This window comes from Typopeltis vanoorti, chromosome 18 (genome assembly GCF_054136105.1).
Source record: "Typopeltis vanoorti isolate ZY-2024b chromosome 18, IOZ_Tvanoo_1.0, whole genome shotgun sequence".
NCBI classification, from domain to species: Eukaryota; Metazoa; Arthropoda; class Arachnida; order Uropygi; family Thelyphonidae; genus Typopeltis; species Typopeltis vanoorti.
Window position 1 is genome coordinate 10,326,026 of NC_143566.1, and position 921,358 is coordinate 11,247,383.

Consider the following 921,358-nt stretch of genomic DNA (forward strand, 5'->3'; position numbering starts at 1 on the left):
ATTGATTTTGGTTTCTGCAGCTTCAAAGTGAAATTTCCTGTTTTCTTAATTCTTGATGTAAACCAGGATTTCAGAAATTAAAAAAAAAAAAAAAAAACAACCTCCCCTTTAACAAGGGTAAACGCCCAAAGATCTCTTCGCCAGAATGACGGACGATGCGTCAGCTATTCTGATACCACATTGAATTTCTGCTGCTGGGTGATCGGTAGGGCAGGAATACGATCATGAAATTTTATGAAGCTTGAGGTGATCCAGACCTTTGACCTTTCCTGGCTTCAGGAAAACCCAGTGTACATCACGGGCCAATTGTACAGCCGAAATCTGGCGTTATTTAATTTGTGGTGTTTTTCTTATGTTCACAGCGGGGTGAAACCGCTTCCAGTGACAGCTGTCACCCGACTTTCTCTTGCTATTGTTGATTTCTTGGCTGTCGGATTCTAATATCCCAACTCAAGAATATAAAGGCGTGGCGATAAACTTGGTTTGGATATCTTAAGGAAGTCTTTCAAATAGCAAATAAATAAAATAGTTCATGTCTGCAAGCGGCCGACTATTTTGCCTTTTTTTATAAATATATATATAATCACGTGCATGTTACGCATGCGTTAAAGTGGATCTTGTTCAAAGTGGGTTGGGTTTCTCCACGCCAACGCTTGTTTTTCTGAAGCACGTCAGATGCCGTTGGGATCCGTGAAGCCGAGTAGCTTGGAACTTTTTGGATTGAAAGCTTTGACTGTCTTATAGCAAACACGTGATTGCCTGATGCATTAATTGGCGATAGTTGAGCTAAACGTGCAGAATTTCAAGCAAACATTGACAGTTAGTTCATGGCAACCACGTTCTTAACAGCTCGCATCCATAAAAAGTGAGTTTTTTCGCACCAATGCAAATACCAAAGAGATTCGAATCGTGCCTTGAGCAGGCACACATCGTGTCATTCACTGAGGACTTCATCTCGCTTAGCACTTTCCGGTTTAATTAATGCACTGTTGTCACTGACATCCCCAAAGAAAATCAGCGACGCAACGTTTTGCTTGTCTTTAAGTAATTTTGGGTTGATTTTTGCTAGGATTTTTTTTCTAGCATCGTATTCCCCTCCCCGAGATGCTTGTAGAGCACCCGCATTCATCAGACACGATTTGTTCGCCTCCTAGACGAGTTATCGGTCTCTGGACACGTGCATTTCACTCGCATACGGTGTTTATAACCCTTACTAAAATTTTATGACGAATTATTTCCATCGGATCGTCTGCGAAAGGACAAAATGTGTCGGCGTTACGTAATAAAATAGATATCGCTGAAACTCAACGAACACTGGATGAATTAAACTTGACATCTACGATAAAACGTGACTGGATTGTGGTTTCAAGCAGTATTTTAATTGGCAAAATGATTTGAAATATTTATTTTTACTTTCATTTAATCATCTTATGGCAAAATTAGTTTAGAAAAAGAAAACTATTTGCCGTACATAACTGAAAAACGGCTCCAGGTTTGTTCGTTGTGCTGACGAATGCCGTTATGAAACGGACCTTTTCATCATCACCCGGGGTAATTTCTTTAATTTTTTTTTTTTTTATATATTCCAAAGCGCCGCATAGTTTTTCTTAAGCAGGAGAGATGATAATGAGCTTTACATAATTCTAAGAGCGAGATCATTGAAGGTGAGTGAATTTCAGACAAAATTCCTTCCGTAATAGTAAACGACGACGATTGCAGTCATCGGTCTTAATTTTTCTTTAGCATCGGGAATGATAAAAGAAAAAAAGTGCGTGTGTGAAAATATGATACACGAAGGAACTCGTTCTGTAAACGACTTTAGAATCTAAAGAATATTTAATTGAAATAAAAAAAAAATAAAGCTAACAATAGTAAGAATAATTAAGCTTTTTGTCTGGGGTGCGATGACGTCCCAAATACTGGACACTTAAGCAGGCATTCCTCTGGGAATGAACGTTTTCGGGCATTTTCCGCAGCAGCCAAGGATCATCTTGTAGCAGGGCTCCACTCTTTGCCCCGACGACCTCCAACTGGGTCGGTCCACGGTGTTTGGAACTCACTTCTGCGTTGGTGAAGGAAGGTGTTAACGACGTAGTAAGTTCTGACAAAAACCGCGTGCAAAAGAGCTGGCCCCACTTAAAGCAGTTTCTTTTTGTCGTCAGATTTCCAATGGACGCACTTCCCGTGGGAAGGCACTTGAAATATTTAAACCACAAGAGCGAGTTGGCTCGAGGTCTCGACGAAGTTCACAGAATTCTCCGCCAGCAGCACCAAGTCCTGAAGAAGATCTCCAATTGGATCGGTCCACTGTGTTTGGAACTCGCTTTGGTGAATTCCAAGCGCAGCGATGTGCAATCAGGAAGAAACCCTCATCGACCTCGTTCGAATGAAGACTTCGATGTACATCTCAATCCGCCTTGTTCACGACGTCTTTTATGCACGAAATGGATCGCTGCTCTCCAGAAAGAGATCGAAGAGTGTTTCTGTCAACTCGTTAAGTGTTTGAATTCTCTCATTCATTTTCACGAACTCGAGCTGAAAACGTTGCTTACTCGAAGTTTGAGTTTGTTACAGCGCTCAAGCGACAACGTACGAAATTTTATTGATTTTTGATCGATTTACTCGAAGAAGCCATCTTTCCACTTCTCAGTAGAAGAGCAAACCTGAATTCCGGATCCAAGGGTGGTTTACTCAAATCAAATGCTTTCGTTGGCAAACCAATCTGAATCCCCCTCCTCGTTAGAAACGAGCTTTACGGGATGAATCTGTGTTAAACGCTTAAAGTATAATTTAATCTTTCGAAGAATATTTCGATGGGAAAGTGCGCAATACTGTTCCACCGAAGAGAATTTTTCTTTCAGAATTTTAGCTCATAACTGAAAATCTAATCCTAATTGGTTTTACTGCATTTTTTTAAAAAAAAAATGGCGTTTAATATTTTTCACTGCTGCTGTAGTCTCATCCCGACCATGTGAACATTTCTCTGACGGTCGTTCGCTGACCGATAATACTTGGATTTTTAAATCGGATAACTAAATGTCTTCCTCATCCTTACGCAGCGTTTGTTTTTCCAGCCCTTAAAGTCTTTCTCATTACGCGTTTTTTGCCCACTTGGTCGCCGTGCATTGTTGATGCTCGACGATCTTAATCCCGAAGCCATTTCCGGTCAGAAACCTACAAGTGTGAACGCAGTCAGATTCCCAACCTTTCCGGAGTTGTGGGTGTTCGAGATGCATCACAGGCCAGCAGGAAATCCAATAGGCTTGCTAGCAAATAGTTTGGATCTTTTGGCGTTGTTGAAAGCAACTGGTAACGCGGAGTTCACATTTACTTGATCCGAAAGGATCAAGAAAGAGAAAGGAGGAATTCATCCTGCACTTTAAGACTGTCTTAAAGGGGTATGCCGGGCACGTTTTAGCTTAATTTTGTAAAACCTAACAGTGTGACCCGTTAGATTTAATTGCGTCATAAACGCCCCCCCCCCCAAGTCGAATCCATCGCGTTTTCATGTTCATGCGCAGAACACATTCAGGTGTGCTGTTCTTAACTGTTTGGCTCTTAAAATACTTTTTTTGATGGAAGTACAAAATGGTTCACTGTTGTTGCCGAGTGGTCGCAATCGTTCCGTCACTCGTCCTGCTAAACCAACTTCAGACCACCCGTTTTGAACATTTTTACTCCAGCAATTGCGCATTGAATACCAGCTTAGAAGGAAAAGCGACCATCCCAGCGTCGATTCAGTGAGTCACGAAATATGAACTCCAGTGATTTGCAGGAGACAGTGAGGATGCGAATTTCCCTTTCTGGTGGTGGTGCCGATTTCTTTTGCAGATTGCAGAACATTTCCTAAGTAGACGCCAATATTCGAGTCAGATTCATTTTGGATCGATGGATTTATCTTCAGACTTACTGACCAGAAGGTGGGAAATTCGTATTCTTTCTAAACGCGTACATATTTGAACCCGAATCATCGTTTGGATTTATTACGAACAAGTTTTGCTGCTCTGAGGGTCATTTGCTGCACTTCAAATAAATCATTTTCGACATCGGATGCACACGCGAAATGTTGTGCAACTTAACGCGCATCAGCACTGTGTGTGGGCCGAGAGAAAGAAGGAATCTGTTGATGTGTTCAAATTCAAATGAACAGCCGAAAGTTGTAGTCATTGGGGAAGAGAGAATGGAGAGGTAGGTGGAATTTAAAAAAAAAAAAAAAACGTGAAAGAAAAGGCGGATTTTGACCAGCAACTACTCGTGTCCTCACAGCCTAATAAAACAGACAAGGAACATCCGTGAGTGCGAATGGAGAGAAAACGAGGGGGTTATCAATCAATCAACGTCCTCTTTGGGATTGCATTCCTGGGGTGGTTCGAGGTGAAACGCCTGAATGTGTGAGCGATATTCCAAGGTTGGGCACGTTTAGGGTTGGTGAAGTTGTTAGGAGTTCACCACAGGAGAAGCGACGTCTTCAGAGAAAGGCTTCGTCTGGTTTTTTTCGGTGACTGAAGATCGGATCACATTTAAAAATTGTATTGTCGCAAGTAAGGGGAGGGACGCCAGATCTCGTGTATTTGGAGATCTCTACACTTGCATGATTTAGTTGGTTGCCCTCTTGCAGAATCGAATCCTGATTCGGATGTTTGTGATTGCCATTACGGGAATTTTGTCGTAAGTTGAAGTTCAAAGTTTGGTCTCTAAAGCAGTTTTTCTCTAAGCAGCATCACTTCAATCCCACCCCACCCACACACAGTACCAGTGGATGGGATTAATATTTAAGGGAATGATGCGTTCTTTAAGCTTTCAGTCCTTATGTTGTTTAATACTTTAGGTTCGCATTGAACCGATGGCTGTCATCGTTGTCGTTCTGGTTATCATCGTCTGATTTGTATCTCCTTGCACCTACAGACTGTAATTAAAGGGATAATTCAGCATCTTGAGCAGTAGATGACTCACGGCTTCTATCCTTCTCGTGCTACTTTCTTTTTAAACCCCATCTTGCTACATTTCGCCAGAATGCGTTAGGCTGTTATTCTATTGATTTTCTGTACCGGCCTATGGCGAATGTGCATCGGATGGTTGGATTTTGACGAAATTGGGTATTTAGTGGGTCTTCAGTAAAAGATATTCAATTGGGAGGTGATTTAATTCTTCGTTAAATCGGACCCCTTACTAAAATTCGACAACAAGACGTCATTTTAATGTATGACTCAAGTGTGGGCGTTCCCAATTCTGGAATAGAAACGTATTTTTCTTAGCAGCGTCGCGTTGTTTTTCCATCGAAACGCATCCTTTTGATCATTGAATCATTCCCCGAATGTGATTTTATGGACCGAAATGGAACGGTTATCCCAGAAGAGGATTAAGAAACACGTTTGCTCTTTGAAGACAGCATTAATTCAAGAACCTTGTTGCAAACAATCACCATTTTCGTTAAAGTAGGAAAAAATGTTGTTCACCCTCGCCAGTGGGAATCCTCAGTGTGAAGGCGGAAAGCCCTTTTTAACAGGCAATCTGGCCAGAAAACACGCGCCATCCACTAACATACATTGTATTGACAAGCATTTGGACAGCTAATTGTAGTAAAAAAAAATGCGTTTTGATTGCATTTCTAGTACCGATTGGACTACCGGTGGCCTGAATGAGAACTATCACCCTTCAGGGCAGGATGTCAACCAATTTTTGACACGTCGCAACAGGAATATTCTTCTTCGTCGCCAAAGCTCCCCCCCCCCCGGTGATGACGGGCACTGTGGTCTGGAGCAAATTCGTCATAAAGATATTCAATTGGGTTGATGAGGTCTGGACTCCGAGAGCCGGCCAATTCAACACTTTAACATTGTTTTGTGGAAAGTAGTCTCGGACACGCAGTGCAGTACATCGTGGAACATTGTTATGTCGAAATAGTTCCACAGCGTCGGAAGCATAAAGTTGTCCGGGTAGCCATCAGACGTCATAGTTTGGGCACGTCCACCAACGGACCAAGCCCCATCCAACTAAAACACCATTACCAATCGCCCATCAAGCTGATTGGAATCACGCAGTACAGCTGGAACCGTTCCCTGAGTGATTTCCAGATGCAAATGCTACCATCAGAGTGAAACATTTGGAAGCGTAATTTCGCTCCACAGAATCCTTTTCCAATTATCTACGGTCCGGGAACGGTGCAAAAGACGGCAGCCCAAACGGTGTTTGGCTTTGAGGGGAGGGTGATGTGTGGCTTGTTCGCAACAGCTTTGATGTAGTACTCTCAGGCATGCAACTCTCTGTGGCCAGTTGTAATACTGACAGATGACCCTGCAGGATGTTCCAGGTTTACTGCGAGGTCCGCTGCTAATGACGTGCGGTATGCTCGAACATTCCGAGACTGAGCACTTCGACCTCTCTCAGTGAGTGCCAGAGGCTTCTCAAGGAGTTTTCCTGCTGTGGTAGCACATCAACTTTCTATCTATCAAATGACATAAGCCAAGGTGGATTTCGGTATACTTAGATGGGTATAAATGTCACGGACAAAAAGACCACTGATGTGACACCCAAACTGCCATCCCACGCTAGAAGTCTGTCAGTTCAGCTGAACGTAACATCTTGTCATCGAGTACAGTACAAAACATGCAGCACATCCCACATTTTATCAAAAGACTTATGCAGACACTCACTGAATGTGGTAGGATCTCAAATTTGCATGGCATGTAAAGTGTCCAAATACTTTTGTGAACGTAGTGTATATATCTGTCACTACACGGTCTTGGTTTCTTTGGAGTGATCAGAAGAAATGACCAGCCAACCTCTAGAAATGGTGAAATCCAGGTGTGGCCCAACAGAACCCTCGCATTCTAATTCTTTTCCACTTCGGCAACTGTTAAGTCTCGACGGATCATCCAAAATTTTTGTTTTCAGCTCCACAGCACGTGATCCGCTGAAATGGCTCACGAATCTGTTACCGCAGCTTCACCAAAGACACCGAAACCTACTTCCGGTTGTAATCTGATGGAACTGAATCGTCAGAAAGGAAGCCGTGGATACTCCGGGATGGATCTCCAACCTCACCTTCATTGTTTCACAAACATTTAATACCGGCTCTTGCGTCAGGCATTTGTCATAAAACAGAACCCGTGACTGCTTTATGACGTGGTTCAGGGGAAAATCTCACCCCCCCCCTTTACCTTACATTTTAGAGTTTCAGTTTTTGATTACATTTTAACACGAGGACCGAGCCCACTGCGCTTTCTTTCAATCATTCCCCAAGTAATTGCTGATTTTACCCCCCCCCCCTTTAGAGGTCAAATATTTCCGCTCCCGTTTGAGATGAGATCGCTTTTCTCCGTTCTTTTCGGATAAGAAATAATTTTCTTGTGCCCAAAACGACTTTGCCTGCTTTTAAGATGGGCTCAAACGGAGGAAAGGCTACGACTGCGGAGACTCCCCCCCCCATAATGGAGATATAATCCTGCAGTCTTTCCACAAATATATCCATTAATTACCTTCTGTCGCTTCTAGTTTTTCTTTTTCTCTTTTTAATCGTTTCTCAGGTCACTCCTCATCGAGTTCTTTTGACATCCTGCAGAATCGCTTCTTCGAGTCCTCGTATACGAAGTCGCGCCCTTTCTGTGACGGATGCAAATGAACCCGCAATAAATATTTATCTCCAGAATAAAGAGTTACTTAATTATTTCAGATTCATTTACAGCATTCAGCTTTCCTTATACACTCCGCTGCGAGCTTTTTTTTGCCATCAAACACGAATTTCGAAATGAAACCAATCCTCTGTGATTTTAATTTCGTTTTCACATTTCATCTCGTTCGGTTTGCTTTTTTATGGATCTGATGTGGAATCGAATCGAATCTAGACGAAGTCGCTCTTTGGACATCCGAGTAGATAAGATGCGCCTAAGGCAACGCGTACTTTCCATAATCTCTACAAGTTTAACAAATCCATCTTTGCAAATTATTTTTAATGTTTCGAAAACAAACCAACAAACGTGTTTGTTTCGTCTCGATGGGGCATCTGAATTTAGACGATCTTCCCCTCGTGCCTTTTTTCCATAATAAAACTGCAGCGTCAAAGAGCGTTTATTTTATACGCGGGTTTCCAACGGTGATGCACTCCGTTCTGTGTAACTCCGTATGCACGCTGACATCCTTTTCACTGGCAAGTTCAGTTCTCTGCTCTGAAATCTTTTATGTCCAGTAAATCACTCGTCCGTGGTTGCCGTTTCCCCTCATATTTTAAGGGCAGGTGACTCTTCACGCAATCTCGTTGTATCGTCCTACAGAGTTGAACCTAAAATATGACCTCCAACTTCTCAGTTAGTTTGGGGTCTAAGATTTTATGTGCGGAGGGGGCGTATATTGAAGACCATCCAGAAAGAGGAGGAGAATCCCAAGAGGGCTTCCTCTGTAGCCAACTATCCAGTGTCGAAGGGTTTCTTCTCGCTTAAAGGAGGAGGATGCTAACTTCAAATACGCTGGCAACGAGGTTTGTACTTCTGGTTGGCCGAGTGGTTCCAGCCAAAAGGCATTCGAACCCGCGGTTCGAATCCTGCCGTGGGCACGAATGTTTGTGATTGTCTGTGAAAATGGTGGTGGTAGCAGGTAGATGATGAAGGGAGTTGTAGCTGGTGGATTTGAGTGGTGGAGAATGAAAGCTCCAGAGCAGGTGCCCTCCCTCGATGAGCCTTTGGACTCCTTGGAGGTGTTACGTAATAAGATTTCTTACCTTTCTGAAATTCATTTCATGAAGACGTGTTTCTTCTTTCGCTGGTTTCTGTTTCTTCGTTTTCGAGTTTTTGATGAACGGATGTGTCCGAAAAATTGCGCGTCGCATGCGATTAAAAGAAATAAATCTAAAACCCGAAGTAGCGGGTCGAGCACTTTTTTTTTTTTTTTTTACTTTGAAGATGTTTTAAGGTGAAACACTTCTTAGTAACTTACCCTGTCAGGGGCTGTCATCATTCTAGAATGCGACTTGTGTGGGGACCAGTAATGTCTCTCGACACGCAACCTCATTGCTTATTAGCATCCCCAGGTTGGGCCTCCCTGAGCCCAAACACATTTTCTTCATTCCACCGTTACTCGGCTAATCGCTCTTTCTCCTCCCCTTCATTCGGCAACTTAAGCAGGTGTCCATCATCTGACTGCCGTCATGTAGTTAATCCCTTAAGGCATCCTCAGTGGAATGCAACCTCTCGCGTCATTGTCATTTAACATCGCATGGCGTATGTCTTTCTTTTCGCAATGGTTTAATGACTTCTCCTTGCTCGTATGGGCATCGTTTCCAACCGACGGTTGATTCTTGATTAAAAGAACTTGCAGCAGACGTCGAGACAGAGGTCACTCCCGCTGACTCAGGCTAAGAATTTTTCTGTTTCATTATAACATTAGCGCGGACTCTTTAAATCCTCAGAATTCCAACGCATATTTTTATCTTCCCTACTTCGTGGCTCCAATTAGCAAGTCCAGAATCAACTCAATTCGTTACCACGAAGTTCATGCGAATTCATACGCTGTTCCCGTAAGCAATCCGGATTGTCACCACCTGACAAATTTGCTTCAAAGACGGGTCGTCTTCTGTCCTTTTGCAGGATTAACGCTCAAGTTTTCAGAAGAAACGCCGACTGTGATCAGATCTCCCACAAATCTATTCACAGCCAACCTTCCTTCCACGTCAGTGATCGCTGGTTCAGCTGTTCCCGTAAGCAATCCGGATTGTCACCACCTGACGAAAAATTAAAATATGCGAAATTATTCAGGTTGTTTCGGTAGATATTTCCGATGCATACGACAAGATCCGACACAAAGGTGTGTTCAGCAGATTGCCCCCATTGTTCTTCCTCCTGCGTTTTATAATTTGGTGTGGAGGTTGCCTCTCGTGTGAAACATGCAAACTGGACCGAGTTTGACACGCAGTTAGACACGGTGCCTCACAGTTCTGTTCGCGTCTTCAGTAATTCCAATCAATTGCGTCACCGCTGAGCTCGGTGATGAAACCACTCAGTTACTTAAAAAACAACTTCGTAGCGTCAAAGATGAACCAACTCCGCAGCGTCAAAGATGAACCAACTCCGCAAACGATTAGAAAAAGACTGGAACCTGTTCTTTAGTTTGCGACGAGAATTGAACCTGGAAATCTTCATTCCAATGACCTTCATTTCGCAGTTACATGACAGATGTAACCACGAACTGCGCAACTGTCCACATGATATTGCCAGTAGGTGCAATAAGTAATTCCTCCCCTCAGTAAGCTAATCCCGCAAGCAGCATGGAAGAGGTGCTGACAGCCGTAGAAAGCAAAATCTCTTGCCGAAGAAATTTCGAGTTACTGATAATAGACCGAATCTAGGATGAGTGTAGCCGAACTCATCAAACAGAAGCTCAGAAAGCTGTTATAAGGTATTGTTGAGATTCATCAACCACTAAGACTGGTGAATGGCTGCAGGCTGTCGGATGAATACCCCTTTGCAAGCTGCAATGAGTGCAACCGTTATTATTTCAATCGTTGATTTGTCGTTCTGTACTATTCGCAGTAAATTATTCTTTAAGCGGAGGAAATTCGCCTTCAGCAAATCATTTTGATTTTTGTGCTCATCATTTGACTGAAAATTCGATAAAATTGTTCAAGCGCTTATTCTGTGGCTGGAAATGTTTTCAGTTTGGCTCCGAATCTCAGGGAAAGAGGAGACGCATGCGAACGTGATCTCCGAAGTCTTCAATCCTGTGAAATTACCGCTGGATATAACCAACTGAAACGAACACTTTTCATTATGGCCTGTCCAGAGAACCCCAAGATGGATTGCGGAGACAGGAAGGCTTGAAGGTTAAAGTTTACCTCATGCGAAATCCGCTAAATTTCTTTCTCAGGCGATTTAATTCGCTTCTGTTACGAAGTTCATTTCAAATGAAAATGGACCGGCTGGGGGGGGGGGGGGGAATAGAATAACCGGCTACGAAATTTTAATAGGCCTTCGTCATAATAATGAGGATGTATGTGTGTGGGGGGGGGGGGGGGATTATCGGTGTTTGTTCTCATGCTGCTGTTAAGGTCACAGTCTGACATCCAAGGTCCTTTTCTGCGTTGGCAAACACACTTCTAACGGTGGCCCAATTTTTGCTGAAGGTCAAAACCTCCCGTAAGGCATTGTTTCGTTGTTGCCGTGGAAGAGGGGCGGACTCCTCTCCTATCAGATGAAAAGGTTTAAACCGATGTTTATCAGTCGGTGTAATGTCCTACTGAATCGGTGAGAATATCGCCGATTCCTTGAGAAAACAACGCTACGAACGACCTCTTTGAGTGTCGTTCGTTAGCAGAGAACAATGCACAAGAGAAGGACGGAGGTGATAAGCGACATAAAGCGGAGGCCACGGATTGGACATCAGCCGTTTAAGACGAAGTGTCAACGCGATCAAATCCAAGAGCGATTGTTTACAAAAGACAGCAGTGACTTGAAAGGCGAAGGCACAGTTGAAGTGCACGCTCATTTCGGGTGGGAAATTATAACTGTGTAGTAACTGCGGGTGGACTGTTAATATTCTATTTATTTGAAATAAAAAACGGATGAAGCTGATTGGTTATACCATTGTACTATCAGAAACTAAAGGAATTGTGGGGAGAAGCGAGTGATGCCCTTGCGTGTTCATATTATGCCGCGTTTACTTAATTCGTTGAGGATTCTTCTTGAAAAACCTTAATGCCACATTTCACCGCTTGGCGCGTTTGGATCAACATTCGAGAAAAGTGCCTGCGAATCGAGCACTTAAATCTGTACAAAAGCATTGCAAACAGCAATTAATCATAAACATCAATATTAATAGCAAATGGTGATTGAGAGCAGCTCGTGATTTCAAAGTGCCTGAGAAACAGGAGCTTAGATTGAAAGAGTGGGCGCAATTGGTGGAGAAAAGAGGACGGAGGAACTTTGAGTTAGGGGAAGGGAAGAGGGGGTAGGGATTTCCCTGAAAACACGATGTGTTCTCTGTTCCCCTATCTTGAAAGATTCCTGTCGTTCAAGAAAATTTTGAGCGAAAGAGCTCACAAGAAAAATTTCTTCTTCACTCTCTCTTTCCCCGCTGCTCTTCTGAACAGTTCACGAAATGATCAAATCATTGACGGAGGTTGCGCCTTTTGTCATTGAATGTTCTGCGTGTTAACTGCTCATTTTCGGACACGTTCTAAAATTCTTGCAGACCCTGAAGAATTTGCGAAGAGCAATCGAAAGCGTTTCTTTCAAGGTCGGATTGAGACTTGGAAGCGAAGGTTTTAGAGACCAAAGCAGGATGGGGTGACGATCGTAGTTCTGCAGATGACCACCTGCTACTAATTCTCTTGTTAAGCACCATCTTTCTTCAACGTTGGTGGATCTTCATGCGTCTAGAAATAGGAAGAGCGTCAGACATCGCTGTTTGATCAACACGCAGCATTGGACCCCCCCCCCCCCTCCAGCTATGCGTTAAGATGGGAGATGAATTTCATCTCCTTTTGCGAGACTGCTTCCCCCTGCTTATTTAGAAATCTCGAGTAGTTTGAAAGGTTTCGAGGGTACCCTCGGTTTACATCCTTTTGTGGGAGAGATTCACATAAACAAAAACCAATCAAGTGCAAACCTTCACTTAAGAATGCAATCTTCACACATCGCGAATTTTTCTCCTTTCTTGCACAAATCATCTGGCCTGCATAACTTTGCGAGGCACCGAATATCTTGTTCTTGCATTAACTATGTGGCGCGGACTAATGAAAACTCAAATTCTCTTCAGAGGGAAGAATTAAGTCGCCCACTGATTTTCTTCTTCTTCCCACATTACGCTGCTGCACGAGTTTCGGCTCTTATTTGGAGATTTTATAGAAAAGGAGCTCGCAACAATGCAAACGGACGCTGGTCATCGACATCTCACTGCATCAAAACAAAATTGCTCGAGTAATAACATCGAAAGTTAATTTTCTTTCTCGAAGAAAATATTCACGTTGCAGTTGCCCGTGATCGCCAGTGAAATTAAGATCAAAGTCAAGAAGCGGGATTAAAGGAGTCGCATTTATTTATGTATTCATTCCGAAGAACATTTTAAAATGAAAGCCGTCACCCGTGGAATAAACTTAATGCCGACAGGGTTTCAAACTGTCGGTGTACTTGAGTTATTCTTAACGTGCGCTTAATACATCCGACTCTGCATTCACCGTATTCGTACAATTACTGCGCTGCCAAAACAAATCGCGTTATACTTTCGCAGCTGCTGCGTGGCGAATTCTGAGAGCTCCAGTAGAGAAATGATGCAATAAGCTTCCGGCGAACAATAACACGTGCAAAGACCGTAAAGGGAATGGCTAATAAAAAAGAAATGCGAATCGCCTAATTGAGCGGGGAGGTTGGCGATGTGGGTAAACGCGGTCGATGAGAAAGAACCTCGCAGTCTCCGAGTTGGCAAAATATTCCGAACGGTCAGACGCCACAGTGCGCGCAAGGAAGCTGATGGACATCACTCGAAACCTCGAGAGAAATCTCACTAAAATTCCTCCCCCAGCGGAACAGCATTCACGCGACTTCACCTGAAGAACTCTTCGAATACAAAACACCCCCCGATCAAATATTGCGGCTATAAATAACCTTCGCTGGGCTTGCATTTCATCTGTTGATTATAAGCACATTCGCTGTTCGTCCACACAAGCAGACAGAATTATCCAAACATGTTGTAACCAGAGTTTCGGGGAGTGGGATAGCGACACCACTCGATCTTTATACGATGGATCATTTGAAAACATTCGGACTCACCGAGAGTTCATTGTACGCCGAAAACGCAAGCCTACGTTTAACAAAATGGCCGCTTCAATTTAATGTCGTGGACAATGAAGAACAGGAAACCAAATTTAGCACGTCTTTACATTAAGATTGTTATTACTTCACCCCCCCCCCCCCACTCAGATTAAAGTGGAAACAGACTCCAAAACATCACTCCGCATCGTCACTTAACCATTTCGATATAAAAATAATTCCACAATCAGTTTGCATTCTTTTTAATGAGAAGTTTCTTGGCAAGTCCGCCAACGCGGATCATTCCTTACTTTGCTCGAATGCCAAAACTTCCTTCTTCACAGAGGAGGTGACGTTAGCTTAAGCATCTCAGTTACAAAGGATTGATGAACGAGTCCATCACTTGTGTACGGATTTCGGATTCAGACGTTTCAGTTATTTCGGGTTTGCAAAGGTGCAATTTTCCTTTGTTTTGCAGAAACATCTTCTCTTTGTTAAGACGCCGCGCTTCACCTCGTGACGAATTTGAAATTTTAGTTGGGAATATTTTTTTAACTCTGAACTCTTCTTACAAGGACGAGGAAATAAAGTAATTATTCCGTAGTGGAGATCGTGGACTTCCGCTTTCGATCGCGTAATTATTTCTGGACCTTCGTCCTCCTCCCCCCTTTATTTCCATACCACCCCCTCCTCAATGATTGCTTATGCTAATGAGTCAATTCTCCGTTTTCAATTCAGTTTCCAGTGTAGTTTCTTGCAGTGTTTGGATTCAATTCTGCAGCTTGTTTTGACTAACCATTAATAAACACACTGAACTGCACCTGCAAATGCTATTATTACTTTTAAGAGAGTTAGGGACTCATCGAGGGAGGCCATACTTTCGCACCAGCGCTCTTGAATTCACTCACGCTGCTTGCACATCCAGAATATCGAAGGGCAATCCATTCCAATCATGCATGAGAGAAAAATCTAGCCTTCTCCCCTCCTTAGCGGCTTTCATTCTCGGCTTCGAAGGATATCTCAATCATATCATCCCTCTTTCTCCTGTGTGCTAGCGTCTGCAAATTCTCAATTCGTCTTCATACTCAGTATTCCAAAATCCAGATATAATTTTTAACACTCTCCTTTGCACTGTCTCCAATATATCAGAATCACAACGGAGATAAGACAATAATCCAAGCGAGATTTTATCAAGGCTTTGTAAAGAGTGGCAAAATGATTTCCTTATGTTTACATACCAATGTTCGTTTCAGCATTGAAATTACAATTTTTGTTATATGATTCTTGAACTTCAACATCCTATCTACTAACACTCCAAGATCCCTAGTTTCTTCTAGCCTAATCCCACCAATATAATACGACATTGGATATCTGATCATGCCGAAGCGAATGACTTTACATTTACTGACATTGAACTGACACCCATTTTCCCATGCCCCAAATTCCAGCCTATTCAAATCATTCTGCAAAGACTGCAATCAGCAGCATTCCTGATTACCCTGCCCATCTTTGCATCATCAGCAAATAACTGTCTGTTATGTCGCTTGTCAAATCATTCCTAATATCGTTAATGTACAGATTGAATAACAGTGGACCAAGCACTGATACTTGTGGTACACCACTGGTTATTTTAAATTTTTATTAATCTTTGTACTGGTTATGAGCAGTACTACCCTCACATCACGTCCACACTTGATATAGGCCTAAGCCTTTACAAGTGTTTCACCCTATGCCTGTTCTAGTTATCATAGTAGTCATTTTCTCGCAGCAACTCAGTCACCAGTGTACCCTGTAGGGCCCTCAAGGAAAGAACTTTTATATTTTTTTGCATAAGCCCAAGCTGTTTTAAGTACTTATAACTATCTGCACTCCATACGCCATGTAAAGAGATGGTGGCGCTTGTAAACCTCGGAGTTGCCCCATGTCCTCCCGTATCTTACTAACTAGATCTTGGTTATGTTTATAATAGTTTACCTTGTTATTATGGCTATAGGCTAGTGGGCGCCCTGTTCCCACCACCTGGGCATCATCAACCCCAAACGTCACCACCGCTTTTAATCACTAAGTCTGGCTTACGCAAACCTGCGGAGGTCCTATAATGTGGTTCCACCGCAGTCTCCCAACCTTCGTTCTTAAAGCGGTTGTTCAGAATGGAGACCACGGCATCATGCCTCCGCACACGGACCCCCATGGGTGCGGAAGCAACACTGGGCTATATGAGACAATGTCTCACTATAGTGGCAGCCAGCCCTACAGTTTGAGTCGTTATTACCCCATCGAGTCGGCAGGGCATTGACCTACGTCCTGATAAGGTCAATATACTCGAACCCAGAGAGGAGTCTGGTGCCATCCCTTACCCAATCATGCCAGGGAGGCACCAGATATGACTCTTTTAAAGGAGCACCATCTACAGAACAGTGCAACAGAGATGCCCATCTCTCGTGTTCTGCGGATGCTGACTCGATTAAAGTACCTTGATAATGGGACCAGCCTTTAGCTCACCTAAAGTCTTCTTTTATTAATGGGATATAGAAAGCCTCTCTGCAAATAGCAGAAGAAGATGGTTCTAACTGCGCAATTCTTGACAGCCGTAGACCTTACAGTCTCAGATCCCCCGTATACCACTTTTGGATATCTGTCAGTCACCCATCCTCTCATCCACGCTAATGTTGTATAACCCAAACCCATTTTCTCCAATTTATGCAGCAGTTTGCCATGCTATATTCTGTCAAAAGCCTTAGCAAAATCCAAAAGTATGATGGTGTATCCGCTCCCCTTGTCTACTTCAATGGCAACATTGTTATGGAATGTGAGCAAGTTGCTAAAACATGACGTTCGCTTAGTAAGCCCGTGTTGCTCATTGCAAAGAAGAGATTCTCTGAGAGAGTTTCTACTTCACCACCACTCCTGAGATACTGATTGGTCGATAGTTGGATGCATCACCCTTATTCAATGGGATTTCCATACTTTTTTCCACTCCTGCTGGATCTTCCCTGTTCTGAGACTCAAATTATATCGCCTTATCAAGGAAGTTCATCTGAACACTCCTTTAGCATCCGTGCTGATATCGCATCAGTTCCTACTGCAGAATTCTTATTCAGTTTGTGTATCAGCTCTGGTACTTCTTCCTCCTCCACACGAGTTTCCTCGTACGGAGAAGAGGTAGCGGTGAGTGCAGTGTTGCGGATACCAGGTTGATGGCTTTTAGCGAAACGCCTACTCATTAGTTGAACAATCAGTTCTGCATTTGTCACCTGCATTCACTAGTCATTCTTTCAAAGTTCATTCGTTCTTTTACTTGCAGCATATCGACAGAATTCTTTTGGGTTGTTTTAGTTTGCACAGCCAGTTTCATTTAATGATCGGGCTTGATGACTTTCCCTACAGCAGTTGACTCTTCTGCACTGCTGCATATAATTATCATAACTGACATCATCCTTATGCAGGCGATATTCCTTCCACGTCGTCTTTTTCTTACGAATCTCTTGCTTAATAAGATTACACATTCATTTGGCTCCTACTCTGTTTATTCTTCGAACTCTCGGGACACATTCTGATATCGCATCATTTAAGTATTGTTTAAATGCTTCCCATGCACTGTCGATATCCTTTCCATCCATCAACCGATCCACTGAACTCAATGGTATCTCCTCAGTTGGTCATAATTTCCTGCTTTGTAGTTCAGAGTAACCTTTTCTGAATGGAACATTCATAAACTTAGTAACCTACCAAGTGAGTACCGCATGATCACTGTCGCCAACCTGAGGAAGAATATTTACATCTTTAACCGAAACGCCCTCTGACACTATAATCAATTCTAACATTCTTTGACTTCGAGTTCCTTCAAACTCACTGTCACTTGAAAAAACTGTTACTAGTTTTGCATTCATGGGTCTCAACTCTAATTGGATTCAAGACATTTGATATCATCATCGGCACGCCTCCTCCTTCCTAAAATAAAGTGTACTCTTTGCACTCGATACCACTTAGTACGTCTGCTTCTGAAATGCAAGTTTCTTGGGAAGAATATCTTGGGGATAACAATAGAAACTTTCCACTGCTCTCGTGATTCCGCAGTTTAATTGCGAACTAGCATTTCGCAGAACAATAACAAAGATAAGAACATGTACGTTTCAAAAGAAAACTGAAACGAAGTTTGCCTCGCAATTTCAGACGCTATTCTTTATTATGAGGAAGAGGACGGAACCCACAATCGTATAGTGGCTCCATCTTGTGTTGTGGAGAGTACATTGGTAAGGGCCAGTGACGTATTTTCCAGTACTTGTGTTTGAAATATGAAATCGATGATTTTCACTAATTATTGAAAAAAAATGGTTTCAATTGAAAACAGTCTGATCAGAATTTTAACTCGGAATTAGGAAATAAAAAAAAATATAAATGAAGGAAACAAAGCGATCGATGCTTGAGAGAGGCAGTGAACAGAACACATGCGATTGTTCTGTTGATCCAAAGGGATTAATCGTTGGAGTGAGTGCGCGTGAAGAATATTACTAAGAATATATTCAGGGATGTAGTAATAATAAAAAAAAAAACACGCTTGAGTGAATCGAAATTTCACATCCGTTGACTCTTTTCCGCATTCTCCGTAGGCGGCTTATTAATTCATATAAAAATCGTCTTCGGCTTGAAAGCGGGTTTATTTTCGGGGTATTTCTTAAATTTTCCAGCTGCTAAACAGCATCGAAATACTAATTAAAATCGGTTCGCCGACCTCGTCGTTCTTGACCGACCAATATTGACCTTGTGAACAAAGAAACTCGATTTATCGTAAAAAAAACGAACCCTGGAAATGAATTCGCTACCGCAGTTTATGAACGCAATGCTATTCATAAACTGCGGTAACGAAGGCATCGACGACAGAACTATAATAATTTAAATATTTAAACTTTCAAGGATTTAACTTAATTAAAGTTCGGAATTTTAATGTAAGACAAATTTCTTTGAAACGAAGACCTGAAAATAGGAAAACGCACTTCGGTTAAAAGGACAAAAAAAGGTGGTGTGTTGATTCGGGAGTGATTTATTACGGGATGACGATAAGACCCAGTGTTGCCTTTATTCTGCGTAGCGCATCCTGAACGCATTAAATTCGCAGTTTTTTTTTCCTGGTGCAGCGACCAACATTTCCACCGAAATGTCCGAAGGTCTTCATCTCAGCTCAGATTTTGTCCGTTTCTGAAGGAGGAAGAATCATCCTGAGGGTCTTGCAGCAACAATGGGTTTTAATGTTTATGAAAAAAAAAAAAATTGTGGCCACATCAATTGCCGACCACTTATGAAATCCTAAGAAGTTCCTTATTTTATTTCTTGTTTGTAAGTTGCGAAATATTTCCCACGACTTTGAATTCGGTGCACTGGAATGTCGAAGGCCATCAAAATGTTTTCTTATCTCTTTCCTTCATTTGTAAAGAGAGCGTAAACATTTTCAAGGGCGGCGCTTTACGTTCGTAGGGAGAGAATGATTTGGTTCGTCGCCGATGAAGCTGCAAATATGAGGAAACTCACGTCCGAGAAAAACCACCGACATAAAACTCGAAAGGTTGGGAACAACAAAAAAACGCATTCTGTCGGCGAGGAAGCTTCCTGTTTCGTTTTTCAGTTTATTTCACGCTCGCAAACAGAATCAGAACGAATGACGAGAGGCTTGTGACGTGAACAATTTACCATCGTATCCCCGTGACCCTGATTGACCCATTGAATTCGCAATAACGGCGAAGGAAGTGTCAGTAAGCGCACCTGATTACGTCATAAAACTTTTTACAAGTTATAATTTGAAGTTTTTTTGAAGAAATGTGCTTCAGAACTTTCCCTCATATTCAAGTATTAAGTGGGCATAATCAATAAAAAAAAAAAAAAAGATTTTCTTTCGTACATTCCCCCCCTCTCTTAATCTAACTCAAAAACGCAACTTTTATTCTAAACGTGATTAATCACGTCCTTTAAGACTGCTGTTATTTTTCATGCGGTATTTGACGATCTCTTCCCAGCGAATAAGAAATTTTTCTCTCTCCCCACTATCACTGATAAACTTCGGTTTTTCGTCCGACCTCCTACCATCGTGCATGCAAACTTCTTTTGCTGTTGCGATCAGCCAATCGCATTTAATAGCGAAGCTCCTTTTCGCGTTTTGAGCGTTAAGCGAAGATAACGCAAGCAAATCGGGTTTTCGACAGAAAATCAACTTTGTTGTTCACATCGCCTCTCGGAACTTGGAAAGCGAGTCCAATTCATAGGGGATTGGCAACAGTTGCGTTTGCGACTCGGTGCTGTAAAGGAGAAGGGAAAGCGGTGCTAATTTTCGTTTGGAATATTTCTCGCCGAACTACTTCTTACGAATTTTAAAATTCTGAGTGTTGTATTCGTAAGCTCGAATTAAATTAGCGAAAGCTTTGGTGTGAAGATTGTGAGCGCTCCATCTCATTGTACACACGAATTTATCGTTTGAAAGCGCACCGCTGGTGATGCTCATAAAATCAGTGTATTTCCATCTGAACTGCTGAAATCAGTCCCCTGCGAGTGCACTTCGTGACACGAAGATAATTTTCATTTTCTTGCATTCCCCGTGACACGCGCTGAAATCAACTGGTTGATCACCTGGATTTTACTCGCTCTGAAACAGTGGTATCCTGCTGTTTCAGAGCGAGTGAAATCCAGGTTGAGTGTAATGGTGAACAGACTGCTATACTAATTCCATCTCTCTCTCTTTTCTCGAAGCATGCTATGAAGACTAAACAGTAACATTCAATGTCTGCATTGAGATCCTCATAGGTGCTTTCTTTCAAGTCTCACTTACCTCCATAGTAAAATCTTAACAAATCTTACTTCGAGTGGCGTCCAAAACACAAATCATAAGGGATTTCAGAAGATAATCAATCGCCCACAAAAATGAGACCATTTTTCTCCTGAAAAAAAAACAACACTAAACTGGAGGTGAACACTTGCAACTAACATATGTTCCGTTTTTTTTTTCCGAGTGAGTGATGGAGCGTCGTCTGCTTGTGGTAATGCCGAAAAAAAGATGGTTCTGGTATGGGATGAATACTACCTCAGCGATGCAATCAAAATCATGGGACATGTACCGTCATTTACGTCACCGGAAGTGATATTATTGGACGCTTATTACTTTTACCAATCTTGCATTTTTTGTTGTTCGCCTTTTTTTGTAAATTTTGTTCATTTCGTACGCAGGAACAAACATCGATGATAACATACGACAACACATACTTTTCTTTGTTTGTGTGTGGTGTTGACGCGATTTTGTTGGCTGCTGAGTAATCGGAGGTCAGGAGCAATTATATCGATTTCACCAAACTTGAAGTTCCATCATTTGTGGTTCGTGCAGAGGTGTGCGCAGTTTTCACTATTCACTACGTAACCCGCGCGAAGAAAACAGACTCGTGAATGAACAGATACTTACGTTTAATGCAACTAAATACACCCGAGTATGTACAGGATTCGTTCACAGATGGCTGCTGCTCGATCACCGTGTGAAGAGGCGACTCCTGTACCGTTTGTTCACGTCGGCTAACACGATCTCTTTATCCAGTTTCAAAGCGGCCGGGAACTTTCCGGTCTGCTCCTTCTGTTTCCTGATTTCTCGGTATAGACAAAGGAAGGGTTCTGCGACGGACGCGTACTCTTCTGTTGCTGCCGTTTCGAATGCTCGGCATCTCCACTTCTGTGCCAGTTCATGAACTTCGACCGAAGTGACTTCACGAGCGTGCACCAGATCCCGTTTGTTGGCCACGAGCACTTTCGGCTTGTTGTTTCCGTCCACGTGATCGATGTGGTCTCCAATCGTGATCAGGTCCCTCAGGGAGTCTCGAGACGTCAACGACAGAATGAGTAGGTACCCATCTCCCCAGTGAATCTGCTCCTCGCGCTTGTGAACTGTGCGCTCCACCTGGTGGTAAAACAGATAAAATATTAATTGTCGAAGCACTCAAAAAATCGCGAGTAATTGCAAAGCACTAATTAAGCAAAGTGAAATAAAAAACATTTGAAGAAGCAGAAGTGAGCCGTAACATCGTAGTTAGTGTGTGTTCTGGGTGTGAAATATAAAAATAAGAAAAACATGAAGTATATATATAAAAAAAATAACAATTGGGATTATTGAAGTCTCAAATCCGAAAAGCCTTTTTGACCCAGCAGTTGACAGAACACGTTAGAAAATCCACAGAGCAGTTTCAATCCTGAACCGAACTCAAAAACTCTGTACGTTTGGATTGTTTAATGTCATAAGTGAAAACACCTGGACTGATTGGCGCGAGACATGGACTGACAATCTTCGCGATCAGCTGTTCCACATCATGAATGGCAAAAATTTAATTGTAGGGGTGTACGAGCGCCATAAGCGTTTTAGAATTTCTCTCCATAAAAAAAAATTCGGGGTATCTACATTTATGAATATTAGAAAAAAATAGAGGCAATCTCTCTCTCTCCTTACATGTTATGCGAGATCGCAGCCAACTACGCAATTTTGATGGGCATTGCAATGTGGAATTAAGCTGAGTTACTTTTATAGAAGAGGTCGCCAATCATTCAAGAGAGCACTTTAAGGTTTTTGGTGAATCTCACAAAGAGGCTGTAAACCCGAAGTACGTTTAGTGCCGCAGTGGACTAAATAGATAATCTCCGGACCCAACAGGAATGCTTTCACGCCACTTCAAGCCTCACTTATGCGAAGTGGGGGGGGGGTCAAACAGGACGATCAAATTCGTCTCCCATCTAAAGATAATCGCAAGCAGTGAGATTCGAATTCACAATACGTCGGCTGGAAAACAGAAAGCGACTCGCTTACGTACCGATACAGGCCCTTGTTTAAACCTCAAGTTTTCCAACTAAATGTTTGAAAAACGAATAATTTTCAATTTTGATTCCATCTTTCCTGAAATCAGGATTAATTGCGATGTTTTCGTTCTTCTTAAAACAATTATGGAGGAGGTAGTACAGATATTTAGATTGCACGTGATCGTGAGAAACCTCGTTACCAGAAGAGTCCGAATTATCTGCTGAAATGAACCCAGCAAGTGGATGAAACGTGCTCGTTGTGTTCAAATAAGAAACTGTGCAGGTCGAAATGCTAAACGTACAAAAACAAAAAGGGACTCCATTTTTGTATGATATTGCAGAACATAAAAGAGGTGAAAGTACACCGTCCAGCAACATGACCATCATCCTGGTAATTGATATCCTCCCCCTTTCCTCGCTCTTGCTACCGGAATTGCCTCCACGCGCCGTGATGACGTGGACTTCATAAGAATTTGAACGTTGTAGGAAGAAAGCTGCACCACAGGATGGCTTCCCACAGATCCTGTGGGAAGCCATCCTGTGGTGCAGCTTCCACAGATCCACATTTGAGATGGAGGATTCAAACAGCCCGATTTCTCGATCCATGTAATATCAGACATGTTCTATGGGATTCGAATCCAGCAGCCATGGCAACAAGTGGAAGGCGCTCGTTCGGCGAACCACACTCAAGCGGTCCGTTATTCTGCGGCGGAGGGCGTACGTGTGTCATCGGAGATGATAGTCTTCGTATCTGATCAGATACCATGAACTTTGTACCAGGGTACCGTATACGGACAGTACAAACCCTGTATGTTGTAGCAACTGCTTTTATTTTTGACGAAAGGTCATCAGACGGAGGATCCTTTCTTATTTTCCAGATAATTAAAACGAGACCGTTTTTGCTCATTCGAGCAAACGAAGCCCACTCACGGTGTTCATAGCAAAGCACTGTAATTAACGGCTCTTGGTGAGCGGGATTCACGTGAAATATTTTTCGGGATTCCGTAGGCCCCTTCGGTGTTCTCAAGCTACAGAAAACGTGTGGACTTGCGTGCATTAACCGTCAAAGGACAATACGAAGTTGCTTCTGAACTCCTTTCCCTGAGTAATCCTCGCAGTTTTCTTTCTGCTGGTAATGGGGGGGGGGGGACTAAAACGCGAATTTTTTATATATGCTGAGAGAATCCTTCAAAAGTTTACCAAGTGCCAGCAACAGAATGCTGGTAAAGGCTTGTTCAGGAGTTAACCGGATTCAGATTTTCCAAGTTACTTTAGCTTTATGAGGAAGTGGGGGGGAGGAGTAGGCAGTATCATCCCTAAAATTGTCGGACGTCCTTAAAAAAGAAGAGCTGCCGATAGGTCTGCATGAAGAAATGTTGGCATTCTCATCCAGCGCAGCAAAATAAAATGCATTTCACTCGCACAACGTTTTTTCTTTATTTTTTCCCCTTTTCCCAGTTATATAACTGGTAACATAACAGGCGTTTCAATAAACGCCATGATGTGTAGCTTCAAATTTCTAAAGAAAATCCGGTGGTTTCCTTCCCCTTGAAGTATCTCAGTGAACGTGCAGAAAAACATTCAAAACAGGAAGTAATTCGATGAATTTCGCTGTTCAGTAAATGGGACGTCATCGCTGCAAAAAGGACATTTCACAGAACACACCAACTGCATGCTACTGATAATAAACGAATAAAGAAACATTTTTGAACCTCGCAGCATTTTGGCAACCTCGTTATTTTGCCATCAGATGGGAAAGATTATCCTTCCGCACTAAGGCATAAGAACATGAGTCGTTGCTTCGCAACCCCGTAACCCATAATAGAAGACGCGAAATTCATACAAAAGCGCATTCTTTGTTATTTGCAGTTATTTCCTTTCTCATCGTCTAAGAGAGAAATGTTTATGAAATGTGTTGCGCGTTCATCCGACCTCTGAAAGAATTCTTCCATGAAAATGAAGTTTCGATAACCTCCACTTCATCAGTCCCGTATTTTAATGAGGGCCACAAACATGCGATGAACACACGTCGTTTTAAATATTCGTCTTCAACTTATTCGTATTTTTGTTGACCTTCACACATTGACCACCAGATTCTATCGTAATTAACACTCGCGAACACCCCTTTTATTTTCGAGAAGAAATCTGAAATCCCTGAAAAAAAAAAAAAAAAGCTTCAGAAAGCTGATTGAGATAGTGTGGACTCGCTAGTTAGGTCATTGCTCAAATCATCGGGGGTTATGAAAGCAGCGAAGAAATCGTCTACTTACCAGGCCTGCCGTATCCATTATCTTCATCGCCACTTTCCGTCCGTCCACTTCTGTTTTGTACGCATAAACGTCCTCTGCAAAAACACGAACGTGAGAATGCGTTAACCCGAATCCATCCGTTGAAATCAGTTCAAATACTTCCATTTTATGAGCCCTCAAAGATTCTTAATTTAAGTTCGGTGCTTCGGAATGTTTAATGCGAGCTCCCAAATAATCAGTTGGATCTCGATCCAAACAGCGCGGACTTGAAATTATTGCGACAATAACCTGAATCCAAACCGCTTGTCATTTCTGCCAGTTAACGAATTCGAAATGGAAACGGTTATCGATCTAATTTTTGCTAAGCTTTCGTCGTAATTACATCGAAAAAGACGTGAAATGGTTGAAAGGTGTTGTGGGCGTCACCGAGAAGAAATTCTTTTGCAGAAGGAAGTGGAAAATAATCCATTTTTTCACTTCTGTTTATTTTGAATCCACGAATGCTTCTGGCTAAAAGCGAGGTTCAGCCTTCTCTTAAAATGTCGAATTCAGATTTCTGCACGGATTTCATTAAAATGACGCCAGTCAAACACTCGTCGCAATGCTGAGTCATAATCGCACTCGGACTTACACATTTCACAAAACTCGACATTTTGACATGTTTTCTACTTCCCCTCCCCCTTATCTTTAAATTCCAGTTTATCAAAATTGAAATAACATTTCTCGAAATGATATCCAATTATTTGGAGCCATTTGATTAAAAATTAACTACAGGAAAACCTCGCTTAACGCGATTAATTAATAATGCGCGCTAAGCGACATCGCGTTAAGCGAAGACAAAGAATTCGAATAATTATAATTCTTTCATCAGTTAGCGTGAATTTGGAAAAAAAATTACAGCATAATACTAGAGGATAAAATCATCAAAGTTAAAATAAAAATCAATTGCTTAAATTTTTATTTAATGTCTAAACATTTGATTGAGCTACTTTTTTACAAAAAAAATAAGTAAAGAGGTTTGAATCGTGCTCGACGTGTTTCATCTTGTCATGCAATTTGCGATAACTGACGATCGTTTCATCAAGATTTCGGCAGACTTGGAAGCTTCGTTCTATATCAGGATCAGACAAAATTTCCTTAGCATGTTCAATGTGATTGAAAACTATTTCAAGTTCTTTTGCAGTTAGCTTCTTGCCCAGCACGTACCCCAGGAGGTACGCGCTGGGCCGTTCAGGGGTACACGAAAAATAATCAGTAATGGCGGAAAAACAAGTAAAGTAAAGAAAATGCAAAACGTTAGTTCTGGAACAATAAATGCTAAGTTTGAATCACCACCATTTTACAAACAAGGGGTACAACTTATAGAAAGGGTTTAAAAGGGGTACACAAGCGGAGAAAAAGGTTGGGAACCACTGGTCTTGCTGAAGGAGATCATTCTCGCTTAACTGTTCTGAATGGGAATCGAGCAAGTTTCTCACATCTTTATTATCCAATTCATTAAATCCAAGTTCTTTTCCAATTGTGTTGATTTCTTCGATAATGTTAGATCTTGGACTTTGGCCACGATAAACTAACTTAGGCTTGAGTTTAAAGTCGCCTTCTGCATTGCCTCCTAATAAAAGCGTAAGATGATCTTTAGATACTTTGTATTCTGGTTGAGATGCTTCAGTTTTAGCGAGGAAAGTTTTGGTTGGCATACGCTTCCAAAAGAGACCATTTTCGTCGATTGAATATTTGCCGATCGTCATAATCACCCTCCTGAATTATCCTTTGCAATTCTTCAGGAAACTTGGCCGCAGAATCTTTATCAGCACTAACAGATTCCCCAGTTATTCTTATGTTATTTAGTCCAGCTCGATTTTAAAACGGTCAAACCATCCTAAATCCAAGTAAAGCTTCACATTCCTCTTGAAATTTGGTTTGTTTCAATGAAGTAAAAATATTGAGGGTTTTTGCCTGAATATTCCCTGTACTAAGAGTTTTTTTTTTCTTTCATTGGTTATAATCCTCAATTTAGAGTGATAGAAGACGCTCCATCTCGATCACTAAGTGGCTTCTATTTCGGGTGATCTGCATGCTTAAACAAGCAGCAGCAGCTTTTCCTTGTTCTTTGTATTCTTTAATATAATCCCAACAGTAGACTCGTTGTATCCCTGTTCTAGAACAATCATTGTATTACTAACGCCACTTTCATGTCTCTTAATGATTTCCAGCTTTTCCTCTCGCTGCAGATTGGCCACAAAAATTTTCGCATACCGTAAAAAAATCGTGTTAACTGATTAATCACTCGCTTAAAGCGGGTAAATGGTATCATTTTACTCAATCGCGCCAATTAATTATCGCGCGTATCGAATTCGCGTTAAGCGAAGTTTTCCTGTATTTTTAAATGACTTTCAGCGGCAGTTTCGCGATGGCATCGAACAAGATCAACACGGGAGAAAATCAAATAAAACAGCTCGTGAAAATGACTCGCGACAGAAAGAAAATGATAGTGTCGCTGCTTGCCTTTTAAAATAACAAACGCGCACCACCTTGTTACGCGAATTAAAATACCTACGAAGTGGAATTTGATTATTTGTGGCTTTTGTTAGATATCGCGATCTGCAATTAAACAGAATGTTCACGCCTGATTCTCCGAAACTCGCTCAACGATAAACGTGAAGATACGAAGTGCCACTGGCAGCTCACAGTGGCACTTCGTATCTTCACGTTGAATTGAATATTTAATACCGAAGGAGGCATCGGCTGCAACGCAAGTGCGACTATTAAGTGTGCGTTTCGCTGCTGCTTTTAATGGCAGCATCCGACTTTTCCTTTGATTCTTTCAACACTTTCCACTAAGATGGAATGCCATCTTAGTTGTTTCATTTCCTCCTCTGTTTCTCTTTCCATTTTCGACGTTGCTTCATGTCTGCCATTACGTTTTTCTTTTAAATTAAGATGTTGTTAGAATAATCCTCGCCGGCGCTTCTTTCCTTTCAAATCACCACAAAGCAGCCCCACACGAATGTTCTTGAAGACTTCCAACAATCCTTTGAATAAGCTCGTGCACTTTTTCTTCCAGGACTTGAGACGCATCTCCAACACCGAGCCAGAAGCAGGTGGCATTTTCTCCGTTCCGACAATGTCACTAAGGTACGGAACAGCTTCGTTATATTGTCGGAAACGTACTCGGTCTCATCGCCAATACTCGCTTCGTTTGTCTTCATTCAAATGCTCGTGTACACCCTCCACGTACTCGTTATAATCACGAACCATAAAAACAGTTTTGCAGGCGAAATCCCGCTTCATTCAAGTGCGATTTGACCGGGCGGGAATGTCGGAGCTCCTTTTCATTTGCAGGCAAATCTTTCGTTGGGACGATGAGATCGTGCTTTAAAGGTGTAACCTGGATACGAACGCTTTGCTCTTCTCTTAGCTCGTTTTGCAAAACTTAAAATGTTCGTTGCAGCTGCAAGTAAGCGAAGTGAAATCCTCCCGCACTTACACACGACTTCTTTCAAATTACGATGGAATTATGAATGCGTCGGAAACTATCCGGGAACGACGTTTCCATTGCAACATTTTCATAACTGCAGTCATCCGGTCAATTCGTGCTACTAGCCGGAGTGCGAGAAATCACGCGGTATGCAAGTACCCATGGAAGGAGTTGGGTATCGCACGAGTATTTATGGTTTCCGTCTCAAATATCGCGAGACCAAACCAGCTCCACGGCCCGCTAACTGGGAATTTCAGCTGAACCAGAACATAACACTTTAGCTGAAGTGTCGCCCCTGCAATTTACAGAATATTTGCAGTTCACGCAAGGACATCAGTTTCACGCCAACAAGACCGAACTTGTTTTGTTTTCAAAACACTTCGTTCAGAAAACAAAACGAAGTGTTTTCAAACACTTCTTGAAAACGGCGAGTGGCGAGGCACGGGCGTGTTTCGTGAGGTTCGAACATTAACAAACTCTGAGGTGGAAGTGGTGAGACGTCAACCAACCGGGAAACACACCCAATAACGCAATCTTTGCCCAGCAGCGATGGCCACGAAAGAATGATTTTCAGCAGAGGAAGTTTTGTTAAGCAATTCGCGCGACACAAAAATGTTAAATGGGGAGGGGGTGCAGAGAATACTCACCTGAAGTGGGATCATACTCGTGAATGAATCTTTTCGTGAGAAAACGGACGATCAGAGCTGAAATAAGAAAAAAAAAAGTTAATTTCTGATGACTTAAAAGAGAACGAAGGAAGTAATTAAAGGATTTTACACTTAAGGAAATGAAAAAATATGAAAGTTCTGAATAATTATAACTTAATTGCAATGTCTTTATTCTGCTGCGCCGATGGGTGCAAAAATGGTTTATTGCAAGAAATCCTTCACCTTCTGACACCAAGGAAGGCAACGCCGGGAATCCGCCTTCACCCATAAGAACGAACCAGCAATTGCATTGCTGCCCACTGCGTTTTGAGGGAAACACGACTGCAGCTGACCGATGTTTTCTTTACTGTCGGAAACCCCCTCTCAAGTCGTTTGGTGTCTGCAACGGAGACATGGGGACTACGCAACAACTGGGTGCATCGACTGGAAAGGTTTCTCTTCATTCGGGCCGGGACACATGGAATTACACAACCAACACATACGAGTACCCTTGAGAGGGATTTTGGAAATGAAGCCGAGTTATTCGTAAGAATAATCCATTTTCGAAACAGGCAGACCGTTGAACGATCTCATCTGCTCAGCAGTAACATCAAATCTCAACTTCTCCCACGTAGTGAAATATGCTGCCCCCTAGAAACACTCGTGAAAGTGGAAATTTAGAAGCTTCTTTGCTAAAATTAATCGGGTGAATGCATTCTGTTCTCCGTCTCTTCCAGTTCGCGCTCGGATGTCATCTTTGTGTGTGGTGGGGAAGAGAGAGATTCTACTAATGCTTCTAATTGGTCGATTTGCGGCATACGACATCAGAGTCGAGCTGATCCAAAGAAGAGTTCCATGTGAGTCGAGAAACGTTGGTGTCGATGGACTTCGTTGATGTCCATCGACATTCTCTAGCTGCTAATCAATCAAATAAAGAAAAGGATTTTCTCCACCCACAACCAAGAAAAACATTATTTGAATCCTATTCTAGCATCATCTAGATCCTGTGCCTTTGTTCTTATGTTCCCTGCGGTTAGGCGCTGCTGATATTGGGAATCGCTGATTTATCGATCCATCCTCGAACAACAGACTTCTGTAACGAAGTGTGTTCGACTTGCGTCTTTCTCTTCAGGCCGCTAAATGAATTATAAGTCTGGACTTCATCTTTCCAGGAAGCTGGATGATTCGGTTGGAGAAAGGGCTCAAGGCAAAAAGAGCAGCTTTTTGCAGAAAGGCCAGGAAGCTCAAGCACTCATTGTGTACAACGGGATATCCTATTACGACTTAGTAGGCCGAGGAACTCCAGTGGCAGCTCAATTTCCTGACACCACTTCTCTTCACTGACTGAACTATGCTCATCTTTCAAAAAGTTTCTTCAGAATTGGGAATTGGATCCCCCAGACCCAAGAAATTTTCCCTCACCTTCCTTGACGGTCTTGTCGATTTCTCTCAATCGTATTTTCTTCTTGAGCCAAGCAACGAGGCCAGTAAGCAATGATTGGACGTTTATTCCTCTTCCGCTTCTTTTCTCTTTAGTGCATCTCTAGTGAACTTATTCTTACTCCCAAGTTCCTCCTCCCTTTCTCTTGCTTGACCACTGAGATTACAGTCCCCGACGCTTAAAGCATCCTGCCTGGGCTTTTAATACGATTTGCACCTAGTTTTGACCTTTGCTTCCACTGCGAGCGTTTTAATAAGGTTCGTATTTAGTCTTGCTTCTAGGGAGTAGCGCGGGTCTGCTACGTGCTAGGTTTTACTTGTTACTCAGTGGAGCCACCACTGGATGTTCTGTCCTGGGGTAACTCAGGAGTGATGAGTTCCGGTGATCCTTTCGGGTCAGTCAGCGGGCATCAGTGATCGTTTTAGTTCACTTAGAATTTTGGAGAGGAAAATCTGCCCCACTTGAACAGTTCCAGCATGCCGAGATTTTTTTTTTTTTATATATTGGCCCCCATACATAAGAGGTTGGTTGATCAACCTATAGTACATTAGTACCGTGTGTGGATCCACAAGCCTCGACTTGTCTTACCATGAACTGAATGAGTTGAGAGGATTAAGACGTTGATGACGAGACAAACTCGACTGATGCTATTCGGATGATTGGAGCATTTACGTGATGCAAACACGCTTTACGGAAAACAGACTTAAGAAATAAATTCAAATCTAGTTGTTCAAGTGAAACCTTCATAGTAGCGTTCGCTTTGCTATGGTTGTGTTCAGGGCTCGACAAATACAGTCTCAAGTAGCTGCATAATGAACAAAGCAGAATATTTATCATAATCAAATTCGTGATATGTTCCTTCCGGGGTGGGGATGTACAGGATGTTATGATAATATACTACATGAAAAGTTACATCATTAAACTTCCTATTAACAATTTTCTTCCAAATTAGCCTGTTATCTTCTAACAGTGTATTATCAGATCTTATATTTCTATCGTCTAAGGCACTTTGTACCGTATCAATCCACCTATATCTTGGTCTTCCTCTGGGTCGTTTTCCTGCCAACCTGGCAGAGAACACTTGTTTTGCTAATCTTTCCTCTCCCATTCTGTTTAGGTGACCATATCGCCTGAGATTAGCTCTGCTAACGCATTCCTGGATGCTGACAATGTCAAGTTCTTTCCTAATATCCTCACATTTTTAATATGATACTGCCATTGATGACACCTGTTCACACCCCTAATCTTTTTTAGGATTCTCATATCTGCGGTCTCTAGTCTTTGGTCAAGTGTTTTACTTCTGACCCAGCTCTCAGATCCATAAGTTAAAATTGGTTTGAACACTGTCTTGTATACAGCTAATTTAGTGTTCCGACTAATTTCTCTCTTATTTCATATGAATTTATTCAGTTGACTTCCCAACATACCAGCTTTGTTGATTCTGTTGTTTAAAAATGTAAAAAAGTTCACTAAAATCGTAATCGTGCCAAAGAAGCTGAAATGTTTTTTTGTTCTATAGGTTTACCATTCAAGATATAGTTTCATGTTTTTAATATTTCTGCCTATGTTTATTGTGTTTTTAATGCTAATTTTCATACCAAATTCATTACAAGAGTTATTCACTTTAGTCAGGGAATCTTGCAGACTTCTAGTGGATTTATTTAGAAGTACAACATCGTACGCATAACGCAAAGAGCGGAGATTAACATTTTCAATTTTGATATCAGGTTTAATACTGCTTTCCTTCATAACGTGATCCATATAGATTATTAATATCAGATGGGGATAGTATATATTCGAATATTTATTAAAAAAAAAACTTCTCCAACCACGATAAAGCAATATTTTGTGGAACTCTTATTGAGACCTCTCGTTAAGATAGTGGGCGATCTTGAGTGAGTAAATTGTTTAGATGACGAGTAGGGTCTTGGATAATTTGTTAACCCCGGTTATACTAATTTCATTTTCAAAAATTTAACAGTGTCAGCCGCTTCCAAACTGAAGCTAACTGACCCCCCCCCCCCAGCAGTTTGAGCACTTTTTGTACCCTTGGGAGGGATTTTTATAATGGAAATTATTTTTAAGGTGAAACATTTGAGGAGTGAGTAATCGAAATCGATTTGACCGATGCGACTTCTGGAAGTGCTTGAAGCATCTTCGCTCACTTCTCCTTCCTTCCTTTTCTTTTGCTGAAATTCTTGAAGGAGAACGAAATTAAGCAGAATAAGACACGAAAAACATTCTCAATTGACTCGATGATTAATGTTGCATTCAGAGGGAATCTACGGGGTAAATTCCCCAGAATATGGGGGGAACACAACGTTTCTATTTATTCTGATCTCGTTAAGCAGAAATTTCTAGGGGAAGGTTCGTTAAGCATGCAAACAAATTCAGAGGTAGCCAATCGATTGTAAGACGCGATGTTTTACAGTTATCTACGGAGAAGACGAAATGGAGGGGAGGGAATACGATTTTCGGGCGTTTTCAAGGATTATTTTGTTCATTAACTGTTTTTCACGTTTGAGTTCTGTTTAACATTTTCGATCTCTGTCGGGTAGAACTTGACCGATCAGCAACACCCAACTCCACTGACAGCAGGTCCGGTTTCGTTCTTAATTATAAGAAGCCTTTGATAAGAGTACTTGGTGCGGGTCTGAAGTATTCGGTTTAAGAAACGCTGCTGGGACTTTCCATAAAAGCACTTGGCTGAAGACAAAATGGATGCCAGAGTTCTAACCGAGTCGAAATTTTGTAAGCGTATTAAATTATTCGCATTCCAGAAAGCGTCGAGTTAACTGCGCTCTTAAACTTATTCTTACAAACCGTAGAAATATCTTTAGTACATCGTAAGAGGTTTAGTCTGTTCTCTTGAGGTTTGGTTTCTTCTGACTTGGGGACTAGGCCTCATACTGTGAAGTAAACGCCAATTTATTCCCATGATATCACCCTTCCTTGTAATTAAAGGGCCATTCACTTTTTAGGGACCGCATCGTGTTTCCTTCCGCACGATTCTTCAACTGCGTACGTTCTCGACCTGACCTTGTTAAGGAAGAAAAACCCGATTAACAGCAGAAATAATCTTAAGTTCGATTGGGACTTCCTTAGCTGGAAAAGCCTTCTCTTCTCATACATGCGGAGCTGCAGGGGCTTTCAAAACAGGCAAACGCATGCAACTTAGAGACATAACACACTTGCCTCGCAGTCTTGGTTACTTTGGCCATAATTCCAACCCATCAGCCAATCTCTTTGCAGACCGGATTCAAACTGGGAAGTCCTTTCCAACCAAACGAAACCCAGGCCAAAGCCACACTCAGTCAGAGAACAGAATTTGTAAAAAGATAAATTTGAGATGAGCTTCTTTCAACATACGTAAAGCTGTTAACTCCCTACCGGCCGAGTGGATGAAATAGTGACACCGAATAGCACTTCTTATCCATGTTATTCAATGGATGTTACAGAATCGTATCCAGATATAGCTGGAGGTCATGGCCGGTTGGGGCATTAAAAAAAGGCGATTTGCACTGCGAAGCATTTTTAGATGTTACAGCCATGTGATTAGAGGAATGAAAGACCGACGCTGCTGATAGGAACCCCTCCCCTACTTATCCTATTCACGTTTATTGAAAATCACTCCGACTTGGCGTTTTTGTCATGCGACTCCAAGATGGCGCATGAACGGCGATAAAATGAGAGGGGGGGACGAGCTGTGCGCATGACTGCTGATGGCATTCCTGGAACGAGCCCTAATGATATAAATAAGAGAGTAGTATCTTTTTTAATCTTTTTTTTTTTTTTCCATAATAGTTCACGCATCGTGAATGATACTTCCGGAACATTACACAGAGTTAGGCTAATTGAACGAGAACGTTCTCAAAAATTCATTCCGAATTTTTAAACGAGTCTGTTTATCATTTGAGTTTAAATGGGTGAGGTCGATTACTCGTGTGTCGTGTCCTACTTTCGACAACCACCAAATCAGAGGCCTTTCAGCCAGCTGCTAATGACGCACTGACGGCATTTCTGTTCGAACTGGTCTGAACTAATTACTGAACGAGGGTCGTTTTTATTTAAGTTCGTTTCGCAAAAATAATGCACAGCATTTACTCGTTCCGCTTTTCTGTTTGAGAACGTAAATAGTCCACCCGCTCTTACTGGTTGGAGTACACAAGTCGGAATCATTTTTAAAATGTATTCACGCTTTTTTCCCATACGAATGCGTGTGTTTCCTGGATAATAAGCGATTTTTTTCGCACAAAGATGAGCACTTTTTCTGAGATTTCAACTAATATGAGCTGAACATGCTCTGCTCTGAGCAGATCTCTTTTTGTTCCGTCTTTTTAAGAGGTTGAATTCCACATTCCTATTTTGAATGTGGAATTCAACATCCAGATGCTTCCGTGAGGACCGTCAAGCTAGCATCAACTAGCACTGTTATGCGAATCCCCCCCCCCCCCACACACACACCACCACCAAAGGCCGACAACCAGTTACGCAGTACAATCAGTAGGGTAGGTTAACTGAAAGATAAGATAATCAGGAGATTCTGCTGAGGAAACCACACGTTGAACTTTTTCTAGAGCCATTTCATTCCACCTAAAGCAGGGTGGTCACAATCCAACCCACGGTGAGATACGAATCCAGTGGCGATTGAAGAGCGAGTAAGCCATCCACTCAGCCAGCCAGACTAGCAACGTCTTCGTTAGCCGAGACACACAGTTCTACTTCGGAAGCGCCGAACCAACGTTGATCCAATTTTGAGACATTCCTAACAAATGCAGAAGGAAGACTCAAACTGCCAACCCACAGGTTCTGCAACTTTTTCAGCTGACCTTTTCACCTTGAAAAACTTAGGTCAAACGCTTCTTCTCTCCTTTTATATTTATAAATAATTATAATTGGGTGGGATCTTTAGAGCAATCACCCAGCAACACTAGAAGAATTATTGTATCGACACTAGCAAATGAGTCGCACGAACATTCCGACGAATCCTTCGAGAATGTCCGTGGAAGAGAAATAACACGAACAAAGACAATAATAAACGCTCCGGAATTTTTGGATCTTATTTCGTGACAGACCATCACAGAACATGACCCCCCCCCGTCTTATAAATTTATTTAACGAATACGCGTCCCCATCTGAACAGTACTCATCACCAGAAGTGAAAATTATTTCAGCATTTTATGTTTTGCTCATCAAATTCTCGAAGCTCATCAAAGCTCGAACAAATTGACGACCAGCGCAACGCAAGCTGAACTTTGCTCGCGAATGAACTCCGCGATCTAATCGCATCAACGGTAAACGACTTGATGGAGGTCAAAAACAAAAAATTCAACGCCGTCATTTTGAATTTTCCGGCGGAAAACGGAAAAGCATTGAAAGAGGACATAAACAAACTAGCTGAAGAATGCAACATCGAATCTAAGAATACGGTCAGGTGCCATCGTTTCGGGCCTATAAATAAAAAAGGATGGAACGAACTTTCCACGCCTCGTAAAAGTGACTTGGGACACGTCACGTGCACATCAAAACTAATAACAGCGATCAACAAGTTCAAAGACACCTGACCCCAATACATGCTACACCAGACTTATTTGCACAAAGGGAACAAGGACGCCAGATTCGAAGACAACGTCAAAATGGTGACAACAGTTGGATCATCAACTACAGACAAGTTAAACTGGTGCAGAAACAAAGCGATGCCACTAGCAGCCACCATGGAGACTAGTATGCAGGCACTGCATAGGAAATGTGTAATACCCTTGTGGTCAAACATATGCCTCACAGAACCCTACATATCCACTTGACCAACATCCGTGGCCTACACTCCAACCTCAATAGTGTCTACTACCACTTAGAGTCTACCAAACCCCACCTACTCTTTCTGGCAGAACTCAAATATCACCTCCCCCAGCACTATTTATCTCAAACTTCCAAACTACTTACTCTTTAACAACTTTTGTTCCAAGGGTGGTGTCTGCGCAAACATCCGCTCTGACATACCTTACCAAAGAGCACCCAACCTAGACTCACCAACTTTGACCTTCTTTGGTTTAAAATATCCCTTCCCCACTCAGTCCAATTCATCTGCTGTCTTTATCGCTCCCCAATGTCACCAACCACTCTAAGCTCTTTAATTTCCTCTCCTTAAAAATTGACTTTCTCCAGTCCCACTTTCCCGACTGCAAAATCATTCTCCTAGGAGATTTTAACGTCTACAACACCAGGTGGCTTTCCTCCTCCAGCTGTACATATCTTGCTGGCAGAAACGATGAAACATTTGCCGTTACTAACGACCTTACACAATTTGTTCAGATGCCAACTAGAACAGCAGATAACCCAAACCACTCCCCAAACACCAATCACCCTCCAAATACACAGTGAAAGTAATCATCCCACCCCGGGTAATTCTGACTACAATCTAGTGCTCAACTCCTCCCCCATACAAGAGTAGTTTGGCATTATAACAGTGCCAAGTGGGACAGCTTCTCAACTTCTACGCCTCATTCCCACGGTTGAACTATTGTTTCCGGCCTCCCAAACAGATGCACCGAACTTATTAGCAAAGTAATCCTCACCGGCATGGAAACATACATTCTACACATTACCCTGAACTGCTATTCCCCAACTAAACCCTGGTTTTCCAAAAAGGTGTGTCAAAGCTGTACAGATGAAATGCAAGACATACCGTAACTGGCTGAAATCAAGAACCTCATCCTCTTTTAGAGCTTATACTGAAGCCCGAAAGAGATGCAAAAACACAATCAATGCTTCCCAAACAGAGTTCGAAAGAGCAAAAAGCAGGAAACTAGCGGCCTGTCCAAACGGCAGCTGAGCCTTTTGGTCTCTCGCCAAAGCAATTGGCCGTAACTTCTGCTCAACACTATTCCAGCCTTATCATACCCAGATGGCTTTATTGCATCATCATCCACAGAAAAAGCCAATCTTCTGACTTCACACTTTGATTCTTATTCATGCGTAACTGACGATGGTAAATGTCCCCCAACCATTCCAGACACTCAACAGACAATTCCCCTTTATCCTTTTGCCAGGATGAGATCATAAAATTACTGTCCAAATTAGACACAAAAAAGTCTCCTGGCCTGATGGTATTTCCTCAATTGTCCTGAAAGTCTGCGCATCAGAACTGACTCTTATCCTATGTCGCCTATATATACTCTCTTACTCCACTGGTGTCTATCCCACAACTTGGAAATTGGCCTATATTCAGCCCATTCCTAAGAAGGGAGACAAGTCACTGCCGTCCAACTACCCCCCCCCCCCCCATCTCGCTTGCCTCAGTCCTGTCAAAAATAATGGAAAAAATCATCAATTCCCAACTCCTACACTACCTTGAAGTCACCTACCTAATAAACGACAGTCAATATGGATTCTGTCGCTGCCAATCAACCGGAGATCTACTCATATATGTCACCCATCTCTGGACAAATGCCATAGACAAGTGTCGTGAATCTGAAGTGGTTGCACTTGACATCTCCAAAGCCTTTGACCAAGTCTGGCACAAAGCAAACTATCATCATTTGGTCTGACCCAGGACTTCTGTAGTTGGATTGTCAGCTTTCTGTCTGGACGCACGCTGTGTGTGGTGGATGGTTTCCTATCCATTCACCATTCAACTAATGCTGGGGTTCCACAAAGTTCTGTCCTCTCACCAACCCTCTTCCTGCTATATATCAATGACCTACTTCAGTTGACCTCCAACCCGATACAGTTTTGCAGACGACAGCACATTGCATTCCTCCCTTTCATTTGATAAACTTTACTCTACACAACTCGCCTCGGCTTACAGGACATCCATCACCACCCTCAAGTTAGAAAAAAGAACCATTTTCTCCCAGTATTATTTTTGACGATACCCAAATTTCCAGACAGTTTGAGATCTCTCTTCTTGGAGTTACCCTCACATCAAACCTCGTCTGGCATAAACACATCGCAACCATTGCATCCTCAGCTTCCAAAAAAACTAGGATTTCTCTTTCGCTCAAGACGTTACTGCACCTCTCAACAGCTGTTAACATTATACAAATCACAAATCCGCCCAGCTATTGAATACTGCTCCCACATATGGGGTGGGCCTCCTAAAAGCTCCGTCAAAATGCTTGACTCAATACAGAAGAGCGTAATTAGATTTATTAATGAATTATTTAAGTATATATATTCTACAAATATTTCCATGAGAAATGCTCATCTGAAATAACATCAATAATTCCCCCACTCAGTACTAAGCTCTTTGGAACACGTGCAGCTGCTGCTCAACATCCTTCAAAGTACACCATGAAACAAACAGAATAAGTTTCTTCTCCTCCTCCATCCCTGCAACTACTGCACTGTAGACCATCCCCCCCTGTGTTGTGTTCCCCAAGGAATGCGATATACAGTCTTTCAAATCAAATATAAACAAGTTCCTTCTTTCGAAAGCCACCACCCATGCACGGTACTAACGTATTATAGGTTGATCGAGCAACCTCTTGTGTATGCACACAACATAAAATAAACTGAAGTGTTCGTAATTCTTGTTAAAATGCGGTGATCCCGACACACCAAATATTCTTTTCGAAACCATTTGAGCTCTCCCATAAGCAGAGCGGGGATTGCATTCGGAGGCGAAATTCATTTCGTGCCAAAGGACATCTGCACCCAAAGTGAGACTCGAATTGGGAAATTAAGCTGACACGTGCGCTTTCCTTACACGTGTATGGCTACACTGAGAGCAGGGTAATTTATTTTCTTTGCTACTTTAAATTCTTGAATGAAATCGGAATTCGTTGAGTAATTAGAATATTTAGTGAGCGGCAGTTTAGTGCTTTGTAAGCTGAAACGTAACTGCGCGAAGCAAGGGGATATTTCGCACTACAAATGCCTCCCGATGCCGTTTCGTGAGGATCTGAAACCTAATTCGCGATCACTCAAATCTTCCAGTCGAATTAAACTGGGATCATTGAATAAGACGGTATTCGTCTGTTGCTGAGTATTTTTGAAAGAAAGGCCGACGTTTCAGTCTCAACTCATCAATCGACGATTACACCAATTCGTCGATTGGTTAATAAATAAAATCTGTGATTGGAATAGAAAGAAAAAGGAATGTGGGGAATTTTTCTTCTCAGAATGAAAGTACTTTATGTAAACAAACTTTTCGCTCCCTCTTTGCTGTCAACCCACCCTTTCAAGAATGTTACGTAATTCATCCGAGATCAGGAAGCAAATAACTCTCCCGCTTTCCATTACAAACGCGCCGTTTTAATTGAGCGTTTTGTTTTGAAACTTTAAAACAAAACACTCAGTTTGCTGTCGGTGGATTTTTTGACCCCCTGAAAAGACTCCTCACTGTCGGGGACCTTTGTGCTCATCTTTAGTTTTACGACTTGTGAATGAAACGATAGAAAAGCGAAGTGGAATGCAACGAAGGATGCGTTTATTTTGACGTGTTGACCCACGTGGCATATTACTAAACGTGCAGCGATGAAAAGCGACTTTGTGAATTGCCGACACTACACAGAAACTTGAATGCGTTTAAAAATCTCCGAAGGTTCCAAACGCATGCGGTCTAAGTCAGCACAACCGAAACCAGAACAGACGACTCGTTTGTCCGAGATTTGAACGACTCCTCTCTGGGACACTTCGCGAAAAGGACGAAGCATTTGCAACGCATCGGAAGAAAATGAATGAATCGAGTGGGATGATCAAACGATTTTCTCTGATTATCTCTCTCGCGATATGGCAAGGCGTACAATTCACGTGTGTATTATGAAAAGGTTAGGATCTTGCACGGAATGCACCTGCACAAGAAAAATCCCCTAAAGGGGCGTTAGCAGTATCTGCCCGATGGATGATTCCTCATTCGGGGACTCCTTTCAACAAAAACGGGATAATCAGGACCGATAACTCGCTGCCTCTTCTAGACCCCCCCTCCCCCCACAAATCTTTCGAATACCCGGAAGTGTGATTTCTCACTTTAATTGTGACAGGCCGTGACACTCCCGCGTATTTACTCCTTCGTTCAAAACCTGATATTTCCGCATGCACGCCCGTTTTTGTTGTTTTCCCTTAATTATTAAAATATCGCCGGCGACAGCATCTCGTGTGTCAGATAATTCCCCTTCGGCCGTCAGAGGTTCTATTCTTGTTCTTGCGAGAGCAACAACCTCTGACTGATTAAGAGAGCCTTTTGCATCACTTAATTATCGGATTTTTTTTCTAAAATGTCGATCCGGTTTGGCAACTTTCTAGCTGTCGGCGGGAATCTGATATCAGTTTGTCGCGAGCTTGTAAACGATAACGACTCGCCAGTGACGAACATGAAAACCGAATTTTATTTTGCCCATTCATTCATTCATGCATTTTTAGGAAACATCTTCGATCATTCGCTGCCCGAGCTGTTCATCAAGCCGCTGCTTCTGGTCATTTAAAGTATTGCACATCACAAATCACGCGTCATTTTTTTGGATCACGTGCAGCAACAGCAGCCCAACATCCTTTTACAGGTGAACCGCCACTCGTCGACTCGTGTTACGCTTATCTGTCATTCTGTGTATCCTTGAAATTGCCTTCTACATGAATTTGTCCACAAAGACTTCAATTCTTCAAAAAGAATATGAACATATAAATTTACTGCCCCCCCCTCCCCCACTCATTTATTTAATGCAGGCTTTGTGGCCTTTCGTGTGTGCGAATACGTTTATGTTAATTTTTAAAAGAGGTCTAATGCAATGAAAACCCGGATAATCTTCATCGATAAAAAAACAGAATAATAGTATTATTCCATTATACGGATAATACTACTATTATAGGTAACAGTAGTATTATCTATTACATTTAATAATGTTAAAATTATTTGTTATCGTTATAAAACAAAGCGATGCTCTGAGGCGCACCGTGTAAAAGACGCATCCTTTTCCAGTAAGTTCGCCTCGGATCTGCGCGATCGAGTTAGACGATGGTTTGTGTTACTTTGGTGTACGGATTGAACCGTTTGAAGATCGAAAAGGAAATATTGTTCTGTTAACACTGTGAGTCACGCAGCGAGTTACTCTTTGCGACTAAAAATAATAAAATAAACATAAATAAAGATGAAAGCCAGGAGAAGGGACTACCCGGGCTTCGCCACCAAACTGCCAGAGAAATGTTACGCTTTGGGATTCTCATCGGATCAAAGGTCAAAAATAATTTGTATTTCATTCATTCAGTTTTCTGGATCATCGAGATGCGGTAAATAGAGTCGGGGTAGTCCCGCGCCTTTAAATAAAGGGTTGCAGTTAATGCGTGCGATTCGCTTCGGAGCTTCTCGGAAATATTCAAAAATCCCATTTCTTGGGCTTCCTCTTTGAAAAGGCGTTCATTTCGAAATCAATAATTTTGTCCCCCCCCCCCCTCACTAGGAGCGAAATTTTTATTCCGCTGTTTAACAGTTTATTATCATTCCCATCACGTATACACGATATTTATACTGTATTATACAAATCAAGTTGTACAATTCAATGTACACTATTATACAATGCAGTTCAACTATTACTATCATTCTCTGTTGGTAATTACACTTACCTATTTATTTTGTTACAGTTAATAAATGTTTCCTTATATATACAAATAGAGTAAAATACATTTCGGATAGTTTTCGTAGTTTATAATAAGTTACTGGTTTTAGTGATAAAGTAAGTTAGTTTGTGTATTTCTGTGTACCCAAGGGCCGTAGCCATACTGGTTAGCACAGAATTAAATTAGTTCGGAACAGTCACTGCGAGTCCAGTGACCGTTTCTATGAGGGCTCACCTTACACGGTTTAATTTGATGTTAATATATTAGGCTCCTAAGTGAATGAACTGGTTAGTGTATTGGTACCTTCATTGGATATGATATGCGAGTTATAATGATCTCTTACACTACACGTTTAAAGTCATTGTCAACATTGTTTAGTCCCATGAGGTAGTCTCTCACTGTTTTTCTGAATGCATAAGCTGAGGTTAGATTTGATTCCATTTGGGAGTTTATTGTAGCTGCTAAATGAAATCAAATCAATTGTACGCGTTCACTTCCGAAAATGAATCCTTTCAACAGTAATTCGAACACTCGATACAATTGCGGCGTCCACCCCGGAGTAACTCGTCAATCAAGCTGACAATCGTGACGCAGATTGCAGTAGAGATTGGGTTTTCGTCGGTCATGCGACGAGTACCGACAGGCACTAAGTTTACGTAAAGATAGCAGTCAGAATATGCTCGCAAAAGTGGAATGGCTTAAGAATGAGGTCACGTGTGCTGTTGTAACATCGTTAGATGCTCGATGGGTGAAGGAGAGCATTTAAAAGCACCAAGGAGTAATGAGAGCGAAGACGATGCCGATCGTTGCGTACACAGTGTGCGGAATTCTTCATTAGCATGCTGTGCCATTTAAGATCACGAGGATCGGAATACGTCGAGCGACCTTCTTCCCTCCCACATGTAGAAGTTGCGTTTGGGAGGGGATGATTACAAACGAAACATCTTGCTCTGACGGTCATTAGGGAGCAGCTCTTTGAAATACTATTCTGTGGGGGTAGACAGAGGGGGCTGGTGGGTAATGTTGAAGGAAGCAAAGAGGACCTAATAATGGAATCTGCGGGGATGACGCGGCGTTTGTAGTTGATCAGAAAGTGCAGAGTTTGAGTCCCGCGTGAGATGTACGAACTTAAGTCTGTTGAAACGAAGGGGTGTTAGCTGGTTCGTGCAGTGGGGGGGAACGGCTTTTTCATCACACCGAAGAGGCACACCCACCCGAGAATACCCGCTAGTAATAATTCATTGCCTGCGCCCACATGTTTTTGAAAAACATTTTTTTAAAAAACCCAAACCGGCCATCTAATTACGATTCTGAAATACCCGTTGAATAACATGGATAAGAAGTGCAATTTGGTCTCATTCACCTCGGCCGGTAGGGTTAAAACCTTTTTACCCTTAAGAAAGGTCTTGTGCCGCCGACCTTCTCACAAAACATCTCCTTACCTGAAAACTTAGCTTAGAAATGTTTCGCAATATTCTTAGACATCGAAACCCAATTGACGCTCATTTCAAACGCTCTTCTGGTTTTCTCACCACATTAAGTGACGCGATCACTCCGGTCTGTAAGAGACGGAACCTTGAAGTCTCTTAGGAGAAAGCGCTGATACCTTCGTACGGCAACAGCTAACTTACCTTTAGTCGAAAAATCTTACGAAGGTTCTTCGTGTGCCGAACTAGATTCGAACCCGAGGTCTTTTCGATCAAAGGGCATCGTCGTCACCGAATGAATTACGAAGACTCTGCAGATAAATATGGCACGTGCTTAATACGGTGTGTGTGCCCTTTGGCGCCAGCTTCTCTACGTAACAGACCCGGAGGGAGGCTTCGTTGTAACAAAGAAAGAGAAACGCCTTCAGGCACTCTTTTCAAGACAGGGACTGATGCTGAGGATACCTTTTGCTGTTTGAGGAGTAAAAAAAATAATAAAAAAAAACTTCTTTAAAGACATCGAAACCCAATTGACGCTCATTTCAAACGCTCTTCTGGTTTTCTCACCACATTAAGTGACGCGATCACTCCGGTCTGTAAGAGACGGAACCTTGAAGTCTCTTAGGAGAAAGCGCTGATACCTTCGTACGGCAACAGCTAACTTACCTTTAGTCGAAAAATCTTACGAAGGTTCTTCGTGTGCCGAACTAGATTCGAACCCGAGGTCTTTTCGATCAAAGGGCATCGTCGTCACCGAATGAATTACGAAGACTCTGCAGATAAATATGGCACGTGCTTAATACGGTGTGTGTGCCCTTTGGCGCCAGCTTCTCTACGTAACAGACCCGGAGGGAGGCTTCGTTGTAACAAAGAAAGAGAAACGCCTTCAGGCACTCTTTTCAAGACAGGGACTGATGCTGAGGATACCTTTTGCTGTTTGAGGAGTAAAAAAAATAATAAAAAAAAACTTCTTTAAAATCTTAAAAATTCAGCGTAAAAAGACTGTTTCGTTCCTCTACCTGATTTTCCAGTACCATCCTTTCCGAAAACGACTATGTTCGCTGTATCGACGTCATTCGGCGGTTCGGAGGAGCTCTTCGGGTCATCGGGATCACTGAACGACGGCACAAAGAATGCGGAAGTAGCTCCAGAAGTCACAGCGCGAGGAGAATCAGTCGGCTGAGTGTCGCCCTCGTTAGCAATGGGAAGGGACTCTTGCGAAGTTTGCATCGCGAGTGAAGCCGCTCTTGTGGGAGTGAAGACGAACGCTGCGAAGACAAAACAACACGCTTCGCGTACGCAACCCCGAGTGGACCGATATCTCGGGACGGAGATAGATGTCACGTGTTGCACAAGAACGCGAGGCGGCTACGTACCTCCCGGCGACTGCGGAGGATCCTCCCGCGATGCGAATTTGGCAGTTATTACGGGAGAAGCTATGTTTAGTGGATGAGCGAAGCCACCAGCGGGCCCGTCCTGCCAGAGCCAAAAGTGACGTGTTGCGTGTGGAATATGGCAAGCTAACCGCTAATTCTTCGGATGTTTTGTTGTGTCGCATCCCCCAAGGTAAATGAGCACCCGCTGCGAGGCAGCGAATGACACTCGAACGAGTTTGCATTTCCATCTGGATACTCTTGAACTTTATTTCTGTTCGCAAAGTTCTATTTATAGCCGGCGTGCGGCGTTGCTTTATAAGGGTCCCCATTTTACACGAATATCTCGGCACTTCTTGTTACCGACTCGCGCTACGACCTACATCCTCGTACACGGTCTTCTCCAGCGGTGTATACTTGAAGTCGTGATGACAGCGGCGAAACGCTGATTACAAGAAGCAAATTGCAGATGTGAACAGCTTACGATGGATGCTTTTTGAAGCTAAGAAAACCCTCCAATTCGTTTGGAAAATTTGGCGGGCACTTTGCGAGAGATTATTGGAAGAAAAAGCGCTTCCTTTTTTAACCGAAGGAGTAACGGCTTCCTACTTCACTGCCGCAACAAGTTTTGTTTTGATTTTGCAAGTGAGGCGATGTTTCATTGGTTGAAATGAGCAAGTCGACATTCTTCAAAATATAAACAGGGATGGCAGATGTGGATGGGATTATCTCCTGAGTTTGATATTAATCTATAATTCAGATCGATTGAAATCATGTTAATGGTACGAATGTAGAAGATGAATTTAGTTTTTGTTTAGATATGCTCACTCCACCTGCTGGCGAGATTGAAAATAAACTTTAAAATGAATCACATGAGCTGCTTGAATACTTCTCTAAACGGGGTGCGCGACTGTAGTTGCGATGTTGCTTGTACTTGACTTACCGTAGTCTTCTCTTTCATTTAAAGCGAATCATTTGGAGTTCAACTTCCGCTTTATTACGAGATCTGAAATCCGCTCTCAGAGGTAGCCACGTAGTACCGACAGTTAACTGAATAAGCGAAAATGAATAGATGGAGGAGATACTTCACTAAAATCCGTTCAGAGTTTTGGGGACGCTTCTGAAGGTATTAGTAATATTGTACGTGCTACTTAGGCTTAACAATTGGATGAGGGGAAACTGCAGCCATGTGTTTGCGGCATCGCGCTGGAAGGAGTCCAAAAACTTGGTTCAGGAAGATTTATGCATCGCAGCTCGAGGAGGAAGAGAAAGAAGCTGCCTCTGTGTTTTCCGTTGCACGCGATACTCCGAAAACGCCCTAATGGTTAAGAGATTAAAGCGACCTTTTAACGTGCCTTCCCGCTGATGTCTGACGAGATGTTTCCGCCCCCCCCTTTCTCTGAAAGAACAAAATCACGCGAATGTTTATGTTGGAGAGCCGCCCCTCACAAACGTGAGCGAGGGCCGTTCTTGAGAGCAAATAAACACGGGAATTGCGCGATGAATAAGAAAAAAAATGAAGATCTTTCTTAGACAGTCATTTGGTCGAATGGGAATATCGGGGATTGACTGCCTCACTCTTGCTTTGTTATCACGTGATTTCGACATTTATCGCCGCATTATCATCCGATGCAGAGATGCTGAAACTGTACGGATCTCGCTGACTTGACTTTCGCACACTTACGAGCGGCTCAATGGCCAAAGAGAACGCAAACTCCGTAAGAAATTTTATTTCGCACGATTAGTGAGGGCAAGAATTCAACAAAAAGAAAAGATTGGAAATTATACTGAAGTATCAGTCGGTCTGTAATTGAACGAAATGAGAAAAAACTTTGCAACACACTATGTTTGCGTTAAAATCCATCGCTGAACTTTTAGTGGCAAAATTATTGTCCGCAGAATGACTGCGGATAAGTATTACATTCGTGATTGTTTATGCACGTGTGTGTTCTGGCGAATCCGTAATTGGCGAAAGTAGTTTTTTGCCAATAAAATGACAATAAAATGAATCGCCTTCCGAGTTTCATTTCTCTCTCCCATCTGTTTTTTGGGAACTCCTTGCTGCCAGTTCGGATTACTTTTGTCAATGTTTTCTAATCAAAGCGGTCTCGCGAATAATCAGTTTGAATTGCGTACTCGATCCCGAAGAATCTCCATTCAGTCAGAGCGAGTTCAATCCTGTATAAATTTCGAAGCGCTTGACCCTGAAAAGAGATGGAAACACATTCCGATAGCTTAACGACCTTTCGTGAGGATTATCCCAAGTGCGGACTGAGTTAATCCGTCCTTCTAGGAAAACTTGGGGGTGTGAATGGAGTAAAAGAGGAACCCCTCACGAAACTCGCATAAAAACGTTCGGCTGAAGTGCGATGATGTGAATGACGGCCGTCCCTCGCATTATTTGGGATTGCCTGCAGCCAATTCTTTGCCAGATTCCGTTCGTTCTCGAGGAGATATTTCAGTTTTTAAGGAATTTTTTAAAGTTGATTTTCATTCTGCCAACCTCGCATGCATTTCCACGGCTTTCCCATTTTGATTACAAACTCGGAACGCGTTTTCGCTTCCTCAGTGTTGACCCATCGAGTAATTTACTCGCCTTAGGAGTAGCAAATCAGACGGAGAGGAGAATTTAACGAGTCCTGCACAATTAATGCCAGATTCTATTTAAAAAGATACTTCGGTGCCTTTAAGTAATCCGCGTCCCTTCTTCGCGTAATTGAAAATTTTGCCCTTCTGTTATTGCTCTAAGATCTCAAGTACAAATCGAACCTGGTTATAAACCACGTGGCAATGGCGCAGAGATCACGGAATGAAACACTTTTTGTTCCACGTTGGTATTTGCAGTTCACGAAGAAAAACCTTCGCTAAACAACCATACCCAAGGCGGGATTCGAACCCGCGGTCTGTTCGTTGGAGACAGGATAAAAACTCACTCGCTCAACTAGGCGGCGACTTGAATTTTAATTTAGAGCCTTCCTAGCTCAGTCGTTAACGAAGTCGGCTCGACTTCATTAACAAGAAAATCTGAAGTGAGAAAATCTGTCAAACTCCGAGATGTTTTAATCCATTCTGGCGTTTCATCCTGCGAGGGAAACGAACCGGTCCGAGAACACGTGCAATTCAAACACAGTAGACGGTGAGGATGGTTGTAGCAAAGCATTACTTCGGTTCTTCCTAAGAAGTAAACTTTCCCGCAATAAACAATCCTATTAAAACGAAAACGGAGGTAGTTCGACAAATTTCGTCCAGCCAAAGCGGAGAGGATAAATGTGAGTCTACCACAAACAATAATCGTGCATGTGGTTCTTGTTGTTTCTGATTCCATCATCGTTTATTCCCCAACGAGTTTTCTTTCTTCCTCCGTACGCCCCTTTTTACACGTGAGGTCCTCAAGTGTGCCTTTTGATTCATTCGTTTTCACGCGAGTGTTTTTGAAGATTTTTCGCGTTAAACTGTGCAGGAAATTTAAGTTTGCTGCTCGAGCTCTTTCGATCCCCCACAATCCAAGTGCATCGACAATTCTTGCTTAGGAAAATCCCGAATCGCAAAGAAAATGCCATCGAAGCCTCCGCCGTATTAGCAAGACTTAATCGACGAAGGTTCGCATGCGTTCTACTTCGTCAGAGGTCGGTTTGCGGGATGCGCTTCCTGAAGTTGGAAGAATTCTAAGCAGCGCATTCTTTTGCTTCGGGTATTTTTATGCAAAATTTAACTGCTTGTGGATCATAACCACACATTAGCTTATACGGCGTTTGATATTTTAAATTTTCTAATTAAAATCCTCAGAACTTACCTCTGATGCTCATCTCTTTCGTTGCACATCTTTTCTTTATCATCCTCAACGTCCAGTATTTTTTTTTCTGCTGAAGACGCCACTTTCTTCTGCCCCCCCCCTGTGTGCAAATCCCAGATCCCCACATGCTCGCTCACATTTGGGGTGTTGCTCCAAAAACCTTCCAAAGATTCTTCATTCCTTCGAAAAGTTCGGCTGACGATGATCTCTCCCCACTTTCACAGTTTATCTCGCACGTGGTTGGTTTACTTTTAAGCCAACGAACCCGCTGCAGATTCCTTTCTCTCTCTCTCTTCAAGCTTCCACATGCAGACATTAATCAGCTTGGGCAGCGCAACCTCTCGTGTGTGCAAGTGATTTCTAATAATAAAATCATTCCCTGCTCAGAAAGTATTAGTTTATATATAAAAAAAAAAATTAGTGGCGTCACAGTGTCCTTGAGAGCACACCACGCGCTCTCCTCAATTTGCTCTTGATGCTTTTGTTGATGTTCCAGAGGATCGCGAGTTTACTGAAAGATGCGTCTTCATTAGCACGTGGATTCTGACCCACGCATCAGTCAAAACCCAATAAATCCAACCGTCAAGTGGGAATGACATTTATGAGTGTGTGTGTTCGTGTTTTTCAAGGCCAAATATGAAAAGCCGCCATTCGATGCCGCATTCTCCCAAACGCCGACTTCATCCCACTGAAAACCGAATGAAGCGGTTTCTCTACATAAATTGTTGCTTTATTAATTTTAGGTTTAAAAAAAATATTTTGTACATCTTTGGATATGAATATGCAATAATAATTGTTAAAAGAAGTTTTTTTTTTTTTTTCCAAGAATAATTAGATTTTTATTGTAAGCTTCATATTCTACAAAATTTTGACAATCATAACGTAAGAGCAACAGCTCGCCAGGTTGCGATCTGCATAAAGTTACAAAAAGTTATGTAATGCAATTTCATTATATACACACGTGTACATCCATATAATGTACATATTACGCATTATTATGATATAATTACATAATAAAATCGCAGGAGACATGTTAATATGTACAGGGAAAGTCGCATAACAATTAATTGGGAACAAAATAAAACAAAGCAGTTAAATAGCATTTAAATTTTACGTTTTACACACGAGACTGGATCTTTGAATACAAATATGCTAAAAACCAATCATTTATACAATTATTTTGAACAGAGCTTCCTCATTTCTGTGGGAAAATAAATACTCTTTAGCATTTATAATATCTTAGGCCCTATGTCTACTAAGGAAAGCATCTTGTTGGATATTTACGCATTCGTCTTTTAAGAATAATAGTACCCTATAGGCGTATAAATATCTAAGGGGTAGTGTGTTTAGTGGGGTGTATTTATTACACATTGCAGAATCCTCGTATTTGTTTCTAGTTAAGATTTTAATTACAGCAATCCCTCGATTAGTGCGTTCTTTAAAACAGGCGCATTAATCGAAAACGCACTAATCGAATATAATAACCTATAAAAGTATTATTCGTTCCTGAGATTTCTTTTTGGATCCTTAAGTTTTTTAATAAAAGAATTAGGATATGTCTCGGAGCCTAGTTAAAGGAAAGGCGTGAAGCTGAAAGACAATAAAATATATTCAGAATATAAATTTCATTATTCTGCTTCTTAACAGAGATTTGAGCTAACGTAGTTTGGCGGGCATTCTGTTTCTTTTTTTCCATACAACCGACGGTATGACCCTGCTGTTGCCTCTTCTACAAATTTTCCTGCTGGAGAGAAATCCACACAACTCAACGTCCTGCTGCTTAATTTAAATCGCAAATTAAGTGTCATCCAGTCTAATCTAATCAAAGAGCATTTAAATTAAAAATAACGAGGATTGCATCGAACGAACCCAATGGTTTACATTCTCCTGTACGTATGTGATAATTTTTCTGCTTTCATATTTAAAATCAGCGACAACAAATTATTAATACAAGAATGAATCTGAATTCACTTTAATTAAGCAACGAACTCGAGCCTGAAATAAAATAAACCCCGATCAGGTTGGGGCTCCGAAAACTTGCTTTTACATCCGTACGACTTGGAATTACGGCGCTCCGTGAACTCGGTTCGTATGCTCCAATTTATAATTGGCCGTGAATGTCTTTGTGTCCTTCCGTCTCGCACGTGAAGCTGAAAGCGGCCAAGTTCAAGTTGGCCTTCTCTTTGGGGCTGCTGCATTTACTGGAGAGAAAGAACATCGGGACGTAATTTCTTCTTGCTAGCGGGCACAGACGTCGGTCACACGCCAGAGAATTCCCTGCAAAGGAAAACAAAGAAAACTATTTTATGGCCGCGACAAAAAGTATTTCAGTCAACTGGGAAAAGAGCCTTCGGTTGCTTCTCTTATGTAGTTTCGATTAATACGTTTATATGAGATTAATATCTGGACAACCCCAGTTTTAGAAATAAGAATGCGAATATCTCTGTCGACACACCTGGCTATATGAAGACAAGCAAACATCTGTTCGGTGCATTCTGTCAAGACTGGCGAAGAGTATCGTCACGTTTAAGAAATGCAACGATCTTGACGTTGCGTTTCCGTCACGGAAGGTGACGCTTCCATCAGTCAATGGAAACGTCGTTTCAGTGAAAAGATTCAACGCAAAGCCAACTTGAATGGTTCTCGGGAAGTCGTATGAAAATTTGTGGTCTCTTGTGGAAAAGACCAACCGATGCGGAGTCTATAAAAGGAGTTGCAATTTTTACGGAAAAACAGTTCGACACAAGAAAAACATCAGCCGATGATTAGCGCCGGTTACACCCGTGCTAAGAACATCGTCGTACCTAATTCATCAGAGGTAGGCGATGCACGGTAAGGAAGGAGGCGACACGTTTTTCAGGAGGGACGAGCGAAAGTGTGCCGTGGGAATGATTGTCGGTGTTCTTCATCCCGAGTGTGAGATTTGGTTTAGGTGGGGTGGTCTGGCGCTTCCTCCTCTGACGAGGAGAAAAGGCCCACGTGTTATTGAGACGGTGCAGTTTACGTTTATTTGCACGTGTGCGTGCACTCGCGATGATTATCGTAATATTGAGTGCCACAATCCCGCCCATCCAAAGTAAAATAAAAAAAAAATCTGGAAGTTGCTTTAAACAGTTAGTTCTGGAGACAGCAACGGGGGAATCTTATTAAGCCAAGGAGGAAGCAGAAGAGAATATGGTGTGGGATGAACTTCAGAATTGGATCCTGAATCAGTCGTGGTTTATTGTTGCTGAAATATTTCTTTTCTCAAGGAATCATCCTTAAGGAAAGCGGTATCCTTATTGGTGTGGTGAATAATCACAAGGAAATGCTCACGAAAGACGCTTCGCTGTCATTTTCCACTTTTCTTAAAGTAGAAGTTGGCAATCTTTGCGATAAGGAGTGAAGGTGGTTGGGCTTCACCATGAAAAATGACTTCTCGTGTGGAAATTACCGTAAGAACGATGAAGATTTTAAGAGAAGCGGAAGGAGATGTCACGATCGGTTGTTAAAATTGGAGGAGAAGCAAACGGAAGCTCGCACTGCGAGGATTCGTCTTCGCATTTCGATGCGTAACAGAAAAGCAGCCATAAAGAGATTGTGGCGGTCACGTGAGAGCTGGGGAAAGGCGAAATAAGTGAATTGACGATGGGATGTCGGTGAGTAAAAGCTTGATTTCGGAGACTGAAGGTGGAAGTGAACTCCGTTTAGCTTGAATTCAGACTTGATGAAAGGAATTTCGCCCAGTTCTTGTTCTCCGCCACTTAATCGTCCCTGCCCCGAGAGAACTCCTTCCAGCCATAGCTGATGACATTCACCAGCTGAGATTTAAACGAACTTTACCGGGGGATCCGATCTAGCGTGTCGCCTGAAGAACTACCACCCCGATGTCGGCTGTTTTTAAATGTCCCGAATCAAGAGAAGACCACTTTTAAGCTGGCGATTATACCGACATTTATTTTCACGCTGATGCAGGAAGAAATTCTGCATCTTCAGCTCTTTTTTTTTTTCACTCGTTCATTCGCCTTTTGTTTCGAAGTTATTCAGTTTTGTCCTTTAAATTTTAATTTTCTTTCATTTAACATTTCATTTCTTCTTTTGATGCTGGTTATCTGATGGATTTTATTTCCTCCACCCCACCTTATAATTCACCGAACTCCTCATACCGTTCCGGTTTTGTCTCGCATTCCAGGGCTACTCCGTAATACTCTACGACACGTCACAATGGCCTTTCTAACCCTTTAACAAAAATCACTTCCGCCGGAGTTTCTCGACAACTTTTTCACGTGGGACTTGCGATGCTTGATGCGAATTTTGTTCCTGCGTTTTGCTATGCGTCAAGATTCGGTGCTGTCCGCTCTCCACCTCATTTCCACTTTTAGAAGCGCATCTTCCCGATTAGCGCAGCTTATTGGGAAGACCGGAGAGCTGACTGTGTGTTTTAATCAGCACTGCATTCGTAGTGCTGATTAAAAGTGCTTTAATTTATGAGAAACGTTTCTCGCTTAGTCCAGGAGTCTGCTTCGAGTAGTGGAGAGAGAAGACCGGAGACGATGCTTCTCCCACATCGTGTTTGGTCTACGAGCGGAGTTTACGATTTATCTAAATCCGCCCGCGCACAGCACGGAAATGCATTTTAGTTCGTAACCTTTTGAGGGCGCAATTTTATATAAAAATATTTGAACCTCTCATGAAATTACTTTTGAGTGTTTGTTAAGTAGTTTAAAATGAAAAAAAATATTTTTTTTGTTTGTTTTCTGCTTACCTTTCATCCAAAGCTCGCTCAGCTGGTTCCAAACACCGGAAAACGTGTCGAACTTTAACGTGCGGATTCTGTTGGCGTCTAGCCTGACGACTCTCAACTGAGACATTCCCTCGAACAAGCGATTCGGCAAATCCGTAATCATGTTGTTGCTAAGGGAAACAAAAACGAGGCACGATTGGCGTTGCTTCGATGCTAAATTAAAGAACTGCAATGCGGGTCAAAGAGGCTCATTCAAGACAGAAAAAAATATTTTTTCGCGGGATATATCCGACGCACTCCGCACGCAGGGTAATTAGGACAAGGGTTCCGTTAAAAAGTTACAATGAATCCCTATCACCGGCCAGGAAACCACTCCGTGCTAACAGATGCCCCTATCTCTTATTCGTACCACTTCCCGCTTTAACAATCAGGCAGTCTCACGACGATGGGAGAGAGAGAGAGAGAGAGCTCACCTTCTTAATGATGAGGCAGAGAATGCCAAAAAAACCCAAATGTCTAACAAACGCAGTCCTCCAAAATGAAGATGATAAACGCAGCATGTGTAGCCTGCTGGCGAGCCGAAGAACGCAACCCACACCCCTGACGAAGAGGGAGAACTCATCGTTTTATTTCCCATTTCTAAGTTGGCTCCATTTGGATGAAACGTCTCAAGGAGAACAAAATGAAAGCGTTTATTCCTTTCATGAGAAGGAGCGCTACTTCGATCAGCGAAACCTAAGCTCAGTGCACTGAAACATGGAGGTGTATCGCCTGCTGTACAACTGCAAGATCCCGTTGTCATCTCAACAGAAAGTTCTCTGGAATGAATTGCAAATGTTACAATCGCCCTTCTGACAAGACAGAAAAGCGTGGAAGTGCGGAGATCGTTTATAGTTGAATGTGAACTTCAATATAAACTCCAGCATTAAACTGCATGACTGATTTTTACTCGCAAGTCATAGCTCATAGCTAGAAGCTCTGACTAGCAAAATTCGCAGACGACAGCTTGTCACGTGATCAACAATGGGCAGAAACTTGCAACTAATTCGAGCTGTTGGAATCCTACATAATATACCGATGAAAGTCATATAAAGAAGTCAATCGAATGTTTTGAATAAAAAATGTTATTCAGCGCAGATTTCAATGTTTAGGCACGCCTAAACGCCAATCTTCAGATACCACCCCAATCGCCATTTGCAGGGATTTCCGGTGAACTTAAGGGATACCTACCTATTGGAAGTCGTCTGAAATTCATTTACTGTCTGCTGCAGGCGTTCGAAAAAGCCGAGAAAAGTGTTCAAGCACTTTCGCCATTGCCGCAGTAAAGTAGCGTCTTTCCACGGTTAAAAAGAAGAACGAGGGAGTGATTAACAGCACCCCGAAGCGCATGTCCGTGCGTGTATTTGCTTTCGTCATAACCAAGCTTATGACATAATATTTTCTGGACTTTCAATGGAGATGAGGATTCTTGTTCAATTGCGTTCTTAATATTCTGATATCGTAGAAGATCGACAAAACGCATTTGAAATTTTACGCTTCGGTGGAAATATCCGGGGGGGGGGGAGGCGAATCCGATGTCCGGAGAAGATCGTTAGAGGCGAAGATGAGCTCGCTTGTCTCACCAAGCCAAGGAAGATATTCGATGAATCTTCTTCCAGCGGGTTATTGCGGGGTGGGGGGGGGTCTTGCACGAATTGGAGAGCGGAGCTTGAAATATTTTAAAAATATTTTTATAAAGGACTGTTCACGTGCTTCTGAAATATCGAAGAACTTCTTTTAGAGAAAGCACTTGATGGCCAACTGACTGGAAACATTTTGTGCTTCTTTCCCCTCTCGTGCGACTCCCTCACTTTTCTTCTCCAGTTCTTCTTGTGGTCATACTTAGTATCGCGGCGATTTTTCAGAGGGAGTAGGAACAGACGCGGGGCTTGCCCTGTAGAGTCGAAACGCATCCTTGCAGAGTTTTGATGTTCATAAACGGGAAGTCGATTAGTGGCGAAGGCGTGCAGTAGGAGAGAGAGAGAGAGAGAGAGAGAGAGCGTGCTGCCAATTTGCGAATGCAACATTCACAGCTGTTCAGTTCCTTCTTCGAAATAAACTCGATCTCTTTCTCCGAATCCAGAACGCAGGTGTGGTCTGAGGCCACCCTTTTCATAACGTGCGGAATGCATTGGTTCACCAGACTGCCCTTTTAATGCAATTACGGAATAAATGCTCGCTCGTTGTGTCAGCCGGTCGGAATACGCCGTGTCGAGTAACCTTGGCTTATTCAATTTTCGTCGTGGGTGTTCGCTGGAGATTTAACACGGCATTCAGACTTTGAACCTTGTACCGGCAAAGGTGCATTTGGAGCGCAGCCACCGAGCTTGGCATGAACCGCAAAAAGCAGTCGATGCGAAATCCGTGGCTTCCGTCCAAAGCATTTTTCCTGTTTAATTGTCGGGATAACCAATTGTGGAAATCAGCAGTTTTATGGCCTTGGGGAAGAGAATTATTGGCCGCATTTCTTTCTGCGGAGTGCGTTATTTTCTAATTAAACCCACTAATTAAAAAACCATACACTTAATTATTTTCTGGACTTTAAAATTTAATTTCAGTATTTAGAGATATTCATAAAATCCACATACATATTTAGCGAGTAGAAGAAATTATTGAGTTCTCCTTACATAACATCTCATTCATTTAAATTTTCAAGGATAAAATTCTAAAACAGTTGACATCCTACATATAACCCAAGAGCACGAGCTCATCCGGGTTGCAAGAAGCGTAACAATTATGCAACATAAATAGCACACAAAAATATCGACAATATATTTAGAGAATAATGTATGTGTGTGTGCGCGCGCATCCTTCTTATTCTTTCTCTCCTCTTTTACCTTGTCGAGGATTTTCTATTTATTTAACCGCCACCGTCTCGAGGATAAGGCGTTAGCCCTATGCCCCCCGGTGTGTCCTTTATCTGTAGATGTGTGTTCACGGGATGCAGCGGACTTCACTAAAAAGGTTGCCAAAATGGCTGAAATGTTTCGCTCGTTCTGTGGTGAGGATGCAGCAATCTGTCCGATGCTTCTGCCTATTTTCCTCGTCTTTTTATTTTTGCTTTTCAGGCCATTTTTCAGTTTAGGCAAGAAATCCTTCGGACTCGTACTGAATTTATTTAAGACGTAGCACCTTCATAAACTGAAGACCTGCGATTAACAGCTTTAATACCACTTTTCTTCGCAGTGAGATCCATATAGACGATGAATAAGAGTGGCGATAACGTGCATCCTTGTCTTACCCCTGATTTTACATCAAACCATCTTCCTGTACCTCCTTCGATTCTAACCACTGACTTGCAGCTTAAATAAAGACCGCGTATTGCTCGATGCAATGTCCCGTTGACGTTTATAATTGCAATGTTTGGAATAACTTTCCTCGTGTTAAGCTGGTGTATTCACGCGACTTTTCAATTATTCACCTTGAAGTGAATATCTAAGAACTCTCATTTGGCTCGAGTGCAGCTCGTTCTTTTCCGGGTTATTCTTCCTCGGTTTTTCTTAGCCTCTTCTCAAGTGTGCCGCATGAATGGAGCACTCACCTAACGAGTCTTTTCTGCATGCGAATTTGTGTTCATCTTGATATTGAAACATCGTATTGATGGTGACTCGTCCAAGCCTTGAACAGAAATCCAGCAGGAACCTGCTAATATTATGAGCTCTGCCCTTTCCCCCATATTTTCCCCAAACATTTCGGTATGTCTGGAAATCATTAACTGAACTAAACAGAAGAATATTTTCGTACTCTTCTGTCCAGATCTCCAAAAGGGATCAATTTTTTTTTCTTTGGTCACTGTGACTTGAAACATTCCTCTACTTCTTACTTATTAGAACCTCCCCTGCGAGACTATAAGTACGCATTAGTCATTGTTCAATTCCCCATTTTGATGTTTGCCCTCATCACTGAACTCGAAATTGTCAACTGTTCAGGTTTATCCTCTTGTTCAGTGCTAAACTCGTGTCCTGCTCCCGATTACCGTTGGCTGATTAGAGCATCCTGTGTTATTATTTAGAGGAATGTCACTCGTTTTTGGCTTGTTACAGCAGTTACCTGTTGATGTGGTGCCTCGCTAATTCTTCCGCCACCTTGTTTTCAGTTTGTACTACTTTTGTTGATGGCGTCTGTCTTGAACAGAAACAGATAATTTCTGTTCCTGAGACCAAACATGGAACAGACATTCCGGTGAGTGTGTGTGTGTGTGTGGGGGGGGGGGTGCTTTCACACTTGGAAGTGAAATTCTTCTTCCTCCTCCCGATAACTCCACAAATGTCCAAGACCTTGGCAGGATTTGAACCCACCCACTCGCTTGTACAGCAGAGACGCTAATTAGGTAACGGTGGCGATAATTATTTTGTCTAAGTTATTAAGAGCTTCATTTAAAAGGCTAAGTTTTTAAAATACTGTTTTATTTTTCCCCGTACAATCTACGATCGGAGAGACTTGTTTTTGTTCCGAATAACAAAGTCGACTTCAAAGGGGCTTCAATTGCGATCTTTCTTCATTAGCTGACGATTTCTGCAGAAAACGTTTCTTCCCTCAAAACAGGTCAGAAGGAAATACGCAATAACAGACATCTTAAGACCCTGATTTCAAACACACAGCCGTCTTCAAACAATTCCAGTAAAATAATAAGCATCCGACTAGGAGGATGGGGGCGGGGAGAGTTCTAATTAACATTTCTTAGAACGCATAATCTTCACGAATTCCGACTTCGATTATGCTCACGTTAGTTTCCAGTTTCCCTCGACAACTGGTGTCTCGTGAATTCATCCTCGTAAATTTTGCTTGGGAAGAAAGCCGACTGCTTGCGGCAAAAGATGTTTTACGCCGATTAATGTTTTAGTGGCGAAAGGAAGCTTCCGGCAGAAGTGAAAAGGGAACCAGAAACTTCGGCATTTTTGACAAATTAAGGGCTTGGGAACCTGAACTGTTGTTAAAACAAAGCAAATCATCGCTGAGAAGCACTCGAATCCAATTTAAAAACGGTTCCTTATCTGAGTGAAGAGAAAAAAAAAGTCAAATCCGCTGATTGACGTGCGACAGTTCAAACGATGTTCGTAGCATAAAAATGTCGGCAGCAGACTTCGCAATGCATTTAAATGATTCTCATTTTATTCGTGACATTTCTTGTTCGCATAACGTCGCCGCACAAATGCCTTATTGGAGCAGTTTTCGTTAATCCGGACTGTCTCCCGACGAGGATTTCTCCTCCCCCCGAACTGTCCAAGGTTTATTGGAAGGCGCAGATTTCCGTTCATTTTTGTGTTCCGTGAGCAAGCTTAAATTCTTTCTCGCTGGCTGAGTCAGTGTGTGCGCTGTACAAGATATTCAACCTTTCCTTTCTAGCCGGTGAAGATATCATTTACGTATAAAGGCGTCGTTTTTATTCGACATCATTTTGTCCCCATTGTACCGTCAGTCAGTGACTATAAATATTAAGAAAATTACCACTTTTTAATTTGTTTTACTGACTAACAGTTGCTCCTTGTTCGGTGCTGCCATCTTTTGAGGAGTACACAAACTACAACCACCTCGTTATCGGAACAATTTTTCGAATCTATAATTCTGCAATTTCAGAGAAGGGAATCAGTTAATGAACTTTACACGCGTATCACTTTTAACACCAATAATTTTTGGTTTCAGATGGAACATTGATCAACGTTTTGCAGCATGTTTTCCTGGTCAGGATTCCTAAATACGTAACAAAAAATATCAGATTGGCCATTCAGAAGTGCATTTAAGAACGGTCTGTAAATGAGAATGAATTGTGTTGGATGAGGGTTTCTTTCATCTGAAACAGAGGGGCTTGAAACTACGTGCAATTCGTTGAAGTGCATGATACAGAGTGATGTGGACTTTCATTCAAGATTTATCTATCCGGTTAGTTCTTACTATGAGGATAATACTTAAAACAATCCGTTAGAGACTTACCTTAAATCGAGTGTGTCCAAACTATTGGGGGGTGCAGGGAACATCGACCTTTTCACTTTCTTGATGGAGTTACTTGCGAGTGAGAGAACGGACAAAAGCGAGAAATGTTTGAAGGCACCGCCGGGAATGGAGTGGATGAAGCAGTTCTTCATTTGGATGTAAACCAGCGTGCGTAAGGACTCGTCTATTTCCGACGGGATTCGAAAACTCGGTACGTTTTCCATCGCCAGAACCTGCAGCTTGCTGAAGGTGTTGCCTTCATCCAGAATTCTCAGGTTGAGCGCCCCGCTGTCCGCAATTTCCACTTCGGTCAGGTGGTGACGGAGATCAGCAAGCAGATTCTTCGCCATTTTCGCGACCTGCACGTTATACAGCCGCAACACTCGAACTCGAATGCCTTTCAACGTATTCCACCCAGTGAAGTACGTGTTTCGCACCGCTAACTCGGACACCGTGGAACCGTTGAGATGTTTGCTTAGTTTGATGCTGTCGAACTGCCCGCTGCACTGAACGGTTGCGCCTTTTGGGGTGAACGTGCACGAACAGCCTTGTACGTGACAGCAGTCGCAGTGGAGGCACAAAGTTGACAGAATGCTGACCAAACAGATCGTCTTCATTGCTGCTCTTTTCTCCTGGAAAAGAAGGAAAGAACCTTAGCTGCATAAACATTGAGGTAACTTTGGAAAATATTTTCCCGTAATTGAATATCCTTTCCCTTAACGGGTTGGTCGCGCCACAGCTTCTCTGTTCTGCATTCTTCAGGATGACGCAATGTTCAGTTGGAAACACTTGGTATTCGTCTCTCGCAGAATGGGAGGGACTGCAGGATATTTTAAGCTGCAGGTCAGTCACCTTCTCTCAAATGGACAGCAAGATTTTTTTCTCAAAATCTAGGGATTTTTCCACCTGCCAAAATATTAGGACTGTCCAGGAAACACAGAGGTTACTTGAAAATAACTTGTTCTTTATTGACTTGTTGCTGCTTCGTCCTTGAGCAAACCCTGAAGTTCGTGTGCACCGAAAGGTCCCCTGTGAGCAAGTCACTCGAAACTTGAATCAAATGCTGTTTCTTTCAGAAATACACTTTTTTCTTCTTCAAATAGATTTCATTACTTTCTGTGCATAGCAAAGGCTTCTTCAGGTTCCTTCTACCAGCTCAGTTTAATTACACTACTTTCATACCGCACTAACTGCGAGTTTCTTTCAGCGTTCTCCAAACCCCACCCATTCTTGAACGATTTTCAAACTTCAGTTGGATTCAGCACCGAACTTAGTAACCAGTTTCTTCTTCGTCAGCTTTTATCTTCTGTTTTCTTCCAATTTTTGATTTAATATTGTTCGAAAATTGCCTTTCTTCCTTCGCCATATTTTTACATCTTCCATGTTCAAGGAATTCTCAGCATCTTTCTAAAAGATCGTAAGTAAAGCACCCTCACTTCTTAAAGTATTTAATGAAATCTTTGTAATAGTCGGGCTTTAGCTTTATAAAACAAGTTGATGGTAGCGTTTATTCCGTCCCTTCCAAGTCCACATCATTCAATACTCTTTTCCCCCCCCTCATGAGGGTTAAGATATTTTTACTCGTCTTTTAAACTTCATTTGCCGGTCGTCATGTGATTCGCCTTAATTGCAAATTAAAAATTATTTGATCAGTATTTTCTTGGACTATTTGATATTTAACAACGCGGTTTTTATTGCATAAAGCCAAGGCTTGTGGTTTTGCCACTCATCTTGCATTTTATAAGAAAAATATTCTTATTTTATTTTTAATTTCAATTTACTAGTTTTTCAGTTATTTATTCACTAATTCCTGTAATTTTTCTAGCGACGTTCCGGTCATTGATGTATCGCCTACATAAGACATTCTTCCAGTCTACTTAAATTTCTTCTGTGTGGTTCATTTCTTACATTCTTCGCTGTAAATATTCTGATGCAAATGATCTTGCACCCATTTCTAATATCCAAATCGGGTCGTGTGTGTGTTTACCTTGTTTTTGGTCCACTGCAAAGAGAGGCGCTGCCAATCATAAATTCCACGCAATTTCTCATGCCTTAAGTAAGTTATGGTTTCTCAAAAGACGCGCCAAGGCTGTATAAATGAAGAACCGAGCATTCCCCGACTGCCGATCAACAAGAACGCCACCCTTCACTAGTGCGTACATCGAAGCCAGAAACATGAAAATCATCAGCGTGTTGAAAACTGATTTTCGAAGATCCAAACCAAGGAAACTTGAATCCCTACCAAATGACAATTCTCCTTTCAGTCTCTTGCCAAGCAATTAACGAGATGATTAGATAGAATTAAATAGAATCAGTTAGTTCTATTGCTTCTTCATCCAGAAAAAGCCAGTCTCCTGGCATCATAATGCATGCACAGATGTCTCGTATCCATTCCAAACACCCAACATTTAATGCCCCCTCGCCGACCTTTTATCAGAAAGTGATCAGAAAAACCCAGTCCAAATTATAGATCACAAATGCCCCCTAATTCTGATGTCATGGCTCTACTTCAATTAACGTGAAGGCTTTCGATCCTGCATTCACTCCTGTTTCATGTCTGCTTTTACATTCTCTTTACACCCTGGAAACCAGCCCACGTACAACCCATTCCTAAGAACAGTGGCGAATCTTTATCATCACTATCCCCCCCCCCATCTCTCTCTTTCTCGCTGTGCCTCCATCCTTTCCAAAGTAATGAAGATAGCCATCCACACAAGACCCGCACGTTACCTTGAACTAATAACTAATAAACAACCACCAGTATGGATTCCGCCAAAGCCGATCAACAGCGGACCTGCTCACCTAGGTCGGCCACCTCTGGAAAAGTATGATGAAAAATTTTGGCGAATTCCAAGTAGTTGCACTCTATCTCCGAGGATTTTCATCCAGAACTGGCAATGGGGGAGGGGATATTAAGTAAGCTCCCATTATTTAATCTATTCCATGACTTATGCAACTGGGTTGCTAGCTTTCGTAGTGGACGCTTCCCTATCTTCAAAGTATTCAACTAATGCTGGGGTCTTGCAAGGTTCCATTCGCTCATCCTCTCTTCCTCCTACTCAACAGCGACCTACTTCACTTGACCACCAGTTCATGCACGGTGTCGTGGCAACATTTTTCATCCTCACTTTAAAACCTTCCCTCATGAATCACCACAACTTACTGACCAACGACTTCTATAACCCTAAATTCTGATCTTGAAGTCGTTCTTCGATGGGGCTCGTATAACGTTGTCAATTTCATTGCCTACCGAACACACTTCTACTTTATTTCTGACGAAAAAGTACCGCATTCTTCCGGCCTCACTTTCGAGAACATCCACATCTCTGGCCAGATGCGATTTCTTTCCTTGGGGTTACCCTGACATCGAGCCTATCTTTCCATAAACATATTACAAGCATTTCCTCCTCGGCACCCAAAAAAAAGATTCCTCTTTAGTTCGAGGCATTACTTTACACCTGAACGGCTATTACAAATCACAAATTCGCTCATCCTTTGAGTATTGCTGGCACATCTCTGGAAGCACACCCGAGAGCTCCATAAGAATTCTCGACGCAATACACAAGAGAACGAGTGCTGCTCTTATACTCTAGAAGAGCCTCCTCTCCAATGTGTTGCCCAAGGAATGCCCTCAAATCTCTCATCAAACGAAGATACGATTTCGTTTTTTGGAGAGCTTTTGGCAATTTCTACTTTATTTATGAGATTGATCGGCGAGTGCTGGAGATGATGTACTTTGAGACGCCCGCGCACTGTACAGCGTCAACACATGGTCGATTCAAATTTTCTATTTTGGGGCATCGACGTATGATTGAGTGTGCACTGGTAACGAGAGCCTTTAGCGTTTATGACTGTAGTGGTGAGTGCAATTTTTTTTGTCATTTCTGAATGACAAAAAAAAATTTTGTCATTCAGAAATCATGAGATTGCTTTCTTATTTTAAGGTGAAGTTTCATAAGAGGCTTAATTTATTGTTTTTATTAAAGTTTTTACATTTTATAAATCTCAGATTTTTAGTGATGTAAAAGAAATGTTAATATTCTAGTTGATGAAGAACACTTCATAAAAGGTTCACTTTGACAATTGAAATTGTTAACGCACCATTTTAAAGGCAGAAAACTTTTGCGTTTAAAATTTTGCTAACACTTTACTTAATGTTAGGAAATAAAGCTGAAATTTTAAGCTCATTTTGGGCAGACTTTTTTTATTTAAAGTATTACATACAGACGGTTCAACAAAATAATGTAGGAGGTGTTTATTCTTGAGGGTGAAATACCTGCCGAGAAGGAAAGTGGTGACGTTTTCTCCAAGGATAGAAAAATCGGGACGCTACGATTATTGAGTCCGGAAGTTTAACAGGCAGTGAGGGAAAAGAAGAAAGAAAAATCAGAAGTTCTTAGCACAGTAAGCACCTAAAATAATAGAGAGAAAAACTGGAAAGATCTGAATTGCTAAGCAGAAGTAATGGGAAGAAAAGTAAAAAGATCACGTGGTAAAGGCCACTTGAATTCTGAAGATAGTCTACATGTTTGGAATATTTTTTGAGTTACTAAAGGTTGGCAACGTACATCGCATTAGTGCCGTAGGATTTTTCAGAATTATTTTTACGTCTTCATTTAGAGACTAAATGACCCCTTCTTTAGGCACATCGTCTCTAGTGAGCACGGTAGCAGTCTCACACAGGGTGGTAAAATTCATCCTCCCCTTAATCGCAGTCATCTCGTGCATCCTTTCCTACTGAGGGATGCAAAACTGCCTCTTAATTGGAGACGGAGCGAGGGTCGGTGTGCGCATTTGTCATATGATGAAGCTGTTTTGCAGGCAGCAGCGAAAAAGTTGATTGGGAGGTAATTCTGCCCTCTGGTTGGTTGGAGATGGAAGAGTTGCTTATTTCTAAGGCACAAGCAAGTAATACGGTTATGAAGAACAGTCCACAAGAGGATGAAGAGTGACACAAAATATTTTGTGCTATTTCTCTTAATTTCATTTTACTTTATATCAACATTTCTTTCTTCATTTGGAACCAGCATTTATTTTACTTTAATTTTTTTAGGCCTTACGGGTCCTACAAAGCTGTCCATTTAAAGTTTCAAAAGCAAGAAATGACTACACCCTCGATGAGATTGGCGCACTTTTGATTTTCGACAATTGTCAACAGCTTTGCTAATGAGCTTAGAACGAGTAGAGGTATGTGTCAGTTTGGTTTACATGTTTTGTTTTACTTTTTTGTTTAATTTAGCATTTTAGGATTTAAAAAGGCTTACTCATCCTGCGTGTAAGGTTTAGCTAATTTTAAAAGGTTTAAAAAAAGGAACATCATAAAGACTTCAGAAACTTCCAGTCATATTAATTGTATACTGCCATCATAGTATTCTGCACGCTCTGTCAGGATACCCATCAGGTATCAGTAATGGTGATTACAATACAATCTTGAAACTTAATACCTTAACGTGTGTGTTCATACCTCGACGCATTGGTCGAGATAGCGAGCCCGGCGTTTGCAGGACAAATATATTTTGTTTGTTGCTTGCAGAAGAACAGAATACATTTTTGGTGGGGGGGGGGGGTAAGAATTTCTCGACCAAAGCAAAAGTGTATCGCCCACTTTTAGGAGGGATAGAATATCGGATACGGCGCTTTTCGGAGTGGGTATTTAGTTTTGTGATTGTTTTCTGTTTGGGTTAGCACCTCGTCAGGCAACGTTAAAGCCAACTGCCCAGAGAAACCAAAGTTTAAATTACCGAACGGCATCTCGGAACAGAATAACGAAAACGAAATACCGAGAATTGGAATGTACGATTCGTGACGGGAAAAGAACTACTCGAAAACCATCCTATTAGTATTAGAGAGAGAAAAAAAAAACAAAGCTGTAAAGCAGTTATCTAGATATTAATATATTTTAGCGTCGATAAACATGAGAGGGCATCGAAAGCAGTTGGAATGATGATACACGAAGACGAGAAACGCAATCGAGCAGAAGAATAAGCACTTTTAAAGCCAAAGAAAGGGAAAAGCGATTTCTCATTAAGGTAAATAAACAAAGGAAGGAACATCAAACTGGAAACAGAAGAATTTTATGAAGATCTGCGAAAGTAATAGGCAAAAGAAAAAACGAAAATGCAAGGATAATTGGGGATTTAAATGTAAGAATTGGCAATTCCGAGTTAAGTCAAAGATTTGATGGCGAAATAATTAATGAAAACGGAATAAAACTGCTTCAGTTCTTACGAATAATTAATTAAGAATAAATAATAGATTCTTTAATCGAAAATGCGACATAAAATAAGATGGGAGGATAAAACCTTCGCGAAAATCAATAATTGATTACATGACAACTAAGAGAGAAATCAGGCCAGAAAAAAAAAGATTGAGTTTTAATATCAGCAGGCGTAAGAAGCGACCATCAGTTAGATCACGGAGAAATAAAACTAGCAAAGAACAAAATAAAACACAGAAGAAAATTACGGATTGTAATTTTCTTCTCTGTAATTGTAATACAAAAACAAGCAAAAGAGAAAGAAATGGTATTTCTTTAAAGACGTTAAAGATGAAGCAGCAAAAGGAACATTCGAAAAAACGAATCAAAGATGGACGCTGTGGCTTAGAGAAGTAAAACGCCCTTCGGAGAGAAGAAAATTTCACAGATCTTACAAAACAAATCGAATTCTTCAATGAACGAAGAAAATAAAAGTAACTGATTTTTAAATACGGTTTCACACAGTCAAAGGAAATTTTTAAAAGCATTCCGCTTAATGTAAGGATCGTCAGTCAAGGAGAAAGCAGAAGAATTGGCAACAAAATTTAAAACAAGAACACGAGAATGAATTATACGACATGTGCACACCTCCACGCGTCATCGGTTGCAGCAAAGCGAAGAGGAAACAAAGTTGTCTAATTCAACGTTATAAATTGATTGCAATCACTTTTCACCAAAATGTAGAAAGAGGCAGTCTGTTCCATTACGATTAGGACGGTAGGGTAAGACTTCACACGATTCAAGAAATAGACGATCAGATTTACTCTACCTATTTTAGCGTAGCATCTTGGTACAGTTCCAGCGAACACGGGATCTGGATTTGACGGCCTTCTGATTACACCCATCTTAAATGTTTTTGGATTGTAATAGTAACAGAACGACAAGTTTGTCCAAAGTCGACATGAACAGGGTGTTGGGTAAATAGAATAGCAGGCAACCACAGGATTGATGCATCTTTGATAGGTGGTAGGGAAAAAGATAACTCCGTGCTGGTTTGAATGGGTGTTGTACAGATTACGGTATTTTTGTGGAGAGTGCTTGCTATTTGTCCACAAGTCCGTTTAAGGCAGGGCAAGTTCATCTTTTCAACACAGAAAAATATTTTCTGTATCGCAGTTTTGCTGTACCCATTAAGTAATAGAGGATTGTGTTTTATTCAGCTATTGTAATCGAAGCGAGTCAGAACAACAAACTGTCAGTGCATGATTCACAAGGCTTTCGATAATACCTGTCTTTTGTGAAAAACGACGATGTGAAGCTGCGTAGATGGCTGCTAGTGAGGGATGGCTTCCTGGAAACGGAAAAGCAAATATTGCCATTGAACTTACAAGTACTGTATTGAGGTATCCAAAAAGGGAAGACTGTCGTTAGATCCACGTTCAGAGCGAAGCTGAACGTGTTAAGTATAAAGTTGTATGCCTTATACAATAGATTACCTTGAATTATAAGTTTTAATTTTGTCCAAAAGCTGAAGTAGCAAAGGCATCGTCAACAAGGCGCAGCTAAATACGAGGTCGAGGAGAAATTGACCTCTTGCTTTACCATTGGATTTGTTTAAACCGGGTCTACCCCAACAATTAATGAAACCCAGAAGTCTCCTCTGGAGTGAAATTTAGAAAATTCCCATACACAGGAAATGATACTTTGATTGTGAGGTTGTCTTCACAAGTCGCCCAAAATTATGAGGCCCCCTGAAAGTTGCGGAAAAGGAAACGATCTTCGAAATCGTACGGTGTCGAAGTACGATTCTATGTTGTACGTGGGATCTACGATCAAATCTATAGATTGTGTCAACATTATTGCGATTGCCGTGCATTTCCGATATTTTATACAAAAAAGAAAAACGAACTTCTAAATCCGCAACTGCGGAAATGGCTGCGCATGCAGGGGAATGCAATCGGAAATCCCCAAACAGAAAATGCGACAATTTTCAACACAGTGAAACGAATTTAAGAATATTAGAGGATGTAGCGATAAAAGCACACCGTAACGGCGTAAATGTTAACTGCCTCAACGTTACCTTTGAGGTTTGAGAGCTCCATAACATAAATATGCACGTAAACCTCCCACCTATCAAAACGTCACAGAACTCCGATACAGAATGTAAATGGAGAACTTTCCGATACTCTGAAGATGTTTTTTTTTTCGGGAAAACGTCCTTTCTTCTTTACTTAGCGGCTATAATGTCTTTATATTCTTTTTGTCTATCAACTGACATTAATAATTTAATACATGCTATCCTTTTTTTTTTTTTTTTTTACTAAACGAGAGGTGGCGAGGTATCTTCCCCCAACTAACACGAGATTTCATTACCTCGGTCAAGAACTGAATTTCGTCCATAAAGATAATTTACGACGCGAAATTCATACCGACGAGGAGGCGCCATTCAACCACTAACTGCAGCTTCGGTATCTCGAAAGGAACCCCCTCGCCTCCCCGATAGAACCGGCAAACGACAACACTACGAAAATGTCCAAGAAGCAAAGGCAAACGCAGAAAGCAGTGGAAAAACAAACACTTGCAACCCTACCTATCCAGAGCACAAATTATTAATTAATCACCTCCGAAAGCTGTGCTGACTGCGCAAGCGCAGTAAAACTTTTTTTTAGGATTTTCTCTCTGATTCCTTGGAAAATGAAATGGAATTTGGGAGGAATAAGATAAAAATAGAACAAGAAGCAGACAACTGTGCCGAACTAGACACTCTCGCCGTGCCTACTCTCGAAGATCCAGATTCAGAACATTCCGTGTTCTGAAATGAAACGTGGGTGGTCCAAGTCTGTTGACTTCCGTTTGCCAGGTTCACCTAATTTTTCTGAGATCAACTTGAGAAAGTTCTTGTATTTGTTGCTTCTCGGTTCTTAAAAGTTCAGATGGGGGAGGAGGATTGAATGTGACAACTTCCAAAGACCCTCGTAAATGCAGGATACCCACCACAGAGCAAACGTGACTGCAACATTCTCCGTAGCTTCGCTGAACATCGAATATTTCTGGAGTTTTTTTTTTTTTTGGGGGGGGGGGCACTCGAACCCAGGGAATAGACATCTTAATTCGACCTCCAATCACGAGCTCCTTGAAAAACAACATCCGGAAGGATATTAATGGCAGAGCATTAGTCATTGATTCGGAACAGGATCGAAACAAAATGACGTTGATAAATATCTGACTTTAATAGACAAAGCGATCCAAGAGCCCTCTTTATCGAATCAGGGAACTACTGCACATCAAGACAGCACTCGGTGGCTGGAATTGTGTAGAAGATAACCAAGACAGAGTGAACTACCCTCCATCTAAGGGGAAAAGTGGAATAACAGCACATTTGAAAAAAAAAAGCCACTTAAGAGACGAGATTCAAATCCACGAGGCCGAAGCGCGATATGGTTCCATCACTGGAGGGGTTCTGGACTCGGTTGCTTCTGTGTGTCCGTCCACCTAAACCATCGGATAATTAGTATAACACACACCCCCATCCCGAATCAACGGCGAGTTTCGGATCTTTATCCTGAAATGCAGTTTAATTAGCAACAGATGCGCCTCCCTGACCCTGGCGATTAAATCCGAGACGCCCCACACTTTTTTATGAAAGTAAAATATAAGAAAATGTATCGAAACTGGAAGTAAATTGAAGAATAGAAGAAAACGTTGACAGAAAAGAAAATATGGACGAAAACTTCCAAGTAATAGTACGATCCACCAAAGAGAGAGAGAACTCAAATGACGCAGGTTTTCCACATCGGATACTCTGGGATGAAACTGTCAACGTACACCGATGTTGTGACGAGTTAGAGAGAATTTTACAGTCTGAGGAGATCAGTCCCGTCCATATTAATAACAACCTGAGCTACAGCCAAGCAGCTCTCACAGCTCCGCCATTCAATATTGACGCTCTCGAGACCTCATACTCGCGCACACGTGAATAATGATACAGCCAGAGTTCATTCTTCTATTTAAACTCTAGCCTTTGTTCCCTGCAGTGTTAGATACGCTACCAGTAGCGGCCGGCGATAATTTTAAGTGGGGGTGCTGCATATACAAAATAAGAAAAATAATTCATTTTTTCCTTATCAGTAACCAATTAATTGATAAATAAATTGAAATATTAAAAATATTTCACCCTCACCACGAACACACCAATAATTTTTCGTATCTCACAGAAATAACGCGCGCAAGCATACAATTTATCTGTAGCGATACTTCTCCACGAGCAGGGTCGGATTCACGCAAACGAATATCGGCGAGTCTAGCTGCAATTGGCCGAACGTGATAATTCCGACATTATTTCGTAATCTAAAGTGTTAATCGAACAATTCCAATTATTAACTCTTCAATCAGTGTCGAAACATAAGCTGTAATCTTGAACATGTTGTACCGCATTTATATAATGCTGTAAGCATTGTATATTAATTATAAGCGCAAGCAAAATTTAATTTTTTCGCTTTTTCCTTGGGGATGCTGCAGTGTCGCAGTGCTTACGACAAGCCGCCACTGTATGTTGCTCTGTGTTTTTAAAAAAACTAATTCTTCTAGATTGGTTACTTGCTTTAGATGGGACAGGTGTGTGTGTGTGTGTGTGTGTGTGTGTGTGTGTGTGTGTGTGTGTGTGTGTGTGTATATATATACACACACACCTGTCCGCGAGGTTAGCCGAGTGGCTATACGCTTCGCAACCATATGCCTGGGAAAGGAGTATCCTGGGTTCGATTCCCATCGCCGACGTGAGGATCTTAAGGATCTTTCTCAGCCATAGCCAAGTGAGCCGGTCTTGGGCGTGGACTGCAGGGTTTAACTCGTCCAGTTTATTTGGGGTTTTTTCTCCCTCGAGGAGGCAAACCGGCCCCGTCAACACACGGGCTCCAGACATAGGACACACCGGGAGGCATGGGGCCAGCCACCTTATCCTCGGGACGGGTACGGCTTAGAAGGACTAAAGATAGCTCCGTAACAGGCCACTAGGCCGCCAAATATCAGAAGGGAAGAAGCAGATATATCGAGGGGTCTGTAAAGGGGTACGCCAAAGCTGCCCTCTTAGTACGTGAACGGTTTTTAACGGTCAGTAACACCGCAGACGTCACTAGAATACTGAGCGCTCGACCACGCAGACGACCTGGTCTGCTTCAGGGACAACGCCTCTATCATCATCCTCCATCAATTCAAAGCAGTGGACTCCGTGCTGGCGTAGAAAGTTATCACGTCTCACCAGCCTACCGTTAAGGCCATCTCCTCAAGTAAATCTCTTAAGAGTACCGTCACAACAAGACCTGCTCGACAGCAGCAAAACACTCTGGAGGCATGGAGCGTGGGCCCTCTCCCTCTCAGCAAGAGCATCTCCTGAGGACTGCAGTTATTTCGGCATCACAGAAGCTCGCCTGTATTAATCGTTGCTGCGGCGCTCCTGGAATAATCACCAACAAGAGGTTGCCTTTAAAAACGTCCCTTTTTCTCCTGCAAGGTAGATTCGGGCTTCCAGTCTTCACGCACTGTTTCGTAGGAAACACCGTCAGAACTAGCTTAAGAAAATTCCCATTTCCATCCATCCAAGCAGTTGTTGGCGAAATATTTCTGTTCCGCATTACCGAAGCACACCCACTTTATCGTGCAAGCAGCAACGAAGGGAATAAATCTGCCGCATTTAAACTCAAAACGATTAATCGAGAATACTTTTCAGCTGCGTAACCGTCAAACGCTAAATATGCGCAAGGACGAAAATACTTTTTCAAGTAATCGCCACAGAATGCGAGGTTATCCCTCGAAGCAAGATTTGTCATGGAAATCTTCTAGTAAGGTGGACAGGATGTAAGAAACTTCAGGTCGGCAATCCTACCGCACCTTATGCGGGTAACTCGAAACCATCGACCTTCTCTTATTGTTCCTCAGCAAGATGCACATCTACAGCGCCTTCTGCATCCTGTTAACAGTAGGTTCCCCCACCAATCAGTAGCAAAATCATCATATTTCTGATCACAGCGATTAAATATCGCTTATGGAGAGTTAGGGAAAGAGGGTGTAAAACCCAGCAACAAGCTTCAGTAATCGATGCCTTCTACAGCTCAATCACAATAGTCTTGCCCCTGGAACGATCCATATTGGGGGATGATCGGTTTGAGCAAATAGAAATCACCCACTTCTCAACAAGGGAAGTTACACGAAATCCTGGGCAGAGAAAGCTAACTCAAGGCGGACTACACAAAAACGTTCATTTCTGGGTGTAACCCCCCCCCCCCCTCCTTTATCCATTTCACGCTCAGTACTATCAAGTATCCGGAGTCAGAAGTCAAGAGGGTGAAGTCCAGGCCCGCATTACTGGACAAACTCCTCACCCCGAAAATTGATTTGTTTGTCCTTATTGCTTCCTCTTATCGCATATTTTATCATCGTTTTAAGTTCATGGGTCTTAAAAATTTTCCTTTCTTATACTTCAAGTTTTAACGTACCGTTTATGGCCCACCCATTTTTATTCTCGGTGTTTACTTTATCATCAACATCATACTCATTCACCGTTGGTCATTTTTATCGTATTTCCCTTCAGCCGTGATAAATATTCACCTGTAGGAAATACCGAAAGATTTCACTGCCAAAACAGAGAGAACGTGGTCCGTCCACGACACTCTTTTATAATCGCTTTCATTAATAATTTTAATAGTTTGAGTTGTAGCCGAAAACATTTAGTATGTAGGGCGTATGTATGTATATTTAGGACTAACACCCTTTCGAATAAAGGTTTACGACCAATTTTGGGCGATCTTACAAATGTGATTTAGTTTTGCTTTCAGGAGAACTTTTGTCAGTTACCAATTTATGACGAAGATCGCGAGTACTGGGCTTGATTGCGCTCGAAATCGCGCGCATATTATCAGTGGATACATGGGTACAATCGCTTCGCGTGAACGCAATCATGTTTAGAGCATCGATGTGTGACTGATTGATTGTGGATTGAACTACGAGAACTGTGACGATTAATGATGCGGGTGTAGAATTTTGTCATTTCTGAAATTCAGAGATATTCTCATTTTAAGATGCGTTTCTTAAGATAAACAATTGTTTTTAAAGCTTTCTTTTTTTTTTAAACGTCAGTCGGCCGTTGGGTCTCATCAGCAACTGTGGAACAGTGTGGAACCAGCGAGTCAAGGCGAAGGTTTGCTTAAGTTTCCAACACTTCAGAAACATTACTAAGCTTTAAAGGGAAGGCGTTTTTTCCTCGTGGTATAAAATGATGACGGACATTTAAACCCCCATTTTTTGGTGAACTGTTGTCAAAAAGAAAACTCCGTACGTCAGGAATTTCGCACTATGTGTGATGGAGGGGCGGGGGGGGGGGTGAAAAGGCGATAAGATTAAAGACGACTGTTTTTGAAGTAAAAATAAATAATAAATACAAATTTCGATACGACTTTGTTTTGGAATTTTCCTTGTCATAATTCATTGAGGTATTTGTTCTTTCTTTCTCTTGTGTACTGCGGTGACGTACACCCCTTAAAATTCCTTTAAATCCTCGTCTCTGTAGGAAGCATCTGCTTTTCTTCGTTGCTGATCATGCAACGAAGAAAGAGGATGAAAAAAGAGGATGCAAGCCTCCATCGTACCCATGACGTTTTGAACCCACCCTCCTCCATTAAAGTTATTTGCCACTTAAAACCTACATAAATCCTGATGATTGCAGGCGCGATAGAACACCGTCGCCTGTAAATCGGAGAGAGGCGAAGACTATGCCCTTTCCGTTATGCACACCTCAAATTACTTTCAGAGTATGAGAGGTAGAAAAAAAGCGACATCGCAAAAATACGAACTTCTTTCATTTTATGATACGTGCTCACTTTAATGAAGTGTTCTCATAAATTCTGTTTATTAGATCTTCAAGATACTGAAAAATAATTTGTGTTGTTTTTCAGTATCCTGAAGACAGTCGGTTGGTTGGTTGGATTCACTGCGAACTCAAACGGAGTCATTTGCGTTTGAGTCAATGCACGATTTATTTTAACGAAAGGAAGAAGTTTACGAAACTCGATTATTACTAATCTGGTAGATATAGCAACACACTGGAAAAAATTATCGGGGAAAGAAAGTGGGGGGGGCTTTGGAAAAACCTTGCATTTGATGAGGGTTAATCATCAAATATGAACCCTCAGCGATGTACAGGAGCTTGTGAGAGTATACTGCATGAAAAATGTACATCACCACTAACTTCCTATCATCATCCAATTCCTGCCATGTACCCTCAAGGGGTGTACAGGATATGATGGTACTACATGAAAAATTTACATCATTACTAACTTCCTATCTACAATTTTCCTCCAAATCAGTCTGTTACTTGTCAGGTGGAAAGTGACCATACCACCTGAGATAAGCTCTGCTAACGCATTCCTGGATGCTGACAATGCCAAGTTCTTCATAATATCCTCGTTTTTAATATGATATTGCCATTGATGCCATCTGTTCACGCCTCTAATCTCTCTCAGGACTCTCATATCTGCGGTCTCTAGTCTTAGGTCAAGACTAGAGACCGCAGATACCTTCGGTCTATTTCCATATTTAATTTACCATCTTCACTAAAAATCGTGCCTAAGTAACTGAAATTGTTTACTACTTTTATATGTTCTCCATTCACGATGCATTTGATATTTTCAACGCTTCTGCATATTTTCATTGTCTTTGTCTTTTTATTGCTGACCTTCATACCATATCTAATACAACAGTTATTCAATTTAGTCAGGGAATCTTGCAGACTTGTAGCGGATTTATTTAGAAGTATAACATCATCCGCATAAAGCAAAGAGCTGACATTAACATCTCCAATTTTGATATCATGTTTAATACCACTTTCCTTCATAATGTGATCCATATAGATAATGAATAACAGAGGGGATAATGCACATCCTTGTCTCACACCAGATTTAACATTAAACCATCTTCTTGTTCTTCCTTCAATTCTAACTGCTGACTTACAACTCAAATAAAGACGAAGTATTGCTTGATATAATGCCCCACTGACACCATATAACTACAGCGTATTGAATAGCTTGGCACCTTATCATATGGCTTTTGCAGATCTACTAAACCTAAATACAGATTTTGTTTTTATATTCATAGATTTTCAACTATTTGTCGTAAAGTAAAAATCTGATCTTGACAGCCTGCATTTGACCTGAATCGAGCTTGGTCTTCACCAAGTTTTCCTTCTAGAATCCTTCTCAAGCATACTTCCATAAATCTTAACAGGAATATTCTCACATTCAGTTTTATTTCCCTTTTTATATATATGGATACTATGAGAATTCTATTCCAATAATACGGAATCGCCCGTCTGTCCAGACCTTCTGAACTATGCAATGCAGTCACTGCAAGACTTTTATACCGCCATAATTGAGCATTCCTAGTCGATTATCATCTCCTCCTGCTGCCTTTTGCATAACATTTCAAGCATTTGAAGTATTTTTCTGCTTCACGTATGGATTTGCATTTCCTGATTGCATGCCTGTTGAGTACTGTTTACCACTCTGCTGCCACTGAATGTTTCATTCAGTAATTACTCTATACATCAAGGGGATCCTTTTTTTTTTCCTGTTTTCATATCGCCTTTATCATTTCTAATTCTTTTTACAGCACTCTGTCCTCCATTTCTGAGCTTCAACAGCCTCCAGGATATTTGGCACCTTCCTGTTATCCATTTTCTATGTTCTTGCCAGAGCCTTCCCATGACTTTAGTTTAGCTAGTTTTGCACCAACGCTTTTTATTTTTCATTGAATGTTTGTGTATTTTAGTCTACAGTTTACATCTGACAGCTGCTCAACTTTTATTCGCTTTAAAACTTTCTTACATGTTATTCTTTTCAATACGAAATTCAATTTTATCCTCCTCAACACCAAATAGTGATCACTTCCAATTTCAAATCCTCTGTACACTCTGCTGTCCTGCACCAGGGAGAAAACATCACCATCAATAATAACATAGTCAATGAGACTTTTCTTATTCCTTGCCTCTTCTCTCCATGTGAATTTGTGCACATTTTTATGTTGGAACATGGTCTTAGTAATAACCAGTCCATGTCCTGAGCAGAAATCCAACAAATATTTGCCATTGTTATTAGCTTTGCTCTTTTCTCAAAATTTTCTCAAAATATTTCTGTATGTCTCACAATCATTTCCTACTCTGCTATTTAGATCCCCAACAAGGACCAACTTTTCCTTTTTCATTGTGTCAGTTGCTTTTTCTAAAGCCTCAAAAAATTCCTCCTCTTCTACCTTAGTAGAACCTTTTGTGGGACCATAGGCACGAATAACTCTCATTGTCCAGTTCCCCATTCTGATATTTACCAACTTCACCCTGCTTGATATTGGCTGCCAGTAATGGCCGCCAATATAAAGTCAATGAAACTTCCAGAAGATTAGCCACGTATTTAGTATTTACTACTGTGGTCACCCCTTCTTTTCCCCGATTGTCATTGCCTGAATATAACATTTTGTATTCATTGCACAGAAAATCTGATCAGTTTGTCTTTTTTGTTTCAGTTCACCCCTATTATGTCGATCTGGTACTTATCCAATTCCTCAGTTAACTTCATTTCTTTGCCATTTAGGATTCTTATGTTGATAATATCGATCTTGAACTCGTGTGATGTGAGTTCGGGTGTGTTTCAGTATTTGGAAGGGTTTTCCGTTGTAATTTAGACCTTATCAGCTGGTTTTCGGGAAGATGCATAAGTGAGCGAAGCAATTATATAAGTGGATCACAACGTGAAGAGAGAATGTTAATAAACAAATGATAATTTTCAATTGAAATTGCCTCCATAATTAGAAAGATGACAACCTCCTTATGTTTTCCTGTGTTTCGTGACAATTCAGACTCCATTGAGTTGAATTTTGTTCGTTTAAATTTAATCATTTAGGGATTATAATGATCGATCAAAGCTAAGCTAGATGACGGGAGAGATCTCCACGTAGCCTTTTAAGAAATATGTAGAACGGGTGGCTTATCTAATGGTTTAGATACCGAAGGGGTAAAAATAATGGTCTAGGGATTTAACAGATGACCAAGTTATGTTTTAATTGACTTATCACCATACCCCCACCATCTATTCGTTCAAGAACTAGGACAAACATTGAAAATGAGCTACTGGAACAAATTCCGACTCAGAACCAGCAGAATTCAGAAGATTGGTGAATATTAACGGAAAAGAAGTAGAACTGGCAGAAGAATTAGAAAAAGTACCATTCGAACATAACTGGTGTTGTCACCAAAACGCACAAAAACTGGTGAAATTCTTCAAAACGAAAACAAAAACGATGTTTTTTTCAGACAATGATCACTTAGGCGAAGGAGTAGCTGTGATCTTGTTCAACGCTAAACACCAAGGACAGTCTTCAATTGAATGGAAGACAATTTCCAGCAGAATGATGTAGGCAAATATCAAAATGAACAAGAAGACTTCTTTGTGCCTAAGATTGTAATGAAGAAATATTGGAATTTCTCGAGTTATGGGAGAAGGCATCTTACATAAAGCGGATCAAAATGAATACGAAATGTACATAAATGTTTCCGGAAAAATTGGAGAAATGAGCAAAATTCACAATGGTTAGCACCTGCTGGTGTTCTGTTCAGATGTGGACTAGTTGTTATTAACACAGTGCTCCAGCATAAAGATATGAAGAAGAAGATGTGAATTTCACGTGGGAGGGAAGATGAAAGACCAGAGAAAAGTTTCATTGAGTAGGTTGTTCAAAACAGAGATGTCTTTCCGTTGATACAAGACACTACAGTATAGAGAGAATTTAAAATAGAAGCGATCGGCATTTAGTTTTGAGAGGACCGAAATGAATATAATAAAAATATTAATATTGAAAAGAAAAAAGTGTAAAAAGCTTTTTAAGTCGAGCAACTTTCAGGGGTAAACTGAAGAGTAAGATACACAAATGTTATTCAAGAAAACATGGAAGTAAAAGCAATCCAACCTTGGAGACTCAATGGCAGACTCTGAAGAAACGCATTGATTCATCCAGAAAGGCAACAACGGGAGTAGACGGCATTCGACCAAAAGTGCTCAAATATGGTGGTATGGACGTTTTACAAAGGATACACCGCATAATCCAAAAGATCCATTAGGTGAATTCTGGATGATTGGAGTGGCCATCTGGAAAAAGGAAAACAGCACTCAATTTGAGAATTAATTTCCCCGCTGAGTTGTTGCAGATGAAATTCATGTAAGCACACTAAAGAAGGGATTCTGAAAAATTGTGGAAGGGAAACTTGAAGAACAAGCTGGATGGAAGCCAACCCTCGGTGGTCAGGATCAGATGTTCACTTTAAGACAAACAGCGGAAAATCATGGGAAGCGTGAACATTATTTCCACTGATATTTATCACCTACGCGTATCACATTATGAAAGAAAATGGTAGTACGCCTAATATCGAAATTGGAGATGTTCATCTCAATCTTCACATTATTCAGACGAAGTACTCTTAACTAGATCCAGTAGAAGTCGGCAGGACGTCCTACCCAAACTAAGTTTGTAGGAAAATGCAACTAAAAGCAGAGAACTAAGCAGAATCATTGAAAACATCAATTCAATCCTGAATGGCGAACCCTAGAACAAGCAAACTATTTGAACAATTTAAACAATTTTAAGTGAAGATGGAAATTAAATACGGAAATAGGCAGAAGAATTAGCAAATCCGGAAAGGCCGGAAGTCAACTGAATAATTTAATTTTCTGGATAACTGTATTACTACATGAAAAGGTGCATCATTACAAACTTCCTATCAAGAATTTTCCACCAGATTATCCTGTTATCTGTCCACATTCCAATATTATCAGAGCTTTTATTTATTTCTTTTAAGGCGCTTTTTGTTGTATCAGTCCGTCTACATCTAGTCTTCTTCTGGAATGTTCAAAACAAATGTTCTTTCCTAGCAAAGAACACTTGTTTTGCTGATCTTTCCTCTTCCATTCTGTTTAAGTGACCATATCACCTGAGATTAGCTCTGCTAACGCATTCCTGGATGCTGACAATGTCAAGTTCTTTCCTAATATCCTCGTTTTTAATATGATAAATTGATGCTATCTGTTGACTTTTCAGTAATCTTTCTCAGATCTCTCATATCGGACATCTTTGGTCAAGTGTTTTACTTCTGACCCAGCTCTCAGATCGATAAGTTAAAACTGGTTTGAATGCTGTCTTGTATACAACTAATTTAGTGTTTTGACTAATTTTTCTCTTATTCCATATAAATTTGTTCAGTTGACGTCCTACCATGCCAGCTTTGATTCTGTTGTCTATTTGCCATCTTCATTAAAAATCGTGCCTAAGTAGGTGAAATGTTTTTCTTGTTCCACAGGTTCTCCATTCACAACACAGTTGATATTTCAATGCGTCTGGCTATTTTGATTGCCTTTGTCTTGTTATTGCAGATTTACACACAAAATGTATTACAACAGTTATTCAATTTAACCAGGGAATCTTGCAGACTTGTGCTGGAGTATACACCATCATCTGCATAAAGTATACACCATCATCTGCATAAAGCAAAGATCTGACATTAACATTCTATGTGATATCATAGAATATTCAAACCAGTTTTAACTTATTTCTTATTGAACTCTAAGAATTACAAGTTCGCTAAAGACTTAATATCTCAAGTATTAATCTCTGAAAAAATCCGAAGTAGTGAATAGATGGCATCAATAGCATTATCATGTCAAAGATAAAAGGATTGAGAATTTGAGAACGTGTGAGCCTAGCAAATGTAAAGTGTAGAGGTTTTTTTAAAACTGAATGGGAGCTGAAATGTTAGTAAAATGAGTTCGGCTGCAAATACGACAGGATAAAAACCCGAAGAAGACCACGATCGAGGCGGGTTTATTCGGTCAGGAACGCCTTAGAAGATCAAAATATAAAATTTGAGTCCTAACAGGTAAGACTTATTTGGAGGATAGTTTTTGATAGGAAAATGAATGTATACCAAATAAGGGTTCTGATGACCATGACGACAAATCGTAGGAATATAACAAGGATCTGTATTTAAGCTTTGTAGATTCGGAAAAGGCATAGGATGAGGTTGGAAGAGAAAACCTGTTCAGAACACCAAACGTGTGTGGTGAAAATGGACCATTTTCACCTGAGCTTATACATCATAGTTTAACACCAAACTGTGATGCATAATAGTTTGGTGTTAAACTGCAGGTGGGAGGGCTTAATCCCACTCTTCCAGAAAGAGTTTAAACTCCTGAAAAAAAAAATAATAAAACGTCACACCAGGATGTCTTTATTATCGAGCCAGCTGTAAGTTCTCTTATCATTTGAAAGGCGTTTCAGAATGTTGGGTAACTTCTTCACAGAAAATCCTTAATTGTTACTTTGGTTAGATCCTTCATTTTTAATTTTCAATGAGAAGGAACGGTAGGCATTTTTTTTTTTTTTTAATATTCTGCTTCATTTTTTTGGGGCGGGGAGGACAATGTGTACATCTCGTAATATTCCAAAGCTGTTATGAACACAGCGAAAGACTTGGTTGGGAGATATTTCTGTCCGCTTTAAGCCTCTATTTGTTGGTTACAGATAACCAATACTTGGTTATTTGTAATTCAGGAATGATTGATAGCTACGAAGAACAATATAACAGATAATTGCGACCCACAAGATATCTTGGTTTTATTTCTTAACGTTAAATTACATTTTACAGTTTTATTTCTTCATTTGCTTCAAAATGTATTTCGTTTTACTGCCTTTCTTAAAAAGCTTTATGGGTGGTACAAAGCAAAGAATTCCACCACCCCGATTAGATCGGCGCACTTCCGGTTTTCGGCGGTTGTCAGTGGATCTTCTAATATGAATAAACTGAGTAGAGGGGCATGCATTTATGCTTTATTTTATTTTTTAATTTGAGTTTAGAATTTGAGGAGAAAATGGGTTTCCTCATTCCGTATTTTTACGCTTTGTTGATTTTAGAAGGCTTGAAATATAAGCATCATTTAAATTAATTAATTTTAAATGACTTTAAAAACAAAATTTAAATCCTTTAAAATTTAGTCGGTGTTCATACCAGCGCTTGCATGACGAATGTATTTCGTTTGTTGCTTGCAGAAGAATTAAATTAATTTGGGGGGGGGGGAGGAGAGGGGAAGGGAGGTACGGAGTAATTCCGTGACTAAAGCAAGAGAGCGCATCCTGATTTTAAGAAGCAATTGAGCACAGGATACCCCGGGAGTTGGCGGGATTGGTATTATGTTGCTTTAATTTTGTGCGATGAGAAAATTTTAAAAAAGCGAACTATTTAAGGAGGGTTATTGTGTGATGTGCACCTCAAGTTTCTCGTGGATTATTTTAAGTTAACCAGTGTTCTCCGATTAGGATTACTTATATCAGTAAATTATGTGTTTATGGTAAGATTTTTTTTTATTATTAAGCTAATTGAGAAGACAGCTGAGAATGCGTATTATGGTTGATTTAGAGCTCTATGCAGCAACTGCTTCTTATGCTTTTGGTAACATCCCTGGGGATTTCTCCGGATTAGAAAGAGAAGGCGGATTAAAAAAATCCTGTGATGGGTACAGGTGACTCTGCGAAGGGTATGGTGAAGTAGAAACGAAAGTGAGCGAAACATTTTAGCATCGATGGATTGGTGGGTTTAAAGTGGGGGGGCGAGCAATACATGATGCTCTCAAGGCATTCCACAATCACTTCGACATGTGACCCTCAGAGGAAGAGCAACCGAATGGAAGACCGGAAGTTAATCTCACTGGAAATCTTCATGAGACCTATTAGGGAAAGGCAGATGTTTGAGGCAACAGTCATACCCTGAAAAGGGCCCAAACCAATCGGTCTTCATTGTGGCATGATCCTGTAGCCATAACCTCGGTCAGCAACATTTGAAAAGTAAAATGCTGCGAAATGCCATAAAAAGGAAAGTTTGGAAGCCCTAAATTGGCAGCCCAGTCTTCACTGAGTATGGCTGCTAACGAACTGAACTGCATTTCTCTTCCAAAGTCTCCGAACTACTTTCACTGCGAAAAGTGACACGGACAGGCTAGTAGTATGGGAGCCACTAATAACCAGATCAAGATCAAGTTAAGGAATCATGACGTCATTATGTGTGATGCTGTGAGTGATGTCATGAGTTTGTAATGTTTGGAATTTCCGTGGGGGCTTTTGTGAGTGTGTGAGATCACGTCGTGTGTTTGGGTTCGCGTCAGGCATTATGTGTGATGGTTAGAGATAAGGAATCGTGTCGTGATTGGTGGGGCAGTTTTTACAAAATAGGTGTAGGGTAAATGGGGGAAGCGACAAACGTCTCATGGATGTGTGTTGTTGTGAGATATAGATAAGCGAATGATTTGCTTATGGAATTGTGGGCGATGGTTAGAGATAAGATAGAGTATGGTATGTTTGGAACATCGCTGGGAGCCCCCCCCCCCCCATCTGTCAGTGACATCCTGTTGTGTGTTTGGTTCCCGTACAGCCTTGTGGGTAGGGTTAGAGATAAAGAATCTTGACGTTATGTGTTTGGAATTTTCTGGGGAACATATGTCTCAGTGACATCACGATGGGTGATGGTTGGAGATAAGATAGAGTATTGAATCTTGGAATTTCCCAAGGTGACACACATCTGTGATTGATGGCTCGTTTTGTCTTTGGTTGTCTATAGCTGGCAGTACGAATTTTCCAATTTAGGTTAGGGATATTTCATTCCTGTTATTAAGTATGGGAAATTTAGTTTAGAGTGAAGAGATGGCGGTGAAGTGAAGCATTTAGACCTTTTCTGAATAATTAATTACAAAATATCATTGGTGTTCTGCCTCAAACACACACACTGACACACGTTATTCTTGTCAATAGATGAGTATGGGAATGTTGGCGCATTTCTTAAAAAAATAAATAAATAAACGGAGATTTTAATGGCTTACAAGAACTTTTGTATGAAGTCTAGAAAAATTCTAATGATAATTTAGATTAACTTATATTCTCTCCAGAATGGCTTATTCTGAATGCCAATAGACATTCCAAAATAGTTGAATTCTAACCACATATCCACAGCACAACACACATAAAAACAAATGGGTTGAAAGAACGAAATTCCTGTGAATAACATGAAAAACTAGTTTACTCCTCTTCCTTTATATTTCTGTCTCCGTTTAGTACTCTTCAATGATTTCATTCACACAGTCGCTCTCGCCATGTTTTTTTCCCACGGTGGTGAGCGTAAACTCAACGTGTCTTTTCATGACTAATATCCGCCAGCGACCGATAATTTCGCATCTCTCCATGTGGAGTTTTTGACATGGTTAAATATATATATATATATATATATTTTTTTTTTCCCTAATTGATTGGTTGTTTTTCTCTATTTTACTTTTAAAATTCAGTTTAGCTACATATTCTAACCAGAATAACTAAGCAAAATAAATAAAAATAAATAAATAAATTGTGTGTGAATTTATTTTTCCCCCACTGTAGATTTTTCATTTGTATTATCGTAAAGATGTCTCATTTCCGGTAGCAAATTTGTCATGGCTACATATGACATCCTGTGTTTGTGATTGGATCTGTCATTAGCGATTTCTTATTAGAAACTTCTTTTGCAGCACAAATAAATACTTATTTCTTATTATTTCAATGAATATTAGCTCTGTAGTATGCTTTGTTAATTTCTATGTTACAAACTTCCAAACATTTAAAAGTTTATTGAGTCTCGTTGCTTTAGGTTTCTGTCCGTTCGTTCGTTTTTATCATTCACACTCTGCCTCATGGCTATGTTTTTTTCTCACGGTGGTATACACAAAACTCCACGTGTCTTTTCGTGACAAATATCCCTCTCCTTCCCGCGACCCAAAATTCCCATCTCTTGATGCGAAATTTTGATAAGGTTCTCTCTCTCTCACTATCTATCTATCTATCTATCTATCTATCTATCTATATATATATATATATATATATATATATATATATACACATATATATTTCCGACCCCCCCAAAAAACTAATTGGTTGTTTTTCCCTATTTCACTTTTAAAAATTCAAAATATGCTTTTCAGAACAAGTGGTTTAACTATGATTTTACAGGAGAGCCAGCAGTTTATTGTCAAGTATGCACAAATGCAAAGAAAGAAAGAAAGATCAAGTCTCGTGTTTGATTCATTTCCGTTAGGCACAACTGACTGTTTTCCTTTCATATCAGTAAAGATATATTTTGTTTGACACTTGTAGCAGAGGACTTAACATAAGAAGTATATAGTATCAGTTAAAATAGGAAAAGGACTTAGCATTATTAATTTCTTTATAATGAAGACTCAAATTTATTTCCTAAAGAAACCTGTGTTTCGGATAGAACAATATTTCTCAAATTTTAGTTCACAACCCGAATTTTCATCACTCTTCTCTATATTTTTATGTTATATAGAGTTATGCTTCTCTATATTTTTTTTCAATCTTGATTGGTTGTTTTTCTCTATTTCACTTTAAATCTTGCAGTAGTATTTTAAAACGGAAATATCAGCAAAGAAATTGTGTATTTCAAACACTGATTTTTGAGAACTCGAGATATGGAATTAACGAATTCTGAGGATGCATCACATCTGGCCACTGAAGCGCAAAATCCAGACTCCTTGTATTTATGAAAACTGCTCTGTAGCTTTGATCCTGCTTTCCCACATTTATTAACAAGAGATACCTTTTTCATAAAATTCAACTATGGTTTTCAAAATCTACTTTTTAGGTCTCCATCGTCGACATACAGAAACTGCTTTTTGCACGTGTAATTGTTTTTTTTTTTCACATTCATAACTAAACAGAAATTAAGACTTTAAACTTAACGAGTATCTGAAAGTTGGGTTACCATATTACTTGAAAACAATATGCTACTACAATGTCATCCATCAAAAATAAAAAATATACAAAAAAAAGAAAAACGTTTAAGAAAAATAAATTTATACCTTGAAATAAATATTTATGATCATAAGCAAGAAATTCATCAGCTTTTCAAAATTTTGAAATTCTTACTTTGTGACATCATAGGGCAAAGATTATCTGGCTCGAATGGTTTTCTATATTATTTTTCCTTATTATCTTAAGTCGCATATTTTTAAACATTTATCATGTACAAATGTCTGAAAAGAAAAAGTACCTTCTCTCCTTTTACATTGTACGAACATTAATGTGTTATTATTTGCACAGTACTATACTTTTCATTTTCTACACCAAAACGTTTTAAGAGTTTTAGTAACATGATGGGTTAAAATATCTACTGTCTCTCTGTAAAATTGCCGAATTCTAACAGACGTACTTTAGGTACGACTGCTATGTTCTAGTCTAGTGGAGGTATCCACAGATATGGTAAAAAATTGTCACTTTTCAGGTAAAAATCTTCTTCACTAAAAATCTGGCTATTAATTTAACATCCCATTCCTTTTGCTTCCAAGAGTTGACACAGTTTTTTGAAATATTTGACGGATTGCATGAACAAATAAGACTAATTATTAACTGAGTGGATTTTCAAACAACGTCTCTGGTTTGTTTGTGGGAAGACATTTCGCAAGATTTGTCTGCAATCTTGCAAATCTCATTTGATTTTTCTATTATAATCTGTTGGATACATCTAATATAGTAACAAAATTGTCGCTATTTAATTCATTTTGTACTTTATCTATTAAAAAACATACTATTACTTATTTGTAGCTCTGTCTTTTTATGTTCTGTTTGTACAATAGAAAAGTAGTGTCGTAAAGTTATGGTTTTATATATCAACTTCTAAACAGAATAACTGAGTAAACATTTTGCTGTGGAAAAACACAACAACAAAAGCACACATCTTTGTTCATTTAAGTTTACAAATTCATATTTTATTTTGCTAGTGTGTGGATTTTCAAACAAACCAGAGACGTTGTTTGAAAATCCACTCAGTTAATAATTAGTCTTATTTGTTCATGCAATCCGTCAAATATTTCAAGAAACTGTGTCAACTCTTGGAAGCAAAAGGAATGGGATGTTAAATTAATAGCCAGAATTTTTAGTGAAGAAGATTTTACCTGAAAAGTGACAATTTTTTTACCATATCTGTGGATACCTCCACTAGACTAGAACATAGCAGTCGTACCTAAAGTACGTCTATTAGAATTCGGCTATTTTACAGAGAGACAGTAGATATTTTAACCCATCATGTTACTAAAACTCTTAAAACGTTTTGGTGTAGAAAATAAAAAGTATAGTACTGTGCAGATAATAACACATTAATGTTCGTACAGTGTAAAAGGAGAGAAGTTACTTTTTCTTTTCAGACATTTGTACATGATAAATGTTTAAAAATATGCGACTTAAGATAATAAGGAAAAATAATATAGAAAACCATTCGAGCCAGATAATCTTTGCCCTATGATGTCACAAAGTAAGAATTTCAAAACTTTGAAAAGCTGATGAATTTCTTGCTTGTAATCATAAATATTTATTTGAAGGTATAAATTTATTTTTCTTAAACGTTTTCTTTTTTTTTGTATATTTTTTATTTTTGATGGATGACATTGTAGTAGCATATTGTTTTCAAGTAATATGGTAACCCAACTTTCAGATACTCGTTAAGTTTAAAGTCTTAATTTCTGTTTAGTTATGAATGTGAAAAAAAAAAAACAATTACACGTGCAAAAAGCAGTTTCTGTATGTCGACGATGGAGACCTAAAAAGTAGATTTGGAAACCATAGTTGAATTTTATGAAAAAGGTATCTCTTGTTAATAAATGTGGGAAAGCAGGATCAAAGCTACAGAGCAGTTTTCATAAATACAAGGAAGTCTGGATTTTGCGCTTCAGTGGCCAGATGTGATGCATCCTCAGAATTCGTTAATTCCATATCTCGAGTTCTCAAAAATCAGTGCTTGAAATACACAATTTCTTTGCTGATATTTCCGTTTTAAAATACTACTGCAAGATTTAAAGTGAAATAGAGAAAAACAACCAATCAAGATTGAAAAAAAATATAGAGAAGCATAACAAAAACCCGCATCGAGTGATGAAAATTCGGGTTGTGAACTAAAATTTGAGAAATATTGTTCTATCCGAAACACAAGTTTCTTTAGGAAATAAATTTGAGCCTTCATTATAAAGAAATTAATAATGCTAAGTCATTTTCGTATTTTAACTGATACTATATATTTCTCATGTTAAGTCCTCTGCTACAAGTGTCAAACAAAATATATATCTACTGATCTGAAAGGACAACAGTCAGTTGTGCCTAACGGAAATGAATCAAACACGAGACTTGATCTTTCTTTCTTTCTTTGCATTTGTGCATACTTGATGTTAAACTGCTGGCTCTCCTGTAAAATCATAGTTAAACCACTTGTTCTGAAAAGCATATTTTGAATTTTTAAAAGTGAAATAGAGAAAAACAACCAATCAGTTTGGGGGAAATATATATATAGAGATAGAGAGAAAGAGAGAACCTTATCAAAATTTCGCATCAAGAGATGGGAATTTCGGGTCGCGGGAAGGAGAAGGATATTTGTCACGAAAAGACACGTGGAGTTTTGTGCACACCACCGTGAGAAAAAAACATAGCCATGAGGCAGAGTGTGAATGATAAAAACGAACGAACGGACAGAAACCTAAAGCAACGAGACTCAATAAACTTTTAAATGTTTGGAAGTTTGTAACATAGAAATTAACAAAGCATACTACAGAGCTAATATTCATTGAAATAATAAGAAATAAGTATTTATTTGTGCTGCAAAAGAAGTTTCTAATAAGAAATCGCTAATGACAGATCTAATCACAAACACAGGATGTCATATGTAGCCATGACAAATTTGCTACCGGAAATGAGACATCTTTACGATAATACAAATGAAAAATCTACAGTGGGGGAAAAATAAATTCACACACAATTTATTTATTTATTTTTATTTATTTTGCTTAGTTATTCTGGTTAGAATATGTAGTTAAACTGAATTTTAAAAGTAAAATAGAGAAAAACAACCAATCACTTTGGAAAAAAAAAAAAATATATATATATACGTATATTTAACCATGTCAAAAACTCCACATGGAGAGATGCGAAATTACCGGTGGCTGGTGGATATTAGTCATGAAAAGACACGTTGAGTTTACGATTACCATCGTGGGAAAAAACATGGCGAGAGCGACTGTGCGAATGAAATTATTGAAGAGTACCAAACGGAGACAGAAATATAAAGGAAGAGGAGTAAACTAGTTTTTCATGTTATTCACAGGAATTTCGTTTTTTCAACCCATGTGTTTTTATGTGTGTTGTGCTGTGGATATGTGGTTAGAATCCAACTCTTTTGGAATGTCTATTGGCATTCAGAATAAGCCATTCTGGAGAGAATATAAGTTAATCTAAATTATCATTAGAATCTTTCTAGACTTCATACAAAAGTTCTTGTAAGCCATTAAAATCTCCGTTTATTTATTTATTTTTTGAAAAAATGCGCCAATATCTCGACTCTAAACTAAGAAATCCAATACTCATCAATTGACAAGAAAAACGTTTGTGTGTGTGTGTTTGAGGGGGGACACCAATGATAGTCTGTAAATAATTATTTAGAAAATGTCTAAATGCTGTCATCATCTCTTCACTCTAAACTAAAATTCCCATACTCAATAACAGGAATGAAATACCCGAAACCTAAATTGGAAAATTCGTACTGCCAGCTATAGACAACCAAAGACAAAACGTGCCATAAATCACAGATGTGTGTCACCTTGGGAAATTTCAAGATTCAATACTCTATCTTATCTCCAACCATCACCTACAATTCCATAAGCAAACCATTCACTTATCTACATCTCACAACAACACACATCCATGACACGGACGTCGCTTCCCCCATTCACCCTACCCGTATTTAGTTAAAAGTGTTCCACCAATCACAACGCAAATGCTTAACCAGTAAATATCTTCCTTTTCAATTCAAATCAATACCGTCACTTATCTACATCTTACAACAACACACATCCTTGACACAGAAGTCACTTTCCCCTATTCACCCTACACCTATTTGGTGGAAACTGTCTCACCAATCACGACACGATTCCTTATCTCTAACCATCACCCATAATGCCTTACGCGAACAAAAACACACTACGTGATGTCACACACTTTCACACACATATATGTCCCCAGGGAAATTCCAATCATTATAAACTCATGACGTCACTGACAGCATCACACTCAACGACGTCAATCATCTTATCACACAATGACGTCACGATTCCTTATCTTATCTTGGTCTTGATATTTGTGGCTCCCATACTACTTAGACTGACGCATAAGATCAGGATAAGAAAGAGAATGAAAATAGTGAAATCTGGAATAATGTTGCTACTGGGAATGATAGAAGCATTAATCAAAAACACACACACCAAATACGTAATAAAACTGATAGAAAGAAAAAGCAGAGTAGCAGTGAGAAAAGGTACCAAAAATAATTCAGATTTGAACTGATGACTCGATGTGTATAAATAGTATCAGAATGGAAATGTTGTTCTTCATTTTATGAGTAGGACTCGTTACTTACTCATAAATCACTTAAGATCATAAAAAAAAAATAAAGTATTCTATAAGTAAGATTACAAATCGTAGCTTTCAGATTATTGCTGGTGTTTAGAATAGAAGGAAGAGAAAAATCTTCGTTAAATTTATTGTGAAAAAGGATTTACAAAAATAATTATCCGGTTTGAATTGTCTTTTAATAAAGGAGGTTCCGTTTAGGGCACACTCGTTCCCCGTGCAACAGAAATGACTTGTGCACCTCTCCATTTGTAGCGAGTTAAAAATTACAAACACTTTTTTCAAGCATGAAGACCGTCGTAAATTCACTTGGACAGCGAATCTAAAGAATACTTTCTTATAACAGCCAACACGATACCACACACGGGACAAAAAGAATCGCAACATTATTATCTGATGCAAGGCAAATTACTTTCGAAATGGTTAAAGATTAAAGATAACCCCAAAGAATTTGAGTAAAGCTTTTGGATGACAGAGTGCTAATTATTCTTCGTTTTGTACCAACTTAGATCATACTGGAGAAGCGACTTGTTTCCAAAGAAGCTGCTCTCGCCCACAATTGACGTATCGAAACAATCAAATAGTTGTATGAGCCAATGAAAAGTTACCAGATCATAACCAGGGGAATCCGTTTACAAACACACCAGAGGCCCGCGTGCTTTGTTTGACCACTAAGATACTTTTTTTTAATGATTTTCATTAAGTATAGTTTCTGGGAAAATTCCCATGTTACTCCTCTTAAACACTATTATTATAATTACGGCTATTATAGCCTGTTTTTGTTTAGGAGTGTCCCTTATTTTAATACATTGGCTATCATTACTCAAAAAAAGGGGTATGTATATATATTTGAAGGGCATTATGGGTGAGTATAGAAGGCAATTATGGCAGAATAAAACAGGTGGAAAAATTATGTACACACCTTGTTTTGAGTCCATGATCCCGCTGAAGGTTGTTTATAAACGGGGGGAAGGGGAGGAGAGAACATGGGGGGTGTTTTTGACGCGGGAGATAAGTTTGGAAACCCGAGTTACTATTAATAATATAACAAAATAATATATATATATATATATATTATTAATAGTAACTGGGGTTTCCAAACTTATCTCCCATGTCAAAAACACCCCCCCATGTTCTCTCCTCCCCTTCCCCCCGTTTATAAACAACCTTCAGCGGGATCATGGAATTGGAAGGCATCGTGGACTCAAAACAAGGTGTGTACATAATTTTTCCACCTCTTTTATTCTGCCATAATTGCCTTCTATACTCACCCATAATGCCCTACAAATATATATATATATATATATATATATATATATATATATACACACACCCCTTTTTTGAGTAATGATAGTCAATGTATTTAACTCCTAAACAAAAACAGGCTATAATAGCCGTAATTATAATAATGATTTTCATATTCTAGTAAGGCAGAGTTTATTACATTAACTTAAAAAAGACTTAAACCTCTTTCTGTTTCTTTCACATCGCATTCATTTCAGCCAACACGAGCTGCTATTTGTTAATGGAGAGTATTTCAACACTCTTTTAGTTTATTGCAAGAGCCGGATATTGTGCACCCACTATCTTGTTTACTGGCGGGGTACAAAGAAGATAACCTTATTTGAGAGTACGATGACGTCACCTTTTCCCGGGTGATTATCAGCAGTGTGGGAAAACATCCAAAATTACCACGGAAAAAGATTGACTCCCAAAAGGGTTTTAATACTTGTAATTAGAGGAAATTCTCTGGAGAAATGTCTCAGATGCAGAACGTTTTCATGTTCTATTTTTTATCCTACAAAGAAACTCTTTTGCAAGAAATTTTAATTAAAAATAGATTTAAACTGAACACTTAGTAAATAACAGAGGCTGTCTCTACAGTCGGTCTTTATCTCTCAAATAAAAAAAGTATTCGTTAAAAAGAGAGAAATGCCGTAGATAATCGAAAGGTTCGTTTCATGAACAGCATTCCCGTGACTTCGCTGCCATTCTGTTTGTTATGCGTTGTGAACATTCGTAAGATGTTGTTTCGATTCCTTTTGCACTAAACCAAAATGAATATCAAAACGATGTATTTTAGTAATAAATACGAAATTAAATTCAACCAAACTCCCGCAGTGGGAAGGAGAGAAACGTTAAGGGGCGAATGTAATTGGTTCCTTCGCATTTCGAAAACTATCCGCTTTTATGAAAAAATAATTCCCTTAATTTTAATGTTAACAAACGAGAAAATTTCGTTGTAATTTCTTCACGCCTGTAATGCGAGGAATCTTCATAAAGGCTTCTCAACTGAAGGTGAGTTACTCGGTCATACGGAAGCATCATCGATTCTTTACGGTAGAAGATGGGTCGAGACTGGTCTGTTCTCAGACCAGTCTTGACCCGTTCCAAATTCTTCTTGGAATTGCGCGGAGGAGCCAAGTCATAATGTGATTCACATTCCACCCACTCCGGTAAACACGTGACCTGAATGGGATTTATGCATAAAGGACTAATTCGAAATAATCCTGAAAGCAAATCTGGTGGTAGTTTTAATGGCATTTTTTTCGAAATATTCAGTAAACGCTTCTTCAGCGTCCAGGATATTTTGACCCTTAAGGGAATAAATCTGCAGTGGGGTTTCATTGAAATGTGTTTTTCAAACTTTGTTCAAAAATTGGGATGACCTTTGCTCTCGACGTTACTGCGGCTGCTGACACACAATATTGCTTCGTTTAATTACCCCCCCCCCCCTCACCTCAGTGGGTCATGGGGTTTGGATCGAGCTGCCCATTCATTTAGTCTTCGAGCGTCGTTTTCAGAAGGATATTCGCGTGATCTTTGTTCGACGGGAGGACAGTGTCTTGGTGTTCTTCCGTAATCCATGTTATAAAGGTCACTTGCCGTAAGAAGCGATTAAATGCAAGCATCACCTACCTGTGAGCGTCTCCAAGAGGACTGGCACATCGCGGTAAGCAAGGCACGTCTTTTCCTCCACGGTATCTGCAGTCTCTTCAGCGTTATCGTCGCAGCTGATTACAAAGGCACGAAATGTGCATTCGTCGATTCCGCACTTTGAATTATACGGTAACGTGAAGAAATAAAAGATTGCCGTAATAAATTCGTCGCATACGTTATCGTTCGGCACAGTCAGCATGTGGGTTTAGATAAAGGAAAAAAGAAATCTGTTTTGCAAGGTGGGAGTATCGTAAATTTTTCGGCTGGAGAGTAGCAGTAAATTTTCGAAAGTCATACAGTTGACTTTCGAAATTTTACTGCTACACTAATGTTAAGGGGATACGTGAAGCCATCGTTTCGCATTTTCCGAATTATAACGTTTATCTGTTAAGCAGTTTGTTCGGGATGAAGGAAGGGGGGGTTTGAGAGAATAATCTTTAGTTCTCAAATATTACTAAGATTGCTGCTCGGGTCATTCAGCACCCACGAAAAAAAAAAAGAAACAGCCTATTAATTTAAAATTAGAGTGAATTTTTATAATCGAATCGCGACACTTCTTGCCAAGTCTGTTTGTTGCTGTGGAGAAGGGATGGGATCAGACGCAGATTTGACATATGTTGGACTGCATTCCTGCACGATGTAATTATTCTATTTACTATTGATAAAAGGTGGCGCTGAGGTGAAGGCAATGACACGGTGAGAAGGTTGGTTATAGGAGAGAAGTCTCGTGGCTCTGCCTCCGAGTGGGCTTCTGTAAGTAGCGGAATTGCATCGGTGTCGGATCCATTATTCGCAGTATTCATGAGTGATTCTGATCGTAAAGTGGAAGGTTGCTTAAATGTGCACGCGATGCTAATTTGCGAAGAACAGTTCACAATTGCAAGCAAGTCGTCTCAAGGGCTTCAACGGGATGTTTCATCGTCGAGAGAAATAATCGCGAATTCCGTATGCGAAGTTTTCATTTGGATTGCAAAAATCCCAAAGGGAGGATAATCTCAACTCGAATGAAGCAAACGGAGCGGAATTTGGAAAAGGCGAGATATTTCCTCGCGGAAGGTCTGGTTTTTCATCCCACAAAACTAACAAATCGAACAATAAGAACGGAAACAATTTGCGGCCATTGATAACGATAAAAAGTAATCCAGAATTACAAATAGGATTGACCCATCGATTTTCTGCAATTTTTACACACAAAGATGGAATCCCTCTCCTGCAGGAAGCAGTCGTTAAGCCTCGCTTACAGCAGGGTGTGTACTCCTACATAAAGTATATTTTTTCGGACCCACCATGAAGATTTTCATAAGAAAATATCGGAAAGCAACAAATATTTGATTCGATAAAACATTTCCTTCCTCTTCAGTCCAAAGCGAGACTTTGCGTCCTGAATTTCTTGCCTGTGCGGGACCTTTCTTCTCCAGTTTGATAATGTAATACGGCATTGTTTTCTGTCTTTAAGATTGCCCTCATTTTCTAACGAAAAACATAACGTTTCTAGAAATAATCAATTTAATAAATTTTTTTTTTTTTTTTTTTTTTTTTTTTTTTTTTTTTTTTTTTTTTACTTTACCAGTGCGTTGAAGAATACAAGACGTGTCCGTGTGCTCTGGAGAATCTCTACAAGTTTTCGTGAAACACTGTTTAAGAAACACAGATTGACAACATTCTGATCGTGACAGGAAGTACTCAGAGACAGAATCGTGATGTGCCAGAAAACTTGCAGCAGATTGAGATTTAAATTAAAAATCCTTTATTTAAATTATATTAAAAATCCTAAAAGGACGCGAAAAAGTGGATTTAATTGCAGCTTATTGGAGAAAATGAAGTTGCCTTATAAGGGAGTTTTCATTTTCTCAGATATCGCGCATATGTGACAGATCCAAGGAAATCTCTTATTGAAGGAATAGCGAATTGGTGGAACAAATCTCCAGAAAGTGGGTTTGAATTCTTGAATTAAAGTAAGCCAGACAAGCATTCGGAGGGATTTAAGGTGTAGCATAAATCGAATACTTTATTATTTGTATTGGATGTTTGGATGATTTCGATTGCTTCAGATTTCGTGTTGTTGGTTGTGTGTGTTAAACCATTTTGATAAATAACAACGAATGAAAGCGAAACAAGTTCGTCGAGACATCTTAAATTCCGTACTTCCCCGAAGACTCGTTACTTTCAGAAAACAAGCCGATAAGCAATTCAGACGTGTGTAGATTTGTGACGACAATTAAGAAGAGAGAAAAGAAGCGAAGGTCACCTGCTTTTCGAATGTAGGCAGTCAGTGATATGGATTTCTTCAGCTTAGTCCGACAGAGCAGGAATAGTAACGATATTAGCCGAAGTCAGAATGGGGTGCAGTGCGGAGCTCACATAATCGAGCTGTTTTTTAGCCAAAACATCCGATGGCCTAAACCTTCAAATAGCGACAATGGATGGCATGTCTTTTATCTGCGATGCCGAAAATTCTGAAGGAGCTATTGGAGCGCAGTCGGAAGAACGATGGTGGTGAACCATTAATTGGAATGTCCCAAGTTAATACCCACTTTGAAACGCCCGTCATTTAAAAGGTCTCGCTTCAGACTGCAAGTGAGTTAGTCTCATACGAGAGAGACGAAAAAAAATCGTTCGCAGCAATGGGTGGGTCGTAATTGAATTGACACGAAGGAGAGTTTCATACTCCGTTTGTGTTCTGGAAACGATCATCAGACAACATGACAGTCTCGTTCGGAAGATGCCCGCTTCCACTGGTTTGAACTTTGATCGGTTCGTACCATCGAAAACGTTGACTGTTAATATCACCAAACAATCTCCTGCAACTAGAATTGCCAAATTCGTCTTGCCCTGCCGACGATTCCTTGAATCCCACAGAACAATTGCGGGAACTTCGCATCATCAGCACGCACTCGTCACCAAACGGGAGCAAATGTCGCTTGCTGCCGTTGTCATTCCTATCAGTTGTGGTTCTCGCGAAATAAACGTTCGTTTCGTTTGGTTTAATGAGGTATAAATCAACGGCAGTGGCACGTGCTGCTGCCTATTCCCCAATTTGAAGCCGACGAAGTTGCAGATTAACGAACGTTTTGCGCTGCAGATTAGAGGGTTGCGGTTTTCTAGTACGAAACATAAAAAAATCGCAAACCAACATTATATGCGAGATGTTAGAAACTTATTCTTACAAACCTTATTCTCAATTTAAATGCTTATGGAAAACACTGAAGAAGACATTGAATGAAGAAATTGTGTTCTTTGTTTAACAAAATTACTTCCAACGGGTCGAACTTTCATATTTCTCTGTTGGTGGAACGCGTTATTTGTTATCAGTACAAAACTAATAATTTATTTCTATTTTGTTCGTTAAATGTCTGGCATCTTCAGGGTATTATCCACATCTCGATTCGTGCATTTAAATCTCCAGCTGTGATTGTTTCCGTGGATTTTTTCTTGTAATTTAGTTGTGAAACGCCGTTCGAATCCATTCTTTGTTTCCTCTCTTCAGAACCGTGAAAACACTTCGGAAATTCATCGTCCTCCTTTAATCTTGAATCACATATGAATGATTCTGCTGTGTAGATAGTTTTTATATGATTATGCGTGAACAATATTAACAAATGATATTGTTCGCGCATAATCAGTGCTTTTTCCCTCTCTTCCTTATTCACCCCCCCCCCCCCAGATGGTTGTTATTATATTTTAATTTCATATTTTCCCTTATTCTTAGTTTCGCACATTATTTTATATCTTGACATGTCCTTAGGATACTTTTTATGTTGACTTGACCCCCGCGCACACGCATGAACGGTCACGTGACATAACCTCACAATGCCATGTGTGGGAAATGATTAAGGAGAAAATGTAGCCTGTTGATACGTTTCTTAAAGAGTGGGCAGTTGTACGCATTGGGGAAAACAGTATGGAGGGAGGTTGTTCTAAAGGATGGAGGCGGTAGAATAAAGGAAACTGATAAGTGTTGGCTACTCTAGTTCTTCTATGGCTAGAAGGAAGTAGAGGATTGGTAGCGGCCAATTCAGAGGAGCAATGACAATGAAGGTGCGTAAAGAAAAGGAAACAGAGCGCGAATGACGAAGTGACTGAAATGGGTTTGCGAGGGAAGGGTCGTCTATTAAGCCCTCTTCTGAATATCACCAACAATTCTTGGGGAGGTGTTGGGTGCTGCATCCAAAATGAAGGAACAGTACTCCAAAGTTGAATGGATCGAAGACTTAAAGTATTAAGAGTTGAGAGGAAGAAAGGTAATGTTTAGAACGGAAAAGAACACCAAGTTTCTTAGAGGATAAGAAGGTAATGTGTTTGTGCCAGGATAAACTGGATGTGACAGTGTTAACCCAAGAAATCAGTGCGCAAGTGTACAAGATATTGTGATAGTACAACATGAAAAAAAGTCTACATCGTTAGCAGCTTCCTAGTAATTAATCTTGTTACTAAAAAGATTAATTACTTGTCAAGACTTCCGTGTTATCGGTTCTTATATTTCTGTCTTCTAAGGCACTTTTTTTCTGTATCAATCCACCTATATCTTGGTCTTCTTCTTTCTGTCATCCTGGCAAAAAAAAAAAAAAAAACATGTGTTCTGCTGACAAGTATTTCTCCCTGATCACTCACATAGGAATTTATAAGCAGATGAGACTAAATATGTTCACATATTTCTGGATGCTAACAGTGTCAAGTCGTACACTTCTTAATATGATTCTGCCATCAATGTCATCTGTTTAGACCCCTAATCTTTCCAAGAACTTTCACATCTGTGGTCGCCACTCTTCGATCAACAGTTCCATTTCTAACCCAGCTCTCAATAAGTTAAAATTGTTGTGAACACTGTCTTGTATACAGCTAGTTTAATGTCTTGATTAATATCACATTTATTCCATTACCAGTATTTTAAGTGGACTCCCTACCATATCAGCTTTTTCGTTGTGTCAGTTGCTTTTTCTAAAGCCTCAAAAAATTCCTCCACTTCTACCTTAGCAGAACCTTCTGTGGGACCATAGGCACAAATAAGTCTCATTGTCCAGTTCCCCATTCTCATATTTACCCACATCACTCTGCTTGAGACTGACTGCCATTCAAGAAGATTAGTCTCGTATTTAGTGTTGAATACTACGAGTATTCAACAGTTGTTATACGAACTGAATACATATTTCGTATAGCTACTCCCTCTTTTCTTGATTCTCATTGCCTGAATATAACATCTTGTGTTTGTTGCTTAGAAAGAACTGGCTTGTTTTTGTCTTCTTTGTTTCGGCAACATCTGATCTTTCGATTTGGGATTTATCCAATTCTTCTTCTGCTGATGCCAATCGAGATGTGTTCCAGTAGCCAACTCTTCGTCCAGCCAGTATGAAATTCATTCCTGTTATATCACCAAGTTATTTTAATTTAATGCACCGATACAATCTGGCAGGCCAAATCCATTAACATTTCTTTTGATTTCATATTCCAAGTTCCCATATTCAAATCTTTTCGTTTTGAATTACTTTGTACGACTTGTCGGTTTCACGTTGTCGGTCCTGTTGCGATCTTTCTTTCCTTGAGCAAAGACAAAAAAATTCACCATTAATAATTCTGACAGGTGAATAAAATTGTAGATAATATTAATACCGTCCACTTTTAGACAAAAGAAGTATTTTTTTTTTAAATATAAAATAAAATCGCAGAAATTTAGCATGTGGACAGAACGTATTTGCCATAATATAAAATGGCGAATAAATATTTTAACTAATTGTCCCTGAAAAGTTGTAAAATCAAATGTCATGGGCAGGTTGAGAATTTTATTATTATTAATTTTTAGAGACTTACCTGGTCCGGAAACCCTGCTCTAGTGAGCACACATGGAACTTTTGTAAGCCACTTCAGGCCTCCAATAAATTATAAGAGATAATTTTATCTCGATGAACATGATGTAAGATATTCGTTAATAATAATGCATTTGCAAGCAATAATTCCACGTCTATACAATACTTACTGATTCAGTATTTTTCTTGTTCGTTAAAACCACTTCCACTGGCCATTTACTCAACTCTTCCTGAAGTGCAAATTATATAGATATCTAAGAAATCGGTAATTGTCTCGGATTGTTCGCAGTCTTTCAACCGTCTGTCATGTATTTCTATAAGAACAAATACGTACATTGAAAAAAAAAACTGAATCCCTAATTCAACACAGTTCGCTAGTAAAGAATTCAGTGAGAGTAACAATGAACGTAGACACTCGAGATGCACGCTCATGGACCAAAATATTGACTGCCTATTTAACGGCCTTTTGGGTTTCCTTTCGCCAAGATAATCGCCATCCGTCATGGCATTGACTCCACTAGGAAGGTGTCTTAAGTTATTCTTTACTAAGTAGACAGAATAGCGTCTAGAGGTTAGCGGGATGCTGAGTTCCTCGTGATCCCACAAAGGTTCAATAGAATTCAAATCAGAGGACAATTACGAGTCCAGGAGAGCACACGGAGTGAATGGATATGCTCTTCTAACCATGTTCGAGCGATGAGATTCTTGCGACACGAAACGTCGTGCTGTTGGAAGAGCCCAGAACCTTAAGGTCATATTGTAACCCTGTATGACAATTACCTGGTCCGAAACAATCCCCCAGATAAGAATTAGAGGTCAAAGCGTATTCAGTGTGGGATGAGAGAACCCAGTGATGTCCATGAAAACAAACCCCATATCAGGATACCGTCATGACCGACCTGTTTCCTACCAACCGTACATTTTGGTTGCAGCAGTCCTCGAACACTCCACATGGATGGACTGTTCGAGGTGAATTTACCTCTTGCTGTGTTGGCACTCCTTTCTCGTGCCAACCACTATTCCCAGTTCAAACTCCGACAAGTCGTTACCTTTTCCTATTTTCCTGGTTTCGTACTCATGAAATGATACATTAGCCCCCCCCCTGTACGAGGGGAGGGGGGGCTGGCAAGTTCTGATAAACACCTAGAACAAAAATTACATTAAAGCAACTGATATAACCACAAGAAAGAACATACGAGGATGTAAGGACATTAGTTACCTTCATAACTCTGCAATAGCGCGGTTAGCCTAGTGGATATGCACTTCGCAACCATTTGCCTGGGGGAGGTGTGTCCTAGGTTCGATTCCCGTTGACGACGTGAGGAGCTTAAGGATCTTCTTCAGCCATAGCCAAGTTAGCCGGGCTTGGGTGAGGACCGCAGGGCATTTCCCCCATTTATCGGGGGGGGGGGTTTCATCCCGCAAGCAGGCAAACCGGCCCCGTGAACACACAGGGATACAGTCAGGAATACTTAAGACAATCCCTCCGGCCATAGGTCTGAATTGTCAGCTATGCCGGTCCCAAATAAAAATAGGGGAGGATTGACGTGGTGCCGTACCTCCGTAAAAGGGGCTCACGGCCGTTGAATCACCATACGAAATGAATGAATGAATAAATAACTCTGCTACTAGTATGTTCTTTCTTGATATGTTATATTAGTTGCTTTAACATCATTTTAGTTCTAGGTGTTTATCAGAACTTTCCAGACCCCTCCCCGCCCCCTTCGTGTATGTGCTTGCTCCGTTGTCACCTCACCTGCTTGTCATAATGTTTTGGCTCATGAGAGTATAAGAAAGGTTGGGCTTCAAAAAAAGCAAAGTTATATACGGCCCAGCCAGTCCTGCTGATGATTTATGTAAGCGCCAATATAACCGAGCCAATCCTGTTCGGCTGTGATTAGACTTTATTGTTCTTCAATATTCAGAGCAATTAGTCACATCTTGAGTCTCCGAAAATCTCTTCACACTGTGTATCCTTTTGCAATGGCAACGGATGACAGGTAATGATGTTTCGTCAAATAACTGCGTTAAAATACGCCATTTCACCCTTGAAAGTGAAGATAGGAATGCTGTGGATTCCCGCTGTCCGTCCAGACTAAAACGGCTCGTCTCTCCTACGTGATATATTTTTCATTGAGAAAATTATAAACATTAATTGATCGATGGATCTCATTTTCGAAAGGCGGCTACCATTTGCAATTATTTACCTCTTGAATACAGCGAACCTCTACAATATAACAGCCGTCGTCGCAATTTCTACGACTTTAATTATTCTTAGTTATAGAATGAACATTTCCTTGGAAAGCAATCTGTATTGAAAAGAAGGAATCCAAGCTATAGATCAAAGTCGGAGATTCAACGAGACGGGCAAGTGTTGCGACTTCGAGAAAACTGACGTTGCTTTCGGAAATACCAGCATCAAACCTTCGACATAAAAAGGCGTTCATTTGCCACTAGCAGATGGCAATTGCAGAAATACGACAGTAGAATATATCCTACGTTTAACAAGTATCAGAATAGGAATAAGGCAAGGCCTGAAGGAGTGAATTCTTTTTACTGTGATAAGGAGAGAACTCGTGTTGTTCAAGTGATGAATCACGAGCTTTCTCCGTTACTTTCAAACTCTGTAGTTTCAAGGGTAAATATACGTTGCCTAATTGGAGTAGCCGATGTTTTACCTTTTTATTGTAATTCCATCTCCAGACTAAACTTACGTTTGTGTATTGTGCTTCTACATTCCCCCCCCCCTTTGGATTGAATGTAGAAAGGCTTCATGCTCCGTAGTAGACAACTCGGGGAATATTTTCCAGTTCTAAAATTAAGGGATCTATTAAGCAGACTTCACAAATAATGGAATTGTAGCATACATAAGAAATTTACATCTTTATATTAAAGCCAATTTCGCATAAATTCATTTTTCAAACAGTACAGAATGGATGGGCTTGGATTCGGTGAGGACCATTTCCTCCGGATCGATTCACGAAAACGAAAATTGCAGTGCGCGGATATATAAAAAAAAAAAAAAAAAGAAACGCAATAATTCCATATTAAACAGTGATTTAGGGTCTTGGACTAGGTTGAATAATTTAAAATCTGGTTGTCAGTTCAATGGACCACTTTCTTGATGACCAGAGGGTTGTGTTGATGATGATGTCATCATCAGAACTTTGATTCAAGACTTAGCGGAAAAGATTCTCGATTTCTCTTCTCCGATGCTAAAGGTTTGTTCCAAGGGTTGCTTGCCTCACTCGAGCAGATATCGCATTCAACGCAGCGCCTGGAATCGTCCGCCTCCAAGGAAACGTCCTGATTCAGGTGAAACTCGATGTCACTGCTGGTGGCCCTGTTCGACGTCACTGTGATCGCGAAGGCGGGATCGCTGTAGTGATGTTTAAAGGCACGCATTGGTTTCAACAGATTACAGTAGCGTTTGTAGCCATCCGCTTTCACAGCCGTATACTGAGGGTTGGCGATCCAGACCATCGATTTGGAAGAAGAATCTCGTTCCGTCGCAATCATCTGAATCCCAGGACAAGACATGGACTCATTTCCGTGCTTTCGGGACAAAGAATGGGCGAAGTTGTACATTTGCAAACACTGATGGTCATAATTTCGGAAACTAGAAGTTCTGCGCGTCTTGTTTTCTTGTTGGCGTCTGCAGCAAAAGCAGCAGCAGCAGAGAAACCATAAATTTAGAGTTCCAGAACAGAACTTGTCTCGAAATGCCACTCGAAATCTCTGCGACATGACGTTGTACAGGATCGGATTGATGGTTGAGTTGAGATAGTAGAAGCAGCCTGAAACACAATAAAAAGAGGGACTCATTACATGGGGAAATCGATTTCTTCAAGCATGCTATTGAGTAAGAATGATTAAAATGTATTTGCTAACAGCAACATTTAAATGTAGTGACCACAAAATGCTTTGAGAGCGCCATTTTGTGGTGACCACAAAATGGCCATCTCAAACATTTGGCGGAAATGTTCCAGAAGAGGAGAGAGTTTTAGAGTAAGAAGTATTTTATAACAATTTCTTTATATAAAAATCTCTTTCGTAGATTTAAAAGTAGGTTCTGAAGTCGATAATTGTGGAATTTACCGATTCTCTGAAGAGAGGTGAAGATGAAACGTGATGTTAAATTGTTCACTAATGATGCTCGCCAGTTGCTACGAAACGTTTTCAGTAGGGAATGAAATGCCAGCTGGAAGGAAAGAGTAGCGGCAGCATTGAACACCGAACACGAAGATAAACTTGTTCGTTGGAAGGCAGTTTCAAGTAGAGTTCTGTGGGCAAACTTCAAAATGGGGACATGGACAGTGAAACGTATTTGTACCCACACAGAAGGTTCTTCTGAGGAAGAAGTGGATAAATTTATTTATTTATAGGCATAATAAATGAATGCCTATAAATAGGCATAAATGAACTGCCTGTTCAGTAGTACAGGCAGCTAACATAAAGAAAATGGAAAAAGTGGTCCTTGATGGAGATCTGAACAGCAGAGGAGGAAATGAATCCCACCTGCCATTCGGGGAAAAGGGCAAATCTAATAATAATGGTATTTGCTGGATTTCTGCTCAGGACACGGAATAGTCCTTACCAACACCATGTTTCAACATGAGATGTGCATAAGTTCACGTGGAGGGAAGACACGAAATAAGAAAAGCCTCATTGACTATGTCAGTGATATCTTAAAGCTGGTTCAGGATACAAGATTGTGCAGAGGATTTGAAACTGGAAGTGACCATTACATAGTACTAAGTAGGAGTAAAATGACTTCACATTAAAAAGAACCATATGTAAGAAAGTTTTAAAAAATTAAAGTTTCAGCAGCTTTTACAATTAAATTGTAGACTCGACTATACAAACATTATTGAAGAAAAAATGAAACAAACTGAAAACAGGAATAAACTTTGGAGTCTCAGTGGCAAACTCTGAAGAAGACATTGATTGATTCAGATAGGGAGGTAAGTGATGAGGTTGTCTGCAAGGATATAAAAACAAGAACTCCATGGTGCGCACAAGAAGTTAAAGAAGCAGTCTTGGAAAGGAAGAAAGCATACCAAAAGTTACTAGAAAAGAAATCGGCAGATGACCTAAAAGAATACAGAGAAAATGAAAGCTATGTGAACAAGTAGCTAAACAAAAATATGGAGACTTTGGAAAGAATATTGAAAATAAATGAGTTTATTTATTAAGTGAGTCTATTAGGGAGTAAAAGCAAAGGGTGAAAGAAATGATAGTGGTGGCAGGTACGAATGATTTGAAAGGAGATAAAATGGAAATGATAGGGGACCTGAATGAATTGTTTAAGGTAGCAAAAGAGAAGAGTGAGAGAGTTAGGTTGGTGAGTCTGTTTCTGCAGTATGGCAGTGAAGAGTATAGTAGGAGGGCAATAATTGCAAATGACGTTATGCGTGGGTTATGCAGGAGGAGTGGTGTGGAATTTGTGGACGTGTGGAGTGAGTTTGATGAGCGAGAGGATCTATATAAGATGGATGGTTTGCATTTGAATGGATTCGGTGTAAGGAGACTTGAAAAAGTGTTGTTGAATTAAGTGGATGTGCACAATCAGTGAAACTAGATTTATTAAGGGGGGGGGGAGTAGATATGCAGACCTTAGGGAGACAGTTGAGTGTTTGAATGAGTATAATATGCCCGAGCGAATAAGGACAACAAATCAGAATGGGATAGTTAATATAAGGCATCAAGGTAGGGATGGGGATAAAGGGGGTCTGCAATTCATGTATATTAATGTCAGAAGTATTAGGAACAAGAAGGAAGAATTTTTGGCCTTGGTTGGCACTTCCAGACCACAGGTTATTGGCATTAGTGAAACATGGCTGACTGAAGATGATATAGCTAGTGGGATTGAATGTGATGGGTATAGTGTGTTCAGGAATGACAGGGAGAATAAAATGGGGGAAGAAGTGTTATTGCTGAACTGCAGCCAAGGAAAATAGAAGTTGAATTGCATGATAGAGAAAAGAGCCCATTTGAGGCCATTTGGTGTGAGATTGAGGCTAGCAGAGGAAAATATAACATTGGGTGCTGTTGTAGACCAGGTGATGGAAAAGATGGATACTATGCATAAGCAAATAGATGCAATGAGTGGAAGAAGGGTAATTATTATGGGAGATTTCAACTATGGTAGCATTGATTGGAGGGAGGAGAGGACATATGGAAGAAAGGAATTGGATTTTATGCGGTTATTAATGGATAACTATCTGCGACAGCATGGAATGGAAAATACTATTGGTCAGAGAGTGCTTGACCTAGTAATTGCATCTGAGGATTTGACTGTAATGAATATGACCATGTTGCCACCTATTGGTGAGAGTGATCATAAGGTCTTGACCTGGAGGTGGCTAAAGGTGTGGAATTTACATTTAAGACAGGGTATGTGGAATTATCGGGCTGGCAAGTATGACAAGCTTAGGAGTTTGCTTGGTTCAGTGCAAGGGCTGGATGTTGATAGTGCATAGGAGGCGGTTATGAAGTTTTTGCAGGAGGCAATGACTGACTGTATACCTAGAGACCGAATAACAAATCAAGTAGGGGTTAAATGGATGAATAACACCATTAAGCTTGAGCTGCAAAAAAAGAAAGGACTGTAGAGAGAATGTAGCAGAAAGGTGACCTGCAGGCACATGAACGGTATAAAGCCCACGCCAGAAGGGTAACAAGTGTGGTAAGAAAAGCAAAAGTGGATTATGAAAGACATTAGCCATGCAGGCTAAAGAGAATCCCAAACAGTTTTTTCGATATGTTGCAAGTAAAAGAAAAAACGTATAATATGGCAGATTGATTTTAAAGAATGCCGATGGTAGGGAGGTAACCGAATCCCTTGATGTAGTTGAGTTACTGAGTGAGCATTTTGCAAGAGTATATCATCCAGGTGGTGACATTGCAGAAATGGAAGAACCATCAGCTTATACGGGAATTGTGGTGAATGAAGTCAAGGTGAATAGTCTATTACAAAACCTCAATGTCAATTCATCTGCGGGATTGAATGGTATACCAGCTCGTGTTGTACGAGATGCGGCTAAAGAATTGTCAGTGCCTTTGACCATTTGTTTAATTTGAGTCTCAGGTCTGGGCTAGTGCCAAGGGGGTGGAAAGAGGGCTAAATAGTTCCACTGCATAAAAGAGGTTCCAGGACTGCTGTTGAAAATTACCGGCCGTTCAGCATATCAGGAATTGTTGTCAAGGTCTTGGAGAAAATAGTCAAGATGAAAATCGGATATTGTATGGGGAGAGCATGGTTTTGTGAAGGGTAGATCATGCCTCAGTAACTTGCACACGTTCTATAATACAGTGTCGGCTGAACTGGATAAGGGGTAACGGGTTTACAGTGATTCTACTGGACTTTGCTAAAGCCTTTGATAGGATACCACATGGAATTCTAATCAGTAAACTGCAGCATATGAGAATGGATATAGGGTTGGTGAGATGGATAGGAGGGTGGTGGATGGAGAGATATCAGAGAGGTTTATTCAGGAGTAGAGTCCAAAAGACGGCCTGTGACTAGCGGTGTGCCGCAGGGTTCTGTTCTTGGACCACTACTGTTTAATTTGTTTATTAACGATATAGGAGAGGATCTGAGAGAAACTGTGCATATGTTCGCTGATGATGCAAAGTTAGGTATAGTAATAGTGAATGCTCAGGATGTCAAAATTTTGCAGGATGATTTGGATAGTTTGGAGGACTAGGCTAAGGGGAAGGGATGTCAGTTTAATGTGGCAAAGTGTAAGGTTTTGCATTTTGGGATGAAAAGATTAGCAGCAGTATATCACATTCGTGGAACTGTACTCCAGGAGATTGACGAGGCCAGGGATTTGGGAGTGTTGTTGGATAGGGAGTTGAAGTTTAGGGGATGCATCGCAAAAGTGCAAAAATCAGCTCATCAAATCACTTGGTTGTTGAAAAATACGTTGACGAACAGAGACAAGCAAGTTATTGTTCCTCTGTATCGAGCCTTGTTAAGACTCCATCTAGACTACTGTGCCCAGATATGGGCCAAGGTTTCTTCTTGATGGGGAGGAGGTAGAGAGGATCCAGAGGCGAGTGACCAAGATGATAGCAGGTCTATGGAATGAACCTTATGAGAACAGGTTGAAGATTTGTGGGCTGCAGAAATTGGTTGATAGGCGGAAAAGGGAAGATATGATTGAGACATTCAAATTACCGAAGGATTTCTATAAAATTAATTCCAAAGATATTTTTCAGAATAGGAGTAAGTGGGAGGATTAGGGGGCCATCCATGGGAGCTTCGTAAGACGGTGGTTAGCAAGGATGTTAGAGCTAGGTTTTTTACTTGGAGAGTGGTGAATAAGTGGGATAAGCTGCCAGAATCTGTATGTGCCATGACTGTAAATGAGTTCAAGGTGAAGTATGATAGATACTGTGTGAATGTCGAATAGTTGTTCTTGACATGATGTTGGGCCTCTCTCGATGAGTCTAAGGACTCCTTGGAGCTGCCCGTAATAATAAAGATCAGGAAGGTGGCAAAATGTTCTGGAGTCTACTGAAGAAACTTAGAAATGGAGAAAGGGGTACTGTAAAAGGATTTAAAGATGATGGTGGCATGAAAACTGGAGATAATGATATCCTTGATGTCTGGAGTAATTACCTCGAAAGGCTGTGACAGGAACCAAGCAATGACAGACCCATACTAGAAATATTTCAAGGGGAATGCAAAGAAGAGTACATATCAATACTTATGGTAGAAAAAGAGATCAAAAACTTGAAATGTGGAAAGGAAGCTGAAGTCGATGATTTTCGATCAGAAATGCTTAAGTATGAAGATATTAAAAGTTTTTCATGTATAAAACTGAATGTGAGAATTAAAGAGGAGTTTCCATACTGAGTGTCCCAGGTAAGATTTATGAAAGCATTCTTGAAAAGAGGTTGAGAAAAATTGTAGAAGAGAAATTTGGAGAAGACCAAGCTGGGCTCACGGTAAACAGAGGTCGTCAAGATCAGATTTTCAATTTAAGAGAAATAGTTGAAAAATCGAGGAAATAGGACAAGGATCTGTAAAAGTCGTACGACAAGCTGCCGAGAGAAAACTTTTTCAAAACACTTCAATTATATGGGATGAATGTAACATTATTTAGAGCAATCCATAGGCTACGTCAGTCAGCAGATAAAATTGGAAGAAATACAGGAAGATGGTTTGATGTAAAATCAGGGGTAAGACAAGGATGCACATTATCTACACCCTTATTCATCATCTGTAGGGATCACATTATGAAGGAAAGTGGCACAAAGCCTGATAGTAGAAGTGAACATGTCAAACGAAGCTCTTTGCTTTATGCAGATGATGATGCATTCCTAAACACATCTAGCACAAGTCTTCAGTATTCTCTAGATTTAGAGAATCTTGGAGAGTCCAGGATTCTCTCTGTAAATTGAATGGCAGCTGTAACACATTTGGCATGAAAATTAGCAATAAAAAGACAAAAACTCTGAAAATAGTTTTAGGAATAGAGAGAACTTCAGCTGCTCTCTAAATGGAGAGCGTATAGAACAAGAAAACTATTTCAGCTATTTAGGTACAGTTTTTAGCGAAGATGGCAGGTTAAATCTGAAAATAGACAACACAATAAGCAAAGTTGGTATGGTGGGTAACCAGCTGAATAAATGTATATGGAATAAGAGCCAAATTAGCCAAACTCTAAAATAGCAGGATATAAGATGGTGTTCAAACCAGTTTTAACTTATGGATCTGAGAGTGGAGTCAGAAATTAAATACTTGACCAAAGACTAGATAGCATAGATGTGAGGGTTCTGAGAAAAATTAGGGAAGTGAATTGATGGAATAAATGGCAGAATCATATTAAAAATGAAGATATTAGAAAGGAACTTGACACTATTAGTATTCAAGAATTAGCTCTGCTCATATATGAGCAGGGCTAATCAAAAGTGGCATGGACACTTAAATAGAATGGGTGAAGAAAGGTTAGCAAAACAGGTGTTTGATGCCAAGATGGTAGGAAAGAGATCCAGAAAAGACCAAGGTCTAGGTGGATTGATTCCGAAGTGGATTAGAAGCATAGAATATTAGATAAGTGATGGAGGAAAATTAATGATACAAGATTATTAATAATGTAAACTTATTCATGTGGTGCTCTCATAGCAACCTGAACACGTCCCTTGAGGGTACACATTAGGAAATTGATAATGATAATGAAATGCTTTAACAGACAGACAACCAACCAACCACTGCGAAAAACAGGCACAAGGGACCAGAAGAAGAGACGCGATTAATACACTGACTCCACAGATTCAGATGCAGCGTCCGTAATTCATAATGATTATTATTATTAAGAGAGACCTCTATTGAGTCAGGGACTCATAGAGGGAGGTAATTCATTCCAATCAGGCATGAGAGAGAAATTTAGATCTCACCACCTTCTTAGCGGTTTCATTCTCGGCTTCCAAGGATGACCTCTCGTCCTTTACTCACTCTCCATAAATTGAAAATTCCATCAACTGAAATCCTGTATGACCCTTTCAGAAGTCTGTAAGTCTTATCACCCCTCTCTCTCTTGTTTGTCTTTGTCTGCGGCTTACAAATTCTGTATCTGTCTTCATACGCAGTATATTCCACAATCCTGATATCATTTTAACACTCTCATCTGCACTCTCTCCAATATATCAGAATCACAACGGAGACCAGACCTGCGCACAATAGTCCAAGTCAGGTCATATCATATCAAGGCCTTGTAAAGAGGAAACATGACTTATCTTTATATGTCAAAGTTGTTTCAGCATTCCAATTATCTCTTTGAATTCAATTTGCAATCATTGCTCCATGATCCCTAAATTTCCACTTCCTATGTAGTAAAATTCCAAAATCTCTAGCCTGATCAATTTCTTCTAGCATAATTCCAACAATATAATATGACACTGGGATATGTAATCATTCCAAAGCACATTTACCGACATTTAACTGATATCCATTTCCACATGCCCACAATTCCAGCCCATTCAAATCATTCTGCAAGTATTGCATTGCAGCAGTATTCCCGATTGTCCTTCCTATCTTTTCATCATCATCAAATAGCTGTATGTCGACTGTCAAATCCTTCTGAATGTCATTATGTACAGATTGAATAACAGGGATCAAAGACTGATCCTTGTGATTCTCCAGTGGTGTATCAGAAGTGGTGATCTTTGTATCTTGCAGACTCACGTCTTTGGAAAAGACGCTAATAAATACGCTTATTCACGCTGATATTCTATAATCCAAACCCATACGCTACATTTTATGCAACACTCTTCCACGCTGCATTTTGTCAAAAGCCTTGGCAAAATCCAAAAGTATCATGGTGTATCCATTATCCTTGTCGATTTAAATGGTAACAAAATTGTTATAGAATGTGAGCAAATTGCTAAAACTTGACCTTTCTTAGTAAACTATTCATTGCAAAATAGAGATTCATTGTCAATACATTTCTGGATGCGAGCCCTAACTAAATTTTCCGAAAACTTCACCACCACTCCTGAGATATTAATTGGTCGATAGTTGGATACATCGGTCTTTTCGAATAAGTCCTTTTTAGGGTAACGGATGGCAATGCTGTAGCCAGTGAAGTTTTAACTGAGGCTCGGCTATTGCCGTTACCCAGCCATGACTAGATCTTGTAGCTCAGTAACACCCCATCCACACAGATTTTCTTCATTCAGATGAAGGGATAAAGCGTCAAGGACTTAGTCCATCTTCCTTTTGAGGGCATCGGTCTTTGATGTGCAATGGAATAACCATACATTCTTTTCACTCCTGCGGAATCCTACTTGTACTTAGACTCAAATTTAATTGCCTGGTCAGTGGAACAGCCAGTTTATCTGAACACGCTTTTAGCACATGTGCTGATATTTCATCAGTCCCTATTGCTGAATTCTTATTCACTTTGTGCAACAGCTCTGGTACTTCCACATCGTGAAGAAGTAGCGGTGAGTTCAGTGTTGCGTTCACCAGGTTGATAACTTTTAACAAACTGGGCACTCATTAACTGAACAACCTCTTCTGCATCTGTAACCCTCACGCCATCAGGATTTAGAAGAATTATTCTTTCATATTCATTCTTTCTTTTACTTGCAGCATATCGATAGAATTCTTGTGGGTTGTGTTTATCACGCAGAGCCAGTTTCTTTTCACACTCAGACTTTGCTTTCAGTACGACAGTTCTGACTGCTTATAATTTTCATAATGGACATCATCCTTATGCAGAAGATATTTCTTCCCCATCTTTTCTTTACGAATCTCTTGCTTAATTAGAGTACACATTGGCCTAACAATGAAAAAACGAATTTATAATTTCAAAATTATTTTTATTTTTCAACATTATCTCCCTTAAGACTAATACATTTATTCCAGCGATGCTCCAGCGCCATTAACCCGTCCCTGTAGCGGTTCTCAGTAAGATCTGCAAAATACCCCTCTACAGCTGCAATCACCTCTTGATTCGGAGAAAGACGCTGACCAGTGAGGAAAAGTTTTAGTTATGGGAAGAGAGAGAAATCAGAGGTAGCCATAGTTGGGGAATAGGGCGAATGTTCCAACAATTCATAGTGTAGATCCCTTAATTTTCCAATTGCCAAAACACGTTTGTGGACAGGTGCATTGTCTTGATGAAAGATGATTTTTTTTCTTCTGCAATCCGGGTCTTTTCTCACGAATATTTTCGTCTAGTCTGTTAAAAGATCGGAATAATATTCCCCGGTAATTCTTTAACCCTTTTCAAGATAACTAATAAAAAAAAACGCCTTTAATATCATAAAACACCGATGTCATGACCTTTCCTGCTGATGGAACCGGCTTCTGTCCACTGTTTTGACTGCTGTTTGGATTCCGGTGTGTAATGGTGAATCCAAGTCTCATCCATAGTAATAAATCGACGCACAAAATCAGTTTTATTCTTGTTAAAACTCCAAGCACTGTTCAGAGATTTTCATGCGAGTGCGTTTTTGATCTGCTGTGAGCAAGTGCGGCACCCATCTTGTGCAAAGCTCTTTCATTTGCAATTCTCCATGCAAAATATATTCTACACGTACTTTTGAAATGCCTAGAGTCTCAGCAATTTCACGCACTTTGACTCGCCGGTCATCCAATACCGTATCGTGCACTTGATCAATGATTTTTGGAGTTGTTACACTCTTTGGACGTCCTTCACGTGGATCAACTTAAAGGCTGGTACTGCCACGTTTCAACTCGGCAGCCCATTTCTTAATTGTCGAAAACGAAGGAGAAGAGTGCCCATAAACTTTGATGAACTTGAAATGAATTTCGTTTGGCGTTAAACCTTCTTTTACGAAGAATTTTATAACCGCACGATACTCAATTTTACCCATATCAAGGGATACAGGCAACACGTTTGCTTCATACAGCTCTATATATAAAAACAACTACTTGATTGAATGACTTGTAATTTCACATGGATGCTTATGACGGATGTAACAACTTAGAAAAAAATCTTGACGATATTGTTGCCACCTATGGTCGAGGCCGAGAACTTTTCAAGCCACTGTCGTATTTATTCTCCGAACTCTTCCAAGACATTCTGATATTTCATAATTTAAATATTTTTAAATGCTTCCCATGCACTGTCGATATTCTTCCTATCCAGCAATCAATCCTATTCCACTGAGCTCAGTTGGTCATAATTTCCTGCTTCGTAGTTCAGCATGTAACCCTTTCTGAATGGAACATTCATAAACGTAGTCACTTCCCAAGTGAGTACGGTATGATCACTGTCATCAACCGGAGACAGAATAGTTACGTATTTAATGAAACGTCCTCTGACACTATAATCAAATGTAACACATTTTGCCCTCGAGTTCCTTCTGTCACGTGCTGCTTGAGGAAGTTGTCCCGCAACAGCTCAATAAATTCACTTTCATTCCCCTCATGAGATCCTAATACGCAAACAATGTTTGGATAATTAAAGTCTCGCGTTACGATTACTCTTTTCGCACTCATCGTCTCCATTTGGTGATGCATTTCTTCATCCCTAGCAACCAATTCATCAGATCTGTATCAACACCGCACTGTGTAATTTGTCTTATTAGATTCCACCTCACACCAGATGGTTTCAAACTCACTGCCATTTGAAATATGGTTAGCAGTAGTACTACAATCATAGGTCTCAACACCAACTGGATTCAGGCGATCCGATCCCCTCCTAAAATACCGTACCTTTTACACTCGATTCTAGTTGGTATGTCTGATTGTGATATCCAGGTGTCACTAATGCCTACAATCTGAAGTCCGAACATACTGACCAAGGCATCACACTACAGTCTGCATGACACAGTTGGACAACGTTCAGGTCTCCGTTCTTCTCTCGTGCCTTAGACATTCACAATTTACTTACACATTTGATATAAATCTAAACTTTCCAATGTTATTTAGCTTCAGAAGTGTTTATTATTCGTCACGTGGTTCATTCTTACTGTTCCTAAGACTGATTTTATTCTCATTTAGTTGGTCAGTTGCAACAAAGTAGAACTCCTTAAAACGAAAGACTGTGGTTCCTTTGTATTAAAATATCTTTCTTGGAAGTGTCTCTGTTTTGCTTGATAAACGAAATTATCCCCAAGTATTGCTAATCAGCAGATCGCATCTGGTTGCTGCAATTTTCTGTTTTTTCCCCCTCTTCTGGCCTGGTTCGTCTCATTTTGACGTCAAATTTCTTTAAACAGTCACTTAGACTCATAGCTCGTGTATGCAACTCCATTTTCTGTTTGTATCGCGGAGGAGAAATTCTTAAAAAGAAACCATTTCAGCAGATTTTCCTATTTTCAAACAAGTGTGTACACAAAGAAAGAATTTCAGACTCCGTTTGAATTCGTTTACGCACAACAATTTGTTCATGCGCAACAGTATTGTCACGCGTTCTTGTTCAAAACTACTTACCGGCTAACGAAAACAGATTCTGATTAACCTTTCTCAGGGTTTCGGTCCAGTTTCCGTAAAGCGTCACGTAGAGAAAGAGGAGTCGCTGTGTGTGGAATGGCGCCCAACACACGAAGAAGGCAATCACCACAGAAACTGAAAAAGACGGAGAGTAACAGTCAGAATTAATAGATAGATTAGCTTTCTCAATTTGAATGTTTTTCTGTAGTGAAAGCATTTAATTGGATGTTAATGATAGGAGGAGGGGGAAATGTTTTTAGAATTCGAAGTAACCAAGTAACCGTTATATTCTCCAAATATAACGTAACAGGAGTACACACACACACACTCTCTCTCTCTACGGTCCTTATATAATTTTCAATTAGTGTTCAGTTTTTGTAGTATTTGAAGAAAAGATCATTCAGCGCAACAGAAGATGCGCGTAAACTCTCGTAAGCAGTGGTTATTTAGAAACGGTGACAGCAAAAACCGAGAGGGTGTCAGTTGTCAATTTTTTGTTAGTGTGGAAGGGGGGGGGGGTTAAGGGATAACCGTACTCAATATTGCACACGCAAAGAATTTCTTGAGTGTCATCTTCACTTCCGTTTAAGATTCCCTGCCGAAAACACCAAAGGCGGAGAATTTAACTACCCTTGCGAGCAAGGAAATAGCAAAATAATGTTCGAAATATAATTATCCCAGATAAATCCCGCCCGATGCGGTATTGCTGAGCGATAATGTGGCGGATGAAGCCAGATTACGGTCGAACCTCAGCAGCCCACAAATTCTCCATCCCAGATGGCGCTTGTGGAGCGAACTCTTCCCAATAAAAAGAATTTCTTACTGTTTTTGTTTTCTTCATTTGAGTTAAGTGCGCACATTTAATTGTTCAAAAGGAAAACATTTTTCATCCAGGGCAGGCGGAAAAAACTTCCGTGAACTGTGGGCCGTAATTGTTAAAAATATTTTTAAATGGCCTTTTAAAGTTGAATGAACTAGTTGACTACATGCTGTTAGCGTCTTGGTTTCTGGAGTAATAATAGTAATGATGCGGTCAGTAGTCAATGATAAACGTAGTCTTGGTTTCAATTACATCGATCTTCTGCTGTATTTCTTTTAATGTCTGGAAGCAGAAGGCGAAAATCCTCTTTTTATTTTTCTAAATGTCTTTAATTCAGAATTTTAAAATTCTCTTTCAGCCACGTCATCGCTAGCAAAGTGCTTTTTTTATCCTGTTAATTCAGTAGTTTCTATTTTTACTCATTTCCTAATGTGCCCTCCACACACACACAAAAAAAAGCAAACTTTTCGTAAAAGAATGAATAAGCTTCATCAAGCAGCTTTAGCGGAAGTAAAACATCAGATTCGATTCTGATCCTCCCGCGCTGCTGCTGCTTCAATGGCGAAAACATATTTACGCAAATGAAAGCACATAATGGGGAAGCTGGCAAACCACAGCCAGTGTTGGTGCCGCGAGTGGTTGGATGTTGCTCTGGAGATGGAGACTTGTTTCAAACCACCTCAGACCGCTACTAATCAGGTGTGGCGGAATCGCAAAAAAGATGAAATTCATCCACTATTATTGTATTGATTTCGATGGTGGTAAAGCAATGATTGTAACCACAGCGAATTAGCTCTTAGAGCCGTTTTCGTTCAAAGTGGAGAATTTTTTTCAGGTTTCAAAACAGCTTTTTATGAGAGATGTTTAATTTTACTTTTTAATTTTTTTTAAAAAAAAACCCTTGGGGAAAGCTGACTTTTAACAAAAATTCAAGAGTGTTCGGGGTAGTCTCCAGCATTCGTACTCACGCGGGATGTGAACTCGCAGCGTCTGCAGTCAACCAGTAACAACTTCTACCAACCGAACTTCCGAGACGGGCAATTGACATGCGACTGATGATGTGACAAACGTAATTTAAAATATTTTTTAAATGGCATGCAAGTTCCAACGACCCTGTCAGAATTTTACCGAGAAAAGAGCTTCAAATGTTACTGAAATATTCACGACAGCCCTTTCAGATAGTTTCGGTTTCATTTCTCCTCCTCGTTGGTTTTTACTGCTTTTTTCTAGGAAGAACTGAACACTAAAGAATCAGGTCATAGGTCACTAGGCTTTGAGTCTACATTATTTTAAATTCCTCAAGTATGCGTAACATGAAAATATATAAAAAAAATTAAAGCAGTTATCATCATCGCAAGTTTTTTATTTTTTATAAGTGCATAAATGCTCTTCTGAACTCAACATCCGCAATTGTACCACTCGGATTGATTCCGTTGAGCAAGAACAAAAAATAACTCACTTAGCATCCTGACGACTATCCGTCTTGACTGGAAATTGGAACGGTGGCGGCAGTCAGCGGGAACATCCTCCGCGTTAGGCTTTTGGAGGTTCCGAGCGTGATGAAGCACGAGGGCGATTCTGACATAGAGGACGGTGATGACCGTGAAGGGCACCACGAAGAACACGAACGTGGAGCAGAGCATCAGGGTCTCCCAGCCCTTGTCCGGGTTGTTGAAGGGGAAGCCGCACCACGCGGACTCGCCAATCGGCTTTCCTCTGTCGTCGTTCAGATAATTGACCCGCGTGAAGATGCCGTAAGGTGTAGCTGCCACCAGGGAGAGGAGCCAGATGACGACGATGTTTCTTATCGCCTTCGAGAATTTGGACTTGGCGTGACGAAGAGGATGGCAGACGGCGATGTACTGCTCCGTGCTGAAGGTCACGATCGTTAAAATGGAGGCGTACGCTGTGGCTTCTGAAATGATGGCTCGCAGCTCGCACACGATGTTCCCTAGAATCCAGGGATACTGCTGCCATAACGTGTACAGCTCGAGCGGCATAGCTGCGGGGGAAAAGATCACAATTCAGAAGAGACTTCAAGGATACATGGAAATTATCACTTCAAACATAACGTGTGGAAGAGTTTCCACATTCAAAAAATATACCCGCTGGCTAATCACAGTGTCACGAGACTAACAATTCTGCAACACTTAAGAACGTAGAAAGCTTCTCGATTAAACAAGTTTGAAAGATTTTGTTCCTGTTTATTAAAAGAAATTGTATAAATGATTATGTATTTGATTCCTCTGGATTATAAGAATATGCTATGCAAACCTCTGCTTAGAAGTGAGGTGCGTGCATGAATGCACGCACCTCAAAGGCACCTTCGCATGTGCACGATGTGTAATTCATTTTATCGTCAACTTCACATTCTCGGGGGAGTTGTTTTATATTGTTGCTAAACCTCTTGGAGATGGGGACTGCGTAGAAATGATCCCCGAAGGGTTTAATCTACACGAGTTTGCAACATAATAAATATTTACAGAATGTTAAAGCTAACCGCATCTTGGCGGCGGAGGGCCACCGAACATCTCTGCGTCGCAGTGAATAAATATTATGCATGGAAGAGCGAGCCCGAGGAGCCAGTTCGGTGCAGGCACGTGTGATGCGTTAGAGAGTGCAACCAGCCATGAGCCTCTCGTGCGAGGAAGGTTTGTGGGTATTTTGGACAAATGCTTCGCGGACGGGCAGCGCAACTCATGCAGAATCCATAAATTAAAGAGCGCGTGTGAAATTATCGCTTGCAAGAACACAATCCGTTGTTTTTGACTTCTGAAGTTTATCTTCTTTCCCGCTACCAAGCGAATGAAACAACTGCAAAGCACAGCAGCGTAAGAGGATGAATGTGTTTGTTCGAAAGGAGAGAGAATCTCCTCCGTGACCTTTTAACGGGCGAGCGGAGCAAGAAAGAATTTCAGGACAAAAAGCACCACTTCGGTAGATGATAATCCTTTCGAAGGACACTTGCTTTTCTTAATTGGTAGCTTCTAAAAATATCAGAGAAGGAAAAACGGAGTTGTATTGTCATTCGTTTTCTGTTTGTTCGGGTGGCTTGGAAGATTCGTGACTGGTTTGCAGCGAGTGAGGTTTTGATTTTATTTATTTTGTTATTGGTTACATTCGACAGTTCCGTTTACATTATTGGTTGATGTATTAAGTTTCGAAGCGATGGGATGACAAGAAAATTTTGACCGTCTGTAGAATAAACACCCTGTAAGTAGCGCGTGTTATTCAGTCAGTTTGTTTAACGAATAAAAATATTTTGGCGCAAAAATACTGCGACATTTTTCTGCAATTTTACTAGGAAGCAGTATGATTATTCCAAGAAGGCTTCCGGTTCTTAATCCCCGTCATTAAATGCAAGCACAATACCGATGTATTTAGTCAGTTAGAAAATCCGTTTGCTGCTGACTAAAAACAGTGTGCCGTCCGTCAGAAACGTTAAGTACCTTCCACACACGCAACACGTTTGTGACTGCATAAACACCTTACGTCATTAAGCAATTTTTATCTTATTCTCGTTATCTCCATTCTTTCTTGTCTAGCGGCATCAGAGTTCTATAAACCAGACTCCATGAGCAGACTGCGATCCATGCGGACGTTGGTTTATGCATCCATCGGCACAGTAAACAAAATTCGTCGAATAACCGGATTACAAGAGGCATTTCGACCCGGCGTTGTCATGACAACCGAAAAGATGCCTTCGTCCAGAACAACACTTCCGTCTCGGGTGGTGAGGCCGGTGTATGCGAAAAGTGCCTTCTACAACCGAATGCATGCGGTTCGGTAATGTTCAAACATCTTTATGCAGTCTGGGGAAGGAATACTCTGCCTGCCCCAGTTTTAATCTTTATTCAAGTCCTTCGGTAAATTCATTCAACATTTCACATTTTAAGCGATATTATTTAGAAGTACATAATTCGCAGTTTCCTGTTCTGGTCGGAGTGGGCAGATGCTTTCCTCGTTAGGTTCGTCAGGAAGTCAAGGAGATACGCAACGATAGCGTAAGTGATAAACATCACTTTTAGTGGCACGCAGAAGTGACGTTCATCACTAGCTTTACCATTACACACTTTTACGTGCCTGTAGAAACGATGCCGTTTATTAGCGAGGTTGCCGTTACTTCTGACACTTCATTCACAGGCAGCGCAGAGCAAGCAAGAAAAGTGAATGTGGTACTTATTAAGGAAGAAAAAAACGGAGTTTAAAGAAATTCCAAGTAATGAGATAACGATATATAAAATTAAGTATGTGTTTCAGCGTCATTTTGAGTCTTTTTTAAATGCAGTATTGGATTTGGATCAGCTGTTTTTAACTGTATTGATCTGCGAATACAGTTTTGGAGTTTCAACTCCAGCTGTTAGATTTTTCTGTTTTAATATTAATGGAGATAACTTACATTAAAGTCCAGGAACGTGCCTGGAATCAGCTTGAATCATAAACTCAAGTCCTTCCCTCTACATACGCTGCATTATCAAAGTATTCTATCAGATTTTTCTAGGTTGGCCGAGGGGATAGCGTAGCGCTCTGCAACTAACAAACTGCAGGTTTGAATCTCACCGTGGACTTCAATGGTTTGTGGACAAAATTCGTTTTTTTTTTTTTTTTTTTTTGGATTCTGGATTTTGTTTTATCTGCTGAGCAGTTTTCTGGATTGCATGGCCTTTCTGCCCTTCGTGTTAAGACGAAGATGGTGAGATTTTTTGAAGTCACGATTGTCCGTTTGGAATCATGATTCGTTTGGAGAACTGCAAAGTTCTTGTTTGTCATTTTCATGGTGGATGATCGTCGAACACACCCACTATTTCATTAGTTTTATTCCAAATTTCCGATCATTCATTTATGAAGATGTTAATAAAGTTTTTACTTTTCCGTTTTTAAAGCACTCATTTTTAGGGGCGGACAAGTTGCCCAAAGATTATAACTCAGCGACTAACTAACTTACGTAATGAAACCAAAAACTCGTCAATACTTTACCACCATCCTTCAAAAGTGCAAAATTGTGGAATAGTTGGCATAACATCTGCAATGTTTTTCAGTGGAAAAGTAAGTCGGAGGGCAAAAACAGGATATGAATATTGTGGATTAGACCAAAAATTGAGATACTTGTATAGTATCCAATTGTTCTTGCATTCCCGGAATTAACTTTGCATGAAAAAGGTAGGAAATATTAATACGAATGATTGCACTGATGTGACTTCAGTAAACATTTGTCAGATTCTAAGATGCTGATTTTTTTTCAGACAAAAGTGTTCAAAATGCCGACTTAAGTTATAAGATGTGAGGAGACTGACAGCAAGTAATTAATGGCTACGTTGATGAGGCAAAGATATTTCAAGTGCAGGGGAACGAGAATTTTCTCCCTAAACAAGCACATCAGTGTGATGTCCGAAGCTAGTTCTACAAGGTTTTCGATCTCTTTCGATGAAGGCTCACTTTCACTCTTTTCATGTACTCCATCTAAGTAAAAAGATTCCCGATCCGCTCAAATCCTGTCTGGAAAATATTTTAAACCGCTTTCATGGTCCGCTGTTAAAAGTCTGCGATAATGAGGCTAATGTTTTAGTTTTCTACACACGTAAGCACGAAATCTTTCAAAGCTGTGTAACTTTTATAATCTTGATTATCCAATCGTTTCTGCCAATCACAATTTTATTTTGGCGTAATCTTACTTGATCACGAACATTAAAGATGGTCTTTTCCTTGCAAAGAAAGATTCAAACCATTCGATATGTTATAAATACCGGCTGAGTGTGAGCAAGAAGGTCATGCGTGCAGATGCAAAGGTAAAATACTTCATCTTTAAAAATAAGTGCAGTCAAAGGGCAGCCCTTGATGTTTACAATCGCTGCTTCGTAACATTTGTGCGGATTTCTGGTATGTTCTTAGCAGCAAGTTGCTCAACACGAATGGTGCACTGTTACCAATGGCATAACCGATTTAATACACGCAGAAACGCCCGTCCTACGTTTAACTGGCAAGCCTCGGCAGAACAAAAATCGCGCACTTCCCCGAATATTCATATCTGACATATGCAAGGAGATCAGCCTCGCCGACTAAACCAGCGAACTCAACTCGAGGCGAAAAGTGCATCCCCTGGAGTAAAAGCAACATCAGCTGATTTCCGCATTTTCAGCTACGCTTGATGCTCAATGTTTAATTGCGTTTTTTTTATTTTTTGCAGCGTGTGTGAACAAGTTTTCAGCCACCGTATGATCTGTTCATGTTCTTGGCCACGGGTAGCGATCTTCTGCACGAAGCTTTTGTATTATCGGCATTTTCTCCACCCCTAGTAATGATATGCATAATATTCTTATTGCGGGGGGGGTTTGAAGCTCTTTGCATATTTGATCCGAAATAAATGCGGAGGATTTTCAAAGTACTTCTGTATAGACTCGAAACGACTCTTTAATTTGGGGAGTGTCTCAACACAACTCGAAGTGCAGGTTGGGGTCTTTATCTGCAGTCCAGGAAAACCCGTTTTTTAAAAATGACTAATATATTTTCTTTCTTTTTTTTTCAATTTTTATTTTATTGTCTCGTTGATTATTGTTCGCCGCAACACTTTCGCCAAGAATTTTTTCGCGCTCCTCGCAAATAGAATTTTGCAAGTAGAAGAGTCGTTCGCTTTAAGCCCATTTTTCTCTCGACTGTTCGCTGGTTGCTTTCTGTTCTTCGCCTTTTTGTGTACTTCTTTCCACAAACTTCACTAGATTCGAGCTTCAAAGCACCAGGCTTAATCCAACATCCTACGTATAATCCCTACGAAATATATTTGACTAACTTCACGTAAACTACTTTTTATAAGTTCTTACATTGTACAACGAAAACACGGCTTTTATGTACTGCAGTGCGCTTGGGCGTTGAGATATGAAGCAGAATATTATGCAGAAATTGAACGAATACGTAAAAACGTTTTAATCAATGTTTTTAAATATATCGCAAGCTAAGCTGTATCCGAAAATTTCTAATCTAAGATGGAAAAATAGCCATGAATTTCCACCCTTTAAGAAGGGCTCGTTAGAGCATTCACCTTGTTCCGCAGTGGTCCTTTCCTCCCTCGCACTTCTTTTGTTAATCTCTCACGTCTCATTCTGTTAACAGCCCAGCGCCATCTTAGACTAGATCCGTGTGGACTTTTCTTCGACTTTGTCAAGTTCATTTCTAATATTTTAATTTAATCATCTCAGAATAGTTTTCTTTCTGACCAAACTCCGGATTTCTTTTCACAATCAGTTCCGAAAATATTCTCGCTGAAACTCAATCTTTACTCAGATCGTGTTGGTGTCCTGACTAACATTGTGAAGAGTAATCAAGTGTTGAAGCTTTTATGCCTCCGTTTTTGTGAGGGTCTCACCAGAAATGTTACCATTTTATATCGCACATTAACACCGTCGGTGTGCTGCAGGTCAGATAACTAGGGAACCCTGCTCTAAAAGCCGAAAATTATACTTTTATGAAACTCCTTTAGGCTTTCAGTAAGTAGGGTATTGATCCCCATCGGATGGTGAAAATCATCTGTTACTTAAAACTCCTCGAGTCCATATTTGCGCATTTCAATACAAATGTCATCTACGCGTTCCTTCACAGTTTCGGACTTTTTAATTTAACGTTTGAGTTTTTCATTGCTGACCTATTATAATCTTCAATCATTTTTCGTTCATTTTGTGGTTTTGCTTTTGTGCTTTCTGTTTTAAGCCGGTTGTAATATTCTTAGAAACATTTCGCTAATTTAATTTTTATATTCTTTCTTTGTCTTCAATGGTCGGCCTCAATAAAGGCAACGCCCGAATCTTATTAAGTAAAAAAAAAAATCAGCTAACGCCTTTTTATTCCCGTATACGGGGAGTAGGCGAGGCCATTTAGCACTATCTAACTTTTGGAGACTGAGTGGGCAGTTCATCTCCACTGGTACCAATCAGAGATAGATGGCCCAAGGCTATCACTAATTAAGCGGTACACAGTGAAGAGAGACGGCTCAAATGTGCCGCCATCTCGTGGTCTCTAACCCTAACACAATATATTTAATGTCTGAAATAATGTGGGTTCTACGGTCGATTTTCTTGAGTTTACAGGACGAAAAACCCGAGTTACCGGGAGGAAAAACCCGCTTGCCCGTGCCAGAGATCGACTAACTCGGGAACCGGTCGAAAAAAAGCCTTAGAAAAATTTCCTCTAGTCGCCGACTAGACTCGAAACCAACGTGCGGCTAAGCGCCGTGGTATGCAAACGCCACATCCACTGAGCTACACAGGCTCTTATTAAGTAAGGAATTCAATATTAGTTTCTGTGAAAACATTTCCGAACTCCAGTAAGCCGATTGCTGGCATGTCCGGGGGTGATGAAAATTATCTGTCGCCATAAACCTACGCAAACATCAAAACCCAAAGTGCGATTCGAACTCGCAGCCCAGCTGGATGCAGGTTTGAAACGCTACCAGGTGATACTTCATTAATTGTCCTCCAAAGAGGCTGATAATTAATGAAATAAAAACAAGATTCAAATAATTCTTAAATGATTAATAAAGAAATCAATCTCAAAACTCATTTTGGACTTCTGTTTCTTGTGAATGGTTCGGATAGGAATCATACCGAGCTCGTGTTGTCTTTGATATGCGAATCTGATTTTTATTAAACCCATTCAAGAAACAAAGAATTAAGAATCTCCAAGATTTTGAATTTGTTTCTTTTCGTATTCATTTACGAATGAGAGTTTATTTATTTGTTTGTTTATTTACTATGTTGCTTCACGTGACTTCTTTCTTTCTTCTAACGTGGTAAAGGAAAGTATAATCAATTATTGCTTGGGTCCTCCACTGAAAAAAATCGAGCCTTACTATTACTTAATTTTTTTTAAAGATTTCTTTCTTAGTTTCTTGCCCATTAAGTTACTCGACAAAACTCTTGACGCATTGTTTTTCTTTTCTTGGACTGCTTTAATTTCTTGATTGTATTATGGAGTTTTTTCTCTATTTCAGAAAAGAAAACATCTTGACTGACTGAATCTTTCAGAATTTCCAAGAACTCCTTTGGTTTTTGTTCCTACGCCATCTTCTGCGGGACTGTAGACAGCAAAACGTTTCACTGTCCTCTTCCTATTTGGAAACCACCTAAAATCTAAGAAGTCAATCTTCAGGTATGTGAAGTGCTGCTTCTTATCTTTTTCCGATTCCTTTCGCTTAAATAAACAATCTTTTAATTAGTAGAAGGTTCTGTCTCGCTGTAGTTCTCAAGTAAGTTAATCAAGCCAACGTGGTGTGTCTGTAATTATATTGCTAATCAATCCCATCTCATTTCCATCGAAGCATTCGTGCAATGAACGCATCACTTTTGTTCGCTCGCTTGAAGCACCCTCGAACTTTCGCTGTCCGATTCCAGAGCGGGTTTATTCAATCGGATAACTTCATGGCCTGCATTAAATTCATATTTTGTGCAATCATGAGCTGTGGTAGTTTCAGCCAGTGTAGATTAAAGTTTGTTCCCTTTTCCAAAATTGCAGGATTTTTCATTCATTCAACAGTCGAACATAAAAACGGAGCTTACCATGGAGAGACAAGCATTCGACATCGAGTCAGCAGATCTCCATATTCCGTATATATAAGGAAGTGTAATTTCGTCTCTCTGGCCTTGAGTCTCTTGTAAAAATGCAAAACATATTTTCTTTGTTGAACTAATATTACCCGATTTTCGGAGAAAGTCGGTTGGAATTATCCGAAGCAATTGTAGCGGAAAAGGCCAGGGCACTATTAATGCAAGCTTGTTGTCCAGCTGACATTTTTTTGGGAAGAAAATCTTTTTGCCTGGGTTTGAGATCGGCTGACCCATCTTCAGTTGAAAAACTCAAAGGTTCTTCTTAGACGAGATTTGAAACTATAATAATCTTCATTTTTCCATTTGGAATGAAGCTGCTCTACTCCCACAGTTCTGTGTGATTCGACTTTCTTCAATTGTACGAAGGAGTCAAGTATTATCCTTAAGATAGAAATTCATCCGGAGATGAGTACACAACTAAAAGACGAATTATACAGCGTTTGGATAGATGCACAACTTAACGCTACACCTACTCTACCTCTAACTGCTTTTTCTCACGACTTTCTTGTTATAATTACCAAAGTGTAATTCTGTTGCATCGTTCCCCTTCATCCTAGAATGTGGAAAAGTATGAAACTGACGTCATTTCCACGTGTTTTTGGAGGTAAATTATTATTTTTTTAAAAATATATTCTTATTTTGTTTCACTTTTTGTCAAGCTTAACGTGTTGAAATGCCTCCCCAGTACTGAGCAGACAACAGATATGAGCTTCCAGCGGAAGAGTGGGGGGGGGGCGGACTTTGACTTTTCTCACACTCATGTCATTACATCGCAGTAAAACGAAGTACGCAAGGAAAGATAAAAGAGCATTTTTCATATGTGAAAACACATTGTGACAATTCAGTGTCTTACATTTTAGAAAGTAGCAAAACCAAGTAACTCCCTCCCCCCCCCAAAAAAAAACTGATATTTTACAGTTCGCGAAGTCAAACATTAGAAGATCACGTCCCGTGCACTCATTTTAGTTCCGGTAGACACACAATTGGCTCATCCAACACTAACACTCATCCTTCTGCTATTTTGTCTGCTTAGACCGAGTCCTGATTTGTCTCTCGCTTTATGTAGCTCTCCGAACAGTCATCTTTCTTTTCTGTTATTCCATATCTTGCCAAGTTACTTTTTCGCATCTTCTTTCTCTTTCACGTCAAAGCCATTATTGGAATTTAGCTCTTCCCCGTATTTCACCGATGATTCCTTTTTCTATTCATGGAACTCATTTTCTCTCTGTTGATGTCAAAATATATTTAATATTTTAAGCAAATATCCTTTGAAATCTTTTTAATTTGGCTTCTGTGTGTCTGGCCTTTACACTAATATCGTCCTCGCATTGCCATTGAAGATATTTCATTTATTTATTTTATGATATTTGGGTGATTGCCACACATTATTCAATCTCGTGAAAGCGGTCTTTGCTTTCGTCAGTCTCTGGGCCAAATCATTGTTACTTTCACTTGAAGTATCAAAATTGCTGCCAAAAGGGCAAAGTTCTTAACTTCTTCTGTATGTTTGTCGATTTTAATTTCTTTATGCTATTCATTTAAAGACCTGCTATTTTATTCGTATTTGAGACCAACCGTTTTGTACGCTTGCTTCATATCAGCGTTTTCGCCATTAAAAGCACATCATCCGCTTAACTTTGATTTCCCAGCTGTGGTGGAAGATTCCATTTTATTCTTCTGCTTACGCTTGTAACCAATCTCATAACCCAAACAACGACTACGTTGGAAAAGTAATCCAGACACTTCGCCACAAGTGTCGCTATCTTGAAGAATATATTCTGAAGTTTACTATGCAATAACACAACTTTCATTTTTCTTACAGAATGTTTCTTTTATATATTTATCAAGAATTCCACAGCTCTTATAATGTTTCCTACCAATCGTGTCAATGACTGGAAAATCGATGCATTTTAAGATGTTTTGAATTTTGTTTTCGTTAATATTTCTTGCGTACAAATGAAGGCCACAGTTCTTTCATGTATTCTGTAACTGACTTGCTCATGCAGTAATATTGCTGTACTTCACTTTTAATCGCGTTTATGAAGATTTTGCGGATCTAATTTTCCCGATCAGTGATCGCATTTCTTTGGATTTCTTCATAAATGTGGTCGTTGCGTCTTCCCGCTGGCTTGAATATTTTCGTATCGTTAAACTTTCAGCAGCAATTTCTTCAGTGGTTTTAAGCCTCTCTGTTGCTGTGTTTTCATCGCCGCCCATCATTCAACTCTTCATCATTACTTAGAGAGGAATTGTTTTGTTTTAAGGTAGTTCTGCTTCCCATATTTAAATCCATGTTTAGTTTTTCCATTATTGTACTCATTATTGTCCTTCCCATCTTTCAACGATCTTATCCTCTGCAGTTGATGACTAGCCTACCACTCTATCCCTCCTCGTTTACTCGTTCTTTCCTCCTTCCTTCTTCAGAGTGTTTTCCTCCTCGTCTCATGCAATTTTCCAACGTGGTCTTACATTTCATTTTGCTGCGATACCGTCCACATAATTTCCTTTGTTTTCTCTTGCCCATCTTTAACTTATTTCTCATTCTTCGTATACTCTTTCAGATGATTTTTTAAAAAATCCTTTAAAAAGAAGAACAGGGCTCGTTGTCTAATACGGAAACGTATGCCCTTCTACGAGTTCCCAAGGCTTCGATAACCTGTACTTGTTTCCCCTCCCCTTACGAGTATTTAGTACTCAAACAATCTCGTGCCACTCTCCTACATCCCATTCTAATTAGTGTCAATTTTTATATATTCTGAGCTTTCTTGTTTCTCATTCTCCAAAATTAGGAAACTGAGGTTCTCCATCACAACAGAACAAACTTTTCCTTCATTTCATTCATTTTTAACTCAGACTACACTTTTGCTCTTACTCTTTTATTTCGCATTTTCTTATTCCTGTGCATGGCTTTAGTTTTCATTGTCATTAATTAATAATCAGCTCCATCCTCGCTTTGTTTTTCTATCTAAGAGTGAACTTTTGCGATCAACATTCATTCACATCCTGCTCATTTTATGCATTTTTGGTGTTCTTCCTATCATAGGATTATTCATTTTACTAAATGCTGCTACCAGTAAATCGCTGTTTTATTTCTTTGATCACGTGCTTCATTACCTGCTTCTCTCATCTTCATTTCTTTGGCCATCTTTCGTTTTCACAACCGCCACAGGAATAATTACTCTCCGCTTCAGTAATTTGTTCCGAACATTCCTGTAATTCTTCACAAAACGATCTCTTTGTCTTCAAGTTCCTTATTATTTATTCGCGCGAATATCTGAATGATGGTTAATTTACTACATCTTAAATATAACGTGGCCATTATTATTCGATCACTTATGAGTTTCTGCTTCATCAAGCTTTTGCTTGTCTCTTCATTCCGTATAAATGCAACTCTTCCCTCGTGTTTTCTTCGGGTCCTGAATATATTATTTCGGAGGTCCCTGTGGGCATTGTCCGTGAAAACGTATCTTTCCATTATCCTCTTGCCGTTTTTAATAGCGATTGCTTGAATCCCGTAGATCATTACAGCCAATTCCACGTATACTGAATAAATAAAGAAATTTTTAGGAAACGGCATGTAATTTAGACAGCTGGGTGAGGGCGTCACTCATCTATCTCAGGGGCCCACGTAGAAAGAAAGTTCTTGGAGCTATTAGTAGCACAACGAAGAGAGATACTTGACCGCTAACACCACGAAAAAGTTAGAAAAACTTACAGAAGGAAGAAAGACAAACCAGTGTGCTACTTAATGTACGTCCATTGTATGCAAATGGAGAAATCCCTGACTATGTGCTACAGGATGTGCAGTAACGTGATGGTTTAAGGTACATAGCGTAGAAAGATTGTAAGAATGATGAGCTGCTCAACATAGAAGTAGATCGGTATATGTTATGTACCTTTATGAATTCCATTTACATATTTACTTCAATAGATATTGAAGTAATATATGCAAATGGAAGATAACATCGATATTTTTTCCGTATAGAGCTTGAAAGCGTTTGCTTTTTCAAGCAGGGATGAAGATGAATTCTCTTGTGTATGAAGAATAGACCGATCTGGTCCCTGAGTGATTGTTTATATGACACGAAGGCCATAATATGATCTGTTCAGCTCATAATCCCCTGCTATTTTACGCTTCACTCAGGGGCGGCAACAGCAAATCAAGCCCATGTTTTAAGCGATTAATATTCCCTGAAGATTTCAGCTGAGGCATTAATATGAAAAAAAAACTTTTTGAGATCATGTTTAATTGTCATTATATTAAAATATAAATATCCAAATTAGTAGGAAGATTTTGTTTTTTGAAACGCAAATTTCCATTTTCATTTTTTTAAAGTTTGAAGTAAAAAATGCAAGTCTACAAAAAAACGTTTTGCTCGGGGCGATGAAAAAAATCCCTAGATACATTTCTGACTGCAACCACTCAGATCTTAGGTAAATGGAGAAACAAAACAGATATCCGATTATCCATTTTCTTTCCTGGAATTCACTAAAACATTTACGAAAAAAAAGATCCAGAGTTCTTCTCACTTCAAAAATCTGTTTCCACTTGGCTCTTACCTTCAGTAAGCGAAATGATCTCATCCAGAAGAAGGCAACGCCCAGATTGCAAGCGAAGTTGGCTCGGCTTCTCGGAACTCAAGAATCAATACGGAGTATGAATCACGACAAAGCTTTAGCTCTTCTCGTACTAACAAGGACAGGGAAATGATTCACGTGCGGATATCTTAAAGGTCCACAAGTATCATGTTTCTAATCTTGTAAATCTCAGCATAAAGTTGTCAGAAGTGGAGAGGTCCGAAATCATTTTTTTGAGACTTTTGAAAGAGCGAAGCCAACGTTAGCAGCTGGATGGAGAAAATGTTCTAATAATGCATGAAGGATATGTTGAGCTTTTGCCAATCTTCAACGAGTTCATCTCACTCAGAATCAGTGGGAAAAGATAAACGAATTCATCTGTTCTGCAGGAAACTGAAGAATTATTTTTTCCAGGTATTCCAACACTTACCGACGTACATAAAAAAGGTTTAATTGCTGTTCCAGTGAAACATTTGCTGTTCATCGAAAATTATCTGGTAATAAATCTGGAAGTTCAGAATATAGTCATCATCAGCCATTTTCTGTCTACTGCTGGACGAAGGCCTCCCTCTCCAAAGTCTCCCATTCGTTTGTATCTTGCCTCTCAGTTCCACTAAATTCCTCCCATCTATTTGATTTCATAATGTTACTGTCTCTTGGTCTTCCTCCTGTAGCTCCCTTTCCATCGCTAGGATACCAGAATGGTATCAACTTTGTCCATTTTTGAGTTTTCTTCTTGCAACATGATTTTCCCCATTTGTATATTTTAATGGCTGCTATAATCTCTCTCACCCAGTCCTCATTCTAGTATTGTACTTTCTATCTAGAGTGGTAATATCAAATAGTGATCTTTCCATTTTCCTCTGGGTAATCGTCAAATTTTTAGTCAAAGTCCATGTTTCACTTCCGTATGCCATTACCAGAAGTATACAACTGTCAGATAGTTTTCTTTTAAGGCAGACTGGGATGTTCTTTGAGAGCTTTACGGTGTTCTCCAAAGGCTATCCAACCAAATTGAAATCTACGTATAATTTCAGAGTATAGCAACAATCTATAAATATGTATGCTGGTATTTTATTTTTGATTCATTGTACTTGTCATCATACAAAATACTACAAGAAAATAGCAAATATTTCATTCTTAGACAGATAAAAATCCTTTGCTCATTTCCCTTTTCTTACGACCTTATATATTTTTTTTATTAGGGTTACCAAGTAATTTTATAAACTTGGTTATTTTACTCCTAATCCCAAGTATACAAACAATTAAGTTTGCGCCTGAAACAAAGTTCAAGTCTAAAGATGGTACAACACCAGGGCAACTCATTGTAAAGATGGGTAAAGCTCTGATCACCATTCTTAGTATTTTCCATAATGTAAAGCACATCTCACTAAAAGATATATACTGCAATACATCACTACCCAGACCGGTTTCAACCATTTTTGAGGTCTCCTCAATAAGTAGCTAGAACCTAAATACCAAGGTTTTAGTAATACAGTCTTATCAACTTTACCTATAGAAGTTGCTGGAAGGTGTTTTTATTTTTAATAAGAATCTCTGGAGGAGATAAAAAATAATTACATCTATAACTTGGGGATACTGTATATTACGTATTGTACCATCTTTAGACTTGAACTGTGTTTCAGGCGCAAACTTAATTGTTTTCATACTTGGGATTAGGAGTAAAATAACCAAGCTTATAAAATTACTTGGTAAACCTAATATACAGTATCCCCAAGTTAAAAAAATTAATTTTATATATATATATTCTTCTGAAGACTATATAAGAAGATATAATACTAATAAGTATTTTGTGTGTTTCTGTTCAGCACATGGGCTAGTTATTACCAACACCATGTTCCACTATAAAGACGTGCACAAATTCACATGCAGAGAAAAGCAAGAAATAAAAAAAAGTGTCATTGACTATGTTATAGTTTAATAGTGATATCTCATTCAATGCTGGGTCAGGACACAAAGCTGTACGGGAATTTGAAATATGAAGCGATCATCTAATTTTGAGTAGGATGAAATTGAATTTCGTACTGAAAGAAGTGTGTGTAACAGTTTCAAAACAAATAGCAATTCAAAAGCTTCAGAGACGGGTATCAAATTATGCATGTTTGACACTAAAATATGAAAAAGAAATAACAATTTGAAAACAAGAAAAAACCTTGGAGATTCGATGGAATCCCTGAAGAAACCATCGATTGATTCAGCCAGGGACATGTGGTGAGATTGAGAAGTGAAATCAAGGAAACAAAAAAGCGTATTGAAACCTCCTGGTAAGTAATTCAGCGTGTTTTCCGAGAGAACACCAAAGAATCTGGCTAAACAAAAGTCAATGGAAGACTGAAGAACGCACAAGACGAATAATAGGAAGGTGACAAAATATTCTGAAAACTTAGAAATGGAGGAAAGAGTACTGTGAATCAGAGACGATAGAAGTGACATTAAGAATGAAGGTATTCTAGATGTCTGGAGTAATTACTTTGAAAGATTGCTAAACGATTCAAGCAGTGGCAGTATGGGGATAGAAAACATTGAAGAGGAATGAAGTCAGATGTATATTTGAAGCAGAGAAGCCTGAAATGTGAAAAGGCTGCTGGAATAGACGATGTTTTCGATCTGTAACGCTCAAATATCGAGGCAAAAAGGTTTTGCAATGGATGTGCAGAATTCAGAAAGTCGAATTCCATGTGATTGGAAAAAGCTCCCATAGTTCCCATCTATAACAGTTTTTATTATTCACATCACGTATACAAATTATAATATTCAACTTGTATAATATTTCACAATACAATTCAATGCACAGTACAATATTACAAAATAAAATTCAAGTATTACTATCATATTCTGTTGGTATTGGTACTAACACTTATGGTACTTATGGTATTGGTACTAACACTTTTGGCTATTATTTTATTATGGTTAATAAAAAGGTTTTCTCATATATGCAAGTAGAATATAATATATTTCGAATGGCTTCATAGTTTATGATAAGTAATTGGTTTATAGTAATGTAAGTTAGTTAATGCAAATATGTGTCACCAAGGGCCGTAGCAATACTGGTTACTAGAAAAGTAATTAGCTTAAAACAGACACTGACAGTCAGGGGACCGCATCTGAGAGGGTTCCCTTACCAGTTATAATAATGTATATGTTGATATTTTAATTCCTAATTGAATGAACAAACCTTAATTGGTTATGAGTTATAATGATCTCTTATACTAGACGTTTAAAATAATCGTCAACAATCTTTAATCTCATAAGGTAGTTTCTCAATCTTTTCCTGAATACATATTCTGAGGTTATAGATTTAAAAAAAAAAGGTTACAGTTCTTTTTTTTATAGATATGAAAAAAAAAGAAAGTCAACATCAACGTTGAAAACTACAAATGAATTTCCATAGTGAGCGTTACAGGTACGTTTCATGCAACTATACTTAAAAAGACGCTAAGTAAATGTGGAAGAGAAATTAGGAAAAGAACAAACTGGGTTCAGGTCAAATCGGGGTTAATCTGAGCTGCTTGTTCTTTTCTAAACTCAATATCAAAATTCGTAGGTGTTAATCTGAACTCCTTACTTTCTGCAGATGATGATGTACTCCTAAATAAATCCATTGCAAGTCTGCAGGATTCCTTGACTAAATTTGAATAACTGTTGTAATAAAGTTGGTATGAAAATAGGCAGAAACATTGAAACGTAACTGCATGCATGGGGAACCGCCTGAAAAAGTACAACAACTATTTAACGCAATTTTTAACGAAGATTGCAAATGAAATGTGGAATTATGTACAGGTTAGTGAACAGGCAGCCTCAATGGCAGAATCACATCGCAAACGAAGATATTAGGAAAGAACTTGGCATTCAGGAGTGTGTGAACAGAACCGAGCTAATGTCAGGTAGTACGAGAGAGGAAAAGTTAGCGAAACAAGTGCTTTTGCTAGGATTGCGGAAGAGAGAAACCAGAGAAGACGAAGATCCTGGCGAGTTGATGCATTTAGAAGCCCGCAACTATACCGACAATACTTTGAAAGAAAATTTTCGATAGGAAGTTAGTAAAGATACATGTCGAACTATAATCTTGTACACCATGTTAGAGAAACTATCAGGAATTGATGGTGTGTTTCCAATTCTGTGGTAAATCTTTCCACTTAAAATTACCTACTACACTCACAAAATGGTTGCGTGGTTTCAATTATTATTGTTAGAATGCATAAACACATTTATTGAAATAAACGACAGAACCCAAGTTTGGTAAGTCGTTGAACGCACATCATCCCGGGTTCAAAACTTGTATAAAAACAACTTAAAACAATCGCACAAACTTCAACAGACCTGCGCATATAAAGAGCGACAAAACACCGATTAAGAAATGTGCAAGCGTTCGAACAATGCTACTTGTTGCTGTCACGTTCTGTGGCCTCGTGCTTGTCATATGCAGTTCCACGCGGTTAGATTTTTGATGGATGCAGACCAAGCATTGTGTAAAGTTTAACCATTCCCCCCAGTTTTCCGATAAAATTCCTGAAATATCTTGTAATAAAATGCATTTGGCGATGATATGAGGATGAAGAAATGTAAGGTTGACGATGTCATTCGAGTACCGGAACAGAAAATCCTCCACCAGTATGAAAGCATCGATCAGAATGAAAGCAACAATTTAACGGAACTTCTGTCCGCAATTAAACCTCCTCCTTCGGAGAAACGTTTCTTCGATTCCTGATGAAAATGCACAAATTTAACTCGTTTAGCATTTTTAACATCCCTCATGTTGGCATCGTCGACGATTTTTTGCGTCAAATACAGAGATTGCACTTCTTTCTTCACCTAAGAGCAGGTGGACGACTTCCAAAAGAATTCAGGGCGCGGTCTAATTTCCCCCTTACTTGGACATGGTCAAAGCATGAGAGCGTGCCCAGATGAGAGTGATCGCTAGCGGCTCTGTCTGTTTGATTTGACGAACTGTAACAGGAGTTTGAATGGAGTGGGACAAAAATATCAGAATGATAGAGGGGGCTGTTGAGGTTACTTGGCTTTCTAAATGGAGAACACAAGCGTAGGTTGCATTTTTTGCCAAAATTGGATTTTCAGGCGTTAAAAAATGCACGTGCAGTTTTTCTTCCTTTGACTGACATCAGAAAGATCCTCCTCCTCTCGGTCAGTTTCGATGAATCCTTTTAGTTGGAAGGAGCTTCCATTCAAACTCCACCAAGAATCCGAAGAACTTTCACTGGGCCTTGAAATTGAGTGATTATCTCGTACGAGGGAGTTCAGGGTTTTTAACCAGGGAACTCGAGTTTTTCGCTACTCACGTGGCTCAAGAAAACCCACATAATTAATACAATAAGACTTGAGACTGACCAACTGCTTTTAAAATTATGGTTATGAAAGTCAATCTGAGTAGGACCTGTCCTATAAGTACCGACGGTCATTACTATTAGTGACATGAAAGGTGAATGGGAGCTTACAAAATTGAGAGTTAACCGCCTAATAGACACACGCATGACGGCTGTGTATTGCTGGAGAGACCGGCATTTCTGAACTTTGAGAATATATTATTAAATAAAAATAATCTTCTTCTAAAATCACTGGATATGCAGAAATTGCAAACGTTATTTTCTAAGTTAGTTATACGCGCCTTCTGGTACCAAGGGGGATGATTAAGCTTTGTGAACGTTATCTTATTCATCTCTCATTTTGGTAACTGGATGTATATTTTAAGCTCATATATTTGCATCTCATCCTAAATATTTTTCAGAAGTGGCTCAATTAAGTCCGAATACGACGTCATCACTTCCTTCAACGGTGACGCATTCAGGCACGTCTTTGTAATAGATAATCACTTACTTTAATTAACACTTCATTCTAGCCAGACTCACTTACCATAAATGTTCGGTTCGTTTTGTTATTTTTTGAAGGAGCTCCATGCAATAATTCAGAAAACCAAAGCATTAATAAGAATGTCAGTGGAAATGTGAAAGCTATTTTGCCTCAAAAATCACAGACGACACGTAAATGACAAGAAACACATTTCCACGTCGTTCTTTAAATACATAAACAATCCATCAAATGGAACAGAATTTTGAACGAAACTAGTGATAAATCCTCCTCTGTTCGGAATGACCCCACTTAGAGGAAAAATCGAAATGGTATTCTGCGGCCAGCTCAGCTGAATCTGTATCGGCATCAAGACAAAATAAGGACTGATTACGGCACGAAATCGCCCCACGGAAATTCAATTACAAACTGGATACAAAATTAGGGGGACGGACTCCATTCATAAGAAGCCACGAATTGGAAGACGAGAAATAAATGATGAGTTGCGTCCGTAGAGCAAGCTTTTATCGATATCAGTAGCATATGGGATTAGAATATGGACTTCCCTGAATTTCGTATTCGTACAGCAACAGTCCACAAAATTCTGAACAAAGTTGACATCAGTAACGTTCAAAATTCAAGTTCAGTTAATGTTAAAAGGACTCCCGTGTAAAAGTTTCTTTCTACCCTCAGTTTAATCAACCGGTTCAAAAAAATGCCTCATTTGGTAGAGCTTATTGTTTAGTGATGGATCCACAAAGCTAACCCTCGAAACTGCCGCAGAGAACCCACAACAAGTTCCGGAATATGAATGAGATTCTTTCACATTGAACTTTAGGTCTGCTCCAGGAAATCGCACAAAACTGGTCCATTCTTTGTTTGAAGAAACCGTTGTGAATGACGAGGAACATTTGAACGTGCAGCAAAATTACCTTATTTCTGAACTGAAACAATCTGCGCTGTTGACAACTCAGTCTTTCAGTGGCATTGAACACCCTTTCGCCACAACGCGGAGTACAACTGGAACGTTGATTTTCTTGATAGAGTAGGATCAACACCTTGGCCACTTCGTTCTCCAAACGTGTTCCCATTGGATATTTTTTCTCTCTATGAGTGCGAGGGGGGGGGGAGAGGTCTTTCTGCTGGAATTTACTCAAAGTTTCGCCCCTCTAAACGATCTTCACTCTGGAAACGCAAATTAAAGCCACGCAGAGTGTGTTTGGAGTACACACTGCTGAAAGTTTTCATTCCACAGTTGAATGCGTTAAATCTCGGAATAAATTCCCAAAGCCGAATTTCTCAGATTCTTTACGCCTTACGTAGAAGTGAAGGCTGGAAAATATTCAAACTGCACGATGAACTCATGAAGAACCTGTATCTTTCTCAATGAAGAACTCATTACCTAAGAAAAAAATTCGAAAAGAATTGACAAGATGGTGGAGACTCTGCCATGCACATATGCAGAGTGGAGCCTCACCGCCTGAAGACGTAAGCCAAGACTACAAAAATCTGTTTTCATTAATCCTCTCTCGGACCTGAAACTTGTGAAAATATCATTAAATCATTTTATTGAACTTGTGCTGCACGCCACGATTCGTATGTTTGGCATTATAATTGCGATTTACTGAAAAAGGAGATTACATTTTGAGATTATTCTCATTTCTAATCGAAAGATTTACTTACTCGAGATAACTTTCTTCTTCTTCCCTTCTCTTGGGCGATGGGGAACCCAATTATCACTCTTCATTCAGCGTGTGACTTCGCAGCTTCAAAATGTGTCAAGTAAGTTCCTCGCTTTCATTTCTCAGGACTGACAACACCGAAACTAAAATCCAGGTCTAACTGAACACTGGTTCGAATCACTGGGTTAGCTTATATGTCACTTATCGTCTTAAATTAACTATTAAGTCCGTTAAGAAATTGTCTTCGCACTCTTGTAACTCAAATTAAAATCTTTAATTTACAAAAAACACAAATATATACATTAAAGTCCTAATGTAGGATTACTTCGGATTGAGAAAGAGGGGTTTTGGGCTCGTATTTTTTCAGTTGAGAAACCAACTGTTCGAAACGGGTGTCCGACCGATGAAACCTATTAAAATTTCACCTTCCTGAGATTGATTACAATAACACTAATACAAGTCGAACATACGGATTACAGTCAACTTTCATAAGTTGCTAATCTTGTGCAGAGAAAATACTGCAAATGCTTCGCGGTCTGAAGAATTGCAGCAAATTTTACCAGTGGAAAATGTTTCTCAACATCGAAATGGCAACTTCAGTCCATTCATTCGATGACACCATGTTTCACCTGAATGATAAGCACCCCATGTTCTGTACGCATACACAGGCAGACCCACGGACACCGATTTAATATTTCTGTGTTTAGTATAACTTAGCACTTATTCAAAACTGTTGCTGCTGGTGACAGCATCTCTCCTTCCTTGCTGGGCAGTGTTATGCTGGATGTATAACATTTCATTTTTCACGTAATCAAAAGTAAATGGTTTAATTATTAACTAAATGCAATCTTGTTTTGTTATACATCGCATTGACCAGCAAACTATCATCCTGGTTGGAGAGTGGTTAAAACTACTGGCTGCGAGTTGGAAATCCGCCTTGGGAATCGATGTTTGGAATTGTGTATTTAGGTGGGAGATGAGTTTCATTACCCAAAGAAGAGTGAGACCGTCGGAAGCTTGACAAATCCCACGTGTAATCTTTAGAGCAGAATTATCTAACCTTTCGCACGTCAGCGGTAGTGGTGTACTGTAGGCTCTCAGCCTATCGTTGGTGAGAATCACGTGAACAGTCAAGAAGTAGATTAAAGCAATAAGCCCTTCCAATTTCACTTCGCAGTTATAAAAGCTGGCTTGGATGCAATCTATTTCGTTCTTCAGCGTTCAAAAGCAGGTTATTCTAATTTAATTACACGCAAAAATCAAGCGACCTCAAGAAGAACAAGCTCTCCCTAAATGCACATCAGCAAGTCGAAGCAGATCTCAACGGAACACACGCTCAAGAATGCCGCTGCAGGACGGCTCCGTTTGCTTCCCTTCCCAATCTAGTTTACTAATAATTCGAAGCATTTTCGCTACATAAACATCCGCATTTCAAAATCAGTTAGCTGTTTTCGTCATCTTGTTTTCTGAGTGTGCATTTGAAAGTTGAGGTTCGTAAAACTGCAGTTCGTAAAACCCTGATTTTGGCTCAAATCAGGGTTTTACGTAGAAACTGCAGTTAAGTGGAATTCTGCATTTTCGTTGCCAAGAAAAGTCAGAAAAACGACAAACAACTCTATAAAGAATGTCGTCATCCGGGCAACACTCGTTTCTCAAGATCTAAGAGGTTTACTTATTTGTAGCCTTCAGACAAGATAAACACATCCGAGAAATGGGCCTCTGTTTACCTCCCGCAGGAGTTACTTTGTACGTTACCAAGAAATAGAAAAGCATTTACGTCTGTCCTACGAAGACTTAGTCCTGGATCGGCAGAGCAACTGTTTACTTGGAAATGTAAACTGGAGCAAAAACACATTTATCTTCGAAGGATAATCCCATTCCTTTTGACCTCCATCTTCGGTGCACATCGTAAAATTCCATCTCGTTGTGATCGAGTGCTTCCCAAACTGTTAAATTGTCGCGATATTTAAACACGTTTTAAGCACGCATTAATAGCAAAAACCCCAAAGTGCTAACACTTTTGGTATTTCTAATATTAATCTTTCTTCCACCTACTGATGGCTTAACTCGTCATGTTGAGAAGCATTTCAATGCGGCCAGCTCGTCCTACCTCTGTTGCATCTCCTAAGGTGTTTAATGTCTGTAGACGTGTCTTTTCTCTGGGGTTTTGAGGGCAAGATACCCCTTATAATGGATCTTCGCAATACAAACAGGATATGACAATCACGGCTTTCCAGTCCGCTATGGAAGGCTCTGTTCCTGTCTATTAAACATTTTCGAATAAGTTTCTTTTAAGACGGGCTCAGTTAGGCTGGTTTAATGTAGTTTAACCGAATCTAGTTCCATGCAGCACACACAAACACATTTCGCGCTTCAGAGTGTGCCAAAATATTTATTCCGGTCGACTAAAGAAAATTCCTGCTCATCGAATTAGACGCCTGAATCGGATGCACTTCTTTTCGTTGCCGTGAGGAGGAACAAAACAGCGTTACTATGGGAGCCAACTACGATATATGGGCCTGCAGTGCTGCGAGTCCACGTCGCAATGCTATCGCTCGTTGCGAAACAAGACAGCTAATAACGGCAGCCGAGCGCGCCACAAGAAGTAAGCCTTTTAGGGCGCTTCAGGAACGATAACGCCGCATGCACGGATAACTAGCGGGAATGAAAATATTTACGCACAACCAGCAGTGGCGAAAGTTGTTGTCGTAGCGAAAAAAATTAAAGAAAAACATTATTCAGTTCGCATGCCCCAGAAAAGAAAACAAACAGGCAGTTGAGCCAGTGGAAGAGGGAAAGGTTAAAAGAAATAAAATTCTATAATTTTTTCTATTTTTGTTAGCATTGGTCTTTCCCCTCCACCAAAGCGAGGGATTCAATTCTCAGCTGTCCGCGCCAGAAATATCAAAACGTGTTTGAATAATTGGCGAAATTTGACTTAACTCTGTTCCTCGCATGTCACATTAATTATTACAACAGCTGCGTACTGCACCTTGGTCCCCCCCCCTTCCTCCCAAAACAAAGCTGCCATCAATGACTCGATGATGCAGCCAGAGGGACAGATCCTCCCTGATTGAAAACGCTGACAAATTCTTAATTTCTAAACACCTTCTGCAATTTGAAGATCCGATTTGCAAATGTAGTGTTTGGGTACAACATTGGTACACTGAACAGCCCTTGGACATAAAGGAATCTAACTTCACGATAATCAAAAGGACAGCAGGAACTGAGTGAACGAAAGAACGAGATATTTCCATAATACTTCAATCATAACGAACAAGATTAATTATCAGTAATCCAAGAGTCCCTTTTGTCCAATACCAATTACACTACGCAGTCACACGCATCGTTGTGCAATCAATGACAACAAATGCGTTTGTCCTGAAACTACACCCTCAACGCCGCTAAATGCGTGGGCCTTCGCATCGATATGATTCCAATGGACACTAAGAACATCATTTACAATAGCGTCTCTGAAGCAATACTAAGTCTATCCGCACAGAGTCACCTGTCCAAATTACACTCGTTGCATTAAAGAAACATTTCCGCTGTGCTTTGGTGGGCCGACGCGCACAAAACGCCTGAACACCCTTCAGTGGTCTCACATCAGACACAACGTAATCATATTAAAAATCGACCTACGATTGATTACCGTAAACAGAGACACAAACCGCATAACGAGAGTCTCTCACTACACTGCCAAACAAATGCACGATAGACATGGGGGGAGGGGTATCTGATACCTACTCTGATCAATAATCTTACACCCAACTTAAAATGGCCTAATAGAGCACAATTGGTACAACACATCCGCAGAACTGAAAGGCTGCACAGGACCAGCGGACTAAAGGGAAAACACATGCACGCATACACCAAAACAATATTAATCTGTCTTCGAAGAGGGTTGGGTTATAATTGCGCGGGAAGATAATTACCAGAATTATCTTCCCGGGCACTTTACTTTAACCAATACCATCTACAAACCGTCGTCCCTGTACCAAATTATTTACGCTTGCGAAAACGAATTTCATCCCTAGTTGCATATACTTCCCTCTCTTTGTGCGTGTCACAATATTTCTCTCAGCCCACATCTATCACTATAACTGTTTATCGAAACACGAAGTTTACACTGCATCATCACATAGCATTCTGCAAGTTAAATTAGTACATCCTCCTGTACTAATCTAATCGTTATTCCTACTAATGATGCACGAACACTGATCTCCGAAATTTGAGGATGTGAATGTGGTTGGGGTGTTCATAATAAAATGAAATTAAATATACATTTGAAAAAATAATCACTGCATGCGTTTCCTTATAGCAATTCAAGACGATGCACCTTGATCCTGAGGTTCCGTGAGCCTTTTGTCCTTGGTCCTGCAGGCTACTGTGACAAATGAGAACTATTTTTTTTTTCTTATTGTGAATATTGAGGAAAGCACATTACACTGTTTCATGTAAGTTATCTTTGCGGACTTTGAAGTTAGTTTTACATTTTATACAATCTGTGTGCAACATAATAATAATATTATTATTATTATTACGGCTATTATAGCCTGTTTTTGTTTACGAGTGTCCCTTATTTTAAATACATTGGCTGTTTTTACTCAAAAAAATGTTTATATATATTTTAGGGCATTATGGATGAGTATTGAAGGCAATTATGGCAGAATAAAAGAGGAGGAAAATTTTGTACGTACCTTGTTTTCATACTAGGATGTCTTCATATTTCATGTTTCTGCTGAAGGTTGCTTATAACAAGGGAGAAGGAAGCGTGTAGGTGGGGGGGGGGGTGTTTTGACGCGGGAAGAAATTTTCACTTAAAATTTTTTTTAGTGAAAATTGGAAACCCACGTTTTTTTTTTAATGATATATATTATTGTGTTTAAGGGCGCTTTTTTGGGGGAACCGTTTCGGTCAGTCGACCGAAACGTTCGCATCCCGTCAACGCTCTCCCCTGTCCCAGTTTTCCCATAAGTAACCCCCCCCCCCAAAAAAGCGCCCTTAAACACAATAATATATACGTATATTTTTAAAATAAACCCGAGTTTCCAATTTATTCCTCCCGCGTCACCCCCCCCGCCCATGCTCGCTTCCCTCTTGATATAAACAACCTTCAGCAGGAACATGGAATTTGAAGACATCCTAGTATCAAAACAAGGTACGTACAAAATTTTCCTCCTCTTTTATTCTGCCATAATTGCCTTCAATACTCACCCATGATGCCCTAAAATATATATAAAAATTTTTGAGTAAAAACAGCCAATGTATTTAAAATAAGGGACACTCGTAAACAAAACAGGCTATAATAGCGTAATAATAATAATAGTGTTTACGAGGAGTAATATGGGAATTTTCCCAGAAACAATACTTAATAATAATAATTATATTTGCATGTTATGTTAAATAACACTTTTTATCTGTCAAAAAAAGTAGACTCACATACTGTACAATTGAGTTAAATGATGCCACAATATTTTCGAAAGGTAGCTCAGTTTACATCCCATATCTTACCTGCACAGTGTGAAATTCAAATCGTAAACCAACTCATGTGTTATTAGTAGGAATAACGATTAGATTAGTACATGATTTTGCAGAATGCTATGTGATGATGCAGTGTAAAATTCGTGTTTAGATAAACAGTTATAGTGATAGATGTGGACTGAGAGAAATATTGTGACACGCACAAAGAGAGGGAAGTATATGCAACTAGGGATGAAATTCGTTTTTGCAAGCGTAAATAATTTGGTACAGGGACGACGGTTTGTAGATGGTATTGGTTAAAGTAAAGTGCCCGGGAAGATAATTGTGGTAATTATCTTCCCGCGCAATTATAACCCAACCCTCTTCGAAGACAGATTAATATTGTTTTGGTGTATGCGTGCTTGTGTTTTCCCTTTAGTCCGCTGGTCCTGTGCAGCCTTTCAGTTCTGCGGATGTGTTGTACCAATTGTGCTCGATTAGGCCATTTTAAGTTGGTGTAAGATTATTGATCAGAGTAGGTATCAGATGCCCCTCTCCCATGGTTACTCTGTGTCTATTTGTTTGGCAGTGTAGTGAGAGACGTGGTAGGTCTCGTTATGTGGCATCGTCACTGTTTATGGTAATCATAGGTCGCTTTTTAATTTGATGACGTTGTGTATGAAGAGCTTAAAGTTTTATGCGTGACCACAGAAGAGTGTTTCAGCGTTTGGTGTGCATCGGCACTCCAAACCACCGCGGGTATTTATGCAACGAGTGTAATTTGGAGCGGTGATTCTGTTCGAATAGACTTGGTATTGATTCAGAGATGCCATTGTAAATGATGTTCTTAGTGTCCATTGGAATCATATCGATGTGAAGGCCCACGTATTTAGCGGTGTTGAGGGTGTAGTTTCAAGACAAACGCATTTGTTGTCATTGATAGCACAACGATGAGTGTGACTGCGTAGTGTAATTGGCACTGGACAAAACGGCCGCTTGGATTATTGATAATTAACCTTTGGGTATAGTTTGTTATTCTGACATGAAATACGTCATCTCAGAATAACGTAAATGTCTGTAACTTACATGAAATAGTTAAGATTTTCTTACCAACGACTGTGACAATGTTCCGCTCTCGAAAGGATGGGGAGAAAATGAGCTGAATAGCTAATTCTTATTAGTTCTTATATTTTGTGCAGGACATTTAGATGAAAGTTTGTACATTTTGAATAAATTTTATAATTCGAAACAAACTGTGTGAATTCTATTGTATTGGCTGTGCGGAATATGCCGATGGTGGGCTGGCTATTGATGGAAGGTACACGGCCGAATTAGTCTTTATAAAAAAGCCACAAACGAACATTTGATGCCGCTGTCCTCCCAAGAACTCAACTTCAGACCGACCACTTTGTCAATGTGTGACAGATCTACTAGGACTCACTGCAACACTAACATCGGATATCGAACCGGACACTACCCTACGATATAAGAGTGGGAATAACTCGTCCGGTGTGTCACCACGTTTTCAGAATAAATTCACGATGTTCTTCGCGCTTAGTGCCACAAAACACACAACACCCCTCGTTCAGAAATAAGATTTCGAGATTGATCATTCCCAAGTATGCACATTAGAGATGATTGTCGTCCACCTCTGGAGAGCCAGGATTTAATCCATCTGGTGCCCTGACCTATCAATGTTAAGTATCCAAGTATAACTCGATGATGTTTGGAATCACCTCCTGAGTAAACAAGTAGCTTTTCATCCTGTATTTTGAAGTGATTTTCTCCGTTCCATCTGGTCTCTGTAATTCCTAGGATGTCAATTGTATACCTCTCCATCTCTTTACACACAGTATGAAGAGTACCCATCTGTGGATCCCGTATATTCCATGTGCCTATGTAAAATCTCCCTCTAAAAATAAGCCTATACCATCTGTAATCCTTATTCACAATATCACGGACTTCTATTGGAGACTCTAGTATACTTCTCGAACAGGACCCTCTGCCTCAACTCTGAACGCGGCTCTGATTATTCTGCGCCACAACCAGTGCAGCATGTGATGTGTTATAAGGCACAGCCATATTAGCATTTTGGAGTGAAGTCACTGCAAGAAGAAAGTGGTAGAGTTGCAGAAACCCTTTTAATATATCTGGGAGGTTTTGGTCCCCAGTTCATCCCACGTTCGCCAGATGGGTTGGGGCTTTCGCCTACTAGGAGAGAAGGCAGACTCCTACCGCATAAGATTAAAAGAAATAGGAGATTCACCCCTAGCTCTTGATTTTCTTTTTGCTCTTTCTGCCTATTATCATTAGGAGCAAGAATGAAAGAAAGAAGAGTTAATGGCTATCTGCATATAATATAACAGTTGTATATTACATAGCGAGGCATGGTCCTCACTACGTAATATACAACTGAATGATTGTGCGGAATAAAACCGCTTTGACTGACCCAAAGTGAATTGCTGGCAGCTGCAAAGTTTGAATGTTGCGTGGCAAACCATTAATCCCAATGAAACGCTTTGAAAGTTAAACGCACTTGCTAGATGTACAAGTATAGTTATTGTAATTCGCTAACAAAGTAAAAAACGTGAGTGGAATAAATATGAACAAGTAATAAAAATATCGCAGTTATTAACAAAAAAGTACGGTGTCCTTCCATGCTAACATTTCGTCTGGTGCAGAAATTTTGCCCGTATTTTGGGAAGCGAGAAATTCATCCCTTTGTGCTGTAATAAGTCAGTCCAAAACAAATTATCCAGCTACGTTTCTAATATGAAACCCGATTTCTTAGAAATGGATGTCTGTATGATGACTGAAATTATTTGAGGAATATTCAGTGAAGCCGAACGAAACATGACTTAGAGATTTTCATAGGGATAACATTTGGGAAGCGAATTTCCATATGGATTGGAGATACACGCGTTCGCAAAATGGAGACAAAGAATCATAAGTTGAAAATAACGAAAGTCCAATACTGGAAGACGGTTTCTCACCTTTGCAGGATGGACAATGTTTTTCCAAGTATTTAAGCCCTGTCTTCGCTTGGCAAATTTCGATAATTTCTCGTGGTACTAAGCTAAAACCCGATCCCTTCAAACTGCTGCCAAGCAACTCGCTTTTCTGGGATTTTAAAAGCAGATAGTGGTTGCGTGTCATAGCATAGAAGCGATAGATTTGGTGCAGGGCATTGAAGCCCAGCTCATTCCAGTTCTCAGTAGATGGCGCTAGATACATCAGTTTTCATGCTACATAAAGAACAATATATAAAAGTTATGATGGCAAAGAAGAGAAGTACAGTAAACCCTCGATGTAACGGACAAAATTTCCGGTACGCATATCACATGTAAAAATTAGCACACTATTAATTTTAAAATGCTTTTAACCAAGATTTGCTTATAATTAAATTAACAGGGTTTTTTTAAATTAATTTTCTGTTATTTTTAACAAATTTTGGCGAATAGGCCATCATATGTTGGAAAACCACTGTAGTGATTTAGCCGACATAAATGAGTCGCCGCTCATAAAACATGTTCGGCGAATGATTAGCACGTGATCACACCAATCGCACTGTAATTGGTTCTTTTGTCTCTTGGCATGACTTGCTGCGGCCGTTTTATTACACACACTTTCGTAATTTTAGGGAGTTAATTATAAAAAAAAAACAGCAGAATTAAAAAAAGAACTTGATAGTTTTTTCAACGCGGGATTACCTAAACCAAGCGCCTCAACATCGAACATTAACTTCACATTAGCTTATCTAAAGGTGTGTGTGTGTGTGTAAAACAATTTTTTTGTTATTATAGTGCTAATATTGATAAAATAGCAGTAAAATTAATGCTACAGATATTTTTATTTTAAAAAAATTGCGATTTAACGGACACCCCTTAGTCCCTATTAGTCCGTTAACTCGAGGGTTTACTGTATTTACAAATGCAATATCAAGCAGGATGAGTCGCTGCACTAAAAAGAAAAACATCGCAGTGCGACCTGTCCATTAGAATTATGTCACCTATGGGTGGGATCTTGCAGTGAGTGACATACTAAACGTGGTCATTTCAGACTCGTATCTGAAATGACAAATTTGTCCTTCGCCTAATGAAATTTTCAGTTCCTTGTTTGTTTTTTATAAATTTCGTCGTACACGAGGCAGCAATAATGAACTCAAAGGTTGATACGCGGAACTTCATATACCTGCTAAATTCAAGCAGGGATGGGGGACTACAAAAATTAATTGAACCTAAGCAATGCACAGCAGCGAGATTCCATTAAGGTAAGCGCATGACCCGGTAAATTAATACGGAAACTCGGGTTGTCAGCACAAAGTGTCAGCTTCTTTGATTCCCTTTTTATATTAAGCTAAGGTTGAAGCCCAGATTCTGCGGTTCCACGTGAGCTCGATTTTGAAATTTGCAAGGTTGAAAATCCCAGAAACAAATATTTTTCATACACGTTCGAGGAGGAGGGGAACAAGCTGAGTTGAACTTCGATGTCAGAGTTTCGAAAATCAATTTGAATTCCGGGTAGTGAATATTTATACGTTCTACAATTGATATGTCGTTCGAGAGTGAAAAAAAAAATAGGGGTGAGAGGAATGGTTGGGCAAATGTTATTGGGCATCGTGTTGTAGCAATCACCAGTTGAAATTTTGTTAACCCGTAATAAAGCCAAACTTCAACTTTTAGCAATGCCGCGAAGTACTTGGAAAATCTCTTACGCAAGCGATTACGTGCGCGAAATTTTTTGCGAGTTTATTCAGCTGTTCTTAACCTTTTTGCTGAAGATGACTTCATTGGGGAGTTCAACAAATTCAAGGTTCAAGTTCTATGGACGAAGGAGAAGAACAATCGAGTCCTTAAATTTATAATCGCAATGCGATTTTTTTTTGTTCTCGAAGTGTCGATCTTGGAGTGGTGGAGTTTGTTATCACGAGATGGCTCATTTGTCCACCGCATTCCAGCCCCGATACATCTACAATCGATAGTTGAGTATCCTCCGATTCACAAAATATTTGGAATGAAGTTGGGACTAAAAGAACTCCATTTACTCCCGTTAAGGGGATAAATATGAAGATTATTATTACAAAGCAATGGTTAAGTCGCTATGAAGTGAGGGTGTGATGAATTCAGTCTGTTTACTTCACGTTGCTGGACCAGTTTAGTCAACAGGGATTAGACTAAAAGGGAATCGACTCAGAAAGCGTGGGGGTTTGAGATGTGGCATCTAGTTCCCCAGAGGAAAAGCTCAACCTCTGTGGCAGATGAGTTATATCGGCATTGCAGACTCAACACCGCTTCTTCTCGAGAAGTATGGTTTCAAAACGGTTATTCCACAGCCTGCCGCTAGAGCGCAATGAACCAATTTATTTCCAACGGTTAGATTCGTGGTTTTGACAGATCAGTGGCGAATAAACTTGCTGTCAATATCGTGCCTGGTTCACGACTAGAAGTTCAAGCAATGTGCTATCGGACTATTGAAACCACGAGTTTAGATCTTATTCCATACGAATGACTTAACAAAGAATCCATTGCTGTAAAATCCCATTTCGTCTTACATTCAACATGCAAAGAAACGTCATTTCGAATTCAAAATGAGGTTTAATTTCTAAAAATATCAGAAATGCCTTCAGTGAAGTCACTTCTGTCGACTCGACTCCTTTTTCTTGGCAGAAGGAATATTTTACTTTCTTCATCCATTACTTGTCTTGCCTTGATATTAAAAAAAGATCCGTTTGTGTCTTTCTGTCTCGATCGTCCCTCTCCTGAAGAAATTGAGCATTCTGAACTTTTTGACTTTTTTCAATCGTTGATTTCCTGCCGTTCAGTTTCACTAAGAGTGAAATTACTTTCCTCGCGCATTTAAAATGTTAATAATTCCCACTGGACTTTTCTTTTCCAATGCGCCAACCTGCAAGTGGAGGGATTCGCTATCACCGACGGTCCCGGACGTGTTCCGCATGCATACAAGAATAACAGTAATCCTACCCATCCGCTAAGCTGTTCTTCATCGATGCTCCTTTTAAATATGCTGTCGTACGCATCCCAGCATAGTTTTTTCTTCTTCTTCCAAGGAGAAAACCTCGCGCTGCTTTGCTCATCTCCAGGTCTTGTATGGTAATATAAGAATGCAAATATATTACAATACTCCACGCGTTATCATATAATAATAATTTCTAAATGAATTTTATTCGTTAGAATTCTTTTTCATTCTCTTTCATTGGTCAGAACATTTGCTCGGAATAAATCACTCAAAACAATTTTATTCATTCCGTATTTCAGTTTAAATCTAAGAAGGAGCCTTCATTCTCCTAGAAGTGTGACAAGAGAAGAACCAGTCACATCACAACTGACTTTCATCGAAATCCTAGTTTCCTTCATGTTTATACGAAAATCCGAAATATCCGCAACCAAATAATCAACCTCCCCCCGCAAGTCATTTTGAAAGGGTTAAAAGCGAAACTCATCACGCGCAACTGGTAGTCATACACTCCCATCTGTTCACCGCAATTTCAGTTCACTCTGCGTTCACATGTTTGCACTCTGATGGTTCTTGTGCATTGCAACCCACTGGAGAAAAGACAGTCCTCTGTCTTATCCCCACATAATTCATTTCTGTTCTAATTTTTTGACAGCAAGAGATCAGAATGGTTTTGTCCAACCCTGATGCCGCAAAGTCTAGTGGTCCTTATAGCTCTGGAACGATTGCGTCGAAAGTATGTACTGAAGAGCTGACTGCTATTTATGCCGCCTTTCTATTCTGTGAAGTCAGAGTGGTATCCATCCGGAAGCCTGTATTCAAGACGGATGAAAAATCATTGTCATTCAATGACCGTCTGATTTCATTCACTCCAGGCCAGTCTAAAATAATGGATAAAACCACTAACCTTTGCTTCTCAACTACAAAACGATCGTCGGTGTGGATTCCTCACTCAATCAAGAAGGCGTCTTCTTACTTATGTTACCGCAATTGAATAAATACCACGGGAAAGTTTTTTTGGAATCTTAAGAGTTGCTGTTGATATCTCTGATGTATTGAGTCTTTTTTCACGCTAAAACCCATTACGTAAGCTCTCAGCACATGGACTGACTTCTGCAAGGAAGTTACTTTCACCTGGTTTCAGATCACGTGTGATGGGGGTGGTGGATGGATCTTTATTCTCAGCTTCGCAACTAATACTGCTGAATCGTCAATTCTGATTTTAGAGCCATTCTTAATTTGGAGTTTTAAAAACCCAATCCAGCCTCACTTCTACCTAAAATTAGAAAGTTTTTGTGATCCAAATATTTGAATGTTGTTCTCGCATTTGGGATGGTGTCGCTACGTGCAACACCTCCATAGTAGATATGCAAGGATGTGTCGATATTTCTTCCTTCATTAGAGAGGCCTGACTTTGTATCCCATCGTGGATACGAACTCAGGATCATATGGGATTTTTAAAGGTGAGTTTAGTCGGTTCGTACGGAAGCAGCAAGGTTCTTACCCCTTCCCCCAGCTCCAGTTTTCATATTCCTACAAAAGAAGCCAGAACGAGCACAATTAACAGCCAATAAAAATAAGCTATTTTCATAGCCTTACCAGGTGGGGAGGAACTGAAAAGTTCTGATAAATCTATTCTGATGTTCTTCCTCGTGGTGACATCAGTTGCTTTAATATAATTTTTGTTGTAGGTGTTTATCAGAATTTTCAATCCCCCTTGTAGTTACTGAGGAACGAATTGCGATAAGCCAACTTCTCCTCTAAGAACTGCAACAAAACCCTGGACTGGTGTAGAAGAGAGAATGCAGGCTGGTTGATTTCTGATCCCCCTCAGCAATGCATCGCATTCTACCAGCGAATGTGATTTTTATAAACTTTTCATTGAAATATTGCGAGGCGATCCAATGATATTCGTCGGCCATTTTGAAACTTTTTCTGTGAGTTTCCGAGTACGAGGTTCAAATTTCATTGCCGACAGTGTTTTAAGGAGTGTGAGGAATTTTAGAAGGATGTTTACCGATCAAGGCATTTATCACGCAAGATACACTCGCAACTCCATAAAAGGTCAAGCAAAGCCGGAATGAGTTCCGCAGTTAATAAATAATTATAATTTCCAGCAGCAAGAAATTCTGTTTGTTTCTTTTTTAGTTAAACGTTAGGAATTAGAATCTTAAATGAACGTCATATTTGAAAGCATTCTCTAGTGGAGACGTGTTTGGTTCTGTCTTTCCCAAAGTCGCTTGAAACTCAGTCTTGCTACGTTTTGTAGTTTAGAACATTTTTTTGTCCAGCAAGAAGAACGAAGATCCGGTCCCGAACGAGAATTTGGAACCACCTACTTCGGGTGTCACTCACCTGTCTGAGACTGCGCGATTGTTGTAACTCTACGGCCATCCTGCCGCATCAGATTTCGAGCTAAGATACTTCCTACCGTAGAAATGGCCCGATGGGGAAGTTTTCCAGATGCCCACCGACACCCTCTGGATGCTGTTGAGTGAGGGAGATTTGCATGAAGATGAGTTTTGTGATCGAATTCGCGCATCAAGTGGCACGAGTCGCTGTCGAATATCGCGCGCTTACACACACTGCAAAATAAGACGTTTCATGGATTGACCTTATTTCACCAACTGTTGAAATTAAACTTTCAAGGAGCCTCAGACGTATCGCGGGAAGACATTCTTGCGTTCGACTTAACTGCATTTTTCGTCTTGATTTCTAAAACTAGTCGAACCTCATTTCCGAAGCCTTGTTTTCAATCAACGTGATTGTAAGGAAAGTCTTTCAACTCCAGGTCGACTTAGCCGTCTCATGAGGTGGTTGCCTTCCCACAGGAAATTCATCCAGTAAGACTTGTAACGTGGCCGAACGACAGACGAGCGCGCGCGCACACACACACAACTGAATCATTGCGCTTGATTTTACCTATGTTGAGTATGCTGGCTAAAACTGTTGGTTTCTGGGTTCGTCCTCCATATGAGACCAGTTAGCCTCCTTTAGCAAAAAAAAAAATCAGATCCAAATGTTCCAAGATTGGAATTCGTGGCTTTTCCAGCCGAAAACGTGTTGTTTCATTCTTCCAGTTGTGCAACGGAAGAATTTATTTCGTTTTGGTTATTTGGTTCAGGGTGTTGTTATTTAGCCCTCGGGGCGCCATGGACTTGAATAAAGAGTTCTGCAGGGAGGCAAACTCATTGTATTCACTCAAGTTAAACAGCATTCCATTTCCCAAACAGCTTATTTGAGAGGAGGTGCTCGAGCTGGCCTGTACAACACGCGCAACTAACAGTCATAATTATTCATAGGCTTCATAGCTCGAGTTGCTTTGACGGTAAATTCAAACCAACGACCTTGACGGGGTAATGAAACAGTCGATTCGGATGCGACTGAGCAGCTGCTCGTTCTTAGCTAACAGGAGGGAACTCATTGAGGTTGACAGTTGTAATACGGCATCGATGGCAGGCTGACATCCGATATGCTCCTTCGCAGACTTGTACTGAGGTTGTCGTCGTTTCGGACATTGCTCTTCGTGCATTCGTGCAATCCTCCTGTCATCAAACATTAACTAGATGTGTCGGACTACAGGAGTGGTAAACGGAACCCGCCTGTTTCGTATGGGTGCGTGAAGAAGGGGAAATTTCACGGATGATGACTGTGTATGCGCGTGAATATTGCATTTGGTGCCATTTCAGGCGCGTGGTATCACCAAATAGGATTCTGGCAAGATACGCAACGGGGAAGTGTTTGTACTTTTGGGATTATGGTCTTTCCATCCTGACATGCGGTTGCTGAAAGTTCAAGTGACTGAAACGATCACTTTCCCCTCAGGGTTCTCAATCATTTCTGGTTTCACCGAAACGACTCTTGGTGTTCGAACAAATACTTCGCTGCGTAATTTAAAATGTTTTACGCTTTCTACTCTGACGGTAATTGTTATGTGCAATTGCTAAGATATTCACGAAAGAAAGGTCACGGGGAGGGAATGGAAGTGTCGGAATTTTCTTGGTTCCTAAATAACAGAAATATTAACCGTGGCGATGACGACGTTGCTTTTACGGATTTGCCCCTCTAAAATGGATTAATCCCTAAATAAAATGGATGGCTGCACGGCGTCCACGAATTCCCCTTCGAAATATATTAAACGCCGTCATGTCGTAATAAGTGACGTGTGATCTGTCAAATTCTGTTCGTCCTAATTGAAATTCTAAATTCCCGCGGAGCCATTTGCGTGACGGCGTCTCTCTTATTGGAAATTTCGAACGACTGCGCCCCCGTGCCTCGCATTTTTCTTCTCGTTCCGTGGAGTTCACGGCTGTCTTCGCCTTCCCCCTCAATTTTCTTGAGAATTTTATTTTAGATTTAAATTAATGACGGATTTCTGTAAACACACTCAATTGTGTTACGAAGAGACGTGTTCAGATCGTTCGTCCCACGTGCATGCACACCTCTCACGAGCAAAGAAGCTTGCTTATTGGAATTGTTTAGAGCTAGTCATTCTTCAACTTTCTTTCCGTGCCAAGAGAGAGAGAGAGAGATGAAATAATAAGACGGTGCTTTGGATTGCCAAATATAGAGAGGCGACACGAACATGCGATGACCCGTTCTATTCGAAGGGAATGAGAAGCGAACGTAGCTGATCATTACAGAATCACCGAGAGAGATTAAAAGGGCGCCCTCGCGGTTCGTTCTTGCTTTCCCATGTCTAAATGAAAGCAACTGTTTATTTTTCCACACAGCTTGTAAACAACAACAAAACGCAAGTCATGCTGCTCAAATGATTAAACTGAATTCGCGATCTTTGTGATCGTTTGCATTCAGCGATGCTCCTGCGGGCGGGAAGAAAAGCGAAAGAAACAAAAGAAAAAGTTTGTTAACATTGGGGTTCGTAGAATAGCAAGTGCTTAATTAAGAATGGGGACGAATTTTTCCTTGCAAAAGGCTATTTTTGGAGCTGCTGACCGAGACATGCGAAGCTTGATGAAGATGACAAATTGCAATCACACAAACGTCGAAATCCGCTGAACTTGCAAGATAAAAAGAAACGGAGTTCAACCGTGGAGATGGCTTCCCAAAGACAGCGAGTCACAGCGCAGCATCCTTGCACATCGGTGACTTACTCGGCATTTCAGTGTGCGATCTTACTAATCTTAAAAAAATCTAGTGCACCTCGACGTGATTATAAACAGCACATCCTTCTATAAAAGCGTAAATTTGCGGTCAACAGCAGGTTGGCCAAGGGTTAGATAAAGTGCGGAATGATTGACTGTCGTTTAAATTGTGTATCGTAGTTCGGTTTTGAAAGCCTCACTTCCGTAGAAGGGAGAGAGGGAATCCTCCAGACAGTGGCCTCAGCCATTTATTTAAGAACAAGAAATTGCAAACCATCCATCTCTTTCAAGTAATCGCATAAGAAGCAAGCAAACTAGTGAGGAAGTTTCAAAGCAGAATTGCAATTTATTGTTAGTCGATGAGCTAGTGAGTCTTAAAAAGATAAGACGTTGGGAATGGCTTCTTTAGGTAGTTGTTCTGGTTTTTGAAGCATCTTTTATCAGGAGGAGGAAGCAAAAAGAATGGCGTCAAAGACGCAGATTCCACTGGAAAAGATTAAACCAAAATGCAGATAAGAAAATCGGGTTTTAAGAAGAGAGAATGAAGAATTAAATACTTATTTTCTCAATCCTTTTTCTTATTAATGTTAGCCTTCGAACACCTTACAGCTTTAACAGTAATTTCAAATGAGAAACATTCCGATTACGAGTGGAAAGCGAGTTGAAACCGGATTCCGTGCATTTGAGAGTAAGGCGAAGACTGCTCTCACGCGCCAAATATGCAATGAAGGTGAGGAATTAGTTGAGGAATGCTCCTCCTTCAACTATTGTGCGCTTTCTCCGCTTCTATATCGAGATGGCAGCAAGAGCGGAATGACTACATAGCGAGCGAGCGCACACGGAGAGGAGAGCGGTGTTTACTTTAAATTGCTGCAAGGGTTCGTAAACAGAGCTGGATGAAAGCATTCGCGAAGAACGAATGAAATATTTCACGAATTTGGGAACAGAAAGTTAAGGGCGACACAAAACAATCCGCTTCCTACTGAATAAAACAGAATTAATGTTGACCTCTTTCGAAGAGCCAGGTTTGAATCCCGCCCAGAAAGCGAGGACCTTTCCCGACACTGAAGAACTGATTTTGCTGTTTACTTCAGAGAACGCAGCAGTCGACAAAGAGACGCGCTTGCCATCAGTTGAATTTCGTGTCCCTTGAGAATTATCGTATAGGATGGCTTCGTTATACGGTTTTGCAAACCACGAAAATGTCATCGGTTCGCTGCTTCTTTCAAGTTCGAGATTTATTATTATGTAATGATACAAAAAGTATTTCTTCCTTTTATTCCCTCTTCTTTATACATCCTCTGTCCGAAAAGAAACCGAACTTTTCGAAAATAGAAGAAACTAGTAGCTCCACCTATTGTATCTTTTTATTGTCGAAAGCCGCAGTCTTCATTAGTGTTGTGTCAAATGTTTATGACATTTGTTTCATTAGAAGCCGAGTAATAATACCAAGAGTGACAGTGTGTTTTGATTAAACGGTCGGTCGTCACGATATTCATGCCGTACGCGACGAATTCTCGCTATCAGTCGCTTCAAAACTTCGAGATAAAACTCACCACTGACCGTTTGGCCAGGCGGAACGAATTCTTTGTGGATAATGCCCTTGGAATCGTAGAAACAAATCAGCATTGTCTTTACTTTTGACTTCCCCAAGCGACGTTTTTTCGGATGTCCCTCTTCTGGTGTTCTCCACTCGGCACTCTGTTTCGGGCTCATACTCGAAACACCACGTTTCGTCACCAGTAACGATCGTTTCGAGGAAGTTTGGGCCCTTACGAGCAGTTTTAATGAGGTTCAATTCGATACATTTATTGGTCGTCGGTCAACTTGTGGGGAACAAATCGCGAATTCAATTTACGAAGGCCCAAGCTCTCGGTCAAAATGTTGTGCGCAGTTGACTTTGGAATCCCCAATTCATCTTCAATCAATCTCACGGACGATTTCGGGTTTTCTTTGAGGAAATCACGCAACTTTTACAGGTTAACTTTGCTCAGTCCAGTTTTGGACGGCGCGGCTTTTCGTCGTTCTCAAGCGTCTCATGACCACTTTGAAATCGCTTAAACTGCTCGTAAACTTCAGCACGAGATAATTGTTCATCACCGTATGGTTTTTTGAAGCATTTGATGCGTTTCGGTAAAACTTTTAACATAAAAGTCAATCGTAGCTCCGTTTGAAACTCGTTTTCCTACCGTTCATCAAAACACAGTCACTCTTGGCACTATAACTCGGCTTCTAATGAAATAAATGTCATAAACAGTTGACACAACACTAATAAAGGTTGCTGCTTTCGACAACAAAAATATACAACAGGTGGCGCCACTAGTTTCTTCTATTTTCGAAACGTTCGGTTTCTTTTTGGACAGAGTGTACTTATGCAGCCCAAGTTTATTCACCCTTCTTGTTAGGTTCGTCAGTTGTGAACCCTCATCTGCTGGTTCGTGATATTGCTTTAGGTAAAACCTTTCTATCGGCACGTTCATCCGACACCGAATAACTGACGTTCGCTTTAAAAGAATGAAGAAAGATCGTCGCATCCCTCAGGGGGAAATGTGCGAAGTTCTTTCCATTAGCTTCTGTGTGCCCACCTGAAAGGGATGCGAGATAATAATTAAACGAATGTAAAAGATAGGAAACTCTTGTCGCGTATTTGATGACAGCGCGACACGACATATTAGCGGTCAGATTTCTACGAATACCAAACTTTGAAATCAAGTTTTCAAAGCACCAATCGGCAACTCGCATTTTTATGAAAAAAAATAAAAACTTGCCAGAAGAACACTCTCAAAATATTTATCCCCCGTTACTGCATCGCAGTTTAATATAAAAATCTCGACCAAAGTTGGCTTGGATGAAAGCTGATCTGCGGTTTATTAGGGGTGGGAAAAAATATGGATGTGGCCCAAGGCAATTTAAAACTAACGAAATCCTTGCTCAATTTCACTGGTGATATTTTAAAAATACGACAGAAGGGGATGGTGGCACATCGTGAAAGATTTATTAAGATTATGAGATCTACGAGTGAGTTTCTATTCTCTCATTTTCTATAACACATGCACGGGGTCGCCCAAGACCGCTTTTACCCGTTCCTGGAAAAAGAAACTCGGTCGGAAAACGTGCACGATTATCAGGCATCATAACAGCGGCCTCCCAATTTTACTCGCCGCCATAACACTAAGCGAACTTGTCAAAACCTCACACTTACGCTGAATCGACCCCGAGGGATTATCGCCACCAACAACAACCTGCTTAAAGTGTTCTCGTACTTGAACAATTTAAGGATTAAAGTGAGCGTTACTACGCACGAAGTGAAAGACGAACCTCGACATTAAAGGTCGGTCGAGGAGGGAGACTGAAAAGTTTTTCGTGAGAACGCGAGATCTTCGCGTCAGCTGGTACAGTCACAACGATGGTGAAAGTTTAGCGAGATTACGGTAAAAAGAAATTACTTCGTGTGTGTGTGTGGATCCCTCGTAGATCAATTAGGGATGCAAAGCGAAAACAATTTAAAAATGATCGGAGTTGGAGGATTTCAGAAATAAAAAATAATGCAGCCCCACCCCGCAGTGGCTTTGTGCACGCAAATAGCAACGCATAATGAAGTCGAATGCGCTCCTGACATTAAATAAAGGTCGGTTCAGGTGCGGATTACGTCGAGTGCGAAAAGGACTTTCATTTTTACTTAACGAAGCGCGTAAATTTCCGAAAGCTCAAGGCCAACCCACATGATGAACCTTAATTTGGTGTTAGGAAACGGCGATGGACGATACTCTGCTCTGACGTTTCACATTTCATCTCGAGGGCATCGCATCGGTTTAATTTAAGAACTACAAGGTAAGAAATAAACACCAAAACGTCTTTCATTTCCGGTACTTGAAGAAACAATCGAACGCACCGACTGATTAGCGAACCCACCATCGCTTAACAGAGGAAAGAGCTTGCAGTGCGAAAGAAAAAGGAAACGCATCGAAACTGCTCGCTCGCTGGAAAAGTGTCCCTCGTAATTGTTGCAACGGCGGGAAGGGTCAGCAGACGAGATCCGCGGAGAAGTGCGATTGAAACGAAACACTTCGGTCATTTGATCTTCTACCTGAAGGGACCGATTGCAACTTCTTCCGGGGAGAAGAGGAAATCTTTTTGTTTATTTTTTCAATAAATCGGCTCATTTTTTTTTACTTTGGAAGCGAACATAAAATAGGAAGCAGTCTTGTTGCCAGTTTTCTGCGATTGATTCCGCTGATTCCCCAGCGCGCTGTTACGAAAATTGTCTGGTAGTGCGCACTTCATGTAATGGAGTCTGCTGGAAAAGTGCATCTGCAGTCGTCAAATCTCCTCCTGAACGAATGCAGTTGGCAATCCAGTTTCGAAATGACCTCAGCGCATTCGCGGATGACTCGTCCACTTCGTCACCGAAGAATGTGATTTTAAATGCAGTCTCAAATCGCTTCCGCATTAAGTTGAAAGCGTTAACTGAAACGATTACATCGTAAAGCTATTGTTTGCGCACATTTCTTGTTATTCACTACAATTTCTTCATTGCGCGCGTGTCTTCACCTTTCTTCGATTTCCCAGACAATCTTACACACAAACGCAATTTGTTCGACTTGATGAAGCAGCAACATCCAGATATCCTGTCCTATTAATACTTCAAATGTTAGCTCAAGATTTCTTCATTGTCCCAGCGACAAATCTTAAATCATAACCGTTCATTAAAAAACTGGTTGGATGCTTCACAGATGGACGCCCAAAATTATCGCGCAGGTTGCCAATGAAGTGGATTCGCTTCACCTTTTCTCAAGAAGGGCAGTTTCAACCACGCCCAATTTTGAAGTAGCAGAATGATCGTTCCAGTTACCTCCTTTCGGATTTCTTTTCCAGTATGCTCGCTAGTTTCACGCGTGTTTGAAACTACTCTGAACACAATGAATCCTCTACTTCTTATATTTCATTAGGAAAACGAGTTTTCGATGGTTAGGTTTCTGCACTTTTCCACGCAGGAGGGATCCGTTCCAAAAATATCCTCACGAAAGTGATGTCAGCTGTTGATTTAGTCAGACGTCGTAATGCTTCTTAAATGTAAAAAAAGTTTATCGGAAATTTTTGGAAGCGATAATCCGCCAAATAATCAACTATTACAGCAGAACTACTTTGATCATATTGTGATAAAATAATTATATCGTACTTAAAGCTAACACAAACAGAATACACACACACACGCACCTTAATATCTCCAAACCTTCAAAAAGATTTTTGTTTCTGCAGCGGAAATGAAACTTTTGATGAGAACTCAAACAATAACGATCACCAAAGCTTATCAACTCAGTCTTCTCTAATTCTTACTACTTCTTATTTCCCCAGTGAGATTCTGAAAAATTGGAAAAAGCTGTATCCAACGTTACCCATTATAGCCAACGGCCATTGCTTTCATTGCCGATATTTTATTGTTACACACGTGGTTAAAGAAATACTTAATACTCACATAGAGCAAATCCACGAAAAATATAAGGAGTACGAACATTACTCACAACGCAATAATGACCTTTGACCAATTAGACGAAGAGCTTGCAAGTATATAAGATCTAATCTATCAGCAGTAATCGAAGAGCGTGAAACTTTTAAGTGGAAACACTCAAATGGAAAATGTCTTATGAATATAAGACATTATATGTCTCATATCGATCGGCACAGCAATCGTTGTACCAGTCACAACCACAGACATCGCTTCCGTAAATCGAGGACGAAATAAAGAGAGACCACCACCAGTGATCGCACGCTTCACCAGTAAAAGCCTAAGAGGTAGCATCCTAGCTGCTGCAATCAAGAAGGAAAAGTAGCCATGTCAGTTCTTAGTAACAAGCAACTCCAATCTGCAAATCAGAACACTGGACCTAATATCACAAAAACGTATTGTACCAAGCAAGACGAATAACAACAAAAACACATGTTTATATGTCCGTTGACTTTTTTCCAAGCAGTGTACACAACAAGCAAAACATACAGACTCCCAGACAGAAACCCACTCAGCTTCCTTCAAGAATTAGCAACATGGCTAAATGACATCAACAATCGCACAACAGACAGACTAATCCTAATAGGACACATTAACATAAATATCCTGGACCTTGGCTCTCCAACCACGCATCTTGACATATTAAGCCATTTCAACATAAACTGCCCAACAAGACAAGAAATACATAACGAATTACGAGCTCAGAAAGACATAATTACTTTCGCCGAATACAGCGCCAACAGGAAGCAAACATTGTATAAACTTAATAAACTATTACGCCGAAAAAAGAAAACCTCCCCACAAGAATTTATCGCCAAAAACACTCCAGTCAGAGAAGAACCACAAGGAACTTGCAAAATCATTTAACTGTGCCTTCAAAAATGTCACACAACTCGCAAACACTTTTTCCATTAGAGCCAATGGGAAAAGAGAAAGACGAGTCCGGCCGGAATTTCACAAAATCAGACTCCCAAACCTCTTTTGACACATTTTGAACAACTAAGCCCTGTACGTCTGAAATTTGTGAACATGATATTCGACCCTGACGCTATTCCCAAATTATTAAAAACTGCGAAAAAAAAGAAATGACGTTCACAACTACAGTCGAATTGCTAACTTGCCTGTCATCTCTAAACCTCTTGAAAAAATAATACACACAAGGCTACGAAACTGCTTACAGAAATGCAGCACCATCTCACAAAAGCAGTACTTCATCCAGAAAACGAAGAGCACAACGATGTTACTAGAAGACATTACAAACGAACTAAATAAAGCTCTTCATAAAAACAAATCGCTGTCCTCATACACACAGCCATAAATACTGCACTCTCCAAAGCACAACATGACCTAAACAAAATAACACTACTTCTACCACAATTCAATTATAGTAAACAACACTAAAACGCAAATTCTAATAATAAAGAACCCAAGAATTATGCGCCCTGCACAACAAAAGATATACGAGGGTGGCCTGAAAAGTTCTCGGTTTAACAATGAAAAAACGAATTAATAATTTCAAAATTATTATTTTTTTCAACATAATCTCCCTTAAGACTAACACATTTATTCCAGCAATGCTCCAGCGCCTTTATCCCATCCCTGTAGTGGTTCTCAGTGAGATCTGCAAAATACCCCTCTACAGCTGCAATCACCTCTTGATTCGAAGAAAGACGCTGACCAGCGAGGAAGAGTTTTAGTTTTGGGAGAAAGACAGAAGTCAGACCTGGGGAATAGGGTGGATGATCAAACAATTCATAGTGCAGATCCCTTAATTTTCCCATTGCCAAAACACCTTTGTGGGCAGGTGCATTGTCCTGATGAAAGACGATTTTTTTCTTCTACAAACCGGGTCTTTTCTCACAAATGTTTTCGTCTAGTCTGGTTAAAAGATCGGAATAATATTCCCCGGTTATTGTTTTACCCTTTTCAAGATAATTAATAAAGAAAATGCCTTTATCATCCCAAAACACCAATGCCATAACCTTTCCTGCTGATGGAACCGGCTTCTGTCCACTGTTTTGACTGCTGTTTGGATTCCGGTGTGTAATAATGGTGAATCCAAGTCTCATCCATAGTAATAAATCGACGCCCAAAATCAGTTTTATTCTTGTTAAAACGCTCCAAGCACTGTTCAGAGATTTTCATGCGAGTGCGTTTTTGATCTGCCGTGAGCAAGCGCGGTACCCATCTTGTGCAAAGCTTTTTCATTTGCAATTCTTCATGCAAAATATATCCTACACGCTCTTTTGAAATGCCTATAGTCTCAGCAATTTCACGCACTTTGACTCGCCGGTCATCCAATAACATATCGTGCACTTGATCAATGAATTCTGGTGTTGTTACACTTTTTGGACGTCCTTCACGTGAATCATCTTCAAAGTTGGTACGGCCACGTTTAAACTCGGCAGCCCAATTCTTAATTGTCGAAAACGAAGGAGATGAGTGCCTATAAACTTTTACGAAGTTCGAATGAATTTCGTTTGGCGTTAAACCTTCTTTTACAAAGAATTTTATCAGCGCACGATACGCAATCCTATCCATTTCAAGGGATAAACTATTTGAGAGAATAACTTGCAATTTCACATAGATGCTCATGACAGATGTACCAACTTAGAAAAAAATCTTGCCGATAATGGTGCCGTCGAGGGCAGAGAACTTTTCAGATCGCCCTCGTATAGTGATATATATATATATACATCATTGCATTAACCATGTGAGCTGCCACTGTTCAGATCACACCTAAATATCTCAGTTTATACATTGACAACCACCTTAAATGGACTAAGCATATAGAATACTTTCATAACAAACTACGCACTATTGCTGCAAAACTCTTCGAAGCAAAATATATGATGCCAAAACGTAAAAACTCATATACGAGTATCATGGAATTTGTGAAACCATACTAAGGTTCGGTATAACTGTCTAGGCAAACACACCAAACGGTCCCTTAGTCACGGTCAAATTTAGAAAAACTTCACCGAAGAATCGTTTCAACGATGCTTTGGGGATCCAATGCACAGCAGGAAATAACCACACCTCTAATGGGAAAACACAAATTCCTGAGTATAAAGAATCTAAGACACTCTTTTAACAACGCATACCGTAATAACAGAGAGACGTATCGCATAACCCAATCCTCTACGCCCGGCATGGCGAACCAAGGGCACGCGTGCCATACGAAAATTTTGCTGGCGCGTCAACGATTTACAGATGATATCATTTTATACGCTTGTAAATTATTCATTTTTAAATTATTACAGTGTGTACAAGTTAAATTTAGTTTTCAAGGAAAATCTAACCAACAAATGCGCATCCCACTGTAGGAACAAGGCCAGGCATCTGATGTTAAGAACCTCGAGTCGATGAGAGGTCATAATGACATGACCCAGCTGATAGAAAACAATTGTGTTTAGTCGCCAAAACGTTTCATTATTTAAAAGCTTATTAATTATCTCACGTTTATGATCTTTAACATCTAAACATATGACATTCGCGCATCCTCCAGTAGGAAGAAATAAGCAGCGGCAAGTGCACTGTGTTTTGTTTTGGCCGTAAGTGTGAATCATAAAGGGAATTTAATTTAGGTATATAATAAAATGTTGATTTTTTGAAACTGTAAAAAATGCATTCGATTTTAGTTTTGAAATAATTTGTTGCAGTTCTACTGAACATGGCTGGTGAAAACAAAAATGATCCGATTCGAGCAGCAGAGAGTTCCAAAGCTGGTGGACTGAAGAGTATGGCATGATTAATAAAGACAATGAAGCAATATGTGTTTTATGTTCCGGCGACAGTTGTGTGCAGAACGTCGTCAGTAAAACGGCATTATGAGACAAACCATAAATCGCTTCTTGAGAAAAGCAAGGACGAACAGAAAGAATTTATTCCTCGGGCAGTTAAAAATAGAAATATTCAGTCAACAACCCTAATGAAATTTATCGGCAGTCGTTCAAATATAACTGCTGCTAGTTTTTTTTGCCTCAAACTTAATTGTCAAACAAGGAAACCTTTTAGCGATGGGGAATATATAAAAGAAGCGGGGTTAAAATGCGCACCAGTTCTCTTTGAAGATTTTGAAAACAAGGAAAAAAATATTCAAAGAATAAAAGATATTGGCTAGAAATTCGGTGAAAGGTAGAATCTTGGAAATGGCTAAAAACATAACTCATCGGCAAAAAATAGATATAAAATATTCTGGTTTAATTTCTCTTGGTCTTGATGAGAGTACTGACACAACTGGATCAGCTCGGTTAACAATTCGTATTCGTTGTTGTGTCTGGAACCATATCAAAGAAGAACTGATCAGTTTAGCAACAAAAGGAATAGATATTTGCAACGCAGTTGTAAATGCCTTTGCTGAAAGAGACTTGGATCTTTCTAAAACCGTATCAGTGACTACTGATGGTACTCGGTATGACTCGAGAGGAAAATAGTTTTGTCAGTTTACCTACCGAACGTATTGGACATTGAGTTCTAGGTTTTTATGCGCAAAGGCTAGTTTCAATCCACTGGAAGATATTATGAGCCTTGTAACAAAATTGGTCAATTTTATATCTGAACACGCTTTAAATAAACGACACTTTCTAGAATTATTAAATGAGGTAAGCTCAGTGTATAATGATTTACTTATGTACAGCAATGTATGATGGTTAAGTCGTGGAAAAGTTCTACAAAGATTTGTTGAGTGTTTATTTTTTTACATAATGAGAAAATCACAGAAAAATATTCTCAGTTAATGGACGTCGAATAGCTTTCGAAATTAATGTTTTTTACTGATTTGTGATGAAATTTAAATGAATTAAATGTTAAACTACAAGGTGTTAACAAGACAGTTATTGCCATGTTTGATTTAATCAAAGCATTCGAAGCTAAATTACAAATTTACAATCGCGACGTTATTTCCAATGCCTTCTACTATTTTCCGAATACAAAAAAAAAGTCTTTGCAGATGTAGAATCTCATGAAAAAACAGATCAAGTTACATTGACACAAGAGTTTTCTGCAGTTAATCTATTGATAATCAACGAATTTTCTTCAAGGCAGTTTACGGAAAGATCCAAACACAACATCAGCAGATGAACTCAATTTGGAGATTTTCGAGTGGCTGAATTTGGAAGATATAGAAATGCAATTAAATCGATTTTCCATCCAGTTCTATATGGAAACGAGTTTGTCGATTTGAGAAATAATTGAAAATGATCTATTATTGGGCGATCTTTTCCATTTTATAGGAATAGATTGACTGATGAATCTATTTCGGTGTGTGTATTACTAAAAGTGACGAAATATGAACCTGATATAAAGCATTAGGCATCCAATGTACAACAGCAAAAATCTCATTAATAAATAATTGATTTGTATATGACGATGTGTATCTCAAGTTATGAGTTCATCTTTGTGAAATTCTATGTTCATTTTTAAACTTGTCTCAAAATTCTGCTATTAATTTTTCCCCTATTAAAATCTGCCCGGCACGTGCAGCAACTCGATAAATATCATTTGTAAATTTTTGGCACGCGCAAATAAAAAGGTTCGCCACCACTGCTCTACACAATCATAATTTTCATGAGCCGCTATGAGGGAGCATCTTATTCCCCCATCATCACAACTTGCCATATAAGGTAAAACAGCTGAACAATTACAGAACAGTGAAACGCGAACTGTGGAAATTTTATCAGCACACTTAGAACCAACAGTTGCCAGTGTATCTCATGAAACGTTGTAACCACAGCAACAAAAAAAAATTAAGTTAATCGTTAATTCGACAGTCTTTAGAAAAGCGAACTTCGAAGTCCGTGGGATTACTCCGCTCATCGTTTTACTGATAAATATTAGCACCAACTCGTTTTCATAAATATATTATTTGCTTACGATATCCTATGCATAATATACGCAAGCAGATTCAAATAACGTTTCAAAAAAGCGCACTTACAATGAACAAAAAGAGGAAACATTTATTGCATCAAGCAATCAAGTTAATACTAATCTTAACATTAGTAAATGTAATATTAATATGTAATGTATGAAAATGTAGTGTAACAAAAACATTAATATTACTAAAGAGAATGTAAATAATGAATGTACTTTGTACGAAATAGGAAACATATTTTAATTGTAAGTAAACAGTGTGCATAATCACACTTTCTAAAACTTCGAAAAAAAAAGATGAACTTCAACTTGTAACATCATTTAACTTGTGCAACTGTGATTATTATTCATAACAGCAATACATGAATGATGATTTTATGCAAATTATAAGGATGTTATTTAAAGTTTGCACTGAACCACAAGTAGTAAAATGTGGTATTGCTGTCTAACTTGTAAAGGGTATACAGGGTATATGCATCTAATTTATTTCACAGATAATAAAGCGTGTATTATTATTTTTAAAAAATAATACTAAACAAAGCTCTCGATAAAAATAAATACACTGTCTTTGTACTTTTTTTTCACTTAACCAAAGCTTTAGATACACTTCATCATGGCATACTGCTGACCAAGCTAAACTCAATCGGAATAAGAGTAGCACTATACGCGTGAATTATTTGAGAGATAAAAAAGGGTATTATTATTAAATAAATATGGTCATTTCTATGGCATCAGAAAATTCGTCCCAGGAGATCCAACACGAACAATTTTCCACTAATATCTCTAATCCCTCTCCTCAAAGTCTTCCACGGTCAGGGCAATCTACTCCACCCATTCCCTATTCTCCATGCAAAATATCTAGTCCGCACACTCTTACTAACTACACCGTTTAGCTTTTGCGGGTGATCCCCCCCCCCCTTAGTTCTCCCTCTATTCTCATCGGATATTGAAAAATTTCTCAGTGTTATAAAACCCCTGTAGTAATTTCCAAGTTTCTATCACATTCCTCTTTTCAACCCACACACACCCTCAATCCATCTTCATAGGGAACATTCCACAGAACCCTCAGTTTATCCTTAGAGAAAGCGATTGACAAACCTGTCACTAGCTAGGTCACTCATCTCCTAATCCCACCTCATCATCCCCAAGAAGCCATGATGACCAAATCTGTAAACAGCCAAGAGGCAGTCTTATCAAAGAGAACCTTCGCTTTCTGCATGTTTTCTTCAATACTCGAGTAATCGTTTGAGCCATTTTACCAACTTTTAAAATGCGAAATGTCCTCCGAACTTCAACTCTCTGTCCACGATCACCCTGAGATTCTTATAAGATCAGTTTCCTGCAATCTACTACCAGCAGTATGATAAGAAAAATGTAATCTCTTCATCCTAAAGGCATAACCCTACACTTCGCATCAATATATTGACGACCATTAACTTTCGCCTACAATGTCAATTTATTTAAATCATCCTGCAGGACATCGTCTTTATCAACTATTGCCATCCCCAGTTTTGCATCATCAGCAAACAACTGAATACTTCATTCTAGATAAACATACAAATGAAACAGTAGAAGCCCTAATACGCGGCCTTGAGGGATGCGATGCTACCAGCTTTAATATCCATTCCCAGTGGCTCGAACGTAAGTAGAGATATTAGTTTTCCGTGCCGTACTCTAAAATGTCTTTGCAAAGTCCATCAGTGTCACGTTTTAGCAGTTTCTCTCGGGCAAATTTCGCTGTCACTCTATTATAAAGACAGGAGCTCCCTTCTACAAAGCCTTACTGCCCACCATAGAGTATCATATTCCGATCCACTTATTCCTGAATTTAACTTTAAATCAACTTTTCCCGTACCTCCACCACTCCTGAGATACTAATTCACCTGTAATTGCTCTTTGATCCACCAATCTTGCTTCCGCATCTTTGGATCCTTGCCAGAGCTGAGACTAAGATTAAATAGCTTCGTCGGAGACAGTGCCACTTCTCTGGCACATTCTCCTAGCGCACTGGACTACATCCCATCTAATCCGACTGCTGTATTCATATCGACATTTTTCAGTATGCTGAGCACCTCCATTTCGTCTACCTCAGTTCTTACATGAGTGTCTGTCATGTCTCATCTGCATGTACTAAATCTGAACAGGGATGATTCTCCTTTGCCAAATGATCACTTAGTAACTCATCTAGTTCTTCTACTTCTGATACTTTCTTAACATACACGTTGCTTAAAGTTATCCTTCCACAGTCATTCTTCCTCTCACTTCCTCCCTACTGCCTAAAACATTTCCGGATTTATTTGGCGTGCTTAGCTAATTTTCCTTATATATCTTTCAGCCTTTCTAACAATGCTGGTTGCCCTTCGTATTGCTCATGCTCATCACTTGTCTATGGTCTATAGAATCACATCCCGTACACAATTATTTAATTCCTACTTGGTTTATCCCCCTGATCCTGGGTATGCAAGTCTCTGCTTCCCCCAATCCCTGACCACTTCCCATGCACTACCAACCTTGCTTCTTAACCCCAAACTCCAAGTTTGTCATAATCGCCAGCTTCACATAAACTATGTAATTCGCATTTGATGGAATTACACACGTTTAGCATCTTTCCAAAACAAAACTGCAAAGTCACTCTTCCTGATTGGAGGCAGAGATCGTGTTCTCATTCATTATTCTTCAGAAAATATACCCATAACCAATGTTATGGATATCGTCTGATGATATTACCAGATCCAACACTCGCAAACCCCTGGTCCACTCTATGACGTGTTCTTCCAGGTAATTATCCCTCTGTATAAATTCACCTCTATCTTGTTATGCGCTCCTTTCCTCCCTCCAGTCTATGTTCCCGTAGTTGAAGTCCCCCATGGTGACTGCTACGATTGTACTCGTTGCTATAATTTGCCGATGCATGCCTTCCACTTCTTCGTATGGACTCCCATGGTCTATAGCAGCAATCAGTAATATATTTTGTCTTAATGGTCTCTATCTCGTACCAGATGACCTAAAATGAACCATCTCCTAAGATTACAATCTTCCTTATTTCTATTATCTTCTTATTGCTGGTTGAAGTTCTTCAGCTATCATTTCTATGACCCTTGCTCCTGTCCTATTCTCTCTATACATTGAAAATACCCTTTACACTCCATCCCTGTAAATGTTTTCTGTAAACTAGGTTCTCACTGATGATACTTCTGGCATTATTGTTCATGAATTTTAGCATCTTTCAGACTACAATTACCCCTGCGTAACATTATCAACCCACTCAGATTCGAAACCTGGGAAACTATACTCATCGCTTGTGATAATTCATTCATATCAAAAAATGAAGTGAACTCTCGTTCCTTCCCCGTTCTTCTTGCATTTTCCCCAAATGCAATAAAAATACTGAGATTTTTCCACCTATTTAAATTTCGAACGTGCTTCAATTTCCTGCTTGTGCTCCATTTAAATATCTGACTTGGCTGTTGCAGATGCATCGCAATCGGGCCCAGCAAAACTATTTCGTAAATCGCATTTCTTACCATCCTTGTAACCTTCCTTGACATATTACTGAAAGGAAATCTTTCAATCTCTCTCAGTATTCGGAAAATATGGTTTTCTACTCACACAGAAATATTTCCGTTAACATCCCACTCGAAATATGCACATTAAAAAATAAATTAGTTAATAAAAGACATTCACATTCAGGAAAAATCCTTTCATACGCTTTGAACGTTTTTAAAAAGCCAACACAGACAAATTGCAATAATATTAAAGTTTCCTGAGAGATGTTCCGCGACTCTTTCACTCGTGTGATACTCACAGCATTCAGCCAATATCGGGGAAAGACAGAACTATCTTGGAGTAGTAAAAGTAGATGATCATCAGAAGTGCATGCGTCGAACGTAACATAAGCAGCCAAGGCTCGAGGAATAATCAATGTTACTTGGTCAAAGACTAAGTTAGAAACCGGATGATTACTCTACGCGAAACTAAACTTAAGGCTCAGAGGCGCCTTAAGTTATTGTGCTAATATCGAGCCTTCACTGGCACTTGAGACAGCCCAGCAAACAAAACCCGAAGCACGTAGACAGGAGAAGTTTAATTTAACACCTCATCGAATCAGATATTTCGATCTGAATATAATACATCAATTTCAGTAAGCAGGCGATTCAAACAACATCAAATAGCAGCAACGGATTATAAAAGATGCGATCAGCACGTGCACCAGTGCAATGTGATACAGTAAGTAAATTGCAAGATGAGATTCAAAAAATACTGTTTGTTTGTAACGTATAAGATTCTCGCAAAGGTTAATCAACACTCATTACGATTGAAGTTGGTAGAAAAGTTTAAACACACTTCGAAAACGCTCGGATGTGAAGCGGCAGCAGATGAGCTTTTACCAGAAGATTTTGTGGTCGGTGTGTCAACTCCGTACGGTGTTAGAGCAGGTTGGTTACGAATGAAACAAGATTGGTTTTCGCTTGTCTTGGCCACGTTCTGGCCTATCAACAAAATCCCCTCTAGGATCGACCTGGTGGGCGTAACCGCTCTGCAACCAACAAGTTGCGGGTTCGAGTCCCCCTTACGAGCATGGATGTTTGTGATAGTCTTACTTCGTGTACTGTTATATAAACTTTGATTCGGCGCAATATGACCCTTGCCCTCATTGAGCCATTAAAACCATAATGTCGGATAAGTTTAGATTCGATTTGTGTGGTTTGTAAGTGAAATTATATCAAGTCGAACTGAACTCGAGTAGGAAAATCTAGTCAGGAAACCGAATCCAAACTCTGTGTCTATCATCCTTGGCGTTAGTTGAAATTAAATCGGTACTCATTAAAAGAAATAATAATAAACTGACTTTAATTAACGAAGGATATTTTTGACCAACCCACTCCACAGAGATCACAACTAATTATTAAAATCTCCCGAAATAATTAAAATGATTTTTTAATTATTTCTGCCAGTTTAATAACAAGGAAAGGTTTATATGTTTTGGTGCAAAAGGAACCTCCGACATATTTGACTTGCTAAAACAAATGGACACACAGAGAATAATTAATTTTGCACTGATCTTAACAGTCCACTTCTCTGGAAGCCACTCATTAATTTCAGCTTAGACTAACAAGCAGAAGTTCGGCAGTTGCGCTTAATTTGGTCAGAAGACGAAAACACCAATCGCCGTCAATTTTACTCCCATTGAATGAAGCGAGCACTCGGTCATATTTAAACTGCTTCGGCTGAATACAGTCTCCTGAAACACGACGTTTTCCGTTTGTGAATAAATGTATGAAGGTTTAGCATCACTAGAGCTTCGTTGCGAACCGTAAAGGGAAGGCTGATCGCTCACTTGCTCAAGACCTCCATCTGTGCGAGATGAACTCTTGCATCCACATCTTTATAAAAGTGCACTTCCGTGGTAGGTTTCGCATAACCCGTTGGTTTCGCTTCTCGATTTAGGCAACAAGACTAAGTGTTACCTACTCTGCGAAATAAAGGCAAGCGCCGCACACGATGCTTGGGAAAGGCTTATGTGGATCCATCGCCACATCAAGACATGCGCTATGGTCATGGACGGTGCGATTTTTACAATTGAGATTTTTATCGGCGGGTGGATATTTTTAAAGCAGCGTTTTCTTATGAGCAACGCAGCATTTAATTCCGGTTATCTTACTTTCCATATTCACACTTTTCAACTAATAGCTTGCGCCAACTATTGGAGTGGGAGCCCACAAATGGACCACAGCATTGGTGCTACCGGATTGCCTCCCTACTTGTCCGAATAGAGGAGAAAACCTATTTCATTTCTCTTGAGTCCACCCGAGACTCTCAATTGCTGATTAGAGACAGAGAATGCCCTAAAGAAACATTTAGATTTATAGTCACGTGTCCTTTCGTCTGCCTTGCTCTTAGTTCCCTCTGGCAACTGTGCTGACGAAAATCCACTTTGTAGGCTCATCGGTGTAGTGGGGTTTAAAACCGAGCCTTTTTTTCCCCACCAGCTCCGATGGTACGTCAAGGAGAGGATCAACTTTGGCCTTTCCGTTTGAAGGGAGGCGGCGATGGCGGAGTTTTTCTTTCAGAATTTTAAATTTTTCACTCATCTAAAACAGATGAGCCTGCTTTTCGAAAGAGGCACAATTGACGGAAAACACAAGCAAAGAAGGATTATTACGCGGAAGAACTCTCTCCACACAAACAAATCGCTGTCCTCTGAACACTACAGGAAGTCAAGAAGTAATATTCTCCCCTCCCTTTGCGCAGAAAGATGCATTTCAGAACTCGTGTTGCAGGGTGTGTAGGAGCTGTTTATCCCATTTGCAGCCCTGCCTTAGTCGAGTTTTAAGTATTCCATGATAATACGAAGTTACAGTGAAATATTACTGAAATGCGATGTGTGATCGAAGGGTGGAAGCAATCTGAGAAACATCAAGTGGTAACCATAAACAAGCATTGCAGTAACGCTTGCTACACAACGACAAACAGAACCAGTTAATACAGTAATAATAATACACGAATAATAAAAATCAGAGCATGCGACCACTGATATTCGTTTCTAAGGGGGGGGGGGGGGAGAGAAAGCACGCGGTTCGAGCGGCCATTACTGAATCGAGAGAGAGAAACAGTACTCACCACACAGCAGGGTGAGCACGTCGGCTATGGACAAGTTAAACAGGTAGCAGTTGGTGGCGGTTTGCATGTATTGGTTCCTCGCTATCACCAGGCAGGTGCAGGCATTTCCCACGAGTCCGGTGAGAAAAATAATCCCGTACATCGCCGTCAGCGGAATCAGCCAGTTGAGGGAGAGGCGTTTGGGTCCGAGTACGGTGGCCACGTACACTTCCAAATTGGTGGTGGGAGGAGAGCGAACTTCCTGAGTCACGTTGGGGAAGTCCGACACGTACAGGATATCCATCGCTCACAGTCCGTTCACGCGCAGAGGATGAAATGGAATGCACTGCGGGGGAAGCGACTCCGTTATCAACGAGCTTCTCTCTCTGACGTAACCGTCTGCGAAATTTTCAGTCGAAATGGCTCTCGAAGCGGCGTTTGATCGGCATCAACAGCACGTCCGCCCTTACCTGTCGATACTATCATACCTGCGCAATTTCTGGATGATTTCGGAAAACTGCCGCTTCCCAGGACGTCGTGGGTGCGAGTAAGGAAGCGATCCGATTCACCTTAACGGACGAAGGAAAGCGTCTCTGCCACGTGAGAAACGTTTGACAATGAAGGCGTAGAGGTAGTGCTCCGCTACCCTTGAACGCACTACGCCCACGGAGACGAAAAGAACTGCTGCGAGCATGAATGGGATGAGTGGCGCGCGATTGGTGGAAGCAGAGCAGTCGATAACAGTGTACAGGCACACGCAGCGCGGGTGCACGGAGAACGCCCTACGATATCGAGGGGAGGAATCGCGGTCGGGTGAGAAAAGTAAACCCGAAGAATGAAGGAAAACGGATGCCGTTGTCAGGGGAGAATTACTTGCTAGTCGCGTGCGGGCAGGGGCCACGCTTGCATTTCTCGTAAGATGGGTTCAGCTCGAGAATTTATTTGTTATTACGAAGACTGCTGCTGTCAAGCATTACGTCATGCCCTTTCACATCGACGTTTTTTTCCCTTTTCAGCTCAGCGATGTTTCATTCCGAAACAGAAAATTCCTCTTCAGATTTTCAAATTTCCGACTTCGACGAAGTATTCTAACGTTTTTGGATGGCGATGTGTTAGACGAAGAATATTTAAATAATTTCGGGGTGTCTGAATTAAAATAATCATAAATCGTGTTATCTATTTTTATGGTAACTCGATGCATAATATACGTGGACGAGTTCAATGTTATCCAAAAAGAGATTTCAAAAATTCGGTTTTTATAAATAAAAAAAATGAAATAAAAGCGAAAGAAGGAATGTGGAGAGAGCGATGCTAGTTTCTGAGCATGAGGGGTTTGAACGGACAGGATTTATCACCGTGTAGTTCCACACGGTAGAACTGCGGATTCTGAAAAGAAATATTAGTGTGTGGGACGGTTTTAATGAATCTAAAAATTCCATCTTTCATCTCACCAAATTTAATGTAAATAATTTTAATCTTAAAGGTTGATAATAGAAGTTACTCCTTGCCCTCTTCCCAGCGTCATCAACACGATTCTTCTTCCTCTCTCGATCCCTTTTAACCGAATTCATTTTTTTTTCATTAATGCGAATGCCTGCTGATGGAAACGCATCGTCGAATTATGCGATGGGAATTGCCAGCAGAAGCATCCGTACAGCCATCGCACGCACACAAAAAATTATCAGGTTAATGTAAACTGCTCTTAATTGAGTCATTTGCTATCGAAGATTTTTCTTAGGGGAGGGAGAAGGTCGAGGGTTTTATGGTAACTCGATGCATAATATACGTGGATGAGTTAATTCAACCAACGAATTACGTTTCACTTGAATGTCTGTAAAGTTATCAATTTCGAAGAGTCCTTCTGAAAACAGAAGAAAGTATTCTCAGTTGGTGGGAGGGGGGATTCTTCTCCCGTCATTCGTAATTAGAGATTGTTCTGGAATAGCTTTAAATTCAGCCTCCCCCTCACTACAGCTCAAAGAAGAGGAAACTCCCTTCCGCGCCAATGGAATAACCAGAAAAGGGTGCGCGCTTACAAGAAACTGTTTGGAGTGCCTTCGAAGATAATCGATGTTGCTGTTTTGTAAGAAACTAAACATCTTGAGGAAAAGCTAATCTTCACTCTCTTCTCGGCGAGGGGGAGCTTACCAATATATTTTAATTTATTAAACTGCAGCAAAACATGTTCGACTCTCTTCCGCGAACTTCGTGACGACAAAATTTCCAGTAAACAAAACTGCCAACGAACTAACAGCGGCGATCATTAAATTCCCGAAAGATGGATGTTGTACTCACTTCCCGGCTTTAATAGCGGCGAACCTGCCGCAAACATGAACGGCCAAAGCACAAACCATTCAAAAGCAACCGACGTCTCGCCTGCCTGCCGAAAGATGTGAATGAACCATTGATCGGCGGGTCCGCATTTCGTGGCGTAACGAGAACTGCTTCGCTGGGTGGCGATGCATTGTGAAAGGGGGGGGGGGAGAAGGAGAGGGGAAACCCCTTTTGGGAGTTCGAGCACAAACTGTTTCTTGCGCATGTTTATTGGGCATGACCTCTGCCCCCCCCCCCCTCAATGGAGGTCATTTACATTTCATATGCTGATCACAAATCCTGAAGAATTCGCGTGGGCGACTCCTTCACTCCGACAGGAGAAATCTGCATCAACATCATACGAAAGGTCAACAGTTGTTGGGACGTCTGTCGTTTATTTTACGCTAAAATGGCACAGAACTGACATCTGCATTAAATGAGCGACCACTGCCGTAGCATAGCATTCCCTCCCTCCCCTTTTTTTTTCTTGAATGATGCTGGCGGCTACTCGAATGAGATTAAACCTTATTTCTTCAGAAATCGCTGTGAATTACAAGATCGGTTTTTCTTTTTTTTCCAATCATTGAAGCGGAACAGCAAGGTTTGACAATTAGAAGTGTCACCTGATTACGGCAGCATTGCCACAAGTCGTCGTATTTGTTGGGAAGGTTCTTTCTTTCTATACAGCTATTATTAGTTTATCATAAAGAAACTCGTTTCTCTAACGTAACGACGACAACCATTACAGAAGTGGACGTTTGGAGAAAATGTGTTTGTGGAGAATCACGTGTCTGGAATATTCGGCGGAAGAACTGTTAGTTACACGTAGTACTGATGTCGCTCGATGAAGAAGCAACGGAGTTTTTAAGGGGAGAGCAGAAGAAAACTCACTGAAGCGAATAGTTCAACTGAGTATTACCAGACTGACGTAGATCGTTCAAAGAAGGATATTTACTAGTCGAATGATGATTCAAGAAACGAATGACGTCATCCAGTTTACTTTGACATGCAATTCAAAAAATTTGGGCGGGGTTTGCCCAAATTTTTCGTTTTCTTGTAATCGACCTCAAAGATGAAGCGCTTAAGAAATTACGACATGAAATCGCGTCACACGAAGAACGTCGCAGCTTAAACCACAGTCGTAATTAAACGTGTAAAGTCCATGAAATGTGCACCTGAGGATCCTGCGTTGCATGTACGAAAGAAAAGAGCACTTTCCGATATATGGCCATTATTTTCTTCGGGTCTCCCTTCAAAACACTGAACGGAACACCTCGCACACGCGCCTACTCGAATATTCACCGCTGTTAGTTTGAGCAGTGCGAAGAACAACGAAGTAAAGATTAAAAATAAATAATCATAACGTATAGGACCGCGCATTTTCCGTGATATCCGCTCTTCTACATGGACAGTCAAGTACTCCACCAAGGATATCACGATGAAAATTGGTCACTTTGAAAGGATTGCATCCTTTTATATTCAGGGCTACACATAAAGGTTATCCAGATTTACGCACCGGACGCAAGTCACAATGAAAAAGACATCGAAATATTCTACCACGATCTCCAAAAAGAAATAGATAATACAAACTCCAGCGACATCTTACTCATAATCGGAGATTTCCTAAGATCGGAACTTTCAGAGAAGAGCTAAAAGATGTAATGGGGAAATTTGGAATTGGAACCGAAAACGAAAGGTGAGAAACTATACTCAATATCTACAAAGAAAACAACCCCTTTTCATCTCAAACACAATGTTTTACCATAGACCTAGTTTTAAATACACCTGGACCTCACCAGATAGAGAAATGCGAAATTGTGTAGATTATATCCTAATTAGAAGTAAATGGAAAACCTCAATCAAAAACGTAAGAACGCTCAAAAGCCTAGATCTGGATACAGACTATGACCTCCTCTCTGCAAAAATGCGGATAAAATTCAAAGTGAACTATAAAAGAAATAGAATTGATGAACTCCACATGGAAAAGTTAAAACATAACCAAGTAAGTTTAGACTACATCAGGAAAATTGAAGAAATAAATAGGACTCAAACAGATGAAACCGAAAACCCTTTCCTGTTTTCCAAAGAAATATTAACTCGGCAAGGAAAACTTTAGGAATTTATAAGAGATCTAATAATAAATGGATAACATCTGAAATATCAGAAAAATGTGAAGAAAAAAGAAAACTAAAAACAAAAATAAACAGACATACCTCAGAAGAAATACAAACAACTCGAAAATGAAATTGGTAAAATCTACAGACTGGCTAAACAAAAAAGCATGAAACTGCAATGAGGCATATAAACACCATGACTCAAAGAAATTACAAAAACATTTTCACTACTACCGCTAACAATGATCAACCATCAGGGTGAGGAAACAGGAAATCCAAAAGCGATAAAGGCAATATGGATGGAACACTACTAAGAAATCTTTAAGAATGAAAGCGATAACTACCTAATAACAAAGCCCTACACTAACTCAAGACATGACACCGTAATGAACCTTCCATTGGAAGTGAAGAATGCTCTAAAGCAAATGAAATCTGATAAAGCGCCAGAAATAGACCAAATTCCATCAGAACTCTGAAAAGAAGGAAAGCAAACAACTTTAAAATTCTTTACCACACTTTTCAACAAAATCAGGAGAAATACCAGAAGATTAGAGAACAGGAATTGTCATACCAATTCAGAAGAAAGGTGATAAGAAAAATTGTAAAAATTACAGACCACTCGCATTACTCAGCCATGTTTACAAGAGTCTTACAGAACAGAATAAAGAGCACATATGAGATCATTCTTAGCGAAGAACAGGCAGATTTCAGAAAGAATTGCTCCACATTGGATCAGCTCTTCATAATACAAAATACTAGCAGAATTATACTGGGAACATAACAAAATATATCTATTACTGTTTTATAGATTTCAAACAGGCAGTCGACTCAATAACCAGAGTAACCTTATTAAGAATATTAACACTTTCATTGCCAAGCTGAAAATTGGAATTTCGTGTGGTGGCCAAATTTTTTTTATTTAGTTAGCGACGTCCACGTGATAACGCGTGATCGGCCGTTCGGTGAGAACTCGCATCGCGAGATATCGTTCGTTGCCAGGCTGAAAATTGGAATTTCGTGTGGTAGCCAAATTTTTTTTTAAATTTAGTTAGCGACGTCCACGCGATATCGCGTGATTGGCAATGAACATGCTAAAACAGAAACAAATAATCAATGAAGATACCCTAAACGTTTTTGAAAATATCACAGAAGCAATAATTAAATTCAATAGTATAACAACAGATAAAATAAACGTCAGTAAAGGAGTAGCCCAAGGATGTCCCATCTCCTCATACCTTTTTAACATCTAACTAGAGGATATGGTTAACCAAGCCTTGGAAGGAGAAAAAGGGGCCAACCTAAATGGTCATAACCTTAATAACATAAAATACGCAGATGACATTGTAATGATAACAGACAAAAGAAAAATGGTTGACTAAATAATACTGCTGAAGAATACAGCATGACCATAAATACAGACAAAACAAGAATCTTGATAATTGGATAAAACGAAGAAAAACCAAACTTCTCCTTGAATGGATGAACGATTGAACAGGTAAACAATTCAACTATTTAGGAACAGTAATAACAGAAAACTATCTAGATACCATGACCGCTATTAAACATGGAATATCAACTGCATGGTCATCATTTAATAAGCTAGGTAAAATCTGGAAAAATAAAATTATATAATACCCACCGTGCTATTTGCTTCAGAAACTTGGACACTCAAGAAGACAGAGATAAGAAAACTGGAGGCTTTCGATATGAAATGTCTCAGGAAAAGAAAACAAATGAAACTGTAAGACAAGACCTAAAATATACAGACTCATTAATCGAAAAGATCAAAAGAAGACAACTTCAATGGGACGGACATGTCGAGAGAATGCCATCAAAAAGACTACCCACCCCTGCTCTGTATGCAAGAAAAAAAGGAAGACCAAGAACTAAATGGATAACAACAATAAAAGTCCATTCTGGATTACAAAGACAGCTCACCAGACAAGCAAGAAACCGAAACTCCTGGAGGTTGTTGTGGAAACATGGGAGACTCAACCCCTCCCCAACGGAAGAGGGCAGTAAGTAAGGAAAAGTCCCCTTTTAGATTCCCCTGAAATGGTGGGAATGATCTCATTCATTGATGGGGGGGGGTGACGCACCAGTTATTAAGGATGAAGTGAGGGCACTGGTCTCACTGCCTTCGTCTATTAAAATTATTTACCGGTATTGATAAAAAAAAGCAAGTTAGACTTTTTTATATAAACTACGATTGAGCTTTTGTCGTTAGACGTGTCGGTCGTAGTTAGAATTACTACGGCTGCCGAAGAGCGCACACCGCCAACGAGTGAACTAAGTACGGATTTAACTGCTGCAGCTGAAGCCCAGGAACATCCACCGCCTAAGATGGATGTAAACACGAAGCCATCGAGATTTGTGCATTTTGTAAGTGAATATTTGTATCAAGTTGGCTTATTTCTAGAACCCTGTTGCCCTAGTATTTGTAATGCGACGGATGCATCATACGTTTACTTTTAAAATATTTTCACGTTCAGTGTGAGAGAATTTTGTGGCTTACTATCATCTCCTGTTTGAAGTTGCTGAAACAGGCGGACGATAGATTGACAGTGAGGTCATTCCAAATGTTAATCCGTCATATTTCTCTCTCTCACACATATACAGTCTTAAGCTCATGGTCTAAAAGAGGCGATCTACTACGTGATGCTAGGGATTCTATCTTTGCAGTGAATGCACTGGATCGCTGTTTAAGAAAAGCATTGACTGGATCAGAAAAGGCACAATAAAATAAATTTATTCGAATAAGTAATTACTGCATGCTATACGAATGGATTGTCTTGTTTTCACTTCACTCATACATTCTGAATTTGAGCAGTCATTTCTCACTTGATGGATGCACCAAGAGAGAAATAATCGGAGGAGAGAATCATGAAAAGCGATTCATAGTCACATTTTTGTATTAAAAATTTATCACACCTGTTGGACATTCAGTTGTAGTTAGAACTACTACGACTGCCGAAGAGCACACACCGCCACCAGGATTATGTTAAACAGACTTTGCTACCTAAACAATTCTTAAATTTAAATATGCTAAAAATATTATATGCAATATGGCATATTAAGTTGGGGAGGAATCTATCGCACTACTCTGAAACCCTTAGTCTCGACTCAGAATAAAGTAATTCAATCTTAACTAGAAACAAATACGAGGATTCTGCAATGTGTAATAAATACACCATACTAAACACACTACCCCTTAGATATTTATACGCCTATAGGGTACTATTATTCTTAAAAGACGAATGCGTAAATATCAAACAAGATGCTTTCCTTAGTAGACACAGGGCCTAAAATATTTAGTTCCGAAAGCAAATGAAGGAGCAATACCCAAACATTACACTTATTTAGCACTAAAAGTATTCAACACACTACCTTTAGCAATAGGAAATGAAACTAACCCAAACCAATACAAAACTCTAATCAAAGAGTATTTATTTTCCCACAGAAATGAGGAAGATCCGCTCAAAATAATTGTATAAATGATTGGTTTTTAGCATATTTGTATTCAAAGATCCAGTCTCGTGTGTAAAACGTAAAATTTAAATGCTATTTAACTGCTTTGTTTTATTTTGTTCCCAATTAATTGTTATACGACTTTCTCTGTACATATTAACATGTCTCCTGCGATTTTATTACGTAATTATGTCATAATAATGCGTAATATGTACATTATATGAATGTACACGTGTGTATATAATGAAAATGCATTACATAACTTTTTGTAACTTTATGCATACTGTAACCTGGATGAGCTGTTGCTCTTAGGTTACGCATATTATGATTATTCAACATTTTGTACTATTATAGGAATCTTACAAATAAACATCTTATTATTATTATTCAATCGTTTTTGGAACATAGTTTTGTTTTAATTTTCCATTAAATTTCAGTCATCTAAAGCCATTTTCAAACACTGGTTGGCTAATTGCCACATTACGATTTCGTGCATGGACCCGCCCTCTTGAATAGCTAAGATGTGATTCTAAAATGAAATGCAGAATGATTGATTAATTTTGCGAAGTTTATAGCAACATTCCTAATCTATAACTTTTCTCCTCCCAAATCTTGTATGCTTTTATTCACTAAATATTTTGGAGTTTAATTTACAGTTGACGTTCTTGATGATTACAGATTTGTGGAAAAAATAAAGGAGGACGTTTATCAACCAATCGGATTCAAGTAGACGCATTTTTCAATTATCGAGAAATTATTCGAACTTGCAGAAGAATCAAACAAGTCTCGTGTCGACATAATTGGTGTTACTGAAACGAAGGAGGACAAACAGGCGAGGTTCTAAATATAAAGATGTTATAATAGCGATTAATGAAGCAACACTAAACTTCTAGGATCGCTTAAGGGATAAAGCTTAAATAACTGCGAGGAGACTTCCACGTAGCCTTTTTAAGGAATGCGGGAGTAGACAGGCTTCTAATCGAATGCGAAATCCCACCTTCGGGTGGTGCAACTTCCTCCTCTTTAGCGCTATGTACAGAACGAGGAAGGGATATTTTGAGAATTAAATTCAAACGAGATTTAAAATTGGTCGAGTAAACAAGCTCCAGCCGTTTTCGCCAAGTATCCACGGCAAAAAGTGTAAATTCAGTTACGGGAACAAACTCGAAATCAACACCAGCAGAATTCGAGACAGGCACCGTCAACGTAAGAAGTATCAACGAAAAAAGAAGCAAAAAACTTCACAGAAGTTTTTGCTTCTTTGAAGTACTTTTCAAAAGTGTCGAATGGTACTTCTGAGAAGTACCATTCGACATAATTAGTGTTACCGGAAACAAAAGAAAAGAAAGCTTAATTCTTCTAAACAATACGTGAATGATTCGATATTCAGGCCATAAAATCAAGGAAGGTAAGGAACAGCACGAAACACGAAAATAATTTCCTTGAATGGCAGACAGTATCGAGTAGAATGAGGTTACGGCAAGATGGGGAAATTAGACAATGATGTTTTTTTGTTAACGGACCCACGGAAGAAGTAGAGGAATCAGAGAAGGCAAAAGACATAAAGGAAAATTTCTTCCTGAGAAATCTAAACAGCAGAGCAGAAAATGATCAACAGAAATGTTCCGAGAAAATATGGAGAAAAGAGCCGAGCAAGTAATAATGGTGAGTACCTGTTGAATTGCTGTTCAAGAATCATTACCGACACCTTCTAGCGTAATGATGTGCGCAACCTCACAAGGAGAGATGGAAGAAATAAGGAGAATCTCACTGATGAAGAGTTTTGTTTCCGCTTGTTCGAGGCATAGAAGTGTACAACAGGGGATTTGATATGGGAAGTAATGAGGACTTTGTTTTGCTTTGAAAGAAATTGAATTTCTTATCGAAAAGAAGAGTGTGGAATCAAGTTTTAAAACGAAAGAAACCCGACGCTAGCAGCCTTCAGAGGTGAACTGTCGATTGAGGTAAACAAGGTTATTCAAGCAAATAAAAATATTTTTAGAAACCATTGACTGATTCAGCCAGAGCAGCATGTGGTGAGGGTGCTGGTCAACAAGAATAAAACCATCAGAAGTTTCATGGTGGATTCAAGAAATTAAAAGGGGCAGTTTTGGAAAAGTAAGAAAAAAATTAAAGTAACTGACAAAGGAAGTATTTGCAGCAAAAAGAGAGATATTAGGAAGGTGGCAAAATGATCTGAATGCTATTAAAAAGGTCGTATCGGAGAAAAGGTGCTTAAAGGGAATCACAAGATACATCGAGATTATGCCTGAGGAATCACTTTCAATGATTGCTAATATGAAACGAGAAGTGAGAGCCCCGTTGGTTTTTTTTAAAAAAAAGATGAATGCAAATAGAAGTACATATCAATGGTTGAAGGAAAAATCCACCAAAACCTGAAATGTGGAAAGGCAGCTGGAGTAGATGAAATTCGACCAGCAATTATCGGAGGTAGAAAAGATTTGCAGTGGCTGAACTACCACATAATTCAGATTTCTGTAGAAAGATTGGAGTAGAGCTTCGTAGTGTCCATAAAATGAACTATCACAAAGGACATTCCCTACTGAGTGAGATTGTTCCCGGTATAATTGTGCAAACATACTCGAGAAGACGCTAAGGATATTGAGTTATCGAGATCAAAATTTAACTTCCATTCAGATTTCAGACGTCATTAAATCTGATCTTCTTATATTCCTTTAAATTTTGTAAAGTCAAATGAAATGGTGCAAAAAAATCTTACATTAGTGTGTTGTAAATGCAGCTTTATATATCAAGCAATATAGTCAATTTGTAAGTCGCCCTCTTGGACTTGAAGGAAGATGATTTGATGTTAAATCTGGTGTCAGACTTAAACATTATAAAGCAAGTGGTATTAAAACTGATATCAGAATTGTATATGTTAATCTCAACTTTTTATTTTATGCAGAGGACGGCATAGCCTGAATTGAAACTGTCGTAATCGGTTTGGTATGAAAATCAGCAATAAAAACACCAAAACCGTGAAAATGCAACTTGTATAGCACGTAAACAGGTTTCCGGAAAGAAATTTACGGCAGCAGAATAAGAAAGCTTGCTGGAGTGGGGAGCCCGTTGAATAAATTAGTAAATAAGTAACCTTATTTACTAATATTTCCACTCACAGTGCGATAATTTTTGTGAATATCAGCAGCGAATTAGGAATACAACATTCAATTTATTTAGTACGCATAAGTAAAATGCATACGAAAATTTGGAATAAATTTATGCACGGAATTTTATGTAGTAAATCCCTTAACTATTAATAGACGTACTGAAAAATGCAAATTATATGAAATAACTAAGCTCATTTGCGAGGTAAACGTGTAAAAATCGCTGGTACACGTTACGGTACTGCGTGCCGTTGTGTACTGTCCCAAAAATGCATAAATGGTCAACTAGTTGTGTACGAAACAAAGTTCAAGCTAATTTTAACTTATGGATTAGAAATTTAAAATAAATAACAAAACTGGCACTACAGATTATGAGGGTTCTGAGAAAGATTAGGGGAGTGAACAGATGCCATCGATGGCAGTATCACCTTAAAATCAAAGATATTAAGAAAGAACTTGGAATTGTTGGCATTCAGGAGCGTGCGAGCAGAACCCGAAAGGGTGTAGGATAAACGACCAGGAAAACCACAATCTGGGGGGGGGGGGGGGGGCTGATGCCTTAGAATACAAACCCAGCATCTGGCAATGTTAGCCACGAAATCATAATAGCGCTGCACACTCCTTGAGGGTACTCTCTCAGGGATCTTCAGATAAACCTTTTGAGTGGCATGCAGTCTCAAAGAGGGGTGGCAGAATGAGAAATAAGGGGTGATGAGCCATTTGTGTTTATGGTTCTGCTAAGCGAAGTGTAGAAATTTTTCTGAATTTTCCGAGGGATTCAGAAATTTTTGTTTAGCTGCTGATAAAGGAAAACCTCGATCTGGTTGGACAATTCCATTCACAGAAATACTATTCGCATAGAAATATATTTAAAAAATTAAAAGTGAAAAGCTAATATAACTGCAGTTTATGAATGTAGCCCTAAGGACTCATCGGCAGAAGTCCATTTGGACACGTCCTTTAATACCTGTCCTATATCTCTTTTGAAATATTTCACGAAGATGCTCTAACGCGTCTAATGTTAGCATACACACACACGTTTAATACGCCACGAGAAGAAACCAGTCTACTTCACATGATTCCCTAATACCAGTGTTCACCAATGAATTCTACGAGTTCTCCTATGACTTCTTGTAGTTCTTTCTCCACGAGCCTTCTGCTGCAAAATATTATTATACTGTAACATCCACTTACTAACTTGTATGTTTCTATCATATTCTCCATCTGTTCCTGAAACTTTGAAGACTATACTAACCTCGATCTTTCCTCATATTCACAAATCCAGATTTCCTGCTGGTTACTCACGGCTGAATATTCTCAATTGTCTTACCGTCTACTTGGAACCAAGTTACCATATCTTCTTACAGGAATAGAATCGAGAGGTAGTCTTATTAAAGTATTGTAAAGTGAAAGAATTTCCTACAAGTTAGTGTTCTGTTTAACAGTGCAGCCATCCGATCCTTTGCAAGATGACACTTGCTGCCCACATTACCTCGAGTCTAGCTTCGCTGACTGCTTCCAGCAAAATGTCCTCTAATACCGTCTGCAAGTTTTCTCAGTTCATTATAATTCCACATATGCGCCTTCTTTGTCAAAGATGTTGCGTGCATCGTCGCCCCCAAAATCAAACTGCACGATCGCAGACATAATGATCAACTGATGTATAGACCGATTCTCATGCGCTATCACCAGATCCAATATTCTTGCACCACGAGTCCCTTCCACCATGTACTGTTTAAGGTTTTAATCCCAGAGTAGTAATTGTGTAATTCATTTTCCATCGTCAGATGAATGCTCATCCTGCCGGTCTATATCTGAATAGTCGAAATCACCCCTAACTACAGTCGTCTTTGTGCGAGTATTCGATTCTTCTGTGTATGCAGTTCAGTCTTCAGATGACTGACCATCGTTTTTAGCGGCACCTGATCGTGTAGGCTTCCTCCGTCGCATAGCGAACAGTTACAAATCCAGTTTACTGTATTACTCATAGTACCACCATTGGATATTTTTACTATGGTCAGGTTTGATTCATCTGCAGTCATTCGTCGTCCTTCTCTGCTCCTGTTGGTGTATTTCCTCCCTGAATAAATTGAACCCGTCACTTTCTTCCCTCCCCCCTCCTCTCTCAGCCAAGTTTCATTAATGCCTGTAATGTTTGGTTGCATTCCATCCGCCAATCTAAAACCTTCTTGCCTTTATTCCTGATGCTTCTGACATGCACATGATCTAGCTGATGAGTTGGATCTTAAACGAACCTTTCCTACTTTCGTAGTTAACAATTTTCTTTCGTCATTCCTAACAAATTGTCGCTGTCAATACATTCACAATTTTGATCTTTTTTTAGCTTCACTCAACGGCTCTTTCTTATTCTTCCTCACTTACATTTCTCCGTTCAAATCTTTCGTTTCGACAGCACCCACTCGTTCTGCTTGCTTGCATGTTGGCTCATCGCGTGGAGAATCTTCGCGCCTTGGATAAAACTCTTTCGTTGCTTCCAGTCAGTGCCGGATTAAATCCTGTGGAGGCCCGTAGGGAGTCGAAATCTCAGCCCCCCCCTCTCAAATTATCTCCTAATGCGATTTTAATTTTACCAACCAATCTTTTATTACACAAAACATTAACAATTATTAATGTTATTAAACAATACAGTGGAATTAATTCGTTCGAATTTAATTTTCCTCAAGGATGTTCGAAAATTGAAACCATTTCCCCATAAGAATTAATGTAAAATGGATTAATCCGTTCCCGAACCCCAAATGATTGTTTATTTAAATATTTACAACAGTACTTCATGCATCATAAGATCGTATACAAACATAATGAAAATGCATAAAATCTTACATAAAAAGAATAAACACAATAAACAGATAAAATATAGACGAAAATTGGTCGCCTCTTTATTTTTGAGTATTGTACAGATCGTTGATTTCGCCATACCGAACTGCATAGCAAGATCCGAGACCATTTTCATGTTTGGGTATGATTTCTTTTTTCATCTCTATCGTGGTTCAAACAACTTTTCTTTTCTCTTTGCTGCTATCACTATTTTTCTGCAGAGCCCCATGGTGGCTTAATTAATAATAATTTATGGGGAAAAACCAACAAAACACGAAGAAAATCAAGAAAACTCGCTGCAAATTCGGGCAGGCATCTTCACTGAACGAAGGCTGTCGTGTAACTGACGCTTTCCCACCTTACAGCTGAGCACGTGGTTGCCGTTTGCCTGTTCGTGAACAGAGGCGTTCGACAACCGAGGTTCCACAATATTTAAACAAAACGTAAGGAATGTTTAATTTTAATGAACAAATAAAACTTTAGACGTTCACTTTCCTCAATTTTTTTGCAGTGGGTGGCCATAATGGTGAGTTTAATCGTGCTTGTGTCATTGAAGATCGATTGAAATTTTTCAGCGGTAACAGTTCACCAGTAACAGTGTTAAGTAGCTCAGGAATGCTACTTAACACTGTCATAACATTTGGGAATGTTGATTGCACCAGATGTTCAGAAATGAGTTTGTCCGATCGCGATGCTGGCACTCTTTCATCAGCTTTGGAATCTTCTAACTGTGATGTGAAATACTTCAAAGGAACCATTTCTTCTGCAAACTCCAACTCGGTGCTCTCAGAATAATTCTCTCCAAATCTTTATTACATTACATTAATACAGTATTTTCCCTATAGACTATTTAATGTCAAGTTTTCGTTTCTTTGAGTTGATTCAGTTTTTCTGTCTTTTGGAAACAATTTAAGAAAGCTTGATTCTAATTTTATTTCAAAATCAAATCAATATTATTTTGATCCGTTATCGACGGCGTGGGCCCATAGGGCGCCTATTTGGTAATCCGGCACTTCTTCCAGTTCGCCTGTGATCGTGAAATCGCTCGATATCACCGCATCCTTTTTGCTTTTCTTCCTGTTTTCTGTAAAACGTATTTTGACTCACTCCTGTCCTGAACTTTTCCAAGTAACTTCCCGTTCTTTCCAACTCTAGAGTAGCATTCGTCGGCTCTAAAATTTCCAGCTTCTTTAACTCCCCCATTTCATACCACTTTTTTCCATTCTTTCACACCTTTCCCATCGCTATGGCCATCCTTCATTCTAAAATCTTCATCCTTTCGCGCATTCCATGCGACACTACCTGCCTTCTTCAAATGCTCAAATTCAACATTCCTCAATCGGGCTCATTATCACATCTTTCTGGCAATTCTTGGGACATTTTTCAAAAACAGTTCACATTTGCTAAAACCATACTCCCCGCATATATATATATATATACGGGGAGTATGGCTTAAGCGAAATTTTAAGGCCAAACAAGGCCCTCGCCACATCCCCTTGTTATACCCCTCACACACACGCACGTTTGTATCTGAAAAAATATAATGTCGAGAAGCCAAAATAGAAAAAACTCTTCTTTTATTATTTCGAACGCAGAACTAGTTTCGTCCAATTAGAAGATTTCATTGGGTGCACAACCTGAAAAGAGAAGTACAAAAACAAACATTACAAGAGAGCAACAATTTCAAATTAACTTGCAAACGTACTGCGGACAGTTGAACGCATTCTCTCTCGATGCCACAGTATTGTTGGTCACGATCTCGTGAATGCCAAAGTTAAATAGCCGAAGAGTGACAATCCGATAGGTTATGACCAAGGTTAGTATTAAGTTGGGACCGGACTGAGGACAGTTTCTGTTAATTCCACAATTCTTCTCTGCAGTTCATTGTGGCATCTACAATTGTTTTCCGATTTGTTCCAGATCGAATGAGTGATAGAATCTTCTCTTCAGGGCGTGATGAATTAGATAATGCGCTGGCTTATTTTATGATGATCAAAGAGAATCAGAGAAGATAGCGCCACCTATCTGTTAAGCATATGGACTAGACATTATAAACGCCATGTTCCGACATGAAGAGAACACTCAAACTGTCACCCTCAACAGTCAGTGCCATCACAGTGATTTGGGATGCACAAAAAATTTGGAAATAAAAGGAGTGGGTCAACAAAGTTGTGCTTTAAAATAAAATGTGTATGAAAGTTGCTTGCAAAAGAATCAAAATTGAGCATCTTTTAGAGGTGAACATTAAATTCTCAAATATGCAAATATTATTAATGAAAGAATAACAGTTTAAATACAATAAAGAAAGTTTGGAAACTTGCTGGTTTCCAAATACACATATAAAATGTAAGACCGCTAGATAAGTAGCAAAACAAGTCAGTTGAAGATTGTGGTAAGAATACAGAAGATAAATATTAGGAATGCAGCAAATAGTTCTGGAGGCGATTGTGAAAACCTTTTTAATGGAGTCATGTGAAAAAATGTCCAGGATGTGGGAAGTAATTACTCTGAGAGATTGCTGAAGGAAAGCTGTGGTAGAAGAGATGGAAATTCGGGTTTGCAGTGGCTTTTATACGTTAAGTGTTGGTATAGAAAAGCCGCCGCGAACCTGAAATATGGAAAGGCAACTGGAACAATGATATTTGATTAGAAATTTAGGTATAAAAGTTTTGCTACAAAATTCAGAAAGCCTAGTTTGGATGATCCGAATAGAAATTTAATAATGTTCATCTCTCGCAAAAGGAGAAATTAGAAGAGAATTGCAGAGGAATTTCTCTAGTTGAGTGTTCTAGACCAGATAAGATTTATGCAAGCATACTTGAGAAAAGGCTAATAAATTTGTCGAACAAAAACGCGGGGAAGAAAAGCTGTTTTCAATCAATGTACCGTTGTCAGAATCAGATTTTTATTCTTAGAATAGTTGAGGAACCACGGAAATGTCACAATTTTTAGCGAAATTTGTACACCTACGGTATAAAAGCGTACGGTAAAGTGGCAACAGAAAAGTGTTCACAGCACAGTTGTGAGACTAGCTGGGACACATCAATATTTAGCACATACTCGAAATTCATTATTATATACAAGTTTGAAAGTCAGTAGAAGTGAAGGAATGTTGACATAAAATCAAGTGTAAAGGGAATATTGTACGCTATCTGCAGTGTTACTCGTCATCGCGTGCATCATATTACGAAGGAAATCGACGCATTGAACCGACGGGAGGGATACAACTCGGCTCTTCTCTTTATGCAGATGATAAATAAATCCATCGCAGCTGTTTGGGACGAAATGCAAGATGTTAAAGTCCTAACAAATAGCAGATTAACTAGGAGGAAGTGATACTCATCAGGAATTTGATAATGGCAAGCATTTCATTTTCCTCTTGAGCACGTGAACACACACATAGGTTTTAGAAGTAACTGATCTTACATTAAAAACCAAGGCAGCACACATTATTTTTTCTTTTGCCGGTCAATCTGTAATCTGTTTTTTCAAGTTTCAGGAACACTGCAAATAAAATAAGTCCTTTAAATGTATTAGATTAAGAAGTGATTGAGGAAAATGATTCATACCAGTTCGGAAAGAAATGCGCGATACCAACAAAACTCAATAACGAAAGTTATTAAGGATTTTATTTAAATGTTGTTTGAATACAGTATTCTGTTTTATATTAATTAGCATAATTAAAAACAAAAGCAAGTATCTTATATAACAGTTTCAGATGGAATCGCAGTTAACTATCCAAATATGTTCTTAGATTACTGTTGTTAACATAATAAATATCGTCCGTAGAAAGTTTTCTGTACGTCTAGGAAACTACGTTGGGTTTTCCACAAGAGAGAGAAAGGGTCCATCCTCAAATTCCTGATATAACCTTTGGAGGTCATTACTAACTTCCTGTCTACAATTTTCCCCCAAATCAGTCTGTTACCTGTCAAGACTCCAACATTATCAGATCTTATATTTCTATCGTCTAAGGCACTTTGTACCGTATCAATCCACCTATATCTTGGTCTTCCTCTGGGTCGTTTTCCTGCCAACCTGGAAGAGAACACTTGTTTTGCTAATCTTTCTTCTTCCATTCTGTTTAAGTGACCATACCACCTGAGATTAGCTCTGCTAACGCATTCCTGGATGCTGACAATGCCAAGTTCTTTCCTAATATCCTCATTTTTAATATGATATTGCCATTGATGCCATCTGTTCACGCCTCTAATATTTCTCAGGACTCTCATATTTGCAGTCTCTAGTCTTTGGTCAAGTGTTTTACTTCTGACCCAGCTCTCAGATCCATAAGTTAAAACTGGTTTGAACACTGTCTTGTATACAGCTAATTTAGTGTTCCGACTAATTTCTCTCTTATTCCATATAAATTTATTCAGTTGACTTCCTACCATACCAGCTTTGTTGATTCTGTTGTCTATTTCCATATTTGATTTGCCATCTTCACTAAAAATGTTTTTTCCTAAATTGGTGAAATATTGACCTATAGATATATAGTTTTGTATATTCCATTCAACATACAGTAAAAGTTTTCAATGTTTCCGCCTATTTTCATTGTCTTTGTGTTGCTAATTTTCTTCCCAAATTTATTACAGCAGTCATTCAATTCAGGCGGGGAATCTTGCACACTTGTATCGTAATTCAGAAGTTAAAACATCATCCGCATAAAGAGCTGAGATTAACATCTCCAATTTTGATATGAAGTTTAATGTCACTTTGTTTCACAATGCGATCCATGTAGATGACAGTGAAGATAATATGATCGATTATATGAGAGATGATTAATAAGAGTGGACATAATGTACACTCTTGTCGCACACCTGATCTAACACGAAACCATCTTACTGTATGTCCTTCAGTTGTAATTGGTTACTTGCAGTTCGGATACAGACTATGCCCAGCTCGATGTAATCCCCCCCCCCCGTTGATATCATGTAACTGTAGCGCTGTGAAGAGCTTTTCTTGTAGCACCTTTTTATATGCTTTCGTTCAGAACTACGAGACTTAAATACAAATCCCCAATTAGTATGACCTTATCGTGTTTTAAGATCTCTTTAGGGCATTATTTAGCTCTGATAGACACATCAACTGGATCATACACACGTTATACAGCAAACATCGTGTATTCATTACCGTGTCATAAATCATTACAGTTTTAGCACTACGCTTATTTGATTCCAGTTTGTGATAATTAAAAGTATTTTCCTTGGCGTACAGAATTAATCCGCCTGAACGATTATAATCACGACAGTCATAATCGTGTCGTATTTAACACGATTATGACTTTTATTATTATTTTCAAGTTGTCTGATCCATCTTTCACTTAAGACTAGTACATCTTTATATGATTGGATTTCTGAGAAAAGTAACATTAATTAAACTATCAAAATTTAATTTGACCTTAACGATCTAATATTTAAATGATGTAAATTGGCGTTCTTGGATGTATTTGTAGTAGTATCAAAAAACGTTGTGACAGAGGTTAGATTAAATAGTTATTTTTAGTTAACAGTCGCACCAAGATCTAAGTTATTCGTGTGCTCTCTTAAATCCATTTAGGTCTTCATTGCTCCAGTTATTCATTTAGATTTACCCTTCTTTGACTATGTTCATTGAGGTCGTCCGGTGTTTTTATCCGTATCACTTTTGTGTTGTCGTTCTTTCTCATGAATAGTTTGCCATCTCTCACCCATACATATTTGACTGCAGCACTCGCTCTCTTTCGTTTTGCTTCATAAAGGAGTTGCTTATTGAGTTTGGTCGTTTATGTAGATCGGCACCGGTTTTAACTGTTCATCAAACTGTTGGGGTTTCTTCTCTCTGCCATCCATATACTTTTAATATTCTTGCTCACTAATTGGATAACAACTGGCTTAATGTCTGTATTCTGCTGTTGGGTACTCTGCGGGCATGCGCGATGTCTTCTCTTTTAACTCCAAGCAGATTCACCAATTTTTCATTTATAGTATGCATATTTTCATTATGAGCTTCTGGTAAACTTTATTTCAAGATTGTCCAACCTGGAGCACTGCTGAATTTCATAACTTCCCACTTCAATTCGTTCATTTGAGCTTTCAGTATTTTATTTTCATTTGTTTATCTCGGCTTTAAATAATTTTTCCAATTCCTTTCTTATCGCCTTGAACTTCTACTTTAATAGCATTCAGATTTTCCAATATCTGAAGTTTCTTAGGTAAACCCTCACGTCCACCTCTAATGTCATTTTTGGGAGAAGTATTGTTCCAACTAGGGCATTTCCTTTTTAAGTTTTTGTCCTTCGATATTTTTCGGAAGTTAGACTCTTTAATATCTAGACATGCAGGATGATAATATTCACGACATTGCAGTAAGTCACTTTTGACTATTTTACCTTTGCAGCTTTTGCAGTTTACGACGGACGTGACTTGGCTGGTGACCCTGGGGAGGTTTATTAATCAGATACCGTATAGGTGAAGTTGGCGGTCGTCGCAGTCCACGTAATTCGGATTCCATGAATAAGAGAAAGCTGGCGATGTCGTGTGCATTTTCGGCATAGATCACCCAGATTCTTCGTAGCCAGCAAGAGTTTTCCCTCAGCTATCTGCAATTGCACGGACAATACGCCTACTACATTTTCACATTTGCGCATATTAAACTCTCCTGGGTCACCTTCTTAACTTATTCTACGTTGTACTGAGAACCGGCGCTAGGGTCTTTGGCGCCCGCATGCAATTTCTATCTAAGCGCCCCTGTAACGATCCGGGCGTGTGTGGTTCTTTTACGATAATAAAAATTTAAATTATTAGAAATTTCTTAAATAAATTTTGACATAACAGCCACACATTGGTTCGCTAAATGTAACGAACCGGGGGTGTTGACTAGGCAGGATAATCGTTAAAAACCCGGATATTCAAAAAATTCTCAATAGTTAAAGGAAATTTTGATAAAGCCACTTCACTTTAATCGTTGAATATAATGATACAGGGATTATAGCCTTCTCACCGACCCGAATCTCTAACAAAATTAAAATGAATTTTAATTAAAGTTAAAATTTATTTGAACTAAAGTTTAAAAATTCTTTCATTTTACAAGTTAGTAAATTCTTAGTAATTGTAAAAATTTTTTAATAATTTTTATAAGTGGAACAATCTTTTAGGAAAATAAAAGAAACTCAAGATAGATAAGAAAATAATTCAGAAATAATTAGACCATTTAATATAAGTATTCAAAAATGACATCTTTACAGAATAACAGAAAATAAATTAAATATACTTGAAATTTTTTGAATAAAATTTTAGGGTTTTTGATTTCATATTCATAAAATTAGAAATAATGGTCTTAACATCTAATTCCGCACATACATCATTTTCAATAGCTATTAACGCCAAACTAACAAGTCTATTTTCTGAGATACTTGTAGGTTTTAATCAATTTCAACTTGGAAAAGGCACGTTCACCGCTCGCTACACTAACAGGTAAGGTTAATAGTATTCTTAAAGCAATTGAAAAATTAGGGAGAGATAAATTATTGGACCCAATAAAATTAAGAATATCGAAAGGGTTTTGAATATTTAAATTATCCTTCCGGAAAGCACATAACTCGTCATATAGTTCTATTGCATTTACGTTTTTATTGTCGCCGTCCTTCAAGAGATTCTCTAAATCGTCACAATGTTTTTGTAAATCTTCGTTATTAATTTGTAGTAATCTATACAAGAAATTGAAGTTATATGTTTTTAGTTGTTCAAAACGTTCTATTAACGAACACATTCACTCCAAATTTATCTTCTACGCAATTGTGGCGTTTCGTCATGATGCTCGTAGTCAAATTGTCGTGTCTTCTTTCGTCGTCGAACTTCCGTACCAGTTTTAAATTCTTGTTCTCCATCCACCTCTTCACTCAGTCCTTTTGCCGTTTTTAGAACTTCTTTAAAATGTGTATCTGATCGATACTCTTTGAAAAATTCTTCCAAGTTTTCGATAGATTGTAAAGCAAGTAATGTTCACATTTTTGTCTTGAAGCATTCTAATTACAGGTTTATTCTGTTAAGTAAATCATGCCAAGTTATAAGAGAGCAAATAAATTTGTAGTCCTTTATTTTAGCACACAATGTTTGTGCTTCATGCTGAGTTTCTTTATTCAAATTTTCATTATTTAAAATTTCAAAAAGTGCATCGTAAATTTCTCCTAACTGATATCATAGAGGACGGAGTGCATTAATTTTACTTTTCCATCGCGTTTCTGATGGCTGTTTATCTTAATTTTTTTTACGAACATCAAAAGGATTGGCCAACGTTTGTAAGAGAATGAAAAGAAATTGAATATTTCTTGAATAATTGCAAAGAAACTAATTGTATCTGCATTCACTTTGGCTGCATCGTTAATGATTAAATTTAGAGTATGAGCACGTAAAAAGCTCGAGGAGTTTTGTTCAAAAGGAAATTTTGGAACCCATATTTTTTTCCCTTTCATATTCGCCGCATTGTCATACCCTTGACCTCGCATGTCTTCAATGGGGATGTTCCATTATTGTTGCACATAAACCACGTCCTGTGGAATCTGATATATCTACAAAACCTAAAACGTTTTTCCTGATCTTGACAATTCCATTGTAACAGGAAACAAAGCAAATAATAATGGTCATTTGTTCTGTTTTACTTGCATCAGGTGTGCAGTCTAAAATTAGGGAATAATATTTAGATTTTCGAATTGATAATAAAATTGTATCCTTGATTGCGTTACTTAAAAGTTTCCAATATTTTATTTTGACTTTCTTTACTCAAATAGTGTGCGCTATTGTTTCGTTGTAGGGCCCTTTCAACATGATTTTCCATAACGGGATCAAACTTCGCAAACAGTTCGACTAATTTAAAAAAAAAATGCCGTTATTCCTTTCATATAATTTATCAGATGATCCGCGAAAAGCGAAATTTTGGCTACCAAGGAATTTTATAATTTCAATCAAGCATTCTAAAACACTCGTCCAATGTTTCTTTTCCATTTCATACATGCTTTGAGTCTGGCAATGAGTAGTAGTTTTGTTTTTTAAATTTTTATCAAGTTCCTTCCATTTTAAGAAATTTTTCATGTGAGTTAATCTAGTCTCGTGTCTATACAAAGTTGTACTTACATTTCTCCAATCATTATAACCTTCTACAAGACTCAGTAGGTGCAAAACGTTTGCAACAATTTAAAGTTTCGGAATAAATGAGCCATGTTCTTGGCACGAGCTCCCCGTTTTCCATTTTTCTATTATAATACGTGTCGCTAAATTTACGACCATATGTATCTCTGGGATATATGATATTTTTCTTTTGAACAGGCCCCATTTCAATTAAAACAACTCGTAATTTTTCATCAATATTTCCCCATTCAACTGGATCTTCTAAATTTATAGAGACTAACAATGTGTTAGTTTCGTGGTGGCCAACTACAACTAAATCTTCTCCTGTTTTTTCACTTAAATCATGCGTCTTGTTATCTTGTTCAATAGTACTTTCATGAAAACTGGATGATATGCGCGGTTCTTCAACTCTGATTTCTGATATATCGAGTTGGTTATAATCTGTATCAGAATATTTTAATATTTTAACAAATTTATTAAGAGCCCCAGTTTGTTTCTTAATATCTGCTTCTTTCGCAGCATGACGCTTCCGATTTTGTGCACCGGATAACTTTTTTTTTAATTTTTGATTCCATTTCTATTTTATACCCACAAGAAATTATTACACAACACGACACAGAGACGAAATAATAGTCCGCACTGCGCTGCTGTCAGTAGCGTACTGAGATGCGTACCATATGACTGGTTAACTAGCAACAAATGTTTTGTACGAAAATTCGTTTCTGCGCATAAAAACCGTTCACCGTTTCTCTTTAGATAGACTGCAGCAGGCACATCATTCTGCAGGCAAATTAGCCTGCTCTCGCTGCAAAATTATAAACAGCCGGCTGATCAAAGAGGCGGCAATATACAATTTTTTTTAAATTTTTATTCGGTGTATCCGGCCTTATTTATTTTAATATTGATCATTCTAAGAATTTTTTGTTTTTATGGTAAAAATTTTGTTTCTTAAAAATGAACTTACTTATGAACAGTGCGGCGGCGCCCGCATGCTCTGCATGTCCGCTTCCGCCAGCCCTGGTTGTACTAACGTTTTCCAGTTGCTCCTTGACAACCACTTCATATTCGTTCTGATAACCTCGAAAATCCACTTCTTTTTGTTTCTTGCTGTTTTCCTGAAAAGAGAAATTTTCAATGTGGTTCAGCCATTATATTACTTTTTGGATCCAACGCATGAGTTGCATGCATTTAGACTGCATGAGTAAATGCGCTGATTTGCATCTTCCCGTTTTGTGCAGCCTCCGTTGTTTAAATCAAAAATAGATCTGCTTATTATGATAAGCAGATCTATTTTTGTTTCTTGTGTTAGCCAATCTTTCACTTTATGAAAACGAAGAAAAAACTTCCCGTTTCACTTGGTGGTTAAGTTAATTAGCCAGGAATTCTGTTTCTGTTCTCATAAATTAATTCATCTTCAACATGGTCTTATCAATGTATGTTTTTTAGCAATTCAATCGCAAACCAAACTTTTCTTAAAGAATATTAATTTGAGATCGTACTTTAAAGATAGTTCGCATCCACGATGCTAATAATGTGCGAAATTATACTTTTTTAATGTTAATTAATTTTTTATTCATCGTAATTTGTCTCATTACGACATAAATTAGCTGTCTTCTCGGATTATCGCTTCAACTCAATATTATCCTACAACGGTAATCTTTTCAGAGGTTATCATGAGTCATAATAGACATATTCTGTTCACTTGAGTTTCTTCTGTATCCACGCACTTATTATGCCTTGTTAGTTCTTTTATACGAGAATGAATTGTTTTTGGTAGCACTACATCCGTTTTGTTTGTAGAAGTCATGATTGTTAAACCCTTTTCTACAAGACATGCCAGCGGTGCTTGCATGATTGAGAGTATTTAAAACCAAACACTGGTTCCATCTTTTTCTCTCGATTACAGCATCATTCAAAACTGAAACGTTTTGTTTGCCATGGCTCAAATGGCAGGAACAATAGATTCCAAAAACATGAGCCTTTTGTAGGTAAGAGAGTAACGTCCGTAGTCATTATTCTGTCAATGGAAAAAGGAAACATTCTCTTTGAACTCAACCGTTTCTTCCATGATTTTAGAAATATTACTGAGCAAATAATTTCCGACTTGCAGGAACACAAGCATGATAACACCTTTTCAAGAAACCAAGGATCGTGAATCCTATGTTTGTAAGAGAGGAATCCGATCTGATTTCAATACGGGTGATGTGTTAAAAAACTTTCTATAAGTCCTATAGTCAGTGTAATAGTATACTTGGATAAGAGTGTAATATTCACCCACAAAAATGTGGGGAAACGGTCACCATCAATTGGGTGGTGACCGTTTGGAATTTCAAAGAAATAGTTTTCTGGGATAAACACACGTTAAAGAGGAGCCAAGTGAGAGGATCCATTCTTGGTCGTTGCCCCTACATCTGCTCTTTGAAAACAAAACAGTACTTTTTCTTGGATGTCAATTTACTATTCATTTTATGGCCTAAGCTAATGGTCCCAAGTAATAGGGGATAATTCTGGGTATGTCGAAGTCCTTTCCTCAGCTGTTGCGATCAGTGGATATCTTAAACTGATGTGGGCTTGGTCGCAGCCGCTTAAGGTGTTCGGGATCAACATCATCATCCTTGGAAACTGATTGCTATAATTCAAGGACTCTTTTATAACAATTTTTCTTGGCTACATAACGTGCTAGTTTTCAATATGTATCATTAAAGAACTCCTCCAAACTTTCATTTCTTCAACACACTAACAACTCTGTTGACTTGGAAATAATTATTTAAAGACATTAAACAACCACAGCATACCTAAAGTATCTGCTATGTTTTCTCTTGCGAATGGAGTCATTTGTGTGTATTAATGAGTGGGATTCAACCTGAAATATATTTGCTGCCTCGCAAAATATAAATGGCACAGCCTGAGGGTGTGTGGAATGTTGAAGACGTATCTTCAGAAGGAACACTTAATTGACTTTTCTTTAGGAGACTGGGTGGCTTCTGAATCTGACTTAATTCTCTTAAAATAATATAACTTGATGAGGAGGATATTTCTTCACTTGTTTACACATCAAATAAGTCGTCATTTGCGCGGGATGAAATCTAACCCTGCGTAAAGACGAGCCTGCAGTTTGAAAAATATTAAAGTGGAATTGAAGTTTGAATCAAATGCCTGAAGCGATACTCACTTTCTTGCTATGCCGTGTGAACTGATGGAACGTTCTCTATTTGCTGTTGTTGAGAAACGAATCACAGAAATAAACCGAACAGTTCACGGGTAATGGGGTTGAATGCAACCTCCTGTTTGTAGTGTATTTCACGTTCTTCTTACTCGGCATCCAAATATCATCGGGGTTGTTTTGCTCAAATATAATATATAGCCATTATTGTTTTATATATATATATATATATAGACACACACATAAATTGCAAGTCATATTTGCTGACTTGTTCTCTCTCTCTGAACGCGTCATTTTAATTTAACCGTCCCGGTTATTTGACCATCTGGAGGTGTTTTTATTCTGAACTTTTCTCAAATCAGCTTTTAGCAATTAGTATTCATTTGTGGATATTAAAGGAAGATTTTATCAGATAGACTTTCATGTTTTGTAATGAGTTTTTTTGAGTCTCACAAAAGCTACAATCTTGTATTATTTCACTTTTAAATGGAGTTAGTTCGCTAAATATTCCTTGTATCAACAACAGCAATTATCGAGAACTCGCAAGCATTTCTCTTCCTTTTTTATATCAACTTCCACAAACTTTAATTCACTGCAGAATAATTTGCGCATGTGCGATTTGTCTCTTTTGAACGGTGGAAGCTTTCCTTATTTCCTCTAAAACGGAGCATTCATAAAATATTTCGAGAATGGGATGCATTTATTATTATTACGCGAAGCCTGCAGGGAGTCCAAAGTCTCATCGAGGGAGGGCACCTGCTCTACAACTCCCTGTCTCCACCACTCACTCAATCTACCAACTACACCAAAGCCATCTACCGCCCATCACCAATAGTATTTCTACAGACAATCACAAACATCCAAGCCCAGGGGCGATTCGAACCCGCAGCCTTTTGATTGGAGAGCGGATACGCTAACCACTTGGCGATTTAGTTCAAAATTTTGTCCAGAAAGACCATGGAAACTCTAATGTGTGCATCTCCGATATATACGAGTCGAGTAGAGAACGTCCACTAATATTAATAAATTCACAATTTCTTCAGTCGGTTCTCATTCAGTAACAGAGAGTAAAGGATTGAAAATAATTACATATAATAAACACTGCTCCATTTATTTGCTGATAAGGAATCTGTCTTTTATGTATATTAAATATATAGTTAAGTTTCTTTTTTTCTATCTCTACATAATTAGGAACTAAATACATCCCAACCTACCTCGAAAGATTTTATAAATTTACAATATTAAAATAATTCTAGGGTGAATTAAAGTCAGCGATAACTGATCTAAAAGACAAATGGTTGCGAATTTTCAATGACTATTGACAGAATGAAAAATAATTATCATCTCACATCCATGGAGTCAGAGACTCGTCATGGGAGGTGCACACAATGCTCATCCAACTGTACCTTAAAATGACTCAATGCGTCTACATTCACTCAGGCAATGCATTCCACTCCATGTAAAGAACCCTCTCCTCACCCCCTCTGCTTTCACTCTCCTTATACAGTTTCCAGCGATGGCCTCTTGTTCTACTCCTCCTCTCCCATTCTATGAAAAATCTCTTCCACATTAACCTGATAACAACCATTGACTAGCTTATGTCTCAATTATATCCCCCCCCCTCCTATTCAAGAGGCTTTGCAATTTACTTTCTCTCAATTATTCCTCATACTCCACATTCCAAAGAAAACCCGGTGACCAAATCTGAGCACAATAATCCATATGAGGCCTTATACATCGAACCTCTTTATTTCTGTATATCAGGGTCCTCTGCATCATTGCCATTATCCAATATGACATCTTCACAACTTGTGCAATGGGGCCTCTGAATTCGAGGTCATTATCCACCATCACTCCCAGATCTCCCATTTCTTCTACCTCCTTTAAAATTTCCCCACCAAGTGTATACTTTGCATCTCATTGTTGCTTACGAAATCTCAAAACCTTACACTTGGCAACATTGGACTGATAATTCCACTTACCTGCTCATTCATGCAATCTAGTCAAGTCCTATTGTAAGATCATAACATCCGCTCGATTCTGCATTGCTCTCCCCAATTTTGCATCATCTGCAAACGGCTGCAGATCAATAGTTAAACCCATCCCAATATCATTAACATACAAACTGATCACTACTGACCTTTATTCGCAGTACCACACCCCCATATATAACTTTCTGATACCTATGTGACATGCAATCACCCATTCAACTCGGAAGGCTGGTGTTTAATCCCAGCTTGTCATGTGGCAGTCTATCAAAAGCTTTTGCAAAATCCATGCACACCACCGTATATGCATCTCTCCTGTCTAAGGTATTTATCACCTTGTTATAGTACATAAGTAAGTTAGTAAAACATGATCTCTGTCTCTCTCTCTCTCTCTCCAGATATGCAAATTGGCCTACATATAATTTGAAGCCACAGCCTTATCACCACTTTCACCAGTGTAATAATTTTACCCTCTTTCCACTCCCTTGGCAGATATCCTACTTATAATTATCAGAATATATCATTCTATCAATAATAAAATGATATAGAATATATTCTATCAAAAGCCTCTTTACAAACAACAATCAATGGTAAATTATTCCTGCAGTATTCACTACTTAAACCAAATTGCTGAAGACTTGGGTTGAGGATGTTGAGTTGTGTTTATTCTTTTGTTAGAGTAACAGAACAAAACTGACAGTTCACGCGATTTCAGGTTTCCTCAAAAATTTCCCCAAAGAGAATAATTTCAAAGGTTTGATGCTTACAGAAAATAATGTTACTTTCTTTTTTTCACACGGAACACGTTTGTGGATAAACCTATTACTTTTAAAACGTACTGCATTTCAACACACAGTTGCAAGTTTTCAATTACAGTTACACTGTATATTATTATCTGAGACCTCCAGGGAGTCAAGGACTCGTGGAGGGAGGCTGTAAATTACCTAAGCCAGCTATCATACCTTCCTTTAAATTCATTTACACTAGATGGACTTACTGCTCTGTGAGAGAAAAACCTAGCTCTTATCCCTTTCTTGACTGAGAGCAACCTTAACTTCCATGGATGTCCCGTGTTCTCTCTCTCCACCTTCCATATATAACGACAAATTTCATTAGTTGATATCCTATAACACCCATTCAAAAGTTTATAGACCACTATCATAATACCCGCCCCTCTTTTTCCTGTTAACCAGAGCGTCTGCAATCCACATACTTTCAATCTATCCTTGCAATCTAAATCCCATAATCTGGATATAATCTTTGTAACTCTTCTTTGCGCCCTTTCCACAGCTTCTTTATCACCTTGGAACCAGGAAGATCATATCACCGCTTAGAGTCTTATACAGAGGCAAAATTACTTTCTTATCCTTACATATCAAAGTTCGCTTCAACATCGCAATTATCCTCTAAGTTGTGTTTGCTATGTGACCTTTGAACTTTAAGTTCTAATCCACCAAGATGCCTTGCCTCTTCATCTTCATTGTAGCATAATCCCACTAATATAATTTGCCGCTGGAACTCCAATCACGCCAAAGTGCATAACTTTACACTTACGAACATTAAACTGACAGCCAATTTAGTTTGCCCAAATTTTTTGTCTGTTCAAATCATTTTGTAATTGCTGAATATCAGTAGCACCCCTGATTGCCCTGCCTATCTTGGCATCATCAGCACACAATTGCACATCTGATGATAGACCCTTCCTGATGTCATTAATGTGCAGATTCAACAATAATGGTCCAAATAGCGACCCCTGAGGTACACCACTGGCCACCTTAAATCTGGCAATTCACACCACTTATTGATATTTGTCTGTCAACCATCCCCCGATCCAAGTGCAGAGTTTATATTCCATATTCTCCAGTTTATGCAACATATTCAGTAAATCTGTACTGTTTTTTGATGATTTGTCTACTTTGTCCTTTTTCACTGACGAGAATAATGATGACAAGGTTAAAAAAAAAAAACATCCCCAGATGATGGTTAGTTAGCGAAAATATCTACAAATGTCTACTCTGGATAAATTAAAATAATGTGATCAGAACGAATGACAATTTTCAGTAAAGGTTCACATCACTGGAACTTCCGGTATGATTTTTGATTCACTAAACTGATAGTGCCAGTGACTGCATTTTCGAATTATTTCTCTCTCAATAGCCATTATGTCTTGCTTGGAAAAAACCTCGCAACTCATTGCAAATTTCTCATCTTGCATCTCATGTGTTTCCAGGTCGATCTGATGTACTGGTGGATGTTATAAAGAAGCAAACCAGGAAGCCACGCTTATACTTAATTTCAAGCAGGAAATACCAGAACATCTATCCTTGCGTTCGTGTATCTTAGGAAAGATACAAGAGATTTTTGGTTCCTGGAGAGGGGCCAAATGTGGTTTATAGCGACAATGGTTAACCAACTCAAATGATAGGCTTACCTCATCACACTCGTTTCCCCAACAGGCTCTAATGCAAAGTGTTTACAGCCAAATCACGTCTCAGCAGACTTTGCAAAAAATGTTATTTCAGGTAACGTTTTCCATTATATAACTGACAAAAGGGTCAGTTAACAAAGGAAAAAAAAAAAGAGCGTCAAGCAACAATAGTTCCATTCATTAGACGAAGAAACTAGTTTTGTAGCACGAGTTGCGTCTGTTGCGCACTTTAACAATTTCCTGGGCTAATTCACCATACGTGTCAATTAGCCAGAAATTTCGGAAATTACTAATTATTTTTAAGTCTACTTTTGTATACTGGCAGCTCAATTTGTTGGTCATCACACTTTGGAATGTTTCATGACCATTAGATTAGCGGATGGTAGTTGTATTGAAAGATGTCGGAGCTAGATTTCTTTTCCTACTGTCATGTGTGAAATGAAATTCTTGTGTTAATTGCCAATCCATATTAATTACTGACAGTGGAGGTCAAGTGGACATTTTTCTTACTATCTGAAGAAGAATACGTGAATTTAGGAAACTCATACATTTGTGTTGCAGAGAAGAAAATAATAATCCCAGTGATGACTCAGAATTGTGAATATTTTTCTCCATTCGCTATTCAGCCAGATCGATTCCTTCCTCCAGACAAGTTAGCGAATGAAATATCAGACGTCATCGTTATAATCTGAAAAACTGCTAAATTACGATGGAAGTCTAAAACCACTCAACTCAGAAATGAACTTTGTTAAAGATGACGCTCATGTCAGCGAATGCGGGTGAGACAGACACATGGAAATTCCCATTATCCAAACGTGTTTTATGTGCTTTGCTAAATACAGAGATTATACATCAAGTAAACTATGGATTCAACAATATTTCTGGTAATCTTTGTCTTCTTTGCAGATCTCCAGAATTTTGTTTACTGGCTGCAAGTGAAGATGGCAAAGCTAAAGAAAAAATTCAAAAGGCTATTCTACACAAAGTGAAAATAAACGCCAAAATTCAACTGGCTCATTTGTCAGTAGTAGAGAAGTCGCATAAGATGCATCCCATCAATGGAGTGTAAGTGTCTTATATTTCGATCTACAAGGACATATTAGATGCCACACGAGGCAACCTTTGTCTGGATGAAATCCCATCTGATGGCAAGCGATGGGTTTAATTGAGCCTTTAACAGAAATGTATTTAATTTTGCTCATTTCAGTTTGAAGTACGTAGGGTGACAGCTGATGGAATTAGTTATTTTGCAGCCGCTCATCCCAAACTACAAGGAAGACATTTCGAGTCACAAGTGAACCACAGGCTGTTATAATAACTTTTCTTATCAGGGTCATGTCCATGGGAATGGGCAGTATGAGTTTGGCCTTTCTTCTGCTAAAATGCTAAAATTTTACGTCAGAGTGTTCAGAAGAAAAAGTGCGTGCATACCTTGAAATAAAATGTGCTCAACCTGTTCTTGAGCAGGTTGAGCACATTTTATTCTTCAACGAAAACAACATCGCCGTGGTTTTCATTTAAGAATATGAATGCACATCGCCATTAATTAGGGCCATTCTGCGATACTAGAGTATGTTCTTTCTTGTGATGGGTTCGACTCATGGAAACCAGCACAGGTTAGGAGTTCAAGCTCACGACGAGTTGTCACTTCGGACAGCAACAGTCAATGTTTATTGTAAATGTTCATCCATAACCTGGCTGGCTATCGGCAAGCAAATATGCTGATTTCTTGATAGCGTTGATTGTTCAGAAGAAAATGAATGACATTGAAATCTTTCTCAGGAATTAAAATCGAGTCACTGTCCGCGCGATTAGCCGAGTGCCTATGCGCTTAGAGACCATATGCCTGGGAAAGGAGTGTCCTGGGTTCGATTCACGTCGACGACGTGAGGAGCTTAAGGATTTTCCTCAGCCATAGCCAAGTTAGCCGGTCTTGGGCGTGGACAGCAGGGTCTTTCTCCCCAGTTTATCTGGGGGGGGGGGGGTCCTTCCGCAAACCGGCCCCATGAGCACACACGGATTACAGTCAGGAATACTTAAGACAAAGCCATAGGCCTAATTCGTCAGCTATGCCGGTCTCGTATAAAAATTAGGGGATTGAGATGGCGCCTCACGGCCCCTTTCATATCATCATACGCTATAATAATAATCGAGTCTCTGTGCAAGCTTAAGCACTTCATGACGTGGTTGGCACTATTTATATTTCTTGATATTGAGATGTCCTGTTTCTCTATGCAAAATATCAGCAAATTCTAATGATTTCTGGTTCAATGATGTCACTTATTCCGTAATGGATCTTTCACTAAAAAAAAAAAAAAATTAAAACTGTTTACACCTTTTTACCACACCCATTTCAGACCTAAATACTTCTGTCAGACATAAAATATGCTTTAAATAATAATGACACTCATTTTGTTATCTAAATTATGTAACTGTGTGGAGAAGGTATAGTTTTTAAACGTTTTCTAAGTGCACAACAGAAGCATCTCGTGATGTAAAACCAGTTTCGTTGTCTAGTGAATGGAACGACTGCTTCTTGACGCTCTTTTTTTTTCTTTGTTAACTGAGCCTTGTTATAATGGAAAACGTTACCTGAAATAACATTTTTTTCAAAGTCTGCTGAGTCGTGATTTGGCTGGAGGCACTTTGGATTAGAGCCTGTTGGGGAAACGAGCGTGATGAGGTAAGCCTATCATTTGAGTTGGTCAACCGTTGTAGCCATAAACTACATTTGTCCCCTCTCCGGGAACCAAAAATCTCTTGTATACACGAACGCAGGCATAAATATTGTGGCGTTTCCTGCTTGAAATCAAGTGTAAGCGTAGAGAATCCTTCCTGCGTAGAGTACCTGAACTAACCAGTCATTCTCAGTTGCAGAAGAGCAATACCACCAATGTGTTGACAACACAAAAGTGAAAGAATTCACCACTCTCCGAGTTTCAGCCAAACATAACTGAAATGTCAATTTTTTATAATGGATTAAGATGCGATGTGACAGTCTAGGTGATCAAAAACACTTAGCGTTGTAAGAACAACTTTCAGCATTGGCGGTCAGGTGTGCATCTACGAACTACTCCTGGATTAAATCTGAATAAGCCGGATGTGCTGCCACATCCCTCTTAATATCAATCGCATGCTTTCCTGTGATGATGCCTCTTACCATTCTGATGGAAACCAAGCAGGAGGCCTAAGTCTGGGAACTTTGTAGGATAAATAAGATTAAAATCATTGAGGCCCGTTGAAGATGTTGTGTTGTTTCGGTTCTTTTTTCCAGTAAGCGCGCTACATACATCAAAAACCAGTTCACGTTTACAGGATGACTTATAACTGCAGCGGAGAAACTTCTGCCCTTTAAAATATCCTCCTTTGGGTTTTTCAAAAACAAGAATTCCTTTGCTATAAACGAAATTTACCTTTTCAGCATATTCGGTGAAGATTTGACATTTATCAGTACTGACTGCTTTGTGGAAGCCGAAAATTAGAAGTTTCTGTGAAATGCAGCCAAAAGCTATTCTTTACTTTCAGAGAAAACATAAAACTGTCGTCGTTCAGCCACTGGTGCATGCTGTTCATTTTTTGCAAAACCTGATGATGATTCAAAAATGACAGGAAAGGCAGCGTCACTTGCATAATCTAGGAACGTATTGCTCCCAGAATCAACGTCCTTAAATTCCCCTGGAAGATGGATTTCAGCAGTGCAACTTGTCATTTGCTTTTCAATCTAATCTCACGAATTGATTCCACTGGAGCATTCGTTTGCAGGTTAGTAGGAAACATCTTCATGCTGCCATTACTGGGTAGGGTTTTGTAAAGTACCCGCAAAACTCCCCCTCTAAATTTGGATATCACGCATTCACATAGGTGAAGTTTTTGATTCAGCGGGTTTCTTCTGGGTTTTATACAAATACTTGCAAACTGTTTGTTTGCATAATTCAATTCACAGGTTGCGGAACGGCAGAAAATAATATTTCACAAATCTTTTGTCTTGCGCATCGTATGACATCAGTGAGAGCGAAGAACAATAGTAAGGGATTTGAATAATACAGTTTTTGTATTCAAATTCCTAAAACAATTATGGACACTCCACAGGTCTCATTGTACAAGAAAGTTTATGTAAGCTAACTCAAGAAGGAGCCATTATAAGCGAACGATGCGCAGTGAGGTTATAAGACTGCACAAGGATCGGCTATACTTTCACATTTAGTTCTTGGTGTGCGTCGTCCATTTGTTGATCATGTTTACGGGGCTTAATAAACTTTAAACCTGCAGTGGTTGCTTCATCTCTTTCCTAGTTTTGTAGAAATGGATATTAAATTTCTTGAACAGTGAATAAGCTTTTTTGTTGGAAAACTCCATTTCTTGATCTGTGTTTATGTAGCATCGCTTCTTTGAAAATCGACTCAAATAATCTGCTGATTAACCCAATTTCCTGATATCTTTTTCCATAGATATGGAATCCATGAAAATCATGATAAACAGACTAGAAGAAAGCACACGTCCCGTATGCTTTCTTCTAGTCTGTTTATCATGATTTGCACGGTAAATCATCCAAATCATGCTGAAAAGTGCGAAAAAAATCGTAGAACTTGAATTTGATTTCATTTAAAAGTTTCCAGCGAGTTTTTCACAGTTGTTTGACTCAACGTCTTCAGCGATATCAAACCATTTGATATTATCCTAAGTAAGCCTTGATTTTGAGTAATGATGAAAGAAAATCTTTACTTTTTTATGTTTTTTCTCGTCATAATTTGATATACAAACCAATAGTTTGATATTTGTAAAAGATCACATAAAACTTGTATGTTTTGATGTGATCAGTAGTAAAAAGATATAATTAAATTTAAAAGTCACATACTTACCAAAAATATATACCGACAGATGTTGATATCGCTGCTTAGTACAAAAATTGTGGTGCCATCTGTTGACACTACAATGAAATTATTTCATGAAAACAAACTTAGAGGAATAGAATAACTAAAATATATTAAAAATTATTTTAGAAAAATTTCGTTCTGCCACCTATTGACAAGGGAATTTAAAAATATTCCTTTGTAGGGAAAAACTTGTGGTGCCATCTGTTGACACTACATTAAAATTAACTTAGGGAAAAAAGTTAAGAATTTAATGAATGACACTCACCTAACAATTCAAATTATTTTAGAGCAAATTTGTGCTGCCAACTATTTTCTCTCCTTTTAGACTCTTCAACCATTACCAGTTCCTACTCAAATCATAGGATGACATCACCGATAGCTGGGTGATGTCAGCAACATCTGGGCCTCAGTGCACTTCCCAGCATTCCATACGCCTCCATAAATGAAGTGCGGGATTCGGAAGTTCGCTGATGTGAAGTGCACAGAAATAGTGTCCCGAAATTCCCCTGCTTAATCGACTGAACGTATTCAGATGGCTCTGCGCCCACTGACATTATCATATGAACTCACCGGCCATTTCTTAGGATGTCATCTAACCACACTAATCCTTGCTATCAAACAACTCAAGCCACCACCACTGGATACTCCAGGCAATCTTGTGATGTCACTAATATCTTTTCTCCACCTGTATTTGGCTAATAGTGATCTGACATATTCTTGTGACATCCACGATGACATAAAAATCATCGTCATCAGTACAATATCTGTCGGTATTTGCACACAAACTAATATAGACCCTCTGTCCAAAAAGAAACCGAACTTTTTGAAAATAGAAGAAACTAATAGCTCCACCTGTTGTATCTTTTTATTGTCAAAAGCCGCAACCTTCATTAGTGCTGTGTCAACTGTCTATGAGATTTGGTTCATCAGAAGCCGAGTTCTAGTGCCAAGAGTAACAGTCTGTTTTGACGAAAGGTCGGAAAATGGGTTTCAAACAGAGCCGTGATTGACTTTTGTGTTAAACTTGGTAAACGTTTTACCAAAAAGCATACGGTGATGAATGCTCATCCCGCAATTAAGTTTACGAGTGGTTTAAGCAATTTAAAAGTAGTCGGAAGACGCTTGTGGACGATGAAAAGCCAGGCCATCCAAAACTGGACTGAGCGAAGTTAACATGCAAAAGTTGAGTGATTTCCTCGAAGAAAACCCGAAATCGTCCGTGAGATTGATTGAAGATGAATTGGGGTTTCCAAAATCAACTGTGCACAACATTTTGACCGAGAGTTTGGGTCTTCTAAATTGAATTCGCGATTTGTTCCCCACAAGTTGACCGACGACCGAAAAATGTATCCAATTGAACACAGCAAGGACCTGATTAAAACTACTCGTGAGGACTCAAACTTCCTCGAAACGATCGTTACTGGTGATGAAACGTGGTGTTTTGAGTATGAGCCCAAAACAAAGCACCAGAGTGCTGAGTGGAGACCACCCAGAAGAGGGGCCGAAAAATCCGAAAAAAAGTCGCTTGGAGAAGTCGAAAGTAAAGATAATGCTGATTTGTTTTACGATTCCAAGGGCATTCATTATCCACAAAGAATTCGTCCGCCTGTCCAAACGGTCAATGGTGAGTTTTATCTCGAAGTTTTGAAGCGATTGATAGCGAGAATTCGTCGCATACGGCATGAATATCGTGATGACCGACCGTTCGTCAAAACACACTGTCACTCTTGGCACTATAACTCGGCTTCTAATGAAACAAATGTCATAAACAGTTGATACAACACTAATGAAGGTTGCCGCTTTCGACAGCAAAAAGATCCAACAGGTGGCGTTACTAGTTTCTTCTATTTTCGAAAAGTTCGGTTTCTCTTTGGACAGAGGGTGTACAGTTAATCGCGCCTACCAAGGGTTTCAGGGGGAAGACAGTGTTGCCACCCTGTCGTGACCCAAAACCTTAACACATTGTCTGTAATAACGTGAGATCTCTAGTTGATTTTTTCGAGATGTGGGATTAAAATGGGAAGGATTAACTTCCAAAACTTTTTTGGAATTTAATCCTTCCAAAAAAAAAAATCTCTCTTTTGGAAGGATTAACTATTTAAACTAACAGATTCATTTCACTCTATCCTCATAAGCGTCGGTAGCAAATAAATACCGTGGGCAAGGGATAAGAAAGAAAGAATGTATTCTTCATTGTGAAGAGATGGAGATTGTTATCGTTGGATAAAGCGTATTGGGGAGGCTCACTTCGATAGAAGAGACGCAGACAGAATGATGCTCGTTATGCCGCACAGCGGCTATGAATTCAAAGCGCTTTGCATTATACGAAGTCGTTAGCCTCGATACACGAGATGCCCCGTCGTGAACTCACTTCAGTCTCAAAATTTGTTTGCTTTCACTTGGATGAAGGATGAGACCAAGAATATAATTTCTCGGCATCTTTAATTTATAGTATAACCAAGTGGAAAAGCTTTCAACATCTATCTCTAATCCAAAGTCATTTGGTAACAATGTGTGACATCTTTTGGCTACTTGTATATGGAAATATGACTTCTGCATGACTTCAACCTTGGTATCACTTCTTGGTCTCACCCCACTGATGAGACTTCAACAAAAGTCTAAACCGGTCTGGATGGTGACCCTTTCCATAATGCACAGCATTATACATGTCTGTAAGGAGATGTGCTTTGCATTATGGGATACTAAGGCAAGTGGTATGAAGTCATTAGCCTCTATATACCAGTTGCCCAGTCCTGAAGTTTCTTCACGCGCAAACTTTGTTTCGGATAAAGGATTAAATCAAGAATATAATTTTCTGTCTATTATAAGATAACAAAGTGAAACAAAAAAAACTTCCCAGAATTGTATCTGAAACAGTATTAAAAATATGTGATGAAACTTCTGCATTGATTTAACCTCAGTATTCTTCTAGATCTCGCTCCCAGTAATGAGGGCTCAATAGAGGTCGAAACTGGTCTGGGTAGTTATCATTCTCATAATGCATATTAAACTTCATGCCTGAAAAGGTACGTGCTTTGCATTATGATACCAAGGCGAAGGTTGTTGATGTCGACAGCCTCTGTACACAAGTAGCTTAGTCATGAAGCAGAATTTGTTCGCGTGCGATTGGAAAACGGATTGAAAGAATACGATGTTTTGTCTATACGAGTATAATGATGTCAATTTGTTGAGCAGTCGTCGATGCCATAATGCCAAATGCTTTGGAAACGTCAAGTGCAATAGCACAGGTTTCTCCAAGTATTTCCATGGCAAGGGGTGTCTAGAGATAGAATTGCTGTAGATCTTAACTGACAGAATCGATATCAGCGGGCATGTTTCCTATTGATAATTTGCTGCAGGGTTCAAAACATTTGACTGTTAATAACCTTTCCCACTACTTTAGAGAGCTCTGCGGTAAGAGCAACATGCAGGTGAATAGCATCAGAAGGTGTAGAGATGTCAACAACAAGCTTCTGATTGCATTTTGAACTAATTTTCCCCTTTGGAATTCTTCTCTCTCTTCAGATAATTGCCAATTATAATTATTAGGGGAGACCTCCAGGGAGTCGGAGACTCATCGAGGGAGGCCACATACTACACACCAGCTGTCGTACTTATTCTTGAATTCATTCACACTGCTTCACTAACAACATCCAATGAAAACCCATTCCAATCTAACCCTCGCCCCTCCTCTTAGCGGCCTTCATTCTCAGCTTTCAAGGATGCCCTTTCCCCACCCTCCATCAACTGAAATCCTATATGACCTTTCAGCAGTTTGTAAGTCTCAATCACATCAACCCTCTTTCTCCTGTTTGCTAGCGTCTGCAATCAACAAATCCTCAGTCTGTCTTCATAATCGAGATTCCACAATCCTGATATCATTTTTAACCCTCTCCTTTGTACTCTCTCCAATAATCACAACGGAAACCAGGAGACCAGACCTGCGCACAATAGTCCAAGTGAGGTCTTATCAAAGCCTTGTAAAAAGGCAAAATAATATCCTTATCTTTACATGTGAACATTCGTTTCAGCATTCCAATTATCTTTTGGGTTGTATTTGCAATCTTTACCACATGACCCCTGAAATTCAACTTCCTATCTAGTAATACCCCAATATCCCTAGACCCACCAGTTTATTCTGTCCTAATCCCACCAATATAATACGACATTGGATATCTAATCACGCCGAAGTGAATGACTTTACATTTTCTCTTATTGAACTGACATCCATTTTCCAATGCCCACAATTCCAGCCTATTCAAATCATTCTGCATATCAACAGCATTCCTGATTACCCAACCTATCTTTGCACATCATCAGCAAATAACTATGTCACTTGTCAAATCCTTCCCAATATAATTGATGTATAGATTGAATAACAGTGGACCAAGCACTGATCCTTGTGGTACACCACTTGTTATCTTAAATCCAGCAGACTCACATCCCCCATATACCACCTTTTGATATCTGTCAGTCAGCATCCTCTTATCCATGCTAATACTGTATAATCAAAACCCATTTTCTCCAATTTATGCAACAGTCCATAATGATGTGCTGTCAAAAGCCTTAGCAAAATCCAAAAGTATAATGGTGTATCCGTTACCCTTGTCTAGTTCAATGGCAAGGTTGTTATGGAATGTGAGCAAGTTGCTAAAACATGACCTTCCCTTAGTAAACCCAAGTTACTCATTGTAAAGTAAAGATTCACTGTCAACCCATTTCAGAATGCGAGCCCTAACCAATTTTTACAAAATCTTCACCACCATTTCTGAGATACTAATTGGTTGATAGTTGGATGAATGTATGGATTACCATACATTCCTTCGGAACCTTTCCTGTTCTGAGAGTTATATTAAACAGCAGGGCCAAAGGAATGGCCAGTTTAGCTGAACACTCTTTTAGCACACGTGCTGATATCCCATCAGTCCCGATTGCTGAATTCTTATTCAGTTTGTGTAACAGCTCTAGTACCTCGTCCTCCTGCGTTTCTTCATCCTGTGAAGAGTTAGCAGTGAGCTCAATGTTGCGTTCACCAGGTTGATAGCTTTTAACAAAATGGGCGCTCATTATCTGAACAACCTCTTCTGCATCTGTAACCCTCAGGATTTGGAAGAATTATTCTTTCATATTCATTCTTTCTTTTACTTGCAGCATATCGATAGAATTCGTGTGGGTTGTCTTTAGCACGCAGAGCCAGTTTCTTTCCATACTCAGACTTTGCTTTCCGAGTTTGCTGCATATAACTTTCATAACGGACGGTATTCTTTCCACATCGTCCTTTTCTGACGAATCTCTTGATTAATAAGATTACGCATCCACTTAGCTCCTACTCTGTTTATTCTTCGCACTCTTGGGACACATTCTGATATCGCATCATTTAAGTATTGTTTAAATGCTTCCCGTGCACTGTCGATATTCTTTCCATCCATCGACCGATCCACTGAACTCAATGGTATACTCCTCAGTTGGTCATAATTTCCTGCTTTGTAGTTCAGCATGTAACCCTTTCTGAATGGAACATTCATGAACTTAGTCACTTCCCAAGTGGGTACCGCATGATCACTGTCACCAACCGGAGGCAGAATAGTTGCGTCTTTTTAATTGAAACGCCCTCTGACACTATAATCAAATCTTTGACCTCGAATTCCTTCTGCCACGTGCTGCTTGAGGAAGGTGTCCTGCGACAGCTCAATAAATGCATTTTCATTCTTCTCACGAGATTCTACTGCTACCCAATCAATATCTGGATAATAAAAGTCTCCCATTATGATTACTCTTTTCGCGCTTATCTTGTCTATTTGGTGATGCATTTCTTCATCACAACAACTCATCCACCAGGTCTGTAACACAACACCCCACTATGTAATTGATCTTGTTAAATTCCACCTCACATCAGATGAGATGGCGTTAAACTCAGTCCACATGAAATATTCTCAGTAGTATTACTGCAATCATAGGTCTCAACACTAACTGAATTCAAGTCATCCGATATCATTAGCAGCACGCCCCTCCTCTCCCTTCTTCTCTATCATTCGTAAAAATAATGTAACCTTGACACTCGATACCAGTCAATATGTCTGATTCTGATAGCCAGGTCTCACTAATTCCTACAATCTGAGGTCCCAACATATTAACCAAAGCAACAAACTCTACACCTTTGTTTCTGATACTCGTAGCATTTGTGTACACACATAATAATCTACCTGTTTTGTCTTTCTGCAGTCTACCTGACACAGTTGGACAATTTGCAGATCTCTCTTCTTCCCTAGTGTGTTATACATGTAGACATCTTTGCACACGTTTAATGTGTCCGAACCGGACGAACACAAAGTCAAAATCATTCTCTCCTCGTCAACATTCCCATGACAAATCCCATTCGCGTCATTAACGCAGTTATATAACTTTGTCGCTGTTACACTGCCATTCTCACCATTCCTCCCTTTATAATTTAGTTTCCCTGACTCTGTGTTAGGTCTCATACCAGTTATTAGTTTTTCTAGACTCCTGATACCAAACGCATTCAGGTGTAGGCCGTCCCTCTTGTACAAATCCAATCTTCCCTCAAACTCACTCCAAAAACTCGCATCCTTCCGCACAGCTTGTAATATAGATTTACGAGTGCTTAATTCTGCGCAGTAGCCCAATAAATCCCACAACATCCGCATATGATGCAGTCACATCCGTGTTTATGAAATCGGAGGGATGTCCCATTTCTTTGATAACACGAATAATACCACGTGAACAGGAGGTTTCTAATATTGTGGTTTTTGGTACTAAATTCTCGTCATGGTACTCACTGATGCAACTGCTCACAATAACCTTCGTTATAATGATGTTTTCTAGCAAACACGAGTCCTTCATTTAGTGCAGGGTTTTTGAAATGATTCAGTTACAGAACTGAAATGTGTTTTAATGAGGGACTAATCCTTAAAAAATCGAACTAAAGTTAAATCTTACGACAGGAAAATTTTCGCAGGTTTACGTACCACAAAACCATAATGTGGCGCCATCCTTTGGGATATATCCACATTTCAACAAATTTTTATGCTTTTCAAGTGGGAATTTTTCTCATCATCCGTGTACATATTGCGATAAACGATTTCGGTTTCCATTCCAATACTACTTATTCTTAATGCCCAGCGGCGGCGACTATTATTTAATCGACTAATAGGAAATTAAGCGTTCAGTCCACACTGTGAAGCGTATTTGCATTCGTGCCGATAGATGGCGCCACGCTTGAAATCTTAATTACTGGTTTGTTTTTATTTGGACACTTTTTTTTTATTCCATTCAAATGTAAAAAAATGCATAATTAATATCCGATAAACTTCGTAGCATGCTCTCAAAAAATAAAGTACGCATTATTACAGAAAATAAACATTAATTCCATTAACTATTAAAAAATTACCTTCGAAAATTAGTATTTTTTTTTTAAAGGCCCGATTTTGAATGTGTAATCACCGATTCGTAGGATAGCTGCTAGTCAGAGATGAAATTTCTCCAAATGCTTATTGTTTGCCTTTTCTTGTACGCTTACAAAGGAGGAGGATATATATTCAGAGGTACTTTCCAGAACACAAATGCTGCAACTTCTTAGTTGGAATCTTTTAATTTCACTCATTAAAGTAAATGCAAGTTGAGTTCTGCAGCAAATCTCCATTAGCCCGTACCTATTAGTAGGGAATCATCTTTATGGAGTGGGGGGGGGGAGTAGATAGAACGATATATCTTTTTTTTTTTTTCTTTCGAGAGTAAACGCGCATTTTAAAAATCGTGAATAGCAGGGTTCGTCAATCATCGATTTGTTACGGCATCAAAATAATTATCGACATTATAGCGAAGATGCAAAACTTGTGCATTTATTAAAGGTATGTATTAATATAAATAGCAGAAAGGGGGAGGAAATTTAAATAATCAAGAAGAAGCATACTTTGTAATGTAATTCAAGAATGACCAAAAATCACAACGCAATCATCCCCTTCCGAATTAAATATAATTCCAAAATAAGAGCTTCATCGAGATTAAGCTGCATTTCCATGGAGAAATTCTGTTCGTTGACACGGCATTATGGGTTATTTTGCTACTTGTACGAAAGATGGCGCCAGTGTTGATATCCTGTAGATAAAGCGAAATGCATGCTTGGAAAGCTACCTTTAGAACATGATTATTAACAGTTTTGAGAAAAGAAATGGCAAAAAAAAAAGTTTCCCCACGGAAATAAATTTTAATGAGCCAAAGACGCTCTTATGGAGAAATATATTTCGGGGAAAGAAAGGAACTTCCCTCAGGAGTTTCTTGAAAATTCAACACATCGAGGAGGATGGGGAGGAAGAACGAAATCTGATAGAAACATAATTTACTGAAGGCATTTTATAAGATGTAATGAAATCATTTAGAAGAAAAGCAGGGGTGTTGCTGAAAGAGTGTTTCGCTAGAACGTGAGGACCAATTTTTTTTTTTTTTCTTGGGGGAGCGCTAATGTGAGGAATCGCTCTCCTCAGGTAGTCGTCAGAGTGATCATCTCGTAACAAGTTTACGATGATGCATATTACTTGAATGATGGTCAGGAGAACCTGCAGAGAATCCACGGAGACGCTCTATAACCAAGAGAAAGCAGTTCAGATTTAACAAATATTTATCCAGTCGACAGTGAAGGGATCTTGTTTAAAAAACGGTGTATTTTAGGAAGAGAATAATAGAACGAAAAAGATGTCACAAATAAGTCTGTTTTCTTAGAAGGTGTTCTGCATTTGTATTAGGAACATTTCTTAAAAGACTGCATATCTTTGTTTGAGACAAATAAATCCATTTCGGCATTTGAATGACCTTTCCCTTATCGTCGTATTAGTAATGTTTCTCTCCGATAAGATGCGAAGCTTTCCACCTGTTTTCATTCATTTATTTGCACAATTCAGGATTATGGGTTTCTTTCAGAAGAGACCAAATTACTAAAAAAACTGACAATGCATTATGGGTTATTTACTTTTCTGCTTACACAGAAGATGGCGCCAATGTTGAATATATTTCGAATGATAGCAAAACGGGAATTGATTCTGACAAGCGGAAAGTCTCGAATTACTTTGCTGGTTCAGTAAATTATACTCAGGGAAAGCAAATAAAAATCCCGAAGACCTTTTTTTATAATTTACTGAAGCGGGAAATTAACTGGAGAACTTTCCACTTTTGAGAATCAATTCCCGTTTTATTATCATAAAAAGATCTTCAGCATATTTATGTATGTATGTGAGCCGAACACGCTCGTGCGGAGGAAAGAAAGGAACTATCCTCTTCTGCTGGGATAGTTCCCTCCAGTTTCTTGAAAATTCAACACGCCGTTTTGGTATGTTGAATTTTCAAGAAACGTATGTACTTGTCTATTGCCCTCTCTGTGTTGTCGGTCGGTTTGCCTGTTCGTGAGGGGGAAAACCTCGCTCCACGGCCCGGGATCGAGTGGAAGAAGGCAGGAAAAACATCCGAAATGCCTTTTGCTTGGCTTGAACCCAGATCCTTCCACTCACCGACAAAGCACGGTACGACATCTTCAAAATGTGGTAGCGTGCTTTGTCGGTGAGAAATGTAAATCTACAAGAAATACATTTCAAGTACACAAGTTATGTTTAGTTCAAAATTTTAAACCAGTTTGATATTTACATTTTGTAGGTACAGCCATGTAATGTAATATACGTTTTTTTTATATATAAAAGTCTAATTTTTATTCTGGTAACAAATAGGAAGAAATGACATAGAATATATTAATCATGAAGTAGGAAAAACAAATCCGACCTAAATTCATTTAAGCAATGATTAACTAAACATCACTTTGCTAAAAACAAATACAAGAATCCAGAATCCAAGTCTTCAATGTCAAGCCATCATATATTGAATCAATATTTCATCTTCCTCACCAAATGTAACAGTGTCATTAATTTTGCAAGTTCAGGCAATTCGCCATAAGACTTCGATCTTCATCACGATTATATTTCAGAATGACATCTGCTTTGGCATCTTGATAATCTCACAACCCAACAACAATAATTCACCTTGGATAATCCATACCTTTTTCCTTAATTTTCCCGAATATGGCATAACCTTTTAACTCCGTCAAAACACATGGCTTCTAGGCTCCCATTTCCTAGCATCTTAATGACTTGAGCATATTCTTATTCATCGTCTTTGAATACTAGTTCTCTTTTTTCTGTTTCATTCTTTCCTATTCTTCTGTTTTTGCCTCCCTTTCCTTTAATTTTCGGCATTTTTGCTTACTTCATAATTGGCGGAGCTTTCTCCCATAATTTAAGAAAATAATAGAGAAAGATTAACACGAAGAATAAGTTATTAATATTACGTTCTTAAATGACGTATATACGCATAACCCTCTCTACTTGCAACTGCGCAGTGCAAGTAGAGAGGGTTATGTGTATATACATCAGTGCACTGTGGTAACCAGCTTATATCTTGAGTGCAGTCGTAACTTCTCGCTTCCTTAATGTCGGAGTATTTCAAATTTCTTTGAATTTTTTTATAGAAATATCACTTTTACGAAAGAAAATAAAAGGTATTTTCTTTTTATTTTGTGATTGAAACCATTTGCGTTCAATTAACGTGTGTATTCTTCATCAAGTTACGGAAAGTGCCTTCTGCGCTGAGATTATTCCAACGGTATTTCGCCATCGTGAATTTTGTAAATTTTCTTAATTATCCAAATCAATTTGCATCCCCTCAGTGAGGTAATATCAAGAAAAGATTGCCGATGCAGTCCAGTAGAAAGTACGACGTTAAAATGTGAGTGGCATGAAAACCGATGTGCCGAAAAACGTCTTAACGAAAATTCTCAACAAATTCCCGAATTGTTTTCGGATGGAAGAAGTTTTAAACTTTGTCAGAGGAGAGAAATTATTTCAAATATTAAAATGACTCTGTCACGGAAAAATAATATTTTGGTAGGAATCAGAGTAGTGTGTGGCATTTGCAGTGATGAATATCAGTTTAGCTTTGTCGCGGAGAGGAGTGAGAATCTGCTGGTCGATTGGGCAGCGATCTCCTCTGACCTTGATTGATTTTCACCACAGCTGATACAGTAACTGGGCTGTATACTGCCACTAGGATCCCCCCCCCCTTGGGAGAGAGGGGAGTGCATGAGGCAAATTGTGTGGTTTCCTGCGATTCTGTTAGAGTGGTTTTGAATGAGTTTAATTTCACTGAGGAAACGTTTTTGTTATTTTAAAGCAGAGGAATTCATCAGTTACGAGAAAAGATCGTTAGAAGGAGTATTTCTGTGCACGAGTCACTCAAGAATCGGTTCAGAAGAACGGAGTTTCGTTTCAACTAACGAATAAATACCAAAAAAGAATTTGGAAACGTGCTTATCTCGGATTTTAGTGTCGGTGTTCGTTGGCACGGATTGAAGGAATTATGCGAATCTTTTTCTGTATTCGGGCGGAAACAAGAGGAATTCGACAGTTTAAAACTGCGTTGCAATCAAGTATAACACGCCTGTTTGTGTGGTCACGTGGATACGTTTGCGCCGCAGTAAATTTCGTCCTTTAAGCCTTCTGTTCAAGACTGGAGGGTGACAAATCTCCGTCCCCCTTTCGTCTTTATTAGCAGAATTATCGAAAATAACTTTGCCGTATTTCGCAAACTATCTACATATTACATTACACTACTTTTGTCCGTCCGTGCTTTGCAAATTATTCCTTGACGCTAAGTGGGTGGAGTTTATTGAACTCTGATATTTAGAACCCATAAAGAAACTGTCGAGCCATCCCATTTTCTCATGGGCTCGGATTCAAAGGACTCAAATTGCAACAACCAAGCTGTTAGTTGGATGCAATTTAAAAGGACTTCACGATGTGTCCCGTGGTTAAAATTGGATCATTTTTGTAGCAAAATGATTCCAGCTGATAATTCACTGCATGGATCACCACTCCGTAGAAGTCTTGTGAATCGCATTGCACGTGTTACACATTATGTCCCCCCCCCGCGAGAACTATCATAAAGAAAATTCGACTTCGAGCTGTACTGTGTGTAATCAATCAAAACAACTCGCTATAAAAACATTTCGATCACACGCGTATGCTGTAATCTTCGTTAAACTACTCGAAGGTTCAAGGCTGCCTGATAAAATATTTCTTCTCGCTGCAAACCGTTTTGTCAAAAACATTTGAAAGCAATTCCTTCTTACCTCGATGAAAATTGAGATCCCTGTTCGATTTCTCAGCTCGACCATTTTGATGGCAAAATCACGTGTGCAGTCGATCTACGTTTCATTTGCTGCGATACAAAAATGTTATCACGAAACGTATCTTGCTATGATTGTCTACGATTATTTGTTCGACGTTAATGTTTTAGCTCCTCAGTCGTACTTAGGGAATTAAGCAACCCCTACTGCTTTTCCCAAACAGAAATTAGACGATTCGTTTTTGCCATTTGGATTGATCTGATGAAGTAAGATATTTTGATGTGCTAATTGCGGAATATCAACTTCATGTTTCAGTTTTCCAATCGCATTTAGTTAAAGTCACTTTCACGAATTTCATGTACGTCACTGTTTTTCGAATCTTCTTTTGAGTTCTCGAAATGCCCGCTGATTATTCGTTCGGAGGCGCAGTACTGCACCAAAAAAACTGCGTCTGTAACTTTTAAACCGGATCGCAGCATTTGCATCCACTAAAATGTGATTCGTGTGTTATGAGAAACACTTTGCTAACTAACCTGTTTTAAAACTTATTCCACGTACATCCCCCTTTAGTCATCGGCAGTACTAATTTAGAAACACTGAGCGGTTAGCTTAGTGGCTCTGCGCTTCGCAACCATATGCCTTGGGAAGGAGTGTCCTGGGTTCGATTCCCGTCGATGACGTGAGGAGCTGAAGGATCTTCCTCAGCCACAGCCAAGTTAGCCGGTCTTGGGCAGCGGGGTTTCCATCCCGCAATCAGGCAAACCGGTCCCGTGAACACACACACGGTTACAGTCATGAATATTGCCTTTAGGGGATGAAGCAGAAGAGTAGCGAACCGGCTGCATTAATGCGCCAGTAACCCCTCATTGTTAGGGGACTCAACCTGTCCTAGACGTATGAACCGTGAAGTAAAATATTATTCAGAGGAGAGAGAGAGAATTCGTCTTAAAGCCTTGGAGAATCAACGCAAACTCTGAAGAAAATATTGATTGATGCAGACAGGAAGGTGTAGAAAATCAGAACTTCACGATGGACATAAGAAGTCGACCTTCCTGGAAAAGAAAAAAGCAAGTGCCCTGTGAGAATACCGAAAAGATGGAAGAAAGATAAGCGCTTCCTAGATCGAGCAAAAAAAAATTGTGTCATGATTTTAATAAGAATATAGAAGATAACTATCATCAAGGGGAAAGATGCCTCGGAAGCTATTAAAATGTTTAGTTGTGTAAAAATAATCAGAGATGACAAAGACATTTTCAGTGTTTATAGCTGGAGGAATTTCTTTGAATGAAACAAGCAGCGAATATTCGGAAGGAATGCAATCAGGAGTACTTAAGTTAGAAAAGACATCTGGCATGTGAGGAAAAACTCCAACAGTAGACGATATGCCGTCAGAAATGCTCAATTGGCTTCGCTGCATCTTTCAGAATGGCAAACGAGCCTCCACAGTGCCCATCGTTTTGTAAAAAAAAAGAAATTATGTGTAAATTATTTCCGTACCGAGTGTTTCGGGTAAGATTTCGCAGGCATATCTCAGTAGAGGCTAAGAAATATTGTGAGAGATAAAGCCGAGTTTGACAACAAATAAGGGTTGTCAAAATCGCATTTTTACTTCGTAACAGAGAGATTACGATTTGCGTTTAAAGATCGGCGTAAAGAGAGCATTACGGATAAACATAAACCGTTGTAGGCCTGGAATTAGAATTAAGAGGGCAGGAAGATGGTTTGATGGAAAAACCTCTACTCTCCCGCATCACTTTACGAGGGAAAACAGCAAGCATCGAACTTGATATCCAAAGTGGAAATATTCAACTCCGCTCCTTAATTCACAGATGAAGTTCTGATCCTAAATAAATCCAATACCCGACTCTTCTGGACTATCATTGTTATTTTCACGTTAAACCTTCACAGCAATTTGAAGGCGCGCTTAATTATATAAGCGGGGGTATGGGCAACACCAGCTGAATGCACTCTCAACGGAGACTGAAAAACGTGCAAAAGTAGGCGAAGTCAAGTGATATTGATGCTAAATATCTTCAGATTTTACAAAAAAATCTTTGGAACAAGTTGAACTGTTCATACAACCAAATGCTTCACGAGGAAGTCATAGAAACATACGATGACGAAAATCATGTGGTATTGATGACATAAGACAAATATTCCTTAGTACAGAAAATCAACATGGAATTACATTAATAAAGGTCATCGTGTTCCAGTTATTGCCTTGAATATTCGAAATCTGAAGGCCAATTTCCATTAAGATGTTTGCATTGTCCTGGGAGCGCATTCACAAAACTTGCGAAGCAGCGGACTGCAAGTCGAAAATGAAACATTTGAAATGCGCCAAATGAGAGGAGCATAAAACGGAAGGTAGCGAAGAAATGTTGACATCCCGAACGTGAACGGTGGGGATGTCAACATTCCTTTTATTTAAAGATTCTTCTATTGCCACAGCAAATAGCTGAATCATGTTGTTTAGCGTCATTCTGGCACTTGGCTGATGAGATTAAAAACATCGCAGGGAAACACCGAAAAAGCTCGTCCGGACAGGATTGTTTTGTCACCGAAAGTGAGATCGCTTGAAAAATTGCGGATATCCATAAAATGAGAGTGGGGAGGGGAAGCGGAGGACGTGCATGCAGACGATGAACATTTCATTTATGCGTCTGGATGACCAGATCAGCGATTAGAAAATGTGATCGTAAAATTTCGCATCAGTTTGACGATGAAAATCTTCTTGAATGATGACGAAATATCAGAGAAAATAATTTGCAAAGTTTTAAATGAAACTGCGGGATTTTGTTTTGGAGAGTTAACACTTTGAGGGAACAGCACCTTAAAAATGCAGAAATTTTCCGTAAGCCAATCGAAAGAAGAAAACCGGTCTCCTCACTGGGCTAGAAGATTGCGTCTCCCCTCTCCAATCAACAGGCTATGAGTTCGGACCCACTCTGGCACGAATATCTGGGCAAGTCTTCAGGTAGTAAATGATTTTCATAGTCCGATGTGAGTCCACATATTGCATGCCTTGAAGTTCATCGGAAAAAGTTTCTAATTTCATCTGCAGAGTATCAACTTGGATTATCTGAGCATTAACTCGACGAAGATACAAACGCGCAATAACAGGTAGTGTCAAGCGATCTCACTTTCGAAGGGGGAGGGACTTGTCCACTGGCTTATTAGCATAAATGGAAATAAACTGAAGTTATTATAACCATTGGATGCAATACGCGGAGATGTTTGTTTCTCGAAATCCCGTATTGTTCGCATCCTCAGCATAGCCCTTCCGTACTGGGAAAAATTATTGTAGCGGGGTGGAGGGGCCTGTAAAACTTGTTTCAAGTTGGCGACTGTCGAGTTATTTAATTATCTTTTTCTACGATGGAATCTTACAAGGAAAAACGAAGAACGGTCTTTTTCACCATGATATACAAAGCGAATTGTCGTAATAATAGTTCTCTTAAGGTTTTGTGTTTACATTTAAGCTGACATATTTATAAATGTTATTGCCTTTTGATGGAAGGTTATTGATTTAAATGGAAAGGCCTCATTCGAATACCGCCTACCACGAGAACCTTGTAAAAGAGATTTTCAGTGTAACGTGGATTGATGGACCTCATGCGGTGGTGAAGGGTTTAGAAAGCAGACAAATCGACCAAAATAACACAGGAAATTAAATATAATAACTATGGATTCATACGCTTTGTCCCTAATTTAAAACTTGAGTGCAAGTTACCTCTTAGTAACTTGAGCCTTTTCCCACACAGTCTTCTTCATAATTTCTCTCTTCTAGCTTTTGAAGTTGATCCATTGAATCCAACGATTAAAAAAAAATAAAAGAATACATTGCAATGTTAAGTCAAAGACGTTATCTGAATGCAGCTCCATTGCTTTGGAATAAGCCAAATCACTTACGACTGTACACCTAACTAACATCCAAATTCTGGTCAGCATCATGCCGCCAATCGTAAAGGAAAGCCGTACAGAGATTAAAACTGTTCATCTCGTAGTCGTAAACCCGTCAGAATCAATTCTGGTTTTAAGACCCGAGGCGTAGTTCAAATAATTTCTTTGTCCCCAGATCAGCGACATCAACTCCCCCTCCCACGTGCAATCAGCTCAAGTTAAATATCGTTTGCGGGCTAATTTCCCTCTTTGCAGTCCTAAAGAGATTCAAGTTTACAACAGATGTGGAAACAAAATACTTCTTACCGAGTTTGCTATTCTCACCGTTCCTGTTTCATTATTTTTAGACAAGATCGAGACGTGAAAGCCTTTAAATTACAGCGATAAACCGAAGGCTTCGTCTTCTTTTAGCACAAAATTCCTTTCACTGCAGAGTAATTTAATCCTTAGTTTCGACAGCAGCCTCAACATCAGGATGAGTTAACTATAGGATGCTAACATGCTTTTCGATCTTAATATTAACGAAGGAACGAGGCTAAATGTCTCCTACTCGGCAACAGAACTTCATTAAAAGAAAAAAATCTATTGTCTACTAATAAAGAATATTCCAGTGTTTAAAAGAAGTTTCGCTTTAATTCTCCGAAACCAATACATCACGTGTGCTTTTCAGGAATGTTTTCAAGAGGAGAAATCCTCTCCTTCCGAATGACGCCTGCTAACTTTCTTTAAAAGGTCTTTATACAAGCTTCCTTGGGCCATAGAAAAAACTCCGACCTTTCCAGCCGTCATGTCATCGGTTCATAACGGAGTGTTAGATGATCCTATTTATAGTCCGCGAACAAGAGCACGACCAGGTTGCATAACGTTAGACTGCTGTATAATACGTACACAGAGGGATGTGCGACATGCAACGCTATACGAAGTTAATTTGATTTTGGAACCAATGAAGAAGAGTCGTTAAATAACACTGCTTACATTCTACACATAAGACTGCATTCTTAAACACGACCAATCAAATCTACTCAAGTCACCAAAAACTAATAATCGATACAACTTTTTGAACACACGTTCATCATTTACATAGAAAAATAAATATTCTTTGATTAGATTCTTGTTTTGGTTGATGTAGGGTATTAAACATTTTTGACCCTAATTAAGAATAATATTTGTTTTGCTTCTTTATGCGATTTGGGAATCACAGATTTTATGCTCTGTTCTTGTCTACTAAAAAAATACAGTACTTAATATCTATGTATTTATTGATGATCGTTTTTATGACCAACTGAGATCTAAAAAACCTGTGAATCTTATTATTGCAATGCCCCCTTCATGGAGTCGGAAAACTCATTGCTAGCGACACAAACAAATCATATATGTAACCCATCTCTGGTGCCATAGAGAAGTCTGGCGAATCTCAAGCGGTTACACTTGATACCTCCAAGGCGTTTGACCTGGTCTGGCACAAAGGCTTACCAAGCAAGCTGCCGTCGTTTGGTCTATCTCAAGACCTTTGTAATTGGATTGCCAGCTTTCTGTCTAGACGCTCACTATGTGTGGTGGCTCCTTATCCTCTCACCATTCAACTAATGCTGGGGTTCCTCAAGGTTCTGTCCTCTCACCAACCCTCTTCCTCCTGTATATCAATGACCTACTTCAGTTGACCTCCAGCCCGATACACAGTTTTGCAGACGACAGCACACTACACTCCTCCCTTTCTTTTGATAAACCTTACTCCACACAACTCACCTGAACCTACAGGTCAATTTCAATGCCAATAAAATCCAGTTCTGTCTTATTTCTCATTAAAAGAACCAGTATTATTTTTGACAATACCCAAATTTCCAGAGAATCCGAGATTTCTATTCTTGGAATTACTCTCACATCAAACCTCTCCTGGAATAAACACATCACAACCGTTGCATCCTCAGCTTCCAAAAAACTAGGATTTCTCTTTCGCTCAAGACGCCACTTCACCTCTAAACAGCTGTTAACACTATGCAAGTCACAAGTCCACCCAGCTATCGAATACTGCTCCCACATATGGGGTGGGGCTCGCCAAAAGCTCCTTTAAATTGCTCGATTCCATCCAGAGGAGAGCAATTAGACTTATCAATGACCCATCTCTTACGAACTCCCCCACTTTCATACACACAATTGATCTCTGCACTATGTGTTTTCTACAAATATTTCCATGGAAAATGTTCATCCGAAATAGCATCAATCATTCCCCCACTTAGTACTAAGCTCATTGGAACACGTACAGCTGCTGCTCAACATCCCTTCACAGTGCACCTTGAAACCCACAGAACAAGTTTCTTCTCTTCCTCCTTCGTCCCTGCAAAGACTGTACTATGGAACAGTCTTCCCCTAGGGAATACAATCTACAGTAATTCAAATCTGATGTGAACCTTCTTTCCCAACCATTACATGGTACTAAAGGTTGATGTACCAACCTCTCGTGTATGGGCTCAACATAAAAAAAAAAAAAAACTAGTCGCACATCTCATCGACTGACTATAACGGACTCTGCGAGTTATTCACAACTTCCTTATTCAATTTCCATGAATGACCTATTGTTCTGACCTCTCTATCCAAGTATTTATGAAATATTTCCTGTACGTCAAATCTGTAAAACCCTTTTAGTAACTTATGTTTCTATCATGTCCCCATTAACATCTTTTGCTACCCACAAAGCCATCGGTCTATCGTCACGGGAAGCATTCGTTAGACAACTCGCCATCTTGTCCACTAGCCCCTAGATTTTCACTTCCTATGACTAAGAACCTCTGCGTAGAGAAATCCCCATGTGACTTTATCATTCCGTTTTATAACTTGTGTGTTCTTTTAGTATATTTAATCACCAAGTAATCCTATGAGCTAACATGGCCACCGTAGCAATATGCGAACCTCAATTCTACCTACAACACCTCCATATTCCCTGTCTTAACCAATTTCCCGGAGTAGAGTTCTATCGATGTAGAATACTTTTAATCTCAGAATATATAACTTTATACTTTCTACGTTAAAATGCCATCTTTTGCCTATTTTTACACCACCCGATTTGGCATCATCAGAAAACAACTGAATATTTCCCTTCAAACCTTTTATATGAAAATAAACAGCTGCAGTCCGTATCTAAGAGGTTGCACGTTTAGTATGATATGTTTATTGGACATCTCCATATCCTTGCATTTGTTTCTAGTTGGGATCGAAATTAGTATGAGTAGAAAGTAGATGTTTCAGTGTAATACTTCAGATTTCATACCTCCAACCATACAGAACTGGTTGAATTTAGACCCGTCTTTGCTTTTTCTGCCTGCATAAAATTCCTATGATGTAATCAGCAATTGCTTGCTACATTCTGTTTGTTTTGCTAATCTTCATGTTGTGGTCTATTTCCTCAACCTAATTGTCTTATTAACAGATGCGCCTTTGTAAGTTTTTTTTTCACTGTGAACTGTTTTTGGTAGTTCGATTTCTGTTTTTTTACCCTTTCTACTTCTGTAACGTCTTCCTTTGAGAGCTCTTTTTTTTCTTCGCTATTAATCTCCAGTTCATCAATAGCACCACTATCTTGTGACGAAGCGCTTTGTCGAAACACATTTTCAGCAGCCTATCAGATATTAGATTCCTTTCAAAAGTCTCTCCGAGGATTTTCTCACCCTTAGTAGCGGCAATAACGCGAGCAAAGAATTTATAACTAAACAGCTTGAAGACAGCAATAACATCCTCGGCCATGCTTTGCGGTGGGATGTGATTTTCCGTGAATATGTTAATGAGATGGCCGTCGTAAGTCTGAGACCGACTGTATTTTCTCCATTCTTAAATTTAAGTGTTCAAATAGTAAAGTCTGCTTACCGAAATGTTTACTTCATTTATAACATTATTGACGTGCAAATTACAATCAAACTAATTAATAAATAATTTTAATGTGTTCTACAATTACAAACTTGTATGGAGAAGTTCATTTTATGTCTTGCATTCCACAAGTTAGAAAAAATATAATCTGATAGTTTTCTAAGTTTATTTGAGAGGAGCCAATTTGTGACTTTAAACATATCGATAAAGATTTCTTCTGCCATCTTAATAGAAAACCAGAACGCTCTTATCAGTGAAAGAGTTTATTTTACTGTTAAGTCTCAGACTCCATTCATATAAATACCAAATAAAATTAGGCGTAGGACGGTCCTTGCACTACATCATAACCCAAAGCTTGAAAACTGTGTAGTTGCTTATTCAAACGATTAATCTCTCAAAATATACGAAATAATCTTGAAATAAATTTAGGACGGTACCTCTGTTTGTTAAAAATATCGAAGGATACTGTGTCCACGTTTCTGCTCGTTTAGATCGACATCAACTGCCAGTATTAGTTCGCGGTCACCAAGAAGCGCTGTGTTTATGAAGTCCGGCGAAGCATATTCAATTCTAAACTTTGAACGCAAACTGATTCCTTAAAAAGAAGTTATTTTCGTCCAAAAATAAAATCGATAGAATGGATATTGGTCGCTTTTTAATAATTTTTGTTTCCCTTTTCAAAAAGTGGTGCCACAACCTTCATCAAATCCGATGATTTAAAAATGTCCAGCAAGAGTTCGTTTTCCCAAGTGGCGAAAAGCGAAAGAATTATTAACTCGGTGAATATAATTCACAAAAGTGAGTTTAACGTGTGTTATAAGGCTTACAAAATTACTGAAAAAAACAGAAGATTAATGAATTCGTCACCTATTCTCATTAATATCCTTAAATGGAGGAAGTGTTTGTTGACGAATAACTTAGCCGATTAATTTATTCACAAACTTCCATCGTTTTTTTTTGGAACTGCCTTAATAAAAAATAGAGGGAAAATCATTTCTGTAGTATTCCTTTTACTTTCCTGTAATGTAATTTATAGTCTATTAATCTTCTGCAGTACTTGAAACTATGTGGATATGTTTATATAAAGGCCTACTCCTGTCTCATCGAGGAGTAAGTTTCTTTGATTTCGTTTGTTATAAATTTCTCCTGGATTTTTCTGTTTCAGATATCAGTAGCTGCTATAGTAAATGGAGCAATATTCGCTTCCGTTGTTACTCCTTTCAGAGAGACACACAGCTTATCTTTCAGTACTCTGGTGGGTGATCGAAGTTTTCTATCGCGATATCCTTTTCAGCTCCACTCGCATCTGTAATTCAATGCCGATTGGAAAGTGATCCGCAAAAGGTTGCCGTAAAACTGTTTCGCGATAGAATATCGTGCGTAATTGTTTTAGAAACTAGTCGCAAAATTCTATCATCTACTCCATTCTCTCATGAAGCAGTAATATCGTTGTCTCCATGCAATCTTCAGAGGAACCTTCTTCAATAACTTTTGCACGGAGTTCGCAGTGAAACCAACAGACAGTCGAAACATGAGTTAGTAATATTAACATGAAAATGCCAACAGATATGGAATTCCGAATAAAGACTACCAAATATGAAGGTGTCATTCATCGCTGCACTGACAGCGTAATGGTATTTTTAAAAAATCCGCTTATTATATCTTTTTTTTTTTTCCCTATGGGGCTACCACTCACGAAAGGCTTTGTGAACCTGCAGTGCATTAGTACCGGCTAAGGATTTTTTCGAATTTTATATAAATACGTGTTTATTTATGTTTTAAGAGTATTTCTTGTTTTTTTTTTCTTTACACATGATTATGCGACACCTCCGGGCACTCCACCAGACTTACCATCTTTGCTACTTAAAAATACGATTAGCGGGCGTTAGATGGAGTTTTGTTGGGTACTCTGGCCGATTCAACTGTATTCCGAAAACAGGAATTTGTTCGGGAACACGATGCATGGCCTCAATATCAGTTAATCTAAATGTGATATGAAATTTTCTGTACTACGTTATGCGCGTGTACGATAGGGAAAACGCGGTTAAATTCCGGTCACCCACTGATTCGTGAATTCTTAAGCCACACGCAGTTCCAACTTTGCGTTTTTAGTCTCGAGTTCTTTAATATTTTTGTATTATCAGGCCAGCAGTGACACACGACTTTTAACAAAATAGACAGAAAGTATACATTTCAATTCCTTCATTATGTTCATTGCATCTGGAACGGAGGAGTCATCCTTCTAAGCATGTTTTGTTACAATGTAATGGAACCCATTTGGTATTTTTTGTCGTATTTTAACACACCCACTCAAAGTGTTTCGAAACTATTGGAAATTCATTATAGGTGATGAACACGTTTTCAGAACAGAATTATGGGAAGTGGCACTTGACAAATTCGAACCACTTCCAGCAGTTGGTTTTCAACAAAACATTTTTGGCAACCGTGATCAGTTTCCTCGAAGTGTGCGATTATTTTACGAATAATTCGTAGGAGGAGAGCTTGAAGGTCGAAATAGATCCAGGATGGGGGAAGCCGAATCACGCAGCTTACAATAGGTTATGATCAAGTTTAAACTGCTGAGAAGAACCTTTTGAAATAAAAAGGTACATCGGGATTACTGCGAAGTCGTCTGTAGTGTCCACCGAAGTGTGAAAGCAGTGACAAATGGAAAATTCGAATTACAAATAATATAATGTTGCAGTAAACGTCTGAATTAAAGAACAGTTATTGTTTATAATTGTAGATTTTCGTCGAATTGTCATGGCAGTTCGATCCACGAAAAGTTGAATCTTGTATCATTAAAACTGGCCACATTTCCAAGAATATTTCTGATGGAATCTACGACCAACGCTCATACGTTCTGTGAGGGTGATCTAGGATAGATCGGGGAAAAAACCAAACTTGGCATTTTCATGGTGCTTCAGATAATATGGTATTTTGCAAGACGAATATTTCCCCCTGCATAAAGCTATTCACAATTCTCGACAGAAAATGAAAAATAAATTATTTTTATTATGCCAATACATTCTTTTTGATTACCTTAAATTTTATGGTCAATTACGTAACGTGGGTCGTGATTTTAGTTCCTTAGTAGTTACTGTTTTGAGTAAAAATTAAAACCTGCTGGAAACCACGGACTATAAAAGTGGTTTTCACTGGGGAGAGTGAACGGGTGACAATCTCATTATGCATTAAGTTAATTCGGTTGACAAATTAGCTGCCAAGTAATCCGTGTAGTGCAAGAGAAAAACCGAGTTTCAGGATGTCGAGGCGAAATGTTTATTTTTAAAGTTATCAGCTGAAAAACACAGTTACTACTTCTATTTATTGTCAACCTTATGCCCTTAGCAATGTTTCTAACGGCATAAGGTTGACAATAAATAGAAGTAGTAACTGTGTTTTTCACATGATAACATTTATATAAAACCAACCGAATTTGCTAAGCATGTTTTATATAAATAGTACAATATAATACTCTTAATGGAGTGGGAATATTGGGTAGTTTCTAATTAATAGGAATACGTTACATTTCTTAGGGTAAAAAAATTAAACAAGTGAAAGCAAAAGTTGCAATCAATGCAAGGTGGAAAAACTCGACGAACAAAGTAATATCTCATTTTATTTATTGCGACACATACAGCCTAGAATCCTTTTTAAATGACCGTAATCCAAGCTTATCAAATATAATAGAATGCAAATGTGGAAGGAATATTACTGATATAAAAATACTAAAACTGTAATAATTAATTTTTCCTAATAAATAGCAACGATTCAAAAACTACATGCCTTCCCCCCTATTTACTTCTAGATTTCAACCTCCAAAGTTCTTCACAAATATCAGCTTCTTCCCGTCCAAGATTTTCATCTCAGCTGACTTTTTGGATGTTATCTTCCAAACCGCTACCTTGGTCTTTCATTCCATCAGGCCTCATTTTGATCGCTCGTTTACTCACTCTCTCCTCGTCCATTCTTTCCACATGTCCAAACCATCTCAATCTGCATGCTCTAATCTCATCAGCTAGAAGTAGGAGATCTGCAGAGTTCATACAGTTCTTGGATGCTTCTCCATTCACCTGGTGTTTTCTCTTTCAGGTCCTTAGACTTTCCTGAGGATTTTATTTTTCAAGATCTGCAAAGATTTTGTTTGTTGTACTCCGGGATTCTGCTACGTACAACGCAAGAGTTCTCAAGATTGTCTTGTACATTCCTATGTTAACTTACTAATAAATGATACGATCCGTTGGAGGACTTCATCCTGTTTTCTGTAATAATTTCATTATCTCGAGGAATCAATGATCCAAGATATTTGAAGGAAGTGAATTTTTAAATGTTACGTTTTCCATGGTAAACCGATAGTTCTCCGCTTGATTGTGGTTTCTACGTACTCTTAAATATTCCGTTTTATCCCGGCTGACCGATTTGTAATCCTCATTTTTTAAGCAGCACTTTGGAAAATATTAGAATAACATTTAAAAAACTCCAAAGTTTCTCCAACCCAGCCTATGTCATCTGCATATCCGAATATTACTGTTCTGTTTTCTTCTAGCAGTTTGGAAAAATGAATCAGAGAAAGCGAAATTAAATAGGAGGGGCGAAAGGATATCTCCTTGCTTCAGTTTTGTCTGAATAGCAAAAGGTTTTCAGATCAAACTCCATTAGCTAGTATCAGGCTTCAGCTGTAAGTGTTGCAAATTTTAATTACGTTTAATACTTCCCATCTCTACCAATGCTTATCTATAAATACGATATGGACAATATAATCATATTTCCATTTTTTTCACATAAATATTTTAATCAAATATTTCCTCAGAATCCTGCTTGATATTCAAACATATTTTCTTAAGGTATATAATTAAGGATCTTTTTAGATAAAAAAATTTTAGCCTGTGGAGAGAAGCGATGTACCTTTGCAATTTTCACGTTCATTTTTGTTTTCTTACATGTACAGGCATGATTAGGGATTTGTTTTCCCTTCTGAGGTATCTTCTATTAAATATTATTATATTTAATACTAGGGATCCCCCCTGACGCATACGGCGCCCCCACCCGATTTCCGGACTGGTAGGCCGGTTCTCATTTAATTCTGGTGACTCGAAAGGGGGGTTACCCCCCCCCCCCGAGTTCCGGACTGGTATGCCAGTTCTCCTTGAATTTTGATGACTCAATAGGGGGATTCCTCCCCCCCCCCTGAGTTCCGACTGGTAGGCCTGTTCTCCTTGAACTCTGATGACTCGAATTTTGAAGACTCGACACTTAGGGTAGCCCCTGAGTTTCAAAACGTTTCAAATAACTTGGCAAAAAAAGCTTATTTTATATTATAGAGTAGATTAGTATCTTCTATTAAATTTATTACTTTAGGTTTTTCTGTAACTAATTCACTACCACTAAATTTGATGACTTCGGCTTCTATTCGGCCAGCTCTTCGTTGTTTCTTAGGAATTGTTTTGTACTTTCTTCTACTCGGATAGTTAGGAAATATCCGAAACTGTTGAAAAATTTAAACTATCTCTTCATGTGATTTTTTTTATAGGTTTCGGATTCTTTTATTGGCTTCCTTGCTTGTCTCTTTGTAATCGTACGTAGCATCAACATCAGATGGGTTACTAAGTCAGTTATTTCTTTTGGTTTTTCTTTACCGGCGATTTTTTCTCTTCATTAAACCATTGTTCACAGTGTTTCGCATTGAGTTTGCTTTACTTTATTCTGTCCTTGATACGACTCTGGGTGTTTACAATATCTTAACTCTCTTTAAGCGGCTGCTTTTCAATTTTATCTTATTTAAATATCTTATATCTTCACTCCTCAGTTTTATCTAGTTTGTTAATATTTACTCTGGAAGTTTTCACTTGTTTCATTTACAAACGAAAGATGCCAAGAAATTATATTCTTGTTTAGCCCTTTATCCAAGTGGAAGCAAACAAAATTTGCGCAGTAAGTTGACGAACGGGTAACTCGTATATAGTGGCTAATGGATTCATATCACTTGCCTTCGTACCCCATAACGCAAAGCCACAGCCTTAGAGACAGGTATAATGTAATGCATTATGGAAAGGGTCACAGAATCACTTATCCCGACTGTTTCGACCTTTTTGAAGTTTCATGAGAGGGAGCAAGATCCAGTAGTGATACTAAGGTTGAAGTAATGTACAAGGTGTACATCTCTCTATATATAGAATGAGAGAAACATGTACATGTCTCACTTTCTCTCTCTCTCTCTATATATATATATATACACACACATATCTACCCAATATATATAAAATGATAAGCCTTTTTGTGTCACGTTTTTTTCAAGTTATTTGAAATGTTTTGAAACTCTGGAGGGGTTGGACGCCATAGGTGCGAGGGGGGAGGCGGACCCCCTTTCGAGTTTTCAGAATTCAAGGGGAACCGGCCTACCAGTCTGGAACTCGGGGGGGAGGGGGGGGGGTAGGCACAATAGGCGCCGGGGAAGGCGGAAAACCCTTTCGAGTCATCAGAATTCAAGGTGAACTGGCCTACCAGTCCGGAACACGGGGGATTGGGCGCCGTAGGCACCAGAGCCCCCTAGTATATATATATATATATATATATATGTATATGTATATATATATAGAGAGAGAGATGTAGATGTCTCTCCCTATATATATATATATAGTGAGAGAGAGAGACATGTACATGTCTTGGTTGCTCTCTCTCTTTATATATATACATTGTGGCCATAAATTAACTTTCCATCTTTGGAGGTATCTGTAGCTAAAACTAATACACGAAATGAGACCATATCTTATATTGAGACTTTCCAAGGCATGGGGAGTTGTATTCCGCGAAAAAAAAACATTTAGTACCAAGAGTTGCAGATAGGGGAAATTTTGGCGCTGGCGGAGCCGAAAGCAGTGAAATATTTGCAGTAAACGCAGGTAAAAAGGATTATGCAAATTTTACTGTGCGTACCTGACAGCAGCGCTACCAATTCCACTTAAAAAGGGATTGGGAACGTTCAGGCAGTTATTCGAATGGCTGACGAATTGTGCTCAATATGCGTCCTACCTTGCCTAACGTGCTTTACTTGTAGTTCTTTTACCTTAAACAGTGCAATGCCGTAGCGGCCCTTCGGGAATTTAGAAGACTTCATAACCTGCGTACAGGTCCAATGTCAGCTGTTGCACTGAGAGCTATGATTAAGAAGTTTGAAGAAACTGGATCACTAGGAGTTAGACCTGGCAGAGGACGGAAGTGCAAGAAGAGACAGCAACAGACGTTGCTACTGCGGTGTTCGACGAGACGGGGGACCAGCACTGGTCCAAGTGCTCGTGCCATAGCTCGCACACTTGATATGGCTTATGGTACAGTCTGGAAAATCTTACGGAAAATGCTCGACCTCTATCCGTATAAGTTCAGTCGTATGCAAGCACTAACTACCGTAGATAATAATAAGGCCAGTCGACAGTGACTGGCCTTGGAGAATATTGTGGGGTGATGAGGCTCATTTTTATCTGAATGGGTCGGTCAACACTCACAACTGCAGAATTTGGGCATCTAAACATCCCCAAAGCGATAAAGCAAGTACCACTGCATTCTTCAAAAGTAAGCGTGTGGTGTGGCTTCACAGCCGATGTCATAATAGGACCATACTTTTTTGAGCGTATTACCCCTACAGGTCCTGTAACCTGCTCCATTACTGGAGAGATTGATCGACGAATACCGGAAAATTTTGTCATTCCTGCATTGCAGCAAAGACAATGTTTGGACTCCGTAATTTTTATGCAGGATGGAGCACGGCCACACAATGAACGTTCAGTGCAGCGCCTTTTACGCCAGCATTTCAGTAATGAGAGGGTAATCAATCAGTTCTTTCCGACAGCATGGCCGCCTCGATCCACGGACATCACTCCATGTGACTTTTGGTTGTGGGGGTATTTGAAATCCGTTGTGTATGTTGGTGGCGTTCCCACCTTGCATATCTTGAAAGAGAACATAAAACGGGCTGTTATGAACACCCAATCCGACTCCTTACGCTCAGCTGTAGAGCATGTCGCACACCGGATGCAATTTGTTGTACACAAGAAATCAGATTTAATGGCAAGTTTTGATATAGTTTCTCTCTTCACGAATGTACATACTCAAGAACAAACTATCCAAGAAATTATTTTCTTAACTCTCTCACTGCGTAAATTCAGGATACTTCAATTTCGAAAATACGACTCGCAAACAGAACAACTCAGGATTCACTATGAGCAGTCCTCTATCTCCGATTCTTGCTTATATATTCCTCAACGACTTCAAAGAAAAGCGATTAATTCCTCTACACTGAAACCCAAAATTTGGTACCGTTATATAGATGATGTATTCCTCATTTGGGAACACGGTTGAAAAAAACTCAATATTTTTCTAGACCATCTCAACAGGTTTCATGAAAAAATCAATTTCACCTACGAAGTGGTATCCAACCACTGTCTTTCCTTCTTGGACTTCTTAAACTTACAAGATGCACTGATAACATCGAAATCTCTATTTTTAGAAAACCAACACACAAGCAGATACCTTCATGCTTCTTCCCATCACTACCCTCCTCAGAAATTTGGAATTATTTCAACCCTGACACATCGCGCCAGATCTTTACTAACAGATGAAACAGAGATTGAAAATGAGCTTAATTTACTAAAAAGGACTTTTGACAACAATGGTTTCTCTCTTAAGAAAATTGATAGATTTATCTCTCACCATCATTCTCTTACTATTGAAGATTCTTCGTCCCCAAGAGCATTCATATCTTTACCATACATCAGCTCTCTCTCCCCCAAACTGGCGAACATTCTTAGGAAATACAACAAAATGAACTTGTTTCACTACGTTTCCTAAACATTGATCAATACTAAGTAGACCTGAATAAAACCTCTCCCTCTCCAGTATCCAGGAGTCTACAAGATCTGGTGTGAATGGGGCAAACCATATTACGGTCAGACGGCTAAATCTATCTTTTTACGTACTGAGAAACACAGAAGACACATATCCTACAACAGGACCAGGGCCAGCGCCCTCTCAAGCCACGTTTTCTCTTAACTAGGATGAAGGCCTTCAACACCTCGTAGACTGGCCGCAAACTTCTAATATTCATAGGTGTTATGATGAGCTCAAAAGGAAGATAGTCGAATCTAAAGAAATATCCCTTGATTCATCCCATATAAACAACAGCCTTAGCTACAATCTTTCTGACGCACACATTGCACTGTCCAATACTGGCGCTCTCATGTCAACTCTAATTGGAATTCCAGCACGCATTCCAGTTTTAAACTGTACTTCGGTCTTTTATATTAGTTCTGTTGATGAATTTTATTATGTCTCTGTTACATACTTGTAACAGAGTCATAATACCTTAAGAAGGTATTATGTCTTTGATACCTTAAGAAGTTGAATTTTGTTCAACGAAACTAGTATCTCAGCATTAAACTTTATTTTTTTTATTCTCGGTGTTATAGTCATTCAAATTAATTTTTTCAGACCTCTCTCTCTCTCTCTCTCTCTATATATATATATATATATATATATATATATATATATACACACACACACAGAGAGAGAGATGTAGATGTCTCTCACTATATATAGAGAGAGAAACAGTCTGAACAGTTAGCCTAGTGGCTATGCGCTTCGCAATCATATGCCTGGGGAAGGAGTGTCCTAGGTTCGCTTCTCGTCGACGACGTGAGGAGCATTGAGATCTTCCACAGCCATAGCCAAGTTAGCCTGTCTTCGGCATGGACAGCAGTTTTTTTCCCCCAAGTTTATCTGCGGTTTTTCATCCCACAAGTAGGCAAACTAGCCCCGTGAACACACATGGATACAGTCATGAATATCGCTCTTAGGGGTTGCAGCAGAAGAGTGGCGAACCGGCTGCATTAATACGCCAATAACCCCTCATTAGGAGGACTCAACTGGTCCTAGACGGAAGAGGATAGGATTGAGAGAGACATGTACATGTCTTGCTCGCTCTTTCTCTTTATATATATATATATATATATATATATATATACACAGAGAGACGGATGTAGATGTCTCTCACTATATATATAGACTTGTGTATATATATATATAGAAACGGAGAGACACATATACACATCTTGCTCACTCTCTCTCTGTCTATATATATATATACTACATGAAAAATTTACATCATTACCTTCCTATCTACAATTTTCCTCCAAATCAGTCTGTTACCTGTCAAGACTCCAACATTATCAGATCTGATATTTCTAACGTCCAAGGCAGTTTGTACCGTATCAATCCACCTATACCTTGCTCTTCCTCTGAGTCGTTTTCCTGCCAAACTGGCAGAGAACACTTGCTTTGGGCGAGGAAAGATTAGCATTCTGTTTAAGTGACCATACCACCTGAGATTAGCTCTGCTAACGCATTCCTGGATGCTGACAATGCCAAGTTCTTTCCTAATATCGTTTTTAATATGATATTGCCATTGATGCCATCTGTTCACGCCTCTAATCTTTCTCAGGACTCTCATATCTGCGGTCTCGAGTCTTTGGTCAAGTGTTCTACTTCTGACCCAGCTCTCAGATCCATAAGTTAAAACTGGTTTGAACACTGTCTACAGTGTTCAAACAGCTAATTTCTCTCTTATTTCATATGAATGTATTCAATTGACTGTCTACCATACCAGCTTTGTTGATTCTGTTGTCTATTTCCATATCTAATTTACCATCTTCACTAAAAATTGTGCCTAAGTAGCTGAAATGTTTTACCTTCTTCCACAGGCTCCCCGTTCAAAACACAGTTGACATTTTCAACAATTATACCTATTCTCATTGTCTTTGTCTTTTTAATGCTGACCTTCATACCATATCTATTACAACAGCTATTCAATTTAGTCAGGGAATCTTGCAAACTTGTAGCGGATTTATTTAGAAGTATAGCATCGTCCGCATAAAGCAGAGAGCTGACATTAACATCTCCAATTTTGATATCATGTTTAATACCACTTTCCTTCATAATGTGATCCATATAGATAATGAATAACAGAGGGGATAATGTACATCCTTGTCTCACACCAGATTTAACATTAAACCATCTTCCTGTACTTCCTTCAATTCTAACTGCTGACTTACAACTGAAATAAAGACTAAGTACTGCTTGATATAATGCCCCATTCACACCAGATAACTGTAGCGTATTGAATAGCTTCTCTCTTGGCACCTTGTCATATGCCTTTTCCAAATCGACAAAACTTAAATACAGATCTTTGTTATATTCCCATGCTTTCTCCTCTATTTGGCCTGAATCCAGCTTGTTCTTCACCAACCTTTTCTCAAGTATACTTGCATTGATCTTGCCAGGAACACTCATTAGGGAAATACCTCTGTAATTCTCACATTCAGTTTTATTTCCCTTTTTATATATGGGTACTATGAGAGCTCTACTCCAATCATCGGGAATTCATCCCTCTGTCCAGGCTTTCTGAACTATGAAGTGCAGCCACTGTAAGACTTTTATACCACCATTCTTCGACATTTCTGGTCGAATATCATCTACTCCTGTTGCCTTTCAAGCCTTTGATGGCTTTTTCTACTCCATACTTCAAGGATATCTTTTTCTTTTGTTTTCATGTCCCCCTTTATCATCTCTAACTCCTTTTACAGCGCTCTTTCCTACATTTCTAAGCTTCTTCAACAACCTCTAGCATATCTTACCACCTTCTTGATATTTATTTTCTATGTTCTTGCCAAAGTTCTCCCATGGCAAGACTTTTGTTTAGCTAGTTTTACACAGTGTTTCGCTTTCTTACATTTGTCTAAGAGCAAAAGCTGACTTATTTGTGAGGAACTGTTGATATGCTGTCTTCTTTTCCTTCACTGCCTCTTTAACTTCCTGTGTCCACCAGGGAGTTCTGATTTTTCTATCCTTGCAGACTACTTCACCACATGCCTCTCTGGCTGAATCAATCAGTGTTTTCTTCAGAACTTGCCATTGAATCTTCAAGGTTTGGTCCCTGCTCTCAAACTCTTTCATTTTTTCTTCAATAATCTTTGTGTATTTTAGTCTACAGTTCACATCTGAGAGCTGCTCAACTTTTATTCACTTTAAAACTTTCTTACATGTTATTCTTTTCAATATGGAATTAAATTTTATCCTGCTCAAGACTAAATAGTGATCACTTCCAATTTCAAATCCTCTGTACACTCTGGTGTCCTGCACCAGGGAGAAAACATCACTATCAACAATAACATAGTCAGTGAGACTTTTCTTATTCCTTGCCTCTTCTCTCCATGTGAATTTGTGCACATTTTTATGTTGGAACATGGTGTTAGTAATAACCAGTCCATGTCCTGAGCAGAAATCCAACAGATAATTGTCATCATTATTAGCTTTGCTCTTTTCTCCAAATTTTCCCAAAATATTTTTGTAGGTCTGTCAATCATTTCACTACTCTGGTATTTAGATCCCCAACAAGGACCAACTTTTCCTTTTTAATTGTGTCAGTTGCTTTTTATAAAGCATCAAAAACTTCCTCCACTTCTACCTTAGTAGAACCTTCTGTGGGACCATAGGCACAATAAGTGTCATTGTCCAATTCCCCATTCTGATATTAACCCACATCACTCTACTTGAGACTGACCGCCATTCGAGAAGATGAGCCTCGTATTTTGTGTTCAATACTATGGCTACTCCTTCCTTTCCTTGATTGTCATTGCCTGAATATAACATTTTGTACTTATTGCTCAAAAAGATCTCACCAGTTTTTCTCTTTTTTGTTTCAGTCACCCCTATTATGTCGATCTGGTACTTATCTAATTCCTCGGCTAGCTCCATTTCTTTGTCATTCATGCTTCTCATGTTAATAGTACCGATTTTTAAATCTGGTGATGTTGAGTTGGGGTATTCTTTCAGATTTGTTCCAGTAGCTGACTTTTCGCTGTTCGCCCTGGTTCCCTGGCGAAATCAACGGGGGCCTTTTAACCGGGCGACGCCCCAGCCGGCATGAAATTTTGTCATGCTGTACCATCATTTTGTATAATGGTTTAAGCCAATAAGAATACAATTTGGTCGGCTAAATCCCAAATTGCCAGCCCATTCTGGTTCGTTCAGTATCTAGGTAGATACCCAACAGGGTGCACCACGAGAAGGTGAGGATTGGACATTAGGTGAGAAGCCCTTGTCGATTCTCTGCATTCCTTTATGTGGAGGTCTCCTGTCAGTTATACACCTTTGACCCTTAATCACCCCGTCTCTCATTATATATATACACATGAGTGTGTATATGTATATGATAGACACACATATCTCCCCTATAATATAAAATGATAAGCCTTTTTTGGTAACGTTATTTGAAACGTTTTGAAACTCAGTGGCTACCCTGAGTGTCGAGTCATCAGAAGTCCGGAGCTTCGGAGGGGGGGGAATCCTTTTCGAGTCATCAGAATATAAGGAGAATCGGCCTACCAGTCCAGAACTCGGGGGGGGGGTGCCGTAGGCGTCAGGGGGGAGGAACCCCTAGTGTGTGTGTGTATATATATATATATAGAGAGAGATACATGTCTTGCTCGCTCTTTCTCCATATATATACAGAGGGAGAGATGTAGCTGTCTCTTACTATATATATAGACATGTATATATTATATATATATAGAAAGAGTGAGGCATGTACATCTCTCTCTCTCTCTCTCTATATATATATATATATATATATATATGGAGAGAGATGTACATGTTTCTCACTCTATACATATATAGAGAGCAAGGCATGTATATCTCTCTTTCTTTCCATATAGAGTAAATATATAGACATGTATATATTTATATATATATACAGAGAGAGAGAGAGAGATGCACATCTCTCTCAAAAATACATTTAATAATAAAATCAGTTTTTCCATCCATATATTCCTACATAATTGTAAAAGTATCTAAATTGTAACTGTATGGAGACAGAAAACTCGAATACATTAACCTCTCTAGGATTAAGAATAGACAGCAACTTAATTTGGAAACTACATATTACAGAAGTATGCAACGAAATATGATTTTTGCTATTTCAAGTCTTCTTAAAGAGATTTTTAACTTTGGCAATGTTAAGAACATTCTATTTCGCCTGGATACTAAGCTGGAGAGGAACGTATCACACCACACTGACACCATTAATCTCTTTACAAAATAAATTAATACGCATTTTAACCAACATTAAATATAGACACTGAAGTGAACACTAAATATCCCGTATTAGACATAATTCCACTTAGACAACTACATATTTACAGGATGCTACTTTTCCTAAAGACTGATCACTAGTATGTAAGTATTATAGAAGATACTTCTGCAGAACAGCGGGTTTAAAATATTTTATTCATAAAGCACAAAATGAAATAATACACAAACACTACTGCACTCTTATTTTTTTATGTTCTGTCCATACACAAGGGGTGGGTTGATTAACGTATAGTACATTAGTACCCTGTATGGGTAGTGGTTTGGAAAAGGAGGAACTTGTTTACATTTAATTTTAGTGACTTCAAATTGTATTCCTTGTGAAACACAACAGGGGGGGGGGGCACTGTTCCGCAGTGCAGGGATGAAGGAGGAGGAAATGAAACTTGTTCTGTTGGTCTCTGTGTGTACTGTGAAGGGATGTTGAGCAGCAGCAGCAGCTGCAGTTGTTCCAACGAGCTTAGTACTGAGTGGGGGAATTATTGATGTTATTTCAGAAGAGCATTTCCCATGGAAATATTTGTAGAATATACACACTAAAGAAACCACACGTCTGTGCGAAAGTGGGGGGGGGGGAGTTCCTAAGAGATGGGTCATTAATAAGTCTAATTTCTCTCCTCTCTATTGAGTCAAGCATTTTGAGGGAGCTTTTAGGAGCCCCACTCCAAATGTGAGTGCAGTATTCAATAGCCGGGCGGATTTGTGATTTGTATAACGTTAACAGCTGTTCAGGGGTGAGTTAACGTCTTGAGCGAAAGAGAAATCCTAGTTTTGTTTTGAGGCTGAGGATGCAATGGTTGTGATGTGTTTATGCCAGGAGAGGTTTGATGTGTGAGTAATTCCAAGACGAGGAATCTCAAAGTGTCTAGAAATTTGAGTATCGTCAAAAAGAATACTGGGAAAAAATGGTTCTTTTTTCCTTGGGAAATAGGAAAGAACTGGGTTTTATTATCATCAATTTCAATGCTAATTGAAATTGATGATGTTATCTGAACCCCATTGTAGGATGGCTTGGAGATCCGAATTGAGGGTACTCGATTCGGATCTCGTGGTTGATGTTCTGTAGGTTGAAGTGAGGTGAGTAGGGTAAAGCTTATCAAATGCATGCGAGGAGTGAAGCGTGCTGTCATCTGCAAAACTGTGTATTGGGTCGGAGGTCAACTGAAGTAGGTCATTGATATACAGAAGGAATAAGGGTCGGTGAGAGAACTGAACCTTGCGGGACACCAGCATTAGTTGGATGGTGAGAGGATAGGGAGCCCTCTACCATTACACACAGTGTGCATCCAGACAGGAAGCTGGCAATCCATCTGCAGAAGTCCTGAGCCAGTCTAAATGATGGGGGTTTGCTTTGGGGATATCAAGTGCAACCACTCGAGATTCTCCAAACTTCTCTATGGCATTTGTGCAGAGATGGGTGACAATATATAATGAGATTTCTTGATCGACAGCGACGGAATCCATACTGGGAGTCGTTTATTATGTTGGTGACTTCAAGGTAATGTAGGAGTTGAGAATGAATTATTTTTTCCATTACGTTAGACAAGACTGAGGTAAGCGAGATAGGGCTCTAGTTAGACGGCAGTGACTTGTCTCCCTTCTTAGGAATGGGGTGAATATATAGACCAATTTCCAGTTTGTGGGATAGATTCCAGTGGAGTAAGTGAGTATATGGAGGAGACATAGGATAGGAGTCGGTTCTGGTGTACAACCTTTGAGGACAATTAGGGGAATGCCATCAGGGCCAGGAGACTTTTCGAACAGTAATTTTGTGATCTCATCCTGCCAAAAGGATATAGGAGGAATTGTATGTTGGGTGTCTGGAATGGTTGGGGGACATTTACCATCATCAGTTATGCATGCATTGGCAGCAAAGTGTGAAGCCGGAAGATTGGGTTTTTCTGTGGGTGATGATACAATGGAGCTATCTGGGTATGATAAGGGTGGGAATAGTGTAGGACAGAAGTACCGCCAATTGCTTTGACGAGAGACCACAATTCTCGGCTGTCATTTGGGAAGACTGCTAATTTTCTGCTTTTTTGCTCTTTCGAACTCTGTGTTTGTTCGAAAGAGCAAAAATTGCTTTTTTTTTGCATCTATTCTGGGCTTCGGTATAAGCTCTAAAGGAGGACGGGGTTCTTGATTTCAGCCAGTTACGGTATGTCTGGTGTTTCCATGCTGGTGAGGATTACTTTGGTAATAAGTTTGGTGGATATGTTTGGGTTGGAAGGTCGGACGAAATAGTCCAACCACGGGAATATGGCATTGAAGTTGTTGAGGCTGTCCCACTTGGCACTGTTATAATGCCAAACTACTCTTCTATAGGAGTAGCTGTGTAAGACGTTGTTGCATGGGGGAAGAGATAAGCACTAGATTGTGGTCACAATTCCTTCGGGGACCCACTACTTTCACTGCGTATTTGGAAGGGTAATTGGTGAGGAGATCTAGACGTTTGGGGAGTGGTTTGGTTTATCTGGTTGGCATCTGATTAGACAGTACCCAAATTTTTATAAGCATATTATACACTTGTTTAGAATAATTGTATAAAACGTAATTAGCCAATTTATACCAAGAGAAATTAACTAATACAAAACATTCAAGTAATTACTGAACTGCATTGTTCTAATTCCATGTATGTATATGAGTAATACACACACACACACATATATATATATATATATATATATATACACTATTCATATTATTCTGTAAATATATTGTCAATATTTTGGGTGCCATTTATGCTGTGCATTTGTTAACCTGGATGAGCTGATGCTCTTGAGTTATACATAGGATGTCATTGTTTTGCAATTTTATCATTTTGAAAGAAAATTTAAATGAATGAGATGTAATGAAAACTGAATAAAAATACAGACACGTGCATGTCTGACTAGCAGAAGATATTAATGCTAGAGTTGGAAATAATCCAATCCCAAATATCTTACGAAAATATGGACAAATCTGCGTGAATAATAATAGTCAAGGTCTCTTAGACTTCTGTATTTTAAATAATTTCAAAATAACCAGTACCTTTTTTAAAATAATAATAATATTAAGAAATGTGTAATCCTTGTAATGGCAGAGGAACAAGATCTATAATTGATTATATCATTACTAATCAGAAACTGGCTCCACGTGAGACAGATCTTTACAGAGAAGTGAAATTTTTTTCCAGATCATTATTTAGTGGTTTCTAAAATAGAAATACGAGCCAAATGGAGAAAGGAAGTAAACAAAAATAGATCAAGTATAGAAGGATTATCTATTACAAGAAGAAAGCATTAAAATGCTGTATCAATCGCGATTAACAGATTACCTAAAAGAAGCTCAAATCAGTGAAGATATAGAAGAAGAATGGAAAACCTTAAATAAAAAATAATTCATAAAGCAGTGTCTGAAGTATTTGGAATACATTTCAACCATAGTGAAGAAAGCTCATCAAGAATCTCTGGATATGTTCATTCATTAATAAAACAGAAGAAGACAAGATACTGCCCAAAATATAAAGAATATATTCTGCATAATAATTTATGGCGTGACCCAAATTTATTAATAGAAATTGTAATGAAGGAATCAGTTCTGGTACAGAAGCAATAAAGGTATTGAAAATCAACCGGATGGGATAGCAATAAATGCAAAGCTTTGAATCTGCACGTACTTCCAAATATTTGTAACGTTAATACCTATTGGAGGAAATGTAAGATTCCATCAGGTTGATCAAAGCTAAGGTTATATCGTTATTTAAGAAAGAGGACAGAGATGATTGTGGAAATTACAGAGGAATAAGTTTATATCAAGTATCCAGGGAATAACATTTAAGGCCTTGGAAATATCGCGAACAAAATGGTTTCCGACATGGAGAATCGTGTATATTAATGTGTAAAAGCAAATTATTTCTGAAGCAGACGAAACTTTAATTTAGAAATTCATCTGGTCTTTATCATTTATGAGAAAGCTTCTGATAAACAACACAGAGAAACATTATGGAATATAATGAAATAAACAAGGATATCCGTTGCATTTGCTGAAAGCTTTACAAAAACACATAAAATAACAAAGATTGAAATATCTGTTCAATATATATTGAACAGATTATTCAAATATCGAAAGCAAGATATCCGGTTAACAAGAAGAACTGTTATCAATGCAATGCTGTATGCAGACGATCAGATTACATTAGAAGATAAATTGATTTTTTTAATGTTACGAATTGAACAATACAATTTGAAAATTTTGCAAAACTCATGGCATTTAAAGGTCGAGTTCAGATCAGATGCAAAGTAATGGAACAGGTGACACAATTTAATTGTTTAGGCTGCATATCTTAAAGATGAAAAAATAAATTTCAGAAAATCTATGGAACAATTCGAGGATGCCGAATAATAAAAGTAAAATAGGAGCAGCAGAAATGAGTTTTTTAGAGCAATGAAAAGATGTGCAGTGTGAGGTTACGTCAGGTTAAATCTATATTTAAGAAAGTTGGACCATATAAAAAGGAATACATCAGAAGAGAGCTTTGGTATTTAAAACGTAATTGAAAAGACAGATATTGGCTACCAAAGGAAGTGGATGAGAAAGACCTGTGAAGCCGAACAGACAAATGCGTACTGCTTGATCATAATAATGAAAACCTTCAAAAGACATATTTGGGTGATTACACCACATCTTTTATTATTCAGTTATACAAAATACTGAAATAATAGTTCCCGACAAGTTTCGTAAATTGTAGGATTTACATCTTCAGGGGGTAAATAGTATAACTTAAAGTTTAAACAAGAGAAATTAATAAATGCAAATCATAACCGTCTGGCTATTCATAAACTCAAATAACAGAATGCCGATATAAAACGTTATTGACGTTGAACAATACTGGATGAATCTATCTCAATCTGAGCTCGGACTGTATGAACGAAAACAAGAACACGTGACATCGTCCAGTATTGTTCAACGTCAATAACGTTTTATATCGGCATTCTGTTATTTGAGTTTATGAATAGCCAGACGGTTATGATTTGCATTTACTAATTTCTCTTGTTTAAACTTTAAGTTATACTATTTACCCCCTGAAGATGTAAATCCTACGATTTACGAAACTTGTCGGGAACTATTATTTCAGTATTTTGTATAACTGAATAATAAAACATGTGGTGTAATCACCGAAATATGTCTTTTGAACCAATTATCCACAGAAGTCTACGCCTGCAATGAAAACCTTATCAAACTCGCTCCCAGGGATCTCATGGATAGATTCACTGTATAAATTTATTTCAACATAAGGTGGAATTTTAGTTGGGCTATTTCGGCAGAAGTGATGTTTGCTACAGTGCGAGTTTACTTCATAGAGGACAGACAGACATGCAATCACGTGGAAAGTTTAGAGGTGAAATTCCTGCTGAAGTATATGAGTTTTCTTTTCTTAACGAAAATAAAAGCATATTGAATATGTTCAAAGAAATAGCGTCGAACTGCTTGAATGATAAAGTTTTTATAAATGATCTTAACAGCATCTGTTTGGTAACCGATACGATGTTGATCCGAAAGAGGGACGTAATAAGTTGGCTACGAAATGGATTTAAAACGACTGATGAGGGCGTTTCCGATAAGAGAAACAATTACTGAAAAATGTGGAGTACCCAGGGGATGACAACGAAACGACTATTCTAGCAAAACGTGTGTTGATGAACGTCATACTACAACGCGGTCAGTACCCAATGGAAAACGGGATGAAATTAATATTGATGCAGTTAATGAGAAATTCATTGATGATCACATCAACGTTCTTGCAAGCACTCGTGGAGTTATTCTGGTGGATAATTGTTGCAGGCTATTTGATGAAACTATAAAATTAAAAATATGCGATTGTGAAATCTACAAGTGCTTAGGAGGCGAACAGTTTCGTTACGATGGTGTCAAACTTTACCAACTTCTTACTTGATCTAAACTGTATTTAGATCAAGTAAGAAGCATTAATATTTTATTTATCAAGTTGCGTCAGTCGGTCATACGTTGGTTATGTTAAAGCACGTTTACAGACTGCGATATTTTCATTGATGTCCTAATAAAATCCTTCTTGCATAAACGAAGACTGATTCTCCACTTACAACAGTTCCTGTCAAGATATTCAAATCTATCGTAATCATCGGCCAGACAATTTAAAGCTTCGAAACGTTCCTCTTAAAGAACACCGTCTTTTAAAAAGATTACTGAAATTTTACATGTGAGCATCCACAAAAATATTTATCGAATAGGCAGAGTCAGACGTCTACGAGAAAACGATGGGAAGAAATCTGTGAAAGAGGATGAAGCAATCAATGAATGGGGTTACGCTGGATGCTGTCCTCTTCTGGGTAGCATTAAGAACACTCACACTTTTGGTGCGTGATTTCCAATGTGAAAACAGTACAGCGATTAGTTATGAAAAGGGACCACAACAGAGGAAAAAAATTCTAGTTTGCTTGGTGAGAAGTGGATCTTTTATTCCAGCTGCTCGATCACGCAGATGAAGACTTTGAGATATTTTTTTTCAAACACGATTAAGCATCGCTGATTTCTATAATTCAAATCTGGTGTATATTGGATGATGTTGCTGTTTTCTTGGACAAATATACTTCACTAAAGCAATCTTTTTAAAGTTTGTTGTAATTACGAATCTACTAGTTTGTCCTGGATTGTTACCCGAATCGTAATTCGGCTAATGAATTTTGTCGAATGAAGATTACGAATAGGAGGCCCGAGTGCGCTTTTCCGCTGGAGAAGAATGGAAGGGTTGCTTTTACAATCGGCGATTTCAGTTTGTGTTGTCGGAAGGTGTTGCTTCATATTCTTAGATAAATTGATCTGCTACAAGCCAATGGTACAATGTTTCCCTCACCCCATTTACGATTCTTTCATCAACATTTTATGATAAGTCGCACGGTGGTGGAAATTTCTTATTACATTTTTTCTTTTCAGATGTTAACATCTTCAAATGTGGATGTTGATCCGAATTCAAGAACTCCTGGACTCTAGATGCATTCTAATCCCATTTCACGTCTACAGACAGACCCATCACTCGGTGCATTTTTTTTTTACTCTCTGTAGCTCTTAGATCCCCTGAGACAGAAATAAGTCTGTTTCCAAAGTTGAAAATCCGACGACTATGAATGAACTTGGACTAAACCCGTTACGCTGCGTGAAATGACTTAAAGCGATCAATATGTTCGGCATAATGAATGAGAGGGTGATCTGAGTGTCCTATTCGGTGGCTTAATCCAATCTGACGGTCGAAATGGGCGCAGTGCGGTAATTGATGGATGTGCTTCTAAACGGGTCTGTTCCAGCTGCGTAATCTCATTAACAACTGCAGGCAAATCACGGCAAAAGCGAGCATTACTGAAGTTTGGCCCATTCAACTTGGGTACATTTGACAGCTTTCTTTGCAGTTATTTCAGTTCACGAGCGGAAGGTTGGAAACTCATTCTTACCGTGAGTGAAGTAAGGTTAGAACGCAGATCTAGAAGCTAAATATGGAACTTTTTTTGTTAAGCATTTCAAGTGGACTACAAAGATTATTGATTTTTGGAAAATTAATGCGAGTGTGGTAACTATCAAGCATCGCATCATCTCAACTATCCCCACCTACTTCTACGGCCATTAAAATACGTAAAGGGATATTTTTAGATCGATGAGTAATTCATGAATTTCATACGGTCAGGTTAGAACGAAAGAGCCGTTTTGCTGTGGCAAGCTTAAGTTGTATTACTTCTTCTGCCATTGCATGGCTGAAGTTTATTAACCCAAATGTGATCGTATCGAGACCTTATAAAGAGGAATAACAACTTCCTTATCTCTACTCCTTAATGTGTTCTTTAATAAGCCAAGTAATCTTATGGGCTATCTTAGCAATATATCCTCCAAACTTTAACTCTGTCTACCACTACCCCTAAATCTCTAGCTTCGTCTATTTCCTGGAGTACAGTGCCATCAATGTGGTACAGAGCTTGTAATCTATTTATCCCAAAGTGCATAACTTTACATTTCTCCATATTAAACTGACACCCATTAACTTTTGCCCTGCAAGCTCTCCACCTCACCTTGACTAACTCTTACTCTTCCTAATTTCGCATCATCAGCAAACAGCTGAAAATTTCCTTTAAGATATCATTTATGTATAAATTAAACAGCAATAGTCACAGCACTGAACCTATCACTACTCACTTGTTTTCGCTTCGATTCTGCCCCTCCATAAACCACTTCTCATGTTAACCGCGTTAACATGAGAAGGAGTCCATGAAATTAGCATTTTATGGACTCCTTTATTTTACACCTGACTAGCTGCCTTGTGGACAGCGACTTTGCTACTCTCAAACTAACAGATTGTGGTTTTGAATCCCCCCCCCCCCTTCGGGACAAATATGTTTTGTGAAACTTAGAGGCATCAATCCACCCAGATCTTGGTCTAGCTCTGGATATTTTCCCTGTCAAACACCTTATTTATTAATCTTACCTTTCCGATTCTGTTTAGATGACGATACCACCTGAGATCAGCTCTGTTCGCACGTTTTTGAATGCTAACAAGATCCGATTTCTTCCTGATGTCTTCATTTTGATGTTATGCTACCGTTGATGCTGCATCGGTGAAAACTCATCTGTCTCTAGTTTATGATCGAATGCTTTATTCCTAACCGACTCTCAAATACAGAACTTGATTTAGTGACTTCTCGCTAATGTCTTTTTATTCCATATATATATATATATATTAATTCAGCTAGCTCTCCCCATGATACAAGATGTGCTTACGCTATTATCTATTTCCATATTCACAAACATTTTTACTTCAGCAGCAGCTGAAATGTTTTACTTGTATAAATTCTCCATCCAGGATGTGCTAAGATAATTTCCATGTCCTTTTATTTTGCAGATATTCAGCAGCAAATTTACAATGCAATTGAAGACTTGCACTGAATTTATTTGTGTGTGTGGGGGGGGGGAGGTTAACTATCTGCGTAAAAGTATAGAGATAAGTGGAACAGCTGAGATTTTGCAATCAGGTTTGATGCCACCTTCTTTCACAAAGATCGATAAAGAATGCTATGGTGTGCACACAATATCTTAGACCTGAATTTACATCAAACAGTCTTTCTGTACCTCCTTCAATTCTAACTATGTATATAGACTATGTACTGTTCGATTTCTTACATATATAAACGTAAGGGGAAAATCTGATTCCAACAACTTCTTTCCAAGTATCTTCCGAAAATCTTACCTGAAGTACTCTTCAAAAAAAGTTCTCTACAGATTCTCACATTCAGCTTTATTTTCCTTCTGGATGTGCACTAAGATCTGCTCCTATCATATGACCTTCTGATTTATACAAATGCATCCACTATAAAGCTTTTATTCGTCCACATTGAAGACCTTTTGGTCGTATATATCATCTACTTCAACTTGTCCGTTTTTCTGATGATTCTTTCTACCCCTCCCCCTCCCCCAAATGTTCATGTGTACCTCCAATTACATTTCTTCTGAATATTTTCTATCCCCATTCTGGCACCTCCGTGACATTTATCTTCCAAAATATGTTTTTCTACTTTCTTACATTTGAGTCCGTATTCTTGTAGGACATCTGCTGTGGGCTACTTGCGAAGAACTTTGTTTGCTTTCTCCTTTTTTCCCCTTGAACTATATTTGGTTCTGCAGTTCAACTCTCAAAGCTTATCTAGTTTATTTCCTTTTAAAACTTTCTTACATACTTTTCTTTTCGATATGATATTCATTTTGTTTTTCTCACAACTACATTGGTATCACTTCCTATTTCAAATCTCCTGTGTCCTGAACCACCGTGAAGATATCGGGATATCACAGCCAACACGACTTCCTAATTTGTGTTTTCTCCACAGGTGAATTTATACATTTGAGTTACTAAACAAAGAGCCATTCAGATTCATTTTGGCGATGTAAAATTACATACGCGAAGTTTATTTTGCGTCTTCTCAACTTAAATCCACACAAAGTTCAGATTTTTCTAGTCTGGCTAAAACAGATTAATTTTACATCGCCGAAATGAAGCCGTATTGCCCTTTCTTTAGTAATTACTTTTACGCAATAATCGCGAGTTCACTTACAAAAAATACATTTGATTTCTTTAGTACTGAACGAGAATGTTTTGCTCTCTTAAGGTTTCTGCCTGGTCTCTGAAGAGAACCAACTAGTTCAAAACAGCTGTCAGGCCAGTGAAACATTAAAAATGCACTAATAAAAGGCGATTTTATATATGGACACAAGGACAGCACTGGTGTCTTAAGTAGTGCAGGCTAAGGCAACTCCGATGCCGAGGATTGAATTCTCGTAAGCTCTCACGTCAATTTTACGAAACGTTCGTAGTTTCTACCAACATTCGGCTTTGAAATAAAATATTGATGGAACTGATATCCACTTCGCCTGTATATACATTTTAGTGTTTGGCATTTGTAATGGCTACTCTATATCCTGCATTAAGCGCCTGCGAAGATTGTTATTATTATTAGTTTGCTCTTTTCTCCCAGCATAGGCGTGCGCTTCATTTCCTCCTCTGCTGTTTAGATCTCCAACAAGGACTAATCAACTTTTCCTTTGTGCCAGCTGCGTTCTCTAATATCTCCTAAAATGTCTCCTTAGTTGAACCTTCTGTAGGACCAAATGGGCACAAATAAGTTTTAATGTCCAATTTCCCGTCTCGCTCTACTTTAAAATGCCTACCGAGCCAGATGTTCATCTTCGTGTTGAATGCTATTCCTCCCTCTCGCTATAGCGCAATGCAACTTAAGTTACATTCGACTCTGGTGATCAGCGCAAGGGACGAGTGTAATGTAATTTTGGATTACACGAATCCTTGATCCGGTGATTGCAAAAAGTGGGCCTCGATACAGAGAAACGTACTCGTTATCAGTCTCCCATTTCCAATCAAATTCATCCACAGAAGTTACATGTTAGCCAAATGAACAATCAATTAATGCTGTTAGTATGCAGTTGCATTCAGTGCTTGAAATATTTACCATTTCCTAGCCTCAAGTAAGCGACTTATTTTACAGTTTATGTTATTATTCATTAGCAAGCTAAGAAAATCGAAAATCCTTGCAATGCTACGTGTCTGGAATGTTGAAGTGATACTTCGTTTCGAAATAGCATCGCTAGAAGGAGAGTTCAAGATGAAATCGATTAACGGGGGTCGTTTTCTCTTAGCAAAGTAATAAATGCCAACTTTCAGACTTTGCATGAAACGCCTCAATTATGATGTCAGCGAAGAAAGCTAAACTTCGCCGTTCACATGTGCAAAAGGTAAAGGTTTCGATGACTAGTAGGCGCCGCCAAAGAAATGTATAAGTAATACGTCGTGGAATTAGTGAGGCCCTCGCTGATTCACCAAGCCATTCATGTACGATTGCACTGAAATTCGTCTGAACGTACTCAACAGCAGCCCGAAAATGTTTAGATGATAACTGAATAAGCAATTTATTTCGGTGTCCATCATAAGCCACCGCTCACATCTGTTATTATTTAATGCTAGAATAAACTATTTTCTTGACTTCTCACTGAAAGATAGCTTTTGAGGTTCGTTAACGAAACATGGTCTGTTGCACTTAGTTCTTGTAATTCAAGCGAAAGATTTTGAAGCTAATAATTACTAATTCTAGGCAGGTAAACCAAAATATCGCACTTAATATTTAAGAGAAGTTGTGATAACTTGCCACCTGTTCTTTCCGAGAATACACAAATTGTCAAATGACATCTTCTAGAACTAAAAGAAACGAAATTTCTTTCTTGTACGAACGACGAAAGAAACGAATGAAGGTTAGTAAACACCATAACTGGTAATACAAAATTCGTGAATTTCCAGAGGGCAAAGATGTTCACCTTTGCTCTTAAAGGAATGAATAAATTCTTTACTAACTACGGTAGAAGTGATTTTGATCCTACAGACAAAACACGACGTAAGTCACCTTCCGTAGATAAAGAATTCAATGTATCTACATGCAATAAAGAATATAATAATCGGTTTTTTTTTTAAAAAAACAGATAATTATGATATGCAACTTTTGAACATTTGTATTAAGCATAAGTTCTTTACACATATCATTAATCAATTTATAGAATACTTAATGATTGATTCAGTCATTCCGCTATATAAAGGAGGTAACAGAAATGAAATTACAGACCAACATCAATATTATCGACAGTCTCAAAGGTTTTTGAAATCCTGATAAAAAAACGTTAAATAGCTATCTAAATTCCATATCCTTTTACGCGCCTAATTAATGCAGGTTAAGATCCGGATTCAATATGGAAAAGCACTACTGGAATTCAATAAAACAGTCTATAGCGAGGTAAATAAAGGAATTTACACAGCAGCCGTTTTTCGTGATATTTCTAAGGCGTTCGACTGGGTGCGCCCTGACTCACTCCTAAAAATGTCTCTTTTGATATGGCAATTAGTGGTGACACAAATGACTGGTTCAAATCTTATTTAAATATACAAAAAATAGTACATCAGTAAACCAGTGACCTCATCAATATCCCGAAAAGACAACTTAGTAAATTTCAATGCTAAAAAAAAGATCAAGCCTTGCTTATTACATACGAGAAAATTCCTACCTGATTCCTTTCATTTTTGATAATGTTTCAGTTTCCTTTCAAGGTTGACTTTCACATCCAAATTTATCTTGACGCCACCATATTGCTCACACAGCCTCTGAAAAGCTCGGTGTTCTTTTCCGTTCAAAACATTATTCTCTTCCTCTAACACTTTATAAGTCTCAGATCCGTCCAACTGTAGAATACTGTTTACACATTTAGGGTAGAGTACCCAACACCTGAAAATTCTTAATAATATTCAGAAGAGGGTAATCCGCTTAAAAGATGACCCTTCGGCCAATTTATCATAGGCGCTGTCTGTTCTATAGGTACTTCCATGGGCATTGGTCCTCTGAATTGGCTGCTGACATTCCTTCACTTTCTCCTCGTCATAGAAGAACTAAGAGTATCCACTGGCCAACCTCCATACACTGTCCAGCTTCGAATAACACCCCGAACCCACTTCTCGTTAGCTTCCATCCACCTACCTCCATCCTTTGGAATTCTCTCCCGTACTGTTTTCCCACACCAAAAACAACCGTCAACTCTTTAAGAAACTTATCAACATGCTACAAATCCCCTTAATCACTTGCCTCCACATGGCACTGTGGTGTTATGCCATGTGACTGTTCACGTGTATGGGGTCAACATAAAATAAAAACTATGAGTGCCACAGGGTTCAGTGCTAGGATCCATCCTATTCTTAATATACGTCAATGATCAGTGCGACAGTACAAACTGTTTGGCAAAACGATATCGTTCGCTGATGATACGGCATTAATATATATACGTTGAAACGACCCTTTAGGATTTAGAAGACAGTATTAATTATACGTTGAAACTAAATAAGTGGTTGAGCACAAATGGCCTCAAAATTATAGCTACATATATTTCCTCAACAGAATAAAATATACCGTGATCTAACTACAAAATGGATTGTACTGGTGTTCAAAATTGTAACTATAATTTTCTGTCAAAAAAAAAAAAAGAAAAAGAATAAAGTATTCGGGCCTCCATATCGAGCAACCTAAAATGGAACTCCCACATCAAATGTTTAAGAAATACGTTGAGGTTCGTAATTAACGGAATATTTTATGTTACAAAATTTCACAATTGAGCATTTTTAAGTTGTTTCTATTATTCTTGGGTAAATGTCGTCACGGCAATATGGCATCAGCTGTTGGGATGGAGATTACTACGACAATATACAGAATAATTTACAATGTAGACTATGGCTTACGTTGTGGCCAAAACTTGCTGTTAGTTTCCAAGGCAAACAAAGAATTTTTCCATAAATCCTTGGAATCCCTGGCAACCAGCAGCTACAATAGACTGCCTAACGAAATAAAGTCTGTCACATCAGGATACACTTTTAGAGAAAAATTGATAGACTACCTCATGGGACTAAATGTTGACTTTTAGAGTAATTTTCTAGAATATGTGTTTAAAATAAATGGTGTATGTTATGTCTCAGTTATTTTCTGTTTGTATTCGTGTGCCCTCACAAATACAGTCATTTAATTTTTCAGCGACTGTATCGTCCACATTTGTATTTGGCCACGGCCCTTGGTTACACTTGCTGTACAGTTCATTCGAATCCATTTGCTGTTCTTTATTCATAAGTATTTTTCTTTAATTATCAATTTCTATCTCTGTATTACCACTTGAACAGTAATCGTGGGATATTTAATAATGAGGGGACTGAAAGGTTTTCTGATAAATACCTTAATTCCTTCATGGTGATTATCACGTTTCACACACCCTCGTATGTCCTATTACTTTTTTACTATCCACTTGTATTGTTCTAAATATTTGCTGCGTCTGTTAAATTACATTTTCATTTGTACTTCTTCTTCGGTGTCATCAGCGACAGCCGTTATGTTTTTGAACAAATCAAGAGTGACATGTGATTACTCGTATATTATAGAAAGCGTCCGTTACTGAGAATTGTGACACGTGAGATTCCTAACTCCCTTGCTAGCGTTCTCAGTCATAAACTACACGTTTCGCCTCTTCTTGCAGAAGTGGCTATTTTTCGACTGTTGAAAATGTAGGCATTTTAAACTGTCGGAATGTTCGTGCTGGGAAGATATCAGGCGTTTCAGTAGTGTGAAGCTTACACAAAATTTCATGTTAGTCTTTCGTTACTTTCTGATCGCTGCGCGATGCACAAAGAACATCTCTAAAAGTTAAGGATGGCCAAAATTGCATTTCAATACGTCTAGCGCCTTCTCCTAGAGCGATATTGCGTTAAATATCATTCAGTTTCATTTTTGCTGCGTTTTGTGTTGAACTTACGCGATTAACTTTTCAGCTAAAGAACAAACGATGCATTTGAATGACCACAGCAATTTCAGTTCCAATTTAGGCTGTCGTATATTTTCATTATTTTAGGAAATCCCTATGACACGCAGCATAACCTTCTGTAGTTACCGTTGAGAAACGATGAAGAGGGATCAAGTCCCTTTTCGATATTTTGAATCTGATTCTTCTTAGTCTTTATTGCAGCTAATGGTGCATTAATGAGAGAAAGAGCGAGCTTTTATTTTTCTCTGGCCCTTTGCTACTCGCCCTCTGGAGGGAATCCAGGCGAATCTTAACTTAATAATAAATTGAGATCAGGTTTCCGATTTCGCTCAACTGAAACAACATTAAGTTACATTTTATGATATTTCACTTCTCTTCAACGAAACTGGGCGCGCGCGCACACACCACGCACGAGATATACTGAAGGTTTAATAGTTGTCAGCTATCGGAATTTTAAAGTTTATCGTAAACTTCGTTTGTGTTGCAAATTTCTACACAACAGAAAAAAAGTAAACGGGACGTGTATTTCGAATAATTTCATGAAATTAGGTTCAAAAGGATTGATTTAAGGTCGAAGCAACTCAGGCTATGAAGCCAGTGTATTATGAGTTTTAATTGCGTGCGTTCTTCATGACCAGTTTTCCGGTTCTGAGGGACGGAAAAACTTTCTACCACTGTATGAGATCGATTAACTCACCTTCGGTTGAAAATCCCTGTTTATAGTTCTTCGCGTACTAGATGGGATTCGAAACTAGGTCTTTCCGACCCAAGGCCATCGTCGAAACCGACTGGGCTACGGAAACTTCCAGTTGAAAAGGAAATACAAGATGGTGAAGAGCAACAAACCCTCAGAGGGGGAAACTTTCCAGCTTGGTGACGTACAGGCCTCAGAGAATGACCCCATTCTCAATATGTTGGGCGAAAGCCCTTTATTGGTTTTATATTTTTCAAAGCCTAAGAATGGAATAAAATATTTCGTTTTAAGTTTTCTTTGTTCTGTCAAATTTTTCTTAGACACATTAATGCCTGTTCTTTCGACTAAGAGTGGCCTCGGTATTGCGCAATTAGAGGGCCCCTCCATCTTTTAGGTAGACGTGTTATTCCAAACATGCGACGTCTTTCTATTCTGTATGGACTTGTTCTTGCGCGTGTGGAGATTAAAATGCACAAACTGCATTTCCCACAGTACACGGATATGAAAGCTATTCGCTGATGAACGAATAAAATAGATAATTTCTTTCGTTCTTTTAAAGCTCATGAGTTCACTTTTGAGCAACGTGCTCAGTAGACATGAAATATTCCGCCAAATGAAATTATAATTAGGTCAACATATTACAAGCTCTTCAATGGCATTTACATGCAGAAATATAAAATGTGATAATATTTACTCTACGAGACAATTTTGCTGCATAACCAGGCAAAGGGTAAAAGCTCAGAAAATCGACTTTTTTCCCCATTTATATCTTAAACCTCCATCCTTTTTCACACTTTGAGAGCGATAAAGAGACGGCTATCATTCGAGTAAACACCATCCCAACAGTTGATAGTTTTCGTTCCAAAGCAAACACACACCATTTCGAATTTGCGTCGACCCTCCACTGCTATTGGAAGGGAACTGAAAGATGTGCGAAATGATGAGCGCAAGAAGATTGAAGGAAACAGTTCGCTTTTCGTGAGAGTTATTTTTTGCGCAGTTCAAAATAAAATATTAAAGACAAGTCAAAACGCATTCGAATTACCGTAACACATCGGATTTGCAGAGCTAAATGTCGGGTCATATAGTTCATGAGGGTCAATAATTTTTAAAGAAATAAAATGGTTCGATTAAACTTTCATAAGCAACGTGGTTGTGCATTAACCATCTCCCAAGCTAAATTCTCATAAACACACAGTTTGCATGTTCGACTAACATATCAAAGTCATTCAAATGATAGTCGATTTGGGCCAATCAATTATCGGAGACTCAAATCGACTACTACAAGAAAGATAGCGATTTAACGTTGGATGTGTCCAATGGTCTTGCAAGACCATTGGACACAGTTGTTCGCCATACTTGTCAAAAAGGCTTATGTTATGGAGCCACAGGAGTCATGTGGAATGAGAAAAAGGACAATCGGTTGGATAGCCATAACGAATCCATAGACGCCTTAAAATTATTTTAAGACGAAGAAGATGCCTTTACATCCGGGACAAATTTGATGATGATGTTAGTGTTGCAGCACCAGTGATGCCATACCAACATCAACAGGCAAGGATCTCAACAATCAAACTCGCGTGTGGCGCTCGTGAAGATGTAAAGATATTTTGATGTGACTCATCCGCACACGAGATTCTTAACCTGTAGTACATCAGTGCCACGAATGAATTAGTCTCTTTTTTTTTGCATGGTAAGTAAACCGTGCTTTTTTAAGACTGTAGGCGTTCAATGAGCAGGAAAGTGGTCTCACAACGGATGACGAAATTCATCTCCCAAATAAACAGAATCACAAACATCCATTTACACTAAAGGATGGATATGGGCCTTTCCCCTCCCTAGCTGTCGGTTGGACGGCGGATGCGCTGAATACTCAGCCAATAAGACTGAGTATTCACTTTGCTTGGAATGTTAATTTAATTTCGCCGAAGTGGATTTTAATGCTTATGATCCTGATGAACTAACGATGAAACTAGAAGAATATGTATAGCATTAGCGGTAAGATGTTGTGTTGTATGAGCGTCAGAAGATTTCATAATTTATAATATGATAATATCGGAGAAAACGATTACCTCAATTATATGAATTCCCTAGATGCGGCACCACCTCTTCTTCTTCCTGGCTACTTTTCACTACGATCAGACTTCCCAAACCACAACTACACTGGTTTCCATAAATTAAGGAACAAAAAGGAACATCACACTTAACCACTGAATTTTTATGCAATTCTGTGAAAAGCAGTATGTGCAAAAGAAACGTCCACAAAAATTGCAGATAGCTAGTTAAATTCAGTAACAACTGGGTACGTGGAAAACGAGATTGTCAAAATGCCTCAGTAAGAAATGTGGTCACCCACGATGTTGCATTCCGTTTATAATTAATGATGTCCGGGAGTTCGGATGGTAATAACAACCATTGCTCTAGTAAAACTCTCCTAAATTCCTTAAGGTTTCGCGGAGGATGGTTGCGCACAGCAATATTTACCTAGAGCATCCCATACATGCTCGATAGCATTACGGTCAGAAGACATGGCTGGCCAGTCCAAACGTACGATAGTCTCTTCTTGAAGAGACTGATCCAGGAACTTCTCTCGAAGAGAACGAGCATTATCTTCTTGTAGGATAAATGTCTCCCCTGTCGAACATGCAGATAACATAAAGGCCCAGGACCTCATCCCCATAAATTTCGGCATTCATGGCTATGCTAGGAAGCACATACAGGTCAGTGCCTCCCTCAAACCATCACACTAATCCCCACCATCCCTCTGATATCCCTTTCACGGATATCAGAGGGATGATAACCTGTTCCTGGTTCTCCCTAGATCAGAGCACGCCCTGGTAATTCTTTTCTAAGCAAATCGGGACCTACCTATGCCCATCTTCCAAGTAGTAACTGATATTTCCTCCAAATAGAAAGATATAATTTGTGCGGGAATGTTTGTTCGCGCCAGAACCCCTTTGGTGGAAAAGGGCGACACACTTCGAGAAGGCCAGGTTGACCTGGACTGAAGAGGCTAAATACAAAGCATCACCGATCCATTAGTAGCCAAAACTAGCTCTTGTGTACTCGAAAGGAATTCAAGGTCTCTGAAGTGAAGCAACAATCTCTTTTAGGGAATTGATAACCGTCCTTTCTCTTTTACATCACTCATCGAGAAATTGCAGAATAAAAAGAAATTGAGCAACCGGCAGTTAAAGTCCGTCCACATAAAAACACTTCAATTCGTAACAGATCTAACTGTGGTTTGTCTGTCAGTTGTACCATTCTTTCAAGGCGGCACATTTGATTACTTTTCGGGTCACGCAGTTGTGCTTCCCAAAAAATTTTTTAACTAAAGGCGAGTTTTCGTTTCACATTCAAAGGCGCAACGATGTTTATTATGGAAAAACACGTGCAACTGAGAGACCTCCTATACTGGAATTAGTCACCTGTTCCATGGGTTTCACCAATCCTAATGTCATAACAACCGACTCTAAACGCCGTCCGCTGGTGTTCGAGAAAATAATGTTTGAGTACCCCCTGTAAAACCCGCACAACACTTCAGTCCGACCGGGAAAGTTCTTTACAGGAGAACGCCGATATTTTAAAATGCCCATAGCTAATTGAACGACAATGTTAAAATTACATCCGATTTCAATTATGCCGTAGAAGGTATTACAGCATTATATGCAACACACTAAAAACTGATACCTAATATACCATTCGAAATGAGGTCATTTGCCATCGAACTAATTTCTTGCGCAATTTGAATTGGAAAGTGGCTCACAGCGATTTCTGTTAAGTAACAGAATTTATTTAACAGATCATTAGAGTGTTAAATTAAGGCAAGCGATATATAATACGATGCTCGCGTTTATTTCTTCTCGGCAGAAATAATATTTGGTATATCAAGTTACCGACAATGCGTAATTATTCCGCTATGCTCTAATTAAAACAACCCCCGCTTAATGAATTCATTCGCCAATAGAACTCCTGATTGTAATTCTTCGCTGGCCTGTTTAGTTAATGTCTTTGCTTGACAGAAAAGAGGCTTCGGGTTCAATCCCCCCCCCTGTGGCGTAATGTCTTTAGAAGTGTGGTCTGAGACTCCCTCACTTTTCTTAGAAGTGATCTGGAAAATTCAGTGTGGGGTCTCTAATTCCGCGCAGTCGGTTTAAAATATTTGAGGGTGTCCTGAAAAAGGCTTTCTGAATGCCATTCGCACATTAAGTGTAAAGGGAAGGATTAGTTAAAAATGGAACATTTTTTAAGAATCGAGAAAAAAAATTCACTTTTGTGCTTTTATTCAACCTTTTTAATCCTCTGAAGGAACGAGGTCTTAATTACACTAGCCGTATGTGCGGGGGATAGAGAGATTAAGACCTGCTCAATTCATCACGTGACAACAAGCAGGGGAACAGGAAAAATACGGATATGCACCACAAAGTTCACTCGAGTTGAATTAAATCGAGGGTCGACAGTGAAGGGAAGCGGAATGAGTGTGAATGGCACAACAGACCAGACGGTCGTGACACGACATCGGATATGCTGACAGCATTTGTTTCAATCCAACTCAGGAATTCTGCTCATTCAACGCACTCCTTTGGTGCGCCGCCACTCTGAGAGTTGGTCCGAATGTCTTTGTCGCTCCAACTTCCTTGCGGAATACTGGGCGAGTTCTGCCGGCTATCAAGTTATCGGTACTGCATTGTTGCTTCTGTAGTCAAGGTAACAGCGCCTTGTTCTTCGCTTGCGGGTCTTGCTTATGAAAAGGAGAGTGTGCGTGAAGGTTTCCGATATCGGACTAATAGACCGTAACGAAGACGTTTTTCTTATTCTTCCCTTATTAGAGATTATTTCATTCTGCATGACGCATCTTCGGTAGAAGGACGAGACTGAAAAAATTGAAGTCAGAGAACCTTGTTTGACTTTAAATACTTTCATCAACAAATCCGTGCATCGCCCTTGCTTGGGCTCTCTTCTCCCCATCGCCATGAAAGCTGCCATCATTTGGATGAACGTTTCCCGGATACCACTAATCCTGCTCGTCGTGAAAAACAAAATTCATCCTTTCTTACTTGCAGCATCTCAACTCGTTAAATGCGTTAATCAGTTTAGGCTCTCGCAGTCTGCGATGATAATTTCACGGAGAGATTGCTGAAGGAAAATTTTATTCACTTGACATCGCCGTAACTATCCTTAGTGCCAGAAGTGTTTGATTTTCAGTGGCTTTTGCTTGACAAAAAATTGCACGTGCACTTGATTTCAACTGTCTCATGGCAATAAGAAGAGAATTACAAAGCTCAGACATCAAAGAGGGCCTCCTTTCATATGCCGGTGCAAGGCAACTGCATTCTAATGAGATCTGACGCTGCTCAAAAAATTACTTTGTGTTGGTGATGTCGCGCAAGGAGAGAGAGAGCAAAATCATTTGGATGGCCAAGAACGAGCGAGTGAGCGATGCGTTGATTGTGTATTCACGAACATCGAAAAACCACTCGAGATGGTGAACAGAAATGGATTGACTTAAATTTGACATTTTACCATCTTCCTTTGTCATTAAAAAAGGCGACGCACTCTTCTTTTCGTGTAATACTTGATGCAAGTAAGGGGGGGAGGTTGATCAAGTTACCGACAATAACAGCGCGAAGTTTCTTGATACCGAAAACAGAACGAAATGGCGGAGGAATGTTTAGAACTGCAATTGTAAACAACTTTTCTCGTCTCAGAGGTTCAACGAACGTGTTATCGTAGGGTTTTTTAACTGCCAAATAGTCGAGCTATTTAGGAATATCGCCAAAACGTAGCCAAGGCTACGAGAATTTAGTGTACTCTGCTACGGATTTATAACAGGAAGACCTGTATTGCCAAGGGCTTTCCGATGATCAGGGCTCGAACACGTGACGTCCTAAAACGCTCCAACTCGTCGAAGGGCAGACTATAAAATAAATGGATATTAATTGACTGATGAAGCCCAACATTCTTTGCTTGAATAACTTGATAAGATTTGGTATGAGTTGCTTGATAGTGCGATTATAACTCGTGAACTGACAGCAAACCTTCGCATGAACAAAGAGCTTTCGGACTGATAACAGAGTATCTTTAAGTAATCCCTATTTACAGAAAAATGTCTGCAATCTGAATTCAATTGCCTGGCGAGTACTTCGCTTGACATTACGTATTGGATGCACTCATCAGGGCCACAACATGATTGTGTTCGTGGAAATGAAGAATTCATTTTCTCCACTTTTCAGTTCATGGACAGCTTTGCAATCATTCTGAAAGGATTCGGAAGAAAATTCCGCATTCGCAAATAACGTACCACTTATGAAAAAAGAACTATGCTCCCCTCTAAAAATACCCATCATGATCATATAACAGCAGTTTACCAGGGAAGCTGGTCACGAATATGCCTCATTTCTGAATCACAATCTTTCTTGTGGTAAGTGTGCCTGCACGTGCAAGCTCTTCTTTCAGTGGGTTTATCAAATTTTATTTCAATAACTCACCTTCGATATGAGTTATTTATATTGATGTATAAATATTTTCTTACTTCAACAGCAGCTTGGTTGTTATCTACGAACGCTTGATCGTTCGAGGTTGAACAGAACTTCAGTTTTAATCTGTTATGTGCTACGAATATTCCTAAGGTCATATGAGGCAAAGATTAGATTACGTGTAAGCATAACAAAACTAAGATTAACTGCGTGATATGAGAGACGCAGAATGGATAAAAACGCATTCATTTATGAATTAAAAAGTGGTTATTTTTTCATAATAAATGTCGACATATTTTAGGAAAAGTGTTAATAGGAATCCAGTAATCATACAAACGTAATAATTTTCTATGATCGGGGATCCTCTATGCACGTGGGAGTACATATCAGCAAACTGATGATAATAAATTCCAACTTCCATCTGCTTTGTTTTTCACGACAGATCCCTTGTTTCAAGGACCTCTCCCTTATCAAACCCACTTATTTACTCTGTTAACTCCCGTTGTTTGCATGAAATGCTCTGACATTTCCCAAGACACCGCTTTCTGTTTTTCGTTTCAGCAACGCGCGATCTTTAGATACACAGGGTTCAATTAACGCCTTCAAAACACCTGCTAACGTTCAATTCGACAAAATCCTTAAGGGATTTCTGAATACCTTCCCTCGTTGCGTCAACAGCTTTCAAGAAAGATAATGAGACTCACGAACTGCTGATCTTTACAATGGTTAATGGGGCATGCTCGAGATTCGTTATACCCCAGACAGCTATTCAGCGGTCGCTTGGTTGAGAGTATTAGTCACGAGATTGTTCGCTGAACGATCTGGATTTGCTTTATGATAAACATCTCAAAGATGTTTCCTTCTTTATGTAAACAGAACTTTCATGTGCAATTCAGACAAAACACCGACGACATTTTAAGTGCGCAAGTCCTTTAGCCTCATAAATGAAAGTCATGAGAATAAAATACGTTTTTCTTAATCTACACTACCGTTCAACGTATATTGAAACAGTATCAAAGTACTCTACACCCCCCTGCCATATCATTATAGATGACAGCATAGGAATAAATCAATGGCCTACCAGGAAACGCAGGATCAAGCCCTGATCGAGAGAATAAAATAGTCTTTGGGAAAATCTTTTAATTTTGTTAGATTTATTTATTTCTCTAACAATTTCACATCCTTAAATGTTGACTTTTCTCTTAACACGAATTGTTCACTTATTATTGAGGGAATGCTATTCGCCCTTGCAAGACAATTCTACCAGTACAATACAAATTCTGATATCAGAATTTGTTCCTCTTTTTTTTAGTTTACTGTAATGAATTGATGGCGCCACAAAACAGTTCTTCTCTATGAGGATGGTGCCGTACACTCGCAACTTTACAATCTATGCGGGGCAGTTTTCGAGATAAGAATCTAGTGTGACATTTTTAAGAAAATAAAATAACTGCGCTCCGGTGACATGAGTTTATTAGACTACAGAAGGGTACGCATCCTCTCGGTTGACTCAGCAACACATTGATGAGGAAACCGGGAGAGAGAGAGAGACCAAGCACATCCGCTACTCACAATGTCAATGTCTCACATTACGTCGGAGAACAGGACTGTTACACCAAAGGAGGCATTTCCCAAGATCTCACCATCTTTCTAGATGGTGATCACGACAATGTTCGCGACAAAAAGTTGCGCCACCTGGTGCCAGAGCAACTCATGAATATCACAAAGTTCTCTGCTACATAATGATCTTCATCCTTTTGTGCAAAACCATCTGGCGATGTGCCGTCCTTCACCGGATAAAAGCACCGATTTCTTTTACGCCGAAATAGACGCCACGTCGTAGCAGTTATAAATATTTACTACCGACTATCAGAGCAAGTCTGTAAATCCAAATTCGACTTCCGTGCAATTGAGGCCAGAATAAAATCATTCATATGAAAGGACTCGCTAATTGAAACACTCGATCACAAACAGATCAACGTACGAAGTTACTGATGGATTCATTAAAAGGGCGAAACTGGATTCATTCTCAACTAGCTCGTTTCCATTGCTGAAGTCAGCAATCACAAATTTGGTGCGGATTCAAATGGATTATCCTTGTATGCAGCAAATGCCGCAAGGGAACTTTCCTAATCAATGACATCGACAACTCTCCAAGTATAACATTATCAGGTCTTCGTTTGGTTATTTTTAATCAGAAAGAGGTCAAAAGAAACTCTTTTGACTTACAAAAATGTATTTTTGTATTTTACACCAAATTCCATGTTCATTTTTGTTTATTATAATGTTTGAAGGTACCAGTTCCTAACATGATCTCGATGCGATCTGAGTGCCAGTCTGTCCTTTCCCCAAGACCTTTGGTTACACTTTCGTTCCGCCTTTTTGTAGTGCGAAATGCATTTTATTCCATTTCGTATCAATAAAACTTTATTTTATTAGTAAATAACTTTAAATGATCTTTCGCAGATAAAACCATCCTGGAATGGAATCTGTGTGTGCACTGGTGTCTCTTAAAAGGAGAGAATGACCCTCGGTGGTACCAGACACAGTGATATTAAGTTGCTGACCTTCGGAGAATATCTCCGAAGCGAAAATCGACATAAATATGCAATTCATTCAAACCAAAACAGCTGGATATCGATGAACCGTAGCCAATCACAATGGAGAATGAGACTGACCTTCAGAAGAAAATAAACAAATTGAAAACTGATATTACGATTTTCTCATCCTAAACTGCTTTCCCAGGGGGAGAAGCGGGGCAAATCATTTTTTGTTATTTTGTTGAGTATGCCTTTAAAGCTGCGCGCCTTTGCACAAAATTCGCATTCTTTAATGCCGTGAACGGGGTCCGTTAATGACACGCCATCAAGTCAGTTATTGCGTTTCATGTCCTCGTTAAATGCCGCGCATTGCGCCATAAAACTTTATTTCAAGCTCAAAATAAATGCATAACAAGAACGCTGACTACTTCGATTTTTTAGTTGGGTTTTGATTGCGTTTCGGAACAGCCATTCCTTCGTAAAGTTGAAGAATGAATCGTTCTTCTGATTATTCAACAATGGACTGTTTCTCCTCAAAGAAACCTCCCGATTAAAAGTCTAACATCGTGCAAAGGTATCGCTTGGATTTTGGAAAGTGGCGAATAAAAATTAAAAGCATCCGAGTGTTTATAACGGACTAATACTCTTCCGTGACAGGCTCGTTCATTTTTTTTTATCTGGATTCCACACACGAAAGGCTTATTTTGAAACCTATAGTAGATTCGCATCGTGGGTGGGCTAAGTCCTTTTTCTGTTTTTGTTAATTTTACATACATTTTTGTGTTTTGATTCATCTTTTACCTGGTCCGAAGACCCTGCTCGAGAGACCAAACACGGAAACTTTTCAAGCCACGTCAGGCCTCCACAGGAGGCGCGGAGGTCTAACACGGAGTGATCAAATCCATGTTCATAATGAGATTCGAACCCGCGACCTCTTGGTAGGAGAAAGGATACGTCAACCAGTGGGCGAATGCAGTAATTGTTCAAATTACGTGTCTCCAACTTATGAGATGTTTTAGAAATTTCCATTTTCTCTGTCATGTGGCGTTTCTGTTTGTGAGGAAGTTTTAGACGTGGAAACCGTGCAGTGTTGGATTAAAACTGTAAGGCTTTCACAAATCTAGTGTAGAAACATCTCTCTCGATCCGAGATTTCTACGCTGCTTCTTATCAGACTAACTGACGTGTTTTGCTGTGGCTTCTCCCCAGTTCTGTGAGCCCTGGGATATGATATGAATTCTAATAATTTTTTAGAGAAAAGAAGCCCCGTTACCTTAGAAAAGTGTGCTGTTTGGGAGAAAGAAAATAAAAAAAAAAAAAACGAATATAAAATTAGTGACTGGATTTAGTGAATTAGCACTTCTGTCAAAGTTGAATGTGGACTAACTGTCAACATTTCGAACTTCAAGAGACGTATAAAAATGGAATGGGCAGAAAAGCAGTTCTATTTCACTACCAGCGATTATGGGAGGGATTCATGTGGAGTCCGAAATATTTACGTGTCTTGAAACCAGACTGAATTCGGGTCACACCATTAACAGGAGAACTTTCTGTCCTTTAGGTATCCTGTAACAGAGGGTTCCATGAAAATTCATCGTAAAACAGTTGATCGAAAGACAATTCATCGAAAAAACACCGAAAAGTTAACTAAAATTTCATTAAACTGATCCAGCCAAAGCGGATTTGCTAATGTCATTTCGGAACTTTTTTTCGAAAATGTTATGATAAAAGTGATCCATTTTGAACTAAAACTGAACCGTGCAGACAACTTCGACTAATTCCCCTAAGTCAGAGAGTTATTGTAATAGATAATTTGGACACGTGACTTCTTTGTTGCCCCGAATATAACTGAACTGAAAACTGGAACGGCTCGACATTTTCTTTTTCTTATAAAAGTTTCAAATAGCGAATGAATAAAATTCATCCCATAATAATTGCTGTAACTGAAGTCGCATATTGCTACTAGTAACCATAATAATAATGGAGCCCGCGTAGGCTGGGCTTTCCTCCCGAAGACAGACAAATCAGTCCCATGAACAGACACGAAACAGTTATCGGACAAGAAAGAAAATAAAAAGCCATATTGTTCTATAATTATTCCCCTATTAAAGCAGCGTTGCTTTCTCACTCTGCACGGTTCACTATTTGTTCTAATGGATCACTTTTATCATCACAGTTTCGAAACGTTTTCGGTGAATTGCATTTTCGATGAACTTCCGGATACCGTAATAGAGCTCGACAATTTCGAAGTTGATCCGCTATGTGATATCCAAACAGGTCGCGACAGCACTAAGATCTATTTTACAAACATTTTTTAAAACTGCTCGAAGTATTTCATAAAACTAAAAATATTTCGATTTCAGACAGACTGGAAGGAGATATGAATTCAGTATCAGCTGTTCCTTTTAAAGAGATGATTTTTTAGTTTTTATGGGAAAACATTATTGGTAATCTTGGGGTTCTTATGATTCATACAACAAAACAAACTACTAATCTCACAGAATGCAGTATAAAAACAAAAACTAATCGAGTTGCACAGTCTTTCTTGGATAACTAACCGCTCTGCGTGCTCAGGAGGTAAAACATCGCCTGCTTCAGTTTGCAGCATTGCGCTACACACGCCTCGCCAATTTCGTTCTTGACAATGAAACGTAAATATTGCTGATATCTTGGAAACCAAATCAAGGACTCGTTAGAAAACATAATTGTATTAAACAGAGAAGACAACATTTACCAAACGCATTGTCAAGAACGTGACTGATCGTACAGTGTGTCCACAAATGATTACCCTGATTTCAACTGGTAATAATATTTTAACAATGAAACTAACTGAATAAATTTGGTTGCAGGTAAACTTGGCCACTCAAAGTTTCCATACTGGCATCTTCGCTATACTGCTTTTGCCACCAGGAGAGCTGCTGCTCATTTTCTTTAAAAATGGCTTCAGTACAGGAAAAAGCCCAATGTGTTCTGTGGATAGCAGAAACAAAATCTCCAGTTACAGTGCAGCGAATGTTTAGGCTACAGTATGGAAAGAACCCACTTGAAGTCAAGCTCATTATGTCATGGAAGACACAGTTTTTAGAAACAGGTTCAGTTCATAAGGGTTCAAGCAGTGGCAGACCATCGGTTTCCGAGGAGATAGTTGAGGCAGTTCAAACTGCCTTCACCCAGTGACCGCAGAAATCAATCAGAAGCGCTTCATTAGAACTTCAAATGCCAAGGAGTACAGTCCAAAAAGTGGTACGCAAGCGTTTGAAATTGTTTGCATACAAAAGTCCAAATTGTCCAGAAAATAAAGTCAGATGATCGTCCAAGGCGTGAAGAATTTGCTAACCTCATTTGGAACTGCATCGATGAGAATAATGATTTTTTGCAGCGTATTTGTTTCTTTCTCTGATGAGGCAACATTTCACGTGAGTGGAGTAGTCAACGGACACAATGTAAGGATCTGAAAACCCACATGCTATAAGAGAACACATTCGAGTCAGTCCAAAACTCAATGTGCGGTGTGAACTAATGCATGATTGAGTGATTGTCCCTTAATTCTTTCTTGAAAAAGAAATTAATGGAAATGTGTACTTAGACATGCTCAACAATAATTATGCCATTCTCCAGCTATAAGCGATGCAACCAAATGTTATCTTTCAACAGGGCATATCTCTCCCCCCCCCCCATTGGTCTCGTGATGTTCGCAATCGTCTTAATCGAGAATTCCCGAATCGCTGGATTGGCAGAGATGGTGTAATCCCATTGCCCCCGAGATCACCGGATGTGTGGCGTGTTATTGATTACCGCTTGGATATTTTAAGTGTTACCGATGGTGCACACGTTGAAGTTTTTCATTAACTTTTTTTTTCTGTATGTTATGCATTGAAGTCTAACTTTGTGTTCCATTTCAAGTATCCACTGAAGAGCTATAATATATTATAATCAGGGTAAACATTTGTGGACACCCTGTATTACACCTTATGTATTTGCGTTTGACTTGTTTATCTCAGGAATTTTATTCATAACTCCCTAAAAAGAGATCATCAAGAAGAATAAAAAAAATCCTACTGAACAGGAGTTAGTGTAGTGGCAGGAAACCGTTGAATTTCAGACTAACTCTTCTGCTGGAGATTATAATACGAAACTGAAGGATTAGACGCATGAAGTCGGTTTTAATCAGTTCGTTAACCTGACAAGGAGGGAAAAAAAGACGATTTGTACTAAGAATTTCTCCAGAGAAAAAACGAAGCATTCATCTGTGAGTATCGGGTTCCCGATTTCTTCTAGCCTTGCTACTAAAGAAGTTGATAGGCGACTGTAAAGCACAAACAACAATCCCGACGTTTCTTCGCATTGTCCTCATTGAGAAACGTAAGGTCGGTTAGGTTTCGTCTAAGTAGCTTCGTTTTCTTGTAGTGTTTCTTAATAAGATGGAAAATCCCAAAGACGACCCATAAAGACGTTAACCTGTCACCACTTAAATTTTTATGGCTCTCCCGTCCACGCAAAATGAATTCGATGATGTTTTCACCTTAAGAAGGATTAATATTACCCTCGTTTTTTCGGAAAAAACAACCTCAAGGTTATGTTCCAGGAGAGACAATCAATTTTGTTTTTTTTAAAAAAGAGGTAATCCTGGATCAAATATCGATTTACCAATCGTAGAACGAACGAAGCGAAACAGCATCAGACTGCGGTCAATGTTATTTCATTGGCTGCAGTCGACTCACGTTACTCAGAGAGAGTCCTCCGTAATCAGCAATCATATTTGCTTTCACTTCGCTACTGCGATCATTTTGTGGTTTCTTCAATTTCACAAAATCATTATTGGATTCGACGATATTTACGTAAGAAATGTTTTAATGAGTTTGGTTAATCAGAGCCGAAGCTGAAGTGGGCATGCGATGGAGACGGTGATTGGCTCCTTCAGTTCTCCGAGTTTATTTAAAGAGACAAAACTTAAGAACAACAGAAACACAATATCGCAGCTAGGATGCTCTCCGTCCATCCTGGGGAAAGGAATTTTTAAATCTACTTTTAACACCTCCCAAATACCAAAATGGATTCCGTTTGGTTGGACCAAATTTGATGAAATTTAGCACTTGGAATCTCATCTTACTGAACTTTACCAACATCCGTTTCAACAATTAATTTTTGTTGAAGTTTCAAATTACTGAGGAAACAAGTGACGTGGTTGTTAACTGCGTGATTTTCTGGTCATTCTGGGGGATGAAATGGGCCAACTCACTTTCACTTTAAAAGATTCAAATAAGCAAAAAATAATCTGAAAGACGAAAACTGAACCTACAACTCATAGGGCTTGTTGTCGGTTCATTAGGTATGAAAATGACACTCCGTCTGAAAAAAATATCACTGAGGTGGTTTCCGATTGAGTGATCCACTCACGGATCAGTTTAGTGCGCAATAGAGCATTATAAATAAGGTAACACCTGTTAGATGGGTGGGAAGCACCGTTCGTATGATTATCGCACATCATTTTCCCTTCAGATAACTACAAATTTCGTTTAAGGCTTTCTTTGAAACGGAAGTGAACATTTTATACAATGAGGCGTTTCCTGGCAATGAAATAAGCCACACGACATGCCTTAAAAATAAAATGCAAGTGTAGCGTTCCTCTCTGTGTTGTTTTTGGTCACTTCTTAAATATTGAACTGAAATTTTATATTGGCTTTATTAGTTGACCAGAATATTTGTAAAATATATAAGAATTGTCTACAAGTTTCACCAGCATTTCTGTCTGGCTTCTTCAGGACATGTGTAACGGTACATAGAACTCAACGTTTGCTAGTAAAAAAGAAAAATGGAGTAACACAGTCATATAAATTAAAACTGACGCGTGACATCAAAAGCATGGAGTCTCAGTCGTTGTTTATTGAGCGCGTTGGATAGGTGGTTTTGGCGAAATGAAATTCTGGTAAGCTGAGCGAACTTATTAGGCTTTTCCAGATGTCTTTCAGAATCATTCCTTGATTTCTGTTGAGATTGTCTCCCGAACGGAGTACAACCGCGGCTTCTTTGAAGGTTCTGCATCGAAAATCTTCTTCCATATAAGGCATGGAGCGGGTATCCCAATCGATGGTGTGGTTAGAGATCGAGAAGTGATTGGGCTAATCCTGAAGTGTCTGTTCTGTTGTTGTTGTTCACGCCCCCTATATGTTATTTTTTTTTTTTTGGAATTTCCAAGCTTCTCGATGTTTGGCCTATGGAATTTAATCCACAGGAACATGGAATGTTGTATACACCTGCGTATTTGAAGAAGGCATTAAGTAAGACTTAAGGAGTTTGGCAATTTTTGTTGACACTCAGCCTGCATAAGGGATGACGATGTATATTGCGTCTCATCCCTTAAGCAGTGGAGGGTTTCTATGAAGAATCTTTTTGATTATATTTCTTGGGTAACCGTTGTATACTAGGGTACCAGAATTTCATTCGCCAAAAACTACACAACGCGCTCAATAAACAATGACTGATACGCCACGTTCCTTACTTATGATGTCACGCGCCGTTTTAATTTATTTGACTGTGTTACTCCATTCTTCTTTTTGTACTAGCAAACGTTACTGTGTACCGTCATACTTGTCCTGAAGAAGCCAGACAGAATAGCTGGTGAAACTTGTTGACAATTTGTGGATATTTTTTATTAACATATGGTCAACGAATAAAACCAATATAAAATTTCAGTTCTGAATGCAAGTGTGTTGTCGTGGACAGCAGATAATATTTGTGACAGGAGGCGTGTCACTAAATATACGCCATTTGATCCCAAGAAATTCCAAACGCTAATTGAATGCAATAACGGGTATTGATATTTGCAGCGAAACAACCGAAATACTCCACTAAACTTCGTTGCTCCTCGCCTTCAGAAGATGAGCAGAAACGAATTTCAATAAGAAAAATGTTGCACGCGAGTGTGAATACTGATCTTATTCCAGTTTAAACACAAAAGAATGCTTTTTATTAACGAGTGAGGTATTTTGAACAGGACCAACTGCTCCGTATCACATCAGTCGACTATTCCGTAGTGTAGACACAAAAAATAAACCCTTTCGATTTTCTTCCAGAGACAACTTTTCTTCTTATGGGGTTCCCAGCCGCGAAAGGTTATTAATAAACCTCACGTGCATTAATGCCGTGTGTGGATTAAGGAGTTTTCTCCCGTTTTTATCAGTTTCATATTTTTTTTAATTTTTAGATCGTTCGGAGATCTAACGTGAAACCTTTTCAAGTCACTTCAGGCCTCCACTAAGTGAGGCGGAAGTCTCACACCGCTCCGCTTCCGGTTAAGTTTGTAGGCTGAATGGCCTACACATGGCTAGGAATTGTAATTAATGCCACGAAAGGAAGGTTTCTGTCCGATGAACTGCGTATCTCGTGCTAGACGGGATTCGAATCCATACAAAAAGCATCTTAAAACGGAACTATTGAGGCGTGTGGTTGTAATATGAAGCGATTAATTCGACAGCGCTGAAATAGACTCGCTTAGTCATAGCCTAGACATCCTCTGCCCCCCCCCTCCCTCATTCCACTCCACAAAGCACCGATGAGAGGATTTTTTTCCCGGATTGTGAATCCCAAGAACCATCGCACAGACCCACCAAGATGGGATACCTTAACAAAAGTATTTCTATGAAATTAATAAAATTATTTCGATTCAAAACGATTAGCGCGTGTCCTTTATTGGTTGATTCGATTAAATAAGCAGATGTAATCAATAAAACTTACGCCACGAGATTTCCACGTTGTTATTCATGATCCTGGCGCCACCTAAACAAACATTTGCAATTCTATAAACGGATCGAATAAAGTAGTCTCTTTCCTATCCCTTCTTTGATGTCTTTAGAGAGACATCCAAAACGGGGTTAGGTAAGAGATGGTAAACTGTTCAATGAAGGAGAATACCAGAAGATCTTAACGAACAGAGCAGGAGAAATAAGCATTCAACCCCAATTGATTGCGAACTGTTGAAACGAATTGCCCCTAAGGGTTATCAGAACACACCTAAATAACCTGGTTCCAGATGACACTGCTCTATAATCTAAGCCATGGAAGAGATATATTTGATATTACATCAAATTCGCTTGGAAATAATATAACCATTTAGATCATCAAAGTTGATGGCGTGTCTTTATTGTGAAAACCTTCGATAATTTAATTGGGTTGTTTTTACAGAATGTAAACGATGTGAAATATGAATCCAATAACCTGAAACTGGCCGATATTCTTTCGTTAATTCATTACTGTCAGAATTATAATCGATCAAGCGAAATCGCTTTGAACACTCGGAAAAGTAGTGAAGCGATAGAGCGGGGATGATTTGATAACAAAAGGAACGCATTTACTCATGTGTGTGTGTATACAAGATGGCTCGTTTATGTGTTTCTCGATGGCTTTATTTCTTAATCTACTTGGTAATTTGGCAGACCATCACTCGCTATAGCCTAACAGAGAGAGAGACGACATGAGCTGTGAAGTAAGATCTCGCTTTCAACTCGGATAGGTTCGAGAAATGCATGAAAATTATGAAATATTTCGCGATGGTCTGTTAGATGTAAAGGAATTATAACGGGGAATTTATGGAAGGGATTCAGTTGTAATACAATCGCATAGGAAGGATCTTGAAGTGGTCCATTGTGGGTTTTCCGAAACCCACCGGACAGGCGAAGGATTCATCACAGTGAATAAAGTAAGATTATGTTACTCGAGTAGTAATTCCAGAGAATTCAGAACATCCACGAGGTCAAACCAGAATACGATTGAAACGGTTTCCACTTTCAATCGTAATATTAAGAGTTGAGATCAACGCTACACCACCTACCCTATAAAGGCTTCTTATATTTCAATGCTGAAGTTTGACATTACTCAGACTGCACGTGAGATTCGGCATACATAAGAGGAATGGGACGTTTACAGGATTCATGTGAAGAAAACGAACTGGTTGTATCCATGTTTTGACCAAAATATACACGCGAACTTTCAGTCGCCTGTGCATTATAATAACCCGTACTGATTACATATTAATAGAGGGAAAGTGGAAAGCTTCGAAGTGGGCTCACAGTCAACATACAAAACACTTTCATTTCATTTATGTATAAACTTAAAGCCATCAAAAGTTAAATTTTGGGATCTTAAAAGTAAGCGAATATCTGAACCAGAGAGAGTCTGGAAAGAAATGGAAACACACGTGATCACTACTGCGAATGACAAATAAGATTTGGGGACTCTCGGAAGAAAAAAGACTAAACTAAATATACTCTAAGGATAACAAAGCGCATTATAAAAGTCTACGAAATAATCCGTTGATCGGCAGATGGCAAAATGATAAATAACTGATAAGAAAGCTGAATGACTGACGAATAAAAATGTGGAAATGTTTAATTATGCAGCAGCTTGAAACAAAAGCCCGAAGATTCATTTGTTATTCCCGTGAAGATGAAACGATCAATTAGAAAAGTTTCTAAAATGCCCTTTGAGATAGAATCTCTCAGGAAAATCGATAAAACAAAGTGACAGATGACTCAGTTATGGATAATATCAAACGACAACAGTTGGAATGGTTTGGTCACACAATGTGAATGCAGAGAAACCTGGGCTGAAGATCAAATGGTTACACAGAATGCAACAAACTCTGAGAGCCAGCGGATGGGCGCTCTTGGATTACTTACTCACTTCCTTACCTTGTTCGTGACACATAAGGTCGAGATCCGCTTCTTCCTGACCCACCAGTTCAGCTTTGCTCCAGTTATTCTTCTTCCCCTTTCTGTCATTCTTTACCGAGTTAATTTAATCTTCCCCTTTTCCTTATGGGATCCACGTAAAAGCCACTCTGGGAATCTCTCTCTGCTATCAAGTCAATTTAAGTCATTGTTTGTTACGCGCTTGCGCAAAACTATTTTTAACATTTTATGCAAATATTTGATTTGCGAACTTTTAATTTAGCTTCCTGTTTTCTGGTCACCTTCGATGTTTCTGATTCATATAATAATACGGCCTATTGAGGTTGTTTATTTTGGTTTAATTTTGAAGATTTTCATATGTTATTTAATTTCCTGAAAGCAGTATTAGTTTTCGTCATTCTTCAGTATCTACATTTTCTCCCAAGTGTGTAAAATTCTTAACCACGTCTACAGCATGCTGATTGGTTTTGATCTCTTTGTGGCATTTGCTGTTTATTTTAAGCACTTTTGTTTTAGTCATGTCGAGACCAACCGTTTCAGCTGATTTATACAAGTCATCTGATTTTGTGTGTATTTTGAAGATATCAAAACTGTCACCAGCATAATCTAGACATACTATCTGATTCCATTTAATTCTTCTTCTTTTTATTCCTGTAACTTTTCTCATAATGCAATCAATGACTATACTAAACAATAACCCAGACATTACACAACCCTGCCTCACTAGATCTTATCTCAAACCATTCAGTTGTTGTTGCTGTGCAATAACACAACTTTTACTTCCCTTATACATTTTTGTTTATTATTTCACACATTTGTCGGGAATTCCATAACTTTTAATAATTAACCATAATGTTTCTCTGTCAAATGCTTTAGTAAAATGGGCTTCTAAATTCTGTGCTTGGTTCAACGATGTTCGTTAAAGTAGAAATGTGATGCACAATATTCTCGACTGTCCTAAAACATATTATACTGTATATATAATACTTGATAAAGGCGAAAGAGAGAAACCATGGAAAGAATTCTTATAATTTAGTACTTGAAATGGGCCAGTTTTTCCCTTGAAGCTCTTAAATATTTTACTCAAATACACAAAAGAAAGAGACCTCCTTAGGAAATTTCTTTTTATATGAATAATAAATGTAAAGAATGGAAGTTGGCAAACACGATACTTGGTAATAAAAAGCTGTAATCACATATATTTCCGATGTCACCCGGCGCTGATCAAATGCTTGGTTACGATTTTGATTCAGCAGAGAAAACAACGCGCGTGAGTCACCCACATGTGGATAAATAATTCCATGAGGGCGAGATGATAAGTGTACTAATCGGCTTAAAAGAGGAAGAGGGGAAGGTAACACGATACCCTCTTCTAAATCTACAAACTGTACGTAATCAGGAGTTCTTAACACATTAAGCGATCTGTGAGTAAGGTGGTAAAAGAAAGAAAAGTAGAAATTATAGACAGATTCAAAGTTCATTGAGATTTTAATAAAACAAAGATTAGATAACCATCTGAACTCCATATCTCCAAAAGCATTTGGCTTCGTGAGGTCGTCACGTATATAGGCGAATGATACGAGAAGTATTAGTGGTGTTGCTAATAATTGGTTCAAATCCTATTTAAATAACAGAAAACAATATATCAGCTATGGCAACTTGAAAACAGTAACAAAAATGATAAAATACGGAGTCTCTACAGGTTCGATGCTAGGATCTGTGGGAGCAACCTCACTGCAAATGATATCATTCACGGATGATGAGAACGGCATTAATGTTGAGGCCTTACAGAACACACCCACCCTAAAAATCTTCTTCAAAATGAACAATGATAAAACTAATTGGGCCTGCATGTCGACAGTAATGTGAAGTGGTAACTTCCAGGTCTCATTTTTATCAAACACGATCAGATTTTTTTTTATTAATCCTGTTTAAAAGTGTAAGTGAATATTTTTAGATGCTTACACACTCCATTTGTAGATTCGCTACAACAGAGCATCGTTTGTTGGCGGAGATTACCACAACAGCAGGGGCGCGCCACTAGTGTCCGGTGCCTGCTGCAAAACTTTAGTTGGCGCCCCTACCCGCCTCCAATAAAAAAAATCACTTTTAAAAAAACGTTTTGTTTTAAAGTATTTCCTCCTCTTTGGCGCCTTTACTATCCTGGCGCCTGTGTGCCTGGCACATATGGTCGGCGCGCCCCTGCACAACAGTCCGCTTCCATCGCAATAATCTAGAACAGAATAATATGAGCAAGCAACATCCATCGCATGTTCCATAAGTGAAGTTGATATATTCTGCCAATAGAAATCCTTCACCATGTCAGAATCCCGCTTTTTAACAAAGAAATCTCCTGTGACTTAGAAATCTTTCATAAATTAACCTTTTGACCACAATAAGCTGCCAAAACTAATAAAGCGTGAAACATTTCATATTTTGATAAGATGAAAATCTGAACAATTTCACGAGATTAAATAATGTTCATTTGCATTTTAAGCATATTCAAAGTCTGAAAACTGTGTCGTCATGCAAATGATTCGAGATTGCCATTTGATTTATGATTTCATTTTTGTAGTGGTCACAATGACTATGTGCACGTGCTTACAGTGTATACAACAAATAAGTGAACACACTGTTCACTTATTTGTTACTTTTTTTTCTCTTATGTTTAGTTTATGTTAATCTCTTGTACAGTGTAGTGCACGTGTATTATTATTATATTACAATATCGTACTACCGTTATGTCATCACTTATATTACTTCGTCCGTTTTATTAAACAACAAACAAATTTAACTTATTTTGATGAATATTTTGCGATCTCTTTAGTATCATACTCAAAATGAGTGCTATTTCATAAAGAAAATCATTCTCGAAAAAATCAGCTAAACAGATTTCTCCAACAATTTAAAACGGCTCTTTCATAGATCATTCGTGGAATAACTCAGAAACAAAGAAAAAAAAAGTAATTTTCTGAGACTTCGGTTGTAATTTTAAAGACAGATGAGAAGGAATTAGCCCCTAGACATTTTGTTCTGGCGAGTTTGTAATTCAGAAAAACAGTCTAGTCTATAATTTCTTAAAATGTTCAAATAGTTTTGGTAGCTCTAAAATGTTAGTCTTACACACTACGATAAAATCCGTCTATACTGCATGGGCTCGACCTCTTCCTCGAGAGATGTGCTGTCTGCCCAGCCTACGCGTGTCCATTTCAAAGCGGTTTCATCCACCGTGAACTAGAAGGCAGCACCAGCAATGCGTGGGTGCTATAGATGGTTAATGCACGTACTGTGTACGCCTTTATGCAAACTGATCGAAATTCAGTACATGCGCCCCATTCATATTCTTATAAATGAACTTTCTCTTGTCCTTGATGGGATCTGGACTCCGGTGTTATTTCCGAGAGAGAGAACAGCGCATTTAGCCTACTAATTGCGCCACACGGGAATTCATAATCCACTCACCCACCCAATAGCCTTATTACAGGGCTGTTTGCCACGTGGTTTCAAGTGAAATCAACAATATTATCGCATTACTATGCGAATTCCACCCACCAATATTGGTAAATCTGTGCATTAGTTTCCTTGCGAAAGAAATCAAGGCCAGATAATTCGGAACCTCTCTCCAGAGGCAAGCGAGCAAACGAACTTTATCTGACAACCGAAGTGTTTCGATAAAGAAATTTTGTCCATTTTCACAACCACACAAATCTGACAGGTGTTAAACCAACTCCGCCAGTGATTCCGTAATGATGAAAAGAATATGCTTCTACCAATCTCTCAAAACATGAGGGAGCTTTATGTCCTACTCCCGAAAGATGAAGATCTGCAGGCACGGATCACTTGCTTGCCTGCCTATCAACTGTTGCGAGGAATTTTCTGAACTTTTTTTGCGGCATAACCGATTTCTCACCCTAGAAGAGTTGGCATGTGCGCACAAGCTTCGGCAGGCACATCAGACTAAGTCCGGCGTACTTTTTGGTGCCTCCAATTTCTGTGCGGTTGCGTACGAAACATAAACAGAACGATGCTAGTTGCGATGAATATTTTTTTATTTCTCGATTAAAAAGTATTCGACAATGAACCCTAAGTACTCTCTCGACCTCGGAGAAGGAGGAGATCATTTTGACTCGTGCACAAACGACGGGAATAATACGGAAAATTTTAATGATCAGCAGTTTCTGTTAACCGCAACAAATCTCACACCGTTTCCGTTCGTCAATATTTGTTGCATACTTCGGAGCCGAGGCGTGCGTGTGTGCACAGATTGACAGAAAACAGTGTTGGGAATCTCGCGCCAATCACGGCATTCATTACAATAAGTGGTCACGTTGGGAGGACGGTTAATAGAAGCGTACCTGTCGAATGGAGAAGGGTATTAATGAGGCGCGAGCGTGCAGTGCTGGGTGTCTGGCATCGATCAGCTGCTACCATAGCCACGCGAGATTAGCTCGACGCTTTAACAAACAGCGCCCACACACTGTTCCGACATGCTACCTTTTATCCCGGTGCCTTGTTTAAGCACCTGTGGCGGAGACGTCATCGTCCATTTATACCTCGCACGAACCTCGTTCTGATTTATCGTCGTTTACAATCACATTAGCTGTAATCGATATCTTCAAAACGAGTGAAGTGATCCTGGAAAGAGGAAGGGCCTGCCTCACGCCCACACTTGCTCCACACAATGGCTAAGTGTAGGTGTGCAAGTGCCGTACCCGAGGAGTTTGAAGAACCCCCAGATAGCTTATGGGAGAAATCACTTCCGACCCCTCCTCTTCTTGTGCAGACGATGGTCACGGACAGGCAACAGCGACATTTATTGGAATTACTTTTATGGAAACATCCGACGAGGATTTGTTTGTTAACAAACAACTTCCTTTTGAATGAGAAATGGCCAATTAATTCTCAGAGAGAGAAATAAATGGACAGAATAATTGGGTCTGACTTCATGAACCTATTTCAATGATACTGGGTTCGAAGCTGACATCGTCATTTTAGTGGCGATATTATTACAGCTTGAATCAGCTTCTATTTATGAGGGTTCCTTTTTAACTTCTAACACTTACATTCGTGTTTATCACTTTATTACATAGTTCGTATCTACCTTAATCTTATCACAAGCACGTAGTAAGAATCTTATTATTCGATGTAATCATGTTTGATTTTCGTATTTAATTATTAAATATTAAAAATATAATTTCGCATTCAAATTCTCCAGTCCATTCACCGTCTTCTTTCTTTACATTCACGTTCCATTTCCTGCTTTAGGGAATTTACTTATTTAAGTGAGCTTCATTCCGACTACCTTTCTCCGATCGTTCGTTTCGACCTCAACTTTGGTTTCAAATATCTCGTCAATCCTACCATCTAAAATTACACAGCCAAGTAGATCTTTGGAAATACTCTTTACTCTACTTAAATGTTTACATTAAACGTGATTTTGCCTTTGGCTGGAGAGAGAGAGCGAGCGGATCACCTCAATGAGCTTTGCTGTTTCTGTTATTCGAGTGTAACGCGAAACTAATATTGCTTTTAGACGACGTGCAATCAAATCTGTTCGGATCGCTTGTCTTCTCGCAGATTATCTTACGAAGAAAGCGATGTTCTTACTCCAGGTTTTAAAAGTTTGTTTCGTGTACTGGAAGAAAGCAGTTGGTGATAGCTCGTGCATTCTTTAAATGGAGAGAAAGTGCTGCCCTTCACTTTAATTACGCGCTTTAAAACAAAAGATTTGTTAAAGAGAAGGAGAAAATGCTCAGACGGGGACAAACGCACATAAATCACTTTCAGAGAAAAATTTGTGACTTCAGTGATTTCGAGCCAAACGTTAGAAAAGAAAAATGATCAGATCGTGGGAGACAAAATACTACCGGATATTAAAAAAAATAAGTGGGTGAAAATGAATAAAGTAGGAACGGAACAGAGTTTTGTGAAAGAGAGATCATGGATTTTCTGAGTCCGGTTTCGCGTATCGGCAAAGTTCCACCTTTAGTAGAAAATCGGCTCGAGTTTCTACTGATTACGCTGACGCGTTGTACACGTTGATGCGTACACAACGAGAACGTATCCGACTAATCGACGTGAGATGATGATGATGGATGCGTCACGCGTTCGCATCATCAGTTTCAATGGGAAGGCCCGTGAACTTCTTGAACGAGGTCACGAACTTAGGACCACATTCAAGAGGAAGGGATGATTGGGAAATCATCCCTTCCTCTTGAATGCGGAAGTTCATGTTAAAATATTCCAGAACAAGATCTGCAGATGGTTTAGAAAACTGAGGGACAAATCAATTTAAATTCGCAATGATTGTGCGTGAAAAGACGAGGGGAGGAAGAGATAATTCTTCAGTAGCGGCTGTTTTCAGAGATCCAATTTCTCACCGAACATCCTGGAAGAGATTCTTCAAACGGAATGAGAATGCCTTTCCGTTGTTTTGATGGACATCCCGATCCAATCCCAGGCGCACCGAGTGCGTGCCTATGAATTTTGGAAACATCGCGCGACAAACTGCGAAAGGCCTTTCCGAAACTAAACAACCGATTTTCTTGTCAACTCGTGGTCCCGAGTATGTGACATACACGACACTGCCAGCGGTAAATGATAAAACGTGAGATGACGATTACTCCGAAAACACCGAATTACACTCGGAACTTACATTGGAAGTGTGAACCTTTTTATTTCGGATGAGTGGTTTTAAGACGGCCATTCACGTTGTGTCCTCTAATATTTCTTTTGCTTCGATGATTACACTTAAACTCCTGCCATTCGTTTGTAAGCAGGATGGGAAAAAGATCCTTCTAACAAGCAGGCCTGTAATGATTGCGATCTCGAATGAATATTTTGATTACAAACTTCGTGCTTTATACAAAAATTCCCCCTTGACGATGTCGGTTCTGTTGTGCATTTCCCGATCCTCCAGAGCGTCACGCACCTGCGTGTTTCGCAAAAGATTAATCAGGCCATGCGCATCTAACACTTCCGTCAAATTGTAACCGATTCTCCTGTTCATTTTTTCGTTCAGGCTTCGTCGTTGGTTGCACTCGTGTTCGCAACTGGACTTGGTGCCAACAGCAGAGCACAATAACCGAATGCGACGGCACTCCTCCGCACTTTAAGACTCTTTAGAGTACCGCCGATGCAAGACGTGATGTATGACACCGGCTTAGGTGCAAACTTTTTTTTTTATCGAACATCTCCGTTACGCGATAGCATAATATGCTAACCCCGCTGGCTTCCGCTCTTACTCAGGTAAGAGATTTCTTGGCGGTCAACGGGGGGGAACCCTAGGAGTGCGTGTGACGTGATAAGTTGCCGAGCGGTGCCGTAATAGAAGACGCTGCTCCGCAGTGGCACATTTAATTAAACTCTTACGCGGGTGATGGATGGTCGACAGAGGACCGCACATTTCCATTGCCAGTACGGCACGAACGGGTCAAGCGTGAAATCTCATCGCGTAAACAAACGTCGTCAGCCTGTGCATTGTAGAGGGGGCGAAATTAATCAGGCATCGTGTGATCTCACGCGCCATATGAGCACTTCTTATTTTTTACTAAGAGCCGACAGGGCGAAATTGGAATAACAACGACTTATTATTACGATCGTATGGGAAACGTGGCTAAAATACACGCGGAAGGCGTTCTCATAACGGCCGAAGTGCGAGCGTTGGGATTCTCCTGGAAAGCGAAGATTGAGTTCTGTGTGAAGCCGCGAATGGTTGCGATTACGGACGATGCCAGCTCGTTACTTCTGTTAAATGCGCAACTTCCCTCGCTTGGACTGCTGGAAATAAACAGAACACTCGAACTAAAGGTTCTCTAGGTCCTAACAGGGTTCGCAACCTACTCGTATGTTGTCGACCCAAAACAAGCACGGCGTCGTCCCTTTCCGTGCAGCAAGAGGAATGTGAAGAACAAAAAACGCAACCAAGTGTTCAACTGGTAGCGCGCTGTTTTTCTGGTTTTGGCGAAAGTCCTGCGAACGTTGGGCTTTCGCCAAAACCGGAAAATCCCACAAGACATCCGAACGGACTGGGAAGAGCAAACGCACTTTGCGGATGAAATATGCAGTCTCCTGATATCCTTATATATTGAGGTTCGATCTCTACAGCCGAAGGACAACCGTTAGCATCTGAACCTAACACTTCGTTTGGAATAACTCGGGTTCGAATTCCTTTTACCTCGTGACTGCATTTTCAGGTGAAGGGTGAGCTGGCTGGTCCGGTTGGTTTTTCGAAACAAAATAGATCACAAAAGAAACGAAGATATTATGAAAGAATTAAACCAAGAACCAGTAATAGAAAAAATTAAAAAATATAAACATAAATGGATGGAACACGTTCAAAGAATGAAAACAGAAAGATTACCAAAACAAGCCTTAAAGTACAAGCCATTAGGAAAAAGAAAACCAGGACGTCCTCTTAAACGATTCAACGATGACTTCTAAGGCCGGAACAGGCCATGCTAGGCCTAAATCCTTGATACGTATGATGATGAATTTACGACCGACAGATCCTAAAGGAGCTCCTATTCGCTGTGTATACCCTGTTATTTGCTCTCAACAGCTCGGCAGATTTTATGACGTATTTTTGGAGATTCATTAAGACCGGAGAGACAATAAGGAAGGTGTTTGTTCGAATCCGCTGCCGTTCTGGAACCTATTTTAAAAGTTTTTTTTTAAGTATGCTGCAGAATTTGACTGTACCGTCATCATGCTAGCTATAATGCAAAAACAGAGCGTTGCTTTTCATTAACTTTTCTAGCCTGCAGTCGGCCAAATTCTCACAAAATCATACGATATTGGAATTGAATCGCTATAACCAATATAAATGACGCAGTTATTCCAAAATAAATGTCGAATCTTGGAGTTGATTGAAGCATCTGACATACCAGCAAACGACATCAAGTATCATGTATAATTAGAGCAATCAAATCAACTCTAGCCGTACTTCATTCTGGGTTACATCAATGAATTAACATTTCTTTTGATTTCAGTTACTCAAATACAAAAAATTCATCAGAATAATGCAAATAAAATAACATCGACCAATTCCATAATCGATGTAGCAAACCAGTCAGATGTGATTGTGTCGGTTATACGCAGTATATATATATATATATATTCCTCGCTAGAAGATTTTTCACAAGGTTGTTGCATTTTTCGGATGCTAAGCTTACAGAATATCCCTAAATTATTTTTACATGGCAGTGGCACCATCTAATGTCGCAGGTTAGTATTGATTTATATGAAGGAATAGTATTCTATACGATGACTTGTCTTACATCGTAGAAGTTGCCATAATGGTGTAATTAAGATCACACGCACTGAAGTAATTGTAGGCTTTAGAAGTTTGTAGAATTAAATGTTACTTCGTAGATATTTTTGCGTGGACAGTAATTAGGCGGGGAAGATTTAGTATTTGGTCACCTTCCCAGCTGCACATCACGATATTGGAAAGAGCCTAATAATAATATGAGGCGCAACCCATACGCTGAAGTGCTCGTCGTATTGGACAGTTGTTTTGTTGTGCTGTTTAAAATGGGTTCTGTTCGATGGCAATTACAGAATTAACTTTGTTGTTCCAGTTTTGTAAGCGCATTTCGAATTATGCAAACTTCGATTAATAGTTTACTGGAATCAACGAGTTAATCAGACTCTCAGTATGTAAGATTCATTTACATCATGGAACTGATTTAGTGTGTTCAAATACTGCGAAACGACTCGGAGAGCCTCGTCACTTTAAAATGCTAAAAATGAGGCAGTTCATTTAGTAATTACACTTTGTTAATGTGTAGTTAAGTGAATGTCTTTACCTTGTTTTTTCCTTGATCAATTAACTTCTGAACCTTCAAAAGAGGTACCTTTTACTATCAAGGCGAGTGAATTGCTGAGCTAATCGGTTCCGATATTACGAGACCTCTGAAAATTTCCTTTGGTAGTTATGAAGAAAGTTTGTTCCTTTATAGGATTTTCATCTTTTTTAAAATTAATTTTATATTTTTTTATAATTTTACATAGTCTAGAGACCAAACATGAAATTTTTTTTTCAAGCCCCTCTCATAAGAGGGGCGTGGTTCACAATGGGCGATGAAATTATCTTTATGTGGAAGATGAGTCACAAACATCGATGCCCACAACCTGTGCTAACAGTGTCGATGAAAGCTAAATTCAGCTCCTTAGCCAGTTTCATCGTGCTATTAAATGAGAGAGAGCACATTCATTTCTTGGTTCCAAGTAAAGCGTTTCTAAATTCCTTTTGCTTTCTTGAGTTATTCCCACCATTAATTTATGTACGTGAAACTTGTCTACTTCAAACTACATACTTTCTGTTGAAGTTTTTTTTTTTTTTTTTTAGTAATCAGGAATGCTGCTGATATGCAGTATTTGCAGAATGATTTGAATAGGCTGGAATTGTGGGCATGGGAAAATGGATGTCAGTAAATGTAAAGTCATTGACTTCGGCATGATTAGATATCCAATGTCGTATTATATTTGTGGGATTAGGCTAGAAGAAAACTGATGAGGCTAGGGATCTTGGAGTGTTAATAGATAGGAAGTTGAAGTTTAGTGGCCATGTGGCAAAGATTGCAAAAGATAATCGCGTCTTATTAACTCAGTATTGAGCAGTCAAAATTACAAATCGGCTCTTGAATTCAAGTTGCTTTTGAATCTGTAGAACTGATTCGCTGCAGGGAAACGTTAATTTGTTCTTCGAGAGTAGATCTTAACTTTCGCTTCCTGACTTGCGGCAGGAAGCTAATTTGCCGTTTGACAAAAATCTATGAATGATTGAAAGCAGGAATGAACAGCTCAGATGAGAGTACGATTTCGAGTTTATCAGGCTGATATTTGATGATCAAAGAATTAAAACATTAATCAATCAAGCAGAAAAATTAATACCAAAAGTCGAAATCTAAAATAATTTAGAACTGTGGGGGAGAGAGAGGGGCTTTTTTGACATGCTTCGTCAAAAAGAATGCTATCATCAGTTTTTGTTGTTTTTCATTCGGACCCCATTCAACAAAGAATTGTCTGTTTGACCGAGTCGTGGCGATATTCTAAAAACTTCGCAGCAATAAACTTGTTTTAAGGCTCTCCGACATCATATTAATGAAGCCATGAAGGTGCTGCTATGATGTTGGATCCCGTTTCTATCACTAGACGTTAGTCTGGACAACAGAAAAAAATTATTTTCGGTCTAATGTCAATAATTTGGGCTTCAGTGGATTGCACAAGTAACCATTCTGTTGTCTTTTTTTTTTTAATTTTTCGGTTTTACTTTCATCTGATTATTTTTTTTTAGTTTGAAGTAACTTACTCGAACCTCTCTCGCATTTTAATTTTTTAACGACCATCTCGTCCATAAAATATTAGGAACCAATCACATATTAGTGCTGAGGGTGGTTGAGACCATTGCTGAAATGTCTGATTATCAAACGTGAAACCTTTTTCATGCAGATAATCTCGCACCAGACGATGAAAACCAATCTGCCACCGAAGGATTTTCACAAACATCGGGAGAATTTACGATGTTTGTGAAAATTCAAGCTGAAAAGTGGATACGACGTTATCAGATCGGCTCAATTCCCTATTCAACGTAATAGCAATCATGGATTTGAGCAGGAATTGAAAGTATATGTAAGTAGTTTGGTTAGGTTAGAAGAGAACAGTTTATATTATTCTGAATTTTTTGAAAATGCCACTCGATATTAGAAGTACGAAAAAAGGTTTTTTTTCTGATGTTAATTTACATGCAAATTGTTTGCTTAATTAGAAAAAGAAAATGTCTGCCTAATGAAAGAATTTGCTGATAACTTTATTTAGAAACAGCAATTCTTTTGTTGAGAAATACAATTGAAATTGAGTCGACGTTGTTTTTTACGGTCTGTTATGGCGAGATCCTTAATGCACGTGACTGATATGCTGGTTTTCATGAATGCAAATTTTGAAGAGTTTATTTTTACTGGATTATCGTTAAGTTGCGAAAGTTTATTAATGTATTCCTATCGCCGAATAATTGCATTATTTTCTTCTGTTTCTCAAAGACCACAAAATTTAATGCTGGTGAAAGGAGGTTGAGTGAAATCCCCTCCCTAAACGCAATCGAAGAATTCGCCGCGACAAATTCATTTTCATTAAGCATCACGAACACATTTGCAGAAATTTATTTTTAAAATTGAAAAAAAAAAAAAAAAACTTTTCACATAGAATAAAGTTTCGAACGGGTGTTAACGATGCATGTTAGATCGCATCAGGAGAGTCCAAGTCGCATTCAATTTTGCCATAAAATGGATCTCATTAACATTCAACACGCAGGAGCAGAGCTGATCTGAGGTGACAAACAGAATGGAAGGGGAGAAAGATTATAAATACAAGTGTCAGAGTGCGGAACAGCAAGGTCTAGATGGATTGATAAAGTTCATACTTTTCTCTTAGAAACTCGAAATGTAAGATTTCAAATATTGGCGATCTGACAAGTAACAGACTGATGGACAGATAGTAATAATGTAAGCGCCATCACGAATTACTATCGTTATATGCCAGGAACTCGGTCCTTAAAACTCTTAGGCCCTGGTAATCTTACCTTCCCCCCCCTCTTCTCGTCGGGCTGCATACACACGGCGTACTAACTTGTTCGAGGTTTCAACCGATCAAGATTGTCATAAAATAAAGTACAGTTTGTCACTAACGTTTTTTTAAAGTTCGTTGTCTTTACGATATTAAGGATGACGATGATTCTATAAAAAGATGTAGGAAACACACAGAAGTCAAAACATCTCGGTTTTCCAACGTCATCTTGTTAATATAAGAGTATGAAATGATAATCCCCTCTTAAGAAAATTCTGAGCAGCATCGGTTCCAAAATTTTCAGCTAAAGCATCCTATCAACGCCTACGTTCATTAATGATATGGGAATAATATCCCTACGTACTCGTCCAGAAGCGCAGCGTTTGGCGGGACCTCTTTTTTTTTTTTTTTGACTCACCCATGAAAGGTTGTAAACGTACGGTATGTTGCTATTGTAGGGGGGGAAATAACTTCTCCACTTAACTGAAATTTTATTAGCACACTAAATAAGTAGTACAAATGAAAATATAACCAAACAGATGCAGCAAGTATTTACAGCAATACAAATGATAACAACAGATGAGCAAAAAGTAATACTACATATGTTAAATATATACTGCATGTAATCCTACTATTCTTTTCCAAGGGGTAATCTAGAGATTAATAATAAAAGAAAAGACTTTTAGCGACGGAACAGGAAAATAGATTAGAAAGAACTGTACAGCGCGTGTAACCAAGGGCCATACTGGTTACCATAGAAATACAAATGTGGGCGATACAGTCACTAAAAATTAAATGACTGTGTCCATGAGGGCACACGAATATAAACAGAAAATAAGTGAGACATAATATACAACACTTAGAGTAGTTTTCTGTAATATGCGTTTAAAATAAAAGTCGGCATTATTTAGTCCGATGAGGAAGTCTCTCAATCTTTCTCTAAAAGTGCATCCTGATGTGACAGGCTTCATTTCCTGAAGTTAAATAAAAGTAATTATTTTTATATAATATTATAGAAACTCTGCATTAGGGGCCAAGCACGGAACTGTTTTAAGCCGCTTCAGGTTTCCAATAAGGGGTAAGTGGTCTCAATGCATGAAGACAACCCTAAACACCTTGCCCACGGCGGAATACAAACCCGCAACCTGTTGGCTGGAGAGCGGGTACGACAATCACTCACTTAACCAGCTGGTCAAATCCATTTCGTAAGTGATGGATATCGCGCATGCGTAACCGGTAGAGTGATGTATTTCCACCTTGACGTACTTATAAGCCTGTTTGTGAGTAAGGACATCACGTGCTCCTTGTTTCTGGTGTTCTCCAAAATGGACGAAGAATCGAGGTGAACTCAATCGGAAACCACGCAGTAACTAGCGATCGTTCATCACAATGAACTCCTCACATGCGAAAAACCTTAACCGACCGGGATTCGTCAAGTTTTACCACGAGGCGTGTGGAGAGAGAGGGCATCGAAAATGATCCAAGAAGTGCCAGGTTATCGACACCTGCGGATGACACTTTGGTAGTCATCGTCAACACTATGCTGGGGGGAGATCAGCCGAAAACATTGCAAACGAACCAAACATCTGAGAAACACCTCTTTGCGATATTAAGACTTTAGACTAACATTTGGAAGAAAAGAAATCTTGCTACTAACTACGTTCCTCGCCGGATGACGTGACGACACATCAGCGACAGGCCTAAAGAACTGTTGCATCATTTTGAGACCAAAGGTGAACTGTTGTCACAGACGAAGCATGGATTCGAGATTTTGACCCAGAAGTCAATGGCGACAAACATCCAATCAATCCTCGTCGAAAAAGTGTCAGCTTCAACAATATTCATGACCAAAATGGGCTTTCCACAAGACGGAGAGTACCGGCAGGATCGGTTGCAGTTTCCGTCCGAAAATTTCAAAGCAAAAGACCTGACATATTCGTGGTCGAAGCCCTCGTTTTTTGCTTCACAATGCGAGGCCACGTTTCACGAACGTGTCTGCATTTACGGGCGGCAAGTACTTCTTACCTCTTATGTCTAAACTGCGCATGTTCCCCAAGTCGGAAGCTCTGCGTGAGAAGCGCTTCACAATGATTGACGAGGTTTCTGCTGAAGCGACCCAACTGGTCAAACACTTAAACAGAAAGGATTGCCGATAGGAATTCGGACTGGCTGAAGTGTTGGGCAGCAGAATGAAGGCCAGTTTCTATTAAAGAAACACTTGTTCTAATAGCAGGAGTGCAGCACGAACTTATGAAATACCCCTCGCAGTTTCAGTTGCGGAGCATCTTCTGTTGCTCTAACAATGCGACGTAACTGATATTTCAGTCATAATATCTGATTCCTGTAAAGGGCTCACCGATTTGTTTATTACACCTTGACCTCTTTTCTCCGTCCGTACGACTGGTCCATATCTTAGGAATCGTATTTCTTTTCCAAGAATTTAAACCAATTTTCATCAGTTTTAGGCGCATTTATGTAGTGAAATTAGTACGCTTTGAATCGCACGTGTTTGTGGAAGGAAACCCCACTTTCATCACGTTCTTGAAAGTATTTAAGTGGCACAGTACTTAAGTTCTTGCTATGAGCATTCCCGATATTCTTATGTTCCAAGACACGAAGGCGTGTAAAGCTCTTCCGTCTACCAGAATAACAGTAATCAAAAGCAGCTGTTTTACCTTCGCTTACTTGATTTTGTTCTGTTTGCACCGAAGAAACTAATGCAATGCACAGTACATTATTATGCCTGCGAATCGAGTTTCTATTCTGGCATTTTCCCAATTTTAGGGAAGGAAAACCCTCCACTTCCGAATGAGACTAGCTAAAACATCTTGGTTCCTCGCACGTTAGTAGATGTTCGAACTCAGGTCGCGAATAAGAGGAAGGCTCCTGACTTGACCCGTAAACATATGTTTAGTCTTAACTAGGCCATATTTTATCGGACATATTAAGAATTTACCAGCTTCTTCAATCGAATGGCAGGGAGTGTCTTCCAAATAATCTCGATCCATGTGGCAAACTCGGCGTTGATTTATAAAACTTGCTAATATTAGTCCTTTTGTGGAGAATTGTTGGCACCCACTCCTAATACTAAAGATCTTTACAATGTTGACAATGACTTTAAACGTGTAGTGTAAGAGATCATTATAACTCGCATATCATATCCAATGAAGGTACCAATACACTAACTAGTTCATTCACTTAGAAAAGTAATATATTAACATCAAATCAAACCGTGTAAGGTGAGCCCTCATAGAAACGGTCACTGGACTCGCAGTGACTGTTCCGAACTAATTTAATTCTGTGCTAACCAGTATGGCTACGGCCCTTGGGTACACAGAAATACACAAACTAACTTACTTTATCACTAAAACCAGTAACTTATTATAAACTACGAAAACTATCCGAAATGTATTTTACTCTATTTGTATATAAGGAAACATTTATTAACTGTAACAAAATAAATAGGTAAGTGTAATTAAAAAAAGAGAATGATGGTAATACTGTACATTGAATTGTACAACTTGATTCGCATAATATAAATATCTTGTATACGTGATGGGAATGATAATAAAATGTTAAACACCCGTGAAGACGTGTTAGTCCAGCGTATCCTTAGGCAATGAATTTCCTGCTCAATTTCCTCTCTCCAAACGCAGGTATACGGGGGGGGGGGGGAGGGATAATTCGGTTTGCTCTCCTACTGATCAATTGTATAAATCAGCTGAAGAAACTCAACAATCTTAGGCTACTTGACTACAAAATAGCCTTTTGAGGTGTTTTTAATTTAGTAAGCAGGTTAACTGATCGTTGTACTTTTTTTTCGTAACTGAGATGCTGTCAGTTCAAGAATCTATCGCTCGCAGCTTAACTCTTTTAGGACAGCTGAAATGTCGAGTGGGTCTTTCTCACACCCATCTTACCAGCAAGCTTTCAAAGAAACGTACTCTGATCCCTTCGAATTTTATAACATTTGGATACTTTACTTAAGTGTCAGGAAGCGGTGTACGTTCAACAAAATGCCAGACTGGATTCTTGTCCTTCCTGTTATTTTGTTAGGCGGACATCGTTGAAGAAATCAGAAGCAACAAATGAAACAAACTCGTCACTTAAAAACTGCGGATATTTTCACAACACTGACAATTTAGGTTTATTATGACGTCATTAAGTTTGGTAATTGCTTGATGCCACATCAATGCAATGTGCATAATACAATAACGAACAGTAATGTTCGTTATTAAACAGCCTAAATATAATCGGATCGAGTTTCACATTATCGCTATCGGAAAATTAAAACCGTTTCCAGAAATGAAAATCCAAAATGTGGAGGGTAACTCCGAGGTCATTCACCTATTTAATGCGCAAACTATCCCCGTCTTCAGTTGACGAGTTGTTTCTACATCCGCCTGCTGATTCTCTGGATCCGAGACTTACTGAACAGCTTAAGGTCAAATTACGCACAGAAGCTGTTCGCATGCGTAGCGTTCGCTGTAAATGCACTCGAGAACCGAAGTCCTCCGATGAACGTGAAAACTTCATTTTTTATAATTTTGCGTACCTCAAAGCAAACTTCGTTTTCCCCGACGACCGTAAATTAACTTGTCAATGGACACGTTCTGTGTCCTCACGAAAGTTCTTGCGTCAATACCACCGACAGAAGTGGAAATTTTTTTCTTCCCAGTTTTAATCGTAAGAAGCCGATCATAAACCCCGCTGTTGTGTCTCTTCACTGCCCTCTCATGAAAATCCATGCGATATCGATTTTCTTGAAGATGAATGCAGCAGTGAAGAACACCCAGCATGGGGAAGGCGCCCTGCTTTCATTCAGAGCGTGCTTAAACGTCGAGAAAGTGATTTGGTTAGAATTCATAATCATTGCTTTCTGCCACGACAAGTGATTTCCGTACAATTCCGTGATGTCTCGCAGTTCCGCAGCTTAGTGCAAACCGATGTAAATATTTTTCTCTCACTCTCACTCCCACTCGAAGGGAGATTGTTTCAATTAAGAGTGGGTTCGTTCGTTCGTTTCGCCATAAGAAAAGTAAAACTTTGTATAACGCTTTCTCTTCGCAGAAATCAAAACGTAGTTGCTTAGCAACGGCAGAAAGAAAAGTTGACTCAACAAAGCAACAGCGAGCCTCGTTTTCAATACTAACGACTTCAAGAACATTCCCGAAAGGTATTCAATGTCTGCTGTATAATTTCCTTGGCTGTTGATCTTTTCTTTTGGCAGCCACAGGGGAAACGTTTTCCAATCCCGAAAATGATCCCATTTGCTTATTGACGCCACTGATTTGCAACATTTGTTTAACGCAGTTTTAACCGACTCTTCGCAAATACCTGTTTAGCACTTGCCGTGATTTGCGCTTACCAAAATCATCGCTCACCCTTATGTTCGCAATTTCTTGCGTTCTCTAAGCAAACCAAAATATGCTAATCGAATAACGAGTCAAAGTTTTAAGCCCGCGAGTCTCAATCACCATCGCACCACGAAGTATGTTTTGGAAATTTTACTAAAATTCTTTGAAACTGAACGCGATCTGAGACCTTCAAGATTCTATCGGCTTTCTGTGTTTGATAACAAACATCTGTTCAATGTTCTCACGTGTCAGACACTTTCATCTTCTTCCACTGGTTGCACTTTCCCTCCCAGTGTTATCAGGAGAAAATTTATGGTCGCACAGATTTCTTAAACGCTGATTTCTCCACTGGGAATATTATTTGTTATCAAACTCCTCAATGGAAATCAGTCCGTTAAAGAACATTAAGAAGGTTCAAAATACTCGCACTGAACGTATGATTGATTACGGACTAACTGGTGGCGCAAAAGCACCGTCAATCTTAAAAAGATGCTGCTGCAAGGTTACTGATCTCCATTTTAAAGGATGAAATGTGCACTTTATCAATCGTTTTTCATCATATTTTGATGAATGAATTTTATGCATCAATAAATGAAAAAGCCTTTTTCTCTCATAGTTTCCATGTTCATTATGAAGAGAGCATCCAATTACTTCACTGTGGAGTAAAGATGATTCTACTACTTAAGCCAATCCTGCAAAAATTTATTCTCGCGGTTTAACCGCACTACTTACAAAGTGTAAAAATTTCCATACGTATTAATAAGTCTCCGAGAATAAGAAACTGCAATGATCACATCCTTTCCTAAATTTGTGGGACGCTCAGCCTGTAGCGTAACTGGAAGAACGCGACTTGGCCGTTGGATGGAAAGATCTGGGTTCAAGTCCTGTCAAGGGCATGACGAACAGAAGATGAAATGGTTTTCTCCGTACTCTTGAAGAACAGACAAGAGAAAGGGAATGCATGTATTTGACAGATTGATACACTCGAGATAAACCTAACCGATTTTATTTTAGCAATTAATTAGGAAGACTGACAAACACTGCTTCTGAATAGCAGAGTAGGAGTCTTTCAGCCGAGATTAATATCCCCCCCCCCCCCTGTTGTTGTTGTACTTACCTCGGAGTGGATCAAGTGAAGCTGTCTTTCATGGTGCCTGGAAATTGTCAAAGAAAGTTCACCTCGAGAAAAACGAGGGCACAGAGAGATGTTACACTTGCACGTTACTAGAATATTTCTGACATTTACTGACGAACATCCTTCCCGTTTCACGTGCAATTTTTATAGCTGTCTTTTATTTAAGCCATTCGCTCTCTCTCAATTAAATTACTTGTCAATTCTTGGCAGTGAATTTAAAATGAAAGTAGGTTATTGATGGAGACGGACTTTTTACTCTCAGCTACAACATCGCACTATTCAATCTGAAAGCAAATTACTCGCATTTTTCAAGAACGAAAAAAGACCCGGATGTACAGACGAACTACTCTACAAAATAAGAGATTTTTTGTTCGTTATCATTCAAAAGTTTTAATCCACTTATGAGTAGCCTTTTCACTTTGGCTAATCCGACATGAACACGAGACCCTTTAAGAAACAGAGAAGTTCTTCTACAAACGTAGTTAATTAAAGTGCTTCGAGTACTCCAGTTTTTGAAAGTTTGAAGATTTTTCCGCGATGATTCTTACACGTCCGTTCAATTCAATTCTGTTGCTACTTCCCAAACACGTGAGCGGAATTTTTCCCCTTCGAGAAGGAAAACTCTGATGGCTGATACTTTCTTTCCTTTTAGCAGCCGCCAGTGTAGTTTCGCAGTTTCTTCCGCAAATGAGATGCACTTTGTAGTGTCAAATAAAGTGCTGAAGGCGATTTCGATCGTGAAATTTCCTTCATAGAGAAGTGCCATTCGTTGTGGTCGTCTAATGCGGTTTAGCAAATGATTACACCCGAATTAAAAGAAATGCGTAATCCTAAACCAGTCTTGCTACAAAATGGTTCGTTGGCTGATATTCTTAACTTTGAGTTCAGGAATCGAAGCTACTTTAGATTGGTTTCTTGGCGTTTGCAAATTTTGAATTTAAAAATTTGGGACCGAATCGACTTTGGTGTGCCATGAAGGATCTTTTCTTTGTAAACATGTTTGGTTTCTTTCTTTCGTGGAGCTTTTGACGCATGCGCTCTGAATTTTAGGTCTCCCTTTTCCATTGAACTTCCGCACGGTTTGCTTGCCTAAATTTGTTATTTATTGCAACGGAGCTTGGCATATTTTTACGACATGCAAGAAATTCGTAGCAAAAAGCACGAAAGGGAAGTGGAAGCCACCCTCCTGCTCTACAACAGGGTTAAACAAATACGCTCATCCACGGGGGAAAAACTACTCAATAAACGAGTAGCTTCAGAATGAATAAAAAAAAAAATTCTAAACAAAATCTCTTAACATTAAGAAACCACAGAAGAATGTGCGTAATATAGAGGCATATTCAAGTAACAATTTTTTTTTTTTGGGGGGGGGGGGGATATGAGTCAGTGTTGCTATCGAAAACAAAACAGCAATGTACTCACTTCATGAACTTTTGTCGGGACAAATCATGAAAAACATGTCGGCTCTTGGGCGAATACGTCTTTTGTTTTTTCGTAGCAGGATTTGCTTTTATGTTTATGTTTCCAATAGTCGAATTCTACGTTGATTTATTTGGATAAATTATCTTTCTAACAAAGCCGTTTCTTATCGTCTTTATTAATAAGCTCGTTCGCGGTTACTACTGCGTTTGAACTGATTGTCGTTGAAATATAAACGGGAGACGAAGAAAAATCGGTTCACAGTATTAAAATTGTATTGCGAATAGGAAGGCTTCATCTTAACACTGACAGCTTTAAAACAATGGATCAATGGATATTTCTTATTAGTGTTTTATAATAACATGCAAAGCAATGTTTGCCTTGCACACTTCAAAACGTGTCGAAGGTGACTGGCTGATAGAATTCCCAAAATTAACCTCACTTGACGAGTTTTCTTTTAAATAATAGAACCGATCGAGATCAAGAAAGCTGCATGAACAAGCCGAAGTGTTAACGTGCCAATAACGTCTTTTATTTTATAGATTACGTTATTCTGCTATTTTGAACTGTGGCAACCCTTCACCAGACAAATAAAATGTACTTTTAATTCTCTAAAGAAAAGCTTGACGCAGCTACCCACATTCATCGTTATTTAAGCAATTGCAACCCGCCAAACAGATTAAAGGTGGTCATCCAAGGTTACATCACTTCGCTGTGTCGCCACAACAGCATTTATCGTCGCCTTATTGTTACCAGCTGGTAGTAAGAATATCGAAAATAAAGCACTAAGGCTAACAATGTGCAGACGAGAAATATCTCAATGCATTCTTTGCCATTTCGAGGGGGGGGGGGAAGATATGCTCAACAAAATCTATCAACTCAATCATTTTTTCCCTTGGAAAAAGCAATGACGAGTGAGGTTACAGCTCGAGATATAAGCTGATCATCGCAGTGATAGCGTGCTTTGTCGTCGAGTGGAAGGATCTGGGTTCAAGCCCAGCCAAAGGCACTTCGGTTGTTTTTCCTGCCTTCTTCCACTCGATCCCGAGTTAGTCGGTCTCGGGCCGTGGAGTGAGGTTTTCTCCGGGTACTCCGGTTTCCCCCTCACGAACAGGCAAACCGACAGAGAACACACAGTTGGTAACAGACAAGAACACGCGTTTCTTGAAAATTCAACGCGCCGTTTTTGGCGTGTTGAATTTTCAAGGAACTCTGGAGGGAACTATCCCAGCAGAGGAGGATAGTTCCTTTCTTTCCTCCGCTATTTATCACCGCACGAGCGTGTTCGGCTCACATAAATATGCTGAAGATCTTTTTATGATAATAAAACGGGAATTGATTCTCAAAAGTGGAAAGTTCTCCAGTTAATTTCCCGATCCAGTAAATCATAAAAAGGTCTTCGGGATTTTTATTTGCTTTCCCTGAGTATAATTTACTGAACCAGCAAAGTAATTCGAGAACTTTCCACTTGTCAGAATCAATTCCCGTTCTGCTATCATTCGAAATATATTCAACATTGGCGCCATCTTCTGTGTAAGCAGAAAAGTAAATAACCCATAATGCATTGTCATTTTTTTTTTCAATAATTTGGGCTCTTCTGAAAGAAACCCATAATCCTGAATTGTGCAAATAAATGAATGAAAACAGGCGGAAAGCTTCGCATCTTATCGGGGAGAAACATTACTAATACGACGATAAAGGGAAAGATCAAAAGGTCATTGAAAGGCCGAAATGGATTTATTTCTCTCAAACAAAGATATGCAATCTTTACTACGATACAGAGCACATTCTAAGAAAATAAATAGACTTATTTGTGACATCTTTTTCATTATATTGTTCTCTTGCCAAAACGCCCGCTATTTAAACAGGATCATTTCACTGTCAACTGAACGATTTTCTAATTTGGAATGCTTTATCTCTCTTACACGGAATCTCCACGTCGTCGCTGCAGGCAGTGCCGTAACTGGTTTTTCACGAGTCCTGTGCAAGATTTTATTTTTGTCCCCTTTTTTTTGGAAAAAAAAAGAACAAATACGATAGAAACAGATCGGTTAATTTTTAACTATAACCGAAGCGTTACGAAATCGGTCCCCACGTCGACAAAATTTAAAATCTCAAAATTAAAACATAACACTGATTATTTTTGATACCCCATTTCAGGCCCCGTTCGTCCTGGGTCCTGTGCACCCGTTGCATCTGCCTAGTTACGGCACTCGCTGCAGGCTCACACTGACCATAATTCGTGTGATACTGTAACACCGTAAACCTAATCAGAGAAGAACGGTCCGCTGGAGAACGATTCTTCCCATTGAGCTCTTCTATAAAAGCGTCGTCTTCGCATTGTGGCGAAACCCTCTTTCACGCTACCTTCAAGAGTAACCCCTGCTTTTCTTCTCTCGGGCCATCAAATCCTGATCTCAGCATTACTAATGCGGTTGTATCAGAACCTACAAAGTGAGAAAAGCTCTTTTTACAGGCCCTCCATCTAAAAGAGCACCTGCCGAAGCAATGCACTCAACGGGTGAGGGGGCGTCTCCACTGAAGCAGGCCATTCAGCGTATTTTGAAGATCAGAAACATTTACATTACAATTAAGTTCACATAATAAGAGAGCTGATTTTGCTGTGATATGGTAGAAAATTTTAAGAGATTGTCTAATATTGCGATCTCAATGTTCGCAGCAGTAATTTAAGTGTTTGAAATCGACGGTTCAAAAGTTCTCAAAAATGGCGATGCGTTTTTTTTTAATGGAAAGTTAAACTGCGAAATTGTTTTCACCCTTTTAATGGTGATGAAACATAAAATCATTATGTTTATCCAACACGATGATGTTTTTTATTATTTCCTTGGATGATGAGCATCCTTCTCTTGCAGCATTTTCGGCGAACAAGAAATTATTCGGTCGGTCCTGAAAGGTGCGTCTGAAAAAACTTTGTCATCCTCGCATATTACAACGCCTTGGCAGATTTAAAATTCTCCCCTCGCTATCTCAAATTCGATTAACTGCACCCTTACGGCGATTGTCTAATATCGCAACCGCCGCGAACATTAAAGCAGGAGTGCGACACCACACTCCGAACTTCATTCCTGTCGTGTCACCGAAAACAAGTCTCACCTGTCGTTTGACACATCAAACGTCTGCTTCCCGTGCAGCAGCATTATGGGATGTGTGACATCTTGCAGTCTCGCGAGATTGCTCTGGATCGCCTAATTTCCACCGGCGACACGTCCCTCGCAAAGATATCTGGCTCACGGATGGCTTGGAGCGACTGTTGCGATGTATAATTGTGATCGAAGATAAACGGCACGCGCGAACATTCAACTCGTTTTCTTCGCCAGGAGAACTTGCCCTGAGCAAGCATTCGCTCATCATCAACGGGGAAAGAAAAGGTTAAGAAACAGCGTCAATTCCTCCGCTCTTGAAGGGGGATGTGTGAAACAAAAATGCGACTGAAATTATCCGAGAAACACACGAAAAGCAAAATGAGTCATCGAATATCAGCGGAATTCTTGACCTCCGTGCGATTTCAGCGAATCTCGTTGGCAAATTTGTCAGCCACTTAATCGCACTGAAATGGCCGCCGAGACGCATATTCCGTGCATACAGACCGCACCTGTCTGTAACTTAACAGACGGTTTATCAGATTGAGTGATAAACGAGTCGCCCTCCCTCCCTCCTCTTCCAGCAGACGACATCCGCGGTAAAGGAAATGAAGAGGACAGAGAATCACCGTGGCCGTCATCCCTTTGTCACAACCCATTTATAAATAATCGGGGTTCTCTCTCTTCGCATTTAGGTTCATTCAACGTCTGAGGGACACACGAAGGAATGAATCATCCACAAATAATTTACTCACCTTTCGTGGTATTTACGACTGGATGCGGAGGCATTTCGCCAAACAATCACCTCGGCGTATAACTCAATCACCCTTAACTTGCTAACAGGAAAATATTTTTAGCGAGCGTTTCCTTCCGGTATTTGAATAATTCATTCAACTCTGTTTTGTAGGTTGAATCCTCATGAATTCAGAATGCGGCGTTAGAGAAACGAGCCCCTCGAATGCTTGCGACGAGTGTGTTAATATTCGCTAGTTTATCCCCCACGTGTGATGTGCTCGGACAAATCGCTTCTCCCGTGTTAATTTTGTTATAACACATCGCTTTAATTACGTCATTATTCTGAGGTTTTGCGTAATGTTCTTTGCAACGGGAAAGCTGCTTAAAGACGTCGTCAGCATCGTAACACAAGTCATTCAAACACGTGTTTAATTAAGCGGGTCTTAAGGACAGACTTCGAAGCGTTCTTTGCCGAGACACGCGGAAATGGCGCTTATTAATAAGAGGGTCGAAGGAATGAGAGGCATTTCACCGACTAATACTCGGCTAAGTAGATGCAGTGACAGAAAACAGATCGCCCGACGAGGAATGTTGCCGACTCCATCAGAATTCCTGGCCGCGTGGCGAGGCTACACTAAACAGACCGCCACGTTGAGGCAGAAACGGCGGCTTTGTTTTCTCTGGCATCGTAATTACCTCCGTCTTAAAGACCGTCGGACAAAGACGCAAAATAGAAAACTCTTACTGTGCAACTCCCGCGAGCACGAGCGAACTATAAAACATTCACTGAAGCAGCGGTTATCGTAATAAAGACCGCGCACGTCTTAAGCAAACGCTGCTTGCGGTTTGTTAGTGGGCCCAACTTTAAAAAGCCTGCTCTGAGATGAAAACCTTAGAAAATCACAAAGGCACGCTGCACGCGCACCGATTTTGCTCCTCATTAATCTCGGCTGCCGTCCTGTCGCAGTAAACAAAGACAAATTGTCGGCACTGTTCAAATGTTGATAGCCCGGTGATCCCTTGTCGTCAGTGCACGAATATTAACTGGCTGAAGGCGCCCTTAATGGTTTCCTTAACACGTTCCGGTGTTGCCTCGCGCTCCGCGAGTGTCACACTCCATCAATCTCGAGAATATCATTAAGTTGCCTGCCTGGAAAATCACTTCCTTTCGACTGAAGCTCCGTAAATGATTACGATGAGACAAGTCCTTCCCGGACCATTTCTGCTGCGAATCGTCTGGTTTCAATGAATATTCACGCGTTTGGAGGGAACCCACATTGTCTTCCGGACTCATTTTCGCCATGCGTATCAAGGAGCTGGTTTGCTCATCGCTCATTTGCATCAACCCGCCTTCGAATCTTCTTAATGCGGTTAATGAATCCGTAACTAGAGCCAAGTCGAACTGGATACAAAAGAAATGTTTCTGGATGAAAATTAATTTCAGTCTGAAGGCCTCAACGCGGTGCAGTCTTCGTTATAATTAATTTCATTCAACGCCCTTCGTCAAATCATCTAAGCCGAATTGGGAACACAAAAATTCTTTCGCTTATAAATTGCAGCAAAATTTCACGAACGACACCAAGGACTGCGCTAATGGTCCTCTGAGTATTCGGTAATGATTGATCTCGCATTTAAAGGTTGCTTTCATGGAAGAGCTAATGCTTAAAACAATTCCAGCAACTGGCGTCAGTTCAAAAATGCATTTGGTTTCTCTCGTTATGGAAACGAGAAGGGAAAATCCGGAGAAACTCACTTTGTCAATGCAGATATTTACTTGTTTTATTTCTATACAAGGATATTAACGCTTAAAGAGCATTGCGAATCATTCAGTTCTCTCTACCCTCCCCACGTCCAACGGCGATTCCCTGCACAGCATTTTCAGGGGAGTTTTGCAGCCATCGGAGAACCCATCGCTTTCTAGTGATGCGCACACAACGCACTTTGGGTGTATTTAATTTGTTTGAACGCTTTTATACAAAACTATTACTGTTAGGAACAGTTGACGGCGCGCCATGTAGACGTTGTTCAGTACGACGCAAAAATCAAAGGCACGAAGGGTCAGACGCACACTTCTTTATGTTAACAGAACGTGCTTCTATTCTGCGTCAGTAGAAAATCACGCCGGTTCTCGATGGAGGAACAATAGTAATCAGATATTACTGAGTTCTCGCAATTATTATCCAAGAATTAGTGGCTTTGAGTATCGAGCCATTTTATACGTAAGAGAATGCGTAAGGAATCTTTTGCCACATTTAAGATAAACTACAGGACTGTATTTCCTCACGATGAAACAAAGTTTCATTCGTTTGTTTACTTTTGTGTGGTTGAACCAATGACTTTTTTGCCGTTATTTGGATTGTAATTTGACCGTAAACTGCACTGCGTGAAAAAACAGAATTACTCTTAAAAGCATTACTTAACCCCACCCGAAACGAGCTCAACAACGAACGCTTCCTTACAAACGATCCTTCCAAATATACAGCGAATGTAGTTAGCCCCCCCCGGGGTAATTCTGACCACGACCCAGTGGTCATCTTCTGCCTAATGCAACAACGCTCACACAGTCACGCCTGCAGAGTCGGCGAACTTTGGAGATAATGGAGAAGGGGGTATTAAAGCCAAATACGCGGGAAAACGGGAAGTTTGAAAACTCTTATGGTCAAATGCGGAGACAGCACTCACGATAATTCTGAACCTCATTAACAATCTACGAGCGCAACAACCAGACTGAAAATATAGAATGAACGTTGCAGCAGAGTACGGAGGGGGGGGGGGGGGACTGAAAAGTTCTGATAAACACCTGAACAAAAATGCTATTAACGCAACTGATATCACCACAAAAAAGAACATATTTTAAACCCTTTAACCCCCATGTTTCATCCAATTGTAATTATAATTTGCAATAATTCCTTGGAAGTGATTATCCAGTACACCCGCGTGTGTTATGGCATTAACTGTCCGTCAATGGCTGCTTGCATTTGCGCTCATTCGGCTTGTGTTAAGTGAATTAATATTTAGGGGAGGATAAAGAATAACCAATCTGCAAGAATGGGACGTGTTACAGGGGAAATGCTATTTAATTGACTGACAATTTTCTGTGGTTAATTAAAACGGAAAGGCAACTTACGGAAATTATTTATTAAGTGACCCTTCCAGGGAGTCCAAAGACTCGTCGAGGGAGGACACCCGCTCTACAGTTCTGTCTCCACCACTCAATCCTCCAACTGACCACAACTGCACCAACGCCATCTACCGCCCATCACCACCACTATTTTCAATCGCAAACATCCATGCCCACAGCGGGATTCCAACCCGCAGCCTTTTGGTTGGAGAGCCACTCGGCCAGCTGCTAAATGCTATTGAATAGGAAGGTTTCTTCATGGAAGTAAACAAAACCAGACTAAAACTAGCTTTGTATCGCCAGTTAAGTGGAAGGAAGAAATCGTTAAAATACGTTTTCGCACTTAGCGATGAGATTATTGCATTTTTGGGCGTATCTCGGAGGAGTTAATTCGAATGGGGTGCATAAGTAGCTTTATTCTAACAGCCGTTCTCTTCCCTCGTATAGTAATTGAATAATGTTTTTTTTCAAGTCAAGTTTTGTTTTAAAATGCGAGTTTGCAAGAATGCGTATTAATCCCTCTGTTACTTATTCACCATTCTTGATTTAATATATAAATAATCGTGGGATTGGTAATCTTACATCTACTGTTGGCACGCAGTGGGCTCCGCTTCATTTTTTTGTTCCAGATTCAGAACGATTTTTTGTTACGTACGTTAGCCTCGAACTCAGAACGTTTGGATTCTGACTATTTCTCAGATGCTGAAACATAGCAGATGCTCAAGCAGAGCGTGCGGTTGCCATGGCAAAATTATGCGACACTACATTATTAAAGAGACCTTGTGACGAGGAAGGAGTGTTTGCGCAGAATATCGCGGTTTTTATTTTAATAGAAATAGTCGAAAACTCACGAGAATATAAGGAAGGGCTCTGTCGAAGTTCTCGTGAGGCAGAAATGACAAACCACATACGGAGCATGTAGCGCAGTAATGTCAGAAATGCGATTCGATGTCAAATTGTGAGTAAGCAGATCGAAATTTAGAGGAAGACATCAAGGAATGCAAGGTCTCTCTCGAAAATGTATTAAACATTACTCGACAGAAACGATGTTATGTCAAACGTCTTCAGTAAGCACAAATTAAAATAAGTGCTGGTGTTTATTTTAGTGAAGCTTTAAAACACTAAGGCCCAAGCTATGAAGAAAGAGGGGGTAAACATCGATTTGTTTTCCCAAATTAATGTTTTCCCAACACCAAGCTGCATCAAAACAGAGTATTTAAGCTTTGTTTTGCATCGATCCGAGAGTTGAATTTGAGAGGAAATGAGAACAAACTTACCGGACAGGAGGTCGCCGATATTAAAGTTCTGATAACCATCCGGAAATGCAATTCATGACAGAACTGCATATTAAAAAAAAAAGCGATTTAGCCACCTCTAATTAATTATTCGAGATTGCAAATAGAAATTTCTTATCCATCTTTCGGAACTGATGACGACATTTGTCAAAATTGCGAATAAAATTCATAACATTACATTTAGTTTTTTTTTTTTTCATCATTCAAGAACATGCGTTGGGGAGGGAAATATACAGCACATGCAAAATAAGAGCACGAAAATCAGTAACACTTTTCGGGCTGCTTAAGTTCTAACATTTTATTCTTGTAGAAGTTTGAAGTGCGCTCCCTTCAGATTTCTGTACTCGTAACCCTCACGTTTCTGAAGTGTCTTGTCTAATGCTTTGCTTGCATACTGATTATCGGAATTTAAGAACAGTAACATCCTGAAGATATAATTGCCTAAGCAGCTAGATATTTGACAGAACGTATTCAGAAGCCATCGTTATGTCTCTGTACTTATCCAAAGTTAGAATGGAAATCAACTTATTTTGTAGAAGGGTGCGACAGGTTTCTCTCCAGCTTGGAATACTCGCTGTTTAACGGACCATATGATGTATGGGTGTCTTCACATCGCCACAATTAAGAATCTTCTGAATTAAGACAGCTCTGAATTTAAAAAAAAATCTTAGTTTAAGACTTCTTTAATATGCGGTTTCCAGTTTAGGTGTTGGTGCCCATTTTTAAACTCAAATGAGTTTCTTTCCCAAATTCCAGTACGTATGGATATAACGAGTGAAAGAGCTGGTTTTACTAACTCATACGCGTATTTCTCACCTTTTTCAGCATTGAGAGTAAGTTTATTAGCGTGAATTCAGTTTTTCACTATTTTCAGATTCTTGTTGTTTTCCTTATTTTGCCGTCATTTTATTCAGGGAATCTGCAGCGCATATGAATGCCGTGTCATGTACGAAGGTATCTGTTTTACTTGAAACGTAAGTCTCGTTATAATATTTTAGATTTCATCGTCACAAGTAGGGAAAAAGTCCATCGAACTCTCATTTCTTTAAGAGTGCAACTGACTGACAGGATATTTGGACTATTTCGTGTTTTTTATTGGCTGCTATGAAACAATCACTACATCTGTTGGCTAAAGTTGCTTCACTGTGTAAAATATACTGCATATGATTGCTGTTCTCATTACTAAGTCTTGGAAGTGTTGATTCGGGGGGCTTTGCGAAGAATGTTACGAATTTTCCTTAGTTTTTGGCATTACGTTCACATTTTAAAAATTCATCAGGTAATAATCTTCTCCCTTATTTTAATTTATAATTGATCTAATTTTTATAATATTTGAAACTGTGAGGATATCTGTTCATTTTATACATCTTATCTCTGAGTGTCTTGCGTTATCCATGGCTTTCCCTGTCTCCTTGGAGAATGTGAATTCAATTGAACGTCTATTGCTGAATCTAACATATTAATAAAATATGCATCATTGGTTTCGCATTTTGTGTGTTCCCAGGAAATGGTGTTTAGTACGCTGTAGTTTAATCTACTATAGTGGACATCTTTTTGTCTGAGGATATTTTTATTTATTCGTTATTTTTGACAATTCAATGATTTCTCCAGTTTATTTTTATTAACATTTATTACAGTTATTTGATTTCCTCATTTAATCCAACTATAGTGAAAGGAATCACCTGCTGTAGCAGATGTATATTCCTCAGTACTTTCTTAGTTCATTTACTTTTCCTTTAAATTTGATTCCCCTCTCAAGTTTTTTCCCTCTCTGGGCACAGCTGGTACTCTATTGTGAGACTGAACTTGATTTGATAGTACGAAGAGATCATTTACGAAGGGCTTTTCATAGTTAAAGATGTTAGCTAGTCACACATTTGGCAGGGTTTCTTGTCTCCACATTTCTGGTTTTTATCCCTCTAAACATGCAAACTAGGGAGAGAACACTCCATTCATGGCCTTGATTGTTTTGGCTTAATCAAAATCCAACCAGTCTCTGAATGTCAAGCTGATGAGGAGCATCGATTGCGATGTAGTCATTTGTCTTTATGTACTATTCCATATGAGATATGGAATAGTACATATGGAATAGTTTTCCAGGAATCAGACCATCTCTCTATGAAAAAGAAAGAAAGGTCAATTTTGACGAAGAGAAAAATCGGGGGAAGAGTAAAAGAACCATTGTCAAATCTTTTCCGACAATTCATTTTCAAATGTTTTATTAAAATCCTCCATAAAATAACTTTCATAGAACAAAATGACATCGGTTGAGCTAATATATAAAACAAATCGGGTGCATTTCCGCTTATGAACATCGGAGGGTTTAACGTGTAGATATCTTCTGATCGGTGCAATCATTTCTACTCCTTTTAGGAAAACAAGAAGAGTCCCAAGGTGGCTCATCTCAGACAGGGTTCACGGTTTGAAGCAGTGTCTGTTATTGCTGTCCACAAGAAGGATGATGGACAATCGTAAAAGAAACTACAAAATTAAGGGGATAAACATCCTTTGTTGTTTTATAGCCAGTAAGCGAAACTAAAGCTCGATAACTACGATCTATGAGTTTCATGCCGAAAAACTATCGGCGAAGGCAATTCGAAGTAAAGGTGGAGCAAGCTCTCCACTATTCTTGATATTTTCTCATAATGTAAAACACAGCTCCTAGGAGATGTAATACTGTCATTACATTATGAAGAGAGGTCACTACCCAGACCGGTTTCAACCTTTTTTGAGGTCTCATCAGTGAGTAGATAGACCTGGAAGATATCAAAGCTTAGTGAAAGGAACTTACATACCTTCACTATACGAATGCCATAAAGGTGTGCTTATATTTTTTAGTTAAGATAAAAAGCCAAATGGCTAGTTTTCTGGCACCTTAATAGAAATTAAGGGAATAAACATCCCCTTAATGACAGTATTGCATCTCCTAGGAGCTGTGTTTTACATTATGAGAGAATATCAAGAATAGTGAGGGATCTTGCTCCACCTTTACTTCGAATTGCCTTCGCCGATAGTTTTTCGGCATGAAACTCATAGATCGTAGTTATCGATCTTCAGTTTCGCTTACTGGCTATAAAACAACAAAGGATTTTTATCCCCTTAATTTCTATTAAGGGCCAGAAAAGTAGCCATTTGGCTTTTTATCTTAACTAGATAGAAACTACAAAAATTGAAATACTATCAGTCTGTATTTGCAAGAATCGTTACAGAATATGAATTTGGTTCGCAGATTGTCGGAGTAGATTAAGTACAACTGATCGCTAGAATCACTCCGAAGTTACTGTATGAAGAAAATATAGCCTGTCTTGGTAATTAGTGAGATGATTGCTGAAGACACTTCTGAACAGGCAGCCATTGGCATCCTTTCATTGTCAGTGGGATTGGGATGCGAGTAGCTTAATCGAGCACCCAACAGCAGCCATGCTTTTGGGCTCCAGATTAAAACAAATGCAAACAGAGGAGTAAGTAGATTATATGCTGCTCATGGAATCACCAGTGTTCATAAATACTTTAATGATCTTCAGACAAAGAATCGAGCACGAATTGTGAAATATTTCGTGCTATCCGTATTGAGCAACTCCACTGAACAGCGAGTACAACTGACTTGAATTTCCGACAGCATTTGTACAAGAAAGAATAAATTGAGGTATCGTAAATCAATCCAGTCGAAATAATCGAACTGAATGTAAGTGCCATATACGCTGAACTCAAAGGGGGGAAATGCGTTTATTATCGGCAAGAGACATTCACCCTTTTTCTGGAGAAAAAAAAAGGTTATATTGTTATTAACATTTATGCAAAAAACAGCAGCAGGGAAATTCAAAATTTCCCTTTTTCACAATAAATTTTGCGTTTTATTGAATGTGCAGTTTGTTATTTTAATAATACGTCAAGAGAATCGCAGTAGTTTCACGAAAGAAGATTTTAGCAGCTTTACAAATAAAATTGTTAAACTAGAATCGGAGAAACCTTTACAATTTCATAAATTCCATTTCATTTTTATGAGCATAAAGATAAATGAAGAGGTAGATGCTTAAGATATTTTACCTTGGCGTGATGCCCTTCGATGGAAAAAGAAAGACCTGGGTTCGATTGACGTTGTGACGCGGGAATGTTTGCACGACCTTTTTCAAATGAAGGCAAGTCAGCAGTTAACTAGGAGGCGTTTTTCCCTGAAGTTGACAAACCAACCAGAGACAAAAAATACCGTATAGCGTTGTGGTGCACACGGTGGATTAAGTAAGGTGGATGGCGGATTATGTAGGATAGATCGTGAGATGTTGTATAGTGTAGAGCAAGGGTTCTCAAACTTTTTAAATTTTGTACCACATAAATAAGAAAAATATATATATATGTACCACCATTTGCTTTGCATTTTCGATCAGTGTTTGTTTTACTTTGTCATTTCGTTAATTCGTCGCGAAACAGTGTCATCTGACAAAGAAACTTTGTTTATTATAATTTTTTTACATACAAAAATACTGTTTCAAAATAAATATTAAATATGAAAACCCTTATGACACGCTAATGAGACTTCGCATCCGAAAATTCACATGAAACTGCAATAAAATTTATTTGTTCGTTTTATTCTATTCGCCAAGCTAAATTCTTGGAACAGTCTACTCGTTACGATTTTAAAATACATTTTTCTGAACATTTATTTAAATATTTTGTGTAAAAACTGTACCACTAAAAATAACGTAATGTACCATTAGTGGTACATGTACCACAGTTTGAGAAACGATGGTGTAGAGGACCTCCAGCGATTGTAAAGAAGAGGCTTTTGCAATGACGCGGAGAATTCAGACGTTTAGCATTTGCTGCAAACAGGGATTATTCATTGCTTGCTATTACGGGAAGAAATTAATACAATGAATGACGCTTCTTGCTTTGTCAACTGAGCGTGCTTTTCGAATCGACCCCTCCCTTTTTCTGACACAAGGTTAAGGCATATTAACTTAACCTTGCTTTAAAAAACGCCTGAAAAAATTCTCCCGCTTTAAGTTAAAGGAAAGTATTTTAGGGTAACCAGCTCATACTTCGTAATCAGATAAAAGGTAACTTTTTATCAGCAGTTTTTCAAATCAAGAAGCTTTTTCCTGATCGATGATTACAAATTAAGGAAAGCAAAAGCAGAAATTTGGGTATGAATTAGTTACTTGGCTCATGGAGGGGTCATACTGAAAAACCAAAAATTCAAATGAGAAAATGAATCCATCTTAAGATGAGTGACATCAGAAACGTCAGTGTTGAAAGATAAAAATAACTCATTTGAGAAATTATTTACTAAGAATGTGAATTAAAAGTCTTCAATATAGAAACTTATCCAGAAACATTTTCCTCAAGATGAGGAAAATGTTTCTGGATAAATTTACAAACGGCTTCGGGTGATCGTGTTTCCAATGTCACCTTATGCATTTTCCTTCTCGTGTATTTCTTGACCTCCAAGCTACCTCGAAGTCTTTGAAAAACACGGCATCAAGTAGGGGTGTGTTCTTCCGCACAGAGAGAGCACCACGAGAAGTAATTAATTTAATTGCACTCATCAGATCGCTGTGTTCGTAAGAGTTAAAAATTACTAACACGCATCATTGAATTATGATCATCTATGGATTTTCGGTTAGATGAGTTTCTCATGGTCGTTCCGTCTATACCAGCCGTAGCATTCAGGAGGTATAATGTCATCGTGGTCTATCTGTAGACATGATGTCTAATAGATTCACACCCCGCACTACCCGAATAGAGGAGCTGCACTATCTCTGACTTCTCGCGGTATGTTCCCAGGTTGCACTGGGGAACATCCATTCAAGAAGGATGGCTTAAAGTCCTCCGTCTTAAACCCTTTCTTCACAGCGTGGGGGAGGTGACATAACGCATAACGAATTGCTTTGTCTAGGAACTTTTCGCCTGTTAGTGGTCAACTGTTTGCTTCTACGGGCTTCCAGTCGACCCTTCCCGGTCATGCTTATTTCAAATGAAATTATTTTGGAAAACAATTTCCAGTACGCAGCTCGTTTCCCGTGTTGACAAAAAGAAAGCTACTTTTTTTTTATTTTACAGAAGAGGGCATTCGGGTCTCTTCTAATTTCGCTATATATTTTCGCTCGTCCCTGTCTGAAAGAACAGATGAGCAATTGTGTTTTGAAGTTATTACCCGAACGACTATACCGAAAGTGTCAAAGTTCACGACGGAAGCGGTATTTTAACTGCAAATTGACTCATCTTTTGAGTTTAAATCTGCTATGAAAATGTCAAGGTCTACTCAATTTCTACGAAGTATGCGACAGGAAATTGTCCTTTATGTTCCATTCGTTTATAAAAACAGTTTCCCTGCGTTCAATTTGTTTTTGCTGTGGGAAAAGCAATTTCTCGTGCACACACACACACACAGAGAGAGAGAGGCAACGAGCAGTTTGTCTGCGTGCGTGTTACATCCACTCCCAGAAGGCAAACTTGCTTCACATCTTTGCGGAAAATCAAATTCAAGATGTTTCGTGAAAGTTCTTCCACTTTTTATAAATGAGTTTTCGAACATATCCTTAAAACTAACGTGGTATGTCTTAAAGAAATTCGAAGAAAAAACATCTACTGTGGTAAAAAAAAAACAGTGTGGCAACAAACCTTCTGCATTATGACAGTCTATTTGCAGTCCTAGCCAGATCTATAGAATACTATTGTGTGAATGTCACTACGCAGACAAGTATTTGTTATTGAGGAACGAACGTATGCTGTAAGTGATTACACAAAGAGAGAGAGAGAGAGAGAGATAATTCAAGCTCAATTTCGAGCGTGCTTTCAGAAGAACATCTCGCTAGAGATGTAAAGCGACATTAAAGACGACACAAATAAAAGATCGCTTGATTTTGTGCATTAGCAATAATCGATACTGTAGAAATTATCGACTTCAATGCAGCATATCCAACAGCAATCAACTACAATTTGTCCAACAAAAATTCTACCCGATTAACAGGAAGAAATATCTAGAAACTGATCCAATATTAACGATATTCGTAATGTACAACCCTGAACCCGAGATATAACCTGCGTCGTAATATGATTCACTTTGCTTTAATGTTTATAATACCCACGTGTCCAGTCATAAGCTTTCCCTACGTCGTCTAACTTACGAGGAGCTACCCAAAGGTTTGGGGAATCTGAACATGAAAAATTGCTTGCTTTCACCGTCTCCTTCATAGCGGTCCCCTTTGGCATGTAAACAGCCATCCCCAGCGGTTTCCTTGACTCTATGATCCCTGGAAGTCCTCAGGGTAGCCGTGCTCAGCATCTTGCTCCTCAATCGTATCAAAACGATGCGCTTTCAACCGGAATTGGATCTTGGGGAAGTGAAAAAAGTCGCAAGGGGTGAGATCAGGTAGAATTACTGTAATGAATGTCCTGTTGTTGGAAGCCAGGAACAGGTGGTTCTCCACCTGTCGTGGTGGAGAAGAGAAGTCAGTCGTTGTTCTTCCACTTCTCTTGATATTTGAGCTGAATGCTCTTGGGGAAGTGAATTTTGAAGCAGCTACTTGAAAACATGACGCGCTTTTTTTCGACAGCGCGCCATGTTTTGAAAGAGAAGGCGCAAAACTAAGAAACTGTTCTAAAACTATTAAAAATCAATATCAAAACCAATTGGGTAGTCTCAAATTTCTTTCTCTTCTGACAGAAAGAACTGATAAATATAAGCTAATTAATAAAACGCACAGCAGAAGTAGTTTGGGGACAAAAAAATCAAACCAAAAAAGCATTAAAAATTTGGAATATGAAATAGCAAACAAAACAAAAAAAACTTACACTTGCAGACACAAACATCAGAATCAGTAGACGCTTACAAGGCTAAAAGAGATTGCATTAATACTGAGGAAAGTTGACCAAAGATTTCTCGGATAGATTTATTACGAATATTGAAATGATTTTCATGGTCACCATCAAAACATCGCTTATAAATTAATATTTGAATAAATGAGATAGCAGAATCTTCAGGAATCTCAAGAGACGAATTAGTGCAACATCACAAACAACCACTATACAATCCAACGCTTAGTAAAGAAGAAATAGACACTGAAAATATTAATGATTTAGAAATAGATTTATTAGAGATGGTGGCATTGGGAGAAGCTTATCTACCACAAAAAATAAAGTAGCGATAACTGAATTGCCTCAGAGATACTTCAATACAGCAATATCTCTCCCATTTTTAAAATATACTTCCTGAATCTGTTAAATGTGTGTTGGATTACCTGCAATATAACTCAAGAATCGTAAAAGGCTAAAATAATATCAATTTGTTAAGGAGAGAGATTAGTTTATGTGAAAAAATTATAGGGACAAAAGCTTATTAAGTACAGCATATAAATTATATGGCGTCATTTTAAACAAGAGACTTTCTATCATCACTGTTGTTGATACTTTTTCATTAGAGGAACTCGATTTAGGAACGGTCGAAGTTACGTTGATGTGTTCACATCGCAGAATAAAGAAAAGCCCTCGGATTCACTTTTTCATTTAAAAACTGCTCACGCCTTTGACCGAGTTAGGCAAAGATTTTGGAATATAGCAAAAGACCGAGGCTATTCAATATTCAAAAAGTAAATGTAAATAACATATCTATCTATATATCGCGACGCGGAAGGGTGCGGACGTGTCTAAGGTCGCTCCTGCCTAAAGTTGAATATTGTGCGGTTCGAATACTTCAATCAACTTCCAGTTTTATACCTGCGTAATCGTTAGCACCTGAGCTATCGCGCTATAAAATTAGGTTTTTAAATTTGCGAAGCTAGGAAAAGTTATTTTAAAATGGTGAAAGGACGTGCTGTCGGAGAGCTCCTGAAAGTTTTGTGATTTGTGTTGATTTATTAATATTTTGTTAGATTTAATTGTTAAATTTTAGTATATTATGGCAGTTTTATTAGTGTAGTTAGTGTACTAAAGTGTTTTATAACATAATCTATGTCGGGAAGTCGCCGCTAGAGGGATTCGTAGTGTGTAGTGTTAATGAAAGCTCCGGATAAGATAAGCGTTATTTTCAGTTATCGTTGATAAATTTACTTTAAAATTTGCGTAGTTTTGTTTGCCTTGCTTTGTTAGTGCGTCTGTTTGTGTGTTTTTGGTGTTTATAATTTATAATTTGATAAAATACGTTACTAGTATGGCTCCAGTACGAAGGAAAATGGCGGCCAGTAATGATGGTTCGCCATCTTCTTTTAAGAACGGTAATGTAAAGGAGATGATTCAGTGTACTATCTGCGAAATGTACGCTTTGTGGAGTGTGGTTAGATGATAATAAAGGAGTGAATGTGTGTAGAAAATGTAGGGAGAATGAGGAATTGAACTGTATTTCGGATCGCGAGTGTGATATTTTTGTCAAACTTCAGAATGAAGAAAATAGGGATATGACAAGAAACGGCGAGGTTGTACCGGAGAATTGTGAGAGTGTGAATGTAGAAAGTGTGAATGATAGTATTAATGGTATTACAGAGAATAAAAAAGATGAGATAGATGCAATGAGTGAGATCGCGTTGTTGAATGGTGCGATACAAAGGGCAAAACAGCAGCTAGAGCGTATGAGCAAAAGTCGACTGAATGAACCAGCCAATAATAAAAAGTATGACAGGAAAAATAGGCGTATGAGTGTGAACATGAACAAAATGAAGGATAGAGTGCTGTAGGAGACTCGTTAGTACGAGGTGTGTTAGTAGAGGATTTGACAAAATCGTATCAACCTGGTGCGACCAAAAAGGATGTAACTGAGTCTATTAGAGAGCAAAAGGAAAGGGTGAAAAAAATGATTGTTGTGGTAGGTACGAATGATTTGAAAGGAGATAAAATGAAAATGATAGAAGACCTGAATGAATTGTTTGAGGTAGCAAAAGAAAAGAGTGGGAGAGTTCGAATGATTAGTCTTTTTGCCACGGTATGACAGTGAAATATTTAAAAGGAGGACCATAATTGAGAATGACTTTATGCGTGGGTTATGTATGACGAGTGGTGTGGAATTTGTGGATGTGTGGAGTGAGTTCGATGGAGGAAAGGATCTATATAAGATGGATGGCTTGCATTTGAATGGTTATGGTGTAAGGAGACTTGAGAAAGTGTTGATGAATGTAGTGGATATGCAAACTCAGGGAAACTAGATTTATTAAGGGGGGGAGGGTAGATATACAGTCCTTAGGGAGGCAGTTGAATGTATGAATGAATATAATATGCCCGAGCGAATAAGGACAACAAATCAGAATGGGATAGTTAATATAAGGCATCAAGGTAAGGTTGGGGCTAATAGGGGTCTAAAATTCATATACACTAATGCTAGGAGTATTAGGAACAAGAAGGAAGAGTTTTTGGCCATGGTTGGCACTTCCAGACCACGGGTTATTGGTATTAGTGAATCATGGCTGACTGTAGATGATATAGCTAGTGGGATTGAATGTGATGGGTATAGTGTGTTCAGGAATGACCGGGATAATAAAATGGGGGGAGGAGTATTGTTGATGATAGCTGATGAACTACAGCCAAGGAGAATAGAAGTTGAATTGCAGGATAGAGAAAAGAGCACATTTGAGGCCATTTGGTGTGAGATTGTGGCTAGCAGAACTAAATATACAATTGGGTGCTGCTATAGACCAGGTGATGGAAAAGATGGTAGTGACAGTATGCACAAGCAAATAGAAGAAATGAGTGGAAGGAGGGTAATTATTATGGGAGATTTCAACTATGGTCGCATTGATTGGAGTGAGGAGAGGACACTCGGGAGAAAGGAATTGGATTTTATGCGGTAATTAAGGGATAACTAACTGCGACAGCATGTAATAGAAAATACCAGAGGTCAGAGAGTGCTTGACTTAGTAATTGCATCTGAGGATTTGACTGTAATGAATATGACCATGTTGCCACCAATTGGTGAGAGTGATCATAGGGTCTTGACTTGGGAGGTGGTTAAAGGTGTGGAATTTTCAATTAAGACAGGGTACCTGTGGAATTATCGGGCTGGTAACTATAACAAGCTTAGGAGTTTGCTTGGTTCAGTGCCATGGCATGTAAAACTGCAAGGGCTGGATGTTGATAGTGCATGGGAGGCGGATATGAAGTGTTTGCAGGAGGCAATGACTGACTGTATACCTAGAGACCGAATAATAAATCAAGTAAGGGTTAAATGGATGAATAACACCATTAAGCTTGAGCTGCAAAAAAAGAAACGACTGTGGAGAGAATTTAAGCAGAAAGGTAACCAGCAGGCACATGAACGGTATAAAGCCCACGCCAGAAGGGTAACAAGTGTGGTAAGAAAAGCAAAAGTGGATTATGAAAGACTATTAGCCATGCAGGCTAAAGAGAATCACAAACAGTTTTCGATATGTTGCAAGTAAAAGAAAAAATGTATATGGCAGAATGATTTTAAAGAATGCCGATGGTAGGGAGGTAACCAAATCCGTTGATATTGTAGAATTACTGAGTGAGCATTTTGCAAGAGTATATCATCCATGTGGTGACATTGCAGAAATGGAAGAACCAACAACTTATACGGGAATTATGGTGAATGAAGTGAAAAGGTGAATAGTCTACTAGAAAACCTCAATGTCAATTCATCTGCGGGATTGGATTGTATACCAGCTCGTGTCGTACGAGATGCGGCTAAAGAATTGTCAGTGCCTTTGACCATTTTGTTTAATTTGAGTCTCGGGTCTGGGTTAGTCCCGGGGAGGTGGAAAGAGGGGAAAATAGTTCCACTGCATAAAGGTGGTTCCAAGACTGCTGTTGTAAATTACCGACCGATTAGCATATCAGGAATCATTGTCAATGTCTTAGAGAAATTAGTCAAGAAAAGAATACAAGATTGGATAGATGAAAATGGGATATTGTATGGGGGACAACATGGTTTTGTGAAGGGTAGATCATGCCTCAGTAACTTGCTCATGTTTTATAACACAGTGATGGCTAAACTGGATAAGGGTAATGGGTTTACAGTGATTCTACTGAACCTTGCCAAGGCCTTTGACAGGATACCACATGGAACCCTAATCAGTAAACTAAAGCAGATGGGGATAGATATAGGGTTGGTGAGATGGATAGGAGGGTGGTTGAAGGAAAGATACCAGAGAGTGGTTAATGCAGGAGTGGAGTCTAAAAGACGGCTTGTGACTAGTGGTGTGCCGCAGGGCTCTGTTCTTGGACCACTGCTTTTCAATTTGTTCATCAATGATATAGGAAATTATTTGAGAGGAAGTGTTCACTTGTTTGCTGATGATGCAAAGTTGGGTAGAGCAATTGTGAGTGCACAGGATGTCAAAATGTTACAGAATGATTTGGATAGTTTGGAGGACTGGGCTAGGAAAAATGGATGTCAATTTAATGTGGCAAAGTGTAAGGTTATGCACTTTGGGGTGAAAAGAATAGCAGCAGTATATCACATTGGTGGAACCATACTCCAGGAGATTGATGAGGCCAGGGATTTGGGAGTGTTGGTGGATAGGGAATTGAAGTTTAGGGGGCACATTGCAAAAGTGACTAAATCAGCTCATCAAATCACTTGGCTTCTGAAAAATACTTTAACATGCAGAGACAAACAAGTTGTTTCCTCTGTATCGAGCCTTGATAAGATCCCATCTGACTACTGTGCCCAGTTATGGTCACCAGGGTTTCTTCGTGATGGGGAGGAAGTGCAGAGGATCCAGAGACGAGTCACCAAGATGATAGAAGGTCTGTGGAATGAACCTTATGAGAATAGGTTGAAGATTTGTGGGTTGCAGAGATTGGACGATAGGCGAAGGAGGGGTGATATGATTGAGACATTCAAATTACTGAAGGGTTTCTACAAGATTGATCCAGAAGATATTTTTGAAAATATGACTGGTGGTGGGAGGACTAGGGGCCATGCATGGAAGCTGGGCAAGAGCGTGGTTGACAAGGGTGTTAGAGCTAGGTTTTTTACTTGGAGAGTGGTGAATGAGTGGAATAAGCTTCCAGAGTCTGTTGTGGGTGCTACGACCATGAATGAGTTCAAGGCAGGGTATGATAGATACTGTGTCAATGTGGAATAGTTGTTCTTGACATGATATTGGGGCCTCCCTCGATGAGTCTCTCGACTCCTTGGAGTTGCCCGGAACAATAATAATAATAATAAATCTTCATTGTTCGTTCGGTTATTGTTACAACGGTATGCCCTCGAGTGGCGGGAAATTGTGATAGCTTACGTTTCCCCGGATTCGCCCGAAGCAATGGCCAGTAAAAACCCCAGCATATCACCACCAGCAGCCGTTCCACGCCCGAGCTCAGCAGGAATCGGTCCAAGGTTGCAGAATTCCGATAATCAAGGTAAAGACGACAGCCACAGCTCTACAGAAAGAAAAGACATCAGTCTCAGCCCCCCCCCCCGGACAACAACTGACAAAGGTCAGTACTCTCGCTCTCTCTTATGCCAACATAGTAGCTAATACCTCCGCGCGAATTAAAACTGGGACCACGACCACCGTGCATGCAAATGTACAGCTAACCAACCGCGTTTCCCGAGATAACGGAATAGTAATTTTCGCAATCTAAAATACCCCACTAGAAAAGTACCTAGACGCAGTATTGCAGCAGGTTCCAGCAAAAAATATAACCCACATTTCAAGAGTTGCCGGAACCATACAAATGTACTTTAACAATGCATCTTGGTCTGAGACATTAATTGAAAAGGGAATAAACATCGGAGCATGCCATGTGAATGTCTCACCAATCGCGCTAGCTCCCACATAAGCAACAGTGTCAAATGTCCCACCGGAAATAAGCCATCAAATGCTTCGCGGATTACTTTCAAAATACGGCGCAGTGACAGGTAAAATCCGAACGCTACGCGCCTCTACAACTAGGCCTGAATTCGATCACATCCAGGGCCGAGCCGTGCGGTTGTGCGGCGCACAAGGGCGCTTGAAGATAGGGGCGCCATTTCACCACGGGAAATAATTAAAAAAATATATACAAATTTTCTTATTCTTGAATTATATCGTTTGAAGTGAAACGTTATCAATATTGCCACAGATTTTATTTCACAGGGTAAGCATCGACTCAGCGAAAATTTTATAAATATTCTCGATTGTTTATTATATTTTTAGTGGAAATTGTTAGTTTAAGACAGACCGTGAATTCATTCTTACGCTGTGCTTTGCCCAGTACCATCATCAGGATGTAGCATAGAGGCAGCCTGCCCCACGGCGCTGATTAAAGAAGGGCGCTCGTTCAGCTGTATTACGGCAACAAGATATTTTACAAAAATACAACGTTTAGTTTACCAAATAAAAAAGGTGCCATTTCCCATTGATAGTTAAATATGTGCTTATTATATTATATTATATTAATAAAAAATATAGTCATACATACTAAAACTAAACATTTTAGAACCCACTTATTAGATACTTAAGGAAACAATCCATTAAGTATCATACGATGTGAATTTCATAAACTTTTAGTCTATATATAAATATATATATATATATAATTATATTACGCATGAATTCTCCTACTCAAATTGCGAGTCTCTATCGCCCCGAATTTAACATTTGAGCAATAATTTGCTCCCTGCAGTAAACAATACGCCATCCCCAACAGCCATTATACTGCAGAAACACGAAAACCAAATAGTTTTATCATGTCACTGAATAAGGTTCATAGACATTTGCAGACTGTGTAATATATTTCTCAACAAATAGTGCAATTACAGACAACTGGGAATATAAACACTAACTAATGAATCGCATCTTCCCTCCAATAGAAACTGCTATATACAGCAGGTGCAACATATGGTTTTGCTTGACACTATCCCCCCCCACCCCGTCAGGACCGTGTCAAAACTAAGAAATATATAGTGAATGCATTTCAGATATTATGGAAATCAGTTTAAGAGAATTAGCATTTCAATTCAATTGTCAGCTTGTTTTGTTTGGATATCTTTTGTTAATACCGCACCAATCATATGTACTTCTTAATAGTGGTTTTTTCTCTATTATACTGGCCTACAATCGCGCACATCTTTCGCTTCTCATTAGTAATTTGTCAAGGATTGTTCATTACGTATCTCAAGTCTTAAATTACTGGTAATTGTTGCCTGATATAATGGGAAAGAAGATGACTCTATTTGGGTAAATAACTTTGATTGCTCACAAGGAAACCGCTCCTGAGGACAGAAGAAGTGATGAGAATAGAAGCTTCTTGGTAAGTCATACCCATTTTCAGTTTTTTTTTTCCTGAAAACTTTTTTCTTAATACCGCACTGAAAATCCCCACACATATCTTGCAGCACAATTTTTTAGCTTTAATTTTGGGAAAAAAGTGCGAGTTATAGTCGAGTAAATACGGTAATTTTTTTAGCTTTCAAATTGTTAAGTAAGGTTAAAGACTGGATTTATAAAACGCACAAAAGAGAGCAATATTGCAGATATAGAAATAAGCAATTTCACTTGTCTCATTGATGATAAATTATTTATATTAAGTAAAAATCTATAGTATCTTTATAAATTTTGTTCTATTAAAAATAAATCCTTTTTTTTTGTTTAAATGTACATCTAAATTCAAATGAAACACATTTACAATGAAATATATTTTTATTTATTATTTATTTTATTTTATTTATTTATTTTTTGATAAGGGTATTTTAAAAAAAGTACCTGGTAATAATGAAAATTAAAGAAGCGGTACACAAAGATATCTGAAGTTTCAGAAACACTGATCTATCCAAAAATATTTAGTCGGAAACATAGATGTACATTACGATGTTCGTTTTCTTAAATTCCGCTTCGAATTTGGATAGACGAAATAGCGCCTATCCAAACACGCACTTACATTTTTTTTCGGAGTCATTTCAATTTTGAATGTGAAACATATTGAGTGTATTGTGTATTCTGTGTTTAAGTGACTTTGGACAATTTTTGACTTTGCTTTTAATTGTGTACTTATTTTTAGATTTTTGATAGGCAAATAAAATTTTAAAGATAGTTTATAAATTATACACATATTAATCAGCTGAGGGACCATAGCTAAAAATATATGAGGGATAGACTATCGGCGCATCAGGCTGACCCGGTTCGAATTAAATTAATAAACATAGGTTATTTATGAGCTATAAAACCCTTTAGATGATCTTTGTTTATACATACTGCAATTGGCCCTTTCTTGATACTTTTTTGGTACTTGATACTATTTTCGCATCACTTCATTTTGTGCTTTACAGTAATTGTCACTGTGTGCAGTTGCCTTTTGTTTTATAAAATATATTTATTGTTGTTTAGTAAATTTTTTGTGAATTTGGGTTATTACTCACGTAAAGTAAGTACGTCTATTATATTTTTGCTAAGTTTGAAAATCAGTTAAATTGCTTCATTTTAGTTAATTATTTTATTTTGAAAACAAAAGATTTTTATGTTATGCTGGGTAGACTTCTAGAAAATGAATAATTTTCAATAAAAGATTTATTTATATATTTGTTCTTGTTCTGGTTGGAAGACATTGGGATTGGGGTCCTTTCACTAAATAATTTTAATATTCTAGAAATTTCTTAATTATTAAACAATTACCAGAATGTAAAAAAATATTAAATAAATATCACTGAGAAATCAATCAGTGGCTAATATCTCTACATGTTATTTTCAAAAAATACCTAAAATGTAAGCATATTTATTATTCAAAACATCTGAAAAATCAAATTCTGTAAAAAAAAATAGTCTTGGGCCATTCACCTTAAAAATAATAGTCGGTTAAGGGGTTAAAAAATAAATTTAAGGGAAAATTTCAGCAATTATTATTTATTTTGGCAGACAACTTTTACCGCTCTTCTTATTTTAAAGTCTAATCAAATGTGTTAACCCCTAGATGTCGGGAAAAAAGCCAAAGAAGTTATCTGGTGCACAAAACAGGAAAAAATTGCAACGAGTACAACTGGAACATAAATTGGCTGGATCGCTGAATAAATTTTTAACTTCAGGACCACATAAAAAACGAAGAACAGAAAGTTCTGACGAAGCAAGTACTCCGTGTAGCTCTACTACAGAAAAAGAGAGGACACAAGATAACCATGAAGAAACAAATGTTACATGCGAAAATGAAACTGGCCTGACTGGACTGTCTACAGAAGTTGCAGCAGAAGAAATATTGGATTCCGATTCAGCGAAACACGAAACTTCAAAATTTACTAATTTACTTTAAATTTTAATGTTAATGATCCAGGTACTTGGCCGAATCATATAACTACCAAAGTTAAAGATGGTTTAGTTGAGCATTGCCCGCGTCAAGTAGTTAGTAAAGAATTTCCCAAAGATGAATCTGGCCGCAAGTTTTCCGATTCATACTATTATCGAAGTTGAACAAACGGAGAAAAACGTTTACGAAGTTTTTCTCCAATCAAGGTCTAATCCTACCGGAAATCTGGAAAACTTTAATTAGATCACTAAACAGCAAAGAAATGAACTTTCACGCCAATTACATTATGTCTTGTAACAAATAAATCACGTTCCCGAGACACGCGCATTGTCTCGCACAGTACTAATTTTTGTATGAATTAGAACTGTCAGCTAAAACCTAGTCTGTTACCTTCATATTGCTTACCAATTGCATCCCTGAAGATGCCGATAGTAAAAATCGGTGAAACTAGTAGGATAATAAATATTACTCACTTGACTAACATTCCTAAAATGTGTTAGTTTCTTTTATGAAGTTATTTAGTTTATTCAGAATCGCGAAATTCGGTAGTCAAAATTCCCAACTTACTAACGAATACGGTTGTAACGATTGGCAGCATTTGAGTCATATACTAAAAATACACGAGACAAGTTCCGCACACATTAAAGACTGTTCAAAATTATGGATATTATTTCTGGGAAAAATCCCATGTTACTTCTCTAAACAAACTATTATATTTACGGCTATTTGCCTGCTTCTGTTTAGGAGTGCCCCAGTTTAAATACCATTGGCTCTTTTCTCACGGATTCTTAGGGCATTGTAGATGTACATTTATCTATAAATATATGTTGCATAGAGGACAAGAAATTTGCACATACCTTTTTCTGGGTGTTGTGGCTCTTCTTCTTTTGCGTTGCCCAAACTACTGTGTGTGTGTGGGGAGAGGGGGAGATGGTTGGCAAGTGGGAGAATTGAAATAATAAATGTAAAAAAACCCGGGTTTTTTCAATAGCCACCAGTGTCCTTTGGCATACACTAAAGATTCTCACGCCACCAGTGCAATTCATCAAAAAATAAAGTCAACCATCTATCGATTCATATGGAACAAAACAAACTGGCTTTCCTACTCCAAACTATGTACTTCTCTCAAAGATGGAGGACAAAACTTAACCTCCATTGACAACATCGTTTCGAGCTCGATTTCTCCTTAATACCCAAATGCACCACTGAATATATTTTCACTTCTGCCACTAGAGGTGTCTCTCTCCACAACCTTAAGAATGACAACAGCTCACGTGTCAGTAAATCTAACAAACTTCTACAAAGATGCCTTTCGAAGATGGAAGAAGCTAAACCTATAGCACATAGTGAAGACAGCATCCCTTCCTGAAATCCTCTTGGAACCCATCTTCCACAACATGATAGTAAGAAACCGATCATTCAGAGATTTTCTTTCCTCCATGGAGCTCGCAAGGCATGAGGATCTTGGGTGACATTCTTTCTCCGAGCCTCACCTGGCGCTTTCCAAAATCGCTCGAAAACTTGGAATCAGTCTCAGCAGATACACACTGTAAACCCGCTTTTCAAGTAACTATGCCGGATAGCATAACAGAAGAGGGGCTTAGCCCTCCTAACTCAGAAGATCCAGCGCCTATCTTTCTGATAAAAACTAATAATTCAATGGAGAAACTTACACCGAGCAACAACGACAAAATCTACAGCTCTCTAACACAACAGTCGAACCAAAGCACTTTACTGGAAAATCCTGCATCAAACACCATTTCAATGGGACCTACGTATCGCAAGAGCCATCAAAACTGACGCAGATATTCAGTGGAGAATGTGGCACAACGTACTAACCACTCCAACTATATTACGAAAATTTAACTCAGATGTCTCAGATAACTGCCTGTTCTGCTACCAATCAGGAACAGTCCGGCATACCTACTTGGAATGCCCAGTCAACACCCAATTAATCAGTTTGTCTCGGGAAATGGCAGCTCTTACCTGTAGTAGTCTTCATAGAGAAGAGGAATACTTCAATCTTATCCATGTGGAGTCAAATAATCATTCATTCTGCAATTACCTCTTCATCACCGCGAAAGCGGTAATACAACTTCTACCTCAGCATACAAGACCAGAAAGCTCAGCAACTTCACAGAGAGAGGCAGCTGATCAACTCCTTGCAGCCTTCAAACAAAAGGTGAGAAGTCGGATCCTACACGAGCATCACCACAATAGGCAAAACAACACTTTGGATCTTTTCCACCAAGACTGGAATCTACGGAATCAACTCCTGGCTGAGGAGGCGACTGCATCATAGTCCACTTTCCAGCATTGAAGTGACATCATCCCCCCCTAAGGAAAGAGGGAAGAAAGACTTTTCGTGCTTAACAGTGCGAATATTAATCAGCTGTCAACCTCATGTAAATAGATAATATTGTCCTATAGTAACTGTTATGTTCTTACACGTACATGTGAGATTTTGTTCTTATAGATTATCGTCAAAGTAACTGTTAATGGCTGTAATTTAAAAAAAAAATATGTAATTCACCTTACAACTGATATTTTGATGTAACATACTTCGACAAGAGTATGAGCATGTAACCTCTCTGCCTGACTGCAGAGAACCAAAAACCGGTTAATCCTGTATATAAGATTGTTATGTTTACAATAAAAAAAAAAAAAATAAAAAATAATATATATATATATAGAGAGAGAGAGAGAGAGAGATCTGGCAAGTAAGTAGAAGTGGAAATCTATAGTAAATTTTCCAGGAAAAACAGGACAAGTGCTTTTTTTGCAGATGGTCAAAGCAATTATACAAAAATCAGAAGAGGAGAAGATCTCCCAAGATCTGTTTACAGCCAATAACTAGGGAATAATTTACTATTTCATGGTTTTTTTAAAGAAAGCAAATCATGGAATTCTGGGGGGGGGATATCCGTACAAACCAAAACAATAACTGAAAACCAAATTTTAGAACAAGTAAGACATATTCAAAATTTAGAACATCTGATATCGATAATAATACCAACAAAATTGGTTCAGAAAGCACAGAGAGAGAGAGAGAGAGAGAAAACAAAATGAAAATAAAATACAAGCAGCTGAAATGAATTTCTTAGAGAAGATAAAGGATGCTCAAGAATAGATAAAAAAATTATGACATCAGGAAGGAATTACAATTTGTGTGCAATACACTAACAGAGCATCAAAAAAGAAAAAAGAAATTGCATGGAAGACCACGAAAGGAAGTAATTAATATAAATCTGAAGGGAAGAGAGAGCGATGGGGGAACAGAATGCAAGCGGGCCTTTAAAGTGAAGGAAAGAATTTCTGAAGTCATCCGAAAATCAGTGTTAGTTTTCTGCCGTGGAAGAATGCAGTTCATCATTATTTCAGGACGGCAAATCACATCGTCATTCCGTTAGAAAATAAAATACAGGAGCGATATTACTCAGAGGTTGTTTTCAGCTCGAGCTAATTAAAAATGAATAAGCCGAATACTCATCCGTAGAAGTCCGATATTGATGGATGCTCACCGTCCAGCAGAATTTGCATAATTCTCTGAAATCAACCCAAAATAATAATTCTTAAAAGCCTCTTTGATGGCGGCTTCTAGTCACGTGCCCTTTGATTCCAGGAAATATTGCAAGAATGCTTCGCAAGGAAGAAGGAATTTGGAGTTAAATATGAAAGAAATTATTCCTCCTCTCCCAAACAGTTGTTTTTATGGTGAAGACTTCAATCGTGGCGAAGTATCTTTCGAAAAGCTACTGTTCGGGGAAATATTTTCGACAATTTTTCCAAACTGCTGTCAAAATGACTTGGAATCGCTGGTTCTCCCCGCCCCCGTTTCTTTTCTTTCTTTTTTTTTTTTTTTTTTATAATTCTTCTCTTACGAAATCTAATTCGTCTGGTGGCAGTTTATAACCTAAACTTCCCATTTAATGAAAAATTAATGGAAAACAAAAATTACTAACGGAGATAAACCCCCTTGGCCACAAACGGCTTCCGTTCCTTACAAATGAAGTGCTTCAAATGGGCCACAGTGCAGTGCGGAGCTTTCTAAACGTTTTCCTCTCAGTGCGATTTAGTGTTATCTTCTTAATCTTCAGGTTCTTAAAATCACGTTTGTTTTCTTGAGCGACAATTCTTTTCTAGAACCAATCTGCTAATGGGTAAAAAGTAATGTCATCGACAAACGTGTTAAGTGAGTCCACTTTTGTTCACAGCGATCATCTTCGAACAGCTGAGTTCTGTCGTGGTCTTTCTGCACGATGCTTAATTATGAAGTCATATTTAGTAGGTGCGATGTGTGATCGAAAGGAGTTGTTTTCATAAGGGGGAGAATCACTTATTACTGTCATCAAGCAACCCAGTTACTTTCATCTACTTGCTCCGCCTGCATGTTTCAGTAAGTAGACTTTGAGTGAAGAAATATAATCTTATGAAGTACTGAAACTGTTGAGCAAAAAAATGCTGGTAATCCCCTTCCCAGCAAAAAAAAATAAAATAAAAGATGGATAAGACTAGTTGAAGATGAACAAGTGTCCCTTTTCCCCTATTGGAATAACATAACCCCCTTCCTAGAGTGAACAACACTCGAATGAGGAGTTACTTGGGACAAATAAGTTCCGCCTCGACAAACATTAATCAGCCACGTCATAGGTTGCTTCTTCGAGCATCTCTGCGATGCGCGAAGAAGAAATTTTCGGGGGAAGTGAGAAATGGGAATTAGCACCGTGGCTCGCTACGTACGGCAATGTCTTCGCTCATTTCAACTTGTCTAGCAGTTTTTTTTTGACAGGCATTTTATGTCCACTGAATTCCGCAAATACGAACCCCCTCCTGCTTTTTAAAGTGGAAATGCCCCAAAAACGAAAAATTTCACGCGCCGATTCACTGAGGAGAGAGAAATATGAGAAGAGCTGAAAACCAACTGAAAAGCGGTTTTCTTCAAGACAGAAGTATCAGGTGTGTATGCTCGAGGGAACTACTTGGAAGGTGAAAGCAAATATTAGGAGGTGCGTTCATCCTTTTCTTTCCGTTTCCCTGGGGTCACAGCCTACGAACTCCTGAATCGCTCGATTATTCCTAATTAGAACACGAAATGGTTTCTCATTTGAAACCTCCAAGGATTGAAAACGTTCTTTGCGGTATTTTAAACATCAAATCCTGGGTTGTTTTGTTATTTAAATTCAATGTCAGGAAAAATGAGACATCAGCTAGCAATTTTGATTTTGCTCATCAGTTTCGGCATGAAAGAAAGAAAACATAATCTGCTCTTAAATTCATCCATTCGCAGGACAGATTCATTCATTACGCACGTTAAGTTAGGAAGCTTTATCAGATATGTAAATTTTTCACGTGCTCTTCGGAATTGAGGCATAGAAGTTCGCAGCCAGGCGAAGCTTTGATCTTACGAAGAATTTCTAGAATTGTAATTTGCCTCATTAAGCCCCGGGAGCAGATACACCTACACTGAGATGACGCGCTGAGTAAAACCCTTTGGAGTCTTATTAAGCGCGACTTCGAATTCTCATGACAAAATTAAAACATTCACAGAAGGAAAGTTCTGCATTATTCGCCGCGACTTCGGTTAATGAAATTTCGAAGTCTCATTTCGTTATTCTCAGGTTCGTGTTACTGCTTCGATTTCGCAGGCACGAACGAATACTGGAGAAAGAACGAAGCAATTTTTGGCAGGCGCACACCTTTCCGACCAGTATCAATATAAGATATTCAAACGAAAGATATTTAAAATACATCCGATCAAGTATAAGGTTACATAATCGTTTAAGAGTGACGTTTGTGTGCTCCCCTTAGGAGGGCTGCTACCCAAATATGCCGACAACTTTGTTTGAGGCCAGATTTCTATTTTATGATCGATTATTTACCAGAAAAAAGACACCGTTGCTTGTATTTCAGTAATAACTTCTCCAAAGATAGAATTCAAAATGGTGTCTTGCTGTTAATATTTCAGGAAGGAAACTTAAAGTAACGCAATGGCTAAAACGCATCTGCACTATTTCGGGGTATCAAATATTGAATTGATAGGGCACATATTATTGGTAATTGGAAGGCAGAGTGCGAAAGTAAGTTTAAGTCTCAAAAGGGGGGGTGGCTTAGCATTCTACCTGAAATATCTGAATGCTAATCCACTCTTTACTTCTGTAAAGAGTGGCTTAGCATTCAAATTCATGCATTTGCTGGATATCTCTAGACTGGTTCCCGCTCTTCAAATTGCTATTAACGTATTACACAGCTAGGGATGATCTTCCCTCTTTTACTAAAAATTGTTCCTACGCAGTGAATGGGAGTCTTCTTACCTGGTAGGGTGAATCCCAAGACGTTTGGTCAGAATGGGTGGAATGACCAAATACCACCCCTTAAATGGTGCTGACAAAAATAGAAGTTCCCAGCAGCCAATGATAAAATGGCCCTCAAATATGAAATCTGTTTCTCAGAATTATGAACAGAACTGGCTTGACTCCAGATGGAGATCCTTTCCAGTTAAAATATACGCGAAAAACATCACAATAAGAAAGTCGAACCTATGCGGAGACCTACCATCAAAAACGTTCTCAAGCAGTACTTAGTAGAAAATTAATTGTTCTGATAGCAAAAAATAAAGAAATCTAGAAAATGCTAAATGATCTTAAACATAAAGTATTAAGTTAAAAACAAAATTTATGAAAAATGCATATCAAACAGCTGAAATTGGGAGACAGACCTATTGAAATTGGGGATGACTATATTTATCTCCGATAATCAGTTTTACGAAAAACAAGCAAAATAAACAGGAGAATCGCATTAGGAAACAAGCACAAAAACAGAAAGCTATTTAATATGCGTGCATTATTCTAGTGTTTACCACAGACGAACGTTACACATGGGCAACGACTGAAAAACAGGAAGACGGGTTATAAGAAAAGCGCTTTGGAAAGAAGAATGCTTCCCATTGAATTCCAGCAGGTTCTGCTCCATTCTTGGAGTAGAATATGTCGTAAATATTAAAGATGAAAGACAACAAAACTGAGTACTACTCAATGGACACCAAGGGAATGAAAGGACGGAGGAAGGGTGGTTTGAAAGAAGGGCATCAGCAAATGAAAAACAACTGGATATTTGGGAGGGAAGCTCACATCAAGCAGTGAATGAAAGAGACCGAAGATCGTATCTTTGGAATTCGTTTCACTTTTCTCGGAAAGGCTACGGAACTCATCAGACTGAATTATAACCAAAAGAGATTCTTAATCGTCTTTCTCTTTTTCCCCTGTAGGTTCGAATCCTATCCAGAAAGGTGCTAATTTATAACCCATTTGTAGACAGTTTGCTTTGGGAGATGGAAAAACACCACAATCTTGCCAGAAAGCAAATAGTGTAGATTAAAAATCGCGATTAATTGGGTTCGAATGGCAAATAAATGAAGAAGAAGCAACGAGGATGGTAAGTGCATGTGTTCTGAAGATCGACTTCGCATCGTGCAAAACGGAAAGTGATCGGTACCAAAGAACCTCGCACGCCGCAAAACGACTAAATGAATATTCTGTAAACATCTCAGAAAGCATTAATCCATTGACAGCCACTGCAGAATTTGAACAGGTTCGGTTTACAGTCAACAGAATTCGCGAGGATTGAATAATGGGAAAAAGAGCGTTTTGCATCACTCACCCAGAAAGAAAGCTTTCACCGGGGAGTGTTGCCTCTTAATTTATTCTTGTAAATTAATCTCTTAATTTACAGATGGTTGAATTTACAGGCGAAGACATTCAGGATCGGTAAATATTTCCCTTAAATGGAGCATAAATAGCTGTCCATTTCTCTCTCTGGGAATTTATCGGTGCATTCTAATTTCAGGGAGCGAATAGATTCCATTTTTCCATAGCCTGTTTAAAATAAAAAAAGACCTGCTACATTCACACCTTACTTGTATAGCACACGAAACTGCTTTACAATATAGTTCAAAAATATATCGATCTCCGATCTAGAAGCGTGCATGTTTTTAATTTTTCTGCGATTCCTTTTCATCAGTGGTCATTCATTTTGGGACAATTCCACTCACGAAGAATTGTAAAACTGTGGAATCTAATCTCACCTTTTATTCTTATCCTATTCCAATCTTGAAACCCTGCTTCTAGTTTTCAAACATGTAACTTTTTCAAGCCACTTCAAGCTCCTATAAGCGGGCTAATCTCACACAACTGTTGGCAAAAATTCTTCTCCCACCTAAAACATTCAGGCCAAGTGAAATTCCAACCAACAAAGTGGAGGACCTAAGTTCTCCGTGTGCAAGCAGATGTTTTTAATCATTTTGTTTTGGATTTCGTTCTTCATTATGAACTATATTGTGAGCAATAAACGAATGATACTATTAAAGTCATGATTTGGAAGATATTTCCCGCGTTGTAACACACCTCATCCAGAATGGTTCTACATTATATGAAAAACAAAAGATTAGAGAAGATATTTCTTTAAAATCTTTCCTCGAGGTCTCAGTATTGTAAAACGTCTTATGACTGCCTTCGAGCATTTCGATGCCTCCCGGGTTCTCTCCTGCTCACAGTTTATTTACTGCTAGTTGTAAGCACTGCTGCATCGTTTCTTCGAATAACACACTATACAGTACTTTTAATTTTGGCGCACGGAATGGCTCGATGTAAATCCAAACCGAGACCACTCAGTGTTATTTTTGTGTGTGTGTGTGCAGATAGCGACATTTCAGTCCATCCACCCAGAAAGAGAAAAGGAAAAAAAAAAAAAACCGCGTATGGCTTGCTGGAGGAAATGAATCTAACAGTTGTTTACGCGCTGAAGAAGCGTCCCTAAAACATAACGAACGCTCCTTACTTCAATCAAGAATCTCTTTTACAGTTAGTATCGAAAGCGCTACTACTTCGCGTACTCTGACACAGCCACGAGTCTGCCAGAAACACACCTCGGTGAAAGTAGAACGATAAATGCAGAAGTTCCCATCCTTCGACGAAATGCTTAAACCAGTGAAGGCAGTTGCCCACCAGACGGCGGAAACAAAATTCTCACCGCCTGAAGCTGTTCTTACGCACCGGCAGAAAAAAGAATGGAGTGAATAACCGTTCGCCTGTCTCATGCAGATATGAAAGGTCCCCCGCAGTTATAAGACATTTTAACTAGATAGTTGTTGGGTATTATTACGTCGAACTGTGCTCGCACGCAATCCCACACTATCTTTTGGTTACTAATTTACTTGAATTTAGCGACCAAAAGCTGAATTAGCTGTTTGGAAGTGCACGCTGATATTCTGTTTCAGATTTCCTGCACTAATTAGTTGCACGTGCGGCAAAAGCAACCAAGACTGTCAGGACGGTACTGTTTATTAATAGGCGCAGTAAATAATCGCATCTATTAATAAATATTTGTTACTTCATTTTCTACTCCTCCCCCACATTGGTGGGCAGGTTCTCCACATTTCTTGTTCTGGTGTTTAACGCAGTTTATTTTGCATTTACATTAAAACGAAGCCGAGGTTTTCAGCAGACACCAACAGTCTGCGTGCGCTTGCTTTAAATAACTGTGAACTCAAATCTGTGTTACGTGTGGAAACATTTTAATTAATTTTCCTTTTAATTTACCATTAACAAAGGATTAAAATATCACATTATTCATTTCTTACCTTGTTTTTCTTCCAGGACCTATTTCTTTACTGAACATTACAGCAGCCACTAAATGTCAGCGGAGTGAAATTGAACAAACAGCTGGAAGAAGACGGGCGTTAACTATGGAAGACTTGTTAACTTTCTTCGTGGAAATTCAAATAGAATGAGCTGGATAACTGTTTGTTCATCAGAGTTGAAACGAGCAATGATTAGATAGCAATAAAGAGTTCTTAACTGCATGATGTAAATTATTCACACATGTTTCAGTAACGAAATAAAAATGTCGACAATAGCAGAAAATAACCACATCCAAGCTGCTTACTTACATTATGGTGGGCGGAAGGAAGGTTTCAACGTTTTGTCACTTGGGGTCGGTAGAGTAAAATATAACTAATGAATCTTCGAAATCTAAACGTTTTACGTTTAGATTTCAACTCAAAAACATCAGCAGATTACATAATAAAATATCGAAGCATTGTGTGGCCTCCCGCGATGAGTCTTAGACTCCATGGAGACATCCCGTTAATAATAATAAAAATAATAAATTGACAATCCCTACGATAACAAACTGCACGTGACCCAACAACATAAGAAATAAGATGAAGGGGAAGTATTTTTTTATGAAATGTATGGAAAATGCATGTAAGAAGTCTTGAACTAATTCAAGATGGTGAAATGCTTCGAATTATTTTTTCCTTATTTCCTTCAGTCCCAGGACGAGCAATAATGCATTGAGGGAAATTGCAAATGACGAAGAATAGGTCATCTTCTTGAAGGATCGAAACCAAATAATTGATTTCGAGGCACGAATTAAATGCTCCGAAGGAAGAATGCTTCGATTGATGTTCAACGTAGTAGCAATAATCTACTTCGATCATGAACAGAGGAAAACGAGCTGCAAATTCAATGAGGAGCGCAGCATGGATAAAAGCAGTCATTTGGAACTGCACGTGAACGCCTTCTGTGATTTGTACGCCACTAATTTATTGCTTTGCTAACATTTCCGAGTGAGATCTCCATTCGAGTGACGCTCAATCCCCTAATTGTGGAAAAGAGAATTTGCATTTAGCGGCACGAGGAATAAACCTTTTGGTCTTGCGGATGGAGTTTCCTTGGTTTCGAGTGAACGTCGTTTTCGCATCCGTGGAACTGAGCGCCCCGCGTGAAAACAGACTGTGTTCACGCATGGTAAGCAGTTCGAGGTGATTACAAGAGACGAACAGTGTTGTTGTTCTCGGTATTAAGTTACAAATGGCTTCTGCAACTTCTGTTTGACCTTTCTTCATTAAGCAGAACGATGGAACCTTATATCAGCGAAATTTTACGAGCCTCTGCTTCTCCCTTGTGAGAGAATTCAGATGATATAAGGGTCCATAACTTACGCGTGACAACGATTTACGTCCACTTTGGGGCGTTCATCCGGCCACGTTGGATAGTTTTATATCCGTAAAAACTTATGAACAAACTGCGGACTCGTTAGCACGGCATACATTCATCAGCAATGCAGATGAAACGGGGGATTAGCGCGAAATTAATAGGGAAAATAAAACATGTTTCAGGGAGGAAATTTATTCTCCATTTAGGTATTTGCTTCTTATTTCAACCTGCAGCCTATTCCGTGGAAATGCGCAATAAACAGATAGTAGAATTACAGCACGGGGGGGGGAGTGATATCAATGGATACAGCGTAGAAACCCCGCCCTTTTCAAATGATCAGCTTTGGACGACAGTCCAGATTATGCTATTCACTCTCAGTCAGATATGCATTGTGAATCAGTGATGCCATTGCTAAAAATTCCAACTAAAGCTTCGAACAGTCAAAAAAAGAGCAACCGTGAAGGTGCCATCTTTGACCGTATGGTAAAAATAGCCACAGTTCTTAAGCAGCATAACTTGAGACAGGCAACCACAGCTCTGGAAAAAAAAAACCTTCAATCCCAATGTCACCTAAAGAACCTGACTAACCTCATTCAACTTTGAAGAATCCAGGTGTGTGTGTGTGTGTGTGTGTGTGTGTGTGCGCGCGCGCGCGCGCACACACACACACACACACACACACCTGCTCCTTTGGCAAACGTTATGTAGAACAGAAGGCGCAACCTGAATTTTATGAAAGAACACTTAAAAAACGTTCACAAAGAAAAAAAAGTTATCAAAGGTTCGTGCGTAAAGAAGTGTATTTATTAACCAAAAGCAGAGACACCACCCTTGAATTTAGCCAATATACAGCAACCGTTTCTTAATGTAATGTATTTTACTAACAAGATTATCTGTGGTCATGTCCAGGAATTCAGTCCCTTTAACAAGATTCTGAATTAGACGTTGGAAATAACTTCGAATTTAGCGCGATCCTGCACCGAACAATCAATCTTATATTCAAATTGAGGATATGAACCGTTAAGAGCATTGAAGGCACTGAAGTTGTTAGAAGAATGAAGAAGGGAGCGAAGAGAGGGAGAAAGAGAGAGAGAGAGGTTATACTTCTGGCTAAGATTCTGTAACCGGTGGGGATTCTCTAGGGTTATTATTAGATTCGTTATTTTTGTTATCGGGGACGTTTATCATGAAGCTAAAAGTTTGCGCAGACACCAAAATCGAACCGGTAGTTAACGCTGGAATTTACAAGCCATTGCATAAGAATATTTCGTTGATCTGAGAAACGGATGGTAAGATTTAGGAGTTTAAAATGTAAAGTCTAGCATCCCATAATGCAAAGTTTCCCCACTATTTCCAGGCTTACACTTGGATATATTTGTTTGCTTACACTTGGATAAAGGATTAAACTAAATATATAATTTCTTGGTATCTTTAATTTATAGTACAACCAAATGGACACACTTTCAACAACTATTGAAGACATTGTAATGTAGCTTTACAATTTCATGGAAATCCTAGACAGTTGATTGAATTGGGAGGATATCAATTCAATGCATCTGATTTCCTCATAATCAGTACTAAGGCAGAATCTCTTTACTGGGAATGATTGCGTTGTTCACTTAAGCACAACACTTGAATTGCCAATGATTTTTTTTTAATTTCAGCACCTAACTTTAATTGCGAAATGTTTTAATTACTTGTCATGATAACTTTATTGTCATAATTGCACGAGCCTAAGCAAAAGACGTTTTGTTTTGATGATCTCCATAAAGAGTGCTTTCTTAAGTTGAACTTCGTGTTAATTATTCTAACGTAGTAATAAAAAGTTAGGATCATTTTTGCCCACACGCAAGAATGATTTGCTGGAGGTTCTTCTGCAGCCCTGCTTTTGAGGGGGAGGTTAAAATATGAATATTACCGCTGTTGATATTGAAGTTATTAGTACAGTAGTGCCTTATACGGTTTCTCTGCTATTGCTGCTTTATACAGCTGGAAATCTCGCTCTTGGGATCAGATCGGAATTAGGATGACTTCCTGATGTCACTTTTCCCCTTCATCTGCTGCAGAGGCGAATCATCTTCCCCTATAATAACAGTACACTGCATTCCTCCTGCGATCTCTCGCCAGAAAGACATCAGAATCCTGAATAGCGAAATACCAAAGAATCTTCTGGTGCTCATGAAATTTCACAGCTGTGCTCCAAACTTATGGTTGAACTAACATACAAGATGGATTCCGCATCTCGATCCATAGTAAACGCTGTCATATTACTCATCCGACAGCACAAGCCAGATGACGGATCAAAGAATTTGTGATGTGGTCGTTCTTGGCTTACAAAACATCTGATTGGATTGGCACAAAGGCCAAATTATCAAACTATCATCATGTGACCTGTCGTCCAACCTTCGCAGTTAGTTTGCGAATTTCCTCTCAGCCATTCACTGCTCGTCGTGAACGACGGATTCCTTCCACCACACCAGCGTTCTCTGGGCTCACCTACTTTTCTGCTCATTGCATACCCGATTTACCTGCCTTTACGCACACACAGACATTTTTGATGTAATGCACAAACGAGCAATCCGATTAATATTTTTCTCAAACCCTAACTATTTTATATTACACGTTCCATTACTATTACTACCTTCTGCCTTTTATATGTGGCTTCGTGGATCTTCTACTGAAGTGGCTTGCATCGTTCCTCCGCTTTTTCCAAAGGATTTTCCAAAAGGACGTTTCGACGTAAGGTGAGTTAACCGGTCTCAGCAGGAGGATTTTCACCCTGTAACGTATGCAGATCAGCCAGAAGAGCACGTGCAATTAAAAGACATGATGCACAGGACTCGTTGGCCTTAGTCGTCTTGCTGGCAATTGCAAACAACCAAGAAAACTCAATCCTCTAATCTGAGGTGGGAGGGGGGAACCTTGTAGGCGTTGGTCAACATTCATTCATTCTTCACTTTAAATCGATCCCCCACCTCTATTTTCTGGAACAGCGTTTCACACGTAATGTTTTCAAGTACGAGATCATTTGACTGGAAGAAAAATATCGACAGGTCCTTTTATATCTTCTTAAACGCTTGCACACATGAAAATTTTGGTCAGTTTAGTTGGGGTTACGACAGAAGCAGCTAAAAGTATGAAGTCCATTATATCATGACTGTTAATTGAGTATGTTCTCCAGCCGGAGTGCATATTTTGGGAATGAGAAACACGATCTCCCCCACAGCGATAATATGCCACAGTTTTATAAGTGGCACGCGTGCTGAGTTCATATGAAAAAAGAAAGAAAGAATCAAGATACAGTCCCAATTTCCTTTGTGTGTTAAGTTCAATGGATTGCCACGGCCAAGTATCTTAGCTTAATGCTTGCTTAATGCTCTGATGGTGCTGGTTATTTGCCTGTTTTGTGGAACGATAAATCCGAGTTTTTAAGAGGAAAAATCCTACTGTTTGTGTATGAGATACACTCACCTTCAGTTGAAAAGCCTGATTCTTGGAGACCTAAATGGTGATCGAACGCAATTCGATCAAAAGCCATTTACACACACACACACACACACACACACATATATATATATATAGAAAGTATTTTACCTTGGGAATAAAAAATGTTAAAGATACCAAGCTATTTTAAACCTGGTTTTACTCCATTTCCCAAGTAAGCAAACAGACAAACAAGTCAAGTTTGCGCCTGCAAGTATTGCAAGTCTAGGTGATCCCACACGTAGTGCAAGACCAAGGCAACTCATGGTAAAAGGTGGATAAGCTCTGATCACTATTCTTAATATTTACCCTTAATGCAAAGCACATCTCCTTGAGGAGCTGTATGATGCTATGTATTAAAGGCAAGGGGCCACTACCCAGACCGGTTTCGACTTTTATTCGACCTTCGATCTTGGTATTTCTAGCCTGGCTCCCACTGATGAGACCTCAATAAAGGTCGAAACCGGTCTGGATAGTGGCCCCTTGCCTTTAATACATAGCATCATACATCTCCTCAAGGAGATGTGCTTTGCATTAAGGGTAAATATTAAGAATAGTGATCGGAGCTTATCCACCTTTTACCATGAGCTGCCTTGGTCTTGCACTACGTGTGGGATCACCGAGACTTGCAGGCGCAAACTTGACTTACTTGTCTGTTTGCTTACTTGGGAAATGCAGTAAAACCAGGTTTAAAATAGCTTCGTATCTTTAACATATATATATATACATATATATATATATATATGTTAACGATACCAAGCTATTTCTGTAGCAATCTCTACCCCAGTAGGGGATACATCATACAGCAACGAGGAATGGCCCATGAGTAAAACAAGCATCTTAAAAATACTAAAATAAAAATATTTAACAACGGTATATTCTCTTTGAAACCAACCTCGTTTGTTAAAAATGAGATGCGGGAGTTCCACTTCAGGTTTCCGTCGATGCAAAGGCAGAAATATTTTATCGTGCTTTGTTTACATTAATGCACTACCTAATGTGACTCAGTACACCTACTTTACTGAGTCACATTGAAACAAAAAGTCTCATGATGTTTCATAGATAGATTGTGTTAGGTTGAAGTGCATATATTTAGTTTTACGAATTTTTATAATGTTATTGCTGAAGCGCTTAGTCAGTTTTATCGTGTCGTGGTTAATATGATTTTCTAGGTTCGCTCTGTGTAAATGAATGCAATCTCATCAACGAATCATATCCCTTTGTCAAATAAATTAAACTCAGACATGTTCACCGTGGTTTTGATTCCGTCTTCAGAGCCATTTGAAATATTGCAAACAGCACTTATAAGGAAAAGTCCGTGACCACTAGCAAAGCAAGCCAAACAGGAATGATCGATCTCGTCAAGAGCATAATCATCATATTTGCCCGATTGAGCAGGGAGAACAAGGAATTCATTCCGATACCCACTGGCAACCAAATGGATTTCTTCAGCTGGTTGCCAGCTGGTGTTTTCTTTGATGTTAAAGAGAAAATTAAGTTAGCCGAAGTTGACCAAAAAATGACAACGAGACTCCGTTTCTCGAAAATGAAGATGAATATCAAAATGAGGAAAATTTGAGGACTTTTCAAATCTTCCTCACTCTTAACAGAATCGCAAGAAAAGATGAAGGTGATCCATAGGTATATTACTAATGGAGTTTTGCAAAGGAACCTTGGATTGAACTCAGTTTATAAATTCACCAGAGGATTAATTTGATAGAACGATCTGAGGTGAAGCTAAGTTAAATCTTTGCTTTCTTTTGCTGATGGTCCATTAATATTGAGATGAGCACTCAATGGTGCAAAAAGTATAAGATCACTTGAGTGTTTCACAAACCTGAATGCGCTGTTGGTCCAACTTGAGTCGCCACTACAAGCATCACTCTCCGGTAGATTTTCTAAGAAATATTAATAAACAAACGCAGATATTTGACCCATTTTGCCACCAATCTGAGCAATGATGAGTTCCTGTTGGAATCCGGTTATGTTGGTCTTACTCTCAGATGGTGTTAAACACTTCCCAATCTGCTTTCTATGGTTAAGTTAGAACCCTGTGTTTCCCAATAACAGTTGCACTCTCATTTTTATATCGACACAGACCTTACTGCGTTACATAGCTCATGACCATGTTGAGAATCAGCTGTGCCGTTTTTCAACAGAACCACCAAGCACAGGCAACACACAAAAGAAAGGAAGACTTCCAGCGAAAAACAGAAGAGGCATTCCCGCTCATCGTCATTCTGCAGCAATAGGCTGTGATGAACGATGTTCTTTTGGCTGGCGCTGTTCCAATACGCGTCTTCCGATTTGAAGGGTGTGTATTGTGAATCGTCTGTCTATACCACATCTTACGTATTACTTACTGTTCGATAACGTCAAATTTGTCTCACACAAGTCGAATCTGAAGTACGTAATTTGGGATTGACTGGTTTGCTGAAGTCTTTCCAGAGAAACTGGGTCTGTGGCTTTTAATAAGTCTGTTTTGGCACAAACGTGCAGATTCTTCGAGATGCCTGTTAAGAAAAAATCCACTGATAAAGGAGGACGGGGAGGCACAGTATATTTCGGCACTCTTCTATCATTTTCTGTCAGTTGTTGTTGTCATTGCCCTGACTTTCCTCGATTTCATTTCATCGTTGTGTTCCCATTTTTTTTTTTTTTTTTTAAATCAGGCCAGCCACAAAGAATCTTGGATACTCCAATTGTACGGCAATTGCACAGACCATGATTGGTGGCGAACATAGCCGCCTGTGTCCTCGCTGTAAGGCAGTTCACACTTCCGGTTTTGTATACAACCGAAGTTAGTACGCATCCCTTTGTGTGCTACGTGTTCCACTACTTTGTGTGCCACTTCTTATCATTTTGGTAAAAATGCGGGTGGCGCAAAACGTTTGCGAGATTGTCCGACCTTACATGGTTCAAAGCGAAAACACCACCGGATTGCGAGTGAGTCCTCCCCTTTTCTTCATTTTTGTCGAATCCCCTTTTCATTGACGTCGTCACTTCCATCTCTTAAATATTCCACTTGGCAGTACGACGCCTAACTCCAGGTGTCGTAAAAGGACGATAGCTTGCGATCAATTATTTTCTTAACTAGCAATTACGCTTTTCTTGAACAACAGAGGTCTCGCAATTCGATTATCACTTTTCAAAGAATATAGAAAAGTTTAATGGACGTAATATTTTAATGAAATAAAAAATAGGTTTTTAGAAACTTTTAAATTTAGTAAAGATGAAGAAATAATATTCCTCTAGTAAACCGTTGACGAACATTAAAATCAAATCATTCGGATAATTACGCAGGAAACGCAAAGCGACCTCTATTTCCCCCAAATGTTGTCGATTTAACGCAAAAAACAAATTGGCTTCCTTGTTTCCCATTCCACCAAAGAGAAAAGGATTTATTTATTTATTTAGCGTATGGCTCACACATGAAAAGTTACATTACATTAATCCTTAATATATATGGACATAGTAATAGACATATGTACAATACTAAGACATAATGCAGTCATAAAAGAGACACTCAAGAATCAAGAATAGGCTACAACTGAATATCTAGGTTGATCATGCAGTCGACTGCACTTATTGTAGCATGGATGAAGTTTGACAGTTTCCACTGTATGCACGTAGGACACATTCTGCTATAATATGATTAATTGTCTGGTGGGGTGATCCACAGTCGCACCTGGGTGAGGCTATCATGCCCCATTTGTAAAGGTGGTCTGCACATATGCCATAATTGGTGCGAAATCGGTTAAGGGCAGACCAAGTTTTCAGAGGTAGGTCAAAACCCGAAGGTATCTGTGTTGGGTCCACTAATTCATGGAAGATCCCTGTTGAAGTGTTACACCAGGACTCTTTCCACATCTCCTTCATGTTGAAACTTGTCTCTGCAAGATTTTTTGCTGTTAAGATTGGGGGGTGCCTTGACTTTAGCCTGTTTTTTTCTAGGGGTGGAATGTCTTCATGAATTGGAAGACTTTGGATTTCCATTATTTTGTTGTGTTTATGTAGAAGAAGGTTGGATCTGCAGATGTATGGAGGCGGGATGTTGCTTAGCACTGGGAGCCAGTAGGTTGGGGTTGATTTTACAGTTCCAGAAATAAGGCGCATAGTGGTGTTAAGCTGGGCATCAACCAAATACACATGGGCGCTGTTCAGCCACACGAGTGAGCAGTATTCAGCTGTAGATTATTGCTCCCCAAGTTGTCCATATAGGTTTTGCAGTATATTGTTTCTTGTTTTTAGCTTGGATGCTGTGTTAATGAGATGTGGTTTAAAAGATAGTGTTCTATCCAGAGTGACGCCCAGATATTTCGGGAATCTGTTGTAGACAAAAGGAATTCTTCGCTCATGCAGCCTCGTTTGTTACTGAGGTCAAAGCGATCTTTCAGCTGGGGCGAAACATGGTGAATGCGAAGAGGGATGCCATCCCATCGCATCAAATAACCGAAATTAGCAATCCCTCATCACGGCCTCTTTAAAATTGCCAGATTATTTGAAGACTTTCTTTGCAAAGATCTTCTGCACCATCCAAACATGACAGATTTCATGTCGACAGCTTGCTCTTCGGCGATAGTCGGCAGATAAGAGGGGAAAGGGGAACCTGTCGTTCGCCCTGAGAAAAGCGTAAGTTGCAGTTGCTTTTGTGTTTTTTGGTAGTATCATTATTAATCGGTTCTCTCTTGTTTGGGAATGACTCCTTTTAATTAATTAATTATTTTTTTTCTTTTTTTGTCAAGGGGATTCGAATCCTCTCTGGCCGGCCCTGATGACAGTTATCTGAAAAAGTAAGCTTTCATTTATTTTTTCTTAAATTTATAATTTAATTCGCGAGATTAAATTGCCTCGATCTAAATGTTCTTATGGTGTTGGACTGTATTCGATCGGAAGATGTCGTATTAGCAATATTAGCTGTCACATCTTTAATAAAATTTAGATCTAATAAACGGTCGGCATCCATTTTAATTCACGAACATAATGTTACGCAAGACAACATTTGAGCTTTGAGTGCACAAACGGATGTTTCGCATCGCTGAGTATGAACGCTCATCATCAAACGTAAAAGCAACGGTTCATACTCAGTCTCAGATGCTGAGGATTCTTAATCTGCAGTCTGGACAACTCGATACCGGTACTCTGAAGCGACGAATCTCTATACAGTCGCTTTTATCCGATGGGAGTACTTCCATCTGGCTAATGCCCATCAGAACTGTTTTGTCCTCATGCAAAACATGGCGGGAGATTTCTGATAATTTGCGGAAGGTTTTTTTTTTGTATTCTCGGTGGTAAACTTTCCACGAATGCTGTGACACGGGCTACAGGTGCGCTTCCGTTACAGCGCAGCATCATTGCAGGCCTGGTTGGACGAGTGGATGGAGTATCAGCTCTCTCCTTGCAGGCCGTGGGTTCGAATCCCGTGGTGAGTATGGATATCTGTAACTGTCTTTAAGAAGTAGATGAATTTTATCCGCCAACCTGCTTTCTGGAGGCCTGAAGAGTAACTTGGACGCTTGAAAGAGTATCGCCACGAGACATGCAACTTCCATGTTCGGCATCTAGAATAGTTCCCGGATTATGTAACCCTTAGTGCACCCCTCTACTAATTCCAATGTACAATAAATTCCAACCTTTCGTGGATGGAATTCATATAAAAAAATGGAGTCGCCATCGAAATAACATTTCTTTGTAAAGACTTGTAATTCCGTTTGGAGACGCGAGGAAAGAGGAGTTGAGGGAAAACCGGGGCGTTTCTTCCGGAAATCAGGCAACTGGACAGAAGAACAGAAGCAATTAGCAGACATAACAAAAGCTTAGTTGTTTCCGCCGTAATTTCAAATAACTACAAAAAAAATCCTTAATTAGCTGCACAAAGTCCTTTAAATCTCCTGACGACATGACCTTAGCAACTTAAAAGACATTCGTAAATTCTGTGTGTGTGTGTGTGTGTGTGTGTGTGTGTGTGTGTGTGTGTGTGTGTGTGTGTGTGTGTGTGTGTGTGTGTGTGTGTGTGTGAAGAAAGAGAGGGGGGTATTCAAATCTGACAATCTTTACATCATTTCATCCCCATGTCAATGTTAACAAGCCCAAAATCCCAGTGAGGATGCTCGAGGTGTTTAACGAAAGGGGAGACAATAACGAGGCTGGGAGGGAAGTAGAAAACTCCACTTTACGATAGGCCTTGTGTCGTGGAGGCATTCCATATCTAAGCGAGTAAACATCGGAGTCGATGTTACTGCTAAACGAGACATTGATGAAGCCATTCTTATTCTGCACTGCCGGGTATAATAAGCGGAATAAACTTCTCGCCGATTTGATCTTCGCAGAAAGAAGTTCACCCGCTTGCATTTTTTATTTGCCGTATAAAATCTTGCAGATTTACATTAAAATTCATCCGAAGTTATTTTTAAAGCCACCGTAAAAAATAAATTTCTTCGGATGTAGCCAGCGAAAGAACTCCGCTGCTTATCAACCACGCGTCATCGATTTAAACTGAACTTACGAATCAATTCATTTCTCACGTTCGTTTTAGACAATCTCACTCGTGCCTTTACTACCACGTAATATTTATTCTAAGTTTTCTATCTAAATAAATGTCGGTCAATCTCGAAATCGAACGAAATCGCCTGAATTATTCGTTTTCGTTGTCAATTGCTTGTTTACGAGCCCGTTCCCTCCTTCGTCTGCATGTTTGCGTTTTGTTTTTTCTCGTCCGTGGCTAAACTGAAGTGAGAAGTAAGTTTCTCCACTCGTGCGTTTTTCAATTACCTGTTGCCAAGCAACGTACCGTACACACACGAGGACAAAGGCGCCAACGGAAACTTCTCCGGAGCGCCTTCTTACCCGAAGCATTTCGATTCTCCCCGACGCGCACTCGCAAATTCTTATAATGCGCTCTGGTGTCGCAATCTCACTTTTTAAGACAATGCTAAGTAATTCCGATCATTAAAAGCTGCTCGCGCGAGCTAAGTGCGGTGATTAACACGTAGATTAAAACTCGGTTCCTTCTCTTTGATTGGCCGCTTGTTTTTTTACTCGACACACCTTGTGAGGAGACTCGAACGGCAGTTTGATGGTTCCGCTAATTACCTGAGCGCGATACATCGGAATCCCTGGCGACATTGGGGGAAATTAGCGGAATGTTGTGCGAGCACCCCTTTTCCTCGCTCTCGTAGCCGTGGGCAGGAGCGTGAATTTAATAAACTTCTATCTTCGGTTCACTTCCTCCCACTGGCATCTCAATGTCGTGCGCGCTTGCGTACACCTCAGTGACAGTTGCGATCGTTAAGCGTCGTGTCACGTGCTACCGTCGTCATCCCATACGCTTACGTTCATCTAATATTTTTTTTCTTTTTTTTGCTCTTTTTGTTGTTTGTTGTTGTTGTTTAGCTGTCTTTTGACATAACTGGGCGCGAGTTGGTCTCAACCGCCAGTCCTCCACGAACAGCCCTGGACGAGTCACTCGTTGCCAGGAAATAACTCCCGTTTGCAGTAACGCGGCCGATAAGTCAGTGAGAAACCGAGTGACCGGTCCGAAAACTCCAGAGTTCTACTTGAAGTCCAAGTCGGGGTCAGCTTTCTCGTTTTCACCGCAGGTATGTGACTTTACCAGCAGTATTTCATTCTTTTTTTTTTTCTTTCTGATATGTGTTAACGAAAAAATGTACTAAGCTTTATCAATCACCATTTAGCAAATCCGATTTTGAAATTTATCCGTTTCGATATCACCATAATAATAACGAAGCCAATCCTAAGCTCAGCATAGGACGAAGTGAGTAAGCGACGAAGACCGGGAATGAGCACTTCCATTGCGATGCGTGTCAAGGAAACAGGTTTTTATCCACCATACTGAGCAGTAGATTTTTGCGCTTTAGAGCGACCATTCCAACCACCGACCAATAGCTATTAAAGAGTCGTCAATACGTCTTGTAAGATGCAATGTTTTCTTTAAAAACTGTTATTCTGTCTCCGGGATTTCGAAAATGAAAGCAAATTCACAATCTTCCGATTACGCTTGCTTAAACGATGATCTATAAACAAGATGGAAAACCGCTGCCAGTAAATGTAAGCGTACGGACAGCTTTGCACTTAAGGGTCAAATGAAATCTCGTGGAAGGTTGCTTATTCGATCCCTTCGTGTTAAGCATTTGAAATCGAGTCTTAATTGATTTTAATCTCACAAGAAACTTTTGTGCTCATCAAAAGGAACAAAACCAAAATGGAATTCTGAATCAAGGCAGAAGCGACTGGCTTTATCTCTATTCTGTTGGCTGCTAAAATGTTTAACTGCTCGTTCTTGTAAGGTTAAGTTTGAAGCTTATACGGCTTAAAATTGGGATTTTCTGAATTCAGAATCGGTTATAATCAGTGAGGCCTGATGACACCTAAGCTACTGAAATACAGACATGTCGCTGGATATCTTCTCCTACTTCTTGCTCTTCTTCTTTTCCCGTTTATATTTGGAGTTGTTGATGTCGTCATCACCGATTTAGCCTCTGTTAATCCCGCCACTCGCTGGCCTGTGTGAGCAACAGGTGTTGGGCAGTAATGTCTGCAGCTGAGTTCTTAAACTCCTCCTTGATACAGGAAAACTCCTGTCTTTATCTAAATTAAAACTTAGAAGCCAGTTCTGAAAAAGTCTTCCTCTTCACGAGACACAATTCCAACCCAAATCCCTTTTCTCGGCTGAATGACGCATCGTGGATGAACAGTAACGAAAATAATAAGAACTCGGCTAGTTTCGAAGCGAGCACGATTTACTGATTGACAACAGGTTGCGGGTTCGAATCCCGCCGTGAGCATGGATGTTTGTGACTGTCTAAAGGCAATCGTCAATGAATTCATCGATCACTGTGAGACCACCTGAAAAAATTCCATGTTTGGTGAAAAAGTCTTCAAAAAGGCATCTTTAGTAGAAATGTCCACTTTACAAGATAGGAAAAGTCAACGAGTCCAATGAGGCAGTCAGCGAACTATTGCAGAAGGTGTTCCACTAATTTGTTTGGGAAATGAACAGCTGTTCACGTTGCATGTTTGCCACGCAACGGACTGTTTATTGCACTTCCATAAGAACAGCGCATTTCGAGTAGAAAGAAAACCCGGTCTTTTCAGAGGCACAATGGACACGAGTAGTGCAAATTTGGAGTTCGACTCGTGCGTAGAAATTCACGATGGACATTATTGGGGAGAGAGAGAGAGAGAGAGAGAGAGAGAGAGAGAGAGTGGGGAGGGAGATCTGGGTTTCAATTCCACTGTGGACACGAGCAACGTTTATAAGGGATTTTCAATGCACCTCCGCTCTAACTAGAGGTCATAGCGGAGGTGACAGCATCGAAGATAAAACAGACAAGCTGGTCAGCGAACATACGTAATAACTTCTCCTTAAGCCCTGCTAAGTGCCTTCGAGAAAGAAGCAACAACTCTGGCGCTGCTTATCTGTGCACACAATTTAGTCTGGGACGTAGAAATAAGCGTATTTTGTCAACAAGAACGCCACGGCAGAAATCTACGGTTGATGAATGAGATCACGTAAGGTAACGGCTGGCGACGAAATGTAAGTTCAAAAATGCAATCGAAGTATTTCGATTGCACGGGAAAGTCACGAAGAAATGAAGTGCGGAAGTTATTAAACACGGCACTTTAATTTCGGGGTGATTTGTGTGTGAAGCGGAGATTTCTCATGAAATCGCCGTTTCTCCTTCCGCTTTTCGTCTTTTTTGTTGGTATGTTTGTAAACAGGTTCCTGTTACCTCTGCTTCTTTATTGTGATCAATTTTCGAAGTTATTAATCGTCATCGCCGCACTTCAATTCGGTGAGTGCGTCTCTTTGCTAACGTTCTGCTGTCGTGTGAGGGAACGCAAATTGTTTGCGCTGAAAGCAGAAATATGCGAAATACCATTTTGGAAAATCATCACATTCGGGTTGTGCTAAACAAGATTAACCTATTTAGGATAATTTTACCTCTTTTAAGTGAAGGGTAGTTAGTTTTGGATTATTTCAGTAGGTTGAATAAAAAGGGAAGAATAATAAATTAGGCGATAATAATTTTTTTTTTATTTGGATATTTATTTGGATATACATTGGGTGACATTCCATTAGCCTCGTGCTAACTTCTCTCATGACAGAGACGCTGAAATAAGGTGCAGCTTCGAGTGTGGTCATTCATAACCAGGAAAACTTTTCCTAATGTTACTGTTTAGCTGGTTCTTGAGTTAGTCGATCTTCAGCACAAGCCACAGTTTCTTTCTTTTCTTCAGAAACTCGGAGTTTTAACTTTGTAATTCACAAAAACCAAAGAACCCGCGGAATTTGAAGGAGCAATTCTCGTTAGGGTCAGTGCCAAAATAATTTCATCTAAATCCACTCCTTTTATTTTTTTAAATAGCACTAAATAAATATGAACATCCATTCGCATTAAGTTCAATAACAAAAAGTGCCCTTTAAGGCTCCCCCCCCCCCATTTACAGTCTGACAACTCCGATTGTGCGTAATCTGTGCAGGTGTAATAATTTACATATCTTAAGTTCTAACTGTGTTAACGTTAATTAATTATACTGTTAAATTATATTCAACTTCAGCTTAGATTTGGAAGAGGCCTCCCTAATAACCAACATCTTCATCCGATTCCCAAGTTATTCGAACTTTGACTCGCACGTGGAGAATTTTTTCCCAGTAAGAATCCACTGCGAGTTTTCATCCATGCATCAATCTATTCGATCTATTCATTGGACATCAACAGATGCCGTATTATCACTCAGAGGCTCGGTGATATGCCACACCAGCCCTCGTCAGATGGTCCTGTCGTATGCTTCAACTCTCTGAAAATCAGTCAATCCCGACACATCATCCATCCACTTCATTGATGGTCTGTCCTTCCTTTTTTTCCAGGAAAGTTATCTTCTATTGCTTAAGAAATCCTCCTTCCATACGTTCATTGTGTCCACAGTATTTCAACTTTCTTCTTTCTTTTGGATTTGGAGATGTGGTGTTACAGAAGGCTGTTGAGGATATCGTATACTGAAAGACCGACAAGCGGATGGGTAGAAGGAAGGGTTTTCATCCGCATCTACCAATTCAGTCGCAGAACATGCACAAGCGTTTACAAATAAGTTAATCATCAGGATGATTCAACACAAACGATGCTTACAAGTGGAGACAGGCTGCTTACAGATTGCGCTGGTTACTGCATAGATCCTCTCTCTCTCTCTCTCTCTCTCTCTCTCTCTCTCTCTCTCTCTTTTACAGTTTGGCCAAGAGACGATGTGGTGTCTCTGTTTTCATGAATTGCATTACGACTTAAAAAAAATTCTTATTATTTTGGTGAAGGTTCTAAACATGAATTTGTTAAATGAAATAGTTGAATCCATACACATTTAAAAATAAATAAGTTGCGAGAAAAAGAAAATAACTATAGTAAAATCTCTTTGTTATTCTTGAGGGAGACCCCCTCGAAAAAAAAAATTCAAATGTAATGCTTTTCCTTTTCTGAATTAGAAATCCAAACCGAAGACACAAACGAACTAATCTGCAGATTAATTCGTCGTCGTTTCTCGTGCGTGGGATCAATTTCAGAAGGAATTTATTTCCAGGGTTTTGGTTTCGCTGCATACAAATTTTTAAATGCGTAAAAATATAATATTTTTTTTTATTCTTCACATTGGCAGACAATAAACATTGCAGATTTGACGCAGAGTGCAAAACGTAACACGCTAAGGGGTGGACATTGAAAAAGAATGCCTTCCAGACGCTTTCAACGAACATTTCACTGGATGACGGCATTCAGTGTTACACCCCATTTTCTCTGCATTTTGATTTGCTTTTCGATAATCTACAAAGTCTGCAAATCAGAAATACTTGCGTAGAAAATAAACTGGTTCCTGTTTTAATATAAACGAAAGTAATTTGAAGAGTCAGTTTAACCTTCATTATCACGATATTCGCAACTTTGTAACCTCATGTTTAGCGACTGATTATAAGAGATCGTCAGCACTTCCGAGAAATTAATTTGAAGTCGACTCAACTTTCAGAATAATTTCTGAAAAAAGTTTTCTAAAAACAAAACAAAACAGATTAGATTAGATTAGTCAAGGAGGATAAAAGGACAGCTTTCGCAACTAAGCAAAGACAAACGACGTTTTCTATTGAATGCGATTTTTTTTTGAGATGCAGATTCAACAAATTCATTGGTTAAACTGCAGCTGAGAAATATTAGAAGCGAATTTTGAGTTTTCTTAAGGCGTGCGTAGTTCGCTCTTCGAAGATGAATGCCAATGCATTTCATGCTTACGATCACTTTTTTTTGTAGTAGAATTTCACTGCTTCAAATTAATGCTTTCGGGAATTTAAATACGCAAACGGAGATAAAGATGCAGTAGGTGTGAAAATAACAGCATCAATTTATTTCATATTAAATAAATAGAGCCTTCGTAGATAAGTCGGTATAGGTCGGAAAAATTTTGGTCGGAAAAACCTGGGTTCGGAACCCGTCAGTGAAGTCAGGACCCTTTATCTGGTCTCTTTATAAAGGTGAGTTAGCCGGTCTCCTACGGAGGTAGGGAGTTTTTTTCACCCGGAAACTCGGGTTTTTCGTCTCCCAGAACAGGCAAACCGGCCCCATGAACACACCATCTACAGACATAGGACACACTGGGAGGCATAGGGCTAACCACCGTATCCTCGGTAAGGTTACGGTTGCAAAATCTAAGAATAATCTTGACACCGTTAAAAGATAGAAGAGGGAGGATTAAGTAGGTAAGTATTAAATAAATAGAAATTAGTAATTTATACGGAAAAATTGATTGTAATGTACAAAACTCGTTAGGCTGCGTGCGTTATTATAACTTACAGTAGCACGTTACTTGCTCATATCTGCAGTATATTCCACTTTATAAAATGACGTAGAAACTAAATTGTCACAACGTATGGCCAACGCGTCATTAGCGATAGTGTAATGATCGGATCTAAGGGTATCGTGTGTCATTAGTAGATAGCACGCGTGTTATCCGTGAGTATGGTTACATTTCTCGATGTCGACTACCCAGTTTTTTGGAAGCACTTTCCCAAGCCACTCGGTTCTCCTATCCTTTTTATGTTTTCAATTTTTCTCAGATGTGACTGCCATAAAAGGATAATTTGGGGGAACTTCAGCTTGTGGGAAATTTAACACTCAAATAAAACTGCATTCATGAAAGAAATGCAATACACAAGCTTGCGATATCGAAATGAAATAACTGCTCATTGTGCTTCTTTATGTGCTCTGATAGGATGAATACTTCGTGAGCTTGGCTTGAATAAGATGTACTCAGTACTAAGGACCAGCGCCTCTATAGCGCAGTCGACAGTAAAATGCAATAAGGCTTGTCAACAGAGACTGAATAAGCTGGTGTCGTATGGAGATGTCATGATATTTCTCCAAGACCTCGGGTATTACTCCATCCTGCAAAACAGGAAAATCGGCCTAAGAACACACAATAAATGGACAGACCACACCACATTATAGAGGAAACTCAATACTCTTATCACAGCATTGACAGCATCTTACCACTTGTTCGATAGGCCAACGATCCCCAGTCAGATAGGGTAGAAGAAAAGATGATGAATGTCGCATGACCATAAAAAAGTATATTTAAACAGAACGGAAGAATTTAAGATCAATATAAGACGATGCGAAAAGAAAAAGAAAAACTGTGAATTCCATTTTGCAATCGTTAAGTTGAAAATAAAATGAAATAAAAATCATTTCTTGTTCCATTCAAAGGATTAAAGTCAAATTTAGATTGAGTAATCGATCCCATTTCTTGCACTACTGTTCCTAAGGTCAAAATCTATCAGCGGTAGGTAGACTACTTAAAACGAAGTTCAAGCTTGCAGCCTCCAGTTTATCAGTACCAAATAAGGACTCACTGTTTTACGCTGTAGTCAGCAGACCTCACGAAAAGTGGCAAGTATTTCAATCTATATTAGCAAGTCCATCTCTGAAACATCCATGCAATTCAAGCCTGGGTTGTGGCTAACTGGATTTTTATCGAGACAATTAAGCAACGGCGTAACTTCGGTCCCCAGAAAGTTTACAGCGAACCTTTTTACAGCTATCGTAGAGATCCCAGAAACTCTTTCAAAGATCTGGTCTCAGCTCTCCATACCACCTCAACAGTGGGATCTCCCGATATGGTAATTACGCAAACCACCCAAGATTAAGAGCCTTAGTTAAATGCTATCGTGTATAGGTTAGTAACAGGCAAAATCCACGCACGAAAAACTGACCAATTTAGTCTAGAATGAAAAGGCGAAAATGCTTCCAATTGCACTACAAATGGGATAAAATATTAGAATGTTAAAGTGTTTTCTGGGCGTGAACTCATATACATTTAATTGATTTTATTTATATAAATTACTTTAGAAATGCGATATCTTGCTTATACCAGATATCAATAGATTTCCGAATTTCCACAAAGCCCGGGTTAAAGCGATGTTCTCCGTTCCTTTTGGAGAATTAAAGGCGAATTGGAGAATTTTATTCCTTTAGAAATTTTTGCGAGTTGAAATAAAAACGCCACGAAAAACAAGCTGATGTCATTTCCGGATAGCATACAAACGAAAATGATGCCGTCATTAAGTAGAGAGCCATAGTTTGTACAAGTGCTTTTTCATAAGGGCATTCAAATATATTTAATAGCAAAAGATAATTTTATATGTTTTAGAAGTCGTAATTACATTTAAATGTGATAAACATTGATTAGCCTAATGATAATCATAAAAGATCTTGTTGTTTTCGCGTGTTTTCGGTTCGTTTTCGCGTGTCTTCTCAATGAATTGAAGTGTCCTTTTTTCTGATTTGCGTTTACTTCAAGGAAGAGCAACTCTTATAAACTGTGCAAAATGTGGAATGATTTAGAGGTTCTTATTTGTTCATGAAGACAAACAAGCAGGGCCGTCGCCAGATCATATCGCACCCTCAAGCAAACAATTAAAGATCGCCCCTGATGGTTTATAAGACAAAAATGTAAGAAAATCTCCAATTGCTATTTTGTTTTTATTACAAGAGAAACATTAATGCAAAACGATTACATAATATTATTAATTAAATGTTTACTCTACGCGGATATCGCACAATAAAACTGTTTATTAGCTCTTCTAAATTTAAATTATAAGCTATGTCCTCCTCTGTCGATATAGTTGCTGGACCAACCAATCTTTCTTGGGTCATTGCTGTTCGCAAATGATTTTTATTCAGTTTAAACTTGGAAAAACTTCTTTCCACACTTCCTACGCTAACAGGAATTGTTAGCGTAGCGAGGCGCCTACCGCAATATGGCTGAACGAGCGCCTCATTAAGCCACGCCTTGAGGCAGGCTGCCTCTGTGCTCCACCCTGTCGACGGTACTGCAAACAAGATAAGCGTTGTTTGTTAAATGTTTCAAATGCCCTTCAGTTTTCATTGTTTAAAAATTTCTCATCAATTTCCTTTTTTTCCGGAAAAAAAAAAGATTTCGAAACGAGTTTCCTTAATTCTCAACCAACAGCTCAGCCTGATTGACCAGTGGTTAGCGTGTCACTTCTCCAGACAACACACGCTGCGGGTTCGAATCCCACCGGAAGAGATGTTTGGGAATACCTTCAGGCAGTAGATGCTTTCAAAAAGTTCCTGTTTGGACTCTGGGGGGGGGGGGGGGAGAACCAACCGGATTATTTAAGCCCAACCACAATTCTAATGTGCAGATGCCATTCTGATGGAAGGAATTAAGCGATTCAAATAACTCATCAGAAACCAGAAAAAAGTACTGCGAATATTTTCAGATTATATCAAAATTGAGAAATTAACGATTCCTGGATTTCAATTCCGGTAATGAGATACTCTGCGTCAGCCAGTATGAGATTAAGAAAGATTAACTCACGGGTTGAATGCATAATAAAACATCTCATTTGCAAAAGAATAGTTTTCATTTGCCAAATGTGATGTTTTCGTACAGTTTTAGTGAATAATTGCAGTTGAAGGAACAGTGCAGACCTCAGAAATTGAATAGTTAAATGATGGATTGTAAGACAAATGCCCATTTCCAACCGTGGGGTTTTATCATCCCCACACTAGAAAGTCTGCGAAATCTGTGATGTTGAGTTTCGGAAGAAAGTAATGAGAATCTGCCGACGTTTTCCTTGAGGAAGGCTGTTCCGAAGAACACAGACAGACAGAATGAAATAAGAGGACGAGAATTTCGTTAGCGCTTTCAGAAGAAAGCGAAAGAATGATGGTGGTCACTTGAGTAATCAGAACCTCGTCCATGAAAGACCTACATGGTCTTTCATGGACGAGGTTCTGATTACTCAAGTGGCCACTTGAAACAGAGACTCTGAGAGGACGAGTGGAGTAAATCTGTGCAGAAGGGGAGTCATGAGTTATTTGAATTGCCCACTTCTGGACAGTATCAATCATTTTAGGGAGGATTTTGGTACACGATCCCAAGTGCGTGAGACGTTTTCTATGATTGACAAATTTTGGATTTGTACTGTGTGTACAATACAATGTGAATGGAAAAGGACACGTAGTTTTTTTAGGCTCAATAGGGTATGGCTATGATGTGTTTGTATCAAGAAATGTAGAAACGTAAGCCATTTCAAGCAAAGAAGTCTGGACATTATCAAAGACAAGAGGGATTTTAATGAGATATTTCAGAGGAGAAAAAAGGACATGACTGCGTTTTTGGTAGTAATGAAGTTTAGAAAGTAATCCTCGCCATGCTGAACAACGCAAGGTGGGATCAGAGTTTAAAGCACCAACTATGGAAGATCCTGGAACTTGGAATGATTGTGTAATACAAGTTTATCAAATGAAGAAGGGGATTTGATTGCACTGTCGTCAGCAATGCTACGGAGAAGATTTCTAGCCAGCAATATAAGAAAGTCATTACCTACAAGAGGAAGAGAATGATTGAACATACAGAACCCTTGGATCCTCCATTACCGGCGGAAAAATTTGAAGAGAGAAAGCCATCCGCCACGGCACTCACTCTGCACTACTGCTGCAAAAGTACGTGGAAATCGATTTGCAAAGGATCCAAGTAGATCTTTTGCCACACTCGATCAAATGACTTGGAAATGTTAAGAACTACGATACGGGTTCATCCAAACCTTACCATGACTTAAGGCAAAGGTTTTTCTAGGAGATCTGTTGTGGATCGAAAGAGACGAAATTCCTAGTTCTTGCACCTTACTGGTCTTAGTCAGTTTTTCAAGAACTTCTCAGAATCTGTTGGTTTTATCTGATACGTATTTTTAATATTAAAATTAACAAAACAAGCATAATACGCATGACGATAGTTATGTCCTGCACACACTAAAAGTAATTTAGAATATTACTTAAAAATAAAAACCATCTCTCTCTCTAGAAGAAATAACTTTTCTTCTTGAAAACTGATCAAATGCATCTCCCCGTGGAGCAACCCCCCCCCCCCCCACACACACACACAGACCAAATAAACTGTTACGTGGGATGACGCTGTTCCCTTTTACGATTTCATATATTATCTTCGAATATATATATATATATATATATATATATATATGATATATCACCTGAGATGATATATATATATATATATATACGTATATTTATATATAAATGTACATATACATATGAATATGTATATATAAATATACATATACATATGAATATGTATATATAAATATACATATACATATATAAATATACATATATAAATATACATATACATATATAAATATACATATACATATGAATATATAAATATACATATACATATGAATATATAAATATACATATATTTACGTGTATATATCACCTGAGATGCGTTTGAGGTATGCTGAGGCACGAAAAGCTGCTGTTGAGGCAGTAAAGCAGAAGGCTTTGGAATCCTTTGGAGAAAGATCAGACTCATCCTATGCAAATGCAAACAAGGTATTCTGGCAGACCATCCACCGCCTTCGAGTGAGGAAATCGTGCACAGCAAGGGCAATTAAGGCCTCTGATAGTGCACGTTTAACAACCGAGAAGGATATCCTCCACAGATGGAGGGAATACTTTGAGAGCCTTCTTAACCCGAGTTGCCCAGCAGTTGTGGACATCCAAGAGGTGAAGATCAGGGCAATGACTAGTCTCACAGCAGAAGAGGTCCATTTAGCAATAAAATCGCTAAAATCGGGCAAGGCTGCTGGCGATTATGACATTCGGCCCGAAATGCTAAAAACCTTAAATCGAAACGGTGTTCTTTGGCTGACTCGAGTATTTCAGGCTGCTTGGGTATCTGGGTGAGCACCAAAACAATGGCAGACAGGCATAATAATACCAGTCTTCAAGGAGGGAGACCAGAAGGACTGCAGTAGCTATCGTGGCATCTCTGCTCAGCCTGCCTGGGAAAGTGTATGCTAGGTGAGGTGCTTGGAAAGACGGTGCGGGAACATAGTTGAGTCAAAATTCCAGGACGAACAATGTGGCTTTCGTCCTGGTAGAAGAATAATTCACCAAATCTTCACTTTAAGGCAAGTCTTTGAGAAATCTTGGGAAAATGCCAAGAATGTCTACACATGTTTTGTGGACTTGGAGAAGGCATATGACCGGGTTCCTCGGGATAAGCTTTGGCAAGTAGTACAGGAGTATGGAGTGGATGGCCAACTATTAGCTGCCATCAAGTCCCTGTATGAATGCCCAGAGTTTTGTGTCAGGGTAAACAGCACAAAGTCTGAACCTTTCACATTTCTCCGTTGGCCTCCACCAAGGGTGTGTTCTGTCACCCCTCCTTTTCATAATATTTATGGACTGGATTGATAGGCACAGCCGAGGGCGAGTGTGTCAGAATTGGAAGATGTAGCATGGGACGTCTGTTTTTTGCAGATGACCTAGTTCTGCTTAGCTCTTCCACAGATGACCTCCAGCGGACCCTGGATAGGTTTGTAGCTGTTTGTGCAGATGCCGGAATGAAGATCAGTGTGGCCCAAACTGAAACATTTGTGGTCTCATGACAACCATCCCAGTGCACTCTACATGTAAGTGGAGTCCCGATGAGGCAGGTGGAGAAGTTTAAATATATTGGATCCATATTCACGAATGATGGAAAATGGGACGTAGAGCTAGATACTCGAATTGGCTTAGCAAGCTCAATATTGCGGAAGCTTGGCCCTTCAGATGTATTGAAGCAGGAGTTAAGCCAGAAGGCAAAGCTGGCTGTCTTCAATACAGTCCATGTCCCAATCCTCACTTATGATCATGAGAGTTGGGTAGTTGGGTAATGACCGAAAGAATGCGGACACGAATTCAAGCGGCTGAAATGAGGTTCCTTCGAGGGGTTGCAGGGCTGACAAGACTCGACACAGTCAGAAGCTCTGCAATTCAGAAAACCCTCAATATTCAACCGCTGCTTCTCCGTGTTGATAGATCACAGTTACGTTGGTGGTACGGGCACTGGTTAAAATTCCACAAAAGAGGCTCCCTCAACAGGCCCTCTTTGCCAAGCCAGAGCAGAGGGTGGGAGGCCACGTGGAAGGCCAAGGACTCGCTGGATATATTATATCTAAAACCTTGGTTGGACACGTTCGGGAATCCCACCAGAACACCTGAGCTTGGTGGCAGAGGATCGTGACCATCAGAAGTTCCTCTTGCAGCTGTTGCCCCCACAACCCAATTAGGAAAGGTGGGCCTTGAAGATGTATGTATGTATGTATCGTATATATACATTTTCGTATATATCGTATGTATCTATTCAGTCAGAAAGCCACAAGAGAGGCTCCCTCAGCAGGCCCTCTTTGCCAAGCCAGAGGGTGGGAGGCCACGTGGAAGGCCAAGGACTCGCTGGATAGATTATATCCAAAACCTTGGGTGGACACGTTTGGGAATCCCACCAGAACACCTGAGCTTCGTGGCAGAGGATCGTGACCATTGGAAGTTCCTCTTGCAGCTGTTGCCCCCACAACCCAATTAGGAAAGGTGGGCCTTGAAGATGTACAGTATATATGTATGTATCTTATATATATATATATTTTTTTTCTTCAGAACATGTAAGAAATTCAGTCTGCTGATGATATTAACATCAGAAAAACAAAGGTAATGAAAGTAGCAAGGAAAGAGGCAAATATAGATATCAGAATAAATAGGGAAATTTCAATCAGGTAAGGCCATTTAAATGTCTAGGAAGTGTTATTAGCAGTGATGGAAGATGTAAAAGTAACATAACAGCAAGAATCGCGATGGGAAGAGATGCCTTTAATAGAAAATGGAATTTATTCAGAAGCAAAATGGATAGAAACCTAAAGATTAATACTACTAATAAAATGTTATGTGTGGAGTGTTGCCCTCTATGCAGCTGAAACTTGGACACTGAAGAAAGAAGAAATTAAGATTTTGTAAAGCTTTGAGATGTGTCTTTGGAGAAGGATGGAAAAAATCAAATGGACAGATAAAATAACTAATGAAGAGGTCTTAAAAAGAGTAGAGGAAGAAAGAAGTTTGTTAAGGAGGATAAAAAGAATTAAGGGAAACTGGATCAGAGATATTCTGAGAGGGAATGGAATCATAAGAGATGTCATCGAAGGAAAAATAGAAGGGAAAAGACCCAGAGGAAAAGTAAGGAAAACAATGCTAGATGGCATGCTGAATGGAGACAGGTACACAACCTTCAAAGAGAAGGCTCAGAACAGAAGAGAGTGGAAGGAAAGTTTCTGCTACTAAGAGAAGAACCTGCTCAATTGCAGAATATTCAAGAAGAAGAAGAGATGTTATTCTTAAAAAAGTCAAACAATTAAAGTGGAATTTTCTGGGAATGTTGCCAAGATGAAGGAGGACACATGGGCCGTTTTAACTAGTTTGAATTCCAGAGAGAGATCTAAAGGAAAGAAGACAGGAGATAAAGTGGAGAGACGGGATTATGCGAAAGAAAAATAGAACTGGATGAGGATGATCCGTCAGAAAAAACAGCGAAGAAATTAGCAGATGCAGATGCCTTTGCTCAGCAGTGGGAAGCAACAGACTGATAATCCCCACCATCATGTTGTTCATTTATATATTTATTTTATTCCTTTTCCAAAGATTTTAATTATTTTACAAATTTATATATAAGTTTACCTCTGACAACATCATGTGCCATGTTGAAAGGTCTACAGATTTCGGATTTCTCCCTCAGAAAGTGAAAATCCTCTAAGCGAACTCCGTGCAAAATTTAAAAGTTGTGTTTTTAACTAATTCAAATGAACGAACAAGAAAATCTCGGTGAAAATAATCGGTTTTCAGCTGTAGGGCAGAATGGAGGAACCGAGTGATTTTGGTGGGACTTTCCAGCATATAAGACCGCTACGGTACGCTTTGCCATTTTTTAATCGATTGGGGAATCACTCTTATGCTTACCTTACAACGTTTGACAAGAATAACTCACTTTCTCCTTCCTAAACATTTCCTTTCATACTAGTGACATTCATTGACAGTGATCTGTTCCAGTATTTTATATTTTGTTGAATCCTCAAAGTTTAACTTTTCGTGACAGCTATGGGAACGTAACTCCACTATCAGTGATGTCACTAATGCCCAAGAAAATATCTTATTGGCATTTTGTACGCTTACGTGTCTATCGAATAAATCGAAAGAAATACACACGCACACACACACACACACACACACACACACACACACACACACAGAGAGAGAGAGAGAGAGAGAGAGAGAAATGGTTTTCTACAAGCATTGCTAAAATTGTGGGTTATCTTATTCCTTCTTTTCGCTTTACTAAACGTCTTCAACTACATGACTCGCTAAATAATTGTTCACATAATTAAGAATTGATTTTCAGTTTTAATTTTCTTTTTTTTCTTGCATTGAAGAAAGTTAAAACAGCTTTTGAGCATTTCATTATTTTTGTTCCTTTATAAAGTCTCTGGATCCTCCGTAGCTCAATTGCTTTCGACGGTGTGCCCTGTTTGGAAATCCCAAGCAAATATTAATCCTGTCCGTGACACGAAAACCTTCATCAGGGCTTTTAAATTAAAGGTGAGCTTGTAAAATGAATCAAAAGTGGAAAAACAATAAAATATGAAATTTGGCCAGTTCGCTACTCCACGCAAACGTAACAGAAAGCTGATCAGAACGCAAGCAAACAGCAACGAAGCATTTGAAAAAGCAAAAATCAATTAAATGAAGCAAATTAGATAACACTTGCTGGAGCTCGTTTATTTTCTCGTGGCACATCGTTGTTCTTCCTTAGTACAAAGTTGTAATTAAGCAGAAAAAGTTCTGAATCCAAGAGAAAGCGGAATTCCTCCGTGTGTCTTTCTGATGGCTTCGTTATCAGTTGCCCTGAGTGCAATCTTCCGTAATACCAAGGTAAGTCCCCAAAGAAACGTACTGCGTCCTTCACATCGTATCTTCTTTTTTTACATCGTATCTTCTTTTTTTTTTTTTTTTACTGTGATCACTTCGGCCAGCGGTGTGGTCGCTGTCGCTAATTGATTCAGTAGCCATCATTTACAATACAAAAAACACAGCGGTTTATAATTGAAAATTAATCAACCAGTCATAACGCAAACTCGCTTGAGGCTTCTGCTCTGCCCTTAATAGTAATTACGCTTTCAATTACAAACACTTTTTTAAATACTAAACGACGATTACTGAATTAACTCACAGTATCAACCGAACTGGCACTTACGTATTGCAGTAGGAAGATAAAATGTATTGATTGGTAAAGAGACCGCAACCCACCCCCGCCCGTAAATAATACACTAGATAGAGTGTATTTATGGGGGAGGAGGTTGAATGTTATATATGTGTGTGTTGAATATTATACGTTTAAGCGCAAAAGCAGGTAAGCTGAAACTCAAGTGAAGGGAATGAATCCAGGGTGCTTCTAAACAACCATCCTGGACGAGAAGTCTCAAAAATCCCTCTAATGGAAGACACGTACTCTGTGGCGAACTCGTTTTTTTTTATTATATTTATTTTGGACTACAGTAGATGCGGCATTGCATGGCCATCGCCCTTCCTATAGAAATAAAGCCAGTTTGTTCACTCTCATCTTTTGATGTTTGCAATATCTTGATTTAAAAACTGCTTGGCCAACCAGTCGTGAATTCAATTGAAGCTTCTGTCTTCTTGGAGATAATTCACGTGTAAGCATAAAACATCACAATACGTTTAGCAAGCATAATCCACGTGATAGTTTATTATGTAAATACATAATCATGTACTATTATACGCGATTTGGGGTGTGCTGTGAGTGTCATTTTCCCGGGCTCTGAAATTAAACTCAGTCCGCTTTCGTGTTCGTCAATGTTTTTCATGACGCTCTTAGCAAGCATGAAAACATTGTCAAAGATACACGAAAAGTTCATTTAACAGCTTCTTGAAAGATAAGAGGAATTCTAAGAAAACATGATCGGATTCCGCGCAACATAAAAAGTAAAAGTGATTTGCCAATATTAATTAGTGAAAGATGTTGCTAAGCAGCAATGCGGATCTGATTACGAAAATCGATTTCACTTATGAAATCCTCTTTAGGCGAAGTCACTTTTACTCGAATTGAATGACGTTTTACAAATCACGTTAGCCGTAAACCCAACTAAAGGTCCTCCTTGTGTTCTGGCTCTCAACGCATTTCGTCAGAAGATGGGTTTCCAGCATGGCATTCCTCACTATGAGGCACAGAAAACAAATCCCTGCGTCACATTTCTTGGAAATCCACACAATCGACTATATCGACGCTCAGAGAATATCGATGACTACGTTAACAGCGTAGTCATGAGAATTTTGAATGTCTTCGAAATGTTTTTGAAAAGATAAAAAGAATCGCCGCAGTTCTATCTTATTTCATTTTTCAGTCACTTTCCAATTGTTCGCAATCTTAATCCTGTCACTGTCATCCTCTCACTTGATCCAACCTTGCGGAAGGTATCATATTTATTGGTACAATCTGCCTTCTGACATGATCATCATTAATTATTCTATTTTTTTTTTCTTAATATATGGACGAAGTGTTTGCAGACTCAGTTTATGATGTGAAGTCTTCTAAAATAACGAGAGAATTCCATAACAGCATAATAAAAAGGAAAATTATTACACTTAACCGGTTTTATAACGTCAATGACTACGTCATTACGTAAGCAAAAACAATTACTGAAGCTCTTTGGGTGGTTAAATTTGAAAGTACCATGGCAACTACACGTCGATCTGAGGTACAATTCATCCGGTTGGTATACACTCGCTAATAATAATAATAAATTTTAACACTTATATGTTAAATAAATTACATGCATATACCGCAAAATTTAGCGACACTTCTCCATTTTATTACCCTCTAATAAATTAAAATTATAATAGGCGTAATTAATGCAGTTGATGTGAGAAATTAATTCATGTGTTATTGTTATTAATAATACAATTTGCATGCTATAAAACCACACAAGATAAACCCCACTCTACTATCATAGTTAAAGCATCACTGATAACATAAAAGACACAAACGGGAACAAGCTACTTATTATGAATGATCCAATAACTTTACACGACAACCTCAAATTTCTGTTTACAGAAACATACAGAAACGCAACAAGACACCGAAGAAACCGAAGACACGCACTGAATAATCCATGGATAAACGAGAGCATCCTTAACAGCACTGCAATAAATGACATTCCGTGGGAGAGAGTAAAAAAGTCGCCCAGCAACGTTGGTTCAAGAAACCAACGACTAAAATTAGAAGTGCAAAAAAGACACTATTACTTTCAGAAATTCACGGAGTACAGTGCCAACGTGAATCAAACATGGTCTACACTTAATGAACTATTAAGCCGAAAAAGGAAAACTTCCCAACAAGATTTTATCATCTAAAACTTCGGTCAGGAGAAGAACCAGAACGAACGCGCAGAATTATTTAACTACGCCTTCACAAACAAAATCATACAACTCAAAAACATTTGCTTTTCCCATTAAGTCCAACACAAAACTATTAACCCAAGTTCGAACAAGAAACCATGTGCTTTCCTCCTGTATCCAGATTGGAAGTGAAAGATGTTCTGTCACAATCAAAGCAAAAGACGAGTCCAGGAATTGACAAATCAGACTCACAGACCTCCTAACACATTTTGAACACCCAAATCCTGTACTTCTGAAACTTGTGAACGTGATTCGACACTGGCGCCCTTTCCAAACAACTAAAAACCGCAATAACACCTATCTACAGATATTGAAAAGAAATGACGTTCACAACTACAGTCCAATAGCTAACTTGCCTGTCTTCTGTTAACTTCTTGAAAATGTAATACACACAAGACTACGAAACTGCTTACCGAAATGCAGCATCATTTCACACAGTGCTTTGTCCAGAAGAGCACAACCATGTTACAAGAAGACATTATTACAAAAGAACTAAATAAAGCTCTTCATAAAAACAAATCGCTGTCCTCATACTCCTCGATCTTACCAAAGTTTTTGATACACTTGACCATGAAATACTGCTAACCAGACTTTACTCAGTCGGAGTAAGAGGGACACTGCATACCTAGTTTAGGAATTATCTCATAGACAGAACGCATATATTTTGATAAATATACGAAAATTTCCGTTCCTTTTATCACATTTTATTGTATTAAGCATGCAATCTAATCTAAATTATTATTATTATTGGAGCGAAGTGGAATGAACTCCTATTCCTTAATATATCATTTCCATTCCTTTGTGTAACGTAAAATACACACACAAACTCAAACATGCTTAATTATTCAAATAATATTCTTGGTCTTTTATAAACCTGATTTTAAAAGATACAAAAGACGAAGTAGTTATTGCATAAGACATAATTAAATTAATACCAATATTAAAATTACTAAATGTAATGTAATATTATTATTAGGTGAAATTTTGACTATTATTGTAAAATCTAATAATCTTAGTATGTAATATATCAATATTATTATACATAATGTAATAATATGACTATATTATATAGGAAAATATAATGCATAAAAATATTAATATTACTAAATTTTTATATAAATAATGAATGTACTTTGTACTGTATGTTTATACCAAATAGGAAACATATTTTAATTGTAAGTAAACAGTGTGTATAATCACACTTTCTAAAACTTCGAAGAAAAAAAAAGATGAACTACAACTTGTAATATAATTTAACTTGTGTAACTGCGAATTATATAATTGTAAATTATCACTGTGATTGTTATTCATAACAGCAATACATGAGTGATGATTTTATGCCAATTGCACGTTAAGCAAATTATAAGGATGTTATTTAAAGTTTGCACTGAACCACAAATAATAAAATATAGTATTGCTGTCAAACTTGTAAAGGGTATACAGGGTATATGCATCTAATTACATGTAATTTATTTCACAGATAATAAAGCGTGTATTATTATTTTTAAAAAATAATACTAAACAAAGCTCTCGATAAAAATAAATACACTGTCTTTGTACTTTTTTTTCACTTAACCAAAGCTTTAGGTACACTTCTTCATGGCATACTGCTGACCAAGCTAAACTCAATCGGAATAAGAGTAGCACTATACCCTGGTTGTAAAGAAGCTAACAGCCACTATAGTGTGAGGAACAGCCATGGCACCCACCTTATTCAGGCGGAGGACCTCATTTTGCTACGATGACTGCAGCATTCCTACGGGGCATGCTTTTCAAAACGTACGATAGCGATCAATGAGAATTTTGGACCATTCTTCCTGTAGGCATGTAGTTAGGTCCTGGGCTGTTGTGGGGAGGGCGCCTCTTGACCTCATCCGACGCTGCAGTTCATTCCACACATGTTCAATACTGTTGAGATCAGGGCTCTGTGCAGTCCAGTCAACTGTGGTGACGTTCATGTCCACAAATCAGATAATTCAGGCTCATTCAACAAAGAAAACACCAGAGACTTCTATAAGGAACCTTGCATGTTAAAAGAAGAGGTCGAAGAAGCTCTAAAAAACTCACAAAAAGGGAAAATCTAGGGCCATGATCAAATACTAAGCGAACTTCTCGCATTTCTAGGATCCACAGGAATCAAAATCCTCAAAAACATTTGCAATAAAATCTTTGGGTTGACGACTGAATAAAATTCAGTTTTATCCCAATGTACAGAAAGGGAAATGCCAACGATGTAATAATTATAGCCTCGATCTCACATGCAAGCAAAATTCTTCTCTGTTTTATTAAAGAAAGACAAACAATATGTCGAGCAACAACTTCCTGCAGAACAGGCAGGTTTTAGAAAAAAACGTGGAACCTGAGATCAAATTTCTAATCTAAGGCACTTGATTGAAAAGGCTCAAGAATTTAATACTCCCTTTCTTTGATTACGCCAAAGAATTACTGTGTCAGGTGGACTGTGTGACCTGCGGAAAATACTAAGTAAAATGGCAATCCCAGAATATTTGACACGCCTTTTAAAACAACTTTACGAGAGGAATCAAGCTGCGCTGAATATGGATGGAAAAACATTTCAGTGATTCAACGCCGAGAAAGATGTGAGACAAGGATGCATACTTTGCCCAGATCTAAACAATCTTTACGGAGAATACCGTATGAGAAAGGCACTTAAAAGACACGCCAATGGTTTCTCAGTTGGTGTCAAAAAGATAAATAATCTTAGGTGTATACTGACGATACCGTTCTTATTGCCAGCAGTAAAGGAGAACTGGAGTCCCTCATTAAAAGAGTTCAATGGGAAAGCCTGAATATGGTTTAAGAATTGATTGTGATGAAAGAAAATACACGGCCATTGATGAAAATGGCAATTTTTCCCACAACATTGACTTCGAGAAGGTGGATGAATTCATTTATCTTGGAGTTCTAATAAGCACCAAGAGTAGATGTCAACTCGTAAAAGGAGAATTACCATGGCGAGGTCAGCAATGGTGTAGTTGCAGAAAATATGGAAAGACAGAAACATTTCTGTTGCCACTAAATCAAGACTGATCAACAGCTTAGTGCTTTCGATATTCATTTAGAGTGATGAATCTTGGACACTCAGCCAGAAAGACATGGACAAGATAAACAGCTTCGAGATGTGGTGCTGAAGAAGGATGTTGAGAGTCTCCTGGATGGACTAAAGGTCTAAGGAATGTCAACTAAAAATCAAGAGGCGGCTATGTGACACCGTAAAATGAAAGAATTCTTAAATATTTCGGTCGCATTTCAAGACGTGAAAATGACAACCCGGTAAAACTTATCATTCAGAGCAAAGTGGAAGGACAAATAAAAAGCGGACACCCAAGACCAAGATGGTTGGACTAGATTAAGAAGATCACCGGACTTACTTTGGAGTTGGAAAGACAGAATGAAATGGAGAGAGACTGTGGCTAGGGTGACGAGTTCTCAGACATGAGACCGAATATGTGTATAATTTACTTGAGCGATAATAAAGTGATAAAATTATATATATATAAAGAAATACGTGAATTATATACTGTTGTATTTCATCAACGGAAAATTCTGCATATTATTGCACTGAACCATTTGTCAGGAAAAGGTCTGTTGTTACCTAAATTTGAGAATATGCATGAATTTTTACGAAAAATAATAAAAATAAAAATCTTAGTAATATTTTACGGTAATAATTTATTTATTTTTTATTTCAACAGTTGTCTCTCAACTAAATAAATACAAATATTGCAATATTTCGGGGACACTACTTTTTCAATACAGGTTATAATTAGTGTAATTCACACAAAATTGGTGCAAGTGATATTAAACTATTATTTGTGCACATTACATCATAGTGTTTATTACAGTTAGCAAGTAATAATAGTAATCACTGTATATTAACCATAATTTTAACCATACTATTAACTTACATTTGGTAAGTAATAATTTACTGTAATAACAGTAAATGTACTCGTAATAACGAGTACATGTTGCCACAGATAAAAGGAATATATATATTTTTTTAATACACACTTTTTGACACACATTATATCATGAGGGGTATTTACATACATACAGTGACAGCAGAGCATTTTTTTTCACTTCAATTCACCACAAAGTGCTACTTGAATTATTCTTTGATAAGTAAACATAATAACCATATTAATAATAACAGAAAATGTATGTTTTGTTATTATTACGTAGTATTTACAATGCCATATTTACAATTCCAATTTTAATAATAACAATATTATTTCAATCTAGATGAGGTATATTAAAATTGCATGCATCCTCGAATAAGCTGAGGATGACTTTCCTGAGGATAACATTGATCAATTGATGCATATTAATATGATACTGTGCTTCCAATAATTTTGATATTGCAAGTACAATGCTCTGCATCGGCTTGACACAAACACACACACACATGTAATGCGCATATTTCTATTTCATATCGTTTTAGAGTGTGTAGTTTTCTGGACTTCTGCTATCAAATGGTAGATTGTTTAACATATCTGGAATATAAAAATTCCAGGTGGATTTTCCTTAATGGTTGTTGTGTATTCATATCTAATGTATACTGGTGTCCAAAACCAAAGGACGAACACTATTTCTGAAGATTACAACCGCACGTTCAGACGAATCAGCTTGTGGCCATTTGTATAAATGATAATTTCGAGTAGAAAGAAGATATACATTCATATTTTCGAATCGCACCCAAAACAGTCAGTGGAAGCACTCAACAGGATAAAAGGGAAAATGCTGCGCTAAGAGAATTGAGTTTGAAGGAAGCTCTTTTCTTGAAAAAATAAAGTTACATACTTGGATATCTTGCAATGTCTCAAAGACATCATCTAGATGATTTCACTCGGGGAAGAATTATTGGAAAGCTTGAAGAAGGCCGCAGAATTACTAATATTTCCATAAACTTCGGAATTTCACATAGCGGTGTATCCACGCTCGGAGCAGCGTTTCAAACCAATGGGATGCGTTCTGGACATTTGCCAAGAGGTCGCCCTCGCTCTGCCATGGAGCACGAAGACAGATTTTTGATTATAATAGCAAAAGTTAATCGACGTACTACGGCAGGTCATCTTGCATGTCAGCTCCATTCAAGCACAGATGCGCGGAATATCTCGACAAATTGTGGCAAGACGAATGAGACAAGCAGACCTATACGCGTGAAGTGTGCGTCCCTTTATCCACAGCTCATCGCAGAGCATGCGTTCAGTGATGCTGTATGCATAAAAACTGGACAAGACATCAATGGGCTAATGTACTCTTTACAAATGAAAGTCGATTTAGTCCTTTCTCCGATTCTAGACGACACTTGATCTGACGTGAAAGTGGCCCTGCTTACTATACCAAGAATGTTCTTGAAAGGGATAGATATGGCGATGCTGGGGTCATGATGTGGGAAGGTATTATGTTTAATGGACGCAGCGAGTTACAAGCACTGGAAAAAGGGACTATGACTGGTGAACGATATTGCAACGAAGTTCTTCAATGCCATGTTCGATTAGTCAGTAGGCGAAGAATTCATTTTTATAGATGACAATGGCACATTACATTGCAAGAGCCGTGCAGATACTTCTAGAGACAGAGGATATTAAGAGAGTTGTTGTTCCTCTACTCTTCTGAAAACCTCACTGTGTTTTAAGAATGATATCAACTTTATCAGTATACTCACAGCAAGTTTGTTAAAAACGATCCTCTCCATAATTTGCGTGATAACTGGTAGTGTATCTGTGGGTCTGTAGTTTGATTGAATTGTTTGTATAGGGGTAGTTAGTGAGGTCTCTAATATGTTGGGTGTATGTTCAGTTTCGAATATTTTATTTATTAATTTTAGTATGATCGGACCCAGGATAACAGTGTGTGTGTATGTGTGTGTGTGTGTTGTTTAATGTCGTTGGGTCTCATACCCTCGATGGCTGGGCTTGATTTGCTTAATTGCAGAGAACAGTTCCGCTTCTTTTACTGGAAATCACAATGTTTGATTTGCTTGTGGTCCTAGTGGACGATCACGCTTTGTGAAAGAAAAGATCTTTTTTGCAGTACTAGGACGGAGTCTACAGAGTACTGCTTGAAGTCATTTGCTGACTATTGAAAGGCATGGACGCATTCATGAAGCTCTTCTTATTGTTTCAATGACAGTAGCTTCAGGAGTACCGTCCAACATCTCGTTATTCAGATACCAGATTCATTTTATGTCGTTTGGTGCAAAAGTTAATTTGTTTCTATAGTAGTTTTTTTAGTCGTCCACTAACATTGTGGCTCTTTTGCGTTCTGCTTCTAAAGCTGAGCTATCTGGGTATCTCTTTCATTGTTTCTACAAATCAACCTTTCTTTATACATCCAACATTATGATTTGGGTTTTCCAAAGATTGTGGCTTCTGATTCATGTTTTGATTTTGGTTTTCTTCACATCTTTCTTATATATTTTCTACAGTGTGTGTGTTTAATGTTTGAGTATAAAGTAGCTGCAGAATCTGGTAATGTCATTTGTTTTCAGTCAATGTTTCTTATGTCTTTGTTAATCACTTCATTTATTCTTTTTTCAATCCGCTTTTCAGATTTAGAAGACTGCGAGGACTGTCCTGTTTTGCCACTTTAGGGCAGTGAAATATCGATCTGCAAGTTTGCATTTTATGATCCAGTGTTGGTGGTTCGCATGTTTACAGGGTCTATACGGGAAGCTGTGATATTATTTTCGACCATTTTTTCCTGGCGTATGAAGTTATTGCTGGTATTCGGTTATGCATAGATAGCAGGTCTAATCAGAGTGCAGTGTGATTGTGATTTATATTTAAAAAGTTTACCTTGACATCAGCGATTACTATTGCGTGTTCAGTTTCACACAGTTCTGGGCGTGAGAGCCAACCGTTTAATTCATGTGCTAACGTATTTAAGTTTGGCAGCCTATAAATAGCGATGAATCAGTCACTACGAGATTGAGAAGAATGTATTACTTTAAGGACACACTCATTAGTCACAAACTGGACTGTGCACTATCACATAATCTGAAACTTTATTACAGTTTGTTGTTGCGAAACGGTCTTCGGTAAATAACCCCCGTGTTGTTTAATAAAGAAGTATCAGTTTTGCAGTGTTCCGTATAAAGATTCCGAAGGTAATTCTTAAAGTAGTTCGAGATGTTTCGCAAGTTCAGTGGAAAGCATTTTGGCAAAGTGAGAGTTTCTTAATGACTCTCTTGCAGCAGCTATTGCAATCGGTGGGTATTTTATTTCCTCGTGTCATAGGGAAGGAATATTTTAATTTTACAATGATAATAATAAAAGTTATTTAATAAAGAAATGTCAAAAGTATAAGGATTGTTGTTACCATCTCGACATCGTATGTAAACGGAAATCAAATAGTACTACCGTGTTATGTTGCATAACGATCAGATCGTACGCAAGGCACTGCTGTGATCTTTCGTAAGTAAAAAAAAGAAGAAAAAAGCGAAATCCGTGTAGATAATTCGTGAATGGTACTCTTTAGTCTGTTCAAATCAATTGGCTGTCCTAGTTGAACGGGCTTCAGTTCTCCAACCGAAAAGGCTATGGGTGCGAACCCCCATTGTAAGCATGGTTGCTTTGATTGTCGTTATGTGGTAGATAAATTTTTTTATCGTCCTGCGCTTATTGGAGGCCTCAAGTGGCTTGGAAAAAGTAAGAGTTTGGTTTCTACACATACGGCCACTGAATTAGAAATTTTCATTTAATACCTCGGACTTCCTTGAGCCAAATTACAGCACATATGCCGTCGGCTTAGATTCCATAACGTGTTGGATTGCGTCTACGTCGACAACATGCCAGACGTTCACCAGACAGCCCTTTAACTGGCTCAGATTTGACGGAAGAGGACTTTGCTCCTGGATCTGTTTTACTAACATGCCTCATACATCCTCAATGGGGTTCAGATCCGGGCTTTGTGGTGGCCAGGAAAGATGGTGGAAGTCGCTATCATGCTCGCGGTACCACTGCTGAACAATTCTTGCTCAGCGGACAGTGGCATTGTCGTCCATGAAACAACCGTCACCTGCTGGATAAAAAGTCAGCATTGCAGGATGGACTCTATCGGCAACAATGTTCAAATATTCACTGCGTACTAGCAGAACATGCTCTACACAATCTCCAGAATCTTGAGTTGTTGTGTTTGCAGTTCATTACTTCATGGGCTCCCATGAAGCTCTTTGCCGACCACTGGTACAGAACAAAGTGTACCGTGACTGGTCGGACCACATGACATTTTTCCAGTTTTCCAGTGTCCAGTCACGGTGTTCCTGACACCACTATAGACGAACTTTCCGGTTCTTCGCTGAAATCAGTAGTTTCCGTATAGATATGCGACTGCCAGTACCGAGCCTCTTCAATTCTTTGCAGATAGTTCGGTGAGACATGGTTCGGGAAGGAACAGCCTTCATTAAATGCTTCGCTTAATTGCTGCACACAGGAAGTTCTGTTTGTCCGTAAGCCTTCTCAGAAGACAGCGATCTCGTTCCTAACTGTTTTCGGACTACAGTACGCCTCGAAGACCCGGGATCTCTCCCCTTTTAAAAAACCAGTCAGCTCTGCTGTTTTCAAAATTGTGGCTCTAAGTAGATGGCACCCACAATAAGCCCTTTATCAAACTCCGGAAGATCCTGTTTTTCCCATTGCGATCAACACTATTGACGATTACTGAATAGCATCATTCATAGATAGTTGCCTAGAACACGCGGTTAGGCACGTGACCAAGTATTTTGCATATACGCTGCGTACGTGATGCTTACATATATCTGCATAAAGGTTTTTGATTCAGTGACGGGGGTGAGTGTGTGTGTGTGTAGAATAGCTTCTGAATTACTGCATTTATCCTTCCCTCCACCCGCAAAGCTTTTTAACTTTTCGTGCGGGATTCGCACATCCAATATTACATGGCAGCTAATACTCTTCGTTAAACTTGATGTTACACCTAAAATTATACCCATCATTGCCTCAAATGAGAGTTGATAATAAGTATATTAAGTATATAATAAGTTTTTTTTGTTTGTTTTGCTTGTGCTAACTAGACTCGAAAGTTTAAGTTGGTGACATGAAAATAAGTTGAATCATCGCTTTAACGAACATGCTCACAAAATGGTGGTATTCATAACCAGTTTTGACTGAACTGAGTTGCTATCTTGTTCTTCCTCCTTCTCACAGGCTTATTATATAATTATCATTATATAACTATTATTACTGACGATGATGCCTGCCAAGAGAAGCACAACCGGATGTGGTAAAAGGCACTTCTTGCGAATGGCTAACGAAAAAAAAAAATTCAGCTATCGCGTAAGTTTCTGTGATTTCTCTCGCCGTAAACGGGTACATCTCAGGTAACAGTCCGCGTTCCGTAAAATATGCTGGAAGAAAGACCGCCGCTGCATACTAAAAGAAAGTTATCCTGGTTGCACAACGAACAAGAACCTACTGGATTGACAGTCGTCTTCAAAGCAAGTTCCAAATGCACTTTCCTTATCGTTTCTGCCACTGTTGTAAATATTTATCGAAATCCGTTTGGAGGATGCCCATAAAAAATCAGGTAAATATGGAGATAAATGTGTACTTATAATGAGGATCGGTTTTAGCCAAAAGTGTCGGACGAGTTGAGACAGTCAAGTAAACTTCTTCGGATATACAGGACTTCTCGAAATCTCAACCTTGTCGATTGTTTCTCCGACTTTCGAGGCGCACCAAACCTTCACAATCAAACAGCCCAATAACATCATTTCGGGTTAGTTAAGCACTTGCTGTCACTTTTTTTTTCTCTCTCTCTCTTGGGAGCGACAGACTCTTTCACGGTGACGACTTTCTGACATCTTTCTGACAACCCCTTTTTAGTCTTTCTCGTTCGATGCATCTTCTGGAGCAATGACAGAGAGACTGTAAGCGAATAATTTTTCTCGTCATTTCGACATGCGGTACAAACTTAGCCGAAACGTGCTTCGTGTACCGACTTCGGCAGTCTGGCGTACAGCTGATCGTCGATCGTTTAGAACTAAACGTTTTCTCCACTTTCCTGATTTCTCGACATTTGCAGAGCGAGGTCACTTTCGGTGCGATTCAGGTTCTTCGTGTTTAAATGAATGCCAATCAACGAATTCTGCGTCCCACAGCGCCATCGTCACCTGTTACTTTCAGGAAATCTTAAATCCTCTGCCATTCGTTTCGCACAGTTTTAGAACGCAACAGAATACAAAAAAGTGCGCTCCGTGTTTTGAAAGGTCGATCGCCACAGAACAAAATACGGTTACGTTTGTTTGCCACGCCACAACAGACCGGTGCTACGCAGCAACGAGCAGCTTCACTTTCTTGAACGAGCACAGACGACTGACTGGCTTGCATGACCGCAATAACGAACGGTTGACATCGAAACGCACTTCCAATCCAGGCACTCTTTGAACAGACCTCTTAAGTTCGTTTCTTAGATCATCAACGTTTCTCTTGTTATTTTTAAAGAAATCTGGTGTTTTGTTCATTATGCAAAGTGCTTGTCCTATAAATCATATACGGAAAGAAGGGCGGCACGGAAGAGACACACATAACATGACTTATACGGAATACTAAGCAAAAGTAAAATTCGGTGTTGCATCAATGAAATACATCATTTTGCATGTTTCGCCTCGATTAATATCCTCTTCGCTAAAAGGACTGTTATTAATGATAGCATCATTCTCACTAGTATGTATACATATATATGTACATATATACTTTTTTCTTTTAGTTGAAAATAACAAAGTTGTGTCGAATTCCCTCTAGAATGCCAAGAACCTTTTAAGAGTTTTTCCTGTTGGAAATCGTGTTTTTCATCCCTCAAAACACCTAAACCCCGCCATAAGAACAAGTAATTTACAGATAATCCAATGACTTCACAGCCTTAGGTGCTTCGCTCCCAATTCAAAACAACCCAATCTTATCTGAGGCAATCGAAACGGGAACAAGGGCAGCAATGGCTGCTGACACACACATTTAAATAACTCAATGCCAAAAAAAAAGCGAATATTTCATTGCAAAGAATCCGAATTTCTCACAAGCTGATGTAGTCCTGATATTTACTTTAATTGAACTCATTTGAGAATAAAAGTTTTCGTTTGTTTTGGATCCATGGTGGAATTTAACTTCACAGAAAGCGCACTTCAGAAGAGAATCCAGTCAGGAATCATTCGAGCGAAGGATGTGTATTTGTGCAAGAGTCATGTTCTTTTATTCTGTTTTGCAATTTTTTTTTTCAAATCGTTTTAAAACGATACGAGAGTGTTCCCGAATCACATTCGGCACCGACCCGTACAAAGCAGCTTCGCTTAATGAGTTTAATGTATATTCCAGTGATGTTAACTCGAAAGCAGTTAACATCACCATCTCGACATTGGTAAAACGTAAAAAAAACATGTTTGTAATTATTTCACTTTCAATGTGATATTTGTTGACGTGAAAATATTTGTAAACTGAAATTAATTATTAATACTTTTTACGGCTGAAATTATAAGAAACGGATGTAATACGTCACTTTTTGACTAGAAAGTGACGTCATTCTTTTGTAACACTCAATTGGCTTCAATTAGTGTTTACGGAGAGCCTCCGTAGCTCAGTCGAAGCCCTTTGGTCGGAAAGACCTGGGTTCGATTCCCGTCTATGATGTGAGGAACCTTTATCTGGTCGCTTCGACTAAAGGTGAGTTAGCCGGTCTCATTAGGAGGTAGGGGTTATTTTCACCCAGAAAATCGGGTTTTTCATTCGTCAGAACAGGCAAACCGGCCCCGTGAACACACACGGATTACAGCCATGAATACTTACGACAATATGTGGAAGAGATAGGGTCCTCACCACATGTCGTTAAGCCCCGAGTCACATCATGATAGTCAACAATGGGAGACGGCACATGAATGGAATGGAGTGTTTAGGGGCGTGAACAAGACAAAACCAGCATTCACGCTACTTCGAGGTATTTTGACTAATGAAAAATGATTTCTGCATAACGCGATCCCGAACAATTGTACGCATCTGTATGCAGACGATGCATCCTGTACCTTAAAAAAAAAAAAAAAAAACGTTTTTTATGGACCGGAGAACAAGTAAACACTAAATATGAAAGTCTCAAACGCAAAGTATCAGAAAACACAAAACCCGTAAAAACTTTTCTTATAAGTATTATTTCTGGAAAAATTCCCATGTTACTCCTCTAAGTAAATATTATTTTTATGGTATTTGACCTATTTTTGTTTAGGAGCACCCCTTTTTTTATAATGTCATTTGCTTTTTTACTCAGATTTTAGGGCATTACTGATGCTTTATATAGAAGGATATATGAAGAATATACAGGAGGAAAATTCGGACATATCTTTGTAGGATGTTGCTGGCTGTCTTCTTATTCAGCGGCGTATGGCGATATACATTTATGTGCTGTTGAAGTATGACTGAAAGGAAGGGGGTTGGAAATGTGGGGATATAGATGCGGGAGAATTATAGGTGAAGCTAGAGGTATGTGAATTCTAAAAAAAAATTAAAAAAATGGGTTTTTTAAGGGTGGGTAGAGAATTCTTTGGAGGGAGGTGAAAAATAGAAATTTTTGGGGAAGGAGAAGGATATGATGGGATAAGATCAGGGATGGGGGTAACGGAATGTGAGCCGTTTCGACCGTCGTCTTCGGAGCTCGTGGGGGACGGCTCACATCCTGTTACTCCCATCATATCCTTCTCCTTCCCCAAAAATTTCTATTTTTCACCTCCCTCCAAAGAATTCTCTACCCACCCTTAAAAAAACCCAATTTTTTTTAAATTCACATACTTCTTGCCTTCTTTTTATTTCTATTATTCTTCAGATATCTGTCTTTTAAAACGCCCTAAAAAGTGAGTAAAAAACCAATGACATTATAAAATAAGGGGTACTCCTAAACAAAAATAGACTAAACAGTCATACAAAAGATATTTTCTTATCAGGGTTCCAAATTTTTATTTAAAAATAGTTCGTTTGCAAAACGCGTTGTTATCTTTCATGAAAGATAAAAAAAAAAAAAAGGAGAAAGTTTCGGGTATTTCTCAAATAACTTCGTTTCGATATAAACACTGAAAATATTGACATAAGTTACGAATTTACAGATTACGTCACATGACTCGAATAAATGAAAATAATATTCATTCACGAGTAATAAACAGAATACAGACTTTTTTCCCCACCCACTTAACAGATATGAGATTTGGCGATTTTTCGCAGATTTCACGGAGCATTTTGGAAAATCGGAACAGTCCTGATTTTTCCACACGATGGCAATATTCACGACTGTGCACCTTCAGTTCGAATTCCAGAGTGGAGATTCTCATTCGGGAATGAGAATATTCAAAAACAATCTTACTTAAAATGTCGCAATTTTGTTTACAATTGAATTCCCAGTTCCTTTCTGAATGTATTTATTTACAATTTTAAATTCATTTATCTTCTTGGGTCAAAGAAAGCCCTTCCGTTCGGTCAGGAGATTGCTTCGATCAAAGCTCTTTAGACGACATCCGATTAAATTTACCATAAACTCACTTCGAGTGAGTAAAAACAAGAGATCCCACGTTGGTAACACTCTCGATTTTATTATTATTTATTTATTACGATTATTTTCATTATAAGCCCCGCCTACGGAAGATCACAAGACCTATGACACGACGGTGTCGTGTGCGGGCAAAGTTGCTGATTACATTTGATGAACGCTTCCGCCATCGCATCCAAAACTTCCCGTATGGGTTTCGGTCAGGCCTTCAATTATGTCTATTAATTGCATGTCTTCTCGAGCCACTTCGTCCTTTTTGAGAAAACGAAACCAACCAATTTTGCGGTTCCGTATAAGACCGCTTCAGTTGAAAAGCGGTTACAAGAAGATTACGAGAAAAGGATTAGATCCGATCGTGACCTGAAGTGGCAACTGATCGTCTTCCCTTTACTGGCCCATCACAGAAACACACACACACACAAAATCATAATTATTCTGGAAGAACGAAAATGACCAAAATAGGCACTTTTTTGTTTCTTTTTGTGTGGGGGGGGGGGGAGCAGTTATTGTACAGTCCTTCGCCATTTGCGTGCAAATTTCTACCATTTACAACGATTGATGCCTGAAGAAATTCGAAAAATAAAATAAAAAGTTATAACCACAGTAAAAAAAAAAAAAAAAAAAATGTACGTCTCAGCATTTCTCTCCGACACAGAAGATACGATGCGCCATCTGGCCGCACGCAGTTTTGGCCTACTTGGCCGAGTGGTTAGTGTACGCGCTATCCAATCAATAGGTCGCGAATTCGTATCCCGTTCAGAGCTGATTATATAAATGAAAGGTAAAAAGGTCATCGAGATACGAGGTGTTCCATCACCTAAACAGCTATGAATGGACACTCGCTTTCAATTTTTTTTTCGGTTGGGCTGCTGCAGTCTTTCGAGAAAACTGCTCACGAGGGTCGAGCTTGGGAAATTTTCTCATTGAAAGATTTTTCTAATTTTTTATTAACAACTGATGTTTTATTTTCATCCGCTTCGGTTCAGCGATGCTTTTTTTTGTTTTTTAATTATTTCAAGACCACTGTGTGGCGTACAGAATATTGGAATTACTTGTTCTTAGACATGCGCTAAGGAAAACAAATAATTTTTGTTTTCCTTTTTTATAAACCGATCTAGTGTTACATGTCTTAAAATCCGACGGAAACGTGCCGGTCATCAGTGAAAAACGCAAATTGAAGGTTCCGTAATGCATATTTGACATTCTTTCACAATACTGATGTTAATACCAATCGTATCCAGCAGATGTTGTTGTTTGGAGGCTGACAATAACGCACTTTCTTTTGATTTCGTTTCACAAGTGGAGAAAAGACGCACGAGTCATCGATTCTTCGGAGTGTAATTCGCAAGGGTTGGTTCAACATTCTTTAAAATATTTTTACTGGCTGAAAAGGTGATTGTGGAATTCTTCAGCTAATCCTCTGTCTCCATTTTCTCTATTCCTATCGATATCTTTAAGTATGGGGAGGTTTTGTTTGTGTATACCTTTGCCGATTAATTTATTCACAAACTTCATTGTTTCCTTGGCATTTTAGGAATTCATTTCTGTAGTATTCGCTTTTACTTTCTTTTAAATTATGGTGTATCAGATTTCTATAGTAAAGGTGACTGTGGAATTCTTCAGTTAATCTCATGTCTCGGTTTTCTCCGTTCTCAATGATGTCTTTAAGTGTGGGAGGGAGGATTTCCAAGAGACAGCGCTTAAGTTATGTTCAATACTCGATTGGGACAAGAATGTTTTCAGTTGTACGTTCGAGCTATACTTGCAATTGTAATTTAATATCGATTGGAAGCGATAAATTATGATTGAATTCTCTCGCAGGAACATTAATGCATTATTTGAGTCCATGTATATCAAGTAAATTCAAATAATCTGGAGAGGAGTTGCTATCCCTCAGTAGTCTATATATTCATATCCAGAATCACGAGAACAGACAAAGTCTGCAGTTTTGTTTGAATTATATTCCACCAAATTTCTTAAATCATCAACGTCTTTTTTTTTTTTTTCTTAGTCCCTTCATTGAGCCCATTACATCTGCGATAGTGATTTGTTCGCATTACTGATCTTTGGAATGCATGAGTTATCCGCGCTGTGAGATGGCTGCAGGAGTTAGTCAGCACTGGAATGACGTCCGTTGTGGAACAAGCAGTTTAGAGTAAACCCGCACGAATGCAAATATGCACTGCAGTAAATTTAAAAGGAAGATGAAATGCATCATTCAGACGACACCGCCATTGGGGTGGTGTTGTCTAGATGTAAGAAGAAAAAAAAACCACTTCGGTGATTGAACCCTTAAACAGAGTTTCCGGTATCTAACCTATGGCCCACTCCACTGCGTTCAATATGCTATAAATTTTAGATTTCATGCATGGGATTTACGTAATATGTAAATCGCTTTTTTTGCGTGGATAGTGTTTGGGAGGAGAATTGAAGCCACAAATAAGATGCAAAAACAAATTATCTGTTTGCTTCATCCGTAGTTTGTAGCCTTTCTTCTTGGTGTTGTTGTTTGATCTCTTATACTTTGTGGTTTTGTATTTTATTTTTTTGTGTAAAATGCTCTGTTAAAATCAGAATAACCAAGACATGCCTATTTTCATGAACAATCAAAATTTAGGTGGAAACCAAGACTTACCTCTCATCATTCAGGAGTGGAAGGGCTTTTACCACTTTCATCAGCATTAACAATAACAAAAATACTTGACGCGGGATTATTATCTCGGTGCCTTCATCGAACTTCTTCATTTACATACGTGTTGTCACATGATGTTCCGAAGCATCATTAATAAAAAAAAAATCCTAAATATTTGAAATAAAACTTTTTAAAATAACTAAATTGATTAATGGAGCAAGAATGCAATGCACACTCGCCGAGTAGGGGTGTGCAACAGGGACGCTCATCTGTCCCAGTGAACCGTTGCGCTGAACAACCACAGTATCAACATCGCTTGGTTCCTTATCTGGAATCAGAGGGGAAGGGGGAGTCACGTTACATGATGCGTTGGAGAAGAAAGACAATCGCGCAAAAACATCACATTGCAGAGAAAGGGGGGAAGCACGTGGAAAGCGAAATTTTGTACATCTGAAAGAGGTGATTACTGGTGCTAGCAGGTGAAGAGAAATGTTTGTACGTTCGATTTCATGTTACAATGTAATAATTTCTGTGATCAGAGATGCGATCGAAATATTCGTCATCGCATCTTAACGTGGTAGTGACGGAAGCGAACACGCAACTGAATTCGTATTTACAAGGGGAACCACAGCGCAAGCAAATGACAGAGTCAGGAAAGAGCTCGAAAGGGTATCCCAAAGGACAAAATAGACTTGCAAGAAAAGGGATTACACATCCCCTTCCATAATTCTTCCCTGACAAGAAACAAATTCATCACCGGAGTTCCACCACTCTCTTTCGCTTACCGTAAATACCTTTCATTTCATCATTTTCGGTGTACTTCACTGTCCGTCTCTCTTTCAGCCGAGTTGCTGCATCCACCTACAGCTTTTCATGCAAAACACATTTCTTCTCACACAACTTCCAGGAGAGCCCACTTTTTTAAAGGTCGTTTCTCGGCGTGTTGGAGCTTTGAAGGAAACTCAATAAATAGTGTCCCTACTTTTTCCTTCCCTCCCCTGGCTAAAGCGAATGCGTCGCTGTCTCAGTACATCCCCCGAAGGGTTGCTTACAGAGATAAAACTGGCCAATTCTGGTATCGCTTTCATCCTGCTTTTCAGAAATGCTACGAACTGAATATCGGTGTGTTTGGGCTCTTTCTTTGGAAGTTGTTATAATGCAGCTGGATGATACCTTGTTAATGCAAAGTGTAAACCTGGCACGACCCAGGGGGAATCCACTCCTAGAGGATTGGGATTTCTCCTGGCTCAAAGCAACGCTGATATGTCGCCTTTTCTGAATTTGAGCAGATCAGTCGGAAATACGCAGGCGATTTGCATTAAGAATATTCGCGGATAACAACATACGTCAGCCATTAACGAATTCGGACACTTTAACGATAACAACAAGCGCTCTTATTTCCAGCACGATGAAGAAGCACAACTTATTTCATGGTCCTGCCCAAACTACCAACAAGATACAACATAATGAAAAGAGAGAGGGAGAAAGGAATGAAAAGAAATTAGTATTTAAAAACATTAAGCAAAGCTGGTTGTGCTGCTATGTTTTGTCTTCTGTGTTACTCTTGATTCGTTTTCTAAGAGATAAAACAAATGTTTTAAGAAACTGTATGTTCCAAAATGCCTTCATGGTTGGTATCCCATTTTTTTTTTCAGATACAAACGATGCCATTGGTGGCGTTTAAGAGACTAAATAAATGAAAGTCACTAACAGGATGAGTGCAGGTTCGATGTTAGTTGATTTTCTTTCCAGGGCTGTGACATACCCCGGAATGAACAGAAATTGGCACGCCTACTTTTATTGCAAGCAACAGGTTTCATAACTGGGATCAGAGAGGAGGGGGGGGTTGCATTTGAATTGGTTCACAGACGAGCGAAACTGAGAACGTGAATAATTTTTAATTTTAAATATTTAGAGATTCTAAATTTTTTTTTTTCGAAAAAACTTCTTTCAAGCCCCCATCCCCCGAAGAAGTTACAGATTATAGCAGTATTTTGATGACTCAAATGTTAACGATTCAAAAAAAAAAAAAAAAAAATCATACAAACAACCCACCCAGAAAAAACTTATAGCAACCATTTGATTCTTTTGGGACCCAGGGTCCCAAAAGAATCAAATGGTTGCTACTATTTACAGAAAATGCAAATAAAATGAACTCTAAATAAAGTTGACAACAGCATCAATGTAGTGATTTTGGATATGTTTTAGTTACGATGATGTCATAGCAATTAAAACCACAATAATTACTATGATAAGTCAAAGTTATGCCACAGTGATTACACTTGATATTTTAGCAGAATTCGACTGAAACATTCGCTCAATCGACGCGATTATTAATTAATTCCATGAATGGAACGATAACAACAGTCGGCTTCTTGCCGTTACCTGAATTACAAAGAAGCAGTGAAAGTGCTTCAGCTACTTTGCAAACTCTGCAAAAAATCTTAACGAAGTACGTCTCATCAGCAACGAGGATTCAAAAAATTGTTTGATTAAACATAAAGCAACTTTCACACTTCCGGAATAATCTTAGGCGTGTGGTACCAGAAGATGAGATCTAACTGCGTACGGCAATTTATGTTATGATAAGATTTGATGGTCTTATTGTTAAGGTTAAGCAAAAACTCTGCTTTGCATCGTTTACTTTCTTCCCACAGGAACAACCCTGCGCGAAGATGTGCTTCAGAGTGTGCAACCAGAAGAAAAGCTCTCGTCCATCTCTAAGAAACTCTTTCCGTTTTAAGCCTTATGAGTTGTCATAACGCTTCACGGATTGTTACACAATTCTCTTAAATACAGAAGTTTGTTAATACTAATATTTCCTCATCTCACACAGTGGTTGTTAATGCTGTTTAGCAAGAAATTAAATCAAATAAAATTGGCATGCGTAAACAATTTATTTTCCACAATTTTTTTTTTAAATTCCGAAAGAATTTTAAAAAAAATTCTTTGGGAATTTTTCGAACAGGAAACATGAATGAAGATTCGTAGGACTGTACAACGTTTGGCAAAATTTCACGCGGATTCTTGTGTGTTAATAAATGAGCAGTGGAGGATTGACGACAACCGAAGTGGTTAAGCGGAGAATAATCTTTACTTGGTGAGCCGACGCTTTTCCATAGTAATCTAACGCCCAATGGATTGGGGAAAAGTTCTAGAAGAAAGCTGTTAGGTCTCCTACAGCAGAGACAAGCACTGGGGAAGAAAATTACGTGAAAGGAGTTCACATGTGTGTCGTATTACTGTTAAGAAAGTAGCATCTCTTTCTTGCGTTCATTTTTTGCTGAATTGAGATGCATCGAAATAAGTGAGAAGCTTTCCGATCTTACGTATCACAGATGGAAGCTAAAAAAAGATCATCTAAAATTAAGAATTCCATAATCACTAGAGTGAAAGAGAGAGTGAAGGTTTAGGGGAAAAAACAGTGTTAGATGCCGTAAAAAAAAAAACTCAGAAAAAAAGCAAGACTTCGGTGGATACACGCCACGTAGCATCAGAGGTGAGAGTTTGTCTTTTGTTTTTGGTTTGTAGGTAGTAGCAAGTTTGTAATTCTTCATAATATTGGGATTCCATTGTAATCATGCGCCCAATATGAAGAAATCATGAAGCAATTCCAAAGGTCTTAGAACTTTATTGTACAATGGAACCTGTGGAGAATCCATGACTAAACAAACACACGTAATAACCACAGTGATGAGTTTTAATAAGTAAACATTTCATCCTAAGTATCTTAGGACATCGTCAGTACAGTTAATGCAAACAATACTAGGAATCACATACAGTTAGGGCGCGTGATTGCAATGGAATCCCAATATGCGTGCAGTAGCGTGTTATAGAATTAAATTAAAATATATCTGGAGGGGGAAAATTACATTAGTATAAGATAACATATATAAAAAATTATTTCACACAATTTTGTATGACAATTTCCCATACTTTAGAAATAGCAAGAACATCATTACGGTTTAGATTTGGTCTGTGAAGTAGGACTTCATCACTTTCTTTATATAAGCGTTTATGTTTATATAAAGAACTATGTAGAAGTTTGGTCTTTTTCCAATGGATCCTATGGTTTGGGTTTTCAACTCCATGTTGTGCGAGGCCAGATTTCTTCGGTTTGATAAGATAAGGTCTTGGATATGGTCTTGATGTTCCGAAATGCATTTATGAACACATCTACTTGTCTGTCCATAGTAAGACAATTTACAGGAGCATGGAACCTCGTACACACCAGGTAGCATCAGAGGTGAGAGTTTGTCTTTAGGAGAAAGTAAAAAGTTATAAATCTGGTTGATTGGTTTGTAGGTAGTAGCAAGTTTGTACTTCTTCATAATATTGGGATTCCATTGCAATCACGCGCCCTAACTCTATGTTATTCCTAGTGTTGTTTGAATTAACTGTACTGACGATGTCCTTTGATACTTAGGATGAATATTTACTTATTAATACTTATTATTGTGGTTATTACTTTTGTTTGTTTAACAAATGTCTTGGAAGACTCTGATAATGTTGGCGTCCTTACTTCTGATCTGATTTTCCCTTTCAGTCGTTTCCGACCGTAGGTAATATTGTCGGCATTGCCCACAAAGTATTCCTGGTGAGATTTTTTTTACAGTGTAGTTCACCATTGCTTTCCCCAACCACAATTTTATCCAGGCTCGGGACCGGCATACGGCTGTGACGTATTCATGACTGTAATCCATGTGTGAGTTCACGGGGCCGGTTTGCCTGTTCTGGGGGGAGAAAAACCCGAGTTTCCGGGTGGAAAAACCCTCTACCTCCGTATGAGACCGGCTAACTCACCTTTAGTCAAAGAGACCAGATAAAGGTTCCTCACGTCACTGACGGGAATCGATCCCAGGTCTTTCCGACCAAAGGGCTTCGTCTATACTGACTGAGCTACGGAGGTTCCGAGTCCTTACAAACAACAGATTAATATGGAGGAGACTTATTGTTAATGTAAATTTAATTAAACAGTACTGTGATAGCATCCGGTACGACCCACTGAGGGAACGTGTGTGAAAGTTGATGATGAAGATGATGATAATTTACAAAAGGCGGTTTCAGCCCTTCATTCATTTTGACTCGTCGATATTCTATTTTCTTCTCAGAGCTTTTCTTCCAGTTAAGGATCTAGAGGAATGATTTCTTGTCCTTCTTTCTTTTAATTTTATATTGCTTTCACTTTTAAAATTCTAAATTTCAAACTTTATCTTTCTATGGGAGCAAAATTTAACTTTCCTTCCATAGAAAGATAATTACTCGTAATTAATTAATTCATTCTTCTATTTCGATTACAGTTTCAAATTTCTCCTAATACGGTTTTGGACAAAATTTCAATCTCAAACTTAAAAAAGAAAAAGGAAAACTTACGTCTGAAAAATGGAGTTCCATCTCATCGCGTTGGCAATTAACGTCTTCTCAAAAGCACTGAACCACACCTTTTGAAAGTGCGTTTTAACATTTTATTAATAATAGGATAAAAACTAAGAGGAATGCTCACTAAGGGGAGGGTTGCTCCATATAATTAAAACTTAGCTGATTACTTATCGATATTTTATATAGAGAGAGAGCTTATGTGTTTAGGGTAGAGCTGACTGATATCGTACGTTATCTCATGTTTCTATTAAATCGGAGCAGGAACACGCCATATTTTTCATCTTAAATTACAACCTTTGATTTCTTTGAGTTTAGCGATTTAGATATCTATGACATCATATATGACGGCTAACATAACGTCAACAGCTTTGACGTTATATACACTGACTTGATAAAAATATTCGGTAAGGAATATTCAGCCAGCATAGGAGACAAAGATGCTGAACATCCCTAACTCTGCTTTGTGGAGTTAAAAGGAAGGAGGTGACTTTCATGTCATTCATCGTTTGATTAGGTCATAAAGTGTGTGGTCATAAACTGCACGTCATGAAACGTCGTCTACCTATCTGATCAGCAGGCAGGATGGTGAGAAATTTGTGTGAAGGATACATCTACGCAACTTGAAGTGCGAAGTGGAATATCGCCTTTCCGACGTGAAAGATTCTTGCATTTCTAACAGCAATAATAAACGAAATCTGATAAAAATGTGAAAAACTTTATAAAGTCTTTACATACGATATTTGACTTGGTAAGACCTCACTTGGACTGTTGTGCACAGGTCTGGTCTTGGTTTCCGTTGTTATTCTGACAAAGCGGAGAGAGTGCAAAGGAGAGTGTTAAAAGTGATATCTGGATTATTATTATTATTATTATTATTATTATTATTATTATTATATACAATTAAAACATTATTATTACATCTACTGTTCAGTAAAAAAAAAACTGAGAACATCCGTTTTTGATAAATATCCATAATTCTAGTGATTTTTTTCCTTACTGCTGCACTTTTTTTTCTGTTTATCTAAATGAAAAGTATGAACTACTGGATGCCAGTATCGTGGATTTGATTATTCAGTATCCACAACAAGACAGTTTGTCAATTTAACTGTTTATATGTATATATAAATATATATAAACTATATATTATTATTATTATTATTACATGACACCTCCGGGGAGTCCAAAGACTCATCGAGGGAGGTCACCAACTCCACAGCTATCCATCTCCACCACTCAATCCGCCAACTACAACTACTTTCATCATCTACACCAACGCCATCTACCGCCGACCACTACCACTCTAGTAGCTTCACAAACAATCACAACACATTCATGCCCACGGCGGGTTCGAATCCCACCGCGGGCATGAATTTTGGCTGGAGAGCGGATACGCTTACCACTCGGCCAACCAGGCTGGCATATATATATGTATATAGATTTTTTTCTTCTTCTTTTGTAGAAGTGTGAGCGCCACTGTATGTGATTTTCCATCTCACTGTAGTATCGATATATTGTCCGTTTCAGCTGTCTGTGAGATCGTGGGTTTCTCTTGCAGAATGAGAGTTTCATGATCCTGTCAGGCATGTAAAACTCGGAGTGTTTTTTTCCTAAATGATTATTATGTTTATAAGTGATGTGGATTTGGTCGCTGCGGCCTTCTTATCTGATGCTGTTCGCTTTCGTACCCTACTTAGAAGACAACCTTTTGACTGGAGTATTCGAGGAGTCTTCTGAAGTGATTCATTCAACAGAACAGAAAGAGCCTTCTACTTCGTGATATTTGGAAATTTCTTATTCGTTTGTGCAGATAACATACAAGACTTTTTTTTTTTTTTTTATGAAAAACGAACTACAGACTTAGTGCAACAATCGACCGACCGCCCATGATGCATCTTATGACACGCGTTGAATTGCTATTATGTTATCAATTAATTTCATTAAAAAATCACCTGGGGGGGGGGAACAGTTACGGGTTCACTCTTTTTGTTTGCTCTACTGTTTTTTTGCTGATGATGTGGTTAGATAATTATACAGCCGAGCATGTCGAATTTCATCTTCTTTTGTAATTCAATCTGCGAACTTTGCCCCGTATTATCTATTTTTTTTGTGACTCCAGTCCTCATAGTTGTCACGTAAAACTATGCAAATGAAGGTGTCCGTTACCAAGAAGCAGGGTGTTTTCCTATGCTAGAGTTTTTGCAATGTACGTGTGAATTACTAGCGTCCTATAAAAGTTTATTTTTATTTTATTTTTTGTAATTTAGACCTTTTTTTTTTTGTAAATTTGACGCTTTGTTTTTAATTATTAACAATTTAAATTTTATTTTTAAGAAACTTAATTTGTTTCCGCCAAGCTATTCAATGCGTGCCTACTTTTTGAATTAGTGATGACAGATTAATTCATTTAAGTTTAATGAAAACAATTAATTGTTATTAGAGAAATAAATATTGACACAAATAAATACAAACAGCAATGGTGGCTGGAAATAAATAAACCATAAGCTGGAAGTTGCTCTGGAAGAAAACAATCGTTTTGAAAGCCAAAATGCGGCACATTCAAAAGACAGAGGGTGATCAAAAATTGATCGTAGAATAAAAGGGAATAAAAGGACGATGTCAGAACTGAAATTTATATGCATTCTTAGTGAATAAGTATCCACTTGATGGTTTAACGCTCTCCAGCGAACAGCCTGCGAGGCGAGTTGAAGTCTCCCGCTATCACGGGTGTCTGTTTGTGAATATTTTAGGTGGAGATGAATTTCGTCGCAAAGTGTGAGCCTCTGCGGGTGTTGGAGGCCCTAATAGTTTGAAAACAGCACCATTTTTAAGTCTCTAAAGCCGAGTTCCTGATCTAACTCTTATTTGCAACTTCCCCATCCTCTTGTTACTAAAACACTACAGCTTTATAACGTTTCGTAAGCAGAAAGGTCATTAACCTAAATATTGTCTTACCCATATCCAATAGGTGGTGCTTTTCTCGCATTTGAAATAATTATTCTACTTTGTTACATCGTTCTTATCTGATTCGTCTGGAACCTGGTAAACGGGGGGTGGGTGAGACGGTATTGTTTCTTATAAGATAGGTCCTGTGAAATATCCACTTAGTCATTGACAAGATTTTCAATTGTGCTGTTGCTGGGCGTTTCCATAAGGGGTGATATAATTAACGGTTTACTTGCCTCAGCCAGGAGTTAGCGATAGATTTCAAAGGTGCATGATCATTACCAGCAGGCGAGGGTCAGTTTGAAAACTAGGAAGCAAAAGAAAGAAATGAAATTAAATCATCACTAATATGGCAGATTTCCTGTCACAAGCTACGAGTAATTTTTGTAAGGAATTATTTTCCTGTTACGTGATGTAATTTTAGCTGCCTTACTGCTCTAAAGATTGCATAAATGATGAACGTGAATAAACTTGGCAAGATGCTGTTTCAAGACAGCATCTGTCTGTAAAAGTAAAAATTTTTCTAATGTAGATTTGCGCTGTGACCAGAATTTGCTAGTGGTTCCCGGGGCAAATTACAATAATAATTATTATTTTAATAAATGGTTTAAACACTTAGCGACAAGAAGCTACAATCAGGTGCCTCGTACGGAGGTAGAAGGCCTCCTCCCTTGGAAAGTCGGGTTTCTTCATCGCTAAATACAGCAAATTAAGAGACACAATACGCTGACCTCCTCATAACCTAAGCTGATTAAAACTAACACAAGCGTCTTATCAGAGAGATGGATAATTTTAGTCCAGATCAGCTCGCAGTTGCGAAACTACTAAGCTACACGCACGCCCCCAACAATCGCAAATGTATCGACGCAGAGGCCACGCGTCGCTTTAGCCGAGCTCTTATGAAAGTGATAAATGGGTGGATATTAATTGGAACGTCCACAGATCTGTTGAGCCTTGGGGAAATGGACGCGGACAGAAATTTGAAGAAACTGACGGTGCCTTAACCTAAATTTCTTCATTGTCGTTAAAAGTTTCCAACTCCAGGTCGTTCTTAACAATTCGGAAGCATCTCCCCAGAGGCATTCGGCGACTCTTACACAAAACCCCCTCTTACATTTCGTATTTTCGAACAACTTTTAAATCTTCGATCGTTTTATCTCCTGAGAGTAACCTGTGTGCGTTATTACGGTGACGTTGGCAAACATGTTGCGCACAGAAGCCTCGATTTGCACGGTGCGTTCTATAGCTGCGTGTTTATCTGGTTCCTATTAATGTTGGCGTCTTCTATCGCAACAACATGCTCGCCCGGCCTATCGTATTGCAGCAGGCACCAAATTGTGTTTGACTAAACGAAGTTTTTTTTGTCGGTCTTCACACGTGTGTGTGTGTGTGTGTGTGTGTGTGTGTGTGTGTGTGTGTGTGTGTGTGTGTGTGTGTGTGTGTGTGTGTGTGTGTGCGTGCGTGCGTGCGTGAGTGTGTGTGTGTGTGTGTGTGTGTGTGCGCGCGCGCAAAAGAGGGAGACAGAAAGAAAGAAAGAATGTAGGCGGAAACTCAATGATACAAAACTTTGAATGTGACACTGCACGAAATTTGACGATCTGGGAAACGTTTCTAGAAGACGAAGGCTGGCTTCACTAATGGGTTCTTCCTCGACAACGTATTCGATTGAGAAATTCGATAGATACACGCATTCCAGCAAAATGAAACCAAACGGCAATCCCTCCTCTTGGTTTTATGTTTCAACATTTAATGATTACAGAGAGAGAGATTTGCTGAATAAGAAGAATGAATTAATAATATTGCCTCGATGATGTAGTGGTAATTTGTGTGTGTTACTAATGGAAGTGATCCGAACAGTTACCGCATTATAACTTTGAATAATGTTATATTAAACATGTAATAATATTGAATAATATAAAATACCAATAAAATATTTATCTTCATAAGCAGTGAGAAATATCCAGAGCTATTTCATTAGATAAAATAGTGCATCCGCTTCTAAAATTTTATGTGAATCCCACCCACAAATGATTGCAAATCTAGAGTGCATTTAGTACCTTGGGTAAGCTAAGGATTAGATAATCCTAAAATCCTACTCTAAGGATCAAACATGGAACTTTTCAAGCCACTTCAATAAGCAGGGCCGTGGTCTCGCATTGGGCGATGAATTTCATCTCCCACCTAAACACAGTCACATGCTTTATTAATTCACATCACTCTGTGATAAAGAAACAAGATTGGAATTGAAACGGAAAGGCCAGATCAATATTTATCTGCCCTGCGACTTATGGCCAGACGCGCTTTAACTATAATTCTCTTCATAGCCATGCAGAAGTAATATAAGTACATATAAAATACAAGTAAATAAATTAACTACTTGTAAATACGACATAAGGCATCTTAGAGGTTAGGTCATCATCTACTTCATCTATAGTGTTGATTATCCTCATGCAATTCCATTGAAACAATAAAATTATATTTGGAAAATACCCTACAAAAACCAGTTTAACACTATCTTGCATAAAAGCACTCGCGTAGACTCTTCATTTACGTGCTTCATGCTACCTTTGCGCAAAATGTCTCCGATAGCTGGGAACAGATGCCTCTTACAGCCCAATACAAAAGTGCTCGTATTCATTCTGCAGATGAGGTGTTATGTGAAGAAAGAACTGTAGCGAGCTCATGAGAATACGAACTTCTTGTTGGAGTGGTTGAATCACTGGAACGATATGGAATAAATTCGGACTCTTTCATAGGAAGTCATCAACAAAACAACATGTTGTCTGGAAGAGTGAGAATTAAGCATCTGCCTTCAAACAAGAATGGTAAAAATAATTCAGAACGTACAGAAAATAAAGTTTTGGTGTTGCAATATGCATATTAAATGTATATTAAACCAGTTGTTTCATCTATCTTTCTTTTTAAAATTAAATCTGACGATTCAGAAACTTCCATGAGCAATAAAATTCAATGTATACGCTTGTCAAAAAATACTAATATTAGCAGATGACTGCTTACATTTATAAAGTGAGAATCATATAGGTTCGAAAAGACTGGCTGGTAGCATTGCATTGTCTTGTCACAGGGGGATGCCCTGGTGAGGATGGGCGTGTAACTAAAATCGCAAAAAATTACTTGGTGTGAGAATACCAAGATATCTTCCACTATTTAGAAGTTTATTTGCTGAAGCGTAAGGAGAACGCTTAAACGTACGAGTATATGACTTCGAGTCGGAAATGGGGTTGTTTCTGGAAGTAATGGGAAAGTCTTTTTCTCATTTTAATGGTCGACACTGAATGCACGGCTATGAATTGATGTCGCGGGATACTTAAACTCAAGGAGCAAAACATCTTCTCGATAAAAGTATTTTGGGAACTGATTTCAGTGAAATCCAAACATGAATGCAAGGTCTCTCATTTTCAAGCTGTATTCAAGTGCGACAGCGCCGAGTTCATTTCAAACATCGTTTTTCAGGAACTGGTCGAATTAAATTTCAAATGAAGATTCCCAGTGCATTTCTGAAATTCAATACTTTCACAAGTTTTAAATGTAAAAATCTTCTTTCAGATGAATTAGATTTTCTCGCCAATAAATTAAGCCTGCCTTTCTCTCTCTCTCTCTCTCTCTCTCTCTGAGTCGACCAAAGACAATCTTCAATGTCTTTACTTTTATTGCGTGTTTAACTTGATGACATTTCCAGATCTCAGTAACTTCCTGTCTGTCAGGCTTTATCGGCGTTTTCGTAGCTGTCTCCTGACAGAGTCGTAAGCAGACTGCTACAGCCTGCTATACACGTAACTGATAGTAGAAACTACTTTTAATCTGATTAGATGGGTTGTAGAAGAGATAACATTACCTTAAGCACAGGGTGTCGCATCTTGTGTAAAACATCTAAAATCTGTTCAGAAGTCTACACGTTCTTCTCCGTGTGCCAATGACAGTATGCAGACAACTAGTCTCGGATGTGTCAGTTTACCTTGTAGTATAGCTAACGTGTGACAAGTGGAATATACATGGCAGTATTTTTTTCCATTCCAAAAGATGGGGTATCCGAATACTTATTCCTGCATCGCGTATGAAACATAACATATACATCTTTAATCCTGATTTACGCTCACGCATTGATTCGAAACCTAAAATCCCACGAAATAGGTCAGTCAATCCCTATTCCAGGAGTGTTCTATGTCTGTAGATGCGTGTGTTCATGGAGCCGATTTTTACCTGTTCCGAGCGACATTTTTTCAACCGGAAAAACCCCAGTTTCCGGGTGAAAAAACACCCCTACCTCCGTATGAGACCGGCTACCTCACTTTTACTCTAAAGAGACCAGATAAAGGTTCTCACGTCATTCCTCACTGTTTCGTTAATGCTATTAACAAGTACTTTCGAACGAATAAGGTATACATTACTGAATATGGAAATATCATCAGTTGCTAATTAGAACAATTAGCCAGAGGCCCGCACTCCGCATCATTGCGTTGCAATGACGCGGAGTTACTTCTCCAAGCATGTATTACTCAAAGCTGGCTTTCGGTAATACATTCATATTCCTGCATCCTGCATGCTGTGACTGTCGAAAATATGCCCGAAAGAAAAATAAAACCTCTTTCTAAAAGTTGTCGCTCAAGGCTTATATTAAAATACCAAGTCTCTGTATCCAAATTACCGTTTATATAAAAAAATAATCAAGGCTAGTGGTGTACGTAGACATTGAGGGTGGAGGGAAAGATCCATAGGGTTTGATTTTTCTCGGTAGAATACAGTACTTTTCTTGTGTTGACTCATTTTAACATGTTACGACCATCGACTTAGCCAAAACATTCTTAAGAAAATTCTGTAATCACGACGGGACTCCAGCGTACGCCACTCGCAAGTTGTATAACGCGTGAAATGGGTCTCAGGACTACTCTAACCAACTTCACTCACAACTGGAAGCGGACTTCCTGCAAACATCCAGTGACCATACTGACACCCGTCCACCCGTCCGGAGTGAGGACACCGGGCAACGAAACTGATCGCTCATTTATCTTTTGCCTGTACTTGTTATGTACCATAATTTAGCATACAGCTGCTTGGAGAGAGCGTTGGTTCGGGTGTAGCCGCAAGGCATTCATATTCTGTCTTTTGAAGTATCTTCAAAGACTTGAGGCAGAGACGTTGATGAAAACTTTCCCTGAAAGCAATCAGAAATTGAGAGAGAGAGAGAGAGAATTTTTCATTAAACACATAAAAACTACACCTCTCGATATATATCTTTTGAATTATAGTAAAAGTTAAAATTTTGAAGTAAAATGAAAATCGAATAAATAAATTCATCCGTTGTTTACTAAAATCTCAGTGTCAACCCCCCCCCCCATCCAAATGAAATAAAATTGAAATAATTTCAATCCAGATCTACATGGCAGAAAAAACGTTCATAGTCTCCGAGAAGAGAATTTTCCTTTTAATTAATTGATAAAAATGGACATTTCTTTATTTCAAAGAAAAGTGGTTTTAACAAAGGATCTCTAGCAAAATCAGTGGTAGTTCAGTGAAGAAAGATGCGTTTCTTGTTGATGGAAATGCAAACTAGACCTTTTAGGTAGCAGAATGGCCTTCATTCTCATGCAAAACCGCCATTCTGCTTATTGGAGGCGTGAATTGATTCATGACGTGTTTCGTCTCCAGAGGAGAGATGCCTGCCTCTAATCCCACCGTCTCTTATTAATGCAGTGTGGATGAGACTTTTCAGGAAGTGTTCAACATACTGAGAATAATTCTTTATTTTACGGTATACAGCAATAAAATGAATCCACAGGTCGGCCGCTATTACGTAGCACACATGATTGGGATTAACCTCAGGGAAACGCATTAGAGAGTGTTTGCTCCAGATCTGCTGGCGGGTAATCCCATGCAATCTTACACTGCCAGATAGTATCCTGGATGGAGTTCGTGTTGTATGGTGGGGGGGAGAAGTGGGGGGAAGGGATCCTCAAGGCTGTCACGGTATAGTAAAGATACTCAGTGCCCTCTGCATAGATGCCATGTCTGAGAATTTACTCTTCTCACTGTATGCGTCTACTTTCTTATATGCTATTCACTAAACTATTCACCATAATAAGCGTGGAAATAACAATTATAACGTTAAGCGATTAACTTCCTTCAATAATGAACACCAGAAATATGAAAAAGAAATTATTTCCATATTTACTTCGCTAACATTCTCTGTCTGAATACAAGCATAAATGATGCACATCGGACATCCAGACGTGACCTCTTGTTTTTGATCGAACACCAAAAAAGCAGCTACAGCAATCACCGTAAATTTCACTGGCCAAACTACACGTTTATGATTCGTTTCTCCACAAGGGTAGCACTTGTGCCTTTGTACAATCCGATGTTCCATGACAAAGAGTGCCAAATCTAAAATCCTTTCGATTTTAGATTTACCATCTGCTTTCGTTATCGCCATTTACGTACAACTTCTACTTATTTGCGCTTCCAAGATTTCGACAGGTAAATTCCATTTATTCCATGGCTAGCTTGAGTTGAATTACTAACACACCTTCCTTTCCATTGGTTCCTGCCAAAGCGTTGCATCCTGACTAACTCTGACATTGAAAGCTTCGAGAAGAATCAGGTTTTTTATTTTCCAATTTGGATTGTTACACAAGATGATCCAAGTGAACATAAACGTCTTCTTTTGAATCAGAATCCAGAATTTGGGACTTCGCTGATTGATGGAGTGTGCTGAGTCTTGGCCAGTTTCAAGCGTCAAGCCATCAGTTGCTCATGGATTTTAGAAGGTAATTTGGTTGAAAATTGTGTTGGACTGAATAAGTGATGAGAGAATAAGTTTGGCACAGTAGTGAAGGAATGCAAGTATTAGTCGTGCTGTTAATAGTGCAAATGTAATACAAGTATTTCTAAAAGCGATAATATAAAGACTTATTTGATGAAAAAAAAGTAAGAATAAAGAACAGAGAAAGATAGAAACGTGATATTTAGCGTATAGCATAAAACATAAAGGAGGACAATCATCAGCACAATTTTATACTATACGTTTAAAATACAAATCAGCATTATTTAACCTCGTGTCGTAGTCTCCTAATATTTCTCTAAATGTGTAATTTGAAGTTACAGATTTTATTTCACCAAGTTTATTGCATCTGCTTGGAACTACACGTTTTAAAGATTAATGAAATATTTCCTCATTAGTTTAGCATCAACAAGTTTCAGCCGCAGCGTACATCATAAGTACATTAAATACAGAAAAAGTTACACTCAGAACGGCATACAGATCGCCAGTGGAATATGCGAAATCGCATATGAGAATCGATTATATTCCAGTCGTTCTGTGTTACGTTCTTATTACGGGCAGCAGACTCATCTCGACCTCAACAGGTGACACCATACTGCAGTGAGGAATTCACCCGTGAGCAGTACAAGCACCTTAAATGATACATTGGCAAAATTGCAACATATTTCATTTGTAACGAATTCATCTTATTGTCAGAAATTAGATATAGAACTTCTGCTTCAGGTTACTATCAATATAAAGGCCCAAATATAAGATTTTTTTTCTTTTTTTAATCAACGTGCAGCTACAATTTCTAACACTTAGCTAACAAAATAACCTCGTAAATCTGTTTGGCTCTTCTGCTCTTCCTTTTCAAAAGAAAGTGCAATCTTTTCCGTTAAATCTGTTCACCGGCCGTGTGTCAAGTCGGAGACTACTCATCGTTCGTTCAAGGAGAAAGTGAACTGATCCATCTCAAAAGACAGAAGAAAAACTTCGTTCAGTAATCTTATTCAAAGGCGTTTGCATAGCAAACCAAATGCCTACGAGAAATCACTTGAGATCTCCAAATTTTTCCAAACCATCTGTTTAAAAGTGGATGATTAAGCATTAATAATAATGATGATGATAATAGCTGGATGCATGCGGGATAGACCTGGGTTCGATTCCCGTCTATGACTTTAGTAACCTTTATCTGGTCTCTTTCGAGTAAAGGCGAGTTAGCCAGTTTCATGCGGAATAAGTCTCATATGGGGAAAAACCCTCTATGAGAGGGTGGGTGTTTTCACTGGGAAACTCGGGGTTTTCGTCCCTCAGAAAGGCAAACCGTCCAGTGAACACACACGGATCTACAGTCATAAAATACATACTTGATCCTTTATTAGGAGGGCTCAACCAGGCCTAAGGGACGGTGGAGGAACGGGGGGAACCCCATAAGAATAAAATAAATAAAACTGTCAGTTCGAAATATTTTACCAATTTTGCAAATAGCCCAATTTGATTGAAAGAAAACACAAGATTTATGGACATCGTCTTCTGTTCATTCTTCATCTCAGATTCTATTAGATTCCATCAAGCAACAGGGAGGTATTGCAGATGTAATTTCCACACGCTCGCGCCTTAGTGCCATTAAAAAGATCCGATTTAAAAGAAAACGGGAAGGACGACAAATTTTTAGCGTAGCGTCTAGTGCACCCGCTCTCCCACCACTAGCTCGTGTTCGAATACTGCGCTCACCGAAGTTTGTGAATGCTTTCGAGGGGGCGGATGAATTTTATCGCCCACTACGAAATTTTACTACGCTTATTGGGGGCCTGAAGTAAAAAAGTAGATACGTTTAGTCACGATTATTTAATCCTTACCCTTTCCACAGTATTAGTGTACTTTCACATTTTGAAAAATAAATGAATATTAATTTATCCTCCAAATATACTTGGAGAGTGATTTAAACTTTTGAAATGCGAAGGATAAATTCCACACAAAGTCCGTTAATAATGTCGCTCATCATAAGGACTGATGATTTGTTATCTTTAAATTTCAAGCGAGATAGATTAAACGAACTAGGAAATATTATTCTATCCTCCCTGCGCAGACGCACATACAAACACGACCCATCGACAAATTTTCAGTAAACTGAATATACTAGAATGACCCGCAGAATAAAATAGAGTTTATCTTTTTCTTATGTGCAGGCCGATATTACTTGGCAATTTCGTGCATAATGAAATGTTAAGAAAACCGCGAGGAGAAATCTTGAAGTGATATCACCATACTTACGGGAAGGTTTTTTCATTCCGTAAGGCATCTTCATTCTCTAGCACGTGCACATATTTGCAAATATAACTTAAAAACATGCCTTTAAAAGTTCCAGTTATTATTTATTTATTTGTAGAAATTATTTCAGGTGATTCTAATGTACGGAGTACGGAGATCATTTTAAAAGTTGCTTATAGAGCAAGCCAATAGAATGATGTAATAGTTTATGTCACACACACACACACACACACACACACACACACACACACACACACACACACACACACACACACACACACACACACACACACACACACACAATTTTTCTTGAACTTTGTGCATTAGAAACTTTAGCAGTTCAATAGGAGGATATAATACTACAACTTCGAGTAATATTAAAATGGCGGCACGGGACGAATTAGAATTCGAAAAAGCCCTAGATTTGCTGCGTAACGTAGCTAAAGTAAGCTGCAATTTAAGGAACGATTTAAAAAAGTACATACTAATGGCAGTGAGTGAATTAACAAAGGTTTTCAATAAAATAAAAAACGAAACTAAATTATCAATAGAACTACAGACTGCTACAAGCAACCAGGAACACGCTAACTCGGCTCAGCCTACTCAGCTATACTCGCATGCCGTTAAAAACAACGCTAAAAACAAAGACGAATCTGAAAACAACCCATGCTATAAATTCATAATGAAACCGATAGCTCAATTAAACAGCGAGGAAACTAAAAATATCATCAAAGAAAAAATCGACCCAAGGAAAATCAAAATCGGAATCACAAAAATGAAAAGTATCAATAATAGAGGAGTCTTAATCGAATCGAAAGTAAAGACCGACATAGACTTGCTACATAAGAAATCACGAAGGAATGCAAAGATACGTTAGTAGCAAATCCCAGTAGGAAATATGTTCCAAGACTAATTATATATGACATTCCCAGTGAAATTGATACGAACAATGCAATTGACTCAATCCGCACGCAGAACGAAGAACTCTTCAGTACCGATGCAAAGCTGACACAAAAATACATCATGACAAATAAAAAAAAAGAACAAGAGAAGCTTAATTATTGAAGTCGATCCAACGGTGAGGACCAAATTGCCAAAAACCGGTGTCGAAATGTTTTGGAGAATTTGCCATTGTGCAGACTACGTAAGCGTTCTGAGGTGATTTAACTGCAATAAATTCCACCATCACACACGAGACTGCAGGGGGAAACCACCTGTCCATTCTTCTCGAAAGAACACAAGTTTAGCGAGTGAACACGAAATAAGTCCGAGATGAATTGCATAAACTGCCAAAATCACAACAAGCATGCCAAAACCAAAAACGATTGCAAACACATGGCATTAAGCAAAGACTGCCCGACATATAACTACTACAAACAGCTCAAAATTCAAAACATAGATTATGGAAAGCAATAATAAAGCTTGTAAAAACAGCACTACTTCCCTGGCATGCATTTAAATAAATCTACAATGCTCTATCAAGGCTGTCAATAACTTAACAGAAATCATAAATAGAAAAGATATAGGACTGGCATTAATACAAGAACCCTATAACATCAACAACAAAATATACGGCTTTCCAAGTAATTATAAAATATTTTCCAAAGGATTAGAAAGAAAAAGAGCTGCAATACTCGTGGTAAACCCTGAAGTTGAGGCAATATTAATTACCCAGCACAGCAACGAGGACTCGGTACTTATTGAAATTACACACAGAGGAATTAAAACTTTTGCTGCGAGTATGGATCTCGACTATCACACAGACATAAAACACGACTTAGAAAAAATTAGCAACATCGTAGATTTGACCATCAACCACGGCCTAATTCTAGGAATAGATAGCAACGCCCATTCGGTATTATGGTTTAATGAAAACACAAACAATAGAGGGGAAAATTTGGAAGAGTTCATAGCATCAAACTCCCCTACACATACTAAAGGACGACTGTAACACTCCATCATTTGAAAATAGCAGACGAAGCAGCTTCATCGACCTAACAATGGCAAACAACGCTATTTCACTCCGCGTTTCTGAATGGAAATACGAAGAGGAGGAAAGCTGTTCTGACCATCGCATAATACGTTTCATCATTAGTAACAAAAATTTAAACGGAATAGACAACAAAAACCACCGCATTAACATCAAATACTTCACCAATAAAACCAACCTAGAGAAATTTATAAAAGTATTAAAAAGAGAATTTTCACGCTTGATCCCAGAACATCACCTTGATGCGAACAGCGAAAAACAGCTCAGCTTAGACAAAAACCTAGCCATCTGGGCATCAGCACAAACCGATATAGATTTCCTTACTTCTGCACTTTCATCAGGTCTGAAAAAATCCAGCGATCAAACACTCAGAACAACCAAGGAGCTAAACATCGATGGAAGAAAATCAGTACCGTGGTGGAACGACGAACTAACAGTCCTAAGAAAACGTGTCAACGCACTCAGACGATTATACCAAAGAACATACAATAACCAAGATTTAAGAGAGAGCAGAAGGCAGAACTACTATAAAGTCAAATACAGCTATCGGTCCAAAATTACAAACTCGAAAACAGAATCATGGAAAAAATTTTGTACAGTTTCAACCGTATCGAATCCTTGGAATTGCATATATAAATTAGCAGTAAGCAAGAACAAGACAACACCTATTCTATCAGCTATCAAGAAAACAGACAGCACCTACACCAAAAACTTAGCAGAAACTGCAGCTATTATGATAGAGAAGTTTATTTCCGATGAATCAACAGATGAAGAAATCCACAAAACGTACAGACAAAGAATGGAAACAGATACAGACTTTCCTGACGACGACTCGTTTGTAACTAATGAAATCGAGTCAATATTAAGATCAATGGATCCAAGAAAAACTCCTGGAGAAGACGGAATAAGCAGCGACATACTCTTAACAGTGTTTCTCGAATTCCCCGAATTCATAACAACAGTTTATAACAAATGCCTAAAAAGTGGACGATTTCCTTCAATATGGAAACACTCAAAAATTATACCTATAATCAAACCAGGAAAAGAAACATCCGACGAAATTAACAAATACAGACCAATCAGCCTCATAAACGTTGCTGGCAAGGTACTAGAAAAACTTCTAATAAACCGAATAATGCACTACGTCTACTCAAGAAACTTATTAAGCAGTAATCAATACGCATTCAGACCTCCGTCCAGCACAGTAGATGCAATTATGGAGGTGAAAGAGGTTGCAGAACACAGTCTGCAGCAAAAAAAAAGACATACTACTGATCTCACTCGATGTACAAGGAGCCTTCGACGCTGCGTGGTGGCCAGGCCAGCCATAATCAATCAATTAATTAATAGATTTAAAATGCCCTAAAAACTTACTCTACCTTACAAAAAAAATATTTTTCAGACAGAAGAGCAACTATGACACTAAAAACCACAACTGTAACGAAAAACGTCAAACGTGGCTGTCCGCAAGGCTCTTGCTGTGGGCCAGGTTTCTAGAACATCCAGTACGACTCGCTTTTAAGACTTCCTGTCACTACTGCAACAAAAGTCATATTGATTCGGGGACGCGATGGCTTGCAGTTAAAAGTGACGGACAACGAAGAACTCTTTAAAATTGCAGAGTGGGCACGCGAGAAGAAAGTGACCTTCAATAGCACCAAGTCTAAAGTGCTCCACATCTCACGAAAAAAATCAAAACAACCTGTAACAGTCTTCCTAAACGGAGAAGTTCTCGAGGCAGCCAGTGAGCTAAAATACCTAGGAGTAACAATAGACGAAAAATTCACCTTCAATAAGCACATCTCATATGTTGCCGAAAAAAGCTTATAAATAGTAAACCTGCTAGCTAAGTCGGCAAGGATTAAGTGGGGATTAGGCCAACGAGCGCTGAAAACGATATATACCGGTGCTATACTATCACTGATATCTTATGCTGCACCTGCCTAGAAACATACACTAAAATCAAAGATAAACCGACAAAAACTAAACAGAGTTCAACGCCTTATAGCCATTTGCATAATCAAAAGATACAGGACCATATCTTTCGAGGCAGCTTGCGTTATTGCAGCTCTAACACCGATCTGCCTGAAAATACAAGAATTATCTCTTATATATGAAGTTACTTCCGGAAGATCTATCGAAAGTTACAACATCGATCCAAATAGCTACGAAGTTCCGCTTCACTACAGTAAGTGGCCTCACCCAGCAAAGAAAACAAATATTAAGGAGAAGGGAAGATCTGAAAGTGACGAATTCGAAATATACACTGACGGAAGCAAAACCGAAAGGAACGTCGGTTGTTCTCTCACTGCATACAACAGACAGTCCATAATACAAGAACGCTGCTTTAGACTACATCCTCTCTGTTCCAACAACCAAGCAGTTACTGTCTCATCAAAAGACAGTAACAATTTACAGTGATAGTAGAAGCACTATAGACGGCATAAAAAACCAGAACAACCATAATGCATTAATAGAACAGACAAGAAATTTGGTCCGAAATCTCACTCTAGAGGGATGGGAAATCAAGTTCTGCTGGGTGAAAGCTCATGCTGGAATAGCAGGAAACGAGACAGCGCATCAGTTGGCTAAAGAAGCAGCTAGAAACGAACGGCTAGAAACCAGAATTATCAGAAATTCCCGAAATCTGCTATAAAAACACTTGCAGAAGAGAGAAGCCTAAACATGTGGAAAGAAGAATGGAAAACATCAAAAAACGGATCAGCGACAAAAGAATTCTTTCCTAGCATCAGAAGCAAACTCCGATTGAAAAAACACGCCATTTCTCCAGGTTTAACCACGCTACTAACGGGACACGGAAAACTAAGACACTACTACACAGATTCCATATCCTGGAATCACCATCATGCATCTGCAATCCACACCATCAACAGACTGTTGACCACATACTCTACGACTGTCAGCTATTGGACTCCATCCAGATGCCCCTAATACAACACGTCATCACTTCAGGTGACAAGTGGTCAGTGTCAAAACAGAGACTTACCGAACAGTATTACATAGAATTAACTAAATTTACTAATAAAATCAATTTTGAGTCCTTGTGGTCTAACATAAACACTGATATTATGTGAATTATACTGTATAGTGTTAATATATGTATATAAAATATAAATGTAAATATGAAAATGGATACAAAAATATAAATAGAAATGTTATTCAATACTTGTAAGCTACATGTAATATAAGCATTGTAATGCAATGGAGCATGTAGGAATAAATTACCTCCTGGTAGGGTTACTATTAGGAGGAAAATGCAAAACACACACACACACACACACACACACACACACACACACACACACACACACACACACACACACACACACACACACACACACACACACACACACACACACACACACACACACACACACACATCCCTGTATGTCGTACGTAAAGTGAGAAAAAAAAACAGCCTACTCGTTTCTTGCTTCTTTTTTTTCCTCTCTCCCCCCCCCCAACAAAATAAGAATTAAGAATGGACTAAGTACATTTGGAAGTCTTATTGTCTATTGCACAACAACAACAGCATTCGAACATCAAAGGTGTAACATGCAGTGGAAAAAACTCAACTCAGAGATTGATTTAGGTGAAATTTGTAGAGATGAAGCACTGACACGTGACAGAGTATCACGGAAAGCATCTCGCTCCCGTGAAGATTGGATGAGCAGTTTAAGACAATCCAAGAAGTGACAGCCCATTAACATCCATGCAAGACACATCAGTGATTATCGTCAGCAGCCTGCTGGGGCGCACAAAACAAGCGATGAAATCGAAAATAAATAAATAAACATAAAAAATTCAACCAATCACAACAATTTTCAGAATTTGAACTGAAGGTTTCAGAATAGAAACGTTGCTGCCAAGTGGGTTCCATAAAAGAACACTGCCAGAATACTGGTAAAAGGATTGAAGAAGAACACTTTTGGAATCAATTCGCATAGTTAACCTTTTCTCGTTGAAAACCTGTCGGCTTCGATAATCAAGAGTTAAGTTAACGATGATGATGCTTACAAGAAGAGCGAAGTGATAGTAACAGACGGAGTAGCAACAGCACACACTCTGCAAGTTATTTGTGCTCGAAAATTCTCAACAAATTTGTTGAGAATTTTCAGTGATGTGTTCGCTTTTGGAGCCATCATTTTTTACATATCAATGCTAGGCCATGTGTATTTCACGTGGAGTATCTAATCATTCGAAAAAGTACGGATATCAAGAACTTTGGATTTCAAGTCTTCTCATCCCCCCCCCCGTACAGACAGGCAGTAGCGCAGGGGAGGCAAACGGCCCCCCATAAAAAAAGAAAAAGGAAAAAACACTAGAAATTTTCCAAAAATATTTTCCTAATTAAAATTAATTTTTTTTATTTATGTTGTGTCGTGTCTTCTATTTCTACACTACCTATGAATTAGCGGTCACATTAGGTGGGAATACCCTATAGCTCTCGGGAATCACGGCCGCTATGAACGCAAGGCGAACGAGGTAGTGCTCGGGCGGACCGAGCGCTACTTCGTTTGCCCGAGCCTGGCCAGAGGAGATCACGGGAATCATGTATTGGCGATCACTGCTCAGTCACAGGTCGTATACAATGCGTAGTGTCTATTCTCAAATCATCTATCAATCCCCCCCCCCCTCCTCCAAGATTAAATCCTGAGTGCGCCACTGCAGACAGGATATGAGTCATACAGCATTCGATCCACTACACAAGTTGAAAGAACTACCGTGTGGAAAATGCTTCCCAGTTACCGACGAGGCTCCTGCTGAAGTGACTCGACTTTATGAAAGAGATCAACAAAATAGGTTTGTTGACAGGAATACGAGTGCTGGGCAAACGTTGAACAGCACTAATAAAGCAGAATGAAGATTACTGTATATCCAAAGCCTATAAATGTACAGTATTTTGCTAATTGTTTGGTTTGTTAACCGTTGTTGACTGCTTGTCAAATGATTTGTTTAATAACAGGAGTACAGTTTGCGGAACTATCGAAATGACTCGTATTTCCAGGTGCTTAAAAATTAAAAGGTTATAAATGTAAAGATTGTTTACTTTTATATAGTTTTGTTAAGGTCTTGGGGTATTTTTCATGAATTAGTCTGCAATAATACTAATACTTTAAATTATTGTCACTTAACTGTCTTCTTGTTGCTGTTGTGGCTCTCGAGGCAAGAAGCGGTGTTTGAAAGTGAATTTAAAAGTGAATGGAGGCTTTAAACCCGCAAACAAAAGACATCCTTAGAGTTCTTACTATCACTCAAATATCTTTGAATGTTTGTTTCTTTAGTGTGATTGCGAAATAGGAGAACAACATTACTGCAAGTATTTAAAACAGAAGATAAAAGAGCAGAAAGACAAATTTTACACACACAACGTAGCTATTTATGAGTACAACTCAAGAAACCAAAGGAAATATATAAACTATTTACTTAGAAGGAAGAAAATTAATAGCTTGTTCCCTCATTGTAGTAGCACAATGAAGTTGGCTAATGTCGTGCATTTAGGTTTTTACGAGGGTGGTCTGAAACGTTTTCGGCTTCGACCATAGATGGCAATACTATCGGCAAGATTTTTTTTCTAAGTTGGTGCATCTGTCATAAGCATCCATGTGAAATTGTAAGTCATTCTATCAAGTAGTTTGTTTTATACAGCTGTCTGAAGCAAACGTGTTGTCTGTATCCTTGAAATTGATAAAACTGAGTATCGTGCGGTTATAAAATTCTTTGTAAAAGAAGGTTTAATGCCAAAAGAAATTCATTCGAAGTTCATAAAAGTTTATGGGCACTCTTCTCCTTCGTTTTCAACAATTAAGAAATGGGCTGCCGAGTTTAAACGTGGCCGCACCAGCCTTGACGATGATCCACGTGAAGGTGAAGGACGTAGGCATTTCAAAAGAACGTGTCGGATATATTTTGCATGAAGAATTGCAAATGAAAAAGCTTTGCGCAAGATGGGTGCCGCGCTTGCTCACAGCAGATCAAAATCACACTCGCATGAAAATCTGTGAACTGTCCTTGGAGTGTTTTAACAAGAATAAAACTGATTTTTTGCGTCGATTTATTACTATGGATGAGACTTGGATTCACCATTACACACCAGAATTCAAACAGAAGCCGGCTGTTCAGCACCAAAGAAGACAAAGTCGGTTTCATCAGCAGGAAAGGTCATGGCATTGATGTTTTGGGATGCTCAAGACATTTTGTTTATTAATTATCTTGAAAAGGGTAAAACAATAACCGGGGAATATTATTCCGATCTTTTAACCAGACTAGACGAAAAATTTCACGAGAAAAGACCCGGTTTGCAGAAGAAAAAAATAATCTTTCATAAGGACAATGCACCTGTCCACACACAAAGGTGTTTTGGCAATGGGAAAATTAAGGGATCTGCACTATGAATTGTTGGAACATCCACCTTATTCCACAGATTTGGCTCCCTCTGACTTCTATCTCTTCCCAAAACTAAAACTCTTCCTCGCTGCGCTGGTCAGCATTTTTTTTTTCGAATCAAGAGGTGATTGCAGCTGTAGAGGGGTATTTTGCAGATCTTACTGAGAACCCCTACAGGGACGGAATAATGGCACTGGAGCATCGCTGGAATAAATGTATTAGTCTTAAGGGAGATTATGTTGAAAAATAAAAATAATTTCGAAATAGGCCGAGAACTTTTCAGACCACCCTCGAATAGAGAAAAAAAATCAATATACTTTGGAATCGAGTTTTATTGAAAATTCTAACGAAAGAGAAATTTGAGACATTATTAAGTATGCAGTATTTAGATCATAACATGAGTTCATAAGTTCATGGATTGGCAAAATGCTTCATTCTCTTCTTCAACTCATTCACCGCTTAGAATTAGTAAGACCCATGATTAAGGGTGACTACCGTCAGCACGCCGCTCCTCTTTCACTTCCCCTAAGGGCAAATATTTATGCCTGTAGAGCTCTGAATTCACGGGGCCGGTTTTTCCTATTTAGCGGGACAAAAAACACCCGCGTTTAGGAGACGAAGATCCTCTCCAAATCCATAGGAGACCGGCTAATTCACCTTTAAATGAAAAATCTGATAAAGCTTCTTCGGGTCATAGACGAGAATTGAATCTGGGTCTTTCCAGTTGAAGGGCTTGTTCGTACTGAGCTACGGATTCTCTTGACAAAATGCTACTTATTTGTAAAAGCTAATAAAGTGCTAGTTATTTGTAAATACCATCGCAAACTCTTTTCAAAACTCGGTGAATAAGGCTTTGGTCAATGAAATATTTTATAATAGCTTAAAATTAACTACTGTTGCACCAATCTTTAAAATAGGAGTTGAAAACCTGCTTGCTAACGCTAGTCAGTAAGCAGGTTTTAATCTTCTGAACCTAGGATTATAGTTAGTCAATTGGCGAATAGTCAGTCTTAATTTACCAAACAAAAATAGAAAATTGAACAATAGCTATAAGCTCTTTTATCAGTTTCTAATTTTTACAAAGGTAGTTGAAGGAAAAAAACGTGAAATAAGACAAACATTTCGGAAATATTTTTTTCCGAGCAGGAAAAATAGTAATGCTGAAAGCAAATCGGAACATAAGAGATAAAATCTTTAGTCATCAAGCAAAATATAAGCCGTTAGTGTATTTATAACTAGCATGAAGGAATTTGACTCAGTAAACCACTCGAAAATACCTATTCCATTACTTTCATCTTAGTGCCAAGGTTGCATACACATACCCACACACAACCAGTGCCTGCTGTGCGGACATGAGCTAATTCACTCCAACATTCAGATTTCTCGAGACCACCTAGACACTGTGTGTTAAAATGCAGCATTAATTGGGTTAGACGTAAAAAACAATAACGCTAGTCTTTAAAAATACAAGGGACGTCCAGAAAGTAAGTCCCGTTTTTAAATATTTTCACTGCAGCGCTGCGATCGCAATGGTGCGCATGCGTGCTGAGTTTGTTGATTCGTTAGCATTTTCAGACATTCTCGCAATGCGTACGCTTCTTGGTGTGTGTTTATAATGTCTAAGAAAATCGAATCACCAGCCACATGTGAAATTAGGTCAGTTATTCGTTTCTTCAATGCGAGGAACGTTAAAGCAGCTGAAATTCATCGGCAAATTATTGAGGTTTATGAGAACACACAATGAGGCCTGCGTAACACAACAACTTCTCGCCGCCTTCGGCTGGGAACAATTCCATCATCCCCCATATAGTTCTGAACCGCGTCAAGCAACTTTCACCTGTTCAAACATCTGAAATCTTTCCTTGGTGGCCGGCAGTTTCAAGACGACGACGAGTCAAAGCTACGTGGTTTGCGTCACAGGCGGCAACCTTCTACGACGAAGGTATACAACTCTTGGTGCCCCGTTATGATAAGTGCCTGAACAATGGAGGAAATTATGCAGAAAAGTAGCGAAAGATGTCTACTTTAATTTCCAATAAAGTTTTTTTTTTGTAAGTATATTTTTGTTTCTCTGACAGCCCATCGGAACTTACTTTCTGGACGCCCACGTAAAATAGAAGGAAACATTAAGCTGAAAGAACACATTCTTTAAAAAGTAGACTTTCAGCCCTTTGGATCCATTAGGACCGTTTCAGTTATAACTGATACAGTGAAAATTCTATTTCATGAAAACCAGATTAACATCTGGAAATCCAAACTCATCGCACAAAGGCCAAAATTTGGCTGTACAAACCCACAGCAAAGCTATTTACATATGGGTCCAGACACAGAGCATCACTACTCAACGAGCAGTCATATCATCAATGACTTTGGGATAAGATTGCCTGCGATTAGTATTAAGATATACATGGCCAAACCAATCTACGATACTGTCATTCGTGAAGAAAGCAAGAAAAGAACTTGAAATTTAGAAGAAAAAAAAATCCAGTAAGGTCAACTGAGGTAGTTGGGACATCAACTTAGACAACCACCTTCACCTACGTTTTGTGTTCATGCTCTTGACAGACCAACTAAAGCCGGGGTGATTGACCAAGTGGTTAGCATGCCCACTCTCCAACCAACAGGTCGCGGATTCGTATCATACCATAAGCATAGATGTTTGTGGTTGTCTTTAGGTAAAAGATGAATTTCATCGCCCGGTGTGAAACCACCGGCCCGATTATTGGAGGCCTGAAAATAAATTTTAAAAATTACAAAAAAAAAATCAAATAAAAAAATCCTTAGCCCATCCGCGATACGAAATGTACTATACTACCCACGAAAGATTTATAACAACTTTTCGTGGGTGATACCCGCGCATTTAGGAAAAAAAAAAAAAAAAAAAGGAAGGCCAAGAAAACAGTTTGATAATACATAAACAATTTATATATACATATAAGTATGCATAAAACAACAGGAACAACATTTTCATGGCTCGTTGTTATTATATTCATATTTCACTTTATATTTCTCCATTCGTACCTAAACAAACTTGGACTTCTTTCCAAGCAGTCAACAGACACTCCCATGGCCAAGGCGCATCGTATCATGAAACGAGTCACGTTTTTGTAGCCGGTATAAATTGGAAGAATATGATGCTCCCAAGTCAATACAACACTGTCCGGGTGAAATGGCTGCAAGAATGAAACTGGTGGAGTTTGAAAGAGGCGTTGTGATAGAATGCCATGTTGCAAGCCTATCTGTTCGGCAAATTGTTGACAGATTGGGCCATTCAAGGTCAACAATCACTGTTACCATACTGAAATTGAAACTCAGGGAGTCAGCTGAGTTTCAATTTCAGTATGAGTTTCAACTGCAAGTTCTACCCCAGTGGACGACCCACCGTACTCACCGAACGTGACGGTAGGGTATTACGAATAATATGAAAACTACCATTCGCTGGCCAACACGTCGAATGGGGAGTTCCGAACATCGACTGGAACATGGATCTACACAAAAGCATTCAGAACCGACGCTCATAAGATGGGTTTCCATGGTAGGACCTCAATGTGCAAGCCCCACATTACCCGAACTAACATGCAACGTTGTCTTTAGTGGTTTAAAAATCGTCTACAGTTGAACGTCGAAGCTTGAAAGCTGTGTTATGGAACGACGAATCACGCTTCACCCTTTACCAAGCAGATGGAACAGTGTGCGTATGGAGAATGCCCGGTAAACGACTCTTATCAGCGGTCATAACCACAACTATGAAATTAGGCGGTGACGGTGTGACGTATGTCTGTACTGCCACAAACATTGAACTCCGATACGTATCTGAACATACTGGAGAATGCAATGCTTTCTACTTTGTGATGTTTCTAGAGAACCGACCATTGTCTTTTTCAGCAGGACAACGCACCGGTCATAAGGTTGCTGATGTAACTGCACCGTTTATGGAACATGAATGTCACCACAGAGCCCTAATCTCAACCTTACTGAACATCTGTGGGATAGATTGGAGCGTGGTGAGGTCAAGGGACCTCCGCCCCACAACAGTCCAGGACCTCATTACATACCTAAGGAAAGAATGGTCCAAAATTCTCATTGATCGCTATCGTACGCTTGTGGAAGCTATGCCCCATAGGTTTGCGGCAGTCATCTCAGCGAAAGAAGGTTCTACTTCTTAAGGTGGGCGCCATGGCTGTTTGTTCCTCACACTATAGTGTCCGTAAACTTCATTAGGCACCAAACAGCACCGTTTTTACGGATGACAACTAAGTACTTATTGGTTTAGCTACAATTTGCCTTTTCTGGAGGATATCTGGAGATCGTAAGAATGCGGTAGGGAAGCAAATGATTCGAAAAACTGTGTTACGTAATTTATGGTCTGCCTCTTGTTGCATCTGTTAGAAACCATCTCATAAAAACGAGCTGGGAAATTTGATTTTATGAAAACTAGATAAATATTTTAGTTCGTGTCTGAAGACTAAGTTTTTTAAACGCTTAATCCTGGTAATCAGAAGTAGAATTTAAAATGAAAGCACTTCTTTTAAATATCTAAAATTTTATACATCCTTTTTGCATCTCATACTTGTATTGCAAAGTATTTATTTCCATTCTAGGTGACAGCTGAAGATGACCTCGGCCGGTGTGACTTGGTCGATGCTCTTGTGTTATTTTTTAAATGTTTTCGCGGTCACTCTTCAAAGCTACAGTGACGGTAAGTAGAAAAACCGAATTTCCTCTTTTCAAAATGTATATCGTAAACATTTGACTCACATGACACACCCGAGTTTGTCACTTGACTGGCATAAGTTTAAATCTAATGCTTTAGAAGTAGTAACAAATCAAACATCACACGGTAGAGGAATGTATCAAGTTTTCTCGCTAAAAGCAGCAGCTTTCCTTGCACGGAAACTTAAGCCATTTTGTCAGCTTAAACCAACTTAAGCCACACGGCAACATAAGCCATTTTGTTTAAGTTATTACATGGTCATTACGCTTATTACATAGTCATCATAATTCATGACGCACTGTTCATGTAAACGGCCCAGATGTAATAAAGCTCGTCAAATTTCAGTAGACCAGACAGGTTGTTTGATGGTGAATAAATTTTGGTGGCTGCTTTAAGTTCCCTTCAGCTCAAAGGAGGGTGAGTGCAGAGAATTATGGCAGAAGGGCGAAATTCTCTGCACTCACCTATCTTCGCACACGTAATTTTTCCCCTTAGCCTGTAACTTCATTGTCTGATTTGTTTTCTTTGCTTCCTTAACTGATATTTGTCAATTTCTTGTTAGTTTAGTTTTCTCCGCTAATCTACAATGCAATTCGCTACACTAACGATGATCACTTTAAAATCTGCTGTTCTAGAAAGTTATTCTCCCAACAGCAGGAAGCCTGATTTCACTACTATTGAAATGAGTTTAATATTTCGTTATCATATGTGAACTTCGTTTTCAGCCAATATCGACATCCTACAAAGCATTTAAGAGTGCTGCATGTATCGGTGTTGTGTATCAGTCCTGTCAGTATCTTCTCAAACCCCCCCCCCCCTACTAAGATAAAGCGACCGAATTCCATTTATGTTCCCATAATGAAGTGCAGAATTCAGTAAGAGTAAAAGTTTTAGTATTTCAATGCGCATTGTCACGATCGTGGCCCTCCATATAAAGTGTGTATCATTTTTATTTTGCTTTAACAAATGTCAAAACTTTTCTCTTTTTAAATCCTTTTTACAGCCCCATTCGTCGATCTTGCGCAGTGCGTGATGTGCAGTTCGTGCTTGTATGCAGCCTGCATGTTGCAAAGACAGAACAGACATGCGGTAGAAATGAAAGGCACCTCATCTTTTAAACATAAATGAGGCAGAGAAAGAAGTTTCTCTTTTTTCTTTCTTTTTTTTTTTCCAGGAAAATTAAGCACTTGCCTGCGTGATCTCTGGCATCCTCTTTAGCTGGAATATTTTCCTTTCCAAATGAGCATTTAAGAATCCTCTCATAAAAAACTGCCGAGGAACTAACCAATCATTCTTAAATTGTTACTTAGAACACACAATGACCATTTCGCATATACGCTGCGTAAATGACGTTTACGCCAATCTGCATAAAGATTTCTAATCCAGTGGCCGATATGTGTAGAAAGAAGATTAACTCCCTATTTTAAAAGATATGAGTTGTTTTGAAAGTTAGCACTTTTTGCTCAGAAAATAGGTAGACTGCTTCAGAATAAGCACTTCCTAATCAAACTGCGAGGACAATTACCTTCTTGTTCATGTCCTTTCTAGAAAGAAACCTTTATAAAGGATTTATCAACTAAGTTAATCGCCAGTCAAGGAGGTTTTTTTTTTTTTTTTTTTTTTTTGTCTGCGAAAATCGGATCTTTAACTCAGCAAAACAGTCGATATCAAGTAGAAGAACACAGGCGTAATAATACACTAGAATGATATCCAACAGTGGATTCGACCATAAATCCAACCAGTCCAGTACGACCTGGTGACGGTATTCAGATGCCATAAGCACTGAGCCGAAACTCTTCCAGTAAAGAGCTGAACGAAACCATTTGTTATTTATCAGAGTTAAGGTGAACAGAAGTTTACAATACACAAACGTGTCATATCTCAGATCGGATAATGAAAACATGTTTTCAGTCCTGCTAGTGCTTCGTCTTACATAATGCAATGGAGATTTTAACTGAGCTAAGCCAAAATTCTTTCAAGTATTTAAGGTTTTCAAAGTTTTTTGAACCTTCAAAGTTTTCATAAATTCGAACTTTTCCTTCGGTGCACTAATTCTGGCCCGGCTGGTGGCGTGTGCGAAGTGTGCAATATACACAGGCCCCGCAGAAGAAAAGGCGCCTAAAAGATGTCAAAAAATATGAGATAAGAGTTTAAACGAACAACGAATGGTACATATACTTATGAATGTACGTCGTCTTCCGTTCGGGCCCCTTCAGATCTTCCCGGAAACGAACAAATAAATTCTGAAATTATATCCTGGACCTGATTATATCACTGTAATTTTTGATTAAAATTTACGAAAATATACCTAAAATAGTTCTTTATTTTTTGACGTATCATAAATCAACTTATGATTAAGTTAAAGGGAGATGGTAAATCCCGTTTTATTTTATAGCCGGGTACGAAACTCGGATCGAAATCCATCGAATCCATTGAGTTTCATGCCGAAAAAACTATCGGAAAGCCCAAGTGTAAGTAATCACTTGGGTAGTACAACACCAGGGCAACTCCAAGCAAAGGTGGAGCAAGCTCCGTCACTAACCTTAATATTCTCTCATAATGTAAAACCCAGCTCCTAAGAGATGTATATATACTTTTTACATTATGAGAAGAGGTCACTACCCAAACGGGTTTCAACCTTTTTTGAGGTCTCATCAGTGAGTAGGTTGTGATGGAGCTTGCTCCACCTTTGCTTGGAGTTGCCCTGGTGTTGTACTACCCAAGTGATTACTTACACTTGGGCCTGCCGATAGTTTTTTCGGCATGAAACTCTATGGATTCGATGGATTTCGATCCGAGTTTCGTACCCAGCTATAAAATAAAACGGGATTTACCATCTCCCCTTAACTTAACTTATGTCGCCGGTAAAATAGCCTTTTGACTTATTATCAACTTATGATTAATTGTTGAGTTCCGTGTAAGGGCCGTATCCTAATTTTAATCGGATCGGATGCTTGTGGTCCGGCCCTAAAAGTCGGCTTACTACTGATAACTCATTCTTCTCGACATTCGAGCCTGTTATATTAGCGGGCTGTTAGGGCGGCGTCAGCGACACAAAATAATCGGCGAACTCTCGAGTCCAATGCGAAACATTCTTGTAAAATTCTCTTATCTATTTTCGTTGAATCTTCAAAATTAATTTATTTATTAATGCAAAATGAATGTAAAGAATATTTGAATAAATCTCTTAACTTTATATTACTGTTTTATAATATTTTGAAAATTTATATAACTTGAAAAAATTTGTATAAGCAGGACTAATCCGTAGGTAACATTATACTGTAAAGCGGTTTTCATTGGTTTTTCATTTCCTGTTCGTTTTATTCACACCAATATTTAACCAATAAAACTTTTTTGGAAAGGCGCCGATCATTAATCGCACACACAAGAAAAATACTAGGCGCCGGTCCTGCACTAATTAATTCCAAAACTTGTATTGCAGATCGAAATTAGCACGTGATTCAGTTAGCTGTTCGATTCGGCACTGTTTTGATAGCAAACTTTAAGGGGGGAATAGAACGATATTATTTTATATTTGAATTATCCATTCACAAGGACATCAAAATCTCTCCTGGTAAATTCTTAATAGCACCGGGCTAAATAACGAACAACAAATCAGTAAATATTTACTTACTTAACCCACTATAATAATATGATGATCCCACTATGTGAAATTTGTCTTTAGTTATATAATGACATGATAATCTTGAATCTACTCTTGTGTATTTATGGAATCTCCATCTGTCTTTTCTTTCTCTTTTTTGTAGGTGCACATAAAAGAGCTGCAGTTCCAGAAGTCACCGCAGATCAAACTTTCGTAAAGGAAAGATCTCGTCGTTGGGATCTCCCCGAGTTTCTGGATGACGATCCATGGAAACGAGGACACAGAATGATGCACTTTGGCAAAAGAGCCAATCTGAGGCGGACTTTCACTTACGAAAATAGGAGGCTTTTGTCACCAGATGGCAGTCTTTTCTATAGATTATTACGGAACGTGTATACAAATGCTCTCAAAAATAATCGGGAAAAAATTAACACCAGAAGGGAGTTTAAGGAACAGAATGATCTTCATACGTTTGGAAGAAGAAACGATCATCAAATGTGGACCGATCACTCACTTATGCATTTTGGAAAGCGAATATCAAACGTGAAGCCTGAAATTGAGCACAACTTGCCATCTTTTAATGAAAGAAATGATGGAAATGAATACAGCTCGCAGCTTCTTAAGGATTTTAAAAATCAGCGATTATTTGATGACCTAACAAAACACAAATTAATCCCAAGAGCTCTTCACAAAAGGAACGATCAAGAACGATGGTCAGACCATTCATTAATGCACTTTGGGAAAAGGATTCCATTGAACACAGAAATGCAAGAAATATCTAGCAAAGTATTCGTCGATAAAAGAGATGATGACGATAGAAGATGGGTTGATCACTCCCTACTGCACTTTGGAAAGCGACAATTAACTGGTTCCGAAATCGCAGATGACCAGGTTATTAGCAGAAAAAGAGATAATGAAAGGTGGGATCAGCATTCATTACTACACTTTGGGAAGAGAAAACAGATTTTCTCCATGCAAGGAAATCCAACTTTTCCATTTAAGAAGAGTGAGAGACGGTTGCCCTTTCATTACTTTCTCATGCACTTCGGAAAACGAATGGGAATTGATTGCCAAAAGCGAATCATTCCTGATGTGTTGTTACCTTTTAGCAGAAGAGACTATGGAGAAATGAAGAATATGGATCACTCATTGATGCATTTTGGAAAACGCAAACCGCTTCAAATCCAAACAAAGGACGAAGACAATGGGAATTCTTTGAAAAAAAGAAAGGAAGAGGCATGGACTGATCATTCGCTTATGCACTTTGGAAAGCGAATTTTCCAAAATCAAAATGAACTCCGTTTTAATCACGACGAATTAAATATGTTGCACATGAAAGACAACAAAAATATCTATGTGACAGACACTGACAAAAACTTACCAATAGAAATGGTGTTATGTCTAGAAGATAAAAGTGGTAAAAGTGCTTTCATGGAATCACTTCTAAAGTCTTCATTCCAAGATACAAACAAAGAGAGAGCAAGTTCTTTAGTTATACAAAATATTCCATACACTGTCATCGTACCTCAGCGTTGTAATCTATTAGGTGTTCCAAATGGGAAAGTTCTCAAAAATACCAATGATGAAAATAGTCAATATAATCTTCATAGAACACTTGGTGATTATCTTTACGTCGTCAATCGAAAAGGTAAATATATCATACCTGCATTTCATTCCAATAAACAAGACGATACCGAACTTAATCATTCAATGATTGACTTCAAGAAGCATCCTATGCAGCTGGAAAAACTCGCAGATGATATAATGCTAATTCCATTGCTTCCAGGAGCGCTCGATGGTAAAATGCAAAACGTCAATAAAAGACTGAATAACGATAGAATTTTTCCACCACTGGAAAAAGATGAAAATCATTCAATCATGCATTTTGGTAGACGAAAGCGACTGGCGCACACTACCTCCAGATCTCCCCAAGATCATCTGATGAGAGATTATCCAATCACTGACGATAGTCGCTTCTCAAAATCAGAAGCGAACTTTGAGAAAACGAAAAATCTTAGGAACGACCAACATCCTGGTAATTCCGAAAACCAGCATTCAGTCCCACACTTTCAGGATCAACACAAGATTGTGCTTTCTTTGCCATTATTTAAAGCTCACGTTTTCCCGTCTGACTCCAGAAGTGCGGATGCAATTCGCAGCAAAAAAGGTGAAAAGTAACAAGTTTTCAGTTCGTTGCAAGGTGATGAAGACGCAAAAAAGTATTTTAATTTTCCATTTTGTTTTTGGCTACTTGCCAAAAACAAATACAGGACAAAATGCTGTTTACATATCAAGCTGATTGCTTTACTTCACTCCTCGCCTCCTCCTACTGATCAATAAAATATTTTGAAAATAGACCTATGGAAATGTTGACATGAAATAAAACGATTATTTCAACAGACCGATGTCCTTTTTAACAAACACCATTATCACCATGACAAGCTGTGATTCAATAATAGGAACAAATTCTGTTTATACATTATAACTATATATATATATATATATATTGGGAAATAAATAACTAGGGGATTTTCTGAAGAATAAAATCAATTTTTTTAACAGCGCAACTCAGAAAAATTGTCAGCAGAAATAGCAAGAGCATAATACATATGCTCTTGTGATGCAAATAATGAGGAATGAGAAAGCTTTATGATTTATTTACATATTTCAACTTCTTTTTGAATCCCGCTCACGAGAGGTTGTCAGTATCGTACAATAATGATAAAATATTCAGCATTATTAATTTTTATGCACATTACTCATTTTAACAATATTTAGCTTTCCTTTGTTAAGCTGTATTTTGTAGAAAAAAGACTGTCTGTAGTCGTGGTAAGTGACATGACGCTAGTTCTGCAGATGAAAGTTAATAGTAGATGTGATTCTAAACGAGCCTACCCGAGAGATTTCTTTCCTCCCTTTTTCCATCCGATTCCAGAGTTAAGCAATCTTTGACACAGGCAAGGATTTTTTTTCTCCAGGAAGATTTTCCGGTTTTAAATTGGGCATCTGAACAAAAGCGACCGTACAACACAGACAAGTACACACAGATAAATCGCAGTCCTGGATTAGGAATATTGTCAGAATAGAACCGCGGGAATGCACTTATGCTCGATGGAAGAGAATTAAATCCTGCACAACCTACCGATTTCCAAGGAATATTAGGATCAAAATTGTATCTATATGGTTTTAAGAATATTAGGATACAAACAGTAAATTCGACTCCTTGGAAAGTAGCATAATAATACAGCATAAAAAATAAACACACATTTCAAACTTAAATATTTCCTCAATAAATGAAATGTATTGCAAGACTACAATCAGTTTTGTGAATACTGATGTCGATATTTTTTTTTTTACAAAATCGCTGCCTTAAAACGGGTTGTATTCAAACCAATTGCGTGTAAAACTTGAAACTTCAAAAGCAAATACTGTATATTGAGACTTTAATTTATTTCCAGCCACCAGAGGCCAGGTAATGATGAGTAAAATATTATATCCAATTTATTACTTAAATTAAGGGGATATTAAATCCCACATAGTTTTAAAACCGAATAAGAAACTCAAAGATTGGAATCAGAGAGTTTCTTGCCGAATATAGTAAACTATAAAGTATCGGCGACACTAGCGTTAGCAAATGCAAGTGATCCTAGTACGTAGTACAATACCGGACGACTCGTTGCAAAGGTGGGGGAAGTTCAGATCGCTATTCTTAGGTATTTTCCATAATGTAAAACCACTTTTCCTAGGAAATGTGTTTTTACATTATGGAAAATACCTATATTTTCCATATTTCCATAATGTAAAACCACTTTTCCTAGGAAATGTGTTTTTACATTATGGAAAATACCTTGAACTTCCCCCACCTTTGCAACGAGTCGTCCGGTATTGTACTACGTACTAGGATCACTTGCATTTGCTAACGCTAGTGTCGCCGATACTTTATAGTTTACTATATTCGGCAAGAAACTCTGATTCCAATCTTTGAGTTTCTTATTTGGTTTTAAAACTATGTGGGATTTAATATCCCCTTAATTTAAGTAATGTTTTCATTGCCGAAATGAAGCTTATTAGCTCTTTATATTTAAATATTCTATTTATATTATTGGATATAATATAACCAAATACAATATAAAATGATATCCAAATACAGTCAAGTTATTTTTTTTTTTAATATTATGAGGAGGCAACTATTGCAATGGGAGATGTGTGTTTTACGACAGTGGAATGTTGGACAGTTTTCTGTTTTGTTTGGCGCAGGGGGGGATAGAGAAAGCTGAGTTTTTGGAAACAAAGTTAACAAACAATAGCAGTAATTTTAAGATGTCCGGTGAAAGATCTGAAATCGAATAATCTTTTCTGCCACCGATCAAGATGTTTTCCACTGGCGAGAGAAATCTCACGTCAATCGGTTAAATATTCTTCTTCTTGGTCCTGGCGAATTTTTTTTTTTTTTATATTTCCGCACTAGTTTTGGCAACCAACTCAACCATTGCGCTGTCATGTTATTATACGCCGTCAAATATACACACAAAAAATCGAGTTGTTAACAGAGTAAGAAAATGCGCCAACGCCTTAAAAAACGCAGATTTGGCCATTTCAAAGTGCGAAGCATCAAAGATAAGATCTGCTGCAGAGAAAACTCAATTCGGGAAGTGTAATTTAAATGCACCCTTTGTCTCTTATGGGTAAATGTGGAATGCGAAGTTGTAGTAGTAGCAGCACATCTATCAAATTTAAAATAATCATAAAATGCTTTTGAATGTTTATTTTCTATAATATTTTCTATAATAGAAAATAAACATTGAACGTTCTTTTAAGCCAAACAAACAAACAAAAAAGTATACGATAGCCAAATCGTATACTATTGATAAGAAAGGTGCCATGCGTTGGCTGAAAACGGCAGGAGAAAAAAAAAAAAAAAAAAAAAAAAAATCAGCCTGGGATGCTAGACACGTGATTCTGAGTCAAGACAATACATATGACTTGCAGAGTACGTACATACTGTAAAGAAAAACCAGTGGCAGATGGAAGGAATGAAGAAAAATTCACTTCGTCTTTTAAATTCTGAAAGAAACCGTAGTTAATAGAGGTACGATTTAATTAGGATTTAATTTAACCCTTTAATTATATTACTAAATAATTACATTACAGCATTATTTCTTGGTCTTTAGTAGACAGAGCAAGAAATTTTTCTTAATTGACAAATCTGCATGTTTGTTGTCTACAAAGGGTACATCGATAATCGTTAACGGATCTTTTAATAGAGATCCACGATCCAACACTCTGGATTAAATTTGCCGTAGGATTGGGGGGTCCACTAACTGCTAAAACTGCTGCAGGCTGGGAATGAAAATATTTAGCCTGGATCTCTCAGATTTCTTACTATAGCATTAGTCTTCATCCAAAAAGATAACAGTTGCATGATGGCTTTTATCTGCTTCAATTCCAAAGGAATAAACACTCTTCCAACAGACAGGGATGTCAGACAAGAGAGGATCAAGAAAAGAAACTAAGAGGAATTAGTGAGCATCGATACTCTCTAGAATTACACAATCCTAGACTTCAAAACGTGACACACGTGGTGTTGTAAGCTATCAAATGGTTTGTTCTAGTTAACTGTTCTTCTTACCCCGTAAATTCGTGAACTCTCAACCAGATATTAACTGCTATTATGATTGATCCTATAAAAATCTACGTTCGTTAACATAATGCACCAACAGATAGAAGTTTCTCATTGCTGGGAACGAAAAGTGTGTATACTACAACAAAGTGAACATCATTAACAAACAAATTTGGTTAAAAAAAAAAACTGTAAAATATGGCAGAAAAATCCTTCAAATAATCTTCGAGGATTAGCACATGTTCTACAAGAATAGTAGCTGATCGATCAGTGAAATCATTAAGTTGAGATGGTTCTGAAGATTTCGTTTTGATACTTGAAGTAAACTTTTCGCGATATGCCTGATGTACTCACAAAGACTTAGCTGACTGCTTAGTTTACATAGGTTTGTCTTCCCTGAATTTTGTTAACATTGCAGATCAGCGTCTACTAATCTTAGATTCAGTCATACTTCGAAATGATATTCTGCCAATTCGTATCAATTATCATAGCTTTCTCTCTGATAATTTCCTTACAGTTCATTCTATTTCATTGAGTTTTTACAAACCAGAGTAATTCTTTTAAAGTTTTGAGTTTTGTTAGTATGATCGACATTTTACCCACTGGATAAAGTGCTCCTTTATTTTGCCATTGAATTCATTTAGACCAATCCAATGAGGCGATCAGAAAAGTTGTATAGCATTTAGCACCGTTTTCGATGTATGCTGAAAAGGAGTATTTTAATTAAAGTAATCTATGATCAGTAATGAAAAATTATTCTGCGCAGTTGAGCGACAGGAGAACAATATTGGGTTCAATGAGATCAGATGACGCTGCAGAATCGTGATCTAGATGTATGAGCAAGGGGAAATCCAAGTAAAACGAAAGTTACCTGGGTTGGTCAAGGAATAAGAACACAGCTGGATGGATTTTTATATTTATAAGACTGCTAGCATTGGTCACAATATATTTTATTAAAAACTCTAAATTAGTAGTAGTGTAAAATATAACGAACTCTTTCATCAACCAGCATTTGATTCCTTCTTGTCCATACACCATGTTTCTGCATCATCCTTATGAGCTCACTTAAATTAATAACTGTCCCCAACTTTGATCTGGCAATGCAGTTGTCTTTAAGCAGAAAGACCTTACTCTGTGTGCAGGTAAGTTTCACAAGGCACATTGGGAGCAAAAATACACGAGTCGATTGCTTTCTCCTGTCATCCTTTTCCCATCCGTTGCGAAAAGCACAGCCACCAGCATCCTGTGTGCGCTTAGTCCAAAAAAAAAAAAAAAAAAGTACGAAGAGTCGGAAGGACATAAGAACACTGGTGTCCGTAGCGCTTATTTCCCCAAATGATCAGAAGAAAAAAATAAATAAATAAATAAAAACGTCGAGAAAACTTTCAACATCCAAATGACGATAGAATTTAAAAAAAAAAACAGAATATTGAGGTTGAAAAATTATTAGCCTCAATACAAAACTGCACAGTAACGGAATGAATATCATGAATATTTCATTTCGTAGTATTCACTGCAGCTATTCTTTAAGTAAATTCCATCACGGATGGGGTTTGTCAGGTGATCCCGAAACCGTGTTCTATAAAACAAATATTTTTTTTTTTTTTTGACCCTCCAATACGCAAAGCACTTGTGTTACACCCGTGGATGAAATTTTTCCAGCACCTAAGACATTCACAAACATCCATGTCTACAGTGGAATTGAATGCATGACATATTGACATTAGATTGCAAATGCGCATCTATTTGGCGAAAAGTTAGTACAACCATTAGAACAGATTCTCTTCCTGAGAAAAAATTGCATCAAATAATATTTCCATTTGTCATCAGGACACGTCTCAATTCTTTCACAATCTCTAAACTCTTCACCCATGCCGATTATCAAGGTTATGGCAGAATACCACCACTCCGCCCACATTCTAGCTCCGATGCATTTCGTATTTAAGGAATGGCGGTCATATTTTCTGTTGACGTTTCTTCAAAAAGGGTTGAAAGAATATTTAAACCTTTTTCTGAACCTTGAAATTGCTTCGTGGTGATTCCGACTCTGGCGTTAGCAAAAAATTAAATTATCAGCTATTGACAGATTAATCGCTGTAAAATTTTGCATCTTCTGTTTTAAACAGGTGATAAAAAATGAGTATTACATAGAAAATACTATCAAAAAAATAAATAAAAAAAAGTTCTAAAAAGAACCGAAGTCAAACAGGTTTTCAGAGATGAACCAAAAAGGGTGGTCAGTTTCGTTGAGGCGATGGATACCTGGGAGAGGAGAAAGTTAACCCAAAGCTCTTGCTAGATGCCTTTCACTACACCTTCCACGCTCTCTTTCAGGTTGTTGTCATTTATCAGAGCAACTATCAAAACGATTTTTTCTGTTCTTTCACCAGCCGTAACTGTTTCCGAAGATTATATATTATTTTTCGTAAATGTCTTAATGTGAACTTTGTTCAGCTGGAATTGTTAAGTGTTATACTAACCGATTTTCTACATGGTTTGTGATAGTACGCAAACAGATTCGAGACCCTTCAACACTTGTGCGTATATCAACAGGAGAATCCATTCCAATAATAGGGTAATCAGTGCGTATTGTGGGATGAGTTGTTTATTATAACACGTCGGAAAATTAACTTATCTTTTATGATCATTGTAGTTAACTATGTTGCTTGTATAACAGTTGGAAAATTTTACCTATAAAGCACGTGATTTCGCGTGTGGGCGACCAATTCGTACGTCTTTTCTTTCTCCCCTTCAACGTGAATCGACTATTCTTGGCACAAAGCCAAGCAGAGATCTACAAACAGTGGGCGAACTATATTAAGTGATGCTCATTTTCTAAGCAGCTGAAACGTTTGTCTTAAGAGTGAACTCAGGTCTGGGACATTGTGAGCGCATTTTACAGATAGTTCTATTCATATAGAGATGATTTCTTTAGTATTCCACTCGGGATTATCTGAAGTTCAGCTTTTTTTTTTTTTTAATAGTAGCGCCTTTATCCCATTTAACTAGTATTCGAGTAAGTCGGAATATCCAACTTAATCTACTTACTTGACTGTATACTCTGTTCTGTTCTATTTTACACTTCGAGTGACCTTTCCTTAATAGAATAATCGCTGTAAAATTTTGCATCTTCAGTTTTAAACAGGTGATAAAAATGAGTATTACATATAGAAAAGTTTTTTTTTTTTAAATAATAAAAGTTCTAAAAAGAACCGAAGTCAAGCAGGCTTTCAGAGGTGAACCAAATTGAAAACAAAGTGAAAAAAAAAAAAATCAGGAGAAAGCATTGAATGATTCGGCCAGGGAGAAAAGTTTTCATGAATCGAAAAATTAGAATGATAGAATAGAATGTAGTAAAGAGGTAGTCTCAGAAAATAAGATCATATCGAACGTTAGCTACAATTAAACAAGCAGCTGCTGATTGAATAATAAAAGTAACCGTCAGAAAGCTAAGTGGATAAAAGTAGGCAAACAAAAACCATTGAAAAACTTTCAAAAGAATCCAGAACACAAATATCAGGAAAGTGAGAAAACATTTAGGGCGCTATTAAAAACCTTAGAATTGTAAAATGAATCAGAGATGACAAAGGTGACACAGAAAGTGAATATAAAGATACTGTGTATGAAGCAATTATTTTGTAATTTTGCTAAATCTGACAGACAGCGATTGATAATATTAGGAAGAAAAAGTAATCAGGAGTACATATGAATACCCATCCCATCATATTAGGTGAAATGGTCTGTTAAAGGCATATCACTAAGTGAGGTAGAAAAAGCTGTCGAAAACCTGAAATTGGAAAATAGCTTGATTAGCTGGTATTCGACTAGAAATGCTCAAATAATGCCCTGCATATATTCCAAAAGGTGCCTTGCGAAGTGGTCGAATACTGAATGACTGGCGTATCGCTCACAGTGTCAGTCTACAAAAAATAAAATAAATCTGAATATGAGAATTACAGAGGATTCTTGCACTGTCTGGTAAGGTTTATGCAAACACACTCACGCTTGAGAAGAGATCAAGCAAAACTGTGTAAGTGAAATAAATACGTACTGGATTCAGGATCATATATTATCTTTAAGACAGACAGTTGAGAAATCGTAGGAATATAAGAGAGAGAGATCTGTGTTTTAAGTTTAAAAGGTGCGTGACACGGAATCAAGAGAAAAGCAGTTAAAATGCTACAATTATATGGTGGAAATGGAACATTATGTAGAGCAATACATAGTCTATATTTGAATTGCAAAGTATCAATCAGAACTAAAGAGGCACGGAAGATATTTTGATGTAAATAAAGTACAATACAAGTTTATACTTGTATTGTACTTGTACACTATCTCCTCTGTTATCACATTAGAAAGTGTATTACTTGATATCAAAACTGGAGATATTCAACAGAGCTCTTTACTATATATAGCAATTATGTTGTACTCAAAATTTAAGTATGATCCATCAGGTTTCTATTGTTAATTGCAACTGTTGTAACGATTTGGTATGAAATTTAGCAATAAAAAGGAAATTGAAAACATATCAAAACGGAATATATTAAGCACATTTAATCGAGAACCTGCAGAAAAAGGAAATTTAGTCTAATTTTTGAACATTTCGAACTATTTTCTCTTCAAAGACACGATACTGTTAATATGATTCCCACCCACGAAATGTTGTAAGCGTATAGTAGCATGTAGAGTCCTAAGAAAACAGTCGATGGATGAGGTTAACAGTACAACCATAAGAAAAATTAAGAATATAGAAAGGAACGCGACATTATTGAAGACCGTGTGGGCACAGGCTAATCTAATTTGAGGTGAAACAGTCACTTAAACAGATAAGAGAAGGTTAGTAAAATCGGTATTTGATCCCAAGATGACGAAAAAAAATCCACAAAAAGGTTAAGGTGAAGTGATGCAATTAGTACTGCGTTAGAAAAACGAAACAGCATACAGAAGCAAATCCCTGTAAACTCATCGAGGTCGATCGTTTCCACATCTGGTTATCGAGATTTCCGCCCAATTCTACTTCCAAGCAAGCACCTTTGCCCCCTTGGTATTAACTTTCTAGGTGTTCCTGTGTATTCCATGGTTCTGGTCACACCCTCGCATTTCATTGGCTGAAAAAGTTGCCTACAGTTAAGTTCGGATGACGCAGCACTGCAAATGTTACCAACAGACAGCCCATTGATGTGAAATCACGTGATGCCTCTTTCAATCAACTGTTCTCGACGCAGTCAGTTTGTTCAAAAATTCTAACGATTGGTGCTACAGGAATAGTACGAATATGAGATGTTAGTCGACCAGAACCTTGGTTTATAGTCAACGAGGCAAGCACATCTGCGTGGAAATGTCGTTTGCGTCTATATATCGATAGTCACCCAAAAGGGCATTTTAAGTTCCTGTCACAAACTAGCATAACTTTTTTCCAAGCCTTGCATCAAGAGGTTCCAGTTGGTCCATCTCCAGCTTGAATAAGGCTTTTCTCCCAGAAACTGATCTTTTATCCTATAATAAAAAAAATAATAAATAAAAAAAAAAAACCGATTCATAGAACTATTAAAGTGAAAATCTGATCCTGACAATTTGGCCTGAGCCCAGAACGTTCTCCGTTTTTCTCAAGTTGTTTGCATAGGGAAATTCATCTGTAATTTTCATTGTTTTATTTTCCTTTTTACAGATGGTACTATGATAGTGCTGGTCCACTCATGTGGAATCCAACCACATGAATTATGAAATGCAGTTAGCATAAAACTTTTATACCTCCATATTTGAGCATTTCTGGTTCATCCACTCTAGCTGGCTTTGCACCGTTCAGGTTTTTGATGACTTTTTCAAGCATGGATATTCTGACTGCATTCCTGTTGGGAGTTTTCTACCACTATGTTGACATTGTTTCATTTAGTAATCTTTGGAATCACTTCATACTTCAAGGATATATTTCTCTAGTTTCCATGTCACCTTTATCATCTGATTCTTTTACAGCACTCTTTTCACCATTCCTAAACTTTTTCGAAAGCCTTCAGAATATATATTTTCACCTTGATATTTTCTGTTCTTACCAGTCTTCCCATGCCTTGTACACAATGCTTCACTTTCTTACATTTTTCTGTGTATTCTCTAAAGGCACAAGCTGACTTACTTGCTGGGCCTTTTAACTTCCTGAGTCCACCATGGAGTTCTGATTTTTGTATCCTTTAGACAACCTTACCACATGCCTCTATGGCTGAATCCATCAAGGTTTGGTTCTTGTTTTCAAACTTTCATTTTTCCTTAAATATTTGCATATTTGACTCTACAGTTTAACTCTGAAAGCTGCTCAACTTTGTTTCATTGAAATATGAAATTCAAATTTATCCTGCTCAAAACTAAATAATCACTTCAAACATTGTTGTCACCTATAACATAGCGAAATTAGATATTTCAAGCATTTATCTCCATGTGAATGTGCACATTTTATGTTGGAACATGGTGTTAGTAATAATGAATCCATGTATACTGAACTGAAATCCAGGTGTTTATCATTATTAGCTTTGCTGTTTTCTCCAAATTTTTCCTACTCTGTGGTCTCCAACAAGAACCAACTTTTTTTTGTTGTTGTGTTAGTTGCTTTCTGTAATGCCTCAAAAACTTTCCCAATTCCTTCTGTGAGACTGAAAGCAGAAATAAGTCTCATTCTCCAGTCTGATATTTGTCCACATCACTACTTGATATTGACTGCCATTCAGATTCTCATATTTAGTGTTGAATGTTATAGTTACTCTTTTCTGTTTGTTATTGCCTGAAAACATTTTGTACTTACTGCTTAGAAAGATCACCTGTTTTTGTCTACTTTAAGTCACACTTATGTTGATCTGGTACTTATTCAATTTCTCTACTAGCATCATTCTTTCCCACTGATGATTCTCATGTTGATAAGTACCAATCTTGAATGCTGTTGATGTTCAGTTGGGATGTGTTGCAGTTTTAAGTAGCTGATTTTTCACCCTGATGAAAACAAGAGGGACCTTGAGTTGACAATCCAGCCAGCATGAAATTCTGTCATGTTGCACCATCATTTTACAGAGGTTTAAACCAATAACAGTACAATTTGTCCAGCTTAATCACAGCCCGCCCTCTTTCATTCAGCATCTGGGTGGGTACTTAATAGGGTGCACCACGAGAAGGAAGGCAAGGATTGGACATTAGATCAGAAACCCAGTTGGTTTTCACACATTCCTCAAAAGGCTACTTGGAGGTCTCCTCTCAGTTTCACAGCTTTGTCCCTAATTACTTAAATTTACATATGCAGTTCATGCAAAGATAGTAACTTATTCAGGTGAACAATTCTGTTTCATTCTCACACACACAAGCTTAAATGTACCACATTTTTATTATGGGAATTTCAGGGAAAAAATAGAAAAAGTTTTTTTAAAAAAAAATAGGAAATATTGAAAATGCAAACCACCCAGTAATATTTTATTGACAATCAATAACTATTACATCTCAATACAGTCGCTGAGGAGAGCCCATTGTACTCTTGATATGAAGTGATCTAATATTCTGCCAGTTCTTCTTCAGAAGAGAGACCAAGAAATTGATAGCCAAATTAATATTATGTGCCAACTCATCTGGAGACATTTTCACATGACCCACAGCTACAGCAAGGCAAAGAACCTAACCAAAATAGAAAACATCTTAAACAATTTTTTTTTTAATTTCAAACTATCATAAAATTAAGCTTTTATAAATCTATTAACTGATTTATTCTTAAATATTCTAATTTTTAGCATATTTTTAAGCTTTGTGAATGTGTTAAACAGTGTCAACTGATCTCGTATACATCTGAAAACTGATATTTTCTTCACATTCTATTACAAATTTTTAACTATTGAGATAACTATCAATATACTAATAAGTTGTTTCTAAATCAAAGAAGAAATTATGGGGTAGTGGTATTTATTGGTATGAGACATAGCAGCATGGAGCATAAGAGAAAGTAGACCATGAGTGAAATAATGGTGAGAATCTGCATATGAACAAGAAACTTATTCAACATAAGATGTATCAAAAATGATTTAGCAAGCTGAACAATGATCTTTGGATTCTACTGGAAATACAAAAAACTGTTCATTTTGATGAAATTTGAATGCATATTAAAATTTATCATTGAGAGCTTGTGGATGCTTAGGGTGATTAAAGATCAAAGCTGTATACCTGAGAGCAGACCTCCATATAGCATTTAAAGGAATGTGGAGAACCGACCAGGGCACCTGACCTAATGTCCAATCCTCACCTTCTTGTGGAGCATCCTGTTGGGTATCTACCTGGATACTGAACGAACGACGATGTGGGATTTAGCCAACCAAATTGTAGTCTTATTGGTTTAAACCAAATTGCAAAATGATCGTACAACATGACAAACTTTCATGCCAGCTGGGGCATGAAAAGGTTACACAGGGCAGCCTGGTTAAACAAGGCCGCCGTTGTTTTCACCAGGGAACCAGGTTGAACAGCGAAAAGTCGGCTACTGGAACAAATCTGAAAACACACCCCAACTCAACATCACCAGAGTAAAAGATCAGTACTATCAACGTAAGAAGCCTGAATGGCAAAGAAATGCAGCTAGCCGAGGAATTAGATAAGTACTAGATCGACATAATAGGGGTGACTGAAACAAAAAAGACAAACTAGTGAGATCTTTTTGAGGAATAAATACAAAACATTTTTTCAGGCAATGACAATCAAGGAAAAGAAGGAGTAGCCATAGTATTCAACATAAAATACCAGGCTAATCTTCTTGAATGGCAGGCAGTCTCAAGTAGAGTGATGTGGGCAAATATCAGAACTGGACAATGAGACTTATTTGTGCCTATGGTCCCACAGAAGGTTCTACTAAGATAGAAGTGGAGGAATTTTTTTGAGTCTTTAGAGAAAGCAACTGATACAATGAAAAAGGAAAAGTTGGTACTTGTTGGGGATCTAAATAGCAGAGTAGGAAATGACTGTCAGACATACAAAAATATTATGGGAAAATTTGGAGAAAACAGCAAAGCTAATAATAATGGCAAATGCCTGTTGGATTTCTGCTCAGAACATGGACTGGTGATTACTAACACCATGTTCCAACATAAAAATGTGCACAAATTCACATGGAGAGAAGAGGCAAGGAATAAGAAAAGTCTCATTGACTATGTTATTGTTGATAGTGATGTTTTCTCCTTAGTGCAGGACACCAGAGTATACAGACGATTTGAAATTGGAAGTGATCAATATTTAATCTTAAACAGGATAAAATTGAATTCCATATTGAAAAGAATAACATGTAAGAAAGTTTTAAAGCAAATAAAAGTTGAGAATCTCTCAGATGTGAACTGTAGACTAAAATACACAAAGATTATTGAAGAAAAAATGAAAGTTTGAGAACAGGAACCAAACCTTGGAAATTCAGTGGCAAGCCTTGCAGAAAACCCTGATTGATTCAGCTAGAGAGGCATGTGGTGAGGTTGTATGCAAGGATAGAAAAAAAACAGAACTCCATGGTGGACACAGGAAGTTAAAGAGGCGGTGAAGGAAAAGAAGAAAGCATATGAAAAGTTCCAGGCAAATAAGTCAGCTTGTGCTCTTAGAGAATACAGAGACAAATGTAAGAAAGCTAAACACTTTGTAAAACTAGCTAAACAAAAGTCATGGGAGGAATTTGGCAAGAACATAGAAAATAAATATCAAGAAGGTGGCAAAATATTCTGGAGGTTGTTGAAGAAGCTTAGAAATGGAGGAAAGAGTGCTGTAAAAGGAGTTAGAGATAATAAAGGTGACATGAAAATTAGAGAAAAAGATGTCCTTGAAGTATGACTTCGAAAAATTGCTAAATGAAGCAAGCAGTGATAGCACAGTGGTAAAAAAACACTCAACAAGCATAAAGTCAGGAATACATATCCATACTTGAAGTAGAAAAAGCCATCAAAGGCTTGAAATGTGGAAAGGCAGCAGGAGTAGATGATATTCGACCAGAAATGCTGAAGTATGGTGGTATAAAAGTCTTACAGTGGCTGCACTGCATAGTTCAGAATTCCTGGAGAGAGGGGCAAATTCCTAATGATTTGAGTAGAGCTCTCATAGTACCCATATATAAAAAGGGAAATAAAACGGAATGTGAGAATTACAGAGGTATTTCTCTACTGAGTGTTCCTGGTATGATTTATGCCAGTATACTTGAGAAACGGTTGAGAAGGATTGTGGAAAGAAAAGCTTGGTGAAGAACAAACTGGATTCCGGCCAAATAGAGACTGTTAGGATCAGATCTTCACTGTACGACAAATAGTTGAGAAATCATGGGAATATAACAAAGATCTGTATTTAAGTTTTGTCAATCTGGAAAAGGCATATGACAAGGGGCCAAGAGAGAAGCTATTCAATACGCCACAGTTATATGGTGTCTGGGGCATTATATCAAGAAAGAGTTGTAAGAGATTTTCCTGTACTTCAATTCAGAATTAAAGTACTGGAAGATGGTTTAATGTTAAATCTGGAGTGCGACAAGGATGTATTATCCCCTCTGTTATTCATTATTTATATGGTTCACATTATGAAGGAAAGTGGTATTAAACATGATATCAAAATTGGAGATGTTAATGTTGGCTCTTTGCTTTATGCGGATGATGTTATACTTCTAAATAAATCCGCTACAAGATTCCCTGAATAAATCGAATAACTGTTGTAATAGATATGGTATACAGGTCAGCAATAAAAAGACAAAGACAATGAAAATAGGCAGAATTGTTGAAAATGTCAGCTGTATTGTGAATGGAGAACCTGTGAACAAGTAAAACATTTCACCTACTTAGGCACAATTTTTAGTGAAGATGGTAAATTAAACATGGAAATAGACAACAAAATCAACAAAGCTGGTATGGTAGGAAGTCAATTGAATAAATTCATATGGAATAAGAGAGAAATTAGTTGGAACACTAAATTAGCTGTATATAAGACAGTATTCAAGCCAATTTTAATTTATGGATCTGAAAGCTTGGTCAGAAGTAAATCACTTGACCCAAGACTACAGACTGCAGATATGAGAGTCCTGAGAAAGATTAGAGGTGTGAACAGATGGCATCAATGGCAATATCATATTAAAAACGAAAATATTAGGAAGTAACTTGATATTGTCAGCATCCAGGAATGTATTAGCAGAGTTAATCTCAGGTGGTATGGTAACTTAAACAGAATAGGAGAGAAAGATTAGCAAAACAAGTGTTCTCTGCCAGGTTGGCAGGAAAACCCAGAGGAAGACCAAGATATAGGTGGATTGATACGGTACAATGTGCCTTAGATGATAGAAATATAAGATCTGATAATGATAATATTGGAGTCTTGACAAGTAACAGACTGATTTGGAGGAAAAATGTAGATAGGAAGTTAGTAATGATATAAATTTTTCATGTAGTACTATTATATCCCGTACACCCCTTGAGGGTACACGGCAGGAATTTGATGATGAGCTTGTGGATCAGGAAATTCAACATTACTATATAAGGAACTGGCAAATGAGAGAATGTTGTTTCTCAGGTAATTTATAATCATTAATGTGCAAAAAAAAGTTATGTAGTTAGTGCTCTAGAAGAGGTATTGACATATTGCAAAGAGAAAGGTGGCATGTCTGTATGAGCCAACAGATCATATGGAATGGCACAGTATGAGTATTTTTATATAAACAAAAACGAATTAAGGGTTACATTTTTCACACATTTTTTTATTAACTCTTGTAGTTAGTACATGTCACTTATTTCTTGATTATGCTAAATGTAGGGATATCTGATATTCCAAACTAGTGTGTTGTAAGATACTGAATAATGATATCCAAGTAAGTAAAGAAGAACATAACAAGGATGTTGATATGGTATGGTGATTCATTTACAAAATGCTAATAACGACCATGCTATTATTTTGAGTTTCCCAGGAGCAAAAATCAAAAATATAAAAAATGCAACTAAAAAACAAAAAAGATAGTAGTTTTTGTAGGTACAAGAAAGCACTATAAACATGATATGAAAGGAATCCTGAAAGTGAATCAGATATTAAAGGGAAAAAAGTGAATTATTGTTAGTCTGTTAAGATATAATACCGAATTAATCAGAGCTATGAATGCAAATGATTCAATGCAGAGGCTGTGTGAGTTTTTTTTTTTTTTTTTTTTTTTTTTTTTGAATGGAGTGACTTAGGGAAAAATGAATTTAAAGAGAAACAGCCTGCACTTGAATATCAGGAGTCTAGAGAAATTTATTAGTATAAGACAACATGGAGAGACAATGATGGAAATAATGATGAGAATCTATGCACATGAGCAACAAAGTTATGCAACTGTGTTATAATGATATGAATATCCATAATCATCAGTGATTATGATGAAAGAATAATTGTGTGCTTGCCTGGTTTGGATTTATGTACAAGGATGTCTTCATAAGAGAGGCATTATATAAGACTTCTGCAAAGCAAACTGAATACATAAAAAGCTTAGAGATAAACAACTTGTATCTGAAAAAAAAAAAAAAAATGTCAGAATCAGAAACAAATGGATACAGTTTGCTGCCATGATGAATAATATACTGTAACCTCAGATTATAGACATTACTTACTGAAATTGAATGTAAGGGGTACAGTATTTTTAGGAAAGACACAGCATAGGCATGTCTGCTAATGATAGATGATTTGAGTCCAGGTAGGACAGAAAACTGTCTGCAATAAGTAAAGTCTGACAAGATCAAATAGATGGTGGGTATTGTTGTAGGCCTAGTGGATCAGTCAGTAATGAAATAGTGAACTAAACTTGATAGGTGCTAAATAAGTATGTACATGTGTGACTAATTATCTGAACAACAACTGGATAGCAGTGAAATCTCATGAAAAGAAAGGAATGAATTTACTGGTGTGAGATAGCTTCTTCAAACAGGATGTGACAGAAGAACTTGGGATAAGAGTGTATCAAGACCTGATTAGTGTCAGAAGTCATTTTACAGGTAGAGGTGAAAAGTGAAAATTATAAGGCACAGGCCAAGATACAGAAAACTGAAAATATAAAAAACTGACTGTGAAGTAAAAGACAATAGAAAAGAATTAATATTGCAAATAAAAGAAAAAAGGGAGAAAGAAAAAGGGAAAGTGATAGAATAACTGTACTGAATACATATGCAGAAGAGATTCAACTAATAAGTTTCCATGGAGTTCAATAATATTTCTACACTTGAAGAAACTCAAATTTATTAAACTAGATAAGAATTTAGCAATAGGGACTGATAGCTATCAGCATGTATGCTAAAAGGGCATCATACTCCCGTGACTGCACCTTTGACATCGCTGTATAATGTGAATCTCAGCAAAGATATTCCATGTGAGCACAAAGAATATGTTAATCACATTGCACAAGAGAGGTGCAAAGACTGTCTATTGTTATGATCTAAATTGGTCATAAACAGAGTGCTGAAAAAAGCAGTTTCATTTCCCATTTAGTAAAGAGGTGTTTCTCTTATTTAGTAGCAAATAGCAAGATGAATGAATATTTGGACTTTAGAAATGAGAAAGGTATAGTTAACAAGAATTTAATCAAACAAATCAATGTTCACAACATTTCAAACAGCTTAATTGGCAATAAATGGAAAGACTTTATAATGCATACTTCGTCTAGTATTACAAGCACATGCAGCAGGTTTATACTTCATGAAAAAGCCAGTTTATTACTGTAGCGCGATCATCCTTGGTGTAAAGCCAATTAAAACAAAGTAAAACGATAACAATAGATTTCTTAAAAATGCTATGAGCTGTGTGCTAGCATAATGAGGTATGGCTGACATCAAAAGCACTATTAATGACTGACAAAAATCACTTTCCTAGATTTTTGGAAAGGAAAGGCAGTCGGTACAAATTTAGGCAATGTAGGAAGGCTTCAGCATTCTCCTTGAACAAGCATTCAAATTTGAAGCAACATTGGAAGTATATCAGTTCTTAACCATAAGATTCTGTGGTCACTGTCGATCCCATGCCATGCTAATTTCTCAGAATCTTATAGGTGATAAGAAATTGGTAATCTTTTTTCCACAGAGCACCAATTTGTCCAGAAAAGAGGTGGTTTCAAAAAATCACTAGGAAAGTTTATATCACCTCACCTATAAGAAATCTAGTTGTTCACAGCATGCGACTGACAACCACAGAAGCTGATCAAGAATTCATCATCACCAGTGCTACTTCAAATTTGAACACTTTGTTAAGGAGAATGTTGAAGCCTTACTACTCCAAATTCAAAATGTGAATAACTTCCTCTCCATGTCAAAAATCAAAAATCTCATTCTTGTCAATCGTTTTTTGTTATTGTTATCAACCATACATCAATTTTAATTACAACCTTGACTAAATCTGATGCTAATGTGTGGCTCACAGTTTTAAAAAATCCACTGTTATGTTCCATGTTTGATATGGCTAGATAGTGAAGATGATATATCAGTCTCAGATCGAAATATGTCAAAGAGTAATTTGATACATATTCTTGTGTCTGTATGTATTAGCAGCCGCTTCTATTTCACAAGTACCTTTGCAAGTTAAATTGAAAAGACCTTATCAATAGCTTCAAATCATATTAAACTTTCACCTCAAGTCCTTTGAGTCCTGGTTAACTCAATGTTAATTCTAAAAATTATCATGCTTTACTATGCAAGTCCTTCACTATTCTTGATTGCTAAATATTACAACTGTATGGTCATATTTTTGTCATTTTTATTCTTGCTAAATACCAAAACGTCTTACCTCACTTACTGCGAGGATTATTTCAGATAAGTTATTAAGAGAGGGAATTACTTCTTTTTAATGGTACTTTGACCCAAAGAAGGCTAATACACAGATTCACTCCTTTTATTGTAGGAGTTCAGACATAGCAGGAATGCAGTACAAGACTAAATGGTTATCTTCTCCTTCCCAGGTCCTCAATTTCAAATTACAGCAAACGTTATATTATTATTATTATATTATATTGTCAAATTATATTGTTATTATTATTTGACACCTCCAGGGAGTCCTAAGACTCACCGAGGGAGGGCAGGGCACCTACTCTACAACTCTGTCTCCACCACTCAACCTCATCCACACCAACCCCATCTACTGTCCACCATCATCACTATTATTTTCACAGACAATCATAAACATCCATGCTCACGGTGAGATTCGAACCAACAGCCTTTTGGCTGGAGAGTGGATACGCTAACCACTCGGTTAGCGTATCCGCATATTTGATATGCTATCCGATAGAATATCAAAAGAGTTAACTATTTTTACCCTTTTTCTTTTGTCCTTACAAATAACAATTATTTAAAAATATTAGTTTGTCAGCCAACACAGTAGCAGAACGTATTAATGCAAACGTTAGTGATTTATGATGTCAGTTAAAGAAAAAAAAGTATAGATTTTGCAGCATTCTCAATAGCAGTTGACGAAAGTATTGACATCACAGATAGAGCACAACTTGCCATTTTTGTACGAGGTATTACTGATGAATTTGAAGTAATTGAGGTATTATTGGAAATAATTCCTATGAAAGGAAAAACTGGTGCACAGGATATTTTTTCTGAAATAAAAACTGTAATAGATATATATAAATTAAGTTGGGATAAAATGGTTGGATTTGCAAGTGATGGTGCAGCTGCTATGGTTGGTAAAAAAAAAATGGGGGTAGCGGTAAAATTAAGAAATATAGTGAAAGAAGAAAAATTTCAGAATAAATTTTGCGCTATACATTGCATTATTCATCAAGAAACACTTTGTGCCAAAAGTCTGCAGATGGATAATGTTATGGAAACAGTAACTAAAACAGTAAACTTTATCCGTGGACGAGCTCCGAATCATCAAGAATTTGTTGCATTGCTTGAAGGAATTGAAAGTGAGTACGGAGAAGTGATTTATTATAACGAGGTGAGGTGGTTAAGTCGAGGAGCTGTATTAAAATCGTTTTTTGATTTAATAAATGAAATCAAAACTTTCATGACACAAAAAAATAAAACCATCGATGAGCTACGGAATAATACATGGATAACAGATTTAGCATTTCTTGTTGACTTAACCGGCCATTTAAATATTCTCAATAAAGAGCTGCAAGGAAAAAATAAACTTATAACTGACATGTATGCTTATATTAAAGCTTTTAAAGTTAAATTGCAATTATGGGAAACAACTGGAATCAAAAAATTTCGTACAATTCCTACATCTTAAATCCTGCCCTATTATTTCAAATGAAAAATCTCAAGAACATGCAGGAAAAATAGAATTATTACGACAAGAATTTGAAGAAAGATTTAAAGATTTTAATGATTTGGAGTCCGATTTTACATTATTTTCATTATCATTAAAAAACGAACGTGAATAATGCACCAGAAAATCTACAAATGAAGCTAATTAATTTACAGTGTGATATAAATCTTATTCAAAGATTTGAAGATACAGATTTGATTAACCTTCATTCGTACTTGTCAAAAGATAAATACCCTCAGTACGAATTTTTGAAATTAGAATAACTGCTTTGTTTGGGAGTACATTTATATGTGAACAGTGATTTTCACAGTTGAAAATTAATAAGTCTAAGAAAAGAACCCGATTGACCAATGAGCATCTACAATCCGTGATGAAGATAGTTTCTAGTAATTTTTTTCCAAGGCTACAAACTTTATGAGAATCGAAATGCCATCAAGTAAAGTTGCAGTAAGAAATAAAGAAGCTGATAATTATTTACATACAAACACATGTATTTTGTCTGTATGTGTCGAAGAAAAATTTAATAAATAAAAGAAAGAGAATAGGTTGTCATTATTTATTCTCAAGTTATAAAGGTTACAAAAGGGTTTCATAATTATAAAGGTCATAAATTATAAAGATCATAAATCAATATATATATATATATATATATATATATATATATATATATATTCACTCTCATTTTGTTAAATCACTAAAAATCATGCCTAAGTAGCTAAATTCCTATCAACAAAACTTAAATACATATCTTTGTTATATTCCGATGATTTCTCAACCATCTGTCGTAAAGTGAAGATCTGATCCTGACAGCCACGATTTGGCCTGAATCGAGCTTCAGTAATGTTTTACTTTTTCCATATGTTCTCCGTTCAAAACACAGTTGACATTTTTAATGATTCTGCCTTTTTTTTTTTTCATTGTCTTTGTCTTTTTATTGCTGACCTTCATACTATATCTATTACAACAGTTATTCAATTGAGTCAGGATCTCTTGCAGACCTGTAGCAGATTTATTTAGTAGTATAAATCGTCTGCATAAAGCGAAGAGCTCACATTAACGTCTCCAATTTTGATATCATGTTTAATACCACTTTCCTTCATAATCTGATCCATATAGCTAATGAATAACAGAGGGGATAATGTACATCCTTGTTTCACACCAGATTTAACATTAAATCATCTTCCTGTATTTCCTTCAATTCTAACTGCTGACTTACAACAAATAAAGACTAAGTATTGCTTGATATAATGCCCCATTGACACCATATAACTGTAGCATATTGAATAGCTTCTCTCTAGGCCCCTTGCCATATGCCTTTTCCAGATGGACAAAAACTTAAATACAGATCTTTGTTATATTCCCATGATTTCTCAACTATTTGTCATAAAATGAAGATCTGATCCTGACAGCCTCTATTTGGCCTGCATCCAGCTTGGTCTTCACCAAGCTTTTCTTCCACAATTCTTCTCAACCGTTTCTCGAGTATACTTGCATAAATCTTACCAGAAATACTCAGTATGGAAATACCTCTGTAATTCTCACATTCCGTTTTATTTCCCTTTTTATATATGGGTACTGTGAGAGCTCTACTCCAATCATCTGGAATTCGTCCCCTGTCTGGGCCTTCTGAATTATGTAGTGTAGCCACTATAAGACTTACGTGAAGTCTTGCAGTGGCTCAAGTATGGTCTTGAGAAATGCTGAACACCATACTTGAGCATTTCTGGTTGAATATCATTTACTCCTGCTGCCTTTCCACATTTCAGGTTTTGATGGCTTTTTTTACTTCAAGTATGGATATGTATTCCTGACTGCATCCCAGTTTTTTTTTTTTTTTACCACTGTGCTATCACTGTTTGTTTCATTTAGCAAATTTTGCTAAATTTTCATTTAGTAAATTTTCCAAGTAATTACTCCATGCTTCAAGGATATCTTTTTCTCCAGTTTTCATGTCACCTTTATCATCTCTCTAATTCGTTTTACAGCACTCTTTCCTCCATTTCTGAGCTTCTTCAACAACCAGAATATCTTGCCATCTTCTTGATATTTGTTTTCTATGTTCTTACCAAAGTCTTCCCATGACTTTTGTTTGGCTAGTTTCAGTGTTTAGCTTTCTTACATTTGTCTCTGTATTCTCTGAAAGCAAAAGCTGAATTATTTGCGAGAAACTTTTGATGTGCTTTCTTCTTTTCCTTCAATGTCTTTTTAACTTCCTGTGTACACCATGGACTTCAGATTTTTCTATCCTTGCAGACAACCTCACCACATGCCTCTCTGGCTGAATCAATCAGGGTTTTCTTCAGGGCTTTCCACTGAATCTCCAAAGTTTGGTTCCTGCACTCAAACTCCTTCATTTTTTCTTAAATAATATTTGTGTATATTAGTCTACAGTTCACATCTGAAAGCTGCTCAACTTTTATTTGCTTCAAAACTTTCTTACATGTTATTCTTTTCAATATGAAATTCAATTTTATTCTGCTCAAGACTAAATGGTGATCACTTCCAATTCAAATCGTCTGTATATTCTGATGTCCTGCATCAGGGAGAAAACACACTATCGACAATAACATAGTCAATGAGACTGTTCTTATTCCTTGCCTCTTCACTCCATGTGAATTTGTGCACATTTTATGTTGGAACATTGTGTTAGTAATAATCAGTCCATGTCCTGAGCAGAAATCCAACAGGTATTTGCCATTATTATTAGCTTTGCTGTTTTCTACAAATTTTCCCATAATGTTTTTGTATGTCTGACAATCATTTCCAACTCTGCTATTTAGATCCTCAACAAGGACCAACTTTTCATTTTTCATTTTGTCAGTTGCTTTCTCTAAAGCCTCAAAAAAGTTTCTGAAATTATGTACAATTTCAGAAAATTGTACATAATGTGCATTATGTACAATTTTCATGCATTTGATTAAGCTAAGCTTTTAATGTTGTAGCTAAGAAAATATGCTAAAGACAATAGTATTATATTACAATGATGCACCTACTTAAGGGGTAAAAGTGTTAGAAGAATAAGATGTATAAATCTAGTGCAGGATTTAATTAGATTGTACCAATTTTGTGTTTATAATGACCCATTTATGTTGTTATAGAAATTATACTGTGATAAAAGAACAATTATCATTTTTTTTTTAAATAATAGATTGTCTATTATATATGTTGTATGCATTTATTTATATATGTGTAGGGTTGCAGCTAAAGTGACCACTTATTGCAATCAGCAAAACGTTCACATAGTGATAACCATTCTGTTATCACTATGTCAACGTTTCTTTAATAAATCACGATCATAGATATTGTTGCTCTGATTTTTACCTTAAATTTCTTTCCATAAAGTCATTTTTTTAGAGGTCATCATCATACATATCAAGGATTTAGGACTAGTATGGCCTGTTCCGGCCTTAGAAGTCATCATTGAATCGTTTAAGAGGACGTCCTGGTTTTCTTTTTCCTAATGGCTTGTACTTTAAGGCTTGTTTTGGTAATCTTTCTGTTTTCATTTTTTAAACGTGTTCCATCCATCTATGTTTATATTTTTTAATTTTTTCAATTACTGGTTCTTGGTTTAATTCTTTCATGATATCTTCGTTTCTTTTGTGATCAAATAGGGTATACTTTGCAGTATTTCTCATAAACTTCATTTCTGCTGTTGGTAATCTTTGTTTGTCTTTTTGTTTTATTGTCCAGATTTCACTTCCATACATTAAGACCGGTAGGGCTAAAGTATTGTATACTTTTAGCCTGGTTTGTTTTTGAACTAGGTTTGGTTTAAATATAGAGTTAATTACTCCTGTTATTTTTAAATATTTTGCAATTTTTATATTTATCTTTTTCATAAGTGATCATACATCCTAGGTAGTTAAATGAATTCACCTGCTCTAAGATCTTGTTATCTAATACTATTTTAGTTCTTGCTGGATCTTGTCCTTTAAAGGCCATAGTTTTTGATTTTTCCGTTGATATTATCATACCATAATCTTTGGATATCTCATTTAGATTTAAAATAGCTTTCTGTAAGTTATCTTCAGAATTTGTAATAATTATTTGGTCGTCTGCAAAGTGGAGAGTGTTTAAGTTAACTGTAGGTGAAAGTTTAATTCCTTGATGTAAATTTTTACTCCATTTTATTATTATTTCATTTAAGTAGATATTAAAAAGAGTTGCTGAGAGGGGACATCCCTGTCGGACCCCTTGGTTTATCTCTCTTGTATATGATAGCTCATGATTTAATCTTATTTGTATTTGATTATTTTCATATATACTTGTGACAGCTTTTAGGATATTATTTGGTATTTGTCTTTCTTTTAATATGTTAAATGATATGTTTCTTTTAACTTTTTCAAATGCTTTTTCAAAGTCAATAAATGCAATATGTGTTTCTAAATTATATTCTCTTCTTTTCTCTATTATTAATTTTAGGCAGAAGGCTGGGTCTATACATGATCGTCCTTTTCTAAATCCATTGTGTACCTCTAGAATAAAGTTTTCCGAATATTTCATTAGTCATCATCATCATCAAATTCCTGCCATGTACCCTCAAGGGGTGTACAGGATATGACAGTACTACATGAAAAAATTACATCATTACTAACTTCCTATCTACAATTTTCCTTCAAATCAGTCTGTTACTTGTCAAGACTCCAACATTTTCAGATCTTATATTTCTATCGTCTAAGGCACTTTGTACCGTATCAATCCACCTATATCTTGGTCTTCCTTTGGGTCGTTTTCCTGCCAACCTGGCAGAGAACACTTGTTTTGCTAATCTTTCCTCTCCCATTCTATTTAAGTGACCATACCATCTGAGATTAGCTCTGCTAACGCATTCCTGGATGCTGACAATGTCAAGTTCTTTCCTAATATCCTCATTTTTAATCTGATATTGCCATTGATGCCATCTGTTCATGCCTCTAATCTTTCTCAGGACTCTCATATCTGCAGTCTCTAGTCTATGGTCAAGTGTTTTACTTCTGACCCAGCTCTCAGATCCATAAGTTAAAATTAGTTTGAACACAGTCTTGTATACAGCTAATTTAGTGTTCCGACTAATTTCTTTCTTATTCCATATGAATTTATTCAATTGACTTCCCACGATACCAGCTTTGCTGATTCTGTTGTCTATTTCTATATTTAGTTTACCATCTTCAGAAAAAATTGTGCCTAAATAACTGAAATGTTTTACTTGTTCCACAGGTTCTCCATTCAAAACACAATCGACATTTTCAATGATTCTGCCTATTTTCATTGTCTTTGTCTTTTTATTGCTGACCTTCATACCGTATCTATTACAACAGCTATTCAATTTAGTCAGAGAATCTTGCAGACTTGTAGCGGATTTATTTAGAAGTATAACATCATCTGCATAAAGCAAAGAGCTGACATTAACATCTTCAATTTTGATATCATGTTTAATACCACTTTCCTTCATAATGCGATCCATATAGATAATGAATAACAGAGGGGATAATGTACATCCTTGTCTCACACCAGATTTAACATTAAACCATCTTCCTGTACTTCCTTCAATTCTAACTGCTGACTCACAACTCAAATAAAGACTAAGTATTGCTTGATATAATGCCCCATTGACACCATATAACTGCAGTGTATTGAATAGCTTCTCTCTTGGCACCTTGTCATATGCCTTTTCCAAATCGACAAAACTTAAATACAGATCTTTGTTATATTCCCATGCTTTCTCGACTATTTGTCGTAAAGTGAAGATCTGATCCTGACAGCCTCTGTTTGGCCTGAATCCAGCTTGTTCTTCATCAAGTTTTTCTTCCACAATTCTTCTCAACCGTTTCTCAAGTATACTTGCATAGATCTTGCCAGGAACACTCAGTAGGGAAATACCTCTGTAATTCTCACATTCAGTTTTATTTCCCTTTTTATATATGGGTACTATGAGAGCTCTACTCCAATCATCGGGAATTCGTCCCTCTGTCCAGGCTTTCTGAACTATGCAGTGCAGCCACTGTAAGACTCTTATACCACCATACTTCAGCATTTCTGGTCGAATATCATCTACTCCTGCTGCTTTTCCACATTTCAAGCCTTTGATGGCTTTTTCTACTTCAAGTATGGATATGTATTCCTGACTGCATGCCTGGTCAGTGTTTTTTATCACTGTGCTGTCATCACTGCTTGTTTCATTTAGCAGTTTTTCAAAGTAATTACTCCATACTTCAAGGATACCTTTTTCTCCCGTTTTCATGTCACCTTTTATCATCTCTAATTACTTTTACAGCACTCTTACCTCCATTTCTAAGCTACTTCAACAACCTCCAGAATATCTTCCCACTTCTTGATATTTATTTTCTATGTTCTTGCCAAAGCGCTCTCATGACTTTTGTTTAGCTAGTATTTACACAGTGTTTCGCTTTCTTACATTTGTCTCTGTATTCTCTAAGAGCAAAAGCTGACTTATTTACCAGGAGCTTTTGATATGCTTTCTTCTTTTCCTTCACTGCGTCTTTAACTTCCCATGTCCACCATGAGTTCTGATTTTGTTATCCTTGCAGACAACCTCACCACATGCCTCTCTGGCTGAATCAATCAGGGTTTTCTTCAAGGCTTGCCATGGAATCTTCAGGGTTTGGTTCCTGTTCTTAAACTCTTTCATTTTCTTTTCAATAATCTTTCTGTATTTTAGTCTACAGTTCACATCTGAGAGCTGCTCAACTTTTATTCGCTTTAAAACTTTCTTACATGTTATTCTTTTCAATATGAAATTCAATTTTATCCTGCTCAAGACTAAATAGTGATCACTTCCAATTTCAAATCCTCTGTACACTCTGGTGTCCTGCACCAGGGAGAAAACATCACTATCAACAATAACATAGTCAATGAGACTTTTCTTATTCCTAGCCTCTTCTCTCCATGTGAATTTGTGCACATTTTTATGTTGGAACATGGTGTTAGTCATAACCAGTCCATGTCCTGAGCAGAAATCCAACAGATATTTGCCATTATTATTAGCTTTGCTCTTTTCTCCAAATTTTCCCAAAATATTTTTGTATGTCTCACAATCATTTCCTACTCTACTATTTAGATCCCCAACAAGGACCAACTTTTCCTTTTTCATTGTGTCAGTTGCTTTTTCTAAAGCCTCAAAAAATTCCTCCACATCTACCTTAGTAGAACCTTCTGTGGGACCATAGGCACAAATAAGTCTCATTGTCCAGTTCCCCATTCTCATATTTGCCCACATTACTCTACTTGAGACTGACTGCCATTCGAGAAGATTAGCCTCGTATTTTGTGTTGAATACTATGGCTACTCCTTCTTTTCCTTGATTGTCATTGCCTGAATATAACATTTTGTATTTATTGCTCAGAAAGATCTCACCAGTTTTGGTCTTTTTTGTTTCAGTCACCCCTATTATGTCGATCTGGTACTTATCTAATTCCTCAGCTAGCTCCATTTCTTTGCCATTCAGGCTTCTTACGTTGATAGTACCGATCTTTAACTCTGGTGATGTTGAGTTGGGGTTTGTTTTCAGATTTGTTCCAGTAGTTGACTTTTCGCTGTTCGCCCTGGTTCCCTGGCGAAAACAACGGGGGACTTGTTTAACCGGGCGACACCCCAGCCGGCATGAAATTTTGTCATGTTGTACCATCATTTTTTATTTTGGTTTAACCAATAAGAATACAATTTGGTCGGCTAAATCCCAATTTGCCAGCCCATCCTCGTTCATTCAGTATCAAAGTAGATACCCAACAGGGTGCACCATGAGAAGGTGAGGATTGGACATTAGGTCAGAAGCCCTGGTCGGTTCTCTGCATTCCTTTAAAGGCTATGTGGAGGTCTCCTCTCAGTTATACAGCTTTGACCCTTAAGCACCCCAATATTTCATTAGGAATATTTCATTAGTTTGTTATTTAAGATTCTGCTGTATATTTTGTAACATGAATTTAGTATACTGATACCTCTATAATTTTTAGGGTCATCTCTATTACCTTTCTTAAAGATAGGAATCACAATTGCTTTTTTCCATTCTATTGGGGGGATACCAGTTGAGTAAATTTTATTTAAAAATAATAAGAGTCTTCCTTTGAATCTTGTTCCTGCGTATTTATATAGTTCTGAACCTAGTTTATCTTCTCCAGGTGATTTTCCGTTTCTTGTTTCTTTCAGGCTAATTTCTAATTCTACTTCAGTTATTTCCTTTTCATTTTCGTTAATTGTTTGCCAGTTGTCTTTTTTAAAATATTTGTCTGTCCACAGTTCTGTGTAGTAATTTAGAAATTCTTCTAATTTCAATTCAGTGTTTAATTTTATGTTTTCTTTGGTATCTGCATTTAGGTGTTTCAAAATCTTATATACATTGGGTCTTTTATATAAATCATGTTCTAAATTAGAAACAAATTTATTCCATGATTCTCTATGTCTTTTTCTGACTTCTCTTTTAGCTATGGCTCTTATTCTTTTATATTCTATTTCATCTTCTAATCTTTTACTGCTTAACCATTTGTGATAGGCTTCTTTTTTCTTTTTGATTATTTCTTTGATTGTATCATCCCAGATCTTCAGTTTTTTTCGTTTATTGAATTTTTTGGTCTTTCCTAAGCATTCATTTGCTGCTGCATTTAGTATCGTTTTTTATATTAAGCCATTCTATTTCTATTTCTTCATTTTGTTTTATTTTATCTAGATACTGGTTAATTCTTTGTTCGTATAGCCACTGTACATTTGTGTCATTCAATAGTCTAGTTTTATAAGCAAATGTTTCAATTTTTCTTTTTGTTCTTGTTACTTGTAGCCATTTAGGTGGTAATCTTAATTTTAATTTTATTTTAACAAGGAAGTGGTCACTGCTTATTTCATATCCTCTGTGAACTCTAACATCTAGTGAAAATTTTGATGTCTTTTCATTTAATATGAAGTAATCTTATTAAATGATTTTTTTTAGACAAATTTTTGGCAAATTTTTTTAGAGGTAAAGTAATATATTTTGGGAATAGAAAATTTCTTCCTTATAATTAAAATGTTACCAGCTACTGCACTACAGACCGAAATTATTAAAAACTTAACTTACTTTTTTCATCTGAAACTTAATTGTAGCTTTTACTTCATCTATCTTAGACATCATGGATTCATTGTGGGTAAGAAGAGTTGGAAATTTGCCTGCTTTGTTGAGACCTGGTCCAAGAAGCCTAGGTATCTGTTTAATCAAAGATTCAGATGCCAAAAATGCATCGTACTTTTTTGCTTGAAGGGAAATAAGAGATACATGTACAACACAATGCTAACTGATAAGCAAAAATATATTAGCAATTCCTTTATGCACTAAATTATAATAAATTATTTTTTAGACAATATGCAACATTTCCTAAACAAATGCAGCAAAACGATGCTGAGTTCCTTCTACTAACTGCTTTATGTTTGGATAAATGATTTCAATAAATCAATCCTTGGCTTGTACAGCTGCTAAAATATGACCTATTCCCATCCCAAATAGTGTGACATGACCTGGACTAAGAACACAAAACATCTCGAAATACTGTCTTGCATCCAATACTCAGCTATTAAAATCGGGATCAATACTTACTATGAAGCATTATGTAAGATCCATTTCTGTCATGAAATCATTACATGAGGATAAATAACTAGAAGGAATTTCAACTTCACTAATCCACCCCGTTCCAAATGATTATATCCATGGGCATGACACTAACAAATTTACAAAACCGATTTTTTAAAAGTTAAAATCTCAGCTTGATAAGTCCATAGAAGAAACTCAGTCATGGTAGAAAATTCCCCTAGGAACCATCCAAATTTGATAAATGATATCTGGTTATTTGGTAATGGAATTTAACAAGGTCACAGTCTGTGCAGTTAGCCTAGTGGCTTTGTGCTTCGCAACCATATGACTGGGGAAGGAGTGTTCCAGGTTCAATTCCCATCGAAGACGTGAAGAATTTGAGGATCTTCCTCAGCCATAGCCAAGTTAGCCAGTCTTGGGTGCGGGCAGTAAGGTTTTTTTTCCAACAGTTTATCTGGAGTTTTTCATCCCGCAAGCAGGCAAACCGGCCCTGTGAACATACGCTGCTACAGTCAAAAATATATCCCCCCACCTCAGCGGCAGGTCGTTTGGGAGTGGTACTAACAAGAAGTCGCATCTAAGTAACACGCGGACCCTGCATAGGAAGCAGGAATATGTGTAGTGAAAGAAGAATTCAACAAGGTCACACAGGATACTGGAAAAACTGTCATTGTATCTGGGACATTGTTCAATAGCTGAAGAAAAAGCATTCATTCAAAGTTATACAGGTGTGCTTTTGGGTTTAATCTCTAAGAAACTTGACAAAATCAATTAACAATTCTAGTTTGCATATCCAGCAAGTACACAAATCATTACCTGTGTTATTCCAAGAATATGCAAAAGGGAACTTTTTTTGTTTCAAGATATATATAACCATTACCTAATAGAAATTCTATATTTGGTTGGTAGATTTAAATTTCTAAAAGTATAGGTAAAAGAATGTAAACTATTACATGAACTGTAATATTCAGAACAAGTATATAAAATAGAAGCAAGTTCAATGAATTGACCGATAATTCAAACAGACGTAAAATTTCTCAAAGCAATGTAGAAAATAAGGTAATGGTCACAATCATTAATCATATTAGCATATGCAAATACAATTCTACAAAAATCCTAGAGAGGATAGCTAGCGCTCGAGGGAATCAGACTCATCCGGTAAAGCGAATGATTAGAGGCCTTGGAGCTGAAACGACCACAACCTATTCTCAAACTTTAAATGGGTGAGAAGTCTGGCTTGCTTGACTCAAAGCCCAGATGAAAGGATGCAAGTGCCCAATGGGCCACTTTTGGTAAGCAGAACTGGTGCTGTGGGATGAACCAAATGGCGGGTTACGACGCCCGATATGAGACGCTCATGAAAGGTATTGGTTGCTATAGACAGCAGGATGGTGGCCATGGAAGTCGGAATCCGCTAAGGAGTGTGTAACAACTCACCTGCCGAAGCAACTAGCTCTGAACTACTGATTGTAATGATTGCCTTTTTCAATATTTTTTGTAGATAATGCATGAAAGTATAACTATGAAATGAAAATATGAATAGATATTCACATATACTTTACTTTGAGCACAACTCATTTGCAATGCATACTTTTAAAAGCAAATGACACACAATGGATGCAAAATAAGAAAACACTACTTCTAAGATATTTTGTATACCATGAAGACAGTCCATAAATATTCCATGAAAATTCAACTGAAAAACTTGAACTGGAGCATTATTATATACAAGTTCATCTTTCCCTTATCAATTTCCTGCACACAGAAACATGTTATGTACTGTAAGTCAGCAGTTATAACTGAAGGAGATATAAGATGTTATGTCAAGTGTGTGACAAGGGTGTACATTATCTTCATCGTTATTATCTACATGAATCATTATGTAGGAAAGTAGTATTAAATCCAATATCAAAATTGAGATGTTAATCATAGCTATTTATTTTATGCTGATGTTATGCTTTTGAATAAAATCCAGTACAAGTCTGCATGTGAATGGTGAACCTATAGAATAAGTAAAGCATTTCAGCTATTAATAAATAAATTAATAGCTGAAATATCGGTGTTAGATCGCAGTGCATTTGTTTCGTGTAATGATAATTGAAAAAAAATAATTCTTTTCATATTTTCAACAGTAACACTCTTCATAATTCAGCCTTGTATCTATAATAAATAAATAAATTATATGTTATTTTAACAAAATAAAATAAGATTTACAAAAAATAGTTCACCATGCACATGCACCAATAATAATAAACGTTTCATATCTCACAGAAATAATGTGCGTAAGGATACTAAAAATACACTGCTGTTTGGGCAGTGTGGGACTGACGTAAGTACAATGACAAGTGCAAACAAATATCGGCATTACATCGCAGTCCATCTGTTTCGTAATCTAAAGCATTAATTGAACAATTCCAATTATTAACTATTCAATCAATGCCAAAACATAAGCTGTAGCCTTTAACATGTTGTATTGCATTTATATAATGTTGTAAGCATTGTTATTATTTATAAACAGAAACAAAATTTAAATTTTTCATTTTTTCCTTGGGGATGCTGCAGTGTCGCAGTGCTTATGTGCGGGCCGCTACTGGAAGATGGCAAATTAAATATGAAATATATAACAGAATTAGTAACATTGATGTGGTTGGAAGTCAGATGAATAAATTTATATGGACTAACAAAGAAATTAGTTAAAACGTGATGATGCTCTGTGGAATCATTTCTGTCTGCTCATTCCTAAAATTTTATACTTCACTTTGTGTATCATTAATAGTTGTTGAGATGGAGTAATTCCGTTTTGCAAAACAGAGAATGAGTACATGCCAACACCTTATCTAGAGACTGGTGTTCCAGAAGTAATTACAGGAAAAAAAAAAAAAAGTCTAATGTATAAAATAAAACATTTTTTTAAAAAACCAGTATGCAAATTAAAAAGGGTACAACCCCACTGAAGGACGGTTTGGATATCAGAATTTAAGAGAATACAGAAACTGATATTCTGAAAGTTTTAAGGGTTGTCAAATGAGACAGAGGACAGTTATTATCACTGGCAAAACTATTAATTTGCAGTTATTATAAATCTACTAAAAATTACAAAGTTACTGATATAAAGAAGGGCAAGTTAAAAAAAACAGCCTTGTGATTAGTTGCTGGTGTCCATAGTTGGAAGAAAGATCCACCTACTATCAAAAGTAATGTGTGTTCAAGGAGAAAGCTGATAATTCAAGAAAATGAACCATATAGTAGCTTACTTATTAATAAGCTTTGAGACAAACCTCATCAAATGACTCAAAGATCAGGACAACCACCTGAGCTCCAGGTGACTTGATTGACAGTGGCAGAATCCATACTGGCAATCATTTATTAGCTGAGAGAATGCAAGTCTGCTTAGAAGATGTGCTAATAGTTTTCTCCATTATTTTAGAAAGAGCTGAAGTGAATGAAATTGGACAATAATTAGTTGAAAAAGATCTGTCACCCATTTTCTAAGGAAAATTTGTTGCATGTGGGCTAATTTCCAGGCTGTAGTATAGCTAGCTACCTATAAATGGAATATGACAGAACATTCATAGCTATCTACAAATGGTCTGAGAAAATAATGACACAGAACAGGATAGGAATTCGCTGATCTTTCTAACAAAAAATTCAAATGAGGAAATAAATGTTGTGTGTGTAATGATATGAAGGCTTGGCATATTTGTCAAAACAGAATATGCATGATCAAAGAAATTGTAAGAAGCACGGTTGGACCAAAGTTCAGGCAAGAAACCAGAAAGCCATTTGGGGTTTGTTTTTAACCACTTTCAAATTCAGTCTTGGATGTGTTGGTATGCATGCAGCTATGAAACCTCAACAAAAGTTATAGGCATCAGTGAGACTTAGCTAACAGCAGATGATGTAGTTACAGGGAGTGAATGTGAAGGGAAGACAGAGAAGATACGATGCCTCCCATCCTATCTTCTCAGAGTTCATCTGCTGATAGCAGATGAATTACAGCCAAAAGGAATAAGAGAAAGGTAGTGGGGGCTGTTCATTTGAAGCAATCTGGTGTGAGATTAAGGTCAGTATGACAAAATTTACAGCTGTTTGCTACTATAAGCCAAGAAGTTCCACAGATGCATTGACATGTGCATGCAATTCATGAAACAATTGTCCTTGTTTTTGCAATTTAAGATTTAGTTCGTTCAGGTATCCGGTGACATCTACAAGGAATGCTAAATCACACACCCACTCATCATCTTTTACTTGGTTAATTGCGTTTCCTTTTATGCCCATAAAATGTGCAATATCTTGTCTCAGATCATAAAACCGTTTTAACATTTTACCTTTATTCAACCACCTCACTTCATAATAATAAGACACATCTTCATAATCTGAAAATAGGCCTGCCAAATACTCCTTAAATTGGTGGTGATTAAGTGCACATGACTTAATAAAGTTAATACTGGCTACTACAACTTCCATAACATTTGTGAATTTAATCGATTTTGCCCCTTAATTTTGTTGGTGGATAATGCAGTGAAAATTTGTTAAATTTTCCGGATGAATCTGTAGTTCTATTGCTCTTTCATGAACTATTCCAATAAATCCCCTCGGTGCACCAACCATTGCAGGGGCTCCATCAGTGCATATGCCAGATAGTGAACTCCATTTAAGCACAAATCTCTCGAAGACTGTGTTGACTGTTTCAAATATATCTGCACTGGTAGTGGTTCCTTTTAACGGCCGGAGCGCCGATATTCTTCTGTGATGTTGAAATCTGCATCAACTCCTCGAATAAATATTGCTAGTTGTGCTGTATCGGAGGCATCGGTGCTATCATCCAAAGCAATTGAAAATGCTTCCAATCTAGCAATCTTCTCTTTTAAACTTTTTTTGATATCATCAGCCATAATTTCTATCCAGCGGACAACAGTACGTCTCGACAAACAAACATTATTGAAGTCTTTTTTCTCTTCAGGACATATTATACTTGCAACATCCAGCAGACATTCTTTGATAAATTCTCCTTCACCAAATGACTTAGAATGCTCAGCGATTTTTTCGCTTACCACAAAGCTGGCTTTGACAATGCTGTATTCTTTGCTTGTTGAACATTTGCTGCTGGGTATCCAAGTTCTTCTGCAACTTCTGTATTTCATCTTTTCGTAGTTGTCCAATTTTTGGGTTATCTGCAGGTCTCGAAGTAAAGTGTCTCTTCAAGTTGTATTCTTTGTTGACGGATAAGGATTCGTTGCACAGCAAACATTTATTCAGAATAAAATAAATATCCTCTGTCCAGTTGTCTTGAAATAGACGATTCTCTGCATCTACTTTTCTTTTTTTTTTTGCAATAACCCCTGACATTGCCCCAAATTTATAAGCGATATTCAGAACTGTCTTCTACACCGCAGGCACTAAACAGAACACAACATCAACACAGGCACTGAACAGAACATAACATCAAATGGAGGCACTGAACAAAGCACAACACCAACGCAAGTACCGAACTGACACGTTGTAACACGTTCACACACGCCGCTAGTCAAAGTGAGAAAGAGACCTTGGCTGGAGAAAACAGTGTTTTGCGCAAGTCATATGACATCAGCTTAATGAGAGTTAGTAGAACACACTGTTTTCTCCCACAATGAATCAGACAAACTTTGCTGAAATAGATTAGGGCCGGATTTGGCCCGCAGACTGCCCATATGTGCTCTAAATTAAAGATGCCAAGAAATTATATTCTTGGTTTAATCCTTTTATCCAAGTGTAAACAAACATTTGTGTATGAAGTAACTTCATGGCTGGGCAACTCGTATACAGAGGCTAATGACTTCACATCACTTGCCTTAGCATTCCTTTACAGACATGTTTAATGATATGCATTATGGGAAGAATCACTACCCAGACCCAGAAGTGAATACACATTGAAGTAATGTAGTAGTCATATTTCCATATAAAAGTACCAAAAAGGTGTCAGACCTCATTATTAAAATACTCTGGATTAGAGAGAGATGTTGAAAGTTTTCCCACTTGTTTATGCTCTAAATTAAAGATGCCAAGAAATTATATTCTTGGTTTAATTCTTATATCCAAGTGTAAACAAACATTTGTGTACGAAGTAACCTCACATCACTAGCCTTAGTATCCCATAATATAAAGTACATATCCTTACAGACACAGGACTTGACTAGCCTTATCGGTTCCTATCCTGAAGATTCAAAGCTTCACGTGAAGCTACAGGGAATCTGATCATTTGATAACAGGATCACAGCAGGAGTTCCTAAGGACTCCCTACTGTCGCCTTTACTGTTTACAATCTATATGGCTGACATTGCCTGCAAGCCCACCACAACAATGGCTCTATACATGGATGACATCACAATACTGGTCCGATCCCTAAGGCCAAGATTAGCAACCAAAAAGCTGCAGGCTGCTATCTCAGAATTAGAGGTGTAGTTCAGGAGATGGCACATTGATGTCAATGCAGACAAGTGTGTGACTGTCCTCCTCACAAAGAAATGGGTACACCCTGAATGTGAGGAAATCATGTTTGACACTCCCATCCTCTAGCAGTCAGTCACCAAATACTTAGGGATACAGCTAAAGAAAGGTCTCAGCTTTGCATCCCATATACATTACATCTGCTCAAAAGCAAACAAAGTAATAGAACTTTCCTCATTACTGAACTGACAGTCAGCTAAGTATAGAAATAAGATGCTCCTATACAAAATGATGAGCAAACCTATACTGATGTACAAATCACGAAGCTTGGACCACAGGCAGATTCTTATATCAAAAAAATACAAATCATACAAAACAAGTGCATCTGCTTCGCATTCTACGCTGTGGTTCATCAGGAATGCACAACTTCACTGAGAAGCCTCTCAGTGAAGTTGTGCTAGCGATATACTAGCAGATATCACAATGTTCCATGCAAAATGGTAGCAAATGTTTTTGCGAATGCAGCTATACACCCTAACCCATTAATCTGCCAGGCAGTGGACTATGATGAACACATCTTCAATACACAAATGTCCTAAAACCATACTGTGCAGATAAGTCTGAAATGCGCTGCTAACCAGCTCACAATGGAAGAGCCAAGTGCTTACTAAACAAACCTAATTTGCACTTTGTTTCTTTTAGAGAGGGATAAAGGGATGAAGGATGCCATGTTGCAGGCCTATCTGTTCCACAAATTATTGACAAATTGGATCATCTCAGGTCAACAATCAGTGATACCATACTCAGATGAAAGTGCAAGGAGTTCATTGGATGACTGCAGTGGAAGACCATCACACTCATTGAACAGTACCATAGGGTGCTATGAAAGATTAGTAAAACCCCCTTTTCTCGGCTAAAACATTCGGAACCGAGGCTCACAACGTGGGTTTCCATAGTAGGACTACAATATTCACGCCCCACATTACCCAAACCAACATGTAGTGTCATCTTCATTGATGCAAAAAGCATGTATAGTGGGACAGGGAAAGTTGGAATGCTGTGTTATGGAACAATAAGTCACGCTACATCCCCCTACCAAGCAGATAGATGGATGTGGGTGTGGCAGATGCCCAGTGAACATCTCTTATCAGAGTGCATAACTCCAACTATGAAATTCTGAGATGGTGGTGTGATTTTATATCCAATGGAGTTAGCATTATCCCTGGCTTACTTACTTAACAAGTCTTGCTACAACCTAAGTTCCAATGGAGTGAAAGGAAGATAAAATTGCTCCACTCCACATATGTAGAGATAAATCTGAGGGTGCAAATTATAGCCAATCTGAATATCTGAAGTTGTGGTTAAGGTGTTGAAGAAGTTAGTGAGAGCTAGGCAGAGGCATAGCTAGGGAGCAGCGGAGGGGACAGTCCACCCCAGGTGGCACTTTGAACCTTTTTGAACTTTTGCAGTTAATTCTAAAATAGTCTATTTCTTATGAAATAGACTTTGCCAATGTCATCGACGATTTTGCTAACAGAAAAGCAAAAAAAAAATAACATTTTAGAATGTGGAAATTAAAGTTTTAATTCAAAAATAAACATAGTTTTTAATCCCTATATGTAGTTTTGACTTTTTGTAGTATTTTTGGTGTGTACTGAGAGGGGTGGCAAATAGCTACACCACTGGAGCTAGGATAACAAACACTTTAACAAATCCATGCTGATTATTAGCATGAATTTGTTAAAGAGAAGTCAGGTTTGGGAAAGTACCACATGGACATAACTGGCATAAGAGACAAAGGCAAGATATTACTAATAATGATCAAGGAAAGAAAGGAGTAGCAATAGCATTCAGGACCAAACATTAAGATAAACTTGATTGGAAAGCGGTTTCAAGTGGAGTTATGTGGGCAAACTTCAAAATGGGGAAATGAACAATGAAATTTATTTTTGCCTATGGTCCCACAGAAAGTTCTTCAAAGGAAGAAGTGGAAGAATTTTTTGAGTCATTAAAACAGGCAGCTGACAAAGAAAATGGAAATAGTTTTCCTTGTTGGAGACCTGAACAGCATAGTATGAAATGAATCTCACCAGGCATATAGGAACATTTTGGGAAAATTTGGAGAAAAGGGCAAGCTAATAATAATGGTAGGTATTTGTAGGATACGAGTGTACAGAGGACTCGAAATTGGAAGTGACTATTACTTAGTACTAAGCAGGATAAAAATGGATATCACATTGAAAAGAACAGTATGTAAGAAAGTTTTAAAAAGAATTAGTTGAGCAGCTTGTAGACTCAACTATGCGAACATTATTAAACAAAATTTACAGCAGTTTGAAAACAAGAACCAAAACCTTGGAATCTCACTGGCAAACTCTGAAGAATACACTGATCGATTCGGATAGGTAGTTATGTGGTGAAGTCTCAGGGATAGAAAAATAAGAATATCTGAAAGCATGGGCATCCGCAGAGGCAAACGGGGGAACTTGCTCCCCGTCCCCCATTTTAGGTAGCCATGCAACCTAAAATAGATGCACAGGGACAGGCAGTAATTATAAACTCAAGGAAAGGAATATAAAGATTTCTATTTAGTTTTCCTAAATTACATTTCTTTACATTCATTCTAGAAATGCGCCCTAGGATTTTTTTGGTTTTTTCATTTGCTGCAAGGAAGCAAATTAGAAAACTTTTTTTTTTCAATTACCTGTTTATTACATATGGTCATGTATTACTGATAAAATGAGTTTCTCTTCATCTCAGATGATAAACACTAATATGTAAGCAGGTGCCATTTTTGCTTCAACACTGGTTTCTACAGGGTAGAAATTAGCCACTGCACCTTACATTTCTCACATCTATAATCTTCCCTATCTTTGAAATTTTCTTTCCTTTCTAATGTTATGCAATTTTTCATCAATTCTATCAAATCATTAATTTACACACTTCTTACATACCTATAATTTCTAAAGCTAGTGGATGACTGCTGAAATTCTATGCACGCACTTAGAAAAGTGATTTGTTAATTAAAAAAATAATTATGATATAACTGTGTTTATACACACAACTTAAAATTTTGTGACAGGATTTTAAAATGTTCCATAAATGCATACTGTTAATGCAGAAGAAGCTACCATCAGCATAAGATTATAATTAAATGCATACCTAACTTTTTTACAAGCTTTTTATTCTTGTTTAACTTTTTTAGAGCTTCAGCATCCATGAACTGCAAGTTATTAGCTTTAGCTTCATCACAGTGTTGTTGATCACCCAGAATGCAAACTGTGAACTTCGGTCGTGGTATATTCTTTAGTCTACAAATTAATAGACAAAAATTATTTACTCAATACTATTAGATATTCAGGTTACTCACTATTCATGTTATTTTTAATTAAAATGCAATTATTTTCTAATTATAAATGTTGTTATAAGGGTGTTTCAAAAAGAATGTCCCGATTTGAAAATTGTATATCTTTGCAATCACAAACCACAAATGAATGCAACTTGTACCATGTGAATAGCCTTGGCCCAGAGTTTGATATGACGACCGCTAGATGCCACTACTAGCACCCAAATAGCCACTACACTTAGTTAATGAGAAGATGGCATCTAGTCAACAGAAGGTGTTTTGTGTTCTCGAATTTAGCAAGACTCAGTCTGTGATTATGGTGCAGCGTGCATTTAGACATTGTTACAGAATTGATCCACCACTGGACAAAAACATTTGTCGTTGGCATCGACAATTTCAAGAAACTGTGTTTATGTAAGGGAAAGAATCCTGGATGACCACACACCTCAGAGGGGAATGTGCAACAAATTCAAGAGGCTTTTCTTGAATGGATTGGATGCATGGGACCCCACGACTTGGCACTACAATCTTGGCCTCCAAGATCTCCAGACATCACATCTTGTGACTTCTTTTTTATGGGGATACGTAAAAGACTGTGTTTATGTTCCTCCATTACCCTCTGACTTGGATGGGCTCAGAACCAGAATCACTGTTGCAGTAAATTCTGCGACAGAAGACACTCTCGGGCACATTTGGGATGAATTCAGCTATCGGCTTGATGCTGTCCATGTAGCAGGTGGATGGCACATTGAGCATTTGTAATTTTGGTGAGTGAAACTTTAGGCCTTGGTAATTTATTTTGTAACTGTACCACATCTTCATTATTAAATATAATTATTTGAAATTGGGGTTATTCTTTTTGAAACGCCCTGTATACTGTTCTTTACACTTTCCAGAAAAAAAACCTAATATAAAATGACTTGAAAGAGTAACAACTTGTTTATTCCAGAAAGGGAATGAACTACCACATGTTACATAAATTAAAAGTAATCAGAAAATAAATTTTGACAGGCTGATATCAATACTGTCTGCCACTAATCCTTGTAAGAAATTTCCATTATAAAAATATTCTCTCCTCCAAAAATTGCTTTAGAGCACATGCTCATTAAAAAGATAAATGAAATCATGTTTATGGATGCTGTATAGACATGCGTTGGTTTAATGATAAAATATTCATTTTTGTAGCTCAGAAAGTTGACTGCAGTAAACTAATATTTAAATCCTGTACTCCAATTCTTGGGTAGTCTTTGACAGCACTCAATACTTTCATTTTTCTTTTAGTAATAACCTTTCAATGGATGGGAACCATATATAAAAAAAAATAGAAGCTAACAACTACATATCAATTGCCTTAGTATCCCATAATGCAAAGCATACATCCTTTCAGACATGTATAATGTCCACGGATCATGAGAAGGGTCACTACCCAGACGAGTTTCAACCATTATTGAGGTCTCATCAGTGGGAGCTCCTAATTCAGAGAAAGTCAAACTCAAGAAAAATTCAATAATCGAGTGATACACTTTTTTTTACTACTTGAATATGGGAAATATTATTATTATTATTACGGGCGACTCCAGGGAGTCCTTAGAACTAATCGAGGGAGGTCATCGTGTCCACACAACTATACGACATACCTTGCTTTGAACTCACTCACTGTCATAGCACCCACAACAGACTCTGGCAGCTTATTCCACTCATTTACCACTCTAAAAGTAAAGAACCCAGCTCTAACACCCTTGCCCAGCTTCCATAGGTGTCCCCTAGTTCTCCCACCACCAGTCCTGATCTCAAAAATATCCTCTGAATTAATCCTATAGAAAACCTTTAGCAATTTGAATGTCTCAATCATATCTCCCCTTTTCTGCCTATCAACTAATTTCTGCAACCCACAAATCTTCAACCTGTTCTCATAAGGTTCATTCCATAGACCAGCTATCATCTTGGTCACTCGCTTCTGGATCCTCTCCACCTCCTCCCCATCAAGAAGAAACCTAGGTGACCAAATCTGGGCACAGTAGTCGAGATGAGGTCTTATCAAGGCTCAGTACAGAGGTACAATAACTTGCTTGTCTCTGCTCGTCAAAGCAATTTTCAACAACCAAGTGAGTTGATGAGCTGATTTAGCCACTTTTGCAATGTACCCCCTAAACTTCATCTCCCTATCCACCAACACTCCCAAGTCCCTGGCCTCATCAATCTCCTGGAGTACAGTTCCACCAATGTGGTATACTGCTGCTAATCTTTTCACCCCAAAATGCATAACCTTATATTTTGTCACATTAAATTGACATCCATTCTCCTTAGCCCAGAACTCCAATCTATCCAAGTCGTCCTGCAAGATTTTGACAACTTCTGCATTCACTACTGCCCTACCCAACTTTGCATCATCAGCGAACAAATGAATTGTTCCTCTTAGATCCTTCCCTATATCGTTAATGAACAAATTAAACAACAGTGGTCCAAGAACAGAACCCTGCGGCACACCACTAGTCACAGGCCGTCTTTTGGACTCTACTCCTGAATAAACTACTCTCTGATATTTCTCCATCAACAACCCATCTCACCAACCCTATATCCATTCCCATATGTTGTAGTTTACAGATTAGAATTCCATGCGGTATCCTGTTAAATGCCTTAGCCAGGTCCAGCAGTATCACTGTAAACTCATTACCCTTATCCAGTTCAGCCATCACTATGTCATAAAACTTGAGCAAGTTACTGAGGCATGATCTACCCTTCACAAAGCCATACTGAACATCCCCCATACAGTCTCATTTTTAATCCATTCCTGTATTTTTCCCCTTGACTACTTTCTCCAAGACCTTGATAACGACTCCTGATATGCTGATTGGTCGCTAATTTGCAGCAGTAGTCTTGGATCCTCCTTTATGCAGTGTAACTATTTTCCCCTCTTTCCACCCCTTCGGGACTAAACTAGACCCGAGACTCAGATTAAAACAGTAAGGTCAAGGGCACTGACAATTCTTTAGCCGCTTCACATAAGACCCGTGCTGATATACCATCCAATCCCACAGATGTATTCACATTAAATTTCTGTAATAGACTATTCACCTCCACTTCATTCATCACAATTCCTGTATAAACTAATGGTTCCTTCATTTTTTCAATGTCGCCACCTCGATGATATACTCTTGCAAAGAATTTCTCTTTAAATTCCCTCCAGAGTTATTTATTTTTTTGCAGCTCAAGCTGAATAGTGTTATTCATCCATTTAACCCCTACGTGTTTTACTATTCGGACTGTAGGTACAATCAGCCATAACCTCCTGTAAATGCTCCTTGACCACTTCTCATGCTCTATTGACATCCAGCCCTTGCAATTTTACATGCCATGGCACTGAACCAAGCAATCTCCTGAGCTTGTCATACTTGCCAGCACGGTAATTCCACATATACCCTGTCTTAATCGAAAATTCCACACCTTTAGCCACCTCCCAAGTCAAGACCTTATGATCACTCTCACCAATAGGTGGTAACACTGTCATATTCATTATAGTCAAATTCTCAGATGCTAATACCAGGTCAAGCACTCTCAAACCCCTAGTATTTTCAATTACATGCTGTCTCAGATAGTTATCCCTTAATAATTGAATAAAATCCAGTTCCTTCCTCACATGTGTCTTCTCCTCCTTCCAATCAATGTTACCATAGTTGAAATCCCCCATAATAATTACCCTCCTTCCACTCATTGCTTCTATTGGCTTATGCTTACTATCTCCACCATCTATTCCATCACCTGGTCTATAGCAGCACCCAACTGTATATTGGGTGCTGCTAACTTCATCTCTTCTGCATCTGGCTCCCAGGAGTATTGTGAAAGTTCTTCAGGGGGCTACAAGATATTTAATTCTGATTACTTTTCTACTTAGGTGTTATTTGTCAGATTATTACAGGTCTACTCTGTGATAATGTTTAAAGGTAATTTTGCACTAAAACAAGCCACTTCAAAATGTAATTTATTTGCTGAATCAGAAGGAAGGTCATGAGGGTTGCTTTTAAATCTGCAGCAAAAATTCAACAAAGAATTTTCTAAGGTGTGATATTGAAATCATAGCCTCTAGACCAGTGGTTCCCAAAGTGGGTGGTACCAGCACTTGGGGGGGGGGGGTGCTGGAACAATCCAGGGGGGAAGTATTGGCCTCATGAGCAAAAGAGGGGTTTGAATTGAAGTAAGGAGGCAGGGAAAGCATAAAGGGGGGGGGGGTCTGAATAAATTTTTTTTTTTGGAAAAGGGGCAGTAAGCCAAAGTTTGGGAACTTATTTGCTGCTTAGACAAAACAATATCATGAGAGTTTAAAGTGGGACAGGTTCTGAAGGCTGTGGAGTGGAAAATTTACTGTCTACTTCAAAGATTTTCAAACTTTTCCATAAGATTCTGTTTGTAGTTAGGGAATGCTTGCTTGTCAGATTCTTTAAAGATACTAAATGTATTATAGCTCAGATATTCTTTAGATCATTTTACGTTAAGCATTTTTATGACTAAAATCAGATTGTCAAAGAATGTTGAGGTACAATAAAGGAACATGCAAATGTGCAAGCATATTATTATAAACCCAACCAGTCAACCTCTCATGTTGCACCCAACATAAAAACCCCAAGTAGTGTTCAAGCTTTTATTTATATATATATATATATATATATATATGACCATATACTAAAACAGGACACACAATTCTGATCAGACAAAAATAACATAAATGACACATCAAATATAATAATTATGGTGAAGCTGGCCTTTCTGATCATGCCCTGAACACCTTACATAGAATTGACTGGAAAAGCTCGTCTATATCACAACAAAACATGGTATCAATGCAAATTTAAAGAAGCCTGTGAGATCATTATCAACCACCCCAATCTAAACAATAATGATGGTCTAAAAATCCTATACATATGGAAGGCATATATTCGTCCCACAAATCCTTCCTCTCTAAGAACAACTATAAATAGGACTGTAGAAAATTCAGGAGCCTAAATCTAAAATAACAACTTTAATACTAAAAAATAGGACATCACTGTTAAAGAAAAAAATCTGTAAGAAATAATGTTTATTCATGTTGTAATTTATAAATAATTTTTAAAATCAAAAATAACAATTGTAATAATAGAAATAGGACATCACTGTTACTGGAAGGAAAACTAAGCAAGAATGTTTATTCATGTAATCATAAATGAAATCTAGCTTGAATTTTTTTTTTTTTCCACTAGAGGTCAGCCAGTGAGTAGCATGTGATCAAATCATTGTTTCTCTAGCTTTCAGTTTGAAATGTAATGCAGCTTGTCTTGCATATTTATGTATGCTCCAGATGATCTGGATATGAAGATCGAAATGTTGGGATAATAAAAAGAGTTATTTTAACACGGTTGTAGAATCCATAATTTCAAACATGAATGCTGATCGCCGTGCAACACTAAAAGAAAGGATACTAATGCTTCATGAAGAGGACACTTGGACGTGTAAACATTGCTTCACATTCATGTTAATAGACTGGATGTGCATTCAAAATACATACACCTTTGAGCCCATTGGAGTACAGATGGTCCAGCAGGTCAAATTCTTAGCATTCTAATAGTTTGAAACCACTCAGAAGGCAAGGCAGGGTGAGCTCTGACACAATAGCACCTAGAGGCTGTGATTGATTATTGTGTCAACCAATCCAATTGAACGCTGCCATTTGTCATGAGATGCCGTTTTTGTTTTCTGAGTTTCATCTGTTTTGCATGTGTGGAGTGTGAACTGATGTGGTAGGCAAGTTTTTATATATAATATACGTAATGTTCAATAAATTTATAACTTTCTTGCCCATATTTACAATGGGAAACAGTATTATAGTCCAAGAAGGTAGTACGCCTCATCCTGTTGGCTGCGCCATTGTAGGATTCTCTGTTGTTACATTACTGACTTCGTTTTAATTCTCTTATGTGAGTTAAGTTACTTACAACAAAATTGGTTTACGTTAATTGTAATGCAGTCTCATAGTTTAGTCTAGGCCGTGAATCAATTCTAAATGATAGTGCACGTGGTTCTGAAGATTAAGGAACAATCGCAGTGTAGAGCCAATTCCTTTGTTCTGCACTGGTGCTAATTCCCTTTCAGACTTAGAGAAATTTATTTTTATCTGTTCCACTCTATGTCTTAGATGGTTGAACAATGCAATATCAAGGAATTAGTTTCCAGCTTAGCACACTACAATGTTTTTTTTAACCGAAACTATTAATTACTTTGATAATCCGGTGGGGAAACTTTTTAGTATCAAGGGCGAAAATCGCTAATTTAAAAACTTCCGCAGGCAACTGGTAAATTTTAACTCATATATAGTGTATGTAGTGTGCAATATATATCTTACCAGATGTATGACGATCATGTTATATGTAATATAGTTATTTTTAGTTTTGTATATTTAATTATTTAAATTTAAATAATTATAGAATTTAATTTACATGTACATACGAGTACATCAGCAAAGGGACGAATTGGAATAGACTCACGGGCAAGGGGTTCCCCACCCCTGATCTACACTATCAAGATTTGCTTGGCAGTCGTAGCCTCTTTTACTCTTATTCCCTCCCCGCAATGGTTCTACTGTGCCCAGATTTGGTCAACTAGGTTTCTTCTTGATGGAGAGGATCCAGAGGCGAGTGACCAAGATGATAGCAGGTCTATGGAATGAACCTTATGAGAACAGGTTGAAGATTTGTGGGTTGCAGAAATTAGTTGATAGGCGGAAAAGGGGAGATATGATTGAAACATTCAAATTGCTAAAAGGTTTCTTCAGAGGATATTTTTGAGATCAGGACTGGTGGTGGGAGAACTAGGGGACATCTATGGAAGCTGGACAAGAGTGTGGTTAGCAAGGGTGTTAGAGCAGGGTTCTTTACTTTTAGAGTGGTAAATGAGTGGAATAAGTTGCCAGTCTGTTGTGGGTGCTATGACAGTGAATGAGTTCAAGGCAAGGTATGATAGATACTCTTAGAATGTCAAATAGCTGTGGGGTTCTTTACTTTTAGAGTGGTAAATGAGTGGAATAAGTTGCCAGAGTCTGTTGTGGGTGCTATGACAGTGAGTGAGTTCAAGGCAAGGTATGATAGATAGAATGTCGAATAGTTGCGTGGACATGATGTTTAGGGCCTCCCTTGATGAGTCTAAGGACTCCCTGGAGTCGCCCGTAATAATAGTAATCATAAATAATTTTATGAGCGGTTCAATAGGAAGAAAATCAGGCAAGCCTATGATTTAACATAATAAAGAACATTTAATTTTTAATCACAAGTAATAATCTACAGTTAAGAAACACTTCTAGCGTATTATAATATCAATACCAGAACTCCAGAGTACTCAGCTAACTTCGTTAATTTTCTCACAGCATTTAAGGCATTAATTAAGGTTATCAATTCAATCACAAGGCAAACATGCACTCAGCAAACAGCTTTTCTAAAAGGGATTTATGCTCGACATGGTTAACACATCACTACGGCATTTCTACACATTTCTTCCTTTTAAAACTTAGTCTCTCTAAGTATAATCTCTCTCCTGAGTATGAACACTAAAGTCCTTTCATTAACTAGACTAGAAATTTGAAAGTTCTTCACACATATTAGACTTGATTCTCTCAGATTAGCTACACAATATATCAAAAGTCTACCTTACCCAGGATTGAAGAAATACTTGGCCTTCTACTTGTGCATTCAGGTAGCACTTCCTTTGTCTCGTCCAAACTCTAATTAGGCGTCATCTACGCGAATCAGCACAGGTCTCTGGTAAGGCACATCTTCGACAGAAGTGACAGCTTAGGTTCACCGCTCTCAGGTCAGTCAGCTCGGCATGCCATTCTGTTCTCCGATGCAATCCTTGCTGGATCGGGAACTCTGATCTGCTTGGCTACAGGTTGACTATCGAACTCCCATGGACACTTCCACGTGACCGACCTCCTGACTTCTTTGACCATTCCGCTGAAGAAAAAGGACCCAGAGAGCTCTGTAGGCGGTGCAACCGATTTTATATTGCACACCCTATGTTTTCCTTCCTACATCACTGCGCATGGCACTTATTTCTCCCTGACAATTAACGCAAAACCGTACTCTGGTGTGCTTCTTGGAGAAACTCATGTGTTGCTTCAAGGCTATCTCTTTTTATAAGCCGATTACTTAGTTCTTTCTCATACATGGTTATTTTTACAAAATTAGTACAGTTATAACACTAGAAGATTTACAAGAAATATTTACAACTAAATGACTTGATATATTTTATACAAAAGGGAATTAATGTTGGCAAGTTAATGTTATCCTATCTAGTTTGATAAACCAATACTGGCTCTGGGAATGATCATGTTAAACCCTGAATGAAAAGCTAAAAGGTTTAATCTTTCATTCATGATTTAACAATAGCACCTAGAGGCTGTGACTGGTTATTGTGTCAACCAATCCAACTGAACACTGCCATTTATCATGAGATGCTGTTTTTGTTTTCTGAGTTTCATCTGTTTTGCATGCATGAAGTATGAACTGATACGGTAGGCAAGTTTTTAATATGTAATTTTCAATAAATTTATAACTTTCTTGTCCATATTTACAATGGGAAACAGTATTGTAGTCCCAGGAGATAGTAAGCCTCGTCCTCTTCTTCCAAATTTTACACATTCGAGTAATTCAAATATAGCATTCTCCTTCGTTGTCTTAACAGTAATGAAGAATAAACAAACATATTGTCAATGTTTATCATTCTCTTAAAATTAATTGATGAATTAATGCATTCAAAGTTATCCTACAATTAATTGCATTAGACCAATTAAGGTAAACACTGATGTGCTATACTTAAAACTTTCATCCATCGATAAAAATATAATCTACAGTCAAACTGAATTTGAATTTTGTAGCGCAGGTAGCCCAAGCCATGACAGCACATCCAACCAAAATAGGCACATGACGGCACTGATATATATATATATATATATATCTTGATTGTTATTGGTATTGTTGGAAGTTTTTTTTCCACTTGGTTAGACTATAATAAATTTAGTTTAATCCTTTATTCAAGTCAAACAAAGTTTGCACCTGAACTATCTTCAAGACTGAGGCAACTCGTGGTAAAGGTGGACTAAGCTCTCATTACTTGTTTAGTATCTCCATGTACACACTCTGTCCAAAAAGAAACCGAACTTTTGATAGAAAATAAGACACAGGCCAATTATAATTATTCAAATCATTTATTTCAATCGATATACTCTCCCTCAGCTTCGATACAGCATTTGGCACGGTCAATTAATTAGTTAAATGAGTTTTTTTATATCAGTTTTTGGATACTGTTGGGGATCGTGGTTATTGCAGCTTGAACGTTTTCAATGTATCACTTTCCTTTCATCGGCAAATGAAGTCGGGGTAAGAGAAAGAAGTCAGAGGGTGCTAAATCAGGTGAACACAGCAAGTGATCCAATACACAAACCTGGTCTTTGCTCAAAAACTGTCTCACAATGTTCAAACGATGAGATGGTGCACTATCGTGCAAAAGTGACCAGCTGCCTACATCACGATATTCATGCTGTATGCAACGAATTCTCGCTATCAATCACTTCAAAACTTTGAGATAAAACTCACCATTGACCATACGGAATGAATTCTTTGTGGATAATACCCTTGGAATCGTAGAAACAAATCAGCATTGTCTTTACTTTTGACTTCTCCAAGCAACTTTTTTTCAGATGCCCCTCTTCTGGTGGTTTCTACTCAGCACTCTGGCACTTTGTTTCAGGCGCACACTCAAAACACATTTCATCACCAGTAACAATTGTTTCAAGGAAGTATGAGTCCTTATGAGCTGTTTTAATGAGATCCTTGCAGTGTTCAATTTCGATACATTTTTTGGTATCGGTCAACTTGTGTGGAACAAATCGTGAATTCAATTTACAAAGGCCAAATGCTCAGTCAAAATGTTGTGCAGTTGATTTTGGAATCTCCAATTCATCTTCAATCAATCTCATGGACGATTTTGGTTTTTCTTTGATGAAATCATGCACTTTTTGGATGTTAACTTCGCTCAGTCCAGTTTTTGAACTGCCAGGCTTTGACGTCCTCAAATGTCTCAAGACCACTTTGAACTCATTTTCCGACCGTCCATCAAAACACAGTCGCTATAATTCGGCTTCTAATGAAACAAATGTCATAAACAGTTGACAACACTAATGAAGGTTGCCGCTTTTGACAACAAAAAGATACAAGGTGGTGCCACTAGTTTCTTCTATTTTTGAAAAGTTTGGTTTCTTTTTGAACAGAGGGTGTATAATGCTATGCATTAAGGGAAGGGCCACTACCCAGACCGGTTTCAATCTTTATTGAGGTCTCGTCAGTGGGAGCCAGACCCAGAGGTGGTGATACTAAGGTGGAAGTAAAGGAGAAGTCATATTTACCTATAGGAGTTGCCAAAAGGTTATTATTAAATTACTCTGTATTTAGAGAAAGATGTTGGAAGTGTTATTGGTATTTTTTTTTTTTTTTTTTTAGTAAGTGATGACAATGTAGATAATATACATAAAATAACTCACCTTGTGGATCTCTTGCTTAAAATGATTACATCCATCTCTTTCCCACCCAATTTGTTCAATTCATTCAAATGTGCATCATTTAAGCTACTTCAGAAAGCTTCTTCTGATATCCTTCCCATTCAGAAACTTATACCATGGGTATAATAGTATTCTCCTGAATGTCACCATTTCCAGCTTTATGGTTAAGCATTTAATCTTTCCTAATTAGAACATCCTTAAACTCAGTTGCTTCTCCAGTTAATGCATTCTAATTTATACAAGGTTAACATTTTACTTGGAAAAACTATCCCAATTTTATAATAAATATAGTTTAATCCTTCATCCAAGTGTATGCAAACAAAGTTTGCGCCTGAAGTATCTTCAGGACTGAGGCAACTCGTAGTAAAGGTGGACCAAGCTACTACAATTTGCCTCAGTCCTGAAGATACTTCAGGCACAAACTTTGTTTGCATTTATACACTTGGATAAACGATTAAACTAAATTTATTATAGTCTAACCAAGTGGAAAATAAACTTCCAATATCCCAATTTTAGTTTTATACATCCAATAAACTTGGATGCATAAAACTAAATGTGGGGAAACACATCCTCAGACCTTCAGCCAAACTGTCAAGAGAACCCAATCAAGCCCAGTAAGTTCTGTTGCAATTTAAATTTGGCTTTGTTGCTTAACTTCAGTCTTATTCTGTACACAAATGCACGATCTTTACCTGTGTACTGTTGATGATGATGCCAATTTTACTTTGCAAAATACAGAAAATGTTAAATTTTAATAATCATGTATATTGTCATCTCCATCCTAAAAATATTAATATAAACTCATGAGTAGGGTGGGGGAAAGAGGTATTAATAAAAAAATACTGAACTACAGATTCTCAGGTCTCAGTTCGGAGCCTCATGACTCATCAGCAATAGCATGTCATCACTGAACCTGTCAATTCAGTAATTGATTTTTTATTATAGGAGTCCAAAGACTCATTGTGGGAAACCCAAACTATGCACATAATATCTACAGTATACTCTCCCTGAATCCATTAAAAGACAAAGCATTAAGTGACTGACAAACCTATTCCATTCACTCACAACTCACCATATGAAAAATCTAGTCTCACACATTAACACTCTTGCTTAACTTCCAGGAATGACCTTTTGTTCTGTCCCCTCTAGCCAAGTGCTGATGCATTTCCTCTGCATTCTTCCACCATAGAATATGCTATGGTGGAACCAACTGGGGCTTCTCACCTAATGTCCAATCCTCACCTTCACATGTTGCACCCCTATAGTGAGTATCTACTGGGTACTGAACAAACGAGGATGGACTGGCAATTTGGGACTTAGCCAACCAAATTGCACTCTCTACTGGCTTCAACCACAAATGCATATGATGGTACAACATGAAATTTCATGCTAGCTGAGGTGTTGCCTGGTTAAAACAAGTCCCCTGCTGTTTTTGTAAAGGAACCAAGATGAACAATGAAAAGTCAGCTATTGGAACAAGTTCCAACTCAGAAGAACTGAAGACAGGAACCATCAATATAAGCAGTATTAATAGAAAGGAAATTGAACTTGAAGAATTTAAAAATTACCATAAGGACATAATCAGGATTATTGAGAAAAAGTCAAAATTAGGTGAGATCTTACTAAATTAGTATAGAATGTTATTTTCAGGCAATAATGGTCAAGAAAGGAAGGAGTAGCGATAGCATTCAACACCAAACATGATATAAACTTCTTGATAGGAAGACAGTTTCAAGGAAAGTTATGTGTGCAAATTTCAAAATGGGGACATGGACAATGAAACTTATTTTTGCCTATGGTCCCACAGATTTTTCTAAGGAAGAATTTAAGAGGAATTTCTTAGGTCATTAGAACAGGCAGCTGACATAAATGGAAGTGAGATCTGAACAGCAGAGTAGGAAATGAATCTCATCAAGCATATAAGAACATTTTGGGAAAATTTAGAGAAAGGACAAAGCTAATAATAATGATAAGTATTTAGTGGACTTCTGCTCAGGACACAGACTAGTCATTACTAAGACCATGTTTCAACATAAGATATGCACAAGTTTACAAGGAGAGAGGACACAAAAAAACACCTCATTGACTACGTCACTGTTGATAGTGATCTCGCCATGCTTGTTCAGGATACAAGAGTGTACAGAAAATTTGAAATGCCCATTACTTAGTACTAAGTAGGATAAAAATGAATATCACAATGAAAAGAACAGTTATTGGAGCAGCTTTTACAAGTAAATTAAAGACCTGACTAAACAAACACTACTGAAGAAAAATGAAACAAATCAAAAACAAGAACCTTGGAGTCTCAGTGGAAAACTCTGAAGAAAACATTCATTCAGCTAGGCAGGTATGTGGTGAAGTTGTCTGCAAGGAGAGAAAAATAAAAACACCATGGTGGACACAAGGAGTTAAAGAAGCAGTCCTGGAAAAGAAGAAAGCATACAAAATGTTCCTAGCAAAGAAGTTCAGCAGATGCCCTAAAAGAATACAGAAAAAATGTAAGAGCTATGCTGTGTGTAAAAGTAGCTAAACAAGTCATGAGATGACTGGCAAATAAATATCAGGAAGGTGACAAAATGTTCTGGAGGCTATTGAAGCAGCTTAGTAATGGAGGAAAGAGTACTGTAAAAGGAATTAAAAATGGTGACATGAAAGCTGAAGGGCCAGCAAAGGTTGGTCAATTGGTAGAGCCTCTGTTACTAATGGCTCACGAAAAAAGTTAAGCAAGTTTGAGTGTGGTTAGTAGTTGGAAGAGGATTTAACATTCCATACTGTTGCCACACTCTCCCTCGGTGAGTCTTTTGACTCCCTGGAAGTGTCACATAATAATAAGGTTATCCTACATTTCTGGAGTAATTACGTTGAAAGCCTCAAAGGAACCAAGCAGCGACAGAACTGTACTAGAAATTTTCAAGGAATGCAAAGGAGTACATATCAATACTTGAGGTAGAAAAAAGCTGTCAAAAATGTGAAATAAAGAAAGGAAGCTGGAGTAAATGATATCTGACCAGAAATGCTAAGTATGGGGGTATAAAAGTTTTACAGTGGCTACACTGCAAAATTCAGAGGGCTTGGTCAGAAAGTTGAATTCTAGATTGGAGCAGAGCTCTCCAATCTAATCAATCTCCAATCAGATCCATGTATCATATAAAATGGGAAATGAAACTGAATGTGAGAATTACAGAGGAATTTCACTAAGTGTTCCAGGCAAAATTTATAAGCATACTTGAAAAGTGGTTGAGAAAGATTGTGGAAGAGAAACTTGGAAAAAAGACAAGCTAGGATCAGGCCAAATAGAGGTTGTCAAGCTCAGATTTTCACTTTAAGACAAATAGTTAAGATATCGTGGGAATGACAAGAACTCTGAACTTAAGTTTTGTACATCTGGAAAAGGCATACAACAAAGTACCCAGAGAAAAGCTTTTCAAAATATTACAATTATATGGAGGGAAATGGAACATTATACAGTGACAAAACTGTACTAGAAATTTTCAAGGAATGCAAAGGGGTACATATCAATACTTGAGGTAGAAAAAGTAGTCTCAATACGTAGTCTATATTTATGTTAGCAGTTAGAATTGAAGGAAATATGTGCATTATCTCCACTCTTATTCATCATCTATATGGATCACATTATGAAAGAAAGTGGTATCAAGCCTGATATTAGAATTGGAGGTGTCAAACTTAGCTTTTGCAGATGTACTCCTAAACACATCTGGTGCAAGTCTTCAGGATTCACTAATTAAATGAATATTAGCTGTAACAAATTTGGTATGAAAATCAACAATAAAAACTTCAGCTACTACATTCTGAATGGCAATCCTATAGAGCAAGTAACATATTTCAGTTATTTAGGCACAGTTTTTAGCGAAGATGGCAGGTCAACTCTGGAATTAGACAACTGAATACGCAAAGATGGTATGGTGAATTGCCAACTAAGCAAATTTATATGGAATAAGAGAGAAATTAACTAAAACACCAAACTAGCAGTATACAAAACAGTGTTCAAATCAGTTTTAAGTTATGGGTCTGACATTTGGGTTAGAAATAAAGCACTTGCTCAAAGACTACAGACCAGAGATATGAGGGTTCTGAGAAAAATTAGGGGAGTGAATCAATGGTAGAATCATATTAAAAATGAAGATATTAGAAAGGAATTTTCACATTATTAGCATTCAGGAATGTATCAGCAGAGTTAATCTAAGGTGGTATATGGGCACTTAAATAGAATGTGTAATGAAAGGTTAGAAACAGGTGTCTGATGCCAAGATAACAGGAAACAGACGAAGACCAAGGTCTAGGTAGATTGAGTCAGTCAGAAGTGCCTTAGAAGCATGGAATGTTAGATATGACAATATTGGAGTGCTCACACGTATTAAATTGTTTTGGAGGAAATTTGTTGATAGAAGATTAATAATGTAAACTTAATCATGTAGTCCTGTCATAGTAACCTGAACACTCCTTGGAAGTAAACATAACAGGAAATTGATGGCATTTTCCAGTCCACTGTATGTTATCACATGATTTGTTCTCTTTCAATCTCTCTGTCTACCTAACTAGCACTCACTTTCAAAACAGTTACTACACATGGTCACTAGTTTCACTCTCCTTCCACATATCTTTCAGCTTTTGCAATGAATACATCTCTCATACATGCATTGCACTGAACAAAATAATAATAAGATTATTCACACATGTTCAATTTACTCAACAAGGATGTCTTGACCACCAACCACTGTTACACCACACCAAAAATACGTACTTTAAATAAACCTAAAATAACTTAGTCTATTGTGCAAAATATTTTTTTAAAAAAAGTAATCTATTAAAATGGAAATTCAACTAACTAATTTTGATTTTTATGACATCACATTACAAAAGTAATGTGATGGTTCTAAATTTTATAATATAATAATAATAATTTTATAATAAGATCACATCACAACAGTTTGAATATCATGGTTACAGATCTGAAATATTAATGAATACAAACGAGAAACTGAGTTTTTATTTGGTTGTTAATAATTAAAAATAAAGATTTTTTAACCCAAATAGTTTCATCGAAATTACTTGTGGTTTCTTCAGGGTATATATTTTACCCTGAAGTACATCTTTTATCGATGTATGGTTGTCAAATATAAAATATAAGATAACAAGCAAAGTCTGCAAGAATGTGAAGACAATGAAAGGTGACATGAGTCATTCACTTTTCAGCATTGTTTAGGAATGATAAGCAGAAAAGTTAAAATCTGGCAAATGAAAAGATTAATAAGAAACTTCCTATAAACAAGGACACTTCAGTACTGTCATCAGTGAAACTAGACAGGATGTAATAAACAAGAAAAAGATTAAAGTACGCAGTAGCATGGGTGAAAACACAGAACACTGGGATACATGAGCAGTGAGAAAATCCAAAAAGAGGAAACTCCATGGCAAGCAGTGAATGAGGAAAGAAGAAACTGGCCACCCTACTGAAGCATTGGGTGGCCAGTTTCTTGTCAAATGCCCTGGAAATGGCAAAATGATCCAGTTTCTTCAAACTGTTTGCTTGGATGAAGTCTATAATGTTGGCTGCACCCTGTTTTTTTTTTTTTTTTTTCAATTTTTCTTTGTGCCACAAGAATGATCTAATTATTTTTGTGGCAAAGGATGGCACAAAAAAACTACTATAGGGTTTTTTTAATTGCATTTTCATAATTTTGTATCTTTTTATCCATTTTTACCTGATCTGGAAACCTTGTTTTAGACTAAACATGGAAATTTTCAAGCGAATTCAGGTCTCCAATAAGAAGGACTCTGGTTTCACACCACCACACAGTGAAATCTGTCTTACACCTGAAGACAAAAACATACATCTATTCCCATGTTGGGATTTTTATAAACACCCAGACGTTTATAAAATGGAACTTTGTCTTTAGGAGAGTGTAGAAAGTTTTATAAGGTGTTGACTGGTTTTAAGGCCATTCCAATGTTGAGTGACTTTAATATTTTGGCTGTTTTTCTTGATGTACTGCCAACATATGGTATGGATACAGTGCCTTTGTAATTAATTTTTGGGTTAGCAGAGGATGAGTTGTCAAAAAATAAGTTTCTTTAGTACTTTAGTAGCCATTTTTGTTATGTTTAAAGTTCTATTTTTCAAGGTTTTGATTATAGCTAATTTTTGTGAAGGGTGATGGAACAAACTTGCCTGTGCTAGTTTCATTCCTATAGATGTCTTCCAAAATAGCTACTCCAAAAAAGTATTAAAGAAACTTATTTTCTCACAAATCATTCCATGATACCCCAGAAATTAATAACAAAGGCACTGTATCCATACCATACACTGGCAGTACATCCAAAAAAATAGCCAAAATATTAAAGCCAGTCAACATCAGAACAGCCTTCAAACCAGCCAATAGGGAAGAAAAAACTGGACTCTAAACACACATCCACAGAAAAAATTGCACCGTAAATTGGCAGGCATGCCCCTATTTCGAAGAGAATTACTTCAACAGGTTGTTCAAGGAGTCCTCCAAAGTGATTCGCTCAAAAGGCACACTAAATAAAAACTAAGGAATGTTCATACAACATTGAAGACCTGTCCTGTGCCAGCGATCACATGCATGTTGTGTGCAGACTACACACCAATGTAGTCTGCACGCAACATGCCTAATGATACTAATGATTGAATTTTCATTTCAATCTTTTCAATTTATAGATATTAGCAGTTGTTGATGCCTTTTTTGGTGATATTTTCCTATGTCAAGCAACCTCCTGAAGATGCTGTTAGCCATATAGACAGCAAAAGATGTTGAGGAAATACATCTAGAATATACAAGTTAAAACCTGATGTCTGTCATTCTATTAACTCTGCTAACATACAGAATCTTACAATCATAATCAGGTTTAATGAAAGAAAACATCACAAAGAAATAAACACAGGTTTAATAGTTTCAATATTTCTTCCTTATATTTTAAATAAAGAATTAACTCAGTAACATAATACGTACAATTTATTGTTTCATTATTTTCCGTAATACAATTATGAGTATTTCTGATTAATTTCTCATATTAAAACATTTAAAGATACATATATGAAACCACATATTACAAATTAAATTTCTATATTTTAACATACTCCTTAGAAATTCATTCTGGTGAATTATGGGGGCATCTATCATGTTAGAATTATGAATTATAACTTCAATATAATAAACCATTATAACTGCCAGCCTGGTTGGCTTGTACATCCACTCCTCCACTAGCTGTGGTTTCAAATTCCACCACAGGCATGGTTTGTTAGCAACTGTCTTTAGGTGGGAGATGAAAAGGATGAAGTTCGTCACCAGGTGATAGACCACCACCCTTGTTATTGAAAGCCTGAAGTGGCTTGAAAAAGGTTAAATGTTTTAAAAACTAAAAATGAAAAAAAAAAAAAAAAAAGTGAAAGAAAAATAACAAAAATTCCATGACATCTAACATACTTATTAATGTATCACAGTTGATGGCTAATCTAGATACAATTGCATTTGAATGTCTTGTTTTAGAAAAGTTTAAAATTGCCTTATCAACCTTAATTCTTTTTGAGCTTCTTGAAGGATCCTTATTTTCCTCGGCACTTTTTAAATGCATTCCATCCAATACCTCATTAGTCCAGTAACATTCGATCACAACTGCACTGAGTTGCTTACTCAGTTTTGCATTTCTTAATGTGTTTCTAAACTTTGGATGGATTTAAATTTGAAATAAAAAATATTAAACTTACTAAATGTGATCCAAATTTAAAAGTAAAAAGGAAAAATAACTTCAGCAATAAAAATATTTATATTATTAAGAGAGAGACCCCGAGGGAGTCAGCGACTCATCCAGGGAGGCCACATACAATATGCAACAGTACCCATACTTATTTTTGAATTCATTTACACTGCTTGCACATGCAACATCCATTGGCAACCCATTCCAATCACTCACTACCCTAGGAGGAGAGAAAAATCTAGCCCTAATCCCCCCCCCTCTTAGCAAGTTCCAAGGATTGGTGAATTATGAAAAATTTGATGAACTGATGAAAAATTCCATCAACTGAAATCATGTATGACCCTTTCAGAAGTTTGTACATCGCAATCACATCGGTGCTCTTACTCCTGTTTGCTAGTATATAAAGTCTACAAATTCTCAATGTCTTCATAACCAGCATTCCACAATCCTAATATCATTTTAGACACTCTCCTTTTGCACTCACTCCACTATATTAAATCACAACAGAAACCAGACCTGCACAATAGACCAAGTGAGGTCTTATCAAGGCATTGTAAAGAGGCAAAATTACATCCTTATCTTTACATGTGATAGTTAATTTCAGCATTGCACTTATCTTTTGATAAGTGCAATGATAGCATGTTGAAGTTCATAGCCCCTGAACCTCAACATGCTATCTACTAACCTCCAAGTTCTCTAGTCTGATCCCACCAATAACACAACATTGAAAATCTAATCATGCCAGAGTGCATGGCTTTGCATTTACTGACACTGAACAGACATCTGTTTTCCTGTCTTATTCCAGCTTATTCAAAATCATTCTGCAAGTACTGAATATCTGTGGCATTCCTGATTACACTACTCACCTTTGCATCATCAGCAAATATCTATATGTCACCTTTCAAATCCTTCCCAATATCATTAATGTACAACAATTTATAAGAAACACTGATGGGAAGTTTAAAATTACCATTCCTATATTTTACACTACAAAATGTAACACTCTTTGACCTCGAGTTCCTTCTGTCTCATACTACTTGAGGAAGTTGTCTTGAATACAGCAAATTTAGTGTTTTGACTAATTTCTATCTTATTCCATATATATTTATTCAGTTGACTTCCTACCATACCAGCTTCGTTGTTTCAGTTGTCTATTTCCATATTTAATTTACCATCTTCATTAAAAGATGCTGGAAGTTTTTTTTTCTTTTCCTTTGCTGTACACAAGACAGTGATCAAACTAATTTTAACTTATCGATCTGACAGCTGGGTTAAAAATAAAACACTTGACCAAAGACTAGAGACCGCAGATATGAGAGTTCTGAGAAAGATTAGGGGCATGAACAGATGGTATCAATGGCAATATCATATTAAAAATGAGGATATTAGGAAAGAACTTGACATTGTTAGCATCCAGGAATGTGTTAGTAGGACTAATCTCAGGTGGTATGAGAATGGAAGAGAAAAGATTAGCAAAACAATTTTTTATAGGTAAATATGGCTTCTCCATTGCTTCCATCATGGTATCACTAACTCTGCATCTGGCTCCCACCGACGAGACCTCAATAAAGGTCGAAACTGGTCTGGGTAGTGGCCCTTCTCTTAACGCATAGCATTATACATGTCCGCAAGGAGATGTGCTTTGCATTATGGGAAATACTAAGACAAGGAGTGAAGAGAGCTTGGTCCACCTTTACCACAAGTTGCCTCAGTACTGAAGATACTTCAGTTGCAAACTTTGTTTGCTTACACTTAGATAAAGGACTAAATTTATTGTTATCTTCATTAAAAATTGTGCCTAAAGAGCTGAAATGTTTCATTTGTTCTATAGGTTGTCCTTTCACAATGCAGTTGATATTTTCAATTCTTCTGCCTACATTCACTGTTTTTGTCTTGTTATTGCTAACCTTTGTACCATATCTATTACAACAGTAATTCAATTCAGTCAGGGAATCTTGTAGACTTGTATAGTTATTTAGAAGTATAACATCATTTGCATAAAGCAAAGAGCTGAGATCAACATCTCCAATTTTGATATCAGGTTTAATACTTCATAATGCAATAATTCATATAGATAATAAATAACAAAGAGGATAATGTACATCGTCGCCTGACAACAGATTTAACATTAAAATATCTTCCTGTAGTTCAATTCTAACTGCTGACTTACAACTCAAAGAATAAGTATTGCTTCAAATAACATCATCCTCATAAAGCAAAGAGCTGAGATCAAAATCTCTAATTTTCATATCAGATTTAATACCACTTTCCTTCATAATATGATTCATATAGAAAATAATGCCCCATTGACCTAATACAGCTATAGCATTTTGAATAGCTTCTCTCTTGGCACCTTGTCATATGTCTTTCCCAGATCTACAAAACTGAAATACAGATCATTGTTATATTCCAATGATTTCTGAACTATTTGTCATGAAGTGAAGATCTGATCCTGACAGCCTCTATTTGGCCTGAATCCAGCTTGTTCTCCACCAAGCTTTTCTTCCACAATTCTTCTCAACCGTTTCTCAAGTATACTTGCACCTTACCAGGAACACTCAAGTAAGGAAATACCTCTGCAATTCTCACATTGTTTTATTTCCCTTTTTGTATATGGGTACTATGAGACCTCTACTCTAATCATCTGGAATTCATTCCCCTGTCCAGGCCTTCTGAACTATGCAGTGCAGCCACTATAAGACTTTTATACCACAATACTTGAGCATTTCTGGTCTAATATTGGCTGGCCGAGTGATTAGTGTATTCACTCTCCAGACAGAAGGTTGCGGGTTCGAATCCCGCCATGGGGCATGGATGTTTGTGATTTTCTGTGAAAATACTAATGGTGGTCTCTGTAGATGGCATTGGTGTAGATAATGAACATAGTTGTAGTTGGTGGATTGAGTGGTGGAGAGGTGTGGAATAGGTGCCCTCCCTCGATAAGTCTTTGGACTCCCTGGAGGGACTATGTAATAATAATAATAATATCAGGTACTACAGCTGCCTTTCAACATTTGAGGCTTTTCATGGTTTTTTCTACTTCAAATATGGATATGTATTCCTGGTTGCATAAGTGTTTTTTTATCACTGTGCATTTTCATTTTCATTTAGTAATTTTTCGAAGTAATTACTCCATACAACAAGGATATCTTTTTCTCCTGTTTTCCTGTCACCTTTATCATCTCTAATTCCTTTTACAGCACTCTTTCCTCCATTTCTGAGCTTCTTCAACAACATTCAGAATATCTTGCCACTTTCTTTATATTTATTTTCTATGTTCTTACCAGTCTTCCAATGAGTTTTATTTATCTAGTTTCAGTATTTAGCTTTCTTACATTTGTGTCTGTATTCTCTAAGAGCACAAGCTGACTTATTTGCCAGGAACTTTTGATATGCTTTCTTCCATTCCTTCACTGCCTCTTTAACTTCCTATGTCCACCATGAGGTTCTGATTTTTTTATCCTTGCACACAACCTTGCCAAATGCCTCTGGCTGAATCGATCAATATTTTCTTCAGGGCTTGCCACTGAATCTCCAAGGATTGGTACTGGAAAAAATCATAAAACACGCCAACTCAACATCACCAGAGTTCAAGATCGGTACTATCAACATAAGCCTGAATGGTAAAGAAATAGAACTAGCTGAGGGAATAGAATAAGTACCAGATATACGTAATATGGGTGACTGAAACAAAAGAAGAAAAAACTGATGAGATCATTCTGAACAACAAATACAAAATATTATATTCAGGCAATAACAATCAAGGAAAAGAAGGGGTAACCACAGTATTCAACACTAAATATGAGGCTAATCTTCTTGAATGGCAGCAATATCAAGAAGAGTGATATTGTGAAATATCACTCTTCTCGTGAAAAGTAAAGAGTTAGTCCTTGTTGGGAATCTAAATAACAGAGCAGGAAATGATTATCAGACATACAAAAATATTTTGGAAAATTTGGAGAAAAGCTAATAATAATGGCAAATATCTGTTGGATTTCTGCTGAGGACATGGACTGGTTATTAATGACACAATATTTCAACATAAAAAGGTGCACAATTCACATGGGGAGAAGAGGCAAGGAATAAGAGACGTCTCATCGACTATGTTATTGTTGATAGTGATGTTTTCTCTCTGGTGCAAGACACTAGAGGGTACAGGCGATGTGAAATTGGAAGTGATCACCATTTAGTCTCGAGCAGGATAAAATTGAATTTCATATTGAAAAGAACATGTAAGAAAATTTTAAAGCAAATAAAAGTTAAACAGCTCTCATGTGTGAACTGTAGACTACAATACACAAATGTTCACCATGGTTCACTGGCGAAAACAATGGGGGGGGGGGCGGTCTTTTTTAACTGAGGGGATAGCCGGCATGAAATTCTGGCATGCTGTACCATCATTTTATATTGTGGTTTAAGCCAATAAGAATAGAAGTTGGTCAGCTAAATCCGTAATTTCCAGCCCCACCTCATTCATTCAGTATCCAGGTAGATACCTAACAGGGTGCAACATGAGTAGGTGAGGATTGGACATAATCAGAAGCACTGGTCAGTTCTCTGCATTCCTTTAACGGCTATGTAGAGAACACTCCACATAGCCATTAAACAGTTTTGAGCCTTAAACACCCCTCTAATTTAAGTTTTAATGGTAAATTGAATATGTTTGTGTTGTTTGTTTTCGGGTGGCTGAGTGAAGGTGTTTGAAGTTTATCACCATGTAGCTAAATAACAAAAATATCAATTATCTAAGCCAAACTTTAGGTTTTGAAGTAGGAGAACCTACAGCAGATTGCTGAAGTTTCTGTATAAAAGTTGACGATAGGAGGGGTAAGTGGCTGTTTTCTCTTGGTAGATAAAAATTGTGTCACATAAAGTAAAACTTATTTGGGCAAGATTGATCCTGATATCAGGTGAAAATTTTTCCAGGAAAAGTAGAGTTATGTCACTGATTGGATTTATTAATTAAAACTAATAAATCTTTGCTAAGTGATGTTCTTAATTTTGTTGCCTTTTTTTTTTATATAGAAGGGGACATGATCTAAGAATTTCTTGTTGATGATACTAGTTTCTTAGTTAAGTAATAATTAGGGCAGCCGATATCTTCAAATGTTGGCTAAAGCAGCACTTCGTGTATTTTAAGATGGCACAAATTCCTGTGGTGTATGCAGTGGTGAGCTATGGAAATTTTAACAAATGGCTCGCATCGTCGAGCAAAAAAAAAGCTGTATTTCACCCAAAAACTTTTATTAATAAAAGTTAATATTAATTTTAATCATGAAATATTTGTTTAAAAATGATCTAAACATGAAAGATTTGCACACAATCATCTGTGTTAATTTATCTTACGTAAGAAAAACATTATTTAACTATCAAAATATAATAAGAATAAAATCTTTTAATCGCACATATGAAATAGTCTGCATTTTTTATAAACAAAATAAATTTCTTTTGTTTGTGATAGAAGTTATGACAAACAATCTATAAAGAATAAATAAATATTATCTAAACACAATGTTATATTTCTCTTTTGTTTTTTTACTTCAAGTGATAATCAACTGTACCAATCAAGGGACATTATTTTATAGTCCTATTTATTTATTTGCGATTACCAAAAGTGAATTCTTATTTGTAAAATAGTAGTAACAGTAACTATAATATTTTATTTAATAAAATCACTTTGTTAGGTTACCGCATGAGTTTGTCACTTAATATATTTCAAAAAAGTTTTTTTTTTTCTTTTTTGAAAAAATAAAAAAAGTAAACAAGAACAAGGGGCTCGCAAATTTCAGAAAAATTTAACAAAGAACTCAGGTGAGCCCCTTATGGCTCACCACTGGGTGTATGTGTAGTGTAGTAAACTTTGTAACACTGGCTGATAACTGGGAAATGGGACTTAATAAACTGAATAAATTGATTAATTAGTAAAGTAATAGTTTTTTTTTTAATCCAGTTGGATATATTTTACTACTTGATAAGCATTGTCAGAGACTGATTAGTCTTATGAAGGCGAGTTGGATAGTTTAAAAAATAGTAGCATTACCTTTATCTGCTTTAGTACTAACAATATGCTTGTTTACTTTTAATGATTAGAGAACAGTCACTCCTCAGAAAAATTTCACTATTAATCTAAAAAAAAAAAAAAAAATTCTTCCAAATAACATCTAGATGCAATTATTTTACAGAAGGGTTCAACACTGCCAGAAGTTTGGGGTGGAACAGATAAAGACCTTCATTCGAGAAATGTTTATTTCTACTGTTCAGTGAAACAGGAGAGTAAAAATACTAATTTGGAAATAGAAAGCAGATATAGAAATCAGAGGTTATTCCTTTCAACATCACTGATGTACCAGATAGAATGATTAGGTAATAGCTACTGCCTATTTACAGCAAAGGCATGTATATTAATATTGGGAAGGATTTGACAGGCAACATACAGCTATTTGCTGATGATGCAAAGATAGGTAGGGTAATCAGGAATGCAGTACTTGCAGAATGATTTGAATAGGCAAGTCAGTAAATGCAAAATCATGCACTTTGGCATGATTAGATATCCAATGTCATATTATATTGGCGAGATTATGCTAGAAGAAACTAATCAGGCTAGGAATCTTGAAGTGTTAGTAGATAGCAAGATGAAGTTCAGAAGCCATATAGCAAATACAAATACAAAGATTGCAAATACAACTCAAAAGATAACTGCAATGCTGAAATAAATTTTGACACAAAGATAAAGAAGTTATTTTGCCTCTTTACAAGGCCTTGCTTGATAAGAACTCACTTGGATTATTGTGCACAGGTCTGGTCTCCTGGTTTCCACTGCGATTCTGATACAGTAGAGAGCACAAAGGAGAGTTAAAAATGAAATCAGGATTGTGGAATACTGATTATGAAGACAGATTGAGAATTTGTAGACTGCAGACACTAGCAAACAAGAGAAAGAGGAGTGATAGGATTGAGACTTTGTAAGTCTGAAAGGCAGTCAGATTATTTCAGCAGATGAAATTTTTTCATTTTATGGAGAGTGGGAAAAGGACAAGAGGGCATCCTTGGGAGCTGAGAATGAATGCTACTAAGAAAAGGGTGAGGGCTACATTTTTGTTTCATAGGGTGGTGCATGAATGGAATGAACTGCCATTGGACAATAAGTGTGCAATGTGAATTCAAGAACAAGCATGATAGCTTGTACATGAAGTAAGTGGCCTCTCACAATGAATCCCTGACTCCCTGGAGGTTGCTCTTAATAATATTCAAATCTTATTTAGGGCACCATGAATAAATCATGGATGATTTGCACTATAAATTAAATAAATGGTATATTCACAACTCTAACACGTTCTCTGTAGACAGAAATTATGGCAGTATAAGTGGCTGTTGGGTCTATGTATTGTGCAGTACTGCAATATATTTGATAACACTGACAAACATGAGTTGCACAAATCAGTAATAAATAGTGGGTGCTGTTTTGTTAACTTTGTTTACAGCAGTAAAATTCTCCATTCTAAAGATGGTGTTGTGTCAGAAATAACTGGCCCACTATCAGTCAGCCATTTGTTTCAGACACAGCATGAGAAAATAGTGACTTAGGATAAAGACATGCTTATACTCTCAAGAGCAGAGGTAAAGAAGTAATAAATAGATTGTAATCAAAAAGGTATATCAACTTAATTAATAATATTGTTGTAAAGTAGTCCAAATACTGTTTTAGAATCATGCCCAATATAGGGAAAATTATGTTGAACAACTAGGAATTATGTTAACCAATCAACGGAAGGTCAGATCACTACGTAATAATCCACAATGACACAGCAGAAAACCTGCAGTCATCCGGTAACCCCTGCCGTAACAGTTCGTCAAGAGAGCCATCAAGAAAAGGATATGACATCATCAGTACCTGACGAATCAGAGATAGCTAATTGAGTGTCGAAGACAGAGAGAGAGGACACTCGCCGATGAGATATAAGGAGCGGCACGCACTTTAAATGCTCTCTTGTTCCTGCATTTTTTCCTGTGTTCCTGTTCAAAGGCCGTGAGGGCTCAGGAAGCTTGTCCTCGGTATCCAGCAACTTTCCACGTTGCTGTGGGACCCGATGTGTACAAGACGTTCGACAGAACATCGGGAGACCAGCAGACAGAGCCATTGGTGAATCTGCCGCCAATGTGAGGATAGCGAAGGGGATCCTTCGAGAAGAAAGGAAAGAGATAGACAGCGGAGCGACAAGGGAATCTTGCCATGCCCGAGGAAAACCCGGAACTGAAGCTAAGGAACCACCTCACTAAGGAAAATAGCCAGTAAGGTGCATATCTTTTACCTTATGTATATCAAGTATTGTAGAACCAGAGGAAACGAAAAGGAGAACTTTAAGCATAGCCCTGCTCGCCCCAACTAGGTGATCTGTTTTTTGGACTAATCATCTGTGATAGGACCTTCCTGTTGTAGCTTAAATTTCTGTGTACGAGAGACACTATAGTAGGACTGTTATGAGATGACTCATATGTGATAAATGTGTGAAGGCACTTTCTTTATATTAAGCCTATAACTTGTATAAATTTTACAGCAAGGAGTTTCTAACCAAGATAGTAATTGATAAATTGAGTGAACATATCATGTGTATCTAGCTAACGTTGTATCACCAGAATTTGCATAACCACTAGAGTATCATTTAATCTTAATGCAAAGTACAGAAATAAGATTGATTAACTGATGCTCTTGGAATATAATCATATGCGCCTGTATATTAAGAAGTATGTGAGAGTGATTTTAACGCTTAGAATAATTGAGTGAGTTTATTGCAATAGCATGAGTATTTGTGCATGAACTTGTTTTTTCTATATTGTTATTACTTGATTTCCATATATGATTTTTAGTTCAATTAAATGTATTATTTTAAATCAAAGCTTGCGAGTTCTGTTGTTTGAGACTGAATTATTACTTAGAAAAGTTCGGACCTGTGTAAGTGGGAGGGACGTTTTTATGCAAGGTAGAGAGGGAAGCCACGACTGCACACCACGTTATCCCTATTCTCAATAATATTGTCGAGATAGTAAAGTAAACCTAGGTATCCGGAACTAGTTACTGGCTGGCGCAATCGATCTAAAAATAATTTGTCAGAAGCTGATTTCTGGTACATGTAAGATAAAGATAAAATTAAAGATGAAAAGGCAAAGAGAAAGACATAACAATGGATTTATTATTCCTAGTACAATTTGGACATTTTTATATCTTTTATAATGGTCTAACCAACTATGTCACCATAGATTAACCATCAATCAAGAAAAAGAAATTATTATCACAATAATGATAAAACATCATGACCAGGATGTGAAAAATCAAGATAATATGTTGCAGTGTACAATTTCAGGATACACAACCCAAATGTATTCTATCTCTTGAAAACAAATATAGAGGCAAGAGAAAGAGTCATCCATTATTATTACTGCCAATTGCATATATGGAAGACGAAACAAAAATGAGTTGCTATCTCCATGCTTTTTTTCTCTCAAGCAAAATGGGTTCAGTATGTATTTCATTTTCAAAATTTGATTGGTCAGTAATGTACATAACATTAAAGAAAATGGCTATTGCTGATTTGGAAATGTCAAAAAACTGTTTGATAATTACTCCAAATGTCAATTAAAAGCTATTACCAAACAGTTTTTTTTTTTTTTTGACGTTTCCAAATCAGTGATAGCTATTTTCTCAATGCTATGTACATTGCTGACCAATCAAATTTTGAAAATGAAGTGCATGCTAAATGGCTTCAAATGTCAATGTTTTAAACAAATTTTGCAATTTCCTGCATCCAACACAATGTACCAGTTTAAACCTTCACATCCAAACTCATGATACTTGAAATTCACAAATTCCCTTTTCACAGTAATATGAAATAACAAACTACCCCAGTTATAATGAATCTGTTTTGCCTGATCTCAGTAAGCCACACATGTAGCTAATATACAGAGAAACCTTGGATTCTTGTTTTTAGGGCACATTCTTCTCTCCATCTGATCTTTTTCCTTATAAAATGCTCTTTCTTATATAGTAAAACTTAGAGTAAAACATGTGAAGTACTCATAATTACAGAATTGAGAATCCTATTATTGTTTGATCATCATACTAATGATGTCTTATGAGATAAGACAAAATATTTACATAAAAAAGTTAATTTACTGTGGCATATGTGTTATTCTATAGTTCTATTATAAAAGGAAAATTGTTTATGCTGAGGACATAACTGTGACATACCTTACATCTTAAATGAGCCAAAATTGTATACAGATTGTTTCACCAGACTGGGCCAGTACTCATCAGTGCAATTCTTTCACGTTCTAGTCATACTTGCTGGTCCTCTCAATTGTTGTGGTTCTTATACTACAGCCTTGCAATACAAGCCAGAAAACATTTACAGAATTCAGTATAATGGTTGTATAGAGCAGTACTTTCCAAACTTATGTAAAGGCCCTTTTGGAAAAACTAAAATATTTCACAGCCCCCATCGAAAAAAAAAATCATAATACAGACATATATTATTATAAATTTTATTGTATTTATATTCAATACAAACCATACACAGTGAATAGTGCAAAAATCAAATGCAAATATTACATTTTTAGCATCTTACATACACATTTGACATGCCACATTATCTTATATTTTTATATAGATAAATATATTGTTATTGTACATTTGTGAACCAACACTAATGTGTGATTTTTTCCATTAAAATATAAAAAATAACAAAAAGAAATAATAATAAAAATTAAATATGTTTCTTTTAAGATAAAAAATATCTACTTAGTCTTAAAACTTTTGAAATTTGTTTTTATTATTTCATGGCCCACAGTTTGGGAAGAAATGGTGTAGAGCACACTTTGTGATCATGATGCAAGCAGAGTATGGGCCTCACATTTTTTGTTTGCCTACGTTCCCCTTCATCCAAGGCATACATATGAACTCATCTGACTCAAGCTTCAAAACATGCCATGGACAACTGGTATAAGCAGCTAAAATTTTTGGATTGGAAATATTACTTAACATGCTCTAAATGAGCAAGGTTTAGGTGAAGTTTTCACATGACAATACTGAATGTTCTCTTGTCAATGACATAAAGTGCACTGCAGTACTTATTCTACAAATCACTAAAATCTGGCAAGTTTCTAATGATTCTGTATGTTATGTTGAAGAAAATGTAAGTTACATATCTTATTCTATAACCATGTTTTTTTGTCAATAACAAATGAATAATGAATTTTTTAAGATAATTAAATCAAATATGAAAATGTTGATTCTTGTGCAAGGATCAACATTAAATGAAATTAATGAATAAAAGTTAAAACTGTCGATATCCAACAGATGCATTCTTTTACAGAGCTCCTATGAAAATTTCTTTGTCTCCCTCAGTTGTCTACAATAAACTTTCAAAATTAAGTTCATAATTTTGAACAGCAAAATTAAATTAAAACAGCTGAAGCCTTCATTTGAAAATAACATATAAGATATAAGAAATGTTAAAAATCAAAGTATTCCTTACTTCACAGTGCCAGAAAATCTTTTATCTTTTTGAGGATCATAGTTTTTAAGAGCAATCTGTAATTCAACAGTCTCAACAAACTTTCTTGGCCTCTTCTGTGAATTCTCTAATGTAGCATTCACACATTCATAGAGGGTATCTCTACTTACTTTGGAACTGAAATTAAAAAATAATTACTCCAAGCAGTTTTTATATGCACAACAAGAAACAAAGCCTTGCAATCAGTATTATAAAAGAGCAGAAATTTAAACAAATAGATTACTTTTTTAGTGATGCAGCATAAGAGACTGAGACCTATAGTACTCTAACAATACTGACAAAGAGGGAGGAACATTTATTAAGATTAAACCTAAACATTGATTTAGATCAAATTTTAAACTGCTTACAACCATCTGGGGAATTTAGCCCAAATGGACTGAAGTGATAATCATTTATAATGTCCCAGTAGTCTAAATGATGCAATTATTTCTCCCAAGTGGTTCAATCATTTGACTAAATTATTAATATAGTTATTTCTTATGTTTAATGAACTTGACAACTAGTAAATTAAACCAAAATTACATCATTCAACTGATTTTTACAATTTATTCTTTAACAAAATTCCAATTTCATCTATATACAGTACTCCCACTTCACCTAAAGAAAAAAAAAAAGAGCATACCGACTTATGTTGGAAAACAAACTTAAATAGATACTTCAGAAAATTTAGATACAGACTAAGAATTACATTCAGAAAAAACAAGTTATACTGATGTTAAGCAAATGCAATGATATGCAACTAATCCTTTACCTAAGCAAGGGTATAAAGGATTAATACAAGAATATAATTTCTTGTAACCCAAGTGGTAAATCTCTCTGATGTGGAGTATTTAATATAAAACCCCGAAGTTACGCAGTAGGTGGGACCAACAAAAAGTGCGCAAGTCGAATTCGCGTAACTCGGGGTATAATTTTGCATGTAATTTATATATACAAATATACAATTGGGACCAAAGGTTTACAAACACACCTATATTTTTTAAGAAATATAATCATAATTGTAGTTTTTCATACATAAAAAAAAGGAAGTTATTTCGATGTCGATGGTTTCATAAAATCTAATAGATTCGTCTGATGGCATAATGTCTTTTTCTTGTCACGCAAAATTTCTTCATAGCAAGCTAACAATTTTTTTTATTCCTTGCCTTGTGGCTACAATTCGTTCCTCGTTAGAATCTATGTCCTCCAAAATCTGTAAACCTTGGACTTGCTTCTTTTGGATGACATTATTATTTTTTATGTGATAAAATTTTTATCAAGAACATAACATTAAACAAACGCAAGGTTTGTAGACTATAAAAATCATGTATGAAAGGAGACCACGCAAAACACATCAGTGCTTGTTCACAGCATGTGCGACACTGGCGAATGCGACCGGCGCCTGAAAGATATGACTAGTGGTGAAGTGGGACGGAAATATGTACATATAAGAAACTGAGTAACTCCGGATTCGTGTAAGTCGGGGTATGACTGTAATTTGGTTTTACTACTTGTATGCTGAGACCTGCATATTTATAACAATTTTTCTATAGCCATTTTAGGATAATTTGTGTAAGTCTGAATTTATATACTTCATGGTCTAGCTATACACAGGACTCCAAAAAATACAACTTCAATATAATAGTCACAAAAAAAATTTACTTTCCTAAGGTATTGGGGTCTACTTTATATATTGTTATAGGCAATGTTTTAAAAAACTAAATGACTAAATGTTATGACTGATGAAAAAACAAAGTAATGCATTCATTCTCACTTATACATACATGTAATTATGCAGAAATATCGTTTAAAAATGTGTGCCACAACACTGATCGTTGCAATTCAGTTTGGGCCTTTCATTTATTATCCATAATGAAGGGTGGACCCAGATTCACTTCTCACGATGCATATTCACATGATCATCGTGACTTGTTTTTGCAAAATAATTCTATTTTTTTAAAATTAAAAAGCATGTTATGTAAAATGTTAAACTTTAATTACACTAAGTTAGTTAATGTTGTGAGCAATGAAAATAAACTTAGGACAAAAGTGTATTACAATATTGCACACTGACTTAAACGTAAAGGTGTCGGAAGAATAAGATGTGTGCAAGTACTCAAGTGCTTCTTTTTTTTTTTCCTTTATTTTTTTTATTTTTATTTTTGGAATGATACATAATGGTACTGCATACCGGTACAATTAATAAATTAATAGTTAATGTTGTTGCCTCAAGGGCTCACTTTAGTGAGTACAGGCATGGCAAACCCGAGGTACCAGATGCTGGACCATGCCTTACTTCATGTAATATACATCTGTTACATTATTCTGTAGACTGGTCCCTCCTCTTCTTTCTTTGCTTCTTTCTCCTCTCCTTGCTCCTTCCCCCTGATGCTATTAGAGTATTCGAGGGCTAGGGGTGAGTCTTTCCTATCTTGCCTTAGCAAGATAGGAAATTTTCTTGCGAGCCTTTCCTATCTACCATTTCGTCTTATGCAGCTACTGAAGGAGGCAAGCTAGCCTCAATAGGTGCCGGTCCCAAGCCCGGATAAATGGCGAGGGTTGATGTCAGGAAGGGCATCCGGTCGTAAAACTTCAATGCCAGCTGAAACTGCGATATGAGGGCTAGGGCGTACCCCTTAAGCGACACGCAGCCACATCGCCCTACAGCTGCGAGAAGTGGACAAGGGCTACCGCATCAAGGGTGGGTGCAGTTAAAGAAGCGAGCAGGTGGACAGGATGTTGCGAGTGGGAACACTGAATGTTGGAAGCATGACTGGAAGGGGAAGAAAGGTGACAGACATGATGAAGAAGTTGGACATTTTATGTGTGCAGGAGATAAGGTGGAAGGGAGGAAAGGCAAAGGAACTGGGAGATGGATATACATCGTTCTACTCTGGAGCGAATAACGAGGGAAGAAATGATGTAGAAATTGTGGTGTGTGGCAGAATGAAGGGCGAAGTACTGGAAGTGGGTAGAAGGAACGACAGGATCATGCAAATGAAATTGGGTCTTGGAGAAGAAAGGGTGGTCGTATTATGTGTATATGCCCCACAAGTTGGTTGTACAGCAGAGGAGAAAGATGAGTTCTGGAACATGTTAGATGAAGAAATGAGGGAACTGGAAGAAAATGAGATGGTGATTGTCGGAGGAGACTTGAACAGACACATAGGGAGACAGAATAGAGACTGTGAAAGGGTGCATGGTGGCTACGGAGTGGGAATGATGAACCAGGAAGGAGAGAGGGTTGTGGACTTTGCAGTAGCGTTTGATCTGACAATTGTGAACTCGTTTTTCTACAAGAGGGAAGAACATTTGATAACATTTAGGAGTTGGTAACAACAGTTCACAAATTGACTACATTTTGACTAGAAGAAAACATAAGGCTGTGACAAATTGTAAAGTAATTCCAACAGATCAAGTAGCACAGCAACACCGACTGCTGTGCACAGACTTTAAAATAAGATTGAAGATAAGAACCTCTGGATGCCATGGGATGAAGACAATTAAGTGGTTTCGTTTAAAAGAGGAGAATGTGAGGAATTGTTTTAGGGAGAGGGTGCTAGAGAGGATTTCGGATGGACTGGAAAGTGTACAAGATTGATGGAAACATAATTCAAAAGTAATCCTGAGCTGTGCAATCGAGGTGCTTGGTGAGACATCTGGAAAGATTAGAGAGCAGAAGAAGAAGGGTTGGTGGTGGAATAATAATGTACAAGTGGCAGTGACAGCTAAGAGGAAGGCAAAGCAGAAGTGGGATGAGTCAAGAGTGGAAGAGGACAGAGAGGTGTACAGAGAGAGAAAGCAAGAAGCCAAGAGAATTGTGGCACAGGCAAAGGCCATGGCACATCAAGATCTGTATGATCAATTAGAAACAAAGGAAGGACAGAGAAAAATTTATCAACTAGCAAAATGTAGAAATAAAGAAGCAAAGGATATCTTACATGTGAGGCAGATCAAAGACACTGAAGGAAGAGTATTATGGAGGGAAGTGGACATAAGAAACAGATGGAAAATATACTTTGAGAGACTTTTGAATGAGGAAAATGCAAGGAGTCACAGAGAAGATGGGCAGCCTTCTGAGGGGATGGTGCAGAACATCAGTAGAGTGGAAGTGACGGAGGCCATGAAGAGGATGAGGAATGGAAAATCGGTGTAAAAATTACAGAGGAATAAAGTTGATGTCCCACACAATGAAAATCCTAGAAAGGGTTCTTGATGGAAGATTGAGGAAGGAGGTGGAGATTGCAAAGGAACAATTTGGCTTCATGCCTGGTAGATCAACAACAGATGCTATCTTTGGGTTATGGCAGATGATGGAAAAGTATCGAGAGAAACAAAGGGAGCTACATCTGGCATTTATTGATCTGGAGAAAGCATACGATAGAGTGCCAAGGCAAGAAGTCTGGAGGTGTCTGAGGGAGAAGAAGGTTCCAGAGAAATATGTCAGGTTGGTGCGGGAAATGTACAGAAATGTGAAGACAAGTGTTCAGACCTGTCTAGGACAGACAGAAAGTTTTCAAGTAACAGTTGGCTTGCATCAAGGGTCAGCTAAATCCGATTGTTTAATATTGTGATGGAGGTGGTAACAGAGGAGGTGAGAGAAGATGCGCCTTGGACAATGTTGTATGCAGATGACATCTTACTGTGTGCAGATTCAAGAGAAGAAGCAGGAACTAAACTGGAAAGATGGAGAAAAGTACTGGAAGAGAGAGGTATGAGACTGAGTAGAAGTAAGACAGAGTATGTGTTGCACAGTGGGCGGCAGACAGGAGACAGATCTGGAGCTGGAAGGAAATGTCATCAGGAAGGTGAGAGACTTTAGATACTTAGGTTCAACAGTGGAAGATGGAGGAGCTGAGAAGGAAGTGGGATGCAGGATACAAGCGGGTTGGAGGAACTGGAGGGAAAGGCTGGAGTGTTATGCGATAAGAGGGTACCGATCAATCTGAAAGGCAAAACTATAGGACAGTAGTGAAGCCAGCTATGACATATGCTATACAAACTGTGGCCCTGAGGAAAAATAACATCAGCAGGATGGAAGTAGCAGAGATGAGAATGCTTAGGTGAATGTGCTGTGTGACCAGAAAGGATCATCTGAGAAATGACTATGTCAGGGGAACAGTGAGAGTTACGAACTTAGGAGCGAAAATACAGGAGGCAAGGTTGAGATGGTTTGGTCATGTGATGAGGAGGGAGGACGAATATGTGGGAAGAAGGGTCATGCAGAAGCGTGGGCGGCCAAAGAAGAGATGGAGGGAGCTGGTAGAAGAAGACTTAAGGATGAAGAACTTGGATGTGGTGACAGCCCAAGACAGGAAGGTGTGGAGGAGACTCATTATCAACAGTAACCCCACTTAAGTGGGAGAAGCTGCAGAAGAAGTTAATGTTGTGAGCAATGAAAATAAACTTAGGACAAAACTGCATTACAATTGCACACTGACTTAAACATAAAGGTGTTGGAAGAATAAGATGTATGAAAGTACTCAAGGGTTTCTTTTTTTTTTTTTTTTTTGGAATGATACATAATGGTACTGCATACCAGTACAATTATTAATAAAGTGACACCATGACAGATGGATGTGATATGAATTTATTCAACTTTTCCAGCTGAGAATGCATACCAGCACCTATTGTTTTCATTAAAAAAAAAAAAAAAAAAAAATGGCTGTAATTAAAATATCTGTTAAATTTATTTTATACAATTGAGGATAATTTCCCAGATTTTTGGGATAGTGAGACAGTCATTATAGTTCAGATTAGGTCTGTTGTGACATAGGGCTTCAACATTTCTTTATATAAACACTCATCTTATATAAGGATCTATGTAGCAGTTTGGTGTTTTCCCATTGGATCCTATGGTTAGGGTTTCCAAATGGGAAATTATCCTCATCGTTATACTAATTATTATTGTATAAAATAAATTTATCAGACATATTTTAATTTAATTTTAATTTCAGCTGAATTTTTTAAGTCCTCAAACACACTACTGTACACATAGAGGGATTCCAATGTAAGCATGCGCACTAACCATTCCTTTGAATATAATTCCTAGTATTGTTGTAATAACTATAATGATGATGTCTTAAAATACTTAAGATAAAATATCTATATATTATTAAAACTTAATTACTGTGGTATACATGTGAATTTTTAGTTATGAATACTCCACAGGTTTCACTATATAATAGTCTTATTCCTTCACGGAGAATCGACAGCACAGCAGAGCAACTCACTAGGAAAACTTCAATTGAAACAGGGTAAGGTACATGTCAGAATCTCATTTTTAAAAAAGTGCAGATGCAATAAACTCAGTCCAGTGTACCTCCATAATAAATACACAACATTGTTAGAATGATGTGGCTGACAAATGGGTTGCAAACTTATCTGGTTGTCCGTTAATGGAAGATGAAATGAATGCATTAGCACGAGGTCACAAGTTTGCCATTTTGCCTAAACGTATTCCTTGTTTAGATTTCATACACAACATTGAAAGAAACACCAGCCATCTGTCTAATATCAAAGCCAATAGAATACGTTTCAAAATAGCCAAAGTAATCTATGATGCCAAGCCTTCAGACTTGAATATTCCATCGTCAGAATTAAATAAAAGCCCTGAACTCCTTAAAACGAAATGAAAACAGTTATCACCAAAGCTGACAAGGGGAATACCACTGTCATCTTAGATACCAATTTATATGACCAGAAAATGAATCTACTGCTTTGAGATCAAAATACATACTCCCAGCTAGATTATGATCCTACCAAAAGAACAGCTCAAGAAACTGAAGTTACTGGACGAAATAACATCCATAAATCAGGAAACCACCAAAAGACTCAGAATATACTATGCTAGGCCTCCTAGAATATATGGTTCTCCTAAACTGCACAAAAACAACTGTCCACTTAGACCTATTATGGATTTTATAAGCAGCCCGACTTATAAAATATCAAGATTTTTGTCTAAGCTTCTCCATCCTCTCACAGGCCACTCAGCTTCAAAAATTTCACAAAAAAAAAAAAAAGACAATTCAACAGGCATGATAATAAGCTTCAACATTGTCTCTCTTCACTAATATTCCTCACAAGGAGACAACAGAATTATTAAAAACTCAAAAATTTCCACCTGCTATTTGTGGAATTATTCAAATTTGCTATCACATCTAGATACTTTACATGGAAATACAAAATTTATAAACAAAAGGAAGAAACAGCAATGGGCTCTCCCTTATCACCTAACTTAGCCAACCTTTTTCTGGAACACCTAGAAGACAGAATTTTTGCTCTTGAACCAAAACCAAAAATATGACTATGATATGTTGGATATCTTTGCAGTCTGGAGTCACTCTGAACAAGAACTATACTCATTTCTAGATAAAATCAATAACCTTCATCCTTGCATCAAATTCACACTAGAAAAAGAATCACAATGCATCTCCTTTCTTGATATACACATCCAACAAAAACAAGATGGTTCCATTTCCACTTCTGTCTATCGTAAACCAACTTTTCCAAGTCATTACATCCACAATTCATCAGCTCACCATCCATCTCAAAAATATGGCATCATAAAATCTTTGGTATCCAAAGCACACAAATTTTGTTCCTCTGAAGAATCTTTAAAACAAGAATTAGAAATTATTAAAGATACAGCCTTATTAAATGGATACAATCCAAAAAAAATCAAAAAATCATCAGCCCAGACAAGAAGCCCGTAGGACTCCTATACCATATATTAAAGGTATCTCAAAACGTCTCAAAAATAATGAAGAAATCTCACCACAACCTATAAACTAGTCAACCAGATCCACAATTTCCTATCCTCTCCAAAAGACAAACGCTCACCTATGATGTTACCTGGCATATATGAATTCCCATGTTCTTGTAAGATGTGTCTTACTATGGACAAACAGGAAGATTAAGTAAACATCTCTGAACATGAAGACCACATCCATCTTATCAAACTGCAGAAATCTGGCACAACATGGAGTTGAAAACCCTAACCATAGGATCCAATGGAAAAACACCAAGCTGCTACATAGATCCTTATATAAACATGAGTGTTTATATAAAGTGCTGAAAGCCCTACATCACAGACCCAATCTGAACTGTAATGACTGTCTCACTATCCCAAAAGATAGAAAATTATTATCCTCAATTGTATAAAATAAATTTATCAGATATATTTTAATTTAATTTTAATTACACCTGAATTTTTTTTAAATCCTCAAACATGATACTATACGCATTTAGGGATTCCAATGTTAAGCACGTGCACTAACTGTTCCTTTGAATGTAATTCGTAGAATTGTTTTTTTGAAATAACTGCACCGATGTATTAAGATACTTAAGATGAAATATCTACATATTAAAATTTAATTACTGTGGTATACATGTGAATTTTTAGTTATGAATACTCCACAGATTTCACTATATAATAAATTTTAACTTGTGGATTTTCAAGAGTTCGGTTAGAAATAAAACACTTAATCAAAACCCTGGAGACTTCTGATATGAGAAATCAGAGAAAGATTAGTGGAGTCAACAGATAGCATCAATTTATCATATTAAAAATGAGGACATTAGGAAAGAACTTGCATTGTTAGCATTCAGGAATGTGCTAAACAGAATGGGAGAGGAAAGATTAGCAAAACAAGTGTTCTTTACAGGTTGGCTAGGAAAAGACCAGAGGAAGACCAAAATGTAGATGGATTGATATAGTAAAAATCTCATAATGCAAAGCACACATCCTTTCAGATGTGCACTGTTCTTTGCATGTTCTATGCTAGAGTGCTTTGCATTATGGAATACTAAGATAATTGATGTGAAGTAATTAGCCTCTACATACAAGTAGTCCAGTTTTAAACATACTTTTTGCACAAAAAGTATGTTTAAAACTTTTGTTTGCTTACACTTGGATAAGAATTTAAACCAAGTGTAAGCAAAAATTTTTAAATTTTTAAACCAAGAATATAATTTTGTGACATCTTTGATTTATTACATAACCAAGTGAAAAAACTTAACCATTGTTCATTCAATACCTATCATCTCTTTCTACTCATTCCCCAACATAGCACTCAACCACCACTGGCAATTCGTCCTTTCGAGCAAAAAATCATCATCATGCGTATCAAGGATTTAGGCCTAGCATGGCCTGTTCTGGCCTTAGAAGTCATCGTTGAATCGTTTAAGAGGACGTCCTGGTTTCCTTTTTCCTAATGGCTTGTATTTTAAGGTTTGTTTTGGTAATCTTTCTGTTTTCATTCTTTGAACGTGTTCCATCCATTTATGTTTATATTTTTTAATTTTTTCTATTACTCGAGCAAAAAATCTAGTCATAATATCCTTGAACCACATCCTTTAACCTTATAGGTTTTACAGAACCCTTATTATTATAGATTTTACAGGGTCCTTATATCCACAAAACTACAAAACTATTCTCATAATGTGCACTCCATAGACCTGCCAGTTTTGGAAAACTCTGAATCCTCTCTACCACTATCCCCACAGAAGTCAGACAACCAGATCTGCACATGGTAGTCTTTATATTAAACCTCACAAAGGAAATCATCTCCATATTCCTGTATGCCAGCGTTCTTCAACAACCACAATGTCATGTGCTGTTCTGGTCACTTTCGTAATGCCTTCTAAACTTCAACTCCCTTTTCACAATCACCCCTAAAATCCATGGCCTCAATATCCTGCAGTTAAGTTCCATCAGTATAGTACATGGCTTGTGATCTCTCTCTCTCTCTCTCCCCCCCAAAACACACAACTTGGGTACATTAAAGTTTGATGCTATTTATCTTTTCCCATACAGTAAATCATCCAGCAGGTTTCATCTTCAATGACCATTGATCTTCTTAGCTTTGCATCAACAGCTGAATATTTTACTTTAATTTATTTTCTATATATCCCTACTGTACAAACTAAACAGCAGAGGACAAGTACTGAGCTCTGCAGTACACCAGTTAATCACTTGTCTTATCCCGGACTCGACTTCCTCCCTCCATATGCCATCCTCTTTAGCCAAATCACTGGCTTCACTTCTATTCCTGTTTGCTCCAATTTAAGCAATGAACTTCTAGGCAGAATCCAATCAAATGCTTTTGCAAAGTCCAGCATTCATCACTGAATAGTCATTTCCTTTACCAACTCAACTGTCACTATCATAAAAAGTAAATTACTAAGGCAAGACCTATTCAGAAAACCATGTCCCCCCCCCTACAAAGTATCATATTTTCCAACCAGTCTTGAAGTTCCTTTTACTAACTTCTCCAATACTGACTTATAATTTTCACCTTGAAGTCTCCTTCATACAATAGAACTATTTTTTAGTTTTTCCACTTCCATAGAAACTTTCCCAGAAATGAGGCTTGAAACAGGGCAGAGAAGATACTGATTTCCTTGTATGCACAATTTCTAGTAACACAAAGGCTGATATGCTATATGATCCCATGGCAGTATTCACATGAAGGTTCTGCAACATAATAAGCACCTCCCATTCACATACACTAATACCCCACTTCATGATGCTTTGCTTTACAATGATCCACTCATATGGCACTTTTCAATTATGACCAATGCCCATTTATATGATGCTGCATTTGTTTGTAGAATGGTTTTAGTGGCATGATGCACGCTGAATCAACTAATGCATAGTATTTGAATCAAGACAATTCCATTCTTCAGTGCACCCAGGTTCAAGGATGACATAATTGATAGCTTTATTTTGAAATTTCTGAGGACATTTAATCCCAATACCAATATTAGACAATCATCTTCTGGGATGCAAAGTATCACAAAAGTTTCTGTTCATCCTTCTAAATGTATCCTGCACATTCTTTTGGGGATATTTTTCCAGTTGTCTAAAGAACTAAGGAAGGTGAATAACCTTGGAGAAGTTGTACAAATCTGTGAGCTATAACTTTATCTGCTGATGATGTCTCCACATGTTTTGTAGTTGGTTAATCCCAATTCTATTCTTAAAACAGCTAAACCACACAATTTGATTTAAATATGAATGGGCAACAATTTTGTTTTCTTCCATGTCAGAAAATATGGCTAATGCCTTCTCAAACATTTTCATCTCTCTCTACAAACCACATCAGTAAATTTTACCGGTTTTTGAAAAGCATCTCCCTTAACCACCTATTAGAAGACTATGTTTTGCAATACAACTGACTATAATATTAAATATTGCATGTGGATTTGCAATAATACCCTAGTTTTACCTCTTTTGTTTGAAACAAATTTAACAGAACTACTTTTTTTTTGTGAAGATATCATAGCTAAACAGTTAGCCAATTCAAAACATTGGTTCACTAAATCTCACTTTTAATAATAAAAACTTAATTTTCCAAAATCTTTAAAATTGCACTGCATTACGGTTTGTACTATGCATGCAACTCAAACTGGAAGTTTGGTTCAGATTTTTAGAAGTTTAGGTTTAGACATTCAAAACGCACTGAACGACAAATCAGATGACACAACTATCGTTATGGGAGATCTAAACACTAAAGTAGGCTCAGAAAAGATCTCTTCCTGGATGGGAAACCAAGGCTTGGGACAGAAAACAAAGAGGAGAAAGATTAATACAGTCCTGTGAAAAAAAAACGATCTGATGATAACAAATACTTTGTTTAGCCAACGTCCTAGAAGACTTTACACATGAAAAAGTCCCACAGACAGCTACAAGAACCAGATTGCCTAAATAATGATTAAAAAAGGATACCAGAATAACATCTTACAAGCCAAAATATACCTGGGACTGATATTGGATCAGACCACATTAAAGCAGCAATAAAATTAAAGGGGTACTTAAGGGTCACGGTTGTATAACTGAATGGAGACCTCCACATAGTCTTTAAAGGAATGTGGAGAACAGACCAAGGCTTCTAACCTAATGTCGAATCCTCACTTCGTGGTGCACCGTGTTAGGTATCTACCTGAATACTGAACGAATGAGGATAGCCTGGCAATATGGGATTTAGCCGACCAAATTGTATTCTTATTGGCTTAAACCAAAATATAGAATGATGGTACAATAGGACAGAATTTCATGCGGTCCTCGTTCTGGGGAGTCGCATGGTTAAACAAGGACCCCGTTGTTTTTGCCAGGACATACAGCGAAAAGTCAGCCTACTTCAACATCAGAACTATCAACATAAGAATCCTGAATGGCAAAGAAATGGAGCTAGCTGAGGAATTGGATAAGTACCAAATTGACATAACAGTGACTGAAACAAAAAAAAAAAAAAAAAAAAGGCAAAAACTGGTGAGATCTTTCTGAGCAATAAATACAAAATGTTATATTCAGGTAATGACAATCAAGGAAAAGAAGGAGTAGCCATAGTATTCAACACTAAATACGAGGCTAATCTTCTTGAATGGTAGGCAGACTCAAGTAGTGATGTGGGCAATCATCAAAATGGGGAACTGGACAATGAGATTTATTTGTGCCTATGGTCGCACAGAAAGTGTTCTACTAAAACAGAAGTGGAGGAATTTTTGAGACTTAAGAGAAAACAACTGAAAAAGGAAAACTTGGTCCTTGTTGGGGATCTAAATTGAGTAGGAAATAATTGTCAGTCATACAAAAATATTTTGGGGAAATTTAGAGAAAACAGCAAAGCTAATAATAATAATGGCAAATATCTGTTGGATTTCTGCTTAGGTCATGGATTGGTTATTATTAACACAATGTTCCAACATAAAAATGTGCATAAATTCACATGGAGAGAAGAAGCAAGAAATAAAAAAAGTCTCATTGATTTTTCTCATTATTGCTGATAGTGATATTTTCTCGCTGGCACAGGACACCAGAGTGTACAGAGGATTTGAAATTCGAAGTGATCACCATTCAGTCTTGAGCAGGATAAAATTGAATTTCAATTGAAAAGAAGAACATGTAAGAAAGTTTTAAAGCCAATAAAAGTCGAGCAGCTCTCAGATATAAACTGTAGACTAAAATAAACATCATTCAAGAAAAAAAAAAAAAAAGGAGTTTGAGAACAGGAACCAAGCCTTGGAGATTCAGTGGCAAGCCCTGAACAAAACACTGATTGATTCAGCTAGAGAGGCATGTGGTGAGGTTGTCTGTAAAGAAAGAAAATTCAGAACTCCATGGTGGACACACGAAGATAAAGAGGAAGTGAAAGAAAGCATATCAAAAGTTCCTGGCAAATAAGTCAGCTTTTGCGCTTAGAGAATACAGAGACAAATGTAAGAAAGCTAAACACTGTGTAAAACTAGCTAACCAAAAGTCATGGGAGGACTTTGGTAAGAACACAGAAAATAAATAGTTAGGGTGGCAAGATATTCTGGAGGCTGTTGAAGAAACTCAGAAATGGAGAAAAGAGCGCTGTAAAAGGAATTAGAGATGATAAAGGTCACATGAAAACTTGTGAAAAAGATATCCTTGAAGTATGGAGTAATTACTTCGAAATATTGCTAATTGAAAATTGCACAGTGGTAAAAAAAGATTTAACAGGCATGCAACCAGAAACACATATCTATACTTGAAGTAGAAAAAGCAATCAAAAGCCTGAAATGGGGAAAGGCAACAGTAGTAGATGATATTTGACCAGACATGCTCAAGTATGGAGGTATAAAAGACTTACAGTGGCTGCACTGCAGAGTTCAGAAGACCCGGACAGAGGGATGAATTCCAATGATTGGAGCACAGCTCTCATAGTATCCATATATAAAAAAGGAAATAAAACTGAATGAAAAAATTACAGAGGTATTTCTCTACTGAGTGTTCCTGGTAATATATATGCAAGTATATTTGAGGAACAGTTGAGAAGGATTGTGGAAGAAAAGCTTGGCAAACAACAAGCTGGATTCAGGCCAAATAGAGGCTGTCAGGATCAGGTCTTCACTTTACGACAAATACTTAAGAAATCTTGGGAATATAACATAGATCTGTGTTTAAGTTTTGTCAAATTTGGAAAAAGAATATGACAAGGTGCCAAGAGAGAAGCTATTCAATACACTAGTTATATGGTGTCAATGAGACATTATATCAAGCAATACTTGGTCTTTATTTGAGTTGTAAGTCAGCAGTTAGAACTGAAGGAAGTACAGGAAGATGGTTTAATGTTAAATCTGGTGTGAGAGAAGGATATACATTATCCCCTCCATTATTCATTATCTATATGGATCACATTATCAAGGAAAGTGGTATTAAACCTGATATCAAAATTGAAGATGTTAATCTCAGCTCCTTGCTTTATGTGGATGATGTTATACTTCTAAATAAATCCACTACAAGTCTGCAAGATTCCCTAACTAAATTGAATAACTGTTGTAATAAATATGGTATGAATGTCAGCAATAACAAAACAAAGACAATGAAAATAGGCATAAGTATTGAAAATATCTGCATTGTAAATGGAGAACCTATAGAATAAAACATTTCAGCTACTTAGGCACGATTTTTAGTGAAGATGGTAAATTAAATATGGAAATAGACAACAGGATCAATGAAGCTGGAATGGTAGGAAGTGAACTAAATAAATTTATATGGAATAAGAGAGAAATTAGTCAAAACACTAAATGAGCTATATACAATACAGTGTTGAAACCAATTTTAACTTATGGATCTGAGAGCTGAGTCAGAAGTAAAACACTTGACCAAAGACTAGAGACAGCAGATATGAGTCCTGAGAAAAATTACGCACATGAACAGATGGCAATATCATTAAAAACGAGGATATTAGGAAAAAACTTGACATTGTCGGCATCCAGGAATGCATTAGCAGAGCTACTCTCAGGTGGTATGGTCACTTAAACAGAATGGGAGAGGAAAGATTAGCAAACGAATGTCCTCTTCCCAGTTGGCAGGAAAATGACCCAGAGGTAGATTGATATAGGGTGGATTGATATAGTAAAAAATGCCTTAGAAGACAGAAATATAAGATCTGATAATGTTTGAGTCTTGACAGGTAACAGACTGATTTGGTAGAAAATTGTAGATAATAAGTTAGCAATGATGTAAATTTGTCATGTTGTACTATCATATTGTACACCACTTGATTACATCATGTTGTACACCCCTTGATGGTATATGTCAAGAATTTGATGATGATGATAAAATTAAAGAAAACAATGAAACCTATAAACATAGAAAAATATGATCTTAGCTCCCTTAAAAATCAACAAATACAACATAAATGTTTAAAGGAACCACAATCCACTGCTGTTAACATTCCAGATTCTACTGAGCATCCTTACCCTAAAGATGATTGAGGATAGATGCAGAAATTTAAAGAGGGCATTAAAAAAAGGCAGTAAAACAAATAATTCCCAAATATGAGAAAAAGATGAGTAAACCCTGGATGAATGAATGATAAGATACTGAAAATGGAGGAAAGAAACACAAAAATTGTCCTGAATATAAGAACTTAAACAAGATCAGGAAGGAATGCAGGACTGCAAAAGAACTTTGACTCAACAAAAAAAATGCAAGGAAACTGAACTTTTGGACAAAAAAAAAAAAAAAAAAACACAAAACCAGAGAACTTCATGAAAAAGTTAGGGAGCTAACTAGCAAATCTTGGAAAAGGGTAAGCTTTCATTGCATTGAAGATACCAGTGGAAACATCCTAATGGGAAAAGACAAAATAAGGGATAGATGGTTAGAGTATTCAAAGGAACTCTACAATCATGATAGAATAGATAAGACGTTGCAAGAAAATCTGGAGGGCCCACTATTCTTACCTGGGAAGTAAGATACCATTAGGAAACTGAAACCAGGAAAAGCTCCAGGAACAGATGGAATTATGGCAGAATGTCTAAATGTTTTAAATGATAAAGCTATAAGATCACTGACGTATGTAACAAAATATGTGAAACTGGATACTGCCCAAAGATTTTAAGCACTTGACATTCCTACCAATACCTAAAAAATCTAAGACAAAATACAGAACAATCAGTCTGATCAGTCAAATAGCAAGTTATGTTATATATCATCCTAGAAAGAAATAAACATAAAATCAAATTAGAAATTAATGAGACAATCTGGTTTTCAAGAAAATAAAGATACTAGAGAAGGACTCTTCAACATTAGAGCTATTATAGAAAGATATCTGGAAAAGCACAAAGAAGTTTACTTATGTTTTATTGACTACACAAAGGCCTTTGACAATAAAGTACAAACAACTAATAGAATGCATCAAAAAATTAGGAGTAGATGGTAAAGATACCAGATTACTGATAAATCTATATTGGGAGCAAAGTGCCTCAATAAAAACATCAGGAGAAACCTTGGAGAAATCCCAGAGAAAAGACAAAAAGAAAACATATTTCTCCTAACATTCTGACTTCAAGGGAAATTCACACAAAAACATGAATTAGGCTGTCCAAATGCTACATATTGTCAACACTGATATATGGAGCAGAAACTGGATAATATCAAAATATTGTGAAAATAAGCTAAAACCGTTTGAGATGTGGATTCTCAGAAGAATCCTTAAAGTCCCATGGACTGTCAAAAAAAAAAAAAAAAAAAAAAAAAACACTAATTTAGGGATTTTACAGATGATTGGAGCAGATAGGACTGTTGAGAACCACCTACCTTTGTCACATACTAAGGCATGAATGCCTACAAAAACTGTTTAGGAGGAATGATAGAAGGAAAAAAAACAAGAGGAAGACCAAGAACAGATTGGATGGGAAATATTAAGGACTGGACCTTTTTGTCTTATGAAAAATGTAAGAGAGAAGCACAAAACCAGACATGGTGGTCAACCTCCTGGAAGGAGATGACACTTGATAAGACAAATGTTTTCTTCTCATCTCATTTTCAAATGAGAGGGTGCAAAGTCTATATGCAAATCAATACCATATTGGGACCAGGGTCAAAAGAAAAATCTGTTGATATTCTTTTTTGAAGAGCTGAAGACTGTAGCTATAGAGAAAGGCTCTTATTCCACAGGCCTAAGAAAATGAAAGATGAACAGGAGTAGTGAGTTTAATGAGTCAGCAATTCCAGTGCCACTTGCTTGTAGAAATGGGGACATGGATGCAAATTCTGCTGAAAAGTACCCATTGACCATCCATTAGACAATGATGGGAAAAAGTCTCAAACAATTAAATTAGAAGAATCGCCCTCTTCCTGATCTTGCAAGCAACATTTGTTTTCCTCTTCCATTGCGGGAAAAGGAAAGCCGGAAATAGTGAACGTGAAATGTCCAATGAAGATTACTTCAGTATTAGGAAAGTTGACTGGAGAAAATCAATATTTAAAAGAAAAGAAAAATCAAAGTTCAGACTGGTTGATGGCATTCAAAAATCAACAGAAACAGCAAATAATTTTCATACATTGGAATCAAGAGATTTTTAGCTAAAGATCAAAAGGAGAATCAAATTTAAAAACTTTTGGACATCATATATCCAATGGTTAAATTCTAGGGTCTGGGAACTTTTTATGCACTAGGCCCAGAACATTTTTCTGTTATGTGACTTTTGTCCCTTTACAGTAATTATGCCTATATTCTGCTATTATTCAACAATTATTTACAGTTTTGAATGTTTTGAATATATAGTCAATATCAATAGTTTCAATAGTCTCCTAATTACAAACGTGATGAAAGGGATGGAGAGGTTGAGCTTCCTGTAATGCCGTTATCTTACAGCAATTGACAAGCAAACACTATTGCAGTGCAGTGTAGCAGAATTCTGACAGACTTGTAGGGATATTTTGTCTTTTCTGGTCAGCAACACTGTCAGCAACCAACAATAGATCAGCAGATTAGCAGTTCTTTAGAGCTTGTGATTCTGAGAAGCACAAAGAAAATCGTACAATATTTGTGTTTATGTATGCCTACTCTTTCAACTATGGATAAGTACATTGGTACCTTCTTTAAACAGAAAATAGCTCGGATGACAGTGAATACAAAACGAGTTTGTAATGACAGTTTATGTGTAGTTTCTGAAGAGAAAGAAGTCTACTGAATCCACAGAAACACAGGATTCCCATCAGTTGCAATGCAATAATATTAATATGTTCGACAAAAGGAAAGATTTGCTGACTTGCTGGACACTTGACAGTGGATAGCATTCAAAGATAAATACAATTGGTTATTTTGTAAGGATGGAGGTTTTTTTTTGGGGGGGGGGGGAGTACATGCCAATTGGACAACGGTCAACAGAAACTTAAAAATTTTTGCATGCTTAGCAGGCATACAATTTGGCAATTTTTTTTTTTTTTTTTTTTTGTAAATACTGGTAAAATATATATAAATATAAATATCGCTAAGATTTGAGGTATGAGTTATAAGTTATGAACTATGAGTTGAGTTATGTCATAATTAAAAAATAAATAAATAAAAATAATCCAGACCTAACTAACTTAAGCTTACTTAATCTTACCTGCTTCTAATGAATTTGCTTCTAATTTTCGATAAATTAAAAATTTTTTTTTTCCGAATCGAAAAACTTACTTTCAAAGAATTATATCATATATCAAAATTTCTAGGATCATTTCAGAAAGAGATGGTTAAAAAGAAAATGATTTAAAATGAAAAGGTAATATAATTGCACAATATTAAAATAAAGAAAAAATATAGCTTTTTAATTCATTTATTAATATTATTTTGTAATTAACAAACATTTATCCATGTTACATATATATGTTACCGCTAAAGCTCGAAAGCTGTTAATGTGCACATTACCTAGCTAATCTGCAGATTAACTGATTTGCTCCGTTAACGTGCGGAATCAAGAGTTTTCCGCATTTTACCTAGGTAATGTGCACATTAACGGCTTCCTTATCGTTAAAGTTCAAAATTTGTTTCTCTCATTTCCTTTCCCTACTCCTTCCCCCCTCTCCCACCACTTTTAGTTTGGTTTCGCCAGTGTCATATGTTTTGCAAATTCATTTCCTTAATTGTAATAATATTTTAAACCGTTTGATTCTTTGTATTATAGTTTTTTAATTGATTGATGATTGATTCTATCAACTAATTTGTTGATTGTTTGATTGTATTAACTTGATTCTTTAGATATCGAAAAATAAATAAATAACATTATGTTAATTTAAGCGTACAGAAACGTTGCTGTTGTTCCAGCAAAGATCTTATTTTCACTTTAACGAGTGCCTAGTAGGTAATGTGCAGATTATCTAGGTAATTTGCAGATTACCTAGATAATCTGCACAATACCTAGATAATCTGCAGAATAACTGATTTCTGCACTTTAGCGGTAACATATACATTAAAATAAAAAAGAATATGAAGTTCAAAACAAAATTTTTATTTTAAATTTATTAATTCATATTATAGTTATATGCAATACCACGTAAATATTCTATTATATTTTCCCTACCATATATTATAACCTTTTCTCAAAATTCTTTGGTCAGCTTCATTGCAATGTCTACATTTGTGCTGATGTTGAAAACCTGCTACTGCTCTTTCATAATCAACATCATATGTTTATCGTATTTTTTGTAGTCCATTTATAAAAATCCATAAATTTAGATGACTTGTGTTGCTGCCAAAGCTCAATTGCAATTTTCGATGAAAGGCTTCTGACCTGTTAATATGTTCGTAAGCCATTCTAAAATTGGTTCATATTCATTGGATAAATGATTCTCAAGTTCAGAAATAGCGTAAATAATATCTTGTTCTGAAACGAAAGCAGTGACATGATCATTTTTTAATTTAAAGCGAATTGCGCATCAGAATTGTATCTGGTTAAAAGTTTGCATGAAGCTAAATGCTTATGAAGATTTTGCAAGAGATGGAAAAAAGCAACCATTTATGTTAGCTTGCAGAAATATCATACATAAAGGCTCGATGAATGGCAATTTCATAATCAACATTTATATTTTCAGGATTTAGTAATGGCCACATTTCATGTATCAAATCAAAAATTTTGTGTATGTACCTAATAAGACTGTTGAAACATGCACAAAATTATAAAATAATTATTTTAAGTTTTAAAAAGAGGTAAACCGTGAGTAGACATAACTATACAGTTATGTCTACTTTGAGTAGATTTAATATGTCTCCCTCTTCAAACACAGAGGAAATAACGCGCATTACCATCCCTTATATACAAGGCATCAGTGAACGTATAGCAAAAATTTTAAAACCACTGAATATTTTTGTTGCCTTTCGACCTTTTAGAAAAATCTCCACCTTTCTCGCTTCTCCAAAGGACAAGCTTCCACATCTCAATCATCCAGGTGTCTACCAGATTCCGTGCTCTTGTGGATTATGTTATTTCGGACAAACGGGAAGATCTGCCTCCATTCGGCTAGAAGAACACCAATCTTATATTGAATACTTTAAACCTGAAAAGTCTGGACTTGCAGAACATGCCATCTTCACTAGACACAGAGTTCATTGGAAAAAGACAAGAGTTCTTCACAAAAGTCAGTTTCTCATGGAACGCCTTTATAAAGAAGCATGTGAAACTCTACTTCATTCTCCTAACTTAAACAGATCCGACGGCTTACGTCTGTCCCCTTTATGGGAGATAGTACTTTACAAATCAGCTAATCTTTCCTAACTTTTTATTGTATTAATTTTTTTTTTTTTTTTTTTTTTTTTTTTTTTTTTTTTTTTTTTTAGGAAAGTTATTGACCTTTTTAGTTATCTTACACCAGCTACTTAGGTGGCGCTTTTTGGAATTGTCAGTTAATGTTTAATTTTTGTGCCTAATTGTACTGAAGATGCCTGTGACACACGGGCGAAAATTATACCATTAAATAATTTTTCTACGTGAGTTTTTCCGTTATATTTTTATGTATAATAATTATTTTATATTATTTTATGCTAGAAAGGATGGTCCTCCATCCTTTCTAGCCAAAATAACAAAAATAGAGGGCGAGAAAGTAAAAATGTGCCATTCACTTCATTCATGCTTTGGCTCCACATTGCATGACTTACACAACCAAAAATTAATATTCTTATTATGATATCATCATCAGTTGCATCAGTCTCGGGACTGGTTAGTCAGCAGCAATTTACTCCATTCCGCTCTGTCATTGGCTTTCTTCTTAACCTCCTGGTAACTCCTCAAACCCGTGCTGTCTTTGACTTGGTCAAGAAAGCTTTTCCTTGATCTGCCTCTTCTTCTTTTCCCCTCTATTTTGCCTTCAGTTAATCTTTTCACAAGTCCATCATGTCGAAGTATATGTCCAAACCACCTATCCCTTCTAATTTTGATCGACTTAATTAGAGTTCTTGTTTTGTTTATATCTCTCAGGACTTGTTGGTTTGATTTTTTTTGTCCATTTTATTTTGTTCATGCAGCGCCAGCACACATTTCAAAAGCCTCCAATCTTCTTACATCTTCTCTGCCTAGAATCCAGGTTTCACATCCATACAGTGCAATGCTCCATATCAATGTCTTTACTAATTTTTTTTTCAATTGTAGGTTGAGGTTTCCTGTTAAAATGCTTTTCATCTTAGAGAATTGGGCTTTTGCATTGTTTATTCTTGATCTTATTATGTCTTCTCTTGTTCTGCCATCTTCTGTTATTAGGCTTCCTAAATATTTAAGCTTTTCACTTGTTTTATTTGTTACCCGCTGATGTTTATATGCTCTGTATTGATAGGGATTTTGCCTGTAACAATGATTTTAGTCTTATCTGTGTTGATTTTCATTTTATATTTTAAGGTTATTATTTAGTAATTCTAGCATTGTTTTTAACGTTCTTCTGTTTTCTGCTACAAGGGCAATGTCATCAGCAAATCTTATACACATGACTTGCTCACCATTTATCTTTATGCCACTATTTATTTTATCTTTAGTTTCCTGAATGGCCTTTTCAATATATAAATTAAATAAAAGTGGTGAAAGTATACATCCTCGTCTTACTCCACTCCTTATATTTATTATTTTCTTCCTATCATTGATTTTAATCTATCCATTTTGATTTTCGTAAATTTGATAAATTATTTTCCTATCCCTCAAATCTATGCCAATATTAGTTAGACAATTTAAGAGTATTTGCTGGTTTACTTTATCAAATGCTTTTTCTAAATCAAGGAAGCAAATGTAAGTATTTTGACTAGGGTCTAATCTTCTCTCTATTATTGTTCTTAAACAGAGTATTGCCTCTCTTTTCCTTTATTCTTTCTAAATCCAAATTGGTCTTCATCCAATAGACAATCTATTTTTGAATAATTTTTAGCAGAATTTTGCTAACATGTGAGATTAAAGCTATTGTTCTAAATTGGCTGCATTTGTTTGCATTATTTTTTTGGTATTGGTATTATGGTTGATTTCATAAACTCCTTTGGAATTTATCCTCTATCATAGATTTGGACTATTAATTGATAGAATAAGGTTTTTGTCACATCACCTAGATTTTGTAGCAGTTCTATAGGAATATTGTCTACACCTGGCCTTTTTCCCTTACTCATTTCGGACAGTGCTTTATCAAATTCTTCTCGCATTATTGGGGGTCCTAGATTATCTTCATTTTGATTTTCTATGCTGATATCAACATCAAGTTCGTCGCCATTATAAAGATTTTCAAGATAATTCTTCCATTCCATTAATATATTCTCAGATTCTATTAGTAATTTTCCATTTTTTATCTTTCATGGCATTGTTTTTGCTGTTCTTATTAAATTTGAAAGTCAGTTTGTTAATTTCTTTATAGGCTTTCTATGTTTTCTTTTTTAAATAATTCATCTATGTTATTCCACTGTTCTTCCAAGGTATTCTTTTTTGGTTTGTCTACATTATAACTTCTATACAATTTTGTAATTCTACACAATAAAAACAAACTTAATTATAATCGAGATTTTTCAAATTTTATATTTATACTGTTCTTTTAACTCATTTCTCAAAAAATATTATTTAAATTTATCAGATAGTAGATCAATAGAATAGCATTGCATATTTGATCTATTATTTTGTCGCCCAGTTGACCGTGTCCCAGTTTGGGGTGTATAACATGTACAGAGGTACAGACCCTAGGCACAAGTTCTTCACGTCAGGGTATTCACTTAGCATCAGAGTGGGTAACTGGATTAATATGTATTAAAGAGCAAGGATCTAAACAATGCCAACAAAAGCAACTTAGAAAGAAAATTTACAAGCATAGATACCAAATCTCACAAAAGTGCAATTATTAGAAGTGGGAATTCATTGCAACACATTGTAAGAACAGAACTTTTTTTAATATGTTATAAGTATTATATTATTTTGTATTTGTAACTGTATTTAATGTTTCTGCTGATGTGGAAGAGAAGGCATGATGGCTTTAACTCCACCAGAATAAATAAATAAAATTTTAAAAAATGTTGCAACAATCTAGCAATAGCCTCACATTTATGATCCTTACTTTAAGGGCACCAGAGCTTTTTGTTTAGAATTTAACCACTGAATATATCAGAGTGAGAATATACACAAATGCCAATTTGGAAATTGAGATGAGTTACATTTGAAAAAGATGAAAGTTAAATTCGACAGAAAAAGTTAACTGCACACTGACTGTGTACAGTCTGCCAAGATTAGAACTAAAACTATTTGCATTTGCAAAATAAGATTTTGGGAAGTTGGCCTTTTTTGCATGTACTTCTTTTTTTGCTCGAATATTTTGATATACATTTGAGAGGGATATGGTATATACAACAATGGATACTTGACTAAACTACATATACTGAATTTCATCCAACTCTTATGCAAACCATGGCCTCAGTAGTCTCCACAGTTGGGCTTCTCTAGGTACACCTGCGCAAAGTGGCAGATTATTCTGTAGTTGATATACCAGTGATACTTTAGGATGTCAAGCATCAAGTTTGCAGAATACCCATTTTAGAGCTTAAAATGGTTATTTAAAAGCATGCATCTCTAAGAGAAAAAAAATGCTGTCATTCTATACCTGATGTTCTCTGAAAATACTGTATTCAGACAGGAATGGAGAAAATAAACCGGACCTTTGTTCTTTACTCTAAAATTAATTTTTGGCCACTTCATGCTTCCAATAAGCAAATATGGGATTAAATTCATTAATGAAAGTCATCAATTGTCTGCTGGTACCTAGTAGCGGAGATCTAGGCTTTTTTCTGAGAGGAATATGAATACCAACACCTGAATTCCTATTAATTCAATCCTAGTTTTCTCCAGTCCGATTTCAAACTACGTTTGACTTTAAAATATAAGCAAGACTCTTAACATGCCAACCAAGCGTGAAGATATAGAGAATTAATTGCTGCAGATACTTACTTCAATATAGTTCGGAGTACACATGGTGCCTACATAGCACAGTTGAAAGAATGGCATGTGTTCTTTGATTGAAGAGACCCATGTTTGATTCTATTATATTCAGATGAATCAATCCATTAGCTTATATATATATATATATACATACACATATACAGAGGGCAAGACAACAGGTCCCCCACCCCCCCCCCCCCCCACCCCCCCCCCCCCCCACCCCCCCCCCCCCCCACCCCCCCCCCCCCCCACCCCCCCCCCCCCCCACCCCCCCCCCCCCCCACCCCCCCCCCCCCCCACCCCCCCCCCCCCCCACCCCCCCCCCCCCCCACCCCCCCCCCCCCCCACCCCCCCCCCCCCCCACCCCCCCCCCCCCCCACCCCCCCCCCCCCCCACCCCCCCCCCCCCCCACCCCCCCCCCCCCCCACCCCCCCCCCCCCCCACCCCCCCCCCCCCCCACCCCCCCCCCCCCCCACCCCCCCCCCCCCCCACCCCCCCCCCCCCCCACCCCCCCCCCCCCCCACCCCCCCCCCCCCCCACCCCCCCCCCCCCCCACCCCCCCCCCCCCCCACCCCCCCCCCCCCCCACCCCCCCCCCCCCCCACCCCCCCCCCCCCCCACCCCCCCCCCCCCCCACCCCCCCCCCCCCCCACCCCCCCCCCCCCCCACCCCCCCCCCCCCCACTCTTGTCTCATCAACTTCCTGCAGTTCAGTTCCGTTAATATAGTAAACAGCATGCGATGTCATCCTCCCGAACTGCATCACCTTACACTTAGCCACGTTGAACTGACAGCCATTTACCTCAGTCCATAGCGTCAGCCTATTTAAGTCATCCTGTAAAATATCCACATCATTTGAATTGATTATCGCTCTTCCCAATTTTGCATCATCAGCAAACATGTGGATATTTCCATTCAAGGTATTTCCAATATCATTGATGTACAAATTAAACAATAGAGGACCAAGAACTGAGCCCTCAGGTACACCACTAGTCACTTGCCTTTTCCTGGATTCAGCTCCTTCGTAAACCACTCTTTGATATCTGTTCACCAGCCATCCTTTAATCCAAATCACCATCTTCGGATCCATACCCATTTGCTCTAATTTATGTAACAGAGTTCCATGTGGAATCCTGTCAAAAGCCTTTGCAAAGTCAAGCAGTATTACTGAGTAAGGATTTCCTTTATCCAACTCCACTGTTACTTTATTATAGAAAGTAAGCAAATTACTTAGGCAAGACCTACCCTTCACGAAACCATGTTGCCTCTTATAAAGTATCATATTGCTGTCCACCCAGTCCTGAATTCTAATTTTAATCAATTTCTCCAAAATCTTAACCACCACTCCAGATATATTGATTGGTCTATAATTTGCAACCTCAGTCTTAGAGCCTCCCTTGTGCAATAGAACTATTTTCCCCTCTTTCTACTCTATTGGCATTTTACCAGAACTGAGGATTAAATTAAACATTCTGGTTAGTGGAGTTGCTAATTCTCTTGCACATTCTCGTAACACATGGGCCGATATGCCATCTAACCCAATGGCAGTGTTAGCATTAAGGTTCTTTAATATATTAAGCACCGCAATTTCATCTATCCCTATACGCTCATCAGTCAATGGCACATCTGACACTGCACTATCACTACGAAGATGGTACACTTTTGCGAAATGATCAAATAAGCAACTCAACTATTTGATTAGCTTTAATAATTTCCCTGCCATCAACACTTTTTAAAGTAATCTTTCCATAGATATTCTTCATTTTACTAGCCACATAGCGAAAGAACTCTTTAGGGTTTCTTTTGAATTCATCAGCTTATATTGTTCATCACCTTTTTCTTTATACGTCCTCCACAACCTTTTCTTTATCTGCAACTCCTGTTTAATAGTATTATTCATCCATTTTACTCCTACTTGATTTCTCCTTCTGACTCTGGGAATACGCGATGAGTCTTTGGACTCCTTGGAGGTATCACGAATAATAATACAGTCTGATACAGCTTTCTTCAAATACTCCTTGAGAATCTCCCACGCATCATCAACATCTCTCCCCTTGAATTTCGCATGCCATAATACAGCTGAAAGCTAACTTCTCAGCTTGTCATAATCACCAGCCTTGTAATTCCACATATACCCATTCTTAATAGAATTTTCAGCACGTCTTTCAATCTCCCAGGTCAAGACAACATGATCGCTTTCCCCAAGTGGAGACATTGTAACTAAATTACTTATTTATATGTTCTCCGATATTATGACCAGATCTAACACTCTAGAATCTCTTGTCCCTTCCATCACATGCTGTCTCAGGTAATTATCTCTTAACAACGGTATAAACTCCATTTCCTTTGTTCCTTGTGACCATTCCTTCCCTCAATCTTTGTCCCCAAAGTTAAAATCCCCCATAATAATTACTTGACCTACACTCATCGTGCTAATTTGCCAATACATGCTATCTACATTCTCCCTTATTCCCCTTGGATTATAACAACAACCAATTACATATTTCGCCTTGTTAATCTTTATCTCACACCAACAGACTCTAATGAACTGCCCTCTACATACCTGTCACAGTGAGGTACTTCTATCTTTTTTGGCTTTAATGTTTCGTCTATCATTAATACCCCCCCCCCATTCTGTCATCTCTGTCCTGCCTGAAAATACTGTACCCCTTACATTCAATCCCAATAACTATATCATTCTTGGTTAAACAAATTTCGCTAATTCCTATAATTTTTGGCCATGTTGTAATAAGTAATGACAAAAATTCTTCACACTTATTCCTAATACTTCGAGCATTAGTATACATAAACTGCAATACTCCCTTCCTCCCATAATCTCCCTATGTGCGAATTACCCTAATCTGTATACTGTTAACATTCTGCGAACAATTAATCCCAATTTCACAGCGATTAATGACCTTAGTACTATTTATAGCTGACTCTTATCACCTGCCTCCCTAGCAAATCCCATTTCCCTGTTTATGACCCTTTACTCTGTCCTTTATTAATGAATGTTCTAAATGCCAAGCTCCTAATCCATTTAAGTGCAAACCATCTCTCTTAAAATACTCCTTCCTTTTATCAAACTCATCCCAGACATTCATAAAATGAATATTCAGTTTCATTTCTTTGCACAACCTTTTACACAATCTTGACAAAATTCCATTTACTATAATTGCTCTTCTGTATATATTGCTAATCATTATTTCATCGTTAAAAAATCAAATGAAACCGTCTTCGTTTCTTTGCATGTGTAGATACAGAAAGGGGATGCTTTGTGGGGATTATCTTTCTAATGTAAATCTGATGCGAGGATGAAGAAGGTTGATTTTTTAAAAAACTTAAGTAGCTCTTGTTTGGAATGACTCCAGACTGCGAAGATATCATCGACATATCGAAGCTAGAGTTTTGGTTTGGTTTGAATGCGAGGATATTTTCTTCTAGATGTTCTATGAACAGATCTGTCAAGTTGGGTGAAAAGGGAGACCGCATTGCTGTTCCTCCTCTTGTAGATTTTTCCTTTTCATGTGAAGTAACCAGAAGTGATAAAAAATTTGAAAAGTTCAGCAGGAAGAAAATTTTTAATTTAATAGATCTACAGTTTCTTTATGAGGGATATTTGTGAAGAAACTAGACCTATTAAATCAAATCTATAAAGAAACTGTAGACCTATTAAATCAAAAATTTCCGTCGGACATTGCTGAACTTTTCAAATTTGTTATCACTTCTGGTTACTTCACATGAAAAGGGAAAATCTACAAACAATAGGAGGAAACAGCAATGGAGTCTCCCTTGTCACCCATCTTGGCAGATCTGTTCATAGAACACCTAGAAGAAAAATCTTCTAGTAGGTTTTTTCAAGATATTTTTTTATTTTTAGCTAGCAGTACTGTAATATCTGCATATCTTATATACCTGCCTTCTCTATTGGCACATTTAAATTCTTCTAATTGCTAGAAGATATTTTCAGTATAGAGGGTAAAGAATATTGGAGAAAAAACACAGTCTTGTACGACCCCTTCTTTCCTGGGAATTCCTTCAAGGTTTCACATGATATTTTTATTGAGGCAGTTTGCTAGCAATACAGATTTATCAGTAATCTGGTATCTTTAAAATCTACTCCTAATTTTCTGATGCATTTGATTAGTTGTTCATGTTGTATATTCATTGTCACATTTGTCTTTCATTGTTATATTCACTGTCAAAGGCCTTTGTGTCGTCAATAAAACATATGTCCACTTCTTTCTTCTTCTCCTGATATCTTTCTGTAACAGTTCTAATATTGAAGAGTCCCTCTCTACTTCCCTTATTTTCCTAAAAACTAGATTGCGTTTCATTAATATCCATTTTTGATTTTATGTCTATTACTTTCTAGGATGATATACAACATTACTTTTGCTATATGACTAATCAGACTGATTGTTGTACTCTTCACATTTGATTGTCTTAGATTTTTTAGGTATTGGTAGGAATGTCAAGTGCTTAAAATCTTTTGGCAGTATCCAATATCATATATTTTATTACATACGTCAGTGATCTTATAGCTTTATCATTTAAAACATTTAGACATTCTGCCATAATTCCATCTGTTCCTGGAGCTTTTCCTGGTTTCAGTTTCCTAATGGTATCTTACTTCCCAGGTAAGAATAGCGGGCCCTCCAGATTTTCTTGCAACATCTTATCTATTCTATCATGACTGTAGAGTTCCTTCGAATACCCTACCCATCTATCCGTTATTTTATCTTTATCCATTAGGATGTTTCCACTAGTATCTTCAATGGAATGAGAACCTACCCTTTTCCAAGATTTGCTAGTTAGCTCCCTAACTTTTTCATGAAGTTCTCTGGTTTTGTGCTTTTTCTCCAGAAGTTCAATTGCCTTGCATTTGTTGTTGAGCCATACTTCTTTTGCAATACTACATTCTTTCGTGATCTTCTTTAAGTTCTTGTATTCAGGACGATTTTTGTGTTTCTTTCTTTCCTCTGTCATTTTCAGTATCTTGTCATTCAACAAGGGTTTACTCATCTTTTTCATATATTATTATTATTATTATTATTATTATTATTTTAACGGTGTCTCCATGGAGTCAAAAGACTCATCGCGGGAGACCCGACATTGACACACTAACCATTATTTACACAATACCTGTCATACCTCTTCTTAAATTCATTCACAGTTAAAGCATTCACAACCAGTTCTGGCAAAGCATTCCACCCATTCACAACCCTCCAAATAAAAAATCTAGTCCTAACACCCTTGTTAACCACACTCTTACACAATCTCCAGGGATGGCCCCTCGTTCTCTCACATCCTGTATTGGTCTTAAGAATATCATCAGTATCAATCCTGTAAAATCCCTTTAACAATTTAAATACCTCTATCATATCTCCTCTCCTACGTCTATCAGTTAGTTTTTGGAGCCCACAGATCATCAATCTATCCTCATAGGGAACATCCCACAGACCTGCAACAATCTCTGTAACCCGCCTCTGAATCCTCTCTACCACTTCCGCCTCACCAAGAAATCCTGGCGACCAGATCTGTGCACAATAGTCCAAATGCGGCCTTATTAATGCCTTATAGAGTGGAATAATAACTTCCCTATCCCTGCTTGTTAGTGTGTTCCTCAACAACCATGTAATTTGATGGGATGTTTTGGCAATCTTAGCAATATGCCCTTTAAACTTAAGTTCTCTGTCCACAATAACTCCCAAGTCTCTTGTCTCATCAACTTCCTGCAGTTCAGTTCTGTTAATATAGTAAACAGCATGCGATGTCATCCTCCCGAAGTGCATCACCTTACACTTAGCCACGTTGAACTGACAGCCATTTACCTGTCCATAGCGTCAGCCTATTTAAGTCATCCTGTAAAATATCCACATCATTTGAATTGATTATCGCTCTTCCCAATTTTGCATCATCAGCAAACAAGTGGATATTTCCATTCAAGGTATTTCCAATATCATTGATGTACAAATTAAACAATAGAGGACCAAGAACTGAGCCCTGAGGTACACCACTAGTCACTTGCCTTTTCCTGGACTCAGCTCCTCCGTAAACCACTCTTTGATATCTGTCCGCCAGCCATCCTTTAATCCAAATCACCATCTTCGGATCCAAACCCATTTGCTCTAATTTATGTAACAGAGTTCCATGTGGAATCCTGTCAAAAGCCTTTGCAAAGTCAAACAGTATCACTGAGTAAGGATTTCCTTTATCCAACTCCACTGTTACTTTATTATAGAACGTAAGTAAATTACTTAGGCAAGACCTACCTTTCACAAAACCATGTTGCCCCTTATAAAGTATCATATTGCTGTCCACCCAGTACTGAATTCTAATTTTAACTAATTTCTCCAAAATCTTAACCACCACTCCAGATATATTGATTGGTCTATAATTTGCAACATCAGTCTTAGAGCCTCCCTTGTGCAATGGAACTATTTTCCCCTCTTTCCACTCTATTGGCACTTTACCAGAACTGAGGCTTAAATTAAACATCCTGGTTAGAGGAGTTGCTAATTCTCTTGCACATTCTCGTAACACATGGGCCGATATGCCATCTAACCCAATGCATATTTGGGAATTGTTTGTTTTACAGCCTTTTTTTATTCCCTCCTTAAATTTCTGCCATCTATCATCAATCAACGTTAGGGTAAAGATGCTCAGAGGAATTGGGAATGTTAACAGCAGTGGATTGTGCCAGTTCCTTTAAAAATTTAATTTATCTAGTATTTCTTGATTTTTAAGAGAATGAGATCATATTTTTCTATGTTTATATGTTTCATTTTTTCTTTAATTTTATTGCTGCTTTAATGACAACATGGTTGTGGGCTGATCCAACATCAGCCCACATGTTGGATATGTTTCGGCTTGTAAGATATTATTCCGGAATATTTTTATAATCATAATATAGTCAATTTATTTCCTAAAGCAGTCTCTGGGACTTTCCATGTGTAGTGTCTTCTAGGAGGTTGGCTAAATAACCTATTTGCTACTACCAGCGTGTTTTCTTCACAGAACTGTATTAATCTTTCTCCTCTTGAATTTTTATTTCCAAGCCCCTGGTTTCCCTTGCAAGAAGAGATCTTTTCTTAGCCTACTTTAGCATTTAAATATCCAATAATCATAGTTATGTCATCTCATTTAGTTTTGTTAAGTGCATTTTGGATGCCTTCATAAAAAACATTGTACATCTTCATCTGAGTAATCAGAAGTAGGTGCATATATTTGTACAATAAAAATATTAAAAGGTTGAGATGCAATTTTTAATGCAATTATCCTGTCTCTTAATGGCCAAAATCCAAGTAAGGATTGTGCAATCTTGTTTTTAATGCAAATATTACTCCATTCCTATAACTGTCTCCACATGACTGTAAAATCGAAAGACTCTTTCTGTTTATTTTTTTTACTATTAGTCCATTTGACTTCAAGGTTTACAGCAATGTCAGTTTTCATTGCTTCATGTCCTTGTATTAGGTTTTCTTCCAAGCTTCATTTAAGGTCCTTACATTCCAAGTTACAAGCTTTAAGAGAAGATTCTTGGTTTTCAGACTAGAAGGATCAGGGGATACCCTGGAGTGTTTAAGATATTTTCCTTATATGCTATTTTCATAGTATCCATCTTACGTTCCCGAGTTTCTTTCTCCTCTTCCCTGTAATGTTTTCAAGACAAAAGTTACAGAGGGTTCAACCTTGTCTCTATTGCTTAAATCCGACATGGTTCTCTGTTTCATGGTTTACTACGGAAGGTTACGTGGTGAGGTTACTGTCTCTTCCACGATGACTGGCCACATCTCTGTTTTGTCTCGGAGTGTGCCCGGACGATGTCACATAGTTTGCTGTCATGCCTTCATTATTATTTTCAAATTAAATTTTGGTCATCTACTAACTCTGCCATTTCAGTCTTCAAGTGCACTAAAGAGGAGACACTCTCCTACACTACAGCATAAAATGCTGATACCCTCACTTAGCTTTCATTCCAGTCGAGACAAGATCCCAGGATGTGGCTGCTAGTGCATTCTACCAGCTACTTGGAGCAAAAGGTGAGAGTTGCATTTGCAGTGATGATCAATTCTACCAAATATTTTGATGTAACTGCAGAGAAGGCACAAGTGCTACCCCTACTACCGATACCCTACACCCCGTGACTACTTTCTGGTTGAAAATAATATCTCCTTCATTTTACCTTCTCAACTAGCGCACGAAGGATTAGACACAGATAACAAGATTAAAATCAATGTCATTTTAAAATTTCTGCACTTCTTCAAAAGAGTGTGTCTAAGCGCGAATACATTGCCTTAACTTGAATCGGGGTACTGTTTACTTACATCAGCAGATACCCTCCCTGGAGTGTTTAAGATACCTTCGTCATATGCTATTTTCATAGTATCCATCTTACATTCCCGAGTTTCTTTCTCTTCTTCACTGTAGTGTTTCAAGGAAGAGGAGAATTTCATCCTTACAGTTTCACCTTTATTAATGTACTATGTAAATTTAGCAAGTAGCTGATTTCTGTTTTTAAATTCGTTGTTGTTATTCTACCTTGACTAACGGTCAGTTACGATTAAGACTGAAATTTGTATACATTAGTAATAACGTTTCTTATAACTATATGTTCTTCTTATATTGTATAAATCTCAAACTTTCCTTCAAATGTAATTTTTAGACTTTTAAAAAATTTTTCTGGCTCCCACTGATGAGACCTCATTGATCGAAATATATGTGGGTAGGGCCTTCTCCCATAATGCATAGCATTATACACACTCGAAAGGATAAATGCTTTATAACTGTGCTACACATTATTATATAGATTAAGAAGGTCGGAGAGTGTGTGTGATATGCTGGTGAGATTTTAATCGAATGACTTTCTGAGGGACATCAAAATGTTGTGTTTAAAGGATAACATAAGCAAAGATATTTAGTTTTTATTGAACCTTCAACAAATTAATCAATAGTTGCACAAGCGACAGTACAATAGCTTTATTAAAAATTAGTATGGCCTGTGAACTTCCTTTGAAAAGACGTTCATGTTCCAGACTGCTGCTATGGAGAAACCGATCAAAGTTCTAGATGATGCTATGTTCGATGTGAAAACCATGTCTTTCAAGACCTACGTTTTGAGGTTTCAGGTACTAGGTGTAATACTAACGCTATTTGAATCACAGTACGGCCTGTCACAACAGGGAATGTTAGATTACAATCGCAAGAAATATGATAAACACCCGATAGAGAGACAAATAGGCAACACTTTTTAGTAACTTATGATGTTACTAAAAGATTCTAGATTTTGTTGATTGAAAAATATGTCGCTATCATGGAAAACTCATATAAGAATGCCGATAAGTTTGGAAATAACAGAACTTCTTTTACCAGAACACTGCCCTGCGTGCCACTGCAGTATTTTTATCTGTTGAATGTTAAGGAGGTTATAGCCAGCTAATTATTCCTTTACTAATAGAGCATTAATGGAATTGTAAGAAGCTATTTTATAATAATGAAGTAGAAGAACTGATATTCTGAATTCTGTTAATTAAAGGCTTAATAAGTTCAATTTTCTGGACGCCATGATGAAAATTAACACACACGCACCCACCATGTAAAGATATTTCTAGGTTGTATGGAGATATAAGATATTAAAGATGGTAAACTAAGGCCTGTGTAGCTCAGTGGAAGTGGAACTTGTGTCCTCTGCGCTCGGTCGCTCGAAGTCAGACTTAAGTTCAAGTGTAGTCGCCGACTGGAGGAACTTTTTCTAAGCCTTTCTTCAACCCATTCCCGAGTTAGTCGATCTCTGGCACAGGCAAGCGGGGTTTTCCTCCCGGAAACTCGGTTTTTTCTTATTCTGTAAACTCAAGAAAATCGACCATAGTACCCACATTATTTCATACAGAAACATTTTTTGTTAGGGTTAGATATCCAGAGATAGCAGCACTTCTTTGCCAGCCTTTTCATCGGTGGTTGCTTTCATTAGTGATAGACATCGACCAGCTATCACTGATTGGCCACCCGTGGAGATTGAACTGCCGACTCATTCTCCAAAAGCTAGAAAGTAAGGCTCTAAATAGAAGGTACGCCAACTTGCCGCTATATTGGATTGAGAATCTCCCACAGTCACATTCATTTCAGCTCTTGATTTATAGCGAAATGGGGGATTATTCTGTTCCAAATTGTAGAAGCAGACATTCTAAACGATTCATTCCGTGTCTATCGATTTCCAAGATATTGGGACAGCAGGGCAATATGGCTAAAGAATTGTGGTCGTGCTGGACGAATAAAAGCCAACAGATTGTTCTCGATTTGTGAAGTGAGTATTGAATTGAGCATATAACGAGAATTATAAACCTAGTGATGAAATGAAATAGTTTAATAATTATCCAATCGATTAAATAATTCTAAAAAAAAATCAAGAGCTCGAACAAATGCGACTGTGGGCGACTCTGGATCCAAAATGGCTCGTGTAAGCGTACCTTCTATTTAGAGCCTTACTAGAAAAGGTATAAAGACCTCGCCTACTCCCAATAAGGGAATAAAAGGCGCTAGTGATTTATTCAATTTTATTAAGAGGGTAAACTCTTTGAATTTACTTTTCCATAGTGAAATGAACACGCAGATCAAGGATGCCAATTTAACTATCTGTTGCTGATAGGTTAATATTTACAATGAGACCAAAGGGTAAAGAGGAAGTATGGAACACTGAAAGAGGGTTGGGGATAAATAGAAGTACATCTAGACCATAGGTTCCCAAAGTGGGCGGTATCGCCCCCCCAGTGGGCGCTGAAGCCTTCTGGGGGGGGGGTTATAGTGGGATCAGAAGCATTTGGAGGGCGTTCAGGCAGTCTAGTGGTCGGTGGCTCTTTATAGAAGAAATTAATAATATATATTTAAAAATTAATTATTTTCGTGATTTTGCGATTAGATAATCATTTAAAATTTAAATATTCCATTTTAATTCATCTTATGCCCGTCTTACACGATCAATTTTTTATCAATTTTCTATTTCAATTATTTAATCATTTGAAAATTTACAATGTCAGATAGAAATAGATGTCAATTTTCTATGTCAATGAGAAAACAGAGCATGTATATATGTGTGTATAATAGGTTATGTTTACAGTAGCAAATATATTCGTTATATTTCATTTCAAAATATATATAAAATATATAAAACCAGTTTTCTAATTGATTTGTACAAAAATAAACCCAATTTTATATAATTTAATATTACGAGTAAAAACGCGGAAAACTGTTATAATGGGGGGGGCGTTAAAAAATTTATGTCTTGCAAAGTGGGCGGTGGCCCGAAAAAGTTTGTGAACTCATGATGTAGACCAGTGGTTCCCAAACGTTTTCGGGCCACCGCCCCCTCGAATCCATAAACTCATCGTCACTTCCCCTTGTCTTACCTGAGTCCATCCTACATTCAGAAAAGCGATTCACACAAACTTTTGCAGCACACCTTCAGCTCCCTCCCTGCTGCATGCTTGCCTCTTTGCGCCTTCTTAGGTAAGCCCTGCTTGTTCTTCTCCTAATGTTAGTTCAGTGATTGGTTTAATTTTTTTTGAACTACTTTCGAAAGTACCTTACTTGGAATACTGAGGAGGCTAACATCTTTGTAATTATTGCATTTTGTTTTATCTAATTTTTTGTATATAGGAATTTTTTGTATATAGGGATTGGACCAAATAACTTATTTGGTCCAATCAATAGGTTTTGCTTCATTTTTCTAGACCCTTTCATATAGTGTTTTTAATGGTTCCAGAAGGTGTTTCTTTCCTGCTTTTAAGATTTCTGCGTGTATCTGATCAATACCTGGTGCTTTCCAAGTTTTAAGTTTATATATGATGTGCGCTATTGTTTCTTTCTGTCTTAAAGATATTTGTTTCTTCTTCCATTTCAATGACTGGAATAGTAACATCCTTAGAGCTGTTTTCATTATATAAGTGTCTAAAGTATTTTTCCATCTGGCCATTATTTTTGTTTTACTTTCATTCAGTTGTCCCTCTTTGATTTTGATCATTAATATTTTTGTTGTCCATCTCTTACTAATTTGATGTATTTGTTTATATAATCCATGGAGGTTATTTTCTTTTGATAGCTTCTCTCTCATTTTGCATTTTTCTTCTAACCAGTTATTCTTATCTCTTTTAACTAGTTTTCTAATTTCTCTGGTTAATCTGTTATATTCATTTCTGTTATAGTTCTGTTTTAATTTCATGCTTTTCCTTTGGTCACTTAACATTCGCGATCCAATACTTTCTATTTTCCCTTTCTGTGTAACCTATTGTATTTTGTGCAGAGTTTAATATTATTTCCTTTAATTTGCACCAATGTTCTTTGAAGCTTATATTCTGTTTTGGTAGTTCCTTTAAGTTTTCATCTAGTTCTAGTTAATATTTTCTTAGAATATCATTGTCTTGTGGTTTATTTACATTTAGTCTCCTTTTGACTCTAAAAGTACTTTCAGATTTTAACTTTATTCTTAGGTTTGCTAATACTAGCTTATGGTCTGATCCACAGTCTGCAGCAAAGGATCTGCAATTTAGGATACTCAATTTCCATTCTGGTTTATAATAATATAGTCGATCATATTCTTGGTTTGTCCATCTGGTGATATTGTCCATTTTCTTTGGGATTTTTGTTGTTTAAATTGAGTGTTGGTTATTGTTATTCTATTATTTAAGTGGAAGTTTAGCAGTCTATTGACACGTTCATTGCTTTCACCTTACCCTAACTGTCTGATTACTCTTGGCCAGGTATAGCAGTCTTTGCTTACTTTTGCGTTGAAGTCCCCCATTCCAATTAGGAATCTTTACTTGATGTCTGCTGTACTGCTTTTTCCAGATTTGTATAGAACTCCTCAATGTCATCATCCGATGATGTCGAAGTTGGTGAGTATAATTGAATGAACTGCCTTCTTCACTGCGTACCGATTAATCAGTGATAGCCTTGGGCAAGCTCTCTCTGAATTTGCTACAAGTGGAGATTGAACTGCCCACTGAGTCTCCAAAAGTTAGATAGGTATAAAACGCCTCGACTACTCCCTATAAGGGAATAAAAGACATTAGCTGATGTAAACTTACTACGCTTTACTATATAAACTTACTATAATTACGTACGCTTTATGTGAGTCAATATTGTTGACAATGAATCTCACAGGGCAGCTTTCGTTTATATATTTTTGGGAGATAATAAAAACTGGCAGTCGTCCCAAAACGCACAGAGTTTCTACAATATAGAGTATTATCATCCCAGCCTAAAACTTCATAAAGAAGCTTATACAGTTATCTAACTTGTATATTGGCCGGGTTCTAATTTTCTTGATATGTAGATGCATCTTGCATAAGGAGATCATCTTTCACTCACGAGCGCCTTTATTCATTAATACAGTGGCTTTTCCCGTGCCTACTTTGAAAAGGGATATATGGTCCTTTTATTTCAGTGCAAGAGCACGGAATTCAGTATTAGATAAATTAGAGTTAAATTGTCTTTAAATAACGAACCAGCAACTTCAAACCGAAGTCTTTTTAGCACGATTGCCTGGAAGAACATAAATATTGAGCTTGTTATTACTTAAGCATTCAATATTAAGATGGCCAACAAAATTCGTTTCCTTTAACACACAAGGGTTTTTACATCAACCCAAAATCGCCAAAATAAAAGAATTATTTCCTATTTCTCAGTAGGATGAATAGGTTGATTTTCGTCTTGGATATAATGCCACAGTGTTTGTTTGAATGTGGATGAATAATTATCATGCAAGCGAACTAATGATTCTTTCGTCACGTAAATAGAACCCAGTAATTCCAAATTCGAAGTATTTGAAATCGACTGTATATTCCATGGTAAATCTTTTATAAACAATCCGAAGGTGGTTCACTGCTTAGACATGTCTTGCGCGATATAAATATTATGGCTGTCTGCTGATTTAATGGTCTCCTTTAAAAGAAGCAAAGGTAGGAAAAATTTCCATATTACGGCATTTTTTAAAAAAAGATAATCCGCGAACCTAGAACATACACACGATTTCAGATAATAACATATTCCATGAGGATTTGGGACCACGAAGTGAAGACACTTGTCAGTCATTTCTTCATAGGATGCTATTATAATTAGTAATATTCTTGAGCCAGTTATCTCTGCTTGACTACAGGTGGAGATCTAACTTTCCCACTCCCCCATCAATCCTTAAAAGTCCGATATGGCTAAAACGGTCTCGGTAACTTCCTATAAGGGAATAAATGGTGTTAGCTTTTTTTTTTTTAAATCTGAGAATGAACCTTTCATTTCAGATTCAAAATGCTTAGTAAAATATATTTGGATAATGAGTGAATTTGCATAAAAGGTGAGGCATAGTAGTTAAACAGTATATAACTGAAAATCAACGAAAAATATTTCTTACCAAAACTAAGTGCATCATCAATGTGGAACAAAAGGGCAATGTAGAGACAGAAGGAGAGCGAGAGAGATGGAAATCGCCATTCTTTCAGAATTAGCCTTGTATCCTGTAGCTACCACTATGGCAATTGAAATGACGGTATTACCACCCCTCGTTTCATTATCATGGTATTGCCTCTGCGCTTCTGATCTGATTTGCTTCCAAATTATTCTCACTGGAATAAGTACCTTTTCTCGACCTCCGTCTGCATCCTCAATCGTTATCCAAAATCACGTAGCTAACAGTAGTTCCAAAACAATCCATGACAATTCAATGACTTAAGTCAAAAACTCCATTTACTCGTTTTTCCACTATTATCTGTAACAAAGGCAGAAAAAAACTACACTTCCAAAGCAGACTTTGTTTGGCTTGCATGAACTCAGCTTGTCTTTTGTCCAAACGACTGCTGAGTCTCCTCCCCCACACGACTGCTTGAAGCAACATTTGCCGTTCCTCGTTTCCGCCTCTTTCTCACACATCCTGGTGGAACATTGGTCATTTTCCCTATAGATAAGGTGGTACTATTTGCATTAGTCCTCCCTCCAATTCTTTTTGTTGGGAGGGAGAAAGAAGACCTAGACAAATCTTTTCTCACAATATACCTCATGTGATATTTACAGAACATCAAAATACATTATCTTTCCCTGATGATATTCCTCCGATTATACAAAAACTTGTGCGCATAAACTAATATCCATCTTTTATCATTTCAAGCTTTCATACCCAGTGTGCATTTACCAACAGCTTCGAAGGATGCATTTTTTCAGCCTGTCCCCCCACACACACACCAAAAAAAGGGACATTAAAACCAGGCATCAAAATATCAACCTATTCCTCTGACTTTAATACTCTCGAAAACAACGGAAAATGTTCATCAACAGCCAAGTAAATCTCTACTTGGAGTCCTAACAATAGTTTGTGATGTCATATACAAATTTCCATCATTCCCATTATATTGCTAGCTAACCTCACCAACGTTTGAGCAAAATTCATGGAAAAGTTCAGAGATACTCAATTGGTACTCTTGACATTTAATGCATCGGATCGAGAATTGTGATCTTATGGTGTTACTCCTCCCCTTTTGAATGGATTTCCAACTACCTCTCCAAATGTTTATTAAGGGTCAATGTAATGGTGTCGATTCATCAGAGTTTTCAATCAATGCTGGTGTTCCGAGTACTCTCTGCTTTCTCCTTCACTAGCATTGATAAATATTCTGAATCTGAATTCCATTACTCTTAATACATTTGTTGCTAATTCAAAAGTCAGTATGAATATCATTTGCAGATCTCTCTCTCTTTCTCTTTGACCTTCCCATATACGCTCTGTTCGTGTTTATGTCTTTCCTTAAAGTATTTCTATGGACATTGCTCCACTGAACTGGTCACTAAATCAATAGATTTTCCTTTATTTATAAACGAACGCGACAATTGCTGGTCAACAACCGTATATAATACAGCAAAAATTTATCAAACCAACTTCACATCCTGCCCCATTCCTTTATCTCTTTGTTCCGCAGAACACTTTTGCCCACTTTCTTTTCCTCGATTAATACAACCTTCAGCTCTTCATGAAACACATCACAGAACCTACAAAGAAGAAATTCATTTCTTCTCTGAAATCACACATACACATGGAACTTTTGTTTTATAGGTCTCGGGACCTGTAGTATTTGGCAGATGATATCAAAATGTATAAATTAATTAATTTCTATAACAATCAAATTTCTCCTACTCATATAAGAAAACTACATAAAATAGGTGTCCAAACAACTCGATCATTATCGAGATCTGCTACAACCAGTGTTTTAAATGAACCATCATTCAATGGGATGATTGCTTCCTAGTCATCCTCATTGTTAGGAAAGAGGTTTGTGTTTTTACCTCACAAAAAATTCTTAATAAAACTAAGGATATTTTTAGGAAAAAAAGTATTAGAATTATACCTAATTAAATTAAGTATAATTTACTACATCGATCTTTATGGAGTGAGATGTAGATAACATACAGAAACAATGTGTGAAGGAAGACTCCCCAGAGAAAGAGAGAGAGATATATCGACCTGAAGGGAGAATGAACAGAGGACGGCCTTTGAAAACATGGGAAGAGACCAAAGCAGATAGTAGGTCTATTACTGGAAGGAAGAAGTATAATTTATTTACACTCTGCTGTTGTAAAGATGAGATCTTTCAACTGATTGACATTTGCTTCCAGTTTTCCTGGTACAAATGAATCGCATTTATGTCTTCCCCATATTCCAAATAAGTAATTTTTTGTTAAGTTATTAATTCTTTAATTTTTCCAAGTAGTAATTCTGTAAGTATTCAATATCTCACCAGCAGTGGAAAAATGTTTTCATGTATGGAAGAATGCAAAATAATTTTTTTAACCACAGTTTATTATCTTTCAAAGAAATTACATGAGTGCAGGGTACACTTTATTACATGTTATTAAATTGTTATGATTAGACAATGTAATACTATAATTAATGTCATAATTAATTATAATCCTAACAAAACAATTTACAGTTATAGTTTTACATTAAAACAGATAAATAGCTATTTTTGCATTTTGTCATTTACATTTTAATTTTACAATTCATATTTATTCACAATTGACCTTAACAATTACTTTTTTTTAAGTAACATGCAGGCGCTTGGCCGCACGAAGGAAGACTTAGTTTCGGGTCTAGTCGGCGACTAGAGGAAATTTTTCTAAGCCTTTTTTCGACCGGCTCCCGAGTTAGTCGATCTCTGGCACGGGCAAGCGGGTTTTTCCTCCCGGAAACTCGGGTTTTTCGTCCCGTAAACTCAAGAAAATCGACCGTAGAACCCACATTATTTCAGACATTAAATATATTGTGTTAGGGTTAGGGACCACGAGATGGCGGCACATTTGAGTCGTCTCTCTTCACTGTGTACCGCTTAATTAGTGATAGCCTTGGGCTATCTATCTCTGATTGGTACCAGTGGAGATGGAACTGCCCACTCAGTCTCCAAAAGTTAGATAGGGCTAAATGGCCTCGCCTACTCCCCTTATACGGGAATAAAAAGGCGTTAGCTGATTTTTTTTAAAAAAAGTAAGATGCAATAGATAATTCTAAATGCATTCATTTCACTTTTCACAATAATAATTTAGGCGTTTGCACACCACGGCGCGTGACCGCACGAAAGAAGACTTCTTGGTTTAGAATCTAGTCGGCGACTAGAGGAGAGGAACTTTTTCTAAGCCTTTTTTTCGACGAGTTCCCAAGTTAGTCGATCTCTGGCACGGACAAGAGGGTTTTTTCTCCCAGAAACTCAAGAAAATCAACCGTAGAACCCACACTATTTCAGACATTAAATATATTGTGTTAGGGACCACGAGATGGCAGCACTTGATGAGCCGTCTCTCTTCACTGTGTGCCGCTTAATCAGTGATAGCCTTGGGCCAGCTATCTCTGATTGGTACCAGTGGAGATTGAACTGCCCACTCAGTCTGCAAAAATTAGATAGCGCTAAAAAACGCCTCACCTACTCCCTATACCGGAATAAGAGGAATTAGCTGATTTTTCTTTCTTTATTTATTTATTTTTATTTAGTTTTTTGTCCTAGTTATTTAACAATGAAATCTGAGCCATTTAGCCCATTTATCGTTTGATATCCAGCAGCTAAGCCACGAAATGCAACCCTTTATGACTCAGGCGATGACCAATCCGGTATGAATGTCTTCTTTGTTCAATTCACCTTCAGTACTTCAAATGGCTAGACACAAGCTGGGTTGGACAGTCCTGGTGGAATCTATACTACCACCAGCATAATCCTTTGTTGGTGGTAGCACCAGCTAACTCTTTCTGTTGCCACAGAAGTCTGAGCCCTTGCTACAGGGCTCAGATTTATTATTATTATTGCCCAGATCGCCCAGCTAAAAAGCTTGAGTCCTGTAGCCCATTTATCGTTTGATACCCAAGAGCTAAAAACACTAAACGTGACCCTGGCGACGACAAATGCGGTATGGAATAGAACAAAGAATTCATCCATACCGCATTTGTATAGAATGCTAGAATAAGGTCGATTTAGTGTTTTCAGTGCCTGACTGACTCCCAACAAGAGTAGGAATCAATCAGCCACATGGCAGTTCTTTTGAGACAGTCTGATGTGAGATCGAGACCAATAACACAATGTATAAAGTGGTTAATACAATAGTGCAAGTCGAGTAATGATTATGGGAGAATTCAACTTCGAACACATTGATTGAAAGTAGGAATGATCACACTTCAGTTAGGAAGTAAATTTTATCCACTTCTAAGATATAGCTTCTTGATGTAGAATGTGGGGTATGGGATTCGAGGTATGAGAGTGTTGAATCTTGTTATAAACTTAGAAATCCTGTCCATAACTAAGCATTACCTCCAACTGGGATAAGTGATCATGTGGTGTTCACTTGGAAGGTAGCAGATCACATGGAAATTCCAGTTTAGAAGGGGGTATATGTGAAACTATAAGGCAGATTATTATTATACACTTAGGACGAAGGTTGATGCAGTACCAAGGCATAAAGATATGCACGGAAAAGTTGTTCATGCATGAGTTAATTGAGGCAATAACTGGTGGAAGAAATATCAAACTGTATACTCATGATCAATAGGGTAAATCAGGTAGGAGTTAGATGGATGAGTTGTACCATTACGCATGAGATGTAAAAAAAAAAAGAAAATGTTGTGCAGAGTTTGTAAGGAAGAAGATTATCTGCTAGTTAATGAGCAGAACAAGGATCAGACAATAAAGACGATCAGCATGATAAGGTAGGGGAAAAAATCAGATTATGAGATGAAATTTGCTGAAGAGGCGAAAGAAAATCCGAAAGAGTTTTTTTCGTTATGTGGCAACTAGGAAGAAGAATAACTTTAATGAGTGCTGATGGTAGAGAGGTAACAGATGCAGGTAAAAATTGTTGAGCTATAGCGATACCAATTTGCAAGGGTATATGACCAAGTGTAGATACTGTTATAGAGGACAAGGGGGACTGATTTGAGGACAGAGGTTGATGAATTAGAGGTACTTAGGATATTGCAAAATGTGAATGCAAATGTTTACAGAACCTACCATTGCCACAGCGTATACATTTTGGACTCCTGAAAGAAAAGCATATTTCTCATATAAGATTGAATTCCGCATAAGTAATAACAGCAACTAGAAATCCTGAAACGCTTCTAATAATAAACACGTGACTCCTTAAATAAATTCAGTAAAACCCCGAAGTTACGCGGTAGGTGGGACCAACAAAAAGCGCGTAACTCGGGGTATAATTTGACATGTAATTTATATATACAAACATACAATTGGGACCAAAGGTTTACAAAAACACCTAAATTTTTTAAGAAGTATAATCATAATTGTAGTTTCTCGTACCAAAAAAAAAAAAAAAAGAAAGTTATTTCGATGTCGATGGTTTCATAAAATCTAATAGATTCGTCTGACGGCATAATATCTTTTTCTTGTCACGCAAAATTTCTTCATAGCAAGCTAATGATTTTTTTATTCCTTGCCTTGTGGCTACAATTCGTTCCTCGTTAGAATCTATGTCATTCAAAATCTGTAAACCTTTCTTTTATGATTGTTTTTACTGTGGATTCCTTTAGATCGAACTTCTTTACTAGCTCACAAATTTTCATTCTGCCTTCAAAATCCTTAATAATGTTGAGTTTTGTTTCCAAAGTCAAAGTTTTTCTTTTCTTGCTAGCTGTAGAAGAAAATCAGAGTTGCTTCTTTTGGATGACATTATTATTTTTTATGTGATAAAATTTTTATCAAGAACATAACATTAAACAATCGCAAGGTTTGTAGACTATAAAAATCGTGTATGAATGGAGACCACGTGCTGTGAACGGCCGGCGCCTGAAAGATACGACTAGTGGTGAGGCGGGACGGGAATACGTACATATAAGAAACCGCGTAACTACGGATTCGCATAAGTCGGGGTATGACTGTATATGAAATGAATTTATTTTTAAATAAAAATAATTTAAATGAAATGACCGTTACGCGGCAGCACAGCATTTCATATCGGCACGTTTACTGATCAGCGCAAGATCGGGAAACGTGCGTTTCCTGATCTTGATATAGGGTATAGCATGATATAACTATAGATTCCATCGATTCATGCTTATCGCAGTAGAATCGATGTATTTTAGACCACGTAATACAGCACCGTGACGTTCCACGTTACTCACCCAGCTCCAGTGCATTTACAACCAGTTGTGTGTGAGATTAATGCTGACTTCACGTCCGGTTTGGTCGCTACGGCAATCGTCCTCTCGGCGAAAGAAACATGATAATTTCTGCTCGTTCTCTGCCCGCGTTAAAAATAAAAATATAATTGCTTTCGTGACAATTCTGGACGCAAATTAGCATAAAAACAACCCAGGTGAGTTATGACTTAAGTTTGTTGCTCGTTCATACTAAAAACCCAGGCCTTGGAGCAGGTATATTCTTGTAGTCATGCCTCAATTCCCTGTGTCTGAACATTTGAAATGGGCATGGCTCCATATCCTCTGAACCCATGACCAATGGGGGTCAGTATTGTCCCAAGATGAGTCCCAATTTGCTCTAAAAAGTGAATACCAGTCATGATCTGACCAGGGGCGCGCCAGTAGTGTCCGGCGCCTGTGTGCAAGATTTTAGTTGGCGCCCCTATACCCAGTAGCACGCCAGTAGTGTCTGGCGCCTGTGCGCAAAACTTTAGTTGGCGCCCTATCCCCCCGACCCTCTCCAATAAAAAAAATCACTTTTAAAAAAAGTTTTTTTTTAAAGTATTTCCTCCACTTCTGTGTGCGTCACACACATTGCACATATGGCCGGCGCACCCCTGGCTCTGCCTTGGAGAGAACTAGGGACAATATTCAGGAAAGGAACATATGGAGATCAGTAGCGCACTCAGGATTTAATCTTTTTTTTTGGGGGGGGGGGGTGGAGTTGAGTAGACGATTTCAGAATACACACTACGCATCGCATACGACCTATGACTGATCGCTAATTCATAAGTAGTATAGAAATAGAAGACATGACACAACATAAATAAAAAAAATAATTTTAATTAGGAAAAGATTTTTGGAAAATTTTCTATTTTTTTTCCCTTTTTCTTTGGGGGAGGTGCCAGGGCCCCTGGGCCCCACCCTCTGGATACGCCACTGGTGGAGGTAGTGTGTTGGTTTGGGGAAGTATCTCGTTGGGTGGATGCACTGACCTGTATGTGCTTCATAGGAGAACCATGAATGCTGCTGCATAGAGAAAATGTCCTAGACTGCTATGTTTGGCCGTGTATGGAGGCGGGGGGGGGGATTGGGAAGACATACAAGAAAGTAAACCTGCCCATATTGAGTGTAGCTTGTGAACCAATATCTTCAAGAGATTATCATAATTATGGACTGGCAAGGCAGGTGGTCTTCTGACCTTAATCCTACATGTCTGGGATGCCCTTGGTAGATGTGTTGCTTCTCACAAGCCCCCACTTAAAAAAAACAAAAAAACTTTAGGGATTTATTAGAACTTTGCAAGAGCAATGGTTGTTATTATATACAGAGCTCCTTGGCACAATTATAAACAGTATGAAACTGTGAGCATGTTATTCGGCTGCCTTGACAGTCTCGTTTTGAACATTGTCTTCATGTACCCATTTTTTTTACTATAATAAGCTATTTATTTACATTTTTTTTGTGTGTGTGTTTCTTTCACACCTTGTATCATACTGCTTTTGCAATGTGATATGAGATGCGAAAGAAAAAAAAAATGCATAAAAATTCATCATACAGTTTTTAAGTTATGCTTTTTCTCTTTGTACTTTAACTTATGCAAACCAGTGTACTTGTTACTTATTGAACAAACTAAGTCTCTAGGATTTTATTTTCACTTGATTTGCTAATTCCTGCTCATATTGTACTTTAGCTATCCTTACCTTCTGAGTTAGCTTCCTCTCCTGCTTTTTATATTCTTTGTGCACCTGCTCGCTACCATTTTTCATCTTCTGCTACCTCTGGTGTATTCGGAATTTCATGCTTAATCCCTTCATTCATCCATTTGACCCCTACTTTATACAGCCTTTTGACCTTCAGAATACATTTATATACTGAAGTCCTTAAATATCTCTTGGTCAGTGCCTAAGCAACATTTACTTAACTCCTCATTTCATGCTATAACTTCAAGCTGTCTTCTAGGACTTTGTAATTTCGCATATATCCTTGTTCACAAGTCTTCATGTAGCTAGCTATTACCCAAGTGATCACTCTCACCATCTGGACGAAAAATGTGACATCCCACTCAAAATCATATATGATGAAATGGTCAGATCAGACTTTTGATCCTCATATGCCTTCTTTTATATGCTAGAAGATGCTTTTACATCTTGCCTTTCAAGAATTCAAGAAATTCGTTTTCCTTATACTCACATGCAATCTTTTCATTGGCATCTATATTACCATAATTAAAATCACCCATAATGATCACCCTTTCTTTGTTTTCTTCATTAATGCTTGGTTTAATCCTTTATTGAAGTGTAAGCAAACAAAGTTTGTACCTTAAGTATTTTCAAGATGGGGCAACTTGTGTACAGAGACTAATGACCTTGCATCACAAGGCAAGTGATGCCAGGTCATTCGTCTCTGTACACAAGTTGCCCCATCTTGAAAATACTTAAGGTACAAACTTTGTTTGCTTACACATTCAATAAAGGATTAAACCAAGTATATAATTTCTTGGTATCTTTAATTTATAGTATAACCAAGTGGAAAAACTTCCAACACAATCTTAAACATTTTTTCATCAGCAGCCTCTACATTCCCTGGCCTATAGCAATATCTCACTAAATATCTCTTCCTGTGAACTTTCACCTCGCATCATGCTGCCTCAAAACCATTGGAACTGTTTCCCTCATTCGTGTCTTAGTTTATGTGGGCATAACTTTCCTGCTCTCATCAACAGCACTCTCCCTCCCTTCTTGTGCTGTCTATACTCATGAAAAATAATGTACCCTTCCATTACCATCAGGATATCATTCTCATACAACCACATTTCACTTATTTAAACAAATTTTGGGTGAATATATTTAATTGAAACAATTTCATCTCCTTTGTTCCTAATGCTCCTGACATTTGTAAATATACACATCATTTCACTTTTAGGTCTATAACCTAAAAGTGATCAGGTCACTTTTAAAATCTTACTCATGCTGTATATCGATTGTTATTTCTTGACATCTGCCCATGCCCAGTTGCCTTCATCACCATTTACCCCATCCTCAGACTCAGTTGCCTTTTACATCCCAGGCCATCCCATTCTTATGCTGGCCATCCCCATGCATACATTCACTACTGTTTCCAGCATCTGCTTACCTTCTTCTGCCATGTTTCCTTGTCCACCTCAACTCCTCCCAAATCAGGCCATGGTACTAGTGCATGAAGTGCTCTCACACCACTACTATTTGAATTAACAGCAGTTCAGTCTCACTTGTTCCACTTTCCTGGTCTTTTGCTTCACTTCTTACTTTCTGTGATCTCTTGCTTGCATCATTTGTTCCCACAACCACCACTAATTTTCTTTCTCATTTTTTATTTTATTATTTTTTATATTCCACACGTGAGAGGGAGAAGGGCCTATACCAGATAAATGCTGTATGTGGGCAGGGATCAGGGGCAGAGTAATCAGCTAATATTTTTCTTAAACTGTTGGAGGTTGCAGCCCTTTGGAAATGCTTCATGGGAAGGTTCTTCCACAGAATTGAGGCGGGTTGAATGAAAGATGGCTGGGAGTAGAAGGTTTATTGAGTATGCAGTTTGATTAGCTTTGCTTGAGTTCCTCTAGAAATGGGAGGCATAATGGATGCTAGTTCTGAACAGGACCTATGGAAATATCTGTAGAAGAGACTCAATGCAGATGATTTTTTATGGGAAAGTATCTGAAGAGTGTCTGTAAGAGATGCTATTAATCAGTTGAACTTCCCTTTTCTGAACAGCATCCAGAAGTTTTAGGAAGTTCTTGGGTGCACTACTCCAAACATGAGAGCAATAGTCCAAGGTTGGCCAGACTTGGAATTGTATATAACTGCCATTTAATGGAAGCCATCAGTGCCAAGTCCTGTCAGAAGCCTTGGAGCTGTCAAGTGCAATGGCACAAGTTTCTCCATATCTTTCTATGGAATGAGTCCAGAGGTGCATTATGTAGGCCAGGAGGTCTCCTGTGGTTCTAGATTGCAAAATTTATACTGGTAGTCACTAATTAGATGGCAGTTCTCCAAGTGTAGAAGAAATTGACTATTGATAACCTTCTCCATTACGAGTCTCATAACCAAAGCATCAATTAGTGACCACCAGTATGAATTTTGCCATTCTTGCTAATTCTCATTTCTGGAAAATAGATCTAGTAGAATTCCTCATTCACCACACATTTTGATAATAATAACTATTTTCTCTCATTCTATCCGTTTACAATCTTTCATTTCTTTTACCCAAATGTCAAATCTTTATGTAAATATTTCTCCTTTCATTTCTCATTTTGTGTTTTGTTTAGAGTTAAATAACTTATATACATTGTTTTTTTTTCAAATAGCATTTAGGATAAATTAGTGCAATAGAAGTTTGAGTTGATTTTTCATCATCCTTAAAGATGCATTAAGCTCAATTTTTTTGAAGGTTGTGATAATTTTTGTTGAAAATGATGAAATGAGTTGGGATAGAGGCACCTTACTGTTCTTATTAAGCTTAATGGAAAGAAAACAGTAGAAATAAATAAATAAACACAGGTTTAATAGTTCCAATATTTCATCTCTGGCAAATAGACATCTTGGATGGAGTATAAAAATTATAATTACTCACATCTTCTTAATCCTTCCTCTTTTACGTTGTCAAGATTTTTCATTCTTATAAATGCAACCCTAATGAGGATAAGGTGGTTAGCCTTATGCCTATGTCTGTAAATGCATGTGTTCACAGGGCTGGTTTACCTGTTCTGAGAGACGAAAAACTGAGTTTCCAGATGAAAAAATCCCTACCTCTGTATGAGACTGGATAACTCGCCTTTCATTGAAAGAAATGAGATAAAGGTTCCTCACGTCACTGATGGGAATCGAGCCCAGGTTTTTCTGACCAAAGGGCTTAGTCTATTATTATTATTATTATTACGGGTATCTCCATGGAGTCAGTAGACTCATCACGGGAGACCCAAACTAGCAAAACAATATCTATCATATCTCTTCTTGAATTCATTTACAGACGAAGAACTCGTAACTAAGTCAGGCAATGAATTCCACTCATTCACCACCCTCCAGGCAAAAGACCTTGTTCTCACACCCTTGTTAACCACACTCTTTAATTTCCAGGGACGACCTCTTGTTCTTCCATCACTATCACACAGTTGAAACATTTCCCCTGCATCAATTCCTATAAAAACCTTTCAGTAATTTAAATGTTTCTATCATACCCCCTCTTCTCCGCCTATCAACCAACCTCTGCAATCCACAAGCTCTCAGTCTGTCAATGTAGGGAGCATTTTTTACATCACTCACCAACAAGAGTGACTTCCCTCCTCCTCATCTCCAAGGAATCCAGGTGACCAGACCTGAGTACAGTAATCCAAATGTGGAAGTATCAACACTTTATAAAGGGGAATAATAACCTCTTTATCTCTGGATGTCAATGTGTTCCTCAACAACCAAGTAATCCTATGTGCAATCTTGGACACCTTAGCAATGTGCCCCTGAACTTCATCTCTCTATCTACCAACCCCCTAAGTCCCCAGCCTCATCAATCTCTTCGAGTACTGTTCTATCAATGTAGTACACAGTTGGTAATCTTTTAATTCCAAAATGCATAACTTTACACTTTTCCTCATTGAACTGACATCCATTACCTTTTGCCCATTCTACCAGCTTATTTAAATCATCCTGCAAACTTTCAACATCAGCTTGATTTTTTATTGTGCTACCCAACTTTGCATCATCAGCAAACAACTGAATATCTCCCTTTAAGCCATTTCCTATATCATTTATATACAAATTAAACAACAATGGGCCAAGCACAGAGTCCTGAGGCACACCACTGGTCACCTGCCTCATCGTGGACTCGGCTCCTCCATACACCACCTTGTGGTATCTCTCCCTGAGCCATTCTCCTATCCATATCACCAATTTAGTATCCATTCCCATCTGCTCCAATTTGCATAACAGCGTTCCATGGGGTATCCTGTCAAAATCCTTAGCAAACTCCAAAAGTAACCACTGTGTAGTCAGTTCCTTTGTCCAACTCAGATGTCATTCTATTATAAGAAGTTAATAGATTGCTAAGGCAGGATCTACATTTAACAAAACCATGTTGGCCTCTATAGAGTATCATATCCTGATCCACCCATTCTTGAATTTTGTCTTTAACCAAATTTTCCAACACTTTTACTACTACTCCTGAGATGGTAATTGGTCTGTAATTAACTACCGCAGTTTAGCCACCTTTATGCAAAGGAACCACTTTGCCTAACTTCCACTCCCTAGGGACCATACCAGAGTTCAAACTTAAGTTAAATATCTAAGTAAAAGGGGTTGACAATTCCTTTGCACATTTACATAATACCCGAGCTGATATTCCATCTAAGCCTACAGCAGCATTTGCATTTAAATTTTGCAATATATTAAATACCTCTGATTTCTTAGCTTCAATTCTCACATTAGTTATTGCTACAGGTACAGAGATATCCTCACTTGGGTGATAGACTTTTGAAAACTGATCACTCAGTAACTTGACTAATACATCTGAGTTTGTCACCTCAATACCATCAGCACCCACTAAAGTTATCCTTCCGAAGTCATTCTTCCTTTTACTTGCCACATAGCGGAAGAACTCTTTGGGATTACCCTTGATCTCATTGGCTAAGGTCTTCTCATAATCTGATTTAACTTTTCTTACTATGCTGGTAACCTTCCTAGTTTGAGCCTTGTACATTCTCCATAACATTTTTTTTTTTTTTTTTGCTGATCAAGCTTGATACTACTGCTCATTCATCTAACGCCTACTTTGTTTGTCTTTCTGACCATTGGACATAATTTGATATTGCTTTCCTCAGATATCCACTGTATCTCTCTACCGGTACAGCGGTACAGTCTATTCTGACTGAGTTACAGAGGCTTGTAATTACTCACATAAATATAGAAAATCCTAAGTGGAAGATGTTAGATAAAAGCCCCCAAGTCCTAAGATTGGCACCCTCTATTTGTTTGCTAGTAGCTAGCACTGGCTTTTTTGCAGGAGGTCTAACACAACCATATTTATGACTTATTTTTAACAGTATTTACAAAACCAAACGAAATGTTTTATAAAAGTTGTTTTATTGAATTGCTTATATTTTGCTGAATATCTACAAACAGATTAATGGTACTGCTATGGGTTCCTCCCTCTCCCCTCTTTTAGCAAAACTTTCATGTGGAACACTTCGAAAACAAAATACTTACCACAGTTACATACAATCCCCCTAGTGTGGTTACACTATGTTGATGATTTGTTTGCCATTTGGCCCCCATGGACCACTTTGGATGCATTTGTCACCTACCTAAACAGCCAACATTCCAAAATCCACTTAACAGTAGAAAAAGCATCTAATAACTGTTTACCTTTTCTTGATACACTAGTCACCTGCCTTTCAGATGGATCACTATCTTTTTACATTTACAGAATGCCAACACACATACACATGGGAAGATATCAACATAAACAATCACATCATCATCCAGCCCAACAGTATGGCATTTTTAAATACACTTACACACAGAGCCAGAGCCATTTGCTCTGATGATACAGCTCTGTCCACAGAACTGAAATATCTGCACCATACTTTCTTGGCCAACAGCTAGATAAAATACTGTATAGCCCCTTTACGTCTCCCTTCTCTAATATGCAGGAACACAAAATTACCATTTCTATTCCCTATGTAAGAGGTATATCAGAAAAGATAGCCAAAGTACTAGTGAAACATGGCCTTCGCACCACATTCAAATATCATGTGGAATTAACAATTATGATCTGCTCTCCTAAGGATAAATTTCATCCTCTAGCACAGTGCTTCCCAAACTTCTGGATGTCAGGGGGCCCCCTTTGCAAAAATTAAAATATTTCATGGCCCCCTTCGAAAAAATATCGTAATAGAGAGATATATTATTGTAATATTTATTGTATTTATATTCAATACAAAACATACTCAGCGAATATTGCAAAAATCAAATGCATATATTACATTTTTTGCCTCTTACCGTTTGGTTCTGAGGACGATGCAGGCTGTTCTGGTAAAATATTAAATACTGTCTTTTTTTTTTTTTTTTGAGTCTGTTTCTGCTTCTTCTGATTGTTCGCGGGATTTTTTTTAATTTTTTATCAGCCACTTATTCATCTCAGGGTTAAATTTTTTAATGTAGAATAGATCAAATAATATCACTACTTACCGATACTGGTACACCACAGACTGATAACATGAAATTAGTGAATATTACCTGAATAAGGGAATCCCCGAATCAGGAACATTTTTTTTTTTGTGATTTTTCTCCCTTTAGGGTAATTAAGCCTAACGCAAAACAGACAGCAAAGGCGTGTTATTAAAACATGCATATGAATGGTGCTGTATTAACAGAAGATCGCGCAGCTGAAAGATAAAAGCATTGCTGACAATTGAGTTGAAATGCTAACTCTCTTCAACCGAATTCCATATGTGAAACTGCCATAACATTCATTATGTATATATATTACTTAGTTTTAACACTTTTACGAATTTTAACACGTTTACAATTTTAACACGTTCGGTTGAATTTTATTGCTGCCTTGGGAAATTGAACTCGCACACATCTAATTAATAACAATAGTTTTTAGTTAGATACTGTGTTTACCCATGCAACATATAGTTTTGTTTCAGTCTATATATACAGCATAGTTTCTGTATGAGGGGACATGTGATTCATTAATGAGTGTGTTTTTATCCCAGTTGTCTCTAATTGCACTATTTGTTGAGAAATATATTACACAGACTGCTCATACCTTATTCACTTGCATAATAAAAGTACTTGTTTTTATTGCATCTGCAGTATAGTGGCTGTTAGGGAGGGGTGTTGTTTACCACTGCAAGGAGTTACTATCTCCCCACATGACCTTGTTTAAGCTTTTTTCATATGTGAAGTATATGCGAAACTTTTATTGGTAACAGAAAACTAGCTCGGATGACAGTGATAATATAAAACGAGTTTTGGTATGTATATAAAGTCAGTATCAATAGTGCATGATTACGAACGTGTGATGAAAGGGACGGGAAGATTTGGAGCTTCCCTGAGAGAATTCGAAGTAAATACAATTAACCACTGCTTTGAAATGAAACATATGAATAAGCAATATTTACTAATATTCATTAAGCACCGAAATACGCAGAAAGCAAAGTTTGTGAACCAACACCAATGTGTGAATTTTTCCATTAAAATATAAAAAATGACAAAATAGAAATAATAAATAATAAAAGTTAAATACGTTTCTTTTAAAATAAAAAAAAAATCTACTTAGTCTTAAAACATTTTAAATTTGTTTTCATTATTTCACGGCCCCCCTCAACAAAACCTTCTGCCCCCAAGGGTGCCGTGGCCCATAGTTTGGGAAGCGCTGTTCTAGCACACCCTGGAGTGTATGAAGTTTCTTGTGACTGTGACTTGGCCTACTATGGGCAGACAGGAAGATCTGTTAACATCTGCCTGGCAGAATATAAAAAAATATATTTACTACATTATTATGCAGTAAATCTCTCTCTTATGGCCTGAAAATTCATTTGAAATGTGTAATGATGAGAGAAAAGAATTAAACAGTATAAATAGAATGGGAAGAATAAAATCCCAGGTCTTGTGGTAAAGTTCTATCCTCAGACCATCAGGTCCTGAGGATTTCCTTGTCTGGAATTCCTTATGGGCTTTGATAACATCAGATGCCATAATGGGTCTGTTAGGCTCATCTTGGATATGAACAGGAAAGCCATTAATGTTCATGAGTTTTAATTTCCCACAGTGCTATTGTCTTCAAAAAGATTTTTATAGTGTTTTTGAAAGGAGCTAAGTATGTTTTGAGTGTTGGACATGTTTTCACTATCAATGCAGATTTGAGTGATAGTCCTTTCTTTGCTGAATTTAGTGAATTCAGTTGTCTATTGAAGAGTGTAGCTGAAGGGCTACCTGCTAAGTGCTGCTGTATTCTTATTTCAAAATTTCTTTTACTTGTTTCTGCCTTTCGACTTCTATTTCAATGTTAATGTTTCTAATGATGTTGCTGCATTCTATACCATTGCATTGGTTTGCTCCAAACCAACTTCTCTCTTTATGCAGGTCTTTCAACTTTTTTTCTTTTGAGGAAAGCCTGTTTTCCTACCCCATTCAATCATATCCTATTTTAATGCTTGTTTGAATTTTAACCACGCATCTCAGTTCCCGGTAACATTCTTCCAGTTTGAACAGAGGGTATGGAATTTGGTTGAAAAGGTTAATGGAAAATTTGATGGAAGTCTCCATGGTCCAGAACTAATCTCTACTTCTTCTATGCAGAAGAATTTAAGTAGAACTGGATATTATTATTATTATTACGTAACACCTCCAGAGAATCCAAAGACTCATCAAGGGAGGGCACCTACTCTTCCACTCTCCATCTCCACCAAATACAACTGCCTTCATCATCTACACCAATGCCATCTACCGCCAGTCATCATCACTATTGTTTTCGCAGAAAATCACAAACCTCCATGCCCACAGTGGGATTTGAACCCGCAGTCGCTTGGCTGGAGACCAGATACGCTAACTACTTGGCCAACCAGGCCAGCAATGTCAAGATGTTTTATCTGAATTAACTTGTTTATAAAAGAAGAAAAGAAATAAATTCGATCAAGACGAGTACCAATACCTTGATTCATGTATGTGTAAGCCTGGAGATTAGGATTGCGTATCCTCCACATGTCTACTAGTTGAGCATTGTCGAGACATATTTTTAACTGTGCATAACCCATTTTCCACTCCTGGGGTATCCTCCTATTTAGTCTAATGTAGGGTTTTCAATACATTTCCAGTCTCCAGCTGCTATAATGTAGCACCGTATAAATATGGTTGCAATTCCTGGAAGAAAATTTGTTTTACTATTCCATTGGATGTAGCATAAACATTTATAAATCTTATTACACATCCACAGTATTTCAAGTCTATTGTCAAGATTCTCCCTTCATGCATCCCTTTGGATGTTACAGAATGACTCAAGGACTTCTACTCCAACCCCTTTAAATCTTCCAAAGCTCCAATAAGAAAGAAGTAGATATCTATCTATTAAAGTTTTTTGCAGAAGTGTGTTTCTTGGAGGAACAAAAACCTGATATTATGGTGTAGCATAAGTTTCCATATAGCTTCTTGTTTAACTTGCTTATGGAATCCTTGTACATTTAATGAAGCAATGTAGAAAGGAGTGATATGATTAGTGGTGTCACTGGTAAGTCTTCTGGATTTTGGATGAACCTGATGAGGTCTTCAATCTGTGAAGGAGCAATTGTATAGCTGTTTCTTGTAAATTATTTTTCAGTTGCTTTCCATATTTCAATTTCATGCCTTTTGTGTACTGAGAAAACTTTGAATCAGTAAAATTTATTATTTTTTCTTTAATTGTATCTCTTGCTTTTCCTTTATTAGCATGAAATTGTTCCTCATAGTCAATAAACTCCGAGCCTGAGGAGTCTTCATTTGACAATCCACAACCTTCTCCATCTTTACATTTTTTTTTTATTATTTCTTCTTCTCTTAAATTTAGTTCTTTAATCCAGAATTTAGTTTTAAACAATAGAGATATCATGCCGAGTTTCATTGTCACCTCGTTATTTAAAATATTCTGCTTTCTGACTCTGAATTTACTGAATGATTCTTTTCCCCATGAAATTATTGATCTTTTTAATTTTGTTATCCATACTGGTTACTTCTTTTGGAAGGGCAACTTATGGTACTTTGTCTGTTGCCCATGGAGGTACTTTTAAATGGATTAAAAGTACCTCCATGGGCTCTCCCCTCAGACCAATTTTTATACATTTTAAAAAACATGTTCTTGATACTGCCAGTTTCAAACCTTCTATTTGGTTTAGATTTATTGATGATGTATTCACTATTTGTCAACCTGTCTCAGACACATTAGACTTTCCTTTTCCACCTTAACAGCCAACACCCCAGAATCCAGTTCACTGTTAAAAAAGAAAAAACAACAGTTCACTTTTTTTTAGATACATTAATTACACATCTGCCCAATCTTACCACACAACATACATATGCAGTCAGCAGTGCCTCCAACCTCTGTTCCACCCAAGTTTCCCTTACAGTGGAACTTGCCTTTATTGACTAAACCTTTCTGTTCAAAGGTTATAATGCCAAAAAAAAAATCTACAAATTATCTGTCCCTCCTACCTCCTTGCAATCCTCTCAGATTACTGCAAAGTTACTTCACATGCAAACTTTGTTTGCTTACACTTGGATACAGGATTAAACCAAGAATATAATTTCTTGGCATCTATAATTTATGGTATGACCAAGTGGAAAAACTTTCAACATCTATTTCTAATCCAGAGTATTTTATTAATAAGGTGTGACACCTTTTGGCTACTTGTATATTGAAATATGACTTTCGCATTACTGCAACCTTGGCATCACTTCTGGGTCTGGCTCCCACTGATGAGACCTCAGTAAAGGTCAAAACTGGTCTGGATTGTGGCCCTTCGCATAATGCATAGCATTATACATCTCATCTCTGTAAGGATATGCACGTTGCATTATGGGATACTAAGCCAACTGATGTAGGTCATTAGCCTCTATATGCAAGTAACCCAGTTATGAAGTGACTTCACACACAAATATTTTTTGCTTACACTTGGATAAAGGATTAAACCAAGAATATAATTTCTTGGTATCTTTAATTTATCCATTAAAGTATAACATGAATGTAAACTAGCACCTAAGCCTAAATACTCATGTACAAGAGTTCTAAAAAGAATTGTCGTACATATTTTCTTTTCAGTATTATTGATTTTTATCCTTTTCAAAAATTAATGGTGATCATTTCCTATTTCAATTCTTTTATTCTCTTATATCATGAACCACTTGGAAGACACCACTGTCAATAATAGCATAGTCAATAAGACTTTTGTTATTTCTTGTGCATGCTCTTCTTGTAAATTTATGTTTCTTAAATGCCCAACACTTAAATTGGGATCTTTGTTGTATTTTTCTGATTTTTTCACTATATGTCAATGTAAAAATCTGGCCTCGGTCATTCCTATTTGGCTTAAACTCAGCTTGTTCTTCAATTTTTCTGAGCATTTTTCAAATAATTTCTATAACATAAATCCTCTGTCTTTAATTTGTAGTAGGGAATTGGCAAAACTCTTTCAGCCTGATTTCTTTGAAGATCTGTTGTCCTAGATACAATTATATGTTTATGACGATAAAAATATACTTTAGAACTCATTATGAAATAATGAGTTCTAAGGTTGATTTTTGAGATGTAGGGTTAAAAATTTTATGAGGAAAAATTGTACTTGTCTGTGCTACAGATTAACTGACTCAGGAACCGACTACAAAAAAGTTCCTTTAGGTGGCAACTAGAATCAAACTTAAGACAAAGGAAGCAAAGACCAGTTCCTCAGGACTATGCAGGAACCTCTTTTCACAAATATACATTCATAAATCTTATGAATTCCTGTATAATTGTCACATTCTTTTGTTTCCCTTTTTATAAACTGATATGCTGAGAGCTCTGTTTAAATCATGTATGATATAAGACATAACCTAAGTTACCAAGCCATTTAATAATGATAATTCCTCTATTGGATATCTAATAGAGGAATTAAATTAATGATATGGATAACTTAATCATTTATTGAATGATATAATCACGTAATCACAAGAAAGATATTTATTTAACCAAATATTTCGGTCTGGAAATAGCAGACCATCGTCAGTGGTAATACAAAGTCTGGATTGGCTCAACACGGGATTGAAACTAACCACAGCATCCTTTGGTCCAAGACTCGCCTCTTACATAGATCCCGTTATAGGTTCGAACGTTTGTTCAAGGAAAGCGTGGAGGCCTTGCTCCATCGCCCCAACCTTAATCGTAATGACTGTATATCTATATCAAAAATCTGGGAAAGTCTAATCAAGATTACTCATTAATTAATTTTTTTTTTTTTTTTTAATAGCAAATTCAATCATGTTTGTACTTCAAAATATTCCGTTTCATACTTATGATTTAACATCACGCGGCGTGTTATAATTTTAACGATCTATTGTTAGTATTCTAGCTTGTATTTTTTAAACTGTTCTTGTATTACCACTGACGATGGTCTGCTATTTCCAGACCGAAATATTTGGTTAAATAAATATCTTTCTTGTGATTACGTGATTATATCATTCAGCCTTATGTCGCAAGTATTCTTGAAACAACAGATTAATAATTTATTACTATACATTTTTGCTCACCTTTCAGCGGCATCTTTATTATTATGATCTTACTAATCTTAATAGGTGTAGTGGACTGATTTTGCTTTTTATGTAAAATAATGCTTGGCTCTGGTCATCATAATTACTTTTTTTAATGTTTCATCGTGTTTTCATTCCATTTAAATTTGTTATTATTTATTTATTATTATTTTTATTTAGTTACCTTCAAATACACCACCAATATTCAATCACTCCCATTGAATCCATAGCCTTGCAGGATTAGCTGTTTTGCTGGATGAATGAGGGTCATATAATAATTCATCAGTACACCTCTGACCCACTAGTTATCCTCTTCCATTTCTCTAGAGCACCATGGATGATAGAAACTTAAATATTAAATGTAAATTAAATGGGAAAAAGTGATTAAATAAAATACATTAGTATAAATGATTCAGTATCACTGAAACAGGATTATTAATTAAAAAGCTATTAAATGATTGAAATGATCAGTACAGTACAATTCAGCTTACAGTATAAATGAAAACAGATTTATTAATTGTAGTTATAAAGAATATTAAAGTAGTACTGCTCTTCAAAGTATTTAGAAGTTGACTGGAACTATAGAGCTCATTACAAAAGTCTGAAAGTTGAGAGCTACCTGGATTACTGTCTGTTTCTAGTTAACTGATTCATCATATTTGATGAATCAATTAACTGTGCTGCAGGGGGAACAGAACATCATGAAGTGAAGTTGCTTAATGTGCTGTGTAATTTTTTGATATATCAGATGAAAAATTCATTAGCTCTTGTTCCATCAAGAAGGTGCATTGCTCTAGACTCTTCTATAATTAACCTGTTAACTCAATTAATTTGTCAATGGTAAGTCTTCATCTGTAGCTCTTTCATTTTCATCTCTGTAATCTTCATGACTTTTCACTGTTTTTATCAAGATTCAGAGCAATATATAATTTCACTCAGCATAGTGATGAAAAATAGGTGTTTCTTTGCAATGTTCATCTGTTTGGCCAAATGCTTTCCACTAAGCCTGAATGATATACCCTTTGCATCTTCTTTTGCATTTGATACATCAAAACCTATAAAGCCATTGCCAATATTTTCACCAGGAGAATTATCAAATGTCAAGACGGTCATACTTTTGTATATGTTGGGCTTATCAGCCAGACAGTTCATGAAATTTCAAATTTGGTCATGGTGTTTTGAATTACTGTCAAGAAACTGTGAGACTAGGATACTGTGTCTATAAATCTCATGTAAATTTCATCTGTCTGGTTTGCCTGTGTTGTAAGATGAAAAACTGGAGATTCTGAGAGGAAAAACCCTGCTCCTCTGTATGAGACATCAAGTTTTGTTGGACTATATCCAGCATGCACTCTAGATGTAAATCTAAATGACTTATTTGTTTGGTTCCAACAGAGTTCACCTTCTTGGACATCACTTCAACACTGATGAGGAATTAAAAGACAGGTTAAGAAGTGATTACCATGCATTTTTCTAAAATGTTTTTTGTGTGGTTCAACATTTGAAGAAAATATGTAGAATGAAGGTATAGAAGACTAAGTATAGGTAAACTAGTATTCCCAAAATATCTCTGTCTGAAATTTAATTTTATTAAGTAGCCATGGTTTTGTTCAATAGTAAGCTAATCTCTATTTTGTAAAATATATTTATAATAGCATTGCTTTGTATGCCATATATAGATGTAAATGTCAATGCTGAGTAATATTTTATTGTACAATGAAACCTGTGGAGAATTCATGACTAAACAAGCACACGTAATAACCACAGTAATAAGTTTTAATAAATAAATATTTCATCCTAAGACATTGTAGGACATCAATAGTACAGTTAATTTAAACAATACTAGGAATAACATACAGTTAGGGCGCATGATTACAATGGAATCCCAATATGCATGCAGTAGCGTATTATAGAATTAAATTAAAATATATCTGGATGGGAAAAAAATAGATTACATTAAAATAAGATAACATATATAAAAATTATTGTACATAATTTTGTATGACAATTTTCCATACTTTAGGAATAGCAACAATGTCATGATGGTTTAGATTTGGTCTGTGAAGTAGGGCTTCAGCACGTTCTTTATATAAACGTTCATGTTTATATAAAGATCTATGTAGAAGTTTGGTCTTTTTCCAATGGATCCATTTGATTTGGATTTTCAACTCTGTGTTGTGTAAGGCCAGATTTCTGCGGTTTGGCAACCAGACTATCTTCTCGATCTCCTGGTTACAGCACACATGAACTCAAACACACGAATTAGCTCTCTTAAGGGCAAAATGACTAGAAATATTGGACTTATTGTCCAAATTTGCCAAATTAACATTGAGGGTATATGTAGAGCAAAATGTAATTACCTCCCAAAGATTTTATATGACAACAATATCGATGTTGTTCTTGTTCAAGGAACTCACTGTAAGGATGAGGATCAGCTCCACTGCAGGGGCCGAATTCCTGGTTACATTATCATCGGAGCCACTTACCATCATGCACATGGCCTTGCTACCTATGTACGTAGTACCCTAGAAGATTCCCACCTCATTACAACCGGCGTTGTCGGTGGTGTGCATCTTATAACAACTATGATAGGGAACATAATCGTTACCAACGTGTATAAATCCCCTGCCCTCCTGTGGCCTCCCCAGGGTGGTTGTACCAGTGTACAACCACCCTGCGATGCATATAGGTGACTTTAACAGTCACCACACGCAATGGAAATATGCTTCAAACAATGAATGTGGAGAGACTTTGACTGAATGGGCAGAAATTTACAATATGCACCTAATTTTCGATGCAAAAGATAGATCTTCCTTCAGGTCAGCAGCTTGGAACAGGTCCATCAGCAGATCCATCCAACGTCCCCGCTGGAACTTCTAGAAAGCCAACTGGGATACATTTGCTGCCTGTCTTCACATATATGTCTGTTGGGTCCCTCCAACAAGCAATAATGACAAGAGATTCTTTGAATCTGTTTTAGCTGTAGGTAAGAAGACCATACCAAGAGGCTTCCAGAAGGAGTATATCCCTGGATGGGATGATGACAGTAATAAACTGTATCAAGAATACCTAGAGTGTGGTGATCCTGACATTGCAGATGAACTCATTCATAGCCTTGACACCAGCCGACAGAAGAAATGGACTGAGACAGTAGAAAGACTCAATTTTCAGCACTCCAGTAGAAAAGCTTGGAGCCTTCTAAGAAAACTAGGTAGTGGCACCTTGACTGCCTGGGAACAATCAGCTATTTCTCCTAACCAATATGCATCATATATTGCCAACACATCAAGATACACCACCAAGAAGTCCTGGTGTAATACTTCAACAGGGGTATTCCATGAATTAGTGAACCCAACACAGATGCCATTGGGTTTTGACCTACCTCGGAAAACTTGGTCTACCCTTAACTGAATCCGCACCAATCATGGCCGATGTGCAGACCACCTTTACAAATGGGGCTTAATTGCCTCACCCAGGTACAACTGTGGATCACCCCGCCAGACAATTAATCATATTACAGCAGAACGTGTCCATCGTGCATACAGTGGAAACCTGTCAGATGTCATCCATACTATACCAAGTGCAGTTGACTGGATAATCAACTTAGAGATACAGTTGTAGCCTATTCTTGTGTCTCTTTTATGACTGTATTATGTCTTATTATTGTACATATGTCTATTACTATGTCCATATATAAGGATTAATGTAATGTAACTTTTCATGTGTGAGCCATATGCTAAATAAATAAATCTGCTGTTTGATAAGACGGATATGGTCTTGATGTTCCGAAATGCGTTTATGAACAGATCTACCTGTCTGTCCATAGTAAGACAATTTACAGGAGCATGGAACCTCGTAGACGCCAGGTAGCATCAGCGATGAGGTTTGTCTTTAGGAGAAGGTAACAAGTTATAGATCTGGTTTATAGGTAGTAGCAAGTTTGTATTTCTTCATAATTTTTGAAAGACGTTCGGAGATGCCTTTGACATAAGGTATGGGAATCCTACGGGCTTGTTCTTGTCTAGGTTGATGTTTGAGGAAGTGACTGATGATTTTGTGAGTTGTTTTAAGATTGTATCCATTTAGTATGGCTGTATTTTTGATTATTTCCAATTCTTGGTTTAGAGATCTTCAGAGGAGTAGAATCTGTGTGCTCTGGTTACTAATGATTTAATGATGCCAAATTTTTGAGATGGATGATTTGCAGAAGAATTGTGAATGTAGCGACCTGAAAATGTCAGCTTGTGATAGACAGAAGTTGAGATGGAACCATCTTCTTTTCATTGGATCCAGAAAGGAGGTACCTTGTGGAGATTCTTTTTCTAGCGTGAATTTGATTGCAAGGACAAAGAAGGTGTAGTTCTTGTTCAGAATGACCCCAGACAGCAAAGACGTCAACATATCGTAGCCAAATTTCTGGTTTGGGTTTAAACGTGAAAATTTTTTCTTCAAGGTATTCTAGAAACAGGTTGGCTAAGTTTAGTGATAAGGGAGACTCCATTGCTTGTAAATTTTCTCTTTCCAAGTGAAGTAACCAGATGTAATAACATATTTGAATAATTCAACAATATCATATTGAAATTTTTGAGTTAACAAGCCTACCGTTTCCTTATGGGGAATATTAGTTAAGAGGGAGAATGCTAATTAGCATGTCAGTTTCCAACAGTTGAATGTCTTTTATTTTTGCATGAAATTCTGTCAAATTTTTAATTGATGAGGCTGAGTGGCATATGTGAGGATGGGGAAGGTTAGATAAAAATCTTGATAATTTGTAAGTCGGGATGCTAATAGAATCCATGATGGGTCTGAGTGGAACATTATTCTTGTGAAGCTTAGGTAAACCATATATTCTAGAACAGCGCTTCCCAAACTGTGGGCCGTGGCCCCCTTGGCGGCTGTAGGTTTTGTTGACGGGGGCCGTGAAATAATGAAAACAAATTTAAAATGTTTTAAGACTAAGTAAATTTTTTTTATTTTAAAAGAAACCTATTTAACTTTTATTATTTATTATTTCTTTTTTGTTATTTTTTATATTTTAATGGAAAAATTCACACATTGGTGTTGGTTCACAAACTTTGCTTCCTGCATATTTCGGCGCTTAATGAATATTAGTAAATATTGTTTATTCATATGTTTCATTTCAAAGCAGTGGTTAATTGTATTTACTTCGAATGCTCTCCAGGGAAGCTCCAAATCTTCCCGTCCCTTTCATCACGCGTTCGTAATCAGGGACTGTGGATATTGACTTTATATACATATCAAAACTCATTTTATATTATCACTGTCATCCAAGCTAGTTTTCTGTTACCAATAAAAGTTTCGCATATACTTCACATATGAAAAAAGCTTAAACAAGGTCATGTGGGGAGATAGTAACTCCTTGCAGTGGTAAACAACACCCCTCCCTAACAACCACTATACTGCAGAGGCAATAAAAACAAGTACTTTTATTATGCCAGTGAATAAGGTATGAGGAGTCTGTATAATATATTTCTCAACAAATAGTGCAATTAGAGACAACTGGGATAAAAACACATTAATTAATGAATCACATGTTCCCTCATACAGAAACTAAGCTGTATAGACTGAAACAAAACCATATGTTGCATGGGCAAACACAGTATCTAACTAAAAACTATTGTTATTAATTAGATGTGTGTGAGTTCGATTTCCCAAGGCAGCAATAAAATTCAACCGAACGTGTTAAAATTCGTAAAAGTGTTAAAACTAAGTAATATATATATATATAATGATTGTTATGGCAGTTTCACATATGGAATTCGGTTGAAGAGAGTTAGCATTTCAACTCAATTGTTGAAATGCTAACTTTTGTTGATACTTTTGATAACTTTTGTTGAAATGATCTTTTGTTAATACCGCACCAATCATATGCACGTTTTAATAACCTGCCTTTGCTGTCTGTTTCGCGTTAGGATTAATTACCTTAAAGGGAGAAAAGTCACAAAAGAGAAAAATGTTCCTGGTCCGGGGATTCCCTTATTCAGGTAATATTCACTAATTTCATGTTATCAGTCTGCGGTGTGCCAGTATCGGTAAGTGGTGATATTATTTGATCTATTCTACGTTAAAAAATTTAACCCTGAGTTGGAGAAGTGGCTGGAAAAAAATTTAAAAAAAATTCCCACGAACAATCAGAAGAAGCAGAAACAGACTCAAAAAAAAGGACAGTATTTCATATTTTACCAGAACAGCCCGCATCGTCTTCAGAACCAAACGGTAAGAGGCAAAAAATGTAATATATGCATTTGATTTTTGCAATATTTGGTGTGTATGTTTTGTATTGAATATAAATACAGTAAATATTATAATAATATATCTCTCTATTACGATTTTTTTTCGAGGGGGCCGTGAAATATTTTAATTTTTGCAAAGGGGGCCCTGACATCCAGAAGTTTGGGAAGCACTGTTCTAGAAGGCCTAGCATCGTATGTCCTGAGTTTTCTGTAATTTTTAAAGTATTTGTAGCCAATTCATGTTTAGAAACTTGTAAATTGCAGAATTAAAAGCAGAGTTGTCAAATACATTAATTCAAGAATTGCTACAAGTCATTATTAGTGTCTCAAAAAATTCGGGGATCAAAGCATTTGATAAAAGTAATATTAATCTACATTTAAAAAAAAAAAAAAAAACCTTAATTTGTTAAATCGAGCTAAGAAAAATACCAACAAATTACTGACTGAAATGAAATTCGGTTGTCAACTTATCTAGCTATCCACTAGCAGAAGATGAATTAAATGTTCTAGCATGAGGTCATAAGTTTGCCATTTCACCTAAATGCATTCCATATTTAGATTTTATACACAGAAACATTTTTGAAAAAAACATCGGCAATTTTTTCAGTATTGAAACCATCAGACCTTGGACTTGAATATCCCACCATCAGAATTGAAAACTCTTACCTCCTTAAAAGGTAATAAAAACATAGCATCACCAGAGCCGACAAGGGAAATATCACTGTTGTTCTAGATACCAATTCATATGACCGAAAAATGAATTTACTACTCCGAGATCATGCCAAACTTGATTATGATCCTACAAAAAAGATAGCTCAAGAAACTCAATAAGTTACTTGATGAAACCACTTAGATGAAGAAACAATAAAAATTCAGGACATACCATACTAGGCCTCCTAGAATATACAGTTTACCTAAGCTTCACAAGAATAACGTTTTAATCAGACCCATCATGGATTCTATTAGCAGCCCGACTCACAAATTATCAAGATTTTTATCCAACCTTCTCCATCCTCACATAGGCCACTTATCTATTAAAAATTCAACAGAGTTTTACGCAAAAATAAAAGACATTCAACTGTTGGAAACTGACATGCTAATAAGCTTCGACATTGTCTCCCTCTTCACTAATATTCCTCATAAGGAAACTGTAGACTTGTGAACTCAATAATTTCCATATGATATTGTTGAATTACATTCATATCACTACATTCACAATTCTTCGGCTCATCATCCATCTCAAAAATTATTATTACTCAAGACTCCATGGAGTCAAAGACTCATCTAGGAAGTCCTTTTATCATACATACAGTTCATCATACCATGCTTTCAAATTCTCTGCAGACACCACACTCTCAGGCAAGGCATTCCAATCATTCACAACTCTCAATGAAAAAAAACCTGCTTCTCAGCAGTGTGGTGTCTACAGAGAATTTGAAAGCATGGTATGATGAACTGTATGTATGATAAAAGGACCTCCTAGATGAGTCTCCCTTACTCGCATCCTCTTTATACAGTTTCCAGGGATGACCTCTGGTTCTTCTCTGATCTCCCACTATTTTCTGTAGAGCCTCTCCAGCATTGATCCTATAACAATGCCTTAATAACTTGTAGGTCTCTATCATATCTCCCCTCTTCCCTTCTGAAAACCAGGTGACCAAATCTTGGCACGATAGTCCATGTGTGGCCTACTCAAAGCCCTATACAACGGAACAAGAATCCCCATACTTCTACAAGTTTGGCATCATTAAATCATTAGTAACCAGAACACACAGATTCTGCTTCTCTGAAGAATCTCTAAACCAAGAATTAGAAATAATCAAAAATACAGCCATACTAAATGGATATAATCTTAAAACAACTCACAAAATCATCAGTCACTTCCCCACACATCAACCTAGAAAAGAACAAGCCCGTAGGATTCTCATACCTTATGTCAAAGGCATCTCCGAATGTCTTTCAAAAATTATGAAGCAATACAAACTTGCTACTACCTACAAACCAATCAACCAGATCTATAATTTGTTACCTTCTCCTAAAGACAGACTCTCACCTCTGATGCTACCTGGTGTGTACAGGGTTCCATGCTCCCTTAAATTGTCTTACTATGGACAGACAGGTAGATCTGTTCATAAATGCATTTCGGAACATCAAGACCATATCCATCTTATCAAACTGCAGAAATCTGGCCTTACACAACACAGAGTTGAAAATCCAAATCAAATGGATCCATTGGAAAAAGACCAAACTTCTATATAGATCTTTATATAAACATGAACGTTTATATAAAGAAAGTGCTGAAGCCCTACTTCACAGACCAAAATCTAAACCATAATGACATTGTTGCTATTCCTAAAGTATGGGAAATTGCCATACAAAATTGTGTAAAATAATTTTTATATATGTTATCTTATTTTAGTGTAATCTATTTTTTTCCCCCCTCCAGATATATTTTAATTTAATTTTATGACACGCTGCTGCATGCATATTGGGATTCCATTGTAATCATGTGCCCTAACTGTATTGTTGAATTATTGTTCCTAGTATTGTTTGAATTAACTGTACTGACGATGTCCTATGATACTTAGGATGAATTTACTTATTAAAACTTATTACTGTGGTTATTACGTGTGTTTGTTAAGTCATGAGTAATATTTGCAGTTGTTGTGAAACAAGTGTGGCATTCTTGTTTTTTTTTTTATATTTCAGCAGATTAAAAAGTTCGTAACAATATGGGACATAAAATAATTTTAGCAGTCTGTACCCTCAATCAATGGGCAATGGATTTTGAGGGTAATTATCAACGCATTTTGAAAAGTAAGTTATGCTTAAATAATGATAGTAGTATTACTGTTCAAGTAATTAGTTTCTATTTTGTAATCTTGCCTGTGTCCATTAACTAATATAACCATGTTGTAGGTATAGAAGAAGCCAAAGCTCAGGGTGCAATGTATCGTACTGGACCAGAATTAGAAATCCCGTAAGTTTTAAATAGCATTTCATGGAAATATTGGTGATTAAAATGATAAGGCTTATGACATCTTTTAACATTTTGTTAAACTCAACCCTTTCTGTATACAGTTATGTAAGGATGTCTCATTTTCTCCTTAGTTGGAAAAAAAAAAATGAGTTGAAGGTTGAGTTAGTTAGGTTCATGGAATTGATAGTTTATTCTCATAGAACATTGTTTTTCATTTACAAAACAAGCAAACCAATCAGAAGACCACATGTACTTAATGGACATCATACACCAACCTTAACAGTTAATTGCTTTGCCTGTAATTCAAACCAAATTTTTAGATCAATAAGTTATTTTATTAAAACATTTATACATTTTTCATTAATATGTCTTCCTTTTTTATATTAGATATTAATTCCACCAAAATTAAGATGTAATGAACTAACTGTACATAAATTATATAAGAAAAAAATATTGCTGAAGATATAAAAGCATTTATTTCAGTGAAGCGAACACAACAAATGGACTCAAAACAATGCTATACATCAATCAAAAACATCAATGGAGGTAACGTAAATGTACCAGGTGAATTTTTTCTTTCTTTCAGATATCAATAATATGATACTGTTAGGGAAGCAGAGAAAATTTAAACACAGCCAATATGATTTCTTTTTGATTTTTTGTATTTATATGTTTGTATGTGTGTGTTTGCGTATATATGAGGTGTCGGTGTCGAGGCTAGCTGGTGAACGGACGTGCTATCGGAGAGCTCCTGAGAGATTTGTGTTTTTTGTTGATTTATTGGTGTTTTGGATTCAATTTAATGGACTTAAGTGTTTAATTTTGGTATATTATTGGAGCTTTATTAACGTGGTTAGTGTACTAAAGTGTTTTATAACATAATCTATGTCGGGAAGTCGCCGCTAGATGAATTCGTAATGAGTAGTGTTCGTGCAAGCTCCAGATAAGATAAGTATCATTTTCAGTTATTGATACAAATTACTTAATATTGTGTAGTTTTGTTTTGTTTGCCTTGCGTATTTTAGTGCGTCTATTTTTGGTGTGTTATAACGTATAATTCGGCAAAACACGTTACAGATAAGTATGGCACCTGTGCGAAGGAAAATGGCGGCCAGTAATGAAGGTTCGCCATCGTTATCAAAGAACGGTAGCATAAAAGAAATGAGTCAGTGTACTAGCTGTGAAATGTACACTTTGCGGAGTGCGGTCGGAGTGTGGTTCGATGATAATAAAGGATTGAATGTGTGTAGAAAATGTAGGGAGAATGCGGAATTGAAGTGTATTTCGGATCGTGAGTGTGATATTTTTGTCAACCTTCAGAATGAAGGAAATAGGGATATGACAAGAAACGGCAAGGTTGTACATGAAAATTGTGAGAGTGTGAATGTAGAAAGTGTGAATGATAGTATAAATGGTTTCTCAGAGAACAAAAAAGATGAGATAGATGCATTGAGTGAGATTGCGTTGTTGAATAGTGCGATAGAAAGAGCAAAACAACAGCTAGAGTGCATGAACAAAAGTAGACTGAATGAACCAACCAATAATAAAAGGTATGACAGGAAAAATAGACGTATGAATGTGAACATGAACAAAATGAAGGATAGAGTGCTGTATGGAGACTCGTTAGTACGAGGTGTGTTAGTAGAGGATTTGACAAAATCGTACCAACCTGGTGCGACCATAAAGGACGTAGCTGTGTCTATTAGAGAGCAAAAGGAAAGGGTGAAAGAAATGATTGTTGTGGCAGGTACGAATGATTTGAAAGGAGATAAAATTGAAATGATAGAAGACCTGAATGAATTGTTTGAGGTAGCAAAAGAAAAGAGTGAGAGAGTTAGAATGATTAGTCTTTTGCCACGGTATGACAGTGAAATGTTTAAAAGGAGGGCTATAATTGCAAATGTCTTTATGCGTGGGTTATGTATGACGAGTGGTGTGGAATTTGTGGATGTGTGGAGTGAGTTTGATGGGCGAAAGGATCTATATAAGATGGATGGCTTGCATTTGAATGGTTACGGTGTAAGAAGACTTGAGAAAGTGTTGCTGAATGTAGTGGATGTGGAAATTCAGGGAAACTAGATTTGTTGGGGGGGGGGAGTAGAGATACAGTCCTTATGGAGGCAGTTGAATGTAAGAATGAATATAATATGCCAGAGCAAATAAGGACAACAAATCTGAGTGGGATAGTTAATATAAGGCATCAAGGTAGGGTTGGGGCTAATGGGGGTCTTAAATTCATGTACACTAATACTAGGAGTATTAGGAACAAGAAGGAAGAGTTTTTGGCCATGGTTGGCACTTCCAGACCACAGGTTATAGGTATTAGTGAAACATGGCTGACTGTAGATGATATAACTAGTGGGATTGAATGTGATGGGTATAGTGTGTTCAGGAATGACAGAGAGAATAAAATGGGGGGAGGAGTATTGTTGATGATAGCTGATGAGCTCCAGCCAAGGAGAATAGAAGTTGAATTGCAGGATAGAGAAAAGAGCACATTTGAGGCCATTTGGTGTGAGATTGTGGCTAGCAGAACTAAATATACAATTGGGTGCTGCTATAGACCAGGTGATGGAAAAGATGGTGATGACAGTATGCACAAGCAAATAGAAGAAATGGGTGGAAGGAGGGTGATTATTATGGGAGATTTCAACTATCGTCGCATTGATTGGAGTGAGGAGAGGACACACGGGAGGAAGGAACTGGATTTTATGCGGTTATTAAGGGATAACTATCTGCGACAGCATGTAATGGAAAATACTAGGGGTCAGAGAGTGCTTGACCTAGTAATTACATCTGAGGATTTGGCTGTAACAAATATGACCACATTGCCACCAATCGGTGAGAGTGATCATAGGGTCTTAACTTGGGAGGTGGCTAAAGGTGTAGAATTTTCAATTAAGACAGGGTACATGTGTAATTATCGGGCTGGAAAGTATGACAAGCTTAGGAGTTTGATTGGTTCAGTGCCATGGCATGTACAACTGCAAGGACTAGAAGTTGATAGTGCATGGGAGGTAGTTAAGAAGTGCTTGCATGAAGCAATGGCTGACTGTATACCTAGAGTCCGAATAATAAATCAAGTAGGGGTTAAATGGATGAATAACACCATTAAGCTTGAGTTGCAAAAAAAGAAACAACTATGGAGGGAATTTAAGGAGAAGGGTGACCGGCAGGCACATGAACGGTATAAAGCGCAGGCCAGAAGGGTGACGAGTGTGGTAAGAAAAGCAAAAAAGGATTACGAAAGAACATTGGCCATGCAGGCTAAAGAGAATCCTAAACAGTTTTTTAGATATGTAGCAAGTAAAAGGAAAAATGTATATGGCAGATTGATTTTAAAGAATGCCGATGGTAGGGAGGTAACTGAATCAGTTGAGATAGTTGAGTGAGCACTTTGCAAAAGTATATCATCCAGGTGGTGACATTGCAGAAGCGAATAAACCAGTAGATTATACGGGAATTGTGGTGAATGAAGTGGAGGTGAGTAGTCTATTGCATAACCTCAATGTCAATACATCTGTGGGATTGGATGGTATACCAGCTCGTGTTGTACGAGAAGCAGCTAAAGAATTGTCAGTACCCTTGACCATTTTGTTTAATTTGAGTCTCGGGTCTGGGTTAGTCCCGAGCGGGTGGAAAGAGGGGAAAATAGTTCCACTGCATAAAGGTGGTGTTGTAAATTACCGACCGATTAGCATATCAGGAATCATTGTCAAGGTCTTAGAGAAAATAGTCAAGAGGAAAATACAAGATTGGATAGAAGAAAATGGGATACTGTATCGGGGACAGCATGGTTTTGTGAAGGGTAGGTCATGCCTCAGTAACTTGCTCACGTATTATAACACAGTGACGGCTGAACTGGATAAGGGTAATGGGTTTACGGTGATTCTACTGGACCTTGCCAAGGCCTTTGACAGGATTCCACATGGAATTCTAATCAGTAAATTGCAGCATATGGGAATGGACATAGGGTTGGTGAGATGGATAGGAGGGTGGTTGACGGAGAGATATCAGAGAGTGGTTTACTCGGGAGTAGAGTCCACAAGACGGCCTGTGACTAGTGGTGTGCCACAAGGATCTGTTCTTGGACCACTGCTGTTTAATTTGTTCATAAATGATATAGGAAATGATCTGAGAGGAACAGTTCATTTGTTTGCGGATGATGCGAAGTTGGGTAGGGCAATAGTGAATGCAGATGACGTCAAAATTTTGCAGGAAGATTTGGATAGATTGGAGGTCTGGGCTAAGGAGAATGGATGTCAGTTTAATGTGGCAAAATGTAAGGTTATGCATTTTGGGGTGAAAAGATTGGCGGCAGTTTACTGCATTGGTGGAACCGTGCTCCAGGAAATTGATGAGGCACGAGATTTAGGAGTGTTGGTAGATAAGGAATTGAAATTTAGGGGACACATTGCAAAAGTGACCAAAACAGCTCATCAAATCACTTGGTTGCTGAAGAATACGTTGACAAGCAGAGACAAGCAGGTTATTGTTCCTCTCTATCGAGCCTTGATAAGACCCCATCTAGACTACTGTGCTCAGATTTGGTCACCTAGGTTTCTTCTTGATGGGGAGGAGGTGGAGAGGATCCAGAGGCGAGTGACCAAGATGATAGCAGGTCTGTGGAATGAACCGTATGAGAACAGGTTGAGGATTTGTGGGTTGCAAAAATTGGTTGATAGGTGGAGGAGGGGAGATATGATTGAGACATTCAAATTACTGAAGGGTTTCTATAAAATTAATTCAGAAGATATTTTTGAGAACAGGGCTGGTTGTGGGAGGACTAGGGGACATCCATGGAAACTGGGCAAAAGTGTGGTTAGTAAAGGTGTTAGAGCTGGGTTCTTTACTTTTAGAGTAGTGAATGAGTGGAATGCACTCCCTGAGTCTGTGGTGGATGCTGTGACAGTGAATGAGTTTAAGGCGAGGTATGATAGATACTGTATGAATGTCAAATAGTTGTGATGAATATGATTTGGGGCCTCCCTCGATGAGTCTAATGACTCCCTGGAGTTGCCCGTAATAATAGTAATAATATATATATATATTAACCCTGCACATCAGCAATGCTGTGTTTTGGTTAATAGTTAAAGGAGATATCTCACTTTTAAGCCTTCTTTGGATGGGGAACATGTCAGTCATTTTAAGTCCAGTATAAATTCCATATGGACACTGTTTATTGACTGGTTATTTTATTGAATTTAACCTCTATTAGTTTTACATATATTATAGTATGTTTATCAGAACACCAAGGAGAGTGCAACGAAATAAGGACTGTGCTAAACAATAAATGGAAAGAGTAACACAGAATATTTGAAAAAAGACTAACAGTGGTGAGTCTGTGCAATTAGTGTTGTATTATAATGGATGACAATGTGATGAGAAGAGCATCCAAGATCGACATGCTTCTAGTTTTATGCCTTGTTTTATAGCTTTATACCAGATCATACTTTGTTTCTTGTTGCATTGATGTGGGTTTTTTAACATTTCTGATAACTGACTGCTCTGACAAAGAAATTGTAGTCAGTGTAGGCCATTTTGTATGCTGACTTGATGTTTTTTCTCTGTTGCATGTGCTGCTAGTCATGATTTATGTTTGTTTTTTTCCCTCCATGTCCTTGATGTGCTCTGACATGTGTATCTCACCTGACCTTCCTATCTGTCCTGCATGACATATTATCCCAATTCCACACATTGCTGGTAGTGAATGGAGAAGTTTTGAAGGCAGAAGGAAACACCCTTTGTTTTCCTTCTGCCTTCATTGGTTTTCCATAAATTAAATAGTTAAGGTTAAGGAGAAAGAAGGAATCTATTAAGTTTCCTTTTTGAAAAACCAATATGCCCAAGATATAATTGAATATATTGCCTTCTTCTTTAGCTTCTCTGTCCACTGTTGGATATAGGCTTTAACTTTCCAGTTTTAACTTAATTCCTCCCCCTCCCTTCCCTTAACTTTCCAGTTTTCTGTTTTTAGCCAATGTTCCTATCTCATATCAAACCTTCATAGATCATTCCTTTGTCTTGTTCTATAGTAACCTATCCTTCTCTTGGTATTCGCTCAGTGCTTAATTTTGTTCATCTTTCATCTGGCAATCTACTAATGCAGTCAGCCCATCTTCCATGCACATGCTTTACAGTTCTTCACAATATCTTCTACTCTAGCCATTTCTTTAATTCTATTATTCTTTATTCTATAGCTTGTTGTTATGTGGAGTATTCTTCAAGGCTCTTTGGGCCACATGCAACCTATCTTCCTGTTTTTTAAGTCATTATATGTCTCACTTCCATAGGCAAACACTGGAATAATGCACATATAAAATGGCTTTCTTTATTTAAACATACAGGCAAATCTCCAAACAGATAATCTTTATACATGCTTTGCTTCTTTGTGTGATTCTTGCACTTATTTATCATGTTTTTCCTTCACTAATTAATTGACTGAGGTAAATATGGTCCTTCATAATTTCAATAGAATTATCTACTTATTTTAGTTCAATTTGATCTGAATTTGTCATCGTCGGTTTTGTTTTACTTATGTTAGTCTTTAAACCTTTTTTTTCTCCCCCCTAATTTCTTTATCAAGGTCATATTGGCATTTCCTGAGCTGCTTCTTTATTTTTTTCTGAAAGAACAGTGTCATCTGCAATATGTAAGTGATTAAAATTTTTTTCCATTGATGTTAATTCCATAGTTTTTTTCAAGAGACATTCTTAAGGACTTCTAGTGTAGCAGAAGACAATTTGGATGATATAGGATCTCCTTGCCTTACTCCTCTTCCAATACCAAATTCCTTTCTTTAATATTCTAACTTTATACTGGCTATTACGTTTTGACAAACAAGTTTTAATAATCTGATATACTTTTCTGGAATGGCTTGTTTTAAGCTGTTTATTATTTCTGACTGATATAAAGAAAGGCTTTTTCAAAATCTATAAACATTAAATAGGCAGGAAGATTATATTCATTTGCTTTTTACTCTTGGTTAATAATGTGAATATGATTTATTGTAGAGAAACTTGGTCTGGATTTTGCTTGTTTATGTGGTTGTGCATTTCATCCAAAACTTTTGTGATTCTATTTAATATAATGGATATGAACATCTGGTACAATTGTGTTAGTAAACTGATTGGCCAGAAGTTATTAATATTAACTCTGCTGTCCTTTTTTTTATATAAGATAATCAGATTTATATCACTGCATTGAAATTTTTTCTGTAGTTAAATATCATTGGGGTGCTTAAAGGTCAAAGCTATATAACTGGGAGGAGACCTTCATGTAGCCTTTTAAGGAATGCAGAGAACCAACCAGGGCTTCTGAACCTAATATCCAATCCACACCTTCTTGTGGTACATCCTGTTAGGTATCTACCAGGATACTGAACGAATGAGGATGGGCTGGCAATTTGGGATTTAGCCAACTAAATTGTATTCTTATTCATTTAAACAAGGTCCCTGTTGTTTTTCATCAGGGAATCAGGGCAAACAGCACAAAGTCAGCTATTTGAACAAATAATCTTGACAGATAATAGATTAATTTCCAGGAAAATTGTTGATTGGAAGTTAGTAATGGTGTAGCGTTTTCATGTAGCACCATCGTGGGACCTCAGTAAAGTTCGAAACTGATCTAGTTGGTGGCCCTGACCATAATGCATAGCATTGTATATGTCCATAAAGATATGGCCATTGCATTATGGGATACTAAGGTAATTTCTGTGACGTCATTAGCATCTATATACAAGTAGCCCAGTCGTTACTTCATGTACTAACTTTGTTTGCTTACACTTGGATAATGGATGAAAGTGAGAATGTAATTTCTTGGCATCTTTAATTTACATAATTATCCTGTTCATCCCTGAGGATACACATCAGGAATTTGATGAAATATCATTGAACATATAAATGTGACCTTATGAAACTATGAAATTCCTGATTTTCTGTGTTCTGCTAACATACCATTTTCTCAGAACTTTTATTATTCTTTCAATCCATTCAAGGATTGGTTAATTGAAGGCTCATTCATTTGAAGGTTGGATAATTGAGAAGTCATTGTGTTGTGTGTGTGTGTGTGTGTGTGTATATATATTATATATCTATATAATAACATAATTATTATATTAATAATAACAATAATATATATTGTACTATTCAGTGCTTATTTTTCAATTTTGGAATCCATTTTTTTCCCTTCTATGTTACTCTTGTTCAATTGTTTTCAGAGATTTATGGCTTTCTGTTATGTTCTGAATTGTTGTTAAATTATATTTTCTTATGTTGTTTTTGATTTCTTACACGCACACACACCTAACCATAGTGGCAAAGTAATTGAAGGATTGGATAACTTGAATTACAATACATGGTGTTGAACCCGAAGTCATTCAACACAGCAACCCATTCAAGGATTGGTTAATTGAAGGTTCATTCATTTGAAGACTGAATAATTGAGAGATCTGTGTAATATATCTATAGTGTGTCCCATAAGTCCCAAAATATTTCAATAATTCATAAAAATTAGAGAAATTGGGAATGCATTGTGCATAATAATATACATATGCTGCATATGTGTAATAACTGTCGCATGCAATGAAAAATGCACTTCATCTATCCAGAATATGTTGTACAGCCATTGTGGATCTTCTCTGACTTTTTGTCAAAGCCCACATTGCGAATTCCTCTCTCTCTTAGTGGTATCACTTGGTAACAGCTGGCAAAGAGACTGCAGCTTGTATATGGATACAAGTTTAACACACCATGAAGTATGCGGAATACAGACATTTTCGCTATGCCTGTGAATTTTATAGCTTTCCATGTACTGCTTACAACACCGCTTGTTGATTGTGCTGCTAGGGCATTTATTTGCAATACAATAATGCTGGTATGTGCTTCGGATAACATTAGTCTGCCAGTGCAAGGACAATCTGACAAATTTCCAGTTTCCTCGAAACATCGTATTAGAGACTGTACTCTGGCAGGAGTGATAGAACCTTGACCTTCTTCATTTTCTTTTCTACGTTTGAAACTTTCGTAAAGCTTCCAATACCATTTCCCCACTTACATAAACAATTTCACTAACAATGCCTTATCCGCCAATGTAAGCAACACTGCAACAAATTTTTCTTTTCACAAAAATAATTCTGTTTACCCCAATAACTGGGAATTCGCACACATTCATTATGCGCTGCCAGCAGTACATCCTATGTTTTATAGAACTCTCATTTGCACGCATTTGCAAATGAGGCATGTGGCAGAGCACCTGTATTGGTGAAAATTTGAACTAAATTTTTTCTCCCCACCAAAAACATCCCCCCCTCCTTGTGATTCACTTTTGTGCAAACCACACTCTAATATACCAATTTTTTTTTGATTTTAATGAATTATTGAAATATTTCGGGAATTATGGGACACCCTGTATATAAATAATATATCTATATAATAATATAATTATATTATATTAATATAATATATTAATATTAATGGGGGTGTGGGGGTGCTTAAGGGTCAAAGCTATATAACTGAGAGGAGACCTCCACATAGCCTTTAAAGGAATGTGGAGAACCGACCAGGGCTTCTGACCTAATGTCCAATCCTCACCTTCTCGTGGTGCACCCTGTTGGGTATCTACTTGGATAGTGAACGAACGAGGATGGGCTGGCAATTTGGGATTTAGCCGACCAAATTGTATTCTTATTGGCATAAACCAATATAGAAAATGATGGTATAACACGACAAAATTTCATGCCGGCTGGGGTGTCGCCCAGTTAAACAAGGCCCCCGTTGTTTTCGCCAGGGAACCAGGGTGAACAGCGAAAAGTCAGCTACTGGAACAAATCTGAAAGCACACCCCCAACCAGAGATAAAGATTGGTACTATCAACATAAGAAGCCTGAGTGGCAAAGAAATGGAGCTAGCTGAGGAATTAGATAACTGGTGAGGTCTTTCTGAGCAATAAATACAAAATGTTATATTCAGGCAATGACAATCAAGGAAAAGAAGGAGTAGCCATAGTATTCAACACTAAATACGACCCTTATCTTCTTGGATGTCAGTCAGGCTCAAGTAGAGTGATGTGGGCAAATATCAGAATGGGGAATTGGACAATGAGACATTTGTGCCTGTGGTCACACAGAAGGTTCTACTAAGGTAGAAGTGGAGAAATTTTTTGATGCTTTAGAAAAAGCAACTGACACAATGAAAAAGGAAAAGTTGGTCCTTGTTGGGGATCTAAATAGCAGAGTAGGAAATGATTGTCAGACATACAGAAATATTTTGGGAAAATTTGGAGAAAAGAGCAAAGCTAATAATAATGGCAAATATCTGTTGGATTTCTGCTCAGGACATGGACTGGTTATTACTAACACCATGTTCCAACATAAAAATGTGCACAAATTCACATGGAGAGAAGAGGCAAGGAATAAGAAAAGTCTCATTGACTACGTTATTATGATAGTGATGTTTTCTCACTGGTGCAGGACACCGGAGTGTACAGAGGATTTGAAATTGGAAGCGATCACTATTTAGTCTTGAACAGGATAAAATTGAATTTCATATTGAAAAGAATAACGTGTAAGGAAATTTTAAAGCGAATAAAAGTTGAGCAGCTCTCAGATGTGAACTGTAGACTAAAATACACAAATATTATTCAAGAAAAAATGAAAGAGTTTGAGTGCAGGAACCAAACTTTGGAGTTTCAGTGGCAAGCCCTGAAGAAAACACTGATTGATTCAGCCAGAGAGGCATGTGGTGAGGTTCTCTGCAAGGATAGAAAAATCAGAACCACATGGTGGACACGGGAAGTTAAAGATGCAGTGAAGGAAAAGAAGTGTAAGATTGGCTAAACAAAAGTCATGGGAAGACTTTGGCAAGAACATAAAAATTAAATATCAAGAAGGTGGTAAGATATTATGGAGTTTGTTGAATAAGCTTAGAAATGGGGGAAAGAGTGATGATAAAGGCGACATGAAAATGGGTGAAAAACATATCCTTGAAGTATGGAGTAATTACTTCAGAAAATTGCTAAATGAAACAAGCAATGATGACAGCACTGTGGTAAAAAAACACTGACCAGGCATGTAGGAATACATATCCATACCAGAAGTAGAAAAAGCCATCAAAGGCTTGAAATGTGGAAAGGCAACAGGAGTGGATGATATTCGACCAGAAATGCTGAAGTATGGTGTAAGACTATATTTTATAGTCTTACAGCTACCGTAAGACTATAAAAGTCTTACGGTAGCTGCACTGCATAGTGCAGAAAGAATAGAGCTCTAATAGTACCCATATATAAAAAGGGAAATAAAACTGAATGTGAGAATTACAGAGCTATTTCCCTACTGAGTGTTCCTGGCAAGATCAATGCAAGTATACTTGAGAAACTGTTGAGAAGAATTGTGGAAGAAAAGCTTGGTGAAGAACAAGTTGGATTCAGGCCAAATAGAGGCTGTCAGGATCAGATCTTCACTTTACAACAAATAGTTGAGAAAGCATGGGAATATAACAAAGATCTGTATTCAAGTTTTGTCGATTTGGAAAAGACATATGACAGGGTGCCAAGAGAGAAGCTATTCAATACCCTACAGTTATATGGTGTCAATGGGGCATTATATCGAGCAATACTCAGTCTTTATTTGAGTTGTAAGTCAGCAGTTAGAATTGAAGGAAGTACAGGAAGATGGTTTAATGTTAAATCTGGTGTGAGACAAGGATGTTCATTATCCCCTCAGTTATTCATTATCTATATGATCATATTATGAAGGAAAGTGGTATTAAACATGATATAAAAATTGGAGATGTTAATGTCAGCTCTTTGCTTTATGCGGACAATGTTATACTTTTAAATAAATCTGCTACAAGTCTGCAAGATTCTCTGACTAAATTGAATAACTGTTGTAGTAGATATGGTATGAAGGTCAGCATTAAAAAGACAAAGACAATAAAAATAGGCAGAATTGTTGAAAATGTCAACTGTGTTGCGAACGGGCAACCTGTGGAACAAGTAAAACATTTCAGCTACTTAGGCACAATTTTTAGTGAAGATGGTAAATTAAATATGGAAATAGACAACAGAATCAACAAAGCTGGTATGGTAGGAAGTAAATTGAGTAAATTCATATGGAATAAGAGAGAAATTAGTCGGAATACTAAATTAGCTGTATACAAGACATTGTTCAAACCAGTTTTAACTTATGGATCTGAGAGCTGGGTGAGAAGTAAAACACTTGACCGAAGACTAGAGACCGCAGATATGAGAGTCCTGAGAAAGATTATACGCATGAACAGATGGCATCAATGTCAATATCATATTAAAAACGAGGATATTAGGAAAGAATTTGACATTGTCAGCATCCAGGAATGCGTTAGCAGAGCTAATCTCAGGTGGTATGGTCATTTAAACAGAATGGGCGAGGAAAGATTAGCAAAACAAGTATTCGACCAAGATATAGTTTGATCGATACGGTACAAAGTGCCTTAGAGAATAGAAATATAAGATCTGATAATGTTGGAATTTTGACAAGTAACAGACTGATTTGGAGGAAAATTGTAGATAGGAAGTTAGTAATGATGTAAATTTTTCATGTAGTACCATCACATCCTGTACACCCCTTGAGGGTACATGTCAGGAATTTGATGATGATGATGATAATATAACAATAATATATATAAACAAATTAATAGTTGCAATTCACAGTAACTATTTCCCAAAGTTTTAAAAGTTTAAAGCATTCGTTGGGTATCAAATGTGGTTGATTGTGGAGAGTTTCATAAAATCCCTTTCAAATTTGGAAGAGGTTATATATGAAACATTCTGGTAAAAGACTACAAGGAGATGGTTAATTGTCAGAACATTTGGAAAAATTAATTCTAATGCTTGAGAGTCAGGGAAACTAGATCTTTAAGGGAGGAATGGGAAAAATATGTGTGAATGTTTAGCTATGGTATGTAAATGTGATAAAGATATAAATGTCTTTGCACATAGTTATTATGCATATAGCAACGAGGTGGAAATATATGCTTTGGGTTTGAACCTTTTGACCTTTTCTCTTTTTTAAGTTCAGAAGTGGTTTATTAGGAATATGACCAGTAGTGTCACGTGCCCACTTAGGTCGGGTATGCTGTCTTGTGGCTTATGCTACCCACGTCAATTTGTCCGTTATGATTGCATTTTTATTGATGAAGTGCATCAGTGCTCATCTTGGTCCAATGCAATTAATTATAGGATAACTTTGAATGTTTTAATTTATCCATCAATATAATTTTAAAAATGGAAAGCATAAGTTCAAATGAACAATTGCTATGATTCACACAGGCTGTTTATGTGAGAAGCACAAAGGGTTTACATTTTGTGATGAGATTAGATTATCATCGTTTTTCTGCTCTGACAGAAAACAGGACATTCAGTAGATTGTCAACACATTGTAAATATGAGCCAAAAAAGTTATAAATTATTTATAGAAAATTACTTGTCTATATGATGATGTCCTAAACATGTCAGATCATTCATGCAAAACAGATGAAACTCAGAAAACAAAAACAGCAACTCATGACAAATGACAACATTCAATTTTGCTCTGTAAACTATCTGACCGGAAGATTACAGATGTCGAATATTTAAAGAAGCTGCAGTGGTCCTACGAACAGGAAACAACCTTAATAGAAACCATCATCATCATCATCAAATTCCTGCCCTGTACCCTCAAGGGGTGTACAGGATATGACAGTACTACATGAAAAAATTACATCATTACTAACTTCCTATCTACAATTTTCCTCCAAATCAGTCTGTTACTTGTCAAGACTCCAACATTATCAGATCTTATATTTCTATCGTCTAAGGCACTTTGTACCGTATAAATCCACCTATATCTTGGTCTTCCTCTGGGTCATTTTCCTGCCAACCTGGCAGAGAACACTTGTTTTGCTAATCTTTCCTCTCCCATTCTATTTAAGTGACCATACCACCTGAGATTAGCTCTGCTAACGCATTCCTGGATGCTGGCAATGTCAAGTTCTTTCCTAATATCCTCATTTTTAATATGATATTGCCATTGATGCCATCTGTTCACGCCTCTAATCTTTCTCAGGACTCTCATATCTGCGGTCTCTAGTCTTCGGTCAAGTGTTTTACTTCTGACCCAGGTCTCAGATCCATAAGTTAAAACTGGTTTGAACACTGTCTTGTATACAGCTAATTTAGTGATAATATACAGCTAATTTTTTTCTTATTCCATATGAATTTATTCAATTGACTTCCCACCATACCAGCTTTGCTGATTCTGTTGTCTATTTCTATATTTAATTCTTCAGTAAAAATTGTGGCTAAGTAGCTAAAATGTTTTACTTGTTCCACAGGTTCTCCATTCACAACACAGTTGACATTTTCAATGATTCTGCCTATTTTCATTGTCTTTGTCTTTTTATTGCTGACCTTCATACCATATCTATTACAACAGCTATTCAATTTAGTCAGAGAATCTTACAGACTTGTAGCGGATTTATTTAGAAGTATAACATCATCTGCATAAAGCAAAGAGCTGACATTAACATCTCCAATTTTGATATCAGGTTTAATACCACATTCCTTCATAATGTGATCCATATAGATAATGAATAACAGAGGGGATAATGTACATCCTTGTCTCACACCAGATTTAACATTAAACCATCTTCTTGTACTTCCTTCAATTCTAACTGCTGACTTACAACTCAAATAAAGACTAAGTATTGCTTGATATAATGCCCCATTGACACCATATAACAGCAGCGTATTGAATAGCTTCTCTCTTGGCACCTTGTCATATGCCTTTTCCAAATCGACAAAACTTAAATACAGATCTTTGTTATATTCCCATGCTTTCTCGACTATTTGTCGTAAAGTGAAGATCTGATCCTGACAGCCTCTATTTGGCCTGAATCCAGCTTGTTCTTCACCAAGCTTTTCTTCCACAATTCTTCTCAACTGTTTCTCAAGTATACTTGCATAGATCTTGCCAGGAACACTCAGTAGGGAAATACCTCTGTAATTCTCACATTCAGTTTTATTTCCCTTTTTATATATGGGTACTATGAGAGGTCTACTCCAATCATCGGGAATTCGTCCCTCTGTCCAGGCTTTCTGAACTATGAAGTGCAGCCACTGTAAGACTCTTATACCACCATACTTCAGCATTTCTGGTCGAATATCATCTACTCGTGCTGCCTTTCCACATTTCAAGCCTTTGATGGCTTTTTCTACTTCAAGTATGGATATGTAATCCTGACTGCATGCCTGGTCAGTGTTTTTTATCACTGTGCTGTCATCACTGCTTGTTTCATTTAGCAGTTTTTCAAAGTAATTACTCCATACTTCAAGGATATCTTTTTCTCCTGTTTTCATGTCACCTTTATCATCTCTAATTCCTTTTACAGCACTCTTTCCTCCATTCCTAAGCTTCTTCAACAACCTCCAGAATATTTTGCCACCTTCTTGATATTTATTTTCTGTATTCTTGCCAAAGTCCTTCCATGACTTTTGTTTAGCTAGTTTTACACACTGTTTAGCTTTCTTACATTTGTCTCTGTATTCTGTAAGAGTAAAAGCTGACTTATTTGCCAGGAACTTTTGATATGCTTTCTTCTTTTCCTTCACTGCCTGTTTAACTTCCTGTGTCCACCAGGGAATTCTGATTTTTTTATCCTTGCAGACCACCTCACCACATGCCTCTCTGGCTGAATCAACCAGGGTTTTCTTCAAGGCTTGCCACTGAATCTCAAAGGTTTGGTTCCTGTTCTCAAACTCTTTCATTTTCTTTTCAATAATCTTTCTGTATTTTAGTCTACAGTTCACATCTGAGAGCTGCTCAACTTTTATTCGCTTTAAAACTTTCTTACATGTTATTCTTTTCAATATGAAATTCAATTTTATCCTGCTCAAGACTAAATAGTGATCACTTCCAATTTCAAATCCTCTGTGCACTCTGGTGTCCTGCACTAGTGAGAAAACATCACTATCATAATAACATAGTCAATGAGACTTTTCTTATTCCTAGCCTCTTCTCTCCATGTGAATTTGTGCACATTTTTATGTTGGAACATGGTGTTAATAATAACCAGTCCATGTCCTGAGCAGAAATCCAACAGATATTTGCCATTATTATTAGCTTTGCTCTTTTCTCCAAATTTTCCCAAAATATTTTTGTATGTCTCACAATCATTTCCTACTCTGCTATTTAGATCCCCAACAAGGACCAACTTTTCCTTTTTCATTGTGTCAGTTGCTTTTTCTAAAGCCTCAAAAAATTCCTCCACTTCTACCTTAGGAGAACCTTCTGTGGGACCATAGGCACAAATAAGTCTCATTGTCCAGTTCCCCATTCTCATATTTGCCCACATTACTCTACTTGAGACTGACTGCCATTCAAGAAGATTAGCCTCGTATTTTTTGTTGAATACTATGGCTACTCCTTCTTTTCCTTGATTGTCATTGCCTGAATATAACATTTTGTATTTATTGCTCAGAAAGATCTCACCAGTTTTGGTATTTTTTGTTTCAGTCACCACCCCTATTATGTCGATCTGGTACTTATCTAATTCCTCAGCTAGCTCCATTTCTTTGCCATTCAGGCTTCTTATGTTGATAGTACCGATCTTTAACTCTGGTGATGTTGAGTTGGGGTTTGTTTTCAGATTTGTTCCAGTAGCTGACTTTTCGCTGTTTGCCCTAGTTCCCTGGGGAAAACAACGGGGGCCTTGTTTAACCGGGCGACGCCCCAGCCGGCATGAAATTTTGTCATGTTGTACCATCATTGTTTATTTTGGTTTAACCAATAAGAATACAATTTGGTCGGCTAAATCCCAAATTGCCAGCCCATCCTCGTTCGTTCGGTATCAAAGTAGATACCCAACAGGGTGCACCACGAGAAGGTGAGGATTGGACATTAGGTCAGAAGCCCTGGTCGGTTCTCCGCATTCCTTTAAAGGCTATGTGGAGGTCTCCTCTCAGTTATACAGCTTTGACCCTTAAGCACCCCTTAATAGAAACCAAGGAGTAATATTATTGGAGATATGGAAAAATCTCATTAACTCATTAAGTTTAGCAGAACTACAGTATGCCAAAAACTATGTAACGTGTATTTCTAATAATGACTGAAGTATATTGTTTCACGCATGCCATGTTACGCAGTGCCTTCCAGTTTTGTTGTCTAACCATTGTAAACCATTACTGCATTCCTTCGTCTTTTTGCATTTATTAGTTTTTGCACCGTTTTGTTTTGACAAAGCTAGTCAGTTTTGCTAGTGAAACTAGTCGACGAATTTGTACATACAGGGTGTTCGGGATAAATTTGACATATTTATAATTAATTATATTTTTCCGTAAGTTACATGTATTAACACACACTTCTCTTCATTTAAAAGTTTGGACCCTTCTTCATTCATATACAAGATGTCAGAAAGGATGGATAGCTGGAACCCACCTGAATCATGGAAGAGAATAACTTGTATCATGATGATTCGTGCCCGCCATCAAAATAAGGATATTACGACTGCTGCCCAATGCTCCCTGAATACAGTAAAAACAATCAGGCATGAACTAGAGACTTGCAATGGTGACTACGAGGATGTAGCAAGAAGAAAGATCCCTAGCAGACGATCTGATTGCGTTCGTACAGCAGAATTCCTCGCAAATCTGCAGGAACAGGTGTTGAAGAACCCTGGCATTGGAATTCGGGCTTTGTTCGTGGAGTTGCTAACTGTAGTCAAGCCCTGGATAACAAGGGTAGCCAATGGTAGGCCGTATGTATGGCAGCAGGATTCGGCCCCTTGCCACACCTCTGGGAAAAGTCAAAAATGGTTGTCTGAAAATTTCTACGACTTCACCAGTCCAAATGTTTGGCCTCCAAACTCCCCAGACCTTAACCCCATGGATTATTTTGTATGGGGCGCAGTTGAAAAAGACACCAATCGCACTTCCAGTAATACAAAAGCCCAGTTAATGGATAAAATTAAAACAGTTTTTGCGGCCCTTCCCAGGGAGACTGTAGCATCAGCTTGTTCGAGGTTCCGAAGCAGAATTGAAGCTGTGATCGATGCTAATGGTGGTTATTTTGAGTAAATCTTGTTGATAGTATTGTAATTAACTCTGCCTGTAATGTTTTTTTGTCAATTCATTAAATTTAATAGATACAAAGAAGATTTTCTTTTTCCTTACGAAACTGTCAAATTTATCCCGAACACCCTGTATATGTAATAAACCTATGGTCTTATAATCCAAATATCTGTTGTGTTAATTACTTGGTGTAGTTTTTTGCACAAAGACACCTTCACAACTGTTAACTCTATACAAAGCCCAAATCCACCCAGCCATGGATTATTGCTCCCATATTTAGGGTGGTGCAACAAAATCTTCTCTAAGATTGTTCGATTTTTTCCAGAAGAGGGCACTCCGGCTAATTAATGACCCCTCTCTCTCACATACTCACCTTAGTCTCCCTCTCACAGACTTTCAGTTTCTATCTTGTGCCTCTTCTACAGATACTTTCATGGACAGTGCTCAGCTGAATTGGCCAGTATTATTCTCCCACTCTCCTCCAAAATCATTAAAACAAGAGCCACTGCTAACCAACACTCTTTTACAGTCCATCTTGAAACTCACCGAACCAACTTCACTGCCTCCTCTTTCATTCCATCTGCTTCTGTCCTTTAGAACAGTCTTCCCCAAAGATTACAGCCCTCAGCTGTTCAAGCAAAATGTGAACAGATTCCTCCTTTCTTTTATTCCCCTTGCTCACACACTGCACTAATGTACTATAGGTCATGTGGCCTTCTGTGTGTGTGTGTGTGTGTGTGTGTGTGTGTGTGTGTGTGTGTGTGTGTGTGTGTGTGTGTGGATCATATATATATATATATATATATATAAATTGGATGATTGACACAGTAACCAATTGCATCCACTGATTTCTGGGTGTCCCGTGCGGTTAGCCTAGTGGCTATGCGCTTCACAACCATATGCCTGGGGAAGGAGTGTCCTAGGTTCAATTCCCGTCGGTGATGTGAGGAGCTGAAGGATCTTCCTCAGCCATAGCCAAGTTAGCCAGTCTTGGGCGTGGACAGCAGGGTTTTTTCCCCAGTTTATTCTGGGGTTTTTCATCCCGCAAAGCAGGCAAACTGGCCTTGAGAACTCAACACTACAGGCCATAGGATACACCGGGGCATAAGGCTGACCACCTTATCCTGTAAACGGAGTGAGGTCCAATGATCAATGGGCCCTCGACACCGCAAGGTACAAGAGGGTATAAGGAAGATGAGATGAGATGAGATTTCTGGGTGCTATTCTCTCAATGTACACCTTACCTTGCCTTCTGGGTGGTTTTAAACCACTGGAACCTGAAGAATTTGATCTGTGCCATCTGTACATCTCTTCGAAGGGCTCAAAGGTATCCATATTTCTGACTGCACACCTGGGCTATTAATGCGAAGTCTATTAGGGAAATTTTTAACAGGAATAAATGCAAAGATATGATATCGGTGATATTGCTATTCTGTGGGTGTGCATGCACACCTAGCACATCCTGAATATGACTTTGTTTTATCCCCAGTTGGTGACAGTGATCATGCTGTGGAGTATCTAATTATACTGATTTCCTATTATAATAGGTTACATGTTGAAACTACAAAGCTGAAAATTATGAACTTAGGAGAAAACTATATTTGGTCCCATGTATCAGTTACTGAAAGGGAAAAATGTCAGCAATGCATGGGAATCTTTGAAAAAGAGTGCTTAAATGAGGCAGTATTTGAATGCATCCTTAGTGTTCAAAGAATGAATAGGTTGAGAGTGAAATGGAGGTGCAAACTTATTAAGCAAGAGATCTACAAGAAGAAGATGATGTGAAGAATACAGCAATCCCTTGATTAGTGCACCTAATATGTTCTTTAAAACAGGTGCATTAATTCAAAATGCACTAATCGAATACAATAACCTATGGGAAAAAGCATAATTCATTCCTCAAATTTCTTTTTTGAACCTTAATTTTTTTATAAAAGAATTAAGGTATGTCTCGTGGCCTAGTTAAAGGAAAACCATGAAGCTGAAAGACAATAAAACATATTCAGAATAAATTTTATTTTATTCTACTTCTTAACAAAGAATTGAGCTAACGTAGTTTAGCTGGCATTTTGTTTCTTTTTTTTTCATACAACCGATGGTATGCCCTTATTGCCTCTTCTACTCTTCTGCAAATTTTACTACTTCTCTCTTCATCAAGGTTAGCCTCTAAGCACTGCTGCTTGAAAACTTCGATTGTACGAAAAATCTTTTCAAATTGTTTCTGTGAAATCTCTTTTGGCTGACTATCAGTGGGTAAATTTTTTTCATATTCTTCGGGATCTTCCTGCTGTGCATCTAAATTTAGCAGGTCAGAATCACTCAATTCTTCAGAGATTTAATTAACTCTTGTACATTATTGTTGAAGGGGAGAAAGAAATGGACGTACGAATTGGTTGCACACACTCGAAATCACGTGTTTTATATATAAAATTTCCCAATTGTTATACAAGCCAAATAGTTACCACTTTAAAAACTACAATGATCATAAAAGAGAAGTTAATTTTCCGACGTGTAATAATAAACAACTTTTCCCAGAAGAAGGATTGATTACCCTATTATCGGAATGGATTCTCCTTTTTGTGACATGCACAGAAGTGTCGAAGGGTCTCGAATCTGTAGGCATACTATAGCAGGCAACATAAATTTTGGCGGTAAAAATTTAGAACATAGTATACATGGAAGTAGTGTAGTATGCAATTATAACTTTGTAAAATGTTTTAAATCGATAACTAAATTATTTCATTCTGGTGAGTGATTTTTTTTAAATAGTTAGCCATAAAAATGTATAGATAGAAAATTTTTAAAATCTGTAACATTTATTTTTAAGACATATAGGCGCACTAATCGAATTTTAGAAGCACACTAATGGAATTAGGATATCAAAAAAAAAGAGACGCACTAATTGAGGGATTACTTTATCATGAGAATTAGAGTGAGAGGAGTTATGAAATATATGAAGCTCAGGCCAGAAAAGTTATGAGCATTGTGAGGAAAGCTAAATCAGAGTATGAAAAGAAATTTGCTATGCAAGCTAAAGGCAATTCAAAAGAATATTAATCTTCGGATTGCCTATAGCTATATATTGATATGCCTCAAGCAGAAGAAAGAATGAATGTGAAAGAATAACTTCATTGAATGCATATGGTAGTCTAGTGTCAGAAGCTAATGAGATTGTTCATTTAATGAATGCTCACTTTGCTAAGATATATCAATCAGGTATATGTAACATGGTGCTCAGTGCTACTGCTACATTGTATGAAGAATTAGGTTGAAGAGTTGTTGGATAACGTGAATAAGAATTTGTCAATAGGGACAGATGGAATATCATGCCATTTGCTAAAGGAATGTTCATCTGAATTGTCTATGCCTTTCACATGTTTGTATAATTTGAGTCTCAGCTAAGGAATGATACCACAGGAATGGAAGGAATGTATGAGAGTTCCATTGTACATAGGTGGTGTAAAAACTGATGTCTAACTACCGACCTATCAGTATCTCTGGTGTTGTAGTGAAGATTTTAGAGAAGTTCGTATGCACTCGCATACAGAAATGGGTAAACAAATAAACTATACTCCGCAAGGAGCAACATGGATTTATTAAAGGAAGGTCATGTTTTAGCAATTTCCTTATGTTTTATAACAATGTTATGGCTGAGTTGGATAAAGGGAATGAATACACTATGATAATGTTGGATTTTGCTAAGGCATTTGATATGATACCACACAAAAGTCTGTTGCATAAACTGAGAATATGGAACTGGAATATAAACTCTTGACTCTTGATCAGTGGATGGTTGACAGACAGATATCAAAAAGTGGTATACAGTGGGTGTGAATCTGCCAGATTTAAGGTGACTAGTGGTGTACCTCAGGGTTCAGTCCTGGAACTATTGTTGTTCAGTCTATACATTAATGACATTAGGAAGGGTCTAACAGAAGATGTGCAATTGTTTACTGATGATGTGTTAGGAAGTGCAATCAGGGATGCTACTGATATCTAGCACTTATAAAATGATTTGAATAGTTGAAAATTTGGGCAAACAAAAATGGCTGTCAGTTTAATGTTAGTAAGTAAGGTTACACACTTTGGTGTGATGAGATTTCCAGCGACATATTATATTAGCGGGATTATGCTACAAGAAATTGATGGGGCTAGGGATCTAGCCTCACATAGATTAGGTCACATCGCAATATTTCAAATACAACTCGGAGGATAATTGCAATGTTGAAGCAAACCTTGACATGTAAGGATAAGGAAGTGAGTTTGCATTTTTATAAGGCCTTGATAAGACCATATACCGGGATTATTATGTGCAGATTTGTTCTCTCTGGTTTCAAGGGGATAAAGAAGCTGTGCAAAGAAGAGTTTTTTTTATTATTCTTCTTATTATTATTATGGGTATCTCCATGGACTCATCGTGGGAGACCCAAACTAGCAAAACAATATCTGTCATATCTCTTCTTGAATTCATTTACAGACGAAGAGCTTACAACTAAGTCAGGCAATGAATTCCACTCATTCACCACCCTCCAGGCAAAAAACCTTGTTCTGACACCCTTGTTAACCACACTCTTCTTTAATTTCCAGGGATGACCTCTTGTTCTTCCATCACTATCACACAGCTGAAACATTTTCCCTGCATCAATCCTATAAAAACCTCTCAGTAATTTAAATGTTTCTATCATATCCCCTCTTCTCTGCTTATCAACCAACCTCTGCAATCCACAAGCTCTCAATCTATCAATGTAGGCAGCATTTTTTACATCACTCACCAAATTGGTCACTCTTCTCTGAACCCTCTCCACAGTCTCCTCATCTCCAAGGTATCCAGGTGACCAGACCTGAGCACAGCAATCCAAATGTGGAAGTATCAACGCTTTATAAAGGGGAATAATAACTTCTTTATCTCTGGATGTCAGTGTGTTCCTCAACAACCAAGTAATCCTATGTGCAATCTTGGGCACCTTAGCAATGTGTCCTCTGAACTTCATCTCCCTATCTACCAATACCCCTAAGTCCCTAGCCTCATCAATCTCTTGCAGTACCTTTCCATCGATGTAGTACACAGCTGGTAATCTTTTAATCCCAAAATGCATGACTTGACACTTTTCCACATTGAACTGACATCCATTATCTTTTGCCCATTCCACCAGCTTATTTAAATCATCCTGCAAACTTTCAACATCGGCTTGATTTTTTATTGCGCTACCCAACTTTGCATCATCAGCAAACAACTGAATATCTCCCTGTAAGCATTTCCTATATCATTTATATACAAATTAAACAACAATGGACCAAACACAGAGTCCTGAGGCACACCACTGGTCACCTGCCTCATCGTGGCCTCGGCTCCTCCATACACCACCTTGTGGTATCTCTCCCTGAGCCATTCTCCTATCCATATCACCAATTTAGTATCCATTCCCATCTGCTCCAATTTGCGTAACAGTGTTCCATGGGGTATCCTATCAAAAGCCTTAGCAAAATCCAGAAGTACCACTGTGTAGCCAGTTCCTTTGTCCAACTCAGATGTCATTCCATTATGAAAAGTTAATAGATTGCTAAGGCAGGATCTACCTTTAACAAAACCATGTTGGCCTCTATAGAGTATCATATCCTGATCCACCCATTCTTGAATTTTGTCTTTAACCAAATTTTCCAATACTTTTACCACTACTCCTGAGATGGTGATTGGTCTGTAATTAACTACCGCAGTTTTAGAGCCACCCTTATGCAAAGGAACCACTTTGCCTAACTTCCACTCCCTAGGGACCATACCAGAGTTCAAACTTAAATTAAATATCCAAGTAAGAGGGGTTGACAATTCATTTGCACATTCACACAACACCCGAGCTGATATTCCATCTAAGCCTACAGCAGCGTTTGCATTTAAATTTTGCAATATATTAAATACCTCTGATTTCTTAGCTTCAATTCTCACATTAGTTATTGCTACAGGTACAGAGATATCCTCACTTGGGTGATAGACTTTTGAAAACTGATTACTCAGTAACTCGACTAATACATCTGAGTTTGTCACCTCAATACCATCAGCACCCACTAAATTTATCCTTCCGAAGTCATTCTTCCTTTTACTTGCCACATAGCGGAAGAACTCTTTGGGATTACCCTTGATCTCTTTGGCTAAGGTCTTCTCATAATCTGATTTAGCTTTTCTTACTATGCTGGTAACCTTCCTAGCTTTGAGCCTTGTACTGCTCATGGGTGTACTGATCGCCTTTCTCCTTGTAAATTCTCCACAACATTTTCTTTTTTGCAGATCAAGCTTGATACTACTGCTCATCCATCTAACACCCGCTTTGCGCTTTGTTTGACTTCCCAACCATGGGGACACAATCTGATATTGCTTTCCTCAGATACCTGCTGATTTTATTCCATGCACTGCTAACATCTTTCCCCTGCAATATGTTCTGCCATGGGATGGCTGCAAGCTCACTCCGAAGCTTGTTATAATTGCCTAACCTGTAGTTCCGTATATACTCCTTCTTAACAGAAAAATCCACAGATTTCACAACCTCCTAAGTCAATACCACATGATCGCTTTCACCAATTGGAGGTAACGAGGACACCTTACTTATACATATAACCTCTGAACCAATAACCAGGTCCAACACTCTCACACCACGTGTCCCTTCAGTTATGTGCTGTTTCAAGTAATTATCTCGTAGAAGATGTATGAACTCGATTTCCTTTTTGCTGCGTGATATTTCCTCCTTCCAATTGATATCACCATAATTAAAATCCTCCATAATAATCACTAACCCTGCACTCATTGCTCTAATTTGCTGATGCATGAATTCAATATTTCCCCTGTACTCTCTGGCCTATAGCAGCATCCAACTGTATATTTGGTTGCATTAGTCACTATTTCACACCAGACCGCCTCAAATGAACTCTCATTCACATGTCTATCATCTTGATATACCACTTTCTTTGGCTGCAACACATCAGCTATCATCAACAGTATTCCTCCCCCTGTTCTATCATCTCTATCCTCCCTGAAAATACTGTACCCATCACATTCAATTCCAGTGACCACATCTTCTACTGACAGCCAAGTTTCACTAATGCCTACAACTTTTGGTGAAATTTCACTGACTAATGCCAAAAATTCTTCTCTCTTATTTCGAATGCTTCTTGCATTGGTATACAAAAATTGCAGATTCCCTCTAGATCTTGTACCGGCTTTAGAACTGATATATAAGTCACCAATTTCAGTAGTCCCATGCTAATTTTTATCCCCTCTCTTCTGCAATTTATTCTGTGAATAAGGATCAATAAATATACAATCAGTGCTAAAGTTTCTCTCTCTTACACTCAACCTATTCAATATTAGTTTCCCTGCCCAATTACTTCGACTTGTTCAGAAAACAGTAACTTCTTCAATCGCTTATGTCCTTCCATGTTCAGATGCAGTCCATCTCGAGCATACAAGTGTCTTTTTCCTTCAAACACACTCCAAACATCAACAAATTCCAGACCTCTTTTTTTTTGCACATTCTTGCAATCATATCATTCATTATCATCGCTCATCTACTTAACTTGTAATTGTCAAAACGAGGTAGCACACACACTATCCTCCCATTGACACTTTTTCTCTTCACAATATCTAACAATGTTCTTAAATCTTTTCCTACCCGATTTATACCACCACTCAGGTCATTTGTACCCACCATAACTATCATATTGTCTGCTTCATGCCCTCTCTTTATTGCTAAAGCCACTCTTTCTGTTGTCCCACCAGCCAAGCACTCTTCATGCATACCACTCTCCATAACCTTAATCATAGAATCACCATATATCTTACCACTCTTAACTTCATTCAAGTCCACACAAGCGTCACTCATGGACTTACTTTCTACGCTATTCAGCATGACTCTCCCAGTTTCATTACTTAACCCTCCACATCTCGTTTCTTCTAGGCCACTTGTAGTTTTATTTTGTTGACTTCCAATCACTGCCATACTATTTATTACTGCATCATTCACCAAAGACTCACCCATATGTAATCCTGTTCTAGTTACTTCATCTAAAGTAATCTCTATAGTCCTAATTTCTCTGTTTAACACATTAAACATTAAACCTAAAGTTTTAATTTCCATTATCTCCTTATCGACCACTTCCAATTCCTCATGCAGAAGATGGTCATTTTTCATTTTCATGAACTCCCACCGAAGTTCTTCTGCTACGGTCCCAATGTCAGCTTCCATTCCTAAACACTCCAGCCTATCCTGACACTTCTCACATAAGTCGACATTTTCGTTCTTCTCATTTAGCCAGACCGACCACAGATCCTTCACATTCTTCGGCACATACATGTAGCAGTTTCTGCAACACATCCATTGCAAAAAATCTAACGCTGAGCCAGTCTTTCATGTAGAAGTCCTGCGCGCTGCTGACGTACGTTTCTTGTTGGACACCATCTTTACACGTTGAAGTAGTGAAACAAACACTTCAGCAAAAACACAATATATACAACACAGTTCCAAACAATTACACCACTGAAGGACACTTGTATCTAACTGATGCACAACTGCAGCACAATTTGAGACAAAAAGCCACACTATATTTAAATTTAAAAACACGTTTTCTAGACTAACTAAACATGACCGCCACATTTACTAAGGACACTAGCGCCACCCCAGTTGCAAAGGTTGTATCTGGATTATGGGATTTAGATTATGAGGACAGATTGCAAGTATGTGAATTACAGACTCTGGTTAAGAGGGGTGAATGATAGAGGTCTATAAACCTCTGAATGGGTATTATAGGATATTGTCTGATGAAAGTTTTCATTATATTGGAAGGTGGAGAGAGAACATGGGGTCATCCATGTTAAGTTTGTTTGCAGTCAGGAAAGAGTTAGGTTTTGTTCTCACACAGCAGTGAGTAGAATAGTTTGCCTTTAGTGATAGTGAGTGCATCTAGTGTGAATGAATTTAAGGAAAGGTGTGACAGCTGGTTTGGGTGATTTATAGCCTCTCTCGATGAGTCCTTGACTACCCTGGAGGTCTCAGATGATAATATACATTTTCTTTTAAGTCTGGTCTTGTAGAACATAGTTTCTACTAGCAATGGACCCTGTGAAGCAATATAAAATCCCCCCTGTAAGCTCTCAAATTTGAGACACTGTTCAGAGAATTTTTTTTTTATATCTGATCCACAGACGAAAGGCCACAAGACCTTTAGCTCATTAGTGCCATGTGTGAGTAAAAGGAATAGAAGAGAGGAGGAGTCTGTTCACATTTTGCTTTTAAAGCTGAGGATTGTAATCTTTGGGAAGTCAGAGTAGGGGAGACTGTTCCAAAGGATAGAAGTAGATGGAATGAAAGAGGAGGCAGTGAAGTTGGTTCAATGAGTTTCAAGATAGACTGAAAGGTATTGGTTATCAGTAGCTCTTGTTTTAATGATTTTGGAAGAGAGTAGTTTTGGAGTGGCCAATTCAGCAGAGCACTTCATGAAAGTATCTCTCTCCTTGTGTCTTTTCTAGAGAAACTGAATGTGTGTGAGAGGAATTACAGTCAGTTTGTGAGAGAGGGATCATTCATTAGCCAGATTGTCCTCTTCTGGATAGAATTGAGCAATCTTAGAGAGGATTTTTGTGCACCTCCCCAAATATGGGAGCAACATTCCATGGCTGGGTGGATTTTGACTTTGTATAAAGTTAGCAAGTGAAGGTGTGAAGTAGTGTCTTGTGCAAAAAAGTACACCAAGTTTTTTGGCAGCTTTCGAAGCTGTAGTTGAAATATTGTTGTGTCAGGAAAGATTGGATATGCAGGTCATTTCAAGAAGAGAAATCTGATTGTGTTTGGATATGTTAGTATTACTGAAGGTAAAGGAGAGGGATGCAAGATCAGACAGAACTGAGTTTTGATGGCATTGAAGTTTACAAGGGTGTCCTTGTGCCACTGGGATATAGCTAGACATGAGTTCATGTCCCTGGTTGTGGTAGATATTGAGGATTCTAATGCTTGAGCAGTACAAGGTTTGTTGAATAAAAAGGAAGAATGATGTGTACTGTCATCAGCAAAGCTATGAATAAGATTGGAAGTGTGTGAGTGTAGATCATTTATAAACAAGAGGAAGAGGGTGAGTGAAAGAACAGAACCCTGGGATACTTCTGCATTGGTGGAGAAATTTGAGGAGAGTAAACCATCCACCATGAGATGTAATGAGCTACCAGTGAGAAAGTTGGTGATCTAGTTGCAGAGTGAGGAAGGCAGGCCATAGGATGGCAGTTTAGTGAGTAGGCCCTTGTTCCAAACATGATCAAATGCCTTTGAAATGTTGAGGGCAACCACATGAGTTTCTCCAAATTTCTCCATGACCTGATTCCAGGTGGGTGGTGAATGCAAGAAGATCAGCTGGAAATCAAGAGTGTCAGAATCCATACTGCTGTGATTAGTTGGTATGCCTCTAGGTAGTTCGAGTTAGTTGTTGATGACCTTCTCCATAATTTTTGAGAGAACAAAAGTGAGAGTAATTGGATGGTAGTTCATTGGTTGACTTTTATCACCTTTAGGATGGGCTAGATGTGGATCTGTTTCCATATTGCAGATAGATGCCAGTTGAATAGGATAGATTGAAGATGTGATACAGGATATGTGGTACTTCTTGAGCACAATTTTTGGTACAACAGGTTGGATATCATCAGGGCCAGATGCCTTGTTTGTGTTCATGTTATTAAGAATTCTTTGAATTTTTTTTTTTCTTGGAAGAGTATGAAGGGAACTGTTCTTTGTGGAGTGGAGGGAACTTTGTTCAGGTCATCAGTGCAGGAATTGGAAGAGAAGAATGATGCAAGTAAGTTGGCTGTGTCTTTTGGTGAGGTGACTACAGTACCATCTGGATGTGAGAGTGGGGGAAACCTGGGTGGGCAGAAGTTACACCCAGTGGCCTTAGCAAGGGACCAGAAGGAGCAACTGCCATTTGGGCAAGAGGCAAGTTTGCAGCATTTGGCCCTTTCAAAGTCTGACTTGGACTTGGTGATGATTCTTTTGCAATTATTGCCAAGTACGGAGAGGTAGTTGGAGTTTTGATCTTGAGCCAGTTGCGGTAAGCAGAGGTTTTTTTCTTTTACAGCATTGGGATGCTTTTTTGAGAACCAAGGCTTAGATGTTGGCCGAGAATTTGGAATGGAATAAGGGATGAAAGCTTTCATTCCTGTGAGGATGATTTCTGTTATTTGGTCTGAGCAGGCATTTGGTGGGTGGAGGTTGTTCTGTGGCAAAAGAGACTTGTATAAGGTTGTGGTCCAAGTTTCCAAGAGAACTGACAACTACAGTATACCTGGAAGGGAAGCTTGATAGGAAGAGGTCAAGCATGTTGGCAAATTGGAGGGATTGTCTAAATACCATGAAACTTTGTTTCACTAGGATGTTCCATAAGTTTCTGGCCTGACTTTTAGAGGTGATAAAAAGAAAATAGCTGTGTCACTTATCAACATAATCTCCCTTTGTGAGTATATTTTTTGGCCACTAATTTTAGAATAAGATTACACTGGATTTTTTTTTTTGACCAATGAATTTAATGATAAATTATGCCAACAAGTTTCACCAACTGCTGTTTGGCTTCTTCAGGGCATACAAATGGTAAAGACAACTCAAAGTCACTAGTACATAGAACAAACATATAAAATATAACAAAATTAAAAAAGATGCGTATACCTTCTCCTGTATACTTCCACGCTCCACCTTCTCATGCACCACAAGAAGGTGAGGATTGGACATTAGGTCAGAAGCCCTGGTCAATTCCCTGCATTCCTTTAAAGGCTATGTGGAGGTCTCCTCTCAGTTATACAGCTTTGACCCTTAAGCACCCCCGAAGTATCATACTGGAAAGAAAAATCTGTAAGGAAGTTTTAAAAAGAAATAAATCAAACAGCTTTTACAGGTGAACTGTAGACTGAAATATACAAATATTATTCAACGAGGAGTTTGAAAACAACAATCCAATCCCAGAGTCTCGGTAACAAAATCTAAAGAAAACATTAACTGATTTGGGAGACAGGTAGTGAAGCTTTTTTGTAAGGACAGAAAAATTCAAACTGCATAGTGCAAACCAAGAAGTTAAAGAGGCAGCCTGAAAAAGAAATGTCATCACAAGCAAGTCAGTAGGCCTCTCTGGAGAATACAGAGAACAATGTAAGAAAACTGTACATATAAAAATTACAAAATAAAACTCAGAAGAAGAATTCTATAATTCTCTAAGGCAATTATCATGAAGGTGAGAATATGTATCAGAGGCTAATGTGAAAAAGCTTAGAAATGGAGCAAAGGGTACTGTAAAAGGAATCAGAAATGATAGAAGTGGCATTAAAACTGAAGAGAAGGATATTCTGGATGTCTATAGTAATTACTTTGAAAGATTATGAAATGAGGTAAGCTCGGACTGAGTAACTTTAGAAAATGCTAAAGAGGAAAGCAATCAGTAGCTCATATCAAACTGTGGGATAACAAAAGTCATCAGAAAGATGAAATGTGGAAAGGCAGCTGGAGTAGATGACATTCAGCTAGAAATGCTCAACCATGGAGATATGAAAATTTTACAATAGCTCTAATGCACAATTGAGAAGGCCTAGTCAGAAGGTTAAATTCTGAGCATTCTGTTAAGAAATGGCTAAAAAAAAATTATTGTGGAAGAGAAACTTGGGATAGAACAAGCTGGGGTTAAGCCAAATAGGCACTGTCAAGTTCACATTTTCACTGAAGAGAAAACAAAAATAGTCAAAAAAAATATGAACATAACAAGGATCTGTTTGTAATTTTTGTAGATGTAGAAAAATCACATGACAAGGTGCCAAAAGAAAACTCTTTAAAATGCTACAATTACATGGCATAAACAGAACTTTATGTAGTGCAACACACACACTTAGACTGTATGAATGCCGGAAATCAGCAATTAGAACTGAAGAGGATAGAGATGGTTTTATCAGGTGTAAAGGCAAGGGTGCATGCTATTTCCACTATTATCCATCATATAATATGAATCACATCATGAAGGAAAGTGACAATAAACCTGAATTCAATAAACCTTAAAGAATCCTGAATACAAGTTTTCAGGATTCTTGAAGTAAATTGAATAACTGCTGTAACAAATTTGACCTGAAAATCAGCAATAAAAAGACAAAAGATATGAAAATTGGCAGAAATGGAAAACTTCAATAGCATTCTCAACAGAGAACCTATACAAAAATAAAATACTACAGCTATTTTATATTCCACTTTTGGTGAAGATGTGGAAACATGGAAACAGAAGGCAGAGCAAGCAAAGATAATATGATGCAATCAGTTGAATAAATTATTCAACTGATTCCATCATAGTTAGAAAATAAACATTTTCTAACTATGAGTTTGGTTAGAAAATAAACATTTGAACAAATTTTAGAAACCACAGATATAAAAGATCTCAGAAAAATTAGAGAAGTAAGTAGATGGCATCAATTGCAGAATCATATTAAAAATGAAAATATCAGGAAAAAATTTGATACTGTTAATATTCCTGAATATGTAAGCAAAGCTTCTAAGGTGTTTGATGTGAGGAAAGAGATAGAGAAGAAGATGAAGAGCTAAGTGGATTGATGCATTCAGTAGCAGATCAAAATATAAGATCTGACAAATTACAAATACATTTAGAGGAATATTGTTGGAGTTTAATAATAATGTAAATCTAATCATGTAGTAGTAGTACTATAATAGTATCCTGTACATCTCTTTTGGGTAAATATCAGAAATTGACTATGATCGTGACAATTATCTCACGTATGAATCTTAAATCTTTCACCTAACAAAAACTAAAGAAATTTCTCTGTAATTCTCAAGTTTACTTTTATTCTAATAATCTGGAATTCAATCTTCTGATTTCCAAATTAAGGTGAGCCACATAAAATTTTATAATTTGTATCACTATGTTTTAGGTAAGACATCATGTAATCTGACTGCCTTTCCATACTTGTAATAGCTCTCTCTCCCTCCAGGACTGAAATGTACACAACTGGATTTCTAATTAATAGTTTTATCTATTGTGATTCTGTTTCTTTCTGGCTACTTCATTTAATACTTTATTTTTGTGTGTGAACTGCTCCAGACATCTAGAATATCCTTATCTTCAGTATTTATATCATCTTTTTGTTATTAGATTATTCCTTTTGCACTATTCTTTTCTCAGTTATTAACCTTCTTTGTTTTCTCCGGAACATTGTCACCTTCTTAATATTTATCTTGCTGTATTCTTCCAAAATCATCCCATGTTTTTTTTTTTTTTTTTTTTTGGGAGGAGGAGGGGTGTTTGCTATTTATCACAGTAGGTACTTCTGTTAGTCAGAAACTTTCTATATAATTCCCTCTTTCCATAAACTGCTTTTTTTTTTTATCTTCTCATATCATCATCATCATCATCATCAAATTCCTGCAATGTACCCTCAAGGGGTGTACAGGATATGATGATGCTACATGAAAAAAATTACATCATTACTAACTTCCTATCTATAATTTTCCTCCAAATCAGTCTGTTACTTGTCAAGACTCCAACATTATCAGATCTTATATTTCTATCGTCTAAGGCACTTTGTACCGTATCAATCCACTTATATCTTGGTCTTCCTCTGGGTCATTTTGCTGCCAACCTGGCAGAGAACACTTGTTAATCTTTCTTCTCCCATTCTGTTTAAGTGACCATACCACCTGAGATTAGCTCTGCGAGGCAGCATTCCTGGATGCTGACAATGTCAAGTTCTTTCCTAATATCCTCATTTTTAATATGATATATCTGCGGTCTCTAGTCTTTGGTCAAGTGTTTTACTTCTCACCCAACTCTCAGATCCATAAGTTAAAACTGGTTTGAACACTGTCTTGCATACAGCTAATTTAGTGTTCTGACTAATTTCTCTCTTATTCCATATGAATTTATTCAATTGACTTTCCACCATACCAGCTTTGCTGATTCTGTTGTCTATTTCTATATTTAATTTACCATCTTCACTAAAAATCGTGCCTAAGTAGCTGAAATGTTTTGCTTGTTCCACAGGTTCTCCATTCACAACACAGTTGACATTTTCAATGATTCTGCCTATTTTCATTGTCTTTGTCTTTTTAATGCTGACCTTCATACCATATCTACTACAACAGTTATTCAGTTTAGTCAGAGAATCTTGTAGAGGATTTATTTAGAAGTATAACATCATCCGCATAAAGCAGAGAGCTGACATTAACATCTCCAATTTTGATATCATGTTTAATACCACTTTCCTTCATAATGTGATCCATATAGATAATGAATAACAGAGGGGATAATGTACATCCTTGTCTCACGCCAGATTTAACATTAAATCATCTTCCTGTACTTCCTTCAATTCTAACTGCTGACTTACAACTCAAATAAAGACTGAGTATTGCTCGATATAATGCCCCATTGACACCATATAACTGTAGGGTATTGAATAGCTTCTCTCTTGGCACCCTGTCATATGTCTTTTCCAAATCGACAAAACTTGAATACAGATCTTTGTTATATTCCCATGCTTTCTCGACTATTTGTTGTAAAGTGAAGATCTGATCCTGACAGCCTTTATTTGGCCTGAATCCAACTTGTTCTTCACCAAGCTTTTCTTCCACAATTCTTCTCAACAGTTTCTCAAGTATACTTGCATTGATCTTGCCAGGAACACTCAGAAGGGAAATAGCTCTGTAATTCTCACATTCAGTTTTATTTCCCTTTTTATATATGGGTACTATGAGAGCTATACTCCAATCATTGGGAATTCGTCCCTCTGTCCAGGTTTTCTGAACTATGTAGTGCAGCCACTGCAAGACTCTTATACCACCATACTTCAGCATTTCTGATTGAATATCATCTACTCCTGCTGCCTTTCCACATTTCAAGCCTTTGATGGCTTTTTCTACTTCAAGTATGGATATGTATTCCTGATTGCATGCCTGGTCAGTGTTTTTTTACCACTGTGCTGTCATCACTGCTTGTTTCATTTAGCAGTTTTTCAAAGTAATTACTCCATACTTCAAGGATATCTTTTTCTCCTGTTTTCATGCCACCTTTATCATGTCTAACTCCTTTTACAGCACTCTTTCCTCCATTCTTCTTCTTGATATTTATTTTCTATGTTCTTGCCAAAGTCCTCCCATGACTTTTGTTTAGCTAGTTTTACACAGTGTTTCGCTTTCTTACATTTGTCTCTGTATTCTCTAAGAGCATAAGCTGACTTATTTGCCAGGAACTTTTGATAGGCTTTCTTCTTTTGCTTCACTGTATCTTTAACTTCCCGTGTCCACCATGGAGTTCTGATTTTTCAATCCTTGCAGACCACCTCATCATATGCCTCTCTGGCTGAATCAACCAGGGTTTTCTTCAAGGCTTGCCACTGAATCTCCAAGGTTTGGTTCCTGTTCTCACTCTCTTTCATTTTTTCTTCAATAATCTTTGTGTATTTTAGTCCGCAGTTCACATCTGAGAGCTGCTCAACTTTTATTCGTTTTAAAAGTTTCTTACATGTTATTCTTTTCAGTATGAAATTCAATTTTATCCTGTTTAAGACTAAATATTGATCACTTCCAATTTCAAATCCTCTATACACTCTGGTGTCCTGCACTAGGGAGAAAACATCATTATCAACAATAACATAGTCAATGAGATTTTTCTTATTCCTTGCCTCTTCTCTACACGTGAATTTGTGCACATTTTTATATTGGAACATGGTGTTAGTAATAACCAGTCCATGTCCTGAGCAGAATTCCAACAAATATTTGCCATTATTATTAGCTTTGCTCTTTTCTCCAAATTTTCCCAAAACATTTTTGTATGTCTAACAATCATTTCCTTCTCTGCTATTTAGATCCCCAACAAGGACCAACTTTTCCTTTTTCATTGTGTCAGTAGCTTTCTCTAGAGCCTCAAAAAAATTCCTCCACTTCTACCTTAGTAGAACCTTCTGTGGGACTATAGGCACAAATAAGTCTCATTGTCCAATTCCCCATTTTGATATTTGTCCACATCACTCTACTTGAGACTGCCTGCCATTCAAGAAGATTAGCCTGGTATTTAGTGTTGAATACTAGGTTTTTCATTTCCTGAATTTACATTTTACATTTCATTTACATTTGTCATTTCCTGAATAAAACATTTTGTATTTATTGCTCAGAAAGATCTTTTTTTGTTTCAGTCACCCCTATTATGTCAGTTATGTCGATAGTACCAATCTTTAACTCTGGTGATTTTGAGTTGGGGTGTGCTTTCAGATTTGTTCCAGTATCTGACTTTTCGCTGGTCACCCTGGTTCCCTGGCGAAAACAACGGGGACCTTGTTTAACAGGGTGACGCCCCAGCTAGCATGAAATTTTGTCTTGTTGTACCATCATTTTCCACAGGGTGTCCCAAAATTCATGCAAGAAGTAATTTTGATAGAAAACACAGGTTTTTAATTAAAAATTGTAATTTCTTATTGAATATTTTCCATGACCGTTTTGTATAAATGTGGCTGAATTTCATTGATACAACGCTCAATTTCCTCCTTCAAGGCATGGGTTGTCGTGGGCTTGTTGGCATAAACCTTGGACTTCAAAAAACCCCAAAGAAAAAAGTCCAACGGCGTTAAATCACGTTATCTGGATGGCCAATTCTGATCACCAAAACGTGAAATTACACAACCAGGAAATGACTCATGCAGTAATTGAATTGTTTCTCGGGCTGTATGGCATGTGGCACAGTCTTGTTAAAACCACATGTCGTCCACATCCATATCTTGTAATTTAGGCACAAAAAACTGCATTATCATGTCGCGATAGCGAGCACCATAAACTGTTATTGCCTTACCAGCCGCATTTTCGAAGTAGAATGGACCGATGATGCCTCCAGCCCAAAATCCACACCAAATAGTGACACGTTGTGGATGCATTTGTTTTTCAACAATCACTTGTGTATTTTCTGAACCCCAAATGTGACAATTTTGTCCATTAATGAAGCCATCAAGATGAAAACGAGTCTCATCGCTGAAGATGAGTTTGTTCGAAAAATAAGCATCCACTTGTTGTTGTTCCATAATCCGTTCACCGAACTCTCTTCGCTGTGTGTGTGGTCAGTAGGCTTCAGTTCTTGAGTCATTTGAACTTTGTAAGCATAAAGATGCAAATCTTTCATGAGAATACGCTGTAGAGAGCTTTTCGAAATGCCCAATTCAAGAGACCACGGTGCCAAATTGATGTTCCTGGACTCTCAGCAACACTCTCACAAACTGCTTCGATATTTTCTGTTGAACGACTTGTTGAAGGACGGCCAGAGTGTATAAGATCACTAATTGATCCAGTTTCCTTGAATTTTTTAATTAATCTTTTCACATTTGATGAAGTTAAATCACTATTCCGACCATATTTTGTATGAAAATTGCGAACTGTAGCTGCCAAACCTTCATTATTTTTAAAATATTGCTCAACAATGAAAATGCGTTGTTCTTTCGTGTAGTGCTCCATTTTTAATAACCCTGAACTATCAGCTGTCACGCTGTCTTTTTTTTCTTGTTGGCAACACTTTACCGCACAAATGGTGCTAAATTTAAATCTTGCGTGAATTTTGGGACACCCTATTGGACACCCAATAAGAATACAATTTGGTCGGCTAAATCTGAATTTGCCAGCCCATCCTCGTTTGTTCAGTATCCAGGTAGATACCCAACAAGGTGCACCACGAGAAGGTGAGGATTGGATATTAGGTGAGAAGCCCTGGTCGATTCTCTACATTCTTTTAAAGGCTATGTGGAGGTCTCCTCTCAGTTATACAGCTTTGACCCTTAAGCATCCCTTACTCAAGCACTCCTTACAAAAGCTTACTCAACTCATCCAAAGACCCACTCCCTCCGCTGGTCCAACCTGGTGTATACTGTATTTATTGCACCTGTAATCTACCATATGTAGGGGAAACAAGATGCACAATTCCTATCAGACAAAAGGAACATAAATGACACATTAAATATAATAACTATGGTGAAGCTGGCCTTTCTGATCATGCCCTAAACACTTTGCATAGAATCGACTGGAAAAGTACCAGTTGTTTACATCACACCAAAACATGGTATGAACACAAATTTAAGGAAGCCTATGAGATTCTTATCAACCACCCCAATCTGAACAATAATGATGGTCTAAAAATCCCAAGCATATGGAAGTCATATATTCTACCAATGGAACCTTTCTCCGTAAGAGTTAACTATAAACAGGACTGTAGATAATCCAGAATCTTAAATCTAATATATATTAACAATTGTGATGTTAAAAATAGACATCATTGTTTGCTCTAAGAAAACTATCTATACAAAAGAATGTTTCTCTTATGTTATCTTAAATAGAATTTAGCTTTGATGTAGTTTCTAAATAATTAATTTTTAATTTTATCTGTATTTTTTTTTATTTTTATATTTTCACTAGAGATCATGCCAGTAGAATAACCATTGATCAAATCATTGTTTCTTTAACATGCTGTGTGAAATGTAACTCAGCTTGTCCTTGTGTATTTGTATATACTCCAGATGATGACCTTAATATGAAAGTCGAAACGTCGAGAAATTAAAATAGTTATTTATAACACGGTTGTAAAGTCCATAATTTCTAAAATGAAAGATATACACTGCATGGTAAGGGAGCAACAGAAACTACCCTTCTGAGTCAAAACTGGTCTGGGTAGTGCTCTTGCTATAAAGCATAACATTATACATATTCATAAGGATATGTGCATTGCATTATGGGATACTAAGGCAATTGATGTAGGTCATTATCCTCTTGCATGTGAAGTCACTTCACATGTGGGTTACTTGTATAGTGACTTCACATGCAAAAACTTTGTTTGCTTACACTTGGATAATGGATGATATCGAGAATATTTCTGGGCATCTGTAGTTTAGCATTGTTATTTTCATATCTTTTGAGCATGTCTTATTTTTATGTTTTTAATTGATTTACTTTCAGTTGATTCAATCGGTTCAAAGGATGTTTAGAATTCTCAGTTATTATGGCACATACCCTTGAAAATAGTGAAAACAATAGTAGAAACATATCAAAATTACCATGCAAGAGTAATGGTGGGAGAGATAATAGAGCTTTCATGTTTCTTCAGGGAGACTCTTTGGAACCCTATCTTTTTATTATTACCTTTGACTATGTATTCAGACTCACAGGAAATGGATACAGAATAACTAGAAAATTTGTTCTGCAGATGATGTGCTAAATGATTCTAACATTAAGACTGCCCAAAACCACCTAGATTTATGAAGAAATGCAGCACTGACCTGGTTGGCAGTCAACAGCAGTAAAACTGAAGTTGTAAAGAAAAGAGTAGGAGGAAATATTTTCTCAATGACCACACTCTTGAAGAATTAAGATTTTACCTTCTTACATTGTTACTTTAACTGAAGTTGTGAAAAGAAAGCACAAATCTTTTCAGTTCCATCAAAGTCTAACAAATATCTGGAATCCAATCTCATCAACACCAAAATTTGTCTGTGATAAACCACTAGTCAAACCATATATTTACATATGGTTCCCGTTGAGCAGTTAATATCATCGACAGCTCTGGGACAACATGCCTTCTATCAGTATCATGATATACATAAGAATTGCATTCTTAACACTGTCTTCTTGAAGAAAACCAGCAAAGACTCTTAAGAGAGAGAATTCAGAAAACATCAGCTGAAGTTGTTGAGACCAGTTAGACATTCACCCTCATCTGGTTCAGTGCTCTCTAATGGACATAGAGGCCAGGAAAACAGTTGTAGCAATACATAAGTGAACTTCTTTCTGAGGATGACTCATGAGTCATATGACATTTACGATTTGGCATATAACAGCAACTTGATTCACCTTCATTTAATAGACTATTTCCATGAGCCATTGTTTTATGCATTGATGCACTGATGTATGAATATTTCCCTATTCATACATGAATAAACCATGATGATTTGATTGTATACTTCCCATTCAATTTATAAATTTAGTTTATATCTCAAATCTTTGGTAGAAATATTCATTCAATTTTGCTTTTAAAATAGGATGAAAATCTCATCATTGTATAGCTAGTTGCTTCACCAGGCTTCTAATATGTCCTATTAGATACCTTATTTATCGTATGTTTGTTTTGCACCAGATATCATTACCTCCACTAATTATCAAAAAATATCAGGTGTCATATATAAATTAATTTATCTTCTGTATATAGATATTCTGTACCCTATTGTGTGTGTGTCTATGGCTAGATAGATAAATAGATTTTATGGTGTGGGTACTGGTTTACATACAACAATTTATTTTATTTTTCAGTGGTTATGGATGCAATGATCATTTTCATGAAAAAGACACTCTGTTACATTCATGGGAGGTGTTAGCTGAGCTTTTAAAACACCCAGCATGTCAGAATATGTTAATTGATGTTGGAATGTAAGTGTTATATACAGAACATCTGACTATCTTTAATTAAAACCAAATATAATTATAATTATATTAAAGTGTTAAAATAGTTGCAATATACACTGTTTTGCCATAAATACTGTAGCAACTTTTGCACAACCCCCTTACTGTCGACAGAATTGTGTGAGCCTGGTTCCATTAGTGGCACTGTGTGCAGCCAATATTTGCTTGGTTATCAGTTGAGAGAGAGAGAGAGAGAGAATTGTGGGTTAACATGCAGTGGGGAGATTATGAGAACCATGTAGCTGTACTAGCACTTCAGAAGGTTGGAATGCAGCTACCTGTTAAACAGCAACAACACACTAAAAATGCTCAGGATCAGTAGGATGTTTGTGTATTGAACTATTAGCCATTATAATGATACAGAAGCTAGCTGTATCTGACTGCCAAAGAACAGGCCAACACACTGCATTAGGATGCAAAAGCTTATGAGGGCTGTGAAGGCACACCTCTTCTGTAATCCTGTGAGAATGCAGAAAGTCGTGGCATATGAGATGAACATTTCGCAGAGAGCGATGTCACGTGTACTAACTGATGACCAGGAGGTGAGAGTCTATTGTCTTTCTATTGGACACTTCCTAACACCATAACTTATGTAGCAGAGGGTGATAAAATCAAAGGCATTTCAGAAAGGAGGTCAAAACCTCTGCCAAAGTGTATCAAGACACCATGCTGGAACTTGTGGTATGGCCCTTGAACAACATTTTGTTTCAAGGTAGACGGTGGACCTTCCAACAGGAGTCAGCCCCTGCACACAAGCTGAGGACCACATAATAGTGGTTGGAGGTGAATGTGCCCAGCCACATATCACTATCTGATTGACTGTGTGGAGGACCTGATCTGAATATGTTGGACTTCAACTTGTGGTCAGAGCTTGAGAGAGTAGCCTGCAAGAAATGACACCCAGTTGCCAGCCTGAAGGTGGATTTGGAGTGAGCATTGACTGCATTTCTGTTGGATGTTGTGTGTGTGTGTGCTGCCATCAATATATGGCCTCACAGACTTCGGACCTGCATTAAAGCAAAAGGGGGACATTTCAAACATTGAATGCTGCTATATGTATGTTATACATGTGGTTCATATGTGCTTAAAGTTGTAAATGATTTACTGATAGATTATAGTTTTATGCGCTCTTCAAGTTGCAACAGTATTTATGGCTGAACTAGGTATATTTATATATATATATATCTTTCGATTCTAATTGCTTGAACATAAGTTGTTTAAGCAGTTAGAATTGAAAAATACAGAAAAGTGGTTTGATATGAAATTAGCAGTAAAGGAAAGATATATGCATCACTGTTATTATAATTAATATTAGACCTTCCTGAAGAGTTATAGGGGATGTCATCATTATAGGAAGCACTCTTTGTCATGCATATGCTCCTTGAACTATGCCTTAAACTCATCATTCACAGTTTGCACACTGCTCTGCACATCCCTTCTCAGAGGCCTAGGTTTAAATCTCATCTAGGACATGAAGAAAGAATTTTCATAAGGGCTTTTCAATTGAAGGAGTTTTAATCAGCCTTATATGGTGGTGCCAGGAGTTTCCTCCCACCAAATTTCATCTTATAAAATGGGATGAAGTACCAGTGAATATATGTAATTAACAGACATAATAAACTGGTCTCATAGTGTTAGTTGCTTTAGTCATAATTCCAATAAGAACAATCCCTGTTCATATCTTTGTTATGCAGTTTCCAGTAATAACTTCATATTCTACATCTGTGTTTCTCCTTCTAGGAAAAATCTCTTTCATGTTTAATTGACGACTACCTCACTAGTTAAATGTGAAAGAGATCTTTTTTACCAGTTAGCTTACATGCTCCAGTCTTCCTTCTTTGAGGCTCTGCAATGGATTTCCTTTGGTCTGTCCTTCACACCAAACATTCCAGAGAACCAAAAACCATCTCAGTTAATTTGCTCTATATCCTTGTGGCCAGATCTGCATTCAGTTATTCACCATCTACATGGCATACATCAGAATTACTGAAGTACATTGAATAAACTATTTTATAAAAATTTGTTTATAAAAGTCAGCATAGTAGAACAAATAAAACCAAGTATGGTGGTGAGTCAGATGAATAAACATATTTGGACTAAGAGAGAAATTAATCAAAATGTTAGCATGCAAGACAGTGTTTAAACTGATGTTAACTTATAGATGAGAACCCAGATATGATAGTTATTCTGCTTAGAATTAGAGAGGGAGGAAAGAAATGGCATTGACAGAATTGTATTAAAAATGCGGATATTAGGAAGGAACTTGACATTATTAGTTTTCAAAAATGTGTGAAGAGAGCTAATCCAAGATGGTTTCTTCACTTAAGCAGATCGAGTGAAAGACAGAGAGTTCACACTTTGCTAACCTTTTCCTCTCTACTATACCAGAATGGCAGGGGGAAGCCAAAATTTAGGTGGATTGATGAATTTAGTAGATGTTTAGAAACTGAAATGTAAGACTTGACAGTATTGAGGACCTAGCAAATAATAGGATTATTTGATTAAAAAAAAAAAAAATTACAGGCTGCTAGTAATAATATAAAGTTAGTTGTGTTCTACTAAAGTTAGTTTGGTATTCTGTATCCACCCAAAGGCTGCATGTCTGGAATTTGGTGATAACGCTCTGCTTATAGAAGTTACTTTCAAATTTTGTACAAATGCACCTGTGAATAATTTGACTTCACATGGTTGTCAAGAGGTAGGTACTACTAGGTTAACAATCATCTGTTATTATCATCTTCCATAAGTTTTAAAAGCCAACTTCTAGAAGAATTTTTACCTTACATTAAATTCTTCTAGAATTTAATGTAAAGTAAAAAAATATATATATGTATATTTCCATCTACTGGTATAATTTGCCATTCTGGCTGACCTAGTTATTAGTATATCCACTCTCTTACCAGTAGGCTATAGTGGGCACAGATGTTTGTGATGGTGTTCAGGTTGGACGTGAATATCATCACATTCTGTGAGACCAGTACCACACTTATTAGAGACTTGAAAGATGGAAAAGTTCCATGGTTGCTGTAGAAAAGGGTTTTTGGAAGGGATAGAGACTATCATAATAGTATTACATGAAGAGTTTATATATCATTACTAACTTCCTATCGACAATTTTCCTCCAAATTAATCTGTCAAGACTCCAGTGTTGTCAGATGGTCTTCTGATGTGCTTCTTGTTGTATGTACATTTCTTATCTCATTCTGCTTAAGTAACCATACCACCTGAGCTTAGCTCTTCACACAGATTCCTGAATTTTAACCATGCCATGTCTCTTTCTAATGTCTTTGTTTTTACTCTGTAATCTTTCCCAGAACTTTCATATCTATAGTCTCCAGTGTTTTATTTCTGACCCACCTCTTAGATCCATAAGATAAAATTGGTTTGAACATTGCCTTGTACACAGCTGGTTTAGTGTTTTGACTAATTTCTCTTTATTCCATATAAACTTATTCATTTGACTTCACCATCTTTTCTAACACTGTTGTTTGTTTTCATATTTAATATGCTGGCTTCACTAAAATTTTTTCCTAAATAGCTGAAATATTTTCTCCATTTAGGATGCAGCTAATGTATTCAGTGTTTCTATTTTTGATGTCTTTGTTGCTTTTTATTGCTGATTTTTATACCAAATTTATTACAGTAGTTATTCATTTTAGTTGAGGAATCCTGCAGCTTCATACTGAATTTATTTAGGAGTATACCATCACCTGCATAAAGAACTGTTATTAACATCTCCAATTTTGATGTAAGATTTAATGCCACTTTCTTTCATAACATGATCCATATAGATGACAACTAATAATGGAAGCAAAGTGTAACCTCCAGTCTGCTGTATTAAGGTACAATAAATTTACAACCTTTCATTAGTTAGGGGTCACATAAAAATTATTTATTTCCTGTACATTGCTTTGTATGAATTGGAATCATGATAAATTGTAACTGAGAGTTCTCAAACTCTGATATTATATCTGATGTAAATTGCCATTTTTGTAAATGTAATAAATAGATGATAGATGATAAATAGAAATATTAATAAAAATATTTCTATGCTGTTTACATTAGTTTAATTTCATTTATTTTATTTTCAGGCCAGTGATGCACAAAGGTGTAGTATACAACTGTAGAGTTGCATTTCTGAACAAGTAAGAAAGTTTAAATTCATATTGCTTTATTAATACAGTTGACTATTGCTATTTCAAACATACAGGAGCCACAGGAGTAGTTTGTTTTTCCTGGATGTTTGTTTTTGTTGTATATTTCCTTTTGAATAGCATTGAGTTGTCTATTTAGTCTTTCTGGTAGTTTGCTTTATTGAGAGTTTACTGTATTATTTTAATTTCTATTGGTCAGTATGGGATGAGAACTTTTTTCATTCATGGAATGACTGAATGTTATGTGCTACTATAATTTTGATTAAATTAAAAAATGTTACATAAAATTACCCCAAGAATAAACATTGTCAACAGATTACTGTTTAGTAGCATATTTTTCCAATGAAAAACAAAGTATTTGATGTTTATTATTATTTTATGGTATTTTATTTTTTATTGATAATATTTTCCTGCTAGAAGGCTTGGAATTTGCTAAACAGCTGCTTCATGACATCATCATTTGCTGATATGTACCCTCAAGGGGTGCAATATAATTATTATTGTACTATGTAAGTGACTTTACATTATTGCTAGTTTCCTGTTAATAGCTTTCTTCCAAAATAATGTTATTTGTCAGCTCTCACATTTCTAAACTACTATGAGCTCTATCAATCCTCATAGATCTCAGTCCTCCTATGAATCTTTTTCTGACATTGAACACCTGTTTTACTAACTTTACTCCTCTCTCATTTTTATCATGTGACCATACAATAGTGAATTATCTCTCCTCAAACTTTCTTGAATGCTAGCAATATAAATTCCTTTCTGATATTTTCATTTTTAACACTATCCTCCCATTGATGCTGTTTATTCTCTCTTGTAATTTTACTTAGAACTAGCATATCTATATTACACCCTCTGTCCAAAAAGAAACTGAACTTTTAGAAAATAGAAGAAACTAGTGTCGCCACCTGTTGTATCTTTTTGTTGTCGAAAGCAGCACCCTTCATTAGTGTTGTCAACTGTTTATGACATTTGTTTCATTAGAAGCTGAGTTATAGTACCAAGAGTGATGGTGTGTTTTGATGAACGGTTGGAAAATGGGTTTCAAACAGAGAGTGGCGATTGACTTTTGTGTTAAACTTGGTAAACGTTTTACTGAAATGCATCAAATGCTTCCAAAAGCATACGGTGATGAATGCTTATCCCGTACTCAAGTTTACGAGTGGTTTAAGCAATTTCAAAGTGGTCGTGAGATGCTTGAGGACGACGAAACTCAAGGCCGTCCAACAACTGGACAGAGCGAAGTTAACATCCAAAAAGTGATTTCATCAAAGAAAACCTGAAATCGTCTGTGAGATTGATTGAAGATGAATTGGGGATTTCAAAATCAACTGTGCACAACATTTTGACCGAGAATTTGGGTCTTCGTAAATTGAATTCGTGATTTGTTCGCCACAAGTTGACTGACAACCAAAAAATTATTTCTAGGTTTTTTAACTGTCCTAGATCAAACCATTTTTTATTGATGTTTCTTAAGTATAGCTTTCAGCTAAGTTTTAACTCTTTCACCAGTAGATTATGATCAGAAACAATATCTGCACTAGGATAGGATTTTTATGCTCTTTTCGGAACTTCGAAATCATTTAATTAGCAAGTAATCAATTTGGTTTCTGACTATATTTGAATTATCATCCTGTGGCGATCACCAAGTATATAGTCTTCAAGGGTGGTAGCTTAAACTGTGTGTTTGTGACTATTAGTGCCTGTTCTTGGCAGAATTGAATAAGACAGTCTCCTCTCTCTCATTTCTTGTTCCCAGTCCATGTTTGCCAACTATATCTCCACTTCTATCTTTCCCAACTTTAGCATTGAAATTGCCCATGATGATGTTAGTAGAATGTTTCTTTTAATTGATCATAAAATTCTTCAATCTCGGTATAGTTCTTGTCAGAAGTAGGGCCATAGACCTATATAAGATGACCTTTCAGTTTTAATAACATCATCTTATCTAAGTAGGGGATGAAGGTCAATAGTGACTTATTGACATCTTTGTTTAATATTATTCCAACTCCATTTTGATGATTGTTTTTCACTACTTCCAGAGTGGTACATTGTCATGTCATCACTTGAGTTTAGCCTGATCCTGGCCACCTAACTTCACTCTTTCCTAAAATCCCAATTCCAAGTCACTCATTCAACACCATTTGTTGAATGGTGTTTCTTAGCTTACCTGCTTCATACAGGATTCTGACATTCCAGGTTCCTAGTTTTAGTGGACACACCATTTTGAGTTCAGAGATTCTGCGCTTCCCTGTCCCATTTAAAGGACACCGGAAACTTTGGGGTCATTTATGTAGATTTGCTCGCCATGGTGGTTAGTCTTGAGAAAATAGAGCAGTAGTCTCTCCATTTGCTTTCTGCTCCACAGCATTACAGAAATACTCAATAAAATGTATTGAATGCCATCTGCAATTTTCTAATCACAAGCTTTACTATCATCATGAGACTTCAACCTTGTGTCAGTACTGACAAAGCTGCTTCCCTTTGAGAGGATTGAATCCTTTAATTTTCCTTGTAACCCTAGGTAGGGCTCTAACCAGGTACTGACAGCCAGAGTAAGCTGAGCCCAGGTTGTTTAGAGGTCTGCTTGTCTGAAGATTATTCTGTTCTGCACATTTAAATTATATATTTAGTTTAATCCTTTATCCAAGTGTAAGCAAGCAAGTTTGCACCTGAAGTATCTTCAGGACTGGGGCAACACTTGTGGCAAAGGTGGACTGAGTTCTCATCACTTTCCTCAGTATCCCATAATGCAAAGCACATCTCCTTGCAGACATGTATAATGCCATGCATTATGGGGAGAGTCACTACCCAGACCGGTTTCAACCTTTTTGAGGTCTCTTTAGTGGGAGCCAGACCCAGAGGTGATACCAAGGTTGAAGCAATGCAGAAGTCATATTTCCTTACGCCAGTTGCCAAAAGGTGTCACACTTTATTATAAATTACTCCAGATTAGAGAAAGATGTTGGAAGTTTCTTTCACTTGATTAGACTATAAATTATATATTTAGTTTAATCCTTTATCCAAGTATAAGCAAACAAGTTTGCACCTGAAATATCTTCAGGACTGGGGCAACTTGTGGCAAAGGTGGACTGAGTTCTCATCACTTTTCCTTAGTATCCCATAATGCAAAGCACATCTCCTTGCAGACATGTATAATGCTATGCATTATGGGGAGGGTCACTATCCAGGCCGGTTTCAACCTTTATTGAAGTCTTTTCGGGGGGGGGGGGGTACAGGATAATTATGATAGCACTACATGAAAAAACTACACCATTACTAACTTCCAATCAACCATTTTCCTCCAAATTAAATCATTATCTGTCATCGATGTTATCATATCTTATATTTCTGTCTTTTAAGGCACTTTATCAACATCTTGGTTTTCCTCTGGGTCTTTTTCCTGCCAACCAGATAAAGAATTTTCTAATCTTTCCTCTCCCATTCTATTTAAATGACTATACCACCTGAGATTAACTCTATTAACACATTCCTGAATGCTAGAGGCAAGTGCTTTCCTAATATCCTCATTTTTAATGTGATACTGCCATTACTACATATACTGACATTCCATGCAACTACTACAGGCCATCAAGTACTTTAGCTCATCTGTTCACTGGGCATCCACAGATGCTATATGCTCACTCCAATGCTTGGTGATGTGTCACACCAGTCCTCTCCATGTAGTCCTGTTGTATGATTTTCTGGAGTCTTCAACTCTCTGAAGATCAGTCACTCCACACACACACACACACACACCATCCATCCATCTCATTGACTGTCTACCCCTTCCTCTTTTTCCAGGAACTTTACATTATATTACTGTTCTAAGAAGTCCTCCTTCCATCCTTTCAGTGTGTCCAAAATATTTTAACTTTCTTCTGTCAATATCCTTAAGGAGGCTTAAAGTTCTACTGATCTTTTCTAACACTCATTCATTTGTATGCCTTTCAGTATGATATTCTCAACAGCCTTCTGTAACACCACATCTCAAAAGCAGCTATCCTTTTCTTATCTGACTTCTTTAGGTTCCAAGTTTCACTTCCATAAGTAGCTGTTGGAAAAACAACTGCATCCAAAATCCTCAACTTTGTTCTCATGGAGAGATAGATCCATCCTTCCAGATTTTATACTAGTCTCTGACTGTTGTTTCAGTCATTCCCAATTTTCTTCTGACGTCTTCTGAAAAGCAATTCTTCACATTAATAATGGATCACAGGTACTCAAACTTGCTGACTTCCTCAATTCTTTCTCCATTGGCAACAAATAAAAATGTCATATATTGATCAGAACTGTTTTACAAGAACATTTAAGGAAGCCTTGCAAATGATTAGGATCCCTGCACAATGCAGTAAAAATCAAGGCTTAAGTTTACATCAAGTATGGTCTGCTTTCATCAAAAATTTAACTGCCACAGACCTAGGATGTAACACACATGATACTGTAAAAAAAATGTTATATTTTATATCTGCATCAGATGCGGCATTTGTAAAATTTTATTTATGTACCAGCTGCGCCATTTGTAAAAATTTTCTATCCATATCTATCTATCCTGCCTTGTCTTTGTCTTTAACTTTCTTACTATGGTTGGCTGTCTGACTTTCTGACTGCCACCATGTATATGCTTACCCTGTCTTATCTCTCACGCTCTATAGTCTAGGAAATTTATTTGTTTATTGGCTGCACCAGCTAGACTATAATTTGAGAATGAGAGTGTAAGACTTTACTCAAAGACAATACAGGTTTCTGAACTCGCATGCACATTCCTCGGTTTACTTTAAATTTATCCCTTTCAGTCAGTCATGACAACTATATAAAAATCATAAACGTTACTAGCACACAGTTTCGGAATTTTTTTTGGAGATAGTGCATTGATACCTCACAGTTCAGTGTGTTGTTTACAAACTATTAAGACCTAAAGAATATTTAAAATATGCACACTAGATATATACAGATTCGTCATTCTTCTAAACCTTGATTCTGAATTATCATAACACTTAACTTCAACATTACATGAATTGTAATACACACACACTGGTGTATTCTAATTTAGCTACTTTCTACACATTTTCTCTCTCTCTCTCTGGCACATTATATATATGTTAGACTCATGCACATTCTACACATAACTTCAGAAATATAGTTACAATTTTCTCCTTCATAAACAATCCTTTGCATTAACCAGAAGTCCTACAGATATCTTCTTAACCTTCATATCATTCATGGTGTCGATCACTTCCTTTCTGACATCGTGTTATAAAGTTTTCTTCATGTAGACGATCCACATTGACAATAGCCAAAGTTTCTCTTCTATTCTCTTTGATCACAAACAATAAAATTCTTTAAACATGGACACATCTCTAGAATCCTGAAAGCAGACACGTGAAGCTTCCTCTTCCTTTGCTGACCACAGATGGTCAGTGATTACAGGCAAGAGTACGTATTGAGAATCGTGTCATAATTTTGCTTACTGTTGGGGCACCTTATATGTGTCTAGCTTCCTTTGTCTTTACTTTCACGCACCTTTTGAACTCATCACGAGTTTACCTCCAGGTGTGCAGACGTCATCTTTACGTGCTATTTGACTCTTTGTCTTTGGTACTTGTTGCCCCCTTTGATGCAGTGACATCACCTTTTGTGACTCTTTGTAACTTTTTTCTCTCATGATAATCCTCTTTGTTCTGCTGTTAATCTCACTGTAAACTTGCTGATTCGTGTACACATTATGGAAACAAAGGAAATCCCTTTTTTCTGAGCACAATAACTAGTAGGGAATTTTTCATTAAGCATCTTGCATATCTATTCAGTACATATCCTGATTTTAAAACCATTGCAAAAACAAACATGATAAATTATGGAATCATTTATGAGAGATTTTACAATACCACAGAATGTGATAGTAACAACTAGCAATGTTCCAACATGCGTATGGTAAAAATTTGCCATTTGTATTCTGGTTTATCAATTATATGTAACAGCTGTGAAGTCATCAAAACATCTAATATGTGTAATTAATTGTTAGTAGGCTTTTGTTGTGTAAAAATTTTCTGTACCAGTATCCCTGATGGAAGTAAGTCTTACAACTTATAAAACTTATCGTGTTTTAATTGCTAATTTTTAAACTCTTTATTTACATCATAATGTGGTCTCAATACCAAAAACTACCCACAGAACTGCTAAACTACAGAAACTTGTTTACATAATTTCTTCCTTATTCCATATAAATTTATTAAGTTGACTTCCTACCATACCAGCTTTAGTACTTCTGTTGCCTATTTCCATATTCAATTTGCCAGCGTCACTAAAATTTGTGCCTAAATAGCTGAAATGTTTTACTTGGTCTATAGCAGTGGTTCTCAACCGGTGTTCCTCGGAACACTGGTGTTCCGCAGAAGGTGAATAGGTGTTATGCGAGAAGTTCTGGAATTTGTCATTTTTCAATTAATTTGTCAGCACAAATTAATTTAATGATGGTTTAATTGATGTTAATTAATTATTAATCAAGAATTAATTATCAATTATTGATTAATAATAAAAAAATCAGCTAAATTGCCAATTAATTATTAATTTATACATTACAAAATAACCAAGGTGTTCCGTGAAAATTTCAGGATTTGTGAAGTGTTCCGTAGTCGAAAAAAGTTTGAGAAACACTGGTCTATAGGTTACAGGATACAGTTGATGTTTTCAATAGATAATAACAATGAAGATAATGTACACATATGTCACACACCTGATTTATACTATTTATTGCATTTTGAAGAACTTTTCTCTTGGCACCTTGTCATATGCCTTTTCCAGATCAACAAAACTTAATACAAAATCCTTGTTATATTCCAAAAATTTCTCAACTATTTGTCTTAAAGTGAAAATCTGGGTCTTTTTCCTGCCAACCAGATAAAGAATGTTTCTTAATCTTTCCTCCCATTCTATTTAAGTGACTATACCACCTGAGATTAACTCTATTAACACATTCCTAAATGCTAGGAATGGCAAGTTCTTTCAATCCTGACAACCTCTATTTGACCTGAATCCAGCTTCTCCAAGTTTCCCTTTCCACAATCCTTCTTAGCTGTTTCTCAAGTATACGTACATAAATCTTACTAGGGAAATTCCTCTGTAAGTCCCACATTTAGTTTTATTTCTCTTTTTATAGCTGGGTACTATGAGAGCTTTATTCCAATCATCTGGAATTCAAACCTGAGATCAGGTCTTTGGAATTATGCAAAGTAGTCACTATAAAACTTTTATATCTCTCTTCTTGAGCATTTCTAGTCAAATATCATCTACTCCAGCTGCCTTTCCACATTTCAAGTTTTTGGTGACTTTTTCTACTTCAACTATTGATGTGTATTCCTACTTACATGCCTGTTGAGTATTTTCTACCAGTGTGTTGTTGCTGCTTATTTCATTTAGCAGTCTTTCAAAGTAATTACTCCAGAATCTAGAATATCTTTGTCTTCAGTTTTCATGTCACCTTTTTTTTCATCTCTAATTCTTTTTACAGCTTTTCCTCCATTTCTAGGCTTTTTTAATAGTCTCTAGAATATTTTGCCAATTTCCTGATATTTATTCTCTATGTTCATAGCAGTCTTCTCATGACTTTGTTTAGCTAGTTTTACACAGTGCTTCAGTTTCTTACATTTTTCTCTGTATTCTCTAAGTAAGAACACAAGCTGACTTACTTGCCAGAACTTTCCATATGCTTTCTTATTTTCCTTGACTGTATCTTTAACTTCCTGAGTCCACCATAAAGTTCTGATTTTTCTATCCTTACATTCAATCTCACTATGTGCCTCTCTGGCTGAATCAATGTTTTCTTCAGGGTTTGCCACCAGTGAATCTCAAAGGTTTGGTTTTTGTTTTTAATCTGTTTAATTTTTTCTTGAATAATGTTTGAGTATTTGATTCTATTATCCACTTTTGAAAGCTGTTCAACTTTTCTTACAAACTAATCTTTTCAATATGAAATTTAGTTTTATCCTGCTCAAAATGAGATAGTGATCAATTTCTATTACAAATCCATTGTATATTCTTGTAATGAACCAGGGAGGAAAATATTGCTTTCAACTATAACATAGTCAATAAGACTATTCTTATTTCTTGCATCTTTTCTCCATCTGAATTTGTGCACATTTTATGTTGGAACATGGTGGTGTAATAACTAACCCATGTCCTGAACAGAAATCCAGCAGGGCATTTACCATTATTATTAGTTTTGTGCTTTTCTCCATATTTTCCCAAACATTTCTATATGTCTGGTAATAATTTCCTACTCTACTGTTTAGATCTGCAACAAGGACTAACTTTTCCTTTTCTTTGTATCAGCAGCTGCTCGAAAAACTCCTCAGCTTCTTCCTTAGTAGAACCTTCTGTGGTACACAAATAAGTCATTGCCAGTTTTCCATTCTGATGTTAGCCAACATCACTACTTGATATTGCCTGCCATTCAATCATCATGCATTATATTCCTCCAATTTATACTAGCTATAAACATGTGACTCATCATATAGCATGATGCACCTTGTCCATGGGAGTGTACACACTGGCTTCTTTTCAAGCAGTTTGTGTGTGTACACAAGAATTGTAAATAAAGTTTACCTTTTCATTGTGTCAGTTGCTTTCTCTAAAGTCTCAAAAAATTCCTCCACTTCTGAGTAGAACCTGCTGTGGGACCATAGGCACAAACAGGTTTCATTGTTCAATTCCTCCATTTTGATATCGCATACCATTCAAGAAGATTAGCCTCATATTTAGTGTTGAATACTATAGCTACTCCTTTTCCCTGACTGTTATTGCCTGAATATAACATTTTGTATTTATTTCTTAGAAAGATCTAACCAGTTTTTTTTTTTTGATTCAGTCATCCCTATTATGTCGATCTGGTAGTTATCCAATTCTTCTTCTGCTAGTTCCATTTCTTTTTCATTGATGCTTAGATTGATAGTACTAATCATGAACTCTGTTGATGTCGAGTTGGGACATGTTCGGGGGATTGGTTCCAGTAGCTGACTTTTTGCTGTTTGCCCTGTTTCACTGACAAAAACAATGGGGTCCCTTGTTTACAGAGTAATGCCCAAGCTGGCATGAAATTCTGTCATGTTATACCACCATTTTATATTGCGGCTTAAGGTAATAAGAATATAATTTGGTCGTCTTAATCCCAAATTGTCAGCCTATCCTTGTTTTTCAGTAATACTTAATAGGGTGCCACACAAGAAGGTCGGTTCTCTGCATTCCTTATAAGGCTATGTAGAGGTCTCCTCTTAGTTATACAGCTTTGACCCTTAAGCACATCTTGTGATTTCTTCTTCTCAAAATGCATCACCTTGCAATTGGCCATGTTCAACTGACAGCCATTTAACTTTGGCCATACTGCCACTCTATAGCAAACAACTGAATATTTCTTTCATCATTTCTTATATTATTGATGCACAAATTGAACAACAGAGAAACAAGTACTAAGCCCTGTGGTGCACCACTTGTCACCTGTAGTGCAAAGTTGATGTACAGTTGCTACAAAGAAGTGTCTACAAATTAGAACATCATTTTTTAAAAAACACTGAAATCCCTCTTCCAGGTCTTCCCTCCATCTTTACCTCAATCATATTTGTAGTCCAGTCTCAGTGTCTTAATAGGCATCCTTTCATGATATTTCTAATGTATGTAGTATGTCTCTTTTTTCCTTTCACCTTTCTTAATACTTCTAATTTTTTGTCATGTGTTTTTTTCCAGATGGCAACTTCTGGAAAAACTGAATACGTTATGTCAACTTTATTAACATAATGTATTCAGAAGTGAGTTTTGGATCTGGGAAAATTTTATTAGCAACTGTATATATTTTCTTTCTTTTTTTGTAATGTCTCTCTCTCTTTCCCTTGCCCTTACCCTACTGGATCATGCTAGCATACTAGTTTATAACCTGACATTTTTGTCCCTGCTAATGAAAAGATAACCATTGTTCATAGCATGTGTATATACAGTATTGTATTTCATTATATTTAAGTTTCAATTATTTATTTTCTGACGATGATGGTTTGTGAGACACAGACCCAAGTATTTGTATTTACAGTATTTTTTGTTAAATGCCTTTATAGCAGGTATGTGTTTTTATTATATTTTTATTATGATTTGTTACAGTTGTCTCTCCAACAAAAGATTGGTTACCATACATATTAAAGTATCATGAACTGGGCTTGAAAATTTTTGTGTTGGCTCACTAGTCAAGGAAATATCTCACTCATCAGATATCCATGTCCCGAATCCTGAAAAAGTTAGTCTTGGTGAATTATACCACAGTTGCCTATTATTTCATAGTCATGTTAATTCCTAAATCTCGTCAGTTTATATCATCATCAAATTCCTGATATAAGCACTCGGGGAGGGGGTGTATACAGGATGGTATGATAGTACTACATGAAAAGTTACATCATTACTAACTTCTTATCAACAATTTTCCTCCAGATTAGCCAGTTATATGTTAACATTCCAATATTATTAGATCTTATATTTCATTCTTCTAAGGCACCTTTTACTGTATCAATACACAAAACATCTTGGTCTTCCTCTGGGTCTGTTTCCTGTCATCTTGGCAAAGAACACTTGTTTAGCTAATCTTTCCTCTCCCATTCTGTTTAAGAGATTAGCTCTGCTAACACATTCCTGAATGCTAACAATGTCAGGTTCTTTCCTAATATCTTTGTTTTTAATATGATACTGCTGTTGATGTCATTCTTCAGTCCCCTAATCTTTCTCAGGCTTCTCATGTCTGTGGTTCTCCCACCCCCCCCCCCCCCCACCCCCCCCCCCCCCCACCCCCCCCCCCCCCCACCCCCCCCCCCCCCCACCCCCCCCCCCCCCCACCCCCCCCCCCCCCCACCCCCCCCCCCCCCCACCCCCCCCCCCCCCCACCCCCCCCCCCCCCCACCCCCCCCCCCCCCCACCCCCCCCCCCCCCCACCCCCCCCCCCCCCCACCCCCCCCCCCCCCCACCCCCCCCCCCCCCCACCCCCCCCCCCCCCCACCCCCCCCCCCCCCCACCCCCCCCCCCCCCCACCCCCCCCCCCCCCCACCCCCCCCCCCCCCCACCCCCCCCCCCCCCCACCCCCCCCCCCCCCCACCCCCCCCCCCCCCCACCCCCCCCCCCCCCCACCCCCCCCCCCCCCCACCCCCCCCCCCCCCCACCCCCCCCCCCCCCCACCCCCCCCCCCCCCCACCCCCCCCCCCCCCCACCCCCCCCCCCCCCCACCCCCCCCCCCCCCCACCCCCCCCCCCCCCCACCATTGCAAGCTCTCCATATCATCTTGATTTATTATTACTCTGCCTAATTTTGCATCATCAGCAAACAGCAATATTTTCTTTCAGGTTATTTTCCATATTACCTATGCACAAACCAAATGCAGTGGTCCTAGCACAGAACCCGTGGCACACCACTAGTCACAGCTCTCGCCTGGATTCTGCTCCTTCATATATCACTTTTTGATATTTGTCCCTCAGCCATCCTGCTATCCACATAACCTGTGTCATATCCATTACCATTTGTTCTAATTTGTGCAACAGAGCTCCATGTGGCACTCAATCAAATGCCCCTGCAAAATACAGCATAATCATTGTGCAGCCATTTCCCTTATCTAACTCAGCTGTTACTCCATTACAATAAGTTAGTAAATTACCAAGGCATGACTGACTCCTTCACAAAGCCATGTTTCCCCTCATAGAGAATCATACTCCCACCCACCCACCTCTGAATTCTCTTTGCGACCAATTTTTTCTATTGCTTCCACCACCACTTCCAAGACACTGATTGCCCCACGATTTGCCACTGCAGTCCTAGAACCTCCCCTACTCAAGGGAACCATTTTGCACTCCCTCCACTCTTTGGGATCTGGAACTCCACCAGAGCTGAGACCCAAATTAAAGAGCCTAGTCAAAGGCACTGCCAGTTCTCCTGCACATTCCCTCATAATGAGAGCTGATATTCCCACCACCTAATCCTACAACTATATTCACATTGAGATTCTTCAAAATCCCAAGAACTTCTAATTCATCCACCACTGTTCCCACATCAATCCCTGTCACATATGTCCCAGCACCAACCTCACCTGGATAATATGCTCTTGCAAGTGGTTACTCATTAACTCAGTTATTTTATCTGCTTCTGTCACCTTGTGACCATCAGCACTCATTAAGGTTATTCTTCCTCTTTCTTCTTCCCATAGTTCACAAACGACCATAGCATAGATATTAGGAACTGTTCCTTACAGAAATCTTCCACTCAGTCCTTGATTGACACTTTGATTTCAGCTCTGTAAGTGAAGTACCGGTCCTCTTACTTGCCACATAGCAAAAAAAACTCTTTGGAATTTCCCTTATCCCCTGCTTGGTTAGTTTCTTCTTGTAATCTGATTTTGTGTTCCTTACATATTTGTTACCCTTCTTGCCTGACCCTTGAACTGTTCGTGAGTTAGGTGATCACCTTTCCTTATATACCCTCCTCAGCATTTTCTTTTTTCAAAGCTCATGCTTAATGATATTACTCATCTGTCTGACTTCTACCCGATTAACCCTCCCTACCTTAGGTATACAGTTTAATATGGCTTTCTCTAGATGCCCCTTAACTATTTCCCATACATTACTAACATCTGTCCCTTGTAGGGTTTTATGCCATGATCTGGATTCAAGCTTCTCATAATCACTTGCCTTGTAATTCCACATATACCCCTTCTTGACAGAACATTCCTTATTTTTTTATAATCTCCCAAGTCAAGACCCCTGAGTGAAGTGGAATTCACTTAAAAAAATTATATTCTTTCTGAAAGCCTAACAAGTAATATACCAACCTGAAAGAAAAGGTGTTCACAGGAAACTAGTAATGAAAGTTCATCCCCAAAAATTATTTTAATTTAGCATGAGCTTTTGATATATTGTGCTCTGTGATTAATATAGCAGAATTACATGTTGGTCATGTAACATTAATTTGGCAAGTTGCATATTTATTGAGAATACACTGTCTCCTCTAATAAGACTAGAAATTATTTACAGAAAGCTATTACTCATTCGTCCTAAGATGATATTATGTGATGATGACAATTACCGAGAAACCAGATGGTTCACAGCATGGAAAAAACAGCTACACATAGAAGAGTTTCCTCTTCCTTCTTTTATTCAGGCAATTACTTCCCAGGTATAGTTGTACTTTAGCTGTTTTTTTGTGAAGTAATTAATATATCTGCTAATTCAATTGTTAGCTTCCTAGCTAGAATACATTGGATATAATATCTTTTTTTTATCCAAATTATTTTGTTGTCACGAGTGAAGTTTATTAACTGTTAACTTCACTATATATAGTTATAGATATTACGAAAACTGTGAATTACAAGATTCATGGTTTTAATAAGTAGTTAGCTTGAATTTGCAAAAAAATTACAGTCATTAATGAGATTTGGTTAAGAGAAGATACTGTGACAGAGTAGAAATTTAAGGAATAGTGTATTTTCAGGGAAGTTAAGGAGAGAACAGTTTTTGAATATGTGTTAATGATAATAGAAGAATTGTAACCAGCAAAATATAAATTCAGCAGAAAGTAGAATTGAGGGAGGCAGTACATTTGAAGCTTTTTTGCAACAGATTAGTTCAGTCAGCAGAGGATATGTAATCATTATGGGGATTTCAACTATTGGGACATGGATTAGAAGAAGGAGAGGGCACAATGAGAGAAGGAAATAGAATTTGTGCAGCTTGAGAGGTAGTGATCAGAACAAGCATGTAATGAAGGTACCAGAGGTTTAAGAGTGAAAGCTGATATCAGAGAATTTACCCTTACCAAAGTAATCACTTTGTCTCCTGTGTGGGAAAGTGATCATGCAGTCTTCACCTGGAAAGTGAAGAACATGTATAATGTAATATGGAGAAATGTAGAACATGAAGAAATGAATAAACATGGAGAAGAAAGGGGATATGTGTGGAGCTGACTATTGTGCAGTGACTAGTGTGAGGTATTGATAGGTGAACTTGAGGTGTTGTGGATATTAACATTTTCATTTTGGGCACTGGACAATTCATATCGTGTGATCTTCTTGCCCCTGGAGTGGGATGGAAATATACACATAGTGAGTATAACATGGATTTTAGGTTCCATAGAAATGGCACGTTATACGATCGTTTTTTTTTTTTTTTTTAAATTATATAAACAACAATGACATATCCAACAAAAACAATATTTTTATTTAACTCAGGTAATTCATGTAAGTTAAGAAAATGAACTACAAGACAAATACATAGTATAAAATTATAAAAATTACAAATTTTACATAAATTTCATTGCACATAATGCATAAATGTTTTAGACACAATAAAATAAAGTGCATATTTTAATCCTCATCACTGTCTTCAGAAATAACATTTCGTAGATGTTCTTTAAGTGGCCAGAGGTCCTCACCACTTGAAATCTCTTGGACATCATTTGTATAATTCTCATTGCCTAGCCTACTTCGGCTGGTTTAGTTATCAAGAAGTCAGTAATAAGACTTTGCTTACCACTATGCTGCAATTTTTTATTAAGTTCGTAATATGGTGCTAAACAAATATCCAACTGTCTCATGAATTTTCCCGAGCACTTCATTGAGGGATCATTATCCATAAAATAACTTCCTAACTTTCTTGCCAAGTCCAATCCTTCTGCTAATTTCTTTAAACTGAATTCTTTCACGGATTCATCACAATCAAAAAAATTTTGGATTGTGATGAATCTGTTCTTGGATTTTGCATTCATTTTGTTTGATTGTTCTAATTGTTGATTCATTTAAATTCAGAGTCCTTGCAACAACTCCTGGTTGTTCTCCAATTTTCAACTGATCCAAGATTTTAATTTTTTCTTCGAGAGAAATGAATTTTCTCTTCAATGTTGGTTTTTAACCTTTTGTTGCAGTTTTAGTGGCCATTGCAATAACAATAAACTTTTACATAAAAAAAAAAGCATTACATATGTATGTAACTCAGCAGAAAATAAACTGCTCAGCTTGAGAATAACACACTTATGACTTTTAATGCACTTTCCTGGCAGAAAACGAAGACAATTTTCAATAATAAACACTTTATACAGTAAACCCTAGATGGCGAACCTATGGCACTCATGCCAGAGGTGCCACGTCTGCAATTTACAGGTGATATCCTTTTATATGCTCATAAATTATTAAACTTTTTTTAATTATTACAATACGTACAAGTTGAATTTTGTTTTACACAAGAGAGCAGCGACCCAAAGACAAAGGCAACTAACAAGTGTTGAGTTGAAATGCTAATTCTCTTCATTCGAATTCCATAACATCTGAAACTGTCATAACAACATTCACTATTAGTTTTAACACATTCACAACAGTGTGTGATTTATCATTCTGACGGAACTTCTTATTACCGACTGGCTCAACTCACACAAAAGTTTCAACCCTTGGTTGAATTTTATGGCTGCTTGTTTGCGTTTGAGGTGGCAGGCGAACTCACACACTCATGGTAGAATGGTATTCTTGGTAGAATTTTATTTTAAGTTAGCCTTTGTGATCTGTCATAATGACATCAAGAATTTCAAATCCAATAAAACAAACATTTATTTCATAATTGAAAAATTGGACAATAGTTTTTAGTTAGTTACTGTGTTTCAGTGCAACATATGGTTTTGCTTGAGTCTATACAGCAGCATAGTTTCTGTGAGAGGGGGACATGTGATTCATTAGTTAGCGCCATTTTTATTCCAGCTGTCTCTAATTGCACTATTTGTTGAGAATTACACAGACTGCAAAAGCCTCTGTTCAGTACCTTATTCAGGGATACAATAAAACTAAATTCGATACTTATAACTACTTGCGTGCTACGGTAGACACAAATTTAACGAAGATAAAATTTGATTTTTAAGTCCCAGGTTGAAAAATATATGAAAAAAAAAAAAAATAAAGGGTTACTAGAAATTGTAGACCGCATTATATCGAAACCACGTTGAACAAGGGTTACTGCAATTTGCAGACTGCGTTATATCGAAACCACGTTGATTAAGTACCGCATTATACGAGGGTTACCTGTACATGTATATTTATTTCTTTATTTGTTATTAATATTTCTCCTTTTCTGTTTTTTAAAAATATTCCTAGCGAATGATGCTGTACTAACACTAGTATCCTCCTTCCCTCCCCCCACACACAGTATTGCAAGCAAACGAAAGTAGAAGTTTTGTTGGATCATTAAGTGCACCACTACAATGTCCTAACAACCTATTTCAAAGTAATTGATAAGTAAAATTTATTCAAAGATTATCCTTCTATTGTTTAACCCAAAGAAGAAGGAATAACTTTTAGTTTTTGGAATTTATTTCCAAGGAAAGGCTTCCTAATCCTTTAATCTCTATTTATTTTTGAAAATTGTCTAGAGTAAAAAGGTGGAGATAAGAAATCATAAAGCTTTATGCAAAATTTGCATTTCGAAACAACCGGTTGATATGCTAATGACATACAGAATAAGTAGAAAGACTATGTTGGCAGTTCATGTCAAATTATCTAATGGTATTAATTAACAATACAGATTAATAAGAAAATCATTATTTCTTTAACTTACTTTCCCTTGCAGTGTTTTACATCTCAAGTAAGTGGAACTAGCTGAGGTTGCAGAGCTGAGATCTTAGAATCTTAGGCCTGGCCCTTATTTGCTAATATTTCACTGGTATTATATTCAGCCTCTTTAGAGCACAAAAGCAGTTTGTCAAAGTACATGAACAATAAGAGCTTGGTATAGCACTGGGACTAGTTTTTGTTGTCCGTTACAATTTTTTTAAACTAATCCTGCTGTTATACCAAATTATTGTTGTCAATAGCTGAGTAAAAAGATCTGTAGGGATGGTACCCTTTGGACCTGGTGTCCAAAGGGTACTCAAATATTTCGATTTCGAGCAGTGGCACCTAAAGCCAAACCCTACCAAAACAGTGTCCACTCCTTTCCATCTTAGCAACAAGGAGACAAACTGCCAACTCAACCTAATTTTCTGTGACAGCCCAGTCAAGCATGATTCTCATCTGCAGTACCTGGAAGTTAACCTGAATAGAAGACTGACCTACAAAAATCATATTTGTAAAGTAAAAAACAAATAAAACAAAAAAAAAAACCATCTCAAGTAAGTGAAACTAGCTGAGGTTGCAAAGCTGAGATCTTAGAATCTTAGGCCTGGCCCTTGTTTACTCTGCTGCAGAGTACTGCACACCATCCTGAGAAAGAAGTGTTCATACAAACATATTGACTCCCAACATGCTCACAATTAGCACGACCCTGAAATCCACCCCTCTGTCATGGCTATCAGCATGATAGCCATGACAGAGGGGTGGATTTCAGGGTCACTTTCCAACATAGCCCCACCAAATATACAAAGAAGGCAGGCTAAAAGAACTGGAAAAAATCACATATAACTCCCTACTGCCTCTCCACTCATCCCTTATAAATTCCCCTGGAACCTGTCTGAAGTCAAGGTATCCATTTTGTGACACAACCAGAGCCTTCTCTGGTCCAGCACCTTCAACTCATAACATGTGGAACCAACAATGGGCTATGAACCTGCCAACAAATGGCTCTCTTGTGAAAGATCCCTGCAGCTACCAGCCTGGCTTCATCGTTCCTAGAAGACTATGGGCAACTATTAACAGAATCAGGGCAGGTGCAGTTATCTCCTACATAAATGGAATATGGCAAATAGTCCTTACTGTGATTGTACTCATGTTCTACAGAATATCAAACATATCAAATTGCCCCATTCGCCATTTCCACAGTGACCTGCAGGAGAAGATACATGAAGTGACAAGGGAGGCTCTTGAGTGGCTTTCAACATTGGACATTTAAATATAGCTGTATTCTGCCATAAGAATAAATAAATAAATTGTTGTTCATGTACTGTGACAAACTGTTTGGTGTTCTGAAGATGCTGGATATAATACAGTGAAATATCAGCAAATCAGTTAAATAAATATTATTTTCTTATTAATAATCTGTGTTGAGAATTAATGCCGTTAAATATTATTATTATTTTCCTGACCTCCATGGAGTCGTAAGTCTTATTGTGGGAGGTCAACAAAAGTCTGTCATACCACTCCATAAATTCGTCCACTATCTGCACTTTCACTACCCTCTCAGACAATGCATTTCATGCTTCTACCACTCCATGCAAAAAACTTACTTCTTTCCCTTTTACTCACAATTCCCTCTTGCAACTTGTACATTATTCACTAAACAACAAAAAAAAAAAAAAAAAAGAAAAAAAAAGCAATCATTACAATCAGTAGTAACTTCTCCTAACATACACACCACTTACAGTATTGAAGTATTAATTTAAATTATGCCTGGTGGCAAGACTTATACATTGGCTATTCATAACTACTTTTTTAAGGAAATTAAATTGTAGGCAAATATTAATTACAATAAAGGTAACTAACGTAACACTTTAGGTAACACTTATAATAAAGGTAACACTTTACAATATTTTGCCAAAGTCAAATTACCATCATCAGGGAACACAGAACAATATATGTGCATGCAGGCTATACTGATAAATGAGACTGAAGCTTGGCAACCAAAAGTGAGCCTAAGTTTTTCAATTATCCCCCCCCCCCCCAGTGGGCTAAAATGGGTGTCCTTGGCTGTTGGGCTGAAGTACAGAGGATGAGTGCTTCCCAAATCTGTAGCAATTTGATGCAACTAAATTTGTTGAGGTTGTAGTGGTGAAAACCATATATCTTCAGTGGAGCTGACCCACACTGGCATTTATGAGCTGGTTGTTAAATTTTCAAGAATTTGAAAGTTGGTTGTTAAGTTGACAACTGTTGAGCAGCAATCCACAATGACTTGCAGAATTTGGAGGATAAGTTTGTATATTGTAACAGAAAATCCAGCAAGGGAGGGGGGCTTATTGCAGCATCCTTTGTGCTTCTTTTCCCCTTCCATATGTGACAACCTGTGTGTGAATTATCTCCTCTAGCAAATTTATAGACATATTAGCTGTCAACAAACAACTGGTTTTGCCTGGGCCACTTCTTCTTCTTAAGGTAATAAGACATTGGAAGTTTATCAATTGGTTATACTATAAATTAAAGATGGCAAGAAGTTATATTCTTGGTTTAATCCTTTATCCAAGTGTAAGCAAGCAAGGTTTGCACCTGAAGTAATTTCAGGAGTTTGAAACTTGTATATAGAAGTTAATGACTTTACATTACTTGCCTTAGTATCCCATAATGCAAAGCACATATCCTTATGGACATGCATTATGGGAAGGATCAAGTGACCCTTCCCATAATGCCTTTACACTTCAGTTACACGAATAAAATTTCAGTCCAGATTTTCTTGCTTCTGTTCCTTTACTTCAGGGTACAGTAGTCGCTTAGGTGCTCCATAGTTAACTACAGTGCTCTCAACTTGGGTTGCAGACGATATCCTTTCTTCGGACTTCCTACAACGACGGCTGTTTCTGCCCTCGCTGGTCAGTCACTTGGTCTGTATCGGGGAGAACTCGCATCCATGTGGTGGATATTGTCCTGGAAACAGTCCGATGATATCGGGGAGATATCCCATTGACATTGCTGCTGATGTCTCAGCCACATCTTCGGGTAGTAGCCTCCTCCTTGTCCTTCTGTGCATTGAAACAGGAACCCCACTGGTACAGCCTCGTCTCCTCACAGTCGGAACTGAATCTTCTGAGAAGGGAAGTAAAAAGAAGGAAAAAAAAGAGCCTTTCTGTTCAGTCTCAGTCCCCTTAAATATCTTTATAATCTTTTGTTTCAATACTGAAGTTTCTGTGATTGCCCCATGAGGTGATGACATCACCTTGACTCTCTCCCTTGGAACATCTCTATTGTGGGTGCCACTTCTTCCCGATACTCGTACGCCACAAGGTCATGGTGTGCAAGTCACCTGTTTTTGGTCACCCCCTCGTTCAAAGTTCTGCATCACTGTTGCTTAACTCAGAGCTCACATTTGTGGGGAGATCTGCTTCCTCTTTCTGGATCACTGTCTGCCCGGTCATCTAATTCAGATCCTTCTTTATCGAGCATTTCCTCGAGCATTTGTTGTAATTCACTTTTACTCAAGAACTGTTTTACACCCCTGCTTTAGGCACAACTGGGTCCTGGTCTGTCCAATTCAGACAGATCTCTCAAGTACAAGAAGAGAGTCGTGAATTCCTTATATTGTTTAGATTCGAGCAGCCAGAGTATGATGGTGCGATGTAATATAAACATGAACACGTGCGATTGTACGTGATGCAGCTGATGGGCAGGCATTACGATATACTAATATAAATTCCCTTTTTTATTGATAAAAGTCAACCATCCTCATGGATAATGAAGTTGAAGGTTCAAATTTTACTACAGTACAGTCTGATAATGAATTTCAAGCATATATTATTATTTTCGGAATTTTTTAATTTAGTGATGTAAATATGCATTGATGGGATTCTGGGTTCACATGCGATCAATGTATATTTACATCGATAGGACTCAAAGTGTTAATGGTTGAAATCTGTATGTATCATCCTTCTTTAATTTAATTATTGAGCTTGTTTATTGTAAGATCAGAGATGTGAATAATATTCACAAGTTGTATAGTCCATACTGCACATGGAAAACAAAAAAGATTTGATTTCATGTGTATCTAATTATTCACTGCCTACCATCAGAACGAGCCAAAGCATCTCTAACCTTGAGCATTAATGAAACAAGCACAGTTCTTAAGAAACTGATGTTAGCAAGACAGTACTCAAATTTTCTTTAGAGGCAATGTTTGCTTGATAAGGTTTGTCTGACAGGAATCTTCATCTATATGCAGAAAATTGTTAAATGGTTATGTAAAAGAGTGGTCAAAAATATATAAACAGGTGGTGTAGTGATATTCAACAGAAGCTTGTTAGTTGAATCAGTAAAAAGGTAATCTCTGTTTTTTTTTTTTTTAGTAGGTAAAATCACTAAGCCATCTTGGTCACAACAAAAAGTTTGTGATCTGTTTTTGTAAAATTGTTAAGTTGGAGTAAGCTTTTGTGCAGAAAATGTTATGAATAAAAAAACAATATTTCCAAGGTAAATATTTATCTTGGAAATAAAATCTGTCTTATTAATTTATGTTGAAGAGGGCTTTAAATTAAATTTCTTCTTCTGATTTCATTGAAAGTTGTAGTTTTGGACAATCTTCCCATTGAAATTCTCTAGAAGAAAGCTAATAATTTAGAAAGCCAGTATTCTATATTAGATGGAAAAAGAATATCAAGGTTTTTTGAAAATACTGTACACCCATTATCCCACTAACAAGTCTGAGGGCTACTGAGAAAAACAAAACTTTAGAAAACTATTCATCGGAACACATTCTGCAATCTTTCTAAAAATAGCTCTTTGTTAACAGCCTAGTATGGAATTAATCTCATCTCAAAAATATTGCTCTTTTGCTGTCATATAATTTTTTTAATTACTGGTATATACTTAAAAGTGCCAATGCAGTTGTTGGAACCTTATCACTATTTTTAAATATGAACTGACTTTTTGCTTTGGACTTCATCTATGTACCTCCAATCTACTTTAATATTTATTTTTAGATGTTTTCAAAATTTGATGCCAGAAACATCCATTCAGTTATGCACTTTAGATTGGATGTGAACCTGTGATGTTTACTGTTCTATTTAATGATCCATCCATCCATCCATAGTTCATTGGACATCATTCGATGCTGCATGGCCACTCTGCTCGTTGGTGATGTGTCAAAAAAGTCTTTGCCAGGTGGTCCTAATGTATGCTTTTCTACAGTCTTTGACTCTCCGAGTACTACTCACACCATCCATCCATTGCAATGAGGGTCTATCTCTTATTCTTTTCCAAGAACTTTACCTTCTATTACTGTTCTGAGAAGTCCTCCTTCCTTTCTTCAGTGTGTCCAAAGTATTTCAGCTTTCCTCTGTCAGGTCAGTACTCTTAAGGAGTCTTAAAAAGTTCTACTGATCTTTTCTAGCACTTATCCATTTGTCTCTCTTTCAGTATATGAGATGCTCAACAATCTCCTTTAACACTACATCTCAAAGCAGCTATCCTTTTCCTATCAGACTTTTTTAGGGTCCAGGTTCCACATTCATATGTTGCTATTGAAAAAACAACTCCATCCAGAATCCTTAGCTTCATTCCTGTGAAGATAGATCATCTCTCCAGATTTTAGACGAGTCTCTCACTGTTGTTTTAGCCATTCCTAATCTTTTTCTGATGTCTTCTGAACTGCAATCCCAGGTATTCAAATTTGCTGACTTTCTCAATTATTTCTCCATTAAAGTTGCATGGCTATATTTCCTTTGAATACCATAATCTTTGTCTTGCTAGGGTTGACTTTAAATCCTATGTTCTTTCTCATCTCATCTAGATGAGATGAGAAAGAACATAGGATCACATAGGACAGATGACTCCGTACTCTCCTAGCAGGACTCACGGACACAGGCGCTCAGATAACCGATATACACCTACCGAGGACCTGAGAATCAAGAATATGGGCTCACTCTTAAAAATATGCCAATTAAATATAGAAGGCATAAGTAGGGCTAAATGTGAAATTCTTACTAAGATCCTGAATTACCATTAAATAGATGTAGTTGTTTCAGTAAATCAGCAGTTAGCTTTTTTAGATCTTTTAATTCTTTGCCAACCAGATGGTAACCTACATTTCTCAGTCTATAGGAAGATACAGGCCATTATATCCATTCTGAATCTCATCACCATCCCAGTCAAAAGGCAGGAACTATTAAAACACTGGTTCATCGTGCCCACTCCTTTTGTTCTTCAGACGATATATTACAGAAAGAATTGCAGTACATTATTTCCTCTTTTTTATCTATTGGATATAAGAATTCCTTCACCAAAAGAGCTTTCAGTAATTTTGATTTGTCTTCCTCTTCAAATAGAAAAAATAACGCATATTCCTATCCCTTATGTGCAAGGCATTAGTGTACGCATAGCAAAAGTTTTAAAACCAATAAATATTTTTGTTGCCTTTTGACCATTCAGAAAAATCTCCACCTTTCACTTCTCCAAAGGACAAGCCTCCACATCTCAGTTATCCAGGTGTCTACCAGATTCCTTGCTCTTGTGGGTTATCTTATTCATATGTCAGACAAACAGGAAAATCTGCCTTTATTCGGCTCGAAGAACACCAGTCTTATATTCAGCACCTTGAATCTGAACAGTCTGGACTTGCAGACCATGCCATCAACACTAGACATAAAGTTCATTGGAACAAGACAAAAGTCCTTTACAAAAGTCGTTTCCTCGTGCAACAGCTTTATAAAGAAACGTGAAACTTTACTTCCGTCTCCTAACTTAAAAGAGACTGAAGTAAAGTTAAATCCGATGGTTTACGTTTATCCCCTTTGTGGGAGATAGTACTTTATAAATCAGCTAATCTTTCCTAACTTTTTTAATTGTATGTGTGTGTGTGTGTATATATATATATATATATATATATATATATATATATATATATATAGGATAAATAAAATATACACCCCAACTCAACATCACCAGAGTTAAAGATCGGTACTATCAACATAAGAAGCCTGAATGGCAAAGAAATAGAGCTAGCTGAAGAATTAGATAAGTACAGATCGACATAATAGGGGTGACTGAAACAAAAAAGACAAAAACTGGTGAGTTGTGTCAGTTGCTTTTTATAAAGCCTCAAAAAATTCCTCCACTTCTACCTTAGTAGAACCTTCTGTGGGACTGTAGGCACAAATAAGTCTCATTGTCCAGTTCCCCATTCTCATATTTGCCCAAATCACTCTACTTGAGACTGACTGCCATTCAAGAAGATTAGCCTCATATTTTGTGTTGAATACTATGGCTACTCCTTCTTTTCCTTGATTGTCATTGCTGAATATAACATTTTGTATTTATTGCTCAGAAAGAGCTCATCTACTAGCAGAGTATTGTGCTCCTGTGTGGCTGAACAGTGCACATGCTTCTTTAGTCAATATCTAGCTGAATCAAACTATGAGGATAATCTCTGGAGATCTAAGATCTACTCCTGGCTACTGGCTCCCAACTCTCAGTAATATAGTCCTTCCCTCACTTTACAGGACCCAAGCCTTAAGCCAATTATGGACAAAAATAATTGGAAACCGTTCCTTGCCTATCCACCAAGACATTTCCTTCCATACTTTACAAAGATTGAAATCCAGGCACCCTCCCTGGAGGAGTGCAATACAAATGAATGACCAGAACTTCGACCTATGCGACTCATGGGGAGAGTATTGGCTTCAAATTCCCATTTCAAATCCAACATCTCGTCTAGAGGGCTTCGATCCCCCTAGACATGTATGGACCCCTTTAAATTGGATCAGAACAGGACATGGGAGATGTAAGCATCTTTTGCTTAAATGGAACTGGTCCGATACTCCAAACTGCGAATGCAGAAGTGGGATCCAGACCATCAATCACATTGTGCTTGAGTGCCCTATCTACTCATTCTCAGGTACTAAAGAGGACTTTTTTAAACTGATCCCAGAATCCCTGGAGTGGATCCAGGATTTAAGGATTGAGCTCTGACTCCTGATTCTTAATTTTTAATGTTTAATCGTTTCAACCTATTGTATCCCTTTTAATATGATTTTTACAATTGTTTTTATGTTGTTTTATGTAATATGTATGTAATATCCTGAAAGCTGTACATCATACGATTCATATCATAGGATTCATCCTAGTTCTTCCCTGTCATTACAAAGGAATACTATATCATCAGCACACCTCAGATTGCTGACCCTTGCCTAACTTCCTTGCCTACCTGAAGTCAATCAGTTAATCCAACATCCAATCTTATGTGGATTCTTGCTCACTGTGCAAGTTGGCTATCATCCTGTTGAGGAAAACCTATTGTTTTCTTTACCTTCCACAATTGCACATGCTGAACATCAAAAGCTTTGGAAAGATGGAGTCTACACTCTTTGTACCTTTCAGTGATCTGTCTAAAGCAAAGAATCTGATCTCTAGTATACCTTGCCTTTCCTGAAACCTGCTTGTTTCTTAGGAATAAGCAGGTTTCAGGAATTTTAGGCATCTCTACCTCGACTTTGGCCTCAACCCTATTTAGAAAGATCTTTAATAAAATCTTGCTTGCCTGAGAGATTAAACTAATAGTTCTACTGATCTTTCAATCCTTCATATTTCCCTTCCTATGCAGTGGTATGAATACCAACTTCTTCCAGTCTTAAGCCATGATTCTGTCACCCATATGCTTGTAATCAATCAGGGAATCATTCTTACCCTCCATCTCCTGTAGCCTAAATTAACTCTGCTGGGATTCCATCTGCATATTGTTATTGAGCTCCTTAACTGCTCTTTCAACTTCATCCTAAGTGAAGGTGGTTCCAAATCAAAATTCTCATGGTAAGAGGATTCTTCAAATTTTCCTTATCCTCTCTGTTGTACAGTTCCTCACAGTACTTTTCCACTTGTTTTTAATTTCCACTACTTCTGTTAATACTGCTCCATTCCTGTCTTTGATAACATTCAATTTGTGCTTAATCTTGTGCTTAAGGTCACAAACTAATCAAAACATTCTTTTATAATTGTTTCCTCATCTGGAACCCTAACTCTTTGCATTTCTTAGCATGATAAATTTCCCTGTCCTGCTGATGGCTTTTCTGACTTCTCTATTTAATCTCTTATATTCTTCAGTCCCTGTATCTCTTTGTTTCTCCAACTCCTCCGTTTGATTAGATCCCATGATGAATCAGAGACCCATGGGTCTCTTGGTCTTCTAATTGGGGCTTAGATACTTCTTGGCTGTATCCTGTATTATAACCTTGACTCCTTTCTACAGCATTTCAGGTGTGTTCTCCTCATTAGTCTGCAAGTATCTAATCATTTTGATGTTTCTTTTGTGAACCCACTAGGGTTACTCTAGTGGGACAGGCCTGGCCTGGAAGATTTGGTAATCTCAGTGTTACTTTGGCTCTCACTAGCTGGTGGTATGTATCACTGTCTGCTCCAAGACAAGCTTGCACATCAAAAATTCTTGGCTTAGACTGTTTGATCTGATACCTTGACCTATCAAGTATAGTTGCATTGTAAGTATTGATGCAGGTATTGGTAATAACTAATCTGTTAGCTTGAGCAAATTCCAGCAACCTTTCACCATGGGCATTACATTTTCCCATACCAAACCTGCCACACTTGGGCGTAAGTGTTATACACTTTCCCACTATGAAGAACCTCCAAGGGGAAATATATGCCTCTTCTTGGTAAACAGTCCAAAAGAGTTTGTAGGTTTTTATAGAACTCCTTACTCTCTTTATCTGTATGGAATGCATAAATAACCACAATTGACACATTGGTAAGATGACTTCAATCTAATAAAAAGTATCCTATTATTAATGGGATTATAATGAAGAAGCACTCTTTCTTTTTTTTTTTTCCCTAATGAAAATAGGTGATCTTTCCTTAGTATGCTATCCCATAATGCTTTGAATCAGCTCCTGAATAAACAACTAGCTTACAATCCTCACATCTTCTGAAATGGCATTCTCCATTCCGTTTGGTCTCTGTAATTCTCCATATCAAGAATACCCATCTATAGCCCGCCCACCCCCTCATACATATCATTTGCCTATGTAAAGTTCACCTCTAATTTAATAATTGAAGCTGTAATGATTTCTGTTGACTCATTATGGCAAACACCATTATTACAAACTTGCTTACTATATAACATTATTGAAGCACCAATATATGAAAAGCATTGATAACTTTCAGCCATCAGTGCTTCTCATATATCTACATACTGCACATTATTTCTCATGAGCAGTCTGCTGACTCATTTGCAGTTGCAGCTCCTCCTCAGCTTACTCCTGTCTTACATAGCACCAAGCTCACAATATTTACTCTTTTGTTCTTCTTTTTCACCTCACTCAACAACTCTTTCAGATCCTCTCTGTTATACCCATATACTTTGCTCCTTTCAAGTCATTCATTCCAACCAGCACAGTCATATCCTTCAGTTGTTCTGCTTGCTTACAATATTCCTTCAGTTACATCATGAACCTTCTACCCAGGAAACATACTTTTGTTGCTTGCTTGACGCTGCATAATTCAGAATTTCTTAACTATCTGTCTTAAAATGATCTGGATCAGATCATTTTAAGACAGATAGTTAAGAAATCATGATAATATAACAAAGATTTGTATTTAAGATTTGAGATGTTTCAAGTAAGGTGATATTCAAAACAAACTCTTTGTAAAGAGTGTTATATTTTTCATCCATTATAGTTTGTGTTAGCTTTTTATTGAATTTTTTGTTCATCCTACCTCAGCAGATGCCACAAGTATATGTGGTGAAATGTCGCTTTTCATTTTTATATTGTTATGACCATATAAACCATGTATTTCCTTTTATAATTGATGTTTATTGGTTTGAAAGCCTACATATTGTCATGAACAGGCTTACTGGGGAAGTAAAAAAAAAAGATGCATTAACTAGAGCATTTAAAGTGCAAAAAGGCTAAACTGTTGAACCAGCTCACATTCCTAAAGAGATGTAGGAACAATAACATATTCCCAGGTTTTTATATTTCAAAGAATGTTTCCATTCTAGAAGAGCTGAACAGATTTATTTAAAAAAAAGTGTCATTTGCTCTGTTATGCAATAGGATTCAATCCAAAAGATTTATTCTTGACTAAGTTGATTATTTGTGTGTTCAATTGCACTGTTTATTAGCAAACTGCAAAGATGGCTGCTTATTGTCTTTTTTAGACGATGATCAATATTCAAAAGCACTTTTTTATCCTGCAGAAACAAACAAATAAAAAATAATAATTTGTATTTATGTTTTATAGATCTGGAAAAGTCATGACAAGGTACCAAGAGAACACAATGCTATTAAAAATACTACAATTATATGGTGTAATTATATCGAAAAGATACTTTACACACAACTTTGCTTACTCTTGGATAAAGGATTAAAACGAGAGAAATTTTAATAACATGGTGAAGCAACATTTAATTCCTTGTTTATGGAAAATATATTACTTTTCCATTGATTTATCTTTAATATCTTCCTGGGTCTAGTTCCCATAAGACCTCAGTAAAGTTGAAATTCGTATGGATACTGACCTTTCCCATAATGCATATCAATATACATATCTCAAAGGAAGTGTATTTTGCATTATGAGGTACTGAAGCAATCAGTGTGAAATCATCAGCTTCTGTATACAAGTAGATTACTCATGAAGATACTTCATGTGCAAACTTAGGTTGCTTATGCTTGAGTAAAGACGTGAATATAATTTCTTGTAAAGTATTATGTATAAGTCTTTTCATCCATCAAATGCTCTCCATACATCAAAAAACCACACACACACACACATACATACATACAATGTTTCTCCTGCACATGCTATTCAATAAATCATTTGCACTAAGTTCTTCTCAATTTGCTCCTATCATATCTTAGCAATAGATTTACATTCTCTGTTACTATTCTTTTTCATTTCTTCTATTTTTTCTTACATTTTCATGATTTTTCCAGAAGCATTATCCACACTGGTATCTCATTTTTGACAACATCTGATACTCTCTTTTACCGTTGTCACTTTCCACAAATGTTTCACCTTTGAATCCATCACTCTCTCTCTCTCTCTCTCTCTCTCCCATCCTATAAAGTCTCTCATGTTAAATTCCCACAACAGTGACATCTTGATTACCATTGTTCATAAACTCTTTGATCTTATTAGCTGCACTATAATAACATAACTTTAAGGCTTCATATAATGCTGACCAACTCACACACTGCACACTAGCTATCGAGAACTATCTTATAAATTCAGTATAACTTAAATTACACCACATTGCGAGTTATGAAATAAAATGTATTTAACCTGGAATGCAACTAAATTGTAACAACCTTGTGTTTCTTAGTAGAACTTATAATGGGAATGTGCTTGGAAATGGAGGAAAAAAGTGAGTAACTAGGGATGTGAGCTGAGGACACACTTTAAAGCCTAATACAATGGAATAGCCACTTTTTTGTCTCTACTTATCAGTTTTCTTGACTATTGAAGCCATCCTTAGTATCATCCTCATCACCTCTTAAGTGTGTCCTCCTGAAGAGCTGTTTCTCGGCTCTCATCCATAATTACTCACTTTCCCACTCCACTTTGAGTAACACATTCTGATCATTATAGTATTCAGCCTTCTGATTTCCAAAGATTTTTACATTATCAGTAAACAACTTAATATCTTCCTATCTTCACCAGTTAATTTACATTATCGTTAAATTTCAGTTTTAACAACAGCAGCTCAAGGAAAGTGCCTGTGGGATCACTTTACCTTCTACCTTAGACATCACCTCTGTTCATATTTACCAGACTGCTTGCCCCCAGTGTATTTCTTTAATCGAACATGCCATCTAGTTAGTGAAGTAGATAGCCCTCCAACAAACTGGCTGTGAGTTCAAATCCCACTATGGCAGTGATGTTTGAATCTTTTGGATGGTACTTGAATTTCGTTCCTTGGTGTGAGACTCCCCCTTCCCTACCTAGCCTGCTTGTTTGGAGTCTCTCAAGAGTAACTTGTTTAGTCTCTAGAGTAGGGTTTCCAAATTAATCTAGTGCAGTGTATCTGCAGTACTGATATGCTATAGGGTTCCAACTTTTAATGGTAGGATTATTATTATTTAAAAAAAAAAAAGTAAAAAAACTAGTTTCTTGACACCACCTGAGTTTATGGCGATATTAATCACATGTCTTAAAATTTACTTTTCTAAGTTACTTTTTGCTGTAGATTTTCATACATGGAAGTGGAGGCAGTTATCTACTAGTTAATTATAGATATTCTGTTAAAAACAAAACATGATATAGATAATTTTATCTGCAAGAAAGTGCAATGTATGGATTCAACATTTTCTGCCAAAGACAAAATTCATCATAAATTTCAGATTGTGAAATAGAGTTGAAAGTTTATTTTTCACTTGGTTAGAGTATAATAAATTTAGTTTAATCTTTTATCCAAGTGTGAGCAAACAAAGTTTGCGCCTGAAAGTTATCTTACACAACCCAAGGGTTGTGGCCCTTCCCTTAATGCATAACATTAGACATATCCACAAGGAGATGTTTTGCATTATGGGAGATACTGAGATAGGACTGTTGGTAGCTTGCTCCACCTTTGCAAGGCGTGTCCTGGTGTTGTACCACCTTACCCCAGTCCTGAACATACTTTCAGGCGCAAACTTTGTTTGCTCACACTTGGATAAAGGATTAAACTAAATGTATTATATGAAATAGAGTATTATTATATTCATCTGTATTATAAATGAATCAATAATCATATACAATAAAGATATAAATAATATTGTTCATTCTGATGTATTTATTTTCAGGAAGTTGTATCATTTGGGGATGCTGTAATACGTACATTGGACACTTGCCTTGGCTATGAAATCTGTGAAGAGCTTTGGAATTCATGCAGGTGAATTCATAAGCAATTAATATTTTTATATTAATTATTCATATTGTTACAACCAGCTACATCTGTAAAATCATAGTTCATTAATTTAATGATCAGCTAGATAAACGCTCCCTGTAAGAGAAAGTTACCTTTATTGGATGAAGTTCTTCATAGTTGCTTGAGGGAGGGACCAGAGTCATTCAACTTATTTTTGGAGGAAGAAAGCTAGGAAAATTTCCTTCTCTCCTGTAAACTCCTTGGTGTGTGACAAATAGTAAGAAAAATGTTTTGGAGGCTGGAGGGTCAGAGGGGATTGATTCTTGACATTTTTCTGAAGGTGGGAAGGAGCGAATCTCATTCTTTTTAAAGAAAGAATCAATTTTTGTCTCTTTTAGTTTTGACATTCGATTCAGACTAAACATATGGTTTGATGTGATCATCAATTGTTAAAAAGACTTTAAATGCTTTTCATGGTTAGAAAAATTAACAAACAATAATGACTTCAGACTGTATGCCTCAGTGACAATTTCAATCAAATTTTGCTTCATTTTTTTTTAATTTCTCTCTCTTTCTCTCTCTCTCTATATATATATACAGATTCTGATGCAATTTCTTTGTCAGTATTGAGGATTTTTTTTAAAGAGATCTCTGGAGTAAGTCTAGACCTCCTCCATTCTTTCTTTTAAGGTTACATGGTGGTCAGCATTCATAGTGAAGAATTTATAGAGACACAACACACATGTTAGAATAATTACTTTACTTAACCTTAGGAAAGTAACGTTCGACGTTTCAACCTGTGTATTGAGGTTATCAGGAAAAATACATATGTATAAGATCCAAGCTACATGGCACTGCACTATACAAAAGTAAAATGAATCTAAATGCTCGTTAATCTTTTAACCTAGCCTGACTTCTTGTGGAGAAAAAAAAATTTTTAATAAAAATAAATATATATATATATATAAAATAAGTTTAATGACTATTACCGAGAGAAAAGATGGCAAGATATATTTAACAAGATACTACTAGTTTACTAGTTTCGTTACAAGAACATCATCAGGTATCATACTCAAAGAAATATATAAAAAAATTACAGAGACTTAAAATTGTATTAACAGAAGAAGTGAAAAACAGTAGCATGTTTGAAAAAATGCAAGTATGAGTTCCATACAAACGAATACTACGCGCTGTCGCGAGTGCGCCAGTACTGAACAGAAGCAACGTGTGCGTCCGAGAGATTGTAACTCAGGCTGTTGTTGATATGAGAGGAATCTAGAGAAATTTCTCTTGATTCAACAATCTTTCTTTCGAGTTCATCGTAGCACATATGGATATTAGCAGTTTGAGTCCAGTTTACAATGTGCTGGCGACCTTCGTCTGAGTTAGCAGAAAAGAGAACGTGGCTAGAGAGAGCGCTAGCTCTAGTCCTGTTATAGGAGATATCTCTACGGTGTTCATCCAAACGTAGAAGGATGGATTTGGCAGTCTGTCCATAATAAGGCTTTCCGCAATCACACAAAATCTTGTAGACTCCTGGAAACTGAGTAGGAAGATGTTTCTGTTTATGTTTGCAAAGTAATGAACGAAGTTTTGGAAGCGTAGTGTAGCACGTTTTGAAGTTAAATTTTTTGAGAATCTTTGCCAGTTTTGGTGAAAGAGAGCTGATGTAAGGCAAGGAGATGAAGGCTCTTGGGGGAGGGGGATCTTCAGCAGTAGTTGAGTGCCTGGGGGAAAGAAATTTGTCAATCTTCTTTGCAGAGAAGCCATTGTTAATAAACGTTTTTTTAAGAAAACTGAGTTCATTTATAATTTCTGTTTCTTCGGTAAGTAATGATTTGGCTCAGTGGGCTAAAGTGGAAATAATACCACATTTTTGTGGGGGATAATGATGGGAGGAAGCATGAAGGTATCTGTCAGTATGAGTAGGCTTTCTAAAAATTGAGATTTTAATGTTCTCAGCACATCTGGTAAGTTTGAGGTCTAAAAAGGGAAGACAGTCATCCGATTCCAGTTCGAGGGTGAAAGAGATTTTTTCGTGGCACTTGTTTAGGTGGTCTAAAAATAAATAGAGGTTATTGACGCCCTCTTCCCAGATGAGGAAAATATCATCAATATATCGGAACCAGACTTTTGGTTTAAAGTGAAAGGAGTTAATAGCTTTTCCTTCAAATTCGTTGAGAAATATATCCGCAAGAATCGGAGAGAGTGGGCTGCCCATAGCCAGACCTGCGTTTTGTAAGTAGATCTTGTTATCATATTTGAAGTATCCTGACTTTATGCAATGGGAGAGAAGAGCAAAGAGTTTTTTTGATAATTTATTCTTGAGAAGATCGAGGACTTCTTGAGCAGGAACATTTGTAAAGAGAGAAACAATATCAAAACTTGCCATTAAATCTGTTTTTTTAAGTTTGATGTCCTTGATTTTAGAAACAAAATCTGCAGAGTTTTTAATATGTGAAGAAGAAATTCCAGAAAGATTTCTTAGAAAACTCGCTAGAAATTTGGAGAGATTATAAGTGGGAGAGTGTATGCCCTCAACTATAGGTCTGAGTGGGCAGTTATTTTTGTGAATCTTGGCGAGACCATACAGTCTCGCCAAGGGATGAAGCGACCGAAGAGAAAGCCGAATGTTTTTTTGTAACTCTAAGGTGGTTTTTAATAAATTATTAGTTCTATTATGTAGTTCCATTGTAGGGTCATTAGCAATTTCTGAGTAGGTATCACTATTTAAAAGTTCCAAGATTTTATTATGGTAATCAGACTTGTTTAAGATGACAGTTGCATTCCCTTTGTCTGCGGGAATGATAACTATGTTACTATTATCTTTTAAGGACTTGATAGCTTTCCTTTGATACCTGATGATGTTCTTGTAACGAAACTAGTAAACTAGTAGTATCTTGTTAAATATATCTTGCCATCTTTTCTCTCGGTAATAGTCATTAAACTTATTTTATAATATTCCTACCGAGTAAAAATGAATTCTCCTAATATATATATATATATATATATATATATATATATATACACACACACACACACATACAGGAATACCTTGTATAACATGGTTAATTGGTTCCAAGAAGCGTCTGTGCTATGCAAACCCGTGTGGTTCGAGGTCTATTTATAAAGGTTTTCAATTTAATTTGTTTATTACAAAAATTTAGGATAATAAAAATGTTTAAAAATGGAAAAAAATGTTATTTTTATTAACTAAATAACAAATAAGTTTTTTTAAAACTGATATAAAAGTTGTAGAAAACAAAACAAATATTGCTTCAATTTTAGCGTGCAGTAATTTACTTTTTACTAAATTAGTCTTTTAGTGTTTGTTGAACCATCCTTGTCTTCTTTGTCTCTTCAAGTACTAGATCTCTGTAGCATTTGATGGCATTATTGAGACTTTGTCTCACTTTGATGCTTTTTTCCAAATTCGGATTGGCATTTATGAGAAAGTCGGAAGCTTCGTCGATTTTTCTCACAAAGGAAAATTCTTCAGCCATGACATCAGTGGGGTCATCTTTGTCTTCTTCTGCTTCATAGGCTCGTTGTTGTTCCAACTCCAAAAGAGTTTCATCATCCAGATCATTTGAATGAGAATCAATACATTCGTTCATATTGTTACAATCTAAACTTGTAAAACTAAGATCTTTGCCCATCTGCACAATTTCTGTTGAGATTTCTTCTTTCTGAGATTTCTTCTTTTTGAGTCACCTCTTGCCAAGATTCATCAATATTTTGAATGGCATTTTTTATGTTAAATTTCTTTTAAAATTTACTCAAAGTCCAAGAATCTTCTTCTGATGCAGCTTTAATAGCTTGATCTAATGTTCGTCTTAAATAGTAAGCCTTGAAAGTGGAGATAACGCCTTTGATCCATTGGCTGCAGAATTGATGTTGTGTTTGAAGGGAAAAAATGAATCTTGACATTTTCATCTAAGTCAGTCAATAGAGTTGGATGGCCTCGCACATTGTCTAATAAAAGCAAAATTTTGAAAGGAATATCATTCCTTTTACAATAGCTTTTAACTTCAGGGTAAAAACAAGTTTTAAACCAGTCTTCGAAAATTGAACGAGTCACCCACGCATTTTTATTTGAACGCCAATGAACAGGTAAATAATTCTTTGTAAAGCCCTTAAGAGCTCTTGGGTTTTCCGCTCTGTACACTAACAGTGGCTTCAATTTTAAATCACCTGATGCATTACCTCCTAGTAAAAGTGTCAATCGGTCTTTTGACACTTTATACCCAGCTTATGTTTTTTCCTTCTCTGCTAGAAATGTGCACGATGGCATTCTCTTCCAGAACAAGCCAGTCTCGTCAGTGTTAAAAATTTGATAATCTGTATAGCCTTCCTTCTCAATAAGCTCCTTCAATTCATTGGAAAATAATTCTGCAGTTTTAGTGTAAGCACTTGCGCTTTCACCTTGGATTCTTACGTTATGGAGTCCCATACGCTTTTTGAAATTGTAGAACCACCCACGACTTGCTATAAAAGTTTCACTGGTTGTACCTCCTTCATTTTCGCTTTCATTTTCTTTTATTTTGTCATATAGACTTGTTGCTTTTGTCTGGATTATCATTTGACTCAAAGGAATATTTTTTTGATTACAATCTTCAATCCAGATCATTAGAAGGCGTTCCATATTTTCCATTGTAGAAGATCGATTTCTCGTGATCACTTAGACATATAAGCAGCGGTGCTCATTCCATGTTGTTTAATCTTTTCTTTGCTCTGAATAATTGTTTGTACAGATGACTCATCCATTGAATTCTCACGTGCTATTTTAGCAAACGAAGCGCCATTCTCATGACATTTTATAATTTGAAGTTTCTTCTCTAATGTCAACCACTTGCGTTTTTTTGTTACTCCAACAGTGTCTTCTTTGTTTTGTCTCTTTTCACTCATACTTAAATAATAAAAAAATATTAAATACTAATATTAATGTGAATAATAAAATGCCATGGGAAAGAACGTGTCTACATGAGAGCCAATTGAATAACTACTGCATAAATGTGGCTCTCGACTGTCACTTGTGGCACCCAGGAGTCGCCGGTCAGTGTTGACAATGTTAGTGTAATAATAATAACTGCGTTAGACCAAAAACTGCGCTATACAAAAGTATTCCTGTGTATATATATAGTATATATATATATATACAGGGTGTTCGGGATAAATTTGACAGTTTCGTAAGGAAAAAGAAAATCTTCTTTGTATCTATTAAATTTAATGAATTGACAAAAAAACATTACAGGCAGAGTTAATTACAATACTATCAACAAGATTTACTCAAAATAACCACCATTAGCATCGATCACAGCTTCAATTCTGCTTCGGAACCTCGAACAAGCTGATGCTACAGTCTCCCTGGGAAGGGCCGCAAAAACTGTTTTAATTTTATCCATTAACTGGGCTTTTGTATTACTGGAAGTGCGATTGGTGTCTTTTTCAACTACGCCCCATACAAAATAATCCATGGGGTTAAGGTCTGGGGAGTTTGGAGGCCAAACATTTGGACTGGTGAAGTCGTAGAAATTTTCAGACAACCATTTTTGACTTTTCCCAGAGGTGTGGCAAGGGGCCGAATCCTGCTGCCATACATACGGCCTACCATTGGCTACCCTTGTTATCCAGGGCTTGACTACAGTTAGCAACTCCACGAACAAAGCCCGAATTCCAATGCCAGGGTTCTTCAACACCTGTTCCTGCAGATTTGCGAGGAATTCTGCTGTACGAACGCAATCAGATCGTCTGCTAGGGATCTTTCTTCTTGCTACATCCTCGTAGTCACCATTGCAAGTCTCTAGTTCATGCCTGATTGTTTTTACTGTATTCAGGGAGCATTGGGCAGCAGTCGTAATATCCTTATTTTGATGGCGGGCACGAATCATCATGATACAAGTTATTCTCTTCCATGATTCAGGTGGGTTCCAGCTATCCATCCTTTCTGACATCTTGTATATGAATGAAGAAGGGTCCAAACTTTTAAATGAAGAGAAGTGTGTGTTAATACATGTAACTTACGGAAAAATATAATTAATTATAAATATGTCAAATTTATCCCGAACACCCTGTATATATAAATAAAAATTTTCTATCAAATCAAATTTCTCAGTAATTTTGGAATAATTTTTCTTTGTCTCTTCTGGCTTGTCATTGAAACTCTGTGTTCCAATGCCACACTTCCTGCAAATTTCCTGTGGCCTTCATTTTCCTCCTTTCCTGAGCAGTTTTGGCATCTTCTGACAGCCATTTAAACTTCTTCTTCTTCTTACAAACTGTCGGAATATTCTTCTTTGCTTCTTTTTTAATTATATCTTTAATCTCTTCCCATAATTCATCTGGTTCTCTTTTACACAAATTGAGTGTGTTGAATCTGTTCTGTATACTAATATTGTATTCAGCCATTTCCAAGATCATATCTGATCGACATTTGTGACGTTTTCAGTTTCCGTAATTTCACATGTATCTAAGCAATTATTCACAGTCTGCACTTGGAAAAGTCTTGATAGACTGAATTGCACTTCTCCATCGTCTTTGTCCAAGTATATAGTTAATTTTGATTTCTGTATTGTCCATCAGGTGATATCCATGTGTACAATCTCAGTTTGTGCTGTTTAAAGCAGGTATTAGCAACAAAGAATTCTCTGCACAAAACTCAACTAGTTTCTTCCCTGCAGTGTTATGAATACCTAAACCAAAACAACCTGTTGTTCCTTGGTTTCTCCCACTTTTGCGTTCCAATCTTTGATAAGTAGCCACCATAAATCTCGCTTTGGTGTTGCATCCATCTATCAAAAACTGACATTAGCTTGGAAAAATTGAAATCTAAGATGTTAAAATATTTAATGAAAGATTTCCAGATGTCATTTAATATAAGTTCTTGGTTTCTGTTGAGAGGAGAGGTCCATGTGAATGGATAAGTGTAATGGATTCTTTAGAAGTCTGGAAAAAAGCAGGGTGGAAATATCTCTTTCTTCAATGTGCAACATCTCTGACATGGTCCTTCTTTCTCACCATAAATACAATGCTTGTCTGTCCTGTGTAGGCCAGACCTCATGAACATGGTATTCTATAGACTCCCTGGTGTTGGTAAAAGGGGATGCTGTTCTTAGGCGACCTCAGAAGGCTGTGAATGGTTTGAATTGGCTTGAAAGTCACTCTGATGTTATGATCTCTAAAAAGAGAAGCAATTCTAATGGATGAATTGCCAATACATGGAATGGCAATCAGATCTTGGTATTGGATGTTCTGATTATAGAGAGGAATGGTTTGAAAATAGAATCTTGTAAACTTTTTTTAGAATAACCATTAACAACATATAAATGAAAGAGGACTGAAAGTTCTGTCTTGAGTTGATCTTTGTTTTGTAAAATTGAGCATGCTCAGTTCTGAAGGTGTAGTTGATGCCCAGATTTTGAGAAGGATTTTTGAAGCGATGAAGCATGCCATGTGAGTAAGCTTATGATACACCTCCAAAGTGACACCATTGTCATTACACTAATACAGAATGTAGTTTGGTTGGCTTAAGTCCCAAATTGTTAGCTCATTCATTAGTTGAATATTCATATGGATATCTACTTATGGAGTGTGGCACAAGAAGGTGTGGATTAGATAGTAAGTCAGAAGTCCAGTAGGTTACTTAGCATTCCTTTAAGGGTGTGCAGAGGTCTCTTCCCATCTAGTTTTGATTCATATGCAATCTCAGAATAAATTATTGAGAGAAGCATTAGGACCAGCCAAAGATAAAAAAATCACAAATAATCTTAAATCTTCATGGTCTACAAAAAGGATAAACTATTAGCCTGTGACTAATGCAGCCCATCCAAAACGTAAATTCATTTATGTACAATTGTATTCAAGTTGCAGTGCTTTGTATCTGTGATTCATAATGACACTTATGGAGAAAAAATTGTAACTTCTATAAAAGCACAGGTATATGTATTCCCAAAAATATGTATTAACAGTCACATTGTTATTGGAAAGAGGTGTTTCTAAAACTGTCATTCAGAGAATTTTAAAAAATGCAAATTGATATCCTTGAAAATTACAGTGTTACAGAAATTTTTAAAATTTTCTGTTTTACAGAATGAGTGATATTGAAAGTTTATTTTTCACTTGGTTAGAATATAATAAATTTAGTTTAATCCTTTATCCAAGTGTGAGCAAACAAAGTTTGTGCCTGAATATATCTTCAGGACTGGGATAAGGTGGTGCAACACCAGGATGACTCCTTGCAAAGGTGGAGCAAGATACTAACACTCCTAACTCAGTATCTCCCATAATGCAAAACACATCTCCTTGCGGATATGTCTAATGTTATACATTAAGGGAAGGGCTACTACCCAGACCAGTTTCGACCTTTATTGAGGTCTCTTCAGTGGGAGCCAGGCCCAAGTGGAGATACCAGCCAGAAGCATTAGCAAGGTCATCTCTACCTATAGGAGTTGCCAAATGGTGGGCCTGGCTCCCACTGAAGAGACCTCAATAAAGGTCGAAACTAGTCTGGGTAGTATCCCTTCCCTTAATGCATAACATTAGACATATCCGCAAGGAGATGTGTTTTGCATTATGGGAGATACTGAGTTAGGAGTGTTAGTAGCTTGCTCCACCTTTGCAAGGAGTCATCATGGTGTTGCACCACCTTACCCCAGTCCTGAAGATACTTTCAGGCTCAAACTTTGTTTGCTCACACTTGGATAAAGGATTAAACTAAATTTATTATAGAATGAGTGATATTTGTATAACCAGAGAAACTAATAGGCAACACATGTGATATTGGTCTCTTGAGAATTCCAATTAGATGGAAGCATTCATGAAGTTTCATTCAACTATTGGTCAGTTTTTCTGTGTCAGCGAAGGTATATATTTGTTGTAAACATTCTAAGGGTCAGGAGCGCTTAAGGGTCAAAGCTGTATAACTGAGAGGAGACCTCCACATAGCCTTTAAAGGAATGAGGAGAACCGACCAGGACTTCTGACCTAATGTCCAATCCTAACCTTCTCGTGGTGCACCCTGTTGGGTATCTACCTGGATACCGAACGAACGAGGATGTGCTGGCAATTTGGGATTTAGCCGACCAAATTGTATTCTTATTGGCTTAAAACAATATACAAAATGATGGTACAACATGACAAAATTTCATGCCAGCTGGGGTGTCGCCCGGTTAAACAAGGCCCCTGTTGTTTTCTCCAGGGAACCAGGCCAAACAGCGAAACGTCAGCTACTGGAACAAATCTGAAAACAAACCCCAACTCAACATCACCAGAGTTAAAGATCGGTACTATCAACATAAGCAGCCGGAATGGCAAAGAAATGGAGCTTGCTGAAGAATTAGATAAGTACCAGATCGACATAATAGGGGTGACTGAAACAAAAAAGACAAAAACTGTTGAGATCTTTCTGAGCAATAAATACAAAATGTTATATTCAGGCAATGACAATCAAGGAAAAGAAGGAGTAGCCATAGTATTCAACACAAAATAAGAGGCTAATCTTCTTGAATGGCAGGCAGTCTCAAGTAGAGTGATGTGGGCAAATATCAGAATGGGGAATTGGACAATGAGACTTATTTGTGCCTATGGTCCCACAGAAAGTTCTACTAAGGTAGAAGTAGAGGAATTTTTTGAGGCTTGAGAAAAAGCAACTGACACAATGAAAAAGGAAAAGTTGGTCCTTGTTGGGGATCTAAATAGCAGGTAGGAAATAATTGTGAGACATACAGAAATATTTTGGGAAAATTTGGAGAAAAGAGCAAAGCTAATAATAATGGCAAATATTTGTTGGATTTCTGCTCAGGACATGGACTGGTTATTACTAACACCATGTTCCAACATAAAAATGTGCACAAATTCACATGGAGAGAAGAGGCAAGGAATAAGAAAAGTCTCATAGATTATGTTATTGTTGATAGTGATGTTTTCTCCCTAGTGCAGGACACCAGAGGGTACAAAGGATTTGAAATTGGAAGTGATCACTATTTAGTATTGAGCAGGATAAAATTGAATTTCATATTGAAAAGAATGACATGTAAGAAACTTTTAAAGCGAATAAAAGTTGAGCAGCAGCTCACAGATGTGAACTGTAGACTAAAATACACAAAAATTATTGAAGAAAAAATGAAAGAGTTTAAGAACAGGAACCAAACCCTGAAGATTCCATGGCAAGCCTTGAAGAAAACCCTGATTGATTCAGCCAGAGAGGCATGTGGTGAGGTTGTCTGCAAGGATAACAAAATCAGAACTCATGGTGGACACGGGAAGTTAAAGAGGCAGTGAAGGAAAAGAAGAAAGCATATCAAAAGCTCCTGGTAAATAAGTCAGCTTTTGCTCTTAGAGAATACAGAGACAAATGTAAGAAAGCGAAACACTGTGTAAAACTAGCTAAACAAAAGTCATGAGAGGGCTTTGGCAAGAACATAGAAAATAAATATCAAGAAGTGGGAAGATATTCTGGAGGTTGTTGAAGTAGCTTAGAAATGGAGGTAAGAGTGCTGTAAAAGTAATTAGAGATGATAAAAGGTGACATGAAAACGGGAGAAAAAGGTATCCTTGGAGTATGGAGTAATTACTTTGAAAAACTGCTAAATGAAACAAGCAGTGATGACAGCACTGTGATAAAAAACACTGACCAGGCATGCAGTCAGGAATACATATCCATACTTGAAGTAGAAAAAGTCATCAAAGGCTTGAAATATGGTAAGGCAGCAGTAGTAGTAGATGATATTCGACCAGAAATGCTGAAGTATGGTGGTATAAAAGTCTTACAGTGGCTGCACTGCATAGTTCAGAATTCCTGGAGAGAGGGGCAAATTCCTAATGATTGGAGTAGAGCTCTCATAGGACCCATATATAAAAAGGGAAATAAAACTGAATGTGAGAATTACAGAGGTATTTCTCTACTGAGTGTTCCTGGTAAGATTTATGCCAGTATACTTGAGAAACAGTTGAGAAGAATTGTGGAAGAAAAGCTTGGTGAAGAACAAGCTGGATTCAGGCCAAATTGCGGCTGTCAGGATCAGATCTTCACTTTACGACAAATAGTGGAGAAATCATGGGAATATAATAAAGATCTGTATTTAAGTTTTGTCGATCTGGAAAAGGCATATGACAAGGGGTCAAGAGAGGAGCTATTCAATACGCTACAGTTATATGGTGTCTGGGGCAGTTGTATGGGGCATTATATCAAGCAATATTAGTCTGTATTTGAGTTGTAAGTCAGCAGTTAGAATTGAAGGAAGTACAGGAAGATGGTTTTATGAGAAATCCGGTGTGAGACAAGGCTATATAAGGGGGGACCAGAAAGTAATCAATTATTTTTAATAGGACTTTTTTAGCTGATTGTTTTTTCTTAAATAACACATAAATTATTAAATTTGATTTTTATTTAAATATTAGCATTACTTTTCTATTTAAAAAATCTGTTTTTTTTTTTATTTTAGATTATTTTTTTTAATATTGCGGACTTTAGCACCATTTACGTCATTGTATGCTGTTTTTGTGTCACCAAGGAAAGAATGCTATCGAGGTTACCAAAATCATTTGCTCAACTTATGGAAATGTATTGAAGGTTAATAAATGTCAGCGATGGTTTAGGAGATTTGCAAAAAAAAAAAATTTGATCTCTCTGATCATCCTCGATCTGGAAGACCTTTTACTCTAGATGATGATGCTCTTAACACTCTCATTGAATCAGATCCAAAACAAACCATACAAGAATTAGTAGAGAAACTTAATTCATCATGGTCACCTGTCCAAGAGCACTTACATAAGAGTGGCAAGGTTCTTAAACAGGGTGTATGGGTACTGTATGAACTGTCAGAAAACAATTCACAGAGACGGGCGATTTTGCAATTCATTGTTGACCAGACAACAAAATGACCCCTTTTTGGAACAAGTCGTAACTGGTGACGAAAAATGGGTGCTGTATAAGAATAATAAACACAAAAAACAGTGGCTTTCTCCATATCAAACTCCATTTCCAACACCTAAAGATGGACTTCATCCACAAAAGGTTCTGTTGTGCAGTTGGTGGGATATTCATGGAATTATTCATTACAAACTCATGGAACAAGGTAAGACTATCACAGCAGCCATCTACTGGGATCAATTAGAGCGACTACATCAAGCATTGTTAATCAAACGTCCTTCGCTTGTCAATCGAAAAGGGTAATTTTGCAGCAAGATAATGCAAAACCACATTCTGCAAGAATGACTCTAGAAAAAATTAGGCAGTTAGAATGGGAACTTCTGCCACATCCTCCATATTCGTGGGATGTTGCCCCTAGTGACTATCACTTATTCAGGTCCTTAGAACACAGCATAAGAAATAAAACCTTCCATTTGCAAGATGATGTCCATAGGAGTTTGATATTGTTTTTTGCCTCCAAAGAAAAATCTTTTTTCAAAAAAGGAATTCTAAACTTAGTAGATCGTTGGAATAAGGTTAATATTAACAATGGCGATTATATAATTGAATAATGTTAATTTGTTCTTTAATAAAATTTATATTAAAAATGTAGTTCAAAAAATTGATTACTTTCTGGTCCCCCTTATACATTATCTATATGGATCACATTATGAAGGAGGAAAGTGGTATTAAACATATATCAAAATTGGAGATGTTAATGTCAGCTCTTTGCTTTATGCGGACGATGTTCTACTTCTAAATAAATCTGCTACAGGTTTGCAAGATTCCCTGACTAAATTGAATAACTGTTGTAATAGATATGGTATGAAGGTCAGCATTAAAAAGACAAAGACAATGAAAATAGGTAGAATTGTTGAAAATATCAACTGTGTTGTGAATGGAGAACCTGTGGAACAAGTAAAACATTTCAGCTACTTAGGCACGATTTTTAGTGAAGATGGTAAATTAAATATGGAAATAGACAACAGATTCAACAAAGCTGGTATGGTATGAAGTCAATTGAATAAATTCATATGGAATAAGAGAGAAATTAGTCAGAACACAAAATTAGCTGTATACAAGACAGTGTTCATACCAGTTTTAACTTATAAATCTGAGAGCTGGATCAGAAGTAATACACTTGACCAAAGACTAGAGACTGCAGATATGAGAGTCCTGAGAAAGATTAGAGGCTTGAACAGATGGCATCAATGGCAATATCATATTAAAAATGAGGATATTAGGAAAGAACTTGACATTGTCAGCATCCAGGAATGCGTTAGCAGAGCTAATCTCAGGTGGTATGGTCACTTAAACAGAATGGGCGAGGAAAGATTAGCAAAACAAGTGTTCTTTGCCAGGTTGGCAGGAAAACAACCCAGAGGAAGACAAAGATACAGGTGGATTGATATAATACAAAGTGCCTTAGATGATAGAAATATAAGATCTGATAATGTTGGAGTCTTGACAAGTAACAGACTGATTTGGAGGAAAATTGTAGATAGGATGTTAGTAATGATGTAAATTTTTCATATTATACCATCATATCCTGTACACCCTTTGAGGGTGCATGTCAGGAATTTGATGATAATGATATTTTTAGATCCTTTTGAATGTGGATGTTACTTTCCGGAATGTCTGCAGCATTGATAGACTGCCTCTCCATTATGAGGAATATTCATCATTGATGAGATTGATTAGAGTGATAATTTTATTGCAAAAGTGAAATGCAGATTCTCGTGATTAAAAATCATTCACATGGATATCTGTTACCAAGTGATTTTTAATCACAGGAATTTGAATTTTACTCGTTGTCAATGTTGGCAATATTTGCAATATCAACTATCTTGAAACATGATTGTTGTGAAATATAAACAGACATGGTTAAGTATAGTTTTCTAGGCAGAATAGAACTGGGTGAGAAATGGGCAACATATCAAACAGGTGATATATGAATAAAGTAAATTTTCAGACCTCTTCATTCTTTATTTTGTTTCTTATATTATTTTTGTAAACACCCTTTCTGCTCAGATACATCCATATTTTATATTATTGAGTTTTTTTAAATACATGAACTTTTCAGTTTTTCTTATGATGTATTTATTTTATCAGCACCCATGTTGGTATGGCTCTAGATGGCGTAGAAATATTTGTCAATGGAAGTGGCAGTTATCATGAACTTCGTAAAGCTTATATTTTGGATGACCTTATAAAATCAGCATCTTCCAAGGTACTGTTTTGAGTATTATCCAGGAATGCAATTTTTTTTAGTTGATTATTAAAATGCTACTTGAAACTTTGGATGTCTGATTTACATATACTCTCTCTGCAAATAGTTAACTTTCAGTTCATCACCAAAACTTAAAGCTAATAACTATTTAGAATAAGGTACGTTTCTCATCAATGCAAATTGACACTTGTTATAGGAAATCAAGTTTTTGATAGTGCTATTATCAAAAAGTTTTTCTAATCCTTTTATTTTTTATTTTATAATTAAAAACACAGTTTTTCTAATCTTTTTTTTTTTTTTTTTTTGAAAAATCCAAAATTCAGCTATGAATAAGGATGGATGTTTAATATCTTCTGTTTCTTTCTATCTTATTAATAATTTATTAAAATAAATTATTAATAAGATAGAAATGCTGTTTTTTTTGTTTTGTTTTGTTTTGTTTTTTATTTGTAATAATAATAGTAATATAATATTACAGTGCAACCACAATTTATGTAGTCTTATTTTGCTTCCTTATAATATAAGTAACAATAATAAATAAATCTTATCATATGCCATAGACAAGGCTGTTACGAAACTAGAATTTTTGGTGGATGAGTTACCAGAAGCTGAAGGGAGGTGGTTTAGTTTAATGATCAGTTTTATTAGTATTAGTATTGGGGGGGGGATAATTTCTGTGGAATGAGAAACAACATGCAAATTTCAAAATTTGCATGTCGTTTTGGAGATTCTAGACATAGCAGTCTAGGGATGGTCTAAAAACCCAACTTTTTTAGGTTCTGAAATATTTTAAAGGAAAGGAATTGTATGATATGCAAATTTTGGAAACATCTTTGGAGGAATACTGAGGATGTGTATGTAAGTACAGCTTGGATTTCTAGACATCATAGTGATATGAATGTCAACAAGTTATGAATCTGCTGAATGGATGGAATGCACTTTGGATTCGAGCACTTTGAGTGTCTGTCGGAAGGGAAAAGAGAAAGTTACTGAGCTGAGCCAAGTACACTGTAAATTTAAGTATAAGAAGAAGCAAAGAGGTAACTTATGTCTGTACACTAAATTCCAGGAGTATTAGAAACATAGTGGCTGAGTTCATTATTTTGGTTAATATGTTGTGGCCTAAAATTTTGGGAAGGATATCAGCAGTGCATGGGAAGCTTGAAAACATGCTTAAATGATGTGATATCTGAATGCATCCCTTGAGTTCAAAAAGCAAATAGAATGGAAGTACAGTATCATTAAACAAGAGATCTGAAGGTAAAAGATGGGGAAGGAATATCATGAGAATAAGAGTGAGAGGAGTTATGAAATATATAAAGCTCAGGCCAGGACAGTTATGAGTATTGTATGGAAAGCTGAGTTGGAGTATTAAAAGAAATTGGCTACACAGGCTAAAAGGAACCCAAAAGAATTTTATAAGTAAAAGAAATAATATGCAGACATCACTCTTACTGCAGACGTCACTCTAGTATCAGAACCAGATGAGTTAGTTTGAATAATGAGTGCTCACTTCACCAAGATTATCAGCTTGGTGTATGTCACATAGTGCACAGTGCTACCACAACATTGGACAAAGAGATAGATATGCATGAGGAGGTTCTAGAACTCTTGCATAACTTGGATAAAAACTCAGCAGTTGGAACAGATGGGATATCAGCATTTCTGCTAATATCCGTTTGTATAATTTGAGTCTTAGGAAAGATTCCTTGGGAATGGAAAGCATGTATGATAACCCCATTGCACAGGGGTGGTGCAAAGACTGATGTGTCTAAATATTGACCTATCAGTATCTGGATTAACCGTAAAGATTTTAGAAAAGTTGGTAAGAACTCCCATACAGAAATGGATGAACAAACAAGATATACTTTGTAAGGAACAGCATTGGTTTACTAAAGGGAAGTAATGTCTGAGCAATTAGCTCATATTTTATAATAATGTTATAGCAGAGTTGGCTAAAGAGAATGATACTGGCACTATGATACTGGTGGACTTTGCTAAAGCGTTTGATAAGATACCATATAAAAGGCTGTTGCATAAACTAGAGAATATTGGGTGACTGACGGACCGGTATCAGAAATATGGAAGATGTGAATCTCCCAGATTTAAGGTGACCAGTGGTGTGCCACAGGAATCAGTCCTTGGAGCATTGTTTAATCTCTACATTAATGATATTTTAAATGGGCTGACAGGAGATCTTGATTTGTTTGCTGATAATACAATCTGAAATGTTACTGATATACAGCATTTGCAGAGTGATTTGAATAGGCTGGAAGTGTGGGCAAAGGATAATGGTTAAGGGAATAGATACACTATGATACTGGTGGACTTTGCTAAAGCATTAGTTCAGCATTAGTAAATGTAAGATTATACACTTTGGTGTGATACAATATCCAACAGCATATTTTATTGGTGGGATTATGCTTGGAGTAACTGATGAAGCCAGAGATATCTTGGATTTATGGTTGATAAAGTTGAAGTTCAAAAGACAACAAAAATTGCAAATACAACACAGAGAATAATTGTGATGTCAAAATGAACATTGACATGTAAGGATACAGAAGTCATTTTGCCTCTTTACAATGCTTTGATATGACTGCACCTGGACTACTGTGCACCAATTTGGTCTCCTGGTTCCAGTGGGATAAAGAGGCTGTGGAAAGGCTGAAAAGATTACACAGATGATAACGTGATTATAGAATATAGATTACAAGGATAGATTAAGAGTACATCAACTGCAGACACCATAGTAGAAAGGTGAACGAGAGGCATTAGAACAAAGGTCTATAAACTTTTGAATGGGTGTTATAGAATATCGGTTGATACAATTTTTGATTATATGGAAGGTTGAGAGAGGGCAAAGGGGGCATCTGTGAAAGTTAAGTTTGCATGCATTTAAGAAAGAGTGAAGGCTAGATTTTTCTCTTATAGAACCGTGAGTAGAACAGTTTGCCTGTTGAAGTAGTGATTGCATCTAGTGTGAATGAGTTTAAGAGGAAATATGACAGCTGATGTGGGTGACATATGGCCTCCCTTGATGAGTCCATGACACCTGTGGGGTCTAATAATTTTGCAGGAACAGTGCAGGTAAATGCCAATATTGTTAAGGAGAAAGAGGAGATGTTATTAGCATTCTTACCTGATTTGTCAACTCCACTAGTCATTCATTTTGTATAAAATTATGTCATCATTTATGCTATCCTCTACCTATCAACCAGTTTATCATCTGCCTTATCAGGTGCTCATACACTCTTAGATCTCTGTCTAAAAACCAGTTTGGGATATTTACACCAAGTTTATGGGGACTGAGTAATGCATAGCGAGTGTAATGTGAAAGAAGAAATTGAATTTGATGTGTAAATTAATGTAAGTTATGATAGATATTGTGAGATCCAGAGTAGACCTGCAGAAAGTAACTCAACTGACTGAGTTACAATATTACTTAAATTCAGCCTTCTAGAAATTGATTTCTATTCATTTGAGGTAAATTACATTAAATGAAGTATCATGAGCATCAGTAGTTAGTTTATATAATAAAATATTATTTAATGGAAGTTTAAAGAAAAGCAAACTTACTCCAGTAAGTTAGCCTTCTTTTATTTCTGTTTTTGATAATGATTCATGGTATAATACGAATTATGTGTTTTTTGTTCAAAATATTCTCCATGGAATGATTTTCTGTCTTCTGAATTTTAGAGTGGAGGCATTTATTTATTTTCTAATCTAAGAGGCTGTGATGGTGAACGTTTGTATTATAACGGATGCTCGCAGATATCAATTAATGGAGAACTTGTAGCGAGAGGGAAACAGTTTGGCATTGAAGAAATGGTAAGAATGTTGAGAAAAGGTATGCGTTTCATTAAAATACAGTGATTGCTCAATTATTTGGTCTCAGTGACAAATCACTCTGCTAATGAAAGGTTGTAAACCTGAGTAAATTAATAGATATATGTGGGCTAAGGGGTAGATAATCTAGAAATCATGCATCGAAGAAGCGGGATGGCGATTTCATACTGAGTGATAAAATTCATCTACCACGTAATTAACAAAATGTTCAGTTACATAGAGAAACATGAATTCATTTGCATGTTAATTCATTGAAGGGCTGGTTAATTGAGGATTTGGTTATTTGCTGACATTATCTACAGCAGCCTGGGTTGGCAAATGAATAACACCTTTGCTCTCCAGCAAGTAGGCTATGAGTTTGAATTCTTTAATAAGGCACGAATGCTTATGCTAAATGAATTTCACTATTAGTGCAAGGCCATCATCCTATATACTTGTGGCTTACAGTGGATGTCTTGATAAAGTTCCACATTTGGTCTCTAGAGAAATGTTTTTGAATTATCTAATAGTTAGTCCATCATGTTATTCATGTGCACAGGTTTACAACCTTTTGTTGATGAGATTCACATTATAAAAAAATTGAGAGATCAAACTGTTATTAGTGACATTATCCCTTGCTTCTTAATTTTCTTCATTGTTAATTTTTGTCATGATTTTACTATTAAGAAAATAAAACTACAGTGTATGTGTGTGCAGGCGAAATTATTATCTATTCATGTTTAATTGTTCTTACTTACTATTCATTAAAGTAATCAGTAAATGTACAGAAATGTTGAATCAGTTAATTTATTTTATTTGTTTCCCAAGAAATGTACAATTATCACTTTTTCTGTTTTCCTCTCTTTGTATTTTCTTTATAGTAATAATATGTTGGAAGTTTATTTTTCACTTGGTTAGACTATAATAAATTTAGTTTAATCCTTTATCCAAGTGTAAGCAAACAAAGTTTGCGCCTGAAAATATCTTCAGGACTGAAGTAAGGTGGTGCAACTCCGAGCAAAGGTGGACCAAGCGCTCATCACTCCTTGTCCCAGTATCTCCCATAATGCAAAACACATCTCCTTGCAGACATGCATAGTGCTGTGCATTAACAGAAGGGCCACTACCCAGACCGGTTTCGACCTTTATTGAGGTCTCGTCGGTGGGAGGCAGACCCAAACGTGGAAATACTAAGGCAGAAGCAATAGGAGAGGTCATATTTACCTATACAAATTGCCAACAGGTGTACCACCTTATTATTGAATTACTCTGGATTTAGAGAAAGATGTTGGAAGTTTATTTTTCACTTGGTTAGTTTATAATAAATTTAGTTTAATCCTTTATCCAAGTATAAGCAAACAAAGTTTGCACCTGAAAATATCTTCAGGACTGAGGTAAGGTGGTGAAAAATAAACTTCCAACATCTTTCTCTAAATCCAGAGTAATTCAATAATAAGGTGGTACACCTGTTGGCAACTTGTATAGTAAATATGACCTCTCCTATTGCTTCTGCCTTAGTCTACTCAAAAAATTACTAAAAAAATTTGAAGTGGAATGGCCAGGTTATTTGAACCTGTACTCCACAACGAGAGATGATGAGGAAAATGAGGATTCTGCAAATACAGAGGAAAAATTGAATTTGGTGGTCTCCAATCCCCCCCTGGATCAAGGAGAGTCCCACCCGCGGAAAAAACGCAAAACTCAGTCAACAGAACCACATACAGATGAAGGTATGGAGGAAGATGGACACAACTCTGACCCTCCTACCTCCACTAAAGAGAAATTGCCTCCAATTATCTTAAGAGAAAAGAATAGGTGGACAGAACTACGGGCCACTATGACTAGTCAACAGATAGCATACTCTACTGCAAAGAATTTAGACGATGGTATTAAAATCCAACCTGCCACTATAATGGACTTCCGTAGACTCACAAAGGAGCTAGACAATAAAGGTGTACAATATCATACCTTCACCCTCGACTCTGAGAGGAACCTGAAGGTGGTTCTCCGTGGAGTATCAGAGCACATACAAACAGAAGACATAGCCGCTGATCTTTGCTACCAAGACCTACCCCCCATCAAGGTCAGTAGAATGACCAGAGCAGACAAAAGTCCAATGCCACTCATCTTAGTAGAGATTCACCAGGCATATAAAAACATATATGACCTAACTTCAATTTGTGGGCTAAAAATCAGCCCAGAACCGCTAAGGAAAAGAACCTCATCAGGACAGTGCCACAGGTGCCAAAAATATGGTCATGCTCAGAGATTGTGTAAAGCGGAATACAAATGTTTAAAATGCGGAGAGAGCCACCCCACATATACCTGCACTAAGCCAAAATCCACCCCAGCTAAATGTGCAAACTGTGGGGGCCTGCATCCAGCAAACTACAAAGGATGTATACAACACCCAAAAAACAGACGGTCTGCTTCCTCTACTTATCTACAAAAACCAGCAGCAGTAGCTCCAACTCCTCGACCCTCCAGAGGTCGACAAAACACGATACAAAACCAAATGCCGCAACTAGAAGCCCGGATCGAAGCAAACCTCAATCGGCAGACAAAGTCCTATGCAGAAGTAGTCCGCTCAACAAAGACCACTCAGGAGCAATACAACCCAAATTTAGCAGCAGTCATCACAAACTCCCTTGCAAATATGCTGCAAGATTTCAGCAAATCTAACCCCACATCGGACTCCAGAAAAAGATTTCTGCAAGAAACCCAATCCATCCTAGTAGCTCTCATAAATGCATAAAAATAAAAGCACTCTAGTTTCCCTACAGATTATTGCTTGGAATGCTAATGGACTTAAAAACAAGATTCTGGAACTCCAAGAGTTTGCACAAAGATACAACCCAGACATCATCTTAATAAACGAATCCCACTTAAGACCAGCAGACAACCCCAAAGTTAGAGGATACCTTCTCCACAGAAATGACAGAATAAACTACAGAGGAGGAGGCACCGCCATTTTCATAAAATACCACATCGATCACCACTCTGTAACTAGCCCCTTAACCAAAAATCTAGAGCTCACAGGAATAGTAGTACCCACTACCTCAACTGGGAAACTAACACTTTATGCAGCTTACAACCCTCCATCAAAGAATCTATTATATTCAGATCTAGATGCCGTCCTAGGCAATAATGATCAAGTCATCATTGCCGGTGATCTAAACGCGAAACACCCGGCATGGAACAATAAAACTACAAACAGAAATGGCTACACACTCCTTAGCTACTCCAGTTTAAATTATGCAGTGGTGGCAGGCCCTGCAGAACCAACCCATCACAGTACGTATGGCACAGCTGACATACTTGATATTGCTATATTACAAAATATTAAGCTACAGTATAGCCTAGTCTCTTTAAACGAGCTGACATCTGATCATAATCCAATCCTGCTCCAGCTGGTAAGCAAGAACAACTGCTGCCTCCTCCCCACTCCTTTATCTTATGGAAAAAACTTCCAGAAGTACTATCAGAACACATTGGACCTGTCCCTCACATCAGCTCCATAAAAGAAATTGAAAATGCTGTCAAACGTCTGACTCAGCAAATCACCTCAGCCATAAAGGTTGTCACCTCTACCAAAACCACTTTTAAGCCAAACCAACTTCCAGAAGACATCATGGATCTAATTAGGAACAAAAACAAAGCAAGGAAAAGGTATCACAACACCTGTGCACCTCAGGATAAGGGGATTCTCAACAAACTGAACAATGAAGTTAGAGAAGCACTTAAAGCTTATAGGAACAAAACTTGGGAAGCCAAACTAGCCTTTGTATCACCCGGCGATCACTCCATCTGGAACATATTAAGAAGTCTCAGAAACAAAAGCAAATCTCTTCCCCCACTCAAGTCAGACACGGGACTAGTACACACGGACGCAGAAAAAGCTGAAGAGATAGCAAAGCACCTAGAAAAACAATGTAGCCCTACATATGACAACTTGGACTTCAAACATGTCTATAAAATCCACCTCCATGTCAGACATGCACTGAAAGTCACCGATACCTGCAACAACATACCTCCAAACACCTCACCAGCGGAAATCTATGAAATTCTAAAGAAGCTAAAGAATAAAAAAGCCCCTGGCCCAGATGGCATAACAAATAGAGTAATAAAACTGCTGCCCCGAAGAGCTGTTGTACATCTCACCACCATAATCAACGCCATGTTCCGATTTAACTATTTCCCCAGCTATTGGAAAGTCGCAGATGTAGTCCCAGTGCATAAACCAGGTAAAGATCCACACCTGCCTGAAAGCTATCGACCCATCAGCCTAATCTCAAACTTAGGCAAAATTGCTGAAAAAATCATTCTCTCTAAACTCCACGCCTCAGTAAATGAGTTAAATATCATTCCTAAGGAACAATTTGGATTCAGACAACATCACAGTACTACTCAACAGATTTATAGGATAATTGAGTATATCACCACCGGATACAATTGGCACCAGCACACCGGAGCAGTCTTCCTTGACATAGCGAAAGCTTTTGACAAAATATGGCACTTGGGATTACTACACAAACTCATTTCAGCAGGTATACCATCAAGTATCATCCACCTAATTAAATCTTACCTTCAGGACAGACACATACAAGTCAAAATAAATGGTACAGTTTCAAGTCAGCGACGGATCTCTGCGGGAGTTCCTCAAGGTTCCCTATTGGCTCCGATCTTATTCTCAATATATATGGCAGACATCCCGCACAACCCAATGTCATCCATCTTAGCACTTTATGCGGACGACACAGCAGTTCTTGCCAGATCTCTACGACCTCATCTTGTCACTAAAAAGTTGCAAGAAAACCTGCTACAACTAGAACATTGGTTCTCCAAATGGAGATTACAAGTGAATCCCCAGAAGAGTGTAGCAATACTTTTCACCAGAAGAATGGCAACTCCCATGGGGCACCTTTATCTTTTCAACACCAAAATCCCCTGGCAAACAGAAACAAAATATCTTGGAGTAATTCTGGACAAAAGATTAACGTTCAACCCACACACCAAAGCCTTATGTACGAAAGCATCTAAAACTATTGCACAACTTTACCCTCTAATAAATAGAAAAAGTAGACTGAATACCAGAATCAAAGTGCTCCTCTACCTGTTGACGATCCGCCCAATGTTGACATATGCCTCTCCAGCCTGGAGCCACACATCCAACTCCAACATCCTCAGACTGCAGTGAGTGCAAAATAGGTGTTTACGCATGATATTGGACGCACCGTGGTTTGTAAGGAACGTGCAACTGCATAGAGATACAAACATCCCTTACATCTACTCCTTCCTATTAACTACAGCAGAAAAATTTTTCTCAAAGATCTCTACACACCCCAACGATCTAGTTAAACAAGCAGCAAACTATGAAGAGACTGACCTCTTCAAATACAAGAGGCCAAAAGCCATCCTAAATACTTGCAACAATGACTAATCTCCGTGCCCCCCAGGGCGAGCTCTCAGCTCATAAATCTTTCCTTCAATCCATCCTCCTTATCAGACAACGGGGAATAAAAGCATCTTGCTTCACCCTTCTGGCCAATGATGTTATGTTATGTTATTAATATCACCTCTGGTCTGGCTCCTACTGATGAGACCTCAATAGGTCTCATCAATAGGAGCCAATGGTAGTGACCAATCCCATAATGCATAGCATTATACATGTCTGTAAGGATATGTGCTTTGCATTATGGGGTACTAAGGCAAGTGATGAAGTCATTATTCTTCATACGAGTTGGCCTGGTCCTGAAAATACTTCAGGCACAAACCTTGTTTGCTTACGCTTGCATAAAGGATTAAACCAAGTATATAATTTCTTGGTATCTTTAATTTACATTTTAGTTACATTATCCCTTGTTTCTTAATATTCTTCGTTAATTTTTGTTATCTTGATTTTACTATTAAGAAAATAAAACTACAGTTTTTTTTTTCTCTCTCTCTCTCTCTCTCTGTGCACGTGAGAAATGATTATCTGTTCATGTGAATTACTACTTATGGAATCCCTCCTCTGCTTCATCTTATTTTGTGTGCTCCAAAGTCACTTTCAGTATACCTGTGTTTATCTTTTGCGGTTTATTTTCATATTATTACAGTTCTCTTTTCTTCTACTCGTAAGTTTTTATTATTAGTATTATTATTATTATAAATTCACTAATGCATATCTAGAATTTATAAATTCACATGCTGTTTGTTTCACCCAGCAACTTATAGGACACTCATATAATATCACAACTGCTAATTATTAATAATTTGTTTAACAGTAATGAAAATATTTCAACTCACATTTGTTCTTTCCTTTACATATCCCATTCTCACATGATTTACTAATGATGATTCACATATTTACAACTTTGATTAATTCAAATACAGGTAACCCTCGTATAACGCGGATGTTATGTTCCATAGAAATTGCATTATGCGAGACTAGGATTAGAAAAAGTATGGTTAGGTTCCGAAATAGTTTTTTTTTTTTTTTTAAGATTATATAAACAATGACATATCCAACAAAAATATATTTTTATTTAATTCATGTAATTTATGAAAACATAAACTATGAAACAAATACATAGTATAAAATTATAAAAAATTATAAATTGTATTTAAACTTCATTGCACATAATACATAAATGTTTTAGGCAAAATAAAATAAAGTGTATATTTTAATTGTCGTCACTCTCTTCAAAACTAACATTTTGTAAATGTTCTTTATTTACCACTGGCTGGACGTCGTCATCACTTGATATCTCTTGGACCTCATTTGTATAATTCTCATTGCTTACTTCAGCTGGTTTAGTTATGAAGAAGTTAGTAATAAGACCTTGCTTACCACTATGCTGCAATTTTTTATTAAGTTCATGATACGGAACTAAACAAATATCCAATAGTCTCATGAATTTTCTGGAGCGCTCCATTGAGAGATCATTATCCATAAAATAACTTTCTTGCCAAGTTCAGTCCTTCTGCTAACTGAATTCTCTAATGGATTCATTATAATCAGAATCTTTGGCAGAACTTTCCTGCCATTTGGTTCGATGTCATCTATTAATTGTACCAGTTCCTCCTCATTTAAATCTATTTCCCCATGAATTAATTCACTAATTTTGTTTTCAACCGTATTGCAAAAGCGCTCTAAGTCGCCATTACTATAAAAATAAATTTTTTTACATAAAAAAAAAAGAGCATTACATATTGCATGTAACTCACCGGAAAATAAAGTACTTAGCTTGAGATTAACAAGCTAAGTACACACTTATGATTTTTAATGCGCTTTCCTAGCAGAAAACGAAGACAATTTTCAACAATAAATATTTTATATGGCAAACAATTGACATACATGTGTGCTAAAGCTATTTCCCCTAATATAAATTCACCACATGCGCAATAGGGCAAATTTAACTAAGATAAAATTTGATATTTAAGTCACATGTTGAAAAATATATGAAAAGATAAAGGACTACTACAATTTGTAGACCATCTTATATCGAAACTGCCTTGTATAAGTACCCTGTTCAACAAGGTTTACTACAATTTGTAGACCGCGTTATATCGAAACCCTGTTGTATAAGTACTGCATTATACAAGGGTTACCTGTATTGCATTCTCCTTCATTGTTGTTTCCTAATATATACTACAATAAACACATTGTTTCCCCCTCTACACAGATTTCATTACAATTAAAGACTGTTACAATATGTAGTACATCTGACAAAACGCAAGCTTGGAATTTCCATGATCAGAGTGCTTTCTCTCATCCCGTCAAGAAATTAAGGTGATGGCGAGAGAGAGAGAGATGATCACCCCAATATGAACATGTTAAAGAAATAGAACCTCTGCATGGCTTTCAGACCTAGCCGCCTACATCTGCTCTACTGAGGACCAAATACTTTCTCACTCAGTTCCTGGTGTATATTGAATTCCTGTACCTGAAAATTGGCCTGCTATGGAGGGACAGGAAGAACATAAAAAAATACATCTGCAGTTGTAACTATGGTCAGTTAGGTCTTGCAGGCCATGCTTTGTATGAGGCTCATAGAATCAGTTGGGAAAAGATCACCATGCACACCACAGTAAACATAGAAGAGAAAGACTGTTTTTAGAATCTGTAGCTGCTCTCAGAAATCAGACCAGTTTGAATAAATATGGTTGTATAAAACTTCCCAACGTATGGGAAACATATCTGAGACTTGTACTGGATTTAATCAGAAGTATAACAACATTTGCATTAAGTAAAGAGCCAAGATTAACACTGTCAGTTTTGGTATCAGATTTAATACCACTTTCCTTCATAATGATATCCATATAGATAATGAAAAACAGCAGAGATAAGTCTCACATTCAGTTTTATTTCCCTTTTTATTGCTGGCTACTATGAGAGCTTTATTCCAATCATCTGTCATTCAGCTCTGTGATCAGGTCTTCTGAATTATGCAGAGTAGTCACTAAAACTTTTATATCTCCATTCTTGAGCATTAGTCGAATATCATCTACTCCAGTTGCCTTTTCACATTTCAAGTTTTTGATGACTTTTTCTACTTCAACTGTTGGTATGTATTCCTGATGAGTGTTTTCTACCACTTCCAGCTGCCTTTTTACATTTCAAGTTTTTGATGACTTTTTCTACTTCAACTGTTGGTATGTATTCCTGATGAGTGTTTTCTACCACTATGTTGTCATCACTTGTTTCATTTAGCAACCTTTGAATATAATTACTCCAGACATCTAGAATATCTTTATCTTCAGTTTTCATTTGACATTTATCATCTCTGATTCCTTTTGAAGTACTTTTTTCCTCAATTTCTAAGCATTTACAATTGCCTGCAGAAATTTTGCCACCTTCCTGACATTTATTTTCTATGCTCTTACCAAAGTCTTCGCATGAATTTTATTTTGCTAGTTTTGTACAGTGCTTTGCTTTCTTACAATTTTGTCTGTATTCTCTAAGAGCACAAGCTGACTTACTTGTCAGGAACTTACCATATGCTTTCTTCTTTTCCTTGACTGCCTCTTTAACTTCCTAAGTTTGCCATGGAGTTCTGATTTTTTTATCCTCACAATATGCCTCTCTGGCTGAGCTAATGTTTTCTTCAGGGTTTGCCATTGAATCTCCAATGTTTGGTTTTTGTTTTAACTGTTCTATTTTTTCTTCAGTGATGTTTGTGTATTTGAATCTACAGTTCACATCCGATAGTTGTTCAGCTTTGATTCGTTTTAAAACTTTCTTACACACTCTTCTTTTCAATATGAAATTCAGTTTTGTCATATTTGAAAAAAAATTTCAAATATATATATGAAATTCAGTTTGTTCATGTTTGAATGTGCCGTGTGACTCCAGGAGCTATATGTCAAGACTGCCTTGATCAGCAACTTGTGGAGGAGGAGTTTAAGTTATTTGCTTATCCAGTTGCATTAATTGAATAATGGGTATCCTGTTGTCCTATTTGTTTTCAAACGGACGTGAACAATATGAATCATTAAGTGAAGCCATTTATCTAGTTGCCCTCTAAGTATTTGGCCACTGGTTGCCATGGGATGGGGGTGCTAAACATGACCAGTTTGCTCTCTGGAATACTCATCTTTTTGTGAATTGCTAGTCTGTATTTGCATCAAATCATCATTTTTTTTTTTTTTTTAAAATCCAGAAAGCATACCATTAAGCTTTCATTTGTATATACAGCTCTTGTAGTAGTGACAGCTTTGTATGTACTGTCAGCCAAAAGGAAGCCTTAGGGGATGTTTGCTGTGATTTCACATTCAGAATGATCGGATTCACTGCAGCTTTACTCAGAATCTGACATTGTTGAGATAAGATTTGGTAAGTTTGATGAGTCCTAGTGAGAATTTGGCCTTCAGGAGTTTGAAAAGAAGCCTGCTGTGCTATATTTTGTTGAAAGCATATGGTAACATCCAGGAAGATTGTTCCTGTATGCTGCTTCCAGTTGTATTCTATACTGATGTATTATATCGCTCTAGGAACATGCTGGAGTGATTATCCTGAAACCAAACTCATTGTAAAAGATGAGGTCTTAGGCAGAAGCTTGCACATGAAGTCACTTCATGACTGGGCTACTTGTATATAGAGACTAATGAGTTCACATCATTTGCTTTTGCTTTGAAAGCTCAGTTGCGAAGTGACTCGGTGCAAACTTTGTTTGCTTACACATAAAGGGTTAAACCAAGAATAAAGATAATTTCTTGCCATCTTTAATTTATAGTATAAATAACCAAGTGTTCTCTGCCCGATTGGCAGGAAGACCAAGATATAGGTGGATTGATACAGTAAAAAGTGCCTTAGACGATAGAAATATAAGATCTGATAATGTTGGAGTCTTGACAAGTAACAGACTGATTTGGAGGAAAATTGTAGATAGGATGTTAGTAATGATGTAAATTTTTCATGTAGTACTCTCATATCCTGTACACCCCTTGAGGGTACATGGCAAGAATTTGATGATGATGATAACCAAGTGGAAAAACTTCCACATCTATCTCTAATCCAGAGTATTTTAGTTTTAAGGTATGACACCTTTTGATTACATGTATATGGAAATGTGACTTCTGCATTACTTCAGCCTTTGTATCACTTCTGGGTCTGGCTACCACTGATGAGACCTCAATAAAGGTCAAAATGGTCTGAGTAGTGGCCCTTCCCATAATGCATAGCATTATACATGTCTGTAAGGATATGTGCTTTGCATTATGGGATACTAAGGCAATTGATGTGAATTCATTAGCCTCTATATACAAGTAGTCCAGTCTTGAAGTGACTTCATGCACAAGGTTTGTTTGCTTACACTTGGATAAAGGTTTAAACCATGAATATAATTTCTTGGCATCTTAATTTATTGAAGTGTAGATCCACAGGGGTTGTAGTTTAGAGACTACACCTACTACTACTATACTTCTCTAGGTTTTTAGCATAAACTTCAAATTTGTCTGTGTCATGGTAAACCAGACCATGTTCTCCTGAGATTGGTGGGAGGAGTTTATGAACTGTGGTTGGTTAGAGCTTTGGCTATTTTTCAGATCATATGATTCTTTGTAATTACTGAAGTTTCATCTTCTGCTGTTGGTTTTGATAGTTTTTAAGTGCATATCGATCCGGGTTCGTAGTCTTAACAAGACTATTGGCATCTGGCTCCGTTCTTTTCACAGATGAGGTTTTGAATATCGTCCAGAAAGTTGGTCATTGTTTGCACATGGCATGGATGGTCGCAGCTGATAATATAGTTATCTGCTTTTCCAAGCTTGAAATTGAGTCAATGGTTAGAACCGGACCAATCGTTTCATGTAGAGTGGTTCAAAAGGTGGTAGGAGTTAGTGTGGCACATGGGTGATGGCAACTGATAATACAGTTATTATCTGCTTTTCCAAGCTCAAAATTGAATTCAGTTTTTTTTTCCTTTGAGTGAATGAGTAGGACTGCTGAACTAATAGATTCATGTAGAGCAGTTGTTAGTTTTGAGTAGTTGACAATTGGGAGCTGAATTTTGGATATTTTCATGTTGTGTGAGCCCTTTTGGAGTAAAACTGGGCTTTGGTCATATCGAGGTCATCTATCACTCTCATCTGGTACTGGCACATGATATTTTGAAATAGCACTGTATCAGAGATATTTCATATAACAATAGAACCTTTAATGACAAAACGTCCTGAGTTTAGCAAACTCAACTCAGGGTTAGGTTTGCTTTAACCCTATTAAAGCAAACTTTAACAGGGTTTAGTCTGCAGTTTTGGATGTCTCTTGTGACTTTCTCAGTTTTCAATGAATATAATTTTACCACACAGTATCACCTTGAATTTTTTTTACTATTTTTTTATTTTTTATTTATTTATTTATTTTAAGAGGGAATGTGTGGCACTGGATATTTTCATTGTCCAAAAATTTAGTTAGGCTCTTGGCTTTTATAAAATTTATTTTATTGCTTTTGAGGGCTGTGACCACTGCCATTCATTATTTCTTAGCTCACAAAATAACAAGGGAAACTCTTTACTTATAGTTATGATTGCTGTTGGTTCCTTACACTGTTTTTTCCTGCTGACTTCTAGAGCTTGGTGTTCCTCAGCCATTTCCTGAGTTAAATCTTAGCTGGCTTATGGGTATAAAGTCTGGGACTCTGGTCTGTTAATGTCTGAGGTAGCCGTTGGCCTTTGAAGCTCAACCTGCAGCAGTTGGTTGGGCAGTTTCATCTGTAAGAATTCATGTAATCTACTAACTTATGCAAACACCTCTTTGAACTCCAGGTTTTCCCCATTTGGAGTTGGTAATGCAATTGATAAATTCATTGAATTTATCGATTAATTTAAGAGAAGGAAATAAAATTACTGTGTTTATTAAAGAAGGGAAAAATAGAATAAAGTAAATAACTAACAGATATTTACAACTCTTAAGCCCAAATTCACTGAAGATCACAATCTTTAGGATATGTGTGCTAAAATTCAGATATTCCAGAAACTAAAAATGAATTGAATTTAAAGTTTAGAATTTAATAATAGAGTATTATTTTGTAAAGTTGTTAGTTAAATATTTGTTTCTTTTTGTACATCATGAGCAAGATGTTTTGAATTGCTGTTTTATTTTTGGTTACTGAAGTCATGCTTAAATATAAAACAAATCTATTTAAATTAGATATTAGAGCTTAATTATATTTTGCATGAGCTGTCAAATTTTGAAATATTTGTGATGCTTGTATCCAGACAAATGTTTTAAAAATATTTATTATAGGGAGAGTGATCACTGCTATCACTCTCCCAGGAAAATCACTGCTACAACTCACCTTGTGGGGAATAATTAAATAAAAACTCATTTCAATGGTGAAACATCGTGAAAAAGAATAAGTTCTACTTTTTTCATTTTGAAATTATATTTAAGTAACTTTCCTGCACTGTGAAATGGAACTTTAACTGCAGTAAGAAAGAAACTATCATTCAAAAAGTTTGTTCATAAAGGATAATAAATGTCAGTTTATATAATTGAAAGGCAACCATGTAAAGAAGGTGTTGTGATGTTAGGAATATATTATTTCTTGTGTAGTCAAGTTACATTGATTTTTTATATTGTATATATATTTGTGTTCCTTTTGTAAATTAAAGATTTTTCTTTTTGTTATAAAGGTGTCTGAAGACCCAATCCTAGTGAGTTAATTGGTTAATTTAGAAAATAAAAAAAAAATATATATATATGTGATATTCTGCGATGTGAATCTGTGTGCATGTTTTTTTTTTTTATTTATATAGTTAAACCACTCATAATAGAATGTGTAATTTACTAATGGTGCAAATGATAGGATTGCAAGCGCAAGAAAGAAACAAACTCCCACCCTCCTCAAAAAAAATAAAATAAATAAATAAAATCATCAAGATTATAGTACCGTAGCAGTCATCAGCTTCAATGGTTTTAATATTTGATACTCGATAATAACCAGGTCAAAATCATTAATTAAACAATGTGTTCTTCACTTTTTTTTTTTTTTTTTTTTTTTTTTTTTTTTTTTTATCGACTGTGAGTGAAAGGAGCTTTATTTAATGTGTCTGTGGTCTTAACACCACAGCTGAAAACATGCTAACTTGTAGTTTGCTTGTGAGGCCACAGTGTTAACATGTTCTGCTATCACCAGCTGCTATTTAATTATCTGTTTGTTGCACGTACATATTTTGACTGATTTCTCTTTATTGTAGTTTTTGCATTTATGAAATTCTCTTTATGAGTGATTATCTTTTAAATCAAACTAGTTTTAACGAAAAAATAATTTCTGAGAATTTTGTCATTGTTTAAAGCAAAACATCAAGATTGAAATTTGTTCCACTGTAGTCTTTTATAGTAAAGTAAGATAATCTATTTAATGTTAGCATGCAGCATTGTAACACAATTACAATTGTTAAGCTGTAAGCTACAATTGGACTTAATCATAGTCAAATTGGTTTGGTAATCTTAACTTTGTACTCTGTTGTTAATATATAGGTGAGTGGTTGAATATTTTTTTTTTTTGCTTACTGTTAACTTTGTTTCATAGCTGCACCTCAGAGCATACTACTAAAATCAAGAAGTACATATGTGCTTACAGTATAGGTCTACACAGTCTTGCCATAAATACTGTTACAACTTATGCACACTCCACTCTGCCCCACAGAATTGTGAGCCCAGTTCTGTTAGTGGCACTGTGTGCAGCCAATATTTGCTTATTTATCTGTAGAGAGAAAGAGAGAGTTGTCTAGTTGTACAGGTTAATATGCAGTGGGGAGATTATGAGAACTGTGTAGTGATGTAATTGCACTTCATAAGATTGGGATGCAGCCCCCTATTATTTTCAGCATGCTTAAAACACTCAGGATCAGTAGGATGTTTTTGTATCAAACTATTAATGTATCACTATATTATTATAGTGATACAGAAGACACATCTGGCTGCCAAAGAACAGGTTGACCATGCTGCGATAGGACACATCAGCTTGTGAGGGCTGTGAAGGCACACCTCTGCTGTAATCCTGTGAGAACGCAGAAAGTGATGTTGCGAGATAAACATTTTGTAGAGAATGATGTCACATGTACTAACTAAACACCTGAGGGTGAGAGCCTATTGTTGTTCTACTGGACATTTCCTAACACCACAACTTATGTAGATGATGGAAGATGATGAAACAAAGGCATTTATTTGGCAGTATGCTAACAACAGATACAGAGAGAGATCTGCTCACAGTATCCTCTCCATAGATGATTAGATTTTCCACTGAAGAGTCATTTAACTACTAGAACGAGCAGATATATTCCCTGGATGGTTGCACAGCACGTGCCAAAGCGCCCAGGATTCAGGGAGATAATCACTTCCAATTGGACTCAGCCCCTGCACACAAGGCAAGGATCACACAACAGTGGTTGGAGGCAAATGTGCCTAACCACATATATTACCATATGATACATCTGCAAATCCTAATCTGAGCGAGGTAGCCTGCAAAAAACAACAACCCAGCATTGCCAGCCTGAAGGTATATTTGAAGTAAGCAGTGGCAGTGTTTATGCTGGATGTTATGCATGAAGGCAAAAGGGAGAATTTTGAATATTGAATGCTGCTATATGCACGTTACATGTAGTTTGTATGTGCTGCAAACTGTAAATGATTTACTGATAGATTGGAGGTTTAAGCACTGTTCAAGATGTAACAGTATTTATGGCTAGACTAGGTAATTTTAAATACAGATATTAGATAGACTTCTTAAATCATATACAATATATTTTTATATTACTATTCCTTTTATAACTATAGTTTGTTGTTAATGGCAAAGACAAAATAAGAGATTTCCATACAGTAATATATGATTTTTTATCATAACAAAAATGGGTCACTGATTCATTATTTATTGTATCACATAAATATTATATCTTTCTGGAAAAAGTGATATCAGAATTATTATTACTATATTCAGTTAACAGAATTCACAGTCGAAGAGTAACAAAAAACACAAAACAGTATAATGAAATATTTTACTGGCAAATGAGTCCAGTTCAGGCCTTGTCTGAAGCCCAGGAATTGACCAGATGTCATCGTTATATCTGGGAGGTTTAACTTTTCCAGATGTTTCATAAATGCTCTTGGTATTGTCCTAGTGCTCCTATGACAATTGGAACTTAAATTGTTGAATTTCAATCTCCAGATCCTCTGTACATGGTCAGTTTATCATGCACTTTTTCTTCTGTTGTTATTATTATTATTATTTGTTAATTTTGTCTAATTACAACTAGCTGAAGGTACTTTTTTTTTTTTTTTTTTTTGGTTCCTGAAGAATATTATTTCATATAATAAGGAAACAATTATTGTTTGGCCTAAATTAATCGTTGTGTGTCCAAGTTTTAAAAAGTTTGTTGGGTTGTTCTAAATAAGATTTCTTTATTGCTTAGTTAATTTTACTTTACAGAATGAATTCATAGTATAGTATAGTATTCACACTTTATAGTTTTAAACATACATGACAATATTATAATAACTTAGAATGTTACAGTATCCTGATTTTTGCTTTTCTTTCATCCTTGGGCATATCTGTGATCCATCATCATCATGGTAAAGAATTGCTGTTCAGAAGACATCAAAAGATTTGGAATTGCTATGACAAGTCAGACTTAGTCACTTTTGAAAGATAGTTTCATCACTTATAGGAACAAAGCTGAGGATTTTGGATGTAGTTGATTTTTCAGTTATATCTTATGGATATAAAACTTGGAACCTAAAGAAGTCTGATAAGAAAAGGATAGCTTTGTTTTGCGATATGGTGTAGCAGATGACTATTGAGAGTCTCATACATTTAAATCATGCAAGCAGATGGATTTTAGATAGGACTGATATCAGATTTTTAGACTCTTTAGAAGAACTGAAAGGATAAAGCTGAAATCCTTTAGGCACGTTGCTTCTCAAAACAGTAATAGAAGGTAGAGTGCATTGGGGAAAAAAGGGGAAAGTGGCAGCAGATCATCATTAAGATGGATAGACAGTGTGTCAGGAGTGACAGGGCTTCAGAGTGGAAGAAAAGCCCAGCAATAGGGTCACCTAGTCAAATTTCATATGCCACATCATTAAGAATTTTTTATTTTCTTATCCATGCAAGTTGGTTAACCTATAGTACATTAGTACCATGGATGAGTGATAAGAAACTTATTCACATTAGATTTGAAAAGCTGTGGGTTGTATTCCTTGGGAAATGCGCTGGAAGACTATTCCGTAGGGCAGCAGCAGAAGGGATAAATGAAGAGGAGAAATTTGTTCTGTACATTTGGAGTTGAACTGTGAGAGGATGCTGGTTAGCTGCTGCACACATTTGGATGAATTTGCAAGAGGTTGGAAGAATTATCAATGTCAATTCTGATGAATAGCAGCCGTAGAAGTATAGAATCCAGTAATTTCATGGAGCTCTTAGGGGCACCACCCCAGATATGAGAGCAATATTATATACTGCTCTGATGATTAAGATCTGTTCAAAGTTAAAACAATACCTCAAGTGAAACAGAAAGCCTAATTTTTTTGGATGCAGAGGAGGCAATAGTTGTGATATGTTTATATCACAACTATTGATCAGAGATAGTTATTTTGAGAAGGTGAATCTCATCTTGAATAGAGATTTGAGCATTATCAAGGGTAAGACTGGAAAAACAGGGTATTGAAGTTGATAATGTTATTCAAAATCCAGTGACGAATGCTTTGAAGATTGGAATTTAAAATAGTCAAGGTTAGATTTCAGGAGTTTGTGGTGATTTGTGTTCTCAGATCACATTCTTAACGCTCTGCACCAAATTGATTGGAAAAGTACCTGTTCCTTAAATCATACAAAAACCTGGTATGAATGCACATTTAAAGAAGCCTGTGAAATTTTGATCCCATTCTAATTCTGATCTTAACGATCATCATCATCATCATCATGCGTATCAAGGATTTAGGCCTAACATGGCCTGTTCTGGCTTTACAAGTCATCATTGAATCGTTTAAGAGGACGTCCTGGTTTTCTTTTTCCTAATGGCTTGTACTTTAAGGCTTGTTTTGGTAATCTTTCTGTTTTCATTCTTTGAATGTGTTCCATCCATTTATGTTTATATTTTTTAATTTTTTCTATTACTGGTTCTTGGTTTAATTCTTTCATTATTTCTTCATTTCTTTTGTGATTTTTTTTGTTTATTATTATTATTATCTCAGGCAACTCCAAGGAGTCGACAGACTCATCGAGGGAGGCCCTAACATCATGTCAAAAGCAACTATTCGACATTCACACAGTCTCTATCATACCTCGCCTTGAACTCATTCACAGTCATAGCACCCACAACAGACTCTGGCCACTTATTCCACTCATTCACCACTCTCCAAGTAAAAAACCTAGTTCTAACACCCCTGCTAACCACACTCTTGCCCGGCTTCCATGGATGTCCCCTAGTCCTCCCACAACCAGCCCTGTTCTCAAAAATATCTTCTGGATTAATCCTGTAGAAACCCTTCAGTAATTTGAATGTCTCAATCATATCACCCCTTTTCCACCTATCAACCAATTTTTGTAACCAACAAATCTTCAACCTGTTCTCATAAGGTTCATTCCACAGACCTATCATCTTGATCACTCGTTTCTGGATCCTCTCCACCTCCTCCCCATCAAGAAGAAACCCTGGCACCCATATCTGGGTACAGTAGTCTAGATGGGGTCTTATCAAGGCTCGATATAGAGGAACAATAACTTGTTTGTCTCTGCATGCTAAAGTATTTTTCAGCAACCAAGTGATTTGATGAGCTGTTTTGGCCACTTTTGCAATGTGCCCCCTAAACTTCAACTCCCTATCCACCAACATCCCCAAATCCCTGGCCTCTTCAATCTCCTGGAGTACGGTTCCACCAATGTGATATATTGCTGCTAATCTTTTCCCTCCAAAATGCATAACCTTACACTTTGCCACATTAAATTGACATCCGTTTTCCCTAGTCCAGTCCTCCAAACTATCCAAATCATCCTGCAAAATTTTGACATCCTGTGCCCTCACAATTGCTCTACCCAGCTTTGCATCATCAGCAAACAAGTGAACACTTCCTCTCAGATTCTTTCCTATATCGTTAATGAATAAATTGAACAGTAGTGGTCCAAGAACAGAACCCTGTGGCACACCACTAGTCACAAGCCATCTTTTGGACTCCATTCCTGAATAAACCACTCTCTGGTATCTCTCCATCAACCACCCTCCTATCCATCTCACCAACCCTATATCCATCCCCATCTGCTCCAGTTTACTGATTAGCGTAACATGTGGTATCCTGTCAAAGGCCTTGGCAAGGTCCAGTAGAATCACTGTAAACCCATTACCCTTATCCAGTTCAGCCGTCACTGTGTTTATAAAACGTGAGCAAGTTACTGAGCCATGATCTACCCTTCACAAAACCATATTGTCCCCCATACAGTATCCCATTTTCATCTATCCAGTCCTGTATTTTCTCTTGATTAATTTCTCCAAGACCTTGACAAAGATGCCTGACATGCTAACGGTCGGTAATTTACAACATCAGTCCTGGAACCTCCTTTATGCAATGGAACTATTTTCCCCTCTTTCCACCCTCTCAGGACTAACCCACACCAGAGACGCAAATTAAACAAAATTGTCAAGGGTACTGACAATTCTTTAGCCGCTTCACATACAACACGAGCTGGTATACAATCCAATCCCACAGGTGTATTGACATTGAGGTTTTGCAATAGACTACTCACCTCCACTTCATTCACCACAGTTCCTGTATAATCTATTGGTTCATTCATTTCTGCAACCTGGAAGATATAATCTTGCAAAATGCTCACTCAGTAATTCAACTATATCAGCTGAGTTGGTTACCTCCCTACCATCGGCATTCTTTAAAATCATTCTACCATATGCATTTTTTCTTTTACTTGCAACATATCAAAAAAACTGTTTAGGATTCTCCTTAGCCTGCATGGCCAATGTTCTTTCATAATCCTTTTTTGCTTTTCTTACCTCACTCGTTACCCTTCTGGCCTGTGCTTTATACTGTTCATGTGCTTGCCGGTCATCTTTCTCCTTAAATCCCCTCCATAGTTGTTTCTTTTTTTTTGCAGTTCAGGCTTAATGGTGTTATTCATCCATTTAACCCCTACTTGATTTATTATTCGAACTCTAGGTATACAGTCAGCCATTGCTTTATGCAAACACTTCTTTACTGTCTCCCATGCACTATCAATTTCTAGCCCTTGCAGTTGTACATGTCATGGCACTGAACCAATCAATCTCCTAAGCTTGTCATACTTACCAGCCCGATAATTCCACATGTACCCTGTCTTAGTTGTAAAATCTACACCTTTAGCCACTTCCCAAGTCAAGATCCTATGATTACTCTCACCTATTGGTGGCACCGTGGTTATATTCGTTACAGTCAAATTCTCAGATGCAATTACCAGGTCAAGCACTCTCTGACCTCTAGTATTTTCCATTACATGCTGTTGCAGATAGTTATCCCTTAATAACCGCATAAAATCTAATTCATTCCTCCTATGTGTCCTCTCCTCCTTCCAATCAGTGTTACCATAGTTGAAATCTCCCATAATAGCAGCACCCAACTGTATATTTAGTTCTGCTAATCTCACACCAAATAGCCTCAAATGTGCTCTTTTTTCTATCCTGCAGTTCCACTTTTATTCTTCTTGGCTGTAGCTTATCAGCTATCATCAATAACACTCCTCCCTCTCATTTTATTCTCCCTGTCACTCCTGAACACACCATACCCCTCACATTCAATCCCACTAGCTGTATCATCTTCTGTCAGCCATGTTTCACTAATGCCAATAACTTGTGGTCTGGAAGTGGCAACCAAGACCAAAAATTCTTCCCCCTTGTTCCTAATACTTCTGGCATTTGTATACGTGAATTGAAGAAGCCGATTTGTCCCATCCCTATTTTGATGCATTATACTAACTATCCCATTCTGATTCGTGGTCATTCCTACTCGTTTGAGCATATTACACACGTTCACACACTCAGCTGTCTTCCTAAAATCTGCAAATCTACTTCCTCCCCCCCTAATAAAATTATTGTTATCTTAACAATAGTTGTGGCAAAAAAATTCCAAGAATTTGGAAGACTTGCATTCAGCCCACTTAAGTTTATAAGTTTTCTAGCAAACCCTTACTTTAGGACTCTAAGCAATAATTTCAATCACCATCAATAATGGCTGCCATCTATACTACTGTTTTGTTCTAATTTATGTAAGTAATTATGTGAGAGCATGTTGCTCTGTAGCTTAATAAATCTCTTAATGATTTGTAATCAAATAAATAATAACAGAACTCCAGCTTTGGTGTAGTAATTTTTTGTCACCAGATGTCAGGCCAATAGTTTTAATGGTTTACCAAATTACTGTGATATTAGCATACCATGTATATTGTAATGTAGTTTGTTTCTTTGTATATATATGTGTGTAGACTCCAGATGATGACCTTGACTTGAAGGTCTAAATGTTGAGTGATTATTTTGTTTATATTAAAGTGAAGTTTTAATAAAACACAGTAGTTGTTTTCATAATTTTTTAATAATGAACTACATTTACGGGATATGTTCGTGGATTTATTAAACTCTACATTGTTCGATACTTACTTACTGACAGCTTTGTCAGGATGATCAACTTGCTACAGAATATAGAGAAATCTGCAAAAATTAATTTTTATTTTTTATATGACTCCTACATGCTATTGGTTGCAAACTTATAGTATATTATTACAATAGGTGAGCTTATTTTATTATTATTATTATTTGTTTAAATAATCCAGAAAATCTGCTCTAGATACCAAACAGAAAAATTTTTCAAGCCATTTCAGGTCCCCAGTAAGTTGAGATGATATTTTTGTACTATACAATAAAAAATCCATCTCTCATCCAAAAAATCCATGCCAAGACAGGATTCAAATCTGCACCATATTAGTTGGAGTGCAAGTACACTAACATTTAGCCAAATAAGGCTGACATTTTATTCAGTTATTTATTTTAATGCTAGTTTCTTAATCTAAAGGAAAAGAAAGATGCCTTTTATATAAGATTACAAAGGAAACTTTGATTTCTTATTAAATATAAGTGATTCAATAGAGCAACTGACAAAAATTTTTGACTTAAAAATGTTTAATTATATGTGATATAATGAAAGAATCATATTCATTAAATTACCTAAAAGGCATTTTTTCTCTTTGAAATGCAAAATAAATTTAAATAGTTATCACAGTTGCTGAATATGTGTATTTTTTTAGGAAGTAATTACATCAGTGTTAGATCTTGATGATGTTAGAGTTTATCGTAATCGTATTCGGAGCAGGAATTTAATGGTAAGAAATATTTATTGCTTGCTGAATTGTAGTTTTATAATTTTACTAATATTTATATAAATCACAGCATGTTACTTTTTATTATTATGCTATGATTCTTGATTTTATACTGATTCCCATTATTATACTACTTAATGGATAGCATTCTTGTAAAGTATTAAACGTGAGTTAATACTTTAACTAATAATTAAATAAGGAATCAAAAAAAAGAATTTTGGCATTTGAAAGAACTTGTTACAGGAAGATTCGAAGAATAGGATGGGTACAGAAAATCACAAATGAAGAGCTCCATTGGAAGATACAACCAAAGAAGAATCTAATGCAGAAGATTATAAAAGGGAAACTGCAATTATTTGGACACATCTACAGAATGAGTGAGGACTGGAAGATAAAGACATTCATGTTTGGTATTATGGATGGTGTAAAAAGAAGAGGTAGACCATACAGAGAATGGATAGGCGACATAAAGGACTGGTGTGGAATGGGTGTACAGAAACTTCGACACCGTGCACTGGACAAAGAAAGGTGGAAGAAGATAGTGAAGGAGGCATCGGACACCAATGGGCAGTGAGCTTTTGGTTGGTGATGATGATTCTTGTCAAGTGGATGATTCCTTAAATTTTTTTTCATATATCCATGATTTTAAAATTATAGTGTTTCTCTCATTGTTAAATCTAAGATTCATTATTACTGAATAAATTGCTCATAAGGGGAAAAAAAAAAAAAAAAACAGATGTCATTGTGCCTATGAATGGGATATCACACCATCAGATATTTTCCAACTAATATGATTTCAAATATTGTTGTTAAAAGTACTGTTATCATAATTATTTCATGGTCATCTCTACGAAATCAGAAGAACACTTTCTTGTGTACATAACATACCTGTCATACTTTTCCTTAAAACTCATTCACTGTCAGAGCACTCATAACCATCTCTGGCAATCCATTCCAGTCATTCACCACTCTAAGCAAAAATTCTAGTCCCCCTCAACCTTACCACAATCTTGGACATTTTCCAGGAACAATTTCCTTGTTGTCTCTTTACTTTTTGCTTATTGAAAAATTTCTTTTGTTTCAATCTATAGAACTTTATTAATTTATAAGTTCTGTCATGTCCCTTTTTTGCACTTTGCACACATCATTAGTCTGTGCTGATAGAGAGCATTCCACAGACTTGTCATCACCATTTTGGTCATTTGTCTTTGGATCCTCTCCTCATCCCCCCCCCCCCCCCCCAGAAACTCAGGCACCCAAATCTCTACTGAGCAGTCAAGATATGTCCATATAAATAGGTGGACAGGTAGTCGAAGTTTAAAGGTCATACCTCTCTAAACTTCAACTTCCTCTCCCCCCCCCCAAAAAAAATCCCTAGCCTTATCATGTTGTGTAGTCCAGTACCATCAATGTAATATTTTCGTCCCAAAGTATATACCTCACGCTTTTCCACATTAAACTGATAATCATTATCCTTTTCTCACTCTACCATTTTATTTAAATCATCCTGCAGGATTTCTACATAACCCTTATTAACTGTTGCCCTCTCCCATTTTGCATCATCAGCAAACAGGTGGATATTCCTTCTCAAGTAATTTCCTATATCATTAATATACAAAGTAAATAGTATTGGCACTAGTACAGAAGCACTCCACTGTACAGTCTTGCCATAAATACTGTTACAACTTCCACACATCTTGTGCTGTCCTCAGAATTGTATGAGCCCAGTTCCATTAGTGGTGCTGTGTGCAGCCATCATTTGCGTGTTTATCAATAGAGAGAGTTGTCTAGCTGTATGAATTAACATGCAGTGAGGATTCAGTGAAGAATTTATGGAGACAGCAACACACATGTTAGAATACAGGAAAACCAAATTTAACGCAAATTCGATATCCTTGATAATTAGTTCGCACGATTGAGTGAAATGATACTATTTCCCACTTTACAAGTAATTAATCAGTTAACGCAATATTTTACATTATGCGAAATTTTTTGTCATCAATCTGCAGCGAGCTGAAAAGCTGGAAATCATTAAGAGATATGAACGTGACACTAGTAATACAATGATTGTGTGAGACCTGGGATACAGTGAGTCTATAGATCATCATCATCAAATTCCTGCCATGTACCCTCAAGGGGTGTACAGGATATGATAGTACTACATGAAAAATTTACATCAGAGTCTGTAGTTTGGAATATATTAAATAAGAACAAAGAATACAGAGAACAAGGAAAAGTTGTTTCTGCTTCTTTAAGCATGCAGATTACCTGAAACAGAAGACATTTAATGATTGAGATGAAGCATCTTCTGTCACTCTGAATTGAGGATTATAAACAAAAAATAATACCTCTTAGTACAGGGAATATTCAGGCAAAAGCTCTAAATATTTTGACCTCATTGAAAGAGACCAAATTTCAAGAGGAATGTGAAAGCTTTACTGTGAGTTTAGGATGGCTTGACCGTTTTAAAAATCGAACTGATATGCATAACGTAAGAATAACTGGGGATTTTTCTAGTGCTGCTAAAGATTCTGCAGCCAAGTTTCCTGAAGAATTGCAAAGGATAATTCAGGAGGGTGATTATGATGATCAGCAAATATTCAATGTTGACGAAATTGGTCTCTTTTGGAAGTGTATGCCAACAAAAACTTTCCTGAAGCATCTCAACCAGGATACAAATTATCTAAAGATCGTCTTATGCTTTTATTAGGAGGCAGTGCAGAAGGCAACTTTAAACTCAAGCCTATGTTAGCTGCGCAAAATCAAAGATCTAACATTATTGAAGAAATCAGCACAATTAGAAAAGAACTTGGATTTAATGAACTGGATAATGAAGATATGATAAACTTGCTCGATTCCCATTCACAACATTTAAGCGAGAATGATCTCCTTCAATTAGAAGAACAGCATGCATATGAAGAAGAAGATAAAGGAGTGCAAACAAGAAGAAAATATTATGACTAAGAAGCTAACTGCAAAAGAACTTGAGCTAGTTTTCAATCACATTGAGCATGCTAAGGAAATTTTGTTTGATGCTGATCCTGTTATGGAACGAAGCTTTAAAGTCTGCTGAAATCATGATAAAGCAATCCCGACTATTGCAAATTGCATGACAAGATGAAAAATTCGAGCACGATTCAAATACCTTTACTTAAAAAAAAAAAGTGACTCAATCAAATGTTTAGACATTAAATAAAAATTTAAGCAATTGATTTTTATTAACTTTATGATTTTATCTTCTAATATAGCTTATACTGTAATTTTTTTTCCAAATTTACTCTAACTGATGAATGAATTATAATTATTCCTATTGTTTATTGTATTTGCTTAGCACAATTTCACTTAGCAAGCATTAATTGATGGATTAATTAATTGTATTAAGTGAGGTTTTCCTGTAATTAGTTTACTTATAATTACGAAAATAATATTCAATGTTTCGACCTGTATTGAGATCATCATCAGGAAAACATACATGTGTAGGGGACACAAGCTACATGACACTACACAAAAGTAAGATGAATCTAAATGCTTTGTTAATTGTTCACCTGACAGCTGGTGAAAAAATAAAAAAACTTCAAATCAAAAAAAGTATTATTAAACAAAATATATACAAAATTAAAAATTAATTCACAAAATAAAATAAACTTTTTATACATACCAGTATAATAATATACAAAAGATTTAAAAAAAAAAAAAAGGTTTTATAGCAGAACTACATTAAACAATTTCTCAAGTCCTGTCATATTAAGGTTTTTTCCTGTTTGGGGTTATTCAGGATGTTATATGGGTTGAAGATCGGTCCTCCAGATTATTGGAATTATTAATCCATCATTCTTGTTTAGATTTGGATGTTGATGTTTCAGCATTTCACAGGCTGCTTTGAACTTTCTTTCAAACCAAGTTTTGGTGCGGTCTAAGGACTTGATGCCTTTCCAGTTAATTCTGTGACATGTTTGAAGTGCATATGTAATTGCACTCATTTGTTCCAGAGATGGCTCAACACATCCTTCACTGCTTTCCTCAAGACCTGTAGTTTCTCTATGATTTTCACTTCCATTCTCTCTAAACAACACTTTCTCAGAACACCTAACCCCAAATCCATTCATTTGCAATCCATCAGGCATGCATATGTTCTTTCATCCATGAAATTCATTCTAGACATACATACTGCACACCCTCCCCCCCACCCCTCCCTCCTGTATAATTTTATCATTTACTCATTTGCTTTGCACTTGTGGCCTTTGTTTTTAGTTCTTCCCTGCCATACTATGTCATAGAGCCACAGTCTATACTCTCCCCCCCCCCCAACAACTATTTCATATTTTCTTTCATTGTATATTTGTTCCCTTTTAAACAATTTGCATCTGCCAAAACAATCAATTCTTTTACTTCTCCTCTCTGTATACTAAACTTCACTTGGTATCCTTGATCTTCACATCTGGGAAATATGCTTTTGTCACATTCTCATCAAACATACCTCTTATCATAGGATCTCCATATAGTACTCCTTATATCTCCACTCCCCCATTTTCTTGCTCTTTCATATTCTTCCTACTCACTTTTCCTTTTGTTTTCCTCCTTGCTGCTGTTTAAGTTAGTTGAGCTCACAGTTTGTCCTCTCAGGGACTCTGTTTCATTCATCACCACCTCATTATTCACATTATATTCCTTTTCTTTCATACTCTCATTCATATTTCATCCACTATCATTCACTCCTTTAAACAGAGCCTCCATAGTTCAGTCGATATAAATTAATCCCTTTGGTCGGAAAGGCCTGAGTTGGATTCCCATCTGTGATGTGAAGAACCTTTATCTGGTGTCTTTCGATTAAAGGTGAGTTAGCTGGTCTCATATGGAGGTAGAGGGTTTTTCTATCTGGGAACTCGAGTTTTTCATTCTTCAGAACAAGCAAACCGGCCCCACACATGGATCTACAGTCATAAAAAATATATATACTTAATCCCTCATCAGGAGGGCTCAACCTCTCCAAACAGGATGGGAGAGAAAGGGGAGGAAACCCCATACGAATATTATTATTACTTCTTTAAACTGCATTCTTTACACTTTTTGCACCTTTCCTCATTAACATTCTCTTACTTTTGACATGGTTTGCATTTCTGGCAAGTGACTTATGAAACATCCCTCCCCCCATCTCTTTTCACTCTTGCTTCCATACCATAAACCATTCATCCTTGGTGATGAATACTTTGAACATACATACATACATTGCATGCAATCCTGTGTTAAACAATTCGAGTAAGGTTAACTTGGATTCTGTTATTTTTATTCACACTGGTGTTACATAAAACACTGCTCATAACAGTATACTCGTAATAAAATTTGCAGAACAAATACACACAATCATAAAACAAGCAGGAAACTACCAATAATGATAACTGATACCAAATCATATTTTCGAATATAAAATTATTTATTTGTTTGCCACGTGTTCCTTTAAATGCTCAACAAGCTGTCGTCTAGTAGAGATTGAAAATATATATCACTCCCCAAAAAATAAAAATATAATTTGAATCAGTAACCTAACTACCAAATATATCTTATAAGCTAAGTCGCTGGGAGGGAATCAAGTATTAGTCAGCCTCAGCAAAAAAGCAAGGGACATTTCCTATAATTTATTTCTAATTTTATTTTTCTATAAATTGAATGGCCACTTATTGAAGATACACATCCAGTGATATTATACCTTAAGTCATCAGAACAACACAATGAATCATTGATTCCATTAAGACTAAGTTTCGAAAACTCTCTACACAAATTTTAGGTTGAATTGTTGATAAATTGCAGTTTGGTCTCTGTCACAAATATCTCATTCCACCACATTTCAACATCATCAATAGATTAAGATCTGGAGCCATTTCGCATGGTGCTTTCATAACATCAGTAACATTGCTTGATTCTCATCAGAAGAGGATAATCAGATTAATTAGTGACTCCTCTCTTGCACTGAATCACTCCAGTTTCTCTTTCACAAACATTCAGTTACTGCAAGTAATTTCATAGCCTGTGATGAATTGGTCACTATCATTCCTCCACTTTCTTTATAAACTATAAGAACAAGATTGGAGTGCTTAAGGGTTAAAGCTGTATAACTGAGAGGAAACATCCACATAGCCTTTAAAGAAATGTGAAGAACCGACCAGGGCTTCTGACCTGATGTCCAATCCTTGTTCTTCTCATGGTGCACCTTGTTAGCTTGTCCTGGATACTGAATGAACGAGAATGGGTTGGCAATTTGGGATGTAGCCAACCAAATTGTATTCTTATTGTCTGAAACCACAATTTAAAATGATAGTACAACATGACAGAATTTCATTCCAGGAGACGCCCCAGCTGGGGCATTGCCTGGTTAAACAAGACCCCCCATTGGTTTTGCCAGGGAACCAGGGCAAACAGCAACAAGTCAGCCTACTGGAACAAATCCTGAAACGCATCCCAATTCAACATTACCAGAGTTCAAGATCAGTACTATCAACATAAGAAGCCTGAATGGCAAAGAAATGGAACTAGCAGAAGAATTGGATAAGTACCTGATTGACATAATAGGGATGACTGAATCAAAAAAATAAAACAAAAACTGGTTAGATCTTCCTAAGCAATAAATACAAAATGTTATATTCAGGCAATAACAATCAGGAAAAAGGAGTAGCTGTAGTATTTTACATTAAATACGAGGCTAATCTTCTTGAATGGCAGGTAATATCCAGTAGAGTGATGTGGGCAAATATCAGAAGGAAGGAATTGGACAATGAGACCTGTTTGTGCCTGGTCCCACAGAAGCTTCTACTCAGAAGTGGAGGAATTTTTTGAGGCTTTAGAGAAAGCAACTGACACAATGAAAAAGGTAAACTTTATTTATATCCCTTGTGTGTACAAACACACACACTGCTTGAAAAGAAGCCAGTGTGTACACCCCCATGGACAAGGTGCATCATGCCATATAATGAGTCACAAGTTTATAGCTGGTATAAATTGGAGGAATATGATGCTCTGAAGTCAGTGCAGCTGTGTTCTAGTGAACTGACTGCAAAAAGGGAGCTGACAGCATTTGAAAGAGGCATTGTGATTGCAAGCCATGTTGCAAGCCTATCTGTTCAGCAAATTGTCGAATCTTGACAAATTGGCCCATCTCAGATCAACAGTCAGTGATGCAGTATGGCAAAAAAAAAAAAAACAGTACTGAATAACTCTGAAATATGTTATGGAGTAAATGGGTTTATTAACATAGAATTATATGTTTATACGTGATGATACATACATCTACAACTATCAGCGGAATCCGGAATCTTGATCAAATAAAGCACTAACAACAGTTTATGTAACAGATTATGTGCTTGAAATGGACACCTTGTATTTCAAGACAGTTTTCGTAGCACATGTGAAGGATCTCTGTCATCTTGGAGAACAAGGATTGGGATATCTGTTGGACACTGCATGTAATTTTATCCCTTAGTTCATCAAAGTTTGAAGGCAGGTCATGGTGGAATACTAATTCCTTTAACATATCCCAAACAAAATCATCAAGTGATGTGAGATCAGGAGAATGCCAAGTGTACACGGGAATTCTGTGAAACTCGAATTTCCCAGGGAAGTGTTCTGATATATAGTCTCTGGAACCATGTGATGTGTGACAGGTTGCTCTGTCCTGTTGGAATGCCCATGCACAGAATGGAATGTGTTTTATCCCATTGCTCTACTAACTCCATATGAATGAAAGTAATGCTCAACAGTAAACGTCTTTTCTTCCAATGGCAACATATTGCTACAGCAAAATATAATGGAGTAGACTGTACACATGCTCTTCTATTAATATGCATGCAGTCAAATGGTATCTCATAGCACATATACTGAAAGGGATGTTGAAGTTCAGTACTGTTTTTTTTTTTTTTCTTTGTGCCATACCATACCATACTGAGATGGAAGCACAGGCAGTCAACTGCAAGTGTTGCCTGTAGTGGACAACCCCACACTCAACGAACATGACCGTGGGGTGTTATAAAGGATAATATGTAAAAACCCTCATTCGTTGGCTGACCTTTTATTATTATTATTATGTGACTCCTCCAAGGAGTCCAAAGCCTCATCGAGGAATAGCACTCTACAACTCTCGGGGCCTCCATGACTTAATCCACCAAATATAGCAAACTGCCACTACCATCAACTACACAAAGTATTTTTTGTCAATAAATTGCGAGTGTATTCAAGGCCGATTTGTGTGTATGTGGGATGAAAAAAATCTATTTCTAGGAGAAAAATCCTGCTACCTCTGTATGAGATTGGCTGACTCAACTTCAATTGGAAAAAAAAAAAAAAAAAAAAAACCATAAAGATTCTTCTCCTCACACGAGAATCGAACTTGGGCCTTTTTCAGTCGAATGGTGAACGTACCATCATTCTTCCAGTTGTGCTATGGATTAATGAGACATGTTGAATGCAAAGTTCTGGGCATCAACTGGAACAAGAATCTGCATGAAAGCATTCAGAACCAAGGCTTCCAATATGGATTTCGATGGTAGGATTGCAATGTGCAAACCTCGCATTACCTGAACTAACATGTAGCGTCGTCTTCAGTGGTGCAAAGAGCATATACAGTGGGATGTGGAAGCTTGCTTTATGGTACAACGAATCATGCTACTGACTACCAACCAGATGGATGGGCATGGCAGATCCTTGGTGAACATCTCTTTCCAGAATATGTAACCCCAACTATTAAATTCAGAGGTGGTGGTGTGATAGTGTGCTCCTGTTTTTCCTGGTTTGGCTTCAGACTTCTCTCTCTCTCTCTCTCTCTTTGTGATGCCACAAACTCCAGAAGGTATCTGAACATTTTGGACAATGAAATGCTTCCTACTTTGTCGCATTTCTGTAGAACTGACTATTCCCTCTTTCAGCAAGACATTGTACCATGTCATAAGGCTACTGCTGTAACTGTGTGGTTTGTGGACATGAATGTCAACACACTTGACTTGTTTTTACAGAGCCCTGATCTCAATCCTGTTGAATATCTGTGGGCTGAAACTGGAGTGCCGGGTGTGGTCAAAGGATGCCTTTCCTCATAGCAGTTCATGACCTTATTACATGCCTACAAGAAGAATAGTCTCAAATTCCAATTGATCACTGTTGTATACTAGTGAAAAGTATGCCCGTAGGATTGCTGCAGTCATCGCAGCGAAAGGAGGTCCTACATCTTATTAAGGTGGGCTGTTTGGCTGTTTGTTCCTCACACTATGGTGTCCGTTGTGGACTTCTTTCGAAGCTGTGTGTGTGTGTGTGTTATATGTATAACAAATAAATGTAAGAAGGAAGACAATGTTTCATTTTTGACATGCCATGAGAGTATTTACTAAAATTATCAAAGCAAGAATTGGAAGTAAAGTAAGAAGCTGTTATGGATTAACTTTCTTATAAAGATGCATTAGAACCACATTGTAAAAGAAGTGTTAGGAAGGTTGGACAAATATTGCAAGAAATTGGAAAGCATGCACACAATTTGGATATAATGCTTTGGTCCTGTCTGAATCAATTTGGAAGTCATCTTATTTTGAGATATTAATGGTCACAGCTGTAGTTGGTTTTCCAACTACAGCTATGACCATTATTACACTGTTCCAACCAGTAGATGTGAAGAGGTGTTTTCTTTCACCAATGATCTCACACAGGTTTTTATGCCTTCCAGGTAACTTTGATATTTTTTCAAACACTTCTGATCCTTTTAAAAGTTTATCTTGATGTTGGTTCTCTTGGCAATTCAAGCCACAATCTAGTGTGTTGATTTCTTCTCCTGTGGAACAACATTCACATAATGTCTCTCATCCACATTCTCTCATATTATAAGAATGTCAAAAGGTATGATTATCATGATTTCTGTTTTCTCTTTTTCTTGATATGGTAATTTCAATCCTCTGATTCAGATATTTGCACCATATAGATCATATCAATTTAATAGGTATGAAGGTATTTATTTTGCATTCCTATTTAATCTCTCTTCACTTATCCTACTTGGTTCTCCAGGAAATGTGCCAATGCAATTCAAGAGAAGATTCATATCTCAATTGGTGTTCATCAAAATCTTCCCTTCTCTTCCCTTCTGTCTTATATTCAAGTTTAGTATATTTGCAAGCAAACTATCAAAACTGATTTGACAGAGCAGGAAATTTACATCTTGTCCAAATGATAGCCATGTTTTATGGTCACATACCAAATCAGTTGGTTGTAACTTTGATCTACCTTGTCTCCATAGTGGTTTTTCTCATTCACATCAAAAGCCATTTTCATGGAATCTTATTTTTCCCTTCAGCTTTTTACTCCTGTATTGAGTTACCTTTTGATACTTTCCTATTCCATTCATATTTATTGTATAGCATGGAAATCAGCTTAAATTCAACCTGTTCTTAAGATGGCAAGAAATTTTTACTGTGAAATTTCAATTATTCAGTTACTCTCACTTTAGATTTTCTCATGCAACGGAAAAAACAATTGGCAGTAAACTGGTATTATTTGGAAGCTTGTTATCTAATAAAAAAAAATTGCCAAGATGAATTTTCTGATGAAGCAGAAGCCATATTATTGGATAGATATGTTTGTATCTTTTATGCTTTGTTTCACTTACCTCTGTACAAATATTCCTGTGAAAAAGTTTGGAGAATCTCAAGTGGTTAGTAGCTCATGTTAACTTATAGGTATTTGAACATATTTCAATAAGTTCTGATCATTCTGACTTTGCAGCTGGGATACCAGCTTTCTCTCTGGTGGCACATTATGTATGATGATGATATGTAGATCTTTATTGTTCTAATTTGCACTTTATGTTTTAATTCTATGAGGTTCTGTTCTTTCACTCACTATATTACTGACTTCCAATTCATTGCATGTGTAATCCACATCTTTGTTGAGGATGATATGCTGCACTCTTCTTTTTTTTAAAAAAAAAAAAACCTTGCTATGTAGATATCAGCAGAACTTCTGTGATATCTAGTTCCATAATCCTAAATTCTAATTTCCAAACCACTTTTCAGTGGAGTACTGATAACCTTCTTAATTTCATTGTTAACAAACCTCAATCCTATCTGATTACTTACATAAAAGATACACTTGACTTGTAATCTTATTATAATGCCAAATCTCTAGACAAGATGAGATTTTTCTATCACTTTTGAGTTGCATCCTAAGCATTCAAGATAGGATTGAGTTTTGTTAACATTGAAATAATAAGGTTATCAGTACTCCACTGAAAAGTGGTTTGGAAATTAGAATTTAGGATTATTGAACTAGATATTGTAACAATATGCTGTTTGTTGCTATTATATATGTTATTCTAATTTGTTGTGGACGCATTTTCTCTCGTAACCTTCCTCACTTACTCTACTGCATATTATGTTTATCCACCTTCCATATTTACTAGTCGTATGCCTATGAACACTGGAAAATTTATTTGTTAGAATACGCCATCCAATATATCAATATTCGGCATAAGACTCAATAAAACGTCCGGTAGATCTCTCTCTTACTAGCGTAAATTCCTTCAACAAAGTTTAAATAAACAGTCGTGGTTCTTAAGTAATAAAACTGCACTTTTAATGCCTTAGTTGTTTCCCACTCACAAGTCAGATTATTTTTAGGAATCATGCATTGTAAGATAAAGGATCAGGCAGCACTCTTTTAACAAATAATTAAAACACATTTATTTACATTAATATGAAATATACATGAATCAAACGACAGGGAGATTGCTTTCTCTACCCATCTAAAAAAATCTTTAGCATAAAATTAGAACTCTTTTACTTCAACACTAAATAATCTCTTTAACTCAAAAATTAATTTACTCTCTGGTTACAAATTCAACTTATTAAACTTCTAGTTTACTCGCAAAGGGGTTAGCTAACTCTCTGTTAAGTTATTTTTACAAAATTGATATCAACTTTTAACATGCCAATTGACTCTCTTATCTCTTATGACCACTTCTTATTACTATTAAACTAATTCTTAATAGTCCATCTATAACATATTATAAGAGGAATTGTACAAAAGTATGGAACTTACAAAGGCTCTGTATTGTACATTCAGTCAAAAGTCTTGCACATAAGGTTTTATGGCAATTCTTTCATCTCAGATCTCGAGCCTCCTCAGGAATGTCTGGCATCAGCAGTATCTCATCGGGAAAATAGCAGGCTATGGACTGCGTCCTGCGGTACTCATACAGCTCTGGCAAAAGGTTGTTCTCCCACGGCGAAAAGAAAAACTTCCGAGCGAAGCTGTCTTGGGTATTTACATTTACATTGGTTTTTCTCCTTTTGCTTGTGCTCACCATAATTCCTGGATGACTGGCTCCTCTATCTTGCTGCCTCCAATAGTCGGGAAAATAGCAGGCTATGGACTGCATCCTGCAGCACTCATACAGCTCCGGCAAAAAGGTTGTTCTCCCACGGTAAAAAGAAAAACTTCCGAGCGAAGCTGTTTCGGGTATTTACATTTACATTGGTTTTTCTCCTTTTGCTTGTGCTCACCATAATTCCTGGATGACTGGCTCCTCTATCTTGCTGCCTCCAATAGCTCAAACTGCCGCCAACCTCTCTTTTTGACTGCCAAAATGGGTTCCCTATCTTATTGGCAACTGGAAGCCCCTATTGCTCGACTCTGTCCCTTTTTATTATGCCTTCTCTGAGACCTCGCATGAAAGGTTGTAACCCCCCTAAGAATTCGGCATGACTCTTTCATCATCTTTTAAGCTCAACCCGCTCTTTGTTCTTTTCCATGCACTCTCTTGATCGTAAGTGGCTGGCCAGCAGAAAGTTGTTTGAACCTTTCAGACTGGCTTTGGAGGTGTTTATGTGCAGAGCTTGTAAGCACTTTCTCTTACACACAAAATTCGTAAACAACCTTTCTTATGCCCTCATAGAGAGCTATTACACAACGTTCCGGTGGCAAAACATTGCCTTTATTTTGACATTCTAAAATATTCTTGTTAAAGGAGTAAATACAGTTAATTTCCAAAGGGTTATTTACAGTAATATCTAGCACAAAATATACAGAGACAAACACGGTTATTTTTACAACATTCTCATGGGATTTGACCTCTGTAAAAATTCGATGTAAAGCGCTTTGGTATTTTTAAGCTACATCGAATTTTACAATATTATAGAAGTTCTGTTGATATCTACAGAGTACTCAGATAAAATCATTTTTCTTTCAGTCCAGTGATTACTTTATATCTGAACAACTACTGACTCCAGAAATTACAAATCTGTCTTCCCACTGAATACTATTCTCACATTTGTAGTGGTGCTTCTAAGAGTTTTATAAAAATCCTTGACTTAGTACAGAAGTCTGTGTAGTTAGATTGCTTAATGATGTCACCAATTCTGTTCACTCTTTCACATAATCCCAGTTTCTGCTATGTTAAACATTAAACTATTTAGCACCCCTTTCACAGTTTTACTTCAGACTCAGAGAATAGTTTTTTTTTGTTTATTTCATCATTCATTTTCTCTCCTCTTATATTTTGAAGAGAATCTTGTCTTATATATTTTCTGCAAAATATAATATGAAGACCATATTCAATTCCAAATCTTACGCTAATGTTGTATCAAATGGAAATATCCTATTGTCCCCCAAAACACTGCTTTCACACACGCATGCCACACCAGCCAGCAGTAAACTGATTAATGCAAAATTAACTACCACCGTTAGCAGCGTCATTTCCCGAAAAAATGGAATTGTTATCTTTGCAAATAAAAGAAAACATTGCACTAGAAGAGTATCTGACGGCTATCATCAAAATTGTACCTGCAAAAAAATATTACTGATGCCTCCCGTGTATCAAAAATACACCTGCATGTACCATGCAGGTGTATTTCAGCCATATCTCATGGGCATAAACGGTACTGCAAAATGGTACTACCTTGCTAGGTAAATGGAACAGTATTTGTTCCATGTCTTCACTTAGAGGAAGAGTACTAATAGTTAACCAGATAGTTGCGAGTGTGTTATGGTATACCCTCAAAGTACTCACACCTCCTGAAGAATTTCTCCACCACATTCAAAAAGCAATCAAACGTTTCCTCTGGAACAAAACTCACTGGACAACATACCCTCAACTCTGCAAACCACTCAGTAAGGGAGGTCAAGGCCTGAGTTCCCTTGAAAACAAGATTAGATCCTTCAGGATAATCCTCCTCCTAAAGACACTTCAATGCAATCACACTTATGTAACCACCTTTGATTACATCACGAAATCATCCACCATGGACTTACACTTTCCACAATCTTCTGAATGGCCAGTCCTGCACCATCTCCTCCTAAACTACCTCATTTTTACAGAGATGCTCTACAGCGGTGGAAAAACACAGAACTTCATCACACACCGACAGGATCAACAGAGTCAGCTCTACTTGTAGAACCACTGTTTTCAAACAGAAACATAACAAGTCTCATAACTGGCCAGCCCTTTCTGTTCCCTACATGCAACTGGGAAGGAATAAGAGTCATAGCGGGACCTTCTAACCCAGGCCCTAAAGTGGAAAACATTCACAAGCCTACTAATGAAGAACCCCAAAACTGAAAAGCAATATCAACAGATGCAAGCCGCTATTATAAAAGCCTATCCAGATATAGCTACACCTCAGGAAATCCGTATTCCTTCTAGAAACTGCTCTGGGCCAATATTTCATCTTGTACAGTCTGAAGCCTCACTTCCAATTCTTCCCTCCAACAACAAGAAAATATACCACTTCCTCATGTCAGTGTCTCCAACCTCGCCCTTCATATATTCATCCTTAACCATTTCATCTACAAGGCTGTATATGCCACTCAGTTTTCAGTGGGATCTACCATATAAATCAGATTCCGACATACAGTGGAGACTATGGCATAACATCTCTTGCCAACTCCTAAGCTCTACAAATTTCAGCTGAGAGAAATGGATCTGTGTCTACTCTGTGACGTTTCAGGTACCTTGGAACACACACATCTAACCTGTCCTGCAAACAAAGCGTTTATCACCTATGTCCTGAATACTGCCTCTAGCCCCTGTAACTACACACACACAGCCAAGAAGACTACTGGAATTTAGTCCACACAGAAGAAAACAGACACAGAATATGCAATTTCCTCTTCATCTGTGCTAAGGCTGTCATCTACAGCTTCTACCTAAAACACACAAGGAATAACCAGCAACCATCCATCACTGAAACAGCACAAACCCTCATGTATATCCTCTGTCGGAAACTAAAAAGCAGGCTTTCACTGGAACTTGAGTACTACAAAGAAATAAGTACTGTCGTGAAATTCATAGAGGAGTAGAATCCAACTGGTACCCTCTTCTGGATTGACGACAACAATACGCTTTATATGAAAGATAACTAAGACTGAAACTGAACTGTAATGTTGAATTCATTTATTGCATTCCCTGTTGTATATCCGAAAGGAAAATTTTTCTTTCTCTGTAATATATATACTTATAATATGTAAATAGTCCTTGTTACCTATCGTCAAATGTATATTTTAACAAGTTAAAAAAATAAAAAAAAAACTCTCTCTCTATATATATATTAACCTCACTCATGAGAGATCACAAAACCTATACATGTATATATCAATAGGTTTATGGGACTTTAAGCTGGCATGAGTTAAACATCAGTTGTTGTGTGGGCTGCAGCAAGATAAGTAAATTTTATATTTAAATGTGTGCCGATATTGTCTAAATTGTAGATTATTACTCATTATTACATATTGATCATTGTTTTTGTTAGCACACTGATACAACATGGCAGTGAATGGCAAATCATTGAGTAGGTCTGTGCAGAAGACAAATACAAAGACAAGTATCGTGAGTGAAATATGCATGCATGGGAAGATATTGCAGTTATATACATAGAAAGACTGAATCATATTTAAATAGTTTAAATATGAGTAGGGGAATGTGCATCATGACTGACATGGCAGTTGAAGACTGTTCAAATGTTCAGGGAGTGTGTGTGTAAATGATAGCAGGAAAAAAAAACAGTTTGATTGATGATAAAGCAGGCAATAATTTATATGATGTTAAAAAACAGAGAAATTAATGATAAAGTTGTCAATAATGACATTGAAAACAGTGCAATTAACACGTTCGCTGCCACGCTACTCAGACATAGTTTGTTACCGTATGCCAAGCATTTTCACTTCTTCAAGGTCAGTACGGGTAATCTCGTTGCTGGCGGTAAGTGTCATATGAGTATATTCATAGTTGACTTGTGATGCTCATAGTTGGCAGCGAACGTGTTAATGGTAAAATTGGGAGTGGAGTTAACAAACAAGTGTGTGTGTGATTCTATAAAATAACAAGAGTGAATAATAGAAAAAAAAAGGACACAAGATTTGAAAGCTGAGTTGGTGAACATGAGACAAGAGATGAGGTGGATGCAAAATGAAATGAAGAAAATTGTAGATATGTATGGAAGAGTGAAGAAGACAAAATCTAATGTCAGTATGAAAAAAGTAATGAAAGACCTGCAAGTGGCATTGTGTGGAGATTCAATAATTAGAGGTGTAGTAAAAATGAAGATGCACAAGGTTTCTTTTCCTGGAGGTAAAATGAATAGAGTGATTGAGGCATTGGATATGAGGAGTAAGCAAGCAAAGAAGTTAGTAGTGGTAGTAGGGACCTGCAAGCGGCATTGTGTGGAGATTCAATAATTAGAGGTGTAGTAAAAATGAAGATGCACAAGGTTTCTTTTCCTGGAGGTAAAATGAATAGAGTGATTGAGGCATTGGATATGAGGAGTAAGCAAGCAAAGAAGTTAGTAGTGGTAGTAGGGACAAATGACTTGACTGGGAACAAGGAGAATGTAAAATTGGATATCAGGCAGTTGTTGAGAAAGATAAAAGATAATAGTGTGATAGGAATGGTAGTCAGTGTGTTGCCCAGGTATGACAGCTATGAGATGAGGCAGAGAACAAGAATTACGAATGATATGTTAAGCAGAAATGTGTGAAGAGAAAGGAGTGCAGTTTGTTAATCTGTGGAATGAGTTTAAAGGAAGAATTGAGCTGTATAAGAATGATGGACTCCTTTTGAATGGTTTTGGTGTGAATCATTTGGAGAGATGGCTGCTGGAAAGGAGAGTAACAAGTGCAGAGAATGAATCTGAGCAAGTAAGAAATTATGTGAAAGAGCAGGAGAGTAAGGAAGGAGAGATTAAAGTGGTGCTTATGAATGAAGAAGTGGGTAGCATGAGTATAGAGAATGAGAGAACAAGTGTACAAGATAAACAGGGAAACTCATGGTGGACAAGGTAACACAGTGTGAGAAAGGTTGGTTCTCCAAGATGTTGTGAATGCATGCATAGACAAAAAAGTTTTAAAGGTTTTTGTAGACAAAAATGACCTTGGTTGTAGAAAAAATAGTTGGATTTGAAGAAGTTCAGGAATGAGTAAGGAGAAAAAGATATTGCTCAAGGAAAGTATGGAGAAGTCACATCTAATAAGTGGTATCAGTGAAACTTGTTATAGATCCAGGAACGAGCTGTTATGCTTGTATTCAGATAGAGGTATCAGAAACAAGGGAAATGCAATGTGTGTATTGATTGAGTTTGTTCACCCAAGAACTGTTGAGTGTCAGATGGTTGGATGAGAATGACATCCAGACAGGAATGAAGATGGAAAGATATGATATATTTTGTGAAGATAGAAAGGATAAAAAGTGAGGTGGAGTGCTGTTGATGATTGAAAAAGAGTTACATCCATACTAAGTAGAGATGCAAGGGGGAAATGGTGGTAGGGGTTTTGAGGCAGTATGGTGTTGAGGTCAGAGGTGAATAGAATGAAATACTTAATATGATGTTGCTATAGACCTGGTAATGCCAAGGGTTGAAATTATAAACAAATTAGCCATGCAAATAGGAAAAGGGTGATTATTATGGGTTATTTTAATTATGGCAATATAGATTTGGATGACAAGATACCAACTGGAAATTAAGAAAACGAGTTTCTTTAGTTTTTGAGTGAGAACTATCTCAGGCGGTGTAACAGAGGGCACACAAGGATTCGAGGGTCTCGTCTTGGATTTAATTATCTCATCAGAGGATGTCATTATAAATGAAGTATCAAATCTTCATTCAGTTGGTGAGAGTGGCCTTGAAGTGATTACCTGGATGGTTGCCAGCCATGTGAGGAAAGGTATATGTGGAACTACAATGCTGGTGATTATGAGCTCAGGAGACAGCTTGAATCTGTAGCATGGAATAAGGAGTACGGTGGAAAGTAAATCAGTGCTGCTTGGGTGATAATCAGGAACTAGTAGAAGCAATGTCTAAATGTATTCCAAAAGTTAAGAGGAATAAATAAGGTGGGTGAAATAGATGAATGAAGTGATTAAGCATGCAATACAGAGAAAAAAGAGACATTATGGAGGCAACATAAGAGGAATGGGAATAATCAATTCCTTGAGGAATGCGAAGAACAGCAAGGAGGATGACTCCTTTGGTAAGGGTAGCAAAAGTTCAGTATGAGCAGCAGCTAGCTAATGAAGTCAGAAATCCTAGGGAGTTATTTTGATATGTAGCCAATAAAAATAAGAATTATTATGGTAGGATGGATTGGTTGGAAAAAATGGTATAAGGACAACTGCTGCTGAAGATATAGTTGAGATATTTAATGAGCATTTCATGAAAGTCTTTCATCCTTGTGAATGGGACATCATGAAGAGTTTGTGAACAGCAGATGAGGAGGAGAGACTGAGTCAGCAAAAAGTCCACTCAAGAGGATACTTCTCTGCTAAATAGTTACTTACTATGTATAAATCCCAAATCCGACCAACCTTGGAATACCGCTCTTGTGTTTGGGATGATGTATCCAAGATCTCCATAAAGAGCACTATATCCCATGACATGGTGCTGTTCAGAAGAGCAATTTTGTTGATTAATGACACTTCTCTTACACTCTCTTCAGCCACTTTCCCATAGAAGATCAGTTTCTGCATTGCATCTCTTCTACAGAGATATTTTATGGCCAATAGTTAGCTTAACTAGCATCCATTAACTCCCATTTCTTCCAGATCTACAGGAACTTAAGCAACAGCTGCTCAACAGCCCTTTACAGTCAAACTGCATACTCACTGAATGTGCTACTTTCACTCATCTTTCATTCCTTCCACCTCAGTTCTGTGGAACAGCATCCCCGCATGAAGCATTTCCAAAGGTTACAACCTCCAGCAGTTCAAGAAGAATGTCAAAAGATTATATACTTCTGACCCCTACCCACACATGGCATTTGTTTACTATAGGCTTTTCTGCCTTTCATGTGTAGGAGAAGAGGAGGAAAAAGAACTCAGCAAGTGCAGAAAAATTGCTCAATGAGCACTCAGACTGTGTTTATTGATCTAGTGCAAAGAAATAAGTAGATAACATGTATTTTGTGGTTCTCTTCTCCTTTATCTCCCATGACATCAAATGTGCTGTCTTTCTTAACCTGTCTTCATGCTCAACTTCTACTCTGTGTTATCATTAATACTTCTTCCCCAAAGTGTTTTCTATTTATAACCTCTGAAAATACAGTAGTCTTTGCATTATATCCTAGTACCTGTATATTCTCCTCAGTCAATCAAGCCTTACTATTAATTGGATTGAGCTAGGCAGTGCTAAAAGCTCACCTCACCTGGCATTGGTTTACATGAATTGCCATATCTCTTTGAACCTAAAGGTATTCATACATTTTTTAATGACTATTCTATTCAGATTGGAGCTTGAGAAACGGCAATCATCATTCTTTGATATTTCTAAATCTCACTCTCTCTCTCTCACCTCAAAGATATCTGCAAAAACTACCACCAATATCTCTCTCCCCAGTAGCCTTATTTTGCACTTACAATCTCTCACTGAACAGATTATTGATTCTAAATAATTATGATTACTCAGAATATGAATAAATATGTAAATAATTATTTATTTATTCATTCATGTCTGATATATCTAAGTTGTTGTCTCTGATTATAGAATGTATAAAGCATTCCCTGTGGTCCATAATACGATTACATCTGTAGCAGTCCCATTCTATATCACGTTTAGTTGCATGCTCTGAGAAAATTTCCATTTGTCTGCTTTTACACAGGAAAAGGCAGGTGAGGAGATAAAGAACATGAGTTAACCTTATAGGATTTTTTTCTTTTCCTTTCCTTTAATGATACATGGTAATCAGCATTCATTTCAAAAAATGGAAAAATTACTTAAATCAGTCACTTCTTGGCCTGAAGATACAGTTAAATAATTACTTTTGTACTATGCTCCTTCCCCAAGAATTTATGGTTACCCAAGATTCACAGAATGGACTGCTCCGGCCAGTAGTTGAAGTCCCAATTATCATCTAGCCAAGAAACAAACTAGTGTTAACACTCAAGGAGTAGGTAGGTCATTCCCCCTCCTATATTAAAAACACACAACACTTTGTAAACACAATCAAAGACATCACACTGGAAAAAGTGATTTATTAGTCAGTTTTGACATCTCTGCCCTCTTCACAAATGTCCAAATCAATGACACAATTCTTCTTTTACAGGACAAATTCCCTCCCAATATCACAGTGCTCTTTGCACATGTATTACACATGTATTATGCTCTATTTTGTGTATTAAAGCAATTTCTACCTACAAAAAGAAGGCACAGCCGTGGGTTCACCATTATCTCCCCCCCCCCCCCCAATCAATTGCTAACTTTTATGTGAAAGCTTGTAAGCAATGAGCTCTATATTCCTCTCGTTTAAAACCAAAAGTCTGACTTAGATATTTTGACGATGTTTTCGCAATCTGATCCCATGGCTGCCAGGCATTAGACACTTTCCTTGACCACCTAAACAAACAACACAGATGCACACAATTCACAACTGAGATTGAAAGGCAGAACACTTCCTTTTCTAGATACACCTGTCACACGCCTTCCTTCTGGCAGCCTTTTCTTTATTGTTTACTGGAAGCCTACATATATACACATAAACTCCTACCACCAACACAAAAACTAGGTTTCATTAACACACTACAAAACAGGACTTTGAAGATTTGCTTCAATGAACAAGCACTTAAAGACGAATGAAAAATTATCAGCAATACCTTCCTGAAAAATGGCTACAGCCAAAATACTATCAACCTACTTCAAGACCTCACTTAAAAACAAAAATAAACTAGATTACAATAAAACTATAACCATTCCATACATTAAAGGGATATCACACAAAATAACCAGAATACTACAGAAATACAAACTTAAAGCCACCTTTAAACTCCTGCAAAATTAAAGAACTTGTTCAACTCATCTAGAGATCCACTTCCCCTGCTGCCCCACCCTGGAGTATACAATATTCATTGCACCTGTAATTTCACTATATACGTGAAATGGGATGCACAATTCCTATTTGAAAAAAGGAACATAAATTGCACATTAAATTTAATAACTATGGTAAATCCAGCATTTCTGATCATGCCCTGAATACTCTGCATAGAATTAACTGGAAACACATCTGTTGTTTACATCACACTAAAACATGGTATGAACCTAAATTTAAGAAGGCCTGTGAAATTCTTATTAATCACCCTAATCTTAACAATAATGATGGTCTAAAAATCCCAAGAATATGGAAGGCACATGTTCTACCCACATAAACCTTCTGCTTCAGAGTTAATTATAAATAGGACTGTAGGTAATCCAGGATCTTTATTCTAATATAACAACTCTCATGTTAAATTAGGATATCACTTTTGCTGTAATAAAGCTATCTATATGAAATTGTTCTCTGATATCATAAATAGAATATAGCTTTGGTGTAGTTATTTTAATTTTTACTTATTTAATATTATCTTTTTCTCACTAGAGGTCAGTCCAGTAGAATAACCATTGATCAGATCATTGTGTCTTTGGTATACTGTGTGCAATGTAAATATAGCTTGCCTCTCTGTGTGTGTAAGTCTGTAAGATTCCAGACTAAATTGAATTACTGTTGTAATAAATCAGCAATAACAAGACAATGAAAATAGACAGAAACATTGAAAATATCAACTGCATCTTGAATAGAGCAAGCAAAACCTTTTGGCTACTTAGACACAGTTTTTAGTGAAGATAGTAAATTAAATATGGAAATAGACAACAGCAAGTTGTCTACTGGTATGGTAGACAACTTGCAACCATACCAGTTTATCAAATAAACTAGTAAGGTAGCAAGTCAACTGAGTAAATTTATATGGAATAAGAGAGAAATTAGTCAAACACTAAATTAGCTGTATACAAGACAATGTTCAAGCCAATTTTAACTTTGATTGGATCTGATAGCTGGGTTAGAAATAAAACACTTGACCAAAGATTAGAGACCACAGATATGAGAGTCCTGAGAAAGATTAGGGGCATGAACAGATGGCATCAATGACAATATATTAAAAACGAGGATACTAGAAAAGTACTTGACGTTATTAGCATCGAGGGATGTGTTAGTAGAGCCAATCTCAGGCAGTATGGTCACTTAAACAGAATGGGAGAGGAAATATTAGCAAAACAAGTGTTCTCTACCAGGTTGGCAGGAAAAAAGATGCAGAGGAAGACCAAAATATAGGTGGATTGATATATTAAAAATTGCTTTAGAAGACAGAAATATAAGATCTGATAATATTGGAGTCTTGACAGATAACAGATTGATTTGGAGGAAAATTGTAAATAGGAAGCTCGTGGTGATGTGTTTCTTGTAGTACTGTCATATCCTGTACACCACTTGAAGGTACATGCCAGGAATTTGATCAGCATCATCACAAACCATGGGCTTACTTCCCTTTGGTGTCCGATACCACCTTTCTTTGTCCAGTGTTGCAGTTTCTTTACATACATTCCACACCAGTCCTTTATGTCGTCTATCCATTCTCTGTATGGTCTACCTCTTCTGTTTACACCATCCATAATACCAAACATAAATGTCTTTATCTTCCGGTCCTCACTCATTCTACAGATGTGTACAAATAATTACAGCTTCCTTTTTATAATATTCTGCATTAGATTCTCTTTTGGTTGTATCTTCCGATAGAGCTCTTAATTTGTGATTTTCTATACCCATCCTATTCTTAGAAACTTCCTGTAACAAGTTCTTTCAAATGCCAAAATTCTTTTTCTTGATTCCTTATTTATTACCCATGTTTCAGATCCATGTTAAAGATGCATATTTCTTGTACTTTACTTCTGTTTGCAGGCTAATCACTTTACTTTTCCAGATGTTATCCATGGCCTTCAGATTTGTTCTTCCCTTTGCAATCCTGATCTTTATTTCTTTTTTACAGTCCAAATCATCTGTCATTTTACTTCCCATGTGAATTTTTCTACATTTTCTTTGTCAATTCCATCCACTCGTATCTTTTGTTTCATGTTCTTCTCACCAAATACCATTGTCTTCGTTTTTTCCAAATTCATAACAAGTCCAAATCTCTTCCCTTCCTCATTTAACAGTTTGTATTTTTTGTAGTTTTCTTTCGTCTTCTTCAATAATAATGTCATCTGCAAATCTCAGATTGTTAATTCTCATTCCGTGTACAGATATCCCTTTTGCATCTTCCTTTAGTTTGTCCATTGCTCTTTCTAAGTGTGCAATGAAAATCAGTACCTCTGATTGTTCTAAGCCATTTCCCCAAATCATCACCTATTCGAATCTGCAACTGCATTCTGATAAACATCTTTTGATATAGCTATTAGTTTTTTATCAATTCCGTAGGATTTTAGATCTGCTAATGTCACTTTCTGGTCAATACTGTCAAATGCCTTCTGAAAATCAACAAAGCAAGTATATATGTTTTTGTTTTTTCTCCTAGCTTTCTCTGCTACTAACCGCATTGTCAAAATATGCTGAATTCTAGTTCTATCTTTCCTAAATCCTGCTTGCTCGTCTGCAAGATATGCTTCCAATTGTGTTCTCAATCTTTCTCAATATCATCATCACCTTACCAAGATGACTTGTCAAGGCAACTGTTCTATAATTTTTACATTCTAGCTTATTTCCTTTCTTATATAATGTCACTAATATTGATTTCACCCACTCCTCTGGCATTTTCCCTTCTTTCCATACCATATTACATAGTTGGTGAATTTCTGTAACCATGCTTTCTCCACCATATTTAATCATTTATGTGATGTTATCGTTACCAGGACTCATGTTGTATTTTAGCCGTCCTATTGCTTTTTCGACCTCTCCTCTTAAAATGTCCATATCATGCTCATTACCTGGTGGTGATATCTGCTTCAATTCTTCAGTCAGTTTCCAAAAGCTATCTAAATCTATTTTTTTTTCATATAACTCACTATAGTGTCTTGTCCACCGCTGTACAATTTTTTCTTTATTCATCAATACTTTGCCTTTTTCATCTTTAATTGTGGTCTATTGCGGTTGCCACTTTCTATTAATGGTTCTAATCATTTTGTATACCTCCCTTGTTTTATGCTCTCCATACTACTGTTCTATATTATTACATTGGACTTCTAACCATTTCATTCTTATCCATTCTGACTGATTTTTTCACCTCATTACACTTTCTTCTATATTGCTCCTCTATTTGTTCTGATGTATCCCTTCTTATCTTCAACATTCTTTTCTCCTGTACTTACTTTTTAACAGGAATTTGATGATGATGACTAATATTTTACATAGTCTTTTATAGCATTTTCAGGATACCATACTTAAGCTTTTTGTTTTTTGTTACTTAATATTTTGAGTCAGTTTTTTCTTTGTTATTTCTTCTGAAACATTAATTTTATCTTTTTTAGGCTGCTACATCACAATGTTATCCTCAGATAAATGCCAAGATTGCTCTCTCTGTTGATGATATATTTTTATCCACTGCAGATACATATAATTTAAATTACCACAGTCCACAAGAAGAAATCAGGTATATGTTTATGGTTTCTAGTATTTTTTTTTTTAATAGCAGTATTTCTGTAATTTTACTTATAATACAAAAAATGAAATTTTGCTTTATAGTTAAAATTATAGAGGAAGAAAATCCCAATGGTTTTTGGTAGCAGACTACCAAATTTTAATTAAGGAAGTTATTTCATTTGGTTAAAAAAATAATTTACACTAGACAAGAAATTATATTCTTGCTTAAATATAAAGAGCCAACAGGCTTCATTTCGGCAATATAAACACTATTTCAATTAAGGGGATATTAAATCCCACATTGTTTTAAAACCGAATAAGAAACTCAGAGATTGGAATCAGAGAGTTTCATGCCGAATATAGTAAACTATAAAAATATCAGCGAATACTAGCGTGAGCTAATGCAAGTAGTCCTAGACTCTCTGATTCCAATCTTTGAGTTTCTTATTCAGTTTTAAAACAATGTGGGATTTAATATCCCCTTAATTGAATTATATTCTTGTTTTCATCTTTTACTTAAGTGTGTGGAAACAAAGTTTGCTATTGAGGCATCTTGTCAAGTAGGCTACTTATGTATGGTGTCAGATGACTTCACATCAAATTGCACTAGTATTTTTTTTTTTTTTTTTTTTTTGTCTAGTATAATTTATAATCAAGTGAAAATAATTCTTATAACTTCTTTAATCCAGAGTATTTTAAATAATATGGTAATACAATATTTTGCTATTTACATATGAAAAATAGGACTTCTGTATGAATTTAACTCTCATTATCTTCACCAGTCTAACCCCCATTGATAAGATTCTCATCAGTGGTTCAAGCACTGAGAATATTCTTGAATACTTGAGTATATTCTGCTTAACTTTCAGTCAAGCATTCTGTGCCAGAAGAAAAACAGTATGGTAAACCTGTAAAAAAAATTTTTGATCCAAAATATTATAGAAATGTTACAAAGTATTTTTTCAACTATCAAAGAAGAATGGAAATTTCAGTTCCAATATTAAAATTTTCTACTACCTACAGCTGAAAAAACCATATAAAGGTTGCTCGGGTCATCTAAGATTGCCACAGCATTCTGGCACTTACATTCTTTCCGTTAATAACACAGAACTTGGTAAAAGAAAATCTTTAATCTCTTGCACCCTGAACTTCCAGAGGGTACTAACAAACCTTTGTTTGATAACTTACTGAAGTTATCAAACAGGATGGATCTTTGCTTGGAGAATTGCATATGGTCACCTTTAATGCCAGTTTCTTTCATAATGCAATCCATATAGATGATGAATGAGTGGATATAATGTGCATTCTTGTCATATCCCTGATTTTGCATCAAACCATCTTTCTGTATTTCCTTCAATTCTAACTGCTTAAAGCTTAAATACAGACTATATATTGCAATGTTGAAAGTTTATTTTCCACTTGGTTAGAGTATAATAAATTTAGTTTAATCCTTTATCCAAGTGTGAGCAAACAAAGTTTGCGCCTGAAAGTATCTTCAGGACTGGGTTAAGGTGGTACACACCAGGGCAACTCGTTGCAAAGGTGGAGCATGCTACCAACACTCCTATCCTAGTATCTCCTATAATGCAAAACACATCTCCTTGCGGATATGTCTATTGTTATGCATTAAGGAAAGGGCCACTACCCAGACCGGTTTCGACCTTTATTGAGGTCTCTTCAGTGGGAGCCAGGCCCAAGTCGAGATATCAGGCAGAAGCATTTGCAGGTCATCTCCACCTATAGGAATTGCCAATTGGTGTGCCAACCTTTTTTAATAAATTACTCTGGATTTAGAGAAAGATGTTGAAAGTTTATTTTCCACTTGGTTAGAGTATAATAAATTTAGTTTAATCCTTTATCCAAGTGTGAGCAAACAAAGTTTGCGCCTGAAAGTATCTTCAGGACTGGGTTAAGGTGGTACACACCAGGGCAACTCGTTGCAAAGGTGGAGCACGCTACCAACACTCCTATCCTAGTATCTCCTATAATGCAAAACACATCTCCTTGCGGATATGTCTATTGTTATGCATTAAGGAAAGGGCCACTACCCAGACCGGTTTCGACCTTTATTGAGGTCTCTTCAGTGGGAGCCAGGCCCAAGTCGAGATATCAGGCAGAAGCATTTGCAGGTCATCTCCACCTATAGGAATTGCCAATTGGTGTGCCAACCTTTTTTAATAAATTACTCTGGATTTAGAGAAAGATGTTGAACGTTTATTTTCCACTTGGTAAGAGTATAATAAATTTAGTTTAATCCTTTATCCAAGTGTGAGCAAACAAAGTTTGCGCCTGAAAGTATCTTCAGGACTGGGTTAAGGTGGTACACACCAGGGCAACTCGTTGCAAAGGTGGAGCAAGCTACCAACACTCCTATCCTAGTATCTCCTATAATGCAAAACACATCTCCTTGCGGATATGTCTATTGTTATGCATTAAGGAAAGGGCCACTACCCAGACCGGTTTCGACCTTTATTGAGGTCTCTTCAGTGGGAGCCAGGCCCAAGTCGAGATATCAGGCAGAAGCATTTGCAGGTCATCTCCACCTATAGGAATTGCCAATTGGTGTGCCAACCTTTTTTAATAAATTACTCTGGATTTAGAGAAAGATGTTGAAAGTTTATTTTCCACTTGGTTAGAGTATAATAAATTTAGTTTAATCCTTTATCCTTGCAACGAGTTGCCCTGGTGTGTACCACCTTAACCCAGTCCTGAAGATACTTTCAGGCGCAAACTTTGTTTGCTCACACTTGGATAAAGGATTAAACTAAATTTATTATACTCTAACCAAGTGGAAAATAAACTTTCAACATCTTTCTCTAAATCCAGAGTAATTTATTAAAAAAGGTTGGCACACCAATTGGCAATTCCTATAGGTGGAGATGACCTGCAAATGCTTCTGCCTGATATCTCGACTTGGGCCTGGCTCCCACTGAAGAGACCTCAATAAAGGTCGAAACCGGTCTGGGTAGTGGCCCTTTCCTTAATGCATAACAATAGACATATCCGCAAGGAGATGTGTTTTGCATTATAGGAGATACTAGGATAGGAGTGTTGGTAGCGTGCTCCACCTTTGCAACGAGTTGCCCTGGTGTGTACCACCTTAACCCAGTCCTGAAGATACTTTCAGGCGCAAACTTGGTTTGCTCACACTTGGATAAAGGATTAAACTAAATTTATTATACTCTAACCAAGTGGAAAATAAACTTTCAACATCTTTCTCTAAATCCAGAGTAATTTATTAAAAAAGGTTGGCACACCAATTGGCAATTCCTATAGGTGGAGATGACCTGCAAATGCTTCTGCCTGATATCTCGACTTGGGCCTGGCTCCCACTGAAGAGACCTCAATAAAGGTCGAAACCGGTGTGGGTAGTGGCCCTTTCCTTAATGCATAACAATAGACATATCCGCAAGGAGATGTGTTTTGCATTATAGGAGATACTAGGATAGGAGTGTTGGTAGCATGCTCCACCTTTGCAACGAGTTGCCCTGGTGTGTACCACCTTAACCCAGTCCTGAAGATACTTTCAGGCGCAAACTTTGTTTGCTCACACTTGGATAAAGGATTAAACTAAATTTATTATACTCTAACCAAGTGGAAAATAAACTTTCAACATCTTTCTCTAAATCCAGAGTAATTTATTAAAAAAGGTTGGCACACCAATTGGCAATTCCTATAGGTGGAGATGACCTGCAAATGCTTCTGCCTGATATCTCGACTTGGGCCTGGCTCCCACTGAAGAGACCTCAATAAAGGTCGAAACCGGTCTGGGTAGTGGCCCTTTCCTTAATGCATAACAATAGACATATCCGCAAGGAGATGTGTTTTGCATTATAGGAGATACTAGGATAGGAGTGTTGGTAGCGTGCTCCACCTTTGCAACGAGTTGCCCTGGTGTGTACCACCTTAACCCAGTCCTGAAGATACTTTCAGGCGCAAACTTGGTTTGCTCACACTTGGATAAAGGATTAAACTAAATTTATTATACTCTAACCAAGTGGAAAATAAACTTTCAACATCTTTCTCTAAATCCAGAGTAATTTATTAAAAAAGGTTGGCACACCAATTGGCAATTCCTATAGGTGGAGATGACCTGCAAATGCTTCTGCCTGATATCTCGACTTGGGCCTGGCTCCCACTGAAGAGACCTCAATAAAGGTCGAAACCGGTGTGGGTAGTGGCCCTTTCCTTAATGCATAACAATAGACATATCCGCAAGGAGATGTGTTTTGCATTATAGGAGATACTAGGATAGGAGTGTTGGTAGCATGCTCCACCTTTGCAACGAGTTGCCCTGGTGTGTACCACCTTAACCCAGTCCTGAAGATACTTTCAGGCGCAAACTTTGTTTGCTCACACTTGGATAAAGGATTAAACTAAATTTATTATACTCTAACCAAGTGGAAAATAAACTTTCAACATCTTTCTCTAAATCCAGAGTAATTTATTAAAAAAGGTTGGCACACCAATTGGCAATTCCTATAGGTGGAGATGACCTGCAAATGCTTCTGCCTGATATCTCGACTTGGGCCTGGCTCCCACTGAAGAGACCTCAATAAAGGTCGAAACCGGTCTGGGTAGTGGCCCTTTCCTTAATGCATAACAATAGACATATCCGCAAGGAGATGTGTTTTGCATTATAGGAGATACTAGGATAGGAGTGTTGGTAGCTTGCTCCACCTTTGCAACGAGTTGCCCTGGTGTGTACCACCTTAACCCAGTCCTGAAGATACTTTCAGGCGCAAACATGGTTTGCTCGCACTTGGATAAAGGATTAAACTAAATTTATTATACTCTAACCAAGTGGAAAATAAACTTTCAACATCTTTCTCTAAATCCAGAGTAATTTATTAAAAAAGGTTGGCACACCAATTGGCAATTCCTATAGGTGGAGATGACCTGCAAATGCTTCTGCCTGATATCTCGACTTGGGCCTGGCTCCCACTGAAGAGACCTCAATAAAGGTCGAAACCGGTCTGGGTAGTGGCCCTTTCCTTAATGCATAACAATAGACATATCCGCAAGGAGATGTGTTTTGCATTATAGGAGATACTAGGATAGGAGTGTTGGTAGCATGCTCCACCTTTGCAACGAGTTGCCCTGGTGTGTACCACCTTAACCCAGTCCTGAAGATACTTTCAGGCGCAAACTTTGTTTGCTCACACTTGGATAAAGGATTAAACTAAATTTATTATACTCTAACCAAGTGGAAAATAAACTTTCAACATCTTTCTCTAAATCCAGAGTAATTTATTAAAAAAGGTTGGCACACCAATTGGCAATTCCTATAGGTGGAGATGACCTGCAAATGCTTCTGCCTGATATCTCGACTTGGGCCTGGCTCCCACTGAAGAGACCTCAATAAAGGTCGAAACCGGTCTGGGTAGTGGCCCTTTCCTTAATGCATAACAATAGACATATCCGCAAGGAGATGTGTTTTGCATTATAGGAGATACTGGGATAGGAGTGTTGGTAGCTTGCTCCACCTTTGCAACGAGTTGCCCTGGTGTGTACCACCTTAACCCAGTCCTGAAGATACTTTCAGGCGCAAACTTTGTTTGCTCACACTTGGATAAAGGATTAAACTAAATTTATTATATATATTGCAATGCTTCATTTATCCCATATAATTGCAAAACTTTTCTGAAAAAAGAGTGTTTTTGAAAAGCTTTTCTCTAGGCACTTTGTTGTATGCCTTTTCCACATCTACAAAACTTAATTATAGATCCTTGTCATATTGCCAAATGCTTGACAATACTGTATTACTGCAATTTTATTGTTCACTGCAGTGATTTTTATATTTTGAAAGAGGCATTCTAGAAGATACCAAATTTTTGCTAGGTGCAGTGTAGACCACCCCATTATGTAATATTCACATGGGGAAAACAAAATTCTGTCTATTTTTGTTATGAAAGGTCTCTTCAAATGGTTCCATCCTTTTAGTTCACTGTGAAAACTTATTGTCAACTGTAGAGAAGGCCTACTCAAAGTATAATAATTTTAACTTATATAAAAGCTAACCAAGGTATAAATCCACTCCAGATTTAATTTTGGTTGTTCAGCTGAATGAGACTGGTGAAAAAGGAAGCCACTGGTTACATGATGATATAAAAGATCTGACACTTTTTTTTTCTACTCTCATACTTTTTCCTTTTCTTTACTTTCTTTATTGGAAAATTGGGCCACTCATTTTCTTCTAAAGCCTCAGCACTTAAAACTGTAATATTTCTTGCTCAGCTGCATATCATTATAAGGCAAAGAAAAGTAATTATATGGCAAACCTGTGAAAAATTGTTGGTCCAGCCAATACAAAGAAGTTAAAAAGAATTTCTTCAGCTTTCAAAGCATGGAGGCTTCAGGCTTCCGGTATTAAAATTCTGATATTTAAGTGATACAGACTCAAAATTCCAATAAATATTAGACCAGTAATAATCATATGTGCAGACCTTCTCTCTGGGTACTACCTGGGTATTCATTTTGCACTATTTGAAATAAATGATTACAGTGGCCCAGGATCTGAGATTCTTCCTGAATGTTACAGCATGCTGTGCTTAACCTTAAGACTACTACTACATCATTCTGGCAGTGAAATTTTATCCATTAATAACAGCCAAACCTGGTATAAGGAAATTATTATTATTATTATCTGACCTCCATGGAGTCAGACCCTCATCGTGGGAGGAACATGCTATCGTACACAGTGCTCATCCAACTGTGCCTTAAACTGATTCGGTGTGTTTACATTCACAACACACTCATGCACTGCATTCCACTCACTAACCACTTTCCATGCAAAGAACTATCTCCTCACACCCTGTTTATACAGTTTCCAGCACTGGCCTCTTGTTCTATTCCCCCCCCCTCTCTCTCTTTCTCTCTCTCTCTCTCTCTCTCTCTCTTATTCTATGAAAAATCTCCTTGTCAACCTGATACAACCTGACTAGCTTATATGTCTCAATCATATCCCCACTAATCTTCCTATTCATAAGTTTTTGCAATTTACATTATTGCAATCTATCTTCATACTCCACATTCCAAAGACTACTCTGACCACGTTTGTGAATCTTCTCTGGACCCTTTCTAACATATCATCACCGTGAAAACCCAGCGACCAAATCTGTGCACAATAATCCATATGAGGCCTATCGAGGCCTTGTACTTATGATGCCATTGTACATGTATTTTCCATGTCAGGGTACTCTGCATCATTGCCATTATCCAGTGTGGTGTCTCCACTACTTGTGCATTGTGCCTCCTGAATTTTAGGTCCTTGTCCACCACCACTTCCAAATTTCTTATCTCCTCTACCTCCTTTAAAGTTTACCCACCATGTATATACTTTGCATCCTATCGCTGCTTACCAAATTTCAAAATGTTACAATTTGCAACATTGAAACTATCTGACAGTTCTACTTACCTGCCCGTTCACTGCATTGCTCATCCCAATTTTGCATTATCCACAAATATTAATGATATTTGCAGTTAATATTAACGCAAATATTAACGATATCGAGATGGGTTTAACACTAGTTAAACCCATCCCAATATCGTTAATATACAAATTGAACAACAGTGGTCCCAAAACTGACCCCTGTGGCACACCACTAGTGACCTTCCTCTTTTGGAATACTGCACTGCCATATACAACTTTCTGATACTTATCTAACAGCCAGTCAATGATCCAACTCAGATGCTGTTATCCAATCTCATCTGTTTCAATTTATTTAACAGCTTGTTGTGTGTCAGTCTATCAAAGGCTTTTGCAAAATCCAAGTATACCACTGTATATATGTGTCTCCTCTGTCCAAGGTATTTGTCATCTTATTATAGTGCATAAGTAAGTTAATAAAACATGATCTCCTTTTAACAGACCCATGCTGATAACCACAGAGAATACTGCTTTTATCAACCCATTTCTGTATTCTACTTCTCACCAATCTCTCCAGTATCTTCACAACTTCAGATATACGGATTGGCCTATAATTTGTAGCCACAGCCTTATCATCACCTTTATGCAGTGGAACAATTTTACCTTCTTTCCACTCTCTTGAAACCTGTGCTGTTGTAAGACTTATTAAACAGGCATGTCAATGCTACTGCCAATTCCCTGAAACATTCCCTTAAGATTTGTGATGATATCTCATCAAATCCTATCGCCTTTTTGACATCAAGGGCATTTATTTCCTCAAATACCTTGTGCTTACTCAGAGTTAAGCCATCCTCTTCTATGTCCTCTACACTTAAGTTCCTCACGATTCCACCCTGATGAGGATGAAACACCCTTATAAATTGATCACTGAATACCTCATCAGTGCCTTCTGCAGCAGGCACCATTCTACCATTTTCATCCATTGACATCATCTTACCATAAGCATTCTTCCTTCTACTTGCCACATATCTAAAAAAACTTTCTATGTTTTTTTTTGTCAGATTTGCCAATTTCTGCTCATTCTCCACTTCTGTTTTTTTTTACCAAGTCACTCTCCTGGCTTGTTCTTTGTACTCTTCATGTAACTAATTATTGCCATTTTTATTCTTGTACTGCCTCCAAAGTACCTTCTTCCAGATTTCATGCTTAAGCTCCTCATTCACAGATTTTACACCTACCTTATGCAGTCTTTTGGCATTCAGAATACATTCACACATTGATGCTGTTATTTATCTCTTTGTCATTTCTCAAGCAGCATCTACTTCCTTACTGCTCAACTCCTCATTCTATGCTATAGCTCCAAGCTGTCTCTTAAGCTTGTCACAATCACCAGCTTTGTATCTCCACATTTATCCTTTCCTCACAGAGGTCTGTATATGGCTAGCCACAACTCAGGTGATCACTTCATAATTACTCTCACCAACTGGAGGAAAGTGCAAAACCCCCACTCACAATTCCATCTTCTGATGAAATGATCAGATTTAAAAACTCTCAATCCTTGCATGCCCTCCTTTACATGCTGCCTGAGAGTTATTATAATTATTACGGGCAACTCCAAGGAGTCAATAGACTCATCGAGGGAGGCCCTGACATCATGTCAAGAACAATTATTCGACATTCACACAGTATCTATCATACCTCGCCTTGAACTCATTCACAGTCATGGCACCCACAACAGACTCTGGCAGCTTATTCCACTCATTCACCACTCTCCAAGTAAAAAACCTAGCTCTAACACCCTTGCTAACCACACTCTTGCCCAGCTTCCATGTATGGCCCCTAGTCCTCCACGCCAATCGTATTCTCAAAAATATCTTCTGAATTAATCTTATAGAAACCCTTCAGTAATTCAAACGTCTCAATGATATCATCCCTTTTCCACCTATCAACCAATTTCTGCAACCCACAAATCTTCAACCTGTTCTCATAAGGTTCATACCATAGACCTGCTATCATCATTGTCACTCGTCTCTGGATCCTTTCCACCTCTTCCCCATCAAGAAGAAACCCTGCGCCCATATCTGGGCACAGTAGTCTAGATGGGATTTTATCAAGGCTCGATACAGAGGAACAATAACCTGTTTGTCTCTGCTTGTTAAAGTATGTTTCAGCAACCAAGTGATTTGATGAGCTGATTTAGCCACTTTTGCGATGTGTCTCCTAAACTTCAACTCCCTATCCACCAACATTCCCAACGGTTCCACCAATGCGATATACTGCTGCTAATCTTTTCACCCCAAAATGCATAACCTTACACTTTGCTGAATTAAAATTGACATCCATTCTCCTTAGCCCAGTCCTCCAAGCTATCCAAATCATCCTGCAAAATTTTGACATCCTGTGCACCCACTATTGCTCTACCCAACTTTGCATCATCAGCAAACAAGTGAACACTTCCTCAACAGATCCTTTCCTATATCATTAATGAACAAATTGAACAGTAGTGGTCCAAGAACAAAACCCTGTGGCACACCACTAGTCACAGGCTGTCTTTTGGACTCTACTCCCGAATAAACCGCTCTCTGATATCTCTCAATCAAGCACCCTCCTATCCATCTCACCAACCCTATACCATCCCCATATGCTGCAGTTTACTGATTAGAATTCCACATGGTATCCTGTCAAAGGCCTTAGCAAGGTCCAGTAGAATCACTGTAAACCCATTATCCTTATCCAGTTCAGCCGTCACTGTGTTATAAAACGTGAGCAAGTTACTGAGGCATGATCTACCCTTTACAAAACCATGCTGTCCCCCATACAGTATCCCATTTTCCTCTTGACTATTTTCTCCAAGACCTTGACAACGATTCCTGATATGCTGATCAGTCGGTAATTTACAACAGCAGTCTTGGAACCTCCTTTATGCAGTGGAACTATTTTCCCCTCTTTCCACCCCCTCGGGGCTAACCCAGACCCAAGACTCAAATTAAACAAAATGGTCAAGGGCACTGACAATTCTTTTGCTGCTTCATGTACGACACGAGCTGGTATACCATCCAATCCCACAGATGTATTGACATTGAGGTTTTGTAATAGACTATTCGCCTCCACTTCATTCACCACAATTCCCATATAAGCAATTGGTTCATTCACTCCTGAAATGTCACCACCTGAATGATATACTCTTGCAAAGTGCTCGCTCAGTAATTCTACTATATCAACTGATTCGGTTACCTCCCTACCGTTGGCATTCTTTAAAATCATTCTGACATATACATTTTTTCTTTTAATTGCAACATATCAAAAAAACTGTTTGGGATTCTCTTTAGCCTGCATAGCTAATGTTCTTTCATAATCTGCTTTTGCTTTTCTTACCACACTCGTTACCCTTTTGGCCTGTACTTTATACTGTTCATGTGCTTGCCGGTCATCTTTCTCCTTATACTCCCTCCACAGTTGTTTCTTTTTTTTTTCAGCTCAAGCTTAATGGTGTTATTTATCCATTTAATCCCTACTTGATTTTGTTAAATTGTGAATGAATACAATTCACTAAGGAATGTTTCATTCATAATTTGACTAGTTAAAATCGAGTTAACATACTAAATTGTATGTTAGACAATGAATTTGTTATATACATATTTTCTGTTAGAATTGATATAATAGAATTACTGTGTAAATTGCATATAAATAACTGAGATTATAAGGTCAAAGTATGCGGGCAAGACAGCGGATTAGTAAGTTACCTCAAGCGGTTACTTGCACATACTGCACGTGCCGACCTAAGTTTTCGGGGAAGACACTACGAAAATGCAAGACCCACGAGTGCAAAGGAATAACATGTTGGGTGAAAATTTAGGGTTGCAAGGAGTCCCGGTAGGGGTTGGTATAAAAGGGCTGGAACATTTCCCCCCCCTCCCCCCAAAAAAGGACTTTTTGTCTGGAGTCTCTGTTCTCTCTCTCTCTCTCGGTGACAGAAGTCGGAGGTGTCGAGTAGTGATTAGAGGGATCACAGATTCCAAGCCCTACGATGAACGAATAGAGGATTCTCAAAGCAATGGGCAACTCCCAGAAAAGATAGTGACCAGGTAGTGTGACTTATGGTACAGTGATAATTGAAAGTTCTTTATTCTGTATGATGATCATTATGTTAAATAAACCTTTTGCTCTTATTAATTTGATTGCCTGTGTCTAAGAATCCGATGCACCACTCATAAATTATTCGGATTCGGATCTAAGTGGGAAATAATTGTTAATTAAGACCATGACTGCAAACATGGTTGATTATAGAAGGTATTGATAATTGATAACTTAGTATAGAAATAGATTCGATTAACCACATGTATATCTGAAAGTTCACTTTTGACTGAGATGTTTTTCCAATCTAAAGGTTCTGAGTGGCACAGCGGAACAAATAAATTTTCCCAGAACCTTAAGAGAAGTTAACTTCAGAAGCCTTGTTACCAAGGGGGTTGACTTAACCTTGAGACAATCCCTTTGTCGTGATAATCTAAGGGGCTGAAGTATATAATAATAAGACAAAGAGAGACACGTTATAGGTGCTGCTGAGATAGTTAAGTAAAGGAGTTAAGCCATATTAAGTAAATATTACCTACTACGACATCATAACAATTTATTATTCGGACTCTAGGTATACAGTCAGCCATTGCTTCCTACAAACACTTCTTAACCGCCTCCCATGCACTATCAACATCCAGCTCTTGCAGTTTTACATGCCATGGCACTGAACCAACCAAACTCCTAAGCTTGTCATACTTACCAGCCTGATAATTCCACATGTACCCTGTCTTAATTGTAAATTCCACACCTTTAGCTGCTTCCCAAGTCAAGACCCTATGATCACTCTCACCAATTGGTGGCAATGTGGTCATATTCATTACAGCCAAATTCTCAGATGCAGTTACTAGGTCAAGCACTCTCTGACCCCTAGTGTTTTCCATTACATGCTGTCGCAGATAGTTATCCCTTAATAACCGCATAAAATCCAATTCCTTCCTCCCATGTGTCCACTCCTCCTTCCAATCAATGTAAACATAGTTGAAATCTCCCATAATAATTACCCTCCTTTTACTCATTTCTTCTATTTGCTTATGCATACTATCTCCACCATCTATTCCATCGCCTGGTCTACTGCAGCACCCAACTGTATACACCAAATAGACTCAGATGTGCTCTTTTCTCTATCCTGCAATTCCACTTTTATTCTCCTTGGCTGCAGCTCATCAGCTATCATCAATAACACTCCTCCCTCCCATTTTATTCTCCCTATCACTCCTGAACACACCATACCCCACACATTCAATCCCACTAGCTTGAGTTATCTCTCAAGAACTCAAGAAATTCATTTTACTTATTTCCAAATGCTATCTCTTCTCTCTTCATTTCAATCTATATCACCATAATTAAAGTTGCCCATAATAATTATCCTTTCTTTGTTCACTAATTCAAGTTATTTATACATTTCTTCATCACCACACTCCACATTCCTTCCTGGCCTATAGCAACATCCAACTAAATATATCTTCCTGTCAACCAATACCTCACACCACACTCCCTCATAACCATTGCCACTATTTCCCTCTTTCGTGTCAACCTTACGTAGGCATAATTCCCCTGCTATCATCAGCAGCATTCCTCCTCCCTTCTTGTCCTTTCTATCCTTGTGAAAATTACTGTATCCTTCCATTTCTATTTTCATTAGGATATGGCGCTAGTGTCCTTGGTAAATGTGGCGGTCGAGTTTAGCTAGTCTAGAAAACGTGTTTTTAAAGTTAAATATAGTGTGGCTTTTTGTCACAAATTGTGCTGCAATTGTGCATCGGTTAGAAACAAGTGACCTTCAGTGGTATTATTGTTTAGAACTGTGTTGTATATATTGTGTTTTCACTGCCGTTTGTTTCACTATATCAACGTGTAAAGATGGCGTCCAACAAGAAACGTATGTCAGCGGCGCGCAGAACTTCTACTACTACACGAAAAGCTGGCTCAGCGTTAGATTTTTCGTAATGGATGCGTTGCGGAAACTGCTATATGTATGCACCGAAAAATGTGAAGGATCTGTGGTCGGTCTGGCAAAATGAGAAGAAAGAAAATGTCGACGTATGTGAGAAGTGTCGGGATAGGCTGGAGTGTTTAGGAATGGAAGCTGACATCGGGACCGTAGCGGAAGAACTTCGGCGGGAGTTTATGAAAATGAAAAATGACCTTCATCTTCTTCATGAGGAAGTGGAAGTGATCGGTAAGGAGATACTGGAAGTTAAAGCTGAGTTTAATGTGTTAAACAGAGAAATTAGGACTATAGAGATTACTTTAGCTGAAGTAACTAGAACAGGATTACATATGGGTGAGTCTTTGGTGAATGATTCAGTAATAAATAGTATGGGAGTGATTGGGAGTCAACATAATAAAACCACAAGTGGCCTAGAAGAAATGAGATGTAGTGAGAGTCGGGGGGTAAGTAATAGAGAGTTGAGTAATGAAGCTGGGAGAGTCATGCTGAATAGTGTAGAGAATGAGGCCATGAGTGTGGACTTGAATGAAGTTAAGAGTGGTAAAATATATGGTGATTCTATGATTAAGGGTATGGAGAGTGGTATGCATGAGGAGTGCTTGGCTGATGGGGCAATAGAAAGAGTGGCTTTAGCAATAAAGAGAGGGCATGAAACAGACAAGATGATAGTTATGGTGGGTACGAATGACTTGAGAGGTAGTATAAATCGGGTAGGAAAAGATTTAAGAACATTATTAGATATTGTGAAGAGGAAAAGTGTCAATGGGAGAATAGTGTGTGTGCTGCCTCGTTTTGACAATTACGAGTTAAGTAGACGAGCAATGATAATGAATGATATAATTGCAAGAATGTGCAGAAAAAGAGGTCTGGAGTTTGTTGATGTTTGGAGTGTGTTTGAAGGGAAAAGACAGTTGTATGCTAGAGATGGTCTGCATCTTAACATGGAAGGACATAAGCGATTGAAGAAGTTATTGTTTTCTGAACAGGTTGAAGTTATTGGGAAGGGAAACTAATATTGAAAAGGCTGAGTGTAAGAGAGAGAAACTTTAGCACTGATTGTGTATTTATTGATCCTTATAGGCAGAATAAATTGCAGAAGAGAGGGGATAAAAATCGGCATAGGACTACGGTAGTTAGTGACTTATATATCAGTTCTAAAGCGGTACAAGATCTAGAGGGAATCTGCAATTTTTGTATACCAATGCTAGAAGCATTCGAAATAAGAGAGAAGAATTTTTGGCATTAGTCAGTGAAATTTCACCAAAAGTTGTAGGCATTAGTAAAACTTGGCTGTCAGTAGAAGATGTGGTCACTGGAATTGAATGTGATGGGTACAGTATTTTCAGGGAGGATAGAGAAGATAGAACAGGAGGAGGAGTACTGTTGATGATAGCTGATGTGTTGCAGCCAAAGAAAGTAGTATATCATGATGATAGACATGTAAATGAGAGTTCATTTGAGGCAGTCTGGTGCGAAATAGTGACCAACGCAACCAAATATACAGTTGGATGCTGCTATAGGCCAGGGAGTACGGGGGGAGATATTGAATTCATGCATCAGCAACTTAGTGCATTGAGTGAAGGCTTAGTGATTATTATGGGGGATTTTAATTATGGTGATATCAATTGGAAGGAGGAAATATCACGTAGCAAAAAGGAAATGGAGTTCATACATCTTCTACGAGATAATTACTTGAAACAGCACATAACTGAAGGGACACGTGGTGTGAGAGTGTTGGACCTGGTTATTGGTTCAGAGGTTATATGCATAAGTAAGGTGTCCTCGTTACCTCCAGTTGGTGAAAGCGATCATGTGGTATTGATTTGGGAGGTTGCAAAATCTGTGGATTTTTCTATTAAGAAGGGGTATGTACGGAACTACAGGTTAGGCAATTATAACAAGCTTCGGAGTGAGCTTGCAGCCATCCCATGGCAGAACATATTGCAAGGGAAAGATGTTAGCAGTGCTTGGGATAAAATCAGTGGGTATCTGAGGAAAGCAATATCAGATTGTGTCCCCATGGTCAGGAGGTGAAACAAGGCAGGCATTAGATGGATGAGCAGTAGTATCAAGCTTGAACTGCAAAAAAAGAAAATGTTATGGAGAATTTACAAGGAGAAGGGCGATCAGAACACCCATGAGCAGTACAAGGCTCAAGCTAGGAAGGTTACCAGCATAGTAAGAAAAGCTAAATCAGATTATGAGAAGACCTTAGCCAAAGAGATCAAGGGTAATCCCAAAGAGTTCTTCCGCTATGTGGCAAGTAAGAGGAAGAATGACTTCGGAAGGATAACCTTAGTGGGTGCTGATGGTATTGAGGTGACAAAATCAGATGTAATAGTCGAGTTACTGAGTGATCACTTCTCAAAAGTCTATCACCCAAGTGAGGATATCTCTATACCTATAGCAATACCTAATGTGAGAATTGAAGCTAAAGAACCAGAAGTATTAAATATATTGCAAAACTTAAATGCAAACACTGCGGTAGGCTTAGATGGAATATCAGCTCGGGTGTTGCGTGAATGTGCAAATGAATTGTCAACCCCTCTTACCTGGATATTTAATTTAAGTTTGAACTCTGGTATGGTCCCTAGGGAGTGGAAGTTAGGCAAAGTGGTTCCTTTGCATAAGGGTGGCTCTAAAACCGATATTGAATTACAGACCAATCACCATCTCAGGAGTAGTGGTAAAAGTATTGGAAAAGTTGGTTAAAGACAAAATTCAAGAATGGGTGGATCAGGATATGATACTCTATAGAGGCCAACATGGTTTTGTTAAAGGTAGATCCTGCCTTAGCAATCTATTAACTATTCATAATAGAATAACATCAGAGTTGGACAAAGGAACTGGCCACACAGTGGTACTTCTGGATTTTGCTAAGGCTTTTGACAGGATACCCCATAGAACACTGTTACGCAAATTGGAGCAGATGGGAATGGATATTAAATTGGTGATATGGATAGGAGAATGGCTCAGGGAGAGATACCATAAGGTGGTGTATGGAGGAGCCGAGTCCAGAATGAGGCAGGTGACCAGTGGTGTGCCTCAGGGCTCTGTGCTTGGGCCAGTGTTGTTTGATTTGTATATAAATGATATAGGAAACGGCTTAAAGGGAGATATTCAGTTGTTTGCTGATGATGCAAAGTTGTGTAGTGCAATAAAAAATCAAGCTGATGTTGAAAGTTTGCAGGAGGATTTAAATAAGCTGGTAAAATGGACAAAAGAAAATGGATGTCAGTTCAATGTGGAAAAGTGTAAAGTCATGCATTTTGGGATTAAAAGATTACCAGCTGTGTACTACATCGATGGAAAGGTACTGCAAGAGATTGATGAGGCTAGGGACTTAGGGGTATTGGTAGATAGGGAGATGAAGTTCAGAGGACACATTGCTAAGGTGTCCAAGATTGCACATAGGATTACTTGGTTGTTGAGGAACACACTGACATCCAGAGATAAAGAGGTTATTATTCCCCTTTATAAAGCATTGATACTTCCACATTTGGATTACTGTGCTCAGGTCTGGTCACCTGGATTCCTTGGAGATGAGCAGGCTGTGGAGAGGGTTCAGAGAAGAGTGACCAAGTTGGTGAGTGATATAAAAAATGCTCCCTACATTGATAGATTGAGAGCTTGTGGATTGCAGAGGTTGGTTGATAGGCGAAGAAGAGGGGATATGATAGAAACATTCAAATTACTAAAAGGTTTTTATAGGATTGATGCAGGGGAAATGTTTCAGCTGTGTGATAGTGATGGAAGAACAAGAGGTCATCTCTGGAAATTAAAGAAGAGTGTGGTTAGCAAAGGTGTCAGAACAAGGTTTTTTGCCTGGAGGGTGGTGAATGAGTGGAATTCATTGCCTGACTTTGTTGTGAGCTCTTCATCTGTAAATGAATTCAAGAAGAGATATGACAGATATTGTTTTGCTAGTTTGGGTCTCCCGCGATGAGTCTACTGACTCCATGGAGATACCCGTAATAATAATAATAATAATTCAACCATGTTTCACTTATTCCAAAGTAAATTAAAGATGTCAAGAAATTATATTCTTGGTTTAACCCTCTATCCAAGTGTAAGCAACAGGGTACTCTGCATCTGAAGTAACTTCAGGACTGGGCAACTCGTATATAGAAGCTGATGACTTCACATTACTTGTCTTAGTATCCCATAATGCAAATCACCTATCCTTATGTACATATATAATGCTATGCATTATGGGAAGGGTCACTACCCAGACCAGTTTCGATTTTTATTGAGGTGAAAAAGTAAAGATTGTAAGTAAAGTAAAGAAAAAGTATAGGTCTAGAGTTATTAGAATAGGGGTGCAAGATTCTCTGTCTGGGGATTGCTCCCCAGTTATCCCTGAAATTGAATATAAGACCACATTGAATTAAGAGGATGGAACTATTTAAAAAACCTCTCATAGTAAGAATAGACAAAATTTTATCTCCCTTGATGAATAATGCATAATGTGTGGTCTATACCATCTAGTCATAAATTTCATATCTCCTAGAATGCTTCTGTAAAATCTTGTATGAAGAAAAATTAGCACAAAATTTTTCTATACCGATTTTATTTGGAAATAACAAATTATACAAAATACTTGTAATTGAATTAACGTTTACCTCATTTTTTTGCTGTATTTATATCTGGTAAAATATTAGAGTAAATTATGTTGAATTTTTTCTTGACAATTATTCATAAGACTATTACACTTTTTTATAAAATCTTTATCAAGTAGCTTTATTTTTATCCTCCTACATGTTTCGCCAATCTGTTTCTATTGGCATCCTCAGGGAATACAAATCAGTAAGCACAAAATGAAGGTTACAGACTAGGTTATAACCGATGGTTCTAAATCATACAAAAAATTGGTATTGTGTGTGACAATGTGCGTGTCTCGTTAACGTGATTTATTCGTGATGACTCATGACGTAATTGTTATGAAAGTTCATTTCTTTGATGTTTAATGATCTGATAAAAGTTTTCCAAAATTTCTGGTAAAATTAGACCTTGATTCTTTTTAAGGTTTTCAGTTTTACGGGCGACTGTAGCTGCTTCTTTAAAGTTTCTTGAATGGTGGTTATCTTCTATGTATGGCATAAGGCTCTTATCCCACTCAATGTGATGGTTAGTAGAGGCAAAGTGGCATGAAAGGCCTGAAATGGCTTGTCTGTTATTTCTGACATATCCTGTGTTCTTTCTTTCTCGTTTCGAAGCTTCTAGATGTCTGACCTACGTAACTAATACCACATGAGCAAGGAATATTATATACTCCAGAGTACTTGTAGAATGGGTGAGGATCTTTCGGTGATCTTAAAAATTTCCGAATAGTATTGATTGGTTTGAATGCCACTCTGATCTTGTATGGTTTTAAAAGGTTAGCTAATTTTTTGGAAAGGTTGTTGACAAAAGGAATTGTAATTGTACTGATGTATTGGACGTCATCACGTTGTCGATGTGGTATATCAGTAAATAGAATCTTGTTATAGAGTCTTTTAGGGTAACCATTTAAAGAAAGTTCTCTGGATATTGTGGTTAATTCCGTTAGTAGGTCATCCTTGTCTGTCGTATACTGTATAGCTCTTTTCTTGAGACTATGGATAATGCTAAGTTTCTGAGCTATGTTATGAGCTGAGTTGAAATGGAGGTAACGTCCAGTATTTGTAGGTTTTCTGTATACAGATAGGTTGATACTATTATTGGATTGTTTCTTTATTAAAATGTCAAGGAATGGCAGTTTTTTATCTTTTTCCATTTCTAATGTAAATTTGATGGTATTGTGGAAACTATTGATTTGGTTGAGGTAATTCATTAATTCTTCTTTTGTATGATCCCAAATGATAAAGATGTCATCTACATATCTGTACCAAATTTTCGGTTTTGGAAAGATCTGGGTTAAGAAATAGCTCAGACAGGATTAGACATGTAGACCTGAGGCTAGTGAAAATCGCGAAGGTCAACGAGTTACAGGTTTTCCCACCAGAACTCGGTGACAGCAGGGTGGCAGAGAAAACCCCTCCAAGAAAATCCGGGCTGTTTAATCTGAGGCTGTTCCAAGGTCGGGAGAGTAGATTAAAAGGGAGAAATTGAAGGGCCAAATTGCTCTGTTCCTGCTCTCGCTTCTGGTCTCATTTCGAAGAGGTTCCTGTGACCAGCCATTCCAAGGACGGGGGGAGTCTCGTCCACCAGCAGAAGTCCGACGATGATAGGAAGTTCGTAACAGCAGTGACAGTCTATTCCACAAGTCCCACCACGAAGTTTCTTGATGATCTCCGAGTACGCTTTATCATTGATGCTGAGAACTAGTGCCCAAATGGGATCACGACCGTGTTCCTCTTCCTTCCTTTCACTGGAAGGAAGAGGAACGTGGTCATGATCTCTAGGATCTAGTGTACTGAACTAGCTGGCAAGGTTGCAAGTAAGAATTTTGTAGAACTTTCCTAGATTGTGAAAATTAAGGCTTAGAATGCTGGGCCCATAGTTAGTTACCATAAAGAACATTCGTGAAGTCGGAAAGCCACGCTCCTGATTAATTGTAAACTAATTGTTTACAGGGTTCAGAGAAATTTGCTAATGTTATGTGATGAAAGGAAAATTGATTGTAAAGTTATGCCTAATTCTGGTTTTAGCCTGAGTTAAGTTACATTAGAGTGTGTATGTGTCTCTCCACATATCTGATTGTTATGAGCATGTATATTATTTTATTATCTTAAAGCTTAAGTGAGAAATGCAAATCTAATCGAGTGGAGAGCCAGACATGTGCTTTACTTTGTTATTTAGCTGAGATAATCAGAAATAGGTATTTTGATATGTGTAATTTTAATCTTTGTAATTACCTTGACTTAGAATGAATAAATAGTTTTGTTTGTTAATAACTTGCCTGATTCTGACTTACCAATGCACTATCTCATGAAACATAGAACCTGTGTGTCCTGAAGATAGATAGCCACAACTGACCGATATTAAGTTTTAAACTGTAAAGAGAAAGAGATTTTTATCTCTTTATCTATGAGAATAAAAAGAAAGAGTTTTTTAAATTTAATATTATCCTGTTTATATAGAGGATATTATCATAATATTAATCCTACCTTTCTAACAATTATTTCTTTATTTTCTGAGTGTACCATCATCATCATCAAATTCCTGCCATGTACCCTCAATGGGTGTACAGGATATGATAGTACTACATGAAAAAAATTACATCATTACTAACTTCATATCTACAATTTTCCTCCGAATCAGTCTGTTACTTGTCAAGACTCCAACATTATCAGATCTTATATTTCTATCGTCTAAGGCACTTTGTACCATAAAAACCACCTATATCTTGGTCTTCCTCTGGGTCGTTTCGCTCCCAAACTGGCAGAGGACACTTGTTATGCTAATCTTTCTTCGCCCATTCTGTTTAAGTGACCATACCACCTGAGATTAGCTCTGCTAACGCATTCCTGGCTGTTGACAATGTCAAGTTCTTTCCTAATATCCTCATTTTTAATATGATATTGCCATTGATCCCATATGTTCATGCCTATAATCTTTCTCAGGACTCTCATATCTGCGGTCTCTAGTCTTTGGTCAAGTGTTTTACTTCTGACCCAACTCTCAGATCCATAAGTTAAAACTGGTTTGAACACGGTCCTGTATACAGCTAATTTAGTGTTCCGACTAATTTCTCTCTTATTCCATATGAATTTATTCAATTGACTTCCCACCATATCAGCTTTGCTGATTCTGTTGTCTATTTCTATATTTAATTTACCATCTTCAGTAAAAATTGTGCCTAAGTAGCTGAAATGTTTTACTTGTTCCACAGGTTCTCCATTCAAAACACAATCGACATTTTCAATGATTCTGCCTATTTTCATTGTCTTTGTCTTTTTATTGCTGACCTTCATACCATATCTATTACAACAGCTATTCAATTTAGTCAGAGAATCTTGCAGACTTGTAGCAGATTTATTTAGAAGTATAATATCATCCGCATAAAGCAAAGAGCTGACATTAACATCTCCAATTTTGATATCATGTTTAATACCACTTTCCTTCATAATGTGATCCATATAGATAATGAATAACAGAGGAGGATAATGTATATCCTTATCTCACAACAGATTTAACATTAAACCATCTTCCTGTACTTCCTTCAATTCTAACTGCTGACTTACAACTCAAATCAAGACAAGTATTGCTTGATATAATGCCCCATTGACACCATATAACTGTAGCGTATTGAATAGCTTCTCTCTCTTGGCACCTTGTCATATGCCTTTTCCAAATCGACAAATCTTAAATACATATCCCTGTTTAAAATCCCATGATTTCTCCACTATTTGTCGTAAAGTGAAGATCTGATCCTGACAGCCGCTATTTGGCCTGAATCCAGCTTGTTCTTCACCAAGCTTTTCTTCCACAATTCTTCTCAACCGTTTCTCAAATATACTTGCATAGATCTTGCCAGGAACACTCAGTAGGGAAATACCTCTGTAATTCTCACATTCAGTTTTATTTCCCTTTTTATATATGGGTACTATGAGAGCTCTACTCCAATCATCGGGAATTCGTCCCTCTGTACAGGCATTCTGAACTATGCAGTGCAGCCACTGTAAGCCTCTTATACCACCATACTTCAGCATTTCTGGTCGAATATCATCTACTCCTGCTGCCTTTCCACATTTCAAGCCTTTGATGGCTTTTTCTACTTCAAGTATGGATATGTATTCCTGACTGCATGCATGGTCAGTGTTTTTTACCACTTTCATTTAGCAGTTTTTCAAAGTAATTACTCCATACCTCAAGGATATCTTTTCCTCCCATTTTCATGTCACCTTTATCATCTCTAACTCCTTTTACAGCACTCTTTCCTCCATTCCTAAGCTTCTTCAACAACCTCCAGAATATTTTTCCACCTTCTTGATATTTATTTTCTATATTCTTGCCAAAGTCCTCCCATGACTTTTGTTTAGCTAGTTTTACACAGTGTTTAGCATTCTTGCATTTGTCTCTGTATTCTCTAAGAGCACAAGCTGACTTATTTGACAGGAACTTTTGATATGCTTTCTTCTTTTCCTTCACTGTCTCTTTAACTTCCTGTGTCCACCAGGGAGTTTTGATTTTTTTTATCCTTGCAGACAACCTCACCACATGCCTTTCTGGCAGAATCAATCAATGTTTTCTTCAGAGTTTGCCACTGAATCTCCAAAGTTTGATTCCTCTTCTCAAACTCTTTCATTTTTTCTTCAATAATCTTTGTGTATTTTAGTCTACAGTTCACATCTGAGAGCTGCTCAATTTTTATTTGCTTTAAAACTTTCTTACATATTATTCTTTTCAATGTGAAATTCAATTTATCCTGTTTAAGACTAAATAGTGATCACTTCCAATTTCAAATGCTCTGTACACTCTGGTGTCTTGCACCAGGAAGAAAACATCACTATCAACAATAACATAGTCAATGAGACTTTTCTTATTCCTTGCGTCTTCTCTCCACGTGAATTTGTGTACATTTTTATGTTGGAACATGGTGTTAGTAATAACCAGTCCATGTCCTGAGCAGAAATCCAACAGATATTTGCCATTATTATTAGCTTTGGTCTTTTCTCCAAATTTTCCCAAAATATTTTTGTATGTCTGACAATCATTTCCTACTCTGCTATTTAGATCCCCAACAAGGACCAACTTTTCCTTTTTCATTGTGTCAGTTGCTTTTTCTAAAGCATCAAAAAATTCCTCCACTTCTGCCTTAGTAGAACCTTCTGTGGGACCATAGGCACAAATAAGTCTCATTGTCCAGTTCCCCATTCTCATATTTGCCCACATTACTCTACTTGAGACTGACTGCCATTCAAGAAGATTAGCCTCGTATTTTGTGTTGAATACTATGGCTACTCCTTCTTTTCCTTGATTGTCATTGCCTGAATATAACATTTTATATTTATTGCTCAGAAAGATCTCGCCAGTTTTTGTCTTTTTTGTTTCGTCACCCCTATTATGTCGATCTGGTACTTATCTAATTCCTCAGCTAGCTTCATTTCTTTGCCATTCAGGCTTCTTATGTTGATGGTACCGATCTTTAACTCTGGTGATGTCGAGTTGGGGTGATTTTTCAGATTTGTTCCAGTAGGTGATTTTTCGCTGTTCGCCCTGGTTCCCTGGCGAAAACAACCGGGGCCTTGTTTAACCGGGCGACGCCCTAGTCGGCATGAAATTTTCTCATATTGTACCATCATTTTGTATTTTGGTTTCCGAGTGTACCTATATATTATATTGAAAAAGGGTTCACTCCGATTGGTGCAATGACCTCTTTTTTGCTATTGCTTTCAGAATCCAAATAAATCAGTGACTCAAGACCAAAATACAAAATAAACACATTTAATAAAAAAAAACAACAATTTATATATATATACACTTCAAACAACTTTACATAACTATAACTAATTACAGAATTAATTGGATCCAAGGCCTTTTAAAAATAAACTTACACTTAAGACTAGACTAAACACTTTGTTTTCACAATGACAAAATGTTCATAGCCAGTTTCTTTCTCTGTGAAAGCCCTTTTCTGAAGATATATGACTTTATTCTTTATTTTCATAGGATCCTTTCTCATTGCTTATGTAGCACACATTAGTTCTTCCTAACTCAATTCTGCCTTTCCAGTAGAAATAATAGTTAGATCCGACATCCTTAATACAGATGAAACTTCCTAATCAGAGTTTTCTTGAACATTCCTTTAGAACGTAAATAGAAACTTCTTCTTTTATTCACTAATGCTTATTGACAGTCTTAACTATTCCACTTTAAAAACTCATAGTTCTATGATTCCCTTTTCTAAATTTACTACTAATCTTCCAATTAGCATTTCCTCGAATATTCCTCTTAAAACATCTATAGCAATATTTTCTTTTATTTATCAATACTTATTCCACTTTGAAACTTCATAGTTCCACGATTCCTTTTTCGGAATATACTATTAATTTTCCTCCGACTGTCAAAAAAAAAATTCAATTTCCTTCGAATCTAAATGTCTGCTGGCTTGTGTTCTAATTTCTTGCCAAAAACTCTCTCTTGTTTTCACCCGTTACTTCAATACCGAATGCTCTCCTTGTCAGCTGTCAATCATACATCGAACTTCTTGGCCAGCATGCGCGCTCCTTGAAACTGGCAAGCAATAAGCTAAATATAATGGCTGACACGTAGATTACGTTAGCAACAAGAGAATGTCTTCAAAAAAAACACAAACACTTAATATTTTAAACTACAAATGAATTGTTGAAAGTAACACCACTATTCAAATCCGGTAAGTACATCAATTTTTTTAACTCCTTTACATTTCATTTTGACAAATCAATTTCAGTAACGGGCACATCGCAAGTGCCGACAATGCGTGTTATGAAACTAAAACTAATAAACATACTAACATAAACAATACATAAAAATATTCAGAATTTTTAATTATAATAATTTTTACAAAACGTTGCTTGAATTAGAATTAAATTTTAGAGATATTTCTTTGTTGAGCTGAATGTTTTTCTTGCATGTATGGGAAAAACATACAATTCCTCTACACGATCTTAAATGGCGCAGTCGAAAAAACAAATAAATTTTTAAAGATCAGTGCAAGAGAATTGGTTCCAGCCCAAAGCACTTCCTGAATCTAGACTACATACATGTGAAAAATAGCATTCTTACAACCTTGAGAGGGGGGGGATTAAAATATAGCCAGAGAGGATTAAGAGTGATTGAACTAGCTCAAGCAACGACTACGAACTCAATATTACGACTGATAAGGAAAAGGCGCAGTTTGAAGGTCAGATGATAAGTAATTAAATAATTAATAATATCGAAGTACATACAGTACAATAAACATAAATAATTAATAGAAAAGAGAGATATTATTACTCTTCTTTTGTTCTGTTTCAAGTAATGGAATGTCCAACATATTACATAATCTGTTCCAAATGTGCAGGGAAAGAAGGCAGCTGTAGAATGCATGTTGTACTGTTTCCAATCGGTAACAGATGTTATAGATTGGATCTCTGATGTTAAAGTACCTCCATTTGATGGTGTTGACTGGAAGGCAGCTATATGTAGTTCTCCAAACAAGATCCTCCGTGTTAGGGTATCCTTGGAATTGCAATAAGTTTATTGAACAAAGTTGTTGTCAGTAACCAACTGTGGAAGTTCACAGTGCAAGAGATTAAAGATTTCTTTATACCCAATTTTACTTTTTTTTTAATGGAAGAACGTCAATGCCAGAATGTTGTAGGAGTCTTAGAGTTAAGCACACAGTGTTGTAGTATTGAGGAACAATCTCAGCTTTTGGACGTTTTTAATTATTAACTTAAAACAGGGGAAGATTTTTTTTTTTTTTTTGTCAGATTTGCCAATTTCTGCTCATACTCCACTTCTGTTTTCCTTACTGAGTCACTCTCCTGGCTTGTTCTTTATACTTTTCTTGTAACCTTTCTCCAACGTACCTTCTTCCAGATTTCATGTTTAAGCCCTGCATTCATAGATTTTACACCTACCTTATTCAGTCTTTTGGCATTCAGAATGCAATCACACAAACATTCTCCTGTACTCAGGCAGTACAACAGAAGGCTTGCACATCTGTGATTAGTCTGCAATATTTTATGGATTTTTGGAGCTGTATTGCTTAAATAGCAGAATTTTAAAATTGGAAGTTCATATCCTCCATGCTTCTTTGACAGTTGAAGAAATTCCTTTTTAACTTCTTGGTATTGGCTGAACAAAAAAAAAATTGCACAGGTTTACTATATAATTGCTTTTCTTCAGCTTCTGTGATGTCTGTAATATTTATTATGTACAACTGCGCAGGAATATTGAGTAATATTGAAGAAGGAAATTCCAAGTATAGTAAGGGATTCTCTCTTAGGGGTTAGCCCTAAAGGAATGCCCCCAAGATCCCACTTTCCAAAAACTTTTAATTTTGTCTCGTCTGCATTAATAGTTAATCTACTGGTTTTGCTGAATTTTTCCAAAATACCAAAAAATACCCTTCAAAGTTCCCACTACATCATCACCATATGCTAATACCTTATTTTCCTTCATAGTTGAAGGAACTGTTATTCCTCGCACAGCATGTGTATTGTCGACTTCCTGTAAGAAAGCTTCAACAACCAATGCAAAGAGCAGTGGACTAAGATGGCAACCTTGCTTGATTCCTTTTCGAATTTTTACCAGGTCTGACAGGAACCCATTAACTAGGAGGTGGGTAGTTGAATTGGCATAGGCTCCTTTGATAACGGATAGCAGCTTTTTACCTACACCAGTCTGTTACTCTGGATTAGGCAACTCCTTTTGGCAACTCGTATATGAAAGTATGACTTCTCTATTACCTCTGTATCTGGCTCCTACTGAAGAGACCTCAGTAAAGGTCAAAACCGATCTGGGTAGTGACCCTTCCCATAATGCATCGCTTTATACATGTCTGCAAGGAGATGTGCTTTGCATTATGGGATACGGGATAAGGCAAATGATGTGAAGTCTTAGCTTCCTTATATGAGGTGCCCTTGTCTTGAAAATACTTCAGGCTCAAACTTTGTTTGCTTACACTTGGATAAAGGATTAAACCAAGTATATAATTTCTTGGTATCTTTAATTTATAGTATAACCAAGTGAAAAAATTTCTGACAACCAAGCATAAAAGATTGGTTTATAAGCAAATTTAAATTAATAAAATAATAGGCTTTAGGAAGAAGCTCTTGTAAGATGATGATTCAATCATGAGTGAAGAAAAATAGGAATATTTTTTTCTAAGAACTAAATTAAGAACTAATTTGGATGACTGATATTGCTTAGATAGCCATAATATGTAAACAGGTGTAAATGCACCTTTATGGAGTGAAGCCATTTTGAATCATAGTCATCCTCAAAAGTGTGAAAGAAAAAGGACGATACAGCTCCCTATATAACAGGCGTGGAGTATTCTGACTGGTTGTGCCCTTTGGGTTGATTTTAATATGGTTGAGCTGCCAACTTTTTGAAATTATATAGGGTTGGTGAATATTTATGGCATTAATGTTTGTTTTGATTGCTACAATTTCAGGTATATGTAATTTTGCTTTGTTCCATTTCTCCAATTATCTGCTTGGTGAAACAGGAGTGCTGTCCTGAATCAGCTACCATCTGACCTTGTGTTGGCTACAGGAACATTGATATTTGCTTCTACTGTGTGCAGGAGGTTTCATGAAAGTGGTCTACATATGCTAGGCGACCAGTAGTCTGCATGCCTGTATCCCCATGTTATAGGAGAGAATGTTTGAAATGGACCAGGCTTCATGTCAACTGAATCTGAAGCCAATGGGGGGTTAGTATTGTTTACAGACAAGTCCTGATGCACTCTACAAAGAGATACAAGATGTGCTCCGATCCTGTGAGAATCAAAGACACATTATCATCCCCAAGCCACTGATGGCTTGGGAAGGCATCTTGTAGGGTAAACATATGAACCTGTATACGCTTCTTAGTGGAATGATGAATCTTAGAGATGAGATCCTGGATTGCTATGTTCATCTATATGCAAGTTCAATAGGGGAGGCATTTATCCTAGACAATAATGCTTGTCTTCATCAAGTGAAGCTTGTGGATTTATGAAAAGACTATCATATGTATGGACTGGTCAGCCAGGTCTCCTGACCATAAACCTATTGAGCATGTCTGGGATGCTCTAGGTAGGCATGTTGCTGCTTTCAACATCCCTCCTTCCTCTCTTTCCCAAAACTTTGAGGGCTTAGGAGAGCTTTGAAGGAACAGTGGTCATTATTGCCAACTGAAATCCTGGACACCGTTATAAACAGTATGAAACATCATTTGGGATTACTGCATTTGTTGTTGAGGCACTTTGGGCAATCTCATTTGACCTATATATATATATATATATATATATATATATATATATATATATAAATAAATGAACAGCCTATATTTCTACACTTTCTACCAGGTGAAGGCCTCTCCCATTGCAGGGGGTTTTGGGACTACTACTCCCATGGTGACCCAGTCCTTAGTTGGAGAGTGGACAATCACAAACATCCATGCCTATGCAGGATTCAAACCTGCAGCCTCTTGGCTGGAGAGCAGATACGCTAACCACTTTGCCAACCAGGCCAGCATACCGGCCTGGTTGGCCGAGTGGTTAGTGTATCCGCTCTCCAACCAGAAGGCTGCAAATTCGAATCCTACCGTGGTATGGATGTTTGTGATTGTCTGTGAAAGTGGTAGTCTGCGGTAGATGGCGTTGGTGTTAGGTGATGGTGGAGTAGTGAGACGGAGAGTTGTAGAGTAGATGCCCTCCCTCGATGAGTCTTTGGACTCCCTGGAGGTGTAATGTAATAAAATATATATATATATATATATATTTTTTTTTTTTTTTTTTTTTTTACTGTTGTCTTCATGCATCATTTATTACTGCATTAAACTACTTATTTACAATTTTATGGGTGTTTCTTTCTCATCATATCATGATGCTTTTCAGTAAATTGCATTCTTGGAACAGATCACTGAAACAATTCTCATTGGTATGAAAACATTGATTCCTTACTAAAGCTTAGTTTTCTCCAAGAATTTTGCAGAGCCGCTCAAAAAAGAATCAGGTGCATATCACAATTGGCTGTTGTCTCATCAAAATATCTGTCTTCCTTTTGCAATAGAAAGGCTTACATGTTGGCAGTTCATGCTGAAATATAAGAAATAATATATTTATTTCTTATATTTCTTATATCACTTGTATAAATAAGGAATATATTATTTGTTTTCTTATTATCTCAAGTTGCATTAGTTTGCAATCAAATTATTGAAAATTATCAACACATCCAAAACTGATTTTTAAACAGTAAGAATCAGGAAACTCAAATCTGCAAATGGCATCAAGCTTTCTTGCCAAAACTAATGATCATGACTGTCCAAAGTTCATGACAATGAACTTTGGATTATACTAAAACAACAAAATTGCATGCAAACCACTGTAATCAATTTTAATGAAAGTACAAATATTTTGTACTGAAAATAACAGTACAAGATCTGTGGATTGACACTTTGATTTTCTTGTAGAAACAAGTAAATCAAAGAATAAAGGAATATAAGATGCATACAACAATCCGTTTACAAATCAAAAATGGTTGTAGCGTGCTGGAAGTTTTTTCCCACTTGATGAGACTATAATAAATTTAGTTTAATCCTTTATCCAAGTGTAAGCAAACAAAGTTTGCATCTGAAGTATCTTCAGGACTGAGGCAACTCGTGGTAAAGGTGGACCAAGCTCTCATCACTTGTCTTAGTATCTCCCATAATACAAAGCACATCTCCTTGCAGACATGTATAATGCTAAATAATTAAGGAGAGGGCCACTACCCAGACCGGTTTCGACCTTTATCGAGGTCTCGTCAGTGGGAGCCAGACCCAGAGGTGGTGATACTAAGGTGGAAGTAATGGAGAAGTCATATTTATCTATATGAGTTGCCTCAGTCCTGAAGATACTTCAGGTGCAAACTTTGTTTGCTTACACTTGGATAAAGGATTAAACTAAATTTATTATAGTCTAACCAAGTGGAAAAAACTTCCAACATCTTTCTCTCTAATCCAGAGTAATTTAATAAGGTGAGACACCTTTTGGCAACTTGTATAGGTAAACATGACTTCTCCATTACTTCCAGTATCATCAGTACTACTCATTACTTCCAGTATCATCAGTACTACTCATTACTTCCAGTATCATCAGTACTACTCATTACTTCCAGTACTACCTTAGTATCACCACCTCTGGGTCTGGCTCCCACTGACGAGACCTCGATAAAGGTCGATAACAGTTCATTAAGGGAAAGCAGCAGCAACAGATTTTCTGGCACATAATCACACAGGCAAAATGACAACTCATAATTGTGTACTTAATGATATGACTCGCATCTCATTTCTCATTCACTTCTTTGCATATTCAGTTACTACTTAAAGCAAGTACTAAAAATATCGAGTGTTTTTCATAAAAGTCAGCTATCCAGTACAGAAATAGAAAATAACGTATGGAATGTTCCAGTGTTTTTTCCTTGACAACTGTCAGTTTCACAAAAACAAAGAATAGCTTTTCATTTAATCTTCACTCGATTGAAGATATATAAACCTCTCAATAGAAACTTGAACATATAAGGAATCCATGAGATACAGCCATTCATTCCTTATTTCATAAAGGGAATTATTTCTAACTCTTGCTTATATTCTTCTATCCATTCCCATTTTTTTACTTCTCCTCTCTACATATCTCAAAATCTCTCTTGTGTATCAGCTGTTTGTTTTCATATTACAGTCAAGCATATGCTGTATTCTCTCATTTTTGACTGTGTGAATGACATAACAGTTGTGCATCACAGACAGTAAAGTGAAGATTTCAGTAATGTTGGACTTGATAATGTTTGTTGACAGTGCGATAAAGTTTCTTTTCCACTTGATGATTATTTCATTGCACTCAGTATAATCAAAAACATCCACGGGTATTTTAAATCCAACGACATAGAATGGTATGTATATCTTGCCAATTCTTCATGATACTGAATGATAAACTATTTCTTCCGATGGCACAGTTAACTTCTCTAGTCAACTACCAATAGCAAATCTACAAGCACTGCTAATATATTATTTTTTACAGTAAAATATTATTTTAGCATAACTTTATCAACATAACAATATTTTATACATCTTATATTCCATTTTCAATTATATAAGTTAACAATAATATTTTCTGTAAACAAAATCATGTTAAGATATTTAAATATCTTAACAATTCACAATGGGTCTTATTTGGACAACCTTCATTATGAATTTTTGGTAGACCATATTAAGTTTATTGCTGTAGTTATTATTACGGACAACTCCAAGGAGTCGATAGACTCATAGAGTGAGGCCCTAACATCATGTCAAGAACAACTATTCGGCATTCACACAGTATCTATCATACCTCGCCTTGAACTCGTTCACAGTCATGGCACCCACAACAGACTCTGGCAGCTTATTCCACTCATTCACCACTCTCCAAGTAAAAAACCTAGCTCTAACACCCTTGCTAACCACACTTTTGCTCAACTTCCATGTATGGCCCCTAGTCCCCCACCACCAGTCCTTTTCCAAAAACATCTTCTGAATTAATCTTATAGAAACCCTTCATTAAAGTAATTTGAATGTTCAGTCATATCATCCCTTTTCTGCCTGTCAACCAATTTCTGCAATCCACAAATCTTCAACCTGTTCTCATAAGGTTCATTCCATAGACCTGCTATCATCTTGGTCACCCGTCTCTGGATCCTCTCCACCTCCTCCCCATCAAGAAGAAACTCTGGTGCCCATATCTGGGCAGAGTAGTCTAAATGGGATCTTATCAAGGCTTGATACAGAGGAACAATAACCTGTTTGTCTTTGCTTGTTAAAGTATTTTTCAGCAACCAAGTGATTTGATGAGCTGATTTAGCCACTTTTGTGATGTGCCTCCTACTTATCATGTAATTTTTTTTTGTTTTATAGTTATGCCACAGGTACCTTGATAGATTAGACTAACAGCCAAGTTATAGCTTTAAAGATTTAAACTGTATTGTATATATAAAATAAAAAAGTAGTACAGTAGTAGTTTCAGAACAGAACTGTGTGATAACGGCTTGTCACTTCCTTTTAGGCATCACTTCTATACACAAGTGTCTGATATCTGTCAACCAACCATTTCCATACCCAAGCCACCATCTATCATCTACCTTCTATAGCTAAGATCAGTCTTGAATATTCACTCTTCTTTTTACTGGCCACATAAATTTAAAAGCTCCCTAGAATTGCTCTTGTCATGTTTGGCTAGCCTCTTTTTATATTCCTTTTTCTCCTCCTTTATAAAATTGTATGTGGTAAAGGTTTTTCTGTGATTCCTACCTAATCTCTTTATTTATCCACCTCACCCCTACTACCACCTCATTCCTACCTCCTGACTCTAGAGGGGTGCATTCTGACAGTGTTTTGAATATTGAGATCAGTCTTGAACTCTGATCTCATTCCCATCAAATTACTCATGCCATAATATGTTCCCAAGGTATTTTCTCTAGACTCTCATAATCTCAATTAGTAGCAAATAAACAAAATGATATCACTCATAAATGTACAGAGTTATTTCATTGCATGGGCTTCTGTGGAGATAGCACATGCTAGGAATATGATTTCTGGTATTTTTCCAAAAAAAAAAAAATCATAGATATTTCTTTGTGATATTTTTTTGTGGAAAAATATCAGAAAGCATATTCCTAGCATGTACAGAGTTATTATTTTCTTTAGTTTAGGCCCAGCTTGTTGGCTGTGGGATTACTTACGAAGAAGTAATCAAGGAGGCTACTTTCTTCCTCTCAGTGGAGGTGTAGACAGTTCTAGTGTAGCTACAATTGTTTACTCCATGTGCAATCTAGTTTGTGAAGCAGTACACAAAGGAGGCAAGTATATTTTGATTTTATGAAAGAAAAGATTTTATGAAAATAACCTTTAAGAAAAGGTTATTTTCTTAAAGAAAATGAGTCTAGAAAGATTCAAAATCCTACTTTTTATTGAGAAGTTCACTGGAATAGAATGTGCAGATATTTTGTAATGCTTTTGAATACCTGCATATGGAATTATATAAGCTCATAAGAAAAACTTATTTTTTTCTGTGATAATCCTAAAATATTAGTGAATTCGGAATGTAATGTTCTAGTTGGGAAGTAAACGTACATTTAGTTGAATTTTGAAAGCTTTTAATTTTCAAGAAATACATAAGAAAAGTTGAAATGATGATTATGGATATTTAAAAAAAAAAAATTCTTTGTTTTTCTTATTAAATGCATGTATAATGTTTATTAATCTTTGACATATGAGTTATGTAGGGACAAGGAATGGAAATGAAATATTATTGGAAAGAAGGTAAGACATTTAGATGAATTGCTAAACACTAATGTGCCTGATCAATGAGAAGACAATAAAGAGCTATGAAGACCTAGAAGCAGTTGATCTGACACTGACAATTGTACAAGTAGAAGCAGCCATCAGAAAACTTTATGATAAAATCTCAAAAAACAGATCTCACATAAGTAGAATGGATAAAAATGTGGATACACATTTTTTACTACTTCAAACGTTTGTGCCAACTTATTACCAAGAGCTGATTAATGAAACATTCCCAGGTTATGGAATTGGAGCATCATATGCCCTAATCCATAGAAAAGGTGACATAATGATCTGCTCAGATTATAAAGGAATCAGTCTGTTATGTGCTGCTTACATAGTTAATTGTATAAATGTCATCAGCATTGAGAAATAAGAAGGTATTCTTTCTGCAGATGCTTCCACTGACTAAGAAAACATTTAAAGTTGCATTTGATCTTAAGGATAACATAAAGTGATGATAAACAAAATGTGCCTATAAGCTCACATTCCTAATGAATTATCAGTTTGAGTTTAATAAATTCCAGTTAAATAAACAATTCTATAAATTGCTTGTTTTGTTAATTTAATATTTCACTCATAATTATTGTGTTATATATTACTCACAGTTTTGGCTTCATGCATTGTTCTACTAAAGCCATGTTAACAGTCTTCCACTTGCATAAAAATAGATTATGAAAATGATGTGAATTTTGTAGATTATGAAGAATTTCAATAATTTGCACAGAAGTCATTTTGATCTTATATGCTGTACAATCAAACTAAGTTTTATCTACAGCACTTCCATGTACATAAAAATGCTCAGACCATTTTTATGTACATGTTAATATGTGCAGCAGCTATATATTCATAAGGTGCAGTGAGCAATGTGCTGAAGAAGTGGAATCACCAGATCACACCAAGCTCAAGATATGACAAATAGACCTAAAATACTCACAATGAGTAAATACTCCCTTGAGTAAAGCTGATTACTTCATCTTGGTATTACCACTGCAGAGAATTTGTGTTTAGAGATGCCAACAACCATAGGCAATCTCATAAGTGTTTCCTTGAACTTGGACTACAGAACGATGAAAATTGATCCTGTAGCTAGGATGTCATGTCACAAACTCTTCTCATCTATTAATGGGTCTGTTTGTGTGTGGAAGACACTTGTTCTTTTCACCTGATCATTGTTCTGATGGTGAAGATGGTAGTGCAATGTGCAGTTACTTTCCCTAATACAGATTAGGCGCACAGAATCGTGACTGATAGATCTATGTAGATTGTTTGACTGAATACCATGTGAAATTGTTACACAAATCAGAATAAATGATCTGCTCCCAATCACTGCAAATCCTCCCCATAGCTTTGCCAATGATAGCACTCTCCACTCATCCTACTCATTTGACAATCCATGTTCTCCTAGGCATCCCTTACATAAAGATCATCTGTAACCAGTACCTTATGCATTGATCTCCATATCATCTTTCAGTGGGGCAAGAATATCCTAGTCACCTTCAATACTGCCAAAACACAGTCCTGCCTTTTATCTTGCAAAAGGGATCTCAGCTCACCTTCCCTCAGTCTCACAGACTGCAAGATTATGTCATTTATAATAATATGAGAATAATGATACATAAATATACATGGTCAGACAGAGGATGTAAATCATTATTTACTACATTATAGCAAATTTTAAAATTACCTAAGTTAATCCTAGATGTAAGAGTATATCGAGGCTTTGAATTAAACTCTGATCATTTTGGTAAAATTAGATTTAAACTAAAATGGCTACAAATAAATTGGGAAAATAACTGTCAAGCAAGTTACATAATTTCATCATTACAAGATCGCTATACTAAGAAACAATATCAGAAATGCACGGATTTAAAAACAGAAACCATACATGAATCAAATGAGGTATAAGAGGGGTGAGAAAATCTGAAACAAATTCTGACAAAAGCAACAACAGATAGCTTAGGAATAAAGAGTAAATGGAATAGAAAAAGAGGATTATGAAACTGGGACAAAGAAATAGAAAAGATTATAAAAAACAATATAACTAACCAAAACTAAAAACCTATAAAATATTAAAATACACAAACAAAGAAATAAAGGAATAGGTAAAAAATACAACAATACATTTAGAAAAATGGGTAACTTATTTTCCAAATCTGTGGACTGATGATAATAAAGAAATAAAATTTTATACAACAAAGAATGATCTAACAGAAAATATTGCAATGTCAGAAATAAAAAGTACAATAAGTAAAATGAAAAGTACGAAAACACCAGAAGAAGACAATATAAACACAGAACTGTACAAAAATGCTTCTGAAATTCTTTAACCTGGTCCGGATTTCTGGATCAACTCCAAACTCTTGTAAATGTAGGGTACAAAAATGCAAGAATATTAAGAGAAACTAAACAGTATTGTAGAGGACACGACGAACAGAATGGATTCCGAAAAGGCCGATCTTGCATAGACTCAATTTTCATTCTAATAATATTAATAGAACAGCAAAGAGAATTTCAAAAAGAAGCATGTCTGGCCTTCATTGATTATGAAGAAGCCTTTAATAAAAATTAATTGACAAAAGTTATTTAAAATATTAACCGATCTAAACCCAACAAATATGACCAACAAACTCTTTAAGGTCTATATACATGGAAAGTACAATAGCAGTCAAATTAGAACAAATATCAGAATGGAAAAACATATCGAGAAGTTATGCTAAGATATACCTATCATCTCTGCTTTTTATTATCCATGTATATTAAAATGAAATATAAGAGCCTGTGTAGCTCAGTGGATGTGGCATTTGCACCCCACGGAGCTTAACCGCACAAAGGAGGACTTCTTGGTTTTGAATCTAGTCAGCGACTAGAAGAAATTTTTCTAAGCCTTTTTTTTGACTGGTTCCCGAGTTAGTCGAGCTCTGGCACGGGCAGGCGGATTTTTTCTCCCGTAAACTCTGGTTTTTCATCCCGTAAACTCAAGAAAATCGACCGTAGAACCCACATTATTTCAGACATTAAATGCGAGTGTTAGGGACCATGAGATGGCGGCACTTGTTGAGCCGTCTCTCTTCACTGCATGCCTGTTAATTAGTGTTATCCTTGGGCCAGCTATCTCTGATTGGGTACCAGTGGAGATTGAACTGCCCACTCAGTCTCCAAAAGTTAGATAGGGCTAAACGGCCTCACCTACTCCCTATATACGGGAATAAAAAGGCGTTAGCTGATTTATATATATAACCCATTTGGTTATATATATATAACCCATTTGGTATACAAATAAAGATAGATACACTATTATTTGCAGTTGATCAAATTGTTTTTGCTACATCAAAAGATGATATATAGAAATCAGTAAAATCATTAAATGAAATTTCAGAACAATATAATATGAAAATATCAAAAGTAAAGACAAAAATAATACATTTTTGAAAATGATGGAGACAACTACCGTGTTTGAATAAAAACTTTAGTTTAATATAACTAAAATCTACATTCGACGTTTCAACCTTTATGTCATGGTCATCTTCTGGAGCATACACAATATACACAGAAAACAAGCTACACTACAATCACACTGGTTTGTTAAAGTTACTGACCAACCGCTACAACAATTGTTGGCCTGACTTCTGGTGAAAAAAAAAATTATACATCAACGCTAGAGTCTTATTATTAGTGGTATCTTGGTTGTAGAAATACATTGGGCGCAACAACAAGTATGTATCTATCTATATACATATATTAACATCATGATTATACATGTACATTCCATCCAGTTGGTATGGAATGGTTTCTAATACTAGCTGAAGATTGGCCAGAGTCCTGACTTATGCTGGATCTTATATATTAGGTAGGCTGAATGTGTGCCATCCAGATCCTTGGAATTTTCATGCCATCTTTGTTGTTGATATTTGGGTGGTTTATCATGATTTCGCAGGCTTCCTTAAATTTCCTTTCATACCAGGTTTTCGTATGGTGTAAAGAGCAGGTGCTTTTCCAGTTGATTTGGTGTAAGGTGTTCAGCACGTAATCTGAGAGGCCTACTTCACCATAATGGTTATATTTAATGTGTTCTTTCTTACGTATAGGGATTGTCCGTCCTGTTTCACCAATGTACGGTAAGTTACAGGTGCAGCAGATGCAATAGACTCCAGGATGTGCCAATGGGAGGAGAGGATCCTTAGAGGAGCTGAATATAGTTTTAAGTTTGGTGGGTGGCTTGAAGGTGGCATTGAGGTTGTAATGTTGTAGGATTCTGTTGATTTTTTCTGATAACCCTTTAATGTATGGGATGGCTATGGTTTTACTGTAATCTAGATTCGTTTTAGTTATTGTTTCATGGAGTATTTTATTAATAGTATTTTTGTTATAGCCATTATTTATGAATGTGTTGCCGATGATTTTTAGTTCTTGTTTCAGGGCTTGCTGGTTAGAGCAAATTGTTGTAGCTCTGTTTTTAAGGGTGTTAATGACTCCATATTTTTGTGATGGGTGGTGGTGGTATGAATTAGCATGTATGTATTGGCCCGTGTGTGCCGGTTTTCGGTAGACCATGAAGGATAGACTGCCTGAAGGAAGACGTGTGACTAATGTGTCTAGGAACGGGAGCGATTTTCGATTTTGATGGTAAATTGTATGCGTTCGTGTTGTTTGTTCAGGTGGCTAAGGAATGTGTTTAGTGTTTGTCGCCTGTGCAGCGAGATCGTGAACACATCAATGTATAAGCCAGACTGTCGGCCTTAGCGTGGCAGAATCAAGAGTTTGCTCAAAAGTTTCCATGCAGCAATTAAGTCATTAAAAGCCAACCAAGACATAATAATAACAAAATAAACTAGTAGCCGATAACAACACATATAAGCTGGTAAATTATAACCCAACAAACAGGATAAAGAATAAAGCAGAGAAACTACTCAAGTCCGTCACTTCTTGGCCACCGGACACGGTTAAAAAACTCAAACCCCACTTCAATCCCCCCTCCCCCCCCAATATATATGGGGTCCCGAAATTACACAAACAAAATGTGCCGCTTCGACCAATTGTGGAAGGAATAGACAGCCCCAATTACCACTTAGCCAAGAAATTAGTGTCAACACTCAAGGAGTTGGTAGGTCATTTCCCCTCCTACATAAAGAACACACAACATTTTATAAACAAAATTAAAATCATAACACTCGACAAAGATGACTTATTAGTCAGTTTCGACGTTTCTGCCCTTTTCACAAACGTCCCCATCATTGAACAAATTTCCACCAGACATTACTGCCCTCTTTGCCCACCTACTACAGTCCGGTTACTTTGTGTGGCAAAACAAATTTTACCTACAAATAGAAGGTACAGCCATGGGCTGACCACTAACCCCCGCCCCCCAATCGCTAACTTCTACATGGAAACTTTTGAGCAAAGGGCTCTTGATTCCGCCATGCTAAGATCAACAGTCTGGCTTAGATATGTTGATGACGTGTTCGCGATCTGGCCACACGGGCAACAAATGCTAAAAACACATTCCTTAGCCACCTGAACAAACGCATACAAGTTCACCAACATGAACGCATACAATTTACCATCGAAATTGAAAATCAAAACTTGCTCCCGTTCTTAGACACACTAGTCACACGTCTTCCTTCACGGTCTACCGAAAACCAACACACACAGGCCAATACATACATGCTAATTCATACCACCACCCATCACAAAAATATGGAGTCATTAACACCCTTAAAAACAGAGCTACAACAATTTGCTCTAACCAGCAAGCCCTGAAACAAGAACTAAAAATCATCAGCGTACTGTGTACAGTATAATCATACATTAAAGGGTTATCAGAAAAAATCAACAGAATCCTACAACATTATAACCTCAATGCCACCTTCAAGCCACTCACCAAACTTAAAACCATATTCAGCTCCTCTAAGGATCCTCTCCTCCCATTGGCACATCCTGGAGTCTATTGCATCCGCTGCACCTGTAACTTACTGTATATTGGTGAAACAGGACGGACAATCCCTATATGTAAGAAAGAACACATTAAATGTAACCATTATGGTGAAGCAGGTCTCTCAAATCACACGCTCAACACCTTACACCAAATCAACTAGAAAAGCACACGCTCTTTACACCATACGAAAACCTGGTATGAAAGGAAATTTAAGGAAGCATGCGAAATCCTGATAAACCACCCAAATATCAACAACAAAGATGGCATGAAAATTCCAAGGATTTGGATGGCACACATTCAGCCTACCTAATATATATGATCCGGCATAAGTCAGGACTCTGGCCAATCTTCAGCTAGTATTAGAAACCATTCCATACCAACTGGATGGAATGTACATGTATAATCATGATGTTAATATATGTATATAGATAGATACATAGACTTGTTGTTGCGCCCAATGTATTTTTTCTACCAACAGATAACACTAATAATGGGACTCTAGCATTGATGTATAATTTTTTATTTTTTATTTTATTTTATTTTATTTTCCACCAGAGGTCAGGCCAACAATTGTTGTAGTGGTTGGTCAGTAACTTTAACAAACCAGTGTGATTGTAGTGTAGCTTGTTTTCTGTGTATATTGTGTATGCTCCAGAAGATGACCTTGACATAAGGTCAAATGTAGATTTTAGTTATATTAAACTAAAGTTTTTATTCAAACACAGTAGTTGTCTCCATAATTTTCAAAAATGTATTCAGATATCACTCCTGGGACTGGCTCCCACTGATGACACATGAAATCTCAATACAAGTCCCATAATACATGTCCATAAGGATAACACTCCTGGGACTGGCTCCCACTGATAAAACCTCAATAAAGGTCAAAATCGCTCTGGGTGGTGGCCCTTCTCATAATGCTTAGCATTATACATGTCCATAAGGATATGACCAGCCTGGTTGGCTGAGTGGTTATCCTCTCTCTGCCCAAGAAGCTGCTGGTTCGAATCCTGCCATGGACATGGATGTTTGTATCACTCCCAAAACCTGGTAAGGGAGGAAGTGACCATACAGTGTCTACGGATGTTAAAAGTGAAATTTTTATTTATTTATTTTTTTGTAAAGTTGTGCGCTTCGCATTATGGGATACTAAAGCAATTGAGGTGAAGTCATTAGTTGCTATATACAAATAGCTGAGTTGTGAAGTGACTTCGATAAAGTGTAAGCAAAAAGATGAAACCAAGAATATAGTTTCTTGGCATCTTTAATTTATAATATACCCAAGTGGAAAAAACTTTCAACATCTATCTCTAATCCAGAGTATTTTAATAATAAGGTGTAACACCTTTTGGCTACTTGTATATGAAGATATGACTTCTTCATTACTTCAACCTTGGTATCACCTCTGGATCTTGCTCCTACTGATTTAACCTCAATGAAGGTCGAAACTGGTCTGGGTAGTGACCCTTCTCATAATACATAGCATTATACATGTCTGTAAGGATATGTGCTTTGCGTTATGGGATACTAAGGCAGTTGAAATGAAGTCATTAGCCTCTATATATATACAAGTAGCCCATTCGTGACGTGACTTCATGTGCAAACTGCTTTCATTTGATAAAAGATGAAACCAAGAATTTCTTGGCATCTTTAATTTACAAATAAGTTCATTGTCCATTTCCCCATTTTGAAGTTTGCTCACATTACTGTACTTAAAGTTGCCTTCTATCAAGAAGTTTATCTTCATTAGAGGCCTGAAGTAACTTGCAAAAAAAACAAAGTTTGTTTGGTCTCAAACAAAGTTTCTGGACTAGGTAAAAATTAAAAAGTACAGATGTGTATATATAAATTAATTTTAAAAATAAATCCTAAAAATATGCCCACCCATGGCACTAATGTACTGTAGGTTTCTTTTTTTTTGAGTGGAAGCCTTTCAAAAAAAAGTTAAAAATAAAAAAAGATCTTGTATTTCTTATTTCATAGGAATGGGCCTGTTTTTGTAGTCTTTATTTGTGCTATGCTAATTATGTTCACATAGTACTTTTCTTGTTCTTTTGCAAGTTCAGTTTCCTTTCTTTTAATACGCCTTACCGTTTGTGGTTCCTGTCTTCAGTTCTACCAACATTGGGTTTTTTTTTTTTTCTTCCAGATGTTGAGTTGGAAAGAAACCCAGGTGAAAAGCAAAATGTAGGTGTTGATACACCCTGAATGCCTTAAAAATCTGAAATAGATCAATAATATTGGAGTCCTGCAGTAGGATGTTAGTCATAATGCATTCTTTACATTTAGCACTATCATGGTATCCTGCACACTCCTCAAGGATTTCTTGATGATGATAGTTTCTCGATTATTTTTAAGCAGATCAAGTTATTCTTTATTTAAAGAAGATGCTCATTGCTGACATCAGATATCTGATTTGCTATGGTATGTGTGTGTGTGTGTGTGTGTGTGTAGCAGAATTGATTCACTGGGTGTAATGAGTATGGGAAGGTTCTTATAGAGTAGATATGGATGGACTAGGAAAACTAGTACAAAGACATATTGGATAGGTCAGAGATCAATTTTCTGGTAACATTAGTCATTGCCAAGGCATGATTTTGAAATATTTCTCTTGGTCATCGGTATATTTTTTCAAGTATAGATTATTATTATTATTATGTTTCACCTCCAGGGAGTCCAAAGACTCATCGAGGGAGAGTGTGCCAACAGCATGGAACGATTGACCCCTTCCAACTACTAACCGCACTCAAACTTGTTTAAGTTTTTGTGTGAGCCATTAGTAGCACAGGCTCTATCAATCGACCAATCTTTGCTGGCTGAAAAATTTTGTTCTACTGGAAGTCACTAATTTATAATTTCTTGATGATATCTTCCTCAAATTTCTTAGAAAGTTGATACCTTTTGAATATGAACTTTTAGAAGTGTGAACATCAGTCATTTTTGAGAATTTTATCTTTGTTGAGAGGGGGGTTAGAATTGAAATAAGAGGTTATGAGTGAAGGGAAACCTGTGGAGTACTGAACGCATTGCAGACATATCACACAGAGTTTAATCAGAATAGTGACATAATTAATGGTCTATGCTGGTGCAGTTGTCCTACATAAGTCATAGATTGCTTATCTTAAACATTCCAGTGCATGTTAATACCATCACACTATCTCACTCACCTCAGTCATTGTCACTTTGTGAAGAAACTATGATGGACAGTGGCTAAACTTTCTAAAAAATGCTTAATCTACTTTAAAAAAATATGTATATATATATATATATATTTTTTTTTAACACATTCTGTTGGTATCTTCAGAGCTTAATTCAGAATTTTACTTTCATGCTATGATAGGTTTCACGGTATAAAAGAACACAGATGGTTAAGAAAATAACTATTTATTAACTTAAAAGCTAATATTTCGCTGGTCTTATATCCAGCATCTTCAGAGCACACAACACAAAGTTTGTTACAAAGGCAAGACAACCACAATCCGGTGTAACAGTGGGGACAGTATAAGTGATTGCAGCGTGCAACACAAGACTAAAGTCCTAATATGGCGCCATCTAGGTTAAAAAAAAAAAAACTCAAAGTTTTGAAATAGTACTCCAAATGATAAAAAATAAAAGTAATAAATATTAATTTGGTCTTAGGATGACTGTCTCCCAAATCTTTGGTAGATTTATACAGCCATACTTGTTAAGGTTTGGGGTATGTTTCAAGGCTTCTGTTGATTCCAGGAACAACCTCTCTGACTTGTAGAAGCTTCTGTGCTTTACTTTTGTTTCTTTCCAATTGATCCTGTGTGCAAGGGTATCCAGAGCATGGTCTGCCAGACCCGACTTACCATAGCGAAAGTGTCGGATATATTTTTTGTGTTCACTGAGGCGGATGTCCACATTTCTTCCTGTCTATCCGTAGTAGGCTTGATGGCAAGAACGGGGCACTTCATAGACACCAGGATGTGATAAAGGAGTGCATTTGTCCTTGGGTGAACGGATGAGAGTTGCTAATTTTTAATAGGTTTAAATACTGTGCGTAATTGGTGTTTGTTAAGCACCCTAGATATCTTTTCAGGTGTGCCTTTAATGTATGGGATGGTGATTGTTTTGTTGTAGTCTTCTGTGGTAGATAGAGGGGATTTATGGGTAGCATTTAGTATGTTATCTATTTTACGGGGATTATAACCATTGTTTAAGAAGGTTTGACGTAGGTGAGAAAGTTCAGCAGTGAGAGCACTGTCATTGGAACAGATTGCTCTAGCTCTATGGGTTAGTGTTTTTAAGATACCATATTGTTGAGAAGGGTGATGGTGTGATTGTTTGTGTAAGTATCTCCCTGTATGTGTGGGTTTTCTGTAAACAGAAAATGATAATGAACCTTCTGGAAGACGTGTGATCAGTGTGTCCAAGAAAGGCAGGCAGTCATTGGCTTCTAGTTCCATTGTAAAGTGAATTTTAGGATGCTGGCTTTACTTTCATGCATAATTCGGCATTTGACTTTGAGGCATGGTATACAGTAAGCATTAAAATATATAAAATAGCATTGTGTGATTTTAAAAAAAACACAAATTCTTAGCCATTCAACAAACCACTTATCTCAATGTTTATCAAAAGTTTTATTTTTTTTAAAAAAAAAAGAGAAGAAAAGAAATAATCATCTTTCTGGATGGGCATAAAGAAATTTCAATGAGTGTATTTTTTGATTTCCTGATGAGAGGGTAGAATATACATCTTTAATAACTTCATACAGTGACACTGAGATACATAATGCATTATATGGTATAGCAAAAAAAGAAAAAAAAAGGTACTGAACTTCAACACCCCCTCTTCAGTACACGAGCTGTGAGTTATGCCATTGAACTGCATGCACATTAATAGAAGAGCAAGTGTGTAGAGTCTATGGCATTACATTTAGCTCTAGCAATGGTCTTAATGTTGGAAGAAAAAGTGTTTGTTGTTGAACATTATTTTCATTCTGTAGTAGTTGAACAAACTACTACGTGTTTGTGAGCAGTTTGTTCATCCTTTCTGTAATCGTGTTGAGAGGTTCTGATGTTCCCTACTTCATTAAAGAGGGTGGTGTAACCATGACCAGTGAACGCTACATCGAAAATATGTTGGTGGCATTCACCCAGGATTTGCATAGGATGCGTCATACAAAAAACATTCCATTTTGTTCACAGGTATTCCAGTAGGATGGAGCAACCTGTCACACATCACGTGGTTCTACAGCCTATTTATCAGAACTCTTCTCCTGGAGGTTCACAGAATTCCCATACCCTTCACGTTCTTCTGATCTCACATCATTTGATGACTTTATTTAAGGTATGTTGAAGGAATAGATATTCCACCATGACCTGAATTCAAGCCGTGATGAAGTAAGGGATAAAATTACACAATATGTCCCAACCCTTGTTCTCCAAGATGATGGAAAACATTCGCATGCACTGTGAAACCTGTCTTGAAAGACAAGGTGCCCATTTTGAGCATGTAATCTGTAATGTAATTAGAGATTACAAATTACAATCTACTGTCATTAATGCTTTATTAACCCGTTTATTCCATAGCATATATCGTAGTTATTCATTACTTTTCTTTGTTCCACTTTAGATGAACTCTCCTGTGGTGAATATATAACTCTGCTTGATATGGATATTAAATGATAGCTAATAATATTCATAATTTTACATTTTAATAATACTTTGCCACTGACTACTGCAATAAGCATGTAGAAGAAATGTGTTTACTTCCAGATAGAACTGCACTGGAAGATACTAGAAGAATTGTTGGAGACAGTGCCTACATTCCTGACTCTCCCCAGGAATTATGCAACCGCATTTTTGTCACTTGCTACATGGGTACAAAGAATTCTTCTGAAATGACACAGAACCATGCTAACGAGTTGGCTACCCAGATTGGCAGGTTTGTATTAATTTGTAAATTTCAAGTAGTTTCAGACAATGTTTTGGCTGGTGCTCAGTTTTCAAATGATAAAACAAACATCATGCATGGTTCCAAACTGATGAAATTGTTAAATATGTTTTTTATATGCTTTATGTGTTTTATGATTTATACTTACTTATTTAACTGCTGATTAAATTAAAATCCTACCAGCTGCTCTATTGTTATGTCATTGCTTTCTCTATATTTTACTGCTTTATATCTTCCTATTCTATCTTTCTATCGCTATTTTACTTCTTCAGATATCGGGCCTAATATACTTATATCTAGGATTGTTTCCTCTTTGAATACTGGCAAATTTTTATAACGCTGCACCAGCCAGTATCCTATAGTAGAAAAGGTTCCTACTCAGGGAGACAATACTAGATTCTTAGCCGTTTTTACACAATACTTTACTTTAGTGCTGCTGTATAGATTCAGATTATTGCAGTCGTGACCAAAATCTATAATTATATTTACTTTCTAAATCCTTCCCGCCAAAATAGGTTCTATTTTTATAAGTGGTAGTTTGGAATCGTAATCAGACATGACTCAGGTTCAGGTAAATATGACAAGTTTATTGGAATATCTAAACAGAATACAAAATTCATACACTCAATTATGACTCAATACTAAATGAAACTCGAGTTAAGAGGTTAACATATTCTAAATTAATTAAAGTTCATAAAGCATGCGAAACACAATAACTGCATATTGGGATAGATAGCAAATGATATGTAACTTCATATCATTTGCTATCTTTAATATCTTTAAGTTAAACTAAAATTCCTTTCTGTAAAGCTATTCATAAGATAATATAAACAAACATTCTAATGTTACTCAGTTACTAAAATCCACAATTCTGATCTCATTAAGTTAATCCTATCACATACAATTACAAAAGATCTCTTCCAAACAATTAATCTTACTCTCTCACAAGAGGTTAACTTTCTAATTAGAGACTGTCCACAGAGTTCTTTAGAATACTGTTCTTAATTTCACATTCGCAAACAATCTTCTCTCTTCTAATGAATTTTATACACAAAATAGAGTAATTTTACCTTGCCGAACTTACCGCATCTTTCAGCACCACGTGTACGTCTGGTTACTTCTTGTCTATTGGCTGTTCCATACGGCAACGTAGGGGTTACGCTATCTTCATTCTTTCTGCCGAAAATGGACTTAAATCTTTGCGTTTCAGGAACAGCTCGATGGGACTTCTCAGCGACAGCTTGATTCTGCTAGGACTGGAAATTTTTACCTTCAGCTCTGCGTAGAATCCTTCTCCATTTTCAAGAAAGCCTGCTATCCAACATCTTATCTTAGCACAGACGCTTCATCCCCCTCCCTTTACGCGAACTCCCACTAACTTCTAAGCCACCAAACAGGAAAACGATATGACAAGAGAGATCCCCGATACGGTGCTCGTTCCCTTATATTCTTCGATAGAGCGCCCCCTTTTTCAGAGTCCCCTTTGCACACGGCCCATCTCTTTTCTCCCTTGGGTTCATCCCTTGCTTTCCCGACGCTGTTATGCTCTTGCATTCCCAGAATTCGCATCAAAGTACGTTCCGTGTATGCTACTGCTGCCAGCATTACGCTGTACACGTGTAGTTTTATACCTTCCAAGAATTATTATTTAGTAACTATTTGATGACTCACAGTTATTTTTACACAGCTTAAGTGAGGCTTAAATTAAATCAGATTATCCCTCTTTTAAGACATACTCTAAATAAAATCTTAATATGATCACAATAGCTTAAATATATGGTACATGAAATAAAGAATACAAATTTTATACATAAAGTGAAGGAAGGTTCACTTTTAATTTCAGTTGATGTGCAGGTATTTCTCTTTGTTGGTAAGTTCAATATGTTGGATTCTGAATGAATGATTTCTTTGCAAGATTCCTTCATTCAGGATCTAACAAAATCATATTCCTTCAAAGCTAATCCTTCCTGAGTTTATGCATTTGCTACCAGTAAATGGTTTTACTAAGACAAATCAGTTTGTTTTGGAAGAATCCTAAGGATCATTCATGTAAAATTCTTTAGTTATCACATAACCTAATAGGAAACTACCTCAAATTTCAGCTTGATAAATAGTTCTTGAATTAAATAGACAGAATCAGGACTAGAACCAGATAGCCAAAACTAGACTTGGCCGAACCTCTCTCTTTCATAATAGAATAAAGAATCCTTAGTGCCCACTTAATAAATAATGTTTTATGCATAGGTGTTGGGGTGCTTAAGGGTCAAAGCTGTATAACTGAGAGGAGACCTCCACATAGCCTTTAAAGGAATGCGGAGAACCGACCAGGGCTTCTGACCTAATGTCCAATCCTCACCTTCTCGTGGTGCACCCTGTTGGGTATCTACTTTGATACTGAACGAACGAGGATGGGCTGGCAATTTGGGATTTAGCCGACCAAATTGTATTCTTATTGGTTAAACCAAAATAAAAAATGATGGTACAACACGACAAAATTTCATGCCGGCTGGGGCGTCACCCAGTTAAACAAGGCCCCCGTTGTTTTCGCCAGGGAACCAGGGCGAACACCGAAAAGTCAGCTACTGGAACAAATCTGAAAACAAACCCCAACTCAACATCACCAGAGTTAAAGATCGGTACTATCAACGTAAGAAGCCTGAATGGCAAAGAAATGGAGCTAGCTGAGGAATTAGATAAGTACCAGATCGACATAATAGGGGTGACTGAAACAAAAAAGACCAAAACTGGTGAGATCTTTCTGAGCAATAAATACAAAATGTTATATTCAGGCAATGACAATCAAGGAAAAGAAGGAGTAGCCATAGTATTCAACACAAAATACGAGGCTAATCTTCTCGAATGGCAGTCAGTCTCAAGTAGAGTAATGTGGGCAAATATGAGAATGGGGAACTGGACAATGAGACTTATTTGTGCCTATGGTCCCACAGAAGGTTCTACTAAGGTAGAAGGGGAGGAATTTTTTGAGGCTTTAGAAAAAGCAACTGACACAATGAAAAAGGAAAAGTTGGTCCTTGTTGGGGATCTAAATAGTAGAGTAGGAAATGATTGTGAGACATACAAAAATATTTTGGGAAAATTTGGAGAAAAGAGCAAAGCTAATAATAATGGCAAATATCTGTTGGATTTCTGCTCAGGACATGGACTGGTTATTACTAACACCATGTTCCAACATAAAAATGTGCACAAATTCACATGGAGAGAAGAGGCTAGGAATAAGAAAAGTCTCATTGACTATGTTATTGTTGATAGTGATGTTTTCTCCCTGGTGCAGGACACCAGAGTGTACAGAGGATTTGAAATTGGAAGTGATCACTATTTAGTCTTGAGCAGGATAAAATTGAATTTCATATTGAAAAGAATGACATGTAAGAAAATTTTAAAGCGAATAAAAGTTGAGCAGCTCTCAGATGTGAACTGTAGACTAAAATACAGAAAGATTATTGAAAAGAAAATGAAAGAGTTTGAGAACAGGAATCAAACCTTGGAGATTCAGTGGCAAACTCTGAAGGAAACATTGATTGATTCTGCCAGAGAGGCATGTGGTGAGGTTGTGTGCAAGGATAAAAAAATCAGAACTCCCTGGTGGACACAGGAAGTTAAAGAGGCAGTGAAGGAAAAGAAGAAAGCATATCAAAAGTTCCTGGCAAATAAGTCAGCTTTTACTCTTACAGAATACAGAGACAAATGTAAGAAAGCTAAACAGTGGGTAAAACTAGCTAAACAAAAGTCATGGGAGGACTTTGGCAAGAATATAGAAAATAAATATCAAGAAGGTGGCAAAATATTCTGGAGGTTGTTGAAGAAGCTTAGGAATGGAGGAAAGAGTGCTGTAAAAGGAATTAGAGATGATAAAGGTGAAATGAAAACAAGAGAAAAAGATATCCTTGAAGTATGGAGTAATTACTTTGAAAAACTGCTAAATGAAACAAGCAGTGATGACACCACAGTGATAAAAAACACTGACCAGGCATGCAGTCAGGAATACATATCCATACTTGAAGTAGAAAAAGCCATCAAAGGCTTGAAATGTGGAAAGGCAGCAGGAGTAGATGATATTCGACCAGAAATGATGAAGTATGGTGGTATAAGAGTCTTACAGTGGCTGCACTGCATAGTTCAGAAAGCCTGGACAGAGGGACGAATTCCCGATGACTGGAGTAGAGCTCTCATAGTACCCATATATAAAAAGGGAAATAAAACTGAATGTGAGAATTACAGAGGTATTTCCCTACTGAGTGTTCCTGGCAAGATCTATGCAAGTATACTTGAGAAACGGTTGAGAAGAATTGTAGAAGAAAAGCTTGGTGAAGAACAAGCTGGATTCAGGCCAAATAGAGGCTGTCAGGATCAGATCTTCACTTTACGACAAATAGTCGAGAAAGCATGGGAATATAACAAAGATCTGTATTTAAGTTTTGTCGATTTGGAAAAGGCATATGACAAGGTGCCAAGAGAGAAGCTATTCAATACGCTGCAGTTATATGGTGTCAATGGGGCATTATATCAAGCTATACTTAGTCTTTATTTGAGTTGTGAGTCAGCAGTTAGAATTGAAGGAAGTACAGGAAGATGGTTTAATGTTAAATCTGGTGTGAGACAGGGATGTACATTGTCCCCTCTGTTATTCATTATCTATATGGATCACATTATGAAGGAATGTGGTATTAAACCTGATATCAAAATTGGAGATGTTAATGTCAGCTCTTTGCTTTATGCGGATGATGTTATACTTCTAAATAAATCCGCTACAAGTCTGCAAGATTCTCTGACTAAATTGAATAGCTGTTGTAATAGATATGGTATGAAGGTCAGCAATAAAAAGACAAAGACAATGAAAATAGGCAGAATCATTGAAAATGTCAACTGTGTTGTGAATGGAGAACCTGTGGAACAAGTAAAACATTTCAGCTACTTAGGAACAATTTTTACTGAAGATGGTAAACTAAATATAGAAATAGACAACAGAATCAGCAAAGCTGGTATCGTGGGAAGTCAATTGAATAATTTCATATGGAATAAGAAAGAAATTAGTCGGAACACTAAATTAGCTGTATACAAGACTGTGTTCAAGCTAATTTTAACTTATGGATCTGAGAGCTGGGTCAGAAGTAAAACACTTGACCAAAGACTAGAGACCGCAGATATGAGAGTCCTGAGAAAGATTATAGGCGTGAACAGATGGCATCAATGGCAATATCATATTAAAAATGAGGATATTAGGAAAGAACTTGACATTGTCAGCATCCAGGAATGCGTTAGCAGAGCTAATCTCAGATGGTATGGTCACTTAAATAGAATGGGAGAGGAAAGATTAGCAAAACAAGTGCCAGGTTTCTGTGCCAAGTTGGCAGGAAAACGACCCAGAGGAAGACCAAGATATAGGTGGATTGATACGGTACAAAGTGCCTTAGACGATAGAAATATAAGATCTGATAATGTTGGAGTCTTGACAAGTAACAGACTGATTTGGAGGAAAATTGTAGATAGGAAGTTAGTAATGATATAATTTTTTCATGTAGTACTGTCATATCCTGTACACCCCTTGAGGGTACATAGCAGGAATTTGATGATGATGATGATGCATAGGTGTTTATGAATGTCATTTTTGATGCTTCCAAACCTCAAAAACCAACCCAAAAAATTCATCATCATCATCAAATTCCCGATTGTAAGGGGGGGGGGGGGACGGATTATGATAGTATTACATGAAAAGTTACACCATTACTAACATCCAATCAGCAATTTTCCACTAAATTAATCTGTTACTACCATGACTCCAGCAATATCAGATTTTATGTCTCTGTCTTCTAAAGCACTTTTTACTATGTGAATCTGCCTACATCTTGGTCTTCCTCTGGGACTTTTTCTTGTCAACTTGACAAAGAACATTTGTTTTGCTATCTTTGCTGTGACATTCTGTTTAAGTGTCTAAACCAGTGCTTTCCAAACTTTTCATGTTGGTGACACACTTTTTAGACAAACATAATTTTGCGGCACAGTAATTCAGTCTGATGTGCCTCTCATGGGTCATGTGGTCCGTATTAATGCAGACCGTTCAACAGTTGATTCTTGCATAGTTTCCTCTATAGTCGATACATTTTGTTCATCACAAACGTCACCTTCAGCTTTTCTTTTATTAATTAGAAACTTATCCATTTTATGGGTAATTCAACACCAATTTGATAAATAAAACTGTGCGAATTTATTGTAAAGCTTTAACAGTAACTAAACATAAAATACAAGCACCAGCTCTTCGTTTATTCATGTTGCAGTTAGAATAAACATCAATAATAACATTTGTATGAATAAGTGGTGTGCTTTATTTTTATTGGTCGAACGATAATAAGAACCGAGTGACTACTACGTGATAAAACTGCAGGGATGACTTCAGCTGCATTTATTCTCCATTATTTATCGAAATATATTGATATGAAATATTCATAAAGGTTAAAAATAATTAAAAGATAGTTTGTATATATAATTTTGACAGCGCTAACTAAAAGTCGTACCGGTACTTTGCGAAATGGATTCCACTGTGGAAATTTTCAGCAATTATTCTGTTTAACGCTTTATGTTTGCGCGATACACCTTCACACTGCAGCCAACACACAGTTTGGGAAGCTCTGGTCTAAACCATCTGAGATTAGCTCAATTAGAATGTTCCTGAACACTAACAATGGCAGGTTCTTTCCTAATATCCTCATGTATAATATGATATTGCCATTGATGCCACTTGTTCACTCCCTTAATCTTTCTCAGAACTCTCATATTTGTGGTCTCCATTCTTTGGTCGAGTATTTTATTTCTAACCCAGCTCTCAGATTCATAAGTTAAAATTGGTTTGAAAACTGTTGTATACAGCTAATTTAGTGTTTTGACTAATTTCTTTCTTATTCCATATAAATTTATTCAGCTGACTTCCTACCATACCAGTTTTACTAATTCTCTTGTCTGTTACCATATGAGAATTTTCTTCTTGGCACCTTGTCATATTCCCAAGATTTCTCACCTATTTGTCTTAAAGTGAAAATTTGACCTTGAAAACTTCTGTGTGGCCTGAAATCCAGCTTGTTCTTCATCAGGCTTTCCTCTATATACTACTTGTATATAGTGGCTAATGACTTCACATCACTTGCCTTCATATATATCCCATAATGCAAAGCAGACACCCTTTTGGACATGTAAAATACTCTGCGTAATGGGAAGGGTCACTACCCAGACTGGTTTCGACCTTTATTGAGGTCTTCTCAGTGGGAGCCAGACCCAGGAGAGATACCAACGTTGAAGTAATGCAGAAGTCATATATATCTCCTATGCAAGTAGGCTAAAGGTGCTAGACTTTATGAATAAAAATCCTCTGGGTGTGAGAAAGATGGTGAAAGTTTTTTTACCTTACTTCTATTATACATTAAAGATACCATTAAAGTATATACAGTTACACCCTGAGTTACGTAAGTAATGCGTTCTGTAAACCTTTACGTAAGTCGAATTTGTAAATTACATACAATAAAATGTTCAATGGTTACTCATATCGCTGTCTTACATTAATTTTTTTGCCATTCCATTTTTAATATTTTTCATTTTTGGGGTGATTAAAAAAATTCAATTATAAAAAAAATTATCAATTGTATTTGAATAATATATATACTGTAAATATGAAAGTATGAAAAATACATAATGTAAAAGAATATAAAAACAAACTGAAATGTTCACTTTTCAAATAAAAAAAATGTCTTGTGAAGGCTAAGTTGGCTGTTCTAAGGAATGTTGTTTTGTGGGAAGTTTTACCCCTTTCGATGTTGAAGGCTGAGGGTAGTTGGGGTCGTCTGAGTTGTCATCTTGACTTTGTTGTGAACAGCATCTCACAAACATGTCTAGAGTAGATTGTGTGGTCACATGCTTCTTGTCCTCGTAGGTGGCCTTGTGGCTAGACATATTGGAATAGATAAGGTGGCTAATATTTTCGAACTGCTCAGTGTTTGGATCCATTGATTCAAATTTTGCTAACGCCATTTCTATCAAGTTAAAAACCTCGGCTAGTCCCTTCGTTGTAAATTTCTTTGTCTGGTGGTTCAATCGGCTTAGTATTTTCTTCAGAATTTCGGAATGCCTTCAACTGAATAAGATCATCATTGCTTAGTGCTTCATTGTGACTTAGAAGAAGCTCATTAATGTCACTGTTATCCACTTCCAGCTCTAATTGCTATACCAGTTGCACACATGTCTCCTTTGCCTGCTGTAATGTGTCAACTCAGCATCCGTATCAGTCATTGTTTGCTCTCTCCTTCCATGAAACTTAAAATTATGGACCATTTCTGGGCAGAGTTTCTTCCACACAGCATTCATTGTTGTCTGCTTGATTTCATCCCAAGCCACCCTGATGTTTTTGATAGCGTTAAAGATATTATAGTTCTTCCAGAAATCACGTAGAGTAATGCCCTTACCACTATCAATGGCCTTGATTGCTTGGGAAAATGTACACCCAGATAGTAGGCTTTAAAGGTCGCAATAACGCCTTGATCCATAGGTTGCAATAGGGAAGTAGTTCTAGAAGGAAAGTAAACAACTTTACGTCAGGATCAAAGTCATTCAACTCTTCTGGGTGACTGGGGGCATTGTCCAGGAGGAGAAGCACTTTAAACGGGATTCCTTTCTCAGCACAATATTCCTTCAGCAATAAGGCTGTCAAAGATGCACCTGCACAAAGCCACAAACATGTTCATACACGCTAGTAGATTTATTACGTAACTGCGAGTCACGTGTTGCATAACTCAGGGTGTAACTGTACTTGGTTTTAATCTTTTCCCCAAGGAAGCAAAATAGTGTTTTGCATGTGAAATATATTCAGTTCTGAGCTACTAGTATGTAGGGGCTAATGTCATATCACTTGCCTTGTATGTATTCGATAATACAAAGCACACACCCTTATGTTACACAACATAATGAGAAGGGTATGTGCTTTGCATTATGGGATACATAATCTTCTTCTTTTTCTCCTCTCTTCCATCATCTATATGGATGATGATGAGGCCAAATGAACTCTTTCCAATTCTGGCTGTCCCTATAGAGTGCGCAGTTCTGTCCAGTTTGGTGTCGCTCATTGTAATTTGGTTTTTAGGTCCTCTTTTATTTTGTCTATCCATCTAATTTTGGACCGCCTTTTGGATGTTCTTTACCTTCCATTGTTGTATACAGGGCTTTAGTTGGTAACCTTTCTGTGCCCATTCTGGTCACGTGGCCAAATCATCGCAGCCTTCTTTCTTGGATTTTGTCTATTATTGTTATTTCTTGTTTTAGTCATTTCCTTATGTCTTCATTTCTTAGTCTATCCAGCAGAGATACTCCAAATCTGCTCAGTCAACCCATTGCAGCAGTTAATAATTTTTCTCTTCAGCTTTTTTGAAATTCCAGCATTCACTTCCATAGAGAAGTATTGGGAGCACTATTGTCTCATAGATTTTTACTTTTGTTATTTGTTTGATGTCTCTTTGCTTCCATATTTTATTTAGTCATCCAAAAGGTTGGGATGCTTGACTGATTCTTCTGTTAACATCTTTTGTAATTTCACCATTATACTCAACTACTCTACTGAGGTAGGTGAAGTTTTCTACTGCTCTAGATTCTTTCTATCAATTTTAGTTTTCAGATTGGTGTTTCTTTTCCTATTTGCATTTTTGTTTGGTTCTATATTTAGGTTAAATCCAAATTTCATATTCTTCCTTTATTTTATCAGAAATTCATTGTAGAACTTCTTCTGTGCTTGCAAGTAATGCAATATTTTCCCCATATATTTTGATTCCAGGATCTTCTTTGTTTAAGGCCTTACTGGTTGCTTCTTCCAGTGTAAGATTGAACAGGTCTGGTGACAGATTGCATTGCTGCTTACTCTCAATTAGATTCTTACTATCAATTTCAGTTTTCAGATTGGTGTTTCTTTTCCTATTTGCATTTTTGTTTTGTTCTATATTTAGTGATAAGATAATGATAACTAATATTTAAGGAATTGACAGCGTATACTAGAAATATAGATTAAATAAACTTTAATATATACTTTCCGATATTTCGGCGAACGTCACGTTGCCATCTTCTTGGGAACTTACTAAAAGACACGTGCACACAAGTACTAATAACAGCAAATGAGACTGAAGCTAGGAAGCTAGCGTTTCCTAAAGTCCTGATGGTGCCCCCTGGCGGGCTATATTGGTAGTTCTTGGCCTTTGGGCTGAAGTTCTTCTGATAAAAGTTTCCCAAATTTGGGGCAGTTTCATGCATCCAAATTTGTTGAGGTTTGGCATGTTCCTAAGGGCCGAGGCTGATTCCATGAATAGTCTTTCATACTTGAACTTGCTGCGGTGTATTACTGTGGCTTTCTTCCATCTTATTCTGTGGCGAGTATCCAGAGCGTGGTCTGCAAGCCCAGAGTGGCTGTACTGGTAAAATCGGATGTAATCCTTGTGTTCTGAGATTCTGATATTTGCTGTCCTGCCTGTTTGGCTAAAGTAGGACAGTTTACAGCTGCAAGGGACCTGGTATACACCAGGTAGGTCTAGGGGAAGTGGTTGGTCTTTGGTGGAGCGGATAAGGGATGCCAGTTTTCTATGTGGTCTGTAACAAGTGGTCAAGTCATGTTCTTTTAGGATTTTTTTGATTTTTTCCGAGGTTCTATATTTAGGTTTCTATATTCATTGTATATAGTACATAGTATTTTGTTCTATATTTATTGTAGAGCTTCTTCTGTGCTTGCAAGTAATGCAATATTTTATTATTATTATTATTCAGGGCTCCATGGAGTCAAAAGACTCATCGTGGGAGGTCCTTCCTAAGAACATAAAGTCTGTCAAGACTCATCGAGGGGAGGTCCCTCCCCCCCTGAGAAACACAAAGTCTATCATACCACTCCTTAAACTCATTGACTGTTCTCGCTCTCATCACTCCATCAGGCAATTCATTCCACGGTTCAACCACCTCCATGCAAAGAAACCATTCCTCACCCTCTTGCTCACAGTTTCCTTTCGTAACTTCCAGGGATGGCCTCTTGTCCATCACTCCCTCCTGCTGTTCAACCAAGCGAAAGAACTCCCCAGTGTCAACCCTGTAACCACCTCTCAACAGTTTAAAAGTCTCAATCATATCACCTCTCCTTCTTCTATCCACCAAACTGTGCAGTCCACATTCCCTCAGCCGATCCTCATAACCAAAATTGTACAGTCCTGAAACCATCTTTGTCATCCGTCTCTGTACCCTTTCCACAGTTAATTTATCCCCTTCAAATCCTGGGGACCAAATCTGAGAACAACAGTCTAAGTGTGGTCTGATCAGAGACTTATACAACAGAATGATAACCCTTTTATCTCTGCAGGTCAGTGTCCTTCTCATAATTGCAGCAATCCTCTGTGTTACCTTCACCACCTTTGCAATATGTCCCCTAAATTTCAGGTTTCTATCAATCATCAACCCCAGATCTCTTGTCTCCCCTCAGTATAACTCCTCCATAGAGTATGCAGCATCCCATTGATGTTTCCCAAACCTCAAGACCTTACATTTTGCTGCATTAAACTGACACCCCCCCCCCCATTCATTTGCCCATCTATCTGGCTTATTCAAATCCTCTTGCAGGGCTACCACATCTGCACTATTACTAATAATCCTTCCCAGCTTCGCATCATCTGCAAACAACTGAATATCCCCTCGCAATCCACTGACAATGTCATTGATATAAAGGTTAAACAGTATAGGTCCTAGTACTGAGACTTGTGGGACCCCACTTGTAACCCTTTGCCTCCTTGAAACTGCTCCACCATACACAACTCTCAGATACCTATCAGACAGCTGATCCTGAATCCAGTTGACCAGTCTGACATCCAGACCCATGTGCTGCAACTTATATATCAGCTTATCATGTGGCACCCTGTCAAATGCCTTTGCTAAGTCTAAGAAAATTGCAGTATATGCCTTTCCCTCATCTAATGCTTTTGTAACTTTATCATGAAAGGCTAGCATATTGCTAAAACAAGAGCACCCCTTCACAAATCCATGTTGACTCTCAGAGATAACATTACCCTCATCTGCCTAATGCTGTATATGGTCCTTCACCACTTTCTCCAAGATCTTACTACCCACTGATGACACACAAACTGGTCTATAATTAGACACTTCCAGTCTGCTACTGCCCTTATGCAATGGCACTATCTTACTTTCCTTCCTTCCATTCCATGGGCACCTTTCCAGTAGCTAGACTTTCATTGAAAAGCCAGGTCCGTTCCCTAGCACATTCTCTCAAAACTCGTGGTGAAATACCATCCAGTCCCCCAGCTTTACTGACATCCAGAGTACTCAGTATTTGAAACACACTCTCCTCCTGTACCTCTGAACACTCTCCTCCTGGTTCAGAGGTACAGGAGGAGAGTGTGTTTCAAATACTGAGTACTCTGGATGTCAGTAAAGCTGGGGGACTGGATGGTATTTCACCACGAGTTTTGAGAGAATGTGCTAGGGAACGGACCTGGCTTTTCAATGAAAGTCTAGCTACTGGAAAGGTGCCCATGGAATGGAAGGAAGGAAGGTAAGATAGTGCCATTGCATAAGGGCAGTAGCAGTAAACTCGGCGACACGCCATTTGCGACTGCAGCTGAATCCACCAGTTTAGGATAGGATTTTATTTTCCAAGTTTTCCATAAAGAGGTCAGCACATGAAGGTGAGAGTGGCCCTCTCCATCGCCAAGCGTGTTAATTGTTAGTAGATCTTATTTTTCCACGAAAAGTAGTTAGAATTTAGGCAGTGAGCAAACAATGAGGTTATATCTTGTGGGAACAAGGTACTTAATATGTCAATGACCTCCACTACAGGAACATTTGTAAAGAAAGAGGTGACATCTGGGCTGGCTAGAAGATCATTATCCGATATCCGATATGTTGATGTTTTTTAGCTTTTCCACAAAATGTTCGGAGTTTTTAATGTAACTCTCTGAGTTGTGGATGTGTTGTTGTAAGAGTTTCGAGAGATGTTTTGACAATATGTAGGTAGGAGAGTTCATATCTTGCTGACCTCTTTATGGAAGACTCAGAAAATAAAATCCTATCCCAAATTATTCCATAACCTAAAATTTGGTTCAGATATGTGGACGATATCTTCATCGTGTGGAACAACAACAAAGATGACCTATATGATTTTCTCAAAAAGATCAACTCCTTCCATCATTCTATTAAATTTACTCTGGAACTTGAAAGAGAAAAACAACTACCGTTTTTAGACATCTTAATCAAAAATAAATTGATGGCAGTATAAATCTATCGGTGTACAGAAAACTGACCAATACAGGTCGCTACCTACATTTCAGCTCTTCTCACCACTTCTCACATAAACTCAGCATTGTACACATGTTAAAGAAGAGAGCGATTCGCATCACAACAGACGAGACCCTTCAACATGAGTTAACATTAATTTCCAACAATCTGTACTTGAACGGCTATCCAAGTACAGAGAACAAGAACCAGCACAAAGAGAACAAGAAGATATTCAATATATAAAAACTATTGCAATTCCGTTTGTAAGTGGCATCTCCTACAAGCTCGCCAGCCTCCTCAAACAACACAAAATAAGAGTAACATTTAAACCAATAGAATCTATTCGTAAACTACTAAGATCTCCAAAAGACAACCACCCTTTCTATAAATATGCTGGAGTTTATAATATTCCATGCACGTGTGGCTCTAGTTACATCGGACAGACTTCGAGATGCCTTGAAATCAGGCAAAAAGAGCACATTGGCTATGTCAAAAACAACAGACAGGACATTTCTGGCCTATCATCTCATTTCTCCACAACTAACCATGTCATCGAGTGGGACAAAAGTGGTTCCCCTTACTTAGAGGAAGATTACCATTCAAGAATTTTCAAAGAAGCAGCCACAGTCGCCCGCTCTACTGTCAACCTTAACAGAAATCAAGGCCTAATACTCCCAGAGATATGAAAAACCCTAATCAAATCTTTAAAAACAAAAGAAATGAACTTTAATACAAACTACAGAAAGTTCCTCAGCAACAGCTAGCTAATCTTGTACATGCGATACGTGTTTCACGCACGTTCGATACTATTTTATTTGTAATTATTCTAGTCAGTTTTTTACCGTTATTCTTGTCAGTTTTATAGTTACACATAATTGTGAGATTGTTTCAACCTATATGTAAGTGCCCTGAAGACGCCAACAGTTAAAGTTTGGCGAAACTAGTTGGTTAAGTTAATAAAATTGATCAACACTTGATCTGCAAACCAAAAATGTTATTACTAATTCTCAAGAAAATAAACCTTCATTATGAAAAAGGAGATATTTATCCACAATTGAGTGATAAAAGATGGTTGTTACACTTATCATTTTTAGTAGATTTTTGTACAAAATTAAGCAATTTAAATTTAGAGTTACAAGGTGGAGATAAAAATTTAATTGACATGTTAAGTTCAATAAAAACTTTCCAACAATACTTACTTTTATTAAAGAAAAATATAAATGGCTGTGAATTTAGACATCTCCCATATTTATTAAAATTTTTTGAACAAAATCAAGAAATGCTTCGCTGTGATTTAAAAGAATTTATTCGTGAAATAGAATTAGTTGAGGAATAAATAAATTCAAGATTTAAAGATTTTAATAAAACTGAAATGATTGTATCTTTTATCAATAATCCATTTCAAGAAAACTTGAACATCACAGAAATTTCAAATAAAATTAGTGGTCTGTTTGATATAAACCAAGCTGAAGTAGATCTTGAGATAATAAACATTCAGAATAGTTTACATTTAAAATCAATAAACAATGAAGTCATTTGGAAGTATGCACATGAAAAATTCCCAATATTAACTGATATGGAGCGAAAAATTCTGTCATGTTTCGGATCGACATACTTGTCAGAGTCCGCTTTTTCAAATATGACCATCATAAAAAATCAATTAAGAAATCAAATTACAAATGATCATTTGGATGATTGTCTGCGATTGGCGACTTCATATCAACTTGACTATGAAAATGTTGTGAGATTCAAATAATGCCAAATTTCACATTAACTTTTTTTTTTTTAATATACCGTCATTTCCTGTAACTTGTGAGTTTGTAATCAATCTGTTGTTTTTTCTAACTTTGGTTTTCCAAAATAGAGAAATAAATATTTTATTCCAATATATTTTTTTTTTTTGTTGTTGTATTAAAATATCCATTGTAATAAAATAATTAAAAGTGATAAATAAATTTTTAAATACACAAAGTTTTTAGTTGTGTATTTTTTTTTTAGTTGTTTATTTGTGCGTAATCAGATATCAGGTTGGGGAACGTGATCTATATAAGAGAGTAGATCGCCAAATCGAATAACTTATATATAAGAGAGTAGATCGCCGAATAACTTTTTATAGAAAAGTAGCTTGCATCGTAAAAAAGGTTGAACACCATGGCCCTACACTATTCCCACCTCTATCATACCCAGATGGCTCATTTGCAACATCACCCATAGAAAAAGCTAACCTCTTAATTAAAAAATGGGGCACACATGAAAGAAGGTTGAGAAACACTGCATAAGGTACTTCGGGACCTTTAATAAGGATGGTAGGGTTTCAATGGGCAAATCAAGCTTATTTACCATTTAGTGTTCTTATTTGCATGTTGTTAACACAATGTTCAGACCAAGACTCATTTCCTTTGCAGCAAGGGCTTCTCTATGAATCATGCAATGTGTCCAAATACATTGTGGGGATTTTTCCCTCACAAGGACTTGTAAACTTTTAAACCTTCCAAACAACTGAGTTTCAGTGTTACTGCCATCTTACTTGCCAACTAACACTGAGTTGCAGTGTTATTATAAAAATATTGTGAGGTCCAAACAATGCTCTGTTGTTTTTTCTAACTTTGGTTTTCCAAATAGGGAAATAAATATTTTATTCCAATATATTTGTTTGTTTTTTTTTGTTGTTGTATTAAAATATTCATTGTAATAAAATAATTAAAAGTGATAAATAAATTTTTAAACACATAAAGTTTTTTGTTGTTTATTTGTGCATAATCAGATATCAGGTTGGGGGAACGTGATCTATATAAGAGAGTAGATCGCCGAATAACTTTTTATAGAAAAGTAGCTCGCATAGTAAAAAAAGGTTGAACACCACTGCCCTACACTATGCCCACCTCTGTCATACCCAGATGGCTCATTTGCAACATCACCCATAGAAAATGCTAACCTAATGGCATCACACTTTGCCTCCAGTGCATACATAACTGTCAATGGCAAATGCCCTTCAGTCATTCCAACTGCCCAACATACAACGAATGTCCCCTATATCCTTTTACCAAAAAGACGTCACAAACCTGCTGTCTAAATTAGACACAAAAAAGTCTCCTGGTCCAGACGGAATTCCTCCAATTATCCTGAAGGTCTGTGCATCTGAACTGACTCCTATCCTATGTCACCTATACACACTCTCTTACTCCACTGGTATATATCCCAAAACCTGGAAACTGGCCTATATTCAACCCATTCCTAAAAAGGGTGAAAAATCACTGCCATCTAACTACTGCTCTATCTCACTCACTTCAGTTCTCTCTAAAGTAATGGAGAAAATCATCAACTCTCAACTCCTAATCTACCTTGAAGGTACCAGGCTATTAAGTAACCACCAGTGCAGATTCCTCCAAAGCCGTTCAACAGGAGATCTACTCTCATACATCACCCATCACTGGACAAACACAATGGAGAAATTCTGCGAATCCCAAGTAGTTGCACTCAATATCTCCAAAGCCTTTGACCGAGTCTGGCACAAAGGCTTACTAAGCAAACTCCCATCATTTGTACTGCCTCAGAACCTCTGCAGATGGATTGCCACCTTCCTGTCTGGACGCACCCTGTGTGTGATGGTAGACATCTCCCTATCCTCTCACCATCCAACTAATGCCGGGATCCCTCGAGGATCAGTTCTCTCACTGACCCTCTTCCTTCTATATATCCATGACCTACTTCAGTTGACCTCTAACCCAATACACAGTTTTGCAGATGACAGCACACTACATTCCTCCCTTTCATTTGACAAACCCTACCCTACACAACTCACTTCAACCCACAGAACATCAACCACCACTGTCCTTAATTCCGACCTCCAAGCCATCCTCCGATGGGGCTCAGACAACCTTGTCAACTTCACCGCTAGTAAAACCCAGTTCTGTCTTATTTCTCACAAAAAAAGAACCATTTTCCCCCAGCATTGTTTTCGATAACACGCAAATTCACAGACAAGACAAAATTTCTCTTCTCAGAATTACCTTGACATCAAGCCTCTCCTGACATAAACACATCACAACCATTGCATTCTCAGCTTCCAAAAAAAACTAGGTTTTCTCTTTCGCTCAAGACTCTACTTCACCTCTAAACAGCTGTTAACACTATACAATTCACAAATCCGCCCAGCTCTCGAATACTGCTCTCACATCTGGAGTGGGGCTCGAAATAGCTCCCTCAAAATGCTTGACTCAATACAGAGGAGAGCAGTTAGACTAATAAAGGACCCATCCCTCACCAACTCGCTCCTCCCACTTTCACATAGATGCTTGGTCTCTGCAATCTGTATATTCTATAAATATTTTCACAGGAAAGGTTCATCTGAAACAGCATCAATAATTCTCCCACCCTGCACTAAGCCCATTGGAACACGTACAGCTGCCGCCCACATCCTTTTACAGTACACCCCAAAACCCACAGAACAAGTTTCTTCTCCTCCTCATTCATCCCTGCTACTGCAGTACTGTGGAACAGTCTTCCCCCTGACGTATTTCCCAAGGAATACAATATACAGGCGTTCAAATCAAATGTAAACAAGTTTCTTCTTTCACAACCCATCACCCATATACGGTACTAACGTACTATAGATTGACCAGCCAACCTCCTGTATATGGGCCCAGCACAAAAAAAAAAAATAAAAATAAAAATAAAAATCTGAGTCACTGTCTCTCTCTCTCTCTCTCTCTCTCTATATATATATATATATATATGAGATAATCCTCAGTTCCATCCATGGAATTGCTGATTCCTCATTTCTTGAAGAACTTTACAAACACCTCTTGCTTGACTCCATTCCATGAGTTTAGCTCATATTTGCATACCTCAGTAATTGTTGGTTTTTTTCACTCTTCCTGTCGGTGTCGAGTTATTATCTGCTTTTTGCATCCATTTATTCCATTCTTCTTTCATCAGAGCTTTGAAGGGCTTGTTGATAGAAATATCTAGTGGCTGTAGCTGACCTGTAAGTCCACCAGAAATAACTGCTAGCTGTGTTCGTAAATCCGCTGCAACCCTTTTTTTTTTTTTCTTTTTTGTTAAATATGCTAGGAACTGACCAAACACGAGCAGAGCTGGCATCTTCAAGAGCCCTCCAGGTCTTTTGGATCAAATCTTTGCAAACCAAATAGCCATTATCTCTTCATTCATCCAACATTTTTTTTATGAACTTGGACAAGAATACCAGGTGGTATGCTCACTTTAGGATACGTTTTCCTCTTAAAAATGAACATGGGAGGCAGTTTGGTACCATCTGCACAGCATGAAAGGACGGCAGTATAGTGTGTCTTTTCATGACCACTTGTTTTGATTGCCACTGTTTTCCCCCTTTCATATTTAACAGTTCTGTTGGAAGGCACATCAAAATTGAGAGGCACCTTATCCATGTTTGCAATCTCACTTGGTTCAAAAGCATATTTTTTCCGAAGTTTTTTTGACAAAGGAGTAAAACTGTTGGATTTTATCCTCATAAGCTGATGGCATTTTCTTTGCTAACTTGGTTTGTGTTCTCATCACCAACCCTTCTCTCCTCATGAAGTTAAAGCACCATTTTGCCTTTCTTGTGAAATCAATAATGTTCATTTCTCTTGCAAATCTTTTTGCCTCATATTGAATAAGCTTGGTTGACACACATATCATACTCTGGCACTGCTCCATAATCCAAGTCTTAAGCATCTGCTCCAACTTTGGCCATTTTGCTGGTTTTCCTCTTAAGGCTCTCTTCCTTTTTGACATCTTGAGTAGTTGTTCTTCCTGTTTTCTCCGCTGTCTAATCATACACTCAGTGAGAGGAGGTCCAGACTGTCTCTCTGAAGCTTTATTTCCATGTTCTTTTGCGTAATTGATGACTTTTAACTTGAATTTTGAAGAATATGACAATCGTTTTTTTTATTTTTGGACATTTTTATGGGCTAGTGCTCAAAATGCTAATGCATTAACTTACCTCGCCAACGAGTTTCAGACGTATGAATGCATTCAGAGTTCTAATTGGTTTATTCAGGATCAGCTGTTAATGACATCAATCGACAGAGTTAACAAAGGATAGTGATTGGCAGAAGCCTGTTCTCGGAGACAAGGTACCAGTATAAAATCTCTTATGGTGAAATAAAGAAAATTGTTTTTCATCTATATTGATTTTACATAGGTCATAAAATATATAAAATTAGAAGTGTATATAACCTGCTTTAATATATTAAACTTTGTATTATATTGTGACACTAACTGAATGTAAAACTACAAGTATATGTAACTAAAAGGATTAGACAGCATTATATTAGTGAGCTGGAGGTGAACAATAATCTCTGAGGTCACTGAAATATAGGAGCTTTGCTGCCAGGACTTAAAGTAAGAGTAGGTGATGTCAGGGTGCTTCCAGAAAATCCTGGAAGTTTGGATTGTAAAACAAGGGACATCAAATGATATTAAAAGCCGTGATTGGTAGGCAAAGGATTTTTTTTTTTTCAAATTTTTCTGGAGTCTTGCGAGTAGAAGAGTAGGGAGTCCCTCGAGGAGTTGCCCGGGATATCTTTTGAAGTTCGCTGGTAGGTAACCCCAGTGCAAGGGGAGAGTCAATAGAGGCCTTATTCAAAAGAACCTTCCGAGATGTCCTTCAACGAAAGTACCCACCCACATGTATGCTGATATGCTGAAACCGGAGCAGTTCCTAACATCGCCAAAGAACTATATTACTTTTCCAAGGGAGAGAACTTGCAAGACAACAACTGTCGAATAGTACCCGATCACAGCCGTTTCACAAGAATAAGGAAGGAACTAGCAGAACTCGCTCATACCTCTCGAAAACCCTAGGACTTTACAAAATACTGAGATCTAGTAAGTAGATTGCTTCATATTACTGTCCAAGATTGTTTGTGTAGATAATCAATGCTGGTCCTGTTTAATCAATTGTAGTATGTAACAAAGAAGTTAGAGAGTCTAGCGTTAGTCTGTATGTGCATAAATGAATGGTATAAGTTTGTATATTGCTTTTGTTAACTAACACATAGAAAGTATTACATATAATCTATCTTAATTTTCATAAAATTGAATGCAAGGCTTTATGGGCGATGGATCTTTCATGTGATAAATAAGTTGAGTTTGAGATTTCTTTGTTTAATGTCTCAAGTGATTAGCTTTACTTCATAAATTGTGATTCAAGCAGCACGTGATATGTCCATTGCTGTTTGTAAAATATTTGTCTTAGTTAAAATAAACACGTTTTGTTTTGTAAATAGCTTGCCTGATCTTTGTTAACCAGTGCACTGTCTCACAAAAACTATGTGAGACAGTGCACCTATGTGACCAAGGTAAAGTAACTGCCACGACTGTACAATTCAGAGTTGCTTGAGATTAATGAACAAGGGGTTATTATATGTGCTTAGCAGAAAATTTCTCATGTTTGTAAAGAAAAAAAAAAATTAAATAGTCCTTGTTGGCACAATCATTAACTAATATAAAATTTTCAAGGACTATTAAACATGAGCAATAGCAATCTAAATTGAGGATTTCCCTTAACTAGAGGTTTTTTCCTTATTTTATGACAGTAGCACGTATAAGGGTATACCTTACGATGTTGGTGGGGGGGGGGGTAAATTAAGCGGATTACTAGTGGGCTAAGGTCAAGTTATATAGTATCAGACATGAGTTTTAAGATTAGAACATTTTAGGCAAAGATAGAGGTTACTGTCTCTGAAGGAATTTAACATAAGCTCAAGTAGACACAGATATCAATGTGGAGGGAGGGATATTCATTAAAGATAAGAGTAACTAGAAAACAAAGACAATTACAAATGGTGCAAATCGACATTACAAATTAAATAATTAATAACTATCTACACTGGCAGTTTTGCCACTGCAACCACGGATATCTCAACCAGTTATACCCTGTCTATAAGACGACCCCCAGTTTTTGTCTAAAAATTTTAGAAAAAAGTATCGTCTTATACATGGAAAAATACGGTATATGTCAGGAATTTGATGATGTAATTTTCTTAATAAATTGGAACTAATCAGGCTCTAGTTCAGTATTGCAAAGTGTAAGGTTTCAAATTTGTTAGCAATGATGGATTTAGTGAATACAGTTAGTTAGGTCATTTTGATGGGGTGAATGAAATGTTGGATCTGGAGTAAACAGAATCTGTAGTTAAGGAGTCACATTGGTATAAATGTTGATATTACAAACACAATGGATTATGCTAATGATGAGTAGGTGTGACATGCAGAAGTAAAGAGCATATGTTTCCATCGTTCCTCAGTCAGGCCACATTTGGTTGCAGTGTGCATGCCTGTGTTTGTGTGCAGATCTTTTCACCTGGTTTTCAAGTGATGAGAATATATTAGAGACTGTCTCAGGTTGCTGAAGTACTGAGCATGAAATGAAAACATACTGAGGGAATGCCATTTGTAGAACTTCAGGAATTGGAGGTGATAAGATGGAGACATTTAACCCTGCGGAGGTCTCAGTCGAAAAAATTACAGCGTAGGTCACGTGTATCTGAGAGATGCATTCAGTACTAGTATGTGCTAAAATGTGATAAAACTTAAAAAAAAAAAAAGAAAAACACTGCAAATATAATACATGATGGTTTATTTATTTTCAGTTGCAATCTAGAAATTATTGGACAAAGAAACAAAGAAAAAAATAACAACTAAACCAATACTATACTGACATTGGGGGGGGGGGTCTCAGCATCTCTCAGATAGAATTTACTATGAAATATCACACACCTTTACATAACACGTTAAACCAAAACTGATTGCATAAACAGTGTGGAATATTGCTCGTAATATATGCATAAGCAACTACTCATGACTTCCAAACTATACACTGGATATGTGTAAGAATATTTTTGTATCTGTCAGATCAGCTGCGACCTCCACAGGGTTAAATTGGTAAGGGGATTGCTACTAGTTAAATATAAAGGATATTTTCACAGAATGAAAGTAGACTGGAAAACTAAAGACCATCTCTTGAAGCTATATAAGGACACTGTGGTTAGGGCACTTAGCGTAGGAACTCTGCATGCGGAGTCGTTGGTGAGTGGAATGCATTTCCTCAGAGCACATGATAAGTACAGAAGCAGCAGATACTCTCAGGAAATGCACTACACTCACCAGCCACTCTTCGTGCAAAGAGCCTATTTCTCACTTCCCTGACCAACTGTCTTTATTCAGCTTCTGAGAATGGTCTCTAGTACATGATGATACAGAAATGACAAATAACTTTAAGAGATGTTTTGATGAACTTTGTATATGACCATGGGGATCTTCCATAATGAGTATTTTGACTCCATGGAGGTCCAGTGTTAATAATAATAAATTTTTCTTTAAATAATCCTGCCATCTTAGATCAGCTATGCTTACACATTCTGTAATATGAATAATGTCAAGTTTTTTTTATAATGTCATTTTTAATATGGTTCTGCCATTAATGCCTTTCTTTGAACTTTTATTTTTGTCTCTGCTAAACAACTTTCTCTTATTCCATTTAAATCTATTTAGCTGACTTCTCATATTATCTACTTCCATATAATTTTGTCATCTTCACTAAAAGCTAGCCCAGTGGTTCAGCCAACAGGTCTTGGGTTCAAATCCCACCCTGGACATGGATGTTTCTGGATGTCTTCAGGTTGGAGATGAATTTCATTGTTCTGTGTGAGACCACTACCCTACTTATTTTGAGGCCTGAAGTGACTTGAAAAAGTTCCATGTTTAGTCTCTAGAGCAGGGTTTCCAGACCAGATGGAAAAATAAATAAATAAATAAATAAATAAAAATACCAAAAAATTAAAAAAAAAACAGTAAATATAGGAAAAAAATAATTAACCCACCTCTGTGGTATGAATGTACTATAGATTCACATACAAACCTTTTGTGGGTGGAAGCCACAAAATAAACATATCTAAAGGTGTTCAGTTCACTGAAAAAAATGCAGCTACCATGTTCTATTTTGCTCCCTATTTTGACAGGAAAAATTTATTTTCTCAGAATATTCAGTATTTCTGGTTGGCCAGACTTTGATCAACTGTTTTATTTCTGGCTTTGCTTTCTGATCCATATGTTAACTCGTTTGATCTTAGGCTGACCGCTCTCTCTCTCTTATTCTGTATTCAGCTGGCTTTCCACTATATCTTATTTAATTATTCTATTATCTATTTCCATATTATTTTGCTATCTTCACTAAAAATTGCTTAAAAGGCTTAAATGCATACCTTATTCTACGAGTTCACTGATGATAATGTTGTTATTTTTATACTTTTACTCCCTATTTCATAGCTTGTCTTTTTTTATTATTATTATTTTATGAATGTAATTTGTCCTACAATTATTTAAATTAATGAAATCTAATCAGAGACTTGTAACCCTTTAGGTTTTGTTTTTTCTTTAGAAGCGAGCTAAGCTTAATATCCATGATTTGAAAATCAGGTTTAATGCCACTTTCCTTAAAGATGTGGTCTCCACAAATTATAAATAACAATGAAGATAGCTTGCATCCTTGCTGTACACCTGAATTAGCATCAAACGATCTTTTTTGCATATCCTTTCTAATTCTAACAGCTTATTTACAATTTAGTTATAAACTATGTATTACTCTTTGTTTATTCCACTGTACCTTGTCATTTGCATTCCTGTGATCAACAAAACTTAGAGATTCCTATTATATTCACATGAAATCTCGACTGTTTCTTTCTTCATAAATTTTTTAAAAAAAATGTTCATGACTTCCTTGATTCAGTGTATGCTCAGCTTTTCTTCACCAGTTTTCTTAGCCTATTCCAAAGTGTTCTTGCATAAGTCTATCCTGGAATGCTGAGGTTAGAAATTATCCCTGGACAATAAATAGTTCAATATTATTATTATTAAACAAGCTCGTTCAGGAAATCCAAGAACTTGTTGAGGAAAGACAAATATACCTAAATATCTATCATATCTGTCCTTGAACACCTTAAACAGAGATGCACAACAACAACTAATGATAAACCATTCCCTACCACATGCCATGGACCTCGTGTTTGCTAAGCACACACACTCTTATGTAAGATTCTCTTACTAAGTTGTATGCTTCTATCATATATCCACTCCTGCATCTATTCCTCAAATCATGAAGACCACATTCCTTCAGTCTTTTGATGTGAACATTTCCCTAGGCAAGTTATTATCTTGATAGTCTTCGTTGCTGGATCTTTTCATCTATTTTCCCATTTGATTTAGTCCTTTATCCAAGTGTAAGCAAACAAAGTTTGCACCTGAAATAACTTCAGGACTTGGCTACTCATATATAGAGGCTGATGACTTCACATCACTTACCTTAGTATTCGATAATGCAAAGCACATATCCTTACGAGCATGTATAATGCCTATGTATTATTGGAAGGGTCATCACCCACACCAGTTTTGACCTTTATTAAGGTCTCATCACTTGAAGCCAGACACAAATGTGATCCCAAGGTTGAATAAATACACAAGTCATATTTCCATATACGAGTAGCCAAAAGGTGTCGCACCTTATTACTAAAATACTCTGAATGAGAGATAGAGGTTGGAATATCTGTACTTTCATTTCATTAAAGTTGATTATTGTGGTTATCGTGTAATTTATTATTTATAGTCATGCCACAGATACCTTTTAAGATTAGATGTTGGAAGTTTTTCCACTTGTCTATGCTATAAATTCAAGATGCCAAGAAATTATATTCTTGGTTTAATCCTCTATCCATGTGTAAGCAAACAAAGTTTGAGCCTCAAGTAACTTCATGGGATACCATTTTGGGATACTAAGGTAAGTGATGTGAAATCATTAATCGCTATAAATGAGTAGCCCATTCGTGAAGTTACTTCAGGCACAAACTTTGTTTGCTTACACTTGGATAAAGGATTAAACCAAGAAAATAATTTCTTGGCATCTTTAATTTATGTGTACAAATTAGTCCAATGTTGTATTATCAAAACTTCTTAAAGCATGAGAAAAATTTTCTTTTTCTTGCAAGTCGGTTCTTATCAACATTGCCGTTATCTGATGCAGTGACCTTACCACTTTAGCAGTGTTCCCCTTTAACTCTCTTTCCAGTATAATCCTCAGGTCTCTAGCTTCATGGGCTACTTGCAGCAATTTCTCATAAATTAAATATTCTGCCTTCAGTGTCCTCAGTCTGAAATGCATAACCTTTCACTTGACAACTGATATTCGTTACCACTTGCCCACACAGCTGATCTCTTCAAGTCATTCTACACTGATTTTGCATCATGTGTCCCTTATCACCGCCAACCTTCCTTATCAGCAAGTAACTGGATATCACCCTCTAGACTATCCCTGGTATCATTAGTTAAACAACAATGGCTGGGGTACAGAACCCCTTGGACCACTACTGATCACCCTACTGCTCTTATATTCACCACTTTTATACATCACTTTCTGACACCTGTTAGTCAGCCACTATCCAATCCATATTTTCATGTCTATTTTGCATACCCATCTCTTTGAGTTAGCATAGCAATCTTGCATGTGGAATCCTGCCAAATGCTTGGCAAAATTCAGAGGTATCAAGGTGTATCCATTCCCCTTATTGATATAGTTATGAAATAGTTTTATTTTTAAGCAAAGAGGCAAATCTCCTAAGAGATGATCTTTATATAGGTGTTATCAGTTGTCACTATCAGTTAACCTTATACAAATCACAAATCTTCCCAACAATGAATTTTGCTCTCACATTTCAGGTAGTGCCCATAAGAGTTCCATTAAAATACTTGACTCAATACAGAAAAGGACAGTCAGATTAATTAATAACCCATATCTTACCAACTCACTCCACCCATTTCATACAGACATCTGGTTTCTGCAATTTGTATCTTCTATAAATATTTCCATGATAAAGGTTCAAATGAACTAGCATCAATTATTTCTGCACTCTCTATTAAATTTCTTACAGCACGTGCAGTTGTCACCCAAACATCCCTTCACAGTTCAGCCCACAGAAACAAGTTTCCTTAACTCCTTCATTCCTGTTACTTATTTGTTGTGGAACAATCTCTCCTTCATGTTTTCCAGGGAATACAATATACAGGCCTTCAAATCAAAGGTAAATAATTCATTTCAGACAAATTATGGAGGCTACCCATGTTAGAAATAATTACTTTAATTTCCAGATGTTTTGACCTTCATATTAGGCCATCGTCTTGAGTATACACATAAATATACAAAGACAATCTATATTACGTTAAAAACAGTATGCCAAAGAGACAATGATTTGATCAAACATTATTCTACTGGCCTGACCTCTAGTGGAGGAAAAAACTACATCAAAGCTGTATACTGTTTATAACATTATCAGAGAACAAATTCATATATGTAGTTTTATTATGGCAACAGTGGTGTCCTAATCTAACATGAGTTAAGATTCTGAATTACTTATAGTCCTATGTATAATTAACTCTTGGACGAAAAGGTTATGTGGGTGGAATATGTGCCTTCCATATTCTTGGGAGTTTTAGACCATCATTATTGTTAAGATTAGGGTGGTTGATAAGAATTTCACAGACCTCCTTAAATCACATTTTGGTGTCTTTCCAGTCAATTCTATGTAGTGTATTCAGAGCATGATCAGAAAAGCTGGATATAGCTTTTCATAGTTATTAAATTTAATGTGCTGTTTATGTTCCTTTTTTTCGAATAGGAATTGTGCATCCTGTTTCACCTATATAGGGCAAATTACAGGTACAACGAATATGGTATATATTCCAGGGTGGGTCAGTGGAGGAAGTGGATCCTTGGATGAGTTGAATAAGTTCTTTAATTTTGCAGGAGGTTTAAAGGTGGCATTAAGGTTGTGTAACTGTAGTATTCTGTTTATATTTTGTGTGATATTCCTTTAATGTATGGAATGGTTACAGGTTTATTTTAATCTAGTTTATTTTTGTTTTTAAGTGAGATCTTGTGAAGAATTTTGTTGGTAGTGTTTTGACTGCAGCCATTTTTTAGGAAGATATTGCTGATAACTTTTAATTCATCTTTAAGTGCTTGTTCATTGAAACAAATCTTCAAAGCCTTGTTCGTTGAAACAAATCTTCAAAGCCTTGTTTTTTAGTGTATTAATAACTCCTGGTTTTTGTGTTGGATTTTGGTAGGAGTTTGTGTGTATGTTGGCCAGTATGTATAGGCTTCTAGTAAGCAGTGAAGGAAAGACTGCCAGAAGGAAGACATGTGACAAGTTTCTAAAAGAGGAAATGTGTTCTGACTTTTAGTCTCAGTTGTGAATTGTATGCATTTGAATTGTTTGTTTAGGTGGCTGAGGAAAGTGTCAAAAGCATGGTACCCATGGGAACAGATAGCAAAAACATCGTCAATATATCTAAGCCAGACTTTAGGTTTTAAAGTAAAGGAATCTAGAGCACGTTGCTCAAACAAAATCTACCATATCAAAGTTAACAGGTGTGGGGAGGGGGAATAATGGTGAGCCCATGGCTGTGCCTTCTTTTAGAATCCTTAGGAAACCACTGTTGCTATAATAAAACTATGTATATGAATTTGTTCTCTGATAATGTTATAAATAGTACATAGCTTTGATGTAATTTTTCACTGTGGTTAGGCGAGTAGAATAATGTTTGATCAAATCATTGTCTCTTTGGCATACTGTTTTTAACGTAATATAGCTTGTCTCTATATACATGTGTGTATACTCCAGATGATGACCTTGATATGAAGGTCGAAACATCGGGAAATTAAAGTAATTATTTCTAACACTGTTGTAGTCTCCATAATTCGTCTGAAATGAATGCCGATCACAATGTAGCACTAATGGAAAGGACAAATGTAAATAAGTTTCTCCTTTTCCAATTCGCTAGCCAAATGCATATTAATGTACTATTTATCGATAAATCAACATCTCATGTATGGATGCAACATAAAAAAAAATATCCAACCAATTCAGGATTCTTAAGTTTTAAATTGTCTGCCATACTTTGAATAGAATGAGAGTGACACCATCAATGACATACCAATATCACTGCATGGGATCAGGAACCCCCCCCCCCCCCCATTTTGAGAGGATGTTTCCTGTGAGGATGGTTTAGTCCTTCTAATCATGAACTGACAAAATACGTGGCTGCAGGATTTCACACTGGCTGATTGGGAAGCCGCCAGATTCGTTATTAATGGTTTCCTTCCCATGTACCATCCAGTGGCTAGCCTGCAGAACTGTTTTATTACTGGCATCACTCTCCTCTTCAAATGCCTGCATTGATGACCTGTGCAATGTTCCCTCCACACTACCAAGAATGGCTCCCTTCATGTTGCACATAGTCTTCTAATGAAAAGAAATCTGAAGAATCCTCAATAATCTGAACACAAACAAGGCATCTGGTCCTGATGGTATCCCACTTATCATGCTAAAAAATTGTGTCACAAAACTAATACCTATCTTGTATCGCCTCTTCAATCTATCCTATTCAACCTGCAACTACCTTACAATATTGAAAGTTTATTTTTCACTTGGTTAGAGTATAATAAGTTTAGTTTAATCCTTTATCCAAGTGTGAGCAAACAAAGTTTGCACCTGAAAGTATCTTCAGGACTGGGGTAAGGTGGTACAACACCTGGGAAACTCGTTGCAAAGGTGGAGCAAGCTACCAACATTCCTGTCTCAGTACCTCCTGTAATGCAAAACACATCTCCTTGCGGATATGTCTAATGTTATGCATTAAGGGAAGGGCCACTACCCAGACAAGTTTCGACCTTTATTGAGGTCTCTTCAGTGGGAGCCAGGCCCAAGCTGAGATACCACGCAGAAGCATTCGCAGGATCTCTACCTATAGGAGTTGCCAAATGGTGTGCCACCCCACTGAAGAGACCTCAATAAAGGTCGAAACTTGTCTGGGTAGTGGCCCTTCCCTTAATGCATAACATTAGACATATCCGCAAGGAGATGTGTTTTGCATTATAGGAGGTACTGAGACAGGAATGTTGGTATCTTGCTCCACCTTTGCAACGAGTTGTCCAGGTGTTGTACCACCTTACCCCAGTCCTGAAGATACTTTCAGGTGCAAACTTTGTTTGCTCACACTTGGATAAAGGATTAAACTAAACTTATTATACCTTACAATATGGAAGCAGGTCTACATCCAGCCCATCCTAAAGAAAGGTGATAGAAGTCAACCAACAAACTATCGCCCAATTGCTCTCACTTCTGTTCTCTCTAAATTTATCTTCATGTTGGTCATCAGCAGTCAACTCTTGAACTACCAACTAATCAGGAATATGGATTCCACCACTCATGATCCACAGCTGATCTTCTTGCCTTCAACACCCACCTCTGGACTCAAGCCATGGAGAAATTTGGAGATGCGCATGTGGTTGCCCTCGACATTCCAAAGGCATTTGATCAGGTTTGGCACAAAGGCTTATTTAACAAACCGTCATCCTATGGTCTGCCTTCTACACTCTGCAACTGGATCACCAACTTTCTAACTGATCGCTCACTTTGGGTCATGGTGGATGGTCTCTTCTTCCTCAGATATCCCTACCAGTGCAGGAGTACCTCAGTGTTCTGTTCTTTCACCCACTCTCTTCACCATCTACTTCCAGTTCAATCAATAGCTTTTCCATTAACAGTACTCTCCATTCCTCCTTTTCCTTCAACAAACCTTGTAATGCTCAAGATCTATTAAAATCCTCAAGATCTACCATGACCTGAACTCAGATCTCCTAGCTGTATCCCTGTGGGGCAAGGACTACCTTGTATACTTCAGTGCCACCAAAACTCAGTCCTGTCTGATCTCTCACAAGAAAGAACTCGCATCCCTCCCCCCCCCTCCCCCCCTCCCTTACCTTCAGTAATACTGAGATATCTGAACACAATCAGATTTCTCTACTCAGACTGACCTGCACCTTTGATCTTTCCTGGCACAACCACATTTTAACTATAGCTTCTGCAGCCACCAAAAAACTTGAACTTTTTCACACTAGACACTACTTCACACCTGCTAACTTAATACAAAGCCCAAATTCATCCAGCTATGGAATATTGCTCCCATATTTGGGGTGGAGCACCAAAATCCTCTCTAAGATTGTTTGATTCTATCCAGAAGAAGACAATCTGGCTAATTAATGATCTCTCTCTCACACAGATGTTCAATTTTTGCCTTGTGCCTCTTCTATAGTTACTTTCATGGACAGTGCTCTGCTGAATTGGCCACTATTATTCCTCCACTCTCCTTGAAAAGCATTAAAACAAGAGCCACTGTTAACCAACACCCCTTTACAGTCCATCTTGAAACTTATTGAACCAATTTCACATCCTTCTCCTTCATCCCATCTATTTCTGTCCTTTGGAACAGTCTCTCCCACTATGCCTTCTTCCAAAGATTACAATCCTGAACTGAGCTGTTTAAGCAAAATGTGAACAGATTCCTCCTTTCTTTATTCTTCTTGCCACACACGGCACTAATGTACTTGTAGGTCTTATGGCCTTTCATGTGTGGATCAGATATAAAAAAGCACTCGTATATCGTATCAATTTTTTTTTCTTTTCTGCGAAATATTTTTTTATTTTTCACTCAAATTTCCAAGGGAATCAGGAAGTGACAGTACTATCCTGAGGACAGCAGTCTGTTTATGTTGGAAATTGTTTATTGTATTTTATCAAAAGCAGTGGGATTTATTATTAGTTTAAATTTTTAACAAAGCAATGGTGAAGTAATACAATGACAGACTAATTTTGCTAATTAGATATTAAATTTCAAGTAATAAACTTTTCTAATAATTTCTTTTCGTTTTTAGTTATCACATGAATATATCTATTGACAAAGCAGTTGAAGCTATAATAGCAGTATTTATTTTAGTTACTGGATTTATACCAAAATTCAAGGCATACGGTGGTAGTCCAAGAGAAAATTTAGCATTACAGAATGTGCAGGTTTGTTGTATTTTATTTTAAGATAATTTATGCTTTAATGTTCATCATTACATTTTTGCCAAATTTGTATTATTTGCTTTATTCAGAATATTTTTGTAAGCATATTCAGTTAACAGTAGTATATCATGGTTTTAAATATGCATACAAAATGCTGTATGATGGGAAAAAAACTGATATATAAAAATATTAGTTTTCTTCTATTGTATGCAGTTCTCTTCAAATGGTGTGGTTCTGCTTTAAAAAAAAATTCCTATGTTATAAATGAAATAATAGGCATTTCATTTCATTTTCTTGAAGTAAGACACAAGAAAATGTAGAAATTTCATCAGTCTGCAAAGAAATTCTTCTTTATTATTGACTCAGCACTTAGTAAAGAAGAAATAAAATAAAAATTCAAAATGTAAATAATATAGAAGTAGATTTATGGATATAGCAGATTTAAAAAATGTTTTTCCATTTGGGGTAGGAGGAACGAATAGAAAAGGGGAGGAATACATGGAATTACCTCAAAGTTAATTAAATATAGCAAAGTTAAATATAAATTAAATATTCTATACAATATATACACGAAAACACAATATAAAAGTATTATTTATTAAATATATTGCCATATATTTCAATCTGAAATTAACTGACCATCGTCAGTGGCTTACAAAAAACCATTGTTACAAGGTAGAATGCAAACATTTGATTTATTCGAAATAGAATAAATTTCTATTTATTCTGTTTCGCGTGATGTTAAATCGCCAATAATGCTATGCTTTAACTGAAGAAAAGGTTAATCATAATAGTGTAAAAATAAATTGCATATATATTATATAACTTATAATATCATACTCAACAGATCATCAGATAGATGTGGTATCTAGTTGGTTTCTTAAGACCTTATGTCTTTATAAAATACCATTCTTGGTTTTAATAGTATTTCAAAAAAAAAAAAATTAATGATTAAAAAAAAAAAAAAAAGGAGAATGTGTTATTCTAATCAAACTTTCCCATATTTTTGATAAACATAGGCAGTCATTCAGATTCAAGTTAGGGCAGTGAAGCATGGCTCCATGCACTCCTAAAATAAGCATTTAAATTCGTAACGTCATCTATGTAGAAGGCCCGTTTCAGACCAAAGAATGATGTGGTCTGTCTCTATTCAGTTTTGAGCTAATCCAGACTTATTGGATTTATTGTGGAAAATATATGATTATGTTCTTGTATTTTTTTTTCTATTGAGCGTCCAGTTTGTCAGAAGTAGGAAAGATGGCAATCATGTGGAACTTGGTGTTTGAAGGAAGCTCTTTTCATGAAGGAATAAAGTTGCAAACTTAGATGTCTTTTGATGTCTCAAAGACATCATTTAGATCAGTATTTCTCAAAGTGTGGTATATTTACCCCCCAGAGGTACTTGAAAGGTCTTCAGGGGGCACGTGACAATTTTCTGCTGTGCATCATTAACACATGGAATCATTATTAAGAAAAAATAATTATTTTAAATGTATATATAAATGAGTTGCTGCTTTGATGTTAACATCGGGGCGATAGTAACTCGTGCCCTGTGGTAAACAACACACCCTCCCCAACGGCCACTATACTGCAGACACAAGAAAAACAAGTAGTTTTATTATGTCACTGAATAAGGTACAGAGACATTTGCAGGCTGTGTAATATATTTCTCAACAAATAGTGCAATTACAGACAACTGGGATAAAAACGGCACTAACTAATGAATTACATGTCCCACTTCCACAGAAACTGCTGTATAGACTCGAGCAAAACTATGTTGCACCAGCAACATCTGGTTTTGCTTGACACCGCACCGTCGTGAATGTGTTAAAACTAAGAAATATATAGTGAGTGTGTTTCAGATATTATGGAATTCACTTGAAGAGAATTAGCATTTCAACTCAACTGTTGGCTTGCTTTTGTCTTTGGGTCACATGATCTTTTGTTAATACTGCACCAATCATATGCATGTCTTCATAGCTGCTCTATTCTATCTCTACTGGACTGGATTGTTCATTACATATCTCAAGTCTTGTAAATTACTTGTAATTTTTGCTTGAAATAATGGGAAAGAAGATGACGCTATTTGGGTAGATGACTTTGACGATGCACACAAGGAAACCACTCTCAAGTCCAGAAGTAGCAATAATTAATAGGAACTTCATGGTAAGTCATTTTCAGTTTTTTTCTGAAAACTTTAGTTTCCGAAAATCCCTGCTATCTCGCACCATGATTTTTTTGAGAAAAATTTTGGGAAAAAAATTGTGAGTTATATTCGAGTAAATACAGTAATTTTTTAGTTTTCAGATTCTTAAAGTGTGGATCATTGGTTAAAGACTGGGTTTAAAAAACATACAAAAGAGAGCAATATAGAAGATACAAGTAGCTGTAAGGAACAAGAAAACATTGATATTGTATCTGGATCAAATGAAATTGATAAAGGTGTCGTCTGACATTTGTAAAGAACCAACTAGGAAGACGATGAAAAAACTTCAGAAGTATGATATGAATTACTTGAAATGTGAAATGAAGAATAACCTATTCCATTATGTGTCATTTGTGGTGAAACTTTAAAAAATGAAAGCATGAAACCATCTAATTTAAATCACCATTTTGAATCGAAACATAATGATTACAAGGACAACCTGTAGAATTTTTTCAAAATAAACTAAAAAATTTAGAAGAATCTCAAAAAATTATGTCGATCATGTCAGGAGGTGAAAATATGAAGGCTTTAGAAGCTTCATATAGCGTATTGCTATTAATAGCAAAAAGTGGTGCAGCGGAAACAGTTGGTGAAACTTTGGTCATGCCTGCTGCAAAAATAACAGCAGAAATTATGATCGGAGATAATGCAAAAAGGTCTTTTGATCAGATTTGCCTTTCAAATAGTGCTGTTCATTGAAGGATCACTGAAATGGCTGAAAATATAAAACAATCATTGTTATCTGATATATGTAACAGTCGTTATTATGCATTGCAGGTCAATAAATCCACAGACATTACAAATTTTGGAAATCTTGTAGTGTTTGTTATGTACGAAAAAAATCAAAACCTTCATGACGACCTTTTATTTTGCCAACCCTTACCAGAACATACAACAGGAGAAGAAATAATTAACAATATAAATGCATTTATGCATCAAAACAAGCTCCAAGAGTGAAGATCTTGAAACAGAGCTACTGCGACAAAGCGAGTCCCCAGGTGGTGAATAGGGGAATGGCCATTAGAAATGGTGGTTGGCTGCAAATACCCAATAAACAGTCCTGGACCAAAGCAGGCATGTCTGGAGGCCCTAAGATGCAGCCACATCACCAGACTGGGCTATGAATGGTTGATAACCAGCCCAGCTGACAAATTCTTATACTCGCAAATCTCAAGGGAATAAAAACCGAACAGCCCAAACGGATAATGAAACGGAATTGGAAAAAAGGACTGTTAACTGGATATGGATCTGAACAGTAAACATAAGAGTCATCAATAACGAGATTGAAGAAATAGAAAGCCCTAACAGAAATGGAAATAGAAATAGCAGTAATTTCAGAAACAAAGAAAAAATCAAAAGACTACAGAACTTCAGGATCACAGTTTAATATACAGTAGAGTACCCAATGAAAAACAAGCAGCTGCAGGTATAGTCATCATGATCGACAATAAATGGAAAGACAAAATTGAGTCATATACGAGGGTGGTCTGAAAAGTTCTCTGCCTAACAGTGAAAAAACAAATTTATAATTTAAAAATTATTTTTATTTTTCAACATAATCTCCCTTAAGACTAATACATTCATTCTAGCAATGCTCCAGTGCCATTATCCCATCCCTGTAGTGGTTCTCAGTAAGATTTGCAAAATACCCCTCTACAGCTGCAATCACCTCTTGATTCGAAAAAAACGCTGACCAGTGAGGAAGAGTTTTACTTTTGGGAAGATATAGAAGTCAGAGCCAAATCTGGGAAGAGGGTGGATGTTCTAATAATTCATAGTGCAGATCCCTTAATTTTCCCATTTCCAAAACATTTTTGTGGGCATGTGCATTGTCCTGATATGATTTTTTTCTTCTGAGTCTTTTCTCATCACGAGTTTTTTCATCTATTCTGGTTAAAAGATTGGAATAATATCCCCCGGTTATTGTTTTACCCTTTTCAAGATAATTAATAAACAAAATGCCTCTAGCATCCCAAAACACCGATGTAATGACCTTTTCTGCTGATGGCACCGACTTTGCCTTCTTTGGCGCTGAACAACCGGCATCTATCCACTGTTTTGACTGCTGTTTGGATTCTGGTATTTAATGGTGAATCCAAGTCTCATCCATAGTAATAAATCGACCCACAAAATCAGTTTTATTCTTTTTAAAATGCTCCAAGCACTGTTCAGAGATTTCCATGTGAGTGCGTTTTTGATCACAGCAGTGATAAAAAGTTTTTGCTTGCTGACAGCAGTGAGCTAGCTCAGCACCCATCTTGCTCAAAGCTTTTTCGTATGCAATTCTTCATGCAAAATATATCCTATGTTCTTTTGAAATGCCTATAGTCTTAGCAATTTCACGTACTTTGACTCGCCGGTTATCCAATACCATATTGTGCACTAGATCAATGATTTCTGGTGGTGTTACACTTTTTGGACGTCCTTCACATGGATCATCTTCAAGGCTGGTACAGCCGCATTTAAACTCGTGAGCCCATTTCTAAATTGTCGAAAACAAAGGAGAAGAGTACCCATAAACTTTTATTAACTTCAAATGAATTTCTTTTGCCATTAAACCTTCTTTTACAAAGAATTTTATAAAAGCACAGTACTCAATTTTATCCATTTCGAGAGATACAGACAACACTTATGCTTCAGACAGCTGTATAACACAAATTACTTGATAGAATGACTTGCAATTTCACATGGATGCTTATGACAGATGTACCAACTTAGAAAACATATTCAAAAAAAGGAAACAGAAAGGATTGCAGAAACTACAGAGGAATATCCTTATTAAATACATACTATAAAATATATCTAGATATAATTAAAAGTAAATTAACACCATGGGCTGAGGAAATTATTGGAGAAGAACAATGCATCTTTAGGAAACGAAGATTCTGCACAGATCTCACGTTTACACTCAAACAAATTATAGAAAAAAGAATAGAATTTAAACCTGCTAACATATATGGCCTTCCTAGATAAGGAGAAAGCATATGATCAAATCAACAGAACAGAATTAATCAATATACTGTATGAATTGAAAGCTCCACCTCAAACCACAAAAGCAATCGCAAATATAATGGAAGAAAGCTATATTAAAATTAAAATTAATAATGAAGCAACTGAAAAAATCAAAACCAGTAGAGGTCTCATTCAAGGAAGTGGATTATCACCAATACTCTTCAGTGTATATATATATGTACAGTAAAACCCCATTTTTACGTTCCTGCAATTTACGAAATTTTTCCGTTGGTCCCGTCTTACGACCCATTCTTACGATATATTGTTTTCCCGCCATTAACAACTTGATGTGGACGTTATTTCCCGTGATTTGTGTTTTTTCTCGGGTGACAATTCTGATTTTCGAATAGATTTCTGTTCCCAGATAGCGTTGCTTTTGGCTGTAGTTTCGTTTCCACTATCACGGTGACTTGCACTCTTGCAGTAGTGATGAGTGATACCGTGATTTTTCAATCACAGTACGAATTGATATTGCAGAATTTCTGATAAGTAATTTAGCATAAGTTCAAGTTCCGGTGGTGGATTATCCATGTTAGTAACATGGAGAGAAAAGACAGAAAATGTATTTCTGTAGAAGAAAAGATGGCAATTCTGCGATGTGTAGATTGGCATGCCGGAACACGTGAGCATTAAGCAAAAGATCTTGGACTCTCCTTGTCCGCTTTGAACACAATAGTAAAAACAGGTCAAGCGTTGAACCCAATGCAAAGCAATCTGGCACTATGTCAAAAAAAAAAACGAAAAGCAAAAACAATCAACAATTAAATATTTTTTAAATAGATAAATGTAGGTAATTGTAAATTCATTTATTTTCAGTTATTAAATTTTGTAATCTAGTATGTAGACTCACATACTAGCCTTTTTTTAAACATTTTCTGCTATTTACACTTTTTTTTTCATCAGTCCCCTGAAAAGTGTAAAAAATGTAGTTTCGTTTCCGCTATCACGGTGACTTGCACTCTTGCAACAGTAATGTAGTGATGAGCGATACCATGATTTTTCAATCACAGTACGAATTGATATTGCAGAATTTCTGCTTGAAAAAATTTCAAGAGAATGGAAGAAAAAACAAAATCCCAGGAATTAAAATAGGAAATAAAGAATTAACAGCATTTTGTATGCTGACGACCAAGTTATTTTTCCTTAAAATGAAGATCAATTACAGATAAATCTACATGTATTGAACAAAACAATAGATATAAAACAATTGAATAAAACGAAATTACTATTACTATTATTACGGGCAACTCCAGAGAGTCATTAGACTCAGCGAGGGAGGCCCCAAATCATATTCATCACAACTATTCAACATTCATACAGTATCTATCATACCTCGCCTTAAACTCATTCACTGTCACAGCATCCACCACAGACTCGGAGCGCATTCCACTCATTCACTACTCTAAAAGTAAAGAACCCAGCTCTAACACCTTTACTAACCACACTTTTGCCAGTTTCCATGGATGTCCCCTAGTGCTTCCACAACCAGCCCTGTTCTCAAAAATATCTTCTGAATTAATTTTATAGAAACCCTTCAGTAATTTGAATGTCTCAATCATATCTCCCCTCCTCCACCTATCAACCAATTTTTGCAACCCACAAATCCTCAGCCTGTTCTCATAAGGTTCATTCCACAGACCTGCTATCATCTTGGTCACTCGCCTCTGGATCCTCTCCACCTCCTCCCCATCAAGAAGAAACCTAGGTGACCAAATCTGGGCACAGTAGTCGAGATGGGATCTTATCAACGCTCGATACAGAGGAACAATAACCTGCTTGTCAACGTATTCTTCAGCAACCAAGTGATATGATGAGCTGATTTGGCCACTTTTGCAATGTGTCCCCTAAATTTCAATTCCTTATCCACCAACACTCCTAAATCTCTTGCCTCATCAATTTCCTTGAGCACAGTTCCACGAATGCAGTAAACTGCCGCCAATCTTTTCACCCCAAAATCCATAACCTTACATTTTGCCACATTAAATTGACATCCATTCTCCTTAGCCCAGACCTCCAATCTATCCAAATCATCCTGCAAAATTTTGACGTCATCTGCATTCACTATTGCCCTACCCAACTTCGCATCATCCGCAAACAAATGAACTGTTCCTCTCAGATCCATTCCTATATCATTAATGAACAAATTAAACAGCAGTGGTCCAAGAACAGATCCTTGTGGCACACCACTAGTCACAGGCCGTCTTGTGGACTCTACTCCTGAGTAAACCACTCTCTGATATCTCTCCGTCAACCACCCTCCTATCCATCTCACCAACCCTATGTCCATCCCCATATGCTGCAATTTACTGATTAGAATTCCATGTGGTATCCTGTCAAAGGCCTTAGCAAGGTCCAGTAGAATCACTGTAAACCCATTACCATTATCCAGTTCAGCATTTAATTTGTTATAATACGTGAGCAAGTTACTGAGGCATGACCTACCCTTCACAAAACCATGCTGTCCCTGATACAGTATCCCATTTTCTTCTATCCAATCTTGTATTTTCATCTTGACTATTTTCTCTAAGACCTTGATAATGATTCCTGTTATGCTGATTGGCCGGTAATTTTCAACAGCAGCCTTGGAACCACCTTTGTGCAGCAGAACTATTTTCCTGTCTTTCCACCCCCTTGGGACTGACCCAGACAAAAGGCTCAAATTAAACAAAATGGTCAAGGGCACTGACAATTCTTTAGCCGCTTCACGTACGACACGAGCTGGTATACCATCCAATCGCACAGATGTATTGACATTGAGGTTCTGTAATAGACTAGTTACCTCTACTTCATTTATCACAATTCCAGTATAAGCTGTTGGTTCTTCCATTCCTGAAAAGTCACCACCTGGATGATATACTCTTGCAAAGTGCTCGCTCAGTAATTCCACAATATCGACTGATTCAGTTACCTCCCTACCATCGGCATTTTTTAAGATCATTCTACCATGAGCATTTTTCCTTTTACTTGCAACATATTGAAAAAACTGTTTACGATTCTCTTTAGCCTGCATGGCCAATTTTCTTTCGTAATCTGCTTTTGCATTTCTTGCCACCCTTGTTACCATCCTGGTCTGAGCTTTATACTGTTCCTGCACCTGATGGTTACCTTTCTCCTTAAATTCCCTCCACAATTGTTTCTTTTTTTGCAGCTCAAACTTAATAGTGTTATTCATCCATTTAACCCCTACTTGATTTATTATTTGGACTCTTGGTATACAGTCAACCATTGCCTCCTGCAAACAGTTCTTAACCACCTCCCATGCACTATCAACATCCAGCCCTTGCAGTTTTACATGCCATGGCACTGAGCCAAGCACACACCTAAGCTTGTCATACTTACCAGCCTGGTAATTCCACATGTACCCTGTCTTAATTGTAAATTCCACTCTTTTAGCTACCTCCCAAGTCATGACCTTATGGTCACTCTCACCAATTGTTGGCAACATGGTCATGTTCGTTACAGCCACATTCTCAGTTGCATTTACAAGGTCCAGCACTCTCTGCCCCCTGGTATTTTCCACTACATGTTGCCGTAGATAGTTGTCCCTTAATAACCACATAAAATCCAATTCCTTCCTCCCATGTGCCCTCTCCTCTTTCCAGTCAATGTTACCATAATTGAAATCACCCATAATAATTACCCTCCTTCCACTCATTTCTTCTATTTGCCTATGCATACTATCCCCACCATCTATTCCATCACTTGGTCTATAGCAGCACCCAATTGTATATTTTGGTCTGCTAGATTCTATCTCACACCAAACAGCCTCAAATGTGCTCTTTTCTCTATCCTGCAGTTCAACTTCTATACTCCTTGGCTGCAGCTCATCAGCTATCATCAATAACACTCCTCCCCCCTTTTTATTCACCCTGTCAATCCCACTAGCATTATCATCTTCTGTCAGCCATGTTTCACTAATACCAACAACCTGTGGCCTGCAAGTGCCAACCATGGCCAAAAACTCTTCCTTCTTGTTCTTAATACTCCTGGCATTAGTGTACATGAATTGCAGAAGCCCATTTGTCCTATCCCTACTTTGATGCCTTATACTAACTATCCCATTCTGATTTGTTGTCCTTCATACTCGCTCGGGGCATAATATACTCATTCATACACTCAGCTGCCTCCCTAAAGTCTGCATATCTACTCCCCCCTCCTCTTAATAAATCTAGTATCCCTGAGTCTGTACATCCACTTCCACATCATTCATCAACACTCTTTCAAGTCTCCGTACACCAACTCCATTTAAATGTAACCCATCCGTCTTATATAAGTCCTTTCGCCCATCGAACTCATTCCACATATCCACAAATTCCACACCACTCTCCATGCATAACCCACGCATAAAGTCATTGGCAAATATGGCCCTACTTCTAAACACTTCGCTGTCATACTGCGGTAAGATACTCACCATCCTAACTCTCTCACTCTTCTCTTTTGCTACCTCAAATAATTCCCTCACATCCTCTATCATTTCCATTTTGTCCTCTTTCAAATCATTTGTTCCTGCCACGATTATCATCTCTTTCACCCTCTGTTTTTGCAGTCGAATAGATTCGCTGACGTCCTTTATGTTCGTACCCGGCTGGTATGACTTCGTTAAACTCTCAATTATTACGCCTCTTAATAGCGAATCCCCATACAGCACTCGCTCCTTCATTTTATTGACGTTTACGAACATTCTATTTTTTGCTGTCACAGACTTTCACCGGTTATTTGTCGGTACGTTCAGCACACATTTTTCCATACGCTCCAGTTGTCGTTTGGCTCTGTGTATCGCGCCATGTAAACGGGCAATTTCACTACTCGCATTTATCTCACCATTTTCATTATCGATCAAATCATCCATTCCTTCGGTGTTTCTACCTTCATTTACACTTTCAGCGACGCTCTCACACATATCTGGCACTACCACGCAATTCTCTAGCACACCGCCATTTTCTACATTCTGACTACCGTTAACGATATCAGTCTCGATACACGAAACACGCTTGAAGTCCTCATTCTCTTTACACTTTCTACACATATTAACTCCACTATCACTTTCTAACCAGACTCCTACCGCTCTTCGCAAGGCATACATCTCACAGACAGCACATTGCATAAATTCTTTTACATCAAAACTCTTAAGCAAGCATGGCGACCTGGCCGCCATTTTTTTCTTTATCGGTGCCATGTGTACGCTATCTTATCTTAAAATTAATAATTAGAATAACAGAAAACACGCAAAAATTGCACAGCCACACCAAGAAACAAAAAGCAAACAATACTACTTAAAATTCTAGTAAAATTTCTAATGTTAACACAAAATAATACTAATCTTTTCAGGAGCTCTCGACAAGCCGACAATCTAATCAGTGCGACACTAAGCGACAATCTAAAATCAGTAGCATTTCAATGTAAAGAAATTAAAAGATGCAAACTAGTCATCCACAACAAAGTAATAGAACAAGTAAATAAATTTAAATATCTAGGAAATTACAAAGCCACAATGGAGAAATCGACATTCCATATAAAAAGCAGAAATTCCTAGCAGTCATTGGAACATTGAATACACACTAAATAAACAGATGTCTAGAACAACCCAAATAAAACTATATAAAATAATAGCCAAACTAATTCTGAAATATGACAGGGAAACGTGGACTTGGGGAGAACGAGATAAAAGACAAGTGGAAGCTGCAAAAATTAAGTTCCTAAGACCCACTCACAGGCTATAAAAGAATAGACAAGATAAGAAATAAGAAAACAATTATCCATAATTAACATAACAGAAGACTTCGCAAACTATAGAAAGAACTGGAAAAATCACGTAGAAAAAATTAATGAGGACAGATGGCCAAATGTTGACTAGAAATATAAACCAAAGGGACACCGATCAAGAGGAAGAAATGGGCAGAAGATTTTTAAACCCTTGAAAATGTTACAGTCAAACATTTACCAAATTACGGTAAGCCAAGAATTAAAAACAAGCTTCATTGGAAAAGCTGAGTTTAAGAATAAGCATGGACAGAATGAAATCCATGGTCGGATCCAAATAAGGACTTGTGTCAAGGATCAAGCTGTTGCACTAGATGCAAAGTCGATACACTGCTGCATCCAAAGTAGGCTTTGGCTACACATATGATGTCTACAGACCTAAGAAAAGTCTGGATGAAGTTGTAAAATCATAAATTATATTAAAGGCCATCCTCTAAATGCCAGACTTTTCTCTCAACTTTGCAAAGAAATGGGAAGTAATCATACACAACTAATCTCGTAGACAGGCTTATGAGTTGGTTATGCATTATTAAAACACTTAAGGAATAGAACAACGTAGTTAGGAATATAAATTAAATTGAACTTTAATAAATATTTTCCGATATTTCGGCAATGTCACATTGCCATTTTCTAAAGGAACTTACAAAAAAGTTACGTGCACGTAGGCACTACAACACAGAAACTGGGAATGAAAAGATGAAGGAATCAGCCTCAGCCCTGAGAAATTCTCCAAACCTCAACAAATTTGGGTGTATGCGACTGCCCCAAATTTGGGAGGCCTACATCTGCAGACCTTCAGCCCAACGGCCAAAAACACCTACTTAGCCCGCTAGAGGGCACCATCAGGACTGTTAGGAGAACAATAGCTTCATCTTTTCATTCCCAGTTTCTGTGTTGTAGTGCCTACGTGCACGTAACTTTTTTGTAAGTTCCTTTAGAAAATGGCAATGTGACATTGCCGAAATATCGGAAAATATTTATTAAAGTTTAATTTAATTTATATTCCTAACTACGTTGTTCTATTCCTTAAGTGTTTTAATAATACACAACTAATCTTTTCCGTACCAATGTTCAGTGGCTTTCTCGTGGAAAAGTCCTTACTCATTTATTTGAACTTTGGAATGAACTACAAGTTTTTCTTGATGAAAAGTTTGAATTGAAAAAAAAAACATTTACATAATTGGAAATTGCTCAGCCATTTAGCATACTGGCATATCTAGCATTCCTTAATTTGTCTTTACAAGGCAATGAAATTTCTGTATTTCATGTCCAAGATAAAGTGAACGCCACATTGGCAAAGATGAAGTTATGGCAAATGCGAGTTTGTAATGGAGAATTTGACACGTTTCCATCTCTTCGTGAATTGCTTGCAAGTTCAAATGAACAAACAGATGATGATGATGTGAAAATTACTATCATGCAGCATTTACAAAGCTTAGAAATGAATCTAGAAAAGTATTTTCCTGAATTGGACATTAATATTGAGTGGATAAGATACTGTTTCATTATCAACAAATCTATGCCAAAGAATCTGTCTCCAATAGAAGAACAACTTTTAGAACTAGCTTCTGATGGTTTCCTAAGAAATAAATATGATAGTACATTATCTACAAATACAGAATGAATTTCCTGAATTAACAGATAAAGCTGTAAGATTCATTTTTTCCAAGTTCATATCTACGTGAAGTTTGATTTTTGGCCCTTGTAGATATTAAGACGAAGAAGAGGAACTGCATTTTAATAGAACAAAATTTATAGTATCTATAAATTTTGTTCTATTAAAAGTCATATTTTTTTGTTTACATGTACATCTAAAGTCAAATATAATAGACATTTATGATGAAATATACTTATTTATTTATTATTATTATTTTGATAATGGAGTACTTGGTAATAATGAAAATTTAAGAAGGGATACATGGATATCTGAAGTTTCAGAAACACTGATCTAAACGATTTCACACAGAGAAGATTTATTGGAAAGCTCGAAGAGGGCCACTGAATTACTGATATTTCCAGAGAGTTTGGAATCTCACATATTGTTGTATCTAATTTCTGGACTGCATTTTAAGCCAATGGAATGTGTTCCAGACATTTACTAAGAGGTCACAAAGCATGAAGACAGACTTTTGATTATAACAGCAAAACGAGATGGACACACCGTAGCAGATCAGCTTGCAAGCGAGCTCCATTCAAGCACAGGTACCTAGATTTCTCGACAAACTGTGGCAAGATGTCTGCAACAAGTACTCCTGAAGGTCTGTAGTCTGTGTCCCTTTATCCACAGTTCATCATAGAGCACATTTTCAGTGGTGTTGTATCCATAAGAATTGGACAAAACACCAATGGGCTAATGTAATCTTTACAGATGAGAGTTGTTTTGGTCTTTCCTCTGCTTCTAGATGACATTGATGTAGCTTCAAAGTGGTACTGCTTGCCATCGTGAGAATGTTCTTGAAATGGATAAATACTGCAATGCTTGGAGTCATGGTGTGGGAAGGCATTATGCTTAATAGATGCACTGAGCTACAAGTGCTGGGAAAGTGGACCATGACTGGTGAGCAATATTGCAACAACATTCTTCAATATCATGTTCGATTGTTCTGTGGTGCTGTAGGCAAAGAATTAATTTTTATGGATGACAATGCCACATTATATCATATACACAAGTCTGGAGACCAAGGATATTAATTGAATCGAGTGGCCAGCACATCTCCCCATATCTCAGTGCCATAGAACATGTCTGACATGCAATAGAGAAATGCATTGTTGCTCGAAATTCCCCCTCCAGAAAACAAATGAGGCAAGTTTGCCTCAAGAACTCCTGAATCACTTGATGCTAAGCATGATATGATGATGTGAGAGCTGCATCACAATTTGGGGTGGACATATTTCATAGTGAAATGTGTCTCTACCTTTCTTTGTGTAAACACTGTAAATTAATTCCTTAACTACACCTTAGGAAATTTGTAACTTTTGCTATAACATATTGCAATTTAATTTGTACAAAATTTATAAGACTTTTGTGTGATTTATTAGTATGCTGGCAATAAATTTATATCCACATTTGGCTGTAGTCGTGAAAACTGTTTCATGTACAGGTAAAAATGCACTTCGTCCTTAGCTTTTGAACATTGAACACCAGTGTGTATACACACACGCATTGGAGTTTATCTGTCTGTCCTTAAACTTATTCATGCAAAATATCTAGTGTGAACACTTGCTGATCACACTTACACTACCTTCAAGGCAGTGATGACTGACCGTTTGCACTTTCCTGCTTTGTCACGTATTGCAGTAAATTGTGAGAGTGTGGTAATCAATTAGATTTCCATTGTCTAAATAGCATCCAAAGCTTTTATAGGGATTTTTGGTTGCAATGTCCCCAAATGTGTAAGCAGTATTTCATGGTTAGGTGGATTTATGATTTAATACTATAAAAATCATAAATCCACCTAACCATGAAATACTGCTTACACATTTGGCATCTTGAGGTGAAAAATATACATGGATTTTTGGTATGAAGGTTGTAAAAGTGGTGACGTTATTGTTGTCTTCATTGCTGGAATGTGTTCTCTGAACTTACTTCCACTATCTACTTTCTATTGTTTTCACTACAGCTCTACTAGCAGAACATGTGGTATTTCAAAGCTTTGTACTTAGCCTACATTAAACTGGCATTCCTACGCATTCTTTGTACTTTTTATTTAAATTCTAAAGAACCATAATATGATACCATTTCCAATAATCCAATAAACAGTTTAATTTCTTCTTGAGTTTCCAATTATCAAACCAACAGTCAGAAAGATTGAACAGTAATGGTCCTGTTACTGAGGTCCAGCAAAACTACTTTTAACTTCCCTTCTCTTCAACAGTATTTTTCTTCCCCTCACCACATAGACAACCCATGGATATCCATTAGACTGCAAATTGCCAATCCGATGTATCAGCCTGATATTTGTAGCCCATTTGTTGTCTCTTAAATATCAACTTATTATATGGCTACTTGCCAAAACCCCTGCAAAATCCAGAAAAGCCATAGTAAGTCATACTTATTATAGACAAGATAAAAGTTAGCCATCAAATTATTGTTTCAGCATTCTCGCTTCATTTCTTTCAAAAGTCACAGAAAGGTCATTAACAGCCAACTTCTTCAAATCTTAGAGGCAAATAAGTTAATTGTGGACCTGCAGTGCAGAGTCAGCTATTTTCAATCCACATCAGGTCTAGTTATCACCATCCATCTTTGGACACAAGCCATGGAATGGTTCAGAAAAACTAACCTAGTCAGTGTTGACATTTTCTAGGATATTTGATATAATATCACACAGAGTCCTGCTCACCAAACTGCACACATTGTCTGCCCTGCATCCTTTGCAACCCATTCATTAGTGGTCATCTTGGCAGGAAGCAATAACAAATACATTACAAGAGATGAGGCCTGAAATTAAGCACTGGTAGTCTTGTCTACTTTAGAAACAGAAGATTGCAAGTTGTCTTGCTAGACTCTGCATAGTGTACATCATCTTACCATAGATTATATTCTGGTGGAATACTACCACATTAGTTAATAGTGAACATATTTTATTTTACTCTCGCTAAGCCAAATATACCCAGGCAGATTTTATTGCCTTCAGACAAAGTTTTTAACTTTTTTTACACAGAATTAACTTGTATAGTTGCATGATGTAAAGTGCATCTCTGATCTATATAAGTATAGATCATAGATATACTTTATAGCTATTAACTTTTCTTGTCAGTGCCAGATAATTCTAGTGTTTAAATATTAATTTAAACACTAGAATTTAAATTACTTTGAAAAACTGCTAAATGAAACAAGCAGTGATGATAGCACAGTGGTAAAAAACACTGACCAGGCATGCAGTCAGGAATATATATCCATACTTGAAGTAGAAAAAGCCATCAAAGGCTTGAAATGTGGAAAGGCAGCAGGAGTGGATGATATTCGACCAGAAATGCTGAAGTATGGTGGTATAAAAGTCTTACAGTGGCTGCACTGCATAGTTCAGAAAGCCTGGACAGAGGGACGAATTCCGAATGATTGGAGTAGAGCTCTCATAGTACCCATATATAAAAAGGGAAATAAAACTGAATGTGAGAATTACAGAGGTATTTCCCTACTAAGTGTTTCTGGCAAGATCTATTCAAGTATACTTGAGAAACGATTGAGAAGAATTGTGGAAGAACAAGCTGGATTCAGGCCAAATAGAGGCTGTCAGGATGAAATCGTCACTTTACGACAAATAGTCGAGAAAGCGGGAATATACCAAAGATCTGTATTTAAGTTTTGTCGATTTGGAAAAGGCATATGACAAGGTGCCAAGAGAGAGAAGCTATTCAATACGCTACAGTTATATGGTGTCAATGGGGCATTATATCAAGCAATACTTGTCTTGATTTGAGTTGTAAGTCAGCAGTTAGAATTGAAGGAAGTACAGGAAGATGGTTTAATGTTAAATCTGTTGTGAGATAAGGATGTACATTATCCTCCTCTGTTATTCATTATCTATATGGATCACATTATGAAGGAAAGTGGTATTAAACATGATATCAAAATTGAAGATGTTAATGTCAGCTCTTTGCTTTATGCAGATGATGTTATACTTCTAAATAAATCCGCTACAAGTCTGCAAGATTCTCTGACTAAATTGAATAGCTGTTGTAATAGATACGGTATGAAGGTCAGCAATAAAAAGACAAAGACAATGAAAATAGGCAGAATCATTGAAAATGTCGATTGTGTTTTGAATGGAGAACCTGTGGAACAAGTAAAACATTTCAGTTATTTAGGCACGATTTTTACTGAAGATGGTAAATTAAATATAGAAATAGACAACAGAATCAGCAAAGCTGGTATGGTGGGAAGTCAATTGAATAAATTCATATGGAATAAGAGAGAAATTAGTCGAAACACTAAATTAGCTGTATACAAGACTGTGTTCAAACCAGTTTTAACTTATGGATCTGAGAGCTGGGTCAGAAGTAAAACACTTGACCAAAGACTAGAGACCGCAGATATGAGAGTCCTGAGAAAGATTATAGACGTGAACAGATGGCATCAATGGCAATATCATATTAAAAACGAGGATATTGGGAAAGAACTTGACATTGTCGGCATCCAGGAATGTGTTAGCAGAGCTAATCTCAGGTGGTATAGTCACTTAAATCAGAAAACGACCCAGAGGAAGACCAAGATATAGGTGGATTGATACGATACAAAGTGCCTTAGACGATAGAAATATAAGATCTGATAATGTTGGAGTGTTGACAAGTAACAGACTGATTTGGAGGAAAATTGTAGATAGGAAGTTAGTAATGATGTAATTTTTTTCATGTAGTACTATCATATCCTGTACACCCCTTGAGGGTACATGGCAGTAATTTGATGATGATGATGAAATATTAATTTATATTCTGATAACTCTCTTCCTTGTTTTTTTCTCCTCTTCATTTTCTCTATTTTAATCCTTTATAATCTTGTAGTGTCATGGTCTTTATGAAATATTAGTGTTCTTAAAAAAACAATTATAGTATCTCATTTTTACAGGCTCGTGTTCGAATGGTAATCGCTTATTTGTTTGCTCAGTTAATGCTATGGGTTAGAGGTCGTTCTGGTGGTTTACTGGTCCTAGGAACTGCAAATGTAGATGAAGGGTAAGTAACATTAGGCAATATTATTATTAATATTGAATTTTTCAGGTATCGCAGTGGAGTTCTTGGAGCATCATAATGGTTGCCACTGTTATCTCACAGAGTGCTTATCATATCTTCTTCAACTCAAAGTATCCCCCCCTCATCTCTCTCTCTCTCTCTCTCTCTCTTGAAATTTGTTCCATACATTCACCATGAGTAAAATCTTACCTGATAATCATATTCTCACCCTAGATTTGGAGATAAACCTTGATCTCTGCCTCCTTATGCTGCATTGAAGAATTTTTCTTGAACGATCCTGTAAAATCTTTTATCCAAACATATATATATATATCATCATCATCATCAAATTCCTGCCATCTACCCTCAAGGGGTGTACAGGATATGACAGTACTACATGAAAAATTTACATCATAAACATATATATATATATATATATATATATATTTATTTATTTATATATATATATAAAAATCTGTCATATCCAATCTTTTCTATATATTTACTGAACTTTTCCCACATTTCTTTAATCTTAACATCTTCACTACTTGCATTATTCCAACTAAGTTATCAAATCTAAGCAGATTAGTTCATGTGTAAGCAGATACTATATGTTGCTCTTCTTCTCACTTCCTTTGGTTTTTTGTTGGAAAGAATTCAAGAGGAGCATGAATAGCTTGGATACTAATAGGTCTTCAGGTTCTATTAGTATACACTCCAGTTTTGCTTAAAAATTGGAGTGTATACTTTTGGAGTTCAAGAATTAACTCCCATTCTGTATCATTTCTACAATTTTTCATACTCATTATCTATCCTACAACATGGAAGCAAGCCTATATTCAATCCATTTGAAAAAATAGGGGAAATAAGTTACCCATCAAACTCTCATCCCATTCCCTCATGTCCTTTCTTTCAAAATAGAGAAAAATTATCCAGAGCCAACTTCTGCACCATCTTGAGGAAGGCTCAGCAGTTAATCATTGTCCACCAACATCAGTGTCACTCTCAATCTACAGCAGAGCTCGGACATTGCCCATTTTTTGAATACAAACCTACACTGATCTCTGTATTCTTCTCCATTGGTGTCAAGGCAGCTGTTCTCTTCAGTGCTGCCAAAACACAGTCCAGTCTTCTTTCACACAAGCAACCACTTTATTTCCACTTATCTTTGATATTGGTCAGCTCTTACTGTAGCACACACCATTATAACAGACTCACTCACTAACAAAGCACAGAAAAGTACCATCTAAAGCTATGTTGACATGATGCCATTCTGAAGGAAATTCACTATAACAACTTATTCATTCTGAGATCTCCAGACAAAGATGCACTCTTTTTGGACTGACTTATGCTTACTTTTCCTTACAATAATGTCATATCCATACCATCCCCAGCATCCAAAAAAAAAAAATTAAACCTATTCATTTTTAACATATCAAAAAAAGTCATTAATGGCCTACTTCTCTACATGGAGATACTAGTTAATGAGTAATTAATTAGTGATCACCAATATGAGTGGAGCCACTTCCACTCCATGGCAGAACTCCTAACCGACCTTATGCACCTTTGGAACAGGTTATGGAAAGATTTGTAGAAACCATCCTTCTTACTGTGAAGGCCTTCTGAGTTCCAAGGACACAAGGGAGGCCATCTTATGTCTCCCTCCTGCTCTCCTGACCTAATGTTTGATCCTCACCTTCTCACTGAACAGATATTGAATGAATGAGGATGGGCTAGCAATTTGGGATTTAGCCAACTAAATTTTACTGTTATTGGCATAAACCATAATGCAAAATAATAGTACAACATGACAGAATTTCATTTTACCTCACCTGAAGCACTGACTGACCTTTTGGTCCCTGTTGTTTTGGTCAGTAAACCATGGCAGACAGCAAAAAGTTAGAACAACTCATCATCTCCATCATAAGAAGTCAAGATTGACACTATGAACATAAATAGCATCAATGGAAAAATAATAGAACTAGCAGAAATTGAATAAGTACCAGATTGACATCATAGATGTTACTGAAACAAACAAAAAAAAAGACAAAAACAAATGAGATCTTTCTAAGCAAACAAACACAAGATGTCATATTCAGTCAGTAGTAATCAATGAAAAGGAGGTGTAGCTATAGTATTCAACACTGAATAAGAGGATAATTTTCTTGCATATCAGTCAGTATCATATACAGTGATGTGAGTAAATACCAGAATGGGTAACTGGAAAATGAAACTTATTTGTGCCTATGGTCCCACAGAAGGTTCTAAAGAGGAAGAAATGGGAGAATTTTTGAGTCCTTACAGAAGATAGCTGACATTACATTACAAAAAAAGGAAAAGTTGGTCCTCGTTGGGAAACTAAACAGCAGATTAGGAAATTATTAGCAGACACATAGAAATATTTTGAAAAAATTTGGAGAAAAGAGCAAAACCAATAATATTGGTAAGTATGTGATGTATTTCTGGTCAGACATGTTAACACTATGTTCCAACATAAAAATATGTACAAAATAACATGCACATAAGTTACAAGAAATAAGATAAGTCTCATATGTTATTGTTGATAGCATTGTTTTCTCAATTGATCATTGCACAAGAGCATGCAGAAGATTTGAAATTGGAAGTGATCACCATTTAGTGTTGAGTCGGATAAAATTGAATTTCATATTGAAAAGAAGAGTGTGTAAGAAAGTTCTAAAGTGAATCAAAGTTTAGCAGCTTTTGGAGATGAATTACAGACTCAAATACACAAACGTTATTCAATTAAAAATGAGAGGTTGAAAACAAGAACCAAACCTTTGAGATTTAATGGCAAATTCTGAAGAAAACATTGATTGATTTCTGCAAGGGTAGAAAAATCAGAACTCCATGGTGTGGACTCAGGAAGATGAAGGGAAAGTCAAGAAGTAAGCATATAGAAAGTTCATGGCAAGCTCTCTTTCTATGTATTTTCTAAGAGCTTGTGCTCTTAGAAAATACATAGAAACAAAGAAAGTGAAATAATGTGTAAAACTAGATAAACAAAAGTCATGGGAAGACTTTGGCAAGAATATAGAAAATAAATATCAGGAAGGTGAAAAATATTCTGAAGGCTGTTGAAAAAGTTTTCTAAACTTTTTCAACAGACTGTAAAAGGAATCAGAGATGATAAAGGTGACATGAAAACTGAAGATAAATATATTCTCAATGTCTGAAGTAATTGCTTTGAAAAATTGCTAAACGAAACAAGTAGTGATGTTTTACCACATTCAGCATGGTGGTAGAAAATGATCAACAAGAATGCAATTAGGAATAGGTCTGAAAGTTACCACATTCAGCTTGGTGGTAGAAAATGATCAACAAGAATGCAATTAGGAATAAGTATGACAATTTGAAGTAGAAAACAGGGTTGAAGTAATATAAAAGTCATATATTTCCTATATGCAAGTAGTGAAAAAGTATAACACTTTAAGGGTAGTGGCCTGTCCCATAATGCATAACATTATACACACCCAAAAGGACACGTGCTTTGCATTATGGGATACTAAAGCAATTAATATGAAGTCACTAGCCTCTGTATAAAGGCAGCATAATTGTGAAGATACTTCACATGCAAACTTTTCCTTTCAAATGTATAATGGATTAAACAAGAATATAATTTCTTCGCATTCTAAGTTTATTTTTATCCAAGTGAAAAAACATAACATGTAAGAAAGTTTTAAAGCGAATAAAAGTTGAGCAGCTCTCAGATGTGAGCTGTAGATTAAAATACACAAAGATTATTGAAGGAAAAATGAAAGAGTTTGAGAACAGGAATCAAAACTTGGAGATTCAGGGGCAAACTCTGAAGAAAACATTGATTGATTCTGCCAGAGAGGCATGTGGTGAGGTTGTTTGTAAGGATAAAAAAATCAGAACTCCCTGGTGGACACAGGAGGTTAAAGAGGCAGTGAAGGAAAAGAAGAAAGCATACCAAAAGTTCCTGTCAAATAAGTCAGCTTGTGCTCTTAGAGAATACAGAGACAAATATAAGAAGGCTAAACACTGTGTAAAACTAGCTAAACAAAAGTCATGGGAGGACTTTGGCAAGAATATAGAAAATAAATATCAAGAAGGTGGCAAAATATTCTGGAGGTTGTTGAAGAAGCTTAAGAATGGAGGAAAGAGTGCTATAAAAGGAATTAGAGATGATAAAGGTGACATGAAAACGGGAGAAAAAGATATCCTTGAAGTATGGAGTAATTACTTTGAAAAACTGCTAAATGAAACAAGCAGTGATGACAGCACAGTGGTAAAAAACACTGACCAGGCATGCAGTCAGGAATACATATCCATACTTGAAGTAGAAAAAGCCATCAAAGGCTTGAAATGTGGAAAGCCAGCAGGAGTAGATGATATTCGACCAGAAATGCTGAAGTATGGTGGTATAAGAGTCTTACAGTGGCTGCACTGCATAGTTCAGAAAGCCTGGACAGAGGGACGAATTCCCGATGATTGGAGTAGAGCTCTCATAGTACCCATATATGAAAAGGGAAATAAAACTGAATGTGAGAATTACAGAGGTATTTCCCTACTGAGTGTTCCTGGCAAGATCTATGCAAGTATACTTGAGAAACGGTTGAGAAGAATTGTGGAAGAAAAGCTTGGTGAAGAACAAGCTGGATTCAGGCCAAATAGAGGCTGTCAGGATCAGATCTTCACTTTACGACAAATAGTCGAGAAAGCATGGGAATATAACAAAGATCTGTATTTAAGTTTTGTCGATCTGGAAAAGGCATATGACAAGGTGCCAAGAGAGAAGCTATTCAATACACTGCAGTTATATGGTGTCAATGGGACGTTATATCAAGCAATACTTAGTCTTTATTTGAGTTGTAAGTCAGCAGTTAGAATTGAAGGAAGTACAGGAAGATGGTTTAATGTTAAATCTGGTGTTGAGACAAGGATGTACATTATCCCCTCTGTTATTCATTATCTATATGGATCACATTATGAAGGAAAGTGGTATTAAACATGATATCAAAATTGGAGATGTTAATGTCAGCTCTTTGCTTTATGCGGATGATGTTCTACTTCTAAATAAATCCACTACAAGTCTGCAAGATTCTCTGACTAAATTGAATAGCTCTTGTAATAGATATGGTATGAAGGTCAGCAATAAAAAGACAAAGACAATGAAAATAGGCAGAATCATTGAAAATTTCAACTGTGTTGTGAATGGAGAACCTGTGGAACAAGTAAAACATTTCAGTTATTTAGGCACGATTTTTACTGAAGATGGTAAATTAAATATAGAAATAGACAACAGAATCAGCAAAGCTGGTATGGTGGGAAGTCAATTGAATAAATTCATATGGAATAAGAGAGAAATTAGTCGAAACACTAAATTAGCTGTATACAAGACTGTGTTCAAACCAGTTTTAACTTATGGATCTGAGAGCTGGGTCAGAAGTAAAACACTTGACCAAAGACTAGAGACCGCAGATATGAGAGTCCTGAGAAAGATTATAGACGTGAACAGATGGCATCAATGGCAATATCATATTAAAAACGAGGATATTGGGAAAGAACTTGACATTGTCAGCATCCAGGAATGCGTTAGCAGAGCTAATCTCAGGTGGTGTGGTCACTTAAACAGAACGGGCGAGGAAAGATTAGCAAAACAAGTGTTCTCTGCCAGGTTGGCAGCAAAATGACCCAGAGGAAAACCAAGATATAGGTGGATTGATACGGTACAAAGTGCTTTAGACGATAGAAATATAAGATCTGATAATATTGGAGCGTTGACAAGTAACAGACTGATTTGGAGGAAAATTGTAGATAGGAAATTAATAATGATGTAATTTTTTTCATGTAGTACTATCATATCCTGTACACCCCTTGAGGGTACATGGCAGGAATTTGATGATGATGATGAAGTGAAAAAACGATCAACAACTAGCTCTAACCAGGATATTTTAGTAACAAGATGTTACACATTTTTGCTTTTCTTTTTTTTTTTTTCCCCTTTTTACTTTCTTACTTGTATATGGGAAATATATGACATATGCTATAATAAATTTAGTTTAATCCTTTATCCCAGTGAGAGCAAACAAAGTTTGCGCCTGAAAATATCTTCAGGACTGAATATAGTGTTGTATTATCTCACCTGGGTAAGTAGTACAACACCAGGCAACTCAGAGCAAAGGTGGAGCAATATACCAACACTCCTATCCCAGTATCTCCCATAATGCAAGACATAAATCCAAGTAATTTAATAAAAAAAGGTGACAAACCTTTTGGCAACTCCTATAGGTAAAGATGACCATGCTACTGCTTCTGCCTGGTATCTCCAACTCTGGGTAGTGGCCAATCCCTTAATGCATAACACATATCCACAGGGATATGTGTTTTGCATTATGGGAGATACTGGGATAGGAGTGTTGGTATCTTGCTCCATCTTTGCTCCGAGTAGTTGCATGGTGTTGTACTACTTACCCAGGTAAGATAGTACAACACTATATTCAGTCCTGAAGATATTTTCAAACGCAGACTTTGTTTGCTCTCACTGGGATAAAGGATTAAACTAAATTTATTATAGTCTATCCTAGTGAAAAATAAACTTTCAACATCTTTCTCTAAATCCAGAGTAATTTAATAAAAAAAAGGTGGCAAACCTTTTGGCAACTCCTATAGGTAAAGAAGACCTTGCTACTGCTTCTGCCTGGTATCTCCAACTCTAGACCTGGCTCTCACTGAAGAGACCTCAATAAAGGTCAAAACTAGTCTGGGTAGTGGCCAATCCCTTAATGAAAACAGTATACAAATCCACAAGGAGATGTGTTTTGCATTATGGGAGATACTGGAATAGGAGTGTTGGTAGCTTGCTCCACCTTTGCTCCAAGTTGCCTGGTGTTGTACTACTTACCCAGGTAAGATAGTACAACGCTGTATTCAGTCCTGAAGATATTTTCAGGCGCAAACTTTGTTTGCTCTCACTGAGATAAAGGATTAAACTAAATTTATTATAGTCTAACCTAGTGAAAAATAAACTTAATATGACATATGCATTGCTTCAACTTTGTAATCTTTTTGGGTCTGGCTCCCATGTCTTCTTCCCACTGACTTGAATTCTGTATCTCTCTCTCTCTCTGATGACATTTAATAATGTTTGTATTTGGGCTTGCTTTGATGCTTCCTTGGGAGTTTTGTGGTTGGTTAGTTTTTGTCAACCAGCAAAATTAAGTTAAATTAATTAAAGATGCCAAAATATTATATTCTGTAATATAAGAAATTATATTATATAGTGGGTGGTCTGAAAATTTCTGTCTTGGGCATAGATGGCAACATTATCAGTAAGATTTTTTTTTTTCTAAGTTGGTACATCTGTCATAAGCATCCGTATGAAATTGCAAGTCATTCTATCAAGTAGTTTGTTTCATACAACTGTTTGAAGCAAAAGTGTTGTCTGTATCCCTTGAAATGGCTAAGTTTATGGGCACTCTTCTCCTTTCTTTTCGACAATTAAGAAATGGGCTGCCAAGTTTAAACTTGGCCGTACCAGCCTTGAAAATGATTCATGCGAAGGATGTCCAAAAAGTGTAACAACACCAGAGATCATTGATCAAGTGCATGATATGGTATTGGATGACCCGCAAATCAAAGTGCGTGAAATTGCTAAGACTATAGGCAAAGAATGTGTAGGATAAATTTTGCATGAAGAATTGCAAATGAAAAAGCTTTGCGCAAGATGGGTGCCATGCTTGCTCACAGCAGATCAAAAACGCACTCTCATGAAAATCTCTGAACAGTGCTTGGAGCGTTTTAACAGGAATAAAACTGATTTTATGTGTTCATTTATTACTATGGATGAGACTTGGATTCACCATTACACACCAGAATCCAAACAGCAGTCAAAACAGTGGACAGAAGCCAGTTGTTTAGTTCCAAAGAAGACAAAGTTGGTTCCATCAGCAGGAAAGATCATGTCATTGGTGTTTTGGGATGCTAGAGGCATTTTTTTTTATTAATTATCTTGAAAAGGGTAAAACAATAATCGGAATATTATTCCGATCTTTTAACCAGACTAGACGAAAAAATTCGTCAGAAAAGACCAGGTTTGCAGAAGAAAAAATCATCTTTCATCAGGACAATGCACCTGTCTGCAAGTGTTTTGGCAATGGAAAAATTAAGGGGTCTGCACTATGAATTGTGGAACATCCACCTTATTCTCCAGATTTGGCTCCCTCTGACTTCTATCTCTTCCCAAAACTAATACTCTTCCTCTGGAAGAGTGTTAGTTTTAAAATTTATAATTTCAAAATTTTTTTAAAATTTATTTTGAATTTTTTTGAATTTTTCGAATTTATAATTTCAAAATAATTTTGAAATTATAAATTTGTGTTTTCATTATATGGCCAAGAACTTTTCAGACCACTCTCGTATTATAATGTGCAAGTCATGTTGCCATATATGAGTAGCCAAAAGTTGTCACACCTTATTACTAAAATACTCTGGCTTAGAGATAGATGTCGGAAGTTTTTCTAACATCTATCTTATTACTAAAATACTCTGGCTTAGAGTATTTTACTAATAAGATAGATGTTAGAAAAATAGATGTTACTGTTGTCACACCTTATTACTAAAATACTCTGGCTTAGAGATAGATGTTGGAAGTTTTTCTAACATCTATCTCTTTTGGGTCTTGCTTCCACATCTGCTTCCCACTGATGCGATTTCTTGATCTGGCTTTCTATGATGACATTTAATAATTTTTGTATTTGGACATGCTTGCTGCTTCTTTGGGAGTAAGGCAGTTTTGCTGATTGGCAAGTTTTTTCTTTCACTGAATGGAGCCATGCTGAGTTTCCTGCCCTGAAGTGATACACGTCAGGAGTGATCATTTTAGTTGTGATCCTTTAGAATCACTCAGTGAGACTTTTACAGTGCTTCAATAAAGGTAGAAACTGGTCTGGGTAGTTTCCCTACCTGTAATGCATAGCATTATACACATCTGAAAGAATATGTGCCTTTGCACTATGAGATACTAAGGCAATTAATTTTAAGTTACTAGCCTCTATATACAAGTAACTTAGTTGTGAAGATACTTCACATGCAAACATTGTTTGCTTACATTTAGATCAAGGATATAATTTCTTGGCATCTTTAATTTTATTTATAACGAAGTCAAAAAACATTTAACAACAAAACTAGCTGTATATAAGACACTGTTCAAACCAGTTTTACCTAATTGATCTCAGAGCTGGGTTAAAAATAGTTGATCAAAAATCACATATCAGAGGTCTGAGAAAGATTAGGGGAAGTGAATGATGACATCAATAGCAACATCATGGGGACTGAGAAGCAGGTTTTTTGCATGCAGAGTTGTGAATGATTGGAATGCTTGCCTGAGAGGATGGTGTTTGCAGAGAATTTGAGTATGTTTAAGGTACTGTATGATAAGCTGTGTGTATGACAAAAGGACCTCCTAGATGAGTCTTTGACTCCATGAGGTCTTAGGATAATAATAATCATCATCATATTAGAAATGAAAATATTAGAAAAAAACTTGACATCATTAGCATTCAAGAATGTGCAAACAGAGCTAATCTCAGGTGGTATGGTCATTTAAACAGAATGAGAGTGGAAAGGTTAGAAAAACAAGTGTTTTTGCCAGGAATGCAAGGAAAGGACTTAAGCAGATTGATATGGTAAGAAGTACCTTAGAAGACAAATACAGAGTGATCCACAAGTTGTGCACATCAAAGTTAAAGCTAAACTGCATCAAAGTGTTTCAATTCTAATGATTCGTTTTGCCTATGGATGGCACCCTAGGATTATTGTTCACTCTCGTGTAATCTGTCTCCCACATGTCAGGCATTGGACATTCGTTGCATAGTTTTGTTTATGAAAAAAACAAAAGAGTACTTACCCAAGAATAACAAGTTGTTAATTTGGAATGTTATTTTGCCAGTTGTTCTTGTGCAAATGTTGTGGAGGAGTTTCATCAGAAATATCCCGACTCTGTTGTTCCTCAATATTCGGCAATTATGAGATTAATCAAATGTTTTGGGAAACTGGATCATTTGCAGCATGGAAGATCTTCCATTTTTACTAAGGCTAATGTGACTGTGGTACATGATGTGTTGTAACGTTTACCTTCAAAGAGTCTTAGAAATCTCTCTGCGCAGATAGGTATGTCATAAGGCAGTACTTGGAGAGCCACCAAACAATTAAAGCTTCATCCATACCGTGTTCACTGAGTTCAGGAATTGAAGCCACTGGATAAGGAAAGATGTGTTGTGTACTATAAGTGGTTTCAATAATTTGTTGAAAAAATAGAGTTCATGAGCTGGACAATGTTTTCTTCAGTGATGAAGCATAGTTCCAGCTAAGTATATACGTCAATAGCCATATCAACAGAGTTTGGTAATCAGAAAACCTTCACGTTTTCCATGAAACTTCTTTACATTCCCTGAAAATCAGAGTGTGATGTGCAGTATCATGCCTTCACATTGTCAGGCCCATTTTCTTTGAGACGACATTGAACATTGCACTGTACCAAGACATCATCACCCAGTTCATGACTCTTCTTAAGATTGAAGAACATGATTTCTGTTTTAAGCAGGATGTGCCACACATCAAATGAAACAATGCAATTTTTGCAAAAGTGTTTTTGTGACAGACTCGCTCCCAAGGTTGCCAAATTTGTCACCTCCAGATTTCTTCTTATGGAGTTATCTGAAAGGTAAGGTGTATAAATATAATCCTCACAATCAATGAACTGAACAGCACATCACGGAAGCAATCAGTAATTCCAAGCTTCAAAGCCTCCAATTTGGTAAAAAGATCACATTCTTGCATTCAAGAACGAGGCAGTATTTCGAACATTTACTTTAGTATTGTTATTTATTTTTGCCTTTGTAAAGATATGGTTATAGGCTTTGTTTGTCACTAATATATCAAAAATTTTGAGTTTATTTTATGATGTGTGTGACTTTTGGATCACCTTTTTAAGATCTGATAGGATTCAAATTTTGACAGATAACATTCATTTGGAGGAAAATTGTCAATAGGAAGTTCGTAGTGATGTAACTTTTTCATGTAGTACTATCATGAAATGTACTATCCTGTACATTTCCTTGAGTGTAGGTACACATCAGAAATTTGATGATGATGTTTCTTCTCAATTCCCAACACTTCAGAACTCCCACCATCTGACCTTGGAATATTATTCCCGCATATGAGCAGTGACTCGAAAACTTCCTCAGAATGCTTAATTGTATCCAGAAGATGGCTATCTGCTTAATAGATGACCCCCTCTGCTTATTGACACGCTCTCCAATCACTTTCCATAAATACTCTGTTTCTGTATTATGCCCTTTTTTTTTAAATAAATATTTCTGGATACTGCACCCAACTTGCCACCATCATTCCTCCAGTGTCTTCTAATCATGTATGAACATGTGTAGCCATTGGTCAACAGCCATACACAGTTCAGCCGCAAACTTCTCAAACCAACTTCTCATCCTCTTCTTTCATTGTGTCAACTGTTTTTCTTTGAAGCAATCTTCCTCATACCATTTTCCCCAACACTCAACTCTTCAAGAAACATTGTTTCTTGAAGAGTTGAGTGTTTTCAAGTCAAATGGATTCCTTCTTTCTATTTCTTTCTCTCTCTCACACACACACACACACACACACACCTCTCTTTTCCTTTATTTTTTATCAACAGCACATATTAGAAGTTGCAAGACCTATGAAAAAAAATAAAGGGGAAAAAAAAAAAAACTGGTGCCCAAAGCTAAAGCTTTTTATAGGGTTGAGTTTGGTGGCCATCTGAAGGACCATGTTCAGTGAGACTGATTTTTATATCACATCACATTCAAATCTGATAAAAATATGAATGCCATTGAGCATAGTTATGCATCAATAGTTATGCTAAGTATAAGAAAAAGCCGGTGGTAATTTGTTATGTCTATACAACAGATGCTCTCAAAAGTTTGCTTGCAAACCTATAGTACATTTTGTACCATGGGTGGGACTTTTGATTGTATTTTTTAAATTTATTTTTTACAAGTCCAGAAACTGCTCTAGAAACTGAACATGGAAATTTTCATGCCACTTCAGGTCTCCAGTAAACAGGGCGGTGGTCTCACACTGGGCAATGAAATCCATCTCCCACCCTAAAGACAATCACAAACATCCATGCCTGTTGGTTGGAGAGTGGGTACACCTACGAACCAGGCAGGCTTGCTTTATTGAATACGTTGCGACTTGAGATTGTTGGCATCACGAAATCTGGCTATCAGAATCAGATCTTATAACTGGGATCGACTGTGAAGGGTATAGTATTTTTAAGAATGACTGAAGAGATAGGAGAAGAGGGGAGTTCTGTTAATGATATCAGACAACTTGAGACCAGTTTGGGTAGAAAAACATGAAAGCAATAATAGTAATATTGTCCCATGCAGCAGTGAGTTTCAGGCCATCGTGTGTAAAGTGGAAGCTAACAGGATGAAATATATGGTGGTGTGTTACTACACACCTAGCAGTTCAGTTACTGGGGGAAATAAAATACATCACCAAATTACACTGATGGATAACAAACCAGTGATCATTATGGGTGACTTTAATTATCCAAACATTGATGGGTAGTAAAGAAATCTCATAATAAGAAAGGAGCAGAATTCATTGAGTTGTTACGCGACAGCTTTCTCAAGCACCATGTGAAAGAAGGAACTCGGGGTAAAAGAATGTTAGATTTGATTAGTGTCAAAAGGATCTCAGTTAAGGATGTGACTGTTTTGCCACCAGTTGATTGACAGCGATCCAAGAAGCTCAATATATGGATGTTCCAATTAGGAAACAGGTTACATGCTGAACTATAAATCTTGATATTATGATTAACTCAGGAGAATACGATCTCTGGTAACATGATATTTACTGAATGGACAGGAAATCAGCAGTGCAATGGAAAATTAGAAAAAATGATTGAATTTAAAGAACAAATAGGATTGGAATAAAATTGATGAGCAATCTTATTAAGCAAGAGATCCATAAGAAAAGATGATCTTAAAGGAATATCATGAGAATAATATTGAAAGGAGTTAATAAAATATATAAAGCTCAGGCTAGGAAAGCTAATTTGGAATATGAAAAGAACTGGCTGTGCAGGCTAAAAGCAACCCAAAGGAATTTTAAGGTTATGCTGCAGTAAAAGAAGGAATCAATTCAGAAGAGTAACTTTACTGAATGCAGGCAGTACCCATGTATTAGAAGCAGATGCATTAGTTCAGATAATGAGATCTTTTGACTTGGTGTATGTAACATAGCACACAGTGCTGCCATTACATTCGATGAAGAGATAGAGGTACATGAGAAGGAGGATTTAGAGCTGTTGCATTACTTGGCTATAAGACTTCAACAATCAGATGGAATAACAGCACATGCTAAAGGAATGCTTAACTGAACTGGCAAGGCCCTTGACATGTTTGTAAATTTGAGTGTTAGCTTAGGAAAGATCCCACAAGAATGGAAAGAAAGCACCAGTCTTTGCACCACCCTCATATAATGGGATTATTGCACAAGAGTGGTGCAAAAACTGATGTATCTAACTCTCAACCCGTCAGTATCTCTGGGGTGACTGTAAAGATTTTAGTGTGGTATGAACTCGCATACGGAAATGGGTGAGCAAAGAAGCTATACTTAGCAGGGATGGGTTTACTAAAGAGAGGTCATGTCTGGCCAATTTGCTCATTTTATTATAAAGTTACAGCTGTTTTGGATAAAGGGAATGGATACACTATTTCTAAGGCATTTGTTAGTATACCAAATGAAAAGCTGTTGCATAAACTGGAGAATATGGAATTGTAATCTAAACTGTTGGCTTCAATAAGTGGATAGATGGCAGACAGGTATCAGAAATGATATATATGTGTGGGGGAATGAATCTGTCAGATTTAAAGTTACCAGTGGGGTTGCTCCAGGGCAACCCCATTTGTCTTTGGATCATTTATGTTAAATCCAAATTTTCTCATCCTTTCTACATATTCAATATTCCACAGACCAGAAATTACCTTAGTAAATCGCCTCTGGATCCTTTCCAATATCTCTTCATCCTTTCGAAAACCAAGTGGCCAAATCTGTTCACAGTAGTCCATATGTGGCCTAATCAAGGCCTTGTACAATTGAACCAGAATCTCCATACTTCTACAAGTCAGTGTCCTCTGCATCGTTGCTAGAATTTGTTGTCTTATCTTCAGAACGTTGACAATGTGTCCTCTAAATTTTAGATCATTTAATCATTTTTAGATTATTTATACCTTTATTTTTTTATATACTCAAAGAAGGTTCTGCTAAAGTAGAAGTGGAGGAATTTTTTGAGGCTTGAGAGAAAGCAACTGACACAATGAAAAAGGAAAAGTTGGTGCTTGTTGGAGATCTAAATAACAGAGTAGGAAATGATTGTCAGACATGCAAAAATATTTTAGGAAAATTTGGAGAAAAGAGCAAAGATAATAATATTGGAGAATATCTGTTGGATCTCTGCTCATGACATGGACTGGTTATTACTAACACAATGTTCCAACATAAAAATGTGCACAAATTCACATGGAGAGAAGAGGCAAGGAATAAGAAAAGTCTCATTGACTATGCTATTGTTAAGCTAAATACTGTGTAAAACTAGCTAAACAAAAAATCATGGGAAGATTTTGATAAGAACATAGAAAATAAATATCAAGAAGGTGTCACAATATTCTGGAGGCTGTTGAAAAAGATCAGAAATGGAGGAAAGAGTGCTCTAAAAGGATAGAGATGATAAAGGTGGCATGAAAACTGGTGAAAAAGATATCCTTGATGGAGTAATTACTTCAAAAATTGCTAAACAAAATGATCAGTGACAGCACAGTAGTAACAAACACTCAACAGGCATGGTAGTCAATCATGTGTCTCCACCACGTCCTATTCTGTGCCTCTCTGCTGCATTCCTCATATGAGAGAGATAGGTCCAGTCTTCTATATTTTTCATCCACTCCAGTCTTTGTCTTCCTCTCCTTCTCTTTCCCTCAACAGTTCCTTCGAGAAGTGTTCCTTTGTAGGTAGGCAGTTATGTCTCAGGATATGTCCAAAATAGCTGACTTTTCTCTTTTTAATTTCTTTTATCAGGCTCCTGTTTATGCCTACCATCTCTAGTACTTCTTCATTTGTCTTTCCATGATATCCTCATAATTCTTCGCAGCATCCACATTTCAAAGGCCTCCAGTGTTTTCACACTCAGATTGGAGAGTGTCCATGTCTCTACTCTGTATAATAATGTGGGCCATATGTAACATTTGGAGATTTTTAGTCTTGTTTTCAGATTTAATTCTCTAGATGTCAGTAGATTTTTCATATTGTTGAAAGTTGACCTTGCAATTTCAATCCTTTTTCTAATTTCATCTTCTTTCCTGCCTTTCTCTGTGATCAAGTGTCTGAGGTATGTGTATGTTTGCACCTGTTCTAATTTATTTCCTTTTATATTAATGCATATTTTTGGTATTTCCTTTTCTCTTGAAATTATCATGATTTTTATCTTTTAAAAGTTGAAACTGAGGCCATACTGTTTGCTGTACTTGAGGGTTTCCTCTATAAGAGTCTTGAGGTCATATTTGTTTTCAGCTGGAAGAAAAGTGTCATCTGCATATCTTAGGTTTTTAATATTTCTGTCCGCTACAGTGATTCATTTGAGGTTACTAATTTTATTAAATATTTCTTCTGTGTACAGGTTAAAGAGAATCGGAGAAAAGACACAGCCTTGTCTCACAGATTTCTGAACTGGGAATTCTTCTGAGGTCTCTCTATTTATTCTCAAGGATGCAGTCTGTTCTCAGTAAAGATTAGTAATTAGCCTAATGTCTTTTCCGTCCATGCCCATTTTTGAAAGGATTGCAATTAATGACTCGTTGACCATTGTCAACATCTTTTTGTTTTTCTAGATATCTTTCTATGATGATTCTGACGATGAAAATACCTTCTCTTGTACCTACATTTTCCTTGAAACCACTTTGTGTATAATTTATTTCTGTTTATTTTCTTTTATATCTTTCGAGAATCACGTATAGGAGGACATTTGATACTTGACTGATGAGGCTAATTGTCCTGAAATCTTCACATCTTGTAGCTTTTCTTTTTTTGGGGGGGGGGGGGGGAATTGGAATGAAAATTGAGTGATTAATATCTTTGGGTAGAAATCCAGTCTCGTATATCTTATTGCATAATTTTGTTAGGAATTTCAGTCCTCCTTCATCAAGAGCTCTCAACCATTCTGCCAAGATATTATCTATTCCTGCAGCTTTGTGTGGTTTTAATTTTCTGATGACATTTTCAACTTCACAAAGTAAAATGGATGGTCCTTCTAAATCTGTCAGTTCAGGGATATTATTTCTTTGTTGCTCGTATAATTTCCTTGTGTATTCAATCCATGATTTCTTTTTTATCCATTAGAATATGGTCTCTCGAGTCTCTAATGACACTTGCATGATTTGCTGTATTTGTCTTGCTTGTCATTTCTCTGATCTTCATACATTTCTCTCCTGTGTTTTCTATCAAGGTATATCTTGATAGAAATATATCTGTGCATTTATTCTTAATCCATTCCTCTTTGGCTTTCCTGCATTCTTTTTTTATTTCTTTATTCATGCTTTTATATTCAGGTTTGTTCTTTAACTTTTTTTCTTTGTTCCATCAACTTTAATATTTTTTTATTTATCCAAGGTTTATTCCCTTTAATTTTTAATTGTGGGAGTGTAGTTTTGGCTTGTTATATTTTTCTTTTATTGCCTTTGCTATGGTTTGATTTCTCTTATCTTATCTATTTTATTCTTTCTATAGGGCCTCTAAGATATTCTACCAACTTGATTTCTGTGAGACATCCCCTTTTCGAGCTCAGGCAAATTTGTTTGTTTAGTTGCTGCGCCAGCCTGAATCTAAGGATAGAAATATCTTATACTAGGGAAAGTTCACAGAAATAAAGTGCTAATATTATCTAATTATATTAGGAAGCTGTAGATACCTTAGCCTTGCAGTCGTAGCCCTTTTCTCTTAATTTAACCTGGATATCCCCCACACTTATAGGTTCGATATTTTAATGAGTGGTGAGTCAGTCATCATGGTCAGATTACACATATGCATACATTATAAAACGTTTATTGAATAACTAAGAAAATACAAACATTTAATAAGATATTAAGGCAATACCAATGTAAATTCTGTCTAAAGTTTCACACTCAGCTCTCGTACTTAATATACACAAGTCATGATTACATTTAAGACATCTAATAAATAAGTTTCACATTAATCAGACATGAACTGATGATTGTCTGGCACAAAACATTTTGTTTAAACTCTAAAGGCACATCTAAATTCAGTTATCAGTTCTATTACAACATACGTTGAATTCACATAATACTTGGATTCTCAGACAGATAGTTAATGAGATTCCTTTGATTGTTCCTGAGTGTTCTTAGGTATCAAAGTTCACTTTTCTTTCACTGAGGATCTAAGTCTCTTTCACTCACTATTATCAAATAATATGGGTATGAAAATGAAAGTACTTATCTACACTGCATGGATCACATCAATTCCTTCGTCTGTTTCTTTGTGGTGGAATATTGCTGCTGCCATAACCTGTCACCACGTGGGATTCACCTGCACGATACGAATTTTGGCACTCACTCCAGCTTCCTAACATTGGCACGTTCTCACCGACAGCCTGCACTTCTTTTCTGCCGTAATCTAGTGCTTCATCTAGCCGGAATACGCTAGTCTGCTACGCGAACATAGGAACTGCCCACCACGGGCACAGCACACGGAGAAATTTCCGGAACAGAAAAAACTAGGCTGGTTCAGACCCGCGCTGCCGTATGTATTTCCTTTTTCAGCGCCCTCTAATCTGAGTTTGAACCTCGCACACCGGAGTCCCTTATTCTTTCCTACTCGGTGATGTCATTCCGTTACCTTACAGAGTCGTATTTTCGGGAACACATACCACAAACATTTTTCCATGAATCCTATAGCTACGGGCATTATGTCACGACTGTGGTATTTCCATAACCTTGAACCTTTTGTTAGCAGTGTACTGACTTTCTTGTTTACACAAGTTTTGTACTATTGGTGAAGTTTTATCATATATTCAAAATTACATTAATTCTATTACATTGTCTTAGGTTATAGAAAGCCTCAGACTTAATACTTTTTCTTTAATCTTATTCTCTCTCTTTAGTTTAACATGATAATATTTCTCTACTAAATTTAATTGACTGCAAAAAAAGACAAGTATGTTCCTCCAGTTTGATACATCCTGTTAGATCCTGTATGGGTGATTCTTATTTCAATAAAGTCTCCCATTCACGATCTGATAGGCTGCTTTGTTGATTTGTTTGAAGGCAGCAGGAGTAGATGATATTCGACCAGAAATGCTCATGTATGGAGGTATAAAAGACTTGCAGTGGCTGCACTGCATAGTACAGAAGGCCTGGACAGCAGGACAAATTCTAGATGATTGGAGTAGAGCTCTCATAGTATCCATATATTAAAAGGGAAATAAAACTGAATGTGAGAATTACAGAGGTATTTCTCTATTTAGTGTTTCTGGCAAGTATTCTTGAAAAACTGTTGAGAAGGATTGTGGAAGAGAAGCTTGGTGAAGAACAAGCTGGATTCAGGCCATATAGAGGTTATCAGGATCAGATTTTCACTTTACGACAAATAGTTGAGAAATCGTGAGAATATAACCTGTATTTTAGTTTTGTAGATCTGGAAAAGGCATATGACAAGGTGTACACTACAGTTATACGGTGTCAATGGGGCATTATATCAAGCAATACTTAGTCTTTATTTGAGTTGTAAGTCAGCAATTTGAATTGAAGGAAGTACAGGAAGATGGTTTAATGTTAACCTCCCTACCGGCTGAGATGGATGAAATATCCACCCCACCATAGCATTCTGCATGGATCAAAACTTCATCGGCTTTGTCCCTTTCATCATGCCATTACCTCCCTCCGCCATTAATCCCTTTACGGCTATTATAGAGCCATTCGTGGATTAACTGTTAGTGTCTGACTAACAGTTTGTGTCACCTGTCTTTACACACACTTGGAATTTTCTTTACTGTCCTAAAATATTTGACTTTTTTGCCTCTAAAATGATTTATTGTGTTTCTTCGCAAAATTTGAAACGAATTTCACATGTGCGAAAATAATTAATCCTGAAATGACCATCGATCAGCCTTTGCAATGAGTCTATTTAGTAGTAGCAAATTCTGCTGTATTTTAAATTTATTCTTCAAATCACTGCAACGGAACAGTTGCACTGGTTGTTCCAATATAGAAACAACTTTTTTCGCGAATTTTCAGATGTTTGCATTGAACATATTATGTCACGTATTTATATTTTTAAATAATATTTATTGAAATAAATATGACCTTTTGCTTTCTTTCCTAGCAAAATGCCATTATATGGATTATCACATTTCAGTTCTAGAAACGATTTTTTTTGTTTTATGAACAACAAACGATGTTATATTGCATAACCCGATTGTGAATCTATTTAGTATCGAGAATTTATATCCAGTGATGTTTTAGCAGGGATTTTTAGCCTTTTTTTTTTTTTTTTTTTTTGTAGGATGCACATTACTATAATATCCAATGCGTGACCACCGTAGATATGTTGAAAATATAATGTGAAAAATATCATATACAGAATAATTCAACATTTATGCTCATTTTGAATATTTGCTAATGCTTACCCCCTCCCCATCCTTATCCTCTCCTGGAATTCAATTACATAACCACTCTAAATTTCTACAGGTTAGAAAACGTTTCCAGACAGTATTAAAAATCTATTACTTCATTTTACCGTTTCGACAAAAGAAATAAGGCAATAAGATTGTTGTACCCTGAAGCTTCTAATTCTGCACTATTTCTTTGCAATCTAAAACCAGCTGTTCTACTGTCTGCTGAAATGATTTGAAATTTTAGAAATACTATGCTATATTTTCACCACATAAAATTGTTTATATGCATACCACACAAAAGAAAGTTCAGTAGTATTATTTTAGTTACTTTTTCTTAAAATAATCTAAATATTTTTACTTATGCTTCTGGGTGCTATTTCTGAAGTAATCTATGTCTTAGAAATACTTGTAGTAATCCTCTTAGCTGGTGGGAAAGGTAAAGGCTTAGATTACTCTCAGTGCTATTGAAGAAGAAAATTGAGAACGCTTAGCTAGAAGGGACACTAAAGTGCCTCAAGCTATAGTCCGAGATACATCAAGAATGTCATGTTTTGTTAATTAGTAGACATCCTAACATAGAAGAAAATACAGACATTTCTTTTACAGGCTGATACAGTATTTATGCTGAAATAAGTTCTTAATTTATAACGATCAGTTTCATTTTTATTATCGAAAAATTATAAATTATTTCATATAATTATCTTCAAAAAGAGGACTTGAATTATTTTAAAAGAAAAGGAGCATATACTTCACATAATCTTATTTTTTGGGGAGGGCAGGAAGGTTATATTGAAGACTTATTCAATTTGCATATATTTCAGAGAATTTATTTTATAAATCGTTCGCAAGACAACTGTTTTGAACGTAAATCACTTGGGGAACATGCCCATTCATTTTAGTGTAAATAGTAGCAAAGATTTAGCTACTTCAATAATGTCATCTATCTAAACTAGAAGAAAATATCGTTATATCTACTGATGTTAGAACTCTTACATAAATAATTTTTCTGGCATGAATTCTCTATCAGCTATAATGTAATCAATCTACAGATTTCTACCCTCTTGTATTCTACCATCTTATGTGCAGTGATTTCTTCTTTGTACTACAAGAAAAAAATCAGATAGCACAAGAAAAATATGGAATATTTTCTTTTTCATTGGGTGAATTTACAATGAAAAGAAAGTACAAATGATTTTTTTTTCTTACTATTTTTGCCATTAGAACATCTGATACAATTACAAGAGTAGCATTTTACCGTTTTCCTCCTACGCGAGAAAAAGAAATATGACAATAATATTGTTGATTCTGTCGAACTTTTATAGTGGAAATTTTTAATACAAAACTTTGTAATTTAAATATATACATATATAAGCAAAAGTATTGCTTATTATAAAATTGGAGCATAATATCTGAACTAGCAGAAAATATATACATATCAATTTAAATCATAAGCGTTAATTTTATTTTGTAATGACCAATTATACAGGGAAACCAAGAAGGTGAAAGTGAAAAGAACAGTAGAATACAATATAAAGAAAAAAAATTAGTGATATGTTTAAAGAATTTCATTATTCTTTATAAAGCAAAGTCGCTCAAGCATGTCCTTCAGGAAATCTGGGAAATATACTTCGAATCATGATTTTGAACAAAAATATAATATAATATCAAACGTCGGCAGCTGGTTTTGTTAAATAATATTTCAAATAATTATTGTGAATTAATTTCTTCGAGAACAAAGAAAATGGTTTGTGGAGTAAGCAATTAGAAAAAAATTAGCAAAAAAAATTAAAAATTAAATTGGTTCTGGAATGTAACGCAATATTTAAGTGAAGAAATTATGCAAGGATCTTTATTTTGTCCAGGCATTAAAATTGTATTTTACAATAAAAAGAGAAAATAAAAATAATTTCTATATTTTTAGTTTATCCAATATAACTAAAATTCAGTTACCCAGCATAGAACAAGGAAGTGCATTTCTTGTTATAGGTAACTGAGACACAGCTATGAGCCTGAGATAATCTGATTAAGTGCTCTCTTCAGCGTGAGGGATTATCACACCTTCTAATGGACATGCTGGCCGAATTGCACTTCTTATCCATGTTCTTTCAACAGGTGTACTGAATCGTATCCAGATTTATCTGGCCGAATTGCACTTCTTATCCATGTTCTTTCAACAGGTGTACTGAATCGTATCCAGATTTATCTGGACGTCCTAGCCGGTAGGGAGGTTAAATCTGGTGTGAGATAAGGATGTACATTATCCCCTCTGTTATTCATTATCTATATGATCATATTATGAAGGAAAGTTAGGTCATCTCCTCCAACATGGTAAATATCATTCCATCTTCTCTGGCCAAACAGCATAACTTTACACTAAGCAAAATTGAAATGACACTCCCATTTTTCAGCCCAAAGCACCAATCTATTCAGATCCTCCTGTAACAATAACACACCAGAACTTCCTGACATTGCTCTTGAATTTCCTAACTTAGCATCATCAGCAAATAACTGAATATCTGTTTCACACTATGAACTATATCATCGATATATGTTAAATAACAGTGGTTCCATAAAAGAACCCTGAAGTATCCCACTCACCGCCTAACTCTTTTGGCACACCTATATAATGCACCCTATATAACTTGTTGGCTCCTATCAGTCAATTATCCCTGTATACAAGCTATCAAATGACTATCCATCCTGCTCAATTTCAACAGTAGTTTATCATGAGGAACTTGATCAAATGCTTCACTAAAGTCCAAATAAATCACTCTATAAACATCTGTTATGTCCAATATACTAGTCACCTTATTATAAAATGTAACCAAGTTACTTATGCATGATACCGCACTTAACAAACCCATGCTGCTCGTTCTTAAAGGCTTTCCATTCTCATCAATCCATGTTTTTATTCTGTCTCTAATCTGCCTCTCTAAAAACCTTCACCACTACACCTCACATACACAGTGGCCTATAGTTTGACACTACTGACTTGGATTATTTTCAGCACTGTTTTCTTTCTTTCTTTCTTTCTTTCTTTTCATTCATCTGTACCTTGACTTGTTTCTTTGCACGACTTCTATTGAACAATCGAATAATCAAATCAAGGGAACCGCCATCTCTTTTGCACATTCCTGTAATATACACTGCTTGGAAAGAAGTCAATGGACATCACAATGTGAGGAACAGCCATGGTGCCCACCTTAATAAAATGTGGGCTTTATGACTGCAGAAATCCTACAGGGCATATTTTCCACAAGCGTATGATATCAATCAATGGGAATTTTGGACCATTCTTCCTGTAAGCATGTAATGAGGTCCTGGAATATTGTGGGACAGATGTCCCTTGACCTCACAGATGCTCCAGTTCAGCCCACAGTTGTTCCATTGAATTGAGATTAGGGCTCTGTGGAGGCCAATCAAGTGACATTTATGTCCATGCAGTTACAGCAGCAGCTTTATGACATGGTACATTGTCTTGCTGAAAGAGAAAATAGCCAGTTCTGCAGAAATGCGACAAATGTGAAGTACTGCATTGTCCAAAATGTTCAGATGCCTTTTGGAGTTTGTGGCATCACAAAGAGAGAGAGAAGTCTGAAGCCAAACCAGGCAAAATAGGAGCACACTATCATATCACCACCACTAAATTTCATAGCTGAGGCTACGCACTCTGATAACAGATATTCACCATGCATCTGCCACACCCACCTGTCCGTCTGATCAATGAAGGATGTAGCGTGATTCATTGCTCCATAACACAGCTTTCCAAGCTTCCATATCCCACTGTACACACTCATTGCATTACTGAAGATGACACAGCACGTTGGTTTGGGTAATGTGGGACTTGCATATTGCATTTCTACCATGGAAATCGATGTTGTGAGATTCATGAATGTTCTGAATGTTTTTGCACAGATTCATGTTCCAGCTGATGTCCAGAATTCTGTATTTAATGTGTCAGCTGACAAATGGTGCTTTTTACATATTATCCTTGGTGGCAGCCTACAGTCATGGTTGGTGAGTATGGTGGTCATCCACTGTGATAGCACTTGCAGTTGACTCCCTGCAAGTCCCTCCATCTCAGTTTGGTATTACTGACTGTTTACCTGGGATGGCCCAATGTGTCAATAATTTGCCGAACAGCTAGGCCTTTAGCATGGTATCCTATCGCAACGCCTCTTTCAAACTCTGTCAACCTCAATAAAGGTCGAAACTAGTCTGGGTAGTGGCCCTTCCCTTAATGCATAACACTAGACATATCCGCAAGGAGATGTGTTTTGCATTATAGGAGATACTGAGATAGGAGTGTTGGTATCTTGCTCCACCTTTGCAACGAGTTGCCCTGGTGTTGTACCACCTTACTCCAGTCCTGAAGATACTTTCAGGCGTAAACTTTGTTTGCTCACACTTGGATAAAGGATTAAACTAATTTTATTATATCCTGATATATTAGTATTAAATCAGGGCCTTCACTTACACAAACATTTTTCAAATCCCTTTTCAACATTCTTTTTCTCATCATCCAAGCCATTTACGCCAACAATTCCTTATTAACTCTTCTACTGCTTGTTCACTCTTTTCACTCAAAATCATATGATGCCATACTAACCATAATACAAGTACATATGATGCCTTATTATGGCAAGTCAGAATTAGCAGATCATTCATTGGACATCCCTTCACACAGGATAAAATGGAAGAAAACATAATGCCACTACAGAAAAGATGTTATAAGTTTGAGAATCAGCAATGAAGCTGTTTCCTAATATTAACATACATGGCTACATTTATTTACCCAACATTTGTATAACTTATTCTAAGACCAATTCAGGTCTTAAAAATAAACATAATACTCTCCCTTATATTAATCCCTTTAGTAACTTATAAGTTATGAAATTTCTATTATGTCCTCTCTCCTCTGCCTGTCAACTAAACTCTACAAATCATACACTGTCAACCTATCCTCACAGGGACCCACAGACCTGTCACCAGCTTGGTCACTCAGCTCTGAATCCTCTCCACCACCACCTGATCTCCAAGAAACCATGTGATCAAACCTGTGTACGGTAGTCAAGACACTGGCAAATCATAGACTTATAAAGAGCAATAATAATATCCCTGCCTTTATTTGTCAACGTGTTCTTTTACATCAAAGTAATTCTTTGACTATTTTGCCAACTTTTGAAATATGTCCTCTGAACTTCAAATTTCCATCCATTACCACTCCCAGATCTCTAGCCCCATCGATTTCCTGTAATCCAGTACCATTAATATAATACAATGTATGCAATCTTTTCATCTCTGAGTGTATTACCTTACATTTTGCAACATTAAATTGACAGACATTCAATTTACATAATTACATAGCCAATTTACACTGGTCATCCTGGAGGATGTCTACATTTCCTTTATCAACTATTGCCTTCTTTAGTTTTGCATCATCAGCAAAACAACTTAAAGTTTTATTTCCCCTTTCTTTCTTATCCCCTGCCCTATGCTCCTACTGCTCGCTAAGCTGCCTGTTTTTTCAACTATCAGCAGCTAAACGATTACAGTGCACTTATTCTCTCAGACTCTTTTACCAGACAAATTTATTTTTTTTATTAATGACTGTGCCTGCCTGGAAGAAATAATATAGTCTAAGAATAATAAGAGCACGAACAAAGGAAAGGTCTGAGCTAAAATCCTCTTGACCATACAGCAAGTTGTGGCTATTCTAAATAAACACATGCACAAAAGTAAGAATTTTATTTGAGATAGTGCATTGGCAAATGATCAGATTCATTGTTGCTAAAACAAAACATTTTATTTTAACTAGACAGTTGAGAATACAACACAGTGGGGAATAACTAACCTTCCCAACATATCTAACTTCAGCAAAACTACTAAATCATTGAAATATATACATTTTGCATACTCAACATTTACTCTTTACTCAGCATTATAAGACATATACCTTACTAAAAGTATAGAATAACTATTTCTTCTTATATAACAACCATCAGGAATTCTCCTTACACCAGTATAACCTATACACTTGCTCTAACCTGTTACTATACAACACTTTACAAAAGTCTCCCTTTGTAACACTTACAATTCTTACTTATCTAGGTTACAAGCAAAATAATAACAATATCACTTAAGTTAAGGGAATAAAAATCCCTCATTATTTTCCAGACGGATGCGAAACTCAGAGATCGAAAACTATCGAAATCTAAGAGTTTCGCATCTGGCTCGAAAATAATGAGGTATTTTTATCCCCTTAACTTAATTTATACCGCCGAAAAAAAATAGCCTCTTGGCTTTTTATCGTAACAATATCACTTGTTTACTCACAGTTCTTTTTGTAAATGCACAGCCCCTTTCATCTTAACTTCTGTTGGGACATACTGAATCATTTCCATTACACAAGACAAGTTCTTTTCTTGGACACTATTGTATTTTACTTCTCTTGTTCCATTGGCTTATTCGTTGACCAGACATCAAAACTTTCATGGGAGTCACGGTCAGTTATGCAAGGGAGTGTCCAGCAACAGTTGTCAACTGTTCCTGGACACTCCTTGGAAGCCTCCTGGAACATTCTAGAGGGATCACCAATGGTGGGCCCTAAGTCTCCAGTTATGTACTCCATGTCATCACCTCGTCTCTTCTCTTCCACTCAGCCGATAAGGGAACCCGAACACCTGCAGTGGTGGCAGAAGTAATCGTCGTAATCCTTTTCTTCTCCTTCTCTTTTTTCCTCTCTCTCTCTTTTTTTTCTTCCCCAGCCCTATTTTACATGCTTTCTGCTCTTTGTTCTCAACCTTCAAATGTCCGTGATTACCTGTCGACGGGGTGACATCACTCTGGTCTTCTCGCCGAAAGTCTTTGCTTCAGGGGTTCGATTTGTTTGCAAGTTTTTGCAAACTTTGCTGATGCACTATTCTGATAGCTTACTTACAATGCTAATATCACTTAATCCATTTTCTTTAAGTACAATATTTTAACAGAATTATTTAACACAATTTTCATTACAGTAAATTTCTAATCAGACAAAATGAATCTTACATTATTTTGGTCTAAAAGCCCTGTAAAATCGAGTTTGATAAATTAATTATATTAATTTATTGAACTGAACTTTACAAAGTTTACAATTCCCCAGTGGGCGGAATTGTAAAATTTCACAATTCCACCGACTGGGTCATGTGATTAAAAAAAAAATTTTTTTTTACGTAGCCTGTATCAGAGAGAAGGCTCTCATTGTATAGTCATATCCACACGCATCCACATAAAATAGACAATAGGAAAAATATTACCACTATTATTATTATACCTCCAGGGACTCAAGGACTCATCGGATGTCATGTGGGTTGCGAAAAGATAACCAAATTTTATATTTAATGTGTGTGATACTGAGTATGGTGTTTAATTAAATTTCTAAGGCAATATTACTTTAAATTCATTGTTTCTTGTTAGTTCACTTATGCAATATGGCAGTGAAAGATAGAACTTTGTGTAGGTAAGTCGGTAGGAAAGACAAGTACGGTGAATGGCATGGATTTTTCAAAAATGGTATGGTGCCGTGAACGTAGTACGTGTGTGTGTGTGAAAATGTTGTAGATGTTTATATGGAGAGGTTGAATAAGAGAAAGGAGTGAGTGTGAGTATCTAGGAAGTGTGATATTCTAACAGACCATGAGACTTGTTTAAATATGAATAAGGAACATGACATTGTAACTGAAACGGTAGTTAAGGAAGACTGTGAATGTTCAAAAAGTGTTCTGGAAGTGATAGTAAGGAATAGAGTTCGATTGATGATAAAGCATGCTATAATTATGTTTAAAAACAGAGCGCAATTAATGGTAAAATGGGGAACAGGGTTGAAAGCAAACAAGCTTGTGTGACTGATAAGACACTGAGATTGAATGATATGAAAAATGATGCAAGATTTGGAAGTCGAGTTGGTGAAGATGAGGCAAGAGAGGAAGTAGATTCAAAGTGAAATGAAGAGACTTGAAGATATGCATGAAGAGAAGAAGATGGGAATGAATGATGTCGGTGAAAGAGGTAACAAAAGATTCATGTATGGCATTGTATGGGGATTCAATTTATTGGAGGTGACGTAAACAAGAAAATGCACAAGGTGTGTTTTCTGAGAAGTAAAATGAACAGAGTGATTGATACATCGGATGTGAGGAGTAAGCAAGCAAAAGAGTTAGTAGTGGGAACAAATAACTTGACTGGGAACAAGCTCAGTGGCTTTCCAGAAAGGACAACACAACAGCTTTTTAATTCTGAAAAATCCTAGCTCAAATAACAAAGAAACATTACATCAAGTCCCAATCCCGTACATTTCCGGCATTTCAGAACTCATTTCTTCAAATTTCGTGTGAATTCGATTCTTAAGAAATAGAATTTAGTAGCTACTTCTCTTCTGCTCAACAAATTTTCCTCATGATTTCCATCTTCCAAAGATAAACATTCTCTTCTTGCTCTTTCTGGTGTCTACCAAGTTCCTTGTGATTATCATCAGTCTTACTTCAGACAAACTGGGAGCTCAGTAATAAAGAGAATATAAGAACACCAATCTTACATTAGCAACAGGACGCTGAGAAATCTGGCTTGGCACAGCACAGAATAGATGCAGACCACAATATCCTATGGTCTGAAACATGCTTACTTCATCTGTGTTGCTATAAATTTGTACATTTGTTTATAAAAAAGTATTGTGGCCTTACTTCACCATCTGAACTTAAACTGGAATGAATGCCTCTCGTTATCTGAGATACTGAAAAGTCTTATTCTAATCAAATATCACTAATTTTTTTTAATACATTTAATGAATAATTAATAATACAGTGGTTCCTCAGTTATATCTGCATTGTTTGGTGCATAACATCTCATGGTTCTTACTGTTTTGAATCACACAATTGTTTATGTACTACCTAACAATTAGCTACTGTTGCCACTGATGATGAACTGTAATATTAACCATGCTACCGGCCAGGACGTATATATACGTCCAAGTTACTATGGATGTGAAGCGTATAAAGATGCGTATTTGATCCATAATGGCCGGTAAGGTGGTTAAGGCTGAAATACATGGCCTCAAATAAATAACATTACTTATTTCCTTGTGTTTTTTGTGTGAATTAAAGAAACGCTCATGGCACAAGTCTCTTAAAGAACAAGGATGCTGAAAGCAAGGATTATTGAATGACATTTTAGCAAATATGTGTGAAGAGAAAGGAGTGCAGTTTGTTAATGTGCAGAATGAGTCTGAAGGACTAATCAAACTGTATAAGAATGGTGGACTTTATTTGAATGGTGAGTCATTTGGAGAGATTTCTGCTGGAAAGAGAGAATAAAGAGTGATCAGTGGGCAGGGAGAGCAAAAGATGTCACACACAGAATACAGCAGCTCGAGTGAAGAAAGATGGTGTAAGTGAAATGGCCAAGAGATAATGAATAACGTAATTATTTATCATCATTAAACAGGAATCTTTATGGAATTTAGAGTCCTGCATTAGCCAAGCATTTGTGACCACACCTTGACAACCTGTTCATTACTTTCCAAGCAAAAAAAAAAAAAAAAATAGTTCTCAAACCCAGAGAGATGTAAAATTACAGAGAAGAGCACTGATAAATTAAGAAAACAGATGGGTAATGTGCAATTGTTTAATCACTGGAAGGGAGAAAAATCAGAAGTGACTGGAACTTGGTCTGGAATCAGTTACTTATGGGAATAAAGTAGGGGTGAAATGGATAAATTACGGAATTATGCAGAAGCGTCTGAGAAAAAATAATGTTATAGAGGATATATAAAGAACAGAGTACCTCTCATCAGCATGAGGAGTATAAGGTGCAAGCTAGAAAGGTAATGTGTAGTTAGAAAGAGAAACTAGCCTATGAAAGAATAGTGGCTGAAGCAGTAAGTTGCAAGAGAAGGAACAAGTCACATTTGCTGAAGATATAGTGTAAATGTGCTTCAGTGTTTTTGTTTGTGTATTTCATGTAGGAGGGGGGGGTGTTGTTAAGAGTAATGTCAAATAACAATAGGAAGGAGGACAGAATGACATTTCAAGAATGAGAGGAAAAATAACGGCAGCTCAAGTGAAAAAAGATGGTGTAAGTGAAATGGCCTAGAGATAATGAATAATGTAATTATGTAATGTAATATAAATTAAAACAATGTAATATAAATAATGTAATGTAAAATAATGTAATTTATGGAATCTAGAGTCCATAAAGATTAGCCCACCCACAGTACAAATGTACTGTAGGCTTCCTAATAACCTTTTTGGGTGGGCCACATTAAAAAAAATTGTTTAGAATAGGCCGAGTGGTTAGCATATCCATTCTCCAGTCAAAATGCTGCGGGTTTGAATCCCGCCGTGGGCATGGATGTTTGTGATCGTTTGTGAAAGCACTAGTGGTGGTAGTTGGCAGTGGATAGCATTGGTTTTAGATGATGAAGGTTGGGGGAGTAGTGAGACGAGGAGTTGTAGAGTTGATGCCCTCCCTTGATGAGGCTTTGGACGACTCCCTGGAGGTGTGATATAATAATAATAATAAATAACCTTGATGTTAATAAAGCTGTGGGACTGGATCGGATACCACCATATACGCCGCTTGGAAAGAAGTCAACAGACATTCCCATGGGCAAGGTGCATTGTGCCATGTAACAAGCCACATTTATACTGTTTGTAACCAGTATAAATTGAAGGAATATGATTCTCTCAAGTCAGTACAACTGTGCCATGGCTGCGAGAAGCAAACTGACAAAGTTTGAAAGAGGCGTTGTGATAGGATACCATGCTAAAGGCCTAGCTGTTCGGCAAATTATTGACACATTGGGCCATCCCAGGTAAACAGTCAGTAATACCAAACTGAGATGGAGGGACTTGCAGGGAGTCAACTGCAAGTGCTATCACAGTGGATGACCACCATACTCACCAACCATGACTGTAGGTTGCCACCAAGGATAATATGTAAAAAGCACCATTTGTCAGCTGACACATTAAATACAGAATTCTGGACATCAGCTGGAACATGAATCTGTGCAAAAACATTCAGAACATTCATGAATCTCACAACATCGATTTCCATGGTAGAAATGCAATATGCAAGTCCCACATTACCCAAACCAACGTGCTGTGTCATCTTCAGTAATGCAATGAGTGTGTACAGTGGGATATGGAAGCTTGGAAAGCTGTGTTATGGAGCAATGAATCACGCTACATCCTCCATTGATCAGACGGACAGGTGGGTGTGGCAGATGCATGGTGAATATCTGTTATCAGAGTGCGTAGCCTCAGCTATGAAATTTAGTGGTGGTGATATGATAGTGTGCTCCTATTTTGCCTGGTTTGGCTTCAGACTTCTCTCTCTCTTTGTGATGCCACAAACTCCAAAAGGCATCTGAACATTTTGGACAATGCAGTACTTCACATTTGTCGCATTTCTGCAGAACTGGCTATTTTCTCTTTCAGCAAGACAATGTACCATGTCATAAAGCTGCTGCTGTAACTGCATGGACATAAATGTCACTTGATTGGCCTCCACAGAGCCCTAATCTCAATTCAATGGAACAACTGTGGGCTGAACTGGAGCATCTGTGAGGTCAAGGGACATCTGTCCCACAATATTCCAGGACCTCATTACATGCTTACAGGAAGAATGGTCCAAAATTCCCATTGATTGATATCATACGCTTGTGGAAAATATGCCCTGTAGGATTTCTGCAGTCATAAAGCCCACATTTTATTAAGGTGGGCACCATGGCTGTTCCTCACATTGTGATGTCCATTGACTTCTTTCCAAGCAGTGTATATTACAGGAATGTGCAAAAGAGATGGCGGTTCCCTTGATTTGATTATTCGATTGTTCAATAGAAGTCGTGCAAAGAAACAAGTCAAGGTACAGATGAATGAAAAGAAAGAAAGAAAGAAAGAAAACAGTGCTGAAAATAATCCAAGTCAGTAGTGTCAAACTATAGGCCACTGTGTATGTGAGGTGTAGTGGTGAAAGTTTTTAGAGAGGCAGATTAGAGACAGAATAAAAACATGGATTGATGAGAATGGAAAGCCTTTAAGAACGAGCAGCATGGGTTTGTTAAGTGCGGTATCATGCATAAGTAACTTGGTTACATTTTATAATAAGGTGACTAGTATATTGGACATAACAGATGTTTATAGAGTGATTTATTTGGACTTTAGTGAAGCATTTGATCAAGTTCCTCATGATAAACTACTGTTGAAATTGAGCAGGATGGATAGTCATTTGATAGCTTATATACAGGGATAGTTGACTGATAGGAGCCAACAAGTTATATAGGGTGCATTATATAGGTGTGCCAAAAGAGGAAGGCGGTGAGTGGGATACTTCAGGGTTCTTTTATGGAACCACTGTTATTTAACATATATTGATGATATAGTTCATAGTGTGAAACAGATATTCAGTTATTTGCTGATGATGCTAAGTTAGGAAATTCAAGAGCAATGTCAGGAAGTTCTGGTGTGTTATTGTTACAGGAGGATCTGAATAGATTGGTGCTTTGGGCTGAAAAATGGGAGTGTCATTTCAATTTTGCTTAGTGTAAAGTTATGCTGTTTGGCCAGAGAAGATGGAATGAGATTTACCATGTTGGAGGAACTTTACTTCAGGAGGTGGCAGAGAAAAAGGATCTAGGACTCTTGGTGGAAAGTTGTTTCAACTTTCACTAATGCAAAGAATACCAACGTGCCTAATAAGAAGGTGATAGTTCCACTTTATAAGGCAGTAATTAGGCTCCATCTGGTCTGGTCACCTAGCTATGTTGGCAACAAGGAAACATAAGAGTATACAGAGGAGAATAACTAAGATTTTTTTTAACAGGAAGTTTTGTTTGCTTGGTGGGTGATGAATAAGCAAAATGCATTACTTGAGTGGGTGGTAAGTGCTCTACCTTTGAATGTATTCAAGGTAAGGTATTCTAGTTATTGTGGTCTGTGAATGTTTGACCTCTCCTGCAATAAGTCTTCATACTCCAATGGAGGCTTGGAAGAAATACTAATAATAATTCCTGTGACTGCCCTAAATATTCAGCATTCCTGAACATTATATTACTGCCTTTCTGCTTCTTTGTTGAACACATTAATGACATCGACCATTATGACATCACTTCTGAACCAACTCAAAAATGATCTTGAACAAGAGCCTCCTATTCAAAAAATAAAAATAATGACAAGAGCATCACTTAAAGGTAAACTTCCAGACTTCTTAGTGAAAATGGATCCTTCTTAATATACTGACATAAAAGAAAATATAACTTCCACAGATGTGTCAGATAACATAATGGACAGTTTTCTTCAGGCAAGGGGAGGAGATGGGCATTGGCCATCCATGCTTAACAAAATGAAATTATAACACAAGCCATAAAACGTAAGCTCTCTCTGTTGGAAATCAGATACAGCTATAGAGCTAAAAGAACTGGAACATTCTTATTGTCATAAATGCCAAAATATTGACGATATCCAAGTTCTTTCTACAGAGACACGTCAGAAATGCAGTAAGATTCTGAACATATGGCATTTTTCTGTTAATTAATCATAAGGACAGAACTAGAGGTGGACCTGCTCATGAAGGTGTTGCCATCCTTGTGGATAATGAAAACCTATTCAGCATTTCCAAGTTAATACCAGTCTAGTGTCAGTAGCCATTCACTGTTGGGTTCTTTATTATTAGCATGTTTTATATACTTTTTACTAGGTTGAGAACCTAGATTGACCTTAATAATGTTATATTTCAATCGCGGGGTGCTTAAGAGTCACAGCTGTATAACTGAGAGGAGACCTCCACATAGCCTTTAAAGGAATGCGGAGAACCGAGCAGGGCTTCTGACCTAATGTCCAATTATCACCTTCTTGTGGTGCACCCTGTTGGGTATCTATTTGGATACTGAACTAACGAGGATGGGCTGGCAATTTGGGATTTAGCCGACCAAATTTTATTCTTATTAGTTAAACCAAAATAAAAAATGATGGTACAACATGACAAAATTTCATGCCGGCTGGGGCGTCGCCCAGTTAAACAAGGCCCCCCCCCCCACCCGTTGTTTTCGCCAGGGAACCAGGGCGAACAGCAAAAAGTCTGCTACTGAACAAATCTGAAAACAAACCCCAACTCAACATCACCAGAGTTAAAGATCGGTACTATCAACATAAGAAGCCTGAATGGCAAAGAAATGGAGCTAGCTGAGGAATTAGATAAGTACCAGATCGACATAATAGGGGTGACTGAAACAAAAAAGACAAAAACTGGTGAGATCTTTCTGAGCAATAAATACAAAATGTGATATTCAGGCAATGACAATCAAGGAAAAGAAGGAGCAGCCATAGTATTCAACACAAAATACGAGACTAATCTTCTTGAATGGCAGCCAGTCTCAAGTAGAGTAATGTGGGCAAATATGAGAATGGGGAACTGGACAACGAGACTTATTTGTGCCTATGGTCCCACAGAAGGTTCTACTAAAATAGAAGTGGAGGAATTTTTTGATGTTTTAGAGAAAGCAACTGACACAATGAAAAAGGAAAAGTTGGTCCTTGTTGGGGATCTAAATAGCAGAGTAGGAAATGATTGTGAGACATACAAAAATATTTTGGGAAAATTTGGAGAAAAGAGCAAAGCTAATAATAATGGCAAATATCTGTTGGATTTATGCTCAGGACATGGACTGGTTATTACTAACACCATGTTCCAACATAAAAATGTGCACAAATTCACATGGAGAGAAGAGGCAAGGAATAAGAAAAGTCTCATTGACTATGTTATTGTTGATAGTGATGTTTTCTCCCTGGTGCAGGACACGAGAGTGTACAGAGGATTTGAAATTGGAAGTGATCACTATTTAGTCTTGAGCAGGATAAAATTGAATTTCATATTGAAAAGAATAACATGTAAGAAAGTTTTAAAGCGAATAAAAGTTGAGCAGCTCACAGATGTGAACTGTAGACTAAAATACACAAAGATTATTGAAGAAAAAATGAAAGAGTTTGAGAACAGGAATCAAACCTTGGAGATTCAGTGGCAAATTCTGAAGAAAACATTGATTGATTCTGCCAGAGAGGCATGTGGTGAGGTTATCTGCTAGGATAAAAAAAATCAGAACTCCCTGGTGGACACAGGAAGTTAAAGAGGCAGTGAAGGAAAAGAAGAAAGCATATATCAAAAGTTCCTGTCAAATAAGTCAGCTTCTGCTCTTAGAGAATACAGAGACAAATGCAAGAATGCTAAACACTGTGTAAAACTAGATAAACAAAAGTCATGGGAGGACTTTGGCAAGAATATAGAAAATAAATGAATGATGTAATCACGTAATCACAAGAAAGATATTTATTTAACCAAATATTTCGGTCTGGAAATAGTAGACCATCGTCGGTGGTATTACAAGAACAGTTTAAAAAATATACAAGCTAGAATACTAACAATAGATCGTTGAAATTAGAACATGCCGCGTGATGTTATATCACTAAGTATGAAACGAAATATTTTGAAGTAGAAACATGATTGAATTTGCTATTAAAAAAAAAAAAAAAAAAAAAAATATATATATATATATATATATATAGACAACTAAAGAAATTAAATTCTCTCCTTGATGAAGTCATCAGTTTGGATAAAGACACAATTGAAAGACTTAAAACTCATTTTGCAAGACCTCCTAGATTTTATGGCCTTCCAAAAATCCATAAGATTGACTATCCTCTTCGTCCAATAGTAGATTGCATTGATTCTCCTACTTACCGTATAGCCAAATATCTAGCTAAATTACTGAAATCTTACATTGGCAACTCGAGTTCTTTTTTAAAAAACTCCTCAGATTTCTTAGAAAAATTAAAAGATGTCTCATTACAACCTACAGATCTTATGGTTAGTTTTGATATAGAATCTTTATACACCAATGTACCTCTTAAAGAAACTTTAAAACTACTTGCTGACATCTTTCCTCAAGATATTATAAAACTATTCGATTTCGTTATACATTCTGGTTATTTCATATGTCAAAACAAATTTTATAGCCAAGTAGAAGGAACAGCCATGGGAAGTCCTCTTTCTCCAGCTTTAGCCAACTTTTATTTGGAACATTTAGAAAAAGTCCTCTTCACATCTAGTTTCCCTCTACCATCTTTTTGGGTAAGATATATAGATGACATATTTGCTATTTGGCCTCACAGTAAAAACACTTTATCTTCCTTTTTAAACAGTATTAATTCCTTACATCATCGCATAAAGTTTACTATGGAATTAGAAGAAAACAACCAGTTATCTTTTTTAGACGTTCTCCTCATCCGATCATCTTCAAATATTCTTACAACTACAGTATACAGGAAACCAACATTCACAGGTCGTTATATTCTGAAAGAATCAGCCCATCATCCATGTCATAAAACAGGAATTATAAAATGTCTCATCAAAAGAGCCAAAACTAATTGTTCTACTTTTGATTATCTACAGAAAGAACTTTCTACTATCCAGCAACACATGAAACTCAATGGCTTTTCTGAAAAAAGTATTCAACGTCTTCTTACATCTTATAATCCTCCACAAAACAACAAAGATTCAATACGTCGAGTACCTATTCCTTATATCTCCGGTATTTCAGAACCTATCGCAAGAATTTTGAAGAAATATGATTTAACAGCTACGTATTCTCCTATTAACAAATTGTCTTCTCATTTTCCTTCTCCTAAAGACAAACGCTCAACTTTATCTCTTCCTGGAGTTTATCAAATTCCTTGCAACTGTGATCTCTCTTACTTTGGACAGACTGGACGTTCTCTTGAAAAAAGAATCCAAGAACATCAATCATCCATTCTTCACAATAAACCTGAAAAGTCTGGTCTGGCTCAACACGGGATTGAAACTGACCACAGCATCCTTTGGTCTAAAATGCGCCTCTTACATAGATCCCGTTATAGGTTAGAACGTTTGTTCAAGGAAAGCGTGGAGGCCTTGCTCCATCATCCCAACCTGAATCGTAATGACTGCATATCTATATCAAAAATCTGGGAAAGCCTAATCAAGATTACTCATTAATTTTTTTTTTTTTTTTTTTTTTTTTTTTTTTTTTTTTTTTAATAGCAAATTCAATCATGTTTCTACTTCAAAATATTTCGTTTCATACTTAGTGATATAACATCACGCGGCATGTTCTAATTTCAACGATCTATTGTTAGTATTCTAGCTTGTATATTTTTTAAACTGTTCTTGTAATACCACCGACGATGGTCTGCTATTTCCAGACCGAAATATTTGGTTAAATAAATATCTTTCTTGTGATTACGTGATTATATCATTCAGTCTTATGTCGCAAGTATCCTTAAAACAACAAATAGAAAATAAATATCAAGAAAGTGGCAAAATATTCTGGAGGTTGTTGAAGAAGCTTAGGAATGGAGGAAAGAGTGCTGTTAAAGGAGTTAGAGATGATAAAGGTGACATGAAAATGGGAGAAAAAGATATCCTTGAAGTATGGAGTAATTACTTTGAAAAACTGCTAAATGAAACAAGCAGTGATGACAGCACAATGGTAAAAACACTCAACAGGCATTCAGTCAGGAATACATATCCATACTTGAAGTAGAAAAAGCCATCAAAGGCTTGAAATGTGGAAAGGCAGCAGGAGTAGATGATATTCAATCAGAAATGCTGAAGTATGGTGGTATAAGAGTCTTACCATGGCTGCACTGTAGTTCAGAAAGCCTGGACAGAGGGATGAATTCCCGATGATTGGAGTAGAGCTCTCATAGTACCCATATATGAAAAGGGAAATAAAACTGAATGTGAGAATTACAGAGGTATTTCCCTACTGAGTGTTTCTGGGAAGATCTATGCAAGTATACTTGAGAAACGGTTGAGAAGAATTGTGGAAGAAAAGCTTGGTGAAGAACAAGCTGGATTCAGGCCAAATAGCGGCTGTCAGGATCAGATCTTCACTTTATGACAAATAGTCGAAAGAGCATGGGAATATAACAGAGATCTGTATTTAAGTTTTGTCGATTTGGAAAAGGCATATGACAAGGTGCCAAGAGAGAAGCTATTCAATACGCTACAGTTATATGGTGTCAATGGGGCATTATATCAAGCTATACTTAGTCTTTATTTGAGTTGTAAGTCAGCAGTTAGAATTGAAGGAAGTACAGGAAGATGGTTTAATGTTAAATCTGGTGTGAGACAAGGATGTACATTATCCCCTCTGTTATTCATTATCTATATGGATCACATTATGAAGGAAAGTGGTATTAAACATAATATCAAAATTGGAGATGTTAATGTCAGCTCTTTGCTTTATGTGGATGATGTTATACTTCTAAATAAATCTGCTACAAGTCTGCAAGATTCTCTGACTAAATTGAATAGCTGTTGTAATAGATATGGTATGAAGGTCAGCAATAAAAAGACAAAGACAATGAAAATAAGCAGAATCATTGAAAATGTTAACTGTGTTGTGAATGGAGAACCTGTGGAACGAGTGAAACATTTCAGCTACTTAGGCACTATTTTTACTGACGATGGTAAATTAAATATAGAAATAGACAACAGAATCAGCAAAGCTGGTATGGTAGGAAGTCAATTGAATAAATTCATATGGAATAAGAGAGAAATTAGTTGGAACACTAAATTAGCTTTATACAAGACAGTGTTCAAACCAGTTTTAACTTATGGATCTGAGAGCTGGGTCAGAAGTAAAACACTTGACCAAAGACTAGAGACCGCAGATATGAGAGTCCTGAGAAAGATTATAGACGTGAACAGATGGCATCAATGTCAATATCATATTAAAAATGAGGATATTAGGAAAGAACTAATATCCTCATTTTTAATTTAAGGCACTTTGTACCGTAACATCCAGGAATGCGTTAGCAGAGCTAATCTCAGGTGGTATGGTCACTTAAACAGAACGGGCGAGGAAAGATTAGCAAAACAAGTGTTCTCTGCTAGGTTGGCAGCAAAATGACCCAGAGGAAGACCAAGATATAGGTGGATTGATACAGTACAAAGTGCCTTAGACGATAAAAATATAAGATCTGATAATGTTGGAGTCTTTACAAGTAACAGACTGATTTGGAGGAAAATTGTAGATAGGAAGTTAGTAATAATGTAATTTTTTTCATGTAGTACTGTCATATCCTGTACACCCCTTGAGGGTACATGGCAGGAATTTGATGATGATATTTCAATCTCCCCCCCCCCCCACACACACACCTGTAATTCTTGTGGGTGATTACTTATTTGTACCTATGGTCCCACAGAAGGTTTTACTAAGATAGAAGTGGAAGAATTTTTTGAGGCTTTAGAGAAAACAACTGACACAATGAAAAAAAAAAAGTTGGTCCTTGTTGGGGGATCTGAATAGCAGAGTAAGAAATTGTCAGACATACAGAAACGTTTTGGGAAAAAAATAGGCAACATAGCCATAAAAACCTAATTTTGGGGGAAAATTTGGAGAAAGGATCTAAGCTAATAATGATGTCAAATACCTGTTGGATTTCTGCTCAGAACATGGACTGGTTATCATTAACCCATGTTTCAACATAAAAATGTGCAGAAATTCGCATGGAGAGAAGAGCAATGAATAAGAAAAGTCTCATTGACTGTGTTGTTGTTGATAGTGATGTTTTCTCACTGGTGCAGGACACTAGAGAATGTACACAAGATTTGAAATTGGAAGTGATCACCATTTAGTCTTGAGCAGGATAAAATTTAATTTCATATTGAAAAGAAGAACATGTAGAAAGAAGGTTTTAAAGCAAATAAAAGTTCAGCAGCTCTCAGATGTGAACCGTAGACTAAAATACACAAACATTATTACATTACATAAACATTACACAAACAAAAATAAGTTTGAGAACAGGGACCAAACCTTGGAGATTCAGTGGCAAGCCCCGAGAAAAACATTGATTGATTCAGCCAGAGAGGCATGTGGTGAGGTTGTCTGCCAGGATAGAAAAATCAGAACTCCATAATGAACACAGGAAGTTAAAGAGGTGGTGGTGAAGGAAAAGAAGAAAGCATATCAAAAGTTCCTAGCAAGTAAGTCAGCTTGTGCTCTTAGAGAATACAGAGACAAATGTAAGAAAACTAAACACTGTAAAACTAGCTAAACAAAAGTCATGGGAAGACTTTGGCAAGAAACAGAAAATAAATATCAGGAAGGTGACAAAATATTCTGGAGGCTATTGAAAAAGCTCAGAAATAGAGGGAAGAGATCTCTAATTCCTTTTATAGCACGGAAAAATTTTGAAAAATTGCTAAATAAACAAGCATTGCTAGCACAGTAGTAAAAAATACTCAACAAACTGAAGAAGTCACTGACTGTTCTTATTTCGAGAATTATTAGGACAAATAATTTTCTTAATCCTTAAAAGGATTAAGAAAAGAAGAAAAAAATATCACTTTCTGAACATTGTAAAGAGCCTTTCTTCAGTTTTCAACTGAAGATGAGTTAGCCAGTCTTATATGAAGGGTGCAAGATTATTCTTCCTAGAAACTTGGGTTTTTCATCTTACAAAAACCAACAAAAGTTAACAATACATGCAGTTAGCATATTTAATATACTGGTCTCATAGCTTTCTTTGGTTGTAATTCAAAAACAATTCAAATAGACCTTTAACCAAATTTATAATATAGCTATTTCTTAACATTGTCTAAGGTTCTCAGAAAAATTCAACCCAGTTAGACTAAAATGGAAGTAAAGAGATTGCAGGATCTATTTCCTCTGAGGACTCATCAAGAAAGTGTTGTCATTCAGCTGATTATTACAAATTTTAAATGTTTTTTACATTACAAAATGGTTCTTGAGAAATTCAGCCTGATCAAAATAATATAATGAATGGGAAATTGCAGAGGTCAATATCTCTTCAGGTAATGCCATTAATTATTTAAAAATAATATCAGTAAAATGTCTTCTTTTCTAAATTGCTGCCAACCTCCTGTTTTCTCAGTACTCTGTGCATTTTTTTTTTTTTACATATGAGATGCTTTTTATGAGATCTGGTACATGACATGCAGGATATTAGGATATTCTTATGCACCTCTTGGAAGAATAAAGAGGAGAATTTGGAAAAATGAACTTATCGGGCATAATGAAGTGATCATCTCATCATATAGATTTTTTTTCTTTTATTATGAAAATGCAGAATGTAGAAATTAATTAAATTTTTTGAGTTTTATTTAAAGGTAGGATGGCTTTTAGAAATATATGCTTTAGGTTAATCTTGTTATATGTTCTTTAATAAATATGTTATTTATTTTCTTATTAGTGTCTGTGTTGTGATTTATACTTAACACAAACTGCCAACATAAGCTTGTCAAATATAGTAGTGAAAAAAGAAACTGCTAGTTCTCCTTGAACTCAATCTGAATTTCTTTTCTAATAAAGAAAAGAAAATTGGAGAAAAAAAAAATGAAAAAAACTCATTTGAGATGCCATGAAATTATATTCTTGGTTTTCATCCTTTATCCAGTAATAAACAAAGTTTGCACGTGAAGTGACTTCACATCAATTGCCTTAGTATCCCATAATGCAATGCATACACCCTTTTGGGTATGTATAATATTATGCATTATGAGAAGGGCCACTACCCCAACAGATGTTGACCTTTATTGAGGTCTCATCAATGGGAGCCAGATCCAGAAGAGATACCAGAACAACAACAACGTTACTGGCTTGCTGGGTGAAGCATAAAATGCTTTTTATTTTCCCCTTTATCTGTGTGGAGAAGCTTGATGGGGGAGGTTGTGAGACTTATGCTCGCACTTTGTCAATATGGAGTTAGCTCTGTTCTGCTGAAAGCAGGATTGCCTTGGGTCTTTTGTGTTTTTGATAGTCATGTTCACTATAACTGGAAGCTTGTCTGATTAGTGGATTAGGATGAGAATGTGCCTTGCTGAAGAACTTTTCCGCATGGTCATGAAGGAGAGAACGGATGTCAGGGGTTCCGGTTTCTCTGTGGATCTGCGTGTTTCTGACAAACCATGGGGCGTCTAAGATCATCCGCAGGCATTTGTTTTGTATCCTCTGTAGTTCCTGGATGTTAGATTTGGATGTGTGACTCCATGCCGGGGATGCATATGCGATTACAGGTCGAATTACCATCTTATATAATAACAGCTTGTTGCGTTTATCCAATTTGCTGTTGCGATTGATCAGGGGATAGAGTTGGGCTATGGTTCTGGATGTCTTTGTGCCTATGAGCTTGATATGGCTGTTGAAATTTAGCTTTTTGTCTAGCTGTACTCCAAGGTATTTGGCTTCTGTCTGCCATGGTATCTTTTTTCCGAGAAGTTCAATATCATCTTGGATGAAGGCTTTGCGTCTGGTGAAGAGTATAGCTGAGCTTTTGACGGGGTTTACTTGTATCCTCCAGTCGGAGAACCATTTCTCTAGCTTTATGATAGTATCCTGGAGACGACTGATGGCCAGGTGTGGGCGGAGAGATCTTGTCATTATGGCTGCGTCGTCTGCATATAGGGCTGTGATGGTAGTCCTCAGGTTCTGTGGAATGTCAGCCACGTAGATTGTGAAAAGTAAAGGAGCCAAAAGAGATCCCTGAGGTACTCCTGCCAGGATTTTGCGCCTAGTTGAGATGGTGCCATTTATTTTTATCTGCATGGATCTGTCAGTGAGGTATGATTTTATTAGACGGGTAAGGTTTGTTGGTATGTTGGCCTGAATGAGTTTATAGAGTAATCCTTGATGCCATACCTTATCAAAGGCCTTGGCAATATCCAGAAAAACTGCAGCTGTGTGAAGGTTCCAGTTGTATCCTTGAGTGATATGCTCCACTATTCTGTGTATTTGTTGCACTGTGCTGTGCATACGGCGGAAGCCGAATTGTTCGTTTGGGATTATTCCTAATTGGTCTGATTTTTCTTGTAGTCTTGAAAGGATAATTTTTTCAGCAATCTTTCCCAGGTTGGAGAGCAGGCTTATTGGACGGTAGCTTTGCGGGAGTTGCGGATTGTTTCCTGGCTTTTTTATTGGCATGATGTCTGCTGTTTTCCATGCAGAGGGGAAGTGTTGTATCCTCAATATTGCATTGGTTATGTTAACCAGGTGCATAATAGCCTTTCTAGGAAGTAATTTGATGATTCTGTTAGTAATTCCATCTGGCCCTGGAGCTTTTTTGTTGTTTAGATGTTTTATGATGTTGGTTATTTCAAATGGAGTAGTGGGGGTGATGCTGGCTGGTTTGTCTTCGGACTGATTTAAGGTACGCTTGACCTGCTGGTGGACTTTATATATGTGGGTGATGTTTATATTATCATATGACGGGCTGCATTGTTTTTCTAGGTTTTCTGCTATTGCTTCTGCTTTTTCTTTATCCGTGTGTGCCGTTCCTTGAGTAGTTTGCATGGGCGGTAGGGGATTGTGTTTAGTGCGCAGAATCTTTAGAAATTTCCATATTGTGTGATCTTCTGGGTTGAGTGATGATAATTTATTGTCCCAATCCTGGTTCCTGTGGAGTTGAAGTGCTTTTCTGACTTGGTTGTTCAACTTGTTCAGAGTTTTCTTGTCCTGTGGGGCTCTTGTGTTGTGGTATCTTTTCCTGGCTTTGTTTTTTGTTCTGATGAGGTCCATTATGTTTTCTGGGAGCCGACCGGATGGGTGGTTGGTTGCGGTTTTGGTGACTGTTTCTAGTGCTTTTTTAATTTGGCTTGTTAAATTGCTTATTGCTTCATCTATGTCTTCTTTTTTGTGGATGATTGGTACAGGACCAATGTATTCTGGTAGGATTTTAGCTAGCCTATCCCACGATATGAAGGTGTGCTGGTGGGCTAGTTGATCTTGCGTGCCAAGTTTGATCAGTTTTGGGTTGTGGTCGGATGATAGTTCATTGAGCGTCTCTAGTTTGTATTGATAACTGATGTTTCTAAGGATAGCTATGTCAAGTACATCTGATCTGCCATGCGGGCTGTAATGAGTGTGCTCAGTGGGTCCTGCTATCACAACTGAGTTAAGTGTTGAATAGTTGTGTAGTATGCAACCACTTCTGTTGTTGGTGGTGCTGAACCATGCTGTGTGTTTGGCGTTCAAGTCACCTACTATGATGGTGGGGTCTGTGGTGCCGAGGACTGCATCCAGGTCTGTTGTCAGTAGAGGATTGCTTGGTGAGTTGTAGGCAGCAAATATCTTGAGGCTTCCAGCATTGTTTGTGTGGACTTGTATTCCTGTGGTTTCCAGGTTTGTAGTCTGTGGGTTGGATATGGCATTGTGGTGGAGGTATGGTTTGATGTAGATGGCAGTGCCTCCCCCTCTGGAGCTGAGTCTATCCGTTCGGTATATTGTGTATCCTCTCACTTTTGGGTTGTTGGCAGGTCTTAGGTGGGTCTCGTTGATCAGCATTATGTCCGGATTGTGTCTTTGTGCGAATTCCTGTAGTTCTAATGTTTTGTTGGTGAGGCCATTGGCATTCCAGGCTGCAATTAGAAGCGAGTTAGGTTTTACTTTTGTTTTATTCATAGTTGAGTGCTGTGAGTATGGAATGGGTTCCTTGCAGGAATCTCTTTGTGGAGGATGGAGTTGGGTTTGTTCTGCTGAATTCCTGGAGCATAGTGGCTAGCGAAGAAGTCAGTATTGCTGTGATGTTGGAGCCTATTTGATTGCTTTGTATTGTGTCCTTTGGGCGGGCTGCTTCAGCATAGGTCTTGGTGGAAGGTTGAGCCCTTTCCTGACTTTTATGGCTTGGGTTTTGATGGTTTGATGACTGTGCAGCAGAGATGCTTTGATTGGTGGTCCAGATAGGGGGAGGTTGGACGGGTCTTGTAGTTCTGTGATTTCTGGGATGGTGGCTGCATCCTTTATAGTTTGCTGGGTGGGGACCGCCACAGTTGGCACATTTGGCTGGTGTGATTCTTGCTTTGTGCATGTAATGGTTTGATGCTTCTCGCCACACTTCAGGCATCTGAACTCGGCTTTACAGAGTCTTTGGGCATGGCCAAACTTTTGGCAACGATGGCATTGCCCTGCTGATGCCCTTTTCCTGAGTGGCTCTGTTGATATTTTAAGTCCACAGACTGCAGTTATGTCATAAATTTGTCTTTGAGTGTTCTGTATCTCAATCAATACTAATGGCATTGGTTGTTTATCGGATCTGTACATCCGGCTGACTTTGATAGGTGATAGGCCCTGCTGGGTAAGGTCAGCTGCGATCTCCTCGGAGGTAATGCCTTCTGTGACACCTCGCAGTACAACCTTTAGATTTCTTTCGCTGCTTAGTGCGAAGGTGTGGTACTGTAGTTTGTTGTTATCCATCATTTTTGTTATTCCTCTGTAGTCTGTCACTGTTGTTGGTTGAATTTTTACACCTTCGTCGGTGTTTTTGGCCCAGGAGTATCCAATTTGATGTTCTCTTAGGTTTCTTGCAACTGTAGTCCATTTTTCCTTTTCACGGAGAATTACCGGAGGGACCTTTTTTCCGGGACTGTTTGTGAGGTAGTTTCGTTTTCCACATGATCTTCCTCGATTTGCCGTCTCAGATACCAGGATTGAAGTAATGCAAAAGTCATATTCCCCATATACAAGTAGTCAAAAAGTGTAACAACTTATTACTAAAATGTTCTGGATTAGACATAGATGTTAAAAGTTTTCTTACTTCGTTATACTATAAATTAAAGATACCAAAAAAATATATTCTTCATTTCATCCTTTATTCAAATGAAAGCGAACAAAGTTTGTGCATGCCCATAATGAACATTATACATGTCCATAAGGATATGTGCTTTGCATTATGGGATACTTTAGCAATTGATGTGAAGTCATTAATCTTTATATACAAGTAGCCCAGTATAAAGATTCTTCATGTGCTAACTTTGTTTGCTTTGCATGCACAGTATTATCTCATTGTGCCCAGAAAGATGTTGTGACCAAGGTGAAATATGGGCTTATTAATCTAATCAGCTGTTAGATTTTATTGAGAAATTAATTATTAGCTTTGCTTTCTGTTTTTCCATTGAACAACATGAACAATTTGGCTACATTATCCAGACACATTAGATACATTTTTTCTTAGTGCATTTAAATAGTCAACATTACAAAAAATCCATTTCACAATAGAAAAGGAATCAAAGAACTGTTTGCCCTTCCTAGATGCACTAATAGTCTTACAAATGGTTTTCTTTGTCTGGCAGAAAGCATACACATAATACATGTTATTTGCACAATAACACCATCTTTGACACGATAGTAGGTCTACTAAAACACCAACACAGAGAGTCAGAGCTGTCTGTTCCAGTGGTGCTGCTCTTACCACTGAAAATACAAAATAGAGAAAATACTAAATATGTCTCCCTTCACTAATACACAAGACTACAGCAAAATTGTTAACTGCCCTATACATTCAGGGCACACCTGAAATGATATCCAGAGTATACTTAATAAATATCAGCTTCACACCACATTTAAACGATATATAAAACTGGCATCCCTCATTCACTCACCTAAAGACACTCACTTCTTTTTCACATCCAGGAGTATATGAAGTGTCCTGTACTTGTGACATGACCTACTATCATGTCAAAGATGATGTGATTGTGCAAGATCTGTTGACATCTGCCTTGCAGAACATAAGAAATCATTTGGCACCATCGTTATGGTAAGTCAGGCCTAGCAGACCATGTCTTAAGATGGACACCTTTGCACACAGGATTAGATGGAAGAAAACAAAAGTGCTACACAGAAGTCATTACAAGTCAGAGAGACTTTTGTAATCAGCTGCAGTTTTAAAACATTCCCCAACCAATAAGTATAACTGTATCAATTTACCAAAAGTCTAAGAGACGATCATTTTAAGATCATATTAATAATTATTTACTTCTCTTTCTCTGTAACCATCAGTAAATAGTGCTGGTTAGGACTTCAGTTCTTTATATTGCCTTTTCAATTTTAAACTGTTCCTACTATTGACTAATTGTTACTGTTTGCATATTTCGATGAACTGTTTGTGCTCTGAAGATGCTGGGTGAAAAAACAGCCAGTGAATATTGACAACTAAGTAAATAAATATGTTATTTATTTTCTTATTAGTGTCTGTGTTGTGATTTATACTTAACACAAACTGCCAACATAAACTTGTCTGCCTATTTTGAACTGTGCATTGTTAGTGTGTGGAACAACAAACAGTTCAAAGAGACAGAAATACAAGGTAAACATAACAGTCCATGACCATTAAAATTATTATGTGCTATACAAATCATTTAAAAAAATAAATAAAAACAAAAAAAAATACAAGGTAAATACACCTGATTTTTGTATTTACCTTGTATTCCTGTCTGTTTGAATTGCTTGTTGTTCCACACACACACCGATGTATTGTTAATTTCAGTATAAAATATTTGTGCCATTTTCATTAAAGTTTTTTACTGTTTAATTTTTTTTTCTCTCCTGATCGTTATGCCAAAGTGCCTGTAAAGATTATCTTTGCTTATGAAAGAATACTATGAAACAGTGTCATGATTTATTGTTCACTTTTTTTTTTCTTTTTTTGGAAATAGATTTTTTATGTACAATTTCCCTAAATTGCATTATTTTCATTTCAGACTAAGGGGATATTTTACTAAATATGATTGTTCTAGTGCAGATGTTAATCCAATTGGTGGCATTAGCAAGACAGATTTGAAACAGTTCTTGCATTATGCTAGAAAAAAGTTTGATTTTCCTGTACTTGATAGGTAAGTATTGTAATTTTTGTAGAATAACTGTCACTATTAAAGTGTTGTTTTAATAGGCTAAAACAGGGTTACCCAAGCTTCCATAGCTCAGTTAGTATAGACAAAGCCCTTTGGTCGGAAAGACCTGGGTTCAATTCCCTCTCCCCCCAGGTTTTTTGTCCCCCAGAACAGGCAAACCAGCCCTGTGAACACACACATCTAGAGACATAGGATACTTGGGGAGGCATAGGGCTAACTACCTTTTCCTGGGGCGGGGGGGGGGGGGGAGGAGATGGTTGAGAAGTCCAAGTTGAAGCTAAAGAACCTCCGTGGTTCGTGAAAGCTTAAGAAGAAGAAGAAAACAGGGTTACCCATAAGTTGACTACAGTCCTCTTATGTGTTCCCCCCCCCCATCTCTTTCATTAACTGATTTCATAACCATAACTGTACTGACTGATTAACACTGGTTAACAAATCAAAAAATAAAATAAATAAATAAATGAGAATGAGAATGTCATTCCTCAAAAACAGACATGTCTGTTTTTGAGGAAATCAAATATACTACATACAGAAATGAACTGTAGTCCATTTCCTTAATAAACTTTTTCAAACTTCATGATAATTGCATTTTTATAAAAAAATGTTTTTTAAGGGAATGTTATCCCATTTTTTTACAATCGTTCTGCCATTTAGGATCAGATAAATGTATTCTTTAGATTTTTCATATTCTAAGAAATTTGTATAGTTCTTGAATGATTTTCCTGCTATTTCTCAACATCTATGTATCCGTTCGAGCATCGTTATCTTTCATTATTGTTCTGATTTCAGAACCAATAAAAACGCCTTCTTTGATTTTCACATTGTTTACCCTATGAAACTTGTTCTTAGTCCAAAGAAATTTGTGGCTTTCTTGTTCACTGCTTTAAAGAACTGTCTTAACTCCCACTTGATTTGAATCAGTGTTAATTTTTTTGGACTTATAAGAGATTGATTCATGTTGTTTTATTTACTCCAAGAAACAATTCTATATTATGTATTATATATCAACAACACATAATATACGTTGAAAGTTTATAGTATTATATATTATACCAAACTTTTGTTTGCTTACGTAGCTAATTAAGGGTGAAAAATGATATATATATGTGTATTTTTTTTTTCCTTCTGTAATTTATCCAAGTATAAACAGTCAAGATTTGCACATTAGAATTTTTTCAAAGGCTTATCTACTTGTATATAGGGAGCATCTGACTTCATATCATGTTGTCCTGTGTATCAGTAGAAGCCAGATCCATAGTGAAACTGAGAGCAACCTTGATTAGCAGGTCATTTTTATGTTGATACACACCAAAATTTGTTGCAGATTTGCTACATAAGTAATTTGCAGCAATTTGGTCATCTTGTTTTTTTGAGGAGGTGAAAACATTTGAGAAGGATCTTGAAGAAGAAAAACTGAGGTAGCCTCAGGTCTCTGGAATGTTTGATTATGAAAGGAGAATATTATCTGCAGAGTCTGCTGGATAAGAGGATATGATTGAGACATATAAATTGGTGAAGAATTGGTTCAGGATTAATGCAGAAGGGATTTTTATTGAGTTGAAGGAGATAGATCGAAGAGGCTATCACTTGAAGACATGTAAATATGATCTGTTTGGGGGGGGGGGGAGTAGATTTTTTGGGAATTATTATTATTATTATTATTTTGACACCTCCAGGGAGTCCAAAGACTCATCGAGGGAGAGTGTGCCGACAGCATCGAACGATTGGTCCCCTTCCAACTACTAACCGCGCTCAAACATACTTAACTGAGCCATTAGTAGCAGAGGCTCTACCAATCGACCAACCTTCGCCGGCATGAGTGAGGAAGTAGTGAACAAGTTCAAGGGCACAGTTTTATGAGCATCATAATGTGAAAAGTCCTAAACCTGATATCAAAATTGGAGATATTCATATAAAGTCTTTTCTTTTTGGAGATAATATTATATTTCTAATACATGAACTGTGTTCTTAATTAAAATATTCCAGCTATTTATGTGCATTTTTTTAGGGAAGATGACAAATTTTTGAAATAGATATGAGAGTTAAACAAGACTAGTATGGTAGGGCTGAATAAACTTATAAGAAATGATGGAGAATTTAACTGACATTATACAGGAAAGTGTTTATTTAACTTACTGATCTGAAAGTTAGGTGAAATAAAACTTCTGAATCTAAAAGTTCTGAGGAAAATTAGTTGAGCAATTCTTTAATTTTCTTTCAAATAATTAATTTTTGATAGCATTCTTGACAATTCAAGAGTTTTCAACAGTACTATTAAGAATAAACCTTTTTGATGATCATAAATAATTATTTCCTTACTTCATTTCTTTTAATAACTATATAAATATATCAAAATGCCTTATATGTTTAAAAAGGCTTTACATCTTGAGTCGTGCATGTGAACAGACTGCTGATTGCTTCATTGCTGATGATGTTAAGTAACTTAACATCATCAGCACTTAAGAATATGTGAGTAGGGCTAATCAGATGTGCATATGGCCTGTTATTCTGTTAACAAAACAGGTGTTTGATGCTTGGAGGATGAGAAAAAAGACACGGAGGAAGATCAAGATCTAAGAAGAGTGATAAAGTTAATGGCACCTTAGAAGAATGATCTCTGAATACTCAAGACCTAACATGTAACAAACTACATAAAAAAAAAACTACTGATAAGATGCAAATAATAATGCAAGCTTAATTATGTAATACTGTCACAGCATGCAATCAACTCATCTCTGGATTCTATAATTGGCACACTTTTACAAAATTTGATAGAGTTGAACTTTGTTGTAACAAGAATTGAAATAATGAGATCATTGCTGTAATGAGCAAAAAAGAGATAATGATTTTAATTTAAGCATTACTCCCATACAATTGCTCACTTTTATAATGAGCATGCTATACAAATATACTGTAAAAATTTGGTTCAAGTATGTGTAACATTCTTAATTGCCCAGGTAGTTCTTGGATTAGACAAAAATGAAAGGAGTGACGTAGCTTTGACCATCTGCATTGGATTATGATGGACCAGCTTATAAGCTCATCTTGTCCCTGGGGACCATCCCCTCACTATCTATCTCTTCAATGTCTAGCCTCCAGTCCTCCTCCCTCACTTTACCCAAAAGCTGCTGTGACTGTAATCGCAGTTAAAAACGAACTATAATCTGAAACTAGCAACCGTTATCTATTCACCAAATGATAAACTTCATCCTTTATTACATTCAGACATTTGTGAAGTGTCCTGTATAAGTGAACTGGCATACTATGGATGGATAGGAAGATTTGTATCAGCATTAAAGAACATAAAAAATACATTTGTCTCCATTATTGTGGCACATTGGAACTAGCAGCCCATGCTTTAGACACTCCTTCATGCAGGATTAAATGGATGAAAACCAAAGTGCCACATAGAAGTTGATACAAGTCAGAGAGATATTTCTGCAATGCAGCAGCTTTAAAACATTATCAAATTCTCAACAAGTATGGTTGTATTACTTTACCAAAAATCTGCAAGACAGTCCATTTGAGATCAACTTAATACTTGTAAACTTTTTATCCAACAATAGTTAATTGAGTTAGGACTCCAGTTCTTTGTGTTTATCCATTACCATTTTAAAACTTTTCCCACTAATTGCTGATTGTTAGTGCTTGCATACTATGATAGACTACATATGCTGGAGGTGAAGATTCTGGTTAAAAAAAAAGAAAAAAAAGTGAAATACTAGTCTTGCAGCCCTCATTGGTTTCAAGACTTGGTCTTTAGTCTTAGTGCATTGGACCTTGAAAATCAGGAAATTTTGCTCTAAAGATGAAATATGGTATCTTTTCAAGCTGCTTCATGCTTGAAAAGCAAAATCACTTTCCACTTAATGATATTCACAGGATATTCATCCTGCCATCCACTTTGCAACACATATATTCTGTCTTACTTCTGCTCAGTCTCATACCTTTCTCTTACAGTACTTTCCTCCATTTTTCCATTTAACTGCCACTTCTTCTCTTGATTCTGCATATAGATATCATCCGCATAGGACATTGTCCAAGGTGCATCTTCTCTCACCACCTCCATCACGATATTAAATGGGAACAGACTTAATGCTGATCCTTGATGCAAGCCAACTGTCACTTGAAAACTTTCTGTCTTTCCCAGGCAGGTCCGAACTCCTGTCTTCACATTTCTGTACATCTCCTGCACCAACCTGACATATTTCTCTGGTACCTTCTTCTCCCTCAGACATCTCCAGACTTATTGCCTTGGCACTATCGTACTCTTTCTCCAGATCAGTAAACACCACATGTAGCTCCCATTGTTTCTCTCAAAACTTTTCCATCATCTGCTATAACCCAAAGATAGCATCTGTCGTCGATCACCCAGGCATGAAGCCAAATTGCTCCTTTGCAATTCCTTCCTCAGTCTTCCATCAAGAACCCTTTCTAGGATTTTCATTGTGTGGGACATCAACTTTATTCATCTATAATTCTTACAGTCTTGTGCATCCATTCCCTTTACCCTTGTAGATGGGGACAAGAGTACTTTCCCTTCACTCCTCGGATATATTTTCCTGTTGGCAAACTTTTATGAACATTCCCACAGCAGGTGAATTCCCTCTTCCCCAAGTGCCTTCCATGCCTCCACTGGGATCCTGTCAGGGCCCACCGATTATCCATTCTTCATTCTATTTATGGCCTCCTTCACTTCCACTCTGCTGAAAATCAGAAAGAATATGGAACTTATTTCTTTGAATAACAAAAATATTAAATTATTTTAAATTGTGAAATATTGAGAATAATTATGGATTTAATAATCAAAATGAACTTGCAGTAAATTATGCTGATGGATGAAAATGAATTTTTCAGCATTTTTTGAGTAGAATACATCAGGTTTCTTTGTAAACATATCCGACTCCTGAAAAAACTCTTTGAGGAATATGCTGGTAACTAGTGCTGAAAGAAATTTTTTGAAGAAATTGTACTATGAGATAAGTTTACTCACAGTGTGGAAACCTTTCTATTTGAACAGTTGTGCAAGATAACAGGAAGCTTTTCCCAGTTGGTTGGCTTTCGATGCAAGTAATCAGAATTTTCTACTTTGGTTGGCCGAATACTGAAGCGAAACCGAATATTCACCCCATCCCTAGAAATATGACTTCTGCATTAATTCAACCTTGGTTCTTTTGAGTCTCGCTCCCACTGATGAGACCTCACTAAAGGTCAAAACTGATCTAAGTAGTGGCCCTTCCCATAATGCATAGCATTGTGCATATCTGAAAGATCTATATTGTAAAGATCTATAATGCTTTACATTATGGGATACTAAGGCAATTGGTGTGAAGTATTAGCCTCTGTATACAATTAACCTAGTTATGAAGATACTTCATGAGTAAACTTTGTTTGCTTACACTTGGATAAAGGATTTAAACACAAAAAATAAATAAAGGGTTTAATAAAGGATAAAGGATTTAAAAACATTTTACACCAAGAAATATAATTTCTTGGTGTAAACAGCAAGATAAATTAAAGATGCTAAGAAATTATATTCTTGATTTAATCCTTTATCCAAGTGTAAGCAACCTGACGTATTTTCAGGACTGGTAATTCTTATATAGAAGCTAATGACTTCACATCATTAATTGTCTTAGTATCCCATAATGCAAAACACATATCCTTACAGCCATGTATACTGCTATGCATTATGGGAAGGGTCACTACCTAGACTGGTTTCGACCTTTATTGAGGCCTCATCATCGGGAGGCAGACCCAGAGGTGCTAACAAGGTTAAAGTAATGCAGAAGTCATATTTCCATATACAAGTAACCAAAAGGTGTCACACCTTATTACTAAAATACTGTATTCTCTATATGTAGCTTCTGTATACGAGTTGTCCAGTCCTGAACACTTCAGGTGCAATTTTGCTTACACTTGGTTTTTTCGATATGTTGCAAGTAAAAGAAAAAATGTGTACGGCAGAATGATTTTAAAGAATACCGATGGTAAGGAGGTAACCAAATCAGTTGATATAGTGGAATTACTGAGTGAGCACTTTGCAAGAGTATATCATCTAGGTGGTGATATTGCAGGAATGAAGGAACCAACAGCTTATATGGGAATTGTGATGAATGAAGTGGAGGTGAATAGTCTACTACAAAACCTCAATGTGAATACATCTGCGGGATTGGATGGTATATCAGTTCATGTCATATGTGAGGCGGCTAAAAATTGTCAGTACCCTTGACCATTTTGTTTAATTTGAGTCTCGGGTCTGGGTTAGTCCCGAGGGGGTGGAAAGAGGGGAAAATAGTTCCACTGCATAAAGGAGGTTCCAAGACTGCTGTTGAAAATTACCAACCGATCACTTCAGTAGGCGTTGTCAAGGTCTTGGAGAGAGTGGTCAAGAGGAAAATACAGGAATGGATAGATGAAAATTGGATACTGTATGGGGGACAGCATGGTTTTGTGAAGGGTAGATCATGCCTCAGTTACTTGCTCACGTTTTATGATACAGTGACGGCTGGACTGGATAAGGGTAATGGGTTTACAGTGATGGACCTTGGTAAGGCCTTTGACAGGATACCACACTGAATTCTAATCAGTAAACTGCAGCATATGGGGATGGGTATAGGCTTGGTGAGATGGTTAGGAGGGTGGTTGATGGAGAGATATCAGAAAGTAGTTTATTCAGGAGTAGAGTCCAAAAGACAGCCTGTGACTAGTGGTGTGCCACAGGGTTCTGTTCTTGGACCACTGCTGTTTAATTTGTTCATTAACAGTATAGGAATGGATCTGAGAGGAACTGTTCATTTGTTTGCTGATGATGCAAAGTTGGGTAGGACAATAGTGAATGCATAGGATGTCAAAATTTTACAGGATGATTTGGATAGTTTGGAGGACTGAGCTAAGGAGAATGGATGTCAATTTAATGTGGCAAAATGTAAGGTTATGCATTTTGGGGTGAAAAGATTAGCAGCAGTATACTGTTACATTTCGTTACTTTCTCTCTTTTACTATTTATTCTTATTTTATTTTAGGTTTATTTCATTTACTTTCTTTCCTTATATGCTCTGTATGCCGTTTATTCTCTACTAAATTCTTTCCCCCTTATTAATAAGCAGTCCTATTGGCCTCCCTATAGTTTAATCACACAACATTCTGATAGAGTTTACCTGATAAGCATTAACAAAATTTATATTATAACTGCGCCAGCTAATACCTAGGATAGATGGGACTCTTACCCAGGTTGGCTCTCAGAATGATACATGATGATTAGACTAAAATAAACTTTATATCTCTATTCACTAATCTCTTTCGTACAGTCGTGGCTTGCTTTATTTATTCATACACGTGGGTTCATCCCGCTAAGTTCGTCAATGTTTTATGAGCGGCTGTTTGAATTCATAAGATAAAAAGCAGGTCAGGCAGGTACTTAAAGGAAACATTTTAATAAACTTGAGAAATTATACAAGTAAGCATTACTAACATAATATCTGAAATATTCTCAAGTAAAGTCATAGGTTCAATACTAATTCTACTAAACACACAAATTAACTTGCTTAGACCACTACCATGAGCAATTTAACATTATTTCTTAGGCAACTGTCATTCCTTTTGTACACACATGGTCATTAGTTATATTACTTTACACATTACTATTAGCTCACACAGAGATAAACCTGTCCTTGTTGGGCAGACAATTCTTAATTAAATGGGCCTGAGCCAAATCTTAGATAATTCTTAAAGTAACATAATGTTAGTCCATTTTACAAATTCTCTTAGGGGATCACATTCTTTTATGACTGGAATTCACAAAAACAAAAGTCTACTTTACCATCCCTGATTTGGCTGCTATGTCTTTCTTCTTGCCTTGTCTGGTCAACAAGGCCTCCTCGCTCTGCTTACTATTTGATTACCTTCGATCAGCCATACGAATGGAATCTCAACGGGAAAGAAAGGATATGGCACGGGAACATTGGTTGAAACGGACGGCATCTGCTTGGTTCCTCCGTCGCACGACAACGCGCAGCTATCCCAGTCCAAGGAAATAGCTTGGCCCATTCCAAAGGCATTGGTTCATCTGTCGCAGCGTGTCCGAGAGAGGTCAGGAACCAGGAACCCAAAAAAAGCCTTGAATGGGGTTTGCATGGCCTTTTTGTTTTCTTTCTCTTCTCGGTATTTCTCGGCCATCGCGATGCCAGGTAACGCGGTCACGTGGATTTCGTTATTCGATTCAGTTCCCTTCATTTCATCGCACGTGCACTTGTTTTGCTCTTCTTGGAAAGCGCTTTAGTTTCTCTTTCCAGTAACTACCTTCCCCCCCTTTTTGTATGCGTAACACAGGGCGGTTAACAGTGACCCTTGAACTCTGGCTCACAGGCTTTGCTACTTTAGTATATGAAATGGGGCTCTTAAGTAGATTTAACAGCTTACATTGATGTCTATATCTTGCCCACACTCATTACAGATTATATCTTACAAACATTTTATACAATTTTATACAATTCCTTGTTCTTAAATTGATTTGTATTCATAAAGTTATCTTTTTATTCTATTGCCAACATTCCACATTCTCTGCCCATGTTTAAATAAAGTTGTGTCCTGAATAATTCGTTTTAAAACCTTTCTTAGTTTATTCATGACACAACAATACCACATTGGTGGAGCTGTACTTCAGGAGATTGACGAGGCCAGGGATGTTGGTGGATAGGGAGTTGAAGTTTAGGGGGCACATTGCAAAAGTGGCTAAATCAGCCCATCAAATCACTTGGTTACTGAAGAATACTTTGACAAGCAGAGACAAGCAAATTATTGTTCCTCTGTATCGAACCTTGATAAGATCCCATCTAGACTATTGTGCCCAGATATGGGCACCAGGATTTCTTCTTGATGGAGAGGATCCAGAGACGAGTGACCAAGATGATAGCAGGTCTATGGAATGAACCTTATGAGAACAGGTTGAAGATTTGTGGGTTGCAGAAATTGGTTGATAGATGGAAGAGGGGGGGGGGATATGATTGAAACATTCAAGTTGCTAAAGGGTTTCTGTAGGATTAATTCAGAAGATATTTTTGAGAACAGTACTGGTGGTGGAAGGACTAGGGACTATCCATGGAAACTTGGCAAGAGTGTGGTTAGCAAGGGTGTTAGATCTAGGTTTTTACTTGGAGAGTGGTGAATGAGTGGAATAAGCTGCCAGAGTCTGTTGTGGGTGCCATGACTGTGAATGAGTTCAAGGCGAAGTATGATAGATACTGTGTGAATATTGAATAGTTGTTCTTGACATGATGTTAGGGCCTCCCTCGTTGAGTCTAAGGACTCCTTGGAGTTGCCCGTAGCAATAATAATAATAAAGGATTAAACCAAGAATATAATTTCTTGTCATCTTTAATTTATAATATAACCAAGTGGGAAAACTTTCAACAACAAGATAAATGACTCCCTATTACACTCAAAGTGGACTAACTCCTCTCATAATTTCTTGAACCACTTGACAAGCTCATAGTTAGTTTAAAATCTAATGAAGAAACAGCTACACATCATCATTCTGCTAGCTTTATATTACAAGTTTTTTTTTTTTTTGTTGTTCTTCATTTTTGAAGAACAAAATTCTGAACTTCAAAAATTCTCAGTCTGTTTGATTCATTATTATCTTTCTTTGTTCTATTCATGTCTCATTTTTGTTACTGAGATATATATTTCTCCACTCATATATTTGTTTTTCATCCTTAACATTTTACCAGAATTTTACATTTTCATCTCAAGTGCAGCTTCAAATACCATCTCACTACATTTTATGTTTTTTCTACACAATTATGGTTCTGTTTTTCATTCACCACAGTTTTTTTTCTCATCTCTAGAATTTTACAAGCTGTCCCCACTGCTGAGTTAGAGCCATTAATTGAAGGAAAGCTTGTGCAGACTGATGAGGTATGAAATTCAAAAAAATAAATAAATGCTTTTATTATAGATATTATTTTTCTGAAATTTTTTCATGTTACTCTTCTAAATTGATATAAATACTTAATTTATTTTGCCTATTTTCTAAAGGAACACTATGGTGAAAACATTGATGATATGTATTCTAAAACATATATTGAAAGAAATGATATAATGAGAGTAATTTTTTTTGACATACCTTTATAGAATCTTCATGTTTACTTTAAAATTTTTGATGAAACGACATCAGTAAATATAACTGAACTCTTAAAACAATAAAAATGAACTATAAAACGATTTTTAGGATTGTCAGTTAGATTAAAAATGCATTGGAACTTTTTTCAGAATGGGATAGAGCAGAGATAAAATGTATGAAAATTAAAAACAAAAATTCATACAGTGGATTGCATGAAGGATGAACTACTGAAATTAACGATGAAAGATAAAAAATAGGAATTACGAAAAAAAAAAGAATCTTTCAATATATGTTTTAAAATACATATCATTGCCTGAACTTAACTGCAGTTAAAAAAAAAACTAATGATTTAATATAAGGCATTCTCCTTTAGAAAAATAGGCAAAAATAAGCTGTAAGTATTGATGCCTTTATTATATTTATATATATATATATATATATCTACTTTTACCATGAGTTGCCTTGGTCTTGCACTACGTGCAGGGTCAGCTAGACTTGCAACACTTGCAGGCACTTGTTTGTCTGTTTGCTTACTTGGGAAATGGAGTAAAACCAGGTTTAAAATAGCTTGGTATCTTTAACATTTATTATACCCAAGGTAAAATACTTTCTACATATATACAAGAATATATATATATATATGATGAAATAAAATGCATGTGAATTAAACCGTACTCATTCGTCAGGCTTTCCATGAACTGGAATCTCACACTTAAGCCAAATGAACACGAGTAAATTTTAGTAGCATGAATGAAACAGTGTGTGATGATCGAGTGTTTAGACCAGCATATACTGTTTGGTGTGTTAGTGCAAACTCAATCATCACACCCTGAAAGTAGACAAATGTGTAGACGTTGCTGTTGTTTGACATTGAAGTATAACCTGTCTCAACGATGCCACTTAGAAATGACAGTATGGTGGAAAGCATGAAGAGCGGAGAGTAGTTCACCACAGTTGCAGTGCGCATCAGATGTGAGCAAAATGCAAAAAATTGGCATTTTATTCAAGAAAGTACAGACAGTAATTGTGTATCTTCAATAACAAAAGCAAGTTTGTTGAAAGTTTATTTTTCACTTGGTTAGACTATAATAAATTTAGTTTAATCCTTTATCCAAGATTTGAGCAAACAAAGTTTGCACTTGAATATATCTTCAGGACTGGGGTAAGGTAGTACAACACTGTAACTAGTAGTAACTCGTAGCAAAGGTGGACCAAGCTAACATCACTCCTAACTCAGTATCTCCCATAACGCAAAACACATCTCCTTGCAGATATGTATAATGTTATGCATTAAGGGAAGGGCTACTACCCAGACTAGTTTACCTTTATTGAGGTCTCTTCAGTGGGAGCCAGGCCCTAGTGGAAATACCAGGCAGAAGCATTAGCAGGTCATCTCTACCTATAGGAGTTGCCAAAAAGGTGTGCCACCTTTTTTTATTAAATTACTTTGGATTTAGAGAAAGATGGTGAAAGTTTATTTTTCACTTGGTTAGACTATAATAAATTTAGTTTAATCCTTTATCCAAGTGTGAGCCAACAAAGTTTGTGCCTGTAAATATCTTCAGGACTGGGGTAAGGTAGTACAACAACTTTAGGAGTGATGTTAGCTTGATCCACCTTTACTACGAATTGCCCGGTGTTGTATTACCTTACTCCAGTCTTGAAGATATTTTCAGGCGCCAACTTTGTTTGCTCACACTTGGATAAAGGATTAAACTAAATTTATTAAAAGCAAGTTTAACTTGCAAGGAGTGTTTTAATGATCAGTGAGGAACAGAAACAGAATTGGGACTGTATATGCATTTGGGTGTACATGTTTGCCCCACCTATGAGAGGTGACAGATGTTGAAACAGAAACTGGATCACATTAATGCTGTGTGTGTTTGTGTGTAGGATGTGGATGAGGGTTGGTAAGAAAGGAATATTGATTTTTTTTTTTTTTTTTTTTTTTTTTTTTTTTTTTTGAAAAGCTAGAAGTTGTAATTGGGGAACACTTTGTGAGGAGTGCTGTTTGAGAGACAGACAGAATAACACAGCAAAAGGAGAGGGCAGGTTTAGTACAATAGTTGGACTCTAAAAGGATATTTGAATATCTTATGCTCATTTTTTAACAGGACCAGTGGAGCAGAGGAATGACAAATACCAGTTTATTGTAATATCCATGGAAGCAAATTATATGTGCCCACAAATTATATTCTTGTTTAATTCTTTATCCAAATTTAAGCAAATAAAGTTTGCAACTGAAGTGTCACTGGTATACAGAGGCTGTTGACTTCACCAATTGCCTTAGCATCCCGTAATGCTAAGCACACTTCTTTTCAAATGTGCATGCATCCTTTGCATTATGGGAAGGGTGACTAGTCAGACTTGCTTTGACCTTCACTGAGGTCTTCTCAGCAGGAGCCAGACCCAGGAAAATCCCAAGGGTTGAAGTAATGCAGAAGTTATATAATTGCCATATACAAGTATTGAAATGGTGTAACACCTTATTATTAAAGTACTCTGAAGTACATTCCACAAATAGCTCTGGATTAGAGCTCTTAGTAGGTTTTTTTTTACTTAGTTACAAATTATGCTTGATAAGAAATTATATCGTTTAATCCTTTGTCCCAGTGTAAGCAAACAAACTTCGCCCATGAAGGATCTTTACAACTAGGCTTTTTGTATATATAGCCTGTTGTACTTTTGTATGCAACTGCTATCCACCTTTCTTTATGCTATCTCTCTCTCTCATTCATTTTCTAGATTTCTTCTCACTTCCATTCTTGTTCTCCTTGCATCAGTTAATCTTGCTTGCTTGTCTCCCAGTATCTCCATTTCCCCCCCCACCACCACCACCACAATTCATTCTTCATGTTTTCCTTCCCCAACATCCCTATTTTTTCCTCCATTCTGTTTTCATCCAATATTTAGTTACACATTAAAAGTCATTTGTCAGAATTACTACAAGTGTTCTTTGCAGTCAAGTAAGTATAATTTGAAATGTCAAGGAACAAACAGGTGATTGTTGATATTCCTTGTAAAGGAGATAATGTCCAAATGTCATTCATAAATGATCATTTGTTAGGACTTAATTTTTCACACAAACATTCATAGCCATGTGTATATGACTATAAGGTATATCCCATGATGTAGCCACTTGCCTGCTTGCTCAGCAGGTAAGGTGCAGCACAACCGACATTGAGGCTAGTAGAAAGTGAAATACATTTGCCTTCACGATAAATGATAAATGTTAAAGATTAATACCTTAAAACTACTCTCCTGCAATTCTTCAAAAAAAAAAAAAATTCTATTGTTTAGAACAAACAAACAAATAAAAACAGGAGTTTTGTAAAATAAGTTTTTTTTTTCCTGCCACAAGGAAGTAGGAAAAATCCTTTATCGCCTTCATGAAACAAAAAGTACCCAAAATGTCATTCATACAAAGGCAAGTGATGTGAAGTCATACCACCTTTACCACGAATTGCCCCAGTCCTGAAAAAACTTCAGGTGCAAACTTTGTTTGCTTTACTTTACTTTACTTTAATCCTTTACCTGGTTGGTAAAGGATTAAACCAGGTATGTAATTTCTTGGTATCTTTATTAATTTAAAAATTACTCAAATCTAAAAATTACAAAATGGGTGTTTTTGCTCAGGGAATATGTAATGGTATGTTATTTCAAAACCTGCTCGAATGAATGTATATTTCTGAATAAGCAGTTTGTTAAGCATAATTTAAAAAATTATTAAGTAATCCAAAATTTTTGAAAACAAAGTAACTGCTTTCACTTGATTCCTTGATATTTGAAACATAACTACAAAGAGAATTTATATCAAAGAAAGTGACTACAATCAAACATGCTGTAATCATATTATATTATTATGCTGACCTGGTTGGTCAAGTGGCTAGCATCACCCACTCTCCAACCCAATAGACTGTGGATTCATTTTTCACTGTTACATTAGATGCTTGTTAATGTATTTAGGTGGTAGATGGATTTCAGTGTGAGACCACCAGCCTGTTTATTGGCTGAAGTGGATTGGAAAAATACAATGTTCTGGAGCAGAGAAACCAAATCTTTCATGAGTGGGATTTACATAAAAGATCATCTAACATTATATTCTAATGTAACTATTCCCAATCTGATACTTAACATTTATTTTACTTTATTTATTTTTATTTTTTTATGTTGAGCCAAAACATGACAGGTTTTCTTGGAAAGGCTTATACGCTTGTTAAACATGATAACTAAATACTTAAGGAATTGACAGCATACACTAGAAATATAAATTAAATCAACTTTAATATATACAATATATACTTTCTGATATTTCGGCAACGTCACGTTGCCATCTTCATGGGAACTTAAGATAAAGACACATGCACGCAAGTATGACATAACAGCAAATAAGAAACGAAGCGAGGAAGCTACCGTTTTCCTAAAGTCTTGATGCTACCCCCTGGCAGACTATATTAGGTGTTCTTGGCCTTTGGGCTGAAGTTCTGATATATGTTTCCCAAAGTTGTTAAGGTTTGGCATGTTCTTAAGGGCTGAGGCTGATTCCATGAATGGTCTTTCATATTTGAACTTGCTGCGGTGTATTACTGTGGCTTTCTTCCACCTTATTCTGTGGCGAGTATCCAGAGCATGGCCTGCAAGCCCAGAGTGACTGTACTGGTGAAATCGGATGTAGTCCTTGTGTTCTGAGATTTTGATATTTGCTGTCCTGCCTGTTTAGCCAAAGTAGGACAATTCACAGCTGCAAGGGACCTGGTATACACCAGGTAGGTCTAGCGGAGTGGTTGGTCTTTAGTGGAATGGATAAGGGATGCCAATTTTCTATATGGTCTGTAACAAGAGGTCAAGACATATTTTTTTAGGATTTTGTTGATTTTTTCCAAGGTGCCTCGGATGTAGGGAATGGTGATGGATTTAGAGTAATCTTTTTTGGGGGGGGGGGGAGTAGCCATTGGCTGAGAAAGTGTTGATGATGTGATTTAGTTCAGTACTTAGGGCTTGGTCACTTGAACAGATAGTGTTTTGCCCTGTTGAATAGTATCTTAATAACTCCATATTTTTGTGAGGGGGGGGGGGGGGATTGTTGGTGATTGTATTTGCCTGTATGGGTAGGTTTTCTATAAACTGAGAAAACCAAGGTTCCATCAGGTTGGCGGGTGACTAGTGTGTCTAGGAAGGGGAGGCTATTGTTTTTCTCTTTTTTGGTGAACTTGATTCTAGGGTGTTGGTTGTTTAAGTGTGTTAAGAAGGAGAGGAGGTATCCGGGCCATGTGGCCAAATAGCGAACACATCATCAACGTAGCGAAGCCATATGGTAGGTTTTTGTGGGGCAGAGTTTAAGGCTTTCTCTTCAAAAGTCTCCACCCATGGCTGTCCCCTCTATCTGTTTGTAGAATTTTCCCTGCCAAACGAAATAGCCTGAGTTCATTGTGAACTGAAATAGGGCTGAGATATCGGGATGAAATTTAGCTTGGATTAGCTCCAAGGTTTCTTGGGGGGGGGGGGGGGGGGGGGGGGGGCATTTGTGAATGAGGAGGAGACGTCAAAACTGACCATTTTGGGAAACATATTCCAGAAGAACTTCAGCCCAAAGGCCAAGAACACCTAATATAGCCCGCCAGGGCGCACCATTAGGACTTTAGGAAAACGGTAGCTTCCTCGCTTCGTTTCTCATTTGCTGTTATGTCATACTTGTGTGCACGTGTCTTTATCTTAAGTTCCCATGAAGATGGCAACGTGAAGTTGCCGAAATATCGGAAAGTATATATTGTATATATTAAAGTTGATTTCATTTATATTTCTAGTGTATACTGTCAATTCCTTAAGTATTTAGTTAACATGACAGGTTGGTTGATCAACCTATAGTACATTAGTACCATGTATCGGTAGTGAGTTGGGAAAGGAGGAACTTGTTTACATTTGATTTAAATGACTGTATATTGTATTCCTTGGGAAACACAACAGGAGAAGACAGTTCTACAATACAGTATTTGCAGGGATGAAGGAGGAGGAAAAGAAACTTGTTCTGTGAGTTTCATGGTGCACTGTGAAGGGATGTTGAGCAGCAGCTGCATGTGTTCCAACGAGTTTAGTATACGAAGTGGGGAAATTATTGATACTGTTTCAGATGAGCATTTCCCTTGGAAATATTTGTAGAGTACACATATTGCAGAAACCAAACGTCTGTGTGAAAGTGGAGGGAGTGAGTTAGTAAGAGATGGGTCATTAATAAGTCTAATTGCTCTCCTCTGCATTGAGGGAGTTTTTAGGATCCCCACCCCATATGTGAGAGCAGTATTCAATAGCTGGGCAGATTTGTGATTTGTATAAGGTTAACAGCTGTTCAGGAGTGAAGTAAGCTGTTGAGCAAAAGAGAAATCCTAGTTTTTTAGAAGCTGAGAATGCAATAGTTATGATGTGTTTATGCCAGGAGAGGCTTGATGTCAGGGTAATTCCAAGAAGAGAAATCTCAAATTGTCTGGAAATTTGGGTGTTGTCAAAAATAATATCGGGACAAAATGGTTATTTTTTATGAGAAATAAGACAGTGCTGAGTTTTATTAGCATTGAAACTGATGAGGTTATCTGAACCCCCATTGGAGGATGGCTTGGAGATCAGAATTGAAAGCAGTGGTGGTTGATGTTCTGTAGGGCAAGGTGAGTTGTGTAGAGTAAGGTTTATGCTGTCATCTGCAAAACTGTATTGGGTTGGAGGTCAACTGAAGTAGGTCATTGATATTATTATTATTATTATTAAATAAGACCTCATGGAGTCAAAGACTCATCTGGGCGGTCCTTTTATCACACACACATCTCATCATACCGTGTCTTAAACACACTCAAACTCCCTGCAGATACCACACTCTCAGGCAAGGCATTCCAATCATTCACAACCCTGCAAAAAAAAAACCCACCCCTCACTCCCCTACTCACACCCTCCTTATACAGTTTCCAGGGATGACCTCTGGTTCTCCCCTGATCTCCCACTATTCTCTGTAGAACTTCTCCACCCTTGATCCTATAACAACCCCTTACCAACTTGTAGGTCTCTATCATATCTCCCCTCTTCCTTCTCTCCACTAGACTGCAAATTACATCTTCTCAATCTTTCCCATTATCCAACATTCCAGAGGTCATAAACTACCTTAGTCAATCGCCTTTGGACCCCTTCCAACATCTCTTCATCCTTCTGAAAACCCGGTGACCATTTGATTAGGCCAATAGTGTGTGGCCTAATCAAAGCCTTATACAATGGAACAAGAACCTCCCCACTTCCACACGTCAGTGTCCCCCGCATCATTCCCAGAAGTCTTTATGTTGTCCTCACAATTCTGGCGATGTGTCCCCTAAATTTTAGATCCTTATCCACCATCACCCCCAGATCTCTTATTTCCTCCACCTCCAACAATACACTCCCACCAAGCACAAATTCTGCATCCCATCTTTGTTTTCCAAATTTTAAAACCTTATATTTTGCAACATTGAACTCACATCTCCATTTGCTTGACCAAGCACGCAATTTATTCAAGTCTTCTTGCAAGGCCTCAACATCTTCACTAGTCTTTATTGTTCGTCCCAACCCTGCATCATCTGCAAACAACTGAACATCTCCATCCAAATCTTCGCCAATATCATTAATATACAAGTTAAATAGTAATGGCCCCAAAACAGACCCCTGAGGCACTCCACCAGTGACTTTCCTTTTCCTGGATATCGCACCCTCATACACAACCCACTGATACCTATCAGACAGCCAGTCTCCAATCCAATACACTAATCTAATATCCAATTTGATATATAGCAGGTTGGTGAGAGGATGGAACCTTGTGAACCCCAGCATTAGTTGAATGGTGACAGGATAAGGAACCATCCACCCACCACACATAATGTGGGTCCACACAGAAAGCTCGCATTCCAACTACAGAGGTCCTGAGACAGAACAAATGATGGTAATTTGCTTAGTATGCCTTTGTGCCAGATCCAGTCAAATGCTTTGGAGATATCAAGTGCATGCAACCACTTGATATCTCCAAATATTTGTCCATAAATGGGTGACATATGTGAGCAGATCTCCTGTTGATCAGCAATGATGGAATCCATATTGGCAGTCATTTATTAGGTGGGTGCCTTCAAGGTAGTGTAGGAGTTGGTAATTGATGATTTTTTCCATTACTTTAGACAGGATTGAGGTGAGCGAGATAGTGCAGTAGTTGGTAGTTGTGGGAATGGGTTGAATATCGACCAGTTTCCAGGCTGTGGGATAGATACCAGAGAGTATATGCAGGCAACATAGGATAGGAGTCAATTCTGATGCACAAACTTTCAGGAAAATTGGAGGAATGTCATCAGGATGAGGAAGCTTTTTTGCATCTAATTTGGACAGTACTTTTCTGATCTCTTTCTGGCAGAAGGATATGGTGGGCATTGTATGTTGGGCATCTGGAATGGTTTGGGGGCTTGTCAGTATGCATTGGAAGCAAAGTGTGAGGTCAGGAGATTGGTTTTTTCTTTAGTGATGATGCAGTGGAGCCATCTGCATATGATAGGGGATGGGAATGGTGTTGGGCAGAAGTTACGGCCAATTGCTTTGGCGAGAGATCAAAAGACTCGGCTGCCATTTGGACAGGCTGCGAGTTTCTTGCTTTTTGCTCTTTCAAACTCTGTTTTGGAAGCATTAATTGTTTTTTGTATGTATTTTGAGCTTGAGTATAAGCTGTAAAGGAGAATGGAGTTCTTGATTTGAGCCAGTTATGATATGTTTGGTTTTTCATTTTTACAGCCTTTGTGCATCTTTTGGAGAACCAGGGTTTAGTTAAGGAATGGCAGGTCAGAGTAGTGGGGAATGTATGTTTCCATGCTGGTGAGGATTACTTTGGTGATAAGTTCTATGCATATTTTTGGGAGGCCAGAAGCAATATTCCATCCATGGGAATGAGGCATAGAAGTCGTGGAGGCTGTCCCACTTGGCACTGTCATAATGCCAAGCTACTCTTGTATGGGAGCAGCTGTGTAAGCATTGTTGCATGGGGGAGGAGATGAGCACTAGATTGTAGTCAGATAAGGCCCACTATATTTTTTTTTTTTTGAAAGTTGATTTGCTACAGTCCAATTAGCTTGACTATGAGATCAGTCGCTTGGTGTCGCACGGATTAGATCGTCGGCTTGTCGAGAGCTCCTGGAAAGATCAGTATTATTTTGTGTTAACATTAGATATTTTACCAGAATTTTAAGTAGTATTGTTTGCTTTTTGATTCTTGGTGTGTCTGTGCAATTTTTGCGTGTTTTCTGTTATTTTAATTATTATTTTTAAGAAAAGATAGCGTACACATGGCACCGATAAAGAAAAAAATGGCGGCCAGGTCGCCATGCTTGCTTAAGAGTTTTGATGTAAAAGAATTTATGCAATGTGCTGTCTGTGAGATGTATGCCTTGCGAAGAGCGGTAGGAGTCTGGTTAGAAAGTGATAGTGGAGTTAATATGTGTAGAAAGTGTAAAGAGAATGAGGACTTCAAGCGTGTTTCGTGTATCGAGACTGATATCGTTAACGGTAGTCAGAATGTAGAAAATGGCGGTGTACTAGAGAATTGCGTGGTAGTGCCAGATATGTGTGAGAGCGTCGCTGAAAGTGTAAATGAAGGTAGAAACACCGAAGGAATGGATGATTTGATCGATAATGAAAATGGTGAGATAAATGCGAGTAGCGAAATTGCCCGTTTACATGGCGCGATACACAGAGCCAAACGACAACTGGAGCGTATGCAAAAATGTGTGTTGAACGTACCGACAAATAACCGGCGGAAGTCTGTGACAGCAAAAAATAGAATGTACGTAAACGTCAATAAAATGAAGGAGCGAGTGCTGTATGGGGATTCGCTATTAAGAGGCGTAATAATTGAGAGTTTAACGAAGTCATACCAGCCGGGTGCGAACATAAAGGACGTCAGCGAATCTATTCGACTGCAAAAACAGAGGGTGAAAGAGATGATAATAGTGGCAGGAACGAATGATTTGAAAGAGGACAAAATGGAAATGATAGAGGATGTGAGGGAGTTGTTTGAGGTAGCAAAAGAGAAGAGTGAGAGAGTTAGGATGGTGAGTATCTTACCACGGTATGACAGCGAAGTGTTTAGAAGGAGGGCCATAATTGCCAATGACTTTATGCGTGGGTTATGCATGGAGAGTGGTGTGGAATTTGTGGATGTGTGGAATGAGTTCGATGGGCGAAAGGACTTATATAAGATGGATGGGTTACATTTGAATGGAGTTGGTGTACGGAGACTTGAAAGAGTGTTGATGAATGATGTGGAAGTGGATGTACAGACTCAGGGAAACTAGATTTATTAAGAGGGGGGGGAGTAGATATGCAGACTTTATGGGGGGCAGTTAAGTGTATGAATGAGTATATTATGCCCGGGCGAGTACGACGGACAACAAATCAGAATGGGATAATTAGTATAAGGAATCAAAGTAGGGATGGGACAAATGGGCTTCTGCGATTCATGTACACTAATGCCAGGAGTATTAGGAACAAGAAGGAAGAGTTTTTGGCCATGGTTGGCACTTCCAGGCCACAGGTTGTCGGTATTAGTGAAACATGGCTGACAGAGGATGATAAAGCTAGTGGGATTGAATGCGATGGGTATAGCGTGTTCAGGAGTGACAGGGTGAATAAAAAGGGGGGAGGAGTGTTATTGATGATAGCTGATGAGCTTCAGCCAAGGAGTATAGAATTTGAACTGCAGGATGGGGAAAAAAGCACATTTGAGGCTGTTTGGTGTGAGATACAATCTAGCAGAACAAAATATACAATTGGGTGCTGCTATAGACCGGGTGATGGAGTGGATGGTGGGAATAGTATGCATAAGCAAATAGAAGAAATGAATGGAAGGAGGGTAATTATTATGGGTGATTTCAATTATGGTAACATTGACTGGAAAGAGGAGAGGGCACATGGGAGGAAGGAATTGGATTTTATGCAGTTATTAAGGGACAACTATCTACGGCAACATGTATTGGAAAATACCAGGGGGCAGAGAGTGCTGGACCTAGTAATTGCAACTGAGAATGTAGCTGTAACGAACATGACCATGTTGCCACCAATTGGTGAGAGTGACCATAAGGTCATGACTTGGGAGGTGGCTAAAGGAGTCGAATTTACAATTAAGACAGGGTATATGTGGAATTACCGGGCTGGTAAGTATGACAAGCTTAGGTGTGTGCTTGGCTCAATGCCATGGCATGTAAAACTGCAAGGGCTGGATGTTGATGGTGCATGGGAGGTGGTTAAGAACTGTTTGCAGGAGGCAATGGTTGACTGTATACCAAGAGTCCGAATAATAAATCAGGTAGGGGTTAAATGGATGAATAACACTATTAAGCTTGAGCTGCAAAAAAAGAAACAATTGTGGAGGGAATTTAAGGAGAAGGGTGACCATCAGGTGCATGAACAGTATAAAGCTCAGGCCAGGATGGTAACAAGGGTGGTAAGAAAAGCAAAAGCAGATTACGAAAGGAAATTGGCCATGCAGGCTAAAGAGAATCCCAAACAGTTTTTTCAATATGTTGCAAGTAAAAGGAAAAATGCTCATGGTAGAATGATCTTAAAAAATGCTGAGGGTAGGGAGGTAACTGAATCAGTCGATGTTGTGGAATTACTGAGCGAGCACTTTGCAAGAGTATATCATCCAGGTGGTGGCTTTGCGGAAATGGAGGAACCAACAGCTTATACTGGAATTGTGATGAATGAGGTAGAGGTAACTAGTCTATTACAGAACCTCAATGTCAATACATCTGTGGGATTGGATGGTATACCAGCTCGTGTCGTACGTGAAGCGGCCAAAGAATTGTCAGTGCCCTTGACCATTATGTTTAATTTGAGCCTCAGGACTGGGTCAGTCCCAAGGGGGTGGAAAGAGGGGAAAATAGTTCCACTGCACAAAGGTGGTTCCAAGGCTGCTGTTGAAAATTACCGGCCAATCAGCATAACAGGAATCATTATCAAGGTCTTAGAGAAAATAGTCAAGAGGAAAATACAAGATTGGATAGAAGAAAATGGGATACTGTATCGGGGACAGCATGGTTTTGTGAAGGGTAGGTCATGCCTCAGTAACTTGCTCACGTATTATAACACAGTGACGGCTGAACTGGATAAGGGTAATGGGTTTACAGTGATTCTGCTGGACCTTGCTAAGGCCTTTGACAGGATACCACATGGAATTCTAATCAGTAAATTGCAGCATATGGGAATGGACATAGGGTTGGTGAGATGGATAGGAGGGTGGTTGACGGAGAGATATCAGAGAGTGGTTTACTCAGGAGTAGAGTCCACTAGACGGCCTGTGACTAGTGGTGTACCACAAGGATCTGTTCTTGGACCACTGCTGTTTAATTTGTTCATAAATGATATAGGAAAGGATCTGAGAGGAACAGTTCATTTGTTTGCGGATGATGCGAAGTTGGGTAGGGCAATAGTGAATGCAGATGATGTCAAAATTTTGCAGGATGATTTGGATAGATTGGAGGTCTGGGCTAGGGAGAATGGATGTCAATTTAATGTGGCAAAATGTAAGGTTATACATTTTGGGGTGAAAAGATGGGAGGCAGTTTACTGCATTGGTGGAACCGTGCTCCAGGAAATTGATGAGGCACGAGATTTAGGAGTGTTGGTGGATAAGGAATTGAAATTTAGGGGACACATTGCAAAAGTGGCCAAATCAGCTCATCAAATCACTTGGTTGCTGAAGAATACGTTGACAAGCAGAGACAAGCAGGTTATTGTTCCTCTGTATCGAGCCTTGATAAGACCTCATCTCGACTACTGTGCTCAGATTTGGTCACCTAGGTTTCTTCTTGATGGGGAGGAGGTAGAGAGGATCCAGAGGCGAGTGACCAAGATGATAGCAGGTCTGTGGAATGAACCGTATGAGAACAGGTTGAGGATTTGTGGGTTGCAAAAATTGGTTGATAGGCGGAGGAGGGGAGATATGATTGAGACATTCAAATTACTGAAGGGTTTCTATAAAATTAATTCAGAAGATATTTTTGAGAACAGGGCTGGTTGTGGGAGGACTAGGGGACATCCATGGAAACTGGGCAAAAGTGTTGTTAGTAAAGGTGTTAGAGCTGGGTTCTTTACTTTTAGAGTAGTGAATGAGTGGAATGCGCTCCCTGAGTCTGTGGTGGATGCTGTGACAGTGAATGAGTTTAAGGCGAGGTATGATAGATACTGTATGAATGTCGAATAGTTGTGATGAAAATGATTTGGGGCCACCCTCGATGAGTCTAATGACTCCCTGGAGTTGCCCGTAATAATAATAATAATAATAATAATAATAATAATAATATTCACTGTGTATTTAGAAGGGTCATTAGTGAGGAAGAGAGCTAGGGTATTTGGGGAGAGTGGCTCAGGTTATCAGGTATTCTAGTTGGCATCTGAACGGGTTGTGTATGGTGGCAAATATTTCAGCATTTCTGCCTGCAGGATCTGTACAGGTGGAGGAGGAAAGCCAATTGGTGTTGTGGACATTAAAATCTCTGGGGAGGATGATTTCGCTGTTGGGAAAATGGGAGGACTGGAAGGAATATTTTCAACCAAAGATCAAAGTTGGGTGATTGTAGGTTGGGTGCTCTCTGGCAAGGTATCTCAGAGCTGATGTATGCACAGACACAGGTTGAAAGGAGTTGGAGTGTAGTTTGGAAAGCTGAGATGAATAGTGCTGGTGGGAGGTTAGATTTGAGTTTCTGCCAAAAAGAGTAGGTTGGGTTTGGTAAACTGAAGATGGTAGTGGACACTATTAAGGTTGGAGTTTAGGCCACGAATGTTGAAGTGGATATGCAAGGTTCTGTCAGGTATATGTTTGACTGCAAGGGTCTTACACATTTCCATGGTGGTCTCCATGGTGGCTACTAGTGGCATCACTTGATTTTTGCACTAATTTAACTTGTTTATAGTCAATGATCCAACTGTTGTCTCCATTTTGACGTTTCTCAAGTTGTCTTTGAAGATGGTGTCCTTGTTCCCTCTGGGCAAAAGTTAGATCTGGTTGAGCACGTATGCATAATTGGGGGCACGTGTCTTTGAACTTGTTGTTGATCGCTGTTATTAATTTAGATGTGCTTGTTGGTGTGTCACAAGTCACTTTTATAAGGCATAGAAAGTTTGTTCCATGATTTCTGTTATTTATGGGTCTGAAACAATGGCACCTGGCGATGTTTTTAGAATCGATGTTGCATTCATCTACTAATTTGATGATGTGTCTTCTTTTAGTGATTTTTTGTTTTCCATTGGAAAGCTCAAAATAACGGTGTTGAATTTTTTTGTTTTTGGCCTCCATCGAGTCATGTACCATTGATACGATTAGGTCACAGAGTTCATTCACAGGCAGAGGTGAACTTGCATTGCAGTACTGATCATCAATTAGTTCGAGCCTAGTTTCCACTGCTTGTATTTTAGAGGAAAAGTTTCATTCATAGCACTGATGTGCAGTCTAAGTTCAGGAACTGTTTTACAGAAGGGAGTCACAGTGAACAGAAGAAATGCTAGTTGAAGTCGATAAATAGCTTGTTTGCCAATTCATCTATTTTTAAGCAGGAAGCATGTAGCCAGTGGCAACAGAACATGCACAATATCAGTAACATCAATTTTACAGCTGCAGAACTTTGTGGTTCTCGTAGATAGGCTTATACGTTGGTTATGCATTTCTAAATAACTTAGGGAATTGAAACAACGTAGATACGAATATAAATTAAATAATACTTTAATAGATATTTCCGATATTTCGGCAATGTCTCATTGCCATTTTCTAAAGGAACTTACAGAAAGGCAGGAGCACACAGGCCCTAACAATACAGTAACTGGAAATGAAGATATGAAGCTATCTTTCTCCTAGAAGTCCTGATGGTGCCCTCTGGTGGGCTAAGTAGGCATTCTTGGCCGTTGGGCTGAAGGTCTGCTGATGTATGCCTCCCAAATTTGGGGCAGTCGCATACAACCAAATTTGTTGAGGTTTGGAGAGTTTCTTAGGGCAGAGGCTGATTCCATAAACAATCTTTCAAATTTATATTTGCTCCGGTGTATTATTTTTGCTTTCTTCCACCGTATTCTGTGGCGAGTATCCAGAGCATGGTCTTCAAGACCAGAATGGCTATATTTGTAAAACCGGATGTAGTCCTTGTGTTCAGAAATTCTGATATTCGCTGTCCTGCCTGTTTGGCCAAAGTATGACAATTTACAACTGCAAGGGACCTGGTATACACCAGGTAGGTCTAGGGGAAGTGGTTGGTCTTTGGTAGAGCGGATAAGGGATGCCAATTTTCTGTAAGGTCTGTAACAGAAGGTTAGGGCATGTTTTTTTAGAATTTTGGTAATTTTTTCTGAGGTGCCTCTGATGTAGGGAATGATGATGGATTTAGAGTAATCTTTTTTGTGGAGTGGGGGAGGAGGGGGGCTGTGGTTTGTAGGTTTTAAAGTATTATTTAATTTATATTCGTATCTACGTTGTTTCAATTCCCTAAGTTATTTAGAAAAAGCACTTTGTGGATTTGTCAGCAATCAATGGCACTGTGCTGTCAGGACATGGGGTGTTTGTTTGTTGTTGCCATCTTTGCTTCATATGGTAGGCATAGTGGCCACTTACATGTGGCTGTTTTTAACTAAAAAGATAACTGATATAATGCACTATAAGTACTTACAGGTTATGCAGAAGTAATCTGCTCCTTAGTACCCGCTATTAAGATTTCCGTTTAATGATTAGTTTGAATTAGAAACACCTGCAGTAACAATTTTTAAAAAATGGTAACAATAAAAAAAGACATTTGTTTTAGTCCCATGCATTGAAATAATTTTTTTAGTAAACATGGATTTAATTTGGTTATGTTGTAGGATATGAAGAATTGTGACCCAACGTGAATGACTGAACCATTATACTTGGCATTGAGATCATTATTACAAAGATTTGAGAACATCATTCATACATTATTTTAGATTAACTAAAAAAAAATCTAAAAATAATAATCTAATTTAAGTACAGAATATATATCATAAACTGATTTTATGTTGATAAGTCTTGATAAATATTTTTATTTTCATTTTAAAAAAAATTTCGTTAAATATTTTCAATAAATATTTTTAGACCCACTTTACTTAACATTGACGTTAACTATAAACAAAACTTGATTATCAACATTATAAAAATTCATTAGGAACAGTGTAGATCATGTAACCAGAAGAGATACAATCAGCTGTCACTGTAGCAAGCAATGTTATGATAAACTCTCTGACTATAACAAACTAATGAATAGTTCCAACCAAAATCTTACAGGTATACAATATCATGTTAACAGAAATTCACTATAGCAAATGGTTAACTATAACAAACCATTCCTGTAGTCCCTATGAATTTGTTATAGTGGCAGTTGACTATATTTTATGGGATACAGGTATACAATACTCTGTTAACAGAAATTCACTGTAGTAAATTGTTAACTATAACAAACCATTCCTGTAGTCCCTATGAGTTTGCTATAGTGACAGTTGACTATATTTTATGGGGAAAAAAAATGGAACTTTTTTCTTGAGATTTTACACGATTTCTTTCTCAGTATGATTTGCCTCTGTAGTCCACACACTTCTGTCAGCATACTTTCAGGAATCCATTGACACAAATGTGCATCTTATTCATAGAACCACATCTCTTACCACAAAACTTAATCATCTAACGCATAGTTTGTTTTACGTGATCCACTATTAGGAAGGAAAATATGAAAAGAGACTGGCACTATGATCCAAGGAAAGGTGCTTTCCTTCTGTTCCCAGGAGAAGGAGAAATTATTGTGGATGAATGATCTTTCCGTGTTAAGATGGTAATCAGGTCAATGCAAGTGTGCTAGTAAAGTTATTTATTATTGTTATACAGCTATCTCCATGTAGTTAAGACTCATCCCAGGGCACTCACACTAACCATTATTCGCATAATACCTATCATACATTTCCTTAAACTTATTTACTGTTGCAGTGCTCACAGCCACCTCTAGCAATCCATTCCACTCATTCACCATGAGTGGAATGGATTCATCAGGCAAAGAATTTAATCTGCACATCCTTTCTTGTGTAGAGGCTTAAGTGCTGTGAGGACATTATGTTGGAGGTTTAATGGATTTTTTACAACACTCAAAAAGAATTAAAATAGAATTTAATACTTCCTATATTTCGTCCTAGTCACTAGGACATCTACGGGGATTACAAAGACAATTAATGTAACATGCACACAAAAACTTACAATACTAAGCCCAACCACGTGGGTGACAATACAGTCCTATCTAGGTGGAACGCCCTCTAAGGGCAGTTGTAGGTGGCCTGGAATGTAAGGTGGGACCTCTGGTGATGACTGTTTCCCAAATCTTCGGAAGCTTAATGCAACCGTATTTGTTAAGATTTGGTTGGTTTTTGAGAGCTGCTGCTGTTTCTAAGAAAAGTCTCTCTTTCTTGAATTTGCTGTGGTGGAGCATGGCGGTTTTCTTCCATGATACTCTGTGGGTGATGTCCCAAACGTGGTCAGCCAAGCCTGAATGGCCATAGTTGTATTTAACGATGTACGACTTGTGTTCCTCCAGGCGGATGGATGCTGATCTGCCTGTCTGTCCAAAGTACGCAAGCTTACAGGAACAGGGTACTTTGTAAACTCTAGGCAGAGAGAGAGGAGGGAGCTGATCTTTTGTAGAACGGATAAGGGTAGCCAGTTTGCGGTAGGGCTTATATGCTGTGTGTAGGTTATACTTTTTTAGTATCTTGGCTATTTTTTCCGAAGTGCCACGGATGTAGGGTATGGTGATGACATTTTTGAATTCTTGTTGAAGAGAGGGACGGGGAATGGGGGAGGAATTTATTATTTTTTTGATGCTGTGTTCGCTGTAGCCATTGGAGAGGAAAGTTCTGTGTATGTGGTTAAGCTCAGTAGTGAGGGCGGTTCCACTGGAACAAAGATTGTGGGCTCTCTTGGTAAGGGTTTTAATGATGCCATATTGTTGTGAGGGGTGGTGGTGGGAGAGTTTGTGAATGTATCTGCCTGTGTGTGTGGGTTTTCTGTATACAGTGAAGGCAAGTGTATCATTAGGCAGGCGCGTGACTAAGGTGTCTAGGAAGGGTAAACAATTGTTCTTTTCCTTTTCCATAGTAAACTGGATTCTTGGATGTAGGCTATTGAGATGACCAAGGAAGGAATCTAACGTGTCTGGGCCATGAGGCCAAATAGAGAACACATCATCTACATATCTAAGCCAGATAGACGGTTTGAGTGGGGCTGAGTCTATGGCTCGTTTTTCGAAATCTTCCATATAGAAATTGGCAAGGGGGGTGAGAGGAGGGAGCCCATGGCAGTTCCCTCTATCTGCTTGTAGATTTTGTTATTCCAAGCGAAATACCCAGAGTTGATGGCAAAGGAAAAGAGATCTAAGATGTCAGAGGGAAAAACGTTTTCTAAGAGAGATAAAGTGTCAGTTAAGGGAATATTGGTAAACAAGGAGGAGATATCAAAGCTTACTAATATGTCTGTATTATTCAAGGTTAAATTTTCTGTGAGGGCTTTAAAGTGGGTCGAGTTTTTTATATAGGAAGCTGAATTTCCGGTGAGGGGGGACAGAGAGTTGGCCAGCTGTTTAGACAGTCTGTAACAAGGTGCATTGGTAGCATCTACTATAGGCCTGAGTGGGGAATTAGGTTTGTGGATTTTTGGTAAACCGTATATTCGGGGGGGACGGGAGCGGAAAGGTTTAAGTTTTTTCGTGACGTCGGGGGGCCAGGAGGTTACTTTTTTAAGTAAGATTTTTAATTTCTTAACTTGTGTTTTAAATCCGTTAAACCTCCAACATACTGCACATCCTTATTAACCACACTCTTACATGACTGCTAGGCATGACCCCTTGTTCTTGCACTACTACTCATGTATTGAAAAATTTCTTTTGTATCAGTCTTATAGAATCCCTTTAGTAACTTGTAAGTTACTATCATATCCCCTCCAAGAAACGAAACTCAAGTGATCAAATCTGTGCACAGTAGTTAAGATGTAGCTGAATCATAGCCTTATAAAGAGGAATAAGAGGAATAATAACCTCTCTGTCTTTACTTGTCAGTGTGTTCTTCAACATCCAGGTAATCATCTGAACTGTTTTGTCAACCTTTGAAATATGTCTTCTGAACTTTAAATCTGTATCCACCATCATCCTAACCTTGTCGATTTCTTGTAATCCAGTACCATCAATACGATGCAGGATAGGTAATCTTTTCATCCCAAACAGCATTACATGTTGCAACATTAACTGACAGCCATTGTGTTTTTCCCATACTGTCCAATTTATTCAAATCATCCTATAGAATATCTAAATCACCTTTATCAACTGTTGATTAATTTTAATGATATAGATGAGAACACAAACTGATAAAGAAATAACTATTTATTAACTTATTGCTGATATTTTGCTGGTATTCTATCCAGCATCTTCAGAACACAAAAACAGTTTGTCACAGTATGCGAGACGACCACATCCGGTATAACAATGGGATTAGTTTGAACACAAAGAATAAAGTCCTAATTAGGTACCATCTATGTTGAGGAAGAAGAAAAAAAAACCAGAGAGAAAGTAGGTATTAATTTGGTCTTAAGATGACTGTCTCCCAAATCTTTGGCAAATTTATACAGTCATATCTGTTGTGCTTTGGAGTATGTTTCAAGGCTTCTGTTGATTCCAGGAACAACCTCTCTGATTTATAAAAGCTTCTGTGCAGCACTTTTGTTTTTTTCCATGGGCTGCTAGACCTGACTTGCCATAGCAATAGTGCCAGATGCATTTTTTATGTTCACTGAGGTGAATGTCCACAGTTATCCTGTCTGTCCATAGTAAGCTCGATCACACAAACAGGGCACTTCGTAGACTCCTGGAGGTCTATGCCTAATTAGGACTTTAGTCTTTGTATTGTATTACAATTGTTCAAACTATACCCATTGTTATACCAGATTGTGGTTGTCTTGCATACTGTGACAATCAGTTTTTGTGGTCTGAAGATGCTGGATAGAATACCAGCAAAATATCAGCAATAAGTTAATAAATAGTTATTTTCTTATCAGTCTGTGTTCTCATCTATACTGTTAAAATTAATCAACATATAGGGCGAACACATAAGCCTTCCCACACCTTTATCAACTATTTCCCTTCCCTAGTTTTGCACATTGTCAAGATTTCTAGATTTAAGTATAATTTTCTTGCTCTGTAGGTCCTCTTATGATTAATAAAGCAACCTCACAAGCCTTTACTTGTAATGTGTACATTTATGATCACATTCTCTGATGCATAATCAGATCTAGCACGTAACCATCTAGTCACCTATTACATGGCGATAATAGTAATTATTCCATAGCAACTCTACATTTTATGTTCCTTTGTACTCTTCTAACTTCTGCAGTGTAGCATATTTATATAGTTGCTTTCTCAATAAGTAATCCCAAGTATGAAACTGAGTAATGCTGATGTAGTGGCGTTTCTTTTATGCGGCCTGTTTTCTTGAAGAGCCACTATATCAGCATCATTTATTTTCAGAACTGGAATTATTTATTGAAGTGAGAAAGCAATTATTAGGAATACATTACACTATAAAGGTTGAACGTGTACAAAGGAAAATAAAATTTGTACAGTTACTATTGAATATGGGCAGAGAGAGAGATGTAGGGATAACAATTCAGTGTCCTTGAAGATTTCTCATTCTTCTCTATTAATCAATTCAGCAAATTTCAGAAGAATTATTTCATAAGTTTTAATTAATAAAAAAAAACTCTTGTCTTAATTAATAAAACTGAACAGTAACATTCTTATAAAATGTGAGCAATTTGCTGAAACATAATCTTCTCTTAGTAAACCCATATCAGTGCAAAGTAGAGATTCTCTGTTAACCTATTTTTGTATGCAACCTCTTATCAACTTTTCAAAGATCTTCTCATCATTACGGCAGAGATTCTGATAGGCTGATAGATACATCTTTGTTTACACTGCTCTTGTGCAATGGAATTATCATACAGACTTTCCGCTTCTGTGGAATCTTTCCTATGTTGTGGCTCAAGGGATATAGCCAGGTCAAAGGAACTTCGAATTCAGCTGACACTCTTTTGCATCTGTGCTGATATCCTATGAGCCTCTGTTACTGAATTCTTAATCAGTTTATGCAGGAGTACCTCCACCTAAGTTTCATTGTTCAGTGTCGAGGTAGCACTGAGGTCCATGCTGCACCAGGTTGATAGCATTTAACAAAATGAGACTCATTAGTAGAACAAATCTCTTCAGCATCTGTCACCTGCAAATCAACCTCATTCATTAAAATTATTCTTTCACATTCATTCTTTCTTTTACTTGCAACATAACAATAGAATTCTTTTCGGTTGTCTTTAGTTTGCAGAACCAGTTGCTTTTCATACCCACACTTACCCGTCTGTGTCATAATTGGTAACTCTTCTGGCCTGTACCTTATAATTTTTATAACTGATGTCATTCTTAATCATATGGTATTTCATCCATATTTTCTTTTTCTTATGAATCTCTTGTTTATTAAGATTGCACATCTATTTCACTCCTACCCTATTTCTTCTTTGAACTCTAGGAATATGTTTCAATATTATATCATTAATATTTCTTTTGACTTTATCTTTTACATCTAACTGCTGATACCATGAAATTGAACCTGGTATTCTCCTAAGATTGTCATAATTTCTTGCTTTGTAATTCAGTATGTAACCTTTTCATAATGAAATATTCATGCACATAACTGTTTCCAACATTAGTACAGCATGATCACTGTCACCAACTGGAAGCAGAACAGTCACAACTTTAACTGACCCCCCCCCCCCCAACTCTATAATCAGGATTGACAATCTTTGACCTTGAGTTCCTTCTGTCACATGCTGCTTAAGAAAGTTGTCACAACAACTCAATAATTTCAGCTTCATTCTTATGGTATTTCACCTCTTTTTAATCAAAATTTGGATAACCCATAATGATTGCTCGTTTAGCATCCAACAAGTTGATTTGGTAATGTATTTCATCCTTACTGCAGCTGATCCACAAGTTCTGTAAAAATATCCCACATGTATGGTATGGCACAAAAATAAAACAGCACCGAATAACTATAACAGTATATTATGGAATAAACACGTATATTAGCAAAGAAGTATATGTTTAGACATGATGATATGTATCAGTGGAATCTTGGTCAAATAGAGGCATTAATGATGGTAGATTACATGCTCAAAATGGGCACTTGTCTTTCAAGACAGGTTTTGTAGTGCATGCGAAGGTTCTTGGGGAACGAGGGTTGGGACATCTGCTTTACATATCGTGTAATTTTATCCCTTAGTTTATCAAGGTTTAAAGATAGGTTGTGGTGGAATACCCATTCCTACATACCCCAAACGATCAAGTGATGTGAGATCAGGAGAATGTGAAGGATACAGGAATTCTGTGAACCTTGAAATAAAACTTCTGGGAAATTGTTCTGATAAATAGGATCTAGAATCTGAATGTGTGACAGGTTGCTCCATCTTGTTGGAATACCTTTGCATGAAATGAAATGTTTTATACAAGACACATCCTATAGAAATCTTGTGAACAGAACCAGCACATTCTTGATGTAGCATTTGCTATTCAAGGTCATGGTTACATCACCATTTTTAATGAAGTTAGGCCCAATTATGCTATAGCCGGAACTGCACACCATATCGAGACCCTCTCACTGTGAAGACGTTTTTCTTGGACAAATTCAGGTCTCGAGAAACCAGAAAACCTGTAGGTTCATCTGTTTACATGACCACTTAGATGGAAATGCACTTCATCCAAGAACCAAAAATTATGTAGAAAGGACAGATCTTCATAGATATTGGCCAGTATGAGTGGACAGTATAACTGAACCACCACCCCCCCAACTCTATAATCAGGACTGACACTCTTTGACTTTAAGTTCCTTCTGTCACATGCTGCTTAATAAAGTTGTCACAACAGCTCAATAATTTTAGCTTCAAAACAATAATAAGTTTAGTTTAATCCTTTATCCAAGTGTGAGCAAACAAAGTTTGCGCCTGAAAGTACCTTCAGGACTGGGGTAAGGTAGTGCAACACCAGGAAACTCGTTGCAAAGGTGGAGAAAGCTCCCATTACTGCTATCTCAGTATCTCCCATAATGCAAAGCACATCTCCTTGCGGATATGTGTAATGCTATGCATTAAGGCAAGGGCCACTACCCATACCGGTTTTGACCTTTATTGAGGTCTCGTCAGTGGGAGCCAGGCCCAGTAGTGGAGATACAGAGGCAGAAGCAATGAGAGGTCATCCAAACCTATAGGAGTTGCCAAAGGGTGTGCAGCCTTATTATTAAATTACTCCGGATTCAGAGAAAGATGTTGAGAGTTTATTTTTCACTTGGTTAGACTATAATAAGTTTAGTTTAATCCTTTATCCAAGTGTGAGCAAACAAAGTTCGCGCCTGAAAGTATCTTCAGGATTAGGGTAAGGTAGTGCAACACCACGCAACTCGTTGCAAAGGTGGAGAAAGCTCCCATTACTCCTATCTCAGTATCTCCCATTGACAAGACCTCAATAAAGGTCGAAACCGGTATGGGTAGTGGCCCGTGCCTTAATGCATAGCATTACACATATCCGCAAGGAGATGTGCTTTGCATTATGGGAGATACTGAGATAGGAGTAATGGGAGCTTTCTCCACCTTTGCAATGAGTTGCCTGGTGTTGCACTACCTTACCCCAGTCCTGAAGATACTTTCAGGCGCAAACTTTGTTTGCTCACACTTGGATAAAGGATTAAACTAAACTTATTATAATCTAACCAAGTGAAAAACTAAACTCTCAATAGCTTCAAAACAGAAATATCATGCAGCATAATCTGTTGGTGTTAAACACTGACCCACCTGAATGACATATGAAAAGGCACCCAGCTGCTTAAGGATTATCTGTAGTGATGCCTGCCTCAGTATCCCAAGTTTTACTGCTGTATAGCATTGACTATGTTTCAGAGATTGTATCACTTGCTCCAGCACATGCTTGTGATTTTCATTGTATTAACAGTATGGGGTCTCCCTGAATGCCCTTTGCATCATGGCAGAACACTCCCAGTACATCAGAACCTCTCCATTAAGGCAACGATGACACTATTGCTTGGGGCACACTTACAGAAATTATGAACAAACTGCTCACAAACATGGCATAGATTTGGACCATTTGCTCTACCAACTCTCTATGAAAGAAAATAATGCTCAACAATAAACATCTCTTTTCTTCCTTCAACACAATTGCTACAACTAAATGTAATGGCGTACATTTTACACATGCTCTTCTATTAATATGCATGCAGTCGAATGGCATATCTCATCACATATGTACTGAAGAGGGTGTCAAAGTTTAGTAATGTTTGTTTTTTTTTTCCACCATACCATATATTTGACCTTGTGAGACTCCACTTCACACCAGATTATAACTGTTCACAGCTTTCTGAAAAATAGCATCTTTTAGCCATTGGGAAGTCCAAAATAAATTAAAACTTTATAATTCCTAACCCCATCACCTGTATATATGGGTTATCACAAATCCACAAATTGACAAAGTAAAAAGATATATACTGTTTGATATATTACAAAATATAAATATACCTAATATTTTACTACATGCAATATTGAGTATATACAAAGATAAAGAAATAAAAATAAATGAAAAGTCCAAAAAACAATCTATAAACCAAGGAGTAAGACAGGGATGTCCTCTGTCTCCAACACTTTTCAATAATTTATATTAATGAAATATTAATATGGTGGAACCATACTATATATTACCAAGAATAGATATACCTAATATTTTACTACATGCAATATTTGAATATATACAAAGATAATGTAGTGAAAATAAATGAAATAATGTCTGAAAAATAATCTATAAACTAAGGAGTAAGACTGGGATGTCCTCTGTGCCCAACACAGAGGACATCCCACTTCATCCCTTTTCAATATTTATATTAATGAAATATTAATACAGTGGAACACCTTAAACAATCCAGGTATAGAAATTTTCTAGAATAGCAAAATAAATACATTCTTAATTGCAGATGATCGGGTAATAAAATAAGGAAACTAAAACAATGCATTTTGTGGACAAACTCCTGTTAGAAGTAAAATAGTTATTAATAATAAAATAATAGAACAGATAAATACTTTCAGTTATCTTGGATGTGAAATATCATATGAAGGAGAAAAAGACATAAAATTAAAAACTTCAAAATTTTTACAGATTATAGGCCTGATAAATAGAATACTCAATCCAAATATAGTACAAAAAAGAAATATGCTTGAAAATATACACAACTTTACAGTGCCCACATTATTAAACAAACAAGATAAACAAAGAATAAAAACAAGTCAAATGACATTTAGGAGAAGATCTGCAAAATACACATTATTAGACCAAAAAAGGAACAAAGATATTTTAAAAGAACTAAAAATAAAATCAATAGAAGAAAAACTAAACAGTTATAAATAAAAAGGGATAGAACATGTAAACCGAATGGCTAACACCTGATATCCTAAACATATAATAAAATACAAACCAACTGCTGGAAAGAGAAGGCCAGGTAGACCTCAAAAAAGGATATTAGATGGATAATGAGACCTGAACAGACTAATATGGTTCTATATTCATAATTAGCATTATGATGATGACAAATCCACAAAGAAAACATGCCATTATGCTCAGTTGTGGATGGCATAAATTCATCCATCTACAACTAACTAGACTCTTAGAGTGCTTTCTCATAATACTGTCAACACACACACACACCTTCCACACATTAAGAACTCTGCCCGCTGTAAGTTAACTATACAAAACCTGAACAGTTCACAATGAACTTGGGCTGTTTCTTTTAGCAAGGAAAGTTCTACAAATAGATAGGAGGTACAGCCATTGACTTTCCACTTTCTTTCACCTGGCCAGTTGCTTTATGGAGATCTTCTTTTCAAAGATTAGGCTGCCTGTCCCAGCTTCACTGATCTTTCCATCTTTCTGCTGGTCTCTCTCTCTCTCCCTTTGGTAACCAGTATCTTTCCATCCTAACTAGATTTTTTTTTCCAGTCTCTATATTCCTTGATCTCTTCATTTACATCTTAAATATCTAGTTCTTTTCTGATGCCTTCATTTCTTATATGGTCCAATTTTGTGCATCCTTTAATTGCTCTTAAAAATCTCATCTCTGCAGCTTATATTTTATTTTCATGTTTCTTTTTGAACAGATGTATGGATAGCACAATAGGTCAAATTCTTAGCGTTTCAGTTGTTTTAATCCACCCAGAAAGCAAGGCAGGGTGATCACTGAGACAAGAGCATCTAGAAATCAGTGGCTGTTGGTTATTGTGTCAACCAATCCTATTGAACGTTATTGTTTGTCGTGAGTTGCTGTTTTTGTTTTCTGAGTTTCATCTATTTTGCACACGTGAAGTGGGAACTGATGTGGTAGGCAAATTTTTATACATAAAATATACACAAGTTTTTAATATATAATTTTCCATAAATTTATAAGTTTTTTGCCCATATTTACGGTGGGGGAAACAATGTTGGCAATGTAATGAATGTCCCGTTTTCTGCCTGAACTTTTGCTGATTGTATGACTGTAGTCAGAGGTAAACTTCATCCTCCTCCTTTCAAATTTACTGAGCGGGTACATAGATGCAAAAACTGAGTACATAAGACACTTCTCTATTTCACAATACAATACAGTACAATGATTAAATGGATGTGAAGTGCAGTCAAGATTTTTTTTGTTAGGATAAATGTATAATGTGTTTAGTGAGCTGCTATGTTTACTACTATATTTTTTATACAATAAATCTGTTCTGTTTGCATGCATACAGCATAGTCTGCAGGAGCAGAGTGTTTTTCTATTAAGTGTATCATTCAAGTTGTCTCTAATTACACTAACTGATCGTAAACATAATACACAGATGTTAAATGTCAGTTTATTATATTTAGCAATGAACAGAACTACTTGTTTTTCTTGCTTGTGCAGTATAGCATCTGTTGAGGTTGGAAAGTTTTTTTTAATGGTATAGGAACATTTTTATTGTAGTTTCAGAAACAACAGAAGTAGTAAAAATTTATTTATTCCTGAATAAAACCGAACACTTCTGGGTATATTCACAAGTTGTTGATCTACAACAAAATACTAGCATATATGAGATATCTATTATTGATAAGACAGAAGAACCACTGACACTTAAAACGCTAATGAATGTAGGATTCCCGAAAGTGTGGATAATTCCGATAATGATTGGATATTATGTATCCTATTATTGTGTAAAATGTATACTGAGTCTCAGTAAACAAAATAAAGTTCTCAGAAAACAAGGCACAATATGCATAAATGAAATACATATAATATGCACAACAAATTTTATGAGATGATTTGCTGCTTCATCAAACCATATGTATTCCTGCAACACCTAAGTGAATCACCTGATCAATATTATTAGTTCATTGGATTAGCCTCTCCCTATAATTTTTAACTAAACTACTAAATATGTATAGTGGCTGTTTATTATTGGTTAGATATTTATACTTTGCCTCTCCTCGTAAGTGCTTCTTGTACTGCTTTGGCTATGTCGATGATTTTGTTTGTATAGAGCTGTTGTTCAAGATTAGGATCTATTTCTTGCAAGGTTGCTGTAATTGCTGGACAGGTAAAGATGTGAGTGGGTGTCAGTTCAGTATTGGGGCAGTTGTTGCAGTTTCTATATGTTCTCATATCATCTCATATCCTCACTGATGCCAATGCATTGGCATCAGCGAGGGTTATCATGTAAGTTTCTTGGTTGAGCTAATTTATCAGCTGCTTCATTGTCATCAATGCCTACATGAGCAGGAATCCATTGTAAAATGCAACTTTTTCCTAAACACTTTAGTTGATTTAAGAGTTTATGGATTCCTTGTGTGAGCTTGGTATTGCAATTTTTGATTGCCACCATAGCAGATCTTGAGTCACTGTAAATTATAATTCCTTTAGATTGTTGAGATGATGATAGTTTTAACTAGGCTTCAAGTGCTTTATTTATTTCATAAAGTTCGCTGGTAAAATTGGAAGCGATTCTCCCAGATCCAACTTTTATTGAAAGTTTTTCACCTTTCAGGAGTAGAAGGAGAATGCCAGCACCTCCATTAATCATATTGGTGTCTGACGATCCATTGGTATAACAAATAACCTGTTTGAAGGATGAAAGAAGGTTGATAGTATTTAGGCCTTTTTCTTTGAGCATTTCTTTTGGTTCTTTTTTTTGTACAGAGTTTGGTAAGGTTTAGATTTATGGAGATATTTGAAGATAAATGACTGGAAAATAGAGGTTCTTTGTTTATGTGGGCATTTAACTGATCAAGACCTATTTCTTTCCTGGTAGTGTCATATTGTAAAGTTGATGATCTGCAAAGTCTGCAGCTTTGATTCCAATGTTCAGAAGTTTTTAGGGAGATATGATTGCTTTGGTAGCTTCTGATATTATTTATGAATTTTATGGTGGCAAATTTTCGTCTGTCCTCCAGCAGGTCAAGCCCACATTCCTGTTGGGCTCTGATGTTGTTAGTGGATGAGACTGCACCAATGATAATCTTGGATGCTTTTGCTTGTATTTTGTCTAATTTTTTCTTTTCCGTTGAGGCCAAAGGTGGCCAGATAGGTGCTGCATATTCCATTATTGGCCTTATTATGCAGTGTAAGTAGTTTTGAGGATTTTTGGCTTTGCACCCCACAAAGCCTTTTCAGTATATTTAATATTTTTAGAGCTCTGTTGGAAGTGTTAGAGATGTGTTGTGCAAAACGTAATTCCTGATCAAGTGTAATACCAAGGTATTTTGGATTTGTGACTTTTTTCAATTAGCTTATTGTCGATCATCACTTTGGGATTGTAGGAATGTCTGTTTTTCCTGTCTGTACTAAAAGTGCTTAGTTTTGTTTTGTCTGGGTTTATTTTGAGTTTATAATTGATAAAGTGGCTCGGCGTGGCAACGGGCCGTGAGAAAAGGACATCTTGGTGGAACCAAGAAATCCAAAAAAACTGTCCGGACAAAAAAGGAGTCCTACCTAACATGGCATAGGGTCAGGTCACCTGAGATGCGTTTGCAGTATGCTGAGGCACGAAAAGCTGCTGCTGAGGCAGTAAAGACAGCAAAGCAGAAGGCTTGGGAATCCTTTGGAGAAAGATTAGACTCATCCTATGCAAATGCAAACAAAGTATTCTGGCAGACCATCCGCCACCTTCGAGGGAGGAAATCGTGCAAAGCAAGGGCAATTAAGGCCTCTGATGGTGCACTTTTAACAACCGAGAAGGATATCCTCCACAGATGGAGGGAATACTTTGAGAGCCTTCTTAACCCGGGTGGCCCAGCAGTTGTGGACATCCAAGAGGCGCAGATCAGGGCAACGACTAGTCTCACAGCAGAAGAGGTCCATTTAGCAATAAAATCGCTAAAATCGGGCAAGGCTGCTGGCGATGATGAAATTCAGCCCGAAATGCTAAAAGCCTTAAATCGAGACGGTGTTCTCTGGCTGACTCTAGTGTGTCAGGCTGCTTGGCTATCTGGGCGAGCACCAAAGCAATGGCAGACAGGCATAATAATACCAGTCTTCAAGAAGGGAGACCAGAAAGATTGCAGTAACTATCGTGGCATCTCTCTGCTCAGCTTGCCTGGGAAAGTGTATGCTAGGTGCTTGGAAAGACAGTGCAGGAGCATAGTTGAGTCAAAGTTCCAGGAAGAACAATGTGGCTTTCATCCTGGTAGAAGCACAACTGACCAAATCTTCACTTTAAGGCGAGTCTTTGAGAAATCTTGGGAATATGCCAAGAATGTCTACACGTTTTTTGGACTTGGAGAAGGCATATGACCGGGTTCCTCGGGATAAGCTTTGGCAAGTAGTACAGGAGTATGGAGTGGATGGCCAACTGTTAGCTGCCATCAAGTTCCTGTATGAATGCCCAGAGTTTTGTGTCAGGGTAAACAGCACAAAGTCTGAACAGTTTCTGTTGGCCTCCGCCAAGGGTGTGTTCTGTCATCCCTCCTTTTCATAATATTTATGGACTGGATTAATAGGCACAGTCAAGGCAGTGAGTGTGTCAGAATTGGAAGATGTAGCATTCGACGTCTGCTTTTTGCAGATGACCTAGTTCTGCTTAGCTCTTCCACAGATGACCTCCAGCGGACCCTGGATAGGTTTGTAGCCGTTTGTGCAGATGCCGGAATGAAGATGAGTGTGGCCAAAACTGAGACATTTGTGGTCTCAAGACAACCATCCCAGTGCACTCTACGTGTAAGTGGAGTGCCAATGAGGCAGGTGGAGAAGTTTAAATACCTTGGGTCCATATTCACGAATGATGGAAAATGGGATGTAGAGCCTAGATACTCAAATTGGCTTAGCAAGCTCAATACTGCGGGAGCTTGGCCGTTCGGTAGTATTAAAGCGGGAGTTAAGCCAGAAGGCAAAGCTGGCTGTCTTCAATACAGTCTATGTCCCCATCCTCACCTATGGTCATGAGAGTTGGGTAATGACCGAAAGAATGCGGACATGAATCCAAGCAGCTGAAATGAGGTTCCTTCGAGGGATTGCAGGGCTATCAAGACTCAACAGAGTCAGAAGCTCTGCAGTTCAGGAAACCCTCAATACTCAACCGCTGCTTCTCCATGTTGAGAGATCACAGTTACATTGGTGCGGGCACCTGGTCAGAATGCCACAAGAGAGGCTCTCTTTGCCAAGCCAGAGGGTGGGAGGCCATGTGGAAGGCCAAGGACTTGCTGGATAGATTATATCCAAAATCTTGGGTGGACACGTTTGGGAATCCCACCAGAATGGCAGAGGATCGTGACCATTGGAAGTTCCTCTTGCAGCTGTTGCCCCCACAACCCAATTAGGAAAGGTGGGCCTTGAAGATGTATGTATTGATAAATTAAAGTATTCAAAGTTATCCTACAATTAATTGCATTGGACCAGTTAAGATGAGCACTGATGCATTATGCACTCTTCAAACCTTCAAACTTATAAATGATGGTTCACATATTTACACCTTTGAGTAATTCAAATATACTAACCAAATAGAGCATTCTCTTTTATTATTGTTTTCTAATATATCTTAAAATAAACATTGTGCCCCACTCTATGTAGATTTGTTTCAATTAATTGATAAATTAAAGTATTCAAAGTTATCTTACAATTAATTTCATTCGACCAATTAAGATGAGCACTGATGCATTATGCACTCTTCAAACTTTCATACATCAATAAGAATGCAATCATGTCAAATCGACATGAATTTTGTAGCACAGGTTGCATAAGCCACACGACAGCACACCAAACCTAAATGTGCATGCGACACCACTGCTAAATACCTACCTCTCTCATTTGAAAAAACAACATCCAATAATCCAATTTTCTTTAGAAATAGGAAGCAACAGTCAATAATTGCTTAAGCAGCATATATGCAAAATACTTGGTCATGTGTGTCATCGTGTGCTCTAGGCAACTATTTAAGAATGCTGCTGGTGAGTAATCATCAATAGTGTAGATGACGATGGGAAAAACAAAGGATCTTTCAGAGTTCGAGAAAGGGCTTATTGTGGGTTCCCGTCTGGCTGGAGTCATGATTTTGAAAACAGCAGAGCTGACTGTTTTCTCAAAAAGGTGAAATATCGCAGGTGTTTAATCTGTGGAAAAATATCCTGCATTGCTTGTCTAAAAGGCTTAACTGTGGTCGTAAGACAGTTTGTCAGTTTTTCAGACAATGAGATCATTGTCTGAAAAAGCTTGTACAGACAAACAAAACTTCCTGTGTGCAGCAATTGACTGAAGCAATTACAGAAGAACCGGAAAGTTTCTTCTACAGTAGTGTAAGGTACACCGTCACTGGATACTGGAAGACTGAAAAAAAGGTTGTGTTTTGACAAGGCATGGTAAATTTTGTTCTGTACTGATGGTAGGCAGACAGTTTGGCAGGAGCCCCATGAAGCAATGAATTCAGCTTGCCTTGTAAACACAACTCACTGTTTATAAATCACCACTCAATTCATGCACTACAATGAACTGCAACCACAGCAACCGCCCATCTACCACCACCAGTAGTATTTTTTTTTTTTTAACACAATCACAAACATCCATGCCCACATCGGGATTCGAACCCACAGCCTCTTGGCTGAGAGCAGATATGCTAACCACTCAGCCAACTAGACCAGCAATATTTTGTTTAATATTGTTACACCTTCAGTTTTTCTAACTTTGGTTCATTAATTTTTGCATGTGTCTGTACTGGTCTGACTACTCTTTTATAGATTCTTAGTTTTGTTTCTTTACTTGTGTTCTTATTCTTCAAGATGAGAGGCTATTGAGACATCCAGATATTCTACTAGCTTTTATTGCTTGCTGTTTTACTTCATTTTGTGTGATGCCATAGTTATTTAATTTTATTTCTAAATATTTAATCTCCTGAAATCACCTCATAATGTTAACATCACTTTTTTTTTTTCTATCTATATAAAAATCTGTAATTTATACTTTTTCAACCTTTTCATTTCATTACGGTGTGCAATTCCTCAACATTGCAGAGCCCTGATATGTTTGAGTTGCCTTGTGCTGTATTACTTCAACTATTGAGAGAAGGGTGCTTGTTAAATATAAAAAGTTGACATGTCAATCATTTGTTTTTCCTTCCTTCTGTAGGTTGACATGGGAATGACATACGATGAATTGAGTGTATATGGTAGACTTCGTAAGCCTGGTGGATGTGGACCATTTTATATGTTTTGTAAATTAGTTGCTTTATGGAGAGACCATAGCACACCATCTCAGGTAATATATTTTTTATTTATATTGCATTAGAGAATGATTGATTCTTTTATTTATTTTTTTATGCAAAATACAATGTGCCATTTTTCACAAGCAGTAAAATCACCTGGTTCTCTGCCTTTCAGTACCATGATCCTGCTCCCCAAACAATCTTTGATCCCTCTACAAAAACATTTTTAATTTGAAAACTTAAAAAAACTTCTCAAGTAGCTTCTCCAATTTGGAAGATGCCAGAGTGTCCATTCCTTTGCCATCTGTATTTGATCTCATCATAGCTTTTGTTACCCATCCATTTCTTTACATAATCAACCCAAGAATTTCTTAGTCTATCAGGAAATTTTCTTCTATCTAATTTTCTCTCTGGTATTTCCAAAACGTTTTCTCCACTGATCCTCTTAATATGTATCCTTCCAACTTGCACTTTCACTTTACAAGGTCTTCCATGAGTGCTATTTTTGTTCCTGCTAACTTCAATACCTCTTCATTAGGTTTTTTTTTTGTTTTCTCCTTCCGAGAAATCTTCAGTGCTTGCCTATAGTAACTCATCTCAAAGACCTGCAATTTCCTGATTATGGATTTTGCATATGTCCATGTCTCACATCCATAATTCAATGTGAACACATAGGATTTTATTATTCTTATGTTAGTCTATTTATTCCAGAGGTCATTAGTGATTTATTATTCTAAAATGCTTCTTTTGCCTTAGTTATTTTTGATTTAATTTTCATTTACTGTTGTTCTATCCTCTGTAATCATTACTTCTAAATAATTATAACACTTGACATTTTGATTGAATCCCATTGATACTTGTAAATTTGAATTTTGTTGTTGTTTTTTTGCTTATTACCATATACTTGGTTTTGGTAGTATTTAATACTAAGCCATAATTCTGACTTTTTGATTAGTTACTTACTTACTTAATCCTCTTCACTCCACTTGGGAGCATAGGTCTTCCACCACCATTTTCCACCGGACTCTGGTTTTCGCTTCTGCTTTTATTTGGTTCCAGTTTTTATTAATATTTGCTATTTCTTTCAGTATTGTTCTTTTCCATGTTTCTCGTGGCCTTCCTCATCTTCTTTTACCCTGTGAGTTCCAATCTAGAGCCTGTTTTACTATTATTTTATCTTCTTTCCTCAACACATTCCCAAACCATCTCCATTTCCTTTCACGTGTCTGTTGCAACATGGGTTTCTGGTTTGTTCTCTGCTGTAGTTCTTTGTTTGATATTTGTTTTGGCCAATATATTCCCAGTATCAGTCTTAAAAACACTTGTTTAGGAAGACCTGGACATTGTTAACTATCTTTTTGTTTAACATCCACATTTCTGATCCATACATTAGTATTGCCTTTACATTTGAGTTAAATATTCTCATTTTAGTTTTTTTATGGACAAATTCTTGTTTTTCCAAATATTTCTAAATTAATTGAATAAGCCAGCTGTTTCCTTCTATTTATATCTTCAGTAGTACCTTCTTTTATTGATACTATTGAACCAAGGTATATAAATTGTTCTACTTCTTTAAGTGGTATTTCTTCTATTGCTATTTGTTTATTTTGCTTTGCATTTATTTTCATCAACATTGTTTTATTTTTATTTGATCACTTTTTTTTGGCTGTTTCTACAAGTGTTGTTGTTTTTTGTTCTATATGTTGGTGCTTCTGTGAACGTAAGCAGATATCATCTGCAAAATCTAGATCGTGGAGTTGGTTTTGAAGTAACCATTATAATCCTGTATTTCCATTAGATACTTTTCTCATCACCCAATCTATGACAATTAAAAACATAGTAGGGGAGAGTATGCAACCATGCCTTACACCTGTCTTTGTTTTAAATGGTTCTGAGAGGTTATTTCCATGTATTACTTTAATTTCAAAATCTTCATATTTTTTTAATTATTCTTATTATTTTTTTTTTGGGAGTCCATAATTTATAAGTAATTTCCATAGGAAAGATCTGTTTATACTGTCGAAAGCTTGTTCAGAATCGATAAAATTTAAATATAAGCTTGCCTGCCATTCCAATGATTGTTCTGTGATAATTCCTAAAGTAGCAATGTGGTCAGCCCATGATCTATTGGCTCTAAATCCTGCCTGTTTTGGTCTTAGTTGTTTTTCTATTTCTATTTTGATTCTTTCTAGTATTATCCTTGCTAGTATTTTACTTATAACGCTCAGCAATGTTATACCTCCAATTTTTGCATTGAGATAGGTTCCCTTTTTTTGGGTAATTTAACCAGTAATCCAGATCCCTGAAATTCATTACGTACTCAAAGTAGCTTCATACAATCCCTTAAATTCATTCACACACTAGATGCACTCGCTTCTCTCTAATAGAAAAAAACTTAGCTCTTACCCCTTTCTTGACTGCAAACAAACTTAACTTCCATGAATGCCCTGGCGTTTTCTCTCTCTTCACCTTCCATATAACGAAAAATTTCATCTATTGATATCCTATAAAAGCCATTTAAACGTTTATAGATCTCTATCATATCATATCATTTCTCTTTCTCCTGTTAACCAGAGTCTGCAATCCATATACTTGCAACCTGTCCTCATAATCTAAATCATCAGCTTCCCAATGTAATCTTTGTAACTCTTCACTGCACCCTTTCCACAGCTTCTTTATCCTCTTGGAAACCGGAACACCAAATCGGTGCACAATAGTCCAGGTGCTGTCTTATCAAGACTTTTATAAAGAGGCAAATGACTTCCTTATCCTTACATGTCAAGGCTCACTCCAATATTGAAATTATTTTCTGAGTTGTATTTGCAACTTTTGCTATGTGACCTTTGAACATCAAATTCCTATCCACCATTACACCAAAATCCCAAGTCTCATCAGTTTTTTGTAGCATAACTTTACACTTACTAACATTAAACTGATAGCCATTTTTGCATGCCCAAATTTCCAGAGTTCACAACATTCTGTAAGTGCTAGATATCAGTAGCATCTGTGATTGCCATGCTTATCTTCACATCATTGGCAAACAATTGCACATCTCCTGTTAGACCCTTCCTGATGTCATTAATGTATAGATTGAACAACAGTGGCCCAAGGACTGAATTCTTAGGTACACCACTGGTCACCTTAAATTTGGCAGCTTCACATCCACTGTATACCACTTTTTTAATATCTGTCAACTGTCCACTTATTTCTCAAGCAGCAACAATTCAATAAATTTTTATCATGAGATTTCTCCTCTACTCAGTCAATGTTTGGATAATTAAAACCACCCATAATAATTTAGTAGCCATAAAGCTAAACTAACATTTCATCGTTTCCCCTGCAACTGAGCCGCCAGGTTTGTAGCAACACCCCACCACATATTTCATTCTGTTAGCCTCCACTTCACACCAGATAGCCTCATACTTACTGCTACATGGGACATTACCATCATTGTTTTATTGCATTTCTACTCTAACTAGATTAAGTCATTTGATATCATTAGTGGCATTCCTCCTCCTCTTCTGTTATTCCTAAAAATAGTATGCCCATTATACTCAATCCCAGTTATCATATCTGATTCTGATAGCTAGGTTTCACTAATGCCAACAATCTTAGGCTACAGCATATTCAATAAAGCAATGAACTCCCTTTTGTTTCTGATGCTCCTGGCATCTGTATATAGTCATAACAAATTACCACCTAGCCTATTCTTATAATTAGATATACAATCTATTTGGCCTTGTTGTAGAAGTTTCTCTTTTCCCTTCCCACGAACCCAAAGCATATATTTCCACCCCTTCGCCAGATGCATAACCATGTTCCAAAACCATTCATATCTTTATCATGTTTGCAGATAATAGCTGAACTTTCACACACATTTTCCCCATTCCTCCCTTGATGATATAGTTCCCCTGACTCTCTATTAGGTCGCATCCCAATAAGTAATTTATTTCTGTTGATCTTTCAGTAACAGTATTTAATTCATAAATTGCATTAATTGTACTTTTTCCTGACATGAATCCTTTTTGCTTTTCACTTATATAGCATTTAATTTTAGAAAGCATTCTACTTTTTATTTTTAATAGTATTTTTGAAGAAATTACTTTGAAAGAATGTTAAATGAAACAAGTATTGACAAAATGATAGTAGAAAATTTTCAAGACAAAATGCTAACAGGAATATATATCAATATTTGATATATACAGGTCAGGTCAGTAGAATAATGGATGGTCAAATCACTGTCACTTTTGTCATACTGTTTGAAATGTAATATTGCTTGTCTCTGTGTGTGTGCGTGCATGTGTGCGTGCGTGCTCCAGATGATGACCTTAATATGAAGGTCAAAATGTCAGGAAATTAAACTAATTATTCATAACACAGTTATAGTGTTTATAATTTTAATGAAATGAATGCTAATCACTGTATAGCATTAAAGGAAAGGATTATTATTATTATTTATACTGGCACTTTGTGGAGTCAAAAGACTCATCACAGAAGACCCACACTTTCCATTAACATAATACCTATCATACATCTTAAACTTGTTCACTGTTGGGGTGCTCACAACCACCTCTGGCAATCCATTCCACTAATTCCCCACTCCCCAAGTGAACAGCCTAATCTGCACACCCTTACTAACCACACTTTTTGACAACTTCCAAGTGTTAACCCTTGTTTTCCCCCTACTGTTGTGTATTGAAAAATTTGTTTTGTGTCAATCTTATAGAATCTTTAGTAACTTATAAGTTTCTGTCATTATCCCCTCTCCTCTACCTGTCAACTAAACTCTGTAACCTACACAGCTTCAATCTAGCCTCATAGGGTACATTCCACAGACCTATCATGAGTTCGGTCACTCATCTCTGAATCCTTTCCACCATCACCTGATTCCAAATAAACCCAGGTTACCAAATATGTGAACAATAGTCAACAAGTCGCTGAATCATAGCCTTATAAATAAGGATAATAACCTCCCTAACTTATTTGTCAGTGTGTTCTTCAACATCCAATTAATCCTCTGAGCTATTTTGCCAATTCTTGCAATATGTTATCTGAATTTCAGATCTCTATCCACCACCGTCATAATACCCCTAGATCCCTTGCTTCATCAATTTCCTGTAATCTAGTACCATCAAAATATGATATGAATTATGTAATCTTTTCATTCCAAAGTGCCTTACATTTTACAACATTAAATTGACAATCATTGTTCTTTGCCAGCACTGGCAGTTTGTTTAAATCCTCCTGCATGATATCTATATCACCTTTATTAATTATTGCTCTCCCCAGTTGTTCATCATCAGCAGACAACTGAATATTTAATCAGTTACAGAGGACTTTCTCTACGAAGAGTTCTAGGTAAGATTTATGCAAACATAGTGGAATGCATTGCCTGACTCAGTTGTGAGTTCTTCATCTGTAAATGAATTCAAGAGGTACAGTAGATATTGTTTTGATAGTTTGGGTCTCCCGTGACGAGTCTACTAACTCCATGGAGATACCTGTAGTAATAATAATAATAATACTTGAAAAGAAGTTGAGAAAATTGTTGAAGAGAAACTTAGAGGAGAACAAGCTGGACTTAGGCAAAATAGAGGTTGTCAAGATCGAATTTTCACTTTAAGACAAATAGTTAAAAATTGTGAGAATAGGACAAGGATCTGTACTTAAGTTTTGTACATCTGGAAAATGCATACAACAAGGTGCCGAGATAAAAGCTTTTCAAAACACTACAATTATATGTGTTAAATGAAACATTACACAGAGCAATTCACATAAATTCACAGTTACAGTTGTAAAATGACTGTAACTATGAAAATAGTTGTGGTCTTTTTCCTAAAGAACAAGTAAAATATTTAAGCTATTCAGGCACAGTTTTTAGTGAAGATAGCAAGTTAATTAGAAATAGATGACAGAATAAGCAAAGCTGGTAAGGTGGGTAGCCAGCTGAATAAATTTATATGGAATAAGAGAGAAATTAGCCAAAACACCAAACTAGCATGCAAATGTACAAGACAGCGTTCAAACTAATTTTAAGTTATGGATCTGAGGGTTGGATTAGAAATAAAGTACTTCATCAAAGATTGGAGACTGCAGATATTAGAGTTCTGAGAAATATTAAGTGAGTGAACAGATGGCATCATTGTCAGAGTTATATTAAACATGAAGACATTAGGAAGGAAATTCCTAATGCCTTCGTGTGTGAGGGAGTGTCCTTATACACAGTTTGGTCTGCCTTGAAGATACTCATGTAATAATAATCCTTAACTGTTCACTTTCCAAAGTAGGTAAATTTCAGACACAAGGAAGAACTTTATGCACTCTAGGAGCAAAAGGACAAATTGATCCTTTTGAGAATGAAAACTGGATTTTATAAAATATATAAAACATATTTTATGATCAATTTTAGCGATCTTTTCATTTCATTATGAGATATATGGTGGGATGGGAATAGTTTTGTTGTGATCTTGTGTGTCAGGGGTGTGAAAGACTAGGGGACTGCATGCAGTATTTTGTCTATTTTAAAGGGATTTTAGCCATTGATTAAAAAATTGTGAAGATAACTGAGTTCTGTGGCAAGAAATGTGTCATTTGATGTAATAGCCCTGGCTCCGTGTTTAAGTGTTTTGAGAATTCTATACTGTTGGAATGGATGAATGGATCCTGAAAATGCTTATGTAAGTACCTTGCAGTACATTTGTAGGTTTACTCTAAATGGAAAAGGATAATGAACCATTTGTTAGTCATGTATCTGGGAAGGGAAGACAGTTGCTTGTGTATTTTTCTATAATGAAGTGCATTTTTACATGTTGGCTGTTTAAATATGGTGCTAAAAAAAATGTAACTAATGTGTCTAGACAATCTACATAGCATATTCAGACTATAGTTTTTTTTGTGTGTGTGTGTCACTGTTAAGTACTTGGTTTTTTGAAATGCCATGTAGAAATTGACAAGGAAGGAGGGGAAAAAACCTGTTGCAGTTCCATCTAGCTGTTTGTGTATTTTTCCTTTTTCTCATATTTCTCTTTGTGGTACATGTCTAAATACTTTCATATTCTTATTTCACTTGTCTCACCATAACTGTCACCTTCCTAATCTTCTTTTTACTGCTCCTGGGGCTGGCCATCACCTCTCTGTATTGGATCGACAATATTTTCTTTTTTATGTAGCTATTGCTTCAGTCTTGTTTGTCCATTTAACACCAATGTGATTTATTGTCCTCACTCAAGGGATTTAGTCATCTGGAGCTTCTTTCAAACATCCTTTGACCACTTCCCATGCACTGCTAATTCCTCTGCTATGCAGTTTTTCATAAGAATCACTACTTCCAGCTCCCTTCTCATTCTTTCATGATCACTCTTGTCAGTTGGAGGCAAAACAACTATTGTCATTTATATACAGATTTTCCAATGCTATTACTTCATCTAATATTCTTGCTCTATGAGCTCCTTCCATTAAATGCTTAAGGTAGTTTTCCTCTAGTAACTCTAAATTCTCTTTTTTCTTCTCGTCCTGCATGCTTTCTCATCACTAGTTTATATCGCCATAGTTGAAAATCACTCATAATACCCATAATCATCAGGATACTTATAACCATGTAGTTCATCTTTCTATGCAGTTTACAATCCTCTCAGATGACCTTTACCTGTAACATGTAACTATTATAATACCAGTTAATGACAGAAGTTGCTTAGGTATAATTGTTTATTTGTAGAATTTTCAGATGTGTTTCATAGCCATTTTCAATACAGGAAGAGATGACCACAAAAATGAGAGAGAACAACAATTAAATTAAAAGTGTGTGATATTAATTAAGAATTATTTTATTTTTATTTCCTGATATATATTAATGCAGATGGAGTTATTTACCTGCAGTCAATAGCACATATAATTATTATTATTATTATTACATGACACCTCCAGGGAGTTCCGAGACTCATCGAGAGAGGGTACCTACTCTACAACTCTCCGTCTCCACCACTCCACTGACTGCAAGTACCTTTATCATCTACACCAATGACCGGCCTGGTTGACCGAGTGGTTAGCATATCTGCTCTCCAGCCAAAAGGCTGTGGGTTCGAATCCTGCCGTGGGCATGGATGTTTGTCTGTGAAAATACTAGTGGTGGAGACAGAGAGTTGTAGAGTAGGTACCCTCCTTCAATGAGTCTTTGGACTCCCTGGAGGTGTTATGTAATAATAATAATTATTATATGTGCTATTGACTGCAGGCAAATAACTCCATTTGCATTAATATATATCAGGAAATAAATAAAAATAAAATAATTCTTAATTAATTACAGTTTGTGCAATACACAAATGATGAGTATTAGGATAACTTCAAAAATCAAGAAAGTTTAAGGCAATTGTTTTTGTGTTAAGGTTGAGATTATGAATGTGTGTTTCACAGCTTTCTTTGTATTGTCTTTCCAGAAGAAAATAGATTTTATGTAGAAATTTTGCATTGTTCTGCAATTCTTTGGTTTTGTAGTCCATAATAAAAGAGCAGGGGATTCTGTAAACTCCAGGAAAAGAAAGAAGAGGATATTTGTCTTTTGGAGTGATAAGGAAAGTATTTAGTTGACAAATTGGTCAGAAAGAGACTTGTAGGTTAAACTGGTGAAGAAGTCTTGCTATTCTTTCTGAAAGTTCTTTAACATGTGGAAAACAAATTCTGGAAACTTCTTCTTGAGGAGGATTAAGATGAAGGCCATAATTATCAATTATTTCATCATTAGAATTAAAGGTAGCTCTGATAATAGACAGTTCCTCATTCGGAAGAGAATCATTTGAATATATTTTAGGAGCTCTGTTGACTACAGATTTGATTGCACCATAATATTTCTGACAGAGGTAATGATGCGAGTTGGAATCAATGTATTTGCCAGTATGAGTTGGTTTGCGGTATACTGAGAACCATTCACTGTCATTTGATTGATGCAAAATGAGAACATCCAGGAAGACAACGAGGTCAAAGAAACAGAGCATATATGGTTTGCTTCACATCGCCAACCTTCTACAATGAAGGTATACAACTCTTGGTGCCCCGTTATGATAAGTGCCTGAACAATGGCGGAAATTATGTAGAAAAGTAGTGAAAGATGTCTACTTTAATTTCCAATAAAGTTTTTTTTTGTAAGTATATTTTGGTTTCTCTGACAGCCCATTGGAACTTACTTTCTGGAAGTACCTGAGAAACAGCTAAGAAAAATTGTGGAAGGGAAGCTTGGTGAAGAACAAGCTGGATTCAGGCCAAATAAGTGTTGCCAGGATCAAATTTTCACGAGTCAAATTGTTGAGAAATCTTGGAAATATAACAAGATTTTGTATTTAAGTTTTGTTGATCTGGAAAAGCCATATGACAAGGTGTCAAGAGGAAAGCTCTTCAAACACTACAGTTATATGGTATAAATGGGATATTATATTGAGCAATACATAGTCTCTATTTAAGCTGCGAGTCAGCAGTTAGAATTGAAGAAGTACAGGAAGTTTGTACTGCTATTCATTATCTATATGGATTTCATTATGAAGGAAAGTGGTATTAAATCTAATATCAAAATTGGTGATATTAATCTTAGCTTTTTTTTTTACTTTATGCAGATGATTGGTATACTTCTGATTAATTCCCGTACAAGTCTCCAAGATTCCCTGACAAAATTGAATACCTGTAGTAATAAATTTGGTATGAAAATCAGCAATAAAAAAACCAAGATGATGAAAATAAGAAGCAACATTGAAAACATCGTCTGCATCCTCAGTGGTGAACCTATAGAAGAAGTAAAACATTTCAGCTATTCAGGCACAATTTTTAGTGAAGATGGTAAATTAAATATGGAAATAGCAACAGAATTACTCATGCTTGTATAGCAGTAACTCAACTGAATAAATGTATATGGAATAAGAAAGAAATTAGTCAAAACACTAAATTAGCTATGTACAAGAGTATTCAAACCAATTTTAACTTATGAATTGGAAGGCTGGGTTAGAAATAAAACGCTTAATAAAAGACTGGAGACCTCTAATATGAGAGTTCTGAGAAAGATTAGTGGAATGAACAGATGGCACAAATGGAGTATCACATTAAATTAGGCTATTAGAACTTGCCATTGTTAGCATTCAGGAATGTGTTAATAGAGCTAATCTCAGGTGGTATGGTCACTTAAACAGAATGGAAGAGGAAAGATTAGCAAAATAAGTGTTCTTTGACAGGTTGGCAGGAAAAAAGACCCAGAGGAAGACCAAGATTTAGGTGGATTGATACAGTAAAAATTGTGTTAAAAGACTGAAATATAAGCTCAGATAATGTAGGAATCATGACAGATAGATCAATTTGGAGGAAAATTGTTGATCGGAAGTTAGTAATGGTGTAACCTTTTCATGTGCTACTATCATGATTGTCCAAGTGAGAACTGTAAGAATTAGAGTATTCTTTCATTAGTTAGATTCAGACAAGTCAAAACCATTCATCCATTCAAATTATTGGACACACGCATTCACAAGATTAAAGAATAATAATAACTGTTTTTATTAATGCAAATATTAATGCAAATTAACTGGCCATCATTAGTGCATCAGCATAATTACAAGATGAAGCTATAACAAGGAACAGAGCTGAGCCAGGTGCTGGAGTGCCATAATATGGGTAATTATGAAATCAAATGAGATTACAATTAAACCTAAAATTAAATTATGCAAATTACAGAAATTAACTTAATTTGGATAACTGAATGAAATAGCATTATATTAAAAATGGGGGCTAACACTTGCCATTGCCATTTATAGGGATGAGACTTTTGTAAATCTTGGTGATAAGTAAGCTGTCATTCTGATTTAAGTTTGGGTGGTGTAGAAGTGCTTCAGCACTCTCTTTAAACAGACTCTCAAACCTGAACTGTCACTGACATAAAAGGTAAGTATTGGACCAGAGGCTATTGTGATCAGTGTCCACTCCATGCTGAGCAAGGCAGATTTTTCAGGCTTATTGTTGGTGATACAATTCTACAAACAAATCAAAGGAATCTTGAAGACTCCCTGTTCTCTTCAATACAGTCTCAATCTTCCTTTTGTTTTGGGCATCTGGCCAAACTTGGAGGCATCTCTACCAAATTTCTTAACCAAAAATGAACAACCTACACTTACGCATCAACTTCACCATGAAAAAAAAGTAAAGGACGGGAAATTAGCCTTCCTGAATATCCTCCTTTTCCGTACACCATCTGGAATACTTACCATATCTGTTCACCATAAACCTATCTTCACAGGCCACTACATACAGCAAGATTTATCCCATCATCCATCTCAAAAAATAGGCATCTTCAAATTTTTGCTCAGTAGAGCAAATGTTATCTACTCCAATTCCCCAGCTCTCCAGCAAAAACCGAACATCATCCAGTGCATCATACTATAGAATGGCTTCACCTCTAGGAAGTTTAAATAGTCCTAGACACATACAAGCCTAAACTCAAGAACAATCCTGAACCTGAAAGAGGAGTCCCTATTGCATCTTGGAGGCAATTACAAAGATCCTGAAAAGATACAGTTTAGTCCTTGTATTATTCCTGTAAGCAAAATCTCCTCCTGGATACCATCCATGAAAGATAAATAGGTAAACACAGGGAGGAGTTTACTGGGTTCGGTGTGAGTGCCTCTGCTTGTATTTTGGACAAATGGGATATTTGATCAAAAAACGATTACAAGAATACTTGTCTTATATCACCAAACACTAAATCTAAAAAATCTGGTCTTGTTCAGTGTGAAATGGACACTGATTACAATATCCTCTGGTTCCATTACTCACCTTTTATGTCAGTACCAGTTTAGGTTTCAGTGGCTATTTAAAGAGAGTTCCTATCTATCACCACAATTTGGGAACATCTCATCCTTATAATGGCAATGGCAAGCATTAGTGTATTCCCCCCCCCCCTTTTTTTTTTAACATAATGTTATTTCATTCAGTTAACTAAATTTTGTTAATTTTTGTATTTCAAATAATTTAATGCAAACTCATTTTATTTTGTAACCACCCATATGGTAGCACCACAGCACATGACTTAGCTCTGTAAATAGGATTAACATTCCTTATTTGTGGTTATGCTGATGATGGCTCATTAATTTCTGGCCAAAATATCTGCAATAATAAAAATGATTATTATTATTTAATCTTGTGAATGTATGTATCCAATAATCTGTACTGTGTCACAAGTTCCATTAAAAACTCATGTATACATTAATTTTCATGCTATTGCCATATGCCTTGTGAACGTATCAGAAGCTACATAAGGAAAGTTAAATAAAAATCATTTAAAATTTTTTGTTATTAAGATTATTCCCACTGTTCAAGTAAGAGGCTGTCCCTGGAAACTTCTATGAAAATGTAGTAAAGAAGTAATTCATTTGTTGATGATAGAGTGCATTTTCAAAATGCATGCTAGTGCAAAATCTGTAAATAAATCGACAATACAGTATTATAGTATAATATTGACAATTAACGTGCACCTTCTAACAGTGAGTCTTCTGATTCCTAATGTTAGTAGTTATAATAATAGTAATAATTGTTATCCTTCATATTTAGGTTGCAGAAAAGGTGAAGCATTTCTTTCGGCATTATGCTATTAATAGACATAAGATGACTATCGTAACACCTGCTTATCATGCAGAATGCTACAGTCCTGATGATAATCGTTTTGATCATAGACAGTTCTTGTATAATGCTGAATGGATATGGCAGTTTCGTGCTATTGACAAAAAGGTATGTGCTTTCTTTAATGAAATGAAAATACATTATTATTAAAGAGATTTTCATTATTATTAATGAATATCATTAAAAATAATATAAGAACATTAAATAATATGTTATTAAAGATAACCCATCTAAGTTGGAGGAGATTTTTACTACATTAATGCATTTGAGAGAGAGGGAGTGTCTGTGAAAATTGAGCATAGCGTGGCAAGTAGATTTGTTACACATAGAGAGCAATAGGTGAGTGTAATGCATAGCTGGAATTTGACTGGAGAAAGTGTGAATGAGTTTAAGTTATGATGTATGATAGTTATGATAATGTCAAGTAAGACCTCCTGTGAGGAGTGGTTGTAGTAGTATTAACAGACCCTTTCGCAGGGATCGATTAATACTACTACTACTAATAATAATATCAATAGATGAAGTCAGAAGTGTCATCATCTAGTCAGGAAGTAATATCATAATATTGCATCTTAAATTCACTTGCAGTGTATACACTCAGAATATTGTCTGGAACAATGCATTATATACCACTCTTTGTGTAAATCTACTTCTTGCATGCTTGTTCAAAATATCTTTATATGAACTTCCATGTTTTGTAATTGTTGTTTGAATTAAAATTGTGAGTGATAGGAAATCTGCAGTAAATGGATTGTTTACATGCAAAATTTTACCCAACTGCTCTGCAAATCTTGGGCTCTGCACTCCTTCCACCCATACTTAAGAATAATAATAAAATAACTATAATAAATTTAGTTTAATCCTTTATCCAAGTGTGAGCAAACAAAGTTTGCGCCTGAAAGTATCTTCAGGACTGGGATAAGGTGGTACAATACCGGGCAACTCATTGCAAAGGTGGAGCAAGCTAACATCACCCTATCTTAGTATCTCATATAATACAAAACACATCTCCTTGCGGATATGTATAATGTTATGCATTAAGGGAAGGGCCACTACCCAGACTAGTTTCGACCTTTATTGAGGTCTCTTCAGGGGGAGCCAGGCCCAAGAAACCTCAATAAAGGTCGAAACTAGTCTGGGTAGTGGCCCTTCCCTTAATGCATAACATTATACATATCTGTAAGGAGATGTGTTTTGCATTATGGGAGATACTGAGATAGGAGTGATGTTAGCTTGCTCCACCTTTGCAACGAGTTTCCCGGTGTTGTACCACCTTATCCTAGTCCTGAAGATACTTTCAGGCGCAAACTTTGTTTGCTCACACTTGGATAAAGGATTAAACTAAATGTATTATAGTCTAACCAAGTGAAAAAGAAACTTTCAAAATAAAATAACTAGTTGATATGAAACTCGCCTAATACATTACTATTAGCTTTATCTGGTATACATTCTAGCTGCTAATCTGTAGAATAACTATTTTAAAATGTTATCCTCAAAAAATGTTGGATACCTCCATGATGTTTGATATAATTCAGAATTTATTGTTGTTATGTTCCATCGAGTTGTTTTCGACTCTTGGTGATTCTATGAACATACATTCTCCATTCAGATCTGTCCCTGGCCAAATCTGAATGAATTTCCAAGCACATTCCAGTTGCTTCTTTAACTCCATCCACCCATCTAATTCTTGGTCTTCCTCTTCTCCTGCTTCCATTAACTTTTAGCAGGCATCATCATCTTCTCCCGACTGTCATTTGCTCGCATAATATGTCTGAAGTATGACAATTTTTGCTTGATGATCATATCTTCAAGGGAGCAATCTGGCTTTATTCTGTCTATCACTGATTTATTGGTTTGTTTTGCAGTCCATAGTATTCTTAGTAAGCGTCTCCAAACTCATGATTCAAATGCATCTTCCTTCTTTCACTCTTTCTCAGGGTCTAACTTTTACATCCATACAGTACCACAGGGAATACAATTGCTTTCCCAATTCTGACTTTTCTTGCGAGGCTAATATCTTTAAAGATCTTGCTTAAATTTGTCATTGCTTTCTTTCCGAGTAATAATCTTCTAACTTCTTCAATACAATAACCATCTTGATCAATTTAGGATCCTGGGAGCACAAAATTGTTAACTGCTTCCATTTTCTCCCCATCTACTTCAAAATCATTAAGTTCACATATTGCAATAACTTTTGTCTTTTTGAGGTTATGTTTAAGACCATATTTAGCACTTTCTTCTTTAACTTTCATAATAAGTTCCTCCAAATCTTCTTTGCATTCTGCTAGCAAGGTGTATTATCTGCATACCTCAAATTATTAATATTTCTTCCACCAATTTTAATTCCAACTGAAGACTCCTCCAGCCCTGAGATTCTTAAAATGTATTTGCTGTACAAGTTAAACAGGTATGGAGATAAAATACATCCTTGTCGCACCCCTTTATCTATTGTGAAATACTCAGTTTCTCCAAAATCTGTTCTGACAGTAGCTTCTTGTTCATAATAAAGATTCCTCAGAAGGATAATAAAATACTCTGGTACTCCCATTGTTCTTAACACATTCCACAGTTTCACATGATCTACAGAGTCGAAAGCCTTGCTATAGTCAAGGAAACAAAGGTAGACATTATTTTGATATTCCTGTGCTCTTTCTATTATCCATCTCACATTGGCCATTTGATCTCGTTCCTCTGCTTTTCGAAATCCTGCCTGTTCATCTGGCATTTCTCTCTTCATGAATGGTTCCAGTCTTTTCTGAATGATCTTAAGTAAGACTTTACTTGCATGAGAAATCAGTGCTATAGTTCTGTAATTTTTGCACTCTCTTGCATCGCCTTTCTTCAATAAAGGTATATAAACTGAATTTTTCTATTCCCTAGGCCATTTTTGTGATCCAAATTTGCTGACATAGAGCCGTTAAAATTTTAACTGCCTCTTCCCCGAGGGCTTTGAGCAGCTCAATAGGTATTCCATCCCCTCCTGGTGCTTTCTTACTGGATAGGTTTTGCAGTGCCCACCTCACTTCACTCTCCAGTGGTAGTGGCTCCTGCGTATAATCCTGCTTTTCAAATTTCTCAGTAATTTTGGAGTCTTTTCTGTAAAGAGCTTCTGTATACTCTTTCCATCTTTCTTTGATGTCTGCAGCTGCTGTAAGATATCCATTGTGTTTACTTTTCAATATTGTCACCTTGGCACTAAACTTCCCTGTTAGTTCTGATTTTTTTTGAGAAGATCTCTTGTAATTCATAATTCATCATTCATATTTCATGATGGAAGAAATGGAGGAAAAGTAAACTGCATCTTTGCTCTGAAATCCAAACATGGTTTCTAGCCAGTTGAAGTTTCCAATAAGCAAAATGATGGTATCACATCCAGTGATTGAACTCATATACCTCCTAGTGGTTTTGTTAGTTTTTTTTGTTTTTTTTAAGCTTTTGATATGGCACATTATATATGCAGATACTAATGTGCCATAAAAAAAAAGAATAAAAATCAGAACAAACAGTCCTCCTAGTGGCTGCAGAATTTGGCCTTTCCTCTAATGAATGTGGATACCATGGACCAGTAGAAACATTAATTCACTCCTAGATTAGGTTAGATAGCTGCTTTCTGTCTAGGGAATATACCTAGGGTTACTAATGGCCCACCATCATCACCACCACCATGAAGATTTTGTTGCTGTATAGTAACAGTAAAGATAGTTTACTCACAAACTTATAGTTTTTGTGTAAAATAGGGATGAAAACAAAAATACAGTGGTCTCAATTATCCAACCCTCAAATAACTAAACCTTTAGTTTAGCTACCCTTGATTGATTCATCATCATCACGAACCATGAGCTCACTGCCCATTGGTGTCCGATGCCTCCTTCACTATCTTCTTCCACCTTTCTTTGTCCAGTGCACAGTGTCGCAGTTTCTGTACACCCATTCCTCACCAGCCCTTTGTGTCGTCTATCCATTCTCTGTATGGTCTACCTCTTCTGTTTACACCATCCATAATACCAAACATAAATGTCTTTATCTTTCGGTCCTCACTCATTCTACAGATCTGTCCAAATAATTGCAGCTTCCATTTTATAATCTTCTGCATTAAATTCTGTTTTGGTTGTATCTTCCGATAGAGCTCTTCATTTGTGATTTTCTATACCCATCCTATTCTTAGAATCTTCCTGTAACAAGTTCTTTCAAATGCCAAAATTCTTTTTCTTGATTCCTTATTTATTGCCCATGTTTCAGATCCATACAGTACATCGCTAAAGATGCATGTTTCCAGTACTCTTAGTTTTGTTTGCAGGCTAATCACTTTACTTTTCCAGATGTTATCCATGGCCTTCAGATTTGTTCTTCCCTTTGCAATCCTGATCTTTATTTCATTTTTACAGTCCAAATCATACTTCATTAATTTACTTCCCAAAGATGTGAATTGTTCTACATTTTCTATATCAATTCCATCCACGTTGTTATATTAATGTTTTTCTATATGACTTATGCTTAATTAGTTGTTTACTTAAATCTGTCCTTTCTTATCTAAAATCTTATACAATCAAAATCCTACCGGCTGTGGCATTGTTATATCGATGTTTCTATATGATTTATGCTTAATTATACTTTATTTAAATCTATCCTTTCTTACCTAAAACCTTATACAATCAAAATCCTACCAGCTGCTTTATTGTTATATATTCACCTTTCATTATTTATTCTTTCTTCTCTTACTTTAATCTTATTCTTATATCCAGGATTGTTTCCTCTTTGGATACTAGCGAATTTATATTTTGCTGTGCCAGCCATTTATATTTCCTATAGTAGAAAAGATCCTTACTCAGGCAGACAATACTAGATTCTTAGCTTTCTTACACAGTATCTTATTTAACTGCCATGTTGATTCAGATTATTGCAGTCGTGAATAAAATCTATATTTATATTCACTCTCTAAATCCTTCCCACCAAAATGGGTTCTATTTTTTATAAGTGGTAATTTGGAATCGTAATCAGGCATGACTCAGGTTCAGGTAAATAAGACATGTTTATTGGAATATCTAAAACACAATACAAAATTCATACACTCAATTATGCTCAATACTAAATAAAACTCGAACTAAGAGAGTAACACTTTCTAAACTAATTAAATCTTATAAGGCATGATAAACACAGTAACTGCACATTGGGATATAGATAGCAAATGATATGAAGTTAAGCTAAATACCTTTCAGTAGTATTACTCGCAAGAGAAAACTAACAAACATTCTAATGTTACTGAGATACTGAATTCTACTATTCTTATCACATCAAGTTAATCCTATCACATACAAAATTACAAAAGATCTTTTCCAAACAATTCTTCTTACTCTCAAAGGAGGTTAACTTTCTAAATAGAGACTGTCCACAGAGTTCTTTAGAATACAGTTCTTAATTTCACATTCGTAAACAATCTTCTCTCTTCTAATGAACTTTCACGCAAAATTAGAGTAATTGCACCTTACTGAGCTTTTTCTGCATCGTTCTGCACCACGTGTATATCTGGATACTTCTCATCTATTGGCTGTCCATAAACCCCTACATTGGCATATGGCTATCTTCATTCCTTCTGCCGAAAACGGACTCAAATCTTTGTGTTTCAGGAACAACTCAATGGAACTTTTCAGCAACGGCTCGATTCTGCTAGGACTGGAATTTTTACCTTCAGCTTTGCATAGAATCCTACTTCATTTTAAGAATGCTCGCAGTCTGACATCTTATCACTGACTTCACCCCCCCCCTTTACGTGAAACTGCCTGCTAACTTCCGAACCACCAAAACAGGGAAACGTTACGACCAGAGAGAGTGTTCCAATATGGGCTCAACTCCTTATATTCTTCTATAGAGCGCCCTCTTTTCTCAGTCCCCTTTTTGCACATGGCCCTTATCTTTTCACCCCTTTGGGTTCATCCTTCTCTTTTTACAACGCTGTTATACTTGGATTCACAGAATACATGCCAACGTAATTTTCCGAGTAATCTATAGCCGCTAGCGTTACGCTGTAAATGTGTAGCTTTATGCCTTCCAGGAATTATTACTTAGCAACTTTTTAGATGGCTCACAGTAAATTTTACATAGCTTAAGTGAGGCTTAAATTTAAATCAGATTATCTCTCTTTTTAGACATACTTAAAAATTAAATCTTAATATAATCACCTCAGCTTAAATATAAGGCACTTGAATTAAAGAATACAAATTTTACATAAAGTGAAGAAGTTTCACTTTTAATTACAACTGATGTGCAGGTATTTCTCTTTGTCAGCAAGTTTTATATGTTAGATTCCAAATGAATGATTTCTTTCCAAGATTCCTTCATTTAGGATCTAACAACGTGTATCTTTTGTTTCATGTTCCTCTCACCAAATACCATTGTCTTCATTTTTTCCAAGTTCATAACAAGTCCAAATCTCTTCCCTTCCTCATTTAACAGTTTGTGTTTTTTTGTAGTTCTCTTTCATCTTCTTCAATAATAACAATGTCATCTGCAAATCTCAGATTGTTAATTCTCATTCTGTGTACAGATATTCCTTTTGTTTCTTCCTTCATTTTATCCATTGCTCTTTCTAAATGTGCGATAAAAATGCTTGGTGATATTAGGTCCCCCTGTCTAGTACCTCTGCTTGTTCTAAACCATTTCCCCAAATCATCACCTATTTTAACTGCTGCAACTGCATTCTGATAAACATCTTTTAATATAGCTATTAGTTTTCTATCAATTCCATAGGATTCTAGAACTGCTAATGTCACTTTCTTGTCAATACTGTCAAATGCCTTCTGAAAATCAACACAGCAAATATATACAGGGTGTTCGGGATAAATTTGACAGTTTCGTAAGGAAAAAGAAAATCTTCTTTGTATCTATTAAATTTAATGAATTGACAAAAAAACATTACAGGCAGAGTTAATTACAATACTATCAACAAGATTTACTCAAAATAACCACCATTAGCATCGATCACAGCTTCAATTCTGCTTCGGAACCTCGAACAAGCTGATGCTACAGTCTCCCTGGGAAGGGCCGCAAAAACTGTTTTAATTTTATCCATTAACTGGGCTTTTGTATTACTGGAAGTGCGATTGGTGTCTTTTTCAACTGCGCCCCATACAAAATAATCCATGGGGTTAAGGTCTGGGGAGTTTGGAGGCCAAACATTTAGACTGGTGAAGTCGTAGAAATTTTCAGACAACCATTTTTGACTTTTCCCAGAGGTGTGGCAAGGGGCCGAATCCTGCTGCCATACATACGGCCTACCATTGGCTACCCTTGTTATCCAGGGCTTGACTACAGTTAGCAACTCCACGAACAAAGCCCGAATTCCAATGCCAGGGTTCTTCAACACCTGTTCCTGCAGATTTGCGAGGAATTCTGCTGTACGAACGCAATCAGATCGTCTGCTAGGGATCTTTCTTCTTGCTACATCCTCGTAGTCACCATTGCAAGTCTCTAGTTCATGCCTGATTGTTTTTACTGTATTCAGGGAGCATTGGGCAGCAGTCGTAATATCCTTATTTTGATGGCGGGCACAAATCATCATGATACAAGTTATTCTCTTCCATGATTCAGGTGGGTTCCAGCTATCCATCCTTTCTGACATCTTGTATATGAATGAAGAAGGGTCCAAACTTTTAAATGAAGAGAAGTGTGTGTTAATACATGTAACTTACGGAAAAATATAATTAATTATAAATATGTCAAATTTATCCCGAACACCCTGTATGTTTTTGTTTTTTCTCCTAGCTTTCTCTGCTATTAACTGCATTGTCAAAATCTGTTGAATTGTAGTTCTATCTTTCCTAAATTCTGCTTGCTCGTCTGCAAGGTATGCTTCCAATTGTGTTCTGAATCTTTCTGTCAATATCATCATCATCACTTTACCAAGGTGACTTGTCAAGACAATTGTTCTATAATTTTTACATTCTAGCTTATTTCCTTTTTTGTATAATGTTACTAATATTGATTTCACCCACTCCTCTGGCATTTTCCCTTCTTTCCATACCATATTACATAGTTGGTGCATTTCTGTAATCATACTTTTGCCACCATATTTAATCATTTCTCCAGTGTTATTGTTACCAGGACTCTTGTTGTGTTTTAGCTGTCCTATTGCTTTTTCTACTTCTCCTCTTAAAATTTCCATATCATACACATTACCTGGTGGTGATATCTGCTTCAATTCTTCAGTCAGTTTCCCAATGCTATCGAAATCTAGTTTTTCTTCAAATAACTCACTATAGTATCTTGTCCACTGCTGTACAATTTTTTCTTTATTCATCAATACTTTGCCTTTTTCATCTTTAGTTGTAGTCTGTTTGGGTTGCCACTTTCTATTAATTGTTCTAATAATTTTGTATACCTCCCTTGTTTTATGCTCTCCATAGTACTGTTCTATATTATTGCATTGGGCTTCTAACCATTTCATCTTTTCCATTCTGACTACTTTTTTCACCTCATTACACTTTCTTCTATATTGCTCCTTTATTTGTTCTGATGTATCCCTTCTTATCTTCAACATTCTTTTCTCCTGTACTAACTTCAATGTTTCTTGTCTAATCATTTCTTCTTGATCTTCTCTTCTTCTGGTACTGTTTCTTCAACTGCATGTTCTGTTGCCTTCATTACTCTTTTCACTCTTAGATTCGAATTTTTTTCTTTGTCTACACTTTTAAGTTTCTCTTCTAACACTGTTCTGTATCTTCTTGCTATTTCTGCTTCACTTATTCTTGCTGTATCTCTTTGTTTCTGATGATGGGGTTTATATTTCTTTTTTAATTTCAACTTGATGTTTGCAATCACTAAACTATGGTCCAAGTCTATATTCGCTCCTTGAAAAATTCGACACTGCTGCACTGATGTTATCCATCTTCTTTTAATCATAATCATATCAATCATGTTCTTGGTTTTCCCATCATTTGATCGCCATGTCCATTTCCTACACTCCTTTTGCTGGAATCTTGTGTTACAGATCATCTCGTGGTCCATAAAAAATTCTAACATTTTTTCACCTTGTTCATTTCTTTCTCCGAAACCATATTTTCCCATGACTCTTTCCTAACCATCATTATCTATTCTGACTTTAGCATTTCAATCTCTTTCAATAATTAGCACATCTTTCTTTGGTATTGTTTCTATTGTCTCTGTCAGATCATTGTAAAATAAGTTCAATATCCTCATATGTGCTGTCAGATGTGGGTGTATATATCTGGACTATTGATATGTTAAATGGTTTTGCTTGAAATCTTGCTACTATGATTCATTCATCGACTGGTTTATAGCCTAACAGTGCCTCTCTAGCTCTTTTGCTAAGAAGGAAGCCAACTTCTGCTTCGTGCCATGCCCTGATCATATGACTTCGCATCCATTTATCTCTCCTGATGATGTCCATCGGATCTCCGCCAGACCTAGTATATCACACAGATATCTCTTCATTTCCTCACGAAGTAATTCTAATTTTCCTGACATCCAATGTATCCACACATTCCATGTTCCTACTGATAACACTGGCCAACAAAAAAAATTTTTTTTTCTGCTGATTATGATCTGACACTTGTTTTTTTACTAATTTGGGTGCACTGATTTCAAATATCAAACCCATTTTTCTCTATCACGTCAGGTTTTTCCTCTATGGCATTTTCTTTTTGCTAATTTGTAAGTTTTTGATAGTTTTAAGGGGCAGTACTATTTAGAGGATCAAAAAAATCGATTTTTTAATATTATTTTCTGAAAGTATGTACTTTTAAAAATCTGTTCCTAACTTTTTATCAAGAAATTTGAAAAATTCCCGAAGATATATCCTATTATTCAAAGCAGTGCGCAGATCAGAATCGGAGCGCTCACCGCTCTTGCTTGTTAGTAAGCGAATAAATGCGTAAGAACCTTCAACGGCACGTACTGGCGCTTTGAATGCGAGAGAGGCCGATAACCGACCTAATACATTTAGGTGATGAAAAGTAGGCGATGACAACTGCCTAAAACAAATGAATGCTATATGTGTCATAGCGGGCAAAGAACGATCGAAATCAGTCAATCGTTAATTGATCGTGAAAGTATGATGAGTGCTTATAACTTTTCAATAAAGTCTCTAGTTTTTTTTGTTTTGTTAATTGCATGTTATTCGGCAGTGAAGAAAATACATCATGTCTACTACTCGAAAATGTGTCAGTAGTGTAGATTCCTTCTGCTACATTTGTGGCAGCTTTACTGTTCCCAGTCAAATGACAAATATCACTGATTTCGTTAAGAAAGTGTACTTTGCATACTTTGACATAAAACTTGCAGATCAGAACAATTCATGGGCTCCAAATAAAGTGTGTAAGTCGTGTAGAAAATTTACAACAGTGGAGCAAGGGAAAATGCCAAAAATTAGCTTTTGGCATTCCAATGATTTGGTGTGAACCAAAAAATCACGTAGATGATTGCTATTTTTGTTTAGTTCAGACTTCTGGTTATAATAAGAAGAATAAGAAAAAAATTGTGTATCCAAATCTCGACTCAGCAATTCGGCCAGTTGCTCATTCCAATGAAATAGCCGTGCCAATTTATAAAGGACTTCCTTTACTTGAGAACGAGCATGATCGGGATATGCCGGATGTTCTTGAGGAGCAAGACCCGAATGTTGATTTAGACAATGAAAATTTAATTTCTAGTTCTGGACTGCAACGTTTTACTCAAGCGGAATTGAATGACTTAGTAAGAGATTTGGGCCTTGTATTGTGTATTGCGGGCCTTATTGATCCAGGCAACGTCCAAGCCAGCATGTTTTTGCTGTTGATTATATAGGCATCAGATAACAGTCGTGTTTTTTCTTTACAGTCAGAGCATCGACACTCATTTGACCAACCCTCCTCCTTTATCCTAGCTTGGGACTGGCATGAGACCCCTAAGGATTCCATAGCAGAGTTCTTGATGGATTAGTTCATGATAAAAGTTTAAAAGAGTGAAACAGCACTAGAAAATGATTAAAAGTAGTATTTAATGCTTCCAGTATTTCATCTCAGTTGTAGAGACATCATCAGGGAGTACAAAATGAGACATTACACACAGCATAAAACTAACTAAAACACATAGACGAAAGACTAGTCCTAACTGGGTGGAGTGCCCGCTATGGACCTGTCGGCAACCTAGGATGTAAACTGGGATCTCAAACTATTAGTGTTTCCCATATTTTTGGAAGTTTTATGTATCCATATTTATTTAAATTAGGCTGATTTTTTAGAGCAGCAGCAGATTCTAAAAATAGGTCTTCTAAATTTACTGTGATGAATCATGATGAGTGATTTTCCAATCGATTCTGCGAACCATATCCAATGCATAGTCTGCAAGGCCAGATTGACCACAGTTGTGACTGCGGGTGTATTTTTTATGTACTTAAGGGTTTACTGTATATACTGAAAAGGATAGTATATCTGACACTGAGAGGGTTGGGAATTTGTTTTTAGTGGAGCAGATAAGGGCAGCTAGTTTTGAGTGGGGTTTGAAAGTGATGCAAAGATTGTATTTCTTTAAGATTTTAGATGTTTTTTCTGATATGCCTTGGACATGGAGGTGATGATGGCATTACTAAAAGAGAGGGTTGTGGATCGGGAAAATGATTTTCTTTTTTTGATGAAGTGGGAACTGTAGCCATTAAATAGAAAAGTGTTTAAGTTCTGTTGCAAGAGAGGTCTCATTGGAAGAAAGATTATTAGCTCTATGGGTTAGTGTTTTTATGACACCATATTGTTGAGAGGGGGAAATGATTGGAAAGTTTGTGAATGTATCTGCCTGTGTGAGTGGGTTTCCTGTATACTATGGAAAAGGAAACTAATTATAGTCTGGCCTTTCTAGACCTTGGTCACCTGTTTATCTAATGGTAGCCTGTCCTCTCCGTATATAGGAAACCCACTCATACAGGCAGATACATTCACAAACTTTCCCAACACCCCCCCCCCTCTCAGCAATATGGTGTCATAAAAACACTAACCCATAGAGCTTTGTTCCAATGAGACTTCTCTTGCAACAGAACTCAATCATATATGCCATACTTTTATATCTAATGGTTACAGTTCTCTTTATCAAAAAATAATAATAATAATCATTTCCGCAAACCACCACCTTCTCTTCAGAAAGATTTTAGTAATGCCGTCGCCATTCCCTATGTCTGAGGCACATCAGAAAAAAATATCCAAAATCTTAAAGAAATACAATCTTTGCACTATTTTCAAACCCTACTTAAAACTAGCTACCCACTGAAGACAAATTCTCTCCTCCTCAGTTCCAGGTGTATATAGAGTTCCTTGTTCTTGCAAGTTGGCCTACTGTGGACAGACAGGAAGATCAGCTTACCATCCAAATGAAAGATTATAAAAAACACATCTACAGTCATGATTATTGTCAATCTGGCCTTGCAGACTATGCTTTGGAGCTCACAGAATCAATTGGAAAAGATCAGCCTGCTCCATCACAATAAATTTAGAAGAGAAAGACTATTTTTAGAATCTGCTACTGTTCTTAAAAATCAGCCTAATTTAAATAAATATAGTTGCATAAAACTTCTGAAAATATGGGAAATACTAATAATTCAAGATCCCAGTTTATATCCTAGGCTGCCAACAGATGGGCAGTCCCACCTAGTTAGGACTCTTGTCTTTCATCCAAATTTTTAGTTAGTTTTGTATACTGTGTGTGTGTGTGAGAGAGAGAGAGAGTTACAAGCCTCATTTTGTACTCCCAGACAATGTCTCTGTAACTGAGATGAAATATTGGAAGCATTGACACACAGATTGATGGATTAGCATGTTAACTGCTCTGATACAGCAGCATGTTGTTATAACCTCAGTTAACCTGGTCCTTCAATTATCAAGTGAGCAGATTGGTTAACGACTGTAGTTAGATAATTGAGAAGCTTCTGCATGTCATGCAGTTTTCCAAAATAATCTTTTATTTTTGAAGTGGTGATGTTAAAATATCACATTTTTAGTGGCATCAGTTACTTCCTATCATTCTTCTTTGCATAAGTTCAGCATTCAAATCATTATCATCTATGAACGTTAATTTTTAATTTTTCTTTATGCCAGCTGATGTTATCTTGTCCTCCAAGGTTTCCATAATATATATACCTGTAAAATATTTCCTTACTGTAAAAAAAAAAAAAAAAAAAGAGGTTGGGAAACCACATTCCTTTGTCACTCTGCACTGCATATGATAGCAGTTTGATAAGTATGCCAACTTATGTCAACTTATCAAACTGTTATCATTAACTTCATCAAATTGCTGATACATTGCCAAAGTACAGGATATTAATTATGGTAGTATGACCTGAAAAAAGTTACATTGTTACCAAGTTCCTGTCAGCACTTTTCCTCCATATTAATCTGTTATCTATCAAGACTGATATTAATATATTGTATATTCTGCCTGTATATTAATATATCAATCTGCCTAGGTCTTTTCTTTGTCTTCCTGGCAAATGTTTACAATTGCTGATTTTCATACCAAATTTATTAGGGGAGTAATTCAATTTAGTCAGTCTAATTTAGTTACATTTATTTGGAGTATAGCATCATCATCTGCATAAAGTAAAGAGTTGAGATTAACATCTCCCAATTAGATATCAGGTTTAATGCTACTTTCCTTCATAATGCAGTCATGGATATGATAAATAACAATGGAGCTTGCAGCATGCTTGTCTCACACCTGATTTTACATCAAACCATCTTCTTGTACCTCCTTCAATTCTGCCTTTTGGTTTATGTATTGCTTAATATAATGTCCCATTTACATCACATAATTGTCGAATTTTAAATGACTTTTCTCTTGGCACTTTCTCATTGCCTTTTCCAGATCTACAAAATTTAAATATAGATCTTTGTTATGTTCCTATGACTTCTGAGCAATTTGTCTTAAAGTGAAAATCCTGATTCTGACAACCACCATTTGGCCTAAACCCAGCACGTTCATCTCCAAGTCTCCCTTTCACAATTTTTCTTAGCTTCTCTCAAGTTATGCTTGTATATAAATGCCAGCCTGGTTGGCTGAGTGGCTAGCACACCCACTCTGCAACCAACAGTTCACTGGTTTGAATCCCCACAGTGGACATGGATGTTTGTTATTGTCTTACCTTGCATACTACTATAACCTTTGATATGCACAGTATGAATTTTGCCGGCCTGGTAGGCGGAGTGGTTAGCATATCCGCTCTCCAGCCAAAAGGGCTGCAGGTTCAAATCCTGCCATAGGCATAGATGTTTGTGATTGTCTGTGGAAATACTAGTGATGGCAGTGTGCGGTAGATGGTGTTGGTGTAATTGTGGTTAGTCGTAATTGGCGGAATGAGTGGTAGAGATAGAAAGTAGTGTAGGTGCCCTACCTCGATGAATCCTTGGACTCCCCTGCAGGTGTCATGTAATAATAATAATAAATCTTACCAGTAACACTCAGAGAAATTCCTTGGTAATTCTCACATTCAGTTTTATTTTCTTTTTATAAATGGGTTCTATGAAATCTCTACTCTGATCATCTGGAATTAAACTAATGAGTAACCATTTTGCTAAAAGCTATCAACGTGTTACATGCAACATTGAACTCACTGCTACCTCTTCACTGTATGAGGAGGAAGTACTAGAGCTGTTGCACAAACTGAATAAAATTCTGCAGTAGTAACTGATGGGATATCAGCACGGATGCTAAGAGAGTGTTCAGTTGAATAGCCATTCCTTTAACCAGGCTATATAATTTGGGTCTCAGAACAGGGAAGAGCTAGCAAGAGTGGAAAGAATGCATGGTAATCCCATTGTATAAGGGTGGTGCAAAGACTGATATATCCAACTATCAACCAGTCAGTATCTGAGAAGTAGTGGTGAAGATTTTGGAAATGTTTGTTAGGGCCTGCATTCAGAAATGGGTTGACAGAGAATCTCTGCTTTGCAATGAACATCATGGGAAGATACTATGGGAAGGTCATGTTTTAGCAACTTGCTCAAATTCTATAATATTACCATTATTATTATTACCATTATTGATAAAAATACTTTTGAAATTTGCCGAGGCTTTTGACAGAATACAGCATGGAAGACATGCATAAATTGGAGAACATGGGATTGGATTATAAACTATTGGCATGGATAAGAGGATGGCTAGTTGACAGATATCAAAAAGTGGTATATGGAGGATGTGAGTCTGCATGATTTAAGGTAACCAGTGGTGTACCAGGATCAGTCCTTGATCCACTGTTATTGAATGTGTACATTAATGACATTGGGAATGATTTGACATGTCGCATGTCAAATGATGATGCAAAGATAGGTAGGGTAATCAGGAGTGCTAGTGATATGCAGTTCTTGCAGAATGATTTGAATAGGCTGGAATTGTGGGCATGGGAAAATGGATGTCAGAGTATTTTGACAGAATACTTTGGTGTGATTAGATATCCAATGTCATATTGGTATGAGTATGCTAGAAGAAACATCAGGTTAGTGATCTTGAGGTTTGCTATACAGGAAGTTGAAGTTCAAGGGTTATATAGCAAAAATTGCAATTGTTATATAATGAAACCTGTGCAGCATTCATTTCATGACTAAACATACACACATGACCACAGTAATAAGATTTTTAATAAGTAAATATTTTGTCCTTAGTATTATCATAGGACATCTTCAGTACAATTAATTCAAACAATACTAGGAATTACATACAGTTTGGGTGCATGCTTACAATGGAATCCCTCTATGCATACAGTAGCATGTTATAGAATTAAATTAAAATATATCTGAAAAAAAAAAGAGATTACATTAAAATGAGATAACATATAAAATTATTTTACACAATTTAGGATGACAATTTCCCAGACTTTAGGGATACTAAGAACTTCATTATAGTTCAAATTAGGTCTGTGATGTATGGCTTCAACACTTTATTTATATACATGTCCATGTTTATATGAAGATCTGTGTAGAAGTTTGGTTTTCTTCAAATGGATCCTATGGTTTGGGTTTTCAATTCTGTGTTGTGCGAGGCCAGATTTCTGCAGTTTGATGAGACGAATATGGTCTTTATATTCCAAAATGCACTTTTTAATGGATCTACCTGTCTGTCCATAGTAGGACAATTTACAGGAGCATGGGATCTCATACACACCAAGTAGCATAAGAGGTGAGAGTTTATCTTTAGGAGAAGGTAACCAATTGTGGATTTGGTTGATTGGTTTGTAGGTAGTAGCCAATTTATATTTCTTCATAATTTTTGAGAGACGTTTGGAGATACCTTTGGCATGCGGTATGGGAATCCTACGGGTTTGTTTTTATCTAGTATGTTGTGTGGGGAAGTGACTGATGATTTTTTACATTGTTTTTGGATTGTATCCATTTTGTATGGCTGTATTTTTGATTATTTCCAATTCTTGGTTTAAAGAACCTTCAGAGGAGCAGAATCTGTGTGCTCTTGTTACTAATGATTTAATGATGCCAAATTTTTGAGATGGATGGTGAGCAGAATAATTGTGAATGCAGCGTCATGAAAAAGTCGGCTTATGATAGACAGAAGTAGAGATGGAACTGTCTTCTTTTCTTTGGATTTGTACATCCAAGAAGGAGATACCCTGTGGAGATTCTTTTTCGAGCATGAATTTGATGTGCAGTTGAAGAAGGTTGAGTTCTTGTTCAGAATGATGTCTTTGCTGTCTTGGGTCATTTCAGTAGATGAAATGTTTCATTTTATGGAGGGTGGGAAAGGATTCAAAGGTATACTTGGAAGTTGTGAATGAATGCTGTCAAGAAGGAGATGAGGGCTAGATTTTTCTCTCATAGAGTGGTGCATTGGAATGGATTGAGGTTGGATGTTGTGTGTTTAAGTAGCATGAATGAATTCAAGAACAGGTTTGACAGCTCGTGCAAATTGTATGGATTCCCTCTATGACTCCCTGACTCTTAATAATAATATCTTTAGATGTAAATAATGATTTTGACATTCAAACTTTTGAACTCCTGATGGGCCAAAACATCAATAACAGATTAGCCAAATTATATCTGGCACATCTAGAATCCAGCATGTTAACACTCCTCCCCCCCCCCCTCTGGCATCACTTTTAATGACAGCTGTGTGAATAATGTCTTATGTATTGTAGACTCAAAATGTAGATCTTCACTACAAACCTCACTAAATAATTTTAGTAATAGATTGAACTTTATCATGGAATCAGACAAAAAAACAATTCTATAAATTTCCTTAATTCAACTTTAACTAGACACGATAGTCATATTGAAAGTTGTTGAAAGTTTTTTCACTTGGTTATACATTAAATTAAGATTCCAAGAAATTAAACAAAAAACGTTTGTCCATGAGTATCTTCACAACTAGATTACTTATATATAGAGGCTAATGACTTCACATTAGTCATTATAATTTCCTTAGAATTATAATGAAAAAGCATGTATGCTTTTGGATGTGTGTAGAATGCTATATGGTATGGGAATGGCCAATATCCAGACCAGTTTGACCTTTATTGAGATAGTTTTAGTGCAGGGAGTACCTATCCTAAAAAACTGAGTGATCTTCAATATCACTCTAAATCTCACTGAGTGGGTTTGAGAAAGATTGTTGAAAGTTTTTTCACTTGGTTATACATTAAATTAAAGATGCCAAGAAATCATATTCTTGTTTAATTCTTTATTCAAATATAAGCAATCAAAGTTTTCTTGTGAAGTTATCCTAAATATTATTATCCCACAATTCATAAATGCTTATAAATTTTCCACAAATAGTAGAAATCTAACCAGTGAAATTAAATAACTAATGCAGATCTACATAAATTACAAATATCCACAACATTTGATTAATTATGCAACTACTACAGCCAGGACTCAGGTGACCACCCCAAAACTAAAGAAAATTTCCCTTTGAGAAAAATAGTAAAACTGACTATAGTAAAAATGACTCGTATTATATCCAAAATATAACGTGTTCAAACATATATTTGAACACACAGATTATAAACTAGTTTTCACTACAAACCAGAAATTTACCAATCTTTTAAAACCTATAAAGATTCACACCAACAAAGATACTTGAATACCATAATATACAGGTTTCCATTTTAATCAAATCGTGTAGGTTTAGCCATTAAGTCACTTTGGTCGCACCTCCAAGAACACTTTCATCATTGTGATATTCCCATTCCAGATTGCTTGAATAACAAAAATAAAAATCCTGTGAATCAGTAAAACTAAAATTGCAACTGATGTATTAGAGCTAAAACACATCCCACAGATAAAGAAAGCAGTCATTTTAGATCTTGAAAACAGTGAAAAAATTCTGAAAATTTTTAAAAATTATAGCTATGGTTTCAGTATCTCTGAAACCATATCTATAAGGACCAATAACAAAGCAGTAAATATCCATCACCTCTACATGCTCTCTGAAAATTAGAAGCTATGCAGTATAAAAATTATGCATGAATTCCAACCACTAACTAACTGGCTTGTAATTTGATGTAACCTATTTAGCATACTCCACTACTTATCACTCATTTTCCTCTTTTTTTCGTCCTTATGAAGGGAGGCTGAAAAGTTCTGATAAAAACCTAGAACAAAAATGATATTAAAGCAACTGATATAACCACAAGAAAGAACATATCTTAAAACCCTTTAACTACCATATATCATCATATTGTAATAGTGTGTAATTTTTCATGGTTCTACCTCAATTACTTCATGGTGATTATCACAACTTTTCAGCACACATTTCTAGAAGAGCACGCTTCAATCTTTCTGAAGATGCTGCCACATTCAGAATAACTGTACTATCAAGTACAATGTTGTACTTGATATTGTACCATTAATCTTTCATGTTTTTAAACCATTCATAGTTTACCATCCTAAGTTTTAATCTATATGTTATTTATTCCTTTATGATTGTCATTCGTGTTCCTTTTTAAATTTGATAGTATATTTATTTTATTTGGCTATTTCTTCAATGCAATTCAATCTACTATCTGTACTATAAATGGTTAGTAAATGACAATCAAAGAATGAATTATGATATTTCAGTCATAGCTCAATTGTGTAGTTTTAAATATGACCATTTCTCTTTTATTTCTGGATTTATTTTTAGTGACATTTTATTATTCTTATGTTTTAATCATTAAATGCATGATTAACTTATGTGGTTAATAAAATCTAGATCATGATATCCAAATTTTTCCCTCGTAGTGTTATATCCCCAATTTCTTGTTTTATCTTTACTTTACTTTAGCTTTAAAGTTAAGTTTTGTATCTCTTACTATCAGATATTCAGTTGCCGACAAATTTGTATAGATTAAAGACTGCGCCAGCCAGCTACTAAATTCTGATGCACTATCTAAATTACTTAAAGAAAATTGTAGGGATCAAGATATATGCAGTCGTGGTCCCTATTCTCATATCACTATTGGTTTCCCCTTTAAATGCATGGTACGAAATTTTCCAAACGGTAATTCAAGTCCGCAGAAGATATGACAAACTCGATTGATTATGTAAAAAGAAACACATTTATTATTTCACAAAGACAAGTATACATGTTATTTATATTCTTAACCTCAAAAGAGTCTGGGTTCTTTTTTCTTAATTAAACACATTTAAACCTTTGCACTGTAATCCCTTACTTTACAAGAACTCTTCACTTCTATACGTATATCTATCCTCAGACTCTTATAACTAAATTGCCTGGCATTATCATACATGTAATATTGCATACATACATGTAATATTGCATTGCATATATACACAAGAACATTTCAATAAATCTGACATGTAATTCCCTAGGACAATAGTACTTATTTCTCCTTAATTCCCTCCCCAAAAATATCTGTTAACATTCAATTACTTTCTGAACATATGACATTACTTTTCTTAAATCACTTAAACAGTCCGGACCTCGGTCTCCTGTTCGGCTGGAGCCTAATATGCGTTCTTCTTAACAGTAGACACAAGTGTCCAAATTGCAGACTGTTCTTAACTCCTGTTTCTTTACTCCAGGGATACTTTAATCCTACATTAATATAAGAAAATCTTCGCTTACCATTCTTGCTTTGACTAGGTATTCTGATCTGTTCACTGTACCTCCTCTGATGGCGGGCTTTGTTCTACACGAACCAAAAACACTCATGCACAGATCTGTACGCTGACGTGGATTTCATCAGCGGCTCTTTCTCCTTATGCGTTTGAACACATTGTAGTTGCAGCTTTGACCGATGTAACATGCATAGCAAGGGGAGATCCTTGCTACACATGGCGGCAAGCTCTACATAGCTCTCCTATGGGAAACTTGGTGCCGACGAACCTCGGAGACGAGACACCAGAAATCGGAGATAAGAGATAAGAGATCGATTCGAACTCCCACCGAAACTTTTATACTTCGAAACAGCTCCCTCACTCGGTGGTGTGTTGTCACGCATACGGCGGCAGCCGATTGGATGCCGTGGCTACGAACTGTCTTCACATGTCTTAAAACTTGTACTTAGCTTATACATATTTATCAGTTAATACTACATGACTTTCTACTTTAATTCATTCACAATTACTATCTTAATAAACTTATGGGCTATCTTAACAATATTTGGAATTTACACATCTTGTTATTTACATTTTGTTGGGACATTATTCGGTGCATTTCCCATCAGGAAGCATAAGCATGTCCTTATCCCTTCCTTCTGAGGTAGCGTTAATGTTGGGTGGGAAAAAGGATGACTCATCACTTTTTCCGACACAACAGTAGAGTGGTATGTGATTAGAATGGATTGCCATTGGATGTTGTGTGTGCCAGCAGTGTGAATGAATTCAAGTATGACAGCTGGTGCATGTAGTATGTGGTCTCCCTCAATGAGTCCCTAACTTCCTGGAGATCTCTCTTAATAATAATAATAACAAGAAAATAGCCAGCTTCCAAATCAAGAAGAGTAGCCATGGATTTGAAATAATGGTAAAGTAAATGCAAAAAGCTGGAAAAGAATTTACAAGTAGCAGGATACCCAACTGCTCCTTCACAATAGAATACCTCATCAAATTCCTCCAAAATATAGATGTTAAAGACTTACCAGTTAAACTTCACTAATCATATCATCACCCTTCTGCATTGCCTCATTAAATGTATGAATATTCCACCATCCAGTTAGACAAGAAGCCATGTAGAAATTTAAATTTTGAACTGTGCTGAAAACCCATATTAAACAAAATAGGAGGTGACCTAATAAGTGAAAAATAGGTTATGCACAATTAAAAATATGCCTTGGCAATGCCCAACTAGTAGACATACAGAGGATTCACAACCCTAATCTCCAAGGTTACACTTAAATTAATCAACCTATTAGTTTCCATCTTGATTGAATTTATATCTCTTCTTCTCTTATAAACAGAGTAATTCAGATAAAACATCTTTATAACAACATGCCAGATCATAATCCAATCTTAGTTAAATTTCACTGTATGGAATAAGTAGAGATCAGTTCTGGAAACTTCCACCAGATTTCCCATTAATCTTTTCAGCCAAAATTTGCAGACCCTCTGTTCAAACTGGAATAATGTTACCTGGGACTGGAATACTTGGCCAGAATTCAAAGAAACAGTAAAACAGAACATGACTAAATTGGGAAAGGAACGTGCTTTTCTCAAAAGGAATAAGTAAAAAGACCTGTGTAAAGAGCGTAGCTAGTTCATAGCAAACCAATGCACATTAGTAGTATAGAATGCAGAGACATTATCAGACACATCAACACAGAAATAGAACTGGAAAGGTAGAAGCAAAGTGTAAGAAAGAAAATTTTAAATAAGAATATATCAGTATTTAACTTATAGCGCTACAGCTACTTTCTTCAATAGACAGTTCACTAAATTCCATGAAGAAAGCAATATCACCCAAATCTGTATAAATGTGAAGATGTGTCTGCCATACAAAATATCCCTGCCTTCTTTCAAAAGCAGTACGTTTTGAAAATGGTACAATACTGGGCAAAACTTGGAACTCTTGGAACATTAATGCCTTTCCTTTTCATATCCAAGATGGGCTCACAGACCCATTACAGCAGCTGAAGTTATTATAGCCTGTAAGGAATGCCAGACAAGAAAATCTCTGAGACCTGATGGTCTAGGGATAGAAATTTACTGAGAGGCCTGGGATTTTATTTTTCCAATTCTAGTTATACTCTTTAATTATTTCTCTCTACAGGTTACATACGAAGTGAATTTATAGCCAGCCATACCATCCCTCATTCAAAAACCCATTAGTGATAATACCTTAATCAATAGCTGGAGACCTATTTATCTAAGACTAACTATGAGATCATTTTCTACATTATTAACAATAGGCAAAAGTAAGAATGATTTCTGTTAGTGTTACACAGGGATTGGTATTCATTGTGTTAAAATTATGGAACCTGCAACTGTGTTAGGAGTAATTACTTTAATTTCCCGACATTTAAACCTACATATTAAGGTCGTCATCTGGAGTATTCATGTATGTATATGTGTGTGTATATATATATATATATATATATATATATATATATATACATACATATACACACACACACACACACACAAAGGCAAGCTACATTACATTTCAAACATCATGCCAAAGTAACAATGATTTGACTGACTGTTATTCTACTGGCCGGACTTCTAGTGAAGAAAAAATAAAAAAAAACTACATCAAAGCTATATTCTATTTATGATATCATCAGAGAACAAATTCATATTGATAGTTTTAATACAGCAAAAGTGGTGACCTAATCCATAATTTAACGTGAGTGTTGTTATATTCGAATTAAGATCCTAGGTTACTTACAGTCCTAAGTATAATTAACTCTTAGACCAAAAGGTTATGTGGGTAGAATATGTGCCATCCATATTTTTTGGATTTTTAGACCACCATTATTGTTAAGATTAGGGTGGTTGATAAGAATTTCACAGGCCTACTTAAATTTACGCTCATACCATGTTTTGGTGTGATGTAAACAGCAGTCAAACAACAGTGCCTTTTCAGTCACTTTTTTGCACAAGACACTTCTTCACACTCTCACAGCTGCTAACTCTATACAAAGCCCAAATCCACCCAGCCATGGAATATTACTCCCATATTTGGGGTAGTGCACCAAAATCCTCCCTAAGATTGCTCGATTCTATCCAGCAGAGGGCAGTCTGGCTGATGAATGATCCCTTTCTGACAAACCCATTTCAATCCTTTTCTCACAGATGTTCACTTTCTGCTTGCGCCTCTTCTATAGATACTTTCATGGACAGTGCTCTGCTGAAACTATTATTCCTCCACTTTCTGCCAAAATCATTAAAACAATTGCCACTGCTAACCAACACCCTTTTACAGTCCATCTTGAAACTCACTGAACGAACTTCACTGCCTCCTCTTCCATTCCATCTCCTTCTTTCCTTTGGAACCGTCTCTCCCACCCTGCCATCCCTAAAGATTGTAATCCTCAGTTCTTCAAGGAAAATGTGAACAAACTCCTCCTCTCTTCTGTTCTTCTTGCCCACACACGCCACTAATGTGGTATAGGTCTTGTGGCCTTTCGTGTGTAAATCAGATATATATAAAAGTAACTTATGTTTCTATCATATTTCTCTTTTTCATCTATCAACCAACTTCTGCAGTCCACATGCATCCTCAATCTGTCCTCATAGGGAACATTACACAGACCACCCACCATCTTGTTGCTTACCTCTGAATCTTCTCTATCACCTTCTCATCTCTAAGAAACTCAGGAGACCACCTGAGGACAATAATTTTGATGTTGACATATCAAGGCCTTATAAAGAGGAATAACAGCTTCCTTATCTCTACTTTTTAGTGTGTTCTTCAGTAGCTAAGCAATCTTATGAGCTGCCTTAGCGACATGTCCTCTAAACTTCAACTCTCTGTCTACCACTATCCCTAAATCACTAACTTTATTTATTTCCTGGAGTACAGTTCCATCATTGTGGTACAGTTTGTAATCTGCTTATCCCAAAATGCATAACTTACATTTCTCCACATTGAACTGATCCGTATTATCTTTTATCCTTACTGACAGATTATTTAAATTATCCTGCAAACTCTCCACATCACCTTGATTAACTATTACTCTGCCTACAGCAGTGGTCCTAGAACTGAACCTTGCTGCACACCACTAGTCACCAGCCTTTACTGGATTCTTCTCCTTTGTATAACGCTTTTTTAATAATTGTCCAGCAGCCACCCTCTTATCTACATAACTAGTGCCGTATCCATCCCCATTTGTTTTAATTTGCTTAACAGAGTTCCATGTGGTATTCAGTCAAATAAATGCCTTTGCAAAATCCAGCAGAATCATGGTGTAGGCATTTCCCTTTTCCAAATCGGCTGTTATTCCATTATAAAAAGTTAGTAAACTACTAAGGCATGACCAACCCTTCACAAAGCCTTGTCACCCCTCATAGAGTATCATATTCCTATCCACCCATTCTTGAATTCTCTTTTTTTGACCAATTTTTCCCATACTTTAATTTTTACCACCACTCCTGAGATACTGATTAGTCTATAATTTGCTACTGCAGTCTTAGAGCCTCCCTTATGTAAGGGAATTATTTTGATCTCTTTCCACTTCCTTAGAATTCTACCAGAGCTGATACTTAAATAGCCTAGTCAGAGGTATTGCCAGTTGCCTTGCACATTCCCTCAAAATGCAAGGCTGACATCCCATCTAATCCCCCTCCCCACCTTCCACAAGCTGTATTTACATTGAAATTCTGCAATATCCTAAGAACCTTTAATTCATTCATCTCTGTCACATAATTAACTTCACTTGTATAATATACCCTTGCAAAGTTGTCAATCAGTATCTCAACTATTTTATCTGTTTCTGTCTCCAATTGACCATTAGTATTCATTAAGGACTACAGGGAGATTATTGTTAATTATTATTATATGGGCACCTCCATGGAGTCCAAAGACTGATTGTGGGAGACCCAATCTATCCACACAATCTTATCATACCTCTCCTTGAACCCATTAACAGAAAAAGCACTCAATTGACTCTTGCAACCCATTCCACTCATTCACCACTCTCCAATCAAAAAATCTAGTCCTCACATCCCTACTGACCACACCTTTATTCAACTTCCAAGGATGACCCCTTGTTCTGGTCCCTCTAGCAAGTGCTGAAACATTTCCTCTGCATCAGGGCCACAGGTCACTCACCTCTGAATTCTCTCCACCGCTTCCACATCCCCAAGAAACCCAGGGGACCAGACTTTAGCAGAGTGATCCAGATGTAGGCATATCAAAGCCTTATAAAGAGGAATTACAACTTCCCAATCTCTACTTGTCAATGTGTTATTAACTAGCCAAGTAATCTTATGTGCTACCTTAGCAATCTTAGCAATATGTCCTCTAAACTTTAACTCTTTGTCTTCATCTATTTTCTGGTGTACATGCCATTAATGTGATAAACAGCTTGTAATCTGTTTATCCCAAAGTGCATAACTTTACATTTTACATTTCTCGACATTAAACTGATACCCATTAACTTTTTCCCATACTGACAGCCTATTTAAATCGTCCTGCAACTCCACATTGCCTTGATTAACTATGACTCTGCCTAATTTTAAATCATCAGCAAACAGCTGAATATTTCCTTTCAGGTTCATTTGTTTATAGAAGATGTGAAGCTTGGGAGGGTTGTTAGTAATAGTGCTGATGTTTTGATTCTTCAAGAGGATTTGATAAGCTGCAAAGGTGGTCAAATGAATGCAACTACAACTAAATGTAACGTTTCAAAATTTAGGATTCACAAATGGGATGCTTCATATTTACTTGGAGTTACTAATCTGTTATAGTTCTTGTGACCTTTAGTGTGTGGGTTACATATTAAACAAATAATAAAATAACTTCTTCAAGAATTGCTTCATTATTAGGGAGGCCATTGACCACAAGAGATAAAATTGTGGTTGTTGTGTCGGAAAAAGTGATGAGTCATCCTTTTTCCCACCCAACATAACGTTACTTCAGAAGGAAGGGATAAGGACATACTTATGCTTCCTGATGGGAAGTGTACCGTATAATGTCCTAAGAAAATGTAAACATCCAGATGTGTAAATTCCAAACATTGTTAAGATAGCCCATAAGTTTATTAAGATAGTAATTGTGAATGAATTAAAGCAGGAAGTCATGTAGTATTACCAAATAAATATGTATAAGCTAAGTACAAGTTTTAAGACATGTGAAGACAGTTCGTAGCCACGGCATCCAATCGGCTACCGCCGTATGCGTGACGACACCGCCGAGTGAGGGAGCTGCTTCGGAGTATAAAAGTTTCGGCGGAGTTCGAATCGCTCTCTTATCTTGTATCTCCGATCTCTTATTGCTTGTGTCTCGTCTCCGAGGTTCGTTTGGCACCCAGTTTGTCATAGGAGAGCTACGTAGAGCTTGCCGCCACGTGTAGCAAGAATCTCCCCCTTGCTATGCATGTTACATCGGTCAAAGCTGCAACTACAATGTGTTCAAACACATAAGGAGAAAGAGCCGCTGATGAAATCTATGTCAGCGTACAAGTCTGTGTATGAGAGCTTTCAGTTCGTGTAGAACAAAGGAGCAAAGCCCGCCATCAGAGGAGGTACAGTGAACAGATCAGAATACCTAGTCAAAGCAAGAAAGGTAAGCGAAGATTTTCTTATATTAATGTAGGATTAAAGTATCCGTGGAATAAAGAAACAGAAGATAAGAACACACGCTATTTACGTGTTGTGCCACAAGAACAGTCTGCAATTTGGATACTTGTGTCTACTGTTAAGAAGAAAACATATTAGGCTCCAGCCGAACAGGAGGCCGAGCTCCGAACTGTTTAAGTGATTTAAGAAAAGTAATGTCATATGATCAGAAAGTGATTAAGTGTTAACAGATAGTTTGGGGGAGAGAATTAAGTAGAAATAAGTACTATTGTCCTAGAGAATTATATGTCAGATTTATTGAATTGTCTAGTGTTTATATGTAATGTTTCATGTATGATATTATCAGGTAACTTAATTGTGAGAGTCTGAGGATAGATATATGTACAGAAGTGAGGAATTTATGCCCAGTAAGAGATCATAGTGCAGAAGTTTAAATGTGTTTAATTAAGTAAGGGGAACCCAGACTCTTTTAAGGTTAAGAATTTAAATAACATGTATACTTGTCTTTGTGAAATAATAAATGTGTTTCTTTTTACATAATCAATTGAGTTTGTCATATCTTCTGCGGACTTGAATTACTATTTGGAAAATTTCGTACCATGCATTTAAAGGGGAAACCAATAGTGATATGAGAATAGGGACCATGACTGCATACTTCGTGATCCCTACATTTTCTTTTAGTATCATTGGGTAATGTATCAGAATTTAGTTGCCGGCTGGCGCAGTCTTTAATCTATACAAATTTGTCGGCAATCGAAGTCTGAGAATAAGAGATACAAAAGTTTAATGTTAAAAGTTAAAGTAAAGTAAAAGACAATTAAAGATATAACGATAAAGTCAACCAAGAGACAAAACGGGGATATAACATGGTAGTCCCATTGTATAAAGCTTTGACCAGACTACATCTGGATTTCTGTGCTCAGATCTGATCACCAGGATTTGAAAGGTATGAAGTAACCTTTCAGAGGGCACATGCATGGACAACAAAAATGTCATGAGGAGAGAACAGTGCTGATTATGAGGACAGACTGAGGGGATGCATACTGCAGAGTTTTGTGAATGGAAGACAAAGATAGAATATGATTGAGACATTTAAGCTGTTAAATGGCTATTATTGTACTAACACTGAGGAGGTTTTTCATATGGTAGTATGAGGGAAAGGAACCAGAACAAAGGGCCATCCCTGGAAGTTACAAAAGGAATTAGTGAGTAAAAGGCTAAGAACTGTTCTGCATGGTAGGTGAGTTTAAAGAGTAGTACAATAGAATTTGTATTAACTAGTGTTGACCTCTTGCAATGCGTCTTGTCATGTCATGGAGGTTTAGAAGACAATAGTAATAATAATTATAATAATAAAAAGGGAAGAATTAGCAGTTCACCCTTATAATCTGCAACTGATATCAAACATCATACCTCTGGTGGCAAAACACAGAACCAGGTTGCTCTGAAATTTGTAATTTAATTATATGAGATACTTGGTTAATTGAGGTTCAATAATACAGAGTTTATTATATATGTATGTTTATTAAAAACAACACGTAAGACCACAGTAATAACTTTAATTAATGAATAAGGTAGATATTTCATACTAAACCTAATAGTACATCTTCAGTGTTACAAACAGATAGGAATAGAATACAAGTAACGAACATTCAGCGGACCACCTATTAAAATACAATGTTGTTGTGAGCTAGGAAATGAAAGAAATTAATAATCAATTAATATTTAAGATAATTAGTTTTTTAGTTTTTCAATGATTACATAAAATAAAAGTCTACCAGATCTTCGAGAAAGAGAGAGAGAGGCAATCATTTCGATTTAAATTCGGTCAGTGTAAACTTTCTTTAAAGAGTCGTTCATATTTGAACCTGCATCTATGAAGGAGAATAGCTTTATCCCACTGGATATTATGGGTAGTGGTAATACTGTGTTGTGCTAGACCAGACTTCTGAGGTTTGTTGTAATCAATATAATATTGATGTTCTTTAATTCTTTTTTCCACAGAACGGCCAGTTTGTTCAAAATAAGAAACATCACATTCACAAGGAATTTGGTAAATGCCAGCCAAAGACAGAGATAACAGTTTATCTTTTGTAGAAGGCAATAAGGAAGAAATTTTGTTGATAGGAATATAAGTGGGAATCAATTGGTACTTTTTTAAAATTCTACCTATAGGTTCTGGGATTCCTGGACTGTAGGGGATTGGAACTCTACAAAATGTTGAAGAAACCTTAGGTATTGGAACATAAGATTCAATTATCTGTTGGATTTGATTAGGGTGGTAATTATTAGATTCCATTAACTTTTTAATGATGGAAAGTTCTTGTTGTAAGATTTCTGGAGAAGAGCAAACTTTATGTGCCCTATTAATTAAAGATTTAAGAATGCCAAATTTTTGAGATGTATGGTGAGCAGACTTTTTATGAATGTATCTGCCAGTAAATGTGGGCTTTCAAAAGATGCTTGTAGATAAGGTACCAGAAGAAGTTCGAGTAAGCAGGATGTCCAAAAATGATGAAGTACCAGAATTTTTCTTTTCCATGGTGAATTGGATACGAGGATGAAGGCTATTTATCTGTTGTAGAAAGGTGGAAAGCTCATCTTCATTATGTGACCAAACGGCAAAAACATCATCGACATAACGATACCAAAGAGATGGTTGAGGGTGAATGGATGAAAACATAGTCTCTTCGAATTGTTTCAAAAAATAGTTAGCCAAAGGTGGAGACAAATGATTACCCATGGCAGTACCTTCAACTTGCTTGTAGAACTTGTTTTTCCAACTAAAATAACCTGAATGAATAACAAACTCGAAAATCTTTGTGATATCTGGAGGGTAATCTTCATATAATAAATTGACTGTGTTGGCTAATGGGATATTGGTAAACAGAGATACAATGTCGAAACTGACTAACAACTCAGACTCTTTGATTTTTAAATCCTTGATTTTTTTCAGGAAATCTGTTGAATTTTTTATGTAGGATCTGGAATGTCCAGTGAGAGCACTTAAAGAACGAGACAAGACTTTTGCAATTCGGTAATTGCATTGATTCACGACCAATCGTGAATCAATGCAATTCACGATTGGTCATTCTGGATAGCCTTCTTTATGGATTTTTGGGAGACCATATAGACGGGGAGATCTTCCAAAGTAGGTGCGTAATTTATCCACATAATTTGGGTCCCAACTGATGACCTCATCAAGTAATTTATTTAATTGTTTAATCTGAATTTGTAGGATTATGCGTGAACTCTTTGTAGGTAGAGGTGTCTTCTAAAAGACTGACAGACTGTTTATTTAAAAGCAAATTACCTCCATGCAATTTATTGAATGCTGAAATCAAAGGTCTAACTTCTTTAAGAAGAGATAATAATAATAATAATATATCTATTTCTAAGGCCGATAAAGGAAAAGCTATTGTAAACATGAATAAGACTGACTATGAGAAAAAGTATCCAGTCTTTTAGAAGACACCTCTACCTACAAAGAGATCATGCATAATCCTACAAATTCACAGATTAAACAATTAAATAAATTACTTGATGAGGTCATCAGTTTGGACCCAAATTATATGGATAAATTGTGCACCTACTTTGGAAGATCTCCCCATCTATATGGTCTCCCGAAAATCCATAAAGAAGGCTATCCAGTACGACCAATTGTGAATTGCATTGATTCTCCTACTTACTGAATTGCAAAAGTCTTGTCTCGTTCTTTAAGTGCTCTTACTGCACATTCCAGATTTTAGTTGGAAAAACAAGTTCTACAAACAAGTTAAAGTACTGCCATGGGTAGTCCTTTGGGTAGTAAAGTACTGCCATGGGTAGTCCTAGGCTGACACATACATATATATAAAAATATATATGTATGTGTCAGCCTGGGTAAGTGAGTGATTGAATAGCATCTCTGTTTTGTAATTAATTAACAGGCTGTTGGTTGGAATCTCAACTGTTGAAATTCTTTAGGCGGCAGATGATTTTCTTTGGAAAAGTTTGGTAAATTTCCAATAGACGGCAAAACAATTCATTCATTCATTCATACCAGTGTTAGCACACATCATCTTTTTCGTAACCCCTGGCAGCCACGTGTAGTTCTCATTTGGCAAACATTTAAAATGACCGTGTTTGCATTTTTCATAAAAATGAAGAAAAACGACTTAAATATAAAGAGCCAATAGGCTTCATTTCAGCGATATAAACATTATTTAAATTAAAGGGATTTTATATTATATCCCACATAGTTTTAAAACCGAATAAGAAACTCAAAGATTGGAATCATCAGAGAGTTTCATGCTGAATATAGTAAACTATAAAAGTATCGGCGATTACTAGCGTGAGCTAATGCAAGTAGTCCTGGTATGTAGTACAATTTCGGGCAACTCGCAGCAAAGGTGGTAAAGTTCTGATTGCTATTCTTGGTATTTTCCATAATGTAAAAACACATTTCCTAGAAAATGTATGCTGTTATTACATTATGGTGGGAGGTCACTACCCAGACCGATTTCAGCCTTTTTTGAGGCTTCATCAGTGAGTAGCTAGACCAAATAGAAATAGATACCAAAGGGTATAGCGAAAAGAACTTATATACTCTACTATACGAGTTGTCAAAAAGGTGCAACCATTAAGTTACTTAAATATAAAGAGCCAATAGGCTTCATTTCAGTGATGTTTGAGTTTGATATATGAATTTGGCAATCTTTGAGTTTCTTATTCGGTTTTAAAACAATGTGGGATATAATATAATATCCCTTTAATATAAATAGAAGAAAAACGAGTTTCGTGTAGTGATAAAACACTTTTATTTGAAGAAGTGGATGGCCACGCAGATCAAAGCTGAGTTATATACAGTTCATGGGGACTGTGCACCAGCATTAAAAACTATTTATTTTTGGATAAATGAGTTTAAACGTAGTCGTAAGTCCATCGAAGATGAAGTGCACTCCAGACTCCTGACCTAGGTCACTATGAAAGAAATGATTGATAAAATCCATGGTATCATTATAGAAGACTGCTGAGTGAAAGTGCATGAGATTGCTGAGATTGTAGGCATCTCAACTGAACAGATGTATAATATCCTGCATGAAAAATTTGCAGATGAAAATGTGTGCACGATGGGTGCTGCGATTGTTGACCGTCAATCAAAAACGCATGCGAAAAGACATTTCAATGCAGTGTTTGCAATGTTTAATCATAATTTGCAGGATTTTTTGCATTGATTCGTGACTGTAGACAAAACTTAGATCTGCCACTACACACCTGAGTCCAAGCAGCAGTCAAAACAGTGGACAATGGCCGATGAAAGAGCACCAAAAAAAGCGAAGACCGTTTTGTTAGCTGGTAAGGTGATGGCCACTTTTTTTTTTTGAGATTTCCAAGGAAATTATCATGATATACTATTCGGAAAAGGGTAAGACAATAATAGGAATCTATTATGCATCACTGTTGGACCGTTTAAAAGAAGACGAACTGAAGAAAAAACGGCCAAGATTGGTGCACAAAAAAGTGCTCTTTCATCAAGACAGTGCACCCTCCTAGACATTGGCCATCGCAATGGCAAAATTGCACAAATTGAAGTTCGAATTGGTTACACATCCACCATATTCTCCAGACCCTGCCCTGTGTGACTTCTTGTTCCCAAACTTAAAAATTTGGCTCGGTGGAAAACATTTTCTTCAAACGAGGATGTCATCAGGGCTGTCAATGACTATTTTACACAATTTGACAATTCCTTCTTTTTAGATGGGATGAAAAAATTGGAAACTCTCTGGACCAAATATGTAGACCTCGATGGAGACTATGTTGAGAAACAAAGGTGATTTTTTCCAAAGAAATGTGTTTAACTTATTTTTTTACCAAACTTTTCAAACAACCCTCATATATTGTGTTTAATTTTAGGAATCATGCAAAGCCAGGAAACAATTAGTGGATAACAGGAATAAATGCAAAAAAATATAATACTGGTGATATTGCTATTCCATGGGTGTGCACTGTACACCTAGCACATCCTGAATATATGCATCTGATATATGCACACATATGCACCATATTTTTAAGAAATTTAATAACTAAAAACTGATGGATAACAAAATAGAAAAACTGCTTGTTATTTGAACACACAACTAGTTTCATCTTCTTAGAAGACTTCATCAAGTGAATAACATCAAAAGAAATTTATAAAAAATATATGCAACAGCTATAAATTAAGTTACAAATCGATTGTTGAGTTTTGAAGGTGTTCTGGATGCGATAGTATTGTTGAGCATGTCCATGCAGGCATGATCTCACGTACGCCAAAGTTGAATCGTTAAGTAATTAAATTTCTGCAAATGATGTCATATAGCAGAGTAAATCCATTTCATCAAATATACCATGTTATATATATATATATATATATTCATTTTTAATATAAACTGACTATAAACCCGAGAATTATAACAAATTGAAATTTATTTGCAAACGCAACATGTTTCGTCGAGATTGACTTCATCAGGCGTTAAGAACATAGAAAGATATTAAAAGACACTGAAACAAACATTGAGACACTCTAAAGCTATACAATTATAAAGTTATGATATTCGACTGTAAATTACAGTTATGAACTTTTGCTATAGTCCATGTTAAAGTTCTATTGTTGTACACTTGGGCGTGTGTGGAACCACGCGATCTCCAGTATCTGATAGTAGAGCTGAAAGAGTCAGGCAAATTATAGCTGAGATTATTGTTCATATGAAGAGGGTCCAAGGTGATTTCTTTTGACTCTACAATGCGGCGTTCTACCTCATCATGGCAAATGTGTAGGTTTGAAGTTATCCAATTTACTTCATGTTGGCGGCTTTCGTTGTTCGTGTTTATTGAAAACAGGACATGGCCTGATAGGGCAGTAGCTCTTGTTCTCTTGTAAGCAATATCTCTCTGGTGTTCCTCGAGACGTAGGAGGATAGATTTTTCCGTTTGGCCATAGTAAGGTTTTCCGCACTCACATGTGACTTTGTATACACCTGGAAATTGTAGAAGGTTGTGCGATTGTTTATAGTTTCTGAAACTTGATCTTATTTTTGGAAGAGTCGAGAATAAAATGTTCTCTCTACTATCTCACTGTGTAAACTCTGGCTATTTTGAATTCGAAGGTAAACTATATAAACAAGTCAAAGGATTAGCTATGGGAAGCCCCCTCTCTCCTATATTAGGCAACATTTTTTTCGAGGATTTTGAACAAAAGGCAATCTCCTCTTTTAGTTTAAAACCAAGAATTTGGCTTAGATATGTGGACGATATATTCCTCATATGGGAGCATGGTATTGAGAATCTTCACAGGTTTCTCAACCATTTAAACAACCTCCATCAGGATATAAAATTGACCATGGAGATTGAAGAAAATAGTTCCCTCAGTTTCCTCGATGTTAAACTCACCAAGATGCCTGAATCAATAAAAGTCTCTATATTTAGAAAGCCAACACACACGGACAGATATTTGCATGCGTCCTCATATCACCATCCAGCGCAAAAGTTGGGTATTATATCAACTCCTGTGAATCGTGCAAGATCTGTACTGTCAGATGAAGCAGAACCAAAAAAAGAACTACAACATCTTAAATGGACCTTTAAAAGCAATGGCTACTCTTTAAAAAGTATCAACAAACAGTTATCCCACCGTCAACATAGAGACACAGAATGACTCCAAAGGTTATATCTCTTTGCCATATATCAGCACGCTATCCAAAAAACTGAGTAGAATCTTAAAGAAATTCAACATACAAACGTGCTTCTCGACTCTTCCAAAAATAAGATCAAGTTTCAGAAACTATAAACAATCTCACAACCTTCTACAATTTCCAGGTGTATACAAAGTCACATGTGAGTGCGGAAAACCTTACTATGGCCAAACGGAGAAATCTATCCTCCTACGTCTCGAGGAACACCAGAGAGACATTGCTTACAAGAGAACAAGAGCTACTGCCCTATCAGGCCATGTCCTGTTTTCAATAAACACGAACAACGAAAGCCGCCAACATGAAGTAAATTGGACAACAACTTCAAACCTACACATTTGCCATGATGAAGTAGAACGCCGCATTGTAGAGTCAAAAGAAATCACCTTGGACCCTCTTCATATGAACAATAATCTCAGCTATAATTTGCCTGACTCTTTCAGCTCTACTATCAGATACTGGAGATCGCGTGGTTCCACACACGCCTAAGTGTACAACAATAGAACTTTAACACGGACCAAAGCACAAGTTCATAATAACTGTAATTTACAGTCGAATATCATAACTTTATAATTGTATAGCTTTAGAGTCTCAATATTTGTTTCAGTGGCTTTTAATATCTTTCTATGTTCTTAACACCTGATGAAGTCAATCTCGATGAAACATGTTGCATTTGCAAATAAATCTCAATTTGTTATAATTCTCTGGTTTATAGTCAGTTTATGTTAAAAATGAACATATCCCAACCCCAAGTTAATAATAGTAGTCATATATATATATATATATATATATATATTTATTTATTTATTTATTTATTATTGTACAGGTGCCTCCATGTAGTCCAAAGACTCATTGTGGGATATCCAAACTATCCACACAATCTACCATACCTCTCCGAATCCATCAACTGACAATGCACTCACAACTGACTCTGGCAACCCATTCCACCCATTCACAACTCTCCAAGTAAAAATGTAATCCTCACATTCCTACTAATCACACCTTTATTCAACTTCCAAGTGCAGCCTCTTGTTCTGGCTCCTCTTTTAGCCGGGTGCTAAAACATTTACCCTGCATCAGCCCTATAAAATCCCTTAAGCAACTTAAATGTTTCTATCATATCACTCTCTTTTCTTCCTGTCAACCAACTTCTGCAATCCAAACATCCTCAATCTATCCTCATAGGGAACATTCCACAGACCACTTACCATCTTATTCTTGTCTCCTCTATATCTTCTCAGCTTCTATCTTATCCCCAGGAGACCAGACCTGAGCATACTAATCGAGATGTGGACATATCAAGGCTTTATAAAGAGGAATAATAACTTCCTTATCTCAGCTTGTTAGTGTGTTTTTCGCTAGCCAAGTAATGTTATATTATTATTATTATTATTATTATTATTAGACACCTCCAGGGAGTCCAAAGGCTCATCAAGGGAGGGCACCTGCTCTACAACTCTGTCTCTGCCACTCAATCCACTAACTGACCGCAACTACACCAACGCCATCTGCTGCCGCCCGCCGCCACTAGTATTTCCAAGGACAATCACAAACATCCATGCCCACGGCGGGATTCGAACCCGCAGCCGTTTGGTTGGAGAGCGGATATGCTACCTAAACAACCTTAGCAATATTTCCTCTAAATTTTAACTCTTTCTACTGCCACTCCTAAATCACTAGCTTCATCTGCTTCCTGGAGTACAGTTCCAACAATCTGTACACAGCTTGTAATGTATTTATCACAAAATGCATAACTTTGTATTTCTCCATATTAAACTGATACCCATTATCTTTTACCTATACTTGACAGCCTACTGAAGTTGTCCTGTATATCCATATTTTTTTCCCTTTTTTAATTAGGTAGAACATATAGAAACTTTGAAGAGAGAGAAGACAAAATCAGCTTTAGAACTATTACCAAATGAGAAAGAGGGAAAGTATACTTCTGCAGAAGATGTTTGTTCTAATTGTCAGCAACTTCATTCAGGTTTATCATTTGGGACTACAAGGGTGAATGAGTCTGTTTTAGATATAGCTTTTCTTGATGAATTATGTGCTAAAATGAACAGATGTCTTTGTTTTACAAAATTTCTTTTATTGAAAGAAAATAATTTGTCATACGTGACATTCTACAGATGGAAATATTATTTAATTATATCTATATATAATTATGTGTGTCATGAAACGTGTTATCCTTCTAAGAGTTCATCTCTTGGTCTTAACAGTTTTATCGCATTTATATCATATATGATACATGAATATTTTTTGTTATATAGGAGAAAGGATATAAACAAGCAAAATCATCAGGTGCAAATGAGGAATTTGTGCAAAATTTGTTATGATAAGGTAGTATATTTCTAGACTCAAAAAATAAAGCCATCTAAAATCTTTTTATTTGACAGAGTCCCAGAATGGAAACCCTAGAAACTCTATCTGTCTGAAGATTAATGAAAATATATCACTGTATGACAAGAAAATTGAAAAGACCAGTTACTGTTTTTTTTCCTGCATTATTTAATTATTTTGAAACTGAGGATATGTGGTATGTTAATGCCTTAAGCAGAGAATCCCAAATGTTTCAT

At 37.5% G+C, this 921,358-nt stretch overlaps 4 protein-coding genes across 5 annotated transcripts; 1 reads left to right on the forward strand and 3 right to left on the reverse strand.

Moving 5' to 3' along the window:
- Positions 1 to 21,156: 21,156 nt before the first annotated feature.
- On the reverse strand, positions 21,157 to 59,922 carry LOC150096486 (ras-related and estrogen-regulated growth inhibitor-like). Of its 2 annotated transcripts, XM_090408068.1 has the most exons (5): positions 59,196 to 59,922; positions 53,247 to 53,395; positions 28,919 to 28,975; positions 24,815 to 24,888; positions 21,157 to 21,657 (listed from the first exon to the last, which is right to left on the reverse strand). In XM_090408068.1, the coding sequence occupies exons 1-5, from the start codon at positions 59,810 to 59,812 to the stop codon at positions 21,235 to 21,237; spliced, it is 1,320 nt and encodes a 439-aa protein (XP_090264194.1). In that variant the 5' UTR covers positions 59,813 to 59,922; the 3' UTR covers positions 21,157 to 21,234. The 2 variants fall into 2 exon arrangements, with proteins under 2 accessions (XP_090264194.1, XP_090264195.1); XM_090408069.1 differs by lacking the exons at positions 53,247 to 53,395; positions 59,196 to 59,922 and adding an exon at positions 44,356 to 44,937.
- Positions 59,923 to 100,668: 40,746 nt separating this feature from the next.
- LOC150096487 (neuropeptides capa receptor-like) lies at positions 100,669 to 115,474 on the reverse strand. Its single transcript, XM_090408535.1, has 3 exons — positions 114,894 to 115,474; positions 112,615 to 112,749; positions 100,669 to 101,491 (listed from the first exon to the last, which is right to left on the reverse strand). Exons 1-3 carry the CDS (start codon positions 115,432 to 115,434, stop codon positions 100,854 to 100,856), a joined length of 1,314 nt encoding a protein of 437 aa, XP_090264661.1. The 5' UTR covers positions 115,435 to 115,474; the 3' UTR covers positions 100,669 to 100,853.
- A 306,573-nt stretch (positions 115,475 to 422,047) lies between these two features.
- On the reverse strand, positions 422,048 to 540,303 carry LOC150096488 (large ribosomal subunit protein uL1-like). Its single transcript, XM_090408624.1, has 6 exons — positions 540,210 to 540,303; positions 526,101 to 526,158; positions 480,036 to 480,191; positions 450,011 to 450,159; positions 439,916 to 440,088; positions 422,048 to 422,259 (listed from the first exon to the last, which is right to left on the reverse strand). The coding sequence occupies exons 1-6, from the start codon at positions 540,301 to 540,303 to the stop codon at positions 422,089 to 422,091; spliced, it is 801 nt and encodes a 266-aa protein (XP_090264750.1). The 3' UTR covers positions 422,048 to 422,088.
- Nadsyn (NAD synthetase) lies at positions 524,888 to 921,137 on the forward strand. The gene is made up of 20 exons (XM_090408625.1): positions 524,888 to 525,075; positions 548,154 to 548,261; positions 548,364 to 548,424; positions 587,832 to 587,948; positions 592,073 to 592,126; positions 605,179 to 605,320; positions 622,544 to 622,632; positions 636,629 to 636,746; positions 640,443 to 640,574; positions 662,330 to 662,404; positions 687,169 to 687,290; positions 719,992 to 720,143; positions 732,301 to 732,469; positions 763,572 to 763,707; positions 781,251 to 781,357; positions 828,648 to 828,779; positions 838,646 to 838,715; positions 871,693 to 871,821; positions 884,339 to 884,515; positions 920,637 to 921,137. The coding sequence occupies exons 2-20, from the start codon at positions 548,177 to 548,179 to the stop codon at positions 921,135 to 921,137; spliced, it is 2,568 nt and encodes an 855-aa protein (XP_090264751.1). The 5' UTR covers positions 524,888 to 525,075; positions 548,154 to 548,176.
- Positions 921,138 to 921,358: the final 221 nt, after the last annotated feature.

Excerpts from the sequence above, each read along its gene's own strand:
- LOC150096486 (XM_090408068.1), bottom strand. The coding sequence starts at position 59,812 with ATGAAGACGATCTGTTTGGTCAGCATTCTGTCAACTTTGTGCCTCCAC. Across the intron at positions 53,396-59,195 it reads TTGGACACACTCGATTTAAG|CAACAACATGATTACGGATT; the intron begins GTAAGTCTCTAA and ends TGTTTCCCTTAG. Across the intron at positions 24,889-28,918 it reads CGAGTATGATCCCACTTCAG|AGGACGTTTATGCGTACAAA; the intron begins GTGAGTATTCTC and ends GTGTTTTTGCAG.
- LOC150096487 (XM_090408535.1), bottom strand. The coding sequence starts at position 115,434 with ATGCCGCTCGAGCTGTACACGTTATGGCAGCAGTATCCCTGGATTCTA. Across the intron at positions 112,750-114,893 it reads GATAGTCGTCAGGATGCTAA|TTTCTGTGGTGATTGCCTTC; the intron begins GTGAGTTATTTT and ends CGTCTTTTTCAG. Across the intron at positions 101,492-112,614 it reads GAATCTGTTTTCGTTAGCCG|GCTGCTTCTACTATCTCAAC; the intron begins GTAAGTAGTTTT and ends ATTGTGTTTCAG.
- LOC150096488 (XM_090408624.1), bottom strand. The coding sequence starts at position 540,303 with ATGACCGTCTTGACATTTGATAATTCTCCTGGTGAAAATATTGGCAAT. Across the intron at positions 526,159-540,209 it reads TGCAAAAGAAGATGCAAAGG|TGGGGGCTTGTGAGAAGCAA; the intron begins GTATATCATTCA and ends GTTTTTTTTAAG. Across the intron at positions 422,260-439,915 it reads TTAAGTTTCAGATGAAAAAA|GTTCTTTGCCTTGCTGTAGC; the intron begins GTAAGTTAAGTT and ends TATTTTGGTTAG.
- Nadsyn (XM_090408625.1), top strand. The coding sequence starts at position 548,177 with ATGGGACATAAAATAATTTTAGCAGTCTGTACCCTCAATCAATGGGCA. Across the intron at positions 720,144-732,300 it reads TGAAGCAGTACACAAAGGAG|ATAGAACTGCACTGGAAGAT; the intron begins GCAAGTATATTT and ends GTTTACTTCCAG. Across the intron at positions 763,708-781,250 it reads TAGCATTACAGAATGTGCAG|GCTCGTGTTCGAATGGTAAT; the intron begins GTTTGTTGTATT and ends TCATTTTTACAG.